This window comes from Carcharodon carcharias, chromosome 10 (assembly GCF_017639515.1).
Source record: "Carcharodon carcharias isolate sCarCar2 chromosome 10, sCarCar2.pri, whole genome shotgun sequence".
Lineage (NCBI taxonomy): Eukaryota > Metazoa > Chordata > Chondrichthyes > Lamniformes > Lamnidae > Carcharodon > Carcharodon carcharias.
The window spans coordinates 58647047-59636086 of record NC_054476.1 but is presented as its reverse complement, the minus strand read 5'-3'; the positions used below and the strand labels follow the sequence as shown (position 1 = coordinate 59636086).

Here is a 989040-nt window from a genome sequence, read left to right as displayed (position 1 = left end):
TGATTTTCCCAGTCTACTTGCATATTGAAATCCCCCATGATGACTGTAACCTTGCCTTTCTTACACGCCTTTTCTATCTCCTGGTGTATCTTGTTCTCCACATCCTGATGACTGTTCGGAGGCCTGTACATAACTCCCATTATGGTTTTTTTACTTTTGCGGTTCCTCAACTCTACCCACTCAGATTCTACATCGTCTGACCCTACGTCATTTCTTGCTATTGATTTAATTTAATTTCTTACTAACAAAGCAACCCCACCCCCTCTGCCAACCTGCCTATCTTTTTGATAGGATGTATATCCTTGGATATTTAGCTCCCAGTCTCCGTGATGCCCAACACATCATACCTGCCAATTTCAATCTGCGCCACAAGCTTATTTACCTTATTTCGTATACTGCGTGCATTCAGATACAACAACTTCAGTCCTGTATTTCCTGCTCCCTTTCTCATTGTCATCCCTTTATCTGATGTGCTTGAAGTTAGATTCCTAGCCCTTTCCAAACACTCTGTCCTATTTTGTGTTCTGGGGACTTTAATAGCCTCTCCTGGGCTCTCGTTTCTTTCAGTTTTTTCATAACTTTCCATGAAGTTGAATCCAGCCTCTCCCCGCCCCCCCACTTGCTAACTTGCTGCTTTGTTTCCCATTAATCATACTTCTTGGAGTTCCCCGCGCCCCCCACCCCCCACTTTCTAGTTTAAAGTCCCGTTGACCATCCTATTTACCCTTTGCACTAGAACATTGGTCCCAGATCGGTTCAGGTGGAGACCATCCCAACGGTACAGATCCCTCCTATTCCAATATTGTTCCAGTGCCCCATGAAATGGAACCCCTCTTTCCCACACCACTCCTTTAGCCACATATTTACTTCCCTTATTCTCGCATCCCTATGCCAATTTGTACGTGGCTCGGGTAGTAATCCAGAGATTATAACCCTTGAGGACCTGTTCTTTAATTTAGTTCCTAGTTCCTGATAATCCCCAAACAGGTCCTCTTTCCTCATCTTACCTATGTTATTTGTCCCGATGTGGACCACAACAACTGGATCCTCTCCCTCCCTCTCCAATATCCTTTCAAGCGGGTCAGAGATGCCCCTCACCCTGGCACCGGGCAGGCAACATACCATACGGTACTCTCGATCCTGCTTACAAAGGATGCTATCAATTCCCCTAATTATAGAATCCCCTACAGCTACCACTTGTCTTTTTGCTCCCCCATCTTGAATGGCCTCCTGTGCCAAGGTGCCGTGGTCAGCTGGCTCATCCGTCTTGTGTGGCTGTTCAAGAAAGCCCAGTTGGTCAGACTTCCTCCATAATTAGTCACCGAGTTATGCTGTTTTTCACTACCTCTGAACCCTACTGTACAGAACTAGGAGTCAGGCATTTGCAATGTCTACAATTCCATTGATTCCATGATTCTATGGCCTGAATTTTCAGGTCAGCGGGTGGCTGCCATTGGCTGGGCATTGGGCTGCTGCCTGTGATTGGCTAATTAAGGCCCACCCAGCATGAAACACGGCTTTCCAATGGTCGGGAAGGGCTGGGCACGGACGTGTTGTGTGCTGGGCCCAATGGTGACCTGGCGGGCAGTTTAAAAATGACACACGCAGCCCCTTGAAGGCTATTGGTGAAGCATACAGTCTGCATTACAGCGATGGTACCTATGGCCTCAGCAGCAGCTGGAGACATCAGGCGGGAGGGCAGGTCAGGTGGGCACTCAGCCGCCCACTTTTCAGATGAATGACTCGCCGTGCTCCTGAAGGAGGTGGTTGTCAGGAGGGACACCCTTGTACCAAGGGATGGAAGGAGGATGAAGAACACCTGGAAGGAGCCCAGGTTAGCAGCCATGACATTGTGCGTTGCACATGGGTGCAGTGCAGCAAGAGGTTCAATGACCTGCTGCGCTCAGGAAGGGCACGTACCATGTTGGCATGGATCACTGTGTAGAAGTGTTAAGTGCTGGCTGTTCCCCCATGATGTTAGAGTCTGAGTACCAACTGTTAATGGCACCGGAGATGGCCACGGGGGTGAGCCCTGGCTGCTTGGACTGAGTGCCTTGCAGCCCGAGGGCCACAACTTGGATGTGCCCTGAAAAGTGTTCCTCAGGTGGGGTTGGCCAGGCTGTAATGGCAATGCAGGTAGAGAGTGGACAAATCAATGACCTCTGTCGTTTCAGGAGAAGGCGAGCTATAATCAATTGGAGATGTCACAGACAGGCAGGGGCCCGTCCAACCTGCTGCTGCTGATCAAGTTCGAACAGGATGCCCTTGAGCTAGGGAGCTGGCATGCCCACGATGCAACCGGCTGTGGAGAGGCAGGGGTCTCTGACGAATGTAAGAGTGCTGTATACAGAGGTGAGTGTATCGGATTATGCAAATGTTCTTGTGTGGTCTCTTCATTGATGGGAGTCTCAAACCTGGAGCCCCCATTGATCACTGGAAGACTATGGCACCATGATGCAGGTCTTCATTGTCTCAGGGTGCCTGGCATGCACAGTGACAGTGTAATGACTTTAACTAATGACTTGTCCTTGTTCTCCCTTAGATTCCTCAGCATGCACTCAATCGCTGTACCCCGAAGAGCCAGCCCTGACGCCGGAGGACCACCAGGCTTCATCTGCACCTGAGTCACACCCGCTTTCTGAATCAGGCACCAGTACAGATACCAGCACCTCGGTGGGCATTAGATTGTCAACTACATTGCAAGTGCACATTGGTGAGGGCACTTCACACTCGCTTGAGGTGTAGGCAGAGGCAGAGTGTGCCCAGGGCACTGGCGGTCAGAGGACTGTTGGAGACCAGGACAATGCTGGGTCAAAGGCAGATGATGAGCCTCTGGAGTCATCCGTTAGGTGGCAGATGCTGGATGTCCAGTAGGATGTGCAGGAGGATCTCGCAGAGATCCATGAGGGTATGTGTGCAATGGTCGCTGTTGTGGAGGAGTCCATGCGGCGCATGAGCGCTGCATTGACCCTCAGGGCCAAGCGCAATGCTTCCTCCATTGAGAGAGTGGTGACTCTTATGGACAGGCAGCTCTAGGGTCAGAATCAGGGGTTCCTGGTGTTGCGCTAGGACCTGCAAGCCCGTACATTGGCAATTACCTCAGGTGGTCAGTGCCAGTGTGGGAGATTGGTGTGGCACCCAGTATCCCAGCTAGGAGCCATCCATCAATGGTGAGCAGGGAGGTCTAGAATGGCCTCATGTTGGCACACGAGCTGCTTGTCATCTCTGCTGGCTTCTCTCAGGGTGCACCAGTGACCATGGCATCTGATGAGGCTGCGATGATTGGGGAGTTGCCAGCCGTGGCACTGGGGCCAGCACAGGCTTCACTGGCCAGAGGACGACTGCCAAGGTCATTAAGGCCAACAAGACACCAGAGTCAACAGGCTGTCTCCAATGCCACTCTCAGCGAGGGGGAGAACTAAGATGTAGCACTCGCAAGGCACTTAAGGCACCATGAGCACAAGAGGGATTGTTCACAGGTGATCTTCTGTTCAGTTATGTTTGGTTTATACGTCTACTGGTGTGGACATCAACACCAGTAATAGTCATGTCAGTGTGGTTTCAATGTGACAATAACATTAAATTGCTTTTGTTGTGATGGCCTGTGTATGCTTCACATTTTATTTTTGGTGCAGGGTAATGTTGGACGTAAATGGCTCTAAACTTTATTGCATTGGCACTGAGTGGACTTTTGGTTCACATGACAGAGGCATTTCGGATGTCCGGGATGGAGGCGGCAGCCCTGGCATTAGATGGGAATGGATCTTTGGCAGCCTAGCTGAAGGAGCAACGGATCAAGGCATCCCTGGTGTCCCTGCCTCCCTGAAGGTTACCAAGGTCTGCTTCCATGCTCTCAGCATTCTCCTCATCGTGCTCCTCTTCTGACTCACTACTGGATTCATCCTCTGCAGCGTGTACAGTTGCAACAAGATCCTCTTCCTCCAGTGGGTCCCCCATTGCAAGTGCTAGATTGTGGAGAGTTCAGTGACATCCAATCTAGGGGGCAGAATGGTCCTGGCATCGGAAGCGGTCCTCTCTAACACTCCCTTGTGGAGGCATGACTCCTATTATAACACTCCTCTGCCTCTGTACTTGGGGCCAAAGAAGCGTCATAAGCCACTTTTTCAACGGATCGCCCCTGTCACCCAGTAGCCATCCATCCAGCTGGGCTGGAGCACTGAACAGCCTCGGCATCTGGGAGTGTCTGAGGATGTAGGTGTCATGGGAGCTGCCAGGGTACCTTGCACAGACTTGCAGAATCAGCATCCTGTGATCACACACTATCTGCATGTTCATGGAGTGGAAGCCCTTCCTGTTGACAAAGGGGCTGGGTTCACCTGCTGGCGCCTTGATGGCCACATGTGTGCAGTCGATTGTACCCTGGTCGCGGGGGAACCCAGCAATCGCTGCAAAGCCTCTGGCTAGCCTCGTCCGTACATTAATGAATAAATGTCATTACCTACCTGAATATAGCTTCTGTTACCAGCTTGATGCAACTGTGGACAGCTGATTGGAAGACTCCGCAAAGGTCACCCACTGACCCCTGGAAAGAGCCAGAGACACAGAAGTTGAGGGCAGCTGTGACCTTCAACGCCACCGGCATGGGGTGTCCGCTCACACAGTTGGAGCTGATCTCAGGCCCAATCATCTGACAAATGGAGGTCACTGTTTCCCATGAAAGACGGAGCCTACTTTGGCACTGCACCTCACACATATTGAGGTAGCTGCGTTGCTGCTTGTAAACGCTGGCAGGATAGTGGCATCTTCTGAAGCCCCTTCCACCCTAGACTACCTGCTGGCCCTGCACCCCTTGTGCCTGGGCCTCTCCTCCCACAGGCCCCTCCCCTAGAAGCTGCATTGGGACACCTGGCCTCCTCTCCATTCTGCCCCTCTCTTCCTCCTCAGAGGAGGTGCCTCCAGCGGAGAGACAATCCCCATTACCAGGGTAATGGAAGGCTGTCTGATTCCTGGAAGGGTCCACATAGTCTGAATACTCCGGGGTCTTTGGAGACACCAATGAGTCCTGAAACGAAGCCTGAAAATGCTAAAAATGAAACCCTGAACAGCGACGAAGCTGCCAAGTACCAATAAGCTGCAAACTATCTCCAAAACTCCTCACTACTCACAATGGCAATATTGCTCACATTTTTTATCCTGCCCTTGGATGAGGTTTTGTCCACCTGCCTGTTTTGTCAATGTGACGACCGCAAAATTGCATAGGCTACATGAAATCTTGATTAACTTCTTTTTTAATGGCCTTAACCGGCCTCTTAATTGATGGCAGACATGGGCCCGACACTTGCACACACCCTCCAAATGAAATATTGAACGAGTGCAGGATGACCTCAGGATGCTCGCCCAACGTTATCTTGTGCGATTTTTACATCAGATCGGGTCAGGGACCTGCCTGCCCAGTCAGTTTCAAATTCTGCCCTGTGTCTTCAACCCTTTGTTAAAGGTGACATCAGGAGCACTACTTCAAACAAAGCAGAGTTAAAATGGGCATATAAGCAACCTCCAGTTGGCCTTGAATGCTTAATCTAAGAGGATGTATGTTACACAAACAGTGGTTAATAACTGTAAATATCTCACTCTCTATGAAGCCTCAGTGTTTGCACATTCCATAATTCTGTGGACTTTTTTTTTGGCTACACGATAAATTTAGGTTATCAGATGATTGTTTTGATCCAAATAGTCTGCCCTTTGAGTTGAATGTCCAGGAATTTTTAATTGTAAGCCAAATCAGAAGTCCGATTTTTTGTGACTAAAGGCAGAATTTTCTGCCTGTCGGGGCAGGCAGAGTGGGAGCAGACGCGGACCCAATCGCCGCCCACGACCGGGTCAGCGCTGCCATTTTACGCGGCCGGGTCAACTAAAGCCCGCCCAGCGTGAATCGTGGCTCCCGAGGACAGCGGGAGTGAGCAGGCGGCAGCGGGACTGCAGTGACCACCGGGTCCAATGGCGACCCGGATGCCTGTTTTAAAAAGCTGCTGCAGCCTTTCAAAGGCTGTGACTCAAGGCCAGCGGAAGGGCTCCCCAGACGCTGCTGGTGAGCAATCCAGGCAGGAGGGTAGGGCAGAGGGGCAGTGTGCCCCTCGTTTTTCCGTTGATTGCCTTGCTGCCCTCCTCGAGGAGGGAGGCAGCATGGTGGGAGGTGCTCATACCGCAGGAAAGGAGGAGGAGGCCACTCCCATGTGACCAAACGTGCCTGGGAGGAGGTGGCGGAGGTGATGAGCTCCCACGACGTGGTGCAGTGCACCTGGATCCAGTGTCACAAGCGCTTCAATGACCTCTTGCGCTCAGGAAGGGTGAGTACCATGTTGGTATTGGTCACTTAACCCAGCAGGTAGGCTTCCCCCCCCGGTGCCCCCCACTGCCCTCCAAGTCTGAGTGTAGTGACTGCATTGAACCATTGATGGCATGTGTCCTTCGCTGGGTGGGCCAGCAGATATTGCCCATGCCGATGTCACCCAGAGAGGGTAGTGAGGAGATGGGTTCTGCCCCCGCAGCATGTGGTACACTGAGACCCACATTACTGTTTTGGGGCAACCTGGAGGAGCTGCAACCAGCGTCAGTGCTGGAACTCCAGGACATGTCAAAGTCAGGGTGATGACATGTTGGGAGGGGAGCTTCAAGGTGGCGTGGCACCGATCGATCTGCTGTCCTCTGCACTCCACATGCTTGCACCTCCTTGCTATGGAAGATTAGACTGTGATGTTGGCAGCATTTGGCCAAGGGGGTGGGTGGGGGGGGGGTGGGGGGTGTGGTCGGTGGTGGTGGTGGGAAACAGGCCTAGCATCTTTGTGTGAATGTTCAGCAGCAGCCGGCTGAGGAGACGCTGGAGCCCTGCAATGTCCCGTTCTGGATGGGGTGGACCATGTGCAAAGAGAGTCCAAGTACAAGTGGCACTAATCAATGCTATTCTCTCCTTTTCAGGAGAAGAATGCACATAATGCCGCTGAGCGGGTGCGGACTGGCGGAGGGCTGGCCCAGGTGGCGGTTCTCAGCCGCTTTGAGCAGGAGGCCCTAGATCTGGAGAGGCGCCATGCATCCAGGTCCACCAGTGTCGGTGAGGCTCGGGTGCCATGGGCAGGTATGTTTGCCCAGCACCGCGATCACCATTGTTCTCCCAATGTTCAGTGATTGAAGTTTCCAACATGATTTGACCTTTGCTTATGGAAGGATGAGTGCATAATGATCCGGGGGACAGAGATGCACATTGACATTGGATCAGTTAACGTGGAGACAATGTTCTTGTTCTTCCTTTCAGCATCACTGGAGCAGGGCCAGAGGAGCAGCAGCAGAGGCCCCCTCTCACACCTGAGGACCCTGAAATCTCACCAGTATCACACCATCTCTTCCAGGCAGGCACCAGCTCAGATAACAGCACCTTGGTGGGAATTAGAACATCGGCTAGTGTCCCGGAGCACAGTGTTGAATGCACTTCACAGTCGCTGGAGGAGCTGGCAGAGACAGAGAGTGTCCATGGCACCAGCAGTCGGAGGACTGCAGGGGACCGGGCACAGGCTCAGTCGGTGGCTGATGATGTGCCTCTGTAGTTGTCTGCGACGCAGCAAATGCAGGAAATGCGGCTGGGTGTATGGGAGCATCTGGGGGAGATACTTGAGTCTATGCTTGACTTGGTAACCATGGTGGAGGAGTCTATGTGGAAGCTCACCTAAGCAATGAGCCTCATGTCCAAGCGCCATGCTTCCTCCATGGAGAGAGCGGTGACTCTCATGGAGAGGCTCCTCCAGACCAGTGAGGGTTTCCTGGGGATGCGCTTGGACCAGCAAGCCCTCACATCGGCATTGACCTCAGCTGGTCATTGTCAATGTTGGAGGTGGTCTGGGCACCAAGTTTTCCACCTCTGTTCCCATCCATCCATGGTGAGTAGGGAGGTCCAAAGCGACCTCACATTGACACTGCAGCTGCCTGTCATCTCTGCAGACACCTCTCAGGGTGCTCCGGATGAGGGCAGTAGCTCCTCCAGTGACTATTGCATACAGTGAGGCTGTGATAACTGGGGAGATGCCAGCTGTGGAACTGGCAGCTCCCTCCCAGGTGGGGCCAGCACAAACTCCATGGGCCAGAGGATGGCCTCCAAGGTCATCGAGGCTAACAGGACAGCAGACTGTCTCAGATGCCACTCCCAGCGAAGGGTCAGCACCAAGACGTAGCACCCAAAAACTTAAACATAAGACACCTTAGGCACACCATGGGTTTATCACTAGTGCTTTTGTGCTGGCCCGCAATGAGGTCTTTGTGTGTGATTTTGAACACCTTTGTCACTGTTTCCTAAAGTTTCTTAGGTTGTGATATTAAATGTCACCATGGCTGAGGGTGCCTCTTTTCTTCTGCAGGTGGATGGTTTCCAACAATGTGTGCTTTCTGGGACATTCAGCTTTATTAACAAGGCCCTTAGTAGATGTTCCTAACCAGGCAGATTAGGTATTGAATATGGAGCCTACAGCCCAGGCTTGTCCTGGAGGTCCATCTGTGGTGGGATAGCTGAAGGCTCATGGGATTAAAGCCTCCCGGGTGTCCCCGTCTCTCACTGGAGTATGCTCAGGTCAGCTTCTACCCCCTCAGCAATTCGCTTTGCATGCTCATCCTTGGACTCACTGCTGGACTCATGGTGTGCAGCCGCAGCCACTGTGTCCACATCTTCTTTGTCCACAGCATCCCCCCTTTCCAGTGCAAGATTGTGGAGAGTGCAGCATGCAACCACTATCAGTAACACATGATCTGGGGGGTATTGGAGTTCGGCCCCTGAACGGTCCAGGCATCGGAAGCACATCTTAAGACGACCAATGGCTCTCTCCACCACAGCCCTTGTGGAGGTGTGGCTCCTAATATACCACTGCACAGCTTCTGTTCGTGGATGGTTGAGGGGCATTATGAGCCACCTTGAGGAGATAGCCCTTGTCACTCAGCAACCATCCATCAAGACGTGTTGGAGCATAGAAGAGCCCCGGCACCTGGTAGTGTCTGAGGATGTAGGCATCGTGAGAGCTGCCTGGGTACCTTGCAAAGACTTTTAGAATCAGCATCCTGTAATCACACACTATCTGCATGTCACCCCCTTGATGGCCACGTGTACAGTTTATTGCACCCTGGACATGGGGGAAGCCAGCGATTGCTGCGAAGCCTCTGGCTCGCTGTGTCTGGCTTGCCTGGTCCCAACGGTAGTGGATGAAGGTCAATGCATGCCCGTACAGAGCGTCTGTAACCTGCTTGACACAAGTGTGGATAGCTGATTGGGCGACACCGCAAAGATCACCAACCGAGCCCTCGAAGGAGCCAGAGGCATAGAGGTTGAGGGCAGCTGTGACCTTTAGAGCCACTGGCGTGGGGTATCCACCCACACAGTTTGCAGAGACTTTAGGCCCAATCATCTGACAGAAATAGTTGACTGTCTCCCTTGGGAGACGGAGCCTCCTTCGGCACTGCTCCTCAGACATATTGAGGTAGCTGCTTCGCTGCCTGTATACCTTGGCAGCAGGATGGTGGCATCTTCGTGGCCTCTTCCACCTTGAACTACATCTTGGCCCTGCAGCCCTTGTGCCTGCGCCACTCCCCCACAAAGGTGGCTCCCCTGGAGGCTGAATGTGCTCTTCTTGCCTCTTTCCCCTCTAACCCTCCTTTTCTCCTCAGAGGAGGTGCCTCCAATGGAGAGTTCAGCTTCCATTCCCAGGCTAAGGGAAGACTTCCTGAAACCTGCAGACCCAAAAAAGCTCCTCACTGCAGAGCGCTGACCTGAAGGTTGTGAATCCAGGCCAAGCAGCTGGTATGCATTTTGAAGTATTGCAGATCACAGAGGCAAATAACAGTAACTTTGAAAAATCAATATTTGACAGAGCACATTCATGACCTCACTGAGCCCTCTTATTCTGCACATGGGTGAGGTTTACACAAATGTGTCCCACCCCCACACTCCCATGGGAAAATTCTGGCCTAAGTGACATTATTTTCCATTTAATCATGTCTCATGGTATGCATTAATCAATAAGGTGACTAAGGTTTTGAACTGAATTTTCATTAGCAGTAAGGAAACTTTTGAAGTTACAATATAGTCCTCTGTCCAACTTTCATTTCGCATCCTTTCCAATTTTGGACTTGGCAAGAGGTTTGATCCTAGGTGGGGTTCCATATAAAAAATTCAAGAGAGCAAAAAAATGCTTTCCTACTGTTTATTAATCATAACTAGGACTTTTTCCACAAAAAAGAGTAAAATTTCAAAATATATAATCTCAGAAAGAAATACTCTACCATATACATAATATAGATGAAGTCATCTCATACAAAATAATTTACCTTCATGAAGTACATTAGCTACCAAACACAATAAAAATTACAATCTTTATCTATCAGCTTTGTTTGTTGAGGTACCATCTGCACGTTTAATCTGAAATGAGTCAGATTATTGGAGGAAAAAGATAAAGAACGGTACGGGGAGATTGGATGACAACAGAAGTTCAAAGACATCATCTACAAAGACTGGCTGGAGACAGACACTATTTCCATAGCAACAGGTAGATGTGCTTCTGTATTCAAATATTGCTCAAACTATGAACAAATATTATTTAAGTTATATTATACTGTAGAACTTTTTAAAAACATTGAGTGTTTGGAGCAATCAGAAGTCAATGAACAGAATAAAGCTCTGTTATTATCTAGATAAAGCACATCTGGCTTCAGCCAGTCTGAACTGGTTTTCTATCGATATACCACCACCACTTGGCAGCTAAACCTATGCATCATGAATATCCTATACAAAGTTGGCAAAATGTTACATTGCAATTTGTGACAAAGAAGCCAAAGCAGTCTCTTTAATTCATCTTACCCAAGAGCGTTAAGACGCCCGGCCCTTTTTTTTAAAGAAAGGACCAAAAAAAAGCAATAAATTCAGGACTGCATTACCTTGCATTAAGATTAAACAGTCTGTACAGAGTTGTAAAAACCTAACCATATATTCATTTATATGAAAACTTCAATTACAGCCAAACTAGCATTCAATGTAAACATAAAATAAATCTGGTTTCTGCTGTCCTGACCCTGATCACAAGGGATAGGATATTTGCCAAGATCTTTCATCCACAAAAACTAAGGCTTATGTTTAAAGCTGTGATCCAATTTTTGTTGGCATTTATCACCTAGTTTCAAATCTACTGCAAATTATATTGCACACAAATTTCTCCCCTCCTCCCCTGACACGCAAATGAACCATGCCCACCCCTTGAACTCCTTATTGTTGTGTCCTGGTCAGCAACATTTCTTTTGTTTTTTTTCTCTCCATGATTATTTGAAAGAATTTCTATTCAGCACCAAGAATCCATGTCTTATTATTTTTATTTGCCCCCTGGTTTTACACCATTGTCATGCACACGATTGAAAGTTGCGAAGGGAACTTAGTCTTCAAAGGGGTCAATTCCAGGAGTTTTGTCGAGAAACTTTACCCTGTCGATGGTTGATATGTTATCCAAAATATTATACTTGGGTGTTCACTGCAGTCTTGTTTTAATAATGATATATGCTTTTATTTTTAAATGACAATTACTTTCCGTCTGTTAAGTACAATCATTTGGCATAGATTTATTTGTTTTTTTGCATTTAAACTTTATTTTTGCAAGCTGCTTTTCTTCACCAACATCAGCGTGACTAATCAGTTTTATTAAGTCATAAATGCCAGCCTGCCACTGGGGTCAGGGAGAGATCTGGCTGCAATCACTCATGTGAAGTGAACTATGACCCCTGTATGTGTATGAGGTGTGTGCGCATATGTATTTGTGTGTGTCTCACACATACACACATATTCTTACAAAAAATAATTTCTCGGAGACCTCTTTTCCTTTTCCATTTGCTTTCCAGCTGTAGGCTAGAAGATCCCATAAAATTTTGCATGAAGTTCAGCCAAATTAAGTCAGATGTCTGAAATAAAAACAGAAACCGATTCGGAAAAAGAGTCATATCAGACTTGGACAGTTAACTCTGTTTCTCTCTCCACAGATGCTGCCAGAGCTCCTGAGCTTTTTTCCAGTATTTTCTGCTTTTGTTTCAAATCTCCAGCATCCGCGGTGTCTTGTTTTTATTTAATTCAGATGCCTGTTCAGTTGAAGTGATAGAATTCAATGTGTTACAGAAAGAATCCAATTATACTCTGGCAGTTTGAGGTTTTTATTAAAGATTAGTTCCCATATTTCTGAGTCAGCTGAATGGGTCTGAAACATACTTTGGGAGTTAATCCCAAATTTCATGTATAACCATGACTATTAAGCCATTTTGCTGAATGATTGATATGACCTATTTCCAGCTGGGGGAGGGAGGAAGGATCAGAGCACATTAGGCCTTAGGCATCATTATTGAAATTGCTCCCACAGTTGGTCTAATGTGGAGGAGCGATTCAACTGAGGCAAGCTTAGTAGCATCCACTGAGCTGGAATGGCTCAGCAGTGTTCCACTGGGTGGTCTGACCAAAACTGGATGTATTTAGCCAACTTAACGTTTTCTTAACATACTAGATCAGCCAATAGATTTGATTTTCAGTAGTTTTGAAATCAATACTAGGCAGAACCACAAAAAGGGATAGTAATCTGCAAAAATACAATATCTGGTTTATACAGTCAATGTTATTGAAACCATGGATCTGTCCTTACACAGCAGAATAAAGGGTCACCTGTAAAACTGGGGATGCAGAACAAGTAGTAACGGCACACTAGCAGAATACACTTGTAAAGTGAAATCATATTATGCACCTTTGTTAAAACAGTGGCCAAGGAAATTCCACACAAATGTGGTAATGCATTCATATAGTACATTGACAATAACACCATTTCATGGTGTTGAAGCCTTCAGCTTTATTTCAACTTTTAAAAGATTTACTATGCACATATTTAGCACACACTATGGAGTAATTCGGCAGACAAACGGAGCATTACACCTGAGAACTGATAAAGTGGCCTTTCACTTTTCTCCTATCATTTAGGTTACCTCCTCAGTTAAGAGGGGCCCTGCCTCTCTACAAACCACCTTCTTGTTTGGGAACAGAGGTTTATATCATCTTAAAGAAAATGTCTCTTTAAAGAATAGCATAAAGAGTGAAGTTTTGAAGAAGTTATCTCACCACAGTGACTCCAGGTACTTATCACTTTGAAGTACATTAAAAAGGAAGGTAAGGATTTATCATCTTATGGACATCAGGAGGGTTGTGGACTCAATAGGAGAGAAGAACTATTGACTACAGGTTACCACATTTATCTCCAATCAAACAGGGTCTTGAACAGCTTGCGCAAGGTAAGTAGCTTCGGCTCCATATCCTCCCCAACACTTGCATGCGCTGCATCCAACCGGAAGAGATGCAATTATGTATAACCCTGAGCTAAAATTATTTACTCAGGCACCACAAGAATATTTCCTGCAAATGAATTGATTGAATTACAATGACCCAGTGAGTAAGTTCAATACTCAGTGCATTACTTAGCCACAAATTTGAATATTTCCAGGTGTGCTCCATCATCTGTTGGAGCTACCATCTTTGAGACAAGAGGTTAAACTGAGGCTCCATCTGCCCTGTTGAGTGGAGATAAAAGATCCTATGGTGCTATTCAAAGAAGAGGAGAGGACTTCTCCTCATGTCCTGGCCAAAATTTACCCCTCAACAACACCAAAAACAGAGGATCTGATCATTTATTTCATTGGTATTTGTGGGAGCTTTTTATACACTAATTGGCCAGAGCATTTCCAACTATATAACAACAGCTACACTGCAAAAGTACTTCATTGGCTGTAAAGCACTTTGGGACATCCTGAGGTCATGAAAGGTGCTATATAAATACACGTCTGGGCTATAGTGGGAAAGATTACCCAGATTCCTGCTGTTAATTCTTTATCTAGAATTACACAAAATTTACTGCACAGAAACAGGCCATTCAATACAAGTGGTCTATGCTGGTGTTTATACTCCACACAAGCCCCCTACCCTACTTTAACTAACTCTAGCAGCATAACATGCTATTCCTTTCTCCCTCATCTTTCCCTTAATTGCTTTGCATTTGCTGCTCAAGAAGCACAGTGCTTTCAGAAGAATACGGTAGAAAATGGGAGGAAAAGAAAACATATTTTAAAAATATATATTTTTGGAAATTATTTTGGTATTTCCATATTTAGCCTTTCAATTGCCCAAAATGTTTTTTTACCTTCACAAATTCAACATCCCATGGCTCGCTAAAAATACAAAAAAAGTGCAAATGCCAAGAGCTTTGTCAGGGCAGGATTGTACTTCCAGTCAGTAAATTGTACTGACCTTTGTAGCAGGGACAATAGGGTAATTGCAGTAATGTGGGCATATCAACAGTAATTATTGATAAACCAAACCACACATGGATCAGCACAGCCATATCTGCGGCTTGTACTGCACTTGGTGTCTTTAATTACAGCAAAACCATTTTGAAACACAGACAATTTCTCCTCAATAAGATACCAGAAGAGAAAGTGAGTGGGAGGAAGATAAAGTCTTGAGGAAACTGCTGTAGGACATAGTCAGTTGACATTTTGAAAGAGCAGCAGAGCAGCAATACTTAGCTTCTTCCCATCAGTATGCTCATCAATGTCAGCTGTTACTAAAGTAATCCATATCAAATAGATTCTGTACAATCACATTGACTCGGTATGATGTTCAACTTGTTAGTCAAGACTGCTATACCTCCAAGAAACGCGTAGCATAACACTAAGATTGACATGAAATGACTGAATCAGTACTTTTTCTATTCTTACAGCTGCAGTTTTATATCACACATTTCTACATCTATTAAACTTTAGCTGAACTAGTAGAAACCAATAAATTAAATACCAATATTAAGACAATTAAATCTTAATTCTGGTGCCACTTTTGCACTTATTAGATGCATGATTGAACAGTCAATTTCTTAATTAGCTGTAAGCTTTAGCTTCAGATATGATATAGATTTATGTTTGATTGGGATTTGAATCACAATGCACAGCTGCTATTTTGAAAAAAGTGGGACAAGTAAAATCCATACATCTGTGATGGAGGCAAATGGTAACCCAGTACTATCCCAGGTGACTTAGCATATGCCTGACACCAACCCATCTATATGGTTCAATGTCAAATTGCATAGGCGCTAAGCCACTGAACAATTGAAGGAACTCTTTCATTGGCAAAGATGGGGAAGAGAAAGGATATAAATATGATAACTGACCATCCATTAAAGATATCTGATCAAATGAAGTTGTTGTCTCAGTTTCAACTTAAGACTATTGACTGAAATCAAAATGAGTTATTTTAAATCTCTAAGCCATTGGCAAGAGTTTTGAGGACAATGCAAATTAAATAGCATCCTTCCTTCAAAATAATCTTGATATGTAGGAAAGAAAAGCAACAAAAAAGCTCCTAGGATACAAATGACAAAATTAGACCCGTAGTTATTGGAAAAAGGTCAACCTGATAAAAGATTTAAAAATGACAATGCTTGACTAAGATTGATGTAACCAGGGTAGTTTGGCTCCCCTGAAAAGATGTGAGATCCTCATGGGGTAAAAAGGCTGGGGTGAGAACCAATAACATGCACTATGGAACAATTAATGTGGATGCTTGGCAAATCTCCAGATTTCCGTAAGGCCAGTTCACACCTGGATATAACAATATTATGGATTCTCAAAACATTTCAAGCCTCAAATAAAACAACTGAATAAAATATTTTGCCTTACAGAGCAACAGCTTTTGGAAATGGGACTAATTAATTTTGGTGACAGCCTGTGCTGACCAGCACCTTTATAATGAGAATTAGGTGAAGGTTTGGCTAGGAATAGGATTTGAAGATTAAGTAGCCACCATAAATGATCAAATACGACATAGAAAGACTATGGTTTCAGTCATGTTGTGACCACAGGAGTATCACTTGAAAAGAGACTAAAGTAAAATTGTTGGACTAATGACCTAGAGTTTCACTAAATTGTCTCTTGTGGGAAGGAGTCGAAATATTTTCGCAGTTTTCTCTTCTTGAAAGTTTTACCCATTCCTTTCAGCATATCCAATAATTTGGACTGAGCCCATATAGAACTTGCTGTAAGGGATAGACTCAATCGACTGGGCTTTTGCTCCTGTTGCATAATTTATGTTATTTAACTCAGTACAAGCATTTGAACTCATCTTTTCAATCTTACTGCAACTTAATATAGTACTCTTGTCTGGTTTACAAAGTAGGGATCAATTACTGTGATGAAGGATAGTTAATTATCGATTAAAATGTAATTGTTTTCAAAGTACACTTAACATTGAAATCTCAAATGCAATGATGAAAAACATTAATAAATGTGACAATTTAAGAGACCTGTAGATATTGATGAAAACTTGTAATGATTAAGCAACTCCTAACGATTAAGATATCAAAGGTTCAGTGAAAATTAACCATTGAAGATTTACCTTTTGAGTTGCTGCCAAAAACATCTGAAGAGTGACTATGGAATACCTTAGTATTAGTACACTATTACATTACTAAATGATGTAACATTGTTCATGCATTATTGATAGGGCATTACAAAACTATAATCCTTGTTGTCACATTATTAAAGAAAAATGCAGCATTGGTGATGAGACCAGTAAGAATGATTCCACATTTGGATGGGGAAATGAGGAAATGTTTTAAAAGCTCAATGACTAAATCCTTAAGAGAAGATAATTGAAGAGTAATTACACAGGAGGCTTAGTTGAGGAAAATCCTGAATATTAGTTTTAAATACGTAACCTAGTGAGAGCAGCGATCATAAAAAAACCAGTGAAAAAAAGTGTTTAAAATAGATGGCAGAGAGATCTTCACACAAAGGGTGATAAATGTTGCGAACAATCTATTAGGTAGAATAGTAGAGATACAACCTTTGGGACATTTAAAATCTAGTTGTTTGCTGGGAGCAAACAACCTATAACCTATTAACACATTACACAGTTCAACAAGGTTCCCCCTCAATTTTCTTTTCTCTAGGCTACAGGGACTAAACTTCTTGTACCTCTCACCTTGCTCTTCCCATGCCTCAAATTACTGTTATTGCTCTTCTCGCTCTTCTTGGAAAGTTTATTGAATCTCAAACATTGGGCAGTGTAGACAGAAGATCCCCTTTTGTTGCATGGCAACCAGAACTGTGATACTAGATAGATGAACTTTGGTGAATTGTTTGTCTTTTTCTCATCCTTGAATTTGTTTGGATCTTTCTAGGTTTTTTCTGAAATCTTCCCAGAACATTTGTTGATATTCATTAACAAATAGCTTTATTTATTTCCCTCCCCAAGGTGCTACTGTTTGCTGTGGAGTCTAATTTGTCTAGAAGTGAAGGCCAATGACACCACTGGAATCTGTCAAACAGATGCCCTATTGGAAAACCAGGCTACACTCAGTCCAATTTCCCTCTGTCTGTTACAGTGTGCAAGAACACAATGAGCTATATGACTCTGAATTACTAGTTCCCAACAGGGGCTGGTAGGTTAGCTTGTGGAGTGAAAATCAGGACACATCGTGAGCTTTCTGCCTTTTATTAAAATCTATTTTTAAACATAAAATCTATTACATATCCAGAAATGGCACATTGAAGATGTGGGATTGCTAACTGGAACTTTGATAGACAGTATTAACCTGTATTAAAGAGCATTCAGTGAAAATAGAGGTACTTTTTTGATTATGAAGGGTGGAAATTTAATGGATTGGGATGGTCAACACCATTTGAAGCTTCCCCAAAGCAAGGTGAAAACTAACATTATGAAGCTAGAGGGTAAGTTTTCTGCATTTGTAGTCCTGAAACAAAACTTCATCTAGAGGAACTTGATATCAACATGTATCACGAATCTTTTGACCATTATAAAGAATGAATGGAAAATCATGGTTTGTATGTTCGCATTTTCCCAATATGCACTCTGATAGATGAGGTTCCATTTCAGGAATGGGCAATCAGAAGACTTAACCTTTCATAACAAATTTAATGAAACCACAACTAGATTGAGTGGCCAGAATTTTCCAGTCCCCCGTGGCGGAGCCTACGAGTCATTGAAATCTCCGTTCACTTCGGTGGGACCGGTGCAAGGGGCTGGAGAATTCTGGCCAGTGAGTCAATGTAGTGACTTAAAAAAAAGTCCAGCAAAGGGAAATGAGTAATGCAGTGAATTAAATGTTGGCCCTTCAACATAGATCCTGGGTTGAAATAAAGTTCAGAGTGATAGGATAAAAGTTTTCCCTATCTGCTCACTTAAGGGTCCAATGTGAAGCGAGTTTAGGCAGTCTTTATCTTATTGGAATGAGATCATAGCACAAAATTTCCTATAATTTGGAGTAGCAAATTGGCAATCTCACAGAGTTCACAACAAGGACTCCCTCAGTGAACATGCCAATGTGATTCCACAAATTCTGGACATTTTTTTTTTGCTGTGGTTACTTGGTACAGTTGAGGATATACTATGTCTGCCCAGCACCTCGATGCCAATGAAAGACTTTACGTTCCTCAGCGCTAAAACACTCATGTTATGGAGAACAAAAATTCACAAAAAAGAATGGAAAAAGGAGAGAGAGTAATGATAATCTCTACTTCAGATTCCATACTGTTTGAAAAGTTGCTCTGTAAGCAGGCCAGTAATAGTAGCTGAGCAAAGAGTCTCCAATTTGCCCACTTTCCCTTGACTTGCCCTCTGTCTGTCATCACCCTATAATATCATGGCTTAAATTGAAAATCCAATGTCTGTGACCCATGTACTAGCGCCTCATGTAATTCCCTAGTATTCACTTTTATTATGCTGACATGATGTCTCATGTGAATGACACACATTCTTTCTTTATACGTAAGTTGCAATTAATCATTATGGTCTCATAAGATGTAATACTAAATATCATGTTATCATACAAGTCTCACGCTCCCTAGGTTGCAAAACTGGGTCTCATTCTAAATCTACCCCTATTAGTGACTGCGATAAGGTCATTTTGACAACAGGTAATAAATGAGGCAAGGGAATTCTATATTTTTCAAGAACTCTAGATCTGTGGTCAGTGCCCTTAAGGCCCCCACACCAATTAAACTGTGCCAAATATCCAATTATGGCCATTTTGTTTACTGCAAAACAATATTATTTTACATATACCTGATTATAATGTAAAACTGCACAGGGTTTGCATGGAAATGACCTACGGTGTTACTTTAGAGGAAATTTATAGGAATTTTAATACAATATTTTAAAATTGAGATCAATTGTCTTTTGGAATTTTTGGCCAATACTGTATGCAACACTATAGGATTTTCTGCATGGAAATCCTTTGCGGTTTTTGCTTGTTCCAGTATAGGAGTTCTGTTAGCCCTGCATAAAGAAGAACCAAGTTAAAATACTGTGTAAACCAGACATTGTCCACTTAAAAACCACCTCTAAAAATCCAAAATCCATTAATATCTTATTTTTCATAACCAAACTGTGCATTTTAAAAAGTGCAGAGAAAATCACCCATGCATTAAGGGCATGGCTGAGTACTTATTTTGTGTGCACAAAAACACACTTTATATAGTTACAGACACACAAACACACACACACAGACGCGCACAGATTTTAAGTTCCTGCTTTTCTCGTTTTTCCCTCCCCCTCACTACTTTGACTGAGATAAGTGAAACGGGCGTCTTTAGAACCGCTAGCATCTACACCTGCACCGGAACACTACAAATGTCAGCTCATTCCGGAAAAAAGTACAAGTTTTTTTTTGATGCAGCGACTTCCTTTACTACTGGAAGAACGGTATGCTTTTTTTTGTCACAGGAAAATAAAAACTAAAATCTAAGCCACGTGACAACTGGCCACAGACTCCTCAGACACAGAGAATGAATTGTGCCACTACCAAAATATGTCGGGGTTTTTAGGGGGGTGGGGAGGAGTGTTGAAGCACTGGGTGGATATGACCTCCTGACTAAAAAAATGTTGTTGGCAGCTCAATGCTATTCAGTCCATGGCATATGGATTGGCTGCTGGGCTCCCAGAGTGTTGACTGAGTGATCCATGACTTCAGTCCAAGTGCTTCATTGTGCATACTTAAAATGTCAAGGTTAATCAGATGTTTCTTTTCGTCTTATGTCTTGCTTTTCCCTCTGTTTTGATTTGGTGAATAATCATGCCTTGAGCTGATGCCACTGAGCCACAGCATGTCGTGGCCGCCCAATCATATCCTTCCAATGCTTGACTTCTCCGGGTCCACTCTTCCAAGACAAGTATATCTGGGGAGGCAAGAACCATTGTTAAACAGCAAGTCATTTGGTTAAGTTTTAAATTTGTTCCTTATTTGCTGAAAACATAGAGAAACATCCCACATGCTGCGAGATCCTACTTGAGGCAACAGTAAGGCAACCATTATTGAGTTTCTCGACTGAAGAGAGAGACCAGAGGTGGCCCTGACACGTATTCTCTTTCTACAGAAAAATGCAGGATAATTAGCCCATTTTACTGATCAAGAGCCAATGGAAATCAGACATCAAAGTCATGCAAGGTTGCTACTCACATTCAAGGTGTTCATTTTGTGGATGGAAAGGGTTGCTTAGTTCTAACTGTTACTGCACACATTGTTATTAATCCCTATGAATTCAAAGTTGTTTTCATGTAAAATAAACACCAAGTTAGTAAACCTTACATGAATTTGTGGCCAGACCATTCTAAACTGGAACATATAAAATTAGACCAGTGTTAAATCAAATGTCAAAGATATTTCTGTATAACCCTCTTTCCTGACTAAACTGAAAGCTGAACTTTAGAAAATTACATGTCTTTTTAAAAGTCAAAGCAGCAGCATTAAAAAAGATTGCTTTCCTCCTTTTCATATGAGGAAATGTGACTTTCAATTTTGTTTTACAGGCTTCTCATCTCTCCTGAATTTGACTGGAAAGCCATAATTTCCTGCCATTCATCATCTGTTAGCTGCATGCTCTTCCTCAATAAAGGGCTTCTAATATTGCTGTGAATGCTTGGTGTGCCCACCTCCAAATTTGTTTCACAGTTGTCACTCTTGGCTCAGTGGTAGCAGCCTTGACTCCGAGGCAGAAGATTGTGTGCTCTTCCCAATCTGGTTGAGCACATAATCTAGACTAGTGCAGTACTGAGGCAGTGCTAGAATTGTGGAGGTGCTGTCTGTGGGGTTCCTTCACCCTCTCAGGTGGGAGTAAAAGATTGCATGGCACTTCTGTCAGTGCCTGTATTCATCCCTGAGTCAACATTACTGAAATAGATCATTCAGACATCTCATTGCTGTGTAGGTTGGTATACAGTATCATTGATAGAGTTGTTAGGTCAACAGGACTTGGTATGGAATAGGGTAGGGCAGCAGTTTTATGGATAAGTTGAAATCTATGGATGGCGGAGGATGGGAGGCTGTCAAGTACAACATCAATGAGTTTGATGGTGACAAAAGACATGGATAAAGGCTTCAGTGGCAGATGAGCTAAGGCAGAGGTGGAAGTGGAATTAATTGTTTCTTTATGATAAAAAGTACGTGGGTTCAAAAGCTCAGTTTGGAGCTGAATAGGGTGCTGAAAATGCAAATAGAATGGTTCAGCCAAAGACAGTAGCTGGGGAGAGGGATGGAATCAGTCTTCCGATGTTGAACTGCAGCTAATGGTGGCTCATCCAAGACTAGACAAGTACTCTGACAATGCAGAGGCAGTGGAGAGGTAGAGCTGGGTTCATCAGTGTACATGTGGAAGATGATCCATTTCTTCGAATGATGTCACAAGGGCAAAACATAAATGAAAAAGAGGCAGGAGCCAAGGCAGCTTGCCACCGCCTTCTCAAGGGCAATTAGGGATGGGTAATGAACGCTGTCTTAGCCAGTGACCCCCACATCACATGAACAAATATTAAAATAAAGACCACAGAGTTAACAGTGAGGGAATGGAAACAGAAACTAATAGCATTATATAGATATAGGTACATCTAACAATGGAACCAAGCAAGGGCAACCCCACTAAGCTAATCAACAGGGGAAATGTATGAAGAGGAATGGATGGTCAACAGGTGAAATGTTGCAGGTAGAGGAGACCAAGTAAACAAAAATGCATTGTGGTCACCGATAATGTCACTTGTGGCTGTTTTGGTGCTGTGACATGAATGTAAACCTTATTGGAGAGATTTAAATATATTATTGTAGAAAAATGGTCACATGATTTGAAGATGACAACACATTCAAGAACTCTGGGGGGGTGGGGGGGGGAAGAAAGTTTGGAGATGGGACAGTAAATTGCAAGGCCTGAGGGCTCAAGGATGGATTTTTTTTGAGAATGGAGTGATGACAGTGATTTTGATGCTGGAAACTGGAATCATTTCCCATGCTTATTTGTAGTTATGATCAAGTTCCCCATTTTGATGTCCTCAACAGCCCAGAATGTTCCAATTTACAACAGAAGGACTAACAAATTATGTTGTTTAATAAACTGTAGTCAAATTGGTCATATTGAAATGACCCAGACTGGCTCAGGGATACCAATGGCCTTCTCACTGTGGAGTTGAGAAACAGCTCACTGGATAAATTTACCCACTTTACAAGAAGCCAAGCGCATGATGTCAGTCTTCAAACGGTGTTACGAGAATGCTATAGTTAACATCAACTGGTATTTTGTACAAACCTTTCCAATAACATCGTTTCTGCTCAACTTGTCTTTATCCATCACAGTGATTATAATAGTCGTCTCTCGCAATATCTCTGTCGGTACGTCAAACACAAAAGACTCATTAAAGATGGGGTTTAAACACCTCTTCATCACAACTGTCTTCTTCTTCTCCACTTTCTTGTCTTTGTACATGAGCCAAACTTTGACGTATGGATCTGCAAGGAAGGCAACCATACAGGACATAAAAACAATTAGTCCGAATTATTTAACATGGTCATGGTTAATACATGGCATCTATATTGATTACTAATGTTGCCTTCTTGATATATCAATTGAAGAAAACAAACAGGTATTAACACGATATTGAGGAAACTTCTTCAAAATCAGAGCAGCCCAAGTCCCTCACTTTTTCATAAATGAAAACTGCATCCAATTATATTAATGAATGTAAAGAAACCTTTCTTTCACATTTGGGGCCTAGGGTCAAACTCAATTGAGATTAATAAGAGGATTGCCTATGTTCACTGCCATTTGTTAAACAGTCTAGCAGCAATGAATTTAGACTATTTCAACTCAGTCCCAAATGACCACAAACAATAAAGAGCTGTTTGTAATTCAGCATTAATTGACACTAGATCAGTACGTCACTCAGGCCATAAGCATGGCAAATCACAAGAAAAATAATAATGAGAAAGGCTAGCTGCCTGGAAAAATCCAAAGCTCCCTCATGTTTAATTAATCAATCCAACTCTCAATTAGATGCTAAAGTGTTCCCCTCTGCTACTCCACCCTGAAGTCCAATCCAAGTATTGGTCATTCTTTGCATGAAAATCTTCCTGATGTCACCTTATGTTTTCCTTTGAAAGTTCAAACATCTGCCCTCTTGTCCAATTTCCCCATTCAACTTGAAGTCATTCCAGATTTACCTTGCTATGGCATTTATAAAGGATATTATTAACCTTATACAAAGGTCCTCTCCCAAGTATCATCTTTCCAGACTGAAGCACCCAACATTCTCCAGCATTTCCTCACAACTCAGTCTTCTAACAGGATAGATCACCTTCCAGACCTTACACAAGAACTTCCAATATGTATGTGCCTTGGAAACAAGACTAGGACATGCAGTGCTCAAGGTGCAATACAGGGGAGTCATGTCATTAGATTGGGGTCAGGACATATTGTGGTAGAAATCTGATCTCATTATGCAAATCTAAAGAGCGTAAAACAGGCGGAACATGCTCCATCAGCCCAGGTCCAAAGGATTTCTGAAGGACTCAATTGTGGAGCTATTTTGCAGGTAGCAGGTATTGGCCGCCTAAAATAGTATTACGCTCTTTATATACATAAATATGGGGCCTAGCACCTACTTTGGGATCACTCTGAGGAAACTGGATACTGAGGAACCTAGTATTTGATCCATGCCTGATTCTTCAGTGACCACGACAGCTTAAGCAGCTGCTGGCAACAAAAAAACGTTTAATATTCATTATTTTAACTCAAATGTTTATGATGACTAAAGGAGTTAAATAGTGAGAAACTACTTCCACTGATGGGGAGTCCGGACAAAGGAGAAAACCTTGTAATTAGAGTTATGTTGTTCAGCAGTGATACCAGAACGCTCTTCTTCACAGATGGTAGCCAAAATTTCGAATTCTGAGATTGATAAATTTTTGATAGGCAAAGGTATCAAACTGAGGTGGCCAGATGAAGCTAAGAGATAGATCGGCCATGATCTCACATAATTAACAGGTCGAGGAGCCCAATGGTCTGATCCTGTTCCTCTGTTGCTGTTAATTCAAGAGAAACAGGAGTGTTCCCCACTTCCAATGTATCACGATTGGCATCATCTTCCCCTTATTTCACTCCATGTGTTGTAGCCTTAATGCTGCCTTTACTCTTGAACCAGCTAAGTTTTGCACTGTTGTACTAGCAGTACAATAGGAATTTTACTCCAGCATTTGGATGGTGAATATTTCACCCAAGTGTGTCTGATGCAAACTATTCATCTCAACAATTGGGAAATATTTCATTTCCAGAATTGACTTTCCTCAACTTTATGCACAATATTTATCTAGATTTATTTAAAATATCCTCCCATTTCTGTTAAATTATAAATGATTTACTTCCTGCATTATTATATAATGAACTGGATTTTACAGCCACAAATTGGGTGGGCCATCACTGCCCCCAACAACCTACGCTTATGTGAAAATGGCGTGAAGGCATCAAGTCAGTAATCCGATGTCATCCCGCCAGAGTCCGATAATATGGAAGGTGAGTGTGCCAAAAACGGAAGCCCACTCATCCTTTTGAAAAACAACTAACAAGCTATTAAGCTTATTTTAAAAAAAGAACAATTAAATGTAATTTTTTGCTGCCCATTCTATTTTTTGCTAGTCGCATAGGAGAAATATTGGGTGTGAATTACGTCAGGTATGAGGAGGTGCCACAAGGGCAAATGAAAAACCCTGCAAATGGGATCATGGCTGCATGTAGCTGCTGAAAGTGGCAGCATTTGGCTGTTTGTAGACTTTACTTGTTCAGGATTTGTAGGTTGACATAACAATTAAGGGAGAGGGAAGGGGGCCTTTAAATTGGTTGCCAAACTGGCTCTCAGTTCACGGCCTAAACCCTCTCCTGTCAGATATCCCACTCTAGATGTGCAATTATGATTGAAGCCCCCTTCACAACTCTAACTGGCCAGCATTCCTATCGGCGGGCCATGAATTGGCTGGCCAACATTTGATTCAATGTGCTGAAATGGTGGGGTGAGAGCGAGCTGACCACGCACTTACCGTTCTGTCTCCCTTACCCTGCTGGAAACTGTAAAATCCAACCAGTTCCACTTTGTACATTCATATCTTACTGGCAAATACACCCGCTAGATCTATACTGGTGAAGTTATGATGAATTGAAACTAAACTGTATTTTATATGATCATAATAAAGTACACAACAATTGGTCACAATGGGACAATACATTCTATTTACCATTGAAACTCAGTACATAATATTCAATGTAAATACCTTCCACCTACCTGATGTACCTCCTATGTCCATGGCTTTCAAATTCCTCGCCTTTATAATGTTCACAGTGATTGTATTGGCAGTTGGATTATAACACAATGACAAGAGAAGTTCTCCTCGACTCCCCTGAAATAATATAGAATCAAGTTATTCTTATTCAGAGTCACTTCTGAATTACCTATGGGACAAGGGATTCCTGGAAGCAGTTAAAACATTTATCCAGGCACCCAGTGTAAGATTTTGATAATACTACTAATTTTTAGGGTCCTATGTTGGTGTGAAGTAAAATTTATGGATTTTATCTTGACCACCTTTTAAAGAGTTTGAACTTCTGCTAGTGGGACAATTAACAGTTAAGGAGGAATTGATGTTGATGACTTAATTACTGGAAAACTACCATAAAGTCTGGGTTCAAGGAATTGTATTTTGTTTTAATTACGCTGCACAATTGAGGGCTTCTTTGTCAGCTTTGAAGAAATAACCAAACGTTTTGAGCTCACCAGCTTGAACTCCATATAACGCTTTATCTTTAAACATGATCCATGTGTTTTATTAGGTTTTGGTTCACTAAATACCTTCATTGAATAACTGTATCTGTAGGGCTGAACATCTATATTAGAGGAAAACCTTCCTTTCTTGACATTGTGGTACGAAGTGCTATTAACGTTTTTCTTAATGGCTTTAGTTTCCATGAAAATGGGTTAAAATATGTTGATGTGAATTGTTTACAATAGGTTGTATTATTGATAAGGATGTAACATTGTATCTATAAGGATGTGTTGCTTGTTCACAATGGAACGTTCCTCTGGAGGACCAGGGAATAAGGGATAGGCATCTGTCTTCAGTCTACATGACTCTAGTTGCAGAGGTGGGGTGACACCCTAAGCCAATGTGAGAGGGTAATTTAGACTATTTCCAAATAGTGGATGAGGAACAGTCAGTAGTAGGGATAAAAGTTGTAAAATCAAAGTCTTCTTTGGCACAGTTTTAGCAATGCTTCTGTGGTATGATTCTTCTGAGGCCACTTCAGAGACAGACGAGGAAAGGCATCACCTGTGCTGGCAGCCCTCGACGTATCCTAGGACCTTGAGGTTTAAGAAACTTTCATGTTGCCTTCATTGTTTTTTGTTACGTATATGTAATATCTTGCTTAATAAATTCTGCTTGATTCATAAATACTAGCTATTCGTACGTTGTTAGGTCAGCCACAACTGAGGACCCCATTGCTAGAAATTAAGATGTTATAATTCTTTAAAGCTATGCTATAGCAGGTTATATCTGTTATCAGAATCCTGAGCCAAGGTTTGAATTTTGCAAGCAGCTATCCATTACACTGGGGAAAAATTTATATTCTAAACTTCCTGGGGATTTTATTTTCAGGCTGCTTCTCACAGTGGACACCAATGACTAGATATGAACATATGAACATAGTGCATTTTGTATCATTGGTGAATAGTGATATCCATGGTAAAGGGTTAAAACAACTTTATTATAATCACTGCAAGCTCGCTGACTTGCCCATTTTTCAATTAGCGAAAGAGATCTGCAACATCATCAAACCAGCAAATATGAGAGCATGAATTACAGCTCCTCCAACATTGAAACACTCATTCAGTGCTAAGCTGAAGCCCCAGCCTAGATTTTGAGCAGGAGTTCTGGTGTGTGGCTCAAAATCAATTTCTGACCCAGAAGTGACAGTATTATCAGCCAAGTGAAGAATGACGTATGAAAGGGAATTTTATATTGAGGGGAAAGGCATCTGATTTCTTTACCAGAGGGATAACCAGAAGCAAAGTCTGCTATAGGTGCCTTGAGTTATTACAGTCTCAGTGTGGAAGTGAGAATTAAATCTATTTTCACAGGTGAGAAAAAGATTGAAAGGGGTAATGACCTAGTCATTCAATTGCTGAAAGGAAGATATAGTATAAATGTTAGCAGCTCATGCAATTTAACCAACATTCACAGAGCTAGACATGAAAACCAAATTTAAAAAAAACTTTGACGGTCCAGAAATTAGAAGAAATTAAGTTCTTTCGTAGACTAATAAGAAAATTCCTTGACATTAACACATCTAAATATCTAAAAGCATTCCATACAGTCCAAGGATTGCTGTTATGTAGGCCAAAATGAGAAGCATTTTGCGCCAGAAAAGATAGAAATGAAATAAATGAGCACTTAATTTTTTTGATGCTATTAATTAAGAGAGAAATATTGACTAAGACAAAGAGACAGAGAGCACTCTTCCCTATTAATAGAACCATGGGATTTGTAACATTTACCTGTACAAACAGGTAAGGCTTTGGTTTAGCATTTCATCCAAAGAATGTCACAGCCAACAATACAGCACTCTCTTAGTGCTTCACCAGGTTATATACTCAAAGGCTGATCAAGAACAATCAATATTAAAAAGGAAACCTAGTTAGGAACAGGATGAAAAGTTACATGGATTTTTGTAAGCACAAATGCCTGAATTTTTTGGAACCCAAAAAGACTAAGAAAGGGTGGACCAGTTTCCAGGATTCCCGCCTCCATTCCTAGCATCTTCAATTTTCAGTGGTGCATGATAAGGATATCGAGCCTACACCTTGCTCTCCCAACTTGGCCAGTTCCATTGCGGCGGTAGGCATCTACTAGCCTCTACCTCAGCTCATAATGAGCACAGACCAATAAAAGCATTAGCTCAGCAGGGGTTTCTATTTTGATAACAGAAGTGAATTGTTGACTTTGTGTGATTGATATACTTTAGTGGTTATAATAAGTTGTTCTTTCTGTGATCTCTTTGGTTAATGTCTTAATGTTTATTTGGACAAGATTAAGAGGTGCGAAATGATTGAAACCTCTGTTATGAGACTTTAATGGTCTGCCTGATTGGCACATTTTTAAGGGTTGTAAGAACAGCAGTTTTTTTCAAAAGAAGATTCGGGCATGGGTGCTTTTTATTCTCAGTGGTTCCACTTGCCAAATTTATTATATGACTCTTGGTTATGTACATAGTGCCTACTTGGTGAATGGCCATGAAAGGGACATGACTTCACATTAAGTTGGCATGGATAGTATGAGGGGTCATGGGAGTGGCTGTGTGGCATGAGTTGGCATGTGGAATATAAGGGACAAGGGGAGTGGTTGGGGGGGGTATGAGTTGGCATGGAAGGTATAAGAGGCCATGGAGAGAGGGTGGGTGGGGGTTTGAGGGAGTATGAGGGGTGAGGACGAAAGGGCTAAAACCTTCTAATAGAACTGGGAATAGAACCAAAGGTGGGCCTTCAGCCCATCTCTGCACTCACCCACCGTTGTGGCTGCTGATGGTCTACTTCCAGTTTTGATGGGCCCGCTACATCCCGCATCTGCCCCCAGAGCAAAAATTGTATGTTTCGGGGCACATTTATTGATGCAGGTATGGTGAGTCGGGACATTTCCTGACTCAAGCTATCTGTCTCAGTAGCCAAATTCTGGCTCTAAAACTTTTAGTACTATAAAAATATTAGTGAAATGCAATAGTCAAAGTTCAGCAGCATGGGCTATAATATTAAACTGAATTATTTTCAGTCAACAATTAGAATTGTACAGTTCTTCACATTGACCAGAAACTGAACTGGACTAGCCATATAAATACTGTGGCTACAAGAACAGGCACCTCCCAACTCCCCAAAGCCTGTCCACCATCTACAAGGCACAAGCCAGGAGTGTGATAATACTCTCCCCTTGTCTAGATGAGTGCAGCTCTAACAACACTCAAGAAGCTGGACATCATCCAGGACAAAGCAGCCTGCTCGATTGGCAGCCCATCCAAAACTTTAAATATTCACTCCCTCCATCACTGACGCACGGTGCAGCAGTGTGTACCATCTACAAGATGCACTGCAAGAATTCACCAAGGTTCCTTGGTCAGCACCTTTCAAACCCACGACCATTACCATCCAGAAGGACAAGAGCAGCAGATACAAGGGAACACCACCACCTGGAAGTTCCCCTCCAAGCCACTCACCACCCTGACTTGGAAATATATCGCTGTTCCTTCACTGTTGCTGGGTCAAAATACTGGAGCTCATCCCCAACAGCATTATGGGTGTACCTACACCACATGGACTGAAGAAGGCAGCTCACCATCACCTTCTCAAGGACAATTAGGGATAGGCAACAAATGCTGGCCTAGCCAGCGACACCAACATCCAAAGAATGAATAAATAAAAAAAGTTTTTTCTCCAAAGTTCTATTCATGCCAATTCATTTTTCTTTCTTCTATCCTCAAACCTTATCCCTAACCTCAGCTCAAGTGATAACAGCGATTAGGGTGAGTGCATAAGATTGAGAAGTTCACTTAGTACTGGTACATAGCTAGTTGGAAGGATGGGCAAGTAACCTTTTGTCTTCAATAGTGACATTATGCATGTTGCTTATAGTGGCCTCAGTAATAGAGTCCAGACAAAATAGCTTTAACAGAAGACTGAGTGGCATACAGAAGGGGGTATTTTATTTATTTTTTTGTTATGAGGGTGCCACAAATAACAACCATCCATTCTAAAGTCAAGGCATATGAAGGTGTTGAATGAGCGGCAAGTGTGACTGATGCCTTCTGCTGTCTATCCATCACCGGTTTCTAAAAATATTCTCAATTTTCTACCCACTTTGCACTTCAAAAGTCTGAACAGTAATTTTCAAAGTTTGATCTCTGAGTTCAGTTCAAGGCAGATGGTGAGCGTCTCATCAGCAACCAGTGTGAAAGAAATGTTCAAAGAGGATGTCAGGTAAAGGCAACATTTTTCTTAACAATCCACAAATGATTTCTTAATATTCACATTCTTTATAGTTTACCTTCCTAAACTTGAAAGCTTGACAGAAAGTGATCAAACATTTGGCAAGGTGAAGATTGTATCATTTGCTTTCATCTTTGACACTTTCTACCTGTCACAGTCAAGATTCTGTTTACTAATAATCTGCATAGACCTTGAGAAGTGAATTGAGAAGAAAACATTTCTCAATAGGTGAGTCAGTGCTAAACTCCCCTGGGACAATTACCACTGATGTGAATGGAAGGAAATCATTCTAGTGTTAAATAAAGGAAAACTGTGTTCATTCATGGAGTCTAGTTAATGAATCAACTATAACATGTGTGTCCTTGATTGCTTTCTTTTTTTATTCTTTCATGGGATGTGTACATCACTCAAGACCAGCATTTGTTATTCACCCCTAATTTCCCAAAAATAAAACAAATTTAAAGTTACAAATTTTCAGCAGGAATGACAGATTGTAGACTAAAATGCAGTGGAGAAGTCATAACTTTGCATAGGTGGTTGTGCAGGATAAGCTGCTCACAATTTTCAAGCAGTGCATTACAGGCATCACTTCGGTATGAAGTTGCACTAGCTCTCTGATGCTACAGAGGGCTTACAAGTATGAATCAAATCATGATGAACAGTCAAAGATTGCCTGGTATTTTGTGGACATTCCTTTTATAGTGATACCTTGATCATCCACATTCCCAGTACCCACAAATACTTTTGCATAATCTAGCTCAAATGCAATTGAGCATTTCCATTTGATTTTTCAAGTCTGGGTTCTTGGTAAATCAGGTTAAGTATCCATTGCAATAACTTACGTTTGACTGGCGCAGACTCGATGGGCCTTTTTCTGTGCTATAGACCTCTATGACTCTATCCAGTCATCCAGTATTTGGGCGTGTTGTATTAGGGTACATGCCCCAAAGAAAATTTTATGATCTATTTGATGCATTTTCAAGCATATTAGAATCATATGTTATTCCAGTCAAAAATAACACTGAGTAGTAACATCATAATGCATCTGTACAAAGGGACAACTTGAGAATGCCCAGAAAAGACACTCCAAGCTAATTTCTTATGGAATCTTATAGCACAGGAGCCAGCCATTTGCCTGTCACATTTGTGCTGGCTTGTGAAAGAGCTGTCTAGCTTAGTCCCACACCCTAGCTTTTTCATGTAACTCTGAAAGCGAGTCTCCTTCAAGAATATGCCCAATTGCCTTTTTAAAATTCCGATGGAAAATGATTCCACCACGCTCAGAGGTAGTGCATCCAGAGCTTGCCAACCGTGTGAAGAAATTTCTCTAGTTTTTTTTGCCAATCATATTAAATTTATGATCCAGTTGACCAAGGAATGGTTTCTGCCTAGATTCTCTATCAAAGCCTCTCATAATTTTGAATATTCCATTAAGTTCCCCCATTAACCTTCTCTGCTCTAAGACGAACAATCACAGCTCCTCCAATCTCTCTACATAACTGAACTCCCTTAGTCCTGGGATGATCCTGTAAATCTTCTCTGTATTTTCTCCAGGGCTTTGACATCCTTTCTAAAGTGTGGTTCCCAGAATTGTACACACTACTCCAGTCAAGGCCTAGTCAGATATCTGTAAGAGTTAGCATGACTTCCTTGTTTGAAAATTCCCTATTTACAATGTCAAGTATTCCATATGCACTCTTAAACACCTTATCAACATGTCCTGCCACTCTCAAAGATTAATGAGTATGCACACCCTCAAAATAATAGTTAAGATTTACTGCCTCTCCATGTCTTTCCACTAAAGTGCATCACTTCACCCACATCCATATTAAACTGCACCTGCCATGCAGCTGCTTACTTAACCAACCCTCCTGAAATCTGCTATCATCCCGTACTGTCAAAGTTTTGTACTGCATACAAACTAGATTGAGTAATGTTTTTTCAATAACTAATGCAATTTGTTAGAGTAATGTAGTTTGAAGACTAATGTTTGGAATATTAGTCAGAATTATTTGAATTCTTCTGATGTATTTTATTTCAATTGAAGTGCGAGTAAACAGAGAGTTAAGTGGCATTGTCAATTCTCCTATGTAATTTTATGAACATTTGGGCAAATGAGTGCAGCTGAGGAACTGAGTGCATTCCTGAGAGTTTGGTGGGTGGGGGAGTTCAGTGATGGGGGGGGTGCGGAAAGAGGTGTTTATTTCCTTTTGCTTTTTCTACCTTTCTTTTTGGTTCTTACTCTACTACAGGGAAAGGAGCTAGCTGTTTGGTGGGTATCTAATGAGGGTTAAGGTCTGTTCCAGTCCTAAGGTTTAAAATAGTATACACACTGGTGGTAAAGTTTATAAATATATCAAAAAAGAACATAAATAAGTGAACAATATAATTAAGTAATTAATTAAAACACATTAAGGATGGCAGGCAGATAATTTATCAAGGCTGCAGCATTTGGGAACTCTTGGATGCTGATTTGATCCAGGGCAAACACGTCTACAGCAAATGTTTGTGGCTCAAGGATCTTTGGCTCAGACTCATTGAGCTGGAGTCTAACTTGCAGACACTGTGACACATCAGGAAGGGGAGGTTGGTGGGGGGGCGGGGGGGAGGGTGGGGAGGAGGGGTTGTGGTAAGGGGACCCAGCAGGCACATTTGCAGGAGTGTGAGCCTCTGCAATTGTCCAATAAGTTTGAGGTTCTCTCAGCTTATTTAGATGAGAGTGGGGGCTGCAAGGTGGATCAGCAAACTGACCACGGCACCGTGGTATAGGAAGCCATTCAAGTTCTCAGGATGAAAAAACCGTGAAAACTGGGCAATAAGAATACTGATCCAAACTGGTCTTGTATACCTTAAAATGGAACACCAGTAACAACTGGGAAATAAGAGTACTGGTTCAAACAAGAGTACTGGTCCAAACTGTTTTTTCCCTTCTGGGTTGGGGGAGCAAAAAGTAACTAAGTGGTAGTAGGGACAGTATAGTAAGGGGGATTGACATTGTTCTCTGCAGAAAATACCAAGAGTCCAGGTGGTTTCGTTGCCCGCCCGATGCCAGGGCTTGGGACATCTGTTCAGGGCTGGAGAGGAACTTGCAGCGGAAGGGGGAGGATCCAGTTTTCATAGTCTATGTAGGTATCAACGACATCGGTAGAACCAGGAAAGAAGTTCAGTATAATCAGTATGAGGAACTAGGCACTAAATTAAAAAGTGGAACCTCAAAGGTTATAATGTCTGGATTATTACCTCAGCCATATGCAAATTGGCAGAGAGTAAATAAAATTAGAGAGATGAATAAGTGGCTCAAAGGCTGGCGTGGGAGAAGTAGATTCTGGTTTGTGGGGCACTGGCATCAGTACTGAGGGAAGTGGGGGCTGTGCCATTGGGACATGCCAGGGCCAGTGTTCTTGCGAACTGCATAACTCGGAAAGTAGAGAGAGTTTTAAACTAAATAATAGGGTCAAGGGATCAAATGTAGGCATCTGTGCTATATCAAAGAGTAGACAAGGGCAAGACAGAAAGATATTAATATGGGAAATAATAAGCAGACCATGACAGAAAGAGACAGAGAGCACAAGTAAATCAACATAAAAGGCTAGAGGTTACAAAAGTAATAAAAGGACAAAACCTGAAGCTTTGTAGCTGAATGCATGTAGCATTTAAAACAAAACAAATGAAATGAGTGCAAATAGAGATTTATAAGAACGATCTAATAGCCAATTCAGAGACATGGCTGTAGGATGGCAGATTGGGACCTGAAAGGGTATGTGACTTTTGGGAAGGATAAGAAGATAGGAAAAGATGGAGGGGGGGACTCTTGTAATTAAAGACAACATTAGTACAATAGAGAGGGATGACCTAAGTTCAGGAAACCAGAATGTAGAAGCCATTTGGTAGAGATGAGGAATGATAAGGGCAAGAAGTCACTTGTAGGAGTGGTGAACAGGCTTCCTAACAGTAATCACATGGTGGAACGGGGTATCAAAGAAGAAATAGTAGGAGCTTGTCAGAAAGATAGGGAGGTTATCATGGGGGATTTCAACCTATATATAGATTGAAATAATTAGATAGGCAAAGATAGAGTAGATGATGAATTCATAGAATGTTTTCAGGATAATTTCTTAGATCAGCAGGTTCTGGAGCCAACTAGGGAACAGGCTACACTAGACTTGATATTGTGCAATGAGATAGGATTAATTAATGACCTCAAAGTGAAGGAGCCCCTTGGTAGTAATGATCATATGATATTGAATTTCACATTCAGTTTGAGGGAGAGAAGAAAGGGTCTAAGGCTAGTATTTTAAACTTAAATAAGGGCAATTATGAGAGCATGAAAGCAGAGCTAATGAAAATGAACTGGCAATTTAGTTTAAGGTCAATAGATAGGTAATGGCAGACATTTAAGGGGATATTTCAGAATATACAGATACATTCCATCGAGAGAGAAAAATTCCAAGGGGAAGACCCACCATCCGTGGATAACTAAAAAAAGTTAAAGGTAGCATCAAATTTAAAGAAAAAGCATATAATTGCATAAAGATGGGTGGCAGGTCAGAAGATTGGACAGAATATAAAATGCAAGAAAAAAATGACTAAAAGATTAATGAGGAGGGGGGAAAAATTAGGCAACGAGAGAAAGCTAGATAGAAATAAAAAAACAGATTGTATAAGTTTCTACAGACATTTAAAAAGAAAAATGTTAACAAAGTGAGCTTTGGTTCTATAGAAAGTGAGTCTGGGAAGTTAATAAAGGAAAATAAAGGAATGGCGGATGAATTGAACAGATATTTTGCACCATTCTTCACTATAGAGGATATAAGTAACATCCCAGAAATAGCTGTCAATCAGTAATTGGAAGGGAGGGAGGAACTCAAGAAAATTACAATCGCCAGAGAAGTGGTACTGAGCAACTTGTTGGAACTGGAGGCTGGCAAGTCCCCGGGTCCTGTTGGATTCTATCCTATGGTCTTAAAATAAGTGGCGAGTGAGATAGTTGCTGCGTTGGCTTTAATTTTCCAAATTCACTAGATTCAGAGAAGGTTCATTAGATTGGAAAAGAGCAAATGTAACTCCTTTATTCAAAAAGGGAGGGAGACAGAAAGCGAGAAACTACAGGCCAGTTAGCTTAACATCTGGTCAGAGGGAAAATGTTACAAGTTATTATTAAAGACATTAAAACAGGGCACTTAGATAAATTCAAGATAATCAGGCAGAGTCAACATGCTTTTGTGAAAGGGAAACTATGTTTAACCAACTTACTGGAGTTCTTTGAAGAAGTAACATGTGCTGTGGATAAAGGGAATCCGACGGATGTACTGTACTTAGATTTTCAGGAGGCATTTGATAAGGTGCCTTATTAAAGTTTATTGCAGAAAATAAAAGCTCATGATGTGGGGGTAATATATTGGCATGAGTAGAAGATTGGCTAGCTAACAGGAATTAGTAGGCATTAATGGGTCATTTTCTGGTTGGCATGATATGATGTGGTGTGCCAAAGGGATCAGTGCTGGGGCCTCAACTCCTTACAATTTATATAAATTATTTAGATGAAGGGACTGATGATATGGTTGTTAAATTTGCCGATGACACAAGTTACATAGGTAAGTAAGTTTTGAAGAGGAAACATGGAGGCGATAAAAGCATATAGATAAGTTAGGTAAGTGGGCAAAGACCTGGTAAATGGAATATAATGTGAGAAAATGTGAGGCAGGATGAATAAAAAAGAAGCATTTTATCTAAATGGTGAAAAATTGCAGAGCTCTGAGATTCAGAAGGATCTGGGTGTCCTATTGCATGAATCACAAAAGGTTAGTATGCTGATTCAGCAAGTAATTAGAAAAGCTAATAGAATGTTATCATTTACTGCAAGGGAAATTGAATACAAGAGTATGGAGTTTATGCTTCAGTTATACAGGGCATTGGTGAGACCACATCTGGAATACTATGTACGGTATTGGCCTCCTTATTTAAGGAAAGATTAAATGCATTAAAAGCAGTTCAGAGAAGGTTTGCCAGATTAATACCTGGATTATCTTATGCAGAAAGGTTGGATGGGCAAGGCTTGTATCCACTAGAGTTTATAAGAGTAAGAGGCGACTTGATTGAAATATAAAAGACCCTGACGGGACTTGACAGAGTGGATGTGGAAAGGATATTTCCTCTTGTGGGAGAATCTAAAACTAGGGGCCAATGTTTAAAAATAAGGATTCATCTACTTAAGGAGAGTTGAGGAAATTTTTTTTCTTTCAGTGTTGAGAGACTTTGGAATTTTCTTCCTCAAAAGTTGAGGCAAAGTTTTTGAATATATTTAAGGCAGAAGTAGATATATTCTTGATAAGCAAGGGGGTGATAGGTCATTGGGGGTAAGCAGGAATGTGAAGTTAAGGTTAAAATTAGATCAGTCATGATCTTATTGAATGGCAGAACAGGCTCAAAGGGCTGAGTGGCCTACTCCTGCTCCTAATTCGTATGTTCATATGTTCTATGAAATTTAGACTGTGACAGCTGTGGCTCAGTTGGTAGCACTTTTCCCTCAGAGTCAATAGGTTCCAGGTTCAAGTCCCACTCCAGGGCACTCTAGTGTAGTACTGAGGGAGTACAGTGAAAGGTGCTGTCTTTCAGATGAGACCATAAACTGACACCCTATCTACTTGCCTAGGTTGGTATGAAAGATCCCACAGCACTATCTTGAAGAAGAACAGGGGAGTCATCCCTAGTGTCCTGAGCGATATTTATCCCTCAATCAAATCACAAAAATTAAATTATCTGGTCATTACCACATTGTTTTTTTGTGAGAACTTACTGTGCACAAATTGGCTACTTGCTTTTTCTACATTATAGTGATTGTACTAAAAAAGCACTTCATTGGCTGTAAAGTACTTTGAGATGTCTTGTGGTCACAGCAAGTGCTATCTAAACGCAAGTCTGACATTCTCTCTTATTGATAATATTTTGTAATTTAAAATAAATAAAATTAATTTGATCTGTTCCAAATGTTTAATTGACCTGGAACTTAATTTGAATGATGCACAAAACTCAGAGCCCATTTTAGGTTCCAAAACCCCAGCAGCTATTTTGCAATCAAATTATAACCTTTTAATCTGAAAATACTGCTCATTTTGTGTTATTTTTTTCTTTTCTTGTGTGCAACTCAGTTGAGTTTCTCTCGTGAAACACCTTTACCCATTCTTACACAATGGTCATATCCCACTGATCACCATTCCCTGAGAATATATACAAGCATTGGGCAGAGTGCAGACAAAATAAATAAGTCTGTTCCTCCCTATGTCCACAGTTTCCTGCAGACCTGTAAGCCTTCAAGAGCTCTGCACTCCTTCAATCTCACCCCCTTGTGCATCCTCGATTTTAATCATTACACTACTGGTGACCATTCCATTATCTGCCTAGGCTCTAAGCTCTGGAATTCTCTACCTAACTATCTCTGCCTCTCTAACTCTCTCTCTCTCCTTAAAATGGTCCGTAAAACTTACCTTGTGGTCTAAATCTTTGGTCAGCTGTTTTAATGTCTCATTATGTGGTTTGGTGTCATAATATTCACTTAAATATTATCTAATGGGAAAGGATTGATTAATAACTTTGATGTAAAGAAGCCATTTGGAAATAGTGACCATAGTATGATGAGTTTTACATTAAGTTTGAAAATGATGTAGTTCATTCTGAAACTTGGGTTTTAAATCATTTTAAACAACAGGAATTGTGAAGGGAAGAGGGGTAATTTGGCTATGGTAGATTGGGAAAATACATTAAGAGATTTGATGGCTAGTGTTTAAAGGAGTATTACATGGTCTACAACAAACATATATTCCTTTAAGACATGAAAACCCATGAGGAAAGGTGAATCAACCATGGCTAACAAAAGAAGTTAAAGATTGCGTTAGATCAAAGGAAGTGGCTTATAAGGTTGCCAGAAAAAGTGGTAGCCTGAGGATTGGCAGCAAAGGATGACCAAGAAACTGATAAAGAAAGGGAAAAGAGAATATGAATACAAGCTAGCGAGTAACATAAAGGTGGACCTGCGAAAGCTTCTTAAGGTATGTGAAAAGGAAAAGATTAGCAAGGACAAATGTGGGTCCATTTCAAGCGAAGACAGGAGACTTTATAATGGAGAATAGGCTGAGATACAAAACAGTTACTTTATGTCTGTCTTCATGGAGGAGGATACAGAAAATCTCTCAGAAATACTAGGGAACCAAGGGACTTGTGAAAATAAGGAACTGAAAAAAATTAGTATTCATAAAGAGGTAGTACTTGAAAAATTAATTGGATTGAAGGTTGATAAATCTCTTGGACCAGATGAGCTACATCTCAAAGTATTGAAGGAGGTGGCTATAGAGACACTGGATACATTGGACACTGGATACATCTTTCAAAATTCTATAGATTCTGGAAATGTTTCTGCAAACTGGGAAGTAGCAAATGTAACCCCATTGTTTAAGAAGGGAGGGAGAGAGAAAACAGACAACTACAGATTTGTTAGTTTGGCACAATAGGAGGGAAAATGTTAGAATCTGTGACAAAGGGTGTTATAACTGGACACTTAGAAAATAATGATAGGATTGGGCAGTGTCAACATGGATTTATGACAGGGAAATCATGCTTGACAAACCTGTTGGGAGTTTTTTGAGGACGTTACTTGTAGCATAGTTAAAAGAGAACTAGTGGATGTGATGTATTTGGATTTTCAGAAGGTTTTTGATAAGGTTCAACACAGGAGTTAGGAAACAAAATTAGAGAACATGGGATTAGGAGTAATGTACCTTTATGGACTGAAAATTGGTTAATGTGCAGAAAAAAGAGAGCAGAAATAAATGAGTCATTCTCACGATGGCAGGCTGTTAAGTAAATGGGAAGTTTGGGAAGTGTTGATGTCCAAAGGAACCTGGGTGTCCTCGTTCATGAGTCACTAAAAGCTAGCATGCAGGTGCAGAAAGTAATTAGGAAGGCAAGGGTATGTTAGCCTTCATTGAAAAGGGTTAAGGATAGGACAGGACTAAAGATGTCTTGCTGCAATTGTTTGGACCTTGGTGAGACTGCACCTGAAATATTGGATACAGTTTTAGTCTCCTTATCTAAGGATATTTTCCTTAGAAGGAGTGCAATGGAGGTTCACCAGACTAATCCCTGGATGGGACTGTCTTATGAGGGGAGATTGAGGAAACTGGGCCTGTATTCTCTAGAGTTCTGAAGGAGAGGTGAATTCATTGAAACCTAAAATTCTTACAGGCGTGAAGGGTAGATGTGGATAGGATACTTCCCCTGGCTGGTGAGTCCAGAACCAGGAGAGACAGTCTCAGAATAAGGGACAGGCCATTTAAAACTGAGATAAGGAATTTCTTCACTCAGAGGGTGGTGAATCTTTGGAATTCTCTACCCAGAGGGTTGTCGATGCTCAATCATTGAGCATGTTCAAGACGCAAATCGATAGATTTTTGGATACAATGACATCTAGGGATATGAGGATACTGGGGAAAAATAGCATGGAGATAGCTGATTAGCCATGATCTGTTTGAAAGGTAGAGCAGGCTCGTGGATCAAATGGCCTCCTCCTGTCCCTATGTTCTTGTAAAATAATGTTACAATGGGCAGAATTTTCTGCCTGTTGGGCAGGCAGAGTGGGAACAGGCGCAGACCCGATCGCCACCCGTGATCGGGTCCGTGCTGCCATTTTAGGTGGGCGGGCCAATTAAGGCCCGCCCAACGTGAATCACGGCTCCCCAAGGACAGCGGGAGTGGGCGGGTGGTGGTGGGGCTGTAATGACCACTGCTGCAGCCTTTCAAAGGCTGTCAAACATGGCTACTGGAAGGGCTCCCCAGAGTGCTGCTGGTGAGCGAGGAGGTGGCAGCACAGCAGGAGGTCCTGGTACTCCAGGTCAGGAAGAGGAGGCACCCCCACATGACCAAACGTGCTGGGAGGTGGTGGCGGAGGTGGTGAGTGCCCATGACGTGGTGTAGTGCACCTGGATCCGTGTCGCAAGCGCTTCAATGTCCTGTTGTGCTCGGGAAGGGTGAGTACCATGTTGGCATTGGTCACTTAATCCAGCAGGTAGGCTTTCCCCCCTGGTGCCCCCCCCACCCAAAAATCTGAGTGTAGTGACTTAGTGAATCATTGACGGCATGTGGCCTTCATTGGGTGGGCCAGCAGATGTTACCCATGCCGAGGTCAGCCTGAGAGGGTGGTGAAGAGATAGGTTCTGCCCCCGCAGCATGTGGTACACTGAGACCCACACTACTGTTTTGGGGGCAACCTGGAGGATCTGCACCTAGGCACAGTGCTGGAACTCCAAGACATGTCCAAGTCAGGATGATGACATGCTGGGAGGGGAGCTTCAAGGTGGCGTGGCACTGATTGATTTGCTGTCCTATGCGCTCCACGTACTTGCACCTCCTTGCTATGGAAGCTTAGACCGTGTGGTTCTACATGTGATGTAGGCAGCACTTGGCCGAGTGGGATGGTAGTGGGGGGAGACAGGCCTGGCATCTTTGTGTGAGTGTTCGGCAGCAGCAGGGCAAGGAGGCACTGGAGCCCTGCAATGTCCCACTCTGGTTTGGATGGACCGTCCGTGAAGAGAATCCAGGTACAAGGAGCAGAAATCAATGCTCTTCTCTCCTTTTCAGCAGAAGAATGCACATAATGCCACCAAGCAGGAGAGGACTGGCAGAAGACCGTTCCAGTTGGTGATGCCTACCCGGTTCGAGCAGGAGGCTCTAGATCTGGAGTGGCGCCATGTGTCCAGGACCACTAATGTTGGTAAGGCTGGGGTGCCACGGGCAGGTATGTTTGCCCAGCTCTGAGGTCACCATTGTTCTCCCAACAGCCATAGCAGTGCTGAATGTTCAGTGATTTAATTTTGCAATATGGCTTGACTATTGCTTATAGAAGGATGAACACAATGATGTGGGGGACAGGGATGCACATTGACATGATCCTCAAATTCTTCAGTGGGTTCTTTTTGAGTACCCTACGCTGAACCTTTTTGTTTGGTGGATGAAGAGCTTTCTGAATTTCCTGACTCTTCATGATGCAGCTCAGATCTGTGTTTGTCATCTTGTGAATTGGAAGATTGTATCCAATCTTCAATTTGGAAGGTTTGCGCCAAGTTCCATACAGGTCATCCAGCTTATGGAAGGCACTCTCTGTCCAGATGCAGAATCGTCCTACATGGCCACCAGGAGCAAGGATTAACTAATCAAGTGTCCTTATTCTTCCTTTCAGCATCAGCGGAGCAGGGCCAGGAGGAGGAGCAGCAGAGGCTCCCTCTCAGACCTGAGGTCCTTGAAATCTCAGACTCACCAGCGTCACACCATCTCTGCCAGGCAGGCACCAGCGCAGATAATAACACCTCGGTGGGAATTAAATCATTGGCTAGTGTCCCGGGGCACAGCGGTGAGGGCACTTCACAGTCACTGAAGGAGCTGGCGGAGATAGAGAGTGCGCATGGCGCAAACAGTCGGAGGACTGCAGGGGATCAGGCACATGCTTAAATCGGTGGCTGATGATGTGCCTCTGGAGTCGTCCGCGACGCAGCAAATGTAGGAAATGCGGCTGGGTGTGCGGGAGCATCTGGGGGAGATACATGAGGCAATGCTTGGCTTGGTGTCTGTGGTGGAGGAGTCTACGCGGACCATCAATGATGCAAAGAGCCTAATTTCCGAGCACCGCGTGTCCTCCATGGAGAGAGTGGCGACTCTCGTGGAGAGGCGACTCCAGGAGACCAACCAGGACTTCCTGGGGATGTGCTCTGAGCAGCAAGCCCTCACATCAACCTCAGCTAGTCAGTGCCATTGTGGGAGATGGCCTGGGCACCAAGTTTCCCAGCTCGGTGCCCATCCATCCATGGTGAGCAGAGAGGTCTGAACCGACCTCACATTGGCGCAGCAGCTGCCTGTCATCTCTGTGGGCTTCTCTCAGGGCGCTCCGGATAAGGGCAGCAGCTCCTCCGCCCCCCTGCAAGTGACCGTTGCATCCAATGAGCCTGCGACAACTGGGGAGATGCCAGCTGTGGAACTGGCATCTCCCTCCCAGGCAGGGCCAGCACAGGCTCCACGGGTCAGAGGACATCCACCAAGGTCATCGAGGCCAACAGGACAGCAGAGTGAGCAGGCTGTCTCAGATGTCACTCCCAGCGAGGGGGCATTGCCAAGACGTAGCACCCAGAAACGTAAAGATAAGGCACCTTAGGCACACCACCAGTTTATCACTGGTGCTTTTCTGTTGACCCACAATGAGATCTTTATGAATTGGTGTAATGTTTAACACCTTTGTTATTTTGTTTTTTTAAGTTCCTTTAATATTAAATTCAGGCATGTCACCATGGCTGAGGGTGCCTATTTTCTTCTGCAGGTGGATGGTACCAATAATGTTATGAGTGATTTGTATGATATTCAGCTTTATTGACAAGGCCCTTAGTTAATGTTCCTATCAAGGCAGATTTAGCACTCAGGTATCGAGTATGGAGCCTGCGGCCCAGGCTTGTCCTGGAGGTCCAGATGTGGTGTGCTAGCTGAAGGTTCGTTGGATTAAAGCCTCCCGGGTGTCCCTGCCTCCCTGCAGTGTGCCGGGTCAGCATCTGCCCCCTCAGCATTTCCCTGTGTATGCTCATCCTCGGACTCACTGCTGAACCCATCGTGTGCAGCTGCAGTCACTGCGTCTACATCTTCTTCATCCACTGCATCCCCCCTTCCAGGGCAAGATTGTGGAGAGCGCAGAATGCAACCACTATCAGTAATACATGATCTGGGGGGCGCTGGAGTGTGCCCCCTGAGCGGTCCAGGCATCGGAAGCATATTTTGAGAAGACCGATAGTCTCTTTCCACCACAGCCCTTGTGGAGGCATGGCTCCTATTGTACCGCTGCTCAGCTTCTCTTCTTGGATGGCAGAGTGGCGTCATAAGCCATCTTCTGAGGGGATAGCCCTTGTCACCCAGCAGCCATCCATCAAGCCGGGCTGCAGCACTGAAGAGCCTCAGCACCTGGGAGTGTCTGAGGACGTGGGTGTCGTGGGAGCTGCCTGGTTACCTTGCACAAACTTGTAGAATCAGCATCCTGTGGTCACACACTATCTGCACGCTCATGGAGTGGAAGCCCTTCCTGTTGATGAAGACACCGGGCTCACCTGCTGGTGCCTTGCTGGCCACATGTATGCAGTCGATTGCACCCTGGATGTGGGGGAAGCCAGCAATGGCCACGAGGCCTATGGCTCGCTGTGTTTGGCATGCTGGGTCCCACCAGTAGTGGATGAAGGTCAATGCCTGTCTGAACAGAGTGTCTGTAACCTGCTTGACAGAAGTGTGGACAGCTGATTGGGAAACACCACAAAGATCACCCACTGAGCCCTGGAAGGAGCCAGAGGCATAGACGATGAGGGCAACTATGACCTTTAGAGCCACTGGCATGGGCTGTCCACCCACACACTTTGCGGAGATCTCAGGGCCAATCATCTGACAGATATAGTTGACTGTCTCCCTTGAGAGACGGAGCCTCCTTTGGCACTACACCTCAGATATACTGAGGTAGCTGCTTCGCCGCCTGTATACCCTGGCAGCAGGATAGTGGCGTCTTCTGTGGCCCCTTCCGTCTTGGACTACCTCTTGGCCCTGCACCCCTTGTTCCTGCATCTGTTCTCCCAAAGATGGCTCCCCTGGAGGCTGAATGTGCACTTCTGGCCACCTCCCCCTTCTAGCACTCTCTTCCTCCTCAGAGGAGGTGTCTCCAGTGGAGAGTTCAACTCCCATTCCAGGCTAAAGGGAGGCTTCCTGAAACATACAGGACCAAAAATGATTTTTCACTGCAGAGTACTCACCTAAAAGTTGAGAGACCAGTCCAAGCAGCTGGCATGCTTTGTGAAGTGTTTCAGCTCACACAGGCAAGTATCAGTTACCTTCCAAATTAAATATCTGACAGAACATACTCATGACCCCACTGAGCCCTCTATCCCACCTGTGGATGAGGTTTATACAAATGTCTCCTACCCACCTGCCCATTGCACCCGTGCGACGACCCAAAGATCGCACGGGCCCTGAAAAATCACTGTTAATTGGTGCCTCAAAGGCCTTAAGTGGCCCGTGAATTAATGACGGGCCTGCATCGGAGATCATCGCCCACTCACCCACCGAAATATCGCAATGGCGTACGGTGACGTTGGGACCCTCGCCCAACATCACTGCATGTCATTTGACATGTCGGCATGCAGGTCCCTCCCCTGCACGCCAATGGGAAAATTCTGCTCAATAGATATTTCTTTCGAAAATTAAACCTATAGAAAGACAAATTTTATTTATTAAAAGTAAAATTATAATTATTAGGAAGAATATACTTATGCAAAGAGTGCCACATATTTAGAATAAGCTGCCAGGAAACATGAGACACAAAAATGCCTATATTATAATATAGCAACACAGAATTCCTGAGACTGCACTTGCACTATGTGCTAAAATCTGCAAAATATTAGGATGAAGGAAAGTTGAATGTTACTTACACTTCCATCACTGCATGGCTTTAGTTCTTTCCAGAATGTCTGTGTCTGTGTCAAGTCCACCTTATTTAATGGTAATGACACCTCTCCGATGGGATCATTTCGACTGAAACGATCGTAATCTAAGACCTGAAGGTACAGAACTCGCTGCACTACTTTCTCATAGGGGAAACCTGAGGGTAGTGAAAAAATGGAAACAGCTGTCATACAACAAAAATGAAGAAAATTTGTACCTCAGAGGTACAGAAACAAAGAGAGGGAGTTGGCTTTCAGATTTCAGTAAAATATAATACTAGGAATATAAAGTCTTCATAACACATATTTGAGTGATAAAAAACACTTTGTTATACAAAGATTCTGTCCTTTCAATTTGGGTTGTAACATGTAAGTGTAAAAACATGGTTAAGTACTAGTGGCTAGAGGTATCCTGGGAGAGACTATGATTGGAGGAGCAATCAAAGGTGATACATTTAGACTGTCACACAAGTATACCACACAACAATAAAACACATTGGTAGAAGTGCACTTTTTCTTCAATGATACATTCATATTGATGTCTAGGACTGAAATTTCAATGCAGTGATACACATACGGCGGGCTCTTATGTTAGTACAGAGCTTCGTCTATCACTGATGGCTGTGACAGTCCCATGTCTCTTGCTTTACATAGGCAATGCTTGCTATATGGGCACAAGTTATTCTTGCTTTCTCTTGATTTCCAGTGACAGAAAATAAAAAAATTCTGGTACTTGCAGTGGAAGTCAAATAGACCATGAAGACAGAACAAAGAAACAAAGAGCAATAGAAAATAAAGAAGAAGTGGGACTAAGAACCAAAAAGAAGGAAAAGAATATATTAAAATCATATGTTTCTGTACTGGGTCCATTTTCCCAGCGATGTCAACAGGAACTACCTTTTCAGTGTCTACTCTCATTGCTGGAAAGGTAAGATGCCACTTTTGGTATTCTGAACATTCGTGTTGTTCACAGGCCACTTGCTTGTTAGCATAATTTAATGTGATCATGTGAATGGTGGCACAGCAGGGACCGGTTTGTTTTAACATTTTTGACAGTACTTTGTACGAGCTGCCATTATACCACAGTCAATGCATGTTCCTGTTAGCAGCAAGACAATGAGTAAGAGCCAGATAGTAATCATATAATCAAGTGAAAATTTTGTTCATCAGGAAGAAGATTCACTCAGAATCTTCTTCTAGAAACAATGAGCTATGCTTTCATACTTTCGCTAATGTTAGCAAAAATGTTGATATAAGTATAAATCAATTATGCACATTTCATAATTAGACATTTTGCTAATTTTAGTGAAAGAAGGAAAATGTAATCTAATGTTACTTTCACAATTCATTAGCAAGAAGTGGACTGGCAAGAAAGTGTTGCCTGCTGAAGAATTTGGTTGCATTGCAGAGGTCATAGAATCAGGAATGGGAGAGGAACCCTCCACTCTAGCCCTGAAAATAGCTCTCCCACCTCTCCCCATCCTCTTTCTGGGCTCACCTTGTTCATGAGTGCCACCTTCAGCTACGTTGATGGCATTCCTAATAAACTGGGGCCTTCTCAATTTCTCTTCTTGGCTCCTCTATGTTGGGAGACCAAACATAGATTGAGTGGTCATTTGTCGAAAACCATAGTTGAGTCTGCAAGACTAACTCCAAAGTTCCAATACTTGCCATTTTAGTTCTCCATCACACTTCCACTCTGTGTTCAGAGTTCTACGTTGTTCCAATGAAGCTCATTGAAAGCTCAAGGAACAGCATCTCATCTTTCAATTACACATTTTTCAGCCTTCTGAACTTGATAATGAGTTCAGCAACTTTAGATAACAACCAGCTCTCCTATTTTCTTGGACAACAGGTTTTGCTATCATTTTATATCTCCTCCAGAACCACCCTTTGTTTGTTTACTTGTTCCCTTTTGCCTTACACCATCATTATTTTTGTCATTTAATCTCTCCTGCCTCCCAGCCTATCATAGGCCTTCCTTTTAGTTCTCCCCCTCCACTCTGCACCCCCACCTCCTCTTGCTTAAAACTGGTTGTATCTTTAACTTCTGGTTCTGATGAAAGGTCATTGACATGTTAACTCTGATTTTCTCTCTCCAGATTTTGGCTGACTTCCTAAATGTTTCTAGTATTTTCTGTGTTTATTCACTTCTTGGCTCCCATACCAACTGTTATGTAAATATTTCTCTGTACCTTATTGTTAAATTTCTGACAGGCAATTGGGGACCAGAAGTCAATTTTTACTCACTTTTCAGTTTATTCATAAAGTGAAGCATGACAAATGTATAGCTCCGAACTCTACAGCCCAACACCAGTGTCAACAGTCTCTCTTAATATGTGCTCAAGTGATCATCCAATGAATGCCCCCCACCTGTATACACTTAACCTTAATTTATACAATTAACATTCATTAATCTGTATTTTACTGTAATCTTCTCTTTCAAACTGGCATCATTCCTCTTTTCCTTTAACCTTATAAAGCTACCTTCGATGACTCTGTCATTGCAAACTAACACCCCATATCTAGACCTGAATTTTCCCATCGGTAATTTGGGGGCGGGGCCCGCTCGCCGACGGGAAAATGACATGGGATGATGTCGGGAGGAACCCCTGACGTCATCCCGGTCCCTTTAAATTTTTAGGAAGGCGGGTGGACAGTGAAACCTGCTGTCCGCCCGCCGAGCTGTCAACAGCCAATTGAGGCCATTGACAGAGTAATTAAGATAATTAAAGACCCTGCCCGTCCAACCTTAAGGCTGGTGGACAGGCCAGGAGCCCCAGCGGGCTTCTGATAATATATGAAACCTCATCACTGGCGGGATGAGGTTTCATATCTGTTTTTAAAAACTTTAATACATTTTATGTGATATTTACTAACATGTCCCATCTCATGTGACATTGTCACATGAGGGGAACATGTTAACAATTTTTTAATTTTTGTATTTTTAAAGTTTTTTGGACTGTCAGTAATCTCCCTGAACAGCACTTTGTCTCAGAGAGCAGTGCGCACAGCACTTCCTGTCGGGCAGGCCGCTAGGCGGGCCTTAATTGGCCCCCCCACTCAAAATGGCGGCTGGCCCCGTTTTGGTGGCAGAGGTCTGCTGTCCGCCCGCCGTTGAGACGGTGGGGCCCGCACACCCACCAAGGACAAAATTCTGCCCATAACCTCTATCTTTTTCTCCAATCTCCACATGTATTTGCACCATCCATTCTCAACTTCTCTGCAACCTTTGACATTGTATTGATTACACAACACTCTTCTATTTTTCAGTCTGGAGGGACTGCCCTTGCTTGAATAGAGTCTTTCATCTCCGATCATAGCCAAAACATCTTTCATAGTAACTACTATGCCCACCCAGTGCCATATTTTGGAGTGTTGTGAAGATCCATTCCTGGCCCCTTTCGTTGAACCACAATACTGTTATCCCAGCGTCTACCAAGGTCTATCCTTGACCCCACCCTGAAGAACAAAAAGCTCTACTTTTCCACCAGATAAGTTACAAAAGTCAGAATAGGCAATCTCTGCGATGGAAAAGAGATGGGGTGAGAAGATCAGATCAAGGTTGAATTGGACTTCAAGGTTAAGGAGACTTTTCCACCACTTCAACTGCCTGTTAGTTAAATTGCCTGTTGGACATCCAGCTGTGGAAGAGCTACAAGGTCTTCAAACTAAACATTGTAAAGACTAAAATCACCTTTGGTCCCTGTCCCAAACTTCACGCCCTTGACACCAAAGCCACCCCTTCCCCTGCCATTGCCTCAGGCTGAATCATTGACCAATCATTGTTGGTCATGTTGGAATACTCTGTTGAGTATTTCAACATGCCAACCAAAACATGACCAGACTCTTAAACTTGAAGTCCAATTCAACTCTGACCTGATCTTCTTACCTTCTGCCTTTTGTAACATTATCTGCTTCTGCCCCCCCAGCTCATCTGCTGACTCTTTTCCATGCCTTTGTCACTTCCAGATCAACTATTTCAATGTTCTCCTGGCTGGCCTCTCATCCTCCATCTCTGTAAACTTCAGTTCATCCAAAACTCTGCTGCACTAAGCTGCAGACCTACATTGGCTCCTGGTCCCCCAGCATTTCCAATTTAACATTTTCCTCCTCACCTTTAAATCCTTTCATGCTCTCGCCCCTTCCTATCTCTACAAGCTCCTCCAATCCTACAATTCTACAAACTCTACATCCCTCTGTGTCCGGCTTCTGGTGCATCTATACCTTTCCTTTCCCCTAGCGCTGGTGGCCCCACACTTTGGGATTCCCTCCCTAAGCTCCTCAGGCTCTCTACCCCTCTTTTCTCTCTCAAGAAACTCCTTAAAACCCACCTTTGGTTATCTTTCTAACATCTTAATTATTGGTTTGGGGCCCGTCATTTTCTCTAACACACTTTAGAATTTTTTCTATCTTAAAGGTGTTCTATAAATGAAAATTGCTGTTTTATGTTTGTCCATGTGTGGGGGAGTCACTGGCAAGGCCAGCATTTCAGCATTTACTGTCCATCCTGAAATGCCCTTAAGGTGGTGGTGGTGACTCTCCTCCTTAAACCGCTGCAGTCCATGTGGTGTAGATACACTACAGTGTTGTTAGGCAGGGAGACTTTGACGCAGTGACAGTGAAGGAACAAAAATATATTTTAGAGTCAGGATAGCATGTGGCTTGGGGGGTAACTTGCAGGTGGCAGTGTTCCCATGCCCTTGTTCTGCTAGTTGGATGATTGATGGGCGGTGGCTGTCAGCAGCTTCTCTTAGCTTCTGCTAGCAGCAGTTTTGGGTTTACCTTTTGATCAAATGAAACAAAAAAGTGACCAAGTTAATAAATGTTTGAGATCATCTTCTGTCTATATCATTGCTCAGCATTCAAAATGAAAGTTCCAGAAATCCGTAGCACTCTTACTCTCCATCAGTCTCTCAGCTGTTTAAAAAATCTAAAACAAAAGATGTTCAAACAGTTTTCGGCCAAGTCCCAGGTGACAGGCTGCCTAAAATAAAACATTAATTAGTTCAATTTGCCAACTATTATTCAGAGAAGCACAAAGGCACAAAGGCTTTGAAGCCAGTGTGCTGAGTACAAGCCTATATACATTTTACACATTCTTGTGAACATTCCTTTGTCCACTATTTTAATGAAAACAATACACTTTTAAAATTAAAATAAAAATACCTGGAAAAACTCAGCAGGTCTGGCAGCATCTGTGAAGAGGAACACAGTTAATGTTTCGTGTCCGTATGACTCTTCAACAGAACTAAGTAAAAAAATCATACGGACCCGAAAAGTTAACTGTGTTCCTCTCCGCATATGCTGCCAGACCTGCTGAGTTTTTCCAGGTATTTTTATTTTTGTTTTGGATTTCCAGCATCTGCAGTTTTTTGCTTTTACACTTTTAAAAATGTGGGTTCTTAAGTCCATTAAAACAGTTTCATTTCAATGCTAATAGTTGAACAGTTTAAGTGTGAGAAGCAGACAGAAGGGGAGTAATTTATTTCATTCATTCTAGCTCAATTTTTTTGAGTGGTCATGTGCTCTGGTTGATAAGATCATTCTGTTCTCCACCAATCATAAATGCACAGGAACAACAATCTAGAGTCACCATTGCATTGCACCTATGTTTGTTCGAACAGCCTGTTTTTTTTGAGTGAATCATCTAACAATTTCTAAAGTGTAGACATGAGTCATTTCATGTTTCTTTAAAAAAGGCTCATCTATATTCCTTGATGAGGAGGTATTTATACAAGTTCTTAATTAATTTCATTAGCAAAGAAAATATCAGAAATCAAGATGTGATGTTACTCAAAATGCAGCAGCTCTGAACATTAAATATTTCACTCCATCATTACCTGAAGATCTTTAATAGTGCAATATCATGAGATCAACTTGTATTGCAATGACAAAATGCTATGATAACAATTACAACACAAAAAAATGGAACATTTTCCAGCCAAAAGGGAAATTATTTTTGTGAGAAAGGCTGGGTAAATTTCTTCTAGTTTTGGGGAGACCATGTGATATGATAAAGCACTATGCGCAATCTCTCTCAATGAATATAGAGATATAGAGTTAACAAATTAATAAAAAGTTGGTGTAATATATTTTCCTGAATGTGCTACCCTTACAATTATGTTGGTATAATGGGCTGAATTTTTGCTCTGGAAGTGGAAACAGCAGCCCAGGTCTGTTTTGGGGTCAGAAATCTGCCTCTGCCGGAAAACTGATTAAAGTTCAGATTTTCTCAGGGTGAGCCCTTAACTGATATGGAAGTGGGTTCCCTGTCAACTTACAGCCAGTGGGGGTAAGATTGGAGCTGGGTCAGATGAAGCATAAAGAACTCATTTAGACCCCTCACGGTAGCGATCGCTGAAGCTGCTGATTAGGCCAAAGCCTTCCACAGCATCAGAGAGAAGTGAGATATCGCAGGAGATAGGCACCCGGGGCAGGAGGGGAGTCTCTTGCTACATTGATGCTGACCTGGGTCTAATGCTGGAGGCCAGGAGGGAGAAATCAAGGCCCTCTTTGCAAGGATGGCAGCAGGAGACAACCTTGGCATGTAGCAGGGGCACCTCTCTGTTCAGTGTTTTCTCACTGACTCGTTTTCCTCCTCCTCTCTTACATCCTGCTCCTCTCACAATTAGCTGCCTCCTTCCAGGTCCTCACTGTCCTCAGGATCCACAACGCTCTGGAGGAACATGTTGGGGAGAATGCAGTAGAGCACAATAATGACCAAGATCCTTGCAGGAGGGTTAGGGGACACTACTCAACTGGTTCAGATACTGTAATGGTATCTTCAGAAGTCCGATGGTCTGTTCAACTGTTGTCCTACTGAGAAGGTGGTATTGGTTTTTTCACCTCTAAACCTGTCCGGGACTAATATAGATGGGTCAGTAGCCATTTCTTCAAGGATTTCCCTTATTCATAAGGATTCACTTTGCACATTGAAGTGAAAATCTGAACCAGCCTGGGCTAGCAGAACTTAAAGGAGTCATGGCAGCTATGAGGAAAACAAGCACAGACATGGAGATAACTCTTATTGTGGTTGCAGACCAGTTAGACGTTGACGGAGTGGAAGCCCTGATGGATCTCATTAGCAATTGACAGGCTGTCTTGATGGCCAAGTGGATGCAATAGATAATGCCCTGCACCTCGGGGAATCCAGCAATGGAGATGAAACCCAATGCCCACTACCTCTGTGAGAGTGTGTCAGTTGTTAAATGAATGTGCTCCTAGTTCAGGCAAATAGGGCATCAGTGATCATCAAGTTGCAGAAGCCACTAAGGTCCACAGCTAATCCTTGGAAGCAGCCAGAAGCAAAGGAGTTAAAGGCCACAATGAACTTGATGGCTACAGGCAGGGCATGGTGACCAGTGCTGCGAGGTGCGAAGCTTTTGGTGGTGAGGGCACAGATGTATGTGACCATCTGCCAGGAGAGTTGGTCTCCTGCAGCCCAGGGTCTTGGTCATCTCCAGGGAGCTCCATCGTTGGTGGTCAATATTGTGTTGAGGGTTGGCATTTGTTATCTTCCTGCCCTTCTTTTTTCTCCCATGACCTCCTGCTGCTCGGGGTTCTGCCCTTCCTGCAATGGGTATTGCCCCTCTTGCTGCTTGGGGTTCTGCCCTTCCTGCAATGGGTATTGCCCCTCTTGCCCCAAATTTGACTGTTGTGCTCACATTGCTAGCTGGAGCCTTCCTTCTGGTCAGGTGGCCGGCTAATTGTCCTTGGCAGCCTTGACCCTGCTTTTTAGCTTCCGCCATGCCAAAAGGTTCTGACCCCATTCAAAGCCCAGGTGCTGAATGCTGACTCTGCCTGCCACCTGCGCAGGATCAAGGCACCTCCTGACCAAGTGCCTAGTCCCCTTTGCTCTGCCAATGCTCTAATAGGGTTGGGGTGATGCCCGGGGGCAGCCATGATCCTACTCCACCAGACCACGCCTACAAAACCCAAACCAAAATGTCTTCTGTTGTGATTCTGTGATTGGGCAGCACTTGCTGAAGAATCCTGAGTGCACTAATAGCTCCACGACCAACCAATTTAAGATAATCAGTCAAGCTCATACAGAACTCATTTATGAAGTGACATACATTCATACACAGGAACCAATTCTCTGCAAACAAAAGGAATATATTCAAATCTTGCACATTTTTGAATTACCCAGGAGCTTTCAGAGCCTATAGCCCACTGCTTTCTCCATGGCAATGCCTTGGCCACAGTTGACTTGTCAACTAAGATAAAAGCAAAAAACTGCAGATGCTGGAAATCCAAAACAAAAACAAAAATACCTGGAAAAACTCAACAGGTCTGACAGCATCTGCAGAGAGGATGTTAATGTTTCGAGTCCGTATGACTGTCTCCTGTTCTGTTGAAGAGTTATATGGACTCGAAACCTTAACTGTGTTCCTCTCCGCAAATGCTGTCAGACCTGCTGAGTTTTTCCAGGTATTTTTGTTTTCGACTTGTCAACTAACCTGCACCCTTTTTTCTGTCGTATAAATTGTGCAATCATTTGAAATTTTGCATTTCTGCAACACATCTCTCTTTTCAGCAATAGTCAATTTCTGTACCACCAATTGACTGTTGAAATTAAAAGCATTATCCCCAGGGAATTTTGGTGCTCGTCAGAGCAGCTGCAGTGCTAGCATATGGGTACACTGGGCCCCATTGTGTTTTGAATGTTTTTCAGTCCATTGTGAGGTTTTACTTGGAGCTAGTGTACTTGGTCACCGGCTTTGTCCCTTCTAACACAGCGTGGTTGGCCAGTTCCCAGGGCAGCAGCAGGCACTCGGCGGTCTGGATCTCCCGGGATCTGATGGTGCTGCGCTTATTGTAATGAGCCAGGTGGAAGGCCTCACCCGTGATGCACTCGAAAATATCGTTCATGAATGAATTTCTGATGCTCATGGCCTTGGAGGAAATGCTGGTGTCGGGGCGAACCTGCTTCTTCACTTTGTAGATGTAGATGCAGTAACTCTCCTTCCTCAACCTTCGCTGCTTCTTCCCGCCCTTTGCTGCCGGTTTCCTTAAGGCTTTCTTGGCTCCCCTCTTGGAAGCTGATTTCTTCTCATCAACCATCTTCAGTTTCAGACACAGAAATAGAGAAGTGACTATATAGTATCAAGACAGTTCTCTTCACAATTTGGGAAAAGAGCTGTCCTTTAAAAGTCATTTTAGTATGCATTGCAAATTGCTATTCGTGTGCTACAGTATTAGTCTACTTCTGTAGGTCATCTAAGCGAATAAATTCAATTAGCGGTTTCTGCTTGTATGAAATGGCTATAGAATTTAAGATCTTTTGTTTTCTGGATTGAACAGTGGCCTAGAAGAAATCTTATGCAAATTCCAGTGCATTGCATTACAGCTGAATAAGTCACTGTTTGCTCCACATAATGACACCACAATTCCCAACCAAAATGGAGATGATTGCATATTTCCACCATCAATGATGCCTGGAGACCTCAGTGCTGTGAGTGACTGACATTGACTTTAAGCACATAATATATTTTACTAACTGCCTCTTGCTGGAAAAACCACTGTGCCTTAACTGGGAGAAGTTGCTGCAATTTCAATCATGCATAAATTCTGCATGTTGCCGTTTGTAAATTTTCTTTATTAAATAGACTTTATAAATAAACTTTTTATACTGTAAAATAACATTGTTTGCTGTAAATCCTGCCTTACATCTCTTGCCTTACTTCCAACTAATTGGCTGACACAGTGGTGTCCGGAATAAAAACAAAAATAGCTGGAAAAACTCAGCAGGTCTGACAGCATCTGCAGAGAGGAATACAGTTAATGTTCAAGCCTGTATGACTCTTCATCAGAACTAAGAACTATAGAAATGAGGTGGAATATAAGCTGGTTGAGGGGAATGGGACAGGTAGAGCTGGATAGAGGGCCAGTGATAGGCGGCGGCAAAGAAGAGATTGCCAAAGTTGTCATAGACAAAAGGACAAAGGGGTGCTGACAGTGGTGCTATTAGCTAAAGAATGTGCTAATGATGACATTAAGGGTCGAAAGCAGCACGAACAATTGACAGATAGCCCTAGTGGGGGTGGGGTGGGGGAGAAGGGATCGAAATGGCCTAAAAGGTAGAGATAAAACAATGGATGGAAATACGTTTAAAAACAATGGAAATGGGTGGGAAAAGAAAAATATATATAAAAATAAATAAATTTTAAAATAAATAAATATAAATTATTGGGGAAGCGGAGGGGGGATCGGAAAGGGGGTGGGGATGGAGGAGAGAGTTCATGATCTGAAGTTGTTGAACTCAATATAAAGTCTGGAAGGCTGTAAAGTGCCTAGTTGGAAGATGATGTGCTGTTTTTCCGGTTTGCGTTGAGCTTCACTGGAACATTACAGCAGGCCAAGGACAGACATGTGGGCATGAGAGCAGAGTGGAGTGTTGAAATAGCAAGTGACAGGGAGGTCTGGGTCATGCTTGCGACAGACTGAAGGTGTTCCGCAAAGCGGTCATCCAGTCTGCATTTGGTCTCTCCAATGTAGAGGAGACCGCACCGGGAGCAGCGAATGCAGTAGACTAAATTGAGGGAAATGCTGCTTCACTTGAAGGGAGTGTTTGGGTCCTAGGACTGGGTGGGGGGCCAGGAAGGGGAAGTGAGCAGAAGGGGTGGAGATTGTGCCTGAGGTGGGCTCTGGGCTATGGTAACTCAGTGCTGAAGACAGTAAAGAAAACACTTGTTTTGGGTGGCAAAAGATTCAGACCATTGATGGAACATGTCAGGTGGTTTACACAGGAAAATTGTGTTCAAGTAAAATTCTGAACCATAACAGCTGCATCATGCACTGTGTTTAAGAGCACATTACATTTTAGTGAGCATGATATAATGGATAGTGCATAACAATATTGTGAGTAATAAAACACAAAGCTAGATTGAACAATGGGCTAACAAAATATATTTTATAGAATATAGGGTAATATAGCTTATTAGTTCACTGCCCACTATATGGCATAATATAGCATATTGAGTGCTGCAAACTACGACATGATTTATTATTTAGAAAGTTTACAAAATGCCCCAAAATATATTGTAGGATACTTGCCACTTATCAGTTCAAGCCCGGATGTTGTTCAGATTTTGCTGCATGTGGGCATGGACTGCTTCATTATCTGAGAAATTAGGAATGTAGATGAACAATATGCAATCATCAGTGAACATCTAGCGGAGGGAAGATGAAGCAGCTGAAAATAGTTGGGTCTAGGACACTGCCCTACAACAATAACCTATGGTTGACATGATTGGCTTCCAATATTCACACCTATCTTCCTTTGTGCTCGATATGACGCCAGCCATTGGAGAGTTTTCTCCTTAATTCCCATTGGCTTCCACTTTACTCAGGTTCCTTGATACTCAGCCAAGAAACTAAGGACATCTCACCTCTGGAATTCAGCTCTTTAATCCATGTTTGGATCAAGCCTGTAAAGACTACTGAAGTGGAGTAGCTCTGGTGGAACCAAACTGAACATCGCTGAGCAGGTTTCTGGTGAGTAAATGCTACAAGGCATATGTTGTATGCTACATTTTATATTATGCATTGCACATAGTGTAACAAAAAGCATGCTATGAAGTTTATCCCATTAACATGTTGTTGTAAAACCCCACACAGTATATCAAATATATCAGTCCCTACATCACTATTATCTGCATAACCTTTTCACTGATGTAATAAGATTGCTATTGCATTTTGGGGAAAAACAGCACCAAATCAAGGGAAGAAAAACATATTATTGAAAAAATAATGCAGATTTTGCAAAATATGCAGAAAAAGTAAAAGGTGAGCTGAATTCGGGAGTTTTGTTGATGTACATAAGGCTCTGAAGTTGACTTAAATCAGTTTCATTGTTTAGGGCATAAATACACCAACCATGTGGTACAATACTAACCATGTGCAATCTACTACTTCTAGTTGAACCACGTAAAAATAGGGGTATCAATGACATTGCCCTGCAAAGAGGAAAGATTTGCTCCTGATCAGTTTCATCCTTGTGTTCCCTGTTGAAAAGCACAGGTGGATGGTATTGGATGCTGGCTAAGAAACTGTTGCGGAGACATAGGTATGTCTGAACACTAACTGTTTTAGTGTAGGAACATAACTATTTACAGATGTACAAGACTAGTATTAGTCCAAGTCTGGGCTTTCTCATTCTATATTCTTAGTCACCTTACATCATCTTGTGGGGGTTACGGGTTCTCCAGTCCCATACATCAACTCTTTCAGCCCTGAACACCCTAATACTACAAATGGAAATGGGGTGGCAGGACTGGACTCAGCCAGGGTATCCCCCACTAATTGAACAGCCAGCTGACACAAACCATCTAGGTTTACACATGAAGAATTGGGGAGATGGTGGCATAGCGGTATAGTCGCTGGACTAGTAATCCAGAGACCAAGGGTAATGCTCTGGGGACCCGCGTTCGAATCCCACCAGCATATCACCCACTCTACCATTACCACCAAGCCAAGGGATCAACGCTGGTTCAATGAACAGTGCAGGAGGGCATGCCAGGAGCAACATCAGGCATGCCTAAAAATGAGATGTCAACCTGGGTAAAGTTACAACACAGGACTACTTGTGTGCCAAACAGCATTAGCAGCAAGTGATAGAGCTAAGTGATTCCACAACCAATGGATCAGATATACACTCTGCAGTCCCGCCACATCCAGTCGTGAATGCTGGTGGACAATTAAACAACTCACTGGAGGGGGAGGTTCCACAAATAGCCCTATCCTCAATGATTGGGGGGGGGGGGGGGTGGTGGCCAGCACATCAGGCAAAAGACAAGGCTGAAGCATTCACAATAATCTTCAGCCAGAAGTGGCGAGCAGATGTTCCATCTCAGCCTCATCCGGAGGTCCCCAGCATCATAGATGGCAGTCTTCAGCCAATTCGATTCACTCCACATGATATTAGGAAACAAGTGAAGGCACTGGATACTGCCAAAGGCTATGGGCACTGACAACATTTTAGCAACAGTACTGAAGACTTGTGCTCCAGAACTTGCATCACCCCTAGCCAAGCTGTTCCAGTACAGCTACAAAACTGGCATCTACGCAACAATGTGGAAAATTGCCCAGGTATGTCCTGTACACAAAAAGCAGGACAAATCTAACCTGGCTAATTACCACCCCAACCATCTACTTTCCATCATTAGTAAAGTGATGGAAGAGGTCATCAACAGTGCTATCGAGCAGCACACGTTTAGCAATAACTTGCTCACTGACAGCCAGATTGGTTTCCGCCAGGGCCACTCAGCTCCTGACTTCATCACAGCCTTGGCTCAAGCATGGAGAAAAGAGATGAACTCCTGAGGTGACATGACAGTGGCATCAAGGCATCATTTGACTGAGTATGGCATCAAGGAGCCCTAGCAAAACTGGAGTCAATGGGAATCAGGGGAAAATTCTCCACTGTTGGAGTCATACCTAGCACAAAGGAAAATAGTTGTGGTTGTTGGAGGTCAATAATCCTAGTTCCAGTACATCACTGCAGGAGTTCCTCAGGGTTGTGTCCTAGACCTAAACATCTTTAGCTGCTTCATCAACAGCCTTCCTTCCATCATGAAGTCAGACATGGGAATGTTCATTGAAGATCGTACAATGTTGAGCACCACTCAGGACTGCTCAGATTCTTGACATGATCCATGTCCAAATGCAGTAAGAGCTGGACAATATCCAGGCTTGGGTTGACAAGCAGCAAGTAGTATTTGTGTCACACAAGTGCCATCTCCAACAAGAGAGAAACTAACCATCATCCCTTGACATTCAATGGCATTACCATCGCTGAATCCCCCACTATCAACATTCTGGGGGTTACCATTGACCAGACACTGAACTGGACTAGCCATATAAATACAGTGGCTACAAGAGCAGGTCAGAGGCTAGGAATCCTGAGGAGACTATCTCACCTCCTGACTCCCAAAATCCTGTCCAACATCTACAAGTCACAAGTCAGGAGTGTGATGGAATACTCTCAACTTGCCTGGATGAGTACAGCTCCAATAACACTCAAAAAGCTTGAAAACAATCAGGACAAAGCAGCCAGCTCAATTGGCACCCTATTCACAAACATTCATTCCCTCCACCGCCGATGCACAGTGGCAGCAGTGTGTACCATCTACAAGCTTTACCGAGGGAACTCACCAAGCCTCTTTAAGCAGCATCTTCCAAACCCAAAACCACTACGATCTAGAAGGACAAGGGCATCAGACACAGGAGAACACCACCACCTGTAAGTTCCCCTCCAAGTCACTCACTATCCTGACTTGGAAATATATTGCCATTCCTTCACTGTTGTTGGGTCAAAATCCTGGAACTCCCTTCCTAACAGCACTATGGGTGTCTCTACACCACATGGACTACAGCGGTTCAAGGCGGCAATTCACCACCACCTTCTCAAGGGCAATTAGGGATGGGCAATAAATGCTGGCCTAGCCAGTGACACCCACATTCCATTAATGAATTTAAAAAAAGATAAGGGTCTCAGATGTTGGCACCCATGCATCACTATAAGAGATATAATTTTCAGGAAAGGAGAGGACAAAAACAAAGACCATGGGAGGGGGCTTGTAATGAATGGTCAACTGAACAGGTATCTTTGTAGCTCATTGATAGACAATGTTACCTGCAGTATATAGCCAATTTCAGTGAGTAGCTGACATTCCGTTTAGCCGTGTAGCAATTTGTACAAAGGCTTGACACATTTGTCTGGAATAATAATGACAGATGTGTTCATATTACAATATTGAACAGCATCATAGCTGGGCTGAAATGTGCCTGATAATTAAGAGTTACTAAATGTCAATGCAGTATTCATATTTTGCCATTGGATGTCACTAATGCATTACATTTTCAAATCATGCTAAAGTCACTTAGAGATGAAACAACAGCACCACATCTGAAATCCAGTACTGGATTCCTCAAAGTTGGATGCTAGAAATGGAATGAAATTCAGTTGACAGCCCTTCAATCAATTGAGCTCGTAATGTGGCTCATTTCGGATGCTAGTAGTGCCATACATTCATACACAGGGATCCATTCTCTGCAAACGAAAGGAATATGTTCAGCCATGCGTCTTTCTTTATGATTGTCAGGGAGCTTGGGGAGCCTATAGTTCCCCATTGCTTTCTCCATGGCAACGGCTAGAATCAATTTGCCGACCAATCAGCACCCTTTTCTCTTCTGGTATAAATTGTCATGATCGTTTGAAATTTGGCATTTTTGCATTTGTCCTGATGAGTGTAAGGCAAAAAGCTTCAGCAACACGTCTCTCTTTTCAGCAATATTCAAATTCTTTACTACCACATGACAGTAACCTGTATATATTATGAACAACTATTGACTCTTGGTGAATTAATAACAACAATTCAATTACAAGGCTCAGATACAAAACAGACAATGAAGACCGGTTTTTAACTTAGGACAATAACCTGTGGGCCCAGGTGGGCAGCAGCATCTGGCCCCTGAGAGATTTCAACTCCTGGAGCTTACCTGCATAAGTCTAGTCCCATTTCTGCCCCAAATCAGCAGAATTGGCACCTACATGGTGGGCAGGACCAGAATGTCGGGTAGCAGGAGTATGCTGCTGGGTACTATAGAAACAGCCCTCGGAATTCAGGGCAGCAGAAACATCAGGAGGCATTTGAAAGTCTTGCTCAGAACAGGTCAAAATTGAACTTTTGGGGATAGAGCGGGATCTAGGTATATAGATCACATAGGTGACTTTGATTGCGTATTCACACACTTTGTGCTTGGCTGGAGGCTTAAAACAGCCTTTGACTTTGCTGTCCTTTCATGCAATGCCATTCGAACCTCTTGATCAGATTTCTGTATTTTACCTTTCATTGACAATCATTTTCAAGGCCCATCAAATCTCTTAATCCCATCTAAGAAGAATAATGAAAATTGGCTTTTTGTAATTCATGATATATAAAGTCAGAATCATTTGCCAAGGATGATCATTTAAGAACTTGAACTTTTTGCTTGGAAACAAAATAACTATTATGCCCAACAAGCCTATCTCATTCAGATTAATTCAAAAGCACCCATCACCAATATAACAGTAGACCTACAGCCAGCAATTACTAACTTTGTAATTTTACTTCTGTTTCATTTTTGATTTTTAAGTGAATCTTTATTAAATCTTACTTTGTAGGCATTCATTTAAACCTAGGTGTTATTCTGCTTTGATTATTGATCAATTATATAATCATTAATATTAGTTGTAGACTTAGACCTTTCTCGCAAGGATATTTCTTGCGCATCATATTTGCAGCTGCTGTTTTGACTAAACATTGTATTTTTCAAGATGCGTTGCTGCAAAACAGTTGTTTGCCCATTGCTTAAAAAGAGGAACTGTTCTTACTGTAGTGACCCCGCTGACCCTTGAACTACAAGCCAGGACAATGAATGGCCTTACACTTGGGGTGGTCAATGAGATGGAATTTGACTGGACGGTATACATGTGAGAGACGCCATCAAGGATTGTAAACAGCCTGAGTCCGTAAAGTCTGCAGACTCTATAAAGTTGGTGAGAAAGGTTGATAAAGGCTCATGGTTGTTTAGACCTATATTTTGGGAAAGTCTGAACAAGGCCTCAAAAGACTGGAATGGAGCCAGGAATTTGGCTTAAAGGGACACTGCCTCCAGGATTTGCTGCTGCAGCCGGAGTGGAATAGTCAACCACTGAAGGCTTGGGAGGAAGGAACATCGGCATGACTGACCGAAGAGTTCACCCTGTGTAAGGTTATTCAGACATGGCAATGTATTAACCAATGGGGAGTTTTATCAATTTATGGTCCTGTCTTGGAACAGACTAATTTGGGGTTTTCCTGTTGGGGAGCTATTGCGAAACAGACTAACTTGGGGTTATGTTTGTGCTTTAAAAAAATTGTCTCTTTCTTTTACTTCCGATATATATATATATAAATATACACGTATACACACACACACATACAGAGTGCTTTCTCCTTTCAATAAAGTTATCTTTCCTTTTTTCTACTTCTTTCTTTCTTTTTATATTATCAATTATAATTGTTATATTATAATTATTGTTCAATATTCAGTAAATTTGTTGATTCAACACATTATCTAGCATTGTCACTCATTCCTGTCACGTCCAGAGTACGGCTCTGAACCCAAATGAGACTCTTCAAGGGACTCTCACACAACCACCAGCAGCTGCACCGCTATAACCTCTGGCAGGTTCAAAACGGACAAAATGTTATTTTTGCTGTTATTTTTGAGAGATGTAATTTTGCTAAGAGGTTCAAATAACAATTGTAAACCATTTCTCTCTTGCAGTTCTTGGAGCCTCTTGAACTAATAATCCTCCTGCATATTCATTATATTCTCTTTAAATTACTTGAACCTCCCAGGTGTCAATTAGTTTTTGCATCAATTGTCTGATGTCCACACTTGTACACAACCGACAGAGAAAACATACCCCAGAATGGATTAATGCAGTGCATGTTCTTTAGGATAAATTGGTTCCACTGTTTTCTAGCCAAAACTTTGTCATTCACCCTAATAACGATGCATTGAAATAACTGACAATGGATTAAGAAACTTATCAAACCATAGCCATTCATCAGCCTCACCTTCAAACAGGAATGTCTCGTTCCAATGTGGGTTTAAATTCTTTCTTTTCACCTTAGTTTCTAGCTTGTGTTTTTTGTCAGGGAGCAAGTAGATTTTAACGAACGGGTCACTGGTGCCACTAAAATCCTTTGCTGGCAGCTCTACAGCCTTCATTATTTTCACGGTGAAGGTGGACTCCTGGAAATTGTACCCGACACTGAACTGAATACGGCCCAGGTTCTCACGTGAGCTTCCCTCATGGTCGTCCTCAGAACCTGGTGATAGCTGGAAAAAGGAAATAAAAATTCTGCTGAAAATGACAGCGTTTAGAAATTCTGTTCAATCTTGGACTCACGTAAGTTTCTGAATTCCTGATATGCTTCTGTAGGTTCACGTGTAAATCATAATGTGACTCATTGAAAGGGTTATATGGGCTCTAAAATTTTCTTCCTATGCTTCTCAGCTTTGAAGATGCTCCTAATCCTGTCCTAATTTCTTTTTATATTGCTCAGTGTCAAATTTTGTTTGTTAACACTCCTGTGAAGCTCCTTGGGACATTTTACTATGTTAAGGTATATAAAAATGAGATGCTGTTGTATAAGGTACTTATTTGAACATGTGGTTCTTGACATTGACTTCCAGTTATCTCCATTCCTGGAAATACAGTCTATTGTTTTTGGTCATATATTATTCACGAGAGAGAAAAACACAAAGAACTACGGCAATGAAAGCAATCAGGTGAGCTAAACAGTTTCAACCCAATCCACAATGGACATGAGTCCACAACATAAAACTGTCCTTCATTAGGCACAAATTTGTATTGATTTATTATCTTACTCTTGGTGATCACAGAATGGCTGATATTAGAAAGTGAAAAACACCATACTGTTGCAATAAGGGTAAGTCAGTCCTGGTCACATTGCTGGGCAAGAGTAGTGGAAGCTTTTCATCCTACCACTCTATACTTGATATGGAAACGTTTTGAAGTTGACTCTAGGTACCTGAGATGGAAAGTACTCCGTTCCCTTTTACTGGCACCTTCACAAGCACAAATGTTCATGAAAAAATATTAACGATAAAATAATGAAAACTCAAGTGCCTAATTTTCAAAATTTTGTGCTCTTTCTAGAAGTCATTAGAATACAGAGATTTGATTTATATTAAGAGTTGTGGTAGTTATTTTCTGTCCATGTGTTGTCAGAGGTTCAATTAAAATGGATGTTTTTGAGTGCATGAAACGCAATGTGCAATTAAACAGGAAGCCTAAAGACTCTTGCTGGAAAGTGCACAGGTGTGGCTGTAAGGTGAGAACAGGACTGTGTTGACCTCGATGATCACCCCTTCCCAAATAATCTACTCTCACTCTCTCTCTCCAAGTTTGTATGTGAAGAATTATTTGGGTGAGGAACTGGAGAGTTGCTACTGCCTATTAAGCTATACCCCAGCAAGAAACAGCACTCCCGGGAGTAACAGAGAAAATTAGTCAAAACAATTTATCAGTTCAAATGCAGAACTTATGAAATATGTTCTGAGGCACCATGATGGGTATTCATTCTCTGTTCTATTATCATAGCTCAAAATGAAAGGGTGTTTCATTAGTGCATATAATCTAATCTAGAGACTGGTTTTGATCACCTTAATGGAGATTCATTTAGTCAATCATGGGAATTTGAATTTTATACAAGATCTGGTATTATTCCACAAGATGCACCATACTCCCACTTTAAACTATTCTGCATGTAACACATTCTAGCCTTGTGATATCCTATGTAACAACATTTATTGACCACCTCATTTCAAAGAATTTTATAAAGGACAAAGGTGAACTCTGAGCAAGAAATAAAGGGCCTGATGGGAGAAAGAGTTTAAGATTCACCTTGAAGAGGCATGCTTTTAGCAAAGTTAATAAGATAAGGAGAGGTGTATCAAGGTAAACTGGCTTAGGAGGGTCCAGTTGGCCCTGACATAATGGTTAAAAGACCAAACAGGTGAGTGTGGCTAACTGTTGTCAACTGAAGTTAAGTACATACAGATGGAGGTCATTGACCGGATTGTTACTTAAGCACTTATAAAGAGACACTTACACAAGAGTGGATGAAGTCAGGAGATACATACTTGAAATGTTTCACTCTATGAATAAATCTATTCCAAGTAAAGACTGGCTTTGGATCCTTCCTTCCCTAACTGACTAATAGGAGTAATAACAATGGTTAAACTGTATCTGGAGTCAGGGCATTGTAGGAACTGGTTGTGATGTGGGGCTAGGGAAAATTTTCCACAAAGAGTTGAGCGAATTTAAAACGAGGTTTTTGAAGTCAATTTGTTGAACTCCCAGAAAACGAGCGGATTTGGGTAAGGGTGAAGTTATGTTTTTGGAATTAAGTGCTGGAAAGACTGATGCTACAGAGTTTGAGCTTGAGATTATGAAACATAAAGCAGGGGACACCAGTAAAGACAATATTAGAGAAATAATTTGTTGAAGCAATGAATTCACGGATGATAAGATTGTAAATAATTGTATACTGCTGTATTGTACGTTCTTGTTACATATCCTGTTCTGTAGTTTATAGCTAAAACCATGGTCTGATAAGTGAGCTTATTCTACTACTCGTCCATGTCTACAAGGTCACAAGAAGGTTTGTGTCACAATGGGAGGAATTTTACTAGCCTCTTGAAACTGGTTTGGAGTCAAGAGAGCAAGCGAAATCCAAGTGTGTTGTGCAGGTTCCACAATGTGTTCCTGCTTCCTCCCATTTTTCCTGGTGGCAGCTTCTCTGCAGTGATCGCAACCCACCATTGGCAACAGTGGGAAGCCAATTAAGCTTGTTAAGTGGGCAGTCATTAGCAAATTCCCAAGGGCAATGCAATTTTTATAGCATTGCATAGGCTCCACACTATCAGAACTTTGGCTACTCAAGAGAGGCGGCTGCACAGTGGATAAGTCAGAGCGCATGAAAATAAGATGTAATCTCACCGTTCAATGGTGCAAACAGGAGGGCATCTGCAGAGCAAGAACCACTTTTGGAACCCTCAGCCTTTTCTCGTGGCCATTTCACTTTGTCCACATTTGAGGTTTTTGCCCCAGCAGCATACTGGCCCTCAGCTGTTGAGAAGGCTGATGTGCTGATTTGCCATTCCTCCTCCTCGACACATCAAAAATGGAGGTCACAACTATGCACAATGTGAGGAATAGTTACCTTGCAGTGATTTCCCCTGAATTGGCCAATTAATGGTCAGAGGAACGACTTGCTGTCTAATTAAGGATGGCAGGTAGGCTCTCAAGGCTGGTGACCAATTGGAGGCCTTCTATCACTGTAGAATAAGCAACTGCTTGCAGTTCAGGTAAGTGAGACAAAGAGTGCCTCCCTTTTGAGGCACCCTCTCTCTAACTTATTAAACTTTTCAATTTAAAATGTCTTCAGCCAGGTCACCATTGTGGAATGGGTAGCTGTCCACAGGGCAGCATGCAGCTACAGCTGTGGCAGACAGACAGGAGTCAGGGAGAACCTCAAAACCTGCCTGGAGAGCTGGGCCCCCAGTCTGCTGCTGGAGACTATCTCTAGGGAGCTGACTAGTCCCTGATGGGGGTGGGGTTGGAATTGGAATATCCAGTTGGATTCTGGTAATAAACCTCATTGGCTTTAAAGGCCCTTCAATTGCCTCCCTGCTGCTTGCGGGCAGGTAGCTCGACCCTGTACCCAGCCCACCTCAGGGAAGATGGCCCTGGCCTGAGATGGTGGCAGTAAACTGATACGACAACCTGGGGCAAGAATTCCTGCACCCACCCACCTCCATTTGGTGCCTAAAAAGTCCTGCTCCAAGACTGCAACACAGACAAGTGGTAGTTGCAACACTTACATCAGTATTTTTGTACTAATTGAAAAAAAATCAGTTGAATTAGCAAGGTGATGCAATGATTATACACAATGATATTTCCATGTTTATCAGTATGATTAAGATATTGTTATAATGGGCAAAAGTGTTTTGGTTTTTAACATATAATACAGCACTGGAAATGATCTCTCTCCTTTAGGCATGCAGTGATCACTATGTCTGAAGATGTGCAATGGGTACTACTGAGTATCATAAATATTCAATATGTATCTTCCTCTGCTATTGTACCAAGATGACAAGATGGAAATCACAAGCATGTTGTGAAGGGTGGGTCACTAGTTTTATTTTTTCCATCACTGCAATACTCATTACTGTTCTGTCTGTGATTATAATAGTTAAAAGCAACCCTCACAGCCAACACCAGAAAAATAATGGCATGGGCTGATCTAATTCTCAATTTAGCCATCTCAGTATAAAGGCTGTAAATAGAATAAATCCCCGGAACAAGAAAGAGACTGAATACACATTAAAGAGCAAGCATTGCTAGCACTCTGGAATTTTGACAGCTAGGTTATGAGAAACTGTTAAGTTGCCTGCTTGACAGGAATAATTTATTTTGTAAACTAACAAAAGGAAAAAGTTCTGGGCTTACAAGAGAAAAAGAAACATTTGCATTCATAAAACGCCTTAGCACAGCTCTCAGAAAGGTTGCCAATTCTTCAAATGCAGTGAATTACATTGAAATGCAGTGACTGCTGATGTGTGGACAAAGATGCCATTAAAAAAACTCAAAACTGTAAAGCAGCTAGTATGTGCAGATACACCAAGACCATTTAAAATTTAACAATTATAATTAAACCACTTCAATAACAAAAAATATCATGTAATTATGTAATATGGTGCATAATGCAAATATCAAATTTATAGATTAAATAATGAGTCCTATGTAATGTAAAAGGATTGTAATTATGCTGTGCAATACATTGTATCAAACTGCTTTATACACTTAAATTAAATTCCTTTGGGCATTACATTAGTGATGGGGTTAGTCCACACTGCGCGTTTCACCCTACATAGAGTTTATACTTAATATGTTACAAGCAGTTTTCATTACTTGTTTTTAATGCCTAGAAATCTATTGGTGGAAACAATCATACCACTTTGTGTGTAGAATTACTCATTTTACCATTTCAATTATTTTATACCTTTGCTTCCATCTTCAGGATGCTTGCTTTTTAAACACCTAGCAAAGTAGAAAATTAACTTTTATTTTATCCTGCAGCTTCCTAATAGTCTTTTTCTAAAAAAAAATGGTTCTACTGGGTCTTAGTTCCACATGTGATAGGCCAGCCATTTCGTAGTTTGACCAAGTGGTCACTCTTCCTATGTGAGCCTAGTGTGTAAATGTCAGTTATATGATAAAGAACAATTTTAATGTCAGAGAAACCTCTGCAAGCTGTCTCTTTCTTTTGCTCAGTATCAGCCTCTTACCATAAAAATGTTGTTTAAATCTTTTTCCACTGCCTCTCCAATATGCTGTTTTATACCTTTTAACAATTCCTTTAAGCAGACTGTAGAAAGCTAAAAATCCATTCACTTTTTTCTTTGACTGGAGCTTTATTGTTCATCTCTCCTCCATTTTTTCTCCACCACTACTAACATTTTTGTTTAACTTTCAGTTTTCAGTACTGAAAAGGGATTGTTGTCTTCAAGCATTATCTTGTATTTTATTTTCACAGTTATTGACTGGCCTTTCTAGAATTTTCTGTTTTTGTTTCAGATTTCCATCATTTAGAGCATTCACTTTTATTTATTGATTTGTATTACTTGTTTATTCCATGTTATTGTCACTGAAGCCAATTGTAGTTCCTGGGGTTGTAGGTTGATGGGTCTCCAACTTCAATGGTCTTCCTAATTGAAATGGACATCTTATTCATAGTACCTGGAGAGTAATGTAACATTAAAGAGCAAAGACTCCTTTGTCTAAGATATGTTGCCTATTACTAGTTATCTACATCCTATGGAATAATCAATTTGTGCTATGAATGCATTCTGTAAGAGGATATTACTCATTTTTCATACCTAACTAAATGCTGGATTGAATGTAATAATGCTTTGCCATCTCTAGAATGAAACTGTCCAATTTTAATCATATTCCCAAACCACCAATGAAAGACAGAATTTCACTCCTTTGGACCAACTGAGTATTGGAGAAAAAGCACAATAAATAATATGACATTCCAGTGCTTAGAAAAGCTCCTTTGTTCATCATTAATTCTCAATAAAGACAGTGGATCTCCCAAAATAGGTTCTGAGTTTTATAGTTCAGAAAGCCAACTGGCAAAGGATGATACTGTAGTCAATCTTATATTTATTGTGAAACATTACTAGTGTATACCTCCGATTTCAACCAGACATAGTTTCAGTAAGTATCGCTTTATATGTGCTCAAGGAAAAAACTCAATTAATGCCCTCATCTGTATATAACTAAACACAATTGATATACAGTTAACACTGATGCCTACTATCCCCCTACTAATTCAGCCCAGATTTAGAATCAAATCTGGATTTTTTTTTCTCCTAACCTGTATGTCTCAGTTCCGCAGCAGGTATTGGAATTATCAATTGAGCCATCAGGGAAGTTGGCCTTTTAATGAATTTAAGCAATGAATCAAACCAAAGCTTTTGCTTAATCTTTGCTGTCATTATTGGACAAAAAGTTACTTGTAGCTATTGGCAACTATAATATTTGCTTTGGACTAAAGCTATTTTTTTAATCTAAAGAAAAGGTATACAGAACATTTGATAAGAACAGCAACATCTCAGCTACTAAAAACAATATATTCAGAAAACTCTGAATTAGCCTCAGAACACAACAGAGTGTATGAAACTGCAGGTTTAATGGAAATAGAAAATGTTATCAAATTACTTTCACCTTAGATATCCCCTGGTCCATTTGGATTTCTCATTGGCTTTTATAAGAGGTTCTCTCATACTTTTACTGAAATATTGGGCAAAAGCTGGAATCTTTTCAGTTATGATTTTATTAACCTTGGAAGAAGTTAGACAAGCTGAAATGAGGAGACCAAATCCTTGAACCAACTCAATCACTGGTACATGGTAAAGGAGACATTCAGCAAAATTAGCCTCCTGAATAAGATCCCAGATGTCATCAGATCCATTAGTAAACACTATCTCATTTGGTACTGCACCACAGGAACTAAGGGAGCCTCAGATCTGATCTCTTTATAGTGTTAACTGAGTTTAGATAAACTGGTAATAAAGGCATTGATATTAATGTCTGATGCCTATGGAGAGGGAAAAAAAAATCAGTGATCCAAGCTGAGAAAACTTGACTGGTGAACATCAGGAGAGGACAGAATTATGATGTTGCCTGCAGTCAGTTACTGTCTGGGCTCACACATGAATGTTAGCCAGTTCAGTGAGATGCTGGAGGACTTCCATCAGCTGTTGAATGATAATCTAGTGAGAAACTAGGGAGGCGACATTAGTATCCACATATATTAAAAAACACAACAGAAGGAGGAATTATGCTGGAGGACAGCAAAGTAATTCCCATTTTCAATAAGGAAAATGGTTTTAACCCAGCAACTATAGACCAGTTATCTAAAAGTCAATGGGAGGAAAGATATTAGAATCCTTGCTAAATCAGATCAGGTAACAAACACTTAACAAAAGTCAGCATGGAGTTTTAGAAGATCAACTTTATTGAATTTTCTTGAAGAAACAACAGAAAGAGTAGAGAAGGGAAATGCAATGGATGCTGAATCATTTTATTGATAAGCTGCTAGGTAAGAGACTCATGACAAATGTCAAGGCATGTGCAGTCTAGGCTTCCAAAACAGAGGGTAGGAGTCAAGGAATGTTTCTTGGCCTGACAGAAAGTGAGAAATGGTGTCCTACAAGGGTTTGCACTGGGATCATTGTTATTTAGTATTTCCATCAATGATTTGAACTCAGAAATTGGAGGTATGGTGTCAAAAACAATGCAGATGATACCAAAGTGAGTATAGATAATAATATGTAAGGTTGCACCAAAATACTTTGTTCTTTTTGGTAGGAAAAATAAGAGGTGCACTTACTTCTTGGAAGGCAAGAAACTAAGGAGTAAAGAGATATGGCTCATGTGGAACTTTCTGTGTTGCAAATTATGAGAATATGATGCATAAATCAATAAAGTAACAATACAAGTAAATGAAGCCATTAAGAGTGCAAACAAAATATGTGGGTTCATTTGTAGAGTTAACATTAAAATTATAAAGCGTCTTTGTTAGATCACCCTTGGGAGTTCTATATGCAGTCCTGGTCTTCATGCTATAAGGACATTGAAACAATCAAATAAAAACAATAGAAAACATTTACAAAGGCATTGTCAGAATTGAAAGGATACAACTCTCAGAAATATTAAGCAACTTGGCGCCTTTTCTCTGGAAGAGAAGATTAAGAGGTGAATAGATAGATGTCTTTAAAATTATGAAGAGGCCCTTAAAATTATGAAGCGGTCCAGTAGGTTAAATGTGAAGAAACTGTTTCCATTTGTGGATGAGTCCACCACAAGGAAGCATAAATGCACATAGCTCTGACAGATGAACTAAAGAATTTAGGAAGAATTGCATTACAAAGAGATCGATGAGAAGTGGAACTCGCTGCCACATTGACTGTTTGAAATAAATAGCAATGAGACATTTAAGAGCAAGTTTGATGCATGCAAGGAAGAGAAGCAAATAGAAGGACAAGGGGGAAAAGGAAATGATTAGGAGGAGGCTGGTGTAAAGTACATACACTGTCATAGAGCAGCTGAGCTGATTGGGAATGGTATTAACTGTATGGAAACAGGCCGATGTGTCAGTTTGATTCTTCTGGTTCTGAATCCTAATCCAGCCAGAGCCTTCCTGGCTGCAGCAGTGTAGAATGAGTACATGTTCAGTACAGCATCAAAGACATACAAACTCCCATTATGTCAAATTTAACAACCAGCGACAATATTGTAAGAAGGCACTGAGGCTGAGATTGTTATGTAGGTTACAGCAATCAGCACAGTTTCAATTCTAAGAAATGTCAAAATCCAAAACTAATCCCTTCAGTTTTTCTGATAAAAGTTCTCAAAGTGAATTCTACTTAATTGAATACCTGACAATAGATGAAATCCCAAAGCACTTTTTATATCTCCTACTTCTAAACCATTATAGGCACATAGTGAATTATTTCCTTTGACCATAGATATTAAATTGCATATTAACCTATTAACTCATGCTTTTGACATTTTCGGCGCCACAAAACCATCTTTAGTTTCTTTTACTGCCCTATTACTACCCTCTATTGTCTCACACCATCATCCCTTCTGTCATTTAATCCCTCTTCCCTTCCATCCTATCACAAACCATCCCATTTGTTCATGCCTTCCCTTCCGCTGTTCCCTGACTCTGTTGCATCTCAAACTTATTCCAGTTCTGATGAACAGTTAACCGGAACTCTGTTAACTCTCTTTCTCTCTCCATAGATGCTGCCTGATCTGCTGAGTATTTCCAGCATTTTCATTTTCTATTTCAGATTTTCAGCATCTGTACTATTTTGCTTTTGTTAAAGTGCAGGGGTATAATTTAATATAAGGGCCATGAGAAATACTAGATCATGATTGAACCTGGACATTCTAATCATTTAGCAACCTATAAGAACAAGGTCTAGCTGTTTGTGTACATGCACAGAGTGAGGAGCTGAATTAAGGCCATAAACAACCCACTGCCTGTCAATCATTTTGATATATATGCTCTGTGATTTTCAAATATTAATATTTCACTTTGAGTTTGCATATCAGACACACCAAATGGAATAGAAGTGCCACAACAGGGTTGATACAACAGTTCAGATAACATGTAGCCCTAAACACACTGCACAGTACATAGAATCAATGCAAATGAGGACATTCAGCCCATTAGTTCTGTGCTAGTGGTAGTTCCAGTCACAGTGATTTACACTAATTCCATTCAACCATACATTTTTTCATTCACATGTTTATATAAATTCCTCTTAAACGTTATTACGGACTTGGCTTTAACAGTCAATTGTGTTAATGCTTTCCAACAGATTTTAATATGAAAATATTTCACCTATCCATGAATTTTCTGGTTGGTGTGTGGGGGGAGGGCCCTACTCGCATAAAATGAGCACGTTGACGTCAGGCGTGTGTTCCCAACGTCACCGCATGACATTCCAATCCTCAGTTTGGCGGGTGCACAGTGGAATCAGCTGCATGCCCGCCGAACTGTTAAAGAACTGTTAAGGCCATTATTTAACTAATTAAACTGCCTCTCAGAGCTGCCTGTCCAACCTTAAGGCTGGCGGGCAGGCGAAGAGCCCAGGCAGCCTCGCATTTTCCATGCAACCTCATCCACAGGTGGGATGAGGTTTCATGAAGGTTTTATAACTTTAATAAAAATTTTTAATAAAACTGATAGACATGTCCCAGCTCACGTGACACTGACACAAGAGGGGACATGTCCAATTAATTTTTTCAGATTTTTTTTCAGGTTTTCGCAATGAAATAAATCTCCCTGAGATAGCTCCACGCTAGCTCGAAAGAGCGCAGACCCCAACTCTCCCTCCTCCCCCAGCCTGTACGGGGAGCACTCAGCGTTTCCGGGTGTGCGTCATGCTGGGCAGGCCTTAATTGGCCCACCCACGTAAAATGGCGGTGGTCGGCTGTGCGCCCCACCGTGCCCACTCCCACCCAGCCTGCCTGATGGGGAGAAAATTCTCCCCTAGTCTCTCACTTCATGGGGAGAAAATTCTCCCCTAGTCTCTCACTTCATGGGAAGAATTTTCCTATGGCGGGTGGGCTGGGCGGGACCGGGTGGGGGCGGACGCGGAGCCAATCACCGCCTGCAATCATCTGTGTGCCACCATTTTATGTGGGTGGGCCAATTAAGGCCCACCCAGCGTAATGCGTGGCCGGTAGCACTCAGCGCTACCTGTGTGGGCAGGGGGAGGAGGCAGAATCAGAGCCTGTGTGAAAGAGAGCAGCAATCTTCCTGAGGCACAGAGCTGCCTCGGGGAGATTGAATAGATGATAAAACATTTAAATAAATGAAGTAAAGATTTATTTAAACATGTCCCCTCATGTGACAGTGTCAGGTGAGTTGGGATGGGTTTGTGAAGTTGGGAAAATTTATTTATTTGTATTATAAAAGCTTCAGGAAACTTCATCCCGTCCGTGGATGAGGTTCCCTGAAAAATGCTTGGGCTTTAAGCCTGCCCGCCAACATTAAGGTTGGAAAGGCAGCGTTCTTAAATACCTTAATTAATTTGTTAATGGCCTTAATAGGCTGTTGATATTTCAGCAGGTGTGCAGCCGACTCTGGTGCATGCCCGCTGAACGAAATATTGAGATGACTCGCAATGATGTCAGGATGCACGCCTGACATCATTGCGCGTCATTTTATGTATCGGCGTTTCAGGCCCGCCCCTGTATGCCAACCAGTAGATTCAGCCTCATGTTTCTGGTACTATTGACCAACAGAAATATCTTTCATTAATTTCCTATTCAAGAAAGGAGGGAAACAGAAAGCAGGAATTTTAGGCTAGTTAGCCTACCATCGGTATTGGGAAAATGCTGGAAACTGTTATTAAGCAAGTAGTAGCAGGACATTTAGCAAAACCATGACGCAATGAAACACAGTCAACATAGTTTTATGAAAGGAAAATCATGTTTGACAATTTTTTTGGAGTTCTTTGAGGATGTAACAAGTAGGGCGGATAAAGGGGAACCGTTGGAAGTAGCGCATTTGGAAGTGCCACATTAAAGGTTACTACACAAGATAAGACATGGTTTTGGGGATAATATATTAGCAGGAACAGGGACTGACTCCCGACTCAGGCAACAACCCCCACCACCCCCCCCTCCATCCCACCCGCTCAGCGAGCAGACAGCCCTTCTGGGCACGTGTCATACTGGGTGGGCCTTAATTGGCCTGCCCACGTAAAATGGCAGTGTGGACCTGGTCAGGGGTCCGGGCCCGCGCCTGCCCCCACCCGCTCCCACACCTCCCGCCCGACGGGGAAAATTCTGCCCCTAGAGTAGGGTGTACGGTTTTAGTCTATTTATTTAAAGAGGGATATTCTTACATTGGAGCCAGTTCAGAAGGGGTTCTCTAAATTGATTCCTGTGATGAAGGGGGTCGTCTTATGAGAAGAGGTTGATCAGTTTGAGCCTTTACTCATCGGAGTTCAGAAGAATGAGAGATGATTTTATTTAAGCATGCAAGATTCCGAGGGGGCTAACAGGGTAGATGCTGAGAGGATGTTTCCCCTTAGGGAATCTAGAACTAGGGGACGCAGTTCAAAAATAAGCAGTCTTCCATTTAAGATAGAAATGAGGAGGAATTTCTTCTCTGAAGGTCGTTAGTCTTTGGAGTTCTCTTCCACAGAGAGCAGGGGAGGCTGGGTCATTGACTATATTCAAGGTTGAATTAGACAGATTTTTGATCAACAAGAGAGTCAAGAGTTATGAGGGGCAGGCAGGGAAGTGGAGGCAGATCAGCCATGATCTTATCGAATGGCTTGAGACACCAAATGGCCGGTTCCTATTTCTTACTTTTCTCATGGGTGAATTCATTTTCAAATTAGGTACAGAAAGAGAAATAAAGAAGTGGGAAAAAAGATTGGATTAAGAGAGAGAAAAAAGACAGAAAAGAAAAGTAAAAATATATATATTTTAAGATCTCCAAGAATTAAAACCTGAAGAAATGAGACTCCAGATTTGGACAAGTTAAATATAGAGAGGTTGAATATTCTTGTTACATCATTAAAAGGATATTTAGAGTGAAATGGATAATACTTAACTTCTTGTGGTGTGTTTACTTAATATCTACAATGCAAATGCAGCAACTTCACACCGTTCAATGTATGTCAATGAAGAAGCAGACAACGGGATGCCATTTTTGCAAAGCAATGGTGGGGCAGCACAACTCAGACAGAAACTTTTGGATATTTGAGCTTAACAGCACATCTGCCCCTCACCTAAAGCTGTTGTATCATTTGTGCATAAATAACAAGCCTCTCCATTATTTTTACAGGGAAACATGTTTCTTAAATTAACAGCATTGGAGGAAGAGAAATTCAAGTTCTCTTAATACAGTATTCACTTTGTTCGTAATTTCTTTTTTTTTGACACTTTAACTTAAGGAGTATGGTGCACTCTCACCATTATGTCTACTTCCATCATCACTTTACATGCTTAAATCATGAAAAGATTTCACATCGATTTAACTGCTTCTACTAGAAGTTATCCTGATATAATGATTGGGGAAAAATGTGCATTTAAGGTAAACATTTTGCAGTCTGCGTAAACGCAGAAATAGATTTATTACACACTTTATACTATTCCCCGTCTTATTTTAGTTTGATTTATGGCTATGGTTTGGAGGCCTGACTCATTATATTAAAAGTAGTCAGGCACTGAAGTGGGATTTCAAGCTCAAAAGCCACTGCAAGGAAATGATTTACAAATGGAGGCCTATTAAATGTGGAGCATGCTGCAATATTACTGCAGCTGTGACACACTTTTCTTCAGCTTATAAAATGAGATATAACCTGGATGTTGCCCTCAGCAATCGTCGTCTGATTTAATACACAAGCCTGGAATGGCATACAAAATGGACAGAGCCAAGCCTATGTTGGGTTAGCTCATGGGACTGTTTGATCTCAAAGAAAATTTGAGGGAAAATCTTAATCTTAAATATTCTCAGCAAGCTGCTTTGATGCTGGAAATATGTGTTGGAAAATCAGGCAACTGTTGCCCACTAAAAACAATGGTCAGAAAAATTGTGGCCGATTTATTCCTGAATTTTTGATATACATTCCAGATATGTGAAGTTTTACATCACAAAAGTTAAAATGAGAGTTTAGCAAATGGTTAAGTGAAACACTGAACCCTAAACTTCTATTGAATACTCCAAATATCCTTCCAAATTCCGAATTTAATATTTTAAATTTTGACAGCAATCTTCAGCATTCTTCAGTCACCAAATTATATATCAGAACTCAATTGATTTGTGCTGATTGCAATTAAGGGAGGAAACAGAATATTTTTTTGGAGGGGAGATGGAAAGCTATGGAAGTAGTGAAGCACTTGCCGATTTCCAGCATCAAGCACCCACAAATGAGATATAGCCAAGTCATACACTGAAGCTCCCTTTTCCCTGCTCAACATGCCTTATTTTACACTCACGTATCATTTTAATTTATAGCATGTGCCACCTTTGTGGCCTCATGAGTGATTCTTCAATGGACCACTAAGTAAAGCTGTGTCACAATGTCATAGAGTTAACAGCATGGAAAGAGACCCTTTGACCTATTGTGTCCGGTCACCAAGCACCTATCTACTTTAATCCCATTTTCCAGCTCTTAGCCCGTAGCCGTGTGTGCTATGGCGTTTCAAGTGTTCATCTAAATACTTCTTAAATGTTGAGGGTTCCCGCCTCTACCACCCTTTCAGGCAGTGATTTCCAGATACTTCCCACCCTCTGGGTGAAAAATGTTTTCCTCAAATCCCCTCTAACGCTTCTGCCCCTTGCCTTAAATGTATGCCCCGTGGTTACTGACCTCTCCACTACAGGGAAAAGCTTTTTCCTACCTACCCTATCTATGCCTCTCTTAATCTTGTACACCTCAATCAGATACCCCCTCCACCTTCTCTGTTCCTAGGAAAACAACCCCAGCCTATCCAATTTCTCTTTGAAGCTGAAACATTCCAGGCCAGGCACATCGTGGTGAATTTCCTCTGCCACTCCTCCAGTGCAATCATATCCTTCCCATAGTGTGGCTACCAGAACTGCACCCAGTACTCCAGCTGTGACCTAACTAGTGTCTTATACAGCTCCATCATATCCTCCCTGCACTTGTATTCAGTGCCTCTGGTAATGAAGGCAAGTATCTCATAACCTTCTTAGCCACCTTATCTAGCTGTCCTGCTGCCTTCATGGATCTATGAACATGCACACCAAGGTCCCTCTGATCATCTGTACTTCCTAGGGCCCTACCATTCATCGTGTACTCCCTTGCCTTGTTAGTCCTCCCAAAATGTATCACCTCACACTCTTCAGGATTAAATTCCATTTGCCACTGTTCTGCCCATCTGACCTGCCTGTCCTGTAGTCTAAGGCTTTCCTCCTCGCTATTTACCATACCACCAATTTTCGTGTCATCTGTGAACCACTGATGTTAGACTCACTGGCCTATAGTTCCCTGGTTTATCCCTACCACCGTTCTTGAATAATGGCACCACATGAAATGTCCTCCAGTCTTCTGGCACCTTTCCTGTGGCCAGAGAGGATTTGAAAATTATTGTCAGGGCCCATGCAATCTTCTCCCTTGCCTCCCACAGCAGCCTGGGGTACATCTCATCTGGGCCTGGGAATTTATCCACATTTAAGACAGCTAAACATGCTAATACTCCCTCCCTCTCAATGCTAATTTGTTCAAGTATATCACAATCCCCTCGTTTGATTTCTACACCTACATCGTCCTTCTCTATAGTGAATACAGGTGCAAAGTACTCATTAAAAACCTCCCCACACAGATTGCCACTTTGGTCCCTAATGGGCCTTACTCTTTCCCTGGTTGCTCTCTTGTCCCTAATTTACTTATAAAATGCCTTTGGATTCTCCTTTATTTTACCCACCAGTGGTTTTTTTATGCCCCCTCTTTGCTTTCCTAATTTCTTTTTTAAGTAACCCCCTGCAATTTCTATATTACTCTAGGGCTTCCACTGTTTTGAGCCCTCAGTATCTACCATAAGCTTCCCTGTTTTCCTTATCCAATGCTGTACATTCCTCGACATCCAGAGTTCCCTGCTCTTGTTGGTCCAACCCTTCCCCTTTATGGGAACATGTTGGCCTTGCACTCACTCTATTTCCTTTTTGAATGACTCCCACTGCTCTGATGTAGATTTTCCTCCAAGTAGCTGCTCCCTATCCACTTTGGCCAGATCCTGTCTTAGCATATTAAAATCAGCCTTCACCCAATTCAGAATCTTTGTCCTTTTCCATAACTTACAAACCTTACTGTGTTATGGTCACTATCACCAAAATGCTCCCCCACTGATACTTCTACCACTGGCTTGGCTTTGTTCCCTAAAATTAGGTCCAGCACTGCCCCATCTCTTGTAGGACTTTCTACATGCTGGCTTAAAAAGCTGTCCTGGATACATTTTAAGAATTATGCCCCCTCTAAGCCTTTCACCCTTTATCTAACCCAGTTAATATTGGGGCAGTTGAAATCTAGGATATTATATTAGTTTGGATTAAGGAACGATTAAAGGTCAGAAAACAGAGTCAGAATACAGGTCTTTTTTTGGGTTGGGAGGTTGTAACTAATGGGGTGCTGCACAGATCAGTGCTTGAGCCTCAGCTATTTAAAATCTATATCAATGACTTAGGTGCATCCAAATTTGTTGAAAATACAAAGCTAGGTGGGGAAGAAGCCCCTCCACAAGGTGGTTTGAGGGCACATCTGCTGCCAGGCAAAAGGTTATTAAAGCTGTTAAGGCAATCAAAATTAATTTCATATAGGGCCCTTATATTCCAAATTGTAAAATTTATACTGGTTTGTTTTTAATACAAAACATAAATAACACTACCCACATTCAGCAGATTGTTTTTCTTCCATCAAAGAAGCACAACTATTTAATTGCATAAATTAGCATAATTCGTTACCTCACTTGAAAGGACAAACTGCCTTCAAATAGGAGCTTGAGCTGGGGATCATAAGATTATGATCCCTATGTGGGTATTGAAAGTTGTGATCCTGCATGTCTCACCATGTGTTCTCTCTTAACTTTTGGAAATTAAATAAGAACAGCAGTAGGCCACACAGCCACTCAAGCCTTCTCCTCACCATTCAATATGATTTTAACTGAACTTAACTCTATTTTTCTGTCCTGTTCTCACATCTGATTCCCTTAGTATCAAAAAAATAAATCTATCGATTTTGGTCTTGAATGCACTCAGGAATGAGAATCCTAAGGAAAAGAATTCCAATGATTCACAACTCTCTAGTAAATAAATTTCTCTTCATCTCATTCCTAAAGGGATGATCCCTTATCCTAAACCCATTGTTCTCTCCAGCAAGGGGAAACAACCTCTCAGCATCTAATCTGTCATATTGTCTAAGAATTTTATACATTTCAAAGAGATCGACTCTCATTCTTCTAAATGCTGGAGAATAAAGGCCAATTCTACTCAATCTCTCCTCATAGGACAAACCTCTCATCCCAATAATCTAGTGCATCTTTGTTGCATCCCCTCTCAGGCAAGAAGATCCTTCCTTAGGTAAGGAGAGCAAAATTCTACACAGTAGTCCAGATGTGGGGCAGGAATTTTGCCCCTACATGGGGCAAGCATGTAGGTGGATGGACACAAAAATTAGTGTCTCCAGCCGGCATGCCAATTTACTGACACCATCCCTCCACTGGGCCATTTTCCTAGGGGAGGGATGAGAGTCTGCAGGGCTTTCTGCCGGCAAGCAGTCAGTAGTCAATTAAGGATCATTAAAGGCCTATTGAGACCTACTATCAGAGGACAACTGAAATTTTTCAGTCAGCCTGCAAATGCCCTGAAGCATTGTGAACTAGGCCAGCTGCCTGGAGGCAGCCTCACGATAGCAGACGAGTGGGCCAGCCTCAAGGCAGGCTTTGATGCCCTCTCGCCAGGCAGCAGATGAGCCTTCAAACCATCCTGCAGAGGGGTTTCTTCTCTACCTAGCTTTGTATTGTCAACAAATTTGGATACACCTAAGTCATTGATACAGATTTCAAATAGGTGAGGCTCAAGCTCTGATCTGTGCAGCACCCCACTAGTTACAACCTCCCAACCCAAAAAACACCTTTATTCTGACTCTGTTTTCTGACCTTTAATCAATCCCTAATCCAAACTAATATAATACTCTAAATTTCATGGGTCCTAATTTTATGTAACAACCTCTTCTGTTTAAATTTTATCAAATGCCTTTTGCAAATCCAAATATACTACATTCACTGGTATAAACTTTTCTGCTTCTTACAACCCAAAAAAACTAACAGATTCAACAGATATGATTTCACTTTCATAAAGCCATGTTGATTCTCTCATGATATTATGATTTTCTAAGTGCCCTATTTCCACTTCCCTTGTAATAGATGCAAATGTTTGTTTAACCTCTCTGCCAGTTCCGAATTCTACGTTACAATTTCTCCTGTCTCTGCCTTTAAAGGTCCCATGTCTACTTTCACTAATCTCTCCTTTTTTACATACAGGTACAGTATCTCAAAACTGGCAACCTCAGGACCGAGGCTGTGCTGAGCCAAATTGTCCTCAAATTTTATTTTTATTTCACTCAATTAAAACTGGTGCATGGCACATTATAAAAATGTCCCATTTTTGAACAGTTCCAGTATTATCACAGCCAGATTTTAGACACTATATGTACTTGTAAAAACTCTTACAATCTTGTTTTTATATTTCTTTCTATTTGCTCCAAGTAAGGGATAACCAAAAATTCAAAATCCCTCTCAATCCTCAAGCTTGCGGCTCTTTTTGGCAACGTTATAGACATTTTTTAATTTAATTCTATCCTTATTTTCTCTGGTTAGCCAAGGATTGACTTTTCTTTCCACGGAGCTTTTATCCCTCAAGGGGATATATGCTCATCGAGAATTATAAATAAATTATTTAAATGTTCATCTTTTAACCTAATTCCCCAATCTACCTTAGCTAACTTGCCTTTCATACCTATGTAATTCACTTTGTTCAAATTTAAGTCCCTAATTTGTACTTGTGAAACTCCACATTAGGATGACTACTCTTCCCCAGATGATCCCTTCCTATAAAATTGCTAATTAATCCCATCTCATTACACAATATCTGGTTCCCTAGATCGTTCCTCAAAATTGAACATCTCAACACTTTGGCCAGGATTTTCCGCTCTGAGTCTAAGTTCAGTGGTGAGGGTGGGAAGTCAGAGGGGCTCCCGTCTAGCAGGCAAACCCACTGAATCACTGGGCTGGGTTGCTGGGCTCATGAATTATACAGCCAGAGGTTTCCCAGGGAACCGCATGGCAGGGCAGGCAGGAAGTTGCGTGCCCCGTCGTCATATTCGGGCACCATATTTAAAAGGCACCTGGACAGCGCATTTGAGCTCAGAGCTGGATATGGAAGGCAGGAGTCAACAAGCACGGGCTCCAAGGTTCAGCAATGCCTCACTGGACACACTTTTTAATGCAGCGGAGGACGGGAGGGACATTCCTCAACCAAGGGATGGGAGGAGGTGGCCCACCTGTCTCTCCATCATGGCATGGGAGGCAGTCGCCAAGGTGGTGAGTGCCAATTCTACGCACAGGAGGGCTGCCCAGCAGTGCAGGGAAAAGACAAATGACCTCATCCGCACTGCCAGGGTAAGTGAATCCTTTACTCCCCAAACTCACCTCACTGAATGGGAACTGGGGCATGGGCCTCAATGGCAAGGACACCATTTGTGGTGTCCATGCATAAAAGCCCTTCGCAAAATCCTGGGGTGTTGCCTCATTACCCACAGACTACATGGACTACTGTGGGGATGAGAGGTGACTACAGGTCACTGACCCAGCCACACTGAAGGCACAAATTGTGAAGACATGGGGGGTTTGGGGGCTGCTGGTTGACATAGTGGGAAGCTGCAGATGCTGCTGCTGTCATGTCTCTGCTGTCCTTGTCCTTCTAGCTACTGGAGCTTGCATGTCTGGACCCTTTAGGACTAGAAGTGGTGCAACTTTCATATGGCGCGTAGTTGCCAATGGGTCAGTGGTGGAGATTGGCAGCGTGCGATTGTCATCACAAGTGCTCACAAATCATCTTCTATCTACGCAGAAGAGGACAGCACACAACAGGCGTGAGAGAGAGAAGATGGGAAGGAGCATGCCTACTCTCCACGTATGAAGCGCTGGCGGGGGAAGACCATGACCGTTCCTGTGATGACAGCGAAGCCGGCCTCCCCCAGCCATCCAGTGAGGAAGCATGTTTAATCTCTGCACATCGAAACCTGAGGGTGGGGCTCTGTGCAGTGTAGGAGGCAGCTCGAACAGTCACGCATTCTCTCCTCCTTCCATTACAGGTGCCAGCAGCAGGAGGGCAAGGCAATACCCCAATCCTGAGTCCAGCCCCAGCCCCAGCCTGCAGAGGACTGAGGAGGATGACAACAATGACAAATTCCCACCTATAGAGCCATCATAGCAGTCACCTGCACCCGCCACCAGCCCAAAGACACACACCTCGGTGGCTCATAGATATGGTTTAGGCTTGGGCTCACACTCTGGCGGTCACTGCACGGGCACATGTCCACAGCAGGAGGGGTCAGTGACAGTCAAGGTCCCCAGCACTCTGAGCACTGCTGGAAAAGATCTGACTCTGATGACAAGACTCTGGGAGCGGTCCCGGACAAGAAGCTGAAGATGCAGTGAGAGGCAGGCAACATCAGGCAGAGGTGTTAGAGGCCCTCAACAGAGTGACATGTAAGGTAGAGGAGTCCATCCACCTGCTCTCTGATGTAGTGGCACTGCATGTAGGTACATCGAGGTCTCCATGGGAAGGATGGCTGACGCCATGGAGAACCTGGTCCAGCAGAACACCCAGTTACTGCTAGAGATGCGCCCGGACCTGCAATCCTTCGCTGTACCCATGGGAGAGCTTTTGCAGTGGCTATGTGAGAGGGGGATGGGACGCCTCGACCTCTCTCTAGGTGCCCCTTCTCCTCAAGGGGTCAGGGAGGGACCCTCAGGCACCCAAAGAGAGGAGGAGCGTCAGGCGGATACCTCTGGGCCTTCACTCAGGACTCTCCAAGGTGGTCCCGGCATTCCGAGTCCCGTCTGTGACCCCATTAATTCCAACTTCTGCGCCTGCTGAAGTGCACCTGCTCCAGAGTAGGAGATCCAAAGAAGGCTGGGTCCCTCCAGGCCTCGGACCTCCAGAGGACGGCTGCCAAGGTCAAAGACAACATGGCAAGGTGGGCAGCAGACTGCCTCCATCCCTGCTGCAAATGTCAGGGAAACACCCAGAAGTGGTGGCAGGACATGTAAAATTAAAAGTTCTGAGTTCATTCAGATAGCATATGTGTACAATCATTGTGAAGTGTTGTTGCACACTTGTAAAAATGTATAGTTGTACTTTACAGAGGTCTACTGGGTTTTTATTGCTTCTCCCAGGCTGGGTCAATGTCTCCCTGAATCATGCCTGTGCATGGAGGCATTGACCTATGCCAGGGCCCTTGTGAGCCATGTGTGAGACACCTCCCATGCTCGCTGCTCCCTTGCCCTCCACTGCCTAGTCCATTGAAACATCTTTCCCCTGTCAGGGCGGTATATTAGGGTTCCCCTTCAGTCGTTGAAGTCAGTTGAGCTGACCTGAAGCTCCCCCCACCCGATGACACTCCTCCCAACCAGCATCTCTTGAGCTGGACATCGAGGGAGTGGACAGTGTCTCAGCAGCAGGATGCTGCGTGTTTCCTTTCAAACCAACAATCTCTAACACTTCCTACCCTTCACCTTTAACCCATACCCTCGACCACATCACCACTGAGCCCCTAGTGTATTCTTTACCCTCCCAATTGTCATCCTTGAACCCCGCCCTGCATTACTCTTCAACCCATCACTGTCACCGTTCACATGCCCTCCTTCCCCAATAAGACCAGCTCAGTCACAGTCCCCCTTTCCACCCTCCTCCTGCCCACCCCTAACAACCACCTCCGAGACCCCTTCATAACCCAAACCGGCCTGACAGTCCCACCCTACTGCATCCCACTGCCCCCTTTAAATGTTACTGTTCCTTCCCACCACCAGTACCCTCGGTTTGCACCCCAGGTTTCCATGATTGACACCACCGACTCCTCCCTCTGAACCCTCACCCCCTTCACTCCCATAGCCCATGCAATGCTCCCCAGTCCCTTTTTCCCAGCACCCCCCCCAACCAACCCCCATCCCTGCGAGGCTGCACATTTATACCTCTCCCCTCTGGCATCCCCACCCACCCAACCTTATGTTTGCCCTCTCCTCCTCTCTCCTCCCCGTGCTCTATTAACCCCAGCCCCCATCCCAGTCACCTTGCAACTTCCGCCCACTCCAGGCCTGCCCTCCTCCCACTCCAGGCCTGCCCTCCTCCCACTCCAGGCCTGCCATCCCAGTAAGTCTCGACATGTTGTTCCGGTTGTGTTTTAGACCGGTTTGAATTCCCACTGGTGGGGCTGATGGGGGAGTGTGGGGGGACAATTCTGTTTGGGTGGCAACTTGAATTCCGCAAGTGATATGGTAAATGGCTTCCCGACGGCCTTGCTGGCTGCAAGTTCCTGCTTTCATTTCCTGCCGTCGGGAAACCGATTTTTTTACTTGAGCTTCATTCTCTGCCCCTGCCCGCCATGAACCCTGCCACTGGTGGGAGGGGACGATTCAGCCCTTCATGTCTATGAGATGAGGCCAAGCATAGACTAATAAACGGGTTTATTTTACACCAACTGGAAGAATGAACAGAACATTGGCAGAGAGATTTAATCCATTCCCATATTTTTCCATATCAAAATTATAAAAATATGCTACTTTACCCTCTGAAATAGGCTCAACTCACTTTACAAATCAACAATCTCTGAATGGATTGGCATTAACCTTGGAAAGACAGACTTCGTGTCTCACCCTGATTATTCCACTCTCAGAAATTAATCAAGACTCCCTTTTTCCTAAAACAGAGAAAACAAAATGCAAAGGACCCTTAGTTCTAGCTGTGTCAAAGATTGGATTGCCAAGTTGCTAATCAAAATTGCTTCCTTGAATAAGGAAACTTCCCATTTGGTTTGGGAGCTTTGGCAGCTGTGTTGGTCAATGTAAACCATTCCAACATTAACAGTGTGAATGTTTCTAGAAAGTGGGATAAGCCTCTTTGCTTCAAACTGACAATGGCATGTAAGAATACACAATTCTGAAGCAGTTAACTCACCAGGTATGTCAATTCATTTGTCTGAAATAATATCCCAGGTAGCTGGCATTTCTCAAGTTAGGAACGGAATCAAAATTCAATGAAACATTTTAAACTCAAATCTTTTCCAGGCGAAATAGATAAAAAATAAACATCAAAATACTAAATTTGGGTATAGTACTTTCCTACTTCTTTCCTACTTTAAACTATGCACTTGAAAACAAATTCAATTAGTTATTTCAGCTTGCACGAATTGATTGACTGATATTTTCTGTCCGTCAGATTGACGCATATAGAGACAATCCAATACTACACAATGCCAGTGTCCATAATGGAGTAATTATTAACCCTGGGTCACACAAGCTAAGAAATGTACTTCTTGATCAGAAGTGGCATGAACCTCTCATTAGTAGCCATACACAACCATCAAAATTAAAACTGTTTCCGAAGCCTGAACTGTAACACCTTACAAACAACACAGGAAGAAGAGTTTGATTCACAAATTGGATTTGATTGCAAACACATAGAACTCTTGACACAGTTGGGTTTTTTTTATTCTGATCTTTTTAACTAAGATATCTCATTATGTGCATGTGGTTCCAGTTTAGGACCTATTGAGCCAAAACAGTCAAAGTCCTCGTGAAGACATCTGAATATTTAGTTAATTTAACCTCAGTTTTATCATTGTTTATGTGTTCCGTTAAGCAGTTCAGATTCTCTAAACCAGCTCCAAAACAAATCCAAAAAGCACCTTTGATTTTTTAATTAAAATTTTACACACATTTTCCAAATGTTTATGCTGCTATTATTCAATCTCATGCATGCCATTTGCAAGAAAAGACATTGATCTCATTGTACTGGTTGGTCAATTAATGTTCCACGTTTCAAGTAATTTGATCATTGAAAATGATTTGTTTCAATCTGTTCTGTCCCATCTCTTCATCACATTAATCAGTGCTAATTCAGAGTCAGTGTATGAGCTGAATACGGAACACATTAAAAATAGCACTGCTACAGAGAGAATGGGTTCATCGGTAACAGGTACTGCTTTATTACGTTGTTCATTTTTCATTGTTGAAATTCACTTGATGGTAGTTTCCATTATATTTGAGATTGATAGATATTATTATCCCTGTTTTTTGTTAACTTTTTACTCTTTTAGTATCTCAGTCTTTCTGGGGTTAGTTTCTTAAGAGTTTTATAGGATGTTGATTTAGACTTCAGTTTCTGAGATTTTAAGAGTTAACTGCCACATGTTTAGTGGTCAAGATGTCAGTGACCTAGTAAATTGACTACTATAGTATGCAAGCAGGGACCCATTGCACATATATGGATAGCCATGTGTACACAAAGTGCTACCAGTTGCTCGAGCTCAAGCTCCAAGAGGCTGGAATTACTGCAGTGCATCTGAGATTCTGAGAGTTTTGTTGAACATACTTTCCAGGATGTGGTCATTCCATTGGTATAAAGATGCAAGAGGTGAGGGAACAAGTGACCACCAGAAAGGTTAGAAGGAAGATATGGGTAGGACAGGAATCTCCTGTGCCAATGGTATTTACTAAGTGGTTTTCAGTTTTGAATATTGAGGTGGGTGACAGCCCTTTGGAGGAATGCAGTAAGAAACAAACCCTAGCAATGTGGGAGATTTGACGGCACAAAGGGGAAGAGAAAGTAGAAGAGCAGAAGAGGATTTGATAATTTGGGGTGTAACAGGGGCCTCTGCTACCGCAATGGTGATTGAATGGTACATTGCTTCCTTGGAGTCAGGATAAAGGATCTCACCGTGTCAGTGTAGGGCATTCTGCAAGGGAAAGGAGAACAGCCAGAAATGGTGGACTACATTTGAACCAATGATATTGGCAGAAAAAGTGTTCGAGGTCCTTCAGGCAGATATTCAGGGCTGGGAGAAGATTGAAAAAAATGACCTCCCGATACCACGTTCTAGTGAGTATAGGGTGTATAAAAAGGAAGGTAGTGCAGATAAATGTTAGCTGGCGAAGCGATGCAGGACATAAGGTTTTGGATTCTTGGTACATCGAGAATATGTTCTTGGGGAAGGGGTGCCTACATAAGATGGATAATTTGCACCTAAACAAAGCCAGGACCATTGTTCTTGCTGAGAGTTTAACTAGTACTGTTCAGGAGGGAAATGAATTGGGCAGAAGGAGGGGAACAGGCAAATTGCAGAAAGGAGCATAAATGAAGTCAGAGGACAGAGATATATAAAACAACCGTAAAATTAGAAATATCCCAAAAATTGCAGAAACTAGATTGAGGAAGATAGCAAAAGTGACGAAGGCGGTATTAATTGTATGTATGTCAATGTCCGTAGTAAACTAATAGGATTAGTTAGCTACAGGCACAAATTGCCACATGGGAGTATGACATGGTTGCATTAAAAGAGACAAGGCCAGGAATGGATTCTTAATATTCTGGTTACCAACTATTTGGAATGATAGAAAAGGAAAACAAGGAGGGAATGTGCAGTATTGATAAGGTTGATGTTACAGTTTTAATAGAAAGGATTTACTTGACGGTTCTAAGACTACATTGTAAATTTTTAAGTAGAGCTCCAAACAGAGAGGAAGAGATAGATGAGAAAATTTGTCGGCAAATTCAAAGGCTTGTGACAAATATATAGTAACATCAGAGACGCTAACTACCAATATAAACCGAGGAAAAAGTAGCGGTAATGGTAAGGAAGGCGAGAAATCCTTGACACATGTAGAGGAGAACTTTCTCAAAATGTCTCCAGTACAACAAGGAAGTGGCCTTTGATCTGGTTCTGGAAAATGAAATAGGCCAAATGGGGTGTGTTAAATTAGATCAACTAGCAAACAGTGACCACAATACAATTCAGTTTGAAGTAATTTTGGAAAGTGACCAGACCCAAAAAATACCAAAGGTAAAAATGCTGAACTGGGGAAGAGCTGATTTCAGTGATTTAAGAAGTGGCCTAGCACATGTAGATTGATGCTTCAATGGAGAGGATAGTTCAGGTGCAAACTAGGCATATTCCTTTTAAGAGAAAAGGTAGACCATTCAAAGCTAATGTGCCCTGGACGACAAAGGAAATACGTTAAAATAAAACGGAAAAAGAGTCTTATAACAAATCTCAGGAACAAGATTTGACCAATAGCCAGGAAAATTATGGAAAGTACAGAAGGGAATTGAAAAAGTTAATATGGAAGTCAAAGAGAGGTTATGAGAAAAGATAAGCAGGCAACATTAAATTGAAGCCTCAATACTTTACAAAAGAAGTGTAAGAGCTTAGCTATGGAAAAATTGGGTCTTTCCAGGACCTATAGGGAAATCTTTATGCAGAGGGTAGAGGGCATAGCAAAAGTATTAGATAAGGACTTTGCCTTTATCTCAGCAAAAGCAGCAGATGAAGTGAAGGCAACACTATGAGCAGAGGGAAATTATGGAAAAGATAATAATAGGTAGGGGACGGGTAAAGATGTAAATACCTTGTCCAGATGGAATGCACCCTTGGTTGCTGAAAGAAGCAAAGATAAAAATAGCAGAGACATCGGTCATAATCTTTCAAGTCACATTGGATACAGGGGTAATGCCCAAGGACTGGAGAGCTGCTAATGTTATATAATCATTCAAGAAAGGGGTGAGGGATAAATCAGGAAACTACAGGCCAGTCAGCCTAACATTGGTGGTGGGCAAGTTGTTTGGAAAGCCTTGTGTTAATCAACGAGAGCCAGCATGAATTTGTCAAAGGCAAATTGTACCTGATTAACTTGATTGATTTCTTTGAGGTAACTGAGAAAGTTGATCAAGGCAATGGAATACCTATCAGATATTTGGACTTTCGGAAAGCATTCAACAAAATGATACATGCTAGACTTTTAAGGAGATAGAAGTCCATTCAATTAAAGAGAAAGTGGTGGTGTAGATACAAAATTGGCTCAGTGACAGAAAACAAAGGGAGGTGGCAGATGAATGTCTTTCAGACTGGGAAGTGCTTGAAGTGATGTTCCCCAAGGGTCAGTTTTGGGTCCATTACTCTTGTAATCTTTTATAAACAAACTAGGCTGAGGTATAGGAGCAGCAACATCAGAAGGTGGCCAAACTTGATAGTAAATAGTGATGAGGAGAGTTATAGGCTTCATGATGACAGATAGAATGGCAGAAGCATGGCAGATGGAGTTCAATGCATAGAAGTGTGAAGTGATACATTTTGGAGGACTAATATGGAAAGGCTTTGAATGGCACAATTTTGAAAAATATAGATGAGTAGAGAGACCAGTATGTTCATATGCATGAATCCTTAAAGCTAACATGGGTAGTTGATATGGTGATTAAAGTAAAGCAAATGGTTACTTGGGTTTATAAATAAAGGAATGGAATATAAAAAGCAAAGGGATCATGCTAGAACTTTAAATCACTGCTTAGGCCTCAGCTTGAGCATTGTGGACAATTCAGGTCAAGTTGTAAGGTCCTTTGAAAGGGTGCAGAACAAGTTTGCCACATATGAGGATTTCAGTTATGAGGAGAGGTTGGAAATATTAAGACTATTCTCCTTAGAACGGATAGGATTATGAGGTGACTTAATAGAGGTTTTCAGGATGATGAAAGGTTTTGTAGAATGGATAGAAAAACATATTCCCTTTTGCAAATGGGTTATTAACTGGAGGTCATAGATCCAAATCATTGACAAAAGATTGAGAGAGAAGATGAGGAGAAATCTTTTCACTCCGGAGTTATCGATCTGGAATGTTCTACTTGAAAAGGTGGTGGAAGCTGATTCCATAAATGATTTTAATAAGGAACAGATACATGAGGACGGGGAGCTACAGGGCTACAGTTAAAAGGCGGGAACATGGGACAAGCACAACTGCTCTTTCAAAGAGTCAGTACAGACATAACAGGCCTTCTGTCTTTTACGCTTCCATGATTGTTTAAAATTAACTCATAATTTCCTCTGCTGTAACAAAAGCATTACCAGTTTTTCCTGTTCCTCTTTACATTTTTATCTTTTCATACCAAACAATTTCCTGAGGGATCTGCACTGTGTCATCTATTGCCTCACATACTTTCATATAGCGTGGAACCCAAAACTGTACTCAATACTCCAGTTTCATATAGATTCACCAATTATACCTGGACTGACATATTCCATACCTCTTGCTATAAAACTCACTAGCCCAGTAGCATTTTTCAGGTCTCCTTTATTTGAAGTATTGATTTTTACGTTTTGAGAGCTTGACAGTCTGCTTTTTCACATCACCCAGCCTTTCCCCCATTCAAAGTATAAGTGGTACTTTTTTCTAAACCAATGGTGGGTCAAATGGCCTCCTTCTGCACCATAAATTTTCTATGTTTCTATGTACTACCTCATATTTATTGACACTTTTTTGCCATTCAGCCATGGTATCAATATTGCCTAGCAGCTGTCTCCAATCCCTAAAATTATTTATTGTGCCTCTTATTTTAATATGATCTGCACGTTAGTATCAGTTTTTCCAGGTTCACGTCAAAATTATTGATAAAGACTATAAACAGAATTGACCCCAGTACTAAACCCTGTGGGACACAGCTATTCATTATTAACTTCTCTGTCAAACTGTGCCCAGCTTCTACCCTTTGTTTCCTTTCTTCCTAACAGTTTTTAATGAAAGCTGTTGGTTTTCCTCTAATTTCACATCCCTTAATTTTTTCTAATGTGGTAAATTGCCAAAAGGTCCACGTACACATTCATTGCCTTTTCCACAACCACCTCACCTATCACCTCTTTCAAGTTTATCAAGCAAAATCTTCCTTTCTAAATATCATGCTAGTTGTTTCTAATTATTTTCCCTTGGTCTAGATTTTTAGACCAATTAAATCTGAATTTAAAGATTTCAGATTTTTCCTGACCACAGATATTAAATTAACTAGTTGGTAATTATTCATGTTAGCTCAGTATTCTTTTTTAAAAAACAATTCTTAGGGTTCGGGCAGCTCTAGCAAGGAGTTTATTACCCATCCCTAGTTGTTCTTGCATTGGTGCTGGTGGTAAACTTTCTTCTTCAAACACTGCAGTCCAGTTTCAGTGGGGTGAAAAGGGCTCTGTCCCAGATAAATTGGATTCAAACATTCACAGACAAACTGTAATGGAATAAAGGGCTGCCTTTAAAAAGGAAATGGCTCGGGTACAGTCAAAGTACATTCCCATTAAGAGGAAAGACAAGGCCACCAAAATCTCTGGGGTCCCGCCCCCAGTGTGTCTTCTGGGATCCCTCTGGGGTATGACCCCACACCCCACCCTCCCCCCCTCCCACTGCCATGGGGAATGAAAGTTCTGGGCCAGTGTTTCTCCTTCCAAAATGTATCACTTCACACTTCTATGCATTGAGTTTCATCTGCCCATGTCTGCCCTTTTCACCAGCCTGTATATGTCCTCTTAAAGTCTATCTCTATCCTCCTCACAATTCACAAGTTTTGTGTCAATTGCAAATTTTGAAATTGTGCCCTATACATCCAAGTCTAGGTCATTAATTTGTATCACAGAAAGCAATGGTCCTAGTAATGACCACTGGGGAACCCCACTGTATACAATCCTCTAGTCCAAAAAACAACTCCACCTCAGTACACTTTGTTTCCTGTCACTCAGCCAATTTGCATCCATGCTGCCATTGTCCATTTTGGCAGCATCATCATCTTTGCTAAGACAAATGCAAATTATGCACTTAGTACCTCAGCTATGCCCTCTGCTTCCAAGCGTGGGCCCCCTTTTGGTCCCTAATCAGTCCCACCCCTCTTACTACACTTTTATCATTTATATGCTTGTCGAAGCCTTTTAGATTCTTTTAGATGCTAGTTTCTTCTCATACTTCTCTTTGTCTCTTTTACTTCTGTTTTCACTTGCCCTTTGAATTTTCTACGTTCAGCCTGGTTCTCACTTGTACTAGCAATCTGACATCTGTCATATGCAACTAATTTTCTGCTTCATCTTATTCTCTATCTTTTTCGTCATCCAGGAAGCTCTAGTTTTGGCGGGACCCCAGAAGGCGCGCCGGGGGCGAGATTCCAGAAGGCGTGTCGGGGCCCTGACAACCCCCCAAGCCCAATTACCCTCCCAACGTGGCCCCCCCCAATTCCCCTGACTACCCCATCAACTGCCGACTATCTGCCCAACCATGTTTCTGGCCTGTTTCTGTGTCGTACATGCTAAGTAGATTCTGACTGTGTCATTCAAGAAATTAAGCCAGAACTGTTCAGGTATTTGATGGGTTCCAACTAGTCATATTATGTATGGAAGATCAGTTGTAGTTACTTTAGTGAAACAAAATCTCAGGACAACAACTACTTTGAAAGATCTGTAAGCATTGTGCTTTCCTCAAGTCACTGGGGACTATGCCAAGCAGATGGTAAAAAAAAAAATCACTCACTATAGGTGGGTGGCCTCACAGGATGCTTTCATAAAGTGCAATCAGCCAAGAACACATGACATCACCAAGGGTATCTGGAGTTGAGCTAGGTATGACTCCAACTGGTGGAGAGCTTTCCTCTAACTCCCATTGACTTCAATTTTGCTAGGGTTCCTTGATGCCACAACCAGTCATATGCTGCCTTGATGTCCAGGGTAGTCACTCTCACCTCATCTCTGGAATTCAGCTCTTTTGCCCATTATTGGACCAAGGCTGTAGTGAGATCTGGAGCTGAGTGCCCTGGAAGAATCCTTGAAAGGGTTAAATAATTAAAACTTTGCTCGACCTTACTGTTCTGAAAAAATGAACTGCTTTTAAGCCTTCAACTCAATCAGTGGCAGGTGCAGGGTGACTGACAGATGTTTTGCAAGTTAATAGAGGGACAACTAGTTTGAAACATGAAGCTGTCTACAGTGTTATTTGTTAAAATATAATCAAGTACAATCCCCTTATTTATTGTTCAGTATTAAGATTTTGCTAGCTTGCAGTTTATTACATTTGTTTGACTACAGTTTTATTTTTCCTCTTAGAATTATTAAAGAAAATTATTTTTAAGTTCTTTACAACTAGAATGTTTGTTAGTTTCAAGGCCTCCAGGAAACTGATGAGTAAGGGAAGCTTATAAAGATATTAAAAGCAAACAGAAGAGGTTATGAGGCCTCAACTCTGCCAGAGCATGCATTGACAGGCCCATATTAATTACAATGTGGGTATGGAAGATACATGATCAGATGAATTTCGTCACAATTTCAATTTTGGGTGTATAACTGTAGGATCTAGGGCCTTTTTCACTGTATTAGATTTAACAGGGGCCATAAGGTGTGTGACTAAGAATGAATTGCAGTGGGTACATGGGGTGAAGACACAACCCTGTCCCGTGGGTAATAAAATTCTTGATTTTTCCTTGTTGCTCTAAAACTGCATGTATTTTGTTTTATGCTTAAATAAAAATCATAACTGTTAGCAGCATGGAATCAGCTTCAAGCTATTGAACAGACAGTCCAAATGGACTATAATCCTATTATATTGTTATACAGAACAGTGGCCATGGAAGCAAGGCCTAGAAGCAGGAGCATGATTAGAATGGGAATGAACATTGGTATTGTTTCTCAGGACAGCAGCATATTTGGTTATTGCTGCTCAACCCCTCCAATGACCACCCGCCAGAAAGCACAAATGGCTACAGACTTCCTGCCACCGAAATAGTACTTAGATGAAGCACTAGATTAGCTTTAAGAGAACATGTCACATACCCTTAGTACACAAAGTGCTATGGAAGAAAAATTAGGCACTTGCACCCACCATGATTTGAGATCAAAAACTTGTTTGCACTGAAGATGTGTCGAGCTTTATTCTTCCAATCTTTTCTGATTTCTTCATACAGAGAAAGGTAAAGATGTGTAATGTCATATGATGGAATCAGAGGACATTATACGCTTTAAGAGGCTTATGTGTACATTTTTTGGCAGAAAGATAAGGTGGAAAAGAAGTTGTTATCCTAGAAACATGGCCAATCTATGGAGATGGTGGTTTTCAGTCCCGCATAAACCAATGTCTTTGAGGATAAACAGGACACAAGGAGGATGGATTAGTTTAAAGGATGTTGAGTTATGCATCATAGGTAACCACATGCTCCAAGAACTTGTATATTTGCATGTTTACAGAGGGCTTTTTGTAAGCAAGTTTTTCTTGAAATTGATCAAGGGTATTTTATTCCTGTTACTTTTGCCTCTCCCAGGAGTAAGCATTTATTAATGGTTATGGAAGATGTTGCACAATCAACTGGATAAGGTAGAAAAAAATCTTTTCTCAACTTTTTGTATTGCTTTCTTCCTAAGAAAGCCACAACAGTAGAGAACAATGACGACTAGAGCACGTGCAACAGATGAAGTGGAAAGTTTGCATATGGTAATGATGTCAATACATGGGGCTAGATTTTCATTGCTGGGTGATAATCTGGCAGAGCAGATCACACATTTCAATGGGTAAAATATTAGGGGACTACCAATGGGTGGGCAATCTACTTTACCAGATTACTCCTCAAGTGGTGAAGAGAACATGATGTACAGAGCAAGAGAGTTTGCCACAATGTAAAATACACTTGCATTGGAAGCAGTTCAGACAAGCTTCACTAGGCTGATTCCTGAGATGAAGGGGTTGGCTTCTGAGAAAAGATTGAGCAGGTTAGGCCCATATTCATTGGCATTTGGAAGAATGAGAGATGATCATATTGAAACATATAAAGATTCTGAAGGGGGTTTGACAGGGTAGATGGCGAGAGGATGTTTCCCCTCATGTGGGAATCTAGAACAGGGGGCATAGCTTAAAAATAAAGGGGTCTCCCATTTAAGGTGGAAATGAGCAGGAATGTCTTCTCTCAAACTGTTATTAGTCTTTGGAATTCCCTTCCACAAAGACTAGTGGAGACTGGGTATTGAGTATATTCAAGGCTGCATTCAACAGATTTTTGACCAACACGGGAGTTGAGGGTTATGGAAGCAGGCAGGAAAATGGAGTTAAGGCCACAATCAGATCAGGCATAATTTTACTGAATGGCGGAGCAGGTTCAATGGGCTGAATAGCCAACTCCTGCTCTTATTTTTTTTCTTATTATCTTAAAATCGGGTGACTTTTTAATGCAGCATACATTATAAACAATTATAATGGTTGTAGTCAGACATACTGGAAGAAACAGGCTATTAGATAACATGTTTATGTTCATGCCACCAATGTGAGCTTAACGACCTGCATCTCACTCAGAAGTATTCCAGCACAGCAAGGGTTAAAATTGTTAAGGGGGGATGCAATGCAATCACATGGTGAAAAGAGATCAACTTGTATTTGGTAGGCAGCGATGCTGAGCAACGAGAAAATGAGAAGTTTGGCTTAGGAGGAGGTCCTTTTGAACTCAAACTTGCAGAATAAAAACCCTACTAAGTTCCAGTGCAACATATAGTAGTGTTTTTAAATGAGTTTAGAGTTCTCAGTAAAACCATACATTTATTCAATGATCATTAACTAGATGTCTTAAAAAAAAGGATTCTTGCCACCTGCCTTAAACTTGTCTTTCACGGGCATCTAAAAGTATTATTTGTTCCGTTAACTTTCTTATATATCTCTGAGATGGCACCCCCTGAGAGTCACACCCTCAGGCTGAAGAACCCATGCACATCAAAAATAATCAGAACATATGGTAGGTTTGAAATTTCCAAATGGAAATATTGCTTGGACACCAACTAACTCAGTGAACACCAGCAACTCTTTTTTAAAATTGAAATGAGTGTTGAATTAACTGGAGTGAAAAAAGTAACTGGAACACTCAGAGACACAAAGAGATAGTGATGGACAAAAAGATAGAGGCTTATTGAGATGCAAGGACAGAGACAAGCAAATGGGTTACACAATCCTCCAATTAATGCATCCCCATTTAAATCATACCCTCAGAGCATCATATGCTCCCAACAACTCACATTGTTCTGTCCTCTGTGTAAATTAAAAGTTATATTCATAAGAAAAATAGAAACCAGCATGTGTCGATTAAATAGAATAATGAATTTATAAAGCTCATTGAATTGGGCATCAGAAACCAACTGCATTGCAGTATTGATATTTTATTCCTGTTCCAATAATGAGTATTTTATATCAGATTATGTAACTCATTGAACTAATGTGCTGTATAATTCACACAGCTTTGGGCAAGGGCAAATGCTTCTGATCAGTCAACCTTGACCAATCCAATATAACTGGAGCTACTGAGAACTCTTATAGTGGTATCAATTTACTAACTCTCGCACTGAATATCAATGGTTGTTCCTGATACAGCAGTTTCTCTCCAACCATTAAACACAACAGCTCCTTTCCCAATAGGGTGGTTCCAAGTGCACATTTTATTTTATGAGGCACCAGACACAACAGCCTCTACATCAATGTAATTAGATTGCAATTAGAATTATATAATTAACCAAACACTTGGTGCGAGAATATATTACGTTCAGTGAACCTGAATTTCTAATCTGTCTGCTGCTCATACCTGTTCCATTAATTTCTTTCAGCTGCATAATTTGATGTACATTTACAACCTTGAGAGAGAATTGGCAGCTCCTTCATCAGGCAGAATTTTCAATGCCATCAAAGTCAAACAGGTTGGAATGAGGACAACAGTTCATACTTATAGAAATTGTTCCATTTTGTACTTGTAACAAATTTTCCCCATCCTGTGCCAAATGAATTACATAGAATGTACAGCACAAAAACAGGCCATTTGGCCCAAATGGATCATGCTGGCAATTATGCTCCACATGAACCTTCTCCCAAACTTCTTCATCAGCCTCCCGTTAAATGCATCTTTACTATTCACCTCAACCAGTCCCTGTGGCAGTGAGTTCCACATTCTCACCATCCTCTGGGTAAATACATTTCTTCTGAAGTCCCTATTTGATTGCTTGGCAATTATTATACATTGCTGGAAACTGCTTGTGCTCTTCACACAAGTGGTAAAACTGTCTCTGTGTCTACGCCATTAAAAAAGGCAAGGAGGCAAGTGGGCTACCATTGTCCCCACAGCTCAAGTCAGTATGTTCACAAAACAACCCAAACATGAATCTGTCAATGTTCCCTCCTTTCTGACATGAGATCTGTCTCGAGATATCAATAAGATTGTGATGGAGAAGCCTGTGGGTTGAGAGATTGAAAATGTATCCCAAGGACAATATTTCGGGACACCTTGATAATAAAAAATTGGCAATACGTATGGGCACATCTTACTTCCTTTCCTTTTCCAAATGTTCCTTTTCACTTTGCAATAATGATGAAAATCATATCATGTTTTGATGTATGATCCCACAAGCAGCAATAGATCCCTGATGGACATTTTTCTTGTGTAAACCTGAATATTTGAATACACATTCTGTCCCCACCACAGTTAAATCGAAGTGATAAGATCCTTGGGCAACAAGACACATTCTAATATGTCAGCAAATAAGTTTGTCTTTCTTTAAACACACACACACACACACACACATCATTTAAGCTTCACTGCTGAAAAATATGGGCTCTCCCGCGAAGGCTCAGTGTGATGATGTGATACAGGCCTTAGATTGGTATCAAGTTAGTTGATTTCGGCCAGGGCAGCACTGAGGCCACTACAGATGCCCTCAGAGTGCCTGGACCGGGGGAAACAAAAAAAGAAAGGCTTTCTTCTCTCCATTGACACCCACCATGTTAGAGTGCATGTGTTGACAGCTAGTACCAAAAGGTTAAACTTGGGTGTGATGCCCTCCACCCCAAAGGTTGGGCAGTCTGTAACCAACACTATGCAGGTTCATACTGGGATGTCTGCTTAGTTGTTGCAAAAGAAAATTGTGCAATATGACCTAAATGCAATCTTTATTGCGAACTTGAAGGAACTGCCCTCCCACAAACCATGAGCTTTTTGACCCCCTACCTCGACCTCAACTCATCCCAACAGGATTCCTGGGTTCAGCTAATTATCATTTATTGGTAGTGAACACTAAGCAAGCGGCCTCAGAATAATGCTTGCACTGGACATGTGCAAGACGTTGTTTGTCACAAGCCTGCACCAATGTAAAGGTGAGACTGTATTTTTTACAAGAGGCTACTGTTGCTGATAGCAGTAGAACACCTGAAACCCACCTGAAAAAGCACTGCTGCCTTGAAGATTTAGCTCAATGGAACTCTCCAACCTAATAAGAGCTGTTGACTGTTCCTTTTTAAATCTTCCAATCCCAAGGAGCACTATTGCCCAGTTTAGCTAAGTGTTTTTCTTTCCGAGTAGTTACCCAGATGAATCCAAGAACAGACCTGAGAGATGCTGGATATCACTCCAATGTCATTTGCAGGTCACTTAAATGTATCAAGCTTTCTGAGATTGCACTCATGTGCTAGGCCCGAATGGAAATAGAGTGGAGACCAGGCAATATCTTTTCTCTTTAATGTTCTGGGAATTGATGAATAAGAGAAAATCAGCCTCAAGAACCTGAAATTTGTGTCAGGTTAAAAAAACGTTTTTACCACTTGTTCTTAGAGATTTTAATATATATTCAAGTTACTTTACTAATTTTATACCCCTGTTATAAGAAAGCTACTTAAATGGTGCAAAACAGTCAGTCATTTAATTATTGCTTCTTCTTTTAACATGAGGGACAAAATAAAGCACCTGGATGGTTTCTCTCCAGCATGGGAAGTATTCAGTCCTTTACGTAAATTGACATTCTTTTTGCTTCACTGGTGCTGCTTACAAATTACAGTAATTTTGTATGCACTCCATACCACAGAAAGCCAATATTGTCTCTCCTCCCTTGACAGCAATATTGTATTTCTTATTCTCACAGGGCGACAGCAATACAAATTAAAATATTCAATATAATTGCCAGAGTTCTGATATAAGCAATATAATTCTTGCAAAATGTCTTGCTTTCTCACTGACTGGGAACTTCTCTGTTTTATTTTGTTCTCATTGTTGATGTGCCTGCTACTGTGCTTTAGGAACATTTGACAATGCATTTTATTGCATTATTTGAACAAATAGAAGACGGCAATCTATCAGCGCATTGAGAAGGATGGGCAGTCTGACTGTAAAACTTTGATCTAAAATGTTGCGGTGGATCATTTGACAATGTCACAGCAAAACATCTGCAATTGATTTATGGTGACATTGTTCCTTAAATCAAGCTGGAAGGGCTCTCCCCAAATTCAAATTCTCATCTTTTTTTATTGAAAGAATAGGGCAACTTTCAGGTCAAATGTAAGAATCTGTTCAAGATGGAATGATATTTTAAAACTTGTTCATATGTAATGCTCAGATTTTTTGCTTGTCTTAAACAATGCTTGCTAGACAATTTTTTCTTTTAATGGATGTCAAAGTAGTATTTGGAAACAATACCAGTAAAATTCTATATTTGGCTGGCCAAATCATATTCTCCCAAACATAGCCTACAATGTTATATTCCAGAAAGCCATGCTGTGAAAGATAGAATTGGAGCCTAGTCTTTACATATATTAGAAGCTTTTATTCAGAGAGATACACATTACAAATATGCACCTGCTAACCCAAAAACAGATTTGTCTGCTCCTATACATTGGAGCATAACTGAATTCCCAGTTAATGCCCAACACCTGCACAGAATTAAATATTCAATTACTGTACAATTAACACACACATGTACTTCATATAAGTAGCTGAAAGAGGTTTGTCAATGGAAATAAATCAAGAGAATTACTAGTCACAAAGGACAATATTTCCTCAATGTTTCTAAACAATATCATTGAATGGAATAGGCCTCTACATGATGATTAATGACCAGTTATGTTTATCTTAACTCTCTAGCAGTGCACAGAGTTAACTATCATTGTTTAATTATAGGTCAAGCTGTCAGTTACATTGAAAAATGATAATGATCTAGTTATCATTGATCAATTGCAGAGAAAAATAAATACTTGTCCTTGTTGCAAGAGAATTGGAAGAAAGCCCTGATCTCGGCTATTATAGCAGATTGATAAAGCAAAGGACTGTAACCAAACATCGATGCCATTAATCTGTACTGTCCTATAGTTACAGATAAACTAATACAAGTGTTATTACTAGCACCAACTGCTGTTGTACATATTTGTGTTATGGAAGAGGCCATAATTAGTGAAAACCTGACACATGGCCATTTATTTATCCATGGTGTGTTTCACAGGAAGTGATAACAGAGCAGAAATAGAATCATAAGGACCAGTTTTAACCCTGCCCACGTGGCAGAAAGCAGGCAGTTAAGATAGCCAAGGGGAGTTACCTGCCACATGCCTCTCCTGTAGTGTTCCGTTTTAACCTGCTCTTCTGAACGGGTGTGAAGGACACCTGCCAAAAAACCTACAGGGTCTTTCATTAAATATGTTGGTGTTCTGATGGTACCATCAGACTGCTATTGCAGTTGCCTGAGCAGAGAAGCTGTTGCAGGTTCCTAGCTAAGTGTACCAAATGTGAAAAGTCCTGGCTCAAAGAAGCGCTAACAGATAGGTTTTTTCAGAACTCAGATGGACAGGTGGTGACTCAGATAGACAGGTGTCCCATCTTTATACATGTACAAGTTTTTATTTGCAGAGACACGCATTACATCCAATTCAACAATGGCTGTTTCAGCTGTTCTGATATATATGAGAACAGGTGAATCCCATCACCTGAATACAATTAAACACCCAATTGATATACATATGGTAAGGTGGCGTGCTATGCACCTTTAAGAGAATGTAGTTAACTGACCATGTGACTGTATCGACCAACCACTTTACAGAAGTGGCTGTTTGGGTAACTGTAAGTCTAGACCTGGAGGTGGTTGAAGCAGCACCCATTGTGTTAGTGTCCCGTTCTTATTTCCAATAAACCACCAGCGTTTGTTCAGTTAATCGATCTCTCTGCCTATATTGTTTCAAGCATCAACTAATGTGTGAATATCAAGGGCGCAGCTCGCATTTGCTGGACAAAGCGAACCGAATAACTGAAAGCATAAAAATACAATTAACATGGTTTGGATCTTTAAAAAAAAATCTTCCCTTGTGTGACTGAGGATTTCGCCCCCCCCCCACCACCATACACCCATCCTAAACTCCATCCTAACTGCTTATGCGACTGCTAGAGACAATTCTTTCAGTCCCTAGTGGCGGCTTCTTGACATTCAACATTCCACTTCGGCCCACAGGTTAACTACTGCTTCCCACTGGTTTTGAGCAGGCAATGACTGGAGCCTTTCAGACGAAGTACAATTGCTCAGGCCTTACTCTGTGGAGGTCAGGGAAGTTTTCCTCCTGCCTCAACCTCCATTCACTCATTCCCAGCCCTGAAGAAATCTTATTGCTGTATATTTCTGTAATTTTGATTCAGTTTGACGGACGATTTCTATGGCCAGAATCTTCGGGTCGGCGTGTGGGAGTGGGCTGCGACCTGACATCACCACGCGTCACTCCGATTTTTAGTTCGGCAGGTGCGCGCCAGAGTTGGCTGTGTGCCCGCCGAACTGTCAAAGGCCTATTAAGGCCATTTAAATATCAATTAAAATACTTAACGGAGCTGCCCATCCAACCTTAAGGTTAGCGGACAGGCAAAGAGCCCAGACAAAGTTCGCATCATCCATAGGCGGAATGAGGTTTCATGAAGCGTTTACAAATTGAATAAAACATTTTATTAAAGTTCATTGACATGTCCCAGCTCATGTGACACTGTCACATGAGGGGACATGTCTTAAAAAAAAAATTTCTCTAAAATTTATAAAAAACAAACTAATCTTGCTGAGGCAGCTCCGTGCTCAGGGAGATTTCTGTGCTCTTTCGCGTGCATGCACAAAAGAGTCATAGAGGTCTATAGCACAGAAAAAGGCCCTTTGGCCCATCAAGTCTGCGCTGGTCAAACAAGTACCTAACTATCCTAATCCCATTTTCCAGCACTAGGCCCATAGCCTTGTATGCCATGGCATCGCAAGTGCACACCCAAATACTTCTTAAATGTTATGAGGGTTTCTGCCTCTACCACCCTTCAGGCAGTGAGTTCCAGATTCCCATGATCTTCTGGGTGAAAAAAATCTTCCTCACATCCCCTCTAAATCTCCTGCCGCTTACCTTATATCTATGCCCCCGGTTATTGATCCCTCCAACAAGGGGAAAAGTTCCTTCCTGTCTACCCTATCTATGCCCCTCATAATTTTATGCACCTCAATCATGTCCCCCCTCAACCTCCTCTGCTCCAGGGAAAATAATCCCAGTCTATCCAATCTCTCCTCATAACTACAACTCTCCAGCCCAGGCAACATCCTGGTAAATCTCCTCTGCACTCTCTCTATTGCAATCACATGCTTCCTATAATGCGGATTCAAGAACTGCATGCAATACTCTAGCTGTGGCCTAACCAGTGTTTTATACAGTTCCAGCATTTAGCTGTGGCCTAACCAGCGTTTTATACAGTTCCAGCATAACCTCCCTGCTCTTATGTTCTATGCCTCGGCTAATAAAGGCAAGTATCCCATATGCCTTCTTAACCACCTTATCTACCTGCCCCGCTACCTTAAGGGACCAGTGGACATGCACACCAAGGTCCCTCTGATCCTCGGTACTTCCCAGGGTTCTACCATTCATCGTGTATTCCCATGCCTTGTTTGTCCTGCCCATGTACATCACCTCACACTTATCTGGATTAAATTCCATTTGCCACTGATAAGCCCATCTGACCAACCCCTCTATATCCTCCTGTAATCTAAGGCTATCCTCCTCACTGTTTACCACCCCACCAATTTTCGTGTCATCCGCGAACTTACTGATGAATCCTCCTACATTCAAGTCTAAATCGTTTATATATATCACAAACAGCAAGGGACCCAGCACCAATCCCTGTGGAACCCCACTGGACACCGGCACCCAGTCACAAAAACACCCCTCGACCATCACCCTCTGCTTCCTGCCACTCAGCCAATTCTGGATCCAATTTGCCAAATTGGCTTGGATCCTGTGCTCTTACCTTTGTTATCAGTCTCCCATGCGTGACCTTATCAAAAGCCTTGCTGAAGTCCAAGTAGACTACGTCAAATACACTGCCCTCATCAACACACTTGGTCACCTCTTCGAAAAATTCAATCAAATTGGTCAGGCAAGACCTTCCTTGATTAATCCAAGTGTAAATTAATTCTGTCCCTCAGAATTGCTTCCAATAGTTTGCCCGCCACAAATGACCACTATGGTCTTTAATGGGCCCTACTGTTTCCGTAGTTATCTTCTTACCTTAATGCACTTGTAAAATAACTTTGGATTTTCCTTTATATTACTTGCCAATGTTTTTTAATGCCCCCTTTTTGCTCTCATAATTTCATTTTTAAGTTCCTCCCCTACACATTCTATACTCCTCTAGGGCTTCCACTGTTTTGAACCCTAGGTATCTGCCACAAGCCTCCCTTTTTCTCTTCAAACTTAAGTAAATATAGAAGTTTCTCCCGTGACTCAGTGAGTTAATTCAATGAGTAGTTGAACCACATAAAATAGGTCATATTTGATCCTTGCGTCCTATTTCAACTCAGAGATCAAGTAGGGTCATTACAGTTGCGCTTAGGCCCAGGGATTCCATTTCTGCTGGAAATGCATTAATCATGGTCAACAGTGAAGCACAATTAATATCTCTCAGGTAAGGTACGTATGGTTAACTGGCAAATGTGAAACTGCATCTCAGTAAGAACCCAAAATCAGAATTCAGGAAAGGAAATTTCATAAGGAATAGGAGCAGGAATTGGCCATTCGGTCCATTGGCCTGCTCTGCCATTCAGTAGGATCATGGCTGATCTGATTGTGACCTTAACTTCTTTTTCCACCTGCTCACTGTAATCCTTGACCTATTTGTAGATCATAAATTTGTCTATCTCAGCATTAAATATATTCAATGACGCAGCCTCCACTGCTCTCTTGGGAAGAGAATTGCAAGGATGAACAACCCTCTGAGAAAAGAAATTCCTCCTCATCTCCGTCTTAAATGGGAGGCCCCTTATTTTTAAACTTTGCCCCTTAGTTCTAGATTTCACTGTGAGGGGAAACATCCTCTCAGCATCTACCCTGTCAAGCTCCATCAGAACCTTATATGTTTCAATAAGAACACCTGTCATTCTTCTAAACTCCAACGGGCATAGGCCCAATCTGTTTAGCCCTTCCTCATAAGACAACACCTCCATCCCAAGAATCTGCCTATAGTGAACCTTTTCTGAACTGCTTCCAATGCAAGTAAAAAGAGACCAAACATGTACGCAGTACTCCAGGGCCAGAATTTTTCGCTCGTCGGGCGGGTGCGCACCCAATCCTAACGAGCATAAAATGACATGTTGGGCGAACGTCCCGACGTCATCGCGCATTTGCGTGATATTTTGGTCGGCGGGCGCAGGCAGGAGTTGGCAGCGTGCCTGACAATTAAAAGGCCTTTTAAGGCCATTAAAGTAACAATCAAGATCAATTTTTTGCTGCCTGTCCAACCATATGGTTGGGCAGACGCAAAAGCCAAGTGGCCTTTGGATTTTTTTGGAAACCTCATCCACAGGCGGGATGAAGTTCCTAACAGCAAATAAAAATTAAATAAAAATGTATAAATTTCATTCATAACATGTCCCTGCTCATGTAAGATTCACATAAGGGGACATGTTTTTTAACATTGCAAAATTCCTTATTATTAATTTTTTTAATCTTCAGGTCATTGAGACAACTCTGTGCCTCAGGGAGCTATCACTGCGCGCACCCAAGCGAGCTTCTGCACTTGCCCCCCTCACCCCCTCCACACAAGCAACGCCGAGCGCTGCAGCGTGTGTTTCACGTTGGGTGGGCCTTAATTGGCCCACCAGTGTGAAATCACAGTCGTGGCCTGATCGCCAGCAGCGGTTGGTCTCCTGACCGCTCCTGCTTACCCCCACCGAGCCCACCCAACGAGGGGAAAATTATGTCCCAGGTGTGGTCTCATCAATATGTAGAAAGACCTTCCTACTTTTATACTCCCCCTTGCAATGAAGGCCAATATTCCCTCTGTCTTCCTAACCACTTGCTGTACCTGCATACTAACTTTTTGTGATGCATGTACAAGGACACCCAGATTCCCCTGTACTTCAGCATTCTGCAATCTCTCTCCATTTAAATAATATTCTGCTTTTATATTCTTCCTGACAAAGTGGACAAGTTGACATTTTCCCACATTATACTCCATGTGCCAAATTTTTGCTCACTCATTTAACCTGTCCCTTTGCAGACTCTTTGTATCCTCATGACTTGCTTTCCTAACTATCTTTGTATCAACAACACATTTGGCTATAATAGTCTGTCCTTTCATCCAAGTCATTGAATTAGACTGCAAATAGTTGAGCCCCAGCATTAATCCCTCTAGCATTCCACTTGTTAACAGTTGCCATCCTGAAAATAACCCATTTATCCCAACTCCGTGTTAGTCAATCCTCTATCCATTCTAATATATCACCCCCAAAACCATGAGCTCTTGTGCAGTGATCCTTTATATGGCACCCTATAGAATTCCTTTTGGAAATCCAAACACACAATATATACTTTCCCTCTATATCTACCCAGCTTGTTACATCCTCAAAGAACTCCAGTAAATTTGTGAAACGCTATTTCCCTTTCTCAAAACCATGTTGACTCTGCTTAATTGTATTAAGTTTTTTAAATGTCCTGTTTACTACTTCCTTAATAAAGGCTTCTAGCATTTCTCCAATTACAGACGTTAGGATAACTGACCCTTCATTTCCTACTTTCTGTCTCCTTCTTTTCATGAATAGAGGTGCGATATCTATGATTTTCTAATCCACTGAAACCTGCCCAGAATCTAGGGAAATTTGGAAGATTACAACCAATGCATCCGCTATCTCTGCAGCCACTTTTTTAAAAAAAAGGGATTTAGGCCATCAGTCTTTAGTCCCAATAGTTTTCTTAATACTTTTTCTCCAATGATCATGATTGTTTAAGTTCCTCCCTCCCTTCTGTCCTCTGCTTTTCTACGATTCTTGAGGTGCTTTTTGTGTTTTCTGTTGTGAAGACAGACACAAAATACTTGTTCAAAGTCTCTGCCATTTCCTATTATTAATTCTCCAATCTCATCCTCTAAAGGATCAACACTCACTTTAACTACTCTTTTCATTTTTATATTTGGAGAAATTTTTAGGAAGCTTCCATAAGTTTTTATATTTCTTGCTAGTTTTCTCTCACTCCAATTTCTCCCTCCATTGTTTGTCATCAATTGCTGTTTTTTTTTAAATTTTCCCAATCTTCTGACCTACCACTAATCTTTGCAGTATTGTACATCCTTTTCTTCAATTTGACACCATTCTTAACTTCCATAGTTAGATGGCGAACCCTTCTTGTAGAATTTGTAAGAATATTATCAAGGTTTTTTTTAAAACATAGAATGAACAACTCCATTCCTTTCAGAGACCATGTACCTCATGGTCTATATATAATCCATTCAATCTTCTAAGAGAAATCTCTATATTTAAAACCATACCATCACGAGAGGTATAAATCATTACGCAACAAATGTTCACTGGACTGATTGTTGGGATGAAGGGATTGTCTGATGAGGAGAGATTGAGTATACTAGGCCCATATTTCTTAGAACCTGGAAGAAAGAGAGGTGCTCTAATTGAAACATATAAAATTCTTAAGAACTTGATAAGGTGGGTGCTGGATGGATGTTTCCCCTGGCAAGGGAACAGAGGGTCACACTCTCAGACTAAGGGATTTCCCATTTATGATTCAAGACAGAAGAAATTTCTTCTCTTAAAGTGTTGTGAATCTTTGGAATTCTTGCCCCGAGAGAATGTCAGATGCTCAGTTGTTGATGATATCAAAAGACAGAAATCAATAGATTTTTGGATACTAATGGAATTAAGGAATGTAGGGATAGTGCGGCAAGGTTAAATTGAGGTTCAGCCGTGAATATATTGAAGCAGGCTTGATGGGCTGAATGGCCTACTCGTGCTTCTAGGTTATGTTCTTCAAAGGAAAATGTTTGTTATATTACATAACTATGACTGACTTACCTATTGGTTCTTCCAAAGAATGACCCAAAATTTGCTTGGCAGGGCAACGAGCAGCACCAACTGTTACTTAGATATGCCCTGGTCAGTTTAACATTGCCAATACCTTCCCTAGTATGTTGCTGGAAGTGAGAGATGGAGATGGCACAGCACCCTCTGCAGGGCACCAGGGATCTGAATAGACAGTGCAAAGAACTGTATACCTCTTCAACCAAATTAGATTGAAGAATTGTGAAACTGGCAGTGTAAAAATAGAGAAAGAAATGTAAATTAGATATGATGAATTCAATATCAAATAGGTACAGAAAGAGAAGTAAAGGGGAAAGAAAGACTGAATAAAGGGAAAGAAAATCACAAAATATGGGAACAGAATTGGAACCTTTAAATTCCTATCCCTCCCACTGTAGCAAATGTAATAGCAACTGCGAAGGAACAGATGTAAATAATATTATTGCATCGCAAAACAGAAGAAAATGTAACATTCCAATGAAAATTCACATCAAGCTAAGATAGTAAATTTCAAACCAACACTGAAGAGGCCCAAAACAAAAACAGAATTACCTGGAAAAACTCAGCAGGTCTGGTAGCATCGGCAGAGAAGAAAAGAGTTGACGTTTCGAGTCCTCATGACTCTTCGACAGAACTTGAGTGATTTCACCCCTTTCTTGGATTCACTCAAGTTCTGTCGAAGGGTCATGAGGACTCAAAAAGTCAACTCTTTTCTTTTCCGCCGATGCTGCCAGACCTGCTGAGTTTTTCCAGGTAATTCTGTTTTTGTTTTGGATTTCCAGCATCAGCAGTTTTTTTATTTTTATCACTGAAGAGGCCCACTCACTTTCATGAAGCTAAATACTTAAAGTTAGGCCATCCAGGTAGTCATTCACTTTGCATGTGTTCAATTAACATGTTTACATGTTGGCAGAAACTAAACTGAATATGTGGGCAAAATTAATGAGTGTGACCGGGGTCTCATCCATCAGTGGAAGCCTCACATTGCTTCTCTGAGGGAGGCCCGAAACAATTAGCAGGAAATCAGGTATATTACCTGGACAGCGTCGGGACTCCCAATCAATTTAACCTGAAATAGGGGTGACATCCCACCCGTGTGAGCTGCCAGCCAATCAGAGGCCAGCAGGTCCCGAGTACAGGCAGCACCACTGGAAGTGGTGGCCACTGCCAGGACTGCACTCAGGCCATAGATTCCAAGATATTAGTGTAAATGGATGGGTTAGGACTCATGGGGATGAGAGTGAGGGAGGAGTCAGAAGCAAGGACAGGAGGTGGTTATCAGCAAGGTCCCCCACTTTCTGATGCCGGGTCCTCGATCGGGCAAAGAATGCCTGTGAAAGAGGGACCCCCCCCCTAGATGGCAAGTTCCGCACTGCTGCTCTTTCACTCCCAGTGGCAGCAGAATGATGCCTCCCATTCTTAAGTGACTACTTAAGGGTCACAATTGGCCTCCTGGCAGGAATGCTGCCCTCTCCTATCGCATCTGATCAAACAGCCCCCCTCCAAACTTGTCTCACGGGATGGTGACAGTGGTGGGAGGCGGGGGTGGGGGGGGTGCAGGCATTAAATTCCTCCTTATGCATGTGTACACACATTCATTTATAAGTGTTTAATTAGAAGTATTTGCTACCTTGTGAGTATCCAGACATTAGGAGCTGTAACAAACTTGCAGTTACTCATCACACTTCATCCTATTTATTATATGAAATCTCCAGTCACAACTTTGTGTCAGGGTGACACAAGCTGCATTTTTAGTGCCTATAGTTAAAGAAGTTTTAAGTTGGTTTTTGGAGGGAAAACTAAAAAAAGGGAGAATGAATGCTGAGCTTTGCTGCAGAAGAGGAATGACCAGATGTTTAGTTGAAAATATGGATGTTATGAAGCCTTTTAAAGATAGGAAAGTAGATAGGTGTAGGGGTTCAGCAAAGAAGATCCAGAAAGTAAAATTGGAAGGCTGTGTGGCCATAGTGGGGAAAACACAGTAAGGATACTGAAGATGCCAAGTTTGGAGGTCTGAAAGGTGTATGAGGTGATGTAAAGCCAAACCACTTGTCTATCAGGATCTCTTATCAAACTGCTATTTTACCTTTCCCTGAACCTCTACACAAACTTTAGCACTCCAATTGATACAAACAATATTAACTCAGTACACACCAGGAATCAAACCTGGGAGCTTCAAGCTGCTGTGTCCTTGTGGAAGTTCAGAAAATGGCTTTACTTTATTTTAGTAAAAGCTTACACATTTCCTTTGTGATTGGGTTTATAATATTAAATCACTCCTCATTCATCATGCAGGGGACAGGGTGGTGGAAGGGAGAAGAAAAGATTTAAAGGACTAATGTAATTGAGCTTTAACTTACTGAACTTAGTCTTTTTTATCAACCATCCACGATAGACCTGTTTTTGTGCAAAGCTGAACTTCCATTATTGCAGTTAATTACAGCTTAGAATCCTCAATTCAATTTCTGGCATAATAAAATTATCTTTAAGCATAATTTGTAATCAGAAGCAGCACTATGGCAACATATCACAACAAGACTAATTAATGTGTTTGTATTTTTTGCATGATTTAGTGGTGCAAACAAACCTCGTATAATAAGCAGTTGGATCTTGTTGCCATGAGAATGAATTTTTACCATGATCTGTAGTAGCCAAAGGATGCACTAATTTCCTGTTTCCTGTCAGACATTTATGTGAAATGATGCAGAGTGTGCCTGTGGCATTTTCCCCAATGTTTTACACTGTAGAGCTTACCTGTAGCATCTTCATTGATGTGACATTTTGAATGACTTTGAGAGTCATTGTTCACGTTTAAGTAGAGTAAACTCGAGGTTTGTGCAGTTCAACACTGCTTATCTATATAAAACACCATAGTTTTGCTTAGAAGCTGTACAGGCTCAAAATGTAAATTCAAATACACAAATCACTAAAAGCAGGGACACTGGTTAATAAGGCCAAAAAGCAAATTAAGAATTTAATTCGAGAAGGATAAAATTAAAAAGTAGAGAACGTATGTTGAACTTATCTCAAACCTTGGTCAACTTGGTGTCCATGTTATTAAAAGGATATAGAAGGCACTGGAGAGGATAAAAAATATATTTACAAGGGCGATACCAGAACTCAGAGGCTGTACCCATCAGGAAAGACTGAACAGGCTGGGGCTCTTCTGTCCAAAAAACAAAACTGAGGGCTGACCTGATAGAGGTCTTTAAGATTATGAAAGAGTTTGATCATGTAGATGTGGAGAAGATATTTCCATTTGCAGGGAAGGCTAAAACTATGTACCATAAATATCAAATAGTTGCTAATAAGTCCAATAGAAAATTCAGGAGAAATCTCCTTACCCAAAGAGCAGTATGAATGTGGAACTCTCTACCACAGGAGTAATTGAATAGCACAGATGAATTCAAGGGGAAGCTAGATAAGAACATGAAGGAGAAAGGAATGGAACAATATGCTGATAGGGTTAGATAAAGAGAATGGGAGGAGCTCATGTGGAGTATAAATGCTGGCATAGATATGGTTGATCCAAATGGATTACTTCTGTGCTGTATGGCTTGGAGGGGAGTCCCCTGGCAGGGGGTTGGAAATCTGTTGTGAGAACATGCAGAATTTAAATGCAGGGTTTCTTTAAATTTTTTTCTCTGTGGGATTCCCTCTCATAGCCAGCCTGAATGACAGGTTGGATGCCCATCAGGCAGGAAGCCTGCTTCACAATGCCAAAGCGTATGACAGCAGGTAGATAGGTAGATATACTGAGGGAGTGAGAGAGATTGTGTAGGGCGTGAGTGGCAGTGGTGGGGGGGGGGGAGGAGTGGGCAGCAGATGGCAGTCGGGGTTAAGTACCCAAATAGACTGATCTAAAGGCAGCATAGCCCTCATCATACATACGTTTTCCATGTGTGCCTGGGTTGTGCAACTGAGTTAGTGAATAGGCCTTGTCACCCAGTAGTTTCACATGGTGGCTAAAATGGTGATGGCAAGTGGTGTGTTGCCAGGATAGCAGACACTGACCTGCATCATGTGGACCTAATGGAGTGGAAATCTTTGTGGTACATTCCTAAATTTACATGTGCCATCCACAAAGTAACCTGAGTGTAATCAATGGCATCCTGCAATCCTGGCAATCCTGTATGCTCAGTCCACCCTGTTTCTCTCCAGAAAAAGAGATTACAATGTATTCCCCTCTCTTTCCATATGAAGTGTCATTGATCTCCCTTATATGGAAGTGGATGGCCAAATGCAAGATGTTAGAGATGTTACCTGCTCCAGCCTAGAAAGAGCCCAACATGAAGAAATTCAAGGCCACAGCTCCCTTTACAGTCATTGGCAATACCATCCTCACCCTGGTCTGAGGCTGCAGGTCTGCCTGCAGCAGGCAGCAGGTTTCAGTGAGCACCCCATAATAAAATAGAGTCATTGCACACATTGTTCCTTGCTGAAGTTGCAATAGGAGAATTGGTCCCTGAAGACCCTGTGTGGATGTCTCCTCCTGCTGAGAGCCCTTCTTTTCTCTTCGTCCTTCTTCAAGCAGGTTGTCCACAATATTGCCTCCACTCATTCTCCCTGTCATGCTACAAGTCAAAGGGGATGGAGGCTACAGCACTCATTACTGAGAACAAGTGGTATGATCATCCACAAAGTAACCTGAGTGTAATCAATGGCATCCTGCACCATGGGAAACCTGCAATCCTGTGTCCTTGAGGTCAGAACCAAGACCTTCATGTACCACACCACTCCCTGTTGACTTCACCAACTTTAAGCTGGGTAAACCTCAAACAGTTCAGCAACAGCCAGTAGAAATCAATCAGCAACTAACCTGAAAGTGGTTGATGATCCCTTTAAATAGCACTGGTGGGGGATCCTTCCTGCTGCTGAATGCATGTTCAGCTGTGCGAGGTTAAGAGAGGGCGTTAGCTAGATACTGACGATGGAAATAGCACTGCTAGAGTCAAATTAGCTTTACACACTGACTGGTTTCACAATCTACATACGCTGCATACTTCTCTAGCACACTCCCAGTGCACATGTTAATGACCTTACCAAACTGGCATCTGGTGCAGCTTGCAACAGAAGCGTGCACATGCAGCAAGGACACAAATTTGGTCCCGAAATGGCACCAGCAGGACCGAAAATAAGAATGCTTTGCAACAGAATTTTGTTGTGATAGATTACAAGAGTAAAGAACAAACATAAATATGTACAAAACATTGGTCAGGTATCAATTAGAGAACCTTATGCAGTTTTAAGCATCCAGTTATAGAAAGAGCATTAAAGCCATAGTAAACAAGCTGTACAAATTGACCAGGATGCTGCCAGGGATAAAAAATTACAGTAATAAGGAGAGAATTTAGATACAGGGACCATGTCCACTGGATCACAGATGGGTAAGAGGGGAATTAATACAGATTTCTTTTAAGTTATGGTTTTTGATGGAATGAATAAGAAAAAGCTATTTGCTCTTGTTTGGGAGTCACTGACAAAGAGCAATAGATTTAAAATGGTCACAAAGAGAATGAGGAGAGTAGCTAGGAGAAACTTCTAAATCCAGAGCGTATTGGAGCATAGAATACCTTCCCAGAAAGAGTAGCTGAGAAATAGTCCACTGTATTTTCTAAGGAAAATTTCTATCATAAACGATTATGGAAGCTCTTAAGCCATTACTGTTAGCGTTAACATCCCCTAGAAAACAGAACACCATGTACATGACCTTAAGAACATAAATAAGAGCAGCTGTCGATATTATGGCCCTCGAGCCTGCTCCACCATTCAATAAGATCATGGCTGATCTGATTTTGGCCTCAACTCTAATTTCCTGTCTGTTGTCCATAACTTAATTCTCTTGTAGTTCAAGAATCTGTCTATCACTGTCTTGGTTATATTTAATGACTCAGCCTCTGTTCTCTGAAGTAGAGAATTCCAACGACTAATAATCATCTGAGAATAGAAATTCCTCATCTCCATTTTAAATGGGTGACCCCTTAATCTGAAACTATTTCCTGTAGGTATAGATTCCCTGATGAGGGGGGACTTCCTCTTAGCAACTACGCTGGTAAACCCCTCAGAATCGTATATGTTTCAATAAGATCACCTCTCATTCTGTTAAGTTCCAATGAGTATTAGGCCAACCTGGTCAACCTCATTCTACGAATAAATTGAATGAACCTTCTATAGATTATCTCCAATGCAAGAATAACCCTCCTTAAATAATGAGATCAAAACTGTACATAGAACTCTAGCTGTGGTCTCCTCAATGCCCTGGACAGTTGGAGCAAGATATCCTTACTCCATTCCCTTTGAAAAAGGCCAACATTCCAATTGCTTTCCTAATTACTTGCTGTACCTGCATTCTAACTTTTTGTGTTTCATGTACGAGGGCTCCTTGATGCCTTTGTAGCCCCTCTCCACTTAAATAGCATTTTGTTCTTCTAATCTTCCTAACAAAACAAATAACCTCATTTCCCACATAATACTCCATCTGCCAAAGTTTTGCATACTTAACCTAAGTATATCCCTTTTCAGATTCTTTGCATTTCCAGCTATGTAACAAATTTTGCTACAACACACTCTGCCCCTTCACCTGAGTCATTACATAGATTGTAAATTGTTGAAGCCCCTGCACTAATCTCTGTGGTACACCATTAGGTACAGTTGTCAACCTGAAAATAAACCATTTATTCCGAATCTATTTTCCATTTGTTAGCAATCCTCCAACTATGTGAAAACATTATCCCCAACACCATGGGAAGTAATTGTGGGCTGTAATGTGAGAAAAAAAACTTTTTCACGCAATGAGTGGTTCGGGTCTGGAATGCACGGTCTGGAGGCAGGTTCAAGTGAGGCATTAATGAGGGCATTAGATGATTATTTGAATAGAAACAATGTGTAGGGGTACAAGGAAAAGCCAGGGCAATGGCACTAGGTCATAATGCTCATTTAGAGAGATGGAGCAGACACAATGGGCTGAATGGCCTCCTTCTGTGCTGTTAAAATTCTGTGTAATCTTTTATGTGTTGGCTTATCACTTGTCTTTTAGAAATCCAAAGAAACTATATCTATTGGTTCCTTTTACCCACCTTGATCATTATTTCCTCAAAGAACTCCAACAAATTTGTCAAACATCATTTCCCTTTCATAAATCCATGCTGACCTTGCTTGATTACAGTATGATTTTCTAAATGCCCTGCTACTACTTCTTTACTAATGGATTCCACCATTCTCAATGACTGATGTTAGGGTAACTGGTCGATGTTAGTTTTCTGCATTCTGTCTCCCCCCTTTCTTAAACACATTTGCAGCCCATCATGCCTGTGCCAGCTAAAAAGAGAAAAAAAAAACTAGGCACTCATTTTAATCCTACTTTCCAGCATCTGGTCCGTAGCCTTGCAGGTTACAGCACTTCAGGTGCAGATAGAAGTACCTTTCAAATTACTTGAGCGTTTCAGCCTCAACCATCAACTTAGGCAGTGAATTCCAGACACCCACCATCCTCTGGATGAAAAAGATTTTCCTCATGTCTCCTCTAATCCTTCTACCAATCACCTTAAATCTATGTCCCTTGGTAATTGACCCCTCAGGTGGGGAAACAAGTCTTTCCTATCTATCCTACCCAGGCCCCTCATAATTTTGTATACCTCAATTAGGTCACCCACCAGCCTCCCTCTAAGGAAAACAACCCTAGCCTACCCATGCATTTGGGGAGGGCAAACAAAGCAAGAGAATGCTCAATAAATGTGAAGTTATTGAGAGGGGTTGAGGAAATGAGAGACCTTGGAGTGGATGTCCACAGGTCCTTGAAGGTGGCAGGACAGGTGGTCAAGGAAGCATATAGAATGCTTTCCTTTATTGGGTGAGATATTGAATACAAAAACAGGGATGTAATGATGGAACTGTACAAAACGCTGGTTAGGCCAAAGCTGGAATTTTGTGTACAGTTCTGGTCATCACATTATAAGAAGGACATAATTGCTCTGGAGAGATTGCAGAGGACATTTACAAGAATGTTGCTAGGGCTTGAAAATTGCAGGAAGAAGCCCACATCTTCTGCATTAACCCACAAGTCACCATGTACATCTCTGATAGGCCCTACCTTTTCCTTAGTTATTCTCTTGCTCTTAATGTACTGTTTTCTTGTGTTTTCTTTGATTTTACCTGCCAATATTTTTTTGTATCCTCCCTTGCTTTCCTAATTTCCATTTTTACTTCACCCCTGTACTTTCTATACTCCTCTAGGCTTTCTACAGTATTAGTTCTTTTGTGACTGTCATAAGCTTCTTTTTCTGCTTCATTTTGACCTGTTTGTTCTGGATAAGCAGGGGGGTCTAGATTTGGCAGAACCACCCGTTTTCTTTGTGGCTAAAAAAGTTCCCTTGAAGGCAGTTCAAGAATTTTGCACCCTCTGTGCCCTTCAAACTGTTTGTATCCCAATTGATATTAGGGTAGTTGAAGTCCCCAATGATTACTGCCCTATTATTTTTGCACTCAGAAATCTGTCTACATATTTGCTCTTTTCACTCCCTTCCACCATTTGGGTGTCCATAGTACATTCCGGGCAATGTAGCTGCCCCTCTTTTATTTCCAAGCTCAACCCATATGGCCTCATTTGCTGCTTCATTTAGTATATCATCCCTCCTCACAGCTGTAACTGATTCTTTAACTAATAATGCTTCACCCCCACCTTTTTTATCCTCCTCCCTATCCTGCCTGAAAACTCTATATCCATGGATGTTGAGATGCCATTTTGGCCCCTCCTTAAGCCAAGTTTCCGTTATAGCAATGATATTATGCTGCCACATGTCTGTGCCCTCAGTTCATCGGCTTTATTTACTATGCTCCTTGCATTTACACATATACCTTTTAACACTGCCAAATTCCTGTGCTGTACACTTTTTAAACTGTGCTGCTTCTGTCTTTCAGAATCACTCACTACTTCTCCATCTCCATTCCCTACTCTGAATTTACCCTCGGGATCCCATCCCCCTGCCAATCTAGTTTAAACCCCCACCCCCTACTCCAACAGCACTGGCAAACCTCTCTGCGAGGATATTTGTCTCAGTCCTGTTCAGCTGACGACCGTCCCGCTTGTACAGGTCCCACCTCCCCCAGAACCGGTCCCAATGTCTCAGAAATCTGATGCCCTCCCTCCTACACCAGCTTTCCAGCCACCGGTTTATTCACTCAGTTCTCCTATTTCTATACTCACTGGCAAATGGGACTGGGAGTGATCTTGAGATTACTGCTTTAGAGGTCCTGCTTTTCAATCTCCTCCCTAGCTCCCTTGTTTAATGTTCATCTTTAGTCCAATACAGTTATTGAGTGGATTTAAATTTAAAAACAAGGTTTGTAAGTCTTTCAGGACCTCATCCCCATTTCTACCTAAGTCATTGGTACCAATGTGGGCCATGACCTCTGGCTGATCACCCTCCTCCAGAAAAATGCCCTGCAGCCGCTCCATGACATCCTTGACCCTGGCACCAGGGAGGTAATGTACCATCCTGGGGTTACACCTACTGCCACTGAAATGCCTGTCTGTTCCCTAACTAACAAATCCCCTACTACTACTACTGCTGTTCCCCTTCTCTTCCTCCCCTCCTGTACACCAGTGCTGCCTGTGGTGCCACAAACCTGGCTCTGACTGCACTTCTCCTTAGAACCAACGTCCTCACGGTATCCAAAACAGAAAACCGATTGGTGACCGGGACCCCAGGGAACTCCTGCGCCACCTACCTAATTTTCTTGGACTGCTTGGTGGTCACCCATTTCCTTTCTGTCTCCAGGCTCCTAAGCTGCAGTGTGACCACCTCTCTGAATATGCTCTCCAGATAGCTCTCGGCCTCGTAGATGTGCTACAGTGACTCAAGCCGCCACTTAAGCTCCGAAACCCAGAGCTCAAGGTTCTGCAGCTGGTGACACTTCCTACACGTGGTTGTCTAGGACACTGGTCACGTCCACAACTTCCCACATATTACGAGATGTGCATTCCACATGACTGAGTTGTCCTGCCATGGCTACAATTTACTCCCCTTATTTTACTTATGCAGCTTTATTTTACCTGACCTTGACTTAACTTCATTTCCCTATAGCTTGTGTTTCTCACTTAAATATACGTAACCCCTACTTTCAAAAATGAATGTGTTTTTCTAATTCTCAGCTACTTGATGGCATTCCCTAATAGCACTTTCTCACCAACCAATGAACTTAGGTTTCTCCTGTGATGTTATCTGCTAGATGCTGCTGACTTCTTATCCCAGGGTCCTCCTCTTGCTCTCTCTTCTAGGTGCTGCTGACTGCCTGTCCCAGGGTCCTCCTCTCACACTCTCCTCTCCTTGCAGTCCCTGCTCTCGTCCAAACAGGTTGCAAGAACCTTGTGGCTGTTGGACAAATGGAAGAACTGAGAATCCTCCAATGGTACCTTGTGGATCCACATGTCTGCCTCACTCATATTCATGCCCTCTTGACCAATTCTGAAGTGTTTAATCTAAGAAGCAGGATTAACTCCCTCCCTGATGCATTGCGGTGTCTGAAGCTAAGACTTCAACTCAACTATTCAAGCTGTGAACACTTTTTGCAGATGTGGTTGCTGTGGTGTCCACCACTTCCCACATGTTACAGCTGCAACACATCAGCTTCCCTGCCTTCTCTATTGTATTTTAATAAAATAATTAGGTTGCAACCATTTTTTTTAGTGTAATTTTTTAACCTGTATTTGTTATTACTGGAAATAGCATGTGATGGGGTAGAGTTAAAACATGTCACACAGGGTTAAGATCATTTGTGGCTAGTTATTTTATGTAGAGCGAAACTCTACTGAAGAATATGAAGAGGGGTCACTTCAAAAGCACTGTTCTTCAGAAGTACTCTGTGACACAATACTGTTTAGGTGTTGTTCTGTTCAATTAATCCAGATTGGCTCTTTGATTACAGACAGTCAGCTTGAGATCTCCATAGTTTATTGGAAGTAGCAATTGTATTTGGGCTGAGAAAGATACCAAGTAATTAATAGGCTGTGAATGGTTATTAAGTTAACTTAATTATGAAAGATGTGGCTGTCAATTGCATTTTTAAAAAATCAGTGTAGCTTCAAAGGGACTTAAGAACATTTCTATCAGTCGGCTGTTAACCTAGATTTACTTTCAGGTTTCCAAACAGCAGCAGAAGGGTTCTGTATCTTCAGTTTATGCTACCCAACAGCAGAGCTAAACCAGGTTGAAGCTACAGCAAGTAAAACTCTGTTTTGAAGTCTATGTTAAAAGAGAATTTGAATGGTAGTTTTTTTTAATTTTATGCATTAAGATGAATAGTGAAGTGCATGAAACTATTTTATACTACATACTAGGAACAAAGGAATAAGAATGTGCCATTCAGCCTGTCAAGCCTAACAACAATCTATCATCTATAACCTTTTCAGGGACAAGTTCTTGATTTTTACTATTATTTTCATGAAAAAATGCTCCCCAATTTCACTACTAAATAGCCTAGTTCTAATTTTAAGAAGATGCCCTCTTGTTCTGGATTTCCACCAGAAGAAATAGTTTCACTGTATCTTCACTTATTGAATCCTTGAATAATTTTAAAACTTCAATTCAATCCGTTCTAAATTCAAGGAATTAGAAAACGTGTTTTCACTAACAGTTCACTTCAAGCACTGATAAAACGTCGATGAATCTGTGCTGTACCCTTTCTAAGGCCTAATTATTGTTCCTAAGCTTCAGTGCCTGAAACTGAACGCAGTACTCTAGATGGAGTCTGACCAACTTTGTACAACTGAAACATCACTTACTCAATTCTGTATACCTGTCCCTTTGAGATAAAAGGTAACATTCCATTAGTTTTTCCATTAATCTTTGTACCCATGCACCAGCTTTTAGTGATTTGTGTACCTGGACATGTAAATTTCTTTGCTGCTTCACTATTCTGAGTTTATCACTATTGAGAAAATATTCTGATTTGTCCTTCTTAGATCCAAACTCCCCTGATCGAACACAGTTTTGCCCACTCACTTAAGCTGCCTATATAACCTCCAGCTCCCAGTCACACCTAACAATGTCAAATGCAAACATGGGTATACAACTCTCCATTTCTTCATGCAAATCATTAGTATTTATCATGAAAAGCTGAGGTTTCAGTACAGATCCCTAGGGATTGCCACTAATCATATTCTGCTAATCCGAATGTTCATTTATTTAGGCTATTTGTTAGACCACCAAGCCAAACATGCTCTTAAGTTTCCCCTTGCCCCAGCCTTGAACTTGCAACATTCTCTAGTTTCTCTCTTAGAACAATCAGTATTTATGTGGCACCTTTAAAGCAAACTTTGACACCGAATCACATGAGATATTAGGACAGCTGGCCAAAAGTTTTGTCACAGAGGTAAGTTTAAAGGAGCCCTTTAAAGGAGAAGTAGTAGGGAGGAAATCCAGAGCTTAGGGCCAAGACAGCTAAAGGCATGGGGAGGTCAAGGTGCCAGAATTAGAGACGTGCATATATCTTGGCGAATTGTGGGCTGGAAAGGTCACAGAGATGGGGTGGGCCACACCATGAGGGGGACTTGAAAATAAGGATGAGAATTTTTAAATCAAGGTGTTGTTTGACTGGGAACCAATGTAGGTCAACAAGCACAGGAGTGATGGGTGATCATGACTTTGAGCAGCTAAGGACATGGGAAGCAGGATTTTGGATGACCTTAAGTTTACAGAGGAGAGAATGTGGGTGGCCAGCCAGGGGCCCATTGGAATAATCAATTTTAGAAGTAAAAAGGCACAGATAAGGGTTTCAGCAGCAAATGAGCTGAGATTGGGCAGAGTCAGGTGAGGTTATGAAGGAAATGGGTGGTCTTATTAATGTTGTGCTTAAGTGGCTAGAAACTCATTTTGTGTCAAATATGATAACAAGGTTGTGAACAGTCTGGTTCAGCCTCAGACAGTTGCTCAAAAAAGGGACCGAGTTGGCAGCTAGGGAATGGGGTTTGTAGCAAATAACAAAGACAATGACTTCATTCTTGTTCATATTTAACTGGAGGTAATTTCTACTCATCCAGCACTGGATATCAGACAGACAGACATTTATAATTCAGTGACAATAGAGAGTGAAGAAAGATGGTGATGAGGCACAGCTTGGTCCACATATTTGAAGGCTGGTGCTGTTTTTTTGGATGGTGTCGCCGAGGGCTAGCATGCAAATAAGAGAATAACAAAGGTGGACCCTCAGGGGACACCAGAGCTAACAATGCGGGAGCAGGAAGAGAAACCATTTCAGTTGATTCTCTGGCTATGATTAGAAAGATAAGAATGGAATCAGAGTGTGTTGTCTCACCCAGCTGGACAATGGTGGAGAGGCATTGGAGGAGGATGGTGTGGTCAACCATGTCAAAAGCTGCAGAGAGGTTGAGGAGAAGATGGAGGATGGAGAGAGAGTTTATCTTGTCACAGTCACACAGGATACAATTTGTGGCTTTGATAGAGCTGTTTTGGTACAATGATGGGATAGGAATGTGATTCTAGGGATTCCAGAAAAGATGGACATACTTTTGAGAGGTGGCAACATGTTCAAGGACTTTGGAAAGGAAAGGGAGTTTGGGAAATGGAGCAGTAGATTGCAATAGTGATAGGATCAAGGGTTGGTTTCTTTGAGGAGAGGAGCGGTAATGGCAGGTGTGAAGGAGAGGGGAACATTAGCTGAAGAAAAAGAATTGTTAACAGTATCAGTTAACGTGGGAGCTAGGAGAGGAAGTTGGCTGGTTAACAGTTTAATGGGAATATGGTCAAAGGAGCAGGAGGTGAGTCTCATGGACAAAATGAGCTCAGAGATGGCATGAGAAGAGATAGGAGAGAAATCAGAGAATGATGCAAGTTCAGGGTTAGGGCAGGGGGAAAGCTTTCGAGCAATTTTATTTGTGGGTTTGGGGAAGGGAGGAAAATGGTGAAGGCAGCTGAGATGGTTCAACATTAGTGACAAATGTTATACAGATGCATATATTATCAAATTATTTATAGTTTGGAAATTGTAATATTTAAATGTAAGATAAATGAAATAACACCAAGTATGAAGGGCTGGCAGACAGGGCTAGGGTTATTCCAGTTCAAAGAGAGGCCTATGTTATGTTAGTGGAGACATAATGTAAGGTGTTAAAAATTACACAATGCGAGCCTTGTTAACAATCCTTTGAGGAGACAGTCTGCAAGGGATTAAATTATTTATGTAATTCCAGAAAAGGTTTGAAGGCCACTGGTATACAAGGGAGGGTTTTAAAGTGTCCATATACTTTTCAGGTCAAAGAAGAGGTTAAAGTTAAAGGTAAATAATTTGCATTTCTATCTGGAGACAGACCATGTGTCTTATGTTGCCATGGAGATGGGTGTGGGGGTTAGGAAGTTCCTTTTGTTTTGGTATGCTTCAGCTGTATTGGTCAGTGTGTCTGGAGCAGCTTGGAGAAGACAGAGCTGGAATCTGCAGCAGCCAAATCAAGGAATGGAGGGCCATCAGGAACCAGAGGCGTTTCTGATTTGGAGTCACTAAGCAAGGATGTGAGCAAGGCCCATGCTCAGGTTGGGGAAATTCGAATGTGGGAGCTGTTGAAGTAGGGCTGGAGGATGTGTCTAACCAGATATTAGTGGGAGAATCCCTAAAAATACCCCTCACCTTGGAAGATAATTGGGAAACTAAGGAGAATCAGAGTGAATCCCTGGGATCTGTGACACGCCTTGGTTTTGTTCCAGTTGAATTGAATGAACCCTTAAGAACCTCAAATACAAAAAAGGAAAGGTAAAAACCTCAAAATGTAAAAAGGAAATTGAAAGTTGAATGAGGAGCGTTCTTTACAAGATTTTGGTTTAAACTATAAGTTCCTATGAGATATAGTGTTTAAGTTAAAAGTGCTTTTCCTTCTCCTTTTGTCAATAAAAACTATTTCCCTTTAAAATGTGAAATCTTGTTGCGTTGTCTTTAGTTGATGACTTGGAACTCGCATTTCCCTTTAAACCATTAATGTCTCTACAGAGATCGTAATGCAAAGAAATCAATGAGCCCCTTGGACTTATTGTTGGAGAAGAGAGTGGAGGAGATAGGGGAGAAGAATTCAAGAAAATGGTTTACAGTGGAAAAAAGAAGCCGGTGTTATCTTTACATTTCAGAATGTTACTGGAATACTAATAGTTTTAGCAGACATGTATGGGACCTCATAGTGCTTTATGTGGTCTAGCATATCTGGTGGGGGGGAATGGTTCTCCATCAAATTACCACCTGATCTCTAACTTCCCTTTCCTCTCCAAACTCTTTGAACTTGTTGTTGCTTCCCAAATCTATGCTCATGTTTCCTGGAATTTAATGTTTGAATCCCTCCAAACACATTTCCAAACCACCACAGACCCAAAAGACACTTTTCAAAGTTGCAAATGACATTCTATATCACTGTGAAAAATAATTTTCCTCATCCCTTCAACACGATTGACTACACCATCTTATTCCAATATTTCTCTGCCATTATCTAGCTGGATGAGACGGCACTGGCCTCATTCCATTCTTATCTATTCAGTCATAGCCAGAGAATCAGAGACAACGGCCTCTCTTCCTACTCCATACAGTTACCTCTGGTGTCCTTGAAGGATCTATCCTTGGCTCCCTCCTATTTCTCATCTATATCTGTCCCTCGGTCACATTATTCAAAAACTCAGTCTGTTTCAATGTGTATCCCGATGACACCCAACTGTATCTCACCACCACCATGCCTCTTGATCCCTCCACTGTCACTAAATTGTTACAGCATCCAGTACTGATGAGCAGAAATTTCCTCCAATTAAGTATTGGAAAAACTGAAGACATCGTCTTTGGTCTCCATTTCATACTCTCTTCCCTCGCTACCAACTCCATTTCTTTGCATGGTGTCATAATCATCTGCTTCATGCATTTTAAAGGTGTAACATTTAATTGTGGTAATGTAACTTTCAGGTTGAAGATTAAGTGCTAAATGTATGATAAATAGAAACACTTGGTTAAGAAACTGGTATGAATCTAATGGAAATGCATATCAAACAAGCTTGGGTTCATTACATTTTAAGGTAACTCATGTTATCTTACAAGCTCAGAGGTAGAAGCGAGAAATGTAAGCAATGGATGATCTATCATTCAATATTGTGGCAGAGCCACCCTACACTTATCTCAGTAAATTATTTAAACTATTCATGTAGGTCTAAGATAAAAAGCTGGGATTAGTTTGTAATCCTGGGGGTTCCTTAATAGTTCACAGAAAGTTTGGAGAGAGAGCAATCATATCCATTAGCAATATAAATTAATTACATGGGTTACAAAATCAAAGAGTTGTGTTGAAGGTAAAAAGATAAAGAGCTTACATTTCTGTTTGGAACATTCCAAGTATGACATGTTTTCATGGAGGTGGGCTGTGGGAGTTAGAAGGTTCCTTTGTTTAATTTATCTGGGTGTTTTACGCAGAATGTAGTTGCAGATTTAGTCTTATGTACATTGCAGCTCAGTTTGGAATTAGCGAGGCGAAAGAAGCTGGAAGACTTGCTTAGCTTGGAGCTAGAGGAATACATCTTCAGTTACCCTCGTAGTGAAAACCAGCAGTTAGGCTTCACTGCATTCTCCAAGCTAAGTTTGAGCTGAGAATTCTATAGTCATGAGATTTTGAAGAGAAATCAGAGGATCACTTAGCCAACAGCTAATAAAAGGATCCCCATTATATTTCATACCTGGAGAATCGCTGGAACATCAAGGGGAAATAAAAGTGAATTTTGAAGGGCTGTGGCATACTTTTGCGTTGGTCCCTGGAAAAGTGAAGGAACCTTCAAGATTTTGTAAGATAAGGGAACTCTTGGTGGGAAGCAGAAGTGTTCTTATGCATGAGTTTATTAACTATAGTGATAGTAGTGTTGGCTTTGTTTAACTTCTCTTTGAGCGTTAACAGATCCTATCAGGATCATAACAATGGCAGAATGTTTGACCCCAAGATGAGCTTCCAATCACATATCCCTGCCATCAGTAATATTGCCCATTTCCATTTCTTTAACATTGCTAGACTCTGACCCTGCCTTAGCCCATCCGCTGCTGAAACCTCATCAATGCAGTTTTACCTCTAGATTTGACAATGTACCATGTTCTACCCTGTGTACACTTGAAGTCATCTAAAGCTTTGATGTCTGTGCCTTAAGTGCACCAAAAACTGTTCACCCATCACCCCTGTGCTGGCTGACCTAGACTGACTCTCATTTAAGCAACAACTTGATCTTGAAATACTCATCCTTGTATTTAAATACCACCACGGAGTCCTCCCTACCTCCATAATCTCCTCCAGCCTCATATTCCATCTTAAGCATCTGATTTTAATTGCTCATTTATTCACTGATTTTAATCACTAATAGCCATGCCTTCAGCTGTCAAGGCTCTAGCTCTTAAAGTTCCTCCCTAAACCTCACCTCCTCTCTGCGATCCCTAAAATTTACTTCTTATAACCAAGCTTTCAGTCATCTGCCCTAAAATCTCTTTATTTGGCTCAGTGTGAAATTTGAATTTGTCACGGTCCCCTGAAGTGCCTTGGAATGTTTTATTACACTAAACACACTATGAGCTGTAACTTCCAAGTTTCAGGGCAGTGTAACTGTGGAGTACCTGGAAGATGCGCTGGGGAACCACCACCATTGCACCCCACCCTGCCACTCTGGAAGTTCCAAGGTAAGGATTGCACGGCTGGGAAGCACTAACTTCTCATGGGTAATTGCCCTAAATTGGCATCCATCTGAAAACTGTGATTTAAATCACAAACTTCGAATGGTTCCAACTGTGTTACATCAATAGCTACCCAGAAAAAGTTAGAAGAATTAAAACCATTTCTAGCTTCTGGGTAACTATTGTACAGACCCACACCAACTCCCCCCATGGAACACCCCCCCACCTCCAAACCCCCTGGTGACTACCCCTACCCCTGACTGCTCCTCTCCCACAGGACTTCCCCAATCCACCTTTGCAGGACTCCACCACCATTAGCTCCCCTGTCCCATGGGATCTCCCCCAACACCCGACTAATACTCCCCCAGGTCCAGCCTGACTTAACACCCCCCATCTGTGTGACACAGCCCCCATCCTAGACTGGCTGACCACAATCCCACCCACACACCCCCACCCCCCACCCCCGACTGGCCAATCCCCGCCCCCCCACACCCACACCCGCCACACAACTGTCCAAAGCCCCACCCGCCTCACACCCCCCCCACCCCTGCGAATGACAGACCCACCCCACCCCGCCACCACAAGACTGGCTGACCCCAACCACTGCCACTGTCCCCACCGAGATTGGCCGACCTCCATGACATTGACCAGCTAGAAGAAATATCTGGTCATCAAGCTCAAATTATTGACAGTGCATGAGGTAGCTCCATCCCCAAATCAAGTGATGAAGGTAATAATGGTTGACAATCGACACTTTTGGATCTTGTGTGTAATGATCCATTGCTGAAACTATTGGCTAGCTAATGAAAATGTCAAGGCTAAGATTAGTGAATTAAAACAACTCTCTGTCATTGGATATAGTTTACTCTTTTTAGTTGAAGTTATTTGTTATTTTCAATTTTTAAGCACTATGCATTAAATTCCCATGTTATGTATAATTGCTTAATTCAAATTATTGAATAATTCAAAATTCTAATGCAAAAAACAATGTTGAAATATCTGGAATAGATTGTAATTTGTTCCTTAATAATACTTAGAAAGTTAAAAGGATACTCAACTGTATAATTATAGACATTGTAAATAGTATGCACCACAAGTAAGATTTTGAAGAAACATAAAAAATGATATGTCACCATTAAATTAAAGATGCTTGTATGTTTACCACTAATTCAAAGAAATGGATGCTATAGAGCCCTGAGACACTGGTTTTCTCCTATTTACAATCCCACTTACCCCTGTCATATATTATCGCCAACCAGAAGTCAATCTAGTAGCAAATTGAATGTCCTACAGAAAACTAAGGCCAGAATTTAATGACCCCTCCCACCTGCAGGATTTTCCGGTCGAAGTCTATGGACCTTTGGATGGCTTGCTGCATTTTACGGCCCGGCCCCTCCACGATAGTGCCGCAAAATTCCACCCCAAGTCCTCATTACCACTAAAACAATGTAAAGAGGCCTATTTACACATTAAAGCTCACCGTACAGTGAGAGAACTTCGCTTTGCTGCACTTTTGTAACATAAAAATGCCTAAAATATATAACGACGAGTATTGAGTTGAGTGTGCTAGTTCTCCCCATTGTCCTGGATTTCATGTGAACTTGTGCAGTGCAGGTGAATGATTTCTTACTTTGGTTCCTACTGCAGACACCAAGGGAAATGAAGTTGTGTTCTTAATCGAGTTCTGCTTTATTGCCAATAGTTTTCAACCATTACAATCTCTGTCGCACTGCAGCTTGAAGCAATGTTATTAAGGACACAGTTGATCAATACATGAAAAGGAAAATGACATGCACTGATTTTACAATGTACAGTGATGCCAATTCTTTAAGAATGACATATACCATCTCACTGCTTCAAGCATTCCCAGGGTGCAATGAAGTATGGAGGTCCACTTAATATTGGAGCACTAATTCAAACATGGCATTTTTCATTGGATGCAAAGAAATTAAAATGATTTTCATGGTACCTGCATTCGGTGCATTGCACTTATATGGGCCCACAAGTATCAATATTTCCTGCTTTAGGCCACGGCCTGCAGTCATTCCTGATACAAAACTAGCTCCTAATGGAGCACGCCTCTGACAAAAGGAACAGACTGTTCTGGAGAACTTGGAAGGACCCGAGGTGTGCAGCTTATTTCCCAAATGCCATCTTTGAGTCTATCTGCAAGAATTCCCAAAGCCTGAATACCTCCTATCTAGTAGAATGATACTGGCAAACTTACATGACTTACTGCTGAGTCCCTTCATAACCTCCAAGTCCAACATTATACAGTTTCCCTACACCTGGGTATCCAGATTGGGAGTCAAACAAAAGTAGTCAGGATATGGAGTGTATCCTTGTGTCTTATTTGCATGCTATATCTGGGCTTATGCCTACCATTAGTACAGCCTGGACTGAGGGTGCTCCATAAACCTCAGATTAATGTAAAAAGATAGATACTCAGTTATAAATCTGCCCCTTTTTGTGACCTTTGTATCCATGAAATGGATGTTCCTTGGGGTGGGGACAAGGTTTGGAAAATCAGTCTCCAAATCACAGCACGGCTATCTGTTATCTCCAAAGATCTAAAATCCATGTACTGAATAATGTTGCGGGAACAGGTAGAATTTGAACTGTTTCTTATTTAAGTAATACTAACAGCTTGCCTACAGCATTGCTCAAGGTGAATCAGAATATACTAACTTAGGATGTCTGAGGTGTGATGACTAAAATGTGACCAGTATGATGCTCACAGAAAACTCAGCTTCTGTGTAAGGCCTTTAATGTATTACAGATACATTGTGCTAATTCAAGATAAATTGTGCTAACTCATGCAATCTCATGTTACATAATGCAGATTAAAAATTATGCAAGCTGATCAAGGTCCTGGTTCTTTTTGGACAATGTCAGTTATGCACTTGCCCTGCATCAAGGCTGTAAGATGGAATTTAAGGGTATTATCTTTTTATTACGTTATTGCGCTCTATTGTGATGCCTGATTACTCACCATCAGCATCTCACTTGTGAGGGAATTCACAAGGTCCGAGACTGAGGAGCGAGGTTCTGTTCTCCTGTCAGAGTCATCCTGAGGGACCTGCCCTTGCACTGGGGTTGTATTTACTGGTTTATTTCCAGTGGGTAACCTGCAAATAGAAATAGCAATTAATAATCTGACCACACAGCCAATGTCACCAGGATGATAACTGTGGGCAGTTCCATTAGCAAAGGAAACTGGATCCTTTTTTTTCCCTAGCCCAACTAGGCTGTGAAAGCTGCAAAAGATTACATGCTCCCCAGTGAATATGCTTCAAAAATGCTCCGTTTTCTCAAAATAGTCCACAAGGTTCTTAAAATCACAAATTAATTTAGATGTTAATCAATTAACGATGACAATTTAACTAATTATGCATTATTGTCATATCATTAATTTACATAGATACATGGTAAATATTACAGAAAAGGATGGAATATGGAAAACAGACTGAAGAAAGATAGTTTTATTTTTCTATTGTGCATATAAGTGAACTACATCATCCATAATGTAACTAGTGGTGAATTTGAGGTCCATGCCTTAGGCAATGATGGTTTATGACAACAATCCTGTGATGCGCAGTTTATGAAAATTGCATTATAGATGTTGAAATTATATGAATCCGAAGTCTCAGAGATTTTCTTCCATGAGCAAACTACAACTAATCTGACCATGCTGCTACCAAACACTGAATTGTACCAAACAGAAGGAACGTAACATTAATCATTTGAAGGAAACAAAATAGGACTCTACAACTCTATGCAGTGTAGTGTAGAAGTCTGAATGTTCAAATAAAGTTGTAACAGCACACAGAAAGAGACAAATAAATGGGTGATATAATTGCATAATTACATGAAATAAGCACATTAATAATACTGTAATGGGGTTTTTAATAAAGATTCTGTGAGCCCTATATGTTGAGTGATAGATGGAAACTTGATTTAGTTTGTGTTGTATTTCTTAACTTTGTGGAGTTAGAGGAAATCACAGAATGATGTGTACAGTGAACAACTGATTGTTGCTTAGCAGATAAAGCTTGTCGATAGAGGAGACTAAGTTCCACTTTATAACACAGCTGATAAGTCTTCAGATCTCAAGTTGTACCCAAGGTCTTTACACTGCAATGCATTACATGAGAATAAAACAATCTGTATTATGGGTGGCTATTAGAGATAAGTGCCAACTTTTATGAGGAAATCTGAACAAATTTGAATTGTTAAAATGGGCCAATCTGGTGCTGGGTATGCATGTGGTTCACTGGCAGTTTCTTGGTTGATAATTCTTAGTTTTTGGCACTTTCTTGGTAGATATAGTTAATAATAAAAATACAAAAGGATACTAAAACAAAAAGAGCTGCAGCTTCCAACTAGCATTGCAAAGTGCTGGCCCACGGGAATTAGAAGAATAGGTCTGGCGGGAGGTGGTTTGGAGGTCCAGGGTCAGGGTGGGGGGGTGGGAGGGGAGGAGGGCTGAGTTCCCGGGGGGGGGTGGGGGGGGGTGTCGGAGATCCAGAGGGGAGGTCCAAGGTCTTGGGGAGAGTGTGCGGTGGAGGTAGTCAGAGGTCTGGGGAGGTGGGGGGCGGGCGCAGATCAGAGGTCCAGGGTGCGAAGTCTGAAGTTGGGGGGGTAATGGGGGATAGGTGGGGGTGGGGTCCAAGGTTCAGGAGGGTTTGGTGGCCGGGTAGGGGGGGCGGAGGGGGTCTGAGGTCCGTGTGGGAGTGGGTGGCTGTGGGCAGTGGTGGGGGTGGAGGGATTCAGAGGTTAGGTGGGGAGGGGGCTCTGGGGTTGGGGTCTGAGGTCGGGGTGGTGGGGGAATCAGAGGATGGGGGATTAGGAGATCAGAGGTTGGGAGGGGTGTGGGATCAGAAACTGGTGTGGGTGGGGAGGATCGGTGGTTAGGGGGTTGGGGATCAGGGGTCACGGGTCGGAGAATTGGACGTTGGGGAGGTTGGGTGGGGGAGTCCTGTGGGGTTGGTCTGGGTCTTTACAACAGGCGCTCAGAAGCTAGAAGAGGTTTTAATTCTTTGAACATTTTCTGAGTAACCTTTGGTGTAACCCTGTCGGAAGCATCCGAAGTTTGTGATTTTAATTGAATTTTCGGATGGTTCCCAGTGCAGCGCAATTGTCCAGAGGAAGTGTGCACTTCTGGGCAATTGCTGTGCAACCCTTACCTGGGAACCTCCGAATGGGATTCGGGGCACCCCCAAAATCCGAGATGGGGATTTCGGAAGTTATGGCCCATTATAAACAACCAGATCAAAAATTAATTAAATCAATATTTCCTTGTAGAATGTTAGGTGAGTATTGTGACTGACAAGTTAGAGCAGTTCAGCTTCTGCAAGGCAAAGATAACTTGCAGAAAACCTGCTACACTGATGTGTCACTAATACTTAACTATGTTATCAACCAACTATGCAGCCAGAACTGAATGTGCTTTCTGTAGGATATTGCCATTCTACAAGCAGTTTTTGTTTTGCTTGATTAGTTATAAACCTTGCCACCTAGCAAAGGGGCTGCTAAAGACAGTAATGCGATGAAGAGATACAGCAAGCATGCTTGATAAAATCTTTGATTTGGAATTAACCAGGTGACTAAGCAGAATGAAGTAATGATAGCTTCAAGCAAGCTTGCTCAGCATTAAGGTAGGCTTCAGTTATTTCTAAAATGATCTTACATTACAAAAAATTGACTCTCTTTGATAATTCATTAAAAACTGAAGAAAATTATTCTATTTCTTTAAAACTGGTTACTATAATTTATAATACAAAATTATAAATTATTGCAATTGAATGTTACCTTATCACACCTGTTCACCTTAAAGGGTTACACACCACAAAATAATATAGCATGGATTTTAACTTAATACATCACAAGAACATGGCCTGTTTAGATTTGATGCATGGTTTATGTCCCATATGATTTTGGCTCTATTGAAGTCAATTGGGCATCCAATCTGAACACGCTTCCATTCTCCCCACATGTTAGGGTGAGATGGGGGGATTATATTTCATTCTGTGTATTTGAGTAGAAGTACGTAAGAGATACACTTCATAAACATAGCGACAGCGACATATTTTGCAACAAGATTCCTACAGGTGACACATGCATTAACTATACAAGTAATAATTAGACCTCCTTTATTGATTCAGTTGGCAAATGCATTGTGTAGTGGAACTGATCCATAAAGATAAAGAAAACTGCAGATTTCATCCTCAGTGAGTGCAACATTAGCTGTTCTCAGCAGTGCTGTAACTGGCCTCGATGTCTTGGGGGTGGAAAAGAAAAATATCTCTTTGCAGTTTCCATTCTTGATCTTCATTTGGACGTATGTCAGATGAGACAGAGTAGATCCAGTAGTAATACCGTATTGATCTGCTATCCAGGATTGAATTACGCTGGGCTTCATTTTAACTCCTTGTGGAAATGTGACAAAGTGAACAGCTGGCCAATCCAAGAGCAGCAGCAGGCAGGCTCGGCAGATTTTAATGGTCAAGCCTCGTAAGCACGCTGCTTGTCAACTTTCCCACCACATTAGTCATTTTCTGCACTAGCCACCCTTGTGGGCTCTGGGCAACATGGACAGCTATACATAAACTGGTGCTAAATTAGGAATTGATTCATGCAATACCAAAAACTAATTTTAAATAAAATTATGATGGCCATAAAACAGGAGAAATTTTCATTCATTCGTTTGAGTTAAGGTCTAAGAGTGTGTTAACCCACTATGTCACCTTGTCCACCCTCCCAACTGATTACATTTCTAACAATTTGTTTTTTTCTTTTATGCCAGGCATATAGTTACTTGGTGATCATTAATCTTGGACACTGAAAGCAGAGCAAAAGTTGTAGCTTTTCGTCAGCATTTTATGCTTCATCTGCTAAATGTGCCTTTACATCCCTCTATTCACAACACCTCAAGGTGGAATTGTTAAAATTATTAAAAGACCATGAGCTGAGATGAACAATGTCATCATCATGACAGTAATGTCACAGGCAAGCAGCTCAGCAATTTAATCTTAGTGCAAGTGACACCACAGTTTTGCATGTTTTTATAAATATTGGTTAAAAAAATCTTTCCCAGAAATTGGACCAGGATAACAATGGTCTTTTATAGACTTCTATAAGAAGGTTATTATTGTGGATAGTTTTCACTCTGCTAAATAGAGATTGGACATGTTTTAGAATATACAGGCTTCAGTTTTAAGTAGCGTGAGTGGCAGGAGATGTACTGTAATTGACCTGTTTCCAGTCACAAACAGCAATCTATCATGGCAGTCAATGGAGTCATTGACCTCAGTTGTACCTGTGAGAAGATCTGATTCCCCTTATGTCCTAGAGTGGACACTCACTTCCTAATATCTACTCACAGAACAGTGCAACCTAGAGGATATAATGATGTATCCTCTGATATAAAACACCAGATTGTATCTTCTGTATGTAACCCCACATGAAATTCTCCAAAATTTGACGCTGGACAAGAAAACGTAAAAGAAAAAGATAAGATTAGGTAAATGCAAAATATTAACTTGCTATGCTTCACAGGCATATTAACAGAGTTGTCAGTGAAATAAAGTTGCTTAACATGACTCAGTCCTTATTGAAACTTAATCACCATCTCATTGATCAAAATAATGAACAAACTATGTTTCACAATTTCATTAGATTTCCTTGTTTGACGAAAACGAAATAACTCCCGACCACACCTTGCATCCTAACCTTGCAGCTTTTCACAGAATCAAGGTTCTTGTACAGTCTTGTAGTGGGTGGACTAGTTTGATCCATGGGATTGCATAAGTCACTTGCTCACCTTTGATAGCTCACCTTTGCTTCTAAGACCATAAATTGATCTCAACATATGCCTAGTTTCTTCAAAGTTTACAGTCCAGATTAAGTAACTTAAACATCTGGAACTGGAACTATTTCCAGAAATCTGTTGCTTACCATTAATTGGCAAAGATGGCTCTAGTCTATTGTAACTTTGCTTTCCAGCCAAACATCCTTAAGCATGATGACATTTCTCTACAAGTACTGAACATATATTTCAGGCATGAATGATAATTAAGCTCAAGAATAAAATGTTTTAAAACATCACAGTCTGCACTACCAGACTGATAGATTGACATGAGAAAACGCTGCAAGTGCCTTTTGCTTAGTTATGACTGGATTTAGCTCCCACATTCATTTTTATTCTATTTGTGGTGACTTGTGAGCAATTCAAATGCCTGGATAAAATTATCAATGGCATAAAATTAATCTCTTCTTTAAAATTTGATTTAATAAGACAGTGGCCCCCAAGTTCCATAACTTCACTTATAAGACTCCCTGTGGATGTCTATTTCTCTACCTGATGGCGGTTGTGGCAACAGTCTCTATCCTTCTCTTGGCCTCAAATTCACCTGATCCTCCTCCTCTTGTGCTGTACTCCTCTCATTTTTGCTGCTCTTCCAATTTGTGTTGCTCTAATTATTTCTCAAGCTAAAACATTGACTCTTAACTGAAACTCACTCCTTTACCTGAAATTCCCTTTTTTTCATGACTTATTGCATTATTCCAATCTTTGCCTCTGCTGAGCTGTTTGACCATTTCTGTTCTGTTCACCTTCAAATAAAGTTTTGACTTACCTTTCTCACCTGAATAAATCAGTATCCCAGTTAACTGTCACATATGGTTATACATTTAAGCCTACAACAGATATTTCTTTGGATTCTAAGCCGTAAGTCATTCCCATAAGTAGATCCCATGCTCCTAGGATGCTGGAGTTGACTTGCACTGGCCAACTTTATACAATTGTAGATGTAAACAATGTGTCTCCCTTGACATATGAACTAAGTATTATACCTTTTACGTACACCCAACATGCATAGCTTATTTTTTTTTTATAAACAGAACAAGAATAGCCTTAGTGAGGTGAGATCAGATGTGCTTCAAGTTGTGTCATTGCTTGGACAGTAAGTGAACATACAGAGCAACATGATTAGTGAAAATAATCAATGAGAATCCCCATGTAATACAAAACAATGAAGGTACTGCACATTCCCACATCAACCAGGTGTTTTGCTCAACTTAAAACAAACTTCTAGCTATACTCCTGCATCCTAACCTCCTGAACGTTGATAAAAGCTTATTTTGTATCTTTCTGTTCAAATAGTTAATTACCAGGGAGTTGGTTAACTCGACTAACCTAGTTATTTGTCCCACTTTTTATCAGTCTCCCTGTTCACAAGCAGGAGGGGGATAACTAAAGCCAGACTAAACCCTCCCCAGCACTGTGACTAAGTACCTTCCAACAGAATCAGTAATCAACAAACACCTCAATCTGAGAAAGACTATGCAATTACTTATTTGCCTTTTAAGGAACAATGCTCAGGCTCAATGTATCAACTTTTTCTTTCCCATTTTTATCATTTGTTTTAAACTTGTGTGAATACACTCTGCTTTAAAAGTCCAAACAGTAGCAATATTATTTCCCAAATTTTCTCTGTGGAAAAATCCCAAAATATTCTCCCTCCTCAATGAATGATTTTGAAGATGTTTTGTAGGGTTGCCAGAGTTCATACTATACTTGGTCATTTGTGATTATTGGGGATGATTTTTCCCTCATCCTTTGTTGATTCCAATTGCTGTTCCAGTTTGTGACTCAAAATTGGATCTGCTGCTCTGTACTAGCAAGTAGAAAATTCCACTTAAGACTTATACAAAGGTGTTGCAAAATGAAAGGCATTGGTTTTGATTTTTAACCCTTGCCAGGCCAGGTTCAGCGGTGTGCAAGTGCAAAAATAGCACCACCAGCCTGCATGCCAATACCCTCTCTGAATCCTACCCTCAGGTCATTTTAACAGAGACAGATCGAGGGGTGGGTAGCAGGGAGGACACTAGGGCTACACACCTGCATGCAGCGAGTAGCTGATCCAGGTAAAGGCCAATTAAATGAGGCTGACAGATTTTCCAGTTGGCTTCCAGGTTCCAGCTAGCAGCAGAGGTCAGTTTAGTTGCCTGGAGGCAGCCTCCCAGCTTCAGGTTCCCCTCCCACATTCGTGGCCTGCCTCCAAAAGCTATTTTTTGCTTTAAATTTTAAAATGTTGGAGAGAGGGTTCTTTCATTTTGAAGTGCCCTCTTCCTCATGTACCTCCAATTGCTGCCTGCTGCTCCTTTCAATCTGGAAAGCCTCTGATTGACCCTTCATTTTGGGGAGCCTGCCCACCATCCTCATTTGGCTCTGGCCATTAATTGGCTACCCTGGGGAAACTCACCATGAGTGACAGTGCAAGCTTCTAACCTACTTTTGAACAACAGCCTGATTAGTGATAGATTCCTTCCATAGATATGATAGTCAGGATAGTCAGTGACTTAATGAAATATAGGTATTGTTGACAAAAAGAGACATGTCTAAGCTTTTTTCCTTGCATTCATCAGGACACTTGCAAGAATACCAATAAAAGGAGGAAAACAACAATTTATACAGTATGTGAAGAAAGTGCTGATTCGTTGGCAAGTGGCATTGCCAGGGAGAAAGCACCACTCATGGTGACTGACAGTTAACTGCCAAGTATTGTTTGAAATTCAAGTTAGGCAGCTTGACCCTGATTGGTCAAGGCAATAGCCTGAGGAATGATTCAGTGAATGGCTGTCACTTATTTTGTTTAGCTGAAACAGGCGCAATGTATGAACATGTTCTTTCTGTCTGCAAAGTGCAGGGCCCTGTATATTAATATATGTAGCTTCCAGTAGACTCAAGTGTGCCACACTGTGAGCCCAAATGACAATCTTAAATTGGTTTTCAGCGTAATTCTTAGCACATTGAGGATTAGTAAGCAAATGCTGTCCAATTGCAGACCACCCCGGACATACATATTAGTAAACTTGACAAAAGGATGGGAATAGTCATCCTTAACAAGTGTGTTCATCTCTAATGAAGTCTGTCTTTTGCACATATTACACAGTAGGTGTATGGATAGATGTTATTACATTAATATCTGACATTAATTGCTACTCAGCTGGCAGTTTCACACTTAAAGGCCATAGAATGACTTGTGCTCAAGCTGCAAAATTGTCATAGTAGGCAACAGGGAGTATTCATCTGAGATTGAGTTTGAGCAGTATTATTGGCATGAAGCAGAGACCACCGTACTCTGCATCGAGATGCACAATCAATGGCCTGGGAATACTTGATACAAACACTGGAGCCTGGATCTTCATGCCTCTGTCTGTATTGTAACAGAGCTGGGGAGGGGGAAGGGTAGTTAAAAATATTGGGCAGGACTCAATTCTGAGATTCCTGTCCTCATTCCCATTTTGTCGAAATGTTATGGCCCCAGTACAAGGGTGCAGGTAGCGAGCCTGCCCTCATCAACCCCGCCCTTGCCTACTCCAATGTGGGAGTTGTCATTTCAGACCCCCCGCAATTTAGATGCAGTCGGGCAGGCTTTGACAGGAGACATGGTTCACAGCTCCTCAGAAGAGTCATAAACCTAAGGGGATGCCTAGTCTGGAGTTGGATACCTTTCGGTAAATTTAAAATGTGTTGCAAATTTTACATGTTATAATTAGATGATGTATGATAATTTATGTTTTAAGGCAATGATTGATGATAGAGTTTTTTTCTTAAAAGGTAGATGACTATTAAATTAACCAGCATTGTGCAAGTGTTCACATACATTAGATTACTTTATTTGGCAGATAAAGGGCTGTCCTGCGTTCAACATAATTGAGAATCTAAGTTAAGTGTGTCATATGGACACTGTGCTTTCATCTTCAGATTGATTTAAAGTCCTGAGATCTGTCGAGCCTTTGAAGTATTCTTCCAGTGTCCAATATGGGCAGAATGCATGAGCCCTGTAATAACAACTGGAAGTCTCTGAAATGCTCATAAAACTAATAAACAAACATTCAAAAAACACTTCAAAGAAATATGTATCTCAGAAGCTTATACGGCTATCAATTAAACACAGCAATTCATACTCGCAGTGAAAAAAAAAGTTTTAATTCATTGTACAGGCTCTAAAACTGAATACATCGAAATCTTTGAAGCAGGCTCACCAGACGGTTGACTTCTTTGCTTGACAGTTTGGCCATCTGTTCAGCCTGCTTCAAAGGAATATATTCAGCCTTGGAGCCTTTGTTGACACAGCTGTACAATGGAATGCCATGATAAATATTCAGCTAATCTGCAAACCCACTAATGGATTTAACTCTGTAGGGGGTTATTTATGCAGCTGTGAAGACTATTTTAGTTTTAGTTGATTGACAGCTTTATGAGCTTGTAATAACTTTTTGGGCTGGATTTTATGGGGCACCGTATTCCCCGCTTTGACTAAAAAAAAAATCTGTAGATAACAAGCCCACCCACTAAAAGTCTGCTACCCTGCAGCCATTTAACCCTGAAAACAGGGTTAATTGTCTAAGTTCGTAAAATAGGGATAAGTCAGGGTTATGGGGAAGGTGCTAGGAAGACCATGCACTGCATTTTATGACCCCTCTACCTTCAAACACACTGGGCGGTGGGCGGGGGGGGGGGGGGGGGGGGGGGGCAGCTGTAAAGTCTAGCTCTTTCTTTGAAGTAGTTTTCAATGTTTGTGTGTTTATTTGGACAAGGTTAAGTGGTGTTGAGAGAATTAAAGCTTCTTTTCCTATGGGAGTATGAATGGCTGTGTTTGATTGACAGTTTTATGAGCAGTTGAGAGAATTTTTTAAATGTTGAATGGATGTATATTTATTTTGAAAGTTGTCAGTCTTATTATAGGGCCCATTGGTTTTGTACCCAGTAGATACTGGAAGAGTGTAGGGGTGTATAGAGTTGCTTAGGGAGTTCAAAAGGGGCATGGGTGGCATGGAGGGGGCATGAGTAGTATGAAGGAGACATGGGGTATGGGTGGGGGTTTAGGGGGTGAGGAATATGGGGCCTAAGAACCATGATGAGAACTGGGCTGATGACCCAGCGATAAAGGCCTTCTAACCTGCCCACTTTGGCATTTGCCCACCTGTATTGCTACCATGGGCCTTCTTCGGCAGGATAAAAATACAGCGGGCAGCCAATGCGACAACAGAGGCCTGATCATGGAGTTGGGATTGCAATGAAAGCTGCAATTGTAAGAGGGATAAAATCAGCTCCATTTATTTTCCTGCATGTCACACGTACATAGCAACATTTATATCACATTTGCTTTTGTTGGTTGCAATAAAATTCAAAATGGGGAAGGTGCAACAAACCTAGATTGTGCATTTTGTAAAATCATTGCTTTCTTTGAATGTGGACACATTATCTCAAAATTTATAAAAGTAATCAGTTTCTTTGGGTGTTTTATTTACCCTTGCCCAAACTTCCTTCCCCAAAACTCTGAAGATTCCAGATTCTTGCTAGGGTACAATAGACTGCAGTGCTTGTAGTCTTCTAGTACCTCATCCAAATGGCTATTCTTCAAGAATCGGTCCAGAAAGTGATATTGGCAGGTCATTTGGAAGCAGAATCATTGCAGCTGAGCCTAAACCAGTCCTTCCTGATTAGTGAATGGGAGCATGACATCAGCTCAACTGGTAAAAGCAGTAACAACAGAGGCCTGATCGCAGAGTTGGGGAATTGCAGACTCCCGACTTCCCCCTCAAAGATAAAAATACAGCCCCAGGAATATATTCTCTTCTCCAACACTGTCGGCCATCACCTTGATGGACATAACAAAATTCACCAAATGAAGCAAAACAAAACATACTGTTTTGGATTACAATGAAAGCAACATCAGGCAGTCGCTGATTCATGCAGGCCATCTTTGATTCCTGGTATATGTCAGCTTTTTAGGCCGCAAGGTGGGGTGCAGTCAGTCTGAGTATCTTATAATGGGGAGGGAAAAATTAGGCAGGATTTGCAGCCTTGACCAGTGATTTGTGCTGCAAAATACACGTATGTGGTTCTCAGTTCAGGATAGGTTTGGATTTGACTGTGGTAGCCCTTGGGTTATACAGCCTGCTGATGCTGACTTTAGTTTTACACATGAAGCACAACCACATGGGTTGCCTTCAGGACTGGAAGAGAGAAGAAAATGGCAAGAAGTAAAAAAACACAACAAAATTGCACTATTTTTCAAAATGAAACACTTCGGCCTTTAACCACGTGAAAGTTTCAAAGCCGAAAGTCATTTCTAGAAATGCTCCCCAACCTCTGTGGTGCTAACAGTTCCCACACAAAAATCATCTTGATTTCTGCTTCGGTGCAGAATTTGCAGACTGTACGCTGAATGCGTACTGTATGATCAGATGAAATATGACAAAAACTCTATAGCATATTACTACAATGGATCTTGACATTATACTTCAGATGACAAACTTTTTACAGGTGCCAAATAATGTTAAACCTTTTACCCCAAAAACTGAAACCTATATACATTTTCTACTATGTATATTTCCTGAAACAAACAATGAGACTTTGTTTACTTAATAGTTAGGTCATGCAGCCTGAAAAAGACACAGGCCTACCACTGCATAATATTACTTGGAGAGGATATGCATCAGATGACATGAAGACACCTGAGTGAAAGGATTTTTTTCATATGGACCAAGGACAGAATATCCATGAACTGAATATGACTTTTAAGACAGTCCAAATAAAACCTAACACTTAAAAAAAGGGAGTATACACTTACAATCCATTGAGACGTTGGCTATACCAGCAACATTAAGCACGATGACATTATCAGCTTTCAAAACCATACTAACACTAGTCCACAGGCTCACACGATACCATGCAGCTCTATCACAAAAATATCTCCCCAAAACTAATGCAAATTATCAGTGAAAACACAGTGAGAATTTTATATCATATAGAGTTCTGACAGATTTACCTGTTCTGAAGTAATTTTTAAGAGTAATTGCAGCAAGAAAATACAGTTTGAAAAAATGTATTACAATACTTAGACAACATTTCTTGATTTGAGCAGGAGTTTGCTTCATATTTGCTAATTGCAGTTTAACTTTCAGAAACCTTCAATAATCCCGATCTTCTTATAGCTTGGATAAATTACATGCAGTTACCTTACTGTGAGTAGAAGCTGTCAATACCAGTACCCAATACTTCTGGCCCATTTCTATCAGGAGTCTTTGCGTTCCCATAAACAAACATGCTAAGGGGATGGGAGAACCACATTATTCAGCAACAATGGATCTTAATGCACAGATTCTGACAGATATACAAAGACATGCACATACACACACTTCTGCTATGCAGTAAAGGAAGGAAAACAGTCACTAATCAACAAGCAAAGGCACAGAGAGGTTAGTCAATATTAGAATTTTTCAGAGCATGAGAGAGAGCACACAATGGAAAGAGGAGAGAAAGAGAGAGAGAGAGAGTCAGGGTCAGGTTAAACAGGAAGTAAATGGAGTTGGTGTTAGGATCAAACAATTAGCAACTACCAACGCCAGTGCTGTAAAGGGGATTTGATGTTAGTCGGCATAGCTTCTGTTAAGGCAGTGGAAAATCTGGGTCTGAAAGTGCAGTCTGTAAGCAAAGCAAAGCAATTCTTTAAACGGGGAAAAAAGACAGAAAGAGATAAGAGATAAGAGAGACTGAGGAAGAACAAAGTTGCAGAACCTCAAACATAGATGAGCTACAGACAGTTGCAGCCATACTGCAGCAGCAAGTACTGGAAGCCAATTGACAGTCAACTGTTAACCACAAATAACATGGACAGCTGGAAGGAGAAGCTACAAATAAAAGCAGGATTCAGAGAAATGTTTCACTTGGAGAATTTGAACATTGGCCAGACATACAGTTCACAGACAACTTGAGGGATACACAAAATATCATGATCCTGGATCCAGGATATCTGCAGGAATCATTGCTTTTCAACACAAGATGAAGACACTCAGATTAGACAAGTATTCTTATAGATTGAATGAAGCTGATCAAAGGGGTCAAAAATCTAATAGCTTCACTCACCTTACAAATAAGAAATTATCCAATAATAAACAAATACTTGAAATGTACATAAATACCGGATTGGAGAAATTTAATTAGAAAGCTCACGGTCTCTTAGCTGATGTTTATATTACCACAGAAATCTGTAGGGAGCAAACAAGCTGGGTTATCAGAAACAGCTTCCATAGTATAAAATGCAACCTTATATTATTTAAGCTCCTTTACAATGTAAAGAACAAGTTGCTTCACAATAAAATATATAGTTATTGTTTTTTAGGTTAACTATCTGGGTGTAGTTAGTCTCAACATTAAAATCAATTGTCTACTTAGTCACCATTCTTATATCATTCAAATCCAATGTAGTTTAGGATACCTTGCTCCCCTGTCCATGCTCCACAATGACTTGCTAATCAAATTATGGTCTGAGTAAGGAATGAGCTACACCTAATACTCTATTAAACTAAAAGTACATTGAAAGAAATACAGTACCTGCTACCAATGGATGTCTGTAGCATCAATCATTTCTGAAGCACTAATCTATAAAGTACCAACTGAATAACAGATAGCTGCTATGATATTACATACATACTGGGTGACCAGGATCTGGTATTCTGTTGTGAACAAGATGACAACATGAACTCAGAATGTGCTACATACACAGAACAAAAAAATGGGACTGTACTATCCTTCATCCTGTTGGTAATACAAAGGAGGCAGGAATATTAGGAGACAGTAACACAAAGGTTTCAGAAGATGCCATGAGTTGTAAGATACGTATGGACTCATACTCCATTCTGTTATTTTTTTAGGTTATATGCAGGAGATACATGGCATTTTATGAATATCCACAGTGAAGGAGAGAGGCTGTACTGACACCATGAGCAAGATTACACAATCATGAAATGCTATTGTATCCTATTGATCTTTATAAAGCTGAAATATTACAGGGAAGGAATGCCTATTCTGTGCTTAAGGAATCTTGGTAATCTGGTCTACAAAGCCCAGGCTATTTAATTCTATCTGTACTTATATTTTATTCATGCTGTTTCATCTTATTTGAGTTCTATTAGCCATAAGTTTGGAAAGGACTGATCGTGGTGCTGTTGTTTCATTGGCATATATGCCCCAAATTTGGGCCCCATTTGAGGATATATGTAAGTTAGTGGAAAAATTGATCTTTATATATTATTTAAGGTACATATGTCCATGTACATACAGAAGAATGAATCCTGTGTACAAACTAGGAATATCTGGCTCTGTGTATTCTACACACACTATAGAAATCATCACACTCAGTATGTACTATAGATTAAAGGATGCAACAGCCGTAGTTCTCTCCCAGATCCGTTTATTTGGCTTGCAAACTATGTGAAAAGCAAGAACTTGGATTTGTATAGCACTTTCTTACATTTCCAAAGTATTCTAAAGCATTTCACAACTATGTGTTTTGAAATCCAACCCCTTGATGCCATATAGGCAAATGTAGTCATCAGCCTTTTTATTAACTTAGAATTTGTAAGTTAGTTAGAAGACAAATTTCATTATGGAGTTCTAGAACTACACCAAATGAGAAGAGAAGCCCAATGTTGCCCTGTGTGATTATGGCAGACTGAACTTTATCCTAACATCTAGGTAAGTCTGGGTTGAATTAAACAGAAAGCTAAGAGATGCAGGCCAGCTTTATTACAGTTAATTTTCCTGGTTGTCACTGAATGCAGACGTATATAGAGACAATAGCCCCAAATATCAAACACACCATTTCACGACCTTGCTACCATGGACAGACACACCAGTCATACCGCTAACATTGTGTCAGATAATCTACTCACTGAACGATGAAAAGTACAACCTGGATTTTAAAAAGCTGTAGATTGAAGGAGGAAAGAAAGACAGATGGACTTAAGGAGTCCTCCTGTTTCAAGGTCTTGAGAAAGAATGAGTTAGAAAACAAAATAATGTTACACATTTATTTTACAATAGCGAGGATTGAGAAATGAAAGGGAGAGCACAGGATGGCATTTTTGGAGTTCACAGGCAGCAAGATCAGGGATTTCAATGGGACTTTAATTTTAAACAATACTCTATGGCCAGGAAACTTGCAGTCAGTGGTGAAGGAATGGCGTTCGCCGTTCACCATACTGAATGTTGTAGTGTGATGGTTACATCTCGGCAGGTTTGAATGAACTCTTTGTAGTCTGAAATGAGTTAACTGCAAGTCTTTATTAACTACTATAACTATTTATAAAGATATAGTAGAGGTATAAGCTAGGAGCTGTCTCCATGCTTGGGTCTGCATGTAGCTCTGTCCCACACCACAGTAACTCCCAGGTGCAGGTCATGTGTTCCCTTACATCATTGTGTGAGAAATACTGTATTCAGTCCCACAATTACCCAGCAATGTGGAAGATTACCCAGGTATGTCCTGAACACAAAAAGCAGGACAAATCCAACCCAGCCAATTAGCGTCCCATCAGTCTACTCTCCATCATCAGTAGAGCGATACAAGGGGTCATCAAGCAGCACTTGCTTAGCAATAACCTGCTCAGTGACACACAGTTCTGGTTCCGCCAGGGTCACTCAGCTCTTGACCTCATTACAGCTTTGGTTCAAACATGAACAAAAGAGCTGAACTCCCGAGGTGATGTGAGAGTGACTGCCCTTGACATCAAGGCTGCATTTAACCGAGTGTGGCATCAAGGAGCCCTGGTAAAACTGCAGGCAATGGGAATCAGGGGAAAATTCTCCGCTGGTTGGAGTCATGCCTAGCACCAAGGAAGATGGCTGTGGTTGTTGGAGCTCAAACATCTCAGTTCCAGGACATCACTGCAGGAGTTCCTCAGGATAGTGTCCTAGGCCCAACCATCTAAAGCTACTTTATCAATGACCTTCCTTCCATCATAAGGTCAGAAGTGAGGATGTTCGCTGATGATTGCACAATGTTCAGCACCATTCGCGACTCCTCAGATACTGAAGCAGTCTGTGTCCAAATTCAGCAAGAACTGGATAATGTTCAGGCTTGGGCTGACAAGTGGCAAGTAACATTTGTGCCACACAAGTGCCAGGCAATGACCATCTCCAACAAGAGGGAGTCCAACCATTGCCCCTTGACGTTCAATGGCATTGCCATTACTGAATCCCCCTCAGCATCCTGGGGTTTACCATTGACAGAACCTGAACTGGACAAGCCATATAAATACTGTGGCTACAAGAGCAGGTCAGAGACCAGGAGTCCTGTGGCAAGTAACTCACCTCCTGACTTCCCCAAAGCCTGTCCACCATCTACAAGGCACAAGTCAGGAGTGTGGTGGAATACTCTCCAGTTGCCTGGATGAGTGCAGTTCCAACAACACTCAAGAAGCTTGACACCATCCAGGACAAAGCAGCTCGCTTGATTGGCACCTCATCCATAAACATTCACTCCCTCCACCACTGACACACAGTGGCAGCAGTATGTACCATCTACAAGATGCAAGCCAGGAACTCACCTAGGCTCCTTAGTGAGCACCTTCCAAACACACGACCACTACCATCTAAAAGGACAAGGGCAGCAGATGCATGGGAACACTACTGCCTGGAAGTTCCCTCCAAGCCACACACCATCTTGACTAGGAACTATATCACTATTCCTTCACTGTCGCTGGGTCAAAATCCTGGAACCCCCTACCTAACAGCACTGTAGGTGTACCTACACCACATAGACAGCAGCATTTCAAGAAGGCAGCTCACCACAAGCTTTTCAAAGGCATTTAGAGATGTGCAATAAATGGTGCCCTAGTCAGCAACACCCGCATCCTGTGAATTAACTAAAAAAATTTAACTCTATTTGTGCTAGACCCTTATACTAACACCCCAACTCCCCCCGCCCCCAACCAAGTCTTTATCCAATGTATTTAGTGTTTTACTAGTTTAATTCAGTCTTACATTGTTATCACTAGTCTCAGGATTACTACATTATCACTACCCCATTTCCTCACTTCAAATCCTGAATTCAAAGGTTCAGAAAGTCTGGAGGCCTGATAGGTCTTTCATATCTCATTCACACTACTGTTGGAGGAGTGGTAGGCTCTGTCACTGCTGGTTCTTCCTGTAGGTTTGGAGGTTGTTTTGGCATCTGGGTATGTTCCTCTATATCTATCCTTTGCACAGTGGGGACAGGCAGTCTAGGGATGAGCTGGAGACTCTTGTTTTTCTTGTGCCCTCTGCAATGCCAACCAGGTAGGAGTGAGGTTGGTCCTCAATCATTCAAATGGTGGGACCTTCTCTCTCAAGGTCTTTAATCCAGATCTTGTCACTGTTCTGTAATTGTGGTAAGTGTCTAATGAGGTACCTCCTATTGTAGGCAGAAGCTTACTTCTGCCTATTGAATTGCTCTTTTGCTTGGATGTCCTGGTAATCCTTGGTCACCAACTCTGGTATGAGTATTTTTGGCAGGATTAGAAGATGTGCTTGGAGTTTCCTGTCCATCAGGAGTTCAGATGGGGAGAGGGGCTGCTTGTCAAGGGGTGGAACTGTATGTGAGCAGTGCTGTTGGGAAGTCCTTTTTTTTTAGGAGGATTTTTATTGTATGGAACCCTCTTTCAGCCTTCCCATTTGACTGAGTATCTCGGGGAGCTGGTGCGGTAGTGGAAACTGGATGTGCTGGCAAATTATGTGAAGTGGTCATTTGAAAACTGTGGGCCTTTATCGGACACAATCTCGTCCGGGATACCATGGCTCACAAACAACTCTTTCGGTGCCTTAATTATGGCTTCTGTGGTAGTTATATATAGTTGTTTCACCTTAACCCATCTGGCTTAGTAGTCCACCACTATAAGGATCGATTTGCTGTTGAAGACAAAGAGGTCAACATCCAGCCTCTCCCATGGCCTGGTTGGTATGTGTGGGAATTTAGGGCTCTCTACCTGAGCAATACACACACCTGGAAATTTGCAATGGTGTCTTCAATCGCCTGGAAATGTCTGACCACCAGACAGCAGATTGGGCCCGTGCTCTGCATTTGATGATGTCCAGGTGGCCCTAGTGTATTCTTTGAAGGATCTCTGGCCACGAGGAGATTGGGATGATCAGCTACTCATTGTAGGCCAGGAAGTTCTCTCTAATTGTAAAGTGTTTTTGTTGTTTGAACCAGGTTTTTCTGGCCCTTCTATTTGGTCTCTGCTGAGGCCATCTTTGTTGGAAGAATCTGCGGATACAGACACACTTCTCATCATGCATTTATTCCTGGCGGATCTGTTGGAGCTTACTTGTGGTCTCTGGCAGGTGTCTCCTTGTCAATTGGGAATATGCTTCCAGTTTGATGAGATTGACTTCCTGTTTTGTCAGGAAGAACATAAGAAGTAGGAGCAGAAGTAGGCCATTTGGCCCCTCAAGCCTGTTCCACCATTCAATAAGATCATGGCTGGTCTGCTTGTGTTTCGAATTCCTCATTCCCATCTATAAATAACCATATATAAAGGAGAATGAAAGGCGAAGTGAGGAGAAGGCCATGTAAGATCTAACAGGAGTGTGTGAAACAGCCTTCAAGAAGCCTCCAGCCATTTTTGCATTAGTCTGTTATGCAAAGTAACTGGAGTTGGAGAAACCCATTTGGAATTCCATTATCAAGTGGGTACTGTGTTAACTTGCTGGTTTTGTTTTAAACCTAAAATCTATTTTGGACTGTTACCTTAAAGGGGGAGTGTAACTGGGAGTCCAGTCAATTAGGAATTTTGGGATTTGTTATAATAATTAGTAATTGTAGTCTTATGTACGTGCTTGAAATCTTGTCCTTTGTTAATAAATATTTTAATTTAATTTTATAAATCTCTAAAGGTCTTGGTGGACTCATTATTTCTGAATTCAGTGCACACATCTTCTCGTAATAAATACAAATTGCAAAATCATTGTGGTAGCTCGACCAAGTTTCCTTTGTGGATTTGGTCTGCCTGGCACACATCATTTGCCACATCATACCATTTGGGTATTACTTGCCCTGTACCTTTGTTGCTTAACTAGCTGGACTGCGGGTTGGCATCTGCATCATGACTTATTCTCTTTCCTTAAAATGGTCCTGTGCTGCTCACGGAGTTCTGACTGTCTAACTATCTGGATTGCCTTTCAAGAGTTAGATCTTTCTTTGCTTGCAGGAAGTCAGAGAGTGTGTCATCTGCTATTCTGTCTCTGGTGAGTTCTGATTTTGAATCTCTGTATTTGCAATCTTCTGCCATCCTGGACAGAGCATTGATGAATGAATCAACAGGTGCTCCTGGCAGTTGGACTCTCTTATTGAGTTTAGCTCTTTCGAGTACTTTATTGCTTCTTAGATTAAAATAAATGTCAAATGATTTTAGTACCTCTTTGAATTTTGCGGATGATTCATTAATCCTGTCTTGCAATAATGTCACCTGCAATCAGGCCTACTGAGTAAAGCAGCATGTTCACCTGTTCTTCTTCTGACTTTTTATTTAAACCTGAAGCAATGCTGTATCTTAAGAATCTTTTCCTTCAAAATCCCCAATTTTATGACTGAACTGGGCCTTGGATTAGTCCATATTGACTTGGAAAGTTGGAATTCTGTTCCATGTTCTAAATTTTAAAAGTGGATGTTTTGTTTTAAGAGCTGTCTGAATTTCAAGATGATGCCGCTGTTCACTTGGAGACAAAGGGATTTCCCATGCTTGCTGGTTTTGGCAGGCTCTGCAACAATGGTGATCATGCACAGTTTGAAAAAAAAATTAACAATGGCTGCCTGCAGACTTCTCTTGTTCAATGTTTTACTTTTTTAACTCGCAAATCCTTCGAATTTTAGCTTCTGCTTGCCTTTTACCAAGTTAAACAGTCATTTCGGAGTGAGTTCGGACACCATGCCCATTTGGGGATCAGGTTTTAGTGACAGGTTTGTTCATTCTGCATTTCTGACTCTGAATTATTTAAAGGTTTCTCAGGACTTGCTGTAGCCTGGAGTTTTAAAGGATTTAGCTCATCCGGCTGACACTGTACTCTGGAATTTGAGGCTAGACTTCCAAAGGAGCTGCAATGGAGTCTTTAGCTGCAGTAAGACATTTTAAATCTCTGTCTTCAGCTTCCAAGCCTTTCTTTGGAGCTTTTTCCTGGCAATTCTTCTGCTTTGCCTCTGATTCTGGAGCTTCTTTTCAGATCAGAATGTTGTTTTGAATTTTTACTCAGTCTTCCAGCATTTCGGTTTGTCTCTGCATTTTAGCGAGATTTTGGATATTTTTCCATGAGCTGCCACCATGTTATAGGGTGTTAGTTACATCTCCGTAGGTTTTAATGAAGTCTTCATAGTCTGAAGTATATTAACTTTATTAACCACTAGAACTATTTACAAAGATATAGCAAAGGATACAAGCTGGGGGCTATCTCCATGCTTGGAACTGCTTGCAGCCCTGTCCAACATCACACTGACTCCTACGTGCAGATCATGTGTTCTCTTACATTACCGTGTTGGTAGCACTATGCTCAGTTCCACATTAACCCTATATGCTAGCCAGCTGCCCATAAAGATTTTTTTAAAGAGCTTTTGAGCAGATATGTGTTCTAATCAGATTTCTAATCTGGTATGGCCTGCAGGGTTCATGAAGATTGGTCACCACCACCTCAAGGGCAATTAGAGATGGGCACAAAATGCTGGTCTTGCCAGTGATACCCACATCCCATGAAAGATTTTTTTTAAAAAGGAATCCTCTACAGAGCAGAAAAAGGAAAGTGGAACTCTTCAAAAACTTAGAAGAATCATCACTGAGACATGTAAATTCTAAAGCAGGAATTATAAAGGAATAAATATAAATTAAATTCAGATCATGTCCAGGAAGCAAAATAAAGCCTGAGAGAGAAAAAAAGGACAATGAGAGAGATAATAGAGAAACAGAAGAATTAAATTATCTTTTTTAAATAAAACATCTCCAACACTAATTAACTTGTGCAGAAGTGAGAATCCACACTTGTAAAATTACATTTTCAGGCCCAGAAAGGTTGCTCAACAACAACTGATATCCTGTGGAGGAACAGGGTAACTTGGTCCACAACTTCCAGATTTTGGCATTTAGCTGCCGCCTGATTTACGGTCAGCCTCAGCATTATAATAAATGTAAAATCTGAGCCTATATGTGTTAGAACTAAATGAAAAAAACCTGAAACTAAACATAAAATGCTGGAAACATCAAGATAGGTACCATCTGTGGAAACAGAAAGGTAGGGTTAACATTTCAGGTTGAGTAGTTCTGATCAAAGATCAGCCACCAGAAAAGTTTATCTCACCTTTCTCTTTTCAGAGTTGTTACCTGGCGTACTGAAAGTTTCCAGCATTTTCTGCTTTAATCACAGCATATACTTTGCTGAGATGAACCCTCACATTTTCAATGTAGCCCTCTGTACTACCTTATCAATAGTTTAGAAGTAGAAAATAAGAGACAAGTGTGATGACTGCCTTTTATTGAAAAAGAGATTGAAGTGCTCTTTTACTCCTCTTGAACAGAAAATGGAACCTTCTTTTATTAGCTTTCCAACCCTCTTGCCTGCTTGTTCTGTTGGAGATACTTAATTTGCCCCTTAGATAATCTGTCAGATGACTGGAGGCCCTCTTAAGGGCCTCTTAATTATCCCGAAGAATCAAATGCTGATGTTACTCTATTCCTCTTACAGGATGGTATTGTCCTACTTTGTTCTAGAAGTGAGTACAATATTTTGCAGTGAAAAGGCATTTTGAACTTTATTTGAAGCAAACATGAATTTTCAAATTAAAAATAAAAACGTTTATATTTTCAAAAATCGGGTTTGACCGAGAAAACAACAGTGAAAGGAAAAAATAAAATTCTGCTAATAAATAATAAATGCTCACATTAGCCTTCACAAACTATAATGGTAAAATGTGTTGCTGTGCATCACTGGCTGCAGCCTCAGTGTCTCCCTCCCTTAGGACTTTTGTGTAGTCATTTATATATAACACAGACAATAAGTTGGTGTCAGTGTTGCACACTAGGACAAAGAGATGATGAAGTGCTATATGCATCAAACAAGGAATGCAGCTATATGTGTTATACCAGAAATACAGCATGCAAATGTAGACACTTCTAGAATTAATCCTAACTGGACATCACTTTCAGGATGTAATTTAACATATTTACTTGTAAATCCATGGATGGAGCTGTTCATGCCCTGAAGGGCAGAGCTGCCAGACCGGGCTTGGGGCGGGTGGTGAGAGAACCAACATGAGAATAATCAAAAACAGAAACAGAATTACCTGGAAAAACTCAGCAGGTCTGGCAGCATCGGCGGAGAAGAAAAGAGTTGACGTTTTGAGCCCTCATGACCCTTCGACAGACAGAAGTTCTGTCGAAGGGTCATGAGGACTCGAAACGTCAACTCTTTTCTTTTCCGCCGATGCTGCCAGACCTGCTGAGTTTTTCCAGGTAATTCTGTTTTTGTTTTGGATTTCCAGCATCCGCAGTTTTTTGTTTTTATTTATGAGAATAATCAATTTGAGTGTATCATTACCAATCTACCTGCCACAGCTTCATTTGTCCATGATGGCATTGGTTGGAGTAACCACCACACATCCTTGTGGAAGCTACATCCTTCATCATGCAGCACTATTGCCATGCTAAGTGAAATAGAAGAAGAATAGGTCCAGCATCCATGAAATGCTATGGGCCATCAGCAGCAACAGAATTCTATAAACTACATGGTCCATCATCTCAGAGGTGAGATAAGAAGAATTGTTTTTACATAACAACTTAAGATCTGAAATACACTGGCTAAAAGATGGTGGATACTGATTCAATCGTAATTTTCAAAAGGGAATTGGATAAGTACTTGAGTGGGAGAATACAGACAGAAACAAGGAAGAGCAGCTGACTGGGGCAAACTGAATCAATCTTTAAAGTGCCAGCACAAGTACAAGAGGCTGAATGGCCTTCTTCAGCAATGTAAGATTTTATGATATCCCATACTTCTCCATTACACTGAGACTGATTCATTAAAGAGTGTAAAAGAGCATGCCAGGAGTGGCATCAGGCGTATCTAAAAATGAGGTGCAAACTGGAGAAGCTATAACACATGCAACCCTGCCACATCCAGATGTGAAACCATATTTGTTAAATAAATAACTAGCAAGTCAAGGAGTCTCCATGAATATCCCCACCCTCAACAATAGCAGAGCCTATATGTGATGCCTGATACAGGGTTGAATTGCTCACAATCATCTTCAGCCGAAATTACAAATGCTTCCCAGCCTCATTCTAGGTCTCCACCATCACAAATACTAATCTCAGCCAATTTAAATAATTTTACATAGCATCAAGAAACAGCTGAGTGCACTGGACATAGCAAGGGCTACCAGCCCTGACAATTATCCTGCTGTCGTGTTGATGACTTGTACTTAATAAAAATGTAACTATATCAATCCTAAAAGAACTTGTGGCAGAGCTAGTTTCAGATTTCTACCATCCTTTGTGTGATAAACATGCTTTTGATTTTTCAGCTTAATGGGTTATCTCTAATCGAAGCATTGTGTCCCTTGTGCCTCATTCCACATCAGAGAAAATAGTTTCTTTTGACATTTTAAATACCTATAACTATCTAATTAAGAAGCTGCTGTGCTAACAATGAAGGTAAACCGATGCTCAAACCCTTCAATAAAACTGCAGGTTGTAACACACTTCCACATAACCATGAACCTATATAAGCAGGCATTTTGAATTTTATTTGAAGCAACATGAATTTTCAAGTCAAAAATAAAAATGCTTATATTTTCAAAAATCAGGTTTGACCAAGAAAACAACTGTGGAAGGAAAAAATAAAATTCTGCTAATAAATAATAAATGCTTACATCAGCCTTCACAAACTAATGGTAAAATGTGTTGCTGTGCATCACTGGCTGCAGCGTCGGTGTCTCCCTTCCTTAGGGCTTTGTGTAGTCATTTATACATAACACAGACAATAAGTTGGTGTCAGTGTTGCACACTAGGACAAAGAGATGATGAAGTGCTACATGCATCAAACAAGGAATGCAGCTATATGTGTTATACCAGAAATACAGCATGCAAATGTAGACACTTCTAGAATTAATCCTAACTGGGCATCACTTTCAGGGTGTAATTTAACATATTTACTCATAAATCTCAGGAGCCAGAAGAAACGGCTGCTTTTTGGCATGTAACATGAAATAATGCTTTATGGCATGTAATGTGAAATAAATTGTTAGGGCTACTGATTTATGGTAATGGCAGTAAAAACACAAATTAACATTCAAGTTATTATTGAATGTTTGAATTATTTTCAGATTCAACCTACATGATTTTCATGGTAACAGCAATCAGTGGCCTTGACATATGTTTACCTATTCAATTTTATGTCTTATTTATATTTTAAAAATTTCTGGAACTACAAGATGGTAATACAGAAGGTGTTCCAGGTTGTAGATGAGAAAAAGTTGTACAGCAGTACTGAGGCAGAGAGAAGTCATTTGGTTTGGCAGCTTTGAGAAGGTGGTCTAGAGAACAGTGGTGTGCATGGGTTTGGGAATATTCAGCAAGGCAATTATGGGGTCTGGGAATAGTGAATGTGAGTATTGGGTCTGGAAGTAGTAGTTGAGAATATGGAAGTGGTGGAGGTAGGGTTGCTCAGTATGAGAGTACTGCACAGAGGTCCATGGGGGAGCTTTGGGGAATGGGATCATTTGTAATGATGTCTCAGAGGTCTGGGATCTATGGATGGTGCACTGTAGGACTGTAGAAGCAGTGCTCGATTGGCGAGTCTGGGATCTATGGCTGTGAGTCCCACTAGAATGGGTACCAGAGTGTGGAACCATTCATGGGAGAAGTAATGGGATATGGGGGTGTGGGTTAATTGCACAGTGTCGAAGTACTGGAGAACAGGGACAACTGGGGACACTGATCATTGGGTCTGGAAGGATTGACAGAGTAGGATTTTTTGGGAGCGTTGGTTGGACTGTAGGGGGTGGGAATCTAATAGTATTTTTGGGGGAAAGCAGGATGAAAGGAGGGGAGGTCTTGTGGCACAGTAGTAGTATTCTTACCTCCAGGCCAGAAGCTCTGGGTTCAAGTCCAACTCCAGGACTTGATGGCAATCGAAGGTGCGTTCATAATGTAGTCAAACAGATTGATTATCAGCCTGTAATCCCTTCCAATATGCTTGACAGCAGGCAGTAAGAGCATGCGAGTTTCTTGGTCAGCCATACCCGCAGAAGGCACCAGCAAACCACTGTAATACTTTGCCAAGCGTTATCATAGACCAATCCAATGGCAGTCCATGGCTGCCGACACCGTCTTAAGGCATTGTACCAAAGGAGAACGAGGAAGGTGAAAGAGAAGAGAATGCAGGCTGTAAGGCTTCATGAGCTGCCTCTCCTCCCCCAGAAGATTTACAAAAGTGCTATCCAATCACTAAATTGGGAAACCTATTTTAATTATTTACAGCACTTAGTGCACTTATCTGCAATTGCTGATTATATGCTGGCAGTTAAATTCAAATGCATTGTGCACTTTAAATGATTGAGAGAGTCTCCCCAGCTCAGTGTTAAAAACATTCTTTGTGTCTGCCAGCCTCAAAAAAGAGCATATTTATTTTTCTAAATACTTAATGCGCTTTTAGAAGGCAACAGGAAGGGCATGGGAACTTGGGGCAAGGGGATAGGTTGGAAAGATGGTGGCAGGAATGAATGTAGATAGTGTACTGGTGTTTGGGAGCTCAGAGATGGCGGAAAAACTAGGAGAAAGTGAGCAAGAGTCATGATTTTTGAAGGTTCAGATGATGTACTAGAGAATGGAACTGGCAGGATTTGGATAAATATATAAAAAAAGAAATAATGTCATTCTACCAAGGCACTGCACAGAATGTCAAAATCAGTTGTATCCTACAGGTGAACAATGATTAAACCAGAATGTGCAAACCTAATTTAGTCTCTAATTGAACACGGATTCTTTCCTTATTTTAGTGTTTCCATTATCTATCCTTCTGGTCATAATGTAAACTCGTTGCAATATGATTAACACTGCTATCAGTGTGGGTACTACAGTGACTGCACTGCCAGGTAGGTGCAACAACAGTGTTAGATGTTTACATAGGCATCTTTCTAATAGAATTCTTAACAGAGAATTTATAATGGAAAAAATTGACTGAAGTGGGTGCACACACCTGATTCTAAATGTTCTGCCATAGCATTGCTCATGGAGCTATTTTATCTTTTAAGAAAAGGAATTGAGTTGGAGCTATTTTAAAAAAATAAAGTTAGGACAGCCAGGCTCTGCAGAAGATAAGGGACACAAGTTCTTTTAAAGCACATTAAATGGGGCATAGTCAAGGCTATTAAAAGGAAGACACACCCAAGGCAATTTAACAGAATACAGGATTTCTGTTTAAGGAAAGGAAGCATTGTTGATAATAGAGAACTTGAGTATTGCTGAAAAAAATGATATGCTGTTGAAGCTTTTCATCTTGCAATCATAGGACAGATGCAAGAATGCCAGATTTCAAAGGGAGCAACAACTTATACTACAAAAGAAAAGGATGCTGATTGGTTGGCAAATCAAATCTGATTGGTCAAAGCGTTGCCATGGCGAATGCACCAGGGAACTATTGCCTCCTAAGCTTTTGTTTAATTCAAAAAAGGTACAATACCTGGGCATGATCCTTTTGCCTGCAATGGACAGGTCCCTGCATATGAATATATGTAGCTTCTAGCGAGCGTAAGTGAGCCACATTGCGAGCCTGACAGATAATCTTAAATTGGTTATTAATGTAATTATTAGCACACTCAGGATTGTTCATTAAGTGCTATCCAATGGGAATCATACCTAATGTTAGACGTTATGTTGAATTTTACAAGCAAGGGCTGGTTGAGTATGGTCAGTACTCTGTCTATTACAAACAACCAAAGTGATGTGCTGAAGGTCACCTGCCGCCTTGCCTTTGCTAACTTGATCATCATCTACAACTTACTAGGAAGGATTAGGAGGTATCACAATGATCTTCCAACCTTTTCCTTGCCCTGCTTTTTACTTTACACTCAACCAAACACATAGGGAAATAATTGACTCACATGATTTACATTTTCTTGTTCCGTGAACCTGTTCTCACCCTTCAGAAAAGATTCACGAGAATGCTTCCAGGGATGAAGAACTTCAGTTAAGGCAACAGATTGGAGAAGTTTGGATTGTTTTCCTTAGAGAAAAGAAGGCTGAGTGAAAACTTGAAAGAGGTATTCAACATCATGAGGGTTCTGGACAGAGTAGATAGGGGGAAACTGCACCCAGTTGTGGAAGAACGAGAGGGCACAGATATAAAGTAATTAGTCAAAGAAGCAGGAGTGATATGAGATGAAACTTTTTCACACAGGAGTGGTTAGGATCTGAATGTAGTATACTAGTGTGGTGGAGGCAGGTTCAACTGAAGCATTCAAAAAGGAATTAGACTGTTATCCGAAAAGGAGCAATGTGCAGCATTACTGGGACAAGGCAGGGAATGCACTACATGAGTTGAGAGTCATTTAGAGTGCTAGTGCAGACATGATGGGTTGAAGAGCCTCCTTCTGTGTTGCAACAATTCTGTGATTCGGAATACTTCCTGACACTTGGGTTGTATTCCATATGACAGCAAGTTCGAGCACCTTCACATATTCTACGTTTATTCATTAAAGGGAAAAACAACTTCCAACTGAAAATGAGGAAATTCCACCTCAATCTGCCTCAACCCTGCCACCCACCCCTCACAAGCCTCCTATTGGAAAGGATCAATCATCAAGCTGAGGACCTCCACCACCAAGCCAACACTGAGATGTAGGAGGCTACAATTGAAAGGATACACAATTATAAGGGCAGATATATATTTTTAATTGTAATTGTAACAAGAACATATGGATTTGCTTTGAAACACAAGCTATAAATGATGGGATATGTATGGAATGATTTGGGGCAAGGTATGAGGTTATTGGCATAGCAGATCATTTCCCAAAAGGGAGCCTTAGTAGTTGCAGAGCAGAGATAATATGTCAACCAATGAACAAATTGATGTACTTTCCACTGGGGATGATGACTGGACTGATTTTTATCATTGGCACAGATGTTATCTGGGTGATTGTTTCCCCTTCAAGCTCTGGCATCTTCTTTACTCATTAAGTTCTGCTAAGGTGGGGTTGCCTGCTTACCCTTCTGTTTTTAATTCACTTCCTTATCTTCATGAGTGGTATACGGTAATCCGTAAATGAGAAAGGCATTGCGTCCAATGCTTTATGATTGAACGTCTGAAAAAAGATCCACAGCATCAGCAGCAATGCTGAAGCTGTTGGCACACTGCAGATAGAAAAGCTCACCCAACATCCCAGCAGCTGTTTGACTATCTACACTATCCTGAAGCATCTAACAGTACTACCACCTGATAACCATTTAACAGCCAACAATCCCTGTTTCAAGTTTCCACAGGAGGTAAAGGAGGAAATTTTAGCATTGGACATTAGTGAATTATTTACAGCTAATCAAAGGGAACTGTTCACATCGACAGTGAATAAAAATTGTCAAGGGGTTTGGGGGCACTGGGAATCAGTGCTACTTCTTTCTATTATCTTCTCAGAATCCACTACAAAACAGTCACTAAACAGGAAGGAAACCCAGGTCTGTTTTCGGTAACCAATGTCATGTAAAAACTACAAATTTTTGATTTTGTACCATGTGTCTTTCCCTATGAAACATAAAACGGTAATGGCTTTTTAATGGCTTTATGAACTTGCACTTGTAGTTCCATTACTTAATTACACCATTATGCCTCGATTGGTTTCTCTATAACCTGCAGCATCTTTCATCGTGTTTATATTCCCCTTGTTTTCCCTCCCAAAATGCATTACACACATTTCTCTGCATTATATTGGATCTGCTACAAATTTGTCAAATTTTCTATCTATGCATGTCCTGAAGGTTTTGAGTTTAGCTTGCTGATGAGAAACGCTCTACTTATTAAAAACACATGTGGACTCGCACTGACCCTTGGGTAACACTACTTCTAACCCTATTCCAACCAGCCCTCATTAGCCCTAACACTTTGTTTTCTGTCTGACAAATTACTTTCGAATATAGCATATGCCTGAACTTTGGTCATTAGTATTCCATGCGACACTCTTGCAAATGCTTTCTTAAAATTCACATACATCTATTGTATTCATTATTTATACAGCATTTCTTTGAAAACAATTATTTATCAAACATGACTTGCCATTAACATATGTGTGCTGGATGTTCCTGATTACTCCATGCATCAGTAAATGCTCATAATTTGATGTTGAGTTAGGGATTCGAAGAGTTTGCCTATCATGGAGTTAGAAGAATATGTCTATTTTTTATGTCCCTCCACTATTAAATAAACTTGTTACACGGAATAGTCTAAAGTCCAATAACAATCTGCTCAAAGTCTTTGCCACCTCCTCTGTGGTTTCCTTCAAGAGTCTATGGTATATGCAGAGTTAGGTAATTTATAACTGAGATGTGTGAATTTTTCAGAACTAAGTTCTGCAGAATCTCAAGTAATGTTTCCACATAATCTTTTGGGATGCCTCTGCTGTCTCTTTCACTATCATTTGTAAAATACTTACTATCTCTACTAGATCTTCCTCCAGTAGATATCTGCCCCTCATCCTTGAACAGGCATACTCTAATCTAGTACATTTAACACAAAATTTTTATTTCATTATTTTTAATTTTCTCTTTCAGCACTTTTAATTTCACTTTTCACTTCTGCAGCACACTTTCCATTTCTTTCAGGATTTTTTTTACAAATTGCTCACATTGCATTAGTTGCATTAGTTTAACCTAAGTTTCTGTTTAGTTTAATCTCTTCATTTATTCACAGAACTCAGTTCCTTTGATTAGTATTATTTTCACCATACAGTAATATATCTATTTTGTACTTATCCATCTCATGTTTAAAAGGTTCCATATTGCTAATCTCATCCTGTTTGTTCAATTCTTTTACTGAATTTTATATTTTTCTAGTCCAGAACCCATATTCTTCACTTTTAATTGGCCTTTTCTATTTTCATATTGAACTTAACTATTTTATGGTCACTATTTCGAATTCTTCCCTTGGCCTCCACATCAATTATTGTCCCCCATTCATTTCACAAAGCTGATTCACACAATGTTTCCTTCCTTGTTGCGTTAAAATCACAGTGCAGAAGAGGCCTTTCGGTCCATCGAGTCTGCATCAACACGTGAGAAACACCTGACCTACCTACCTAATCCCATTTACCAGCACTTGGCCCATAGCCTTGATCATATCGATCTAGGACGCAGTCCTGGATTCATTCTATAATGCATATTTCACTTTGATCACATGCACTATCTTTATTCTAGCCTATCCTGGAACAATTAACATTGCACAATATTATTACCATCTTGGTCTTGCATGTCCCTCTGAACTGGCTATCCCTGACTATCTCATCTCTGCTCTTTGATGTGCTAACTACTGAAGGTTGAGAGTTATACTATTTCTCTTCTTATTGTTCAGCTTTATCCATACGAATTCTGTTTCCATCCAATCAGTTAGAACATCCGGCTCCTCCAATCACAGTCTGTTTCTCTCCCATATTTGCTGCTGATAAGTTCAATAGTGAGCCTATCAGCAGCAAACATGGAAGAAAACCAGGCTGTGATTGGAGGAACAGCGAACACTGGCAACTCTGGAAAGTGCGGCACCTCTGCTCATCATGCTTTCCCCTTCAGCTTACAGTGCTTTGGCTCAGTTCCTCCCCACATTTCTAGAACTGTGATACAATCTTTTATGACAATCAACACCCATATTTTTCCCTCTTCATCTTGCATGAGAATGTAATGAAGGAAAAATAAGTTCCTCGGCCTGTCCAAGCTAAAATGCTATATACCATAACCCTCCATAGTCATTAATGTTTTTGGATGATCTGTGCATTTACACACACACTATGGTAACCTGTCTGTGAAGCTGCAAGATGTGGGAATGCTTCTTTGTAAATACTTTGGACGGAATTTTATGGCCCCTCACGCTGGGATTTTCCAGTGCTGCTGAAGTCAACAGACTTTTGAATGGCTTACTGCATTTTTCAGCTTCACTCCCATCACGATGGGGCCATAAAATTCCACCCTTTGTGTTGTCTTCACAAAAGAGGGAAATGATGCAGTTAGTTAAGGAGGAGGAAATATGAAATATTGGATGGGATAAATATATTGAAAGAGGAAATGTTAAAGTGTTTAACATCCTGGAAGTAGATAAATCACCAGGTCTGGATGAAATATATCCCAGGCTGTTAAGAGAAGCAAGGGAGGGAATAGTAGAGGTTCTGGCCATCTATCCTCTCTATGCTCCAGGCATGGTGCTGGAGGATTGGAGCATTGCTAAAGTTGTACTGTTGTTTAAAAGAAGAGAAAGTGGTTGACCAGTATTGTCCAACCTGTGGCCCACAGGCTGCATTGTGGCCACTGAAGCCCCTCCATGTGGTTCACAGAGCATTTGTTGAAAATGCTGGTATGATGGGTCAGAGAGTTTGAAGATTTCTGCAGGGTACTGCTCCTCCAATCACAGCCTGTTTCTCTCCCATGTTTGCTGCTAAGTTCAATAATGAGCCTGTCAGCAGCAAACATGGAAGAGAACCAGGCTGTGATTGGAGGAACAGCGAACACTGGCAACTCTGGAATGCGTGGCATCTCTGCTCATCACACTTTCCCCTTCAGCTTACAGTGCTTTGGCCCAGTTCCTCCCTACGTTCAACCAGCCCTCAAGTGGTCTCCTTGGCAGGCACCCACATTTGGGTGCCATCAAGACTCAGACCTCTCTCCAAGCCTCTCTTCTACTCTCATTGCACCTCCCCTACTGCTGATTTGGCGGGTGGGTGAGTGAGTAAGTGAGGGTAAGTGTGTCAGTGGGAAAGGCTGAGCGAGGGTGGGGGAGGTGGAGGGGGGAGGGTTAGGGAGGGTGGGAGGGTGAATGCCTAAGAGAGGGTGAGCGCATGTGTTCCTGATAAAGGGAGAGGGTGAGTGGGTGTGTGCCTGAGAAGGGGGCGAGTACACATGTGTCAGAGAGAAAGAGGGTCAACGCATGTGTATGTCTGAGAAAGAGAGAGGGTGAGCATGTGTGTGCCAGAGAGAGAAAGGGTGAACATGCGAGTGTCTGAGAGAAAGAGGGTCAGTGCACATGCGTCAGAGAGAGAGTGAGAGGGGGTGAGCATCTGTGTGTCTGAGAGAGAGGGTGAGTGCTTGTGTCTGAGAGAAGGGTTGAGTGCATGTATGTCTGTGAGTGGGAGAGAGAGTGAGAGAGAGAGAGGAGTGGTAAAAGAGAGGGTACAGTGTGTGTCTGGCTCACTCCCAGTCTCAGGGTCTCATTCATCCTCACACACCAGCATGCACTCTCATATGGGGTGAGGGTGAGTGACTAAGCACCTGGAGACTGGGAATGAGCTGGACACTCTCACCCTTTTACACTCAAATGGTCATCTTAATTTTTTTTAAATGACTAATAAGTAATCAATTTATTACATTACAGGAAATACATGATCATTCTAGAGTTGGTTACTAAACATAATCTTTCCAGTCATATATTTACCTCCCATGTCTTGTTATTTCCCAGTACATGGCAATGGGATTAATCCCATAATAATAATGTCTGATGAATGGCTTTTAAAATTACCTCCTAATTGTTAAAGCTCCATTTCTACAGGTCCCGAATTCCATTCATTTCAATTCAATAGTCCCTGTATGAACCATGACTTCTGTCTGTTCAGAAGAGACTTAGAACAATGTTGCCAGGAGTAGAGAATTTTTTGCTTTTAGGAAAGATTGGGTAGGCTGGGATTGTTTGCTTTGGAACAGAGGAGGGGAAACTTAAATGAGGTATATAAAATTATGAGGGGTCTAGATGAATGGATGGGAAGAATCAATTTCCCCTTGCAAAGAGGTTGTCTTTGTGAAGGCATGTCCTATTCATAACTTTAACCGTGAACTGCATTCAGGATATAATTTTCTGGAACTAACTTTTATTTAAATATGGACATTAACAGGTGGCTAAGATGGCCACCAATGGTAAGGTGACTTTTGCAATTTCTGCTCAAGTCTCCAGAAAGTTCCTGATCGAATACCATGGGGACCTCCCCTTTGAATAGACATACCAAGATGAAACCCACCTGTGGAATTTACACCAGTGTTTGTTTGTGGTTTACCTGAAACTCAAAACCTATAGGCTTCTAAGTGACTGTCTCTGAGCTCAATATTGACCGAAATAGAACTGCAAAAACCGGTTAATCACAAGTAGGTGTGAATGGCCATAATCTCCCAGATTCAGACCTTCAAACCACTCTGGGTGGACAAGAGCAGTTGATCATGTGACCAAAACTGACTTTAGATCACAAATTCCTTTATCCCAAGAGCCAAAGAGAAACAGGTCAGTCTAAACAAAACACAACTACAGGACATCAGTAGCAGAAAAAGGCAGTAGACCCACACCTTATTAAACACGAAGACTGCTACATCTTAAAAAGCCTCCCACCCTGGTTTCTATTCCAGGTCCACCTGCACAGAAACTTGACCACCTGGTAAGAAAACCTCAAGTAACTAGCTTTAAGATCTGCTAGAAATAGTCTACCTCTTCAAGGGAATCCTGCAGCAAATCTGGCTTATGACTCCAGTAATTTGAATCTACCTGGACTAACCCTTCAGGAGTGAAAATGCCTTCTTCAACAGGCCCACAAAGACTGCATTTTCCTACAATGAACCAAACACATGAACAATGAACTATTCTTTCATTTGCAACTTGTAAAAGTGCTCCATCCACTTTACCTATAATTTTTCTCAAGCATGTGTGTATGCACGCGCAATGAGTGATAGAGCATTAGACTTTCAGGGTCAATGTAGGTGTATACTGTTAAAGAGGATAAATAACGCTATTTATTTAAGCCCGTGAAAGCTTGCTGCTGCTGATTATTCAAAAAATGACAACACACACATACATACTCAGGGGTTGAGAAACACACCTTCCTTTCCAAAAATACACACTTGATTATGGACAGTAAGGGAAGGAAACTGAGGCTCAGTTCTCTCTCAATCCTGTCTGCAACAAGACCAGTAATCAAGGAGCACAGATTTAAAGCAATTGATACAAGGATCAGAGGGGAGTTACTTCATCCAGGGTCTGTAGCTCAGTGCCTGAACAGGTGGGAGAGGCAGAAACCCTCATTATATTTAAAAGATACTTGGATGTGCATTTGAAGTTCTGTAAACTACAAGAACCAAGAGTTGGAATGTTGGATTAGGCTAGATAGTTCTTTCCTGACCAGCACAGACATGGTGGGCTGAATGGCCTCCTTCTGCGCTGTAAATTTCTATGATAAGTAATGCTGTCTCCAAATTCTTTGGGAATAGTACCCTTAAATTGCTCTTCTTTCTGATTTATAGCACTCATTATTTTTCCATTTATTTTTCCCTTTTCTTATCCAATACCCCTTTTGCTTTTCTCTTCCTGTTTCATCTCCCCATCCTATTCGTTTAGATCATTCCCCATCAGATTGTTTGCTCTGCCCATGTCATCCAGGCCATTCCGGTCCTGTAACTGGTCCCAAAGTTCTGGGCACTTCCTTGAACATAATCCTATCAGTCATGCATTTACCTCCCTTAGGCATGCATTTACCTCCCTTATCTTATTATTTCTATACTGACTAGCACATGGCACCAAGAATAATCCCTGGGATAATTATGCTTGAGGAGTTGCTATAATTCTATCTCCTAATTTATAAGACTCCATTTATACAAGTTCTGAATTCTATTCATCCCAATTTCAGTAGTTCCCATATGAACCATGACTTCTGGTTGTCTTCCCTTCCTGCTCCAAATTATTTTGCATTCACTCAGTTATATTCCTAACCTTAGCAGCTGGGAGGCAACACACCACTCAGAACCCTTGTTTGCAACTTCCTGACAATGGAATCCCCTATTACTAATACTTTTATGCACTTCACTTCTCCCTCTTAAGCCAGCACTTACTTCACAGTGCTGTGGCTTTGCTCATAATTGCCCTCCTTGGAATAGTTAGCAATCTCACTGGTATTTACCTGCGATCAATTCAACATGTTCTGGGGACTCAATCCCTGCTTCTTTTCACCTGTGACCCTAATGGATGGTCATCCACTTCTTTTTCCCATTAACTCAATCTGACTGCAATTAACCATTTCTGGAGCATGCATTGTAGATGCAGTTTAGCCTTCGCCATGTGGTAAGGAGTGTCATCAGTTGCTCCTCAAGCTCAGATTTTGAGCTTGTGTACAGTTGGTGACACTTCTTAAACACACAAGCACATGGGACACACAAAACCTTGAGCAACGCCCAAAAAGAGTGCAGGTAGACTTTGCATGCTTCAGCTAGGTGGGTACTGTAGTGTATTACACAGATGGAAACTATGAACTGAAAAATGTGTTACGCAAGCGGAAATTATAAACAGTTGTTACACAAATGGTCACCATAAATTGAACAATGAATAATGCAGACCCTGACACAATGAACAACATTTACTGCTTTCATCATCAGATTCTGTCCATTATTCCATGAAAACCAAAAACCAATACCTTAGGATGGGTTAGCAGCCCATCACAGCTGGTTAGTTAAATAAAAAAAAGGGAATATATACATTTCCTGATTAAATTTGAAGAGCAAAAGTCACTGCTGGCATCAGTTTAAAAACAAGTAACATCATTCTATGATAAATTTTGTTTCAGAGGGAACTAACTGAACAGTTACTAAGTCTAGCATAAGAAAACTGTCATTATGGGGCATTGGCTGAGAAGTTGTTAAAGCTGGAAACGTGAGAATGTTGGATTAATGCGTGGAGATGCCATCCTTATAATTGGGTGCTGACTGAGAGGAGCTAATGAGCTCAATAGTACTAGGAAGCTGGATTCATATTGATGTTATGGGACAGAATAAAGAAATGTTATGAGTCAATGAGGGAGAAGATACCAAAACTTCAATCTGTGAGATTAACTAAACCAAGAGTTAGTGATGGGAAGGGAAGTGGGTGGCTGTAAATATTAAACAGGGGAAAGGACTGAGAATTGTTGAGACGAGGTAAGGAAGTAGAGATGGGACAGGTATTAGTAGAAGGAGGAAGTAATGACAAGAATCAGTAGGGATGTTGCTAGCATTAAGTAAGGGAGAGACATGGGATCAATGGAAGAAAACCCGGGGAAAAATAAAAATATCAGGAATTAACAAACATTCTTTAACAGAAAGTAAAAAAAACTCCAGTCAGCTTCTGTGACATTCAATGCATGTAAATTTTGCACCTCACAGACATGGTTAAAGGGATTTTATGTATACAAGTTTACTAACAACATAGGGACTTTGACAGCTTGTCTCTTTAAAGATCCTGACATATTCTCATTTTGAGGGTTTTTCAAAGCTTAATTTTAAATTCCATCATGGTGTTATCTTCCTCTTCAAAACTTCTGCAATTCCAACTAATAGCACTTTAAGTTTGATATAACAATATGCAGAAATAACTCTGACTTTGTATATTGTTTTCTTCTCATAGAAAAATGCATCAGAGTGGCTCATTTCACAAAATGCACACGCACAGAACTGGTTCTACATACTCAAGATACTAGCACAATACATATGGACTGCTTACAAAAAAAGCTTTGTCTCACGCTCACAATTTATCTTTCCTAAAAATCTCGCTCTTGTTTCCTCTGGTTCATCATCTCCTCCCAACACACATTGTGTGATCAGTTTTCTGTTCTTTTCGTCAGATTCATACCTTTTGTCTGACTGCATGCCTTGGTTTTGTTGGCTGTTGCTGGTCTGTAGATCAGGAATATTTGCAAAGTCATCTTGTTCTGTCAAACCCATAACCAGGGAAAGGACCACCATCCGGCCTTCACTGAAGAAACCCATTCAGAGGAACAGGGCAGGGAGAGAGAGATAGGTAAGAGAGAAAGATTCCAATATGCAATAGGTAGTGGTAAAACTCTGGTCTGGACTCAACTGCACCAAATGGGACTAGTTTGGAAATAAGGTTGTAATGTAGATGAAAAATACAGGGAGAAAAATTTGCAGGTAAGTGTGCATGCCATGGAAGGTGTAAGTTGAAAGAACAAGCCCATTTTAGGTCCAGTGGAAAAGGAACATTAATGATCATAATTGTGCAATTTCAGACACATGAAGTGACAAACAAAATTAGCACTTGATTTAAATCTGATTCATTATTAGTTCAAATGGATTTGATTTGAAAACCTGCATGAGATTGCAAATGAAAAATCTTTCAAATTCTAAACAAAAATATTCTGGTCTCAGCTGGGATGGTGGTAAGGATACTACAATAAGCCTCAGTACCTTGAGCTAAGGAGGGTTCCCGCTTCTGAATGTTATCCAACTACTCCTGCTGGAAAGTATGAATGGGTCAATATCAGGCGAGGACAGGACTGGGCTCAGCTGTGATGCTCCGCGCAGTTGAATAGTCTGTGTCAAATATCTTGTTTGTTTAAATTGCAAAGAAATAAATTGCATGTTAGAGACAGGTCTTAACTAAAAATAAAGGACAATGCATAAAACATTTGGAATGAATAGAATAGGTATAGAATAAAACTGTCATTGAATTCCAGCTCTCACAAATCTTGTTATTCGACCTCTGCTTAAAAGTCATTTGGATGCATAAGATATAGCATATGCAATAAGAAGTAGCATACTTTAGTTTCAGATTTTAACCCCTTTCAAGTTTATCTTTTCTTCCCTGAAGGTGCTGACTGTACAACAGTCCCACAGGTACTTGCCATCCATCTCGTCCAAGAAGCTATAAGTTACACGTAATCTGAGATGGCAAATGCTGAGGGTGTGGGATGCACCACAGTTAAGTCTGATCCTGTCCCTGGATACACACATTCCAGCCTGGTAGAGTTCATAAACGTGAACCAGAGATGATATTTCCTCTTGTAGCCTAAGGATGCTGAGGCAAATTGGAGATCAATCACTGAGATCAGCCATGGGGTTGAATGTGGGACCTTCCTGGTATGTATGACTCAGTTCCTCACTTTGCTGTGTCCCTTATAACTGAGACATCAGGGGAGCCCATTTTCAATTAATTCATTTTGAACTTTCTGGGAGTTATAGTTAAAAAAAACAGGCCCAGGTAGAAAGCATGTAATGATTATTACTGAAAAATTAGGGACACAAATGTAATGTTACAAAAGGTTTAACAAATGTTTTGCACACTCATTCACAGTTCACCTTGTTCACTGGTTAGATAGATTTACTAGTGCACTTGAGAAGACAGGAGAGAAATGTTACAGATCACACCAGACCATCTCCAGGTGCAGCTGAAAGAGACACAGAACTAAGTCTTACAAAACTCTGAGAAACATATCTATTTTGGAAAGGTTATATGGGTCAGCAATTCTGTCAATTTTCAAATGAAAACGAGTTAAAGTGATTAGGAACAAATTTCAAATCTGGGATTTTGTCATGAAAAATTGGTTGTAAACAGGAAATGAAGAATATTTGTTAAATATTACGACTCAGTTAGATCAGGATCACAATGGACACTTCCAGAATTGGGCATTATCAACTCAACGGGACAAAGCTTCAGTGGCATCTAACTCTGTACCTTCAATGACTACTTCATTCTCTGATGTTTTTGCACTCCTCTCATTGAAGAAATTCTACTTTACAATCTGGAACTGCAAGATCTCAAGCATTGGAGGTAGCAGGTTGCTTAACCTTTAACTGTAGAGTTATCAATATAGTGTCTTTACTTCTAAGATTACCAGTAACATAATGGGTGTTAATGTGAAAAAAAATCCCACACTGGTAAAGGAAAAGGGTTGGTATAATTTTTAAAAATGCATTTATATAGCATCTTTCATAACCATCAGATGTCTCAAAGCACTTTATAGCCAATCACGTACTTTCGAAGTGTAGTCACTGTTGCAATGTAGGAAATGTGGCAGCCAATTTGTGCATGGCAAACACCCACAAACAGCAATGTGAAAATGACCAGATAATCTGTTTTTGTGATATTGTTTGAGAGATAAGTATTGGCCAGTACACCGGGGGTAATTCCCTGCTCTCCTTCACCATAGTGCCATGGAAATTTTTATGCCCACATGAAGGGGCAGATGGAGCCTCAGTTTAACATCTTATCTAAAGAACAGATGGAGCTAGGCTGACTGGACATAAATGGACTGGATATTTCAGTTCTATTAAATAACAACGGAGTAATTGCCCTGCAAAGGAGAATTTGTTACAAAGATTGATTTCCCAAACATATCATAGAACATCAACCATTGACAAACAGTTCAATCTCAAATAGCTTGAATAAAGCTGAGTAGTGTATTCAGAGACCATGAACAAAGAGGAACCTTGACTTGATTGACAGGTAGAGTTCTTATTGTCAATTTATTCCTTTCTCCTGCAAGGCATTATATTTACATTCAGGAGTTGGAAGAGGAGGAAATTATTTTGGACCCTGTATTGACATTGTCTCATTAGTGGCCGAAAGGAGTTGGTCTTAATTAATTAAATAAGCATGTTGTAATTCTTTATCATTTCCTTGTTCCATGGTGGAACATTTACTCCAACTGAGAATCTAAATTGTTTCCCCCAGCTGGTAGATTAATGGCATCTATATGTTCATATTAAGCTCAGAGCTTATTCTTTAACCAGCAGGCTACTGGGATGTGCCACAAATTGCAGCAGAACAATAGCTAACTTCAATATTCTCAGTCTCTGCCTCATTTGTTCTTTTCTTTTATCAGGAGCCCTATTTTGCCCTGCACATAAATTTTCCACTTCTACTTGTGCCAGTGGAAATACTGTACTGAATAGCACTTAAAAACAAATCTAGCTGTTGACATCCAGAAGAAAAACCAGTAGAACTTGGAAATGACTGGTACTGGTCCAAACTGGAGTTCCATTTTAAGTTATGCAAATCAGTTTTTTATAATTCATTCAAGGGATGTGGGCCTTGCTAGCTGGGCCAGCATTTATTGCCCTTCCCTTGTTGAGAAGGTGGTGATGAGCTGCCTTCTTGAACCGCCGCAGTCCCTGTGGTTTAGGTACACCCACTGTGCTTTGGGAAGGGAGTTCCAGGATTTTGACCAGCGACAGTGAAGGAATAGCTATATATTACCAAGTCAGGATGGTGAATGACTTGGAGAGGAACTTCCAGGTGGTGAAGTTCCCCTCTATCTGCTGCCCTTGTCCTTCTAGATGGTAGTGGTCATGGGTTTGGAAGGTGCTGTCTAAGAAGCCTTGGTGAATTCCTGATCAGTATCAGTTCAGACCAGTACCAGTCATTTCCCAAGTTTTATTGTCTTTTCTGGAAAGAGTAACCTACAGATTTTTCTAACATCACTTAAGATTGTTTTTTTAGTGGGTGATTGCATTCTATAAAGATATTTTCTCCTCTCTCTCTCTCAAACTTCCTTGTGCTGTCTAAGGCTAAGAAGGTAGTTAGAGGAACACAGTCCAAGATTTGAGCAAGTTGGGCTCAAACTATGTTAACAGGTGATTAAACATTGCTCAGGCAATTTTTCTGGGTATTGCAAAAACCTTACAGGAAATTTCACCCCCATGGATTTTTTAATAATGTAAAAATTGCTCCCTCCCCAGAAACTACTAATTCTGGCTGACATATGACCAGTCCTCAAGTAGTTCATTCAAGCACTATGCCCAGACAGTGAATACCAGAACCTGACTGTGCAAAGGAGTCTAATCCTATCCTTCATCAATGTTTTATACATGTGCGCTTTCCAAATCTTCACCTGTCTGTTCCAGAAGTAATGAGGTCAATCGTAAAACTCCTGCTGCTATCCCAGCCAAGATCAGCTAACTCAGGAAGATCAAACCTGTGACCTTCTGCTTCAGTCAGACAATGCTTAATATTTCAAGAGTTCAAATCATCAGAGACTCCATCATTCCAAACACAGCAAGGTGCTGCTTGAAGTCATCAGAAGTAGAATCACATGTTAGGTAGAGAAAGAAATTTCCAGTGTGAACTTTGACTTTTGGACTGACTGTCTTTAACCCAGGGCTGGGCTTAGAGAAAACATAGCACCTCCTTGATGCATCAAACTTCTGCTTCATAGCATTTCAGCAACGGAAACCAACAGTTGCAATTTCACAAATGTAATGCAACACTTCAAGATTCTCTATAATAAACAGTGTAACGTGACAATACCCAACAAGGATGCACCCCTTCTCTCGACCTCTTCAAAGTTGAAGAAGCTACAATATGCATACGCCATTATACTAATAGCTGTAAAGCAGAGGGAATTAAAAAGCTATAGCACAGCCTGGTACTGTAAGCAGCTGTTACAGACTCAAAGTGAAAAAACAAGTAATTATACTTAGCAAGGATTAACAGAAATGGGCTTGAAGGGAGAGATTTGGAAGTTAGATATGAATGTTCTGCTTTTTGGAACGCTAGATTAGAGAAGGGGAAAGCAATTAGGAGAGCAAAGAGGGGATATGAGAAAGCTCTGGCTGGTAAAAGTAGGGAAAATCGCAGGATATTCTATAAGTATATCAATGGGAAGAGGATAACCAGGGATAGAGTAGAGCCCATTAGGGACCAAGGGGGAAATCTATGGGTGGAGCCAGAGGACATTGCTAGAGTGTTGAATGAATACTTCACGTCCATCTTCACCCAAGAGAATGAGGATGAAGGTATCAAACTCGGGGAAAGAGACTGCGAGGTTCTTAAGCAAATTGATATAGGGAGTGACAAGGTATTGAAGGTGTTGGCAGGCTTAAAAGTGGACAAATCTCCAGGTCTGGATGATTTGTGTCCCAGACTGCTGAGGGAGGCAAGGGAGAAGATCGTAGGGGCTCTGACCCGAATTTTTAATTCCTCTTTGGCCACAGGAGAGGTGCCAGAGGACTGGAGCACAGCTAATGTGGTTCCGCTATTTAAGAAGGGTTGTAGAGATAAGCCAGGGAACTACAGGCCAGTAAGTCTCATGTCAGTGGTAGAGAAACTATTGGAGAAATTTCTGAAGGAGAGTAACTGTCTCCACTTGGAGAGGCAAAGTTTGATCAGGGATAGTCAGCATGGCTTTGTCAGAAGGAGGTCATGCCTAACAAATTTGATTGAATTTTTTGATGTGGTGACCAGGTGTCTAGATGAGGGTAGTGCAGTTTATGTAGTTTATATCAATTTCAGCAAAGCCTTTGACAAGGTCCCACAAGGGAGACTTTTAAAGAAGGTAAAGGCACATGGGATACAGCGTAATTTGATAAGGTGGATTCAAAATTTGCTTAATTGTAGGAGGCAGAGGGTGATGACAGAAGGGTGCTTTAGTGACTGGAAGCAAGTGTCCAGTGGCATACCACAGGGATCTGTGCTGGGTCCCCTGTTATTTGTCATTTATATAAATGACATAGATGAGTATGTGGGGGGTAGGATTAGTAAGTTTGCGGATGACACAAAGATTGGCCAGGTGGTTAACAGTGAGGTTGAGTGTCTTGGGCTATAGGGAGATATAGACGGGATGGTCAAATGGGCAGATAAGTGGCAGATGAAATTTAACCTTGAAAAGCGTGAGGTGATACACTTTGGAAGGAGTAACTTGACAAGGAAGTATTCAATGAATGGCATGGCACTAGGAAGTTCTGAGGAACAAAGGGATCTTGGCATGTGTGTCCATAGATCTCTGAAGGCAGAGGGGCATGTTAGTGGGATGGTGAAAAAGGCATATGGGACACTTGCCTTTATCAATCGAGGCATAGATTACAAAAGTAAGGAGGTCATGTTGGAGTTGTATAGAACCTTACTGAGGCCATGGCTGGAGTACTGTGTGCAGTTCTGGTCGCCACACTATAGGAAGGATGGGATTGCACTGAAGGGGGTGCAGAGGAGATTCACCAGGATGTTGCCTGGGATGAAACATTAAGTTATGACGAGAGGTTGGATAGACTTGGGTTTTTTTGTTGGAGCAGATAAGACTGAGGGATGACCTGATCGAGGTGTACAAGATTATGAGGGGCATGGACAGGATGGATAGGGAGCAGCTGTTCCCCTTAGTTGAAGGGTCAGTCACATGGAGGCATAGGTTCAAGGTGAGGGGCAGGAGGTTTAGGGCGGATGCGAGGAAAAACCTTTTTACCCAGAGGGTGGTGACGGTCTGAAATGCACTGCCTGGGAGGGTGGTGGAGGCGGGTTGCCTCACATCCTTTAAAAAGTATCTGGATGAGCATTTGGCACGTCATAACATTCAAGGCTATGGGCCAAGTGCTGGTAAATGGGATTAAGTAGCTAGGTCAGGTGTTTCTCGTGTGTCAGTGCAGACGATGGGCTGACAGGCCTCTTCTGCACTGTGATTCTGGTCCTCTATCCATGGAGATCCCCTATTATCCATGATAATAACCTGCAAATGGTATTAGAAGCTGATATACAGATTAGCAAGCGGCTGCCAGAAGGTTGGAATCTTAGAATAGAGTACAGAGTTTCTGATAAGAACCAAGTGCAATGGCACTTGCTAATTTTTAAAATGATGGAAGTTCTACCTCATCCACAAATTGTTGACGGACAGGCAGCATAGTAATATCAACTGATCTGAGGGTGACTGAGATCTAAAACTGAGTAATGTGAATATACATTTCTGTACTAATCCTATTCTGCTCAACTGTGTTCAGGAGAATTTTGATGATCAGCAAATTACTGACCCAGTGAGAAAGGAAGCATTGTCAGATCTGGTTCTCAGAACGAGGTGGGTCAAGTCGATCAAATGTCATAAGGGGAACATTTAGGGAACAGCACGATTTAAATTGCCTATGGCAAAAGACAAGGAACAATCAGAGTAAAAATATTTAATTGGATGAGGGTCAATTTCAGTGGGTTGAGAAGGGACCTGTCCCAGGTAAACTAGAATAAAAGATTGGGAGGCAAAACTGTAACAGAATAGTGGGCTGTCTTTAAAGGAGGAATAGTTTGGGTACAGTTGAGGTACATTCCCATGGGGGAGGGGGGGGGTGGCGGTGGTAGGACAATCAAAGCTCGAGCTCCCTGGATGGCACAAGAGAAAGATGAAGCAGGAAAAGAAGGCATATGACATATATCAGGTTACAAATACAAGTAAGACCAGGATGACTGTGGAAAGATCAGGGTGCAAAAGGGAATAAAAAAAGACAAAGAGAGAGTATGAGAAGAGACTGGGAGCTAATATTGAAAGGAAATCCAAAGTATTCTATTGGCATATAAATATTAAAAGGGTTATGACAGGACGGCTAAGGCCGGCATCTATGCATAGAGGCAGAGAGCATGGCTGAGTTACAGTACTAAATGAGTAATTTGCACCTGTTTTTACCAAGAAAGACAATGTTTCAAAGTCAGTCAAGAAGCAGGTAGCTGAGATATTGGATGGGCTACAAACTAATAAAGAGGAGATATCAGAAAGACTGTTGTACTTAAAGTTGATAATTGTCAGCAGAGCCGGATCAGATGTATCCAAGGATGCTGAGGGAAGTGAGTGTGGAAATTGCGGAGGTACTATCCAAAATCTTCCAATCCTCTTCAGATATGGGGATTGTGTCAGTGGTTTGGACAATTGCAAATGTTACACCCTTGTTCACAGGATAAATCCAGCAATTACAGGCTAGCTTGGTTAACCTGACTGTTGAGAAAGCTTTTAGAAATGATAATCTGGGAAAAGATTATCACTTGGACAAGGCTGGGCTAATTAAAAAACGCCAGCATAAACGTGTCAAAGGGAAATTGTGTTGTGCCAACTTGATTCAGCTTTTTGATGAGGGAACAGAGAGTGTTGATGAGAGTTATGTGGTGTATATGGATTCCAAAAGTCATTTGATAAAGTGCCACATAATAGGCTTTCAGTATTTGAGGCCCATAGAATAAAAAAGACAGTGGCAGCATGGATGAACTGGTTAAGTGTCAGGAAACAGAGTGGTGGTGAACAGTTGTTTGTTGGATGAAGGTATGAAATGTGTGTTCACCAGGGGTCAGCAGTAGGACCACTACTTTTCTTGATATATATTGAGCTAGGCTTGGCTGTACAGGACACAATTTCAAAATTTGCGGATGACACAAAACTTCAAGGTATCATGATCTGTGATGAGGATAAATGACAGACTGCACAAGGACATAAATATTCTTGTGGAATAGGTGGACACATTGCAGATGCATTTTAATACAGAAAGATGTGAAGTGACACATTTTGGTAGAAGGAACAAAATGAAAGCATATAAACTAAAACGTACAAATGTAGAGGGAATGCAGGAACACAGAGACCCTGGAGACATGAATGCATATGCCATTGAAGGTGGCAGGGCAGGAAGCCTGAGCAACGCAGTTGGTAGTGCTCCTGCCTGTGAGCCGGAAGGTCCTGAGTTTGAGTCCAACTCCAGGACTTGTTGGTCACAGAACAAGTTTGCATGTATCAGTGCCAGTCCCCAGCCTGGATAAAAGGGTTGAAAAGGAATCTGGTTGTAAAATGAAGAAAATTTAACAGTAATGATTTGCATGGTGTCTTTCATATCCTCAGGACATCCCAAGAGTGCTAAACGATTAATTAATTGGTTTTAAAATCTTACCATTTTTGGCAAATCTAGCAGCCAGTTTGAGCACAACAAAGTGCCACAAACAGCAAATCAGTTGAAACGCTTGTTAATTAAAGTTTGATACTAATGTTTGAAGGAAAAACATTGACGAAAACACACTATTTTCTTTAAAGAAATGCTATGGGATCTTTTATATCATTTGGACAGGCAGACAAGATAATCCCCATTATAATTTCTCCTGTCTCTGCCTCTGCAGAGGTTCTTACAATCTGCCACTGAAGGTGGTCGGAGGTAATTTTTTCTCCCCTGTTCATTAGCCTGTTAGTTTGCAAGTCTGTGAACAATATATTTCAAAAACAAATTGATGGATTTCAATGAAACTTGGTGCAAAGACAGGGTATACCCCAAGGAAGAGCTGGTTAGTTTTTGGCAAAGATGTGGATCCAGGTCCTGGAATTTTTTTTAAAGGGTCCTTTAACATTGGGAGATAGGATGAATTGACTTTTTAAAAAATAATTTTATGGGTTGTCTTATTTTTCAAGAATGTTACGAATTGTCTCAGCTGCTGAGGTGGAATTTGTCACAGCTGTCAAAACGTGAGCAGTTTTCAGAGCAGTTAGTTGGCCATGTGGATTAGCCAGAAGCTTCCTTAGTGAGATGGAAGCTCTGAAAAAAGATGTCTTTTTTCAGATTTGTGGCTAAGGAACATCAACCAAGCAGGGAAAAGCATCAAGGAAGAGCTGCATAACTGTATTGACATTGAGTTAACAAAGCATGGCGGAGATATGTGCTCTACCGCATGCCATCTTCACTTGTTCTATCTAGTTCCACCTGACATCATCCCACGTCATTTTACGTGGGCTCTGCCCCCTGCTCGCCAATGACAAAATGTCGCCCTGTGTTTTTACTAATTTCTGCGATAGGCAGGCGTCTTTTTGGCTTGACATAACTAAATAAAAATTTGAATGGTCAGAGGAAGTTTCCTTTCAAGGAGACTCATTACTAGCCTAATCAGTTGCATGCCTGTGGGAGGTTGTGGATGTGGTCTTATTAATACAAGAAATACCGTTGTTGCTCAGGAGAAGAGGAACAGCTGGGTTGCAGAATATAAATAGTCTGATTATAATTTGTGATGGTTCAAAAATTATATTTTCTGTATTTTTATTTTTCTGCAGTAGGTTCATCCAGAAAATAAAGTGATTCTGGCTATTAATGCCTCCTTCACATACTTTGCAATTCAATATTCTTTTTAACCTGTCAGCTTAGTCAGGGTTCCATAAATAGAATGCAACATATCATCCTGGACATGTAACTGGATGAAATCAAACAAAATAGTTTGCCAGGTTTATTTACAGCACAAGAGAAAAGCAGTCATTGAGCCATGGAGATGTTCCAGCACAGTCTCATTATGTGTTCAGGCAGTGGTCAAAATTTAACCTCAAATGGTCTCTTCTATGAAAAAGGTTTCATCTCAAATCAAAAACGTTTGATTTACTCTGACAGTCTGTTCCAATGAATACTTTCACCTCAAATTGAAGGGTCCAGCTGTTATCAACATGAACTGTCTGTTCTATGTCATGATTTCATTGAAAACAATAGTCAAAATGACAAATGGTCTCCTTTTTAAATACTTTCATCTCAGTTATATATTCACAATACTTATGATGGCAAATCCTCCAACTCCCCACAGCATATTCAAACAGTGTTTTGGATTTGGATTTCCTCATATTTTCCTTGGCTAGTTTCTTTTGGATAACACTCAACGTAGATAAAAAGTTTTGCTCAGTTGATCCTTATTCTCTCAATGTTATAAGGGGAAATATCTACATATGTTTATCAGTCACCCTTGTTAACTTATTGAACAGCTGGTCTAAGGTGGTGTGGAGATGATCATGTTATATTTTAGATAGAAACTTCCCATTATAGCATCTTGAAGTCCCTCTCTTGATGTTGTGACTCAGGAATATTCTATTAGCCCATTCCTGAAGTCAAGAGAATTTTATACAACAATCTTGCTCCTAAGCAGCCTCTAAATTTCTGTTAGTTCCAAAGTATACACTATTTTAAAAATTGACAACTGAAAAGAACCAGTAAGGATACTGATATCTCCCTTATAAACATTTAGAATTGTGGTTCCATAACATATTTCCTGTTTAGATGTTTTAAGGTTTTTAATAGTTGTATAAAGAAATTACTTTATAAAGCTTTTCTTCCCATGCATTATTAAATAATCGTGACTTCCCTGAGAAATCAGCAATTAAAAATGCCTTCTCTATTGGGTAAGGCTTTACCGGATACACTGGATCTGTATTTGGATGTTCTTAATAAACTGGTCTAATAAGAACAACCATAATTAGACCAAGTCTTCATACAAATCATAAAACAAGAGATGATGGGGAAAATCTTTTCAAGCTACTCCTGAGCATTTACTAAAGTGCAGTTATAGAATGAGAATTTCAGAGACTTAAAAATGCACAGATTTTTGGCAACAGATGGAGCCATTCTGTGGAGATGTCAAGAGAGAGGAAGGTGTGAAAATGATAAATACATTAAGATATATATTATTGAAAATTAATAGCTTTAATACATTCAATCTGTTCAGAAAATGGTGAGCTGTTTAGCACAATGCTAGAACCTGCATTAGAATTTTCTGTACACAGAACCAAACTGTATTATGCTTCGCCAATTGCCATGCTACCTGATCTTAACGTACTTGTAGCTGTATGTATAGTTTTTTTTTAAAGAAACGTTTGTGTGTAAAGCATTTATAGCTTTGTTTTTCAAAAGTCATATGTTATGATCCTGTTAGGGATTGTTAACATTTAAAGAAGAAATCCGAACACCCAGCAATTAACTGACAGAACTATGCCATTTTTTTCAAACGAAAACAAATGTTATTGTACATATATAGACAAATTAAATGAAACAACCACTATTAATTAACACTACAGTTTACAAAGACATAAGCTTGAAATTTAGTTCTACCTATTACTTCCTCCCAAGAGTTCCCTTATCCCATAAAATCTTGAAGGTTCATTCACTTTTCCTGCGACCAACCTGAAAGGTATATCATAATTCTCTGGAATTTACTTTACGTCTCCCTAGTATTCCAGATATTCCTCCAAGGAGGAATTGTCACATTTTCATAGGGGTCCCTCCATTGGATTTTGGCCAAGTGACACTCCAACTTTCCTTCAAAACCTCACCATTCCACAGCCTTTGGCCTTCCTGCAAAACCTGCTCAGTGGCTTAAAAGATCAGAAAACCCTTGGTTTCCAATAGTCCATTGCTATGGTTTCAAACTGCAACCAAGCAGATTACTTCCAGAACTTCAACTGCAACAAGATTAACTGCCATTTAGTGAGGGGGTTACTATGACTAAATAAAACTTCTAGGCATTCCTTCCCTTACCGACTTTTGTCTTATACAGAATTCCAGCTCCCACTTGCAGTCTACATCATGGACAAAAGACCTAGCATTTACTCTACTTCAGGTGTAGGTCTACAGGCTACATAAGACACAAAGCTGTCACGGACTCTTAGCTGATTTTCCAAACATCAACCGGTCTCACCGGCTGATTATGCACTAACTGACTTCAGAGGTAAACTCAAAATAAAGAATTGCACTAAGCTCCGCCGATCTCCATGGCAATGTGACACACATGCTCTGTTCCCAGGTAGAAATGCAAATTAACTACCTCCAAAACTTTATCTAATTCTGGGAAACCACATGAATAACTTAAATCCTTTACTAGATAGCTGCAGGAGTCATGCCTCCAGTCCTTTAGCTAAGTCAGTCCATTGCCATTTTATGATCTTATCTTTCCAACTGCTAACCTCTTACATCAACATGGCCCCAACCTTTTAAGTGAAATAAACTCCAAGCTTGTTCGAATTACATTTACTTCAGGGTTGCTTATCAATTTCTTAACCAGATGCCCCCATTTTCTACAGCTAAAACTTTAATTCCTAAACTAAAAGTTATATTCTAAAACATATGAATTATGAAGTAGATATTCACAACGCATTTTATTCCCGTTCTGAAGCTTTCAGCTATTATATGGTTGTGTTTTTGTAGTTATAAATGTTAGTAAAAACCATTAAGCATTTAATGCCCTACAAGGGTTGTGTAGGATGTGTAAGAATACGCTTAAGAATTCCTGTATACAAAAGTTATTTGGTTGTATAGAACACGAGTATCGCTGAGAAAAACAGACATACTGTCAGTGCTTTCTGTCTCACACTCATCAGGACAGATGCAAAAATGCCAAATTTCAAAGGGAGCAACAGGTTCTACTGCATGAGAAAAGGGTGCTGATTGGTTGGCAAGTCAACTCCGATTGGTTGAAGTGTTGCCATGGGGAATGCACCAGGGAACTAAAGTGAGCCACATTGTGAGCCTGACTAATAACCTTAAATTGGTAATTAGTGTAATTCTTAACACATTCGAGATTGCTCAGTACTTGCTGCCCAATCGCAGAATCACATCTAACATTCGACATTATATTCTGAGTTTTGCAAACACAGGCTGGTTGAGTACAGTCAGTATCAGTCTATTGCAAACAGCCAAAGGAAATTCTTACAATTTACCAGCTGTTGGGATGTATGGCCTACATAGCTAGCATCACACTGGCACTGAAATTCATATACCAAATTACTCATTTGTGTGGTAGGCAGAATGTCATTTTTGGCTTGACAGCAGCATCCTGTTAGTGGAAATTAACATTTGTGTTGCCACTGCATAGTAGCAGCGTGAAATGGTTAGCTTTACTTGTTGTTCAAATTTTTCAGGTACCTTACCCTTCCAGGGTAATTTAAGATAGATTGGGCACTTCTAAGGTCCGAAAGTGGCGGTCTTAGGCCCATTCATGAGCAGTGACCTGACCAGGTAGACATTGTCTGGCAGGATAGCTTTGTTGCACACTATTTTGGCCTCAAGCTTGCATGGTGAGCAAACGGCTTGGGCCCAATTCATGAGGCTGTCGTTGAGGCCAATCACCATGTGGAACTGTAGGAATCCCAATGTGTACATTGACCAGCGAAGGTCAGCTTTCAATAGACAATAGTAAAGAATCCATTGGCGGATTTCTCAACTAACATGTCAAGGAAAGGGGGCTCATTAAACTGTTCCATTTTAAAAATGGATTTGATTGTGGGTTGGAACACATTAAGCTGTGTAAGGTCATTCTTACACGCAGCTGCAGATTCAAATATAGCCAAAGCATTATCTATGTTTCGGAGATATGAAATGGGTAGGAGTTTAGGGTTCATTCTATCGAAAACACATTTCTTGTGAAAACCAAAAAAAAAATAGTGAAAGCAGGGCCTTGACGGGATCTCATGGCAACACTATCTATTTGAGCATACATGGTGTCATTAAAATTGAACTCAACTGCGCGAGTTGCTAAGTTCATAAGTTCAATTGTCATGCCTAGTAAAGGTATTTCAAATTTATAATTTTAAAATATGAACTTTACTCAGCATGGAATCTTTGGAACTAACTTTTCTTCTAAAAATGGATAATTTGTGCTGCAAACGATAGCCACCAAGGGTCATCTGACCTGATCTGCGAACTCAAACTGTCCCTGTCTTGCAAGACAAAAGGATACATTATAGACTAAGAGGTGTCAATGACCCATATCCTGAAACCATTCCAAAGGAGATTCCTTGATTTGAATGGGTCTTTCTGAAACAAAGATGATGATTGTCTCAGCACCCCCTCAAGATGAATGTCTTCAAACCATAAACCAGGTTGTGACTAATCAACCAAAGACTAACACCATATTTGGAAAAGGGAATTGTGAGAAGCCACATGGGAGGGCAGCCATGCTGGTCCCCCCTTTTAATCTTTAAGTGCTGTCAGCAAAGAGAGACAGCAGCGACAGATAGGGCAGTGACATCTATGCCTCAAGAACCTGAGAGAGTAACATCATAAGGTTTCCAAGCCTGTTTCTTTTTGGGTCTACCCAAACTGAACTCCTGTTAATGAGACTATAAGCAATAAACTTTGTGTTCTTCAGAAAGTCCATCTCTTCAAGAAAATTCTGAAAACCATTTTGACACATGCCTCCAGCTGTTGAACTTACCTAAACTATATCTCAGGAGTGAAGGCATCTTCTTCATCAGGCCTGTAATGTGTTTTTTTTCCAGAACAAGCCAATCATATGAATTGTGAACCATTCTTTTGCTTATAGTCTGTAAGGGTGCACTATTCTTTTCATTTGTACTTTCTTTAAGTGTGTTTGTGACTCTGTGAGTGAATGCCATATCATTAGATTTTTGGGGTGAGCACATCAATAAACAATCTTCTCTATTTAAAACAATGAAAAGCTTGCTGCTAGTTATTTGAATTGTCCACACACGCACGGGTTAAAAAAAACACACATCTACCTTTCAAAAGCTTACTGATTTCAAACACTTGGGAAGGGAACAGGGATTTCAGCAGTTCCCTCTCTCCCCCATCTGCAACAGAATTGGGGGCTGCATCTGATAAAGGTCTCATAAGCAATTGGGAAGAGAAATGCATTTGCTGAGCTGCCTGAAAAACAAACTTTATGTTTATGCTAATCATTTTATAGTACTACTGGGGCTTGTGTACAGCTGAACTCAAAGTAGTTATAACTAAATCAGCAAATTCCTTTCCACTGTCCTTTGAATGCTAGATGGCAGGCAGAACAGCCAGCCCTTGCACTGAATGCTGAATATTTTAAATAGCGGGAAATATATTTTCCTCATGCTTACTTCATTTGCATGTGCCTGCCTACTTTTGGAATATATGGTGCAGATAAACTGTGTGCTATGGAGTATGTTTTTGAGCCAGGCCTGTGCTTGCCTATGCCTGCCTTATATGGTGCTATCTTTAGCACAACCCAATCACACTGATGCATTGAATTGGCCCAGTATGTTTAGCAGACCAACAAGGTTATTTAATCCAACAATAGACCAGGTGACCCAGGACAAATAGGTCTCTGCTTGTGCAGATGTCAGGTCATTTATACTCATAAATGCCCAGTATGGTGAGACCCCACAGGGTCTCAGAAAATGGTGTATAATATTATCACCTGCAGCTTCAACTGTTAAAAGGCCAATGTAACTGATATTAGATTAAGAAATCCTTTAGGCTTTGTGTATAAACCTGTGATGCTTTTATAAGATAAAAAATAATTGCATTTTTTGCAATATGAATAACCTACATAATATACTGACTACATATGACACCATCAATATTTTTTTCCTTGCAGGATGATGATAGGGATAGGTGACAATAGATACACTGCCTGATCTGTCAGTGACTTTTACTCAGCTTCAGCTGTTTGTTCAAACCCTATTCAAGGAGGATTGGGAACTTGGAAGTGACAGTTAAGAGATGCTCCTTGTTCAAGCTTGCCCCTTATAAGTCTATGTCTACTTCACAGTTTGCAGTATTTAGATTTCTGACTGAAGTGTCACTATTTTATTTTGTAGGTGATGCAAATCATTGATTTATGTGCAACAGTACCATTAACAATGCCAAGTAGAAAATCAAGGCCGTTGTCCCTGCAAAAATTTGAGAATCAATAACATCTGAAATTTTTCTGAAAAATATGGTCAAGATATAAGATTGTGCTTGTTAAAGTGGTGTTCTTGACTTCACAAATATCAAAAGGGTACCATTTGTTGGTAAAGAGTGAGCCAGCTCTTCAAAAAATACTACTTCAAAAAGGTTCCGTCTTTCTTTCCTCAATTATATCTTCCTTCTCTGATCTTTCCTCAAGACTTTCACCCTTTGTTTAGGTACAAATGCATGGTAGCTCACCCAAGTAACCACAGTGCTAATATCTGTTTATGTGTTTTGGCTTTAATTACTGGCACTTTATTTAGCCAAATGCATATCTCAACTGGGCATGAACCCATTTTCAGAACAGCCACACATGTAAAGATTTTGCATGATCTGGACATGTGGATACTAAGCTGGGATTTTTTTTAAAGGAAGTCATAAGTTCACCTTGGAACAGTAAACAAGCAGGCCTCTTCCAAGAAATCACCTGACCTATATGGTACTTGAGAAGGAATTGTTTGTTGAGCTGCAAAGAACTTTAATTAATGAAATACTGGGAGATAAAAAGGCAATCACATGGCAAAGGAAAAAAAACTTAAGTTGTGAACCTGCTTGTTTTGAAGGTAGTTTTATTGGAGAACAAACTGAGGAAAGAAGGCTACTTTGACTGGCACCCTCTCTCTACCTTGCCTAAAATTGTGTGTGTAACCAGAAAGCCTTCATCTGAGTGTGACTAGACTGCATTTGGACCTGCAAAGCTGAGAGTTGATGAAAACATCCAGGCATCCACTGGGACGACATGAGAGAACTCCCGGTCTACAGCACCGAGATCCTGCAGACTATATCCTTTATTTTATAAAGCCCATCCTCCAAAGCCCACCTCTGCAGAGAGACTCTGTCTGTCTGTTTGTATGTGTGTGTATGTGTGTGTGTGTGTGCTGGGAGAATTCTTTAGGAAGAGATAAATAGTTATACTTCCCAATTACAATTGTGTGTTAACCAGTACTTGCAACATGTTAAAAGAAGTTTGGTTTTAAAATAAATTAATCATTCTGAGTTTTTGAAGGAAACCCGGTCAGAGTCTCTTTTCTTCTGGATACTAGAGGTATAGGTACACAGTTGGCTACTTTGGTGAGAAAGTTAAACATTTAAATTAATGGTACAGCCTGTGGAGTAGTGGGAATTGATCATTTGTGCACTCCTCCCATTCCGGTCGTAACAGATGCATATTATTGGAGTGATAATTCTGGTCAACTTTCCATCACTTCAACACGGAGATCCTAAGGCAAAATTAATAATTTTTACCAACACTGTAGCCATTAGTTAACTTAACACAGATTGCACCTGGGACCTCTTAGCTCTATATGACTCAAATCCTCAAAAGGGAACTCAAGTTATGAAAAACCTGATGTTGTACTGGAAGCTGTGGTTTCAAAGCTTGTACTTCTTGAGACAGAGCCTAATGGAAACCAAAAGATAAGCAGGAAAGGGAAACTGAGAAAGGAAATTGTCCCTCCCAGTTTCTAAGGAAACTAAGAATGAAACGGAGAATGGAAACCAAAACTTTTGGGGAGACTGAAACTGGTTGGAACTTTATTAAAATGACACAGAGCCATCAGAACTTTCTGTTACTTGAAGATAACATTGATAGACCTACACCATCCATACCATCGTCAGCAGAGCTGAGGATGTTCTGTGGACATGTGCCACTTTTGGTGAAGACCGTGCCTGTGGAACTTGGGTTGGTTGTGCGCTGATGTCAGCTGGAGGTCAGACTGAGTCCTTGAAGAAGGGCGGAAATTCTTCAAGTGAAGGACAGAGTTTTGGCTTTGTGACTGAGATTGATGACCTTAATGCTGAATGGATTGCCGAGTCAATTTATAAGATCTGTCTTAGTTCTATCTGTCATTTAATGTGTAATCTATAGCTTATAATTGACCAGAATTTGCCTGTTAATTCATGTTTAACCAATGTTGATTCTGGGTTTTAGAGTATACATAGTTACCCAAGTATTTAGTGTTTTCTTTGTTTGACTTTTGTGTAATAAAAATACTTTTACTTCAAACCATGGAATCTGGTGGCTTCATCCTTTCAGTAAATAATTGGAATTTTAGATTTTTTTTTTAAAGTTACTAAGTCTTGACCAAGGTCATAACAATATGCAGTAGTGAAAAGTTTCCCAGCACCCAAAGCAGAAGTTATAAAAGAAGTTCTTCAAGAAGCTGTTACTGGGTAATCCAGTTTCTGGATAAGCCTTCCAAACGCCATTAACAAGATTTCAAAAAGTTGCTGACAATTTCAAACAGTGCTGTTTCCAAGGCCCAGGAATTCACAAAGTAAAGGGGAAACTCAGGCAACATACAAAGTGCATTAACAACAACAAAATGCACAAATCATCCAGCAACAAAAGGTGAAGGATAAATTAATCTTTCAGGTGGAACCTTAAAGATTGACTGGTCTTACTCTTCCAGATGCTGTTGACATTGTTATGTATTTCTCGCATTTTCAGTTTTAATCATATAGACTTTCATTCATATAGGGAAAAATACAGCCTTACATAAATGGCTTCCTAAGAGGGTGCATACTCCACATTTGGGAGAGTTGGGCAACAAGATTCAATATAATTCCACTCAACATCCCTTTAACAGTAAACTCACAATTGAGGCCTGAATCTCACTGGGAGCTGATGAATGGTTATGGGTAATATCCTCATAATAGGAGCTTATCATGATCACAGATACTGAAAGATAACTCACAATAGTGTTCTCTGAACCAGGGCATATCATTTCTTGGAATCTATTACAGGTACAAGATGGTAAGGAAATATGCTCCTCCAAGAAAGTGCGAAAAAGGCTAAAGTAACCAGGAGTAGAAGTATCAATTAATCTAACTAACCACAAATTCAATTCCAATGTTACATCAGGGTGCACCTATCATTGATATGGAAGGTTTGTGTATCAGTCTTCTGCAGAGAGAGACATTCATTATCTTCCTAATAAAAAAGGCTATAGCTCTGGAACTTTAAAAATGATAAATGCTGTACTGAGAACATCAGCCACAACTGGGTTGCCCAAGAATTTGTTAGCTTCAAACTTCTTTTATTACTAAAGTGCTCCAAAGTGTCATGCACATGTCAATAACATCTATTTTTTCCCCAGCAATCAATTTTATGAAGGGTGGAGGATGGGAGGCCAGCCAGAAGAATATTGGAGTATTAAGTCCAAAAAAGGCATCAATAAGGAGTGCAGCTACAAATGGGTTGAGCATTAAACAAAGACAAGGAGTGTTACAGAATGGAAGCAGTTGATTTTTGTGATGAAAAGAATATGGAGCCAGAAGTTCAATTTGTGATCCAACAGGGTGTTCACAGTTTCAAACTGATTCAGTCAAAGTTAGGGACAAGAGTATGGAATATGTGTTTGGGTTGGTTGGGTGGGCCGGAGCAAATCAGACATTGCTTCAACCTTTCCAGTATTTAGCTGGAGATCAGAGATGCAAGGAGTTTTGTTTGTGCTGTTTTTCTTAAATCCAAACAGAGTAACAATTTGGATGAACTTGGATCACATCCATCACTTAGGATTTCTCATTGTAAAGCTACTACTTAGTTTATTTTTGGTCCCCATTTCCAAGCTCCTAAAATATGCAGTACCAATGAAATTATGAACTTGGGGACAGAGAAGTTCAGGCCATTAAGATGCAGGTACATTGTACATGGCACCTTTTCATTTGAGTCAGTAGAGATCCATATCTTGGGACAGCATAGCTCAGAGCATGAATCCTTAAATGAGTATGCAACATTCCACACTGGAGCCAGAATGACAATTAATGGGGCCAGGGTCAGTTGTGATGCCTTTCATATTTGAATAGACAGCTAATACATTGTCGAAGTTCACAGTTGTTAGTATTGGTGCTTTGAGAGCATTAGAATCATAAAATGGTTCAGCAGAAAAATCAGCAACTTTTAAAATTTAGCTTTCTAACTTTTGTAGCACAGTGCCAATATTGTGTCAACACAAAACTCAAATATAATTTGCCCATTAGGAAATCACACAATAAGGGAAATTTCTTTGTTGTATTTAACCCCCTCCTTCATTCATTTACCACTGTTTGAACACATGCTGCACTTGCAAGATTCTAGCTGTACTTTCTGTTTAAAAGATTGGCGCAAACCTTCTCATAGCCCCATCTTTGTTTATTTCAAAAATACCTGAAAGTTATCAACTCTCCTCCTCTGCATTCCCCCAATTTGGCATCTTATCTATTATCTCCAAATACAATTCAATCAAGCATTGGACACTATATTTACTACAAAGAGAAATTTCAGACCTCAGTGAGAAATAATGAAGGCCTTGCCATGATAGTTCTCAATTAACATGTCAAAGGAGATTTGTTGCAGGAGAGAAGGGGAAAATTGGTCAGAAATAAATCTACTAAACTTCACAGATATTTCTCCTTCCAGGTTTTGAACTCCATTCTGTGCTGATTTGGTTCTCACCTGGAACAGCAGGTGCATATTATGCTGGCCTTCAAGGAAAGGGCGAAAGCAGTCAACTAGAAGTCCCACTCCTCACTGCTATTTAGTTACCCTGTGCTGAATGTGAACACGAGCAAGAACAGGAACTGCTCAATTTAAAGCCCTTCAAATTCAACAAGCCTGCTGACCAATCTATAGGTTCTAAAATGAAGTATGGTTACTTGGATGAAGTACAAGTGGGTGCTTAGCACTGGTAAAACCAAACTCAGGCAAAGGATTTGGTTTCAGTAGTGGAGATAAAAAAATTGAGGGCAAAAGTCTCTACTGCATTTCACACAGTAGTTAATTATTTTGTGCTACAGTTTGCCTTAATTATTACAGAACCTTTCTTTCTGACCTGATTTTGGTTTAAATTGACCATGAATATGGTAGTCAGCCTGTGTATTTACAGACAGCTAGTATGATTACCAAGCTGCAGAATGTGAAGGAGGTGTATACTTAAGAATTTTGTTGAAAAAAATTCTCCATACTTAAGATTAACAAAAGCACATTTATTAAAGTCCAATTAGCACACTTATTAAAATAATGGCTTCCATTTCTAGTCACTATTTGAGCTACATGAATTAAAATTGTCAGTATTTTAATTAAGGGCAATTTGAAGAATTTTGGATAGCCGTAGGGTTTTTTTTATATAAATTATTAACCACTCAGTTTCTCTGTAAAATATCTGACCCTTTACTGATTGCTTGTTTCTAGAATTTGTAGTTAGCAGTTTTTTTATTCTCACTTGTAAATAGCTAAGTAAGTGCTGACTAAACATTTTTGCATTGGCTCAATTCTAGACTTAAATGATCGTTAAGTCTGTAAATTCAATCTCCCTGTAGAAGTAATTATTTTTATCATCAAGTCGTGCTCCTTGAATTCCTCATATTTACTACCAGTCAGGTGGCCTCTTTCCCTCTCTATTTTACCAATAATACTTCTCTGGACTTCCCTCTTTTTTTTACTCCAAAATGTACAACAATTGCATTCCTTTCCTCTTTGCATCCTTACTGATTAACTAATGTCTTTCTAGAAAGAGAACCACCTAAATCTGCGAGGATTGGTTTACATGTAACTGTGGTCTCGCACAATGTGACAGACTCCTAATGCCCTTTAAAATATAGCCTAGCAAGCTAAAAAGGATAACAAATAAATGCAGCCTTGCTTATGTCATCCACATCCCAAGAACAATTCTTTTAAAAATCATTCAGATTTATACTGTTGTTTGAGAAGAAATATTGAGATTGGAATGTGCTGAGAAGGACCTAGCATTTTAAGATTATTTGCTTTTGGAGTTGTCAGGCTCAGCCCAAGATGAATTGTCTGAGTTTCGTTGTATTTTTTCAGGTGTGACTGCTGAGATTATATCTGAAGTTATAACAGGACTAGACAGACTAGATGCAGAGAGGATGTTTCCCCTGGTTGGGGAGTCTAGAACCAGGGGCCACAGTCTCAGGATACAGGGCAGGCCATTTAGGACTGAGATGGAGAAACATTTCTTCACTTAGAGGGTGGTCAACCTGTGGAATTGTCTGCCACAGAAGGCTGTGGAGGCCGGGTCACTGAGTATATTCAAGAAATAAATTGATAATGTTTTGGATATTAGGGGCATCAAGGGGTATGGAGAGAAAGCAGAAATATGGCGCTGAGATAGAGGATCAGACATGATCTTACTGAATGGTGGAGCAGTGTGGAAGGGCCAAATGGCCTACTCCTGTTCCTAGTTTCTATAATGCATAGTAATTGCAGGATAAGTTGCAAGGAAGCTGCTTTATTTTCTTCCACTTAACTAAATGGAAGGGGTTAAATTATTTGTGTTGCTTTATAGGCATGTACTCCAAAAGCTATTTAATTTTCCAATCTTCACTCCATCCACTTTAATGCACCTGAACGTTGATCCAGTAAATCCACCTTTATGATATAACTTTGGTGGATGAAGAATTTCACTGTAAGCATTTTAAATTACTTCTCATTTTATAAAGATTTAAGTCAATCAGCTACAAGAATTTAAATTTGCCTTTATAAAGGTGAGATTGTGAGGCAAATGGGATATTGGATGCCTTAAGTAGGTAGGAAATGCACATATGCATTTTTATATTATAGATGAGTTTTTCTTTAAGCAGTTTTATTTTTTCCTACTGATTTCAGGTTGCTTCAAATTACATAACTAATATGTCTCTCTCGTTGCATCCACGTGATAAATTCATCCAATGTCAGCAGAAAATGCTGAAGTAAGCATTTATTTAAATCCTATTTCTTTGATGAAAAAAAACAGCTTAAACAGCTTTTGTTATTAAAACAAATGCCAGGATTAAGAAAGTTAAGGGGCATTAAGTTTTGTTTTTGGTGAAGTTACATGATGCTCATGAGTCCTGTGGCTTGCACTACTGAATGGCTACTTTCTTTTTTAAAGCTCACTTTCTGCTGTGTATGATCTATATGTATGATTTGACTCTTTCCTCAGAATATGTAGGTACTCAGTCAGCTCTCATTTAACAATTGCAGAATTTGAACCCTGCAATGCTAAGAAAAATCACATCGCCAACTGCAATTAAAAACAAGCAAATATCCTTCACACTCCTGTTTGAAATTAACTACAAGGGGATTGACAACAAATATGCCTTGAAAAATTCCTCCCTGGATTTTCTTTCTTTCTTCCATGTAGGTGGTATCTGTCATTCTTTGGTACCTACCCCTAAATAGTATGGATAATATTAGAAGCTCACCAGCTTGGGAGAAATCAAAATGCATCTAATTTTAACTTATGCCATGCATTGGTGCATAAATGTTTAATTTAGTTTTATAAAACTTTAAGGCTTAGTGGCCTTCTTTTTACTGAATTCAAAACCTTAATCTTGAAATAAATACAAATTGCAAATAGTTGTGGCAGCTGCTTCAAGTTTCCCTCTGGGTTTTGAGCAGCTTAGCATTGACCATCTGCTGTGCCATAACAAAATTGGGGGCTCTTTGCAGTATATATTTGAAATTTCTTGATTGGTTTGGAGTTGGTGAATCTTAAGGTTACAAGTACGAGAAGCACTTTGAATTCAGGAGTTGGTGTGAGGGATTTTTAAAGTGATGAGACTGCATGGCTAAAGCGTTTTTGGAAGTAGAAGATATAACTCTGATTGGATTACAAAAAGTATCTAAGGGTAATTTAATAGAGTTGGCGAAAAAGTTGCAGTTGAGGTTACCTGTAGGGGCACAGAAAGCAGACATAGTTGAAGTGATAGCACAACTTTTAAAGTTGGAAGTGATACCTGACACTAGTGTGTCACAGCTGGAGGTAGTGAGGCTTCAGTTAGAAATGAAGAGCCTTGAATTTGAACAGGCAAAAGAATTGAGAAAATGTCAATTGGAGGCAAACAAAAAGAAAAAAGAATTGGAAATTAAAAAACTGTAACTACAGGAAGCAGAAAAAGAAAGGAAATTTTAAAGGGAGCAAGTGGAAAGGCAGTAGAAAGAAAGGAAGCTGGAACTGGAATTCCAGGCAAGAGAGAAGGAACGAGAAAGGGAATACCAGCTTAGAAGGCTGGAAGTTAAAAAAGAGATCTCAGATTCTGAGGAAAGTTCTGATGATGAAAAATACCTTTAACCTTAAACATCTCCCCACTGGATTTTAATTTGCACAAGCTCTTCCAAAGTTTGAGGAAAAGGATGTTGAAGCATTCTTTATTTCATTTGAGAAGATGACTAAACAGATGAAATAGCCACAGGAAAACTGAACATTCTTGTTGCAGTTCAGTTTGGTGGGTAGAGCACAAGGTTTATTCTTCGCTGTCAGAAGAAATGTCGGTGGACTATGATGTGCTAGAGAGGCTATTTTGAATGCATATGAGTTGGTTCCTGAGGCATGCAGGCAGAAATATAGGATTATGAGAAAACAGCCTGGGCAAACCTATATTGCGTTTGAGAGAGTAAAACAAAGTAATTTCAACCAGTAGATACGGGCATTAAAGATAGAGACAACATATGCAGCTCTTAGAGAAGAATTTAAAGATTCAATTCCTTCGGTAGTGAGAACTCATGTGGAGGAATAGAGGGTTCAAACAGTAAGACAAGCCACAGAGATAGCTGATGATTATGAGTTTGTTCCTAGAGCTAAACCATTTTTTTTAAATCACCCTTCCAAATCAGAAAAGGATAGAAAGTGGGAAGGTGAAAGGAAGGTGCATGGTCAAGGGAGAGAAGGAGTAGGTGGAAATTCACAAGAGGTTTTTTCTCATAGTAAAAAGAAAGGTGTTGAGGTTAGAAGTGACATTCAAAAATTGAGGTGCTTTCACTATAATAAAGTTGGACACACAAAATCTGTATGTTGGAAATTGCAGGGAAAATCTGTTGGGATTATTGGGGTACAGAAAAGTTCTGGAAGTAAAAGAACTGAGGCTTACACACAGGAAAAACCAGTGGTTTGTGTACCGGTAAAACAGGAACAATCAGTGATAGGTAAAGAAGTGGGAATGTGTTCACAATTCACTCAAGAGAATTCTGAGGAGCAGGTTCCAGAAATGTTTAAAGATTTTGTATGTGAAAGGGAAGTCTTTCCATGTGTACAGGGCGGAGTAGATAAAGGTGTTAAAATTTTAAGAGAGACAGGGGCTAGTCAATCCATAATGTTGTGGGATACTGACATTTGTTGTTCAGAGGGAGTATTGCAGGAACAGGTTATAATAAGTAGGGTCCATGGAGATGCTGAACCCATTCCATTGTGGAAGGTAAATTTAAAGAGTGTGTGGAAAACAGGTCAGGTGATTGTTGGAGTAGTGGAAAAGTTACCCATTGCAGGGGTTCAATTTATTTTGGGTAATGATATAGCTGCGTCCTAGATATGGGTGATGCCTATGGTAGTTGAGCAGCCTGTAGAAGTATTTTCAACAGAAATGTTGCAGAGATATCATTCTAGATTGTCTCCAGGTTGTGAGATAACAAGATTATAGGCTCATAGGTTGAAACAGGAACAGGACGTTCAAAGGCAAAGAGAAGGTTTGGAAGTCCAATTAGCATTGTGTTTGAAAACATTGTTTAGGAAGAAAGACTGGCAGACAATGCAGCTGAGGTGTTTAACTCAAAGCAGTTAATGGAGTTCTAGAAAAAGGATTCACAAATAAAACAGTTATATCAGACAGTTTACGCAGAATAGAGGCAGAATGTACCGCAGAATATTATTATTACCTTAAGGATGATATTTTAATGAGAAAATTGAGGGTGCATCATGTTTCAGCAAATGAGAGCTGGAGGAGATGCATCAGATTATAATACCATTTGGATATAGAAATGAAATTATGAGAATTCCTCATGAAATTCCAATAGGGTGACATTTAGGAATTGTTAGGCAAAAATACAAAAACATTTTTATTGGCCTGGATTGCATAGGGATGTAGTCAAATTCTGTGGAACATGTCACATATGTCAGGTGATAAAGAAATCACAGCAGTGATTATGCTGGCACCTTTAATTCCAATTCCAGCATTTAAAGAAGGAATGATTTCATTTTGCCCAAAGCCCCTGTAAATCCTATACTATTTTGTCCCTTGATTGGTACTCACTTTGAACTCTGAGCACTCATTCTTCAACTAATAAAGCCTAGTAACATTTGAACCCAGGTTTCCTAATACCAGACAAAGCTTTGGATCCATAAAAACAATTTTACAAAACTTCTAAACTTTCCCTCTAATGATCTCAACTTGGCATCTTGTAAATTATATTTGTTTAGCAATCGCTCACCATAATTCACCTTGGCTAAAATCAAGCATCCAGTATCAACCATAATTAAGTGAAGATAAAAACAAAAAAACTGCGGATGCTGGAAATCCAAAACAAAAACAAAAACAGAATTACCTGGAAAAACTCAGCAGGTCTGGCAGCATCGGCGGAGAAGAAAAGAGTTGACGTTTCGAGTCCTCATGACTCTGTTCTGTCGAAGGGTCATGAGGACTCGAAACATCAACTCTTTTCTTCTCCACCGATGCTGCCAGACCTGCTGAGTTTTTCCAGGTAATTCTATAATTAAGTGAAGTTCTAACCTAAGAAACTGTGGATCCTCAGTGCAGAAAGCACATAAGCAAACTGCAGATCCAATCTAGGCCATGAGTACAATGGAACAGATACAGAGCAAACCCTAGTTCCTTTATGGATGATCAGAGGAAGTGACCAGTCATTCACTGTGCAGAAGGAGATATTAAATGAGACAATAGTCCTCTAAATGGATTTTACAAAAGTATTTTTTGTTGAAAAAGAAACTTGCTACTTTTGTATCAGTAGGTGCAAAATAAAAATCACATTATTTTGGCTTCATGAGACTGTGCTGAGACATATAATTAATATAGTTTATTAGGAGTTCAAAAAACCAGGACAATTGCTGATTCAAAGCCACATCATAATGGTAAATTGATGGTTGAGGCAAACTTAGCCTTCACCAGCTCATCAGTCACCGACATAACAGTTCAAGAGCATTCCATTGTAGAAATGCATACGTACCTGCCTCCATGTGTTACTGATGAATAATATTCTGATTACAGAGTTAGTGCTAGTGCTGCATCAAATTTGCGCTTCGCTTTCAACTTCTGAAAACCTAAAGAGCATTCAAAGTAATTTTTATTCTTTAGGCATTTGATGGGCTTATATGCTTGTGCCCCTTCTCCATTTGGACTGTTCCAACATGCTGCACATGATAGCAGATGGAGGAATAGTGTAGAGGAGTCTTGAGTGACTTTTTTAAGACCTCAGGTACACAAAGACATTATTGGATATTTTTGTATGCATTGGCATGCATAATTGCAACAAAAGTGCATTTGATGCAACACCAGTCGATGCACTTGATTGAAAACACTGGCTGGTTTTCTTCAGCTAAACAAAAGATAGTTTAATTTCATTTTTTTTAAAGGATGAAGGATAACTTCAGCATTTGCAAGTCTCTGCTTCAAATATCAAACATTTGTGTTTCAGAAGACAAGTCAGCGCCAAAGATGGGAAATTCTAGTGGCACAAGATCCAGAGTCATGTACATCTTTTTGAGAGGGAATACAATGCTGGATATCTAAAAGATCTGAATTACAATTACCATCTTCTCTGGAATAATTTTTTTTTTTAATTTGTTCTTGGGATGTGAGCATTGCTGGCTAGGCCAGCATTTCTTGCCCATCCCTAATTGCCTTTGAGCAGTAGTGGTGAACCAGCTGTGTTCCAATGCACTTCCTGTTTCTACTGCTAGAATAATACACTGCTCAGTAGTTGCCATGAATAGCAAGAGCTCTGCAGCAATAGTGGCCTGTAAATTCTCTCTGAATCCAATTGTTTTGACAATGACAAGTTCTGAACCTGCACATTACACCCTGGACCTGAAGTGAGAAGCTGCCCATCATTGGTAGGGATAAGTTAGGATTGCATTGTCATTCTTGGCTATAGGCTTGGTGATTTGTCCAGGAGATCCTGTAATTCAGAACACAAACCCTATTCAATTTACAGTTTTTCCTGCAGAATCCCATTTTCAAAAATGTTGCTATGAATAAAGTTAGCAAAACATGATTGAGAAATGAAGGGATTCTCACACCTCTTAACAGGTGCAGTCCATATCAAAGTACAAACAGATTTATAATGGGGGATATGGAAAAATACTCTTTTTTTGAGGTGGAAAGGAAAAAGAAGAGAGACTTACAGGAAAGACTTCATATCTAACCCTCGATTACGGAGCTGTCCCATCACGTAATCCCAGCTCCCAGGATTGGAGCGGCTGCGGCCTCCAGCTGTACGATTGCGTGAGCCCGCCGTACCGCTTGGCCTGTGCTGGGCTCTGTAGGGAGACCTGCTGCCGGAGGTTGTCTGCTGTTGGAACGGGAGCTGCCCAAGGCTCTGGCTGGTGGTGGGCTGGCTCTGGGCAGGTCTATGGTGCTGCAGCGGCTGCTGGAGGCTCTGCTGCCTCTGCAGCGTCCGAGGTCGTGGGCATTTCGGCTGTTGGTCGCCTGGCGGCGTAGATATGTGCTCTAACGTGGATGCTGCTGATAAGGTCGGCTCATCCAAGCTAACAGAACAGCATGACAGAAGATAAGAGCAGAAAGAAAGAGTAAAGGGAGAAAACAAAAAGCAAAGCACAGTTAGCAAGTCACCTGCAGTGAAGTACAATAATGCGTCTTGAGTTTGTTGGATACCTGGCTTTGCTTTGCACTTATAGATTATTAACACATCATTATTGGCAGGTGATTCTCATTTCCTGTAAAGTGCCTCAATGCTGCACAATTACAACACAATGTTATCAACTCCAATTTAAATTGTTCTTGTTTTTGCCCTCCTCATCACGATCAGCCTGTGTCTGGCACTAGTTGTCGGAATACAGCAGGTGAGTAAGGCTTAACAGAAATGCACTTAAGTGGTTTGCTGGAAACAAAACAGCTTTAGCTATGGAACGAACATCCTTCCCCCAGCACTGGCAGGTAGTAGTAAGCAAAACCAGCATCAGGACTAAAATTACTGGTCACATTTTAGGATGTTAAACATAATAATGCCTATAGGTAACAAACATTCAATTTCCAGAAATGATTTGTTAAAAGACATACTACAAAGAGATGACAATGGAAAGTAATGTGCTGCAAGATTGTATTTTCTGGCATATTTACACCTTTATTATATTTCTGCATTGCTTTTTGTTTGCATTAAACACTTCCAGTGCAATTTTGTATAATAACTAATGGCAATTATGTTTTTCAATGTTAGATGCAGGGAGAAAGCCTATAAAATTGGGGCAAGATTAAAGCTTTATCAGTGGCAATCTCAGTCACTTGGTGGCACAGAACTTGAATATTTCTGAAAAGAGAGACATGTTGCCAAAGTTTTTCATCTTGGACTCATCAGGAAAAATGCAAGAATGCCAAATTTCAAATGATCACAATAATTTATATTACAGGAGAAAAGGGTACTGACAGATTGACAAGTCAACTCAGTTTTGCTTGGGCATTGCCATGGGGAAAGCAACGGGGAACTATAGGCTTCCCAAGCTTCTGGGTAGTGCAAAAAAAGGCACAAGGCTTGAACATATTCCTTTTGTTTTCAGAGAATAGATTCCTACGTATGAATGTATGTTGCCTCTGGCAAGCGTAAATAAGCTATGTTATGAGCTCAACTGATTATCTTAAATTTGTTATTAGTGTAGCTATTAGTGCACTCAGGATTGTTCAAGTGCTGCCCAATCACGGAATCATATCTAAAAATAGACATTTTGTTTTGGGTTTTGCAAGCACAGGCTGGTTGAGTACAGTCTGTACTTTGCCTATTACAAACAACTGAAGGAACACACTGTTTGATTCAACTAACCAATCACTGGGACATATAGCCTATGCACCAGCAGCCCTAACCTCTTACCCCGTGCGTATTTCCAAAACGTGGGTGATATGTTCATGGTCTTTGAATTTGCAGGATTTCCTTACACACCTTTTATACCCTCCATCCTGTGCTCAAATTCACTTTTGAGATGGAGCTGTATAACCTTTCCTCAATGTACTAGTTGAGAAATCCGCCAATGGGTTCTCTACTACTGTCTACCACAAGCCTACCTTCACCAGTCAATATACACATTGGGATTCCTATTGCTCCAAGCACAAGAATATTTGCTTTATTGCAATCTTTTAAATAAGGCCTAGCCATTTGCTCAATTGATGCAGAAATGGAGTACATTAAAGCTACCCTGATCAGATCATTATTTGCTGTGTATCGTACAAACTTGAAAATGGGCCAAAGGCCACCATTTTCACACCTGAAAAGTGCTGAGTATAACTCAACTTATCCTGGAAAGGCAAAGTATCTGAAAAATTTGAACAATAGGTTAAACAAGCCATTTCACGCTGCTACTATGCAGTGGCTCATACCACATGAGTGGTATTTTCCCTTACCAGTAGTCGAAAAAGATGTTCTGTCTGCCCACAAATGAGTAACATCTTGTATAAATCTTAGTGCTGGTGTGATGTCAGGTATGTAGGCCGTACATCCCAACAATTGGCTAATGAAATCTAAGAGCTTGTCCCTTCAGCTGTTTGTAATAGGTAGAGTACAGCCTGTATTCCATCATCCCACACTTGTAAAAACCAAAACAAAACGTCTGTTAGATGTGATTCCGTGATTGGACAGCACTTGCCGAACAATCCTGAGTGTGCTGATAGCCGCACTAACAACCAATTTAAGATAATCATTCGCACTTGTAACATAGCTCACAGCTCACATATGCTTGCTAAAAGTAGCATACATTCATACAAAGGGACCCATTTTCTGTAAACAAAAGGGATATGTTCAAGCCTTGAGCCTTTTTTGAATTACTGGGAGCTTGGCGAGCCTAAAGTGCCCTGATGCCTTCTCCAGGACAATGGGTCAGCCAATCAGAGTCAACTTGCCAACTAATCAGCACCCTATTCTCCTGTGGTATAAATTGCTGTGCTCATTTGAAATTTGGCATTCTTGAGCGGTAATCTCCTTAGTGTAGCTATACAAAGAAAGCAATGTCAAACAGATTATAAATATGAGAGAGAAGAAGAGAAAAAGTTAAAGTTGCTGCAGTTTTTTGCAGAGGGAATTTGACCTTTGGACCTCTATTAATGGAAATAGTGTTTATTTATAAAGAAAATCACTGTCAACCCCTTATGGTTCAATGGATTTTTAATACCTGTGGAAGATATAAAATTTTAAAAACAGTCAATGTTTGAACTTGCAGTCTCCTTTATCCAAAAGCATGACCAACTTATGCAATGTTTATCAAAGGACCTTACACACTGAGAGAAAGAAATTTCCCTGCAGGGACTTGGTTTTACTTTAGCTGCTGCCACTGAATCAGCACTGGGTATATTCTCCTCAGCCAAGTTGTCAACATAAATTACTTAGATGGCATGTTTCTGCTCCTATGCATTAATGCAATTTTGCAGACAGATTGCAAGGTATCCCAAAATACCAACTATATTTTAACACCACATCAACTTTTATTTAACAGCATAATTACTTTAGGTGCCCAGGGTGGAAAGGAGAATTATTTCTTTCTAAAACCTTTATGTGCGTAAGGTAACCATATAAAATCCCAATTCAGTGAGCAAGATGAGAGTTAATCTTATCTGTTTTTTTTTTAAACATTAGCTTGGAATTTGATTGGCATAGTAAAAGATTGGGCAGAATGCCATTCCTTTTTTTTTCGATCATTGTGGGCATGAATGTTAGTTTTGGGAGATAGAGCACTTTCCATTCTAGGCAACCTGTGTCAACACCATGCACTCCCAGGTCTGGCACTGCTTTATTCTACAGTAAGACTCCCCTAACAAAGCCCAATCACACGTGCATCTCTATTGCAGTGAAATTTTCATTTCCCACACTAGCCATTATGTGACCTCTCTGAGTAAGATTGTGAATTAATGCTAAATTAGGGGCAGTTTTGTGCTGTGGGTCAACGTCCACTAGCAATTGAATTATGAGTTCTAAACCTACATATCACAAAGAGCCCTTGCAGCAGACAGAAAGAGCAAAATTCATTCCATCCGCCTGAGTCGGATTCAAACCAGGTTAGATGTGAAAAGTCAGTGTCTAACATGCTGCACCACCTACCCTGTTTATGATCCATTTTTGTGCTGGTTAGGGGCTTGTCAGTGCAGGCTGGGACCAACAGTGTGCTTCCCATACCTGAAGTGTGAATACGTTAAAAGAATTAAATGTTAAAATAAAAGGATCAAACAATCGTCACATTACTGCTTTAGGTTCATCAAGAGGCAATCTGCAATTGGAACTAATAACAAATGTTGGGCCATATATACATTATAGATGATGAAATCTCTTAATTCCGTGTTTGGATAGTCCTAAATGTACTTGTTTTTAAATTGCTCAAATAACCTATCAATCATAAATACAGATTTTGACCTGAGTTAATGGACAAAGTGGGCATATGAATTGGTGAAGACTGCTTTTTTTTCCTTCTTTCCGCCTCTCCTTCCTCCCACCCAGTTCTAAATAAAAGTAAAAGACATTCAATATGTTGGCATTGCCATATAACCAGCACCTTTAATATTTTAATATTACTTTTCAAAAAGATCAGCAGTAAGCAGAGTCTATGAAGCTGCAGCGTGCAACAGAGTCTACATGCTTGACAAGAGGTGAGAGTTAGCTAAGCACATGACAGCTGGGTCCTCAAGGTGAGGGTCATTTTAGTTCACATACATGTTTATAAGATTGGAAGAAGTGTCAAACCATATTTCAGTTATAGCAGTTACTTGACACATTTTTCGAGGGGGCAACTTTAAATAGTACAAGTCCTGGAGATTATCATGAGCCTTTAAGTTTAAAGTGAATTAAACTGCTCCCCTCATTACCAAATCTAACACAAAGCAAAAACAGGTTTCAAAATTTGGATGTGAAATTGAAAGATTCTCGCCAGGCCACTGTAAGCATGCAGTCAATTGCCAGTACTGCTTAAAACAGCACATATATGAGGCAGTTGGTAACAAAGAACAAGCACAAAGCAGCACCAACACTGATGAGGAGAATAAACATGGCACGAATTGGCAATTATGCACTTAGGTTTGCTGGCGCATAGCACATTTATATCAAACAGAGAACACACATATGCAGTATTTCAGAGCTTTTGCATAGGGACAGCAATAAATGTCTGAAATGGGAAACAGAGGAATAGGAGAGTTTACAATGTTAAGGCTTTTTTTCAGGATCACAAACTCTCACACAATCATTCGCTCATTAGAGATCTACTTCTGGAGTGAATTACTGCCATAATTCATAACGCTGTAGTGTTGTTCATCATAGTTCAGTGCTAATTGCAATGGTACGTCCAGATATATAAAGACAGTCAATGAGTTCCTAATACAGCCAGAGATTGCTTTTCTCGTTAATGTAAATACTTTGAAAAGAATAAAAAGAGTCTAAGGGGACATTGTCAAGTTTGAGCCCATGAATTCGCAGATTTGCCTTTGTCCAGAAATTAACATTCTAACTTGGCCATAAGTCCCAGTACAGTATAAATCAGAAACAAATGGTCTAACAAGGCCAAGGGTTTCCTCCGATGCACACTCTTACGCAATTGCTTATGTTCCTAAGGCACTCATTACGTAAAGAAAGGCATCTCAAAGTGATAATGGCTTTCAGCGCATACGCTTTGAGAACACGTCAATTAATACATTATGAATTTTATTCAACAATCATTCTTGCATCCCAGTTCAGTCAGAGATCATGCTTTTGTTTCAAACAAAACAACCATAATGTAACCCCACCCATGCATAAACACATCACAATTCACGTGCATAATCACATGTTTCACAGTAATACACAACTTTAATTCATACAGTGCCATTAATGTATAGAATATCACAAGGAACTTTACAGAAGAGAAACAAATGATGAGCAGCAAAAGGTGAATTGGGAGAAATGATTGAATACACAATTGAAGAGATAGGTTTTCAAAGGTAGGAAGAGAAATACCAAGACTGAGGCTTTTGGAGGAACTTCCTGAGATTAGGGTCAAGATGGTTATAGACTGTGGCACCACAATACACAGAATGCCATAGGATGCATAGTAAACAAGAGTTGGAGGCCCGATTAACACAGGCTGGAGAAGATTGAAGAGATTGTGTGATGTTGTGGAGGAATTTGTAAGTGAGGGTAAGGTTTTTGAAGTCAATGGATTGTGAGATGGGAAGTGAATTGGGCTTATGAGGACAAGGACAATGGATGAAGAGCACTTTAGAGTACAGAATGGAGGCCTAGGAACTGGACAGAGATCTTAGAGGGTTTATGCAGGGCAGAACTTGAGAGGCTGGTAAGGGATGTGTCAGAGAAGTTAAGATGACAAAGGTAACAAATATCATTGGCTGTAAGGTTGGGTGAAGGATGGAGGTGAACCAACTTTTGAATTGGAAGCAAGCTATGAGGACAGATAGGGTGTTGACTTTAAGCTCAGCTCATAGACAAACAGGACACTTGATCTCAACCTGAGCATGCAGACACCAGAGGTTAATGAATTTGGAGGCAAGGTGATAGTGTTTTTGGTAGGAGCCAAAGAGGGTGATTTAATTCCTGCCAATATTTGGTTGAACATCATTGAATTTTCTCCATGGGTTACTTGATTACAGACAAGCAATCTGACAGTAAAATGCTGGCCGTGGAGAAGCTATAGCTGTCTATCTTGTTGAAGCACATTCGGGAAATGAGGATATGGGAACGAGAATACAATTTTGGGATATCGGAGAGAGAGAGAGAGAGAGAGAGAGGAAGTGGGAGAAAGTGAGAGAGAAAGTGTGGACTGGATTAGTGTGTCCAAACAGTCAGGATTGGCAAAGCCTATGCAGTAGGACCTGCATTTTGAATTTCCCCTCAAAAGAGAGGGGAACTTCCCAGTGCAAACTTCCCAATCTGAAGAGTTTCAGCCTAGCATTTGGGTTGTGAGCCCGATCGCACAGCCTGTGACATCAGAAATGCCATTGTCAGACCAGGAGAAATTTGTATTTCATGTCTGACAGTATGTTTATTGAGTTGGGTGGGCTATGGAATTCTTTGACAATCCGAGCAGCTAAGAGTGCGCGGGAACCTTGGGGGAAGCCTGCTGAGAAGTCAGTAGCATTCTGACAGGTAGATAACTTCTAATGTCATTATTATATGCTGTCTTGTAAGTTAGAAGTGTTTTTATTGCAGTGTTTGATCATGGGGCTCCGTCTTAGGAAGGTATGTTGACCATGACATTGACCAGCATTGCGTACTGAGATACATTAGAGTACTTCTCCCATGTGCTATTATGCAGTCAAAGCTGTAGGAAAAAGTGCAAACTCTCCTGTCATGATCTGAAGTGATTTAACTTAGAAGAAAAGTTGCCTGCTGTTTCAACTTAGAAGAAAAACTAGCCCTCTACTCCTGGACTGCTTTGAATGAGAGGCCATCTGGTGTAGCTTTGAAAAAACCGAGCCATCTGTTGATTCAGTTCAAAAGTCTCCATGTCTGAGCTGTAATTCTTCATTTTGGCAGCTGAGCCCATTATGATTGCTTGGCTGAGTTTCAAAATCAGATGAAGCACTGAGTTCAGTAGTTGGCCGTTTACGCAATTGTTCAGGGAACAGGTAACACGGTTTGACTGACAGTTTTAACAGATTATAATCTGTCTTTGATGTGGTTTCTAAATAGATGTTTGCTTGCTTTCAATGGCCATCTCCAACAAGAAAGAATCTAACCATTTCCCCTTGACATTCAGTGGTACTACTGAATCCTCCACTATCAAAATCCTGGGTTTACCATTGACCAGAACCTGAATTGGACCAGCCATATACATATTATGGCTATGAGAAGTCAGAATCTGGGAAATCTGAGGTTCCCCAAAGCTAGCCCACAAGGTACAGTCAGTAGGGTGATGGAATACTCTCCACTTGCCTGATGAGTGCATCTCCAACAACAATCAAGAAGCTTAACACAATCCAAAACAAAGCAGTCCACTTGACATCCCATCCACCAACTTAAACATTTACTGCCTTGACCATCTAGAAGGACAAGGGCAGCAGATACTTGGGAACATCGCCACCTGCAAGTTTCCCTTCAAGCCATACACCATCCTGACTTGGATCTATTGCCGTTCCTTCACTGTTGCTGGGCTAAAGTCCTGGAACTCCCTTCCTAACAGCACTGTGGGTGTACCTACACCAGAAGGACTGCAGCGGTTAAAGGTGGTGGTTCACTATCACTTTCTCAAGGGCAATTAGGGATGGGCAACAAATGCTCATCTAGGCAGTAACACCCACATCCCAAGAATGAAAAAAATCAACCTAATGACCACTTAAGGGGGGATTTAACTTTTTCAATGGGACTGGAATTTCTTTTCTTTGAAGTAGAATGGTGCTGTGTTTGATTGATAATTCTATTAGATGGTTAGGTATTTTTTCAGGCCCATTTCAAACATTGAAATTATGTGTCTTCTGAGGTCTGTCTATAGTGGGTACTGGATGGGTGGCTATGGACGATACTTGGGAGCAGCATGGGGGGTATGAGGGGGGGTATGGGGGTGGGTGGGCAGGTGAGGATTATGGGGTATAAGAATGATGTGGGGAGTTGGGCCGATGACCCCGAAAACCGAGGTGGACTTTTTAATCAGCCTGCCTTTGCACCTGCATGTCTCAGGTCAGTCAAGGGAGGCATCAGACCCAAACTTTGGACTCACGTCTCTAGAAGATGAAACTATGGAAGGTATAGAGAAGATGACTGGTTTGGGTTGGTGAAGTTGTGAACTGCGCTCACTCACATTTCCCAAACCTATGATGAAAATCCAGTCCTGTGATGTGTGACAAATGTGTGTGTGTGCAAATGCGTGTGTGTGTGCAAATGCGTGTCTTTGTGTGTGCGCGCATGTGCGTGAATGCGTGTGCGAATACATATGTGCATGTGAGAATGTGTGTGTGTGTGAGAATGTGTGTGTGTGTGTGTGTGTGTGTGTATGAGAGAGAGAGAATGCGGGTGTGTATGTGTGTGCGTGCATGCGCATAGCGCTTGCATGCCAGAGTGAGTAAGAAACACAGAGCATGAAATCTAGTAAAGCTCCCGGAAGTGAGAAACAAAGCGAGGGGAGTGGGGAGAGCAGAGTGGCAGGGGTTCCTAATTGTGTGGGAGGCAAAATGTCAGCTTCCCAATGGTGTCATGAAAGTTGCCGTGGATTAAAGGAGGATCATTGGTCCAACCAGCATTAGCATGTGATACCAGCTCGTTAAAACAAATGGTTGCTAGATTAGATGTCACCTCTGCAAATAATTTGGCAGAAAACCAGGTAATTTTTCTGCTGGATTTAGAATGAATAGGAGATGTTTTTCTTTTATCGGGAACTTTCTTGGGCCGGGGAGAAGCTGAGCTGTTGCACTGAGCTCAGGTGGTGACTGTCCAGGGAGGTCAGGGCATGGCTTTCTGAGAGAGGGAGGGCAGTGGCTATTCAGGGAGATTGGGCCATCATGTCCGAGGGAGGGAGGTGAGGTCGTGGAGGACAGAGGGAGGCAGCTGGGCAACAGACAAAGGTCAATCTCTGCCAAAGGCAGCCCAAGCATGATAAAGAGGAGATCAATGGTGTTTGACGGCTGGTCAATGGTGAGGTCAGGAGAGTCGAGGATAACTAAGAGCTGGTCAAGGATGATGACTGGCAGGTCCAGGGTGATGGGAGGCAACTTGATGATGATCAAGGCAGCTTTTAAATTGACAGACTGTTGATCAATGGTGATGATGGGTGGCTCGAAGGACATAGGCAGCCAGACTAAGGTGATGCAGCGAAGGTCACAGGTAAAGGAGGAAGTGTGCTATGTGATGGTTTGCAGGTCCAGTGATCTAAGTGTGCCAGAGAGTGGGTGGTAGCATTTCAAGTTCAAAATCCACCTCTCAGACAGGCAGAATGATGCTGATGTCTTGCAGGGTGTGTATGGCTTTTCAGGTGCCATTTAAATATGGCACCTGGACATTCGATCACTGTGAAGTAATGATAGGGTCAGTGACTTCCTACCTGCACTTCACCCCGCCCAACGCACAATTGGCTATATTCCTCGATTGTGCATAGCTAATTGGCTAGTCACCATGTGATTGTGTGGCTGTTCATGCCCCCACCCCCACCGGGCAGAAGTCTCATTCACCTCCAGTCCTACCATCAGGACAGCTGCTACTGCTACAAGATGTGCATGCGTATGTGCAAGAGAGACACTTGCCTTCCACAAATATTACAAGAGAAAACATTATGGCAAATGTCAAATATAGACAACTGATGAATTCACAAAGGGAAAGGGTGTTAGGGGGGTGTGGGTGTGTCTCACGGTAGCACAAGCAACACAGTGAGTTCTCATAGATAAGCAAATTATTTGGAGAAAAGACAAACCAAATGAGTAACTATCTGAGCAAATAAAATCATGACACGAAATTAAATGGCCATTAAAGCCACTGACTGGTTTACATGACAGATGTTTCTGGAGAATGAGTATTTTCACATGTTACTTTTGAGGAATTCATATTTTCAAACAGGCTTTTTTTGTCTTTACATTTTTTATAGTTGATTATATCATTTGTTTACTCTTATCTTTTAATTCTTCTGTGCTCCCAGAACTTGTTAGAGGGCTGCCCTCCCATGCCATGTTTGCACCCTTTCTATGCTATGTACAAGGTCTGCTCCCAGGCATCTGCCAAAAATGCCTTTTAATCACCTGTTGGCAAGTGGCCATGAGCTGTTTTAAGTGGCTGGCCTTCCTATTTTCTTTCTATTTATCCCGGGGAGGCTCCTTGATGTTCTAATCAGGATCAGGAATTTGACATACTGGGATTCATAATTGTAAAATCAACAGCAACTCTGTGATTTTGTAAAAGCAAATCAGCTAAGTATCTGTACAGCATCACATGCACCGGGATTTGTTGCTACAGATTTAAAAATATGTTAATTTGGCTGTGCAGCAATGCAAACAAAACATGCTCGAGTAACATTATTTCTAGCAAACAAGGTTATCATCCCTCATCACTTTACATGCCACTGACTTCTGGAAATTCATCTCTTTACTGCTTTATTGGCCTGTATTTAAACTTGAAGCCTACTCCGACAAAATATTTTTGCCATTTTCCAGGCATACATAATCTTACACTCCTTTAAATGTACAGGCTGTGGTTGTCATTGGAATCACAGTATCCACTTTAGATTCTGAAACAAAACTCAATGAGTCTGGATTTCAATGAAAATGAAAGTGTGGACTGTTAAACAGGTACAATGTTGCATAATAAAAGGCAATGTTTGGATCATGGCATGAGATGCAAATTTAGTTAAAAGGCTAAACCCAACACAACTCAAACAGCACAAAAGCAAAACAATGTTGCAGGCACCTGTGAATGGCACTCACTGTAGAACTAAAAAAGAGCAATTTAAAAGCACTCAAGCTTTGAGTTATCCCGTGATGATAAATACACCTAGGAAGTTGATATTTCAATCCAGTTGTGTTTGCTTTTAAAAGTCACAATAGGACTTCAGGTGCTCAATACCAGTATTTAAATTTCAATATAATGAATACATACAAAATGTAATCGTTTGAATTAAAAGCAGTATTTGCCTTAAAGTATCAGTAGTCCAGTTTTGTATCCTCTTGCTGGATTGTGATTTGTTCATCAGCAACAAAATTGATAATTTGAGCCAAAGCCCAATGGTTCCATTAAATATGCCCTCACTCATCTAACTGCCTGTAGCAAAGTTAAGCTGTGCAAAATTCTCCTTGATAACTTCCTACTCAAAAAAATTAATCAATCAAAAATCAGTATTTAATGACACTGATTTGATAAAAAGAGTCACATTAACTTCCCAATTTAATTGCAAGAGGTGAAAAACAACTGCTCATTGTGTAAAACTACCTCTAGCACCTATGTCACATGGCTGCATAATTTGGAAGGAGGGACTCACTCCTGGCTGGGCCTGGTGGGGGAAGGAGAGACTCGTCCTGGCTGGAAGAGGCTGGATGGGATGGTGCGAGCTTGGGAGTGGGGCGTACATAGTGAGGATGAAAAGACTCACTGCCAGGGATGTAGGAGTGAAAGTTGGAGTGGGTGAGTATCTGTGGGAGTGTGGGAGAGAGTGAGTGGGTGTGGGGGAAAGAGTGAATGAGTGGGAGTGAGTAAGTGTGGGGGAGGGAGTATAAGTGTGGGGAGGGAATATGGGAGTGTGGGGAAGAGAGTGAGTGAGTGTGGGAAGTGTGTGTGTGTTTGTCTGGCTCACTCACAGTCTCAGGATTCCCACAAACCCTCACACATCAACACACACCCACTCGGAGGATGGGTGAGGGTGAGTGAGCATCAAGAGATTGGGAGCGAGCCAGACAGACTGTGTCCCTCCACAATTTAATGGTGATCTTCATTAATTACTCTTTAATGATCTATTTATTGCTTTGACATTGCTTTGTCTTTGCTCAGAAAGTGCTTCTTTTCAACATAACTCAATGTTATTCTGAAATTGACGTTTAATGTGCCAAACCTTATCTTTCAGAAATTTGTTCATTGGCCCCTTGAATGAGATGAAAATGGAAATGTGGTCCCCCAGTGAAAAGATTGGACAAGCCTGATTTAGGCTAAAGTCTAACACCAATGATTAAAATTTATGTACCTCTTATAAATAAGTAAAATATGAGTGAGGGAAATATTAAAATTGGGAAGCAGAACACGAAGTGGCTGGACATTAATCCTTACCTGATTATATATTCCTGCTTACTATGTGATCGAGAAGTAATTGGCAATAAACTTAAAATGTTACCTTCGTTTAATGTGTGAAAAAATAAATGCAGCTAATTGATGTCAGGAGGAATTGATTGTTTTCTATAAAGTAATTAATTAACAAGTGTAGAGAATCCAGGTGCAGTATGATGTACTTCTGGGGTTAATCCTCTGGAGTGCAGCAAAATAGGCTGGAGTATCAGCTGAGACTTGGATGCATTAGGTCCTTGGCTTGGTTGCTGTTCTGTGCAGGGAAAAAGTTTTCCAACTCTGGTTGATCTTATTCGGCAACGTTTCGCTACATGTCCAAATGATATTGCAGAACTTGTTCCAGCCAATTTACACAGCGGGAGTGCTGCAGATTCAGTTTGTGTGTTGTTAATTCATGCAGAGCGGTGTGTCTTGGACTTGTCTAATGTGGTGTGGGGGTAGATTTTCAGTTTCCCACTGGGCAGAAACGAGGTGCGCCGAAAATAGCAGGCTATGACTTCCCAATGCCTACTGATGGGTGGGTGGAGCTTACGCTGGTTCAGGCAGTAGGCCCTTCTAAACTAAGGTTCTATGTCTTATATACAATCTGCATTTTAGGAAGAGGCTTTTCCAGGTCTTTGCTCTCATATGTGGAGCAGCTAACAAAGAAAAATCAATGTTAGGATTTTAAAAATGAATAACTTAACAGGCAGAGATTATTGCCTTCTTAGTAGGAAGCTAGTATTTGGGGGAACAAAAACAGAATTACCTGGAAAAACTCAGCAGGTCTGGCAGCATTGGCGGAGAAGAACAAAGTTGACGTTTTGAGTCCTCATGACCCTTCAACAGAACTGAGTAAAAATAGGAGAGGGGTGAAATATAAGCTGGTTTAAGGTGGGGAGGTGGGTGGCGGTGGAGAGAAGTGGGGGGGGGTGGGTTTGTTGTAGGGACAAGCAAGCAGTGATAGGAGCAGATAATCAAAAGATGTCACAGACAAAAGAACAAAGAGGTGTTGAAGGTGGTGATATCTAAAAGAATGTGCTAATTAAGAATGGATGGCAGGACATGCAAGGTACAGATAGCTCTAGTGGGGGTGGGGTGAAATAAGACTAAAAGGGCATAAAAGGTATAGATTAAAAATAATGGAAATAGGTGGGAAAAGAAAAATCTATGTAAATTATTGGAAAAAACAAAAGGGAGGGGGAAGAAACGGAAAGGGGGTGGGGATGGAGGAGTGAGTTCAAGATCTAAAGTTGTTGAATTCAATATTCAGTCCGGAAGGCTGTAAAGTGCCTAGTCAGAATTTGAGGTGCTGTTCCTCCAGTTTGCGTTGAGCTTCACTGGAACAGTGCAGCAAGCCAAGGACAGATATGTGGTGAAGTGTTAAAATGGCAAGCGACAGGGAGGTCTGGGTCATTCTTGTGGACAGACCGAAGGTGTTCTGCAAAGCGGTCGCCCAGTATGCGTTTGGTCTCTCCAATGTATTTGAGGGGTTTTATTGCCACCAAGATTCAGATATGTTCAAAGATGAAAGTTGTCCCATAAACCCAGGCTTCAACACAATTCTTCCATAGAGGACCAGGAAAAATGGACACATGCACACCACTGAATCATCAGGGAAGCCTGACATATGCAGACAGGACACCACAAGCAAATATGGTCAAATATCCACCCCTTTTAAAAAAAAACAATTCTTTAAAAACCACAAATACTATTAGCTTCTACTGTAGCAGATCCAGCCACAGATACCAGCCATCATTGAAAGGTAACATGTAGCAAGTTGTTGAGGATGTGATGTCTCACTTAAATTCTGTGGTAATCACAAGGACCTGGTCTGTGCACGAAAGGATGTAATTCCCTCTAAACGCGTAATCTACTTTTAATTTAACAGAAAAACATCTGAACCCACAACCACCAAAATTGGTTCATGTCACATTTTCCAATTTGGTTCTGCACTTCTTTCTGGTTTAAGACTTGCTGCAAATTAAAGATACAAATAGCGTTTAATTTTATCTCTAAGTGTTGGCTATGAGTGACTGAAAATGGACCTTGCTGCTTCAAGACTTTCCATGACATAGCTTGGTTTGGCTGAGCTCTCTATTGCATTTCTTACAATTTACAAAACGAAAGACATCGTTTGAATGAGTCTAAATAAAAGCGGGAATAGACTTTTTAGTTTAAAATAAATCAGGAGACCTGTATAAAACAACTGTTTCATTGATTATAATGAGCCAGTGCTTTTATGTAGAGTATAGCCAATGAAAGTACAGGAACAAGAACAATGCCAAGTTCCACAAGCTAAATGTTAGACTTCATGCCCGTCAATTTATTACAATCTAGTCAGAGATCTGGACAAACCTTTCAGTTTGCCAATTTACAGCATATCACTTTGGGCAAGAGCATTTGTCTCCCACGCAGTGACTCCAGTTAGTCACAGGGAGAGAGCAGACCCTGAAATCTGCTATGAACACCCTGCATTTATTACTCCCATGGCAAGCTAAATAAAATATTCGTGAGACATTTCAGTGGTGTTGTGTGAATGATATGGCAAATTAATTGTGATGATGAGTCAATGCATAAATCACACTTTATGAAATATAAATGTTCTTAAAATACATACATGTAAAAATGTGATGGAGAAATGATGTGATCCAGAGTTGCAGAGGAGCCATGAAGTGAAGACATGTTATAAATTGCCTGCAGAAATCATTTTAAAATCAAAAGATTGGTTTCTCCAGCCAGCACAGTCTCAGTAAGTATGTAACTACCCATTTAAACTCACTTAGCTTGGTTGAGCTTGCCCGATGCTAGGAGAGTCTGGACTGTGTGCCAGCGCCCACCTTTCCCAACCTTGCCATTGGCAGCTTCACCCCGATTACTGTTGGAAGATCCGCTGCTCTTCATGCTGTTGCTGCGGGTTTGCTTCTCGGCCGTGCGTGTTTCTTTCTCAGCTACTGAAGCTTTGTTACCGGACATGAGAGAGCCACTAATACGGACAGGAAGCAGAGTGGACAGAGAATGAGTCAGCCCTAATTGAAGATTGGAGTAAAGTAGTTATGCTGCTAAAGCGCGACAGTGCACACCTAAAGAGCCCTTTCTTCCAAAGCTCAAAAAAAGAAACAGCAAAAGGAGATTAAGCAGTCAGAAAAATTCTGTCATCACCTATATTACAGATCAGACAACCGTTTTCATATGCAGCCTTTCGGTAAAGTTAGTTCAACTACACAGTGTTGCGGAGGGAATGTTTGTACGGGCCTCAACGAGCAACTCTCTGCTATTCCACACATGAGGATCAAATGAGGAAGGATTTTCAGTTGTGAACATCAAGCAAGGTAAAGAAGGGTTGTTCGTCTCCAAGGGGTCAAGCTGTTCATGGGGTTGCAGAGGGATTGGGAGTGGGTGTGAGTGGATGATTGGTTGGATGGGTGGGAAACAGAGGGGGCAAGCATTGTACATATTATAGACAACCAAATCATCGAAAGAAACTCACTTGAGTGAAAGTCGTGGGTCACCATAAGGTGCATAAGGCGAAATGTTTAGAATGAACTCCTTTGGAGGGTAGGAACTCCATTTCTTTTGCACTGTGCTGTCATTGTTATTCCAAAAGTCTTTGTCAAGATCACTAGAGCAGCAGAGAGAGAAGAAAAGAGGGAAAACACAACAGAAGCTGAAATATGAAAAAATGACTGTTAAATTTTGGAGTTTGATTTTCTTATCACTGTAGGTGAATAGCAGGTCAGGTGGTGATAAAATTCACTTTCAGTTGAAGCATCATTAAACAACTGACTTCAACGGAGATCAACAGTCTAACAGTGTTAATGTCCAAATCTTTGGGAAACATAAAAGCATAATTTTTCTCTAAAAATTATGGCTTAAATATAAAAAAAACTGGCTTAAAGAAAAAAAAATGAATGCATTAGTCAAAGGACTTAAGGGCATTGACATTCTGCTAAGTGAGAGACATACTGCAGGGAGGAAAAAAAGCTAGAATATGTTAGTTAGGAGCAAGTCAAGTTAGGTTCAATAAAAATGGCTTCCTTTGATGACTCTTTTGCAAAGCTCACAGTAATTGGACTAAAATTAATACTGATTGAAGACATGATGGATTTGAAGTATTTTGAATATATTATGTACGTATACCCCTAAATCCCCACTGAATGCTGGGGTTCTGCTTTCTTAAAACATAGCTAAAGTGTGGAGAAAGCCCTAATGCATGATGACACTCAGCTGGTTTAGCAGGTTCTGAGACCCTTCTGCAACTGTGCTTATAAACACCACTTCTGCTGATCTTTCTTTCACAGAACCTGATTTATATCTTAAATACAGCATTTGATTTATAAGTCAAGTAGTGATACATAACTTACAGCAAACCTCAGATCTCACTGACCATCTATATATCTTGAACTGTTTAATTAATTACAACCTATTATCACACATGATATAAGGTGAATAGATTTTAAAAGATAATACATGTACTTGAATAAGAAAGAGGGGGGAAGAGAGGTCATCACAGAAGTGTAGTAGAGAGCAGTGTGCTTCGCCAAATCCTTAAAAAGCACAGTGAGCTGTAACAAACATTATTGTAAGTCAGGTAAAGCTAGTCACAGGAATCATGCCATTCTGAGAAATGCTGTTTAAATTTATTTATCTAAGGTCATAATATTCTAAATAAATCATTCCAAGATACTATATTGATTTACATCTTGCAACAAAACAAATGTGTTCTGAAATGTACCAACTAATCTTAACCCTTCTCAACACTACAGAAGCATTTACTTATGGTGTTTTGAAAATATCTAGAATTTGTTTCTCCAAAACATTTGTGTCATTAAACTGTCCTCACATTTTGATCTCTGGTAAGTTTAAGAACATTGAAGCTCAGGTAACCATTGGACTCTAAGACTGCTTGGGTAAAGAGGAATCTTTTTCTAGAAAATAATTTTCAGGGTAGTTTACTAAGACGAGCTAACAATAACAGAATATGAAGACTATGGGTTGGATGTTCTGTTTAGGGTTGAGACCCTGGCGTTGGAATCTAGTCACCTGACAATACCTTTGTAGAATTGGTCAATTAATGGCCAGAGTGGGACATTTGTGATCCAATTAAGCATGAGAAGGCTCCCTTCACTGGTGAGCTAATAGGAAGCCCTCCAGCATTTAGAGAGATGTCAGCGTGCCAATGCAGGTAAGGGAGAAAGAGGGAGCCTCGAGATAGCACAATTATAATTGTTGAAGAAAATGGCCCAGCTGCCAGACTGCTGTTGTGGAGGGAGTAATTAACTCTCCAAAGGGTAGGTTGTGGTCATTTGAAAGTTTGTTGCAGGGGCAGGTGGGATGTTTTTAAAAATGGTTTGGAACACTGGCCCAGCATCTGCCACCAGAGGCCATATCCTTTCACTGGCTGTGGGAGAGGGGGGGAGGGTAGTGGGTTCTGACTACCAACTGGAAAATTCCAGTTGGCGAGGGAGAGGGGTCTTCATAAGCCCTTCATAAGCAATAATTTGCGACCCACCACTTGCAGAAGGTAGTCGTTGCACCTCTGATGCGGTCACTTTGAAAATGGCCTGGAGGAAAGATGATGCGGCAAATCGGAATGCTGCTTTCCCAGGGCGACTTTTCTGCCAGCTCACCTCCTGTTCCACCCCCATAGGGCTCCAACAATCTAGCCCTTTGGCTCACTGAGACCAGAAATACAGCAACATCCTACCAGATTGAATGATAGGATTTACCTTTCTGCAGTGAAATTTTGTGTTTACTATAGTGAGGGATGTTAGTGTCAGAGTGTAATGGAATTTGCCACTTTTAACGTTAAATATTACAAAATCATCTACACTATCTCACGGAGCACTTCCAGATCAAGAATGAAACATGTTAGAAACAGCATATTGCATCCATGACACTGCCTATACAGTGCACCAAGTTAAGGTACAGCAGAGTAAATCTCCCTCTATAGTGTGTCATCAAGCACTATAATAGCAAGCAAGTATAATATACATACACACAGAGTAAAGATCCACTAGTCTTGTCCCATGAAACAATCCCAGGTCAGGCATAACATCGGATTAAAAGCAGTGTAAACATCAATGCGTGACTTGATATGACGTAGAAGAGTTTTGAATTCCCGGGTATTAGGAGGACTTCTACAGATGGGATGGTTTTAGCAAAACCAAACCAGTATCTGTATCCTTGCATCAAGAGTGAATAGAGCAAGGAAAATTTAAACTACTAAGGCAGAGGGAGGAACAATTCTTAAATATATTGAGTAATAAGCTCAAAGGATGAAACTGAGATCTACTTCAGAGCAGACAGGAGAGAGGTTAAGGAGAAGAACAATGAGGTAGAAAGATAAAAGAACATAACAACAGCAATAGGCTCTCTAATGAAATCATGGCTGATTCGTGAGCTAACTCCATATCCCTTTGCCCCATATCTCTTAATAGCTTTGGATAACAAAAATCTATCAATCTTAGATTTGAAGTTGCTACTTGTGGAAGATAGTTCCAAACTTCTACTGTCCATTGCAAGTAGAAGTGTTTCCTAATTTTGCCCCTGAAAGGTCTGGCTCTAATCTGTGCCTTCTGGTATTTAAGTCCCCAAGCAGGGAAAATAGTTTCTCTCCATCAATCCTGTCTGTTCTCCTCAGTATCTTCAAAACTGTGATCAAAATACTGCTAAATCTTATAAACTCCAAGGAATACAACCCCACTTTGTGTAATCTCCCCTCATAATTCAACCCTTGGAGCCCATATATCATTCCGGTAAGTCTACTTTGCACTTTCTCCAAGGCCACGTTCTGTGGTGTCTAGAATTGCTCACCATACGCCAGGCTGGTTTAACCTGGATTTTATAAAAGAGAACTAGAATGCAAAAGAATCAAAGTCATCCAAGTATAAAGGCCAACATTCCACTAAATGTTTTGGCAATGCTCTGTACCTGTTCATGACACCTTAATGATCTGTGTACCTGGATCCTCAAGTTTCTTTGGACTTTCATTGGTTCTATCTTTACACAGTTTAGGAATTACCAAGTTCTATTCTTTTGAGATCCAAATTGGTGACCTCACATTTGCTTAAATTAAAATTAATTTGCTCATTCACTTAATCTATCATTATTCCTGTAATTTATGCTTTGGGTGCTATTTTCAGTCATCAGCAAATTTGGATATGTGGCTTTCTATCTTATCTAAGTCATTAACAAATTCAATAAATAGTTGAGGGCCTAACATAGATCCTTGCAGAATACCATTGGTCACATTCTACCCATTGTCCCGACTCTGACTTGCACTGTTCAGCCAATTTCCTATTCAAGTCAATAACGCGCCTTCAATTCCATGGGTTTCAACTTCAGCCAACAGTTTCTTCCGAGAGATTTTATTTAATCTCTTCTGGAAGTCCATATATATAACATTCATAGACATCCTCTGCCCACCAGTTCAGTTCACTTTTCAAAACTTAATCAGTGTTGTCAGGCATGACCTGCACTTTACAAGTCTATGCTGGCCCACTTTGATCAGCTAAAAATTTTCAAGGTGTTTCAGTCACCCCATCTTTAATTATAGACTCTAGCAATTTCCTGACAATAGATTTTAGTCTAATTGGTCTATAATTCCCTGGTTTCCCTCTTTCACCTTTCTCAAGTAATGGAATAACATGTGCAATTTTCCAATCTAAAACGAAGTGTTCCTTAATCAGGAGAACCTTGGAAAATGATAGTTAGGTCTGCAATGTTCAGAACATCTGCAATGTTCTGATCTATATCCTTTGAAACCCTGGAATGGAAACCATCTGTGTCTGGGAGTTTGTCACTCTTTAGTGCTATTATTTTCTTCATTTCAGTTCTTTTTGTTTACATTAATTTTGGTGTGTCCTTCTTCCTAATTCAACATTAGTTTCCTTGGGATGTCTGCCATATTGACCTCTTTCTCAATGGTTAATTCTGAAACAAATAATTCAGCAAGTCCCCCATTTCCTTATTCACTGTTATCAGTTTTCAAGGGGCCCACATTGCTCCTGACCAGGCCCTTTTCCTTCATATAATTGTAAAATTTTATGTTGATTTAATGGCCCTCGCAAGTTTCCTTTTACCGCTTTTACTATCTGTTTTGTCACCTTTTCCTGTTCATTCCATTGATATCTATATTTAGTTTTTTTTTAAAAGTGACATTGAGAGTGTGAAAGAGAGGAAACCTAGTTCTCTGTCTTTAGTAAATTGATGTAACCTTGCTGCAAAAAACATTCCACCCGCTCTTCTTCAAAACTTCCTTCCCCACCTGCTCAGAATCCCAGAATTTTACTGCACTCAAGGTGGTGGTATGACCTGTTTGTGTCTGCACCAGCTCCGAATAAACTAACAGCTTAGTTCCATGCCCCATAAGTTCAACATTTTTCATTTATATACTCTTTTAAAAAAAATTTGCATTTATCAATATTTCTGATGTTATTCTATGTCTGAACAACTGCCTACATTCTCCAAACCTCTGTGATTTATCTTTTGATGATCATAAATTTACTGACTTGCATCCAGGATCATTTGTTCCTAATTTATCTGATCAAAAGCCCTAGTAAGTTTGAAACAGATATGTTAATAGGTTGGATAGCCAGAACAATCTACTATTAAAGAAGAAGCACCATAATGTCCTTGTGCAAGAAATTGGTTAGGCCCCAAACAGAATACTTTATGGACTTCTGGTCTACTCATGAAGTGGAAGTCTGAACCTGTGGCTCCTCTTGACTGATCAGGATTAATATTGCAACAACACGTCATCAGCAGAGTGAAAATGAACCTGCCTCATGAATGTCGAAGCCCATCCATATTAACAGGTGAAGAATCTCAATGCTTGGTGAACTTTGCTTCATGATGGTAGGCAGAGAGGATATTGAAGGATCACAAAGCAACAGTTGTGTTGGTTTGTAAGGTGAAAAACATACCCACATATGCACATTGGACTATAGCGGTCTTCCATCTATAAAGCCCATTGGCCAAGAAAAGGTTCAGAGGAGGATCTCTGCATTAATACCTAGTTTAGAATAATTCAGCTGTAATGATAAACTCAGAGAGCTGGGTCTTTTTACCCTTGGTTGAAGTATTTAAAATGAAGAAGGGATAGCACAAATCCATATGGACAGGCTTATTTAGGTTAGTTAAGGCGGAGAAAATGGGAACATGCTAAGTAATTACGTAAATGAAGAAGGAGGTTAAAAATCAGGAGGTTTCTCTTTCCTTTGAGGATCATTGTGAATTCATTCACAATATTTGAACAAAATTAGGATTACTTTCCCAAGCACCCCCATTTCAGATAAGGAAATAGAAAAAATAGTTAAGTCTGGATCATTTTATAGCTTTGAAGAGGGGCTGAAATATTGATAGGCCTATTTGGCTCACATGGGGGCTAGAAATAGGGAACTAAGAACTTGGGTAGGGATGAGAAATAATCCATTATCAAGAGAGTTATTCTGGCAGGTCAACTGGTCTGCTCGCATTTAAGCTATTCTTATGATTTGAGAAAAAAATCTTAATCTAGTTCCCCTTCTATCTTAGACCATAGTATGTCAGTATTAATTTTGCCTCAAAAATTTTGGTAAGCAATTTATTTAAGTACGACCATATCTTTGAAGACTACCTATATGATATTTAAAAAACAGTATAATGCTATTTCTAAAGTAGATCCAACTTTGTAGTGATACCTATAGATAGAGATTATGACAATTGCATTTACTTAATGTATTGCGAGTTCAATTAGATATTACACAGTTAATTATCAAAGTGGCTTCCCTTCTTCTAGCTACGTATCAGTCCATTATTAGTTAACCATACCATGCTTGATGCTGGACCTTTTGACATCATTTATCTTCAAGCTTGGTGTTGTATTATTATTTGTACTGCCCTCAAAATTTTGGAAACATTGGAACAGGAGTAGGCAATTCTCCAGTTCGCTGGCATCATTTTCTAATTGAAACAGGATTGGAAGATTATGGGCAGTAACTCTGCAATTTCCACCCTTACTTCCCTCAGCATCATTTGTTGGATCCCATCTGGTCTTGGTGACTTATCAACTTTAAATTAACCTTATAATACCTTCTTTTTCAAACTTTAGCCCATCCAGTATCGCAACTATTTTCTGTTTCATTATGACTTTGGCAGAATCTCTTTCCTTAAAAAAGACAGTTGCAAATTAGTCATGTAGTGCTTCATGTAGCATGTCCTCTGCCTCCCTGCGTTAATCCCCTTTTTGGTCCCAATCCACTCCCTACACATTTACTATTTATATGCCTATAGAAGACTCTTTGATTCCCTTTAAAGTTAGCTGCCAGTCTCAATCTCTCTTTGCCTCTCGTTTGCTTTTTCCCTTCCCTTCCGAACTTACGATATTCAGCCTGGTTCTTACTTGTACATCTGTCATGCACAACCTTTTTCTGGTTCTCCTTATTCTATAATGTCCTCTAAACAGAGAGCACAGATTTAAAGTAATTGACAAAAGAAGTAATGGCAACATGATGAAAAACCTTTTTATGCAGAGTGATATAAGATCTGGAATGCAGTGCCTCAGAGTGTGGTGGAGGCAGGGTCAACTGAGACTTTCAAAAGGGAATTGGATCATTATCTGAAAAGAAAACATTTGCAGGGCTATGGGGAAAAGGCTAATTGTGTTTAACTAACACAATTGAGTTTCTGATGAGGAAACAGAGGGGGTTTATGAGGGTTATGCGGTTGATGTGGTTAACATGTACTCCCAAAAAGTGTTTGATAAAGTTCCACATATTATGCTTGCCAGCAAAGTTTAAGCCCATGGAATAAAAGAGACAGTAACAGCATGAAGTTAGCTGAGTGATAGGAAACAGAGTAATGGTGAATAATTTTTAATCAAATTGGAAGACGATATACAATGGGGTTCCCAGGGGTCAGTACCAGGACTACTGCTTTTCCTGATCTATTTTAGTGATCTAGACTTAGGTGTACAAGGTACAATTTCAAAACCTGAAGATGATACAAAACCTGGACGTATTGTGAATGGGAATAGTTGCAGACTTCAGGAGGACCTAAGATAGTGGGATGGAGGTGTCGGGCAGGGAAGTGGAAGATGAAATTTAATGCAGAGAAGAATGAAGTGATATATTTTAGTAGGCTGAACAAGGACAGGAAATATTTTTCAAAATTACAATTATAAAGTGGGTGCAGGGACAAAGATACATGGCAGCTTATATGCACAACCATTGAAGGCAGCAGGGCAGGTTTAGGAAGAGGTTAAAAAGGCATACAGGATCCTAGGCTTTATTAACAGAGGCATAGTATACAAAGCAAGGACATTATGGTGAACATTTATAAAGCACTTGTTTGGCCTCTAATGGAGTTCTGTGTCCAATTCTGGACAAAGCACGTTAGGAAGGATGTGAAGACTTTGAAGAGGGTGCAGAAAAAATTTAAGAATGCTTCTAGCAATGAGGGACTTCAGTTATGTGGATAGATTAGAGAAGCTGGGATTGTTATCCTTAGAGAAAAAGGAAGGCGAGAGGGGATTTGACAGAGGTGTTCAAAATCATGAGGGTCAAGATAGAATAGAAAGCAAGAAACTGTCCCCAGTAGCAGAAGGGCTGAGAACCATGGGACACCGATTTAAGGCAATTACCAAAAGAACCACGATAACATGAGGAAACCCATTTTGATGCAGCGAGTGGTTAGAATTCGGAATGCAGTGCCTGAGAGTAGGTGACACTTGGTCTGCCTCATTCCCCAGAATCAGATCCAGAAATACCTCCTTCCTCATTGAACATAATGATCAAGAAAATTCTCCTGGACACGCTTGAGAAACTCTTCCCCCTCTCTGGCCTTGACACTATCACTATCCCAGTCTGTATTAAAAACAATAACCCAGAACTACATCCAGGATGAGGAGCAATCTAAAGTAAAATAACATTTTAATTGGAGGAAGACCAGTTTAACTGTGGTGAGAAAAGATCTGTCCAAGGTAAATTGGAATGGAAGATTGGAGGCAGATACAATCATAACTCTCAAAAGGGAATTGGATAAGCACCCAAGAGAAAAAAATATTTGCAGGGCTACAGGGATGAAATTGTGGAGTGCAACTAGCAGAGAGTCAATGCAGTCACAATGGGTTCAATGGCAAAATGCTATAGCCATGATTCTGGGCCATTTAGCACCTCAAGCCTGTTCGGACATTCAATGAGATCATGGCTGATCTGTGACTTAACTCCCTCTACCCATTTTTGCCTCATATCCCTCAATATCTTTCGATAACAAAAATCTATCAATCTCAGATACAAAATTTACAATTGATCAGGCATCAATTGCTGTTATGGAAGTAAGTTCCAAACTTGGCACCCTTTGCATGTGGAAGTGTTTCCTAATTTCACTCCTGAGAGATGCGACTCTAATTTTTATACTATGCCTCCGGTTCTTGACTCCCCAAGAAGTGGAAATATTTTCTCTCCATTTAGCCTATCTGTCCCCTTAATATCTTGAAAACTTCAATCAAAGTCACCCCTTAACCCTCTAAGTTCCAGGGAATACAACCCTAGTTTGTGCAATCTCTCCTCATAATTTAACTCTTGGAGTCTAAATGTCTAGATATCTTTCTGGTAAATCTACTTTGCACTCCCTGTAAGGCCAATTTATTCTTCCTAAGACATGTTAGCTGGAACTGCTCACAGTATTTCAGGTGTGGCCTAGCCGAAGCATGACTGCTACCACCTTGAATTCTAGTCCTTCTAAATATAAAGACAAGGGTTCCATTAGCTTTTGCAATTATCTTCTGTACCTGTTCATTTTAATGCTCTATGGACCTGGACCCCCAAGACTCTTTGGACTTCCACCATTTATTTTCACTATTTACAAAGTAGACTGTTCGATCTATTATGGATCCAAAGTGGGTGACCTTACATTTTTTACATTGAAATTCATTTGCCACAGCTTTACCAATTCACTTAATCTATCAATATACCTTCGTAATTTTTTGCTTCCATAATCTTTGAGTCATCAAAAGACTTTAATATGTGATTTTCTATTCCATCAACTCAATGATTAATAAAAATGGTGAATAGTTGAGGCCCCAACATAGATCCTTGTGGACAACACCAGGCAGATCACGCCAATTAGAATAACTGCTATTTTTCCATGCTCTCAACCTCCTGCTGCTCGGCCACTTTCCTAAAAAGGTCACTAATTTCCTTTCAATTCCATAAACTTCAACATTAGTTAACAATATCTTATGAGTGATTTTAGCAAATGTCTTCTGGAAGTACAAATAATTAACATCTTTGGACGATCCATTGTCCACTACTTTAGCCACCTCTTCAAACATTCAATCAGGTTCGTTTGGCATGACCTATCCTTTACAAACCCAGGTTGATTCACTGTGATTAGCTGAAAATTTTCAAGTATTCAGTCATCCTATACTAAATTTTAGATTCTAATAATTTTTTGACAACAGCTGTTCGGCTAATTGGTGTATAATTTCCTGGTTTTCCTCTGTCACCTTTCTTAAATAATGCAATAACATACAATTTTTCAATCTAAAGGAAGCATTATTAAATCAAGAGAACTTTAGAAGGTTATAGTTAGGGCATTGCAATGTTCTCACCTATTTCCTTTTAAGTCCCTGGGATGGAAACCATCTGATCCTGAGGATTTGGCACTTTTTAGTGCCATTATTTTCTTAATTACGGTTATTTTGTTTACATTAAATTTGGGAATTTCTGTTCCTATTAATTGTATTATGGTTAACTGTGGTTTTATGGTTAATATTCCTCCTTCCACCCCCTTGATGTTTTTCAGCCCTAACGGTTGAACTTGCAAAGCTCTGTAGGTTTTGGTTGTTTTGAATCAGATAACTGAATTTTAGAAAATTGATATTTTGTATGTGTGTGCTTTTACAATAATTTTTCTCTGCTGAAATAGCTGTATTGCACCTTATAAAAAGGGAGAACGTATTACATAACCCAGGAACATGTTAATATCTGTGCTTTCATCGTGTTATAAACACGTATCAATTAGGGACGGGCATAAATACTTGTCTTGCCCACATCCCAAAAATCAGCATATATATTAAAAACATACCAGCCCTCACCCTCAAATGGGCAAACATGTCATTAGATATCCCACATGGTATCGCCCGGGATCAGGAAAGCCAGGAAGCAAGAGTGTTGGGATTTGCGCACAGGGTGGCATTGACTGCACTCATTTGGCGCTTAGATCTCCATGGCAACAAGCAGCCAACTAAGTCAACTGCAAGTGAATTTTCAGGTGGTGTGTGACCACCACAAACACATCCTGCAGGTCTGCGCATGATTCCCAGGGAGCATCCACAATCCTACATTCTTAGCAGGTTTCAGATCCCTGACATCTTCCAGAGTCCAGAAAGGCTGCTGGGTTGGCTCCTCGAGAACAAGGGTTACCCACAGAGGACGTGGCTGATGACGTCCGTGTGGTGGCCTCAGACTGCAGCAGAGTGACGAGACAACAAAGCTCATGCCGTGACCCGGACTTTGGTGGAACAAACCACAGGCATTTCTAAAATGGGGTTTCATTGATTCGACCTTTGGTGGAGCACTGCAATATAGTCCCTAGAGGGTGTCGCACATCATCATCGCTTGCTGCACACTCCACAACCCGGCACTGTAACAGTGGGAGGACCTGGCTGAGGAAGAGATGCAGGAGCTACATGTCTCTCCATGAGGACGATGTCGAAGGGGATGATGGTGATGAGGTCCTTGAAGGCAAGGATGCCAGTGATCAGGCCATCGCACTGGCCAGATGAAGCAGGCTTGCTCGGGAGTCCCTCATAGCTGCAAGATTCGTGAAGGATGATGATGAGATGCAGTGAGGGCAGTCCTGACATTCTCATATTTCATCTGTGAATGTTTGATTCCTGTGTGGCTGATGGCAGTGCACACACCCTCAATGCTCAGGCTCATGTCATGGAGACGCAGTGGAGGCCCTCATAGTCGCTAGCTTCCAGGAGGATGATGACAACATGCAGTGAGAACACTCCATAGATCTTCACATTTTCTATGTGAATGTTTGACTCCTGTCTGGCTGAGGGCAGCTCACTTGTGCTCTATGATCAGGGTCATATCATGGAGACTCAGCTGTGAAACTGCATTCGATCCATTGTCAGCCTTCAGCACCTCACCCCTTCAGGAGCACAGCGTCACCGGACACAGATGCTGAAGAGATGAGGGCCCACCTCAAAAGGTGCTGAGAGCACACTGAGAGAATGACAGAGCTCTGTGGCACTTACCCATAACATTCTGGCAGTGATGACCAGCACCGTCGAGGTGCAGGCATCACTAATGTGAGTGTTAAGCCTGACCATCAATTTGGTCGGAAGGTTACACACTGCACAAGGAAGAGGCCCTGGACTGAGATGTCTGCCATTATCTTGTGCAGAAACCAAGGTTTCACATCCGAGTGACACAAAAACTGCTTATCAAAACAAAGGATCATAGGCAAGGAAATATTTTTGGGAGTTTATTTACAATAGTGAATATTATGTACAAATGATTAACATCCATGCCCAGGTTGTGCAGCTAAATCTTCTTAAGCTTCCTATCCCTACCGCTACGTCTTGGTGCTCCCCCGAACATCCACAGTGGAGATGGAGGCGGCCTGTGACTGCTATGCCTTGTCCGTCCCCTGAAGGGCCGAGACCTCAAGGGCCCAAGCCTGCTTCCATCTCCTGCTGTGTGGCAGTGGCACCCTCCTTGACCTGTGAAGCTGGAGCTGCTGGGCTAACAGGAAGAGGGGATTTGGATGGGCTGGGCACTCCCGAAGTCACCTGGGTGGATGGCTCTGGGGTGTGCACCTGCTGATCTTCCTCACTATGGGTGCCCGAGGGTCCCTGGCTCACTCCTTGAGGAGAAGGGGTAGCTGGAGTGGGATCGAGCTGCCCCGCATCCACTCGCGTTGACACTGTTGGAGGCCAATGGAGCACAGTCTGTGCAGCAGTGCAGGACTGTTGACATGGACCAAGGTCTCCATAGCGGCCACCATCCTACCAGTGTTGAGCTTGGTGCATTGGCATGCTGGTGCTATCGTCTCAGCCTAAAAGCAGATGGACTAATCCATCGTGCCTTGCAATTTGAGCAGCACAGCGGACATCACTTCCTGATGTTCCTGAGCTTGTCTCTGCAGCTCCAGATTCTTCTTCAGAGGTACTTCAGGGCTTAAGTCGAGGACCTGGGTCATGGACCTCCTCACTGATTCCCAGATATGCCTGTAAAAACAAGGAGAGAAAATTAGTGTATGGCAGGGTACTATGGAGCAGGGGAACTGACTCACAGCATGGTTGTCTGTTGGGTGTTGCACTGCTGGATCCTCACTTGGTTGAGCACCGCTGACCTCACCATCAGCACAGGAACAGTTCAGATCCTCACTGGCCAGCTGGGTGCCTGTATTTTCAAACTCTGTGGGGACCCTGATGTCAGGTATTCCTTCACCTGTCTGCGATCTTTCCCTTTTGTTGTTTGCCAGCTTCTCCTGCATGAATAGGGATGGTGAGCATGTAAGCAGGGCACCTGCCAAGCCAGAAGAAAAGGATGCCTGGCCTGTGTGGTTGGTGAATGGTCCCACGGACAGGATGAGGAAATGATTGCAGGGCAGATGAAGGTGTGTGTGAGAGAGTGTGAATGGTGATGTCCCTTGAACTGGCAGTGAGTGAGAGCCCTGTGAAGGTGTGATGTGTTTGTGAGTGTGTGAGTTGAGAGTGATGAGAACAGTATGTTACCCTGGCGGAACGGAGATCATCAATATTCATCCTCTTTTGGCAATGGGTGGCTGTCCTTTTTTGCAGGGCGTTGGCGCTGACCACCACTGCCACTGTGATCTTTGTGTTTATCGTTTATGCTCTTTTGTAAAAGGACATTTAGATAAAAAGAAGTGCTATATAAAAGACCTGCCAGTATGGTGTGCTAAGTCCTGGATGTATTGCCCTCTGGTGTAGAAAAATAATAAAGGAACCTTCCAGTTTTAAACAGAAAGCTGGGGTACAGAAGCACACAGGTATATGTGCGTTTGTTTTCTAAATTGTTAAGAAGTGACAAATCACTTCAGCAACCATCTCCCATGCTGGGTTGGTGACTTTGCTTGCTGATCTTCACATAGAGCAAGGGGGTTGAGGCTTTCACAGTGGGCCTGCACAACATCCAGTAGGCACCCAAGGGAGGCTTCACTAAATTTGGGGGCGGCATGCTTCCTCCCTTTGGCAGCCATGACTTTGCAGCAGCTTCCGATGCTTTAAAAAGTGCTAGCGCTGTGCAGGGGTGCCCTTTAAATACGGTGCCCAGATTACTGAAGGCCTGAGGTGATGGCAGGGTGGGCAAATCAGAGGCCACCCCGCCAGCGATCTGGCGTATTTCCCGGGAATGCATTATTCATGAGGCAGGATGCACTGGGGGAATGGTACAAATCTAGGCTGATTCCGTCTGTGTCCATGAAGTCTAGCACATACGTTTTTAATGTGTTTTAGCATATTAAATAACAGAATGATTTCATTTACATAACAAATTGGTCCCAAATTTATTCAGGTCATTCCACCAAACTTCCACTGTAATGATGGCAGAATGGCTGGAACTTATCCCCAGTTCTGATGTTATGAAGGAGTTTTAAGTAACAACTTTTGGGAGGCATAATTCTGGCATCCCAAACAAAACAACTGACGTAGAGCAGGCAACACTGCAACAATGTCGGATTTTCACATTCATATGCAGGCTGGTACACCAAGTGGCATCCAGAAAAGTGCAAGTGGGGTAAGGTGGGGAGAGGAGAATGATCTATGGGCGTGGACACTTGAAGATAGCTAGATTTAAAAAAAAAACTTTTTTAATTGGTCTTTGATATCCAGCAATAGCATTTTTATGATCTTTGAAAGGAGGCACTGCAGACACGTCCCCATATTGCCCAAAAACCACTCCAGTCTTTGATGGACGTTGGTGCAGTCAGCAACATATAGTGGATAACATTTATGGGACCATAATCCAAATCCTTAAGATACAACATAATGATTTACCCTGCCATCATGTCCGTCCTGTGTATGATTAAAATGAAGCTGATGACAATGTATAAAGGCTCTTTTGAAGAAGAAGCTTTAACCTGCATTTAACGTAACTGATTCCACTTGGGAGTGATTGATGGGAGAGTGCACAAGGATCTTCACTCTGCATTTAAACCATATTGACAACCTTACCTTTATATAACTTTTATTTTAATGGTCCCGTGAGGGCTCATTATTGTCACTGGATACAAAATATCATATTTTCCATTCTCTGGCACTGACATCCATCTTTGTTTTAAATATTTATGACAGGTTTCATGAAATACTAAATAAACAATTCACAAAAAAGCCACTGGCAATCAGTAAAGGAGAGCTCCTTGGAATTCAGTTTAATTCAAAATACAATTCTACTCTTGAGACCTCCTGAAATAAGTCTGCCAAGCTTATAACTTAAAAATTTACATTTTAGGAACCTACATGTTTGATTAGCAGTAAGGAACTGCCTTTAACACCATTGTTTTGTGCAAGAGGTGAATTATAAAACGTATTCTTACTTAAATTTTGAAATCTAAAATTGTTAATAAAAAATATTTGCCAACCAATCATTTCTATGGTAAAATATTTTTTAAAAACAGTAGATTGAAACCGTTCTTGCCTATAGTTTTAGTAGGAGAGCATTGACGACCTCCTGCCATTGATCTGACTTCAAACAGAAGAAAGCATCAGTGCCCGACCAACTTAAAACAGATGGAGAGTTTCATCAAATTGCAGAATGTCTCTTTGGTATTGTGATCTTTTGTTAATTAACAATTAACTAACAAGTATTCCTGCAATCTTCAAAGATCCACTCCACATCTACTCCAAAAAATGACCTCCAGTCGCTGCTGCAGTTGGTGCATAAATTATTGGCATTATAGTCTTTAAGTGCTTTTGGCATGAGTATGTCAACCTCAATGCAATTTCCTAATGGCCATGAACCCACAGCACAGCACTGCTCCTAATTGGCACAAATTGACCATCTGTGTGAGGCCACAGGATACTGTGTGTGAGATACGGGAATGTCACTATATTCAAAACCGGGTATTCTTTTGAGGTTTGGCTTGAGGCACCTTGTTGAGAATTTATGCTCTGCATTTAACTATGCTATGCCTGACCAATGTGCCTGAAAGGAGGAATGCTATATTTCCCAGCACAAACATCGATCAGCTTGATGAACATAACAAATTCACAGAAAGAAAGTCAAAATTGGGAGGTTTGACTATAAAGAAAACAACTTATGAATAATTTTACTGGAAAAGACAAATTTTATCTAACAATGCAATTTACAGATTGATGCAATTTGCACTTGGGCCATGAATTACCCAGAATTATAGGCCAGATTATGAATTACTATACTAATCTGACTGAGGAAAAGCAGTGGAGAGTGGGACTAAAAAGGAATCAAGCAAATTACAGTTTGCAATGAGAGCACTTTGAATGGCCTAGACAGGTTTTCAGAAAACCTTGGTAGGTATGACAACTTGATCAGGGGGGCTGTAACGTCATTGTTGCAATTCCACCATTTACTTTGGTGAGGCATGGCATTTTGGAGGACTCAGAGCCAGCCTCAAGACTGCAACTCAATCGAGGGCTACAAATATAATTATCTGTTAAACACAAGAATGAAGTCAAGTGTACGTCATTGGAACTCCAAGACTGGATTACAGAAACTTTAATGCCAATTAATTATAGTACTGAAATTAGATTGATTGAAGACTAAAATCTATTTTGAAAAGATTGCAGAATAACATTGTGCAAATCATAAAATTATGGGAGGGTTCTTTCATTATGTGCTGAGGATATATTTCATTTTTTAATTTCAATCACTGAATAAAAATGAATGTGCTATAAAATCATTAATGATGATCAGCAATCAACAAACAACTTCTTTTGGAATGTACCTGTTATTTCAGGATACAGGGGTCCATTGTGCCAAGCGCTATGTTACAAGCTATAACTCTCTGATTCAGGCTTCTGATCTGCAAAATTGTCCTATTGTGTACAGGTAATGGAATGGAACAGATAATGGGATGCAACAAATTGAAGAACTCTTTACCTGCACTTGTTTTAAAATCATGCTGCACTTCTGAAAGTAGTCATTGTTCAGCAAAGTGTGATTACCGTCATCATGTAATGAATAGTGCTGCATTTTAGGAAATTTAATGAAAAGCCCGATGGAAGCAATTGACCGACACCATGTGTAATAAATGACTGAGCCTTGAGCAAAGTGAAGATACAGAATAAGCACCATATATTCACCACGTCTCTGAAATCCTCTAACATAAGCTATAGATTTTATATCATTACTGGACCATTTGCAGTACTTGTGCTGCAGACACTGAAAGAAGACCAGAACATGGATGCTACAGGTGTAGACCCCAGTGCAGAACTGCTTCAGTGCTCAGCCAGTGTGGGACTGCCCTGTGTACTGTGTTCCATAGCATTCCCTGGTTAAATATGAAACAACACTGTAAATAACCTCAACTAAAGTAGATCATATCAGTCCAATCCATCTGTGGGTCCTCTACCAACAGTTGGTATTATGTAAAACCTATATAGGAGATGATTGGACTGGTAATTTTGGTACTCAAATCTAAGATGACAAAATATGAACGATAATTGGATCACTGTGTATTACCTGGAAGAAAAAACAAAAGTGAAAATCAGAGTTAACAAGTTAAACCAATTTAATTTACAATCCAGAAGACCTAATTCATTATTAAACTTTCACACAGACTTTGTCCTATAAACTGAGACAAAATAGTTCATTATGATTTAAAGATATTCAACAAACAGCAAGATAACAAGGAAAAGCATTGGATTTGGTTCATTTTCTAGCTTCAGATAAAGATATATTTTCAAGTGATTTGTGTGACAAACACAATGTCTGAAACAACAGTTTTCCAGCAAGCCTCAGTGGACAGAGTAATCTTCACTACTTTTACACAGCTGCAGGCAACACCTTTCAAGTTTCAATGCTTAAAAAGGGGAAAAAACGTCAAACAAGGGAGATCATTATAATCTAATAGCTGCAGTGAATAGCATTGCAGTTAAAAGCAAAATTGTAATTTCACAGTCAGAGAAATCCTGCTGCCTCTTATATTCAACTACACTTTCTTGAATGCTACAAGGAGGACAATTCATAAAGTTTTCTTGCCATATTTCTTCCTTCTTCTATTTTCTATAGTTTCCTTATAATTCCAGAAGCTGCAGGAGAAACATTCACCATCATTATTGAAGGGGGGCAGTACCTCTCATACTTCAATGCTGGATTTGCTTGTTTGCCCCAGAAAGAATCATACACTTAGATCATAAGAGGACAGAGTCAAACATCTGACTTTGTACTTTCTGAAAAGCTGCAAAGATTGAACACTGGATCTTCCTATGTATCTGTGGATACACACAGACTACATGAGGAATGAAAAACTTTGCAATGATAATTTTGCTGTTTTTCCAACAAAGTTCATACTACAAAAATAGACTATAAAACCAACATATATGTGTGACGTCTTAAAGAGACTTTATGAAATATTTATACTTGAGTTAGGAGCACCGCTTATCGTTTCATCAGAGTGAAGTCATTGCAATAGCTTGGCTTACAGAAAAGAACAGTGGCCATTAATCTTAACCTTTCAAACTCTTCCCTGATTTTCTGCCCATGGCACCTACTTGATAGCTTTCTTCTCATTGCGGCCTCGGTTGGAGTCTGGTGTGTTGACTGCCTCCAATGAACTCTTGTGTCTTTTACCCTTTAAAAATAGAGCGGGAAAAGAAAGGAATCATTTAATAACATAGAAATGCATTACGCCTGCTCTACACTTTGACAAAGTGAACTTTGTGGTGCTGTGTGTTTTAGCGGGAAAAGATTTTTAAAATGGGTTGGATTTTGCAGCCAGCAGTGAAGTAACAGTGCTCAATGACCTTGAAGAAAACTGTCAACATAAATATAGTAATCTTTGTGGTACAGACTTCCCTTTCTTGATGGCAGTTTGTTTTTGTACCATGTCTAGGCAATGGCCAGGTATACAGCAAAAGTAATGTAATCAAATAGTGTAAGCAGCCAATCACATTGAAGTAATCTCACAGGCAGCAAACCAGAAAGTAAAAACCACTGAATTCCTTCATTTTTAATTTTTTAATTTTACCAGTACCAAAATAAATAATTGGGACTTGCACGTGGTTTAGGTAAAAGCTAAAATATTGCAAACAAACTTAAGATGATAAAAAAGTGTGGAATTTATCATAATGAAGAAATTTGACATTCAAAAAAATATAAAATTCTTTCAGGGCCAGGTTGTTTAGCAGTAATTGTGAATAGAAGACACCATTTAAAAATCTCTTACATCTTATTCCACAAGGTACAACATTTTTCGGTGTTTCAGAGTGAGGCTAACAGCATAGGAATGGAAGTGTTCATAGATTCCAATTGCTTGCAGCCTAGGGGCACATCAACAGTGCATCAACTATAGAAGCATGGAATAACTGATATCATCTTCTCAACTTCCACACTTAACTGCACATGTGTGGATTCCGGAAATTGTTCCCAGTTTCAGAGGAGTAATGGAGGCAAACATTCACAACTCTTCCATCATTACTATTACAAAGTATGAGCCATTGTTTTGGTTAAAATCTGGTTGCCCACTTCTTTTAATAATGAAACCTGCTGGTTGATTATGGCCTTGGATAGTCCAGGAACCTAAATCAGCGGCCCCTGGATGTAACTGTTTTACTCATATGATATTCATGTTGGTAAGTGTGAGCAAATGCTGAATCTTGGTCACCTCAGTGTTTGTGCCCCAGCATAAGGAAGATCCACCTTTCAATACACGTGTGATTGACTAAGTACAAGAATGTTGCACATATTTGTCAGTGGATGTCAATTGCACCTTTACATGTTCAAAATATTTATCCCAAATCCCAAATATGTAATAAGCTCATTTAAAAGTTTTTATATGAGTACTTTCACAAAACTGGTATACAGTAGTGTGAAGAAGATGAAGAAAAATCAAATTCATTAAAATAAACAGGCAAGAGCTTTATTTAATTCTTCAATAACCTCGTAATAACAGTGGGAGACAGGGAGAGAAAGCCAAGAGAGAACAGTCTGGTTTTTCCATTTTTGAAAATAGATTCCCGTAAATTGACTTCAAAATTTCCAACAAGAACGTTGAATTTATACAAAAAAATGTTCATGACACCATGCAAAAAATATGAACTGAGCTGAATTGTAATATAATCCCATGTTAATCATCTAAATGGAAATGTTTTATAAGGATGACCGCTCTACTTGAAAAGGGAAATAAACAGGAACAGTCAGGAATTCACTTTCACTTCCAGCCAATTCTGTTAGCATTTGTTAGGCTCTAGCACATCCATATCTTTTTTTAAGGTTATTGGCTACACTCTGGTCACATTCTTTTCCTATTAGATTGGTTGTTTCAACTGCCTTCTGATGAATTATCTTAAATGTGCCGAAGTTCATTTTTAAATATCATAGATTGGTGTCCATCTTTGATGAAAACTGGAGTGTAATTGAATCATCACAAAGAAAATATTGCATCAATGTGCACAATGTTACGGCTATCATATATATTCTACCAAATGATAAAAAAAATTCTAATGTCCTTTACCCCAACATTCATATCAGGTCCATTTTATACTTAACCATTCAAATCTCTTCAGCATTGAAAAATTACTCATTTGGTCTTTGACTGCATTAAAACAAAGGTGCTATTTTGGTTGACTGATGCAAAGATGTGCCAGTTCGAAAATGTTCACAGTATTGTAACTCAGGTTAACTTAGTAGAAAATATTTTTAGTATGTCATGTGTCAAATTTTCTGATAAGAAGCATGATATTTGGATGGGGGAGGGGAATGAGGTGTCAATCATTCCCTCTTTTTGTCTTTTCTCAAATAGCAATACACTATACGAAAATGCATACATTATATTCAAGAGCTAGGATATTGAGATGAAGCTCTTATTCAGTGTCAGTCCAGAAGGATATCTTAGGCATTCCCGAAATTTGTTGCATGGCCACCAAGGCTGCTAACAGTCTAGTTCAGTTTGGGGCAATGGCCAGGGACGGAGATGGCCTCAGCAGGGAGAGTATAGAGTTATCGCGGTGACGTAAAGACAATGGCTTTGGTCATGCCAGTTTTTGGATGGAGAATATTACAGTTCATCCGAGTCTTAATGCATTGAGCAGTGAAGAGGAAGAGCTGGGAACCTTCTGTGTGCATATAGAAGTTGACCAGACACCTGCAGGTGATACCGCCAAAGGTAGCATATAGCTAAGGATGAGGTGGACGCATGCATGGAGCTATGGCAAATAGCCAATGTGAAAATAGTTTGACCAAATCAAACAAAAGAAATATGATCATTCTAAAATATTCAATTATTGCATACCACACTGCTAACCATATTTAAACCTGCTCACTTAGCTGGAGCCTTAGGACTTCCCCATCTCAGCTCCAACTTGGATCCAGTGATGAGCAGAATGGGGAGGCCTTGTGGTGAAGCAGCTACAGTGAAGCCAAGGCTCCATTTTCATCATAAACTGTAGACACGCCCCTTAAGGTCCATCGTCAGTTCACTGATATGCAGAGTTTTTACATGTCCTTATCTTGGTTAGGTTTCCCTCACCCCCACAACCCTCATCCTCACAACCCCATCAAGGTTCACCCGGCCCACACCCCCCACATCCCCCGACAATGCTCACCCACCACCACACCTCTGATAATGCTCAGACAGGGGTGAGAAGAGTCGGAGTGGGGAGGGGTGGGTGGTGAACAGTGTCAAGGGAGCTGGTGAGCAGAGCGGGAGGGGGTGGCGGTGTGTGGGGTGAGCAGAGCTGGGGGAGCTGGAGAGCAGAGTTGGGGGTGGCGGTAGTGGTGAGCAGTGTCGGTGGGGGATAGCGGTGAGCAGTGTAGGTGGGGGATTGCAGTGAGCAGTGTCGGTGGGGGATTGCAGTGAGCAGTGTCGGTGGGGGTTAGCGGTGAGCAGTGTCTGTGGAGGATGGTGGTGAGCAGTGTTGGTGGGAGAGAGCGGTGAGCAGTGTCAGTGGGGGATTGCAGTGAGCAGTGTCGGTGGGGGATTGCAGTGAGCAGTGTCGGTGGGGGTTAGCGGTGAGCAGTGTCTGTGGAGGATGGTGGTGAGCAGTGTCGGTGGGGGAGAGCGGTGAGCAGTGTCGGTGGGGGATAGCGGTGAGCAGTGTCGGTGGGGGATAGCGGTGAGCAGTGTCGGGGGTGAGCAGTAAGCAGTGTCGGGGGTGAGCAGTAAGCAGTGTCGGGGGTGGAAGGTGAGCAGTATCGGGGATGGAAGGTGAGCAGTGTCGGGGGTGAGGGGTGAGCAGTGTCGGGTGTGGAAGGTGAGCAGTGTCGGGGTGAGGGGTGAGCAGTGTCGGGGGTGGAAGGTGAGCAGTATCGGGGGTGAGCAGTGTCGGGGGTGAGCAGTGTCGGGGGTGAGCAGTGTCGGGGGTGAGCAGTGTCGGGGGTGAGCAGTGTCGGGGGTGAGCAGTGTCGGGGGTGAGCAGTGTCAGGGGTGAGCAGTGTCGGGGGTGGAAGGTGAGCAGTGTCGGGGGTGAGGGGTGAGCAGTGTCGGGGGTGAGCAGTGTCGGGGGTGAGGGGTGAGCAGTGTCGGGGGTGAGGTGTAAGCAGTGTCAGGGGTGGAAGGTGAGCAGTGTCAGGGGTGAGGTGTAAGCAGTGTCGGGAGTGGAAGGTGAGCAGTGTCGGGGGAGAGCAGTGTCGGGGGAGAGCAGTGTCGGGGGAGAGCAGTGTCGGGGGAGAGCAGTGTCGGGGGAGAGCAGTGTCGGGGGAGAGCAGTGTCGGGGGAGAGCAGTGTCGGGGGAGAGCAGTGTCGGGGGAGAGCAGTGTCGGGGGAGAGCAGTGTCGGGGGAGAGCAGTGTCGGGGGAGAGCAGTGTCGGGGGAGAGCAGTGTCGGGGGAGAGCAGTGTCGGGGGAGAGCAGTGTCGGGGGAGAGCAGTGTCGGGGGTGAGCAGTGTCGGGGGTGAGCAGTGTCGGGGGTGAGGGGTGAGCAGTGTCGGGGGTGGAAGGTGAGCAGTGTCAGGGGTGAGGTATAAGCAGTGTCGGGGGTGGAAGGTGAGCAGTGTCTGGGGTGAGCAGTGTCGGGGGTGAGGGGTGATCAGTGGCGGGGGTGAGGGGTAAGCAGTGTCGGGGGTGGAAGGTGAGCAGTGTCGGGGGTGAGCAGTGTTGGTGGTGAGCAGTGTTGGGGGTGGAAGGTGAGCAGCGTCGGGGGTGAGGGGTAAGCGGCGTCGGCGAAGAGGGGTAAGCGGCGTCGGCGGTGAGGGGTAAGCAGCGTCGGCGGTGAGGGGTAAGCAGCGTTGGGGATGGTAAGCTATGTGAGGATAGGTGTGCAATGTTGTGTTGGGACAGGGGAGCAGTGTCGAGGGGGGTATTGCTGGGATTGGGGAGAGCAGTGTCAGAGGGTGTCGGCAGTTTTACAAGGGGTGGGGGGGTGAGTTGTGTCGCGAGTGGAGTGGTCAGTGTCGGGGTGGGGAGGGAGCTGAGTCGGAAGTGGGGTGGGCGCTGTCGGGAGCAGTGGGAGTAGTGTCAGGAGTGGAGTGAGCCGCATTGAGGAATGAGCTTTGTTGTAGGGTTGAGCTTTATCGGGGCAGGGCGGAGTGGTGGGGGATGGTGTGCCCAGCTAAGTCAGGAAGCGCAGGTGAGTCGTGTTGGGTTTGGCGTTACCCTGGAGTGCTTTGACACACCAGCTTCTTTACACCTGCTATTAAGAGCACTAATTAAATCAGAGTAAAGACCTGGTTAAGTATAGGGAAAAAGTGCCAAGTTTACACGGTGACAGGTCTCTGGCGGAGCATCACTCCCACAGAGTCATTTCTGAGGGATTGGCAATTCCTGGGGCCAGCGTACATCAGCTTTCTCAGAACTTCCAATGCCCTTGCAACCTTCAATACAGTGAACATCGCAGCTTTTGCTGCTATTAGGATCAGATGTTCTGGGCCAATAATTACACCTAGGATATCTTTTCAAAAGTTTGTTTTGAATCACTATACTTTTTTCCTCATTCGCTAGAGAGAAATACATGGATGGAAAGAAGAGAAGCAACTTTGTATTTATGTACCGACTTATTAGAACTCTCAAATGTTTCAACGGAATGAAGAGCTTTGAAGTGTGTCGTAATGGTGTTGGTTACAGAATGTGTCTGTTAAGGAAGTCTTCGTCGTCATCTCCATGTTAACAGCAAGTGTTTTTTAACTCCTTATAAGTATATACATATATACAGTAAAGGGTACAGGCAAGGAGCTATCTCCATGTCTAGATCTTAACACATCTCTGTTCAACACCACACTGACCATAGGTCTGGTCATGTGCCTTCTTACATTATTACCATGTGGGCGGTACTGTACTCAGTCCTATATTAATCCTGTATATACTACAAAGTACAGTAGTTTGTGTAAACAAATAGCATTGTTATCAAGAGAAGTCATATCTGTGCCTGACCAAGTGTGCAATACTCCCCAGTGTAGCTGTCAGCCAAATGCCATAAAACACCCAGCAAAAGTATCCAATAAAAACAAAAAACTGCGGATGCTGGAAATCCAAAACAAAAACAGAATTACCTGGAAAAACTCAGCAGGTCTGGCAGGACTCGGAACGTCAACTCTTTTTTTCTCCGCCGATGCTGCCAGACCTGCTGAGTTTTTCCAGGTAATTCTGTTTTTGACAAGGATCCGATATGTAGTTTTAAAAAGGAACTAAAAACTTGCATTTAGCACCTTTTCATTACCTCATGATATCATAAAGAACACTACAGTGCATTACCTTTCAAGTGTATTCACAATTATGATGTAGAAAATGCAGCAGCCAACTTTTGCACAAGGAGGCTATACTGACAGCAATGGTTTTGTTTGAGGAATAAATATTGGCCAAAACATTAAGAGAACGCTCATACACTTCTTTGACTAATACCGCATGAGTTTTTAAGGACATCTTATCGAAAAGGCATCACCTCCAACAATGTGACACTCCCTCAGAACTACCTCAGAAATGTCAACATAGATCATGCGCTCAGTCTCTGAAGTGGAACTTGAACCCACAGGTTTTGAGAGTGTTCAGGCTGTATCAGCACTGGCTACTTTAACACTCGAAAAGTTCACATTAAAGAATGAAGAAAGAACTTGAATTTATATAGCACCTTTCAAACCGCAGAACTTCCCAAAGCAAATTATAATTGCCCTTTCCAATATGCTTTCAACATTAGCTAATTTAAATCTTAATCCAATATTGGAAGTTGAATCTTGTGTTAATTCATGCTGGAAAGTACAGGGAAGTAGTATCAACTCGTCAGAAATAAACTAGAACCTTGCTCTAGCTTAGGGAGCTTTTTGAACAAAAACATTTAATCATCTCTTAAATCTGTTTATACTGCTCGACTGCTTCACTGGTCTTACTCTTACACCTCTTACTCTTACACCTTAAACCAGCTTATATTTCACCCCTTTCTTGGATTCACTCAAGTTCTGTCGAAGGGTCATGAGGACTCGAAACGTCAACTCTTTTCTTCTCCGCTGATGCTGCCAGACCTGCTGAGTTTTTCCAGGTAATTCTATTTTTGTTTTGGATTTCCAGCATCCACAGTTTTTTTGTTTTTATTTCTGTGTTTAATTGACTGCCACTGCTCTTCAAGAAATGCCTACCTCCTTGAAGAAGTTCTGTTCGTCTCTGCGACAAGATTTCTGTATTTCTCTTTTGCCTTGCTCACCTTCATTGCTTTCCATTTCACTCCTGGTGTTTGACAAGGTGTTTACTAAAACCCGCTTTCACAGCCATATCTCCTTTCTCAGTGACTGTCTCCGTCTCCGACTTACCCCACGTGGATTTCAACCGAAATTCCACCCCTCATGTTTCGAACCCACCCAGGATTACAGGTATCTCCGGGACATAAATCGTTTCTCGGACTGCTGTTCCCGTCACATTCTGAGATCCACACTCAGTGCCATGCACCGCCATGTGAACACACTCGACCTCTCCCTCCAGCAGCACCGCCGTACCCTTTTTCAAAGCTGCGCGTGCCCCCAGTTTCATTTTATTCTTCGTCTCATCCAACACCTCAACAAGAAACATTTCTCTTTCTCTCAAGTGCTAAAGAACGCAAGCTCCAACAACTCATCGACACCAATACCCATCTAGGACCCTCCACCCCTGCCTGTCCCTCCGTCCCCACCCCATCTTCCAATCCCAGCCCCAGCCGTGTATTCACTATACCCCCTGACCTTCCCCTCTCCGATGCTGAACGTTCAGTGCTCAGCAAAGGACTTAGTTTCATACCCTTACGCCCTCACCTCAACGAATTTCGGGCTCGGCATGATGCTGAACTCCTCTTCCGCCGTCTTCGTCTCCGGGCTCACTTCTTTGGGCAGGAGTCCTCTCCCCGTTCAACGGATCCTTTCACCCACCTCCAATATTCTCCCTCCACCTGGACCCCTCCCTCTGGATTCTTACCTTCTCTTGATCTTTTCATTGAGAACTGTCGGCGCGACATTAGTCGTCTCAATTTCTCTGCTCCTCTCACCCATTCTAATCTCTCTCTCTCTGAACTTACTGCACTCCATTCTCTCAGGTCCACCCCTGACATTGTCATCAAACCCGCTGACAAGGGTGGTGCTGTGGTTGTCTGGCGCACTGACCTCTACCTCGCGGAGGCTGAGCATCAACTTGCAGACACTTCCTCCTACCTCTTCCTGGACCATGACCCCACCACTGAACATCAAGCCATTGTTTCCAGGACTGTCACTGACCTCATCTCCTCTGGGGATCTTCCTCCCACAGCTTCCAACCTGATAGTCGCTCAACCTCGGACGGCCCTCTTCTACCTCCTACCCAAAATCCACAAACAGAACTGTCCCGGTAGACCGATCGTCTCAGCTTGCTCCTGCCCCACAGAACTCATTTCTCGATATCTTGACTTCCTTCTCCTTCCCCTTGTCCAGTCCCTTCCCACCTACATCCGTGATTCCTCTGACACCTTACGTCACATCAACAATTTCCAGTTCCCTGGCCCCAACCGCTTCACCATGGACGTCCAATCCCTCTACACCTCCATCCCCCACCAGGATGGTCTGAGGGCCCTTTGCTTCTTCCTCGAACAGAGGCCCGAACAATCCCCATCCACCACTACTCTCCTCCGTCTGGCTGAGCTTGTTCTCACACTGAACAATTTCTCCTTCAACTCCTCTCACTTGCTCCAAATAAAAGGTGTGGCTATGGCTACCTGCATGGGCCCTAGCTATGCCTGTCTCCTTATGGGGTATGTGGAACATTCCTTGTTCCAGTCCTACTCTGGCCCCCTTCCACAACTCTTTCTCCGGTACATCGATGATTACTTCGGTGCTGCTTCATGTTCTCGTCGGGACTTGGAAAAATTTATTAATTTTGCTTCCAATCTCCACCCCTCCATCAATTTCACGTGGTCCATCTCTGACACTTCCCTTCCCTTCCTTGACCTCTCTGTCTCAATCTCTGGTGATAGACTGTCCACCAATATCCATTACAAACCCACCGACTCCCACAGTTACCTCGACTACAGCTCCTCACACCCCACTTCCTGTAAGGACTCCATCCCATTCTCTCAGTTCCTTCGCCTCCGTTGCATCTGTTCCGATGATGCTACCTTCAAAAACAGTTCCTCTGACATGTCCTCCTTCTTCCTTAACCAAGGTTTTCCACCCACGGTTGTTGACAGGGCCCTCAACCGTGTCCGGCCCATCTGCCGCGCATCCGCCCTCACGCCTTCTCCTCCCTCCCAGAAACATGATAGGGTCCCCCTTGTCCTCACTTATCACCCCACCAGCCTCCGCATTCAAAGGATCATCCTCCGCCATTTCCGCCAACTCCAGCATGATGCCACCACCAAACACATCTTCCCTTCACCCCCCCCTATCGGCATTCCGTAGGGATCGTTCCCTCTGGGACACCCTGGTCCACTCCTCCATCACCCCCTACTCCCCAACCCCTCCTATGGCACCACCCCATGCCCACGCAAAAGATGTAACACCTGCCCCTTCACTTCCTCTCTCCTCACCGTCCAAGGGCCCAAACACTCCTTTCAAGTGAAGCAACATTTCACTTGCATTTCCCCCAACTTAGTCTACTGCATTCGTTGCTCCCAATGTGGTCTCCTCTACATTGGAGAGACCAAACGTAAACTGGGTGACCGCTTTGCAGAACACCTGCGGTCTGTCCGCAAGAATGACCCAAACCTCCCTGTCGCTTGCCATTTTAACACTCCACTCTGCTCTCTTGCCCACATGTCTGTCCTTGGCTTGCTACATTGTTCCAGTGAAGCCCAACGCAAACTGGAGGAACAACACCTCATCTTCCGACTAGGCACTTTACAGCCTTCTGGACTGAACATTGAATTCAACAACTTTAGGTCTTGTGCTCCCTCCTCCATCCCCACCCTTTTTCTGTTTCTTCCCCCTTCCTTTTGTTTTTTCCAATAAATTATATAGATTTTTCTTTTCCCACCTATTTCCATTATTTTTCAATATTTTTAAATCTTTTATGCTCCACCCCCCCCCCACTAGAGCTATAACTTGAGTGCCCTACCATCCATTCTTAATTAGCACATTTGTTTAGATAATATTACCAACTTTAACACCTATGTGTTCTTTTGTTCTGTTGTCTGTGACATCTTTTGATGATCTGTTTCTATTACTGCTTGTTTGTCCCTACAACCACACCAACCCCCTCCACTTCTCTCCCCCCACCCAACCCATCCCCTCCCCAACACACACCTTAAACCAACTTATATTTCACCCCTTTCTTGGATTCACTCAACTTCTGTCGAAGGGTTATGAGGACTCGAAACATCAACTCTTTTCTTCTCTGTCGATGCTGCCAGACCTGCTGAGTTTTTCCAGGTAATTCTGTTTTTGTTTTACTCTTAATGAACTACTTCTTTGCGCCTCAAATTTCTTCTTATTCTTAATTTTTCCTATGCGTCTCTTTGCCCTTAAAAAAATCTTTGTTACAGTGAATAATTTGCCTGCATCAACTCTGTCAATTCTGTTCTGAAAGGTTAACTCTTTTCAAAGATTTAGTGTGTTTCAAGGTAAGCAAATTAATTCAAGGAGTCTTTTGGGAACAGTTTAACACACTTCAGTGTTTTATAGGCTGAAACATCAAGTGAATGACTCCACTAGAACCATTTTAACACATTGTTATTGTCTTGTATTCTAGACCTGCAGGTGTTTTGTAAACCCCTACTTTGATTGGATAGAAACATTCGAACCAATTATTCAAAACCAAAATTACAATTTTCTGAATGGATGTTATGAAACTACAACAAAAGTTGCCATCAGTAGAGTAAATTATTTACCAAATCAATGGAGTCTTTTCATAGGTCCTTACTTCACAGTCTGGCTAAAATTCTCCCCATCTTGTAAATTATAAATGTAGATGTGTTTAAAAAAAAAAGCAATATAATTTCGCATGAATACAGTTTCTTCTCATAATAAACTTTTCAAAATCTGTGCATTTTCTCTCTTTTTGGAAATGCTTGCCAATCCCCCAAGGTAGCAGATGCACATTCAGCCACAATATAGTGGACTCAGCAGAGCCTAGGAAATAACAGAACCAGAAGCAGCAAATTTTTTCAAGAGCCGGGGAAGGGGGAGAAGCAGACACACAGAAGGAGAAGCTGGGCTGGGGTGGAGAGGACAGATGGGTGGATCGGACAGAGGAAGATTAAGTGACCGGGGAAGGCGAGGGATGTGGATAGAGCAATTGGGTGGGAGGGTTTAAGGTGTGGATAGATAGATGGAGAAGGTGGTGTGGGAGGAGTGGACAAAATGGTGGGGTGGGCGGGGGAGAGATAGAGCAGGTGGTGAAAGAGGTAGAACAGGAAGGGGCAGGATCGGACAGGCAGGGAGGGTGGGAGGAATGGACAGAGCAGCAGACTGGATGCGGATGGGGAGACTGGTGGTACGGACAGACAAGAGGAGCGGGTAGGAGAGGGTTGAGGAGAGAAGAAAGAGGCAGAGAATGGGAGGAGTAGCAAATAGAAAAGCAGAGCTGGTGGGAGGAGCAAATAGGGGGCAAAGAAGAAGGGGATTTGGAGTGGATAGAGAGGCAGTCGATGGGGAGAATTGGGCAGAAATGAAAGAAGCAGACAAAGAGGCAGAGAGGGTGAGTGAGGGCTGGAGTGAACAAAGATGTGTCATGGGGCAGTCAGCAGGGAATAGAAAGCTGGTCATTTTTTTTTTATTCTTTCATGGGACGTGGGCCTCGGGTGGCTAGGCCAGCATTTATTGCCCATCCCTAATTGCCCTTGAGAATATGGTGGTGAAATACTTGAAACACTGGAATCCATGTAGTGTAGGTACACCCACAGTGCTGTTAGGGAGGGAGTTCCAAGAATTTTACCCAGCGACAGTGAAGAAAGGGCGATGTATTTCCAAGTCAGGATGATGTGTGGCTTGAAGGGGAACTTGCAGGTGATGGAATTCCCATGTGTCTGTTGCTCTTGTCCTTTTAGGTGGTAAAGGTCAAGGGTTTGGAAGGTGCTAGATTGAAAGCAATTTTCTTAACATACTGCCTCTCTATAGGTAGTGTTGAGAGAGACAATTGAGACAGAGGGTGGCACCTTTTAATGTTGAAAATACCTATCGATGCCAACTTCCAGTGTCACAGCCACTTACAAGTATTTTAATGAAATGCATGTCCCAAATGCCACATTTATTATATTATCAAGTACTTGTTATAATTCTGTTAACTTTATAACGGATATTCCTCAAATAATGTACTGCTACTTGATGCATTTCAACTTTATCTGTGGCTTCTGTCAAGCAGTGTAGCACTCAGTGTTGCACTGCATTTTGGTTGTGACTGATTGTATGCAACTATTAATACAGTTTGAACTGGGTAATGCAAGATGGTTCAAAGCCAATCTAATTTTGCAACTTTAAAAGCTTAAAAATTAATGGTGAATTGCCAACTCAAATCCATTCTGTTAAAGGACAGGAAAATATTAAATATTTAAGTCATACCCTTTGATTAATATTTCTTACATACTTCACAGATTTGTCATTGTTTAACCTTGCCTAGAGATTGGCAACTTTGCATTGGAATGAATAAAGTGTAAAAAAATGCTCAGGGCTGTATCATTATGCAGTGGTGAAACTAGCAGTTTTGCCTCAACTGTCCTAAAGAAACAACAGCTCAGCAGAAATGAATTAATGTAATAAATCAGCAGAATCTTATACTATGGGTAACTGCATTTGTTTAGATATTGGAGACTTATGTCCAATTGGAACTTGACTCAAGCTCATTCTGGCCTTGTGTACTTTCAGCTTCAATTGTTCCTGTCACAATGTCAATCAGCTATAAAACTATCAATAAATAGCACACACGGGAAATACACTTGTCAACTTTCAACTTCTGGACATTTTGTGTTAGATTTTTTGAAGCAATTTTGAATTGTTTAGTTTAAGTACCTACCCCTTGCATCACCAGAACAGGGTAGCTGCAGAATAACCTACAGTGTGAGTTACAACATCTCACTAAGATTTCTTGAACAGCGCTTCCACCCTGCCACTCAGTTCTCTGTTTGACACAACACCAATGTCAAGAGCAGCAATGTTCCGGGCACATCATTACACTCAAGTTTATCTCAGGTACACACCATCCTAACTTGCTTATTATTTCTATTGCTATATAATTTCTCAGCCATTGTCCTGGAATTCTTTACCTACCACAATTGTAGGAGTGCCGTTAACAGAAGAATTGCAGTGGTTCAAGGCAAAGGCCTATAGCCACAGCTTCCCAGGCAAATTAGGGGCAGCTAATAAATGTGACCTTGCCAGTATCGCCCAGACCCTGAGAATATTCTTTTTAAACGGATGCTCACTTCATATGATCCAGATTCTTGCAAATTTTCATTGCTATACCCCTAAATATTTCTCAGCCCAAAGAGCCCAGATGTTTGTTGAGGGGTTTGGTGCAGCATCTGTGGTTGTGTTCTGATGGAGTTTCTAATCACTGCCTAGTGAATGTAATGGCCTCCTAGTATTTGAGTGGAGCTCTTTGCCCAAAATCTAGCCCAAGTTTTAGCCTCCACTCTGTAGGACAGCTCTGTTAACTGAAATCTAATCCAGCCCTTAGCTTCTGTTGTTATGCGCTGTACATACATCACTTTGTTTTGCACACAGCTCTAGCTTGACTTCAGTGGTTATATTGCTGCAGAGCTATCTAAGCAAACCTAATGTCCCAAACCTATTTTATAACGCATTCAGAAAGGTCTCAGGATCATTCTGAACTAACGGCTCAACAAATATGGTTGCTATTTTTATACATATCAAACACAACACCCAAAGTTCCTGACAAAGCTGTCTTGTATCACTTTGCAGCTAAGTGCTTAATAAAACCATTTTGAAAGGGATTTAGATTCAAATTCCACTCTCCAAGACCTGTATGTTTAGCAGTCCCCAGCTAATTCAGCTACCCAGAGTATGCGATTATGTTGAATTATTAACTTTCCTTTCATCTTGTCTTATTCTTCGAGACCTCTTTGTAAATTTATTTCTGCTGAGCTGCTGTTTCTCTAGGACAGAACTATATTAAGCTAACCTCTGCATAATGAAGCAGCAATGTCTCATTCACTGCGCTTCATTCATACGCAAGTATTAAAATAGAAAACTCTGTTTAATGTACTTGATTCATACACAAATATTAAAACAGACAATTCTGTTTAAATCAAAGGGGAAAGGATTTCTAAATGAGTCAAAAATATTATAACATAAGAATCAATATTTGGTCCAAGTCACAATTTCTTTTGTAGATCAACCCTACCTACTGGGTAGGTCATAAGTTCACTGGTGACATTTAAGATTTTGGAAAGTGGTAGAATGAACATTTGGATTGTGACCTATAGGACAGAACTATTAAAAGTAACAGGTGAATGACAACAAAGGTGATATAGGAGTTGCACTATTTTTACAGAACTATCTGTTCCTCCTTGAGTAAAATAGCCATGCCGCCCACTAATTCTCTAAACTGGGGTACTTCACATATTCTTCCATGGTATCATGAGGCTTGCTTTTGTATTCATTTAGCGTTTTAAATATGTAAAACTATCCCAAGTTGCTTCACTGAAGCATAATTTAAAATGGATGGCAAATCAAAGAAGGGGATATTAATAGGATGTGGGTTTTCAGGAGTTTCTGGGAGGACAGGGATCTGTAGAGATGGAGTTGAGAGAGATAATAAGCATGGCATTTGCCTCGGCAGCTGAAGTTTGACAAGGAGCAAATTAAATCAAAAGTACATCTTTCAAAATCAAATAAAACTTATCATACTAATGACATCTGCTGTTTCAATTATTCCTAAAGCCATTATACCCACTACCAAGTTTTTGTGCTTTCACCCTACTGGAGTTAGCAACAAATCCATTTATCACCTAGTTGCAAAACTCATTTGACTTAGCTGACCACTGCCTCATATTGGTAGTTTCAAGAGCTCACTTACTGTCCTGAATTGGATGACTAGTGTGCCTTATGGCCATTAACTGGCTATTTCAGGAAAGATTGAGGCAGGCTGACTACTCCTGATACAGTATGGGGTCTGGACCCCCATTTGACTCTGACATTGGCAACCTGACCCAAAAGGCGCTGGAGGTTGATTCTGTAGGTAATCTCAAAAGATAGTTGAATATGTACTTGAGGATGAAGAACCTACAGGGTTCTGTCAAAAAGCGGGAATGTGGGACTATGAGCAGTCGCTCTTTCAAAGAGTCAGCACAGGCTTGTCAGGCCAAATGGCCCCCTTTCTATGTTGTGAATTTCTATGATCCATGTAGATTAGAAATAATAAAAATATAAAGTATATTTTTAAATGTCACATAATGGAGTAAGTAACTTGCCTAGATTTACAGACAATGCAGAACACATAGTTTCTAATGTTAAAATGTGATACTGAAATAGCGTGAAGCTGTTTCTTGAAGGTGGTTTATATCTTTTGTCCAAATTTAATTCAGACTTCACTGTAGTTTAGCAAGTCTATTCAACATTGAAATGCTTGGATTTAAAGCCCATTTTAATACTTTGAGAGAATTTTTACTTTTCAAGTTGCATTTCATTGCTTTTATCACATGTAAAAGTAGAAATTTGCAAACTTTTGTACTTAGTCCATGACGAGTTCACGTGTAAGTGCAGAAGAGTTGATTTTATTTAAAAAGGGCAGGATATTTCACGCCCCGCCACCCGGAGTTGGTAGGGAACGCATCCCTGCCGATACTGGCTGCCTTACAGCCATTTAACATTCAATTGCTGAGGGTGAGACTTCCACCCCCATCTGGGAAACAAGTCCCACTACACAGTCCCAGCATTGCCAGGATTGAGAGGTGGCCACTGCTGGGACTACAGTCAGTCTCTGAAGAAGAGGGAGTTAGGGAGGCTGGACTGAAGGTAAGTCAGGTTTATTGGCAGGGCCTGGCTGGCAGGTCCCAGCGAGAGGAGTGAAGTGGTTGGGGCCATGGTTAGGATAGGCCAAGGGGGTGGGCGGCGGGGGGGGGTTAAAGTGGGATATGACTTTGAGGCGGGGTGCATCCAATATGCACAGGGAACCTCCAGGGTACGTGCCCCAACAACCATTGCCTGACAACAGCCCATGTAGTGAAAGCCACCGGGCTTCCAACATGGTGTAGGCCTCCCCCTGCTGTGGGTAAAAAAGCTTGGAGGGGGCGGGATGAGACAATTAATTGGCCACTTAAGGGCCTCAAGAGGCCTAAGGGCAGGCAGGCCACTCAGTGCCTCCACTGTTCCCCGTAAAATGGGAGACAGGTGAGTGCCAGGCGGGTAGGCCACACGGTGCAATTTACGAGCTTCCCCACCTTCAAACCTACCATTGGGGGACTGTAAAATTCTGTCCATGGTTTGGGGCAGGAGTGTGAGGTGCAGAATGTGATTTTAAGAAAGGTGATTTACTCCTGTATTAGGCTGGGACAAAATGTTTGTGACATAAATTGACACAAAAGAGTGAAAGGGGAGAACATATAACTTATTTAAAAACAACATTGTTTTCTGACAAGAAATGCGAAGCACAGAGCACTCAGCGCTGGCAAATGCAGATTCACATGCGCCTTGCAAACCAAAGTTAGACATGAGTGGTGATAGCCAGAGAGCTCCAATTTTTCTTTTTTTTGGAACTCTTTTGTTAATATTTCTGTAAATGATTTTTGATTAATGCTGCCATTGAAATAGTAACACATAAAATGAGGAGTCAAATTCATGAGGAGTCAAGTACTACTGCTTCAATGACCATTGATACATGTTGTTTGCATTAGTTAGCTGTCCATGTTCATAGACCTGCTATGCTAAGCTAGACAGATCAGAAAATAAACTGCCTTTGCCACCTTCATTTCACAAGGGAGGCTGTCAAAGAGCTAAACCATCTGCTGTAAGCTGACCTGCAGATAATGCCTGGAACATGGACAACTCGTTCCCACAGAAGTGAAGGTCACCGCAGAATTAAGCTTTCATATTGGCAATGAACTGCACGGCAACAGCTGCAAAAGTTAACCAGTTTGCAGCACACACATTTATCATGCAGGTGACAAACACAATGGGTGGGATCGTCCGTGCCCGCTGGCGTCGGGTGTGCTCAGTAGTGTGAGTGGACAATATAGTGAGAAGGCCAGAAATCAGCTTCACAATGTCGTGAAACCAGTTTGCGATCATCCGTTCAGCCCGCTGATGGGCAGACCGCGTTTCTCAGCCATCGGACTTCAGGAACCTCATTGTAATACATCTGCATATCATTAAAAGGACAGCCCACTGGAATCATTCCTCCCCCCCCGCCCCCCCCCAATGGATTGGCCACCCACAATGATGCCAACGTGTTTCACAACAGCATATATAAGGTGTGCACTTGGTGGACTGTACTTTGAGGGGAACTCGGAGGTGAGTCCACAGTTACGTTGTGCAACGCTCGCCCAGGTTGCCTGCTGGGACTTCAAAGTTGAGGTGCATTGGAGCCGTGGGGCAAGGGCTGCCCTGTGGTTGGAACAACTTGGGGTTGGGAGCAAGGGCTGCACTGCGGTCGAAGGTAGTGCACAAGCACGTGCAAGGTGGGGGAGGAGGAAAGCGGCCATGCCTTAGGGAAATCTTGTATAAAGTGACAATTCCGCTGCAGCTGAGACAGTTCAGACGCAGACACTTTGACATGTGAGGAGTTGGGCCTCTAGCTTATCCGCCCACTTAAACAACGCAGAGGCATGAAAGTGCCCCTTGCAGTGTCATCATTCCGGTTTGGACCAGTCTCCCCCATGATTCAAGCTAACAGTGCAGCCTTGCAGAGCGGGTTAGGAGAATGCCTGTACCTGAGCTGAGAGCACAGCATGCAGACCAATAGGCAAAGCTGCCGCCAATCGGTCAGGTGGAGTGGGGCGGAGGTGGGTGGGGTTTCGGGCAGCCATGTAGCGCACTAACTCCTGGCCATCCAAGTGGTGGCCAGCACTCTCCGGGATGCATTAAGGGGCCTTGCGACTTAACCAAGAGAGGTTCTTAGGACATCCAAGCTAACCCATGTGTCTCTTTCTTTCATACTGCAGGAGGAGTACATCAGGAGCATGGAGCCTGATGAACGAGCTGTATGCCTCATGGTTTACAGAGAGCAGTGACGACGGAGAAGAGAGCAATGGAGGCACCTGGCTGTGCAGAGGGAGGAGCAGCACCTTCATGAAGAAGGGGTGGCTGGGGCTCGCACACACGCTGCTGTATAGGCAGTGAGCCATCACTGGTCCATGCCTAGCGACACCCAGGGTCTATAGATGCTGCATTTCATTCCTGCAGATGACCGAGAACCAGTGTCGCTGAAGACTGTGAATGTCTAGGGAACTGGTCGGTCACGTCTGCCAGTTACTGCAGGGTTTGGTGCCACAGTGACATGGAGGGCATCCACTGCCAGTGGCCATGAAAGTAGTTGCAGCGCTCAATCCTTACGCCGGTGGCTCCTTTCAGGGTTCCTCAGGTGACCTCTGTGGGATATCACAGCCTCCACCCACAAATGCATCCATGAGGTCACAGATGCAATCTTTGCGAGGGCACACAACTTTGTGCATTGCACCCGGGACCAAGACAGCGAGGATCCAAGAGCGATTGTACTTGCTCAGATCTCGGGTTTCCCACATGTGCAGGATACAATCAAGTGCACTCGAGTGTGATGCTCAGATCTCCGTGGCAAGAAAGGGTCAACTATGTCAATCGCAAGGGCTTGCATTCGCTGAATGTGCAGCTGATGTGTGACCACCACAAATGCATCTGCAGGTCTGCACACGGTTTCCAGGGAATATGCACGACTCCTACATTCTCAGTCAGTCACAGATCCCTGATGTTTTCCAGGGTGCACAGAGGCTGCAGGGTTGGCTCCTCGGGGACAAGGGCTACCCACAGATTGGCTGATGACAACCGTGCGGCAGCCTCAGACTGCAGCAGAGTGAAGGCAAAATAAGGATCATGCTGCAACTCGCAACTTGGTGGAGGAAACTATCAGAATCCTGAAAATGAGGTTCTGGTGTCTGGACCGGTCTGGTGGAGCCCTGCAATATAGGCCACAGGTGGTGTCACGCATCGTTGTCACCTGCTGCATCCTTTACAACCTGGCGCTGCAACAGGAAGAGGAGCTGGCTGAGGAGGAGATGCAGGAGCTGGGAATCTTCTCCAGTGAGGAGGACATCGATGAGGGTGAGGAGGTCCCTGAAGGCGATGAATTTGACGATGAGGCCCTCATACTGGCCAGACAAGGCAGGTGCACTCAGGCAGCCCTCACAGCTGCCAGATTTGTGGAGGATGATGATAACTTGCAGTGAGGAGACACTATAGATCCTCACAGCGAACCTGTGAACATTTGACTCCAGTCTGGCTTATGGCAATGTATATACCCTCTGTGAGAATGCTCTTGTCATGGAGACGCAGTGGAGGCCCTAATAGTCACTTGATTGCAGGAGAATTATGACAACATGCAGTGAGGACACTCCATAAATCTTCACATAGCCTCTGAGAATGCCCAAACTCTGTCTGGCTGAGGGCAGATTGCTTGCGCTCTGTGATGAGGGTCATATCATAGAGACGCAGCCATGAAACTTAAAAGCATCTGATCCTTTGTCAGCCTTCAGCCCTTCAGCACCTGACCACTTCAGATGCACGGCATCACTGGTCACAGTTGCTGGTGTGATTGGGGACAGCCCACCTTAAAGGTGCTGAGAGCCCACAGAGAGAACGAGAGAACTCTGTGACGCCTGCCCATGACATTCTGGCAGCAATGACAAGCATCAATGAGGTGCAGGTATCAGTAATGTTTCCAGGGAGTGTGAGGCCAGACCATCACTTTGGTCTAAAGGCTGCACAGAGCACAGGGAAGAGGCCCTGGACTGAGATACCTGCATTTATCTTGTGCAGAAAAGTTTCACATCTGGGTGACATGAACACTGCTCATCAGAACAAGGAGCCATAGACATGGAGACATTGTTGGGAGTCTGTTGACAATGGTGAACAGTACGTACAGGTGATTAACACCTGTGTCCAGGCTGTGCAACTACATCTTAATTTTCCTAACCCTGCAGTTATGTCTTGGTGCTTCCCGACATCCACACTGGAAGTGGAGGCAGCCTACTGACTGTGGTGACCTTGGCAGGTGTCCTCTGGAGGGCTGAGACCTAGAGTGCGCCGGCCTGCTTTTGGAGTCCTGCCGTGTGGTTGTGACACCTTCCTCGCCCTGTGGAGCTGGAGCTACTGAGGTCACAGGAAGAGGGATTCTGATGGTCCGGAAACTCCTGGAGTCATCTTCATGGATGGCCCTGAGGTGTGCAGCTGCTGATCCTCCTCCCTATGGGTGCCCAAGGGCCCCTAGCTGACTCCTTGAGGAGCAGGGGTAGCTGGAGTGAGATCATGCTGCCCCGCAACCCTCTCGCATACACGCTGTTGGAGGCCAACTGTGGTATCGGCGATGGGGTTCATCCCGCGCAACAGTGCAGGAGTGACGTTCTGGGCCAAGGTCTCCATGGTGCCGGCATCCTACCAGTGTTGACTTTGGTGCGTAAGCATGCCAGCGCTATCACCTCAGCCTGAAGGCAGACGGACTCCTCCATCATGCCTTGCAATCTGAGAAGTGCAGCAGACATCCCTTCCTGTTGTCCTGAAATTGCCTTTGCAGCTCCAGCAACTGTAACATGACCTAGTGCAGAGGCTTGACATCTGATTCGGACTTAGCAAATTTATGGCCTCCAGCACTCCTCCAAGTGCCGGAAACTTGGTAAGTCCCTGCCGCCGCCTGCTGTGGATCATAAAATGTGATGTGCTCACCAGATTGTAATCCAGAGACTACTCTAAAGCAAGGTCCCACCGAGTTGTCTCTCTCTCTGTGTTGGTGGAGGGTGTGGGTGAGCACTGTGCCTGATGGACTTTGAAAACAGAGCCATCCAGCTCGCCAATAAGGACCTGGACCGTTCATGTGCTGACGGTGAGGTCAGCATTGCTCTACAAAGTGAGGATCCAGCAGTGCAATATCCATCAGACAATCATGCTGTGAGTGATGTGTCCTGTTTCACAGGCCACTGCCATGCACTAATTATCTCCCCTTGCTTTCGCAGGCACATCTGGGAAACAGCCAAGGGAGTCCACGACCCAGGGCGTCCAATCAAGCCGCAAGGGAAGCTCAGAAGTGGAATCCACAGAAACCCTCCCTGAAGATTCAGACATTCCTCCGCCAGTCTGCAGCCTCTCCCTCTTGTTGTGTGCCAGCCTCTCCTGCATGAATAGAGGTGAAGAAAGTGTAAGCAGGATGCCTGCCAGGCCTGATGATAGGTATGCCTGGCCTGTTGAGTGGTGAGTGGTCCCATGGATGGGATGAGGATAATTAAGGTGTGTGTGAGACAGCGAATGGTGATATCCCTTGAACTGGCAGTGAGTGAGGGCCCTGTGGATGTGTAATGGGTTTGTGAGTGTGTGACTTGAAAGTGATTAGAAGAGTGACTTATCCTGGCAGAACGGAGGAGACCATTCATCCTCTTGCTGCAATGGGTGGCTTCCTCTTTTGCAGGACATTGGCACTGACCACCACTGCCACCGCCTCCAAAGCCGGATTAGTGATATTGCTGTCCATCCTGCAACCAGAGCAGGGGGTAGAGGACATCATGGCAGGCCTCCAGTGTGTCCAAAAGGCACTGGAGGGACATGTAATTGAACTTGGGGACTGCAGTCTTCTTGCCTTTCGGGGTCATGTCCTCTGTGCAGCAGTCCTGGGCTGGAAGCACAGAGTTGTGTGCATGGCTACACTTTAAATATGACAGATAGCGTGATTAAGCGGCGAAGTGCTGGCATAGCAGGCGAATGAGAGCCTGGCTGCCATGGAAATGGTGGGTTTCCTGGGAATGCAAAATTAATGTGGTGGATTTGAGCAAATCTGGGATGATTTCTGATTCCGCCCATTGTTTGCAGGAGTAACATCTTCAACACATTACCTGTAGAAAGGGGGTATCAACTCAACAATGTTTGCACCGAATGGCAGAACAACCTCGTGTCTACCTGAGGCCCGCAGGCCGCATGCAGCCCATCAGGGCTCTGAGTGCAGCCTGCGAGACATTTTTTTGAACATCGCCCATGCGCAGGATTGCCAGAGTCCACTGGTTTCTGTCCACGTAGATTTTTTCCTACTACTATTACTAAAATGATACACATGCAAAGCAAGGTGATGTGAAGTGAGGTGCATGTTGATTGGATACAATGTTGTGTGCAATCAGAGCTACAGTTCAATCCCACATACAAAAGTGTCTTTTCCTGAAAAGGGTGCATTAACAGTTGTTGTTTAGGAGATAGCTTTGATGCTGAATGTCCAATAATGAACTGAATGGTGTTTCTTAACTGTACATGTGTTGAACTGAAACACGGGCTCATTACTGCAACGGAATTAGCCTTGTTTGGGCATTAATTAGAAACAGAGCATCTTCCCCTCCATTATTTACCCCTTTGTTTTATGGATTCCTCATTATTTCTAATCAATTACTTAAATGGAAAAGGTTCTTTGTTACAGGTCAGCTAAACAGTGAAGTAAATGGCAAAAAAAATAATTGGCCTCTCCATGCCTAGGAAATGGGAAAAAAAAACAACCCAATTCCTGATTGCCATGTCATAACATCCACATGTATGTTTGTGGACATCTATTGAAGTCAACATTAGGGCTAGGGGAGTGAGAGAATATTGCAAAGAAAAATGCATCCAAATAGAGAATGTAATATAAGAGGATCCTCCAGGGCAGTATGGTTGCGATTAGTACTGCAATGCTCACCTCAAGGCAATGGAGTGCAAAGCTATCTTGATTTCTCTTACTCTGTACTTTTCTCAATCTGATCTGTGTCAAGCAGGGAGGTATTGGGAACAACGTGGAACATTCCCATCAAGGGTGAAGGAACACTGAGCAGGGATGTTTGCCTCAGAGATAACAGCAGACAGTGGAAAGAAACAAGCAACAGGGATATTGGAGAGATGAGAGGAGGGATCAGCAATTACAGTGAACCAGGTTTGTTTTATACATGTAGAATGCACAGCTGTTTAGGATTATTATAAATGTGTAGCAAAGGATTTAAATTCACATACTAAACTGGAGGCAGATTTCAAAATGGGCTGGCAAGTGTCTGATACAGTTAAGATGAATAAATGAGTAGTAACACATTGGGAGAACAAACAAGAAATGGGAGTGCATACACAATGGCAGGATGCAGATAGTGTGATGAACAGAAACACCAAGGGGATCAAATATATAATTCCCTGAAAGCACAAGTACAGGTAGAGAAAGAAGTTCAAAATATTTTGATTTTTAAAAATAGAGACATAAGTTAGAAGTTTGAAAAATTAAGACTAGAAATGGGAAATTAATTATGAGGATAGAGAACTATTTTCACTGGAACAGTAAAGATTAAGAGGAGGTTTATTAGATTTATTAGAAAGTTTTAACATTATGAAGAGCTATAACAACACAGAAAAAAAAACTATTTTCTCTGGTTGGGGAGTCAATGATGAGAATGGAGGGTGGTCACCAAATTCCTACTTTTATTTTTCCTTTAAAATATCTGTAAGCCGTCCAAAAGAAATTATTTTTTAGCTCAAAAGAATTACAGGAGGTTTCAAAATGTCAGAAAATTTACCAAATAAAATAGCATAAATCATGATGAGGTATATGTGTCTGTACATGTGTACACGTGTGTGTGTGTGTGTGTGTGTGTGTGTACCAAAAAGACTGCTGCAAGGTCACAGCTAGGTAGGTGTCTGTGAAGTGAATACTTCCAGCGTCATCAATGCCGCAGAAGAATTCCTGTTGCGTTTTCAAAAAAAAAGAAAATTACCAACTGGACTTCCACAGATATGACTGAAAATATTCAGTGACCACAGTGCAAATTGTTCAGCGAACTGAAATCACTCACAAAATGTATATGGCATTGCTTCCAAGTTGCACTGTTCAATATGAGACAATAAAGAATATTTGTTTTAAATTGAAACTAATTAGACATAAGCGATTCCCAACTGAATGCTGCTTTTGCCCAACATGAGTGCCTGTGAATACATGACTGTCTTGTTGATTTAGCTGTGACTGCCATTATGGCTTGTGTATAACTTTAAAATTTGTTTGTGGGATATGAACATCACTTCCAAGACCAGCACATATTTTCCATTCCTTGTTGTCCTTGAGGAGGGGGTGGTAAGCTGCTTTCTTGAACCCCTGCAGTTGATGTGGAATAGGAAGTACACCTACAGTGCTGTGGGGAAGGAGTTACAGGAATTTGACCTAGTAATAATAAAGGAATGGCGATATAGTTCCAAGTCAGGATGCTGTGTGACTTGGAAGGGAACTTGCAAGTGGTGTTCCTGAGTGAGGTGGTACAGTTTGTGCATTTGGAAGATGCTGTCAAAAAAAATTTGGCAAGTTGCTGCTGGGCATCTTGCAAACAACGCACACTGCAGCCATGGTGTGTCACTAATAGAGGGAATGAATGCTTAAGGTGATGGATGGGGTACTGATCAAATGGATTGCTTTGTCCAGCGTGGTGTCAAGTTTCTTGAATGTTGTTGGAGTTGCACTCATCCAGGCAAGTGGGAGTATTCTATCATACTCCTGACTTATGCCTTGTAGGTGGTAGAAATGTTTAGGAGAGTCAGATGGTGAGTTACTCACCACAGAATACCCAGCTTCTGACCTAGTCTTGCAGCCACAGTATTTATCTGGCTGATCCAGTTAAGTTGGCAGTCAATGGTGAATCTCCAGGATGTTGATGGTGGGGGATTTAATGATGGTAATACCATTGACTGTCAAGAGGAGGTGATTAAATTCTATCTTGGAGATCATCATTACCTGGAAATTGTGTAGTGTGAATGTTATTTGTCCCTCATTAGCCCAAGCCTGAATGTTGTCCAGGTCTTGCTCCATCTGGGCATGGACTAATTCTTTACCTGAGGAGGTATAAATGGAACTGAACACTGTGTAATCATCAGCGAGCTTTCCCGCTTCAGATCTTATGATAGAGGGAAGGTCATTCTTGAAGCAGCTGAAAATGGTTGGGCCTAGGACTTTACCCAAGGAACTCCTGTAGCAATGGCCATAAATATCCACAATCAAGTCCAACTAATGGCAGGTGCCCAGTCACAGCAAAATTAGAGTTATAATGTGGTAATCCTACCTCTGGTTCTCACCCCTTATAGCTAGAATATTATGTTGGATTTCCAGTTTTTGTAGTATTGATTGGACAGCTAGCCAGAAATCTCAACAGGCACATCTATGGGAAAACTCATCAATCTTGTAGCCCCAGAAAGGAGCTATACACAAAGGTAGTGAGCATTGCTTATAGGGCTACAACACCAAGATTGATTCTCCAAAACCATATTCCTTGGAACTCATATTTCTGCTGAAATAATTAGATGAATGAATTTATGCTATACAGAGATGAATTAAAGACTGAAATGTCTTTTTGTTTTGCTCCTATCTAGCACATGAGCACATGTTGTTCATTAAAAGAGCTGTGGAAGTGCTTATCATTCATTTTGTTCTAAGAATTTTCAATGAGGTAGATTTTGGAATATTCATGAAACAAAATACAGGCTTAAGTTTCAGGATTGAGTTGAATACTGCAAGTGAAATCAATTTAATTATTTTGATAAAACATATAATTAGTAAACATTTATCTGGTGATGAATGGTGTATTATCATATTACACTGCATTTGCTTAAATATTATTAGTCTGGTGTGATTCAGAATACTTATGTTTAACTGAATTTGATTAATTATTTTGGGGAAAGGATTTTCCTGATTTTTGTGTGTAGCAAAATTGTAAACAAATTCTTTTGGAATTAATTTACAATGTACAATATTTTTATACATATAACCAGAGCAATGTGTTCCTCATTGTCCAAATATTAAAGAACCATGATGGAAGATATTCAGCTGCAATATCAGTATACAACAGCACGAGAGAAATCATTATCCTGCAAAACAAAGCATTATTTTAAATTCTTCCTCTCCGTTCTACCATTATGACCCTCATTAAGCAATTTATAATGCAACAAAATACATTTGCCCTAGATTCCCATTTTCTTTGCTCTGAAATATTCTTTCCTCTTCTGCTGAAGCTCCTTGTTAGGAGTATCATGACCCTAAAGAGATCATAAACTGTTTAAATCAAACTTTACTTTTTTGCTTATTTAACAATTGGAAGTTGCTGAACCAAAAGATGGCTGCTACAGGTCACATGATTCATAAGTTGGCTACAGTTTCTGGAAATTTCCAACAGCAGTTACAGGACAAAAGCTCAACCCTCGTCCTTGTGGAATTTTATACCTCTCATTGAGAGGATATTACAATCAACAAAATCAACGATCAGCAGATGATCCATCTCCCTAGCTGGTCCTATAACAAAGGGAGAGCCATCAACTCTCAACGTAGCTACAGTGGTGCTTAATGCCACCATCTACCTCCTAAATTGAGCAATGGATTTTGAGAGGCATAGAAACTGCTTGATAGCCTGCAACTAACTCATTAATGGGTAACATCACATGATCTAAGTTTTTGATCTTTGAAAAGTTTTGATATTACATTTCTAGAATCACAACTCAGCCTGCTGTCTAACTTCCAGCCTGCATACACCACAACCAGACTCCAGGCTGACTAACAGCCTACATCAAATCTAAGCCTTCTTCAAGCTCATTTCTCTGGAAGACTCCTGCTGTCACCTGCTGGACAGACCAAGTCTGTATTTTTAAAAAAATCATTCATGGGATGTGGGCATCACTGACTAGGCCAGCATTTATTGCCCATCTCTAATTACCCTTTGGAATGCGGTGGGGAGCTATCTTCTTGAATGGCTGCAGTCATGTGGCGTAGGTACACCCACAGTGTTGTTAAGGAGAGTGTTCCAGGATTTTGACCCAGTGATAGTGAATTAATGGTAATACATTTCCAAATCAGAATGGTTAATGGCTTGGAGGGGAACTTCCAGGTGGTGTTCCCATATGTTTGCTGGCCTTGTCCTTCTAGGTGGTGGTGATCGTGGGTTTGGAAGGTGCTGTCTAAGAAGCCTTGGTGAGTTCCTGCACTGCATCTTGTAGATGATACACACTGCTGCTACAGTGTATCGGTGGTGGAGGGAGTGAATGTTTGTGGAAGGGGTGTCAGTTAAGTGAGTTGCTTTGTCCTGGATGGTGTCAAGCTTCTTGAGTGTTGTCAGAGCTGCATACCAACCTCATTTCGCTGCATCAGCATCAACATTAAACACCTGCTTTAGTTAGCTTAACCCACCTGAACTGTAACTTCTTCATGAAGAAACCCTTCACTGGACTCTGTCTGGACTCTGGCAATCATGCAAACTGACATACATATCTGTGATTCTTTCTTTTTGAAGTTATTCATAATTATAAACCCTCCTCTTTCCTATCTTCCTGTTGTGTGTTTGTGTATGTGTATGAAGTTGTGACTATTCCTGGGTTTGAATGTATGAAGAAACAATTCTTCTGATTCAACTTCAAAGTGAGTTTGCTGCGAGTCACTTTAAAAATTTACCTCACAAACCAAGAGTTTGGGGAAACAAACCACAGCCATTTCAAAAATTAAAACACCTCTGCTTATGGACAGATGCCGAAAAAATAAGGATGTTCAAGTTTGCCTCTCTCCCCTGTCCATAACAGGGAGCAAGATTTCGTACTGCCTGGCTTTCTGCAGTACCTTTCCAAAAGCAGTCCCCATTCATGTTTGAAAATGTATAGTGAGCAATAGCAGGCTATTTAACCACAACGAGAGGAGAATGCATCAAAGTAGAGACAGATGGCATCCTACCTGGGGTGAAGATGTCCACATTGATATTTTCATCGCAACTCAGACAAAATCCACAAAACCAGCGCAAAAGATCAAGAATTCTCAGGTGCAAATCTATCCAGCACAAATCAAGTTGCTGTGATCTTTTGCATTGATGAAAAATATTGCACTGAAAGCTGTACCTGCCCACAAAACTGAACATGCCCTCAGATCAAATTAATCTCGATGACAAATTCCGACTAATTGTTCCTGTTTGTATCACTTTAAAATTACAAACTGAGTATGACATATCAAAAAATTAGTAAATGTTTCTGTGTAGATTTTTAATATCATTTTCAGTTATTTAAAGTCATTTTACTCACAGGTGGAGGACTAGACGCTAATTGAAACCTTTTGTGGTAAATTGATTTTCAGGTGTATTAATAAAACTGTACCAGTTTACCACTCTTAAATATATGAAGGGATATTTTCAATACAAGGAAAAGAAAATTATGGTGTAAAACACTGCCAAATTACACTAATTGCGGAGGGAGACTTTGGGCTGGATTTTTGCAGAGTCGGGAGACTTCGTGGACCTTTACAAATGACAGCCGGGACCAGATTCCGGGATTCCCAGCCCAATCCCACATGTCAGCAATTTTCAATAAGGTGAGATAAAAGCGCGGGCTGGTGCATGGCATGAGCTTGCATGCTGCACTCCTGACCTGGCCGGCTCCATTGCTGCATTATGTATATCCTTGCCCTCTGCAATTTTCATGGAGTCGGGCCAGGTAGAGTCATGGTTCATGGCCCCTCAGTGGTGTCTGGATGAGTGAACCTTTTTAAAGGTACGTTCAAAAGGTCTTACCCATGGCCCCCATACCAAGCTATGCCCCTCTACCCACCCCCATGGCCTCTCCTACCCTTTGCCAAGCTATGTCCCTCTACTCATCCTCCTTGGCCCTTCATACCCTCCCTACCAAGCTATGCCCCTCTACCCACCACCCATGGTCCCTCATACCCTTCCACTTCCATTCCCATTCACTCAGTATACAGAACCAATTAACCCTATAGTAACATGAATGCGTAATTAGGCTTGCTGAGAACCCAGACATTCATTAGTCTGTTGAAACAGCTAAGCCCAAGGGAAAACATTGCTTGATTGACAGCTCTTTCCCTGTGACCTATTCTGTCAATGTTTATTTATACAAGATAAAGAGGTCAACTTCTTGTAGTTTCTACTATTGAGACTCGAAAGGTCTGGACGATTGGCACTTTTATAGGGCTGTAGTAAAAACAAGTCTTTTTTAAGAAATTAGAAAGTTATGAATGAATGAATGACTGGGTTTTTAAAGCTTTTCCACACATGCTACTGTTACTATAGGATACACTGATTCTACAAACTAGCTGAATGGGCTTGGAAGTGCCATACCTTTGCATGAAACGTATGAGGGGCCTTGGTAGTGGGTAGAGTGGCATAGCTTGTCAAGGAGGGTATGGGGGGGCATGAGCTGATGTGGATGGGATATGGGAAGTGTGTGGGGTGAGGGCTAGAGGGCTTTTTCTTTTTGTTTTACTGTTCCTATTACAATTGTGATGAAGTCCAAGGGCACCAAGGCTGGCCTTTTAAATACTCTGCCACGGCACCGAGCAGCCCCTGTGGCTGCCTCCAAGCTCTTTCTAGGGGTGGTGGGCTTGACTCCAGTTATCACCCATGCCTCTGTAATGAAAATCCCGTCTTTGCAAGCACCTACTCCTGAGGTGGCGTGCCGAGCGAGGGAATTTCCCGACTTCCACTGCCCCCCTCTAGGATCAAAATCCATCCCTTTATGTCCAATGATATGCAAATTAGCTTGAGCTGAAACTTAAGTAAAATAATCAATTATGATTGCAATTTTGAGCACAACTTTTGCCCGGATTGTTGGCACACATAGCTCCTTCAGAAGTCACTGGATAATAAGCAACTGAGGGAAACCTGGACAATCTCTATCTCACAGTGTTTGAGGCCAATATACTGTTGTCCAAAGCTGAAACTGACCAACTCAATATAGTTTAGAAATTGACCCTGTGGGTATCTTTGATTTTAAAGCTTCAGTACTGACTGCATAAACTCAATGCCAACAGGGGAACTATCTTACTCAAGCTGAATAAAGGTTTGTGGGAGAACATTTCTCAACATGGTGGGTTTCCTACATCCATGATTTCAGTAATGATGCCAGCTTGAGTTTGGCAAAAAAAAAAATTGTGCACCTGTTAAAGATCCTAAAACCTATGGTAGCTGACTGGTCAAGTTGACATGCACCCCATATAGCTTTCTATAATATACTGAGAAATGTTATATCTGGCATGGATTTCCTCCTGGTCACTTCTTTTGTTCATCACATCTCAAGCAGCACATTAGTTGTATCACATTTTCACTTGATTTGCTCAGTTTAACTCCATAAACAGCCAATAAATCAGAACTCAGTAACTATGAGAAAGAACGGAAAACTTCCAATTCAAAGAAAAACAGAAAACAATCAAAAATGTTAAAAAAGAACTGTGTTTTGAAGTGACTTTACAATCCGGGACTGAAACTATTCCTGTTAACCTAACCCAAACAATTAGAATGACATATTACCATTGTTCATCACATAGAACAGTGGGTAAGAGGTCATGCTCAGTTTGAAGAACAAGTTCATGAGGAGTTAAAAGAGGCTGGAAGATTTACCTAGCTTGGAGCTAAAGGAAGAAATCTACAGTGTAACTGTCACAGTGAGAGACAGCTCTGGGATTAGAAGTTACTTAGCTGGGCAAGTAGAAAAAAAGCAAATTCCTACAGTAAAACAATGGAAAGATTGAAGCAATGCTGTCCACCCCTGCCACAAACTGCTTCCTCCTACTATTCCTCTTATAACCAGACCTTATCCTATTTGACCCCAAGTTGAATTTCTGACCCCACATCCTCTGCACCATAAAAAAACTGCTTACTTCCCTATAACATAACATGCTTGCCTCAATCCACTGCTTCTGGAAACCTCAGCTATGCCTCTGTATCTTCCACCTCAACTGTTCCAATGGCCAGCCTCAATCCTACATGTTTGTCAATCAACTCATCCAAAACCATCATGCCCACATCCTATCAAACACCAGCATTCACCCACCTATTGCAACTTGCAGATCTTCATTGATTCCCCACCTCCCCAGCACCTCAAATGTAAAATTCCCATTGCCATGTTTAATTTCTCTCATGGCTTTGCCCCTTATTAACATCCTTCAGTCCTGTCCTGCCTGAAATCTCCACCCCTCTGGCTCTAATGATCTTGTGTGCATCTCCTTTCTCTTACTTGGTGGCTGTGCCTTCAGCTACCTAAGCCCTACATTTTGGAATTTGTTCCCTAAACACTTTCACATCATCACGTCCCTTCCCTGAAAACCCTTCTTAAAAATGCACCCACTTTAGCCAAGAAGTTGCTCACTCCTAAGATCCCCTTTGGATGGGCAATCATTTTTTTCTTTATTTCTCTATGGTGAGCCTTGGCCTTTTTCCCTACCTAAAAGCTACTAAATAAATGCAAGTTTTACTTGTTATATCAATCCTACTTGCAGACACTTAAAATGTTTTTTTAATTTGTTCATAGATGCCAGCAATGCTTAGACCTCAAGCCCCTCCTGAGCAGCCCTGTGGCGCACTGGAGGCACCCTCTGCCCTCATGATCGACCCTCCCTCCCCCTTCACCTGATTGGCCCCAGTGATCCCGGTCCCTATTAACCTGCACTTCGGGCCTCCTCCATTGTGGCTAGTCTGAGGATTGTTGCAGTCCCAGCAGTGGTTACCGCTCCCATTGGTGCTGCTGGAACTGAAGAGCTGCTGTTCCTCGGTTTGGCTGACAGCTCTTGGACGTGGGACATCTTGCCTTAGAGGTGCGGAAGCCAAGAGTGCAGGCAATTAATTGTTTGTGGACTGTAAAATCTGGTTGGGGTTTTCACAGCTGGTGGAAGCTGGGTTGCCCCCAACTTTCTGGTCGGTGGGCGAGACCATTGCCGCCACGTTAAATCCCAGCCTTTATCTTTCTTTCTCACTCCTCTCATTCTATCCCTTTTCCCATCCGTGCTGCGACCTTCATCTCCCTCCCAAATCCTTCCTCATCTCTTTCTCCATCTCTCATTTCTCTTCTCCCTCCTACTCTTTCCTCACTTCTCCTCCTGACCCCCTTTCCCCTCTTCTGATCTTACTTTCCCTAAACCTTTCTTCACTGTCGGTGGGTTGAAAATCCAGAACGCCTTTCCTACTAATACTATGGGTGTACCTTCAACACATGGACTGCAGCAACTCACCAACATCTTCTCACGGATGATTAGTGATGGGCAACAAATGCTGACCTTGCCAGCGATGTTCACACCCCATGAGCAAATTAAAAAAAAACTTTTCCGTCTGTCTTCCCTGATCTTTCTAATTTTCTTACTTGCCCTGCCCTCCTTTTCTCCTCTCCCTCCTCTCCTCATCTTCCTCCCATCTACCTACTGTTCTCTCTCCCATTTTAAGTCATTCACCTCCCTATTCCCCAACCCTACTTGACCTGAACCCTAGGTCTTGACTCCCCGTGTTCAACACCAGAGAGACTAGCATGGACTGAACTATGTTTGCAGGCTTTGATCCAATTAATCCCACCCATAACTCTGCTTCATTTGTTCATGACATTTAGTCTCAACTTGCAGGTCGACAATTAATAACTAAAATCTTAATGACAACATTAGCTACATGCTTGTGTGTTTGTAATATAGTGGAGACAAAAAGATAATCGTCTCAACTTCTTTATGAAGACTCAGGCTGTCACATTGTTATTCCTATCATGTGGCACCCTGATCCCTGGACTGACAGGAGATATGTTTAAATTAACATTTTCACACCAGAAAAATTTGTATGTATTATTTATAGTGACAGCTGATTTGGATTGCTTACTACAAGGCAGTAATACCTTTTTTTTATACAAATTGCTGGCATTTTGATCTTGTGATTTATGCTCTGAGCCTTTACTTGACTGGTTTGGAAAGAAATATGTAGCAAGTTTGTCTAAAATAAATTTACCTCTACTGAGGCACAAGGTCTAGGTGTCCCAGAATGCCTTCTCACATTCTTGGATAGACAAAGGAGAAAGCTTTTCACCTAATATGGAACCCATGTCTCAACTCCTGCTTCCAAATTCTCTCCTTCATTTCAATCTTTCCTGTGTCTTGCTATTTAAGCAATAAGGCTGTGTCCAAGTTCCATTTGAACTTTTCATTTTCCTTCCTGCCCTGCTAATTTAGAAAACTAACAAAAGTTGACTGATAATTTAAAAAAAGCTCAGAAAACACCAAAACAGCTCGCAACTGAAAAGAAGGCCTAATATCAGCCTCAAGACACACAAAGAAAAGACATTAGTCCAGGAGGATATGGCTCATAATAAATTAATGTTGTGTGTCAACCTTGCTTCAGTCGTAGCATTTTCATCTCCGAGTCAGAAGGTCTCAGGTTCAACTTTCATTCTACAAACCTGAGCACCATATTACAATCCAGTTAGGGACTGTTAATATTTAAAGAGAAATCCAAACACTTAGTCTTAACCAACAGAAATACACCATAAGGTTTTTTTTTAACCAAACAAACATTATTATAAATAACAGACTTAAACAAAACAAGCACTGTCAACTTAACAATATGGTTTTAACTATGTATGTCATGTACTCAGGCTTACTTCTTACTTTCCTTAAGAATTCTCTTATAAGACACATCAATCTTAATGTCACTTAATTTGTAGGGCCCAGCCATAAGTATGCCACAGCGCTCAGGAGAATTCCAACTATTCTCGGAGGTAAAGCTTTCATTTACCATCTCTTGACTGTGAATGCCCCAGTCCCTTGTTCTGGTTACTTTTCAATACTTTCAAGCTAATTCAGCTGATTACTCTTTTTTGCAATAAGACACTGTATGCCCCTCACTAGATTCTCTCACTAGATTCTTCCACTAGCTTCAGTCTGGACAATCTTCCAGCTTCTGTTCCCTCTCAAGCTTCAAAGGAAGATTAAGCTTCCCCGTATTTCACACTGTCAATGATGATGTTAGTTCTTTACTCTGGTTACAGTGCAGGTCTAACTAACTGTCATTTACTTTGGTGAACTTCTCTCAGTGAGCTGTAAACTGCATGGGGTTCAAATTGCATCTAACTCTCTCAGCAAACACCCATATAAATTGAAACCAAAGGAACTTCTTAAACTCCACCCATCTCCATGACAACATAGCCTGCACTGGGCTGTCCTCAAACTGACCTTTAAGTTAATTGTCCTTCCTGAACAATTTATTTTTTGATCTGATAAAGTAAATGAGTTTTACAACCTTTCAGTATTTATTGACTGCTTTTAAACTAATTTAGCTCTACTTCCCAAAACAAAAACATCTCCCTGGACTGCCTTTGTTTTTACAGGCATCGGAGACATCATAACTCCAGCTCTTTAGCTCAGTAGGTCCACCTGCTGTGTTATAGCTCTCTCTCTTCTATTCTTACTTTATTAAACAAACATGGGTCACCTTTTGAAGTGCTATTTCTTTAAGTATTCTGGCAATCCCTAAAGCCAAGCATTTTAATTACCTTACCTTTCTAGTTTTTAATCTCTTAAGGGAACATGGCCCCAGCCTTTTAAGTGTAATAAACTCCAAGCTTGCTTTAATTGTGTTTACCCAATTTCCTACTGTTAAACTTTAATTCCTAAAACTAAAAATTTTATTCTAAACACACGAACCATGAAATAGATATTCACAATAACATAATCTAGGCTGACATATCATGTAGTACAGAGGGACTGCTGCACTGTCATAGCTGCTACTTCTCACATAAGACGTAAACTTAACCCTTCTGCACTGTAAGGGGAAAAGGTTCCCCAGCACTATTTGACTAGCACAGAATTTTTCTGGTGCCCTGGCTAATATTTATCTCATGAAACAGTTCATATGGTGATTTATTTCATTGCTATTTCTGAGATCTTGCTGTATTTTGGCTACATTACAATAGTGATTGTATTTCAAAACTATTCCATTGGCTGTTTAGTACTTTGGGATGTCCTGAGGTCATGAAAGGCAACATTTAAATGTAAGTTCATTATTTTTCAAGTTCAGTTATATCCAATATTTGATCATATTGTTTGAATTGGGAAAAAAATTGTTGAAGGGGGATTTCATGCTGAGTGTACAAGACTTTTTTCCTAGTCATGCTTTCTTGATTTTTGAAACTTTGTTTCATGGACATTATTCAATTCTGCCTAACAAAGCAGAAAATAATTTCTCCTGGATATCTTCAAGACAAAAATAAAAATAGTTGCAGGTACTACCTTTCATTGGGAATCGAATCCCAGATACATAAAATCATAGAACGATTTACAGTGCAGAAGAAGGTCATAAAGCCAGTCATGAGCCTGCTGCCTGCAAGAGCAACTCAGCTTCCCTACCTTTTTCCTATAGTCCTGCAATTTATTTTCACTTCAAATAATTAGCCAATTCTCTTTTGAAAGCCACAATTTAAACTGTCTCTATTCCATCTGAGGCAGTACATTTCAGATCTTAACCACTCACTACATAAAAAAGGCATTTCCTCAGATCACCTTTGGTTTTTTTTGGCTATTCAGCTTAAATCGGTGTCCTCTGCTTCTCGATTATCCTGCCAATGGGGACAGTTTATTCCCATTTATTCTGTCCACATCCCTTGTAATTTTGAACACATTTATCAAACCTCCTCTCAACTTTCTTTTGTTGATATATATGGATATAGATGTTAGTCCTTCTTGAATTGATGCAACTGAAGTCCCTCATCCCTGGAATTATTTGCATAAATCTTTTCTGCACCTGTCTAATGCATTCACATCCCTCTTGAAGCGTGGTGCCTAGAATTAGGTACAACATCCCTGCTGTTGACGATGTACCAGTGTTTCCTAAAGGTCCACCATAGCTTCCTTGTTTTTGTACTCTATTCTATTTGTAAAGCCCAGGATCCTGTATGGCACATTAATCACTTTCACAACCTGTCCTGCCATCTTTAACAAAATGCAGCCCTACCCCAGATTCTTCAGCTCCTGTATCCCATTTAGATTTGCATCCTTCATTTTATATTTTTTCTCCTCATTCTTCCTCCCAAAATGCATCACTTCACACTTCTTTGCATCAAATTTAATCTGCACTTGTCCGCCCATTGCCCCATCCTGTCTGTCCACTTGAAGAAACTCCTCACTGTTCACAATACTTCCATCTGCAAATTTTGAAATTGTGCCCTGCACAACCAAGTCTAGGTCATTAATATAGATCAAGAAAAGCAGTCCTAATACTGAACCCTGGGGAACCGCACTATGTACCTTCCTCCAGCACAAAGAACAACTTTTGCCACTACTGTGTTTCCTGTCATCAGCTAACTTTGTATCCATGCTGCCATGGTCCCTTTTACTCCATCAGCTTTAACTTTGGTGAAAAGCCTTTATGTGGCACTTTATCAAGTATGATCCTAATTTGTGTATTGAAATGTTTTATTACACACATCAACAACAATACATTCTACATTTACAAGAGTTCACACTCACAGAGGCAGGTGATGGGTTACCTCAGTTGAAGGAACAATTGTAGATAAGCAAATTTTCAATTTTAGACAGCTTCAGGAGAGATAAGGCTGAGTCAATATCATTTAAATAAAACCTTATAACTGAGTGCTGATGAAGGGTCACATCGAAACATTAACCTGCCGTTTCCTCCTCAATCTGCTATGCACTTCAAGCATTTTCCATCTTAAAAACCTCAAAATTAATGAGGCTAAAAATGATTGATAGTGATCATAGTGGATACATGGTTAACACATTCATGTGATATTCTTGTCTATTATTTGAACAGAGCCAGTAATCCATTTAAAACAAATGGTTTAATGCTTCTGTTAAAAAAGGACAGAGGAATATTATGCAAATTCTACAAACATTAATCTGCTATCATCAACAATTATTCTTAGTAAATGCTGCTGTACTTATCCTGTCAAAATACTTCTATTCCACTGGAAACATAAATCATTACATACTGGAGGTAGCCTACAAAAAATGTGACTTTCAGTCACAGAAAGTTGCATTTTCTGTGCTTTCAGGTTAGTTGATGCTCACATTCTTGATTATGAATGTCACTGCACACATTTCCCACATTGACCATTCTAATACAGATGTTGTGAATCTGCTTACATTTGTGACATCTACCAACAACACAAAAATAGGTGGAGTTGGGATACAAATCGTCCATGTTCTAATTGAATGATGGATCAGGCTTGAGGAACTGAATGGCCTACTCTTGTTCCTATTTTTCTTGACTGATGGCCCACATCACTTTAGTACATGATAGGAAAATCATAAATACAGGAATCAATGCAATTTTTGTTTACATGTGTAAAACTCATCAACAACTCCAACATTGCTCTCTACTTAATTTCAAGATTCAAACAGTTCTAAAACCAAAGTAAGAATGTCCAAATAAAATCAGTTAACACCAGGGAATATTTTTAGCTCAGTAAGGTGGCAGTAACCAGCCTTTTACATAAGATAACAACTGAGTACATCCAGAAACTTATTAAGAGCTGTGCGTTAAAAACTTGAGGGTCATAGACAATGACTTTATGCAGTGGCAGTATTGTAGCCAATGAGGTTTAACTGAGGCGTGATTATTGCTTATTGAAAACTAAATTTTCAGGTCCCGCTGCCATGGGAATCTTCACGGGAGGGACAGAAAATTTAATGGACCAGCAAAAAGTCCATTTTCAGTCCCACTCGAATCCTGGTTAACATCTTTGGGTGCAACAACTTAAAAACATAGCTGTAAATGAAAAAAGCTGATTTTTCTTGTGAAATACTAACAAGCTCTCATATTGGTCAAAATATCAATTACCATCTTTAAAAGCTGGTAGTCGACATATGCGTCCTTTCAAGTTCCAGAAACATTGTTTTACACACTATTCCCCTTCCTATCTGTTTGTGGGTCAAGACTCATTATACAGTCAGCTGTTTCGACTCATTGTTTCCCTGGACTTTACAACTGTGGGGTTCAAAACATTACACCTCAAAATGGGGCATAAGAAATATAAATAAAAAATAGTAGGAGTGGGTCATTCAGCCCTTTGAGACCACTCCGCCATTCAATGAGATCGTGGTTGATCTTCTACTTTAACACCATTTTCCTGCATTATCCCCGTATCTCTTGATATTTTTAATATGTAGAACTCTATCAATCTCAGTCTTGAACATACTCAACGACTGAGCCTTCATAGCCCTTTGGGGCAGAGAATTCAAAAGATTCACTGCCTTATGAGTGAAGAAATTTCTCCTCCTGTCAGTCCTAAATGCCCTGCATCTTATTCTGAGACAGTGTCCCTAGTTCTAGACCCCCCCGCAGGGATGGGAAACATCCTTCCTGCATCTACCCTGTCAAGCCCTGTAAGAATTTTTATGTTTGAATGGATCACCTCTCATCCTTCCAAACTCCAGAGAGCAAAGTCCCTTTCTATTTAATCTTTCCTCATAGGACAATCCCTCCATCCCAGGGATTAGTCTGGTGCACCTATGTTGCACTTCCTCTGTGGCAAGTCACGCCCAAGTCCCTCTGAAGTTCAACACTTCCCAGGGGAGGTGTTGGCGTAATAGTATTGTCGCTGGACTAGTAATCCAGATGCAGAGTAATGGGGAGGTGGTGGCGGTGTAGTGGTATTGTCACTGGACTAGTAATCTAGGAACCTGGGTTCGAATCCCACCATGGCAGGTGGTGGAATTTGAGTTCAATAAAAATCTAGAAACCATTGTCGATTGTTGTAAAAAACCCATCTGGTCCACTAATGTCCTTTAGGGAAGGAAATCTGCTGTCCTAGTCTGGCCTACATGTGACTCTTAAATGCCCTCTGAACAAGGGCAATTAGTGGTGGGCAATAAATGCTGGCCTAGCCAGCGACGCCTGCATCCCACTGAATTTAAAAAAAGCCTCTCACCATTTAAGAACTACTCTGTATTTCTGCTTTCCTTATCAAAGTGGATAATCTCACATTTCACAACATTGTATTCCATCTGGAGTTGTATTCCACTCGCTTAGCCTCTCCAAATCCCTGATAAGGACATTAGAAGGTGCAGAGAAGATCATCAAGAATGATCCTAATTCTGAAGGGTGTGAGCGATCAAGAAAGTTTAGAAAAGCTTAACTCTACAATCTAGAGAAAGTAATCAAAAGGGTGGAATAAAAAGAGGTATATAGAGTATTAAGTGCTACCAATAAGGTAATTACCTCAAGCCATGTCAGACTAGTAAAACAAGAAAACATATATTTAAGTTATTGAAAAAGATTTATAAAATATATTTTAGGAATACAAGGATTTACTCAAGGGGTGATTTACATTTAAGATAGTATTGTCACTTCAAAAATGACTGAATTGGCTGTAAAGTGCTTGAGGCCATGAAAGGTGATTATATTAATGGAAGCTTTCTTTTACCAGGTAAGGAAATGAAATCAAAGAATCAAAGACATTGGAAAGTTCAGAATGCAGCTGGTCGCTAGGTTAGATAAGCTAGAAACTTAGGCTTGATGGGTCTAGTAGCATTTTCTCATCCATGCCTTTTTCTCATGTACTTGCATCATTGCCCCACTCAATCTTCCCTTCTTCCTTCATTTTTTTTATTTTACATCTCATACTTGCCAATATCTAATCACTGCTTCATGAATAAATTTGCCATCTCTTACCCTTTTCAGTCTTGAATAATATCTGTAGAGTTTGCTGATTTTAGTCATGGCAGCAATATAAGAGCTACAATTAGCCTCAGTACCCCTAAATTAGAGAAGGGAAAAATCATCTAGGGATTTGCTAGCTCATCTCTGCATCAAGACCCCTGCTGGGACCCATTATGTGCAGGCAGGATATGGTTAGACTTCATGCTGCCCAAGGTTTAATAGACTGTTGACACACATTGTCTTGATTCATACAAGAAAGGCCATCAACGGAACTGTACTCCAACATGGATTAATATTTTCAAGTGAGACAGGGATAAAAAAGCATGAAGCAAAATAACCTCATTGAATACTAAGCAGTTCTAAATTCCCACTTGTAGCTCAGCAGTGAAAGTAACAAACATGTATCACAGGCCTTTGTGGAATATTGCTCAGCTATTAGTCTAAATGATAATTACCATAAAATTTTAATGAATTTAATGCTTATTGTTCCTGAACATGCTTGTATATCAGCACCATGGGTCATATCAACAGGGAGTTGATTTCCTTGCAAATATTAAACTATACCATAACAGATACAGTATGATGCACCAGATTATATACAGCTTCATTAACAAAAAGGTACCAAACACCCAAAAGCATCGACTTTCTCTACAATACATTCTGTTACAGACTATACAGAACACACTGACTAAAACATCTTTTAAGCAATTTAAAAAAATAACCACACACAAATTTTGGACATAACACAAACCTGATATGATGTGCATCAGTTACAGTTCTTTCCCAAAGAATGCATTGAACACCCTTTAAACAACACCCTTTTGCTATAATATCTTCTTGTGAATTGTCAAGTCATCATTTACAGAGGGTTTGTGATAAAAACTAAACTTGCTAAGTTCAGGTTTGCTGTACGCAAACATCATGTTCCTAATTACTATTTGAAATTTCAGCTGATTATAATTCGTCATTTTTATTCTCTCCCTCTGAAACCAGCCACTAGTGAAAACACTTCAAATAAATCTGTGCTTGACAAAACAAAAAACATATGTTAACATATTTCTGAAGCCTATTCTGTGAATTAATTTTGCAAATGAGCTTCCTGTTGTTGGATTGCTAACTATTTTAAAAATAGCCTTGCAAGAATACAGGTATCTGCCCAACATAACACCAGTTCCTCAGCCCAGGAATCACACTCACTTTGGTTTGAGATTATTTTCTTATTTTAATTTCAAGGTTACCTCTCCTTACTGTCTCCTTCTCACCACCTGTGCATCAACAAGAGCATCATTCAGAGAGGCAGCACAGAATGCCAAGGACACCCAAGGCGTGGATCAGAATGGCAGAATCATCTGACTAGGACGACAGTAGGGACTGATCAGAGAGCCAGCAGGCTCTCTGCAGAACTAGCAGCTTATGTTTAAAAAAAAACTCTGGGGGCAGTGATCTGAGAATCTGCCAAGACTGCCCAGGGCACCCTGGAACATTGACTAGAGAACTAAAAGACTAACCAAGACAGTACAGACAGTTTAGAGGCTGTGCATAAGGCACCTGGAGGCATTTATTAATTTTAAAAAAGGGTGATAGAGTATGGCCAGGATTGGCAGATGCTAATTGGTGATTCTGGCCAAATTCAAGGAGTTGATAAATTTGCAGAATTCTCCATGCACAAAAGACCTCTGAAGTGGTATTTTCCTTTACCGAACCCAATATTACTTACAATAAAGGTTAAATTTCACAGTACATTCTAACCTCTTTTACTTATGTTGTATCATGAAAATAACACTGGAAATTTAGGCAATTGTTGTAAATATTTTTTTTTAAATCAGAGAAATTAACAGCAGCATCTGACGGGAAATGTATTTTTTTCATTTGGCTTCCCTTGGCAATCAAAATGAATGATGTCATTGTCCAGGCAGTCACTTTAGTTATTCTCAAAATAATGTGATTGACTTCACAAAGCAATGTACCAGAACCTGGGCAAAGGCAGTCCAAACACCACAATTTGTAAATCTGATCAATAATGGTCAATTGCCAAGCAGTGTTAGTGTTTTATTATCTTGTCTAGCAGCCTCTATAATTGTTCTGGCCTGCTGGGCTATCACACTTTTTCAGCCTCAGTTTGGTTAAAAGGAGGAGAGCACTTGTAGTACCGTAGGCTCAGATTGTAGGTGTACACATTACTGTGCTAAACTATGCATTATCCAATCCTAACTGACCTATACAGGCTCCCCGTCCTCCAAAAAATTACATTTAAAATGTTTGTTCTCATCTTTAAATACACCTCATGGCCTTGCCCATCCTATCTATGCTATTATCCTGAGCTCTAAATCCCTCAGTAAACACTCCATTCTTCTGACTCTGGACTTCTGTTCAACTACCATACAACTCCCACCCCTCCCCACCCCTAAACAATGAGGGTAACAATTAATTTCCAATTGGTGTGAGATGGCAATGCACCATGACTATGGATGTGTTGGGTAACTCATGGCAGGAATATGTGGATGGGGCGGTTGGAGGTCAAATGATGAAACCTCCAGGTATTCATTGAACCTGAGTTGGTGGCTGTACCCCTGATACTTCATCCGACGAGTATCAGCAGGGCCTTCAGTTACCTGGATTCTACTCTCCATTTATCTTCCATTAAAAGCCTAAAAAGCCAATGCTTTGATCAAGCCTTCTAATCTCTCCCTTCCTGATCTGGCTTCAATTTTCTTTACAGCTACTTGTGAAGCACTTTGAAATGATTCTTTAAACATTTATATGGACAGCTATTTTGTACACAGATAAATCAAAAACAATCAGTGAGAAAATAGCCAGATAATCTGGTTATTTAATGGTGTTGGTTGCAGGATAAATGTGCCATAAAATCTTTCACATCCACCCAAGAGGGCAGATAGAGTCACAGTTTCACATCCTGAGGGATGGCACCTATGGAACTACAGCAATCTCTCACTACCCCACTGATGTTCCACCCTAGATTATATGCTCAGATGTTTGGAATTAGGCTTGAATTTATGACCTGTTGACTCAGGGAATGCTACCATTGGGCCAAGGCTGATACATGTTATGTTATCCATAATGCTGGTGTTAAATAATTACAAGCCAAGTCCACTGGAGTAAAGCTTTGTCTTCATGTAGCCAAAATTTATGGCTGTTTTTCAATTGCTGGCTTTTTTGAAACTAAGTTTTCTGAGTTGTGTCAGCTGTAGCTTAGTGGCACCTCCAATTGTGTAGCATGCCCTCAGTCCTGCACTGCAATGTCAGCCAATATTTTGTGTCCAAATCTCGAGGAGTAGGTCTTGAAAACACAACCTTGAACTGAAAATTGGGAACGCTACCATTGAGCCACAGCTGACAAAGGTGCAATGTAAATGCAACTTCTTGTTAGGTTGAGTTAGCTATTATTCACCAATGGGAGAACTATAATTAGACTACAACTCCCTAGCATGTTAGGGAGCAATCTGTGTTTGGTTTTCCCAGGGCACAAGAAACCACATTGTGAGAAAGGAATAGATTATACTAAACCGAAAGTACAAGTAAATTGTTCACCTGGGGGAAGGATTTGCAGTCCTAAATGGTGGGAAGGGAGAGGTTGAAATTGCAGATTGAAGACATTCAACACGGCATTACCCATTGAGTTCACAAGCATGAGCCTGAGCTTCCATTAGCTTGCCATTTCAATTTTCTGCCTCACTCACATTCTAAGCTCTCTTTTCTCACCCTCTTATACTGTTCCAGTAAAGATTACAGAACAACTCTTTGGATTAGGCATTTAACTGCCTTCCAGACTCAACACTGAAGTTCAACAACTGCAGATTCATACTGGGTCATGAGGACTCGAAATGTCAACTCTTTTCTTCTCCGCCGATGCTGCCAGACCTGCTGAGTTTTTTCAGGTAATTCTGTTTTTGTTGTTGCAGATTCATACTCACTGTTCCCATTTTTCAGCAGCAGGTGCTGGTAATGGTTCTGCTATTGCCACTTACAGCCTTTGCAAACCAATATTTTGTTTCTTTACTTTTCAGTTAACCCCCACATCTTGGCTGCACCACCAACCCTTTCATCATTTAATCACTCCTGCCCCCCCCACACTATCACAAATCTCCTAATGTGCTTTTCCCCACTTCACCCATCGCCACTTGTCTTTTTTTCTCCCATGGCTCTGTACTTCTTTATTAACTGTTAAATCTCTAATTTCTTGCAGTGCTGATGAAAGATCATCTACCTGATACATTAACTCTATTGCCCGCTACACAGATGCTGCCAGACCTGTTCAGTATTTCCAGATTTTCTATTTTTATTTCGGATTTCCAGCATATGCAGTCTTTTACTTCTGTTTCTCCAAATTTATTCTTTGGTTTAGCAAAATTTCTGTCTGATTACATGTCTATGAAGGCACTTGAGGCATCTCCATGTTAAAGCTGCAAACTGTTTTTGTTTGTTCTACCTTTGATAGCGCATACCACATATTCATTTTTGCAGTGGTTTAAAAGTTAAATGATTAATGTTACCAATTGAAACAGACTACTAGGTCTGTTAATCACATTAAATAAAATCCCCTTCAGTGTTCAGATTAATGTACACCTGGCAGCCTAAGGTTAATCTTTACAACGTCACAAATCTTAAAGACCTGGTCAAACTGAAAGACTTATACGCTTGCAGTGCCTTTCCACATCTCTCAGAAAAGTTTGTGTTTCAAATCAAGAACAATGAATTATCCTGAAGTGCAGTAACTGTTATGCAGATAATCGTTTTGCACATAGCAATAGAAAGGAGATGAATTACCTTTCTGGGATTTTCTCCCAGTTAGTCCAGTATCTCACTCAAATACCCTTGATGTGTGTGTGTCAAGAGGCTACTCAACGTCAAGAGGAGGTACAGCAGATTTGGTCCTCCAATGACAAGCTCATATATGTAGTTTGCAAAAAGGAACAAGAACCCTGGCTGATCTATGCCTTCCCTAAGCCCATGAAGTCAATTGTAGCCCTGTCATGTACTAGCTGAGATCAGCTCGTTCAGAATAGAAAACAAAAACAGAATTACCTGGAAAAACTCAGCAGGTCTGGCAGCATCGGCGGAGAAGAAAAGAGTTGACGTTTCGAGTCCTCATGACTCTTCGACAGAACTTGCGTTCAGAATAGAATTTGATCCAAACTTAGAACTTATCTAGTCTGAATGGTCTAGTGGTACACTGGGATTACCCACAGAGCTACTAGTGGAGGCTGAATCTGTGGTTTTATCATAAGTAGCTTACATCTCCATTTTTTTTTCTTTTCCCACCCCATGGGCAGAATTTTACAGTGCCCTGCCAGTATGTTTACAGACGGGCAAGCGGTTGTAAAATTTCCCCACTGGCCTTCTCACGTCCTCCTGCACATTCCTGACCTGTTCGTAACTTTATAGAGGTGGGTGAGGCCTAGGGCGGCCTGCCTGCCCCACCCCAATTTTGAAGCTGGTGGGAGAGTTTGAGGGCAGAGAGAAGGAGAGAAGACAGACAGGTCACTCTGCTCGAGCCTCTGGTGGGGGTGTGTGGGGAGGGGGGGTGTGTGTGGGGGGGGCGGTGGGGGGGTGGGGGGTGGGGGGTGGTAGAGAAAGAGACATGACACTCTCAAGGGCCCAGTCTCCAAATTGGGAAACACCTGCAGCCCCAAAGGTCTGCCCCTCAAGAGTGTTCCCGCCCCCACCCCGGCCTCTCCTTCAGCACTCCCCTGCCCCTCAGCCCCTGACTTCACCTCCCTTTCCCCACAGTGGTATACATCACACTTTTCTGGTTCTGAATCTCTAGAATCTGGGGGCTGCCTGTAGCCTCAAGTCTTGGCCACTGCTGCTGGTGCTGTGGGGACTACAGAGCTGCTGGCCCACCACATTGCCTCTGGCTAATTAACATTCCATGGAGCATTAAATGGCTGCAAGGCTACCATGATTGAAGGGGATGTGTTCCTCAGCGACTCTTCAGGTGGCAGGGCAGGGAACCCCACCATCCAAAAAACCCTGCCCCCATGTTTAGAATTGAATTTGCAATTTTCTTTGGAATTTGATATTGCACTTCTAAATGTAAAATTTATATGAAGTTGCCTTAAGAGGGGCCTTCCCTTTTTGCAATTAATCTGCAGAATATATGCATGGCTAAATTAATTTGTGGACCTGCTTCCCTATGAGAGTGGCTCTACATAGCTGTGGAGTGAAGAGATGGTTCAAAGGGAGCAGGAGGTCAACTGACCCAGTCAAGCTGGGAATTCTTATTAGAACAGTGATTAATTTAAAACAAGCCAACAAAATGATATGAAACATTTTGCACTGAGCCACAAAAATCGATTTTGTTGTTTTTTTTCCTGGGCAGAATTATTGCCTTCAGAAACCATAAGCTACAAAAAGGGGAGAAATAAGAGAAAAACTGTCAGTATGTACAGTCCTGATCATTATTCAGTGATTCTCCAGGCTAGAAAACATGTGTCTGAATATTGAATTGGTTGTAATGCTCGTCCATGGTCAAATACCTTGTTGGCACCTTACTATCTGGATGCATATGTACCTCTTGGGTGAGGCATTCAAAGGCAAGTAGCACCCATGGAACTACAGCTCAGGACTGATTAACATGGTGGGCAAAAAAAGCGGGCAAGGAGTCGGGGGGAAAAGAACTAAATGGAGGAATAATGGAAATGTATGAATTACTGTACAGCTGTTAAGAACATTGCAGGGCATGTTTGTAATATAAATTTCAAGGTAGCTACCTTAATAATCAATTGGTACATCAAAATTGCATATGATGGCAAATTAATATTAATTGGAATTTCAATTGTGTGCCAGTACTATTTCAGAGTTAACAATATACTTGGATCTTGAACCAACGAGGTCCAAGTCCAATTCGCCCATTTGTGCCCACTGACCAACACTGGCTCCCAATTAAACAAGTCTTAGTTTTAAAATGCTCATTCTTCCTTTCAGATCCCTCCATGGTCTTGCTCCTCTCCATGATCTCCTCTAGCCTTACAGCCCTCTGAGTCTGTCAATTCTGGCCTCTTGAGCATTCCCGGATTTAATTGCTCCACCATTGGTCGCCATGCCTTCAGCTGCAATAACCAACCAAGTTGTTGTATAGAGAACTCCTAGCAAATCACCAGCTGGCTGACTTGTCACACCCATTGCATCACCTTGAGCCACCCCAGTAGCCTGCAGCTGCATTTTAAAAATGACAATTCCTTTCCTCACTCTCACATTGTCATGTGATGTATTTAATGGATCTGAAAATAAATTCAAATTCAATGTAATTAAAGTGTACAATTTTAAAAAGAACCATGATTTAAGACCATAAGACATAGGAGCAGAAATTAGGGCATTCGGCCCATCGAGTCTGCTCTGCCATTCAATCATGGTTGATAAGTTTCTCAACCCCATTCTCCCGCCTTCTCCCCATAACCTTTGATCCCCTTACCAATCAAGAAGCTATTTATCTCAGTCTTAAATACACTCAATGACCTGGCCTCCACAGCCTTCTGTGGCAATGAATTCCATAGATTCACCACTCTCTGGCTAAAGAAGTTTCTCCTCATCTCTGTTCTAAAAGGTCTTCCCTTTACTCTGAGGCTGTGCCCTTGGGTCCTAGTCTCTCCTACTAATGCAAACATCTTCCCCACGTTCACTCTATCCAGGCCTTTCAGTATTCTGTAAGTTTCAATCAGATCCCCCCTCATCCTTCTAAATTCCATTGAGTATAGACCCAGAGTCCTCAAATGTTCCTCATATGTTAAGCCTTTCATTCCTGGGATTGTTCTCGTGAACCTCCTCTGGACCTTCTCCAGGGCCAGAACATCCTTCCTGAGATATGGGGCCCAAAATTGCTCACAATATTCTAAATGTGGTCTGACCAGAGGCTTATAAAGCCTCAGCAGCACATCCCTGCTTTTATATTCTAGTCCTCTCAAAATAACTGCCAACATTGCATTTGCCCTCCTAACTACCAACTCAACCTGCAAATTTAAATAAGAATTGCATGATTCTGCTTTCAATACGCAACTCAAGTAATTTAAAGGTGGCACTGGTTGTTGAGGATTTGTGAATTATTTCAGTCAGTTTTTTTTAATCTAAGTCCCCTTGGCATAATTTTTAAGTTAAGTTCCATATTTTTGATGAAGTTCCTGACATTCCATGGTAGTGCCTGTGTTTTACTGACAAATGCTTTTTACTAATCATAAAATGTACTGTCTGTTTGTTTATAGGCAATAAATGCATTTGCTCTCTCTCCAACCAATCTAAGTAAATTTTTTTTGACGTCTGGTTGTATGGGCACTGGCAGCCATCTGGTAGCTCAGTTTTCAGGGATTCATAGAATAGTACAGCACAGGAGGATGACATTTGGCTCAGAGTCGGCATAGGCTCTTACAAAGAGCAATCCAGTTAGTCCCATGGTTTCTCTTCCATAGCCCTGCAATTCATTTCTCCTTCAATTTTTTTTATCCGATTTCCTTTTGAAGGCTACTATTGAATTTGTTTCCAGCACCATATCGGGTAGTGCATTCCAAATTCTAACCACTAGCTGCATAAAAAAGTTTTCTTCATATCATCTTTTTTTTTGTTCTTGTTCCTTTTTCTTTTTTCTATCTTGTTCTTTTGTCAATCACTTTAAATCTATGCCCTCTGCTTATTCAAGCCACTGGAAACAGTTTCTCTTTATTTACTTAAACTCCTTAGGCATTTAAATACCCCTAACAAAGCTCGTCTTCTTCTCTGCTCTAAGGCAAATGACCCCAGGTTCTCCAGTTTATCCATGTAACTGCAATCCTATATCCCTGGAACCATTCTACAAAATCTCTTCTGACTCTTCTGTTTTTACCTCCTTTCTAAAGTGTGGTGCCCAGTACTGGACACAATGGGCTGAATTTTGATGGTCCTTCAATAAGGAAATGGAACCAGGAGTGAATTCGTAAGATAGCGCATCAGGTTGCCACACAACGTGTTCCTGCCTCCGATTGATTTTGGTAAAGGTGGGGTCAACATGGCAGCAGCCATCAGCGCATAAATGGGCCAATTGGGGTAAAAGGTCATGGTATCTCTGAGTTTGGCCTAACGGTTGATACGTCCTCTGCTGAGGCCTGAGCCGGAGACAGTCATTGAGTAGCATGCCAGGGGCCATCAATGCCTCCTCCTCCAACTCACCCTAACACAAACTCACTGGAATGCAATGCCCTTCCCCCTCCACAATGATGGCCTGACAGCTGTGGCCATGCATCATTTTTAATTTATCCCATTGCTGCACTGAGTGCCTCTATTTTGAGGTGATAATTGGATGGGATCCCTGGAGGCATTGATTGTGATCATTCCAGAGACAACCAATGTCCTGTCAAGGCCACTTCCGAGTTCCCAACCTGGCGTTGAGGTTCATCTTGGATTGTTACCTGTAGTAATTAGATTAATTGCCCCTCCCTTCTGTCAATCAAAACAGAGGTTAAAAGCTATGGGAGGGGCTTCTGGCAGAAAAATGGTGCCAAGTGTGTAAGCATTGTAATGTGTCTTCAATAAAAGTTAAGTTTATCTGCACTAAACCCCGCTCCTACTTCAAATTATTACAGTTGGCGACAAGGATAAAACCGATTTATGTTGCATTCTTCACCCTGGTTGCTGTGAGTAACACAAAGTTGAGAAATACTTAACGATCATGCTGTTGCTTGGGGGATTGATCTATATTATGCTGATGCAGAGGACTGGAGTCATTATGTTGAGAGATTCGGTTTCTATTTCATTGTGAATGAAATTACTGTTGAAGGTAAACGTAGTACTATCCTGGGGCGTGTGCATGGAAGCACAACAAATAATCTTATCAGAAACCTGACTGCCCCAGATGTGCCCAGTACTAAGTCGTACAACGAGTCAGTGGAGCTTGTGAAGTCACACTTTCATCAAAAACCGCCTGTAATTATGCAGCACTTCAAGTTCAACACGAGAGTTTGTGCTCCAGCGGAATCTGTTGCTGCCTTTGTGATGAACCTGAAACAGCTGACCAAGCACTGAGAGGTTGGGGCTGCCTTGAACGATGTGCTGTGGGACAGGCTTGTATGCGGGGTGAATGACAACACCATACTGTGCCGCTTGCTCGCTGAATCAAATATTGATTTCAAATGTGCTCTGGAACTTTCTCTCACCAAAGACGCTCAGGATTTTCAGCACGTGTACAATGGAGCATTGTACCTAGTTAGGTAGAAGCCTGCGGCTGAGCATAGAGCAAAAAGTGGGACAGCAGATTTTCAGCGCGATTTCCTGTCTACCAAATGAGTCAGGAAGCCTAATCACAATGCATCAGTTGACAAGAAACGTATTTGCTAGAGATGTGGGGGAAATCATGGAGCAGACATGTGCAGATTTAGAGAGGCAGAGTGCAACTATTGCCACAAGAAAGGGCACCTGGCTAGGTAGTGCAGAAGAAAAAATAAACAAACAGCAAAGCAGAGAACAAATCTGATCGAGTCAACTGACAATGCAGATGTATATTCTCTGTATTGTGTGACTGCTGTTAAATCTGAGCCCATTACAAGTGACAGTTTTTAAAATTCATTTACGGGATGTGGGTGTCCATCCCTAATTGCCCTTGTTCAGGGGGCAGTTAAAAGTCAACCACTATGCTGTGGGTCTGGAGTCACATGTAGGCCAGACCAGGTAAGTACAGCAGATTTCCTTCCCTAAAGGACATTAATGAACCAGATGGGTTTTTGAAATAATCGATAATGGTATCATAATCATCTTAGACTTTTAATTCCAGATTTTTATTGAATTCAAATTCCACCATCTGACATGGCAGGATTCAAATCCAGGTCCCCAGAGCATTACCCTGGGTCTCTGGATTACTAATCCAGCAACAATACCACTACACCATCACCTCCCCAGTGTGGAGAGAATGGCAAGCAACTGTCCCGCAGCATATCATTCAGCCTGGAGGGCAGGTGAATGGCAAGCAACTGCAGATGGAGGTGGACACTGGTGCTTCAGCTACTGTTGTTGGAGAGCACACATTCAAGTGCCTCAGTGAAGGGAGTCAGCCATTGAAATTGGGGCGGACGTCTGCCAAATTTAGAATCTAAGCTGGAGAACCCATTCATGTCAACGGCATTGCTGCTGTCCCAGTCTGCTACAAACAGCAGACAGCCCAACCTCCTTTGATGGTCATAAAGGGGGAGGAGCCCAGTCCTTTGGGTTGAGATTGGCTACAAAAAATAAAATTAGAATAGTCAGAAATATTCCATGGGAAATCTTACAGAATTCCAGAGCTCTTGAAGAAATATGACACTGTTTTTCAAGGTGAATTGGGAAAACTGAAGGACAGGCAAGCTAAAATACACATCGATCCCCACGCAACACCATGTTTCTTCAAGGCCAGGCTGGTGCCTTACACACTAAAAGAAAAAGCGGAAGAAGAGTTGTGCAGGTTGGAAAACCTGGAAATAATTCAGCCTGTCCAGTTTTCTGAGTGGGCCGCACCCATAGTTTCTGTTGTCAAGCTAGGCCAGACCATATGTATATGCGGTGACTACAAACTGGCAGCCAACAGAGCAGCAAAGTTAGACAAATACCCCATTCCTGGAATCGATGACTTGTATGCCAAGTTAACAGGAGGCAAGTCATAAACAAAGCTAGACATGAGTCATGCTGATCAGCAGTTGGAAATGGGCAGCACGTTGAGAGAGTATGTGACAATCAATACTCGCAAAGGTCTCTACCAGTACACCCGGTTGCCTTTTGGAGTTTCATCTGCAAGTGCCATTTTCAGCGAACCAAGGAGAGTCTCCTGCAGGGACATGGTCATGTGGTCGTGTACTTAGATGACGTCCTCGTCACTGAACTGACTGAAGCTGAACATTTAGCCAACCTTGAGGAAGAGCTGAAAAGATTTATGGAAGGTGTGCATGTGAAGTGAGAAAATGCACATTCCAGGCACCTGGGTCACAGAGTGGATGCTATGGGATTGCACTCTGTGAAGACAAGGTCCAAGCCATTGAAGATGCACCATCACCCTGTAATGTGACAGAGCTTAAATCATTCCTGGGGATGATAAATTATTACAGCCATTTCTCACCTAATCTATCCACTGTACTGACACCGCTCCACCTGTTGCTGAGGAAGAACCACCGCTGGTCATGAGGTTAACAGCAAGAAAAAGCCTTTGCAGCAGCAAAGAAACTGCTTCATTTATTATGTTTGGTGGTACATTATGACACAGCTAAAGAGCTAGTGCAGATGTGTGATGCTTCTCTCTATGGCACAGGAGTCATACTGTTAAATAAAATGGAGGACAGGTCAGAAAGGTCCATCAGCTACATTTCAAGAACACTCTTCCAGGCTGAAAAGGACTGTTCCTTGTGTTTGGTGTCAAGAAGTTTCACCAATACCTGTACGGGTGACATTTTGCAAATTGTGTCCGACCATAAGCTCGTTCAGCAAAGACAAAGCTATTCCACTTATAGCTTCAGCAAGAGTCCAGCGTTGGGCCCTGACACTATCAGCTTATGAGTACACATTCATGTTTCATCCTGGCTCGCATTTAGCCAATGTCTTCCAAACCACTACCATCTAGAAGGACAAGGGCAGCAGCTAGATGGGAACACCACCACATGGAAGTTCCCCTCCAAGTCACTCACCATCCTTGTAAATATATCACCATTCCTTCACTGTCACTGGGTCAATATCTTGGAACTTCCTAACAGCACTGTGATGTACCTACACCACATGGACTGCAGCAGTTCAAGAAGGCAGCTCACTACCACCTTCTCAAAGACAACAATGGATGGGCAATAAATGCTGGCCCAGCCAGCAAAGCCCACATCCCATGAATGAATTTTTAAAATATGCCGACGCACTTAGTCATCTTCTGTTACTGAGCAGCCCTGCCAACACACCCATTCCACAAGTGTTATTGTTGTTATTAGATTTCTTGGATACATCACCTGTATGCACTAAAGAGATCAAGAATTGGACAAGGAGAGACTACCAGAAGTTAAAGGCTTTATTTTACAAGGCTGGCCAAGTACCCTTGTGTCGGATGATCTGCCATCCTTTTATTCCAGAAGCATTGAACTGAGTTGGCAGGATGGAATTTGCTGTGGGGTTCCAGAGTCATGACACCTTCCCAGGGCAGAGAATCACTCTTGGTAGAGCTCCACAGCACATACCCAGGCACATCAAGGACGAAGATGTTGGCACATAGTTATGTCTGGTGGCCAGGAATAGATAGTGACATCTGGAACATGGCTAAACATTGTTCCCTTCACCACCAACACCAGAGGCTCCCTGCTTCAGCTGCTCTTCACCCATGGGAATGGCCAGGCCTTCCTTGGCTCAGATTGCACATTGACTATGTGGGACCGTTTCTAGGCACCATGTCCTTGTTGCTCATCGATGCACGTTCGAAGTGGCTTGATGTCCACGAGGCAAAAACGCCAACTTCAGCTGCAACTATTGAGAAGCTGCATCACTCATTTTTGCTTGAGATTATTGTCTCTGAAGATGGAACAGCTTTCACCAGCCCAGACTTTCAGAGGTTCACAGGGCTGAATGATATCCGGCACATAGAGACAGCTTCCTGGCATCCTTCGTCAAATGGTCTCATCAAAAGAGCTGTCCAGGCCTTTAAAGCCAGTATGAAGAAGTTGTCTGGAGGTACTTTGGTGTCTTGTTTTTTCAGATTCCTTCTGAGTCACCGCACAACACTACAGACTACTACTGGCTCCACACCGCCAGAGCTGCTGATGAAGCATCTCTTGTGCACATGTCTGGATTTGGTGTATCCCAATTTGGAAGGGAAGGCGAGATGGAAACAAACCACTCAGAAACTGAACCACAGAGGTGCTTGTACGTTGAAAGTAGGCAACCCTGTGCACATGTGTAACTTTGGAAGTGGACCATGCTGGGAGTCCAGGAGCCATTATTTCAGAAATTGGTCCATTGTCATTTCGAGTTCAAGTTGAGAACAAAGTAGCGCGCAAACATGTGGATCACATTCGAGCAAGAGAAACATCCCAACGAATGCAAGATCACCCCGTGATTGATGTTTCACTGCCGACCTTTGAAATATGTGCTCGCCTTACAGCTGTCAATCCTGACACATTCAATGAGGTGTTGAATACAGAACCACCCAGATCCAGTGATGCATCTTTTTGTGCAGCTTAAGACCCCATTGTTCCTGTGCTGGAACCTCCCTCAGAAGGGCTGTGTCGCTCTGACCGTTCCCACAGAGCGCCTCAGAGACTTCATTTGTAGTCATAGCTTAGAGGTGATTGCCAAGGACACTAACGGGCAGAATGATCCCCTAGCGATCACTTGGAGTTTGGGCAGTCTACCCCAAATCTTCTAGATTTAGGTTTGTTTAAAAAAAATGAAGAGTATATTCTGTTCTTTGTTTACAGGGGAAGTTAAAGACAAGAATTATTACAAATGTTTTGTTAGTTTTGAGACATGTTATAGTAAATATATAAGGAACTTAAGGGGGAGGAAATGTAGTAATTAGATTAGTTGTCCCTGTCAATTAACCAGTCCTCAAAAGCCATAGGAGGATCTTCTGGTAGAAAGATGGCAGAAAGCTATTCAGCATCATAACATGTGTCCTCAATAAAGGTTAAATTTATTGGCACGAAGCCCGCTCTTCCTTCAAGTTATTACATTACCTGACTTGGAAAATTTAGCCCAATACTCCAGCTGGGGCCAAACTAATGCTTTATACAGGTTCAGCATAACTTTCTGGCTTTGTGTTCTATGCCCCTGTTTATAAAATCCAGGCATCCATATGCTTTTTTAACTGCTCTGTTAACCTGCACTATCACCTGCAAAGAGTTTTCCACTAACAATCCCAGGCCCCACTCTTCCTGCACCCCTTTTCAATTGTACCATTTAGCTTGTACTCTCTCCTCATTCTTCCAATAAAATATACCACCTCACACTTTTCTGTGTTGAATTTCATCTTCCATGTATCTGTCCATTCCACAATCATGTCTCAATCCCCTTCAAGCTTAGTGTTACCTTTCTCATTTTTTACTACACTTCCAAGTTTCATATCATGTTCAAATTTCAAAATTGTGTCCTATACAATGTGTTTCCTTTGTTTTAAATCCCTCTGTGACCTCACCCTCCCTTATCCTTGTGATATCCAGCTTTAAAGCTATCCACTTCCCCGAGATCTCTATACACCAGCAATTTTAGCCTCTTGAGTATTCCTGATTTTAGGTGCCTCATAACTGGTGGCTATATGTTCAGCTTCCAGGGTCCTAAGTTCCAGAATTCCCTCCCTATATCTGTCCCTCTCTAGCTCTCTTTCCTCCTTTAAGAAACTGGAACAGCTTTTGGTCATCTGTTCCAATATCTCATGTGACAATATCAAATTTTTATTTTATAATGCTTATAAAGCACCTTGGGACATTTTTGTTATGTTTGAGGTGCTATATAAATGCAAGTAGTAGTACACTACCGCACTCCGCCACGCCACCCACCCAACACCCCCCCCCCCCCGCCAAACCACCACCGAGTCCAAGCCATTAATGGGTATTGCAAAAACAGCAGTGGTCCTAGAATTGAACCCTGGGGCACACCACTGCATACCTCCCACCATTGACTACAATTTTCTATTTTCTATCGCTTAGCCAATTTTGTATCCATGTTGCTACTGCCCCTTTTGTTCCATGAGCTTCAATATGCAAACAAACCTATTATGTACTACTTGATCAATTGCCTTTTGAAATATTGGTGTCACCTATGACTCCGTCGGTCATACTCTTGCGTTTAAGTTTCACTTCAGAGACTTAGGGCACAAAAATCCTGGCTAACACTCCAGTGCAGAACTGAGGAATGCTGCACTGCCAGAGGTGCCACCTTCCAGGTAACACATTAAATTGAGCCACATTTGTCATCTCAATTGAACATAAAACATCTCCCATTACTTTTTAGAAGAAGAGCATAAGAGCTAATCCTGGTCTTCTAGCCAATATTTATCCATCAAATAACATCACAAAAACTGGTGATCTGGTTATTTGTGGGAGTTTGCTGTGAATGAATTGGCTACCATATTTCCTACAACAGTAACTATACTTCAAAAGTACTTCATTGGCTGTAAAGTGCTTTAGGAAGCTCAGAGGCCATAAAGGTGTTATATACTAAATGCACTTCTTTCTTTTTATATACATGACATCAACTGCACTACCCTCATCCATCCTCTGTTACTTTGTCAAAGACCTCAACCAAGTTAGTGAAACATGATTTTTCTCTCAACAAATCCATGCTGGTTCTCCTCCTTTAGTATATACTTATTGAGGTGGCTGTTAATTTTCTCTCAAATTATTATTTCCAAAACTTCCACAATATTGATGTTAAACTGACTGGCCTGCAATTGCCAGGTTTTTTTTTTAACTAGGGAGTAACATTTGCAATCCCCCAGTCCCCTGGCATCACTTCTGTATGGAAGGAGAATTGGAAGATTGTGGGCAGCACCTCGACAATTTCTACCTTGCTTCCCTCAACATCTTAGGATGCATCCCATCCAGGTGACTTATCTGCTTTAAGTACAGTCAGATTTCCTAGTACCTCCTCTATGTATTTTTATCTCATGCAGTAATCAGTCAATCTGTTATGTTTACCATAGCTTTGGCAATGTCTTCTTCTTTGCTAAATACTGACGCAAAGTACTCAGTGTTGTGTTGCTAGAATGATATAAAAGCACCAATCACTCATAAGGGATTGGGTAAACACATTGTGGGTTCCTTTATTTAGACTAGGCACATGAGAACAGATATACATAGATAGAAAGCTTGAAGACATCAGCAGCAAAGCTGTGTTTGTGTGCTCTGCTCAAAAGCAAAACTAAGACTGTACCACATTACACACTTCCATTCCAGTGATGTCATGCTGCTACCCCTTCAAGGCATACTAGAACAGTAAGTATCTCAGCTATGCCTTCTGCCTCCACCAATAGATCTCCATTTTTGCCCAAAGCCCCACTGCTTCCCTGAGAACTCGATTTACATGTCGGTTGAAGATTTTCTGTTAGCCATTAAAAAAATCTTGTACTGTCACTTTACTCCATTTATTTACTTTTTCACTTGCTGTCTGTAGTTTTTATATTCAGACTGTTTCTCCCTTGTATTATCAAGCGGATAGCTTCATCTGCCTCTCTTTTCTGCTTCATCCTACTCTCTAACTTCTTTGTCATCCAAAGAGCTCTGGTTTTGGTTGTCCTCCCTTTCCACTTTGTGGGTATGTACCTGAGCCATCTCCTCTTAAAATATCACCATTATATTCTGACTGCTGCCTTTTACTTCAATTTAACGGGACCAAATCCCTCTTCAATTAGCTGAAATCAGTTATCATCTAGTTAAATATTTTTTCAGCATTCTTATTGGCCATTTTTCATCTGATGTGTTGACAAATTATTTTTTCCTGGAGGCACCAAATTAAGTTCAAATTGTGTCTCACAATGTGCACATACATACATTTTCCAGCAGGGGCCAGTGGATGGCAGACATGAGCTGCAGCCTGGCTAATTTTTAAAGAATGTTCAGTTGAGGTTTGTTGGTGATATTTGAAGTGAGACAAAATTGTTTCAAATGGTAAACTAGATAGCTAAATGTTGTTTTGAGGTTATAGGGTCTGGGCATGCAAGAAAAGCAGTAAGATTAACTGCCACAATACAAAAACTAAATACTAGGATGACAAAAATCTGAAATAAAAACAAAAATTGCTGGAAGTACTCAGCTTGTCAGACAGTATTTGTGGAGGGAGAAAGAGAATGAATGCTTCAGGTCAATGACCTTTGTCAGTTCTGAAAGATTAATTGCCATTGTACTTGTACTTCTTAAAATGCCAAATCATTCTCCTTCTGCTGCAATACCACAAACAGAATCCAAAACTCGTGTAATTAAAAAAAATGTTGATAATTAATTACCTGGAAAAGTTACATCTAGATTATTTTTCCCCTGTGCTCTTCAGATGAGGCTGATACTTTACTGTGACTGTTAAGTTATTCAATAATGTGGAGCTTCAAAGTCAAGCCAAATCTTATTCCCACCATTATTATAGAGAATGTTTATGGAAAAAAAACATTATTTTAGTGGTCTATATTGTTAAGTAATTCATTTTACAGAAGTTATAGTTTCCTTAAGTCCACTGCAGTAATCAAAAGGGATAATTTAACAGAAATCTGGACAGGTTATTGGGTCTGGTTACAGATTTAAAGAGTTCAAGCAATTAAAGCCAGGGACTGTAAGACCTGCAGAACAGTAGAATATTGGCCTACGTGATTCTTTGCCCACAGCTGATCACTTAGATGTGGAATTGATCTTAAGATCTTCTGCAACCTTACAGTGGCCCCAAAAATGCAAATAAAGCAACAGTTGTTTATCTTAACCAGAACATATCCTGCTTCTACAAACATGTGAACCACGGTGTGTTTAATGTGTTGTAAAACTGACAGATGATACTGAAGTTTCTTGTAAGCACTGTTATCCCCTATTGATTTTTACTCCACCGGTTAGAAATGTAGCATCGCCTCATGAGCAAAGTCAAAATTATTGTTGCTGACAATAAGGAGCTAACATCTATAACAGACGCATTTGCCATTGCTTTTAAAACAAAACATCCTCTCTCTTTTGCTGGGTGCACTTTGGCTGATTTTTGTCTAAAGCTGTAAGTCAGTTCTAAATTCTAAGGATTGCTCTAATTCCTGCCTAGTAAACCATCATCTAGAATTCACTTTTAAAAGTATTATATATTTTTGGGCATTTATTGTCTATCCCTTTTGGCCCTAAAATGAGCTGGTCGGCCTTCATCTTGAAGCACTGCAGTCTATGTAGTATTATGCACAGGGGATGGTAGGATAGGTCTCCTGTTTCCCTTTTCTCTTGGCTGACCAAAGACAGGGGTGTTTTTTTTTTAAAGGAAACAACCCAGAGTGCTGTAACTGTTAAAAAACAGATAAATGACAGGTTTTCTCAAGTCTTAAAACAAAGGACAAATATTTATTACGCAACACCTGAAATGTATTCACAACCACACCTACTCACACACTTATACAGACAGACACACACGCATGCATACTCAAGAAAAGATGGTGATTACAAAAGAGATATCTCTTAGGGTAAAATAGTTGTGTAGTGGTAATACCACCGGACTAGTAATCCAGAGACCCAGGCTAATCCTCTGGGGGCATGGATTCAAATCCCACCAGCTGGTGGAATTTAAATTTGGTTCATAAAATCTGGAATTGAAAGCTAGTCTTAGTAATGGTGGCTATGAAACTATTATCGATTGTCATAAAAACCCATCATGTTCGCTAATGTCCTTTAGCGAAGGAAATCTGCCATCCTTACCTGGTCTGGCCTGCATGTGACTTCAAACCCACAGCAATGTAATTGGCTCTTAACTGCCTTCTGAAATGGCCTGGCAAGCCACTCAGTTCAAGGGCAATTAGGGATGGGCAATAAATGCTGGTCTCGCCACCGATATCTACATCCCATGAAAGGATTTTTAAAATCATGCACTTCGATCCTAGAAGTCTAAGAATTTACTTTCACACTTGCTCTTCCTGAGAGGAATTCGCAAAGCATTGCAGACCTGCGATTTCTTTTTGTTCCACTGAAGAAAGAGTTTGGAGATTTAGGAAGTTGAATTCACTGTGGCTTATTGTCTGCAGCAACAGATTTTCCTTGCTTCACTCCAGTTGAGGTGCAGTCAGAACCCCACAGTGAAAATCTGGTTTGGTTTTTCAGATAGATAGGTAAAGGCTAAACTGAATTAGGCAGAGTCCTGATCCTTTGCTGGTATGGGTCTTTCTCCCCTTTTCTGCTCCTCAGAAATGTTTCTCATCAAATGTCCTTATCTACAGAAACCTAGTTTCTGTCTCAAAATTTGTTTCTTCATTGCCCTCAAATATTGTCTCCGAGGACTTGGCCATTGTCAAACAATGGGTCTGAGTTTCAACCCTTTACATATCATCATGATTGAATAAGGCTTTCTTACATCCATTCTTTGGAACTCCACCCTGAAGCTGAAAAACCTGCAAGAAGTATTGTGAAGCAGTTTCTTTGCACAGAATTGTCCCAGGTTGGCACTAAGTGCGGTAGCGGGCAGGTAAAACAACATAATAATAATAAAAACAAAAAAACTGCGGATGCTGGAAATCCAAAACAAAAACAAAAACAGAATTACCTGGAAAAACTCAGCAGGTCTGGCAGCATCGGCGGAGAAGAAAAGAGTTGACGTTTCGAGTCCTCATGACCCTTCGACAGAACTTGAGTTCGAGTCCAAGAAAGAGTTGAAATATAAGTTGGTTTAACGTGTGTGTGTGGGGGACGGAGAGAGAGAGAGAGGTGGAGGGGGGGTGTGGTTGTAGGGACAAACAAGCAGTGATAGAAGCAGATCATCAAAAGATGTCAACAACAATAATACAAAAGAACACATAGGTGTTAAAGTTAAAAAGTTGGTGATATTATCTAAACGAATGTGCTAATTAAGAATGGATGGTAGGGCACTCAAGGTATAGCTCAAGTTCTGTCGAAGGGTCATGAGGACTCGAAACGTCAACTCTTTTCTTCTCCGCCGATGCTGCCAGACCTGCTGAGTTTTTCCAGGTAATTCTGTTTTTGTTTTTGTTTAGGTAAAACAACATGTTACCCACCTGCTGCGATGGTGGGTTTTCACATTGCATTGTCCCAAACCTGCCATATTATTTATGCATTCCCAGGAAACACGCTGTTTCCATTGCAGGCAGGCTGTCTTCGTCCGCTCGCCATCACCTCACCACTTCATCATGCCAGGCGTTATATTTAGTGTCCAGCTACTCGCACACATCTCAGTACTTCCAGGCCACAACTACTGCAGGGAAGATGTCCACAAAAGGTAAGAAGACCGCAGCCTCCAGGTTTAGCGAGGCATCACTGGAACTCCTTTTGGATACCATGGAGGCCTGCCACGATGTTCTCTAACCCCAGTCTGGCTGCAGGATGGGCAGTGGAATTGCCAACCAGGTTTGGGACCCAGTGGCAGTGATGCTCAGCGCCAATGCCCTGCAAAAGGGGACAGCCACCCAGTGCTACTACAGGAAGAATGGTCTCATCTGTCCCGCCAGGGTAAGTCACTCTTCTCATCACTCAACTCTCACACTCACAAACCCATCATACATCAACAGAGATCTCACACCTCAAGGGACAACACCACTAGCTCTCACACACCCTCACGTCTCCATTAGGCTCATATCCTCTGGAGCTCACACCCTTATTCCGTCCATGGCTCCGCTCACCACACAAACATTCCACACAGTACCATGTCTCCTGCTCTCACACTCTCCATTTGTTTTCAGCAGAGAGAGATTCCAAACTGGGGGAGGAGTGGCCCATGTTCGGCTCCTCACTCAATCTGAGCAGTGTGCCATTGTGCTGACTGCTGAGTATGTGGACCCTGTCTGCGGTGATGGTGACATCGGCGGTAAACACCTGCCTCAGGATCCTGCACCACATCATCCCTCCCTCAAAGCAAATGTGAGTGCTCTCTCTCCTGCTTTTGACTCTGCTGCCATGCACTAATTATCTCTACTTTGTTTCACAGGGAGCTCTGCCCAGGGACTAAGACCCTCAGCCAGCCTGTCCCTCAGCTCCATCCACATCCTCACCTGCAGCCAAGAGGACTCTTCCCCCAGCAAAGAGGTGGAAATAAGCAGCCCAGAAGACCTGTCACCACAGGGGAAGCAGCCGGCCCATGAGTGATTCTGGAGTGAAAAGTGTGTGTGTGGGGCAGGGCCTTTTGGAACCTCGTGCACTTTCCCACGCACGCAGAACCTTCACGTTTCACATTCGCCTCATTGTCCTGAGTAAGTTCAAGCTGCCTGCTGGAGTTCGATTTCAGTTGTCCATCAGAGCTGACCTGCATTTCCGCCCACTCACTGATCACATTCCCATGCAGTTCATGGTCTCGTCCACCATGACTCTTGTTTCACTTTCGAACTGGACAGCATGGTGCTAATTCAGTTTTACTTTCGGTCCCTGTCTTTTACTGTCTCCCCCAGTCACCCATTTCCTTTCCCCAATCACAGTTGACCCACCCAGCATCACACCGCACCTCACCTCTGTGACCTACTAGCCCCAATCCTTTTACTTCAGGGATGTTCTCCTTCCCACCCCCAGGGTCTGTGCCTGCCTCTAGGTCCCCACCAGTCACCCTCACCGTCCCTTCTATTGTTGCCATCGAACCCTCACCCAACTCACCCTACCGTCTCACTCTGCCACTCTCAGGTTGTTCCCCAGGAGGCAGACATGGACCTATCTGACCTCTCCCATGCACATTCACCCGCATATCCCACCCCCACCACATCCCTTCCCCACTTTGCACCCCTTCCACCCCTAGAACCCCTTCCTCCCTTCCCCCTTCACACCCCTATCCCCTTTCCCCCAACCTGATCCCTTCATTCCCCCCTCCCAACCTCACCCCATCCTGACACCTTCATTCCCCCTCCTCCCAACCTCACCCTCTCGACCTTCATCCGTTGTGAGCATCAACTATCCAACTTGTGTGTGCTACTTCGCAGCAAAGGCTTCTGTATGTCATAAGTTGTCAAGACATGTAATACACTGGTGTGCTTTCCCGCCAATGTGGGCGGATAATCCAGCGGTGGGAGGCGGCGGGGGTGGGTGGTGAATGATTCCGGTGGGCAAGCTTAATAATATGCTGATGCATTACAATGAGGTTCCTAACATCCGATGGCAGAGAATGCAGCCCCCCCCATTAGCAGGCTGAGCGGATGATCGTGAACAGCGCCATGTTGTATGCTCATGCCATTGAACACACTCCTACGATGGCGGGCATGAAAAATCCCGGTCTTTATCTGGTTATTAACCACAGGATTGGTTTATTTCATTTCAGTGACTTTAGCATGAGATTGCATTTTAATGTTTTGTCTGGACATGAAGGTTAGCTCCAGGGCCTTGTGTTGTTCGATTTATATTGACAGGAAATAACTGGTCACCTGACCTCCCAACTCCATTTTGTTTTTAAAAATAGTGCTTATTCTCCATTTTGTTTTAAGGTAAAGTGTTCATTTCAAATGTATACTCCATAAAACTAGAGTCCATATTGCATGAGCAGTAGTAATGGTGTTCTCTCAATGTGTTATCAAAAAGATCCAGGATGTTGACACAGTTAAGATGAAAAAATTATGACAAATCAGGATCGTGTGCAAATGTGTGCCTATGACATTGCAGTACTCATCCTTCTCAATTATCTCCTGTGTACATTAATTTGCATAACTAATCATTGCATCTGATATAGATTCAGACAGGTGTAGGGAGGTGCAAGTGAAATTTAAAGGGAAAGGGCTAACTAAGAGTGATCGTCACAGTAGGGATATAAAAATCCTTTGGAAAGAAAGCCTTTGGAGAGCCATAAAGACATCTCAAAACTACGAAGTGTTTGAAGGATAATAGACTAAGAATTGTCAGATAAATGTGAAGGGCTAGGGGACTCCAGATGTAGGTGTAAGTCAGGAAACAAGTGATGGAGCAGCCCTGCACATGACCCCTGTTTTGATGGCTATTGAAGCCCAAGTGATGCTGCATGAGATTCTTATAAAGGAGAGTTGGCCCCTGTGCTACCCGCTAAAGGTCAATATTGCTGCTTGCCTCAAATGGGGTCCAATCAAGTGTTAAGCTACAGCTGGCCATTACTGTCCCTCTCTATACCAGCAGCACTATCCTTCACAGCAGCTGAAGCTGTCTTTGTAACAAACGCATAGCTCTGCACCTGCTTCTCTTCTGATCCAGACTGTGAAAAAAGTTTTCTGTCACTGTCAAGTCTTGCAGATATGGTTGATAATATTTTTGTAGGTGAGGCATAGCTGGCTTTTAAATCATTCTTTTCTTAAATTTTCTACTCCTTCTGTAATGCATTTATTTCCTGAATTTCAACATTGTGACGTTCCTTACCTTCCTAAATGTTGCCTTCCACTGAAAGCTTTATAAAGCTTAAGCTTTCCACTCTCAGACACTAATTTGATTTTTCAAGTTCTGTCGAAGGGTCATGAGGACTTGAAACATCAACTCTTTTCTTCTCCGCCGATGCTGCCAGACCTGCTGAGTTTTTCCAGGTAATTCTGTTTTTGTTTTTGTTTTGGATTTCCAGCATCCGCAGTTTTTTTGTTTTTATCACTAATTTGATTTTTATGTTCTCTCTTTTCCTCTTCAAACTTTAGGGCTGACGGCACAATGGACCTGTGCCCAGGTTCCTCAACAAAGTATTTTCAATGCTTTTTTTTACAACGATGTCCTTGAATTAATAACTGCACCTTGCCTATTGTTTCAGCCACTATGTATTAATTCTTGTTGAATGCAAGCACAGTTGTGATATAGATGAAGTGCCTCAAAACCGGCAACTTCAGGACCGAGTCTGTGTCAGGTCTTGGATCTTGCCGGTTTTCAGGCTGGGCAGTTCAGAACAGGTCAGGCGAGTTGGGCTGACCTGGGTCAGGTGGGGTCAAGGGTCCACTGGACCACTGAAAGGGCAGGATGAGACCGGTGCACGAAGCTGATAACTAGCTTGGCACACCACTGCACCAAAGCAGCAGTCTTAACAAGCCAGTAAGCCATTAATAAGTATTATTGAGAATGCATGACAGCTTATAAAAAATGTCCAGGTTTTGGATATCTCCAGTTTTTGGATGGCCAGATTTGTACCTGTATTAGAGAGATCAGAATTCTTCTTTTATTTTCATTTGGAAAGATGTGAAATTGTTAATAATTTTGTCAACTCTTCTGAATTGACCAATCTGGGTACAATATCACTGTAGTTTGGAAAGAAACGGGGATGCTTCATCTTTTTGACTTGATTGACAGTAGCATTTAATAGCAAATATTTCAGCAGTGAGCAGGAGGAGGCTTGCAGATATCAATGTACAACAAAGTGCTCTCTCCCATAAGGCTGACTGCAATTACATGTGAAGAATGCTGAAAGACCCTGACTCAGCAACAGCTCCAATTACTCTGCAAAATATACTGAATGCAATGACAAGAAAAAATAAAAGGCAAGGAGAACCCATAGAATCATTAGATTTTGAAAGCACATCTTTTTGTTGCATTTATTATAAAAGGAGCCTGTGTATTTCCAGTAAATATGCAGGAAATAAAATACAAGCTCATCTCTACCATTTTTCAAATCAATACTCAAGTCTATTTTAAGATCACATAACAAATGTAGGTTCACTGTGCGTCAAGGTGACTTGAGTTATGGATGCTGGAGTGGGAGCTAAAAGGCTGCAAACAATCAAGGCATTTGGAGAAAGTCATTAACTTGAATTCAAATGGTTCACAATCACCAGGTCTGGATCCAAAAGATGATGTATCCTTCCCACAACCTGTTCTTCTGTGTTTGATATATCCATGAGATGGGATTCTGTGTCATGTAGCTTGAATTCACATAATCACTGTAGTGACTCCTGATACAATTTCACTGCAATATGAGCAACATAACAATGGTCTGGATTTTCATCAAGTCAGGGTGACCTGGGAGCCCTTTAAAAATGGCGGGTAGGTCATGATTCTGGGGTTCCTGATCTCATTCCCGGGCTGTCTGATTTTTGGGAGTAGCGTCAAAGGTTGCGGCTGGTACCTGTCAAAGCCTGCATCTGGCGCTCCTTACTCGGCTGCCTCCAATGTGGAGATAGGCATCCCTCACTCCTCTGCAATGTTCATGGAGTCTAGCCAGGTTTTGATAGAGTCGTGGTTCATGGGCCCCCAGGGGAGTCATGAACCCAAGTCTGTTTGAGGAGGCCTTTTAAAAGGCAAGTTCAAAAGATCCTCCTCATGACTCCCACCCATCCCTGTGGCCCTTCATGCCTCCATGCCAAACTCTGCCCTTCCGACCAACTCCAATGGCTCCTCAGACTCTCTATGTCAAGCTCTGCCCTTCCACTACCCCACCCCCACAACCATGGCTCCTCATGCACACTATGGAAAGCTATGACACATCCATGCCCATTGACCCACCATACACTGTCCAGAATTAATGAACCCTATAATGTGTACAAAAAAGCTTTAAAAAAGTAATTTATTCATAATGTTGTCCTATGTTGAAAAAAAGTCATTTCACTACAAGCTAATAAAAATGGCAATCATCCAGACCTTTTGAAATATTAATAACAAAAATCACAAATCATTGAAACCACTTAAATTGTGAAAACAAACACCTTGATCCAGAGGTAAAAGAGGTTGATTGTAGCAGAACTGAACAGAATTATTTATCATGTTTCTGAACCATTACTCATGCGCACAATGAAAGCCAATCTAAGGGCAAGAGTCAGTGTGCCTTACTGAGAAATTGGGAACAACCTTCAACTCAATCACAGCAAAGAATGCTGCAGTACAACGAGAGAAGGGAAAATAACTTAAGAAGAGATCTGTATGTTCTGATCTTATCACTAATGTCTTTCTTCCATTTTCGCCATCAACACTCTTGACCCTCATGCTGCGTTCCTGACATCCAATACCGAACAGGCAGCAATTTTCTCCAACTAAATTAGAAATGAGCTTCCAACCACGTAACTACTTCATCATCAAGGCAACTTTCTGCAAGCTCTGTAACGCTGCCCGCCTCAGCTCAACTGTTACTGAAACACACATTCGTGTCTTTGCTATCTCTGGACAAGTCTATTCTGGCTGTACTCCCATTTTCCACCTTACATAAATTTGAGCTCATCCAAAACTTTGCTACCCATATCTTTACTTGCAGCAATTGCTATTCACCCATTACCTCTGTGCTTGCTTATCTACATTGGCTCCCAGGTCGGTAATGTCACAATTTAAAATCCTCAATCTTGTTTTCAAACCCCTTCATGGCCTTGCCATTTCCTACTTCTGTAACCTTCTCCAGCACTACAAGCCTTTGAGATGTCTGCGCTCTTCCAATTCTGGACCCTTGCATATCCTCAAGTTTAATCATTTAATCATCAGGAGGCCATGCCTTCATGTCAGGCCTTAAGCTCTGGAATTGCCTCCTGAACCTCTCCATCTCTCTGTTCCCCTTAAAACCTACCTCTATGAACAAGCTTTTGGTCATCTGCCCTAATATCTCCTTATGTGGTATAGTCACCATTGGCGGAGTAATTATAATCAAGGGTGCTCAAGGCAAGAATTAGAGCAGCACAGATATCTCAACAGGTTGTGATGCTGTAGGGGATTACAGAAATAGGGAAGGGCGAGGCTATGGAGGGACTTGAAAACAAGAATGAAAATTTTAAAATCTTGCTAACCGGGAGCCAAATTAGGTCAGCGAACACAGAGGTGATGGGTGAATGGGACTTGGTGTGGGTAATGTCAGGCAGCAGAATTCTGGAAGACCTCAAGCTTATGGAGGTAGAACATGGGAGGCTGTCAGAAGCGCTTTAAAATTGTCAAGTTTACAGGTAACAAAGGCAAGAATGAGGGTTTCAGCAGCAGATAAGTTGAGGGAGGCCAGTGTTGAAATTATTACATGGATCTTAATCTCTTAGTGTGGATATCTTACATAAATAGAAGCACAGTTTGGCTGCAAGTTGTTCTATTTAATTAATCCTTTATTTTGCCTTCAACAAAGCAGTTCAACTATTCATGGATAAATATTGTGGTGCCAGCAACAAGTGAGATAACTGTTTTCAAATCACATCATTGAAATCTATCCTTTCACAGTTGGTAAGTTCATTATTTCTCAGATCCAGTCTGTGGAAAACATTAGGGAAGGATAATTTTAACTAAAAATACATGTAAAAATCTGAAGATACATCAGGGTCTAACATCTGTTTCCACTCATTTGCTCTTAGTGTTTGGACATTTTTTCCAAGTGTATATTATTTTTCACTTTCATTATCTAAAAATGGGTTCATCGGTCCACCATGGTGTCACCATTGGATCCTGGATGCAATCTGAACAGATGGCAGGTCTATACATCAATCTCTGAAATTAAGTGATTTAAAAATGTAATTGTGTGTCCGTAGGAAGGGAAATAGATTTCCCACAAATTACAGCATATAGATATGAACATGCTGGTAGGAAGAGTCAGCACAACAGCTGGATCAATCCAATATTTTCTGTTTTATTATTTTATTTAAAGCTATTTTTAATTCGGAAAGAAATTGGGGACAATTTTTATCTTCCTTCTGCTCAAGAAATTTCGTAAGCTCGAAACAGAGAAGAAGAATAATTGTGAAATATTGTTTGTTTGTCTCCGTTGGGGACGTGCTCTGTTTCACTCTACGTATCAGCAAAATTTGGGAAGTCCATAATCATTTATAATGCTGTCCTACCAAAGATATTGATAGCTTATACTATTTCCTCTGATAAAAGTAAAAACAAATTTTGTGCCACACATTGTTACTTAATAGGTCATTTTCAGAACTACTGGGAAAAGCTTTCAAGTTCTTTCAAAAGGACCAGGATAAGCTTGGTAGACTGAATCCTTCTGTATCATTCTACGATTTTCATTTAGAGAAAACAAAAGGTAAAACACAAGACCAAAAGTAATAAGCAAATAAACTTAGATCACATCTCCAGTGATCAATTTAAGAAGCAATAGCACAAGCCTAGAAAATGGCTGGTTTTCTTTATTGCAGAAAAATATAGTAGAAAGGGCGAAATGGAGAAGCAACAGGTTTTTCTTTTTTTGACAGTTCTCTTGGCCGGTACATCAGAAATCTGCAATTTCATTTAGCCCTGCTACAATTCTATAAGATTTGACAGTTTTTCCTTTAATTGAAAAGTAAAAAATAATTCATTAATAGCAGTAAGTTTTAAAAAGCTGGATCTTGTATGTAATATTTGGTTTTGACACTTTGGATAAGGATATGCTGGATGGAGCCTACTACTCTTAAGATTAAATTTTCCTTGCCTGCTGGTATCAGGTGTGTTCAGCGGTGAGAGCGGACAATATGGCAAGAAGGCCAAAAATCGTTTTCAAGTTTGCAACTGTCTGCTCTGCCCATCAATGGCAGGCCGCATTTCCCACCGTCGAACATTGGAAACCTCATTATAAAACATCTGCGTATCATAAGCCCAGCCCGCCAGAATCAGCCCACCATAATGGATCGTCCCGAGCAAATTGACATGATTGCATGCCAAAGTGTTTCACAACAGCATATGTATGGCATGCACTTGGCAAGCTGCACTTAGCTTGGGACTTCGAGGTTTGTTTGTCTACCTTGCTTCGGGCAGCACTTGAGCACTTGCACCCATCAGCACCAGTCTTTGCAGGCAGCACCACATCACTTTTAGGGGGGCTCACGGGCAGGTCTCTACTTACCAGGCCAGCTATAAGGCATCTTTGCTGCAGGGCGAGAGCTGTACTGGAGAGGGGGTATCCCAGGGTGGGTGTGTGGGGGCACATGTTGATTTGTGCAAGTGGCCTCAAGATGGTGAGGGCTGAGGAGGCAGTCTTCAGAGAAGATGAGGCTACGTGTGAGAGAATGGGTGGTGATGTCCCTTGAGCTAGCAGTGAGTGAGATGCCAGCGAATGTGTGATGGGCTTGAGTGTGAGAGTTTAAAGTGCTGAGGCGGTTGCCTTACCCTGGCAGCACAGATGAGGTCATTCATCCTCTATCTGCATTGGATGGCCAATCTCTTCTGTGTAACATCTGCACTGATCACCACTGCTATTGCCTACCAAGCCGGAGTGGTAATGTTGTTGTCCCTCCTGTGACCAGAGCAGGAGTAGAGGCCATCGCAGAGGCCTCCACTGTGTCCAAAAGGTTCTTAAGGCACGCATCACTGAACCTGAGGGCTGCAGTCTTCTTGCCTTTTGGGGCCATGTCTTCTTTGAAGCAATCCTGGGCTGGAAGCACTGAGAGGTGCAAGCACGACTGTATTTTGAATGTGGCGTCTAGTGTGATGAAGCAGCAAGGTGATGGCTTGGCGGGCAAATTGGAGCCCACGTGGCATCAAAACCTGGGAATGCATAATTAATGTGGCGGGATTGGGACTTTACGGCCTGAGAAGCCGCTTTTGGTGCTGGTAGGTAAAACATCATTTTTTCCTGCCCGCTACCGCACTTGGTGCAAATCTGGGACGATTTCACCCTTAGTTTCTAGAATGGAATATTTTGCCCCAAGTGCTAAGGCATGTGGGGAGGTCAGCATGATTCCCACTGGTTGGGAATTTTCTCCTTTTCAGCTCATTAATTATACCTCAATGAAGAGCTCATCAAATCTTTTGGTGGGGTGGGTAGGGATTCATCCATCTTCAAAGAACCTGGTGACATATTTAAACGGCACCCGCACAGACTTTCAGTCATTGCAGGCCAGGTGTGGTGTAAAGCTGTGTTTTACCATGGCACCAAACGGACAAATCCCACAGCACCATGGTTCAGTGAGGCCTCCCTGGGGATTCTCCTCCACGTCATCCAGGACAGGTGGGACATCTTCTTTCTGAGGAATGGGAGCAGGAGCTCCTCCCAGCTGACCATGCTGGCTCCCCATCACCCACTAAGTTCCTCCTATCCTTCTCAATACTCACCACCTCCTCCTGAAACTATCCAGCCTCCCCCGTTATCCCTGACCCTATCATTATCCATGTGGATATTCCTGTTCTCCCCCCTGAACCCTTAAATGTTGATATCCCCCATGCCCTTTGTTGACCTGGCCCCAACCCTTCGAGGTGCACCCTTACCTTTCAGGACCCCCTCCCCCATGAGACCATCCAATACCCTCCCCATGGCTTTTCAGCTCCTGACTTACAGGATACAGATGCCTCCCTTGAACATTACTGTGCCCTCCGCCTCACAATACCATGGCTTGAAATTCCAGGACCAATTTTTTTTTAGGGGCATGACCCATACTGTGCATGACCGTCAATGCCAAAAAGGCTTTCCCCCAACAAAGATTGGAGCTAGACACATGTATCATGCAGAGCCCTCTAATATGGCCCATTCAGCCCCAGGATAGTCTCTTCAATATGCTCCTAACAGCATGGCCTCAGCCCCAGGGAAGTCTCTGACTCTTCCTTGGACAGTCTTATAACTCTTGACCCAGGTGAGCCTTTCACTACTCCACTCTGCTCCTTGACCACCCCTTAGTCCTGTCTCTGACTCTCCCCTCCCCGCTGGCTTTGCCTCCTGTGCCCAACCTTGGTGCAGCTTGTGATACAGGTACCCAACATCTTGCAGCAACTCTCTTAAAAGGTAGGTGAAAGCATGTTTCCTGACCTCGAAGTCATTGATGAAATGAAGCTCTGCCAGGTGCACGCCACTTATATACAGTCAGGAAACAGACTGTTCTAATTATCCACAGAGATAAAAACAAAAAAACTGCGGATGCTGGAAATCCAAAACAAAAACAGAATTACCTGGAAAAACTCAGCAGGTCTGGCAGCATCGGCGGAGAAGAAAAGAGTTGACGTTTCGAGTCCTCATGACCCTTCGACAGAACTTGCGTTCGAGTCCAAGAAAGAGTTGAAATATAAGCTGGTTTAAGGTGTGTGTGTGGGGGGCGGAGAGATAGAGAGACAAAGAGGTGGGGGGGGGGGGTGTGGTTGTAGGGACAAACAAGCAGTGATAGAAGCAGATCATCAAAAGATGTCAACGACAATAGTACAATAGAACACATAGGTGTTAAAATTAAAGTTGGTGATATTATCTAAACGAATGTGCTAATTAAGAATGGATGGTAGGGCACTCAAGGTATAGCTCTAGTGGGTTTTTTTTTTATATAATGGAAATAGGTGGGAAAAGGAAAATCTTTATAACTTATTGGAAAAAAAAGGGAAGGGGGAAACAGAAAGGGGGTGGGGATGGGGGAGGGAGCTTACGACCTAAAGTTGTTGAATTCAATATTCAAGGAAGGCTGTAAAGTCCCTAGTCGGAAGATGAGGTGTTGTTCCTCCAGTTTGCGTTGGGCTTCACTGGAACAATGCAGCAAGCCAAGGACAGACATGTGGGCAAGAGAGCAGGGTGGAGTGTTGAAATGGCAAGCGACAGGGAGGTTTGGGTCATTCTTGCGGACAGACCGCAGGTGTTCTGCAAAGCGGTCGCCCAGTTTACGTTTGGTCTCTCCAATGTAGAGGAGACCACATTGGGAGCAACGAATGCAGTAGACTAAGTTGGGGGAAATGCAAGTGAAATGCTGCTTCACTTGAAAGGAGTGTTTGGGTCCTTGGACGGTGAGGAGAGAGGAAGTGAAGGGGCAGGTGTTGCATCTTTTGCGTGGGCATGGGGTGGTGCCATAGGAGGGGGTTGAGGAGTAGGGGGTGATGGAGGAGTGGACCAGGGTGTCCCGGAGGGAGCGATCCCTACGGAATGCCGATAAGGGGGGTGAAGGGAAGATGTGTTTGGTGGTGGCATCATGCTGGAGTTGGCGGAAATGGCGGAGGATGATCCTTTGAATGCGGAGGCTGGTGGGGTGATAAGTGAGGACAAGGGGGACCCTATCATGTTTCTGGGAGGGAGGAGAAGGCGTGAGGGCGGATGCGCGGGAGATGGGCCGGACACGGTTGAGGGCCCTGTCAACGACCGTGGGTGGAAAACCTCGGTTAAGGAAGAAGGAGGACATGTCAGAGGAACTGTTTTTGAATGTAGCATCATCGGAACAGATGCGACGGAGGCGAAGGAACTGAGAAAATGGGATGGAGTCCTTACAGGAAGCGGGGTGTGAGGAGCTGTAGTCGAGATAGCTGTGGGAGTCGGTGGGTTTGTAATGGATATTGGTGGACAGTCTATCACCAGAGATTGAGACAGAGAGGTCAAGGAAGGGAAGGGAAGTGTCAGAGATGGACCACGTGAAAATGATGGAGGGGTGGAGATTGGAAGCAAAATTAATAAATTTTTCCAAGTCCTGACGAGAGCATGAAGCGGCACCGAAGTAATCATCGATGTACCGGAGAAAGAGTTGTGGAAGGGGGCCGGAGTAGGACTGCAACAAGGAATGTTCCACATACCCCATAAAGAGACAGGCATAGCTGGGGCCCATGCGGGTACCCATAGCCACACCTTTTATTTGGAGGAAGTGAGAGGAGTTGAAGGAGAAATTGTTCAGTGTGAGAACAAGTTCAGCCAGACGGAGGAGAGTAGTGGTGGATGGGGATTGTTCGGGCCTCTGTTCGAGTCCCTTCCCACCTACATCCGTGATTCCTCTGACACCTTACGTCACATCAACAATTTCCAGTTCCCTGGCCCCTACCGCTTCCTCTTCACCATGGACGTCCAATCCCTCTACACCTCCATCCCCCACCAGGATGGTCTGAGGGCCCTTAGCTTCTTCCTCGAACAGAGGCCCGAACAATCCCCATCCACCACTACTCTCCTCCGTCTGGCTGAACTTGTTCTCACACTGAACAATTTCTCCTTCAACTCCTCTCACTTCCTCCAACTAAAAGGTGTGGCTATGGGTACCCGCATGGGCCCCAGCTATGCCTGTCTCTTTATGGGGTATGTGGAACATTCCTTGTTGCAGTCCTACTCCGGCCCCCTTCCACAACTCTTTCTCCGGTACATCGATGATTACTTCGGTGCCGCTTCATGCTCTCGTCAGGACTTGGAAAAATTTATTAATTTTGCTTCCAATCTCCACCCCTCCATCATTTTCACGTGGTCCATCTCTGACACTTCCCTTCCCTTCCTTGACCTCTCTGTCTCAATCTCTGGTGATAGACTGTCCACCAATATCCATTACAAACCCACCGACTCCCACAGCTATCTCGACTACAGCTCCTCACACCCCGCTTCCTGTAAGGACTCCATCCCATTTTCTCAGTTCCTTCGCCTCCGTCGCATCTGTTCCGATGATGCTACATTCAAAAACAGTTCCTCTGACATGTCCTCCTTCTTCCTTAACCGAGGTTTTCCACCCACGGTCGTTGACAGGGCCCTCAACCGTGTCCGGCCCATCTCCCGCGCATCCGCCCTCACGCCTTCTCCTCCCTCCCAGAAACATGATAGGGTCCCCCTTGTCCTCACTTATCACCCCACCAGCCTCCGCATTCAAAGGATCATCCTCCGCCATTTCCGCCAACTCCAGCATGATGCCACCACCAAACACATCTTCCCTTCACCCCCCTTATCGGCATTCCGTAGGGATCGCTCCCTCCGGGACACCCTGGTCCACTCCTCCATCACCCCCTACTCCTCAACCCCCTCCTATGGCACCACCCCATGCCCACGCAAAAGATGCAACACCTGCCCCTTCACTTCCTCTCTCCTCACCGTCCAAGAACCCAAACACTCCTTTCAAGTGAAGCAGCATTTCACTTGCATTTCCCCCAACTTAGTCTACTGCATTCGTTGCTCCCAATGTGGTCTCCTCTACATTGGAGAGACCAAACGTAAACTGGGCGACCGCTTTGCAGAACACCTGCGGTCTGTCCGCAAGAATGACCCAAACCTCCCTGTCGCTTGCCATTTCAACACTCCACCCTGCTCTCTTGCCCACATGTCTGTCCTTGGCTTGCTGCATTGTTCCAGTGAAGCCCAACGCAAACTGGAGGAACAACACCTCATCTTCCGACTAGGGACTTTACAGCCTTCCGGACTGAATATTGAATTCAACAACTTTAGGTCGTAAGCTCCCTCCCCCAACCCCACCCCCTTTCTGTTTCCCCCTTCCCTTTTTTTTCCAATAAGTTATAAAGATTTTCCTTTTCCCACCTATTTCCATTATATAAAAAAAAACCCACTAGAGCTATACCTTGAGTGCCCTACCATCCATTCTTAATTAGCACATTCGTTTAGATAATATCACCAACTTTAATTTTAACACCTATGTGTTCTATTGTACTATTGTCGTTGACATCTTTTGATGATCTGCTTCTATCACTGCTTGTTTGTCCCTACAACCACACCCCCCCCCCACCTCTTTGTCTCTCTATCTCTCCGCCCCCCACACACACACCTTAAACCAGCTTATATTTCAACTCTTTCTTGGACTCGAACGCAAGTTCTGTCGAAGGGTCATGAGGACTCGAAACGTCAACTCTTTTCTTCTCCGCCGATGCTGCCAGACCTGCTGAGTTTTTCCAGGTAATTCTGTTTTTGTTTTGTTCTAATTATCCACTGATGGGGCGTTTAATCTGGAGGGGGAACATAATTCTGGCAAGTTGGCCTTTTAATGAGCATTCATGAGATGTAAATGAATGCAAGTGTGGTTCCTGCCTTTAACCAGCCATCAAAGTCGGGAGAACAAAATTCCAAACTAATTTCCCACCGGCAGAAATGGACTTTTCCATCATGCCAAACGCAGTGTCCCTGCCTACCACGGCTCCCATCGCTGGCGGGAGTGTAGAATTCCACCTTAGGTGAGGCACTATCAGCCCAAGTAGATGTAGTACCATGTTGGTAACTGTTGCATGACATCTTTAAAACTATTTTGCATCCTTTTCAATGTTTAGATACAGACGTATTGTTTCCAAAATGTAGATTTGATTAAGTTAATGAGCCAACACAATGACTATTTTCAAGGGTTGAGTGTGAATACAGAATATAGATGGGGGATTATATGTACTGAATGCTGTTGCAGCCATTCACAAGATCACAGCAGTGTAAGCACATGATTTGCTTGCTCCATTCAGTTGAATAAACTAAATCCTTGCTATCCCTTATGTTCTGTATTAGCATAGGTGAAGTGAGTGATTGCCCCTGACATCAATGCAACATTTGACCAAGTGTGGCATCAAAGAGCCCTAGCAAAACTGGAGACAATATGAGTCAGGGAGAAAACTCGCCACTGGTTACAATTATACCTAGCAATGTTCAACATCAATCATCCCAATCCCAGGACATCACTGCAAGAGTTCCCTCAGGGTTGTGTCCCAGGCCCAACCATCTTCAGCTGCTTCATCAATGACCTTCCCTCCATTGTAAGGTCAGAAGTGGGGATGTTCATTGATGATTGCACAATGTTCAGCACCATCTGCGACTCATCAGATACTGAAGCAGTCCGAGCCCATATCCAGCAAGACCTGAGCAACATCAGGCTTGGGCTGCTAAGTGGCAAGTTACATTCATGCCACACAAGTGCCAGTCAATGACCATCTCCAACAAGAGATAATCCAATCATCTCTCCTTGACACTCAATGGTATTGCTATTGATGAATCCCCCTCTACCAACATCCTGGGGGGTTATCATTGACCAGGGACTGAACTGGACTAGCCATAGAAATACTGCAGCTTGAAGAGGTCAGAGGCTCGGAATTCTGCAGAAATTAATTCACTCCTGATTCCCCAAAGTCTGTCCACCATCCACAAAGCGCAAGCCAGGAGTGTGATGGAATATTCTCCACTTGCCTGGATGAGTGCAGTTCCAATAACACTCAAGAAGCTCAACACATTTCAGGACAAAGCCGCCCACCTGATTAGCACCCAATCCACCACCTTCAACATCCACTCCCTCCACTACCAGCGCACATTGGCAGCAATGTGTACAATCTACAAGATGCACTGCATCTTCCAAACCCATGCCATCTACCACCTACAATGGTAAGGGCAGCAGATGCATGGGAACACCACCACCTGCATGTTCCCCTCCAAGACACACACCATCCTGACCTGGAGCAACATGGCCGTTCCTTCACTGTTGCTGGTTCAAAATCTTAAAACTTCCTCCCTAACAGCATTGTGGGTGTACCTACATCACATGGACTGCAGCGGTTCAAGGCAGCAGCTCAACACCACCTTCTCAAGGGCAATTAGAGATGGGTGATAAATGCTAGCCTAGCCAATGAAGCCCACATCCTGTGAAAGAATTAAAAAAAACAATCAATTTAGCTTTGTAGGATGGTTTTCCCCCACATTGTTCTCCATTTATTTGAACCCTTTTCATTGGGCCCGTTTTAATGATTGAAAGTACATCATTTGAAAGAAATACCCTAACAGAAATATTAACCCTTCTGGCATTCCCTTTATCCAGGCTATTATTTTACTTTCAAAAAACAGTTTAAATGGGCCACCCTTGCATGAATGCTGGTGACATTATCTCTATATCATGAGGCACTTGATTGTGTCCCTGTAGAGCTTCTCTTGCCCAGTGTCATCATTGTATCAGCCTAAACCAAGTAGCACACTTTCAATTGAGGTGTCAGCTGTGGCTCTGAGTCAGAAGGGTGTGGATTCAAGTTGCACTGTGGGACTGGAGCACAAAAATCCAGGCTGACACTGCAGTGCAGTAGCCGAAAGTGAGATGGATATTAAACCAAGGTTCCATCTTCCCTCTCAGGTGAATGTCAAAGATAACAACACTATTTCAAAGAAGACCCCAGGATTTATCTCCAGTATCCTATATCTAATTGAATAGAATGTTAGAATGGTTACTACACAGAACGAGGCTATTTGGCCTGCCATGTCTGTACCAAGACTCTGCAACTTAGCTCATTTCACTCTCCCCCCACCCCACCCCCATTACCCTACGGCCCTGCAAATTTTCTCTCTTCAGGTAATTATCACATTGCTGTTTGTGGGATCTCCATGTGCAAATTGGCTGCTGCATTTCCTACAACAGTGACTACAATGCAAAAGCACTTAATTGGCTTTAAAGCAGTTTGGATTGTTCTGTGGTCAAGAAATGCACTATGCAAATGCAAATATGTCTGTCAGTTTTGTTTTTGCAAGGATTTTCCCTTCTGGTTAAATTTAATTTCTCAATTTAATTATATTTGTTTAAACCTCAGTTTGGGTAGCGCACATGGTACTTGGAAATCTTAATGGGGTTCCCCTTTTAATGGGAAATAGTCTATGGTGTTCCTGTGGGGTTAGGCTTGCCTGGCCCATTTCACAATAGGACCCATGCATAGTACATAGGGCAAGCAGAAAGGAAAATTTGGTTCTGGGCTTAGCAAAGTCTGCCATCTAGAGATTCAGGCCATGTAAGATTGCTGAGCAGGAATCCTGTAAAAGCTTGCTGCTTTTTCAACAGTTCACACCTGAGGCACCTTTCAACACCTGTTTGGATTATCTACTGGCTCATTGGGTGTCCTTTGCATGTAATCCTGATTGTCTGGTGTGCATCTCATGGAATTTTTGTTCTCATAGCCTCAATTTTATCCTGTTGGACAAACTTTGTTATCTTAATTTCTTTACGTTAATGTTATTTGATTTAAAACTAATGTAGGTGGGCCATTCCACCCTGCAGTTTCAATGGTATCACCCAACTGAGGGTAGGGACGTGGGATGGCATGATGCATCTTAGTTGGATTACGCACTTGGCCCAATCCTATTGACCTCTCCTAAGAAGAACCCTTGAAATGTTGGTCCCCAGTCTCTGCCCACAGAAGTTTGTAATTTCATTCTGGAGTGTTGGGGTTCTCTGGGAGTCGGGCTCGCCACCCCCAGGATGAGTGCAGAGGTTGCAGGGTGTGGAGGCGGGCTGGGTGGAAGGCCTGCCTCTGTACTCTGGCACTGTGTCCAAGATTTAAAACAAAACAATAAAACAAAAAACAGCCCTTTAACCTCATCCCTCAAATCCCTCACCCCCACATGCCCCATCCATGCAAACCCATGCCACCTTATGCCAGTCCACCCACCCCCCCATGGCCCCTCATACCCAACATGCCAAACTATGCCCCTCCACCCATCCCCCATGGCTCTTTATGCCCCTATGAAGCTTATGCACCTCTATCAGCTCCCATTGCTCCTCAAACTCTCCATGCCAACCTATGCCCCTCAGCCCATCCCATGGCCCTTTATAGGTTCTGCCAATTCATTTTGACACCTTTTGGCATTCAATGAGCTAGAGCGTTAAGCTATGCACTTTTTACACACATTCATGCCTAATTTTAACAATCTCAAGGAACACCTTACCTCTCACAAGGAACAACCTAACCTCTCCAAAAGGGTAACCCACCTCTCAAAAGGACTTCAAGAACGTCAGACCCGTTCCTACCAGGTCTAATCTACACACTGCTGTTTCCCATTTCTGGCTAATGAAAATCAGACATGACTGGAAGCAGTCTCTGTTTTATATGGGCAAAAATCCAGACCCAAGTTTGTGTTTACATATTTAACCCAAGTATAAATATCTCAGTGCACACCCAGCTGCTAATTGAGTCTTGTTTCCCAGAAAAAATATCACTGACTAAATCGAATAAATACCCAGAGAAAAGAAAAGTCTTTATTTCTAAATGTGATTTATCAATGACCTTATCTTTTGCACACAATTGTTACACTCATATAAACCAGCTTAGTTTTCAGTTTACATAACATCAAAAAGGTCAAGTGTGTTCCTCTGATTTGTAAGATCCAGATGAAATGCTCTACATATATAAAACAGCCTTATACAAACCCATTTCCTCAGTGTGCAGTGAAAAAATGTCAAATTTCATTGTTTTAAATTTGAATTAACAATTACTTGAAAAAAATATTGTTTCCAATGTATTTTTTGTCACAGTTTTTTAATGTACCCTCCTACAAGACACATCATTCCCCATATATGTCCTAATATAAAGTTAATCTACTCAGACTTTTTCTGATGCATCTTGCAACCTAGAAGGCACTTGAGAGTATCTTAGAGCAATCTACCATAATTGAGGAATTGTGAACACACACCATTCATCAATCAAGACATTGTCTCTCCTTTAGCTATAAATTTGTCCCAAGGATCTCCCTGTGACCATTATTCCACCATCAATGCTAACCTATGATCTGATAACAATCAAAAGGCAAAAATGAAATCAAAGAGGAAAACTGTTAGTTGTAGCTTATCTCAATAGCACATCTTTCATTGGTTGTCCTGGGAGCCGATAACCTTTTGGTCATCCTCACAGCATGAGATTTAGGAAAACAAAAAGTTTTGATGCCATCACATACATAAATATTACTCCTACTTCTAAAATGGTCATCCCAAAGCAGGTGGCTTTTTAAAAAAAATAACTTACAGTATAGGCATTAGTTAAGATTTCCAATAAATTTTCATTCTAATAGTCAAGTAAAATCAAGCCATGAAGCCACTCCATTGCCTTGCCTTTATTATTTTGAAGTCCAGTTTAGAACCTAACAGAGGGTGCTAACTTTTAATTGTATAATCCAACAGCATTGCTACCACCGTAGGTATGTAGCTCCTCATTCCTCAGTACACTGACTTAAAAATCCTTACTTACATGGTTTCACCCTACCCTGTAACCTCCTCCAGTCTTGCACCTTCACTTGCATCATCTTCTCAAATCTGTATATCCTCCCTCCTTCTGCTCCACTAACAGTCTCAAAACCTTCAGTTGTCTCAGCCATGCTGTTTTGCTGTTTTGAATTCTCTCCAAAAACCCATTGCTTTTTCTTCATTTTTAGGCATCTTCAAAAGCTTGCTCAAAATCTACTGCTTGGCCTCACCTTCAGTAACCACCTCAAACTCTTCTCCATCACTCTGCTGAGTATTTGAATTTCTCTTTTTGTGAAGTGTCCAGGGATACTTTGTTACATAAAAAATCAGTAGGTATTTAAAACTTATTGTGTATTCTTCAGTATAACCTAGAATGTGGGCATACAGATTTTGATATTAACAGATTCCATGAAAAACCTGGGGCCAAATTAGCATTGATGCATTAACTTTAATGAAAAATGCGGTGTCTTTTTTCCAGATTTATATACTGCCTACAGTAACTTGTGAATACGTAATTAAGACAGCCTCAAACAATGTGCAAGATGTAACTGTGATCTACTGTGCATGATGCTGCAATTTGGATGTAAACTCTGCTATGAATAGAACTATGCTTCTAGCTATAATTAATTGTGAGATAAAGATTAATGCCACTCCCTTTTTACAATCAGCTCCCTTTGGAAGAGAGTGCTCAGCAGTGATGCTGTAGGTTGACCAAAATACATGCCTGAAACAAAATCTGCTTATGATAAATGAATTGCTTGGAGGGAGCTGCACTACCTCAACCAATTTTGCATCAAATGAAATAAAATTTAGGTAATTTGCAGCACTTTGAGAACATTGAAAGAAAGTCACCTTTTTTTTCTCTTCATCTTCTCAAACTTCCTCTCCCGAACATGCTGACTCCAGCTCTGTTATGACTTCACAGATGCTGGTAATAATCTGGGACAACATCCAGCTGATAATTATTCATTTGTGACCAGGTACAATATTCTACCAGAGAGGACATGAACCTTTTCTCCTGATATCCATACACATGTCCTTCCTAGCAGTAGGTAACTGGACAGCTTCAGAAAACCAAACCCTGGCTGACTTTTCTCCCTAACTTTGGGCACTCTGGTCAATCATAGCCTCCTTACCCATACAATTAACATTAACTAATGCAGCATATAGAAAGAACAGATCAGGGTATCATATTAATCACATGATGTAATGAATTATTGGAAGAGCCAGACGAGATTATTTATTATGGATAAAAGTAAAATACTGCAGATGCTGGAAATCTGAAACAAAAACAGAAAATTCTGGAAAAAAACTCAGCAGGTCTAGCAGCATCTGTGGAGAGAGAATCAGAGTTAACATTTCTAGCTCTGAAGAAGGGTCATGTGGACCTGAAATGTTAGCTCTGATTCTCTCTCTACAGATGCTGCTATGCTAGTCCTGCACCATTTATTATAGCCTAAGTCTAGCTTTATTACCTACACCACCAATATGGCTTTGGTGTGAATTTTGTACCAACTTACCTTCCTTTTATGCAGCAAAGTCCATAAATTATTTTACAAGGGAAGTTGATAATTACTTAAAAAGTAAATGTTAATGGCCTCATCATGCACTTTAACACTCTACAAGGAATGCTCTTAAATCAGATATAACACAAATACGTGGAGTTCCTCTATTCTACCCCAGCTTCAAACTTAGAGTATCTATATGGCACTAGTGCAGCATTTTCAATTTCCTAGATCAATGGTCAATTGTTGATCAATTAAGGTCAGCTTTGTTAGCATTTGCTGCAATCTCATTTCATGTAAGACCTTTACAACTATCAAACAATGGAAACTTTCAGAAAACCAGTTTGAGTAAATCATCCAAGAGATAATTCACAGTGCTAATGAACAGTATGTAACTCTTTCGAGTACAAACACGTTTCTATCTGTTCCTATTCAGATGAAGTTACATTGTTTCATAGTTTTGCCATTGTGAGATTTGAACTCTTGATCTTGGGGTTACAAGCCCAATACCATAACCACTTGGCTATTTAGGCCAAGCATGAACAGTATGTAGATGGCTCAATGTCTGAAGGAAAATGATGGAGGAAAAGAAAAACAAATAAGACAGGACTGAATTTTTCCATTAGCATTATGAAAGTAAACCATAAGAGAACTCCGTCTTAAGCAAATTCATGCTGAAAACGAGTATGGGTTTTTGAGGAGAGGAGGCATTAAAAGTATAGCATGAATAGCCTCTCATCATATATAAAATGAAAAGAATATTAGGAGTTATTTAGAAAGTTTTTTATCCTTGGAAGATTGAAGAAAATCATTCAGCAAATGATTCATTCAGAAAACACCCATATGTTTACCTTGATCAGGGGACCCATATAAATGCTGTAATCAGCTATTCAAACAATATTTATCATAATCTTAATAACCTTGAAGATCTGTAGGAGGCTACCCCTGAACCTTCTCAGTTCTAGCACTATCCATTCCCATTTTACAGCCACCCTGCTATGATTTCACAAGAGTTAATACTTACTATCAGCAAGTTATCTTGTTCAGGTTCAATCAGACTTGATACAATAACTTGCCCATTGAAGTTGAAACAATAAAAGAAATTGACCTATGACTGTGATGCCATTATCTTTAGAAACCTATTTTGGGAACTAACATATTGCCAAACAATGAACAATCTTTATAAAAACAAAAAAACTGCGGATGCTGAAAATCCAAAACAAAAGCAGAATTACCTGGAAAAACTCAGTAGGTCTGGCAGCATCGGCGGAGAAGAGTTGACGTTTCGAGTCCTCATGACTCTTCGACAGAACTTGAGTGAGTCCAAGAAAGGGGTGAAATATAAGCTGGTTGTACCCCCCCCCACCAACACACCTTAAACCAGCTTATATTTCACCCCTTTCTTGGACTCACTCATTCTGTCGAAGGGTCATGAGGACTCGAAACGTCAACTCTTTTCTTCTCCGCCGATGCTGCCAGACCTGCTGAGTTTTTCCAGGTAATGAACAATCTTTCTCATGTGGGCTCCATCTTCAAGACCCAGAAGGTAAAGAAAATACAGTAAAGTGTCTTTTGCAGTTTTTGAAAAAAAAAACAAATAAAATGAGAAGTGTCTATGAATTTAGCTATTCAAACCTCTACCCTATTGAATAAAAAGGAGCTCTATACAATTACACAACAATTGCAATTTATACTACTGTTGCAATATCAATCCAAAGTGGTTTTGTTTTTTCACTGATGGTAAAGCTGTAGTGTAAATTCAGACTGACCACGCTACAGGGATCCTCACTCCACTGTGCTTCCAATAACTCCAGGCTTACAGTACAACTTCAGTATTGCTGGTAAGCAAATCTGTCTCACATCAGTGCTACAATTGATATATAAAAGCAGCCAATCTTTATGCTGCTAGTTATAAAGAGACTTTTGTTTTACATAGTGAATAATCTTTACCAGGCTGAGTAATTAAATTCCATGTAGCTACGCAGTGGGTTAACCTTATCGTGTTGGAGGAACTCCATATAAAGTTCTACTGATTAAACAGGAAAACTATACAGGTACTTTGTGAGTAATCCTTATTCTGACAAACGTAACAATTAATTGTTGACCTACTTACTAAACAAGGACTCTGCACAATTACAAAGGAAAGTATGTGACTAAGTATTTATCAGTTAAGCATACCAATATTACTGGCACATCGATTTAGAAGTGTTAATTTATCATGAAGCAGGAAACATAATAAGCATACTTAACATAAAAATAGATGCATAGACACAGTCCCTAGACCTAATGTCTGACACCAGATCAGATACTACTTTTGTACTGAGAGGAAATAATGAAGTCTGCAAATTCTAAATGCTTACTTAAATGCAAAGTACCTCCAATATAAAGAAAAGGCTGGATTTAACCTTTCGGTACTTCACACAAAATATAGAAATTGAATCTTCTGTCACTGAGCAAAAAGTGCAAATTAAAAGCATATGTTGCCAGCTAGATTGGATTGGTAATCTCAGCTGACATGCTAAAGCAGTACTAAGGGTAGGTATGGTCAGAGGAGTTGTCCTTTGTATGAGGTGTGCAATTAAAGTTCATCAGTCCCAATGTCTGGGGTGGATGTGAAAAGTTCCAAGGCAGTATTCAAAGAGTGGCAAAATATCCTGGCACCCCAGCTAAAATTCCTCCCCCAAGTATTAAAACTAAACACAAATTAGCTGGTTATTTGCCTCAGCGGTTTGTGGGACTTTGCTTTTTTAAATTCATTTGGGGAATGTGGAGGTCATTGGTAAGACCAACATTTATTGCCATCCCTAGTTGTCCTTGCAAAGCTGGTGGGGGTGAATACAACTGAATGGCTTGCTTGGGTCATTCAGAGGGCAGTTCAGAGCCGATCACTTTGCTCTGGATCGAGTCACAAATAGATCGACTAGGTAAGGACAGTTGAGCAGTCACCAATATTGATACTAAATATTAATTCCAGAGTTTATTTAATTAATTGAATTTAAATTTCCCAGCTGATAGGGTGGGATTTGAACTCATCTCCAAATCATTAATGCAGATCTCAGAATTATTCATCTAGAACATCACCATTATACCACTTGACTTTTGCTGTTACGGAAAGACTGCCGCTTTTCCTGACAAGTCACTGCACATAAAATAATTTAATAATTAAGATCATTAGATTTGATTTTCAGTAAAGGGGTCCTTTTGAGAAGTTTAGAGCTGCACAACTCTTTAATGTCGTCTTTATTGTAAGAATTGATATCAGTAATTTCAGCTGTAATATTATATGCAAATCCTACCTTGTAATAGGCTTATGGCTGCACCAAGCCTGGGACTGCAATCCTGTGCTCTGCTTCAAAGGGTTCTTGCTGTGCTTTATTAAAAGAGCTTAAAAAAGTCACATGTTTTTCAGTTCTCAAAACTTAGGAACCACGGAACAAAATGAATCGAGAGGCAAGTCTACAACAAGGATGTTATTTTAAAAGGTGCAAAAGCAAAATTGCGAAAAAGGTAAATTAAGAAAAGGTGAGGAAAAGTATGATCTGCCAAAAGTAGGTAACATACCAGAAAAGAATTCACACTTCATTGACTGCAGCTGAGATCATCTTTTCACTTTGCTTGTTAATAGGTTAAAACAAATGAAAGCAGAACAAAAAAAAGGTACAATGTCCCAGTTTAGAAACAGGAAGCTTCCAGAACCCCCAAGGCACCAGGTTTGGTAATATATTTGCAGCAAGTTAGGAAATTTTAATTAGGGACATAGGAAGGCCATAATAACTGTCCTCAGTGATCCTAGGATAGTGATGAGGAAAATCAGTGAGGGTTACCTTTTCCCTCCTGTGCTTTAAATTTTCCACATGTGGTTCACATCATTCATCACCTAACAGGGCAGGCAGCTGACTTGTTTTCCACCCACTAACAATCTCGCTGTACAAAAAAGTTGAAGTTCTGGTAAGATAGCCAAGTGGTTATGGTCCTGGGCTTGTAACCCCAAGATCAAGAGATCAAATCTCACCATGGCAAGTTATGAAACACACAGCGCATTCTAGCAACGCGCCCGGAGCAGTACACATATTGCTTGGCTTAAATAGCCAAGTGGTTATGATACTGGGTTTGTAACCCCAAGATCAAGAGTTCAAATCTCATAATAGCAAACTATGAAACAATGTAACTTCATCTGAAACAGATGGAAACGGGTTTGTACTCGAAAGAGTTACAAAAAAGTCCAGAGAATCTGGATGACAATGTAAGAATAACTGGCTTTCTGACTTTTCCATTTTCTTCCACTCTGTTGCACGGTGTATAACATTTTAAAAATGTTACAAGGTTAGGATTTTAAGCCTTTCTTCCCCCTCAGCCCCTAATTTGCTTCCCTTTTTCTGAGGTGCTGTTCCATAGACTTCACCCATGTGAATTCACCCATTATTTGTGTGAACCTAGAACTGGAGGGCACAGTAGCAGTTTGTGCCTCTCTTCACTCAATGGCTACACACTCTTACATTCAGGTTTACTGGATACTGCCTAAGGACAAACATATTCTCTCATTTTTCTGACAGCAACTTGGATTTAATGTAAAGAAAGTCTTAAATATTTCATTAGTAGGCATAATAAAATCAGACAACAAGCCAGGAAGCAACAGCCCAAAATGAGACAAGGGTGTGTGACTTTAAAAGAAAAGCTATGCAGATACAGACTTTCAATGGCATATGAGTGAATCAGTGACCTATTTTCATAAATGCAACTAACTGGGCTTTTGCTGTCTAGTTATTGATTATTAAACAACCGGGTGCTTACTCTGAAACCAAACTGTTAAAATTCAAAACTGGAAAGGTGGTAACCTACCCTACCAATACCACTCATAGCCGTGTCCTGAGGAGGTTAATTGCATAATTGAAGTAATATGTGAAATTGTTCTGCAGTAAGCACAGCAACAAAATGCTTTATGCATTGATCTACACAACAGCTTCAATTGGGGATTGATTAATGATTTAACCTCATTTAATTCTTTTAATAACTTAACTCATTTTGTTTGAATTATATACCTCAACAGGCCAACATTCATAACTCTTCAGCATTCATTCAGACAAGAATACTTCAACAAAGTACTATCCTTTTGATTCAGTATAAATAATCTATCATGAAGGTTAACCCAATTACAGTTAAATTAAAACACTTCAATTTGGAAAAAATCTGTGTAACAGTATCATAAAAATAAGCTATCAGACCATCAAATTTGTGCTGATGTTTTTCGTCCATATTTAATCTAATCCCACCACTGTCAAGTTAATTTTACAAGCAAACATTTATTTCCCTTGTAAAAGAAAATATGGGCTCCAATTATATGCCTTAACCATCCATCATGTAAAGAATCTTTTGCTAAAGTTCTTTTAATTCTTTTTGTGATTACCTTAAATGCCTACTCTTTAGCATCTCCTCAATCCATGAAAATGATCCATCAGTATTTTTATTTGGGAAAATATACTTTATTCATAAAATATCTGAAAGAACATTACAGAACATTTCTAAATGGCCATCACAAAAGGGGCAATCAGATTCAACTTTTACACATGGATCATGAGGTGCTTCAATACAATCAATGAATATTACAGTCATTTCAATATGGTCATTACAGCCAGTGCAATGGGACTGGAGTTATCGACAGACATCATGTTGCACTCTGAGGTACTTCAATACAATTATGATACATTTAGTGTTCACTACATACAATCTTTGTGAGTCCTACAGCCCGAGGGGTTTAACAGTTCCCATGCCTTGGTGCACTATGGCAGAAAGGTCTTAGACAGCGACCCTTCCCCATTGTGCCTTTGCAGCGGCTGCCCCAAGCTTTAGTGCGTCCCTCAGCACGTAGTCCTGGATCTTGGAATATGCCAGTCCGCAGCACTCGGTCGCGGGCAATCCTTTGCACTAAAAGACCAAAAAATTTCGGGCAGATCAAAGAGCGTCTTTCACCGAGTTGATGATCCTCCAGCTGCAGTTGATGTTTGTTGTGGTGTGTGTCCCTGGGAACAGCCTGTAGAGCACAGAGTCCTGTGTCACAGAACTGCTCGGGATGAACCTCAAAAAAAAACCACTGCATCTCTCCCCAGACCTTCTTTGCAAAGGCACATTCCACAAGGAGGTGAACAACGGTCTCTTCCCCACCACATCCACCTCGAGGACAACGTCCAGAGGGGATGAGACTCCTGGCATGTAGGAAGGATCTGACAGGAATGGCCTTTCTCACTACCAGCCAAGCTACATCTTTGTGCTTGTTGGAAAGTTCTGGCAATGAGGCATTCTGCCAAATGACTTTGACAGTCTGCTCGGGAACCATTTTACAGGATCCGCCATCTCCTTTACCGACAGGGCTTCTAGGACATTATGTGCTGACCGCTGCCTAATGGACTTGTGGTCAAAGGTTTCTCTGCATAAATTTTTCCACAAGGGACAGGTGGTGCGGCACGGTCCAACTACTTGGAACGTTCCACAGCAGCGTGGCCAGGCCCATCCTTCGCAACACCGGGGATAGGTAGAATCTCAACGCATAGTGATACTTGGTGTTTGTGTACCGAGGGTCTACGCACAGCTTGATGCAGCCGCACACATAGATGGTCATCAGGATGCGGGTGATGTTGGGTACATTTTCCCCCCTTTATCTAGAGGCTTGTACATCGCGCCCCTGCAAACATGATCCATTTTCGACCTCCAGATAAAGCGAAAGATGGCTCGGGTGATCACCTTCGCACAGAGGTGAAGAATAGGCCAGACCTTCACAACGTACAGCAACAGCGCAAGTGCCTCACACCTGATGACCAGGTTCTTACTTGCAATGGAGAGGGAGCGTTGCTCCCACTTGCCCAGTTTTCTTTCCACCATAGCCACTCACTCCTTCCAGTTTCTAACACATGCCCCTGTCCCTCCGAACCATATTCCCAGCACCTTCAGGCCACCCGACCTGATGGTGAAGGGGACAAAGGATCAGTCAGCCCAGTTCCCAAAGAACATGGCCTCGCTCTTGCCATGATTTACCTTGGCTCCCAAGGCCAGTTCGAACTGGTCGCAAATGTTGATCAGTCTGTGCACCGACAGTGGATCCGAGCAGAAGATGATGACATCGTCCATGTACAGGGAGGCTTTGATCTGAGTGCCTCCACTTCTTGGGATTGTCAATCCTCTATGCCTGGATCCTTCCTAATGGACTCATTAAAGGGTTCTATGCAACACACAAACAGGGCAGAGGAGAGAGGGCAGCCCTGCCTGACTCCAGATTTAATTGAAAAGCTATCTGATTCTCACCCATTAATTGAGACTGCGCTACTGATGTTAGTGTAGAGCAGTTGGATCCAATTGCAGATTCCCTCCCCAAACCCCATTTTGGAGAGCACATCCACCATGTAGGTGTGCGATATTCTGTCAAAGGCCTTCTCCTGATCCAGGCTGATGAGGCAGGTGTCCACACCCCTGTCCTGTACATAGGCAATTGAATCCCTGAGCAGTGCAAGGCTGTCAGAGAGCTTCCTGCCCGGCACAGCGCAGGTCTGGTCAGGATAGATTACTAACTCCAGAGCAGACTTGACCTGATTGGCGATGACCTTAGACAGAATCTGATAGTCCACATTCAACAGTGAAATGTGTCACCAATTTCTAATTTCCTCCTTTTCCCCCTTGAGTTTGTAGATGAGGGTGATGATCTCTTTCCTCGTGGATTCTGACATGCTGCCAGCCAGGAGCATACTCTTGTACACTTCTAGCAGGTCTGGACCCATCCAGTTGCACAGAGCCGGTAAGCCGTCGCTTCCAGGAGTTTTACTCTTCCCGAAGAACTCAAGGGCCTTAGTCAGTTCATCAGGAGTTAGTGGTTTGTCCAGACTCTCCCGTGTACTGTCTTCTAAGACCTCTGTGATAGAGGACAGGAAGGACTGGGAGATTTATCATAACTCTTCATAATCTTGAAAACCTTGAGGTGGTCACCCCTGAGCCACCTCAATTCTACATCAGCTTTACAGACACCCTGCCCAGTCTTTTACAAGAGTTAACTCTCACTGTTGACAGGTTTTCTTGCCCAGGCCCAATCAGACTGCCAGTCCTTGATACAATAACTTGCCCACGAACATAAAACACATCAAATGTTGACCTAGTTATGAGTATGAGGCAATCATATTTAGAATCGTGCCATGGGAACTAGTACACAGCCAATCAAATGCCAATTTCTCCAGTGTGGTTTCTATCTCCACAATAGGTGGCAAGACCTAAAACTATGGATTTTAAAACAAAATACAAATGAAACGAGATATGTCTATGAATTACTGTTGGTGAAATTAGAAGGTGATAGCACACACTGTGATATGGTTCAAGTCACTGGCTCCTTAAATTATATACATCAATGCCTCTTCCAATAGCAAAATAAGAAATGTTATTTGGACCATTACTAACAAAAGCAGCAATTTTTAGGAATTGGAATAGGTAAAAAAGCAGACACTAGTTAAAAATGTGCTACAAGTGAAGTTAAACAGAGGAAGAGAATGGAAAGCAGGGAAATGGAGAAGAAAGGACAAGCAGAAATAAATTTACTCCTTACTCCAATCTACAATAAATTCTCAGAGATTGAAATTTACATAAAGCTATTACAAATATCTGAATAATTTTATGTTAATCCTTTTTTTTCAGTGTTACCATGTGTGAGTTGCACACTTAGGCCTGAATTTTTCCCTCGTTGGGTGGGCTCGGCAGGAGTGGGCGAGGCGGGCACAGAGTCGACCACCGCCCGTGATCGGCTCCGCACTGCGATTTCATGCAAAGTGCTGAGTGCTACCTGTGCGGGCGGGGGAGGAGGGAGAGTTGGGCCTTGCGCACAGTTTGCAACGCGCAAGAAAGAGCGCTTCAATCTCCCTGAGGTGTGAAGCATGGAGATTGAAGTGCTTTTTAAAAAAAATTAATAAATGCAATAAAAATTTAAAGAAACTCATCCCCTCATGTGACTGTGTCACATGAGATGGGACATATTTTTGAATTCAAAATAATGTTTTTATTTAATTTGCATTAGCTTTAGGAAACCTCATCCTGCTTGCGGATGAGGTTTCCTAAAGCATGTAAAGGCCGCTTGGCCTTTTCGCCTGCCTGCCAACCGTTAAGTTGAAATTTATGCTGCCCATTCAGCCTAATTAGCTCATCAATGGCCTTAAAAGGCCTTTCAATTATTGGTGGGCGCGCAGCTGACTCTGGCACGCGCCCACCGAATGAAATATCGCGTGAGTGCGCAATGACATCGGGACGCACGTCTGACGTCATCGCGCGTCATATTATGTTTGGGCATGTCGGGCGTGCGCCCGCATTCTGAAGGTAAAATTCTGGCCTTAATGAAACATGCAGCTTAAAGGAGCACATTATACCGAGATTGATAGTAGCAGTTTTTTGGGTGAATCCATGCCATAGAGAAAAAGAAAAATCTTTTCAAAAAAGTAGTCTCCCTTATTCTTCAATATTTAATCTAATTGAATATGTTTTTGATTTAAAAATTTCCTTTCCATGAGAACACACTGTACTCAAGTTCTCTCAATTTCATACGAACCTAAACCAAATGCTGCAATACAGGAAAAAATGAGAACTAAAGAACAAAAGGAATGCCAAGAGGGAGCCTAGCTCAATAAGTCAGACATAAGGGGATTTTACTTTAACTGCTTTAAACATCGGGTGCAAAGACCCAATTTTGAGAGCGTAACTGCCACATGCCTCTTCTAATTCAGCTTTGAGATTACTTTGAACTGTTACAATGGTGATAATTAGATAATTTAAAGGATCATCCTCCGCCATTTCTGTCTACTCCAGCATGATGCCACCACCAAACACATCTTCCCTTCACTCCCCTGGCGGCATTCCATAGGGAATGTTCCCTCTGGGACACCCTGGTCCACTCCTCCATCACCCCCTACTCCTCAACCCCCACCTATGGCACCTCCCCATGCCCATGCAAAAGATGCAACACCTGCCCCTTCACTTCCTCTCTCCTCACCGTCCAAAGGCCCAAACACTCCTTTCAAGTGAAGCAGCATTTCACTTGCATTTCCCCTAACTTAGTCTACTGCATTCGTTGCTCCCAATACGGACTCCTCTACATTGGAGAGAACAAACGTAAACTGGGCGACTGCTTTGCAGAACACCTGCGGTCTGTCCGCAAGAATGACCCAAACCTCCCTGTCGCTTGCCATTTTAACACTCCACCCTGCTCTCTTGCCCACATGTCTGTCCTTGGCTTGCTGCATTGTTCCAGTGAAGCCCAATGCAAACTGGAGGAACAGCACCCCATCTTCCGACTAGGCAATTTACAGCCTTCCGGACTGAATATTGAATTCAACAACTTTAGATCTTGAACTCCCTCCTCCATCCCCACCCCCTTTCTGTTTCTTCCCTCTTCCTTTTGTTTTTTCCAATAATTTATATAGATTTTTCTTTTCCCACCTGTTTCCATTATTTTTAAATCTTTTATGCCCCCCCACCCCCACTAGAGCTATACCTTGAGTGCCCTACCATCCATTCTTAATTAGCACATTTGTTTAGATAATATCACCAACTTTAACACCTGTGTTCTTTTGTTCTTTTGTCTGTGACAACTTTTGATTATCTGCTCCTATCACTGCTTGCTTGTCCCTACAACCACACCACCCCCCTCCACTTCTCTCCCCCCACCCAGCCACCCCCCTCCCACAACCTTAACCCAGCTTATATTTCACCCCTCTCCTTGGATTCACACAGTTCTGTTGAAGGGTCATGAGGACTCGAAACGTCAACTCTTTTCTCCTCCGCTGATGCTGCCAGACCTGATGAGTTTTTCCAGGTAATTCTATTTTTGTTTTGGATTTCCAGCATCCGCAGTTTTTTGTCTTTATCTCTTTGTTTAATTGACTGGCACTCCTCTTCAAGAAATGCCTACCTTGAAGAAGTTTTGTTCCTCTCTGCGATAAGATTTCCGTATCTCTCTTTTGCCTTGTTCACCTTCATTGCTTTCCATTTCTCTCCTGGTGTTTGACAAGGTTGTTTACTAAAACCTGCTTTCACAGCCATATCTCCTTTCTCAGTGACTGTCTCCGTCTCCGACTTACCCCACGTGGAGTTCAACTGAAATTCCATCCCTCTTGTTTCGAACCCACCCAGGATTACAGGTATCTCCGGGACATAAAACGTTTCTCGGACTGCTGTTCCCGTCACATTCTGAGATCCACACTCAGTGCCATGCACCGCCATATGAACACACTCGACCTCTCCCTTCAGCAGCACCGCCATACCCTTTTTCAAAGCTGCGCGTGCCCCCAGTTTCATTTTATTCTTCGTCTCATCCGACGCCTCAACAAGAAACTTTTTCTCTTTCTCTCAAGTGCTAAGGAACGCAAGCTCCAACAACTTATCGACACCAACACCCATCTAGGACCCTCTACCCCTGCCTGTCCCTCCGTCCCCACCCCATCTTCCAATCTCAGCCCCAGCCGTATATTCACTATACTCCCTGACCTTCCGCTCTCCGATGCTGAACGTTCAGTGCTCAGCAAATGACTTAGTTTCATACTCTTACGCCCTCATCTCAATGAATTTCAGGCTCGGCACGATGCTGATCTCTTCTTCTGCTGTCTTTGTCTCTGGGCTCACTTCTTTGGGCAGGAGTCCTCTCCCCGTTCAATGGATCCTTTCACCCACCTCCAATATTCTCCCTCCACCTGGACCCCTCCCTCTGGATTCTTACCTTCTCTTGATCTTTTCATTGAGAACTGTCGGCGCGACATTAGTCGTCTCAATTTCTCTGCTCCTCTCACCCATTCTAATCTTTCTCTCTCTGAACTTACTGCACTCCGTTCTCTCAGTTCCAACCCCAACATTGTCATCAAACCCGCTGACAAGGGTGGCGCTGTTATTGTCTGGCGCACTGACCTCTACCTCGCGGAGGCTGAGCGTCAACTCGCAGACACTTCCTCCTACCTCTCCCTGGACCATGACCCCACCACTGAACATCAAGTCATTGTTTCCAGGATTGTCACTGACCTCATCTCCTCTGGAGATCTTCCTCCCACAGCTTCCAACCTGATAGTCGCCCAACCTTGGACGGCCCGCTTCTACCTCCTACCCGAAATCCACAAACAGAACTGTCCCGGTAGACCGATCGTCTCAACTTGCTCCTGCCCCACAGAACTCATTTCTCGTTATCTTGACTCCCTTCTCTCTCCCCTTGTCCAGTCCCTTCCCACCTACATCCATGATTCCTCTGACACCTTACATCACATCAACAATTTCCAGTTCCCTGGCCCCAACCGCTTCCTCTTCACCATGGACGTCCAATCCCTCTACACCTCCATCCCCCACCAGGATGGTCTGAGGGCCCTTAGCTTCTTCCTTGAACAGAGGCCCGAACAATCCCCATCCACCACTACTCTCCTCCGTCTGGCTGAACTTGTTCTCACACTGAACAATTTCTCCTTCAACTCCTCTCACTTCCTCCAAATAAAAGGTGTGGCTATGGGTACCTGCATGGGCCCTAGCTATGCCTGTCTCCTTATGGGGTATGTGGAACATTCCTTGTTCCAGTCCTACTCTGGCCCCCTTCCAGAACTTTTTCTCCGGTACATCGATGATTACTTCGGTGCTGCTTTATGCTCTCGTCGGGACTTGGAAAAATTTATTAATTTTGCCTCCAATCTCCACCATTCCATCATTTTCACGTGGTCCATCTCTGACACTTCCCTTCCCTTCCTTGACCTCTATGTCTCAATCTCTGGTGATAGACTGTCCACCAATATCCATTACAAGCCTACCGACTCCCACACCTACCTCGATTACAGCTCCTCACACCCCGCTTCCTGAAAGGACTCCATCCCATTCTCTCAGTTCCTTCGCCTCTGTTGCATCTGTTCTGATGATGCTACTTTCAAAAACAGTTCCTTTGACATGTCCTCCTTCTTCCTTAACCGAGGTTTTCCACCCACGGTGGTTGACAGGGCCCTCAACCATGTCCAGCCCATCTCCCGCGCATCCGCCCTCACGCCTTCTCCTCCCTCCCAGAAACATGATAGGGTCCCCCTTGTCATCACTTATCACCCCACCAGCCTCCGCATTCAAAGGATCATCCTCCGCCATTTCCGCCAACTCCAGCATGATGCCAACACCATTCAGATCTTCCATTCACCCCCCCCCTCCCCCCACCCCCCGCGTTCCGTAGCGATTGTTCCCTCTGGGACACCCTGGTCCACTCCTCCATCACCCCCTACTCCTCAACCCCCACCTATAGCACCTCCCCATGCCCCGCAAAATATGCAACACCTGCCCCTTCACTTCCTCTCTCCTCACCGTCCAAGGGCCAAAACACTCCTTTCAAATGAAGCAGCATTTCACTTGCATTTCCCCCAACTTAGTCTACTGCATTCGTTGCTCCCAAGCTGTCTCCTCTACGTTGGAGAGACCAAACGTAAACTGGGCGACTGCTTTGCAGAACACCTGCGGTCTGTCCGCAAGAATGACCCAACCCTCCCTGTCGCTTGCCATTTTAACACTCCACCCTGCTCTCATGCCCACATGTCTGTCCTTGGCTTGCTGCATTGTTCCAGTGAAGCCCAACGCAAACTGGAGGAACAGCACCTCATCTTCCGACTAGGCACTTTACAGCCTTCCAGACTGAATATTGAATTCAACAACTTTAGATCTTGAACTCCCTCCTCCATCCCCACCCCCTTTCTGTTTCTTCCCCCTTCCTTTTGTTTTTTCCAATAATTTATATAGATTTTTCTTTTCCCACCTACTTCCATTATTTTTAAATCTTTTATGCTCCCCCACCCCCACTAGAACTGTACCTTGAGTGCCCTACCACCCATTCTTAATTAGCACATTCGTTTAGATAATATCACCAACTTCAACACCTCTGTTTTTTGTCTGTGACATCTTTTGATTATCTGCTCCTATCACTGCTTGCTTGTCCCTACAACCACACAACCCCCCTCCACTTCTCTCCCCCCACCCCCCACCACACCCCTTAAACCAGCTTATATTTCACCCCTCTCCTTGGATTCACCCAGTTCTGTTGAAGGGTCATGAGGACTCGAAACGTCAACTCTTTTCTTCTCCGCCGATTCTGCCAGACCTGCTGAGTTTTTCCACGTAATTCTGTTTTTGTTTTGGATTTCCAGCATCCGCAGTTTTTTGTTTTTACAAGTTTAGATAATTATTGTGTTTTAGGGCTGTATCTTTGTTGGAAGATTATAGTTCAGGGATGTATCTTTAAATTTAGAGTAAATGAGAGGAACGATTGGATCTGTGCTGGAGTTTATCTGACAGTTTAAGCTGGGTGGTGATTAGTGACGATCAAAGGGAAAACTCAAATTGTGTTAGTAAGGGAGATATTTACATTTAAGGACAATTGCAGCTGTTGCTATGGCCACAAACAAAAGACTTTACGTGTCCTGAAACCCATAAAGACGTTACTGGCATCAAGATTGTAAAGAACTGTGCTGTAACCCATCCCTTTGTTTCTCAGATGAAAGGCTGTTGTGGTCAGAGACAGCAGCACCTTCCAAACCCATGATCATTATCATCTAGAAGGGCAAAGGTGGCAGACATATGGGAACATCACCATCTGAAAGTTCCCTTCTAAGCCACACACCATCCTGACTTGGAAATATATTGTCATTCCTTCACTGTCACTGGGTCAAGATCCTGGAATTCCCTCCCTAACAGCACTGTGGGTGTACCTTCACGACATGGACTGCAGCGGTTCAAGAAAGCAGCTCACCACTACCTTCAAGGGCAATTAGGGATGGGCAATAAATGATGGCCTACCCAGCAATGCCTACATCTTTATAAATTAATTAAAAATAAATTCTACTTAGAGAGAAGGCTAAGGTGTCATGAAGAAGAGGATAGGGGAAGCCATTTTTGGGATCAAATTATAGATTTTCCTATAAACCCATAAATATCACAGGCAGGGGCAGTTGCAGCTTTGATCTTGTGTAGTATGACTCTCAATGAGAGTCAAAGGAACAAAAGAAATAAACATTAGCCAGGCCTGCACCTTAAGCAGAGAAGGTACTAACTTTATCGTTCATCACAGAATGCGGGCTGGAGCTCATGCTCAGTTTGGAGACAGAGTTCATGAGAGAAGAGAGGCTGGAAAATTGGCTAACCCTAGCTTGGGGTTAGAAGAAGAAATCTACAACAACTCTCATAGTTAAAGGCAGTTAGCCTGGGAGCAGGCTGGGAGAAAGTAGTCTATGTCTGTCCAAAGCCAGGGCAGGGAGTAGTGGGCTATTAGAAACCCAGGGGAGGGGTCCTGATTTTTAAGTTATTGAGCACAACTAGAGCAAGGCCCAAGCTTGAGCTGAGAAGTCCACAGTCATGAAGTTTTGAATGAAAGTTGGAGGGTTGTTTAGCCAAGAACTAATGGAAGGATCCCCATGAAAGCTTGTTTCCTGGAAAATAGCTGCAACACTGATGAGAAATCAAAATGAATTCCGGAGAGCTGTGGCATACTTGGTTTGATTCCAGTAGGAGAAGTGAATGGACCCTCAAGGTCTTGTAATGTATAAGGAAACTCTTGGTGGAATTAGGAAGTAAAAAGGGAACTGGATTTATATTCTAATCTTGACAAACTGTTGTGATAAATATTAATAGTGCTTACTTTTTTTAATATAAGGTTTGTTTTTGTTTAAAACGTGAAATCTTGTGGTTATAGCTCTTTCAGTTAATAACTGGCTGTTTAAATTTCTCCTAACCGTTAACAGTCTCAATGAAGATCATAACAAAACAAAGATGAGACTCTGTGCATACTGTTGACTGCACTCCTGGAAAGATATGAACAGACAGATACGTTGCATAAGAATCAAAAAACTATGAACACCAATCAGAATATCTTTGCAATAAACACAGTACAAGACAATGAAAAGGTTACAACAAAGCTTGCAAATAATGAGCCAAACATGTTTCCTTGCCAGATAGTTGGGTATGCACTCAACTCTGGTATACAACCGGTAACAAATAAAATTTCCTTTCAGTCTGACACTTTGGTTTCTGTTACAGTTCGTGGCATCGCAGGATGTCCATAATCAGTTATACTCGAATGACACTAAAGAAGGGGAAATTCAATCTACAAGCTCTCTTGTCTGGGGCTTTGTAAGCCATTAATTTCAGAACGTGACGTATTGCCCTAAGCTCTGAAGTGAATGTGTCTGTGCTCGTGTAGCTGGTGTGATGGGAGGTGGGGTTCAGTCTGCAAGGTTTCATTCAGTCTATTTCAATCCCTATTTCCGACCCAGATCACACAAAAGGTTACCGGCTTACCTTACTAGGATTTTAGGGGCCCGTCTTTCAGATCCTTCTAAACTCAGGCAGTGCAGCAATCCTCGCAGGGAGCAGCACAGAGAATCTTTGTAGAAGCCACACCCTATTTTTATGGCATGACCTGCCGTATTCCAGTAATTAGAGAGTTTAAATGTCCCAAAGCCACTTTGAGAAGTTATGGAGAGAAGGTAAGTGGGTAAGGGGGTAGGGTGGCAAGTGAGTAGGTGAGGGGATAGGGTGCCAGATAAGTGAGCAAGTGAGAGGGTAGTGTGGCAGATAAGTAGGTGAGGGGTTAGTGTAGCAAGTGAGTGGATGAAGGAGCAGTGTGCAGATGAATGGGTGAGGGATAGGGCTGTGATTGGGCAGGGGGTAGTTGGGAGTTCAGGGGATGATCACGAAGGGGACATGGGTAATTTGGGGTGTTGGTGAGTGATCAGGGTGTCGGAGGGGTGGTTGTGGGAGGTTAGTTGAGGATTCGAGGGGGGAGCAGAGGGTAGTTACGTGGTCAGGGTGGTAGTTGGGGGATTCGGTGGGGGGCGTGTCAGTTTCAGGGTTGTGGGGTGGGTAGTTGGGTGGTTAGGGGTGTGTTTGGGGATTGGAGGGGGTTAATTAGGGGGGGTTAGTCGGGTGGTGAACGTGGTGGTTCCAGTGTGGAATTGGTGGGGGTTTGGGGGGGCATCAGTAGTATAGTTATCAAGGAGTTAGAACTGATTTTAATCCTTCTAATTTTACCTGGATAAGTGAGTTGGAACCATCTGAAGTCTCTGACTCTAACCTAAGAGTTTCGGAGGGTTCCAGATGCAGGGGAATTGCCCATTGGAAGTCCAAACTTCCCAGGCAATTCTTGAATAGTTAGTGTATGGGGTTAGAAGTGAGGGGTTTCACAGTGCATCTTGAGGGGTACCTCTTGGGTACAACCATTGGAGATTGGGAGTTCTGGGCCATTATCTGTAAATCACTTTTACATCCATTCACAAAACTATCTGCTAAATAACATTTTTAATGTTTAGAATGCACAAGCAGCTGTTGAAAATCTCCACTTTCTCTACTTTCTAATACATTTAAAAAAGTTTCTGCTGTAAATGCTCCAAATGGTGTCAAGCCCAAGCAGCAAAATGAAGCTTTGAAGTTTTGGAGCCAGATCAGAACCAGATTCCTCGAGTTTGGCAGCCATTGTTGTGTAGCACATGAAAGGCAAATATTATCTTGTGTTCATTCAATGCCCAGTGGGGACTGACTCGGATAAATCCTGATCTAAACAACTTACAAAAGCTGATGGATAGCCTCAGGGATTGATTTTAAAATTTTTCCCATGCTTTTGAATCAGCTTTGCAACTTGGCTTGTTTTTTTCCTGTGAAATCTTTGCCATAATTTGAAAACAGCAATTACATTGACGGTACAGTGGCATATGAACTTGTAATTTAAGCTGCAGTTATAACCAGATATTTTCAAAATGGCTACCTCGTGAGTGCTCAATCCTCTCGAGTTATTGGCAGTGCAAAGTTTGAATGCTCAATTACTTTCCTTATTCTCAAGCAAATAGATTTTTTTCTGCTAGCTGGTGCAGGTACTTGGAAATGTGACGTCAGTGAGTGCACATCATAAATATTAATGCGCCATATACGAATGTCATTGAGCATAGAATTGGACTCAGCTGTGACCCACTGTTTGGTTGAATAATCTGCTGACGGTTGATGCCTAGACTCACTCATGAAAGACAACCATTTGCACAAGGTAGGAAGCATCATTCGTCAGCAGCTGTGTAATCATATACAAGGAGTCAGGGCCTTCATGAGAATTAGGAAGAGCATTTGAAAATAATTCACTTAAAATATTAATCAAGAAATTGCTCATAAAATATGTGAAAGGTATTACAAATTGATGTTCTGTTTTTCTTTACTTTGATCATTTTAAGCAAACTTACACATTTTATGAACAAAAAATTTCTGAAGTCATCAATATCTTTTTTTGAACAACACCTCTGCAATTAAAACTGTTGAAGTGCATCATAAAGAGGCCTAACCTGAAGATAAAGTGTTCTGAGATGTTTCAGTAAGGACCTAATGCAGCTTCTTAGGTTTTACACATTTTGATTTCTGAATGGAAACATAATTTTCTAAATTTCAACTGTTTTCCCATGCCATTTCTCATTGAGAGGCTGAAAATATGTTGTTTAATAATAAGAGTCTTTATGAATATGGGAAAACCTGAGGGAAATTCATTTACAGTTGACTGAATAAGTCAAACTCAATTTGTATTGAATCATGCTGTGGGAATTTTACAGATTTTTTGAGGAATAAATTTCATGACATTCCATTATTCTATAAGAATTATAGTTGAGTAAATTTAACTCTCATGCAATCTAGTCTGCAGTTAGAATTATGCATCGGGTATTTAGTAACATTGGATAAAAGAAGTGGGTTTACCTGCTCTTGAATCATAGAATGGTTACAGCATAGGAGGCCATTTGGCCCACTGAGTCTGCACAAGCTCTCTGCAAGAGCAATTCAGCTAGTCACACATTCATGCCCTACCTCATACCCCTGCATATATTGTCTATCACTTCCATCATCCAGGGAGATCTGGCTTTGGCTGCCCTAGTTTTTCTCCTGTGGGAATGCACCATGACTGTGCCCAAATCATCTCCTCATTAAAGTTGTTCATCAACAGTTTTGTCTGCCAATCTTTTATTCTAATTTATTACTGGACTGGTCCATTCTCAACCCGCTAAAATTGTCCCTCCTCCATTAATTATTTTTACTATAAATTGCTCCTTGTCATTTTCCACCGAAACCTTATGATACTATGATCATTGTACCCTAAATGTCTTCCTATTGACACCTGATCCATTTCACCCACCTCATTCCCAGAACAGATTAAGCAATGCCTCCTTCTCATTGAGTCAGAAATGCACTGTTGAAAAAAAAAATCTCTGGAGCAGGCTTCAAATACTCTTCTCGCTCTCTGCCCTTTAACATTATTGCTATCCCATTCTATATCAGAATAATTAACATCCCCATTAACATTACTCTGTAGTTCTTGCACTTCCCTGTAGTTAGCTTGCCAATTTGCTCCTCTATATCATTCCCACTAGGTGGCCTATAGAATATGCCTAGTAATCGAATGGTACCTCTACCGTTTCCTAACTCTAATTCAATGGATTCTTTCTTGACTGTTCCAGGACATTCTCTCTCTCTCCAATACTAATGCTCTTAATCAATACCTCTCCTCTCTCCTTCCCTAGCTTGCCTAAACACCTTTTATCTGGGAATATTTAATACCCAGTCCTGCATTTTTTTGCACCAGGGTCTCTGTTCATCATATTGCCAGATGGTTATTTGTGCTTGCAGCTCACCAAGCTTATTTATCACACTATGCATTTATGTACATGCAACGTAAACCTGAAATAGATCTTTTTGTAACCCTCTTCATCTGGCCACATCTTAGTATTTCTTACTCAAGAGCTATCTGTTTCTCCTAATCCTTTGTGCACCTTGTTTATCTTTCCTTATGCTACATCCTGGATCCCGCCTCCTGCCAAATTAGTTTAAAACCATAGATCATTGGATCAATTTCTGGACCTAACAACAATGGCCGAGCTAGTTTTTGATTTGTGGCTCAGCATCCTATGCCATCATCCTATTAACTTGCAGTCTAATTGTCTGCAAAGCATACTGTGAAATACAGACCTCTGTCATTTTCAAAAACAGACTGATTGCAGACATTTATCAAAAGATAATAAGATATGTCCCTCAGTAGAGCCTGCCATAATCACACAGAATCATTCCTACTGCTGGACAAACTTAAGCCTGATTTATACCAGTTCTGAGGCTATATCAACATATATCACAGGAAATTGCCCAATCCAATAAATAAGCTTTTGTCTTAACAAGAATCCATTGAATTAGAGTTAGGAAACAATAGAGGTACCATTAGATTACAAGGCATATTCTATAGGCCACCTAGTGGGAATGATATAGAGGAGCAAATTGGCAAGCAAATTACAGGGAAGTAAATAACTCTGGATGGGTGTTGGTGTTATCGACAGCAACACACATCCAGGACCCTCCACCCCTGCCTGTCCCTCTGTCCCCATCCCATCTTCCAATCCCGGCCCCAGCCGTGTATTCACCATACCCCCTGACCTTCCCCTCTCCATGCTGAATGTTCAGTGCTCAGCAAAGGATTTAGTTTCATACCCCTACACCCTAATCTCAATGAATTTCGGGCTCGGCACGATGCTGAACTCTTCTTCCGCCGCCTTCGTCTCCGTGCTCACTTCTTTGGGCAGGAGTCCTCTCCCCGTTCAATGGATCCTTTTACCCACCTCCAATGTTCTCCCTCCACCTGGACCCCTCCATCTGGATTCTTACATTCTCTTTATCTTTTCATTGAGAACTGTCGGCATGACAGTAGTCGTCTCAATTTCTCTGCTCCTCTCACCCATTCTAACCTGTCTCTCTCTGAACTTGCTGCAGTCTGTTCTCTCAGGTCCATCCCTGACATTGTCATCAAACCCGCTGACAAGGGGGGTGCTGTTGTGTCTGGCGCACTGACCTCTATCTCGGAGGCTGAGCGTCAACTCGCAGACACTTCCTCCTACCTCTCCCTGGTCCATGACCCCACCACTGAACATCAAGCCATTATTTCCAGGACTGTTACTGACCTCATCTCCTCTGGAGATCTTCCTTCCACAGCTTCCAACCTGATAGTCACCCAACCTCGGACGGCCCGCTTCTATCTCCTACCCAAAATCCACAAACAGGACTGTCCCGGCAGACCGATTGTGTCAGCCTGTTCCTGCCCCATGGAACTCATTTCTTGCTATCTTGACTCCATTCTCTTTCCCCTTGTTCAGTCCCTTCCCACCTACATCTGTGATTCCTCTGACATCCTACATCATATCAACAATTTCCAGTTCTCTGGCTCCAACCACCTCCTCTTCACCATGGACATCCAATCCCTCTATATCTCCATCCCCCACTGGGATGGTCTGACGGCTCTCCACTTCTTCCTCGAACAGAGGCCCAAACAATCCCTATTCACCACTACTCTACTGCGGCTGGCTGAACTTGATCTCACACTGAACAATTTCTCCTTCAACTCCTCTCACTTCCTCCAAATAAAAGATGTGGCTATGGGTACCCACAAGGGCCTCAGCTCTACCTGTCTCTTCATGGGGTATGTGGAACATTCCTTGTTCCAGTCCTACTCCGGCCCCCTCCCACAACTCTTTCTCCGGTACATCGATGATTACTTTGGTGCTGCTTCATGCTCTGGTCTGGACCTGGAAAAATTTATTAATTTGGCTTCCAATTTTCACTCCTCCATCATTTTCACATGGTCCATCTCCGACACTTCCCTTCCCTTCCGTGACCTCTCTGTCTCAATTTCTGATGATAGACTGTCCACAAATATCCATTACAAGCCTACCGACTCCCACAGCTCCTCGACTACAGCTCCTCACACCCCGCTTCCTGTAAGGACTCCATCCTATTCTCTCAGTTCCTTCGCCTCCGTCGCATCTGTTCTGATGATGCCACTTTCGAAAACAGTTCCTCTGATATGTCCTCCTTCTTCCTTAACCGAGGTTTTCCACCCACGGTCGTTGACAGGGCCTTCAACCGTGTCCAGCCCATCTCCCGCGCATCCGCCCTCACGCCTTCTCCTCCCTCCCAGAAACATGATAGGGTCCCCCTTGTCTTCACTTATCACCCCACCAGCCTCCGCATTCAAATGATCATCCTCTGCCATTTCCGCCAACTCCAGCATGATGCCACCACCAAGTACATCTTCCCTTCACCCCCCCCGGCGGCATTACATAGGGATCGTTCCCTCCGGGACAGCCTGGTCCACTCCTCCATCACCCCCTACTCCTCAACCCCCACCTATGGCACCTCCCCATGCCCACGCAAAAGATGCAACACCTGCCCCTTCACTTCCTCTCTCCTCATCGTCCAAGGGCCCAAACACTCCTTTCAAGTGAAGCAGCATTTCACTTGCATTTCCCCCAACTTAGTCTACTGCATTCGTTGCTCCCAATGCAGTCTCCTCTTCATTGGAGAGACCAAACATAAACTGGGCGACCGCTTTGCAGAACACCTGCGGTCTCTCCGCAAGAATGACCCAAACTTCCCTGTCGCTTGCCATTTTAACACTCCACCCTGCTCTCTTGCCCACATGTCTGTCCTTGGCTTGCTGCATTGTTCCAGTGAAGCCCAACGCAAACTGGAGGAACAGCACCTCATCTTCCGACTAGGCACTTTACAGCCTTCTGGAGTGAATATTGCGTTCAACAATTTTAGATCATGAACTCTCTCCTCCATCCCCACCCCCTTTCCGATTTTCTCCCTCCTTTTTGTTTTTTCCAATAATTTATATAGATTTTTCTTTTCCTACCTATTTCCATGATTTTTAAATGTATTTCCATCCATTGTTTTATCTCTACCTTTTAGCCTTTTTCAATTCCTTCACCCCACCCCACCCCCACTAGGGTTATCTGTACCTTGCTCGTCCTGCTTTCTACCCTTAATTAGCACATTCCTTAGATAATATCACCACCTTCAACACCTCTTTGTGCTTTTGGCTGTGACATCTTTTGATTATCTGCTCCTATCACTGGCCCTCTATCCAGTTCTTTTTGTCCCACCCCCACCCCCCCTTAAACCAGCTTATATTTCACCCCTTTTCTATTTTCCTTAGTTCTGTTGAAGAGTCATGCAGACTCGAAACGTTAACTGTGCTCCTGTCTGCAGATGCTGCCAGACCTGCTGAGTTTTTCCAGGTATTTTTGTTTTTGTTTTGGATTTCCAGCATCCACAGTTTTTTGCTTTTATTTTAAGCTTCTGTCTGACCTTGTTGAATACAACCATGTCAAACACATACCTCTGTATTTTCTGCACATTTGCAGGTTTATGTTATATGTAAGAAAAAAGTTCCACAGTTCCAGCTTGATTCCCACAGTTTCTGCTGCAGTCACCATGTCATACTCCAGACTTTTTAAAAGACTTCTGTTACTCCTGGCTATACTGCATAGGTGTCAGAGGCTATGCCCCTTTATATTTGAAAATTAGACTTTTCAACATTCAATTGACCGGGAATTTTGCATTTTGGAATGCAATAGAAGAAACTACTTAAGCCACCTTCCAAGATGAAGGTGAAAAACAAACAAATCACTCTCAGGGGAGTGTGAAGAGAGAGACATTTCCTATAATTCCAAGACCCATCAAAAGTCATCACTACCTAAGGAAGAGATAGCGAAATGCAAAATGCTGGATATTGAATTAATGGCTGCCACTGACAGACCCACACAAAAACCATTGGAAATACACAATGGGTGAAGCTTTTCAGGCCAGGCTGCAGCCACTGCAGAGAGATTGAAAGAAAGCTTTCAGCAAAGGAAACAGGCTGAAAGCTGTGCTCTCTCTCTCTCGGAACAAGTGTATTATCCAGTTTGGAAGCCAACTTTACTAAAAATCCATGAGAACACCAAGATTTTGCAATAATTGCAACATCATCTAGATCTGACCGCATCCACGAAACCAGCTAATCTAAATCAGACCTCAGATGGACTATCAAGTCATATAGAGAGATGAGATGGGGTATAAGCCCACTTGGACATCAGGATACATGGTAAGGCACCATTGTAAAATTAAACAAAGTGTGAACATATTTACTTTGGCAACTTTTTGGAGTCCTGCAAATTTTTTCCTCAATTGCTCCTTGGATCCTGTCATAGTAACAATAAATCCTGTCTCATCTAAGTGCAGAGGGGGATCCACCTCTACTGGAAAAAGGACCACATTTCTTTCCAGTATATGCTGCAGCAAACCTCAAACTGCAGCAGATCTCTAAAACTACACCCTGGAATGAAGTTGCAACACCTTTGCCTTGCTGCAGCCACTTCCACTTGAGTGTCAGTACAGCTTAAAGGTCACAGCCTTTACAAAGGTATCAGAAAGGCTTCTTGCTTTGTATGTTGGGAAGGTTGGATTTTTTTTTAATGAGCGGACTTTACATTCTGGCACAAGGTTAGCTCAGTATATTGTAGGTGTATGCAGCACCCAAAACATCATGCTACCAATGCCATAATGCCAGGCCTGCATGAGAAGCCTGTCATCAGTGTTGGGCTTTCCACGTGATGAGTTGTGGATGGGGCATTGAAACACTGAATAGCTATTCAAAAATTTGTCTTTTCATTACATGCACACTATATCATTGCCTTAACCTATGACAGCCTTATCTAATGGCCCCATTTCAACCTCAAACACTTTTCACTTACTTGTGGATCACTGATGTATTCAAACCCCTTAGTCTTGTCAATGAAGCTCTCTGCATTGGATTCTCCCAGGTCTCCCATTCCAGTGTGCTTGACACTCCTATTGTCCCCACTGTAAGTGGTAATACTGTGCCCCTGCAGGCCAACTAAGATGGACTTGGATTTTAAAGGAATGGTTGCCGTTTATAGTCCTGTCAGTTGATTTTCACTTGTTAACTGTACATTTAGCTTAGAAAGCACTAATTGCATTTATAATATAGGAAAATATATTATGAGTGTAATGGGTACATTCAAAAATAAAGTTCCAGCTAGCCATTGAAGATCAGAGAGATGATGTGTAGGAATTGCTGCGGACCAGCAAGGAAGAGGGTGGGCATGCTGGAAATGGGAACCAAGATGCAGTAGACCATGAGCTACTGGTTGTAGGCATGTTAGGTCTGACAAATAGCAGACCCCAGGGTTTGGCCATGGCATTATGAAATGCTGGCAGTTGAGCAATTGTAAATGTTGATATAAAAGCAGAGTCTTATTAATTATGACAGCATAATTCTACGATCAGAAAGTGTCTTTAAGCAAGACAAAGTATTGTACTTTAATACTGGAATATCTTTGGAGATATTTTCCACAGCTGTTTTATGCCAGTTGCTATTAAACCAGGAATATTGAATTAAAACTGGTGGCCCACCTGGATTTTAGTAGGATTGAGTAGCAGGTGCTCTAGGCTCAGGCAGTATAAGGATAGGATATGAGGATTACTAGTACTTTGAGAAAATGTTCCAGATCTGGAACCACATTGCAGGGTATTCTGAGAATTTCAGGACAAGCCTATATCACTGGGAGAGTGGTCCTTAGAACACTGGGGCATGTACAGGGATCAAGTAGCATTGGGGATGGTCTAAGGATCAAGGAGCATTGGGAAAACAATCTTGGCCTTCATAAACACAGAAAGAGTGAGTTGCAGGATCTTACAGGTAGCAGGGGGTTGTGTTAAGGTGGGAGGTGAGTGCACAGGTGGGATCTGAGAAGCAGGTCCTTGCGGTTCTTTATAACTGAGGAGAGGGTTCAGAGCAACTGGGAGGCAGAGCCTAGAGGAGAAGGGGGATCCTGGACAATGGGTTTCAAAGCCCCTCTGAGAGCCTTTGGATCATGAGGCATTACCCACAGCTATGTTGCTGCCCATTATCTTCTTATTTGACCTGCTTGCAGCCCATTTTTGCTCTTTAGTGCACAATTATTGAGTTTATTAACTTGCACAACTTATAAAATACAAATTTACATGACTAATTTACTTCATTAAAACATTCCAAGATTACAGTTCATTGTTTAGATGTTTTTGCACATTTAAAAAATACTTAATCAAAAAAACTTTAAATAGGTCTTAAGGAGACCTGTGAGTTTCTTTGCTTTGTCTAAAATACTTTAAAATAAACTAAAAATTGTATCCTCAAAATTTTATTTCAGGCATGTCTGACGTTTATTTAACTGTATTTATTCACAACTACAACAGGGTACTTTTCTATTATGAATTAATTACAGACAGACAACACTTGTGACTGAGGGTGTGGCGGTTACATTACTCATGATAGTAATGAAAATGATTTTTTTAAAAATCAAGAATGTTTTCTTTTTATTTTCACTCTAGATTGAGTAAAAGAAAACAATTTGTCCTGTGAGTTATGTTTGATGGCATAACATAATTTAAACAGAAAAGTATCATACTTGCTTTGTAATGGTGTACTGCGCAGTATTGGATGAAGGCTTATAGTTGAGGGAGAATAAACATGGCTTTACAATGCATTTAACCATCATATAGCTAATCAAGGTACACTTGATAATGATACATGGCAGCTAACCAATCACTAACCTCCTTCACAAGTTGTGTTAGGAAAAAAGCACAAAAATGGAATGGAATTATTCAAAGCCAAAACGTATATTTGGAATTCCATTGCCAAAACTTGTTTTCTTCTCTTTAGGAATCATCAGTTAAATAGATAGTGAATTTGCAACTTGAGATTATCTGCAGAGCAGCTTACTGAGACTACAGAAAGCAACATAAACCTTATATTAAAATTGAAAACATGTATTCAGGAATTGAAACCTTTGACCATTATAATTACATTAATGAGTTCCATGACATGTTAGAATGATAAATGTTTGTTAGTAATTTCAAGTTGGAGAGTTTAGGTGCAAGCATAACTTATCTCTAGATTTGTGATCTTTATGCATACAACAAGGAACAACCTACCAAATCTCTACAAAATACGTCTTTTAATAATCATTGGTAACACACCATGCTCTAATTCTCTTTATTGCATAAGAGATTTAACACAGTCAATTCTATACATTCTGACTAAATGTACCTCTTCTACCAGGACAAGATGTTTAACACAAAATATTACTTGTGGACTTCTAGGTGTTCTATGCAAAAACATAGTCAAGCAATTTTAAACAATTAGATGAGTATTAACATTCAATTAAAGTGGCAGCTGCAAAGATTTAATTTTCTTATGCCGACATCATACGGAACATGATATCTAGAACAAAGCTACATCTAGGGATTGTGTATTACTATATTTTCATACAGACTTACTTCGGATCTGTTTTGGATTCAACCCATACTAATGAGATAAAGAACAAAAACAGAATTACCTGGAAAAACTCAGCAGGTCTGGCAGCATCGGCGGAGGAGGAAAGAGTTGATGTTTCGAGTCTTCATGACCCTTCAACAGAACTGAGTAATTCAGTTCTGCTGAAGGGTCATGAGGACTCAAAACATCAACTCTTTTCTTCTCCGCCGATGCTGCCAGACCTACTGAGTTTTTCCAGGTAATTCTGTTTTTGTTTTGGATTTCCAGCATCCGCAGTTTTTGTTTTTATCTCTGATGGGATAAAGATTGCCTCTCCATCCTGGTCAAATGTAAAATGAGTTTAGGTTGTCTAATCCTACTTCCTAGCAGGTATTGGCTGAAGAAAATTATAATCAATTTGGTGCTCAGGCAATAAGGATGCCTCCTGTGAAAAATGGAAAACAGTGTACTTGAGTTATATGATTTGTATTTATAAGACTACAAGGTTGAAACATGTCACAAAGAGTCAACTGAAAGTTTATGCTGCATGAAACCAGTACTATACGTAACCTGGAAATGGTCAATACTAACTAGTTAAAGAAAACAAATTATTTCTTGCGATTGTTTTCTTAGAGAATGTGATCACAAGCAACTTAGTTGTAAATATGGTATACTATTTCATGGAGGAATCCCTATAGTCTGGTCCTGAAATTGGTTGGAATGTTCTACAACAGTGAGAGAAAAGAATTTTCAAAGGGACTTGGCACTTATAAATTAATTTTTTTGTAACTTTACCTTTGAACAATTAAAAACATTTTAATTCAATTTCAAACACAGATAATGAATCTTAAAATTCCCTAGTACAGATGAGGAATAATAGGACAGTACATTGAGTTGAATGAGTAAGCAATAGGGAGAATTGAAGTGGCAGGGGAAAGCATTACAAATTGGAAGTGAAAGAATAATCACACAGATTTATTTGGACTGTAGTGAATTAACAATTTTTGGCCTTGATAAGATGGAAGGTGAGAAACCACTACTGAGTCAGTGATCGCTTTTTTCTAAATCTTTTTTATCTACTAATGTACAAATAGTATTTTCCAGCTAATAAAGACTGACAAACTGATGCAGTTTCAATCCTTATGAAAACTACAGCAATATCAGTTGCTTCAAATAAATCGAAAAAGTGTATGGTAAGCTTATTAATGGAAGAATAAAAAATAATGCATCTTATAAGAATGTAGGTCACCCATTGCATGAAAATGCAGATACTGATGCTTTTGTGAAGTGTCGTCACTGTGCACAGTTCCTACCTGGAGAAGGGTTAATTCTTACTAGTTCCGTCCACCCTGAAGCAGAATGATCTTGCACTTGTAAAGTCACTTGGCAAATCTGGTTTCATGTGATTACAGTGAACGTGCTCTTTGATCCTTTTCTCCATCACTGTCTACAATGGCAGCAATTTATCCCTTATGAAGTGCAGTACTTGAATGCTCTTAGCACTCAGGTACATGGATGTGCTTTATTGATACAACTTTTAAGGTTGCACATCTCTGCAAAAATCCATGAATACATTTGACTTTTCAATATTTAGAATGAGTGTTCTTGCTCACTAATGGATGGAGTTTAATTAGTTTAATTCAGGACAGAGGAAAGAAATAACCTGCATAATTCCTGTAATCTAGTCTTGTTTATATTTTCAGTCTGAATTTGTGTTTGAGTGTGAGAGTCAGCTTTTGAAGGTAATCATTACAGTTATGTAGGAAAATAGGGCAGCCAATTTGTGCACAGCAAGTGCCACAAACAGCACCGAGATAAATGATGATGCTGTTGGTTAAAATAGATCATAGGTGTCCATCTGGGGGAGCTATGAAAAAATATGAACCACTCAATTCAACACTGGGTAGATAAATTAACCAGGTGGACCTACCTCCACCCCCACCCCACCTACCCAAACCCACAGTTCAGTGATGGGGTACTAAAAAGATTTGAACTCTGGTCTGTGCTTAGTTATCTGATCTCACCTATGGGATTAGTAAGGATACTAAAATCAACTTCAGAGTGAGAGAAACATTATTCAAGGCTCCTATTTCAAATCTTCCTGTTTGAAATATATACAAGATCTGCACAGTGTTCGGTATCATTTGCAAGTGTGTGTCCGCATGCAGCATGACCTTGATAGCTTGGGGTGGTAGGTGTAAAGTAACATTTACGACATGCAAGGACCAGGCAATGACCGTCTCCAGCAAGAGAGAATCTAACCATCTTCTGTGGATATTTCACAGAATTACCATCACAGAATCCACCACTATCAATATCCTGGGATTACCACTGACCAGAAACTTAGCTGTACCAGCCTTATAAAAACTGTAGCTACAGGAGCAGGTCAGAGGCTGGGAATTTTGTAGCTAGTAACTCATATCCTGACTCCCAAAGCCTGCATGTCCACCATCTACAAGGCACAAGTCAGAAGTGTGACGGAATACTCTCTACTTGCCTGGATGAGTGCAGCTCCATGAAGCTTAACACCATCCAAGATAAAGCAGCCCACTTGATTGGCACCCCATCCACCCCCGGCACAGTGTGGCAGCAGTGTGACCCATCTACAAGATGCACTGCAGAAACTTGCTGAGCCCCCTTATATGGCACCTTCCATACCCATGACTTCTACCACCTAGAAGGACATGGGCAGTAGACACACAGAAAGACCAACACCTGTATGATCCCCTTCAAGTCACACACCAAACGGACTTGGAACTGTATTGCCATTCCTTCACTGTCATTGGGTCAAAATCCTCCCTAACAGCACTGTGGATGTACCCACACCACATGGACTGCAGCGGTTTAAGATGGCAGCTCACCACCACCCTCTCAGCAGCAGTTAAATGTAGGCAATAACTGCTGGCCTAGCCAATGATTCCCTGATTCCAGAAATGAATTAAAAAAATTTCCCACTGTCCTTAACTTCGAACAGTCTGATGTAAAATGTGTGACAAGCAGATGGCAACATACAATTTTGGGAATAGAATTAGGTTTTTTGGGCTGGGGCTGGGGATTGCGATTGGGAGGTGACAGAGTCTACTTTCAATTCTACCCTTCCTTTTTTTAAAATAAGTTGATTTGTGCTGCCTCACAGCCCCATGGCTGCGGTTGCTCTTCAGCACAGCGCTCGTGACCATTCTGCGCATGAGCAATGGCAGTAAGTGTCATCAGGCAAATTACCTGTTCAAGGATCAAACTAAGTCCAATTCTGTCCGTAACTGACATTCACTCACGTTTCTTTCTAAACATGAGTTCACTGACACCTATCAATGACGATGTACTTTGAAAAACTTTGATACCAATAGACACTAGAGGACCTGTTTTCTGAAAGCTGTTCCAAAGGATAAACAGAAAATAAAATGCATGCAATAATATCTTGACAGGGAGGGCAGCCTAATAAATACATTCCAGCTTATGTCACAAAACTGTTAGTTTAATTGACCTCCAAACATTCCATTAGAAACTGTCCTCAAAGATAAATTGTAGCCAACTGCAAACCATACACATTCTGGCATTGATATAAAAAGTTATTAATTGCTAATTCAGCTCCAAAATGCATCTAATTAACTCAAGCTAGATCCCAACGAGTTCTGCAGGCAGAACAATGCATCATTGGAATGTACTTTTGTCTCTCAGTTTGGTACTTTCATATTTGATTATGAGAAATGCATGACATTCCCTGTTCGTAAATATTATTGAAAAAAATATATTTATCAAAGTACTGTGATTGTAGGCTTGTACTTATATGCCAAAATTTCTGAAAGTGCTTCAAATACTCCTTTGCTGTAAAATAAATCAATGAGGCAGAAGATATCATTAACTCAGGGTGTTTTGAGCTTAGTAAACAAACCAATTAATATTCAAACAATGTAATACAATTACACAAGGAACAGAGGCCCCACCTCTTGTAGCATGAGGAATATAGCTCTACTGTTCCTTTCTACTTGAAATACAATATCTTACACCATTCCTCCTCCCCTCCACCTCTGTAACCTCACTGTGTTGAAATCATTTCATTCACTCACTCACTCCAGGATGCTGAATCTCCAATCTTGTCATCTCCTTTAGTTTCCTGTCTTCCTACAATATTTTAAAACCCAAGCTTGGTGTCACCTCATCATAATTTTTTGATGCATCTCTCCAGCTAACTCAGTTTTCTCAATGAATAAATGATACAAGCAAATCTCAAAAGCTCAGAGTGTCTACTGCTCTATGTCAACAGGAACATCATAATATAAATGCACTGTACCTTGAGGCGTGTTTCAATCTCTATTAACAAGGGACTTCTGGTGCCCAAATGGAGGCATGTTTAATGGCCTGTTTTTTTTTAAAAGGCCACAAAGTGAACATTTTTAAACGTTCATTATTTCTATTTAAGCACTTGTGATGATTCCCAACTCCTGGCCTCCCTGTTTTGCCTGTATAGACAATGGATTTGATAAATGTGTTCCGAGGTTACATCAGATCAGAAAAAAAACAGCTAGTGCTCCACTCCTAAAGGCAATTCAGTGATTCTTGCTAAAATGGCACGTGTGATGATCAGATAATACTACAGCCAAATCTGACTTTGTTCTTATCAACAGTTAAATGAGCTGATGATAGTTACTGTCTAAGTTAGCAGCTGATGAATGGTCAATTAGCAGAGGACTGCCAGCTATTGAAGCTGAATATTAATTATGCGTACTGATAACAATATTCCATCACTTTTATCAATGGACTCATTTGCTCAAATTTCATTGCACACAACAACAGCTGCTGTACATTGTGCTCTTTTTTTTATACTGCCTGTAGTTGGCAACTGCATTTCTGGCCATCTGCTTTCTCGTTTTACCCCAACCTCAAAAGATTACCAATCCTCAGATATTTCAAGTCAACTTTAAATTGCTTGGTAATCGGTTGAGCGTTATCGCTTCTTCACATGTGACATTTCAGTGCACGCACACAGAAAACAATCTACAAAAGGATTATGGCAATGCTATCGGTCATGGACAGCCCTGGAAAACATTAGTTGTTTCCACTAAACTTGCTATCAGTAATGTTGTCATTGGAGCTATTACTTCCATTATGAATATGAGAAGAAAATGCTGTAATTCTGTGCAACTGATAATGATGTGGTGCTTTCAGTGTTGAAAAGAGAAAAAATAAAATTCAAGGTTTATCAACATGAATGAGAAACAATTATAAACTCAATATTTAGGTATTTGAATAAAGTTGAAATACAGAAGGTTTTGTCCAATGGAAGTGTTCAGCAGATAGAGTTGCTGCCATCCTTTGCTATGTCCAACACCTCATCTCAGTATGCTTTACAATGCCGAGAATGCACCAAAAAATTCTCAAAGCCTAAGGTTTTCTTTGGGTTGGAGAAGCAAGGTGTGGTTCAACCCACCTAGAAGATAAATTTTGAATCGCCAGAGCCTTTCAAAAATGTCTAAATACACCTCAAAACATCTTTAGTGCACATTACTTCCACCCTTATCCCCCCATAAGGCAATAGTATGATGTAATATTGGACATAGTTGCAGTCATGGAAAGTACCACTGCACTCCCAATGTATCTAATTCTTTGCATATGGCTTCATCAGGTCAATGAATTAATTACAGGATGTGATCCCAAAACACCAATAAAATCCTGGAATTCAGTGTAATTAAGAATTTAATCTATTTACCTTGAAGCATTATCCTTGATCATGGGCCTTTAAGCAGTACTTTTTTCGGTTATTCTTGTTTTTGAGTTGTCAGCTTCTTTGGGGCTGTGTCATGATCTCTGGCTTTTGTAGGTTACAAAAGGGCAACTGAAACCAGATGTGGGACTGTCTACTGGTTACAATCCATATTGCAAATGATACATTTGGGGAGCCAATGTAACTGTAAGCTCATGGAACCATGGACTCATGAATGTCTTATTAAGCTAACATTGCTAGTTTTACTAAAGTAACCATAGGCAGCCAATTTCCACATTGTCAAGACTGTGAAAGCAGTAATTCCATTTGCTCTTAAAAAAAGGCTGAGTGGTGACCAAATAGAGATCTTTATAATTGTGAAAGATTTTGATTGCGTGGATACACTGAGAATGTTTGCTCTTGTGGGGAAGAGCATAACTAGAGGTCATCAACATGAGATAGTCACCAAGAAATCCATGGAAATTCTGAAAAATCTTCTTTACCCAAAGATGAGAATGTGGAACTTGCTACCAGAGGGAGTGATTAAAGCAAATAGTATAGATATATTCAAGGGGAAGCTAGACAAGCATGTGAGGGAGAAAGGAATAGAAGGTTACAATGATATATTTAGATGAAGAAAGATGAGAGGAGGTTCAAGTTGAGCATAAAGGCTGACATGGACTGTTTGGACCAAATGGCCTGTTACTATGCCGTATATCCTATGTATTCCTATGTAATTGGGTACAAAACATTTCTGCAGGTAAAGATTCATTTCCTTTACAACAGAATTTGATGGTGACTAATTTTACCAGAAAAAGGTTACACTGTAGATCCCTATGGAGGAACAGTAAACCAAAAATAACCAAATTTACCAAATGACGCTCCCCCAAAATAAATTACCAATAAGATTCCACTTCTTGTAGGTTTTACTTTAATACAAATAAGAACCAATGTAAATTAAATTTGAATTAACAGGCAAATGATACTTCAAAAAAAGTAAATTTCACTTTAAATAGTTGATGCAATAAAGTCCTAATGCAACCATAAGCACCTCCATTACTCCCCGCACAATGTGGCACCACATAGCTACACAGCCATAATATTCTGTTCTTTATTTACACGGGGTAAGCCAGGAGTCCCATCTACCAACAGGTTGCACCTTTGAGTTTCACAGGTAGAATTATCATTAGCAAGGCACACTTCTATGAACCCTTTCTGCTTCAGGTCATGACAGTGCTCATGATATAGCATTCCAGAGTTCCTTTTCAACTAACCAAAAACACCCCATTCAGGGTTTAACCACTCCTGGGAAAACACCCAGCAGCACCTCTGAGCTATTGACATTTTTCCAGGTTTTAGACCTTTTTAGCCAGCTTGTGCAATTTCTCGAAGAGCTCCTGTCTCATTTTTTACCAAACAGAAAAATTGACGTTTTCCTGAGAGCAATTTGCTTCTTCTTCTCACAGGAATTCTCTGTGTTCCTCTTTCTGTCACTGTCTGCTTTCTCTTTGTGTCTGCAGCTGAGCCTTCACCCTCCAGCTCCTCTGCCTGTAGCTCTTGTTTGTGTCTGGTCACATGGTATCTGTACCTTAACTGCCTTCCTGTTGGTATTGCTTCCAGGTCAAGGGTTGCTGGGCCACATGGACCAGCATTTCTTAATATCCAGGAAAATTACATTGATCCCTTTACAATTGATACAAACCCTTAAAAGTCCTTTTCAAACATTCTCACAAACAATTATAAATTCCACAGCCATTTAAAATAAATTACAGATTTTTCCTTACTATAAATACTTCTGGGTCAAAGGTTGTCTTGACTGAAATATACAAAATTTGAGATGAGATGTGATGGAAGTTTATGTTCCATCAGGAACAATTAGATATGGTAGGACAAAGATTTTATTATAGGTGGAGCTGAAAGGAGGTGTGCCAGTGCTTGTATTTCATAGCATAAAAGGCATCAGGCACAGAAGTGTGGCACTACAACTATGTCAGATTCATTTCACCAAATTTTACACAGGAAACTTTCCTTGAGCAGGTTCAGCAATTGGTTCGCCATTCTGCATAAAATAGCAGAACCCGGTGGAATTTGCTCCTATACTGTAAGCAAGACAGAAGGTCTGGCATATGGTGAATGCTCTCCTTCATTAGTCACAATTGCACTAGGTAGTGTAAACCACCTTCGGAAGGTGAGTTTATTTGCACCGTTCACTTCAGTGGTGCGAAGGAGGCTGAGAAATTGTTGCCATAGTTACATCAGGTCTATTATAAACTAATGCATGCAATTTTCTCATGCTTGCCAACTTTTATTACCATGCATATGTTTTAGGTTGAAGATGTGCAGATAGGTGAGGAATACAGGATTAGATGTAAACTTGTGTGGCACTTGACACTTAGGAGCTGGCATTTTATAATAATTCAGTGTGATGAGAAAACAGATATTTTATGGTGTAATAAAAGCAAAATGCTGCGGATGCTGGAAATCTGAAATAAAAACAGAAAATGCTGAAAAAAATTAACAAGTCTGGCAGCATCTGTGCAGAGAGAAACAGAGTTAACGTTTCAATGAATGATTCCTCTTCGGAACCCAAAGAAGTCATTCAACTTGAATCATTAACTCTGTTTCTCTCTCCACAGATGCTGCAAGACCTGCTGTAGTAACTGAGGGTATAGCCTCTCCTGCTGTTTATTGGGGTCACATGATGTTCTAGGAGGCTCCAACCATTGAGCCCTAAGCATGGGCAATCTGCGGGGTGGGGCTTTCTGATAAGAGTCCTGATTGAGCATGTTGCACCTGAAAAGCTCTCTGTAATAAAGTTTATCTGTTTCTTGTTGAAACCTGCCCACTCCATTGAATCATTACATTTGGCGATGAGGGTAAAATAGTTCCAATGCGGCGCCTCACCTTGTTACTGGGTGTACATTGGATCTTAAGAAAAAGAAAAGATGACTCAGCAGTCATGCCACTCTTCGGCAGAATCAACCCTTATGATGCGACTATGGAAGACTGGAGCCAATAGGTTGAGCGCCTTGGATTTTATTTCGTAATGACGAAATTACCGAGGAGGAAAAGCGGAAAGCCATCATTTACAGTGTATGTGGCAGTAAAACATACAACCTCATTCACAACCTGACGGCCCTGAGCGTGCCCAGTTCTAAGTCCTATAATGAATTAGTGGATCTCATGAAAACACACTTCCAACTGAAGCCATCCGTAATAATAGTGTTTTAAATTTAATTCCAGAGTTAGAGCCCCGGGAAAGTCCATCACAGCCTACGTAGAAAACCTTAAACAATTCAAAGAACACTGTGACTTCGGTATTAAATGGTATGTTGCAGGACCAATTAATTTGTGGAGTTCAAGACGATGGCATGCAATGCCATTTACTCACCGAGGACATAGACAAGTTGGTGGAGTGGGCAGATAGGTAGCAGATGAAGTTCAATGCGGAGAAGTGTGGGGTGACGCATTTGGGTAGGAAGAACATGGACAGACAATATAAAATAAGGGGTGAACGGAGGTGCAGGAGCTGAAAGACCTGGATGTATATATGCATAGATCATTGAAGATGGGAGGACAGGTGGAGAGACCGGCCAATAAAGCAGAAAGTATCCTGGGCTTTATTAATAGAGGCATAGAGTACAAGAGCAGAGAGGTTATGATGAATTTATATAAGACACTCGTTAGACCTCAGCTGGAATATTGTGTACAGTTCTGAGTGCCACATTATAGGAAGGATGTGAACACATTGGTGAGAGTGCAGAAAAGGTTTACAAGAATGGTTCCAGGGATGAGAAACTTTGGCTATGAGGATAGATTGGAGAGGTTAGGACTGTTCTCCTTGGAGAAAAGGCAGCTAAGAGGAGAATTGATAGAGATGTTCAAAATCATGAGGGGGTCGGACAGAGTACATAGGGAGAAGCTGTTCCCACTCGTAAAAGGATCAAGAATGAGAGGGTACAGATTTAAAGTGATTTGCAAAAGAAGCAAATGTGACATTAGAAAAAACTTTTTCACACAATGAGTATTTCAAGTCTGGAATACATTGTCTGGAAGTGTGGTGGAGACAGGTTCAATTGAGGCATTCAAAAGGGCATTAGATGATTATTTGAATGGAAACAATGTGCAGGGGTACAGGGAAAAGGCAGGGCAATGGCACTAGGTCATAATGCTCATTTGGAGAGCCAGTGCAGACACAATGGGTTGAATGGCCTCCTTCTGTGCCATTAAAGTTTTGTGATTCTGTGATCGACTTTAAGCACGCCCTAGAAATCTCCCTCACCGTGGAAAGTGCTGCGAGAGACTCGCAGGCTTTGCAACACATACAATATGGTGCCATTCTTTATGTGGGGTGCAAACCTACCACTGAGCGTGGTGCAAAAAACTAGACCCACAGAATCGAAGCGAGATGCAATGTGTGCTGTCAGAAACATGAAAAGGCAGGAATGGTCAAATTCGCCTGTATCTGAAGATTTTAGACCATTCCACACCTGAAACACAGAGTTAAACTGTCAAGATGGAATTTTGTTGTGGGGATCAAGAGCTGTCATCCCATCACAAGGTAGAGAACCACTTTTGACAGAACGTCACAGTGCGCATCCAGGCGTATCAAAGATGGAAATGCTTGTGTGAAGCTATGTCTGGTGGCCAGGCATTGACAGTGACATTGAAAGCATGGTCAAGCACTGTCTCCATTGTCAGCAACAACAGAAATTGCCTGTTTCAGCTCCACTGCATCCGTGGGAGTGGCCTGATCAACCCTGGGTTAGACTACATATTGATTATGTAGGTCCATTCTTAGATACCATGTTTTTGTTGATTATGTACATTCTAAATGGATGGATGTGTACCAAGTCAAATTGCCAATCTCAAACACAACTATTGAGAAGCTGCGTCACTGTTTTAGCATACATGGCCAACCTGAAATTGTCATTTCTGATAACAGTACGGCCTTTACCAGCAGTGTGTTTCGGAAAGTCATGAATCTGAATGGAATCAGACATATTAAGGCAGCCCCTCATCGAATGGTTTAGCTGAGAGAGTTGTACAAACTTTCAAGCCTAGTATGAAGAGGTTATCAGCAGGTATCTAGAATCTTGACTTTCTTGCTTTCTTCTCAGTTATTGTACAACCCCTCATTCAACTATGGCTTCAACACTGAATTATTGATGAAACGTGACCTATGTACACAGTTAAGTCTGGTGTTTCCAAATTTCGAGGGGAAGGTAGACCAGAATCAGAGTAATCAAAAATTTAATTACGACATACACAGCAAAGCTCGCACAGTGTAGGTGATGCGGTATTCATGCAAAATTTTGGAGGTGAACCTTGTAGGGTTCCTGGAACCATTGTCTCAGAGGCTGGTCCATTATCTTTCCAGCACAAGTGGAAGATACAATCGTTCTTAAGCACGTAGATCATATTCATGCTAGAGGCACATTCCAACAACCAAACTATTCCGCCTGTGATTAAGGTCGAACCGTCAATTCTGGAGGCGACTGGAATAGACATACCCGATGTCTCTGTGGAGTTGCCAAACCCTGAACTGCTACTTTCTGACGATGTGTTTCATGCTGCAGTTCCAGATCCTGTTGAGCGGTTGAGCTATGCTGCTCTATCCATATAAGGACAGCACCTCAGAGACTTGATCTTTAATCACCTGAAGTTGTATATATGTTTATGTTGTTGGATATTTAAATATTCCTCTGTAAATAGAAATTGAAAAAAAAACTAAAGGAGGAGGAAATGTATTAACTGAAGGTATAGCCTCTCCTGTTGTCTACCAGGGGTCACGTGAAGTTCTGGGAAGCTCCGACCAATAAGCCCTGAGTGCAGGCAATCCGGGAGGCGGGGCTTCCTGACAAGAGTCCCGATCAAGTATGTAGCACCTCAAAAGTAATAAAGTTTATCTGTTTCTTGTTGAAACCTGTCTGCTCTGTCAAGTCATTACACCTGCTGAGTTTTTCCAGCACTTTCTTCCTTTATCTTTATGCTGTAGTGGCCATTGGGCGATTGACATAACAGCTTCCCAGTGTTTAGTCATACAGTGGAGTGAGTGCCTATGTATAGCAGGTCAACACTTTGCGCTTACACAGATGCTATGACATGCTGGCCTTTCAGATAAAATGATTTCTGTAATGATCAATATTCTTAGTGCATCAGTATGACACTGTAAACACTGATGCACTGAATCCAATTCAGCATGTTTACTGGCTATTTCCTGGAGATCTAGGGTCAGGGCAGATTGAAGAGTTACAAAAGATTGGGTACTCTGTTTCTACAGGATTTACTCAAAGCAGGTTTGATTATTTTCAATATTAAGCTGATTGGATGAAGCACCCACAGAAAGAGTTGGGGGGCTCTGCTATGATGAGCTGGAAATGCCCATTCTAATAAAGCAGTAACATATTATCATTTTTTTAAAACTAAAAACAAAAGTATAATCAGAATTTATTCTTCTTGTTCCTTTTGAGCACACTTCATTTAATATTATCAGAATTTTTTGTTTTAAAACCTATTTGTTGAGCTCCCAGACTGATACATTTATTAATGACTGTGCCTAACTGGCCCAGAGAGTTCAGAAGCTCCTGGGTTTGATTTCCTGTCTATGTCACTTTGTCTCAGCAGAGCAGAAGTAACAGCACTATACTTACCTTTAACACCTCTGATCTAGGGAGGAAACATCATATCAACGTTCCCGTTTTTTATTGCACTTCCACTGTAAAGTGTGCATGTGAGGGCGTCAGTGATAAAACAGAATCAGACTTAACTAGTCAGCTGCCTAGATTTGAGCATCCAGCTGACACCTCACTGTCTGGGCCTCACAAATGAGGAATACCCTCACAAGCAAAGTCCCAAGCAGTGGGTGCCCTTGAGATATTATCTTGAGTAGAGCAGTTGGAAAATAGGCCCAACAAAATCTTTTTGTAAATGATAGTTACGGTGCTCCCATAGCCCAACCACTTTCATCTCCCTCTCATTTTGGTTTCTACAGTCCAATGGTGAAAGCATTGCACTGTATCAAATTATCAGTAAAAATAACCTATTTGTGTAATCGGCCATTTGTTGTTGTCTCTCACTGATAAAATCTGTTTATTTTCATGAACATTAATAGTCACATTGTTATTCACACTATTTATTTTTTGCTTAACTGTTTTCAGTTAAGCGCTAAGCAATATTGTTATGTAATATTTTCTACTTTAGTCACATTTTATAATTGCTCATAGAAGAGAAATGTTACGACAGGCAGAGGGTGGGGCTGGGATATAACAGTGGATGCTATAAAACTTTCAACTAGTCCTATGGCTAAAGGAACATCTCAGGCCAACATCAATCAATTCAAATTGTTTTTTAAAATGGGTTTATGTAGCACCTTATCTCATCTCTCAAATATTCCTCAAAGAACAGTACACACAATAAATTTCTATGAAATAGTGTTAGAAATATGGAGAAACACAACAGCTCATTTTTGTAAGATACCACAAAAAGCAATAAAGTGAATCCCACTTAACCTGTTCATCTGTGGTCCTGTTTGAAGGGGAGAAGAGAGTATGTCAGTGAGGACACTAGAAGCAGGATTTTTACCTCGTCGGGCAGGTACGTTGGTGTGTTCACAGAAAGCTCCCTGAAGGCACAGAGCTGCCCCAGGGAGCTGAAGATTTTTAACATTAAAAATAAACAATTGAAAAATAAGGAAATCATGTCTCCTCATGTGACTCTGTCACATGAGCAGGGACATGGCAAAAATGAGTTTTAAAAGTTATTATATTTTTAATTACTGGGTGAAACTTCATGCCACCCGTGGATGAGGTTTCGCAAAAAATGCAAAGGCCGCTTGGCCTGTTTGCCTGCCTGCCAACCAAATGGTTGGATGGGCAGTGAAAATTTCTATTTAATTAACTGATTAAGGGCCTTAATAGACCCCTTAATTCTCAGCGGGTGTGCTGCCGCCTCTCGCACGCCTGCTAAGCGAAATATCCCGAGAGTGCGTGATGACGTCGGGACGCTCGCCCGATGTCATCACGCACTATTTTTCTCCCATTCGGGTCAGGCGCATGCCCACCCGACGAGCGAAAAATTCTGGCCTCGGAGAATTAATCTGCTCTTCTCTGAACAACATCATACGATCTATAATATCCACCTGAATCACTGGAGCAGGCAGTAAGACATTTCATTCAAGGACAACACCTCTGACAATGTGGCACTCTCTACGTATTGAATAAGTCACTAAAAGTAGCAAGACATGTTGACGTGATCAGATGGAGTTGAAAGTACTGGGATCTATTTCTATAGGAGCGGAATACAAAATTAGTGATGTAATGTTAATTTTTTTTTAAAGTGAGTTGGTTATACCACACTTGGAATAGTATACACAGTTTTTGTCTCCATTCCACAAAAACGATATTGAAGCATTGGGGAAAGCACAGAAGATTTACAAGAATGTCACCAGAACTGAGAAAATCCAACTAAACAGACTGGAGCTCTTTTCTCTGGAAAAGGAGACCTGATAAAATTATAAGGGAGTTTGAGGGGGTTGTTATTTTCTCCCTAGAGACCGATAACTTTTACAAAGAGATCAAGAGATTCGAACCTCCAGTTATTAGCTGAAAGAATGACCCAATTAGATTACACATTTTAAAATGTTTACTTTAACAAATGACTAAAAGAAACTAACTAAACACTTACACTTTAACTACAGAAAGTGACATTCCCCTTGTATATTTATCACCCGTTGTGCTTTCCACAGGATTACAGCTTTTACAAAATAGTTACTCACAGCTTCCGATGGGTTCCTGTATCCCCGTTTCGCTGAGTAGTAACTTTGAGTGACCATCTCCAGGTGCTTTCCTCAGTGTTGAGAATTTCTTAAATCCTCTACCAGCAGTAAAGCCTTTTCTGGCCATGCCAGAACAAACCTCCCTGTAAACGGCAGCAGGGTGCTTCTCTTCAACTAGAGATTGTCTCCATCCTGCAACTGGCTATGGTAGCTCACAAAATCAAGCAGTCTTTTTTCTTTACTGACCACACAAAGCTGCAACTTCTGTCTGTCTATGATATTTGCTGATTTGTAAGGAAGCTTGCTACCTGATCTCAAAAACCGCTTCCTCTGCCCTCTTCCCCATGGCAAAGTAAACCATATTAACCTTGTTTCTAGGTAGAAATGCTAATTAGCTATTCTTCAGCTCATCTCCTTTTCACCTTAGAAATAAACAGACAGTCTAAAGTACAACTGTTTATAACCCGATTCCTAGAACACCTTTCTTGGACTTTGGGAAATTCAGTGCGGATGAATTTGTGTCACATGAACCGCAGTGGTTCATGAAGGCGGCTCACCACCACCTTCTCACAGGCAATTAGGGAAGTGTAATAAATGCTTGTCAAGCCAGCAATGCTCATATCCCAAGAATGAATAAACAAAAAACTTGTTCAGTACAATAATATAGTTTTAGATTCTAGACATTACAACAGTATGTACTCTCCAAAAGTACTAAATAGCTGTGAAGTGTTTTAGAATCTTCTGAGATTACGAAAAGTGCTGCATAAGTGAAAGTTATTTTTCTCTTTACCATTTTTACTTCAATAGCTCTCTATTTTTTTACGTTCTGTTTTTTTACCCCCTGCCCCCATTTTAATAGTTTAAATCTGTCCCAGTTTACATTGGTGTGCTGCTAAACTCACTTTGTGCTGATGTAAACTAAAATATGGTGGGGTTGATTTTACTTCTCTTTTCTAATATGTGAATGTTGGATGCAATAAAGCATTTCATCCGAATGGATCTAAACCTACCTGTACATCCTGACTCAGATAATTCATATATCAGAAGTGTGTTCTGGACAATCACCTGCAATTGGGTGCGTTCGATCAATAAGGGAATGACAATCAAGAATGAATGAAAATTCAAGGACACGCAAAGGTCATTTGGCCCATTGAAGGAAAACCCTCAGAAAAGATTAATGGATTAAGAGCATGGCATACTGCGCTGCAAAATCAGCCAGGCTGGAGAGTGTAGGGGCCGGAGAATAAAGTACTGCCTGGAAAATGTGCAGTTCAGGGTAGATGGAAAGGTTATATCAAGACAGAAATATATGAATGGAACCATCACTAAAGTGGTTTACAGAATGAAACCCTATTGTTACTTCACCATTTATTATATCATAAGCTATTATAATGTCACTGTTTAGATATGAATATCAGTTTTAGCATTTTATCAATTCAAAAAAACAAAATGACATATTAGTCCTGTGCATCTATACAGGATGTTTAATTGATATTAATGAACTTATTAGACAGACCCATAAGAATCGACTCAGGGGTCAGAAAATGATAAATAAGAGGGTAACTGTCATTAAAAATGCCTTTTCTCCCATTCAGGGGAGAGGGAGAATCAGGGAGAGTAGCCGCCTTTGTTATGATATAATGACCAAACCAAGTGTTGATGCATTTTGAAGCAATTTTGTATTATCTTGTACATTCATTAAAAAACTAGAAGGCAGCACCTCAAGAAGGCATTTTTTTTAGTATATAGCATTTTAGCAAATTTTAATAACAACTAAAATAAAGGTAGAGATAAAATGAAGGCATGGGTAGATAATATCCTATTTATAATATAGATAGCATATAGTATGTAGAGATATACTGTAAAATTTGCACAATAGAGAGAGTTTTCTTTTAAACTCCAGTAGGATAACATAAGGAATACTTAACCTAAGAACAATCTTTGATAAATATCTAGAAGTAAACAAGAACATATATGTATATACGCTTCATTGGCAATGAAAAAGCATTTGATCATATTTATCACCAAAAGTTAATAGATGTGCTGTTGAAATGTAACATTGACAGTAAAGATGTAAGATTTATCCAGAGCTTATATTGGGACCAAACAGCGAGCATTAGGCATGAAGAGGGACAATCAGATACGTTTCAAGTGAAGAGAGAAGTATGACAAGGCTCTGTACTGTCGTCAAAATGATTCAAACTGTACACAGAACAAATATTCACAGAATTAGATATACTTCCAGGCATAAAAATTGGAGGCAAGAACATAAACATGCTGTATGCTGACAACAAAGCGCTACTTGCAGAATCAGACGAGGTCCTACAAAACATTGCAAATCAAGAAGCTTAGAATATAGATTGCGTATGAACACCAAAAAAATGAAAGCATTGAAAGGTTAGAAGGAATCTATTAGAAGAAACTAGAGTAAAGACTGAAGTGGATGTCACACTGGAACAAGTAGATAGGCTTGTCTATTTAGGACAAATGATAACAGAAGATGCAGATGTGATGCCAAAATTAGAAGCATAAAAATAGCCAGAAGTACTTTTGTGAAGATCAAGGATGTATTAACAAGAAAACTCAAGCTTGTAACAAGGAAAAAACTCACAAGATACTACATACTATCTACTTTCCTGTATGCCTCATAAATCAGGACAATAAATAAAGATCTGTGGAAGAAAATAGAGCCCTTTGAAATGTGGATGCAAAGACATACGTAAACATTCCAAACATAGATCATAAGACAAATGGAGAGGTGCTTGAAAAACAGTAAAGAACTTGAATATTGCTGAAAAAAGCAAAGATGTTTTGTTGAAGCTTTCTGTCTTGCACTCATCATGACATTCGCAAGAATACCAATGTCAAGAGAAGCAACAATTTTATGGAACATGTATGGAATTCATTGCCACAGAAGGCTGTGGAGGCCGGGTCATTGAGTGTATTTAAGACTGAGATAGATAGGTTCTTGATTGGTAAGGGGATCAAAGGTTACAGGGAAAAGGTGGGAGAATGGGGTTGAGAAACTTATCAGCCATGATTGTATGACGGAGCAGACTCAATGGGCCGAATGGCCTAATTTCTGCTCCTGTGTCTTATGATTTTATGGTCTTATAGTGTATGAGGAGAGACTGCTGATTGGTTAGCAAGTGGACTCTGATTAGCAGAGGCATTGCCGTGAGGAATGCAACAGTTAATGGTGACTAACAGTTAACTGCCAAGCATCGTTAAAATTTTGAACCATTATCATAAACCATAATGTTATTGTTAATTGCAAGCAATGCATGACTTCCTGGCGGTTGTCTCAATCTTGGTGACAAAGAAATCCATGGACTCCTTTCACTTTTTGTTGGAAGTGAGGGTGGAGGAGGCAGGGGACAGGATTGTAAGATAATAGATTGTAATAGGGAAAAGAAACCATAAGTTATCTTTGTATTCCAAGATAGTAATTCCTATGTTAGCAGAACGATATAAAACAAGAGTTGCTGTCTGAAAATCTCTCTCTCTCATATATCCGATTGGCAAAGGTTTTAATCCAAGTGTACTAGTGACCGGGAGGAGTTATTACATCAATGCTACTGGCCAGACTGGTTATTTGCTGTATGTACAATCGACAAGACTTTTTAAACGTATTGTCCGTTTAATTGATAACTTTTGGTACTTAACACTATCACTAATTGATGAGGATTGTTACTGACCACATCATTGACAAAGTTTGCTAATTGCTGCAGAACACTTGACAGTGCTATTGGGTATTGACTGAATGATTCAGGGGTATCTTCCTGGTTGATTTTTGCTCAATAAAAGAGAAAATAATCCACAAAAGAAAGAAGTTAGCTGAACAGCAATAGAATGTGCTAACAGCTGATCTGCATTATGTCACAACTCAAGTGTAAGAAATGTTGGTCACAGCATTTGGGAAGTGTTTACATTTAGATTATATCCCGACTGCCAATCCCTTCTGCTTTTATTATTCACATTCAAGATCTGGGCATCATTGGCAACGTCATATGATCAAATGTTAAGCACACCTACTATTTTTCGTATGTTCAAGAACTTCCCTGAACTGTCACTGTGACTCAGTGCAATGATGATATTGCCAACAAATGCTATAAGTTGTGTTCCTCAATCAATCTCAAATTTACACCACAATTTGCTGGAGAACTGATTAGAATATTCTGTGATGAGTAAGAAATAGTGCAGCCAATGTCCAACTGAGATCTAAGGATCTGGGGATTTTGTCCTCTTTTATTGTTATATTATTTATAGGCATTTAAGGAAACTGGCTTTAGGAAAATTGAAGAAGTTTTTCTTCTTGCTACTTCACACACACTGAATGTATTTATGTTCTGTTACGGTCAGGTGAGAAGTGATAGAATGTGTCCCCTACCTTTCCTGCTCTCGGTTGATCACAACAGGATTTTTTTTTAAGAATTGCTCAACAATTTAATCAGTGTTTAACTGTTTAGTGCTGTGACTGTAAAAGACACACACAGATGCATTTTCTTGAAATAGCATATGTTGTTCTTCATACCCAATAAATAACAAAACACTCCATCTCACACTCACACAAGCACCCTAGAGATTCTTACATGCAGAGAAGGTTACAGTGGTCAGGGACAGGAGGGTGTGACTGCAAAGTGAGGCAGGTAAGGGGCCCAGAGGGCAGGAGTGCTGGAGCCTTAGGCTTTGCAGTTGTCCAATATGTTTTAGGCTCTCTCAGCAAGTTTGGGTAAGAGCTGGGGCTGCAAGGTGGATGAGTAAACTGACCATGGCACCATGGTGCAGGAAGCCATTCAAGTGGGGGGAGCAAAATGAATGTAGTGGTAGTAGGGAACAGTATAACGAGGGGGGGGGGGGGGGTGACACTGTTTGCTGCAGCACAGAGTGAGGGTCCAGAAAGCTGTGTTGTCTGGCTGGTGCCAGAGCGTGGGACATCTGCTTAGGGCTGGAGAAGAGCTTGCAGTGGGAGAGGTAGAATCCAGGTGTCGTGGTCCATGCAAGTCTCATGACAGAGATAGACCTAGGAAAGAGGTTCTGCATAGAGAGTATGAGGAGCTAGGTACTAAATTAAAAAATACAGGCAATAATCATTGCGTTATTACCTCAGCCATGTGCAAATTGACTAGGGCAAATAAGATTAGAGAAATGAATACATGGCTCCAAAACTGGTTTGGGAGAAGTGGGTTCCTGTTCATGCAGCACTGGCACTAGTACTCAGTAAAGCGGGATCTGTACCATTGGGATGGTCTACACCTGAACCGTGCTGGGACTGATGTTTTAGCAAGCCACATAACTAGGGAAGTAAAGAAGGTTTTAAACTAATTGGGGGGGGCGGAGTAATCAAATTTGGAAGAATGTAGTAAACCAAAGAGTAGAAACAAAAGAAGAGAAAAAGGTATTAATATGAAACATGATAAACAGAAGGTGACAGGAAAGGATAGAGAGTATTTTAGAGAGAAATTTAAGAGTAAAACTGCAGTTAAGGCTAGAGGTTACAAAAATAATAAAAGGACAAAACTAAAGGCTAAGTATCTGAATGTATGTAGCATTCAAAACAAAATAGGTGAGCTGATAGCGCAAATAGAAATAAATAAATACAATCTGCTAGCCATTACAGAGACATGGCTGTAGGATGACATAAATTGGGGCCTGAATATTGAAGGGTACATGACTTTTAGGAAGTACAGGAAGCTAGGAAAAAGTGGAGGGATGGCTGCGTTCATTAACAATGTTATTAACACAATAGAGAGGGATGACCTAAGTTCAGGAAACCAGGTTGTAGAAGCGGTTTGGGTAGTGATGAGAAATGAGAAAGACAAGAAGTCACTTGTAGAAGTGGTGTACCAGTTCCTTAATTGTAACTACATAGTGAAACAGAGTATAAAGGAAGAGATAAACGGAGCTTGTCAGAAAGGTACGGCGATAGTCATGGGAGATTTTAACTGCATAGAGCCTGGAAAAATCAGATGTGCAAAGATAGTTAAGATGAGGAGTTCACAGAATGGTTCCAGGATAGCTTCCTATACAGCACATTCTGGAGCCAACCAGCGAGCAGGTTATACTATACCTGGTGTTGTGCAATGAGTTAGGATTAACTGATAACCTCATAGTGAAGGAACCCTGGGGTAGCAATAATCACAATATGATTGAATTTTACATTCAGTTTGAGGGAGAGATGAGTGGGTCCAAGGCTAGTATTTTAAACGTAAGTAAGGGCAATTATGTGCGAATGAAATCAGAGCTAGTGAAAGTGAACTGGCAAATGAAGTTAAGGGATAGGTCAATAGAGATACAGGAGCAGACATTTAAAGGGATATTTCAGAATACACAGAATAGGTACATTCCAACGAGAAATAAAAATTCCAAGAGGAGGACCCACCATCCATGGTTAACTAAAAAAGATAAAGACAGTATCAAACTGAAAGAAAAAGCATGTCATCATGCAAAGATGGGTGGCAGGTCAGAAGATTGGACAGACTATAAAGAACAGTAAAAAATGACAAAAAGATTAATAGCGAGGGAAAAATTAGAGTATGAGAGAAAGTTAGCTGTAAATATAAAGACAGATATTCTGTAGATACGTAAATAAGAAAAGAATTAACAAAATGAGCATTGATCCCAGGGAAAGTGAGTCTGCAGAATTAATAATGGAAAATAAAGAAATGGCAACTTAACTCAACACGTATTTTGCATCAGTCTTCACCATAGAGGATACAAGTAACATCCCAGGAATAGCTGTAAGTTAAAAATTGGAAGGCAGGGAAGAACGCAGCAAAATTACAATCACCAGAGAATTGGTACTTAGCAAACTTTTGGAGCTGCAGGCTGACAAATCTTCAGGTCCTGATGGACTTCATCCTATGGCCTTAAATTAAGAGGCCAATGAGATAGCTGATGTGTTGATTTTAGTTTTCAAACAAACAATCTCTAGATTTGGGGAATTTGTTAGGTTGGAAAATAACAAATGTTATTTATGCATAAAGGGATGGAGACAGAAAGCAGGAAACTACAGGCTGGTTAGCTCAACATCTGTCATAAGGAAAATGTTGGAAGATATTATTAAAGATGTTTTGGTAGGGGACTTTATAAAAAAATTCAAGGCAATCAGGCAGGGTCAACATGGCTTTGTGAAAGGGAAATCATGGGCAGGATTTTCCTCTTGAAAGGCAGGTGCAGCAGGCAGGCCTGGGAGCAGCTGTGAAATGGTCTGCCACCCTTAATCGGGCCCCGACCACAATTTCACACTGGCTAGCCAAGTGGGGGCAGGAGAGTGCAAGCACTGAAATGTGCTCATGCATGGGGGTGTGCTCAGTGAAAGCTCCCTGAAGGCACAGAGCTGCCTCAGGGAGTTGAAGATTTTTAAAATTAAAAATGAAGAATCGACAATTATTATAAACATGTCCCCATATGTGACTCAGTCACATGGAGAGGGACATTAAAAATAAGTTTAAAAAAATTTTGTTTTTTTTATTCATTGTTGGAAACGTCATCCCACCAATGGATGAGGTTTCACAAAAAATGCAAAGGCCGTCTGGCCTATTGGCCCACCTGCCAACTGTAAGGTTGGATGGGCAGCAAAAAATTCTACTTAATTATCTGCTTAAGGGCCTTAACAGGCCTTTTGGTTGTCGGCGGACATGCTGCCAAGTCTCGCTCATGTCCGCTGACCGAGATATCGTGCGAGTGAGGGATGATGTTGGGGCGGTCGCTTGATGTTGTCACGTAATATTTCATCCTTGGGTGTGTTGGTCGCACACCCGCACGCTGAGCTGAAAATCCTGGCCCATGTTTAACTAATTTATTGAAGTTTTCTGAAGGAGTCACATGTGCTGTGGATAAAGGGGTATCAGTGTACTGTACTTCAATTTCCAGAAGGTGATACACCATCACCTGGAAGTTCCCCTCCAAGCCACTCACCATCCTGACTTGGAAATATATCGCCCTTTCTTCACTGTGACTGGGTCAGAATCCTGGAGCTCCCTCCTAAGGGCACTGTGGCTGTACCTTTACCACATGTACTGCAGCAGTTCAAGAAGGCAGCTCACCACCACCTTCTCAAAGGTAATTAGGAATGGGCAATAAATGCTAGCCTGGGCAGTGATGCCCAGATCACGTAAATGAATTTTTAAAAAATTGATAAGGTGCAACATCAAAGCTTATTGCGGAAAATAAAAGCTCATGGTGCAGGGGTAACATATTGGCATGGATAGAAGATTGGCTAGCTAACAGGAAACAGAGGGTTGTCATAAATGGGTCTTCTTCTGGTGTGCCACAGGGATCAGTACTGGAGACAACTTTTTACAATTTATGTAAATGACTGATGAAAAAACAGAAGGTATGGTAGCTAAATTTGCTGGTGATACAAAGATAGATAGGAAAGCGAAGAGGATATAAGGAGGCTACAATGGGATATAGATAGGTTAAGTGAGTGGGCAAAGATCTGGCAGTTGGAGCATAATGTGTGAAAATGTGAAATTGTCCATTTTGGCAGCGGGAATAAAGAAGAAGCATATTATCTAATTGGTGAGAGATGGCAGAGCTCTGAGATTCAAAGGGATCTGGGTGTCCTAGTGCATGAATCACAAAAGGTTAGTAACCGGGTCCAGCAAGTAATTAAAAAAGCTAATAGAATGTTATCGGTTATAGCGAGGGGAATTTAATACAAAAGTAGGGAGGTTATGCTTCAGTTGTACAGGACACTGGTGAGACCACATCTGGAATATTGTGTGCAGTGTTGGTCTCCTTATTTAAAGTAGAATGTTAATGCATTAGAAGCAGTTCAGAGAAGATTACCAGGGATGGGTGGGTTTTCTTATGAGAAAAAGCTGGACAGGCTAGGCATATATCCACTGAAGTTTAGAAGAGTAAGAGGCAATTTGCTTGAAATCGTTAAGATCCTGAGGAGTCTTGACAGGGTGGATATGGAGAGGATGCTTCCTCTTGTGAGAGAATCTAGAACTAAGGGTCACTGTTTAAAAATAAGAGGTTACCCATTTAAGACAGATGAAGAGAATTTTTTTCTCTGAGGGTAGTGATTCTCTGGAATTCCCTTCCTCAAAAGGCAGTGGAAGCACAGTCTTTATATGTTTTCAAGGCAGAGCTAGATAGATTCTTGATTTAAAAAAAAGGGATGAAAGGTTATTGGAAAGGTTATTATTCTATCACCACCATTAACACCCCTTTGACCTTTTGTTTATGACATCTTTGGCAATCTCCCCTTTGCCTCCACCTATCACTGGCCCTCTATCCAGCTCCACCTGTCCCACCCCCCTTAAACAGCTGCTATTTCACCACATTTCTATTTCTCTTTAGTTCTGATGAAGTCATATGGACTCGAAACATTAACTCTGTCTTCTCCACAGATGCTGTCAGACCTGCTGAGTTTTTCCAGCTATTTTTGTTTTTGTTTGTGAAAGATTATTGTGGTAGGCAGGAGGTTACAGTCAGATCAGCCATGATCTTAATGAATTGCAGAGCAGACTCGAAGGGCTGACTTGGCCTACTCCTGCTCCTAAATCCTATGCTCATATGTATGTATGTTCGTAAGCAGGTACAGCAAGTAATTAAAAAAGCTAATAGAATGTTATCCTTTATAGCGCGGGGAATTTAATACAAAAGTAGGGAGGTTATGCTTCAGTTGTACAGGACACTGGTGAGACCACATCTGGAATATTGTGTGCAGTGTTGGTCTCCTTATTTAAAGTAGGATGTTAATGCATTAGCAGTTCAGAGAAGTGCATCAAGAGGACTTTCACATTATGAATCATTTTATTTGTTAAGATAATATCGGCCGGGTGCCTTTTGCTAATGTGACAACATTCTAATGCCATAAAATCCACTTGCTTAATTTTCTAGTCAAAACTCAAGCCTCATTATCAACTGATGGACAGTGAGAGCTGTCTGTGTAAAACATGGCCAGCTGCTTGTAATTGTTGCCATTTCTACCAATGATAAAAGCTCCATTTAAATTCAACTTTATATATTGCCAATGTTTCATTGCGATTCTGAAGGTGACAAAAGATTCCAAACTGGACAAGTTTAAAAAGTGAACACAGCTAACTTCAGTTTTTGATTGCATCTGATGTATTATTTTCCCATGGTTAAGTTTTCTTCATGTTCTCCAGACGCATAATTTAATTGTTGCCTAAGTTAGTGCTCATGGATTTTAAATACAAGTCGTCAATAATAAAATCTATAACTACACGCGAAGACCTGAGTTTGTTTAGTGCCTTATGGAGCCTCAGAACCATCTCATAGCACTTTGAATTTGATTTATGAGAATGGCGTCTGGGGAATCTCTTCAGATTGATCTTATGTGCACTAAGTGTGGAGACTATGACATCAGAAGCAACAATCTTCCATAAACACATAAATCATGTTACTGCCAGATCTTCAGTGCCATTAACTTTCAGTCTAAGGGCAATGGCATGAATGCTGGCATAAATGCAGGAAATTTGCAATCGCCATTTATTCTACTGGCAGATGGGGCTATGATTATTATTAGCTATTCAGCTTTTTCAGCCAGCATGGAACAGTGCATAAGTCCCAGAAATTATGGTGTAGCATTAGTCACATCATAAGTCAGACTGCAAAAAACAGGTAAAATCATTATTTCCACCAACTTCAGTGATTAAAGTAATTATTGCAAATACTGATAATGTGAAACAATAAAAGGATAATGCTGAAGAACTCTGCAGGTCAGATCTGCGTGGTGTGAGATAGACCTATTGATTTTTCCTTCCTCCGTAGTATGTTATTACTTCCTGCCATTGAAAGTGGGCACAGGTAATGTTTTTGCTCCTGGTTATTAGGGTGTTTGCCTGTAAATAATATATCTCAAACTAATGGATGAATTTCAATGTAGCTTGGTGCACAGATAGGGTATCCAAAGGAAGAAGTGATTAGTTTTTGGCAAAGATACCAATCCAAAATGGATCCTGGAATTTTTTTTAAAGGATTCTTTAACATTTGGAGGTTGGGTGAATTGACTTTTTTAAAGATTGTTGTAAGTTGTTTGATTTAGAATGCTATTGATTGTTTTAGAATGTTGCAGATTGTCTCAGCAGCTGTAATGGAATTTGTCATAGCTCAAAATGTGAGCAGAGTTTTCAGAGCAGATTGTCGGATATGGATTGGCCTGAAGGCTCCTCAGTTTGGAAGCTCTTAATGAAAATACTTTTTCAGCTTTGTACTTAAGAGTATATGTTAGGAAGGGAAAAGCCTCAAGGAAGAGTTGCATAAATGTAATAATGTTAACAAAACATGGTGGAGATATGTGCTCGAGAGCCCTCTTCATCTGTTTCACATGAGTTAGAGCATGAACTCAATAAACAAAGAATCACAACTGACAGGCCATGTCCAACCACTCTAAGGACTATGTAGCCAACAGCCTATTTCCCTGCCTGTCAAATCTTTCTGGACTGCCTTAAACTGTGACCACCTTTAAATGAATGGTGTTCTGGAATGGATACTCTCTGTCAATTATATCAACAGAGGCTCTGGAGGACTAGAGAATCAATATGGCTAGGCTCTGAAGAGGAGTGGGACATGAGGAGGATATTTTCAAGATGGAAAATATAACTTTTAGGCAGATATTTGGAGAGTGCTTTGAGCAAAAGTTCTTTGATTAAGATATTTATTCCCTTTAACATACGTGTTGCCTTCTTGTTACTGACATCTGGTACTCTGAAAATTTACAAATCTTCAACATTAAATTGTAATTTTCACACATAACAGCAGGATCTGGTCACTGTAATTTTGAGAGAGAGAGAAGGTTAATCACTTGATATAAGTCAACATTTGGGTATGTTTTTAAATAAAAAAAATGCTTGAGAAACATAATGAACTTGTGAAAAAGAAAATGATCTTGACAATTCCTCCCAGAGAAAAACTTTTAGTAGTATCTTTCAGAAATTAACTTTTTGATATGTCTGCTTCAGGACAGAGATTGGAAGTGGCCAACTGTAACCATGGCCAACTGTAACCATGGTCAGGATTTTCTTGTCAGCGATTTGGGGGCAGGGCCTGCTCGCTGACGGAAAAATGACGCGGGATGAGGTCAGGAGGAATCCCCGACATCATTCTGGTCCCTTTAAATTTTCAGGAAGGCAGGTGGACAGCAAAATCAGCTGTCTGCCTGCCGACCTGTCAATGTCCAATTAAGGCTATTGACAGGCTAATTAAGATTGTTAAAGGCCCTGCCCGTCCAACCTTAAGGCTGGCGGGCAGGCCAGGAGCCCCAGCGGACTCCTGATTATACATGAAACTTCATCCACTGGCAGGATGAGGTTTCATGTCTGTTTTTAAAAAGTTTCATAAAGTTTGTATGTTTCTTATTAACATGTCCCATCTCGCGTGACATTGTCACATGAGGGGGACATGTTAATAATTTTAATACTTTTCTATTTTTGGAGGTTTTTTTTTTACCTGTCAGTAATCTCCTGAGACAGCACTTGGTCTCAGGGAGCAGTGCGCTCTTTCGCATGCATGCGTGAAGGAGCGCACTTTGACAGATGGGGAATTCCACCCCCCCCCCCCCCCCAACCCCCCGCACAGGAAGCGCATAGCACTTCCTGTTGGGCAGGCCGCTGGGCAGGCCTTAATTGGCCCATACACTCAAAATGGCGGCGGGCCCTGTTTCGGCAGTGGAGTTCGGCTGCCCGCCCACTGCCGAGCCGGTGGGGCCCGCCCGCCCACCAAGGGCAAAATTCTGCCTCATGAAACAGCTTATTACCATGTGAGCATCATTGTGCTTTGAGCTTGAAGAATAATTTCTTATCCATGCCCAAATGAATAGAGGACTGGCAAGAGGGAGGGAAGATTCTGTTTGTATCCCTCTAATGCTTCACAGAGAAATCAAGCTCCACTTTAAAACAGATCACAATTTACAAGAGCCTTTGTTAAATAACTCAGTGTTCTAACTCTTACAATAGTTGGCTTTTCATATGCATCATTCATAACTACTCAGCCTGTAAACCAGATTCCTCTGTGTCTAACCTAGATGTTTCTCCTTCAGCCATACAATCTAAATTAATTAGTGCTTTTTACTCAAAATAGGTTGTATACTACATTTTGGCAGTACGTATTATTTTATCTCAATCAATATTTCTGGCAAGTTCTTCAGCATTACATCCTGGTGAGAGTCAAACTTTCAACCAACCATCTTTAGTTAAACTTTTCTAACCAATGAGAAGTCTCACAACCAGGAATATTTACTAAGCAGAGTTTACAATGATATAAATTACTGCAATAAATTAAACTGTTTTATTTTTACCTGACACACAGCACTTGGAACCAATATGAAGCTGAAGCAGCCCACTTTTTTATTTACTAAAGTTCAAACACAAGCTGCAAGGAGATACACATGCAGTTTAAAGTAGAAATCCAATCCCATTAAGTACTTCCTATTCAATTCTACTGTATAAAATTTCAATTAATCAAACCTCTTCCTATTCAATCCTATTGTATAGACGTTGAGTGACTGAACTGCAATCCATTTAATGCAATGATACAGATTTCTGTGACAGGTTTAACAATTAAATGTACTCTCCTGGCATTTCTCCAAATGCTTTGATCAGCACATTGAGTATTGTCAGCTCAGCATAAATCTGTTAACCCTCTCAAACAAATTAACAATTTTTTTCTAAATAGAAAGTAAGGGTGGTATTTAATGGAGGCCATGGGGATTTCGCCCGCCAGCTGGACAGCCAGTGAGAGTCCTGTGTTACATCATTTCAGGAAGGCCTGCCTTATTAAGTGCCAAATGAGGCACTTAACTGGGCAGTGACAGGCCTACCAATTAGCTGGCAGCTCTTCAACAGCTCAGCAGTGGGGTGGCAAAGGCTGTTGTGGGTACTAAACCCACTACAGGTATAGGATCACCAAGGACCCAGGCACAGGTAAGTGATGGCAGGAGCAGGGTTTGGGGGAGGGGTGGGGGACACGTGGGGTTTGCAGGAGAGGGGGATCATCTGTAAGGGCAGGGAGTGACTGTCAGAGGTCCCCACCCCCTCCCAGATGCTGGGTCCCTTGAGTAGGCAATGAGTGTCTGGCAATGATGGACCCTCCCAGAAGTCCACAAGTGAACACACCAGGGTTTGCTTTTTGGGCTCCTCCATTTGCAAGTCCCCCTGACTGCTACTGGGTGAACACCAGCATTAATTGCCTACTTAGAGGTCTCAGTTTGTGTCAGAATAGGAAGGCCGTCCATGGACCTTCCTGGCACAAACTTAATTGGGGCAGTGGTGGGATGGTAGTGGGTTCCCCACCTGCCCCACCTCCTATCTAAATGCTTCCTGCCACCAAACTTGCCTTGGAGGAGGACATTCAATTCAGGCCTAAGTCACGATAGTTTGACACAAATAAATTAATTTTTAAGTAGATGCAAATGTTTCAATGTCACCTTAAAAGAATATAAATGTCACCTCTCCTACTCCAAATTTCTTGCCTTATGTCTATATGAATTACAATCACACTGTATCCTCCTTCACAAACTAAATCCAATTATCAATCCCCAAAATTGTATTTTGTGCTCCTGGAAGTCAAGAAGAGGGCAGTTCATTGTCAAACGCTTGGCAATAAATCCAATAAGCAATACATTTAAAATGAAAAAAAAAAACAAAACTCATTTTCTATTTCAATATCTATTACTGACACAATTCTTCAGAGAATTAAAAGCTAGTGGTGGTTCTAACCTCCACAGGCAAACTATATGCCACAGTAGATAATGCATATGGATTTTTCTCCCAGAGCAGTTCCAGATGCAATCAGCTGTAAAGGCTTTTAGTCAATAGAGATGACAAAGCATTCAGTGTGACTATAAAACTTTCAATGTGCCCATTATGCAATGATTAAATGACCACTGGGATTCACTATTCACTCCCTTACCAAACCCCACTTGCCACCCACCCCCCAACAACTCAGTTACATGGTAGAGTGTGTTATAGTTTAGGGCTTCTCCTAGATCTGCAAATACAAAAATTTGGCACAGATCAAGAATTGAACTTTTTGCCAATTATATCTCATCATGTTGGAGATCAAATTTTAACTTTGTCTGCCTTTAAATGTGTTGCTTGAAGTATACAAATGTATATGGAAGTAATAATGTGTCATATTTTTTTAATGCTAAGATACAATGTAAATTTTGGAATTTAAAGTTGTGAAGGTTTGGAAGGAGGACTTTTTGTTCAAGTATTTACCATTTTATGGAAATAAAAAATATATACCCGAAGGGAATTTGATGATTTTCTAGATACATCAACCGTACAGCAAAAGTGCCCTAGGTCCAACCATCTTTAGCAGCTTCAATAATGACCTTTCATCCAACATAAGGTCAGAAGCTGGGGGATGTTCGCTGATGATCGCACAATGTTCAGCATCATTCACGACTCCTCAGATACTGGAGCAGTCTATATTCAAATGCAGCAAGAACTGGACAATATCCAGGTTTAGCCTGACAAGTGGCAATAACATTCGTTTCACACAAGTGCCAGGCAATGACCGTCTGCAACAAGAGAGAATCTAGTCATCGCCTGTTGACATTCAATGGCGTTACCATTGCTGAATCCCTAAATATCAACATCCTGGGGTCACCATTGACCAGAAACTGAACTGGACGAGCCATATAAATACTGTGGCTACAAGAGCAGGTCAGAGGCTAGGAATGCTGCGGTGAGTAACTCACCTCCTGACTCCCCAAAGCCTGTCCACCTACCACCTACAAGGCACAAGTCAGGAGTGTGATAAATACTCTCCACTTGCCTGGATGAATGCATCTCCAGCAACACTCAAGGGCAAAGCAGCACACTTGCTTGGCACCTCATCCACAAATATTCACTCTCTCCACCACTGACGCACAATAGCAGCAGTGTATACCAGCTACAAGATGCACTGCAGAAACTCACCAAGGCTCCTTAAACAACGCTTCCAAACTCACGACCACTACCATCTAGAAGGACAAAGGCAAAAGACGCATGGGGACACCACCACCTGGAAGCTCCCCTCCAAGCCACTCACCACCCTGACTTGGAAATATATCACCGTTCCTTCACTGTCACTGGGTTAAAATCCTGGATCTCCCTTCCTAACAGCACTGTGGGTGTACCTACACCATATGGACTGCAGCGATTAAAGAAGGCAGCTCACCACCACCTTCTCAAGGGAAATTAGGGATGGACAACAAATTCTGGCCTAGCCAGTGATGCCCAAATCCCAGGAGTGAATAAAAAAAATGTGGTTTTGTAGACAGGTCAAGGGAACTTATAATTAATAAATCTTAATTAACTAGACCCCACCCACCACCATGCCTTACCCAAAGTAGGAACTGAGTGGAGTAATTGAATCCCATTTGGGGTTGATTTTAAAATGTTTAAATTTTCAGGTATCTCTGTTGTTTGCTTGAGTCAGGTAGGAGGACACCCCCATTTATTCAAATTAAGTTCTGACTACATCAACAGGACCCTTATGTCACATTAACCCATAAGAGAGTGGGCCACCCACACTAGCCTCCAACAACCAGGTTTGGCAGTCGATGAGGTCTCTGCAGGCAAGTGTAAAATTTTCCTTTGTGAGGTCAGGAGGAGGTGAGTTCCTCAGGGCTCTATAAAGAATGTTTAAGGCCTCTTCTCCTTCTGGTATCTCTCTCCAAACCCCACACCCCCAACCATAGCTCACAAACTCCAGACCACGCAGGAAACCCCCATCCCTGAATGTACCTTGGCCATAGCAGCCAGCCACCAAAGCTGTCTGGCTTTCCATTGCTTCCTGTCAAGGATGCAAAGTCAGCCAGTGGCATGATAATGAGACCTGGCTATTAAAATTGAATGGACTTGCTGCTCGCTAGATCACTTTCCCAACCTGGAGTTAAAATTCCCACCATCCTGTACATTAGATTGGATGCATGGTATAACATGGGCTCAAGTGTACAGGATTAATCCCTTTACTAAGTTATTTCATATTTAAGACAGCACAACTTGCTAACCACTCACTCCTGTCCACTTCAATAGGTAGAAAAACCATGATGTCAACTTGTATTACCCAGGTTAAATGCTGCAGCTAAAATTAGTATTTCAAGTTTGTAAAATAGGCAAACTCCTGCCCACTATTACTTATCTCAGTGCTGCAATGATTAAATGGAGAACTGATTAAACCAAGAAAGAGCTCACCTATTATAACATTAATCTGGGTTCTGAAATAAAATACAAGACAATAGCAAGAGAGTTTGTCAGTGATGCAGAACACACTGGGCAGATTTTAACTAGTGGTGGGGTTTCCTGCTCCACTACTGAAGAGTAGGCATGCCTGCAGCCGATTAATGCTCTGAGGAATAATAATTTGCTGGAATTAGGATTTTCACCTCTCACTCAGGAGTAAGTTCTACTTCTGAGAGCTGCCAGCCAATTTGATTGGCTGCAGCTCTGTAGTCCCATTAGGACCACCAAGAGTGCTGCCCACTGCTGGGACTATAGGCAGTCTCACAACTCTGTGCCAGAGCCAGGGTAGAGGTAAGTGTGGGGGGATGTCGCAGCAGAGATAGGAGGTGAGGCCCAGGGGGAGAGGGAGAGACAAGAGTCTTGAAGTCTTCAGAGAGAGGCTGGAAGGAAGGGAGCACAGAGTGGGCAGGCATTGGTGGGGGTGGGGGGAAGGGATGGGGGATAGGGAAAGGGGGCCAGAGATGGAAGACACCGCACTTTTCCACCCAAGATCCAAGCAGGTTAACCTGCTGGGTTTACTGCCACCCATGACCGCCTACCTCAAAATTGAAACTAGCCAAGAAGCAGCCCTTGAGTGACCATTAATTGGCCACTTAAGGGCCTCAATTGGGGCAAGGGTGGGTGGGCCACCCGGCCACCCATGGTTTCACCCACTCTCTGTAAAATTGCGGAGTGGCCAGCGGCAGTCGGAGGGCAGCAGGAAGGCCACCCTGGGAATTTTATGGGCCACCTCCATCTGAAAATCCCACCGATGAGGGTCAGTAAAATTCTAGGTTGAAGAGTGTGAAAATCAGACTTCTGTAAGAGTTGATTTTTTTTTAGAGGAAGCTTGGATAGAGTAGGAAAAATGGATATGTACTCAAATTGGCAGGATGCAACAAGTGGTGCCCCCATGTGCTGGGTCATCTTTTTACTATACATATGAACGATGGAGAAATGAAGAACTGCAGGAGCTATATATCTAAGTTTACTGACAATGCTAAGTTTGGTGCCACAGTGTAGATGGAAGCAGATAAGGGCATTGATAGATTAACTGAGTGGTGAAAACTAGCAGATGGTGTTCAATTTGGGAAAGTGAGACGTCATGCACTTTGGACCCAAGAATGATAGATGAGTGTGTTTTCTAAATGACGAGAAGCTTGAAGCTGTGGAACAGCAGAGGGATTTAGTTATTCAAATGCTGGTTAACAAGTACAAAAAAATAATTATAATGGCTAGTAAAACGTTGACCTTTATCTTAAGAGAACTGGAATAAAAAGGGATAGAAGTCATGTTACAGCTGTAAAGAGCTATAGTTAGGTACCATTCAGGATAAGGTGTTTCTTTCTTGATACGTATCACACCTCTTGAAAGATTTATTGGCTTAGATGGGGTATAGGGCAGATTCTTCAGGATGATGCCAGGGCTAAAAGGGTCAAATTATGAGGACACGTTGAATAAATTAAGCTTTTATTCTCTTGAATATAAAAGATTAAGGAGCGATCTAATTGAGGTGTTGAAGGTGGTCAAAGGTAGGTCAAAACTATTACCTCTGGTGGGTTTGTGCAGAACAAGGGGATACAGCATTGAAATTAGAACTAGGCCATTCTTGGGTGGTGTCAGGAAGCAATATTTTACAGAAACAGCAGTGGAAATCTGGAAACCTCTCCCCAAAATTTGTTGAGTTCAAATGAAAATCTCAAAATGGAAATTGATAATATCCCTGCCTAACAGAAAATTAAGTGTTATTTAACAAAAATGGGTAGATGGAGTTAAGATACAAATCAACCATGATCTTGCTGAATGGCAGAACAGGCTCAGGGAGCTGAATGACCCCATCCTGGTCCTATAATTCATCACAACTTGAAAAAAGATGACAGGAATTTGAATACTAGCTTGAACTTGAGAGGTGCAATAATGTCAAGTTGAATTGAGGGGAGGAAGAACAGTGTCAGAATGAATGAGGAGTGTTGGAGGAACTGAGTGTCTCTGTGAAAAGGTGCAGTACAGTATCTCCTTAAACTGGGTCTGGAAGTGGAAATCACCTGTGTGAACTGAAGAAGGTGTGATTCTGGAAGTGGGTATGTTGAGTTAACTTTTGAGAAAGATGATATGATTGAAAATTCAAATTGAAGTGTTTTTATATTAAACTAAGGTTCTATTAATAGTGAAATATAAAAGTGTTTTAAATTAAGCAGAATTAATGAATGTTGAAATTCAACATTTTTGGTGGAGCATACCACTTTACCTCTTTAGAAATTTAAATTTCCCACAACAACATCATCAACAAAGATCATTGCACTGGTTCCAAAACATTTTTTATTTAATTTAAGAAGAATTTCTGACATCCCTATAATACCAATAATACTAAATGGCTGTCAATGATGGAAATTCACTGACAGTCAGCTAATGATCAATTCAGTCCAAGAATCAGATAAAGTCATGAACTTAGAGAGAAAATTTACAGTGCAGTTGAATTTCATGTCTTACACATTTTCATGGTTCAGGGTGCCCTGTTTCTTAATAGGACCATCTTGCTGAGAGCTAACACTGTTGTGACCCCAGCAAGACTGAAATCTTTGATTTTTTCCTATCACTTATTCACATGATGTAAAGGAGCATGACCAAATGTGTTACTCAGAGGTGCAAACACTCTCAAGGTGTTTATCTGACAGTAAACTGCATGGGATTTGTTCTTGTTATTTGTAACATCATTTTTAACTGCATCTGCACCTTTCTGAAATGCATCTGGATCTTTGTCATACTGTGTCCAGTGGACATTTATGTAATATGTACTTTCTTGTTTTATTACTGAAGCAGACCTCATAACTAACTTTTGGCTTTACATACAAATATACAAATTTGGAGCAGGGGTTGGCATTTGGCCCCTTGAGTCTGCTCCACCATTTTATAAGACCATGGCTGATCTGATTGTAGCCTCTACTTTCCTGTTGACCCCCTATAACCTTCGACTTGCTTATTAGTTAAGAATCTATCTCAGTCAGTCATAAAAATATCCAATGACCCTGCCTCCGCTGCTCTCTGGGAAAGAGAATTCCACAGACTAGCAAACTTCAGAGAGAGAAAAATTCTCCGCATCTCCACATTTGATGGGAGACTCATTGGACTGTAACCTCCGAGCTCAAGAGTGTCACGTTATGGCGATGAGAAGGGGTTACCCCATAGATGTGCAGGGGAACTCCCTCCCCTCCAGGAAGTTCACAGATAACCTTTGCATGATCATTGTGTTGCACTGTGAACCATCCAAAAATGTGGTTTTAAATCACAAACTTCGGATGCTTCCAACATCAATGGTTAGCCAGAAAAAGTTAGAAGAATTAAAACTTATTGTATAGACCCACACCAAACTCCCAGGGTCACCCCACCCCCTTACCACCAGGTATCTTCCCCCACTCCCCTGACTGCCCTTCTACAGGACTTCCCCAAACCTCCAAGGGACTGCACTCCACAACGGGAACTCCCCAACCCATGGGATTCTGCCCACCTCCACAGGGACTCTTTCCCCACCCTATGCCAGGCCTGATTCTCACCCCCAACTCCCTCACTGCAACCGAGGCCGGGCCCGACCCCTCTCCTCCCTAAGGAACACTCCGCCAAGGCCTGTCCTTCCCCCCCGCCGCACCCTGCCTCCAATGCCTCCCCTGCCCCCCGAGGCCCATCCCCTTACCCCCCAGGCCCAACTCAACCACTCTGAGGCCCAACCCAATCCCCCCCCACCCCCCTGAGGCCCATCCTGACCCTCCCTTCCCTTGAGGCCTGATCAAAGCCCCACCCCCCACCCCCTGTAAGCAGAAGAAAGTCTGCTCCAGTATTTTCATATTAATTCCATCCCTAACCCCTAGATGCTGAGCACATGGCATTTTTACTTATGGGTATAGATGATGATTGTTGGCAGGGACTTTGATTGTTATAAAGAATAACATGAAGTGATACAAAACTTGTATAGTGCCCTGGTCAGGCCATATTTAGCAGCGCTGTGCACATTTTTGGTCTCCATACTTCAAAAGGGACATAGAAACACCGCAGAAAGTGCAAGAAAGATTGAAAAGAATGGTACTGAAACTGAGGGATTACAGCTATGAGGAAGATTGAGTGGGTTGGGGCTTTGTTCCTTTAGAAAAGAGGCTTGGAGGAGTCCTGATAGAGGTATTTAAAATTATGAATAGATTGGACAAGCAGATTTGGAGAGAATGTTCCCACTTGTCGGATAATTCAAAATTAAGGACTATAAATGCAAGATAGTTGCTAATAACTCCAATAGGAAAATGAGAGGAAATTCTTTACTTAATTAGTGGTTAGAATATGGAACTTGCTACCGCAGGGAGTGGTTGCAGCAAATTGCTTTGATACCTTCAAAGAAAACAAGACTATACAACATTAAAAAAAGGGAATAGAAAAATATACTGAAAGGCTGAGATGAAGTAGATGGAATAGAAAGGAGACACATGTGAAATATAAAGAGCAGCATAAACTATTTGGGCTAAATGGTCTCTTCCTGTGCTGTGTGATCAGTAAAAGTCAAACCCAAAATTGCCCTCATTCATTTATGCTCAGGTACTGCCCAGCAGGAGTTTCTGGAAAATACCCATACGAATGTACGTCCATACAAATTCGGAACAGGAGTAGGCTATTCTGCCCTTCGAGCCTGCTCCACAATTCAATTATATTACAGCTGATCTGATTGTGGCCTCAACATTCTGTCTACCACTGATATCCTTTAACTACCTTGTTAGTCAAAAATCTAACCATCTCTGCCTTAAAAATATTAAATGACCCTGCCTCCACCGCTCTCCGGGGAAGAGAGTTCCAAAATCACTCAATCCTCCAAGATAAAAAAATTCTTCTCATCTCCATCTTAAATGGGTGGCCCCTTATTTTTAAGCTGTGTACTTTAGCTCTAGTCTCTTCCCAAGGAGAAACATCCTTTTAGCATCCACCCCTTCAAGTCCCCTCAAGATCTTATATGTTTCAATAAGGTCACCTTTCAATCTTCTAAACCCCAGTGGATACAGGCCCAGCCTGCACAACCTTTCCTCTTCAGATAACCACCCCATCCCGGATATCAGTTGAGTGAACCTTCCCTGAAATACTTCTAATGCATTTATTTCCTTCTTAAATAAAGAGACCAAAACTGTACACAGTACTCCAGATGTGGTCTCACCAACGCTATGTAGCAAAGTATCCCTTGTATATTCCATTCCCCTTACAAAAAATGACAACATTGCATTTGCCTTCCTAATCACTTGCTGTATGTGATTCATTTTTACAGGTTTTTGTGACCTGGCTCCCTCTGTACCTCAGAATTCTGCAATCTCTCTCTATTTAAATAAAAAGCTGCTTTTCTATTCTTCCTGCCAAAGTGGACAAGTTCACATTCTTCCACATTTTACTCAATCTGCCAACTTTTTGCCTACTCAATCTATGTGTGTCCCTTTGCAGGCTCCTTAGGTGTTTTTCACAACTTACTTTCCTACCTATCAGAAACAAGGATCCTGAATGATTTGTCCCTCCCTACTTTGTGGAAGTATCGCTAAATGAAGTTTTCTTTTGCTGTCCAGCTGAGAGCAGCTAATACAGCACAGACTGAGAATTGAACTTGGCTCTTCCATGAGACTCAAGAGTCTGGAGTGCTCACCATATTAGAATGTGATACTGCTATCACGTAATGCACCAGTATTCCAGGGATTTAGATTATCTTGGGTCTCACAAATTGTTGACAGGTCTCTGTTTAAAATTAAATCTTTTCAACTAGACCCCTTTCTCCTAGCTTTGGGGATGACAGATGTTTGGCCTCTAGCAGGTCTTTCTCTGGAACAGCAGCACCACAATAGGTAAACAAATGAGAGCAATGCAAGAAGGTTACAGGCTCCAGCTTGAACATATTGCCTCATGACCCTTTGTGGGAATATAGATGTACCTTTGACTCTAATGCAGTATCGTGCATTGTGCCAGAATTACCATTGCCAACAATCAATTGCAAATACAAATACACTCATTTATTTAAGGAATTTTTGCCTACCAGGAGGCACAATGTTGGGGCAGTGACACTGTTTGTTCCAGGTCACATATCCAAAATTTTCCTTTAACTTCATTGTCCTACTGGAAAATGTGAATTGGTTCTCGGGCCTTTATTGCTTGCAAGAGATGTGAAGGCCAGCTACAATAAACTAAGGGAGATCAATAAGGGAATTGTACTCTGTTTAGTAAAGATCTTCAACATTTGAACTGAAACAGAATCAAATTCTCTTTACATGTATGCTTATTTGCTGCAGTGACTGATGCTGATGTTGCTAAGAAAAGAAAGACTTTTAACACTTAGAATGCCAATACTTCCAGGGAATTGCATTTGGGATATCAGCTCATAAACTATGCCACTGAAAAATCTCCCATGACTAGAGTAATGCTATTTCTGACAGTGTTTTACTACCAAATACCTAACTTAAGCAAAGCTACCCTCAGATCATGTTTTCCCTGGCCAGTTACTGCTGCTCATCAGCTCGTGACACATGACTTCTGAGGCGGCACACAAATATATTTGAAGTGAAATTTAATGCAGTTATAAACTGGAGTAGAAAAGGGCTGTGAAAAGTAAAGGAAAATGAACTATTAAAGATGATTAAATACCTGTACAGGAATGTAATGTGCACAGCATCTAAAATAAAATGGGAAACTAGTGACCATAACCTGTAGTGAGGAAATAGATGTAGTAGGAATAAAATAAACATGGCTGCATGACGAACACGAGGGGCAACTAAACATTGAAGGTGTGAAATAAATAAAGGATGTTGAATAATAATAATGGGAGATTTTAACTAACTTGAAATAAACTGGCATGAACAGGTAGTGAATCGGTGCAGAGAATGGAGTATTTACAATAAGTGCTGGACTTCTTTCTTATCCAGTATCTAAAAAGCCTAACAAGAGAAGAACTGCTAGATCTAGTGAAGTGAAATGAACCAGTACAAATAAGTGGGGAAAGCGTAGGGGAACATCTAAGCTATGGCAATCACAACATAAATTTTAAGAAAATTTTTGGAAGGACATAAATATGACAAAGACCAATGTAATAAATCAGGGGGAAAAAAGCTTATTTTAATGTTATGAGAATGGAACAAAGGAATATAAACTGGAAAAGCTATTGACAAAGAAGGAGGACAGTAGTAGGAAATATCAAAATGGCAAATCGGTAAAGTCAAGGAGAAACATATCTCTATACAAAAAGGGACAATGCCAGTAATTATACATTGTGGATGAATAACAGAGAAAAAAGCAAAACACTAAGTAGACAGACACTAAATGAGGGGACGACAACAGGGAATACATGAAGGTTAGGAAAGAAGTCAAAATGAATAGGAAGGCAAAGCAAAACAATGAAATTAAATCATCAAGAAACATAAAAGGAAATAAAGCATTCTACATGTTAATGTTGAAATCCTGTTACAATGGAGTGCATGCTTTAGTTTGTGAGAATAGCTGTTACTAATTGGAGAAAGATTAGGGAATTATTCTTAGCTATATGAGAACTGGTTTATACTAGTGAAGGAGAAAGAAAGGGGGAGTCAATGGCTGTGCTCAGTGGTTTTGTGAATGAATCTGTGTTAAGAAAAAGATTGGCTCCAGATTTGTAATTTACTCAATGTATGAACACTGACATTAACATACATATACATAAATAACTAAGGAAAAATCAGAAAAGGGATAGGGTCACGAAGGGATACAGCAGGATTGTCCAAAGTATGGCCCGTGGGCCACGATCCAGCCCACCATGCCTCTACTCAACTCGCGGAGCCAGTGGTCTAAATACAGGTAAGTCAAGTGAAAGATTCTGCAAGAGATGCTTCTCCAATCCCGGGTCAGTTCTCCCCGAAGACTGATGAAAGGTGGGAAATGGTGTTCCCTGAGGATTGGTGCTGTGACCACTGCTGGAACATCATTTACATAAATGATTTGGACTCAGAAATTAGACAACAACAAATTGGGGGATGTAGTTAAGAAAGGGGAGGACTGCAACAAAATACGGGAAGTCATTCACAAACAGAGAATGGCTGTAATTTGCAAATTAACTTTAATATAGATTTGCTGAAGGTTGGTGGAAGTAAAAGGAGACCACATACTCCTGTGAAAATAAGTCTTTAAACAGGGTAGAGGAGTAGGGGATCTGTGAGTGCAGACACATAAATCAGTAAAAGTAGTGACAAGTGTTAATAAGGCCATTATAAAAGCACTGGGTCCATTTCATGAGGGATGAAATTGAAAGGCATAAACATTACAGAATCTTAGTTAGACCACACTTGGGAGTTCTGTGAACAGTTCTGGTCACCATATTATGAAAAGAATAAAGGGAACCTTGAGACTGGGTGTGACCTGCACGCTCACTTGATTACTTGCTCACTCACTCTCACTAGAGAAGGTGCAAAAATGATTTTGATAAGGTGTTTGATAAAGTGCCACATAACTGACTTGTCAGCAAAGTTGAAGTTCATGGAATGAAAGGAAAGTGGCAGCATGATACAAATGTGACTGAATGTCAGGAAACAGGAGTTAGTGTTGTGTTTTTTTTAATTGGAAGGAGACATATAGTGGTGTTCCCTGGAGTCAGTACTATGACAACTGCTTTTTGTAATATATATTAATGACCTAGGCTTGGGCGTACAGAGTTACACTTCATAATTTGCACAAAACTTGGAACTATAGTGAATAGTGAGGTGGCTGGTTTTAGACTTCAAGAGGACATAGGCAGGTTGGTGGAATAGGTGGACATTGGCAGATGAAATGTAACACTGAAGTTATGAAGTGATACATCTGGTAGGGAGAATGAGGAGAGGCAATATAAACTAAAGGGTACTAAAGAAGATGTAGGGACAGAGAGCCCTGGGAGTTATGTGTGCACAAATTGCTGAAGATGGCAGGGCAGGTTGGGAAAGTGGATAAAAGGGCAAATGGGAACCCTGGCTTTCAAAATAGAGCACAAAAACAAGGAAGTCATGACGAACCTCAATACTTTGAAAAAGGATATAGTTGCATTAAAAGCAGATTAGAGGCGGCTCACTCAACTCATTCCCGGGATGAGGGGGTTATCTTACAAAGAAAATTTGAACAGATTGGGCCTACACCCATTACAGTTTAGAAGAATGAGAGGTGATCTCATTGAAACATATAAGATTGTGAGGGGACTTGATATGGTGGATACTGGGAGAATGCTTCCTATTAAAGGGAGACTAGAACTAGGTAACTAAACACAGTTTAAAAATTAGGGGTCTCCTATTTAAGACAGAGATGAGATGAACAGGAATGTTTCCTCTGAGGGTCGCTAGTCTGTGCATGTGCAATTCTCTTCCCCAGAGAAGAGTGGAGGCTGGTCATTTAATATATTCAAGGCTGAGTTAGATAGATTCTTGATTGACAAGGGAGTCAAGGGTTATTAAGGGCAGACAGGAAAGTGGAGCTGAGGCCACAAGCAAATCAGGCATGACCTTATCGAATGGCAAAACAAGCATGAAGTTCCGAATGGCCTCCTCATGTTCTTAAGTCCTATGTTCCTAAAATATTGGTTGGGGAAAGGGTGGGGAATGGAATTAGCTAAATTGCTCTTGCAGAAAGCCTGAATGAGCTTGACAGGCCAAATGGTCTCCTCCTGCGCTGTAACTATTCTGTGATTCAAATATTATGTAATGTAATATAATACTCTGTAATTAAGTTGAATTGTTTCCTTAAGAATTTATCACAGGTGGAGGAACCACTGGTCTGAAATAGGTAGGGAATTGAAGAAAGTAATGTAGGAAGAGGAAAATTAGTGATAGCATCAACAGAGAAAAGGGGAACTAAAAGAATTGGAGGAACAATCAAATTAGAAATTATGGGGTTGCTTTTGATTCCATTTAAGATATTACTTCATAATACTTTCTGTTCCTGTTCTAAAAGCAACTTGCTGCCATCTTTTACGTACCACATCTACTTGTCTTATCACAGTGATATTTGGCAACCTTACCAGTTGAATGATACTTTACTGATAACCTGGTTGAGTTTGCACATTTTAAAAAATAATGTATAAATATTAAAAAATTCCAAGAAAGTTTTAGACTTTGTTGATTTCTCACAGCATTTTACATGTTTTTCAGGTGTATAATAATTGTCTGCTTGGAATGTATTTAGTGAACTTATTCTATGCACAATAATGTTGTTGGACAGCAGAACTGATGGAGGAAGCTGGTGGATCTGTTGTAATACAGCAAATGACCAATAATTTCCCTGTATCTATAGCAGCATATGTGATATGCACATCTGCAACATGATTAATGAAGTCTGTTGGGTACTGTGTTAGTTGGCTACACTGTATATGGTGTGAAGGACTTCAGTTTAAAAAAAAATCAACATGATGTATTCAAAATTAAATTACCATAGCTGTATTGAAGTGTGTATTTTCATATTTAAATATCTCAAACACTTCCAGGATAAAAGTATTTTTAGTTCAAAAAGCAAACAGTTGACTTCAAAATGCTGATAAATTTCCCCATTAAAGTGCCAAACAAATAAAGATTTCATGAGGTATGCTTTATTCCTTCTCTCCTGGAGTGAATGACACAGGCATTACTGCCAATGTCCTTTGTTGGGTCCATCACGGCACCTGACTCAGAGGTCAGAGAGCAAAAGATAGCGCTGTCTGGATTGGAGGTAAGTAAGCTCTCACTTAAATAAGCATTGATCAAAAATAATTTAAATGTAATGCCAAGGTTTTCTGCTTTCTGATTCATTTGAAGAACTAAAGCTTCAATCTGGCATATTGCTCTTCGTCGGTTTGCAATCTACCAAGCAGTTACTATAGCCCGTCGCTCATTAAAAGCTGTGCAGAGTCAGAGTCAAAGAATACTAGTTTGCAACAGATCTCGATCTTACTGCTACCATCTGCCTTCCCAGTTAGCACAGTGGTTCTGTCCTGTCAACCCAGGTGCCAGTGGAAAATCTGACGTCAGGAGTCTGGAATGGTCCATTTATATTTCACACTGGAAACTCATTTGTGAAATGCTATTAAAGAGGAATAGGGGGAGGGGGATAAAGATAGGAAACCAAATTTGAAAGGCGAACTGAGTTCAGTCAACTTTGGAGTAATTCAGCAAGCCTTGCTCTCTAATCTTGACATGATCGTCAGATTGTAACACAGCAATGACAAAGTAGTAATGGAATTCAGCAGGTCTGGCAGCATCGGCGGAGAAGAAAAGAGTTGACGTTTCGAGTTCTGTCGAAGGGTCATGAGGACTCGAAACGTCAACTCTTTTCTTCTCCGCCGATGCTGCCAGACCTGCTGAGTTTTTCCAGGTAATTCTGTTTTTGTTTTGGATTTCCAGCATCCGCAGTTTTTTTGTTTTTATCTCTAGTAATGGAATTCATTTATCTTGCACTCCTGCTGTTAACCATGTGAAGCATGGAGCAGCTAGGAATCAACATGTGTCAGCCTCAGGAGTTCAGAGAAAAGCTTTATAAAGGACAAGCCAAAAGGAGATAGCAAGAGAAAGAAATTCAAAGTATGAGCAATTAAAGGGAAAACCTTACAAACACAACAGATTATCAATCCCTGTTTCTTTCACACTTTTGTCATAACCTCAGATCACCTGCAGATAGCAATGCCCCCGGATAAATATTTATATGCCTAAAAGGCTTGAAACTAACGTGATAATTCCACTCGCACAGAAACAGACAATTCAGCCCAATCCATCCATACCAATATTTATCCACTCAAGCCTCCTCCCATCCTTCTTCATTTAAATTTACCATTGTAACCATCTATTCCCTTTTCCCGCATACATTTGTTCAGCTTCCTCTTAAATTCATCCAGAATATTCGCTTCAATTAATCCCACATTCTCACCACTCTTTGAGCAAGGAAGTGTCTTCTGAATTCCCTATTAAATTTCTTGTTGACTATCTTATATTGAAAGCCTGTAATAACCGTAATACTGTTCTCAACAGAATGATTTCTAAAATGTCACTTAATCAATACAATGCTCTCAGCAAAGTTAAATATCAACAAACACGGATGTCCCTAATTTGCTATTCTCCAGGTAGTGCACGTACATTAGCCAAAAGGCTTTGGCATCATTTGTTCCAAGGGACACATTTTACAGCACTTAACTCCAACAAGCTTGTTTGCACAGTAGGCCTGTCGACTGGATCATGCTACGGAAAAGAGAATATTTATAGAACAATAAATCACATGCTAAAGGTTACAATAATTTGAATGACAATGTGTTCAGAGTGGCAGCATTAACATTGTGGACACTTGGCACTGTTGCAGTAAGATGTGATCAGCTTGTTGATGAATCTTTGGGTAGTTTCTGTTTGTGGAACAATGCATGCAAAACTGTGGAATTGTTGATTGTACAGGGTCATATTTTCTTCTGCAAAGCTACTTTTTTTAAAGAAGAAATTAACTCTAGCTTTTATTAAACTATAGGTAAAGAAAATATTAATCATGGCTGATATAACTGATGACATGGGAACATCTCCATTCAGTCCATAAGCATGATCCTGAGCTTCTAGTTGGCTGTAACTTAAAGTTTCTACCTCCTCCTACTCTGCCCTTTCTATTGTTGGCCTCCTACAATGTTCCAATGAAGCTCAACAGAACCTTTTGATGAAGCACTTTGCAGCCTTCCAGACTCAACACTGAATGCAACAATTTATCATAACTATCATGCCCACTTTCTTCAGCAGCAGTAGTTGATAATGATTCTGCTGTTGCCATTTATGAACATATGAATTAGGGGCAGGAGTTTACCATTTGGCCTCTTGGGCCTGCTCTGCCATTTAATAAGATCATGACTGATCTGATTGTGGCCTCAACTCCACATTCCCACCTACCCTCCAATAGCCTTTGACTCCCATGTTAGTCAAGAATCTATCTACCTCTGCTTTAATAATATTCAATTACCCTGCCTCCAACACTTTCTGGGGAAGACAGTTCCAAAGACTCATGACTCTCAGGGGAAAAAATTTTCCTCATCTCTATATTAAATTTAATATAAAACCCCTTATTTTTAAACTGTACCCTTTAGCCTCTCCCACAAGAAGCATCCTTTCAACATCCACCTTCTCAAAACCCCTCAGGATCTTATATGTTTCAGTAAGTTCACCTCTATTTTTCTAAACTCCAATGGATTCAGGCCCACCTGTCCAATCTTTCCTGATAAGATGTCACCGCCATTCCAGGTATCAGTCAAGTGAACCTTGGCAGAACTACTTCCAATGCATTTATATCTTTTCTTAAAGGAGGAGACCAAAACTATACATAGTATTCCAGATGTGGTCTCACCTACACCCAGTACAACTGTAGCCAAGATCCTTACTTTAATATTCTATTCTCCTCCCATGAAACAACAACATTCTTCTTGCATTCCTAATCACTTGCTATACCTGTATACTAATTTTTTGTGATTCATGTTTCAGGGCACTCAGATCCCTCTGTACCTCAGAGTTTTGAAATCTCTCTCCATTTAAATAACATACTGTTTTTCCATTCCTCCTGCCAAAATGGACAGTTCACATTTTCCTACATTATACTCCATCTGCCAAATTTGTGCCCATGCACTTAACCTTTCTATATGTCTTTGCAGGCTCCTTTTGTCCTCTATTTACTTTCCATTCTATCTTTGTGGCATTAGTAAATTTAGCAACCATACATTTGGCCTTTTCATTCAAGTCATTGATATAAAATGTAAATAGTTGAAGCCCAAACACTGATCCTTGTGACACTCCTTTTATGCCTACTGTTTCCTGTTAGCTAACCAATCCTCTATCCATGCTAATATATTACTTCCTACACCATAGGCTCTTATTTTGTATACCTTTGATGAGGCATCTTGTCAAATGCCTTCTAGATATCTAAGTACACCACATCCACAGGTTCCCTTTTATCCATGTTGCTTGATACTTCCTCAAGGAAATCCAATGAATTAGTCAAACATGATTTCCCCTCCATAAAACCATGTTGACACTTGCTAATTGCATTGAGATTTTTTAAGCGTCCCACTATAACCTTCTTAATAATAGATTCCAGCATTTTACCTATGACAGATGATATGCTAACTGGGCTGTAATTTACCTGCTATCTGATTCCTTCCTTTGTTGAACATAAGAGACACATTTTCTATTTTCCAATCTGATGGGACCTTTCTAGGGAATTTTGGAAAATTAAAACCAATGCATCTGCTATTTCAGCAGATACTTCTTTTAAGGCAAAAACAGAACTACCTGGAAAAACTCAGCAGGTCTGCTGAAGGGTCATGAGGACTTGAAACATCAACTCTTTTCTTCTCCGCCGATGCTGCCAGACCTGCTGAGTTTTTCCAGGTACTTCTCTTAAGGCCCTAGGATGAAATCCATGAGGACCTGGGGACTTGTCAGCTTTTAGGTCAAATAATTTTCTCAGTACCCTTTCCCTGGTAATTGTAATTGTTTAAGTTCCTCCCTCCCTTTCCCCTCCTGATTCACACTTATTTCTGGGGTATACAGTGAAGACAGATGCAAAACATCTTTGTTTGTCCACCATTTCCTTATTTTCCATTATTAATTCCCCATTCACTATAGGACCAATGGTCACTTTATTTACTCGTTCTTTGTAAATACCTGTAGAAAGTCTTACTATCTGTTTTTATTTTTCTAGCTAGCCTTTTCTCGTACTCTAATTCTTCCCTCCTTATTAATCTTTTAGTCATTCTTTGTTATTCTTTATATTCTATCCAATCTTCTGACCTGCCATTCATCATTATATGCTTTTTCTTTCAGTTTGATACTATGTTTAACTTCCTTAGTTAGCCACAGATGGTGCATCCTTCCCTTACAGTCTTTTTCACTGCAGTGTATTTTTTCTAACTATTCTGAAATATCTCCTTAAATGTCTCCACTGACCTATCCCTTAATCTAATTTCCCAGTTCACTTTAGCCATCTCTGTCTTCGCGCCATCATAATTGCCCTTATTTAAGTTTAAAACATTAATCTTAGATCCACTCTTCTCTACCTCAAACTGAATGTGAAATTCAAACATATTATGATGGCTGTTACTTAGGGGCACCTTGAATTCATTAATTAATCCCATGTCATTGCACATTAACAGGTCTAGTATAGCCTGCTCTCTGGTTGGCTCTAGAATGTGCTGCTCTAAGAAACTATCCTGAAAATATGACGACCTCATCATCCAGGCTACCTTTGCCAACCTGATTTGTCCAATCTATATGTAAATTGAAATCATGCATGATTATTGCTGTACTTCTCTCAATTTCCTATTATTTCTTCTGACAGTGTGGTTACTGTTGGGGGCCCTATAAACCACCCCAAGTGACTTCTTACCTTTACTGTTTCTCATCTCTACCCAAGCGGATTCATCTTACACCATTTACACTTCCTTTTGACCTACCTTCTGTTTCCTGACTTGTCTCATTATCATTCCCTTTTGCCTTGCACCGTCATCCCTTTGTCATTTAATCTCTCCTACCTTCCACCCTATAACATACCTGCCCTTTTGTTCTTTCCTTACCTCACCCCTTTTCCCCTGCCTCTGTGTTTACTTAAAACATGTTACATCTCTAAGTTTTTCACTTCCAGTTCTGATGAAACATCAACCTGAAACAATCAGCTCTGTTTTACTCTCCAAAGATGCTACCTGACCTGCAGAGTTTTTCCAGTGCTTTCTGTTTATCTTTCAAATTTCCAGCATCAGGAGTATTTCACTTTTGCATGGGGATGTCTGTTGCCAGTTGTTACTGTCTCAGGTATTGCAAAAAGTTAACCATTGGGAATTTTATTTTGATATTACCACAAAAGGTGAGACTCAAAAGGTGAAACCCCATACTGCCAAACTCTAGATTTCACAAATGCCACTGGGTAGTCAGAAAGACAGGGCCAGGTTTCTCTGATGGGTGAAGAAAGTGAAGAGGTAGAAATCATGAAGAGTGCTCTCCCAACCAGAGGCACAACTAGGATGGGATGATGAGTGGGAACCTGTGATTAATACTTATTCTACACTTGCAGAATGTGCTGCTTGGAATTTGCCATGCCAAAAATAAACAATTATTATAGATGATAACTTGAGATAATAGACCTTAATTGCTGCTATTTATGCAATTATGGGTCTGATGAATATACAAATTACATTTTCATAATTTTGTTCTATATACTTTTCCACTGCATAATAATAATGTGTTCTGCAAATATTAACTTCAAATCTCCAAAATATTTTGTTTTCTCTCATCAAATTTCTTCTCTCCCTCCTAGCAATGATGTTGCTTCCTTGTCAGGATTGGTTCTATAGTCAATAGTTTTTGCCTATTGTTTGCCTCATGGGCCATTATTCATGGGTTGGCTGGGAATGAATGCCATAGGCTGAGTGAAGAGAAACTAATATTTTCCAAACTACTTTTTACATTTCAGTAAGCATCTTAATATGTTTTGTTTAAAGATTTTCCACAAAATCTCACAAATCTATTTTTTATTAATTCTCTGGATGTGGGCAAGGCTTGCTGGGCCAGCTTTTATTGTCCATCCCTAATTGCCCTTGAAGGTGGTGGTGAGATTTATTCTTGAACCGCTGCAGTCCATGTGGTGTAGGTACACCCACAGTGCTGCTCGAAGGGAGTTCCAAAATTTTAATCCAGTGACAGTGAAGGAACGGTGATATATTACCAAGTCAGGATGGTGAGTGACTTGGAGGTGAACTTTCAGGTGTTGGTGTTCCCATGTATCTGCTGCCCTTGTCCTTCTAGATGGTAGTGGTCGTGGGTTTGGAAGGTGCTGCCCAAGGAGGTTTGGTGAATTCCTGCAGTTCATCATGTAGACGGTACACACTGCTGCTAATGTGCATCAGTGGTGGAGGGAGTGAATGTTTGTGGGTAGGGTGCCAATCAATTTGTCCTGGGTGCTGTCAAGCTTCTCGAGTGTTGTTAGAGCTGCACTCATATAGGCAAGTGGAGAGTATTCCATCACATTCCTGATATTTCATATGCAAATGAAGTTAACAGGAGATGAAAAGCATCCCCAATTCTACAGTTCGATTATATGAATTGCAGTAACTATCCCTATTATCATGCCTATGGTGTTCACTGTATTCACTCCTCTGTAAATTTAACAGGCTCTATTTGAAGCATAAACTGAAATACCTGGAAAATCTTTGAAGCATTACTGGTTGACAAGTTTGAAAGCTCTGTTTATGAATGTGTTTAAATTCCTAGATGACTTTTCCAATCCAGGTCAACTGCTCCTCTTACTACATTAGCTTTGGTACAAAATAAACATTCAAAATAGGAATAATAAACATAGAAATACATAATTTTTATGCAGAATTTTTGTCACTTGATAACTGGATGTTGGCTACACTGCCTTCTGTTGCACTGTTGTTCAGCTATTGCACCAAACCCAATATCTTTGCACACAGTGGAGATACTAGTACCAGGCTGTCATAGTGTTCAAATGCTGAGTTACGATATTGTTAATAAACTTCATAAAGCTTGCAGTGTCCTCTAGTGGTACAGTCTAGATACTGCAATACAAAAATCTTACTCTCCACTGAACCCACAAAGGTTGGTAATGAAATTTATATTCAAATCAGTGAAATTTATAACCTGTCAACTTCTGGTTTAATAAAATTTACCTATTATTGCCCCATATTCTTTGATACCCATATCTAGCAAACATCTAACAATCTCTTCTTGAAAATTTCAATGGACGCACAGCTTTTTGAGGAAGAAAGATTCAGATTTCCATAGCTGCATGAAGAAATGGTTCATGTTTTCACTTCTAAAGACCTACCTCAATATTATCACCCCTTGTTCCAGATTCCTGAACAAAGGAGACAGTTTCATTGTATCTATCAAGTCCCTTTATTATTTTAAACACTCAATATAATTGTCCCTTAACTTAGTTAATGCTATTTATCCTCATAATTTAACCCTTGGTAACATTTTGGCAAATCAGCCAAATCAAACCCATTCCAATGCTAATATATAATTCATAGGAATATTGGAACAACAATAGGCTAGTTAGCGTCTTCCATCATTCAATGAGATCAAGGCTGCTCTGCGACCTATCTCCATATACTTACCTTTGCCACCTATCTCTTCATACTTTGGTTAGCAAAAATCTATCAATCACAGATTTTAAATTAATAATTGACATAGCAACAGCTGCAGTTTGCAGAACAGAGGTCTAAAATTCTACCAGCCTTTATGCTCAGAAGTGTTTTCTAATTTCATTTTTGTAAGACCTTTGGACCACGCTCCCCTTCCCAAGACTCCCCAAGTAGCAGTAATAGCTTCTCTCTATCTACCCTTTCTGCTCCCTTAATATCTTAATAACTTTAATCAGGTCACCAGTAACTTTCTAAATTCCAGGGAAAACAAACCTTGCTTTGTGTCATTTATTCTCGTAATTTAACCCTCCAGGTATCATTCTGGCAAACCTATGCTGCATCTCCCTCCAAGAACAGTGTCACCTTCCTCAGGTGTGGTGCCCAGAGCTGTTCGCAGTACTCCAGGTAAGGTCTAATCAGGGCTTTGTAACTTCTGCTCCCTTGTATTTTATTCCTCTAGATATAAAAACCAGTCTTCCATTAGTCTTCTTGATGTGTACCTATTCATGGCATTTTAATAATCTATGTACCTGGACCGCCAGGTCTCTTTGAACATCCGCTTTTCACCATTTAAAAAGAACACTTCTTTCCTTTTAGGTCCAAAGTGTACAACCTCAATTTGTCTCACAGTTTTGTTATGCTTCCATCTACGCTGCTTTGTGTCATCAGCAAATTTGGATACGTGGCTTTCTATTCCATCACTTCAATCATTAATAAATATGGTGAATAGTTGAGGCCACAAGGCAGGTCTTTGTGGACACGCCCTGCCAGTTAGAGTACCTGCCCTACTCTGTCTCCTGCCACTCAGCCAATTTTCTAAATAGGTCAATAATAATTGCCTTTAGTTCCATGGGTTTTAACATCAGCTAACAGTCTCTTTTGAGGGACGTTATGAAATGCCTTCTGGAAGCCCATATAAATAACAAGCACATGCTGTCAATTGCTTTGGTTGCCTCTTCAAAAAATTCAATCAGATTCGTGAGGTTTGTTGCCAAAAACTGAATGCAATACTTTGACAAGGCCCTATAAAACGGAAGCATTATTCCTCACCTTTGTATTCCAGCCCCCTTGAAATAAATTCCAATATTCCATTAGCTGATGCAATGCTATCTTAAAATTCAGATCACCTAATTGGGCTGGAGGTGAGCTCACAACCCGAATAGTGATGTCTAGCGCTACCAGGAGGCAGGAACTGACTCCTGAGTACAATCCTCAAAGGCAAGCGGCAGCCAAGACTGGATTCGCTATTGCCTTGCAGAATAGAGGAGATAGGAGATCAACAGGGCAGCAGCCTCACGATGCCAAAGCAGCCAACAAAACAATAGTTGACCTACCCTGACAGACTCACCTTTTATGCCAAAATAATTATTCCAGCATTAACATGAATTGATGGCTCCTGCATTGTACCTGACAGCTGTGTACTAGTGTGCACTAGACTGTTCAGGTTTGCTGATCTGCAATTTCAAAATTGCCTTCTGGTTCTCCCAGCCCTTTAACGAGCTCCATAAGAAGCTTAACAGCAATTATCTGGAAGTGAGCATGTTCCTGGATCCCCCCTCTCCGAAGGTGTCATTGGCTACCATACATTCAGACCTTTCATCAAAGTCATTGACATGGATTGTAAATAGTTGACTCCCCAGCATTGATCCCTGTGGCACTTCACTAGTTACAGCTTGCCTACCCGAAAACGGTCCATTATTCCCTACTCTGTTTTCTGAGAGCTAACCCATCCTTTATCCATGCTATTATGTTACACTTATACAATGTGCTCTTATCTTATGTAGTGACCTTTCATGTGGCACTTTATCAAATGCCTTTTGGAAATCAATTACACTACATCTACAGGTTCCCCTTTATCGATCTTGTTTGTTACTTCCTCAAAAAACACTGATAAATTAGTTAAACACAGTCACCTGCAAAATTTGAAATTTACCTTGTACTCCAAGTTCAAGTTATTACATATTTCAAAAATACGTCCTAGAACTGAAACTTGGGAAATTCCACTGTATGCCTCCCTCCAGTCTGAAAAACAATTATTAAGCACAACTCTGTTTTCTATCCCTTAGGCAATTTCATATCCATACTGCTACTGTCCCAAAGTCTTCAGTTTGATTAACATGGCTGATGTGTGGTGCTTTATCAGACACCTTTTTAAAGTACATATACACACCAACTGCACTGCCCTCAACCAGCCCGTCTGGTGCCTCATCAAAAACCTTAACCCTGATTTACCCTTAATAAATCTGTGCTGGCCCTCATTCAGTGGTCCCTGTACAAGGGATGGAATGAAAATATTTTAAGGTTAAGATATGATAATCCCATGCAATACTTTTCATGGCTGTCAATTTTTTGAAGTTATTAGTTTGTTCTGGTGAAGCACTTCCAGGTTATGTATGGGTTCATGGGTCCAGATGTAATTTATGGAAATAATCTCAGTTAGATATACATCTACATGTTTTTTTTTAGATGAGGTAGCTCAGATCAAGACATTGGTAAATATATTACAAGTGCACAGCTACGCTGCCAATTTTACCCTGCTGTTTAGCAATTTCCACTTCTTGACAATATAAAAATGGCAGTGTAACTCTGGACTCAACTCACAACCTGACTCCAGAACTTAATGGTTTGAGTCATCTGAAGGAAGCTAGAAAGCTGCTTGACCCCCCCTTGGACTTGATTCTGCATGGAATAAAGCTGCTGTTTACTGTCAAGCAGGTTTAAGTAGTAGTCAGCAAGCTCTTCCATACACATTGCAAAGCTGCAGGATTTTTTTTTAAGAGTTTGAGTTAGGCTCTCCCACCTTTGCCCTCAAAACACTCAAATTTACTGGTCAGATCTGAAGCTTTGTAATTTGTAATTAATGTACCTACATATAGTGCCCCTCCTTCCAGTCTTGTAAGAGGGTAAATCACATTCTGTGTCCATCAGTCCCAGCCCAGCAGTCCACTGCAGCCATTTTTTCACCAGTAAATGAGAAATGGACTTATTGCTGTGGTACAGATCCATGCAGAAATGCAAAGTTCCAGGCTCAATCCCTGATCTGAGTCAAGGTGCCACTGAAGAGCTATAACGTGCCTCAGAGTTACCTAGAAAGTTGTAGAGTCACTCAGTGGCTCTTGGCCACAGTCCAGTGATCCCAGCTGCACAGACACAAATCCATATTGAGTTGGAGAGGAAGGAGACATCAGGGTTAATTCCAGGATTTTGAGCAAGGGGAGATATGTCAAAATATTTGGGCATTTCTTTTCCTTCTCCAAATGATTGCACTTACACTGTAAAATCTTAGGTGAGGACAAGATAGGGCTCAATCTTGCTGCTTCCCATTGTTGAACATTTTGAAAAAACAGACTAACGTCTCATATTTGAGGAGTACAAGGTTTTGGATATGGGCTATAACCTCCGGAACCTGTGTTCAAATCCTCTGAGGCAATTATGGATGAAAATCCCCTTCTGCTTGCTACCTATTTGGACTTCTTGGTGAAATGAGTTTAGGCAGTCTTAAGTTCATAGTCAGCTGCAGCTCAGCAAGCTGGTGTGAGAAAAGCGAACATATCAAATTGGTTTACTAGCAGTGATCTTTTGGGATTGGCCCTGAGACTTACTGATGAAGCACAATCAGGGTGTGTTTTATTTTTGACATGTGAACACTTGGTATTGACACTTAGTTAAGCCTGCAACTTAGTTTCCTAGCATCAATGTCTCTCACTTTGAAGAACACAAAAGTCAGCAACAAAATAGCGCTGGAGTGAGAATGGTGGAGTGAAAATGGTGGAGGGGGCGGGGTGGTGGGGTGCATTCAGCACTAATTGGAAATGTTAACCAATACATCAGCACCATCAGCATTTAATAGTGAAAATAAAAAACAAGCAATCCGTAACACCCTGTTCCAAAAAGGGTATAAAGATAAGCACAGCAGCTACACGCCTGATAGTTTAACCTTGGTGGTCAGGAAATTTCTAGAAAATAACTCGGGACAAAATTAATTGGAACTTGGGCATATGTGGATTAATTAAGGAAAGCCAGCATGGATTTGTTGAAGGCAAATTGTGTTAAAATGGAGGTGAAGAGACATTTTTTCTCTCAGGATTGTGAGTCTTTGGAACTCGCTGCCCCAGGGAGTGGTGGAGACAGGGTCATTGAATATTTTAAGGCAGAGGTATATAGCTTCTTGACTAACAAGGGGGGGGTCAAATGTTATTGTGGGTAGATGGAAGAGATGGAGTCCGGACCATGATCAGATCAACCTTCATACTGAATGTCGGAGCAGGCTCGAGGGGCCTAATGGCCTACTCCTGCTCTTAATTCCTAAGTTTGTGTTTCACTAACTTGGAGTTTTTTGAAGAGCATTATGAAGGTAATGCTGTTGATGTGGCATACATGGACTTCCAAAATGCATGGTGCCGCATAACAGACTTGTGAGCAAAGTTATGGCTCATGGAATAAAAGGGACAGCAGCAACCTGGATATGAAATTGGCTGAGTGACAGGAAACAGTAGTGGTTAATGGATGTTTTTTGGACTGCAGGAAGCTTTGTTGCGGACATCCCCAGGGGTTGGTGTTGGGACCATTGCTCTTTTTGATATATATTAATGACCCAGACCTTGGTATACAGGGCACAATTTCAAAATTTTCAGATGACATGAAACTTGGAAGCATTGTGAACTATGAAGGTAATGTAGAACTTCAAAAGTACATAGACAGGTTGGTGGAATGGGCAGACAAGTGGCAGATGAAATTCACTGCAGAGAAGTGTGAAGTGATTGATTTTGTTAGGAAGAACACAGAGACAATATAAAATAAAGGGTACAATTCTAAAGAGGGTGCAGAAGCTGAGGGACCTGGGTGTATATGTGCATAATTCTTTGAAGGTGACAGGACTGGTTAAGAGGGCAGTTAATAAAACATACAGCATCCTTCGCCTTTATTAATATGGGTATAGAATACAAGAGCAAGGAGGTTATATTAAACTTGGATAAAAGACTAGTTCGGCCTTAACTGGAGTATTGCGTCTGGACTTTAGGAAAGATGTGAACGTACTAGAGAGAATGCAGAAGAGATTCACGAGAATGGTTCCAGAGACTTGGAACTTTAGCTACATATATACATTGGAGAAGTTGGACCAGTTTTGCTTGAAGAGAAGGTTGAGAGATTTGATAGAGGTATTCAAAATTAAGAGGGCTCTGGACAGGGTAGATAGGGGTAAAACATGTTCCCAGGATGCACAGATTTAAGGAAATTGGCAAAAAAAGCCTTGGAGACATGAGGAGAAATGTTTTTACGCAGCAAGTGGTGAAGATCTGGAATTCGCTGCCTCAGTGTGTGGTAGAAGCAGGTTCAGTCGAAGGATTTGGACGTGAACATTGGGCCGCTGGAAAGTGACGCTGGAGAAGTAGTAGCGGGGAACAAAAATGGCAGTGGAACTGAATAGGTACTTTGCGTCAGTCTTCACAGTGGAAGACATGAGTGACATCCCCAAAGTTCAAGAGAGTCGGGGGCAGAGGTGAGTATGGTGGCCATTACCAAGGAGAATGTGCTAGGAAAACTGAAAGGTCTGAAGGTGGATAAATCACCTGGACCAGATGGATTACAGCCCAGAGTTCTGAAGGAGATAACTGAAGAGATAGTGGAGGCGTTAGTGGTGATCTTTCAGGAATCACTCGAGTCAGGGAGGGTCCCAGAGGACTGGAAAATCACTAATATAACCCCACTGTTTAAGAAGGGAGTGAGGCAAAAGACAAGAAATTACAGGCCGATTAGCCTGACCTCGGTCGTTGGTAAGATTTTAGAGTCCATTATTAAGAATGATATTTCAGAATACTTGGAAGTGCATGGTAAAATAGGGAAAAGTCAGCATGATTTCGTCAAGGGGAGGTCATGCCTGACAAATCTGTTAGAATTCTTTGAGGAGGTAATGAGTAGGTTAGACAAAGGAGAGCCAATGGATGTTATCTACCTGGACTTCCAGAAGGCCTTTGACAAGGTGCCGCACAGGAGGCTGCTCAGTAAGATAAGAGCCCGTGATGTTAGAGGCAAGGTACTAGGATGGATAGAAGATTGACTGTCTGGCAGGAGGCAGAGAGTGGGGATAAGGGGGTTCTTCTCAGGATGGCGGCCGGTGACTAATGGAGTTCTGCAGGGGTCAGTGTAGGGACCACAACTTTTCACTTTATACTTTAATGATCTAGATGAAGGAACTGAGGGCATCCTGGCTAAGTTTGCAGATGGTACAAAGATAGGTGGAGGGACAGGTAGTACTGAGGAGGCGGGGAGGCTGCAGAAGGATTTGGACAGGTTAGGAGAATGGGCAAAGAAGTGGCAGATGGAATACAACGTGGGGAAGTGTGAGGTCATGCACTTTGGTAGGAAGAATAGAGGCATGGACTATTTTCTAAATGGGGAGAGAATTCAGAAATCTGGAATGCAATGGGTCTTGGGAGTCCTGGTCCAGGATTCTCTTAAGGTTAAGTTGCAGGTTGAGTTGGTAGTTAGGAAGGCAAATGCAATGTTGGCATTTATTCCGAGAGGACTAGAATATAAAAGCAGGGATGTGCTGCTGAGGCTTTATAAGGCTCTGGTCAGACCACATTTAGAATATTGAGAGCAATTTTGGGCCCTGTATCTCAGGAAGGATGTGCTGGCCCTGGAGAGGGTCCAGAGGAAGTTCACAAGAATGATCCCAGGAATGAAAGGCTTAACATATGAGGAACGTTTGAGGACTCTGGGTCTATACCCAATGGAATTTAGAAGGATGAGGGGGGATCTGATTGAAACTTACAGAATACTTAAAGGCCTGGATAGAGTGGATGTCGGGAAGATTTTTCCATTAGTAGGAGCTACTAGGACCCGAGGACACAGCCTCCGAGTAAATGGAAGACCTTTTAGAACAGAGATGAGAAGTAACTTCTTTAGCTAGAGAGTGGTTAATCTATGGAATTCATTACCACAGAAGGCTGTGGAGGCCAGGTCATTGAGTGTATTTAAGACCGAGATAGATAGTTTCTTGACTGGTAAGGGGATCAAAGGTTATGGGGAGAAGGTGGGAGAATGTGGTTGAGAAACTTATCAGCCATGATTGAATGGCAGAGCAGACTCGACGGGCCAAATGGCCTAATTTCTGCTCCTATGTCATGGTCTTATGGATTCAAGAGGGATTTGGATTATTACCTGAAAAGGAAATATGTGCAGTGTTACGGGGAGAAGACAGGTAACGTCAATAGGTGAATTGCTCATTCAGAGAGCTGGTGCAGACACAATTAGAATGGTCCCGCCCTGTGTTGTAACAATTCTGTGATCCTGTGAAATGTTAAAATAATTAACTACTGTTCAACTGAGTATCAGGATGACAAGATTTGACTTTGAACTCTCTCATATATCTTGGCTTGTTATCCTTCATAGAGTCCATGATTGACATACATTCAACTGGTTTCAAATTATTCAAACCTTAGACAAATGACATGCAATATTTCAGCTGCACCACTATTTACACATGGATTATGAAGTGCTAAGGCATTGGGAAGCTTGGATTAAAGCAAACAAACTGTAGTCAATTTACATGAGAGCCATTTATGCAGAGCAAAATGTAGTCACCTTGATTGAAGATAAGCACCTAACAGTAAGGTGTTCATAGTAAGCTTCTGAGCTATATGTGGTCTGTGAGCTTTGGCAATCTAGCCCAAAAAAGAAAGAATGAACTTGCCTTTCTAAGGTGCCTTTCATATTTTCGGGACGTTCCAAAATGCTTCATGATCAAGGGAGTGCCTTTCAAATTGTAATCGCTGTTAGGAAAATACAGCAGCCAATTTCCACTCTCCGCTTATACTTTGTATTCCACTTGTGACTCCTACTTAGGCCTGGGAGTTTGGGATCCTGTTCCAAATTAGTGAATAAATGTGACATATGAAATTCATAGTTTGTTAGTACTGAAATATATGCAAATTATGGGGCCATTCACATAATAAGTTAGAATTGGCTTTTAGGGCTTCATGCCATTTACCCAAATTCTCCATGAAGAAAAAAAATGTGGTCGTTACTGCAATCACAGTAAAAGGCAAAGGATGCTCTAAAATGGAATTGAAATCTAACCTACGGGCAGAATATGTTTCTGCATTCTCTGTTACAGAACAGATTGTTCAGTAATGTGAGGATAAATGGATTACGGAAACAAAACTGCAGCAATGATCCTTCTTGCGGCCTCAGTGATGGAGATGGAAAGGATAATATGGTACTGATAAACATAAGCTAGCTTACTCCAGCTGATTGACAAAACATTATAGTGTATTGCTGCCTAAAGATATCTGCATAGCCCTGTTCATCTCTGATTAAAATCATTATATCCCCAACATCAAATTTCTGACATGGTCTTATCAATTATTTTTGTATGCATGTAAATTATTGCATAAATTCACAGTACTGGAAAAGTAATACTCCCTGTTAATGGTATATCAAGTATGAATTATATTTAGGTTGTGGGTATTCATTGGAGATCCACCTATGCTTTTAGGAGCAGACTGAAAGTTAGTTGGAGATGCACAACATGCAATGTACATAAAGTTGGTAAGTGAGTAAAGACTATAAGCACTAGTATTCTGTCCTTCACTACCTGGCTATCCAAGTTTTAAGACTCCCTTTTCTAGTTTCCACTTCTTTCCTGAAGGTAACGAGACTCATATTAGAGTGTATACATCTGTATGGTGACAACTGCTCTACCTCATATGAACCAAACTGTTTGCAAGCTTGTCATATCTGGCCCCGAGCTGAACTTCTGTGCTGTCTCTAAGACCACCTATATGCACCGCTGTAACATTGCCCAACTCTGTCCTTGCCTCAGCTCACCTACTGCTGAACCCTCACCCATGCTCCTGGTACCTCTGGACTTGACTATTTCAATGCACTCCTGGTTGGCCTCTCACATTGTACCCTCCATAAAACTCGAGGCCATCCAAAAATATGCTGTCTTCTGTCCTAACTTGAACCAAGTATGACCGTTTGTCCGTCACCCTGTACTTGCTGGCCAACATTGGCTCCCAGTCTAGCAATGTCTTCATTTTAAAATTCACAATCAATGCACAGAAGAGGATGATTCAAATAAAAAAAACAGTTCCACACTTCCACCAATGCCAATCTTTGAGAAGCCTATGATTTGAACAGTTTCAGCACCGTAATACTATTGTTGGTAGAGGAAAGGAGGGACATTAGGAGAGGGAGAGGTCAGGAAAAACAAATGCAGAAAAAATACCAAATAAATCCATATATTATCTCTACCTGCCAAGTTGCGAAATAATTACAATGCAACAATTAACTTAATAATCTCATAAATATCCAATCTTTGACTTTTCTTTGGTCTGCTACACTTAACTGAAGTCATACAATGAACCTAACAAAAGTTATAATATGTTGATTATAAAGCCCTAAGATTTAAATGCATTTGACAAGACTTTATAGCTACCTTCACAAGTTGGCTAATTATTACTTATCAAACCAGCATCTGGTAAATGATCACCAGCTACTCTGACTAAGAGGATCTGTCATGGACAATAATAATTTAGTTGCTATGGATTAGATGCACTTTTACCAAATGAATGCTCATAAACATATTAAACATTGGCCATGAAAAGTAGGTCTTCATGACATTGGGTATAGTTGGCAGTAAAATCAGAATCATGAAACACTAAGGTTAATTGATGGTCTCTTTCAAGTCTGCAGAAGAGATTATTGTTGCACTGAGCTAGAATATGGTGTATAATGTTAATTGCACAACCAAGTACAGGAAGAAAGAAACTGAAGTAGCATAGACATTGGTCAACCAATGCCACAAATAATATTATTCAACAACAACAGTCAAGCAAGAATCTAGAAATTGAGTCTCCAATTTTTATTCAATCAATACCTCATTTAATAGGTTTACACATTAAATATTGAAATATATTAAAATAATCATTTCAAACACAATTAATCTAATGTAGATATAACTCTACAACAGTGGATTCTCCTGACCCTTGCCCTCAGGGAATATACAGTTGCCAATGTAAAAGTATCACGAAAAAAGAGCAGAAACCAAATTCTCCGTCCATGGCTCCATACTGTCCAAACATTTTTTGTACACTCCTGTTAAGACAGAATTTGACCTTACTGGTGATGACACAAACAGTTGTTTGAATGAAGTGGAAGGAACATGCCCAGTCCCCCACCACAATTCTGTATTACTTGTTTGGTACTCCCAGTACAGGTGTCCAGTAAACATGAACTGTGCCCTAAAAACCCTACCGATCAGAGGGTTCAAATTGACCCTTCCAAGGCCGGTCACAGATTGAAATTAGGGGCACTGCATAATAGCTACACACCCCAGAATCGTACATTTCTATTGCATCTTCTGCTGGCTACTGATATGCATTAACATCCAGCAGTTGCTCATGTCAAACCAGAAGTTCTACCTTGTTTTCCTGTCCCTTATCCACTGGCATTAAACCCTGTAAGAGAGTGGTCCTATGCCAGGCCTGGGACATGAAATCTTGGTGATCCTGCTTTTGTTTAGCACCAGCACAGGGCAGGAAAATAATTACTTTAATCTTTGAGTTGCAATGGTTTCTCATTCAAGAATCACCGCTTTTAACAATGCAGCCGTTCTTCAGTACTGCATTATAGCATCAGCCTTGCTTATTTGTTAAAATACCAGTGTAGTGCAAGCATGCTATCCACTGAGTCACACTAATAAACATATTCGAGAATAACCATAGTAAAGTTCTTTTTTTTAAGATATATCTTCATTAATACTGCCAAGGTGAATGGTTGAATATAATTACTTTGATTGAAATCAGCCTCATCTGGCTTTGTTGATCATATGGCCTACCTTCATCCTGTGAATATTTTACATGTTCAAATGATTCTTATAATTGAATACATCCTATTCTTATCAGGATTTTAAAAACATTACTACACAGTCTTACTCATCCACTATCTTACCAGATTATTATTTTTGAATAATCAGGAATATAGAAATATCTCCAGCCAACAGTTGTCACAAACAGAAATGAGGTAAGTATTTTTATTGATCTGCATGTATTTTGTTTGAAATGAAATGCAACAGTGTGGAGGGAAAGAATGAGTGTTTCTCTCCAGAAGCACATTACAAGGTTACAGAGGAGATAATTGTCAGTGTATAGTATGTTTTTTGTGCTCACTAAGCCATTGAAACATCACAACAAGTTTAACTCACCAATTTGCGCTGACACCATTTGCAGATCCCACACATGGCGACCATTGCAGCAAGACAAATTACCACAGCTGCCGAGACTAGAGCCACATCCAGGGCGAATGAATCTGCAGGAAAACAAGGAAAATGGACAAATTAGTGCAAAAGTCAGGAAATATGTCCTAAATCTATAGAACAGGTAAATACAAGAAATCAGTACATCACACACCACTGCTGACTGATACCCACTTAATTCAAGATTTCCTTTAAGATCTTTTCTTCCCCTGTGGACACAATTATACATTGTAACGTGCATCTTCATTCTCTGCACATTTGGCTCGTAGGTTAATTACTAATTTGATGACATTTTTAAATGAAAATATATTACACTATTAATTATTTTCTGCTGTTCTCTTAATTTGTATTTGCTTTGATAATATTTTCCAGCTTATGCAGCATTTAACAATGATAAATGTATTGTGCACTTGATCTTTCACACAGTGATTATAGGGTAAGGACGGCTGTAGCTTGTCAAGTACACAGGTCCACTTCCGGTATTATCATTCAGATTGAAACTCATTGCTGTCAAATGTAAAATGTAGCCCATTTTAGTATCAATATAAAATTGAGAAAGCACAAATGTTGCACATCTAAGATGAAAAACTTAGAAGTGCATAATAGGCGGATATGTGTCTGTTCAAGTTCATCTTAAAGCTATAATGGGAAGAAAGAGGAATTGGTATTCTGGAGGGTGATACAAAATGATCCAAGGGCCCTTTTTGTTCAGATTCTAATTATCAACTTGTTTTTTATTCTTTCATGGGATGTGAGCATTGCTGGCAAAGCCAGCATTTGTTGCCCATCCCTAATTTCCCTTGAATTGAGTGATTTCCTAGGTCATTTCAGAGGGCATTTAAGAGACAACCACATTGCTGTGGGTTTGGAATTACATGTAGGCCAGATCAGGTAAGGACGGCAGATTTCCCTCCCTGAAGGACATTAGTGAACCAGATGGGTTTTCACAACAATCGATGATTTCATCATCACCATTACTGGGACTGGCTTTTAATTCCAAATTTTTATTAATTTTAATTTCAGTTCCACTAGCTGACATAGTGGGATTTGAGCCCATATCCCCAGAGCATTAGCCTAGGCTTCTGGATTACTAGTCCAGTGACATTACTGCTACACCACTGTCACCCCAGTTTTGCACACACAATTGCACTTTCCCCAGTTTTGGGAAGTATGAGACTTTGACATTTTACATTTTTAATAACAAGGACTAAGTGTATTTTTAAAAAAATCTTGTTATTTTGCACAGCTTGATGTCATCAGAAGTTGATGCTGTTATTGATTATCTTTCTGATGCTAAAGTTAATCAGTTCATTAAAATATGAAAATTATTCTGTGTTTGTGCTGTGGTATATACAGTAAGTTTTGGATCAAGTTATCCTTGACAATTTTCGAAGTTCACTGTCTCAAAACATTTTGATGACAACTCTCTTTGCACTAGTGGCTTGGGGAACAGCAACTTTTCACTTTTGTTCAAAAACAAAACTTCTATCTTATCAAACACAAGTGTGATGGAATTAAGCTGCAAGAATCCTCAGGAAAACCAATATAAATAGTAAAACACAACAATGATGATCCACCATCTCCAATCATCTATCCAATTATTAAAATAGGCCTACACACTCCAATTAAAGAGTCATCCTCACATATTCTAATTATGCTCTTTGGCCCACTAACTGATTAGCAAGTTTGATCCATTGACTTTAACTGCAACTATACAGAAAATGTATTGAGGCCCTAGAATAGGACATAGATTAAAGGGCAAGACCTTAAGGGTAGGAATCTCAGGAAGACTCCCAGTGCTATACAAACCAGTCAGTACAGGAATACTAAGGTGACCAGAAGCAATTATGTAACTAAGGAAATAGTTTAGACACTCATGAGGAGATGGTGTAACAAAAAAAGGTTCAGATTCCTGAGACATTGGGACCAGTTCCTGGACAAAAGTGGGCTGTACAGAACAAATAGATTTCGACCTGAGCCTGTTCTTGTTAGAAGAGTAACTAGTGCTGTGGGGGAGAACTTAAATTAACCTATCATTGGGAAAGGAAAATTAAGATAAAGAAGCAGAAAGTAAGAGATGTAGGAAAAATAAAAGAAAAAAGCAGGAACGCAATAAAGAACAATCGGAATGCGGAAGGATTAAAATGCGTAAGACTGTTGGACAGACGGGGCAAGTTCAAGTTTTATTTAATATGAATACTCACCATATTCTGAATGAAATTGGCAAGTTAAAAGCACAGCTTGCTATCATTGGATATGATAAAAGTATTAACAGAGTGTTATGGCCACTGGATGTTATAAGATGGTTATGTTTTAAATGGTCTCCTTTAATTCAAGGTAAAATGAATCGTGTAGAGTGGGGATGTGACCTCTTACTAATTCTTCCCAGAGATAAACTCCATGTGACTGCTTATTATGGAGACAAAAACCCAGACTGAAACTACTCGAAATCAGGTGGGAGCTTTAACACCTGGACACAAAGAAAGGGGCAGCTGACCTTACTTCTGCAGATTTACAGACTCTCAGGGTCAGTCAAACTGAAGGATTTGGGGTAAGTATACCAATCACAGCTGCTGCTATGGCATGCAGAAGACAATGACTATTTTTGTAAGTGAATGGCTGGTAAGGGTGGAACCCATGTTTAAGGAAACAGGATTGTGAAAAGTTAGAGACCACAGAATCACCAGAGAGAACCTTGCCATGTGGAGTCCATTCAAATATGCCCAAAGGGTTGAGTAAAGAGGACTTTGAAAGTACACTAGAAGATACACCTTGGTGAAGCAGGGAGAAGGGATCCTGTTAAAGCCAGGAGCAGTTGGACTTAAAACTAAATGTCGCCAGAGATTGCGTAATTTATAAACATGATGTAGGGCTTTCAGTTGTGTTAAGTAGTTACTAAGGGTTACATTTTCTGCAGTTTAGTGCATTAGTTGCTTACTAAGTAATGATTAGTCAAGGTTGATTTTAGTTTGTAAAAGTCTTAAAATTTGTGATCCTTTGAGCTGGTCACTGAAGCTTATAACTCCTCTTAAAAGTTTTTGTTCCCTACAGGGATTGTAACAGAGATTAGGCTTAAACTAAGATAGGAATGGAAGCTAAACATATCATGTATTCAGGAGGAATAGAATATAAAAGAACAATGGACCACTCTTGAGAATAGGGATGTCAGAAAAGATTGTGAAAATTTCAATCTATTTGCTTTTGGGTTTGAGAAAAAGAAAGGAGGGTTTAAAAAAATTAGGAATTGTTTTATAGACCAACAAACAGTGGAAGGACAAAGGGGGATATATGTTGACAAATTAGGAAAATAATTAAATTAATAGATGACTTTAATTATCTGAAGGGCTTCAGTGAGGGGCTGTAGGATCTCTCTGGGTGGGTGAATTAAAATGACCTAAAAGGCCTCGTAAGCTTCAATTATCTAGTAATCTTGTGAAAGGATAGAACAGGAGGTTGAGCAATCTCAAAGGAAAACTGTAAGAAAAGGAAGTAATATGGATAAAGTTAATGAAATCAAAGACAAAAGGGAACCTGTTTTCTAAAGGCATATACACCAGAAAGTCCAGGAAGAAAAAGCAGAAACATTAACTACAAAGTTTTAAACTTCTTTGGATTTGGAATTTGTACCAGATGGCTGGAAGATTGCCAATATAACAGCATAGCCCTAGCTACTCAATTTAATAATTTACTGTCAGGCAAACTAGATAGAAGTAACTCAAGAAGATACAAGATTAAAATTGATTACATTAATTATTATCTAAGTACCATTAAACTAATGATAATTTGCAGATAAGGAGGGACAAGGTTTTGTACACCTTTGGAAAAAACAAGGACTAGCTTGATGTATTATGATCTTCAAAGTGCATCTTTTTAATAGAGTGTGATAGTGTTAATGAATTAAAAGCAGAGTTAGTTAATTAAATTTTAGTGTTTTCATGCTGCAACTTGATCAGAATACTATAGAAGAGAAGAGCCTAATGAACCTTAGCAATTGCCAACAGTTCTCTCTCCATCTCTGTTTTTTTCTGGGCCAGAGCCAGACCAGGCAACTAGCTACCATTCGTTATTGATATTGTTATTCATCTAGTCCTTAGCTGACCAGTACAACCCCTTCAATAAGTCATTCTTTGGTTTTCATCATGCAACAACTATCCCTCAAGGAACTGCTGAAATAGGGAGCTTGCCAAAATATATACTGCGCTCATAAACTCACATTCTACAACTCTGTGACAGTGGATGCTGGAGCATCAATGTGCTGCAATACAGACACACAAATATTTTGTAGTTGGCTGGGTTCTCATATGCTAGCCTGTCCTGCAATAATGGCTTGCCAACCAGTGTTTACAAATGGTTACATAAGTAAGATGGCAAAAACACAGGCCATTTGGCCTAACCATTGCTTGCCAGCATTTATGCTCCACTCAAGCTTCCACCCATCTTTAATCTGGTATCCTCCAAGGGTTTAACCTTAGCCTTCCTCCTATTTTTTATCTACATGCTGGCCTTCGGCACCATCATTAGATTTCACATGTATGCTGATAACAACTGATATTACCTCCATTTCACTGATTTTTTAGGTATACCCATTGTTCACCTAACAGAAATGGCAGCAGTGTTCGTCAAGGTTTTACTGGATCTTCCATCCTTCCCCCATGACTGGAAATACTATAATGGTTATGGGGCAAAGATGAGGGAATTAAGAAACAATTACATGTATAGTGTTGAATTAATTGTTGATGAACATACAGTTAACAGCACAAAATCACAAGGCCCAAAAGTCCAAGAGGAAGATGATCAATTTCTCAGCCCTGATGCAGCCTGACCAAAGACAGGAATTTCAAATGCAACTCTCAACCAATCTGGTAAATCTTCACACATCCAACCCAATTCTAGAACAGTGGGAACAAACAGTCAGCTGCACTAGATTCCCAGAGTATTGATTTTGAGCATCGTCATCACTGGGACTGGTTTGATGAAAACAATGCTGAAACATGTGATCTAGAACAAAAATGAGCTGCCCTCATTGCCAAGCAGAATAACCAAAGGCGCTAGTCAAGAGGGCAGTATTCCAACAACTCGAGGCCGATGCCCAAAGGCAAATCCATAAGGTAAGAGGCACGTGGTGTGAAGAGAAATCCAAAGAGGTCCAACAATATGCTAACTGTCATGACATGTGAAGCTTTTTTGATGTCATATACCAGGGCCATCTATAGACAAAAGTTTATAGGTCTACAGACAAAATCCCCTTCCCTCACAGGATGCTATTTCTCTTCTTAAGGATGACAATGCCACATGTTAACAATGGAAAGAACATTTTCAATAACACCTCAATGGTGAATCTACAGTGACAGTTGATACTCTCCAGTACCCTGTGGCAAACCACCATTGATAGGTAATCTGCCTAAACAATCAAACTGATGAAAAATAACAATGCTTGCAGCCCCGATGGTTTTCTAGCTGAAGTCTTCAAATTTGGTGGGCTTTTACTCATTTACGGACTCATGCATTCATCCTACAGATTTGGGAGGAAAAAGAACTCTTGCCCAACATCAGAAATGAGAGAGTTTTAAATATGTTCAAGAAGGGAGATAAATGATGCTATGGAAACTATTGAGGTATTTCCCTCGTATCCATAGCAGAGGAAATCCCAATAAGGAATCTCCTGAATTGCCTACTTCCTGTAGCTGAGGAAATCCTCCCTGAGATATAACTGTGGTTTTAGACCTTTCAGATGAACATCTGACATGGTCTTTATTGCCAATCAAATCCAAGGATAATGTCGAGAACAACACCACAAACTCTTCATTGCATTCATTGACCTGACCAAAGTATTTGACTCAGTAAAGCACAAAGTTCTGTAGATTGTAACCCAAAGATTTGGATATCCAAGCAACTTCATCACAATCCTGCAATTGCTTCATGATGATATGACTGCAACAATCTTGAGTGGAAGTTCAGAAACAGACATCATCAAAATCCAGAACAGGGTCATGCAAGGCTGTGTGATAGCCCCTATTCTATTTACAATCTGCCTGACAGTGACTATTCACTTCAAAGATCAACTGCCATCTGGTGTCAGTATTAAAAAAAAATTCTAGAAGGAAAGCTCTTTAACCTTAGTCACCTCCATGCCAAAACTAAAATTACTACCATAGACATATGTGATCTACAGTTTGTGGATGGCTACAATGCCATTGACCAAATTTGCAAACAACTCTTGACTTCTTCAATTATGCACACAAGAAGCTCGACCTGTCCTTGAATGTTGCCAAAACGAAACTCATATCAACCCTTACCTGGTCAGCCTATATTCCACCTTCCATATATGTTGAAGGAGAGATCCTGGGATATGTTAAGCACTTCCCATACCTTGGCAGCCACATCTCTCAGTGTCTAATCCCAGTGACTAGGTTATCCCACACTCGATCAGCTGCATCAGCTCAGCCTCCTACAAACTGCAACAGTGAGTGTTTGACAACAAAGACCTCTACAAGTCAAAAAGAGTGCTGGTATACAGAGCAGCTGTTGTCACCACGTGCCTGCACGGCAGTGAGAGCTGGACTGTGCATCAGCAACACATAACAGTGTGAGAGAAATTCCATCAGCAATGTCTCCACTGCATCCTCTGGATTTAATGGGAGGACCGCTGAATGAATGTAAGTGTCCTTCTTGAAGCCAGCTCCACAAGCATCCCAGCAAAACTCCTACAAAATTAATTTTGATGGTCTGGCTACTGTGTCCGGATGGCTGAAAGGCATCTTCCCTACCAGGTCCCGTTTTCTCAATTCTCAAGTGGCCAATGTTCCAGGGGAAAGAAAAGAAAACAATTCAAAGATACTCTGAAGCTTTCCTTGAATCGCAGCAGCATTAACATTAATGACTGCTTGCTACCATTATTCAAAATAGCAACAACTTGTCCATTAAGCTACATCACACTTTCAGTCACAATGTCTTAATGATGAGGCAGAATGGCAGAAGGGGGGAGAAAAGGAAGCAAATTCTGCACTCTGGACACCATTATCTCATGGAATATCTTGCCCCACGTGCCAAAGATCTGTGGGTCAAGAATTGTCCTGTTCAGTCACATGAAGATCCATAGCAGAAACTTGTGACACTGAATAGGCATCGAATCGAGGGACAGCCGATGATCTGCCTAACAGGAGTGGCAGCAGAGTTAGTCAAGTTTGTACTGGACCTCCCATCCTCTCCCCCTTGCCCCAACCCTCCCATGATTGGCAATACTATAGTGGTTATAGGGCAAAGCTGAGGAAATTGTGAAACAATTACACAAACGGTATTGAATTAATTTATGCAACCACAGGAAGTAATAAAGTGTCAGCACAGCTGCAAGTTCTAGCTAACACAAGCTGATTTCATTCAATCTTGATCGTGCTGAAAGACATCTCCTTCATTTGGGTGATGGAAGTATTGTGGACAACAAGGACTAATTAGTGATGTGCCTGTCTCACATACGACAGAGGACTTTCAAGGACGGTGTTCCAAGAGTGTGTCTTCAACTTTTCAATCAACAGTTTTGAAACTGCCATGAACTACAACTTGCTTTAGAACAGGGCAGTTGAATTCTGTATGTGCAAAGTTTAAAAAAACCTTAAACTGCTAACCTTTTGTTGAAGGCTACATACAATACTGATGCTTTTAAGCTGTTGTTTATTTTCCCTCCGGTTTGCTTCCCTGTTTTCCTGACGGCACAAGTCATGTTGAAGAATGGTTCTATGACTGCAATAGTCTTTCAGTGCTTCACCAGTCGGCCCATTTTCCTACATGAACTTACACTATGAATTAATGCATGTTGAATATAAACTGTATCTAATTACAAGACAAACAGAAGCTGCCAATAATTAGGGCAAATGATTTGTCAAAGCATGATATCCTGCAAATGACCTCTTCTTTCACCTGAGCCTGCAGCACTAACTTTATCACTTTCACTCCCATGATTTAAGTGACTGGAATCAGGACAATATGTACAGCATTTCATAGGACTGGCTGGATGGACTAGTAGATCTTTTTTCTGCCTGTCATTTTTTGTATCTATGTTCATAAAAGATGTTTGTTAGCAGCTTCAACTGGAGCATAGGAGCAGAGTGTACATATTGTGATGTGACACAGAGGCAAATGTCCTGAGAAAAATTTATTTCTATTGACATTTCTCCTGACACACATGACTCACTGCTATGAGGAAGGACAGAGGCTTGTTTGCTGGTTTCTGCGGTGTAAATACACATAAGCCCTTCAGGGTTCCAAAGAAGAGGCAAATTGGACTCGAAACATTAACTCTTTTTCTCTCTCGACAGATACTGCCAGAACCGAGTTTTCCAGCATTTTCCATTTTTATTTCAGATTTCCAACACCTGCAGTATTTTTGAATCTAGACTAGAAGTGTTTTTCCTAAGACATTTCAAAAGAATAGTTAGCAGTGGAGGCAAGTGTGAACTTGCAGTTGCATAGATATTGAGTATTGAGCTGGCTTCTTGGATAATTAGCTTCTGAAGTATGTGACATGGAAATACACCCTACAATTCTCAGTAGATATGTCTTCCTCCCAATGACACATAATACCATCACCCACAACTGCCAACAAGAAACTGTACTTGCATTCCTAACATTACAATTTTAAGAATGTTATTAGAGATATTTATTCAGACTTCAAACATCAATTTGGCCAGAGAATAATTTTACCCGCATGAGCCCCAGCTATGCCTGTCTCTTTATGGGTTATGTGGAACATTCCTTGTTCCAGTCCTACTCCGGCTGCCTTCCACAACTCTTTCTCCGGTACATCGATGATTACTTCGCTGCTGCTTCATGCCCTCGTCAAGACTTGGAAAAATTTATTAATTTTGCTTCCAATCTCCACCACTCCATCATTTTCACGTGGTCCATCTCTGACACTTCCCTTCCTTGACCTTTCTGTCTCAATCTCTGGTGATAGACTGTCCATCAACATCCATTACAAGCCTACCGACTCCCACAGCTACCTCGACTACAGCTCGGTAAACACCCTGCTTCCTGTAAGGACTCCATCCCATTCTCTCAGTTCCTTCACCTCCGTCGCATCTGTTCCGATGATGCTACCTTCAAAAACAGTTCCTCTGACATGTCCTCCTTCTTCCTTAACCGAGGTTTTCCACCCACGGTCGTTGACAGGGCCCTCAACCGTGTCCGGCCCATCTCCCGCGCATCTGCCCTCACGCCTTCTCCTCCCTCCCAGAAACATCATAGGGTCCCCCTTGTCCTCACTTATCACCCCACCAGCCTCCGCATTCGAAGGATCATCCTCCGCCATTTCTGCCAACTCCAGCATGATGCCACCACCAAACACATCTTCCCTTCACCCCCCCCTATCGGCATTCCGTAGGGATCATTCCCTCCGGGACACCCTGGTCCACTCCTCCATCACCCCCTACTCCTCAACCCCCACCTATGGCACCTCCCCATGCCCACGCAAAAGATGTAACACCTGCCCCTTCACTTCCTCTCTCCTCACCGTCCAAGGCCCCAAACACTCCTTTCAAGTGAAGCAGCAGTTCACTTGCATTTCCTCTACTGTATTCGTTGCTCCCAAAGTGGTCTCCTCTACATTGGAGAGACCAAACGTAAACTGGGCAACCGCTTTGCAGAACACCTGCGGTCTGTCCGCAAGAATGACCCAAACCTCCCTGTCGCTTGCCATTTTAACACTCCACCCTGCTCTCTTGCCCACATGTCTGTCCTTGGCTTGCTGCATTGTTCCAGTGAAGCTCAATGGAAATTGGAGGAACAGCACCTCATCTTCCGACTAGGCACTTTACAGCCTTCCAGACTGAATATTGAATTCAACAACTTTAGGTCTTGAGCTCCCTCCTCCATCCCCACCCCCTTTCTGTTTCTTCCCCCTTCCTTTTGTTTTTTCCAATAATTTATATAGATTTTTCTTTTCCCACCTATTTCCATTATTTTTAAATCTTTTATGCTCCCCCACCCCCACCAGAGCTATACCTTGAGTGCCCTACCATCCATTCTTAATTAGCACATTCGTTTAGATAATATCACCAACTTCAACACCTGTGTTCTTTTGTCTGTGACATCTTATGATGATCTTCTCCTATCCTAACACCCCCCCCCTCCACTTCTTTCCACCCCCCCCCCCCCCCCCCCCCCCCACCCCAAACCAGCTTATATTTCCCTCTCCTTGTAAAGAAAGATCAGTTCTGTTGAAGGGTCATGAGGACTCGAAACGTCAACTCTTTTCTTCTCCGCCAATGCTGCCAGACCTGCTGAGTTTTTCCAGGTAATTCTGTTTTTGTGCTGTTAATTTTCCCTGGCTCATTTTATTTCTCCTTTTGTCTACCTTTATGTCATGAAGCTGGTGATTCTGACTGGAGACCAGTTTTGCAGATACTGTTTCTAAGCAATCATTCTTCATGCGCAGGTCTGGACAGCGAGTATCAGCACACCTTGTCATTATACAGGAACACAACTGAATCCAGTCCTAAAACCCACAATCTCCCCAAATATGGACCTTCTAGTCATAGTGAATGGATGTAGATCCCATGGTTGACTCTTTCTAAACTACGATCATCTTGTAATTGTAGTGGAAATCATTTCATAGCACCTGAGCACAGAAGTCTCAAATAATAATTCTATGGCAGATCCTATATCTATAGAGACCTGATGAAAAGACAAACTACATTTATATAGCACCTTGTCATACCTGAGAAACTCCTCAATGCTTCAAAACAATAAAGTAATTTGGCATGCAATGATTATTGCTTTGGAAGCAATTCTGCAGCAGTAATATTGTATGGACAGCAACAAAATGAATGACCTACCTAGTTTTTGAGAGGAATCATTGCTAGGATATAAGGAAAACTCTCATTTTTTCAAATAGTGCAATAAAAATATTCAAGCTCCAGCTGAACCAACAGAAGATCTGAAGAATGACGCCTCCAAGAATAGTCTCTCAATACAGCTGTCAGTCTTGGCTCAATGAGTGTAATCTTAAAAGGCTGTGGGTTCAAGACCCGTTCAAGACACTTGAACACAAAACCTAGGCTGATACTCCAATGCAGTCCTGAAGGGGTGCTGCACTCTTGGAGATGTCATTTTTTAGATGAGATGTTAAACCCCACCTGCCCTCCATTGCATAGCAACACATTCCATGGCAACTTTTGAACAATGTAGGGGAGCTTTCCAAGTGACCTGGCCAACTTTTCAGTCAAGAGCACTATAAATCAATAACCTGGACATTACCTCCCTGCTGTTTGTGAGACTTTGATGTGTGAAAATTGGCTGCCTCATTTGCTACAACAGTGATTAAACTTTCAAAGTGCATCATTGGCTGTAATGAGAAATCCCAATGTCTATATAAATGCAAGTCTTTCTTTACAATTACAGTTCTACGTGTATGTGCTAAAGACCTCGATTAAGGTACAATCTTTAAACCCAAAACAAAAGTGCTACTAGATCAGCCCAAATTGAGTTCTTAATGAGTACATCTCTTTGGTCCAACCTAGCAGAGAACTTTTGCATGCAAAAATAAATATCAGCAGGAAATTTTAATACATTGTGTTAAGTAATCCAACGAGAGTAGTGCCTAAACAAAAAGACTGGGGGTTGTAGAAGTATTAAGAAATTCGAAAGGATAGTGTGATGTGCAGTACATGTTGACCTCCTCTTAGGCATCTGCTAAAATTATCCTTTGGACAGAATGGAAGTGTACAAAATGAACCAGGATTACTTTGTTTCTTCTTCATGGAGGAAGGAAAAAAATTCTCTTTCTCTCTCTGAGACTTAGTTGTAATTTAGAACTGACCATGTCAGTAAAATATCCAACAGAATTGGATATTTGACAAGTGAAGCAATTTGAGAAAATGAGAGCTATGTGGTACTGGACCCATAATGGTTTCTACCAGTTCTGTACATTCCTCTATTCCGCATATCAAAACTGCAAACCCACGTCCAATTACACAGCCCAGTACGTTGAACTTGGAAACTATCTTATGATCCAAAGCTCTGGAGGACACCTTGGATAGCTGCCAAAAGCATATACCACTCATACCTATACACAATGCTGAATGGAAAAGAAAGCTAAAGATGCCAGATTACTCTCTATAGAAATTGCAACAGAAACATGCATCAACAGCCAGGGAGTGCAGTGATCCTTGCAAGTGTGTGAGCAAGTGTTTGTTACAAGATTAGGTACTGATAAACTCAATGAGATTAACCAGCATTTTTCCTCAGGTTGCTTTTTTTAGTTTTTCTGTAGGAACATAGGAACAGGAGAAGGCAATTCAGCCTGTCAAGCCTGCTCCGCCATTCAATACAATCATGGGTGATCGAACACTTAATGTCTTTTAGCCACACTATCCCCATAACCCTTTACGTTATCATTAATCAGAAATCTATCAATTTCTACCTTAAGCATACTCAATGACTGAGCTTTCTTGGGTAGAGAACTCCGGACAACCCTCTGAATAAAGAAATTTCTCCTCATCTCGGTCCTAAGTCGCTTCCCCCTTACTTTGAAATTGTGTCCCCTGGTTCTAGACTCCCCAACCAAGGGAAACATCTTACCTGCATTGATCCTGTCTATTCCTCTAAGCATTTTGTAGGTTTCAATGAGATCACCTCTCATTCTTCAAAAACTCCAGAGAATACAGACCCAGTTTGCCCAATCTCTCTTCATAAGACAGTCATCAATGCTGCAATTGTTGAAGATATAAACAATTTAGGCATGTGCAGAAGGATGTAAATATGATTGGGTCAACACTTGGGAGAAGATGCAGAGTAAAGGGTTATCATCAAAAGCATACATGATGCTGATGTAATAATGATGTCAGATCACATGACTGAATATTCAGAGAGATCTGGAAGAGAGCGGAAGCTTCTACCTCATGTGGGCATCCAAATATGTAAATACTTGCTGTAAATAAATAGTTCCAGTTAAAAAGACTAGACAATCCCCAAACCCCATCTAAACCCCTACCACACAACAAAACAACAGGTAGCTTGCAAATCGGACTCAGTGCACCAGTAAGGATCTGAAAAGACTTCTGTGAAAAGGTAACTTGTCATAATAATGTATTTCTGTCAGTTCACCTGCAATTCCATTATTGGCATGATGTTTCTGTTACCAGAATTAATAACAGGTTTCCAGCAGCGATATCACTATCAGCCTTTGTGTAACACTGTCTTTCAGAAGTTTTTGATGACAAAAGAGTTCACAGAAGTGCATCAGTATTTTCAGGGCCTCGAGTACAGTGAAGTTTGAAAATATCCACTTTCAAACATTTCCATGTTGGAGAACCATCCTCATATTGATTAGTTTATGAAGGATACCCAAGGATGATGATAAGAAAATAAAATATACAAAGGTTCAAAGACATTATAAACCACAACAGTGAAGTTCAATCAGTTTACAATTATCTGAACCTTGCGATTAGGTTAGTATTGAATGTCTACGCAAGCAATTTTAATAAAATGTAGTTACAAGCACATAAGGATGATTTCATGCCAGCTCGAGCCTGTTTTGGCCAGCAGCCACTGACAAAGCACAAGTGGCCAATAAACTATGTTCCAGTGAAGGAGTAAAGGGTAAGGCCCAGATTTTCACTCCTCGGCCGAGTGTGCAGACAGGAGAATTCCCAGCTCTGCGAACCGGGCTTTTAAAAATGGCTGCCCAGATGTTGGATATTGGTCTGGGGGCAGGGCTGGATTAAATGTCAAGCCAGGGTCCCTGGGAAGAACTGAGAAGGGTGCCAGGTGTGGGTGCGTGCTGGGTGCAAGGTCTCAGGGCTCTGGCATGGTGTCCAATGTTTAAAAATAAAGCTTAAAACATGAAACATCCCTCCACCACACACTCACCATGCCTCATCCATGCCAACCCATGCCCCCTCATGCCCGACATCCTGCACATTGCCCCTCATGCCCCACATCCAGCATATGGCCCCCATACCATCCATGCCAACCTATGCCCCTCCACCCACCCATGGTACCTCATACCATCCATGCCAACCTATCCCCCTCCACACCCTCCATGGTCCTTTATAGTGCCATTCCAACTGAGTGCCAACTCATGCCAATCCATGACCCTCACACATCACCTTTTTCCCTTATACCTAATGCCAACTCACCCAAAATCCACCATGGGCCGATCTCGGGACCCATGCAGAGATGAGATAAAATACATTTCTTAGTGTCTATTGCAGACTTTACTGTATTGAAAAAAGCTCATTCATAAAAACTCATTTAGTATATTTACGTTTCTTCAACTAAATAAAGCCTTATACCATCAAACATTCCATCAAGTGCACACTCCTCTAATAACAAGCATTGGAATTCATGGTCCCACATCAAAGAATGTATAAACACTTGGGACTGTCAATCAAATTGAGAAATGGCAGATTTAATAGGCAGGACTTTTAAATGTCTTGACAGTTTGACAGCTCCATTTGACAGGTGCTTTTGGCAGTTTTGACAATTAATTTTGATAGGCCTATTGATAGTTCCAATGAGCTTGACAGTAATGAGTTTATGCACATTTTATACACATTTATGCCTAGTTTTAACAATTCCAAAAGGCACCTGACATCCACCAAAGAGCATCTTATTTCCATCAAAGATGTCCCAGGACCAGATCCAAAGGGGTAATTTACCTCTCCAAAGGGGTGTCCTGGCTATCCAAACAAATTCACCAAGTTCAAATCCGCCCTTACCTGGTCTAATCTGCACACTTCGGGTTTCACCCCCCGACCTACAAGAATCCCATGTCAGTGGATGTAGCTGATGATTCACACAGCCAGCTGCCTCCGTAAACCATGCACATGCGAAACATGGTCTGCCCCTTGGTGACTAACGATTGTCAGGCATTTCTGTTATTTTTGCCACTCCAGAGTTCTCTGTTTCAGTGAAAATCATGATCACTGCATTTTTTTAAAGATATTTACAAAGTATACACCATTTCTTGTTTGATTCAATGAAATATAAGTGATGTCACTTTTCGTTTAGTCACATCTGCAATTGCTATGTGTATAATTTTATAGGCAACAGAGGAATATTGTAGAGGTTGGATCTATTATTTCTTGCTTTCTGTGCAAATTTGATCTATTTCATCTGTTTAGGTATTCCAACAAAGCACTTTCATTGCTCCTACAGCAGATTGATAGCATTCAACAATCCAATAAAATTTTTTAAAGCAATATCATCAAATAATTGAGCATTACAATAATATTCACTATCATTGCAGTCTGGTTGCAGGATAATTATGTTTTGTTTTTCCATCTCCAGGAATTCACTTCATAAATCAATGCAGCCTTTTTGTATACCCACTACTAGAAATAAAAGAAGTTCCAACTAGAATGCACTTTTTCCATCAGATCTCAATTTAGGTTGGCCATTATTAATTTATGTGTCGCTGAGCGAAAGTAACTATCTCATCAATAAGAGTGATAGAAGAATAAAGTTTTTCAAATATTGTTGTTTGAGTCTGGTGTTTGAGAACATGGAACAATAATATGGTTTCCTGGAAATTTTGTGTCCATGATTGTGCACTTAATTCAATAATCAACCCAGACATGAGCATTTTACTGTTTTATCAAAGCTTTCTTTAAAAAGTACCAACCCTTTGATAGAACAGTGCCTGTGCACAATAAGTAATAGAACCATAAAGAACAGAAGAGCACCATGTATTAATAAAAACACTAGAGGAACAAGAATGTAAGAATTTAAGAAATGAGATCAACAGCAAGTTAAAGAAAACTAGAAGAGTGTATGAGAAAGAAAATTCCATACAGTGTTAATAAAATTGTCATATGAGGGGGGCATGTTAATAATTTTAATATTTTTCTGTTTTTAGACTTTACTTACCTTTCACATATCTCCCTGAGACAGGGAGATTTTATATGAGTGTTAGGTAAAACCAACTGGGATCATGAAAGGAGAGAACTGCTTATTTGTAGATCAAAAATAGTGGAAGAATTTAGTAAGTATTCGGTATTTACTAAAGAAAGGATATTTGAGAGGAGATTAATTCTCAAGAACTTGAAAGTGAAATGATCAATATGTCAGATAAAATACATTTTTGGATAATTAAGAGAGACAAAATTCAAGGGCAGAACATTGTAGAATTTGAGGGGAGCTGAAGGAAGAAGTTTTTAAAGCCCTAGAAATTATGGCCACAATTTTGCCCTCGGATGGCGTGAGGGCCCCACTGGCTAGGTGGTGGGTGGACAGCCGACCCCCGCCACTGAAACGGGGCCTGCCGCCATTTTCAGTGGGTGGACCAATTAAGGCCCGCCCTGATTGGCCCACCAATTAGTGGCCTGCCTGACAGGAAGCGCTATGATTCCTGTGCTGGGGGGGAGGGATTCCCCATCTGTCAAAGTGCGCTCTTTTGCGCATGTGCGCGAAAGAGCACACTGCTCCCTGAGGCAAAGTCCTGTCTCACGGAGATATGTGAAAGGTAAGTAAAGTCTAAAAACAGAAAAATATTAAAATTATTAACATGTCCCCCTCATATGACAATGTCACACAAGATGGGGCGTGTTAATAATAAACACTTAAAATTTATTACATTTTTAAAAAACGGACATGAAACTTCATCCCCCAGTGGATGAAGTTTCATGAATAATCTGGAGCCCGCTGGGGCTCCTAGCCTGCCCGCCAGGTTTAGGCTTGGACAGACAGGTATTTAATTATCTTAATTAGCTTGTCAATAGCCTTAATTGGCCATTGACAGGTTGGCAGGCAGACAGATGATTTTGCTATTTGCCTGCCTTCCTAAAAATTTAAATAGCCTGGGATGACATCGGGGATTCCTCCAGACATCATCCCATGTCACTTTCCCGTTGACGAGCGGGCCCTGCCCCCAAATCTCTGAGGGGAAAGTCCTGCCCTATATTTCAGGGCTCCATTGGCCGGGATATTCCATGTCCGCGAGTGTTGGGCGTGTTCAGTGGCATGAGCGGATAATATGGCGAGAAAACCAAAAATTGATTTCACGACTTCATGAAACCAGTTTGTGATTGTCCGCTCAGCCCTTTAATGGCAGATTGCGTTTCCCGCCAATGGATGTCAGAAACCTCATTGTAATACATCAGCATATCATTATAAGGCCAGCCCACTGGACTCATCCTCCACTCCCCTCCCCCCACACTCCCCCCACTGGATCTTCTGCCCATGTTGGTGGGAAAACACACTGACATGTTTCATAACAGCTATACAAGGCGTGCACTTTGCAGGCTGCACTTCGCTCGGGAATTGAAGGTTTGTTTGCCTACCTTGCTTCAGTCAGCGCTCGCAGTCATCAGTGCCAGGCTTCACAGACAGCACCACATCACTTTTAGGGGGAGCTCACGGCCAGGCCTCTACGTACAAGATCAGCAATATGTGGGTTGCTTTTCAATGGCTTGCTTGGCGAAGGGGGAGAAGTGGCCTCAGGAAAGGGAAGAGGCTGCAGGGCGAGGGCTGAACTGTAGAAGGAGGGTATCCCAGGGTGTGTGTGGGGGCAAATGTTGATCTGTGAAAGTGGCCTCAAGGTATTGAGGGTTGAGGAGGAAGTCTCCAGAGGAGATATGGCCAGGTGTACATGTAAGGGTATGCGTGAGAGAATGGGTGGTGATGTTCCTTGAACTGGCAGTGAGTGAGATGACAGTGAATGTGTGATGATTTGAGTGTGAGGCTTTAGAATGATGAGATGGTTGCCATACCCTGGCAGCACAGATGAGATCATTCATCCGCTATTTGCACTGGATGGCCAACCTCTTCTGTGCAACATTGGCACTGATTCCCACTGCCATTGCCTACCAAGCCTGAGTGGTAATGTTGCTGCCCCTCTTGCGGCCAGAACAGGGGTAGAGGACATCACATCGGGCCTCCATGGTGTCCAAAAGGCGCTCAAAGACTAGTCTTCTTGCATTTTGAGGCCATGTCATCTTTGCTGCAGTCCTGGGCTGGAAGCACTGAGCACGGCTGTACTTTAAATGTGGTGCCTGGCGTGATGAAACAGCGAGGCGATGGCGTGGCAGGCGAATTGGAGCCCACCTACCATGGAATCGGCGTGTATCCCAGGAATGCGTAATTAGTGTGGCAATATGGCATAAAAAGCCTTCATTGCAGCTGGCAGGTAAAGTGTTGTTTTTCCTGCCCGCTAGCACACTTAGCACAAATCTTTGGCTGTGTGCCTGTCCGTGTGCATGTGTATTTTTCAGATGACTGGAAGGGGGACAATTTAACCTCCACTCTTAAAATGGAGATCAGGCTAATATTGGCAAATGCAGGCCAATTAGCTCAACATCTGTGGTAGGAAAATGTTAGCCTTTAATTAAGGATGAAATTACCATGTACTGAAATAAACTAGTTAGCATAGATTTCAAAAGGAACTAAGGCTGTCTTTTGTGGACCTGAAAAATGCCCAGTCTACCTCAAATTACCCTGGGAGGGTTAAATATCTCAAAACTTTGTGCAACAGGTGAAGCTTGCCGTTTCACACTGCTATACAGTGGCAATACAATTGGTGTTTTCCATTAACAGGATGCTGCCACTGCCATCAAGCCAAAAAGACATTCTGTCTACCACACAAATGAGTAATGTAGTGTATGAATATCAGTGCCGGTACAATACCAGGTACATTGGGCATACATCCCAATGACTGGCAGATCATATCAAACAGCACATTCCTTGGGCTGTTCGCAAAAGATAGAGTACTGACCGTATTCAACCAACCTGTGCTTGAAAAAAATCAGAACATAACGTCTAATGTTAGAAATGATTCTGTGATTGAGCAGCATTTGCTGAATAATCCAGAGTGTGCTAAAAATTACACCAACAACCAATTTAAGATTATCAGTCAGGCTTCCAATGTAGCTCACTTAAGCTTGCTAGAAGCTACATAAATTCAAATGCAGGGATATTCCTTTTTCCTGCAGAGGATATATGTCCAGACATTACACCTTCTTCGAATAAACAAAAGCATGGGGGATAATAATTCCCTGATGCATTCGTGATGGCAACATGACGATCGATCACAGCTGACTTACCAACCAATCAGCACTGCTTTTCTCATGCAGTATAAATTGTTCCCTTTGAAATTTGGCATTCTTGTGTCTGTTCTGATGAGTGCAGAAGGAAAAGCATGTCTAATTTTTCAGCAATACAAAAGAAATATCAATTATATGAGAAAATGAACTAAAACATGGCAAATCGAATTCAACAACATTGAATCTGAGGTCATACATTTTGGTTCAAAAATGACAATAATGATACACTGGATGAAAGTAGACTCAGTGCTGTGGAGGAGCAGAGGGATTTGGGCATTGATTTGGAGGATATTAAATGCAGCATTTCTGGTTGATAAAGTTGTTTAAAAAAACTAATGAAATCCTAGGTTTTAATCAGTTGAGATATAGAATATAAAAGCCTTTATAAAACCTTAAAAATATTACTTTGTGTAATGCTGAGGTGGGCTCTACACTATAGAAAGAAATTTAAGGTTTTAGAGGATGCAATGCAGATTCACTAGAATGTTTTCTTGTATAAGAAAACCACAGAATGGTATCATGACCATGGGTGATAACCTTGAATTACTTATGGACATATTGAACTTTTAAGAAAGACATGTGTTTTATTAAAACAGGACCTACAAGCAAAAGCTAGCTGAGACTGTAAACTAACCACTTGCTAGAAAATTCCTTTGTGTATTATACTTGATCAACTAATCCAGAGAATGGAATGTTGCACCTAAAAAGGTATCAAAGCCAACTTCAGAGACACTTCAAAGAAAAAGATGCAATACAAAAGCTGAACTGTAATCTCCTGTAGTTGCAGAGATAATGAAGGCTGATTACTATCTCAGCAGAAACCACCTTCTGTGAGTTATATCCCAGACTGTGGACATGATGTGAGTAGAAAAGAAAGCAGATCAGGGTCATGGCGAAAGACATGTTTGTATTTCCCTTCCAGGAATACACAAGAAAAGGAGTTAAAAGCCAACTGCAACTGTGTTGTGTGTGCTGCAGTTTTGGTGCTCCAGGCCTGGTGTATGAGGGTGTGCTGTGAAGGTCGCAGCTGAAGATCAACTAGGCATCACTGCACTTGCAGGTTAAAAAAAAGTCCTCTCTCTATGATTGCAGGAAGCAAGTCACAAGACAGCAAAGCCACAGGCAAAAAGGAAACTGGACAACTCCTTTCAGCTAACCTGCAGAACTAAGAATCTCCAAACCAACTGCTCAACTGCCCAAACTCTACCAGAATCATGTAACTTAACAGCCGCAACATTTCATCATCTACTCCTCATGGACCAGACAAAGACTGATTCGTATATCTTTTTAATTTTTATTTCTGGACTCACTTCTTATTTCTAACGTGTGTGTATGTATGTTGCGTTTTTATTATTTATTTTCTTGTGTTTCAGTAACTAATAAACTCACTCTTTAACTTAAGAAAGTCTGCTTCAATTGGCTCCTTTTAAAATATAAAAAAATTTGGACTGGGAAAAAAGGTGTCCACGAGGGAAGAGATTCTTTTTAAGTAAGATTCTTGTTGAAACTAACCGAGGCGGTTGAATAAAGAAAGGGAGCCAGTTCATTCTTCCTCACCTGACAGCATAACAATTTGGGGTGTCTCCTCCGGGTTCATAACAAATTGGGAGAACCTTGCCTGGGGACCAGTCATAACAATGGTTACAGCACAGAAGGAGGCCATTTGGTCCACTGTTCCTGTGTTGACTCTTCAAAGGATCAACAATACAAATATGAAGAAAGACTTGAAACAATTTGAGCTTTTCACAGTTGAACAAAGCAGATTTGGGGCTATGATTGAAGTGTTTAAAATGATAAAAGGATTGCATAACGTAGGCAGAACAGGCTGTTTCCAATTGTTGATGGGTTAATAATGTAGGGCCATAGATACAAGATTAAATCTAGAAGATTTAGAATAGCAGGTGTGAGAAAGGTTTTTGCACAGAGTTGAGAGGGTATGGAATTCACCACCACTGTTAATGATCGAAGCAGGACAATATCAACATTCAAGATTGGATTGGGTAGGTAGATGGATAAAACAGACATGAAGGAATAAGAGATTAAAGCAGAAATATGTAATTAGCAATATTTGCACATGGAAGGTAAACACTAAACTGATTTGGGTGTATTGTCTGGTTATGTGTATTTTCTTATCTTTACCCAGTGGCTCCTGTTAGAAGTGCATATGCAGCCATCAGATGGAACACAATTTGCTTTAATGGGCCCTCTCACTCACCACTTTTCAATAATGTGTCAAGTTACATTACCAAAATTACACATGAATACTGGCATTGAGAGGGGTACAGGCAAACGAACACAACTCAACAAGGAGTCAGGCTTTCAAGAGCGGAAAGGAGAGAAAAGTTGGCAGAGAAAGAAACCCAATTGTTTCCCTTTTCTCGTTTGATGTAATTAATTAATACCGACATAAACTTTCACTGGCACCAACATCAAGTCGTGCAGAACCTTCTTGTACCATACTTTGTACAAGCACCCAGGTATATCTCTGATCATGTCAACTTCCCAGTTGAACTTGATCCTGTCCTCATCCTATGTCCATACATATGAAATTCCACCTGCATTCATTGGATGATGATCCAAAACAGGAGCCACGGCCAATTTTACTTTTTCTAAATGCAGACAGAGGTCATTAGTAGTGTCCTCAATCACCGTCCTGGCTGAGATCAGCCAGCCTTGCCAAGATTGAGCATCAGGCTGGGACCTTGCTGGTGTACGACATGACCATTTTTGCAATGCACTGATGATGTGAAATTCATCCAAAAATGCAAGTACAGTGGACTTAAGATCAGCAGTGCCAGTACAGGGCAGAAATTATTCAATAGAATAATTTTCAAAGGCTTGTGCTTAATTTAGAAAAAATAGTTGAGCCAGCACATTATCAAAATCTGGTAACTTAACTGCAAGTACAGAACATTTGGGCACTGTATTAATAGCAAGTGACTTATTTGCAGTCTGCAGCTAAATAAAACATGAACATTTTCTTTTCAGAACTGGGCTTTCAAAAGATTCTTGGCAGCATCTTATTGTAGTTAATTCTTCAGTTTTCACTCTTGATCGCCAATTTTATCCCCAGTGCTAAAGAATACCTAAGCTAAATGCTTTAAGGTGTCAGCATACAATTTCTGATGCACAGGTCATTTTTTGAAAGTATGTGCTGACAGAAGTGCTCACATCCTCTTCCTTTTCAAAAGGCATGTAGGGGTACCACTGCTTTCTTGTACCTGGACTAAATGGCATTTCTTTACATTCGAGCCCCGGAAATGAATACTTGACAATCATTCATGGGGATGTTGGGAGGGGAGGCATAACAGCTGAGTCATCAAGCATCATCCTCCACACACACACTTTTGAATAAGGGGTGCTGAATAGCATCAGAAAACAGGAACTTGGATCAATTGCTCCCTTTCTCCACTCCAGGGTCGGTGACCGCCCTGTACACTATAGCGAGAATTACCCTGACAAAGGCCAGAAAGTCAAATCTGAGATATCTCTTCAGTTTCCATCTCCTCAGTTATGCCTTTGATGATTACAATTTAACTTTATATTACATAATAGTGGTGTGCACAAAGTCTAAACAAACCCAATTGTTTGGGATGTACAGTATTGCGAATGGTTTCTCAAATTCCTGACAGCTATGCTCAATAGGTGAAAATGAAATTTTAATCCCCGTGTGAATCCTGGTCTATAAATGAAGCTGCTACGTAATAGGAGGGCTGACATGCATACACAATTCCAACTACAGCATCAAACTTGTTCAGGGCTTAGTTCTAATTTAAGATGCAGCATTTCATCATTCCCTTCAAGCTATGAAAAGGTGTCACTTTTTCTTTGCAATTTCCATTGGCATCTGTTCTTTCATTAAAATTTTACATCGGCCGAAATTGCGCAGTAAGCTTCTTGCGTTATTTATGAACTTTGAGCCATATACCAAAGAAATTAAAATTAAATCAGCATTGGAACAAAGGATTAATATTGAAAACTAAAATGGTTGTAGAAGATTTCAGGATTTTAAATTTTTTTTTCATCGTTTATTAAAGCTATTAAATTAGTCAGGATGGCACTGAGTAAGCCAAGACATCATCCAATGTCATATATTGATCCAAAATTCCATCTCTCATCTGCATTGTGTTAGCTGATCTCAATTTAGATGGCATATTGGAGCACTTCCAAGTGGCACCAATAGTCTGAGCTAGTGAAAGGAAAATGAAGTGTTGCAAATTTACAGTTATGCAGCAAACTCTGCTAGATAGTGGGCGCGTGAATGTGTGCACTATTTTGGTTAGGACGTCAAACACAGCTAGTAGGTAAATGAAAACTTGCTGACGTTCGCCGTCTATGCTGACATGTAAGGAGCAGCAAGCTGGATGAGGTGTTCAAGAGTTACTAGTGGCCATGGAAGCAGGCACCAGCAAAAGTCAGATCTTTCAGCGAAGAATTAAGAAAAAAGGTAGAAAATTGGAAAATACATGTTACCTGAGGAGGCCATACATTGAAAATTATCTTCATGTGGTTATATTAAAAGTAGGAAACACAGAATTCAGCCTTTGCTTTGGATACAAAATGAATAATTAACCACAGTTACCAGAAGTACTCTTTGTGATTTAGTGCAGAAAACTCAACCACAACATGTAATTAAAATATTTGAGTCATATTTAAACTGTCAGTAAAAATTATGCTACAGATTATGTAATTCTTTCTGTTAAATTAAGTGGTTTGGAAAATTACACCATCATTCATCAAGCAATTACCATTTTTGTGGAGCCAAAATAGAATTTCAGTAAATAATTTTGCTGGCTTACAATTATTGCAGTTTATTTCTGCCTCTGTTTACAGAATAAAGGTACAATTTCTGAGAAACCCACTGAGGAACCAAATCGCATAATGCAGGATACCGACAAGATCAAAAAAATGATGTAGATGATGAGCCGGAAGAGATATTATGGACTAGATATCAGGCTTGGTTTCAAAAGTCTGTAGACTAAAAGATGAAGAGGAGACAGACGGAGCTGAACAGTTACACCGTTTTGAAGTCCTGGGAAGTAAGTAAAGTAGAAACAATGTGACGAGTCACCCAATCAGTGTGGCACCCAGCTGTACCTCACTGCCACCTCTCTCAAACTCTCCACTGCCTCTAAATTGTTAGGCTTCTATCTGACATCCAATACTGGATGAGCAGAAAATTACTCCAATTAAATATTGGAAAGGCTGAAGTAATTGTCTTCAGTCCCCAACACAAACTCTATCACCATTGACTCTATCCCTCTCCCAACCGAGAGGGATTTCACAAGCTTCGCGTCATATTTGACCCAGAGATGAGGTTCCAATCACATAGCTGCACTATCATTTAAACCATTTATTTCCACCTCCATAACACTGTCCAAACTGCTGAAATTCCCATCCATGCTTTTAATTGTTACCTCTGGGCCTGACTATTCTAGTATATCCTGGTTTCTCTCCCAAGTTCTACCCTCTGTAAACTGGATGTCATCCAAAACTCTGTTGCTCATGTCTTAATTCACACCAAGTACTGTTCACCCATCATTCATGTTCACTGACCTACGTGGATTTCCAGTTAAGTAACACCTCAATTTTAAAATTCTCATCCTTCTTTTCAAATCTTTCCATGGCCTTACCCCTCTCTATTTCTGTAATGTCCTTCAGCCAATTTTGCTCTGAGATATCAGCGCTCCTCTAATTCAGGTTTCTTGAGCATCCTCAATTTTAATTGCACCACCATTGGTGGTAACGTCTTCAGCTACCCAAGCCCTCAGCTCTAGAATTTCCTTCCTAAACATCTCCCCTTCATCACCTCCATTTCTTCCTTTAAGACAATCCTTAAAACTTACCTCATATACCAAGCTTTTGGGCATCTGCCCTAATATTCCTTATTTGACACAGTGCCATATTTTGTTTTATAATGCTCCTGTGAAGCTCCTTTTTGTATTTTCTTACATTAAAGGTGGTACATTAATATAAGGTGTTGCTTGTTTTGATTTCAACACAGTAAGCATGAAAGTTGGAGGAACAACAGGTAGAATAGTACATTTAATGCTTGAGGTTTTAGGGTTTCTACAAATTTTCTGCTGACGGTATGGAGAGATATTGCAAGAAATCAGCACAGAAATTATTGATGCCCATTAGAATGGGGACTGTGACATCAAACTTCCCTTGGCACTGTGATTTCAGCAGTAAATAGTTGAGCCATGCAGATCAAGTATATCAGAGGTTCAATATCAGATTTGTGCAGAGCTAGCAGGAGGCAGAACTGGACTTAGCACCCTTGCATGGAGTGGAGGATGGGAAAGTGGGGAGTGGGGGCAGTGGTGGAATCAGTCAGGAGACCTTGTAAAAGCTGACTCTCAGCGACTATTAGATGTGGACATAATTGGGCTTAAGCTATGATGCCTCTTTCAATTGAATAGCTTGGCCACAGTCTGTCATACCTCACACATCAATAACGGTCACTTGGTTGAGGAAAGAAATTAAGAAAGAAAATTGGACTGGAAACAAAAATCCTTGGGATCAAAAATTGTCAAAGCAAACAAATTCTGTGTAGAGTAAATATTACATTTTTGCCTGTTTGAAAGGGTGATAACTTTTTATATTTTATCAGATTATGAATCAGTATTAAATTATAAATTTTGTTCTTGCTTCTATTGATATCATAGTGTACTTATCACCACAACTCTTTTACACATTACATCTCAACATGCTGGTTTTTGCTGCTTTTTGCAGAGATAAACCAAATAATAAGAGATGATTGAAGGGAGACTGTGTAGTGCAGCAAACGACAACACTCATTTCAACCCTGAAGCACGAGTTTAACTCCAGCATAGATCTGATGGAAGTCATATTTTTTTGTTCGCTATAAAGATCTAATGTGAATGAACTAGGGGCAGTCTCATCCCAGCCAGGTAGTCAAAGGTTCATGACAATAAATTACCTACAATTGGTAATAAATTGGCAGCATAATTTAGAGGTCAATTACAAAAAAAATGTACAAGTGTTGTTGCTTACAAGCTGGAGCTTAGGACATTTGTTGCGGTGAAGACAATGAAAATCCCCATCCTTTACACAAGCTGGCCATGCTTGGTGGCACAGCTTCTGCTTTTGGACAAATAAATTGATGGTTTTTGCTGGGTCCCCATGACCACTAGCATTATAGATGGACAATCGACTTTTGAATCTGAAAAGGAGGTGACTAAAATGGGACATTACCTTTTTCAAAAATTTGTTTTCAGGATTTGGGTAATCTTGGGAAGGTCACATCTGGTGTCCATTTTAGAACACCTTCAAAAGTTGCGATGGGTCTCCCACAATGTTTCAGATTTGATTCAGTGGTACCATTTTCTTTTCTGAATCTGTAGGTTGTGGGTTCAAGTCCCGCTCCAGAAATTGAGCAGAATTTGGGTTGACACTTCAGTGCAATATGAAGTGAGGGCTGCGCAGTTGGAGGTACCATCTTTTGGATGAAACGTTAAACTGGGGGCCTGCTTGTCCATTTAGAAAGATAAAAACAATCTCCTCAAACTATAAAATGATATAGTGCATAAGGAGGCCATTCAGCCCATCATGTATGTCTCAGCTCTTTGGTAGAGCTTTCCCACCCTTCTGGTCTTTCCTCATTGTCTTCGACAATCCTTCCTTCAAGTATTTGTCTAATTTCCCTTTTAAAGCTACTACTGAATCTGCTTGCATTAGTCTTTCAGGGTGTGCATTCAAGATTGGAACAATTCACTGTGTAAACAAATCTTTTTTCAATTTGCCTCTGGTTCTTCTGTCAATCAGTTTAAATCTGTCTCCTTTGGTTACTGATTCTCCTGCCATGGAAAACAATTTCTCCTTACTTAACACAAAAGGAAAATACTGTGGAATCTGGAAATCTGGAATAAAAACAAAAATTGCTGGAAATACTCAGCACGTCTGGCAGCATCTGTGGAGAATGAATGAATCAATGTTTTAAGATCTATGACTGTTCTGATGAAAGGTCACGGACCCGAGACATTGTGCTGAACTTTTGTTTTTGGGTTGGGACCCAGATGTAAGGAGCATTTTCAGGTCCTGACCCCACATCTTGTTGGCACCTGAGGCCCAATGCAATTTTCCTGAAAATGATCAATTAGTGGCTAGGTGGCTTCTATGCCATCCAATTAAGGATTGGCTAGAGAGCCAGTAGGATATCAGCAGCACCGTCAGAGGTAGGAGCTGCCTATGTAGGGGAAGAACAAGAGGTCAATTTAAGATGGAGGCACCTTTTGACGGGTTTTCAAACTTTACAAAGACAAAGAGGCCACAGCTGCCAGGCCATCTTTGAGGAGACCTCTCCACAAAATGACTTGTGTGACCCTATGGCAATTGTGGCTGCAGGTGGCTGGTGAGCAGGTTTGGCAGTGTGTTTAAATTGCTCGATGGAGTGCTGGCCCCTGGTCTACCAACAGGTGGAAGCCTCCATACAACGGCTGGGCTTTGGCCTCAATGGGGGCTTGCTGGCCGACTGGAAAATTCCAGTCGGCTTTGGGAGAGTGACTTTAATGGGCCCCTTAAGTTGCCAAATTGTCTACCTGGTACTTGTAAACCAGCCTCTTCCAAAATGACTCAGAGACTGGAAACACACAATTTGTAACGCGTACTTCACAAATGAGTGAGGATTTTCCACTGAGAAAATGCTGAGACTTGCAAAGAAATGAGAAAGTAAATGAAACATCGATCAGAAATATTAGGAATTGAGTAACACGTGCACGCGAACAGACAATAAATGACTTTCACGTTGAATGTAGTCAAGGCCAACAATAAGGAAAACAACAGGATACAAAGTAACACTTAAAGCCACATGCTCACCATTCTGACAATGACTAGAAAAAAACTACAACCAAACAGAAACACATCAAATCATGACACCTCCCAATGAGGAGACATCATGACACTCCTCTTTCCTTGCATGTGATAATGCATGGATGCAAAAGAGAACACAAACACTCACCAACCTCCTCTCACCATCCTGAGAAATAATTTATTAAATAGCAACAGTTACTAACCCCCTTTACTGTTGAGCAGTAATTACGAACACCATCCCATTCACATGAAGCGGCAGTAATGTGCACCGCTCCTAACCTCCTCACTGAACAGTAATTCCTGGATTATACAGCAAATTGACACTAATTTCTCTCACTGAGTACAAATACCCGGATGCATAACTAGTTCACATTTACCCCCATCATGATCAGCCCTGCAGAGGGCAGTAAACTTCGGCCACACAGTAAACTCACTGACACTCCTCAGCATCCCACTCCACCACTGAACAGAAATGGACCAAAAACTGAGCAGAACCGAGCAGAAGATCAGTTACGGAACCTGAAATCTGCCTTTATCTTCCAACCTACATCCCTTCACTGAGCACAAATGTGCAGAGCACAAACCCAAAATCTTTCACCTAACCTGTAAAAAACAATGTCATTTTGGACCAGCCCCTAGGAGCCAAAATTCCAGAAATGAATGAAAAACCTGTATTAAACTCTCCCTGCAATGAGCATAGCTACCGGGGTTGGGCTCCAAAACACTATCTTGTTCTGCAATTCCACAATGCTGATTGCGCAATTCTTCCCACAGCAGTGTATTCCCATGGAACAGAAATATCTACAACACACCCCAATCTAATATTGACTTGGACATTTAGATTTCCCATTCCTGCTTTCTCCTACCCTAACGTCAGCTCCCAATCCACAGCTGTTTTCCCCACACTAGCTGGAATTAATGGGTATCTGCCCATGTCCTGTGCAAGAACTAACAGGTGATTATAACGTGACCCTTCAATCAAACAATATACCCCTGGCACACTGATCATTATTCTGGCAATTACAACAAATTCAGCACATCCCCTCAACAAAAGCTACCACCCTAAGTACTTGGAGCAGACACCCTCGACTGAACAATCGCTTCACCCCCTCAGCATCATTCCTGGTAACCAGAACTCATCCTCCTCCCGTGGGCACATCTCTGCTACTTTCCCCACTGAACATGACAGCTCATTGGGGTTTACCTTATCAATGCACTCTTTTACCCCACTCCTCCCGCTCTCCCTTAATACACTGTTTTCTCCCTACTGCTGCTCCTTTTCTCTCCTGCCCTCTTTAATGCACACTTTCTTCCCCTCCTGCCCCTCAATGCACTCATTTTCCCCACATCCGCTTCAATGCACTCCGCTCCCTCCTCCTCTCACCCCCTAAACTACTTATTTCCCCCTGCTCCTTCTTCCTCTTGATGTATTATTTTCCCCCACTCTTCCAATGCACTTTTTAAGTGCGAGAGTGTGATCGCAACATATCTAGATGATTAAAGCTAAAAACTGAGGATGCTGGAAATCCAAAACAAAAACAAAAATACCTGGAAAAACTCAGCAGGTCTGACAGCATCTGCGGAGAGGAATACAGTTAATGTTTCGAGTCCATATGACTCTTCACCAGAGTGAAGGAAAAATAGAGAAGAGGTGAAATATAAGCTGGTTTTAGGGGGGGGGGGGTGGAACAGGTAGAGCTGGATAGAGGGCCAGTGATAGATGGAGATTGTCAAAAGATGTCATAGATAAAAGGACAAAGAGGTGTTGATGGTGGTGATATTAGCTAAGAAATGTGCTAATGGTGACATGAAGGGTAGAAAGCAGGACAAACAAGGTACAGATAGCCCTAGTGGGGGTGGGATGGGAGGAAGGGATCGAAATTGGCTAAAAGGTAGAGATAAAACAATGGATGGAAATACATTTAAAAATAATGGAAATAGATGGGAAAGGAGAAATATATATAAATTATTAGAAAAAGGGGGATCAGAAAGGGGGTGGGGTTGGAGGAGAGATTCATGATCTAAAATTGTTGAACTCAATATTCAGTCCGGAAAGCTGTGAAGTACCTAGTTGGAAGATGAGGTGCTGTTCCTCCTGTTTGCATTGAGCTTCACTGGAACATTGCAGCAGGCCAAGGACGGACATGCGGGCATGAGAGCAAGGTGGAGTGTTGAAATGGCAAGCGACAGGGAGGTCTGGGTCATGCTTGCAGACAGACCGAAGGTATTCCGCAAAGCAGTCACCCAGTCTGCGTTTGGTCTCTCCAAATATCTAGAGATCTGGATGATTGCCTAACCAACAGCAGAGTCGGGATAAATAGGTCACTTTCAATTTGGCAAACTGTAACTAGTGGAGTGCCACAGGGATCAGTGCTGGGGCCTCAACTACTTATAATCTACTGTTATGATCCCAGCTGAGATTACCCCCGTACAAACCTGATCCCATGGTGGAACGCAGTTTGATAGATCCTAACATTTATTTTTTTGTTTAGATACGTGGAGAGTAGCTACTGAACAGTCACAGGAGTCAACTGATGAACTTTTAACAAAAGAATAAAACATTTATTCAACAAGAAAAGGTGAACTATATTGCAATACTCCTTCACCTACAACTATGCCTTTACAGGTATATACAGATTTGTAAGGATAATGCAAGTTACAAAGGCTATTTTATACTCTAATGCTCTAATGTCTACAGTAGGTACACAGTCCATGTGAATCTATGGCACCCTGTGGTCAGACACACCACACTGAAACCAAGAGACAGATGTCACCTCAACCTCTCCTCAACTCCCCCCCCAGACACTTGTCACCGTACGCCAACCAGTCTCTAACTCTCTAAGGCCTCACCTTGGAATCTTCTCCCAAGCCGATGTTTTCTCTCAAACGCCTTCCGCAAGAGTTCACCTTCAGGGTTTTGAACCCTCCTCTTGATATTCCTTTTCCCTAGGTCACCATACGCATTCAAGCTGTCTTCCACGCACACTCTCTCTCCAGCTCAACCGTCAACAGTATACCACTGCCTCACATGCCCATAGCAATGAGTTACAGATCTTCAGCCCTCCACAGGGAGAGTTCAATACAGGTTTATCATTCATTTCTGGAATTTTGGCTCCAAGGGGCTGGTCCAAAATGACATTGTTTTTTATAGGTTAGGTGAAAGATTTTGGGTTTGTGCTCTGCACATTTGTGCTCAGTGAAGGGATGTAGGTTGGAAGATAAAGGCAGATTTCAAGTTCCGTAACTGATTTTCTGCTCGGTTCTGCTCAGTTTTTGGTCCAACGTCTCTCTGGACCTTCTTGCCTCTTGTGAGAAATTCTTGCTTTAAATCTGTTTTCTTCAGCTTTGTCTCTTTAAATCTGAGGCTTGGAGCCTTTCTCTCTGCTTCTCACTCTTAACTTCACTTAACAGGGCCTTCTCCAGTTTCCTGTCTTTCCTTTGACTAGAAGGTCTTCTTTGGACTTTCCCCTCTTCCACTCCCCTGGATTTTGTGGGTTTTCTTAGCTTGGGACTAGCTATCTGTTCCCTGCCATGTTGCTTCTGTTTCACAGCTGTCTTCAAACCAACTGAACTCCAACAGCTTCCAAAATAAAATTGCTGTTTTTCTTCTTGTGTGTGTGTCTGTGGGATGGTCCTGCCTCTGGTCCCCTGTTGCTAGGCAACAGCCGAATTCTTTTACCCTTGTTTGCTCACCTTTTCTTTAGGAGTCATAAAACTCAGTAGAAATACAAGCACCTTATAAAGTGAAACTAATACTCCATTGGACCTTTCTTAACACAGATACGGAAATACAAATCAATCTTAAACTTTAAAGCTAAAACTCATTCCAAACATCCAAAAAATACAATTATAACTTACTTAAACTGTTTCGATTTTCTAACACTATATTAATGATGAGTGAAGGGATCCACTGTATTGTAGAAACAGTTGCTGACAAACAAAAAATGGTAGGGAAAGCAAGTTGCGAGAAGGATACAAAGAGTCTACAAAGGAATAAAGATAGGTTAAGTGAGTGGACAAAAATTTGGTCGCTGGAATATAATGCGATAAAATTTTAGATTGTTCACTTTGGCAGGAAGAGTGTAAAAGCAGCATATTATTTAAATGGAAAGATTTTGCAAAATGTTGTGGTAGAGGGAGATCTGTGTGGCAAATAGAATGTTGGACTTAATTACAAAGGGGATAGAATATAAAAGCAGCAAAATCTTACTACAGCTGTTCTGGGCAACTGGTGAGATTACACCCAGACTACTGCATACAGTTTTGTTCTTATTTAAGGAGGGGTATACTTGCATTGGAAGCAATTCAGAGAAGGTTTACTAAACCGGTTCCTTGGATGAAAGGGTTGTCTCATGAGGAAAGGGTGAGTAGGCTGGGCCTATATTCATTGGTGTTTAGAAGAATGAGAGGAGATCTTACTGAAGCATTTAAGATTCTAAATGGGCTTGACAATGCTGACAGAATGTTTCCTCTCATGGGAGAATCTAGAACTAAGGGCCACAGTTAATATAAGTGGTCTCCCATTTAAGACTGACCTGAGGAGGATTTTTTTTCTCTGAGGGTCTTTAGAAGTATGTGGAATTCTCATCCCAAGAGAGGAGGTTGGGTCATTGAATATATTCAATGCCAAGTTAGATAGATTTTTGATCTACAAGGAGTCAAGAGTTATGGGGGGCAGGCAGGAAAGTGAAGTTAAGGCCACAATCAGATCAGCTGTGATCTTATTGAATGGTAGAGCAGGCTCGATGAGCCAAATTGCCTAACATCTGTTCCTGTTTCTTTTGACCTTATGAGGATTATAGAGATTTATCATTTGTATTTAAAAATGTAGCTTTCAAGTACTTTCACAATGTACATTTGTGTTTGTTTCTACAGTGCCGTAATTGTACCAGCCTCCCTTTTTTACTTTACCTTTCAGTGTTCGTTCTCCCTGGCTCTGATATGTAGTGCAAAGAACTGATAAAATCAGAATTTGTTTACTTTAAAGGAACCAGCACTCCCAACTGGTGGCAGATCTATAGATCAAAATGCTTATGGGCTCATCATCACTTGTTCATCTGAAGGCATGGAGGCAAAAACTCCTGGTCATGATATAGAAGTGCCTAATGACTAAACTGAACAGTTCTAAGTGAAATATAAACAGTAGTTGCTGTGCTTCTTTGGTGCTTTGCCTATATAGACCAGGTAGGTACATTTTACTTTTAAGGTATCTCCTAGCCTTCGGGTATTGCACAATAGGGATTTCAAAGATTGCTGAAAAATAACTTATTACCTACAGTGAATACCAATTATGATTGTGACAATTTATTTCCTCAGGTCATATTTGTTAATACTGATTGACAGCTGTAATCGACAAGTTTGCAGAACACCCAGTGAGAGCACAGATGGTAATCAATTGCTGCATCCAGTAGTAAATGCTAAAAAGCTTTACTGCTGTAGCTAGGCACTCTGTTCCAGTTGGTGCTATCAGCACCATCAAGAACAACTGATGTTTATCAGATTAATTATAAGGACTGGAGGATGTAATACATTAAAATTAAATTCTAACATATCTTGATAATTTCAATCTCATTCCCCACAATGTCATGGATTAATAATTACATGATACCATTCAAATGTAGCAAACTCCTGGATTGTCAAATGTGGCTTGAACAGAAGGTTCAGGCCCACTTTAGAAATTTTCACGGGTGTTGTGGGAGTGCTAAGTGATGTGATTTTCCACCTCACTACATGTGGGTTCTTCATTCGGGTCAACTAAATGACAGGAGATTCACCATAGGTCATGTTCACTGCCTCCCAGTATCATTGGCAGAGACCTGCCTTTTATGCAGGGGAGCCACAAAACAAACACAAATGGAAAAAGCAGATTTCAAAAGAATTACTAGTATTTTAGATTTAAAAAATGCAAAACTTAAAAATGATCAAAATCTTAATTTGCAAGAAATGGGCAACCAGATGGTAGATGGAGTACAATGTGGGGAAATGTGAGGCTATTCACTTTGGTTGTAAGAACAGAGAAACAGAATATTCTTAAAAGATGTGAAACTTGAAAATGTTGATGTTCAGAAGGATTTTGGTGTACTCATACAAGATGTACAGAAGTTCACACACAAGTACAGCATGCAATTCGGAAACCAAAAGGCATGTCGACCTAGGCCTCTGAACAGTAGTAAGGATGTGCGGCACAAGATACACCAGGAGATAGAAAAGGCGTGTAAGAAAGGCAAGGTTACAGTGATCATGGGAGATTTCAATATGCAGGTAGACTGGGAAAATCAGGTTGGTAGTGGATCCCAAGAAAAGGAATTTGTGGAATGTCCACGAGATGGCTTTTTGGAGCAGCTTGTCGTGGAGCCCAATAGGGAACAGGCAAATCTAGATTTAGTGATGTGTAATGAAGCATATTTGATAAGGGAGCTTAAGGTGAAGGAACCCTTAGGAGGAAGTGACCATAATATGTTAGAATTTACCCTGCAATTTGAGAGGAAAAAGCTGGAATCAGATGTAACGGTATTACAGTCGAATAAAGGCAACTACAGAGGCATGAGAGAGGAGAAGGCTAGAATTGACTGGCAGATGAGCCTAGCAGGAAAGACAGTGGAACAGCAATGGCAGGAGTTTCTGGGAGTAATTTCGGAGACACAGCAAAAATTCATCCCTAGGAAGAAGAAGCATACTAAAGGGAGGACGAGGCAACCATGGCTGACAAGGGAAGTCAGGGACAGCATAAAAGCTAAAGAGAAAGCGTACAATGCGGCAAAGAGCAGTGGGAAACCAGGGGTTGGGAAGCCTACAAAGACCAACAGAGGACAACTAAAAGAGAAATAATGAGGGAGAAGATTAAATATGAGAGTAAATTAACCAGTAATATAAAAGAAGATTGCAAGAGTTTGTTTAGATATGTAAAGGGTAAGAGAGAGGCAAAAGTGGACATTGGGCCGCTGGAAAATGACGATGGAGAAGTAGTAGTGGGGAACAAAGAAATGGCGGAGGAACTGAATAAGTACTTTGCATCAGTCTTCACGGTGGAAGACATGAGTAACATCCCCAAAGTTCAAGAGAGTCGGGGGGCAGAGGTGAGTATGGTGGCCATTACCGAGGAGAAGGTGCTAGGAAAACTGAAAGGTCTGAAGGTGGATAAATCCCCTGGACCAGATGGATTACACCCCAGCGTTCTGAGGGAGATAGCTGAAGAGATAGTGGAGGCGCCAGTAGTGATCTTTCAGGAATCACTCGAGTCAGGGAGGGTCCCAGAGGACTGGAAAATCGCTAATGTAACCCCCCTGTTTAAGAAGGGAGTGAGGCAAAAGATGGGAAATTACAGGCCGATTAGCCTGACCTCGGTCGCTGGTAAGATTTTAGAGTCCATTATTAAGGATGAGATTTCAGAATTCATGGAAGTGCATGGTAAAATAGGGCAAAGTCAGCATGGTTTCATCAAGGGGAGGTCATGCCTGAAAAATTTGTTAGACTTCTTTGAGGAGGTAATGAGTAGGTTAGACAAAGGAGAGCCAATGGATGTTATCTACTTGGACTTCCAGAAGGCCTTTGATAAGGTGCCGCACAGGAGGCTGCTCAGTAAGATAAAAGCCCATGGTGTTAGAGGCAAGGTACTAGCATGGATAGAAGATTGGCTGTCTGGCAGGAGGCAGAGAGTGAAGATAAGGGGGTCCTCCTCAGGATGGCGGCTGGTGACTAATGGAGTTCTGCAGGGGTCAGTGTTGGGACCACAACTTTTCACTTTATACATTAATAATCTAGTTGAAGGAACCGAGGGCATTCTGGCTAAGTTTGCAGATGATACAAAGATATGTGGATGGACAGGTAGTATTGAGGAGGTGGGGCGGCCTCAGAAGGATTTGGACAGGTTAGGAGAATGGGCACAGAAGTGGCAGATGGAATACAACGTGGGGAAGTGTGAGGTCATGCACTTTGGTAGGAAGAATAGAGGCATGGACTATTTTCTAAATGGGGAGAGAATTCAGAAATCTGGAGTGCAAAGGGACTTGGGAATCCTGGTCCAGGATTCTCTTAAGGTTAAGTTGCAGGTTGAGTTGGTAGTTAGGAAGGCAAATGCAATGTTGGCATTTGTTTCGAGAGGACTAGAATATAAAAGCAGGGATGTGGTGCTGAGGCTTTATAAGACTCTGGCCAGACCACATTTAGAATATTATGAGCAATTTTGGGCCCTGTATCTCAGGAAGGATGTGCTGGCCCTGGAGAGGGTCCAGAGGAAGTTCACGAGAACGATCCCAGGAATGAAAGGCTTAACATATGAGGAATATTTGAGGACTCTGGGTCTATACTCGATGGAGTTTAGAAGGATGAGGGGGGATCTGATTGAAATTTACAGAATACTGAAAGGCCTGGATAGAGTGGATGTGGGGAAGATGTTTCCATTAGTAGGAGAAACTAGGACCTGAGGGCACAGCCTCAGAGTAAAGCGAAGACCTTTTAGAACAGAGATCAGGAGAAACTTCTTTAGCCAGAGAATGGTGAATCTAGGGAATTCATTGCCACAGAAGGCTGTGGAGGCCAGGTCATTGAGTGTACTTAAGACCGAGATAGATAGGTTCTTGATTCGTAAGGGGATCAAAGGTTACGGGGAGAAGGCGGGAGAATGGGGTTGAGAAACTTATCAGCCACGATTGAATGGTGGAGCAGACTCGATGAGCCGAATAGCCTAATTTCTGCTCCTATGTCATATGGTCTTATATTGTACAGGAGTTGCAGTACAAGAATAAATAAGCCTTGATACAATTGTACAGGGCTTTGGTGAGTAGTTTGTGCAGTTTCGGTGTCCATATCCAAGGAAGGATAAACTTGCCTTGGAGGTGGCACATTGAAGGTTCACGAGATCAGTTCCTGGGATGAGAGGGTTGCCCTATGATGAGAGGCTAAGAAAATTGGGCCTATACTCTCTGGAGTTTACAAGAATGAGAGATGATCGCATTGAAGCATACAAGATTCTGAAAGGGGCTGACAAGGTTGGTAGTGGGAAGTTGTTTCCCTTTCTGGTGAAGCTGGAACAGCAGAGCTTAATCTCAGAATAAGTGGTCGATCATATAGAACCGAGATGAGAAGAAATTTCTTCACTCAAAGGATTGTGAATCTTTGGAATTCTCTATCCCAGAGGGTTGTGGAAGTTCCAATCTTTAACACATTCAAGGCTGAGATAGGTTTTTGGTCACTCAGGAAATCAAGGTATATGGGGCGCTGGTTGAAAAATGGAGTTGAGGTAGACGGTCAATTATGATTGTACTGAATGGTGGAGCAGGCTTGAGGGGCTACACGGTCTACTCCTACTCCTATTTTTTATTCTCTTATAGAAATAGCAGTTTAAAATTGGCTGCAAAAAATTATGAAACTTGCAGCAGATCCATCATTACTTGTCACTGTAACAACATATTAAGACCCATCTAGACACAGCGAAGTGTAAAACTGAAATTTTACTAACTCAACACCACTGATATTTTAAATCAGTTCCTTATTTTTGAAGATATATTATGCACTTATAGAGGTCTGGGAAATCTGCAGGCAGTGGGGACCTTTGTGGAAATCAAATCCATCACACCCACCATTTGTTAATTAACAAGTGTTGCTCTCTAGGCAGCACTGACATCATACTTCCTCCTATCTTCATGAAAGCTTGTTAATAAGTTAGGCTAGTTCCTTAAGTGCTTAAATAGTGTCACGCTAACTGCCATACACTTGTGTAGTCTGCCCCTAGCTAAGGATAGCTTTTTAAAAAACAATTATGTCTCTCCCTACCTTATATACCTGGAACTTAATTATGAACTATCGCTGCCCTGGCTGAGTGTGGCTAACTCAGCAAATACCATGAATCAAATCTGGAACTATCTTGTAGGCATTGTTTAGTTACACATTATCAGTATTAATGTAACATTATGAATGTTCTTTTTTCTTAATTTTCAGGTACTTGTGAATGCATGAGATGTCTCAAAATTAGCAAGGGGTTCAGCAGTCCTGCGTCAGTGCTAGGCAAAATAATAGAATTGTTCATTAGGTGCAAATTTGAGGCTTACCTGTATGATAATAATTGAGTCAAGTGATCAACATGGATGCAGAAGAGGGAAATCTTGTCTGATCAACTTTCTTAACCTCTTTTTAAGGAAGTGGCTTGATGCACCATGATTTCCAAAATGCATTTGCAAAGTTCTAGATGACCAGTTCCTACTTCAGTTTAAACTCTGGGTACTCAGAGTAAAACATATAGTTGAAGGGTAGGGAGCAGTGGGTACTTGTTTATGTTGCAAGTGAAGGGAGGAAGCACCAGCTGGAGGGCCCCCGAGGATCTTTTTTTTTTACAATTTAAATTCAGAAGCTCAATCCAGACTGGTCAGTTTCACTTACAATACTAAACTAAAAAGGCATAATTTAATTTGATAAAAACAAAAAACTGCGGATGCTGGAAGCTAGCACAGAAGCTCCCAAATGATTTGAATTAAACATGTAAGTAGGCCAAACAATGGCACACGAAATTGAATGCATACAGCTTGAAAGTAATATATGTAAGAAAGAAAGGACATAAGTACTTGAATGATATTGAAGTGCTTAACATTGAAGATGAAAGATATCTATGAGCTTTAATTGCTTCACTCTTCACCATTTCTAATCAATGCAGATCAGCAAGTCAACATGAACCTGTATTATAAGCAGGCAGATATTTCAGAGGTGTGTTACAAATGCTGAACTTTACAAGAATGTTATATTTTAAAATCTTTCCTTTAATTTAAGGTAAAGCAAAATGTTTTGGAGAGGGATATGGTGATCATACTAACTCTGCTCAGAGACAGGCCCATGTAAACTGTAACCAAGACCTATTGAAAAGCAAATGACGGGTTACGAGCCTGGTTCAACTGCTTCATGTAACTCAGACTTAAAAACACAGAGGTATAGACAAATGGGAGGAAAGGGTCTACTGTGAAGAGCAGAGCAGAAACTATTTGTGTAAGGACCCATGTAGCATGCTGATGATAATTAGTTCTTTGTTCGAAAAGACAGGACTTTTGGAGATTTAAGTAACGAGTCACTGTAGTCAGTCTTGCAGGAGGAAGTCATTTTGGGGATACAGAAGACTGAGTGTAACGATTTTCAAAGAACATTTGAAGGCTTGACCTGGTGTGGCAGCGAGAAGGGAGCTTGCTGGAAAGTTGGGGGGAGTTCGGACTGACAATCATCGTCAGGAAGACCAAAGTTATGCGCCCGGGTATAGAGATTCCACCTTCCCATCACCACAACAATCTCACTCTGGAGGTTGTCGAAGCTTCACATACCTTGGCTCAACAATTACCAGCAACCTATCCCTTGATGCCAAAATCAACACCAGGATTGTTAAGGCCACAGCTGTCATGTCAAAGTTGAGAAGTCAACTGTGGACCAAAAGCAAACTAACTGAAAATACAAATCTCTGTGTGTACCAGGATTGTGCTCTCAGAACCCTTCTTTACAGTAGTGAACCATGGACAACTTAAGGCAAAGAAAAGTGACTGAACAGTTTCCACTTCCACTGCTTCAGAAGGTTATTGGGCATCTTCTGGCAAGACAGAGTGCCGAATGTGGAAGTACACTGGTATACATGGATCCCCAGCATATTTGTTCTCAAGTCAACGATGACTCTATGTGAGCTGAATAGATGACGGCTGCATCCCTAAAGACAATCTCTATGCCGAGCTTGTTATCGGCATAAGACCAAAATGATGCCCACGACTGCGACAGAAAGACGTCTGTAAGTGAGACTTCAAGTTGACCATGATCAGAGTTGGTAGTTGGGAAATCTGCGCAGCTGACTGGAGTGCATGCAGGGAAGCAGTCAAGAAAGGCGTGGAAAAAGCAGAGGAGAAAAGAAGTGACCACATGGCAGAAGAGAGATCCCGCTGGAAAGAGAAAGCATCAGCCAACCTTGGGCCAACGCTATTCATCTGTCCCAGCGGCGGAAGGGACTGCCACTCATGAATCAGGCTTGTTATGGCTTGTCCCTGGACAAGGTTCCCCAAGTTTGTTATGATCTTGGACAAGATACCGCAAGTTGTTAACTTCCTGAATGGGACCCCAATTTTGTTCTGCTCCTGGGTAAGGAGGAATGAGCTGGATTCCCTTCTTTATGCACCCGCTTGGTTGGTGGCAACAAGGTTTGTTTTAAAAGGGATCCCTTCCCCTTCTGGATACCTTTTCCCAGTCCAAATATATTTATATTTTAGAAGGAGCCAACTTAACTAGGCTTTCTTGAGTCCAAGAAAGAGAAAGTCTATTAGTTACTAAAAACCTGAGAAAAAATAATAAGAGTGCAACACACATAGACACAAATCAGAAATGAGAAGTTGAGTCCAAAAATAAAAGGCAAAAAATAAATATGAATCAGTCTTTGGCTTGTTCATGAGGAGTAGATGGCAAAACATTGCAGCCGTTATGTTGGGTGATTCTGGTTGAGCTGATTTTGGCAGTTGAGTAGTTGTTTTGAAGACGTTTGGTTCTGTAAGATAGCTGAGGGAGTCGTCCTGTTTCCTTTTTGACTGTGGCTTTGCTGACTTGCCTCCAGCCAGAGAGGGGGAAAGATAGACTTTTACCTGCAAGGATGTCTAGTTGATGTTTTTCTGTTGTGACCTTCACAGCACACACACTAGCACACCAGAACTAGAACATAAATCAGGTTTGCAGCTGGATTTTTAACCCATTTCCTTGTGTATTTTTGGAAGGGAAAAAACAAATATGTCTTTCGCCCATAATTTGCTTTCTTTCAACTCAGACAATTTCCACATTCTGAGATATAACTCAACAGGAGATGGTTTCAGCTACATGTGGTAATCAGTCTCCATTAATCTCCTGTGGTTGCAGAGACAGAGTTCAGACTTTTGCACTGCATCTCTTCCTTTCAAATACCTCTGTCTGAAGTAGGCCTTGACACCTTTTTTAGGTCTGACATTCCATGTTCTCTCTGGACTAGTTAGTCAGCATAGGAATTTTCCAGAAGTGGATACTTTACATTCTCAGCCAGCTTTTGCTTGTAGGTCTTTTTTTTTAAAAAGACACCTCTTACTTAAAATGTTCAATATGTCTGTAAGTAATTTGTAAGTGAACTACTGTCATGGCAACCTCTACAGCCACAACAGATGATGATCTATTCAGAAGTGACACACAGCTTGGGTTCAGTCCATCATCTCCTCAGATGGATAGATGCCATCATCATGTAAGAATCTTAAGCTCAGAGCTGCAATTTTGGGAGAAATTTAGAGGGTCTAAAATTAGATTGCTATCTGAATTAGTCCAGGTCTCCAAAGTAGAGTTCAGAGTACTAGAATCAATTAATCAACTTCTGGTCACAAGATGCATGCAAATAAAGATGGCTGTTTGTCCAAATCCTCATCCAGAAAAACCTGACAGTACCTTTCTAATATAGTATCAAACTGTTTCTTAAATGATTCCAAGGTTTTCACCTCCAGTACCATGTTTAAAAGTCCATTCCATGTGTTGAACCATCTGACAGGAGTCCCAAGTATGCCGTTCTCTAATTTGTGCCAACAGATGCTACAGGGGTGATTTAGCTTGAAGTATTATTCAAGATCTATTAACAAAAGCTTGCATATAGTACCTTTAGCATAATAAAATTTCCCAAGGTGGTTTACAGAAGCTTTACAGAAAAAAAGATTTGACACCAAACCACGATATTAGGCCAGATGACCAAAAAGCTCATCAAAGTGGAGATTACAGAGATAAAGGGGGATGAGACCATGGAGGGATTTGAATACAAGAATGAGGGATTTTAAAATCGAGGTGTTGCTTGACCAGGAACCAATGCAAATCAGTGAGCACAGGTGAGATGTGAGAGTTGGACTTGATGTGTGTTAAGATATGGGTAGCAAATTTTTGAATGACAGCAAGTTTGCAGAAAGTAGTATGTGGGAGACCAGCTAGTTGTGCATTGGGACAAGTAGGTCTAGGGATAATAATAGCATAGGTGGAGGTTTCAGCAGCTGACATGCTGTGGCAAAGGTAGAGTGAGGCAATGTTATGGAGGAGGAAATAGACAGTCTCTAATATCTTTTCTCATGCCTTTTTAATGTCATGCCTCAATCACTTTCTTTCAAAGCCGAAAACTCAAAATTTCTGATTTCTTTTCTCATAAATCATCCTCTGATGCCAGCAGTGAGACCTATGGTTCTTTGCATTGCCTCCAATATCTGCTTTGTGTCGAGGTTTAATCTGACCAAAGAGCTGTTCAGTTTACGCAGACCTGATCTGAATTGTGCTCTCATTGTTTTGGCTACATAGTTCAACACATTCTTTGTGGTGTAGGTTGTCTGCCATATTCCTTCCCCCTTTATTGTAATAGCTATTACAGTCTCTGTAACTTCTAAAAAGAGATGAATTTCCCAGCAGCCAATAGAAATAACCTAAGGACAAGACATCACATTTTAACGCTATTATTGTAACAAGCAAGCTAAAATCAACAGATCAAACATTAGTTAGATGTATTCGATGCCTCTTAAGTAAAAAGATACATTTGCCTTAATTAACTAATGCAGTCAAATTAAGCTTTCTGACACATTTTTACTGTACACCACACTGTTGACAGATAGATATGTAGCCTTTAGGATTAAGTTCCAAGTTCCTCCTACTAATGAGTCTATCAGCAGCAAATATGAAAGAAAAAGAGTCTGTGATTGGAGTAGCAGCTAGCAGTGGGAAGGTGAGTGGCTGCACATCATATTAAGGCCTGAGTACTGGAGCAGCAGCATGAAAGACACTGTGAGATCACATCTGTCTGCTGGGGATGGGGGGTGGTGGAATGTCTGTCTGCAGGGGGAGGGGAGTAGAATACAGTATAAAGAAACTTTACTGACCTACTTTTGCTAACCCAACCTAAGGAGCTGTTGAGATATGCTATATTTGTATTCCACAAGCTTCAGCAGGACTTTCTTCCTACCTCCTTTACATGGTATCAATCAATTACGGAATGATATGACCATCTAACATTCAAACCATTTAGGGAATTGATTCAAATCTACAATTAAGCAAGTATGTTTTAAAAAACTGATCTCAACTATTACTAGTGGATGGACTGGCCAATGGCTGGCTAGTATACCCTTTTGTGGAAATATTCCTCCTTACTTACTACAGCTTTTGTGACTACCGCTTCTTCCAAATATCAAATGTAGCATCATCAAAGCCTATAGCTGGGGCCTGAATGATCATGGTGGCCTCTTTCTCTATCCATTTTGTCATCTGCATCAATAAATATATGTTGAAAGGTCATATGAAGTACTTTGGAAGTGTAGTCGCTATAGTAATGTAGAAAATGTAATGAGGTAAATAATTAATTTAGAAGAATCTAGGACTAGGGAGCATAATCAAAATATTTGAACTAGTTCTTTCAGGAGTGAGGTGGTAAATGTTTGGAACTCTCTTCTGCAAAAAGCAATTGATGCTAGAACAATATCAATGCTAGATCACTTGTTAAATTTAAATCTGTGATTGAGATCTGAGATTCTGTCAAAAGGGTAGTCACTGCCTGGTTAAAATCTTCCAGCACTGTGCATTTTGTTATGAACCCCAGTTGAGGTTACCATAGGACCAGCCGGATCCCAGGGTGGAACCCAGCTTGATAGATCCTAACTTTTATTTGTTTGTTTAGGTATGTGGAGAGGGCCTCCTAAACAGAGTCACCAGAGTCAACTAATGAACTTTTAACAAAAGCGTAAAACATTTATTAAATAAGAAAAGATGAGCTATATTACAATAGTCCTTCACCCACAACTACACCTTTATAAATATATGCAGATTTGTAAGGATAACACAAGTTACAACAGCTATTTTATATCTAATGTCCACAGTAAGTAGACAGTTCATGTTAAGTAATAGGCAACCTGTGGTCAGACACGCTACATTCTGAAGCCAAGTGACAGATGCCACCTCAATCAGATGCTGTAGATCTCTCCTCAACTCCCCCCAGACGCTTGTCACACTGAGAGTCAACTGGTCTCACTGCACTCGTCTTTCACATGAGGGTTTTCAGTCACCATTCTCTAAGATCTCGCCTTGGAATCTTCTCCTCAAACCAACGCTTTCTCTCAGACGCCTTCTGCAAGTGCCCACCTCCAGGGTTTTGAACTCCCCTTCTGATGTTCCTTTCCCCTGGTTTGCCACATGCATGCAAACCTTCTTTCATGCATCCTCTCTCACCAACTCAGCTGTCAACAGTACACCATTGCTTCACATGCCCATAACAAAGAGCACAGATCTTCAGTTGCTTCTTTGGTCCTTCTGACTTCTCATAAGCTTTTATCCCTTTTAGCTTGAAGTCCTCCTCTGCTCCTCACTCTTAACTTCACTTAACAGGACCTTTTCCAGGTTCCTGTCCTTCCTTTGGCTAGAAAGTCTGCTTGGAACTTTCTCCTGTTCCACTCCCCTGGATTCTTGGGGACTTTCATCTTTAGCTTGGGACTGGCTATCTGTCCCCTTTGCTCCAATCTCTCCCTGGCAGTTACTTTGAACCAACTTTAGTTTGGAACTGGCTATCTGTCCCTTCTGAGCTGCTTCTGTCTGGCAGCTGTCTTCAAAACTGTACTCAAAATTCAAAAGAACTTTTCTAATTCTTTGTGTGTGTGTGTCTGTAGGTGAGAGGGGCCTGCCTCTCTGGACCCCTGTTGCTAAGCAACAGCCCGGTTTTCTTTCTACTCTCATTTAATTTAGCTTCAATAGTCATAAAACTCTCATTAGAAATATAGGCACATTTTAAAGTGAAGCTAAAACTCAACTTGGCCTTTTTTTTAAACACATAAAAACAGAAATACAAATCAATCTTAAACATTAAAACTAAAACACATTCCAAACACCCACACATACTGATATAACTTACTTAAACTCTCCCTACTTCCTAACAATTTGCAATGAAAATGCATTAATTGTGACTTCACCAGTCCTCGGAAAGTATGTTTAGGTTGATTGCTTTTTGTGTGTACAAGTGTGTGTCAGTTATTTTGAAAAAAACTTTTGCTAACTTATGTCTGTAGTCTAGTGCTAATTTAAATACTGTGTTGTCTAGGTAATTAATGCTTTCCTTGTATATTGTGGCTTTAATTTTAATGGAGGAGTGATAATTACTGAGGACATCGATAAATTATTCTAATTCTGCTTCTGTGAGAGTCCAAGTGCCCCATATGTCAACACAAATACAGAAGTTAATGTTATTACGTGACTGCATCATAATAAAGGCGTTAGTGAGAATGGAAAATTAGCAGCTGAAAACCAAAAAGTACCCCCAAAAATAATCAAATTACCCTTGAGAAAACCTCAAGAAAAGCCCTTTAAAAAAATGTTTTGAGCCCTGGTCAGCATGTGTCTAAATCAGCTGTGCCAAGAGCAAGCCTGTTTAAAATGATTCCAATGTATACTAATTGCAAAAAGCAGTTGGATAAGATTTACTTGCTGATGAACTTCACAAATTCCTTTTGCTAGCTGGATATTGAGATGCATGGCATAAACTTCAGAGATCTGAACTACAGAAGATGGTTACAATCAAAGGCTCTTGTGTATTGGGGTCTGGATCTTTATTATGGAAATAATGAGGCAAAAGTTAAATCCATTCTGCAAGTTCCCTATAAATAGATTATGGCCTGACAGCTACTAGAAAGAATTTACCAAATCTGACATTAGGTTGCACATACCAGACTTCATCTTGAATAAGTAATGACATGCATTGAGGGAAAGATTAGTTCCACATGAATTTAGGCTTTGTCATTGTAAGGACAAAGTTGATAACCTAGTATATTATAAAATTTATTGTAAAATTAGTAAGGAAACAAAGCAAATGATTGGTTCAGTCATTTTTCAAGACGTGGGAAATAATCTGGTTTGAATAAGGTTTGAATCTTACACTTCTTTGCAATACATTTACATCTTCTGAAAAAACAATCACAATCCTAATTTCAGCTTTATTTAAAAGTTAGGAATAAATATCAGAAAACAATTTTTTAAAAATTCCAAGGCTGTGCTCTTCCATACAGTTGCAAGTTAGCTATAGTTTGAAATTTCCTCTCCTTAAACCTCATCTCAGGAGTGAAGTCAATGCCTAGGGAACTATGCATTGGGAGTCTGCACTCCATGAAAGTAAAATGAGGTTCAGTTAATCTTAAATGGTAGACACACTACACTAGGCTGCCAAAATCATTATGTCAGTGAAAAGAGTATCACTCTCCATCACTATAAAATGACCCAAGCTTTAGAGCATCCCTCAGCATGTAGTCCTGGACTTTAGAATGTACCAATATGTTTCAGGTAGGCCAAAGAGCACCTTTCACCAGTTGCTGATCCTCCAGCTGCAGTTGATGTTTGTCTGCGCGTATGTCCCTGGACAGCCTGTAGAGCAGAGTCCTGTGTCATGGCGCTGCTTGGGATGAACCTCAACAAAAACTACTGCATCTCTCTCTAGACCATCTTTGCAAAGGCACATTCCATAAGGAGGTAGATAACAGTCTCTTCCCCACCACAGCCACCTCGAGGGCAACGTGCAGAGGGGGTAAGACTTCTGGTGTGTAGGAAGGATCTGACAGGGAGAGCCTTTCTCACCTTCAGCCAAGCTATATCTTGGTTCTTGTTTGAAAGTTCTGCCGATCAGGCATTCTACCAAATGACTTTGACAGTCTGTTCAAGGAACCATCTGACAGGATCCACCATAATTTCCCACAGGGCCTCTAGGATGTTATGCATAAATTTTTCCATGCTGAGGGATGCACTAAAGCTTGGGGCAGCCACCGCAGAGGTGCAAAGGGGAAAGGTCACTGTCCAAGACCTTTCAGCCATAGTGCACCGAAGGGCTTAGAATTGTGTAGACCACCCTCGGGCTGTATGACTCACATTGAATGTATACAGTGAATATTACATGTATCACAATTATATTGAAACACCTCAGTGCAACATGATCTATACAGACAACTTAAATACCATTGCACTTTCTGTAATAACCATTTTGAAATGTCGGTAATGTTCCTTTTATTGTACTGAAGCACCTCAGAGCGCAACATGATCTATGTAGCAAACTTGAATATTATTGCACTTTTTGATGGCCATTTTGAAATGTTTTGTAATTTTCTTTCAGATATTTTATGAATAAGGTATATTTTTGCAAAGAAAAAACATAATATTGGAACAAGCTGCTTTGGTTTGCACTTTACGTAATGCCAGATTTGAAGGGTCATATAACGTACATTTATAAATGTTCATGAATTAAGTATATTTAAGGAAAAAATCATTTTAAAATGACCTTTGCTGCAATATATTACAGTACAGGGTTACTTAATCAATACTTTATATTCTGCACTACTACTGTGTATAGTAACACAATGTAACTTCAAAACACAAGAGCATTACTTTGCACAGATTGTGATTACTTTGCATCAAACCCTGCAATTCTGAGATAAGGCTCTATGAAACCAAATATATCAGTGCATGATGCACAAGTTAAGGGAAATTATTTTGGGACTGTTACAGGGAGGACTTTCATCTGGTTAGGCGTGTGTTTAATAGATGAAGCTGTATTGCTCATGGAAATGTAAAACAGCACCCACCTCTACATAGGATTATATAGAATATACAGCACAGAAATAGGCTATTTGGCCTATAATCAGTTCATACTGGTGGTTTTGCTCCACATTTGAACACCCTCCCCCCATTGTTCCATATCTAACTCCATCAATATAATTCTTTTCACCCTTTTCTTCTACCTAGTTTCTTTCCCCTTAAATGCTTTTATATTATCCACCTCAACTGCTCCTTATGGCAGTGACTTCCACATTCTCAATACTTGGAGTAAAGACATTTCTTCTGAAATCCCCATTTGATTTATTGGTGACTATTTTATATTGATTGCCTGTAGTTTAATTTTTCCCTACAAGTGTATACACACATTGTAAAGTCAAACTTCAGCCTTCTCTTCTCAAAAGATAAGAAACCCAGCCTTTTATTCCTTACAGTTCTGGTATCATTTATGTAAATCTGTTTGCACCCTCTCCAGCACTTCTATATTATTTTTTTGGCATTGACCAGAACTGCACACAGTACTGCAAGTGTGATCTAATAAAGATTTAAAAAAAAATAGAATTAGCATAACTTATCTACTTTTCAATTCTATCGCTGTAGAAATAAACCATAGTGCTAAGTTTGCCTTTGTGGTGGCCTCATGAACCTGCAGAACAAGTTTTAGTAATTTGTGTATGTGCACTCCAAGATTCCTTTGCTCCTTTACTCCTATTAAATTATTTCCCAAATAATATGTGACCTCTTTATTATTCTTAGCAAAAAGGAATACATCAGACTTATTGATGTTGAAATTGATTTGCCAATTATACGCCATTCTAGAAGTTTATTCTCGTAATTTCCTGCAGTCCTTCTCATTGTTAATTATCCCTCTCAATTTAGTGTCACTTGCAAATTTAGAAATTGTTTTTGATTCTGAAGCCTAAATCATTAATATAAATTTTGAACAAATGTGATCCCAGCACTGATCCTTTGGGGACCCTAATTCCCACCTTCTGCCATTCTGAATAGCGATCCTTTGCCACTACTCTCTGCTTTCTATCTTGCAGCCAGGTAGTTATTCATTCTGCTACTTCTTTTCCTCGACTCTGCTTGCTCTGAGCATGTTCATTGGTCTATTAGGTGGCACCTTATTGAAAGCCTTTTGGACCTACTCTTCTCTATTATATAGCAAATACATTAAATCAAAAAATGTTGAATACTCCACAATAATTTGAAACTAAACAGTCACTAATGTTAAAATACAGTAAAATGAAGTTAGATTTTGTTGTGATATTGCTTTAATATGCTAATGAGTAAGTAGTCAGTATGTAAACCATGTAACTGGCATTGTTCAGGGGAGCTTTCAGTTTAGCGAGCATGTGGTGTGAAGGGGTTGCAGCTGTACTCTCCTGTTAACAATAGCTGTTGATACTTTTATAGTAAATCTGTGTCTACTGAGCAATCTTGCACTACATTGTCAAATAAACCAAACCTATGTTTACTTTGCCAGCCCTGTGTGAGATTGGTAAATTTGTATTAAGCAAACATAGCAATACAACAGGTTTCACTCAAATTAAGTCAGGAATATTTCATGCTGATCCATTTTAGCACTACAAATACTTTAAAAGTACAGTAGTGTAGTGGTTATATTACTGAACTAGCAATCCAGAGAATAGGAGTTCAAATCCCACCATGTTTGAAGATTTAAAATATCAACAAAAGTGACTGAAACTGTCAGATTGTTGTAGAAAACCCAACTGGTTCACTCATATCCTTTTGGAAAGCAAACATACTGTCATTACCTAGTCTTATATTACCCTGTGAAGTGGCATCATCAGCCACTCAGTTATATTAAACTCAAGGAAACAGGGAATAGGCTATAAGACCCTTCGACAGAACTAGGTGATTCACCTACTTCTGTCGAAGGGTCATGAGGGCTCGAAACGTCAACTCTTTTCTTCTCCGCCGATGCTGCCAGACCTGCTGAATTTTTCCAGGTAATTCTGTTTTTGTTTTGGATTTCCAGCATCCGCAGTTTTTTGTTTTTATCTCTGTGTTTAATTGCCTGCCACTGCTCTTCAAGAAATGCCTACCTCCTTGAAGAAGTTCTGTTCGTCTCTGCGACAAGATTTCCGTATCTCTCTTTTGCCTTGTTCACCTTCATTGCTTTCCATTTCTCTCCTGGTGCTTGACAACGTGTTTACTAAAACCCGCTTTCACAGCCATATCTCCTTTCTCAGTGACTGTCTCCATCTCCGACTTACCCCACGTGGATTTCAACTGAAATTCCACCCCTCATGTTTCGAACCCACCCAAGATTACAGGTATTTCCGGGACATAAAACGTTCCTCGGACTGCTGTTCCCGTCGCATCCTGAGATCCACACTCAGTGCCATGCGCCGCCATATGAACACACTCGACCTCTCCCTCCAGTAGCACCACCGTACCCTTTTTCAAAGCTGCGCGTGCCCCCAGTTTCATTTTATTCTTCGGCTCATCCGACGCCTCAACAAGAAACTTTTTCTCTTTCTCTCAAGTGCTAAGGAACACAAGCTCCAACAACTCATCGACACCAACACCCATCTAGGACCCTCCACCACTGCCTGTCCCTCCGTCCCCACCCCATCTTCCAATCTCAGCCCCAGCCGTGTATTCACTACACCCCCTGACCTTCCCCTCTCCGATGCTGAACGTTCAGTGCTCAGCAAAGGACTTAGTTTCATACCCTTACGCCCTCACCTCAATGAATTTTGGGCTCGGCATGATGCTGAACTCTTCTTCCGCCGTTTTCGTCTCCGGGCTCACTTCTTTCGGCAGGAGTCCTCTCCCCGTTCAACGGATCCTTTCACCCACCTCCAATATTCTCCCTCCACCTGGACCCCTCCCCTCTGGTTTCTTACCTTCTCTTGATCTTTTCATTGAGAACTGTCGGCGCGACATTAGTCGTCTCAATTTCTCTGCTCCTCTCACCCATTCTAACCTGTCTCTCTCTGAACTTACTGCACTCCATTCTCTCAGGTCCAACCCTGACATCGTCATCAAACCCGCTGACAAGGGTGGTGCTGTTGTTGTCTGGCGCACTGATCTCTACCTCGCGGAGGCTGAGCGTCAACTCACAGACACTTCCTCCTACCTCTCCCTGGACCATGACTCCACCACTGAATATCAAGCCATTGTTTCCAGGACTGTCACTGACCTCATCTCCTCTGGGGATCTTCCTCCCACAGCTTCCAACCTGATAGTCGCCCAACCTCGGCAGGCCCGCTTCTACCTCCTACCCAAAAATTAGGGGATTCACCTAGTTCTGTCGAAGGGTCATGAGGACTCGAAACATCAACTCTTTTCTTCTCCGCCGATGCTGGCAGACCTGCTGAGTTTTTCCAGGTAATTCTGTTTTTGAATAGGCTATAAGTGCTGGCCTTACTAGAGACATCCACATCTGGATAATGCATTTAAAAAACTGTCAGAATTGAGTAAAGTTAAATTTCAAACATTTCTTTGTACGAAAGTATTCATTTCTAGCGCACAATACGGGCACCATCTGTTCTCCTGCACTGCCGAGACAGACAGTTCCCCAGGAGTAGGACACACAAATATAAATCTAAGTTACAGTTGCCAAGCAGCAAAGAATGTAACCGTTCATTGATAAGCTGGTACGACAGCCAGAATAACTACAATGAAATAGCAATGCCAGCCTTGCACAAGATTGTACTTACTGACTAAGAAACAGATTTTTGTCAGATTTTTTTCTCCTCTTTCTTTTGTTTCTAGTTTTCCTTTACTTTAGGCAAGATACCTTGAAGCAGAGATAAGATGCAGGCAGACAAACTGATTGGCAAACAGGAGTAAATGTCCTACCAAGCTCAGTGTATTGGATGCTCTAAACCCTGTAACTCTGCCATCATGTAGTACTAACTGACAGTTAAAAAATGCAATATATAAGTCATTGGAATTTTTCTGGAAGTGCTCCAAAGAAATATTTTTAATTGTGCCACGTTTGTCACTAAGAAAAGGCTCATGTCTGTGTCCTAGAAGATATACGTGGGGAGAAATATTGCAACTAAAACAAGTGACAAGTTCGTGGAGCCCAGATGGGTTCTTGGCAAACGCTGATCATCTTTGGCATTGAATCTGCCTACAGTTAGAGCTTGAGATTGGAAGTCAAGGCAAGGCTGAAGGGTGGGGGTGGGGGTGGTGGTGGTGGTTGGGGGTGGGGGTCAAGCCCGGGCCCGCAGCCACAATAATATTTTTGTGGAGCCAGGAGGAACAAAACAAAATTTCTAAAAGTTATATTTTAACTTTGCTAGAGATTCATTTTCAGAGATTTCCCCTTTACCACTGTTATTGACGGACAAACAGTAGGCAGTGGGAGACGGGTGTTAACTCAAACAGCCCTGGATTTGTCCTCTCACTACCTGTCCGTAAACAGAAAGTTGTTTTTATTTTGATTTCCCCCTTTATACGCAGTGGTTTATTTCCCAACCACTTAGTTTTGGCATGATCCAATTTCTATTAGTAACCCCAAATCAAACTCGAGATAGGGTAAACTCAGAGGGTTAGTTTATTTGTGCACACTCAAATGTGGGAGTAGGATTGCAATGTAGCCCCCAGTGCATTCATACAATAAAAGAGGGATTGGGAAAGAAATATTTACAAGGCAAAGACCACGAAGGGCAGGGGGGGGGGGTGGGGGGGGCAAGCCCAGGCCAGCAGGCACTATAATATTGTTGTGGAGCGAGGAGGAACAAAACAGAATTTCTAAAAGTTATATTTTAACTTTGCTAGCGGTTCCATTCCAGAGCCCAGAATCAAAGTCCAATGGTGTATTCCTCACAGTGGTTGGCAGGCTAAACTGATGTTGGATAATTGACTTTTCCAGCAGAGTTCATTTCCATGATGAGATAGGCACGAGAGGTGAATCTGTCTTGTACGCGATGGTACAAAGGTTGTACGAGATGGTACAAAGGTTGAGTAGGGCCAGGTATTCAGCTTGGCAGAGCCCCTTTTCTTTGCTGCTAGGCAGGTTGAGCTTTGCAGCTCCACAAGGCTATATTACTGCTTCCACCAGCTAGGTGGGGGATCATATTACATGAATCTCACCTCTTCACTTTGGCTATGACAAAGGGTTTGTATCCCTTTGTCTGGGTCCCTGAAATTGTTAATGTCCCAACCATTAAACCTTGAGTGGGAAGTTATGGGGTCCTTTGTCCCAGCAGATGAATCAGCTTCAATTGGACAGGCCTGGCTTATGAAATGTAGATAGCCTTTGTGTAGTTACCTTGAATTTGGTCTCCGCAGTTCACGGGGGTGTGTTAGGGCCTCTTCAGAGATAATCAGTTGTCAGTTCCTGCAAAAGTTCCATATTGGTTCTTATTGTTCGAGGGTCACAGACAGACATGGATTCAGCCATTTTAAAAGTATTTGTCCAGTTTTTAAAATTTTAGAAATTAGCCATGAAGATTACGTATGCATATATATTTTATAAAAATATAGAATGTGAGATCTTAGCCCCTGACACCACCCTATCTCAAAATCCATTTCACCTGTCGATCTTTCTTTGCATAAAGAAATTCTTCCTTATGTGAGATTCAATGTTATCTTTGATTTCCGTGTACTGGTGCCCTTTTGCCTTAATTTTTCTATGCTGTGTGCAACATTTTACACTTTCCAACATTTAATTGAATCTGTTGTTGGTCTACTCAGATAGATTACATTGTGCAACTCATTCTGTAAGTTGAACCATCTTCTTCAATTCCACTGCTCCTCCTAATTTTATTTGTGTTTATGTCATTGATGTATAGATATTTTTAAATGCCGATGATAAAGTATCCTTCACTATTTGTTAGGAATAATTTTTGTGAATGAAAGGGCCTCAAGTTCCAACTCCTACACGGTTCACTCAGCCTTTAATTCTTTTGTGGTATATAAAGTAAGCATAAGGATGTAACAGGAGCAATGGGTACCATACTGTTGAAGTATTTAAGAGACCATGGTGATCAGAACAGCACCTAATTTATGCCAAATGAAGAACAACTACCCCAAGTGATCTGAAACTCTTTCAAACTCACTTCTCGATGGAATTCAGTTCCAAGGATGCTAGTTATGGGAAAGGACACTTAGATGGAAATTTTGTTAGAGGGTCACCCTGGGAAGATCAAACAAAAGAGCAGAGAAATTCTTCCTTCTTCAAGCGATCTTCAAAAGAGGGGCGGGGGGGGGGCGCGAGAAATAGGAAATACAAACAAGCACATAAATCTTTACAATGGTAATTACAATTTTATCATTAAAAAGATCTTTCATTTTTTAAATTCTTCTTGCACTTTCAATCCTACCTGCCTGTAATCAGTGGAACTTCAACCTTTGCATTCACAAAATTACTTAATCTGCATATTATTTAACCTATTAAAAAGCATGTTGGTACATGCAGATGTCATACATGTTCAGATGCCAAGTACTTCTGAGCTGCAGCCTGAAATGTTCCCTGACCTAAAAAAATTTCACCTCTGAATGACCTGCATTAACAATTATCAAAGGGGTACAAGCTGTATACAGACCTAAGTTCCAAAGACAAGACATGAGATAAATGTTTTCATGACGCTGGTTAACTTACACAAAAGCTTGGGGCAGCTGCCACAAAAGCGCAATGGGAAAGGGTCGCTGCCAAAGACCTTTCTGCCACAGTGCAGCAAGGCACTGGGAACTGTGTAGAGCCCCTCGGGATGTACAGCTCAAAATGAATGTCTGCTAATGATTGTAATATTCATTGTTTGTACTGATACACCTTGTGATTCATGTTGTGAAAGTTGAACCTGATTGTATTTTTGTGATGGTGATTTTGAAATGGTTCGAAATGTTGTTGAAGATTTATGAATAAAGTATATTTTTGCAAAAAAAAAGTACTGGAAAAAATCTCCATCTCCTCTGAAAATAGTGCCTTATGATCTTTTACCTTCACCTGGAGAATCAAGTGTCAGCATGGATTGTGTGTGTTCACATTCTGAAGTAGCATTTAAACTGCATCAGCGGAGAAGAAAAGAGTTGACGTTTCGAGTCCTCACGACCCTTCGACAGAACTTGAGTTCGAGTCCAAGAAAGAGTTGAAATATAAGCTGGTTTAAGGTGTGTGGGTGGGGGGCGGAGAGAGAGAGAGAGAGAGAGAGAGGTGGGGGGGGGGTGTGGTTGTAGGGACAAACAAGCAGTGATGGAAGCAGATCATCAAAAGATGTCAACAACAATGGTACAAAAGAACACATAGGTGTTAAAGTTAAAGTTGGTGATATTATCTAAACGAATGTGCTAATTAAGAATGGATGGTAGGGCACTCAAGGTATAGCCCTAGTGGGGGTGTTTTTTTTTTAAATAATGGAAATAGGTGGGAAAAGGAAAATCTTTATAATTTATTGGAAAAAAAAAGGAAGGGGGAAACAGAAAGGGGGTGGGGATGGGGGAGGGAGCTCACGACCTAAAGTTGTTGAATTCAATATTCAGTCCGGAAGGCTGTAAAGTGCCTAGTCGGAAGATGAGGTGTTTTTCCTCCAGTTTGCGTTGGGCTTCACTGGAACAATGCAACAAGCCAAGGACAGACATGTGGGCAAGAGAGCAGGGTGGAGTGTTAAAATGGCAAGCGACAGGGAGGTTTGGGTCATTCTTGCGGACAGACCACAGGGGTTCTGCAAAGCAGTCGCCTAGTTTACGTTTGGTCTCTCCAATGTAGAGGAGACCACATTGGGAGCAACAAATGCAGTAGACTAAGTTGGGGGAAATGCAAGTGAAATGCTGCTTCACTTGAAAGGAGTGTTGGGGTCCTTGGACGGTGAGGAGGGAGGAAGTGAAGGGGCAGGTGTTGCATCTTTTGCGTGGGCATGGGGTGGTGCCAAAGGAGGGGGTTGAGGAGTAGGGGGTGATGGAGGAGTGGACCAGGGTGTCCCGGAGGGAGCGATCCCTACGGAATGCCGATAGGGGTGGTGAAGGGAAGATGTGTTTGGTGGTGGCATCATGCTGGAGTTGGCGGAAATGGCGGAGGATGATCCTTTGAATGCGGAGGCTGGTGGGGTGATAAGTGAAGACAAGGGGGACCCTATCATGTTTCTGGGAGGGAGGAGAAGGCGTGAGGGCGGATGCACGGGAGATGGGCCGGACACGGTTGAGGGCCCTGTCAACGACCGTGGGTGGAAAACCTTGGTTAAGGAAGAAGGAGGACATGTCAGAGGAACTGTTTTTGAAGGTAGCATCATCGGAACAGATGCGACGGAGGCGAAGGAACTGAGAGAATGGGATGGAGTCCTTACAGGAAGCGGGGTGTGAGGAGCTGTAGTCGAGATAGCTGTGGGAGTCGGTGGGTTTGTAATGGATATTTGTGGACAGTCTATCACCAGAGATTGAGACAGAGAGGTCAAGGAAGGGAAGGGAAGTGTCAGAGATGGACCACGTGAAAATGATGGAGGGGTGGAGATTGGAAGCAAAATTAATAAATTTTTCCAAGTCCCGACGAGAGCATGAAGTGGCACCGAAGTAATCATCGATGTACCGGAGAAAGAGTTGTGGGAGGGGGCCGGAGTAGGACTGGAACAAGGAATGTTCCACATACCCCATAAAGAGACAGGCATAGCTGGGGCTCATGCGGGTACCCATAGCCACACCTTTTATTTGGAGGAAGTGAGAGGAGTTGAAGGAGAAATTGTTCAGCGTGAGAACAAGTTCAGCCAGACGGAGGAGAGTATTGGTGGATGGGGATTGTTTGGGCCTCTGTTCGAGGAAGAAGCTAAGGGCCCTCAGACCATCCTGGTGGGGGATGGAGGTGTAGAGGGATTGGGGACGTGAAGAGGAAGCGGTTGGGGCCAGGGAACTGGAAATTGTTGATGTGACGTAAGGTGTCAGAGGAATCACGGATGTAGGTGGGAAGGGACTGGACAAGGGGAGAGAGAAGGGAGTCAAGATAATGAGAAATGAGTTCTGTGGGGCAGGAGCAAGCTGAGATGATCGGTCTACCGGGGCAGTTCTGTTTGTGGATTTTGGGTAGGAGATAGAAGCGGGCCGTCCGAGGTTGGGTGACTATCAGGTTGGAAACTGTGGGAGGGAGATCCCCAGAGGAGATGAGGTCAGTGACAGTCCTGGAAACAATGGCTTGATGTTCAGTGGTGGGGTCATGGTCCAGGGAGAGGTAGGAGGAAGTGTCTGCGAGTTGACGCTCAGCCTCCGCGAGGTAGAGGTCAGTGCGCCAGACAACAACAGCACCACCCTTGTCAGCGGGTTTGATGACAATGTCAGGGTTGGACCTGAGAGAATGGAGTGCAGTAAGTTCAGAGAGAGACAGGTTAGAATGGGTGAGAGGAGCAGAGAAATTGAGACGACTAATGTCGCGCCGACAGTTCTCAATGAAAAGATCAAGAGAAGGTAAGAATGCAGAGGGAGGGGTCCAGGTGGAGGGAGAATATTGGAGATGGGTAAAAGGATCCGTTGAACTTGGAGAGGACTCCTGCCCAAAGAAGTGAGCTCGGAGACGAAGACGGCGGAAGAAGAGTTCAGCATCATGCCGAGCCCAAAATTCATTGAGGTGAGGGCGTAAGGGTATGAAACTAAGTTCTTTGCTGAGCACTGAACGTTCAGCATCGGAGAGGGGAAGGTCAGGGGGTATAGTGAATACACGGCTGGGGTTGGGATTGGAAGAAAGGGTGGGGACGGGGGGACAGGCAGTGGTGGAGGGTCCTAGATGGGTATTGTTGTCGATGAGTTGTTGGAGCTTGCGTTCCTTAGCACTTGAGAGAAAGAGAAAAAGTTTCTTGTTGAGGCGTCGGATGAGCCGAAGGATAAAATGAAACTGGGGGCACGCGCAGCTTTGAAAAAGGGTACGTCGGTGCTGCTGGAGGGAGAGGTCGAGTGTGTTCATATGGCGGAGGATGGCACTGAGTGTGGATTTCAGAATGTGACGGGAACAGCAGTCCGAGAAACGTTTTATGTCCCGGAGATACTTGTGATCCTGGGTGGGTTCGAAACATGAGGGGTGGAATTTCAATTGAAATCCACGTGGGGTAAGTCGGAGATGGAGACAGTCACTGAGAAAGGAGATATGGCTGTGAAGCGGGTTTTAGTAAACACCTTGTCAAACACCAGGAGGGAAATGGAAAGCAAGGAAGGTGAGCAGGGCAAAAGAGAGGAACGGAAATCTTGTCGCAGAAAAGAACAGAACTTCTTCAACGAGGTAGGCATTTCTCGAAGAGCAGTGGCAGTCAATTAAACACAGAGATAAAAACAAAAAAACTGCGGAAGCTGGAAATCCAAAACAAAAACAAAAACAGAATTATCTGGAAAAACTCAGCAGGTCTGGCAGCATCGGCGGAGAAGAAAAGAGTTGACGTTTCGAGTCCTCATGACCCTTCGACAGAACTTGAGTTTGAGTCCAAGAAAAAGTTGAAATATAAACTGGTTTAAGGTGTGTGTGTGTGGGGGGCGGAGAGAGAGAGAGAGAGAGAGAGGTGGAGGGGGGGCACGGTGTGGTTGTAGGGACAAACAAGCAGTGATAGAATTTCGGGCTCGGCATGATGCTGAACTCTTCTTCCGCCGTCTTCGTCTCCGGGCAGGAGTCCTCTCCCCGTTCAACGGATCCTTTTACCCACCTCCAATATTCTCCCTCCACCTGGACCCCTCCCTCTGGATTCTTACCTTCTCTTGATCTTTTCATTGAGAACTGACGGCGCGACATTAGTCGTCTCAATTTCTCTGCTCCTCTCACCCATTCTAACCTGTCTCTCTCTGAACTTACTGCACTCCATTCTCTCAGGTCCAACCCTGACATTGTCATCAAACCCGCTGATAAGGGTGGTGCTGTTGTTGTCTGGCACACTGACCTCTACCTCGCGGAGGCTGAGCGTCAACTCGCAGACACTTCCTCCTACCTCTCCCTGGACCATGACCCCACCACTGAACATCAAGCCATTGTTTCCAGGACTGACCTCATCTCCTCTGGAGATCTCCCCCCCACAGCTTCCAACCTGATAGTCGCCCAACCTCGGCAGGCCCGCTTCTATCTCCTACCCAAAATCCACAAACAGAACTGCCCCGGTAGACCGATCGTCTCAGCTTGCTCCTGCCCCACAGAACTCATTTCTCGTTATCTTGACTCCCTTCTCTCTCCCCTTGTCCAGTCCCTTCCCACCTACATCCGTGATTCCTCTGACACCTTACATCACATCAACAATTTCCAGTTCCCTGGCCCCAACCGCTTCCTCTTCACCATGGACGTCCAATCCCTCTACACCTCCATCCCCCACCAGGATGGTCTGAGGGCCCTTAGCTTCTTCCTCGAACAGAGGCCCGAACAATCCCCATCCACCACAACTCTCCTCCGTCTGGCTGAACTTGTTCTCACGCTGAACAATTTCTCCTTCAACTCCTCTCACTTCCTCCAAATAAAAGGTGTGGCTATGGGTACCCGCATGAGCCCCAGCTATGCCTGTCTCTTTATGGGGTATGTGGAACATTCCTTGTTCCAGTCCTACTCCGGCCCCCTTCCACAACTCTTTCTCCGGTACATCGATGATTACTTTGGTGCCGCTTCATGCTCTCGTCGGGACTTGGAAAAATTTATTAATTTTGCTTCCAATCTCCACCCCTCCATCATTTTCACGTGGTCCATCTCTGACACTTCCCTTCCCTTCCTTGACCTCTCTGTCTCAATCTCTGGTGATAGACTGTCCACCAATATCCATTACAAACCCACCGACTCCCACAGCTATCTCGACTACAGCTCCTCACACCCCACTTCCTGTAAGGACTCCATCCCATTCTCTCAGTTCCTTCGCCTCCGTCGCATCTGTTCCGATGATGCTACCTTCAAAAACAGTTCCTCTGACATGTCCTCCTTCTTCCTTAACCGAGGTTTTCCACCCACGGTCGTTGACAGGGCCCTCAACCTTGTCCGGCCCATCTCCCGCGCATCCGCCCTCACGCCTTCTCCTCCCTCCCAGAAACATGATAGGGTCCCCCTTGTCCTCACTTATCACCCCACCAGCCTCCGCATTCAAAGGATCATCCTCCGCCATTTCCGCCAACTCCAGCATGATGCCACCACCAAACACATCTTCCCTTCACCCCCCTTATCGGCATTCCGTAGGGATCGCTCCCTCCGGGACACCCTGGTCCACTCCTCCATCACCCCCTACTCCTCAACCCCCTCCTTTGGCACCACCCCATGCCCACACAAAAGATGCAATACCTGCCCCTTCACTTCCTCTCTCCTCACCGTCCAAGGACCCAAACGCTCCTTTCAAGTGAAGCAGCATTTCACTTGCATTTCCCCCAACTTAGTCTACTGCATTCGTTGCTCCCAATGTGGTCTCCTCTACATTGGAGAGATCAAACGTAAACTAGGCGACCGCTTTGCAGAACACCTGTGGTCTGTCCGCAAGAATGACCCAAACCTCCCTGTTGCTTGCCATTTTAACACTCCACCCTGCTCTCTTGCCCACATGTCTGTCCTTGGCTTGCTGCATTGTTCCAGTGAAGCCCAACGCAAACTGGAGGAACAACACCTCATCTTCCGACTAGGCACTTTACAGCCTTCCGGACTGAATGTTGAATTCAACAACTTTAGGTCGTGAGCTCCCTCCCCCATCCCCACCCCCTTTCTGTTTCCCCCTTCCTTTTTTTTTTCAATAAATTATAAAGATTTTCCTTTTCCCACCTATTTCCATTATTTAAAAAAAAACACCCCCACTAGAGCTATATCTTGAGTGCCCTACCATCCATTCTTAATTAGCACATTCGTTTAGATAATATCACCAACTTTAACTTTAACACCTATGTGTTCTTTTGTACCATTGTTGTTGACATCTTTTGATGATCTGCTTTTATCACTGCTTGTTTGTCCCTACAACCACACCACCCCCCCCCCAACCTCTCTCTCTCTCTCTCTCTCTCTCTCTCTCCGCCCCCCCACACACACACCTTAAACCAGCTTATATTTTAACTCTTTCTTGGACTCGAACTCAAGTTCTGTCGAAGGGTCATGAGGACTTGAAACGTCAACTCTTTTCTTCTCCGCCGATGCTGCCAGACCTGCTAAGTTTTTCCAGGTAATTCTGTTTTTGTTTTTGTTTTGGCATTTAAACTCACTGGTCAAGGGTGGGTTATAATGGTGTGTGTGTGAAAGGCCAGTTTTGCACTGATAACTATACCCATTGGGCTATCCAAAATATTGAATGTAGGGGTTTTTCACAAAAATATTTTTAAATCTGTCTGAAGACACATATTAAAGATCGCTACATAATCTCATGCATACATAAGCTTTCCAATTTCAGACTTGTGGTTTAAGAAAGTGTGGGGAAGAGGAAGGCAGCCAAATCAAATTCCTTCCTCTTTTTATAAATTCAGGTTCATCTACAGATCAAGTTCATGTTCATCTCAAACTATTTATTTGAGAAAATTATCAATATAGTGAAGATGTCCCAACATGCTTTACAACTAATGAAGCATTTGAAGTGTTGTTATTGTTGTAATGTACAACAGGCACATCTAATATGGAATGATAGTATTTTACCAGCATTTTGGGGATTATTTATTGACATTTTTCACGCAAACTATAATTTAGTGATTTTTGTGCTTGGCAAATAGGAAAAGTATAAGGCAATACACACAGGTATGAGTATGCTTTTGGCTCGACTTCATTTGGATAACGTGACCAATTACAAAAGTTAGATTTATCAAGAGAATTGAAAACAGCCAGGCATAACTTGAAATTGGCTAAAAAAACTCTGCACTAGAGCATTTTGTTTTAAAATACTTCATTGCAACCACCTTGGAACGATTTTCTACAGAAAAATCACTATGTGAATGCAAATCATCATTGCTTGAATTTAAGCCTACATCAGCAATGACCTGTTTTTGCAATCCACAAACAGGAAAATCGCAAGACAAAAATTAGGGACTTTTTATTCTATGGAATTAGCATGAATATTTAAACAACTGCTTCTCTTTCTTTTGTACTTCTATTAATTATTGTAAGTTTAATGTGTGAGTTCCATAAGTAAGCAAGTACTGTGCTTGATGGACACAACTTTTGCTACAAATCAGCATTGTGCCGAGTCGCCTCCAATTGGTTGGATCACCAATGGTCTACATGCTAAATGGAATGGAGGTGACTTATTGGAAAAAAACTTAGCAGTATCTGAGTTTTTTTGTCAAAATTAATGAGCTGTTAACAATATCTCTGGAGTGCATATTTTAGAAATGTAATTTCTTGAATATAATTTTGTTCATGATAACATACTTCACAAATGAATGCATTTCTAAATAATGGTATTTCAATCCTCTCAAGCACTGAACAAATTACTCATTTCATAAGAGGTTTGAAACTTTGTGGAACCAACTGGATACAGTACATTTTCTCTGACAAATGTCTCAAAAATTGAAAAACTAATTTACTTAGGAGGCTCTGAACACCCTCAGTTACATGGTAACAGTAATGACTTTCTAATGAAAAACAGTTTGAAAGTGAGTAAGCTGTTGTTGTCTTATGATATGGGAGCAAGCCACATTCTTGAATAACCACTTATTACATATCTACCATTCCTTCTCCCTCATGCCTGACTGGTCTATCTCAGCCAATTATCATCTCATTCAAATTTAAGTCTTTGCAATCCTTCGTTTTCTGATAAAATACAAGGCAATAACTAGTGGAGTGATTACGCAAAGATGAATGTTTTAATTTTAGGTGTTTACCCTAGATAGTTTCCATCAATTGTGTCTCACATCTTGTCAGTAGCCTTTCACTCCCTATGTACTAAAATGCATCTTTACCTGCCTGATATCGAGGTAAGCCCAAGGGTCAAACATAAGCCTTAATCATTGTATTTTGGCTTACTGTTAGATCATATATACAACATGATATTCATTAGTCATTGGCCTATCTACCACTGTTGTAGCTTCACAAAAGCTGCTCAGTTAGAATAAGGCAGGCTATTATGTGCATTCAAAATTTGACTGGGTTGAAGAAAATTTAACTAGGTGCCTTAAACTTAAAGCTGCCTATCTAGTATATATTCAGACAATTTCCACAAATTGCTTGTATCTGAATTGGATGGCTCAATCTTTTTGTATGGCATCTGGCGTGGGCAAAAGTCTCTTCTGATGCAATTGCGTAACAAAACAAGCCATTCGATTTTTTGAAAATGAACCTAAATTTGCTAGCAACATGACGAAAAGAAAAAGAAAAGTGCTGCAAAAGTGTTTCACTTTCCCATACAGTGCAGCATTGCCAGCACATTTGTGTATCTTTGAAAGGTTTTGTTCAGATTTTTCTAGTGTGTGGCTATCAGTTTATATCTGGAACGCATTTACTTTACAGTATTCTATCATCAGAAATGGATAGGGAGGTTTCAGCTCAGTCAGTGGACTGACTGCAGCAGCAAAAGATAATTCCCTTGGAAAATGCAGATATTATCCTATTTTACAACAGGTAATTTCCTGATTACTCTGGATAGTAAACTCATCACTCAGCATGTACTGCACTGTCTTCAAAGGTCATATCATTCATGACGTGTGCTCCTTTTACAGCCTTGCAATGTACTTTGTTCCACGATGTTGTGTGTGCTGGGGAAATAGGTAGGTGAAACAGCTCCATTTGTTGAATGACTTGGGGCCTATTGAATATACCATATATATATTAAATGTTTATTATGTTTATAAATTAAACATTTAGATAAATGTTTGTACTCTTTGGCTTATGTGATCTCTGACATCAATGTAAGGGAAAAAACAGGCTTTGGCCATTTTATACACCACATGAAACTATGGCACGGATCTTCCAGTCTCCGGATTGTCAGAGACCGAAGGCAGCCCCAAAGATAGGCATTGTGATTCCTCAGACGTCCCAATGCACTGACTCTGTGGAAATTACCTGGGAAGTTTGAAGTTATGATGGATAATTCCCCTGCTCACTGGAACCCTCTGAAAAGGTCTCCAACTCTGAATTAGAGTCAGAGACTTTGGACGGTTACTTCTTACGTATCTGAATGGTTACCCAGAAAACGTTAGACAAAACTCCTCGCCTAACTCCTGGGTAACTATGCAACTGAACCCCAATCACACACTGATTCCACCCCCCACCCCAACCCTGACTCCTCCCTCGACCCGCACACTACCTTACCAACTGACTCCGCTCTGACCTCTGGACCTCTCCCCATGGCATCCCCTGACCCGGCCTCACCCCATAGCTCCCTGGCTTGACCCAAACTCATCACCAGATTCTCCTTGATGTGACCTGACCCAACTTCAACCCCAACTCCCCCACTGATGCCCCGGATTTGACCTTACCTCTCCCCACTGCGCCCCCCAACTCCCTCCCCAACTCTTCAACTCCCCCTGACCTGATCTTATCGCCCTATCCTATCCCTTACCTCACCCACATATTCAAACACTCATTAACACACTGAATAACTGTTTAAATGTCCCAGCTTTTCCCTGTGTTTGTCAACACTTACCAGAATACGGAAGATAGTGCCGTAAAAAGGGGATGTGGCTTGTCTTTCCCCAGTGATCCAGTGCTAGAGGAAGTAGTTGGATTGAAGGTACGCTTCACATTTCAGAAGAAACCTGGATCAGGAGACCTGGCCAGAAATATGGAGCTCTGGCATAGTGATGAAAAGGAGGAGCAGAGCAGCAATCCGATGGCAATTGCCACTCCTCAGAAGATTTGGGCCATGGTGTTGGAAATGAGTGGCCAGGATCAGGTAGGATTTTGATATTCTTTGGATTTTGGCATGTCAGTTGTAAGGCAGCCAGCAGATGTATGAGACATCGGAGGATCAATATGCCCCATGGACTTCAGCCGGGAAATTTCTGGTGCAATTTTGAAAGGTTTGACCAACTAGGTCCTAGCTATACTCTCGTGGATGAATGGGGCTAGTGTATTACAAAGCCCACTTGTGCATTCTACATGGGGCAGGGGTTATAAAACTTTGTCTACACCTTTGCACAGGACATTGACAGCTGGAGAAGTCATAGTGGCTCAAACCTGTTTCTATGGACATGAAGGGAAATCGGAGGCAATTCCTCCAATCTCAAAGGCAGAATTATGAGATTACCACAAAGTTGGGCAGGAAACCCGAACAATTAAGAATAGCAGCTGTCAACATTGACGGGGAAGGAGTATTATAAGCTGCAGTGCACCTAGACCTCACTGAAGAGTTAAAAAAAGCAAGATTTTGGCAGCTTTCAAAACCTACTTTATTATTAATTACTTCCACAAAAGGCCAGAATTAGAGGAACAGAGATATCTCAGCGAGTTGCATGTTGGAGAAGATTACAGAGATAGAGAGGGATGAAGCCAAGAATTGATTTGAAAACAAGGATGAGAATTTGAAAACCAAGATGTTGCTTGACCTGGAGCCAATATTCATCAGCAAGCACAAGGATGAAATGGGGAATGGAACTTACAGTGAGTTAAAACACAGGTAGCAGAGATTTGGATGACCCTAAGTTACAGAGTATAGAATGTGTGAGACGAGCCAAAAGCATGTTGGAAAAGTTGAGTCTGGAGGAAAGAAAATATGGATGAGGGTTTCAGCAGTAGTTGAGCTGAGACAGGGGTGAGATCAAACGATGTTACAGAGGTGGAAATATGTGGTCTTAGTGTTGGTATGAATGTGAGGTCCGGAACTCATCTCAGGATCAAATGTGGCACCAACATTACAAACAGACTGGCTTAATCTCAGGACTGCTGCCAGGGAGGGGGATGGAATCGATAGCGAGGGAACAGAATTTGGAGCAGGAAACAAAAACAATGGCTTCAGTCTTCCCAATATCTAATTGAAGGAAGTTTTTGCTCATCCAGTGCTGAATATCAGATAATTAGTCTGATAATTAGTCTGATAATTTAGCAACAGCGGAGGAGTAGAGAGAGGTGGTGATAAGATAAAGTTGAGTGTTGTCAGCGTATATACGGAAACTAACACTGTGCCTCCGGATGATGTTGCCAAGGGGCAGCATGTAGATGAGAAATGGAGGAAGGGGTGGGGTCCCCAAGGATATATCCTGGGGAAATACATGATACTTTATAACACCATACAGAATATAACAATTAGGAGTGCAAACCCAGGCTGATTTTCCATTGTTCCAACCTGTGGGTACACATATTAACTGTTGTGCATGAACTGCTAACTGAAGCAAGCTAACTGGACTCAGACCAGAATGCAGACTTGAAATGTTTTTGGGCTGTCTGATTCAACCTTACACTAGAAGGTATATTTACCGACTGATCCATCAACGGGACCTGCAATGCTGTTCAGCACATTGTGTCTTCATGCCACATCACATGTTTGGATACTTCTGCACAAGCAGCAAGGAACACAATTTTAAATGAGATGAAGTGCTGAGTTAATTGATCTTTTAAGTTTGCTCTATCGCAATTTTGGATGTCAGCCAATTGTCCTGGCTCACAGATGAAAACTGACAGCTAATTGGGGTACTGTTGGTGTGCTGGAAACCATATCCTACAATGAGTCAGCAACTTCAGCAGAAAACTGGGGAGGAGGAAAAATTTGTAATACACAGGTCACATTTAAAGTACGTGTTGATTAAAATTACCTAAGGTACTTTATGCTTTGTATTATGAAAGTAAATGTAAAAAGTAGTTACATTTCAAATTAACCAATTATTCTGTATAACATGAATATATTATCCACTCAATGTCTTTGATCAGATCCCCATACCTTTGCTAATCACTGTAAAATTTGAATTATTATGTTTTGCTATGGATATTCAATTAGCTGACTTGCTACCAGATTTCTTGTTAATGTTGATGTGCAACCAACTGGTAGGTGGTATATGAACGACAGAAATATGAAATGACCTATATTTTTACATTTTCAAGTGACTTTGTAATGTTGCAGGTCATAGCTCCCAGAACTGGTTGAAGGTGAGGGGTAGAGTGTGCTCCATTGCACCCAAGGTAGGGCAGGGAGACCTATTGCCAGATTTCCATCCCTAAATCTGGCAGTGGAAATTTTTGCCCCTTCCCTCCACCAAAACCGGAATCTCTGCTACTGTTACTTGACAGCTCTGCCACCTTCAAATGATAGCAGAGGAACAGGGTTATGGAAATAAGCATATTTCTTCGTCTTCTCATCACAGCACCACTAATCCCCAATAAAAACAGATAGGGGTGCGATGCTAACTATGTAAGCAGCAAAATGGGTGGAATTCTGATACCACCCTAGATGGAAATCCAGCCTTGTTTTCAATGAGATTAAGTATACTGAATTAAATGTGACAATTGTGGGAGTGGTCCAGATATTCTGAACAAATTACTGCTTCATCATTTACCTTATCTTCACTCCTGTTCTTGGTGATATCCGATATTCTTAACTGGAATTTCCAGTGTGCTTCCCTCTCTAAAGTTACATCATTGAGGGCTCATTCACTTGTTCATTGCAAATTGCCTGAGCTGAAGAATTCCAGTTGGCTACTTTCATGGCAGTAGAACAGGATTGAGAACTCTTTAGTCCTTCTTTCTATCACAATATAACAGTGGTAAAAAGTACTGGTTAATGTCTGGCTGAATGAACAAAGATATTTTATATCAATAAATATGCTGTCAACATCCAGTATTCCTAATTCCTACAGTGCACCATATCATAAAGCAAGGTAACTTTATGCCTCCAATGGTGTAGCTGTCATTTTTTCTGAATCTCAGTCACATTCACAATCATCAACTGGTAGATATAAAAAGTTGGTGGTTGGGGGGGGGGGGGGTGGAGAATGTGATACTCAGAGGTCATTAGTTTCTAAGAACATGACAACTGCTGAACAAAGAAAGGATCAAGGGATTTATGGCATTCTTGTGGTGGCTTGATACAATGATAATGGAGTGTTGATCAAAGCAATCAATCTCTAACAATTAGTCTACAACAAACCTAGAGGTGAGGGGAAGAAAAGACAGTTGTAGAAAGATTTGGAAAACGTAAGTTCAAAGGCTCTTTCTTCCACAAACCGCACGTTGTTTCTCAAATTGTCATATATCTCAAAATATTACCTTCTGGAAGCTACTTGAGTATTGCTGTCTTGGACAGCCAATTTGCACACAAGTTTGCTGAAAGAAATCATACAGTCCCCACTCTCCAACTTATATATTATTTCCAGAAACAGCTTGATAGTGCAGGAATATAGCAACATGAAAAATAGAAACAGAATTTAAGCATGATTGGTCCCAACAAGTTCACCAAAACATGCATTTGTGCCTTAAGGAAAAAACAAAGTAAATAAAACCATAATAGGTAATTTAGGTACTACTTCCGAATCCACCAAAATTCCTACTCTGTTATCATCTATGTTGGAAATTTCATTTTTCGTCATCTGCAGCTTTTGACTGTTATTATTCTACTAATGGATTTTTTTGTCAGCTTACTGATGCTCATATTTTGCTGTGCTGTTAAGTGGTTATATTGCTTCCCATGGCAATGTCTTGCATTAAAGTAAAGATTTATAAAGCTGTTCTGTAGCAGAAATGATTGTTACTAATTTAATAAAACTAAAATTTTGTGTTTATCAATGCAACTTTCAAGCTGATGAACTGGAACTGCATTACAAAACTGTTGTAAATTGGATTTGAGAATGCATGATAGACATCACATTCGTAATGGTGCATTACTGATTTTATTTTACACCTGAAAAATCAGTGATTCATAAGTGGCAGATGCATAGGCAACTTATGGGATTTTCCACATTACAGTGATGAAGCTACAATTGTACCTTGATTCTATTTGATATATATCCATTAGTTTGTGTGAAAAAAATCAGAACAATGTCACGGGTCTTGCAGGAGCTTATTGGAATTATTCAGTCTATGATGGCACCAGTCAGTAACACTTTCAAACCTATGTCCAGCACCAATCAACAGCACTGCATGAGCACCAACGTCACATTTTGAAAGGTGGGGAATACTGCTTCCTTAAGGCTCACTCCAGCATCATGACCCAAGGCCTTGGACCTGGCACTCCCTGACAAAAAGGAAAAGGCTGCCAGGAACTGTTCCCTCTTGTACAGCATTTAGCCTGGGATGAGAGTCACCTCAGGAATCTAAGATTCTAAGGGAATATATCCAGCCACCCATAGGTTAACTGCATTGCATGAGGGAGTACCTCATGTGTATTAGTATAGAAACGAAAAGTAAATTAGTTGCCACAAAGGGAAGTCATACTGATAAAAAGTAGTTTTGATAGGGATAATGGATTATTGTAAGTCTTCCTGATGATAGTTTCTAAATTAAGCATGACTTGATCTCAGATATGAGTTCATTTATGTAGGTTTTCAATGGTTGAGAGTTCAGTGATGGAGATTTCTGTCGTATGAAGCAACTTGGCATAAGTCTTGACAGTGGGATACTTATGACAGTATGTAGCAGAGGGAGGGAGCACAGACTGGTGAAAAATTATTTTAGTATGTTGAGCTTTATTAATTGTTATTATTGAGATATCAATTGTATTTTCTTTGTCTCATAGCTGGAAGCAGCTCTCCTGTTCTACTTCTCTTTCCTCCGTATCCAGCTCATTCTGGTGGCTGCAGGTGCTTTTGCCCCCTCATCAATACCATTTTCAGGTTTCTGAAAGAGTAAACCTTTCTTAGCATCTGTATAAATGTTATAAAGCACAGAAAGGTCCAGGGCTGTACACCACTGCTTTGCAATATTTATCCTGAATGTGACTTCAAAATGTCTGTAACCTGCTCAATTCTACTTGTGATTGCATTGGCCTGATTGTATCTGGGGTCCCTATTTGACCACAGAAAACTTCACTGGAGTTACAGGATCAAGCACAAGTGGAAGGTATAACTCTGGTCAGTAATTAGCTTTGATCCAAAGCCTCGGGCCATGAAGCAGGAATGATGAATTGTTGCACATTGAGAACCATCGCAGTTGCCCTAATAACAGTATGTAGGATTAACTGCTAGCTTCACTATGATGAAGTGGGAACCCTTCCTGTTCATAAAATAGAGTGGGATTTCTGAGAAGGCTTTGAATGGCACATTTGAACATAAATAGCAACAAAAGTACAGGCATTTGAGCCTACACTTCAATTCAATGGGATTATGCTGATGAGCTACATCAACGCCATTTTCCCATCCTATCCCCATATCCTATGTTTCTCTTAATATCTAAAATCTAATCGATTTGTCTTGAATATCACCTTCCAAACCCACAACCTCTACCACCTAGAAGGACTTGGACAGCAGATGTATGGGAACAACACCACTTGCAAGTTCCCCTCCAAGTCACACACCATCCTGACTTGGAACTATATTGCTGTTCCTTCACCATCGTCGGATCAAAATTCTGGAACTTCCTTCCTAACAGCACTGTGGGGTGCACATGTACCACACAGACTGCAGAGATTCTAGTAGTGAGCTCACCACCATCTTCAGGCAATTAAAGATGGGATGTGTATGCTGGCCTAGCCATCAATGCCCGCATCCCGTGAAGAATAAATAAAACAATATAGTCATTGACTGAGTGTCCACAGCCCTCTTGGATGGATAATACCAAAGATTTGCAACCCAAAATTTCTGCTCATCAGTCCTAAGTGACCAACCCCATATCCTGAGACTATGACCCCTAATCTATACTCTTCATCCAGCAGAAGCAGCCTTTCAGCGCTGTCAAGCCCTCTAAGAAGTTTCTATGGGTTTCAATGAGATCACCTCATATTTCTAAACTCCAGAGTGTGTAGGCTCATTCTAATCAATCTCTTCTCATAGGACAGCAATTAAATTTTCAGATGCTGACAGCCCTACTGTGTACTTTCATATAGGATAGGGGTAAGCCATTTAAAATCAGGCTGTTGCACAGTGTTACATAGCATATACAAAAAAAAAGGCCATTTGGCCCAACCAGTCCATGCTGGTGTTTATGCTCCACTTGAGCCTTCTCCCATATTTTCTCAACTAAATCTACCATCATTGTTTGAAGCAAATTTCCAAATTCTTACCACTTTTTGAGTCAAAAAAGTTTGTTCTGAATTCCCTATTAGATTTCTTGGTGATCATCTTATATTAATAGCCTCTAGTTATGCTCTTCATTCAATGAGATCATGGCTGACATTGACTTCTACCTAACTACATATGTCTGCCTTTGTCCCATTTCCTCTTACCTTTTGGTGAAAAAATTCTCATCAATCTCAGTTTTTAAATTCTTGATCTAACATCAATTGGGGTTTGCAAAGTGAGTTTCAAACTTCTGCCAATCTTTGCATGAAGAACTGTTTCCTAATTTCGCTGCTGGGAGGTCTGGCTATTATTTTTTGATTGTACCCTATGGAACAGTCTTTGATTCCCCAATGACAGGAAATAGTTTCTTCCAATCTAACCTTAATATCTTGAAAATGTAGATCAAATTACTTCTTATCCTTTTAAAATTCAGGGAACACAGCTGTAGTTTGTTTAATCTTTCCACTTAGCTGAACCCTTGAAGTCCAGGTATTATTCTAGTAACTATATTCTGCACTCTCGCAATGGCTCCCAAATCCTTCCTAAGGTGCAACTCCCATAATTGCTCACACTACTCCAGGCATCTGTATAACCAGAACTTTGTTTGGCTGAAGCTTGACTTCTACCCAACATTTTCTGTTTTTTATGTCAGATTTTTTCTATTTGAAACAACCTTTTACATCCATCAGTGTACCAGTTTATCACCTAATCTCGAAAATGTCATCCTCTCTTTCAAAACCAAGCATTTTCCTTCATTGTATGGTAGTTATGGCAAATATCTATACAACTGTAGGGCAGCTGCATGAGACAGGTCATGTCAGTTATTTTTACCAGCAGCTGCAACGGCCTAGAAGATAAGACTGACCTTACCTACACATGGTTGTGGTAAACCCTTCAGATCCATGATGGATCACATTGGCAAAAAAACTGTAATGATTGTGGCAAGGTCTGTGTTACTGAACTATCCAAGCTCTGAAGAAGAGTTATACGGACTCGAAACGTCAACTCTGTTTCTCACTCTACAGATGCTGACAGACCTGCTGAGGTTTTCCAGCATTTTCAGTTTTTGTTTCAGATTTGCTGCATCCGCAATATTTTGCTTTTATCCAAGCTACTTGACTGGAGATGATTGAAGCAGTGTGAGGAGAGGGAGGGAAGTAAGGGATATAACAAAATGAGAGAAAACATTTCAGGCAGGAAGAATTCATTGGTGGGTCAAAAGCATTTACTACAGTGACAGAAATCTTTACATTTTGATGTGACACCCAGGACAACTAGTTTATTGGCGATCAATTTCTTCTTTAAAAAGGAGTTGAATCGATACTAATTAAGAATGGGGAACAGAGGGTCATAGAGATATTTAATGATACTAGATTTTTTAAATTTCAGGCATGATTGCATACGAACATATGAATAAGGAGCAGGACTAGGCCATGGGCCCCTCAAGTCTGCTCCGCCATTTAATAAGATCACGGCTGATCTGATAGTAACCTCAAATCTGTAACCTGCCTACCCCCGATAACCTATCAACCCCTTGCTTACCAAGAATCTATCCACCTCTGCCTTAAAAATATTCAAAGGCTTTGCTTCCACCACCTTTTCAGGAAGAGAATTCCAAAGATTCACAATCCTCAGAGAAAAGATTTCACCACATCTCCATTTTAAATGGGCGACTCCTTATTTTTAAACAGTGACCCCTAGTTCTAGATTCTCCCAGAAGAGGAAACACCCTATCCACATCCACCCTGACAAGACCCCTCAGGTTCTTAAAGGTTTCAATCAAGTTACCTCTTACTTTTCTAAACTCCAGTCTCTAAACCCTAGCCTGTCCAATATTTCCTCATAAGACAACCCACACACTTCAAGTATTAGTCTGGTAAACCTTCCCTGAACTGCTTCCAAAGCATTTACATCTTCCCTTAAATAAGTGGCCAATACTGTACACAGTACTCCAGAGGTGGTCTCACTAGTGCTCTGCATAACTGAAGCAAAACCTCCCTACTTTTGTATTCAATAACCCTCGCAATAAATTATAACATTCTATTAGCCTTCCTAATTTCTTGCTGCACCTGCTTACTAGCCTTTTGTGATTCATGCACTAAGACACCCAGATCCCTCTGCATTTCAGTGCTCTGCAATCTCTCACCATTTAGACAATATGCTTCTCTTTTATTCTTCCTGTCAAATTGGACAATTTCACAATTTCCCACATTATGCTCCATTTGCCAGATCTTTGCCCACTCACTTAGCCTATCCATATCTTCTTGTAGCTTTCTTTTGTCCTCTTCACAACTTACTTCCTTACCTATCTTTGTGTCATCAGCAAAGTTACAAAAGGAAATTTGTGTTCCCCATATTAGGATATCAACTGTGGTGTGAAAGAATTCCATGATAATACAAACGTAAGAGGACTCAATGGAGAAAACTTGATGGACGAAGTGGCCTTTTCTCACTCTGCATTTGATTGTTTCTTTATATTTTATTATGTTGAGAGAGATAGAAATAGCAGTCTGCCTCAGTACCCCTTCCCTTCTCCATCCTACAGCAACATGTTCGGAACCAGTAAATCCTCCTGCTACATTTAGTGATTCCAACTGAAACAGCCTGCAGTGGCAAATAAATTATTTTATGCTTGCATTATGTGGTTATTTTGTGTCTGCTGCAGCCAGACTGACACACATCATCTTGACAACTGAGACTCCTTACTTTTATTCTGCTTGCAGGAGATAACAAAGGGATAAACACATAGGAAAGAACTCCCTAACATTTGACCTTGAATCTTGTATGACAGGCTCGTCACATAAGTCCTTGAAAAGGAAGTCATGGACGGTGCTGGAGGCAGTTTAAATAAGGTATCAAATTGAGGGTGCTGGCCTGCTCACTTCTCACTCAACACCTGCAGCAAATTATTCTAAAACCTTTTATCACATCACTCCTGTGAGAAGCATTATAAGCACACAGATAGAGAATAGTGGAAAAAACCGTTTTTTTTTGCCTAGTGCAAAGATGTGGTGAGTTATCGTTCCCAGGCATCAGTGTTGGGGGTGCTCTTATATTTATAGCAAGCATAACTGATATACATTTGGGAACTGAAGGTACAATGCTGAAATTTACTCAACATCAAATTGAAGTTTGCTGATCACACTAAATTAGGGAGGGAGAGGGAAGGGGAAGGGGAAGGTCAATTTATGAACAAGATAGTCAAAATCTGCAGGAGGGACAGATAGATGCAGTTTAATGCAGAGAAATGTGGATACATATTGAAATTAAGAATTGGGAATGAAATGCATCTTAAATAGAAAGATTTTAAATGAAGCAGAGGAGCAGAGGGACCTTGGTATGCAAATACACATATCATTAAAATGTTGGCATCACAAGGAGTTACAATGAGGAAACAGGATGCCTGGTTTGGTCGCTAGATACAAAATATAGAAGCAAGGAGGTCATGTTGAACTTGTAAAAAGCCTTAGTTTAGTCATAATTGGATTGTTTACAGTAAAAAGCAGTGAAAGTGCTCAGTGCTTCATAAGGAAGATTCATAAGGAAGCTAAAAGGGGTTGGGGAGTGTTAACAGTTAAAATGAAAGATTTAAGAAGCTGGAACATTTTTCAATAGAGCTGAGAAAGTCAAGACAACTTAACAGAGGTCTCTGAGAGTATGAAGGGTTATGGCAAGGTATTTAGTGATAGATTAGTTCATGGTCAGCAAGGCAGTGATGAAAGGACACAAAGATGATCATGAAAGTGAAGATTTAAAAAAAATCTTTACACAGTGTAATTGTACAATTTTCAACCACAAACAATTGTTGAAAGGAAATTAGATGGTTGCTTGAAATGAGGAATATTACAGCGTGTGGGGATTGAGTAGGATAATCGGAAGAAAGTAACGGCTGTGGGAATTAACACTGGCCTGGAATTAATGTGCTGAATAGCACACAAACTGGTCATGCATTTTATGATTCAACTGAAAGTCACCAATAAAGGCTACTAAGGATGACACTATTGTTTTCTCTTCCTCAAGATGTGATGCAGGTAGAAGAGCTGGCTCATCAATAACCACACATCACAGGTCACCATGTAGTTCACTCCCTCCCTCACATATCCGCACTGGGGAATTTAGACAGCCAGTCATGCAGGGGTGCTTTGGATGGCATACACAATACAAGAGGACAAGACCAGCTGGTAGAATTAATCGAAAAGGAATTTGAGGATTGGGCAGGCAACTTGACCCCACCTTGGCTAATGGGCCCAATAATCTCAAACCACGTTCTGAGCACCACATAGTGATGCAGTGATTATGGGTAATGATAAAGTGTTCTGCAGATTACAGCAGAAGTAAAGGAGCCTACTGGTTACATAATGGTTTTGTACCAAGTCCACTGTGCAGCATACAGAACTCAAGGGACAACTTTAGGTTCTTCTCGGTGACATAGAGACCTGGGGTTCAAAAGTAGCATAAGTTATCTTTTCCAGCTTCAACATGCTTGAAGGTTAGTAAGAGAGAACTACAAAGTATTCACTGATGTTATTAATGCCTTGTAAATTGAAGACTCTGCACGTCCTCCTCTTTTGATAAATGAAGGTATGCATGTCTCTCTTAGTAGATTGTGTGAAGTTGACTGGTATACATCTCTCTGGTGAAGCCTGATATGCCTGTCATCCTGCCGTTGGTCTGCTGACATGAGGGAGCTCTAGTGGGAAGGACACTTATTACAGGTGAGAAAAAAATGGTTGCACCACAACAGTTTTGCAAAGATTCCTGAAAACCCAAGCACCACCATCACAAAGCCCCTATCCCCTCAAAAAGACATCAGGGCAATGGCAGGAACATTGTGTAAGGAATGTTCTTGAAGGACTCTTTAAATTGGTTTCTGTTTATATCAATTTAGCAATTCTGAATGTCTGTTTCATTTGGGTGGGCAGATGACTCTCTGTTAAGTGTATGTAAACATCAGGAAATTGCAGGAACATCTAAAGTCATCAGGACATTAACAAAATATAAAAACGAAGCTCATGCCTGTTTCTAGACATTATAAATTTGAAATGTTACCTTTGCATTCCTTAATTTTCTCAAACAGCCTCTTATATAATACTGTATCAAACACCTTCAAAATATAATTTGTTACATTCCTTTATCTAGGCATTTCATATCTATGAAAACCTCAAGTAAATCAGTCATGCACAAAGTATCATTTACAAATTCATCGATTGTCTTGTGATTAATTCATGCCTCTCTAAATATTCGCTAATTTTACTCTGTATTATGGAAGAAATAGCTTATCCACAACCAGTATAAGACAAATTCCAGGTTTATCCCTTTATCCTTTCTTGCAAATTGGGTTGTAGCATTATCCTCTGATAAAATCCCCATTTTCAAACTTATGGTTAATGCCTCTCCAATCCCCTTCTGTATTTTGAGAGAAATAGTGTCCAGGATTAAAATTTTCTTTAAAAAAACTTTCATTTTAAATATATATTTCCAGTAATGACTCCTCCATATTCTCCTTAGGTTTCTACACATTTCTACTCTCACATTCCTTTTTAAAAGCAGAATTATTTTTATCAAAAGGAAGTAGAATGTTGGAATAGTGAATCCAGGAGTGCAGAACAGAAAGATCTATTAACCATTGTATGAATGCATCTTGTGATGTCATAAAGCTGCGGCTCAGGAACTGTACTCATTTATAAAACATTAAGATGTATTAATGGGAAAATATAGTAATGGAGAAATAATGTGGTTAATTATTTTGGTAAGTTGAGATCAAATAGGGGGGGTGTGGCGGGGGGGTGGCAGGGGGCGCGGTGGGGGTTGGGTGGGGCGGGTGGGGGGACAGGGAGGGGACAGGGGGGCAGGGAGTGTGGTACTGGGCAGTAGGGATGGACTGTATCAGGATGGCTCCCTGATGCATTCCCACCACCGTGGAGATTCCCTGGTTCTGTCTGGAAAGCTGATTGTCTGCCTTCATATAGTGGGCAGAGATTTAAATTGTTAAAGCCCCCATTAGGGGGGCAATTTTGCAACACCCCTTGTAGCATTTTGTCAGTGGCAGAGTGCCCCCTCCAATTATATAGGAGGCCTACAGCTCCCAAGAAGTCTTCTCGCTGCTGCAGTTTTGGGGGGTGTGGGGGAGAGGTCAGGCATAGGAGCTGGATGTTCTGTCCCCCGAAGATGGGGCCACGGTCAGGAAAGGAGTACCCTCTATACCCGATGATCCAACTTGAGGGGTTTTCGCTTCAACCTGAAGGAGTGGCTTCGACCGCACACCCAAACCCCCAAAATATTGTGATTGGGCTGGCAACCCACCTGCTGCTCTTACTAGGACAGTGAGAGCAGTGGTGGTCAATTATGAAGTGAGAAAACAGCTTTGCTGGTTTGGCTCCTGGCAAATGTGGGCTTGGGACCCGCATTTTATTCTCAGGACCCTGAAACCTGCAGGACAAGCCTGGCAATTTAAATTATTCCCATATCTTTTAATGGAAAAGCATTGAAGATGGTAAGTGTTTTGACCCACAGTGTTAGTGTTTAAGAGGCAATTGTTGGAGCCACATAACCAGTGAGAAAGTAAGCAAAATACTATTTTGGTTCTGGAAAATTTGTTCTACTTGCATTGTATTGTTTCTGGAGTATTTTCAGTCGTGTGTGAATGTTATCCTTATTTTTTAAATTACTTATCTACTGTTGACTCTGCTGCTGTACCCCAACACTTCAGTCCTTTGTTTCACTTTGCTGTTTTTCTTTCCTCCATCTCCTGTTCTTCCCTCATCACGCTTCCTCCTATTTCTCTTTTTTTTAAACCATCCCACATGCCTCATATCCTGACAATAATTTACTTGAATGGGTTTATAGTCCATATGTATCTGCCCGCTATCCCCTCCCTCCCTCACTCCTGGGACACTATCCATTAAAAATTTATGTTTATATGTCACCTGTAATGCAATGAAACAACTTAAGAGCCTGTCACAGTTCAGGTTTGTTGACCATTTTACTATGGAAATGGGAGCTCAGTGCAATTTATATTAAAATGTGTTTTAAAATTTACTTTCACGGGGTTAGATTTGCAGAGTTGTTGCATGCTGGAGATGCAGTTCAGAAGTCTGATGAAACTTCTGTCCAGATGGTCTCAGTAAATTTATTTGTTGGTTAAATCAAATGCCAGCAAACTCTCATGTTGGGCATTGTACTATCTCATTCTTCTGGACTTAGTAGAAGCTAATCTCAAGAGACCCATGTCTAGGTAGCAAGGATTGTTTGCAGCTCTACTGGCAAACCAACAGGCAAGCGAGGAGTCAAGGGTCAAACTGTCAAAATTCTTACCTCACAAATTCACGAAAAGGACAAAGGAATGTATGTTCAAGTTAATTTGGTATCAGCTGCTATGAGTAGGAGGACAGGAACTAGGGTGGAAATTAATAGAGCTGGTAGATTTTAGCATGGAGCTTTCCAGAAGGAAAACAAAACTTGAGTATTCAACTCATGAACCAGGATAGTGTAGCATGTTTTGAATGTTACAGGTAGAATAAATTAACTACATCTGGAATTGATCTATTCAGTCATATGCATACCTTCAAATAAACCAATTTTCTTGATTTTACATTGAACTGTTTTTACTGGTTCTTCATTTCAAAAGACAGAAGGAGTGCTTGAGGGAGAAATAAAGATCACTAGTTCCATTTTATTGTGACACAGTCAAAGGTTAATGCCAAGTTGTTCAAATCCCAGAGGGAAACTTGAAACAACTATCATAACTCATTTCTGCAATTCGTAATTTTGAGAGGCAGACTTTGAATTCAGTTGGAATAAGACCACCGAGTCTCGTGGTTTTTATATAAAACTAAGTCAAACATTTATTAATTTAGCAACAAATTAAACACATACACATGGCGGCAAATTACTATAATAACTTTTTAAAAATTCCCCAAATTAATCATCCCCAGGTACATCTCCACTAACGCATAGACTTTAAATAGACAGCAGGCAAAGCACATCTGACCTTGTGAATTCCAAATAACAATCCTTTGCAAGTTGGTTGGAGGCGTACAGGCTAGTTAGGTCTTAAATGCCTCTATCTTACACATACAAACTCCTTTATTTATATAAGTAACTTTCCCTTTGAATGTAAATTTTCCATTGTAACACTAGGTCTTTTGAACTTCAGCACTTTTATTAATAAAACCCCTTTCATAACACCAATTTTATTAGTAAGCTGAAAAAATAAACATATTGTTTGGCTTCTTCTAGCTAGATGCAAGATTTTACCCATAGTCTTGAATGGTTTATTCAACAAATGCAAATGAATACTTTACCTTACTGCTCTCCTTACTGTTCATCCAATTAACACCTCAAAACTACCATATATTAAAGCACCCAGTCTTTAATCCAATTAAGACACACAGAAACATGCACCTAGACACAGACCCCCACTAGAATTCTATTTTAAAAAATAATTTCCAATAACATTATACACATTAATATCTGTTCATCACACAGCTCATATTACAAGGAGATCACCTCAGAACATGCTATTGTTCACCTATATATTGGTCAGTGGAAATAAACCCCTGATTGTGAGTTATGTGAGGTGGCAGGGTTCACTTCCAGGAGAACCTGGGTCACAGTTTTACAGCCCTGTTGCAGCAAGGGCAGGGCTGTAAAATGCTGCAAGCCATTCAAAGGTCCATCAACTTCAGCGGGACTGGTAAATCCTGTGGTGGAGGGGCTGTAAAATTCCACGCCTGCTGACTTTAATCTGTATCATCTCAGCCAGTCCTGGAGTTTGTAACAGTGTCTCAGAAGGGGGAAATCCTACAGCAAGATGGAATTGGGAGAAAAGTTGGGCCAGGTGATCAGAAATAAAATTAAATACTTAAGTTTTGAGAGGAGACAGAAAATTCTGGAAATACTCAGCAATTCTGTAGATATACTAGGTAGCTTCAGAGAAGAACAATGATTTCCCATTTTTCTTCTTCCATGGGGAAGAATGTAAGCCAAATGGAAATTAAATCAATTTGGACATTACAACCAGCACCTCTCACTGATTTGTTTCATGATCCCTGTCAGGTGAAACCAAACAAACCTTCCTCCAAATGACCTGATGTGAAAGGGTTGCAATGCCTCTGAAGGGGCCAAATTGGTTTAGTATTAATTCAGAAACTACTTGTTCAAACTCACAAAAAGAACTAACATTTACAGGTGAAACAATACTAAACCTCACCCGGGTAAGCATGACTAGAATTTGATGATAACCAACATGACAGCAGTGAACGTCAATTGAATTAAACAGGACACCTGCAGAGCCAGTTCTCTCTGGCAGAGACCTGATGTGACTATTTCCATGGATGTTTATGTTCATCCTCATCATTTCTGGACTGCTGCTACAACCTCACTAAAAACATCTGCATCTTTCACTCTTTTGCAAAATCCCAAATGAAGGCACCATTCTATGCTGAACTGTTCAGTCTTAGTACTTTGCATTTCCTATTATCTTTTTATAGAAATTGCATATAATTTTTCAATCAATAAACAATGCCCATAAAAGAGTGATTTTCTCTCTGTGGGTTAGGGAATGGGAGAATTGGGGTATGGTGATATTGTAAAATAATGTTTAGTCTCCTATCTTGTTTCTGGCCAGTGCTGTTTCAAGCACTCATTCTACCTGTACAGGTCATTTGTTCACTGTCTTTTGCACTGTTGGTATGTATGGGCCTTCTACCATCATTTGGGAAAATCTGCGGCCAGAGAATTAAGTAGAATTTTAAAATCCGACTCTGTGCTATTCATAGTGAGAGAGGAAGTTATTATGATAATGGATAAGCTAAGAAATGATAAATAAGAGGTGTTAGAAAGGCTTGCTGTACTTAAGTTAATGAGTCACCAGGACAAGATGGGATGCATCTCAGAATGCCAAGGGAAGTAAGGGTAGAAGTGACAGAGGCACTGGCCATAATCTTCCAATCCTCCTATAGGATGGTATCAACGGACTGGAGAATTGCAAATGTTACACTCTTGTTAAAAAGAGGGTGCAAGGATAAACCCAGCAACTACAGACCAGTCAGTTCAACTTTGGTGGTGGGAAAGCCTTCAGAAATGATAATCAGGGACAAAATTAACTGTCACTTAAGGAAAGCCAGCACAGATTTGTTAAAAGCAAACTGTGTTTAACTAATTTGACTGAACTTTTGATGGAGTAACAGAGGCTTGATGAGGTAATGCAGTCGATGTGGATTTCCCAAAGGCATCTGATAAAGTGCCACATAGCAGACTTGCCAGCAAAGCTGAAGCACATGGAATAAACGAGGCTGTTACAATATAGATATGAAGTTGGTTAAGTGACAGGCAAGAGAAATAATACTAATTCTTGTAGCTTTGAACTGGAGAAAGGTATACAATGGGGTTCCCCAGGGGTCAGTACTAGGACCATTGCTCTTTTTGATACATATACGACCTCGATTTGGGTGTACAGTACAGAATTTCAAAATTTGCAGGTAACAAAACTTGGAAGTATTGTGTGAACCGTGAGGAGGATAATGATATATTTCAAGAGCACACAGACAAGTTGGTGAAATGGGAGGGCATGTAACAAACGAAATTTAATGCAGAGGTGCGTGAAGTAAAACAATTTAACAGGAGGAATGAGGAGGGCAATATAAAGTGAAGAGTACAATTCTAAAGAATGGCAAGAACAGAGAATACTGTGAGTGTGTACACAAATCATTGAAGGCAGCAGGGCAAGTTGAAAAAATGGTAAGATATTGGGGATCCTGTGCTTCATTAATAGAGGCATAGAGTATAAAAAGAAGAGGTTATGAAAAGATTTAGGTGAATGGTTAGAGAGATGACAGACTTCAGTTAGATAGACACGGAGAAGGAAAGGTGGAGAGGATATTTTTCATCATGATATACAAAGCATAAGGGAGTTAGGTGGAGTAGATAAAGAGAAACCTGAAGAGAAAAAAGATGCACAGACACGGGGAAAGGGCATGGGAGTGGGACTAGCTAAACTGCTCTTGCAGAGAATTGGCATGGATTTGACTGGCCGCATGGCTTCCTTCTGTACTGTAACCATTCTATGATTCTCAAGCAACATTGCTATTGGCAGCATCAGCCATGGTTCAGTGGTAGCACTCGCATCTTTGTATCAGAAGGTTGTGGATTCAAGTCCCACTGCAGAGACTTCAGGACAAAAATCTAAGATGAAATCTAATACAATACTGACAGAATGCTGCACTGTTGGAGGTGCCATCTCTCATATGAGGTCTTGTTCTCCCTGATGGATGTAAAAGATCTTATGGCACTACTTTGAACAGCATGGCTATTCTTCCCAGTGTCCTGGCCAATATATATCCTTCAATCAACAACGCAAGTATAACACAACTATTTGGTCATCATCACATTGCTGTTTATGGGAGTTTGTCGAGTGCAAACTTGTGTTTACTACATTACAGTGCTTAACTGGCTGTAGAAATGCTTTAGCTTCTTCTGAGGTAATGCTAAATAAATGCAATTTTTGTTTTTTGAACAATGGTCTATAATCTGCCCTGTGACATATACTTATTTGTTCCAACTGGGAATCTCAGGCCATTACTAGGGACAAGCAGTTCTGGAATAAAAACACGAATAATATCACAAAAGCAAAATACTGCAGATATTGGAAATCTGAAATAAAAACAGTAAGTGCTGGAAAAACTCAGCAGACCCAGCAGGATCTCTGGACAGAGAATCAGGGTTAATGTTTCGAGTTGAAGAATATCATCTCCACTTGAAGATTAAAGCTATCAACCAAGACTTTGCAGTCACTGCTGAAGAATTTAAACAGTGGCCTTATCAGATAGGAGCTGATTATATTTCATTATCTTAATTTGCAAAAGCATAATCACCATTGCTGAAGCTAATGGGAAAAAATAAATGCAATGATAAATGGAAGTCTGAACGAGAACAGAATGGTGGAGGTGCATCTGAAAGAGAATGGTAGATTTACTGGTATTGTTAAAAGGGAGAGACTCTTTGCAGCAATGACCAATGCAAACAACAGTAGGATGTCAGGGAGGCAACTATGTTAGAAAGAGGCACATGCCTTTAGCTTTGATTTACTGACCAACTTGCACACCTTTATTTTCCAAGTGGTTTTTGAATCTGCTGCTGTAAGACACTTATGAAGTGCATTTCTTTGATAAAACAAGCACATATTGATTACAAACCAGAAAGTCCTGATGACAACACCTGCTTAACACTTTAAAAACGTCATCACTTTGATATATGTTCAGTTAGATTACTTTTTTTTCAGCAGGGACAGAAATATTGACTCTACTGAGGCTTATAAAGAGCTGTAGGGCATAATTCAAATCACAAGAAACATTACCGATTTCATGCAAGGACCTTGCTGCAATGAAACAAGTATCAGTATCAGTAAGAATACTTATAGAAATAAATAATCACTTTAGTGACCCAATCTCTAACAATGTCAGCATCCCAAATGCAGATTTTGGACAGGAGACAATTGTTAAAGGTTAAAGGCTTCTTATCAGGAATTAATAAAAACAAAAAAAAATCTTTGACTGACATGGATCCATTGATGGCCAACAAGGATAGAAGTATTTCATATCCCCTTTTCAAGTAATTATGTAATTGATTGCTATTTTGACAGTTTTCTAAACCACAAAAAAAGAGATATAGTATCCTGGTAAACTATATTCATATCATTTTAATGAGCACAGTTTGTGTAATAGTGCCTCAACGAATGAATGCACTACTCATTGTAGGATTGAGGGAGATTTCAGTCACACAGCAGGGGGAGTGCTAAAATTAGCTCAATAACCCTGGAAGAGGGGGAAAGGGAGAGAAAGAGAAAAAACAGCCAACATTTCTATTGATCACAATCCAGCAATTTCTTCAGTCACAACTCTGCTTGCTCCATGTAGCAATATTATAAAGGTGTTAAAAAGATGTTTACATTTTTTTCAGAACAGTGAAATTATTATGAATGCTTTGAGAGTTTAACTAAACACATTAATCCTTATAGTTTAGATCCTTTGATGCTGTACCTTTGTATTGAAATTACATCAGCGTGCAATGATTTTGAGTATTTATGCATCCCCATGAGCTGCTCCACTTTCCCATTACAAATAATTACCACAATTAAATCATTAGAAATTCAGATGAAATTGTAAATATGCTCCTGCTAATTTAAAGGAAGTTTTCTTGCCTATAGTTTTTAAGGAATTTTTCTCTTCTCAAGCTATTGCCTCACGACAACTCAGCTGGTCAGTGTAGAAGTTTAATTAACAGTAGTTATTAAACTTCTTGATCTGATCTCACTCCACAACTTTAAAATAAGCCCTCCAAACCACAACTGCTACCAAAACATTGAAAATATTACAATAACCTTTATTTCTAGTTTTAAAGAAAAATAATTTTGCATATATTAATAGCAGAATATGGTTCTGGAATAATGTTTTAGAATTACTGCTTTACTCTTTAAAACAAAATGTATTTTAACAGTAGGCATGACAGGGTTTCAGGCGAATACTTCAGAGAATTTACGGACTTGATCAGGGAATTTTGGAAGCATGACATGGATAACAACTTACATGTATACCGAATTCCCCCAGGCGCTTTGAAAAGGTAGAAGTGGAACACAGCCGTAGGCAGAAAAGAAGTTTAGTGCAGTCCAAAGGGTGGATCTGGAGCAAGATTTAAGATGGGGAGAGGTGGTGTCACAAAGAAGCAACACTTAGGAAGAGAGGCTATTCAGTCCTGGGTTAGACATAACTATCCCCAGTAAATCATTCGGAAGTTTGGTGAGGGAGTTAGGTGAGGAGGGGAAGGAACTGCTCCTTTGCTTTTTTTAACTTCTTCACCCTGTAGGAATTGGTTCTTACTCTACTGCAGGGGAAGAAGCCAGCTGTTTGGTGAGTATCTGGTAAGTGGCTAAGGTGCATTCAATTCCTTAGCCTTAAAATATTACAGGGACTTGTGGTAAGGTTAATAAAATACATAAAAGGGAAATAAGTAATTGAATAAAATAGTTAAGCGGATAATTAAAACACATTAAGGCTGCAGCACGTGGTGACTCCTGGATATCATGGAGATCCAGGGGCAACACGTCTGCAATAGGCATTTGCGGCTTGAGGAGCTTCAGCTCAGAGTGGTTGAGCTGGAAGCTGAGCTGCAGATACTGTGACACATCAGGGAGGTGGAAAGTTACTTGGACACTTTGTATCAGGAGGCGGTCATATCCCTTAGGATAAGGTCTTATGATTTGGAAAGTGGTCAGGGACAGAAGAGTGTGACTGTAGCTGTGGCAAGTAAGGGGACCCAGAGGGCAGGAGTGTGAGCCTCTGAAATTGTCCAACAGGTTTGAGGTTCTCCCAGCTTGTTTGGATGAGAGTGGGGGCTGCAGGGTGGATGAACAAACTGACCATGTTATAGGAAGCCATTCAAGTGGAGGGAGCAAAAAGGAATGCAGTTGTAGTAGGGGACAGTATAGTGAGGGGGATTGACACTGTTCTTTTTAGCAAAGTGCAAGAGTCCAGAAGGCTGTTGCCTGCCTGGTGCCAGAGTTTGGGACATTTGCTCAGGGCTGGAGAGGAAATTGCAGTGGGAGAGGGAGGATCAAGTTGTTGTGGATACCAATGACAGATGCAGGATGAGGAAGGAAGTTCTGCATAGTCACTATGAGGAGCTAGGCACCAAATTAAGAAACAGAACCTCAAAGGTAATATCTCTGGATTATTACTGGAGCTACGTACAAGTTGGCACAGGACAAATAAGATTAGGGAATTGAGTGCATGGTTCAAAGACTGGTATGGGAGAAATGAGTTCCAGTTTGTGGGGCACCGGGGAAAGTGGGATCTGTACCATTGGGTCGGTCGACACCTGAGCCGTGCTGGAGCTGGTGTTCTAGCAAGCCTCATAACTAGAGAGGATTTAAAACTAAATAGTGGGGGCAAGGGATCAAATTTGGAAAGATGTGGTAAATCAGAGTAGAGTCAAGGCAAGAGAGAAAGGTATTAATATGGGAAATAACAAACAGAATGTGACAGATGTGTACTCTGTATCCCTCTCTGTATTAAGAGTAAATCAGCAGATAAGACTACAGGTTACAAAAATAATAAAAGGACAAAACTAAAGGCTCTGTATCTGAATGCAAGAAGCATTCAAGACAAACAGGTGAACTGATAGGGCAAATAGAAATAAATAAGTATGATCTGATGGCCATTACAGAGATATGGCTGCAGGAGGATGTAGATTGAGACTTGATCATTGAAGGGTACATGATATTTAGGGAGGACAGGAAGCTAGGAAAAGGTGAAGGGGTTGTTCTGTTTATTAATGATGGTATTAGCACCATACAGAGGGATAACATAAGCTCAGGAAACCAGGATGTACAGGCGGTTTGGGTAGGGATGAGAAATGATAAAGGTAAGAATTCACTTGTAGGAGTGGTTTACAGGCCCCCTAGCAGTAACCACATGGTAGGACAAAGTATAAAGGAAGAGATAATCGGAGATTGTCAAAAAGGTATGACGAAAATCATGGGGAATTTTAATCTATAGACTGGAAAAATCAGATGGGCAAAGGAAGCCTAGATGGGGAGTTCAGAGAATGATTTTTGGATAGTTTCTTAGAACAACACTTTCTTGAGCCAACTAGAGGGCAGGCTATGCTCAACCTTGTATTGTGCAGTGAGATAGGATTAATTGATGACTTCATAGTGAAGGTGCCCCTAGGTAGCAGCGGTCATATGATTGAATTTTACATTCAGTTAGAGGGAGAGAAGAGTGGGTCCAAGACAAGTATTTTAAATCTAAATAAGGGCAATTATGAGGGCATCAAAGCAGAGATAGCTAAAGTGAACTGGCAAATTAGGTTGGGGATAGGTCAATAGAGATGCAGTTGCTGACACTTAAAGGGATATTTCAAAATATGCAGAATAAATAAATTCCAACAAGAAAGAAAAATTCAAAGGGTAGGGTCCACCATCTGTGGTTAACTAAAAAAGTTAAAGATAGTATCAAACTTAAAGAAAAAGCATTTATTTGTGCAAAGATGGGTGGTAGATCAGAAGATTGGACAGAATATAAAACAGCAAAGAATGACTAAAATATTGTTAAGGATGGGGAAAAGATCAGAATAAAAGGGAAAGCTAGTTAGAAATATAATAGCAGATAGTAAGGGCGGAATTTTATGCTGACAAGTCCCTGGATCCTGATAGACTTCATCCTAGGGTCTTAAAAGACGTGGATAGTGAGATAGTTGATATGTTGGTTTTAATTTTCCGGAATTCCCTAGATTCAAGGAAGGTTCCATTAGATTGGAAGATAGCAATGTAACTCCTTTATTCAAAAAGGGAGGGAGACAGAAAGCAGGAAACTACAGGCTAATTAACTTAGCATCTGTCATATGGAAAATGTTAGAAGCTACTATTAAAGATGTTATAGCAAAGCACTTGGAAAGATTCAAGGTAATCAGACAGAGTCAATATGGTTTTATGAAAGGGAAATCTGTTTAACCAATTTATTAGAGCTCTTTGAAGAAGTAACATGTGCTAATGGATAAAGGGGAACTGGTGGATGTACTGTACTTAGATTTCCAGAAGGCAATTGATAAGGTTATTGCGGAAAATAACAGCTCATGGTGCAGGGGCTAACATATTGGTATGGAGAGAAGATTGGTTCTCCAAAATGAAACAGAAAATAGGCACAAATGGGTAATTTTCTGTTTGACAAAATGTAATAAGTGGTTTCTTCCTTTAAAGCACTCTTTCGAAAACCCATCTCATTGAGCATTTCTTGAAAGATCATATTTTTTTTGTTTGGTGTTGATTTTTGTCTTATGATACTGCTCTTGTGCCTTGGAATGACTTTCTATGTGAAAGGCATGACGTTCTGGAGTTTCACGGAGTAGGGGAGACTCTGAAGCTGAAAAAATGGCAGAGGGATCTGATTCCGGGATACCTGGTCCCATTCCTGGTGTCCCAATTTTGACCAGTGTGGATTAAGCATGTGGGCTGGTGTGGGGTGCAAGTCCACATTCTGCATTTCTGACCTGGCAGGCTCCATAGTGGGAATAGAATCAATAGTGGGAATAGGACCACAATTGCAGTACTGTGCAGTTTTAGACTCCATATTTAAAGGAAGGATATAATTGCATTGGAGGTGAACACACAAACATATGAATTAGGAGGAGTAGGCCAATTGGCCGCTCAAGCCTGCTCCACCATTCAATAAGATCAACTCCACATTCCTTCCTACCTCAGTAACTTTCGACTCCCTTGTTAGTCAAAAATCTATCTACCTTTGCCTTAAAAATATTCAATGACCCTGTCTCCACTAGTCTATGGGGAAGAGAGTTCCAAAGACATATGGCTCTCAGAGAAAAAAACTTCTCATCTCCATCTTAAATGAAAGGCCTCTTACTTTTAAACTGTGTCCCCAAGTTCCATTTTCTCCCACAAGGGAAAACATCCTTTCAGCATCCACCCTGTCAAGTCCCCTCAGGAACTTGTATGTCTCAATGAGATCACCTCTTACTGAAGGTTCATTAAATTGGTTGTCGGGATGAGGTGTTTGACCTACAATGAGAGGCTGAGTAAATTGGGCCTATATTTACTGGAGTTTGGAACAATGAGAGGCAATTTCATTGATGAGATTCTGAAGGGGCTTGATAGGGTAGATATAGAAATTTTTTCCGCTGGTCAAGGAATCTAAAATATGGGAGCACAGTCCCACTTAAGGGGCCAAACATGTAGGAGTGAGATGAAGAAAATTACATCACTGATAGGGCTTTGAATCTTTGGAATTCTCTACCCTAGAGGGTTATGGATGCTCCATTGTTGACTATATTTATGGCTGAGATAGACATATTTTGAGCTCTCAGGGAATCAAGAGATATGGGGAGTGGGTGGGAAAGTGCAATTGAAGCCCAAGGTCAGCAAAGATTCTACTGAATGGCAGAGCAGGCTTCACCAGACATATGGTCTACTCCTGCTCCTATGTTTGAAATGATATTAAATAATGCACTAAATTAACTGGATATAGCAAAGGCTAAGGGCCCTGACAATATCTCAGCTGTAGTGCAGAAGACATGCTCCGGAACTAACTGTGTTCCTAGCCAAACCGTTCCAGCATAGCTACAATACTGCCATCTTTCCAAAGTGGCTGGAATGTCAGTTAAGCTGGTTTTGTTCTGGTGGCGAGCTTCTGAAGTGTTGGAACTGCACTCACCATGTTGAGAAGAGAGTACTCTATCACTTTCCTGACTTTTGCCTTATAGATTGTGGAAAGGCTTTACCAAGTCTGGTGGTGAGTTACTTGCCACAGAATTCCTAGCTTTCAACCTGCTCTTGTAGCTATAGTATGTGTGTGGTTGGTCTAGTTGTGTGGCTGGTCTAGTTAAGTTTCTGGCCAATGGTGGCTCTCAAGATATTGATAATGGGAGGTTTACCGATGGTAATGCTTTCAAGGGCAATTAGAGATAGTCAATAAATACTAGCCTTGCCTGCAACAGCCACATCCTGTAATTTAAAAAAAAACATGTTGGGCTACAGAGAACCAGTGAAGGTAAGCAGCTGTTGGTTTTTTGGGACTGTGTATGCAGAATGCACTTGAATGCAAGGATAGGAGCAGCAAGACTGCAGGCGCTTTGTTGTGCACCTTATATCTCACAGTGTCTTTTATTTGCAGATAGCAATTAATATCAAAACCAATCCATAGTGGATTGAAATACAATGAGGGAAATCAAAATTGCAAAAACTACACCATATCTAACTTGAATGGAAAAGTCAAACAAGGCCCTGATTTCATATTTCAATTAAAGAATGGCATACAGCAGTCTCTTCACTGTGTGGTTCAGTCAGTCTAGATGCTCAAGTCCTTAAGTGGAAATCCACAATCCTTTGGCTAAAATGGAGATTTCTATCAACAGACCCAAGCTGACACTCAGAGAAGCTAATGTAGTATTAACCTTAGAAGTCCGCACATCAGCTGAAAAACTAACAAAACTATTGGCTCACGTGTCCAAAATTTCCTTGTGCATTCTAGCAGCCTAAAGATTAAAGCACTAGAGACTATTGCATATAATAGAACATGTTAAAGAGCAAAATGGACTCTGGAAAAGCTAGCTTTGCTTCCGGCGAATATAAAATCAGCAAAGCACCAATAAAGGGTTTAGCTCCTTTACACCTTTCAGCAGAGTTACTGAGAAGTAAAAATTGAGCAGACAATGAGTGCATTTCCAGATCATTAGTTTGTGGTATTTTAAACAGAAAGTTAAGTTGCAGGTTAATCTGCTGCCCTGTGTGCTTTTTGAAATTAGTTGGAGTTTGCATGATTGAACATTGCATTGAACCAAAACAAGGGAACATTCTGCATGTAGCCCTTGGAGCACACTTTTTTTTATTGCAGAGCAATTCAAGGGGTGTTGCTTTCAGTTACCATTTAATTAAGTTTGTTGATCATACAATTGTGCCCGTTTGGAGCAAGGAAGTATTGAAATTCAATGTCCGTGATGAGTTGAGAAATATCAAACTAGATAAAATACTTTTTTTCTGTTGAAAAGGCTAGGATAATGATTAGTGAAGGAGATGGTTAGTTTTCTTTTAGAAAAGAAACACTCATTCAAAAAAGGAACAGGAGGAGTCCATTCAGCCCCTCAAGCATATTTTGCCATTTAACTGGATCATGACTCATTTGTACCCCAAAGTTATTTACTCGCCCTTGCTCCATGTCCATTACTCTTAACCTAACAAAAATGTATCATTCAGTCTTTAAGGTCTCAATTGACCCAGCAACTACAGCTTTTGGGAGGTCGGGGTGGGAAGATGAGGGAAAGAGCTCCAGAATTTTATCACCCTTTGTAGAAGTGCTTCCTGATTTATCCCCTGAATGTCCTGCTTCTAATTGTAAGATAATGCCCCTGTGTTCTGTAAAGATAGTGGAAGACATACGCCATGATCCTTGTTTATCCTGGGCCAAAGGCCTTCTAACTACAAAGGTCAGATTATTTTGTTTTTTGCATCTGCAAGCTCCTGTCGATGACCTCAGAAATCCTACTGGCTGTGTATGGAGTTTTAATGTTAAAATGCCTTGTGCGAAAGTGATACTTGACAGGTGGAATATAATGTGGGAAAATGTGAGGTTACGCACTTTGGTGGGAAGAATAGAGGAGCTGACTATTACTTAAATGGAGAAAGACTACAGAAGGCTGCAGCACAGAGGGATTTGGGAGTCCTTGTGCATGAATCCCAAAAAGCTAACATACAAGTTCAACAGGTAATAGGGAAGGCAAATGGAACATCGGCCTTTATTTCAAAGGGAATGGAGTATAAAAATAGGGAAGTCTTGCTAAAACCATACAAGGTACTAGTTAGACCACACCTGGAATACTGTGAACAGTTTTGGTCCCCTTATCTAAGGAAAGATATATTGGCATTGGGGGCAGTCCAGAGAAGGTTCACTAGGTTGACCCCGGGTATGGAAGGATTTTCTTATGAGGAGAGGTTGAGTAGGTTGGACCTGTACTCATTGGGGTTTAGAAGAATGAGAGGTGACCTTATTGAAACATATAAGATTCTTAAGGGGCTTGACAGGGTAGATGCTGAGAGGTTGTTTCCCCTTGTGGGAGAGTCTGAGACCAGAGGGCATAATTTCAAAGTAAGGGGGTGCCCATTTAAAACAGAAATGAGGAGGGATTTCGTCACTCAGAGGGTAGTCAATCTGTGGAATTCTTTACCGCAGAGGGTTGTAGAGGCTGGGTCATTAAGTAAATTCAAGGCTGAGATAGACAGGTTTTTAATCAGTAAGGGAATCAAGGGTTATGGGGAAAGGGCAGGAAATTGGAGGATTATCAGATCAGCTATGATCTCATTGAATGGCGGAGCAGACTCGATGGGCCGAATGGCCTACTTCCGCTCCTATGTCTTATGGCCTTATATTGTAAAAATCTAAAGAGGGTTCAATAGATTGATCATATGCCATATTTAAAAAAAACAGCAGTTTATACTTAGTGATGTTAAATTCCTCTCCCTCAATTTCTTCACTCTCAATAAGCCTATTGCATACAGATTTGGCAGATGGAAACAATGGCTCCAGGTTGTTGGAGACCAGACTTACAACCTGAGATGCATGTTGTGACCCTATGGAAGTCCTGACACGCTGACCACCGCAGCAAGTTTCAACTTCCGATGGGAAATTCCCATGTTCCCCAAGACTCTCCGCAAATGTCTCTGACCCCGAGTTAGAGTTGGAGACTCCAGAAAGTTCTGATTTACTCACCTGGATAGTTACCCAGGGAATTTCAGACAGAATAAAACCTAGTCTAACATCTGGGTAATGACAGAACTGACTCCCCAGCCTCACACTCTGACCCCCCCCCCCCACCCTGTTTCCCCCCTTGACCCTCCGACTATATTTATGATCCCCCCGTCTACCCACCCGACTCATCAACCCTACCCGACTACCCTCCCACTCTCACCCACTTAACCTACCCACCTTTCTATCCTACCCACCTACCTACCCTACACATTCATTCACTCATCCATTCACTAACATTCATCCATTCACCCACTCACTAACAGTTACACTGGACCTTTAAACTTACCAAATGCAGCTAAAGCTGTAAAATAGGGGAGTGTCTTGTCTTCCCCTGATTCTACTGCAATCAATGGAACTCTCCTACAGAACAGAACAGCTCTACTCTGCATTCCTGGGAAAGCCAGGCTCAGAAGGCCTGGCAAGAAATACGGAGCGGTGTTGAGGTGGGAAAGTTTGAGTGGAGTGACAACCTGATGATGATAACTGCTCAACAGAAGATCTGGGTCAATGTTTTCTTTGAATGATCTCTAATGGATCTATAGGTCAAAATCCTGGAACTCCCTCCCTAACAGCACTGAGTATATATCTATATCACATGGACTGCAGAGGTTCAAGAGGCAGCTTACAATCAACTCCTCAAGGGCAGTTAGGGATGGGCAAGAAATGCTGGCCCAGCCAGCAATGACCACATCCCATGAATGAATTTAAAAAAAGGAAAGAGGTGGCACAATATAATATAAACAACTTGATTGTTTTTACATATAAAAGTTGGAAAATGGGTGAGGAATAGATACTGACCTGCACAGTGCATTACAACTAGTCCCGTCAAAACACAATTTTATATTATAACACAAACACACCAACACATGTGTTGAGTCAGCTCAACACACTTGCAAGACAGTCGTGGGAGAAAATGATACTTGCTGCAGCTGAAAATCCAAGAGAAAGTAAATTGACTAAGCAGAAGAGAGTGCACATTTACTAGTGCTGTTGACTGTGTAACACCCACTTACTGACATTTGAGAGCTCTTCATCAATGTGAACACTTTCAAAGTTAATCTACACAAGGAGAATACCTTCACATTTCTTAACAGATCTAAAAAAACAGTTGTAACAATAACTTGCATTTATATAAAATGCATTTAATGAAAAACATTCCAATACACTTTACAGAGGGGAAGAAAATAAGGAAAAGGAATGGGTTATAAGCCATGGTGAATACGTTAGGAAAGGTGACTGAAACCTAATTAGTGATGAGTCTTAAAGAGGTTAAAGATGGAGAGTAAGTGGAGTGGTGGAGGGTTTAGAGGTGGAGTGGATTAGAGATGGAGTTTGAGAGAATACAGCAAAAATAGCTGAAGTTTCTGTCACCAGCAATGTTGTAAAGGGAAAGGGTAATATACAGAAAGGCAGAGATGGCAGGGATATGGTGTAACAGGGTAGAGAGAGACATGAGTTGGAGCAGTTTACACAAAGGAGGATGGAGCAAGTTTAAATTCAACACATCCGGAGAGGAAACCAGAGCAGTTTAGTGAGATAGATGTGATGTAAGTGGAACAGAATATGGGCAGCTAAGCTCCTGAAAAATTAAATCTTTTGGAGGATGGGTAATCAAAGGCCAGCATTGAGGGGCATTGTAGAAATAGGCGGAAGTGAGTAATCCTAATAATGGTTATGATACTGGGTTTGAAGTTCACTTTTGGTGCTGAGAATTTGTATGGGCTGACTTAGTCTGAGTAATTGACTGGAGACCAGATAGCTAGACAACAAAATTTACTTTCAGCAGTTAGTTGAAGAAAATTTTGATTAAACCTGAATATTGAAGTCATTATCATCATCCTGGAGCTTACCACTGACCAGAAATTGAACTGGTCTAGCCATATAAATACCGTGGCTACAAGAGCAGATCAGAAGCTGGGAGGTCAGCAGTGAGTAACTCACCCCGACTCCCCAAATCCTGTCCACCATCTACAAGGCACAGGTCAGGATTGAATACTCTCCATTTGCCTGGATCAGTGCAGCTCCAACAACACTCAAGAAGCTGCACACTGTCCAGAACAAAGCAGCCCACTTGATTGGCAGCCAATACACCACCTTCAACATCCACTCCCTCCACCACTGATGCACAATGGCAGCAGTGTGTACAATCTAAGAGATATGCTGCAGCAACTCAGCAAGGCTTCTTTGACAGCAGCTTCCAAATCCACGATCTCCACCACCAAGAAGGACAAGGGTAGCAGTTGCATGAAACTACCATCGTCAGTGTGTTCCCCCTTCAAGCCACACCTCATCCTGACTTGGAAACTATATTGCTGTTCCTTCACTGGGTCAAAATTCTAATAGCACTGTGGGCGCACCTACACTATGTGGGCTGCAACGGTGTATAAGGCAGCTCACCACTACTTTCTCAAATGCAATTAGGGATGGACAATAAATGCTGGCCCAGTCAGCGACGCCCATAGCACGTGAAAGAATAAAAAAAAACATTTAATAGCATGGGATGAAAGCAAGTGGCAGAGAAATAGATTTTGTTGTCAATGGCATGCCAATTAAAGCAAACCCAGTATCTGCAGATGGCAACAGCAAGACCCAACGTGTGGATAAAAAAGGAGAAAGGGGTCAGAAGTGGATCATTATTTGACTCTGTTGGTTACTTGATGGCGGTAGATAGAGAATCCATTGCTCAAGATGCAATAGTTGCATTAGGAAATTAGAAATATAACCACTCACAAGAAGTCCCATGGAGCTAAATAAAATGAGGAGATACAATTGAGAGGGATTGCTTGGCCAATTCTATCCATCACCACAAAAAGAAAAAGACAAAGGAAGGATAGCACACTGCTGTCATATTAGCATAAAATGACATTGATGACTAGGCCAGAGTGATTTTGGTGATGTGACTAGGAAGTTTTTGACGGAGGTGGAGGAATTTGACAACATGTTCAAGGACTGCAAAGGAGAGTAGAAATGGATGGTAATTGCACCAGTTAGGCAGGTTGAGGATATATATTTTGAGGTGGCGATGCTGTTGATGCCAGTTCTGAAAAGGTTATGTGCTTGAGCAAAGGGAGCCATCTATAATATTGGCAAGGTTAGAGGCCAGAAGGTTCAGTTGATTCCTCATGAATTAAGTGGGGATGGGCTCAAAAGGGCAGGGTCATAGAAAACACAGGGATGATAAGAAATTGTCTATTGTGTTCTGGATGAGCAGAGGTTTGTGCACCGTGGGACTTGAAGTTGAGCCTGCAGATACCAAAATTTCTAACACACCTTTGCTCCAGATATTCAGCTCAAAAAAATTTCTAAAACCTTTTGGATCCAACCAAGATTAAGCTTTTTTCCCTCAATTGATCTTAACAGAAGCCCTCTCTAACAAAAATGTTACCAATTCTGTAGTGAGCATCCTTATCTCAAAACATAGAAAATTGATTGTAGCAGAAAAAGCCCTCTATTGTACAACACAGTCAGTAAGCCCTCCCCAGAGTGCTGCAGAGATCTACCACCACCATCAAGGAGTAATGGCAAAGCAGAAAAATAACAGTTAATAGCTTTTCAAAGGGAACTACAACCATGATTAACTTTCTTTTGTTCAAAGACCACAACAATAAAAGTGCACACCCTCACTAATCTCTATAAATGACATAACAGTTAATTTGCATCTCAATCCAACCACATAACTGTAACTCTAAAAGCACTGTTTATTTTAATAACCCACAGATTAGAGGACCATGTGCACATAGCTCAAACTCTCATCAAAGACTTGAATAAAATTCTTTACAATGTATCCTAAATTGGAGGCTAATCACATTATTCTAAGTGACAAGTTTTTGGAATTGACAAAAAGCAAAACTCAATTATGTCAGAGGCAATTTTATAATTGCACATAGTACTTTTGCTTCTTGGTAATAACATCCATGCAGCACTCTAATTGGGAACCATTCCAAATGCACAATTGGCTTCTCTTTTATCTTGAACCTCACACTATAAATGCATGGGATCAAATACCTATATTTGTATTATTCAACTAACTAATTATTCTGATGGCAGAAAAATACCCCCACACTTTATGGATCTATAATGCCATAAAGAGGATGGAGGAATCAGGGCTATGGTCCCTGGCAGCATTCTGGCAATAGTACTGAAGACTTGTGCTCCAGAACTTGCCGCGCCCCTAGCCAAGCTGTTCCAGTACAGCTACAACACTGGCATCTACCTGGTAATGTGGAAAATTGCCCAGATAAAACAGGATAATCAAACTGGGCCAACTATCACCCCATCAGTCTACACCCCATCATCAGTAAAGTGATGGAAGGGGTCATCAACAGTGTTATCAAGCGACATTTGCTTAGCAAAAATCTTCTCACTGATGCTCAGTTTGGATTTCTCCAGGGACACTCAGCTCCTGACTGCATTGCAGCCTTGGTTCAAACATAGACAAAAGAACTGAACTCCCGAGGTGAGGTGAGAGTGACTGCCCTTGACATCAAGGCAGCATTTGACCAAGTGTAGCATCAAGGTGCCCTAGCAAAACTGGAATCGATGGAATCGGGGGAAAGCTCTCTGCTGGTTGGAGTCATACCTAACACAAAGGAAGATGGTTGTGATTGTTGGAAGTCAATCATCTCAGTTTCAGTACATCACTGCAGGAGTTCCTCAGGGTAGTGTCCCCAGCGCAACTATCTTCGGCTGATTCATCAATGACCTTCCTTCCATCATAAGGTCAGAAATGGGGATGTTCGCTGATGATTGTACAATGTTCAGCACCATTCACAATTTCAATACTGAAGCAGTCCATGTCCAAATGCAGCAAGACCTACATTTATTGCCCATCCCTAATTACACATGAGGAGGTGGTGGTGAGCTGCTTTCTTGAACTGCTGCAGTCTATGTGGTGTAGGTACACCTACAGTGCTGTTAGCGAGGGAGTTCCTGGATTTTGATCAAGCGACAGTAGGTTCGATCCCATTGTTCAATAGCAGTAGGACTGCAATTTTATTGGCCAAGCACATTACACCATTTCAATGTTACTGTATCTGAACTATACTAAGAAGTTCCCAAATTCAATCTCTGATTAGGTAGTGCATCTTAGCCATCACACGAGGGACAGTAGTGTTGCCTGCAGATTTCCTATAATAGGAAGAGGAAATAGTCAATAATCTGACTGCTTTGTAATAGTCAGATACAGCTTGAATAGATGGTAAGGAGCTAATCACGGGTTTTTTTTTTAAATGTGCCAATTCAATATTATTCAGCAATGTCCTATTTAGTTTGGAGTTTGTTTTTGCAGCAGTGCACGTCTATGCAGCATTTGCACCCTCATGGTCACTGATTAACATTGACATTCACCCCAGAGCAGCAATGTTAGGACGTTTGTACTGAAAAATATACAAAATGACAATCAATTAAGAGTCAGATATTCTATACTGGATATGTTTGTTTTCTTACGTAAAAAGAACACATTAGAGATTTGAAAGATCAGAAAAAAAAATCTTGGTCTCTAACAATAACTGCTTGCTACTTCATACAGGGCTTTTTCAATTGTATTTATATCCTCCAATTCCCTCCTCCAACAAACAAATTTCCAGCTGGCTATGTGTAAACACTGGAAGACAGACCAAAAGAGGAATGTTTTCTTGCCTTCGTGCTATAGTTTTAAACTAACTCTTAGAAATCATTACCAGAGTCAGAGAGACCAGGCAAGTCAATATACTGTTCACCGCATGTCCTTGAAACCGATTCTGAAAGGGCATCAAACTGCTTTATGACAGGGCTAATGCGAAGCTTTCAAGCTAGGTTTGTCATTTTGCTTGATCAAACAGTGATGGATGTATTCTCTTCTGAATACCCTGCCTTCTCCTGGATAAGGTAACTTGGTTCCTGATGTGGTATTTCACATTCATGTCAGCTACACCAGCCAAACTGGCTTGAGATGGGTAATGTTTCTGACAGGTAAAATGCGGACACTGAATTCAACCTCGGCTGCTATGCGTAATAAAAGAAGAGACTGAGATTGAGGGATATCAGCCAAATTATATTACAGGCCAACTCAAGAGAACAGGCACAAAGTTTCTGTAAATTTATAATGACATAAAAGCAGGCGTGCAAAAATGCCATTACTTAGCAATATGACAGCTGGCAGCTAGAAACTGTTAAGTCTGAACTTTCACTGGAATCAGTTGGAAAAAATATTTTATTTCATACATCCATATGTAACTAGACAGGAAGAAATAATCCTCATTAGGCCAAATTGTCATTGCTTCCTACAATTGTACTGACACCAGGGTGTTACATACTTCCTTTGCACCTTATTGCCTCTGAGGAACAAAGCTGAACAGAAATTCATCATACCCCTAGTAATAAAGACCAAGTTTTATATTACTCATACATACATCATTCCACAATATTAACTTTCTGTCTAAGCTATGATCTCTAATTTTATCTTGTTGCTTTGTCCTGATTTCTCCTGGATATTTAACGCTTGGTGGGGCATGGATCCTCTGCTACTGTGGCTATTTTTCATGTGTCACCTTAATTGTCAGAGAGTAACGATATACTATTCATTAATAATGGAGCAAGAAATACAGCAGAGGCTAATTTGTCCTTTTTTATGAAGTGCAGAACATACTGGCACACCAACGGAAATAACCCGTTTCCTAGGACCAACAGACTGCACAGCATTGAGGATAACATCTGTTCCCATCTCAAACCAGGCTCTCAGACCAAAAACACATACTTGTGGGGGTTCCAATATAGTCTCGCTTGCCAATCTCAATTCTGCAATTTACATCCCAATAGGAATAATTTGTTTAGAGTCTTGCGCATACCCAAAACAAACAAGGACAATCTCTACACAGGGCACAGGTAAATAATCATGCATAGGTTGGACTGAACTCTGCAAGAATCATCCATACAAACTCCCACTTCAGTAAAAGAAATAACTGTATGTAGTCCCACAGATCTCTGAATGAAGTACTTCATTAAAATTAGCTGCACATAAACAAATCATAATATAGTACGGAGAAAAATAATTTTGAATTCCTGTAGGTTGATTCACAATTGTACACATTAGTTCCAATTCCGATCAGTGAATTTTTGCCATAGTCACCTCACTTGCCCTTATTGTAAACTCTTAATTTTTCATGCAAGTATCAAAACATAATGCACACTATATCTTTAAAAAGGTGAAATAAGGTATAGAGAATAGGGACTGAATGGTGTCTTGGAAGATGGTGCATTATACTTGTATGCAAAGTGTGAAGGTTGATATACAATTATCCTATGACATTGAATGCATTTGACTGTACAAATCATCAGCTGACACTGTCTAGGCATATACAGAAAGAATGGAAACTTAGAATCATATCCCAGCCAAGGCTAATACTTCTGAAAGCAAAAAAAAGGAAGTGAAGGGGAGAAAATAGGCCAGAAGGCAGTATTTGTAGATGTTAATGATTGCCTGCCCACTTTCTCAGCCAAGAAAATGGTGAGAAGTTTTATAAAAATTTTGTAAATGTGTAAGCACTTAATTACCACACAACAGTCAAGGTATTTTGGCCCAAACATTAATAAATTAGAATATATTATATTATATTAAGTTACCAACTGTGCTTGTGGTACAACTCCTGCCGGAAACATGCCCAACTGGGGCTGGGGGAGGGCAAGAATTAAATCTAACCCCAACAGTTTCAAAAAGGCTGACAGAATCCCACAAAAAAGAGCCTTGTACATAGTTGCATATGCTGTGAAAACATGATGATACTAAAAGTGAAAGGGGAAATGGACTTTTGTCAGGAATACCAAATATTACCACATGGAGTAGTTGAGGCATCTACCATCAAGGCATTTGAGGGGAAGCTAGATATACATAAGGGAGAAAGGAATTGAAGAATACATTGGTGGCGTTTGATGAAGGGAGAAAGCTCATGTGGCAAATTAACACAAGCATGGACCATGGGGGCTGAATGGCCTGCATTTGTGTTGTAAACACCATTAGACCTGGATTTTGCAATAGTAGTGGGAACAAAACGGCTAGCGTGAGCTGTCAGCGTTAACTATCATTATTCCTTTGAAACTGACGACATTAGCTGTCCTTATTCCACCGAAACTGGCAGTAACTTCTGGAACTTTTACATGCACAGTTAAATATGAAATCCAGAAGCTGTTGTCAATGATTCTATTCTTCTCTATAGGGTGCACTATTGAAGTCCCCCGCAAACAGTAATCAGCAACAGAAATCGCTGAACTAATGAAAACTTGCCTTTTTATGCTAGTAGCCTTACTATAAAAACATTTGAAAAAAGCTATGCCTTGTTGAATGAAGTGTGATTAGTTTTGAATGGCATAAGAAGTTAATAGTTACTTCTGAATAACCCCTCTGGCCTTGAGAAAAGAATTCTATATTAGTGGAATGTCAAATTACTTCATTATAATAAAAAAAATCCACAAACTTCAATTTTTTTGTAATTTTGTTTTTGTATTTCAGCTCCTACTTCATCCCTTGTGTTTGGCACAATCATTTACTTCATTCTCTGTGAAATGATATTAAAAATTGAAGGACAAACAGTGCCTTTAACTTTATGGTTTGTTCTCTTTGAGACTCCTTCAATGTGATTGGCTGTTTATCCTGCTAGTTGACATCACTGTGCGGAATGTCTGAAAATCCCCGTGACGGTGGCAGATTCGAATCAACATTGGCAGAAGTGAAATCTATACCACAGAGCTCACTGGATCTTTGCAGACAGCTTTCCTTGAGGCTAGTTGCATACACTATTGTTTCACTGCTGACCACAAATCTGAGCCACTCACCACTTCTTTTATAGGAGATACAACAATGTATTTAATAGCGAAAAAAAAAGTCTCAAGCAGTAGGAGTCATAGACATTTTTGAAAGGGGGAGGGGCACTTTTTACAACATTTTTCCTTACAAATCTAAAATAATGTGAACTGGAAGGGTTACAAGATAGGCAGAGATCTGGATCAACCAGTAACTCTTTCGAGTACAAACCCGTTTCCATCTGTTCCTATTCAGATGAAGTTATGTTGTTTCATAGTTTGCCATTGTGAGATTTGAACTCTTGATCTTGGGGTTACGAACCCAGTACCATAACCACTTGGCTACTTAGGCCAAGCTATCAACCAGTAACTTGGTGCCGAGAAGAGATGTCCCAGGTGCGCTGTTATAATTACAACCACCTGGGTCACTATGCCTGTGACTGCCACAATCCTCCTGTACAGATGAATCCTGACTCTGTAGAGCAGCAGTTGGTGAGAATGGGGGCAGCGATAGAGGCCATGCAAATGAATAAGAGTTTGCTGTTTCAGCGATGTAGCAGGTACCCAGGCAAATAACTCCAGACCCCGAGTGACTCCAGCAGGTCTGCCATAGAGTCATAGAGGTCAACAGCACAGAAAAAGGTCCTTTGGCCCATCGAATCTGCACCAGTCGAACAAATATCGAACTATTCTAATCCCATTTTTCAGCACTAGGCCCATGGCCTTGTATGCCACGACATCGCAAGAGCACATCCAAATACTTCTTAAATGTTGTTATGAAGGTTTCTGCCTCTACCATCCTTTCAGGCAGTCAGTTCCAGATTCCCACCACCCTATGGGTGGAAGATTCTTCCTCACATCCCATCTAAACGTCCTGCCCCTTACCTTAAATCTACGCCCCCTGGTTATTGATCCCTCCACCAAGGGGAAAAGTTCCTTCCTGTTTATCCTATCTATGCCCCTCATAATTTTACACACCTCAATCATGTCCCCCCTCAACCTCCTCTGTTCCAGGGAAAATAACCTCAGTCTTTCCAATCTTTCCTCTTAACTAAATCTCTGAAGCCCAGGCAACATGCTGGTAAATCTCCTCTGCACTCTCTCTGGTGCAATCACATCCTTCCTATAATGCGGATTCCAGAATTGCATGCAACACTCTAGCTGTGGCCTAACCAGCATTTTATACAGTTCCAGCATAACCTCCCTGCTCTTACATTCTATGCCTCAAGTAATAAAGGCAATTATCCCATATGCCTCCTTAACCACCTTACCTACCTGTCCCACTACCTTAAGGGACCAGTGGACATGTACACCAAGGTCCCTCTGATCCTTGGAACTTCCCAGAGTCCTACCATTCATCGTGAATTCCTGTGCCTTGTTTGTCCTGCCCAAGTGCATCACCTCACACTTAACCAGATTAAATTCCATTTGCCACTGATTAGCCCAACTGACCAGCCATCTGACTATCTATTCCTTCCTGTAATCTAAGGCTATGCTCCTCACTATTTACCACACCACCAATTTTCGTGTCATCTGCGAACTTACTGAACAAACCTCCTACATTCAAGTCTAAATTGTTTATACATACCACAAATAGCAAGGACCCAAAACTGATCCCTGTGGAACCCCACTGGACACAGATATCCCATCACAAAAACACCCCTCGGCCATCACCCTCTGCTTCCTGCCACTCAGCCAATTCTGGATCCAATTTGCCAAATTGCCTTGGATGCCATGGGCTCTTACCTTTGTTATCAGTCTCCCATGTGGAACCTTATCAAAAGCCTTGAAGTCCAAGTAGATTACGTCAAATGCATCTACATACCTGGTCACCTCAAAAAATTCAATCAAATTGGTCAGACATGACCTCCTCTTAACAAAATCATGCTACTTTTAAACCTGCCAGACCACTTAGAACCTCCTCCATTTCTATGCTAATTTATTTAATTATATTACATGATTTCCATACCCATGTTGTCCCTCTCACTTGTGAACACCGACACAAAGTATTCATTTGGAACCCTACCTACATCTTCTGGCTCCAGATTCAAATTATCACTATGGTTCTTAATGGGCCCTACTCTTTCCCTAGTCATCCTCTTACTCTTAATGTACTTGTGAAATAACTTTGGATTTTCCTTTATTTTACCTGTCAACGTTTCTTCATGCCCCTTTTTGCTCCCCTAAGTTCCTTTTTAAGTTACCCCCTACACATTCAATACTCCTCCAGGACTTCCGCTGTTTTGAGCTGTTGGTATCTGCCATAAGCCTCCCTTTTTCTCTTTATCCAAACCTGTATATCCCTTGACATCCAGGGTTCCCTGGATTTGTTGGTTCCACCTTTTGTCTTTACTGGAATATGTTGGCCCTGTACTTTCCCTATTTCCTTCTTGAATGAGTCCCACTGCTCTGACGCAGATTTACCTAAAAGTAGCTGTTCCCAGTCCACTCTGGCCAAATCACATCCATGGAGAAGTATGTTTAGTATGTTATTTATGATGTATAATCAAGAAATAAGGGAAACAAGTTTATACTTTAGAAATAACTAGGTTAATTAAAAGTTAGTTGTGGGAAATCAATAAGGATTTTTTCCTTCTCAAAGGATGGAGATCTTTAATAAATTACACTTTCAGAATAAGCATGTAATTCTTATGGAATCGGTGTGCATAGCTTAAGGACACCTTAGCAGAGAAACGGTTTTCCTTCTTTCTCTGGATACATACAGTCCCTAGAAATGTTGAGGTCTCCTGATTCAGGCTTCCATGTTGCCATTCCTAAGTTGATAGGAAGGCACCTTGTACCCTCTTTTCCATACAAGTGTCTGGTAAGAGCTAATAAATTACCCTCAGCATGAGGTAAACTAAAAGGTGACCTCGAGCTAAAATGATGGACATGGGGAGAGGTGACCACCCTGACATTTTGGGATACTGTCTTGTATTCACTGGTTAGAAGGGCTTGAAAAAGTGATTGGCATAGGGTAAACTACCAGCCATTGGAAATAAAATAGATTAATAGGTGTTCAGAGGCAAGGGCAGTCCTCAACAAGAGGTTCCATATTTAGATGGAGAGATGCCTGGGGAAGAGTATCCTAATACAATAGCTACTGAGCAGAATGCTACTGCCACAAGCTACAAAGGCCAAAACAACATGCACTCTCCATCCATCCATCTATTGGGATCAGTAAACCACTTTCACCTGTCACAGGTCATATGCCTTTCTTATCTATTTAGCTTACGCATAATATCTAAAGTGATGCATCTTAATAAACTACCTTAAAATCGCTTATTAGTTCTCAATCACCTATCTTGAGTAATCCATGACATAAGAACATAAGAACATAAGAAATAGAAGCAGGAGTTGGCCATTCAGCCTAGCAAGCTTGCCCCACCATTCAATAAGATCATGGCTGACCTGCCCCAGGCCTCAACTTCCCTTTCGTGCCAGCTCCTCAGAGCCTTCACCTCCCCAATATTTCAAAATCTATCTACCACCTCTTTAAATACTTTCAGTGATCTAGCCTCCACAACTCTCTGGGGTAGAGAATTCCAGACATTCACAACTCTCAGAGAAGAAATTCTTTCGTTTCTCAGTTTTAAACTGAGAGTCCCCTTATTCTGTAACTATGTTCCCCAGTTTGCGATTCCCCCACCAGTGGAAACATCTTCTCAATATCTACCCTGTCAAGCCCCCTCAGAATCTTGCACGTTTCAATAAGATCACCCCTCATTTTTCTAAACTCTAATGAATAAAGGCCTAACCTATTTAGCCGTTGTTGATAAGCCAACCCCTTCATCCCAGAAATCAGCCTAGAGAATCTCTTTTCAACTGCCTCTTTTGCCAGTATATCCTTTCTTAAATATGGGGACCAAAACTGTACACAGTACCTCATGTACAGCCTTACCAACACCCTGTACTGTTGTAACAAGACTTCCCTACTTTTAAAACCCCTAGCGATACAGGCCAAAATTCCATTTGTCTTCTTAATTACTTGCTGCACCTGCATATTAACTTTGTGTTTCATGCACAAGAATACTCAGATCTCCCTGTGCTGCACTTTTTTTTGGAGTCTCCCTCCATTTACATAATAGTCTGCCTTTTGATTCTTCCTACCAAAGTGCATGGCTTCACATTTTCCTGTATTAAGCTCCATCTGCCAAGTGTTTGCCCATTCACTCAATCTATCTATATCCCCTTGCATATTCCTTATGTCCTCATCACAACATGCCTTCCCACCTATTTTTGTATCATCAGCAAATTTGGATACATTACACTCTGCCCTCTCCTCCAAGTCACCAATATAGATAGTAAATAATTGAGACCCTAGGACCGATCCTTGTGGCACTGCACTACTTATGTCTTTCCAACTTGAAAAAGACCCATTAATCCTGACTCTCTGTTAACCAATCCTAAATCCATGCTACTACTTTTCCCCCCAATACCGTGAGCTCCTATCTTGTGCAATAACCTTTTATGTGGCACCTTATCGAATGCCTTCTGGAAATCCAATTACATCTACCGGTTACCCTTTATCAACTCTGCTTGTTTTGTCCTCAAAGAACTCTAGCAAATTTGTCAAACATGATTTCCCTTTCACAAAATCATGTTGACTCTGATTGCTTTAACCTTTTTCTAAATGTCCTATTTCTTCCTTAATAATGGACTCTAGCATTTTCCCAATGACAAATGTTAGGCTGACTGGTCTATAGTTTCCTGCTTTTTGTCTCCCTCCCTTTTTGAACAGCGGTGTCAAATTGGCCTTTTTCCAATCCGCAGGGCCCCCCCGGGAATCCAGTGAGTTCTGGAATATTTCAACCGATGCCTCCACTATCTCTGCAGCCACTTCCTTTAAAACTCTCGGAGCATGCCATCAGGTCCTGGCGACTTGTCTGCCTCTAGTCCCATTAGTTTGTCAAATACTTTGTCCCTCATGATAGAGACTGTTACAAGATCTTTCCTCCCATTAGCTCCTTGCTTATCTGCTATTTTTGGAATGTTTACAGTGTCCTCCACCATGAAGACCGATGCAAAATATTGGTTTAAATTATCTGCCATTTCCCTTTTCCCTGTTATCAATACTCCAGTTGCATCCTCCAAGGGTCCCATGCTGATTTTAGCCACTCTCTTTCTTTTTATATACCCATAGAAGTTCTTGCTGTTTGTTTTTATATTTCTTGTCAAAATTCCCAATCCTCTGGTGTACCACTACTTTTCGCCACTTTGTACGCTTTCATTTTTGAGTGGATACTCTCCTTGACCACCTTGGTTAACCATGGGGTTCTCATCGAGTCCTTCTCTTTGACCAGGATAGATTTTTGCTGAGCATTATGAAATATCTGCTTAAATGTCTGCCACAGCTCATCCACTGACCTTCCCCTTAGTCTTTTTTCCCAGCCCTTTTTAGACAACTCTTCTTCATACCTCTGTAGTCACCCTTGTTTAAATTGAGGGCACTGGTTTGAGACCCAAATTGCTTGCCCTCAAACTGAATTTGAAATTGTACCATGTTGTGATCGCTACCCACTAGAAAATCCTTAACTCTCTTATTAATCCCACCTCATTACACATTACTAGATCTAAAATGGCCTGTTCCCAGGTAGGTTCTGCAACGTAGTGCTCTAAGAAACAATCCCTGGTGCAATCTACAAATTTTCCTTCCACGTTACCCCTGCCAATCTGATTTATCTATTCAATTTGCAGATTAATATCACCCATGACAATTATAGCGCCCTTCTTACACGCCTCCATTATTTCCCAATTTATACTTTGTCCTACAGTGAGGCAACGCTTCGGGGTCTACCGACGACTCCAACCCATGACTTCTTCCCCTTGCTATTCTTTATTTCCACCCAAACTGATTCCACATCACAGTCTATTGCACCTGTATCAGTACCGATACCTTTTTTTATTAAGAAAGCTATGGCACCTCCTTTTCCTTTATGCCTATTTTTCCAGAACGTCAAACACCCTTGAATATTGAGTTCACAATCTTAGTCACTCTGCAGCCATGTCTCTGTAATAGCTATCATTCATTTATTACTATTTGTGCCATCAACTCATCTATCTTGTTACAAATGCTGCATGTATTCTGATTAAAAAGCCTTAATCTCTGACGTTTTACCATTATTATTCATTCTGGTTCTAATTTCTGCTGCACTCTTCTGCTTATATTTTCTGCCCCTTCCTGTCACTCTTTGATTTTTGTTCACCTCTTTACTACTCTGCACCTCTGTTCTCTCATTTCTTTTTGATTTTTTTAAACTTCCTTTCAATTGAATCCTTTGCCCCACTAATTAGTTTAGAGTCCTATCTACAACCCTAGTTATATGATTGGCCAGGACACTAGTCCCAGCATGGTTCAGATGAAAAACAAAAAACTGTGGATCCTGGAAATCCAAAACAAAAACAGAATTACCTGGAAAAACTCAGCAGGTCTGGCAGCATCGGCGGAGAAAAAATGTCAACTCTTTTCTTCTCCGCCGATGCTGCCAGACCTGCTGAGTTTTTCCAGGTAATTCTGTTTTTGTTTTGGTTCAGATAAAGCCTGCCCCAACAGAATAGCTCTCTCCTTCCCCAGTACTGGTGCCAGTGCCCCAAGAATCAGAACCTACTTCTCCCGCACCAATCTTTGAGCTACGTATTTAGCTCTCTAATCTTATTTACCCTACGTCAATGTGTACGTGGCTCAGGTAGTAATCCAGAGATTATTGCCTTTGTGGTTCTGCTTTTTAATTTAGCCTTGAACTGCTCGTAGTCCCTCAGTTTCCTCGGCTTACCTGCGTCATTGGTACCTACGTGGACCATGACAACTGGATCCTTCCCCTCCCACTCCAAGAGTTCCTTTTGAGCCCAGAAATGATGTCCTTAACCTTGGCACCAGGTAGGCAACACAGCTTTTGGGGATCTCTGTCTTTGTTACAGAGAGCAGTATCTATTCCCCTAAATATGCTATCCCCTATTACTACTACATTTCTTTTTCTCCCCCCAGTTGAATGGTGCTCGGTATTATGGTGCTGTGGTCAGTTTGCTCATCCTCCCTGCAGTCTGTGCCCTCGTCCACACCGGGAGCAAGAACCTCATACCTATTAGACAAGGACAGTGGCTGAGGCTCCTTTAATGCTAAATTCTGGATCCCATACCTGCCTCACTCGCAGTCACTCCCTCCTGTCCCTGACCACAGTCCAAATTTGATGTAAATAAATCTTAACCTTAAAAACTCCTTAGCCACTTATGCCACTACACAACTTGAAAGGTCCCAGGGTTATAATTATTCACCCAAAGAGGTTTTAGTCAACATGTAACTTCAACTGCATGTTGAGTCAGATCCCCTTATTCTGTTGAGTTCAATAACTTGCACTGTAATTAAGTTACAATAAAGTATCTGAGCCAGAACAAAGTTATATTTCATAAATAAGCAGTTAGCATTGATTGCCATGATGTTATATAGATCTAATCTAATAAACTTGATAGAGTTTTATGTGATCTACTAAACAGTTTCATTTAATTTTTATAATTGCCAATGATCTATTTTATTTCACTGCATCAAATATTGGACAGATATCTGTTGAGGACAAAATGCAATTCCAAACCCTTTTAAATTATTTTTGAGAAAGTTACATCCTCGCATGACTTCAAACATTAAGCTTTTACAAGAAGATGTTAAAATGTCCATTCCTACTGTTTAAATTTGCAAAGAAGATTGTTAAACTCTTATTGAAGGCAGTGCAGGAATTTGGGTTTCTGCAAAAAATTAAAGGTAACCATTGAAATACCACATCCTAGAAGTATCTCCCAGGAATGACAATGAAATGTGTGAATGAATAGAGGGACTGGATAAGTCCAAGATACAACTCTCTGAAAATGCAAATGATGTAGATAAAATCATAAAAAGGCCAACAGCCTTTGGGGGTTTATAAATAAAGGCATACAGTAGAAGAATAAAGAAATAATGAAAGATTTGACAAAATTTGTTAGGCCACAGTCAGAGTAGTGTGCGTAGTTGTGTATGCCAATTTATAGAAAACATATTAAAGTGCATAAATTCACCAGGTTGATGCCACGGTATTCGAAAAATAAGGTTATGAGGAGAGACTCGAGACACTATGAGTATTTCAACTGGAGCAAATAAAGTCAAGAGAAGTTTTAATAGAAGATTTTAAAATTATGTAACACTATTTTCTCTACTTGGGGAGAAAATGATGAGGCTTCAACAATTTAAAATCATTGCTAGGGCTCAGCAGAGATTTGTTGGAATAGCTGTCACAGAATGGCTGAGGCAAAGGCTTTCACACCTTTTAGAGGAAGATTGGATAGTTGATGCAGAGGAAACACAGAACCATGGGATGAGAGTAGTGCTGTGGGATCGGCCTTGAATGCTCCACTAAGAGTCATTCGTCACAATCTGTAAACTTTTATAGTTCTAAGCTGTGCTTGTAGTCGGAGAAAAGTCAGCAACGTTGCAACCCAAATTCCCCAACACTTTGGGTGAGATTTTAACTCAATCAAAACCTATTCACTTGCACAAATTGGGCCCTCTTTTTGCAAATGGCTACCCACTGATGGGTGGTATCATAGAACGTATCCGCAGCAGACAACATGGATAAATAAAACACTCCATATAATACGACTAAGGAGGGGAAGTGGAATAGCTCTGACTTGCCACCTGTTCAAGCTGTTGGATTTTATAGCAAATACAAAGAAATATGGAAAACTGGTTAAAATAGTCAGCATCCTTCTGTGCTACACAGTTTCTTTAATCATGTTTAGTGATGAGGTGCAAAATGGGCATTTGAAAAAATGTATGTGAGACAGTAAATGGTTTTATTATTATATTTAAGGGGAATGTGGGTCCACTAAAGACAGATGCAGATGCGACATACTGGATATTAAAGAGATGTCAGACCTGTTTTTGTATTCACTTTTACTGTGAAGGAAGAGCAAAAGAAGAAATAGTAGGAGTACAAGGAAACTTTTAAAAAAGCTAAAGGGAGCAATGAAGTGGATTTAATGTAATAAAAAATGTAATCATGAAAATAATAGACTTAAGAAAGATATATCTTCAAGACTTGGTGGACTCCATCGCAGAACATAGGAAATTTTAACAAATGTGAGGAAATTGCAGGATTAAATTGGAAAATTACAAATGCCATTATTAATTAAGAAGGAAGGGAAGAAGAAACCAGGAAATACAGACCTATCAGTTTAACATCAGTTATGGGGAAATTACTGGAATCTATTGTCAGAGACAGAATGAAGAACTTAGCAATTATGAACTAATCAAAGAAAGGCAACATGAGTTTGTGAAGGTTAGGTCACAACAAGTTTGCAGGTTTACCCAATTAATGCACTAACACTGCAGCACACCATCCTTGTGTTATAAAGCAGCTGCAATAATCTGCCATATAAAACAATAGCCAGGTGTACTCTAATAATATATAGGCTAATAGTTATTTGGCAGTAGAGAGCTTGAGTATTGCTGAAAAATGATATTTTTTTCAAAGCTTTCAATCTTGCACTCATTAGGGCAATCACAAGAATACCTATGTCAGGGGAAGCAACAACTTTATACAGTATAGGAATAGAGTGCTGATTAGTTGGCAAGTGGACTCTGATTGGTAGAGGCGTTGCCATGCTATATTTAAATCCATAGTAGCATGCAATAATTTCCTTGCATGTCTTAACGGGCTTCATCTTGAACTCAAATTCACCTTTGAAACGGAGCAGTCAAATGAACTTTCTTTCTTTGATATACTAGTTGAGAAATCTGCCAGGGGATTCTCTACCACAGTCTACCACAAGCTTGTCTTCATTGGTCAATACACGCATTGGGATTCTTACAGTTCTATGTGCTATAAAATTGGCCTTACCGGCAACCTCATAAATAGGGCCCAAGCCATTTGCTTACCATGCAAGCTTGATGCTGAAATAGGGTGCAAAGACATCCTGCGGGATAATGGCTACCCTGATCCGATCATTTCACGCTGTATATTGCACAAACTAATGACTAGGGCTGAGGCTGTCACTTTCGGTCTGAAAAGTGCCCAGTCTACCTCAGATTATCCTGGAAGAGCAAGGTATCTCAAAAATTTGAGTAACAGGTGAAGTTAGCTGTTTCACGATGCTACTATGCAGTAGCAACACAAGTGATATTTGCCACTAACAGAATGCTGCCATCAAGCCAAAAGAGCGTTCTGCCTACCACACAAATGAGTAGTGTGGTATACGAATTTCAGTGCCAGTGTAATGCTAGATATGTAGGCCATACGTCCCAAAGACTGGCAGGTCATATCAAACAGATTGTCCCTTCCGATGTTCACAATGAGCACGGTACAGACTGTACCCAACCAGCCTGTGCTTGCAAAACTCAAACCATAATGTCCAACATTAGGTGTGACTCCATGATTGAAAAACATTTGCTAAATAATGCTCCATATGCTAAAAATTATGCTGACAGCCAATTTAAGACTGTCAGGCTCGCAGTGTGACACATTTGCAAGCATTAATACACAGGGCCCTGTTCTTTGCAGACAGAAAGAACATGTACACACATTGTGCCTGTTTCAACTAAAAAAAAATAAGTGATCATTGGTTCATTCTTCAGGGTAATGCCTTGACTAGAGTCAAGCCTCCTGGTTCAAATTTCAAACGATGCTTGGCAGTTAACTGTCAGTCACAATTAACTGCTGCATTCTCTATGGCAATGCCTCTACCAATTTCAGACTGGCTTCTGTTCTGCCTTTCTAAATCATCTTATTGTTCAAGTCTCTCCTTCCAAATGATCAAAATTGTTGCTAGTGAAACACTGACACACTTGCACAATAGGAAATACTCACTGTCAGCTTAAAATACTGATGGGTTGCATGCATGAGGCAGGCCGATCACAAATAGAAGTCTATGAATAAATAAAGCAGCAAGTCACGGGGTGGGCTTTAAATGACTCCTTGGCCTTATAATGAGTGCCACTGAATTACTATAGCAAAATGCGATATAGGTTGATTTTGGTGGAATTTTGAGGGCAGCAGCCTATGAAGTATGTTTCAGGTAGCTTCAGCACATGGTACAGTACATAGTGGGTGTGAAGGTACAACTGCCATGATGTATTCATCTTTGATCCCTGATAGTGACCAGGCCAAAGTTCACTGGGTTGGGGATTGTCCTCTGTTTTGATCAGCATTGACAAGCACCTGCTAGTGAAATGAGATTGGAAGTGGATGACTAGTGGGATTGTTACCAACACACCACTCACTCCAGAAAGAAACTGCAGCGCCTTCATCCCCCTACAAGACCCTTGCAAGGGCCCAATGTGTACATTTATTTATTTTACAATTTCTTTTGGGAGATTCACTACCTTCTCAAGGGCAATTCTCCAGGATTTTAAGCACTCCCCAGCACCCTGCCCCCACCAACTTCCTGAGGCTTGGTTGCTTGATTAGGCACTGAATGCCTGTCAAAGAGGGTCGGCAGCCCCCTACTTGGCTGCAGGCAACCCAACAGAATTTGCCAGGGGGGGGCATTTGGGAGACACGTGCAAGTCCCGTTTAATCCCCAAGCTGCCACTGAATTCCGGTGGGGCTCATGGATAATTGGTGTCATATGGCTCATTAATGAGCCTAATTGATATACCACCACCAATGGGAGGGATACCCATACCATGCCCTTTCTGCCCTTAATTCGGGACAGTTTTCCAGCGCTGGAATTTGGTGTGGGTAATCCCATCCAATTCTCCTGTACCCTTCCCCTGCCATATTGCCTGTTCCAGCAAGCTCAATTAAATTCTGCCTCTGTTGCACTCTCCACAGATGCGACACGACCAGCTAAGTATTTCCAACATTTTCTGTTTTTATTCCATTCATTCGCAGTATTAAATAAGGTTCATAATATAATTTTTTTTTTTTACAGACCCACCAAGTAAAAATAGCCACACTGCAACCTTTAATTGAAGAAAGCTGCACTGACTATTCAGTACTCTGAAAACATGTTTGTCTTTATGTCTTGATGAAAATGTGAAACTATGCTTCGGTTGCGAAATGAACTGAATTGAAAACGACTGGACATATTTAATTTACAGTAAAACAACCAAAGAGAAATCAGGACTATCTTCCCCTCCATGGGTGTGGGGATCAAATCCAGGTGACAGATGAATGGATAGATTTAAAACCCATACCATCACTCAACATACCCCCAGAATTTGCTGAAAGAATAAAGGTGTGTGAATGTTATTAACATGCAATTGGCCAGCAACTTGTAGTGAGGAAGGGATACCCTGTAAATTGTAAATTACCACAAGTTGCTGGTAGATTTGTACCATTCCACTGTTAGCTTCAAAAAACCAGCATCAAACTTCTGCATTTGCACATTAATTGCTCATTAAACTCACCATAGGAAGTTAAGTCTAGCAATTAACACTAAGGAGCCTTTCAATGATATTGTCATTGTTAATAATTGCCAATCAATTTAGCAAACAATTACCAAGAGTCTCATTCTTTCAGGTTGTGAACTGTTGGAGATTTTAAGGGTGTCAAATTTTAAATGTTTAGATTTTTATTACTTTTTTTCCTTTCTTTTCTATCTTTCTCAATCTCTTTTCTCTTCAAATTTCTTTTCTGTACCTGATTTAATATTGAAATCATTCACTTCATTTCATGTCGTTCTCAGTTCTACTTCTGTTTATTTCTAAACCCTATAATCTCATGAATTAAGGACATACACTTTGTTGCATTGTTCACCAAGGTCACAGATGCCATGTTTCTCTCACCAGGCTGTTATCAGCTTGCACTTCCAATAACTTTTTAAAAGAGTGAAATTCTTAAAAACTTAATTGTGCAGGAATAAATCTAAGTAACAGGCACATTCCAGTGAATTCTGAGCCAAAGGCTTTGAAAGAGGATTCTTAAAACATCAACCTTTGGTTCCTTTTTAACTCTCAACATTAGAAATTCCTACATTTTAGAAATTTGCATCCTTTTCCAAAAAGTATTTCTCAAAAATAATTAGTCATTTTGTCACATCTCCATGTGTGGGCTGTTGTCTTTTAAAACAACAACAGGACATATCATCAGTCTTTTCTGTCAGGTTTGGCTTTCCACTTAACCCAGATTTTTCAGTCAGTGATGAAGTGATGGCACTTGCCATTGACCTCGAAGGAGGCTGCCCATAAATCTCTTGTGATCTCTGTGGCATAGGTTTCCCATTTTCCAATGTTAGGTGGCTCTGGCACCAAGTCAAGGGAATCTCCAGGCATTTCACTGTCATAAAGCAGGGTAAGCATTGAAGTATTCTCATAAACCACAAGCTAGAAAGTAAATACACTGATTATCCTTCACCTTTAATTACACTTTAGACCGGGAAATAAATGTTTGGGGCATACACATAGGATCAAGGTAAAAGATAACATTTTCTAAACAAATTAAAAAAGTATATAAAAAGGTTCTCTTATCATAATGGGGATATCTGATATTCCACAAATGTAATATTAATTTTTCAGGTCCAAAAATGGTTTTCAGCAATGGGTATGAACTCAAAACTGTTAAAGTCACAGTTACACCTCATTAAATAGAATCTAATCTTTTTCCACAAGTTCTTACAGTGAGAGTAACAGCATATAAGGATAAATTGTTGTCAACTGCAGTTCATGGGGACCTCAACAGTGCACCCTCTGACAGCAACTTCTGCATTTCCGTGTTTAAGTATACATGTTCAGATTCCAGAATTTGCTGTCAGTTTCAGAAGAGCAATGACAACAAATGCTGACAGTTTCACTATTATTACTGTTGCAAAATCTAGGCTAATATGAAAACATACTCTTTATTTGGGGATAGTTAAGGTTTGAATAATAAATGTTTAAATGAAAACAATTCTTTAGTATCTAGTCAAGTGCATGAATCTATTTTATTATCTTATTGCTCTTTTGTTTTATTGCCTCCCCACCTCTCCTGCTGATGATGAGTCATATTGAGGTTCAACAGGCACCAGACATCTCCAATGCCTGGATGGTTCTTCAAGAGTATCTATGGACAGTAAATGTCAACAGGTGATTGAATCATGAGGGATGTCACAGCCAAGCTTGATTCTGCTCTCACCTGATGTCCAGACACAAGCACTTTCTAGTATCAGCATAATGATTAGAAATGGAAAGCCTGGTTGATTTTTCCACTCCTTAAAGGAAGGGCACCCCATGGTTAAATGCAGTGTATTAACTGCATCGCATCAATAGCATCATAGCAGTTCAATTCTGTTCCTGCCTGATGTTTGCATGTGCACATACATTTTTCAGCAGAGAGCACTAGATAGTAATGGATTAAAGGAATCCAGGCTAATTTCTCTGCTCTTAAGCTACGAGCCATTTAGACCAGTTATACAGTTGCCATTACTACCCAAGTTGAAGTAATTTAACTGAGCAGAGTTCAGATTTTGAAGCTGGGACATTACTGATCTGTGAGACTGATAACCCTGCACAAAGGCATTCAGTGACTGAGCCACGAGGAGAAATCCACAATCACTGTTTCACAAACCACTTTAATTCTCATCCACTCAGGCTACCATAACTATCACCAATACTTCCATCTAGGCCACCATATCATTAACTTCACAAAGGAAAGCATAAAGATGTCATATCAGAAAGAAAACCAGCAGCAATTCTACCTTGGAAATGTGCTTTTCAAGCTTAATGCACCGGCTGTTAAAACCAATTTAATGTTCCTCCAACTCAATATTAAATTTCATTGGTCTTAATTGGCCTGCTTTTATAACCACTGCAATCATTGTCAAACATTATTGAAACTGTGAATGAGCTGTGACTTATCTAGCAATTCTGCAAAAGTAATAAGAGTATTCGTATTCCTACAGTTCAATATAGCAGCTGCCTATGTGTATGGCTGATAACTATAACACACATTCCACTATCAGCAATGAAGAGCAGAGAAAGTTCTTTGAAATTGAGAACATTATATTACAATCTCAGAATTACTTGGTGAATCATGGTGAAATCATTTTTACAGGTTTCCCTAGAAGCAGCATAGTATGTCCTCTCTTTAATGTGTGTGTGTGCCTTGCATCAGATCCCAGTTGGACAATTCTACTAATCACCTCCTGTGGCTCTGGCTGGGCCATGTCTCCCTTTGGTCAGCTGTCAAAGATTAGCCCACGGTAAAAGCAAAAAGATAAAAGCAAAAAACTGCGGATGCTGGAAATCCCCAAAACAAAAACAAAAATACCTGGAAAAACTCAGCAGGTCTGACAGCATCTGTGGAGAGGAACACAGTTAACGTTTCGAGTCCGTATGACTCTTCAACAGAACTAAGGAAAAATAGAAAAGAGGTGAAGGTGAAATATAAACTAGTTTAAAGGGGAGGGGGTGGTGGGACAAGTAGAGCTGGATAGAGGGCCAGTGATAGGTGGAGATAACCAAAAGATGTCATAGACAAAAGGACAAAGAGGTGTTGAAGCCCAGGGTATCTTGACCTCCGATTTTTTTTCCCCTATGGTAGTGCTTGCTTCCTACTAGATACAATTAAGGGTCTGAAACTGATTGGACTTCCAACTAGTTCCATGTGCAAAGTACCAATCTGTGCAAACTCACCACTCAAGAAAATTAGCACCTCTTCCTTCATCGTCACACTCACATTTTCGTCCAGAAACAACATTGGCTTCTTTTTACTTCCTTCCTTCCTGCTCCCCATGCAGTGAGGCACAGCCTTCCTTGAGCCAATGCAGTTTCTTTCTTCCCGAATTACGAAGGAACCTGGACATGTTTCCCCTTCCCGCTTATCAAGCCAAATATTTACTCTATTCCCTCTCTTCACACCTGCTGGTAAACCTACCTTGTGCAACCTCTCCCTCCTGCATTAAGAAAATGTATTTTGCCACATTACACAATCTCTTTATTCAAGAAGAAACTTGGCCAAGCCTAGTGCTAGCCAGTGTTTCCTCATTGCCACCATTCTCTTTTCCATTTCTCATTCCAATCAAATTTCTGCACCCATCTCACCCCTCCATTATCTTCCCCTACCTACTGTGAAGTGTGGTTTTGGTAGCTCTTTCCACTGCAGAAAGTCAACACAGTTCCAGTGTCACCCATGCCTTCTTGCCCCAACTGAACATTCCACTTCATTCATAGCCACCCATGCTCCTTTACACTTTTGTCCCCGTCTTCCATTCCCTTCTTGAATGGATCCAATTATAGCCCCACCTTCTAACCACGCTTGACCCGAATACTGCACTTGTCCAAATTTCCAACAACACACAGGATCAACTAATTACATTAGATATACACATGCAGAGACTACAATTCTTATTGGGAAATGTTACACTAGCTAATAACCCTATTACTGCATAAATTTCCAAATCAGCTGCTCAACTACAGGCTATTAGCACGTTTTAGTCCATTTCCTCCAAAGGAATAAAATGCCTCAGATGATAAAAAGCTTATGCCTTTTTTTGATGAAAACCTATTTTTCCAATTTCTTTCATATTGACGAGTATTTTTTCATGTTATTCATCTGCAAACCTGAACCCTGATCTAAATCTGTTAAATATTCTGCAGCTCAGTCCAAAACTGCAAATGGTACTGTATGTCCTACTTTACTAATGAGGTAGTTTGTTGTAGTCAGTTGATAAAGGAACTACAAGCCTAATTCAGTAATAAAAGAGGAAATTTTATTACTTTTCTCTGTAGGCCAGTGCCATAAACTCCATCGTGCTCCAGAAATTCACCTGCAGAACTTTACTAGGTTTCTAATGAAAGATAAAGCATGCGCGCCTCACATATCAAAACAGGTGTTCAATAATGTCAAGGAGACAAATCAAGTAATAAATGGACAGTTATTGTTTGAGAAAAAATAAATTGTCTTCTTTATTTATCTGTCCAGCTTCTAATTGAAGAAATCGACTTTGCATTCAGACCTATCAATTCCTCTCAGGAAAAGGCTATTGAATCAACAAGTGACGTTCTTCATACACTGTTTTTTAAAGTAAAAACATTGAAAGTTTTGTCGCTTCATATTGCTCAATCAGCACAAAGCAACTTAAATTTCACAGAAATGTGCTTAAGTTTCTTGTTTTCTTAACCTTCTCAGTTGTAGCAACTTCACACAGCATACAATCAGTAGAGTTAAATTAGCACATATCTTGACATGTGTAATAAAGAGACATCAAAACGTTCCAGACAGCAGACCTAAATGGGACATTCAATAAGTCTGCACAAGAAAGGTATAACTTCCATCTTTAGAATTCTGGTCAGCATGACCAGATGTTTTCCCCCCCACAACCCCAAACTCCTTGACCAAGGACTAAAAGGAACTAATTCATGCTTACGTACAATTGTGCATGTACAAAGCACCTGCAGGGCTTGGCCTAAATAGCCAAGTGGTTATGGTACTGGGTTTGTAACCCCAAGATCAAGAGTTCAAATCTCACAATGGCAAACTATGAAACAATGTAACTTCATCTCAATAGGAACAGATGGAAACGGGTTTGTACTCGAAAGAGTTACGTCTTAGCTTGGCCTAAATAGCCAAGTGGTTATGGTACTAGGTTTGTAACCCCAAGATCAAGAGTTCAAATCTCACAATGGCAAACTATGTAACTTCATCTGAAACAGATGGAAACGGGTTTGTACTCGAAAGAGTAACAAAGCACCTGCTAGTACTTCACCAAAGTGCTGACATACCACATCTGCCTTTACTTATGGTGCTCTGGTCTCTGAATCAAATGGGGGAAGGGCTCATGTCCCACACCAAAAACTTGAGATGGTAATCTAGGTTGACACTTAGGTGAACCATGGACAGAATGAAAAACTGAGGCATGCTATGTTTGAAATACAAGAAACTTGCAGCAGATCACCGAAAGGTCAAGTATTCAAATGATTTACAAAATGTGTACATTTGTCTGCGGATTAGATTGACTTGTCCCAAATACCATGAAAATACATGGAAATACCCAAGTCAGATATTCTCTCTTTCAACGTTCACACACACTTCTGAGCGATAGCCACTGACCAGGAATGGGAATCAGAGCATATTTGTTTTTACTTTTTTCCAGGGTCCTTGAGCCCAACTTTTCTTCTCACATAATGTCCAAGCAGAAATCAGCTACTTCCATACAGATTAGGGATTAAACTCAAATCTTTTCTGATTTTTATGGCTTAGTGCTATACTTTACATTAAGGTTATAAATGTTACAAACTGAAGGATCAAGGTAATGCGCATATCCAACTTTTCATGAAAATCTTTCCCTCCTCCCCCTACCACTCAAACATTTTCTGTGACACTAATCATTGATGACATAGATTATAATAACTCTGCCACTGTTGAATCAATAGACAGCATTCTCTGATGTGCAGAAACAAAGAAATGGATTTATGAATCCATAATTAGACCCTGTCTTGACTCTGAAGTAGACAGCTGAGGGAAAGCAGTCTCAAACTGCTCGAGTTCAACACTGGTGTGTAATTTCCCATGTAAATGCCAATCTGGATTTCAAAGTGCTCAAGGGGTCCTTTTGACCTCTTGGCCACTTTAGAAACTGGAGCAGTGTCTCACAAAAGAGCTAAATTCCAATGTTGAGGTGAGATTGACTGCCCTTGATATCAAGGCAGCATTTGACTGAGTGTGGCATCAAGGAACCCTAGCAAAACTGGAGGATCGGGGGGAACCTCTACGCTGGTTGGAGTCATACCAAATACAAAGGAAGATGGTTGTGGCTATTGGAGGTCAATCATCTCAGTTCCAGGACATCACTGCAGGAGTTCCTCAGGGCAGTGTCCTGGGCCCAACCATCTTCAGCTGCTTCAGCAATGACCTTCCTTCCATCATAAGGTCAGAAGTGGTGATGTTCACTAATGATTTCACAATGTTCAGCACCATTTGCAACTCCTCAGATACTGAAGCAGTTTGTGTCCAAATGCATCAAGACCTGGACAATATCCAGGCTTGGATATTGGTAAGTAACATTCATGCCACACAAGTGACAGGCAATGACCATCTCCAACAAGAGAGAATCTAACTATCGCCTCTTGACATTCAATGGCATTACCATCGCTGAATCCCCAACTATCAACATCCTGGGGGTTAGCATTGACCAGAAATTGAACTGGACTAGCCATATAAATACTGTGGCTATGAGAACAGGTCAGAGGCTGTGAATTCTGCAGAGGATAACTCACCTCCTGACTGTCCGTAGCCTGTCCACCATGTACAAGACACAAATCAGGGGCACGATGGAACACTCTCCACTTGCCTGGATGAGTGCAGCTCCAACAACACTCAAGAAGCTCGACACCATTCAGGACAAAACAGTATACTTGATTGGCACCTCATCCACAAACATTCACAACCACCACCACCGGCGCACAACAGCTGCAGCGTGTACCATCTACAAGATGGACTGCAGGAACTCATCAAGGCTCCTTAGGCAGAACCTTCCAAACCCATGACCGCTACCTAGAAGGACAAGTACAGCATATAGGTGGGAACACCACCACCTGGAAGTTCCCCTCCAAGCCACTCATCATCCTGACTTGGAGATATATTATTGTTCCTTCACTGTCACTGGGTCAAAATCCTGGAACTCTCTTTCTAACAGCACTGTGGGTGTACCTGCACCACATAGACTGCAGCAATTCAAGAAGGCAGCTCAAGGGCGTTTAGGGATGGGCAATAAATGCTGGCCTAGCCGTTGACGCCCACATTCCAGGATTGAATAAAAAAATGTTTTGCAATGGACCCTTGTCATACACTGTAAAAAAACTTTAAAATTTGCTGGTGGGCATGCAAGCTCTGTGTATTTGTATAAACTTGAATGGATAGTACTCCTTCCTGGATCCAAGAGTTCAGTTCGCCATCATCCAGAATAAATCAAGTGCATCAGGAAAGCTACTGATTTCAACAAGTTAGCTACAGCATAATATGTTTTTATTTATTCTTTCATGGGATATTGGTATTGTTGGCAAGGCCAGCATCTGTTTCCCATCTCTTATTGTCACAATGAGTGGCTCACTAGACCATTTCAGAGGACAGTTAAGAGTCAACCACTTTTCTGTAGTCTTTTTAATTCTTTCACAGGATGTGGGTGTCACTGGCTGGGCCAGCATTTATATTACTCATCGCTAATTACCTGTGAGAAGGTAGTGGTGAGCTGCCTTCTTGAACCGCTGCAGTTCATATGGTGTAGGTACATCCACAGTGCTGTTAGGCGGGGAGTTCCAGGATTTTGACCCAGCAACAGTTAAAGAATAGTGATACAGTTCCAAGTCAGGATGGTGAGTGGCTTGGAGGGGAATTTACAGGTGGTGGTGTTCCCATGCATCTGATGTCCCTGTCCCCCGAGGTGGTAGAGGTCACGAGTTTTGAAGGTGCTGCTGAAGGAGCCTTGGTGAGTTCGTGCAGTGCATTTTATAGATGGTACACACTGTTGCCACTGTGTATCAGTGGTGGGGGGAATGGCTGTTGAAGGTGGTGGATGGGGTGCCAATCATGCGGGCTGCTTTGTCCTGGGTGGTGGCCAGCTTCTTGTGTTGTTGGAGTGGCACGCATCCAGGCAAGTGGAAAGTATTCCATCACACTCCTGACCTGTGCTTTGTATATGGTAGGCAGGCTTTGAAGATTCAGGAGGTGAGTTATTCTCTCGAGTGCTTCATTTGGGGTTTGGTGAGTAAGGGAGTTTTAAGGGTTAATTTAATTTAAGGGTTAATTTAAGTTAAGGGTTAGATTCTATCCACAGTCTAGTCTTTCTTTAATTAAGCAATTAATTGGGTTGGGAGAATGTGAGTTTTAGCTCAGCTTTAAAACAGGGCTCATTTAGGCTCTGCTTTCACCTTGTTAATTAGCTACCTGGCCTAAACAGGTTTTCAGAAGCTAGATTTAGACAGCATGAAAGAAAGCCATCGACAGTGCTGCTTTTGTTTGCACTGGAGTGCTGCTTTCTGGGGCAAGAGAAAAAAGGAGTCTTGGAGCAATAGTGATAAGGGATTCTATTGTAAGGGGAACAGATAGATGTTTCTGCAGCCACAGACGTAACATCAGGATGGTATATTGCCTCCCTGGTGCCAGGGTGAAGGATGTCACTGAGCAGCTGCAAGACATTCTGAAGGGGGAGGGTAAAAAGCCAAAGGTCATGGTCCATATCGGTACCAATAACATAGGTAAAAAGAGGGATGAGGTCCTGCAAGCAGAATAAGGGAGCTAGGAAATAAATTAAAAAGCAGGACCACAAAGGTAGTAATCTCAGGTTGCCATGTGCTAGTGAGATCAGGAATAGGTGAATAGACAGATGAATGTGTGGTTGCAATGATAGTGTAGGAGGAGGGATTTAGATTCCTGAGGCATTGGGACCAATTCTGGTGAAAACGGGACCTGTACAAGCTCGATGGGTTGCACCCAGCAGGACTGGGACCATATCCTCATAGGGGTATTCGCTAGTACTGTGGGGGAGGATTTAAGCAAGAGTGGGAGGGGGTTGGGTACCTGAGTGGGGAGACACAAGAGAGGGAAACAAAGATAAAAATGAAAGACAGAAATGTAAAAAGCAGAAATGGAAGGCAGAGGAAATGGGGGCCAGAAGCAAATAGGGTCATAGCACAAAAAATGAAAGTCTAAAGGCACTGAATCTGATTGCATGGAACATTCACAATAAGATAGATGAATTAACAATGCAAATAGATGTAAACTGATACATTATGATTGTGACTACACAGACATGGTTTCAGGGTGACGGCTGATAACGAATATCCAAGGGCATTTGATATTTAGGAAGGGCAGGCAAAAAAGAAAAGGAGGTGGCATGATGTTGTTAGTTAGGGATGAAATCAGTGCAATAGTGAGAGAGGATATTAGCTCAGAAAATCTAGATGTAGAATCAGACTGGGTGGAGCTAGGAAACAACAAGGAGCAGAAAACATTAGTGGAAGTTGCATATAGGCCTCCAAACAGTAGTGGTAAGGTAGGGGACAGTTTTAAACAGGAAATTAGAGATACAGGTAACAAGAGTCTTACAGCAATCATGGGTGACTTTAATCTACATATAGACTGGGCAAACCAAATTAGCAATAATACTGTGGCGGATGAATTCCTGGAATGTGCATGAGATGGTTTTTTAGACCAGTACATTGAGGAACCAACTAGGGAACAGGCAATCCTAGATTTGGTTTTGTGCAATGAGAAGGGGTTAATTAATAATCTTGTTATCCGGGGTCCTTTAGGAAACAGTGACCATAACCTGATAGAATTCTTCCTTAGGTTAGAAAGTGAAGTAGTCCAATCCAAAACTAGGGTCATAAATCTAAACAAAGGAAACTACAAAGGTATGGGGCATGAGTTGGCTAAGATAGATTGGGGAACTTCATTAAAAGGCATGATGGTGGATAGGCAATGGCTAATATTTAAGGAACAAATGTATGCATTGCAACAGTTATATATTCTTTTCTGGCACAAAAACACAGCAGGGAAAGTGGCTAACAAAAGAAATTAAGGGTAGTATTAGATACAAAGGGGTGCCATATACAATTGCTAGAAAAAGCAGCAAGCCTGAGGATTGGGAGCAGTTTAGAAATCAGCAAGGAGGACCAAGAGATTGATTAAGAGGGGAAAAAGAGTATGAGAGTAAACTTGCAAGGAACATAAAAGAGGACTGTAAAAGCTTCTATAATTTATAAGAAGAAGATGATTAGTGAAGACAAATGTAGGTCCCTTACAGTCTGAAACAGGAGAATTTATAATAGAGAACAAGGATATGGCTGAACAATTAAACAACTACTTTAGTCCTGCCTTCATGGAGGAAGACACAAATAACTTTCCAGAAATACTAGGGAACAAAAGGTCCAGTGAGAAGAAATTAGTATTACTAAAAAAAAGTGGAGAAATTAATGGGACTGAAAGCCGATAAATCCCTAGCGCCTGATAATCTACATCCTAAGGTATGAAAGGATATAGCCATGGAAATAGTGGATGCATTGGTTGTCATCTTCCATAATTCTGTAGATTCTGGAACAGTCCCAGCAGATTGGAGGGTGGCAAATGTAACCCCACTATTTAAAAAAGGAGGGAGAGAAAAAGCAGGGAATTACAGGTCGGTTAGTCTAACATCAGTGGTAGGGAAAATGCTAGCGTCGATTATAAAGGATGTGATAACACTTAGAAAATATCAGCGGGGTTAGATAAAGTCAACATGGATTTATGAAATCATGTTTGACAATCCTACTGGAGTTTTTTTTATGATGTAACTAGCAGAATAGATAAGGGAGAGCCAGTGGATGTGATGTATTTGGATTTTCATAAAGCTTTTGATAAAGCACCACATCAGAGGTTATTGTGCAAAATTAAAGCACATGGGATTGGGGTAATATATTGGCATGGATTGAGAATTGATTAGCAGATAGTAAACAGAAAGTAGGAATAAATCTTTTTCAAAGTGGCAGATGGTGACTAATGGGGTAACACTGGGATCAGTGCTTGGGCCCCAGCTATTCACAATATATATCAATGATTTAGGTGAGGGAACCAAATGTAATATTTCCAAGTTTGCTGACGACACAAAACTAGGTGGGAATGTGAATGGTGAGGAGGATGCTAAGAGGCTTCAAGCCAATTTAGACAAGTTGAGAGAGTGGGCAAATACATGGCAGTTGCAGTATAGAGTGGATAACTGTGAAGTTATCCACTTTGGTAGGAAAAGCAGAATGGCAGAGTATTATTTAAATGGTGCTAGATTGGAAAATCTTGATGTACAAAGGGACCTGGGTGTCCTTGCCCACTAATCACCGAAAGCGAGCATGCAGGTGCAGGAAGCAGTTAAGAAGGCAAATGGTATGTTGGCCTTCATTGCGAGAGGACTTGAGTACAGGAGTACAGCAAGGATTCTTACTGCAACTATACAGGACTTTGTTGAGAACACACCTGGGGTATTGTGCGCAGTTTGTTTCCTTACCTAAGAAAGAATATACTTGCCATAGAGAGAGTGCAGCTAACGTTCACCAGACTGATTCCTGGAATAACAGGATTGTCCTATGAGGGAGATTGGGCCAACTAGGCCTGTATTCACTGAAGTTTAGAAGTATGAAAGGGGATCTCATTGCAACGTATAAAATTCTGACAGGACTGGACAGACTGGATGCATGGATGATATTTCCTCTGGCTGGCGTGGGGGTGAGGGTCTCGAACAAGGGGTCACAATCTCAGCTTAATGGGTAGACCATTTAGGACTGAGGTGAGGAGAAACCTCTTCACTCAGAGTAGTGGAGCTGTGGAATTCTCTACCACAGAGAGCTGTGGAGGCTAAGTCACTGAATATATTTAAGGAGGAAACAGATAGATTTCTAGACTGTAAAGGCATCAAGGGGTATGGTGAGTGAGCGGGAGTATCGCGTTGAGATAGAAGATCAGCCACGATCATATTGAATAGTGGAGCAGGCTTGAAGGGCCAAATGACCTACTCCTGCTTCTACTTTTCTATGTTTCTATGCAGAATTCCTAGCCTCTGATCTGTTCTTGTAGCCACAGTGTTTATATGGCTGGTCCTGTTGGGTTTCTGGTCAATGGTAACCACCAGGATATTGAAAGAGGGAGATTCAGCAATAGTAATGCCATTAAATTGGAAGGAGAGTTTGAATTCTGTCTCATTAGAGATGATCATTGCCTGGCACTTGTGTGGCGTGAATGTTACTTGACACTTCTCAGTCCAAGTCACTTCTCAGTCCAAGCCCAAATGTTATCCAGGTCTTGCTGCAGACTGCTTCAGTATCTAAGGAGTCCCAAATGGTGCTGAACCTTGTGGAATCATCAGTGAACATCCCCACTTCTGAGGTTATGATGGAGGAAAGGTCACTGATGAAAAAAATGGAAGACAGTGGGCTGAGTCCCTGAGGAACTCTTGCAGCGATGTTCTGAACCGAGATGATTGACCTCCAATAACCATAACCATTTCCATTGTGCTCGGTATGACTCCAACCAGTGGAGAGTTTTCCCCCTGGTTCCCATTGGCTCCAGTTTTGCTAGGGCTCCTTGATGCCATATTTGGTCAAATGCTGCCCTGATGTCAATGGCAGTCACTCTCACCTCACCACTTGAGTTCAGCTCTTTTGTCCAGGTTTGGACTAAGGCTGTAATGAGTTCAGGAGTTGAGTGGCCCTGGTGAAGCTGAAACTGAATGTCAGTGAACAGGCTATTTTGAATAAGTGCTGCTTGACAGCACTGTTAATGATGCCTTCCATCACTTTGCTGATGTTTGAGAGTAGACTGATGGGGCACAAACTGGCCGGGTTGGATTTTTTCTGCTTTTTGTGGACAGGACATACCTGGGCAGTTTTCCACATTGCCAGGTAGATGCCAATGTTGTTACTGCACTGGGCATTCAAACATACAAATATGGAACAGGAGTAGGCCATTCAGCCCCTTGAGCTTGCTCCACCATTCAATAAGATCATGGCTAATCTGACCATGGCTTCAAATTCATATTCCACCTCCCCTCAATAACCTCTGACTGCCTTGTTAGTGTAGAATCTATCTACTTCTGCCTTAAAAATATTCATTGACTCTGCCTCCACCGCTTTTTGTGGAAGAGAGTCCAAAGATTTGTTCGAGAGAAAAAAATTTCTTCTCATCTTCATCTTATATGGGAGACTCCTTTTTTTTAAACTGTGTCCCCTAGTTCTAGTCTCTCCCATAAGGGGAAACATCCTTTCAGCATCCACGCCATCAAGTTCCCTCAGGACCTTATATGTTTCAATAAGATCAAACCTCAATCTTCTAAATTCCAATGGATACTGGCCCAGCCTGTCCAATCTTTCCTCTTAAGATAAACCTCCCATCCCAGATATCAGTTGAGTGAATCTTCTCTGAACTGCTTCTAACTGGCTTGTAGTTTCCTGCCTTCTGTCTCCTTCCTTCTTTGAATAGAGGAGTCACATTCACTATTTTCCAATCTGATGGGACTTTTCCAGGATTGAGGGAATTTTGGAAAATTAAAACCAATGCACCTACTATCTCTGTAGGCACTTCTTTTAAGACCCTAGAATGAAATCCATCAGGACCTGGGGACTTGCCAGCTTTTACTTCTAATAATTTTCTCAGTACACTTTCCCTGGTGGTTGTACTTGTTTTAAGTTGCTCCCTCCCTTTCACCTCCTGATTGACAATTATTTCTGGAATGTTATTTGTATCCTCTACAGTGAAGACAGATGCAAATCATCTGTTCAATTCATCCACCATTTCCTTATTTTCCATTATTAATTCCCCATTCTCACTCTCTAGAGGACCAACACTCACTTTATTTACTCATCCTTTTCAAATACCTGAAGAAACTCTTACATTTTTATATTTCTAGCTAGCTTTCTCTCGTGCTCTAATTTCGCCATCCTTATTAATCTTTTAGTCATTCTTTGCTGTTCTTTATATTCTGTCCAATATCCAAACCTGTCACTCATCTTTGCTGAATAATATACTTTCTCTTTCAAGTTGATATGATCTTTAATGTCCTTCGTTAGCCATGGATGGTGTGTCCATTCCTTAGAGCCTTTCTTTCTCACTAGAATGTATCTTTTCTGAATATTCTGAAATATCTCCTTAAATGTCTGCCACTGCATCTCTACTGACCTATCCCTTAACCAAATTTCCTGGTTGGCATTAGTCAGCTCTGTCTTCATGCCCTCATAATTGTTTAAGTTTAAAACACTGGTCGTAGATCCACTCCTCTCCCTGAAACTGAATGTGAAATTCAATCATATTATGATCACTGCTACCTAAGGATGCCTGAATTATGAGGTCATTAATTAATCCTATTTCATTACACGTTGCCAGATCTAGTATAGATGGCTCTCTGGTTGATGCTAAAGTGTGCTGCTCTCAGAAACTGGAACAGCTTGGCTAAGGGTGTAGCTAATTCTAGAGCATAAGTCTTCAGTACTATTGCTGGAATGTTGTCAGGGCCCATAGCCTTTGCTGTATCTAGTGTCTTCAGCTGTTTCTGGATATCACGTGGAGTAAATCAAACTGGCTGAATACTGGCATCTGTGATGCTGGAAATCTCAGCAGGAGGCCAAGATGGATCATTCACTCAGCACTTCTGGCTGATGATTGTTGCAAATGCTTCAGCCTTGTCTTTTGTACTGGGCTCCCCCCATCATGGAGGATGGGGATATTTGTGGCATCCCCTCCTCCAGTTAGTTGTTTAATTGTCCACCAGCATTCATGACTAGATGTGACATGACTGCAGAGCCTGCTTGTCTGATGTCACATGTAGGGCAGACCAGGCAAGGTCAGCAGATTTTCTTCCCTAACAGGCATTAATAAATTGATGGGTTTTTATAACAAAGATAATTCCTCATATTACTGATTTTATTAATTAACCAAATTTATTAATTAATTGAATTTAATTTCCATCAGCTGCCATGGTGAGATTTGAATCACCTCCCCGCCATTGCCAGTACATTAGCCTCGGCCTCTGGAGACACTCATATCATGATTGTGTAAGTTGATGACGTATTTTTAAGCTTAGTACATTGTAAATGCTTACGCTGGAGGATAGAGGTGCAGCAGTGCTGTCGAAGCACCAGGTCCTGGGTGTACATGTTCCAGTTTTATAAACCATGGCCCTCAACACATTTTATCCGATTTAAAATATACTTTTTCAAGACACAATTTTCCATGGAGAAATAGCAGCAAAAGGACCCACCTATTTTAATCAGTTGCTCACATTACATGTGCTGTCAAAGTTCATATGATAAAGTAAAAGCGGTTCTACGACTGGGATAAGGGAGCTAGTTTAAATAGGGCAAACTTGGGATCCTGGTGCATAATTTATAAAAGTTCTTTTAAAAAGCTTAAACTTTGATACAATAGAATGACCAATTATTTGTAACCAGGAGAAAAACTAGGCTGTAACACATCATATGCTTAAATAAATCTTTAATACAGCTTGTGTGTTTCAATCATCTCGAGTTAAAGTATACTGGAGACATCTGAATCAATCAGCTGGTACAGAATGGTAATATTCAAACTGGAATCGCATTTGTTGGTGCCTAGAAACACTTGCGCAGCAGCTGAGCATTATGAGCCATGCCTCTATAAAACAGAGCAATAACCGAGATCCATCCACAGTCACTTGAGCATTAGGGCTTTCGAAGCAAGTTTATCTTTAGAATTACTACACAGAGAAACTTGAAGCTGTGGAATTGAATTTGGGTCAAGGTATCAGAATATACTTTAAACTTTCCCACGAGATTACAATTTTGCAGCATTCTGCCCCTTGTTGTCTTATACAGGGAACTCTAGTTTTAAAAATAGAAACAGTATCTTGATCTGAAGCACTTTTTCTAGCAAACTTGTATCTGCTAACCATATAGTTCTTATTAGACTCAAAAAGAAATTTAAATTGTTTGCTGGAATTATTGTGATTCTATTGTTTTGACAAAAGTTTCCAAAACTTGGTATAAGACATAAGACATAGGAACTGAAATTAGGCCATTCAGCCCATCGAGTCTGCTCCGCCATTCAATCATGGCTGATAAGTTTCTCAACCCCATTCTCCCGCCTTCTCCCTGTAACCTTGGTGGAGGTTTCCTCCACCTTTCTCAAATTGACAGTATTGTGATCATAGAATAATAATTACGGATATTGTAGAACAAGAGATTCCCTCTCCTGCAACCTACTCTGTTTTCTGATAGTACATTGTAAGAAAGCTACTGATATACTTCTTGGAAAAATATGGCAATATAGGTGGACTGCAATGAAGTTTAACAGTGACCTTTCCTTACTGGGAGTTGGATTGAAATCAAATCTCAGGTGATGGATTGAAAGTCTCCCATATCTTCTGGTCCTTTGTGAAATAAATTTAATAGGCTCACTCTTTAGTAGTGAGTAGAGACAAAACTACTTCTAATTCAACACTGGAAGGCCACAGGAAAGATGATGGGTGGATGTTCTGTGCCCACTGACATTGGGTGTGTTCTGTGGTGTGCGTGGACAATGTGGCGAGAAGGCCAAAAATTGGTTTCACGACATCGTGAAACCAATTTCTGATCATCCACTCAGCTTGTCAATGGCAGGCCATGTTTCCCAGCATTGGATGTTGGGAACATTATTGTAATACATCTACATATCATTAAAGGGCCAGCCCACCAAAATCAAACCCCAAGCTGGATAATCCACCCATGTTGATCGGAAAACATGCGGTGCAGAAAACGTCTTGACAAATATGACAGGCAGAAATCGAGATTTACCGCCAAGGCCTTGCTCACATTGCGAACATCTGAGGAGAAGATGCTGGAGCCTGACACAACGGCACCCTGGGAAGAACATCCATGGCATGCTTGGTGGATTCTCATGGACGTGGCTCCACCGTGAAGCAGCTCACAAAAAGTGGAAAGTCACCGTTGAGGATCTGCTCAACAATGGTTGAGGGGGTAGACAGGAATGTCCAGCTGTGCTGGAGAGAGGAAGGGGTGCGGGGGGGGGGGTGCGGAGTAAAAAAGGAAGGTCTAGGATCAACTGGAGGAGTGCAGAGAGGAGAAGGAATCCAGATGAAGGCAGGAATCAGGAAGGGGGAAGTGGTAAGGCTGGAGGAGGGAGTTGGAAAGGAGGAAGGACTAAGGTGGGGGGGGGGGGGGGAGAGACTAAAGGGGGAAGGCAACCTGCAGGTGGAGGCATTCCAGTGGGCTCCCTCTGAACGAAAGTAGAGATAATTAGTGCATGGCAGCAGAGTCAAAAGCAGGAGAGAGAGCATTCACAGTTGCGTTGAGAGAGGGGTGATGCAGTGCAGGATCCTCATGAGGGTGTTTGCCGCCAACTCATCGTTGCCACAGGCAAGGCCCACATTCTCACCAGTCAGCCCGATGGCAGAGTCCTCAAAATGAATGAATGTGGGCCACTCCATTCCCTTCTGGGACCACCCCCTGCTGTTGTGAGCAGGCTTCTCCTGCATGAAAACAGATGGAGAGACAGACAGCAGGATACATGGCACTGCATGGAATGTTTATGCGGTGAGTGGAGACATGGATGGAATGAGGATGCAAGTTCCAGAGGATATGAGCCTGATGGGGATGTGAGGGTGTGTGAGAGAGTTGGTGGTGTTGTCCCTTGAGATCCCTATGGATGTGTGATGGGTTTGTAAGTGTGTGAGTTGAGAATGATGAGAAGAGTGAGTTACCCTGGTGGAACAGAATGAGACCATTCATCCTGTAGTGATATTGGGTGGCTGTTCTCTTTTGCAGGGTATTGGTACTGACCATCGCTGCCACTACCTCCCATGGATTGGTGATGCTGCTGCCCATCCTGCGGCCAGAGCAGGGGAAGATGACATCACAGTGGGTCTCCACTGTGCCCAAAAGTCACTCGAGGGACGTGTCCTTAAACGGGAGGGGAAGAGGGGCTGCAGTCCTTTTGGGGCTATGTCTTCTTTGCAGTAGTCGTGGGCTGGAAGCAGTGAGGTGTGCGCATGCGGCTGCACTTTAAATGTGGTGCCTGGTGTGATGAAGCAGTGAGGTGATGGCATGGTGGGCGAATGAGAGCCTGCCTGCCATCAAATGGTGAGTTTCCCGGGAATGCGGTGGGATTGGGACAATACAGCATGTGAAGTCGCCGCTGCGGCCGACAGTTGAAGTCTCATTTTTCCTGCCCTCTGCTGCACTTAGTGCAAATCTGAGACCATTCCGCCTGATGTGTCGGAATATAATTTATCAGCGTGCTGCAGGGTTGCATATCTCTAGCTGAAGTCTTTTGTTACAATCATACTGAGGTGAACGACAAGCCCATCCTATATCTGGCCAGGTTATATTTGATATTGGTATTGTGTGCTAAAAATGGAAGCTCATCCTTTTCCTTGTACTAATATTCCTGAGAGTGATTGCTGCACATTTTATAAAAGCTAAGTAAAAATAAATGCCAATGTCTAAAAATTATCTTCATCACAACAAAGTTTCCATCTGCTTTTCAAATCCACTCCACCCATATCTGCCTCAAATGCAAGGAGGGAATAGTAATATCAAGGCAAAGAACTTGTACATGGTGACAAAAAAATGTCAATGGAGCTAAACAGAAGTTATTTTGCTGCCAGTATTTTGGCAAAGATTACAAACCCTACCCTTCCTTCAAATGAAAAATCATTGCAACTATATTAAGATAGTCATGGATACTTTAGAATGAACTTCTATTTCCTGAAAGATAACCTCTTGTGTTAAAACTTGACTTTTTTTTTATAGTATATCTGGAATTCTTTTAATTCTGCCTATAACTATTCCTGTGGCTCAATCAAGAAACAGAACACAAATGGCCTTCTTCGCTTCCAGTGAAGTATGCAACATTGTAACCTGGCTAACCACTGACTTCAATATTTAAAGTAGATCTTATATCGGGGGATCACATCAGACTATAATGACTTTGACATGCTATTTTGCTTAAAATTAAAACACCGCCAAACACCATTTGTTCCGCCATCAGTTGCTCTTAGTTTTATTTTGCTGGCAGTAGATGACCTGACGTGAAAGTCATTAATCCCACTTCTGTCACATTAAATACCCAGAATTACTTTAGTATATCTGTCATCAATAGTACCATAGACATTCAATGAATGTAATAAAATTAAAATGAAAAATACATAATGACATTGAGTACAGAATACAGATCTCCATATCCCCAAAGGCTATCTTCCTCTTGTGAGGAAAGAGATGGGGAAAACATTATTTGCAGATAATAGTGCTGCTCTACAAAATGAAACTCAAGGTAACTGAATCTATAACTTCTCAATGTCAAATAGCATGGTACCTCTCAGGAGCATGTCATGGGAACAGTCGGACTCAAGATTATCCCCAAGAATTACCCTCAGAGATTTAACAAGTAGAAACAAGATTTCTCATAGTGTATTTAAAATAAAAAAGTGAGTAACATCCCCTAACCATCACTGCTCCGAAAATGGTTTTGTGCACACTGTATCCACATAGCAGCACAGTGGCATCACAGTGTTTGAGAAATGCATTGTATGTCTGTGGCCTCAGCCTAAGATGGTATTCATAATGGGAATAGGATAAGGGTTAGAAAATGGATAACATTCCCCAAAGTTGGAAAAAGACAAAACACATGACCATACAGAATTTTCTTTATGTACAAACAAGATGGGAGAGGAGCTGCTTCATAGTTCTGAGTTTCAAAACAAAATGCATAGGAAATAGTATGATGATTCCTAATTTCAGTTGCATGATAGAGGGACAAAGTAAAGCAAGCAATGTATTTACAGCTGCGAAAATGTGCTGCCAAACATCAGCCTTAAAACTCCTTTCATGTAACCTGCATTTTTCATTAAGTACATAATACACGATTTCAAGATATACTGAGTAAAATTCCTAAGGCTTCTACATTTTTTCATGCTGTTGTTAAATCTTAGGAGAGCAGACAGTCCAGAACACAAAGTGCACCTGGAGCTTGGCCCAACAGGCTCCTGTTATATCTAAGCTACATCAATGTTGGCACATATGCCAACTGTATTGATTTCAGTGACAAGTTTTTGTTTAGTTCATGTCTCTCCAATTCCTCCAGTACTACAATCATTCACTGTTCACTTGACTTCCATCACAATGTATTAAGGCTGAACAAAACTATTACAAGACAGCAAGTCTAAAAGTTTTAGACAGAAATGAAACCAGAGTGATGATGTCAGCCCTTTCATATTACTTGAATTTCCATTCCAATTTTTCAAACTCATTTGATAATTCTCATTCCTGTCACTAACATATCAATGATGGTCATCAGACTACCAGCTGTGGCACTGAAGAGCAGTCATCAGTATATGCAGTTTTCAAAAGTAATAAAACAGCGATTTAAGATCATGAATAGTTATGTGGAGGCAAAGCTGAATTGTGAAAAACTGAAAGGACGTTTTTCTCCTTTTCTCTATCAGTAGTGAAATGGTAAACAAAGCATAACATTTGTGATTTCACTACAGATATCAAACAAAGGAAATCTTCTTTCATTGTCACCACAAGACCTGATTAATTGCCACTTTAATAGGGAAACAAGGAAAGAGATTTTTACCACTGAAGTGCTCTGTCAACACCTATTTAAATCTGTTTGAGCTGTCAAGATGCATTCCATGATAGGATAAAATGATGCCAATCAGGACTGATACTTCCTGTGCAAAGCCTATGCAGGAGATATCATTTTCACAGCTTTTAGGGTACACAAATCAAGCAACACAATCTCACTCAGATTTTGCCAACAGCAAAGAATTGTCATGGCAACTAAAGTTGTCCAAATAAGAATTTGCAGAAGGTTCCAGCAGCAGTAATGGAAAACAGTGGGAAATCATCACAGATGAAAAAATATGATGATAAAAATGTGTTGGCCCAGGTCTGTCAGTCTCTGGATAGTCAGAGACCTGACATCACCTAAACCCTTACTCACGAACCTCACCTACACTACCTCCTCACCCACCCAATCCCCTTAAGCACTTATCTTCTCTGTACCTTTTCAAAGAAGCTTTGGGACATTTAAACTCTTCACTTATCAGAATACGGCAGCTAGTGCCGTAAAAAAGTGGGCACGGCTCATGCACAGATTCTCTCCACTGCTTCCTCCGTGGTTTCCTGCGCTCCATTGGAAGATTGCCCAGAAGAATTGAGGAAGGGAAGTGCATGTTTTTTTGTCTGATCAGGATTGGAAATAGGGGTTCGGACCCTAAACAGAAGTTTTGGGCCTTTGTAATGAAAGGAAACAAGTTTGTTTTCCCTTAAATATGTTCATCTATATGCAGCTGAGGAAATAAATGTGTGATAAATCGTGTATGCATCTTACTACTCTTACAGGGCATTAAGTTTTGTATTGGCCTTTCTTCTCAAAATGTTATAAGAATCTTATTAAACATTCTGCAATGGGTAAATACATTTAATAATGACTGGAATCAGGAACGTCACAGTTACACGCAGGCAATATATCATTTATAGCAGGCCATTTAATTGTGTTTCTTTTAAATTAGTGAGTGATTTGTCAAACTCTGTTTCCTATTGAAAATTGCTGTCAGGTTCTCCAGCAGAGAAAACAAAGGGTATTCAAGTAAGGGACGCAATGTGTTCAGTATATCAGAAATGCAAATTAAGATGCTGTAGAGCATTAAAAGGAAAGCACCAAGGCCATTTTGTTTGCTGCATTGAAAGGCAGTTGTATTTTTGCACCTGATTTTGTGAGAATGAAGCCAAATCACCTTCTTTGCACTATTCTCCCGTTTTACATTGCCTCTGGGATACCCCTGGGGGCTCAAATTTTTGCCTTATCACACACAACTCACTCACTCATTTTGATCCGTGCCCAGCTCCATCTCCAAAAGATTGCCTTCAGTTTTCTCATATATTTAACAAAGATTGGCACCTTTCCAAGTCATGGGCATCAAAGCTAGTACTGAAAATAATTTAACAAGTCTAGATCCATCCAGAAACAAGATTCCTGGTCAGAAATTAACTGCTTAATTATGCTAAGTGTTGGACTTGACATCCAGGATAGGAAACATCAGATCCGTACATCCTGTAATGGCAGATCATTGACCACTTAAGACACCCATATATAAAACATAGCAAGATAATTCCAATAAAAAATTAACTGGATTTGCACTTGTACTACTTTTGGTGTAACTAGCCCAGGAGGGAGGGAAACAATGTTGAAAAGATAGCCAAGTATAAAAACAGCAGTATGTGCTCCTGTTTAAAATGCTCAGTGACATGATAAAGGGGCAAAGGGAGGTGAGGCTGTTCCTAGTGGTGTAGACTGTACATTTCATAAAGTTGGATGTTATGAAGCAACATCCAGTACAAACGTGCCTTTTACATGAGTGAAGGAAAACTGCTCAGCACTAAGAAATGCAAATCTAGTGGATTTGCTTTAAGCCAGTTCTGTGTAGCTACAATTATTACACTGATGCAATTTCCCAGTTTTAAACAAGAGACACTTGCATAACAGAAAGATTGCGAATTAATGCTCTAAAATGCAAATAAGGAGGAAGAAGCCTGAGGAGATCTGAGTCCAATCATGAACTTCCTGAACAGATCCACCAACTCATGGATAACCAACCTCTTGAGCTGGGAAAACTTGGCAGGTCTAACAGCTCTGTGGAGAGAAAGACAGAGTTAACATTTCGAGTCCGTATGGCTCTTCTTCAGAGCTAAAGAGAAGTAAAAATGTGATGAAATTTGTACTGTTTAAGGGGGAGGGTGGAGCAGGTGAAGCTAGATAGTAGTCCAGCGATAGGTGGGGGCAAAGGAGAGATTGACAAAGATGTCATGAACAAAAAGACAAAGGGGGTGTTAATGGTAGTGGTAAGAGCTAAAGGAGGTGCTGATGGTGGCATTAAGGTGAGAAAGCAGAATGTGATAATAGCAGGACAAGGGTAAGCACGCTGTGAAAGAACAACACGTAACAAGTGACAGATGACTTTTGTGGGAGTGGGGGGAGGGGAGGGTGGTGGGGGAAAAAACATTGAAAATAGGATAAAAAGTAGAGATAAATCAATGAATAAAAATGAAACTAAATAAAAATAAGTGGATAAAAAATTAAAATAAAAAAAATAAAAATGAATATGGAAAAAGAGGGTAAAAAAGGGGGCTGAGGCTAGAGGAGAGAATTCATGGTCTGAAGTTGTTGAACTCAATGTTATGTCCAGAAGGCTGTAAAGTGCCTAATCAGAAGATGAGTTGCTGTTCCTCCAGTTTGTGTTGAGCTTCACTGGAACATTGCAGCAGGCCAAGGACGGACATGTCAGCATGAGAGCAGGGTGGTGTGTTGAAATGGTAAGCAATAGGAAGGTCTGGGTCATGCTTGCAGACAGACCGAAGCCATTCCACAAAGCGGTCACCCAGTCTGCGTTTGGTCTCTGCATTGTAGAGACGGCTGCATTGGGAGCAGTGAGTGCTGTAGACCAAATTGAAGGAGGTGCAACTGAAGTGCTGTTTCACCTGAAAGGAGTGTTTGGGCCCTTGGATGGTGAGGAGGGGGGAGGTAAAGGGGCAGGTGTTGCACCTTCTGCGATTGCAAGGGAAGGTGCCATGAGAGGGGGATGGGTGATGGTGGGGTGACCAGGGTGACCAGGAGGGAATGGTCCCTATGGAATCCCGAAAGGGTGGGGGGGGAGTTGTGTTTGGTAGTGGCATCATACCGGAGTTGGCAGAAATGGCAGAGGATGATCCTTTGAATGCGGAAGCTGGTGGGGTGAAAAGTGAGGACAAGGGTTTGTGGGAGGGAGAGGAAAGTGTGACGGCAGAGGTGCGTGAGATGGGGCTGACATAGTTTAGGGCCCCATCAACTACAGTGGGTGGGAAACCTTGGTTAAGGAAGAAAGGCATGAGAAGTGCCATTTTGGAGAGTGGCATCATCAGAACAAATGTGACAGAAATGGAGGAACTGAGAGAATGGGATGGAGTGGGATGGATTCCTTACAGGAAGCAGGGTGTGAGGAGTTGTCGTCAAGGTAGCTGTGGGAGTTTGTGAGCTTGTAGTGAATATTGGTGGACAGTCTATCACAAGAAATTGAGACTGAGGTCAAGGAAGGGAAGGGAAGTGTCGGAGATGGACCATATGAAGGTGACGGAGGGGTGGAAGTTGGAAGCAGAATTGATAAAATTTTCCAAATCCAGACGAGAGCATGAAGCAGTACCAAAACAGTCATTGATGTACCAAAAAAAAGAGTTGTGGGAGGGAGCCTGAGTAGGACTGGAATAAGAAATGTTCCGCATACCTCATAAGGAGACAGGCATAACTGGGGCCCACGCAGGTCTGTTTTTGTTTCAGATTTCCAGCAGTATTTTGCTTTTATCTATAGAGCTGGGAACTGGTGTGAATAATGTGCATGTGAGAAAGCAATAGGAGAGCGGCTGATAATCATACAAAATGTGAACCCCAAGAGAATAGTGCTAATAGGCTGATTTGGCTTCATTCTCTTAAAATTGGGTGCCAAAATATAACTGCCCTTTGTGTTCATTTTTTCACCATATTTTGTTCAGGAACATCTTTTTGAATTAACAATATATCTGACACAGCTGTAATTCTTGTACTCTTGGTTGTGTCTGTTAGGGAAACTTGGCTGTTGGAACTGAATCAATCTTCAATAGCAAACAGAAGCAAAGTCCATCTGCCTGATTGAAAAGCAATTGAATGAGGTGCTGTAAATGACACCCTTCCTGATCTGTATAATTCACTGTGACAGTTCTTTCAATATGATTTATTAATGGTGGTATCCATGGAGGAGAATGAGTGGTGCTTTGTTCTGATAAAGAACTTGAATTATGACAACTAAGGAGTTAATGCATGACGCTTGGAGAGCCAAGTATATTGAAGAAGTTACTTGCCCTTGCCTTTCAGCACACCTATACTTAATCTATGAGTTAGCTTGCAATTCCAGTTCAAACAAAGCTCGCTTGAAACACAGGATAAGGACCGCAGCAGCAAAGAATTTAAGAGCTTTTACATTGGTTTTTTTTGGTATGCTGCTTGTTCCCAAATTTCTGGTCGCATTCAGCTATGGCATCTCTAAATTAAACTTGCTGCATTTATGAAGAACAGTTGCCCCAATTATCCCTAAGTCAAGTATTAGCAACGGCTTACTGGTAGCTCTCTCACCTCTGACTCAAGTCATGGGTTCAGGTGTCTCTCCAGGCCTTAAGGAAAAAGTCCAAGTTGATATCTTAATGCAATAAAAAGAGAACGCAGCACTGTCAGCAGTGCCATCCTTCAGACAAAAGCCCCCTATTCCTGGTCAGACAGATGCAATAGATCCTGAAGCAACATTTGAGAGCAGTGGAATTCTCCCTCCTGCCCTGACCAATATTAATCTTTTGTCCAACATCACTAAAATAGATCAGGTCAATTCATCCCACTGTAAACTGCTGCTGCATTTTCCTACATTACAACAGTGACATCAAAAATACTCAAACCATAAGATGACCAATAGTCGAACCCAATGGTTAATTGTTGAAAGTTACTGTTTAATTGCCATTATGCATCAGCAGGACCTATCAAGGCAATATATTCCCATTACAGTATATCTAAATTGAAAATAAGTGACTCATTAATAAATAATTACTATTTTTACCAAACTATTTTTCAAAAGTAACATTTAGTATTACATCAACTAACTGGAAGATCATTTGTTATACCCGTTTCAAGTATTCTTGAGTAAAAATGCAGCATCTTAAGAAAAATCAAATTTGGGTTCTGAGCTGACCCTAAATTCAGATAATGAATCTACTGAATTTCTAAAGTCCATTGATCGACTATGACTGATGATGGTGATGGTTTTTAAAAATGTAGCTTTTCTGTCTCTATTTGCTAGCTGGTTTTGCTCACCTCAACAGAGCACCAAGGTGAGAAAAGAATATACTGAAGATTAGAAAGCGGATTTAGGTAGACAATATTGGTTGTGGGGGCCACTAATCCCCTTGGATTCTCCTCCATAAACTATTCAGCTGGAGGTTAGCCTCATCTATACCCCTGTGTTTGATGCTTCAGTGACGCAACTCCCATTGTTTCAAAGCGGAAAAAGAAAAACGACTTACATAGCATTCATCACCACCAGATATCCCAAAGCATCTTATAGCCAATAAGTACTTGTTTTTGAAGTGTAGTTGCTGTTGTAATGTATGAAACACAGCAGCCAATTTGCATACGGCAAGCTTCCACAAATAGCAATGTGATCACAATCAGATAATCTGTTTTTGTGATCTCAATTGAGGGATACAAGCTGTCCTGGACATCGGGGATAACTCCCTTGCTCATCTTCACATTAGTGCCATGGAATCTTTTATACCCACCCGAGAGGGCAGACAGCACCTTGATTTGACATTGCATCCAACACTGCAGCATTCCCTCAGTACACGAGCAGGACCTGAACCCACAACTTTCAGACTCAGAGGCAAGTGGGCTACCTGAGCCACAGCTGACATTTATGGTAGTCAGTCATGTAATTTAGAAATACTTGTAGGGCATCTGGAAGATGCTACAACATGCAAACAAGAAAGAGACACTGGACAGAGGTGTGCTGGGAGGGAGTGAAAGATCCAGCTTTGGGTTGTACCTATAGTTTGAACTGCATGGACTTTTTACCAACTTTGACTTTGGCACATCCTTATTGTTTCAGGCATACCTAGGAGATGCTGTTTCAGTAAATTAGAAAGAAATTAGGATTTGAAAGATAAGCAGACAACCAGCAGCACACTTTCTGAAGCTCAGGTGAGAAAGAGCAGGATGGTTAATGTTGAGCTTGAGGTCAGAGATATGAACTGGGGAATCATAGGAAGGCCAAAGCTACCATCTGTGGCTTTCACACAGTTCCAGGTGTAATTCCTGTCCAAAAATTATATTTTCATTTCCGATAGTGATGCCTGCCCAATTAGATTGAGCTTGGGATTTAGTGTTATTCTGGAGCTTTAAGATCATAGCAAATGCTTGTAATGCAAACTTACTAATCTTACAGAGCACTGGGAAACTAAATATAGGTTTGGCTTGTTTGAAGATGTAGGTGCAAGATTGTTCAGCAGACAGATTTACTATAAAGATTCAACAGCTATTGTTAACAGAAGTACAGCTACAACGTCTTAACACCACGTGCTGCTAGCTAAACAGAAAGCTCCTCTGAATAATGTCTGCTGGTCACATGGTGTACCTCCTGGCTATTTCCTCATTAGCATATTCTCTCTTAAAACTATATCACAACAGCATCTCCAAGACAGTGTACATTAGCAAGTGGGAGGCAAACTCACATCAGGCAGCACGGGTGGTTTTGCTAGTAGATTCGAGACAAGTGTGAAAACACTACTTCAAAGAAACCAAATATATTCTATTTTTACAGTTAATTTCTTGTTTCAAGATAATTTAAATATTTATTAACCATGCAGAATTGGAGAATAACCATAGTATGTGACCTTTAGTGCATAAAAGCTAGTTGTCATAAGTTAATTAAATGTGGACAGGGTTTTATTTTCAGTTGATATAGATTATATTGTGGAATGCTGGAAAAATGCTGAGCGTGAAAGCCACAATTTTGAGATGTTCTTCAAGCACTGAGCATGCACACAATGATGAGTTCTTTTTCTATTTCACCTTTTTATTTGTACAGCTGCAGAAGTCTCCAGAGGAAAAATACATTTTTTACAGCAATCTTGTTTATTCAACTCATTATTGTTCACAGTTGCCTCGAGTTCTGGCAGTGCACCCAGGATCCTATTCTGGATGGCAACACCAACTCCATGGAGAAAAGAAATAAAAACAGAAAGTGCTGATAAGACTCAGCAGGTCTGGCAGCATCTGTGAAGAGAGAAACAGAGTTAATGTTTTGAGTCCAATATGACTTAGAAGCCAATTGGATGGCTAAGAATTGCCTGGATCCCAAAGATCTTAATCAAGTCATTAAGAGGGATCACTGCTCCATTCCAACACTAGGGCTGGCAGGGGAAAAAGTTTTCAGCAAGCTTGATACCAGAAATGGCTACTGAGATGTGAAACTGGATGCAGAATCTTTGCTGTTGACATCATTCAACACATCCTTTGGATGGTAAAAATTTGTGCATCTACATTTTGGCCATAAAGTGACCTAGGATGTGTTCTAGCAGAAAATAGACAAGACATAGGGGATGCAAAGGGGCAGTCGGCATAGCAGATGATATCCAGATACACTGTGTAGGTGAAAACGATCATGACTATCGTCTACATGAAGCCATGGAGAGAACCATGAAAGCTGGGATCAAACAAAATACATAGAATTGCATTGTGGAAGTGACAGAATGTCAGTTCTTTGGAATGGTGCACACACCTGATGGAATCAAGTTGAGCCCTGAAAGAGTCATGACTCTCACTGGGGTGGAAGCCCCAGGAGTTAAATGAGATTGAGAAGTTTCCTTGGCTTGATCCAATATATAAGCTCCTTCATAGGCATATGTCAGAGCACACAGCAACGCTGCAGGAGCTGATGAAAGAAGATGTAGAACACCTTGGTCAGAATCAGACAACAGGAGTTTCAACAAATTTGAAAAGGTAATTTGTTAGGAGATAAGTCCGTCATGCTATGACAGAAAGAAACCCATCACTTTGCAAGTGGACGCTTGTACAAAACAATTGGGAGCGACTCTGGTACAAAGGGAAAACTAATAGCATCCGTGTCCAAAGCTCTAACCTTAAGCTGAGACCAGATATGCTAACATAGAAAGAGAGCTTCTGGCAGTTGCATGGATATGAGAATCTCTCTATATATGTCTATTGGAGAAAGCTCATAGTGGAGAGTGATCATCGTCACTGAAGCAGATCTACAAGAAGAATCTGTGCAAAGCACTGGCAAGATTACAGCGGTTGCTCTTGAGACTTCAGAGTTACGGTTTCACTCTGAAATACAAGGGAAGAGAAATAGCAGATACCCTATCTCAGCTGTCACCACAGGAGAAACACGAGATAGAAGATCGAGGTATAAAGATTCACCACTTAGTGAATGTAACCGAAACTGAGTCAAATTAGAGAAGAGACCAGCAAAGATGAGGAGCTACAGATATTCCCTCAGCAAGTGATCGAAAGAAGGCCTGATATGATACATAGCCAGCAATACGGCAGTACTGGACTTTCAGAGATAACATCTCACTGGAAGATGATGTTCTGCTAGCCAGATCCAGAATAATTATATCCAAAACAATGCTAGAAGAACTCCTCTAGAAGATACATGAAGCTCACATGGGAAGGGAGAAGTGTAAGCTTCGGATCAGATCAGCTATGAAATGGATAGGCATATACAAGGTTATTGAAAATGTAGTGCCTATATGCAACGTATGCCAGAAGTACAGAAACACACAGCGGAAAGAGATGATAGCTTAGTACCACCCAGACCAAGGCTTACTGTGGGAGTCGGTTTATTCACACACAATCAAGAATGACACTTTATAGTTGCAGACTGCTACTCAATGTTTCCTTTTATCCAGAAGATGAAAGACTTGAGAGCCACAACAATCATCTCAGCAGTACAAGTCCTGCTTGCTGAGCACGGATTCCTGAAAGATTAGTATGGCACAATGGCAACCAGTTCACATCTAAGGAAGGTTAATGAATTCACTCAACACTATGGGCTCAACATCATCATCAAACTATCCTGGAGAAAACAGGTTTATAGAAAGACACATCCAGGCGATCAAAAGAAACCTTGGGAAATGCTGAGAGACAAAGGAAGACCCAAACCTTGCCTTATTGTCCCTCCAATCCACACCTCTTGAGGCTGACATGAAATCACCTGCAGAGTTGTTGAATGGAAGAAAATATAAGACTACGCCAACCAAACACAGCCTCCAATTGACCAGGAGGAAGTGAGATAACAACTCACTGAAACACAGGAAAGAAGAGGTCAGCACTTCAACAAACATGTTAGATCCCTACCTAAGCTGTTGAAAGGACAAAGTGTACATGTACAGGATCCATTCATGAAAACCTGGAGCTCAGCAAAAGTTGTTGCTTAAGCTGAGATATCAAGGCCAGACATAATCGTGACCAAAACCAAAAAGCAAACAAGGAGAAACAGAGTCCATATTCGACCCACACCAGAGCTGGAAAAACAGAAAAGACCAGCAACAGCACCAGAAACACCAATATCCAGGAAGACAACATTAAGAATATCACCAGAAAATGAGACAACAGTTTCAACAGCAAGCCAGGGACAACACACACATTACCTGTGCAGTGTGCCAACTCACCACTAAGAGAAACAAATGCCAAATCTACATGATGGAGGCTGAACATCTTTCCACCTAGGTGACACTGTGAACAATATTTTTTTAAAAATAATACACGCTAGAAAAGACTCTAAGAAGGGGTTCATTTTATTTCCAAAAGTCGATGATAAACTAATGATGATTAACAAAAGTTACTAACTGGAATAGCTACATTGATAAGGGCATACAATTAGATTTGGCATCATTATGGAAAAGAACAAATAAAGAAGAGTAAATGTTCTAAATTGGAGGAGGACAAATTTTCCAAAGCCGAGAGGTGAACTGGTGAAAGTGGACTGGATATAGCTACTAGCAGGGAAAACAATCTCAAATCAGCGGGAGGTATTCAAAAGCAATATTCTACAGTGTAGACATATCCTCACAAAGAAAAAGGGTAGTCCTTCCAAATCTAGAGCCCCCTGGTTATCGAGAAGCATACAGGGTAAGATAAAGCAGAAAAAGAAAGCTTATGACAGTCACAAAAAGCTTAATACTGTAGAAATACTGTAGTGCAGTGGATGTTGTCTACATGGATGTTAGGAAGTCATTTTTTAAATTCATTCATGGGATGTGGTAGTTGCTAGCTGGGCCAGCATTTATTGCCCATCCCTAATTGCCCTTGAGAAGGTAGTGGTGTGCTGCCTTCTTGAATTGCTGCAGTCCCTGTGGTGTACGTACACCCACAGTGCTGTTAGGGAGGGAGTTCCAAGATTTTGACCCAGTGACAATGAAGAAATGGAAATATACAGTCCAAATCAGGATGCTGGGTGTCTTGGAGGGGAACTTCAAGGTGGTGCTGATGTTGCCATGTATCTACTGTCCTACTCCTTCTAGGTGGAAGTGATCGTGGGTTTGGAAGATGCTGCGTAAGGAGCCTTGGTGAGTTTCTGCAATGCATTTTGTAGATGATACACACTGCTGTCAGTGTTCGTCAGTGATGGAGGGAGTGAATGTTTGTGGAAGGGGTGCCAATCAGGCGGACTGCTTTGTCCTAAATGGTGTCAAGCTTCTTGAGTGTTGTTGGAGCTGCACTCATCCATGAAGATAGATGGTATTCCATCAGACTCCTGTCTTATGCCTTGTAGATGGTGGACAGGCTTAGGGGAGTCAGGAGGCGAGTTACTCGCCACAGGATTCCTAGCCTCTGACCTGCTCTTGTAGCCACAGTATTTATGTGGCTAGTCCAGTTCCAGTTTCTGGTCAATGGTTAATCCCCAGGATGTTCGCAAGGTCCCACATTGCAGACTGGTTAAAAAAGTGAAACCCCATGGGAGACGGGAAGGTAGCGAGTCAGGTCCAAAATTGGCTCAGTGACAGGAAACAAAGGGTAATGGCCGATGGATGGGAGGATATTTGGAGGCGTAGAGGAAGTGAGAGACCTTGCAGTGCATGTCCACAGATCCCTGAAAATGGCAGGACAGGTAGGGGTAGATATGGTGGTAAAGAAAGCATATGAAATGCTTTCCTTTATTGGACGAGGTATTTAATACAAAAGCATGAATGTAATAATGGAACTGTATAAAATGATGGCTAGGCCACAGCTGGAATGTGGTCACCACATTACAGGAAGGGCATAACTGCTCTGGAGAGAGTACAGAGGAGATTTACAAAAATGGTGCCAGGTCTTGAAAACTGCAGCTACGGGGAAAGATTAGATAGGCTAGGATTGTTTTGCTTAGACCAGAGGAGGCTGAGGGATGACCTAATTGAGGTGTGCATAATTATCAGGGGACTAGATAGGGTAGACAGGAAAGACCTGGTTTCCTAGCTGAGAGGTCAATTACCAGGGGGCACAGATTTAAGGTGATTTGTAGAAGAATTTGAAGGGACATGAAAAATTTTTTCAACCGAGGGGTGGGTGTCTGGAATTCACTGCCCAAATTGATGGTTATGGCTGAAACACAACTCATTTAAAAGACACCTGGATCTGCACCTGAAGTGCTGTAACCTGCAAGGCTATGAACCAAGTGCTGTAAACTAGGATTAAAATAAGAGGCTAGTTTCTCTTTATTGGCCAGCACAGACACGATAGGCTGAGTGGCCTCTTTCTGTGTCATAACTTTTCTATTGTTCTACTACATTTTGAAAGAAGAAGGATGTTATATATCATTGTATTATCTGTCAATAGCTTGGAAATACTTAACACATAACACAAATGTTCCTAGCTAAGTTTTCCAGGGGGCCCTATTTCATAGTTGCACTAGAGACTGATGTGAGGTGCACAGAACCAGTTCAATCTGGTCCTTCAATTGTACATGGCAGCATGCATAAAGAGTTTCTGACCTTTCCAAGCTTATAAGATTATTAACAACATCTGGGAACCAAAAGATGACAAAAACACATTACCAGATCATTGAGATTAAATTTCACTTCCTGCTGCCTGTGGGGATCTGGACAACTTCATTCTAGCTCCTTACTGGCTTGAATTCAAGGTTCAAAACCATTAATTCACTATTAAAGGATAAATTCAGTACTCCCCCGCACTCAGCAGGAGCTATCCTTGAAAGCAGCATGGGTCAAAGTCAGGGCAAGAACACTGCAGCACAGATTCTGTGACCTAGTCTCCCTTCACACACACTTCCCCATGGGGCACAAAACATATCTTAAATATCTAATTGACTCAGAAATGAGAAAAGAATATTTCATACAAATTGAGAAAGGGTACTCTTCTGATGCTTGGGTTTGAAGAAATTTATAGATAGTAAAATGATTAGCTTATTAAATTTATGAACAAGGCATACTCAATTATCAATAGTGTCACCATGTCAACCACAAGAGAATAGAATTCAATCTCTTTGGAATACATTTTTTAAATTGTAAATTCATTGCAGCACCTTAAATCTATACAAAGTAGTGGCATCATCTTTTTCATGCTTGCAACACTATTTTGTAAGTTCTACGTAAATTGGTCTTACTAAAATTGCTTTTCTCTCCCCAAGTAGACGGTTTCAATTGTGTAACTTGTCTGCTTAAAGTCACGAGAAGTAACTGATCTATGTTGGCTAAACTATGGTTGTTAGGAAGTAGAGATAGTTTTAGTAAGTTATATTGGTATTTGTAGGTGCTAGAATGAATTTTAGCTTTAAAGTTTAAGTTTGATTTGTATTTCTGTATCTGAGTGTTAAGAAAGTTCAAATTGAGTTTTAGTTCACTTTAAAAAGGTGCTTGCTTCTTTGCCTTAGCTGCAACAATCCTAAAAAAACTCATTAGAAATGCAAGAGTGGAAGAATTGGGCTGTTGCCTAGTAACAGGCATCCAGAGAGGCACATCCCTCCCACAGACACACAGGAAAACTAAAGAAACAGCAGGTTCAACTTTCAGTTTGAAGCCAGTGCCCGGGAGAGACTGGACACGAGGAGAAGGAGCTGTAGATTTCCCAAAAGAACCAAAAGGTCCCAAGGCCAAATGAGTGAGATTGAAACAGGAGAAAGTCCCAAGCAGGCCTTCTAGTCAAAGGAAGGACAGGAACCTGGAAAAGGCCGTGTTAAGTGAAGTTGAGAATGAAGGGCAGCGTAAGGCTCCAAGCTTAAAGACATAAAAGCTTAAGAAGTAAGAAGGTCCAAAGGGACAACTGAAGGCCATGAGCATGAGAAACAGTGGTATACTATTGATGGCTGAGTCAGGCGAGAGAGAGTCCGTGGAAGGCAGCTGGAATACACATGGTGACGCAGGGAAGAGGAACATCGGAAGGAGAGTTCAAAATCTTGAAATTGAACCCTTGTGGAAGGCATCGGAGAGAAAGCATCAGTGGGGTAGAATAATCCAAATTGAGAGCTTGGGGAGTGGAGATTGAAAACCCTCATGTGAAAGACAGAGTTCGGTGAGACTGGTTGGCTCACGGTGTGACAAGTGTTTGGGGGGAGTTGAGAGATGCATAGCATCTGGTTGAGGTGGCATCTGTCACTTGGTTTCAGAAGGTGGTGTGCCTATTGGTACATGGACTGTGTATTTACTGTGAACATTAGAGTATAAGATAGCTTTTGTAACTTGCGTTATCCTTACAAATCTGTGTATATCTGTAAAAGCATAGTTGTGGTGAAGGAGTAATGTAATATAGTTCATCTTTTCTTGCATAATAAATATTTATTCTTTTGCTAAAAGTTCATTAGCTGACTCTGGTGGCTCTATTCAGTAGCTACTCTCCACATATCTAAACAAACAAATTAAAAGTTCGGATCAATCAAGCTGGGTTCCACTCTGAAATCAGGCTCATCCAGGGTTAACCTCAGCTGGGATCTTAACAATAGTATTATGTCCAATTGTTTAGTGTGGTATTGTAGGTTGGACTGGTGGGGCATCTACCAGCAGTAGTTATCTGGAGCATTGTTGTATTGTCTCCAATTCTAATACAAGAAAGCTGTGTGCTGTAAATGCCAGGTCCTCAGTGCTGGCATGCAGCCTTGTTGAGGCTTTGTCTGCCTGTAAGAATTTGCATTTTTAATCATTTGAATTTAAGCTGAAGTGTCTCATGATGTTTCATTTTAGAAACAGTGAGAGACTTATATGCTCAATTTGCAGATAGCAAAATCGCACAAAGGATAAGTAACCAATTAATTGGTGTTTGGCGGTGTTCATTGAAGCAGAAATGATAGCTAGAACACCACAAAAAACCTATTGCTCGCCACTATGGACTGAATGCCAACTTAGATTATGAGCTCAACTCCCTTGAGTTATGCTTGAAACACAATCTTCTGACCCAGGCAAGTGAACAGTAATAGAACTAACAATCAACAATCAGACAGCAAACAGCTACTAATAAACCTAAGTAGCAGTGAAGGAAAGGAGAACCAACATTAGTGTTTCTTTCACTAACCAGAGGAAGTACTAGCAAAAGTAACATTTCTAACATTAAACAAAACACACTAGAAAATACATAATTTATTAAACTTCCATATAGACTTGTCTCTTGTGTATTTGAAATGCTGAAGGGTTATTTGAAGCTGGTATCCTTATTTCAGAAGCCAAGGGTTCACTATATGACGATGACATGGAATGCATTGCCTGAAAGGGTCGTGGAAGCACATCCAATAATTTTCCAAACATAATTGGATAAATACTAAAAAGTGAAAATGAACAGTGGAGTGAGACTAACCTGAAAGCTCTTTCAAAGGGCCAACAAAGGCATGATGGGCTAAATGTCCTCCCTTCTGTGCTATGTAATTCTATTCTAATCGGAGGTTAGCTGACATTAGAAAGACACCCAAAAGGTCATAACATATTTGTATTGCTTTGCCTCTGGCTTTCTGAAATTGTAATACTGTAGGTAAAAGGTCTAACCATCTAGAAACATGAGCATAAATCTGCTGAATGCAGGGAAAAAAACAAAAGGAGGATTGATATGGGCACTAGGGATTTGAGTCGTGTTTTTACCACTTGTAAAACTGTTGTGCCATTGTAACTTTCCGCTTCAGTTAATCATTATGTTTATTAAGTAAGCCAAATGCAAATGTTACACATTCAGGCTTGTGCACTCTGAAAAACAATTTAAGCTATTAGTCACGCACTGAATGATAATCAATCATACAGTAGTAAATATGATACCTCAAGAATTGCCTGCAAAGTGATGCCTTTAGCCAGCAAAGAAAACATCTCATTCAACACTTCGTTCTCTGTCTTTCACCTATCATCAGGATAGGGACTAATTTAGGACTCTCCAAGTTTGGGTTGACTAGCATGGCAGTGTGATCAGCAAAAATACACACATCTAGTGGTAAAGTTCATGATGATAGTTTTCTTCTTTAGGGTAACACTCACTCCATATTTAATGCCTGATTAATATACAATGAAACTGGTGGTCCAGATGTTAAATAAATTCAAACACTATGGGCGGAATTTTCCGTGCCCGCTGGCATCGGGCGTGTTCAGTGGCATGAGCGGACAATATGATGAGAAGGCCAACAATCGATTTCACGATATCGTGAAACCAGTTTGCAATCATCCACTCTGCCATCAATGGTGGGCCATGTTTCCCGCCATCAGATGTTGGGAACCTCATTGTATAAGCCCATCCCATCGGAATCATTCCCCTACACCGGATCATTCGAGCACCTTGACATGATTGCAAGCCGATACATTTCACAACTTTACATAAGTGACGTGCACCTCAGGACTTTGAAGTTTTTTTGCCTACCTTGCTTTGGGTAGGACTCGCAGTCATCAATGCCAGGCTTCGCAGGCAGCACCACATCATTTTTAGGAGGGTTCATAGGTAGGTCTCTACCTACTAGGCCAGCCACAAGGCGGGGGTGGCTTTTCAATGACTGCAGGGCTAGAGCTTGATTGGGGAAGGTGAAGAAGAGGCTGCTGGTCGAGGGCTGTACTGGGAAGCGGGGGGTATCCCAGAATGTGTGTCGGGGCACAAGTTGATCTCTGCAAGTGGCTTCAAGGTGGTGAGGGCTGAGGAGGCAGTCTCCAGAGAAGATCAGATCAGATGGCGATATGAAGATGTGTATGAGAGAGATAGTGGGGATGTCCCTTGAGTTGGCAGTGAATGAGAAGTGAGTGAATGTGTGATGGGCTTGAGTGTGAGAGTTTAGAGTTATGAGATGATTGCCTTACCCTGGCCACACAGATGAGGTCATTCATCCTCTATCTGCATTGGATGGCTAACCTCTTCTGTGCAGAATTGGCACAGATCACCACTGCCATCACCTATCAAGCTGGAATGACAATGTTGCTGCCTTCCTGCGGCCAGAGTGGGGGTAGAGGACATCATGGCATCCAAAAGGTGCTCGAGGGGCATTTCACTAACCCAGGGGTCCGCAGGCTTCTTGCATTTTGCGGTCATGTCTTCTTTGCAGCAGTCCTAAGCAGGAAGCACTAAGAGGTGCGCATGCGGCTGAGCTTTAAACGTGGTGCCCAGTGTGATGAAGTGGCGAGGTGATTGCATGATGGGCGAGTCGGAGCCTGCCACCATCTAAACGGCATGTTTTGCAGGAATGCATGATTAATGAGGTGGGAGAAAAACAGAAAATGTTAGAAAATCTCAGATCTGGCAGCATCTGTGGAGCGAGAAACAGAGTTAACGTTTTGAATCCGTATGACCCTTCTTCATAGCTGATGAATGGGGTGGGGTTGGAGTGATACGGTGTGAAAAGCCACCGTTGTGGCCAGTGGACAAAACGTCCTTTGTCCTGCCCGTTACCGAACTTGCAGCATATCTGGGACAATTCCATCCTATATTTTAACCCAAGTATGAAAGCAAAAGTCAGCTTTAATAGGCTACAAAAAGAAATTCCTCTGCTGAAAATATAGATCACCTGGTAAAATCTCTCTCTCTTGCTTCATATAAGCATTAAGTAGAGAGATGTTCAGACAAAGTGAGACTCTGGGAAAACAAGCGCCTTTTCTGTGGGATATTTTTTTTAATTACAATCACTATTTCAACAACTTGCATTCATATAGCGCTTACATGCTGGCAGGCCATGAGCAATTTATAACAAGGAGCAAAAAGAAACAGTGAACTCAGGGGATAGAGAAATGAAATGATTAAGCCGGAAAACTGAATGCAAGGCCGAAGAGGATGGTTTTCAACTTGTATTTGAAGCAGGGAGAGAACTAGGCAGAGAGAAAGATTACAGTGGGCAGGAGTTTATTAACTGAACAAAGGGTCACTGATGATACAGTGGAGTGAAGAAGTGGAAAGGAGAACGCCACTGTTAAAGGAACAGAAACGTAAAGCAAGAGGAGATCACAAAATTATAGTGCACAACCAGGCTAGGAGATATTTGAAAATAAGAACATGAATTCTGAAATTTACATGCTAGGAACAGAGCCAGTAGAGCTTGAAGAGGACTGGGGTGTGATACTAAGCAGGAATTTTAACTTCCTAGCAAGCCTAATGGGTGGCTGCCCACCCAAGAGTGGCAGCAGATAAGCTGATAACAGTTCATTAACACACCACTGGCTAACCTCCCATCCAAAGCTGCTGAGAAGTCAACAGGAAGGAGCAGAAGCTGAGGAGCCAGTGAATCGACCACCAGGCCCGATGCAAGCAGAGGGATGTGAAATGGAGGAGATACGTTTGGGCAGGGAAGGGCTCATTTCCCTTCGGGTCATTTTATACAGTCTTCACTATCAATAGCAGTGAATCCAAAGCCTGCTATTCTATGCCACCAAAGGTTGTTCATGGGCAAAATCAATCTCCTAATGCTACCTATGATATTATATATGCAAGGTTCAGTCCACTTACAATCCTAAAATAAATGGACTGAAGGAAATCATTTCAAATAAGTGAATTAATGAGACCCTTCCATGACTCAGTGAACGTAAAGGCAAGGTAACAGAAGGGCTGCTACTAATTCTTAAGTCAAGAAAGTAATGGTCTTACCTATTTCTGCCATGTCAGTATCAGATATAGGTCACATTTAGTGAAGTTCTTTCTGTTCTTTCTAAGTAGTTTCACTCAACGCCAACTACAGTGGAACATCCTTACCACACAAGTAAGGCATTTTTCCATTTCTATTCTGAATAAGATTGTCCATTTACTGCTGAATCATAGACATTTTTTCCTGCGATAGACTGGACTGAAACTGTCAAAGCTTCATTCACAGATGTGGACATTGTAGGGGATTTGTTGCCCTAATTTCTGTTGAGGCAGCGGTGATGAGCTGCCTTCTTGAATCGCTGCAGTCTGTTGGGTAGGCGCATCCATAATGCTGTATAGTGTGTTCCAGGATTTTCTCCCAGTAATAACGAAAGAACGGCAATATATTTCCAACTCAGGGAGGTGTGGATGATGTGTGACTTGGAGAGAAAAATGTAAATATAGTGTTTCCATGTACCTGCTGCAATTGTTCTTCTCGGCTGCAAGGTCACTGGTTTGGAAGAAGCTGTTGAAAATTTCACACAGGACACTAACAATTAAAAGACAGGAGGAAGGTTTTCCACTCCATTAGTCTGGCTGGATTTGAATACATGTCCCACAGATGAAATGTTTATGTCTGACGCATTGCTTCACCTATTACTCCCAGTAATTCAATAAAATCTTTTATAACACACTAATTTTAATGATGATAGAGGAATGTCTAGTGATAATTTGATACAGCTAAGGGCAACGGTAGTATATCATAATGGCTAAAATTTTGTACAATAGAATTTGATTCCCACAATTCTCTTAAGTGCAGTTTGCACCAGATTGTCATTCAAGATGTGATTTATACACGCAAAAGCGCTAATAAAAAAAGATAAATTGCACACCAGAAGGAAAAGGAGTAACAAAATGCAATCCTTCTGTGGCTAACACCTGCCAGTTTTGCAACACAATTAATACATTTTGGTGGAATAAAACAAAAAAATGTATTGATTGGATATGAGTATCAAACAAACAACTTTAAATGTACTGCTCAAACTACTCACCCTTTACATTGCATATCTATGGATTCTGTTGACAAGAGATGATGAAGCATAAAATGTCCATGCAAATTGGTATTTTGGAATACTGAAGCTGGCTGCAAGAAACAAGACTAACTGTACACATAGATGACTCTAAGTTTATGGAGTGAGAATTCAAAACTTCCAACTTCTATCCTAAATGTTCGGTTATCGTCCGAGTGGCACAAATTTAGCGCAGGACCAAGTTTGCTGTGATGTTATCCTTGACTGAATAGTTGTTGGGGTTCACGCATGGATAAATAGCATTTATATCAGGTAATGGAGAGAACCACAGAGATAAAAACAAAAAAAACTGCAGATGCTGGAAATCCAAAACAAAAACAGAATTACCTGGAAAAACTCAGCAGGTCTGGCAGCATTGGCGGAGAAGAAAAGAGTTGACATTTCGAGTCCTCATGACCCTTCAACAGAACTGAGTGAATGCAAGGAAGGGGTGAAATACAAGCTGGTTTATTGTGTGTGTGTGTGTGTGTGTGTGTGTGTGTGTGTGTGTGGGGCGGGGGGGTTGGAGAAGTGGAGGGGGTTGGTGTGGTTGTAGGGACAAACAAGCAGTGATAGAAGCAGATCATCAAAAGATGTCACAGACAACAGAACAAAAGAACACATAGCTGTTAAAGTTGGTGATATTATCTAAACGAATGTGCTAATTAAGAATGGATGGTAGGGCACTCGAGGTATAGCTCTAGTGGGGGTGGGGGGAGCATAAAAGATTTAAAAATATTTTAAAATAATGGAAATAGGTGGGAAAAGAAAAATCTATATAATTTATTGGAAAAAACAAAAGGAAGGGGGAAGAAACAGAAAGGGGGTGGGGATGGAGGAGGGAGTTCAAGACCTAAAGTTGTTGAATTCAATATTCAGTCCGGAAGGCTGTAAAGTGCCTAGTCGGAAGATGAGGTGTTGTTCCTCCAGTTTGCGTTGGGCTTCACTGGAACAATGCAGCAAGCCAAGGACAGACATGTGGGCAAGAGAGCAGGGTGGAGTGTTAAAATGGCAAGCGACAGGGAGGTTTGGGTCATTCTTGCAGACAGACCGCAGGTGTTCTGCAAAGCGGTCACCCAGTTTACGTTTGGTCTCTCCAATGTAGAGGAGACCACATTGGGAGCAATGAATGCAGTAGACTAAGTTAGGGGAAATGCAAGTGAAATGCTGCTTCACTTGAAAGGAGTGTTTGGGCCCTTGGACGGTGAGGAGAGAGGAAGTGAAGGGGCAGGTGTTACATCTTTTGTGTGGGCATGGGGGGGTGCCAAAGGAGGGGGTTGAGGAGTAGGGGGTGATGGAGGAGTGGACAAGGGTGTCCCGGAGGGAGCAATCCCTATGGAATGCCGATAGGGGGGGTGAAGGGAAGATGTGTTTGGTGGTGGCATCATGCTGGAGTTGGCGGAAATGGCGGAGGATGATCCTTTGAATGCGGAGGCTGGTGGGGTGATAAGTGAGGACAAGGGGGACCCTATCATGTTTCTGGGAGGGAGGGGAAGGCGTGAGGGCGGATGCGCGGGAGATGGGCCGGACGCGGTTGGGGGCCCTGTCAACGACCGTGGGTGGAAAACCTTGGTTAAGGAAGAAGGAGGACATGTCAGAGGAACTGTTTTTGAAGGTAGCATCATTGAAACAGATGCGACGGAGGCGAAGGAACTGAGAGAATGGGATGGAGTCCTTACAGGAAGCGGGGTGTGAGGAGCTGTAGTCAAGGTAGCTGTGGGAGTCGGTAGGTCTGTAATGGATATTGGTGGACAGTCTATCACCAAAGATTGAGACAGAGAGGTCAAGGAAGGGAAGGGAAGTGTCGGAGATGGACCACATGAAATTGATGGAGGGGTGGAGATTGGAAGCAAAATTAATAAATTCTTCCAAGTCCTGACAAGGGCATGAAGCAGCACCGAAGTAATCATCGATGTACTGGAGAAAAAATTGTGGAAGGGGGCCGGAGTAGCACTGGAACAAGGAATGTTGCACATACCCCATAAAGAGACAGGCATAGCTGGGGCCCATGCGGGTACCCATAGCCACACCTTTTATTTGGAGGAAGTGAGAGGAGTTGAAGGAGAAATTGTTCAGTGTGAGAACACGTTCAGCCAGATGGAGGAGAGTAGTGGTGGATGGGCATTGTTCGGGCCTCTGTTCGAGGAAGAAGCTAATGGAGAGAACCATATGTTTTCAAAACCCAAGCTCAAAATATTAGTTGAAAGGAGCAGTGGAATTGGGCAAAGGGAAAACATGATATTATTTGAAACCTATTTGGAACAATGGAAATTTTCAAAATGGTTTCTTTAAAACAACTCAGTTAAATTTAAGGTGTAACTCAGAGGTATCAGAGAGTTTTCTTCTTTCATCACTAAACCCTGACCCACCTCTCGGATTGGATATGTACATTAAGAAAGCAGGACAAACTTCAGATCCTTTGCAACCATCTTGGATTTGCACCAGCACAAAGTTTAGTCAGTTTTACCCCGAACGCGATTTTACATGAAACGCTTCAGAAGACTGTTTTACCTGAATAGCAGAGAAGTTGTAAGCTGCATGAAAGAGGCCACTCTACAGTATTGAAATGTTTCAAGTGCATTACATGCTAAGATAACAACACTGTCATTCAGCAAGATAGAACAATGATCATCTGAGAATTACAAAACAATAATATAGACCACACTTAAAATTTCTTGGTAACCAGCTTTAGGTTTCCCAATAAACATACAGCATGAATTTACAGTCGTTAAACCTTAAGTATAATTGTTATTTTGCATCTCAGATTCATTTCAGATTTTTAGTCCTCAATATATATTAAATATAAAAAAGAATAAATAAAATGCACAGCAGGTAATCAACATCTGAACAAGAAAGATACATTAATGCTAGGGATAAGATCATTCCTCATTGGATTCATACTAGCAGCACTAACCTCTCAGTCAAGTATTAATAAACTTGCCGCATTTTTTCCAGAAATACTGTTTTTATTTGAGGTCTCTAACATTTACAGTTTTTCTACATATCGCAAGTAAACATAATTTTGCCTTGTATGTACCAATTTGCGATTATATAAAACTCTTTGATTAGACCAATGTCTTAACATTGTGCTCAAATATCTAATGATTTTTTATAGAGATAAAAACAAAAAAACTGCGGATGCTGGAAATCCAAAACAAAAACAGAATTACCTGGAAAAACTCAGCAGGTCCGGCAGCATCGGCGGAGAAGAAAAGAGTTGACGTTTCGAGTCCTCATGACCCTTCGACAGAATGATTTTTTATGTTTGCCAAGGTTAGTAACTACTCAGATGCAGTTTGAAAACTTTAGGTATGTGTCATCATTAAGCTTATTGTGTTGCAAACCAAAATTATTTCTTGGACTGGCCTAGTTCATATTGTTTGCAAAATTTGCTTCTAGTTTTCCTGTAAGCTTCCAAAAGGCTGACTATTAGGAAGAAAGACAGAATTGCATTTTTATAGTGCTTTTCACAACAATCAGACCACTCAAAGCACTTTACACGGAATTAAGTATGTTTGATGTGCAGTACTGTTGCAATATAGAAATATTAAACCTACCTACTCTGAAAGAAGAGTCATATTGGAACTGAAACGTTAGCTTGGTTTCTCTCCTCACAGATTCTGCCAGACATGCTGAGTTTTCTAGATTTTTCTGTTTTTATTTCAGACTTCCAACATCTGCAGTATTTTGCTTTTATCATACTTCCTCACTCCTTGCTTCCTGAATAAACTATATTCCATTCTCCCAGTTTTTCCATATTATCTGTTCCAACGATACCACATTTCACACCAGTCCTTCTGAAATGTTTTTCCTTTGCCTCAGCTTCACCAAAGTTGACAGAACTCTTGACCACGTATGTCCCATTTCCCATCATCCTGCCTTCATTCCTTTTCTGAACTATGATAAGGGTCCCCCTTGTCCTCACCTTCCTCATTAAACTGATCATCCTCTGCCACCAAATACATCTAGCAATGTGGCATCTTATGTATAAAGATGCCTTTCAGGCCTCTGATTTTGATGATTTATATTTATGCTCTCCTATTGTTAGTTTACAGTAAAGCACAATCAGGATTTGCCTTACCTAAGCAGTTTGATATATTATCCTCTTAACTGTCTTCTGCTTAGACAGTAGAATGGAGCTTTTTGTTTAAAAAGAAAAAAATTCCAAATAGCCCTGCTCCTCAGATTTGGGAAAATACAGCCGTCCTTGATTCTTGTTTTGGCAGCTAATTGCAGATGTGGTTATAACTGAAACTCCTGACACCAATTTGTTACAGGATTCTCATCGGTGCACTGATATAATTGTTTATCATTTGCCAACTTCTGATAAAGCTGGTTCTTAATTATTTATATTTATGGGTCTTTTAATGCAGACTTAATCACCATCAGCCAGCCTATCCTTCAGTACATATACTTTCAGGCAACTGCTGTGTTTACATTGGATTTAAACTATGTACATTATTTACATTGTATGTGTATTTGTTCTCCAAATCTATATTATGCTTTGGGCTGCACATGGCACTTTTTCACTCTCATTCTTCACAATTCTTATATGTAGGCATGCTTTTGTGAAAATAATGTATAATTTTGGGACAATTCTAGCCTTTTGCCCTAAACTACTTCAGTTCCTGTATTACTTTCATAGGTTAAATCACAAATGCTCATACCTTCAAGAGTATTTTCCTTGTCACTAGATTCAGGCAAGGATTTGATAACATACCTAGGATAAAGACAATCCTGTAAGCTATTTACTTGAACAACTAAACTTACTTCAAATTTCCACCTGTTCTCACCAGTCTTTGAAACTGATAAAACACTACATCAAACTCAGTTTTAAGTTTAAAAGCCGAATATATAATAGCATTTAGTAATAGACAGCCTTCTATCTAAATTATTGAGTAGACAAATAATGAAGAGGTCACATGAGAACTAAACCAATCAGAATAATCTCTTTTTAATGTTTGAAGGAACCATCTTACTGGAACTTTGTGGTTTAGAATAGCTAACTTCTCAAATTTAACAGCCAGTGTTACAAATAGGAGGCTTTAGAAGATGGTTGTTTCAAATTGTCTTTTTCTTTGGGGAGAGACAGAGAGGCAATAGCTGCTGTAAGCAGCAGGGAAAAGATCGTTCTCTGTTAGCTACCGGGCAGAATGCTGGTGGGAGTTCATCATCTGGTCAAAGAGACAGGACTTGCAGTGATTTAAATCACCCTAACATGACTGATAGAAGCAATTGCCCGACTGGGCTTTGTGGCTAGAAGTCAGTTTGAGGATTCTCAGAAGACCGAGGGAAATTACTTTTGATTGACAATGGCTTTTGATTTTGAAGTTAAGGCTCAGTGAAATGGGGAGAAGCGAGCCTGGGAATAGCTTTGCACTGGTTCCTGTAAAGGCTACAATTTTGCGAAGAGTGTGGTGTAATGTATAAACATGGCACGGGGTTTCGGTCATGTTAGGGAGTTAAGGGGGGATTTTTTTTTCTGTAGATAGTGTATTAGTTGTCTACTAAGTAATGTTTAGTCAATGTTCATTTTGTTTCAGTAAAAGTCTTAAAATGTGAAATCTTGTCATATGATCCTTTGAGTCAGTCACTGGGAATTCAAAGCTCTTTTCAAAGGTTATGGGTCTCTATGGGGATCATTACACCAGTAATATACATATTAAACCAAATACACCTCATGGCTTAAGTTTGAATTCTCTCTCCTTCTCAAAGCCTACAATTGACCAATTTTGCAACAGTACTGGGACAAGCTTGATACAAGATTCGGGTATATTTACTTACTAAATTATTTATGCATTATAACAAGGTTTAAAATGACAGCTACCAAAGCAAAAGTACAGGAAAGAAAAAAAGCAGACGAAAAGAAAGGAAAAAGTTGTTTCTAGCCACATCCTTCATGTCTCGATATACACCCTGCTGTGTTTCACAACTAACGTGCTATATATTTTCCCTGTGTTTAGCATCGTTCCAGGCTGCTCCATCTGTACTGTTTCACATTTGTGGTTTCTTCATCAACTATATTTTACCTGTGGGTTGTGAGTGGGTGAGTGTGAATGCAAGTTTCTTGATCTCTTGATCTGAAAACTTGTTTGTACAGGAGAGTACCTGATTTCTCTGTTTGCTTTCTAGATTAAAACTAGGGGACAAAGTTTGAAAATGAGGTGTCTTCCACTTAAGGCAGAGATGAGAAGAATTTTTATTTCTCAGTGGGTTGTGAACTTTTGGAACTCTCTTTTAGAGAGACAGGTGGAGGCAGCATCAATTACTGTATTTTTATGGCAGAGGTAGATAGATTCTTGACTAACAAGGTAGTCAAAGGTTATCGGTGGTAGGTGGAATGTAGAGTTGAGGCCACAATCAGATCAGCCGTGATATTATTGAATGCCAGAGCAGCTCGAGGGGCTGAATGACCTTCTCATGCTCCTAATTCTTATTTTTGTATATTGGTATTCATCATCTGTATTTATTGAGGGCAAACCCCACCCCCCCCACCCCCATCCCCTACCTTGTTAGTCTGTCCCCTCTCTTGCTCTATTCCATATACTGTGGACCATCTCAATTTTAATGGAACAAACTTGAGATTTGTTACGCCAGACCAAATATTTGGCAGTTTTGTGCATATTTCATGTGAATCACAATCCTCTGACTTATTATAATGAAATTAAGTACAGTAAGTTATGGCTAATCTCACATTGTGTTACATATGAAAGAGGATATAATTTAATGAACTAACTTGAATATGCATGTTGAAATTATAATATGATTGCAGTTTCTTGTGTTAATTATAACTGATAGATGAGATACAATTCTTTCCTCTCCAAGTGCAGTAGAATTTTACTTCGAGTTATATATATTGGAAGTTTCCCTTACCTTAAACCTAATTTCATCAACAATATAGTTGACAGTTACACATTCCCCTAATGCAATTATTTTAATGTTGCTTCCATAATTATATAAATTATATTCCCCCACATACTGTTAACTGTTTAAAGGTGTCAGCTGTTGCTCAATGGTAGTGCTCTTGCCTGAGCCAGAAAGCCTTGGGTTCAAGTCTAACTCTGAACACTCAAGAACATAATGTAGACTGACATTTCAGTGCAGGACCAAGAATTGATTGTGGTGCTGTCATTTGGAAGAGATGTTAAATCGAGGTTGTGTCTGCCCTAACAGGTGGATGTAATAGATCCCATGCATTGTTCTGGCCAATATTTCCTCACCAACCAATATTATAAACAGCTTATCTGGTCATTCTTGCGTTTGTTGGTTGCGTGCCCTATTTTATCTTGCGTAACTCTGGTCTGCCTCAGGTAGCTGCTTCTAAGTGCTTTATTAACACTATATTCAAGATAGACTACAGAATAGGTAAGTCTGTCATAAATACAGACTGTCCCACCTGCTCTACAGAGTCTTGAGCATGAGTGCTGATGTCAACATTGCATCATGATATACATCACGAACTCATTACCAAAACTATACTACACCTCCCCACCAGTATAATATCAACTTCTTTAATAACAATGTTAAACTATTCATTAAACTAATCACATTGCATTTCAGTAGCTTCTTTTTACTGTTAGAGATTTTATCAATTTCCTACTCCTACTCTTCCACTGCACCCCTCCCTAGGAAACTTTTATAAGGGATCCAATCTCCCAATGTTCTCGGCGCTTGGGAAGATGTCTTTAAAACATGCAAGTGGTGCTCTGGCCTGAGGAGGTCTTCATCATTGGCAAAATGGGACAGCAGCTTTTCAGGAGTGCATTAATGGGATGTGATCTTCCAGACAGCTGAACTGTAAGGACCATGAAACCTTTTCAAAGAAAGAGAGAAGAATGAAGGACATCGACACCTGAACCCTCTTAAACTGGAAGGAGGATAGATTAGGATTCACTCAGGAATCTCCTGCTCTCTTGTAACACGCTAGGAAACGACCTGAGAAGAGACAGGATCTCAGCCATATCACTGACTGCTGCATTGAGAATGAAAAAAGTATTGAAGATCTGAAACAAGAACAAAAATACCTGGAAAAACTCAGCAGGTCTGACAGCATCTGCGGAGAAGAATACAGTTAACATTTCAAGTCCACATGACTCTTCACCAGAAGATCTGAGATTGAATGAATATGGATGACGAGAAGGACAACAACAAAATTCCTGTAGACATTGCAGGAAAAGAAGAAATTGTTTCCAGATGGCATTTTGGAAACAATGCTCACTTTCTATAGGCAGTAGTAAAGTTGCCACACTTTCCTCAGTGCATGGTTGCTCTATGGTGGGCAATGGGAAAGATATGAGGACAAGAGGATAAGACAACATCACTTTCAGCATTGGAATGAATCTCCAGAACATTATCTAGACCAAATTCTTATCCAGGATTCTGGAGCTGTAGAAGCACTGAAGATTTAGCTTCAGCGCTGAAGGACAGCTTTAGTGGGAAGAAGATTTTCCAGTGAGATTGAAGTGTAGGCATTAACTTACTTTCAGCCACACTAGTAGGCTCCATGAATGCTCTGGTAGTATGAACCTCTATGGAATCAAGCATTTTTTCTACCAGGACAACTATTTATGGTCAACCAACGATATACTAGGCATTGCGTTGGTGGGTTCAGTGGGACAGAGACACAAATGCTGCTTTTCCATTGCAAAACAGCTGACTCCTCAAAAAAAAGCAAAGACTTCATATGCTTCAGCAGTAGATTTGCATGGCGGTCCAACCCCTAGGACCTCACTTTCCAATGGATCACTTGGTGATACAACAGCTTCTTTCTCATAATCTTCTTCTGGAAAGAGCCAACCCAGATCCAAAAGGTCTTTTTGTGGTTGGTCACTGCTACAGTGCCTGTGCCCACATTCCTCCGGCCTAACTTCAAAAGAACAGTGATCCACAATCTCAATCTCCATCCAGGGTCTAGGATGGTGCCTCTGTGATGGAGAGTGAGCCACCGCTCAATAGATAAACTTCACCAGCTGCTGTAGAATGAAAATCCACCGGTTCGACACATGACTTTGGAAATTCCCCCATGAAGGGCGTCCAGTTATCCTGCTGTAGGTCATCATCTGTTTTTTTTCCCCAGAATGCCCAAATGTATACAGACATTTCCACTCATCAAGGCTATGCATTGATTGTAGACAACATAGAGGGTCTCAACAATCTATCACCCTTTGTAGCAAAGGGTAGCAATTAGCTGACCTTTTACTGGAAGGTTTGTGAAACTGGACCTTACAATTTAATGTCTGATAGATAGAGGGATATTTTTTTGAAGTCAGTCCAGATGATCAGTCAGTATTGTAACACTAGCTCTAGTGTCAATTTTAAAGTTAGCGTGAGCGCCTTGAACTTCCATTGTGACTAACCAATAGTCTTGATTATGAACATTTTGTTCCCCTAGACACAAACTTACAGACTTCTATCAGTATTTTCAATTTCTTGGATAGTTTGCATTTCATAAATGTTTTTCTGTCTTCTTTCTCTATTGTAATTGTTAGACTTAGAGGCACTTGAAGTGCCCTTTCTTTCCGCATTGGAAACTCTCTGCACCCCCTGCTGGGCAATCTTGGTGTCTGTGCTGCTTCTATATGCTGCTGCATCAGCACTTCAAGATGACTGCTGGAGCGTTTCCCACCCTTTCACTTGTTTTGGTGAGTTTTTGAGTGGATGGTCTGCCACACTTGTGTCTACCCAGCTAACAGAGTCATCTAGGGCCTTGGTGTTGAGATGCGCTATAGCCCGATTTGTTGGTCTGAGTTTAGCCTGCCCAGCATACTGAATTGCTTGATTGAGTATGAGGTTTCATTATGGAGTGAAATGCACATCAAATGTCTTTAGAACAGTTTAAAAATCTGCAGAGGTCTCTTCTGCCCCTGTCTCAAGAGGGTAATCATCATCGGCACTAGCCCTATGGTGTAGAGGAATGAACTAACAGTGCTGCTGTTCTTTAGCATGCAAGCCTGATATCTTAGGAAGATGTTCTTCCATAGCTCCCAACTCTGGCCTTTCTGTGGGCCCTTGAAGTTTTTGAATGGCTGTGAAAAGGGCAGAAACTGCTCAACTGGTGCTGTCATCACTACCACCCCTCAGTGTGCCTCCCCCATAAGTAAGTTTTCAAATTCTTGCTTCTAACAGGTTTTCTTTCACTTGCATGCCTTGGGTGTTCTGTTGATGTCACTAATCCTTTGTTAGATTGGTGTCACCACTGCTGCCACCATGTTTCATATGTTGCTTGCATGGCCTATCTTATCTTAAGAAACTCTGCTCTGACCCAGCTAGTTACTTCAAACTGCTTTATTAAAACTATATAGAAGATAAGCTACATGTATATTTCTCATGAGTATAGACTGTTCCATTTGCTCTACAGCATCTCTGGCACATGACTGGTGTCACCATTACATCATGATATATATCACTAACTCATTACCCTAACTATTCTATTAACCCATTATACTATGGTTATCACATTGCTATTTGTGGAACCTTATAGTACACAAATTGGTTGCAGTATTCCTATATTACACCTTGCCTGTAATTTTTTTTAAAATCGAGTACATTAACTTTTATTTAAAGTTTGTAGATCTCCTTTGATCCCACCGGGTCACAAAACCAACATCTCTTAGCGATGAAATTTGTGTGGTGAAGTGGTTGTCCAACCTTCTCCATCCCTCAACCTCCAAATTTATTTTCCTACAGTCTATCCCACTACTTCTTGATTTGGCTTGTCTTAATTTTTATTCCCTCATTGGCTACATCCTGTGCGTTAGGCCTTGGATTTCTCCATTAGGAACAAAAATAGTTAAGCAGTGACTGATGCTTTTGATTTCACTAATTTATGCTGAATAACAGGCACAGTTGGGACAACTATGGTTTTTTTGGAAAGGAAAGAATACTGTTCATCATCTTAGCAAGATCAACTAGCTTAATTAATACCAGTATAAACTTCAAGGCTATTGAATCAAGACCCACTCCAAGACTCAAGTTTATAATCTCGGTTGACATTCTGACAATTCTGAGGGACTGTTGCATAGCAAGTGATGCTGTGCTCCCAGTGAGATGTAAACTGAAGCTTCTTTGTGTTCAAGGGAATATTAAAATAACCCATAACTAGCTGAAAAACAGGGAGTTGTCTTCGCCCTGACCAGCATTCCTTTTTTCTAACACCTCCTCTAAAAACAGATTAACTGGATATTCATGTAATTGCTTCTTGAGATTTTACTATATAAAAGCTGCTGACATAGTTGCCTTGAAAAATAATTTATTGAACACAAAGCACTTAAGAATCTCGAGCCCCATAACACAATGTTATATGCAAGGACTCCTGTATAATAGAAACTGAAGAGTTTTACAGGGCTGCAATTCAATCTTTCACTTTTGACTATTTTTCATGCTGCTAATCACCACTACTCCTTAACTGATTTACCCTTCATGGAATCCATCATTCAACTCACAATCTTACCATGAGCTATAAATAGAATTATTGTTGCTCAGATTAATTTTGTTTGCATATTTTGAAGTTAGCACACAAGTATTATTGAGCGAATTTGATAATTTTGTGAGCAACAGGGATAAGCATAAGCTTATTTGATCAAGGGACCCTTGTTCTGCTCTACCAGCTGCTGTGACGGATTTGCTTTTGCAAATTATTTTCTACCTCAATAAATTATGCTATTAAAAGAAAGGGGATAGAAAAAATAAATCGAAAACCACATGATTGCACAGTTATCAACCTTTCAGCAATACAGTGTAAGTGTTATCTGATACCATAATGGAACCTGAGGCTTTATTTCTTTCTATTCAGAGTCTAATCAGAACTTTTATTGGGATGTGTACAAACAGGCTCACAGCCTGAAGGTAGAACCAGACTTGCATGTCAGAATCTATTTGCAACAACGTCCATGTTTGATACTCAGAGGAATGAACTTTTTTCCTTAGTTACTGTTAAATTAAAAGATTTATATTTATAGAACATCTTAATCACATCTTTTAGAAATCTCCCATGCACTTAAGTAAAATACTGTGGAATACAGTGACTGTTGTTGTGTGTCTCTCACTGGCTCCATTTTGCCAAGCATAATTTTGATTTTTCACCTCCTATCAACAAATTTATCTGTTGTCTCCATTCAGGAAGTGATATGGAGTCATATTACTTTCTAATTGAAACAAGGAGCTTTTGGCTTATCTCATCTGGAATTGTTATATGTGATGCATCAGGATTGTTCCTGAAACCTCCTTCAAGGTGGGTGACATGTCAACATGTTTCAAACAGTCAAATCAAAATGACTGACAAGACAATTTCAGGCACGCTGTCATTTCCAAGATACAGTATTGGCAATACTTTTTTCTGTACTATTCATACTAATTCATTATTTCTGTGGATCTACTTTGGCAGAGTTTCATCAAAACATCGCAAATAAATGTTTCTATATATTTTACCTATACTGTCAACTCAGTGATGGATACCAGAAATAGATAGCTCTGCAGTATTCTAGGGCAATGTGGTGGCGTAGTGGTAATGTTACTGGACAGGTAATCTAGAGGTCCAAGCTAATGCTCTGGGGACATGGGTTTAAATCCCACGATGGTAGCTGGTGGAATGTAAATTCAATTAATAAATCTGGAATTTAAAGCTAGCCTCAATAATGATGACCATGAAACCATTGTTGATTGTTGTTAAAAACCCATCTGGTTCACTCATGTCCTTTAGGGAAGAAAATCTGCCACCTTTACCTGGTCTGGCCCAAATGTGACTCCAAGTCCACAGCAATGTGATTGACTCTTAAATACCCTCTGAAATGGCCTAGCGAGTCACTCAGTTGTAGAAAATCACTACAAAGTCAAAAAGGAATGAAACCCAACAGACCGCCCAGCATCGACCTAGGCATGGGAAAAGGTAAGAGGACACCCAGCCCTGTCAACCCTGCAAAGTCTTCCTTACCAGCCTCTGGGGACTTGTGCCAAAATTGGGAGAGCTGTCCCACAGACTAGTTAAGCAACAGCTTGACAGTAATATTCATGGAATCAACACTTACAAACAATGTCCCAAACACCACCATCACCAACAGCAGGACAGATCCACCAGGAGTGAGGGCATGGTGGTATGCAGTTGGCAGGGAAATGCCCTGGGAGTCCTCAACAGACCCTGTGAAACCTTATGCATCAGGTCAAACATGGGCAAGAAAACCTCCTACCAATTACCCACTACTGCCCTCCCTCAGCTGACGAATCAGTGCTCCTCCATGTTGGATACCATTTGGAGGAAGCACTGAAGGTGGTTGGGCACAGAACATACTCTGGGCGGGGAATACAATGTCCATCACCAATAGTGGCTTGGTAGTACCAATACTGACCGAGTCCTAAAGGACCAAGCTGCTACATTGAGTTTGCAGCAGATGGTAAAGGAACCAAGAAAGAAAAACCTATCTGACCTTGTCCTCACCAATCTGCCTGTTGCAGATGCATCTGTCCATGACAATATTGGTAAGAGTGACCATTGCACAGTCCTTGTGAGGTCCTATCTTCACGTTGAACATACCATCCATCGTAAAACAAAAACAGAATTACCTGGAAAAACTCAGCAGGTCTGGCAGCATCGGCGGAGAAGAAAAGAGTTGACGTTTCGAGTCCTCATGACCCTTCGACAGAACTACAAGTTCTGTCGAAGGGTCATGAGGACTCGAAACGTCAACTCTTTTCTTCTCCGCCGATGCTGCCAGACCTGCTGAGTTTTTCCAGGTAATTCTGTTTTTGTTTTGGATTTCCAGCATCCGCAGTTTTTTTGTTTTTATATCATCCATCGTGTTGTGGTGTACTGCCACTGTGGTAAATGGGGTGGATTCAGACAGATCTAGCAGTTCAAAACTGGGCATCCATGAGGTGCTGTGAACCATCAGCAGCAGAATTGTACTCAAACACAATCTGTAACCTCATGGCCTGGCATGACACCCATTCCAGTGTAAACACCAAGCCAGGGATCAACGCTAGTTCAATGAAGAGTGCAGGAGGGCATGCCAGGAGCAGTACCAAGCAAACCTAAAATTCAGGTCCCAACCTGGTGAAGCTCCACAGGACTACTTACATGCCAAACAAAAGAACAGGATGCGATGGTCAGAGTTAAGCAATCCCAGAACCAACAGATCAGACCTAAGCTCTGCAGTCCTGCCACATCCAGTTGGGAATGGGTGTGAACAATTAAACAACTAACTGGAGAAGGTGGCTCCTCAAATATCCCCATCCTCAATGATGGGGGAGTCCAGCACATCAGTGAAAAACACCACCTTCAGTCAAGAGTGCTGAGTGCATGATCCATCACAGCCCCCTCTTGAGGTCCCCAGCATCACAGATGCCAGTCTTTAGCAAATTCGATTCGCTCCACATGATGTTAAGAAACAGCTGAAGGCTGCTAAGATTATGGACCCTGACAAAGCTCGGGCAATAGTATGAAGATGCGTGCTCCAGAACTAGCCAAGCTCCCTGGCCAAGCTGTTCCAATACAGTTACAACACTAGCATCTACCCGGCAATGTGGAAAATTGTCCAGGTATGTCACGTACACAAAAAGCAGCACAAATCCAACTTGGACAATTACCGCCCCGTCAGTCAACTCTCTATCATCCTCAAAGTGATGGAAAGGGTTGTCAACAGTGTTATCAAGCAGCACTTGCTTAGCAATAACCTGCTCACTGACGCTCAGTTTGGGTTCAGCCAGGGTTACTCAGCTCCTGACTTCATTACAGCCTTGGGCCAAACTTAGACAGAAGTTTTGAACTCAAGAAGTGAAGTGATGCCCTTGACATTAAAGCAAAATTTGACCAAGTGTGACATTAAGAAAACCTAGCAAAACTGAAGTCAATGTGAAACGGGGGAAAACACTCCACTGGTTGGAGTCACAAAGGAAGATGGTAGTGGCTGTTTGAAGTAAATCATTTCAGTCCTGGGACATCATTACAGGAGTTCCTCAAGGTAGTGTCCTAGGCCCAATCATCTTCCACTGCTTCATCAGTGACCTTCCCTTCATCATAAGGACAGAAGTGGGGATGTTTGCTGATGATTGCACAATGTTCAGCATCATTCGCAACTCCTCAGATGCAGTGTGCACCCATATGCAGCAAGGCCTGGACAACATTCAGGCTCGGTAACATTCATGCCACACAAGTGCCAGGCAATGCCCATTTCCAATGAGAAAGAATCTAACCACCTCTCCTGGGCATTCAACAAATTACTGTCACCGAATCCCACACTAACATCCTGGGGGTTACCACGACTTGAAACTGAACTGGACCAGCCATATAAATACTGTGACTACAAGAGCAGTTCAGAGGCTGGGCATTCTGCAGTGAGTAACTCACTTCTAGACTCCCCAAAGGCTGTCCACCATCTCCAAGGCACAAGTTAGGAGTTCGATGGAATACTCTCCACTTGCCTGGATGAGTGCACCTCCAACAATATGCAAGAGGCTTGACGCCATCCAGGGCAAAATAGCCCACATGATTGCCACCCCATCCACCAAATTAAACATTCAACCCCTCTGCCACTGATGGACAGTGACAACAGTGTTTACCATCGACAAGACGCACTGCAGCAACTCATCAAGGCTCCTTCAACAGCACCTTCCAAACTCTCCACCTCTACCACCTAGAAAGACAAAGGTGGCAGATGAATGGGAAAACCACCACCTGCAATATCTCCTCCAAGCCACACACCATCCTGATTAGGAACTATATTGCAATTCTTGTATTGTTGCTGGTCAAAATTCAGGAGCTCCCTTCCTAACAGCATTGTCAGTGTACCTATAGCACATGGACTACAGCAGTTCAAGGTGGCAGTTCACCACCACCTCCTCAAGGGCAATCAGGGATGGACAATAAATCCTGGCCTAGCCAATGACACCCACATCCTGTGAAAGAATAAATTTTTTAAATTATTTATTCAATTTGTTTCTATACTGCCACATTGTGTAGTGTTCAATAGTTTGCTTGATCTGTGTTTAATTGTGGTGGTCTGTTCTTTGATGTAACTGTACCTGATAGATTAAGCCTGTGGATGGTGCTAGAGAGTTAAGTACTGACACCACACAGAATATTCCAGAAAGACCTGAGGCTCTGAGCCGAGACAAGACAATGTGTGCACACACTCCTGTAAGTTCCGAGGTGCTTTAAAGTATTGTAAATAAACTTGTAGACTTGGAACTTGTCATCTCTGCAATCAGACATACAAAATATGGAGCAACGCAGCAAATACATAACACATTGCATGGTTTCATCTGGCAAAATCCCAAAAGTGCTCTTCACTCCACCAACATGCACATTAGCTCTCTGGACTTGAGTAAGTGAGATGTATTCCTGAGGGAAGATGGTGAGCACCCTACGTTGGACAACAAGAATCCTTACATGCAGCTGCAAATTTCTCAGTAGCACAATTTGAAATTGCAAATGTAGTGATAGTTGGGCATCTAATTGATCAAAAAAATTGAAGAACTGCACACAACTAGAATAGCTGGTGCTCACTGGAATAACATTTGCTTCTCCCTTGGGAAACGTGGTCACGGGTTTTTGTTACTTTAAAGGCAGGTATTTGTCGTATTTTTCATTTTACTTATTTTCTTCCATTGGCCTGATTGAAGATGCAGACAACCAATATTCATAGTTCTGCTCGTGTTACTTTATAGCCATCCGCAAGAAAGTATGAAAGCTGATTCAGCCAAGGTGATAATTTTTTCCTTTTCTTTCATGGGAATTATAGGCATACTTTCACATGATGTATTTTTGGTATGACTTGTGTGTGAGACGGCTGGACTTTGGATGCCCATATTCATTTCATTTTGGACTTTGCAGCCTAGGTATAGAGGGAGACATTTATCTCATCAGTACCCAGTGTGTTTGAACATGGGTCTCCAAGATGAAATCCCGGTGTCTAACTCACTGCATCCCCTAGTAATATATTTAGTGACAGAAAATAATGTTATTGCATCATACTAACCTGTAAAACATGGCTTTTTCTATTAAACATTGTGGCTTTAAACAGATCTCTTCCTCCTGAATAGCAGTGCAAGCTGAGCTACCTGACCACTCTCACTGCACAGCACAAGTTTGCTATCAACAAACTGCCCAAAACGCATCACTTCACTTACTTCCGATGTTCAACACTGACATTCCAGTTGTTACACTTTCAGCAAAAGCATTTTTCTTTAGCACATCATGGCCGTATATCAGAGAAAGATATTCTTTTAAAGCAGAATCGCCACATAATTTAATTCAAGAAACCAGAGTAGCATATTTAAAATGGCCATGCTTTTGAGTGAGCATGTGCTTAAGTTTACAGGTGAACTGAATTCCTAGTTTATTTTTAAAGGACCTGTCTCTCGCAGAAATACATTAACTTTTAAAATTTCACCTTCAATTCCACCTGCACAACTAATTATCTCTGCAATGGCATTCACCAATTTTGGAATAATTTTTGCTATAAAGACTTGCCTTTATGTAGCATCTTTCATGACTACAAATCATCCCAAAGCATATTACAGCCAATGAATTAATTTTTGAAGTGTAGTTACTGATATAATGTAGGTGCCGAGAAGCCAATTTGTGAACAGTGAGCTCCCACAAGCAGCAATGTGTTAATGACCAGTAATATGTTTGCATGATGTTAACTGAGGGACAAATATTGGCCAAGACTCTCTGGTTAACTCTCTGCTCCTCATCTAAGTAGTGTCATGGAATCTTTTACAGCCATGTGAGGGGGCATATAGCCTTGGTCTCATCTGAGAAATTGCAACCAACAGTGTAGCGCTCCCCCTGCACTGCACTGGCATGTCAGCCTTGATTTTTGTCCTCAAGTCCTGGAGTGGGACTTGAACCCACAACTCTTTGACTCAGAGGAGAGGGTGCTGCCTTGATGTTATATTTAGATAGTAGTAATGCTTATCTTGGACAAGATTTTAGTACTGAAGAGTTTTGGATACACAGCAAGACAGTGGCATTGATGATACAAAAACAAAAATACCTGGAAAAACTCAGCAGGTCTGACAGCATCTGCGGAGAGGAATACAGTTGACGTTTCGAGTCCGTATGACTCTGCATCAGAACTAAGGAAATAGAGAAATGAGGTGAAATATAAGCTGGTAGATGGGGGTGGGACAGGTAGAGCTAGATAGGGGGCCAGTGAAAGGTGGAGGCCAGAAGAGATTGCCAAAGATGTCATAGACAAAAGGACAAAGGGGTGCTGACAGTGGTGATATTATCTAAGGAATGTGCTAATGGGGACATTAAGGGTAGCAAGCAGGACAAGCTAGTGGCAGATGGCCCTAGTGGGGTGGGAGGAAGGGATCGAAATGGGCTAAGGTGGAGATAAAACAATAGATCGAAATAAATTTAAAAATAGGGGGAAAAGAAAAATATATTTGGTTAAAAATGATAAATTATTGGAAAAAGGGGGAGCAGAAAGGAGTGGGGATGGAGGAAAGTGTTCACGATCTGAAGTTGTTGAACTCAATATTAAGTCCGGAAGGCTGTAAAGTGTTTAGTTGGAAGATGAGGTGCTATTCCTCCAGTTTGCGTTGAGCTTCACTGGAACATTGCAGCAGGCCAAGGATGGACATGTGGGCATGAGAGCAGAGTGGTGTGTTGAAATGGCAAGCGACAGGGAGGTCTGGGTCATGCTTGCGGATAGACTGAAGGTGTTCCGCATATTGGTCATCCAGTCTGTGTTTGGTCTCTCCAATGTAGAGGAGACCACATTGGGAGCAGCAAATGCAGTAGATTAAATTGAGGGAAATGCAAGTGAAGCATTGCTTCACTTGAAATGAGCGTTTGGGCCCTTGGACAGTGAGGAGGGGTGAAGTAAAGGGGCAGGTGTTACACCTTCTGCGGTTGCATGGGAAGGTGCCATGGGAGGGATTTGAGGTGTAGAGGGTGATGGAGCAGGTCCCACCCCCCTCTACCAGCTTATATTTCACCTCACTTCTCTATTTCCTTAGTTCTGATGAAGAGTCATACGGATTCGAAACGTCAACTGTATTCCTCTCCGCAGATGCTGTCAGACCTGCTGAGTTTTTCTGGGTATTTTTGTTTTTGTTTCAAATTTCCAGCATCCGCAGTATTTTGCTTTTATTATAGTAGCATTGATAACTGAATTGGCAACTTTATATGAGTCACTATCAATCTGACCCTTCAAGGGATGGTCAGATTCAAATTTCACTTCACATGGTTTGAATGTCTAGATGCAATCTTCTACTTCAATATGGCATTAATTTGAGATTAGGTGCTTCCCATCACTGGTAATGTTCAGTTTTCTCCATCTTTAATGCTGCTTTAAGAGACAGGTCAGTGGTTCATTTTAACTTGTTGATTTTTACAAAAGCTAAAGAGCTTGAAATAAATTTTACACTTTAAAAATAAATATAAACATTTCTATTTTTCACTCCTCTTAAACTCCAGGCACTATCCTCCTGATTGAAGAAAATAACAATTTTCTCAGATCTTTGCCAAGAGATTGGTTCATTTTATCATTAGGGCAAATGTGTTGCCTCTGCATGTCATCTTTGCATCTGATTTTTATTTTCTAATTACTTTCAGCATTCATTTCCAGAAGGCAGCAACTCATGATTGATCACAATTCCCTAGACAACAGCAATACTCTGTCATCTCATCTATTCTACATGTGTGAACCGATATAGCAATGTTGGTATCTATTTTATCACAAAGCACCAAAACATCCATTTTCCATCTCTCCCCACCTATTCCCCAAACACAAACTATCCAATAGGCATCATTGAATCGGGAATAAGGGCCTTGGCTGATTTATCTGCCCCTTATCTCAGAAACTGACTGCAGCACGCTACCGCAGCTAAACCAGCAGAAACCAGATCTGCACCATGTGGTATATCAAACTCTGTACCCTATCAATAATTGCATTTATTAACTTTGTCCCAGTGGATTCCAATAAGTCAATGTGAACTACACTTTAACAGGATATGGATATGAAATACATAACCTCCCCCAAAAACTAAGGTAAATTACATCATGATTATTATTATTAATCTTTTGCTGACTTCAGCTACACCAAGAATAAATGGACAGCACACTCTGCATTATTGAGTAATGAAGTCAATATCCAAAGATCACGGTAAGTACTGCAGGTTTATCATACAAAATGCTCCTGTTTGTTCTCAAGCAATATTGATGGAATTTTTGGGGGAGCAGAAGAAACTCTGTTGTGGTTGGACTCCTTGGGACCAGTAAAACTAGAGCCGTCTATTACGCTGCATGTTTTTTTCTTAAAGACCATGATTCTTTGTTGAGTAATTTGATCTCAAGTCAACATAACATTCAAAGCGCTGGAAAAGGCTTCAATACCTTGTACGGTGGGGGGGTATGGTGTTTGGGGAAAACAGGGGTTTAATCCTACTCTGATTGTTACCATGATTGATTCCTGCACATGTGGGAGTAATAGAGAACTGAATCAGGACCATTTGTGAGCTGTATATGCTGTTGATGCTCCCTGAAGAGTGGTCACATGGACAATATACTGGAAGGTACCTGGCTCACAAGTCACTGTACCCCAGTGAGAGTTAGCACTTTCAGGAGTGAAGGCATAATTAGAAGAGAAAAAATATGTAGATAGAAGGTTCATTTTTTTAAAATTCATTCGTGGGATGAAGCATTTATTGTCCATCCCTAATCGCCCTTGTTCAGAGGGCAATTTAAAAAAAAAAGCCAACCGCATTACCATGGGCCTGGAATGACATGTAGGCCAGACCAAGTAAGGATGGCAGATTTCCTTCCCTAAAGAACATTAATGAACCAGATGGTTTTTACGACAATCAGCAATGGTTTTGTGGTCATCATCAGATCTTGCAAGGCAGTGCATTCCAAATCTGTTATATTAGAAAAAGCTTTTCCTCACATCGCCTCTAAGCATCTTGTTCGGGAAAACCATTGACAGTGTAGCATTCTCTACTACTGCATAGAGATGTCAGACTGCATTATGTATTCTGGTTCTGAGGCTTGAAAGCATAACTTATTGACCTGGAGGAGAGAATGAACACCAACTGCCTAGAAATGCATAAGTAATGGAGTGAAAGCAGGGATAGAAAAGCAATTAAATATGAAATATCAATATGGCATGACTAAACTCTGCTTAAGACAAGTGAGTGAAATTGAATTTTTAGTGCTGTGGTACAGACAATTTGCCCTTAGGGTAAGCATCGATATTGAAAGAAATTTGCAGAAATTCAATTTTGATTACACATGACATAGGGGTAGTCAATAACCAGTTCAAATTGCTTCTCCATTTAATTTTAATTACTGACCAACACCCCAAAATATTTGCAAGCTTGCAAATATTCCCCAAATATCTTCAGATCAATTCTGCTTTAAAAAACAATTGTACTTCTTTCAAAGCAAAATGTTGAATCTATTCATTTGATAGCACCTAGGCACCTGGTTGCAACTTACAAAAATGAAATGGGAACTCCACCAAAACTAGACTTAACACTGCACTTTGAAGTTGCATGGGAAGAATTAAATGTTCAGTACTTGAAAAATGTACTTCCTGCCAGAAAACACATTTACAAAAATCAGGCATCAATAAAGGAGATCACCAAGCAGAGTGAGTATGAACAATAAACCTGAGAAAGCTTACCCTATTTCATATAGCAGCAAGGGATATTATGAGAATGAAGTGGTGAAGAATAGAAGCAACCATATTGGCACAAAAGGGTAAAGCACCCTTTTCTTGCCATCCATGTATGTATGTATATAAGAAAATTGGGATAAACCAGTTTGGTTGAGTACTTGAAGTCTATGTGCATGCACCAGTCTCGTTTGTCCTACAAAGATGGAGGGACTGGTGAGATTGTGGATTTCTTAGCTGAACAAATTTGGTTGGAGAAGCTTCAAGCAAAGGAACTGTGAATTTTGTTTTTGTTGAGGAATAGGCTTAAAAATCCGGTCTTAGAGAAAATACTGTTTGTACATGTGGGTGGACTGACCTTCGAAGAAGGCTGCATCAACAGATATATTGGGCATGCCAATGAGGATAGAGAGTTTGAAAAAGCTGTCCAATCATTGTAATTTTGGAGAATTTTGAGAGAGCATTGCGGGACAGATCTCTGCACAATTTAAAAAATAAACACGATTGCAATAAGTTGTTGACATTGACAAAGTTAACTTTCGACATAGCTTTCCAAATAGCATTGTCCATGGTCTTGGCAGAACGTGACTGAGAGAAGTTAACAACTACCAATCATCTGAAGTAAATAAGCTGTTGCTGAGTAAGCAGAAGGCCCCAACGATAACAGTTTAGTAATAGCAGATGTACAACAAAGTCCTATTATTGGTGTTTAGGCCAACACAGAATTGTCTATTGTGCTGGCAGAGACAGCTGCAAGTAGGGTCATCTTGCCATGACATTTCAAAAAAATATAAACAGAGATAGCCCTGGCTGGAGGAAATGGCAGTCACAGCATACAGGTTGATGAGGGGTCAGTTGGAATTCAAACAATCCTAAGCACAGGTATGTCCAGTAGAAATTAAGAAGGCATCATAGTCCAAATAATGTTGCATGGAACTCTGGTAAACATCGAAGTTGACATAGGCATCAATTAGCATGATTCCTGAATTGCTAGACCATGAAAAGTTGAGTCAATTTCAACTGCAGAAATCACGCTTGGAATTATGAAATTATGGAGGAGAGAAAATTCCTATAATGGGATTCCTATAATGGGAAGTGTCACATACCAGGAGCAATATGCAAAATTGCCCATCATTGTAGTGAAGGGTGGAAAACCAGCCTGTTAAGAAGAAACTGGTTAACAGCACTTAAGTTGAACTGGAATGGGCTTTTTTGCATAGAAGCAAAATTCACAAGACGGTATAATTGCAAGTAACCTCAGATGTTTAGTGAAACTGGCTAACCAATTCAAAGATTATAAGGCCAATAAATAGGTTCAGAGGAAGGCAAGACCAGTTTACTGAAGGCCTTGTCCATTACTCTATGCTCTAAGGAAGAATGTAGAGCAAGAACTGAAAAGACTTGAGACTGAGAACATTATCTCAGTAACTGGGCTACTCCCATGGTGGTAATACCAAAGGCAGATGGTACTGAAAGAATATGTGAGAATTATAAAATAACTGTACATCTAGAATGCAATCGACCTGATACTGTACCAAACATGGTGGATCTGTTCACAATAATGTCAGGAGGCCAGATTCTTTCAAAATTAGATCTGACAAATGCCTATCTGCAACTTGAGTTGGATGATGAGTCTAAGTCATATTTGACTATTCATGCACATGTGAGTCTACTTCAGTTCCATAGACTGCAATTTGGTCTTTCTTCAGCCCCTAGAATTTTTCAAGCAGTAATGAGCCAAATCTTGCAAGCAATTCAGGGGGTAGTGTGCTATTTGGATGACAGACTCATTTCAGGTCCAAACAGGTAGATGACAGGCTGAATAAGGTGTTCCAACATTCGGAAAAGCACGGAGTTTGAGTACGAATGTGAAATTGAAATGTTTCAAAACTCTGTAGGGTATTTGGGTCATAGGATAGACAAAGATGGGTTATGTCCATAAATCACTACGGTCAATTCGTACAAAATATGGCAATCCTTCTGTACCCATTGAATGGACTCTTGAAGAAGGGTGTTCCATGGAATTGGACAAAGGAGTGTGACCAAACATTCAAGTTGTGTAAAAGTAAATTGGAAGATGATACAATGCTTGTATATTACTATGTGTCCAAAAAGATCAAGTTAGCATGTGATGCCTCTCCACACAGAGTAGATGCTATGATCTCTCATGTGGTGAATAATGGTGAGGAGACACCGATTTTCCTCACACGGCCTCAGTGCCAATGAGTGAAATTATGCTCAGATGGAACATGAAACATTGTCTTTGATTTTTAGAGTAAGATGATTTCATAAATATTTGTGTGGTCATAGTTTCATGATTGAAACTGATCATAAGCCACTGACAGCTATCTTGAATCCAAGGTCTCCAGGACCCACTTTAGCTGCAGCCCGAATGCAGATATGGACTTTGATTTTGTCTGATTATCAGTGCAACATTAAATACAAATAATTGGAAGATTATTGTAAAGCCGATGTGATGTCTAGATTACCATCCTCAGCAGAGGTAGAGCCCAAAAGGGAAGGTGTATTTTTCTTTTCACACGTCGATGAGTTGCCAGTTGATAGAACAATTGGCAGGGACCCTGTACTGGCAAGGATATATATGTCGTAAATAAATGGCTAATACAGATACTGGATTTAAAAATCAGGCCATGCTTTCATGTATAAGGTTGAGATGCCAAAGGTTATGTTATGTGGGGAGACAGAGTGGTAATTCCTGAAAGGTATAGATTGCAGTTGTTGTGATCTCCATGATTAACACTTAGGGATGAGCTTTACAGAGTCTAGTGAGAAGCTATCTTTGGTGATCAGGATTAGATAAGGACGTAGAAAATATAATGAAACAGTGTAGAGCATGTCAAGCTGTAGAAAAGCTGTCATCGGTATCTTTGCAACCATGGAAATGGGCAGCTAGAGTGTGGCAGAGGCTGTAGACAGATTCTGCAGGATTTGAAGGGCAACAGCTGTTCGCTGTGATGGATAGCCATTCAAAATGGGTTGGGGATTCTGATGAATCAAGCAACAACTGGCAAAATTCTAGATGTTTTGCTGAGTTTATTTGCTGCTTTTGGGTTCCCAGAGGAACTTATGTCCGACAACAGACCTCAGTTTTGTTTAGAAGAGTTTGTAAAATTTATCAGAATGAACAGAGTAAAGCACACTGGAGTTCCACCATTTCATTCTGCTTCAAATGGGGCAGAAGAATGCACAGTACAAATTGTTAAGTGTGCTTTTCTTAAGAAAATGCTGGATACAAATTGAAAGAAAGGTTAGTTGTCATTGAATCAATAATTGGCGATTTTTTTGTTTATTTACCGTAACACACCTTACACAAATACTGGCAGAATGCCAGCTGAATTGTTTCTTAGAAGATGACCTAGAATGAGGCTTTCATTGATGAAGCCACATTTAGCACAGTCAGAAGACGATAAACCATCCAGGCAAGAAGAGAGTTATAATAGGGGTAGAGTGAGAAATAAGTCTGATATAAATAAGTGGAATCATAAGGTTAAGGTGAAAGAATATGATAAAAAGTGGTTGAAGAGGCTACCAGGAAGAGTCATCTAACATCATCAGGAAGGTGAAGGTGTAATGGCATTGTCACTGGGCTAACAATCCAAAGACCTAGGGTAATGTTCTGTGGACCTGGGTTCAAATCCCACCATGGCAGATGGTGGAATTTGAATTCAATAAAAATCTGGAATGATGACCATGAAATCTTTGTAGGAAGGAAATCTGCTGCCCTTTGCTGGCCTACATGTGACTCCAGGCCCAGAGCAATGTGGTTGGCTCTGAACAAGGGCAATTAGGGATGGATATTAAATGCAAAAAAAGACAGCAATGCCCACATCCCATGAATGAATAAAAGAAAATATTTGCTCAAGGTGTTTGATTGTGGATAGGTTAGATTTGACATTTGATCAGAGGTTCACAAAGGAGGAGTCCAAAAGACAAACAAATGAGTCTAATGAATTGGATAGTTGGTTCGAGGCTCTGGGTGGGCACACCTTGGCCCTTACACCGGAAGTAGCCCATCTTCCTCCTTGCTTTGGTTCCTCGCATAAATTTTAAAGGCCTAAATGATAATCTAATTGGCACACAAGATTATTTTAACTTTTCTTAGACTTTGAATAAATTAAAAGCTACAGTCTGACTATAAGAGCAATTTGAATTTATATAGTGTCTTTAATATAGTAAACTATCCCAATATTTCATAGGAGAGTTAGTAAGCAATATTTGACACCAAGTGAGAAAGAGGGATATTAGGAGAGATGGCCAAAAGCTTAGTCAAGGAAACATCTTACAGAAGGAAAAAGAGGAAAGGAGGCAAATCGGTTCAGGGAGTGAATTCCAGAGCACAGGTTCCAGGCATCTGAAGGCATGCTCAAAAATATTACACAAAAAAGCAGTACTGGAGATGATCAGATATCTTGGAGGATTGTGGGGCTGGGGAAACCTAGAGGTAGGGAGGGCTAAGGCCAGGCAATGATTTGAAAAGAAGCTTGAGGATTTTTAAAAGTGAAATGTTTACCAAATCAGGTGCCAGTGTAAATTGGCAAGCAAAGAAGTGATTGGTGAATGGGACTAAGCACAAGTAAGGGTAGGGCAGCCTTGTTTTGGATGAGCTCAAGATTATGGATGGTGGGACTTGGGGAAACTGGGCAGGAGTGCATAGAAAGAGTCAAGTCTAGAGGCAACAAAGGCATGGGCGAAGGCAGCATGAAATTGTTCTTCTAAAGACTGCACTTTAAAAAGAAGTTTTTGAAAAGTCTTGATTATCCAAGAAGGAATAGGATGTCCATTCCACAGTCCAGCTTCATATCAACATACAAGATGCAATTTGTGCTTTTGTATTTTTCCTTTCTGAATGAAGACTTTTCACACTGCTGCTTCCTGGTAACATTCTTCCTCCAGCAGGACAATGGAATATACCATGTTCCTAGAATTCACAAGCTGTTATCGTTCTTCTTTAGGATCAAAGAGCTTGACAGATATTACTTAAAGACACCATTCATTACTCCTTTGCTCTTGACAATGCTCATTTTGGGTTTAAAAGTTCCATCTGCTTTAAGGCATTTCATTCAGAAAAATGCAAACTATTTTATTTTTGTTTTGAAGTTTTAAAATTAAATTCTTACTTCTTGGGTTTAACTGAAACAAAAATCATAGCTATACCATCAAGCCACTCCAGAAAGTCTCAAAGCACTTGAGATACAGTGAATTAAAGTACAATCACTACACAGACAAGCATAACAGCCACTTTATGTACACCAAGACCCCACAAGTATAATTAATGACCAGTCAATATAGTTGGTTGAGGAGGCAAATGCTGGTTACAACAACTGGAGATTCATAGCTCTTCTTTGATTGGTTCTGTGGAATCTTTAATGATTGTCCTGCTTGTGGCATTTATGTGCAAATGTACAGAATAAGCACACTATATTAATTCTGGTAATGCTGCTGATGTACAGAATAATACATTACTCTTGTAATGATTTGCCTGAGATTGCACAGCTGTTATGCAGGATTCTTGTCCAACAATGCAGCAATGCACTGCTAGGAAAATCTTTAACAGGATTGTTATACCATTATGTACTCAGGCTACACTGCTAATCCATCACCCAGACTTCTGTAACTCAAATTTCAGGGAAAATGAGATTGGGCAGCGTAAATAACAAAAAAGGCAGTTCAAGGTTACCAAATTCCCAAAGTCTGAATTTATCTACACAAATAACAATGATGTTTTAATCTGTCCAATTGACAAAACTTAATTGGTAACTAAGAGATAAGCTTCAATAGCAGCCCAGGTGTTTGGTGTTCAATGCTACATCACTGAACCAAAGTATCTGTTGAAGGGTCATGAGGACTCAAAACGTCAACTCTTTTCTTCTCCGCCGAAGCTGCCAGACCTGCTGAGTTTTTCCAAGTAATTCTGTTTTTGATCTAGAATAAGAATTTATTTTACTATCCATTTTTCCTGCACTTTCCCAGTTCTGTTGCCCATGGCGCAGATAGAGTTGGAAAACTTAATTATTTCAAAACAACTCTTCCAATATATTAGAAAGGTCAGTGATTAAATGCAAATTGATATTTCATCAGGTACTTTTGTCTGCAGTTGTCAAGCTTGCTGCTGCAGCGCCTGCAAGAATCTTACAATCCAGGCAGTCTGAAGGTGTGGAGAGGTCAAAGCAAAAACAGACTGGACTAATTAGTTTATTTTAATTTATCATCTACAATTCTGCACTGGTTAATTATAGCATGACCAGGATAGCTAAGGGAATTCTCCTTCGTTTATAGTTGACTTTCAGCTTACTGTGGTTTGTCGTCAATGTTGTCAGTTTAGATACAGCAAAATACTTGGGTACGGGTATTTTATGTTATTGCATTTGTAAAAAAAATTAAAATTCTAGTGACTAGGGAATATCATTGACAACCAAACAGCACATAAGTACAATATACACTAAGCCTGGTCACTCCCATGGGACATCAGAAGTTATTTGAAGAATAGGCTGTGTCAGTGGCATGGTATTGTAGGAGGTTGTTAGGTGTTATCAAATGAAGCATTATGTTTTTTCACAGCACAAAAGGGGATCTTAAAAAATATGGATTGGAAAATATGGGGCACTTTGCCAAATTTTAGATTTATTGTTATGTGGGGGGTTTCAAGTGGATCAACTTCAGCTTGGAGGCAGTGGTTTGGCTGTGTGCCAAGAAAGAGTGAAGAGTACAGTGATACTTATCAAAACTTCATTGCAGATTAAGCTTACAATGTCCAAGACATATGCAAACAGTTCTCCTCAATAGTTCAGCTCTCCTATATTTAGTATGGAAGAACTATCTGCAACCAATGAAAGTGTTGAGGACATGTTTAAAGATGAATGCATAGTAAAATTGGGAGTCTCAGATTATAGGCTACACCAAAGCAGTCCAATGTAGATCCTTCTAGATGCTAAAAGTAGCTATCTACCAAAAAAGCTGTTGAAGAAACTCGAGAGCTCAGCTACCAGAATGCTTTGACTGGAAGGCGGGTTTATTCAATGTTTGGATCCAATTACCATTGAGCAGCTGAGGGGTTAACAACTACTACTGAAGTGTTCCATTTCCCACTGGTGAACCAGTTATCTCATGGCATACAGTGAGTGTTCATTTTTACAGGCACTGCATTGAAGACACCGATAACAAGTGCCAATGTACAGTGTTCTACAAAGCAAGGCCACATAAATTTGACAGAAATGCCTGTTGTGTCTTCTCTCCCCTGGAAGTTTTTATACAAAGTCTGTGATACTCAAGCAGCAAATTTCATTACACCAGCAAGCATATGTGCAAGAATATTCTTTATTTTTGTGCCAAATTTAATAGGTTGACAGCAAAAATGAATAAAATTAGACTTATCTGGACCAGGACCCCACCACCAAACATCAAGCCATTGTTTCCAGAACTGTCATTGACCTCATCTCCTTGGAGAGCTTCTCTCCACAGCTTCCAACCTCAGACTCAATAGCCCATTTCTACCTCCTTCCCAAAATAGATAACAAAAGGACTGGCCTAGTTTAGTCATTGTTTCAGCCTGTTCTTGCCCCACTGGAATGCTATCCTATCTCGATTCTAACTTTTCTTACCTTGTCCAGTCTCCTCCCCCTTACATCCATGACTTTTCTGATGCCCTCCATCACTTTATCAGTTTCTTTCCCTAATGGTCTTTCTTTCACCAATGGACATTCAATCCCTTTGCACCTCCATTCCCCCAACAGAGATCTCTCGACTTCTTCCTTACGCAGAGGCCAACCAGTCCCCATCAACACTGCCTTCCTGCATTTGGATGTACTTGTTCTCACATTGAATAACTTCTCCTTTAACACTACTCAATTTCCCCAAATAAAAACTGTTGCCATGGGTTCCTGAATGGGTCTAGCCATGTCTGCCTTTTTGTGGGATATGGGAAACATTCTTTGTTCCAGTCCTACTCAGGCCCCTCCCTAACCTCTTTCCCTAGTACATTGACAACTATATCGGTGTAGTTTCATGTCGTCGTCCTAAACTGGAAAATTTTATCTTGCTTCCAATTGCCACCTTTTTCTCGTCTTCACATGGTCCATTTCCAACTCTTCCCCTGTCTTCCTTGAATCTTCATTTCTGGGAATAGGCAATCAACAAATGTTCACCATAAGCTCTCCGACTCTCACAGATACACTTCCTCATTCCCCACTTCCTGTAAGGACTACATTCCTTTCTCCAAGTTTTGCAATCACCATCACATAAGTTCCGATATGCTTCCCTTTTTCCTCGACCGAGGATCTCCCCCTCACCACGCCCCCATCCACCCCAATGTGGTTGACCAGGACTTAACGACATCCATTCTAATTCCTGTGTTTCTGGTCTCACCTCTTCCCCTCTCTTCAAGACTATGATAGCATTCTGCTTGTCTTGACTATCCACCACACCAACCTTCACTTTCAACAGATCATCTTCCACCATTTCTGACAACTCCAGCATGATATCACCCACAAACACATCTTCCCCTCCCTCTTTAGCATTCTGATGGGATTGTTCCCTCCACAATAACGCTGGTTCACTGCTCAGTCACCCTAATATCCCCTCCTTTGCTAACAGCACCTTTCCACGTAAGCACAGGAGGTGCAGCACCTGCCCTTCTACCTCACTTCACACCATCCAAGATCCCAGACATTCCTTTCAGGTGAAACAGCAATTTTCCTGCACTTCTTTCAATTTAATATACGGCATCACTGCTCACGATGTGGTCTCCACTACACTGTGGACACCAAATGCAGGCTAGGGTGACCACTTTGCAGAACACCTCTGTTCAGTTCACAAGTGTCACCTTGAGCTTCCAGTCGCATGTCATTACATGCCCCATTCTGACCTTTCTGTCCATTAGCCTGCTGCAGTGTTCCAATGAAACTCAACGCAAGCTCAAGGAACAGTGCCTCATCTTTCGATTGGGCACTTTACATCCTTCAGGGTTTAACATTGAATTCAACAAGTTAAGATCATTACCCCCATTTTGTTTAGCTTTTCTTTGCTGATTTTTTTTTTCCCTCTTGATCTCTCATTTCCTTGACTGTGCTTTTGGATAGCAACTATTCAATATCCTGCCTTTCACATCTCCTCTGTCTTGTTTCATTATGTTATATTCTACTGTGGGGTCGCTTTGCTTGCAAACCCATTTACACGCTTATCTGTTGGCGGGTGAGTTGATAACAATATACTGCAGAATGCTAAAGAGGGAGGGGAAGATGTGTTTGTGGGTGACATCATGCTGGAGTTGTCAGAAATGGTGGAAGATGATCTATTGAAAGCGAGGGTTGGTGTGGTGGATAGTCAAGACAAGCAGAACGCTATCATAGTCTTGAAGGGAGGGGAAGAGGTGAGACCAGAAACACAGGAATTAGAATGGATGTGGTTAAGTCCTGGTCAACAACATTGGGGTAGGTGGGGGCAGAGAACAATAAGAATTGAAGCACGTGCTATTTAGCTACACAACCAACAGAGCACCAACATGATGTGTGCTTCTCCAACCAGACCCTACTCTAGACTAACCCTTAACACTGTAGCCCAAGCTACACAATTGGGTCATAGTCATATGGTCAATCTGCTCACATTCTCTTAAAGGTGTATTGCACCTCAGATTACCACACTTTGTGTGTCCCATTACCAGTTCCTTTGGACTTACACCATGGAACCCTTTGTCATTTAATCCCACCCTATCACAGACCTTCTCTTTTGTTCTTCTTCCCTCCTTCCCCCTTTTCACTTGCACAAAATCTTACATTTTTAACTTATCCAGTTCAGATGCAAGGTCATGGACTTGAAATGTTTCTCTCTCCACAGATGCTGCCTGGAGTATTTAGTTTTCTGTTTTTATTTCAGGTTTCCAGCACCCACAGTATTTAATTTTTGTATCCAGATTTATCATGTCTAGACATAGTATATTGTTATAACTGTCAAAAAATGTAAGCCACAATCTCATCCTTCCAAACCAAAGCCTGGTAAATAACTGAGCAAATAAAGATTAATTTATAATGTGAACTCAAAAATCAGCTTCTCTCTCTCAAATTTACAGGCTCATAAAATCTGCATTTCCATCTTCAAAGCAAAATCTATTTAGAAAGAGTGTGGGAGCTTAGAGACTGCTGTACCGAGACAACATATTGATGGGATGTTATTTATAACTAAAGTCCCAGTCTACTTTATGAAGTAGTGAAAAGAAAACTGCTCATATGAAATGAGTTTGGACCATGACAATCCAATTCCCAGTAGGAATGAAGTCAAAGTTCAAATCTGCCTCTAATTTGGCACTTCATTGTTGATTTTACTCAGAAATGCCACTCGATGTCTGGAATACAAAAATGACACATTGCTACAGCAGTAATTCCCTTCCCGAGTTGTAACTGAGACATAACACTACAACAGAGGAGGGAACTTTAATCTGTTTCTAAACTGGACAGCAGAGTGGTTGATACGGAGTTCCAAAATTGGAAACCATTCCATTCCTCAGCACCAAGACTCTTTACCTCAACAATACAAAATTAAAAAGCACAAATCTTTTAGGCTCAAGTTTTCTATTTACTGATTTTTAATAAGGTGACCTGAGTTACTTTATTTCGTGAGTGCAATATGGATGCAAAATCACATTGTCACAGAAACCAAAGTGCAATGTCATGCAACTGCCACATACAACATCATTGCAGTTGCATGTGGCTTTCTATGGTGAATGGACATAAGAACAAGAGTTGGCCATTTAGCCTGTCAAGCCGGCTCCGCCACTCTGCAAGATTGTGGCTGATCCATGACCTAGCTCCATATACCCACCTTCACCCAATATCTCTCAATACCTTTAGTTAACAGAAATCTGTTTGGCTGGTATTTGCCACACTGCTTCTCTGGTAGGCTCCGCAACTGCCAGCTATTGCTGTTTAAATCTGCCATTCTACTTACTGCCAAAAGATTAAACAAGCCACTTGTGCATGGTTACGTTCAATACTTTAGCTCAAATGAGTTTGGTTTACTAGGTCACTTTCCAAGGAGTACAGTGTACATCAGACATTGATCAAGACCTAATGTCCCATATATAATCCTGTCATTGCATTGTCCAAGCCTTCTCTGCAATATAGATAATAGAACAATGTAGAGTCATGAATACATGTGATGGGACCAAGCTGTGTCCAATGTGGACAGAATAGGTTATTCCCTGCAAATTGCCTCCCATTCATTCCAGAAAAAAACCACCAAGGTTATCTGGGTTATGATTCCATAAGTGTCAGCAGCTTTCTGGCAGTTGGCCTACTTGCTGTCAGCAGGTTTAAGGGGAGGCGATGGCGTAGTGGTATTTTCGCTGGGCTAGTAATCAAGAGACCTAGGGGAATGCTCTGGGGACCTAGGTTTGAATCCCGCCATGGCAGATGGTGGAATTTGAATTCAATGAGGCATCAGGTTAAACGTGGGAAGGGAAGCCTCCTGCTGATTATCACATACTGTCCTCCCACAGCTGATGAATCAGTACTCCTCCAACACCACTTGGAGGAAGCATTGAGGGTTGCAAGGGTGCAGAGTGTACTCTGGGTGGGGGACTTCAATGTCCATCACCAACAGTGGCTCAGTGGCACCACTACTGACCAAGCTGGCTGAGTCATAAAGGACATAGCTGCTAGCCCCAGAGTACATTCTGCACCCTTGCAACCCTCAGTGCTTCCTCCAAGTCGTGTTGGAGGAATACTGTTTCATCAGCTGTGGGAGGGCAGTATGTGGTGATCAGCAGGCGACTTCCCTTCCCACGTTTGATCTGATGACTGTGTCTGCGGCAGGTGGTGATGGAACCAACAAGAGGGAAAAACATACTTAACCTCATCCTCACCAACTTGCCTGCTGCAGATGCATCTGTCCATGACCACCGCACAGTCGTTGTGGAGACAAAGTCCTGCCATCGTGTTGTGTGGCACTACGACTGTGTTAAATTGGATAGATTTTGAACAGATCTAGCAACTCAAGACTGGGCATCCACAAGGCACTGTGGGCCATCAGCAGCAGCAGAATTGTACTCTAACACAATCTGTAACCTCATGACTCAGCATATCCCCCACACTACCATTACCACCAAGTCAGGGGATCAACCCTGGCTCAATGAAGAGTGCAGGAGGGCATTTTTTAAAAATTAATTCATGGGATGTGGGTGTCGCTTGCTGGACTAGCATTTATTGCCCATCCCTAATTGAGAGTCAACCACATTGCTGTGAATCTGGCGTAGGCCAGACCAGGTAAGGGCGGCAGATTTCCTTCTCTAAAAGACATTAGTGAACCAGATAGGTTTTTACAACAGTCGGCAATGGTATCCTGGTCATCATCAGACTTTAAATTCCAGATTTTCATTGAATTCAAATTCCATCATATGCTGTGGTGGGATTCAAACCCAGGCCCCACAGCATTAACCTGGGTCTTGGAATTACCAGTCCAGTGACAATACCACTATGCCACCACCTCCAATACCACCTCCCCATGCCAGGAGCGGTACCAGGCATACCTAAAAATGGTGTCAATCTGGTGAAGCTGCAACACACAATTACTTGCATGCCAAACAGCATAAGCAGCAAGTGATAGACAGAGCTAAGTCACATCCAGTCATGAATGGTGGTGGACAATTAGAGAACTCACTGGAGGAGGAGGCTCCACAAATATCCCCATCCTCAATAATAGAGGAGCCCAGCACCTTAGTGCAAAAGATAAGGCTGAAGCATTTGCTACAATCTTCAGCCCGAAGTACCAAGTGGATGGTCCATCTCGGCCTCTCCGGAGGTCCGCAGCATCACAGATACCAGTCTTCAACCAATTTGATTCGCTCCACGTAATATCAGGAAATGGCTGAAGGTACCGGATACTGCAAAAGCTATGGGCCCTGACAATATTCTGGCAATAGCGCTGAAGATATGTGCTCCAGAATTTGTCACATCCCTAGCCAGCTGTTCCTGTATAGCTACAACACTGGCATCTACCCAACTATGTGAAAAGTTTGCCCTATTAGTCTGTTCTCCATCGTCAGTAAAACAGTGGAAGGGGTAATCAACAATGCTATCAATTGGCACTTGCTTAGCAACAACCTGCTCACTGACGCCCAGTTTGGGTTCCACCGGGGCCACTCAGCTCCTGACCTCATTACAACCTTGGTTCAATCATGGACAAAATAACTGAACTCCAGTGGTGACATCAGAATGGCTGCCCTTGACATCAAGGCCGCATTTAACAGAGTGTGGCATCAAGAAGCTCTAGCAAAATTGGAGTCAATGGGAATCGGGGGAAAGCTCTCCGCTGGTTGGAGTCATACCCAGCACAAAGGAAGATGGTTGTGACTGTTGGAGGTCAATCATCTCAGTTCCAGGACATCACTGCAGGAGTTCCTCAGGGTAGTGTCCTCGGCCCAACCATCTTCACCTGCTTCATCAATGACCTTCCTTCCATCATAAGGTCAGAAGTGGGGATGTTCACTTTCAGTTGCATAATGTTCAGCACCATTCACGACTCAACAGATTCTGAAGCAGTCCATGTCCAAATGCAGCATTACCTGGACAATATCCAGGCTTGGGCTGACAAGTGCCAAGTAACATTCACGCCACACAAGTGTCAGGCGATGACCATCTTCAACCAGAGAGAATCCAACCATCACCCCTTGATGTTCAATGGCATTACCGTCGCTGAATCCCCCACTATTAACATCCTGGGGGTTACCATTGACCAGAAACTGAACTGGACTAGCCATTTGGCTACAAGAGCAGGTCAGAGGCTAGGAATCCTGCGATGAATAACTCGCCTCCTGGCTCCCCATCTACAAGGCACAAGTCAGGTGTGTGATGGAATACTCCCCACTTGTCTGGATAAGTGCAGCACCCACAACCCTCAAGAAACTTGACACCAACCAGGACAAAGCAGCCACTTGATTGGCACCACATCCACAAACAGCCCTCCACCACCGACAGTAGCAGCAATGTGTACCATCTACAAGATGCACTGCAGGAACTCACCAAGGCTCCTTCAACAGCACCTTCGAAACCCATGGCTACTACCATCTAGAAGGACAAGGGCAGCAGCTAGATGAGAATACCACCACCTGGAAGTTCCCCTCCAAGTCACTCACCATCCTGACTTGGAAATATAACGCCATTCCTTCATTGTTGCTGGGTCAAAATCCTGGAACTCCCTAATAGCACTGTGGCTGTACCTACCAACACATGGGCTGGAGCGGTTCAAGGCAGCTCAACACCACCTTCTCAAGGGCAACTAAGGACGGGCAATAAATGATGGCCCAGCCAGCAAAGTCCACATTTCGTGAATGAATAAAGAAAAAGGTTATTTGATGGCATAGTGTGTCACAGCTGGACCCCGATCTTTCAGTCTTCTGATTGGAGACCAGACATAGGACCCAAGATGCATGCTGAGATCCCGCCAAAGTCTCAATGTGCTGACTTCTGTGTGAATTGCCTGGGAAGTTTGAACTTCTGATGGGCCATTCCCCTGCTCCCCAGGACCATCTGTGAAAGTCTACTATCTCCAACTCTGAGTTAGAGTGGAAGACTTCAGACAGTTCCAAGGATGATTACCCAGCAAATGTTAGACAGACAAATCCTAACCTAACTCCTAAATAACCACAGAGCTGACCCCCCAGACACTCTCACTGACCCCACAGTTCCACCTTCAAACCCCGATTACCCTACTTGACTACCCCTGATCCAACCGCCACCCCAACCACCCAATCACCCATTTATGAACATTCACCCATTCACTAACACTGGACATTTAAATTTACCTAACAGCAACTAGTGCCATAAAAGGGGGCATGCCTTGTATTTCCCCGATGCTGCAGGACTGCGATGGAGTTCTCCAATCGAGGGATGCTGCGCTCTGCATTTCTAGAGAAGCCAGGCTCAGAAGACCCAGCAAGAAATGTGGAGCAATGTGTAGGCGTGGTAAAGTTTGAGTCGAGCAGCAATCCGATGTTGATTACCATTTCATTGCAAATCCAGGCCATTGGTTGATGTCTCACGTGTGCTCTGTGACAGGATTCGTAGATAACGTTCAGAAGCAGTAACATTGGGCTGCATCTTGCTGAAAAAAAATTATATCGATTCCTCTAAATATGTTTTCCAATTTGGTCTTTATGAGCTACTGAGTGAGTTATGAACCTCCAAGAATTTCTTTTATTATTCTTTGATGGGATGAGGACATCATTGGCAAGGCCAGTATTTGTTGCCCAACCCTAATTGCCCCTGAACAGAGTGGCATGCTTGGCCATTTGAGAGTCAACCACATTGCTAACGGTTTGGAGTCACATGCAAGCCAGACCAGGTCAGGACGGTAAATTTCTTCCCCTGAAAGACATTAGTGAACCAGATGGGTTTGACAATCAATGATGGTCACGATTACTGAGACTATTAATGAAACTAACTTTCAAATCCAGATTTAATTGAATTCAAATTCCATCAACTGCTGATGTAGCCTTTGAACCCATGCCCCCCAGAGCATTAACCTGGGTCTCTGGTTTACTAGTCCAGTGACATTACCACTACACTGCCATCTCCCCCTAATTTGCTGCTCTGCCATTTATCTTGCACAAACAGCATCTTGCTCTTATTCTCCCTTTTAAGAACATGCTGGATTTTCATAGTGTATTGTAAGTCTGGTAATTAAGAGCAGAAATAACCTTTTAATGCTATGATAATTGTTAATACAATACCAATGAAACTTTGTCCCAGAAAGAAAACATTGTAAATTGCTAAATCTCGTTCCTACATGGAGTTAATTCCCTCGCTATTTCTCTTCTTGTACTTGATTTGACTGCATATCGCCCTATTTCCTTCACTATCATCGCTCTGTTTCTAAATTTCATTGGTTAAAAGATACACTGAGGGCTCCCTAGTTCACTGAAGTCCCAGATGCTCCATTGCCTTCACTACAACAGCTCTCACTTCTAACAAGTTACCATGCAAAGAAAGTAAGAGAGTACCTCATAATATCCAGTCTAATATCCACAGCCTGGACTAATTTCCAATCTCTTCCCTGGTACATCAGCACTGAGGTAACTGCTGCCCTGGCTAAAACTAGCTAATTCAGCAAAGACTGTGGATCAAGCCTGGATCCTTTTAATCTATATGGTACAAGTATGCACTCCAGGATTTTACTTTTTAAAAATGTAGCTCATGGGGAGGTGGGAGCTGGGAGGGGTTTGCAATCACAAGTCAAGTACAGTGGGACTAGCTGGCTGTTTTTTACAAACCAACATCAAATAAGTTATTCTGGTAAATCAGTACAAAAGTTATCAAGAGAACACCTTTTGTTACTCAGGTGATGTTTTAAAAAGAGGAGGAAATTCCAAGAGAGAAAAAAAGAGTACCTTTTGTTCAAAGCACAGTCCTGAATCTAAATACTAATTATGGTTTGAAACAAACATTTCAAAGTCCCTATCTTGACAGAAAGCTTTCATTTCAGGTTTCATCCCCTCATTCTCTTCCCTGTCATCAATGGCAAGGGGCAGCCACTGCATCACACAGCAGCTCCATTTAGATAAATAGGTGCTGCAACTCCAGACTCATACAGTAGTCGATCCCAGTATCACCAGTGCCTGGAAAAAAACATGCTGCAAGCTGGGAGCTTTACGGGAGCAAAGATAAAATGATAAGGGTCAAGAAAAGGGTCAAGAAGAAAAAAGAGAAAATAAAAACAACTGCAGTGAGGAGAGAGGCACCTTCCTCCTTGTTGCATCTACACAATAGACACTGCCCACAATTGTTAAAGCCAAACTACATTTTTGGCAGGAGGAAACCCTTTCAGGATGCAGCTGAAAATCTCACACCTTCGATTTGAAGAATGTTGACTGCTCTCAGCAGGGGTCTAGTACCAAATTTTGAGGTGGAGGAGCTCTAGGGATTGTGTTGGCCATAGCATTTTTAAATCTACTATTGTTTTCCTATGTATCAATCATTTGAGTCCCCAAACATCAGTAAACCTATATTTTTTAAGTGATAAATATTAGTGCTAGTAGGCATATTATTTCAAACCATGTGGTGTTTTGAATCATTAGTCTTTTAAACAGCTATTATTTAATTGTGCAACAGTTTAGTTATTTAATTCAACCATATTAAAAACAGGAAGTACGGAGAGCTTTACTTACTTCTGACTGGGGGATTGTATATAGAGGGGCTGCTGCTTTTCTTGATTGTTATTAATAACCTACACCTGGGGGTACAGGGCATAATTTCAAAATTTGAAGATGATGCAACACTTAGAAGTATTGTGAACTGTCAGAAGGACAGTATAGACTTCAAGAGGATATAGACTGGTTTGTGGAATGGGCAGGCACGTAGCAGATGAAATTTAATGTAGAGAAGTGTGAAGTGATACACTTTGGTCAGAAGAACGAGGAGCGGTGATATAAAATAAAGGATACAATTCTTAAGGAAATGTGGGAGTAGAGGGACCTGGGTGTATATGTGCATAAATCATTGTAGGTGGCAGGGCAGGTTGAGAAAGCAGTTAAAAAATTATACTGAAGCCTGGGTTTTATAGATAGGGGTACAGAGTACAAAAGCAAGTTATGAACCTTCATAAAACACTGGTTCAGCTTCAATGGAAAGGATGTGAAGGCTTTAGAAAGGGTGCAGAAAAGATTTATGAAAATGTTTGCGAGGATGAGAGACTTCATTTATGTGGATGGATTGGCGGTGCTGGGGCTGTTCTCCTTGGAGAAGAGAAGGTTGAGAGGAGTTTGTTAGATGTGTTCAAAATCATGAGGGATTTGGCAAGAGTAAGTGGGGAAAAACTGTTCCCATTGGCAGAAGGTCGAGAACCCTAAGGTGATTAACAAAACAGAGGTGATATGAAGAAAAACTTATTTACACAATAAGTGGTTTGGATCTAAAATACACTGCCTGAGAGTGTGGTGGAGACAGATTGAATTGCAGTTTTTGAAAGGGAGTTGGATAAGTATCTGAAGAGAAAAGATTTTACAGGGCTACAGGGAAAGGGTGGAGGAGTGGGACTAGCTGAGTTGCTTTTGCACAGAACTGACACAGCAACAATGTGCTAAATGACCTCCTTCTGTGCTGTAACGATTCTATGATTCTAGTATAGATATGTTCAAGGAACTTGATAAACACATGAGGGAGAAAGAAGCTGAAGGTTATCCTGATAGTGTGATCAAAAAGGGTGGGAGGAGGCGTGTATAGAACATAAACACCAACATAGATGAGGTGGGCCAAATGGCCTGTCCCTGTGCTGTAAATTCCATGTAAAGCTGCCAGCAGGGAATACAAACACTATCAGAATTACCTGGAAAAACAAAAACTCAGCAGGTCTGGCAGCATCGGCGGAGAAGAAAAGAGTTGACGTTTCGAGTCCTCATGACCCTTCGACAGAACTTGAGTTCGAGTCCAAGAAAGAGTTGAAATATAAGCTGGTTTAAGGTGTGTGTGTGGGGGGCGGAGAGGTAGAGAGAGAGAGAGGTGAGGGGGGTGGGGTGTGGTTGTAGGGACAAACAAGCAGTGATAGAAGCAGATCATCAAAAGATGTCAACGACAATAGTACAATAGAACACATAGGTGTTAAAGTTAAAAGTTGGTGATATTATCTAAACGAATGTGCTAATTTAGCACATCTGCTGATCTGCTTCTATCACTGCTTGTTTGTCCCTACAACCACACCCCCCCCCACCACCTCTCTCTCTCTATCTCTCCGCCCCCCACACACACACCTTAAACCAGCTTATATTTCAACTCTTTCTTGGACTCGAACTCAAGTTCTGTCGAAGGGTCATGAGGACTCGAAACGTCAACTCTTTTCTTCTCCGCCGATGCTGCCAGACCTGCTGAGTTTTTCCAGGTAATTCTGTTTTTGTTTTGGATTTCCAGCATCCGCAGTTTTTTTGTTTTTAATACAAACACTACACTGCATTTAACATCCTCAGGCCATCACAGCCAAGGAATTAATGTTCAGTAGGCAAGTGCAGTGTGGCGTTTGGGGATATTGATGCTGCTTTCGATCCTGGGAACCTTGAGCTTCAAAGACCCTGAAATGCCTGTTTATGAGAAAGCTGTGTGCAGGGAGTTGCAAGGTCTGTATGTATTTTTTTTTTACAGTCAGGGAGCTGTGCAGGAGAGTTACTGCTGTTGCTGCTGCTCATTGACTCAGAGACCTTCAGCAGTAGCGAGAGGCCTCGGAGCCTGAGCCCGGCGTTCACTTTGTCACCTCTTAATGTCCCCAGGCTCCCAATTCAAGCCGCACTGCAAGCTCTGGACATTCTGGTCAACTTTTACTGTCCAGCCTGAACTCAAACTCCAGGAACATGTTGCCAAACTTGCCTTTGTGCCCCACATAATAACCCAGGTAGAATTCACTCGACGTGTTCCCGTGCCGGCCACTTCTGTGTCACAAAGCACGCAACCCCACCTGGTTGTGAGAGGATTTCCCTCCAGTTCTGATTGCTGCCACCAATGAGCCAAATCCCCCTGCAAGTGTTACTTGGAGGCAGTGAGGATTAAAATCAACCCCCATCTTAAAGATTGAAAATCCAGTCATACAATTAATGGAGTGGGTTCCACTGAGAATCCCCAACGCTCTCTTCCCCCCTCACCACCCATATTCTCCCAATCTTCGATCTAAAATTTGTCAATGTGAAATCACCAATCTATTTGCTACATTTACAACAACAGTGACGATTAGGGTCCATACGGACTCGAAATGTCAACTGTATCCCTCTCCGTGGATGCTGTCAGACCTGCTCAGTTTTTCCAGCCACTTTTGTTTTTGTTCTAGATTTCCAGCATCCACAGTATTTTGCTTTTATCTCTAAAAGAGCTTAATTGGCTGCCGAGAACTTTGGGACATCTTAAGATTGTGAAACAGTGCTAATAGAAATGTATTTTTTTAATATATAGTTCACAGTATAGAGGTAACCTCTGCCACGGCCATAAAACCAAGGGAGAGAGAGGCATGCCGCAGTCTAGCCCCAGTTGGACTTGGTCACAGTGCTCTCACTCATGCAATGTTTGAAAACACGAAGTCAGTTCAAACCTAACACAACAGGCAGGCTTTAACATTTTTAAACCACGATTATGCTGAGGGTAACAGAGAAGAAATTCTGACAGGAGAAAGGGATGAGTTTACCAAATGGTGACAGAGGGAGTTAGTGAGGAAGAGCCCACCCCAGAAAAGCTGGAATAACAGGTTTCCCAGTGAGTGATTCAGATAAACCCCTGAGCTCCAAATAGCCAGTATCCAATGCTGCTCAACTTTTCAACCTCAAACTATAATCGGAAAGCTGAACTAGCTCAGCCAGCTTTCAGGAGTTTGTGGTGAAAGAACTTTGTTTACCCACCCTGGCCTGATTCCCCTTCAATCCCCAATGCCCAGCTCGAGTCCTGCTTTAATGAACCCCATCTCGTTCCCAAACTTGACCTGAATCCTGTTTAAACTTTGTGATCTGTTGTTTGAATTTTCTTAAAACTCCACCGATGCCCCTGTGAAAGTCATCACGTTGCCTTTTCCCAGTGGGAGCTGCAGAACTCAGTTTAGACTTCCCTTCCCCCCATATACCCTCAACACCCCCTCTCTCCCTACTCCCCAAGCCCCCAAACTCCCCAGCAGCAGTGCAGCAACGAGTGAAATTGACCCGATCTGTCTGAAAATTCCCATTTTTTTTTAAGCCGGTCTGTCAAGTCCTTAGCTCTGGCTGCTCAGTGTGGCTGACAAGAACTCTGTTTAAAGCACCAAGCCTGGGACCCCTGGTCCCTGGTGTTTGGAACCATCTGCCCCCCCTCTCCCAGGCCCTGGTTGGAGATGCAGGATTAGTGCTCCAGTAGCACCACCCCCCTGGCTCTCAGTAATAGCTGGTCTGGGCAGTGAGGGGAAGGGGAGAGATTGGAAAAGAGATTTAATAACAATCAAGGCAGCTGAGTATTAACGACAGGGATTTGAAATGATTGTGGTTTTGCTAATACTCTCTCAGTAGCTCATCCATTATTTATACCGAAAATTCTGTGAGGGTAAACTGCACTTCCCTGCTGCTTAATCAGCCTGAATAATCATCAACTCCTGTGTACTGCTTCAAATCTGCCAACTGATTGGCTCAATCTGCCTGTCATAAAAAGCTATATTTAATAGTCTAAAGTAAGTACACTCCTTTAGTGGAAGAAATTTAAAGTTCTAATACGTCCAGTTCACATTTGGCACGTGACAATATTAGAGGTAATATTACTACATTACAGACATTTGGGAAGAGGATGTGATGGTGTGCCTTTCAAACAATTTAAACTATATGAGTGCAATTGGATATAAATTGTTACAAAATTAACTCTAATAATTGACAGGCTGATGATGGTATAGCTCTTAAAGTTTAAATAAATACTATTTTTACCATCATCGGATCGTTCATTTCCTTTGTATTCAACTGAATGTTTAAAAGAAACCTTGGTGAACAAAACAGGCTTCAACCAATCCAATTAGTGTGTGCATTTTAAATCAAATGAATTGCTGTGCAGTCAAACTCTCTTCTACAGTTAGTTCAGAAAAAAGTGAAGATCATAATCTTAAGTTTATAGCTTTGTTTTTCTCTATCGTGCACGCATGTGGGCATGCACACAGATCCACATGCGTACATTCCTTCTAGGTGAACGTACTGTAGAAAGTAGATTGAACTGTTTTGGTTTCTACCTTTCACATTTTGAGCCAAGGGATTTGGCTCATTAAACATTGGTGAATGTATTTTCAGAAAAACAACTTGCATGTTGACTCGCAGAATGATTTACTAAATGATCATATTGCTTGATGAATAATAAATGAGACATGTGCACCTTATCTCAAGGAACAATGGGTTCAATTTGAAAACAATTGCCAATTAGCACACACAAATTTGGGTATAGCTATAAATCGACGCATTATTGTTTTGGGGTGGCTGCCTGTGGACATCTGCTTCTGTATAAAGGGAACTTTAGTAATAATTTAATTGGATAAATTCATTTATTCTTTAACTTGTACCAGTGGAACATCTAATAAAGCTCAGGGTTAGTTGAGGGCCAGTCACAGCCCATCTGCTCTATGTTCTTAGGTGCTCAATGCATTGTTCACCCATTCTGGAATCATGCTAAAACTGAGCATCATTAGAGGGAGATAAACAAAGGGAACAGGTTTGATCTCCAGTTGGAGTTACTTCATCTTAACCAAGGAAGACTTTTTACTCACTCTTCTCTCCCCCGCCCACCAGCAAAACATCAGTGTCTTCACTGAATTGTGATTTTGACCCCTTGTGTTGGGCAATTGAGATTTAATAAAATGTGACAAGTAACAGATGATGCTACAGTATGATGATGATAAATGAACCCTGCAACAAGGAAGAGAGTTTCGGAGGAATGACCAAAAGCTTGATTGAAAATGTGGACTAAAATTTAATAAAATCACTCAGATGTTTGGTGCTGATTCAGGATGCCAATGCATTGGTGAGAGAGGATCATATGCCACTTCTATGCTCCTGAAAGGCATTTCTTCTTTTAACATTGCATTCTGACATCCTTTTCCCATGTACTATGGCTCATGGAGTTTGTTTTCCTTGCTAATGAGGACATTAGAGATTGCTAACATTTTAGATGGTGGATCTGATGTGATAATCCAGTTTGTGCATTGTCATACATTTACTTTCTTTTCTCCTGCCACTGAACCTCAGTGCTGTGTCAAACTTTTGACTTGTTTTGACAAAAGAGAATCACATTTCTGCTTAATCTGTTGGTATTTAAGCATCCTTACTTTTACGTTGCAAATTAAACAAGACTGTCAGCAAAGTAAGTGACTTTTCATGTGTAAGCCTATGTAGTGAGGCTGATGAGCAATTTGATGTGAGAACATCATGGTAAATTCTCATCCAAAGTCCACACTTGTCAGCAGTGGTTGTCAATAGCACACGGGAATAGGAATCTGGCTGATTTTCCTCCTCCTAACTTATTGCCACTCAAAACCAATTTGTCACATAGAAAGGAATGTCACTTGAGGCATTATAATAATGCAAATAAGTGTTGATTGCAAAGTAGAAGTCGCTAATGCAGATTGCTTACATTGTCCTGAAATATATCAAATTAAGGTAAAGAGCTGGGCAACATGCAAATGAGCTGGGGTCTCCCATTCAGATTTGGGGTTTGGATTTGGACATTGAGAGTAAGCGAGCACAAAGACTGCAGCTCATCACTGAGTGCAGCTAGTCACAGAGTGTGAACTTGGAAATTTGAGCGAGGGAAGGGGGAAACAGCCCAGTGATTGGTTGGTGAGCATTTTCCTCATTTAACTTTCAAAACTCATATAATTTAGTAAGGTTTATTAGCAGTAGTAAATCTCATTTGAAATAGTAGAGTTTATTATAAATTAAGAAATTAAGAAAATAATGACTGAATTAACACATAATAAAGATAAAGGGCAGGTGATGTGTTGCAACTGCAGAATGTGGGGTTTCTTCATATCAGTGTGATCCAGGGCAAACACATCTGTATTAAGTGTCAGCGGTTTGAGGAGCTTCAGCTCAGAGTCATTGAGCTGGAGGCCAAGCTGCAGACACTGCAATGCATCAGGGATGGGGGAAGTTACCTTGACGATTTATTCCAGGAAGTGGTCACGCCTCTTAGGTTAGGGTCTTCTGATTTAGTCAAGGACAGTGGGTGTGACTGCCATTGAGACAGGTAAGGGGAGAAAAAAGATAGAGGTTGAGGAGCCTTAGCCCTTGCGATTGTCCAATGGGTCTGAGGTTCTTGCAGCTTGTGAGGACAAAAGAGGCGGGCTGCTGGGTGGATGAGTGAACTGACCATTGCACCGTGGTACAGGAAGCCATTGAAATGAAGGAGGTTAGTAGGAATGAAGTGATGGTAGAGGACCATATAGTCAGGGGGATCGACATAGTTCTCTGCAGCCAAGAGCGAGAGTCCCATGATTAGAATGAAGGAATCAAATGTATGGCAGCTAAGTTTGCCAATGACACCAAGATAGATAGGAAAGCAAAATTATCAAGAGCAGACAGAAAGTCTGCAAAGGGATATAGACAGGTTAAACGAATGGGCAAAAATTTGGCAGATGTGGTATAATGTGGAAAATGTGAACTTGTCCACCTTGACAAGGAGAATAGAAAAGCAGCATATTATTTAAATAGAGAGAGGTTAAGGAATGCTGCAGTACAGAGGGGTCAGGTTGTTCTGGTACATGACTAACAAACAAATTAGTATACAGGCACAGCAATTGATTAGGATGGCAAATGAAATGTTGATGTTTATTGCAAAAGGAATGGAATATAAAAGTAGGGAAGTTTTACTCCAGCTGTAAAGGACATTGATGAAACACATCCGGAATGCTGCTTACAATTTTGGTCTCCTATTTGAAAAGGATACAGTTGCATTAGAAGCAGTTCAGAGAAGGTTCACTCAACTCATCCCTGGGATGAGGGGCTTATCCTAATGAAGTAGGGTTGAACAGGTTGGGCCTATACCCACTGGAGCTTAGAAGAATGAGAGGTGTTCTTATTGAAACATATAGGATCTTGATGGGACTTGATAGGGTAGATACAAGGAGGATGTTTCCACCTGTGGGAGAGACTAGAACTAGGGGACGCAGTTTAAGAAGAAGAGGGCTCCCTTTTAACACTGAGATGAGGAGAAATGTTTTCTCTCAGAGGGTTGTTGTTCCGTGGAATTCTCTTCCCCAAAGTGCAGTGGTGGCTGGATCATTGAATTTATTCAAAGAAATGTTTGCCAGATTTTTGATAGACAAGGGAGTCAAGGGTTATGGTGGGAGGGGGATGGGGGAGTGATGGAAGACAGAAAAGTGGAGTTGAGACCACAATCAGATCAGCTATGATCTTATTGAATGGTGGAGCAGCCTTGAATGGCCTTCTCCTGCATCTAAGACCTGTGTCCCTATGGAACACAGGAAACCACTGCAGTGATTTCATAAACTTCACTCATCTACAAAGCAAATGCTTTGTTTTCCTACGTTGAAGTTTTCAAATTCAAAAGTACAAGATTTATCTTGGTGTACTCCCAGCTCATTTACATCATTACATGCCGAGTTGGGCCATTTAAGAATCTCCATGCAGAAGTTAAAGCATGGCCACCCAGTCTGGGTTTCATATTGTCAGGACATTTATCTAAATATTGTACCTTTTGTACCCAAGGAGGAAGCACAAGTTTAAAAAATGCTATTTAAAAAGTTACTCAGAAAGCTGATGTATCATTTCCTGTTACTGTTTATGTTACTTTTAATAAACCTGATCTAAACCAGCATCTGACTGTTCATCTAATAAGTGAGAAATAGAACCTAATATCAGTCCATTGAGTTAACAATAACAAACTGCACTTATATACAACCCTTAGAAGATCTTCCAAAGGTGCTTCATCGACATGTGAAAAAAAATAGATACCGAGTTCATGAAGCAGAGATTAGAAGGGGGTGACCAAAAGAATTAGATTTTAAGCAGGGTCCAGCTAGAGGAGGGGAGGAAAGATTAGAATGGAGAGACAGAGTGGTTTACTGAGGGAATTCCAGAGAGGGCTATGAAGCTGGATGACGACACCAGTCCAAAAAGAGGAGTGGAGATGTATACAAGGCCAGATTCAGCATGGGTGTGGTGTGGGTGAATGGTGGTGACATGGATAGACAAATTGGAGGTTACAGGGCTGCATGAAATTACAGACATAGGAAATCCTGAAGCTACAGCGGAATTAAACATGATGGAAACATTAATTATTTTTGTGATTAATACCATTGGCCTTCCTAATTTCAAGAAACTGAGCTTTAGCTTGAAATCCTCTTATTTTTCTTTCTCCCATCAACAGCTGCAGACTCTAGTTGCTGTAACATCATGGTGTCTATTTTCAACATGGGGAATGGAAACAGAATGGGGTGGCGGATTAGCAGGACTTCGTGTGGATTATAATTATAGACAGCGTATGAAGTTTATGGATGGCAGGACATGACAGCCTAGTTAGCAGCACATTCAAGTATTTGAGTCTGGAGGCAACAAATGCATGTATGAGATGGACTGAGAAAGGAGCAGGGGCAAATATTTTGTAGGAGTTGACATATGCAGCCTTTGTGACTGAGAGAATATGGGATCAGGATCTCAGTACATGGTCAAACATGATACTGAGGTTCTAAGTGGTTTATTTCAGTCTGGGATGATAGCTAGAGGGGGAAAGTGAGTCAGTGCCAAAAGTTCTTACTGAGAACCAAATATAACAACTTTGGTCTTCCCAACATTTAGCTGAAGGAAGTTACAACCTGTCCAGGGCATAGTTTGGACAAGCAATAGGAGTAATAATGGTACAACCACTAGCATAAATAACCCTGTGTACGAGGCATATGAAAAATACAGACTTCAAATGGATAATAAGGAAAGTCAGTGACAAGCCCAAGGTCAAGGAAACTTTAACAGTAGCACAAATTGACAAGGATTGAACAATTTACAATAAATACAAACCAAGCGAGTGAAGGTATAGTCAATCGAGCCAATGTTCATGATAGATATGATTTAAATAGTTAAAGAAAAACTTTTGAATTGTCAGGAGAGCACAAAAGAGACTTTGGAACATGGGCAGAGAAACTGATACTATTTAGTGGGAAGCTTCAGCTGTACATTTATGTATAGAATTGAACTTGGTATGGGTTGTAATATTGTGAATTATACTATTTTTGTTATAACCTCACACAAGAAATTTATAAAATGTACTTTTAGTGTACTTTACCAAAACCTCATTCTGGTGATGTGTGATGAGTTGAAGCTGTGAGAAGGATGCAAAATTGCCAAAAGAGATACAAACTCCGTAAGCAGATCACAATGGTGGAAAGTTTATAATGCAGCAGAACTGGTCACAAAGCAACCAACTACTGGTTGCACCTAAAAAGGTGCAAACATTGCTGATTGTACGGTGACACCAGGCATAAAAAATGATGCCATTATTCTTACATCCCAATCCGAACATGCATTGACACGAGCACAACTGCAAGCCATACAGAGATCGGTATGAGAATTACTCATTGGTGGGGACCATATAAAACACCCCTAGTCTGACTTTGACTGAAATACCTTGCTTGGACAGGTACAAAAAGAATGGAAGGATTCAGCAACTGTGCCATTCCAACTTCTTTTAGGAATTATCTGAAGGAAATTCTGGACAATTTCCTCAGAAGGAAGTAGACACCTAGTTCAGTACAATCAGCTATAGTGGATAATAATACATAGGGCCACAGGCTTCACCCACCTAACCTGGCTAGGGGGCAGCACGTCAGTATGCATGGTAACTACTGCTATGGATCAAAGAACAGAGGAGTTCAGAGTGGTGCCAAATTACTAGCCAAATGTCACTTGAAATCCAAAAGTCCGGAGGAGCCTGTGCACTGTGTTTTTAAAAAAAATTGATTGAGGTGGTGCTTACTTGAGCCAAATAAGGAATTGGAAACAGACAGGCAGCCTGGACTTCACAATTGTGCTATTTTATCCAAATAAATACCATTAGTGACTCCATGTCAACATGACACAAAAGTGGCCCAGAACAAGTTAGTCTTGTGTATCTTGACAGCTTAAGACAATGGGTGATGGGCCGTGTTGGTGTCACATAGCCAGAATCATTGTGGGAAGCCAGAATAAACTTGTCACTTGGTACAACTGTTTCAGCTAGGCAATGATACAATAAGTGGGTGGTGATGCTTGTGGTCTGTTCAACCACTGCCATTAGATGAGGCTGGTTGTCCAAGCATGTGTTTTTTGAAGGGTGTACAATGGTAATCCAGTGCCAGCTGGGCAGTGCCCACAGTCTTTTCAATACAGTATTAAAACAAAGTACTGAATATGTTAGTCACAGGACTGTGGGATTGTGTGGGCAGGTCAGCGTGCATCCTCTGGAACTCTGAGAATAGGAGGCTTAGCAAATCATTTCATCATGCTAAGTGAATTGGGTACAGTTCACGAGAGAAGTGTTAATTGTGTATGTAAGGAACTAGCCCAAAAGGGCAGAGTTTTTTTTCACAATTCAAATCATAAGAAAGTCTATTTTTATCTTTTTGTGAGATTTGGTGGGGCACTTTACATTTGGTTAATGGCAACTTGCATAAAGAGGATAACATAGCTTTTTGGAATGCAAAATATCATTATAAAGGCATTATTCCTACGCAAATAGATTTTGATTGCAAAGCAAGTAGAAACCACAATACAGAATACTTGTTTCATTCTGAAGTTAATCATTTTTTGGGCAAGTGTTCAATGATGTGCAAGTGGACTGGAATTTCACCTTCAGTTGGCATTTAGGAGATCATTGTGGTCTTGGTGCTGAACATGACCAAAATACAGCAAGAACTTAAAAATATAATCGTTGCTTTAAGATTAAATCCAACAGAAGAACCCAAGGTAACTAATTATTCCTAGTAGGAAGTTGTCGGAATCCCCAATCTTTCCAGCTCAGATTCCAGACATGATGGCACTTCATTTAGAATTCTCACTTTTGCAGCTTTCTTACAAATGTGAGCTGATGATTAAATGAAAATGGTTTCTGAGGATATACAATGTAGGTACAGAGCATGCTTCATCACAGGGACCAGGTATACCTTGAGTGCCCTACCATCCATTCTTAATTAGCACATTCGTTTAGATAATATCACCAACTTTAATTTTAACACCTATGTGTTCTATTGTACTATTGTCGTTGACATCTTTTGATGATCTGCTTCTATCACTGCTTGTTTGTCCCTACAACCACACACCCCCACCCCCCCCTCCACCTCTTTGTCTCTCTATCTCTCCGCCCCCCACACACACACCTTAAACCAGCTTATATTTCAACTCTTTCTTGGACTCGAACGCAAGTTCTGTCGAAGGGTCATGAGGACTCGAAACGTCAACTCTTTTCTTCTCCGCCGATGCTGCCAGACCTGCTGAGTTTTTCCAGGTAATTCTGTTTTTGTTTTGGATTTCCAGCATCCGCAGTTTTTTTGTTCTTATCTACTAAGTAGAGCTGCTTACGCAAAGTTTCAAGTTTGAATTCAATTATACCTTTAATTCTGAGTTCTGATTCATTCTGAATTAGCTAAATTGGTTTTAGACTTCGAGAAAGCAATTTCCAACAACAGAAATTTCATAATAAGATGTTAGTTTGTATAAATTGCCATTTTATACACATGATTATTTTGTCTCTTTTCAAATCAAGAGCAGCAATTATCCTCATGAACATTAAGAGAGATTGGTTATAATATGACAGAGTTTTGGGTTTTTACAAAACCAGCAAAGGAGAAAATTTTCTATAAATGTCTTCCAATTTGCTTTCCTCTCCTAACAGTACTCATTCATGTACAAGAACCATATCACAAGCACCCAAATCACTATTTTACAAATGAGTACTGGCAGGCAATTCTACCGTAAAGGCCACTATAGCCAGACTTAACACACCTTTACTTGCTGTACATCCATGTATACTTTCCGCCAAAGTGGACAGAGTAAGATTCGCTAAGTATCAAACAGAAGTGAGAACAGCTGCTGCTGTAGTATAAGGGTCTGCCACATATTCTTCCCCTTTAGGGAAGAGAATTTGCTGTCCTTCTCTGGTCTGGCCTACATATGACTCCAGACTCACAGCAATGTGGTTGACTCTTAAATGCCCTCTGAACAAGGGCAATTAGGGATGGGCAAGAAATGCCAGCCTAGCCAGCAAACCCACATCCCATGAAAGAATTTTAAAAAAGAATGATAAAGCCAATGCAGACTCTAAAAGCAGAAAATAAATGGTATCCAACACCCTACAACAGCTACCTTAACTGAGATCAGCCAACACCACATACTGGTAGCTGGAGCCTTCCTGGAAGTTTCAATTGAACTCAGTTGAATTACCAACTGAGCCATCAGGCAGGCTAGGCTGACTTTTCTTTGCTGAGAAGTCCTCAGTAGTTAATGGGAGAAAGAATAAGTCTACAGCACAGAGCTTTGTTTCGTAACAGTTACTATGGTTATTATCCAGTATCAACTGAAACTATTCCTAATGTATCTATTTTCTAGCCCACCAACTATTTGATCCAATGGTTATATTGATGCTATCCAGTGATCTCCAACTGAAAAATAGCCACAATTACTTGATCCCTGGCCTTTTCCTAATAACTTTCTGTCCCTCCCTATTGAGAGTCTAGAATTCACTTCAATAGTCCAGTTAAAATCTGAAATTCAGCATGCATGAAATTTCAGATGCATGCCTCTGCTTCAATATTCTATGGCACAGTTGTGGAACATCAGTTGGTATGTCCATTACACACAGGGAAGAATAAATTCAGCAAAGACACAAACAATTCCCTTTTCGTTTACACATTACCTTATGTCTCAGAGAAGTACTGACATATGAAGAATTTAGTGGGGGAAGCCCTTTTCTCCTCAGCAGGATTTAATAAACAATAATGAGATGATTGATTTGTTGGTATGTTTATTGCTTGAGTTGATCAAGCAATGAATATTGACTAGGACACCTGCGAATTGCCCATGTTCTTCTTCAGATAGTACCATGGAATCTTTTACATCCATCTGAACTATTGGCACAGGCAGATAAAACACTTATTGCTCATCTCATCTGAAGTCAGTGCATTATCTCAAAGACATACCAGTATGTCAGTCCAGATTATATTCTCCAGTCCTGGAATGGGGCTTGTAACAACTTTCAAAGATGTTGTATTACCAACTATGATGAAAGGTTATCGACCTGAAACATAAAATCTGCTCCTTTCCACAAGTACTGTCTGACCTACTGAGCATGTCTAATATTTTGTATTTTTATTTCAAGTTCCCACCTCAGTATTTTGCTTTTGTGCTGCCAAGCTAATACTCTTCATGAGCATGGTGAATATAATAATTACAAGGAACATAGCCACTTGACTCATGCAATGATGGTCACCATAGAGTCATTACTGTTGGTTCCTGTAGTATTAGGATGTTCGGGATTGTAAGGGTTAATGTGGGGACTGGAGAACAGTACCACCCACATAATAATGTAGAAAGTCACGTGGAAGTAGAAGAGTGTAGTAGTGAGTCTGGTAGGAGTCAGCATGAAGATAGCACCTAGTCAGGACTGCACCCTGTAAATATATGTTGTGTTAATAAACAATTATTGTTCAACCAAATAAACCCTAGACATCTTCATTAGACAACATACAATCTTACAACAGTTTCCTGAGTGTGTTGACAAATAGGAATAGTTATTCATAATTCCTTACTCCTATCTCATTCTGAAATATTTAATTATCAACTCATTGGTAATTTCAGCATATGGTGGTGCACATATCAATCCAAAAACATTTGATCCAATCCCTGCCATAAACAAACCCTAATGATTTACCAACTGACTTCCACAATTAATGAATAATTAACTATGAGCCACCTTTTTTTCCCTAACTGGGTGACTAGATCAGAAGATATGCTGACAAATATTAATCAATGTTAACAAATTCTTAGCTCTTGAAAAGTAGCTCCAACAAGACTATCATTTCACATTGTATTCTGGTGCTGAACATACTAAAAATGAGACAATTCACAAGTTTGTGAAAATAGCCCTGTTGTCATCAAGTAGATTTATTGCAGTATTTTTAGTGTTGAAAGAAGTGATAACATATAGCCAAGGTGAACGGGAAGTTAAGTTTAGACACAAATGTGTCTTGGGCTGGGTTTGGAAAATAGTGTCTGGAATTTTATGACATCCCTGGACCTACCTTTCAGTCAAGGTTCCATCAGCGTCTCCCCTTCGAGACCTCCTGCAATCCCAGCAGTGGCCACCACTTCCAGTGGCACAGCTGGGACAAGACAGCTGCTGGCCCTCTAATTGGCTGACAGTTCTCAGAAGCAGGGTTTCCTTTTGGAAGGGACAGAAGGCCCGCCTCGAGCCAATTAAAAGCCCCACAGCCGTCAGAAGCTCAGTTGACCAGTGTGGCAGAAAGACATACAAATTAGTGCTTGGTCTAAGCTGGGGAGCTGATCTTGATGAGGAAACTAAAATTAGCTTCATGGTTCATCAAGAAAGTATAGTCAGCCAGGAATCCTGTTAACTATCCATTTACAGTCAGTTGGAAAATGTGGATTTGAGGGCAGGATCTGACTTGACTATAACATGACTGACCAGCCTACTAATACCTCTTATCTAAGCTGATGTATGAAGATGGCAACTTGGTTGAAGTACTGGCAGATCACCAATATATTTGGAACTCTACTTTAGAAGGCATCTGCACCTTCAGAAGGAACATGAGGAATAAAATGGAAAAAATCCAATAAAAACAGCTCATAAGTTGCAAACTTGCAGATATGGGAATCAAATGCATGATGTGCTCAATTCCCACAATTCCTATCCACGGAATCTGCAGAACTCTGAATAAGTAATACACTGGGGGTTGGCACTCTCCATTCCGTGATGGACAGTGTGAACTAATAACCGGCTTGATATTATGAATTTTAGCATTTTGTAAGTTAATTTGTACGGTTGACTTTTTCTGAACAAAATGCTATTCGTTCATGCCTCAAAAGACATAGTGCAGGTACAACATTGTATACAACAGCCAGACAATGAAGATAAACCAAACACACAAGAACACACACAAGCCATGCACAAAAAAAGACAAGAGAAGTACAAGTTACAGGCACGGGAGAGACAGTCCAGGAGTCTTTTTGGCTGAATTTCCATGTTACCAACTAGATAACCAGTAAACATAACCAGAAAAAGTTAGAGACTGTACATTTAAGTGTAAGTGGATTTTTAAACAGTGTGATAAATCTTAATAACTGCCAAACAATCACTCCGGCACATTCCTTCATACTTAATTTTTTAAAAGCACACTTTTTATTAGTCTCTTATTTCTCTTAATTCAACCTTTCTTTCTCTTTCTGTATGTGATTTTAGATTGATTTAAATATTTAACTTACACTCCCTGGTTTACACACCCCATGCCTCCGTAAGGATTCTTCAATCTAATTGATCAAGATGACACACCATTTCTTGCCCTGTTCATGTAGGTCCTAAATACCTTGGACAGGGTGCCATGTTGTATCAGGCTTCCAACGATTAAGTTGTCATGCAAAAGTCGACAAAGCATTTGTGAGCAGCTGTAAGCACCTTCTGTTCACAGCTGATTACAAAGTCCAGGCTAATATGTTTGGAGGGAAAAGGAAAGGAGAACCAAACTTTTCCAGAGCTATGTGACATCATGCATTTGTTTTGTAGATGGTTCACATTGTTCCCACTGTGCATCGGTGGTGGAGGGAGTGAGTGTTGAAGGTGATAGATGGGGTGCCAATCAAGTGGGTTGCTTTGTCCAGGACGGTGTCAAGCTCCTTGAGTGTTATTGGAATTGGACTCATCCAGGCAAGTGGTGAGTATTCCATCAAACTCCTGGCTTGAGTCATAGATGGTGAACAAGCTTTGAGGAGTCAGGGGGCAAGTTATTTACCAAAGAATTCCCAGTCTCTGGTGTGCTTTTACAGCTACAGTGGTCCAGTTCAGTTTCTGATCACAGGATGTTGATGGAGGGGAATTAGGCAACGGTAACACCATTGAACATCAAGGGGAGATTGTTAGATTCTCTCTTGTTGGAGATGATCATTGCCTGGCACTTGTATGACATGAATGTTACCTGCCACTCATCAGCCCAAACCTGAATATTATCCAGGTTTTGCAGCATACAGACACAGACTGCGACTCTGAGGAGTCGCGAATGGTGCTGAACATTGTGTAATCAATGAACTTACTTCTGACCTTATGATGGAAGGAGTGTTATTGATGAAGATTAAAAAGGGATGGTGGTGTAAAGCAAAAGGATTTGGTAATATGACAAGTAAAGAACCAAAAAAGATGGTGTAACTGGGAAGAATAGAATCATCACCAACAGTAGCTACCCAAAAACAAAAAGTAAAATAAATTAAATAAATTTGGGGATATGAGTGGGCAGAGGTTAGAAACAAAAATTTATGACACAGAAAAGGTAATTTGGCCCATCGTGTCTACTGTATATCTTACATATCTGATCTCTCAGAGTAATACAGAGATGACACTTGTTCCAAACATACAACAGTGTATTTACAATACTTAAAACATCTCAGAACTTAAGATTTTCTATATACACATGATCCCTGCCCAGAGTCCAGGTCCTTTCTGGAACATTCTCTGCCTGGTATTAGTATTCTTAACTCTTGAGCTCTACCCACAGATTTAAGCAATCAAGCGAGCATACAAGGATCAGTTAGCAGACAAACACGATCAAACACAGATCAATCAAACCATTGAATAGTATAATTACCATTAAATAATCTTGCAGGTGTTATATCGTTAATTCATACACCAATCAGTACAACCTCCCAGGACAAGATCCTTGACAGCTTTACCAAATTTATATTTTTTGATTGATGACTAAGTGATTTCATTGTTTTAGCTGTGTCCAATTGCAAAGGCAATTCTAAACTGCAAGAGCTGTTTATGACAATTTAATGCCCTCAACAATACCCATTTGCATTCATACACAGATTTTTAATGCAATTTTTCTATTCATTTACAGTTAAGTATGAGCGCGTGAATAGGATATTATGTCTTTGGCTTATGCAGTATCAGCATCAAGTCCTAGGTCAGAAATAGGAGAATTAGATATTGAATAATGCTGTCACAACTCTGCTCCAACAATACGCCTCAGAACACCACCACCATTTTGCCCAGGATTTTCCGTGCCTGCCAGTGTGAGCGGACAATATGGTGAGCAGGCCAAAAATCGGTTTCACATCATCATGAAACCTGTTTATGATCATCTGCTCCGCCTGCCAATGGCAGGCTGTGGTCCCTGCCATTGGATGTCGGGAACCTAATTTTAATACATCAGCATAGAATAAGGCAGGCCCGCCGGACTCACCCCCCTACTGGATCGTCCACCCACATCAGCGGAAAAACACCCATGTGTTTCTCAACAGCATATATAAGGCGTGCGCTTGGCAAGATGCACTTCCTTCGGGACCTGAAAGTTTGTTTACCTACCTTGCTTCAGTCTGCACTTGCAGTCATCAGCGCCACATCACTTTTAGGGGGGCTCACGGGCAGGACTCTACCTACCAGATCAGCCATATGTGAGTGGCTTTTCAATGGCTTCACGGCAAGGTCTTACTTGGAGGAGGAGGAGGAAAAGTGGCCTCAAGCAACAGAAGAGGCTGTGGGATGAGAGCTGTATTAGGGAAGGAGGGTATCCCAGGGTGTGTGAGGGGGTACATGTTGATCTGTACAAATGGCATCAAGATGGTGGAGACTGAGGAGGCAGTCTCCAGAGGAGAGGAGGCCAGGTAAACACGTGAGGGTGTGTGTGTGAGAATAGTGGTGATATCCCTTGAGCTGGCAGTGAGTGAGATGCCAGTGAATGTGTGATGGGCTTGAGTGTGTGAGTTTAGAGGGATGAGATGGTTGCCATATCCTGGCTGCATGGATGAGATCATTCATCCTCTATCTGCATTGGCTGGCCAACCTCTTCTGTGCAGCATAGGCAATGGTGATCAGTGCCGATCAAGCCAGAGTGGGAACGTAGCTGCTCCTCCTGCAGTCAGATCGGGGGTAGATGACATCACAGCGGGCCTCCATTACATCTAAAAAGCACTCGAGGGTTGCAATCTTCTTGCCTTTTGGGGCCATGTCTTTTTTTGCTGCAGTCCTGGGCTGGAAGCAATGAACATGGCCGTACTTTAAATGTGGTGCCTGGCATGATGAAGCAATGAGGTGACGGTGTGGCAGGCGAATTGGAGCCTGCCCTCCTTCGAAATGGCATGTCTCCCAGGAATACATAATTAATGCGGCAAATTTGGGATGATATGGCGTGAAAAGCCTCCATTGTGGCCAATGTGAGTTTAGAGGGATGAGATGGTTGCCATATCCTGGCTGCATGGATGAGATCATTCATCCTCTATCTGCATTGGCTGACCAACCTCTTCTGTGCAGCATAGGCAATGGTGATCAGTGCCGATCAAGCCAGAGTGGGAATGTAGCTGCTCCTCCTGCAGTCAGATCGGGGGTAGATGACATCACAGCGGGCCTCCATTACATCTAAAAAGCACTCGAGGGTTGCAATCTTCTTGCCTTTTGGGGCCATGTCTTTTTTTGCTGCAGTCCTGGGCTGGAAGCAATGAACACGGCCGTACTTTAAATGTGTGCCTGGCATGATGAAGCAATGAGGTGACGGTGTGGCAGGCGAATTGGAGCCTGCCCTCCTTCGAAATGGCATGTCTCCCAGGAATACATAATTAATGCGGCAAATTTGGGATGATATGGCGTGAAAAGCCTCCATTGTGGCCAATGTGAGTTTAGAGGGATGAGATGGTTGCCATATCCTGGCTGCATGGATGAGATCATTCATCCTCTATTTGCATTGGCTGGCCAACCTCTTCTGTGCAGCATTGGCACTGATCACCACTGCCATTGCCTATCAAGCCAGAGTGGGAATGTAGCTGCTCCTCCTGCAGTCAGAGTGGGGGTAGATGACATCACAGCGGGCCTCCACTACATCTAAAAAGCATCGTTTTACCTGCTCGCTACTGCACTGAATTCAAATCTGGGACGATTCTGCCCTTTATAATTTCCCAAAGCAGCTATCTTAAGGCCTCTTCAGCAATATTATCAATTAGGGTTAAATTCAGAATAGTTTAGCATTACTGGTTTGAGCTGCCTGAGTAAATGGTTAGTTTCTTGCCAGGAAATAAATGCAAGAGATTTGCACCCCATTAGCATGGATTGGGTGGACTTAACAGTCCCGTCACTCCTCTCAGATTTTGTGTGCCAGAAAATAATAAAGATTTAGAAGGACATATCAGAAAACTCAGACCATAACAGATGTCATATATTCAACAACTTAAGAGTTTTTGTTATGGGCAATAAAGTCTTTGAAGGAATGATGCCTGCCTCAAGAATTCTTCCAACTCAACAACATAAAATGAGTAATCTGCATTTAACAAACAGTACTGTTTTAATATCCTCTGTGTCAAACACTGAATACATTTAGTTCTCTGCTATTCACAAATATACAATGTTCCAGCATAGTTTTTACAGTCCCAAAGGACTCATCTCCCAGGAAGTAAGTGCCCCATTTAAGGTCCCAATTTGGTGCAAAGAAATTAGCCCATTTAGAAGTCTTGTCACCATTGTCTGAACATCAGTATTGCTTTTAATGAAATCAATTTACAACTTTAAATCGGGAAAGAGCTAAATAACTGAGACAAAGGAGTGCATTTTCTTTTACACAGTGTAAACCAATCATACGACATTATGTGTTTCACATATAATGTTGTTACTTCTGAAGGCATTAAAATAGAGATAGAAAAATCAGTCTACATTCATGATGTTACATTCAGTATGCTTAAAATTAATGGAAAGTAAATCAGTTTTAGTAACGTAAAAAAAATTGAATGGGATCATTTTGATTGAATGGATATTATGATATAAATGGGCAAAATACCAGGTGACTCACGAAGAGGGAGAGGTGTAGCTGCTTGACCAACAAAACTGGTTCTGCCAAACAGTAAATTCTAACTCAAGCAAACCAATTATTTTATAATCACACAGATGTTCCACATTATGCTGTCCCTTCTGTAATACCGTTGGGCACAACTTTGTACTATGTCCCAAGATAAAGATATATATCTTGCAGAAAACAGTAGAAATGATGTAACCTTGCTTGAAAAGGACTTGTTCTTCACTTGGCAGTTCTATCACCATTCAAGTAGACAAAGGTCTCATTTCTGAAAGAAATTCATTCTCTTGGCCTCTTTCAGTCCAGACCAAAACCAATGAGAGGTGGAGGAACAATGAATCTAATTAGCATATTAGGGTTCTCTGAGGTAAGCATTTTTCAAATCCATGCCTGAGCTCGATATGCAAAACCGAGTGTAACTTTATTAAAAAGACACAGCACTTGAGCAGAACGTGTGTGGCTCAGTGAAATACTGGTAAGATTTTGCTATCTAGCATTCTAAGTACTAGCAAAAAGCTTTCTAGGAAAGTTCGTAACTGTTTGTGCGTACAATTAACTTGAATACACAATCTGTTGGAGCTAAAGACTGATTTAAATCTGTAGCATTGGCATGGAGAAAGAAATAGAGTTATCCAAGGTGGAAAAGGGATGTAATATTGGCATGGTATATTTTTGGAAAAAACACATTAGGCATGTTAAAAATTAAGACTCATGGAAATCATAGTGAAAATTACAAGTAGTCACTAATGTTTTTAGCAGGGCTGCTCTTTCTGATGCCCTTTTTGCACGAGAAGAAATTGTATCTGGGACCTGTTATTCTCACCTTGTTATGGCGATTCCATTAGTCATTGACTATTGTAACTACAGGGTCGCTAGAAATGCTGTTGTATATTGGAGTGTTGGTTTCTGTGAACCTCGTATGATTCTTTTCTGGGGGCTGTGGGTGGTTTAGTTTATTGCTGACATCAAACTCAACATTTATAATATTAATAGTCATTTGGTAGTACAGAACTTAAGCACTGCTGAAAAAAGAGACATGTCTAAGCTTTTTGTCTTGCACTCACGACACTCAATATCAATATAAGGGGTAGACCACATTTATCTGTACGTGAAGAGAGTGCCAGTTGGTTGGCAAGTGGCGTTGCCATGGAGAATGCACCACTGATGGTGACTAACAGTTGACTGCCAAGCATTGTCTTAAATTTAAACCAGGCAGCTTAACCCTGATTGGTCATGCCATTGACCTGAAGAATGAGTCAGCAAATGACTGTCACTTATTTTGTTTGGCTGAAACAGGCATAGTGTATGTACATGTTCTTTCTGTCTGCAAAGAACAGGGCCCTGTGTATTAATATATGTAGCTTCTAGTAAATGCAAATGTGCCACACTGCGAGCCCAGCTGACAATCTTAAATTTGGTTGTCAGCGTAATTCTTAGCACATTGAGGATTATTCAGCAAATGCTGTCCAATTGTGGATTCACATCTAATGTTGGACACTATACTTTGAGTTTTGCAAGCATAGGCTGGTTGAGTACAGTCTGGACCCTGCACATTGAGAACAGTGGCTGGGACATGCTGTTTGATATGATCTGCCAGTCTTTGGGACATACGGCCTACATACCTAGCATCACACTGGGACAGAAATTCATACACCACATTACTCATTTGTATGATAGGCAGAATGTCTTTTTGGCTTGATGGCAACATCCTGTTAGTGGCAAATACCTCTCGTGTTGCTACTGCATAGTAGCAGTGTGAAACAGCGAGCTTCACCTGTTGCTCACATTTTTGAATACCTTGCCCTTCCAGGGTAATATGAGGTAGAGTGGGCACATTTTAGGGCCAAAAGCAATGGCCTTAGGCCCATTCATGAGCTAGTGTGATTCACAGTGCGAAATGATCTGATCAGGGTAACCGTTATCCTTCAGGATGCCTTTGATGCATCCTATTTCAGCATCAAGCTTGCACGGTGAGCAAATGGCTTGGGCCCTACTTACAAGGTTGCCAACAAGACCAATCTTATAGCAAGTGGAACTGTAAGAATCCCAACGTGTATACTGACCAGTGAAGGTAGGCTTGTGGTAAACCGCGGTAGAGAATCCTCTGGCAGATTTCTCAACTAGTACGTCAAGGAAAGGGAGTTCATTTAACTGCTCCATTTCATAGGTGAATTTGAGCACAGGATGTAGTCCATTAAGACATGTAAGGAGATTGTTACACGCAACTGCGGAGTTCAAACGTATTACCCACGTATCGGAAATATGCGAGAGGTAGGAGGTTAGGTGTCATTCCATCGAAGATGCTTTTCTCATGGGACCCAACAAAGATGTTTGCAAGAGCCAGGCCTAAAGGGGATCCCATGGCAACACCATCTAATTGGCATACATGGTGACATTAAAATTGAACTTAACTGCATAAGTTGCTGAGTTCATAAGTTCAATGAATATTGATTCGTGCAATGGCGGTGGGCATAGATCGCCATGATAAAGTGCTTCAGTGCAAATATCAATGGCTTCCTTAAATGGAACATTGGTGAATAGGCTAACATTGTCAAAAGAGGACATAGACACAGCATTGCTATTGATATGCAAGTCCTGTTTGGCCTTCGCAAATGTGAAGGAGTTATAATATTGTAGGTGGATCTTGGTTTAAGAAGGGAATTCAGTGATAAAACAACAGGTTTACCATGTGGCCCCTGTGTAGCTGTCAACTTTGCTTGCTGTATGAAAAGTCTGAATAGATCTCTCTGTAGCATTTGAAACCAATTTAAATTTAAATTCATAGGGAATTGTGTGGCATCTATTTATAATCTGGATTCTTTAATCAATACATGTGTGCAATGCCCACAATTGTCACAGCTGAGTACAAAAAATGGAAAGTGTTTGCTTGCAAAATCACAGCAGCAAATCAGTTGCTGTTTCCAAATACTGACTCTTCCAGAGGGATTTTGTTAATTGAGAGCTTTGCATCTGCAGCATTCAGTTAGAGCTTTACCATTCATTTTAAGATGTACATAGATTGCTTCCTGTAAGGACTCCATCCCATTGAGTTCCTTCGCCTCCATTGCATCTGTTCCGATGATGCCACGTTCCAAAACAATGCTTCTGATATGTCTTCCTTCTTCCTTAACCAAGGTCTCCCCCCGACTATGGTTGACAGGGCCCTCAGCCGTGTTCAACCCATCTCCCATGCCTCTGCCCTCACACCTTCCCTTCCCTCCCAGGACCATGAGAGGGTCTCCCTTTTCCTCACTTTTCACCCCGCCAACCTTGGTATTCAAAGGATCATCCTCCGCCATTTCTGTCAACTCCAGCATGATGCCACCACCAAACACATCTTCCCCTCACTTGCCTGTCAACATTCTGTAGGAACCATTCCTTCTGGGACACCCAGGTCCACTCCTCCATGACCCCCAGCACATTATGCCCCTCCCATGGCACCTTCCCATGCAATTGTAGAAGTTGTAACACCTCCCCCTTTACCTCCTCCCTCCTCACCATCCAAGGGCCCAAACACTCCTTGCAGGAGAAGCAGTGGTTCACTTGCACCTCCTTTAATTTGGTCTACTGTATCTCCTGCTCCCAACGTAGTCTCCTCTACATCAGGGAGAGGAAACACAGACTAGGTGACCGCTTTGCGGAACACCTTCGGTCATGACCCAGATCTTCTGGTTGCTTGCTATTTCAACACACCATCCTGTTCTCATGCCCACATGTCCATCCTTGGCCTGCTGCAATGTTCTAGTGAAGCTCAATGCAAACTGGAGGAACAACACCTCATTTTCCGATTAGGTACTTTACAGCCTTTTGGACTTAACATTGAGTTCAACAACTTCAGACCATGAACTCTCTCCTCCACCTCACCCCCTCTTTTCTATATTCAGTTTTATTTTTCATCCACTTTTTTTTTAAATTTATCTGTGGTTTTATCTCCTTTTTATCCCATATTCTATCCTTTTTCTGCCCTACCACTGCCCCTTCCCCCCCACCCCATCCTCTGCAGGGGCATCTCTTACTTGTTCCATGTTGTTCTTTCACATAATGCTACCCTTGTTCTGCTATTGTCACTTTCTGCTTTCTTACTTTTATGCCACTATCAGCACCTTTTTTTCTTAGCACTAACCACTACCATTAATACACCCTTTGTCCTTTAGTTCATGACATCTTTATCAATCCCTCCTTTGTCCTCACCTATCCCTGGCCTTCTATCCAGCTCCACTTGCTCCACCCATCCTAAACTATAAATTTCATCATATTTGCACTTCTCTTCAGCTCTGAAGAGTCATGCAGATTCAAAACATTAACTCTGTTTCTCTCTCCATAGATGCTGCTAGACTTGAGTTTTTCCAGCATTTTCTGTTTTTTGTTTAAGATTTCCAGCATCTGCAGTATTTTGTTTTTATGTTTTGGACATGGATTGAATGTAGAAATTCTGAATGAATCCAAACTATAAATATATCCCAAATAATTCACTTCAGATTAAAATCCATATAGAAAGTAATGCACCATTGTGTACAATAGAAAAAAAACCTACTTTACACCTTAAGAAAAATAAATCTGTAGTAAGAAGAATGATAATCACATTATTTGTGTAGACTGTGACAGAGATAAAGCTTTATATGATTAAACAACATTTATTGAGTATCTAGTCAATTTGAACATTTTTATAAGCAAGAAATGTGCACTGTTAAGAAGAGAGGTACTCAAATTTAACTTGATTATATAAATTTTCTTTTGCAATATTTAAATTTGACATCTGGAGATAGGTTTGAAGGTCTTCCCTCATATTCATAGATTACATTCATATGCTCTTGCTAATAGCTGTTCGTATCATCTTCACTTGAATACATTTCAGCCTTTTAATGTGCCTTCATGCATTATTGTTCATGTGGTGCACAAGAGTGGGTAAACTAACCGCCTAAAACCTCCTGACATTTGATTAATTGAGAATAAATTGTGATTTTCAAGTGAAACTCTTCACTGGTCCAAACACTTTTCACTCAGTGATCTGCTGCATAATAAATTCTCCCATATTTTAATTGCCTTGGGCAAATTGCCATAAATATCTTTATTCACATATTTCCAGGAGGATCTTGAGAATGCAATTAGATTCAGGCCAAAGTATTTTAAGCAGAGCATCATGAACAACATTATGTTGCATTAGCATAGCCTGTTTGAAAAAAAAGAGTATGTGGTGTGTGGTCAGTAAAAATAAATCTAACCTTCAAAAATTTAGGTGATTCAACCCATGCCACACTGATTGAATAATATTGAAAAGCGGAGTCCACATTTCAAACTATAAACTCCCTTCTACGTACTGCATGCAGAAATATAACCAAGTTATTCTATCTTTGGTACTTCAGGGACACAGGAACCAGAGTACGCCATTTAGTTCCTCCAGCCTGTTTCACCTTTCAATGCAATCATGGCTGATCTGCAACCCAGTTTCATATACCAGCTTTTCCCTATATGCACTAATATCTTTGGCTAACAAATTCTACCAATTTGTTTTAATATTAAATGATCTAGCATCAATTGCCATTTCAAGATAGAGTTCCAAACTACTACCATCTTGCGCATGAAGAAGTGTTTGCTCATTTCACTCCTGAAAGTCCTGGCTCTAATTTTTTGACTATGCCCCCTAATCCTAGGTACTGTAACTAGCGGGAATTGTTTCTCCCAATCTACACTCTGTTCTGCGTTATGTTCAAAACTTCCATCAAATCACCTCTTAACCTTCTAACTCCAGAGAATACAATCCATGTTTGTTTAATCCCTCCCCATAGCCCAGGTATTATTCAGGTAAATCTACACTTGACTCCCTCTAATGCCAATACTTCCTCCCTATTGTGTGATGCTCAGAACTGCTTACAATACACAAGGTGTGGTTTAATCAGGGCATTGTACGTCTGAAGCATGGTTTCTACCTCCTTCTATTCTATTCCATTAGCCTTTTTGATTACTTTCTTTATCTCTTCATGGCATGTTAATGAACTGTGGACCAGGACCCAAAATCTCTTTGCACTTCTAAAGTGTCTAGCTTTTCACCATTTACAAAGTGCCCCATTCTATCTCTTTTAGGTCCTAGATGAATGACCTCCCACTTGCCTACATTAAAATTAATTTGCCACAGTCTTGTTCATTTGCACAATCTATCAATACCTTGGTATTTTTTTTTCCCCCACACTGTATGCAATACCACTTTTGTGCCATTGACAAATTTGGGTATATGGCTTTTCATCCCATTATCTAAGTCATTACTGAACATAGTAAATAGTTGAGGCCCCAAATAGATCCATATGAAACACCAGTCACATCCTGCCAATTTGCATCTCCCTACTCTGTCTCCTTCTGCTCAACCAATTTCCTAACTAGGACAATAATTTGCATTCAATTGTAAGAGCTTCAACTTGCGCCTCTGGAAGGTCCAGATGAATAACATTCATAGACATTCCCCTGTCCACTACTTTACTCACCACTTAAAAATCAGATTCATCAGGCAAATCTATGCTGACTCTCTGGTCAGCTGAAAAATGTGTGGTTAGTCTGCACATTGCCTGATGTATTCACTATCCAAAAAAAAGAAACTATTGGTACAGAATGAGTGTCATTGATACACAGTGACTGGATAAGCTAACTTCCATTTTCCTTAAGAGAAGCATTTTTACTGGCACTTGAGAATTACACCAAGTTCTGGTCACCCACTGTTTGGATCCTTGCTGACTTACATTGGTTCAGTATCCCCCAATTTAAAACACTCTCCTCCACATGTTTAAGTTTCTTCAGGGATTCATCCTTCCCCATCTCTGCAACATTCCTTTCATTCATCTCGCATGTCTTTTTTTTCCACACCTTCCCTTTGGCAAACCATTGCTGGCTTTGACTTCGTCCAACTGGATCATGTGTTAATGGTATGTTAATTATATCATTAAGATACACAAGTGAAGGGCATTGTTTAATTAAGTTCCCAGAGCACTAATAGAAAGACATGCATCTGTTCAGTTCTATGTTTACCGATACTTACTGGTTTTACGATTGAGGCCTTCCACGGCTGCAGGGCACAGCAGGGACTGGAGTGCTTCCTCCGTCCCCAAAATGACATTTCCATTTAAAACAGCAAGGTTCCTTTAAATATTCTTTGTTACAGTGCCCCTTTAAAGGGCCATCAATTTGCTTAAATTAGTTAATTTAATTAATTGTTTTAGTTCATAGGTCATCATCTGGCCCAACTGCGTACCCCTCTTCTGCCACTACATTCATGGCTGGGTGTCTCTGGAGAGGGAGCACACAGTAGCCACTAGTATGTTTGAGGCCTTCTGCATCTGGTGGACACAGGAGGCTGCAATGCTTCATCAACCCTCAAAATGACATTTTTAATTAGATAATGTTCCTTTAAAATGTTGTGTTTTCATTAGCGTCTCTTTAAAGGCTGTCAGTTTGTTTAATTGGATTGTTTAATTGGTCAATTCTTTTGGTTATAGGAGATACGGCTTGAACACTGGGTTGGTAGATAGAGTGCAGATATAAGTAATGCTGCATTCTGTAAATAAACCTATTGTTAAGAAAAGGATTAGCGTCTACTTTCATACTTAGTCAATCTGTGGAATTCTTTACCACAGGGGGCTGTAGAGGCTGGGTTGTTAAGTATATTCAAGGCTGAGACAGATAGATTTTTAATCAGTAGGGGAATCAAGGGTTATGGGGAAAAAGGCAGGAAAGTGGAGTTGAGGATTAGCAGATCAGCCATGATCTTATTGAGTGGCGAAGCAGATTCGATGGGCTGAATGGCCTACTTCTGCTCCTATGTCTTATGGTCTTATCTTAGGATCTGGTTAGCATCATGTGCTCTGTCATTCCCTCCCCAAAGCACATTCGCCTCACAACCTCCTTCACCTCCTTAAAACCACGTCAACTAAGCTTTTGGTCATACCTTCTAATAGCTCTTTGCTTGGCTGGGTATACATTTTTTGGTTATGCCTCTGGGAGACAATTTGGGACATTTTTTTCTACATTAAATGCAGAATATAAATGCAAAATGTTATTTGCATTCTGTAAGTTCATCAGTTTTTCAATGAAAACGCCAATAAGTAGCCTTGAACATTATTCAACGCATGAACTTTCAAGCAAATATAATCAAATAGACATCAGTCCATTTCATTTACATAATTAAACCTTATTATTAACCTTCCCTATTCATAGCTTGAAGCAAACCAAAGATCAAAAGTCATCCTTAATTTGCAATCAAGATCATCTGTAGTTAAACCAATTTTCTTGATTTCTTTCAAATGCATGTGCTGACTCATTTTGAGTCACAAGCACTAAATGCTATCCAATACTTTGTGCATGTGGCTCATATCCTCTGGCAAGCTAACAGCACTGACAACTCATCAGCTGTAAGAGGTATCTAAGTTGAGACCAATCCTGTGTAGACAGCTGTGTAGTGTTACAATCCTGTTAGGAACTATCATGTGTAGGCTATAAATCTGAACACCCAGCAATTAACTGATAGGACTATGACACAGGATTTCACATTTTCAAACAAAAACCAACTTCATTATATATAAAGTGAAATTAAACAAAGCAAGAACCACTAACTTCACACTATAATTTATAAGAACTTTTGCTATAAACTCAGCTCCACATTTTACTTCCACCCAAAAGTTTCCTTATCTTATGAAATCTTAAAGGTTTATTCATTTTCCTTGCAACCAATCCAAAAGTTAAATCACAGCTCTCTAGAATTCACTACTTCTCTTTAGTATTCCAGCTATTCCTCTGAGGTATAAGATTTAATGGGGGTCCTTCCATTAGCTTTTGGCTAAGCCATTTACTAACTTTCCTTTAAACCTCACAACTCTGGATTCCACAGCTCCAGCATGAGCCTCCCTCCAAATGATTTAAAACATCAAAAATACCCTTGGTTTTCAACAGCTTCTACTGTTGTTTCAAACTGCAACCAAGCTGATTACTTACAGAGCTGCTTGCTTAAGATCCAAGACAAAGGTGCGTCAAGTCCTCATCAGAGAGTTGTTCGGCACTGAAGATGCTGCACTAACATTCCATACTGAGAAACAGGTGCAGCAGCAAATGGACAGGCTCTCTCATGCCTGTAAAAGCTCTGGATTGACCATTAGTATCAGGGAGATAAATGTCCTGGTCCAGGAATTTGCCATACCACCATCTATCAGCACTGACAATGTAATACGGGAGATTGTTGATTGCTTCACATATCTAGGCTCTATAATTGCCAGCAATCTGTCACTTGATGCTGAAATCGACACATGCATCTCAAAAGCTGCAGCATTTGTTTAAGCTGAGTAAGAGTGTGGAACTACAGCAACCTGATTGAGAACACCAAGTTCTCAGTCTACCAAGCCCACATCCTCAGTGTACTTCTCTGGGAGATTAGGGGTTTCCAAAGTGCATGTTTACTTTTAGCTTTTCTTCTTATTCACTTTCTATTGCTTAGTGCTGAAAAAATCTCCTGAGTGGTGTTGAATTAGTTAATATGGCAATGAGTAGGAGTCAGGGTGTAAAAATTAGTTAAGATAGCTAAGCAAGGGGACTGGAAGATAACCAAGATTCTTATTCGGGCGACACCTTCTGGAAAATATGTAATGTGTACTTTGTTGAGGACAGAATGGATGAGTACAGAAATTTGCTTGTCTGGAACGTCCTCTTAAAATTACGAAGCCTACTAGAACCCACCATCCACTTTCAAACTTAAATATTGGCAACTTGGTTGAAGCACCAGAGGAAGAGTTAATGCTTTGGGAGAAGAGAGGTGGGAAAAAAATTGTGGCAGGGATGTGCAAAAATCTGAATGACTGAAAAGAGGGCGGCAAAAAATAAAATCCAATTTACTGATTAGATTAGAACACTAAACATTGGCCTTGAAGTTATATTTTTGACAAGCGAATGAAGTGCTTCCAACTCAAGTACAGTGTGTGTGAAGCCAAGTTTGTTGCTACTTCAAAGAAACTTTGCGAGGCTTGAAACAAATATCTAAACCACATTCCCACTTTAAAGTGAATACTTCATTCTCACAGAACTTACAGCTTGAACTGATTAGCTTTATTGTTGCTGTTTTTCCATTTTATGTTCAAAGAATAAGTTACATTATCCACTCTAGTGATGTTACAGAGAATACATTGCCTCAAAAATCCGAATCTTATTCAGGACTTGTGGTTGAGGCAAAATAAAGCATCTCAGATCTGCAATTTATCATTAAACCTCTCCCTCAGCCAAGGGAGGGATCAATTGGGTTTTTACAAGTTGCTATTTTTAAAAAAACAGTTGCCAGCAAATGCATGATAAAAGAAACATAACAGATGAATGGCCTAGGGTTCTACTGTCTTTGGCACATGCGACTGTGGCACAGTTTGGATTCATTACCAGTCGTTGACATTTTCAGATTTATTGTACATATTGACTGACTAAACAAAGTGCATTCATTTTGTGCTAGTGTGTCATGCAGGCTACATTTACTATGTTTTTTCATGAAACATCCTCGCCATCTTATGCATGGATACAAGAGCTGCAGTCAAATCATGTAAAAAAGGTCAACAACTTTTAGAAATCTAATTTCTCAGGTACCAAGTGAAGGTGACTTCTTGGGAAGTATCTAACTCAAATATCTTCCAGAATCAATGAAAGCTATTACATCATTTAATCCTTATGAAACAAAATGACGGCTTTCACAGTTAGTTCTTCATGATCATCATTGACTGCATTACATACAGAGAGAAACCTGAAAACATTGCTACATCATAACGATAATCTACAGATCATTGCTAGAATGCCTTTGGAAAGAAAACACGTGCTCACAAAGTGAATGAGAACACAAATATCCCAAATGATTCAATAGATGAAGACACTTATGGCGGGATTTTCCGCATTCAACCGCCGCCACGATATTCCGGTCCCGCCGTAAGTCGACTTCTGGCTAGGGTGCCTCCTCACCCGCAGCATGTTCTGCCTGCGATGGGGCTTGGAAAGACAAAGGCAGACAGATCTGGGAGGGTCAGGACCAAATTAGCTCATTTAAGGCAGCCAGATATACACTGCACTAAAATACACATGCATGCACTAACGAATCTCATGGCTTCATTCACAGTTAGTCAATACATGCAAATACATAAATTAGAGATTGAACTGCAGCAGGGAGGATTTTTTTTTAAATGGAGGTTTGCCTCATGTAGTGATTATCGTTCTGATAAACGTAGGACTGAAGCTTTAAGAATAATCATTTGTCGTAAGATCACATGATCTGTGTAAACCAATGACTTAGCAGCGTGGGGAACCTCTAGGAGGGAGTTCTTCTTTAGCTATAGAGTTTGGTGCACACATGCAGTTGCGGTTGTTGTCTTGTAAATAAAGTTAAATGTGTCCACCAAGAAAAGTTGCCTGGAAAATCAACTCTGTAACAAACTAGCGACAAGGATAAATCAGATCCGCTACTGTCCCTTGCCCAGCGATTGAGACTATCTAGGATAATTAAAAATAAAGGAAGGCATGCTCATCCGAGATGCCACAGTTTGGTAGAATCGATCCCTTTGAACCAGTTAGAGAAGACTGGTCTCAATATATAGAACATCTTGCGTTCCACTTTCAAGCCAACAAAATCACAAGGGAGGAAAAGGGGAGAGCAATTCTCCTGAGTATTTGTGGGAGCATAATCTATAGTTTGATTTGAAGCTTGATGGCCCCCAGTGCCCCAGATTCGAAGACTTTCAGTGAATCAGTGGACCTTGTTAAGGGACATTTTCAACTCAAGCCCTCAGTCACAATGCAGAGGCTCAGGTTCAATTTACGAAATAGATCCCTGGGAGAGACCATTGCTACCTAGGTGGAGAAACTAAAGCAACTAATGGAATATTGTAATTTTGTTGAAACCCTGAATGAAATGCTCAGGGATCATTTGGTATGTGGTGTGCAGGAGGATGCTATCCAATGAAGATTGCTGGCTGAAGTGGATCTTGATTTTAAGAAAGTGTTAGAACTAGTGCTTGTGATTCATGGAGTGCAAAATGGTGTCATTCCCCTAGTTGGGTGGGAACAGTCAGATGCAAGTGGTGTGAAAAGCTGGGACTCCACCGCAAAGTAGGAAACAGCCCCCGCTAACCGAAAACTTAGCAAAAGCTTAACAAAGTTGAAAACTAATTTTTATCGATGTCGAAACAATTACACTCCTAATGATTGGCAATTTAAAAAGCTAAAGTGTTATTTTTGTCACAGAAGTAGACACATATTGAAACATTGCGAGGTGAGATTTAAACATGGTTCCAGGCAACAATTGAAGTCCAGTGAAATGCATAGTGTAGAAGTGCCAGAAACAACCAATTCTGACATTTATTCACTATTCAACATGAAAGTTGGGAAGACGGAGCAAATTATTGTCACAGTGCAAGTGAATGGTAAACCATTAAAAATGAAAGTAGATATGGGTGCTTCTATCACTATTAGGAGAACACACTTTCAGATATTAAAATAAAGGTGCTCAACAATTAAATTTGGAACAAACATCTGCCAAGTTGAAAACATACACAGGCGAAGAACTCCAGGTAAAAGATATCACCAAAGTAACTGTTCATTATAGACACCAATCGGCACAGTTCCCGGTGATCGTGTTACAAGACAGAGGACCAAGCCTTCTGGGTCAAAATTGGTTGAGGGAAATTAATCTTGATTGGCCAGTAAGATTTTATAAGGAAGGTGGAAGGGTTCTTGAGTTGAAAAAGGATCAAGGCAAGGTACTTCAGAAAGGGCCTGGAGAGTCCGAGGACTGCAACTGGATGAAAAAGGAGTGTGTATGCATTCAACAACCCGAAGAAATGAAGACTGTTGTAAACAATGACATGGAAGAAAAGCAGAAGAAACCCAAGAAGACTCTGCTGAACTACAGAATACAAGATGAAATGAGTGAGATTTGCAAAGAAAAAGAAAACCTGTTGAAAGACCTTCACACGCTACAAGGATCCCTATGGTCAAAGTTTGTACCTCTGGAAAATTATGAAGAGAAACAGGAAGAAATTAACACCTCTCTGAACAAACTGAAGAACCAGTTGGCAGAGAAGACGCAGCAATGTTCAAGGTTCCAGGAAGAAGCCAACAGATACAAGAAGAGCTGAAGAATCAGCTGAATGGAGCTAAAGAGGCTTTGAAAGCAAAAGTCTTAGAACTTTCCAAGATGCAAGTAGTTAATGAATTCATGGGTATGTGAACTAAAACTAAAACAAGTTGAGACTGCATCTGAGAGAAGTCTGGCCGATGGTGAAGTCTAAAAGAAGGCAGAGGCTAAATTCTGTGGTAGAAAGATGACACGTTGAAAGGGGATGTAGGATTACTGATGAGGTGCTGTCTTCGAACAAGACTAAGCCTAATGCTTCCCAATTATGAGGGGGACATGGAGAAAAGTCAAGGGAATCAAAAAAGCAAATCATGATTTGCATAGCATGAGTGACAATTTACCATTGGAGAAGCAGTATATCTAAGGAATTTCTGTGGAGGGCTGAAGTAGTTATCTGGTAAAGTAAGGTCTGTGACCGGACCATTGTCATAACACTTGGAAGTGGAGGGCCAGATCACCCATAAGCATTTGGATCATTTAAGCGAAAGGGAGATACTCCAACAAAATGATTTTCCGTCTGTAACCATTACTGAATCTGTGGTTCCTGTTGAAGTTGCTCAACCAAGGACAGGCATTCCCAATGTCTCTGTTGGAGTGGAAGACACTGAACTGCATGAGGTAACTGATGTTAATGCAGTTCCAGAGAATGTAGTTCCTGCAGAAGAATTGGAAGTCATGTAGCTACGACGTTCCACACGGATCAGGAGACCACCTGAAAGACTGAGCTTGTAAGTTCGTGACCTGTGTAAATATTGTAAGGTCATGAGATAAATATCCTTGTAAATACAAAATGTATAGAAAAGTTAAAGGGAGAGGTATGTAGTAATTATAGTCCTGATAAACATAGGACTGAAGCTTTATGAATAATCCTGAGTTGTAAGATCATGTGATCTATGTAAACCTATGAGTTAGCAGTTAGGAGGAAGTTCTTCTTTAGATACAGAGTTTGATGCACACAATGTAATTGCTGCTGCTGTCTTGTAAATAAAGTTCAATATGTCCACCAAGAAAAGTTGCCTGCAAGATCAACTCTATAGCACCTCACTTCAGTCTTCAGCAATCAGTGAGGGAGATAGTCAAGTATACAGTGTATAGTAAAATTACACCAAGGTACAGCACAGCTTTTGGTACATTAAGGAGGTCTTTTTGTGTAGTACTGACTACTGAGACAACAGATTGAAGATTGCCAGCAGGGCTGGTATAAGAGTGTTAGGCGCCCTTGGCGAACCTTCAGCCTTCCACCTTCCCATACCATTAACTTTAGAAAATGAATATTGTGCATCAGTATGAATGTACATACTGCATTTATTATTCAATTTATTTAAAATGTAAAGAGAAAATATTATGAAATTAATTGCACATTCTTATTATTCTACACTTTTCACAGGATATGTAGTAAAGGAAATGAACATTATGTGAAATATGGCTCACATGATGTAATACTGTGTTCCTGCAACAGTTACCAGATGATTTAATGCACAATTTACTCAATCAATAATTATTATAGAGTGTGTTATATTAAATTACATTCTTTGATAGTACTAGTTCGTAGCTTTGCAATAGTCATGTAGATGTACAAATTTGTAAAACTGCCACATAAACAGTATGAGGTGTATGAAATGAAATTTTGGGAAAGACTGTAATGTAAATACATGGAAATCTATATGTATCTCAGTATATGTGGATGCATATCAGTAGATTTGAACCTTTCATTCCCATGGCTGAAGCCTTTTTGTTTACTTATGTAGTTTCATGAATAGTTCATTTAATTTTTTTGCTGCCTCCCCTCCCACCAAGAGAACTTTGCCACTCTAGGCAACTACCTAGTTCACAGAATCACAGAATCATAGTGCAGAAGAGGCCCTTCGGCGCATTAAGTCTGCACCAACATATGAGAAACACCTGACCTACCTACCTAATCCCATTTGCCAGCACTTGGCCCATAGCCTTGAATGTTATGATGTGCCACGTGCTCATCCAGGTACTTTTTAAAGGAGGCAACCCGCCTCCACCACCCTCCCAGGCTGTGAATTCGAGACCATCACCACCCTCTGGGTAAAAAAGATTTTCCTCACATCCCCCATAAACCTCCTGCCCCTCACCTCGAACTTATGCCCCCTCGTGACTTACCCTTCAACTAAGGGGAACAGATGCCCCCTATCCACCCTGTCTATGCCCCTCATAATCTTGTACACCTTGATCAGGTCGTCCCTCAGTCTTCTCTGCTCCAACAAAAACAACTCAAGTCTATCCAACCTCTCTTCATAACTTAAATGTTTCATCCCAGGCAACATCCTGGTGAATCTCCTCTGCACCCCCTCCAGTGCAATCACATCCTTCCTATAATGTGGCGACCAGAACTGCACACAGTACTCAAGCTGTGGCCTCACCAAGGTTCTATACAACTCCAACATGACCTCCCTTCTTTTATAATCTATGCCTTGATTGATAAAGGCAAGAGTCCCATATGCCTTTTTCACCACCCCACTAACAAGCCCCTCTGCCTTCAGAAATCTATGGACACACACACCAAGGTCCCTTTGTTCCTCAGAACTTCCTAGTGTCATGCTGTTCATTGAATACTTCCTTGTCAAATTACTCCTTCCAAAGTGTATCACCTCAGATTTCTCTGGGTTAAATTCAATTTGCCATTTATCTGCCCATTTGATCATCCTGTCTATATCTTCCTGTAGCCCAAGACACTCAATCTCACTGTTTACCGCCCGGCCAATCTTTGTGTCATCTGCAAACTTACTAATCCTATGCCCCACATAGTCATCTACGTCATTTATATAAATGATAAATAATAGGGGACCCAGCACAGATCCCTGTGGTACGCCACTGGACACTGGCTTCCAGTCACTAAAGCATCCTTCTGTCATCACCCTCTGCCTCCTGCAACTAAGACAATTTTGAATCCACCTTATCAAATTATCCTGTATCCCATGTGCCTTTGCCTTCTTTATAACTCTCCTATGTGGGACTTTGTCAAAGGCTTTCCTGAAATCCATATAAACTACATCAACTACACTACCCTTATCTAGACACCTGGTCACCTCCTCAACAAATTTGATCAAATTTATTAGGCATGACATCCCTCTGACAAAACCAAGCTGACTATCCCTGATCAAACCTTGCCTCCCCATGTGGAGATAGATTCTCTCCTTCAGAAATTTCTCCAATAGTTTCCCTACCACTGACGTGAGACACACTGGCCTGTAGTTCCCTGGCTTAATTCTACAACCCTTCTTAAATATCGGAACTACATTAGTTGTTCTCCAGTCCTCTGGCACCTCCGCCGTGGCCAGAGAGGAATTAAAAATTTGGGTCAGAGCCCCTGCGATCTCCTCCCTTGTCTCCCTCAGCAGTCTGGGACACAAATCATCCAGACCTGGAGATTTGTCCACTTTTAAGGCTGCCAACACCTCCAATACCTTGTCACTCCCTACATCAATTTGCTTAAGAACCTCACAGTCTCTCTCCCCGAGTTCGATACCTTCATCCTCATTCTCTTGGGTGAAGACGGACGTGAAGTATTCATTCAACACTCTAGCAACATCCTCTGGCTCCACCCATAGATTGCCCCCTTGGTCCCTAATGGGCCCTAAGCTTTCCCTGGTTATCCTCTTCCCGTTGATATACTTATAGAATATCTTGGGATTTTCCCTACTTTTACCAACCAGAGCTTTCTCATATCCCCTCTTTGCTCTCCTAATTGCTTTCTTAAGCTCCACCCTGCAATGTCTATACACCACTAATGCCTCTGCTGATTTGCTTCCCTTGTACCTGATAAAAGCCTCTCTTTTCCTTCTCATCATGACCTGAATATCTCTGGTCATCCATGGGTCTCTGGGCTTGTTGCTCCTTCCTATCACCCTAGAGGGAACATGTTGAGCCTGTACCCTCCCCATTTCCTTTTTGAACACCCCCATTGTTCGTCTGTAGATTTCCCCACAAGTAACTGTTCCCAGTCTATCTTGGCCAGATCCTGCCTTATTTTACTAAAATCCACTCTCCCCAAATCCAAAACATTTTTTTGCAACTTGTCAATTTCTTTGACCATAACAAGCTTAAACTTTACCACGTTGTGGTTGCTATCACTAAAATGCTCGCCCACCACCACCTCAGCCACCTGTACGGCTTCATTCTCCAGAATTAGGTCCAGCAATGCACCGACCCCTGTTGGACCCTCTACATATTGACCTAACAAGTTCTCCTGCACAGATTTCAAGAAATCCACTCCATCCAAGCCCTTAACTCTATGTCTATCCCAATTAATGTTGGGACAGTTGAAATCACCTAATATAATTACCCTATTGTTATTGTTTATACACACCTCCACAAATTGTGCACATATTTGCTCCTCAATTTCCCGCTGACTATCTGGCAATCTATAATAATGTGGTTGCCCCTTTTTTATTCCTAAGCTCTACCCACAAAGCTTCATTCGATGCCTCCTCCAAGATATCATCTCTCTTTACTGCGGTAAAGGACTCCTTAACTAATAATGCAATGCCTCTCCTCTTTTACACCCTCCCGTCTTGCCTGAAGATTCTATATCCCAGAATGTTGAGCTTATTGATTGCACCAGCTGTTTGTCGTTTGTCTTTCCTTGTAGGAAATAGTAAAAACAACAAAGTTGCCAATTCCCAGTGAACAGAGACACAGCAAAAAGTAAGCAGTAGGGCTGAAAGAGAAAGCGGTACAGGGAAGATATGCAAGCAAGAAGTGGGGAGCAGATGAAAGCAAGAAAATAAGCAGAAGCGACAGACACTGGTCAATAGTATTGTTCTGATGGATGGCTGGAGGCAAGGTTAAGGGTAGATTTGAGAGGGGTTGGCTGTGGTGAAGGCAAGGGGTTCAGGGTGTGGATGAATTTGCCAGATGTGTGCGTTGCAGGTAGTCAAAATGCCCAGATGGTGGGGAAGATGAGAAGCAAATTGGGGAAGTAATTGGCTGAGGAAAGGGGGTGAGTTGGTGCAAGGATGTCTGAAAGGTAATAGGGAGACACAGATGGCTCCAATAAACACCTCAAAGTAGTAGGGGGAAAGGAAAAATATTTAGTTTAATACTTTTTTAAAATATATTTATTATGCAAGCTGTGTCATTCAGCAATCTATGAAAGCGATGTGGGCTTGATAACATAAGTTAAAATCAAAAAAGGATCAAACTCAGATAAGCAGAGCATATATCCAATGCCAGAAACCAGTAAAATCAAAGCTGCATGACCCCAAACAATGCCCCCATGCACAAAAATCTAAACATCCTTTGCAAACACTGAGTGACTGCTCACTTAGCTCTTTATTAGCCAGCTTGGTCTTGACTGCCATACTGTTGTCCATAATTACTCCCATTGACTTCCTTCCATTGCCACCTCCCCATCTGCTGCTACCTGAAGTTTGCGAACGCTAAGCTTTCACTGTTAGGACTTAAACTTCCTAAAATTTGATGACTGGTAAAATCCCAATTGGTAAAAAATGGTTTATCCCTTATTGGCCTAAACCCACCAGTCAGGAAACAACCTTTTCTGAATCTTCAAAGCGGGCTAATTTAAAAAATACTAAGGCTGATTGTTACTAACCTCCCATACTTTATTCTCAGAACCTATCACCACATCTGTGGATTTTAAACTAAAGAATCAAGACTTTTGCAACTCTAGCAGAAGTCTCTATGCAAGACAACCCATCAGTGCCGCTACTGATAATGGGAGGAAGACAGCATGCACTATAGTACATTTCTGACACTATAGTGTATGTGTCTTCACAGGATTTCATCACAAAGAGGATCATGGCACAGGGGCAAGTGACTGCTACTGAGATCAACTCAGAATAGACCATTTCAAACTCCTGCATATCCAATGGTAAAAAGATGTGAAAATGTCAATAAACCAAAGTCATTCTTTGTGAGCTTGTAATATTACTAGTTCTAGTCTAATGATATCAGATGCAATAAATTTGGAAATCCAACTAATTCAACTGATTTCATTGACAGAGAACAAGAACACAAGCAAAAATAAAAACTGCAGCTAATAACCCATCAAAAAAGATCAAAAAAGCAAAAGAGAATCTGCTAACTGTTGAAGCAGGTGAAACGGAAATAAGCCATGAGGAATAATTCAGGCCAGGTCAACCAAGAGAGTGAGAGACACTATAACTGGAACCAAGAAGCCAATTGCAATACAGCAAGATACAACAGCAGAGACTGGGGAACCTAATATTGAGTGCTTCCAATCCAAAATTTCCACTACCAAGCTAACTATAATCAATGAGATTTTAGAGGTGTAAACCCAGATTGTAAAGATGTGCCACCCGTACCTGAGGGGCCATCCTGATAGTCTGCTACCTTCAAGTACATGAATGCCCTTTTAAGTATTTGGCCATTAGGAACAGTTAGTGGGAAAAAATGGTACCCGCAACAAGGATCATGCAACAAGCCATTAGCATCAAAATACATTGGAGGTAGTGAAGACTGCTTTTGTTCTTCAGATATCAATTCTGTCAAAAGGTTATACCCAAAACAATAGCTAATGTGTTCTCTTTACAAATGTTGAGTGATCTGTATATTTTCAGCTGTTTCGGTTCTCATTTCAGATTCCCAGCATTAGCAGTTTTTTTTATGCCTTAATTTGCACATTTTATTTCCAGCAATAACAACAAATATTACATTTTAAAAATCGTCAACATTCATTTGCAGCCTCAACATTTTGGTAGCTCCTATGACAGCCTCCAATGATCTTGATCTTAATGCTTATTGCACATTAATTGTCCAGTAATTCAAGAACAGAGCCAAATTGATTGAGAAATTTAGCAGAGCAAGATGTCTGAATCCTTGAGGCGCTGATTACTAATCCTTATGCTTTGCAAAAGCCTACACGTGTATGCAGTTGGTTGGTGAGCAAAGTATTTTCATATTTCCACATGAACTAATGGACAATAAAAATGGGAACTGGAAATCTTGAGAGAAGATTAAAAAAAATTTCTGTCAGTAACCTGTCAAGAAACAATCCAACTCAAAGATTGTGCTTGTTCACTTTAATCTTTAATGTGAAGTAGTTGTTAATCCTATCTATGCATGTCTGAAAATGCAATAATATTGCAATGCTTCTGGCATATACAGAAAAGAAGAGGATATCCTTAAAATGAAGACACAGTGACTCATCAGCACTGTCTGAGTGAGTTTGATACCCACTGATTCATCAGCACAGCCTTAGCATGGCTACCCAGTGACTCAAGCACAGTTTGAGAGAGTGGTATCCCTAATGACTTATCAGCTGTAATTGAGAGTGGATGTCCCTTGATAAAATTCATGACTGACCTGACTTAGTAGGAATCATCACCAGTGTAGCTCTGTAATGCACAATGAAGAACAACTTCTACTTGACAAAACTAATGTTTAAATAGGATGACATTTCTTTTGTGCATCACACAATACTATAGTTAATGTTTTGATTTTGTTTTCATTGTCACCACACTTAATTTTAGTGATATCACTTTGAATTGACCAGAACTCAATTCAATACTATTGACAAACTGATGTCAAACCCTGTCTCAGAACACAGACAGGACCATTGCAAAAAATCACCAAATGCAACCTTACATTTTTCTTTAAGAACATTGTCACCTGTACCTCATTCTTGTTCATTTTCCCATTAGTCACACACTTGCCACTTCAATACATAAGCTAAAATTCACATAAATTTCCTGTAACAAATTTCAACTACAGCTTTTATATCTGTTGACAACTGCTCTATCCTTTGAAACCATGAAATTACACTGTGTGAATATTGGTACACAGATATTTAGTGGTTTGTATGATATTTTCTTATCCACTATATTAATGCAGGTATTAGCCCATCTAATTTGCTTGACACCTCTTTTAAAGGAGCAAAGCAATGTTATCCAAATCAGTTAAACACTATTATGCTAACACTGCAATGTAATTTCATGTGTAATATTTGTTCATTGCCTTTATACCCAGGTTGTTTCACAGTTGAGACTGTAATTAATTTTGGGCCGTGAGAAACAGTTCAACCTTAATACCTGCAATAAATGATTTTCCATAACAGTTGTCTCAACCTTCCTCAGATTCGTTCCAACTCATTCCTAATAATTACACTAAACTCTGCATTTTCTTAATTTATTTATAGCCTGGTTCTTGGCTTCCTCCTCAGTCAATAAAATGTCTAACCCAATTTGATCCCACTGCACTAAATATCCAAAATACTCTCTAGATTTCTACTCTATATCTTAGCCCAAATGACAGACATCAACATGAAAAATTACATAGAGTTTTATTCCATACATAAGAGGATTTCACTATTGTTCTCATTCCCCATCTTCAATGAACTTGGTATTCCTATCCCAAAGTAGGGTTGAGTACTGCAATGGAGTGTCAGCCTAGGATAATACATTGAGGCCCTGACTTGAGACGTGAACCAACAAGAACTTTCCACAGCTTTATTATTTAAATATGAGTTCTAATGTGTACTTCAAATAATCAAATTCCTAAATGCCACATCAGTTATTATTTAATCACTTGAAATTTATTTGAAAGCATTTAATCCTTCAAGTGAACACAACAAAATTTAGGATCACTAAAAACACTTAGGTGTTAACAAAGCATTCATTGCACAGTTTAATGTTCCTTGCTGTGCAGTACATCTGGAACGATAAAATTACCCATTTTCTTTTAAGGTTTGCAGTATCAATATAGAATTTTGAGAGTAAATCTCTTATAGACAGCCGCTTCACAAAAATTAGTTTGCTGGAATTGAGTAAATTAACTAAATTCAGCTTCCCGGTTTCTGGGAAATTCTGGTAAAAACTTTTTTTCCTCCCTCCCTAATCTTGGACACAAGAGGTTAACTGTTGTACTCTCAATACAATTCAAGTAATCCCGCAGGTCAATAAGTAAAACTGGGCCTTTGTGCACATAGCTTGGCATTGTACCAAATACATCTATCTATTCAGTCATTGGTGAATCTATTGTTTGCTTTTCATGTGGGACTAATGTGGCAGGAATTGTAGTAGCAACCATGAAATAGACATCCTTCATGTGAGATGAAATTATTTCTGATTAAAAAACATGAACATTGTTAAACCCACAACAATTTAGTGCTATTATACCCTAATGAAAGGGCAGTATATAAAAAAAATGGAATTATGGTGATGTAAACACGTGAAAATTCAGATTATGAAGACAAATTAGCCATTTTGATTCAGCTCCTGCTGCTCTTTTGATAGAATGAGGTGGATGAAATGGTGATCAGCCATCCTAGAGAGACAGTACTGAGGACAAGTACCTTAACATTCTGCAACTCAAGGCATCAAATCATGTTTTTCTTAAAAAAATCTTTTTTTTCTCCACACAGTGAAATTCTGTAAGAAGGGCATCAGTTTACTGGCAGATTAAGGAACAATTCCTGGTGCCACAGTTTTTCCTCAGCCAGAAAGAAGCAAGTGACTGATTTCTAATGAACGTTGCAGAATAATTGCTGATGAGATGCTATGAAGATTGTTCTGCTTTGACATGATTGATGATTATAAATTACAAGTTAAATATTATTATGAGACTTTGTTTTGAATATATTTTAGCTTTGTTCAGTGAAGATGCTACTTGTGCACATTGTTCCAGGCATTTATCCTCATTACTAATGAACTGAGGAAGAAAATAATTTTAAAAAACTGCGGTTCTGGCTCCTGATGGATAACCATTGATTCCTGCTGTAGAGTGTATGCTGTGCAAAAGCATCGGACTCAGTTCTGATGCTCCCATAATTAAAAAGTCTGTTGAAACTCAGTCTAGGATGATCAATCTATTAGCTCAGAAAACAAAGGACAGCATCCACTCTCAGCACAGAAGGGGAGAAAAATAGCAGAAAAAACCGCTTAGTTATGATAACTCACCATTCAATTCCGTCACAATGTCTATCAAGTTAAAATAAACTCAATGAGCCAAATTTTCCCCATTTAAGAGCTGAGTGCAATACCAGCCTGATTGCTGGGGCAAAACCCGACTTGTACGTGGCAGAACATTGGGCGCGATCTTCTTGGAGGAGGCAAATTAAGAAATCGCCTCCAGGAGCGATAGCCTATGGATATGGGAGGGCCAATCAGGACAGCCAAAGTGAAGGGCAACCAGCAGACTCACTGTGAATGTTGTCTGCTGCTTAGGAGAATGGGGGAGAGGGTGGCACAAGACCGAGGCACTGAGGCCGACTCCTTATTCCCAGTCCTATCTGAAGGATCTATCTACAGGTGACATGCAAACAATTGCACATTTGCCTGCGGATGACCTGATGATTGCCAGTTTTGTCCTTTAAAGCAACACCTCATATGAATCTCATGGCACTCCAAACTTCTGCTCTGTTCTCAGCTCCTGAGTCAATGAGCTATAGACATAAAATGGAAATGGCACTTGCAAATTTGCATTGTCTTCAAAAATACTTGGTAACTGCCTCCATAATTACCTTAATTGACTTTCCATCGCCCAGGTGAGTCACCATCACCACTCTGAAACCACCTCTGCTAAAAGCAGAAGAAGGTTGGAAGAGGTCAGGGCGCTTCTTCCCTGAAGCATTTTATGCCATTGACCCCCAACCCTCCCTGCTTACAAGGTGTGGAATAACTCATCCCAATATCTGCATTATATGCGTTTGTACCTCAAGAAATAGTCAAGTCATCAATTCCATTGTTGAACATTCAGTTTCAAGTACAATTAGCTCTCACTACCCCACCTACCTCTATCACAAGCTGTAACAAAATAATCCCAGAGGAGTGCCTTTTAATCCCTTTTAATTTTCTCCCCGCTTGCTTCCAATATCTTGCCAGAGTGATTGTGTTGAATCATACAGGCTGTTCAATCCCCAGCCCAATTTTGTCTTCACCAGATGTTAACACATACAAATTTCCACAGGCTTACCAAATCTCTACATTCAAGGCATATTTCCATAGAATATTGTGATTGTGAGTTAATGCACCATGACCAAAATGCCAAAAATTTGGCTTATTTTCTCAGTGGACAGTGAGAGACTGTTAATGCTATGAATTACCCTTCATAATTGCAGACCCAGTTTAGAATACCACGTTGATGGATCTAATCATTTCTGTGTTGCTTTTTGTACTGGATTCTCACCAGAATGAATGCATCACACTGTAAAAAATAGTTTTCTAATATGCAACAATATTTTACCAACAAATAGGCAGCTGTAACTAATTCTACATTTATTCTTTTGTACCCTAATCCGATCAATTAAATAGCTCTCCAGGGGGCTGTAAAGCTGTCTCCTCTGCAATATACACATTCCTTCAATGCTTGTTGTACCGCTTCAGATTTCAAAACATTCAATATTGATTATAATGACAGTGTGAAATAATCTTTTCAAAAAGTGCATGGCAATTTTTCTTTGAGAGGAAAAAGATCTGAACATTTTCTGTCATGTTTGCATCAGACAAACAAGTGACACAATTCCACCCTGTTCTTCTGGCATTGATCAGTTGGAGGATTTACACTTTTTGACTTTCAAGGAGAAGCCTAAAGGAAGAGAGAAAGGTAGCAAGCTGTTGAAGCCACAGCTGTCAATAGTGTGGTGAAGGGAATGAAGGATGCATAAAAAGCCAGAGCTAGAGGAAGGTAGAGTTCCCACAGGATTTGTATGCTGGTTAGAGAAGTTAAGAGATAGTGAGGGGAGCTTGTCCCAGTACATATTGTAAGTGTAAGGCACAAGCAAGTGAGGTCAATGACTCAATATTCGGGATATAGACAGGCTCAATTACTCAGTTTATTAGTGGCTAATAGAAATAGTTGGAAGTCTCTTCACCCAGCAGCCATATTAATTTTGCTGCTCATTTTGTCAGGCAAGACTCTTATACGCTAGCGGTAGAAGGACCATTTTAGCTAGGTGTCAACCTTGGCTCAACGGCAGCGCTTATACCTATAAATCAGAATGTATTCATTTCAAATCCCCTTCCAGAGAGACAAGTTTAGAATCTCGGCTGACATGTCAGTGCAGTAACAAAGGGGCACTGTATTTGTGGAGCTGTTGTCCTTCTAATGAGAGGTTAAATCCAATCTGCGTTCTCAGACAGATGTAAATGATTCTATAATTGTGGGGCCTTGCTGCGTATAAATTGGATGCCGGGTTTCTTTACATTACAACAGTGGCTACATTTCAAAACTACTTCATTGGCTGCATAGCAATTTGGGGCAGCTGGAGGTGGTGAAAGGTGCTGTGCAAGAAAGTTCTTTCTCCTGCATCCGCTAAGTGTTGAAGTTAATATTTAGCCCAGCATTTCCAATTAATTTCATTCTTTTCCAGAACCTCAATACTATTAAAATTCCTGAACCTCCCTCGGTCTGTTCTTCTAACCACCAACAGGCCTTTAAAACCCCAAGTGTGAAGATACCTAGTCACTACTTGATGTACCAGCCTTCCGTTTTATTCTTATTGTTCTGTTTTTATAATGATACAAAGGCACCAGTCACCTATAAGAGATTGTGTAAATATATTCTGGATTCATTTATTGAAGTTAGGTACATGAGAACATTTATCCAAGGGTAGAAAACTTATAGATACCAGCAGCAGAGCTGAGTGTACTGTGTTCTGCTCACACGCCAAATTGGAACTGGATCACGTGACCCACTTCCCTTCTAGTAATGGCATGTTGCTACGCCTTAAAGGCATATTACAACACTTTTCAGCCTTTAAAGTGTTTGCATTGTATACCTTGGACCTTCAAGCAAGGCTTTTCAATTTTTGAAAGTGTCAATATAGTATCCTCCAACATCAGAAATAAGATAGAGGTGGATAGAGCAGTTAAGAGTCAGTGCTCAAATCCAGAATTTCATGCTGTGAAGAATCATTTCAATAAGCACAAGATTTGGCTGAGGGATGATTACACATCTAACCAAAGTGAGAAAATATTAAGCCAACAGAAGCCAAGTTTGAATTAATTTGCATAGTTCTGATTTACAACCTCTGATGTTCCCAAAGTGTGTTGCAGTGAGAGAAATTCGTTTTGAGGGATTGGGAAAAACAAGGAGAAATGAAACAATAAAAAAGGCATCTAACTTCCAACTTTTCTCTTAAGGTGTAAGCATCTCAGCTATTATCTTTCTGTAGGGCTATTATTTCATGTGAAAATCAAAAATGAAGCATACCCCTAGAATTATGCTTCATGGTTTGCAGTAGTGCACAGTTTTCTAAAATGAAATTGGACAATTGTTAAGGATCTTTTAATGGCATACGTCTAAAACCGAAAATGCTTAATATTATTGATACTGAGTTGCCAGGCTTCCTTTTACTTATTTGAAGGTTGATAGTAATGCAGCCTTATTTCAGCTTGCAGCCCTGTTCCAAGATTTAAGCTCATGATCTAGGCTGACATGTCAATGCAGTAGAGAATATTCTGCATTGTTCAAGATGTCAACTTTTAAACCAAGACGCTATCTGCTGTCCGAAATGTATATTAAGGGTTAAATGGCATTTTCCAAAGAACAGAGTGCCTTCTCAGTGTTCTGGTCAACAACATTTCTCTCAATATTCTCTCAATTAACACTACTAAAACAAGTGAACTGTCCATTCATTCATCTTAATGCTATTTTGTGGAGTATGGCTATAATAAAGGGTTTAGAGACTTTTGATATGAACATTTTAGCACTTGCTCTTAAGGAGGATTAAGTAAGGACTATGGAGTGTCAACTCAGAGTAACACTCATCCAGGAAACGAGAGACGAATAAAGAATGAGCTTGAAACCCTGGAAGAGTAGGCCAAATACTTGGCAAAAGATAACTGATAAATAGTAAATGTATGGTAATTCATGAGCAATCAACAGAAATGGCGACAAAATTAAAGGTTCTGTGACAATGATATTTGACTTCACAAGCTGTTCTGCCACATTGTAGGTCAACTCATCTTCAGATGTAGTTAACTGCATGGATCTCCTGAACAAAACAAGGTATAACTCAATATAAACCCCCAAACTCCCCCATTGACTCCACTGGTAAATCCACTGAGCTAGTGGATTTTTTCTTGCACAGCTGCAAGTGGGACAAAGGGTATGATAGGCTATGATAGGTAACAATTTCACTTGAGAAAGTAAGTAAGTAAAATGAGCAATGTTTTTGCTCCTGATCACTACCTAGTGACTCCTGCAGGAAAGTGCAATTGTGTAGAGGGTCAGATAGCAACTGTGATGCACCCACCCAGTCTGCAGCCACATGCTGTGTAGCTCCACACATGAAGAATAAACAGTTTAATGAAGTACCAGGATGCTGCTGACATCAGCAGAACCGAAGTCCAGCAAGTGTCAGCACATTCAGGAGAGAATGGAAGATAACAAAATAAATAATATAATTTTAAATGAAATACCTTTTCAACAGAACTGAATAGATAGTGGCCACCCTACAAATACCTAGTCAAAATATGTTGGCAGAAATTAGTTCACCAAGATTCTCCTAGATCTAATATTTTGGGAGGGGTTTTACGCTGTTGTATGTAGAAATAGTTACTGCTTTTGGAGAATTCAATCTAATACATAGAAATACTGATTCTAGGTCAGACTTTTGTCATGAGATTGGTACTTCTGTGCGTTGGCGTGTGACTTGGTTCTTAGACTGTTAACATAGTCTGGCAGCTGCTTAACACTTGTTCATGAGGACTACATCTAAACAGATTATAAAGTAAGCACGTAGCTCCTAGGCATGATTCCAACCTCCCTCTCAAAGGACTGGCTGGGGTTAGTGATACATCATCATCTACGTCATACATTAGCATATCCCATCTGTTAACCCTTTATATTTCAATTTTCATAGCCAAAAATTTATATCAATTGCTTGTGATGCCACCACTGGCTACTGCAGTGGTATTTGAATGAAGTATTTACACCTGCTTGAGCTAAATCCATTCCAGGCCCAAACCCCCACTGCAAATATGGCAGCACTCGGTCATTTTTTTTCCATATTCTTTTTAAAACAGTTTGATTTTCTCATGGCCTTGTAGCTAAAAACATCAAGTACTTCATTAGCAACAAAATAACCATCAGTCCCAATCCTACAGCTGTCCATCACTCCACTTCACCACGTGATAGCTTTTTTCAAGCTCTTAGCCAGTCAGATGGGACACACATTGTTAACAAGGCACTGAATCATGGGAGAACGAGACACAAGTTGGCAGGACACAAATTGCCTTGCTTGTTCTCAGTCACTCACAGAACAACGGTCTTCAGAAATGCCTACTCCTTGCAGCATTTTACATTGCCTCAAATGCCCAGAGATAGATTTATTTTGAAGGCATGATACTCTCAAACCTCTAGCAGAGATAGTTTTCCTTCCCCTACCTGCAGCCATCATCCTCTTAGATTTTACCTCTGCCAGACAAAAAGAGTAAATACATTTTTAGAAAACAAGAAAAAGACCATACGTTTGACAATGAATGTCATCTACCCATATTCCTTTCATAACCCTTTCCCTCTCCAGAAGCAGGTCCAATAGTCACCTGAACCCTTCCCACTTCAAACTTCAATGGATTCCCCTTGTAACAATAGCGAGTGAGGTAATAACGAGAATGCACATAAAAAATTAAAGGAGGTTTGAAAACATTCTTTATACAAAATGTGAACTCTCTGCCAGTAATTACTGGTCAACCAAAGTCCATATTTTTTTTAAGAAAGGAATTAAGATTGCTCCTTGAAAAATATGAAGGAAAACACCATCTGCTGTATGGATCAAATGACCTCTTCCAATACTGTAAGATTCTCTATTCTGGTTCATTTTATAATTTTATAACCATTCGGATACAAACCTTCTGCTGACAATATTTACTCCATCACACAGTTCAATGAAAACTGTCCCTCAACTTTTTACACTCTGGGAAAATGACTGACTCTCTTCCTATACCTCCAAAGTGAGGTTGAGACTTGGAACCCAATAGATAGGGTGAGAAACTGCATGTACAAAAGTAAAACACATTTTTAAGCTATATAATAATCCTCTATTTGGACTTGACGTTGTTATTGTACATTTCCTTGTCCTTATCTTCAGGCAGGGAGTATCCAGACAGAAGATATGGTCCTTCCTGGCATTGTAAGAGTCTGCAGTGAAGACTGCTGCATAACACATTAGTTAAACTACTTTTCAGATGTCATGGATGCATGCTCATTCTGTGACCAAGATAAAACTGTGTTCGATATTTACATGAAATGCCAGAGACACAGCCCTTCTTTGACAACCTGAATGGGATGCACATCAGCTTTAGGCTTCATTTCTCTCTTAACTTTACATTTCTGCACCTGGAATATGGGGCAAACTGGAACGTCAGTTGAGTCTGCTCCTCAAATTGACAGATCCAGAATATGAAAAATCATCAGATCAGGTTGGGTCTCACTGGCTGCTTGCCCACATTTCAATCTGTAATATGCACTTGGTAACCAAACAATATAACTGTGCACTGTTCATCATTTCACTTGAAATTTTTCATGAACAGTGGACTACACAGGACATCAATTGCTTAATTGGCAATAAAAATATAAATAAGCCCAGTGGTATGCACCTTGTATATTTATGAGCTGTCTTGTTTCTTTAATAGCGCTTCTGAATTGGTATTTTTAGCTCAAATGACTGAGGTTCCCCAATGCAATTCAGTTGACCTGGACAAAAATGAAGCAGTAAGACCCCAGACTAGAAAGTGCGGATATCCCATCATACGCTTTTTTTTAGAAAAAGACGAGAGAAGACTGAAGAAAATATAATCTTTCACAAGCAAGCAAACCAAAGTAGTTGGAAAACCCCATCCCTTGGACTCCAATGCATAATCCTCTGGGTTATGAACAGCAATAAGATAAATATAATGAGGTGAGTGAACCTAAGCACCTAGAATCCCATAGTATCCTTCCCTGGTTTTAGAATTAAACTGTCCCTTAAACCACTCTAGAGCATTTTCATCCAGTACTCTACCAGTAGGTTCATTCACATGTGAAGAACAACTTCTGGGAAATTTATCTTTTATTAATTTGAAATCCTGTCCCCTTGTCCCATTGCAACAGTTTAACTTGTGGTAATGTTCATGAACTAACTTACCTATACAATTTACTATCATAAACGTCTCTATATCAGTAGCTCAGAGTCCCACATCCCAATATTTTCTGACACCAGTTGCAGAAAAACACCAAGGGATTGGATATTTTTAATCCACAGCAATTGACCCCATGCCACAGTTTGTATTAGTTTAAAGTGCTTTAACAAAACAAATCTTTGACATTCAACAGTATATAATTTTCTTGATATGCATTCTAATATTTTAATTTGTTCTTGGCTCCTTGTCATTTTGAGCCACGGGCCAAATTGAACTTTATAATTTTGTTATAAATTTGAACTTTATAATTTTGTCAGACATTATGAAAAGAACAGTACTTGCCAGAACCCTTCAATCCAACTAGTCGTAATTTCTTGTAATTACAATATACATATGCATTTATTATTCAATTGCATAACACAAGCAGCTAAAGTTGACATCTTGTTATAGTTTTGAGTGGCTGGACAGTCAATCCTGGATATTGTTGAATCCTGTAAGCAACTGTTTGTATTCTCGCTATAAATTGAGTGGAAACACAACTTGAGGCATGGCCAACAATTGTGTAAAAGTAAAACTGTTAAGTCTTTCCAGTCATCTTCATTGATCTATTGAAGGTGTTTATAATGATTGGAAAAGGCTACAACCACAAGGAATAATTTTTAAAAACAAAAAAACTGCGGATGCTGGAAATCCAAAACAAAAACAGAATTTTTAATGCTGTGTGTTGGCTTTTACATCCAGTTCCCATCAATATTAAGTGTACAGAAGCACTTGAGCATACAAGGTGTAATTTCAAAGTTTATAGGTGACAAAACTCAAATGTAGTAAACACTGAGGAGCTTAATAACAGATTTCAGGAGGACAAACAAATTGGCGAAATGGACAGACACATGGCAGATGGTAGATGAAACTTAATGTAGAGAAGTGTGAAGTTTTACATTTTGGAAGGAAGAATGGGGACAGACAACAGAAACTAAATACTACAATTTTAAATTAGAAACAGATCTTGGGGTGCACATGTACAAGTCTTTGAAGGTAGAAGGACAAATTGAGAACACTCTTAAAAAGAATTTTGGATCCATGTTTATAAATAGTGCATAAAGTACAAAGCGTACACAATAAATCATAGGTTAGATCTCAGCTGAAGAATTGTAAAGAATCAATATTTACTCAAATGAAAACAAAATACTGTTGATGTTGGAAACCTGAAATAAAACAAAGTGCTGGAAATATTCAGCAGGTCTGGCAGCATCTGTGGAGAGAAAAACAGAGTTAACGTTTTGAGTCGAATATGACTCAACTGAAGAAAAGTATAAATGTAATGGATTCTATGCCATTGAAAGGGGATATGGGAAGGAAGAACTCCAACATTGTTATCAAACGTGCTGCAAGTGTGGTGCTACTGTTGTCTGGCTTACTGACCTCTGCCTTGCAGAGGCCGAGCGCTAACTCTCAGACATTTCTTCCTACCTCCACCTGGACCAAGACCCCGCCACCAAACACCAAGTCATTGTTTCCAGGACTGTCAATGACCTCATTTCCTCTAGAGATCTTCCCTCCACAGCTTCCTACTTTATAGTCCCCTGAACAGGATTGTCCTTTAAGATCCATCATTTCAGCCTATTCCTACCCCACTGAACTTATTTCTTCCTATATTGATTATTTTTTATTCCCTTGTCCAATCTCTTCCCAACTACATCAATGGCCCTTCTAATGCCCTAAGTGATTTCAACAATTTCCAGTTTCCTGGCCCTAACCACCTCTTCACTATGGACATCCAATCCCTCTACACCCCAAGATGGTCTGACAGCTCCCCATTTCTTCCTTTAATGGAAGCCCGAACAGTCCCCATTCACCACCAAACTTCTCCATCTGGGTGAACTTGTTCTCTAATTGAACAATTTCTCCTTTAACTTGTCTCACTTCCTCCAAATAAAAGGTGTTGTGATGGGTACCCACATGGGCCCAGGTTATGTCTGTCTTTTTGTGGGGTATGTGGGACATTTCTTGTTTCAGTCGTACGCAGGCCCACTCCTCCAAATCTTTTTCCAGTATATCCATGACTGTATCAATGCTGCTTCCTGCTCTCACCCAGATGTGGAAAGCTTCATCAACTTTACTTCCAATTTCCATCCTTCTCTCACATTCACTGGATGGAATTTTATGGCCCTGTCATGGCATGGGCGGGGCCAGAAAATACAGCAAGCCATTCAAAACTCCATTGACTTCGGACGGACAAGAAAATCCTGCTGGTGGGAGGCTCTGTAAAATTCCACCCACATCATCTATCTCTGACACTTCCCTTCGCTTCTGGGGATAGATAGTCCATTAATATTCATCAAAAGTCCACCGACTCCCATAGCTACCTCAGCTACACCTCCTCACACCCTGCTTCCTGTAAGGACTCCGTTCCATTCTCCCAGTTTCTCCGTCCCCATTGCATCTGTTCTGAGGATGCAACCTTCCACAACAGCATGTCCAACATGTTTCTTTTTCCTCAACCGTGATATTTCCCCCCTGCACTGTGGTTGATAGGGCACTCAACTGTAGCTGACCCATTTCTTGCACTTCTGCTGTCATCCTTTCCACTTCTTCCCATAACTGCAATGCGTTCTCCTTGTCTTCAATTTCCACCCCACCAGTTTTCACATTCAATAGGTCATCCTCCACCATTTCTGTCACCTCCAGCATGATGCCACCACCAAACACATCTTTCCCTTTCCTGTCAGCATTCTGAATGGGACATTCCTTCGGTGACACCCTGGTCTACTCCTCAATCACCCCCAGCACCTCATCCCCTTCCCACAGTACCTTCCCATGCAATCGCAGTAAGTGTAGCACCTGTCCTTATACCTCCTCTCTTCTCACCATCCAAGGCCCTAAATATTCCTTCCAGGTGAAGCAGCAATTTACTTGTACTTCTTTCACTTTAGTTTCATGTATTTGCTGCTTACAATGCAGTCTGCTCTACTTTGAGGAGACCAAAGGCAGATTGAGGAACCACTTTGCAAAACACCTCCGCTCGGTCAGCAAGCATGGCTCCAAGTTGCTTGCCATTTTAATTTACCACCTTGCTCTCTTGCTCACACTTCTGTCTTCGGCCTGCCACAGTGCTCCAGTGAAGCTCAACACAGGCTCAAGGAACAGCACCTCATTTTTCTTTTTGTTAAAATTTATTCTTTCATGGGATGTGGGTGCCATCAGTAAATCAGCATTTATTATGCATCCCTCATTGCTCTTGAACTGAATGGTTTACTCAGCCATTTCAGAAGGCAGTTAAGAGTGAACCACATTGCTGTGGGCCTGGAGTCACGTGTAGGCCAGAACAGGTAAGGATGGCAGATTTCCTTCGCTGAAGGACATTAATGAACTAGATGGGTTTTCACAACAATCGATGATAGTTTATGGTCACCATTGCTGAAACTAGCTTTCAATTCTAAATTTTATGAACTCTGTTCCCCATTTTGATTGTTTTTTGCCATGTGCCAGCCTGAATCTTATTTTTGCTTTTGTGCAGAGCTGTTCATGATTCAACCATTCACACCCACTCTGGACAAATGCTTTGTTCCTTTATTGCTACAACCATCACTCCTGTTGCCTTTTGTTCCATGACATCTTTGCCATTTAATCTCTCCCACCCTCCATCCTATCCCAGACATTCCATTATGTTCTTCCTACCCCTTCCTACTGTCAACGGTATAAACCCCATCATATTTCTACCTTCCTTCAGTTCTTAAGAATCACATTTGACTCAAAGAGTTAACTCTGTTTCTCTTTCCACAGATGCTGTCAGATGTGCTGAATCTTTCCAGCACTTCGTTTACTCAAAATGATACCAGGGATGAGGAAATTCAGTTATCTAGAGCATTTAGAGATGCAGGGATTGTTCTCTTTAGAGCAGAGAAGGTTATGCAGAATTTAATAGAGATGTTCAAAAACAAGAAGAGGGAGAAATTTGTTCATATAGTGCTGCTTTTGGTGATGCTATGCTGCCTACACCATTTCCCCAGGGAAGACAACACCACGGGTTTCTACCTGCATGTTGTTACTCATTACCTCTGAGGAACACTGTGGGCCACACAGGTAGTGCTGCATGGTGCCAATTCCCCCAGGAAAATTGACAGTCTGCGTAGCATCTCTAGCAGTACAAATTTCTTTCCAGAAGGTTTTGGTAGCATACATAGTGAGAAAGAATTGGAGGAAGAGTCGGAAACCAGAGAACATAGATTTAAGATAATTGGCAAAAAGGGAGGGGTGATGAGTAGTTTTTTAAAAAAATTAAGTTATGATCTGGACTACAATGCCTGAAAGGTTGGTGGAAGCAGATTCAGTAGGAGCATTCAAAAGGGAATTGGAAAAATACTTATAAAGGAAACATGGAGAAATTGCAGTGAAGTGAAACCACTTGTGATTGGATTGTGTTCTCAGAGTCAGTACTAGCATGATGAGCCAAATGGCCTCCTTTTATGCTGTACAATTCCGTGAAACATGTTCCTATTTAGTATTCATTATTTGGTATGTCTCAGGGCAGAAATCACCGCCACCTATATGAAGGAACTTTAAATCAAGACAACAGGGCGGCCACAAACAGGCCTAAAATTTCCACAAGTCTGAATTAATTTATTCAACATAATGTATGCATTTTATTCTGCATGTGCTTTGAGGCAATGATGCACAAAATTAGAGCTGTAGATGAAGCACTAACTCAGCTCTCTGCCTTCACATGTTGAAGAACTATTCTGTACTGTGTCCTGCTTTAGATTTTCAGAATGCTCAACAGTCAAAGCAAGTCAGACTATTTCCTCGAAGAGGTGATTTGAAAAATGCCCATTTCATCTCTTGAGATGTTAAATGTATAAGGATCATAATGCAACCAGCTATTGTATTCTATAAAACTGCCATTAAAGTGCATCTACTGTATTTATTAGGCTAGACGAAAGCTGCATGGAACTATTTTCGTTTACAATTCTAAAATGTCATGCAGTTAAGTGTCTTAACCATTGCAGTTGAAACTCTAGTCCCAATCTGCCAACATAGTAGAATACATGGGATGGAATGAGTTCAAAACAAATAGTTGCATTGATGAGTTCAAAGAATGTCAAACTGCAAACACGTAACTTCAATAGTTTATTATCTGAATAATGAGATTGTCATTGTAATTGCTTTGATGCCTTTTTTGAAGTACACAACAACCTGTATTTATATAGTGCCCTTTAACCTAATTAATAACACTCAGGATGCTTTTTGCAGCATTATAAAGCAAAATTTGACAGTGATCCATGTAAGGAATATTAGAACAGATGACCCAAAAGCTTGGTCAAAGATGTGGGTTTTAAGGAGGCACTTAAAAGAAATGAGAGAGAAACAGGGGAAAGAGGGTTAAGGAAGGAATTCCAGAGCTTAAGGCCTGGAAAGCTGAAAGCATGGCCAACAATGGCAAATCAATAAATATCATAGGTGTTCAAGAGTCAGAATTGGAGGAGCCCAGATATCTTGGGAGATGTTTAGGGCTGGAGGAGATTACAGAGATAAGGAGGAGCTAGGCCAGGGAAGTATTTAAAAACAAGGATGAGAAGTTTCAAATTGCACGGTTGCTTAAACATCAACCGATGTAGGTCAGCGAGCACAGGGGTGATGGGCAAAAATGACTGAGTTAGGACACACACAGAAGAACTTTGGATGGCCTCAAGTTTATAAGGCAGGAGAGGTAGGATCTGGAAGGCTGACTCGAAGTACATTGGAATAGTCAAGTCCAGAGATAACAAAGGAATGGACAAGGGTTCCAACAGCAGATATGTTTCAAATTAGTGTAATTTACTGCAGCCTAGAAAGCCTTACTTTTGAGTGTTTGACATTGATGGCCAGTTGATATATAATCATATCCGCATTGAAGAATGAAAGTTCATGATGTAATAATTGTAAGATTAGTGGAACGTTAATTTGCAGTAAATTATTAGGGATAAAGCAGAATTTTATATATTGACCATGTCACAGTAATTAAGTGCTTTCAATATTGACTATCACACAATAAGTGGATTATCAGATCAATAGCAATTATGTTATCATTTATGTAAAACATATTTCTGAGGCAATCACAAGGTGATAGGAAACCATTGAAATGGAAATGCATTCTCCTATTTTTTTTAAAAAAGGATAAATTCTGCAACATGAGAAAGTGTTGTATAAAGGTCTCTCGTCAATTAAGAGACTGTCCATTGTACTTATCAAGCTTTATACCAAAACTGTCGATTCACACCTAAAAACAATGTTTTCAACACTCAGTTCAACAATTTCAGATTGCAATCTGTTCCTTCATTTTATTTTCTTTTTCTTTTCAGGTTTCAGTTGTAGACTTGTCTTCCCTTGTTTCTGTTTTCTGAACTGTTCAGCAGCTGTTCAGCTGTCTGCCATTCACATGTCCTGTAGAAATATCTTTTGTTTTTCACTTATTCCATTACCATTCTCTTTGGCCTCATGCCATCAACTCTTTTTTGTCATTTAATCTCTGCTATCTCTCACCCTGACACCCTGATCTTCCATTTTATTCTACCTGGAAAAACTCAGCAGGTCTGGCAGCATCTGTGGAGTTCTGTAATTCCCTCCCAAATCTCTCCAACTCTCTTTCTTCCTTCAAGATGCTCCTTAAAACCGACTTTTGTCCAAGCTTTTGGCAATCTGCCTGTGGCTTAATGTCAAATATTGCTTTAGAACTCTATGAAGTGCCTTGTGATGTTTATTACACTAAAGATGGTATACAAATATAAGTTATTGTTAAGAAAAAGGCAGTCAACAATGGAAACTGGGAGTGGAGACACCTCTGTTCCCTCATTGGTGCCCAAGGTAATGCAATTATCAGGAGAACTGTTAAGTGACTGAGCAGTATGGGTGCAACGTTGGCTTTTTAGGTCACCACTAGCAGTTTTCAGGTAAAAATGGATGGAGCATGCACTGTGCACAGATTTGGAGCAGGCATGAATGAAGTCCTTGAACAGCTGCAGTCGGTCAAGAAAATTACAGATTCTTTTTTGGGAGAATTTTTGTGGGAGTAGGGGATTGTAGAGGATTGGTCCTGGTTCTACAAAAGCACTGCAGCCTGCTGCATGCCCATACTCGATCTCCTCCATTAAACTGTACACTTCACAACTTTAGTAACATGCGCACCTTGACAGAGTTTCACAAAGCCTTTTTTAAATAATTGGCTCAGTAGATTTATGGTAACTCCCCATATTTTTGGAATATGTGCACCCAAATACTCTCTCTAATTGCCTGCATTGAGTTGATATAAATGCTTGAGAGACGTACCCAGTGGGTTGTAGTAATACTGCACTCATTTTAGAATTCCAGCCATCTTTTTTAATCCTCACTGCCTTGGTCACATTGCAGTATTTCAACATTAGGCTTCTCTCACCAGACATTGTAGTTCTCGAACTCAACATGCTCATCAGTTTGATGCTCTGCTATGTCGTTTTCAAGTAGTTTTCTTAATGGTGTTGTGACATCTGACAAATTAAGGCAGTAGCTTGTTTAAATAGTTCATCATCTAATGAGATTGCTGCCAGCTGTTTTGTTGCTCATTTCTTCCCCCTTTCCCCCCGCCCCCCAAACACACACACATGGTTCATATCTTGTGTTTTTGCTGTGTCCCCTAAATTTTATATTTTGAACTCGCCACTTATTTGCATTCAATTTCACCTTGCATTCTCTTACTTGCTGTATGCCTATTTTTCACCAGCCTTTGATCATATTCTGCATTCTCTTCTGAAATCTTTAACATCTATAATGATTTATATTTCCGTCAATATCATCAAGCATCGTCAACAAAGCGTTGGAAATTTCTGGAGCTGGTATAATCTCTGGAAAGATCATTTTTGCATAAGCATATCTGTCAAAGACCCTTAAGTCTGCATAACTTTATCCAAATTGTATTGCCAGTCACCACAATTTGCATCTCTTGAATTTAGCTTTTGATAAACATGATGCTACTCCCCCTACTGTTTGCACCAAAAAATATGTCCCTTTTTTAAAAGATTTACAGAGAACGTTTTTATCTGCAAAGAAGACAGCAAAACAAGCTGCGACACTGACAATACGGTAACTGGTGTTAATTGAGTAGTACTATCACCTCATAAAATGAAAGATACATATTGAGTTTGTTAACACAGATCATTAATTGTAAAGCTGGTAATTAAAGATGATGGTAATTTAAATCATAAATAATATTCTCACTCATTCACTGCTTGGTTTCAAAAATTCTGCTGACACATTGGTTTGGTCTATTATTTTCTTTATTATTCTTGTTCCCCATTCTATCTAGTACATTATGAAGTGTAAATATTACTTTCCCTAGTGGATGTATGACAGGTCGAACATCTGGCTTTAGTTGTTTGATCTGCTTTCTTGCTACTTAATCCTAAATCTTTTAAGTATATCAACATTGCTGTCCCTTCAGCATTCATTGTTAATAACAGCATTGTTTCTTTAAATCAATCTTATCTTCGGACATTCTGGCAAACCAAGGACGGGCTGTGTTTGCTGTACTCAGAAGTTCAAATTCTAGACATTGGTAAATCTTTATTTTCCTGCACTTGTAACATTTTCCGATCACCTTGATATTTTGATCAGGGTCTTATCATTGGCTCAATTTTGTATTCAGTTACTTATTAATTGATTGTGGAATGACATATTGAATCCCTGTACTTAATTTCTTTTCTCTGCTTTTCTGACAAGGATGGTTTTAACTTTGCACATTTTAGCAAAGTGTGTCTTTTTCCCCAGTTGCATACATTTTTGGCCACTTGCTGGGTATTTGTCCTCATGTAATTTACCATCATCTTTACAATTCATGATCTGAGTTAACAAACTCAGTTTGAATCTTTCATTGTATGAAGTGATAGTGCTACTCAGTTAACAACAGTTATCGTATTGCCAGTGTCGCAGCTTGTTTTGCTGTCTTCTGCTCTGCAAATATAAAAGTTCTCTGTATATCTGGGCACTTTTAGCACCACAATTCTGGTTGATCACCTATTACATGAAAAACATTTCTCATTTCAATGTATTCTGAATATTTGTAACTCTTTTACATGCTGATCAAACTTCCCCTGAACTTTCTCTGAACTTAAAACAAAGTTTTAAACATTGCTTTCCCTCACTAATATTCTTTTAAGGCTATTGCTGCCCCATCAGTCTACTCTCAATCATCAGCAACGTGGTGGAAGGGATTGTTGACAATGCTATCAAGTGGCACTTAGCAAATAACATCTTCACCGATGCTCAGTTTGGGGCCACTCAGCTCCTGACCTCATTACAACCATGGATAAAAGAGTGGAATTCAAGAGGGAAGGCGAGAGACACTGCCCTTGACATCAAAGTAGCATTTTGACCGAAAGTGTGGCATCACAGAGACCTAGCAAAATAGAAGTCAATGGATATCAGGGGAAAAACTCTCCACCGATTGTAGTCATACTTAGCATGAACGAAGATGGTTGTGGTTATTAGAGGTGAATCATCTCAGTCCCAGAATATTACTCCATGAGTTCCTTAGCTACTTCATCAATGACCTTCTCCTTAAAGTCCCTCTTCCCTCTAACAATTGGGCGGTGCTTAATAAAATTTTCAACTCCTCAGATAACGAAACAATTTGTATCTACATGCAACAAAACCTGGTCAACATTCAAACTTGGGCTGATGAGCACAAGTAACGTCGGTGCCACATAGGGTCCAGGAAATGACCATCACAAGAAGAGAATCTAACCATCTCCCTACACCTTCAAGATGCACTACAGCAACTCACCAAGGCTCCTTGGACACCACATTTCAAACCCTTGACTTCTACTACATGGAAGAACAAGGGCACCAAGCACATGGGAACACCACCAGCTGCAAGTTTCCCTACAAATCACATACCATTGTGATCTGCAACTATATTGCTCTTCCTTCACTGTTGATGCGTCAAAATCCTGGAACTCCTTCCCTAACAGGTGTGGCGGGGGGTACCAACACATGGACCGCCAGCATTTCTAAAAGGCTGCTCCCCACCACCTTCTCAAGAGCAATTAGGGATGGGCAATAAACACTGGAATGCTAGTGATGGTCACATCTCATGAACGAATGAAAAACAATTTTTTAAAAAAAATCTTAATTTGCCTAATCACTAATCCTCGATTTATCTAATCATTTTTTACTTCCATCAATCTTTGTTGGTGTCCTGCAGCATGTAATTATGTCATGGCTCAATATTGATGTCAAATCCCTGACTTTCATAGTATATTTTTCCTTATATACAGTTTCTTTACTCATCTGAACTTTAAAGTATGCTGATTGGGATTAAATGCTGGTGTTCTGCCTCACTGTAGCTCAAATAGGGATATTGCCAGCTACTTGCTGCAACAGCTGGTTATGACATTGGGATGCCTTCCAATTCACTTAACTAGCATTTTTTCACACTTTAATGTTTGAGTGCCAGTGAACAGATGAAGTCCTACTATACCAGCAGCAGTAAACCTCCCTCGAGGTTAGGCACACAGACACAAAAGACGGGTACTTTAAAAAGCATGTTGATGAATAAAGTGCTGGAGATAGAGAAATCTCCTTTGACTGCATGGACAGAATCTTAAGTTGACTATGATCATGGTGACTTCCACTTCAACTATCCATGATTTTACAAATATTGCTGTGCCAAATCACTTGCTTTAACTATGAGCCTTTCCCCTTCAATAGGTTTCTCAATAGACAAAAAAAAAGACTACCTATCTGAATTCCTTTCCCTTCTCGATAGTTCTGGTGAGAACAGAAATGGTGATAAATTTGCTGCCTGCAGTTCTATGCGATAATGTTTTGACACATCCAGCAGCTTGACCTACTGAATCACCCATTGAGAACAGTCCCTTGCTGTGCAATGCAATGAGGCTCATATTGATGTTTCTTAGAAAATTGAAAATGACTCATGGTTAAGTTCATGAAGTGCATCAGCTGACAAAGCAGTCTGATATCACATTGGAGTTAAACTGCCTGCAGTACAACTCCAATGGCATCTTACAGCCCTTGAACAGATTTAACTTATGGTGCTCCAGATTTACCTTTTCTACACCATTTAGTGTCATAGTACTGCTATATTCTCTGTAATCATCGTCTTTCAAGTCTAAAGAGCTCCATTTGCCCCCTCATAGTACAATGCTCTAATGTTGAAGATGGCAGCAGGAAGGAAAACTGGATTATTAGTTCAGTTCCAATGGCCCACACTATCTTATAGGCCAGTTGAAAAGCAAATCATTTGCCTAGTGTAATGGTATGGAAAGTGCAAGGGGATCCAACCATCTGACCACTTGCATTAATATAATCACTTCCCGATGCTTATCAAAGCCCATATAAAAAATTCAAAACCCTCTATTAGATAATTATAATATTGTTTTAATGTAAAAACCCTATTAATGTAATAAAATTGATCAGATTTAAATAGTGCCTAAGCATATCCATAAAACATTTTTATCTGTCTTGAAAAGAACAAGAAAGGACAATCACATGCATCAATTCTCATCTCATCTAGTGGATGATGCTACTTCATGATAGACCACCCCAAGTGATACCAACGTTAACTCTTGAAAGAGTTCAAAAACAAACTTAAAAAACTGCCTAATTTCAGGTAAATCTTGAGGAAATGCCTGCGTAAGTCAATTGTGCAAACTTAATTTTCTCAATGAATTACTCGCCTAATTTAACTAACCCATACATTCTAAGATATCCCAGTGTTTACTCAGGTTCTCATCAAGCCTCTGTTTAAAGAACTGAAGCACACCCATAGTGATTATAGGCTGCATTTATTAAAAATATTCCTCTTGAAAAAAAGCCAATTACATCCTAACCGCCAGGACCTCATCTATTAACAAGATCTCATTTTCAAATACCTTCAATTTCTTTTATAATGATTTTTTCTATCATGTCATTTACTATCACTTCAGTGATATAACAATCTCCTGCACCACTTTTAAATAGTTCCCTTGCCAATCTTTTTTATCTCTCATGTGCATGTACATCTTTCCTTAGTTTTCCTAGTTCTGTTGAAGGGTCATGAGGACTCGAAACGTCAACTCTTTTCTTCTCCGCCGATGCTGCCAGACCTGAGTTTTTCCAGGTAATTCTGTTTTTGTTTCGGATTTCCAGCATCCGCAGTTTTTTTGTTTTTACATCTTCCCTTACCCTGCCCACAACCCCCCCTCCCCCCCAACATCCCCTCCCATCCCCTAATTGCCCAAATTATTGTTATTGCTAAACATCATTCTACTAACTAGTGCTGATATTTTAATAGAACTTTCAGGACTAAATAATGCAGTGGATTAGCTCACTGACCTTTCATCTTGAACTGCAGTGAAGACTGATGAAATGAAAGTTTACTCAGCCAGCTGGAGGGCTTCTACTTGAAATACATTTACATTTGGGACAGTCTCCAATCCAGAATGGAAATTGGTCTATTTTTATTGTATCTGTTCAGAAACTTCCTTCCTTTTTACAATTAATTTAATTCAAGGGTATAATTATAAAAACAAACTGCTATTTTAGAGTTAAGCATTATAAACTACCACGCTTCATGAAGCAAAGCAAAAGGAAAATAGATTTCATAAATAAATCTGAAGCAATTCATAAAGTACCACTTTTGGAGTGCACTAGATATTGTACTATTTGCATGCACAATTATGAGCCAGTAAATCCCCACAAAGGAAGGTTAAGGTGAATGACCAGTTAATAGCATAAATTTTGTTGCATTAATAACAGTGAAACTGTCAGCACTCACCGTCATCATGGTAAAACTAATAGCAACTTCTGTTGCTTTTCTGGCATCCACACATGCACAGCTAAAATGCTTAAATCTGAAAGTTGCTGTCAGTGATATCATGTTCCCCCACATGCTGCTCTGTTCCAGTCTTCACAGATGACATCTGCACAGAGATCAATGCAATGGCATGAATCTGGGTTAATTGGCCACTATTCTTGCACTAAACACAAATATAAAAAATAGGGCTTGGAGTAACTGAGTTTTCAACAGTATGAAAAATGATAAATTATTCAATCTTTCTAAAATATTAATTTTCCAAACCTCAATTTTTATTCCCCAAGAAGAAATTATTGTTACAGGTCTTTAAAAGAATAATCGGAAAGAACACCCTTTTACTATTTCAAATTGTGCTATGGGATCTTTCACATCCACTGAAAGTGGGGTGGTGGGGGAAGAGTGGTAGTGAGAGGCTAAAGAGATCTCCGTTTAAAAATCTCATCCAAGAGAACATGTCCAACGGTGCCAAACTCCCTCATCATTAAACTGGGTGTCAGTTTAGTTTATATGCTCAAGCCTTTGGATTGCAACTTGAACCCGCCATTTCCTGACTCAGAGGTGAGAGTGCTACCACTAAGCCAAGTCTGACATGTTTACACCTTTCGGTCTGCATAACAAAACCGTTGTGATTCAAGTGACCTATTGCTCTTGTTTTGATGTCATAGCGCTGCAACAGCTAAATTGGTAACATTCTTGCCTTTGAGTTGGAAGGTTGAGGGGTTCACAGCTCACAAGAGCTTGCGCACATGGTCAGGACACAGCAATAATTCAAGCTAGGTTTCCAGTACTAACAGAGTGTTGTAATATCCTTCAGAAATATTTTAAACTGAATCAGTTGCCTTGCTCTCTAGATAATCTGAATGACATAAACTGAATGGGTGCTGCCTTATGCACATTATAATGACAACTTTAAAAATTCATTGTGCATCAGCTTGATTTGTTTAAATTGTTTATTTAAAATACTGTAATTTGCTCCCACAATGATGTCAGTTTTGATTCTCAGTTTTTCCAAACCATTCTTTAAAAAAATGTTTGGTCAAGTACATAATGTTTCTTTAACACCACCAAAATTTTAAGAACAAATCTTCCTGTGTTTTATAGGTTTCATACAAGTCAAACTGAAAGTTTTTAAGGGTACATGTGATGATGGTTGTATCACAGCACAGGTTCATTTCTATTATCAGCAAAAATAAAGATGCTTATTAACCTTGCACTTCAGAAGTAAGTTTCTGACTTTCCACCCGCTATACCAGCCAAGACCACACTATCAGAAAGTCTGACACGTGCTACATGCAATAATCTTCAGATTAGTTATAGCAAAGGAAAATAATATACCTCAATTTTCAATACATGTTTTCAGTGGACAAGGCTCCTTGCTGGGAATATAGAATCATAAATAGTTTTTTTTAGAAAGACAGGATACTACAAATTTCTTGAGCATCGCCTTTTTGGAGTCTATGCGATCAATAAACTGGCAAAATACCCTACTGTCATGTCAGTAAATCCAATAGTTGGTACAGCAGGTTAATAAACATCCAAGAAAAGAAGCGTTAATATTTTAATGTTGTCCTACATCATGGTCAGTTCTGATGATGAGCCGTAACTCAAAATATTAACTAACCTCTCTTTGGTATGCAGATCTGCTTGCTTTGCTGGGCATGATTGTGTAATCAGTTATGGTCAGCATTACAAGCATAGGTGATAAATATGTAACAAGGAAGCATTCAGTATTCCAGTTAACAGCACTTTAGATGTTTTAACTAATGGTGCCAATTCCAAAATCTGATAACTTAAATCATACTACCTATCTGCAGACACTACCAAGGTACTGTAATATCCCCATGGTCTGGCAATACTTCATTAGTACCCACACTTTGGGGTTCGTAAAAGTTTTGCAAATTTCAGTTCTTTCCAAATAGCCAGGCATTGTTTTGAATATTTGGGAGGCAACACATTCAAGTACTTGAGGAAAATGGGAGAAAGCAGAGGAAAAGGATGTTGAGGACAGCATGGATGTTTGCAAGGGCATAGCAGACAAAACTTCTTCATAGTGGAACAAATTAGATTTCAAATTAAAGCTGTTTAACAAGGAAGTACAAGTGTGACAATTTAATTTGGAAGTAATGCAAATGCAACAAATAGCTAGAGTTTTGAAATTAATTACAATAATAATGCAGATGTTGTAGCCTAAAAGCTGCTTTAAATTGTAAAAATGATCACATGTACACATACTTTTGGTGAAATGGTACAGATCGACAGCTTATCATTTTGGAGTGGGTGGTGTAGTGGTATTGTCACTGGACTAAGAATCTAGAGACCCAGGTTCGAATCACACTTTGGCAGATGGTGTAATTTGAATTCAACAAAAATCTGGAATTAAAAGTCTAATGGTGATGCTGAAACCATTGCCGACTGTCGTAAAAATCCCATCTGGCTCACTAATATCCTTTAGGAAAGGAAATCTGCTGTCCTTACCTGGTCTGGCATATGTGTGACTCCAGACCTAAGCAATGTGGTTGATTCTTAAGTGCCCTCTGAAATGGCCTAGCAAGCCACTCAGTTGTATCAAACCGCTACAAAGTCTATAAGGAATGAAACCGGACGGACCAATCAGCATAGACCTAGGCACCGGAAACAATAATGGCAATCTTAGCCCTGTTAAACCTGCAAAGTCCTCCATACCAACATTTGGATGCTGGTGCCAAAATTGGGAGAGCTGTCTCATAGACTAGTCAAGCAACAGCCTGACACAGTCATCCTCATGGAATCATAACTTACAGATAATGTCCCAGACACCACCATCACCATCCCTGGTATGCCATGTCCCACTGGCAGGACAGACCCAGCAGGGGTAGCAACACAGTGGTTTTCAGTCGGGAGTTGCTCTGGGAGTCCTCAACATCAACCCCATGAAGTCTCATGGCACCAGATCAAACATGGGCAAGGAAACCTCCTGCTGATTACCGCCTACCATCGCCCATCCCCCCACTCCCTCAGCTGATGAATCAGTACTTCTCCATGTTGAACACCACTTGCAGGAAGCACTGAGGATGGTAAGGGTGCAGAACGAACTCTGGGTGGGGAAGCACCACTAGTAACTGACCTCGCCGAGTCCGAAAGGATGTCACTGCTAGACTGGGTCTGCAGCAGGTGGTGAGGGAAATAACAAGAGGGGAAAATGTACTTGATCTCATCCTCACCAATCTGCCTGCCGCAGATGCATTCTGTCCATGACAGTACAGCTAGGAATCCTTGTGGAGATGAAGTTCTGCTCCACATTAAGGATACCCTCCACCTGTTGTGTGCTAAATGGGATAGATTTCAAACAGATCTAGCAACTCAGATTGGGCATTCATGAGGCACTGTGGGCCATCAGCAGCAGCAGAATTGTACTCAACCACAATCTGTAACCTCATGGCCCAGCGTAACCTCCACTCTACCATTACCACCAAGCCAGCAGATCAGCCCTGGTTCAATGAAAAGTGCAGGAGGGCATGCCAGAAGCAGCAGCATGCATACCTAAAAATGAGGCAATAACCTCATGAAGCTATAACACAAGACTATTTGCATGGCAAACACGTAAGCAGTATTCAATTGACAGAGCTAAGAAATCCCACAGCCAACGGATCAGATCTATGCTTTGCAGTTCTGCCACATCCAGTCGTGAATGGTGGTGGACAAACAAACAACTCACTGGAGGAGGAGGCGGCTCCATAAATATCCCTATCCTCAATGATGGGGGTGCCCAGCACATCAATGCAAAAGGTAAGGCAGAAGTATTTGCAACAAACTTCAGCCAGAAGTGCCGAGTGGATGATCCATCTCTGCCTCCTCCAGAGGTCTCCAGCATCACAGGCGCCAGTCTTCAGCCAATTCATTTCATTCCACGTGATATCAAGAAATGGCTGCAGCCATAGGATACTGCAAAGGCTATGGGCCAGGACAATATTCCAGCTATAGTCCTGAAGACTTGTGCTCTAGATTTTGCCATGCCCATGTCCAAGCTGTTCAGTACAGCTACAACACTGGCATCTACCCAGCAATGCATAAAATTGCCCAGGTATGTCTTGTATAAAAAGCAGGACAAATCCAACCTGGTCAATGACCACCTCATCAGTCTACTCTCCATCATTAGCAAAGTGATGGAAGGTTTCATCAGCAATGCTATCAAGTGGCATCAGCTTAGAAATAACCTGCTCACTGTTGCCCAGTTTGGGTTCCATCAGGATCACTCAGCTCTTGACCTCATTACAGCCTTGGTTCAAACATGGACAAAAGAGCTGAACTCCAGAGGTGAGAGTGGCTGCAATTGACATCAAGGCAGTGTTTGACTGGGTGTGGCATCAAGGAACCCTAGCAAAACAGGAGTCAATGGGAATCAGGGGAAAGCTACACTGGTTGGAGACATACCTAGCACAAAGAAAGATGGTTATGGTTGTTGGAGGTCAATAATCTCAGTTCCAGGATATCACTGAGTGTGGTCCTCAGGTTAGTGTCTTCAGCCCATCCATCTTCAGCTTCTTCATCAATGACCTTCCTTCCATCATGTCAGAAGTGAGGATGTTCGTTAATGATTGCACAATGTTCAGCACCCTTCGCGACTCCTCAGACACTGAAGCAGTTCATGTCCAAATGTAGAAAGACCTGGACAATAACCAGGCTTGGGCTGATAAGTGGCACGTAACATCTGTGCCACACAAGTGCCAGGCAATGACCATCTCCAACAAGAGAGGATTTAAATATTACTCCTTGGCATTTAATGGCATTACCATCACTGAATCCCCAAATATCAACATCCTGGGGGTTACCAATGACCAGAAACTGAACTAGACAAGCCATTTAAATACTGTGGCTACAAGAGCAGGTCAGTGGCTTAGAATCCTGTGGTGTTTAACTCACCTCCTGACTCCCCAAAGTCTGTCCACTACCTACATGGCACAAGTCAGGAACGTGATGGAATACCCTCCACTTGCCTGGATGAGTGCAGCTTCAAAACACTCATGGAACTTGACACCATCTAGGACAAAGCAGCCCACTTGATTGGCACCACATCCACAAACATTCACTCCCACCGACACACAGTGGCAGCTGTATGTACCATCTACAAGATGCACTGCAGGAACTCATCCAGGTTCCTTAGACAATACCTTCCTAATCCACGACTACCATGCTCTAGAAGGACAAGAGCAGCAGATGCATGGGAGCACCACCTCCTGGAAGTTCCCTTCCCAGCGATAGACCATCCTGACTTGGAAATATATTGCCATTCCTTCACTGTCACAGGTCAAAATCCTAGAACTCCTTCCCTAACAGCACTGTGGTGTACCTACACTACATGGACTGCAGAAGTTCAAGAAAGCAGCTCACCACCACCTTCTCAAGGGCAATTAGGAATGGGCAATAAATGCTGGTCTGGCCATTGGTGCCACATCCCATGAATAAAAAAACCTTAAATATGCTCATTTGCTTGTCAGAGTGCTTTTGTTTCCAGAGAGTCACACCACACAATTCAAATTTGCCCTTGTGTTTACCTGAGCAAGTCACCTAGTCCAGTCTCACTCTTCTGTCTGCTCTTCATATTCTTCAATATTCCTCCTTTTTAAAATAACTATCTAATCCCCTCCTGAAATAGTTTATTGATTTTATTTCAACATTAATTTGAGGAAGAAAGTTCCCCATTCTAACTATATGCTACAATGAACTTTTTAAAAATTCCATTAAATACGTATATTTAATAAATGTATTTTATATATTCATCAGGTTGCTGCATAACTTATATGTCTAATTCATCTCAGAACAATGCAGAGGTGACACTAGTTCCAAATTTATAATAGGTTTATTTGCAATACTTTAAAACATCTCAGAATTTACAGGATTTTCTATACACATGCAGTGTCAGCCAGAACACAGGTCTTTTCTAGAACTTTCTCAGTTTTTCATAGCCCTCCAGCTCCACCCACAGGTTAAAGCAATCAAGTACAGTTATATAGAGCACAGAACTGACTATCAAACACTGAACAACAAAACCATTGGACACTACATCTTTCTCCTCTTTTTAACCAAAAATATTATTTTCAATTAAATCATTCTAAACAATATATACATCAAATTATTTCTTAGAGTTCCACTTGTCTAAGTGCAAAAATCATCTTTGAGATACCAAGGTCTCTTCAATCAATGAATCTGATGCTGTGGTTCTGTGAGATCAACTTGATGAAGCAGATGATAATCAATCATAGGAAAATGAAATGTATCCTCATAATAACTGTCCTCATATATAAAAACAAAAAAACTGCGGATGCTGGAAATCCAAAACAAAAACAGAATTACCTGGAAAAACTTAGCAGGTCTGGCAGCATCGGCGGAGAAGAAAAGAACTGTCAACTGTCCTCATATGTTCATCTCAGCCCATCTGACTAAAGCCTTGCTACATTGTGAGCACTGGTAAAGCATTTTCCCGTGTATATATTCTAATAATCATCTTTAATCTGTCACTCTTGCTGAAAGCTTTGTCATAGTAGGGACACTGACAGGGGTGCTCACCTGTATGGCTTCAAATGTGTACACATAATATTCCATTGCTGGCAAATTTCCTGCCACACTGTGGACAAACCTTCATCTTCTCTCCAACATGTGTCTTTTTATGACTCTTAAGCATGGAGGGAGACTCAAAGGCATTGTCACATAGGTCACATTTGAAAGCTCATTTACATTTGTGTATCAGGCGTCCCTGCAGGGAGAAGGGAGTCCAAAACAAATCCTTACACTCCTCACACAGGAACTGCCTCTCTTCCAAGTGTGTTTTTTTGTGGTTCTTGTACACATTTGTGGGCAAACCCTTTTGTGATGTTATATCTGTGTCGTACTTTACTCTCAGAAAGAGATTCTTCCACATGTCGAATTGATGAGGATCTTCTTCGACAACCTGCACATCTTTGCAAAATGGTTCCACTTTAAGCTTCAGTTGCACTTTTCCCTCAAACTGAACATGGTGCAATGAGCATTTCCACAATTCAGGCAGTTTTAAAGGTATCTAACCATGATGGGGCACATGTTCATGAGATTGCTAAGACCTCCTTGACCATAATCCTTGCACTTGAGCTTGTTGGGCAGATTGTGTCTGCAACTCTGAGTCCAAGGGTCCATTGCTGTATAACCTCTTTGAATCTAATACAGTAGCTTCAATTTGGACTGCCAATGTCATGGCTTTTTCCAAGGTTATGTCATCATCCTCAATGAGGAGATGTTCCCTAATTTATGGAACTGCAGTCTTTTTAATTAATGGGTTACAAACTAGTTCACTGCTTAGGGTACCAATTTTACATGTAGAAGCCAATTGCTGAAATGCTGCCACATCTTGTTTGATGGGTTAACATTTCTTTGGCATCTCTGACAGAACGTATATCATTCGATCATCGCACTGTTCTTTGGCCCAAAGTATTTTTTGAGAGCACTTACTGCCATATCAAACGTAGATGCATCACCTGTAAGCTGCTCAAATATTCACTGGCCATTTGCTCAGAGATAACATACAAGTATAGCCTTCGTATGAACCATTGCTACATCTGGACTATACATCCCTGTAGCAAGCAAATCAGTTTTGAACCCCGAGATCCATTGCTCCCACAACATGGGAGGATCTCCCAGTGATGCAAGTAATGGTTCCGGAGGTGGTAAAGTTAAACCTTTTTCAACCATCTTTGTCGTCACTTTTTGTTATGTATTCACTAGGTTGCTGTTGTCACAAACCTATTAATGTGCATAATATTATTGGAAAATATTTTTCTTTTAGTTTGGGAATTTGTTAAATGTTATGATAGAAGTAATTTGAAGCCATGCGTTTATATATTTCAACCTGTGTAAATTAACAAAATGTTTCATTTAGTTTAATGTAAAACCTCGAGAACTGGTGGTCTGATTCCTAAATTTAGAGTCACATCTCAAACATAACACTTAAAATTATAGGTTAAGACAGTTATTTAAAATTTCCCTCTGGGATTTTTAAATAATTCAGCTTTACCAACTGCATCATTCAGAACAAAAGAGACATGTTGAAGCTTTTCATCTTCCACTCATCAGGGTACTTTGCAAGGATATCAATATAAAGGAAAAACAAGTTGCTGAAATGTTTAAAGGCTTTGCAAGGGAAAGTCTTTCCATGTGTACATAGTAGAGTAGGTAAAGAGGTTAAAATTTTAAGAGACACGGGGGCTAGTCAATCCTTAATGTTGTGGGATAGTGATACTTGTTGTTCAAAGGGAGTGTTGCAGGAGAAGATAGTAATAAGTGGGATTCATGGAGATGCTAAATCTATTCCATTGCGGAAGGTAAATTTAAAAACAAATGGAAGATGGGTGAAGCATTGTTGGAGTAGTGGAAAAATTGTCAATTGCAGGGGTTCAATTTATTCTGGGTAATGATATAGCTGGATCACAAATGTGGGTGATGGCTGTGGTAGTTGAGCAAACCATAGAAGTGTTTTCAACAGACTTGTTACAGAAGGAACATCCTGGATTGTTTCCTGATTGTGTTATAATGATATCAAAGGCGCATCAGAAAGAACAAGACAAACAAGACAAGCAGGCAGTTCAAAGGCAAGAAGGTGGTGTTGAAATCCAATTAGCTGGCAATGTATTTGATAACATTGTTCAGGAGGAAGGAATGAGGACAGTTCAGTTGAAATGTTTAATTCAAAGGAGGTCAGTGGAGCCACAGAAAAATGATTTGCAATTAAAACAGTTATATCAGAAAGCTTATTCAGAAACCAAAACAAAATGTATTCCGTTATGTTATCTTCGGGAAGGTATTCTGATGAGAAAAAGGAGGTCAGATCATGTCTCAGCAAATGAAAGCTGGAGGGAGGTGCATTGGATTGTTATCCCATTAGGGTATAGAAATGAGATTCTAAGGTGAGTTCATGAAACTCCAATGGGGGGACATTTAGGAATTAGGAAAACAGGAAAAGATAGAGATTTTTTTTGGCCAGGATTGTATAGCGATGTCGTCAAATTTTGTAGAACCTGTTATACATGTCAAGTAACAGGAAAACCACAAGCAGTGATTAAGCTGGCGCCTTTATACCAGCACAAAAACAGAATTACCTGGAAAAACTCAGCAGGTCTGGCAGCATCGGCGGAGATGAAAAGAGTTGACGTTTCGAGTCCTCATGACCCTTCAACAGAACTGTCCAGTTCTGTTGAAGGGTCATGAGGACTCGAAACGTCAACTCTTTTCTTCTCCGCCGATGCTGCCAGACCTGCTGAGTTTTTCCAGGTAATTCTGTTTTTGTTTTGGATTTTCAGCATCCGCAGATTTTGCCTTTATACCAGCATTTGAAGAACCTTTAAGTAGGGTCATGATTGATTGTGTAGGACCTCTTCCTAAGACTAAAAGTGGAAACCAGTATTTATTGACAATAATGGATGTGTCTACCAGGTTTCCTAAAACAATGTCTTTAAGAAATATTACAACTAAGAGGATTATGGAGGAGTTAATTAGATAAACAACAACTTGTTAAAAATTTAAGGAAATACAATCAGATCAGGGATCAAATTTCATGTCACAGCTGTTTAAGGAAGTAATGAACTGGTTGGGGATAAAACAGTTTAAGTCAACAGCTTATCATCTGGAGTCACAACAAGCTTTGGAAGGTGGCAACAAACTTTAAAAACTATGATAAGAGCATACAATCAGGATTATGTACAGGATTGTGATACAGGAATTCCAATCTTGTTATTTGCTATTAGAGACACTCATAATGCATCAACTGCCTTTTGAACTAGCTTATGGTCATGCGGTAAAGGGACCACTGAAATTGATTCATGCGATATTGGTGGGTCAAAATTCAGGAACTATTCTCCCGAGTTATGTATCAAATATCAGGGAAAGATTGAACAGAGCATGTGACCTGGCAAAGGAACATTTAAAGATTTCACAGCAAGTGATGAAAGTGAAAGCAGATAAGGTGGCTAAAATTCACAGTTTTGTTTCTAGATAGAAAGTACTAGTTTTGTTACCCGTGCTAAGTGACTCATTAAATGCAATATTTAGTGGGCCTTACAGGGTTGAAAAGAAATTTAGTGAAGCAAATTATTTAATAAATACTCCAGATAGAAGAAAGAAGCAGAGGGTGTGTCATCTAAATATGCTTAAAAAGTACTTTGACAGGGAAGAGGAACAAAAAGAGGTATTAATGATGGTGGATGATGAGAAAGAGGTAGAAGTGCAGGACTCTGAAATTGATTTTCCTCTAATCAAGTTGGATAATGAGGGGGTGCTTGAAAATTTAAATGAAATATTGAGTTACCTTCCAAGCAAGTGTCAAAGTGATTTGGAAGAGCTATTGCAGTCACACAAACCTATTTGTGGAAATGAGTTGGGAAAGACACATTTAGCTTTACATGATGTAAATCACCTTCAATAAGGCAACAACCTTATAGATTAAATCTGGTAAAGTTATCACAAATACAAGAAGAGATTGATTTCATGCTTCAAAATGATATCATTGAGCCTAGTTGCTGTAACTGGGGTTCGCCTATTGTACTGGTACTGAAACCATATGGAACACAAAGACTGTGAATTATCAAAAGGTGAATGCGGTGACAAAAGCAGATTCTATCCCATACCACTGTTGGAAGATTGCATTGAGAAAGTGGGACAATTGAAATTTATCACAAATATTGACTTGCTAAAAATATATTGGCAGGTACCATTGTCAGAGAGAGCAAAGGAGATATCAGTTTTTGTAATGCCAAGTAGAATATATCAGTTTAAAGTCATGCCATTTGGTATGAAGAATAAACCTGCAACTTTTCAAAGACTGACATACAAAATAACTGCGGGTTTAAGCAATTTTGTGGTTTATGTTGGTGACCTAATTGTTTTCAGTCAGACATGGGAAGAGCATTTACAGCATCTGGAAGAGTTATTTACTTGACTACAAGAAGCTAATTTGGTGATGAACTTGGCTAAAAGTGAATTTGCAAAAGCGCAAGTCATGTATCTAGGCCAAACCATCGGACACGGTAAATTGGCTCCAAGAGATGCGAAAGTCAAGGCTATTATGGATTTCCCAGTGTCTACAACAAAACGAGAAATTTGGAGTTTTCTGCGTATGAGTGGGTTTTACCGGAAATTTGTACCAAATTTTAGCCAAGTGGTCACTCCACTGACTGAACTATTAAAAAGAATGAGAAATATATCTTAATATATTTGATTTAGCTCAGAGAGCCAGAGATGACACTTGCTCCAATTCTACAGCAGGTTTATTTACAATACTTTAAAACATCTCAGAACTTATAAGATTTGTACACCTTGTGTTAGTTGGAACAATGGTCTTTTATGGAATCTTCTCTGTTTAATTAGCTCTTTAGCTCCACCTACAGGCTTATGCAATCAACCACAGTTACATAGGTCAGAGAACCAACTAATAATCAAACGCACATCAAAACCAAACCATGGAGCACACTGCAAATCACATTCCAAAAAGGAGCTTTCCAGTAAGATTCAATAAGGACAAGTATGTAGGGTAAGAAGTTCAACAGTGTACTCAATTTCATATCTGGAATGAATAAGCTAAATATTGAAACATCAGATTTCAGCAACCTAACTCAAAAATATCATGAATAGTGATGAGTACATTTGAATTCATTTTCTTCTTTGTAAAATCCTAAATGAGTACTGTAGTGTTCAGTCAAGAGTAGATACCTATAGCCACTTGGTGACTAGTTTACAACAACATATTTGTATAGCACATTTAACATCATGAGATGTCCCAAGGTATTTCCCAGAAGCATCCAAAAGAAAAAATGACACCAAAGTACATAAAGGGATGTTGGGTCAGATGACCAAAAGTTTGGTCAAAGAGGTAGGCTTTAAGCTTCATTTTAAAAGACAAAAGCGAGGTAGAGAAGTGGGGAATTGTAGAGAGGGTATTCCCGAGTTGGGGCCTAGACAGCTGAAAACAAGATACCAATGATGGAACAATTATGACTGCGAATGCACAAGAGGCCAGAATTAAAGGAGTGTGCAGATATCTCAGAGGGTTGTGGGACTGGAGGAGATTACAGAGATAGGGAGGGACAAGGTTATGGAGGGATTTGAAAACAAGTATGAAAATTTTAAAGTTAAGATGTTGTTTGACCAGGAGCCAATGGAAGTCCGTGAGCACAGGGGTGATTGGAAATGGGACTTACTGTGCTTAAAATATGGGCAGATTGGTTTTGGATGACCTCAAGTTCACAGAGAACAGAATGTGGGAGACCAGCCAGGAGTATGTTGGAATGGTCAATGAAGGCACGAAATGAAGGTTTCAGAAGACGAGCTGAGACAGGGGCACACTCGGGTGATGTTACAGAGGTGGAAAGAGACCATCTTGGTGATGGTATAAACACGAGATCAGAAGCTCATTGCGGGATCAAATGTGACACCAAGTTTGTGAACAAACTGGTTTAATCTCAGACTGTTACCAGGGCAAGGGAGGGAGTCGGCACCTTGGGAACAGAGTTTGGAGTGAGGACTGAAAATAATGGCATCAGTCTTCCGAATATTTAATTGAAGAAAATTTATGCATATCAAATGCTGGATGTTGGATAAACAGTTAAATGTTTGCAAATTAGAGTGACAGCAGCTAGAGGAAGGTCCTGTTAATTTCATTATTGGGAGCCAGTCTCTATTTAGTGGTAGCAATCTCACTTCTGAGTCATAGGTTCATGGATCCATAGCACATTTCAGCACTTGGCCACACAATCTAAACTGATACTTAGGGCTATACCTGTCAGAAATGCTGCTTTTTGGATGAAATGTTAATCTGAGGCGATATCCGCCCTTTCCGGTGCATGTAAAAGGACCCATGATGCAATTTGAAGAAAAATATCAGATTTCTCTCTGTCATGGCCAATATTTACCTCTCTGCTAACATTATTAAATCAAATTAACTGGGTCATTGCTTTGTGGGACCACATGGTGCACACATTTGGTTGCTGGGTTTCCTTGGATTAGAATAGTGGCTACATTTCAAAAAAAATTTCATCGGTTGTGAAGCATTTTGGAATTTCCCTAGATCATGAAATCAATTATAAGAAGTATAAATTCATCCTATCTTACAATACTGCCAATTATAACTTGTTTATTCAAGCGATTCATTCCTGCCACTTGGTATTTATGTATTACGTTAATTTGATCACAAAAGTAATTTACTGCAAATGGTGAACATGACATTTGAATAGAAAAACTCAGCTGTCAATGATTTGTACTTTTTGTATTTCTTCACTAAAAAGGCACTTGACCCTGCTATTGCTTCTCCATCTCCCCACCACCAGTGTGTGTATATATATGTGTGTACACAAATACACACACTCAATTCTGAACACCATATGTTAGATTAATTTTCATTTTAACTATTACTTAGTGTAGACATAGGCAGATGAAGCATGTAAAGCATCTGTATTCTAAAGGATGCCAGTCATAAAAGATGGGAAAAACTGGGATCTTCTCAGCACAAGCTATTTGTGTGAGATTGAGAGACAATAATATCACTGTAGGTGGTCACAACAGGCTTTGCTCTGGCAAGCTGTATCTCACAGAAAGAAAGGGAAAATGAGAGGGCTCATGAATCTCATGCTGCTCATGTACGTCTCTGAAGAATTAGTGACAGAGTGAGGTTTACTGTGCCATGACTAGGAACGTGAAGGGACAGTATGCAGAAAATCAACTTGAAAATGTGAAAAAGAGAACCAGTGCTGGAAGGCAGCAGAGAAATTTATCCTGGCTGCGAAAAATGCAAAATGGATGACGAGGAATGCTATGGCGGATTAAGGAAGAATTACATTGGGATTGCACTGTAGAAGACAGAGAAAATAAAAGAAAACTAGTAAAGATGATAAGTGACATCAGTTTAACTTGAGTGATACCACAGAGCAGGGAAAAAAATATTTTGACCTACAGACACACACTATAATGGCTACACGTTGCAATGTTGCTGAGGAATAACAAATGAAATAACATATAATTATTAGACAAAGAGGGGAAAAGGAGCAAAAAGCAAGAACACATGCAGGAAATTTACTTGCCATTAACTCTGGAACTGTAAATATTATAAAATTTCCTACTGAGATTGACTTAGTGTAAACCACTGAACCTAGAACTGTCTGCGTCTACCTTAAAGTGGCTCCTTAAGCCTATTCTATGAACTGCTTTCACATATTGAACAAAGTGTTTTTTTTTATTCTCTATCAAATTATGCATATTGTGGAGACAAGAGGGCTGGAAGCCATATACTAATGTTCATAAGTAACGTCATTTTTAATCTGTTATCTTGGACCCAGTCATAGAAGAACGCAACACTGCTGAACATGTTTACAAACCCAAACATGTTTACTTTTACTTTGTTAATTTTACTTAGCTACTCTAACACACATGGAAGTATTTTTAAAACTGATAATAAACACAAAAATTTCAATTTCACTTTATTGTATGAAAAATCATTTCAGGTACATTGCTTGTTCATTAAAAAATTACATATAAATTAATAACAATTAAAAGGAAGAAAATTATCCTATCACAGAGCTCTAACTTTAATTAACATGTAGTAACAACTATTCCAATCCATTGAAGTAACCAGTGAGTCCCACCATGGCTACATTTCCTCATGCATTCATCAAAATCCTGTTAAAAATTCTTATAGTTCAAGAGCCAACTTGCCCCACATCTACTTTGTTACCTAGATACTAATAGTTAGTAATGCTTTCAATGTCCACATCATGAATCTTCAAGGGAACAATATCATTTACTGGCTTTTTCCTAAATTCTATAACTGGTTCTTTCGTCTTTCTTTCAACAAATTTAAGAGAATTGTTATTGCACCATTTTATGAACTTCTCCAATGAGTTCCTATAGTTTACTTCATTATTCCTAATGAGACTCACAAATATTATATCATGGGCATACAATAGGATTGTCATTGTGCTCTAATTTACAATCATTTACGTAGAGGATGAATAGCACAGATGAAAGTACACAGCCCTGAGGGGATCCAGTATTCATTAATATAGGCTCTGAGTAATCCTGAAGACTAACACCAATTGGGTTCTGTTGTGAGGGAAATCATTGATCCAAATTAAGAGAGTAGGATTGACATCAAAGCTGAAGAGAAATCAACAAAAGTAGCGCGAGCATAGTTGCAAAATCTGTCCACGGGTTGTTGGATCAAATGGACTAAGGTCAGAACAGCATTACTCACTAACTTATGACATTGTTAGGCAAACCGTAACTGATCAATATGTGGACATGAGGATCTTGAAGACGTTTTGCTATAACGCGCTGGAAAAAGTTCATGACTTCATGAAAAAGAAACAAAAACATAACTGAGCACATTTTCATCATTTTCCAGAGGTTACTGATAAATGTAAAAGTAACATAATTAGAGTTAACAACTGGGGAATATTAGGAACAAGATTTGTGACAAAAAAAAATGAAGTAAATTGCAATCCCATTTAATTATCTGAACTGCTTTAAGAGCAAGATACTTAAATTGATTACATCTTTAAGCCAAAATGAGTTGACTTGAGGAATTTTTCCATCATACAAGTACACTTAAATAACAAGCAGGAAACGATCTGCTGGACAATGAAGCCTGTCACATACAGTGGTGCTGCAAATGCACACCATAATCACCAATTCACTCTCTCCATTAACCAAAGCCAGGTAATCTCCTATAAAATGCGAAAAAAAAAGCCAGTGTTCAACAGATCACTTAAATACTGCTTTGTAATAAATCTTGGGATTATGGGTGTTTTTTTTTCCTATATCTCAGACAAGTTCCTTCTAAACTACTCCCACACTTTAGCCTCCACATTTTATTAGATTTGCTCAACAGTAACTCCATGAGAGATACCGACCAACTGCAGAGGAGATTTCAATTAATTTGAAATAACTTCAACAGCCAAAAAAGTGTCAGCGGGGATTTGTTACATGGCAGTGTAGTTCAGATGATTGCTGATGATAGGATTATGCTCCATGGTGTTGCTCTAGTATATTTATTGGCAGATCTTCCCGTCAACTGGAAAATTGACCATCTCTGTCAATTGCAGGGAAAATGAGAAGGGAAGTGTGCTGCATCCATACGGATAAAGAAACAAGCTTTATTTAGTTAAAATTACAAATAATTCTTATGGACCAGTTACTGGTTGTATGGATGTATGTTATTCTGGAGATACAATATATACTTTCTGAAAATTAGACCATGTGCTGGAACACTACAGTGAAGCAGAAAACAAATCACCTATATACAAATTTCAATGAATTGTAAACTGTAAAATTGGTTAAATTAAGGTGAATTTTATTCATAGCACTCTGAGTACCTGCCCCCCCCACCCCCTCGCACTAATGTTTCTTGCCTGAAAAAGTGGGCAGGTCTCTGCCCGGGTTCATCCCGAGGTATCAGTCAGTGCAGGGGAACTATTTCCTGCCAGGCAGAAACTGCACAGACTCATGGGATGCATGCCTGCAACCCTGTTGCTGCTATTAGTTGTGTTGTGTCAATTGAATTAATTGGATTAATCCAGTCAGGGAAGGTGGAATCAGGGTGACTAACTCTATTGGGGAAAAAAATATAGGGACACATTTGCTGATGGGACACTGAGGATGGGTGCTGCCTACACCACTGACCATGGGGGCTGTGCTACTGAGACTAGTGGTCGGGAGTACGGTGTGGGGGCCTTGGGCCTGTCAGAAAAACCCCCTTGGACCTGCTGGACCCGATGTGTCCCCGGGGCCTGCCAGACCTCCACCCTGCTCCCTGTCTCCTGGGCCTGCCGGATTCTCCCCAGCACTGCACCTGAGATTCTGAGTTAATGAGTCACTGCCCGCAGGAATCCAGGACAAATGGCATCCGGGGCAACCAACACCCGGGAAATGGGACAGAAACATAAACTCCAGGATAATCCAGTAAAATATAGCACAGTTGATCACCCTAGGTGCCGGCTCAAGAAAGAGTCTGTGCACAATCTGATATCACAGAACAATACCTTGAAAATCATGAGCAAGGGTATACAAACTCTGTTCAATCTGATAACACACAAGAATGGGGAACAGTAATCTGATGTGACAGACAGAATCAGGTCCATGCAGTCTGACAACTGAAAGAATAGGGAACAGCATTGCAGACGGCAGCCAGTCAGTTTCCAGTTCACCTAGATAACTGCTCCCAGTAAATCACAACCAGTCACAGCCAAAGTCAGCTAACAAAATTGGGTCCCAACTGATTTCCAGTTGGCTTTCCCAGTTATAAAAACAAAAAGTGCTGGATAAACTCAGCAGGTCTGGTAACATCTGTGGAGGGAGAGTGTTGACATTTCGAGTCCAATATGATTGTTCTTCGGAACTTGGATTTCCCAGTTCTTCCAGTTGCTCCTCATGCATATAAATTTTTCTGGTTGGAGGCCAGTTGATGTCATTGCAGTGTTCAACCGGTTTCAACTAACTTTTCCATTGGGGGCAGGGAGGGGGGGGGTCTGTGTAATAAAGAAATAAAACATTAGTCCAGAGTAGGTGTTAATGGCAGAATAACAAACAGCTCTGTCTGAAAGCAAGAACATGAAAACAAGGTATCAACTGGCACTTGGCAAAAAAAAAACAGAATCAAATGGCCAGTGCCAGTCTGTATCATGTTTTCATGGTTTTGCTTTCAGAGAACTGTTAATTATTCTGCCATTAACACCTACTCTGGACCAATGCTTTGTTTCTTTACTACAACCATAACCACTTACTTTGCTTTTTATTTGATGACAGCTTTTTAATTTAACTTCTCCTGCTCTCTAACCTATCCCAGACCTTCCCTTTTGTCTTCCCCTCCCCCTTCCAACAGCATAAAATTCTACTTCCCTTTAGTTCTGAAGAAGCGTCATTTTCAACCGAAATGTTAACTCTGTTCCTCTCTCCAAAGAGTATCCAGGCATTGTAGACATGCATCAGTTCAGTTGCCCTTATCTTGACATTACTACTTTTGTGTGATTTTAATTCTAAAGGGGGGCAGGAGCAGAGGGGCCTGAGGTACATGTGCACAAATCATTGAAGGCGGCAGAACAGGTTGAGAGAGCAGTTAATAAGGCGTACAGGATTCAGTAACTTATAAATAGGGGCATAGTGTACAAAAGTAAGGAAGCAGTGTCACACCTGTATAAAACAGTGGTTCGCCCTCAACTGAAATACTGCGTCCAGTTCTGGGCATTACACTTTAGGAGGGATGTAAAGGCATTAGAGAGGGTGCAGAAAAGGTTCATGAAAATGGCTCCAGGGAAGAACAACTCCAATCTAAGAAACTGAAGCTGCGGTTGTTCTCCTTAGAGAAGAAAATATTGAGAGATCATCTGATAGAGATATTCAAAATCATGAGGGGACTGGACAGAGTAGATGGCGAGAAACTGTTCCACTGGTGGAAATATCAAGAACCAGAAGCCATAGGTTTTAAATAATTAGCAAAGGAAACAATGGCAACGTGGGGAAAACTTTTTAAAAAAAACGCAGCGGGTGGTTAGGATCTGGAATGCACTGCCTGAGAGTGTGGTGGAGGTAGTTTCAATTGAGGCAATAAAGGGGTAATTGGATAATTATCTGAAAAGGGAAAAAACTGCAGGGCTATGAGGAAAAGGTTGGGGGGAAGCACTTTATGAATTGCTCTTGCAGAGAACCAGACAAGTTGGGCCAAAAGGCCTCCTTTTATGCTGTACCTATTCTATGATTTTAATCTATACCCTAGCTCCTGCTCCTCCCTAGGCCACTGATTCCAATTTGAACTGTGCTATCTGGCTGGTGAGGATCACCCCCTTCCAAGAGTTGCATCAGCATCGATTCTGTGGCATTTGAGATTGCCACAAACTTTGGAACCAGCACAGATAGACTTAAGCTAATTGGGAAGCTACACAGACAGTTTAGATTCAACTACCTGACATACATTTTAGTGAATGAATTAAATGTTACCACAGAAGACAATGGAGGTAAATATGGTGTGGAAATTTCAAGGAAGTTTGGATAAATATCTGAAAGCATAATCATTTTTGCAATCAACCAAATGACCTGCAGAATCTTTTCTGATCCTGTAGTTTACGTTCCTGTCCAATAACTGTCAACAGCAGGATGAAAGAAAAACTGAAATCATAACACAACGTGCTGAACCTCTTTAAAACAGACATCCCTGGAAGCCAACACCAGATTTTATTAAAATGCTGTCCTCTTCCTCGCAGAATCACAGTTCCAAAATCATTCGTAAAACTTATTTTTATAAATAAGACAAAGCTAGAATCCATGTGTGCTACAAAATTTTAATACCGAAAGCAAAATACTGCAAATGCTCAAAATCTGAAATGAAAACAAAATGCTGGAAATACTCAGATCAGGCAACATCTGTGGAGAGTAATAGATAACACCTCAGGTCTGGATGACCTTTCATCAGAACTGAAGATAGATAGAAATTTAATAGGTTTTGAGCCAGTTGAAGTAAGAAGGGGCAGCAAGGACAAAAGGGAAGGTCTGTGATAGGTTGAGGGCAGAAGGGACTAAATAGCTTTTGCGCCATGAAGTCCTATGTCAACAAGAGGGGTAATGGGCTCAAGGGCTCTACCGAGTAATACCTTCTTACTGGTACTGTTCTTCGCATCCCAGGGAGGTGAACTGGCTGTGGCTTTGGTCACAGCCAGCCTTACCACCTTCCCAACTAAAACCTGCACGAAATGACCCTGCTGCCCTGATATGGAAGGATCTAGAGGGACGAACCTTTATTAAAATACGCTCTAAGTCCCAATGGTGGAACAGGTGGATGAATGAGGCACAAGTGCACATCAATGGCTGTGAAGGAGGATGAAGACTGCATTGGGATTGACACTCTCCAGTTATCATAGCTTGCCATGCCATTGGGTAAAAACTGACCAAAGTGTGCAGTTGTCAACTGCTCACAGACCTCCCCACATTAAACCATGACACACACACACAATCCTCTGCTAGGGCCCCCTTAAAGCTCTATGATGATGGTCAAGTGGCATCAGCAATAGGGTTGTGAGCCTGCAGTCACAAATCTGCACTTAAGACAGTGGATGCCTAATCATCGTTGAGTTCGATTTGGGACAGAAGTAGCTCCCGTGCAGAAGCATCCAAGATTGAGCAGTCCTATTTAGGCTCACCTCACTAGTGGAAGGAGCTACAAAAGGTGCCAAAACATAGGCTGTCCCAAACAGGTAACACACCCGGTGGGTCCACCACTCTTGCAATCAAAAACATAAACAAGCAATAACATACATGACTTTCTGTACTTGCATATCTTTACAGACAAAACAATGAATGCCCTGAAAGAACCACCGTAGTTTCTCAGGAGCTTGCAACATATAACATTGATATTGCTGCTCTCAGTGAAACCCAACTCCCTGCATAAGGCCAGCTTAGAGACGAAGGAGAGATGTACCTTCTTCTGGAAGGGAAACAGGAGGAAGATCATAACATCCATAGAGTTGGGCTCATCACCAAAAAAACAAAATTGCAAATATACTTACAGAACTTTAAACTGACAGTAAAAAGCGGCTCATGACCCTAGGCCTCCAACTTAATGGCAATGAATGGGCCACAATCATCAGTGGTTTTGCGCCCATCCTCAATTCTACTGACAAAACCAAAGAGCTTTTTTATGCAATCTGGATTCTGTTACTGGCAGCCATCCCAGAATAGGACAAATCGATCTACTGGGAGATTTTAATGCCAGAATTGGATGCAACCATTTTATTCTTTCATGAATGTGTCACTGGCTAGGCCATCATTTGCTGTCCATCTCCAATTGCCCTTCTTAGATCACTGCAGTCCATGTGGTGTCAGTACATCCACAGTGCTGTTAGGGAGTTCCAGGATTTTGACAATGAAGGAATGGCAATATATTTCCAAATCAGGATGGTGTTTAGCTTGGAGGGGAGCTTGCAGGTTGTGCTCCTATGCATCTGCTGCCCTTGCCTTTCTAAGTGGTAGAGGTTGCAGGTTTGGAAGATGCGGTCAAAGGAGCCTTGGTGACTTGCTACAGTACATGCCGTATATAGTACACACTGCTCCCACTGTGTGTCAGTGGTGGTGGGAGTGAATGTTGAAGGTGATTTATGAGGTGCCAATCAAACATGTTGCTTTGTCCTGGATAATGTCGTGCTTCTTGAGTGTTGTTGCTGCTACACTCATCCAGGCAAGTGGTGAGTATTCCAAAAGACTCCTGACTTATATCTTGCAAATGGAGGAGAGGCTTTGGGAGTCAGGTGGTGAGTTACTTGCCAGAAGATTCCCAGCCTTTGACCTGCTCTTGTAGCCACAGTATTTATGTGGCTAGTTCAGTTCAGTTTCTGGTTAATGGTAACCACAGGATGTTGATAATGAGGGACTCATTGATGGTAATGCCATTAAATGTTGAGGGGAGATGGTTAGATTTTCTCTTGTTGGAGATAGTCATTGCCTGGCACTTGCGTGATGCCAATGTTACTCGCCACTTATTCCAGACTTGAATGTCGTCTAGGAGTTGACGCATCTGGACGTGGACTGCTTCATTATCTGAGAAGCTCCAAATGATATTGAACATTGAGCAATTATCAGCGACCATCCCCACTTCTGTCCTTATGATGAAGGGAAGTTCATCGATGTAGCAGCTGAAGATGGTTGGACGTAGGGCACTACTCCAAGCAACTCTTGCAGCATTGAACTGGGACTGAGATGATTGGTCTCCAACAACCAGAACTATACTATCCAGAAGAGCACCATTAGGAAAGGGGCTTAGAAATCAACAGTTTCCTCCACCTCACCAAATGCACGAACACTGGTTTACCATCACAAACACACTTATGTCAGAAAGATAAATTCAAGACAAGGTGGAAACATCACCGATGCAAGCACTGACACTGTGATCAGAGAGGTATATTTTCATATTCTTGTGATCATGTTTTCTGTTTGAAAGCTATGGGTGTGGCCAGGGTAATTAAACAGGTTACTAGAGACAGGTTGTCTGTCAGGTCTAAGAGATGAAAAGTTAAAGGTGTTAGGTTTGTGCATTTGTAATATGAGGTTGTGGTGGGTTTGTGTTACCAGTATATAAGTTGGGTCTGAAATTTGCATTTTGAGATAAATTGGGAAATTGATTTTTCAGCTGTTGAATTTCAAAAGGGAATTCAGAGGTAGCAAGGAACATTTGCATCTTACAGGGGTTCCATGAGTTAACAGGGGGAGGTATATTTACTTTCTGGTCAATAACATTGGAGGCAAAATAGAAAACATGAAAGATTTTTATATTTTGAGAATTGGAGTTTCAAAGAGGTTTGAGGACAATGGAACCTGAGATGAAAGGGGAAAATGAAATTTAAGGATGGGGTGTTTAACTGTTGAGAGTTGTGGTGGGAGAACCCATTGAAGGCCAACTTCTCTGTGTACTGAAAAGCTGTGAAAGTTTTGAACTGGAAATAGCAACCCAGTCTTAAGCCAGGAGAGTCTTTGTTTTAGGAAACAGGTTGTTTCTGAACATCCTTTTGGAATTCCACAGAGAGGAAGTGTCTGAGAAGTTATGTGGTGTACCTTTAATCAAGTGACAACAATTCCTTGACTTGGGTAATATTTACAGGATTTTTATGGTTAAAAATTTACAAGGGGCTGTTGCCAGAAAGATAGTTTAGTTGTGTACTTTTGACCAAGCATGTTTTTGGAGTTTGTCCTGTGAAACTGTTTTAACCATGTAACTTTTATCTTGTGTACTTAAGCTTTTGTTTTCTTTTTTAATAAATCTTTTAAGTTTTAAACTTCTAAAGGTGTTACTGGAGTTCTATGCTTTTGAGTTCAGTAGCTCTTCCTCCTCATTTTCACAATAAAAAAATAAGGTTCATGATCAACGAGACAGACTTCATTCTGGGGATTGGCTTGCTCAGCAATAACATCAGCTGTGGTCATAACACCACCTCCTGGATTATGCAACTGTCTGAGCCCAGGATAGGAAGGCTGTGCATTTTACCCGCGACATGCAGGATGCAAATGTCACTGTACAAACCACAGACAAGTATGCTCCACCATTACCATATGCCTGGCACGCAAACATTGAAAATCCTCAATGAAATCCAGGAAAGGATTTAACATTCACATTCTCCAGGATATAAAAACAATTAGTGATTTCAGGTGCAAATTTCTTCCCGTCTAGTTCTCTCAGGCTCCAAAGATGCCAGTATAGAAAGGCTTTGGGATAAGATCAAACCTTTGATCCAGGAGACATGCACCCAGATCACAGGGTTTGAATCTTGCAGACTAGTTCAGCAAGAATGATAAAGGAATATGAAAACTTTTCAATCAGTAACACCACGCCTCACTGCATGTCAAAACCACCCTACATCACAGCAGAAATGAGAAGAATACTTGCTATTCAAATCCTAAATGACACGCCATTAAGAACAAGTAGTGGGTAGAGCAGGCCAAAGTAATCCAATACAATGCAGATCCGCACGACATGCACAGTTTCTTCAAGGCCATCAAGGCCACCTATGGAGCAAAATTAAACTGTCCTTCCTTTCTGCAATCTGAAGACAGCAATATTCTTCTCAAAGATAATGCAGCTATGAGAGTCCATCTGAAGCACTACCAGACCCTTCTCAATCAGGAGTCAACAGTATCAGACAAAACTAACATAATCCCTCACAAAACAAAAAAAAAAACCTGGAAAAACTCAGCAGGTCTGGCAGCATCTGCGGAGAGGAACACAGTTAACGTTGAGTCCGAATGACCCTTCAACAGAACTAAGTAAAAATAGAAAAGAGGTGAAATATAAGCTGGATTAAGACGGGGTGGGACAAGTAGAGCTGTATAGAGGTCCAGTGATAGGTGGAGATAACCAAAAGATGTCACAGATAAAAGGACAAAGAGGTGTTGGAGATGGTGATATTATCTAAGACATGTGCTAATTATGGGTAGAAAGCAGTACAAGCAAGGTACAGATAGCCCTGGTGGGGGTGGGGTGTGGTGAAGGAATCAAAAAAGGCTAAAGGGTAGAGATAAAACAATAGATGGAAATATATTTAACAATAATGGAAATAGGTGGGAAAAGAAAAATCTATATAAATTATTGGAAAAAAAGGTGGGGGGGGGAGGAATCGGAAAGGGGGTGGGGATGGAGGAGAGAGTTCATGATCTAAAATTGTTGAACTCAATATTCAGTCCGGAAGGCTGTAAAGTGCCTAGTCGGAAAATGAGGTGCTGTTCCTTCAGTTTGCGTTGAGCTTCACTGGAACAATGCAGCAAGCCAAGGATGGACATGTAGCATGAGAGCAGGGTGGAGTGTTGAAATGGCAAGCGAGAGGGAGGTCTGGGTAATGCTTGCGGACAGACCGAAGGTGTTCTGCAAAGTGGTCACCCAGTCTGCGTTTGGTCTCTCCAATGTAGAGGAAACCGCATTGGGAGCAATGAATGTGGTAGACTAAATTGAGGGAAGTGCAAGTGAAATGCTGCTTCACTTGAAAGGAGTGTTTGGGCCCTTGGATGGTGAGGAGAGGGGAAGTAAAGGGGCAGGTGTTGCATGAGAGGGGGTTGAGGTGTATGGGGTGATGAAGGAGTAGACCAGGGTGTCCCAGAGGCAACGATCCCTGCGGAATACCGCCGGTGGGGGTGAAGGGAAGATGTGTTTGGTGGTGGCATCATGCTGGAGTTAGCGGAAATGGCGGAGGATGATCCTTTGAATGCAGAGGCTGGTGGGGTGATAAGTGCTTGAGAGATTCAATTTGACCATGCTACCAACAGTTGCTGAGATACAAAAGGCTATCCAACAGATGAAGAATAACAAGGTGTGGTCCAGGCTACATTACTGCAGAGATCTATAAAGCTGGTGGTCATGAACCTTTGCTCAAACTCAGACTTTTTACGAAAATCTGTGAAGAGGTACTACTTCCCCACATCCACAATGTCATTATTGTTTCACTTTTCAAGAAGGGTGATAAATCAGCTTATAAAATCTATAGAGGCACATCCCTCTGCCTACTGTGGGGAAGATTCTCACATGAATCCTGCTAACCACTTCCTACCCATCAACGAAGGCATACCTCCAGAGGTGCAGCATAATCTATGATATTCGACAAATCCAAGAAAAGTGCTGGAATAATGCAAAGAACTCTACATGGCCTTTATTGATCTGTCAAAGGCCTGTGACTCCATCAACCACAAAGCCCTTTGGAAAATCCTCGAGAGACTTAGATGTCCTGCAACTCCTGCATGATAGTATGGCAACAACCATCCTTTGCAGAGTCTGAGCTCTTTCGTATCCATATGGATATCGAGCAAGACTGTGTGATTGTGCCAACTCTCTTCACTATATACCTCAGCTTGGTCATGGAACTCATTTTGACAACTTCGATAAGGGGTCATGATTGGGTTTCAACTCAATGGGAAGCTATTCCAACCAGGCTGGAGGTGGCTCTCCAGCCTAATCACAACTTACAATATGCCGACAACTGCATGGTTAAGGCCCACAATGCAACGGGAATTCAGGCCACCCTCTTCAACTCCACATCCAAAAGGGTTGATCTCTCACTTAACATCAGCACAATTAAAATGCCCCACCTGCCTCCCTCGGGCAAGCACATAGATCTCCAACTATGGTTATTGATGGGAGGGCTTTAGAAGCTACCCTCCTCAAAAGGTCACCATCGAACAGGAGGTCCAGCACAGAATCAGCTGTTCCAGCACAGTATTCCAAAAACTGCACAAGCGACTCTTCGATAACCGATCTCCATAAGAGGATAAAGGTTGTGGTCCAGAATGCTGTTATAATCATTATCTTTCTATATGGCAGTGAGACTTGAGTGACCTACCAAAGGCACCTACAGGGATTGGAAAATTTCCACCAGTGGTGTCTCCACAAGATACTCAAAGTCAAGTGGAAAGATAGGCAAACTTCTGGTTAATCACCCATCCTCACCAAAGCCAATTCCTCCAGCATTGCAGCCGTGATCACGTGAAATCAGTTTTGCTGCTCTGGACACTTGGCATCCAAAGCAGATTCTCTTTTCAAAATTTAAGGATGGTACCCAACCCCAAAGAGGACAGAGAAAACATTTTAAGAATACTCTGAAGCCCTCATTGATAGGGGACAAATAGCATTGGTGCATGGGAGGAACTTGCCCTAAACCATGCCACGTGGCGCAGCTTCATTCAGCAAGCCGCAACACAGTCGGAAACTGACCACACAAACTCTGCTGTGGAGAAGCGACACAAGTTAAAGGGGAGAGAGCAGAACCCTGAATTGAGAGCTTCCCCTTTCTCAGGGCAACTCTTGTCCCCTCTGCCCAAAGACCTGTGGTTCCAGGATTGGTCTGTTGAGTCACCCAAGGACACAAAAATCCTGAATCCTGGCAAATATCATCCTCCTTTTAAAGGACTGATGATGTCAAGAAGTAAAGAAACAAAGAACGTGTCCAGATGAACGGTGAATGACTACACAGCAGCCGTCCGAATGTAACATGAAAGGTTAAATTAAGAATCGAGACAAGATCAGCATCACATTTCCAGCATCTGCAGTATTTTGCTTTTGTATTAGAGTTTTCTCCCCACAGATACTGCCTGACGTGCTGAGTATTTCAAGCATTTTTTGTTTTTACTTGCTATAAAATTATTTTCTAAACAACATCTCACGCAGAGGAGTGCGCTTTTATGTCTGAAACTTCTGCTCAACTTTTTTTTTGATAAATTCTTCATGAACTGTTTACATTTGCAGAACATAGTCTGATGCCCTTTTTTATTGAACTGCATCACTCCCCCTATGAAAGTGATGAAATAAACATTAATCTTATTCATTATTCATTTTATATGTTGATCGGTCCTGTCTGGGGCTGTACGATCCTTTGTTGTGCAAATGCAGAATCTTTATATTTAGCAACTGCAGATATGTGGAGATTATTAAACATGGTACTGCTCGATGCTGACCTTTGAACATATCGGCACACCAGCTGATGGAACTTGAGACAATATTTTTCTTAAAAATCCATTTATATATTGTAATCATAGGTTCAGCCCAGAATGGGGGTCCCACACTGAAGAATTATATTTGCATGAAACGATCACTTTACATAAGCAAGTGGTCTCTCCCAGATATCCGCGTTCTGAAGATACCACTATTTCTAAAAGGTAAACCTTATGTAGCCTAAGGATACGGAGGTCAATGGTACTGTGTCAAATGCATGCCCAGTTGAGGCACAGTTAATTCAACACAAACTTGGGATCTAACCTGGAGCCTTATAATCATCAAGGCTCAATACTACAGCAAACAGTCCATTTAATCACCTTAGGCCATGAAAACTGTTTTGATCGGGCATAGTCCAAAAGATGTAACCTTTTGCTTTAGCCTAAGCATCCAAGACCATTACTATGACATTTCTTTTCTACCTAGTTTCATTACTGTTAATTGGATGAACTTCAAGTTTCAGAACACAGGACCGAAGGTCATTGCCAAGAGTAACTCTCATCACTTATTTTAAGTAGACCTTATAGCAGAGATTATTCAATCCAACTGAAACAGTAGTTATGTAAAATAAGTTATTTTTGCCTAGGACACTAGTCAACATAGCAATCTGCCAATACATGTCTCATTTCATTTCTGGATTTCTTGTGGCATAACATGCATTCACCATTATGCAATGAAATCACAAAGCTTCAGTAAAAGTCAGACAGGATCATTAAATATTAGTAAGGTGATGAATAACTCTTGAGTAGATCTAGCAAAAACAGTATTTAACCAGATATTTCAGATAGCTCAAGATGAATTAGAGGATATGCTGCTTTTGAACATTAGGCATGATAGTACATATAATTCAGATATTATTAGGGCATGCAGCAGGATTTATACTGTTGAAATAAGTCAATTTCTACTGTTATTACATTATGTTGCAGAAGTTTTGCCAGCATTTTGGGGAATCCCATGAGCAATACCACTACTTTAGCCATTTTTCAATGTAAACTGCTTCATATGAACATACGATTTAGGAGGAGTAGGCCACTCAATCTTTCAAACCTGCTCCACTATTCAATAAGATCATGGCTGATCTGACTGCAACTTCCTGCCTACCCCAGTTGTCCTTTCACCCCTTATTTATCAAGAATCTATCTCCCTCTGCCTTGAAAGGATTCAAAGGCTGTGCTTCCACTGCCTTTTGAGGAAGGAAGTTCCAAAGACACTCTACCCTCAGAAAAACATTTCTTCTCATCTCTGTTTTAAATGGGCAACCCCTTACTTTTAAACAGTGACCCCTAGTTCTAGATTCTCCCACAAGAAGAAACATCCTTTCCACATCCACCCTGTTAAGACCCCTCAAGATCTTATATGTTTCAATAAAGTCACCTCTTACTCTTCAAAACTCCGGCAGATGCAAGACTAGCCTGTCCAATATTACCTCATGAGACAAACTGCCCATTTCTGGTTTTAGTTTAGTAAACCTTCTCTGAACTGCTTCTAATGCATTTACACCCTTCCTTAAATATGGAGATCAATACTGTACATGGTAACCCAGATGAAGTTTCACCAGTGTCATGTACAACTAAAGCATGATATTCAATTCCCCTCACAAATTATAACATTCTATCAGCTTTCCTAATTACTTGTTGTACCTGCATGCTACCCTTTTGTGATTCATGCACTAGGACATCCAGATCCTTCCGAATCTGAGCTCTGCAATCTCTCACCATTTAGAAAAAATGTTTCCTTTTTATTCTTCCTGCCAAAATTAACAATTTTACATTATCCCACAGATCTTTGCCCACTCTCAACCTATGTCCTCTTGCAGTCTTCTTATGTCCTCTTCGCAACTTATTTTCCAACCTATCTTAATATCATCAGCAAATTTAGCAACTATATCTCTGTCCCTTCATCCAAGTCATTTATATAAATTGTAAAAAGTTTAGGCCACAGCACTGATCCCTGTGGTATACCACTCGGTACATCCTAAGAACCAGAAAAAGACCCATTTGTAGCTACCCTCTGTTTCCAGTTAGCTAGCTAATCTTCTATCCATGTCAATATGTTAGCTCCTACACCATGAGCTTTTATTTTCTGTGATAACCTTTGATGTGGCACCTTATCAAATGCCTTCTAGAAATTTAAGTAGAGTGCATCTTTTATCCACAGCATGTGTGACTCCCTCAAAGAACTGCAATAAAAATTGGTTAAACATGATTTCCCTTCATAAAAGCGTGTTGACTCTGCCTGATTGCCTTGAATTTTTCTAAGTGCCATGCCATAACACCTTTAATAATATCTTCCAACAGTTCCCCTATAAAAGTTGTTAAGTTAACTAGCCTGTAGTTTCCTGCTTTCTGTCTCCCTCCCTTTCTGAATAAAAGAGTTACATTATCTAATGGCACCTTCCCTGAATCCAAGAAATTTTGGAAAGTTAAAACCAAATCAACTATCCCACTAGCCACTTCTTTTAAGACCCTAGGGTGAAATTCATCAGGACCCGAGGATTTGTCAGTCCACAGCTCCAACAATTTGTTCAGCACCACATCCCTGGTGATCATAATTTTCCTGGGTTCCTCCCTTTAATTTTACTCTCATTTGGAGTGCAAAAAGATAGTGGATAATATGTAAAAGTTCAAAACTAACATTAGGAGAGTTGGGAAATAGTAGGACGTTCTACTTATAGGTGATAACAGCAGCACTGGTGATTCCAGGGGTTTGCTTGGATATGTGGATGATTCTGACATTTGGTAGTATAGTGAAGGGAGGGCATGGGGAGGCAGGCTGGGGCTGGTGGGGGTGGGGGAGGGAGGCATGCTCAGACAGGGAGGGAGGGAGTCTCAGGCGGGGGTGGGGAGGGAAGGAGGGTGTCTCAGGCGGGGCGGGGAGGGAAGGAGGGAGGGAGTCTCAGGCGGGGGCGGGGAAAGAAGGAGGGAGGGAGTCTCAGGCGGGGGCGGGGAGGGAAGGAGGGAGCCTCAGGCAGGGAGGGAGGCAGGTTTGGGTGGGAGGGAGGGAGGCAGGCAGACTCGGACATGGAAGGAGGCAGGCAGGCAGGCCCGGGAGGGTGTGGGGAGGGAGACAGGCTCGGACAAGGAGGGATGGAGGCAGGCTCAGACAGGGGTGGGGAAGGAGGGAGGCTTGGAGGGGGCGGGAGGGAAGGAGGCTCAGACAGGCCAAGGGAGGGGGAGGAACTATTGCTCGGGGGTGGGGCTGGAAGGCTCCCTCTTAAGCTAAACATGTACAATTTGCAGCTGGGTCAGTGAACTAAACTTCAGAGTGGCCCATTTGGTTTAGTTTCTTTGATGATGTGGTTTTTCCTCTGGTGTCTTTATTTCCGTTCAGTTGGCAGCTTTCCTGCCATTCATATCTCCTCTGTTTTCTCCATGCCCTATTACCACTCACTTTGGCCTTCACAGAAACCTTCTGTCATATAATCTCTCCTACCTTTCGCCCTATCAAAGGCCTTCAATTTTGTTTTTCTTACCACCCTGCCCCTTGCTGAAAACATATTAAAATTTCTAATATTTACCAGGTCTGATGAAAGAACTTCAACTGAAATTTTTAACTGTTTCTTTCCTCAAAAGCTGCCAGAACTGGGTATTTCCAGTATTTTGTTTTTATTTCTGACTTCCAGCATCCGCAGTAATTGTCTTTTGTGTGGCTTGTGGAAACTCTGCTTATTTCCAAGGTTCAAAAATCAATGCAATGAGGTTAATAGTCAGCAGAACTCCTTAGTATAATCTGGTATTTTTGCTTTGTACAGGTGTAAATCAAATTTCAAACAGTGTGTTCAAGATACTAGGCTCGTTTCCTGGAATAGATAAAAACTGTTTACTCTGCCAAGCTGCCACACCTATTATGTGGAATAAAACACAAAGGAACAGACTCCTATCTAGTCATTTCCCCAGGCATTATACCTAAAGAATGAAATGGAAAATGTTCACTGATTGGATCTGAAAAATAAATGTCATTATTTATACTGCTGTCAGCAGACATTTTGCTTCAGGTTTTGCTTGCTTGCCTGGACGGGTGCATCTGTGCCACACTAAAAGACCATGACAGAACTGTTCTCTAAAGGCGATCTTAAAATACTTTCCAACTCTTAACCAATGCACACTGATAAATAAATGCATTCTCATCACAAGCCCCAGATACATAAATATTTCGATAACATAGAGGAACAGCTCTTGATGTTTAATTGTTGTTTCAACAATGGATTTTTACAATGATAGCAAAAAAAAATCTTGGAAATGATTATGTGGAGTTGCATCTTTCCTTCTTCACTATCTCTAGATTATCTCTACATTACTTCAGATTTGTCAGGAACTCTCTCCAAAGTTGAATAAGGACACAATCCTTTCAAAATTTGTGATATTTTACTGTTCTACTTGGTTTGGGTCTCTGAGATAGAGATAAAATATAAAAATTAAACAAAGCCAAAAGTTGAAGATTAATTTGCCACACATGTTGTCAGCCAAATTTCCTAAATAACTATTCCCTTCCTCATAGATGCTAATATTCATTTATTCATCTCAAATACTGAATTTAATATTTCATCTTGTTTTAATAATGCTCATTAAAATTTATACTTGAAGGCCTCAGCATTTCCCAAAAGCTTGAACATAGTTTTGAAGACAGGTTCTACAGTCTAAGCATTAGCAAAATGCACAATTTCATAAGATACACCCCTAGGCTTTTTTAGTTCAACAGAAATTTGCACAAAATGTAGAGTGCAATGGAATGAAAATGCACACGTACCTCAAACGTTTAGAATATGACACAGATGGCTAAGATAATCAGCTGGAACAGTTCCTTGTCTCAAAATTAATTGAAACCCTTTTGAAACAAGGAAATGCCTTTGGAAAACATATTAGTCATATGCAAAACGAGGAAAAATGTTCAAAGAACTTGCACTTTTCAAGTTAGCAATCAACACTGCCATCCCACAAAATATTTGAACTGCCATGCAAGTTGAACATCAGGTGACAGGTAATAGCTGAAAAGATGGCAAGATCAGATGAGTTGATATTTCAGGTGCCGAACCTTTCTCAAAACTGCAAGTTGCTAATCCTATTGGATTCAATTCAAGCACTGTTCAAGCATGGCCTTCTTTTCCTTAAAACTAGCTCAAACTAATGGCCAACTGATCTCACAAACAATTGTGATACTGCCACTTCCCCTTTCCTTCTACTCCACTGTTCAAAGCATTCAACTAATGTACATTGAACACAGATTTAGATTTAATCAGCAGCACCTTGATCCTCCGTTTCTCTTACCATCTCCCATTTGTCACACATGCTCAGACAGCTCCCTCACTCAGAAAAAAAGATAGGCTGAGTCCTGTTATGTCCTCTAGCTATCAAGAATGGGCAATAAAACAATCATTTTCTTTCTTTTTTCCAAAGACATAGAGAAGCTTGACATGAGGAAGAAAGAAGTATTAAGTATTAATTGGCATATTAAGTCGATCATTTTTAAATTGTAAAAGCTGGTTAAACTGTTAATTGCTTCCTCCTCCTGCATAGTAAAGCAAAAATCCACACTGTGTACCAGGGACTTTCCCTTTCTACTTGCTCCAGCATCGAGGTCAATTGAGCCACTTAAGTGGCTAATTAAGGGCATCCTCCTACTGACAATTTACCAGCAGCAATAGTGCACTCAACCGTGCGGGAAGATTGCCTGATTAACTCTGGCAGCCTCCCTTTGGCTTGTTGTGTGGGGGGACCCTCCTATTAGGTCACTCTGTGGCCCATGGATGGACTCCATGGTTACCCCCCCAGCAATTCCCTCACCCTGCCTTCATAAACGCACTCTAGGGCCTGCCTGACTGGCCTGCTACCTCCAGACCCACTTACCTGATTAGGAGCGCAGCCTGCTTTGATGGTGTCCTCACCTTCCAGGTGCAGTCCCACCAGGGCCTCAGCTCTCTGTGATGCAGCTGAGACTGCAGGGTTGCTGGGTCTCCAATTGGGGGTGGGCAGTGATCATTTAAAGAGATGGCAGCCCCAAAAGCAATTAATTAGTTGCCTGCCAGGAGTTGAATAAAAATTTGGCATCCCAAAGGGGGCCCAACAAAGTGCAATATAAATTTAGCATAACCTTTCTACTTCTCAATTTTACTTTAAACATAAGCCTTAGCGCTTGGATTGATTTTTTAATGGCCTGCGTCAGTACTTTTAATGACTTGTGTATTTTTACTCTGATTGATACTGAAATCTGTGCAATCGTCAGCGAGCATCCCCACTTATGACCTTATGATGATGGAAGAAAGGTCTTTGATGAAGCAGCTAAAGATGGTTGGGCCTAGGACATTACCCTGACCAGCTCCTGAAATGATGTCCTGGAACTGAGATGATTGACCTCCAACAACCACAACCATCTTCTTTTGTGCTAGGTATGACCCCAGCCAGTGGACAGTTGTCCGCTATTCTCATTGACTTCAATTTTGCCAGGGCTCCTCGATGCCACACTCGGTCAAATGCTGTCTTGATGTGAAAGTCAGACACTCACATCTCATCTGTTGAGTTCAGCCCTTTTGTCAATATTTTGACCAAGACTATACTGAGGTCAGGAGCTGAGTGGCCCTGGAAGAACACAAACCGAGCATTAGAGAGGTTATTGCTGAGTAAGTGCCGCTCAGTAGCAGCATTGACAACCCCTTCCATCATTTTGCAGATGATTGAGAGTAGGCTGATGGGGCAATAACTGGCTAGGTTGGACTTGTCCTGCTTTGTTGACAGGACATTCCCAGGCAGTTTTCCATATTGCTGGGTAGATGCTAGTGTTGTAGCTGTACTGGAGTAGCTTGGCTAGGAGTGTGTTCTGGAGCAGAAGTCTTCAGTACTAAAGCCAGGACGTTGTCAAGGCCCATAGCCTTTGTTCCATCCAGTGCCTTCAGTCATTTCTTGAAATTACACGGAGTGAATCTGATTGGCTGAAAATTAGCACCTGTGATGTTGGGGATCTCAGAAGCTGAGGGAGATCATCCACTCTTCAATTCTGGCTGAAGATTGTAGCAAATGCTTCAGTCTCATCTTTTGCACTAATGTTATGGGCTCATCATCTAGGGTGGAAATATTTGTGTCGCCGCCTCCTCCACTGAGTTGCCTAATTTCCACCACCATTCACGACTGGATGTGGCAGGACTGCAGAGCTTAGATCTGATCCGTTGGTTGTGGTATCCCTTAATCCTATCACGTGCTGCTTCTGCTGTCTGACATTCACATACTCCTGTGTTGTAGCTTCACCAGGTTGGCACATCATTTTTAGATATGCCCGGTGCTTCTCTGAACATGCTTTCCTGCTCTCCTTATTGAGCCACAGTTGATCCCCAGCTTAATGATAATGGTGGAGTGAAGGATATGCCGTGTCATCGAGGTTGTAGATTGTGGTTAAATGCAATTCTGCAGCTGCTGATGATTGATACCCAATACTAAGCTAATTGATCTGTTCTGAATCTAACCATTTTAGTACGTGGTAGTGCCACACAACACAATGGACAGTGTCTTCATTTTGAAGAAGGGACTTTTGTCTCCACAAGTATTGGGCGGTCACTCCAACCAATACTGTCATGGACAGATGCATCTGCGACAGGTACATTCATGATGATTTGTCCTTCTCATTGGTTCCCTCACCACCTGCTGCAGGCCCATTCTGGGAGATATGTCCTTCAGAACTCAGTCAACTCATTCAGTAGTGGTGCTACCAAGCCATTCATGGCAAAGTCCCCCAACCAGAGTACATTCTGTGCCTTTGCTACCCTCAGAGCTTCTGCCAAATGATGTTCAACATGGAGGAATACTGATTCATCAGCAGAGGTAAGGTGGTAGTGGTAATCAGCAGGAGACTTCCTTGTCCACGTTTGACATGATGCCTTGAGACCTTATGAGGTTCAGAGTCAATGTTGAGGACTCCCAGGGCAACTCTGTCCTGACTACATACCACTTTGCCAACATCTCTGTTGGGTCTGCCCTACCGGTGGAACAGGACAGACCCAGGGATGGTGATACAGGAGTCTGGAACTTTGGGTCTAAGGTGTGATGTGGTAAGTATTGTCTATGTTAGAATGTTGCTTGACAAGTCTGTAGGGCAGCTCTCCCAATTTTGGCACAAGCCCCCCGGTGTTAAGGTGAACTTTGTAGAGTTGACAGGGCTGAACTAGACTAGGGATGTCTATGCTCATAAAAGCGTAATAGTCTGACTTCTGAACTGATCTCAGCTTGGAGTGGAAGGGTTAATTCAAACAAAACACCTGATGTAAAAAAGATTCAATGTCTCTATTCAAATTGGATATTCTATTACACCCAAATAGTAAATTTCAGTGTGGTCACCAGGAAAACATTGTGTCACATTTCACTCAACAAAAGTACCAAGTAAGATGAATTGGAAAATAAATGAAAACATAACACAACCATTAATCCTGTTCAAATGACTTGGCTGGTAACTACTTTATTCCTAACTGTCACATTAAATTTTCATATCAGATGTATAGTATCAAACAGGTTTACTTTTTCTTTTTAGGTGATGAGCTCTATGTACATTCCTAAACATTTCTTGTTTACATTTCAGATTTCTAATGTTAAGATTTTTTGAACATTAAATAATAATTACTGGTATTTTATGTACATGTCAGGCAACAGCTAATTGCCACTTTGTTACATATTATGTAATAGAAATTATTCAATATAGCAGAAACAATTTAGATAAGCAAAAGACATTTATTATACTTAAGGCAATTATGAATTTTGTAAACATACATTGGTTATTTTAAAGACCACTATCATTTCCAGTACAGATATGAAAATATTACAAATTGTAAAGCTGTATTTTTTAGAATGGATACAAAGCATTTAAGATTGCTGACAACACATCACATGACTTTGGCAATATCAGTTCCAGACAAATCTTGAAACACAAGCAAATACCTCATTAAAACATGAGCAATCCCAGCTACTTGTGAAACTCAAGTCCTTTTATTAAACAAACAGGACTATGATGTCAGTCAATTCATCTTCATGTTTCATCATGGACAGTACAGACATCAAAACTTAATGGGTATTAGACAAATATGAAATGAATCTCGTCAACCTTTTCATTGTATTGTCATGGTCCCTCATCTCAAAACACTCAGAAGTGTGAAAAGCCACAACAAAGGATGTGTATCGGCCCAATCCAGTACTTAATTTGGGAAAGGTCTTTGGATTTATATATGTCACATGAAGGAGGAAGCCATGTTTGCATGTGTTTTTAAAAGTTACAGCAGAAACTATTCTGATCCTAGAAAGAACTTGAGAGATTTCTTCTGAAAGACCAACTGAAAAGCCATCAACCCAGCTGTAAGACAACGCAGCCAAGGTAAAATAGCTGTACCTTAGAAGAAGGAATGTCTCCCCCAACCTGTTCTATCTACATGTTCACCTGAGAGCTGACATCCTGGCACCTAACAAGAAATCTTACAGCTTACTGAGAATCCCGTGCTTGTACCCGATCTCCACTTCAGCTACAGCATCTATTCAGCTAAGAAATCACAGGCCTGCTACAAAAGAGACTGAAATCTTCCAGCTTGTATTTGCATTTTCTTTTTAATTTGTATTTATTCTTTGCATCATAGTATATGTGAGACGTCACATTAAAACATCTGGGGAAGAGGGTGGTAATAAGTAATCACCTTTCTTTTTAAATTCATAAAAGCTTGCTGCTGGTAGTTTTAAAAATTGGGACAAGGACACACACAAACCTCACACAGATAAAAAAAACTTTGAATACAGACAACAATAAACACAAAAACTTGGTCCATGACACCCCAAAGGAACTGTGCTGCAAACCACTGGATACATTTTCAGACAATTCCAAGACCGATCTCATAGCTTCAACATTTAACAGGTATTAGTACATAGATTTCTTGATTGATAATCCCTTCAATTGTTTCTAGGTATGGTTTATAAAACTTCCTTCTTAGATTTCCTTCTTTTATCTTCTCCATTTCCCCTTCCTCCCCAGTTCATTAAGTAATCTCCATGTATCTCTTTGACTTGGCAATGGGCTGTATAGAAAGATCAAGAACATAGTAAATTCTGAGTTTCTCTGTTCAGCAATTCTCCGATTCCTTCTCCAATGAGACAGCCAGTCATGTTGTATGCTTGGGCTAAGTGAGAGAGAGAGAGAGAGAGAGTGGGTCTTCAGCTCTTTGATTTCTGTGTGTCTGCAAGACAGTGTCTGCGTCACTTAAAAGTTGCTTAACCCCTTGTGGTCTGTTTTTGTGGTTTTCAAACAGCTGGTTATTTAATGTGTTTCAAAAGTTGTAATATTGAGAGAATGTTTGCAAGATAAAGATTGTGTGTGGATGAGTAGATTTTAAAATTTCTCCTGAAACTGTGATATCTATCTTAAAAGGGAGGACCCCTCACAGAGCAGCGCTGTCTTTTTCCCTTTTTACTGTAGAAGCAAATTGGATCCAAGGATGCAAAATGGGATACATTGTTGGCTGAGCATAATAGCAATCCTGGCTGGAGTCTGATAGATGGAGCGAGCAGACACTGAGATTTCCTTCACCTACAGGTGTACAGGGGGGTGGGGGCAAACCCATCATCAAATTCGACCAAATAATCCAACTGCACCAGCTACCGGTTTGGTGAGACATCACTGCACTGCCCAAGATTAAATATTACAGCCAGCAAGGTACGGGTGGAAGAGGAAAGGTGAGGGTGCTTGGAGTGTCATGGAAACATCTTGGTTGGATGGTGGTCGTGGCTGCGAAAGACAGATAGGAGTAAGGCTGATATATTTGGGGACTGAAAGAGACTAGGAAACAATTCATTCAGACAAGCTACTGGGACGAAACTGGGTATGAATTTGTGCTGGGGCAAATAGTGGGAGGAGTAGCAAGGAATATATGTATATCCAAAGGCCCAAGTCACGGAAGGCAGGCGTCCCATAACAACACCTGGACCGAGAAATGGGGTAGTGTTAATTCCGACAGGGAAGCTAGTGTACCACGATGTGCATTATGAGATAGCCCCATTTGTCATCAATTTTACGCAGGTGCGACTTCCCCGGTGGCGCCCAGCAGAGACAGAAAGGTTATACGAGAAGCTATTAAAGGAAATATTGCAACAGTTCTACGATCTAGATTGTGGGGACAAAATTCAGGAGAGTTTGCATGAATTGGGTAGTAGCTAGCACTCCAACTCAGGAAGAGAAAAAAGGGGATTAATAAATGATGCTAATACCATATTTAATTTAGGGACATCACTAATCAATAGCCTAGATAGTGCCCAACTCCAGTTACAAGTCAATACCCTGCGGAATTAGTTGAAAAGAATACTAGGCCAGGGCAACGAGAGTGAAGGACAAGAGTTACGAGTAAACCAAGTTATGACAATTCACCTGAAGGAAATAATAGCTCAGCTGGAAATCCATGCCCAGACAATAAACAAACTGATCAGGGAGTATCTGAACACATCAGACTGAACCACCCAGAATGATGTGTGCGTTATGTATGGTACTTGGTTGCCGAAGAAGTAAGAGGCGCAATAATGGGGAGAAGGCAGGAGAATGGGGTTGAGAAATTTATCAGCCATGATTGAATAGCGGAGCAGACTTGATGGGGCTGAATGGCCTAATTTCTGCTCCTATGTCTTATGGTCTAATCTGTAAGATTTGAGATAGGGTCGCATATCATCATGAATCAACAACAAACACTTAAGGGCTATGAGCACTCACGATAACCTCATGAATCCATGCCAACTGAGGCTGGCTTCTGAAACATGCCCAGGCCCGATTGACTGTGGCTGCTATAGTCAAACTATTACAGGAGTGGTTCTCAGAATGCCAGGAGTGGGCCAACCACAATGGCCAGTGCCAGTGTACTGGGTGGAGAATATTGGGGTCATTAGAAATAGGGTAAAGTACACCATCAAAAGGCTCCTCCGCTGGGGTAAAATGGGGGAGCTCTATGCCTGGCATGGACTTAAAAGGGTGTCAGGAAGGGGGGGGGGGGGGGCACATGTGGTGATATGCCCATATTCTCTGAGTGAATTTGATTGACCAGTGTGTGGGTTCAAATCAGAAAGTACACAACCCATCAAATGCACTATACTACGGATGACCCAGGACCATGTTCCACCCCAGGTGGCATTTGAGGGCAATGGGACATACTGCGTTACCACCTGATAGAGTCAGTATAGGATACATAATAATACACAGTGCCCTATTCAGGACCCGACTTTCTGTTTTAAACCCCCGCTGGAAGTCGAGATTTCACAAGTAAGGATAATTCCTGTCTGGGATCATGCTGTGATGAATCTTCCAGTAGACAGGGCCTTCCCAAACCTCCAAGGTTATGTAGCTCAAGATATATGATATGATATTCCACCATTGCCCGAGCACCTCACAAAATTAGTAAACAGGGTGGAATTGTCTCAAAAACACTATTACACTCCCAAACATAGAAAGACACACACAGGAAATGAAATTAGAGGAATAGCATCCCCACCTTGGTGGGATCTTGGTCTCAACATTGAAATACCCTCTTGGATCAGAATTGCTTCACGTGTTGATCATTGTACAGTTAATCACAATGTTGTATATATTAGCTTTGTCTTGTAAACTGAGGCATAGAACCAAAAGGCAAAACCTGGGGAAGTGTTTAAAGGGGTTTACTGCAGGATTCTAGTGTACCGGCAATGATCTGGCTGAGGCTTGCAATTCCCAGAATGCAGGAGAAGATTTGTCATCAGAAGTAATATCTCTAGTGTTCAAGATACTAAAGGGGGGAATGTTGGATTAGAATCACCTCAAACCAGAATTTGTTAAATATAAAGATGCCAAAAACCTCGCTTCATGGACATAAACACTGCAAAACAAAACAGGCCAAACCTTAACACAGAGGCAGGCTGCACCGCAAGGGGTTAACCTTCAAACATGTCACTACCGAAACCAAATCGATACTGTGTAAAGGTGCTGGAACATTATCATCTCAAAGACACAAAGCAGGTGCCATCAGACAATCCAATTAAAGAAACTGGGAGACCATCATAGCAAATGGGCCTAGACAACAGCAATCACACAAACAAACATCAAAAAAAAGCTAAGGGGAAATGGATCTTATTATATAAAAAAAAACCCACTAGAGCTATACCTTGAGCACCCTACCATCCATTCTTAATTAGCACATTCGTTTAGATAAAATCACCAACTTTAACTTTAACACCTATGTGTTCTATTGTACTATTGTCGTTGACATCTTTTGATGATCTGCTTCTATCACTGCTTGTTTGTCCCTACAACCACACCCCCCCCACCTCTCTGTCTCTCTATCTCTCCGTCCCCCACACACACACCTTAAACCAGCTTATATTTCAACTCTTTCTTGGACTCGAACTCAAGTTCTGTCGAAGGGTCATGAGGACTCGAAACGTCAACTCTTTTCTTCTCCGCCGATGCTGCCAGACCTGCTGAGTTTTTCCAGGTAATTCTGTTTTTGTTTTGGATCTTATCACCTGCACATTAACTTGAGATCCAGAGACATCACACTGGGATGGGGTCCATTGTTTCAGTTGTGGAAACAAATTAGCGATGAATGGATTGTCTGAACCAAGGCAGGAACCAGGCTAAAAAGAGATTAAAAACAAAAAACTGCGGATGCTGGAAATCCAAAACAAAAACAGAATTACCTGGAAAAACTCAGCAGGTCTGGCAGGACTCGAAACCTCAATTCTTTTCTTCTCCGCCGATGCTGCCAGACCTGCTGAGTTTTTCCAGGTAATTCTGTTTTTGTTTTAAAAAGAGATTAAGGTGTACTTAGCACCAACCTTCCAAACAGAATGTGCTCCAAGAAATGAACTTTGATACTCTAAACAAGATTTGTAATAAAAAGGCCAAGGCTGTGAGGTCTGGCACTGCAGTCACCAAGAAGGATCAGGAACGGTTAACCAGATTCACAGATCGACAGCTCGCACCGGAATCGCCAACTGTGTGGGAAGTTGTAAGTATCAGCCAGATCCATGGATTTTGGGACTGGAGAATTAAGGGTAGCTTTAGGGTAGTAACTAAGGGGTTTGAGTTGGACCCAGTTAGTTTTGGGGCAGAAATGTGGGTTTTGCCTGTGGTTCTAATTTTCAGTGGAGTTTGTGGTTCAGTGTTGTGGTGTCATTACAGTAGTTCAGAGCTCTTGTATTAGAGCAGCAGAGGTGTTCTGTCAATAAATAAGTTTGTGGTTGAGGCTAAACCCATGTCCCTGGGAGTTTGCCCTTTATAAAATCCTAAAGAACCAACAGTAAGGTTAACCAAGCATTGATTGAACTCCTCACAGTTTTGATAGTCCTAATGGGCCTCATGATCAATTTGAGTACTCTCATTAGTGCTGCCAACTCTCCTGATTTCAACAGGAGTCTCCTGGAGACAATAGCTTGTATCCCAAATATTGCTGCGTGCAACTTAGGAGAAAAGTTTCTTTGGCGATTACCTACCTTTTTCACATTATTTGATTTAAATAGAGAACAGAGCTGATGGCTTTAAAAGGCGCAGCAACCTTTTTGCTGCACTTAACAGTAACTTGTGTTTTGGCTTGAGTCAGAGCAGCTACCTGGGTGTGTCAAGTGTGCATTCCTGGAACACTTTCAGCATGTGGTAGGACCCAGATAAAGTTGAGACTGGGATGAATGTGTTGGGCAACCAATGGCAGCTATTGGTGGCAGGTGGTCATATGGCAAAACCTTCAGAGTTGGGAATCCCAAGGTTCATGCGTGTTGGATACATGAGGCTTAGCATGGTCGGCTTTATGCCCCTGCATCCAGTAATACCAACTGCACTATCTTTGCACCACAATGCATCTGACTATTAGGCAGTCACTGCAACAAAATGATTTTTACACAAGAAAATTGCAGTTTTAGAAAACTTAGTACAATGTTGATTAGCTCTTCTGAAGAAAAACAGCTGTGTACGTATCTGGTTAGGAATGCGTGTCAGTTGTATGTGCAGCACATTACACCAAGTACATGGCATGGAGAATAATTGCAATAAAATAAGCAATAACAGTATCAATTTTCTGGAAAAATATTCTATAATACTGCATAGAGTGATCCATCCAAAGTGTCTATATCAAAAAGTCTATTTTGAGTTTTTTGTGTCATTTCTCTGGGAGTTTTAAACAAAATCTCATCTTATATAAAAAACACAAGTACACAACGAACTAGAAAAGACCATTTTGTCCCCATAACCTATTCCCTTCACAGGTGGTGTATAATTTAAACAATCAGAGACCGGTCTAACTTCAAGGGTGTGGGAACAGTAACTTTGACAAAAAGATGAAGAAAATATGACACAGTAGTGCATACCCTCATTGTGAGATGGCAATTTAGCAGACTCTTCTGGTTTATTATGTTCCATATGGGAGCAGGCTAACCATGCGTTAAATCTTTGAGGTAAAGACAAGGTGAAAATTTCTCTCAGCCCTTGGAGAGAATTGCACCAAAGCCTCAAGACAGCAATCTAACAATAGAAGCCATCTTATTCAAGCCTGCCTGTCTGCATTCCAGAGAAGATGTTGTTGCTGTGGTTATGCCAACACAAGAACCTCCATCTATTTTGATGTTTATAACTATTATCACTGATTTATACTGAAAACAGATCAACATATAGATTGGAAATTCCCTGAAACAGTGAAATCCTCTGAAACAGTGAAACCCTGGTCTCAAGGAGAATTCGACTCTCCACCGACTAAAGGTACAATAATGTATTATTTTGAAATGCAATGACTCATGTAGGCAAGCATGGTGGCCATTTTATACATAGAAGCATCCACCAAACACCAAGATAAATGGCTAACTATTTGTTTTCAGTCATGCTGCTGGGAAACAAATTCTGCCAGACAAACTTCCCAGTTGTCTTCAAATTGTGTCAATGGATCCAGTTTAACATCACAGCAGAAGAAAAGCATGTCCGAGTTAACACCACAGGATCCTTCCTCATACATTAGATGTTGCAGAACTTGGACAAAGTGTTAACATGTTAACCATCTGTTCTCTCTGCAGATGCTGATGAGCATTGACAACATTTTCTGATAAGAACTCTGAACTGTTAACCTCACCTGGAGTGGCAGTGGGGTTGATCAACTGGCATCAAGGCATTTTTACTTTAAAAAATGGCAACAGTTAGCAAACTTAATCTCCAACCTCTATTAGCTGGGGTTATAAACTAACTGGTGAATCACTGCAAAGACCTATTTCTCCTTGAGTCTTAAAACTCCTGGCACCAGATTTGTTTCCAGCACTAGATGGAGAACAGTAACCTCAGAAGATTCAGTGGGCAGGGGATAAAGAGTGCACAGTGCCATGGGGCTAATATGGTGCTGTTATCAAGACCTGTGCTGCACTATAAAGCTGCCTTAAGAGTCCCTGCAGTGGGAGAACTCAGTCTGGCCAAGTTTGTCATCACTAACCAAGAACACCTGCTCTAAATGTTTATTTATCTTGGCAGGTAAGAGTAAATTCAGGCTCATCTGAAATCCTGGAATCCCATGTAGTAAAAAGGAGTTTTACTCTCCAGAGACTAAAAGCACAATAAAGAATTATTTTGAAATGCAGTGACTCATGTAGGCAAGCAGTGGCCATTTTGTACACAGAGGGATCCTCCAAACATCAAGATGAATGGCCAACTTTTAAAGCCAATTGGCTAATTTCACTTATTGTTGAGGTTCACAGGTGAAGGAAGGCCATTTGAGTGAGGGTGCCTGTCAGAACTTAAATCCAACTTGAATATACTGTGTGTATATGAATAAACAATCAAGCTACTTGAATAACAAGGAATAAAGCATGTTGGGTCACAAGACCACAAAGCACTACATCACTGATGTACTTCCTGGTGATGTCCAGACTAAAGCCTAACTCTTACCCTATTAGCTGATCAACCTGCCACACCACTCAAACTATTTCTGTATTTAAAACTACAGGCTGTGGTTCATTGTGGTTAACAACTGTGCTCTTGTGACATTCCTCAGCCTATACGTTACCAGGAAACATAAATCAATTTGAAATGAACAGGTCAACATCCCCATTAAAAAAGTACAGAGGAACACAAGGTGAACAAGTTAAACATGCATCCATTATTCTTAGCAATGGTAAGTAATATCAAGCTCACCTTGTTCTTTTGACCTTCAAGAGGGCTGATTTTCTTCTACTGCAAGTCAAAGTCAATACACATTGTAGTCACTTAAAAAGAAACTGCACAAAATGCTGTTTGTAAAAATAGAATTTGGGGTTCCAGATTGAACCAGATTGCCTCCAATTTGGTTGGGGTTCATAATATATGATTGATTTAGTAATTGAGTTTCTCATTTTCCCCATGGATGTTCCAAAATAGAATGTTTTCTCGCGATCTATTAAACATATCTTTCCCAAACCATTCAGTATTATGTTGGAGCTGTTTACCCTGTGACACAGTCTTTGTTTCTTGTTCGTTGGCCAGTCCTTTATCCATGCTAACAAATCACCCCAATGTATGTGGTAACTTTTTATGTGGTACCTTATCAAATGCCTTTTGGAAATCCAAATACACATCTACTCATTCCTCCTTTTTATCTACCCTGCTTGTTACTTCCTCAAAGAACTCTATTAAATCCGTAAAATACTATCTCCCTTTCACAAAACCATGTTAACTCTACATGCTTGTATTATAATTTTCTTAATGTCTTGCTACTACCTCTTTAATAATGGATTCTAGCATCAATGACAGACATTAGGCTAATTGGCCTGAGGCGGCCTGCTTTCTGTCCACATCCTGTGCTCAATATTAGCCATTTTTCAATCCGCTGGGAACTTTCTAGAATCTGTGGAACTTTGGATGATTACAACCAATATAACCACTAACTCTGCAGCTATTTCTTTTCAGACCCTGGGATGCAGGCCATCAGGTCAAGGAGACTTTGTCAGCCTTTAGTCCCATTACTATTCCCATTACCTTTTCTCTATTGATTGCTTTTAGTTCCTCCTTCCCTTCTGTCTTTTGATTTTTACTATTCTTGGGATGCTTTTTGTTTCTTCTGCTGTTTAAGACAGATACAAAATGCTTGTTCAAAGTCCATGATTTCCTCTTTTCCCATTCTTAATTTCCAGTCCCAGACTCAGCATCTAAGGGGCCAATGCTCCCTTTAGCTACTCTTTTCCTTTTTATGTTCTTGAAGATGTTGTTCCTGTATGTTTTTATATTTCTTGCTAGTTTTCTCTTATATTCCAATCTTGCCTTTCTTTTGTCATCCTTTGTTAATTTCTAAAACATTCCCAATCCTCTGGCCTACTGGTAATCTTTGCAACATTATATGCCTTTTCTTTCAGTTTGATATCATCATTAGCTTCCATAGATGGTTCATCCTTCTGGTAGGGTCAAACTTCAAACTTAAAAATAAGGACCCGATAGCCATAATGTAAACATGCCTTAAAAAGGAAAAGAGGCTTGTATTCATATAGTGCCTTTCCTAACCACAATACATTGCAAAGCAATTTATAGACAATGAAGTAGTTTTGATGCGCAGTCACTGTTATAATAAAGGAAACACATCAGCCAATTTGTGTACAGCAAGCTCCCACATTATAATTTCTGTCCTTTAGTCATTGCCTGCCTTTCACCAGTCACAGACTTTTCTTTTCATTTTCCTGACTCCTTTTCCTGGTTCTGTGCCTGCTTAAAAATTGTTCAATTATGACATCTTACAGTTCAAATAAAAGATTATCAACCAGAAATATTTACTTTATTTTTCTCTCTCCAGACATGCTACCTGACTTGTTGAGTATTCAGCTTGTTCAGCATTTGATGTTTTTATTTCAGATATACATCTACAGTATCTTACTTTTTGGAAATAATTATAACCTTTGATCCTGTACCTTCTTAAATTCTAAAACTGAGGGTGCAATCCATTGACATTCCAATGTGTGAATAGGATTTGGTTTATTCTTGCACATATTAAATCCTTGATTTTGGTCACATTAGCAGGAGTCAATGATGAATAAAGACCAAACACTTGGGAACATCTCCAGCAGTTCACTCAAGAAAACACTGCTCCCATTTATTTTGGACAATAGGTGCAGGTAACAATTCTGCTGTTATTGCTCCTCTAGACCCATACTTTTGTCTTTTTCCTTATTTCATTACTGCTCCCTTTAGCTTTGCACTATCATCCTTTCTGTTATTTAATCTCTCTTATCTTCCACTTTATCACAGAGCTTCCCTTTTGTTCTTTCCTCACCCTCCCCTTCTAGTCTCCCTGCCAGTTCTGTACTTGTTTATAAACTGTTAAGTCTCTAATCCCTTCCATTTCCTATGAAAAGCCTGAAGTGTTACCTGTTTCTCCCTCCACAAATGTTGCTTGACCTGAGTATTTTCAATATTTCCTGTTTATATTTCAAATTTTCAACATCCACTTATTTTTGATTTTGTAACAACAATGTTTACCTGCCTGATGACCTGGTTACATGGGTGAGTAGGTTATTAGGTGAAAAACTTAAAAAAGTAACTTTAAAAAGCAGCAGTAAACGAGATTGCAGATGTGTGTGTTGGCAGATTGGGAAGAATGGTATAAGATAGAGCAGTACATTGGAGCACTAAAGCAGTGCACCACAAATGATGGCTGCAGGTTGATGCATGAAATTCACTACATGCCCAAAGTGCCCATTGGAGCTTTACTATTAGGAAGCACCAACAAGAAGTTACACACTTACCCGCAGGAAAGTGAAAAGCCAAAGGAAGCCAACCCAGGCCATCCTTGCACAACTTCCACTGACAAATCTTAAGCAACACCACCAGATAAATACGATTCACATACTTCATCTTCAGTTGTTATATTACAAAGACTCACTTGAAAAGACAATTAAAAATAAAAAAGTGAAAGGAGTGAATAAAAACTTTAGAAACAGAACACAGGGGCAGAGAAAGAAAACAGGAGACAGATGGACTGTGATGAGATAAAATAAAAGCAGGGAGTAGAAAAACAAAAATGCAAAAGCATTGCATCAGAGGTGTAAAAGGATTGAAGATTTAATTCAAAGGTCACACTAACTCACATGCTAACCCATTAGTTGGACTGACGTCAGTATTATTCTCACCCTAGCTACATGTTAAAAATATGTTTGTGCATTTAATTTAGGATCACGGTAGCTAGCTGAGACACTTGAACATATCTCATTTACTCTTTTAGAAAGAATTAGATGCATACATGAATTCAGACAGTTCCGCCATCTGCTTTGTAAATAGCACGCTCAGACAATTTTTTTCTCCAAACTTCTCTCAGGCTATCGAATTATTGATCTGTGGAAACACTAAATTTGAAAGGCTAAATGCCCTTTCCTGATTCCATGCTTTCTTATTCATTGTGTGAAGATATTGACTTGATAAAGTTCTGTACAAGTGCCAACGTCAAAGAGTCATGAGGACTCAAAACATCAACTCTTTTCTTCTCCGCCGATGCTGCCAGACGTGCTGAATTTTTCCAGGTAATTCTGGTTTTGTTCTGGATTTCCAGCATCTGCAGTTTTTTTGTTTTTATATATTTTTGTTTTTAACATTACATTTAGACTGTTCAACACGTAAAGTGACATGTTACATTCCCAATCTCTGAAATGGCCCAGAACCAACTTCAACCCTTGTCCCAAGGGCCTATTCTATTCAATGTTTTCATTTTTATTTGCAGAGAAATGCCATCTATAAGCAGCAGTTAACAGGGGTTATTGGCCACAGCCTGGGATGGAGTACCAGTTCATTTTGTCGACATAAGTATCAGGCAAACAAGGAGATAACATTACAGAAAGAGTGTGAGCATTCCCAAATATACAAGAGGATAGGAGCAGGCTATGCTGTGGTAATCATGACAATGGGAATGTATCAACCCAAGCAGGAAGTATCGGGAAGGCACCAGGGGGCTGTCCACATCTATGAAGCTGTCCCCTCCACCACCACCCTAATAAATCACTGCCTCCTTTAGGGATTGCGGGGTTTCAGAAAAAGAGAGGATAATAAGCATGTTCCATTGCAACAATATTTTTCCTATTCTTAAACAATCTTACTCATTTTTGAATTATCCAAATAGTGAACACAGTTCTCAAACAGACAGTTAACATTGAAAGTGCCAAGGTATGGGTGGCATAATGCAGTTTTGTGTTATTGTGCACTAAATTTGTTACTATTTTAGGTGTTGTACAAAGCAAAGAACAATGATCGAATTCAAAAGCAATTGTCATGAAAAAACATGTTTTATGTCAAATAATGATTTTAAACCATTGGCTAGAAACTGGAACCGAACTTATAAAAAATAGCGATAAAAACAAAAAAACTGCGGATGCTGGAAATCCGAAACAAAAACAGAATTACCTGGAAAAACTCAGCAGGTCTGGCAGCATCGGCGGAGAAGAAAAGAGTTGACGTTTCGAGTCCTCATGACCCTTCGACAGATCTTGAGTTCGAGTCCAAGAAAGAGTTGAAATATAAGCTGGTTTAAGGTGTGTGTGTGGGGGGCGGAGAGATAGAGAGACAGAGAGGCGGAGGGGGGGGTGTGGTTGTACGGACAAACAAGCAGTGTCAACGACAATAGTACAATAGAACACATAGGTGTTAAAGTTAAAGTTGGTGATATTATCTAAACGAATGTGCTAATTAAGAATGGATGGTAGGGCACTCAAGGTATAGTTCTAGTGGGGGCTTTTTTTTTTATAATGGAAATAGGTGGGAAAAGGAAAATCTTTATAATTTATTGGGAAAAAAAAGGAAGGGGGAAACAGAAAGGGGGTGGGGATGGGGGAGGGAGCTCACGACCTAAAGTTGTTGAATTCAATATTCAGTCCGGAAGGCCACAACTCTTTCTCCGGTACATCGATGATTACTTCGGTGCCACTTCATGCTCTTGTCGGGACTTGGAAAAATTTATTAATTTTGCTTCCAATCTCCACCCCTCCATCATTTTCACGTGGTCCATCTCTGACACTTCCCTTCCCTTCCTTGACCTCTCTGTCTCAATCTCTGGTGATAGACTGTCCACCAATATCCATTACAAACCCACCGACTCCCACAGCTATCTCGACTACAGCTCCTCACACCCCGCTTCCTGTAAGGACTCCGTCCCATTCTCTCAGTTCCTTCGCCTCCGTCGCATCTGTTCTGATGATGCTACCTTCAAAAACAGTTCCTCTGACATGTCCTCCTTCTTCCTTAACCGAGGTTTTCCACCCACGGTCGTTGACAGGGCCCTCAACCGTGTCCGGCCCATCTCTCGCGCATCCGCCCTCACGCCTTCTCCTCCCTCCCAGAAACATGATAGGGTCCCCCTTGTCCTCACTTATCACCCCACCAGCCTCCGCATTCAAAGGATCATCCTCCGCCATTTCCGCCAACTCCAGCATGATGCCACCACCAAACACATCTTCCCTTCACCCCCCTTATCGGCATTCCGTAGGGATCGCTCCCTCCGGGACACCCTGGTCCACTCCTCCATCACCCCCTACTCCTCAACCCCCTCCTATGGCACCACCCCATGCCCACGCAAAAGATGCAACACCTGCCCCTTCACCTCCTCTCTCCTCACCGTCCAAGAACCCAAACACTCCTTTCAAGTGAAGCAGCATTTCACTTGCATTTCCCCCAACTTAGTCTACTGCATTCGTTGCTCCCAATGTGGTCGCCTCTACATTGGAGAGACCAAACGTAAACTGGGCGACCGCTTTAAAGAACACCTGCGGTCTGTCCGCAAGAATGACCCAAACCTCCCTGTCGCTTGCCATTTTAACACTCCACCCTGCTCTCTTGCCCACATGTCTGTCCTTGGCTTGCTGCATTATTCCAGTGAAGCCCAACGCAAACTGGAGGAACAACACCTCATCTTCCGACTAGGGACTTTACGGCCTTCCGGACTGAATATTGAATTCAACAACTTTAGGTCGTGAGCTCCCTCCCCCATCCCCACCCCCTTTCTGTTTCCCCCTTCCTTTTTTTTCCAATAAATTATAAAGATTTTCCTTTTCCCACCTATTTCCATTATTTAAAAAAAAAACCCCACTAGAGCTATACCTTGAGTGCCCTACCATCCATTCTTAATTAGCACATTCGTTTAGATAATATCACCAACTTTAACTTTAACACCTATGTGTTCTATTGTACTATTGTCGTTGACATCTTTTGATGATCTGTTTCTATCACTGCTTGTTTGTCCCTACAACCACACCCCCCCCTCCACCTCTCTGTCTCTCTATCTCTCCGCCCCCCACACACACACCTTAAACCAGCTTATATTTCAACTCTTTCTTGGACTCGAACTCAAGTTCTGTCGAAGGGTCATGAGGACTCGAAACGTCAACTCTTTCCTTCTCCGCCGATGCTGCCAGACCTGCTGAATTTTTCCAGGTAATTCTGTTTTTGTTTTATAAAAAATAGCAACTGGAATTTTCCAGCCCCATCATGGCAGGGCCCACCACAGGACATTTGGCGGCCCAGCCAAAAGTCCATTGACTTTCGGCAGGACTGGACAATCTGTGGTGGGCGGGGATGGAAAATCTCATTCACACTTTTTAAAATACAGACTAAAGCTAACTTGAACTTGCAGCCAGAGATAGCTACCCCAATTTATATTGCTGTACATTTTACATTCCAATTGAATGGAATGGAGACAGCATGTCTGCCAGACCTTCAAAGACAATGACTTCAGTGGAATGTGAAGGACCCATATCTCCTATTCTATTAGCAAGGCATCAAGGCAATCACTTGATGTATTCAACTGAAGATGATGAACCTAATCACTTGGACAATGGGACCCTTGCTAAGAGCGCTTCTCAGGCATGATTTAAACAAGTTACCCTTGGAACAAACTGGCAATTACCTTATTTAGATCCCCTGGACAGTTGGAGGGAGGTGGTCACATCACAAGCCAATCCTTTACATGTTTAAACACCTACTTTCTCTGCAGAACTGAGGACAAACAGCTGAGACACAGGGTCTCCCCTGCCCCCAACCCACCTTGCATGCTTTGAACTGTGTTTGCTGAACATGACCATCCAGTCCCTGCTGTAGACAGACTTTTTAAAAAGAATTCAACCCAGTACTACCGTCTCCAGAAGAGTAACCAAATTAGCCATCCACACCTTCAAATCAGAAGCATCAGAATCACCGAAGGTAAGTCGCAAGACCACTGAATTCAACCATACGCCAGCCAAGTCACCAAACCACAGACTGTACAGTCCTTTTAATTTTTACGGACCCTGATTTGACCAACCTATTCTTCCGCACTCTGTAATCTATATTTTTGTGTATGTGCATGCAAAAGTCTGAGAATATTTTATGATTTTGCTTCAATTGGTTTAAATAGAATAGAACTAACCTCTATGTTGAGTTCAAAAAACCTGTCCAACTGGTTATGATCACAGCATGCAAAGAGTTAGTTACTCACTAAATTGGCAATTATATCTTTTTCATAACACCAAAACCTGTTGCGGGCAAATGTAGAAACGGAAAAGAGAGGAGTCATTTGACCCATCCTCACCTGATTGTAACACAATGCAGTGTTCAATGATATATGCATTTTCCCATCCAACTAGAAATGCTATTTGAATTAACTTGTTTTAAAAGAAGTATCGATCTTTAAATAGGAATAAATTAAACTGCCTGTTGAATTTCCTGTATTAGAACAGTGACTACACTTAAAGTGCTTTATTGGCTGTAATCACTTTAGAACATTGTGGTTGTGAAAGGTGCTATATAAATAGAGCTCTTTTTAAATTTCCTGACCATATATATTAATCTTAGAACTGCATTCATTTTTATAATTAGGCTCCAAAGTTTAAGCTGATTTAAATCTGACATCTGTTCCAATGTACACAATAGTACTAATACTACTTTATGAAGCTATCTTCAAGAGAGACAAAAGGTAAAATGCCAAACATTATACTCTTAGAGGCAGTGGCTGATCATACAGGTATCATATACTTGGAGGTTTGTTTATGAATAATTTATGAAGACATTCAGAGATGGTACAGCATTCACTGATATTTAGCAGAACAAAGGCAAGGTGCAAATCTTTTGAACTCAATAAAAGACACATTCATTTTAAAACAGGCAATGGAATTGATTTTCCTAAAGGTCAAATGAATTTCTCTTGAATAAAGTGAATTGGCTTCCTTTTTTTTTTACACCCATTATAGGTGCAAGTGCAATTTTATTCTTTTTACTGGAAAACTTTAATGCAACAATACAAGTAAACATGTCCTTTGACATTGCCAATTCATTTGGCTGTCCATTATTTATGTTAATGCAATTTGGCATTCATTCATTTTTGCATTTTGTCTGTAATAATGAAAACTACATTGTATTATGCATAGCTTTGTTTGACATTTGTGCTTCAGTGACCAATGACAGGTTGAGTTGTGTAGTTTGTCACACGGATACTTTACTTCATTATACTTCTGACCATGTTGCAGATACATTATGGCATTGTCAACGTTTTCTCAGTCATAGAACCCTTAGTTTTGAGTCAATTCCGTGACATCATAATCCAGGCTGGCATGCAATGGAGCACTGCAACGTTGAGGGTGCAGTCTTTTGGATGAGATGTTAAACCAAGGTCCCATCCTCCCTTTCAGGTGGATGTAAAAGATTCCATGACCTGGCCAATATTTTTTCTTCGACCATTGCTAAAACTGAAGATTATCTGGTCATTACCTCTTACTGTTTGTGGGACTGAGTGGCTGCCACATTTCTTACATTACCAAAGAGATTAGATTTAACAAGTGCTTCATTGGATGTGATGCACTTTGGGATGCCCAAGGTAGCATATAAATCTAAGTTATTTCTTTCTTACAATGTACATCTTGGGTTTTATGAACTACTGTGTGATATGGTGTTAATGATTTCTAATTTGCTCCTATTTTAGGAGCATTCTCTCTTTCAAGCACAGTTTTGAAGCAGTACTCCAATAGCAATCTAAGTTCTAAAATATAATTCTAAAAAATACTATGGCTTAGTCAGCTATTTATAAAAAATATATTACAAGTCTTAGTGGCAGGTTAAACAACTGTGTATTTGTGCATTCAGGTTGAAGAATTACTAAATTAACAGTGTGAGGCCTGAAGAAGGAAGCATAATTAAATAGTGACTTCAAAATCAAATTAGGTACAGAAAGAGAAAGAGGAAGGGAAAGGAAGATTGGATTAAGAAAGAGGGGATGCTGTCTTTCAGAGATGCTAAACCAGGAGAGAGAAAAAAGGGACAGAAATAAACTAAAGTTTTTTTTTAAAGTCTCCAACAATTAAAACCTTTCGTAACAAGACTTCACTTGTAATAGTTAATTTTCATTGCAAGTGTGTTTGACTAGCAATAATTAACACATTACACAGTTATGAAAGTGCTTAGACTGAGATGGACAATCTCAACTTTCCAGAAGAGTTTACATCATTCCTAAAATGCAAGAACAGAAAGATAACACTACAATACATTTTAATAGGGTTGCAGATAGCTAAAAGCTGTTTTCATGAAGCTAATGGCAGAGTGGTACTTCTATGTTAGTAACTTCCTGATGTTTGTGTTTAATTGTGCATCTGCGCTCAGCTGGCGTTGATCTTTGCGCTACACTGGTACTTGCGCCACACTGGTACTTGCGCTACAGTATCATTTAGATGGCAATTTTCAGGCCCATACATTTTCAGAAAATAATATATTCTTTCCAAATAGATGCCTTTGAATAAGTTTGTACATATCAATTTGATTTCTTGTAATTACAGGTTACTTACACAACTAAACATTTTGCAGTTGCATAGTTTAACACACTCCAATCAAAATAACATCACCTTTATATTTTGCTGACTAGCTTCATTTTCACATGAAACAAAAACAGAAAATGCTGGAAAAGTTCAGCAGGTCTGGCAACATCTGCGGAGAGAGAAACAGAGTTAACGTTTTGAGTCTGTATGACTCAGAGCTCTAAAGAGGAGTCATACAGACTCAAAACGTTAACTCTGTTTCTCTCTCCACAGATGCCGCTAGACCTGCTGAATTGTTCCAGCATTTTCTCTTTTTGTTTCAGATTTCCAGGATCCGCAGTATTTTGCTTTCACTTTTACATGCTTCTTATGAAAGGACATCAATTGAGACATTTTATTCATAGGACTCCAGTTACAAAAGTATATTTTTTAATCAAAGATGTTTGAGATTGAAATAAAGTCTATGATAACTCTCCAGCAATGGCACATAGTCAAATCAGTATCCTGTACCTCAATGACTGTACACTTGTTAGTCAGTATCCTGCATACCTTTGGATTAACATCCTGCATCCCCATGACTGTAGAACATTGGGTCCGTAGCTTATATGCAATGAACATACACCTTTGGGTCAGTCTCCTGCACCCCCATTACAACGCACCTGTGGGTCAGTACCCTGCACCCCCATGACTGCAAACCTACAGGTCAGTATCCCGTACCTCCATGACTGGATGTTTTTGGATTTGTATCCTGCACCTCCATGATTGTACACCTTTGGATCTGTATCTGTGCAACAACCATACACAATTGGGTCAGTTCTCCATACCTTAATGACACTATTCTGTCATCTACTCCACACCAGGTCATAATCTTGTACCATAGGGATAGCCAAAAATCCAAAACAGTTAACTTCTTGCACAGTTCCCAGCACATTATCAATGCCCACTCAAACTGCCCAAATTCAGTTGACTTAGACCTTTACAGCAAACATATTAGTATGTAAGCTCTTCCCTGTCTGGGTAGAATTTGCATACTGGTCATCATATTGACCTGCTGCACTTCTCGCTCCCGAAGGTTTATCTTGTAACGTGAAGGGATCTAATGGTAGCCTGACTATTGTTGATTAATGACAACACAAAAACAGAATTACCTGGAAAAACTTAGCAGGAGAGAAATGGGGTTGTAGGGACAAGCAAGCAGTGATAGGAGCAGATAATCAAAAGATGTCACAGACAAAAGAACAAAGAAGTGTTGAAGGTGGTGATATTATCTAAACAAATGTGCTAATTAAGAATGGATGGCAAGACACTAGATAATACCACCACCTTCAACACCTCTTTGTTCTTTTGTCTGTGACATCTTTTGATTATCTGCTCCTATCACTGCTTGTTTGTCCCTACAAACAAACCACCCCCCTCCACTTCTCTCCCCCCACCCCCCTCCACCTTAGACCAGCTTATATTTCACCCCTCTCCTAATTTTACTCAGTTCTGTTGAAGGGTCATGAGGACTCGAAACGTCAACTTTTTTCTTCTCCGCCGATGCTGCCAGATCTGCTGAGTTTTTCCAGGTAATTCTGTTTTTGTTTTGGATTTCCAGCATCCGCCGTTTTTTATTTTTATTATTGTTGATTATTGTCTTTCTGATCAATGAAAACAATGATTATGCACAAATTTAAGATGTCCAAAAAGATTAAAGCAATAAAGATTTCCCTGAGTGGTTAGAATGTGAAATTTTCTGCCACAAGCCATTATTCGAGCAGAACCTTTCTAAAACAAGTGAGTTATTTGACTAAGAGGAATATTAAAGAGTATGGGGAAATCAGCAAACAAATGAGTTTAGACTAGGTAGATCGTGAAGAGGAACACTACCAGAAATTTGATGTGCCAGATGTACTGTCTATGTGTTGTAACAATTGGTGCTTTTTGATCCTTCCTTTTACAAAAAAAAAATACCATTTTAAAACAATGTAGTCATAAAATAACACTATGATCTGTAGACAAAATGAAGAACATTGAATGAGAGTACAGGATTATAGTCTGACAACCACTCAATCAGTTGCAATATAAGCAAAGCTAATACTTAATATCTGACATGATAAAGATAGAAGAATAGATGCGGCTCTCTGCTCAGATCAATTCCTGCATTTACCTTCTGTTGTAACCTCCAATGGATGCCAGAAGCCTTTATGTAGTGTGAAATCCAATCAGGTGGTAATAATGTGCTGGTTTCATGAGACACTTTTTCTGTCATTACAGCTGTAACATTGGATATGAGCAAGTTCTGTATCTAATCAGTTCCAATGGAATTCTTTTAATAGGTATAAAGGCCCAGCCCAGGGGGCTGAGTCAATTGTGGGTCATTGCAGAAGCTGAACTCTCCCCTTCACTCCAATATAAGCTAAAGGCAGAGTCCTGCTGAAGTATAGATTTTTTTAATTGTCCACTGTGGCAAACTGCCCCATAAGCTGGAAGTCTTGTCAGGAGCACATTAAAAAAAAATTATAAAGACACCAGAAAATTTTCCAGGGTGAGCTACACATCTGCCAGACAAGTAAACTATAAGTCTCAGCACATTTAAGGTGAAAAGTGTTGGCCTCATCTGCAGAATTCTATAAGACAGTGATACAAAGAGTGATTTCTTACTGTGCTCCATGTATGAATATAAAGTTGCTTTAGATGGATGACATACTCCAATACTTGCATACTATAATTTACTGACTGACGGAGGGACAAAGTAGGTTCTAATGCAGCATAATGCTGTGTGTTAATCACAAAGGTGTAACACTCTTGTGTATACAAGTGCACTCTGCAACAAGGGAAACATAGCATTATTTTACAATACAAAATTTCTGAACCAGGAAAAATACTGAAAGAAACATCAAGTGGAATGAAGGGAAGAATAAAAAGATTAGTGAAGGCATAATAGATAGCCCCTCAGAAGCAAAGCAACACGAGATTCCCATCAGAACTGTAGAGGTGTACAAAACTATGTGCAGATAGCAAATTCTTGAACAGACAAATAAACTGTCACATGCGTGTTTGTCCACTAATCAACAGTAGCACTCATGATAATAACTGATTCCCTGGTACAGCTAAGAATAAAGATTGATGGATAACTAATAGAGTGCGTTACCAAAAGAAATGTAGTAAGCAGTTAATATTGTTATTGATGCAACGGTAACACAAGCACACAGAGGTGTAACAAAGCACTAATTATCAAGATGCTTTCACAACAAAAATGTCACTGCTGTCTATGTTTTTTAAACTTACAAACGTACATTTTAGTTTCAGTTTTTAAAGACAACTGAAAGAGAAAACTAGCAAACCTGCTGTCTGAAGAAGGGCTCTTGGTATGCCCGTGCACTCTGGAAGTCATAGGTTTAAAAACACCCAAAGAATGTCAATTGCTACGTCCATTTCCCCACCCCTCCCTCCCCTAAAAGATTTTTTCTACTTGTTACTCCCCAGTAATAATAAAACCTTCTTCCTCAATCAAGATTCGACCCAGAGAAAACTATGTAAATCAAAAAAAGTTCTCCCAGATATAACTTCCACGAGTATTTCTCACTCACTCCAAAAAATAAAAATCAATTTATGTTTGAACTTAACTGTAATGATGCACCAACCCGCTTCTACAAATAGCATGGTTGCCCCTGCCTCCACCCCATCCCCCCCCCGCCCCTCCACCCACCTCAACCCCGCATCTAAACAATCCCAGACTTCAGGTACATCCTCTCCCTCCTTCCTTTCCCTATTACTTAACAATTCCCATCAGGCCAGCCAGAGGCTCCCCCTACATAGGTCGATGGCACAAACAAGTAAAATGAAAATGCAACTGTGTTTGGATGAAAAAATGCATACAATTCCCAGGAGCTACTATAGTTAGGACTCCAAACTATCAATGAAGGAATGCACTAGTTTATTTCTTAGGATGATGCCTACAATAGATGTCCAAGTCAGATGAATGAACTTCCTTGGACTTTATTTCACTAGTGCTGCAGATTAGTGAATGGGGTAGCAATAGTATTTTACAGGACCAAAATCTTCACTCAAACTGATCTCATGGCATTGTTAATACGAAAATATCTTTCTCCTCAGTCTATGCACCAACTGAAGAAGCACCCTCACTGATTTCAATCTTGCTCAACTCTCATTGCTCTCTTTCCTCTGATCCAACTGCTTTCCTATCCTTTCTAAACATTCATTCCTTATAAACCTTATGCCTAAGTTCACAATCATAACTTTGACATTGCCATTTTGAGGCCTCTCTACATCCATAATCTCAAACATGAACATCTCCCACAAGTAACTTACAAAAGTACTTTCAAGCTATCAACTCTTTGCCTTTAGCCTACCACTCACTGAAACACTTCCTCCCTCATCTCCACCTTTGATATCCTATCACCAGTAAAACCTTACTCTCCCCCACCCTGATGCAGCACTCCCCCTCACACCACAGTCTGCTCACTCAAGTCCAAGGCGCATAATTTGAGTATATCTGCTGGACCTTATCAAGCACCATTAGGCCTCATTATCTCCAGGACAGACTTCAAGCAAAGGTGACCCAGCTTTTCCCCCACTGCAGGGATCCCCTTAAACAGCTCTTCCTTTCTCTGCATTAACCCAAGTTGAGACCATCTTTTAACCTGCCTCTGCCATTCTCCTCTCTCCTTTTCCACAAAGCAAAATTTTACCCTATGCTCTTTTTGCTCTAGCCCCGGACCCACGTCTTTATTTTTTTCTCCTATGTTTCCTCATGCCCTTCTCAAAGTTCATCTTGTTCATGAGACCAATCTCCTTCACACTTGACTCCATTTTCAATAAACTAATCCCTAGCTCCCAGGTCCATGCGAGTTGACATTTTAAATGGTCCCCCTCTACTCAGTTACTGTACCACGCCATTTGAAATTCTGTCTTAGCCACTCTGTTCTTGCAAACTTTTACATTTTTACCTTGAACAAATTGTAGCCTCCAAAGCTGTGTCCAGATATCCTGCAATTATGGGTCTGAAACACTAATTTAGTGCAGGCATGAATTCTATTCCATTCTTCCTACTCTGGTCTTTTGTATATCCCCACATCCCTTCAATATATCATTGGTGGCTGTGCATTCAATCATTTAGACTCTACACTTTGGAGTGTCCTTACCACCTCTCCAACACCATCTCCATCCTGTTAAGACCCACCTCTTCAACCAAGTTTTTGGCTACAGTTTCTAATGTTTCTTTCTATGGTTTGACATCCATTTTCCTTACTATGCCTCTGAAACACCTTGGTACATTTTTGCTAAATTAAAGGTGTTTTATAAATTCATGGTGTTGCAGTTGTTAAAAGAAAATGCCCTAAGTATGCTCAGTTTTCAGGCAACTGGAGAATAATCACTATCAAACTGTGAGACAAAATTAATCAGCTTCTTTCACCAGAGGCAGAGGATGTCAAATGATATCTTTCACAACTGTATTAAGCTGTCAATCATCTCCAGGGCTGCCTGGGGCAACAGACTTTCATCTCTGGTATGTCAGTAACTCTAAATAATTAGCTTTGTCTCCTTGCCATGAGCATGTTTATAAATCTTAACAAAATCAGGTTTATTTAACATAAAAAATTAACTGGTAGTAAATGATAAACACAACTAATCCCATTAGATTATATTTAACTTTTATGTCCTCCATTCACAAAATAATAGAAAATATGATGTTTGACTAATTCCTAACATTTATGTTGAATAAGTGACTATAACAAAGCGGAGGTTGAATAGCTGACAGATCCCTGACATAACAACCTCCACATGGGTTTGCAAAAGAAAAACAGGAAGAATTAGTCAGCTCGCAAAAAGCTGACAAATATTTCCCTGAACAAAGAAGTATCAATTAACTCCTTTCTCCTTAGACAAAATCAGAATGTGCCTTTCACAATTGAATAAGACTATCAACTGTGGGATTTAAAATAACAATTGTTTGCTGCAAAAGACTCCCACTCCTGGTAAATCAGAAACCCCAATGATTAGCTTAATTTCCTTCCTATGATCAGATTGAACAGTTCCTAACACTTGGAAGGACTGGTTGCCTACCCTCACTTGCTGAGCAATGGGTGATAAAGCTTCTTCTCTATGTGCAAACTTAGTGCCAGACACAATCTTTTGAAAATAATTAACTCTGGAGAAGAAAAGGAGTTAATACTCACCTAATTTCCAGGGCTGTGAACCACAGATGGTGGGACGAGACAATTTGTATTCTCCAATTAGCCAATCAGGAGTAATCAAGTTAATGGCCAAAATCTTATAATCAATTATTAAATATAAAGTCTTATGATTTGAAATATGATCAATCTCTCCATTCAATAGTTTTCTGTTTGTATTGTTAGAGGCTTTCTTTTTCACTTAGTTTCATGCAAGAGGTACACAGGACCATAAAGTTCCAGCCATTAAGTGCAACTTATGACTTCGTCTTCTGTGAACTATTAATAACCATAATGTGCTGTCACAGTAACTATGCGGCTAATGGCACTCTCCATTAATTACATGCAAATGCCGCAGAAACTTCTGGTGTGGGCCAGTAAGCAATTAGATGTGGAAATTGTAAAGTTGCTATTGGAGATGTGTTGGTCCAAAGTTAACTTTGCAGAAATGCATTGTGCTTGCTGGTTTCCCATTCAAATGCCTTGTGGAAAGGATATTTCCTCTTGTGGGACAATCTAGAAATAGGGGGTCACTGTTTAAAAATAAAGGGTCACTCCTTTTAGACAGAGATGAGGAGATTTTTTTTTCTCTGAGGGTCATGAGTCTTTGGAATTCTTCCACAAAAGGTGGTGGAAGCAGAGTCTTTGAATATTTTAAGGCAGAGGTAGATAGATTCTTGATAAGCAAGATAAAAGTTGCCAGGGGTAGGTAGGAATGCGGATTTCAGTTTACAGTGCAGCCATGATCTTATTGAATGGTGGAGCAGACTCGAGGGGCCAAGTGGCCTACTCCTGTTCCTAATTCATGCATTCATATGTATGAACAGAGCAAAAATGCTGTACTTGTACCATAGACCCGAAGTAAACTCGCCGTAGAAAGACAGAAACGGACAAGCCCCAAGTATCCTTTTAATGTTAAGCATTTATTACTATTAGCCAATCTTCCTAACACCAAAAATTATGCACCACAGGAATGGAGTCTCATTTCTTCAGATTTTAATTGTTGGGAAGCTTTTTTTAAAAAAAGAAATGACATTAAAGTTTTTTTAAAATTATTTTCTGTCTCTTTTTTCTTTTCTAATCTGTTTCCTTTCCCATTCCGTTTCTCTTTTTATATCTAATTTGACACTGAATTCCCCCACTGTAATTTACACTTCCTTCTCCATCCTTGTGCTGCTAATTTCACAATCTTTCAATCTGGTTGGTTAAGGAGATACACAGTTGCACTCAAGTTGCAGATGCCCAACTTGCCATGTTCAGTTCACACTTGCAGCAAATACTCACTCAAAAAAAGTGTTGAAGTCTAAATGGGAAAGAGCCAGTCTATTTCATGGCAAACACGTTAGGTTCACTCTTACAGCAAATTATGGACCGTTGAACTGACAGCTTCAAGCTATAGTTCACCAAGCTGGTTCTCAATTTGACATCAGAATTTCTCAGTTTTTCTACATTACCATAGCAACATTTAATTGAAGGCTTCAAAAATTTAGAAATTAATGTAGATTATCTACTGCAAGTTTGTCAATCCAGATTTTGAGTGCAGCTCAATCTTTGCATCCAACACCAGCTGCCATCTGGCAAATGTAGAGAAATGTAGAGATTGTTTTGTAACTACTCAGTATGTTGTTTCCTCTTTTTAAATTAACTATGGTATGCTTCCAGAGGGCAGTTCAATATAGAGGGGTGAGAATGGATCAAACTTACATTTATAAAACACCGTTCACATCCTAAGAATGCTCCAAAGGCCTTCACAACTAAAACTACCTTTGAAGTGAAGTCATTGTTTTAATTTAAGCAAACATGGCATCAAATTTCACACAGCAAGATCGTACAAACAATGAAATAAATGACCACTTACTCTCCCAGAATGCAGTTTTACTTGAAGGATAAATATTGGCCAGGACACTGGAAGATCTCCCTCCTCTCATTCAAATGTCATTGGATCTCTTACATCTACTCAAGGAGGCAGACTGGGTTTAACACCTCATCCTAAGGATAGCATTTCTAATGGTGTAGCGCACATAATATTGCACTCAGTGGCAGTGCAAGCATGGGCTTTAATTCTAGAATGGCATTTGAAGCCATCTTCTGAATGAAAGGCATGCTCATTTAGAAGGGAAGAACACAATCAATATGTATGCCAAAGAGTCCTTAAAAGGCCAGTGCTTCCCTTTCCCACACATCCATTTCATGTTGAATGAGGAAGACCATACCTAAAGTTAATTAACAAATAGTTTTCAAATTAATTATATTTTCTATCTCCTTTTTTAAAAAAAATGGGGCACACTAGATCACACAGGCTGGTAGGCCATGGTGTAACACCAAAATCTTCACTCCATTACCTTGGAAGGCATTAACTGTAGGGGTCTATTGAGAAAGTGCAGGCTTACCTTTGAGATAGTGTATTCCATGTCAGAGCATGGTATTCAGAACAGTATAAGTGAAAGTAGGTTATTTTCTCAACCAGTCTCAGCCATAATGGTGTCCAATGTTGAAAGAAGATAATAGTGTTACATTAGAAAAATAAATGCAATTTGGGTCATCTGTTCATTAACATTACAAAGTAAAGGACAGATAAGGAACATATTAGACCCATCTAGGTCATCCCTTTTTATTGAAATCCAGGTTGCCACATTCAACTGTCTCATCTTTCAGTCATAAATCCTCAAACAGCAGCAGGGTTACAGATCCTACAAAAGAAAAACTTACTATTTCTGAATGAATATATTTATAGGTTTCTATTCATATGACAGTTCACAATTATGGTTAGGCACTTTGACTTAGCTGAGTACAATTAGAAGACATTATGTAATTGATAAGCCGACCCTAGTCAATCAGCAACTTGCCTTTACATAGCATCTTTAACATAGTAAGGCTTCTCAAGGTTTATCGAAATAGCATAACAAAATGTAATACTGAGTCACGTAAGGAAATATTAGGACTGATGACCAAAAGAACTTGGTCAAAGAGGTTTTTTAAGAAGTGCCTTAAAACGGAGAGGTAGAGGGGCTTAGGGAGTGAATTCCAGCCATTGGAGTTTAGGCAGTGCAGGTGCACCAAAGGTGGAACAATTAAAATGAAAATGAACCTTAGAGATCAGAATTGGGGGAGCACAGGGATCTTGGTTGTAAGGCTGGAGAAAATTAAGGAGACAGTGAAGGCAGAGGCATAGAAGAATTTCGAAACAAGGATGAGTATTTTAAAACTGAGATATTGCTGGGCCGGGAGGCCACTGTAAGTCAGTGAGCATGGGGGAATGGGTGAACATATTGCAAGGTAAGATATGGGCACAGTTTTGGATGAGTTTAAGTTTATGGAGTGTGGAAGACACAAAGCCAGCCAGATCAACATTGGAACAATCAAATGCAGACTTAACAGAAAGCACAAATAAGGGTTTTGGCGGATTATTTGAGGCAGCTGCAGAAGTGGGAAATGTTAGAGGTGGAAGTAGGTGGCCTTAGCGATAAAGCAGATGTGCAGTCAGACACTCATTTCAGTGTCAAATAAAAGGCCAAGTTTTCAAATGCTATGGTTCAGCCTCAGGCAGTTGTCGGGAGAAGGATGAAGTCAGTGGCAAACTGGACTGTGCTCTTGGAGATTATTATAATTGTGAAAAGAACCAGAGCAAAGATCCTGAGAATGTGTGTTTTAGCCAGAAATGGTAGTCTGTTATAAAAGGAATAAACTAAATATTGTAAAACTGTACCTCTAATCACCCGATGTGCTGCATTAATGGTCTCCTCTGAAGGAGATAATTGATTTGTAGGTCTATTAGGCTAATTAAAGGACAATGGCATTTTATATATAAAAAAAGACATGGGGAAAGAAAAAAATAACATATGAAAGGAAATAGAATAGCCTTCCAAATGCTCAAGTTGAAAACAAGAGATAGTTAAATGACAAGTGATGAATTTGAAGAAAAATTAGGCATAATGAGAGAAATTTCAACTTTTTTTCTTCAAGGCTCCTTAGCCTGTTTTCCAAGCTTTCCCTTTCACCTGTCAATCCTTTTACAGACAAACTTCTTTATATGTTTTTAGTTTCCAACTGCCACCAGCACCTTCCCTGATCCCCTGTTGGAACATCACACTGGTGGGGTGATGCGCACCTATTTGTATTGACCTGCTTTTTGCCTTCTCCCAAACTGGTCGGCTACTGGAGCTGCTTTGCTAGTTTTTCTTCTCACTCTAGAGTTGAGCAGATGTAAGGTGATTGGCTGAAAAAAACTAGAAGTGAGAAAACTTTGCTGAAACACAGCGAGTTGTTGTGATCTAAAATGCACTGCCCGAAAGGGCAGTGGACACAGATTCAACAGTATCCAGTTCTCCTTTTGAATGTTAAATAATTGAAAGGGAAGAAATTACAGGACAATGCTGGAAGAGGAGGGGAGTTGAATTAATTGATAACTACCACAAAGAACTGACACAGGCATAATGGGACTAATGGCCTCCTACTATGCAGCATCTTTCTATGAAAACAAACTCAGTATGACATTTTCCCAAGGGATGGCTTAGCCAATATGAGAAGAGGGATATAAAAAATTCTGTCATTTTAATACAATCTATTTCAATCATAGTACAATTGAAGAGAGTCAATGCAGAGTTATGAAAGGGAAATTGCGTTTGACAAAACTGTATGGTGATTTTTGAGGATGTAACTAATAGGATGTAAAGCAATGGATGTAGCATATTTGGCTTTTCAATAAGGTTTTGCACAAGTAGCTATTACACAAAATTAGGGCTCATTGGAATGAGGTAATAGATTAGCATAGATAGAGACTTGGTTAATGGACAGAAAACAGTAGGAATAAATGGAGTTCTTCTCGGATGGACATACTGTGACTCATGGGTGTCAGTGCTTGGGCCTCAGCTATTTGCAATTTATATCAATGACTTACATGAGGGGACAGGGTGGAATGTAATTATGTTCGCTGACAATGCAAAGTTAGGTGAGAAAGTAAACAGAGGAGAACTCAAAGAGGCTGCAAAAGTATTTAGACAGATTAAATGAATGAGCAAGAACGTGGCAGGTAGAATGTAATATGAAGAAATTTGAAGTTACCACTTGCATTAGGAAAATATAAAAGAAGGATTTTTTTCAATGATGAGAGATTGGTTTTAAGAGGGATCTGGGTGTGCTTTTTTACAAACCACAAAACCAACATGCAGTCACAGCAAACAATTAGAAAAGTAAATGGTATGTTAGCCTTTATTGCAAAGGATTGGCATATAAGAAAAAATAAATCTTACTAAATTATATGGGGTCTTGATGGGGACATACCTAGGGTACTGTGCAGATTTTTAGCATAGCAATAGAATACATCATTCTAAACTGAGTTTTTAAAAAGTAAAAATTATTTATGAGAGAATGTATAACAAGAAGGATTACATTGTGTTATTTCATTTGTCTTGGAGTGCATCAAAGGTTCATTGGACTATTTTCTGGGATGAGCATATCATCCTAGGAGGACAGATTGAGTAGATTAGGCCAATTATGCCCTAGACTTTAGGAAAATGAGAGGTGATCTCATTAAGACATTTAAAATTCTTAAGGAGGTTGATAGGATAGATGATAAGACTGAAGAGTCAAGAACTAAGGGGTCACACAATTTCAGAATAAAGAGATCAGACATCTAGAACTTAGATGAGAAACAGTTACTTCACTCAAGAGTTGTGAAACTCTGGAATTCTGTCCCAGAATTCTGTGAAAGCTAAATTGTATTAAACTGAGCATATTCAAATCAGAAATCAGTAGATTTTTGTGTACTAATGGAATCAAGGGATGTGGGGTAGTGAGAAAGGTTTAGCTGGGTTAAATCAGCAACGATTTACTGAATGACACATCAGACATAGGGGGCCAAATGACTTAATCCTGCTCCTATTTCTTAATGCCACCTCTACTTGAAAATAATTGACTGTTACAAAAACTATAACGTTTGGTTACACCTAAAACCCTGATCTCATCTGCATCATCTATTGAACATATTGGAATGCATGTAGAATATGCAAAGCTGGGAAATTCCTCTCCCAGAATTCCAATCTGTCTCATGTCACCTATTTGGTTTTACAAAAACAATTTTCTACCGTTTCTAAAACATTGCCATATCCTAAAATGAGCTTGCATCACATTTTCTGATTGCAAACACTAACATTTCCTGGATTTTGGCAGGTATCTTGACAAAAATAACTTTATTTTTGGTGACAAATGTCTTGAAGAGACAAATGGGTGGCCTATGTGCATGTTGCAAATTTTATATCTAAATCAATGGAACATCCTCCCACCTCCTGTTGTTATACGAATGTGCAGGTATATGCATATAACACGTGCTCCACTCAACAACTGGCCCTTCATAGCCATGACTCAAAACTCTCACAACTACATCCCTAGAGAAATAATTGGACAGGTCAATTCAGCTTTAGTACTTAATAAGTGATCTTTGAGACACAAAAGCAAAGACTAGGTAAATATCCTCCCTGGATGACATTTTAATGGGAGATATTTTGCCTTAAATTCTACCATTACATTGCTGAATGATCAATTTTTGCTACCCACAAGAGATATTTTTTAATTGCTTTCAATAAACAACGTCATACCCAGAACAGTTGCAACTGGGAGAACAGGATAAAGGAAAATAATCTGATATGTGTGTAGAATCTGGCATATATCTGATGTGTATAATAACAGCATTCCTTCTCAAATTGCAGTACAATTACACACCAGTCATAAATATAACTTTCAACATGCAGAAATATCCTCGATGTTTTAACTTCAAAACATAGTCACTTAATTTAAAATTGTGAAAGGCTTTAAGAGGGTAGTCATAGAAAAGGTATTGCGACTTGTGGGGCAGATCAAAACTAGGGGTCATACATATAAAATGTTCACTGGTAAATCCAACAGGGGATTCATGGGAAACTTCTTTACCCAGAGAATGGTTACAACTTGGAATTCACTACCACAAAAGTATAGATATGGTTAAGGGAAGCTAGGATAAACAGGTGAGGGAGAAAGGAATAGAATGATATGCTGATGGGGTTAGATAAAGAGGGGTGGGAGGAGATGTGGAACACTGGCCAAATGGCCGGTTTGTGTGGTGCACATTCTATGTAGTCATATAACATAAAAGTATATTTTAGAAGCGATACCCCACTTTCATTCTGAGAACCATAAAATGGTCACAGCACAGAAGTAGGAAATTTGGCCCATTGAGTCCCTGCTGGCTCTCTGCAAGAGCAATCCAGCTAGTTGTTAGTTGTATTGAAATAAGTTCAGTACGTACAAGTAGAGGGCATTGATTGAATGGTTTTGTGAGCACATATAAAGAGACACCGACACAGTTGAGTGGAATCAGGAGATACTTACCAGTAAGGTTTCACTGAATAAATCTAACCCACATAAAGACTGGCCTTGGATTTTTCCTTCAACTGGCTGTCAGGAGCACAGATTAATCCCACTCCTTTGCCCTTTCACTGTCATCCTGATTTTTCCCCCTTTAATTTCTAATCTAATTCCCTTTGAAAGCCATGATTGAATCTGCCTCCACCACCATGTCAGGCAGTGATTTACACATCCTAACCAATCGCTGCATAAAAAAGTTTCTCATATCACCTTTAGTTCTTTTGTTAATCACCTTAAATTTGTCCTTCAGTTCTCGACTTCTCTGCCAATGGGAATCAGTTCATCTCAGTCGAGACCCCTCATGATTTTGAGCATTTCTATCAAATCTCTTAATCTTCTCTTCAAGGGGAACTTGCTCCAGCTTCTCCAATCAATCACGTAACTGAAGTCCCTGGAACCATTCTGGTAAATCCTTTCTGCACCCCCTGTAAGACCCTCACTTCCTTTCTAAAGTATGGTGCCCAGAATTGGACAAAATACTCCAGGTGTGGCCAAACCAGTGTTTTAAAGGTTCATCATAACTTCCTTGTTTTTGTACATTATGCCTCTATATATAAAGCCCACAATACCGTGCGCCTCTCAACCTGCCCTGCCACCTTCAATGATTTGTGCACATATATCCCGACATGTTCCTGCATTCCCTTTAGTTTATATCCCTCCATTTTTTTCCCTACCAAATAGACTATTTTGCAACTCATGTTAAATTTCATCTGCTACTTGTCTGCCCATTCCAACAGCCTTTGTCCTCTTGAATTCAATCATCATGCTTCTTGCAGTTCACAATGCCCCCAAGTTTTGCGTCATCTGCAAATTTTGAAATTGTGCCCTGTGCACTTAAGTCCAAGCCATTAAGGTACCATGAGAAACGCTGGTCCCAGAACTGATCCCTGAGAGACAGCACTGTACATCTTCCTCCAGTCAAAAAAAAACATCCATCACTACTCTATTTCCTGTCCTTCAGTTGATTTCATATCCATGTTGCTATTGCCTTTCATTCCATGGGCTTCAACTTTGCTGGCAAGTATGTTATGTAGCAATTTATCAAATGCCTTTTGAAAGTCCACGTACACTACATCAACCACTTTGCCCACATCAACCCTCTTTTACCTCAATCAAATTTGCAGGGCTACAGTGAAAAGGAGGAGTGGGAGTAAGTGAATTGCCTACACAAATACAACAGTCTGAATGGCCTCCTTCTACGCTGTCACCATTCTATGATTCTAAGTTAGTTAAACATGACTTGCCTTTAATAAATACATTTTGGCTTTCCTTAATCAATCCACACATCTCCAAGTGAGTGTTAATCTTGTCATGTTATATCATTCCTAAAAGCTTGCCCACTGACTGGCCTGCAGATGCTGGACTTATTCTTATACCTCTTTTTGAACAAAGGTATAATGGGGTGAGGGGGAAATCTTGGCAAAATGGTAATGTCACAGGACTAGTAATCCCAGAGGCCCAGGCTAATGCTCTGGGGACACTACTTCAAATCCCACCACAGCAATTGGTGAAATTTGAATTCAATTAATAATTCTGGAATTAAAAACTGGTCTCAGTAATGGTGACAATGAAGCTAATTGATTGTCATGAAAACTCATCTGGTTCACTTTTGTCTTTTAGGGAAGAAAATCTGCGGTTGTTATTTGGTCTGACCTACTTGTGACTCCGGACCTACAGCAATATGGTTGTCTCTTAACAGCAAGCTACAATTCAAGGGCAATTCAGGATGGGCCAGCCATGTCCACATCCCATGATAAAAGAATACATTTTTAAAAGTGCAATTTTCCAGCCTTCTGGCATCATTCCTGTGCATAAGGAAATACCACCATATGGTCATAAGTAGCACCACAATTTCCAACCCTACTTCCCTCAGCAACCTAGGATGCATCCCACCTGGACCTAGTGACTTATCCATTTTACAGCACCACCTCTATCAATGTTAAGTCCATCTAATATTCCAAATACTTCCTATTTTTGCAGCATATTCTCTCTTTGTAAAGACAGATATAAAATATGCATGTAGGGCTAAGCTACAAAATAAGTATTTAGGACTAAGCTATGTCCTTTGCCTCCATGCATAGGTCTCCTTTTTGGTATGTATTTGATTGACCCACCTCTTCTTTCACTGTCTTGCTATTTATAGGCCTATAGAAGACTTTTGGATTGCCTATTATGTTGGCAGCTAGTCTCATATTCTTTCTTTGCCTTTCTTATTTCCCTTTTCACTTCCTCTCTAAACATTCTATATTCAACCTGGTTCAAACTTGTATTATCAACCTGACATCTATCATACACCCCCTTTTTCTCCTTCATCCTACTCTCTATTTCTTTTGTTATCCAGAGAGTTTTGGTTTTGGTTGCTTTACCTTTTTCCCTATGGGAATGTATCTCAACGGGGTACTGTACTGAATCATCTCTTTAAAGACTGTCCAATTACAAATACATTTCATTTAAAGTTTTGCCTGCCAATCTTTGATTCTAATTTATCTAGCCCAGATCCTCTCCTCACTGAAGTTAGCCCCCCTTCAGTTAAGTATTTTTATTTTGAATTGCTTCTTACCCTTTCCATTGCTAATCTAAATCTTATAATACCATGATCACTGTTCCCCTACTGACAAATGCTCCAATTGGCACTTCATTCCCCAGAACCAGATCCAGCAAAGCTTGCTTCCGTGTTGAGCTGGAAAAACACTGATCAAAAAGTTCTCCTGAAAACACTTCAGAAGTCATTCCCCTTCTCTACTCTATACACTGTTGTCTTAGTCCATATTAGAATAATTAAAATCCCCATGCATAACGCTGCTATGGTTTGTCAAAATCAAAACCGTACTGTAGCACCAGGCCTGCTGTTTACTATAGTGATAATCAAAATTCTAAAAGCTTTAATTACCAAAGCTTCCATATCATAAGGTAAGAAAGTTGTCTAGCATGAGCTGTTCTGGTAGTTTATTCCACAACTCTGTTACTACTACTACCTGTCTTACACTGAACTTCATTTTTGAAGTGTCTCTGGTACTCAAACTTAACTATATTTGATATGAACCTTTTGCTCTCCTTGCCTGACTTGCCTCCTCAACCTTCACAAACTCTAGCTGAACCAAAACTCTGTTCCTCGGACTCTATCCTGCTCACCTCCACTCTAAACTTCACATCCTTCAGCACCTGCAGTTCAAAATTCTCAACATGTTTAAGACCCTTCATAGCCTTGTCCCTCCCTATCTTCAAATTTCTCCTGTTCTACCCCCTTCCCAGAATTCTGTATTTCTCCATCTCTGGACTCTTATTCATCCCCTTTTCCCTTAATCCCACCAATGACAGCTCTGCCTTCAGCCATCAAGGTCTGAATCCCTGGAATTTCTTCCTTAAACCTTTCTGCCTCTCCGTCACCTTCTCCTTTAAAAAAAATCCTTAAAATCTACAACTTTGACTAAGCGTGATAACCCTTCCTATGGCTCGGCATCTATTTTTGTCCTTGAGATATTTTTATGTTACAGATGCTATATCAACATAAGCCAATTCACAGCACTAAGTGATTTTACATTGTTCGGATGGTGAGGAATATAATTGCTTCCCTCCATCATAATACCCCATTACAAGGAATAGCATTGAAACCAATTCACTATGTCAGTTTTCATTTACGTATAGAGATTTCTGAAAGATAATAATCTTGCACCTCTTTTTATAAAAATTAGTGGACAATTTAAAAAAAAAGCCAGAATTCTGAAATGGAAGAGAATGTTATGGAAATCACCACAAGTTGCCAGCATCTGAAGTTAAAAAAAAGCTAATATTTTGGATAAAGACTCTGACCTTTTAAAAAAGTTGTTTGTAAGCTCTGAGGAAGGGATTTAGCTACATTGTAATTTTGTCTTCTAACCACCAGTAAACCATATGAAATCAGAACTTCTGTGCAGAGATGTGTTATGCCTTAGTAGAGTGTATTACACTGCAGAAGGTAGCTGGTATGGCTATGCACCCTCCAGAAAACCGTAAGCAGTCTATTTTATCAGAAGCTATAGTATATAGTCGTGTTACAGAAAGTGACATCAGAGGAAAATGATGCTACCAAAATCAGAATGAAAGAAGACGTGGTTAACATACTGGATGGGCTAAGAATTGACAAAACAGGGGGTATTTAAAAAGCTGGCTGTATTTATAGCTAGTAAGTCACCATGACCAGATAAGATACATCCCAGCTTGCCAAGGGAAGTAAGGTCAGAAATTGTGGCGGTGCCATCTGTGCTGTAAGCATTCTGTGATTTTGTGTGGTTCCTTTGTAGAGAGGGATGAACAATAAGCAATGCAAGATAGAAATCAGGTGTCATAGCCCAGGAAAGTTATGCCAAAGGACGACTTATAATTATATTTATTATATTAATAGCTGTATCTTAGCTTGAACAAGTAGTTTTATCACAGCACAACACTGATCTTACCACCTATTTTGGTAATTGTATAATGTTCCACTCCTATCAGGTGATTTTTAAAAAAATGATATGAAAAGGAATGAAAATGGGTGCTTATAGTTTGAATTACTGCACTACATACCACTCCTACTCCTTTGAAGCTGGTGTCCGTCATCCCATTTGTGTAGAGGTTGGCCAATGAAGTATTTACATCTCAGGTTAAAAGTTCTCGCTCCCATGAGATTTGTCTACTTTCCCCCCCACACCACATACGGGACTTTTAACTTTTCATCCTCTCATCCACATATGACTAATAAATAACACGCAGCTAGAACATACAATTGACATTGGTGAAGATTCCTCAGTTAGGTCATAGAAGCACACCTTTACTTGTTCATCACCTAACCTACAATAGGCACAGCCTTTGGAGTAGCCAAAACTAACATTATTTTATATTGGTGCAGCTGGAGTTCATGAGCCAATTTACAGAGCTCTATGCATATTTGTAAACAAGCACTACAGAGCTCTCTCCAGGACACCATGTATGGTGATTTACAGTTCCATGCTACTGACTGGAAATCATATTGTCACTGCTGGGCTTAAAGCATGCACTGTAGAACAGTACAAGCCGGTGTCATATGGTATCATTATTGCTAATATTTTGATTTCAGTTTTATTTTTCTGAAACTCAAATTAACTCAAATCTCCTAACATGACAGAATGAATGTCAACTATGTGCAAAGCACGTACTTTCCCACTACTACCTGAAGGTATCCCAATCACATTTTGTTTTCTTGAGGTATTACAAAAATCTTCAAAAGAGATGAAAAGAAAACCTGCAAATGGAAATATAAAGTCAAAATAAAAAAAATGCTGGAAATAAACATTAGCATTTTAAAAGGTAAAGGATCTTTTCTGACTAAGGGCTTCTATTCAAAACTTTAACTTGGATTTTTGTCAGATGTTGACAAACCAGTATTGCCTGCAATTTCTGTTTTTATGACAAGAATATTCACTTTCAGGTTTAACTTCATCACTCTCACATATGCCCTGTTTCTTTTTCCTGAACTATTCAAAAATTGTTTCATGGGCTTCTGGTTTCCATAATTGACATGTACAATTACTGAGGTTTGATCGCATTTGACAACCATTTCAAGGATATAAACAGGTAATTCCACATTATTGACATGCTAAGAGAAAAATAAAGATTCTGAAGTTTCATGTGGGTCTCTTTCAACAGTCTGAAATCAGCCTTAATCAATCTGAAGTGGGCGTTTTCAAAATTGTTTGTCTCTCATTACTAAAACTGAATGCCTGAGAATTCCTGTCATATTCTATTCCCAATTTCAATCATTGATAGCTTTTACTTTTCCTTTTACTGAAATCAAACTCACTTTGAAGAGTCAAAAAAGAGAGGTGGCAGCAGTATTAAAAAGATTGCTTGAAAGACCATCGTTCTTTTATCCAATTAGATCCCAGACAATGTTAATAGTCCTGATTAGTGGTATCACATTTTACCAAAACAAATTTCTATGCTTATAACCACATCAGTTCCCTTGTCCTGGATGCCATTAATAATAAACAAGAAGATAACATTAGGTAATGGGCACATTTCACTTCTATTCATTGGCCAGTTGTTGGGTTCCTATGACATGGAAAGAAACCCAGCACTGTATATTCTAACCTTTATCCTTGTTAGTCTTTTTTAAAACTGGCCTTTTTCTGCTAAGCAAAGAAAATTAAGATGGATGCTACAAGTCACCTGATCACAGAGTTGGCCCTCTGTCTGGGACCATCCCAGCAGTTTCAAGAACAAGATAATTATTTTTTTCAGCTTCTGGAATTTCACATTTCATTATGCAAACCCCTTGTAATTAATGAAAGCAGCAGAAGTGCAGACGAACTGGTTCCTCCATCTTGAACTAACACAAAAGAGAAGGATCAAACTTCGTTAGAAGAGATGCTAAAGACCAATTTGTCTCTCTCCTAAGAAGGAACCATAGAATCCTGGCCACATAGAAACTAATTGTTAAGCTGCAATCAACCATTAATAGGCCATGTCACACGATCCCAGCCTCTGGCCTTTCGGGCAGTTTTAACATTACACCTTTGGGCCTCAGTCAGACCGCTGTTTTCGCATCAACTGGACAGAATTCCAGTAGCTGGGCTAGGTAACCAGCTCCAACTTCACGAAGCCTGCTTGATTTTAAAAGTCTCTGACAACACCCCCAAATGGTCTAAACACAAAGCCCAGGAGCATTGTTTGTCAAACATTTTCGTATCATTTAACCAACCAGAAACTCATTAGATCTGAACTCCAACACAAAGGAAACACCCTCTGGACTCTGACTTTGGACTCTGGGACACAAGTGAATGAATATTAATTTTCTGTGGTCCATCTTTGTACTGTAAAACTCCTTTCTTCTATCCCCCTGCTCCCCTCCACCTCCCATACCACCACTTTTTACTGTGTGCACATGTGGAATGGGAAGTGACACTCTTTTTTCCTGGGATTTGAATGTTGAAAAAAAAACTAACCTTTGAGTTTATCCTAACTCAGTTTGCTGTGGATTATTAGTAAAATCGGATTACAAAAACCGAGGTATCAGAAAAACATGCCACCACATATTCTTTTAAAAATTAATTTAAACACCCTCTGCTTACGGGCAGATGGTAAGAGGGAATCTGTGCAGTCTGACTGTCTTTGTTCAGATACAAAGGGCCAAGTGCCTCTATTCTGTGTTGTAACAATTCTGGAATACCTGGCAATACCTATTATATTTCAATCAAAGTACCTGCCTGTATTTCCAGTTCCACAACAATATGGTATGCAAACTGCTGGCACTGCAAACTCTGCCTCACATCCTTAAAAGAGTCAACCCTATACTGTCCATCCTCACATGAACTTGATGCAGATAGAATCCAGAACCATGTAAAGTAACAGCTAGGCACTGACCAACCAGTCAAACCTGTTCCCATTCTTAACACCTTCAACCATCTGCTAATATTTCTCGATTTCTTATTCCAACAGCAATCTAAATTTCTCTCTCACTCTCTCAGAAGATGTCTCTGAGAGGATTAAAGTTCTAATTGTTTTATATGTTTTAAATAGAAAATCAACCGTTTGTGCCTAATGACTCTCATTGCAAGAACACTTCTAAATGAGGTAGGGACTTACCAGTAAATAGGATTAACTTAGCCCATTGTTATAGCAGAGAGTTGTTTCATGGAGGCAATCAGTCAACAGCAGCAACAAGCTGTTGTATTTTAGCTGTGATCATAGGCAAAACTATTCAGTACAAGGAAAAATCCAAGAAATAGAGCTGCATAATTGGATAATTTCATAGGCAACGTTTAGACAACATTCTATTGCAGTTTTCACTCGCACTCAATACATGAACTTCAGTCTCAATCCTGTCACCCAACCACTGTTATCCTCACACAATCCTCAACATCACTCCCTATAAACCCACCCTCATTCCCACACCAGGTATCCCACCCTCAACCATAATATGCTGACTTTCAAACCATCATGTATCTTCCAAGTGGACTACATTTTCTTCACATTTAACCTCCTCAATCCTTAGTCCAGCAGCAATGCATTGGTTTTAATTGTATTTAATTACAGTATTGATATTGGATCCTTTAAATGTTTTGCGTTAAATGGATTATGTTTAGCTGAATGGTTATTGACAAAATTGTGAAAAATATGTTCTAATGAAACAAAGAATTTTTTAGATTTAGCTACATTTAGCATTGTTGCTTCTATTTATTTTCCTCAAATTGAAGTAGTTGGAAGTTCAGAGTACAAAATCATGAGATTGAGAGGTGTATGCTTGATTATTTCACTCTAAACTCTTCACCTAATGTGAAGAGGTGAACGAGTCAGAGCTCTGGGAACAGCTTGTCTGCCTATGAAGGCCTGAATTTGAAGGGATATGAGTGTAAAAATGACTCAAGACATTTGTCTTATCTGTAAGCAAAATAAATAATAGCCAATAGCTGCAAAAATTAATTTGTTTGGGTGCCTATTCATATTAAATGCCACTAGATGGCTCTAGTTTACCTCAAAAATAAGTGTACTCATGACATCTAGTGGCATCACCGCAGTATTGCAGAACGTTCCCCTGTAATAAAACTTATATTTGAAGAGGTGCTCATTCCAGAATCATATTTTATTCAGAAACATAATGATAAGCATAACATCCCCAAAATCATAATGGCTTACAAATAAACTTTCATATCCCATGACAAATTTAATGTACAATTACTTGCACATCCAGAAAATTAAGATTTTTGTTAAAAATTTCAAATATTTTGTGACCTAGAATGGAAAAGTCAACACAATGGAAGCCAATATTTGTGCTCTGGTATATTGTATGAAGCTCCATCTTTTTTGATAGTGGGAGAAAAGGCGTATATGATTTGGACTCCCCACACATTAATAAGATGGCCCAGATTTTGCTGTGGTAATGAGTGTGAAACTATTAGCGCCTGCCATTATTATTCAACTGAAACCTACAGCAACCTTAGGAATCTGCACATGCAGAAAACACAGAAACCCAGAAATTGCTGTCAGTGATTCTATACTTCACCAGAAGCTGGGCTATAGAGGCAGCTTCTTCTCCCTCATCCCAATCACGAGACTCCAATGCATAGCAAGTCTATGAATTGGGCTCTTACACTATTAGTCTTGCTGTAAAAATCTTGGATCAGTTAGTTTGTTGAATGAGGTGTAACTGGATTTTTAACAGTGCAGTAAGTTCACAATTACTGCCAAACACCCTAGAGGCCCTAAAGAACTAATTTTGTTTGTGGAATGCCAGATTTCTCCATAATGATAAAAATTCCACATTTTAATTTTTTGTTCAAGTTTTACCTTTTAGTATGTATGTTAATCCAATCAATTATTTATTTCATCTGAAATTTTAAATTAAAAGCAAAGGAAATTAAGTGTTTTTAAAATCCTGGTTTGCTATGTATGAATACTTCAAATGTGATTGGCTCCTTACCTCTTTAATAACATCACTACTGCCGCATACCAAGACATCCCTTTGACTTGCTACCAGATTTAAATTGCTGTCGGGACAAGGAAATACCACAACACAGAGATTGCTAAATCTTTGTGGACAAGCTTCATTGGTGGTTGTGAAATATAGGCCCATGGTGTTAGCTATGCTTTTGGAAGCAGAAGTAAAGAACAAATATAAAAACAAAAAAACTGCTGATGCTGGAAATCCAAAACAAAAACAGAATTACCTGGAAAAACTCAGCAGGTCTGGCAGCATCGGCGGAGAAGAAAAGAGTTGAGTGGACGTCAACTCTTTTCTTCTCCGCCGATGCTGCCAGACCTGCTGAGTTTTTCCAGGTAATTCTGTTTTTGTTTTGAGTAATGAACAAATGCTTGATTACAGGTAAATTGCTGAAAGTCAGAGTGTTTTTACACTACAAGGTCCATACCATTAATATTAGCATTGCAACTCCATATTGGATCTTCATTGACATTATAATTGAAGCATTGGTGTGAAGTTGCAGTGCAAATAAACTGGGAGTCATCCAGATCACTCACATGCACCTTCTAGTAATTGTTTGCAAAGCAGCACAGACAAGAATTTGAGACTTTCTGCAGCTTGCAGTTAGGAATCATTTCAAAGGCATGCCTCCCCAAAGTCATAACTCTCCAGAGTCATGTGAAAATGTGCAGGCTGCATTGTCATAGGGCCATCATAAGAGTCTGCTCTGCACTCACTTACCATCTGCACAAATGCACTTTTATCAAGGGTTACTGCATAGTGAGTAGTAGAAAAACCATGGTCAGTTATTTCCTTCATGCCTTATAACACTAAGATCAGGTCATGATCTTGCTGTTAATCTGTACAGATTTAGGACTGTATTTAAGATCTTTCTGATCTGTGCAATTCAATAGCACATCACACCATGCACTAATCAACTACGTCAGAAGAACCGGTAATTTTCTTGAACATAAGCTAAGCACCGATGTTCTTCTTCAATCATTCACAATTTGGATTCCATAGATACGTTAGCAATGTGCAGTCTAATTACAGTAGTCTATACAATGCCCAATATATAATTTAATCCATTGCAATTGTCACATGATTACACATTAACAGATGGTCTGAGGGTATCGCTGGAATATTTGGGGTCTTTTAATTCTGTGTGCAGATTAATATACCCAACTACAATACTCATACATATCAACTTTCAGAGGCAAACCAATTCATAGAATGGTTACAGCTCAGAAGGACATCATTCAGCCCATCATGTCCATGCTGGTTCTCTGCAAGAGCAACTCAACTAGCCCACTCCTTTTTCCTGTAGCTTTACAATAATATCTTCACAATTATCCAATTCCCTTTTGAAAGCCCCACTTGAATACACCTCCACCAAATTCTCAGGTAATGCATTCCAAACCACTCACTGTGTTAAAAAAAACCTTTCCTCATGTTGCCACTGGCTCTTTTGCCAATTACCTTAAATCACTGTCCTCTCGGTCTCTACTCTTCTGTCAAGGGGAACAGGTTCTCCCTATCTACTCTTGTCCAGCTCCCTCATGGTTATTAAGCATCTCTATCAGATCTCCTCTCAATCTTCTCTTCTTCAAGGAGAACAGTCACAACTTCTCAAATCTATTCACATAACTGAAGACCCTCATTCCTAGAACCATTCTTGTAATTTTTTTCTCAACCTTCTCCAATGCCTCAAAAATCAGAAGCCCATTAGTTTTCCTGGCCACAATCTGGAGAAGGTGAACACTGCACACAGGAAGATGAAGTAGGGTGGCGTTGGGCCATTCACATTGTTTCCCATGACAACTATTTTTCTTTTCCCATTCTCTGCATGGAAGTCTTCCCTAGAGCACTATTCTAAAGGTGTGCTTAAAATAGCACTATTACCACATACTCCTCCTAAACTTAACTTTTATTTCTAATATTGGCAAGGAAATGAACCAGGAAGATCAATTTACTGCCATTAATGCCGACTCTGTTGGCCTGTGTTCCTTTTGCAACAATGTAAGATGGAGATAATTAAGAGTCAATTGGAGCAAGTGTGGTTAATGACTTGGGTGTAAACATTGCAGAATGGTCTTTTTTCTTCTATCGAAATCCGGATCAATATGCTAATTTGTTTCCCCTGTCAACCGGTGATAGAATTATCCGCACTGTGCTTTCTAGAGGTGGGTTAATATTCAACAAACACTGTCTCTTCTCTCTCTCGGTAGGTGAAAGTGAAAGCCTTTGAGACCATATTATCCAAAGTACAGACATTAAAAAGCAACACCTGTGCTGCCGCTAAAATAGGCAACTCGCAAACAGCTGAGCAGGCAACAGGAAGGAGGAAACCAAAGTCGATCAAGACTATGTTTTTGAAGCTGAATTGAGCCCACATAACATTTCGCATTGGTAATGTGACTCAGCAGGTGGCGGAAACCAGTAATATGTACAAATCTGTCTGAATTAACTTTTTTTTTTAAATGGAGAAATATATCCCGTGGGCATTATATTGTCCTCATTTATATACACTTTAAATTTAATAGAACCAACATCCTGCACAAAGACGAGGAACGATTAAAGTGAAATTGGAATTAAGGATGTAAAACAAGGGAAAGTGATCAGACATGTTTACCACATGTACGTGTTTATTCTTATCGCTCCCTCCCACAATAAAGGAGAAACAGCTATTTGACCCTGTAACTATTATAGAGGAGCTCGAGTAAGGCGAAATACATTTACAGTGATGAGAGGAATAAATGCTTTGGGCTGGCGCTAGAAAGTGATCAATTTCTCCTTTCTTCCATCTATGTTCAATAGCAGTCAAATGCAATGACTTGCAATATGTCTACTGCCACTGCTGAGCCGGTATTATTTCAGGTCATTTCACTCTCAGCAGATCATGGTTTCCTTACGTGTTCTCGTATCTATTATGTGTTTAGCGGTGTGGATTCAAGTTGTTCTTCTTGCGGGACTAGTCTTCGATTTTGAAGGTCAATGCTTGCAACGTTGAGTCAGATACTACTCCCGTCGCTACTCATTGTACAAAAGGGACTGTCAACTGTTTGACAACCCTGCGGTTTATCCTCATCGGCCGCTAAACAAGACTGGATGCAAATCTACGGCAGTAAAGTGCAGAGACCCTCTAGCTACCTGTCCTCTCTCCTTGAAGGACGTGTGCTGAATGGAAATCGCACCAAGCCCTACAAGATCTCCCCGTATGCCCTTTTCTGCCATTTAAATCATCAACCTTAGTCAATACAAACTTAAATGTCCACTAGTTAAATGCCCGAATTATGAAGTGATAACATTCGCTCTATCGCGTACATTGTCCCTAATCCCATCCGCTATATATCGCTCGTGGAGACGCTTCCTCTTCCCCACCCAGGCAACAAGACAAAGATATACACGACAGAAAATGGAGCACGGATTCCCTTTCGAGCAGATTACACACAAACACATCCACCTGCAGGACGGGCAGTCCATGCCACACCGGCGGGATCTGGGACTGAACAGGTGATCAAACAAAAAAAGAGCAGGTGGGGCAGTACCCCAAGACCTTTAGACACCTTTCAACGTCGCGACTTGAAATAATCAACACACGTTTTATTCAGAGATAGGGAACGGGAGAGAGAGCCAGGTGTGGAAGATGCAGTTTGAAAACGAGCCTCGGATTGACGCTATTATCTATTTGAAATCCTTGTAATGATTGGAAAAGAAACAACGCTGCTGGAGAAGTGGCTATAAGCAGCACGTTTGGAAGAAAGGCGCGGTTTATACAGCATGCCTTCCGTTGTACGCGCGTGTACCTTGCTGCTCAACTACTTCACTAGTCCATCTCGACTTTGCAAACGATCTACATAAAACTGTTTGAAATAACTTTATGGTGCAAATTATTTTACACTAAGATTATACCTTAGCTAGTTCACTGTTTAGATGCCGTAGGGTGGGTGGGGGGAGCGATTAACTGAATGTTGCAGAAATAAATCCTAAAATTTGAAAAGGTGCCTTAAGGCAGAATCATTTATCATTAGTGTATTGGAAGGATTTTAAATGCTAAGCCCCATCGATAAATGCAATGACAAGTGTGAGAATCTGTACTTGCACACTTATCTAGCGCTCGACATATCTACGAGACGAATGGATAGGCCAGTATCTGGGTGTACGAGTTCTCACATTATGGATTTCTCCATGTTAGGGTTATATTTCCTCACTTGCCGTTATTGAAGAAACTGTTCAAAATTTCAACGTGATTTATTTGTAAGCTTTAACAGTAACGTAACTCAGGTACAATTGTTAGGAGAAAGTACAGGTGACACGACACCCAGGAACAATTAGGATTGCTGTAAATCCTTTCAGACCAACTTTTCTGTCCAATCAGTATCAATATGAGAACACTCACTCTCCAAAATAACTTCGTTGTGCTTCTTTCTCGTAAAACCGAGAAAGATTTTTAAAAAAATCCACCCTAAATCTACACCACCTTAGGCGTGTGTGTTGTATGACCTAGATGCGGAAGGAGAAAGAAAAAATAAAGTATTGTTCCCGAAGGTGCCACACATCTGCTGACCTTGAAAATGAAGACGTGGAGGACAATTCATTGTAAAATATATTAAAAGATGGACTGGGGTGGTGGGAGAAAGAGGTATTTAATACCTATACAGGAATAAAATACAAGAAACCTTACAAGAATCTGTTAGGAAACATTAATACATATACACAGGCGATCCAAAATTGTCTAAGCTGCAGCCTCAAATCCAATTCAATAAGGGATACGTTTAAAACAAGTGTGACCGCGAAACCTCAACAGTAAAACAAACCTGCTGAGCAGGAGAGGGACCCACACAGCAGTAGGCGGCTGACAGCAATGAGAAATGAAGCGACATAAAACGGACAAAAGCATCATACTAACTAATATCATTGTTATCTTCCTCTATAACACCAACTAATAACTGATGGCCGTGATGTCTCTTGCCAAGACATTTGCCGAACGCGCTGTGGCAGCGTCAATTCAGCCACTCCTGTTTTTTTTGTATTATGAAACTTCCCGAATTAAAGCTCACACAACGTTAGCCGGAAGATTCCCGGGTATCTTAAAAGCATCTTGGCAAAGCAGGGGACCTGACACAGCAGACTTCGGAACGCGACAGGTTGACTGAGGAGATAGCTACATCAACAAGATGATGAGCAAGAGAGAGAGAAAAAAACCCAGTTCCATTGTCAACCAGCATGCAAAACCAAATCAATGCAACCTTTAAAAAAAACATTTCCACACACACCTCCTTACCTTTCGGAGTGTCCTTGAACATTTTTTTTATTTCTCTCCGGGAATAAGTGTCCGTGGTTTTATTTTCCTACGTGCAGAAAGCCAGCAATCAGAAAGCGGCGTGTTGCATTTTTGAGACACGGAGAGGCGAGAGGAAGAAGCGGGCTGCTCAAGCCTCCTACTGCAAACACTTTCTTTCACTCCCGCCCGCTCCCACGCTCTGACAACACTGCCACACTCCGGCAGCTCACGCCAGCCTCCCTGACTCTCCCCGAAGGCGCGTGCACGCAGCCGGGGCGCGCGCGATCACAACTCCACACCGCGGGCGGGCGAGCGAGCGAGCGCTACGAGGAGTGAAAGAGGGAGAACGTTTGCAAATATTTCCTATCACGCAGTTAATTCCCCCGCTGCCGTTCCACACCGTACATCTTCACAAGGTAGAAATCGAAAGTGGCTCTTTTCTGATTTAAGGTTGTATCTAAAATGTATCGTGTCAGATATGTAGCTCACTTTTTATTGTAAACACTTTCCCTTCCCCCCAAAAAAAAAATCCTTCTGCGAGTTATTTTATATTCCGATAATGAAGTAAATTTCTGCCGCTACTGAATCTCTTGCCCGCTCCCAGCCCCTGAAGTTAAGCAGGAGCTGTGGTGTTGCACATTAACTCCAAAATTAGTTATGGGCTGTGGGTGGGAGGACTGATGCATGTAATATTTATCTTATACGCAACAAGGTAGCCACAGCTCAGTGGTGGCTTCTGATTCAGGAGCTTGTCAAGTCCCACTTCAGGGCATAAATTTGAAACTGGCACTCCAGTGTCGTACTGAGGGAGTGCTGCAATGGAGGAGGCACTATCTTTCCAAAGACAAGTTAGACAGAGGCCCAACAGATCCCATTGCACTGTTCCAAAGAACAGCAGGGAAGTTCTCCCTGGTGTTTATTCCTCAGTGGACACCGTATAAAACTGATTTTCTGCTCTTATTTCCGTTGTAAGACCTGAGTGTGTGAAAACTGACTGCCACAATTCGTGCATTACAATTGTGATTACATTTCTAAAATACCTTACGACTTCTAAAATGATTTAGGACATCCTGAGATTTTGAAAGGTGCTATAAAAATGCAAGCCTGTCTTTTCTTTCTTTACACTAAAAGTTTTCCTTTTTTCATTTTATGTAACATCTTATCACATTTCACAGAATGGTCTAAAAGTACTTAAGATGAAATTCATACTTTCAAATGACATTATGTAGCAGATTTGTCTACAATCATACACTCAGCACAAACCCACAGACAGCATCAAAGTGCGGCCTATAATCTGTTTTTGGAATATTGGGCAATAGAGATAGGGAGCACACACGCTTAATGTGGGCTGTCAAGGCCATGGTTTACACGGTTGGGAACTGAGCAAATGTTAGCTTTTGGCACCTAGTGTCAGCATCAAACAGGGCCAAGTCGAATAAAACAAAGATTCAATGCAGAGTAGTGCCCTTTTAGTCTTGTGCTTTGATCTTTGTGCATTGTGATGGCTCTATAGTACTGATGTGTGATGCTGCCAGATTACTGGAAGCTATCTGTAACCACTGATCATAGCATGTTATTGTCCATTGTGATACACTATCTCACAATATTAATTTAAACTATTCAATTTCCTGTGGTCTTGGATATGGAATGTGAAGACTAATGTAGTCATCAGGTGGAGCTGAGTTAGAGGGCAAGGAGATAATTGAACTGGGGCACATAGCTCTAATTCAGTATTTTAAAGTTATAAGCTCTATCCTTTTTTAACATTACCATTATAAATTCTTATGTCCATGTTTATAATGGAAACTCACTACATTGTAATTATATGCTCCCATCAGTGGTGGTGCTGGTAAAAGTTGACAGGAGGTGTGTGCAAATTGTATGGTTTTCATTATATTACTAGTACATTTCCTGTGGTGTTGCTTACACTAAATCAAAATATTTGGTATTTTGGAACAATAGGAGTGTTATTCCATATATTAACAAGCTTATGATACTACTGCGCAGCCAAGCATCTCTGGCTTCCCTGACCCTCATATATCACCAATGAACCACCAAGGTAAAAGCAGCAGAAAGATGCCTCCGGGATAGACATAATGGTAACAAGAAGGACTTGCTGTAAATATGTAAGTGTACTGTGAAACAGTATGGTGTTATGAGGTCCCATGTGCTGAAGTTAGCGTGATATTTGGCTTTTTATGTTTGAAGGGATGTTTGAAAGTCAGGTTAAATGAGAGATACAGGGCAGAATTTAATGGTCATGGTGATGGTCCCGTCCACCGGCTGCAGAGCTGGTGGCAACTCTGCTGCAGCCATTTCGGGAAGCCCCGATGAGCTTAAATCCAAATCAGACAGTCTGGTGGCTGCTTTTCGGGTTCCTTGTCCCAGCAGGCAGAATTTCCTGCCTCCGAGAGCTGCTGGCCTATCAGATGCAGGCATCTCTCCAGTAAAGGAGGCGCCACAAGTGTACTCTGCTGGTTCTGCAGTAGGCCCCAGAAGGAGGATAGTCGTTGGGGCCCCAGAACACAGATAATTTGGGCTGACTTGCTGTGGAGAGTCAGGGAGGCTCCTCCTTTGCCATCCTTGGGTCACTTGGTTAGGCACAGGATGCCCAAGAAGGAGGGATTCCCACCAGGGTTTACCTGGTGCATGCCCATATGTATGGCCTCCACTCACTGCTGATTCAGCTACAGGATGAGGTCCTTAAATGGCCCTTAAGTAGCCACTTAAGTGCCTCAATTGGCCACAGAGTGGGAAGGCTGTCTTTGACCCTTCCTGCCCTGGACTTAATTGGAGAGAGTCGGGAAGGCGACGGGCTCTCTGCCCCGGAGCCTTCCTGCCCCACTATAGTATCTCCATGCTTCCTAGCCAGCTCCCAGGGGAGCATTAAATTCCACTCATAGGCCAGGATTTTACAGCCGCGCTGCAGCGTATCTCCCCCCGGCGGATGCAGTGAGCCATTTAAATCTCCATTCAGTTTGGTGGGAACATAATATCCCGTCGGGCAGAGGGGCCATAAAATCCTGGCCTTAGTTTCTTCTATGTTGTCTTATAGAACTGTTGCATCTTTAAGCTATCTCTTCTGAGACATCATTGAGAAAGTGGTGTGGTTTGTTGAATCTGCTGGAAGGGTAACTCCTAGCTGGTTTTCTTTCCTTTAGTTTTAACCTTATTTTATATTTCCTCTATGTTCTGCTTCCATTTGAAGGACATACACCAGGATGCCCATGGAGAACCCCATGTTCAGGGCACCATAACAGAAAAGTGCGAAGCAAAATAATTCCTTGCCTGAAATTGATGAAAGGCCACTTTAAGAATTTTTCATTATTTGCTTAAATGACAAAGGATTTTTCTAATTGTTTCAGATCATATCTGAAGTTTCAAGGAAAGTCTGTGTCCAGAGCCTGTGAGCTTGACACATCATGTGGGTAATTAATCCCGCTTTTTGATATATACAAGTCAGATGCAATTTTGGGGTAAATAGCAGATTTTTGGGGACAGCGTTTAGCCCTGATTATCCTGTCATTTGCTCACGTGGATCACTTTGGGAGCAGGCACATCTTCTGTGAACTTTGTCAGAATTTATTTCACAGTCAGTGTGTGTAACTTGACTTATGCCCAAATTCTGGTCCCCTTGCCAGAACTACATCACTTTTGCACAAAACTAAATCATAATGTTGTATTCTCTCTGTGTTTATCTGTCTGTCTGTCTCTCTCTGTCTGTTGGGAACAATTAGAATATTTAGAACTGTCAGTATCACCCAGGTGGCAATCAGGCTGCTTAATTGTTAAGCCAGGTAAGATAATCAAGTGAGATAATTAGTGGCATTTTGCTTCAAAATGCAATTTTATTATAAAATGGACTCCAGTCGTAATGAGGAAAGATATAGTTTCTCCTAAGTTTTCAGAATCTATTACAGGTATGTCATCAGTCTCTTTTTCTTCCTGAGTGATACATATTCCACTTCCTCATTTAAAAATACACACACAACCTCGCTGTTCAAGAAAAAAAATATACATTTTACCTGAATAAAGGTTTGGAAATTTTTCCTCTAACTTCAAATAGTTTTGAAATGCTTTTTAGCAGAAATGACCAGAAGCTGCAGAAAAATATTCTATCAGTGAAGCTGCCTGAACAGTATTGATGGATCTTCAGGAATGAGATAACTCAACATGTTCAGAGAGCACAATCTAAATTTAATTCATAGAGGCACAGCTGTGGGCATCAACATAAAGTTCAAGACTCTGTTCTTCAGAAAGCCAAAAAGCCTTCAGGTATAAACTTTCATGAAGGCATAAAAGACAATTGAATTGATAGATATAATTGTGTTATTGTGAAATACATCATTTAAAAATACACGATTGATTAAACCCTTATTTTGGACTTAAGAAATTTCAGTTACAGAAAAAAATTGAATTTTTTTATTCTTTCATGGAATGTGAGCATTGCTGTTGAGGACAGCATTTTTTGCCCATCCCTAATTGCCCTTGAACTGAATGACTTGCTAGGCTATTTCAGAGTCAGTCACATTGCTGTGAGTTTGGAGTCACATATAGGCCAGACCAGGTAAGAGCAGCAGATTTCCTTCCCTAAAGGACAGCAATGAACCAGGTGGGTTTTGTAATCAACAATGGGTTCATGGTCACTATTACTAAGACCAGTTTTTAATTCCAGATTTTATTAATTGAATTTAAGTTCCACCAGCTGCCATGATGGGATTTGAACCCATGTCCGCAGAGCATTAACCCGGGCCTCTGAATACTTGTCCAGGAATATTTCTACATCACCACCTCCCCCTTAAGAAAAGTAAAGCATTTTGAGTGATTTGTGGGAGCCTGATGGTCAGGTCACTGAATCGGAGCATTTAAGTAACAAATATAGGCATTGAAAATTAGGATGGGAAAAGATGATGAAGATAAAAGCTATTCGGAACAGAAAACAAAATATGTGACAAAAAGTGCATGAAGACTTAAGATTTTAATAAGATACACGTAGATTATTAATGTTTGTTTTTTGTAAATTCAAGGTTGGGCAGACTCTTATCTCTTTCATCCAAAGTATAATTCATACCCCATTGGTTTATTTAAACAGAATACTGACATATAGTATGGATTAAATATGGAATAAACTTCCAGTTGCTTGGGAAACAAACACTACAGTAAGGATTAATAGAACAACTGCTGTTGTACCAGCATAAAATTTCAATTTTCACAGCAAATTTTGTGGCTTTTCCAAGTGAGGTTTCTAATTAAAAGCTGGATTTCCTTCTGCATGGTCAGAAGCACCAATAGCTGGTTTGAGACTAGCCACATGAAGAATAGCTGTTAGGTTAAGGCTAGCCCCAGTGAAGCAAGAAAATGAGGGGAAAGGAAATCAAAGAAGAAATTATTTCCTCGGCATCTATGTACACCTGTGAGTATGTCTATGTATGGAGGCCGATTAGAAACAAAGAATCTTTCACAGCCTGAGGATGTCTTCACTGCTAATGAAGTACTTATGAAATATAGCCACTGTTATAGGAAAATTGGCAAATTACACACAGCAGAGCCCCAAAAGTAGCAATGAAATAAATGGCCATATTATCTGGTATTTAGGTTTTCGATTGATGGATAAATATTGATCTGGACAGCAGGAGAACTCCCCTGCTCTTTTGTGAGTAGTACTGTGGGATCTTTTCACCTGAGCACCTATCTCCTGGGCATATGGACCTCAGTTTAATGTCTCATCAGAAAGGCAGCATCTTTGAGAGTGGTGCACAAGTGCTAGTTTTGATTATATTTTGGTCTCTAGAGTGAGGCTTGAACACACAACCTTCTGACTCCAAGTCTGAACTCCAGAGGTGAGGTGAGAGTGTCTTTTCACTGACATCAAGGCAGCATTTGACTTAGTGTAGCATCAATGAGCCTTGGCAAAACTGGAGTCAATGGGAATCAGGGGGAAAACTCTCTGCTGTTTGGAGCCATACTTAGCACAAAGGAAGATAGTTGTGATGGTTGGAGATCAATCATTTCAGTTCCAGGACTTCATTGCAGGAGTTCCTCAGGGTAGTGTCCTAGGCCCAACCATCTTCAGCTGCTTCATCAATGACCTAATGATTGCACAATGCTCAGCACCATTCACAACGCTTCAGATGCTGAAATAGTCCATGCCCAAATGCAGCAAGATCTGAACAATATCCAGGCTTGGGTTGACAAGTGGCAAGTAACATTCGCACCACACAAGTGCCAGATAATGACTACCTCCAACAAGAGAGAATCTATCCATCACCCCTTGACATTCAATGGCATTAGCACCACTGAATGCCCCCATTATCAACATTCTGGGGGTTACCATTAAACATAAACTGATCTGGTCTAGCTATATAAATAATGTGCCTACCAGAGAAGGTCAGAGGCTTGGAATCTTGCGGTGGGTAACTCACCTCCTGGCTCCCCAAAGCTTGTCCAAAATCTATAAGGCATGAGTCAGGAGTGTGACGAGATACTCTCCCCTTGCCAGGATGAGTGCAGCTCCAACAACACTCAAGAAGCTTGACACCATCCAGGACAAAGCAGCTCACTTGATTGGCACCACATTCACAAATATTCACTCCCTCCACCACCGACACAGTGGCAACAGTGTCTACAATTTACAAGACGCACTGCAGGAACTCACCAAGCCTCCTTAGGCAGCACCTTCCAAATACATGACCACTACCATCTAGAAGGACAAGGGCAGCAGATAAATGGGAACACCACCACCTGGAAGTTCCCCTCCAAGCCACTGACCATCCTGGCTTGGAAATATATCGCCATTCCTTCACTCGCTGGGTCAAAATCCTGGAACTCCCTCCCTAACAGCACTGTGAATGTACCTACACCATAGAGGCTGCAGTAGTTCAAGGAGGCAGCTCACCACCACCTTCTTAAGGGCAGTTAGGTATCTGCAATAAATGTTGGCCTAGCCACTGAAGCCCACATCCCTTGAATGAATAAAAAAATGTTCATTTATTTGTTATAATCAGCTGCTAATGTGATAATGATGGGCTAGAACATGAAAATACAAGATAAAAATCACAAAAGAAAACAATACGTGCTGAAAAGTCTGTTAGGTTTCTTAATGTAACTAGTTTTAATTTACTAATATTGTAATGCCATTCTTCCATGATACACATAATACAATACTTCCCTTGGAGTGCAAAAAATTATAAAACAATATGTATATCATGTGTGTTATATTAATAAATAAACAATGCTTGTTTAACTTTTCAAATTGTGTTTGCTCTTTTTTACTCTAGTGTCCAACATACAACAACAACTTGTATTTATATAATATCTTTAACATTCTAAAACTTCCCAAGACTTTTGCCAGGAATTATCAAACAAGATTTGACACTGAGCCACAAAGGCAATATTAGGACAGATGACCAAAAGCTTGGTCAGTGGAATAGGATTTAAGGAGTGTCTTAAAGGAGAAAAGAGAGGTAGAGAGGCTGAGATATTTAGGGAGGGAGTGCCAGAGTTTTGGGCCTAGACAGCTGAAATTATGGTCACCAATGTTGGAGCAATTAAAATCGGGGATGCTTAAGAAACTAGAATTGGAGGAATGCTGATATCTCAGAGAGTTGTATGGCTGGAGGAGATTACAGAGATAGGGAATGGTGAGGTCATGGAGGGATTTGAAAACAATGGTGAGAATTTTAAAATCAAGACTTTGCTTGACCAGGAGCCAGTATAGATCAGTGAGCACAGGGTTGACAGGTGAATGTGACTTGATGTGAGTTGTGAAACAGGCAAGAGAGTTTTGGATGACCTCAAGTTTATGCAGAACATAGGAGCCCAGCCAGAAGCACATTGGAATAGTTAAGTCTAGAGATAACAAAAGCATGGATGAGGTTTTCAGCAGCAGATGAGCTGAAGCAGTGGCAGAGCTGGGCAATGTTACTGAGGTCAAAATAGCCGGTCTCAGTGATGGCACAGATATGTGGTTGGAAGGTCATCTTGAGGTCAACACTGATATCAAAGTTGCAAGCAGTTCAGCCTTATCCAGTTGCCAAGGGAAGGGATGGAGTTAGTGTGTAGGAAATAGTGTTTTTGGCAAAGATCAAAATCAGTGGCTTCGGTCTCCCCAGTACTCACTTGGAGGAACTTTCTATTCATCCAGTACTGGATGTCAAAATTTAGAGACAGTTGAAGGGTCGAGAGAGATGGCGGCGAGGTAGAGATGGATCTCACTAGCACAAATGCAGATCCTGGCATTGTGTTTTCAGTTAATGTCGCTGAGGGGCATCATGCAGTTGAGAAATTGGAAGAGGCCAAGGATAGATCCTTGTGAGACTCGAGAAATAATGGTGTGGGAGTGGGAACAGAAGCTATTGCAGCTTAATCTCATGACTGAATAGGTAAGAATAAAATTAGGTGAGGATAGTGAACCCAGCTGGATGGCAGTGGAGAGGTGTTCGAGAAGGATGGTGTGTTCAGACATGTCAAAGGCTACAGACAGGTCACAAAAGATGAGGAGGAACAATTTACCCTGTCACAGTCATGCAAGATGTCATTTGTGACTTTGGTAAGAGTGATTTGGTACTGTGACAGGTTTGGAATCTCATTGGAGGGATTCAGAGGTGGAGTTCCAGGAAAAATAAGCATTGGTTTAGGAGGCGGCAGTATATTCAAGGACTTCAGAGAGAAAAGGGAGCTTGGAGATAGAGCAGTAATTTGCATGGATGGTAGGGTCAAGTGTTGGTTTTTTGAGGAGAGGGTAATGGTTGGCGTTGCTAATTTACATTGAATTTTTCTTGTCCATTTGGTCTACTTGTAATTGCATTGAAAACTCTTTACTGATTATTAGATGTCTTTGCTGGGAGAAATTACCTAGCTCAGCAGGGTGATGGAGCCAAATCAACATACACTGTTGAAATAACATAACCAAAGTAAAGCACTCTCGATTAGTGATTGTGCTTACTGCCTTTAATTCAGCTCTTTTGCATTATCAGGTGCAATGATTATCAAACTTGATCGATATTCATGCTATACATAAGGAATTTTGAAATGGGTAAATAGATACTAAAGTTATTCATAGTTTGAAGTTAATCCCTTTAAAAGGAATGTTGTTTTTAAAGTTGGTGTATCTACTGAAGCTTAATTAATGTTGATTTCCATTTATATTGTTGAAAAAGAGAAAATTCCCAGGACAGGCACTGGAACAGTGTGACATGTACATGTACAGCCTTATCATTTCTTCCACACCCTAAAGTTACAGTTTAATCATAAAATGTGGGGATTCAAACTGGTTCTGGATTTTCAACTCAACTGCTGTGCAATTTAAGGTGGCTGAGTGTGGACTGAAGCTGATATATGTCACATACAATCTGAGGACAATTTTTGTCTTGCTATCACTCTATTTACTTTTAGAAACTGAGAAGGACATTTTCCCGATGTTGGGGGGAAGTACAGGAACGGGCGCTGGTGGCTGGCCTTCCAACCAGCGCCCCCGACCAGGGGGTCCCCACCATTTTACGTGGGTGGGCCAATTAAGGACCACCCAGCGTGATGTCCGCCAGGAAGCGCTATGCGCTCCCTGTGTGGGTAGGAAGGGATTTCCTCAACCTGGAGTGCGCTCTTTTGCACATGTGCATGAAAAAGTGCATTCATCTCCCTGGGGCTAAGTGCTGCCTCAGGGAGATTGGCTCTGATTCACAAGTTGACAGAAAGGTAATAGAAAAATTTCCCTGACATATCCCCTCGTGTGACTCTGTCACATGAGCTGGGACATGTCCTTAACTTTTATTTAAACATTTGATAAACATTTAAAAGCCCTCATGAAACCTCATCCTGCCTGTGGATGAGGCTTCATGCTTTTTCTGAGGCCCACCAGGGCTCCCGGCCTTCCCGCCAACCCTAAGGTTGGATGGGCAGGTCCGTCAATCAAGTTAATTAATTTTATAATGGCCTTAATAGGCCGTTGACAGTTCGGCGGGCATGCAGCCGAAATGGCTGCGTGCCCACCGAACTGAAAGTCTAATGACGCGGGATGATGTTGGACATGCACGCACGCCTCGTGTCAGCGAGTGGGCCACACCCTCGCTGGCCGACCGGAAAAACCTGCCCTGAGTATAGTGTGCAAAAATCATGTGGGGTTTGATACGTCAACTTACTGTGGAGATCTACCCATTTTAATTTTTGGGCAGATTTTATTCGAGGAACTCCTTCCATAACAGATAGTAATTTCATTACTAAGTGCAAATACTGCTCAAATAACAAAGTTCTGACCCCAAATGCAGTTACGTCATGACCCCACATTCACACTGCCTATTTCTCACTCTACAAATCTATGGTTGGTACAACTTGGGGCGAGGCCATCCTGAGAGAATTTTCAGCTTCTCTCAGCCAAAACTGGAAAGTTTTAGGAGACATTTTGTTGTACTAGATAACTGCTGTTGGCCTATGGAGGATATAATTGTCAAACCTGATCTTGTCCTTTTCCAATGTCCACATACACACATTTTCAGCAGAGATCTATGAGTAATGATAGGATTATTTTTGCTGCTTAGGCTATTTTAAAGTACTTTTAATGGCTGGTCAATGTCCTGAACTGTTAAAAGGCTTCTGGCAATGCATTTTTTTCTGACTTCTCCGCTCTGGCTAGGTGATGAGGATGACTGCAAATAGAAGGGGACTCACCCATAGGAATCCTTGCCATCCTAACAAAGTGTATAGGTCCAGAACAACATGTCGGCATTTACCTGAGGAGCTGTGCACAAAGAGGCTGCATTTCTCTAGGAAGACCATCACAAAGTTGTGTCACCTTCTGCAGCAGAACCTGCAACCATTTGCTACAGCTAGCATGGTATTACTTGTCACAGTCAAGCTCAACGCTGCTCTAAACCTCTTTACCATACAGTTGATTCCATGCTACAACATGTGATATTAGCAACATCAGCCACTCTGTAGGTTTTGCTTGTATTTAGCTGGATCACTGATGATACATTTGCTGGAGCAAATCGGTTCATCTCTTACTTCAAGGATAAGAGGAAGCAACAGGATAGGGCTCTGGGATTCATACAGATTACAGACATCCCTCAAGTCCAGGGCTCATTGACTGCACAATGCTGTTACTTCTTCAATTTTTGAATGATTGTCATTTTTTTATTTGAGTGCACTGAGTGGAAAATTATAAAATACAAGCTGGACATAGAGTCAAGAATTTAAAATAGGATTCCAGATTACTGCAGTATTAATTATTAAGGCTTTCAATTAATTATTGTCATGAGCAAAGAAAATCTCAGAGTCAAGACATGATCCTAATCATTGTCCCATTCATTTTTGGATTTAGCAAAAGATGGTAAACATGGATAAAAGATATTTGGTGGGGTCAAATGGGAGGTGTATCTCTTGGATAAATACAGAACTCTACCTTTCCTTGATTATCTACCAATGCATGGTTCCCATTTATAAATCCACGAATGGCAGGTGGTTCAGCACAAGTAACATCCTCAGAGATGACTAAATACAGTAGTTGACATTTCAAATCCCAGTTTGGCCACTCTATACAACAGTAGTCTTGGTAGTATTATTTATGGCATGCCTATAGTAGGACTGGTAACAATAAATTTGTCCATGTACCAGAATAACACTGCTCAACCCAGACAGGTGGTTATTTTTACCCTTGCAGAACAGCATTTTCCCCCACAGGTGAACTGTCAATCTGAGCAGTATAGCCTGGGGATAATGGAACATGTTTTCAAAAAAAAACAATGACAGTTCTTGGCTTTCATGCTAACACTTCCAGTCAACTGGGGCTGTGGCTGTCAAATGTCCATATTGTGTCAGTTTGCACCTGCAGAGTACCGAAAATTAGTAGAGATTGTGGGCCTCATGTTAGAAATTGATTTGGGCAATTGTTATTTGCGTTGCAGTGATAATTGCACTCTGGCTAAGTCTGTAGCATTTTGGCACCTTTAAGCTAAGTACACAAGGGTTCTGGCACTGTTGACCTTCAACTTCTACCATTCCTTTGATTTCCATGTTGTAGTATTGATTGCTGGGAACTTCAGGGTCTTTCTCATTATATATGTGCAAGAATTAGCCATCAGTGCTGGTTTTCTATTTTCCTACAAAAGGCATCATAGCCACAGTTGATCTTGTCCTTGTCCAATGCCTCCATAAGCTCTAACGCCAAAGATCATTGGATGGAGATTAGAATTTCTTTAGTTCTTACTGTATATACTCGTGTAAAAGTCAAGTTTCTGAGACTAAATTTTTTGTATTTTTGAGGGGTTGAAATCCATCCTCTTCCATCATCTTGCTGTCGCAGAGTTGCCAGGTTGGAGACTTCCTGCTAACCCGCCCCCAGAGGGAAAAGGAGCCAAAAAGAAGTATTTTTATTATTGATTTTTTATTTATAAAATAATAACCTCCATGGAGACAGACATTAATCTGTGTACACTAAATTCATCACTTTTATCAAATTCATCAAAAACAAAAGCCACATATACACATTTATACGATTTCATCCAGTTTTCTTCACAGTACAGAAAAGAATACGACTTAGCAGTAGAGCATACACTGAACGTGTCTTAAAATCCATATAATCACCCTCCTCCTCATCTTCAGAACCAAATAACAGCTCCCAGTCTGCTTTGTGAATGCATCATCATATGGATCATTAACATTATCTTCCTCAGCAATCATGTTGTTATTGGCCACATCATTCCAAACTGGTGCCATCAAGTGCATTGGATAGCCCACATTTCTTGAATGATTTGATGCCAATCTCCATTTTAATTTCATCCCAGGCCACTACAACCCATTCACACAGAGTTACTAAAATTGGAGCTAGTATGTTTGCTCCTGTGGTGAATGTTTTCTCTCCTCCAATCATCCAGACATTCCATTTTTTTTCTCATGCTATCCTTGAGGGCTTATTTAGAGAGATATCCAGTAGTTGAACAAGGATGGCTAGACTACCAGGAATCCTTGAAATATCACTGTTTTGCAATCCAACTTCAGCAACAACATCATCGATAGGGTGTAGTCTGAAAATATCCTGGATGAGAAGACTTTGTTCTTCCTGTAATCCTCCTGGTCAGAAACTCCAAAATTTCCTCAGCCATATTCTTAAGCCACCTTCACCCATCCATCCATCCTTTATCATGAACGTGCACAACTGCTTATTTTGGAAATTTGCTGTTTTGGAAGGGTTTTTTCCCTTGGATATCACCATTGGCTTAAGCTTTGTCCTGTTGGACATACATGGCAGCACAGTGGTGAATCTACTCTTTTCATGGCCAGATGTCTTCAATAACACTGTTTTTTTCCAACTTTACTCACCATCTGACTGCCTGGCATCTCAAAATGTGACCTCATCCATGTTCCAATATAGGCCCTAAGATAAAAGCAAAAAACTGCAGATGCTGCAAATCCAAAACAAAAACAAAAATACCTGGAAAAACTCAGCAGGTCTGACAGCATCTGCAGAGAGGAACACAGTTAACGTTTCGAGTCCAGCTGTCAGACCTGTTGAGTTCTTCCAGGTATTTTTGTTTTTGTTTCCAATATAGGCCAATCTGTATCCACTCTTATGTCGACGTTTGATTATAAACTGCCGAAATGAGATAAGCCTGTCATCATGTTCTGCTGGGAGATGCAGTATAATCTTGTTCTTCTGCCATAGTACAGAATTGTTTCTGTTCATAAGCCTGGTTTGAATCCAGGGCTGGCTTACAAACTGGCAATGCCTAATTTTCTTGCTTGATTCAGGTTGAAAATGTGGATAGATCCACAAAAATCTGAGAGCCCATTCTAGTGATTTTCATTGATGTATTTTTCAATTTCATTTTCCAACTCTGGCCACACGCTAGGCCTGCCTCTGTTTGCACATTTATACTTGGGCATCTGCTAAGCTGTGTGGAATCCAATCTCTAACGTTCTTCTCTGATACCTTGAATTCTCTAGCTGCTGCACAATTATTTGTCTTCTCTGCAATTGCAATGACTTTAAGTGTGAACTGAACCATGTATGTATCTGCCGTTTCTTCCTGATACCATGTTGTCATGTTAGAGGTAGGAATTGGCGGGAATGCAGCATGCATCAGTGAGGTGGTAGCCTTGACATCACGTGTTGACGTGTGCAGATACAAGGAACTGAACAGCTATCTTTGATGGTGTGCTATTCTATGGTTCTGTGAATGAATAGGTTTGACTTCAGCAGTGAGCTAGTGGTAAGTAGAAAAAGTTTGGACTTCTTGGTCAGAAGCAGGGGTCAACTTCTACATGAAATATATGAAAAATTAAGGATTTTTTGGCCAAAAGAAGGGGTCAAATTTTACACAGGATTGATCATTTCTTGAGTGTATATGGTAAGTCAGTGGACTGTACTCCATGAGGCCACTAATCCAATTCATTCTAAGGGTCAATGACCAGGCTCATAATTAGAATCAATCCAAGAGTCCTTGGAGTCCTGTGGTTCGTATGGTAATATCAGTCTTGTATATTTTTCAACCATGGTCAGATTCACAGGTTAAATCTTTCCCCTTTATCCTTATTCTTCATTTCATCCATCCTTTTCCCTCCCCAATCTGCCCTCCACTCCTCCCCTGTGTCCTCTCCTCCTCAACTCTCTCACCTTTCCCTCTCTCCTCCTCCAACTTCTCTCTACACTCCACTCTATCTTATCTCCTGCCACCATCTTCCTTTCTCCCACTCCCCCCTCATACCCCTGTCCCTCATACCCATCCCTGTTCCACCCCTTCCTCCTTTTGACTGTATCCTGGTACAATTATCCCCTGACCTCTAATTTTGTTTCACCTGATGATGACATTTGGTCTTCATCCTCAGTGTGCAATGCAATAGCTGATTAACATGTAATATATTAGACATCTTGCATTTGTGCACATTTCCTGTTAATTTTTTCCTTGATGAACTCCTGTATCTCCATTTATAATGGAAACTATTGATGTAAACTTATGTTGTAATTGCAGCTTTCTTGCAGAGGAGGCATTGCAGTATCATCATTGGTAAGAGGATGTAATTACAGTGTATCAACTTTACATAGTTTGGTCTACTAAAAATGTGGAAAAATGAATTTATAATGCAAATATATAAAAATAAAGATAGAATGTATACTTACACTGGTGCCCTCACTCAATAATCCTCCTGCCTTTAATTAATTTACTTGAGGCTACATTTGCTCTTGACTCCCCAGCTGCTTCATGACGTGGGATCGAAGGATATTAAATAAATCTAATAATAATCTGAACCTCTGATCATTTAGCATTTTTACTAAAATAATTCCTGCTTATTCATTTTCTTATCTACATTTACCAATCAGCACTAGTTGCACTTTTAATTCAGGATATGGGCAAGATCCTACATATTGCATAATGTCAGATTGATTCACATCATACTAAATGGTACTACTACTAATCGATCAATATGCTGCCAATTATATTTTGTGCCCACTTGACTTGATACCTTTGGGACAGAGACTGTGAACAAAGTGTTAACCAATGATTCTTTAATGCAAGATTGAATGAAAGTACTTCTGTAGACTATTCTAGAAACTTTAAGTGGTGAGGTAATGATTGTGTAACGGCAATCTCTGGAGGCCATTAATACAAATAATGTAGAGTGAATAATATAAATGAATGATGAATGAATTTCATTGCTTAGCACATGCTTTTAGTCGAACCTGTCTTTATCTCATTAAGAAATAATTTCATTTGATAAGAAACAAAAAACATGATATTTAACCAGAGTATTTGAACCTTATTTAGCATAGCTATAGGTTATGAAATGCAAATGTACTTTCACAAAACATTTACATAACAAATGAAAATACTGCATTTTGGTGAAGTGGTTAGGAAAGTAAAGAAGGATTGTCGAGATATCGATACCTGGGAGTACGCTTTTAAAATTGTAACCTGATTACAAGATTTTACTTTGTAACTCATGATAGCAAAATGTAGCGCTCTTTAACATAATTTGGATTCTGAGTCGAAGAAAGACAGCAGTAAGGTAAAAAAATTCGAAAGAAGCATGGAATAAGATAATGGAATACATTTTTAAAATACTAATCGATCTCTCGGGGGTTGCATAAAGGAAGTCAGGATGAAATATAGGGTGAAAAAGTTAACTTTAGTATTTATCACTAAACAGGCATTTGGGAACCTGCCACCCTTTGTACACCCCTCTTGATTTACTGAAGTATTTAATTAAAGGTTGGAGTGGGACCAAAAAGGGGAGCAAAGGGGTTGGGGAAAAGGATGTGAGAGAACTCAGACAAAATAGGTTATGGAGAGGAGGAAGATCAAGTAGAGAGATGGAAGAATTGAGGATAGAGGGGAAGGGGGAATGGCAGTGAGAGGATAGAGAAGGAGGATGGCATTAGATTTGGGAGAAAGGGAGACAATGGGAGGTTGAAGAGGAATACAGCGAAGGAGGAGGTACATTGTAGACCACCTGGATAAATCTTTCTTACTCAAAGATTACAGTAACTCATAATTGTAAGTATACTTTGAGCCATGATTTAGAACTTGGTATGACTAATGTGTTTTTGTATACTGCAACAGTGAAGAATTATACTTCACAATCTAATTATCATTAGTTGAATTTGTGCAAATACATATATATATATAAGCACCAGCTTTTCTTAAGGATTACTGAGACTCTTGCCGTAACCTTGGCAGGTGTCTGGTGAAGACTGCCAGAAATTGTAATGACACAGTTATGCCATGTTCCTGCTGATGCTGGGAGTTCTCAGTCAACCTTGTTGGGGACTAAACCTCCATTGCTATTGAAAAGGACACTAACGTCAGATGGAGGGAAGGGGAGAGGGCAGAGCTGGGCCTGTAGCTGGGAATTCTCTTCACAGGGCATTCTTCCATTCCTGTTGCAGAAGAGACTCAGGGTAGTTTTATTTTGTAAATTGAATTGACCCCTTACACTGGGGTTCCGCAGGGTCGAGGATGAATTGGGCAGATGGGCACCAGCTATGTACCTTGATATCATTGGTGCCTGGCTCCATGAATGCCCTCTCATTGACTCCAAACTCTGGCAGGGTCAGTACAGGACGGCACAAGCAGACGCAAACCCAATGTAACTGCTGTGAACAAACCTCATGGCAATAGAATTCATTTCATTCCACGACAACACTTGTTGCAAAGTGTCCCATGGTAGGCTCAGATTTTTTTTATTGGATCAGAAGAACACACTTGCACTCTGATCATTGTGAGGGCACAGCCCTTGCCACCAGGGCTTTGGCAACCATGTCAGGAGGAGGAGGAAAAAGGGAGGAGGCAGTCAGAAAATCTGCAGTCCAGACAGGCTGTCCACGAACATCTTCAGATTGCATTTCCCCTGAATAAATCCCCAGATTCCCATTGCTCAACATTTTCATATCTTACCACTCCTCTGTTACAGACCATCACTGCATCCTCTTGGCTACAATCCTGAAATAAAAAAACACCAAAAAGCAACCTTTCCATTCTAACTTTATTCAACAACACTTCCAATGTTATATACGATACTCAACTATTAATCTTTGTGCATTCCCTTAGTATATTGTGCGTACTTTTGCCTGGCCTAGTGCTCATACTCAGTGCTACCCCAGCGGTACAGCATGGCTGGTGGAAGGCTGTAGATCTTCAGTGGGGAAGAATACAGATGGCTTTGCAGGCTGCTGCCAAATGGCTGCATCAACTTAATATGTGCAGGAGCAGTCTGGGCTGGCTGGCTGACAGGTAACAGGGGCATTGGTGGAGTGGCAGTGATGGTGAGACAATTGCTGTAACTTTGAAAGAGGATAGCAGATTCATGCGCTATGTAGCTACTGATAGTCCTTAAGTGCTGCCTCATCAACCTTAGTAATCTGCTCGAGCACAGATTTCTGGACTTCATTGAGATCCTGCAAGCACCTTTGAGCACTGGTATTCACAGCCATAACAGCAACAATCTGAGCCTGCATGGGACCAAACTGGGGTTAGATGCCAACAAGCGACAATGCCATCAGTCTGAGCTTCCACTGTAGCACTCAGATATTGGATGGCTTCTACTTGTGCTGCAATGGAAGCTAAAACATCAGCCATCAGACTGCATCACATTGGATCCACAAGTGTCCTTATGAAGTTGGCTGGAAAGGATTGGCTCTACGCTCCTTGATGGCGACTTCAAGCTCTCTGGCAGACCTGATAATGCACCAAGCATTTCTGTGTGCCTGCCCATCAGCCTTTTCTTTTGTGCCATCCCATTGAAGTCCTCTGCAAACTGGACCTCTGGTGAGTTGGCACGAGTACTGTCTTTTGCCTCTGGCCTGACTGCAGCCCGCCAGTGCCTGCTAACTAACCACATGCAGATTTCACCTCTGTTCTAGCCTCTAAGGTGTACACAGAGACAATGCTGGCAGTGAGCATCAGATCAAGTGAAGGCATTTCTTCTTCAGAGGCCTGCTCTTCTTCTGGGCCATCATCCTTGATCACCACTGGCTGACCATGTGGCAGATTTTAGTGCCGGGAGTTTCCGGTCCTGCCCGCTATGCGACTGGAAATTCCCGCCTGAAGTCAATGGGCCTTTGGCTGGTCCGTCAAACTCCCTGTCCCGCCTACAATGATTCCCACCATGGGCAGGACCGTAAATCCCGGCCAAGGTGTCTGAAAATATAAATGCACAAGGGGAGGGTTGGGGTGAGTTTTGGAAGACCACAGGTGGAAAACAAACAGTGCATGGTTATACCATCTGCAACTTCTACATCAAATCTGGTTACAGGATAAGGTGCATAAAGCAGGAACATACCATCATTCTGGATGGCTCAACATTGCTGGTTGCCATGACCTTGGTGACTCCTGAGCCAATAGTGCTGAGCACCATCTCCTCCAAGGGGCAAAGAACACCTTGCCATGCCCGTTGTATTCATGGTAGTTTGTGAAGAACCCTGCTTTGGATGCCATGAAGTAGGCCTTGTATCATTGAGTATATTAACAGCAAGTTTTTATTAACAACTTATAACTATATACATATATACAGTAGAGGGCACAGGTATGAAGCTGACTCAATCCTAGATCTATACACATCTCTGTCCATCTCTAGACTAATGCTGGCTCTGGATCATGTGCATTCTTATATCACTGCGTGGGTAGTACTGTACTGAGTCCCACATTAACCTATATGTACCAGACCCTACAGTTTGTGGCTTAGAGTTATACATCACTTTGACATATGGAAGAGAGGGAAAAGTTTCAGTCAGTGTGTTGCAATGTGTTTGGGTAATATGTCTGTCAAAGCTGAATAGTTGGAGGTATTTGGAAGCTGTGCAATGTTGGTGTGAGGCTTGCAATATCAGTAAATGTTATTTTTTATTCCTTCGCAGCATGTGGGTGTCACTGGCTAGGCCAGCATTTATTGCCCATCTCTAATTGCCCTTGAGAAGGTAGTGGTGAGCTGCCTTCTTGAACTGCTGCAGTCCATGTGGTGTAGGTACACCCACAGTGCTGTTTGGAAGGGAGTTCCAGGATTTTAACACAGCAGCAGTGAAGGGACAGCAATATAGTGCCAAGTAAGGATGATGTGTAGCTTGGGAGGGAAATTTGCAGATGGTGATGGTCCCGTGCATCTGCTGTCCTTTTCCTTCTAAGTGACAGAGGTCGTGGGTTTGGAAGGTGCTGCCGAAGGAGCCTTGGTGGCTTGTTGCAGTGCATCTTGTAGATAGTACACACTGCTGCCACCATGCATCAATGGCGGAGGGAGTGAATGTTCAAAGTGGTGGATGGGGGTGCCAATCAAGTGGACCGCTTTCTCCTGGATGGTGTCAAGCTTCATGAATGCTGTTGGAGCTGCACTCATCCAGGTAAATGGAGAGTATTCCAAGACACTCCTAACTTGTGCTTTGTAGATTGTGGACAGGCTTTAGAAAGTTAGGAGGTGAGTTACTCATCACAGGACTCCTAACCTCTGACCTGCTCTTGTAGCTGCAGTATTTATGTTAAGGACAGGGTTTTTTTTTAAACAGCCCTGCTTTCTCCTCTCACCACCTGTCCACAAACAGAAGGGTGTTTTGATTTTGATTCCCCCTTTATAAGTGGTGGTTTATTTTCTAACCCCTTAATTTTGGCATGATCCAATTTCAGTTAATAACCCCACAGCAAACTCGAGGTAGGGTAAACTCAGAGGGGTAATTTACTCATACACACTCAAAACGCAAGAGGGGGGGTTGGTCTCACTACATAGTCCCTGGGTACATTCATATAATAAAATAGGGATTGGGAAAGAATAATTTACAAGGCAAAGACCACAGAATAAAGAACTATTGTTTTATGTGAGTCCATAGTCCAGAATCAAAGTCCAATGCTGTATTCCTTCACAGAGGTTGGTGGGCTGTAGATTGATGCTAGATAATTCACTTTTCCATTATAGATGACGTCCATGATGAGATAGGCACGCAGAGATGAATTAGTCTTGTAGGGTGCTGGTGCAGAAGTTCTAGTAGAAACAGTGTAGATGAGGTGTTGGGGGGTGGTTGGTGAGCAGCAGGGGGTGGTGCATGTATTCAAACATGGACAGAGCTTTTTTTCTCAGATGTTACTTGCTAAATGGAAAATGGCGCACATAGCTTCAGCCTTCTTAGAGTCTTTGTCCAGCTATTTTTATTTTAGGAAGCAGCCATGAAATATGTTTCATAAAAATATGTTATGAGGTGTTAGCTCTATTACATATGGCTGGCCCAGTTCCCTTTCTGCTTAATGGTAACTCCCTTGATGTTGTTAGTGTGGATTTCAGTAATGGTAATGCCATTGAATGTCAAGGGGAGGTAATGGATTCTCTCATATTGGAGATAGTCAGTTTTTGTCACACTAGTGCTAGGCAATGTTACTTGCCATTTATCAGCCCAAGCCTGAATGTTGTCCAGGTACGTAGGAACATAGGACTTAGGAGCAAGAGTAGGCCATTCAGCCCTTTGAGCCTGCTCTGCCATTCAATGAGGCCATGGCTGATCTGGTTGTGGCCTCAATTCCACTTTGCTGTTTGCCCCCACATAACCCTTGACTCCCTTATCTATCAAAAACCTGTTTAACTCTGCATTGAATAAATTTAATGACCCAACCTCCACTGCCTTCTGGGGAAGAGAATTCTACATACTAATGACACTTTGAGACAAAAGATTTCTCCTTATCTTCGTCTTAAACTGTAGACCTCTTATTCTTAAACTGTGTCCCCTGGTTCTAATTTCTCCCACAAGAGGAAACATCTTCCCAGTATCCACTCTGTCAAATGCCCTCAGCATCTTATATGTTTAAATAAGATCACCTCTCATTCTTCTAAAGTCCAATGGGTAGGGGCCCAATCTGTTTAACCTGTCTTCATAAGATAAGTTCCTCATCCCAGAATGAGTCACGTGAACCTTCTCTGAACTGCTTCTAACATAATTTTATCTGCTGCCTATGAGCATGGACTGCTTTAGTATCTGAGCAGTTGTGAATGTTGCTGATGATTATGCAATCATCAGCAAACATGCACACTTCTGACCTAATGATGGAAAAAAGGTCATTGATGAAGCAGCTGGAAATGGTTGGGCTGAGGACACTACCCTGAGGAACTCCTGCAGTGATGTCCTGGGGCTGAGATGATTGACCTCCAATAACCACAGCCACATTCCTTTGTGCTAGGTATGACTCCAACCAGTGGAGAGTTTTCCTCCTGATTCCTATTGACTCCAGTTTTGCTAGGTCTCCTTGATACCAAAGTTGGTCAAATGCTGCCTTGATATCAAAGGAAATCACTCTCACCTCACCCAAGCTGAGTGTCAATGCATAGGTTATTGTTAAGCAAGTGTTTCTTGATAACAGTGTTGATGACATTTTCCATTACTTTGCTGATGATTGAGACTACACTGATGGAGTGGTAATTGGCAGGAGGAACAACGCCTCATTTTCCGACTAGGCACTTTACAGCCTTCCGAACTGAATATTGAATTCAACAACTTTAGATCTTGAGCTCCCTCCTCCATCCCCACCCCCTTTCTGTTTCTTCCCCCTTCCTTTTGTTTTTTTCCAATAAATTATATAGATTTTTCTTTTCCCACCTATTTCCATTATTTTTAAATATTTCTAAATCTTTTATGCTCCCCCCACCCCCACTAGAGCTATACCTTGAGTGCCCTACCATCCATTCTTAATTAGCACATTCGTTTAGATAATATCACCAACTTTAACACCTATGTGTTCTTTTGTTCTGTTGTCTGTGACATCTTTTGATGATCTGCTTCTATCACAGCTTGTTTGTCCCTACAACCACAACAACCCCCTCCACTTCTCTCCCCCACCCAAACCCCTCCCCTCCCCCCCCCCCCCCTGCCACATGCACCTTAAACCAGCTTATATTTCACCCCTTTCTAGGATTCACTCAAGTTCTGTCGAAGGATCATGGGGACTCGAAACGTCAACTCTTCTTCTCCGCTGATGCTGCCAGACTTGAGTTTTTCCAGGTAATTCTGTTTTTGTTTTGGATTTCCAGCATCCGCAGTTTTTTTGTTTTTATGGTAATTGGCAGGGTTGGATTTGTCTTGCTTTTTGTGGACAGGACATACCTGGGTAGTGTAGTGGATGTCATCTACATGAATTTCAGTGAGGGATTTGACAAGGTCCCACATGGCAGACTGGTCAGGAAAGTGAGATCTCATGGGATACAGGCGAAGGTGGCAGCTTGGATCCAAAGTTGGCTCAGTGACAGGAAACAAAGGGTAATGGTCGATGGATGATTTCGCGAATGGAAAACGGTTTCTAGTGGTGTTCCACAGGGCTCAGTGTTGGGGTCCTTGCTGTTTGTTGTATATATTAATGATTTAGACTTAAACGTGGGAGGCATGATTGGGAAATTTGAAGATGACACAAAATTGGCCGTGTAGTTAACAGTAGAAAGGATAGCTGTCGACTCAAGAATGATATCAATGGTTTGGTTGAGTTGGTGGAAAAGTGGCAAATGGAATTCAATCTGGAAAAGTGTGAGGTAATGCATTTTGAGAGGGCAAACAAAGCAAAGGAATACTCAATAAACTGGAATTCATTGAGAGGGGCTGAGGAAGTGCGAGGACAAGGTATTGAATACAAAAGCAAGGATGTAATGATGGAACTGTATAAAATGCTGGTTAGGCCACTGCTGGAATTTTGTGTCCTGTTCTGGTCACCACATTACAGGAAGGACATAAGTTCTTGGAAAGACTGCAGAGGAGATTTACAAGAATGTTGCCAGGGCTTGAAAATTGCAGCTATGAGGAGAAATTAGATAGGCAAAGATTGTGTTCCTTAGAACAGAGGAGGCTAAGGGGAGACCTAATTGAGGGGCCTACATAGGGTAGACAGGAAAGACGTGTTTCCCTTAGCTGAGGGGCCAATTTCCAGGGGGCATAGATTTAAGGTGATTGGTAGAAGGATTAGAGGGGACCTTTTCACACAGATGGGGGTGGGCATCTGGAATTCACTGCCTAAGTTGATGGTTGAGACTGAAATACTCAACTCATTTGAAAAGTACCAGGATCTGCATCTGAAGTGCTGTAACCTACAAGGTTACAGACCAGATGCTGGAAAATGGCAAATGGCATTAAAATGAACGGCTAGTTTCTTTTATCTCTTTTTGGCCTGCACAGACACAATGGGATAAGTGGCCTCTTTCTTCATCGTAACTTTTCTATGGTTCTTTGCCACATTGCCAGGTAGATGCCTGTGTTGTAACTGCACTGAAGCAGCTTGGCTAAGAGCACAGCAAGTTCTGGAACACAAGTCTTCAGTACTATTGCTGGAATGTTGTCAGGGCCCAAAGCCTTTGCAGTATCCAATGCATTCAGTTTTTCTTGTTATTGTGAGGAATGAAGTGAATTGGTTAAAGACTGGCACCTGTGATGCTGAGCACCTCAGGAGGAGGCCAAGATAGGTCATCCATTTGGCACTTATGGCTGAAGATGGATGCAATTGCTTCAGCCTTTTTTTTGCTTGTGTGAGCATGAGGTGGGATATTTGAGTGTTCAGCGTGAGTCCTGACTGCTAAAGATTGTTGATGGATACATGATAGGTATGTGGTGCATTGACAAGTGTGCGAGGTTGGTGGTGCAGTTGGTATGTATGGCATTTGGAAAGGTATTCATTGGCCTTGACCACCTGGGTGAGGTCATTGAACTTATGATACTGTGTCCAGGGCAATTCTCCTGACATTGACTTCCATGGCAATCTGCTCCCACTTCCTTTGTAATCTCTGCATGGAGGGCCTCCTGGCCCCTGCAGAAAGATGACCTCCCTCCTCCTTTCAACTTCCCAGACAAAGTGCTGCATCTGAGACTCTAAGAACGCTCTCTCTAATCTGCTGGAGTGTTATTCAAGATTCTCCCCGTTCCTTATGCCTATCTCACCTGTTTGAATGAGCTGCTGCAGCCAGATGTACCTCAACTTTAAGGTGCAGGCCAATTTTTAGAAGTGCAGGCTAGCTTTAATTGGTGCTAGCCTTGAGCCCCTTGTTGAGCATGCAGCTATTTAGCAATGTGTTTAAAGCTGGGGTGTACACTTCAATCATGGAAATGTTCAGGGTTATGATCCTTGTAGAGACATAACTTTTAAAAAGAAGTATGAATTGCCAGTGACTTATGCAAAGAAGCGCATGACAAGATTTCACATTTTAAGACTTTTACAGTAACAAACAAACTGAAAAAAACAGACTAAACATTACTTAGTAGACTACTAATACACTAAACTACAGAAAATACATTCCCCCAGTGACTTCCTAATACATCTGAAAACCTCATGCCACACTTATACATTACAGCACGTTCTCAGCAGATATGCAGCCTTATATTTAAAGTCGCAAATGTCTCCTGGTGATTCAGCAGGCTCTCTTCTTCTGCCAGGGTGAATCTTTTGAGGAAAATCCTCTTCACTCAATCTTCTAAGCATACTTGCATGGACTTCCAGTAACAAAGCACCCAATGCAGGTTCTTCAGTCTTCAACTCTGCGCAACAAGCTTAGTTCCTTTGAACAGGGGTTCCATCCTGAGCACTCCATTTGGTGATCAACCCAAAAGCAGTCCTTTTCTTCTGCCTGGCCAGGCAGCATTTGCTTTCAGTCTAACTGCCTCTGAGAGGTCTGTAGATGGAATTGTCTCAGTTTACACTAAGTGCAGTAGCGGGCGGGTAAAACGGGTTTTCACGCTGTATTATCCTGGGAAAGACTTTCGTTCGCCCACCCACCAACATCCCGCTGCTTCATCACGCCAGGTGCCATATTTAAATTCCAGCCTCAAGCTCACACCTCAGTGCTTCCAGACCACCACTGCTGCGCGGAAGACGTGGTCCTGAAACTGTAGAAGACTGAAGCCCCCAGGCTCAGCGATGTGTCCCTCGAGCACCTTTTGGACGCCATGGAGGCTCGCCGGGATGTCCTGTACCCTCACTCTGGACACAGGATGGGCAGCAACAGCATTAACCCAGCTTGGGAGGCGGTGGCAGCAGTGGTCAGCGCCAATGCCCTTCAAAAGAGAACAGCCATCCAGTGCCACAAGAGGATGAATGATCTCCTCCGTTCTGCCGAGGTAAGTCACTCTTCCCATCACTCTCAACTCACACACTTACAAACTCAGCATATCCACAGGGCCCTCGCTCACTGCTTGTTCAAGGGACATCTCTCACATTCACTCTCTCACACTCACCATTAGTGTCCTCATCCCACCCACGGAACCACTCACCACCCACACAGGCCAGGGGCCCAGCTTACACTTTCTCCATCTCTATTCATGCAGGACACGAGGGTGGTGGGAACCTGGAACTCGCTGCCTGAGAGGGTGTCGAGGCAGAAACTGTCATAACATTTAAGAACTATTTGGATGTGCACTTCCGATACTATGGCATACAAGGCTATAGGCCTAGTGCTGGAAAATGGGATTAGATTAGTTAGGTACTTGTTTGACCAATGCAGACTCAATGGGCGAAAGGGCCTTTTTCTGTGCTGCAGATCTCTATGACTCTATGACAAGCTGGCACACAATAAGAGGGAGAGGTCTCAGACTGGTGGCGGAATGTCCGAAATCAAGGACTTTGAAAAAAGAGCCATCCAGCTGGTTGGCAGAGTCTATGACTCATGGCCTCAAATGAAGGAACCTCTGAAGCAGAATCTGGATGCATCCTCCCTGAAGTCCCATCACAGCGCTCGCCCTCACCCCCCCCCCAGTGCAGCGACACACACCTCAGTGGGACTTAGCTTTAGAATATCCCCGGGATCACAATCTGGTGAGCACATTGCACCGTCCAATCCACAGCAGGTGGAGACAGTGACTTCCCAGGTCTCTGGCACTCGGAGGACTGCTGGAGGCCAGAACATTGCTGAGTCCGAGTCAGGTGAAGAGCCCTCTGGACTCGGTCATGTCACAGTAGCTGGAGCTGCAAAGGCAAGCTCCGGGAACAACAGGAAAGGATGTCCGCTGCACTCCTCAAATTGTAAGGCATGATGGAGGAGTTTTTCTGCCTTCACTGAGGTGATAGCACCAGCATGCCAATGCACCGAGGTCAACACTGGCAGGATGGCGGCTGCCATGGAGACCTTGGTCCAGGACATCGGTCCTGCATTGCTGCATATACTTAACTCCATCGCTGATGCCATAGTTGGCCTCCAACAGCTCAATCTCATTCCTGCTACCCCTGCTCCTCAAGGAGTCAGCCTGGGGCCCCCAGGCACCTAAAGGGAGGAGGATCAGCAGATGGGCCCATCCACCCAGGCAACTCCAAGAGTCTCCCATCCAACTCCCCTCTTCCTGTGACCTCAGCAGCTCCAGCTCCACAGGCTGAGAAGGGTCCCACAGCAGGACCCTGAAAGCACTCCGGGGGCCTCCAGATCTCAGTGCTCCAGAGGACGCCTGCCAAGGTCATCACTGACAGGACGCCGCAGCCAATAGGCTGCCTTCACCTCTGCTGTGGATGCCTGGAGAGCACCAATAATCTTTCAGGTGAAACCAATTAAACCAAATCAACAAAATGAGGTCAAATCAAGCACAGCCCCTAATTCAGGTCAGCTGTAAAACTAAAGACAAAATTTAAAGGAAACTTACAACTTCAAACCAAAATGTGATTAAAGGGGTCAACAAAACACCCCAGTCCCCGCGGTGCCCACCGGGCACGGAAGGCCTCGAGTGTGCCAGCAGACACCACGTGCTCCCTCTCCAGGGACATCCGGCCGCGAACGTAGCCGCGGAAGAGGGACAAACAATCGGGCAGGACTCCCCCGTCGATCGCCCGCTGCCTGGACCTGTTAATGGCCAACTTGGCCAGGCCCAGGAGCAGGTTCACGAGGAGGTCCTCCTCCCTCCTGGCCCCCCTCCACACCGGGTGCCCGTAGATCAGGAGCATGGGGCTAAAGTGCAAACAAAACATCAACAAAAGGTTTTTTAAATAACTGAAAAGGGAGTGCATCCTACAATACCCCTATAAATGTGGTCCATGGACTCCACAAGGCCGCAAAAGGCGCAGCTATCTTGGGAATCCATGAACCGACACATCCTATGGTTGTACAGGACTGCTGAATGCAATACCATCCACCCCGATAGAAAGTGGGAAAACACCTCCATAGAGGCCCCCCAACGGGGCCTCTGCCGCCGGACGGCAATAAGGCATGCCAGGGCATGTCCGGGTGACAGGTGAGGGCAAAGAAGTGAAGGGTGTGCAGCAGCAGCCTGTACAAGAAACCCCTTAAGACATGGAGGGCATTCCCACAAGGCAACTCAGGTTGTGGGGCACCGGCTCCCGAGGGAGGGTTTGGGGCTTGGGGCCAATGTGGAATTCCATCCAAACAGGGGTACACTCAGATGGAAGACCATCACGCACCTGGGCCACCTCGAGGCTCAGTGTGATGTCGGGGCTGAGCAGGACCGTCCTAAGGCCTTGAGCTGGACATCCACCATCGAACACACGCAGAAATGACATTGGGGCCGGATGTGTTTTGTTTCCCCCGAGCCATTGTCTTCAGGGGTCTGGTGTTCAGGGTCATTTTGGGGGGTTTGGGGAGTCTTGGAGGCCGCCCCTAGGTGGTGGGTCTTCCTCTGCGTCTTCTTGCAGCGCGGGGGCTCTCCTCCCTCCTCACCGGCAACTGAGATGGCGGTGGCTGCCGGCGGCACCTCCTTGTGGGGAGGGAGATGGAGTGGTGGCAGGGGAGGAGCAGTGGTGCCAGCCGTGGCTGCCTGGATGTTGCTGGCGGCCTTGGAGGCGGGGCATTCTTACAGACATGCCCCAGCTCCTTGCAGGCATGGCACTGCACGCCATCTGCAGCCCAGAAGACCCGGTAGGCAGCCCCCTGATACTCAATACCAAGGGCCCCCTCCATGCACTCCTCACAGGCCAGGCGGATGAATACCTGATGCCAGAAGGAGTAGACATGGCGGAGGGCCGCGTCCTTGAGGCCGAGCGGGATCGGTGCAACCCCTGACCTGACCTCCCCCTGTTGACTGCGGACAAAGGGCGGGACATTGGAAATAATGAGCTTCTGGGCAGTGGCCTCCAAAGGGTCCACCACCAGGAAGGTCCCGCCCACAGTGAGCCCCTTTTCTAGGGCCAGATGCACCGCCCACTCCATCCTCAGGAAAATAATGGCCTTGCCGTACATTTTTGAGGCGGCGGCTATGGCTGAGCGGCTGATGATCTCAGTCATAGCCGTGACGCTCGCCTCGATGGTCATGTTGGGGTGGGTGTAGCTTTTTACCCCGAGTTGTTTCGTCAGCAGCCAGAATGGTGATGGGGCTGCAGGAGCAGCAGCAGGAGCTGAGGAGGCCACTGCCCCTGCATAGGTGGCCTTGAAAGGCCCCGCCGCCAGTGACAAAGGTGCTGCCATGGGGCAGTCACCTACACCCACCCCGAGAAAAGGTTTTGCACAATGGGAAAGTAGGGGGAGACAAAGGGATGGAAAGAATCTCCCCTGCTAGGTGTCCAAGAAAGCGAAAGAGAGAGGCAGGGAGAGAGGAGGGCACAGGAGGAAGCAGAAAAGGCACAAGGTGGAGGTGTGCCAGAGGTGGGGAGTTTGGGGTGCTGCGGTTTGCGAGGGGTCAGATAACTCTTTGGATAGGGGAGGCCGACGTCTTCACCAGGCAGCTGGGACTGCCTGGCAAACAGAAGCTGGATTAGTTGCCCTTCACCAGGCAGCCCCAGCTAGCCTGGACTCCACACGGTGCTAAAAGAAATGGAGGGCATTTCCGTGAGGCGACTCAGATTGCGGGGCACCAGCTCCCAAGGGAGGGTTCGGGGCTTGGGGCCAATGTGGAATTCCGTCTGAACAGTGGTCTGCTCAGATGAAAGACCACCGTGCAGCTGGGCCACCTCAAGGCCCAGAATGACGTCGGGGATGAGCACGACCATCCTAAGGTCTTGAATGGCATCGGTCATGAGCCGGACATCCACGGACGCACGATGAGCCAACTCCTGTGAAAGCATCCAGCTCACTCCTCCGCCTCCCAGCACGTGGTCACCGATCCTGGTCACCGTGGCAGACACAGCCCTCCTCTCCGCCAGCCACTGAAAAGGATGGAGGGGCGGATTCCTGAGCAGCAGCTCTCTGACGATAGCCGCTGCTTCTGACGAGGGAGAGCTGTGTCGCGAGGCAACCATGTTCCAGACTTTGATCAGGTCCTGGTAAAAGACGGGCAACGCATGCAAGGAGCCACGAAGGCCCTTCAGGTCTATAAACAGGAGCTGCACATCATAATTCAGGCTGCACACCTGGTGGAAGGAATACGTTGCCAGGACACAGCATCTCGGAGGGGGCTCAACGTAAAGGTATTGCTGCAGGGCCTGAAGACGGAAGGTCGCCACCTGGGTGTGTAGGCAAGCCAGCGCTTGACCGCCATCCCTAAGCGGGAGACTCAGAACCTCAGCAGCGATCTAGTGCAGCCTTTTATCCCAGAAGGAGTCAGTGTGCATTCTCTAGATTTTTGTGACAAAGTCCAGGGGAGGGGTGTTAATCATTTGTATGTACTGTTCATTATTGTCAATAAACTCTCAATAATGTCTCCCTACCTATGGTTCCTTGTTCTGATGGGCAATGTTCTTGTCACTCAGATGTGAAACCTTTCTGCACAATATAAAGGCAGGTGTCAGTCCAGGGCCTTTTTCCCTGTGCTTTGTGCAGCCTTCAGACCAAAGTGATGGTCTGGCCTCACACACTGGAAACATTACTGATGCCTGCACCTCGGCAATGCTGGTCATTGCTGCCAGAATGTAGTGGGCAGACCACACAGAGTGTTCTCATTCTCTTGGTGTGCTCTCAGCATCTTTAAAGTGGGGCTGGCCTCCATCTCTTCCGCATCTGTGACCAGTGACGCTGTGCTCCCAAAGGGCTCAGCTGCTGAAGGTGGACAAAGGATCAGATGCATCTAACGTTTTGCGGCTGAATCTCTATGATATGACCCTGATCACAGAGCATAAGCTAGCTGTCCTCGGCCAGACAGGAATCAGACATTCTCAGAGGCTATGTGAAGATTTATGGAGTGTGCGCTGCATGGTGCCACATCCTCCTGCAATCGAGGGACTATTAGGGCCTCCACTGTGTCTCCATGACAGGAGTATTCTCACAGAGGGTATGTGTGCTGCAATAAGCCAGACTGGAGTCAAAAGTTCACAGATGTGCTGTGAGGATCTATGGTGTTACCTCACTGCAGGTCGTCATCATGCTCCACAAATCTAGCAGCTATGAGGGCCTCCCAAGCATGCCTGCCTTATCTGGCCAGTGCGACAGCCTCATCCTTTTCATCATCGCCTCAGAGGACCTCCTCACCCTCATCCCCATCAGCGTCCTCCTCATTGGGGGAGATGTGCAGCTCCTCCTCAGCCAGCTCATCTCCCCGTTGGACCGCTAGGATGTAAAGGGCACAGCAGACAACGACAATGCCTGACACCCTCTGTGGGCTGTATTGCAGGGCTCCACCAGACCAGACCAGGCACCGGAACCTCACTTTCAACATCCCAATGGCCTGGTTCACCAAGTTGCGAGTTGCAGCATAACCCACATATGGTTTCGTTCTGCTGCAGCCTGAGGCCGCTGCATGGGTGTCAGCAGACACAGCCTCTGTGGGTAGCTTTTGTCCCCGAGGAGTCATCCCTGTGACTTCTGGAAGACTCCAGGGATCTGTGACCAACTGAGAATGTAGGTTTCATGCACATGCCCTGGAAACTGTGTGCACACCTGCAGGATGCGTTTCTGGTGGTTGCACACTAGCTGCACATTCAGCGAATGAAACCCATTGTGGTTGATGTAGTTGACCGTGTGTTGCGACGAAGATCTGAGTGCATCGTGAGTGCAGTTGATCGTACCCTGCACCTGTGGGAAACCCAAGATCTGGGTGAATACAATTATTCTTTCATCCTGGCTGTCCTGGTCCCGGGCGAAACGCACAAAGTTGTGTGTCCTCGCGAAGATGGCATCCATGACCTCGTGGATGCATTTGTGGGTGGAGGCTTCTGAGATCCCACAGAGGTGACCTGTAGAGCCCTGGAAGGAGCAACTAGCATAGAAATTGAGCACAGCAGTCACTTTCATAGCCACTGGCAGTGGATTCCCTCTATATCCCTGTGGCACCAAATCCTGCAGCAGTTGGCAAATGTGACCAACCAATTCCCTAGACGTGCGCAGTCTTCGGCAACATTGGTTCTCGGTCATCTGCAGGAACGAAAGGCGTCGTCTATAGACTCTGGGTCTAGCTAGGAGCCAACCAGCAATGGTTCACTGTGACTCTTCAGCAGTGTGTGCGGGAGCCCCAGCCACCCCTTCTTCCAAAGAATGCTGCTCCTCCCTCTGCGCAGCCAGGTGCTTCTGTTGCCTTCTTCTTCTTCATTTCTGGTCTCTATACACCACAGCGCATACAGCTAATTCACCAGGCTCCGTGCTCCTGATGTATTTCTCCTGTAGGATGAAAGAGAGAGACACATGGGATAGCATGGGTATATTAAGAACCTCTCTTGGTTAGGCCTGAAGACCACTTAATGCATCCAGGGTGTGCTGGCCACCTGGATCTCTGAATGGTCAGAGATTAGTGCGCTGCATGGCTGCCCAAAACCCCACCCAGCTCCGCCCCACTCCACCTGACCGATTGGCAGCAGCTTTGCCCATTGAACTGCGTGCTGTGCTCTCAGGCGCAGGTAGTCTTCAAACCCGCACTGCAAAGCTGCACTGTTAGCTTGAGCCATGGGGAAGACTGGTCCAAATCGGGATGTGGACATTGCAAGGGGCTCTGAGTGACTCCACCAGTGACTGCTTCATAGCCAGCTTTAGCAAGGAGATTGTACAACATGTGCAGTCATCCGACTGTTCTGCAGTCCACTACAATGCTTATGAATTTGCAATCTCTGCCTGAGGGCTGGGGGGGGTTGGGGGTGGGTGCGGGTGCGGGCAGGGGGAAGCCCTGGAGCACTTGGTGGCACTTTGATGCCTCTGTGTTGCTTGAGTGGGCAGATGAGCTAGGAGCCTGACCCCAATCGTATCAATGTGGCTGCGCCTGAACTGCCTCAGTTGTAGAGGAATGGTCACTTTATACAGGTTTCCCTAATGCGTGGCCACTTCCCTCGCCACCCTACCCCCCCACCCTGAAAGCTTGTGCGCTATATTCAACGGCAGGGCTGCCCTTATCCCCAACCCCCGATGCCCCTGAATCTTGAAGTCCAACAGGCAACCCCGGTGAGCGCTACACATTGCTGTGTACTCACCTCCGAGTTCTCCTCATAGTGCGAGCTGCCAAGTGCATGACTTTTATGTGCTGTGGTGAAACACGTCAGCGTGCTTTCCCACTGACGTGGACAGACGTTCCAGCAGCGGGGGACAATTCCTGCGGGCTGGCCTGATAATGATATGTTAATGTATTACAGTGAGGTTCCCGACATCCGATGGTGGGAAATGCGGCCCGCCATTGGCGGGCTGAGCGGATGATCGTGAAGAGGTTTCCCACTGTCGTGAAACTGATCATGCCATATTGCCCACTCATGCCACCGACCATGCCTGATGCCAGTGGGCATGGAAAATTCTGCCCTGTGAGTCTGCATGCAGCAAGAATAGCTGCCTTCTCCCTTTGTGTCCAGGTGTTAAAGCTTACACCTGAATTTCAATAGGGCTTGACCTGGGCTTCCTGTCCCTGTGGCAAACCAGATACGTAGTCCTATCACCAGGCAGAGGTCAGTACAATTTCACACCATGCCCCATTCCTGAGCATTCTATTATGTTTTAAATTAAAACAGACAGTTTAAAACATAACCTTATAAAGTCTAGCGGTTATAATAGCAGACAATCCAAAATGTGTGCTGCCTATGTCACCTTGAACTGGCATGGAGTAATTGCGTATTGTGATCTCTGTGCCCATTAATGGGCCTTATTGGATTTTTGTCCACAATCTCCAATATAGTTTTCAATGAAGCCATAGGACAATGGGAAGTGGTATCATGGTCATCAAGGACAATCACCAAGGAGCCAACAATCTGATGTGGGAGCTGCAAGAGTGAGCAATGGGTCAAGCTTTGGGGAAGATCCTCGCATAAAGGCCGGCAACTTTGACAAATTATAAGTGACAGCAGGCCAATCCACTTGGAGCAACAGTTAAAAGAAGAGTTGTGTCTGCCAACACGAGTAGTAGCACTCAGAGAAAAAGCTATGGGAAAGGGGAACAATTTGGTATCAAAGAACTCTGAACCCATTAAAGTGTTTAAAGCCATAGATAAATTTAGAGAAATTTAAATTTTAAAATCTTGGCCTGGACATTTTTGAAAGCTTGTGGGATATTATTGGTCCATTTGTGGCATTTTCCATTCTCCTAGCTCACAAGTTCCAAGAATTATGGCATGAATGACTTCTGCCATTACTTAGTTTGCATAATTTCCTGGTTCTTTCACACCGCTCTGCTGTTACCCATCACCAAAAACAGCATATAAGGAAATTACCATAGCTACTCCCTCAAATATCAATGGGGATCATTGAATTTGCTGCACTTAAGCCAGTGTTCACATTGCTGTCACACTGCTGACTAAAAAATAATGGTGCTACAGCCATGGCACACAAGGTCAATCTGAAGGTAAACTCCAAACTCATCTTCACAAATGGGATCACAATTACCACTTCTGTCTGCAGGAGCACAGAGTTCAAATTATCAGCTATCAAATCACCCTGATTGAGATACATAATTTGACACCATAATCATTCAATTTGTAATAAGCATTAGTGTAATGGAATATTTCCTATTACTTGATTGCTATTGAGTTCAGCTTCAATATTACCAACATAACAAATAAATCACACCATTAGATCCTTTCCTACAGGTGTGCCAAATTCTAAATATTAACGACATCCTGATGATAATTCACGGCATGCCTAGATTCGAATCTGACCACAATGTATAGTTATGTTCCTGACTTTTGCAATACACTTAGCCAAGTAAACAGAAATCAAAACCTGGTTTATGGCATAGTGTTTCCCTGAGGAAGCTAATATTTATCTCAATAAAGTAGAACAGAATAATAGCCGGATAGCAGGCACTTGAATATCCCCATATTTCATCCTTTGCCTGATATTAGCATTCTTATCTCTGAGCCAGAACGTTGGGTTAAAATCCCACTTCAGTATGTTATTGAGTTACAGTCTTTCAGATGAGACGTTAAGGTCCCAATCTGCCTGTTTAGGTAGATGTAAAAGATTCAATGCACATTTTGAAGAAGAGCAAGAAAGTTCTCCCTTCCACCCTGGTCAATATTTATTCCACAAACAGTGTCACTAAAAAATATTATCTGTCCATTAACACATTGCTGTTTGTGGCAGCTTGCTGTGTGCTTATTGGCTGCCGCGTTTCCTGCATGACAACAGTGATTAGCCTTCAAAAAAGTACTTAATTACTGAAAAGCAATTTGAGACGTCATGAGGTTGTGAATAGTACTATATAAATAATGCATCTCTTTCTTCTTTCTATTCCATTTATTTAAAGATGTAGCAAAATCTTCCCATAATGTTCTGTTACCTCTTAAAAACACACCAAAAAACAAATCGATTTATTAAGAATCACGATAGACAATGTTACATATGACCATATGAATTAGGAGCAGGAGTAGGCCACTCAGTCCCTAGAGTCTGCTCCGCCATTTAATAAGATAATGGCTAATCTGAATGTAACCTCAACCCCACATTCCTGTCCACCCCAGATAACCTTTCACCCCTTGTTAATCAAGAATCTATCTAGCTCTGTCTTAAAAATATTCAAAGACTGTGCTTCCACCACCTTTTGAGGAAGAAAGTTCCAAAGACACTCAACCCTCTGAGAGAAAATATTTTTCCTCATCTCTGTTTTAAATGAGCAACCCCTTATTTTTAAACAGTGACCCCTACTTCTAGACTCTCCCATCATAGGAAACATCCACTCTACATCCACCTTGTCAAGACCCCTCAGGATCTTCCCTTTGCAACAAATGTTAACATTCTATTAGCTTTCCTAATTACCTTTTGTACCTGCATACTAACCTTTTGTGATTAATGCATTAGGACACCTAGATCCCTGAATTTCAGAGCTCAGCAATCTCTCACCATTTAGATAATAAGCTTCTTTATTCTTCCTGCCAAAATGAACCATTTCAGGTTTGTCCACATTATACTCCATTTGCCAGATCTTTGCCCATTAACTTAATCTACCTATGTCACTTTGTAGCCTCCTTACATCCTCTTCGCAATTTACTTTCCTACCTATCTTTGTGTCATCAACAAATTTAGCAACCATTCCTTTGGTCCTTTCATCCAAGCCATTTATATATATATTGTAAAAAGTTGAGGCCTCAGAACTGATCCCTGTGGCACACCACTTGTCACATGCTGTCAACCAGGAAAAGACCCATTTATGCAAATTCTTTGCTTCCTGTTAGTAAGCCAATCTTCTATCCATGCCAATATGTTACCCATTACACCAAGAGCTTATATTTTCTGCAATAACCTTTGATGTGGCACTTTATCGAATACCTTCTGGAAATCTAAATACAGTACATCCGCCAGTTTCCCTTTATCCACAGCACATATAACTCTTTCAAATAACTCCAATAAATTGGTTAAACATGATTTTCCTTTTATAAAACTATGTTGACTCTGCCTGATTGCCGCAAATTTTTCTAAATGCCCCCTATAACATCTTAAATAAAAGCTTCAAACATTTTCCCTGTGAAAGATGGTAGGCTAACTGACCTATAGCTTCCTGCTTTCTGTCTCCCTTTTTAAGTAAAGGAGTTACATTTGCTATTTTCCAATCTAATGGAACCTTCCCCGAATCTACGGAATTTTAGAAAATGAAAACCAATGCATCAACATATTTACCTTAAATAATAAAACAAATCTCAAAAGATGTTTGTAGTAATTTACCCAACTAAATTTGAGAGAACATTCATATTATCATATGTCATTAGTAAGCATCCTTCTAGCTATAAAGCTATTCATAGATCAGGTTGTGTGGAAAATTCATGTCAACGTTACAAGTCCTGTAGAAACCGATAACATTTAAAAAGATATTTAAATTTCAAGTGACTGACTGGAAGGATTACATAACAAGATTTCAGGTTTTAAGACTTGTACTGTAACAAACAAACTAAGGCAACAATAACTAAACACTATTCCAATCGGCAACTTATACTTTTAACTACAGAAAAGTCTCTCTATTTAACTTTCAAAACAATCAAAAATCCCCCTCCCACATTTATACTTTACTCTGTCCCTTTAGTGAACACTTTATTCTCCTGGAACCTGTCCAAAACTACTCTCAGCTCCTGATGGCTTATTTCCTTTTCCAGCCTGATAACCTCTAATGCCCAAGCTGACTTTCACAATGTGGGTTAACCTGAAAATTCCTCTATGTAGCCAAAGCTAGTTGAATCTCCCAGTCAATCTAAATCCTCACAAATTTGGTTTATTCAACCCCAGCACAAGCTCCAATCATTATTCTATGTGGTGAACAACAGAGACTGGCTGTCTCTATCTCTCTGCTCTATCTCTCTCTCTCTCTCTTTCTCAATTCTTGCATACTGACTGTGCCTGTGACGTTCAGGAATATCTTCGGAAAACCTAAAGCCTGATCCTAAAGTGGTTTCCTATGGACAGTTCCCCTCTCAAAGCCCATCTCCATGGCAATATGAATCACTGAATCAGATAGGTCTTGTGTCCAGGTAGAAATGCCTATTAGTTATCCCCAACTATATTGAAATTAAATAGGCGGTTTAAAGTATAACAGTTTATAACACCTGACATTCCTAACAGCTCCCTGTGAGACTTGGGGAGTAACAGTCTACCGTAAATCAGCACAGATGCTCTCACCATTGTGACAAGTGTGACCATCATCACCTTCATCCTAGTAAAACAATGTGGGCCCTATTATAACTTTTAACAACTAAGCCACACAAACCTCTTGTCAGACATGATTCAGATAGGTCACATAACCCCACTCATTCCTCCAATTTAGCCTAAAGTAAAGGGACAGTCCCAGAAGATTTCTTAAACTTCATATTTGTAACAGCAATCGGAATTATTTAAAAACTAAAGTTGAATGGATAAATGGATTGGTCATTGACTGTGCAGTTTCTAATTCACCGCTGTGTTTGTTGCAGCGTAATTTAATTCATCCTCCACAAATTTTTGATATTGAAATAAATGCCTGTCCCTCTTCCCTCTTCCTCCTCCTCCCCCTCCCCCTCCTCCTACATCCTCCTCCACCACTCCCTCCCCTTCTCACTCCCACCCTCCATTTCCCTCCTCCTTCCTCCCCCAAACCCCTCCCTTTCCCTCCCCATTTCTCCCCTCCCCCACTTCACTAATGTCCTTTACGGAAGGAAATCTGACATCCTTACCATGACTCCACAGCAATCTGGTTGACTCTCAACTACCTTCTGAAATGGCCTAGCAAGCCATTCAGGTGCAACAAACCACTACAAAGCCACAAAAAAGGAATGAAACAGAATGGACCACCTGGCATTGACCAAGGCACCGGAAACGACAACGGCAATCTCAGCCCTGTCAACCTTGCAAAGTCCTCCTTACAAACATCTGGGGGCTAGTGCCAAAACTGGGAGAGCTGTCTCACAGACTAGTCAAGCAGCAGCCTGACATAGTCATCCTCATGGAATCATATCTTATAGGTAATGTACCAGACACCACCATCACCATCCCTGGTATGCCATGTCCCATCAGCAGGACAAACCTGGCAGAGGTGGTGGCACAGTGTATACAGTCAGGAGGGAGTTGCCCTGGGAGTCCTCCCCATCGACTCTAGACCCCATGAAGTCTCATGGCATCAGGTCAAACATAGGCAAGGAAATCTCCTGCTGATTACCACATACATCTTCTCTTAGATGATGAATCAGTATTGCTTCATGTTGAACACCAAATGGAGGAAGCACTGCGGGCAGCAAGGGCACAGAATGTATTCTGGGTGGAGGATTTCAATGTCCATCACCAAGAGTGTCTTGGTAGCATCACTACTGACCGAGCTGGCTGAGTCCTAAATGACATAGCTGCTAGACTGGGTCTGCAGCAGATGGTGGGGGAACCAACAAGAGGGAAAAACATACTTGACCTCATCCTCACCAACCTGCCTGCCACAGATGCATCTGTCCATGACATGGTATCGGTAGGAGTGATGACCACACAGTCACTGTGGAGACGAAGTCCCGCCTTCACAATGAGGATGCTGTTCATCATGTTGTGTGGCACTACCACTGTGCTAAATGAGATAGATTTTGGACCAATCTAGCATCTCAAGACTGGGCATTCATGAGGCGCTGTGGTCCATCAGCAGCAGCAGAGTTGTATTCGAACACAATCTGTAACCTCATAGTCTAGAATATCCCCCCACTCCACCATTACTATCAGGCCAGGGGATCAGCCTGGTTCAATGAAAAGTGCAGGAGGGCATGCCAGGAGCAGCACCAGGCATACCTAAAAATGAGATGTCAACCTGGTGAAGCTATAACACAGGACTATTTACGTGTCAAACAGCATAAGCAGCAAGTGATAGAGCTAAGCAATCCTACAACCAACGGATCACTGGAGGAAGAGGCTCCACAAATATCCCCATCCTCAATGATGGAGGAGCCCAGCACAGCAGTGCAAAAGTTAAGGCTGAAGGATTTGCAACAATCTTCAGCCAGAAGTGCCGAATGGATGATCCATCATGGCCTCCTCCGGTGGTCCCCTACATCACAGATGCTAGTCTTCACCCAATTCAATTCACTCCACATGCTATGAAGAAATGGCTGAAGGCACCGAATACTGCAAAGGCTATGGGCCCTGACAATATTCCGGCAATAGTGCTGAAGACTTGTACACCAGAACTTGCCGTGCCCCTAGCCAAGCTGTTCCAGTACAGCTACAACACTGCCATCTACCCAGCTATGTGGAAAACTGCCCAGGTATGTCCTGTACACAAAAAGCAGGACAAATCCAACCCGGCCAATTACCTCCCCATCAATCTACACTCGATCATCAATAAAGTGATGCGAGAGGTCATCAATAATGCTATCAAGCGACACTTGCTTAGCAAAACCTGCTCACTGACACCTAGTTTGGGTTCCACCAGGGCTGCTCAGCTCCTGACTTCATTACAGCTTTCGTTCAAACATGGACAAAAGAGCTGGATTCCCGAGGTGAGGTGAGAGTGACTGCCTTTGACATCAAGGCAGCATTTGACAGAGTGTGGCATCAAGGAGCCCTAGCAAAATTGGAGTCAATGTAAATCAGGGGGGAAAGCTCTCTGCTGTTTAGAGTCATTCCTAGCACAAAGGAAGATGGTTGTCGTTGTTGGAGGTCAGCTCCAGGACATCACTGCAGGAGTTCCTCAGGGTAGTGCCCTAGGCCCAATCAGCTTCAGCTGCTTCATCAACGACCTTCCTTCCATCATAAGGTCAGAAGTGGGGATGTTCGCTGATGATTGCACAATGTTCAGCACCATTCGTGATTCTTCAGGTACTGAAGCAGTCCATGTCCAAATGCAGCATTACCTGGACAATATCCAGGTTTGAACTGACAAGTGGCAAGTAACATTCCCACCACACAAGTGTCAGGCAAAGACCTTCTTCAACAAGAGAGAATCCAACAATTTCCCCAAGACATTCAATGGCATTATCATCTCTGAAACCCCACTATCCAACATACTGGGGGTTACCATTGACCAGAAAATGAACTGGACTAGCCATATAAATGCTGTGGCTACAAGAGCAGGTCAGAGGCTAGGAATCATACAGCGAGTAACTCAACTCCTGACTCCCCAAAGCCTGTCCATCATCTACAAGGCATGAGTCATGAGTGTGATGGAATACTCCCCACTTGCCTGGATGAGTGCAGCTCCCACAACACTCAAGAAGCTTGACACCATCCAGGACAAAGCAGCCCACTTGATTGGCACCACATCCACAAACATCCATTCCCCCTACCACCGACGCACAGTAGCAGCAGTGCGTACTATCCACAAGATGCACAGCAGGAATTCACCAAGGCTCCTTCGACAGCACTTTCCAAACCCATGACCACTACCATCTAGAAGGACAAGGGCAGCAGCTAGATGGGAACACCACCAACTGGATCTTCCTCTCCATGCCACTCACCATCCTGACTTGGAAATATATTGCCATTCCTTCAGTGTCACTGGGTCAAAATCCTGGAACTCCCTTCCTAACAGCACTGTGGGTGTACCTACACCACATGGACTGCAGCAGTTCAAGAAGGCAGCTCGCCACCACCTTCCCAAGGGCAATTAGGAATGGGCAATAAATGCTGGCCCAGCCAGCAAAGCCCACATCCTGTTAATGAATGAAAAAAAATCTTCCTCCACCCATCCCTCCCCTCCTCTTCCACCTTCTCTCCCCCCTCCATACCCCTGCCTGCCCCTCCCCCTCTTGCCCTCCCCTTCTTCCCTCTCTCTCTTCTTTCCCTTCCTTTCCCCTCTCCCCATCTTTCCCCCCCCTCAATCCCCCTTGTTCTTTCTCTTCCCCCTCCCCTTGCCTCTTCCCCCTCCCACCTTCCTCATGCTCCCTACTCCCCCTCACTCTGCTCCCCCTCCCTTCCTTTTCCCTCACTCTTCCCTCCTTCCTCCCTGACCCCCCCCCCCCCCCCCTTTCCCTCTTCTGGCTCCCTCTCTCACCCTCCCCTCCTTTTCTTGCTCCCTCCCTCTTCACTCTCCCAGCCCCCTCTCTGCCCGTCCCCCTCTCGCCACCCCTACCCCTTCCTTCTTAATCCCTCCCAGTCCCCCTCCATCTTGTGCTCCCTCCCCCTCCATTTTCCTCCTGCCACCCCCTCCCTCCAATCCACCCTTCCCCCATTTCTTCACTATGCCCTCACCCCCTCATCCCTGACTAACTTCACCCTACTCCCCACTGCCCTCTCAACACCATTTCCCCATCCCCTTCACTCCCCACCCACTACTGTTGCATCACTATCAGGCCCCACTAACCCATCCCACTTCGCACTCCTCTCACACCAATTCCCACTGCCCTACTCTTGATATGCCCTACCCCACTCCCCCATCCTACTTCCAACTCCACATCCCTACTGCTCACTACCAACCCCACTCATTGCTCTGGCCCATACCCCAGTCACCACCCCAATCTCCACCTTACCCCCTCTATCCTGCCCCCTCCCTTTCCCCTTCTCCTCCCTCCTCCCCTCCTCCATCCACCCACCCTCCATTTCCCTACCCCTCCCTCTATCTCTCCAATCTACCTCCCCTACCCCTCTCCCCATCCCCTCCCCTCCCTCTCCACTCCCCCTCCCTCCTCCATCCCCTCCCTCCACCTCTCCCCCTCTCCATCTCTCCCATGCCCCTCTCTCCACCACTCCCATGTCCATCTCTCCTGTCCCCTCCCCCAGCCCCCTATCACCTTCACCTCCACCTCTTTTCCCCCTCCCTTCCCTTTCCCCTTCCCCTCTCCCTCCCCTCTCTCCTCTCTCCCTCCTTTCCCCTTTCCCCTTTCCCCTTCCTCCCGCCTCTCCCCTCTCCTCCGTCCTGCCTGTCCCCCTCCCCTCCTCTTATCCCCTTCCCTCCCCCTTCACTTCCTCCCTCTCCCCTCTTCCCCCTCCCCACTTCCATCCACCCACTCCCCACTTCCATGTCTACCACTGCCCACACCCCACACCCCCTCAACTGTGTGAATATTTTTCAGTGTTCAAATGGAGCTAGAATTAATTGCAGCATTAATTTAGTACATTTCAATGAACTGTAGTTCTGCTGATGAAATATTATTGCTATTATCAATCTAATTTACAAAAACAAAAGATGTGCATTCAATAGAAGACATGTGTATATACTTATGAACTAGGCAGTATTGTCAGCACATTGATTTGTTGCTGCTATCTAATGTCAGCTTTAAGTTTCTGAGTTGGATCGTAGCTCTGTTTGTAACTAAGTGAACATTATTTGTATTACTTATAGCCCATAAGCTGCAACAGATTTTCAGAATTATTTTTATTGCTATCACTTTTATCAAATCTTGCAACAAGAGAATATATTGGAATATGTAATGAGTGCTGGCCAAATGTTCAAAATATTAAGTTGTGATTTGATTTTAAGGGAAAAGTGTTAAAATGTGCATGTTGCTATCTAATTGACAATGCAATAACAATATTAAAGGATTAGATGTTTTTCAAATATAAGGGTTCTGAGAATGTGATTGAGTTAACAGGTTATTAATTATGAAGAAAAACAGGTGTTCTTCCCATTACATGAGCAGTTTCACACCATTTGCCAATGTTTTGAGGCCTTACATCACCTTCTGTGTATTTCCCTCAGTTTCCCTTGAGGTTATGATTGCATGGGCATTAGCTCCTCTTCTTTACTGCACTAACTAATTTAAGCTGACAGAGGGCCTTGACTTCCTCTATCCCCCTTCTTGATAACTAGGCGGAAAGGAGGGTCATGTTATGCAAATAGCCCTGCACTTGGTATTTTATTTTGTGAGCTCGCCTCACATGAAGTGCACCCACATCATATTATATGGCATAACTGGTTAGGACTGAAGTGACTGTCATTTTGGCACATTGAACATTGTTAACAAAAACAAAAACCTAATTATAAGAAGTAGCAAATAGGCAGTGAGTTTGAGAGTAATTTAAATCTCAAAGTTCTGTTGATTTTGATCAATGAAGTTGTACCTTGCAACTTGCTGCGTTCCATCTGCTATCCACAAGAATGCTTTTATGTACTTGCGACAGAAAGTAAAGGTAAAATTATTGTTGGACATATTCTCAGCTGCTATTACACATTTGTATTGTGTAAGGTGCTAACGCATCCACAAGGAGGACATATAAGACTCTTTAGCTTCAGTGAAGCATTTTTATTGCTGTAGCTAAACTCTTTTTGACTTATTCTGATTAGCATGTGACTCCATGATGTCTGTTACAATAAAGTTGCAAGTTCAGTGTTAGAAGACTCATGTAAGAGACTCTGCAAAGGTAAAGAGTTGTGGCTTCTCAACACAGGGTATGGTGGACACCATTTCACCTTCTCGCACCCTTCCTCCTCAGCTCTGTTAAAAGGTGTCAGCATTTACTCAGTTGTAGCACTCTCACCTCTGAGTCAAAAAGTACAGGTTCAAGCCAACCCCTGAGATTTCAGCACACAATCTGATACTAGTTCAGCTCCAGGAGAGTGGTCCGTTGTTGGAAGTGCTGTCTTTTGGATGAAATTGTAATCTGTCCTCTCAGGTGGATACAAAAGATCCCATTGTAGTATTCAAAAATCAGCAGGGGAATTCCTGCCCAATATTTGTCCTTCAACCAGTGCCACCATAAACAGATCAGCTGGTCATTTATTTATGTGTTAACCTGTGGGATCTTGCTGTATACAAATCATCTGCTGTGTTTCCCTGGAATCAGAGAATGGTATAGCACAGTTGGAGGCCATTCAACCCATCGTGTCCATGCTCTGTTAAAGAACCATCCAGTCTCAGTCCCATTCCCTATCCTTTCCCCATATTCCTGCAAATCTTTCCCTCTAAATTTTCCCCTACGTTACAACAATATTAAAACAAGGTGTTTTTTTCCCAAAAGCACAAGGTATAACTGATAGCATCTATATTACCAACATGGCATCAAACAAAAAACAATGCATGTATAAATTATAAAGTGTTTAATTTAATCAACATCCAGGCGGTCTTACTGAATTGCACAGCTGATTGCAAGATATTCTGCCAGCAGTTATGAAATTTCCACCTTGCAGCAGTCCACTTTTCAAATGGTTCACTTACAGTCAGTGTCCTGGATGTAATGCAGTGGAAAATGGCATGTGGAACAAATATACCTCAAATGCATTTTTAGATGAAGTGTTTAACTGCTCAATGCAAACAATTCCTCTCCCACTCGAGCCACCCACCAAAAATGCATCAGTGTAAAATATGGGAAGTTTCCTTGTGACATGGGACACCATCCATTTCCTACTCCCAGCTGTCCAGTTGCTGTTCAAACATTGGACAGCAAGTTGTGTGATATACCCACATATTGAATTATCCTTGCACATTATTAACTGAACAAAGGACTGCTTTACTGCCAATCATTTGCTGTGCAGAACCACAGCTACCTGCACATGTGGCAGAAAGAAATCAGGGCCGGCAACCCATGCAACCTTCAGCAACATAATCTCAGGTTTCGCTAACATGGGACAAGGGATCAACTCAGTGGTTCATAGTGACACTTGGCAGCCTGGCACCAACTGTACTTCAACTACTGGAAGTATTAGGTTAGTGTCAAATGTAGCTCGGTAGCCTCTGAGTCACAAGGCTCCAGGTTCAAGTCCCACTCCAGCGGCTGAATTTTCTGTGCCTGCTGGCGTTGGGCATGCTCAGTGGCATGAATGGACAATACGGCGAGAAGGCCAAAAACCAGTTTCATGATGTCGTGAAACCAGTTTGCGATCGTCCCCTCAGCCTGTCGATGGTGGGCCGCTTTTCCTGCATTCGAACATTGGGAACCTTGTTGTAATACATCAGCATATCATTATAAGGCCAACCTGCTGGACTCATCCCCCCATTCCCCCGGGTTGTCCACCATGCTGACGTGTTTCACAACAGCGTATAAAAGGCGCGCAATTGGTAGGCTGCACTTTGAGGTGAACTCAGAGGTGAGTGCACAGTGTTATTGTGGAGCGCTTGCGAAAGAGTCCTATTGGACTTCAAGGCTGATGCGCGTTGAGGTGATGACAAAGGTTACCCTGCAGTTGAGACAACTTTGGGGGTGGGGAGGAGAAAGGCTGCCCTGCAGTTCAGGCAACTTTGGGGAGGGTGGCAAAGGCTGCCCTGTGTTTTGAGATGACTTTGGGGTGGGGGGGAGGGTGGCGCAAAGACTGCCCTGTGGTTTAAGGTAGCGTACAAGCACGCATGGTGTGAGGGCGGCTGGTGGGTGAGGGAAGCGGCCATGCATTAGGGGCAGCTTTTATAAAATGACCATTCCTCTGCAGCTGAGGCAGTTCAGCCGCCGTCACATTGATATGATTGGAGTTTGGCCTCTGACTTATCTGCCCACTCAAGCAGCACAGGGGCATCCAAGTGCCACCAAGTGCTCCAGAGCTATTCAGCCCTCGGGCACAGACTGCAAAGTAATGAGCATTTTAGTGAACTGCAGAACTGTTGGATGACTGGGTACGTTGTACAATCTCCTTGCTAAAGCTGGCCATGGAGCAGTCACTGGTGGAGACACTCACAGCCCCTTGCAATGTCATCATCCCGGTTTGGACCAGTCTTCCCCATGGTTCAAGTTAACAGTGCAGCCTTGCAGCACCAATTAGGAGAATGCCTGCGCCTGAGCTGAGAGCACAGCATGCAGTCCAATGGGCAAAGCTGCCGCCAATTGGTCAGGCGGAGTGAGGCAGAGGTGGGTGGGGTTTTGGGCTGCCATGCAGCGCACTAAACTCTGGCCATCCAAGCGGTGGCCAGCACTCTCCGGGATGCATCGAGGGGCTTTCAGAATTAAGCAAGAGAGGTTCTTAGTAAAGCCATGCTAACCCACGTGTCTCTCTCTTTCATCCTACAGGAGAAGTACATCAGAAGCATGGAGCCTGGTGAATCAGCTGTGGCCCTCGTGGCTTACAGAGCACAGAGATTAAGGTGAAGAAGGTGACAGAGGCGTCTGGCTGCAGAGAGGAAGGAACGGCATCCTCTGGAAGAAGGGGCGGCTGGGGCTCCCGCACATGCTGCTGAAGAACCGCAGCGAACTGTCGCTGGCTGGCTCCTAGCTAGACCCAGGGTCTATAAACGCCGCCTTTCATTTCTGCAGGTGACCGAGAGCCAATGTCGCCGAAGACTGCACATGTTTAGGGAACTGGTAGGTCATATCAGCCAACTACTGCAGGATTTGGCACCAAGTCGACATGGAGGACATCCACTGCCAGTGGCCATGAAAGAGACAGCAGCACTCAATTTCTATGCCAGTGGTTCCTTTCAGGGCTCCATAGGTGACCTCTGTGGGATCTCACAAGCCTCCACCCACAAATGCACCCATAAGGTCATGGATGCCATCTTTGGGAGGGCACACAACCTAATGCAATTTCCCCAGGACCAGGGCAGCCAGGTTGAAAGAGTGATTAGATTGCCCAGATCTCAGGTTTCCCACAGGTGCAGGGTGCCATCGACTGCACTCACGATGCACTCAGAACTCCATCACAACATGCAGTCAGCTATGTCAACTGCAAGGGATTCCATTCGCTGAATGTGCAGCTGGTATATGACCACCACAAATACGTCCTGCAGGTCATTCCAGGGAGTATGCATGACTTATACATTCTCAGTTAGTCACAGAACCCTGACATCTTCCAGGTGTCCACAGAGGCTGCAGGGATGACTTCTTGGACAAGGGCTACCTGCAGAGGATGTGGCTGATGACACCCATGTGGCAGCCTCAGACTGCAGCAAGCGAAGGTATAACCAGGCTCATGCTGCAACTCGCAACTTGATGGAGTAAACCTTTGGGATGTTGAAGACGAGGTTCCGGCGCCTGGACCGGTCTGATGGAGCCCTGCAATTTAGTTCACAGAAGGTGCCACACATCATTGTCGCCTGCTGCGCCCTGTACAACCTGGAACTGTGACGGGGAGAGGAGCTGGCTGAGGAGGAGATGTAGGAGCTGAAGGTCTTCTCAGATGAGGAGGACGTCGATGGTGATGAGGGTGAGGAGGTTCTCGAAGGCAATGATGATGGCGATGAGGCCCTTGAACTGACCAAATGAGACAGGCGCACTCAGGAGGACCTCATAGCTGCTAGATTTGTGAAGGATGATGACGATATGCAGTGAGGAGACACCATAAGGTTGTTACATTGTACCTATGAATGTTTGACTCCAGCCTGGCTAATGGCAGTGTACATACTCCCTGTGATAATGCTCCTGTCATGGAGACGCAGTTGAGGCCCAAATAGTCGCTCGATTGCAGGAGGATGATGACAACATGCAGTAAGAACACTCCATAGAGCTTCACATAGCCTCTGAGAATGCCTGACTACTATCTGGCCAAGGGCAGCTCGCTAGCCCTCTGACAGCAGGATCATATCATAGAGACGCAGCCATGGAACTTTAGAAGAATCTGATCCTTTCTCTGCCTTCAGCACGTGACCCCTTCAGGACCACAGCATCACAGGTCACAGATGCTGAAGAGATGGAGGCGAGCCCCACCTTAAAGGTGCCCAGAGCACACACACAAAATGATGGAACTCTGTGATGCCTGCCCACGGCATTCTGGAAGCAAAGACAAACATCATTCCGGTGCAGGCATCAGTAATGTGCCAGGGAGTGTGAGCCGGACTATCACTTTGGTCTGAAGGCTGCACTGTCATGAAGCTATTAAAGTATATAATATTATTGGAAAATGTTTTTCTTTTAAAATGGAGGTTTAGTCTGTGGGTGTGTCTTAATTGGATTAAAGTCAGCTAGTCTGGATGCTTTGACATGTGCTAGTTTTGAGATGTAAGAGAGATAGCGTGCATTTGCATTTTTTGAATAGAGCATTCAAGAAGTGGGGTGAAATCTGGCACCTAGCTAGCAGAGACCAGGTAATATGTTTATATTATGAATAAAATTGGTACCATGAGAGCTTATTGTTAGAAGAAGTAGAGTTCAAAGAAGCTAGTGATACAATGAAAATTTACATTCAATGAGATGTGCTGGATATAACAGTTGGAATTTTCTTGTGTGCTGGGGCAGAGGCAATGTAAGATCAAAGCAGCTGAAAACCTCCAACCGCCGCCACAGGAACCAAAGTGAGAGGAACCTCATTTTGAATTTGTAAGGTGAAAATGCTTTGCCTGGTGTTTTGTTAAGTTTATGGGTGCTGTTGCCTTAATGGAGATTAGTTTGGGAATTTGTTAACAGTTATGATGGTAGTAATTTGTAGCCATGTGTATATATTTAACTTATGTAAATTAATAAAATGTATCATTTAGTATAATATAAAATCTCTCGAGAACTGATGGTCTGATTCCCGAATTTAGAGTTGCATCTCAAACATATCACTTAAAAATATAGGTTATGACAGTTGTTTAAAGTTTCCCTCTGGGATTTTTAAATAACTCAGCTTTACTAGCTGCTGGCTCATAATATGAACAGAGCACAGGGAATAGGCCCTGGACAGAGACACCTGCTTTTATCTTGTGCAGAAAGGTTTCACACCTGAGTGCCATGAATACTGCTCATTAGAACAAGGAGCCACAGACAGGGAGGCATTTTGGGAGTTTACTGACAATGGTGAACATTATGTACAAGTGATTAATACCCATGCCCAGGCTGTGCAAATATTTTTTTAACTTTGTGCTTACTTCGGCAGCACATATACTAAAATTAGAACGATACAGAGAAGATTAGCATGGGCGGAGGGTCCAAACGTTTCTTGTTGGGCTCCTGAAGGAGAGGAAAGATTATAAGTCCTCTCCTTCATTTAATTAAGGTGCCGGTTGTATGTACTTTTGACAATGAAGACAACTATAGCCAGCCTCAACATCCACGGCAGCAGGTCCGCACAGCGCAGGTTCCAGAACTTCTCGGTCCTCAGGGATGGGAAGTATATGTTGTGCTTCCTGCAGGAAACGCATACCGTTCCGGGAGACGAAGCTACATGGCTCCTGGAGTGGCGAGGGGGGGTCTACATGAGTCACCTAGCCTCCAAGTCTGGCAGGGTGGCTATCTTGTTGGCCCCGCATTTTCAGCCGGAGATCTTGGGGGTCAAGGAGCCGGTGCCAGGCCGGTTGCTGCACCTGACTGTGCGCCTGGGGGGGGGGGGGTGGCGCTTCACTTTGTGAATGTGTACGCTCCCCTGGGCACGCAGCAGCAAGCGAGCTTCTTTGAAGAAGTGTCCACTCATCTTGGCTCAATTGACGCGGGTGAGTGCATCGTCCTTCGGGGGGACTTTAATTGCACCCTCGAGGCCTGGGACTGTCATAGTACCCAGCAGCGCATGCTAGGTGCGAGTAAGTTACGGGACCTGGCAGGTCCTTCGACTTGGTGGATGTCTGGCGAAATCTCCATCCTGATTCCAGCGTTTTCACCTTTGTGTCACCTGGAGTCGGAGCGTCCAGACTCGACCGTCTTTGCATTTCAAAGGCATCCGTGTCCTGCGTTCCGTTGGCTCTGTGCAGCAGGTTCCCTGCACAGACCACCGTCTGGTGTGGGCAGAGCTCGTTCTGCGCTCGGACGGGGTCCGCGTACTGGCACTTTAACAACCTGTTGCTGGAGAACGAGTGGTTCCTGGACTCATTCCGTCATTTCTGGGCTGGCTGGAGAAGGAAGCGGGGAGGCTTCCCCTCCTTGAGGCTAAGGTGGGACGTGGGCAAGACTCACGTCCGTGTTTTCTGTCAGAAGTACGCGAAGGGGTCGACAAAGAGGCGGAAATCCAGGGTCGAGTTGGAGAAGGAGGTGCTCGATCTGGAGGCATGTCTCCGTCAGCCTGATGCGTACCCGACCCGGCGGTCAGTGTATGATGAGAAGAAGGGCGCGCTGCGGGACCTGCAACTCGTCGGGTCTTGGGGCGCATTCGTGAGGTTAAGGATCCGGTTCCTCAAGGACCTGGACCGTGGCTCCCCCTTCTTCTATTCGTTGGAAAAAAGGCACGGGTCCTTGTCTCGGATCCGGAGGGCATCAGGGCCATTGCCCGAAACTATTACACTGCCCTGTTCTCTCCGGATCCGTCCAGCGAGGATGTTCGCAGAGTTTCGTGGGAGGACCTGCCGCAGGTTGGCCCGGAGTGTGCCGGAAAGCTTGACTCCCCTATAAATCTGGGGGAGCTGACCGGCGCCCTCGATGGTCTCTCGAGGGGCAAATCCCCGGGACTAGACGTGCTGATCGTGGAGTTCTTCAGGGCGTTCTGGGACGTCCTGGGGAGCGACTTTGTCGGGGTCCTGGGGGAGAGCATTGCTACCGGGGAGATGCCCCTTTTGTGGCGCAGGGCCGTGATTGCCCTGCTGCCGAAGAAGGGGGATCTCCGCCTACTTAAAATCTGGCGCCCAGTCTCCCTCCTCGGCATGGACTATAAAATATTTGCCAGAGCCGTGTCTTCTCGGCTCGGCACCGTGCTGGACCACATGATCCACCCTGACCAGTCTTACACCGTCCCGGACCGCACAATTTATGATAACATCCATCTGGTCTGGGACATTATCCACCATTCCCAGAGGGCTGGTCTGTCGAGCGCCTTTCTGTCTCTTGATCAGGAGAAGGTGTTCGATAGGGTGGATCACGAATATTTACTCTGAACTCTGCGAGCATTCGGGTTCAGGACGCATTTTGTCGCCCGGATCCGACTTCTGTACACCGCCGCGGAGTGTCAAGTTAAGGTTAACAGGTCCCTGACGGCGCCCCTTTGCTTTGAGAGAGGTGTACGTCAGGGCTGCCCCCTGTCTGGCCAGTTGTATTTATTTGCGTGGAGCCTTTCCTGCGTCTCTTGCATAGGAGGTTGTCTGGGTTGGTTCTGCGTGGGCCGGGCATCGGGGTGGTCCTTTCAGCTTACGCCGATGACCTGCTCCTTATGTCTAGTGACCCGGCTGACCTGCGGAGGATGCGCGAGTGCTAGGACGTCTACTCTGCCGCTTCTTCTGCCAGGATCAACTGGGATAAATGTTCTGGACTCCTGGTCGGTCAGTGGCAGATGGATCCCCTATCCGAGGAGCTCAGGCCTTTCACCTGGAGCAGGACCAGCCTCCTCTACCTGGGGGTCCATCTCTGCCCTGCTGAGGAATCCTGGCCGGCAAACTGGCAGGAACTGGAGACGAAAGTCACCGCTCGCCTGCGGCGCTGGACAGGACTGCTCCAAGTGCTGTCTTACCGGGGTCGAGTCCTGGTCATAAACCAGTTGATTGCCGCCATGTTGTGGTATCGGCTGCTCACTTTGACCCCTCCCCTGGACATTGTCACAAAAATCTAGAGAATATTAGTCGACTTCTTCTGGGACCAAAGATTGCACAGGGTCGCTGCTGAGGTTCAGAGTCTCCCGCTTAGGGAGGGTGGTCAGGCGCTAGTGTGCCTACACACACAGGTGGCGACTTTCCGCCTTCAGACCCTGCAGCGATACCTTTACGTTGAGCCTCCACCGAGATAGTGTGCCCTGACCACGTATTTCTTCCGTCAGGTGCACGGCCTGAATTACGACGTGCAGCTCCTGTTTACAGAGCAGATGGGCCTCGGTGGCTCCTTACAGGCATTGTCTGTCTTTTACCAGGACCTGATCAAAGTCTGGAACATGGTCGCCTCACGACACAACTCTTCCCCCGTCAGGAGTAGTGGCTATCGTCAGAGAGCCGCTGCTCAGGAATCCGCCCCTCCGTCCTTTTCAGTGGCTGGCGGAGAGGAGGGCTGTGGCTACCGGGGTGACCAGGATTGGGGACGTGCTGGGTGGCGGAGGATTGGGCTGGATGCTCCTGCGGGAGTTGGCGCATTGCGCGTCTGTGTGTGTCCAGCTCACAGCCGATGCCATCCAAGAACTAAGGACGGTCGTGCTTGGACCCATGTTATTTTAGGTCTCGAGGTGGCCCAGGTGCGCGGTGGTCTTCCTGCTGAACGTTCCCTGTTCGGACGGAATTCCACATTGGTTCAAAGCCCCGAACCCTCCCTCGGGTGCTAGTGCCCCGCAAAATGAGCCGCCTTGGGGACATGCCCTCCGTGCCATTTGGCACGGCGTGGAGGAGCTTTTTGTACGGACTGCTGCTGCACACCTTCCATTTTATTGCCCTTGTCCGCCGCCCGGACATGCCCTGGCTTGCCTTGTTGCTGTCCGGTGGCGGAGGCCCCCGATGGGAGGCCCTCTACGGAGGCGTCCTCCCACTTTCTATCGGGGACCTGGGTTGGAGAGTGTTGCATGCAGCAGTCCCCTACAATCATAGAATGTATAGGTTCACAGACTCCCAGGATACCTGCCCTTTTTGTGGTATTGTGGACTCCGTGGACCATGCTTATGTGGTGTGGTAGGCTGCACTCCCTTTTTAGTTGTTTTAAAAACCTTTTGTTACTGTTTTGTTTGCACTTCAGTCCCACGCTCCTGATCTACGGACACCTGGTGCGGAGGGGGCCCGGGAAGGAGGAGGACCTCCTTGTGAACCTGCTCCTGGGCCTGGCCAAGTTGGCCATTAACAAGTCTGGGCAGCGGGCGATCGAGGGGGTCGACCCACCTGATTGTCTGTCCCTCTTCCACGGCTACATTCGCAGCTGGTGTCCCTGGAGAGGAGCACGCGGTGTCTGCCTGCACTCTCGAGGCCTCCCGTGATCGGTGGGCATCGCGGGGACTGGGGTGTTTTATCGACCCCTTTAATCACATTTTAGATTAATGTTTGTAAGTTTCCTTTAAACTTTGTCCTTGGTTTTACAGCTGACCTGACTTAGGGGCTGTGATTGCTTTATCCCTTATTTTGTTGATTTAGTTTAATTGGTTGACTCAAAAGAGTTACTTCTTAACCTTCATAACCCTTCTGCTATGTCTTGGTGCTCCCCAGAGATCCGCAATGGAGGTGGAGGTAGCCAACTGACTGCTACACCGTGTCTGAAATTACCTTGGTGGGCGTCCTCTGGAGGACTGAGACCGGGAGGGCCCAGTCTGATTTCAGGGTCCAGCTGTGTGGCAGTGGCACCCTCCTTGGCCTCTGGAGCTGGAGCTGCTGGGGTCACAGGAAGAGGGGATTCGGATGCGCCAGACATTACCGGTGTCAATTGGATGGATGATCCCTGAGGGTACTCTTGCTGATCCGGCTCCCTATGGGTACCGAAGGGCCCCTGGCTGACTCCTTGAGGAGAAAGAGTAGTTGAAGTGAGATTGGGCTGCCCCACACCCCTCTTGCGTACACACTGTTGGAGGCCAACTATGGTGTCAGCAATGGAGTTCAGCCTGTGCAGCAGTGCAGGAGCGACATTTTGGACCAAGGTCTTTGTGGTGGCCGCCATCCTATCAGTGTTGTCCTCGGTGCATTGGCATGCTGCTATCGCCTCAGCCAGAAGGCAGTCAGACTCCTCCATCGTGCCTTGCAATCTGAGGAATGCAGCGGACATCCCTTCCTGATGTTCCTGAGCTTGCCTTTTCAGCTCCAGCAACTGTGACATGACCGAGTCCGGAGGTTCATCATCTGACTCGGACTCAGCAAATTTATGGTTTCCAGCTATCATCCGAGTGCTGGACACCTGGGACGTCCCTGCCACCACCTGCTGTGGATCAGAAAGTGCGATGTGCTCACCAGATTGTGGTCACGTGGCTACTCTAAAGTTAGGTCCCACCGAGATGTGTCTCTGCGCTGGTGGAGGGTGGGGGTGAGTGCTGTGACTGGCTTTCAAGGAGGGTGCGTTCAGATTCCTCTTTAGAGGTTTCTTCAGAGCTTGATTGGAAGCCCTGGGTCACAGATAATGTAGTTGTTTGGCCGATGTGCTTGCAAAAGCAAGGATAGATAATTAGTGCATGGCAGTGGCCTGTGAAAGAGGACATATCACTCACAGCATTGTTGCCTGATGGATGTTGCATTACTGGATCCTCACTTGATAGAGCACCGCCAACCTCACCATCAGAACAGGAACGGTCCAGATCCTCGCTGGCCAGCTGGATGGCTCTGTTTTCAAAGTGCGTGAGGACCTTGATTTCAGCCTTTTTGCCTTTCAGGGTCACGTCTTCTTTGCAGTAACCGTGGGCTGGAAGCACTGAGAGGTGAGTGCACTTTAAATATGGCGCCAGGCGTGATGAAGCGGCGAAATGATTGCGTGGTGGGGGAATGAGAGCCTGCCCACCATTGAAATGGTGTGTTTCCAGGAACGCATAATTAATATGTCGGATTTGTGACAATACATGTGAAAAGCCACCATTGCAGCTGGCGGTTAAAACGTCATTTTATTTGCCCACTACCACACGTGGTGCAAATTTTGGATGATTCCCCCCCAGGTCTTGAGCACAAAACTCAAGACTGACACTCCAGCGCAGTAGGGGGAACACTGCACTGTTGTAAGTACCATCTTTCAGATGTGATAAAACCAAGGCTCTGCCTGCCCTCTCAGGTGGACATAAAAGACCCCATGGCATTATTTCGAAGAAGAGCTGGAGTGTTACCCCCAGTGCCTTGGTCAATATTTTCACACAAATAACATCACAAAAATACTATCTGGGGATTATCACATTACTGTTTGTGGGAGCTTGCTATGTGCAAATTGGCTGCTGTATTCCCTCTATTACAACAGTGACTACACCTCAAAAGTACTTCATTAGCTGTAATGCTTTGAGATATCTGGTGGCCATGAAAAGCACTGTATAAATGCAAGTCTTTTTTTTTAAATGAAATCACATTTCTCACACAGCAGCAAGGAGGAACACAATGATAGAAATTCTAGGTACCATGACTTTTGATTAAAATTGTAGCTACGTTAAAGGTGTGTGCAGACTAGTAAAATTAAATGACTTTGACTCTGACTTGGTGGACTGAGTTGTTTGTAGGAGTTGAAGTGTATATGGAGAGAATTCTGTCATTGATGGCATATTGTTGGTGGGAATATGAGGGGAAGATTTACACAGGAATGTTTGTGCAGTGACCACACACAGACAGGCATGGAGAGGCAGGCACAGGCAGACAGGCAATTGGTTTATTGAAAAATCATCATGGTGGCAAATGCTGAATTGTGATGATACATATAAAACAAGGAATCATAATTCATAACATAGTTATAGACAATCATTAAAATGATAAAATATAGAAGAATTAAAAGTTGCATAACTATGAATATTTCAATGCACAAATAATTACATTTCATTGCAAATTGTACCTATCCTTAATTTACAGAATAAAAAGAAAAGGTCTACTGCACTCTGCATTTTGTAATAAAGTCCAAAGATCATATGTTGTCAAGTTGAGTTCATTAAATTCTCAATCATTTATATACTATTTATGAGTTTTAAAAAGTAGGGAATTGGGCTGTTTTGTAGACTAGTTCTATTTCCAGTTTGTGGAATGGTATCTTTTCACCTTAGTTCAGCTGCACAGTTACTTTTGTGTGTTGTGGCAAGAGATGGTGGGAGGTGGGATTCAAGAGATTTCTAGCAAAGTCCAAACAGAGCTTTATCTGTCTTTCAGCAAGGGAACACAAATGCAGTTGTTTGGCTGTGTCAGAGTAGCTTTGGTACACGTTACCTAGGATCAGTTCCAGTGCTCATTTCTGAATGTTTTTTAGGTTGTTCACATTCTCTTTGGTAAATCCAGCATTTCAGACCAGCATTGTGTATACAACAATTTTAAATACTGTGAATAGGTCAGTTCTATGTACATTGTGATACTTGACAAGATGTAGCATGTGAAGTTTTCCATTTGCTCCCTTAAGCATTTCACACACTTGATTATCCCATTTGATGTCACTTTGAAAGTAATTCTGAATAGTTTAATGCATGTTTGTTGTGCAATCTCAGCATTGTCTAAGTTGATGAGGGGGGTGGGGTAATAGGGGGTTCATGAGGATTGTGCATGAAGCACAGTTCCATAGCATCGAACTTTTGGGGTTCAGTCTCATATGATTCGCTCAAAAGATGGTCTAATCAATTAGTGTGGCAAGACTATATAGGTCAGAATCTTTTTGAGACATTGAGAGTCTTTCTTGCCAGCAGCAAACCCATGGCACTCAGTGATGTTCAGACCCACAGCCTTTGCTGAAGTACTATGCGATGCTGGTCTTGGTGTTGTTGGCTTGGAATGGTCATATGCAGGCTCAGAGTGGGAGATTACGGAGCCTGCTGTTGGCATTGAAAGGCGTCCACATCCACATGAGAAGTGCCTCACAATTAGAGACTCCCAAGCTGCCCTGGCACACAATCACTATTCTGAAGTTCTGAGGAAGAGTCATACAGACTCGAAACGTTAACTCTGTCTTTCTCTCCACAGATGCTGTCAGACTTGCTGAGTTTTTCCAGCACTTTTTTGTTTTTGTTACACAATCACTATTAGTCCTCAGTTGATACAGAAGGCCATCTGGATTTTCCTGATTCCCTTTTAATTCCTCATCTGATTTGTATTGACCCAGCAGTTTGTAAAGCTGAGTTATTTAAAAATCCCAGAGGGAAACTTTAAACAAATGTCATAATCTATATTAAAATGTTATGTTTGAGATGTGACTCTAAATTCATGAATCAGACTACTAGTTCTTGAGAGGTTTTATATTAAACTAAATGAAACATTTTATCAATTTACACAAGTTAAATATATACACATGGCTACAAATTACTGCTATCATAACTATTAACAACTTCCCAAACTAATCTCCATTAAGACAACAGAACCCATAGACATAACCAGACACCAGGTCAGAAGTGCTGAGTGGATGATCCACCGCGGATGCCTGTCTTCAGCCAATTCGATTCACTCCACATGATACCAAGGAACGGCTGAAGGTGCTGGTACAACAGAGGCCATTGGCCCTAACAATATCCCAGCTGTAATGCTGCAGATTTTCACCTTACGAATTCAAAATGAGGTTCTTTTCACTTTGGTTCCTATGGAGACTGTTGGAGGCTTACAGCTGCTTTGATCTTACATTGTCTCTGCTCCCACACACAAAACTACTAGCAGTTATGACTCCATCCAGCAGAGAGTTTTCCCCTTAATTCCCATTGACTCCAGTTTTGCTAGGGCTTCTTGATGCCACATTCAGTGAAATGTTGCCGTGTTGTCAAGGGCAATCACTCTCACCTCATCTCTTGAGTTCAGCTCTTTTGTCCAAGTTTGCACCAAAGTCTGCAACTGAATAGCCCTGGTGGAACCCAAGGTGAGCATCTATGAGCAGTTTATTGCTGAGTAAGTGCTACTTTATAGCACCGTTGAAGAAGCCTGTCATCATTTTGAACAAAGAACAAAGAAAAGTACAGCACAGGAACAGGTCCTTTGGCCCTCCAAGCCTGCGCCGATCATATATCCGTCAACTAAAACATTTTGCGGGGTCCATATTCCTCTATTCCCATTCTATTCATGCATTTGTCAGGCTGCCTCTTAAATACCACGATCGTACCTGCTTCCATGACCTCCACTGGCAGCGAATTCTAGACACTCACTACCCTCTGCATAAAAAACTTGCCCTGCACATCACCTTTATAGTTTTCTCCTCTCACCTTAAATCTATATCCTCTAGTAATTGACTCTTCCACCCTGGGAAAAAGCTTCTGACTATCTACTCTGTCCATGCCACTCATAATTTTGTAAACTTCTATCAAGTCACCCCTCAATCTCTGTCTCTCTAGTGAGAACAATCTGAGTTTCTCCAACCTCTCCTCATAGCTAATAACCTCCAGATCAGGCAGCATCCTGGTAAACCTCCTCTGCCCCGCCTCCAATGCCTCCATATCCTTCTGGTAATGTGGGGACCAGAATTGCACGCAATGTTCCAAGTGTGGCCTAACCAAGGTTCTATACAGCTACAACATAACTTCCAAGCTTTTATATGCCATATGCCTTCCTGATTACCTTATCCACCTGCGTTGTCACTATTCAGTGACCTGTGGACCTGTACACCCAGATCCCTCTGCTCATCGATGCACTTAAGGGTTCTGCCATTTACTGTGTAATTCCTGCCTGTAGTAGACCTTCCCAAATGCATTTTCTCGCATTTGTCCGGATTAAACTCCATCTGCCATTTCTCCGCCCAAGTCTCTATATTCCGTTGTATCCTTTGACAATCCTCTTCACTATCTGCAACTCCTCCAACCTTAGTGTCATCTGCAAACTTATTAATTAGCCCAGTTATATTTTCCTCCAAATCATTTATGTATATCACAAACAGCAAAGGTCCCAGCACTGATCCCTGCGGAACCCCACTAGTCACAGCTCTCCATTCAGAAAAGCATTCTTCCACTGCTACCCTCTGTCTTCTATGACCAAGTCAATTCTGTAGCTTTCCTGCCAGCTCACCTCTGATCCTGTGCGATTTTACCTTCTGTACCAGTCTGCCATGAGGGACCTTGTCAAAGGCCTTACTGCAATCCAAGTATATAACATCCACTGCCCTTCCATCGTCAATCATCTTTGTCACTTCTCGAAAAACTCAATCAAGTTAGTGAGACACGACCTCCTCTTCGCAAAACCATGCTGCCTCTCACTAATACGCCCATTTGCTTCCAAATGGTAGTAAAATCCTGTCACAAAGAATCTTCTCCAATAATTTCCCTATCACTGACATAAGGCTCACCGGCCTGTAATTTCCTGGATTATACCTGCTACCTTTTTTAAACAATGGACAACATTGGCCATTCTCCAGTCCTCTGGGACCTCACCCGTAGCCATTGAGGATACAAAGATTTCTGTCAAGGCCCCAGCAATCTCCTCCCTTGCCTCCCTCAGAACTCTGGAGTAGATCCCATCTGGCCCTGGGGACTTATCCACCTTAATATTCTTCAAGACACCTAACACCTCTTTTTTGATCTCAACATGATCCAGGCTATCTACACACTCTTCCCTAGACAAATCGACCGCTAAGTCCTTCTCTTTGGTGAATACTGATGATAAGTATTCATTCAGTATCTCTCCCATTTCTTCTGGCTCCACACACAGATTCCCACCTCTGTGCCTGAGTGGGCTGACCCTTTCCCTGGTTACCCTCTTGCCCTTTACATATGTATAAAAGGCCTTGGGATTTTCCTTAATCCTGGTTGCCAGTGACTTTTCATGACCCCTTTTAGCCCTCCTGACTCCTTGCTTAATTTTCTTCCTACTTTCTTTGTATTCTGCATGGGCTTCATCTGTTCCCAGCCTTCTAGCCCTTACGAATGCTTCCCTTTTCTTTTTGACTAATATCACAATATCCTTCGTTATCCAAGGTTCCTGAAACTTGCCATGCTTATCCTTCATCCTAGCTGGAACATGCCGGTCCTGAATTCTTATCAACTGATGTTTGAAAGCCCCCCACATGTCAGTTGTTGATTTGCCCTCAAACATCCGCCTCCATCTAGATTCCTCAGTTCCTGCCTAATATTGTTATAATTAGCCTTCCCCCAATTAAGCACCTTATCCTGAGGACTCCTGTTTTCCTTACCCACCAGTACCTTGAAACTTATTGAATTATGGTCACTTTTCCCAAAATGCTCCCCTTCTGAAACTTCGACCACCTGGCCACGTTCATTTCCTAATACCAGGTCCAGTATTGCCCCTTCCCTAGTTGGATTATCTACATATTGTCTCAGGAAGCCTTCCTGGATGCACCTTACAAATTCTGCACCAACCAAACCCCTCGCATTAAGTGATTCCCAGTCAATATAGGGAAAGTTAAAATCACCCACCACAACAATCCTATTGCTCTTACATCTTTCCAAAATCTGCCTACATAACTGTTCCTCAATCTCCCGCTGGCAATTGGGAGGCCTATAGTAAACCCCCAACATTGTGACTGCACCCTTCCTATTCTGGAGCTCTGCCCATATTGCCTCGCTGCATGAGCCCAACGAGCTGTCCTCCTATTGTACAGCTGTGATATTCCCCTTAATCAGCAGTGCAACTCCCCCACCTCTTCTACATCCCTCTCTATCCTGCCTGAAACATCTAAATCCTGGAATGTTTATCTGCTAATCCTGTCCATCCTTCAACCAAGACTCTGTAATAGCAATAACATCATAGTCCCAAGTACTAATCCAAGCTCTAAACTCATATGCCTTGCCTGTTATACTTCTCGCATTGAAACAAATGCATTTCAGACCCCCAGTCCCACTGTGTTCAGTAATTTTGCCCTGCCTGCCCTTCCTCTTAGTCCTACTGGCCATATTCACTGGTTCCCAGTCCTTTATTTCACCTGTTGACCTATTGCTCTGGTTCCCACCCCTCTGCCATACTAGTTTAAACCCTCCCGAGTGACACTAGCAAATCTCGCAGCCAGGATATTGGTGCATCTCCAGTTTAGATGCAACCCATCCTTCTTGTACAGGTCCCACTTTCCCCAGAAGAGATCCCAATGATCCAGATATTGGAAACCCTCCCTCCTACACCATCTGTCCAGCCATGTGTTCAGCTGCACTATCTTCCTATTTCTAGCCTCACTGGCACATGGCACAGGGAGTAATCCTGAGATTACAACCCTAGAGGTCCTGTTTTTTAACTTGCTGCCTAACTCCCTGAACTCCCGCTGCAGGACCTCGTCATTCTTCCTGCCTATGTTGTTAGTACCAATGTGTACCACGACCTCTGGCTGTTCTCCCTCCCCCTTCAGAATGTTCCATACCCGATCAGAGACATCCTGGACCCTGGCACCAGGGAGGTAACATACCATCCTGGTGTCTCTTTCACGACCACAGAAGCACCTATCTGAGCCCCTTACTATAGAGTCCCTTATAACAATTGCTTTGTTGATGACGATTGAGAGTAGGCTGATAGGTGGTAATTGGCTGGATTAGATTTGTCCTGTTTTCTGCATTCTTGGGTAGATGCCATAATTGTAGTTATACTGCAATACTGCAACAGCTTGGCTAGTGGCATGGCTAGTTCTGCTGCACAAATCTGCAGCATTACAGCTGGGATATGGTTAGGGCTAATGGCCTCTGCTGTACCAGCACCTTCAGCCATTCCTTGATATCTTGTGGAGTGAATCAAATTGGCTGAAGACAGACATCTGTGGTGGATCATCCACTCAGCACTTCTGGCTGAAGGTAGTTGCAAATTATTCAGCCTTGCCTTTTGTACTGGCATGGTTGGCTCCCCCATAATTGAGGATGGGGATGTTTGTGAAGCTTCCTCCTCCAGTTTAGTTATCCACTACCATTCATGAATGTATGTGGCAGAACTTTGATCTGATCTGTTGGTTGTGGGATTGCTTAGCTCGGTATAGTAATTATGGTTTTATTTAGTGGGTAATGTACCTTTAAGAATAATACTTGTTAAGAAAGATCACATGACCTGTAGCAACCAGGAGGAGAGTAGCAAGTGCCACCTCAGCAGTCAGCGTAGAGATAGAGTTGGAGTTGAAAGCACATGTGTAGTTGCTGCTGAGTATATTGTAAATAAACTTCATGTTTCCACCCAAGAAATGTCTGCAGATCAACTATATCATTAATCTTCCAACTAGGCCATGCTACAACAAACTGGCGATGAGGATAAAACAGGATTGAACTGAAGAAGTCAAGTTAAAAAGAAACTGGCACTGTATTTCGATTGTAGGCAGCAAGCTCCATTAGAATTGAAGAAGTTATCCCCTCTCAAAATGCCACAATTTGGGAGAATTGATCCTTTTGAACCTGCCACAGACAATTGGTCTTAATAAATAGAACACCTCATGTTCTTTTTTCAAGCGAATGAGATTATGGGAGAAGAGAAGAGATGAGGGATTCTCTTGAGTACTTGTGGGAGCAAAACCTATTGCTTGTTTTGAAGTTTGGCATGCAGTGCCCCAGATTCAAAGAATTTTGATGAATTGTTGGACCTTGCGAAGGGCCACTTTCAACCAAAGCCCTTAGTCATGATGCAGAGGTTCAGGTTTAGTTCGCAGAATAGAGCCCTGGGTGACACAATTGCATGTTATGTGGAAAATTTGAAGCAGCTAATGGAACATTGTGAGTTCGGTACAACTCTGAATGACATGCTCAGTGTGGTGTGAAAGAGGACTCTATTCAGAAAATATTAATGTCCAAGGTGAATCTGGATTCCAAGAAGATGCTAGAGATAGCGTTAGCCATGGAAAGCGCAGTAAGAGATTCAAAAGCAATACAGGGTGCGCAAAATGGCTCATCCTCCACATCGGATGGGAAATCTCAGCCGAAAAAGGCGTATAAAAGCAAGACTCTGCCGAGAAGCAGGAAACAGCCCGTGGTAGCCAACGAATAAAGAAAAATAATTTAGCAGCAAAATCAAAGAATAATTTTTATAGAGGTGGAAACAATCATTCTTTTGGCGATTGGCAGTTTAAAAAATATCGAATTCTACTATTGTCATAGCAATGGACATATGATGAGGCAGTGCTAGGAACGATTCAAGCAGGCTTGTAAACAAAAGAAGAAGCCCAATGAAATCTACAAATCTGAAATAACAAATTCAGACATTTATTCGTTTAATCGGAAAGTTGGAAAGACAGAACCAATCTTTGTCACAGTGAAAGTAAATGGCAAACTTGTTAAAATGGAAGTGAATACTGGAGATTCCACTATAGTAATTGGGGAACATACCTTCTAACATTTAAATAATAGTGAACATCAATTAAGTTTAGAAGAAACAGCTGCCAAGCTAAGACCATATATGGGTTAAGACATTCAAGAAAAAAGCATAAGCAGAGTATCTATTATGGAAGCTAAACTTGAAGGAGGTAGCAGGTGAAGGGCCAAGTCTCCTGGGACAAAATTGGTTCAAGGATATTAAGTTAGAATGGGCTGAAATTTTCCAGTTGAGAACAAGTGGGCTACCAGAACTACTTAGAAAGTGCTCCGCCGTCTTCAAGAACAAACTGGGGAAAATCCAAGATTTATGTAGATCCGGAAGCAACCCCTCGCTTCATGAAGGCAAGACCGGTGCCATGTGCCCTGTGAGAAAATGTCGACATTGAACTGAACAGACTAGAGAGACTGAGCATTTTACAACCTGTTCAGTTCTCAGAATGAGCAGCACTTATAGTCCCATCCTTAAACTCGACTAAAGCGTCTGAATTTGTGGAGATTACCAACTGACAGTTAATAAAGTAGCTAAGCTAGACAGGCACACCATTCCAAAAATCAAAGACCTGTATGTCAAGCTGGCAGAGGGGGACAATGTTCAAAAGCTTGGCATGAGTCATGCTTATCAACAGCTAAAGTTGGATAATGTCTCCTGGGAATTTGTCACAATTAATACCCACAAAGGGTTGTACCAATATACATGACTGCCTTTCGGTGTCTCCTCTGCTTGTGCCATCTTTCAGAGAACAATGGAAAGCTTACTGTAGAGACTGCCCCAAGTTGTAATCTATTTAAATGATGTATTGGTGACAGGATTCACTGAAAAAGAGCATTTAGCAAACTTAGAAGAAGTTTTAAAATGTTTCTTGCAAGCTGGAGTGTTTTTTAAAAACAAAAAGGTCACATTCCAAGTGAGGGAGGTGATCTATTTGGGTCACCAGGTGGTTTAACAGGGCCTCCACCCAATTGAAGAGAGAATGAGAGCCATAAGAGAGGTACCTGCACCAAAGAACACCTCAGGCACAAATCATTCCTAGGGATGATCGACTATTAAGGGCGGTTCTTATCCAATTTGTCTATAGTGTTGGCCCCCCTGCATTCTCTACTCAAAAAGAAGCAAAATTGGTCTTGGAAGGCGCCTCCGAATGAAGCTTTCATAAAGGTGAAACAGTTGTTGCACTCGTACAATCTATTAGTGCATCATGACCAGACATGTGATGCATCTCTGTACGGAGTGGGAGCAGTGCTCTCTCGTCGGATGGATGACGGCACGGAATGGCCAACTGGTTACGTATCAAGAGTGCTCAGCACAGCGGAAAAGGGATATTCACAGATAGAAAATGAAGGCCTGTCCAGCATCTTTGATGTCAAGAAATTTCACCAGTCCATACACGGCCACCATTTTACAATAATTTCAGACCAGAAAACATTGCTAGGATTGTTTAGTGAGAACAAGGCTATACAACCCATAGCCTCAGCAAGAATACAACAATAGGCTTGAATTCTGGCAGCATATGAATACACTTTTGTACATAAGCCTGGCAATCAAATCGCAAATGCTGATGCCCTTAGGTGTTTTTCTTTCAAGAAAATGATGAGCACATCCCAGTTTCACAGGAATTTGTTTTACTGTTAAATTCCTCGCTGATATTTGCTCGACAGATCAGAGACTGGACAAGTCAGGATCAGTCTTATCTCAGGTACGAGAACAAGTGCTACATGGTTGGTCAAAGGAGCATGTATTTCTTGAAATGAAACCACACTTCAACAGAAGACATGACATAACCAGCCAGGATGGCATCTTATTGTGGGGAGCATGAATGATAGTTCTCCAAAAGGAAGGGAACTACTTTTAATTGAACTACACAGTGCCCATCCAGGAATTTACCAAATGAAGACCACACTATGCAGCTATCTATGGTGGCCTGGGATTGATGGTGAAATAGAGAGTTTAGTAAAGCACTGTGTGCAATGTCAGCAATTGCAAAAGTTGCCAGTGACTGCTCCGTTACACCTAAGTGAGTGGCCATTTAGACCCTGGGCATGGTTACACATTGATTATGTTGGACCTTTCCTGAGAACAATGTTTCTGCTCATTGTCGATGCCCATTCAAAATGGTTAGATGTATAAAAGGTGAGGTCACCAATGTCGGCCGCCACAATTGAGAAACTATGTCAGAGTTTTTCTATTCGTGGACTACCAGAAGAAGAATAATACTTATGAAGGCAATTAACATGGCCTGTCGTAACCAATAGGAGAGTAGCTCGGGCTACCTCAGCAGTCAGTGTAGAGATAGAGTTGGAGTTGAAAGCACATGTGTAGTTGCTGCTGAGTATATTGTAAATAAACTTAATGTTTCCACCCAAGAAGTGCCTGCAGATCAACTCTATCATTAATAGTACAACTCGGCCACCCTACAACACTTGGTCAGTAGCAATGAGTTGTGTGATTAATACGAGGCCAACACTGTGCGCAATTAAAAACTTGAGTAAAGCATAATCTTACATGTTCAGGTGCTGAAAGTAGTTTTAAAACAGCCCTCATTTTGAGCCATTTTTGGTTTCTTTGTGCGATTGCTTTTTTCTTTGAATTGGATGAATTTGTTCCTCTTTGTTTGGCTTCAGTTTTACTATTGATGTTCTCTCTGCCTCTAGGACACTAGATTTGAGCTTCATCTACGCAAAATATACATAAGAAAATATCTAATATCAAACTTTGTTGCAGGTGCCAGTGTATAGAGCAGTGGCTACACTGTTATACTTGTGGCCATAAATTCCCGCAACACTGGCCCCTGTGCTCCATCACAGGACACAAACCATGCTGGTCCTGCATGATCCCTATGCAAATGAGGGGACAATGACAAACCAAGAAAAATCACTTGCTTTTCCCAGCATGCATGTGATCACAGCATCAATATGATATAATACTAAGGATACAAAATATACTACCACTGCCAGTGTCAACATAGTGGAAATTATCCCATTCCCATTCTTAGCAGAACTGAGCACAAAATTGGACACAAACTAGCAGTTGCAATCAGAGAGAATTAAAGACTCGATGATGTGGGGAATGATAAAAACAACACATATGAAGTTAGGCATAAAGAAGGTAGCAGGAGCATGAAAATACCATCTCTTCCATGTTCCCTTCTAGGTCACATATCACACTGGCTTGGACATGTATCACCTGGTATTTCCACTGAATTTGCTGACCGGTGCTTAAAATGCATAATGATGCATTCAAAGAAACATAAAAATACAGTGCCAGTTCCAGAGAGCAGACGTAAAACAAATATATTTTTTAAATCACCAAAGATATATGATTTTGCGCCCTGGTGTGCCTAAAGTTTTAAGTGTAAGTTTGCAGCCTGTTCAGAACAGGTGGAATTCTCTGGATTTTTGCATGAGAGGTGGAACTATAATAGTGATCAGCAGAGGGTTTTGATGGCAAATTCATTGAATTGGTATATAAGATACAGAAAACGCAGGCTTAACATGAAAACCTGATTGAGTCTTATGAATAAATCTCCTTGGTGTTTTGCACTGAGAATCAGCATTTCACTATACTTAAGCCATTGTATAACAAATGTCTTTATGAAATTTTATGCTGTGTTCTCAGGACAGCTTGATCACCAATTATCACCGTGATACAGCCAACCTCCCCCTCTTAAAGGCAGTCTGCCCTGTTTGAAGGGGAACTGTGGTCAGTGGAAGGGAGCTACTGCTGGCTGCCTAAGGCTGAATGTAGGAGCTACAAAATTGAGCACCAGGAAGGAAGGAGGCTCACAAATGCAATGTTGGAGGTTGAAAGGAAGAGTGATGTCATGTTTCTGAACAGAGCCAGGAGACCCTCAAAGATCTACCTCAAAAAGTAATGGGCGCAGATTACCTAGGAGGTCAATGCCCAGAGTCTGCCTTCCAGGAGTGCCAGAAGAAGTGTAATGACCTCACCTGGGTGGTCACGGTCAGTGAATACAGTTTCACACAAGATTTCCTACCCAGTGCTCCATGAATCTCTCATGCTGCTCAATACCACACTCCCATCACTTACCCATCAGGAGCACCTGGGACTCAGGGATCATACCTAATATCTAAATACTCTTCCTTACTCTCACAGCATTCCAATGGCACATAACTTTCACATATCTGCAGCAATTCAACTGTGGCAGGCATGTCATCGAAACACAGTGACCCACAAGAACTAATATTCTTCAGTCTCTCTTGCAGACAAGGTGGTACACAATAGAAAGGAGCAGAGTGGAACTGGTGGGTAACAAAGATGCTGCATCTTCTGAGTCATTATGAAGGAGGCATTCTCCACATCATGGGGCTGGCTGCAGTAGAACCCATGGCATCTGGCATCATTGAGGTTGATGATATATTAGTGCCGTATGTCCCTTTTCAACTCCCATATCAACCTCATCCTGCTTCCTGGCATGATGAGCAAGCTGCAGATGATTTGGTCATAGATCTCTTACTTTTCAACCCATTCTGCCCCTACCCTCAAACCTTCCCACAGTCTAAACCAGCGAGAGGAGAGCTGGGATTTTCACCATTTAAAATAGCGAGCGGGAGAGCCGGGAGTTTCACAGTTTAAAACAGGTAAAGGAGAGCTGGGAGCACATGCACAGCTGACCTGCGTGAGAAGGGCAGCATCAGCAGGAGATAAAAAATTGTGGCAGAGAACCCCTTTAACCCCTAGCTGTCAGAGCTGAAGTGTGGTGTCACATGAAAACAGGTAGGTGGCTAGTGGGTATCTCTTCCATGTCTCCTTTGATTGGTTTAAATCAGGAGACATTATTTACAGCTGAAGAATACAGTTAAGAAATTCACTTTTAATATATTTAACATCCAAATTAATTCATTAAATAGATTAGAGGTGTCTGGGCAGGTGATGTGTTGCAGTTGAGGTATGTGGGTCTGGTGCACGCCAGTGCGATCCACTCTGACCGCATCTGCAGCAAGTGTTGGCTGCCCGAGGAACTTCAGCTCAGAGTTGATGAGCTGGAGCCCGAGTTGCAGACAATGCGGCACATCAGGGAGGCGGAAAGTTACCTGGACACTGTGTTTCACTAAGCCGTCACACCCATTAGATTAACTACATCAAATTTGGTTTGTGGTCAGGGACAGGAGTGTATGAGTGCAGGTGAGGCAGGTATGGGGATCCAGAATTTAGCTTTGGAGGAGCTTCAGCCAGCGCTGTTGTCCAATTGGTATGTGGTTCTTGCTCCCAGTGTGGACAAGGGCACAGACTGCAGGGAGGATGAGCAAACTGGCCACAGCACCGTGATACAGAGCGCCATTCAAGTGGGGGGAGAAAAGAGAAATGTAGTAGTAATAGGGGATAGCATAGTTAGGGGAATAGATACTGTTCTCTGCAGCAAAGACAGAGAGTCCCGAAGGCTGAGTTACCTACCTGATGCCAAGGTTAAGGACATCTCTTCTGGGCTGGAGAAGAGCTTGGAGTGGGAGGAGAAGGATTCAGTTGTCACGGTCCACGTAGGCACTAATGACATAGGACTAGGAAAGAGGTTCTGCTGAGGGAATATGAGCAGTTGGAGGCTAAATTAAAAAGCAGAACTACAAAGGTAATAATTTCTGAATTACTACCTGAGCCACATGCAAAATGGCATAGGGTAAGGCAGTGGGGTAGCTTTGTTCATAAAGGAAGGTATCAGTGCAGTGGTGAATAGTGAGAAAGGTGCCATAGATCGTGATGTGGAATCAGTTTGGGTAGAAATAAGGAATAGGAAGAGGAAGAAGTTAAGGGTGGGAGTCGTCTATCGGCCCCCGAAGAGTTTCCTCAGTGTAGGACAAAGTATAAATTGGGACATAATGGAGGTGTGTAAGAAGGATGTTACAAATGTCATGGGTGATTTTAATCTGCATATTGATTAGACAAATCAGATTGGCAGGGGTAACATGGAAGACAAATTTGTAGAGTGCATCAGGGATTGTTTCTTAAAGCAATATGTTGCAGAATCTATCCAGGAGCAGGCTACTTTAGATCTAGTAATGTGGATTGAGGTAGGATTAATAAGAGATCTTGTAGTTAAGGATCCTCTAGGGGATAGTGATCACAACATGGTAGAATTTCAAATTCAGTTGAGGGCGAGCAACTTGGTTCTCAAACCAGTGTCCTCAACTTAAATATGGACAGTTACAGAGGTAAGAAGAAAGAGTTGTCTAAAGCAAGCTGGGAAAATAGACTAAGGGGAAAGGTCAGTGGATGAGCTGTGACAGACATTTAAGCAGATATTTCATAATGCTCAGCAAAAATTTACCCCAGTCATAAAGAAGGACAAATGAGAAGAATAAAGCACCCATGGTTAACAAAGGTTGTCAAGGAGAGAGTCCAAACAAAAACTAAGGCATACAAAGTGGTGAAAACTAGTTGGAGGCCAGAGGATTGGGAATTTCTTAGGAGCCAGCAGCGGATGACTAAAAAGCTAATAAAGAGGGAGAAAATTGATTATTAAAGTAAATTGGCAAGAAATATAAAAACAAACAGAAAGAGCTTCTACGCTATATAAAAAGAAAGAGAGTAGCTAAAGTGAGCGTGGGACCCTTGGAGGATGCAACTCGAGAACTGATAACAGAGAACAGGGAAATGGCACATAATTTAAACATTCCAAAGATATCAGATAAGCAAGAAGCTAATGGGAAGAAAGATCTTGTAACAGTCTCTATCACGAGGAAAAAGTATTTGACAAACTAATGGGACTAAAGGCAGACAAGTTGCCAGGACCTGATGGCCTGCATCCAAGAGTTTTAAAAGTGGCTGTAGAGATAGTGTAAGCATTGGTTGAAATATACCACAATTCACTGGATTCTGGGAGGGTCCCAAAGGATTGGAAAACTGCTAATGTGACACCCCTGTTCAAGAAGGGAGAGAGATAAAAAAACAGGAAACAATAGGCCAGGCAGCCTAATATCTGTCATTGGGAAAATGCTAGAGTCCATTGGTAAGGAAGAAATAGCAGGACATTTAGAAAAGCTTAAAGCAATCAAACAGAGTCAATGTGATTTTGTAAAAAGGAAATTGACAAATTTGCTAGAGTTCTTTGAGGATATAAGAAGCAGAGTTGATAAAGGGGAACTGGTAGATGTAGTGTATTTGGATTCCAGAAGGCATTTGATAAGGTGCCACATAAAAGGTTATTGCACAAGATAGGAGCTCACGGTATTAGGGGTAATGTATTAGCATGGACACACAGAAGATAGAGAGTCGGGATTAATGGGTCTTTTTCAGGTTGGAAAGTCATAACTAGTGGGGCGCCACAAGGATTTGTCCTAAGACCTGAATTATTTACTATCTATATTAATGACTTGGAGGAGGGGCAGAGTGTAATGTATCCAAATTTGCTGACGATTCAAAAATAGGTGGGTGGGCATGTTGTGATGAGGATATAAGGAATCTGCAAGGGGATATAAACAGGTTGAATGAGTGGGCAAACATTTGGCAGATGGAGTTTAATGTATGAAAGTGTGAGGTCATGCACTTTGGAAGGAAAAACCAAAAGGCAGACTATTATTTAAATAGAGACAGACTCCAAAAAAGTGCAGCACAGAGGGATCTGGGTGTTCTTGTGCATGAAACACAGAAAGTTAGCATGCAGGTGCAGCTTGTGATTAAGAAGGCAAATGGAATTTTGGCCTGTATTGTTAGGGGTTTGGATTTTATAAATAGGAAAGTCTTGTTACAACTATACAGGATGGTGGTGAGGCCACACTTGGAGTACTGTGTACAGTCTTGGTCCCCGTATTTAAGAAAGAATATACTGGCATTGGAGGCAGTTCAAAAGAGATTCACTAGGCTGATTCCTGGGATGAAGACGAATGACTAAACAGGTTAGGCCTTTATTCATTAGAGTTTGGACAAATGAGGGGTGATCTTATTGAAACGTACGAGATTCTGAGGGGTATTGACAGGGTAGATGTTGAGAAGATGTTTCCATTAGTTGGAGAATCTCGAACTAGGTCACATAGTTACAGAATAAGGGGACACTCATTTAAAACTGAGATACGAGGGAATTTCTTCTCGCAGAGGGTAGTGAATGTCTGGAATTTTCTACCGTAGCGAGTTGTGGAGGCTAGATCACTGAAAGTATTTAAAGTCGAGGTAAATAGATTTTTGCAATATCAGGGATTTGAGGGTTTTGAGCATCTGGCATGAAAGAGGTATTGAGGCCTGGGGCAGATCAGCCACGATCTTATTGAATGGCAAGGCAGACTTGAGGGGCCGAATGGCCTACTTCTCCTATTTCTTATGTTCCCCTTTTTGACTTCCTGCTTTTAGACATACAAGAACTGCCACCTTCCACAGTAGCGTCAGAAGGAAGGGAAAGAACAATAGCACAGCACTAATGAAGAACCCCCATCACTTGATCTGACCCTTACAGATATTGGCACTGCAAGTGCCTTAGAGGCTGGTATAGGGTTGGAATCTGCATGTGGCAAGTTAGTAGGCATGATTGGGCTGCAGCTGGACCATCCAGAAAGGATAGTTCCTGCTCACTCGGGAGAGCCTGCAGATAGTTTCTGTTACTGAGGCCTCCGACGAGGCCCTCTGTGGGGTGATACATACTGATGAGGATGCGGACTGAGATGATGAGTTCATTGGCTGTCCTGCCAGGCAGTATCCTGTCACTGCCAGTGAGCTTGGAGGAGTCCTTCTCCAACTTGGTAGAGGATATCGCGCAGAGCTTACCCTCTCCTTAGCCTCTGTTCCATATGCCTGTCGTGTTGCAGACCCAGAGGCACTGCAACTGCAGCCCCCATACCTGTTGCAGGCTGTGTGTGGACAGGTGACTAAATCCTCTAGCCTTGCTGTGAATATGCAGCAGTACTTCCTGCCAAATCCAGGAAATCACCAAAACACCTCCAAAAAATACTCCATGTTATTTCCAGAGACTTTGCAATAGCAGAAGTTATTTTAAATTATCTTACTTGCAAGTTGGCTGACTGACCCTTTAAATAGCATTGGTCTTGGGCCCCTTTTGCAGTGTCAAGTAAATATATTGAATGAGCCTGCGTGGTCCAAATTTGTAAATACTGCATCATATTGCAAGGGGAAAGATGTAGGAGAACAAATTTGCAAGGAAATTACAGAGTAGTGCAAGAATTATAGTTATAATGGGGGACTTTAATTATCCAAACAGTGATTAGGATGGCAATAGTACAAAGGGCAGAGAGATGCAAGAGTTCCTAGAGTATGTTCAGGAAAATTTTTTACAGCAGTATGTTTCCAGTCTAGTGAGGAAAAAGGCACTGCTAGACCTGGTTCTTGGGAATGAAGTAGGCCAAGTGGATTGAGTGTCAGTAGGAGATCATTTAGGAAAGTGATCATTGTATCATACTGTTTAAGTTGGCCATGGAAAAGGACAGGGAACAACCCAGAGTAAGAATCATTAACTGGGGGAAAGCCAACTCCAAAAGGGTAAAAATGGATCTGACCTAGATAACTTGGGATCATAGGGTGGAATCTCCTGGTCGCGCCAACAGCGAGAAGCTTGCCGGGTGGGGGAACTTAATTTGGCATGAGGCCTAAAGTCAGTTTCCGGACAGCGGGATAACATTTTGCAATTATGTCCTCAGGACACCAATATTGGGCTGAGTTTCCCAATGAACAATGTTGGCAAGCCCCTTTGCATGCAATAGCAAATCACGCTTGCTCATTAAAAGGCCAGCTTGTTGGAATTAAGATCCCCCTCCAAATTAAGCTCCCTGCTAACAAGAAATTAGAATGTTCACATTTACGAAGGCATATAAGTGGCCTGCTCCTGGCAAGGTTGACTTCCTCTACAACATTGGAGTGACTTGCTGCTCCTTTGGCCTTCTTGGGGAACAGTCACAAATGTCAGTCTTTTGACCAAAGTTGGTACTGGTAGACAAGGCTGCACTGGGAAGGCTGGACATGGGAGACAAGACCAGTGGGGAAGGGTGGAGTAGATGCTAGACATTGGAGGCAGGCTAAGGGTGGGAGGCTGTTTGGGGAAGGAAGATAGACGGGGGGTGGGGGGGGGGGGGGTGGAGTGGGATGCGGTAGGGTGGCAGGTCCAGGGTGATAGTAGGATAGCTGAAGTTTTCATGGGGGGAGATCACAGAAACAGATGGCTCAGATAAGGGAGGGGTCAGGCTCAGAGTGGACATGGGGCTGGTAATGGGTGTAGGCTCAGAGGGGATCAAAGGTATGTGGAGGATGACGGCTATAGGTGCAATGCTAACAGGGCGGAGGTTCAAGGGTGCCAGAGGGGAGAGCAATGTGATGGGGGAAGTTGGTGGGTGTCGGGGGAAGGTAGTGGAGTGAGTCTGGAATGTGACAGACCATTGTTATACTCTGCTATACAACACTGTCGGTCTGTAACTACAATCCCTTGAAGAGGGAGGAAGGTCTTTTCAGGTGGGTGGAGTTCGAGGTGAGCACAATTAGTCGACTAAAGGGACACCCTAATAGTTATGTGGCAGCTGGATGAAAACCATGCTCAGTTGTGTTCTCTCTATGGTGATGCCCACACAGCAGCAGGTTTGTTCCTGACTCATGGGTCTCATAACATAAATATCCTAGCAAGGTGTGGAGCTGCTGTTCATTCTGTGCAATTTACTACAGTCAGAGGCAAGAATGATGGGAGGGAGAGAGGTGAACGTAAGAACATAAGAACATAAATAGGAGCAGGAGTAGGCCATTTGGCCCCTAAAGCCTGCCCCGCCATTCAATAAGATCATGGCTGATCTGCCCCAGGCCTCAGCTCCTCTTTTGTGCCAACTCCTCATGGCCCTTAACTCCCCAATATTTCGAAAATCGATCCTCTTTAAAACGTCTTCAAGTGACGCGGTTGTTGGGCGGCAGCAAACTCCTGACTCTAAAATCCATCCTCCTGGGTGAATGGCCATGGCTGACAAGGGCTTACGTGATAAATCTTTCTAAGCTGCCAAGGCAATAGTCCCTCTATAGAGTCTCGGGAGTAAAGAAGGCACCTGAATAGTGTCTGAGGGAGGGTTTCGCATGGCTGTCATCACCCCTGTCAAACAGCAATGTCTCCATGCGCAGTCATGTATGAAGGGAGGAACACTCATCTCTGTTCCTCCAGGATGTCTTTCACCTGGAAGGGGTGAGGTGGAGATGCCATGTCCAGATGGAAGCCAGGCACAGGGCTTAGCATTGGCTTGGTGGCTCTGAGGTGAAAGCAAACTTGAATAGAATATGCTTACTAGATTGATTACTGCAATTTATTCACATCCACTGATGCCTTGCTGCTGGCTCTCATCCAGATGTGGAGGAGGGACCGGCATAGGTTAGCCCAGGGCCAGGAGGAGCAACAACCTCAGTGGCAAGAAGCAGCAGGGCCTCAAGGTCAGGATGCTAATGACCAGGCGTCAATGTGATGGTGAGCAGTGGCCTGTCTTTGGGTATATTACAGGTGGTGCACCTATCTACAGATGAGTAAAAGGCAATGCTGGAGGTTCCTTAGAATGGCCCGGAAAGTGGTCACCCGCACCTGCCAGCTCCTGCACATGGACCTGGGGCCACAAGGACTTGGAGGCAATCCCATGCTCGTGGCAGTAAAGGACACTGCCGCCTCAAACTTCTTTGCCGGTGGCTCCTTCCATGACTCCGCTGGTGACCTGTGCAGCATTTCCCAGTCAGCGACACACAAGTGCATCCGGGAGGTGACAGATGCCCTGTTCAGAAGAGCGCACCAATTTGTCCAATTGAAAGCCAAGCTGCAAAGTGTTGGGTTTGGTTTTGCAGCAATCACAGGTTCCCACAAATGAAAGGAGCTATTGGCTGCACACATGTGGCATTGAAAACTCTCTGTCACATTCATCAAGAGGAAAGGCTACCATTCTTTGAACATGCAGCTGATATGTGATCATACAAGACAAATCCTGCATGTCTGTGCTCATTTCCCAGGGAATTGTCACAATGCCTACATTCTGAGCAACTCCCAGGTACCACAGGTTTTTGAAGGACTTCGGCAATTGCAGGGCTGATTCCTTGGGGACAAGGAATACTCTCAGAAAACCTGGCTGATGACGCCAGTTCGCTGTCCACACAGAGCTGCTGAGGAGAGTTACAATACCACACATGCCTCCTCAAGATCGATGATTGAGCAGACAATAGGCTTCTTAAAGATAAGGTTCAGGTGCTTGGGCCACTCAGGCGGAGTTCTCCAATTCTCACCACAGAGAGTGTCCTGGATCATTGTTATCTGCTCTGCCCTGCACAACCTGGAGCTACAAAGGTGGCACAACCTGAAGCTACAAAGTCTTGGCTGAGGGAAACATGGAGGACCGAGATGTCTCCTCCGTCAGTGAGGACGGTGAAGGGGATGGTGATGATGAGGGCCAGGATGTTGCAGATCCACATGCAGTGGCTGATGTAAGGGTATGACACGGCGGAAAGGCCCGTGAATCTGATAGCTAACTGGCAGAGTAAGCTACTGAGACATTTCTTTTGCTGTTTGGTTATCTATCCTCTGCTGGCTGGCAGCTCCTTTTTGGTAATAGACATTATACTTTTCTCCAATGTACTTTGATTTATGATAGCAGAATTAAATTGCACTACTTAACATCTGCCCTGCTGGTGGTTTGATCCTTTGCATGTGTTAAACTGTGCTGATATACAAAGCCCTGGCACTAAGTGCATACATTAGCACTTGCACAATACTCTATTCTCCCATGACCTTGGGCACCTGTAAATAGAAATTAGCCTTTTTCCCATGCCGTCACAAAGTCCATGTACGTAGCAACTTGGAGATAAAATCAAATCTTAACTCGGCAGGGATGCACACCTGCTCCCAGTGGGGGAGGGGGCAGACCTTGCAGAACACTCAGGTGGAGCCAGATATATGGGTGCACAGGGAGGAGCCGCATGAGAACACCATTTGACCCTCGAGATTGCTCCTCAATGCAGATTGATCAGGGAAGATCATAGTCCTGTGCTCCTAATCACCACTTGCCCATAGTAAAGCCATATATCTTGACATGTTTATCATGATGAAAAGTTTCGAGGTCCACTCACTGAGAGTGCCTCATCTGGCAGGAAGAATAGAAAAACAGCATATTATTTAAATGGAGAGAGATTGCAGAACTCTGATGTACAGAGGGATCTGGGTGTCCTAACACATGAATCAGGAAAATTTGGTGTGCAGGTACAGCAAGTGATTAGGAAGGCAAATGGAATGTTGCAAGGGGAATAGAATATAAAAGGAGGGATGTCTTTCTACAGTTGTTCAGGGTATTGGTGAGACCACATGCAGAGTACAGTGTACTGTTTTGGTCTTCTTATTTAAGAAAGGATATAAATGTGTTAGAAGCAGTTCAGAGAAGGTTTACTCGACTGATAACGTGGGATGGGGTAGTTATCTAATCAGGAAAGGTTGGACAGGCTGGGCCTGTACTTGCTGGAGTTTAGAAGATTGAGAGGTGATCTTACTGAAACATATACAATCCTGAGGGGACTTGACAGGGTGAATGCTTAAAGAATTTTTCCCCTTGTGGGAGAGATTAGAACCAGGGGAGACGTTTAAAAATAAGGGGTCTCCCACTTAAGATGGAGACGAAAAGAAGATTTTTTTCTCAGAGGGTTGCGAATGTTTGGAACTCTCTTCTCCAGAGAGCAGGTAAGGCAGTGTCAATGAATATTTTTAAAGAGGGGGTAGATAGATTCTTGACTAACAAGCGAGTCAAAGGCTATTGGGGATTTGTGGAATGTAGAGTTGAGGCTAAAATCAGATCAGTCATGACCTTAATGAATGGCAGAGCAGGCTCGAGGGGCTGATTGGCCTACTCCTGCTCCTAATTCATCTCTACATATGTTTGTACACACTATGTGTGTTGAGCAGCAACTACTCCAGACTCTTACAAGTCTCAGTCTCAGAGGGCTTCAGTATTAGGGCAAGACAGCTAAGATAATCAACCTTCTTGCCTGGACCCTGCAGAGCCCTGTTAGAGCTGCTGATGCTTTACTGCCTCATAGTCCTCAGCATGATCCAGCAAACAGACCCATTCTACTCTCTCTCACCTCATGGACTAATACCCTGGTCATTCAATGAAGTCTGGTGCACTTTGGTTGCAAGCTTTTTATACTAGGTCTACTGCAACTCTTGATAAGGTAATGAGCAGGCCACACAAGTCTCCATGTTAGGTCTCAGAAAAGAATCAGTCAATTGCACACATGCCTCTTTAACCCTATCACTCAATCTCTCTTGAAGTTGAGGCTGACATGCCTACTGCCTCCTTACTTGCAGCCTTCACCTGCATGTTGGCTCAAAATTACAAATCACTAAGGATGGCCAGTAATGACTGGATGTGCCCACCACAGCTTTCTCCAAACTTTTAGGGAAGCCTCCAGTTTTCCATTGATAAGAAGACAATGTAGAACTTCACTTTTTCAACCCTGAAGTGGTATCTACAGTTTTCCTTGCCACTAATATAACAGGTTTAATTCCTTTGAGTACTCCTGGTATCCACCCACATCTCACATCAGGGCAACAACAGCAGGAGATGCAATGGCCTCACTGAGCACAGACCCTGAATAGCCCAGTTAGAGCTGCTAATGCTTCAGATGGATAGCCTCACAGTCCTCGTCATGGTCCAGCAGGCAGGTCCGTTCTACTCTCTCTCACTTCATGAACTAATACCCTGACCATTCAATGAAGCCCAGTGCACTCTAGTTACAAAGCTTTTATATGAGATCTACTCTTTTGTTAGTCAAGAATCTATCTACCTCCTCAAAAATATTCAATGACTCTGCCTCACCCATTCTCTAGGGAAGAGAGTTCCAAAGATTCGCAACCCTCTGAGAGAAAAATCTTCTTTTCACCTCTATCTTAAATTGGAGATCCCTTATTTTTAAACAGTGTCCCCTAGTTGTAGTCTCTCCCAGAAGGGAAAAAAATCCTTTCAACATCCACCCTGTCAACTTCCCCCAGGACCTTATATGTTTCAATAAAATCACCTTTCAATCTTCTAACATAGTGGGCTGCAAGTAATGACTTGCATGATGCGTGCCCAGATCACATACTCACAAATGATTGCCAATGCTTAATCATGCAATTGTGGGATTATTGAATAATCACTATGCTCATAATGTGAGAGAATTGAATCTATAGGAGTTCATTATTGGACTTTAATGGGGGGCCACATTCCAAGCCCTTAAATGCCTGTGATCATTGAAGTAACCAGCAGCAAAATGCTTCCAAACTGTGCAGGTGCACATATATTTACCAAGTGCATTACTAAGTGTCAAAGGTATATACAATGGTTGTGGCTTCAAAACTTCTTTATCTTTCTTTTCCAATTGCTGCATCTAGGTACAGCCCTGACATCCACAGTTGAGGTGGAGGCAGCCTGCTGACTGCTATTCCCTGTTGTCTGTGATGACTTTGGCAGGTGTCCTTTGGTGGCCCGAGGGCTAGAGGGTCCTGGCCTGCTAAGGATCTCCTGCTCAGCTGCAGGTGCACCCGCATTGGCCTGACCTGCTGGAAGCAATGGGGTCACTGGAAGGGAAGTGGAACCTCCAGGGTACCTTTGGAGTGTCCTGGGCTGAATCTTCCAGGGTGCATGGCTGGCACTTCACCTCCCTGCTGGTGCCCGATGGCACCTCTCTGACTCCCTGAACAGAAGGGGCATTTAGATGGAAGTCGAGGTGCCCCATCCCCCTCTTGCCTAGCCAACGCTGTACTGCACCCATGGCTAGAGTGGTGGAGTGGAGGTCCCAGCCCATCTCCAGCAGCCTCTGTGTGTTCTGCTGGATCTGGGCCTTCAAGACAGCCACCACCTTATCCATGGAGGCAGCCTAGAGCTTACATGCCGGAGCCATGACATCAGACAGAATGTGTATTGACCCCTCCAGCCTTTGGTGCAGTCTGTGAATGGCCTCTGGCAACTCTGCCTGATGCTCCCTGCCTCTCTCTCCATCTCCAACATGTCTCTTATGGCTGACTCCAGAGGGTCATCATCTGCATAGGGCTAGCAGGGGTCTCCTGCAGCAATCTTCCAAGTGTCAGAGACCTTGGGTGTCACTTTCTCTGCCAGCTGTGGACCTATGTCAGTGATGTGCTCACCAGATTGTGATCTCGAGCCTACTCTAGAACGTGCACCCACTGAAGTGAATATATCTAAGTTGGTGGAGGGTACAGGTGAACATTGTAGTGATGTATCCTCTGAGGCTTCTGAGGCATCATTGTTAGAGTTGGTGTTGGGGCTGCTTCTGTGGCTGGTCTCCATTGTGGGCCTCCTTTTTTTTGCTGATTCCTGGAATGGAGAGAATTGAGTAGATGCCTACGCAGGCTCTTTAATTAAAGCAAAGCTATAGGCGGATGTGACAACTGCACACTGGAGGCATCCTCATTGACTTCTTGGGGGTGTCCTGTCTTGCCTTCAGCACAGGCATGGTCTTGCCCCTTCCCGGCTAACTCAGTGGCCTCCTCCTCGAAAGAGGTGAATATTCAGATGTTCGGAATGCTGCTACTGGTCTTGTGCTGCTCCCTCCTCTTGTGCGTGTTTTTGTCCTACAGAAAGACTGAAGGATTTATTGTCATTCCAAGGGTGTATGAGATGTTTAGGATAATGCATGCCTTCTCCAGTAAGTGATTAACAAGCACAATGTCCTGCAATTGATAGAACACTGAGAGCATGAAGTAGCTGCCACACATTCAGTGCACATGTCCTGCCTGCTGCTGAGTCCTGCAACTCAAACTCCTGTCTGACATCCCTCTACGCTCACACACTTTCACTGCCTGATGCCCTTATGAATGTCACTTTGCAGTGAATATACAGTACCACTCACCTGGTGGAGTGCAGCGGATTGTTCATCCTTTTTCTGCACTGCTGGGTGGTTCTTTGGTGGGCACTACGGGCGCTAACCTCTGCTGCGACCTCCACTGCCATCCCTGGGAAATGGCACCTCCCACCTTCCCTGGACAGCGAGGAGAAGAACATGCAGGAAGGCTTTGCTAAACCATGGGGCCACACGTTATCTGCTCTATGACATTCCAGTTGATGCATAATCCAGAGCTTCTGGCTTGCAATGTGAGAATAGCTGCCTCGGTGCCCTTTAAATATAGCGCCCAGATCTCATGAGGCAACGGTGGGGATAGTGACTTCCTGCCCCCCACCATCGTGAGAACCAGCGAGCTCCTCGCTGATGCATATGTAGTGAGCTGAGCAGTTCAAGATCACACAAGGTCAGCTATCCTGCCGCCCCCCAGCAGAAAACTCTCACTTCCATGCCTGCCACCAAACTGAGACTGGAGATTCCAGCCAAAGTTTGGCAGACAAAACTAACTGAATAATTCTAAAGATGTGATATGAGCAAGGTATATTTCCACAAAAGTGAAGATTGGGCAAACAAATCCAGAGCTCCCTGGATGACAAAAAATATAGAGATTAAGATGAAGAAGAAAAAGTTTGCTTATGACAGATGGATAACACAACTGAGATCCAGAGTCAATATGGAAAGTTCAGAGGGGAATTGTAAAAGCAAATAAGGCAAGCAAAGACAGAGTATGAAAAAAGACTGACAGCTAATGTACAAGGGAATCCAACCATCTCCTATAGGGCATATAAATAATAAGAGGGTGATAAAAGGAGGATTGGGGCCAATCAGGGGCCAAAAGGGGATTTGCACATGGAGCTGGGGGGCATGGCTGAGGTGTAAAAAGAATGCTTTACATCTGTCCTTACCAAGGAAGAAGATGCCACAAGCAATGGTGAAAGAAAAGGTAATTCAGACACTGGAAGGGTTTAAAATTGATAAGGAGGAGGTATTGGATAGGCTGTCTGCACTTAGGCCAGAATATTACATTGGGCTTGTGGGCACATGCCCAACATGCCCGATCATGAAATGATGCATGATGATGCTGGGCATGTGTCCTGACATCATCATGCAGTCTCACAATGTTTCATTCAGCGGATGCGCGCCAGAGTCGGCTGCGTGCCCGCCGATAACTAAAAGGTTTATTAAGGTCATAAACAACCTCATTAACTTGAAATTTATGCTGCCCATCGAACCTAACAGTTGGTGGGCAGGCGGAAAGGCCAAGCGGCATTTACATTTTTTAGGAAACCTCATCCATGAGCGGGATGAGGTTTCCTAAAGTTAATGCACATTAAATAAAAACTTTATTTTGGAGCTAAAAACATGTCCCATCTCATGTGACAGAGTCACATGAGGGGACATGTTTTATTAAATTTCTACTGCCTTTATTAATTTTTTTAAAAAGCGCTTCGATCTCCCTGAGGCAGCTCCATGCCCTAGGGAGATTGAAGTGCTTTTTCGCGCACATGCGTGAAGTTTGCATTGGGCTGGCTCTCCCTCCTCCCCCTGCCTGTGCAGGCAGTGCTCAGCGCTGCCGTTTGCGATCCATGCAGGGCGAGCCTTAATTGGCCCATCTGCGTGAAATCGCGGTGCGGAGCTGATCAAGTGCGGCAGCCGGCTTCCCGACCACCCGCCCCCACCAAGCCTGCCCAAAGGGAAAAATTCTGGCCTTAAATTTGATAAGGTACCTGGATCAGATGAGATACATCCAAGGATACTGAGGGAAGTGAGAATGGATATTGCGGAATGACTAGCCATAATTTTCCAACATTCCTTAGACTCGAGAGGGGTGCTATAGGACAAGAGAATTGCAAATGTTATACCTTTGTTTAAAAAAGTGTGTAAAGATAAACCCAGCAACCACAAGCCAGTCAATTTATACTCAGTGGTGGGGAAACTTTTAGAAACAATATATTGGGACAAAATTAATAGTCACTTAGGCAAATTCAGGTTAATTAAGGAATGCCAGCACAGATTTATTAAGGGTGAATTGTGTTTAACTAACTGGCTGGAGTTTTTTGATGAGTTAACAGAAAGGGTTGATGAGGGTAATGCTGTTGAAATGGTGTACGTGGACTTCCAAAATGCATTGAATTAAGTGCCACATAACAGACTTGTGAGCAAAGTTAGAGTTCATGGAATAAAAGGAACAGTAGCAACACGAGTACAAAATTGGCTGAATGGCAGTAACCAGAGAGTAGTGGTTAATGAATGTTTTTTGGACCAGAATAAGAACTGGAGTTCCCACTAGTGGAAGGATTGAGAATAAGAGAGCACAGATTTCAGGTAATTGGCAAAAGAAACAATAATGACATGAGGAAAAAGTTTTTGGTGCACTGACTTTTTAGGACTTGGAATGCAGTGCCTGAGACGGTGGTGAGGGCAGTTTCAATGGAGGCATTCAAGTGGGAATTGGATTATTATCGGAAAAGGAAGAATGTGCAGGTCTACAGGGAGAAAGCAGGAGAATGGCACTGGATGAATTGCCCCTTTGGAGGGCCAGCACAAGCGAGATGAGCCAAATGTCCTCCATCTGTACTGCGACCATTCTGTGATGCTATGATATCAGTTAGTACCAGTTGGGAGACTTCCAATGCACGCAGGGCACGTCCATGTGAACCCACATCCCAACATTAAAGGGAGACTGTTGCATAGTGATAAAGTTGTAATGACTAATGCCCTGGGGACAAGGATTAAAATCCAGCCAAGGCAGAATTTAAATATAATTACTTAATAAATCTGGAATTGAAAACTGGTCTCAGTAATGATGCCATGGAACTATCATCAATTGTTGTAAAAACGCACTGGGTTCCCTAATGTCCTTTACGGATGGAAATCTGCCATCCTTACCTGGTCTGACTTTCCTGTGACTCCAGACCCACAACAATATGGTTAACTGCCCTCTGAAAGGGCCCAGCAAGCCATTCAGTTGTACCAAAACTGATACAGATACAAGATGGACTGCGGCGCTTCAAGAAGGTAGCTCACCACCACCTTCTCAAGAGCAATTAGGGATGGGCAACAAATGTTGACCTTGGCAGTGATGCCCACATACAATGAAAGAATAGAATGAAAAAAAACTTGGTACACTGTGAGAGTCACATCGGAAGTGGTTGGAGGTGCTGTGTGCCCTCTCAGAGGGGCTTCAAGGTTTTGTGCCACCAGTATTTATCTTTAAACTCTGACACTCGCTTTTGCAAGTCTTACTAATGTAACCTGAAACCTCTCCCTGCACATCAAGGTTAGTCTTGCATACAATCATGTTTTCCTAAAGGCATAGCAGCCTCTCCTGCCCTCTCCCTTTAAATCTGCCCCTCCAAGTATCTCATGCTATGTTTAATTCTTTCTTCAAGGATAAATTCGATTATGAGTATTAAGGATCTGGAATTTCTCCCCTAAACTTAATTTTGCTAAATAAAAAACATTACAATAATTATTTGAATGAGTAGGTGGCTACATCTTGGGTACTAAGGAATTTGATTTAAGGAGTACAGAGAAAAATGGAGGTTAAGTGAGAAAAGCATAGTCTGGTCCTATCAACTCAGAAAATGAACTTGTGCGCTCCAACTATCCTCACTAGTCTCAGCAGTCCCCGAACTTGGCCAACAGTTAAGTACTTCTGACCTACTGTTGTGTGGTGCAATCCATGAGCATTCTTGTACACAATGGCAGTAGGCACAAATTTGTAGTAATTACGATTTTATTTAGTATGTAATGTACCTTTAAGAATAATACTTGTTAGGCAAGATCATATGACCTGTAGTAACCAATAGGTGAGTAGCACAGTCTAGCTCGGTAGTCAGTGTGGAGATGGAGTTGGATTTGAAAGCACATATGTTAGTTGCTGCTGAGTATATTGTAAATAAACTTAATGTTTCCACCCAAGAAGTGCCTGCAGATCAACTCTATCACTAATAGCATAATTTGGCCACCCCAGACAAACTGGCGACGAGGATAAAACAGGATTGAACAGAAGAAATCAAGTTAAGAAGAAACTGGCACTGTACCTCACCCACTGATTGTAAGTAACAAGCTCCATTAGAATTGAATAAGTTAAACCCTCTCAAAATGTCACAGTTTGGAAGTATTGATCCTTTTGAACCTGCCGCAGACAATTGGTCTCAATACATAGAACATCTCACATTCTTTTTTCAAGCGAATGAGATTATGGGGGCAGAGAAGAAATGAGGGATTCTCTTGAGTACTTGTGGGAGCAAAACCTATTGCTTGATTCAAAATTTGACAGCACACAGTGCCCCAGATTCAAAGAATTTTGATGAATTGGTGGACCTCGTGAAGGGTCTCTTTCAACCAAAGCCCTAAGTCATGATGCAGAGGTTCAGGTTTAATTCATGCAATAGAGCCCTGGGTGAGACAATTGTACGCTATGTGGCAAATTTGAAGCAGCTAATGGAACATTGTGAGTTCAGTACGACTCTGAACGACATGCTCAGAGATTGTTTAGTGGGTGGTATGAAAGAGGACACTATGCAGAAAAGATTATTGTCCGAATTGAATCTGGATTTTAAGAAGGTGCTAGAGATAGCGCTGGTCATTGAAAGCACAGTAAGAGATTCAAAAGCAATATAGAGTGTGCAAAATGGTGCTGTCCACCACATCGGGTGGGAAACCTCAACTGAAAACGGCGCAATAAAGCGGGACTCTGCTGAGAAGAGGGAACAGCCCCTGCTAGCTGAAGAATAAAGAAAAATAACTTAGCAGCGAAATTGAAGAATAATTTTAATAGCAGTGGAGACAATCAGTCTTTTATCGATTGGCAGTTTAAAATAATTGAATGCTACTATTGTCACAGAAATGGACATATAATGAGGCAGTGCAAGGAAAGATTCAAGCAGGCTTGTAAACAAAAAAAAGAAGCCCAATGATAATCCACAGTGTAGAGGAGCCTGAAACAACAAATTCAGACATTTACTCATTGTTTAATCTGAAAGTTGGAAAGACAGTACCAGTATTTGTGACAGTGAAAGTAAATGGCAAAACTGTTAGAATGGAAGTGGACACGGGAGCTTCCATTACAGTAATTGGGGAACATACCTTCAGATATTTGAATAATGGTGAACATCAATTAAGTTTATAAGAAATAGCCGCCAACCTAAAAACATACACATGTGAAGAGATTCAAGTAAAAGGCATAAGCAGAGTAACTGTCCATTGTGGAAGCCAATCAGCAAAGCTACCAGTGTTAGTTTTGTGAGGCAGAAGTCCAAGCCTTCTAGGGCGAAATTGGCTAAGGGAAATCAACCTTGAGTCGCCACTGAGATTACAAAAGGAAGCTGGAAGCATTCCTGTTTTGAATAAGGTCTCAAGAACCTGTAGAAATGCAGGCTGTCTTAAGCCAAGTCTGGAAGAACAGCAGAAGGAACTTGGAGAGAACTTCGAAGAGAAAAAGAAAACCTGTTGAAAGACCTTCACAGACTACAAGGTTCCCTTATGTCAAAGTTTGTACCTCTAGAAAAGTATGAAGAGAAACAGAAAGAATTCAGCACCTCTTTGAACAAACTGAAGAATGAGTCGGCAGAGAAGACACAACAATGTTCAATTTTTCAGGTGGCAGCAAAGAAATACAAAAAAGAGAGACAGAAGAGCTGAAGAATCAGCTAAATGAAGCCGAAGAGGCTTTGGAAGCAGAAGTCTCAGAATTTTCCAGAAAGCAGACAGATAATGAAATTTTGGGAGACTCAGCCACTGAGCTCAGACAAGTCGAGCTCATATCTGAGAGAAGTCTGGAGGAGGATAGCCTTAGGTTACAGGAGGATATAGACGGGCTGGTCAGATGGGCTGATCAGTGGCAAATGGAATTTAATCCGGATAAGTGTGAAGTGATGCACTTTGGCAGGACAAACAAGACATGGGAATACACGACGAATGGTAGGACTCTGGGAAGTACCGAGGATCAGAGGGACCTTGGTGTTCATGTCCACCAGTCCCTTAAAGTAGCGGGACAGGGAGGTAAGGTGGTTAAGAAGGCATATGGGATATTTGCCTTTATTAGCCGAGGCATAGAATATAAAAGCAGGGAGGTTATGCTGGAACTGTATAAAATGCTGGTTAGGCCACAGCTAGAGCAGTTCTGGAATCCACATTATAGGAAGGATGTGATTGCCCTAGAGAGAGTGCAGAAGGGATTTATCAGGATGTTGCCAGGACTGGAGAGTTTTAGTTATGAGGAGAGATTGGATAGACTGGGGTTATTTTCCCTGGAGCAGAGGAGATTGAGGCGTATAAAATTATGAGGGGCATAGATAGGGCAGACAGGAAAGAACTTTTTCCCTTGGTGTTGGGATCAATAACCAGGGGGCATAGATTTAAGGTAAGGAGCAGGATGTTTAGAGGGGATGTGAGGAAAAATCTTTTCATCCAGAGGGTGGTGGGGATCTGGAACTCACTGCCTGAAAGGATGGTAAAGGCAGAAACCCTCATAACATTTAAGAAGCATTTGGATGTGCACTTGCGATGCCTTGGCATCAAGCCTATGGGCCTAGTGCTGGAAAATGGGATTAGAATAGTTAGGTACTTGTTTGACTGGTGCAGACTCAATGGGCTGAAGGGCCTTTATCTATGCTGTAGACCTCTGTGACTCTATTACTCTGTGCTGGGGAAGAGGCATTTGTGAGGTCCGAGTTAGTTGATGGGCCTCTGGATTTGGCCTTCCAACTCATCCTGGAGAGTCAGCAGAAGGCAGGGGAACATCATGCAGAGCCTGTTGGAAGCCCTCAAAGAGTAACACGTGAGTCGGAAGAGTACGTCCACCTGCTCTCTGATGAAGCAGTGCCCACATGTGCATGAATGGAGGTCTCAATGGGAAGGATGGCGAATGCCATGGAGACCCTGGCCCAGCAGAACGTGGAGATGCGGGCACACCTGCACTCCATCGTGGTATCCATGGGTGAGTCCTGCAGAGGTAATGCGAGAGAGAAATGGAGCACTCAACATCCCTCTGGGTGCTCCTTCCCCTCAAGGAGTCAGACTGGAGCCCTCGGGCACCCGAAGGGAGGAGGAGCAGCAGTTGGACACCCCTGGATCAGAGGATGACCTCTCCCTCTGAGTCCCCTTTGCCTGTCATTCCTTCAATTTCACCTTCTGTCACCACAGAGGGAGCAGCTGGCTCACAGGAGGAAGCCAAAGCAAGCTGTGGTCCTCAAGGCCTTGGCTGTCCAGAGGACGCACACCAAAGCCATGAGAGGCAATAGGGACAACCATTGCACAGGCTGTCTTCACCCCTGCTGTGGATGTCAGGGCAGCACTTAGAATTTGTAAGCCTAAAAAAGTTAAATTCTGATTACAAACGATTGCATGGGTGAACATGTTTTGTCACTTTATAATCTGAAAATATATTTACTTTCTCTGAATAATGTGTAATGGTGTCTTTCAACTTCATTGACAGGCTTCATGAGTCCTCCCCCTGCATCCACCCAACTAGCAGTTCAGCTGCAAACAGCCAGACCATGGATGATTCTGAAGTGAGAAGTGGGCGTGTGGCAGGGCATTTCAGAGTCCTGTGCAAGCACTCTCCCATGCATGTGGAGCCTTCATCCATTACACTCATCTCATTGTCCTGAGCATTTGTAATGCTGCCTGTTGGAGTTCTCTTTCAGTTATTCATCTGAGCTGACCTGCATCTCCACCCACCCACTGATCACAATCTCATGCAGCATTTGTGCCCGTCCAACACGAGGCTCTGCTCACTTTCGATTTGAAAACTTTCTCAGAAACTTCCCCCATCCATTCCCCTTCCTTAGTCACCTATGTCCTTTCACCTATCATAGTCGATCACCCAGGCATCACCTTCCAGCCACAACTGTTACCTGACAGCCCAAACCCTTTTCTTCACACTTGTCGAGGTGAATGTGCATGTTCCCTACCTTTGTGAAAATCCCACCTCCATCCACATTGACCTCCTCAACCTCCTCCTTCCCACCCCCAGGGTCCGTGTTTTCCTGGAAGTCCCGACCAACCACCCTCTCCGCCCCTTCTGCTGGTACCAATGCACCCTCATCCTACTAGCTCCCTGTGCCCCCTCTCACACTCACCATTCCATCCTACCAGACCCACCCTGAGTTTGTTCCCCAGGAGGCAGTCATTGACTCCACAGACCCTTCCCTTGAATGGACATTCCGCCCTCCTTACTCCTTCCTTTTCCCGTACTCTTTCCTCCCTCCTTACTCTTTCCTGCGCCCTTACTCCTTACTCCTTCCTATCCCCATGCTCCCTCCCCCCTCACACCTACATCCCCACTTGCAGCATTCTCCCCCGTTACACCCCCCATACTCCATCTTCCTGCACTCCCTCCTCCCCTGGACACCCTCCTTCCCACTCTTAAGCTCACCCCTGATACCTTGGCACCCCCCCACAACCTCACCCACCTGACACCTTCACTCCACCCCAACCTCAGCCCCCCGTGACACCTTCACCACTCCCCTCCCAAACTCACCCCCCCAACATTTTTGCCCACTCCTAAAATCACCGCCCCCCTCCTGCACAACCCCCCCCCCCCCCAACAACGGGTACTCCTTCCTCTCTCACTCGCACCTAGACCTTCCTCCCCTGTGCTACCCCCCTGCCTACAATGTCACTGATCATCCGTACCAGCCCTGCCGAAGTCCGTGAAGTTCGGAAGCATCAGGAGGGACCATGGAAGATAGTGAGATCCATGAATGTCCAAAGCCTCAGCAAAGTCGACACTGCTGCGTGGAGGCTTCCCACCTTCTGAGAGCTGCATGAGGATCTATCCAGCATGCAATCCATGTGTTCCTCCTGGGTCTGGTAGTTGTACGCCTCCAGCATCTTCTCCTTGTGTGTCCACGATCTGAGTAAGGCCTAGGTTTGAGTCCTGGCTTCTGCACTTTACGCTGGTCCAGATGTGTTCTGGGCTGGCGTGTTTTCCCACCCAATGTAATGGTAAATCTGGCATGGGGGGGGGGATGATTCTGGTTGGGCCTTACTTTGTATTAGCCGGCCTCCATCAGGATTCGCAGTCTGCCGTGGCACACACCATTGGATGATCCCGCTGTGGTTTCACAACTTCTGCCCCAACTGCTGAAATCCACGCACCATCCCTCCGCCCACCTTGACGCCCACCACCAAGCGAGTGGAAAACTTCAGTCTCAGAGTGGGAGCACAATTTGGCTCCAGCGCGCCACTTCTGGATTTAATGGAGGTACATTTGGATGCCACAAGACACCTATTCTCAGACCTAAGGGACTTTCTATTTGGATATGGGCCAGAACTTATTGACGCCATTATCATTTTAGGTGACATTAATGAAGTATTTTTCAATAATTCACAACTTAGTTACTTGAGCAGCATGGTTTTCTGGGGCTTGGGAAAGTGACCATGGAAGAGGAATAAGTCTCAGCAGCTGTTCAGGTCCCATCTGAATAAAACATTTATTTTCACAGCTGTTGTCTCAGTTTCTTCTGTCAAATGTTTGGCAGAGAGTGCTTGAATCTTTTTTCAACTTTCGTGGATTTCAAACTAATAAGATCAGGGTTGGGAAATTCCTTGGATGTGTTTGACAGCACACCAAACGAAGAGCATCATCATCCACCACAATGTTGAAATGCTGTGGTGGGACCAGAACATGCCCAGGAGAGGGCTGCATGGGAGGGAGTTGCACAGGAGGCAGGTGCAAGGCAGAGAGTTTCACAGGAGAGGGCCCAGGATGCATTATTCAGGTCATAGGGCTTACAGACAGTGGTTCAGCTTCATGACCTATCTGAAGAGCAATGCTGCGGTTGCCTCATCAGGTGGTGGCAGATATTTGCAGCCAGCCACAGGAAGTCATGTTCGCTATTGGTCATGGTGACCACGCATTACCAATGGCTATGAAAGTGACCATTGTGCTCATTTTTTTTTTCATCAACTGATCCTTCCAAGGCTGATGACATATCCAAGATATACCAGTCAGTTGCATATAGAAACTAGGGTCAGGAGTAGGCCATTCGGTCCTTCGAGCCTGCTCCACCATTCAATATGATCATGGCTGACCCTCTATCTCAACACCATATTCCTGTTTTCTCTCCATACCCTTTGATGCCCTTAATATCCAAAAAGTTATCAATTTCTTTCTTGAATATACTCAGTGACCCAGCCTCCGTAGCCTCCTGTGGTAGAGGATACCACAGGTTGACCACCCTCTGAGTGAAGAAATTTTTCCTCATCTCAGTCCTAAATGGTCTGTCCTGTATCCTGAGACTGTGGCCCCTGGTTCTAGACTCCCCAACCAGGGGAAACATCCTCCCTGCATCCAGTCTGTCTAGCCCTGTTAGAATTTTATATGTTTCAATGAGATCCCCTCTTATTCTTCTAAACTCTAGTGAATACAGGACCAATCAAACCAATCTCTCCTCATACAATAGTCCTGCCATCCTGGTATCAACCTAGAGAACATTCGCTGCAATCCCTCTACAGCAAGTATATCCTTTCTTAGGTAGGGAGACCAAAACTGCACACAATACTCCAGGTGTGGTCTCACCAAGGCCCTGTATAACTGCAATAAGACATCCCTACTTCTGAACTCAAATCCTCTTGCAATGAAGGCCAACATAACATTTGCCTTCCTAATTGCTTGCTGCACCTGCCTATTTACTTTCATTGACTGGTGTACAATGAAAGATCCCTTTGTATATCCACATTTCTCAATATATCACCATTTAAATAATACTCTGCCTTTCTGTTTTTCACACCAAAGCATTTAATTTCACATTTATCCCCATTATATTGCATCTGCCACATGTTTGCCCAAACACACAACTTGTCTAATTCGCCTTGAAGCCTCCTTGCATCCTCCTCACAACTCACAACCCCGCCCAATTTTGTGTTGAAATCAAACTTGGAAATCTTGCATTTCATTCCCTCATCCAAGTCATTTATATATATCATGAATAGCTGGGGCCCAAGCACTGATTCCTGTGTTACACCAGTAGTCATTGCCTGCCACCCAATCAAAGAGCCATTTATTTCCAGTCTCTGTTTCCTGTTTGTCAACCAATTCTCAATCCATGCCAGTATATTACCCCCAACCCCATATGATTTAATTGGGCCCACCAGCCTCTTATGTGGGACCTTATCAAAAGCCTTCTTGAAATCCAAATACACCACACCAACTGGTTCTCCCTTATCTATTCTACTAGTTATATCCTCAAAAAATTCCAGGGGGAGAATTTTCTCGCTGCTGGGGGGTTGTGCGGGGTCAGGCACGGACGGGCGCACAGCTGATCGGCTCCCCTGATCGGCTGAGTGCCGCTGTTTTACATGGGTGGGCCAATTAAGGCCCGCCCAGTGTGACACGCGCCCGGAAGTGCTGAGCAGCACTGAGCACCTGTGTAGGTGGGGAGAGTAGGCTGAGTCAGGGAGTGTGGTCTTACACGTATGTACACAAAACAGCACAGAAATCTCCCTGAGGCAAGCCATGGTTTGTAAGCCATGTTTGAGCCACCTTTCCTGTTACATGTTTGCGCCGGACAGAAATGAATAATTGTTGTAATTCATGCATATGTTCCTTAAATATTAGCCATTGCCTTATCTACTGTCAACCCTTTTGGTAAGGCTCCCCTATCCATCATTTTCAACTTGAGCCTCATACCCTTATATTTCCCTTTATTTAGATTCACGACCCTAGTTTTGAATTCAACTTCACTCTCCGTCCTAATGAACAATTCCATCATTTTATGGTCATTCTTCCCCAAGGGAAGATTGTTAATTAATCCTTTCTCATTGCACCATACCCCATCTAAGATAGTTTGCGCTTTAGTTGGTTCCTCAATGTATTGGTCTAAAACACCATCATGTACACACTCCAGGAAATCCTCCTCCACAGTATTATTTGGTTGCCCAATCTATAAGTAGATTAAAGTCACCCATGATTACAGTTGTACCCTTATTGCATGCATCTCTAATTTGCTGCTTAATGCCTTCCCTTACACCTCCATTACTGTTTGGGGGCCTATAGACAAGCCCCACCAATATTTTCTACCTCTTGGAGTTTCTTATCTCCACCCAAACAGATTCCACATCATGATTTTCTGAGGCAACATATTTCCTCACTATTGCATTGATTTTCTCATTTACTGACAATGCTACCCCACCTCCTTTCTCTAATTGTCTTTCCTAGATATTGAACACCCCGGATGTTCAGTTCCCATTCTTGGTCACTCTGCAGCCATGCCTCCATAATTGCAACTGTATCATAACCGTTTATATCTATTTGCACTGTTAATTCATCTACCATATTGCGAATGTTCCATGCATTAAGATACAATACCTTTAGACTTGTAATTTTAATCTTGTTAGTCATCTTAGCTTTATTTTTCACCATGACCCAATTTGTTTCTCGCCCTTGTTTTTTCTGCATTCCATTTTTGCTTCTTACTTTTCTTTCTTTTGTTTCTTTTCCTGCTTCCCCCCTCCCCTGTCTCCCTGCTCACAGTCCTGCCCACGTGTAACCTGTCCTGTTTGTACTGGTCCCACTTTCCCCAGAACCAGTCCCAATGTCACAAGAATCTGAATCCCTCCCCCCTGCACCATTTCTTCAACCACATATTCATTTGATATATCCTGTTATTTCTACTCTTGCTAGCATGTGGCACTGGCAGTAATCCCGAGATTACTACCTTTGAGGTCCTACTTTTTAATTTACACCCTAACTCCCTATATTCAGCTTGTAGGACCTCATCCCTTTTTACCTGTGTCATTGGTACCAATATGTATCATGACCACTGGCTGTTAACCATCCCCCTTCAGAATGTCCTGCAGCGTCTCGGAGACAATCTTGCCCCGGCACCAGGGAGGCAACATACCATCCTGGAGTCTCTTTTGTGGCCATGGAAATGCCTGTATGTTCCTCTTACTATTGAACCCTATCACCATAACCCTGCTACTCTTCTTCCTCCCCTGTTGTGCAGCAGAGCCACCTGTAGTGCCATGGACTTGGCTCCTGCTGCTTTCCCCAGAGATGTTGTATCCCCCAACAGTATCCAAAATGGTATATCTGTTGGAGAGGGGGACAGCCACCAGGGACTCCTGTACTACCTGCCTTCCACTACTCTGCCTGGTGGTCACCCATCCCTTTTCTCCCTGTTCAGTCTTTACCTACAGTGTGACCTCCTCAGTGAACGTGCTATCCACAATAATCGCTATTGCTCCACAGTGAATCCACCCGCAGCTCCAGCTCCAAAATGCAGTTAGCCAGTAGCTGCAACTGGGCACACTTCCTGCACACATGGTTGCCAGGGACACTGAAAGTGTCTATGGCTTTCCACATGGCACAGGAGGAGCATATCACGGATGTGAGCTCAGTTGCCATGGCTTCCCTTTAGATTAAGCTTGTTAGTTACTTCCTTTAAAGAACGTGAATTATGCTGGGGGCCTTATTCGATTCCAAACACTCCCACTACAGTCCAAAGCCCTCACGTTATTTTATTTAACTTAATGGACTGCAGCAATTTAATTAGTAGTAGATGTAGAAGTACTCACCTGACCCTACTTACTAACCAGCTGCCTCCCATGCATCGCGTCACTTTTTGAATCATTACAACCTCGCGCTGCTTTCAGTCCCTCATCTCCCCGGAACTTTCGCTCTGCCTTTGCGCTAGTTTCAGCCCCGAATCCAGCTCCCGCTCTTTTTAAATCTCCACTCTGACTCTCAGCTCCCACTCTTTTTAAAGCTCTGCACTCTCAGCTCCTGCTCTTTTTAAATCTTACCGAAGCCACTGCTCCTCTTGCACTGCCTCTCAGTCCCACTCTGGGGGAACACCAGCTGTTTTATCTGCTCCATCGCTCTTGCACCGTTTTATCTTAAAAACATAAGGCAAGTAACTAATGGCTTGTTTAGCAGGACTGACAATTATGTAAATTTCCCATGTGCCAACAATAGCCAGAAGGAGAGGAACATTGATTTTCCTCTCTGGTGAAATTCCCTCAGGTATATGGTGCTATTGACTGTAGAAAAGGAGTACTCTGAGCACTACCACAGCAACCAGGAGTTTTTGTAAATTGTAAGGGATATGTATAAGACTTTGTTTTAGTTAAACAGTTTATAGAGTTCTGACCCTTGGAACAAACTATGCAGAACAAAGTCTTGTGGAATAAATTTATTTTACTTAAAAATCAGCAATGGATTACAAGTAAGCATCTGAGAGTACTGTCACACACTAATCTCAAATTACATGTAAGCATGCAGAGATCTATGTTCAAGTGATAATAAGCAAAACTTTTCTGTACAATTAGCACTGAGGGGACACTTCGGCTGTGACTTGATGTAGCTCTTTAAATGGCAACTAACCAAGTTACGCTCTTAACATTGAGGGCCTTCATACAACATATTTTATACCCTTTTTAGGGGGGATTGACAAGGTCTTATTTTCCAATGAAGGTTTTCCTCAATACAAAATGCCCAATATTATGTTGAGCTCTTTGTCTAAACCATGGAGTAAAAGCTTGCCCTTATGTCACCCATCTTGCATTAATCTTCACATTCTAAAGTGAGTTACTTTTTTCCAGATCTTCTCAATAGCTCATGAAATCATCCATGGGCCATAATTTCGGCCCTGGAGATTCTTTTGTTTCCCTCATAACAGTATCCTTGTCCAAGGCTTCACTTATCGTTGAGAAACAGGTTGTAGTGTTGAGTATTTCTTACTATACTTCAAAAAGTCTTTTGGCCTTGCAAAACATCCTAATACTTAAAATTTGTGCCATTCTTAAAATTGGTCAACTTATAGTAAACTGTACAGAAAAATTTGTATTCCTATAGTCCCCTCAAGGGCCTAACATCTGGGTTACAGGCACTTACATTGATTTGTCCCTTGTTTTCCTCAACGACCTGACCAATCTTTGCTGTCTGTTTCAGGGCCAAGGCACTATAATGTTTTTGAGACTGAATAACATGTCTTATTAACTCTATCAAGTGTTCTGGCAAAGGTGGTATGCCATAGCTGAACCAAGCCACTTACTGGTGTAACTGTTTTTTTAACTCATCTTTTATAGTGATATGTACTTATTCATGTAAATTAGCAATAGTCTAACAGGTATGTTTTATTAAATTTCTAATTAAATTTCCTAATAAGCAGCTAGTGAATATAGCGGAGGACCCACCCCACCCTCTTCCCCACCCTGCCCCTCCAGTCCCTATACAATACAACAAAAGTCCATATATTTCTTCAGGAGGGCTGCTAATTCTGAGACATGGAACCACTTAACCTGACAGGTATATAGATTCTTTAATTATTTTATTGAGCTTGGCAAGGACATCCTGGAAATTATATACTATACCTAGTGTTTATTTTAGCACCTCTCAATCCTTTAATTTGATTGGAACCTCCCTTATTCATTTTAGTCAAAATTCCCTTCAGTTGTTCCCTATTAGCTTCATCACATTCCCTTTCTCCCAATCCTCACTTTCTTCTATTTTGCTCTGTATCGTCTGTCACTTACTTTAACCTTTTCACACTAATCATCATGGGGGTGGGGATGGGGGTGTGTGAAGAGTGGCCATTTCTTTCCACAACCTCAGGTGACTGTGGGTAATGAGACATGTGGAGTTTATACAAAATCCTCATTATCAGTTGTAGCTTGGAAAAAGTTCACCAGTAAAATGTTGATCCTTGATTACTATTGACATACGTTGGCATTTTCCACCTGCAGATCATCTTAATATTCTAAATTATTACCACATAGGTACATATAATTCAAGCAACCATGCAGGGGCTTTAAAGATTTTCCAGCTCTCTCTTCACCTTTTACCACCTTGTGGATTGCTCTTGTTAAATATTAGCCCTAGACCTCAATTTTCTTAATCCAGATCCGATGCTCCTGTGTTTAATTCTACTTTGACTGTTTCAAAGTTGGTTTCTCTATGACCATCAGGGAAAGATGGGAAGTGCTCATTCCTGAAGATTCCATAAGATGGCCCTCCTGCCAGACCAAAGTAGCTTGGATGGAGGTTGCAGAGGAAGTGAGCAACCGTGGGGCCACCCGCTGAACCTGGGTCTAGTGCAGCCAACAGGTCAATAACCTACTCCAATCTGCAAGGTGTCAGTGTTGCATCTTCAACCGGGGTCTCTTGTGTGGTCATTAGTAACATGTATATGTGACTGGGCAGCTATGCCGGAAGAGTAAATGCGTGATCAGCCTTAGTATCGTATGGCCAAATTGAGGCCAAAATGTCTGGAAGTTTGTCTTTTGTATGAGCTAGGATGCAATGTGTGAATGAGAGGTCAGCATGTGTGATGGGATGCATACACAGACAAGTGGGTTAGGTGTCAGCTGATATGTCGCTAACTCTGCAATTTGTCATGCAGGACCAGCAGACTCACAATTCTCATGAACGGAGATTAACAGGAGGAGTTCCAGACCTAAGGCTCCTCGCAACCACCAGGGAGCTGGTGATGGAGAATGCTGGTGAGCAAGGATCGCAATTGGTGGCTGAAGGCTGAACTGGCCAGGAGTAAGGTGGAAAAGGCAAGCCTCCTGCTGGTAGTATATGGCACACAGGATGGATGTGATGAAGCATTCAAACTGTGATGATTCGTAATCCTATTTGTTTTGTTCTCCACTAAAGGTCATCACCATCCAAGGACCAAGCTGCAGCCTCCACCTCTGAGGATGAAACAACCAGTGCCCCAGAGGATGCATTGACATCTGCCTCATCATCCATCTCCACCAGCAGTTATACCCATACGGTCAGTGGAGGGTTTGCATGTAGATTCGGGAGCACAATCAGGTGAGCACACCACAGATAAGTCTGAGCAGCCAAGGGAGAATGTGACAGCTAGGCCCCCAGATGACTGGAGGACTGCTGGGGATTAGGCTTCTGCTGAGCCCCACACTGATGATGAGCCTCCAGTTGTGGCCACAAGAAGTCTGCGAGACATGCAGCAGAGGCTAAACGAAAATATGTTGGAGTTGCCAGGGGATTATGCGCAGCTTTGAAAGTCAAAACCAAAACTTCAGCCTCTTATTCCTGTGGCATTTTGTCCCCTTTTGATCACCCAGGTTACTTCAGTAACCACTTTCAGTCACCATGCCCTTACACTTTGCAACTTTCTCCCAAAATCTCTATACTATAGATCCCCCTTCCTGCCTTTGCAAACTTTCAAATATCCTTTCACCCTGCGACTAATTCCGTTCCCCACTTGTTCTTTTCTTGGTTGTCCATGTTTTCTACTCTCTGTAAAGAACATAAGAACATGTGGGAAGCTGGGGACATTTCCAGTGCCTAGGACCAGCATGTGTGCAGGAAGTGTGTCCAGCTGCAGCTCCTGGAAGCTTGGGTTTCAGAGCTGGAACGGCGGCTGGAGACACTGTTTAGAGAGGTGGTCACACCACAGATGAAGGGACTTGAGGAAGGAAGGGAATGGGTGACCACCAGGCATTCTAAGAGAAACAGGCAGGTAGTTCAAGAGCCCCCTGGGGTCCCGCTCACAAATCGGTATTCCACTTTGGAGGCTGGTTCCTCCATGGTGTACGGACAGAGCCAAGCTTCTGGCAGCACAAGCAGCCTGTCTGTACAGGAGGGGAGGAAGGGAGGAAGAGCAATAGTAAGAGGGGATTCTATAGTCAGGGGAACAGATAGGCATTACTGTGGCCATCAATGTGACTCCAGGATGGTATGTTGCCTCCCTGGTGCCAGGTCCCGGGATGTCACTGAACGGCTGCAGGGCATCCTGAAGGGGGACAGTGATAAGGCAGAGGTCATAGTACATGTTGATACCAATGACATATGTAGAAAGAGGGATTAGGCCTTGCATCAAGAATTCAGGGAATTAGGTAGTAGACTTAAAAGCAAGACCTCTCAGGTTGTAATCTCTGGATTACTCCCAGTGCCACATGCTAGTGATCTCAGAAATAGGAGAATAGCGCAGATGAATATGTGGCTTAAGAGTTGGTGCAGGAGGGAGGGTTTTAGATTCCTGGATCACTGGGATCGTTTGTGGAGAAGGTGGGACCTGTACAAGCGGGCCGGTCTACATCTGAACTAGAGCGGGACTAACATCCTTGCGGGCGGATTTGCTAGTGCTGTTGGGAGGAGTTTAAGCTAATTTGGCAGGGGGAGGGGACACATAATGTTAGCAGAATAGGGACACATCATAATACAGGAAAACAATCAAGTCAGAGGGAGTATAGCTGCATTAAGTTTCAAGGGAGTAAGGCAAGGCTGGATGGTCTCTACTTTAATGCCAGGAGTATTACAGGTAAAACGGATGAGTTAAGGGTGAGGATTGATACGTGGGGTTGTGATATAGTAGCCATAACTGAGACGTGGTTGAGGGAGGGGCAGGATTGGCAGCTCAACATTCCGGGATATAGAATCTTCAGGCGAGACAAGGGAGGGGGTAAAAGAAAAGGAGGCATTGCATTATTATTTAAGGAGTCAGTTACTGCAGTAAGGAGAGATGATATCTTGGAGGGGGCATCGAATGAAGCTTTATGGGTCAAGCTTAGGAATAAAAAAGGGGCAGCCACATTGGTAGGTGTTTATTATAGACCCCCAGATAGTCAGCGGGAAATTGAGGAGCATGTGCACAATTTGTGGAGGTGTGTAAACACAATAACAATAGGGTAATTATATTAGGTGATTTCAACTTTTCTAACATTAATTGGGATAGACAGTGTTAAGGACTTGGATGGAGTGGATTTCTTGAAATGTGCACAGAAGAACTCTTTGGGTCAATATGTAAAGGGTCCAACAAGGGACGGTGCAGTGCTGGACCTAATTCTGGGGAATGAAGCTGGGCAGGTGGCTGAGGCGGTGGTGGGTGAGCATTTTAGCGATAGCGAACACAACATGGTAAAGTTTAAGTTTGTTATAGACAAAGAAATCGACAAGTTGCAAAAAATGTTTTGGATTGGGGGAGAGTGGATTTTAGTAAAATACGGCAGGATCTGGCCAAGGTAGACTGGGGAAATCTACAGAGGAGCAGTGGGTGGTGTTCAAAAAGGAAATGGGGAGGGTACAGGCTCAACATGTTCCCTCTAGGGTGATAGGAAGGAGTAACAAGCCCAGAAACCATGGATGACCCGAGATACTCAGGTTATGATGAGAAGGAAAAGAGGTGCAAGGGAAGCAAATCAGCAGAGGCATTAGTGGATTACAGACAGTGCAGGGTGGAGTTTAAGAAAGTAATTAGGAGAGCAAAGAGGGGATATGCGAAAGCTCTGGCTGGTAAAAGTAGGGAAAATCCCAAGATATTCTATAAGTATATCAATGGGAAGAGGATAACCAGGGAAAGAGTAGGACCCATAAGGGACCAAGGGGGCAATCTATGGGTGGAGCCAGAGGACAATGCTAGAGTGTTGAATGAATATTTCACATCTGTTTTCACCCAAGGGAATGAGGATGAAGGTATCGAACTCGGGGAGAGAGACTGCGGGGTTCTTAAGCAAATTGATATAGGGAGTGACAAGGTATTGGAGATGTTGGCAGGCTTAAAAGTGGACAAATCTCCAGGTCCGGATGATTTGTGTCCCAGACTGCTGAGGGAGGCAAGGGAGGAGATCACAGGGGCACTGACCCAAATTTTTAATTCCCCTCTGGCCACGGGGGCGGTGCCAGAGGACTGGAGAACAGCTAATGTGATTCCGCTGTTTAAGAAGGGTGTAGAGTTAAGCCAGGGAACTACAGGCCAGTGGGTCTCATGTCAGTGGTAGGGAAACTATTGGAGAAATTTCTGAAGGAGAGTATCTAACTCCACTTGGAGAGGCAAGGTTTGATCAGGGATAGTCAGCATGGCTTTGTCAGAAGGAGGCCATGCCTAACAAATTTGATTGAATTTTCTGAGGAGGTGACCAGGTGTGTAGATGAGGGTAGTGCAGTTGATGTAGTTTAAATGGATTTCAGCAAAGCCTTTGACAAGGTCCCACATGGGAGACTTATAAAGAAGGCAAATGCACATGGGATACAGGGCAATTTGATAAGGTGGATTCAAAATTGGCTTAGTTGCAGGAGTCAGAGAGTGATGACAGAAGGATGCTTTAGTCATTGGAAGCCAGTGTCCAGTAGCATGCCACAGGGATCTGTGCTGGGTCCCCTATTATTTATCATATATATAAACGATATAGATAACTATGTGGAGGGTAGGACTAGTAAGTTTGCGGATGACACAAAGATTGGCCGGGTGGTTAACAGTGAGGTTGAATGTCTTGGGTTACAGGAAGATATAGACGGGATGGTCAAGTGGGCAGATAACTGGCAGATAGAACTTAACCCTGAAAAGTGTGAGATGATACACTTTGGAAGGAGTAATTTGACAAGGAAGTATTCAATGAACGGCATGACACTAGGAAGTTCTGAGGAACAAAGGGACCTTGGCGTGTGTGTCCATAGATCTCTGAAGGCAGAGGGGCATGATAGTGGGGTGGTAAAAAAGGCAAAGAGATACTTGCCTTTATCAATTGAGGCATAGATTACAAAAGTAGGGAGGTCATGTTGGTGTTGTATGAAACCTTAGTGAGGCCATAGCTGGAGTACTGTGTGTAGTTCTGGTCGCCACATTATAGGAAGGATTTGATTGCACTGGAGGGGGTGCAGAGGAGATTCACCAGGATGTTAACTGGGATGAAACATTTAAGTTATGAAGAGAGGTTGGATAGACTTGGGTTGTTTTTGTTGGAGCAGAGAAGACTGAGGAGCGACCTGATCAAGGTATACAAGGTTATGAGGGTCATGGACAGGGTGGATAGGGAGCAGCTGTTCCTCTTAGTTGAAGGGTCAGGCACAAGGGGACATAAGTTCAAGGTGAGGGGCAGGAGGTTTAGGGGGGATGTGAGGAAAAACTTTTTTACCCAGAGGGTGGTGACGATCTGGAATGCACTGCCTGGGAGGTTGGTGGAGGCGGATTGCCTCACATCCTTTAAAAAGTGCCTGGATAAGCACTTGGCACGTCATAACATTCAAGGCTATGGGCCAAGTGCTGGTAAATGGGATCAAGTAGCTAGATCAGGTGTTTCTCACGTGACGGTGCAGGCTCGATGGGCCGAAGGGCTTCTTCTGCACTGTGATTCTGTGATAAGAAATAGGAATGCGAGTAGGCCATTCAGCCCCATAAGCCTGGCCCGCCATTCAATAAGATCATGGCTGATCTGCCCCAGGCCTTAACTTCTTTATCGTGCCAGATCCTCAAAGCCCTCAGCTTCCAGATATTTCAAAAATCTATCTCATCTTTAAATACTTTCAGTGATCTAGCCTCCACAACTCTCCATGGTAGAAAATTCCAGACATTCACTACCCTCTGAGAGAAGAAATTCCTTTGCATCTCAGTTTAAAATGAGTGTCTCCTTATTCTGTAACTATGTCCCCTAGTTCGAGATTCCCCCACTAATGGAAACGTCTTCTCAACCCCTACCCTGTCAAGCCCCATCAGAATCTTGTACGTTTCAATAAGATCACCCCTAATTCTTTGAAACTCTCATGAATAAAGGCCTAAACTGTTTAACCATTCTTGATAAGCCAACGCCTTCATCCCAGGAATCAGCCTAGTGAATCTCTTTTGAACTGCCTCCAATGCCAGTATATCCTTTCTTAAATAGAGAGAACAAAACTACACAGTACTCCAGGTACGGCTTCACCAACACCCTATACAATTGTAACAAAACTTCCATATTTTTAAACTCCAGCCCCCGAGCAATGGTTTGATTGTGTTAAACTTTTCTAAGTGTCCTGCTATTTCTTCTTTAATAATGGACTCTAGCATTTTCCCAATGACAGATGTTAGGCTGACTGGCCTATAGTTTCCTGCTTTCTGTTTCCCTCCCTTTTTGAGCAAGGGCATCACATAAGCAGTTTCCCAATCCGCTGGGACCCTCCCAGAATCCAGTGAGTTCTGGGACATTTCGACCAATGCCTCCACTATCTCTGCAGCCACTTCCTTTAAAACCCTTGGATGCAGGCCATCAGGTCCTGGTGACTTGTCTGTATTTTGTCCCATCTGTTTATCAAATACTTTGTCCCTCATGATAGAGATTGTTACAAGACCTTTCCTCCCATTAGCTCCTTGCTTATCGGATATTATTGGTATGTTTATAGTGTCCTCCACCGTGAATACCAATGCAAAATATTGGCTTAAGTTACCTGCCATTTTCCTTTTCCCCGTTATCAATTCCCCAGTCGCATCCTCCAAGGGTCCCACCCCCATTTTAGCTACTCTCTTTCTTTTTATATACCCTTGCTTTTGTTTTTACATTTCTTGCCTATTTACTTTCATAATCAATTTTCTCCCTCTTTATTACCTTTTTAGTGTTTCGCTGCTGGTTCCTGAAAAATTCCCAATCCTCTGGCCTACCACTGGTTTTCGCCCCTTTGTATACCTTACTTTTTGATTTGATACTTTCCTTTTCCAGCTTTTTTAACCATGGGTGGTTCATCCTTCTCATCAAGTCTTTCTTTTTGACCGGGATAAATTTTTGCTGAGTGTATTGAAATAGGTGCTTAATTATCTGCCACAGCTCACCCACTGACCTTCCCCTTAGTCTATTTTTCCAGCCCACTTTAGACAATTCTTTCTTCATACCTCTGTAATCGCCCTTATTTAAGTTGAGGACACTGGTTTGAGACCCAAGTTGCTCGCCCTCAAACTGAATTTGAAATTCTACCATGTTGTGATTGAGGATCCTTAACAACAAGATCACTTATTAACCCCACCTCATTATACATTGCTAGATCTAAAATCGCCTGTTCCCAGGTAGTTTCTGCAACGTATTGCTCTAAGAAACAATCCCTGATGCAATCTACAAATTTGTCTTCCATATTACCCCTGCCAATCTGATTTGTCCAGTCAATATGCAGATTAAAATCATCCATGACAATTGTAGTGCCCTTCTTACAAGCCTACATTATTTCCCAATTTATACTTTGTCCTACAGTGAGGCAACTCTTCAGGTATTTATAGATGACTCCCACCCGTGACTTCTTCCCCTTGCTAATCCTTAGTTTCATCAAACGGATTCCACATCATGATCTATTGCACCTATTTCATTACTCACCACTGCACTGATACCTCCCTTTATTAACAAAGCTACCCCACCTCATTTTCCTTTTTGTCTATTTTCTCAGAATGTCGAACGCCCTTGAATATTGAGTTTCCAGCCTTGGTCACCCTGCAACCATGTCTCTTTAATAGCTATCAAGTCATATCTATTTATTTCCACTTGTGCTGTCAACTCATCTATCTTGTTGCAAATGCTGCGTGCATTCAGATAAAGAGCTTTAAGCTTTGACTTTTTACCATTATTGCTCATTTAGGTTCTAATTTCTGCTGCACTCTTCTGCTTATATTTTCTGCCCCTTACCGTCACACTTTGATTGTCGTTTACCTCTTCACTACCCTGCCCTTCTGCTCTCTTGTTTCTTTTTGATTTTTTAAACTTTCCTTCAATTGAACCCTCCCCTCCACTAATTAATTTAAAGTCCTATCTACAACGCTAGTTACATGATTCACCAAGACACTGGTCCCAGCATGGTTCAAATGAAGCCCAGCCCAATGGAACAGCTCTCTCCTTCCCCGATATTGGTGCCATGAGCCAGAACCCATTTCTCCCACACCAATATTTGAGCCATGCATTTACCTCTCTAATTTTATTTACCCTACACCAATTTGCACGTGGCTCAGGTAGTGATCCGGAGATTATTACCCTTGTGTTTCTGCTGTTTAATTTAGTCCCAAGCTGCTCGTAATCCCTCAGCAGAACCTCTTTCCTAGTCCTACCTATGTCCTTAGTACCTACGTAGCTCATGGTAACTGGAGCCTCTTCTGGATCTTTTCCAGCCCAGAAGAGATGTCCTTAACCTTGCCACCAGGTAGGCAACACAGCTTTCGGGGCTCTCTGTCTTTGCTGCAAAGAACAGTATCTATTCCCCTAACTATGCTATCCCCTATTACGACGACATTTCTCTTTTCTCCCCCCCACTTGAATGGCACTCTGTACCATGATGCTGTGGTCAGTTCGCTCATCCTCCCTACAGTCTGTGCCCTCGTCCTCACCAGGAGCAAGATACTCATTCCTATTGGACAAGGGGACTGGCTGAGGCTCCTCCAAAGCTAAATTCTGAATCCACATACCTGCTTCACCTACAGTCGTACCCTCCTGTCCCTGACCACAGATCAACTATGATGTAATTAATCTAAAGGATGTGACTGCCTCGTGAAACACAGTATCCAGGTAACTCTCCCCCTTCCTGATATGTTGCAGTTTCTGCAGCTCAGACTCCAGCTCATCAACTCTGAGCTGAAGTTCCTCGAGCAGCCAACACTTGCTGCAGATGTGGTCAGCGTGGATCGCACTGGTGTCCACCAGATCTCACATTCTACACTGCAACACATTGCCTGCCCAGCCATCTCTATTCTATTTAATTAATTAATTTTGATATTAAATATTTTAAAATTGAATTTTTTAACTGTACTCTTCAGCGGTACTAAAGTCTCCTAATTTAAACTACTTGGCCAATCAAAAGAGACACGCAAGAGATACCCACCAATTACCTACCTGTTTTCCTGTGACTCAGTAGAAAAAAAAGAGTACTTTCTGTTTCTGTTGGTGCAATATATTTAGCTAAAGTTTATTGATTCAGCTGAGATGCTCCAGTTACTATTAGTTAAAAATCCTCATAAATAAATCAGAAATAATTTATAATGACAAAGTAACCATGGTTCAGATTCCTTCTGAAGAATACTACTTACATTTCATATGTTTCATTTAATCTCTAAGTAAAATCTACTGTATCAAAAATAAAGCTTGACGATATTGTGCAGCTCTGCAAAATTCTTCCCCACCTATTGTAGGAATTTAATATTTTGGGCATATATGCTGCTTACAACTACTTTGGCTTGCTGTTGTGGAGATATCTCTCCTTTCCCCCCACATGGCCCTCTCCCTGCCTCCTTGACTGTCTTCAAACGGAGCACAGAATGATCATCCTATTGAGAATTTCTATCTATCATTGTTTTCCTAACTGAGCAGAAGGAACAGAGGGAGATGCAACACCTGCTCTTTTTCCTGCTCTCTTCCCACCACCCAGGGCCTCAAACACTCCTTTCCCAGGTGAAACAGTGATTTATTTGTACTTCTTCAACTTTATATACTGTATTTGTTGCTCGCGATGTGATCTGTTCATTGTGGGACCAAATGCAGATTAAGTGACTACTTTGCAGAATGCCTCCATTCTGTCAGCAAATATGACTCTGAGCTTCCAGTTGCCTGTCATTTTAATTCTCAGCCATATTCCCACTGTAACCTCTCTTTATCCAATTTCCTATACTATTTTAATGAAACTCAATATAAGTTCAAAGAATAATATCTCATCATTTGATTAGGCACTTAACACCCTTCTGGGCTCATCATTCAGTTCAAGGATTTCACATCCTTACCTCTGACCACGCTTTTTGGACAGTGGCAGTTGGTGATTATTCAGTGATTGCAATTTACACCTCCTCTAGACCAAACATTTGTTATTTTACTTATTTCATTACCATTTCATTTTGCCTTGCACTATAATCCCTTTTATCATTAATTCTCTCCTGCTTCCAACCCTTTCAAAGACCTTTACTTTGTTCTGCCCTCCTCCCCATTTTCCCTGCATCTGAACTTGCTTAGAACCTGGTACGTCTCTAACTTTTTTCAGTCTTGATAAAAACCATTGAGCTGAGGCATTGGGCTGAATTTTATGGCAATCGATTGGGGCAGCTGTCTTTCCTGCCCCTTGGTAAATTCAGACGTTATGACTTTGGTCTGGGAAGCCGACATACTGACGTCCATCTACAATAATAAGGAAGACCAGTGGGCTGCAAAATCAGAAACCCATCCACCTTCGGAGAAAGGCAATTATGAGGTCATTAAAATAACTGAATTGCCGAAAGACTGAGATTTTACATGGCCTGTGTTATATTTCAGAAAGCGCATGAGCCAAATGGGGGAGTGAATCTGTGCAGATTTGCATGGGCAGCAAACTACCTCTGAATAATAGCTGGAGAAGACTTAGAAAAGAATGAGAAGGCAGAAGCTGAGTCTGCTGCTGGAGGTGAGAGGCTTTTGATTATTTGACCTTGGGCAACTTTCCAAAGTAATAAACTGCAAAGAAGGATCTAGATGGGAGTCATAGTTCAGAAGGCCTGGAGCCAAAGAGAATCCTTAAATGGGAAGGATCAAACTGAGAAATAATAGGTCACTGTCCCTACGGGCATTGTGCACTCCAGCGGAGGCTCCTTCAGTGAGGAGAACAGGAGGAGGAGGGAGAGGAGGGAAGCTGGCAAGGGACAGTAGTACCCTGGTGACCAGCTACATGAGGTACATGCTGCGACCAGAAGGCAGAGATCACCATCACCAAGAGCTTCCATGAAAAGCTTATTCTGCAGGCTGAGTATACAGCAGGCAGCACTTAAACTTCCTGGAGCTATCACATCACCCAGTGACTTCACCAGCTGTGTCTCTCCCTGGAGATCCACTTATGCTGGTGGCCCCCCAATATCTATGCCTCTCAAGGTGACAGGAGCTTTGAGCTTTGATGCCTCGGCCTCATTACAGGAAGCAACCAGAAATCTGTGTGGCCTCTCACAAGTCAGCATATCACTACATCAAGGTATTCACTTTTCAGGAGAGTGAGTGACTTCAAGAACTACCCCACAGATGCGATCAGTCCGGCTGAGAGAGCCAGATGGTTTGGTGCCATAGCAGGATTCTCCAAATTGCAGAGACTGCACTCATGTGGTCTTCAAGGCTCCTTGGGCCAGCCAGGGACATCATGAACGACAAGGGGTTTTAGTCCCTGAAGGTACAACTTATTGCCAGAGGATCATGCAACTTTGTGCTCGCTGCCCTGGGAGAAGCCACAATGCCCATATCCTCAGGCACTCCAAGGTGCTAAGCTGTTTGTGTCACCAACACCACTGGAGAGATTCGCTGAAGAAATGGCTTATGATCCTGGTAAAGAATCTGCATTCAGAGGCTTAGCACTGATACAACTTGATCCATGCATCCACCATTGCTCATAATGAGATTCTGATACGTGGACCGAGCTGGTGGTGCACTGTAGTATATGCTGACTCAGGTCTCCCTGATTGTCATAATCTGCTGTGCCTTTCATAACCATGCACTCCAGAGGGGGGCAGGCCCTGCCCGAAGAGGATCTTGTTGAAATGCATTAATCCTCAGATGAGGAATCAAAACAGATGGCCCGCTTTTTCAACTGAGGACTAATAGTGATTGGGTGCCAGTGAGGCGCAGGAGCCTTTGATAGCAAGGTATTTCTAGGTGCTATAGCTGTATGTGTCACCAACACCACTGGAGAGATTTGCTAAAGATTGGCTTATGATCCTGATAAAGGAAACTCCAATGTTGCCAAGCAGCTATCAGTCTGTGTCAGTCATTTTGGGCAGGAGCTTTGCCCCTATATAGGGGTGAGAATAGAGGTGAGTGGTGTTCTATTTTTGAAAGCCATTTGGTGAAGGATGATACTGGAGTTAGTCTTTACTCAGTAAAGATAGGGAGATGAATGCATGGCTCAAAGACTGGTGTGGGAGAAGTGGGTTCTGGGTAGTGGGGCACTGGCACCAATACTGGATAAAGTAGGACCTATACCATTGGGACTGTGCTAGGATTGCTGTTCTTGCGAGCCACATAACTAGGGAAATAGAGAGGGTTTTAAATTAAGTAGTGGGGGCAAAGGTACAAATATGGGAAGATGTCGTTGGTAAATCAAAGAGTAGAGACAAGGCAAAAGAGAAAGTGTGATTATGGGATATGAAAAACAGATTGACAGGAAGGGATAGAGAGTACAATATTAACAGTTAATCAACAGATGAGACTATAGGTTATAAAAAGAATAAAAGGATAAAAGTAAAGGCTCTGTATCTGAATGCACAAAACATTTGAAACAAAACAAATGAACTGAGAGTGCACATAGAAATAAATAAGTACGATTTGATAGTCATTACAGAGACATGGCTGCAGGAGGACATGGTTTCGCACTTGAATATTAAAGGGTATAAGACATTTAGGAAGAACAGGAAGCGAGGAAAAGGTGGAGGGGTGGCTCTGTTAGTGAATGATGTTATTAGCACAATAGAGAGGGATGACCTAAACTTAGGAAGCCAAGAGAAACGGTTTGTGTAGAAATGAGAAATGGGCCAGAATTTTTCCCTCGTTGGGCGGGCTCGGCGGGAGCGGGTGGGGGCGATCGGGAAGCTGACCGCCACCTGCAATCGGCTGTGAAACATGATTTCACGCAGGCAGGCCAATTAGGGCCTGCCCTGTGTGGATCGCGAGCGGTAGCGCTGAGTGTTACCTGTGCAGGCGGGGGGAGGAGGGAGAGCAGGGCCTCGTACGCGAAATAGCGCTTCAATCTCCTGAGGCATGGAACTGGTTTAGGGTGATTGAAGCACTTCTTAAAAAAATTAATAAAGACAATAAAAATTTAATAAAACATGTCCCCTCATGTGACTGTGTCATGGGGCAAGTTTTTAATTTCAAAATAAAGTTTTTATTTAATGTGTATTGGCTTTAGGAAACCTCATCCCGCTCGTGGATGTAAAGGCCGCTTGGCCTTTTTGCCTGCCCGCCAACTGTTAGGTTGGGTGGGCAGCGTAAATTTCAAGTTAATTAACTTGTTAATGGCCTTTATAGGCCTTTCAATTATTGGCGGGCGGGCAGCCGACTCTGGCGTGTGCCCGCTGAACGAAATATCATGCATCATATTAGGCTCGGGCATGTTGGGCGTGCACCCACACACTGAATGTAAAATTATGGCCATGGTAAAGGCAAGAAGTCACTTGTGGGTGTCGTTTGCAGGCCCCCTAATAGTAACCACACAGTAGGGTGGAGCATAAAGGAAGAAATAATAGAGTTTGTCAGAAAGGCATGTGATAATCATGGAAGATTTTAATCTACATGTAGACTGGAAAAGTCAGATGGGCAAAGGTAATGTAGATGAGGAGTTCATAGAATGTTTCCAGGATAGTTTCTTACAATAACATGTGCTGGAGCCAACCAGAGAGCAGACCATACTAGACCCGGTATTGTGCAATGAGATGGGATTAATTAACGATCTCATCGTGAAGGCACCCCTAGGTAGCAACGACCATACTATGATTGAGGAGAGAGGAGTAGGGTTGAGACCATGTTCTTAAACTTAAATAATGGCAGTTATGAGGGCATGAAAGCAGAGTTGGCTAAAATGAATTGTCAAATTAGGTTAAGGGATAGGTCAATAGAGATGCAATGGTAAACATTTAAGGGGATATTGCAGAATACAGAATAGGTAGATTCCAACGAGTAAGAGAAGGGCCAAGGGACGGACACACCATCCGTGGTTAACTAAAAGGTTAAAGATAGTATCAGACTTAAAGTAAAAGCATATAATTGTGCAAAGATAGGTAGAAGGTCAGAAGATTGGACAGAATATAAGTAACAGCAAAGGATGACTAAAAGATTAATAAGGAGGGAAAAATTAGGGGCAACATTCCCCCCCCCCCGCCCCCCCCACCCCCCCCCATCCCGTCTGAGGTGAAGTGCAGGACCGGGCACGAGTGGGCGGGCTTCTTATTGGCGCCTCCGGTAAGGGTATGCGCTGCCACATTACGGCGGGCGGGGGGGGGGGGGGGGGTGGGGGGGTGCCAATTAAGACTCGCTCAGCATGACGTGTGCCAGGAAGTGCAGTGCGCTCCCCCTGCGGGTGGAGGGGGGATTCCCTCAGCTGGGAGTGCGCTCTTTCGCGCATGCATGCCATGCAAAAGAGTGCACAGGTCTCCCTGCGGCAATGTGCTGCCTCAGGGAGATAGGCTCTGGTTTAAAACTTTGAATAATGATTAGAAAAAAAAATTCCCTGCCATGTCCCCTCATGTGATGCTGTCACATGAGTTGGGACATGTCCACAACTTTTATTGTAAAATATTCTGTATTTTTAAAAATCACCCATCCCGCCCATGGATGAGGTTTCATGTTTTTTCACAAGCCTGCCTGGGATCCCGGACTGCCTGCCAAACTTAAGGTTGGACGGGCAGGTACATTCATGAGTTCAATTGGTTTTTTAATGGCCTTAATAGGCCATTGACAGGTTGGTGGGCGCGCATCTGACTCAGATGTGCGCCCGCCGAACTAACAATCTGAATGACGTGGGGTGACACACGCCCAACGTCAGCCCAGCTTGCTTGCCGACCGGAAGATGCTGGCCTAGAATACGAGAGAAATCTGGCCAGAAATATAAAAATGGATATTAAGAGCTGCTGTAAATATTGAAAGAAGAAACAAGTTAACAAAGTGAGCATTGGCCCTGTAGAAAGTGAGCCTGGAGAATAGATAATGGAAAACAAGGAAAAGGCAGATGAATTGAACAGTTATTTTGCATCAGTCTTCACCGTAGAGGATACAAGTAACATCCCAGAAGTAGCTGTAAACCAGGAAATGGGAGGGAGTGAGGAACTCAGGAAAATTACAATCAGTAGAAAAGTGATACTGAATAAATATTGGAGCTGCGGGCTAAGTGCTTGGATCCTGATGGACTTCATTCTAGGGTCTTAAAAGAAGTGGCTAGTGAGATAGTTGATGCATTGGTTTTAATTTTCTGAAATTCCCTAGTTTCGGGAAATGTCCCATTAGATTGGAAAAAAGCAAATATAACTCCATTATTCAAAAAGAGAGGGAGACAGAAAGCAGGAAACAACAGACCAGTTAGCTTAACAACTGCCACAGGGAAAATGTTAGAAGCTCTTATTAAAGAAGCCAAAGCAGGGCACTTGATTAAGTTCAAGGTCATCAGACAAAGTCAACATGATTTTGTGAAAGGGAAATCATATTTAACCAACATATTAGAGTTCTTTGAGGAAGGAACATGTGCTGTGGATTAAGTCGAATTGGTGGATGTACTGTACTTAGATTTCCAGAAGGCATTTGATAAAGTAACACATCAAAGGATATTATAGAAAGTAAAAGCTCATGGTATAGGGGCAACATATTGACATGGATAGAAGGTTGGCTGGCTAACAGGAAGCAGAGAGTAGGCATAAATGGGTCATTTTCTGGTTAGCAGGATGTGACGAATGGTGTGTCACAGGGATCAGTGCTGGGACCTCAACTACTTACAACTTATATAAATGACTTGGATGAAGGGATGGATGGGATGGCTGCCAAATTTGCTGATGATGCACAGATAGGTAGGAAAGTAAGTTGTGAAGAGGACATAAGGGTGCCACAAGAAGATATAGATAGGTTAAGTGAGTGGACAAAGATTTGGCAAATGGAGTATAATGTGGGAAAATTATAAATTGTTCATTTTGGCAGGGAGAGAAAAAGAGAAACATATTACCTAAATGGTAAGAGATTGCAGAGCTCTGAGATGCAGAGGGATCTGGGTGTTCGAGTGCACGAATTGCAAAAGGTTAGTATGCAGGTACAGCAGGTAATTAGGAAGGCTAATAGAATGTTATCATTTATTGCGAGGGGAATTGAAATCAAAAGTAGGAAGGTTATGCTTCAGTTATACAGTGCACTAATGAGACCACATCTGGTTTGACAGGGCAGATGCTGAGGGATTTTTTCCACTGGTTGAGGAATCTAAAAGACAGGGGCACAGTCTCGGGATAAAGGGCCAATCATTTAGGACCGAGATGAAGGGAAGTTACTTCACTCAAAGGATTCTGAATCTTTGGGATTCTTTGCCCTCAGAGGGCTGTGGATGCTCCATCGTTGGATACATTTAAGGCTGGGATAGACAGACTTTTGGTCTCTCAGGGAATCAAGGGATATGGGGAGCAGGCGAGAAAATGGAGTTGAAGCCCAAGATCAGACATGATCACATTGAATGGCAGAGCAGGCTCAACAGGCCATATGTTCTACTTCTGCTCCTATTTCTTGTGTCTTTGTGTACCTTCTGGCCTGTATGAACCTTCTCCATGTTGACTTGTAGATTCCTAATCTGATGAATCTTAGAGTGTAGTTATACTGTTAATTTTGTGGATACTGTGCTAAATCTCTTGCACATGACACCTCACTCCTGAAGTATAATTTTAGTGCGGTGCCAAGTAGAATTGAAAAAGTTCTCATGGTCTTTAAGAATTTCCTGAGCACTTAATGAACTTAAGTGAAGTTCATTCAAATATTTTGAGATCCTGAATGTCCCTGTCCATCCAGTCAATACATTTGAAGCCAACTGATGGGAGTAGAATTCTGTGCAGGTGTGTTACCATGAATGTGTAGAAGTCCCTCCTGGTTACCAAAGTCAAATTTGTAGACAGACAGTATAAATAATGTCTTATGAACTGTGGCTTGTCATTAACTACCAAGCTGAGGTAGTCTAGACTTATTGTGAAGAATTATTATCTGGGGCTCAAATCACCGCTCTAGATCCCATGGACTGAATTTTCTGTTCATCAGGCAGGCAGGGCTGACCCAATCGTGGGCAGGCACAGAGCCAATTGCTACCGGCGATCCGGGCCGTGCCGCTGCCGCCATTTTACACGGACGGGCAAATTAATCCCGTGGAGAGCGGGATTTAAAAAATTGCGGCAGGTGTGTACAGACCGCTGGTTCCAATGGGAAACCAGCAGTCTGTATAAAGAAAGGCCAGGTGGCCTCCTTTAGGCTGTTCACCATGGCCAACTACAGGTGCAGGGGGTCTGCACAGCATGTCAGAGGAGGAGGGCAGGCCAGAGGAGAAGGGCAGGCTGCAGGGTAGGCCAGCGGGGTGCCAATGTGCCCCTCGCTTCTCTGATGCCTGCCTTGCTGCCCTTCTCGAGGAGGTGGCAGCACGGTGAGAGGTCCTGTTTCCTGAGGATGGGAGGAGGGCCCCCCATGTCATGAAGGGGGTCTGGAAGGAAGTGGCGGAGGTTGTTAGCTCTCATGATGCTGTGCGGCGCACTGGCATGCAGTGCTGCAAGTGCTTCAATGATTTGTTGTGCTCTGGAAGGGTGAGTGCCATGTCAGCCTTGGCCATTTAACCCAGTAGGTAGCCTTAGCCTTTGCACCCCACACCGCCCCCCCCCCCCCCCCCACCCACACCCTACCCCCATGTCTAAGTGCCATTACTGCATTGGGCATTTGGTGCACGCTGGGTGGGCAAACAGATAGTGACCATGCTTACATCAGCCTTAGTGGCTGATGGGAAGATAGGTTCTCCCTGCAGCATATGTTGGTGTTTGTCGCATTTGAGTAGTCTGGGGGCAACCTGCAGGGGAAGCAGCTAGACACATACTCAGAACCCCAACACATGTCTTATTGATGGTGATGAGATGTTGGAAGGGGAGCCTCAAGGTGTCATGGCCAAGAGCCATCTGCTGGCCTCAACACCGCACCTAGTTGCGCCTCCTTGTCATGGGCGCTAAGACCCGTGGTTATTCAAAATGTTGGACGCCAAATGTGTCCAAGGTGGCCGTTGGGGTAGGGGGTTGGGACCAACCGTACTATCTTCTGGGGACTGATCACCAGTAGTGTGGACAGGAGCCGCTAGAGGCCTCAGATGGGCCACTGTGGTTGGGGTGCGGTGTGCGCGTGCAGAGTACATGAGCGATCAGCCCCAGTAAATGGTGTTCCCTGTTCTGCAGACGAAAACTGAACACAACCAGCCACGAGCATTTGCGTACTGGTGGTGGCCAGGCCATGCTGCACACTCTGACCCACTTTAAAGAACAAGCCATGGAGCTAGAAAGGAGTCAAGCGGCCAGGTCAGCAGGTGTTGGTGAGGCTGGGGTGCAGCGGCCAGGTATTTGAGGCCCACAGTCCCATCCACTCTGTCTTCCCACCATCCAAAGCACTGATGATTGTTGCAATTGTTAATGCAGCAACACAGCTCATTCACAGACTGATACAGTCAGACGTGTGGGTCATACGTAAAGGTTCCTCGACCCCTTGTGCATCTCTAGTACCTTTCAAGGTTGCCTTATCACATTTCTGACCACTATCCCTATGGCCTAACATGCCATCACATCGCTGCTGCACATCCAAATACATATTGCCTCTCAGGAGAGTTTGTACCTTCACCACCCTTTCAGCCAGTGCGCCCCACATTACTCTGTCCAAAAGGTCCTCAGCACCTCACCTGTCAACCTCATGGCACTCAACTTAAATAAATGCCACCATGTTAATCATCCCTGCGCCAAGAGGAAATGTTGCCTTCTGTCCACCCGGTCTATGCCCCTCATAACGGTATGAAGGTCAATAATGTTACCTGTCAATCTCCTGTGCTCCACGGTAAATGTCACAATTATATGCAATGTTTCCTCATAATTCCAACTCTCCAGGCCAGCATGCATCCTGGTCAGGAACCTCTGCACTCTCCCCACTCCAATGCCATCCCTCCCATGAAGCGCAGGTCACAACTGAATGCAGAAGTGTAGATGTGGCCTCGACAACGTTTTCTGCACTCCATTTTTCTACATTCTATTCATCGCTAATAAAGGCAAGTCTGGCTTTTACCTTGTTAAATGCCTTATGTTCCTGTTCTGCTACCTTAACGGGACTGCCCAGCAAGGTCCCTGTAATCGTCCTTACTTTCCATGGTCCTACCATTTCTCGTGTATTCCTGTACCTTGTTTGCCTTTCCCAAGTGCTTAACCTCACACTTATCCACATAACATTCCATGTGGCATTCCATAGGCCATCTGACCAGCCGGTCTGTATGCGCGTGTAATGTTTGGGCCTCCTCTTGACTATTTACCACCCCACCAATGTTTGTCTCCTTGGGTTCCTGAAAGTTGAGCACATTATGAGCTTTGGATGAATTGTGTTACTGACTGAACGCTAACTGATCCACTGTCCTTGTTGATAATTTCAGCATCACCACTGCATGGCCGCCAGGAGGACGTCCAGAGTCCCCCTTCCACACCTGAGGGCCATCAATTGGCACGAGCGTCACATCATTTCTGCGAGCCAGGCACCAGTGCAGCGACTACCACATTGGTGGGGAATATAACATTGGCTACTGTCCCGGGGCACAGTGGAGAGGGCATTTCACAATCGCTGGAGGAGATAGCATGGAGAGAGAGTGCCAATGGCGCCAGCAGCCAGAGGACTGCAGGGGACCAGGCATATGCTGAGTCGGGCAGTGATGATGTGCCTCTGGAGATGTCCGCCATGCAGCAGCTGCAGGACAAGCATCCGGGTGCGCGGGTGCATCTGGCAGGGTTGCATGAGAGTGTGCTTGGCTCTGTGGTGGAGGAATCCAGGCAGAGTGTCAGTGATGGCATGAACCTCACGTCAGAGCATCAGGCTTCCTCCGTTGAGAGATTGGCGACTTGATTGATCAGCATCTAATTGGGTTAGTCTCTAACCTGCAAGCCCTCACAACGCTAATGGCCACGGGTGGTCATTGGCAATGTGGGAGATGTTCTGGGCACCATGTTTCCCAGTTCGGTGCCCATCCATCTGCGGTGAGCAGGGAAGTCCAAAGTGAAAACAGAATTACCTGGAAAAACTCAGCAGGTCTGGCAGCATCGGCGGAGAAGAAGAGAGTTGACGTTTCGAGTCCTCATGACCCTTCGACAGAACTTGAGTTCGAGTCCAAGAAAGAGTTGAAATATAAGCTGGTTTAAGGTGTGTGTGTGGGGGGCGGAGAGATAGAGAGAGAGAGAGGTGGAGTGGGGGGGGTGGTGTAGTTGTAGGGACAAACAAGCAGTGATAGAAGCAGATCATCAAAAGATGTCAACGACAATAGTACAAAGAACACATAGGTGTTAAAGTTAAAGTTGGTGATATTATCTAAACGAATGTGCTAATTAAGAATGGATGGTAGGGCACTCAAGGTATAGCTCTAGTGGGGTTTTTTTTATAATGGAAATAGGTGGGAAAAGGAAATTCTTTATAATTTATTGGAAAAATAAATAGAGCTATACCTTGAGTGCCCTACCATCCATTCTTAATTAGCACATTCGTTTAGATAATATCACCAACTTTAACTTTAACACCTATGTGTTCTATTGTACTATTGTCGTTGACATCTTTTGATGATCTGCTTCTATCACTGCTTGTTTGTCCCTACAACCACACCACCCCCCCCCCACTCCACCTCTCTCTCTCTCTATCTCTCCGTCCCCCACACACACACCTTAAACCAGCTTATATTTCAACTCTTTCTTGGACTCGAACTCAAGTTCTGTCGAAGGGTCATGAGGACTCGAAACGTCAACTCTCTTCTTCTCTGCCAATGCTGCCAGACCTGCTGAGTTTTTCCAGGTAATTCTGTTTTTGTTTTGGATTTCCAGCATCCGCAGTTTTTTTGTTTTTAAGTCCAAAGTGACCTCACATCAGTGTAGCAGCTGCCTTTCCTCTCTGTGAGCTCCTCTCAGGGCGCTCCAGATGAAGGCAACAGCTCCTCCATCCCTCTGCCAGTGACTGTTGCATCCATTAAGGCTGCAACAACTGGGGAGGTGCCAGTTCTGGAACTGGCCACTCCCTCCCAGGCGGGGCCAGCATAGGCTCCACGGGCCAGAGGCCGTCTGCCAAGGTCACCGAGGCCGACAGGACAGCAGAGTCAGCAGGCTTTCTCACAACCCGCTCCGAGAGATGAGGCAGCACCAAGACGAGGCACCTGCAAACGTAAGCATAAGGCACATTAGGCACTCGATGGGTTTCTCACTGGTGCTTTTCTGCTGCCCCTAGATTGAGGAATTTATTTTTGTCAACGTCGGAGCAACGTTTTGTTGTGTTTTTGCTGGCACCATCTGATGGATGGGAATATAGTCCACATTTGTTACCATCGCTGAGGATTTTTCCTTTGTGATGCATTTGTATGTTTCACAGACATATCATGAGCGTTTGAGTGGACGTTGATGTTTATGTACTAAGCCCTTAGTTGCAGCTGATGAGGTGGAAGATGTGGCACCTAATTGCCAAGTATGGATGCTCCAGGCAATGCTGGTCCTGCAGATCCATTTGTGTAGAGCTAGTAAATGTTCGTTGGATTAAAGTGTCCCGGGTGTCCCTGCTTCCTTGGTGTAGTTGCGGGTCAATGTGCTGCCCCTTATCATTGCCCTGTGCTTCCTCATCCTCTGAGCCACTGCTGGATTCATTGTGTGCAGCCGCATCCACTGCGTCAAGGTCTTCATCGTCAACTGTGTTTCCCCTTTCCAGCGCAAGATTTTGCAGAACACAGCATATTACCACTATCACAGAGACACGATCTGGGGGGTACTGGAGTGCACCCCCTGAGCGGTCCAGGCATTGGAATCACATCTTGAGAAGGCCAATGGCTCTCTCCACCACAGCCCTTGTGGAGCCGTGGCTCCTATTGTACCACTCCTCAGCTTCTGTTCTTGGATGGTGGAGAGGCGTCATGAGCAACCTTCTGAGGGGATAGCCTTTGTCATCCATCAGCCATCCATCCAGCTGGGCCGGAGCACTGAAGAGCCCTGGCTCCTAGGAGTGTCTGAGGATGTATGCGTTGTGGGAACTGCCTGGGTACTGCACCAACTTGCAGAATCTGCATTCTGTGATCACACATTATCTGCACGTTCATGGAGTGGAAGCCCTTCCTGTTGACGAAGGCACCGCGCTCACCTGCTGGCGCCTTGATGGCCACATGTGTGCAGTCTATAGCACCCTGGATATGAGGGAAGCCAGCAATCTCCTCGAAGCCTCTGGCTTGCTGTGTCTGACTGGCATCATCCCAGTGGAAATGGATGAAGGTCAATGTAAGCCTGAACGAGCATCTGTAACTTGCTTGCCAAAAGTGTGGACTGCTGATTGGGAGACACCACAACGTCACCCACCGAGCCCTGGAAGGAGGCAGATGCATAGAAGTGGAGGGCAACTGTGAGCTTCAGAGCTGCTGGCATGGGGTGTCCACCCACACAGTTAGGAGATATCTCAGGGCCAATCATCTGACAGATGTAGTTGACTGTTTCCCTTGACAAGTCGGAGCCTCCTTTGGCACTGCACCTCAGTCATATTGAGGTAGCTGCTTCACTGCCTGTATACCCTGGTAACAGGATAGTGGCATCTTCTGCGGCCCCTTCCACCTTGGGCTACCTCTTGGCCCTGCGCCCCTTGTACCTGCGCCTGGCCTCCCAAAGGTGGCTCCCCTGGAGGCTGATTGTCCACTCCTGGCCTCCTCCTTATTCCAGCCCTCCCTTCCTCCTCAGAGGAGCTGCCTCCAATGGAGATGTCAGAACCCATACCCAGGCTAAATGGAGGCCTTTGGAAATCTGCGGGCCTGGTAAAGATTCCTGACTGTAGACTGCTGAGCTGAAGCTTCAAAGTACAGAGAAAGCTGCTGGAATTCGATCTGAACTGCTACCGATCACACAGGCAAGTTTAAAACACTTGCTGCAATAAATACTTCACATAAAACATTAACAATCCCTCTGAGCCCACATATCCCACCCGTGGATGAGTTTTGTTAAAAAGTTACTTACTCGCCTGCCCGTTGCGCCCGTGAGCCGAGCTGAAGATCATATGGGCGCCTCAAAATCGTGTCGATTGCCAAGTTAAGAGCCTTAGCAAGCCCTTTAATTAATGGCGGGTGCGCGTCACACTTCATCAGGCGACTGCCCAGCTAAATATCGCGATGGCGCGCGCTGATGTCAGGATGCTCATCCGACGTCCACGTGTACCATTTTAAGTGCTGACATGCGGTGCCGGTCACCCACACATCATCCAGAAAATTCTGCCCCACGAGTCTAGTTTAGCTGAATGAGCACCACAGAGTAGATTTCATAAATCTGTGCTCTTGATGAAGAGCTTCACGTGTTATGTGTTGACATTGGGAATTACGACAGGATCCCGCAGGGCTGTCCACCCATTAATCTCATTAATTTGCTAAATCTATCCTTATATGAAAAAGCCTATGAAATTTACAGTTCCGTTTCTTTTGATCATACTTGCATAATAATCAAGTATCCTGATTATTGTAACTTCCTTGAACAGCATGTTTGGTATCTAGGATATTATCATGCCAGCATATTACTGCTGCTAGACGCTTCTTAAATTTTTATCCTATCAGACAGACTGAGGAAGGAGGAGAATTCACTTGTACATTAACTCGTAGTTCAAATAGTTTTTCAAATACAAATACGAAATGAAGTTAATTAACACAATAATGTGATTATCTCTAATAGTGCAGTGCAGAATTGTCCATAATTCAACACAATTTAGCAGTTAATTGGAAATCTCAATCAGGCCATTAACATGGCTGATGTGGATAATAGAAATGCCACAATGGTGCAAAAAAGGGGTGATTTTCTGAGATTTATGCTGAGGAATGTTTCTGGGGAAGACTACAGGCAACTGTAACTTGTATCTAAATCCATACTAAAGCTGGGAGTAAAAACAACACATGTTGGTTAACTCAGCAGGTTATGGCAGCATCTGTGGAGAGAAACAGAGGAACAGGGAGCATTTTATGGAGCCCACATGCTCAGGAAACATGGCATCCAGAGTGACTTAATTAGGCAGGATGTGAAAATTTGATTTCCGAAACGTTGAAATGCAGAGATAAAGGCTGAGATTTTCCGGCCCTGCCTGAAATTACAGCGGAAAGTCAATGAACGTTTTGCTAGGTTGCCAAATTTTCTGTCCCGCCTATGAGTCCTGCCTTCCCAGCCAAAGTTAGCTACATGTCAAGCATTACAGTGGCCTGTGGCAAGTTCATACTTGTACTGCATTTGCACGCCGCGAATACTTATTAGTGTGAAACAGTTTTTAATAAACTCCTACCTTCAAGATAAAATCAGCGACACACGAAAATCTTGTGCCACCCAGTTCACAATTATTTAAAGGTGGCATGCACCAGTTGGCTTTGTACAGTTGTGCTTAACATCAGTGGTTTTCCTTGTTTAAGTCTATGGCACAAGGAAAGGAAGCAGGAGAATTGTAGCTTGCATGGAAGCTTGGGGCTGGCATGAGTGAGTCAGTTCTGAGGTGGCTTGTGTAGTAGGGTTGGGGGCATGGTGGAGTGTAAGAGGGATTCAGGGGGGGATAGAGGATGAGGTCAAAGCATGGAGGAGAGAAGTGAGAACAGTCTGTTGTCCTGGTTGTGGTTGAGAGGGGTAGTGAGGACAGTCAGTCAAGGTAAGGAAATTAGGGGTCTAAAATGCAGTGTCCATCTGGCAGAATACTTACAGTGCTTTGAGTTCACCTACAACATTTGAATTAACCTGCTAACAATGAACTCGAACAATCACCTTTACAGTGCATAGAAGGGAGGGCCAACTGAGCCTGTAAGTTCAGCCATGTCCCACAGAGTGGCGAGTACAACACTGGACACTAACATGAACATTAAATAATGAATGCAAAAACACATAATCATTTTTTTCACAATAAAGAAATGTCCCTAACTCCCCTGCAACCATCAACGTGAGCCAACTATGAGAGATACCATTATATTTAGCTCTCTGACAAAGCTAGCTTCAACAAATAACAATGATGTACACTTGGGGCAAAATTGTTTGCTCATTCGGTGGGTGCACAAGTGTAAAATGACGCACAATGATGTCGGGTGAGCGTCCCGACGGTATCGCGTACTCATGCAGTATTTCGGTTGGCGGCTGGGCGCATGAGTTGGCAGCGCGCCCGCCGAAAATTAAAAAGCCTATTAAAGCCATTAACAATCTAATTGATTTAAATTTTTCACTGCCCGTTCAGCCTTACAGTTGGTGGGCAGGTGGAAAGGCCAAATGGCCTTTGCATTTTTTGCTAAATCTCATCCACGGGTGGGATGTGGTTTCGATCCGTCATTAAAAAAAAATTAATACTAATTTCTAACATGTTCCTGCTCATGTAGGGACATGTTTTTTTAACATCTTAAAATGTTTATTTTTAATTTTTCATATCTTCATCTCCCTGAGGCAGCTTTGTGCCTTGGGGAGCTTTTCCAGCGCATTGCGCTCTTGCCCTCCTCCCCCTCCCCCACCTCCACACGGGCGGTGTTGAGCGCTGAAGCATGCGCTTCATACTAGGCGGGCCTTGCAGAACCCGCTCGCGTGAAATCGCGGTTCGGCCCTGATTGCATGCGGAAGTCAGCTTCCCAGTTGCTCCCACCCGCTCCTGCCGAGGCCGTCCAATGAGGGCAAAATTCTGCTCATGAATAAAGTGAAGCTAGGTGTAATGTGAAATATATACAAGTGAAATTTAATTTTGAAAACATCCATTATAACTTTGGGCTCTCAAGTCTTTATGTTAATGACAATGTAGTTGGGCAGGAAAGTTGTGGCCGTGATGCAGAGCCTCCCGCTTGACCAGAAGGCTGTTTTATAACCCACCCCTACTTGCTGCATTGTCAGCTGATGACGGGTTGGCACCAATGAAAAGGTTCCCCTGCTGCTTAATCGTGCATGTTTTCCATGCACATGCAGGCACTTTAATTGTAATTGCATGGGAAAAGGAAAGAAAGCATAAGTGGCACACTGTTTTGGTTACGTCAGGAATGACACTCAGTTGACAAAACCCCATCAAGAGTTAATGTTTCAGGTCTGTGACCTATCATCGGAACTAGGAAAAGTTAGAGGTGTAATAGGTTTTGCGCAAGGGATGGGTGGGACAAGAACAAAAGGAAGGTTTTATGCTTCTTCAGTAGTTTTAATCCCTCAAGGTCCCTCCCTGCCAACCACTTCTACAGGGAAATGAGAACTGGTTTAGGCCACTGATGGTGCTCTTGATGTGTAATCTAGTTTCCACCACATTGTATTAATATGACTGCCCTGTTTCCTGCTGTGGTAGTAGTAAGAATGGAGTCAGCTAAACAAATTGCCTGTCTGATCACTGTGGTGCAGACACTGCACTGCTCCTCCTCACACCTCAGGTATATCATTAGTTAGAGCTCTTTTGAGTCCTCTGAAGGTCATCTTGGAATTATCAGAGCAATCTAAAGTGTGGCTCAGTGGCTGATGTGTAATTTCATTCAGAAACTGATCTTATGAGATATCCTTCCATGACTGAACCTCACAACATTTCACATTCAGTATTTTTGAACTTTGTAAATCAAAAGGATACATAAATGTATACATGCTTCTTGTAGTATTTACAAAATCTGTATGTTTTAATAATTTGTTACACCCCTTCTGATCTGGCTCCTTTTCCTTTGATTTGGGTTTACTGTTACTGTTCCAACATTCCTCCCTCAACCATTACTGTCAAGAACAGAATAGCTAGTTAGTCATCCCTTTGCTGTTTGTGGGATGTTACTGTGAACAAAAGAGCTCCTGTGTTTGTCTGTGTAACAATAGCTTCCTCATTTCAAAGTAACTCATTGCGAAGTACTTTGAGGTGCTTCTAAGAGACATGATAATTTGCTATATAATTTGCAAGTCATTCTCTTTATTTTAGGACATGCTGATTATAGTGGCTTGTCTTGTTCCAGGTAAATCACAAATACACTTTGATGCAATGTAATTTCCAGTGATGCCCCATTGTAACAATCTATTAAAAAACACCCTAGTGTATAATGTAATCATTAAAAGTAATTTGTACACAGATTAAAATCAAATACGCATTACTGTTAGTGACAATATCTACCTATACACTTGAGACTAAGAGGATCCACATTTAATGAAAAATTGAAAATTTTAGAGGAAGTAGCGACTTTTGCAGTGCCAGCAAATTTGAAAAAACTTCTGTTTTTTTTTTGGCTTTTCCTGCAACAGTGAAATAAACATTATTACAAATTGATAAGCAGACATGTAGGCCAGGATTTTCTGTGCCCGCCGGTGTTGGGCATGTTTGGTGGCGTCAGCAGACAATATGGCGAGAAAGCCAAAAATCAGTTTCACGATATCGTGAAACCAGTTGGTAATTATCCGCTCCATCCACCGATGGCGGGCCCCGTTCCCCACCATTGGACGTCAGGAACCTCATTGTAATACATCAGCATATCATTATAAGGCCAGCTAGCTGGACTCATCCCTCCCTCGCCAGATCGTCCGCTCATGTCGGCGGGAAAACACGCTGATGAGTTTCACAACAGCATATATAAGGCGTGCACTTGGCGGGCTGCACTTCACTCGGGACTTAAGGATTTGTTTTGCCTACCTTGCTTCGGGCAGCACTCGCAGTCATCCGCGCCAGGCTTCACAGACAGCACCACATCACTTTTAGGGGGGGTGGGGTTCACAGGTAGGTTTATACCTACCAGATCAGCCATATGTGGGTGGCTTTTCGACAGCTGTAGGGCAAGGTCTTGCTTGGGGAAGGGGGAGAAGTGGCCTCAAGCAAGGGAAGAGGCTGCAGGGCAAGAGCTGTACTGGGGAAAGAGGGTATCCCGGGTTTGTGTGGGGGCATATTTTGATCTGTGCATCTCAAGGTGGTGAGGGTTTTACCCGCCCATGACTGCACTTAGTACAAATCTGGGATAATTCCACCAATAGTATGTATAAAATGTAGATAGTATGAAAGAACTAAGCCTTAATTCATCCATTGCAAAAGAAAATCAAAGTGGAATTTTAATTACAAGATAATTATAGATGAGGAAAGCCATTTGACCCATCTCAATTCCATATACCCAGATAGATAATGTCACCCCATTGTTGTACCCAATTGTTACTTATATGATTCCAGGATTCTTGCTTTCTTTACTGTATGTGAAGATTTATTCCACAAGATGATTGTTCACACAAGATCTGTGTGAACAAAAATTTCTTAAAATTGCCCTCCTCTAGTTTGAATCTATGTCCTCCAGTTCAGCCGCTACTGATTGATTTAGTCATATTGTGGAATAATATTTTCTATACTCTTAACAATCTTATATATTTTATAACATCACCTATCCAACACCTCCATTCTATCTTGAAAAGCCCTTTCCTTATGATCTCACACTCCTAACTCTGGCCTTTTGGGTTTCCTCTGCTCTGCCTCCAGTGTTTTTTGGTAACCAGAACTGGATGCGGTGTTCAAGGTACCATCTGACTGGAGCATCAGAAAGTTTGATAATTACCGCCTTTAACTCATATGCTACCCTTTTGGCCAAGCAACCCAATGTTCTCTCGCCTTTGTTGATTGCTCCTCTGTGCTGATTAGATATGTTTGGGATTGAATCTGGATTGGGGAGAAAGGATTTAGCCCAAAAAATCAGGCTGTAGAATCAGTGGGTGGAGCTAAAATATTTTTTAAAAGCAGAAATCACTGGTGTGTGTAGTTAATAGTCAGCCTTATAGTAATCATAGTATTGGATAGTGTATTGTTTAGGAAGTCAGAGGAGCATGTAACCAGGATAATGAAATTATCCTTCAGGATTTTAATCCTCTGTCATGAGAGTTTATGTGTTTATTTTATTTTCTGTGATTAAAGTGGTTTTATGTGTGAAGTTAGTGTGTTTTCCCCTCAGGGTGCTTTTTCCCAACTTAAATAATTCCAGCAGCAAGCTTTTGTGAATTTAAAGATACTGAAGATTATTTATTATCACATACTTGCCCTGGAGGTTTAAATGTGACATTTCACCCACACTACCATACAAACAAAAATTAGATACAGATGCAGAAAAAAGCAATATGTTTACAAGTAGTAATTAGTTCCATCTCTTTCATAGCAGGCCTATAGTCTCTTAGATGAATTAATGCTTTGGCTGGAGTGAAGGTCTTGTAAAGCAGAGGATTCTCAGTAAGCTGCAAGGCTTCTTATAGTTGAATTGCCAGGAGATCATCTCTCAGGTTACTTGAAGTTGGCATATATTGTGGGAAGAGTCCTTCTCCCACTTTCAAGGTATTGTTGTATATTACCTTGGCTACATAGTTGTTTTGCAACTAGTTTGATGGCTTAGGTAGTGTTTCAGATGTGATAGGATTTATATAGGGTTTTTCTCACAGAGTTTCTGAACAGAATAGCTTTTGCTGTTATTTTTAAAGCAGGTAGCAAGCACACTGTCTTACGCCTGGGGCCTGCAACAATTCCAATGTCCTTCTTTCAAAAAAGTGGTGGTTTGGGTTGATACACATTCTGTGTTGTAGTCTATTATGCTTTGAGATGTTTGAGACAGCCATGGTTTTTGTAACTGAATGAACCATTTAATTTAATTTACTCCTTGGTGTACTGTTAAAGAAAATACATTGAGTTTCAATGTATCCAAGGCCAGGGTGAAATAGAAAGGCTAGTCAGCTGATATGTGATAGTTTTTTTCTATTGACAATTCATCTTTCAAGAGACTTGTGAATTTCACAAGTGTCGGGAATTATTCATATTTTAATTGGGCATTTGATTGAGTTTCGGGTCTGTCTGGAGCTGATATTGCCAAAGTCTGTGTTGCAAGCCATCTTAAAAGCTATGTCCATTTTAAAATTTTAAATCTCTTCATGCTTGTACTGGGCATGACACTTCACACAGACCGGACAAAGCAAATTGACAAAGTAGATTGGAAGATAAGTTTATAGAATGCGTTCGAGGCAGTTTTCCAGAACAAAATGTTAAGGAGCCAAATGAACAGTTATTTCAGATATAGCATGATATAATGAGATGGGGTCAATTAGGAATCTTTTGTAAAGATCCTTTGGGGAGGAGTGATCATAATATGCCAGAACTTCATATTAAGTTTGAGAGTGATGTGATTAAGCCTGAAACCTGAGTCATAACTTTGAATGAAATATATTGCAGAGTATGTAAGCCAGTGTGTGAGGTAGATTAGGAAACTCAATTAAAAATATGATACTAGATAAGCAATGCCAAACTTTTAAAGAAATAATCCATAATTCTCAATGTACATCCACTTGAAGAACAAAAATAAAAACTCCACTGAAAGAAACAACCGTGGCTAACTAGAAATGTCAAGGATTGCATTATATTAAAAAAGAAGTCTTACAATGTTTACAGAAAGAGTAGTAATCCTAAAGATTGTACAGATTTTAAAAATCAGCAAAGGATGAACAAGGAACTGATAAAGAGGGAGGAAATAGAATAAGAGAGTAAACTAACAAGAAATAGAAAAACAGAAAAGGATGTTAAAAAGGAAGTAATTAGTGAAAGTAAACTTGGGTTCGGGAAAAATTATAATTGCGGAAAGGAAATAACAGAGACATTAACTAAAGATTTTGGCTGGGATTTTTAAATTAGTGTCTGGCCCAGATTGGAGATGGGCAGGCATGAAATTTGGCACCACTGGCCTCCGTGCCAGTTCACCGCCACGATCCTGATCCCAAGCCATTTTCAATGGGGGTAGCTCAGGGTCGGATCAACTGCCCGTTGCTTCCTGGCAAGCAACCAGCTGAGGCCAATTATTGATAATTATTGGGCCTAATAAGGCCCTGTTCCTACATTGACAGATGCATCGGGAGGAGAGGGAAATGCATCAGGACAAGGGCCCTCCCACACCCACCCCCCCAATCCGTAACAACTGTCTGGCCACAGCTGTGGTTGCCGGCTGTACCTAATTGAACAATGAGCCTACTGCCTGGTTTTTAATTTGCTGTAGCTTTGAAAATCACAGTGGGTATGTCTAAAAACAGCCGTGTGGAGTCAGGACCTGATACTAGCTCCCATGACTTGTTCTGTCCCACTGATTAAAAAATCCAATCTCTGTGTTTGTCTTTGCAGTGGAACACACAAAGAAAATGCTGGAAATTGTAGGGAATCATACGTTTATTGAGAATGAGGGAATTAAGTCATTCATGTTAGTAAAGAAAAATGATTACAGAAATTAATGGAACTAAAAGTCAACAAATCCCCCCCATATCCTTCAGTTTTAAAAGAGGTGGCTACAGAATACTGGAAGCATTGGTTTAGATCTTTCAGAATTTTCTGGATTCTTGAACATTTCCCCCAGATTGGAAGGAGCAAATGTAACACCACTGCTCAAGAAGGGAAAGAAAAAACTGGTAACTATAGTCCAGTCAGCCTGACATCGAGGGCACAGAACAGTGGCAAACACCGGGACTGGGGCCTAAAGTGACCCGGGCTCATTGCTATAAACAGAGTTTCTTTTTTTTCTCCCAGCCTGAGCAGCCACAGCTGCAGACCTGAAAGATCGACTTGAAATAAATCGGAACCATCAGCCTGCGATCTAGCTTTTTAGAAGCCGGTCCGTCAGGTCAATTTCACAGGATTGCTGAACTGCTGTTTTTGACCTTTGGACACCTTCATGGTTCCAATATTTTTTTTGTAAAATCCGCCAGAAAATCACAAAGCTGTCTGAAGGTCAGCAGCTGCAGTGCAGCAACTGAGAGCATTCTGCTTGAAACGTGGAAGTGTGAGGGATCCAACACTGCCACCTACCACTCCGGGTTATGCTAGGAGAGGAACTGCAGGGTGCAGAGGGGAATGGTTGTGATGCACTAATGAAAGATGACTCAGGTGAAGGCCAATGATTCTGACTCAGGCCCAAGGTTCTGGTGCAAGTGCAAAGAGTGGTGGGAGGACATACGGGAATGGTGGCTTCAAGCCTTTTCTTAGCGAAAACCCAAACACGGGACCAGGAAACAGCTGTCATTAGCTCTGTGCTACTGAGGTCTGCTGGGGCTGAGAGAAGCCCTAGGAGCTCTTGATAGCTCTGTGCAGGTGCTAGTTGGGGCTCAGAAAAGCCCTGGAACAGTGGTTGCTCAGTGTAGCTGGGAGTTGGGCTCAGAAAAGCCCTGGAGCAGTGGTTGCTCAGTGTAGCTGGGAGTTGGGCTCAGAAAAGCCCTGGAGCAGTGGTTGCTCGGTGCAGCTGGGAGTTGGGGCTCAAGAAGCCTGTGAGGAGTAGTTGTTAGCTCAGTGAAGCTGAATTGCAGTCATCTACTCTATGAAGCTGGGAGTTGGGGCAAAGAAAAGCCCACATGCAGTACTTGTCTGCTGTACACATTGGACAGCTGGGATCATGCTGGTGATTAGATACTGGGGTGCAGCCTTGTAAACTCAGTGGGATGGCAGTCTCGGGAGAAGAGATTGAGCAACTTGGGAGATGAGCAGTTGTTGGAGCAATTTGAGCTAGAATCCTTTTGCCTGACAACCCATTGCAGGCAGAAGAAGCAAAGCCAGTACGTTGAACCATAAAGGGAACAGACTATTCTAGATTTGGTTTTGTGCAATGAGAAGGGTTTGATTAATAATCTTGTTGTGCGGGGTCCTTTAGGGAACAGTGGCCATAACCTGACAGAATTCTTCCTTAGGCTGGAAAGTGAAGTAGTCCAATCCAAAACTAGGGTTCTGATTCTAAATAAAGGAAACTACGATGGTATGGGGGGAAGTTGGCTTAGATAGATTGGGGAACTTCATTAAAAGACATGATGGTAGATAGGCAATGGCTAATATCTAATGAACGAATGTATGCATTACACCAGTTATATATTCATCTCTGGCACAAAAACACAACAGGAAAAATGGCCCAACCATGGCTAACAAAAGAAATTAATGATAGTATTAGATCCATAGAGGAGTCATATACAGTTGCTAGAAAAAGTAGCATGCCTGAGGATTGGGAACATTTTAGAATTCAGTAAAGGAGGACCAAGAGATGGATTAAGAGGGGAAAAATAGAGTATGAGAGAAAACTGATAAGGAACATAAAAGAGGACTGTAAAAGCTTCTATAAGTATGTAAGAAGAAAAGGAATAGTGAAGACAAATGTAGGATCCTTACAGTCCAAAACAAGAGAATTTATAATAGAGAACAATGAAATGGCAAAGCAATTAAACAAGCAAAACTAGTGTCAATGGGAATCAGGGGGAAACTCTCTGCTGGTTGGAGTCATACCTAACACAAAGAAAGATGGTTGTGGTTGTTGGAGGTCCGTCATCTCAGCTCTAGGACATTATTGCAGGAGTTCCCCAGGTTAGTGTCCTCGGCCCAACTATCTTTGGCTACTTCACCAATGACCTTCCTTCCATCATAAAATCAGAAGTAGGGATGATCACTGATGATTGCACAATGTTCAGCACCATTTGCGACTCCTCAGATACTGAAGCAGTCCATGTCCAAAGCAGCGGGACCTGGACAATATCCAGGCTTGAGCTGACAAGTGGCAAGTAACATTCGCGCCACACAAGTATCAGGCAATGACCATCTCCAACAAGAGAGAATCTAACCATTGCCCCTTGATGTTGAATGGCATTACCATCACTGAATCCCCTACTATCAACATCCTGGGGGTTACCATTGACCAGAAACTGAATTGGACTAGCCATATAAATACTGTGGCTACAAGAGCAGGCCAGAGGCTGGGAATCCTGCGATGAGTAACTCACCTCCTGACTCCCAAAGCCTGTCCACCATCTACAAGGCACAAGTCAGGAGTGTGATGGAATACTCTCCACTTGTCTGGATGAGCACAGCTCCTACAACACTGAAGAAGTTGGACACCGTCCAGGGCAAGGCAGCCCACTTGATTGGCACTACATCCACAAACATTCATTCCCTCCACCACTGGCACACAGTAGCAGCAGTGTGTACCATCTACAAGATGCACTGCAGAAATTCACCAAGGCTCCTTTGTCAGCACCTTCCAAACCCACGACCACTACCATCCAGAAGGATGAGGGCAGCAAACATATGGGAACACCACTACCTGGAAGTTCCCCTCCAAATTACTCACCATCCTGACTTGGAAATATATTGCCGGTCCTTCACTGTCGCTGGGTCAAAATCCTGGAACTCCCTTTCTAACAGCACTGTGGGTGTACCTACATCACATGGACTGCAGCGGTTCAAGAAGGAAGCTCATCACCACCTCCTCAAGGGCAACTAGCAATAAATGCTGGCCCAGCCAGCAAAGCCCACATCCCGTGACTGAATAAAAAAAGAACTACTTTAGTTCTGTCTTCACAGAGGAAGACACAAATAACTTCCCAGAAATACAAGGGAACCAAAGGTCTAGTGAGAAAGAGTAATTAAAGGAAATTAATATTACTAAAAAAATAGCGCTGGAGAAATTAATGGGACTGAAAGCTGATAAACCCCCAAAGCCTGAAAATCTACATCCCATAGTATTAAAGAAGGTGGCCATGGAAATAGTGGATGCATTGGTCGTCTACTTCCAAAATTCTGTAGATTCTGGAACTGTCCTGACAGATTGGAGAGTTGCAAATGTAACTTCACTATTTAAAAAAGGAGGGAGGGGAAAAACAGGGAATTACAGATCAGTTAGCCTAATAGCACTTGTAGGGAAAATGTTAGAGTCCATTATAAAGGATGTGATAACAGGAAGTAGAAAATATCAATGGAATTAGACAAAGTCAGCATGGATTTATGAAAGAGAAATCACGTTTGACAAACATGTTGGAGCTTTTTGAGGATGTAACTAGCAGAATAGATAAGAGAGAGCCAGTGGATGTGGTGTATTTGGATTTTCAGAAAGCTTTTGAAAAAGTAGTAAATAAGAGGTTAGTGTACAAAATTAAAGCACATGGGATTGGGAGTAATATATTGGCATGAATTGAGAACTGGTTAGCAGGCAGGAAACAGTAAGAATATATTGGTCGTTTTTGAAGTGGAAGGTGGTAACAAGTGGGGTACCGCAGGGATCAGTGCTTAGGCCCAGTTATTCACAATATATATCAATGATTTGGATGAGGGAATCAAATGTAATATTTCCAAGTTTGCTGATGACGCAAAACTAGGTGGGAATGTGAATGGTGAGGAGGATGTTAAGAGGCTTCAAGGCAATCTAGACAAGTTGAGTGAGTGGGCAAATACATGGCAGAGGCAGTATAACATGGCTAAGTGTGAAGCTATCCATTTTGGTAGGAAAAATTGAATGGCCAAGTAATATTTCAATCATGATAGGTTGGGAAATGTTGATGTGCAAATGGATCTGGGTGTCCTTGTACACCAATCACTGAAAGCAAGCATGCAGGTGCAGCAATCATTTAAGAAGGCAAATGGTACATTGGCCTTCATTGTGAGAGGACTTGAGTACAGCTCAACTGCAGCTACATAGGGCCTTGGTGACACCTGGAGTATTGTGTGCAGTTTTGGTCTCCTTGCCTGAGAAAGGATATACTTGACATAAAATGAGTGCAGCAAAAGTTCACCAGACTGATTTCTGGGATAGCAGGATTGTTGTATGAGGAGAAATTGGTTCGTCTAAGCCTGTATTCACTGGAGTTTAGAAGAATGAGAGTGGATCTCATTGAAACATATAAAATTCTGACAGGGCTGGACAAACTGGATGCAGGGATGATGCTTTCTCTCGCTGGGGGGCTCTAGAACAAGAGGTCACAATCCCAGATTATGGGGTAGGCCATTCAGGACTGAGATGAGGAGAAACTTCTTCACTCAAAGGGTGGTGAACCTATGGAATTCTCTACCACAGAGGGCTGTGGAGGCTTAGTCACTGAATATATTTAAGAAGGAAATAGACAGATTTCTAGACTGTATAAGGATCAGTCAATATGGGGATAGAGTGGGAGTATGACACTGAGACAGAGAATCAGCCATGAACATATTGAATGGCAGAGCAGGCTCAAAGGGCTGAATTACCTACTCCTGATTCTATTTTTCTATGTTTCTTTGTTTCTAGGGCATCCAAGCCAAGTTGGAGCTACTTTCAAAGAGAAATATGAGGTTAAATCCTTGAATGAGAGGAGCTGAAATCCTTCATGAGGAAGGCAGAGGTGGAAGAGTTTTTGTGACTCTCAGTGATCACTGATGTGTGGGTGGGCTGCTGAGAAAATTCACAGAATCTGTCTTGGTTGTGTTTGTCATTTTGATTAAGTACTCAACCACAGTTTGCCTGATAATTTGTTTACCTGATGTTAATTATGGATGTTAGAGTATAAGGTAGATAATAGCTACTTTATTAGGAAGAATGGATAAGCAAAATATTTTTCAAAAAGTGAGAAATATTATGATTCAGATGGAATTTTGTTGACTCTTGTATAGTAAAATTTCATCTGTTTGTTTAAAACTGGAATCTGGTGGCTTTATTTTGCTAAATGCTTTGGAGTCCAAATTTTGTCTAGATTAAACAAAAAGTTACTGGTCCTTATATTATTATGTTGTTGAGTTGTACTACATCTCGTTATACTATATCTCCCCTCCAAGTCTCTGTTCAGACTTCAATGTTCTCTGAACATTGGAAACCCAAGCTTCCGTCTCATAGTCATTCTGAACATTTCGATGATTTGAGGTCTCATAAGAAATGTAGCCTCTATTGCTCTCTCCATGTTCTTTTCTTGTTCCCTCTTCTTCCTCCTTCCTCTGGTTTTCTTTGAGATTCTCACCTTCTCTTACACCGATAAGCACTGCGGTGCCTTTACAAACCTACTGTACCTCCACTCTCCTTTCATTTGTATGGAATAAGGCGTTCTCATTCTGCTATTGGCCCTCTGGACAATGTTGAACGGAATCCAATTTTGTAGATAGTTGGGCCTCACCTGCTTCAGTGGTCTTCATTCATCTGTGATGATTGGACCTCTCTGGGCTTTGATTTTTACTCTGTTGTGCAATTGCAATGAAAGCTCTTCTGTTTCCTTTTACAGTGCCCTGTTCCATCGGGACAATGTAAGATCCCAGGTGTGGTAATTTCTCCACTATTTCTCCAAATCTCGATTGATCTCTGATCCAAACTATTCCTCCTGATGAATATCTGATAACAGCAAAAAACTGCGGATGCTGGAAATCCAAAACAAAAATAAAAATACCTGGAAAAACTCAGTAGGTCTGGCAGCATCTGTGGAGAGGAACACAGTTAACATTTCGAGTCCATATGACTCTTCAACAGAACTAAGTAAAAATAGAAAAGAGGTGAAATATAAGCTGGTTTAAGGGGATGGGTGTGGGTGTGCGGGTGGGACAGGTAGAGCTGGATAGAGGGCCAGTGATAGGTGGAGGTAGCCAAAAGAAGTCATAGACAAAAGGACAAAGAGGTGTTGAAGGTGGTGATATTATCTAAGGAATGTGCTAATTAAGGGTAGAAAGCAGGATAAGCAAGGTACAGATAGCCCTAGTGGGGGTGGGGTGGGGTGAATATCTGATAATGTTCTGCCTCCTGATATTGGCTTGTTTATTTAATTGAATCTCTTTCGCCAGTGTCAAGTCTTTCGGGGACTGCAAATTATTTTATAATGAATCATCTATTACTCCTATTTTGACTATTCTGTCACAAATTCGTTCCTCTTTCAGATCACTGCATTCAGTCTTCTGCTATTTGGTGCAAATCATTAATTAATGCGTGGATGCTTTTCCCGTGTCTTTGGGTACACTTGTTGAGCTTTGCAAATCCCTTGTTGGTATTCTTGCAGAGATTGAAATATGTTTCCAAAACAGCAATGAATTCTTACATATGTGGCTTTACCCTCATTGATTCCCAGGATAACTAAAATGTCAGCCACACAGTCACTCATTGCGTACAAAGATGTATTGACCTGCTCACAGTCTGGCTTCACTGCGAGACCTGATGCAGTGCAAAATCAAAGAGATCTCTTGTATCACTTTGGCCACACTTCAGCCTGATTTGGGCCCGCAGCTTTCTCAAAGTGCTCTTGTAGATGTAAAGATTTTTCTATTGCCATCCTTTTACTGCTTGCCACCATATTGTGTTGTTCGGTTGGAGTAGTTTCAATAACTCTGGAAGATTGTTAGCTGCAAACACTCTAACTTTATTGTACTATATTTACAGTTGTGAGAACACTCCCTTACACTAGCTTCTTTCCATGCTGCTTCCTCCTGGACTCTCCCAGATCACATGAGTACATGTCACTTGCTGCTATGACATCACAGGCTATTAGTCTAATATAATCCATTATACTATTGTCCTTAACCAGATCATAACAGAAGGCATTGAATAAGGTGCCATACAAGTTGTCACACAAGATTAGGGATCATTGGATAAAAACAGAAAGTTCTAGAAAGACTCAGCAGGTCTGGCAGCATCTGTGGAGAGAGGAACAGTTAACATTTTGTGTCCTATATGATGCTACAGGGTTCTCTACAACACTCAAGAAGCTTGACATCATCCAGGATCCAACCGTAGTACAACTCAATAACATAATAATATAAGGACCAAGCAATCCCCTTGATTGGCACCACATCCACAAACATTCATTCGCTCCACCACCAATGCACAGTGGCAACAGTTTGTATCATATACAAGATGCACTGCAGGAACTCACCAAGGTTCACTAGACAGCACCTTCCAATCCCATGATCACTACCATCTAGAAGAACAAGGGTGACAGATGCATGGGAACACCACCACCTGGAGGTTCCCCTCCAAGCAAGACACCACCCTGACTTGGAAATATATCACTGTTCCTTCACTATCGCTGGGTCAAAATCCTGGAGCTCCCCCCCTAACAGCAATGTGGGTGCACCATGTACAAGACCAGATGGTCTTCAGTGGTTCAAGAAGGCAGTTCACTGCAACCTTCTCAAGGGCATTTAGGCAATAAATGCTAGCTCTGCCAATGATGCCACATCTCATGACTGATTCTTAGAAAAATTCCAGATGACACAAAGATAGGTAGGAAAGTATGGTGTGAAGAAGACATAAGGGCCTGAATTCTATCCTTGGGTTGCGCCGGAAGTCAGCATGGCTGGAACCAGATGTAAAACCTGCGCTGAGTTCACCCGTGAATGCAATCTTATGCAGGATGGCCAATTAAGGCCCACACAGTGTGAAACGTGACCGCCAGATGTGTTTTCCATGCACTGGGGTGGGAATTCATTGGGTGCTGGGTCCAATGGGGACCTGGTGGGGACGAGGCAGCTCTCTGAGGCTTCCAGGAGTTGTGGGGGAGGCCAAGGGAGCTGTTTGGAAGCAATCCAACAAATGTCTTGGCATACAGACATGGCCTCAGCACCCGCTGGTCATGAAAGGTGAGAGGGCAAGTTGGGTGGGCGCTCTGCCCCCCTTTCTCAAAGGAGTGCCTGGGAGTGCTGGTCGAGGAAGTCAGTTCCAGGCAGCATAATCCTAATTCCCAGGGATGGCAAGAGAAGGCTGCCCCACCTGACCTAGAAGGCCTGGAAAGAGGTCGCCGCCCAGGTCAGTGGTCATGATGTGGTGCACCGCACGTGGCTTCAGTGCTGCAAAAGGTTCAATAGTCTGCTACGGTCAGCAAGGGTAAGTGCAGAAATGGCATGGACCTGTACGGAGAACTTTAGTTGGGTGCCCATTGCTCGGAATGTTCAGGGGTCCACGAGCGTGTGTGCCAACTGGCACCTTAGCCTGCTCTGTCAAGGCTGGGATGTCAGCATGAATGGCCTCAGTGCATTGCAGGGTGAGATGTGCCATAGCTGTGTCTAATGCCCGATTGGGAGGGCAGTGGGAACCAGGAAAGGACCTTCAGGAAGATGGAGCAATAATGAGGCTTTCTATTTTTCCTGTCAGAAGAAGAGCAGTCATAACGCTGCAGAGCGCCGCAGAACGGGTGGAGGAGTGCTGAATCTGTGCAACCTCATGAAGCACGAAATTGATGCACTGGAGCTGGAAACATACTGGTCAGCTCGCTCCTCCAGTCACAGTGTGGCGGGGGTCTTGAAAGAAGGTTAGAGTGCAGGTGACAGATGCATGTGCACTGGTACTGAAAACATAACGGGCTCCTCTCATCAGAAACTGAACTGTCATAGCCAGAGAGCCCATTGCAGCTCCAATGCAGATGGCACCATGCAGCAGGTCTCCACTGTCCCCTCAGCCCACCTAGCATGAATAGTGACTAAGATGATTGAATGTACTGATTTTTTCCCTTCCTCCTGCAGATGCATCATTCGCAGGATTAGCTGCCGACCCCGAGGACCCCCCATCGAGCACAGAGGAAGATATCACATCTGCACCAGGGTCGCACCATCTCTCTGAACCAGGCACTAGCGCAGATACTCACACATCAGTGGGCATTAGTTATTCGGCTCCAATGATTATGCACAGTAGCGAGGGCACATCACACTCACATGAGAAGCTGGCAGAGGCAGAGAGATTCCAGGGAGCTGACAGTGGGAGCACAGCTGGAGACCAGGACCGTGCTGCATCCAAGGCAAATGTCGGGCCTCTGGAGTTGTCCATCAGGCAGCAGATTCTGAATGTCAGTGGGATGCACGGGGAGAACTGGCGGAGATCCATGAGGGTCTGTGTGCCATGGTCTCTGTCATGGAGGAGTCCATGCGGAGCATGAGTTCTGCATTGACCCTTAATACTGAGTGCACAGCCTCCTCCATTGACAGAGTGGTGACTCTCATGGAGAGGCTGCTTCAGGGGAAGACTCAGGGGTTCCTGGGGTTGCATTCAGGCCTGCAAGCCCTCATACAGGCAGTGACCTCAGGAGGTCTAGAAATCTACCTATTTCCTTCTTAAATATATTCAGTAGCTTGGTTTCCACAGCCCTTTATGATAGAGAATTCCACAGGTTCATTACCCTCTGAGTGAAGAAGTTTCTCCTCTTCTCAGTCATAAATGACCTACCCCATATCCTGAGACTGTGACCCCTTATTCTATACCCCCCAAGCCAAAGGAAAGATCATCCTTGCATCCAGTCTCTCCATCCCTATCAGAATTTTATGTGTTTCAATGAGATCTCTCATTCTTCTAAACTCCAGTGAATACAGGCTAGCTGGCCCAATCGCTCCTTGTATGACAATCCTACCTTTCCAGGAATCAGTCTGGTGAACTTTTGCTGCACTCCCTCTATGTCAAGTATATCCCTTCTTAGGTAAGGAGACCAAAACTGTACACAATACTCCAGGTGTGGTCTCACCAAGGCCCTGTACAGCTACAATAACACACCATTGCTCCTGCACTCAAGTCCTCTTGTAATGAAGGCCAATGTACCATTTGCCTTCTTAACTGCTTGCTGCACCTGCATGCTTTCTTTCAGTGATTGGTGTACAAGACACCCAGGTCCCTGTGTACATCAACATTTTCCAGTCCATCACTATTTAAATAATACTCTGCCATTCTGTTTTTCTGTCTAAATTTTCCTAGTAACTTTCAAGCCCAGTTTATCAGCTGTGTTTTGAAGTTTATAATTGCAACTTTGACTGATTTTCTGGATGTCTTTCACATATATCAATGACCTGTACATAAATTTCTTCTAATTTAGTCTTTTACCAATGGGCCCTGGAATTGACATAGAGCCCAGATAAAGGTCGCCTCTTTGCTGCCAAAAAGGGTCATGTGAGAAGTCAGTATGGGCAGACTTGCCTTAGTTCTCAATGGACAATGTCCATAGCATAACAGCCTGGATTTTGTTGTACTAATAACTGCAAGGCTGTTAGCGGTCACCATTATTCCAGGGTAAAAGAAGCAGCAATTTCTGGCATCCAAACATATGTAAACATGGAAATCTGAACATTGCTATCAGTGATACCCCGATCCTCTACAAGTTGTGCCGTTGTAGTCCTCACTGTTGGAATTTGCACAGAGATTACCATGAAAGCGTGAACTTAGGGTAATTACCCATTTTCTTGCACTAAGGACAAATTAAAAATTTAGGGTTTGTGTAATAAGGAGTAACTGAGTTTTTAATACCATAGTAAGTGATAATTATAGTGAACAACCTCTCTTTCTCTGAAATATTAATTTTTCAAGTGTGGAGTTGCATTCCCTCAGAAGAAAATTCATTTAAATTACAGTAGTTTTTAAAGTTGTTTTTTTCTGTTTTTCTCCTTTAAGTCTCTTTCTAAATCCCACAAGTATGTCCCAATCTTTATTTCACTTCCCTTACACTGATTTAAATAGAATTTATATTTCTGTATTTTTTTTACTTTCTGCTCTCTACACTGGGCTGAATTTACTGGCCACAGCAATGACCCTCTCCAGCAGCCATAAAAGCCCTGGGTAACCCCATCACAACCATGTTCCAGAAGCACTGCTGCAATGCTGTGGCCATCTGGCAGTAAACTGTCTGGAACTGGAGTTTCTGTCCCTTTAAGGCTGGAGATCCCGCCCCAAAGAGCTGTCAGCCAATCAGAGGGCTGGTAGAACTTTAGTCCCAGCAATGCTACTGGGAAAGGTGACCACTGCTGGCGCTCTGTTGACCAGGGCCAGTAATAATGGAGGAGGGCCTGGAATGGGGGATCGTCATGGCTTCTCAGGCAGGCCCCTGCAGTATGTCGGGGAAACAGAGTTGTTGTTGAGATAAGGGGCTGGGGGTGCTTTCCAAGGAAGCTACACTTGCCAATAGGCAATCCTTCCATGGATCTGGTGGGGCCCCAAACTTGCATCAGCTTTTACTGATCAGTGTAGGGCTTGCTCGTCGCTGGTCAAATATCAGTGGCATTGGGACAAGGCTCTGGTGGCCATAAGCTGACAACTTACAGGCCTCAAGTGGCCTCCAGGCAGGAGGCCATCCTCGACCTTCCCGGCCTCTGACTGAATCAGAGGGAGTCAGGAAGGCGTCATGCACTTCACCCCTTGTCTTCCCTCCCAATTCTACACTACAGCACCCACTCCCCTGCCAACTCTTCCAGCCTGCTCCCGAGTCCTTGGTGAGGATTTTTCAATCAGATTGATAGAAAAATACACCCTGTTGCTTTTCCTGCACACAGATACCAGAGATCCCTTATAGAAGGCACCATACTTGATTTTGCGTTTACTTAATTATACTTGATTTGATGCCTGAAAACTGGGAATCTTCACTGACAAGCTGGCAAAAAGTTCCTGGGCAACTGTACAAGAGGTGAACAGATAAAGCTTTTCCTGTGCCACTCTCAGCAAAATCCATGCCAATATTCTGCACAATTTAGTGTAGATCTGGACTGTGTGATAACATTATACAGATGATCACAAGTCGGCAGCTATTAGGACCTCTCTAGAACTGATCTAAAATGGATGAACTCACATTTATTTGCATTGAAATCCATCTGCCGTAGTTTTGCCCAGTTACTTTATCTATCCATGTCTCTATTTTTTTTTGCTCCAGTCTACACTACTTACTATACTACCAATCTTTGTGTCATTGGCAAAGTTGGATATATGGCTTTCTAGTTGGTTAACCGATCCATTAATAAATATAGTGAAGCACTGGTTGAGTTTTTTGTGGGGCACCACTAGTAACTTCCTTCCAATTTGAGTACATATAGCATTATCTGTACTCTCCACCTAACTAATTTCCTAACCAAGTCAGCTTTAATTTCAACTAACGGTCTCTTATGTAGAACCTCATCAAAAGCCTTCTGGAAGTCAATATAAGCTGTATATATAGGCATCCCCCAATCTACTACTTCAGTTGGTTTCTCCAAAAAAAACTATTTATATAGTTAGAAATGATCTCCCCCTCCTTCAGGTACCATGCCTTAAGAGAGCATTGGTGATCATAGACTTCCATTGAATATGTCCATGACTATGTTTGGCAAAGTACTGAGTGAATTGCCATTGACTTCTGCAGTATGGTAACCAGGAAACTCTCCCACTCTTGCTGCCTACCAGCAGGTGCATTGAAAGGAATTACAGGCTGATAATCAACCTGTTTGGCCTGGTTATGAACGCACCTTCCATAGCCATCAAGTCCTGAAGCAGGAGTTGAAACTGGAGCTTCTGGCCAAGAGGTAGGGATGCTATCATTGCATACAAGACCTCCTAGAAGCGATCCACCCTTTACAAATCCATGTTAGTTCTCTCTAATCAGCTGAAATTTCTGTAAGTGGTCAGTCATTATGGGCTGAATTATACCTTGTGAACACGTGTTTTCGTCCCACAGTGACGTAATATCCTGCATGATGATGTTGGGCCGTGATCCTGACGTCATCACACTGGTTGGCAATAATATGGTGGGGTGGTGGGCTTTGAAATCAGAAGCCCACCATTTTGAAATTATGAATTAATGGTCATTTAACCCCATTTACACTTTAATCGACCACAGTTTTATATCCTGATGCAATAATTCAGTCCCAGCACGTGAAACACTCCAAGTGGGAACCTCGTTTTTTTTTAATGTTTGGTTGTAAGGGCAGATATGAAGGCTGCAGTTGGGATTGTGTCCGACTTCAGCAGGGAAGACTGCTGATAGGCTTTTGACTGGTTACTCTTGGAAAGTCTAGAATTCCTGGACATTATCAGGGGTGTCAAGCATTCAAGTGTCTGCAAACTGGTGGATTTGTAATTCATCATCACCGCAGCCTTACTGCTCCGTGGAATATAGGCGTAATGATTTCTGTGGGAGATACATCCTGTCGTTAAGAGGATTGGACGAGGAGGAGGAGAAGGAGAGAGAGGAGGCCAGAGGAGCATGGCCAGGAGCCACAGGAAGTGCACAAAGAAGTGCAAGCTGCTGTGTAGCAAGGGGCTGCTGAGGGCAGGCTGCAGCAGCCACAGAGGCATGGGGTGAAGGCCGTCCCCAGCCAATCATATATACAGGGTGCGCATGACTTATCTGCTGATGATGGAGACACGGTGCCTGAAGAAACTTCAGCTTTCAAGAGCAACTGTGACTACTCTTTTGTGACATGATGGCCGAGGAGATAGCGTCTCACCGGGTGGAGGACCTCGCAATGCCAGTTGCATTGAAAGTCACCATGGCTTTGCATTTTTTTGCTCAGGCTCATTTCAGTCCATGTGTGGGGACCTGAGTGGCATCATCCAGCCTGCAGCACACCATTGTATAAAGGTCTTTAAAGATGCCATGCTTAGACGTGCAGGCCAATTCATAGTCTTCACCACTGACTGCAAGAGCCAGTTTGAAAGTGCCAGAGGATTTGCAGCCATGGGAGTTATTCCTAGGGTGCAAGGTGCCACTATTAACATGCCAGTTGGCCAGCCAGGGGCTTTTGTTAATAGGAAGGGCTACCATTCTCTCAACGTGCAATTAGCCTGTGACCACCAGCAGCACATCCTGCAGATCCGTGCAAGCTACCCAGGGAGCAGCGATGATTCCTATATCCTTAGGACACGTAGGTGCCAGAAATGATTATAGGACCTGATGCTTTGGAAGGATAGCTGCTGGGAGACAAAGGCTACCCATTAAAGAAGTGGCTCATGACACCAATTAGAGGCCCCAGGACTGACGCTGAGCGCTGATATGATGAGAGAGCCATGATACAACCAGGGCCATCACTGAGCAAACAATTGCTCCCCTGAAAATGAAGTTCTGATGCCTTAACAGATTTGGAGCAGCTCTCCAGTCTTTGAGGGTGTCCCTTATGGTGGTTGTGTGCTGTGCTTTCCACAACTTGGTGCTTCAGAGAGGAGATCCCCTACTAGGGGAAGAGCCAAGGGAGAACATCCATTCCTCTGACGAGCAGATAGATGAAGAGGAGCAGGAACTGGCAAAGGCAGATGTGCAACGGCCTGTAGGGAGTGTCTGGAAGGAGGTGAAACATGGGATGCCTTAATCCTCTGGAGGTTCCAGTAGCTCAGTCCATTGAAACTTCTTCACATCTTGTCCACCTTTTCCTTCTTCACCCTCCAACCCTCCATCCTCACCAGAAAACCAGTTCTTGATGTTAAATCACAAACACTCAAGCCATGTTACTTTCCTGGTTGCAATTTACTACATGAAAATAAGGCCATCCATAAAATCCATCTCAATGCATTATTACACGCAGTAAATAAACCAGTGCTTTTCACTAGGATGCTCAAACAACATATTCTTTATTTACACAGAACCTTGTTGTCCTTTGCAAGTAATATAAATTGTAAAGTCACCCATGTGCCCTCAAAATGGGACTAGTGTGGCTTCTTTACATTTTTTTGCGGGTGCTGTAGTGTGGTTTCCCCCCACCTTCGACACTGTAGGCTGTAGTGGAGACAGGCTGCTGACCCTTATGCCACCTTGTTTACAATGACTTTGGCAGTCATCCTCTGGCTGCCTGAGGCTATAAGGGCCCCAGCATGGTGCAAGTCTCTGGCACAGTGACAGGAGGCCCTTCTACCGCCGCAGCCCTCGAGACATCAATGCCAATGGCAGGGGGCGGAGGAGAGGTTGTCCCTTTCAGAAGCACCCTGAGAGGTGCCACCAGATGGTGCCGGCTACTGCTCACCCTTCACTCTGAGATGCAGTTGGTCCTCCCTGCTTCCCTGGGAGGGACCAGGAGCTGGATATGACACCAGATCCTTGACTCCCTGGGTCCCTGGAATGCAGGTCAGAATGCATCCCCACGATTGCTTCTGTAATCTGCTGGGTTTGGCTCTCTAAGACAGTTGCCATTCTGTCAATGTGGTCAAGTGGATGATTGCAGTGCTTATGGCTTGGATGGGCACCTCCAAATTCATTGCCAGAATATGCAACCCCTCTGAATCTCTGCTACATCTCCACACATCTCACTCTGGATGTCCAATATCTGCCGCTTTATAGACAACTCCAGAGGCGCGTCATCCACCTGGGACTCAGCATCTGGCGCTCCTCCAGCACTTCTCCCACTGCCAGAGGCCTGCTCCATCTCAATCTCCGGCAGCTGCACATGTGACTGTGATGTGCCCTTACCAGTTTGTGGTTCCCTTAGTTCTGAAGCATGATCCCCCACTGAGGTGCTTGTATCTGCTCTGATGCTGGGTGCAGAGTAAGGATGTGGTGATATACCCTCAGGCTTCTGCTTCATCCTCAGTGTCGGACCTTGGAGGCATTTGACAGCAGCAGTCAATGTTTCACCTGTGCAAGAAACAAAAATAGGGAAGGTTAATGCCATCTTCAACCTTTGAAGAGAGTGTACATAGGCACACTTTTGCATCGGCAAGAATTCAAGCATTGTGTGATGTTTATTTTCACAACTTCCAACATGTATTCAGCCATTCCTCACTTATGCATGAGAGCACTTTCAAGCAGGTACCATCAATGTCTCTTCCACAACAACATATCAGACATCTTGCACCATCCCTTAGCCCTGTTAGCTCATATCTCTCTCTCAATTGAACATAATGCCCCTTGCAATCTCACCACCCAGAGCCTATCTCCTATCTCACCTCCTCCAGTGGACCAGCTGCCCCCGTTGGCAGTGAGCTCCAAAACCACCTCCTCTATGGATGTGAGGATCACCACCTCCCATCTCCCATTGAACATAAGGATGTTATGCTTCAGTTATACAGGGCATTGGTGAGAATACATCTGGAATACTGTGTGCATTTTGGTCTCCTTATTTAAGGAAGGATGGAGGCAGTTCAGAGGAGGTTGACTAGATTGATACCCGGATTGAGCGGGTTGTCTTATGAGGGAAGGTTGGACAGGCTGGGCTTGTTTTCACTACTTTGAAGTGTGAAAGGTGACTTGATTGACAAGGTAGACATGGAAAAGAACTTTCTTCTTGTGGGTGAGTCCAGAACTAGGGGGCATTGTTTTAAAATTAGGGGTCGCTCTTATAGTGGAGAGATGAGGAGAATTCTTTTGCAACTTCAGAATTCTCTGCGGTGGAGACAGGGCAATTGAATATTTTTAAGGCAGAGATAGATAGATTCTTGTTGGGCAAGGGAATCAAAGGTTATTGGGTGTTAATGGGAATGTAGGACTCAAAACACAAACAGATCAGCCATGATCTTATTTAATGGCGGAGCAGGCTCGAGGGGCTGAATGGCCTACTTCTGCTCCTATTTTGTTTGTTTGTATGTATGTATGATCTTTCACAGCCGTTATGGGCCGTCTTCTCCTGCAAAGACAGAGTGACATTGTGCAGTAGATTCCAAATCATTCCTTCATACATCTGACCTCTGGGAACTCCATAGGCTGAAGAATCCTCAGTGCCAAATAACCAGTTACCTCTCACACTTCTTTCACCTCCCCCATCCCCCCCACTCCCAAAAAAAACCTTCATAGGCTTTGGGGCCATGTACAGTGGCATTTGTGCATCATGCCACCTTACGCTTTTGGTCAGTGCACAATATAATACCTGATGGATGCTTCCCATACACTTCCATGAATGTACATCTCCACAGTGTAGCCTCACTCATCCTGGAAGATCGTAAAAAGGTTGTTGAGGTGCTTACTTGGATACTGTGTCCAGGCGTTTTGGTGACCCCAAGACTATTGACCTCTGCTGCAACCTCCATCAGGCTGCTTTGGTCAGGCTGGGAGGTCTCCTCTTACCATCAGCTCGATGAGGATTTCCCACCTGGCACTTACAGCTTGGAGGAAGGATTGTTAGGAGTCATCATTGAACCTTGTCCTTCTGCTCTGGTCATCACCTCACTTCCTTCTCTCTGCCATCTATGGAGAGATAATGAGAGTTAACAGCCTAATACTCAATATCTCCCTACAATCATTAGGGTTATGCTTGAAGTGCATTCAGCTTTTTTTTGCGTGCCCACGTTTCTACAATTTTCCCAACAGTTTCCTGACTTCTGCTCCAATTTCCTATGTTCATATGTTTACTGCAGGAGCTGGAAAAGGAGGGCCCAGCAATGGACCTGCAACCTCACAACCAGGTGTGTCTGGAGTCCCAGGCCAGTCAGACAGGTGCTGGAGAGGGTCTCTCCATACCATGGAGGGCTTCCCCACTGCTGGTTAAATTCCAGTGAAGGCAGGAAGTAGCCATTAATTGGTCATTTTAGTGGTTCAGTTTGGCTCTGGGCAGGACGGACATGCACCACCTTGCCCGCCATTGGCAAGATGGAAAACAACGAGCATGTCACCTGTCATCTTCCCACCCATCTTGCCAGTCCTCCTGTGTCCCAGGATATCTTTAAAAGGCTGGAAAATCTCAGTCCAGTAACTTTCAAAAGGGAATTGGACAAATACTTGAAGGGGAGAAAATTACAGGGCAATGGTGAAATAATACAGGAGTGGGAGACTAACTGGATAGATCTTTCAAAGAACCAGCACATGGAAAATGGGCCAAATGGCCTCCTATATGCTGTAAGATTCTATGATCTTATATTAGGCACTTAGTGTAACTCAAAGGCTTTTTGGTGATTAATTACACAAACTTTGTATTTGTCATGTTGGTGTATCACAGCTGATAGCTGCAAATTGTACGATACCGGTTGCAACATTGTAAGGTAATTCAACTAATAAGCTGGAAATGGACCAGTTGACCTCTACAATTGAGTCTCACTGTGTTAATGCAAACAGTGAGTACTGGAAACCACAGACACCAAAAAAAGGTGTAGTAAACTTTATTTCGCAAGTAGAGGATCTTATTATAGATGAACTCCTGAAATGTGGTGAAGTCTTATTGGAGGCAACACATAATCCTCCTAATCTTGTCGGGTGAAAAATTGCCTGGGCGGAAATGGTCCATATAATTCTTAGCGTCTTCAAACGCTGTCAGGACTGGAACAGTTTGGGGAGATAAAAAACATGGGAAAGGTGTTGCCATTTTCAAAGGAATCTATTTACTCAGGAAATAGTAACACATCTATAGAAGCTGATAATCCGTGTAGAAAAAATTGGTTAAGATTTATAATATCAAGCTGAGCAAAGCTGATGTGAAATATTTATATGGTTATACCTTCCCCTTTATATTTACATGTTTTTGGGTCATCTGAAGTTTTATAGGTCACCAGCATTGGTTTGTTTACAGAATATAATCATTCCCCCACCTTAAGCCTAGAATAATTTAATTAGAGCAAAATAAACAAAATGCTTAAAATGCCCTTTGAAATTCATCCCTCTAATTTTTTAACTGATCGATCATAAAATATGATTGTGTTTTGAGTGTAACTAAGGTTGTGGACAAGGTCACTTGGGAAAAATCAATTACAAGGTTTGTTTAGCAGTTATCTTCCTGATGGAAGTCCAAATCTAGCTAAGGCCCGATGCCTGTCAGGCTAACTAGATGGAGAATGAATGCCCTCATCAGGATCCACCTTTTTCTAGGCTCTATATTAGGCAGGCCATCTAATATTGTGCAAGCTTAGAGTTGAGCTGGCTGGCTGCCTCAGGGTGCTCTTTTTATCACCCGCAGCCCATCAGACCCAAGTTAATGAGAAATGGCTTGCTAAATGGACCTCTTGCTGGCGCACTGGGGTGGGGGTGCTGGGCACCTTTAGGAGGTGAGAAATTTATCAAAAGCAGTGCAGACTTTCATTCCTGGTTGTAAAGATTGTATGAGCTGCAATATTCCTCAGTGCTAACATGCTAAAATGGGTACAAGCATCAACCATATAAAGATAAGTGTGAACGTTACTTCATAATCAGTGAGACAGGTGTCAGCATCTGTGTTCCAAAATTCTGGTATATGTTATATTGTATTTAAAAGTCACTTGGCCTTAGGTAGACAGGCAGAAGGTTCCTTGAAAATACAACTCTCTATCAATTAGATATTGAACAGCTCAGCTCTCCAGAGAGATTTGGCATGATGTTTCTTTGCGGTGAGAGCTCCACGTGTTTAATTTTACTGAGCCTTATTGAACATTTATGAAATAAAGCACATTATAATAGGATTATTGAAGGGAAGATGGCGGTTGGAGGGTGGGGTTGGGCAGATGAGGGATTGTATACATGACCCAGGATGACTACATAACAAAATGCATATAGAGAATGCAAGTGTGAAACAGACAATAGAATTAATTTCTTTTGTATGCCACTCTTTTGATCTGCAAGCTGGAGGATGTTCTAACCGGAAAGTTAAACACTTCCCATTCCATCAAGTGCAATGTCCACTCTTCAGTCATTTTAAGTTCCTGCTTTCCTTTTTCCTCTTCTTAGCCAACCATATCCCTTTTCATTTTTCTCTTTTTCATTACCTGTCTTCCCTGATCCAACCTTCCACTTAGTAGTATTCTTCAATCTTTCTTATCTGTAATTCCTGTCACAGGTGAGGGTCTTCCCTGCATGAGCCTATGAGCTTTCTCTGTGATACACCCTGACACAGCTACTAACTACTTCATTCTCTGCTCTTGATCCAAACCTTACCCAGCTCACTCCTTGGGACTAGACTTCTTAATCTTCGCATCCACCGATGTGTCTTCATGCCTTGAGGGAGGATTTGGGTCATGGACCCCTTGGTTGTTTTCCAGATATGCCTGCAAAAGCAAGGAGAAATAATTAGTGCGTGGCAGTGGCCTGTGAAACACGATACATCATTCACAGCATTGCTGGATCCTCACTTGGTAGAGCATTGCTGACCTCACTGTCAGTGCAGGAATGGTCCAGATCTTCGCCAGCCAGCTGTATGACTCTATTTTCAAAGTCTGTTGGAACATTGATGTCAGACATTCCTCTACTAGTCTGTGACCTCTCCCTCTGGTTGTGTGCCAGCTTGTCCTGCATGAATACAGATAGAGAGAATGTAAGCAGGACACCTGTAAGGCCAGATGATAAGGATACCTGGCATGTGTGTGTGGTAAGTGGTGCCATGGATGGATGACAATGAAGATGTGTGTAAGAAAGTAAATGGTATGTCCCTTGAACTGGCAGTGAGTGAGATCCCTGTGGATGGGATTGTGAGTGTGTGAGCCAAGAATGATGAGAAGAGTAACTTACTCCGGTGGAACGGAGGAGATCATTCATCCTCTTTTGACACTGGGCTGCTGTCGTCTTTTGCAGGGCATTGGCATGGACCACTGCTGCCACCGCCTCCCATGCTAGATTAGTGATGTTGCCGCCCATCCTGCAGCCAGAGCTGGGGTAGAGAACATCACTGCAGGCCTCAATGTCATCCAAAAGGCATTCCAGGGATGTGTCACTGAATCGGGGGCTGGAGTCTTCTTGCCTTTTGGGGCCACGTCTACAGTGCAGCAGTTCTAGGCTGGAAGCGCTGAGAAGTGTGCACGTGGCTGCACTTTAAATATGGTGCCCAGCATGAGAAAGTGGTGAGATGGCAGTGTGGCGGATGAATGAGAGCTCGCCCACTATTGAAATGCGTGTTTCCCGGGAGTGCATGATTAATGAAGCAGGATTGGGATGATACAGTGTGAAAAGCCACCATTGTAGCCAGTGGGTAAAATGCCCTTTCTCCAGCCTGCTACCGCACTTAGTGGAAATCTGGGATGCTTCTTCCCATAATCTGTTTTTCCACAATAAAGAAATGTCACTAACTCCCTTGTAACCATCAATGGCATGACAACTGTTACGGACCGTGATGTGAGGAGTGCAGTTAATTCTCGCCCCACTTCTCCACAGGTTGTAACAATAGTTTAAATGTTTAATTCACCCACAAAACTGGCCAATTATTTGCCTTTGACACTTTTATTCCCAGCATAAAAATACTCTAACTAAGCTTCTTTCATTAAACACAAAAATTGATTTATTATAAAACAAACTACTTTTTAAAAACAAGTTAATAAACTGGTTAACATACAAGTCATAGTTTAGAAGTGTTATGATTTTTCCCTTTTTAAAAAAGCAGATATTCAAACCCCCATACACTCAAAAACAAACACAAAACAGGATAAAACAAACACAGTTTGTGTTTGCTCTTCAGAGGCCGTAGTAATGGAACATTTCTTTTGAAAGGATAAAGTTCGAACAGATTTCGGCCCTGTTGATCTAACAGAATTCTGGTCACACTAGGTCTGTAAGTTCCTTCGGACGGATTTTTTGGGGGAAATTGTCCTTGATGACTCACTTATCACAACTTTGCAAACTCTCAAAGAGATGAGTTATCCTGATGAGATGATTCTGAGGAAAGTTTAACACAAGGTGGGGAAGGGAAAGGGAAAGAGAGAATCTTTTTCTTGCAGCCTGCTTCTAAGGCACATACAGACTCACTCTCTCCCTGAGAGTTTTTTTAAAGACCAAGATGTTCAAAGGATACTTTTTTTAGGCCAGATGTTTTTAACCAATCAGCAAGAGTCTTTAGCCTGGCAATAGCAGTTCTTTGTTAACTTAGGTATACAAAGTATCTCTTCCCTCTCCAGATGTTGCCCGCTGGACATCTATCTTGACCCGTGATTAACTGAAGGATGGCATGTTTGCATGAATAAAGTGAAACCAATTTAATGTGAAGTGTTTAGAAGTGAAAATCACATCTGAGAAACACCCATGCCACATTTGTGCTGTCAAGAAGTCTTATGTTAGTGTCAATGTCATTGAGCAGGAAAATTGAGGCTGTGATGAAGAACCTCCCTGTTTGTAGAGGGGCCTCTTTTCCAGTCTATCCATACCTGCTGCACACGTACCTATCTCTCCTGCACACCACTCTCACTTTAAATATTAAATGTAATCACATGGGATCCAGCAAAAAGCAAGAGAGCGGAAGTGTTGGGAATGGCATGCCACAGATAAAATTCTGCCGAAGATACCTTTGTACACCAAGGTCCATAAGTGTTTTCTATAAAGCCTTATGCTGGACAACGTTAAAAACTTTGTCATAGTTTGTGAACATGTGGCAAAGCTAGGCTTCCTGCTTTATTTCCACAATTCTCCACGAGATTTCTGAGCAGGAGAATAGTGTCACTTGTACCCTTTCCAGAGTGAAGCCAAACTGCTCTTCTGCCATTTCTTTGTTCACAGAGAGGATGATTCTTTGCCTGATGACATCAAACAGCACTTTTAGATGCATGAATGATGAGGTTTAGCATACCATGTTTTGGACAATCTTTTGTGCCTGCTATCTTGGACATTGTGACCATCTCAGATATAGTCCTCTTGCAAGGCCAATCACCTGTTGTCCATATTAAATCAATAATCTCTTTTATTACATCTGCTACTGTTTCACCTTCTGCTTCTAGTGCTTCCACTGGTATCTGACGTTCTCCTGCCTTCTTACACTAGGCATTCTTTATTGCTTTTTTTTATCTTTCAGTACCTCAGGTTCTAGTTCTTCTTCATTTAACTTCCAATCTTTGTTGTTTATCTTTTCTAGTTCTTCTTCAAACAGTTTCCTCCAACAATGAATTTATAGTTAGTGGGGCTCTGTGCTCAAATTAATATTTGGACCCCCCACCCCCCCAACAGGACCCCCCACTGCCCCCAGGAACCTCCCCCCCACCCGGGGGACATCACCCTCAACCCCAGGACCCTAGCCCCGGAACCTCCCCCCACCTGGGGACACCCCTCTACCACCCCCCCCGCCCCCCCCCACCACCACCACCACCACCACCACCACCACCACCACCACCACCCTGTGACCTGAAGGCTGAAGCCAAGAAAATGTACACATTGATCAGTGCTTCTCGCACACTCTCACCTCGCCTGGGGCCCACTGCCTCGCCTGGGGTCTGCTTGCTGCCTTACCCAAGCTCAGCCTGCTGCCTCGCCTGGGGTCCGTCTGCACCTTACCTGGGGTTCGCTCCCACACCCACACACTCACTCACTCCTGCCCCCACTCCCACTCCCCCCCCACACCCACTCTCACTCTCACACCCACACCCACTCTGACACCCACACTCACTTCTATACCCAGACTCACTCTTACACCGAGACTCACTCCCACACCCACACACATACTCACTCCTGCACCCATCTCACTTCAACACCCACCCTCACTCCCACACCCACACCCACTCCCACACTCTCACTCACTCCCACACAAATATTCGCTCCCAAACCCGTAATCACTCCCACACCCATATTCACTCCCACTCCCACAAACACACACACACTCCCACACCCATTCACTCCTACACCTATGCACATACTCACTCAAACACCAAACATTCACTCCCACCCCAACACACACACACACACACTCACTCACTTCCACACCCACACTAAATCACACACTCTCTCTCTCTCTCTCATACCCCTAGGCAGTGAGTCTTTTCATCCTCACCATGCATACCCACTACTCCGCTCGCATCATTGCATCCAGCCTCTTCCGACCCGGAGTGAGTTTGTTCACCCCTCTCACACCTGCCCGGCAGTCTCTCTCCCCCAATTCCCCAGTCCGGCAGTCTCTCCCCCCAACCTGGGCCCAGAGTGAATCTCTCTGTCTCGCTTTCTCACCAATACCTCTGTTTCTGGAGCCCACTCGCTGCCATTGTTGTTGTTCCTCCAATCATAGACTGCTTCTCTTCAACATTTGTTGCTGATAGGCTCATGAGTGAATCTATCAGCAGCAAATGTGGGAGAGCAATGTCCTGTGATTTGAGGAGTACGTACTTTAAGAATCTTCCACTGCACTTACCTCGGGGGGGGCACATTTTGGGGCTGCCTCTGTGGGCCAGAGGTTGGACAAGCCTGTTCTATTTTATCTCATACTAATCGTAGATCTACATTCAAACTAAAAAAGCAGGACTCATTAGGCTGTACTGTCTTACAAAGCTCTTGGGTTTATAATGTATCCCACATTTTGGAGCTGCCCTGTTATTTGGAAGCCCCATAATACCGTGTTTCATTGTAAATCCGCCCCTGTCCTGCAATTATATTTCAAGAAGCTTTCAAGAATGTAACGCCAAGAAAGTATTTTCACTCATCAAGGTCTTAGCTAGAATGAAGCATGTAAACCAAGGACATCAAGGACAAAAATGGAGACATATTATATGATAAGAACATGAGATGGGAAAATTATTGCAAGAAACTGTTTGAAGAAGAACCAGGAAAACTAAACAATGAAGAATGGAAGTTAAAAGAAGTGGCCTCATATCTGAATCATAGAAAGTTAGCATACAGGTACAGCAAGTAATTAGGAAGGCTAATGGAATATTAATCTTTATTGCAAGGGGAGGTGGAGTATAAAAGTAAGGAAGTCTTGCTACAATTTTACAGGGCATTGATGAGAACTCCACCTAGAATATTGTGTACAGTTTTGGTCTCCTTATTTGAGGAAGGATATAGTTGTATTGGAGGCAGTTCACAGAAGGTTCACTAGGTTGATTCCTGGGATGAAAAGGTTGTCTTATGAGGAAACATTGAGCAGATTGAGCCTATACATGTTGGAGTTTAGATAAATGAGAGGTGAACTTATTGAAACATATAAGATTCTGAGATTGCTTGATAGGGTGGATATCGAGAGGATGTTTCCCTTCAAGGGTAAATCTAGAACTAGGGGGACACATTTCCAAAATAAGGGGTCTTCAATTTAAGATGGAGATAAGGAGGAATCTTCACTAAAAGGGCCATTAACCTTTTGAATTCTCTTCCCTAGACAGGAGTGGAGGCTTGTCACTGAATATATTCATGGCTGAGTAGGCAGATCTTTGATCTACAAAAGAGTCAAGGGTTATGCGAGACATGCAGGAAAATGGAGTTAAGGTCATAAGCTGATTAGTCATGTTCTTATTTAATACCAGAGTTAGCTTGTGGGGCCAAATGGCCTACTCCTGCTCCTGTTTGTTATGTTTCTCTGTTGTTATCATCCACGCTGATCTGTTGATTTAGTTTTTCGCCTCCCTCGACTCCTTAGAGTTCACTGCCCTTGGTCCTTGTGTCCTTGTCCTCGAGATCCACTGCTTCACACTGCTAATACTTGAGATCATTCTGTACTTTCACAGATCCATGGACCAACCTATTCTAGCTCACGACACTCCACTCCTCTTCAACTCTCCAATTCCACTGAACAACCTCCAGCATTATGTCGGCTGATTCTCTCTTCTTCAAACAGCTTCTGCATCCACTTCCTTTACACAACTATCTCTAAATACAGACAATGGTTTATGGATGTTCCCAACTAATGCAAAGCTAAAAACAAAAAAACTGCGGATGCTGGAAATCCAAAACAAAAACAGAATTACCTGGAAAAACTCAGCAGGTCTGGCAGCATTGGCGGAGAAGAAAAGAGTTGACATTTCGAGTCCTCATGACCCTTTGACAGAACTTGAGTCCGAGTCCAAGAAAGAGTTGAAATATAAGCTGGTTTAAGGTGTGTGGTTGGGTGGGGGGGCGGGGGGGGTGGGGGGAGAGAGAGAGAGAGAGAGAGAGAGAGAGAAGTGGAGGGGGTTGGTGTGGTTGTAGGGACAAACAAGCAGTGATAGAAGCAGATCATCAAAAGATGTCACCAACAACAGAACAAAAGAACACATAGGTGTTAAAGTTGGTGATATTATCTAAACGAATGTGCTAATTAAGAATGGATGGTAGGGCACTCAAGGTATAGCTCTAGTGGGGGTGGGGAGAGCATAAAAGATTTAAAATTATTTAAAAATAATGGAAATAGGTGGGAAAAGAAAAATCTATATAATTTATTGGAAAAAAAAAACAAAAGGAAGGGGGAAACAGAAAGGGGCCCTTTCTGTTTCCCCCTTCCTTTTGTTTTTTTTCCAATAAATTATATAGATTTTTCTTTTCCCACCTATTTCCATTATTTTTAAATCTTTTATGCTCTCCCCACCCCCACTAGAGCTATACCTTGAGTGCCCTACCATCCATTCTTAATTAGCACATTCGTTTAGATAATATCACCAACTTTAACACCTATGTGTTCTTTTGTTCTGTTGTTGGTGACATCTTTTGATGATCTGCTTCTATCACTGCTTGTTTGTCCCTACAACCACACCAACCCCCTCCACTTCTCTCTCTCCCCCGCCACACACACCTTAAACCAGCTTATATTTCAACTCTTTCTTGGACTCGAACTCAAGTTCTGTCGAAGGGTCATGAGGACTCGAAATGTCAACTCTAATGCAAAGCTATCTAGTTGTGGGCAGCTGATCAGGTGAGAAAGTCCAGGGGGATAGAGGGGTGAAAAGATGTTGACAAGGATAACCTCAGCAAGTACACTGGATGGGTAGGTTGGTAAGAGAGGATGATGAGGCAGTTAGATGCTGCTTGTAAAATGACAGCAATGGGCCCTTCAGAAAACACCAAGCGGGGCACAGAGGGTTTTTAAGTGGGATTAAAGCCTGAGGAGGGGACAGGAGCATATGAAGGCAGATGAATAGTGTTCATTGGGGTTGGAATTGAGCTGGGGAACACCCAAGAGTGGGAAAAAAAAATATGGTAAAACCACAAGACAGGAAAGGGAGAAGACAGGAAAGAAGTCTCTGTGAGCAACCAAGAACAACAAAAAGAGAGAAGGAAGAATTGGGTTTGGTCCAAAATGGCAGCTAAAATGTGCACCATGTTGGGCACAGAATAAATTCAGGTTACATAGGCATGATGGAGATTAGAGGAGACATATACTGGTTGTAATCGTTGGACCTTCCTCTTTACTCCAGATGCCTTATACAGGTAGATTTCTTACACTGTTGTGAAACCATGCTTTATATTTAAAAAAATGTTTCTTGAATTTACTGGCTGGAAACCGCTATTGATTTAAACAAAAAGACTAAAGCCATGTTCCAGTGATTTGGGACCATCATCAAATGATGGCTGCACATTGGCATGACTGTACCTTCTACATTGCAAAACTCTTAAAATGGAGACAACCTGTCTTCAAAGCCACACCAGGAACAATTGCCTCGAAATAGATGAATGGAGGCCATCTCCTATTCCATTAACAAAGCATCCAGACAATCACCTGAGTCCTCAACTGGGTGGAGCCAAACCATTAGACATAATCACTTGGACAATAGGACCTTGGCTGAGAGAGGAATTCCTAGTCATGAACTAATCAAACTACAATTGGAAAATACTAGCTGTGACCATACTTGGATCACTGGGCAGTTGGAGAGAGGTCATGTGACAAGCCAACCATTTGTGTGTTTAAGCACCTGCTTTCTCTGCAAAACAAGACAAACCACTGAGATGCTAAAGGAACATGGCTCTGAGCAGATTCCTTTCTCTCTCTCAATCTCCATCCAACTTGCAAGTTGAACCCTGTCTGCTGATCTTGATTGTCCAGGTGCCACAGACAGAGATTTTTAAAACATAACTGAACCCAATGCTGGTGTCTTTAAAAGAACAGATAACTCATTCATCTACTCCTTTAGACTGCCTCAATGCCGAAAGCAGCAGGACCACCAAGTAAAAGTAGTAGGACATTGGGCTCAGTCTGAAGCCAGCTGAGTCACCAATCGTCAAGAACCATATACTCCTTTAATGTTACTGGACTCTAAGTTATTTAATCTATACTACCTACTTTGTAATCTTTTTGTGTGTGTGTGTGTGTGTGAACTTCGAGAGTGTGTGTGTGTGAGAAAGTCAGAACATTTTTATTAATTTTTCTAAGACTCAGTTAAATACAATAAACCTATCCTCTTTTTAAAAAAAAAACTGAAGAAAACCTACCTGATTGTGTCTTTTATGGTCATAACATGTAAGCGGCTAAACACTCAAGGGTTTGGAAGCATATCGGCTTTTTGACAAAAGGACCTGTTGCACTCACACGAGGAGAGGGAAAAAAAGGGAGCCGTTCGACCCCTCCTCACCTGATCATAATAGCACCTTAATGCTGTAATAATTTCTGCATTATCTAATTATCAGCCATCAGTCCACAGTTGCCAAGCTTTGCTGAATCAATAGCCTCTCTTAAATCTAAAGCACTGGATCCACAAAGTGAAACTTAGAAATGCAACTGAAGTTTTCCCTGCTTCAGTGAGCCATGGCTCAGTTGGTAGCACGCAAGCCTCTTAGAAAGGTGTGTTGTAGTAATTATGGTTTTATTTAGTAAGCAATGCACCTTTAAGAATAATACTTGTTAGGCAAGAGCACATGATCTATAATAACCAATAGGAGAGTAGCTTGGGCTACCTCAACAGTCAGCGTAGAGATAGAGTTGGAGTCGAAAGCACATGTGTAGTTGCTGCTGAGTATATTGTAAATAAACTTAATGTTTCCACCCAAGAAGTGTCTGCTGATCAACTCTATCACTAATAGTACAACTCAGCCACCCTACAACATGTTGACTGCAGTCCCATTCCAGAAACTGAACAAAAAATCTTAGGCTGACATTAAACCGTGGCTCTTTCTTCGCTTTCAGGTAGATGTAAAAGATCTCATGGTATCTTTTTGAAGAAGAGCTGGAGAGTGATTCCTGGTACAATGGCCAAAAATTTTTCATTCAATCAACATTACAAAAACAGATTATCTGGTTATTATCAGATTGTTGTTTTTCGGAGCTTGCAATGTACAAATTGCTGTAGTGATTCCTACATTACAACAGTGACTACAGTTCGAATGCATTTCATTAACTGTTATGTGGTTTGGGACATCTTGAGGCTTAGAAAAGTATAAAAATGCAGGTCTTTTTGTTTCTGATCTTTCAGTGAGTCCCTCGCTTTGCTTTTCGACTAGTAAGTTTTGAAAGGTAAATAGAACCAAATTGCATATATGTTATAAATAAGAAACTCTCTTATTATGTAAACTTCTAGGAATGCTACCACGGTTTGTATCACCAAACCCATCAAAAGTGACTGCGTTGAAGCCTCATGCATGCACAAAAGTGGTGAATTGTGGAAGATTACATGGTGACCCAGTCAATCCTGAAACCATGAGCAATGTAAACAGGCTGGAAAATCTGATTGTCCTTACAAAGAGCAGACGAGTGACATGTATGCGGATCAGGCAGTTACATCAGAGAAGAAGAATATCTTCGGCTGCATGTGTGTAAGGAGGTGCGTGAAGGAAGACTTCCAAGTAATGTCTGAAGGTGCATAACTGGCATATGTCATAAACATTCAAAGTACTTTAAATTAGTGAATTAAAGTTAATTTTAAGTTCCAGAAATGGTTAGCACTCTGCTGTATGTGGCATTGGCAGGATTTATTTTTATTTGGAGCTTTTGGATATGAGGTTTCCAACTCTAAAGGTCAAATTTCACAATATGATTCATATGGAAACATGATTACCTTCATTAATCAAACAATTCAAATAAAGCAAAAAATAAACAATCTCAACAAACAAAAGCACAAAATCCAATCACCGATTATATGATGCTAGTATATCATTAAATAAGCTACTATTCATTGCAATATCCCAGTGAATATTTAAAAGCACAAGCCAAACTAATTGTTTTTCAGTGTTTGAATTGTGGAACGAACTGTCTTGAGAAGAACATTGGTTGTTTCTGTATTCTATTTTGTGATCTAAGGCACATTCTTTCAAAATCACAAACATGTTTTTATTCATTTACGGGATGTGGGCTTCGCTGGCTGTGCCAGCATTTATTGCCCATCCCTAGCTGCCCTTGAGAAAGTGGTTGTGAGTTGCCTTCTTGAACCGCTGCAGTCCATGTGGTGGAGGTACATCCATGGTGCTGTTAGGAAGGGAGTTCCAGGATTTTGACCCAGTAACAGTGAAGGAACGACAATATATTTCCAAGTCAGGATGGTGAGTGACTTGGAGGGGAATTCCAGGTGGTGGTGTTCCAATGTATTTGCTGCCCTTGTCCTTCAATATAGTGGTGGTTGTGGGTTTGGAAGGTGCTGTCGAAGGAGCCTTGGTGAATCCCTGTAGTGAATCTTGTAGATGGTACACACTGCTGCTACTGTGCATCAGTGTTGGAGGGAGTGAATGTTTGTGGATGTGGTGCCAATCAAGTGGGCTGCTTTGCACTGGACGGTGTCCAGCTTCTTCAGTGTTGTCGGAGCTACACTTATCCAGGCAAGTGGGTATTATCTCATCACGCTCCTGACTTGTGCCTTGTAGATGATGGACAGGCTTTGGGAGTCAGGAGGTGAGTTACTCGTCACATGATTCCTAACCCCTGACCTGCTCTTGGAGCCCCATTATTTATATGGCTAGTCCAGTTCAGTTTCTGGTCTATGGTAATCCCCAGGATGTTGATAGTGGGGAATTCTGTCATGGTAATGCCATTGAATATCGAGGGGTGATGGTTGGATTCTCTCTTGTTGGGGATGGTCATTGCCTGACACTTGTGTGGTGCGAATGTTACTTGCCACTTGTCAGCTCAAGCCTGGATATTGTCCAGGTCTTGCTGCATTTGGACTTGGGCTGCTTCAGTATTTGAAGACTTGCGAATGGTGCTGAACAATGTGCAATCATCAGTGAATATCGCCACTTCTGACCTTATAATGGAAGGAAGGTCATTAATGAAGATGATTGGGCCGAGGACACTATCCTGAGGAACTCCTGCAGAGATGTCCTGGAGCTGAGATGACTGACCTCTGACAACCACAACCATGTTCCTTTGTTCTAGATATGACTCCAACCAGCTGAGAGTTTTCCCCCGATTCCTATTCACTCCAGTTTTGCTTGGGCTCTTCGATGCCACACCCAGTAAAATGCTGCCTTGATGTCAAGGGCAGTCACTCTCACTTCACATTGGCAATCCAGCTCTTTTGTCCATGTTTGAACCAAGGCTGTAAGGTCAGGAGCTGAGTGGCCCTGACGGAACCCAAATTGGGCGTCAGTGAGCAGGTTATTGCTAAGCAAGTGTTGCTTGAAAGCACTGATGATGACATCTCACGTTACTTTACTCATGATCCAGAGTAGATTGATGGATTAGTAATTGGCTGGCTTGGATTTGTCCTATTTTTTGTGTACAGGACATACATGGGCAACTTTCCACATTGCTGGGTAGATGCCAGTGTTGTAGCTGTACTGGAACAGCTTGGCTAGGGGCATGGCAAGCTCTGGAGCACAATTCTTTAGTACCATTGCCGGAATATTGTCAGGTCCTGTAGCCTTTGCAGTATTCAGTGCCTTCAGCCATTTCTTGATAACACATGCAGTACATCGGATTGGCTAAAGACTAGCATCTGTGATGCTGAAGACCTCTGGAGAAGGCTGAGATGGATCTAAACTTGGCACTTCTGGCTGAAGATTGTTGTGAATGCTTCAGCCTTATCTTTCGCACTGATGTGCTGGGCTCCTGCATCATTGAGGATGGGGATATTTGTGGAGCTGCTTCCTTCAGTGAGTTGTTCAATTGACCACCACTATTCTTGACGGGATTGGCAAGACTGTAGAGCTTAGATCTGATCCGTTGGTTGTGGAATCGCTTAGCTCTGTCTATCACTTGCTGCTTATGCTGTTTGGAATGCAAGTAGTCCTATGTTGTAGCTTCACCAGATTGACACCTCATTTTTAGGTATGCCTGGTGCTGCTCCTGGCATGCCCTCTTGCACTCTTCATTGAGCCAGAGTTGATCCTCTGGCTTCATGGTAACGGTAGAGTGGGGGATATGCTGAGTTATGAGGTTACAGATTGTGGTTGAGTATAATCCTGCTGCTGCAGATGGCCAACATCGCCTCATGGATGTCCAGTCTTGAGTTGCTAGATCTGTTCGAAATCTATCCCATTTAGCACGGTGGTAGTGCCATACAACACAGTGGAGGGAATCCTCAATGTGAAGGTGGGACGTCATCTCCACAATGGCTGTGTGGTGGTCACCACTACCGATACTGTCCTGGACAGATGCATCTGTGGCAGGCAGGTTGGTGAGGATGAGGTCAAGTATGTTTTTCCCTTTTGTTGGTTCTGTCCCCACCTGCTGCTGACCCAGTCTAGCAGCTATGCCATTTAGGATTCGGCCAGCTTGGTCTGTAGTGGTGCTACCGAGCCACTCTTGGTAATGGACATTGAAGTCCCCCATCCAGATTACATTCTGTGCCCTTGCCACTCCCAGTGCTTTCTCCAAGTAGTGTTCAACATGGAGGAGCACTGATTCATCAGCTGAGAGAGGGCGATACGGAGTAATCAGCAGAACGTTTCCTTGCCCATGTTTGACTTGGTGCATGAGACTTCATGGGTCCGGAGTCGATGTTGAGGACTCCCAGGTCAACTCCCTCCCAACTCTATACCACTGTGCCGGTGGGACAGGACATACCCAGGGATGGTGATGGTGGTGTCTGGGACATTATCTATAATATATGATTCCGTGAGGATGACTATGTCAGGCTGTTGCTTGACTTGTCCGTGAGTCAGCTTTCCCAATTTTTGCCCCCAGATGTTAGTAAGGAGGACTTAGCAGGGTCGATAGGGCTGAGATTGTCGTTGTTGTTTCCGGTGCCTAGGTCAATGCTGGGTGGTCTGTCTGTTTTCATTCCTTTCTTGTGACTTTGTAGCAGTTTGTTACAACTGAATGGCTTGCTAGGCCATTTCAGAAGGCATGTAAGAGTCAACTACATTGCTGTGGGTCGTATGTAGGCCAGACTAGGTAAGGACAGCAGATTTCCTTCCCTAAAGGGCATTAATGAACCAGGTGGGTTTTTGCCATAATTGACATGTGTCTCCTGGTCATCATTAGACATTTAATTCCAGATTTTTATTGAATTCAAATTCCCCATCTGCCTTGGCAGGATTCGAACACTGGTCCCCACATTGTTACTCTTAGTCTCTGGATTACTAGTCTAGTGAGAATACCACAATGCCATCTTTGAACAACCCCTGCCCATGCCACTGTTACACATCATCACTTTAAGGTAACAACGTAACTGCCATTCTTGGCTAATCTGGAAGGACTATTATTTTTTATCTAACACTGCTTCTTTATATGGTGGCATGAATGTTGCTAACCACCTTCTCAGTTTTCCCTGCTTTAGTACCCTGCACTGTAACAGAGTGGTAAGGGTCCAATGTGAGAAATGGACTATTCTCAAACTCCTTGCAGGGATTTTGTTTTTGTGATGACATTTCTTGCCTTCAAAAGCTGCAAATCAAACTGCCTTTTTAAGTTGTTGCAGGTCTTTAAATCCAATGGTAACAGATTTGCACAAGTTACCATTCACTGTCGCTTTCATGCTGGAAGCATTCCTACCATATGTGAATAAGGCTGAACTCAAATTACATGTAGAATCATAGAATGGTTACAGGATAGAAGGAAACCATTTTGCTCTTTGTGTTCACATGCTGACTGTCAAAGGGGGCAACTCAGCTAACCCCATTCCCCTACTCTTTCTCCATTTCTCAAGGGTCTACAGGAAGTTTATCAGCAAGATTGAGAGAGTGCAGAGAAGATTTACTAAGATGTTGCCGGGTCTTACGGAGTTGAGTTACAGGGAAAGATTAAACAGGTTAGGACTTTATTCCTTGGAGCGTAGAAGAATGAAGGAAGATATGATAGAAGTTTACAAAATTATGAGGGGTATAGACAGAGTAAATGAGAGTAGGCTCTTTCCACTTAGATTAGGAGAGATAAACACAAGAGGACATGGCTTTAGGGTGAAAGGGGAAAGGTTTAGGGGGAACATTAGGGGGAACTTCTTCACTCAGAGAGTGGTGAGAGTGTGGAACGAGCTACCATCTAACGTGGTAAATGCGGGCTCACTCTTAAGTTTTAAGAATAAATTAGATAGATACATGGATGGGAGAGGTCTGGAGGGTTATAGACTAGGTGCAGGTCAATGGGACTAGCGGAATAATATTTCGGCACAGACTAGAAGGGCCGATTGGCCTGTTTTCTGTGCTGTAGTGTTCAATGGTCAGCACATTAACAAGTGAGGGCTCCAAAAACCCACTCTGTCTTGGTAAATGCAATGAAAACACCAGCGATCTCTGCTCCCAACTACATTGGGGTACACAGGGCCAGGGGAATGTCACAACATTATCGTACCATTAGAAATTGCACATGCCACAATCTTACCAGGAGACTAGGATATATAGCGAGTTTGCAATTGTAGCATCATATTTTCTGGGCTGACTGTGCAATTCTCTCCACCCACCCACAAGCACATATACCTCCCTAATTTCTTATCTGTCTGAAGATCTTAGTTTCCAACAGTCTAAGTAAAATTCTGATTGATATGCTAACTCACTGCTGATTGCCTTCTACATTTTTGCTGCTGCCAAGCAACATTAATACTTAACATTCACTCTGAGTGCAATGAACTCCATCCTTGTAATATAGTTCCAAAATATGACAAACTACTCCAAGGGCAGAATTTTTCTCTCATCAGGTGGGTGTGCACCTGCCCTGAATGGGCATAAAATGATGCGTGATGACACCGGGTGAGCATCCCGATGCCACCGCCTACTCGTGTGATACTTCGGTCAGTGGGAGTCAGCAGAGCGCCCACCAACGATTAAGCTCCTATTAAATGTCCTTAATCAATTAATTGACTAGAATTTTTTGCTGCCAGTCCAACTGTTCAGTTGGCGGGGCGGGGCGGGCGAAAAGGTCAAGAGGCCTTTGTATTTTTTGCGAAACCTCATCCACGGGTGGGATGAGGTTTCGACCAGTGATTTTAAAAAATCCTTTTAACACTCATGTTTAACATGTCCCTGTCCATGTGACATATTTTCATTATTTTTAATATCTTTACTTTTTATTTTAAAAATCTTCAGCTCCCTGAGGCAGCTCAGTGAATCAGGGAGCTTTTACTGTGTGCACCCGCGTGCATGCGCAAACTTCTGCACTCGCCCTCCTCCTGCCCCCCACCCCATTAATTGGCCAGCCAATGTGAAATTGCTGTTGGAGCCCAATTGCGGGCGGCTGTCAGCTTCCCGTCCACTCCTGGGCTCACCCGCTGAGCCCACCCAATGACCAGAAAAAACTGGCCCAAAGTCACAAAAGCAGTAAGAATAAAAATCAAGGGAATGAATTTCCATGCTGTTTTTCATACGTGCAGGAAAGGCATAAAAACATTTTCACCTGTTTTGCATCTATGTATTTTACCCTCCAAGTTCCTGCATGCGTTTTGGCCGTCCCTGTGAACCACCCATCCCAACTGATCTTATTAACAAATATTGCAATGAGGGTTAATGCGGCTGCAGTTTTAAATTTCTAACATTTGCACCAAAAATGCACTCGGGAACTTAAGGAGCAGATGCTGTCAGGAACAGCTGATACAGGCTGTTGTTTAGAATTTCTGAGCCTGAAGAATTCCATTAATGATTTCTTGAATATATTTTGCAGATTTCTGTTTGCAATTCTGCCTACTGGATTTGTTGCTGACAGGGTTGGCTCGCCTCACCTCAACTCATGGTGAGAGCTTCTAATGAGCAGATATGGCATTCCCTATGGACGCACCTTGTCTATGTCATTATCATGGAGGAGGAGCAGAATCTTTGATATCACAGCAAGGCACCAGTGGGATAGGACTATTCACTGTTATGGGGTTTGGTTGGTGGGGGGTGGGGGGGGAGGTGTGGTGCGTGCAGGAGGAAGCATCTGAAGCACAAATCCTTCCTTGAAGAGATCTGGCTTCATCTTTTTGGATGAAATAAGATGTATCTATCTAGATTGCCTAAGGGAATAATTCTGCCGTGCAGAATTTTAACAACTACTTCAAACAACTGCAGCCCAGCTCCTGCACAATCCCCAGCACATCACAGTGAATTGTAAACAGAACTTAATAGACAACTAGCTGATATTATGTCAGATAATATTAGAGGGTGATTTGATGGGAAGACATGATAACTCCAGGTATTTCAAAAACATTTCTCAGAACGAATGATTACAGAACAAGGTAATGAAAGTTAAAGTCAGCTTTTTCTTTCTGACTTTGAATGCAAAGTTGATGATTTCTGGGCAAGCTGCAAAAATGGCTCCAGCATTTTGCAATTTGCAAAACCCTTGAGCAAAAGCACTATTAATATTCTTGAATTCTAGTTATTTCTGTAAAAGAATCCATGACAATATAGTAATTATGGTTTTATTTAGTGTGCAATGTACCTTTAAGAATAATACTTGTTAGGCAAGATCATATGATCTGTAGTAACCAAAAGGAGAGTACAGCGGGCTACCTCAGCAGTCAGTGCAAAGATGGAGTTGGAGTCGAAAGCACATGTGTAGTTGCTGCTGAGTATGTTGTAAATATACTTAATGTTTCCACCCAAGGAGTGTCGGCAGATCAACTCTATCATTAATAGTACAATTCGGCCATCCTACAACAAACTGGCGATGAGGATAAATAGGATTGAACAGAAGAAATCAAGTTAAAAAGAAAGGAAGATATACTCACTGGGTATGTCGTCATCTTAAGTTAAAGATAAAACAGGCCCCAATTCAAATGGCTGAGAAATCTCCTGGAGCACTCCCGACATTAAAAAATAACTACCAAAACTGCAAGATCCCTAAGTGAGGAACATCAAGACATGTGAACAAAACATTTAAAAAAAGACAATCAGTACTTACATTGTAAAATGGGCAGCAGCCCTGCAGGTTCGGTGGGTTGGATAGGCTGGCGTACAGCAAGTTTTACAAAGTTAAAAGAGAAGGCCCATGATTGTGAGGATCACACCAAAACTTGAAAAGCATGGGAAACACAGCACAGAAAAGCCGACAGCTGTAGAGACAGCCCGAATTAAAAAAATGGTGACTGCTCTTTAAGTGGCAACATATTTGAAATGGTAAATACAAGAAAAATGGCTATGGATAGAAAATTAGAAGGAATCCCAAAAAGTGGGCAATTGTGCCAAAGGGAGCAAGAGACCTTAGAGAGAGGGCAACTCTGTGGAAGGTAACAAGAGACCCCAGAGAGAGGGCAACTCTGCCGAAGGGAAGAAGAGACCCCAAAGAGAGGGCAACCCCACCAAGGGCAATACAAAACCCCAGAGGGAGGGCAGCAAGAAATTTAAACATGTGAAAGAACAGTAAATTCAAGATCAAATTCCCCCTCTGTCTCCCTCCCCCCTCCATCTCCCTCTCAAAAAGAATGCAAAACCATTCAGCAACATGAAGAAATGAAGGCCGTCTCAAACAGTAGAATGGAAGCACAGCAGAAGAAACATGAAGAAAGCTCAGGGGAGCCCTGGTAATTAGAGAGGGTTCAGGGGAAGCCCTAGTAATTGGAGAGGGCTCACAAGAAACCCTGGGAGTCATGTATAGCTATATACAGTAAGGAGACAGGAGTTTGGATAAACTCCAAGGCAGTACCAGCTCAGTGAAGCTAGCTGTCTAGCAAAGAGCTGAAGAATCAGCTAAATGAAGCCAAAGAGGCTTTAGAAGCAAGAGTTACAGAATTTCCCAAGAAGCAGACAGATAATGGAATTTTGGGAGACTCAGCCACTGAGCTCAGACAAGTTGAGCTTGCATCTGAGAGAAGTCTGGCCAATAGTGAAGTCAAAAAGAAGGCTGAGATTAAAGTCTGTGCTAGAAAGAAGAAGTCACGTAGAAAGAAAATACAGAAATACTAATAGCGCCTCCACCTGGTTGAGGAGAAAGTAAGAGCCATAAGAGAGGCATCTGCACCAAAGAACGCCTCAGAGCTCAAATCATTCCTAGGAATGATCAACTATTATAGGCAGTTCTTGCCTAATTTGTCTACAGTGCTGCCCCCCCTGCATTCCCTACTCAAAAAGAACCAACGTTGGTCTTGGGAAGCACCCCAGAAAAAAGCTTTCATAAAGGTGAAACAATTGTTGCACTTGTCCAATCTATTAGTGCATTATGACCAGATGAAAGAATTTGTGTTGACATGTGACACATCTCCCTACAGAATGGGAACAGTGCTCTCTCATCGGATGGACGATGGCACAGAATGGCTAATAGGCTATGTATCAAGAACGCTCACCACATCAAAGTATATCCTTTTCACAGATAGAAAAAGGTGTGTCCATCATCTTTGGTGTCAAAAAGTTTCACCAGTATGTACACAGCCACCATTTTACAATCGTTTCAGACCACAAACCATTGCTAGGATTGTTTAGTGAGGACAAGGCTATACCACCCATAGCTTCAGCAAGAATATAACGATGGGCTTTAATTCTGGCAGCATGTGAATACACTTTCGTACATAGTCCTGGTAAGCAAATCACAAATGCTGACACCCTTAGCCATTTGCCTTTACAAGAAAATGATGAGCATGTGCCAGTTCCACAGGAACTTGTTTTACTGTTAAATTTCTTAGATTCCTCCCGGGTATATGCTCAACAGATCAGAGACTGGACAAGTCGGGACCCAGTCCTATCTCAGGTACGAGAACAAGTGCTACATGCTTGGTCACAGGAACATGTATCTGACAAAATGAAACCGCACTTCAACAAAGGGCATCTTACTGTGGGGTACACGAGTGATAGTTCCTCCAAAGGGAAGGGAGCTGCTTTTAATTGAACTACACAGTGCCCATCTAGGAATTTCCCGTATGAAGACCATAGCACGCAGCTATCTATAGTGACCTGGGAAGGATGGCAAAATAGAAAGTTTAGTAAAGCATTGTGTGCAATGTCAGTAACTGCAAAAGTTGCCAGTGACAGCTCTATTACATCCAAGGGAGTGGCCAGGTAGTCCCTGGGTGCAGTTACACATTGTTCCCAGCAAAGGTCCAATGCAGTTAATGTTTCTGCTCATTGTCGATGCCCGTTCTAAATGGTTAGATGTATATGAGGTGAAGTCTCCAACGTTGGCCGCTACAATTGAGAAACGATGTCAGAGTTTTGCCATTCACAGACTACCAGAAGTAGTCATTTCCGATAATGGCACGGCATTTACGAGTCTTGAGGTTCAACGGTTTATCAGCCTCCATGGTATCACTCATGCAAGCTGCACCATAATACCCTTCCTCAAACGGACTGGCTGAAAGGGCAGTTCAAACGTTCAAGGCAGGCATGAAAAAGCTAACTGGTGATTCCTTGGCAACCAAACTAGCATGCTTTCTTTTTCATTATAGGGCTACCCCTCACACAACAACAGGTGTCACACCTGCGGAGTTGTTGAAACGCTGTCTCAGGATGATATTGAGCTTAGTAATGCTGAATTCAGGGGGCAAGATGGAAAAGAGTCAGGGGAGCCAAAAAACTAGACATGACTGTCATAGTCGCGAGAGGAAATTTACCATGGGAGAGCCGGTATACATGAAAAATTTCAGGGAAAGATCAAAGTGTTTACTGGATGAAATAAGTGCAGTGACTGGACCCCTATCTTACCACGTGGAGGTGGAAGGCTGCATCATCCGTAAACATGTGAATCATTTAAGGAAGAGAGAGAGACAAATCACCAAGATTTGCTGACCACCAGTGATCATGACCAGGCCTACGTTTCCTGTTGAGGATGCTCAACCCAGAACTGAAAAGTCCTGAAAGGTTGAACTGTGAATTCCTTACCCAGTGTGAACATTATTTTGTCTTGAAAAATATGTACTTGTAAATATAATATATATAGTCGAGTTAAAGGGGTAGGAATGTTGCAATTATGGTTTTATTTAGTGTAATGTGCCTTTAAGAATAATACTTGTTAGGCAAGATCACATGATCTGTAGTAACCAATAGGAGAGTAGCTGTGGCTACCTCAGGCGTCAGTGTGGAGATAGAGTTGGAGTTGAAAGTACGTGTGTAGTTGCTGCTGAGTATATTGTAAATAAACTTAATGTTTCCACCCAAGGAGTGTCTGCAGATGAACTCCATCATTAATAGTACAACTTGGCCAACCTCCAACAGACATAATATGAAATAAAAAGATTGCATCATCTAAAGGATCTGTTGTAGACTTTTAAAATGTATTTTTACACATTTTCTTATTCTGTTTTATTTGGTGCAGGCTGGATCCAGTAAATGTACAATTGATCATTTACTTGCTATTTTAGGTAATGCAACCATAGCTACAGAGATTTTATTAGTTTAGCCATGAATAAAAATGTGTCAGATGATAAGACTCACACTTACTATGCCCAAATAGTAGGTGGAATTTTCCCAGCCTAGTCCCTCGCTAAACAGCAGGACCATTTGCAAGTCGGGAATCTACATGACGAAGGAGTGGACTTTATAGAGCTTCTTTAACTGAACCATGGTATTAGCATTATGATCCCGTTGTTCCCCAAACAATCAAGCAGGGCCTGCTGGTCTGTCAAAGGAAGAATTTCTAATTAAAGGGACTATGACACAGGTTACAATAGCTCATCGGCACTTAGATTTTTGAGGCTGCAGTAGTCATAGAAATGGAGAGGAAATCTGAGAAGGCTGCCCCCACCCCTCCAACCAAGAAGTCTGCCCCCTCCCGTCCAACCTATTACTTTTACCTGGAGGCACTACTGTAGGATCCAAGGGACTACACTGAAGTGAGCTCTCCCAAGGATAGGAGGAAGAGGGCAGCATCTCTAACCAAAGAGGCATGAATGGAAGTGGCTGAGGAAGTCATCAGCAGATGTGTGGTCCCTCCAGCCTAGAGACAGTGTATCCAGAGGGTCCAGGACCTCAGAAGGGCAGGAAAGGTGAATGGCTTTAACACTTCCAGGTGCCAAGCCCCACACTCTGACTTTCCCAGCTTTCTCCTGCAAACACAACACACCTTGCAGCTCCATTTATTCCTGTCTCTACAGGAACCTTACATCCCAATCTGAATAACCAAAACTCATACTCACCCTCAGTCTATTTCCCTCTTGCATCCATGTCTCACCGTCACCCTCCATAGATGTTGTCCTTCCCTCCTGTCCACACAAGCCATTATGAACATTCACCCTTCTCTGTTTTCTTTCCTTGTAGGGGAAAAGAGCACACAACCTAGGGACAGAGACCCAAGGATGGGAGGAGGAGGAGGGGGTGGGGTAGGGTGGGGATAGCCATCTAGTGACAGACACCTTATTGGCCACTGGAAATGCCTGCCCACCTGGTCCACTGGGAAGGAAGTCTTATTCCAGGAGGCTGCTGATGTCAGCAGTGACCATCCATGACAGCCTCAGTCACCTGAGGCAATGGTGCTCAAACGCACTGATCCTCTGCCTGTAGATCCTGTCTTGCTGACCTTGCCTCCTTCTAGCTGGACCTGTTCATCATCTCTGCCCTATGGAAAAGCATGTGGCTGCATAGAAGCTGGTGCTGCTGTTGCTGCATTGCTATGGGAAGCCCCTTGCCCTTGATCCTAATCTGATATGCAAGATGTTGCTGCATAAGCTGCTGTACTGAAGGCTGACGGCAGGGAAATGTAAAATATTGCAGATGCTGGAAATCTGAAACAAAAGCAGAAAATGCTGGAAAAACTCAGCAGGTCTAACAGCATCTGTGGAGAGAAAAACAGAGTTAACGTTTCGGCAGCAGAGAAGTTCAGCTTAGGGTAAAGAAAGTGCAAGACAGGTGAAGTGCTCTCCAAAATGTTAGCAATCATTTGTCAAGCATTGAAAGAACTCTCTGAGAAGCAATTCAATGAACAGCAGCCTCTCACCTGCCTACAGTGGAGCTCTCTATTTTCACTGGTCATAGGCTTCCCAGCCTGTCTGTTTCATCAAAGAAGTTATTTTCCACTGTACTGGCCTTGGTGACACTTCTGAGTTGTTGACAGGTTGGGAAACAAGTGCCCTGTCTGTTAAATCCAGAACTGAAAATTTAGCAAGTAATTGATGAGCTATTTGGTTATTTTAATTACTTATCTGACAGTTGCATAGGGTTTCTTACTTACCTTGGAAACCCAGAAAAGGTAGAATGATGCTGGGACCACAGCTGGACAACACTGCTGGGGATTTAACTCACCCCATGTACCCAAATCTATGCCACTCACAGGCCATGCCACCGCCTTTGCCTGGGAAAATTCCACCCAGTATGTGCCCAATCTTGAGCTGTAGCTGGAAGCAAATACAGTAGCAAGGTAATTCTCTCCGCAGGGAAGAGATGAACAATTGCTCGTTAAATCGCCCAGGCCGCTCTTATACATTTCCCTATGTTAGTTGAAGCCTGACGGCAGGTTTGGATGAGTGAGGAGGAGGTGAGTGAGGGGGGTGCAGTTGCAGATCTGCTGAAAGAGGGAACAAATGGGAAGGTGAAAGAAAATTATTTTGGAAAGAGCATGGGCCCTTTAGAAACTTTCAAAATCATGAACAGCAGCATGATGCAGGGTTTATGTTGGCTCAAGATTTTATAGTGAATGTTATTTAAAATAAAATCTACAATGTGGCTACCTGTGTAGGGACAGTAAAAAAAACTGCTAGGAATCTATAATAACTTGAGAATGCTAAGAAATAAAGAATGCCATAGCAGCATGATGAAATATTGTTATTCACCATCAAATTTGACGGTGAACAGAATCTACTGTAAAACATAAGATAAGAGAGTATGGTAATTACTAGTTATAAATTGTAAATCAAATATTCCAGACTGTACAGGTAAGGACAAAAAGGGGAACAATAACAGGGACTGACTTCTGGTGTCTTAAAATAAACTGTTAAATAGGGAAGAAATACCTGCACTCAATTAGCTTGCTGATCTTAAAATAGAACTCTCTGAGGAAAAGATCATTGTAATGTTAGGAAATAACAGTTGTATCACGATGAAAATGAGAGTGTCAATTTTGGCATTGTTGCTTCCTGGGACATGTTGCACTTCAATGTGAAAATTATTGAAAGCTCCACCATATAATAAATGCAAGAAAAGTTTCACAATCATTTATGATTTTCAATGGTGTAAGCAATTTTACAGTGGAAGAATTAAAGTGAAATTAAAGATGTAAGACGAATTCTAAATAATGATTATCATTACAATATTTGTTATAATTTTATAAGAACAATGAAAAGTTCATTCTCCCCAAATAATAAGATCTTCTTCCAATCAGACATCTCTGAAGCAAGGTGAGAAAAATATTAAATTTCTATTGTTACAGTTGCAAATATTTTTAAAAGTTATTGTAATCCACAATTTTTTTCAATTAACAGGGAACTCTGAGAGAGTTTACCAAGTGGACTTCTTTGAATTGGGACTTAACTCATAGTAGGGCTTTAATATGCTAGTTTATCTATTCTAGCCATTATATTTGTTTGAATGATGTCATAGTGATAGCTTTAAGAATCCTGCTCACCCAGCCAAGGGAGAACATTTTTTGCTTACCTTACCTCTTCATCTTTCCTGAGAGCTGAAAACTTGCATTCACCTGAAGGAGAAGCAACAGCAGGTCAGCAGTTTCCTCACTTAGGGTTCAAAAGAAATCGGAATCTCATATTTCGACTCTGATTTCCATACATCCATGAGGTTGCTGCCTCCCTCTCTGTCGAAATATGTCAACGAGATCCCGACTTCTTTTTAAATAATTTTCAATTGTGACAAACAGGGTTCCAGCAGGGATGGGATAGTAAGTCGATTTTAAAGGTCCCTCTACCCTTTTCCCACTGGGCAGGATAAGTTAAACTTGACCCCTAAGACAATTTCCACTGCCACATAGTAGGCTGAGAGGCAATAACATTGTGACTTTTAATATTATGACATTTTGATAGAGTGAATGAGGAAATGCTGATTCATTTGGTCTGGGAGTCAGTGACAAAGTGTCATCAATTTAAAATCATCACAAAGAGAGCAAGTGGAGAGGTTAGAATAAATTTCTATGTTCAGTGACGGAGATGCTTGCTACAGGGAGTGGCTATAGAGAGAGAGGGAGTTACACCTTTTAATGGAAAATTAGATAATATTTGAAGCAAAATACAGAGCTATGGAGAGGGTAGGAGGAGATTAACTTTGAATTGCTTTAGAAAAATAAATAGCATAGATGTGATGGGTTGAATGGCCTCGATGCTGTAAGATATCACGGTTCTATTGAATAGATCTGTGAGCAACATATCTCTGTTAAACTGCAATCTTCACACAAGACTGTGGAATTTCTTCTTTGGACAATGCTCTTCTCTCACAAAAACGTAAGAAATGGGAGCAGGACCAGGTGTCACGGTCCCTCATCAATCAATAGGACCATGGTTGAAGTTATACAGCAACTCCACTTTCCCACCTTATCTCCATATCCCAGTTCTGTTGAAGGGTCATGAGGACTCGAAACGTCAACTTTGCTCTTCTCTGCCAATGCTGCCAGATCTGCTGAGTTTTTCCAGGTATTTCTGTTTTTGTTTTCCATATCTCTTCATTCTCTTAGTGCCCAAAATCTTTTGGCCTGAATCTTGCAGGCCCAATAGAGGCGAATGCTGAGAAGTTTGCCACTATTGAGGGCTGCAATGGCACGGCAACTTCTGTGGAGCCCACTTACCCTCAAGTCTAGACTGGGTTCTGGAGGAACCCTCACTTATGATTCGGCTGGAACTGTCATGTGGGAACTTCAGCTGATTGAGTGGGACTTATGCCACTTTTTACATTGTTATTTTAGGGACTGCTTCTAACAGGCACAGCATCTGCCAGGAGTGCGTCCCTTTAAGCCAACTGGAGTGTGAAAACACTCTTTTATCCCCAGCTACTCTTGCTCCTTCCCCCCAGTAACCACCCCCGCCCCCTCCCCAAACTCACCTCCCCAGCTCTCCATCTCTGCACCCTTGACACCTGCTGTTTCGCACCACCACCTCTGTACGCCTGCAACCTGGGCTCCTCTCCGCCCCAGGCCCTGGTGTTAGAAATAGCACTTGATGGAGATGCTTCTGGAGGTGGGGTATGGGGAGGGGTGTCAAAACATGTGGAACCAAAGATTTGGGGTTAAGCTGTAATTAAAACTACATTAAATAAAACATTGCAAAGAATCAAGTAAAACTTACTTACCTCGAGCTTAACACAGATCTTAAGGGATGAGTTTTTAGCTTGCAATGTCAATAGGGATGTGGCTTATTCTGCAAAGTGCCTCGCTGCTAGGCTTCTCCACTGTTTGCATTGGCATCCATGACGCACCCAGGAGAGCAAGTTTCCACTGCAGCCTACCAAAAAAGGTTGGTTCATTCTTTTTCACATGGTGAGGAAGCAATCACCTTCCTGCTCTGCTGTCGCCAAGTTCTGGGCCATTGGCTTCAGTCTTGAATGTATTCACTGACTGAACATCTACAGCACTCCTTTGTGATTTTGCCTATCTTTTCTGAAAGATATATTTTCTTCCACACAGCTTGGAATATTTGGTTCCCTGCATATGAGCACCTTACAACCATGACTCAGTAATGCCAACTAGGTCAAACCCATTCGTGCCATTAATTCTTCTCCCTTGTTATGAATGCAGTGTGCGTTCAGATATTGTGCCTTTAGGTTTAACCTTTTACTGTTTTTCCCTGATGTTGCCTTGCTGCTAATGCCCTATTATAGCTATTAAACACTGTAGGCTAGAGATTTTTAGTTTTTTGGCCATAGGAGTCTTGATTTGCAACCTGCCTCTACATGTTTAGATCAAGTAGGCAATACATGAATGTGTACCATCTCAGCTGAATGATTTTAGCACTGGGCCAAGCAGGTCCAGCACTCCTCTCATGTACATTGCCTGTGGCATCTGCTCTCAGCAACGGGCCATGCAGCATTGTTTGCAACCATATGGTGCAGTCCCTGGTACTCAGCACTCACACATAACATCCAGATATTCAACCTCACCCTTAAACATCTAATAATGCTGCCAGCCTAACAACCCATTTGTTGCTGCCTTCAGCTATTCAGGTATGTCAGGCACATCACCCCAATCACCCAGGCACTACACAATCACAGGCATTCTATCGCAAGACAAGATGGCACACCATAGAAGGACGCAGAGCAGAACCAGTGGGATTATGAAAAACTGCATCTTCTGAGCCCTATGAAAGAACTGGTTCCCAACATCAAGAGCTGTCTGCACTGAAGTGCCTGGAACTTGGTGTCACTGAGAAAATTGATGGTTCCTGCTTCTCAGCTCCCAGCACATCCTCATCCTGTTGTCTGGCATGATGAGCAAGCTGCAGGTATTGTGCCCATAGATCTCTTTCTTTACATCCCAACTCTCCACCTCCCCCTCTTCCTTCACACTGACTTTCACCTTCTGATTTTTTGTTTCCAGACAATTATCCATTCCACAGCAGCCCAACGAGGAAGAGAGCAAGCGAAAGAGCAACAGCACAACACTAATGAAAAGGCTCTGTCAGTTGATCTGACACTTGAAGCCACCAACTCAGATACTGGTACTGCATGTACCCTGGAGACTTGTATACAGGTGGGATCAAAAAGTGGTTTGCAGTCAGGCCGGATTAAAGGATGGTTCATTTGCCAGTTCACTCGAAAGTGCTGTAGGTGACTTCTGCTGCAGAGGATTCCAATGAGTACCTCAATGGGGTGGTATATAGGAGAGCAATGATAGGCATTGACACTGAGTTACTGATTGCATTGTCTGCACTGCCAGACAGTCTCCTATCACTGTAAAGGAGCATGGAGGACTCTAGTTTCAAATTAGCAGAGCGCATTGCAGAACCTCCCCACTCTGTAGCGTCTACTTCATCTTTCTGTCAGCCTGCAGACCAGGAGACACTGGTACTGTGGCACACCTACTTGTTGCAGCCTTTTTGTGGACAGGTCACCTGCTCCTTGGCCCTCCCTGTGAGGATGCAGCAAAACTCTGCAGCAAATTCAAGAGCTCAATACAAAATTCTTCCATAAATACTCCTGTGGACTCCAGGCACTTTGCAAAAGAAAAGGTTGTCAACAAAATAGTTTGCCTCCAGTTTGGGTGCTTGGCTATTTAGTGCAAGAATCATCTCCAGATCTTTAAAAAGTGATGAATGAATATTTGCACAGTAACTGCAAAATGAGTACTTCTGTTTTTTTATGCACTCCGGCTTGCAGGAAACATTTTAAGACTTCTTCTAAGTTTGCCAAATGCTCTTTATCAGTGAATCCTGTCACCAATACATTGTCTAAATAGACTACAACCTGGGGCAGTCCCTGCAGTAAACTTTCCATTGTTCTCTGAAAGATAGCACAAGCAGAAGAGACACCAAAAGGCAAATGTGTATATTGGTAGAACCCTATATTGGTATTAATTGTAACAAATTCCCTGGAGGCATTATCCAGCTCTAGTTGTTGATAAGCATGACTCAGGCCAAGCTTTGTGAATGTTGTCCCTCCTGCCAGCTTGACATACAGGTCTTTGATTTTGGAATGGGGAGCCTGTCTAGCTTAGCTACTTTATTAACCATCAGTTTGTGGTCTCTACAAATTTGGACGCTTTTGTCGGGCTTAAGGATGGGGACTATAGGTGCTGCCCATTCTGAGAACTGAACAGGTTGTATAACGCTCAGTTTCTCTAGTCTGTTCAGTTCAATGTTGACTTTACCTCGCAGGGCATATGGTACCTTCTCACCTTCATGAAGCGAGGGGTTGCTTCCGGATCCACATGAATCTTGGTATGCAGGTCCTGGATTTTCCCCAGTTTGTCCTTGAAGACTTGTTCTCAACTGGAAAATTTCAGCCCATTCTAACTTAATCTCCTTTAACCAATTTTGCCCCAAGAGGCTTGGCTGACTGGCATCCATAATGGACAGTTACTCTGCTTGTGCCTTTTACTTGAATGTCTTCACTTGTATATGCTTTTAGCTTGGCATCTGTTTTTTCTAAACTTAATTTATGTTCACTATTATTCAAATATCTGAAGGTATGTTCCCCAATTTAACAGTTTTGCCATTTACTTTCACTGTGACAAATATTGGTTCTGTCTTTCCAACTTTCAGATTAAACGAGTAAATGCCTGAATTTGTTGTTTTAGGCTCTGCTACATTGTAGATTTTATTGGGTTACTTCTTTTGTTTACAAGCCTGCTTGAATCTTTCCTTGCACTGCCTCATCATATGGCCATTTCTGTGATTTTTTAAAAACTGCCAATCACAAAAATATTGATTGTTTCCACCTCATTAAAATTATTTTAAATTTTGCTGCTAAGTTATTTTTCTTTATTCTTTGGCTAGCAGGGGCTGTTTCCCACTTATCGGCGTGATTTCGTTTCTCATGACTCTTTCAGCTGAGATTTCCCACCCGATGTGGAGGACGATGCCATTTTGCGCACCCTGTATTGCTTTTGAATCTCTTACTGTGCTTTCGATGGCCAGCGCTATCTCTAGCGCCTTCTTTAAATCCAGATTCACTTTAGACAATAATCTTTTCTGAATAGTGCCCTCTTTCACATCACTAAACAATCTCTGAGCATGTCGTTTAAAGTCATAATAAACTCACAATATTCCATTAGCTGCTTCAAATTCACCACACAGCATGCAATTGTCTTACCTGGGGCTCTATTCCGCAAAGTAAACCTGAACCTCTGCGTCATGACTGGTCGAAAGTGACCCTTCACAAGGTCCACCAATTCATCAAAATTCTTTGAATCTGGGGCACTTTGTGCCATCAAACATTGTATCAGGCTGTAGGTTTAGCTCTCACAAGTACTCAAAAGGATCGCTCGCCTCTTCTCTTCTCCCGTAATCTCATTCACTTGAAAAAGGAATGTGAGGTGTTCTATTTATTAAGACCAATCATCTGTGGCAGGTTCAAAAGGATCAATTCTCCGAAATTGTGGCATTTTGAGTGGGGATAACTTCTTCAGTTCTAATGGAGCTTGCTACTTACAATCACTGGGCGAGGTACAGTGCCAGTTTCTTTTTAACTTGATTACTTCTGTTCAATCCTGATTTATCCTCATCGCCAATTTGTTGTAGAGTGGCCGAGTGCTATTAGTGATAGAGTTGATCTGCAGACACTTCTTGGGTGGAAACATTAAGCTTATTTACAATATACTCAAATACATGTGTGCTTTCAGCTCCAACTCTATCTGTACACTGACTCCTGAGGTAGCCCACATTACTCTCCTATTGGTTACTACAGATCATGTGATCTTCCTTAACAAGTATTATTGTTAAAAGTACATTACACACTAAATAAGACCATAATTACTACAGAAGCCATCAACGGCCAGCCAGTGTGAAACGTTTGCTGCAGCTCTGAGGCACAGAGCTGCCTCAGGCAGCTGAGGATTTTTAAAATAAAAATTAAAAAAACTTGCCAATGTTAAAAACATGTCCCCTCAGGTGACTGAGCAAGGATATGTTATAAATGACATTTCAACATTTAAAAAATTTTAAAAATTCCTGTTGGAAACCTCATTCCATCCATGGATGAGGTTTCATAAAAAGCCCAAAGGCCGCCTGACTGATTTGCCTGGCTGCCAACTGTAAGGTTGGATGGGCAGCAAAAAATTGACTTCAATTAATACTTTAATGGCCTTAGTTGGCCTGTTATTTGTTGGCAGGTGTACTGCCGACTCCCACACGCCCCTGCTGACTGAAATAGCGCGCAAGTGAGCTATAACATCAGGATGCTCGCCCAATGTCATCCCGCATCATTTTATGTATTGGTGGGTAGGGCACACACCCGCCCGCTCAGTGAAAAATTCAGCCCTATATGTGTTCATTGATAGAACTCAATTTAGTAGCTTAGTGGGTACTGGACTAATAATCCAGCCTAGACAAATGATTCAGGTACATGAGATAAAATCCCTCCACTGCAGCTGGAGAATTTAAATTCAGTTAAATAAATCAGGAATAAAACAAATCTAGTATCTTTAATAGTTACCATATAGCTACTGGATTGTCATAAAAACCCATCTATTTCACTAATGTCCTTTAGGGAAGGAAAACTGCCATCCTAGATGTCTGACCTATATGTGATTCCAGACGCATAGCAACATTCTTGACTCTTAATTGCCCTGTGCAATGGCCTACCAAGTCACTCAGTTGAGAAGAAGGTGGCTCAGCACAACCTCCTCAAGAGCAATTAGCGATGGGCAATAAATATTTATCTTCATTGCCAGCGATGCCCACAACCAGTGAATGAATAAAAAAAAAGTAGAGACTTGGTTGACAAAATTTATAAATAAACATCAAATACAATCATACTGCATTTCTGTTTGCACTTACACATGAATTCATCAATTTCAACTAAAGACAACGACAGCTGAATAAAAATGTTGCACTTAATTGTAGTCTAAGCATGTCAAGTATCCATATTTGAATTTTTTCCTCTTGTAAAATCAATGTTCAAATGTTTTCTGAATTGAAACCAGTCTTCATTCTCTCTTGTGAATATGTTACTGTAGCTCAGGTTTTAATAAATTATCCTTAATAATGACTTAAAACAGGCTTGTCCAATGCGTGGCCCACGAGCCACATGTGGCCTGTGAAGCCCCCGAAAGTGGCCCTTGGAGGCAGTTTTCAAAATGTTGGTAAGTGGAGTGAAAGATTCTGAAAGAAACTGCTCCTCCAATCACATCTCCCGTGTTTGCTGCAGCAAATGCAGGAAAGAAGCAGTCTGTGATTGGAGGAGTGGCAACACTGGTAGCAATGGGTGTGCTCTGGAAAAAGTGGTTTGGTGGACGGAGAGAGAGAAGCTGGCTGCTGGCCGGGTGGGGGAGAGAGGAGCTGGCTGCTGGCCGGGTGGGGGAGAGAGGAGCTGGCTGCTGGCCGGGTGGGGGAGAGAGGAGCTGGCTACCATGATGGGTAGGGGTGGGAGGAGCTGGCTGCTGGGCAAAATGGGGTGGGGCAGGGAAGGAACTGGCTATTGAACCAGGCAGGTGAGGAGCTGGCTGCTGGCCTGAGTGGGGGAGATAGACGCTGCCAGTCTGCAAGAGGCTGGATGCGGTGTTGTGTACATAGTGAAGGTGAAGAATCTCGCTGCCTGGGGGTGTGGAAGTCTGAGAAAGAGAGAGTGTGGGAGAGAGAGTTAGTGTGAGAGAGAAAGAACAAGTGAGTGAGTGTAGGAGAATGAGTGTGGATGTGTGGGAGAGACAGAGATTGAGTGAGTGTGGGAGAGAGTGTGAACATGGGAGAGAGTGAGTGAGTGAATGAATGAGTGTGCGAGAGAGAGAAGTGAGTGTTGGAGAGAGAGAAGTGAGTGTGGGGGAAAGAAAGAGAGTGAGTATGCGAGAGAGAGAGAGTGTGCAAGTGGGTGAGTGTGAGAGTGAGTGAGTGTGCATGGGAGAGAGGAAGAGTAAGTGAGTGTAGGGGAGAGAGAATGAGTGAGTGTGGGAGAGAGAATGAGTGAGTGAATGTGAGAGAGTGTGTGTGTGAGAGAGACAGAGTGTCAGGGAGAGAGAGTGAGTGAGTGTGAGAGAGAAAGAGAGATAGTGAGTGAGTGTGGGATAGAGAGAGAGTGAGTGAGTATGAGACAGAGAGAGAATTAACGAGTATGGAGGAGAGAGACTGAGTGAATGTGGGTGAGAGAGGGAGAGTGAGTGAGTGAATGTGAGAGAGAGTGTGTGTGAGAGAGACAGAGTGTCAGGGAGAGTGAAAGAAAGAGTGAGTCAGTAGTGAGAGAGAAAGAGAGATAGTGAGTGAGTGTGGGATAGAGAGAGAGTGAGTGAGTGTGAGACAGAGAGAGAATTAACGAGTATGGGGGAGAGAGATTGAGTGAATGTGGGTGAGAGAGGGAGAGTGAGTGAGTGTGGGAGAGAGGGACAGAGGAGTGATGTGTGTGGGAGTGTGTGTGTGCCTGGCTCACTCGGAGTCTCACTCAATTCACCCCACACACCAACACCTAATCACACTTACTCACAGTGGATGAAAGTGAGTGAGTATCATGAAAGTGGGAGTGAGCCAGACAAACAGACTCTGTCCTTCTCACACTCTATGGTGATCTTTATTAATTACTCTTTTTTAATGATCAATTATTGCTTTGACATTGCTTTATTTTTGTCAGCAAGTTGTTTCTTTTCTTCATACCTGAACTTTATTTTGAAATTCATATTTAGTGTTGTGCCAAAACTTATCTTTCCAAAATTTGCACTTTGGCCTCTTGAGTGAGAAAAAAATGGAAATGCGCCCCCCCCACCCCCCACACCCCCCCGCCAAAGTGAAAAGATTGGACATGCCCGACTTCAAAGAACATAAGTAATAGGAGCTGGATAAAGCCATTTTGTTCTTCAAGCTTGTTCCACCATTCAATAAGATCATGGTAGATCTTCTGCCTCAAATCCATCTTACCACACTATCCCCATATTCCTTGATTCTCTTAGTATCCAAAAATCTATTGATTGCACATTGCTCAGGTAACAATCCAGATACTGTGAGACTATGCCTTTTAATTTTGATCCCAGTTCCTCAAACTGTCCCAGTTGAACATCATTCCTTGTTCTACCTATGTAATTCATTCCTGCATGGACCACAATGTCCAGGCCCTTCCCCTCCCACCGTAAGTTCTTACTAAGCCACGAGGAGGTATCCTGAACCCTGGCACCCAGCAGGCAACACAATCTTCGGGACTCTTGGTCATGACCACAGGGAACAGTTTCTATTTCCCTGATTATTGTCCTCTTCCTACGTTACAACAGTGATTGCACTTCTAAAACTAATTCATTGGCTGTAAAGTGTTCTGAGATATTCAGCTATATAAATGCATGTTTTTCTTTCTTTCACAACTACCACATTGCTTTCTACTCCTCCCACTTGAATGGCTTGTACCACAGCGCTGCCGTCTGTTCGCTCATCCAACATGCAAACTTTGCTCTCATACATAAAATCAGTAAGAACTGCATACCATTACAGAAAAAAACAGAGGTTAAGGCTCCTCCTGTGCTGTGATAAAAGCAAAAAACTGCGGATGCTGGAAATCCAAAACAAAAATAAAAATACCTGGAAAAACTCAGCATGTCTGGCAGCATCTGCGGAGAGGAACACAGTTAACGTTTCAAGTCCATATGACTCTTCAACAGAACTAGGTAAAAATAGAAAAGAGGTGAAATATAAGCTGGTTTAAGGGGGAGGGGGGTGGGACAGGTAGAGCTGGATGGAGGGCCAGTGATAGGCGGAGATAGCCAAAATATGTCATAGACAAAAAGAACAAAGAGGTGTTGAAGGTGGTGATATTATCTAAGGAATGTGCTAATTAAGGGTAGAAAGCAGGACAAGCAAGGTACAGATAGCTCTAGTGGGGGTGGGGTGGGGTGAAAGGAAGGGATCGAAATAGGCTAAAAGGTAGAGATAAAACAATGGATGGAAATACATTTTAAAATAATGGAAATAGGTGGGAAAAGAAAAATCTATATAAATTATTAGGAAAAAAAAGGGGGATTGGAAAGTGGGTGGGGATGGAGGAGGGAGTGCATGACCTAAATTTGTTGAACTCAATATTCAGTCCGCAAGGCTGTAAAGTGCCTAATCGGAAGATGAGGTGCTGTTCCTCCAGTTTGCGTTGAGCTTCACTGGAACAATGCAGCAGGCCAAGGATGGACATGTGGGCATGAGACCAGGGTGGAGGGTTGAAATGGCAAGCGACAGGGAGGTCAGGGTAATGCTTGCGGACAGACAGAAGTGTTCTGCAAAGCAGTCACCCAGTCTGCGTTTGGTCGCTCCAATGTAGAGGAAACCGCATTGGGAGCAACGAATGCAGTAGACTAAATTGAGGGAAGTGCAAGTGAAATGCTGCTTCACTTGAAAGGAGTGTTTGGGCCCTTGGACGGTGAGGAGAGGGGAAATAAAGGGGCAGGTGTTGCACCTTCTGTGGTTGCATGGGAAGGTGCCATGGGAGGGGGTTGAGGTGTAGGGGGTGATGGAGGAGTCGACTAGGGTGTCCCGGAGGGAATGATTCCTGCGGAATGCCGCCGGGGGGGTGAAGGGAGGTTGTGTTTGGTGGTGACATCATGCTGGAGTTGGCGGAAATGGCGGAGGATGATCCTTTGAATACGGAGGCTGGTGGGGTGATAAGTGAGGACAAGGGGGACCCTATCATGGTTCTGGGAGGGAGAGGAAGGTGTGAGGGCAGATGTGCGGGAGATGGACCAGACACTGAGGGCCCTGTCAACGACCGTGGGTGGAAAACCTCGATTAAGGAAGAAGTAAGGCATGTCAGAGGAACTGTTTTTGAAAGTGACATCATCAGAACAGATGCGACGGAGGCAAAGGAACTGAAAGAATGGGATGGAGTCCTTAGAGGAAGCGGGGTGTGAGGAGCTGTAGTCGAGGTAGCTGTGGGAGTCGGTAGACTTGTAATGAATATTGGTGGACAGTCTGTCACCAGAAATTGAGACAAAGAGGTCAAGGAAGGGAAGGGAAGTGTCAGAGATGGACCATGTGAAAATGATGGAGAGGTCGAAAATGGAAGCAAAATTAATTTCCGCCAACTCCAGCACATCTTCCCTTCAGCTCCCCCCGGCAGCATTCCGCAAGAATCGTTCCCTCCGGGACACCCTGGTCCACTCCTCCATCACCACCTACACAATAACTCCCTCCCACGGCACCTTCCCATGCAACCGCAGAAGGTGCAACACCTGCCCCTTTACTTGCCCTCTCCTCACCATCCAAGGGCCCAAACATTCCTTTCAAGTGAAGCAGCATTTCACTTACACTTCCCTCAATTTAGTCTACTGCATTCGCTGCTCCCAGTGCGGTTTCCTCTACTTTGGAGAGACCAAATGCAGACTGGGTGACCGCTTTGCAGAACACTTCTGTTTGTCCACAAGCATGACACAAACCTCCTGTCGCTTGCCACTTCAACACTCCACCCTGCTCTCATGCCCACATGTCCATCCTTGGCCTGCTGCATTGTTCCAGTGAAGCTCAACGCAAACTGGAGAAACAGCTCCTCATCTTCCAACTAGGCACTTTACACTTTACAGCCTTCCATACTGAATATTGAGTTCAACAAATTTAGATCATGGACTCTCTCCTCCATCCCCACCCCCTTTCCGATCCCCCCCTTTTTTTCCTAATAATTTATATAGATTTTTCTTTTCCCACCTATTTCCATTATCTTAAAATGTATTTCCGTCCATTGTTTTATCTCTACCTTTTAGCCTATTTTGATCCCTTTCCTTCACCCCACCCCACCCCCACTAGGGCTATCTGTACCTAGCACATTCCTTAGATAATATCACCACCTTCAACACCTCTTTGTTCTTTCTGTCTATGACATCTTTTGGCAATCTCCACCCATCCCTGGCCCTCCATCCAGCTCTACCTGTCCCACCCCCCTCCTTAAACCAGCTTATATTTCACCTCTTTTCTATTTTTACTTAGTTCTGTTGAAGAGTCATATGGACTCGAAACGTTAACTGTGTTCCTCTCCGCAGATGCTGCCAGATCTGCTGAATTTTCCCAGGTATTTTTATTTTTGTTCCTCCAGTACTGCACCTGGGATCCCCCTAACTGGCAGACTTGCCTGACCACTAACCAGATCTGGACCACTTCATAACCTAAGGCGCATAACTGCCTCCTGGATCAAGGTGTCAGGGTAACTCTTACCCTTCCTGGAGTTCAACAATGTCTTCACCTCAGATTTCAGCTCAATTGCTTGGAGTTGGAATTCCTTGAGCTGTAGACACATATTGCAGATGTAGTTGCCTGGAGTTGCAGTGCTCTTCACAAAATCCCAAATTCTGCTGTAGCAGCACATCGCATGCACCGCCATCTCTATCTAACCCCGTTTTTACTATTTACCCGTTACCCATCTCTGTGCCTGCTTTTTGCTGTGAATCACCTTCTAATTGTTTTCCTGTGCAACTCAGATTCACAGCTGCTCGGTGCCTCCGTTCCCTTTTTAAACTGTTGCTCATGTCCCACTCATTTTAATTATTTGGAGAACATTTGCAATTCCTGTCAGAAGGTGAAAAGTAACCTTAGAGCATTATATACAGTTTAAGCTATATATCCATATTTAAAGATAAAAGTAGAAATTTTAGGAATGACTGGAAATTGAAGCAATGCCCATTGTACTGCATACATTAACATTCAAGAACTTGTATTATCCATTGAAGTAACTTTATCTTGATCAATTCCCAAACACAAGGCGATTTACCATTAGTAACAGACTGTCTTATTGTTCATTTTGAAACTTGAGAAACTTTAAAACCAGAAATTTCAGTTTCAATCACGTGGACCTGTATTAACTTTATGATCTTCTGAAGCTCATAATAAGTTGCTAGTAATTTTTTGAATGTCTGAATGTTAGTTGCAAGTGCTTGGGAGTGCATAGTTATCAACAATACAAGAGGATCACAAGTGTAAACTCTAATTTTAAATTCTAATCACAAATTGTAAGACAGTAATCGTTTTACTAAAAATTGACTTTGTGCTGAAGCTTGACCAAATTGCCATCCTGCCTTGAGAGTTGAGTACAATTCAGTGGGAAAACCATTGGTTTCTATAATAGCTTGCCGAACTGTAGTGTTCTGTAGTAATTGTGTTTTCACAGATCGTGCAATCAAATTGAACAAAGCCATATGCCTGGATTTTTGCTCCTGGGTCAGGAATGCAGTATTGGGACATTTCCCTGCCCTGTAAGCCCCACCCGGGAGAAAGTGGCCCAGAAGGTCAGATTTTCATTCTGGGATGGTGTGGTTCCCTGTGAATCGGGCTGGGCAACCCCAGAATGATTGCAGAGGATGCCAGTTGCATAGGAAGCCTGGATGGAATGCCTGCCTCAGTGCGCTGACACAGTATGAAAGTATTTTTTTTAAAATATGAAAACATTAAACAGCTCTCCAGCCACCCAACACCCCTCAAACATAGAGATAAAAACAAAAAAACTGCGGATGCTGGAAATCCAAAACAAAAACAGAATTACCTGGAAAAACTCAGCAGGTCTGGCAGCATCGGCGGAGAAGAAAAGAGTTGACGTTTCGAGTCCTCATGACCCTTCAACACTCTGTTGAAGGGTCATGAGGACTCGAAACATCAACTCTTTTCTTCTCCGCCGATGCTGCCAGACCTGCTGAGTTTTTCCAGGTAACTCTACCCCACAAACACCCCCACACATGTCAACACATGCCCCATCCATGACAATGCATGCCTCATGCCCCTACCCACCCAAGGTACTCTCATCCTCCATGCCAACCTATGCCCTGTACCCACGCACATGACCCTTTATAACTCCTATGCCAACAGTGCCAACTTATGCCAACCTATATCCCCTCAACTACCACCCTTTGCCCTTCCACCTACCATGTCAACTAAACCTGCACCCACCATCACCAGGCCCCAGGACCCATGCTCAGGTTAAATAAAGTTCCAAGGGCAGAATTTTATGGCCTAGTTGCGGCGGGAGTGGGGCCGTAAAATGCGTTGAGGCATTTAGAAGTCCATTGATTTCAATGGGACCGTAAAACCCTGCCGGCGTATAATTCCACCCCAAGTGTCTATTGCAGACTTTAGTTTTTTAAAACAAACACTCTTATTCATAAAAATCCATTTACTGCATTTATATTCCTTCACCTACATTATCCATTATAACAAACATTTAAATGCATAATCCCATATAAAAACAAGTATTGAAATTCATATTCTCACTTCAAAAAGTCCATAACCACTTGGAGCTGTTAATCAAACTGTGAAATGGCAGGCCCACAACCAACGGATCAGATCTAAGCTCTGCAATCCTGCTACATCCAGTCGTGAATGGTGGTGGACAATTAGACAACTCACTGGAGGAAGAGGTTCCATAAATATCCCCATCCTCAATGATGGGGGAGCCCAGCACATCAGATAAGGCTGAAGCATTTGCAACAACATTCACCCAGAATTGTCAAGTGGATGATCCATCTCAGCCTCCTCTGGAGGTCCCCAGCATCACAGATGCCAGTCTTCAGCCAATTCCATTCATTCCACGTGCTATCAAGAAATGGATGAAGGCACTTGATAGTGAAAAGGCTACGGGCTCTAACAATATTCCAGCAATAATATTGAAGATTTATGCCCCAGAACTTGCCACGCCCCTAGCCAAGCAGTTCCACTACAACTACAACACTGGCGTCTACCTGGCTATGTGGAAAATTGCCCAGGTATGTGCTGTACACAAAAAGCAGGATAAATCCAACCCAGCCAATTACCGCCCTTTTGGTCTACTTTTGGTCATCAGTAAAGTAATGGAAGGGGTCATCAACAGTGCTATCAAGTGGCACTTGCTTAGCAATAACCTGCTCACTGATGCCCAGTTTGGGTTCCGCCAGGGCCACTCAGTTCCTGACCTCTTTACAGCCTTGTTTCAAACATGGACAAAAGAGCTGAACTCCAGGGTTGAGGTGAGAGTGACTGCCCTTGACATCAAGGCCACATTTGGCCTAGTGTGACATCAAGGAGCCCTAGCAAAAATGGGAATCAAGGGGAAAACTCCCCACTCATTGGAGTCAAACCTAGCACAAAGGAAGATAGTTGTAGCTGTTGGAGGTCAATCATCTCAGCTCCAGGACATCACTGCAGGAGTTCCTCAGGGTAGTGGGGATGTTTGCTGATCATTGCACCGTGTTGAGCACCTTAACGACTCCTCAGATACTGAAGAAGACCATGTCCAAATGCAGCAAGACTCGGACAATATCCATGCTTGAGCTGACAAGTGGCAAGTAATATTTGCGCCACACATATGCAAGGCAATGTCCATCCCCAACAAGAGAGAATCTAACCATCATCCCTTGACGTTCAATGGCATTACCCATTTGCTGAATCCCCCACTATCAACATCCTGCGGGTTACCATTGACCAGAAACTGGATTAGCCATAGATATACTATGACTACAAGAGCAGCTCAGAGACTAGGAACCCTGTGACGAGTAATTACTCCTGATTAGCCAAAGCCTGTCCACCATCTACAAGGCACAAGTCAGGAGTGTGATGGAATACTCTCCACTTGCCTGGATGAGTGCAGTTCCAACAACACTCAAGAAGCTTGACACCGTCCAGGACAAAGCAGCCTGCTTGATTGGCACAACATCTACAAACATGCACTTGCTCCACCACCGATGAACAGTAGCAGCAGTGTGTACCATCTACAAGATGCATTGTAGGAATTCACCAAGGCTCCTTAGACAGCACCTTCCAAACCCACAACTGCTACCATCTTGAAGGTCAAAGGCAGCACCACTACCATTTAGAAGGACAAGGGAATATCACCACCTGGAAGTTCCCCTCCAAGTCACTCACCATCCTGACTTGGAAATATATTGTCATTCCTTCACTGTCACTGGGTCAAAATCTTGGAACTCCCTTCCTAAGAGCACTGTGGGTGTACCTATACCACATGGACTGCAGCGGTTCAACTCACCACCACTTTCTCTAGGTGAACTAGGGATGGCAATAAATGCTGGCCCTGCTAGCGAAGCCCACATCCCGTGAATTAGTTTTAAAAAGGCACCCTATTGTGAAATTGGACAGATGTGAAATCAGTCATGCAAAGCCAATCCAGTTATTGTAGCTCTAAGACTTCTGTGAACAATAGCAAGCAAGAAGTTTTTCTGTCACTCCAGACAGTTTTTTTCAAATAGTTAAAGGACAGGAGTTTTAAAAGTCTTGACAGCTCCTCTTGGCAGTTCATCTTAACATTTTTGGCAGTTGCTTTTGACAGATCCAATGAGCTTCACAGTTCCATTGAGTTTATGAAACTTTTATGCATGGTGATATCTACTTTTAGAAAACCCAAAGTGCACCTGACCTCCCTGAAAAAGCACCTGACCTCCCCCAAAGATATCCCGGGACCATACCTAAAGGTGTGCCTCATCCCTCAAAAAGGGTACTCTGGCTATTCAAACAAATCCACAAAGTTCAGATGTGCCCCTACCAGGTCTAATCTGTACACATCATGTTTCACGCATCTGGGTCACCAAAATCACACATGAGTGGAGGCAACTGCTAATTTCTATGCAGCTGCCTCCACGAAATGCACATGTGTGAATCCCGACCTGGGCCCTTTCCTACCCCCGTGAAAATGGTTCGGGGACAGGACTTCCGGATTCGGGCCTCTCTTGCCACTTTCACAGCAATGGAGAGGCCTTGGAAGATTGTTTGGTAAAGGAAGGCAAAGACTGCTGATAGAACAGTTAAGTGCCTTTCCAGCAGTGCCTATATGTCAGGTGATACAGGAAATTTTCCCCTGCTACTCCTCGCTCTCCAAGCTACACTGCCAAGCCATCAGGCAACCGCTGCTGGTAATTGAACCACTCTTTGCAATCTGGTGCTGTCCTGATGTCCTCCATCCCACAACCTTGTCCCCAGTTTCCACCTCTGCCAATCCTGCTCCATGCCCCTTAACGCCACAAGCATCCCTATGGACCGCCCCTGTGATCTTCTCCACCCAAATCCCATTGCCACCTTCTCCCTGCACCAAACTCCCTGATCTTCACCCCAATCTCAACCCTTACCATCTTCTCCACCGTCTCCAACCCCCCGATAACTTTTCTGCACGCCCCTGCACCACAATCTTCACCCTCTTCCTCCCACAATCCACTCCATAACTCCCTCCCCAGACCCTGTTACCTGCCAACCCCTGATTTCTCCCTCCCTAAACTACATACTAAACTGTAGCCCAATGCCACATGTCTAACCATATCAGACCCTGTCATTCAATTCTGCAGGATGTGAACAAAACCTTTACTCCAGGCTTTCTGACGACTAAACTTTTCCCCCCACTCTCCAACTCTCACTCCCACTCCCAATCTCTCCACACCACACATAGGTGTCTTTATGTTTGTAAACATATTGGGAAAGTTCCTTCTTTTAGCAGAAGAATTATAAAAGCGTTCTAATATAAGGTATTTATAATTTATTTGGAAATGGTAATCGGAGGAAATCGCCCTGCTATATTGACAAATTGCTAACATAAGAACCAAAGAAAATCTTTCACTAAAATAAGGGACTTTATTTGAAAATACTCCAAATGTAATACCAGTTATTGAAACCTGTGGAAGTAGAATGGGGGTGGGGAGGATCTTTGGAGTGGTTTGCGGGAGGAAGGGGGAGAAGATTGTGGTGGTGGGCTGGAGGGTGCAGAGAAGATGTCAGGATGATTAGAACCCAAATGAAAAGCATCAAAAATAAAAAGATGAGCGAGAATAAGAAAATAAATCATGTGAGCACCCACACTCTTGGGATGCAGGAATATAACGAGACATAGGCTGGAATTTTCCATCCTTGGTGGTATTGGGTATCATGGCGGGCATGAGCAGACAATATGGCACTAAGGCCAAAAATCGGTTTTACGCTGTCATAAATCAGTTTGTGATTGTCCGCTCCACCCACCAATGTCGGGCCGTGTTTCCTGCTACTACATGTCAGGAACATCATTTTAATATATCTGCATATAATTATAAGCCCTGCACGACAGAATCATTCCCCCATGCTGGATCATCCATGCAATCATGCCTACATGTTTTACAACAACATTTAAAAGGTGTGCACCTGGCGATCTGAACTTCAATGGGAACTCGAAGGTGAGTGCACACTAAAGTTGTGCAGCGCTTGTGAGGGTCGTCTGCTTGACTTCAAGCAAGAGGCGCCGCACATTCAGGTGAGGACAGAGGCAAGTTGCATTTTTCTGGCTGGCTGATAGTACGGTGCTGGGGCAAGGGCTGCAGTGCTTTGGGGTGAGTTGTGGGAGGCAAGGCAGCATGGTCTGATGGTGATGAACAAACACATGCGGGGCTGGGGGGAGGGAAGCAGCCATGCATTAGGGAAATCTTAAATAAAGTGACCAATCCACATTGACATGCTTGGAGGCAGGCCTCTAGCTTATCTGTCCACTCAAGCTATGCAGACGCATGCGAATGCCACCAAATTCTCCAGAACTTTTCACACCTTGGGTACAGATTGCAAACTAATAAGTGTTTTAGTGGATTGCAGAACAATTGGATGACTGTGCAAGCTGGACAATCTCCTTGCGAAAACTGGCCACTGATGGAGGTGCCCACAGCCCCTTGCAATGTCTTCACTCAATGTTGGACCACTCTCCCCCATGGTTCAAGCTAAAAGTGCAGCCTTGCAGTGCAGGTTAGGAGAATGCCTGTGCCTGAGCTGAGAGCACAGCATGCAGTCCAGTGGATGAAGCTGCTGCTGATCGGTCAGGTGGAGTGGGGTGGAGGAGGATGGGGTCTTGGGCAGCCATGCAACACACTAACCTCTGTCCACCCAAATGGTGACCAGCATCCTCTGGGAAGCATTAAGGAGCCTTCAGGCTTAACCAGCAAAGATCCTTAGTACATCCCTGCTAACTCACACACCTCTGTCTTTCATTCTGCAGAAGAAATACATCAGGAGCATGGAGCCTAATGATCTGCCTGTATGCCTCATGGTGTACAAAGAGCAGAGACAAAGGAGGAGAAAGTGACCGAGGCACCTGGCTGGGCAGAGGGAGGAGCAGCACCCTCAAGAAGGGGTGGCTGGGGGTCCTGCCGCTGAAGAGCCACTGCGAGCTGTCTCTGGTCGGTGCTTAGCTAGATCCAAGGTCTATAGATCTATAGGTGGCGCTTATCATTCATGCAGATGACTGAGAACCAGTGTGACCGTAGTCTGCGCATGTCTAGGGAACTGGTCAGTCACATCTACCACTTGCTGCAGGATTTGTTGCCATGGGGATATGGAGAGCATCCTCTGCCAGTTGCCGTGAAAGTCACAGTGGCGCTCCATTTTGATGCTAGTGGCATTTTTCAGGGCTCCACAGGTGACCTCTGTGGGATCTCGCAAGCCTCCGCTCACAAATGCATCCAGGAGGTCACGAATACCATATTTGCAAAGGCACACAACTTTGTGCATTTTGCCCAGGATCAGGAAAGTCAGGAAGCACGAGCGCTTGGATTTGTGCAGATCTCGGGTTTCCCATAGTTGCAGGGTGCCATCGACTGCATTCTTATGCTGCTCAGCTGTGGCAACAAGTGGTCAACTACGTCAACCACAAGGGCTTCCACTTGCTGAATGTTCTGCCGGTGTGTGACCACCACAAATACATCCTACAGGTCTGCGTATGGTTCCCAGGGATTGTCTATGACTCCTACATTCTCAGTAGGTCTCAGATCCCTGATGTCTTCCAGGGTTCACAGAGGCGGCAGGGTTGGGGACAAGTGCTAGCCACAGAGGACTTGGCAGATGGTTCACGTGTGGCAGACTCAGACTGCAGCAGAGAAAGTGCAACAAGGCTCATGCTGCAACTCGCACTTTGGTGGAGCAAACCATTGGGATGTTGAAAATGACTGATCTGGTGGAGCCCTGCAATACAGTCCACAAAGGGTATTAAACACCGTTGTCACCTGCTGCACCCTTCACAACCTGATGTTGCAACGGGGGGAGGAGCTGACTGAGGTGGAGATGGAGGAACTGCATGTCTCCTCCGATGAGGAAGACATCGATGGGGTTGAGGGTGAGGATTTCCTCAAAAGTGAGGATGATGGCGATGAGGCCATTGCGTTGTCCAGCTGATGCTGGCATTATTGGGAGGCCCTCATAGCTGCTAGATTTGTGGAGGTTGGTGATGACATGCAGTGAGAAGACTCCATAGATCCTCACATTGCATTTGTGAACATTTGACTCCTGTCTGGCTGATGGCAGCACACATACCCTCTGTGATAAGGCACATGCCATGGCAACACAGTGGATGCCCATAGTCTTTACATTCCAGGAGGATGATGACGATATGCAGTGGGACACACCATAGATCCTCACATAGCTTATGTGAATGTCTGACTTCTGTTGTACTCTGTGAACAGGATCATATCATGGAGATGCAGTGGGGAAAATGTAACTTCCCCTGATCCTTTGGCATCCTTCATGAGCTGAACTCTTCAGGACCACGTGAGGGCCCTGGTTGACTCCTATGTCTCCTTACACAGTTGCTGATGAGATGGGGGCCCAGCCGCAGCTCAAAGGTGCTGAGAGCACACAGGGAAAATGATGGAACTCTGTACCACCAGCCCAGGACATTATGGCAGCAATGATAAGCCCCACTGAGGTGCAGGCATGACTGACGTGACCAGTCAATATGAAGGTGCACCATCAGTGTGCTGGGAAGGTTGCACAAAGCACAGGGAAGAGGCCCTGAACTGAGACACCTGCTTTTATCTTGTGCAGGAGCTAAGGTTTCACATCTGAATGACATGAACACTGTTCATCATAACAAGGAGTCATGGACAAGGAGACATTCTTGGGACTTTATTTACAATAGTGAACATTAAGTACAAGTTATTAACACTCATGCCCAGGCTGTGCAATTATATCTTCTTAACCTTCCTAACCCTGCTGCTTGGTTCTCTCTAGACATCCACAGCAGAGGTGGAGGCAGCCTGCTGACTGCTACACCCTGTCTGTGATGACCTTGACAGGAGTCCTCTGAAGGGCCGAGACCTGGAGGACTCTGTCCTGCTTTCGGGGTCCTGCTCCTAGGCCTGTGGAGCTGAAGCTGCTGAGGTCACAGGAGGACGGGATTTGGATTGGCTGGTCATTCCTGGAGCCTTCTGGGTGGATGGCCCTGGGGTGTGGGGATCCTCCTCCCTATGGGTGTCCTGGCCCACTCCTTGAGGAGAAGGGGCAGCTGGATTGAGATTGAGCTGCTCCGCACCCACTCGCATTGACTCTGCTGGAGGCCAACTATGGCATTAGTGATGGAGTTCATCCCGCGCAGCATTACAGGAGCGAAGTCGTGAATCAAGGTCTCCATGGCAGCTGCCATCCTACCAGTCTTGACCTCGGTGGGTTGCATGCTGGCGCTATCACCTCAGCCTGAAGGCAGACAGACTCCTCCATTGTGCCTTGCAATCTGAGGAGTGCAGCGGACAGCCCTTCCTGATGTTCCCAAGCTTGCCTTTGCATTTCCAGCAACTGAGGCATGACTGAATCCAGAGGCTCCTCATCTGACTCGGACTCAGCAGATTTCTGGCCTTCAGCTGTTCTCCAAGTGCCGGAAACCTGGGAAGACCCTGCCGCAGCCGCCTGCTGTGGATCAGACAGTGAGATATGTTCACCAGATTGTGATCTTGAGGCTACCCTAGAACTAGGTCCCACTGAGCTGTGTGTGTCTCTGCACTGGGAGAGGGTGTGGGTGAGCGCTGTGATGGGTCTTCAATGACGGTGTCAATGGATTCTCCTTCTGCGGTTTCTTTGGGCCTTGATTGGAGGACCTGGATTATTGATCCCCTCAGCTGCTTCCCAGATATGCCTGTGGAAGCAAGCAGAGATAATTAGTGCATGGCAGGAGACTATGAAACAGGGGAGCTGACTCACAGCATGGTTGTCTGTTGGATATTGCACTGCTGGATCTTCACTTGGTTGAGCACCGTTGACCTCACCATTGGCACAAGAATGGTTCAGATCATTACTGGCCAGCTGGATGACTCTATTTTCAAAGTCCATGAGGACCTTGATTTCAGCCATTCCTCCACTAGTCTGCAACCTCTCCCTTTTGTTGTGTGCCAGCTTTTCCTGCATGAACACAGATGGATAGTGTAAGCAGGATGCCTGCCTGGTCAGGTGATAAGTATGCCTAACATGTGTCGGTGATAAGCGGTCCCATGGGCGGGATGAGGGCAATGAAGGTATGTGTGAGACAGTGAATGGTGATGTCCCTTGAACTGACAGTGAGTGAGATCCCTGTGGATGTGTGAACGGGTTTGTGAGTGTGTGAGTTGAGAGCGTGAGAACAATGTCTTACCCTGGCTGAAGGGAGGAGATCATTCATCATTTTCAGCATTGGGTGGCTGTCCTTTTTTGCAGGGCATTGGCAAAGCCTGGCCTCACACTCACCGGAAACATTACTGATGCCTGCACCTTGATGGTACTTGTCATTGCTGCCAGAATTTCATGGGCAGGCGTCATGGAGTTCTGTCATTCTCCCTGTGTGCTCTCAGCAACTTTAAGGTGTGTTGGCCCCCCCCCCACCATCACTTCAGCGTCTGTGATCAGTGACTCTGTGCACCTGAAGGGATCAGATGCTGAAGGCTGACAAAGGATCAGGTACATTTAAAGTTTCATGGCTACAATTCCATAATATGACCCTGATCATGGAGTGCAAGCGATCTGCCCTCAGGCAGACAGGAGTCAGACATTCACAGAGGCTATGTGAAGGTCTATGGAGTGTCCTCACCACGTGTTGTCATCATTCCCCTGGAATCAAGCAATTATTAGGGCCTCCGTTGCGTCTCCATGACAGGAGCCTTATCACAGAGAGTATGTGTGCTGCTGTCAACCAGACTGGAGTCAAACGTTCACAGATGCCATCATTGGATCTATGGTGTCTCCTACTGCATGTCGCCTTAATGCTCCACAAATCTAGCAGCTATGAGGGCCTCCTGAGTGTGCCTGCCTTGTCTGGCCATTGTAATGGCCTCATCCTCATCTTTGAGGACCTCCTCACCCTCATCCCCGTCGACTTCCTCCTCATCAGAGGAGGCCTCCAGCTCCTCCATCCCCTCCTCAGCCAACTCCTCTCCCTGTTGCAGCAACAGGTTGTAAAGAGCGCAGCAGATGACGACAATGGCGTGACACCCTCTGTGAACTATATTGCAGGGCTCCAGCAAACCGGTCCAGGCATGGGAACCTCATTTTCCACCAAGTTGCGAGTTGCAGCATGAGCCTCATTGTACTTCTGCTCTACTGCAGTCTGAGGCCACTGCATGGTGTCATCAGCCACATCCTCTGGGGGTAACACTTGTCCCTGTGGCGCCAAATCCTGCAGTAACTGGCAGATGTGACCGATCAGTTCCCTAGACATGTGCAGTCTTCGGCGACACTGGTTGTTGGTCATCTGCAGGAATGAAAGGCGGTGTCTCTATACCCTGAATCTAGCTAGGCACCGACCAGCGACGGCTCGTGGTGGGTCTTCAGTGGCATGTGTGGGAGCCCCAGCCATCCCTTCTTCTTGCGGGTGCTGCTCCTCCCTCTGCGCAGCCAGGTACCTCCATTGCTCTCTTCTCTGTCGTCTCTGCTCTCTGTACGCCACAAGGCATACAGCTAGTTCACCAGGCTCCATGCTCCTGATGTACTCCTCCTGCAGGATGAAAGAGAGAGACATGTGTGTTAGCTTGGGCATCCTAAGAGCCTCTCTTGGTTAAGTTGGAAATCCCCTTAATGCATCCCAGAGAGTGTTGGCCACCGCTTGGACAGCCAGATATTAGTGCGCTGCATGGCTGCCCGAAACCCCACCCACCTCCGCCCCACTCCACCTGACCATTTGGTGGCAACTTCGCCCATTGGACTGCATGCTGTGCTCTCAGCTTAGACACAGGCATTCTCCTAACCTGCGCTGCAAGGCTGCACTGTTAGCTTGAACCATGGGGAAGACTGGTCCAAACCAGGATGATGACATTGCAAGGGGCTGTGAGCATCTCCACCAGTGATTACTCCATGGCCAGCTTTAGCAAGGAGATTGTACAATGTGTACAGTGATCAACTGTTCTGCAGTCCACTAAAACAATCATTATTTTGCAGTCTGTACCCGAGGGGTGAAAAGCTGTGGAGAACTTAGTGGCACTTTGATGCCTCTCCATTGCATGAGTGGGCAGATAAGCTACAGGCCCGACTCCACACATGTCAGTGTGTCTGCGTCTAAACTGTATCAGCTGTGGAGGAATGGTCACTTTATGCAAGGTTTCCCTAATGCGTGGCCACTTCCCTCCCGCCAACCTGCACGTGCTTGCGCACTACCTTCACCCACAGAGCAGCCTTTGCCCTCACCCACCACTCCACAAGTCGCCTCAACCGCAGGGCAGCCCTTTTGCTCCCCCATCCCACCGCACCCCCCCCCCCACAGTTCACCTCAACCTTGAAGTCCAACAGGCAACCCTTGCAGTGCTGTGCAATGTTACTGTGCACTCAGCTCCAAGTTCCCCTCAAGGTGCAACCTGCCAAGTGCTTGCCTTATATATGCCGTTGTGAAACACATTGGTGCCAACGTGCTTGGACAATCCAGCGTGGGTGAATGATTCTGGTGGGCTGAGCTTATAGCGATATGCAGATGTATTACAAAGAGGTTCCCAATGCCCGATGGTGGGAAATGTAGCCCGCCATTGACGGGCAGAGTGGATGGTTGCAAACTGGTTTCACGACGTTGTGAAACTGATTTTTGGCCTTCTCGTCATGCTGTCTTCTCACGCCACCAAACATGCCCGATGCCAGCAGGCATGGAAATTCTGCCCAAATTCTGCGCAACAGATATGCGGGCTGTAATTTCAGAATCTCTGGGTCTGCAACACGACAGAGATGATGCAGAGACTACAAAGTGAGGAATCTCTGCAATGAGGGAGGGGGAGATGCGAGGAGGCAAGGAGATCATAACATCATAAGAAATAGGAGCAGGAGTAGGCCATTTGGCCCCATCGAGCCTGCTCTGCCATTCATTAAGGTCATGGCTGATCTGATTGTGGCCTGAACTCCATTTTCCTGTCTGCCACTACAACCCCACATCCCCACCCTCACCCCCATCCCCTGCCTACAATAACCCTGGACTCCGTTGTAGATCAAACATTTTCTAATTAAGCCCCAAATATATTTAATAACCAGCTTCCACTGCTCTCTGGGTTAGAGAATTCTAAAGACTAACGACCCCCTGAGAGAATTCATCCTCATCTCCATCTAAAATAGGACACCCCTTACTTTTAAACTGTGCCTCCAGTTCTGATTCCCCATGAAGGGAAACATTCTCTTAGCAGCTCCCCTATCAAGCACCCTCAGAATCTTATTTTTTTCAATAAGATCACCTCTCATTCTTCTAAACTCCAATGGGTATGGGCTCAGCCTGCTCAAACTTCTCTCCAGAGGCTGCTATGGCTTGGCATGTGTGGGCACCCACTTAGACTTCAGTTTCCTTAGAACGGTGTCCCCTCATCACCTTTGTTTCACTACACACTGCTTTCCTATTCATCTGCAATGTTCCATCCCAGCCAGATTCTGTAAGTAAAAACCAACAACAGAACCCTTGCCATAGCATCTTTATCAGACACCACATCCAATGTTAAAAGCAAAAATGAATTATTCACCCTTGTGCATCCTCATAGTACCTGTTTAGTGGGTGCCCTTGCTTGTGTTAGTGCTCCTACACAGTGTTTCTGCAATGGGTGCAGCATGATTGGTGAATTTGACTGTAGGGAGAGTACAGATGTCTTTGTAGGACACCCTCGAACAGCTCTAGGCCTTGAAGGCATGGTTTCAGACTGTTCAACCTCAGAATGACTGGCAGCAGTCTGGGCTGTCTGGCTGACAGGGCAACAGCATGGTCAATTGCAGATGAAAGCACCTCCACTGATGCTGCCAGACCTGCCAAGTTTTTCTAGCACTTTTTGTTTTCATTATGGTCAATGGCGGAGTTGCAGTCATGGGAGCACAAATGCTGTCACCTGAGAGTGCTGCCATCCATTCCTCGGGGACAGCATCTCAGAAATCCTTGTAATATTTGAAGGACAATCTTTGAGCACTGGGATCTCAGCCATGACAGCAGCAGTTTAAGCCTGCATAGCAGCAAGCATGAATCCATGACCTCTCTCTGAGCTTCCACTGCAGCACTGGGATGCTTGGGGTCATCCATCTGTGCTGCAGTGAAAGCTCAAACATTGACCATCGGACACTGCATCATGGCAGATCTGCAAGAGCTGTCAAAAATGTTGCCACCACTTCCACACTGAAAGAATGGGCTCCAAGCTCTGTGTGATGCCCTGCAACACATTGGAAATAGATTCCTCCATGCTCCTTGACAGTGACAACCTGCTATTGCCCCAGCATTTCAGTGTGCATGTTCATCAGTGTACTTTTGTAAGCTGCCTTATTTAAGACCTCATTCTAAGTCCCTTGCAGCAGAACACATCTGAGACCTTACCCCTGGTGAGCTGGCAAATAAAACATCCTTTCCCCCAGCTTGGCTGTAGTTCACTTGTGTTCTGTGAGTCATCACATTCAGATCCTGATCCTACACTACTCCACAAAGTCGTGAACTGCCAGTATCTGAGTTGGTGGCTGCAAGTGTCAGATCAAGCGATGGTGCTTTTTGATCAGTGCTACTGTGTTGCTCTTGCCCTTCCTCCCAAGGCTGCTATGGCTTGGCAGGTGGCAGTTTCTGTGTGTCCAAAAGCAGGAAAGCAGAAAGGAGAAGGTTGGGGTGAGGTAAAGGAGTTGGGTTTGAAATCAAGGGGTGCATGGTTATGCCGCAAGCAGTTTGCACATCATGTGTCATATAGCAGGATGAAACCATGCCCGGATCGAGAAGGGGACTAAGGACATATCATCCTCAATGTTCTCAGTCTCTGACACTGCCAGACCCAGGTTATGGAGCATCACCTCTTCTGTAGGACTCAGGAGATGCAGGCATCCTTGTCCCATATTGGTTCCTGTCTACTCCATATTGGTTCCTGTCTACTCCGGACAGTTATGAGCCACCCTGTCTTGCAAGAGGGTGGGATTAACATCAGGGATTGTGTTAAACTATGTTTGGAAATGTGCCTACCACAGCTGAATAGTTGAAGCAATGGGAGGTGGGCGTGAGGTTGCCATCATTGGAAGCTGTGTAATGGTAACGTAGAGCATATGGATGTTAGATCCAAGTTCTGAGTGCTAGGAACGGTTGATGGATGGGTGATGGAGGAATAGTGGCTTGAGGAGTATGAGAAGCTGCTGGTGTGGTTGGTAGGACATGTCATGCAAAGGTGTACTTATTGACCTCAACCATCTGGGAAAGATCATTGAACTTTTTATGGCACTAATGCCAGGTCCTTGAGGCCAGACTGCGGGCATTAGTGCCACAAGGAGTGAGGAATAAATTAGTGTCAGGCAAGCAACAGCAAGCTTGCGTGCTAACTGCCTCAATGGGAATAGGCTTGAATAGATCATGAATCATGACCCACATCCATACCTGAAAACGGGCCTTAACAAACTTATAGCCTTGTAAGTAAAAGAAGTTAACTAGGGAAAAAGTGGGACTATTAAAGCCCCAAAGGTGAGGACATGACTACACCTCATGAATGAATTAAAATAAAACTGAAAGAGGAGAGGGAAGTTATGGACAGGATAGTAATAGATAGAGGAGATGTACTAAAAAGATTAGCTTTACTAAAAGTTGATAATTCTACCTGTTCCAGGTAGAATGCATCCTAAGTTACTGAAAGAAGGAAAGGTAGAACTCATAGTGGCAATGGTCACAATCTTTCAATCCACATTGGATAAAGGAGGACGGAATGGTTGCTAATCAACTATTCAATAAAGGGGTGAAGAATAAACCAGGAAACTCTGAAAAATCAGCCTAATATCAGTGGCAGAAAAGTTATTGGAAACCATTATCAGGCGCAAAAGAACCTTTCATTTGGGTTATTCAAAGAGAATTAAATGTCAGACTAAGTTGATTGAATCATTAATGAGGTAATGGAGAAGATTAATCAAGGTGGTTTAGTAGATGATGTTTATATGGACTTTTAGAAGGTATTTGACAAAGGTCCGCACAGGAGGTTTGTTAAGAAAATGGAACCTCATGGAATTCAGGGAAAGTAGTAGTACGGATATGGATTTGGCTCAGGGACTGTAAGCAGAGGGTGATGGTAGACGGTGGTGGTTTGGAGTGGTCTTCAGCAAGGGTCAGTTCATTTCTTTTCAATTTTTATAAACGAGACTCAGATGTGAGAAGAATCAAAGTAAAGTTTACAGATGATAATGTAGATGGTAATAAGGATAGATGTAGACTTTAGGATGACATAGATAAGAGGGGAAAATGGACAGAAGCACGACAGATGGAGCTCAGTATGAGAAATATGAAGTGATGATCTTTGTGAGGACTAATATGGAAAAACAGTATACTATAATGGCACGATTTTGAAAAGTGTATTGAGCAAAGAAACCTTGGTGTCCATATATATAGATCCTTACAGGGCAAATTGATAAGATGGTTGAAAAAACATTTGACTTAATTGGGTTTGTAAACTGAGGAATAGAACGTAAAAGCGGAGATCAGGCTGGAACTTTATAAATCACTGCTTTGTCCTCAGCTGAAATGTTGTGGACAATTCTGGGTGCCATGTTTCAGCAAAGATGTGAAGGCCTTAGAAAGGGTACAGACCAGGAGTTTATCGGGACATTCTTAGAGATGAAGTTCTTCAGATATGTGGACTGAAAAAGATTGGACTGTTCTCCTTAGAACAGAGAGGTTAAGGGATAATCTCATAGAAATTTTGATAGAGTCACTAGAGAAAGTAGGGCGAGTTAGCTCAATTGGTTACAATGTGGTACTTAATAACATTGACAGCAGTGGTTCAATCCTCGTATTGACTGAGATAGTTATTGGGGCCTGTCTCTTTTACTTGCCCTATTATGATCTCATGGCATCATGGAAAGACTGATAGAGATGTGTGGAGAGCCATGATAAGCAACCCTTGGACAACAAGGATGCTTCATGGAGCAAAGAAAATCCCTCTTATGAGTGGATCAATAAAGGTCATATACGTAAAAGCATAGTAAAACATCTAGGGAGTTTTTTCACTCAGTTGTCAGGATCTGGAATGCTCTATATGAAAAGTGGCGGAAGCTGATTCCATTGATAATTTTGAAAGGAAGTTGGACACATACTTGAAGATTAGGGATTTACAGGGTTAAGAACTCAAAGCATGGTTGTGGCTCTAAGCATGATCGCTTCTTTAAAGACAGTGGATTTTAACTTTCAAGAACCGGTGAGTTGGGGGATAGGTGAGTGAATGGAACATGTGACTGCAACAAGGCTCCAGTCCACTTTTATGTTTAACAGAGGTGCATTTGGATATGCATGAGCAACCTACTTATCACAGATATGCAGGTGGGCAGGTAGCTAGCACAGCATCCTTATGAGATGTTAATTAGGTCATTTTAAATTGAATTTCATGGACTTTTAAAGTTAACATCTCCTACACAGGTTTCCCAGGATTTGTGAATCTCACCAATGAAATGGAAGCAATATTGAGCCACGGTTCATTTGAGTATTTAAAGTTGTGATTGTCCCATTTGAATAAAAGCTCAGATACCACAGTTAGTGTCTCTGTTCCCTTCGGCAAATATTTGGCAGAGAATGATTCAATGGTTCCATCCTTTAAAAATTTTGGATCCTATTACGCTGACAACATTAGGATGGGAAGAGCACTGGTTGTGTTTCACATCACATCAGAAGAGGAAGACCATCATCCAGGCAAAGTGTCACGGTAGGATAAATAAATGCACAGGAGGGAGGCGCACAGGAGAGGGGACAAGGTCACAAAAGGCTTAGCTTTTTTGAATGTTTGTAACACTAGTACTTCCACAGGTTGAGCTTGTCAAGACAGGTGATACCTGATCTGATATCTCCTGACAGAAAACCTCTTGGACCTGGCAGCCAAGAATTATCACCATTGCGAAGGTCACCACAGCCCTTGATGTTTTTGCCCCTGGTTCCATCCAGGGCGCTACTGGGAACATATCGAGGGTCTTGCACTCCACTACACATAAATACACAAGGCAGAGGAGAGATGCATTGTTTGGTGAAGCTGGGAGTTATGCAAATTTCCCCTGTGTTGGTAATAATTAGAATAAGGGGACACTTGGATTCATCTCTCTGGGGGCTGGATATCTGCAGCTACAGGTTCCATCAAGTGCACACACAGAGCAATCTGAACACCATCACAGCAACCAGAAGTCTTTATAAAAAGCAAAGCACATTTTTTCATCAATGCGCAGCTGGTGTGCAACCACAAGAAGCAGCTCATGCATATGTCTGCCTGATTCCCTGAGAGCTGTCATCAGGTCTTTCTATTTTGACAGTCCAACATTGAAGATCTTATTTGTTCTGCTTAAGGGCTGGCTTATAGGAGACAATGGATACTCCCTTCAAACTGGGTTCGTAAAACCCATGAGGAAGTTCCCAGCACCCCCCACCGCCTCCACACCCCCCACCCATCCGACCCCCACCAACCCCACCCGCCCCCCCCCCCCCCCCACCCCCCAATGAGCTGTAGCAGCGCTACAACAACAACCACACGACTACCTGGCATGTCAGTGAGCAAGCTATCAGAACGTTGAAGATGCTTCAACTTTGGTGCCTACTTGCCCACGAGGATGCCAAGACTAATGGTGTTATGTTGCAAACGGTACAACATTGTGAAGCAGAGATGATTGCAGGCAGAGGAAGTTAGAGGCACTCACCACAAGTCTTCTGATACAGACAACATTGAAGAGGAGGAGAACAAAGAATATAAAAATGGGGCACTCATCACCACACCAGATGTGTATGTTGTTCAACCATGCATACATGTACATTGTACATTGCCCACCTGCCCAATGGATCCAATCATGTATTGACATTCATAATGAAACAAGGGAAAGGGCAAGTTGATATTTGGAATGCAGTAATAGGCATGACGCAGAAGCCTTATGCTTCCTATTGTTTCTACATGGTGCATCTAATCGGCTTGAGGAAGAGGCAGGCTGCTTAGGTCTCTGCCCTTGACTGATAAGATGATTTTGACCTTTACCCTATGGGTCTTTGAGCCTCTGAAGGCCCCGCCAAAGACTGTTCTACTTGCACCAATACTAGGGCAGAGCTGGCATCGGGAGGTGAGGCAGCATGTTGGGTACTAGCAGGGAGGGCTTGGCAGTGAAACGGATTGAGCATGGGAGCAGTTTGAATGGACATCCCACTTGCATGTCCCCTTTTGTCATCATTTGTCTCTCCTGGGCCAGTGCTTTTGACACTCCGCTGCAGATCAGCTTGATTAAGGCCAGTAACATGCTGTAAGGCTGCAAATTAGGCACTTGTTATTTTTAAGACAGCAAATGTATTAGGATCCAAAGTCTGCACACCTGTGCCAATGGCCTGCATGTGCTAATTTGAAGTTCGATGGAGATGGGCCTGCTCTCTAATGTAGACATTCTAACTCCAGTGATTGAGTTGGACTTCTCTATCCTCTCCATTGTTGTGGAGAGTGTGCATGGCATGTCAGATCCTCATGGATATTTTGTTTTCTGTACTCATGAAGGCTTTGGAAGAGCATATGTCTAATAGAGATATTTGTAACTCTGTCACCAGCTATATGTGAGGTCCCAATCTCTCCATCTCTGACTTACAGGGATGTAGTTCCACCATTTATCTCCTCCTTGGTATCTGTGAGCTACATCCAGTGACCCACCTCCTGTCTTGTCTGCATCCCTTGTGTTTTACACTCTCCTCCTATATGGAGCAAAATATAGAATTGTGAGTGAGTGAAGGTGAGTTATTCATCCAATGGATACATTCAGTGAAGGTAACTATGAAACACATGCAACACACTGCGGAAGCATTGGAAGACTGTCAACGTTGGGACGTGATCAATTGCATAGAAAATGAAAGCTGGGTGTTTTTAAAAGTTGAGTGTGCATATGGAGAGATGGTTTGGAATATAAAGCTGGAAATACTCAGCAGGTCTGTTGTATCTATGGAGAGAGAAACAGAGTTAACATTTCTGGCCATTGACCTTTCATCAGGTGAGTGCAAAGTCGGGAGTGCTTCTTCACTAAAACTGACAGGTTGGGAAACCTTTGATCAGTGAAACAGAAGAACTGCAGCATAGCCAAGTGAGAGGCTACTTTTCACAGTACTTCTCCTCAGAATGTGCTTTCAGTGCTTAACAGGCTTGGAAGTCACTTTACCTGTCCAACACTTCACTCACCTTCATCTGAACTTCCCTGCTACCAGCCTTCACCATGACATGGGAGCAGCTCATGCAACTCTATCTTGCAGTTGTGATGAAGAACACGATGAGAAGCAACCTCACCAACAGCTACAGTAGGGGCAACACCAACAGCAGCATCAGCTGCCTTCTCTTCAGCTGCATGCCCCTCAATATGTACATACGAACATATGAATTCGGAGCAGGAGTAGGCCACTCAGCCACTTGAGCCTGCTCTGGCATTAAATATGATCATGGCTGATCTGAATGTAACCTCAACCCCACTTTCCTGCCTACCCCCAATAACCTTTCACTCGCTTGTTAATCAAAGATCTATCTAGCTCTGCATTAAAAATATTCAAAGACTCTGCTTCCACCGACTTTTGAGGAAGCGAGTTCCAAAGACTCACTACACTCAGAGAAAAAAACTTCTCCTCATCTCTGTCTTGAATGAGTGGCCCCTTATTTTTAAGTTATGACTCAGGGATCCAGCTCCAAGGAGGCAAGAGCCCCTAAAAGAGGGTCTACGGGAGATAATCAGCTCTTTCACCAGTGCCTTAGGAGGCTCAGGCTCTCAGAGCAGGTCACTGGAACAAGACCTTCTTCCCAGTGGACTGGGTGGCCACTCATTGCCAGTGGCCATCAAAGTGCCTGTCAATGGAAGGTCACACTCCAATGCCTGCTTCCCCACATGAGCCTCTGCCTCTCATCAATGTGTGCTCTCTTCTCCTACAAGAGGAGAAAATGGAGAGATGTATTTGTAATGGATTGGATGCAGAGAGGAGGAAGGACAACATTTATGGAGGGTGACTCTGAGGCATGGATACAAGAGGGGAATAGGCTGAGGTTCAGTGTGAGTGTTGCCTGCTCAGATGGGGATGTAAAGCACTGGGGAGAGAGGAATGAGTGGAGCTGCAGGGTGTGTAGCTCTAAGGAGTGCTGTGCAGGAGAAAGCTGGGAAAATCAGAGTGAGCGGCTAGGCACTGAAAGTGTTAAAGCCACTCATCTTTCCTGCCCTTGTAAGGTCCTGGATCCTTTTTGCGTACTGTATTCAGGTTGGAGGGACAACACTTTTGCTATGACTTCCTCAGTCACTTCCTTCCACACCTGCTTGGTTGGAGATGCTGCCTTCCTCCCATCCAGAGGTTTTTGTCATCATTCAAATGAGATATTAAACCTAGGCTCTGTCTACTTGCTCTAATGGTGCAGGTGGATGATAAAGAATCTATGACATTATTTGAAAAAAAAGCATTTAAGTAGCATCTGATCAGTATGTCACAAAGCAGTTTACAGCCAATGGATTAGTTCTGAAGTACAGTTGCTATTGGTATTTAGGCAAACACAGCCAATTTGTGCACAGCATGTCGAGAACTTAATTTCAATACTTTAGCATTATAAGCCCTACTCACCAGAATCATCCCCTCACGCTGGATCATCTGGGCATCACACCGACGTGTTTCACAACCGTACAAAAATGACATGCACCTGGCGAGCTGCAGTTCACTCAGGATTTCGAAGTTTATTTGTCTACCTTGCTTCAGGCGGCACTCGCAGTCATCAGTACCAGGCTTCGCAAGCAGCAGCACATCACTTTTAGGGAAGCTCACAGGAAGGTCTCTACTTACCAGACTAGTCGTGAGGCGAGAGTGGCTTTTCAACAACTGCAGAGCTAGGGTTTGCTTAGGGAAGGGAAAGAAGTGGCCTCAGGCAAGGGAAAAGGCTGCAGGGTGAGGGCAAGGGGGGGGGGGTATGCAAGGGCTTGTATAGGGGCACATGTTGATTGTGCAACTGGTGGGAAGATGATGAGGTCTGAGGAGGCAGTCTCCAGAAAGGATGAGGCCAGATGGAGATGTAATGGTGTGTGTGAGAGAGTGAGTGGTGATGTCCCTTGAGCTTGCAGTGAATGAGAGGCCAGTGAATGTGTGATGGCCTTGTGAGTGTGTGAGTTTAGAGTGATGGCATGGTTACCTTACCCTGGCGACACAAATGAGATCATACATTCATTTTCTGCACTGGATGGCCGACCTCTTGTGTGCAGCATTGGCACTGACCACCTCTGCCATCACTTCCCAAGCCAGAGTGGTGAGACTGATGGGCCTCCTATGGCCAGAACTGGGGTAGGGGACATCTGGGCGGGTCTCCATGGTGTCCAGCAGGCGTCCCAAGGATGTGTCACTGAATCGGGGGGCTACACTCTTCCTGGCTTTTGGGGTAATTTCTCCCCGGAGCAGTCCAGGGCTGCAAGCATTGACAAATATGCATGCAGCTGCAGTTTAAATATGGCACCCTGCGTAAGGAGGTTGCGAGGTAACGGCATGGTGGACAAATTAGAGGCCACCCACCAGCGAGATGGCATGTTTCCTGTGGCTGCATAATTAATAAGGCGGGAATGGGATGATACGGTATGAAAACTCGCATTGCGGCTGGCAGGTAAAATGACTTTTCTCCCCCCTGCTACTGCACATTGTGCAAATTTGGGATGATTCTGTCCTATGAGATTCATAAGAGATATACCTAAAGGGTCTAAAGTTTTAATGATGATGCAAGGGTGTTGCTATGGGCTTAACTGCAGACCCTGGTCCACACGACTGATGCTCCATTACGTGGGAAGTAATGTCTTGGGAAGTGGAATTATGTATCTAGATGTTGGACTCCACACTGTCCAGACTATATGGTGTGTGAGGAGGCAAATGACTTTTTGGAATAATGTTGCTGTTCTATACTGACCTTCATTTGAAGGGTACTAAGATTTACCTCCCCACATAACATTTGAAAACAGATCTGAGAGGTTTGGGACTAAGTAGACACATGCAACATGTTTTTCTGCACCCTACATTAAGCTGCACAATTACTGCCCCTTGTCAGTGCTTAGTGTCTCTCCCTTAGCTTCTTCATCTCATCAATATCAATTATTTCCCAAACATGTGTATGACACGGTGCCTGTTGCAAGTCTGAATGGTGACAGCTGGTACACAGTTGTTGTTATTTTAGAGTGTTGTTGGTAGTTCACTCTTTGTGCTAACTCACGAAGTGTCAAACTAACTAACAAAATAAGCTTAATTTTTTTTATAACTTTTATAATTTAGGATAAAACATGGGCAAGTTTCCAACCACAGTCATTGGACCTGTTGCTTTAACAGTGTCAGTCTAGTTGATTCAGTATATCAATTTGGGTCAATTGGTATAATTTCTGACTGATTTAGATTGAGAGTTTAAGACCACTTCAGGATTGAGCACATAATCTAGGCTGACATTGCAATGCAATATTGATGAAATATTGTACTAATAGAGCTATTGTTCTTTGGATGTGATGTTAAACCTGTTTCTGACATGGTTTAAGTGTGTGGCACTCACAATATGGCGCCATGTAAAAAACAACAGAGATTATTAGCGTTCAGAATAACATTCCCCCTCAACCAACACGGAAAACTAAACAGAATGAAGCACAAGGCCCCAATTGATGTTTGTTGGATCTTGCTGTGTATACATGGCTACTTTGTTTGCCTAGCACTGTGAATGACACTACATTAATCAATAAAAATTGTCCATCTGTTCAGATTTCTTATCCATTGCTTCACACTTATTGTCATACTCTGGCAAATGTGTGCTATGTTTGTTGATCAATGGCTGATAGTCAGATTTCTTCCAGCTGATTATCTTACCTACAGATTTCAGCCATTATTGTTGTTAGTAACTACTAAACAAATGTACTGCTAAAAATAAGTTCTGACATAGTTACCTTTCTCACAATATTAAGCTCATCTTTAGGATTGTTCTTTGCATCTTTGTGTATGTTCATTAACCTTTTTGTCGACGGCCTCAGCTTCTGTGGAAACACTAGGATTTGAGTTCCTCAGCTTGATGGTGACTGTGATTGATTGCTGAAGGGACAACTGCAATTTGCAGCTGTAGTGCAGCTGTTTAGAATGGGCAGCAAGCCAAAGTCTGAGCATATGCCTGAGAATTCCCAGAATTCATTAGTGTGATTCTCTCAGCGGAATACAACTTGGAAACAGTAATTCCTCAGGTTATAACAGTAATTATAAGATTGCCTTTCCTAACGATATCAAAACATAATAAAGCACGATATGAGGGACCTTTTTTTTAGTTTTTATGTTTTCACAGGAAAACTCTTTTCATGCAGGTAGTTTTGCAAAGCACAATTCATGAGACGGATATTGCGAGAAATAAAAGATGGAGCGAAATTTTCCGAGTGACAGAATTGACTTGGATTTTCCAGTTGGGCACAAGTGCCCCAGAAGTATGGAAATGTACAACCCTTACTATCTGACAGAATGAATTTGGATTCTGTTTTAACCTCCAGGTTGATAAAACAATTAATCCCATGTTTCAGGATTCAATCCAACTTTTCCTTCATTTTTTCCTATATACAGTTAATTTGGGGAAGTTCAGTGTGGTAAGGAAGAAAGACAGACAGGCACACGCAACGCACGCACGAAATAATCAGGGCCTTGTGTGACTGAAAGAGAGACTATAAATGCTCAAATGTCTTTGTTCTGCTTCTCTCAGCCTGCCCAATGCTGAAGGATGTTTCCAGTTGATTATTATAGCAGCTGGCCTTACATTTGGTAAGCTCTGAACTCAGTGGCACTGTGAAAATAAGAGCTTTAATTAAGTTGTTGATAAGTGGATTTCATGCTGATGAATGTACCGATATCTGTGAAAGCGACTACTTTGAAACTTTGCTCCTTGACAGATTGTGAGAAGTAGAACTCTAGCACTTTGAGACATATTGCTGATTGAAATGAGTATTCAATGGCATAAGATAATGTATTTCCTTGTATTTGCTGTAATAAATGCTATGGTTCTGCCACTATTTACGGTGGTAGATTCCGTCTACTCCATGTTTTGGGATCTTTCAATTTCAGACATCAAACATTAATGTTACATCTGTATGTATGCAGATTTGTTTGGTTAAAATTGTAGGCTGAATTTTATGCAGGAGGCAGAAGTCCCACTGCTGGGGCTGAAAGTGGAACGTGAGCCAGTCTCAGCTAGCAGCAGGACCCTGGGATGACACCTTGCTGGCAATGGCAAATTAAGGAAGGTGGCCCGCTCCCAAGAGCTGGTAGCCTAATCAGAGGACCAGTAGCACAGCAGCCTCAGCAGTGCTACTGCTAGTGGTGGCCAGTGTCAAGGCTGCAGCTGCAAGGAGAGGAGAGAGAACCAGGCTCCAACAATTGGGGTGCTACGGTTGGGGGGCAGGGGGTGTTGATGAGGGCAGCGGGCACCATTGCCATGTGGGCCATGAAGTGCCCAAAAATAAGTGGCCCATCCACCACAAAGGGCTGCCAGGGCTTCTTTGGTGGTCTCCCCACACAATGGGGGCTCTGCTGATGTGGCCAAAATGCCCACAGAGGTGGGAAGAATCCCTTAACTGACCACTTAATTCACTCAACTGGGCTGCTGATTAGGCATTACGTTGCTGATCTACCAGCTTTCATTCCATTGGCAAAATAACATGGGTGTGGGAAGATGTCAGGCACACCACACATGACCTCTGTCCTCCCCCACTCCCCCCGCCCCAACCCCCACCATCCCCCAGACACCTTCCTGTGCCATTTTGCCCACCTTCCTGCTCTTCCTGCCTCCCAGTCCATCACCAAGGGGCTGGTAAAATTCAGCCCTGTCTTTGATAATAAAAGATAAAACAGAGACAAATCACATCTAAAGAAGTAGGTGAAAGAAATTGCTTTTGGAGATCCTTAGAGTTTGCTATGTTCTTATCTCTGCTAAGGTGAAAGTTTGAATCAAGGTAAGTTTTTGCACCTTAATAAAGACATACAAAGATAAAATATTTAATACAATATTAAACATTCAGACACAATAACATTTCTGTATTTGAAATGTCTCCAAAAAAGAGCTCTGCACCTATCTGAGAGTCCCTGTGCTGCCATTTCAGTGCCTGATAGGGACAAGAACAGAGCTGGGCAGGCATGTAAATTTGCATTGCCAGTTCCCTGGTGCCATCTCACCTCTGGGCCATTTTCATTGCAGATAGCCACTTAAGCTGGTAACAGACCTGCTAAGGCTGATCGTTGGTGGTCAATTGGAATTTTCCAGTTGGCCTCCAGGAACCAGGAGGCATCAGGAAACAGTGTAGCTGGAGATGGCTTTCCAGCGGCAGACCAGGGACATAGTGCTACAGGCAGGCTTAGAAGCCCTCCCTGCCTACCTGACCTCAGGCTGCACCATAGGCTGCCCTGTGGAGTGGTAAATGGTGGGACAGCTGCTGAGGCTTTTTTATAATGTAAAGTTCAAAAAATTGGAGAGAGGGCACCTCAAAGTGGAGGCTTCCTCTCTCTCATGGAAAGGCAGAAGCTTCTTCCATACTTGAAAGGCCTCCTATTGACAACATTAGAGTACTAAATGGTTTGGTCCCCAGAGAAAACGTCTGGGGGAGAACTTAGGCTCTCTGAAAATGTTTGTTTACAATATGTTAAATGGTTTCAAGAGGTTGTGATTTTTGTAATTCATATTTAATAGGCCTGGATGATTGAAATTTTTATTAGATTATAGTGAAATGAGTTTTTTCTACATAGAAGTAAGTTACATCTGAATCACTCTATTTTAAAAGCCTGCTTTTATACATCCTACTGTCACTACAGGGTTCATTGGTTCCAGACAATGTACAGTGGGTCATTGGACATGGAAGTGCCATAGCTTGTCATAGGGAGCATGAGGGGCCAGGGGGTGGGTGGGAGTGCTTGACATAAGAGGCATGAGAGGCCATAGGGTGTGTGTGGAAGGGCAGAGATTGGTATGGGGGCATGAGGGGCCATAAGAGGTGGGTGGGACATTAGGTGGCATGGATGGGGCATGGGGAGTGTTTGGAGTGTGAGAGAGTGCGAGGTATGAGGGTTGGAGGGCCTTTTTTTATTTTAACTGGGACAAAGTCCCACAGTGTCATGTTATGATAATGATATTATACCTTGGACTTTTTTTACAGTACAAGACACAAAGCACCAATCGTTTTATAATGGATTTGGTAAACATGTTATGGGTTCATTTATTAAGACTAGGCATATGAGAACAGTTATACATAGGTATAAAGCGTGAAGACATCAGAGTGTATGTTTGTTCAAAGCAAAACTGAAACTAAGACTGGATCACGTGACACATTTCCCTTCCAGTGATGTCCCTTAAAGGCATATTACAACATTCCCCTTTCTTTTTAAAGATACTTTCCACCCCCCTCCAAAGAAGTAAAACTATTTACAATATATGTTCATGTTTAGTTACCATTACATAAGTGAATAGAACTGATGAATCTATAAGTCTCTAAAGCGTAAAGATAATCTGCTGGTGTGTCCAGATCTTGTAATGACAACCTTGCCTGGATTGCTCACAGTGATCTGTGGGATTGTCATTCTTGGATGTTGTTCCTGGCTGCATTTGGGTTCTTGTCCTAGATACAAAAGGACTGCATGGTGGTTGAGAAGTTGGAATGGATCTGATTTGTCCTCAGTTATGCCTCACAGTTGTGTCTTTGTGTGTAATAACTTCATAGGACCATGGTTCTAAACCAATTCTTGTCACCTCAGCTGGTTGCCATCTACATTCTGTGCGATCCTGGATGCAAACTCGCCCCAACTGTAAACTGTAACCTTGGCAATTCTGTACCTGCAACTGTAAACTTGGCAATTCTGTACCATCTAATTTCTGACAGAGTAGAATGGGTGAGAGTAGGTAATTTGATATGGACTGGTCCGCCAAATATGAGGTCTGCTAGTGATGGAATAGTTGCACTTAAAGGTGTTGGTCTCAGATGAAGCATTGCAAGGTGTAGATCTTGCTTGGTCTTCTACATTTGAGAAATAGGGATTTCATTGTGCGAATCATTCATTTAGCTAGGCTGTTAGGTCTAGAGTAATGAGGAGAAGAAGTTGTGCGATTGATATTCCACTTCTCGCACGCCCTGAAGTGGCTTACCAATAAATTGTGGATCATTATTCATAATGATGTCTCTAGAAACACTAAATAAACTGAAAATAACACTTATAATGTGTGCGACAGTTGTGCTTGATGCATTGTGCAATTGTCAAATAATGGGGTACTTGGTAAAGTAGTCGATGGTGATGATGAAAGCAATGCCATAGACATGAAAGAGGTCAGATATGATTTTGGACCAAGGATTGCCAGGAACTTCATATGGAATCAGTGGTGCTTTGTGCTGACTTGGCATATGCTATTGACGTGTCTCACATTTCTTGACAACAACTTCAATGCCATTGTTCATACCCGGTCAGTAAACTGTCTCCCTTTCAATCTTCTCATCTGATCTATGCCCATGTGTGAGTGATGAAATTGTTGAAGAATATCAGGTCACAAAGAATATGGTGACCTGCCTGCCTTTAAAAGTAACTCCCCAGGAGGTGCCTATCTCATCCCGACAAGGCCAAAATGGTCTCATGGGTTCATGGACATGCGGACATGAATCAGGCCAACCTTTAAGGATGGTTTTCCATAGTTTCTGTAGTGTAGAATTTTCATGAAAATATAATACTTTTCATAATATTATTGTGATTTATTGTAAAGGTAGGTTAATAGTGAGGTTTGGATTAGTTTCTCTGTGTGAATGTGTGTATGGGAGTTTTAATTGAATTGCAGACAGTTAGCCTGGAGCTTTTGAGTCAAAAGAGAAGCTAGGTTGGAAATGCTAAATACATAAAAATGGCTGAAGATTTAGAATGTGAGATGTGAGGAATATTTTGCATTTTAAAGATAAACCAGAGTTGTAAATTTCAAAAGAGATATTAAGGTGTTATACCTAGCCAACAGAGGCTAAGCCAAATAGTGTGTTTATTTTTCCCAAAGATTACTGATAGTAGGAGTACTATGGAAGATTTATTTAATAGAAAAATTAAAGTTGCAAAAACATATTGGAACAATGAAATAAACATTAAAAAGGAAAAACATGTATGAAGAAGATGAGATTATGTGTAGGAAGAAGGAATTCTAAGATCTAGCAAATGTGAAACACCTCCAGCCTGTATAAATCAAGTTGCTGTCTATAGGAACCAAAGCTAAGAAAACTCACTGTGAATATCATTGTACATAGTTTTGTGTGCTTTGCCTGGGTCTGTTGAAATCTATTTTGTTTTGCTATTGCCTTAATGGAGGTGTAACTGGGAGCCAGATTAATTAGGGGAGTTAGGAGTTCTGATAGTAATAATTTGTAGACCTATGAATGTGCTTAAAATCTTCTTTTCTTCTATTAATAAATGTTTAATTTAGTTTTGTAAAAGAAAACCCCTATGACTTGGTGGACTTATTACTACTGAATTCATGGCATGTGTCTCAAAATAAAAATACAAATTGCAGAACAGTTGTGGCAGCTGTTTCAAGTTTCGTTCTGGGATTTGAGCAGCTCAGCATTTACCATCCACTTTGCTATAACAAGAATCTTTCGCCATTTCTTCTTATAGCTGTTGGCATTTGCATTTCGGAAAATGTACCAGATAAAGTTGAAGGACATCTTCCAAATTGATGTCAATGAAACTACAAAGATCTGTGTGCTGATCCACCACACCATACAGAATGGATACTTTCAAGCAATAAGAATCCATCTGGTGTCCTGTCAGAAACATATACATGAGATGATCGACATATCAGAAAATGATGATGATGTGCACGATGCGACAGAGTGCTGAACACATGTTTTATGCAGTCAATTTTGTTTTAAACATAAATGCCCTCACACTGTCTGAAGTGTTTGCCAAGATTCAAATTATTTACACTTAGAAAGTTGGTGACTATTCGTTATTGGCCAGGATTGACACTGGGGCAAGTGTCAACTCTGAATTATATTCAACTTGTAGATCTGCTAAGTGTATCCGATATGATCATCAGTTTACCTGGCTTGTGTCTAATCTCACAGTCATAACCTTGAATCTTTATCAAGAGAGGTTACAATCTCGGCAGTGCATTGGTCAATGGTTTTTGCCAAATCATCTTCAGTGACTTCTGTTCGGCCTCTACCACAAGCATTTTGCCAAATATATAAGTTTGAAAATGCATGATTCCAAACAGTAAAGCTAATATTTCCTGCTCAATGTTGGAGTTGTTGGATTGCTTATGCGCAGAGATTTCGAAGCAACTGAAATCGGTTTGCCTTTTTGTAGTATGCATGTTTCCAGTCCTTTCTGTGAGTCAGCTATCTCCAGGATAGTTGTGTCTAGGATAGTAAAATGCAATGTCAATGGTTCTGATAATGACTGTTTCAAAGCAGTGAAGAGGTATAGGTGGTCTCCGTGCCATGGGAAAGGCACATTCTTTCCCAACCATTCTGTTAGTGATGAAGATCTTTGAGCAAAATTGGAAATGTATGGAGACTAGAAATTAAAGAGACCTAGACACTTCAAAGATCGTTTTCATCTTGAGGAGTTGGCGTGACCTTAATATCCTTTATTTTACTTGGATTGGGATGCATAGCAGCACTGGAATAAATCGAACTGAAGGAATTGATCTGCTACATGTTGATATTGCATTTCAGACCATTGAACACCAATCCTTCATTACATGCAGCTTGCACCAATAAGTGCAGATTATGATCATGTTCTTGATTTGTTTGTCCCACAATAGCTATATCATCTGCAATACAGTTGCATCCTGGTACAGTTCCTTTAATCCATTCCATGTGCACTTGAAAGAAATCCTGGCTGACATCTCAAAGGAAGTCATTGAAAACAGTATCGTCTGAATGGGGTACAAAAGGTAGTAAGCTCTTGGAAGCTTGAGACCAGTAACCATGCTTGGCATCAAGCTTCAAGAAGAACTTTGCACCTGCAAATATTGGAATTAACTCTTCTAATGTGGATATTCTGCAAGGACAATATTTCAAAACTGCATTTAAAAGTCAAGGATCAAGGCATAATCTCAATGATTCATCCTTTCTTTATGGCACATGTGATTGAGCTGTACCAAATTGGAGTGCTCTTGTACTCTTCTAATGATGCTGTCTCTCTCCATTTTGTCTAGCTTGATCTGTAATTTGTCTTGTAAGTGGATGACGTACTTACATAGTGGATCTATTGACAGGCTTGCATTCTCCTGCAAGTGTAATGTTGCACCTCCCTTGAAACTGCCAATTTTGTCAAAACATTCTGGATATTCCAATGTTAGGTCATGAACTGAGGTGATCAAATACTTAAACCAGCCTTAAGGCTGCTTATATTTCACCCCTCTTCTAATATTCAATCAGTTCTGCTGAAGGATCATGAGGACTCGAAACGTCAACTCTTTTCTTCTCCGCTGATGCTGCCAGACCTGCTGAGTTTTTCCAGGTAATTCTATTTTTGTTTTGGATTTCCAGCATCCGGAGTTTTTTGTTTTTATGTTTTGATCAAATAATTTCTGAGTTTGATCTGCCTTGTAATGTGTGACTGATTCCATGGATTGTTACTTGTGTGAGGTCACAACATGCTGGTAGACCTACAATTTTTGGGCCTTTAGCTTTCATGATGTAGAACATTTGTGACATCCTGGAAGATTGATTGTACTTTCACTCCAGGACTATGGATCCTGCACGTAGAGTTAGTGGACAATTGTATGCTGAAAATTTCACAGTAATCGGTTTTGCCATTGCCTTCCACATCTGCATCTTTTAGAATTTGCAGAGTTGACATTTGCCCCTGTGTCAATCTTGGTCAATAATGAATACTTACCCACCTTCTAAGTGCAGATAATTTGAATCCTGACAAACACCTCAGACAGTGTGATGGCAAATATGTTTAAATAGATTGACAGTGTAAAACGTGTTCACTGCTCTTCATCTCATTGTGTACATCGTCGTCATGTTGAATGGTCATTCTTATTGCTTGAAGATACTCATTTTTTACAGTCTTGTGGATCCGTGCAGGGCTCTTTGTAGCTGTATCAGTCTCTGCTCTCGTACACCGCCTCTGCCAATGGCCTTTTCTGCCTCATGCCTTGCAGTATTGATGAAAAGCTAGGCATTTCCTTGGTGCATGCAGAAGGCCACACCTATCACATGTCTTGCTAGGTTTCGGTGTTCTAGTAACTGCGCCCACTACTGGGGTTATACTTAGCACCTGCAAGCTTTGTCGACCTGCATGATTGCTTAGTACTTACGTCCATCCTTGAGTATTCTTTGATATTATATGTTTAGGGCTAATCTAGTTGATCTTTCTGGAATACTTTCATGGGAGTCGATGGGATCACCAACTCAACAATTTTGTCTGCTAGTTCCGCATTTGAAAAATTACATTATGTACACTTTTCTCTGCACTTTGCTGATGAAGTAGTCTATGGATTCTGTAGGCCGTTGTCAAAATGACATGAACTCCAATCAATGAATACAGAAGTTTAATATGATTCTGAACTAGTCTTGCAATATAGTCCATATCATTTGGGGATTGTTTCACTCTTCTGTTAATCCTGACAAGCTCAGCCTAAGAAGACTTTCATTCCCAATTGCTAGGCAATTTTTTATAGCTTGTTTATCTAGTTCAGACGCACCTGAATCAAAAAACCCATAGCTCAATAGGCTGTTTAAACATTTTGAATTTAGATGGTAGGTCAGCTGCATTCCAATTCAAACCAGGGAATTTTTTGGACATTCTGACAATATCCCTTTGACCCTTACACTTCTGTAGTCCCTGGGATGAATGTTGCTGTAGCTGTTCTTGCGTGCTTTCCCAAAGCTTTGCCCATGAAGACCAGCTTTGGCAGGAATGCACCATGGAGTAGTTGCGTCTTTTTATTCAATTTACTGATCAGCAACTCCCAAAGCCACACATTATAACCGCAACCTTCTCTGACCTGATACTTATGACATTTTTCTTTCTTTTTCTGCTTGATTTTCCCTTGCTTGCTATCGATCTAGCCCACATTCTGGTCACTTGCCTTTCCTGACTAAGCTAACCCAGTGCTGGTCCCCTCGATGCGCTGTCCCACTCACAGAACTGACAGGCCATACGCTACAATCTCACCATGAGGGATTCGTCTGCTTACCAGCTCTTTACTTGAGCCCTAGCTTGGTGCTCTGTTTTCAAAGGTTTTCTTTGCAGGCACCACACTGCATTTTCAACACTGTTCAACGTTGAGACTTCATTGCAGTCTGACCAAAATGTTGAGTGCCTTCTCATGCCATGTAGCATGATCCAAGGCTGTTCAACATGTCATACCGGTACTTAATCTTGCTGCCACCTGTCTGATCATTGCTGATCACCAAGTCATGTTATTATAATGATAATAAACCTTGGGCTTAATTAATACACAAGGCAGCAAACGCTCATGAGGGATTTGGTAAACATGTTGTGGGCTCATTTATTAAGACTAGGCACACGAGAGTTAAAGCTTGAAGATATCAGAGCTGTGTGTGTGTTCTGCTCAAAGCAGAAGTGAAACTAAGGCTGGATCACATGACACATTTCCCTTCTAGTGATGTCATGCTGATTTCCCTTAAAGGTACACTACATTGCACAGCACCAAGATGAACCTTTTAAACAGCCTACCTCTGCATCCAGCAGCCCCTGTGGCTGCCTCCAAACTTCTTCCCGGGTGGGCTGACCTGACCCCAGCCCACACCCGCCCCTCATGCAATGAAGAGCTGCCTTTGGACGGACGAAATGGGAATTTTCCTGACTCCTGCCACCTGCCTCAAGGATGAAAATTCAGGCCACTATCACCATGAGCACTGCAGTGATGCAAGGAGAAGGCCTATAATCAAGCATATAATATATAATATAGCCTATCATTAAACCCTTTTGTTGGGGTAACAAATGCAGGTTTGCCATCATTACTTGTATATTGAGAACATATTTTTAATAAGACAACAGAATCCCATCATCTCTCCGTGTAAGTGCAACTTAATACTGGTAGCATGAAACTGTCAAATCAACCCTAATAATTGCAGTGAAACCAACCTGCTTTAACATGTAAAATCACATCTCAGAGCACCTTACAAGCGAGATAGGTCAGAACAGAGCAAAAAGTGAATTAATAGAAACAGAAAATCTGCAGCATCTGCTTGACTGCTGAGTCTTTAAAGCAGTTTCTGTTTTCTTTTCAGATTTCCAGCATCTGCAATATCTGCTTTTGAGAAAGAAATGAGGGATAGTCAGAAAGGAGTCGAATATCATCTTTGAAGTGATTACAGGAGGCTTTTGAAGGCACGAAGAGAGATAGCAAGGCAAAGTGGTTAACAAAATCCCAGAGAGAGCAAAGAAAAAAATCTGATATGTGCAACCTCTAAGTTGAGTAAAAACACTTCTGATACGTGGAACATCAAAGCCACATTGGAGGAACAGAGGCACGAGGGGCACATTACCAAACAGGGTCCACTTCAAACTAAATTCTGAGAATATATGCGTATATTACACATTAAATGAAAATCAAAATGCATTAAAACAAGAGTGATCTATAAAAGGATGCAACCTGAAGATCTGTCTACTTTAAGAAAATAAAGGAAATGGCATCTCTATTAAAATATGTTCTTGAATGTTAACAGTTTAAAGCACTTTGCTTAATAACAGCATGACTACATTTCAGTGAAATGGCACTTTCCACGATAGCACATTAAAAATGCAGAAGGACCTTTAGAAAAACTTGCTTTTTTCAAGTGATTTCTTTTAATGATTAATTCAAAATTGCCCCATTGGCTGGTTTCCAAGAATTGTGAAAAAAATTCTGACTTGTCGATGACTCTGTGCCTGCAGGAGTGAGCTGTGCCATGCATCTAGCAGTTTCTCTCCTGGTCACATTATAGGTACTTTCACAATGTTGCTAGGTGGGAGTTTCAGGACTTTGATACAACAGTGATATATCCAAGTCAGGAAATGTGTGACTTGGAGGGGAACTTTGGAGGGATGGCATGCACCTGCTGCTTTTGTGCTTTTCAATGGTGGAGGTCACAGATTTGAGGGGTCAAAGAAGCCTTGATAATTTTCTGCAATGCATCCTGTAGATAGTACACACTGCAGCCATGGGAAGCTGATGGTGAAGGGGATGGATATTTAAGCTGTTGGATAGGGTGCAAGTCAAGCAGATTGCTTTGGCCTGGCTTGTGTTTAGTTTCATGACAACTTTTTGAAGCTGCATGTTTCTGGTCAAGTGGAGAGTATGCCATCAAACTCCTCACTTAGGTCTTGTAGGTGGTGAGAGACTTTGAGAATACTCACCATTGAATACCCAGCCTTTGATTGCTTTACTAACACTAACATAATTGGGTGTGTTGATGTTGTGGTCAATGGTGACAACCATGTTGCTAAAGGGGAAAACTATTGATGTTTGGCATGTATGCAATCCTGACGTATCTTAGCAGGTTGCTGCCTCCCTTTCAGGCACATTTTATGCTGCTCCCACCTGGCCTGGGTGGCAAAATGGGTATATGACATCTCTTGTAATTGGGCTGTTCAAATAATAACAAATTGATGATTGGATTAAAGTGGTCTCCATGGATTTTGCTGTGTAGCAAAAGTTTAAGAAAGAGTGCCCTGAGCACAGCAGTTGTAGAATTGTAGAGGTATCATGTGTTGCATTGACTGACACAACAGTACCTGGGGCATGACCAAGGAGTTATCACATGGAGATCACGTTTCTACCCAGGGGGTAATGGTAATGATGCTGTGCTTTGATGTTACTGCTCAAGCATTAAAATGTGCTAAGTCTTAGTTATACTGAATAAAATGTAACCATTGTCAACAATAAGGATATCAATTTGACCATAAGACCATGGCCAGATTGGCTCTGCACCGCGATTTTACATGGGCGTGCTAATTAAGACCCGCAACAGCGAGAAGGGGTGGGTGGGGGTGGGACCTTAATTTCTGCCGGGTCCAATGGCGACCTAGCGGCCAATTCAAAAGTGGTTGCAGCAGCCATGCGAAGGCTGCCAGTGAAGCACACACACCTCATCATGGAGCCCGTTACTGGTGAACACGGCAGGCGGAACCGCGTTTTTCTGATGAGTGTCTTGCTGCCCGACACCTTGTCCCCAGGGATGGGAGGAGGAGGTCCCCCCATCTCACCAAAAATGCCTGGGAGGAGGTGGTATCCTGGGTCAGCTCCCACGATGTGGTGAGGCGCACATGGGTGCAGTACCGTAAGCGTTTCAATGACCTGCTGTGATCAGGAAGGATGGGTACCGTGTTGGCATGGGTCACTTAGTACTGCAGTTAGGATCTGCCCCCCACCCACAACTTGGTCCTTAGAGCTCTTACAGTGTGAATAGCAAATGTCAATGAGGCAGCATCTGGGCAAGGGGGTGAGCCCTGGCTGCTTGGAATGAGTGTCTTGCAGCTCTAGAGTCACGAATCGGCTGAGCCCTCTGAGGTTTTCCTCAGGTGGGGTTGGCCAGGCTGCAATGGCAATGCAGGTACAAGATGGACTAATCAATGTTCCTCTATCCTTTCAGGAGAACACAGCCCATAACAATGCTGAGAGGTTGCGGACTGGCGGAGGATCGCCCCACCTACTCATCCTAACTTGATATGAGCAGGAGGCCCTGGAGCTGGAGAGGCGCCATGCACCTAGGTCAACTGGCTGCGGTGAGATTGAGGTGTCACAGGGAGGTAAGAGTGCAGTGCACTGAGATCAGAATGTCTATAATAGCAACCGTTCCACTGTAGTCTCTATATTGCTGTGAGCCTCGAACATGGAATCCCCATTGACAATGGAAAGACAAGGGCACCTTGATCCGGATGCCAGGCATGCACAGTAACAGTGTAAAGACTTGAACTAATGACATGCCCTTGTTCTTCCTTTCAGGATCACCAGCAGCCCTATCAGAATGAGGAGTCTGAAGGCCCACCGCTGACCCCAAAGGACAGCATCAAAACACACCTACATCACACCCTCTCAGCCAAGCAGGCATCAGCACAGATACTAGCACCTCAGTGGGCATTACATCGGTGGCTAGTATCTCGGTGCACGTTGGTGAGGGCACTTCATACTCGCTTGAGGTACAGGCGGAGGCAGACTGTGCCCAGGATGCCCGCAGTCGGCGGACTACTGGGGTCCAGGAAAATGCTTAATCGGTGGCTGATGATGTCCCTCTGGAGTTGTCCCTGAGGCAGCAGTCACTGGAAGTCCAGCAGGGTGTGCAGGAGGATCTGACAGAGATAGATGAGGGAATGTGTGCCGTGGTCTCTGTTGTGGAGGAATCCTTGCAGAGCATGAGCAATGCATTGACCTCATGGCTGAGCGCACTGCCTCCTCCATGGGGGGAATGGTGACTCTCATGGAGAGGCTGCTCCGGGACCTGGATCAGGGGTTCCTGGGGATGCACTCGGAGCTGCAAGCCCTCACACTGGCAATGATCTCAGGTGGTCGCTCTCAGTGTGGGAGATGGATTGGGCACCCAGTATCCCAGCTAGGCACCCATCCATCAATGGTGAGCAGGGAGGTCCAAAGCAACATCATGTTGGCACATGAGCTGCTTGTTCTCTCTACAGGCTCCTCTCAGGGCGCTCCAGATGATGGCAGCAGCTCCTCCGTCCCTCTGCCAGTGACAGTGGCATCTGATCAGTCTGCGGCAACTGGGGAGATGCCAGTGCCAGCGAGGGGAAAGCACCTAGAAGTAGCACCCGGGAGCGAAAACTTAAAGCACATTAAGCACAACACGGGCTTATTGATGGTATTCTTTTCCCCCACTTTTATGTTAAATGTTATTTGGTGTGATGGATAACACCTATCAATTTCATTTGTATTATGTTTGCCAGGCACCACATCATTAAATGTGTTTGTATTCAACAAGCCTCTGGGTGCTTCATTAGTTCTGCAGGTGCAGGGTATCCCATGATGTTATGAGTGACTTGTTTGTCATTGAACTTTATTGAAATGGCACACAGTGCATGTTGTTCGCCAAGCAGATGTTCCTGTCAGGTATCGAGTATGGAGCCTGCAACCCTGGCATGTGGTGGTGGTTCTTATTTGATAGGCTAGCTGAAGGAACATTGGATCAAAGCCTCTTGGGTGTCCCTGCCTCCCTGGGGATTGCCCAGGTCAGGGTCTATCTCCTCAGCATTCTCGTGAGTGTGCTCGTTCTTGGACTCACTTACTGGACTCATCGTGTGCTGCCAGAGCAGCTGCATCAACATAATCTTCCTCCATTGCATCCCCCCTTTCCAGCACCAAATTGTGGAGAGCACAGCATGCAACCACCATCAGTGACACACGAGCTGGGGGGTATTGGAGTTCGCCCCCTGAATGGTCCAGGCATCGGAAGTGTATCTTAAGAAGACCGATGGCTCTCTCTACCACAGCCCTTGTGGAGATGTGGCTCCTATTGTACCACTGCTCGGCCTCTGTTCTTGGATGGCGGAGAGGTGTCATGAGCCACCTTCTGAGGGGAAAGCCCTTGTCACCCAGCAGCCATCTATCCAGCTGGGCTGGAGCACTGAAGAGCCCTGGCACCTGGGAGTGTGTGAAGATGTAGGCATTGTGGGTACCTTGCACAGACTTGTAGAATCAGCATCCTGTGATGACACACTATCTGCACGTTCATGGAGTGGAAGCCCTTCCTGTTGATGAAGGCACCGTGCTCACCTGCTGATGCACATGTGTGCAGCCTATTGTACCCTGGACGCGGGGGAGCCCAACAATCACTTCAAACCCTCTGGCTCGCTGTGTCTGCCTGGCCTCCTCCATGCAGTAGTGAATGAAAGTCAATGCACACCTGAACAGAGAGTCTGTCACCAGCTTGACACAACTGTGGACAGCTGACTGGGAGACTCTACAAAGATCCCCTACTGACTCCTGGAAAGAGCTGGAGGCATAGAAGTTGAGGGCCCAGTGACCTTCAGCTCCACCGGCATTGGATGTCCACCCACAGTTGAAGCTGATCTCAGGGCCGATCATCTGACAGATGGAGGTCACTGTCTCCCTTGAGAGACGAAGCCTCCTTCGGCACTGCACCTCAGGCATATTGAGGTAGCTATATCACCGCTTATAAACCCTGGCAGCTGGATAGTGGCATCTTCTGTGGCCCCTTCCGCCTTGTACTTCCTGTTAGTCCTGCACACCTTGTGCCTGCGCCTGTCCTTCCACACGTGGCTCCCTGGCGGCTGAAAAGGGATACCTGACCTCTTCCCCCTTCTGGCCCTCTCTTCTTTCTCAGATGCCTCCAGCAGAGACCACAATCCCCATTCCCAGGGTAAGGGAAGGCTGGCTTATATCTGGAAAGCCCCAAGTGGTGTGAATCCTCTGGAGTCCTGAACTGAAGCCTCTTATTTCTGTCAAAGCAGCTCTGAAGCGAAATGAAGTTGTCCTGTTCACATTAGCAAGTAGCAGCAAGGTATAATCTAAAGTATTAATAACTCGCATTAGTGAGCCCACTCACCGCTCTTATCCCCTCCGTGGATGAGGTTTTTGAAAATGTGTCCTACCCACCTGCCCGTTGCACCACTGCGGCACCCTGAAAATTGCATGGGCTTCGTAAACTCTGAGACAATTAGTGTCTCAAGGGCCTTAATTGGCCTGTTAATTAAAGGTGGGTGCACCTCTGTGTTCATTGCGCTTCCGCCTTGCGAAATATCGTGAGGCTATGTGGTGACATTGGGACGCACGCCTGACGTCATCGTATGTCATATTATGCTCGGGTGTGTCGGGTGCGTGCCTGTATGCTCAATGTAAAATTCTGGCCCATAAGTTGTAGGAGCAGATGTAGGCCATACGGCCCATCGAATCTGCTCCGCCACTCAATGAGAACATGACTGATCTGATAATCATCAACTCCACTTTCCACCTTTTCCCCATAACCCTTGATTCCCTTGCTGATTAAAAATCTGCCTATCTCAGCCTTGAATATACTTAATGACCCAGCCTCCACAGCCCTCTGTGGTAAAGAATTCCACAGGTTGACTACCCTCTGAGAGAAGAAATTCTGCTTCATCACTGTTTTAAATGGACTCTGAGGTTATTCCCCCTGGTCCAAGTCTCTCCCACAAGGGGAAACAACCTCTCAGCATCTACCCTGTCAAGACCCCTAAGAATCTTATATGTTTCAATAAGGTTGCCTCTCATTCTTCTAAACTCCAAGGAGTACAGGCTCAACCTACTCAACCTCTCCTCATAAGAAAATCCCTCTATATCCGGGATCAACCTAGTGAACCTTCTCTGGGCTGCCTCCAATGCCAATATGTCTTTCCTTAGATAAGAGGGCCAAAATTATTCACAATTTTCTAGGTGTGGTCTAACTAGTGCCTTGTATAGTTTTAGCCAGAGTTCCCTATTTTTACACTCTATTCCCTTTGAAATAAAGGCCAACATTCAATTTGTCTTCCCTATTACCTGTTGAATTTGTATGTTAGCTTTTTGGGATTCATGCACAAGGACCCCCAAATCCCTCTGTGCTGCAGCCCTCTACAGGTTTCTCCATTTAAATAATATTCAGCTCCTCTATTCTTCCTGCTAAAGTGCATAACCTCACATTTATCCACTTTATATTCCATCTGCCAAGTTTTTGCCCACTCACTTAACCTGTCTATATCCCTCTGTAGACGGCTTGTGTCATCCTCACCACTTACCTTCCCACCTATTTTTGTGTCATCTGCAAACTTGGCGATAGTATATTCACTTCCCTCATCTAAGTCACTAATATGTATTGTAAATACTTGAGGCCGCAGCACTGATCCCTGTGGCACTCCACTACTGACAGGTTGCTATCCCGAAAATGCCCCCGCTTATCCTAACTCTCTGTTTTCTATTAGTTAGCCAAACTTCTATCCGTGCTAATATACTACCCCCAACACCATGGGCTTTTATTTTATTAAGTAGCCTTATGTGTGGTATCTTATCGAACGCCTTTTGGAAATCCAATATATTACATCTACTGGTTCCACTTTATCTATCCTGCTTGTTACCTCCTCAAAGAATTCTAATAAACTTGTTAGGCATGATTTCTCCTTCATGAAGCCATGCTGACTCTGCTTGATTAGATTATGTATTTCTAAATGCTCTGCTATTACATCCTTTATAATAGACTCCAACATTTTCCTAATGACAGATGTTAAGCTAACTGGCCAACAGTTACCTTTTTTTTTATCTCCTTCCCTTTTTGAATATGGGTGTTGCATTGGCCATTCTCAAACCCTCTGGGACTTTTCCAGAATCTAAGGATTCTTGGAAGATTACTACCAGTGCATCCACTATCTCTATAATTACTTCCTTTTATATCCTAGGATACAACCCATCAGGTCCAGAGGATGTATCCTCATTTAGCCCCATTAGTTTCCCTAGCACTTTTTCTCTAGTGATAGTTATTATATTTATTTCCTTCCCTCCTTTTGCCCCTTTATTATTTAGTATTTTTGTAGTGTTATTATTATCTTCTGCCGTGAAGACTGAAGCAAAGTATTTATTCAACTCCTCTGACATTTCCTAGTTCCCCATTATTATTTCCCCAGCCTAATTCTCTAAGGGGCCTATGTTCACTTTGGCCTCTCACTTCCTTTTCATATATTTAAAGAAGCCCTTACTGTCTGTTTTTAAATTACTTGCTAGTTTACCCTCAAAATTTATTTTCTCCCTCTTTATCATTTGTTGGTCATCTTTTGTTGGTTTTTAAAACTTTCCCAATCCTCTGGTTTACCACTAATCTTTGCCACATTGTATGTTTTTTTTTTCCAATTTGTTACAGTCCTTAATTTGTTTGGTTAACCATGGTTGGTTTATCCCCTTCCTTGAATCCTTCTTCCTCACTGGTTTAGAGTCATGGATAATTTTCTTAAACATCTGCCATTGTTCCTCAACGTCTTTTCTGCTAAGCTGCTTTACCAGTCCACTGCAGCCAGCTCTGCCCTCATTCATTGTAATTACCCTTATTTAAGTTTAGCACAGTTGTTTCCAACCCAAGTTTCTTACTCTCACACTGAATGCTAAATAATATTGTGGTCACTGTTTCCTAGGGGATCCATTACTCTGAGGTTGTTTATTAAACCTGTCTCATTATACATTACCAAATCCAAAATAGCCTGATCCCTGGTTGGATTCACAACATACTGTTCTAAGAAACGGTCCCAAATACACTTTCTGAATTCTTGCTTGTGCCTACCTCTTCCAATTTGATTTTCCCAATCTACATGAAGATTTAAGACACCCGTGATTAATATACTGCCTTTTTTACATGTCCTTATTATCTCTTGACCTATTCTCTATCCTATAGTATAGCTACTGTCAGGGGACCTATGGACTACTCTCACCAATGCCTTCTTCCCTTTGTTATTTCTTATCTCCACCCATATGGATTCTACACATTCCAATCCAACCCTTTCTTGCTATCATACTTAATCCATCTCATACAAACAAAGCTACCCCACAACTCTTTCCTTCCGACCTGTCTTTTCGAAAAGTCACATACCCCTGAATATTTAGTTCCCAGCTTTGATCTGCTTGTAATCATGTCTCCATAATGGCTATAAGATCATACCCATTAATCTTTATTTGTACCGTTAATTCATTTATTTTGTTGCGAATACTACGTGTATTTAAGTAAGGGCCATTAATTTAGCCTTTTTACCATTTTCTCCCCTTTTGACCTTATTTGTTGCTATTTTTTTTATGTTTGTACACTCTGTCCCTTCCTGTCACACTCTGGGTATCATTATCTAAGTAGTTGCCCTTCAAGGCTGCCATATCCCTTTGCTTTGTAAGCCTACATATCCCCTTTCCAGAACCCTCCGCCCTCTCTATTTAGTTTAAAGCCCTCTCTACAGCCCTAGTTATTCATTCACCAGGACATTGGTCCCAGCACGGTTCAAGTGAATCCCATCCCACCAGAATAGCTCCCTTTTACCCCAGTATTGGTGCCAGTGCCCCATGAACTGAAACCCATTCCTCCCACACCCATCCTTGAGTCAAGCATTTAGCTCCTTGACTTTATTTACCCTATGCCAGTTTGCCTGTGGCTCAGGTAGCAACCCTGAGATTATTACCTTGGAGGTTCTGCTTTTTAATTTAGCCCCTAACTGTTCAAAAGCTCCTTTCTAATCCTATCAATGTCATTGGTACCAGTGCGGATGACGACAACTGGATCCCTCCGCTCCCACTCCAAGTTCCTCTCCAACTCTGAGAAGATGTTGTTAAAATTGGCACCAGGCAGGCAACACAGCCTTTGGAACTCACACTCACGGCTGCAGAGAACAGTATTTATCCCCCTAATTATACTGTCCCCTACCACTACTATGCTCCCATTTCCTCCCCCCACTTGAATGACTCCCTGTACCACAGTGCCATGGTCAGTTTGCTCATCCTCCCTGCAGTCCCTGCTCTCGTTCACAAGCTTGCAGGAACCTTGTAACAGTTGCCGGGGCTGAGGCTCCTCGAACACTACCACTGGGTCCCCACACTTGCTTTACCTGCAGTCATACCCTACTGTCCCTGATCAACTCATGGCAGAACTTGAGAGTGAAGAGGGTAAAGGGTTAATTGACTCTGACATCCTCTAATTCCAATAGTACTTACTTTGCACAATATAAAGCCTAGTTATCAACTCCACATTATTATTAGACACTGCTGTCTTGTGGAGAGTGTGCCCTGAAATGTCAAACAAGATAAACCTTGCTGCACTAACCTCCTGCACCAACTTTGTCCGTCATTAGACAGGTTGGCTGTTTCACTCTGTTTCTTGTCCAGGTTCTGTTTTACACCTACACATTGAGCCTGCTTTCTTTTGCTTCTTATTTTCCACTTTTCCTTGATGCAGCCTTTATAAAAGCTGCCAAATATTTCAGAATTATTTTCAGTCTTTAAGAAGGTTGAAAGAATTTTTGCCCCCATCATTGGCTTTGTACCTTTAAGCCTGACTCAATGTGTGTTGGAAGCATTTTCTAAATATGGAAATGAACTGATCTTATGAAATGATGTCAGTCTGTTCTCTGCACTACTTACATGTGTCATGTAGCATTTCCAATGGGACTGCAACTAGATCCTGTATTGACTGCAATGAAATCAGGTCCAAGATTTTCTTATCAGTAGTGACAACTACAGTAAGGCTCAAGACCTATGAAGGTTTTAATTGAGGGAATAAAAGAGAGCTTATGAGAGATGCTTGCCAGTATAGCTCTATATCATCTTATTAGTCATAATAGCTTTATTATCTTTTCACTGAGGTGCATTTAGTATAGGGTAGAGGGAGAAGGGTGAAGTTAGGAAGGGGGAATCTTTTTCCGAACATTCCCCAGATCTTAACCATTAAAGGTTTTCATGATAGCTTTATTCATGTTCACAGCTAGGAAGGTCCAGCCAGCAGAGAGGGGGCGCAAGTGTTTACTGTTTAGCTTGTTGGACTGAGGGAAGCACTTCTGGTCCACAAGCAGTACTGTAAATGCACTTACCTCATGGATTAAGCCTTTCACACCTCCTTTCATCTGCTGGGTTTCTTGAGGCCTGAGAAATTAGGCTGAGTATGGTTAGAAATAGAATGACTGTTAAAATAAAGGCACGCACCCTCATGAAGTTATTTAAATGGTCAACCTGACACTGAAAGTGGCTTCTGTTCGGTCGAAGGGTCATGAGGACTCGAAACGTCAACTCTTTTCTTCTCTGCCGATGCTGCCAGACCTGCTGAGTTTTTCCAGGTAATTCTGTTTTTGTTTTGGATTTCCAGCATCCGCAGTTTTTTTGAAAGTGGCTTAGTTGTCTGCCCCTCGTCCTGCCTCCATTAAAACTGGAAGTAGGCAGGTTGGGTTGCTGTTTCAAATTTGTAACATTTTAATGTTCCACCTGAACCAACCCCATCCATTTTGCAGGGGTTAAGGTCACTCCCAATGACTTTTTTCAATGGAAGACATTTAACTGGCCCTGGTTTTATCATCATATTACATTTTTCAAAACAATTGGAAAAAGCTTGTCTAATAGGAGCAGTGAATGATTCTACTCTTCCACCGCCTACAGATACTCCAATATAGCTTACTTGATTTTTACAACTTGTCAGTCATTCTAAGTGCGACCCTAATCAAGTAAGCAGACTCCTGGAATGTCACATTTTAATGATGAGTAACATATCTGGACTTCACCAGAATTGTTTTTGAATAATTTTAATATAATAAAATAGTTTGAATATGTACCCTCTGGAAGTCAAAGATTATTCTGAAGAGGTATATGACTGCTTTTCAGTGTGATGGGAGATGATGCCCAGCAGGCTGGCATTGAAGTTGAGAAAAAAAAAACGAACATGTAGTTCACAAAAGCATGAATGAGAGCTTCACAGCAGTAGAGATGCAGATGGGACAGAGACAGCTATTCTTGCAGAAATAGAAATGGGCAAAATTGATGAAGAACTGGATTTGGGGTGTGAAGTTCAGCGCAGAATCAAAGAGGACACATAAGATTGTTTGTTCGGGCTAGAATCAAAGTGTACAATCAGGAGGATGGAATCAGCCGCAAAAACGCAAAAGTTCTGGTGAGTTCTGAACAGGATGGCTACAGCCACGTTAATATTTAGTGGGTGGGGTGTGGGGATTTTCTGCCTTAGCCATAACTTGAGGTTGGACATGCAATTGAAAAGTGCAGCTTACTATGAAGGTAATGGAGCTGATTGTTGTTTGCAACATATGAAAGCTGATATCTTGCATGTGTTGTTAATAGGCATCAAACATATGTGGAGTAATAAGAGATTAATGATAGAACTTGGGGCATGCTAAAGGTGGCTGTAGTAGCGTAAGAAGAGAGGTAGAAAGCCAGAGAACTTTAGGGAGGGAATTCCAGAGCTTAGGGCCTAGGCAGCTGAGGTATGGCAATCATTAATGGGGCAATTAAAAGTGGGGATGCTTAAGAGGCCAGAATTAGAGGAGCAAAGACTTCTCAAAGGGTTGTGGGGTTGGACGAGATTACAAAGACAGTGAGGGGCAAGGCCATGGAGGGATTTGAAAGGAAGGGGGAGATATTAAAATCAAGGCATTGCTTGACTAGGAGCCAGTGTAGGTCAGTGAACAGTGGGATGATAGGGGAAAGGGCTTGCTCTAAGCTAAGACATGGCAACAGAGTTTTGGATGACCTATGGTTTACGGAATGTAGAATGTGAGAGGTCAGCCAGGAGTGTCTTGGGATAGTCAAATCTAGAGGCAACAAAGGCACAAATGAGGGTTTCAGTAGAAGATACATTGGGGGCAAGCAAAATCGAGTGATGCCATGGATGTGGAAATATACAGTTTTGCTGATGGTGCAAATATGTAATCGAAAGTTCACCTTGGAATCAAAGATGACATCAAAGTTGTGGACAGTCTGGTTTAGTCTCAGATGGTTACTAGGGAAAAGGATGGAGTTGGTAGCTAAGGAATGGAGTTTGGATTGGGGGGCCAAAGACATTGGCTTCAGTCTTCACAATATTTAATTAGAGAAAATTTCTGCCCACAGAATCAGTACAGAATGATGCCATTCTACTCCCTCTGTCTGTGCCGGCTCTCTGCAACAGCAACTCTCTACACCCTCCCTTTCCCCTGCAGCTTTACAATTTGTTTCTCTTCAGATAATTATCCGATTGTCTTTTGAAAGCAGTGGGCACAAAGGGAAGAGTTCAGATGGAAATCCAAAAGTTTGGGTTTCCTGGACATCCTACTGAAAGTAACAGCAGGAAGCAGAGCATGGAGAGAGAGAATGATGGCAGAGAGGGAAACAGGTAAGCTTGTTGGGCCTGGAGGAAACACTCCTGCTCCTGACCCAGAAGCAGTTCTGTAAATGAATTTACTTTATGAATCCAGCCCTTCTCACCTCCTTTTACCCGCCGGTTTTCCCAAAGCCTGAGAAACCTGGCTGAACAAGCCAAAAAAATTAATAAAATTATAGGCGATTTTACTGACCAACCCAGCTCCTAGGAGAAGATTGGTTGCCGACTTTCGTGAAGCTGGAAATGGGTGGGGTAGGGTCAGGTTTGAAATTTAACATTTTTTCTTTCTCACCGACACTAAACCCATTCTTTCTTGGAGATTAACATTTCTCCAATATTATTGGTTACGACAGTAACTCATTTCTTTCCGTGTAATTATTTATAATATCTCCATGCGATAGCATGAAAAAATGCTTGACTGGCTGATCATAGTGAAAATGAAAGATGATGATTCTAACCCCTTAAAAGAAATTAATGACATGTATCTTTTATGAGCTTAATAATTATAACAGAGCCTCAAACCAAGCACATCAATTAAGATGACCAATCAGTGCAGGTGAATCTGTAACTGATCCAAGGATTATTCTGATCCAAGTAGAAGAAGAATATTGTTGCCCTGTTAAAATTGAGTACCTGTGATCTGTCAGGATCAGTCTCTTTTGTGTGAACCATTTCTTTCCCTAGGGGAACTCTACTTTCTCATTTGTTATTTGATTACATTGCTCAACCAAATAAAGAGGATAGCTCATGCATTTTCCAGTTAATATTTAATGACTCAACATATTGATCATTAGAACACCTTCCTGTCTCACTTAAAGAGTATCATTGATTTTCAGCTGGACCCTTATTGATAATGGAGGGCTGGAAAAGAAAGCACAGAGCCCTAGGGCCAGAAATTTCCCCCTGTCAGAGTGGGGGAGGGGTGTGTGTGCAGGGATGGGCGTGAACCCGATTGGGGGCGTGATTGGTCCACGCTGCCATTTTATGTGGGCAGGCCAATTAAGGCCTACCCATTGTGATGCTCGCCCAGAAGTGCTGAGTGCTCCCTGTGCGGATGGTGGGGGGGAGGGAGGGGGGGATTCCCTGAGTGGTTCCCTGAGTGGTTCCAGTGGTTGAGCCCAGGCGCACGAAAGAGCGTGGAGATCTCCCTGAGGCATGAAGGTGCCTCAGGGAGATTTGTTTCAATGTTAAACTTTTCTAAAAAGGATTTTTAAACTTTTGAAACACGTCCCCTCATGTGACAATGTCACATGAGCTGGGACATGTTAATGAAATTTTGGAAAAAATTTTACTGATTCTTTAAAACGCTTCATGAAACCTCATCCCACCTTAAGGTTGGATGGACATCTCATTTAATTGTTTTAATTAGTTTTTAACAGGCATTAATAGGCCTTTGAAAGTTCGGCGGGAGCTGACATGCCGCGCGCCCGTCGAACTGTCAATCTGACAATCTAAATGACATGCGGTGACGTCGGGACACACGCCTGACGACACCCTGCGTCAATTTACGTGTCGGCGAGCGGGATCCGCCCCCTGCTCGCTGACGGGAAAATGCTGCCCTACATTTCTCCATGCTAGATGTGTCCACTCTTTCACTTCACCTCGCTATGTTGAAGTAAAATCTCAATATGACTAAATTAACTTCAACCAATTGTTCAGCTATCTCATATTACAAACACATTTGAGGAAATATATTCCTGAGATACTTTTAACAAATTGATTAACACATTTTAGTCAGGCTCCCCAGTCATGATTTTAACAAATTTGTTACTCAATTGCTGTTAATGGATTAGCAATTCTGTGCGCTATTTTTAAATGAAGCGGTTGGTTTTTTTCCTGAAAATTTTCTGCGCACTATCTTAACAGAGAAATCCTGATATGAAAAAATTACCCCCCTGTGTTGTAACACACACAAATTATAACCAGGTTCCAATTTCACACCTTTAATGATCAACAGGATGTAACAGTTCCCTCAACATTCCATTGTAGTGTTTTCTCTGATCTGCACTATTAAGCATAACAAGATCCCACTCCTTTTGCTTTCAACATTTGCCTATACCTGTTAGCCTATATCTTTGTATATTTTAAATAAATAGAGAGCATAATTTAAGATGGTGTAAGTAGTCATTCTTCCCATTTGTTATTAGTGCCTATCAGTGTGCTGTGCACCATTGATGTCCTGATCAAAAGGCTATACATACAAACATATGAATTAGGAGCAAGAGTAGGCCACTCAGCCGCTCGAGCATGCACCACCATTCAATAAAATCATGGCTGATCTGATTTTAACCTCACATTCCTGCCTACTGCCGATAGCCATTACTCTTACTACTCATGCTTATCAAGAATCTTCTACCTCTGCCTTAAAGGTATTTAAGAATACTTGTTCTCAGACTCTGCTGATACTTACTTGAATTGAAAGTAGCTCCTCACCATGTTGCAGTCCTGCAGACAGAGGTGTAGATATAGTTGAAAGAAGTAGCATTCACATTAATGCCTATTTACCATCATTTAATTCACATATGTGAAGGCAGTTTGAGATTACCTGTTCTCTGATTTTCCATCTGCCAAGGAAACCACATCATGCAAGATGACGGAGATCAGTAACCTGTCAAATGGAGATGATGGGGATGAGGGGAGAAATCTATATTTTGTAATATTTCCACAAAAAGAATATATACTTAATTTCTGCTCACTATCAGTTCTGGTGCTACATAAAATGTGCTCTTTTGACAGCCCGTTTCATCTTCATTAGCCAGTGAAGTAAGTTGTGGTAAATTTGCAGTGAAGCGAATGCTACTGCTGACAGCTGAGTTTGCAGCTCTCTGTGTGAGTGCAGTGTAGTGAGGGGATATTACTTACTCAGGTTGAATAGTTGGAAGCTGTGGGCCATTGCATCTTCAGCTTAGGTGATCATACTTATCCCTCCTGCAGTCTGGCATATGGACACTGTTGGTATGTCCAGCAGGGAAAGACTATGGGCCACTCCATCTTGAATCTGTGTGACAATTCCCTGAACATCTGATTGTAAATCTACCTCTAACTCTGTATCAGAGCTATCAGGTTTCTTAGTTGGTCTCTTTCTGCATATGTTTTATGTGGGGAATTTCAAACTGGCTCCCAGTAGATGCACCTTGCCTCAAATCCCACATGATGTGATGAATCACATCTCAAGTTTTCATCTTCATATCGAAACGTAAAGTTTGAATGATAAAATCATTAATAAAGTGAGTGATTTGTTGCAGCAAGTGCTTTTGAATCCCTGGTAAAGCTAAATTTCATCAAAGCATCACAGATGCCTGTTTATATTAGGTGGACCAATGCAGCAGGTGTCAGTTAGGATTTAGGGACGGGGAAAGGACAATCAGGATTGAGATTGATCAGGATTAGGATGGTTAGGTTGACTCGGTGAAGTCAAGTCGTAGTTGACAGCAGTCAGTGGTTTTAACATAGAGCTGGAAGGAACACTCCTGCACCTGCATTCTACATTCAGCTCAGTAATTTTTAAAAAAGATATCTATTTGAAGGCAGTCTGCTGTGGCCCTGTGTCAGCTGCACAAAGGGTTTCAAACAGTCATTAGGCACCTTATTTCCATATGCAAGGGGCCTAACACCTGCTTCACATGCAGAAAGCAGCATATTCTTTCTCTATACTAATATAAAAAGACTATCTCATTTCTTTAAATTCTCATTTGAAACCATTTTGTTGATTTTTTAACTCTCAAAATCTGTTCTGTTTTTCAAGTATCTCATCCAAAAGGCAACCATTGAGTGTCAGCCTAGATTATGTGCTCAAGTTTCTGGAGTGGAATTGTGCACTTCCAGCTCATAATGAGCAAGTGCTTTATGCCCGTCATATTGAAAGTTTAGCTGTCCTTTTAATGCCTGAAAATTCTAGGCCCTTGTGACTACTCATTTTTGCCTTTTTCAGTGCCATGATGTCAAAAAGCTGAGGGTTCAAATTCCACTCCAGGAACTTTTGGATGAAACCAAAGCCCTGTCTGCTCTCTAAGGTGGATGTAAAAGATCCAATGGAGCGATTCAAACAAGGGCAGGGGACCAGTGTCCTGGTTAATTATTCCTCAATCAACATCACCAAAATAACAGATAACATGGTTACTGCCACATTGTTGTTTGTGGAACTTTTCTGTGTGAAAGTTGACTGCTGTGTTTCCTTCATCACAACAATGACTGCAGTTCAAAAATATTTAATTAGCTATAAAGCACTTTGGGGCATATTGAGGTTGCAAAAAGCACTATATAAATGGAAATTCTTTATCTTTTTAACCCTTGAAAAACGGAACAGATTTTGTGAGTTAAAAAATCAACAAAATGGTTTCAAATGAGAATTTAAATAAATGAGATAGTATTTTTATTCTTCCCTTGTTAGATGTTATCAGACATTTTAAAAATATTTTATTGTCTAAGTGAGGTGATTTAAAAAAAATCATTCATGGTGGGGAGTCAATGGTCTTACAACAAAATGAAAAGGTGGAGGCTATCTTGGAGTCCGTAAAAGACCTGGATAGAAAGTGAAGGGTACCAAACCTGCTGACTCCTCAAGGCACAAATCAGATTCCCTGAAAATGGTATACTTATAAAAAATAAATAATAAGAGAAGTGCTAGATCCTGCAGGATAAGAAGTGACAGAGACAAATGACATGTTCAGACCACATAAACCACAATCAATGATACCACATCTTATTTGTATTTACTCTCCTATCTTACTTTCCTGAAAATGATGAATTTTGGAAGTTAGAACAAAAGAATAAACTGCAACAGAAACAAAAAAAATACTGGAAATACGAGACAGGCCAGTCAACAACTGAAAGGGAAAAAAAGTAACTAATAGAACCAATGAAATGTTTCGCCCAAAATTTTAACATTTTTCCTCTTCAGATGCTGACATATGTGTTGTATATTCACAGCAACTTGTTCACCTTTCATATACTAGCAATGGTTATTCTTTTTGTCGCTACTAATTCAAGATCAGATTATGTAACACAGGTCAACTAGAAGTGAAATGCCCCAACCTGTGGCACTATAGTATAGAGAGTAAGCAGTGCACTTTTTTCATCATCTCTCCTTATTGGGAGTGGAAGGCAAGGAAAAGTGAGAAAAAACAAATTAAATTGAACAAAGTAATAATGAATAAAGAATGAAAGAAAAGGAAACTTATGGGATTGAAATTATAAAAGTAAAATGTTAACAAAGAATTATGGTTGACAGAACACTAAATTCAAATCACATTGTGCCTGATTAGTAACAAATGTACATATACATGGAATCTCTCTGTCATCTAACTAAATAAATTACAGTTGCTAAAATAAAAGAGATTTGTTTTATAAGACCTCTGAAGCAGGAGAAAGTGCAGCAAAAGTGGTTGTTCCTGTTCATGGTATCCCATGCAAATGAGTGAACTGAGAAAAGTGAAGGCTGATGTCAATTAGTGCTGAACTGCTCACAGAATATGGCTACAAATGAACAAAGAGCTCAGACTTCAGCTACAGTAAGATAACTCACAATTATCCATATTAAATAGCTGGCGAAATACGCAAGCCACCAAGTGTTTTCTCTCCTCACATTGTTTTTCAGTCAATCCAGTTCTGTAACAGGACATCCTTTGCAGTATCCTTTGCTTGTAATTCTTGCAGCACTCTTTTCCTTAAGGCACTATATTCCCAAACCCTTTCATCTGAGTCTTGCTGCATAATGCAGGTATATGTAATCATACATGATTAGCAAAGCCTAACTCACCATGTGTGTTGTATGATGTGCCTGCATACCATTGTATGGCAGAGCAAGGGTTAATGTGGGGGACTGGAGAATAGCACCACCCACGGTATGATGCAAAGAGTCACATGATAATAAACTGAGAAAATAGTCTCGAGAGAACACTGTGGAACTAGCCTGCATGGAGGTAACAGCACCATGCATTACAGTAAACTGTAATCTGTAATATTTAATTTGTAAATCTGTAAATAGCTAAAGGTTAACAATAAAGGGTTCATGTTTAAGTATACAAGTCTTGAGATCTCATTGTTGAGACCATGTGCCATATTACAACATGGTTTGCAGCATGGGATATCAGTGCTATCAGTATAGTACAATAACATGAACCCTTGATACTTTTACCTCTAAATTTTGATTCTTTGCTTTTAGATCAAGGTGTTGCATAACAGGAAGAGCAAATCAACGACCATATTTGAAGATATTAACTGGCAAATCATTGGATTGTAGGATATAGAAGCTCTTACGGAATGTGAAGTCAGAGATTTTCCCCAGATCAGGGTGAATATGTTCTCTTGTGCTTCCTTCTCAATCTACTCATGCATACACATAGTCACTTGATACTTCAGAACACATGCTCAAGAATAATGGATAAAGCACAGGCTATTCTTAAGCAATCAATATTTGAAATGTTGCCATGTAGGTAGAACTCTAGTACAGAGTCCTATTCATTTTCTACAGATATGTGAAGGAAGTATTGCCAGGTCCTGGTGACTCATAATGTACTTCACAATTCTTTGCATCAGTCATTCCCTAAGCACAGATACATCTACTCTGGGGTGACTTTAGATGGTGAGTTATGTTAGAATACAAGGAGAGATGTGCAGACCAAAAGCAAGGGAAGCAGATTGTGGTGGCAGATCATCGAAATGAATGCATACTCATTTTGCAATTTCCTTGGAGTGTAGTTCCTGACAGTATGATCCCCCGGGAGCACAGGATCACAGAAACATCCCTTTACAGCTTTATTCTCACCCATTACCACCAGTATTAAAGAAGTACTGTATGTTATCAGTTTCCTCAAATCAATTATTTGTAGCAAATGAACATTAAATTCTTGCCATATTTAATGCCTCAGTGTTTAGGTTAATAATTTGTACCCGTTAGCTAATAGATCAGTGCTTTAGACAACTTGTTGTTTTGTATGTAGTACTAAATGCAGAATGTAGCAAGCTAGAGTGGGTGTGATTTGATTTTTGCTTCTTTTTAAACTTTGCCTGTTTCTTCCTTTGCTGTTGTCATTATACTCAGTGGAGAGTATTGTGAAGAACGTAACCAACCAGACTCACTGCAATAATGCAAGTGGCTAGGATTTTCCGGCATTGCCCAATGCAGGGACCTTCCGGTCCCGCTGAAAGTCAATGGACTTTCAGCTAGCCCACTGGGTCCCTTGCAAAGGGTCCCACCACATCGGGTCCAGAAAAGTTTCAGCATTGCACAATTCATTTTCACAGCCCAGTTGATATTTTTAAAAAGTTCTTTTTACAGCAGAGAAAAGGAAGCAAGAGACAGGGGTTTCTCATCATTCCTAGAAGTATGGCTGATTCTTAACTAGGATTATAAATGTAATCTCTAGAAGTTGATGTATTTTCACAAAAACTTGCTTATTAAGCATTTCAATGTCAGTATCTGTAAGCTGAGGTGTGCTGGCCATTGACATTATTGTTGCTGCACCAGAAACGCAATTTCCACACAATGGCCGGAATTTTACGGCCCCGTTGCAGCGGGGGTGGGGCTATAAAAGGCGGCAAGCCATTTTAAACTCCATTGACTTTGGCAGGAACGTAAAATACCGCTGTCGTAAAATTCCGCCCAACGTTGCTGAAAGCAACCCATTTAACTGATACAAAGTTGGCTTTAAGAAACAACATGCCTGGCAGTTTCCTATCCTCCCACATGGTGAGCTGCTATATGCAGTATGATTAACACAGGCATCTTGCCTGTGAGAGCCAATCACAAAACTAGATCAGACATCTTGTTAATATCCTCAGCTGGGTGGGGTGGACAACTTGCCCAATGCATATTACATTGGAAATATAGGCTCCTGTAACTGAAAAACTTTTCAACTAGTTTCAGAGTGTTTCAAGATACTTTGCATTTAAAGTCAAACAACTTCCTTCTCCTTTCAATGAGCAAAACATTTTTCCTGGAACTTAACATTTCCCTCCAGCTTATTCAAATATGTTATTCCATGTATAAAATAAGAGTTATTTCTGTTCCTTTTCTGGTTTCACAGTGCATGCTGCCAATCACTTTCACAAATATTATTCTCTTAAAATAGCTTCTCTAATTGACAATGCTCAGCGTCAATATCGCATTCCAAGCTCTGTTCTATTTCCAATTTAATGCTTTTTCTGCCACCCTCTTGCTGACTCTTGCTGGGATACAATTACATTGGATACTAATAACTATTTGTTTGCATTTGTTCATGGGATGTGGGTGTGGCTGGCAAGGTCAGCATTTATTATCCATCTCTGTCCTTGAGAAAGTGGTGGCGAGCCATTTTCTTGAACTACTGCAGTCTGTGTGGTGTGGTAGAGCCATGTAGTTCTTAAGGAGGGAGTTCCAGAATTTTGTGAAGGAATGCCAATATATTCCCAAATCAAGGTAATTTGTGATTTAGAGGAGAACTCGCAAGTGGTTTCCATGTGCCTACTGCCCTTGTTCTTCGAGGCAATACAGGTTGCAGGTTTGAAAGGTGCTGCTGAAGAACATCTGCACCCCACCCAATAATGATTCTCCATTTATGCGAGTGCATATTAAGGATCAGCAGGCTATATAATGATGGAGGACCTAATCATTTTCTTATGATTTTCAATCAGGCAAATATTGTTTTTCAGTAATCATTTTTGGAATCAAGTGATGGAATTTTGTGCTCTTTAGGAGCAAATACGTCCAAAGTTTTTACACTCTACTTTGGGGAAATTGCCTTTTTAATTGCCACATTAGTTAATTTTCTTTTTAACTTAATGGGCTCTTTCTCCTTATGAAACTCCAGGCTTAAAGTGTGGCTTTAAATAACAAAACAAAACACTGTAGTATATTGCAAGATCTGAGTATTTTGTTATATTGTCCTTTCTGCTGCCCTCCCTGGGAAGGTGTAAATAAAGTTAGTTCAATAGCCCTGCCCCCTGCTTGCCGATGGGAAAATGCTGCCCAAGGAAGTAACAAAAAGGGATAGTTACAAATGATGAGGGATTTTTTTTCCCCTGAGCTGGCAGGGGTTGTACTCTGGATTTCAGCAGAATCCAGGCCACGACAGCCAAGTTCACAGTCTCAGTGTCAGAAATTTAGATGCCACCATTGCCATCCTAGCCAACAACCATTTAATTGCCCCCCTATTCAGTCAAAGTGTTATGCCAGTGGGAAATCTAATCATATCCATGTGGCAGGAAGCAGTAGAAGAAACAGTAATGTTCCAGATTGTGGTCAAGGTCCAGATCACAGCCATGCACCAGGTTGAGGTCATGATAAAAACAAAAAACTGCGGATGCTGGAAATCCAAAATAAAAACAGAATTACCTGGAAAAACTCAGCAGGTCTGGCAGCATCGGCGGAGAAGAAAAGAGTTGACGTTTCGAGTCCTCATGACCCTTCAACAGAACTGTTCAGAGACGTGTAGCTGGACAGCAGAGAGGGCAGCAGGAGGTTTTTCTTATTTATTTTTGTGATGTGGGTGTCGCTGGCTAGGCAAGCATTTATTGCCTAATTCTAATTGCCCTCAGAAGGTGGTGGCGAGCTGCCTTCTTGAACAACTGCAGTCTACATGGTGTAGGTACACCCATTGTGCTGTTATGGAGGCAGTTCCAGGATTTTGATCCAGCAGCAGTGAACGAACGGTGATATATTTCCACGTCAGGATGGTGAGTGGCTTGGAGGGGATCTTCCAGGTGGTGGTGTTCCCAGTTATCTGCTGCCCTTGTCCTTCTAGATGGCAGCGGTCTTTTTTTGGAAGATGCTGTGTAAGGAGCCCCTATGAGGTCTCATGTCATGGGAAGGAAACCTTCTGCTGATTACCATGTACCCCGTGCCCCCCCACCCTCCCTTAGCTGATGCACCAGTACCCCTCCATGTTGAACACCACTTTGTGGTAAGAGCAGATGGGCACTGTGTAACTCCATTAAGAGTGGTTCCTTGTGAAGGAACTACTACTCGTGCACGTATAATAGAATACCATCTTGACTGCTCATTTCATATCTTTGGTTGAAAAATAGCTTCAATTCATCAGAGACTGGTTCCTGGGACCAACCAGTTAACATATGGTCTCTCACTCGAGACAGGACTGGATCATGATTCTCCCTGTTTCTCATCTGCCTGGCACCGACTAGTGAGGAATCCAGGAAATTCATCACTAATACAAGCTCTTGGGGAATTGGGACATGGTCATTGTTCTCTTGCAAAAGAAGGCGACTTAGGGCATTGGCATTGGCTATATGAATTCCTGGTCTATGCACAAAATTCCTATGCTGCCAAAATTAGGGCCCATCTTTGAATACATGCAGAAGCTATGGGAGGGATAGCTTTTTCCTTGCTAAACTGACCCAGCTGATACTATCTTGAACTGTTGCCCATGTACATAGTGGTCAAATTTTTTTATACCAAAAATAATTGACAGACCTTCCTTTTCGATCTGAGAATATCCTTTTTCACCTGTGGTAAGTGCCCTGGATACATAGCCTATCGGCCTCTCTGTACCATCTTGTGAGATAGTACCACTCCAACTCCATAGGGGGATGCAACGTAGGTTAGCACCAATTCCTTTGTTGGGTCATAGTGCACTAACAAATTTGAAGAGTGCAAGAGCTATTTTACTTTCATGAACGCTTCTTCTTGGGGTGACTTCCAAACCCAACACTGGTTTTTCTTTAGCAGAATGTAGAGGGGCTAGAACTGTTGATACATTTGGTAGAAATTGGCCATTATAATTTTCCATCCCTAAAAATGATTTAAATTCAGGGATGTTCTTAGGGTGCAGGTGCCTCTCTGACTGTCTTAACCTTCTCTTCAACAGGGTGTAACCCTTGGGCATCTACCTGGTGGCCCAAGTGAATGACTTCATTTGCCTGAAAAATGCATTTTTCCTTCCTTAGGCACAATCCTGCTTCAAAAAATCATTTCAGGACTTACTCTAGATTAGCCTAGTGTCCCTTTTCCAAGAATCCAGTTATTAGTACATCATCCAGATAGACCACAACTTGAGGTAATCCTCGTAGCAAGTTCTCCCTCGTCCTCTGAGAAATGGCACAGGCCAAAGAAACACTGAAGGGCAGGTGTGTGTATTGATATAACTCTTTGTGGATGTTTATGCTTATAAATTCTTGGGAGGCATGATCCAGTTCCAGTTGCTGAAATGCATGACTCTTGCCAAACTTTGTGTATGTTGTCCCTCTTGTTAGTGTGGCATAGATGTCTTCAATCTTGAGAATAGGGTACCTGTCCAGTTTGGCTGCTTTGCTGATTGTTTGCTTACAGCACCCACAGATTCGGCTGGTCTGATCTGGCTTGAGGACAGGGCACCAGTCTTGCTTTCAAGGAGCGAGAAGTTGCTTCTGGGTCCACATAAATCTTGGCCTGTAGGCCTTTGATTTTTCCCAGTTCATCCTTTAAGACGGTGTCAGTTATTTTAGCAGATCTGGCAGTCCTCCTGCTCACAACTGGAAGATTTCAAACCAGTTTATTTTAATCTCTTTCAACCAATAGTGACTTAGAAGGCTTGGTGCTTCACCTTCTACTACCATCACTGGTAGCTGTACTGTTTGGTGTCTACAATGAACAGTTACTCTGGTAATACCTTTTACCTGGATTTCTTTGCCTGTGTATGTTTTCCACTTGGCAGATGTTTGTTCCAAACTTATTGAGAACCTTTATTTAAATATCTGAAAGTGTCTTCTCCTAGTACAGTGGTAGAAGCACCCATGTCTACTGCCATTTTTAAGGGTTTGCCATTCACTTGCAATGTGACAGTAATTGGCTCTGTCTTCCAAAATTTCATGTTGAATAAGGAATAAATGTCAGAATTGGTTGTTTTTGACTCTTCCATGCTATATACTTCATTGGACTTAGTTTGTTGCCTTGAAGCCTGTTTTAATCTTGCTCTGCAATGTTTCAATATGTGCCCAGTTTTGTGACAAAAATAATGCTTCACCTTTTTAAATTGTCAGTTGTTAGGAGTATGATTGTTTCCATGTCGATAAAAAGTAGTTTTTGAATTTGCTGCTAAGCTGTTTCCTCTAAATTAAATTTTTGGTTAGCGGACACAGTTTCCCACTTCATGGCGGAATCTCGGCTTTTCGCGCCCACTTTCGGCTGATTGTTCCCACCCAACTCGGAAAATGGCGTCATTTTGCGCACCTTGAATTGCTTGAGAATCCCTTACAGTGTTTTCTATTGCAAGCGCTACTTCTAACGCTTTCTTAAAATCAAGATCCACTTCAGTCAGCAATCTTCACTGAATAGCATCCTTTTGCATACAACAGACCAAATGATTCCTGAGCATATCATTCAGGGTTTCACCAAAATCACAATATTACATTAGTTGTTTTAATTTCGCCATGGAGGTAGCAATGATCTTTCCCAGGGCTCTATTCAGTGAATTAAACCTGAACCTCTACATTGTGAGTGAGGGCTTGTGTTGGGAATGTCCCTTAATGAGGTTTACTAATGCACTGAAAGCCTTTGAATCAGAGGCACTGGGTACCGTCAATTTTCGAATTAAACTGTAGGTCTTTTTCCCATAAATACTCAGGAGAATCGCTCTCCCCTTTTCCTCCCCCATGATTTAGTTGGCTTGAAAATAGGACGTTAGACATTCTATATATTGAGACCAGTCATCTGTGGCTGGTTCAAAGGGATCAATTCTGCCAAACTGTGGCATCTTGGATGAGTATATCTTCCTTTCTTTTTAATTATCGTAGATGCTCACAATCGCTGGGCGAGAGACAATACCAGATCTGATTTATCCTTGTTGCCACTTTGTAATAGGGTTGATTTTCCAGGCAACTTTTCTTGGTGGAAAAATTGAACTTCATTTACATGACAACAGCAGCAGTTACATGTGTGCATCTAACTCTATAACTAAAGAAGAATTCTCTCCTAGAGGTTCCCTGTGCTGCTAACTCATTGGTTTACACAGATCATGTGAACTTACAACACAGGATTAATCTTAAAGACACAGTCCTACATTGATCAGAACTATAATTACTAAAGATAGTAAGTCTCTCCACTTTCTCACAGCCCTCTATAGGCAAAGGCTGAATTTCCTTGACATGTCTGAGTTTGTCAAGTCAGGTGGTGGTGTAAAACAAGTGGCTCACTAATATTTAGTTGTCTCACAAGGTAGCTGGGAAGTCCAGGTCATCTCCAGGTCAAGGATCGCCAGGTCACATAGTCACATGGATCTGTACCATAGATCACAGCATATAAATTGACCCCATTTTTCAGCACTAAAAATATTCTTGGTGGACATGTCAACCCCTCTCTTCAGCCATGAATTGTTATACTCACATTAGCAGTTCGCCTCAGTTTTTCAACCCAGAAATGCATGTCTTACTTACTGTAAACTCTAAATTGGCACATGGGATCAAATAGGCAATTCAGGCTATGTTGTGAAAAAGATGTGCAGGAGTTTAAAATATGCCCACACACAGCAGACCACACATGGCATGGCAGGTGATGAACAGAAATGGGTCATCTAGCAAAACAAATTAAGTACAAAGCTGCCTTCAAGTGTCACAAACAGAAATTATGTATTTTTTTACAGCCCGTGATCAGTATGTTTTGTATGTGAAGGGGTGTGTGTTTTCTTACCTTCAGAGTGATTGTCCCAATTTAAGTAATTCCAGCCTAAGATTTTTGTGATTTTAAAAATAAGAAAGGTTGTTTATTATCACACACTTGCCCTGGAGGTTTAAAATACGATGTTTCACTCACTCGTTGACTCACCCACACTATCGCTCATACAAAAATTAGATGCAGATGAGTAAAAAAAAATACAATTACAAGTTATGATTGTCTCAGACTCTTTCATAGCAGGTCTGTAATTTTGAAGATGAGTTCATGCTTTGATTGAAGTGAAGGTCTTGTAAGGCAAAGGATTCTCAGTAAACTGCATGGTTTCTTGTGGTTGAACTTCCAGGTGGCTGGTTCTCAGGTGAATTTGAAGTTGTAACAGGTTGGAGAGAGTCCATCTCTTTGTTAGCAATCTCCCACCTTCAAGGTATTGCTGTTTATTACCTTGGCTGCTTGGATGTCTTGCAGCTGGTCAAAGGCTTTTGATGGAATCCATCTTTAGAGCAGTTTCTTGCTGTTTAAAAAGCAGGCAACAAATGTGGTTTTTTCACCATGTGACCTGTTCCAAATAAGGTTGGTGGCTATGTCAGCCATACAACCTGTGTGATAACTTTCACACCTTGAGGCTTTGAGATAGCCCGTGCCTTGGTATCTGAATGGCCCAATCAGTTTGAAATTACCTTTTTGGATTAGTTTCAGGAAAAGGCATTCAGTCAACATCAATCTAGAATGTTTCTTTTGTCCCCTCAAGACAGGGGAGTGCTTCATTTCACAAGAGAAGTCAGGTAATCTTCAGGTGGCCATCCTTTTGTGGCCTTTGGTGGGTTTTAAAAATATGAAGTATTGCCCAAAAGTCCTTAAAGTAATGAAATGTGATACAAGCTAAACGTCGCAACATTTGCTAATTTGTCAAATAACTGCAGCGAGGGAATTCAATATTAGTGAAAAACTGGTACAAAAATGGAAAAACTCCAGCAGATTAGTTAAGCATGATTTTCCTTTCATAAACCCATGTAGACTTTGTCTAATCCCATTAATGCTTTCCATGTGTTCTGTTACCATGTCTTTTATAATAGGTTCTAGCATTCCCCCCTCAACTGATGTTAGGCTAATTGGTCTGTAATGCTCTGTTTTTGCTCTCCCTCCTTTTTTAAATAGTGGGGTTACATCTTCCACCCTCCAATCTGCTGGAACTGTTCCAGAGTCTATAGAATTTTGAAAGATGACCACTAATGTATCCAATATTTCCATGGCCACTTCCTTTAGTACTCTGGGATGTGGATTATCAGGCCCTGGGGATTTTTCAGCGTTTAACCCTGTAAATTTCTCTAGCACAATTTTTAACGAATACTAATTTTCTTCAATTCCTCCCTCTCACTAGACCCTTGGTTCCTTAACATTTCTGCTAAATAATTTATGTCCTCTTTTGCGAAGTCAGAACCAAAATATGAGTTCAATTCTTCTGTCATTTCTTTGTTCCTTATTATAATCTCCCCCGTTCCTGACTGTAAGGGACCTACATTTGTCTTTGCTAATCTTTTTCTTTTCACATATTTATAGAAGATTTTACAATGAGTTTTTATGTTTCTTGCAAGTTTACTCTCATACTTAATTTTCCCCTTCTTCTTGATCACTCTTTTTGTCCACTTTTGCTGAATTCTAAATTGCTCCCAATCCTCAGGCTTGCTGCTTTTTCTGGAAATTTTATATGTCTCCTCTTTGGATCCACGTAAGCCATGGTTGAGCCACCTTCCCTGTTTTATTTTTGCGGCAGACAGGAATGAATAATTGTTGTAATTCATGCATATGTTCCTTAAACATTAGCTATTGCCTATTCACTGTCAACACTTTAATAAGGTTCCCCAATCCATCATTGCCAACTCACAGCTCATACCCTTGTACTTCCTGTTATTTAGATTCAGGATCCTAGTTTTGGATTCAACTTCTTCACTCTCCATCCTAATGAACAGTTCTATCTTTTTATGGTCACTCTTCCCCAAGGGACCCCGCACAACAAGATTGTTAATTAATCCCTTCTCATTGCATAACACCCAGTCTATGGTATCTTGCTCTCTAGTTCATTCCTCAGCATATTGGTCTAAAAATCATCATGCACACACTCCAGTAAACCTTCCTCCATAATATTATTGCTAGTTTGGTTTGTCCAATCTAAATGTAGATTAAAGTCACCCTTGATTACAGTTGCACCCTTATTGCATGCATTTCTAATTTCCTGCTTAATGCCTCCCCTTACATCTCCATTACTGTTTGGGGGCCTATGGACAACCCGCACCAACATTTTCTGCCTCTTGATGTTTCTTATCTCCACCCAAACAGATTCCACATCATGATTTTCTGAGCCAATATCCTTCCCCACTATTGCATTGGTTTCCTCCTTTACTCAGATGAAGGGTCATATGGACTCGAAACGTCAAATGTATCCCTCTCTGCAGCTGCTGTCAGGCCTGCTGAGTTTTTCCAGGTATTTTTGTTTTTGTTCCTTTCCCTACTTGTTTGACCTTCCTAAATATTGAATACCCCTGGATGTTTAGTTCCCATCCTTGGTCACCCTGCAGCCATGTCTCTGTAACTGCAACTATATCATAACCATTTATATCTATTTGCGTTTTTTATTCATCTACCTTATTGCGAATGCTCCACACATAATGATACAATATCTTTACACTTTGTCTTTTTAACCTTGTTAGTCATCTCAGCTTTATTTTTCTCTATGACCCCATTTGTTTTTCACCCTTGTTTTTTCTGCCTTCCACTTTTGCTTCTTATTTTTCTGTCTTTCGTTTCTATCCTTGTTTCCCCCTGCTCTGTCTCCCTGCTCAGGTTCCCATCTCCCTGCCTTTCTCCACTTCTCCCCTTTTCTCTTGACAGGGGTTTTAAAAAAAAACAGGATACAGGAAAAACAGGAAACAATGGATAGCCAGCTAATTGCTATGGCGGAATTATTGGAGTTTTATCAAAACACAGGAGAGAAAGGTTTTTTAGGTCTTTGCTCTTAGCAGGTTGGGCTCCTTCTGCTGGCTACTGCTATCACAAAACCCTGGTCACCTGATCAGCAGACAATCAAACGCTGATTGCTAGTTCTCTCTTAAACCATGTCATTTCCGGCACCAACATCCAACGTGGTACGCACTGTTTCAGGAAGTAGTGACATTGTAGATTTTCTCTTCCTGTTTCAGGGAACATGTTTTTTTAAAATTGCAGCCACCGTAGGTTTTTAAAGCCGCAGTCCAATCTTAAAGTCACAGACCATGAAAAGTTTAAAAAAATGTTCTTTACAATATCCCTTTGGAAGGAATCCTGGGACACCTTTGGGAGAGCAAAGGCATCATCTGTAATTGTGAAAAGTGAAGATAACTACATACATTTTATGCACAAAATCATTGGGGAACTATCAAGCTATCAAAGAGCTGTCCAGCTGCCAAGGAACTGTCCAGGTGTCAAGGAACTGTTAAGGAGCTGTCCAGCTGTCAAACCTGACAAAAGCTATCCAGGAAGTGCACAACTTGATAAAGCTGTCAAAGCTATCCAGGAAGTGTCAAAGCTGTTAAGGAGCTGTCCAAGGGTACTAGGTGAGTTTGACATGGAGGGGATAAAGACAAAGGTTGGTAGGTGGGTGGATTGGTGTGGCATGGGTTGGCACTAAATTGGTACGGGGATGGGTGCAATGAGGGGTGGGTAGAGGGGCATTAATTTGGTATGGGTGTAAGACGCCATGGGGCTGGTTGGGAGGCATGGATTGGCATAGATTGGCATAGATGGGGCATAGGGGCTGAGGGTGGGGGGGGGGGGTGGGTGGTGGGGGCGGTGGTGAGGGGTGAGGGCTGGATGAATATTTTTGGTTTTATTATTACCTTTTATTTATTTAAACATGGTACCAGGACACAGAGGCAGTCCTTGCATTCAACCTGCCTCCACACCCGGCAGTCTAAGCATTCATTGTGTTGTTGCCTGCCCTGAGTCCTGTTTCAGCCCACTCCTCGCATCCCCACCCCAACCTGACTGAAATTTGGCCTGCAGATGGAGATTTTTAAAGGTTTGGTCACCGAGCCGGGATATCTCCTGATTTGGCAAACCTGATCCGGGAACGAAAATCTGGGCCATTGTCTCAGTTTTCAAAGTGTTGGTCAGCTTTTCTTTGTTTCAAAGTTGGAAAACAGCATATTATTTAGTTTCAGTATAATTAAGTGATGTTTTGTAATAATCCTGATGGCACAACTTCCATTTGCATGTTTTTCAGCAGGATAACATTATATCATGGTGAATATTTAAACAGGAACATGCCAATGTATTTTATTTGGCACTTCAACATGCAGCAACTTGGCATTCAGATCCACTATTTCCAAGTTTCTTCATCACCATATGGGTAAATTGAATGAATTTTTTATTTTTAGAATATTGCAGGTTTATTTAAAAAGGAATAACCCAATTTACATTGCACATCCTTTAAAGTAAAACTTAATTATTATATGACTGCCTGAACAGTCTGCCTTAGCAACATTCTTTGCTACATAGAAAGGTTTCATCGTGTCTGATTGATAGCTGCATGGTATTCAGTCAGTGCATAAACACGTGGAGCAGGATTTTCTGGTTTTCGGGTGGGCCTGGGAGCGGCCGCGAAACGGTCTGCCACCGTGATCGGGTCCCGGCTGCGATTTCGTGCTGGCAGACCAATTAAGGCCCACCCAGCATGAAACGCGGCTCCACACTGGTCAGGAAGGGCCGAGAGGGGGCGGAGGCCTGCCGGCTGCTGGGTCCAATGGCAACGCAGTGGTCCATTTAAAAACTGCCCAGGCAGCCCCCTGAAGGCTGCCACGGAGGATGTCCCCTGAACTGACACCACGGACCCGAGTGGAGCTGGACACTGCAGGCAGGAGGGCAGGTTGGCTGGGCACTTGGCCCCCTGCTTTCCTGATGAGTGCCTCACCGTCCTCCTGGAGGAGGTGGCTGCCAGGGGGGACATTCTTGTGCCCAGGGATAGGAGTAGGAGGCCACTGCACCTCACGAAGAGGGCATGGGAGGAGGTGGCAGCGCTGGTCAGCAGCCATGATGTGGTGCAGTACTCCTGGGTACAATGACAGAAGCGCTTCAATGACCTGCTGCACTCACTACCATGCTGGCATGGGTCAGTGTGCCGATGTGTTTCAATCTGTCTTCTCCCTCCCCCCCACTGTGGGCATCAGGGAAGCTGGAGTCTGTGTGCCAACTGTCAACCTTTCCGAAACCGGCCAAGGGGGTGAGCTCTGGCTGCTTGGGCTGAGTGCCTTGCGGTTCAAGGGCCACAACTTGGATGTGCCCTGCCAGGTGTTCCTCAGCTGGGGTTGGCCAGGCTGTAATGGCACTGCAGGTACAGAGTGGACTAATCAATGATCCTCTGTTGTTTCAGGAGAAGACGGCCCACAGCAATATAGATTCTAGTGTAGCCTCTTCATTGATGTGAGCCTCAAACCTGGAGCCCCCATTGATCATTGGAAGATGAGGGCACCATGACACAGTTCTCCATTGTCTCATCAGGGTGCCTGGCATGCACAGTGACAGTGTGATGACATTAACTAATGATATGTCCTTATTCTCCCCGAACGGCCACCCCTGACACCACCGGGAGTCATTTTCACCTGTGTCACACCTACTCTCTGAAGCAGGCACCAACACAGATACTAGCACCTGGGTGGGCATTTAGAGTGGCGACCAGTATCTCAGTGCACATTGTTGGGTGGGGGGTGGGGGGCGCACTTTACAATCGTTTAAGTTACAGGAGGCAGAAAGTGCCAATGGTGCCAGCAGTTGGAGGACTGCTGGAGACCAGGACGATGCTGAGTCAAAGGCTGATGAAGAGCTTCTGGAGTTGTCCATTAGACAGCAGTTGCTGGATGTCCAGCGAGATTTTCGGGAGGATCTGGCGGAGATCCATGAGGGTATGAATGCCATGGTCTCCATGATGGAGGAGTCCATGTGGAGCATGACCACTGCGTTGACTGTCATGGGTGAGCAGACTGCCTCCTCCATTGAGAGAGTGGCGACTCTCATGGACAGGCAGCTCCAGGGACAGAATCAGGGGTTTCTGGGTTGCGCTTGGACCTGCAAGCCTTCACACAGGACTGACCTCAGGGGGTCAGTGTCAGTGTGGGAGATGGATGAGGCACCCAGTATCCCAGCTAGGTGCCCTTCCATCAGTGGTGTACAGGGAGGTATAGACCGAGCTCACGTTGACACAATGCTGCCTGTCATCTCTGTAGGCTTCTCTCTGGGGGCTCTGGATGACGGTAGCAGCACCTTCGCGTCTCTGCCAGTGACCATGGCATCTGCTGAAGCTGCGCGACTGGGGGCTGCCAGCCATGGTGCGAGCTGTTCCCTCCCAGGCGATACCAGCACAGGCTCCATTGGCTAGAGGACAACCGACAAGGTCACCAAGGCCAACGAGACAGCACAATCAGCAGGCTGCCTCCAATCCTGTGCTAGCGACGGGGGAACACCTAGACATAACACTCACAAATGTAAGTCAAAGTTACCATGAGCACAAGAGGGACACAGGTGATTTTATATTCATTTTTGTTTACTTTATGCATACTGGTCTGATGTTAAATACCAGAAATGTTTCTGTTAAAATTATTGATTTGTCAGAATGACATAAATTGTGTTTTTGTCATTATGGCCTGAGTATTCTTCACCTTTTTATTTCATTAGTGTGGGGAATGCCAGTATGTAATGCTGGATGTAGATGGCTCTGAACTTTATTGCAAAGGTACTGAATGTTCTTTGGGTTGAAATGAAAGGGTCCTTTCAAACATCCAGGATGAAGACGGCAGCCCTAGCATGTGTTTGAAGCTGATCTTTGGTAGCCTAGCTGAAGGAATGTTTGATTTATGCGCCCGTGGTGTACCTGCCTCCCTGCAGGTTACTGAGGTCTGGCTCCATGCCCTCAGCATTCTCCACACTGTGCACCTGTTTGGACTCATGACTGGACTCATCATCTGTGGCCTGTGGACTTTCTCCAGTGGGTCCCCCCTTGCCAGTGCCAGATTGTGGAGAGTGCGGCATGCAACCATTATTAGAGACACTCGCTTTGGGGGGTATTGTAGTGCTCCCCCTGAACAGTCCAGGCATCAGAAGCACATCTTCAGAAGACCTATAGTCCTCTCCACCACCGCCCTTGTGAAGGCATGACTCCTATTATAACACTTCTCTGCCTCTGTTTTTGGGTGGCAGAGAGGCATCATGAGCCACCTCTTCAATGGATAGCCTTTGTCACCCAGCAGCCATCCATCCAGTTGGACTGGAGCACTGAAGAGCACCTGGGAGTGTCGTGGATGTACGCATCATGGAAACACTTGCAGAATCTGCATCCTATGGTCACGCACTATCTGGACGTTCATGGAGTGGAAGCCCTTCCTGTTGACAAAGGCACCCGACTGACCCGCTGGTGCCTTGACGGTCACATGTGTGCAGTCGATGGCACCCTGGAAACCGGGGAACCCAGCAGTCAACGCAAAGCCTCTGGCTCGCTCAGACTGGCTGGCCTTGTCTGTATGGAAATGAATAAATATCAGTGCCCGCCTGAACAGAGCTTCTGTCACCAGCTTGATGAAACTGTGGACAGCTGATTGGGAGGCTCCACACAGAACCCCCACTGACCCCTGGAAAAAGCCAGAGGCATGGAAGTTGAGGGCCACTGTGACCTTCAGAGCCACTGGCATGGGGTGTCCACCCATACTGTTGGAGATGATCTCAGGCCCAATCATCTGGCAAATGGAGGTCACGCTCTCTCTTGAGAGGCGGGTCCTCCTTTGATATTGCACCTTGGGCATATTGAGGTAGCTGCATGCCGCCTGTAAGCCCTGGCAGCAGGATAGTGGTGTCTTCTGCAGCCCCTTACGCCTTGGACTTCATGCTGGTCCTGCGCCCCTTGTGCCTGCACCTCTCCTCCCACAGGCCCCTCCCCTGGAAGCTGCAGGCTGGCCTCCTCTACCTTCTGCCCTTCTCTTCCTCCTCAGAGGAGGTGCCTCCTTTGAAGACCGCAATCCCCATTACCAGGGTCAGCTTGGGTTTATGAAAGGGAAATCGTTCTTAACTAATTTACTAGAGTTTTTTGAGGATGCAACTAGTAGAACAGATAAGGGAGAACCAGTGGATGTGGTGTATTTGGATTTCATGAAGGCTTTTGATAAGGTCCCACATAAGACGCTAGTGGGCAAAATTAAAGTACAAGGGATTGGTGGTAATATACTGGCATGGATTGAGAATTGGTTGACAGAGAGTGGTAATAAATGGGTCTTTTTCTGGGTGGCAGGCGGTGACTAGTGTACTACAGGGATCAGTGCTTGGACCCCAGCTATTCACGATATATATAAATGACTTGGATGATGGAACAAAATGCAATATTTCCAAGTTTGCTGATGACACAAAATAAATGGGATTGTGAGTTGTGAGGAGGATGTAAAGAGCCTTCAGAGTGATTTAGACAAATTGTGTGTGTGTGAGTGGGCGAACACATGGCAGATGCAGTATAACATGGATAAATATGAAGTTATTTGCTTTGGTGTGAAAAACAGAAAGGCAGAGTTGTTTAAATGGTGGTATATTGGGAAATGTGTACAAAGGGATTTGGGTGTCCTTGTACACCAGTCAATGAAAGTAAATAGGCAGGTGCAGCAAGCAGTAAGGAAGGCAAATGTTATGTTGGCCTTCATTGCAAGAGGATTTGAGCTCAGAAGTAGGGATGCCTTACTGCAGTTATGGAGACTACACCTGGAGTATTGCGTGCAGTTTTGGTCTCCCTACCTAAGAAAGGATAGAGGGATTGCAGTGAAAGTTTACTAGGCTGACACTGGGGATGGCAGGACTTTTGTATGAGGAAAGATTGGTTCAACTCAGCCTGTATTCACTAGAGTTTAGAATAATGAGAGGGGATCTCATTGAAGCATATAAAATTCTAACAGGGCTAGACAGACTGGATGCAGGGAGGATGTTTCCCCTGGATGGGGGGTGGGGGGGTGAGGGGGTTTAGAACCAGATGCCACAGTCTCAGGATACGGGGCAGGCCATTTAGGACTGAGATAAGGAAAAATTTCTTCACTCAGAGGGTGGTCAACCTATGGAACTCTCTGACACAGAAGGCTGTGGAGGCTGGGTCACTGAGTATATCCAAGAAAGAAATTTATAAATTTTTGGGTGTTTGGGTTAATTTGGGGAATGGAGAGAAAGCAGGAATATGGCATTGAGATAGAGGATCAGCCATGATCATATTGAATGGCAAAGCAGGCTCGAAGGGCCAAAAGGCCTACTCCTGCTCCTAGTTTTTATTTCAATGTAAGGGAAGGCTGTCTGATACCTGGAAGGGTCTACACGATCTGAATCCTCCAGGGGCCTGGCAGACAGCAGTGAGTCCTGAAATGAGGCTTGGAAATGCTAAGAATGAAGCCCTGAACATAGGTGAAGCTGCCAAGTACCAATAAGTAACCAGCTGCAAACTATCTCCAATACTCCTCAGTACTTACACTGGCAATGCTGCTGACCCTTTCAACAGGCCCTTGGATGAGGTTTTTGAAAATGTCGGCTGTCTGCCTGCCCGTTTTGCCCATGCGATGAGCAGAACAATGCACAGGCAAGGAAACATCACAGACAATTGGACTGTTAAGGGCCTTAAGTGGCCGCTCAATTAATGGCGTGCGCCGCTCCGGCACCCGTGCACACCCGCTGAGCAAACTATCGCGCCAGTGCGTGATGATGTTGGGATGCTCGCCTACCCGCGGGACATAAAATTTTTCCCATGGATATCATGCAACCATTTGTAGTTACGAAGTCTTAATTTGGTTTCAGTTCCTTTTCAAAGCACAGCAGTCAAAGGACACTTGCTGCTTACCCAAAATTGCAGGAACCCAGGCCTGGAACTGAAGTAGTAATAGAGCTTGTTATTACAAATATATTTTGAATAATTTGTAACATCTGTTCCCTTGATGAAATTGCAACCTCGTGATGCAACATCCACCACTCCTTTCACTCCCACAAGCTATATTGATCAATAATAAAACATAAGCCTTATTTTTGCACAAACTGAAGGCTTTGTAACACTTAGTTACTTCCTTTTGTATTATTTACAGTAATCTACCTGTCTATCACATTTCCTTAGCATGGTTAAACTTGAATATCGATTTGAATTACATCTGGTTGAGTCTGCCAATGTTGGTCTTTAACATGCACTATTTTACAACTGTGAGGTTGATAAGATTGTTATGTTTTGGGACTGTGTCTTTAATTTAAGGTAAAATGAAGGGGGTCATGTAACCTGTTCTGAAGTCTGTCTGACAGCAAGCCTGGGTGGTTTGATTGTTAGAGATTAAAGAGGGGTCAGTTTGTTTTACTGGCAAGAAGGTGCAAGGTGTTTACACTTGAATGCAATGGCTATAGCCTGCGTGTTAACAGTGGTTGAATTGTGAGACTCCAAAGTCCCAGAAAAATGTTGAGAATTTTGGGTTGTAAACAATTGTGCTTAAACTGTCAGTTTGCTTCTAAGGTAAAGGAAAGTTGGGATCTCAGGACAGCTCATCAACATTTCTACTTGGATAAAAGGCCAAAGTGATTCATGTTGCCATTGAAATGGGCTTTGAGAGGGGAAGGGTCTAAGGTACCCCTGAAAATTCAGAGGAAAGGTTAGTCTGCAAAGACCTGGAAGAAAGAAAGGCAGCAAAATGATATGGGTCACCACACAGGAATGTGGGTAGCAGCTTGCATTTGAATTGACAAGACTGAATTCATGAAGGGCTAAGATGAGGCTAGAAGATTTGCTTTGCTTGCACTACAGAAAGAATCTATGAGGGGCAGCAGGGAAAGCTCACTGTGAAAAACAGTTCTGGGATTAAAAGTTCCCGAGGTGAGAAAGGTAAAGAGTAGAAGTAAATCGTCAGGGGCTAAGAATCACGTTGGACTGATTCTGGGAGAGTCAAATGCATCCTTAAAGGACAGGTTTATCTGTGAAGTGTGTTTTCGATTGTGCTAAAACCTTGTGCTTTAAAATATAAGTTGTTTCAAAGGTAGTGTTTTGTTATAGTTGCTTTTAGTCTTCTGTTGCAATAAAAGTCTTAAAATGTGAAATCTTATGTCACCCTTTCAGCTATTAACTGGATGTTTGAATTTCTTTTAAAAAGTTTTTAGTTTCTCTGAAGATTGTAACATTATTGCTTCTTTACCTCAGAGCCCTCAGTTACATTTTCAAGATAGGTAGCGCTTTTCTCAAAGGTTTGTTTGATCTGTGTTTGATTATGTTAGTTGGTTCTCTGATCTATGTAACTGTGTTGGGTTGTTTTAGTCTGTGGGTGGAGCTAGAGAGTTTAAGAATACTGACACTAGACTGTGTTCTGCAAAGTTCTGGGCGGAGACTGTGTGTACAAAATCCTGTAAGTTCTGAGATATTGAAGTAATTCCTCACCACTTACCACTGAGCACCCATTACTTTCCCCTCCACCACCAACACTCCCACCAAAAGTCCTACCTCAGTTATATCATTAGCACCCTGTAACCAGTGGTTCTCTGATCTTTATCCCAGGTGTGCCTTTGCCAGCACTCCCTCCCAGTGTTTCCATACCTCAGAATCTCTCTCCCGCATCTGCACTTCCTACAGTGTAGCAATTTTCCAACACCTCCCTCACACTCTCAGCAAACTCTAGTATTCACTCCCATGTGTTCCAGATACGATGACCTTTGTTCCAAGTTCAACACATCCTGCTCCTCACTTCTTCCAGGTTTTCTCAACTAAAACTACTTTCCCAAAATGGTCATACCAGTTGTTCCCTTGAACTCCCTGATGTTCTACACTCAGTTACTATGATTCACCAACTGTACACATGAAGTATCTTCTCCAAAAAAAGATAGAACAGGGCACTTTCTAAATGGTGAGAAGCTAGAAACAGTGGAGGTCCAAAGAGACTGTGGGATCCAGGCAAATGGATAATTAAAATATCCAGAACAAATACATTAAAAAAAAATCAAAAATGCTTATCGAACGTTGGCCTTAAAATTAAAATAAAAGGAGGTAACATTGCACTGGTTAGGCCACACCTGGAATATAGTGAGCAGTTCTGCGCATTACATCTTAGGAAGGATATATTGGCCTTGGACATTTACCAGGATGATGCCTGCATTCCGAGGGTTAAATTATGAGGAGAGATTACACAAACTAGGGTTGCAATCCCTGAAGTTAGAATGCAGGTGACATGATCCAAATTTTCAAGGTATTAAGAGAGACCAACATAGATTGGTAAAAAATATTTCTGCTGATTTGCAGGAGTGGGGTACAGTATAAAAATTAGAGCCAGACCTTTCAGGAGTTAGGAATTAGGAAACACTTCTACACACAAAGGGTGATAGATGTTTGGAACTCTTTTCTTCAAATGGCATTTGTTGTGTGGCCAATTGCTAATTTTAAATTTGAGGTTGATAAATTTTTGTTAACCAAAGGAACTAAGTGATATGGGGTAAAGACTGGTAAATAGAATTAGTTTGCAGGTCAACCATGATCTCATTGAATTGTGAAACAGGCTCAAAGGGCTAAATAGTCTATACCTGTTTCTATGTACTTATATCCTCTACCGCTTTCCTCTGTATTCCAGGCTTTAAATAAAAAGGGAAAAAATTAACTACATAGTTAAATGAGTGTTTAATAGTAACCAGGGCCACACATTTACATATAAATACCCAGATGATCATAACATTTCTTCCTGGAAAATAAAACCAACCTCATGATTTAAATTATCTTATAAGAAAGAACTTACATTTATGTACAATTTTTCATGACTTCAAGATGCCCCAAAGCACTTTACAAACAATAAGAAATTTTTGAAACGTAGTCACTGTTAAATGTAGGAAAATAGCACTGGAATATTTGATGCAGGTCAGTGTCCTCTGACGTCCATTAATTGAAAGAGCAATTTATTCAATCACTGATCCTGATAAAATAACATACATTTCATAACAAATTTAAATCAATGCGACTACTACCATGAGATATTAAAAATATTTAATCAGCATGCACCTAAAGTTGTATTCCAGTCTCCATCCCCACACACAATGGGCAGAATTTTCTGCCTGCCGGGCGGGTGGGCCTGACCCAATCTCCGGCGGCTGGGGAGCCGATCCCTGCCGGAGAAGCGGGCCCTGCCGCCATTTTATGTGGGCGGGCCAGTTAAGGCCCGCCCAGAGTGACATCCGGCGGGAAGCGCTATGCGCTTCCTGTGCAGGCGGGGAGATTCCCCAAAATCGAGAGTGCGCTCATTCGCGCATGCGCATGAAAGAGCACATATCTCCCTAGGGCTAAGTGCTGCCTCAGGGAGATTGCTGACACTTTTAAACATATTAAAATTAGAAAAAAAAATCCTTAACATGTCCCCCTCATGTGACTGTCACATGAGATGGGACATGTTCATAATTTACATCATAAGTTTATTAAACTTTTTCAACCCTACATGAAACCTCAAGGTTTAAGGTTGGACGGGCAAGTCCTTTAATTGTATAATTGCCCCTGTCAATGGCCTCAATTGGCCATTGACAGATCGGCAGGCCCGCAGCTGATTTTGCTGCGCCCCTGCCTTCCTGAAAATTTAAATGAGCCAGGATGACGCTGGGAGCTCCCCCCAATGTCATCCTGCGTCATTTTACGTGTCGGCGAGAGGGCCCGATCCCCTGCTCGCCGACGGCAAAATTCTGCCCAATGTTACTGATGTAAAACAATCTTAAAATGCTGACTACTTCTCCCATGCACACTCAAACTGACATAAAACATTCCAATTTGCGAAGCTAACTGAAGAAGCCACAATTGAACTTGAGAAAAATGGTGAGCTGTAAATTTCTGGGGCTGTTCTCCTGCCTGCATAAATGTGCCAGAGCTGAACTCCTGACTCCTGAAATCAGAGGACACTGACCTGCGTCAAATATTCCAGTGCTATTTTCCTACATTTAACAGTGACTATGTTTCAAAAATTCCTTATTGTTTGTAAAGTGCTTTGGGGCATCTTGAAGTCATGAAAGATTGTACATAAATGTAAGTTCTTTCTTATAAGATAATTTAAATCATGATGTTGGGACAAGTGTCAAAGTCCCACCTGCATGGTTCCACGTATGCACTGGAAAATTAAGAACAGTACACTGCAAGGGCATATGCTTTTGT

The 989040-nt window shown here is 42.0% G+C and overlaps 1 protein-coding gene, 1 non-coding gene and 1 pseudogene across 2 annotated transcripts; 2 read left to right on the top strand and 1 right to left on the bottom strand.

Annotated features, from left to right (window-relative positions):
* Positions 1 to 17526: 17526 nt before the first annotated feature.
* Positions 17527 to 733284, bottom strand: syt7a (synaptotagmin VIIa). Its single transcript, XM_041196517.1, has 14 exons — positions 733101 to 733284; positions 636575 to 636604; positions 396417 to 396520; positions 227349 to 227428; positions 209127 to 209258; positions 208419 to 208622; positions 193122 to 193484; positions 164663 to 164785; positions 127967 to 128102; positions 62517 to 62781; positions 44893 to 45062; positions 25661 to 25775; positions 22639 to 22838; positions 17527 to 20244 (listed from the first exon to the last, which is right to left on the bottom strand). The coding sequence occupies exons 1-14, from the start codon at positions 733120 to 733122 to the stop codon at positions 20140 to 20142; spliced, it is 2049 nt and encodes a 682-aa protein (XP_041052451.1). The 5' UTR covers positions 733123 to 733284; the 3' UTR covers positions 17527 to 20139.
* On the top strand, positions 264621 to 264763 carry LOC121283755. Its single transcript, XR_005944380.1, has one exon. It is a non-coding gene; the product is annotated as a U4 spliceosomal RNA (small nuclear RNA).
* Positions 733285 to 781849: 48565 nt separating the features above from the next.
* On the top strand, positions 781850 to 781908 carry LOC121283690 (annotated as a pseudogene).
* The last annotated feature ends 207132 nt before the right edge of the window (positions 781909 to 989040 follow it).

What these genes read in the sequence shown, in the direction of transcription:
- syt7a (XM_041196517.1), bottom strand. Translation starts at nt 733,122, where the DNA reads ATGTTCAAGGACACTCCGAAAG. An exon ending in AATGGTGTCAGCGCAAATTG is followed by an intron (nt 227,429 to 396,416) that starts GTGAGTTAAACT and finishes CTATTTTTAAAG; the next exon opens with GGTAAAAGACACAAGAGTTC. An exon ending in GAAACGATGTTATTGGAAAG is followed by an intron (nt 20,245 to 22,638) that starts GTTTGTACAAAA and finishes TTGCCTCCCCAG; the next exon opens with ATATACTTGTCTTGGAAGAG.